Here is a 996,612-nt window from a genome sequence, read left to right as displayed (position 1 = left end):
GTGATGGTTATGGCAATGTCTGGGGAGGAAGCTTCGTTCATCAGGTCTCGGTAAGGAAGGCGACATCCGGGGATGCGGTATCGAGTAGGTTCCAGAGCTCGACGGCGGGTTTGCGTGCGGAGCGGGGAGTTGATCAGGATGCATCTGAGGTGTTGGTTCCGACGTGGCGGGTGTCTCGCCGCTTTGAGGCAGGAGAAGCTGCAGTTCCGGCAGGCGAAGGGAAAGTCGGTGTGCTTCGGGGCATCCTTGCAGCAGGTGTGGGTCCTTCCAGGGTTGATGGTGACGAGGGTGCTGGCGACATAGCGGAGGCGGTCTTCATGGCTGGTGCAGGAGCCAGGGGGTTCTGGCACTGGGCGCTGTCCCGGCGCAGACGGGTGCAGATGGGCTTGCCTTAGGCCATTTAAGGGGAGGAGGGAGGGAGGAGCAGCTGGGAGGCGGGAGGCGGATGGCAGGGGTGGCAAATGGGCGCGGGGCCCCAGAGGCAGCAGCCGCGGGTAAAATGCGAGCGAAAAGGGCACAGAAGAAAGAATGGGCACACAGTAGAACAGATCTAAATGGGCTGGCACACAGGAATCAGAGCAAAAGCTGGGGCACACAGGAACCAGAAGCAAAAGCTTCTCCCCAGAGAGCAGTGTTGGAGCGCCATTGCGAGGGAAGCCTTTGCTGTGATTTGGTCCCCCGAAGAAGCTGAAACCCTACCTGTTTGGAACTCATTTCAGAGTTCAAGCAACCAAAAAGGTGGCTAATGCAGAAAGATAAGAGAGAGCCCCCAAACTGTTGTGGTGGTCCATTTTCCTACAGGGTATGGACTTCACAGTTGAACACAGACCTGGCCTGGAACTGACCATGCCAATGCAGATGGCTTGTCCCAGGTTCTTCCACTTAGATGATCAGAACTACCAGGATAACAGTTGGTAGTTTATCACCTTTTCGTCTAGAGTGGGCCACGTAATGAAATGCCTCCTTTTTGCATGTTCACCCCCAAGTTCTGGACTGATGCTGCTGGAATTTTGGGTGTGCACTGAGGCCTGCTAACTAGACCTCAGAGCCAGGGCCTTGACCCTAAACTGTGCATATTGAATTGGTTAGTACCAAATGGCATAGGCTAACTTACTTATAATTCCCTAGTATATGGTGCTATGGATACCCAGGGCCTGTAAGTAAAGGTGCCCCCCCCCAGGGACTGCAGCACTGTTTGTGCTATCCTGAGGGTGACAAGATAAAAATATGTCTCTCAGCCTGCTACTGCAGCCTGGAAGAGTTTTCTAACTGATATTCCAACCATTTAATGTCATGGCAAGACCCATATCTCCCATTGTAATAGGTGTAAGACACCCTTTCTGCAGGTCTATCAGTCCTAAGGCAGGGTGCAGCTTATTAAAAAGTATCCCATGTGTTTTACATGTTCCAGCAGTAACAACGCACATTTTTTGTGCCGTGAGAGGCTTGTAGCCCTATTTGCGAGTACATGGTTACATGCTGACAAGTCAGCTGTGCTAACTTCTGAATGGGACTACTAAAGTTGGTACTTCAAGGTATAAAACTCCTCATTACTTTAAACTGACTTGATGCCCAAGTCAAATTTAATGTAACTTTTTGATACATGCAAGTTTTGGAAAGTTGCTACTCTGCTGCCAGAGTTTTACCAGTGGCCAACCACAGATGTTGACCACGAGACAGTCTTCTTCCCGCCTGAGGAGATGCGTAAACAGCTTTCAGGACAGGAAAAAATAGAGGCCTGCCCCTGGAGGAGGTGGTACCTCCATCTGACAGGAAGCCATGCAGGATATTAGCATAAAAGGCAAGCTTCAATGGGGTAGACACTTTTGAAGCACAAATGGTGAACACCCTTGAGAGGCGTTGTTCTTTTTTCTTCATTTACATATTGGTATGGGGGCAGGGAGGGGAACACACTGAAAAAAACTGGTTTGGGCATGTAGCCCCCAGGTAGGGGGCAGGGAGGGGAACACACTGAAAAAAACTGGTTTGGGCATGTAGCCCCCAGGTAGCCACACCTATAGTGCTGGCTACCAAGCTCCACACACCAGAAAAGGGTCCCAACATCTTGAGAATGGGCAGAATAGAGAATTCTGGTATTTTTAGACGCCACACTTCAAAGTCAGTTACCATCATGCAGGAGGGAACCAGGTATCCCATTGGCAAGAGTCTGGAACCTTTCCTAAGGGCACCTTCTGGACATAAAAATGGGCACCCTTTTAACTTCCAGAACTCAGATCTCGTTTGGACTGGAGAAGAGGACTAAAGAAGGACTGCCCTGCTGACTATGCACCTGGCAAAGAGAGGCTGCACTGAAGTTGGACTGCATCTGCCGCTCCTTGGGCTTGTGAAGAAAAGGACTGTGCCTGCTGTGTCCTGCTCAAGGAGAAGACTTCCCTGGGCCTCAGCCAGAAGGAGAGACTCTATGAGTCAGTTGTCTGACTACCCATTCATAACACAGGGCCACAAAAGCTGAATAAGCCTACCCCCTGTGCAGCCTGGAAGGTGGTGCCCTGATGCTCGCACGTTATAACCTAGTCTGCTGGACCAGGGAGAGTTGTCAGAGTGCATCTTGGTCACTAGAAGGAGAGTTATTGCCAAAGGAAGGAAACCGCCGACTTTGTTGTGTCCAGCAACCAGTGGTGGTGACTGGACTTTTGCTGAACCAAAAAGGACCTAGAGGGATATTAACACCTTTTGTTAAAGTTGCCCTACCAGGACTGTGGACCAAGGAGTAGACCCAGGAAGACCTCCGTTGACCACACAGCATCTTCAATATCCTGTATCCCTCACATCGGGGCCACTCCATAGAAGTTAATGCAACTGCCAACTAACGCAGGAACAGAACTGGAGGCTGGTTACCCGGTAAAGGTAACTGTTTCTTTGGACCTTGTTGGCCCCCTCTGTGGCTCCCTGCTGGAGTTGATTGGCCAAAGTAACTCCACACAGCCATATTCACCATTAATGTAACCTTTGCTGAAATGATCTTGCGTTAAATTTTTTGAATTTGCCAATGCTTGTTCACGGTGAAGTGATGTTACTTGATTTATTGTTCCTTTAAAAATCTACATCTCAGAAACACTCCAGTGGAGCTTTTTTTTTGGTGTCCAAATACAGTCTATTTTTATAAATTGGTGTCGGATTTCTTGAGAGATGTGCTTCCTTCTTCCTCAGTTGCTTTGTTGTTGTTTAAATGCTTTACACTTGTTCCTTTGTTAAAGCCTGACTGCTCGAAACCACAGCTGCCCAGGGTTGAGCTAAGGTTGACAAATGAAGCCTGACTGGTTTTAAAGGGGTTGGAAGTGTATTACATGGCGAGGTCACACAACCACATCAAATAATACACCCCAATTCCTCACACCGAGGATAAGACCAGAAGCCATTTTTTAATTCTTCTCATGAGTCGCTGCGCTGAATCTTGAAAACTTTTACCAATGGGTTGTGGGAAAATATTTCAGTGAAAGAATTCTGATACACATTAAGAGAAAGTTATGATTCCCTCATTAAATAGCAATTTCATGTTGCTTAATGTGTGTTGTGTTGCTCTAAGGGGGTGATTGGCCTTCTGACTCAGGCTCCTGGTGATGTTTACCTTTGGTTTACCAGCCTGCATCAATACTGCCATAAGTGGTAGATGCTGTCTACTTGTAGTTCACAGTATTTACTTAGGTCTAATATGCCATGATTGCATCCTTTAAAAGCATATTAGTGTTTGTTTGGAATGATGTCTGGTGTAAATGAGTCCATGTTGTTGATGCACTTTCCATTACTCAGTCTGTACAGACCTTTGACATTTGTCGCATGATGGTTAATTCAGGGCACTGTATTTGTTAGATGTTGACAATAAAAATGGGTCCATTAGAGCGCCTGGTGATCTTCCTTGATAAGATTTTATTGCGGGTAGCTGCAGAAGCTTTCGTTAGTACATCCGCTTTGGCGATTGCAGGGGCAGACTAAGACAGAAAATAGGCCTGGGCACCAAAATAAAAGTAGACCTCATCAGCGAACCAGGGGCTGTATTATGCATTGTGATTATTTGGAAGGTGCGCCAGGCGCAAACAATCACAATGGAGCCTATTATGATGTATGCACTGTCCCCAGGGCCGCCACAAATTCGCACTTTCCTCTGGGCAGCGCATTCATGTGAAAACAGGGAGCAGCTCCTTCATGTTTTCACAGTGCAGTTGGCACCCGCCTGCACTTTTACAGGGTAATAGAGATCCCCTTGCAGGCGGGTGCAGTCACTGACTGCACCCGCCTGCAATGGGATGTCTGGGGGGCCCATGGGACCCCCTTTCTCTCAGTAGAGGGCTGCTGTCAGGAAGTGCACTGACAATGCGCCACCTTTTAAATGGCGCACTGTCAGTGCACCTCCAGAGCGCTCCTTTGAATCTGCGCCCACTTCTGTAATATGGCGCGGGCGCAAAGTCAAAGGAATCCCCTTATTTGCTTAGGGCATGCCCCTATGCAAATGAGGGAACACCCTCGGAAGATAGCCCTGGCGCTTTAAGTGCGCCAGCGTTATCGGTATTATAGAAGGGTACGCACAAGCATCTGCGCCCCCTTCTATAATACCAAAGAGCCTCAGGGGGGTCGCAAAGCAGGCGCAAATGCCCGTGGCGCCCCTAGGGCACTTATTGTAATACGACCTCAGATAGCTAAAAAAGTGTCCCACATTTGCAAAATAGGGCAGTTTTGAACATATGAAGACAATCTATATGTGTGTTTTGCAACATATTAGGAACTGCATGCATTTGTACTAACGACAGCAATTGTGTGTGGTAATACCGGAAAAAAAGTACAATACCCTCCAGGTCATAAAACAGGCTCACAAACAGCCAATAAAACTGCTCAAACACTGGCCTGTCAGACGAGCTCTTCAGGCATTGCCAGATTGCCCTACAGGCTCACAACCAGCCAATAAAACCGCTCAAACACTGGCCTGTCAGAAGAGCCCTTCAGGCATTGCCAGATTGCCCTACAGGCTCACAAACAGCCAATAAAACCGCCCAAATACTGACCTGTCAGACGAACCCTTCAGGCACTGCCAGAGTGCCTATTAGGCTCACAAACAGCCAATAAAATCGCTCATACACTGGCCTGTCAGACGAGCCCTACAGACACTGCCAGCCTGCTAATAGGCTCACACCCCATCCCCAGTGCCATTGCCATTGACTTTTATACCCTTTCCGTCTCCTACTGGTCCACTCTGGTCAACCTCTCCCTCTATCAAGGCTCCCTTCCTGTCTCCTTCAAAACTGGGCAGGTCACCCCGCTTCTTAAAAAACCAACTGCTGATGCGTCTGACCACAACAACTTCCGCCCCATCACTAACTTACCCTTTCTTGCGAAGGTTACAGAAAGATGTGTAGCAAAACAACTCTGTCGTCATATCAAGGACAATGATCTTCTTGACAATTTCCAGTCTGGCTTCATTCAAAACTGCGGCACTGAAACCGCCCTACTGCAAGTGGTTGATGACGCTCTGAGGATCCTCCACTCGGGGGGTCCTGTCTTTTAATTCTCCTTGACCTTTCTGCAGCCTTTGACACTGTCAATCACAACACCCTCCTCAACATTCTTAAACAGAGAATGGGCATGGAGGGCACTGTGCATAAATGGTTTGCTTCCTTCCTCTCTGATAGATCACAAATGATCAAAATAGCGAACAGTCTTTCATCTCCTGTGGCAGTAGGTCAAGGTGTTCCTCAAGGCTCTATACTTGCACCCACTTTGTTCAACCTTTATTTAGAACCACTAGGAAATCTCCTAAGTAAATCCGGGATCCACTATCATCTCTATGCTGACGATACTCAAATCTACCTCAAGGTTGCCTCTACTCACGATCTCTCGATCCTAAGGTCTACTCTTGACACCATTCATAACTGGATGTTTACTCATCAACTGATTCTGAACCCCTCCAAAACCGAATTCCTCCTCTTCTCCTCTTCAATCTCTCCTCCCCCAGTGCAATCTTGGATGGATCAGCTGAATCTACTGAACACTAAACCCATCATTGCCGACAGCGCAAAATCCCTGGGTGTCATCCTCGACAAAAAACTCAATCTAACCCCCCCCACATCAATTCCATTGCAAAGTCTGCTCGTTACCATCTGCGCCTTCTTTGGGGAATCCGTCGCTTCTTCCTGGAGCAGGACCTTATAACCCTGGTGCAATCGCTGGTCCTCTCCAGACTGGACTACTGCAATTCTCTTCTGACTGGCCTCCCCAAATCCCACCTGTCCCCCCTTAAATCTGTTCTCCATTCAGCAGCTCGTTTCATTTATGGGGCCAAAAGAAGCGACCACATCACACCAATGTTATCCACCCTCCGCTGGCTTCCAATCGAGGCTAGAGCCATCTACAAGACTGCTTGTATCACCCACAAAGCCTTGCACTCCTCCTCTCCTCGCTACCTGGTGAATAAACTGAAACTCTCTGGAGGCTCTAGACCATCACGTAATGCGGAAACTCTTCTGCTTGAACCTCCCACTTTCAAGAAGGAAAGAACGATGGCACAATCCTTTTCGGGCAATGCGGTGAGAATCTGGAACTCCCTTCCACCGCAGCTCCGGACCACCACCTCCTCCCAGGCCTTCAAAACTGACCTCAAAGCTCTCCTCCTTCAAAGACACTTCCAAATGTAACTCATGCCCTCTCTATTATCCGAAGGAAGCCCTTCTATTATAGATAAATCTACTTTACATGACTATGGAAGTGTTTTCCCAGTGTGTTCTTGTGGTCTGAGAGTCTGCCATATTGTGCAGTACTATCTTTCTACCTGTGCTTAGTACTCATGTGTAACCTGCACCCGTCACTTTCTCTTGTAACACACTGTTTTCTACCTCCTACAATTGTTTACCTGCACAAGTGCCACCATTCCCTTCTTATTTGTTCTTGTGCTTGAGTGCCCTCCATATATTGCAGTATTATAGCTTTATGTTTACCTTGTACGCTTTTGTAACTTGCACACGTCACTTTTTCCTCCTGTATTGCACCGTTTGCTACCTCTTTTATTTTGTTGGTTCACGATTGTCACTTTTGTAATGCACCTCTTGTATTTTGCTGGCTCACGATTGTCATTTTTGCTTCATTTATTGTAACGTTTGCCTTTTTATTTGGTTCACTTGTAATGTTCTCATGTACCAGTTCTGTTCCTATTGTGAAGCGCTCTGACACCTTCGGGTAAAGTCCGCGCTATATAAAAATGCACAAATAAATAAATAAATAAATAACAAACAGCCAATAAAAGCGCCCAAACACTGACCTGTCAGACGAGCCCTACAGGCATTGCCAGACTGCTAATAGGCTCACAAACAGCCAATAAAACCGCCCAAACACTGGCTTGTCAGACGACCCCTTCAGGCACTGCCAGATTGCCCTACAGGCTCACAAACAGCCAATAAAATCGCCCAAATACTGACCTGTCAGACGAACCCTTCAGGCACTGCCAGAGTGCCTATTAGGCTCACAAACAGCCCATAAAATCGCTCATACACTGGCCTGTCAGACGAGCCCTACAGACACTGCCAGACTGCTAATAGGCTCACAAACAGCCAATAAAACCGCCCAAACACTGGCCTGTCAGACAACCCCTTCAGGCATTGCCAGATTGCCCTATTGACTCACAAACAGCCAATAAAACCACCCAAATACTGACCTGTCAGACGAACCCTTCAGGCACTGCCAGAGTGCCTATTAGGCTCACAAACAGCCAATAAAATCGCTCATACACTGGCCTGTCAGACGAGCCCTACAGACACTGCCAGACTGCTAATAGGCTCACAAACAGCCAATAAAACCGCCCAAACACTGGCCTGTCAGACAACCCCTTCAGGCATTGCCAGATTGCCCTATTGACTCACAAACAGCCAATAAAACCACCCAAATACTGACCTGTCAGACAAACCCTTCAGGCACTGCCAGAGTGCCTCTTAGGCTCACAAACAGCCAATCAAATCGCTCATACACTGGCCTGTCAGACGAGCCCTTCAGTCACTGCCCGATTGCCCTATAGGCTAGTCTGACCCTAGTGGATTGGAATCAGGTTGACAGTGTTGGGAATGGGTACGGCATACGTAGGGAGGGGTACGGGGTAGCAGATAGCTGAAAATCAGATTTGTATTGTGTTTGTACTCTATATAACAGCCTTGTAGCTGTGTCATTCATAGGGATTTGATCGCCTTTACCTGGTGTCTTATTTTTTGTGGTGGGGGGTCTATATGTAGCATGGACAGCTGGAAATTGTTGCATCTGTGTTCCTTGGAGAGACAAAGTAAGCCCTAATTCAAATATTACACCAGCATGTCAGTCTTTCTGCGATGGAATCAAAGCTGGTCCGAGGAAGATAGGTTGTTGGAATGGTATAATGATATATTGTGAGTTTTCCCATTCAAGAATGTCAATTTTGACTCTGTTGAGACAGAAGAACTGATTTTGCGTTCAATGATAGATGTCGTACGTGAATTTCATGGTGCTGGCTCAACAAATGAGCTCTGTATTTAGATGAAGATCGGTTTTCCCGCTTCTTTCGGAAGCCCCTGCTGGTAGTAATCAATTTGATGAGTGATTAGGCACATGTACGTGTTAGGTAGAAAGGATCGTTGAAGATGGCCCTTAGGGCAAGGCATGTCACCCCCTCTGATGGGAGGATTTCATGGATCCCAAGCCTGAACTTTAATTGATGTTTCTGAGGAACAATTCAATCTATTTGAAGCCAATCGCTTTCCCTTCCATCCAACCCTGTAGCCTTTTTTTCAGGATGTTCTTGTCTTCCATGTAGCAAGTGGCTGATAGGTTGCGTAGAATTGCAGTGCATGTTGTGCCCACAGCCTTTGAGTGCAATAATTGGGTGGTTTCGGGGCTTATGAATAAGAAAGTAAAGTTGGTCCCAAACAGAGTTAATAATAGAGTTGTTCTTGCTGATCCACCTCTGTATTGTATTTATTGGAATGAGGACGTGTTCAACCCATATCTGGAATTCTTGCACACTCACAATTTTTTTTTAATGATCACCCTATTATGTTTTTTAGAAACTTGGTCTCGAGAGTCTAATATTAGAAGGTAGGGGGGTAGACGGCGACCCAGATGCTTCTGCCAGCGATCCGCTCAAGGTCTTTTGGCTCTCCAGCTCTCAGTTCTCTGCGTACTCTGCAAGAAGCACTCTGCCACCACCACCGCTATGGCGGCCGCAACAACAAGCAACAAGCGCTAAGCAGCGGCGAGTGACGAGGTGCAAGAGGCTGGTGGCAGGAGAAGTGAGGCGAGGTGAGGAGCTGCGAGGAACGCCTGAGGGGTTAACGCTACATCAAGAGAGTAGCGGCTGGAGCCACGGAAGGTGGGGGGGTGCCGGACTGCTGAGGCTGAGGCCGCCTCCCACTGCTTCTCACCCGACTCCAGGCGATTTTTTGGGGCTGGATGGCACGGTGTGGTGCGGGCAGCACCACAAACCTCCCTGCAGCTCCAATTTTCACCCTTTTCACGCCCTGAGCGACACTTCCAGACACTTGCAGTTGCTGCTGTTCCTATAGCCCTAACAGTCTAACTGTCCAACTGCCAAACAGCTGCAACTGACGCCCGCTTCTCCAGACTCTCCAGACTGCAAGGCGAACTGAGCTGAGGTGTGGTGGGGCGGCCTGCCACATTGAGGGTGCCTTGTTGAAGGCTAGCTGTACTCAGCCCTTGGGAACTCAGTAGCCACGTAACCAGGCCTTGGCAGGCATTGGCTGGAGTGGCCCAGCTGGGGGTGGTGTGCTTGTGGGTTGTTAGAGAGCCTGGTGTGTTCTGATCCCGGAACTTGGACTCCCGGACCGCTGCCCCTGCCACAGGCCTCCTCACAGGCCTCCTTACGACCCAATCTTCAGCTAATTTTCAATTGCCCATGGTACTACTACAAATAAGTTAAACAAGTCTTTGTCAGACCAGCAAAAGCCATTAGCGGGGGTCAACTGTTGCATCTTTCCGGTGAGCTGCAGAGAATCCAAACCGGAGTTTCCTGTGCGCCCTCGTAGCAGAGCAGCCTCTGAGTGGGGTGGGGCGGGCAGCCTTGACTTGCGGGACTGTTCTTCCCCACCCGTTACCTGTTTTCCGCAGAGGCAGCTTCGAACAGCCCCCCGACCAATGGAGCGCGAGGGGTGTCGCAGACTTGGGGGACTGTTTTCCCCCCGCTCCCACCACCCGCGGAGGCAGATTCTAACCGAACCAATGGAGTGGCCGGGGCGGCACAGACTGGACTAACAGCAGTCCCTATCCTGTCCGCCCTGCGAGCCAGAGCATGCCAACTGTGGGGTGCTGCGAACTCGGAGTGGCGGCTCCCAATCTACCTATCCGGAGAGCTCGAGCCCGCCACCTGCAGAGGCTTCAGAAACGGGAAAGGCCAGCAGAGTGTGACGCAGACCACTGTGTTGGCCCACCCGCTGCGCTTGCCTGGAATTCTCCTCCTTGCTGTGACCAGCCAGGAACTTCTATCTTTGGGTCCTTACTGCCATTCAAAACGGTAAGAAGGTTTGATTGCAAGCCCCATAATTCTGACACTCCAGAAGTCCCCGGACTCTCTCATCTCATCTTGTTTCACCTCTGCCCCCTCTGCCTCACCTCCACCACCTTCCACCAACAAGGGCGCTAAGGGGAAGGCCCCCGACGGGCCGAAGGTCCAGCCAAAGGGCCACACCAAGAGTGGGAATATATATGACCTGCACAGCTGGGCAAGGACCAAGGACCCCGCCCCAGTAGCGGGCAGTTTAGAGCGGACAAACTTGGACGTTGGACACAGGAATGATCAGCCCTCAGAGCGTGTAGATATCTCCATTGACAGAACATCCCCTATACTCATATATGATGACAAAGATGTTCCTAAGGGCCCAGAGCTTTTTATAGCTACAACATCTCCTGGAGCCATAATTGCAAAAGACAAATCCCCCAGGGTCAGTACAACAACAGGCGAAGGGTCAACAGATCCACCCCCCCCCCCATTAATGGGGACAAAGTCTTCTTCCCATCGTCTCTCATCTACACTGCTCGGGGCGGACGAAAAAATCTCTGTCTTGCCACAACTTGGGAGCCTCTCCAGCATTATTTGATCCACATATAACAACACAGGCAGTAAATCAGGAAGAGAGCTTGGACCCGGGAACAGCCGGGGTGACTCTGACCGGCTCCTGTAGCCCGGATAACATTTAAATAATCCAGACGATTACTTGCCTAACGCCGAAAGAAGACACGGCCAATGCCGCCTCAACCTCAAGTATTGTAGTCCATACTAGCAAATGTGGATCTCGCATCTCTATAGGATCATCTCCTGAGTTTGATCCAGGGACAAGGGACTCTTTATAGAGATCACCACCGCTCCTGCCTTTTGAGCTCTCATGTGCTCAGGACAACTTGCTAAGATCAGTCAGCACATCCCTCTCTACTGCCATTAACGTGCTAACATGGCAATCAGAGAAATTCGAGCTGCAAATCATGGCAACGAAAATGGTAGAGATGGACAAAAAAATAGATAACTTGGCCGCAAATAGGGACAACTTTCTTCCTTCCTATCCTCCCCCCGATTGCCGATGTCCAGTCCTAATAGACAAACTGGCTTCGCTCCCGATGGTACTCTCCTTGTTGGTGGAGGAACTAAAGCTCAGTATTAGTACATGCCTTGTCGCAGCTAACACGGAGCAGTATACCAGCAGCCACTCGCTAGTCGCCGGGGATAAAAATCCAGAGCCCATACAATCACATCAGTGATCAACATCGTCCACTCAGCCCTCCCCTCTGGGAGCTTTAGAGGGCTCAACGGGACTGAGCAACACTACAGGGGACACCACTTGCATCAATTCAGGGTTCACTACTCGGTCGGAAGGTGTCACTAATCGGTCGGAAGTTGGCAAGGTTGGTCCGCCAATAACACGGAGAGAGAAGAAACGCCTCAAAAAACAAAAAAAACAAGTCAGGAGTCTGGCGCTAAGAAATCGCCAGTGCAATATTATGGCCACAGAACAAACAAATCCTGCACTCAACAGTACATTTCCCCACCAGTATCGAGAATCATGGAGGCTGTCTAACAACTTGACCGGTAAATGTACAAGGCCAACCAATGGTACATTTCCATCAACCTAACTGCCAGATTCCAACCTCCTCCACTAGTACCCAGAATAACACCAGGCACAGAGGAATTTTAACAACCTGCCCTGGTAATGTTCAAGGACCACCAGTAGTTCAACTCTATCAGCCTAATGTCACCCCCACCAGATCTGTGTTTCCAAGATCAAAGCAAGGAACGGAATTTGACCCCCCCCCCAGGCTCCCTGCAAGCCCTCCAGCCCGGATCCACCCATGTGGGTACTAATCTCACTATGCAATGCGTCAACAAGGCCCCCCACGGGAACCTTGGGAGAGGCCCATTCCTCAAAAATGAGTATGATTCCAAGCTATACGTCAAAAGGCAATCATGATTCTCTTAATAGAACAAATATTTTGACCCTCCTTTAACATACACAGACACTCTCCCAGATCTCAATCAGGGACATTGTCATGGGCCAATTTCCCTCCCTGCCTTCACACACAGGGAAAGAACAAACCATCGTAACCTGGGCCAACACAGACATTGCTGACAAAGTCCTCATGGAAAAAGAACATTTCGCCGAATGGGGATCGAAGTGCAGAGGATGGAACAGGAAAAGTATCCATATATCCTCCAGGCACCCACAAAGAACCCCCCAATGGTTAGCATATTGAAGGGGATCCGAGGAGGGGAGGGCTCCCTTGCTCAAGCCAACTTGAACATTCAGTACACGGTCGATGGGCCTTTGGAGGGGACAGGTCATCTCCACATCGAAACCCCCCACCCCTTTTTCTCCCCACCCTCTCCAAATTTGGCCAATTGGGGGTGGGTCGTAGCCAACTTGGCCAACAAAACTCAAGGCCCCATCAAGTGAGGGGTTTGGATTGACAAAGGCCTGGCACGTCCCAAGTAACAGCCCTGCTCAGCCTAGGCCCTTTTCTGCCAACATCCAATCACTAAACATGATGACCTGGAACGTCGCAGGGATGACGAAGGTTCTGCAAAGTACTTCGCCGACCATGCTCCTTGCAGGGGCTGATCTATTTTGTGCTCAAGAAACGTGGTCAACCACGTCCATTCCAATAGGAGGTTATGCAGAATACTTCAAACCTGCAATCAAAGGCACTATATTCGGGAGACCTGAGGGAGGCATCTCCATATACATCAAACATGCCTTGAAAGTCCATTTCACTGAGATAAAGAATGACTCTGACATGTTCCTGTCTGGGATCTTGAAAGGGCTTAATACTGGCCAGGGTCCTCTATCCCTTCTCTTAATCAATGTATATTACAACCCCCACGGGCCGGCCCCCAAGGACAAGCTAACTCAATTGATTTCACAGATTGGGTCTTTGCTCACACAGTTTGCTTCTATGGAACCTATCATCCTTGGGGATCTCAACATGCATAAAATAAGCGAGGATGTGCCGGGAAGCCATTCCGTTGGGAGCGCTGGGAGATTTATTGCCTTTATGTGGGAATACAACCTGGCCACCACACACTCCCTATCTACAAAGGTCAAGCCATGGGTATCTCACGCACCCACTTACAAAAACAAGACCATCATAGACTACATTCTATTAGGTGAGAGGCTACAAAAATACATGCTAAACTTCGAAGTGCTTCCACGGAGCGAAAGTGATCATGCCGCCTTAACTCTGAATTTAACCATCAGAACAGACATCTGCTATACCGTCCCCTGCATCGGAGCATCCCATGGTGAAGAACAGAATAGGCTCCTTAGAAGGATTAAATAGGGGGCAAGGATAATCAATGAATTTGCCTTATGGAAAACATCATGGGTCGGATGGCAGACCGGCCCCTTAACTGTGGTCGTATAGGGGAATGGGACAAACTTGCATACGCACTGGCCACACTGCTGCGGAGGCACACCACATACAGTATCCCCCGAAATCCCACAAACGTCCTGGGTCAAGTTCCAGCGATAAAGCAATGTGCTAAACTCTTAAAGGCCAAACAAAGGGCCTTTCAAAAAACTAGGTCAGAGTCAGCCAAAAAGGAACTCAAATCAGCCGCTAAAAATCATTCACAACAGGTTTGGAAGGCAAAACATGAACTCACTGAGGCAAAATGGCAGAAATGTTTTGACCTATTGGTACCGTGTAAATCTCAAGAATTCTGGCGATATCTAAACCAACTATTCCACGGACCTCAAACAGAGAGAATCCTCTTGATGCAGCTACATGGGCAGCCCATGTTAAAAGACTGTATACCGATGACCCGAATGGCACCCCGCAGAATAGTGCCTCAACATCTGGAGAGGGACATGGAAACACCCCAGCAGAGCCGGCAGTCCCTCCAGCCGCTTCAACTTTCCCAAGCAAAGGGGAGGTCTGTTTAATTCTAAAAAAGAATCGACAGAACAGAGCCCCCGGCCCTAGTGGTCTACCAGGTTCCCTTTTTAGGGACGATACAGACTTCTGGTCCGACACCTTGGGGCAATTATATGCAGAATGTAGGCTACTGGGGGACGTCCCAGACTCCTAGGGGGGTTCACTGTTGCAACCAATATATAAAAAAGGGCCAAACACTGACCCTGGGAACTAACGAATGATCACCCTCCTGGACATCGATGGCAAGGAATATGAAAGCTTACTTTTGGCTGAATTAGTGGACTGGGTCGAGGTGCAAGGACTTTTGCCCTTTTATCAGACCGGGTTTAGACCAGGGGGCTCAACTGTGGATAACATTGTTGCCCTGTCTTATCTAGCCCAGCAATAAGTGTCCCATTGCACCTCGCTGCTTTTTGCCTGCTTCATCGACTACTCTGCGGCCTTCCATGGTGTAGACCGATCCATCCTTTGGCAGAAACTGGCACGCTGGAACATCAGTCCACCCCTATTACAAGCCATTAAATCACTATACTTGCGTACCTGGGTAAGGGTCAAACTCACCAGTCAGTTCGCTACAGGGAAAATTACCACGGACCTGGGGCTAACGCAGGGATGTGTCCTGGCCCCGATGCTCTTTAATTTGTATACTGCAGATATGGCCCGGGCACTGCATGGAGCCTCATTAGCCACTCCCAGGATTGGCCTCACAAAGATACAGCTGCTGCAGTACGCCGATGATCTGGTTCTTTTTGACCATACTAAAATAGGGCTTCAAAAAGCGCTTACGGCCCTTTCGGTATACAACACTCAGAACAAGCTGGTCGCTAATTCAAGTCCAAAATAGTAATTTTTGGCTATTACCCGAAAAAAAAGTGGCAAAATGGCGGTTGGGCACGCTGACTCTGGACTGTGTCAAATCTTACAACTACCTGGAGGTATGGATCAGCGAATCGGGAAGCCCACAGGTGCACCTCCACAAACTGCAGCAGAAGGGGAAAATGTCACCTATGCCCTTTGCAAATTATGCGCGACTCTGGATAGCCCTACAACAATGGCCATACAAAGAGTCCTGAGGGCCAAACTTTTACTGTCCCTCAATTACGGGCAACAGGCATTTTCAGGGAAATTAGCGCAAGACCTGGAAAAAATACATTGCACCGCCTACAAAAAGATATTCCGTCTACCAGCTTGCACCAGGAACACCTTAATTCATTTGGAATTTGTCCTCAATCAACAAATTCTAGAGGAGCTGGCGACTCTCTCGAAATACTTTTTCTTAACAACGGCACCCCCCATAAACTCTATGAAGGCGGTTTTAAAATCTATTTTCCTACAAACCAGCAACCCATGGTCTGCCTGTCTTGCCTTAGCCAAAGATCTTCTGCAGCTTGCCACAGAGAATTGGGACCCCAGTTTAACTAACTATGCTATCATCAAGGCAACAATAAAAAAGCAATTGCGGCTACGCTCTCGCACTTTGGATATGGAATCCCTTGCAGCAAGAAGCTTTCATGAGACCCAAAGTCTCCCACACACACAGTCGAGCCAGAAACTCCACCTTAGGGAGGCCGTGGGGAGGCCAGCCTTACAAAGGAACTTTGCTGCCAGTTTACACCCTCTTCCTTTAAAAGAACTATATCCAACCGCAAACCCAAGGCTGAGTATTAGGGAGTGCCGCTTCTGCAATTACAAACAAGAATCCTTGGCCCACATTCTATTTTGCTGTCCAGCCCTCCAGCCAGCTCGTAGTACTTATCTTAGACCAATCCTCCTTCAACTGGACACCCGTACAGCAAAAGAGGCAGTCCAACAACTTTATACTTTGGACATTGTAAAGGACATGGCGAGCTTTGGGAAATTTGTTTACCACACTCGCACACTATTGAAGGTCAACTCTCCACATGCTGAGTCAGGAGCACCCTCTGGAGTTCCGTAGAAAGCTGGGCCCGGGTTGTGGAGGCTTGGACAATACGAAATGTTGACTTGCTTTGCCCATAACAGGTTTTTTTCTCAAATTTCTGTCTTATTTTATAAACAAAAACAAATGGTGGTTTTGAAATAATTTTCCGAACAAATATTTATTGTTTTACATTTCTAAGAGTGGTTTTTCTCCTGTTCTTTTTAAAATATGATGCGTTTTGTAATGGTTTTGATGAACTGCACAAATAAAGTCATTCATTCATTCATTCATTAATATTAGAAGGTTATGAATGATCTGCCATGGAGGTAAAAACACCTAAGAAAGGCCACCTCACAGATGGCGTGCATATGTATACTTAGCCATAGATTTGGAAAAAATAATAAGAAATTGCCAATGTTGAATCTAAACAGCTGGTGAGGTTTAGTCATCTCAAGCAGCTAACCTTTGTGCAAGACAGTTTTAGTACTAAGGTGTGTGTCCGGCCCATGGATTAATAGAAATTACTCTTATTCTAAAGATACTCCGGGCTTTTCTCAAAAAGATTGCATTAACTTGTCTATGGGTTCCTTATACAAGTTTAAGCCTTCCCCTCTCACCTGTAAAAGGTGATCAAATAGCAGGTGCTTGCAGGCACTTTTTCCTGGAGGAAACACTATTCCGACCAAGACGTTGCTGCACGGGACAGGAAAGACACCTCTAAGTTCCAAACTGTATTATGTAGGTCCATAGCTACCCACTGGCTTTGACTTACCCTCCCATCTCCCCTGCATGGGAAAGGATAAGATCCCTTTTTTGTATTGCATGCCATGGTGGCATTTATGTATCGCTTCATACTCCTGACAAGGCCACAAAGCGTTCCAGTTTGCATAAGGCTCCTGGTGTCTCTTTGAAGTGCATGGCCACTGGGAAATTGGATGAAGTTTGGCCAACATGAGAGGTGTTGGGTTAGCTGCTCGGTATTAAAAGACACGTCCAAACATGGTGTGGCGAAAGTCCCTGCGCATACGTCTTAGGTGATGCAGAGCTGTGAGAATAGATGCCGCCGGGCATACCTACCATTTTAGAAGTTATGTTATGTTAGGCGATTTGGTAAAAGTGCATGGCTGTCATAGCAAAGGGCCGTCCAATCGCTAAAGATCAGGGAGAGAGGAGAAAGTGATGTTTATAGCTACTGAAACAACCAAGAAGTCTTTACTGCCTTTCTGAACACCAGAAGATTGGGAATACTTCCAGAGTTTCAGGTGAGAATCAAAGTCTAGTAAGAGAACACATTAGTCCCAGGTTGGCGCACAGTCATGACTGATGCAAGCATTTTTGCAAACCCTTCCCCTAGCAAGGAGAGAACCTTAACAGTGCGGTCTTGGATTTCGATTTATTTAAAAAATATGCAATTATTAAAAATCATTACAATACCAGATCACCACTACTAAATATTCTAATAAAAGTAAATGTTTGTTAAAAACTTGACGATAGCTAACCGGCGATCAGTTGCCACCAAGCGTCCTCTAGGTCCAGCGGTGTGGTGAGGATTCATTGCAGGGTCACAGTGCCTACGGCCATCATACTGCAACAGAGGATATCATTTGGTTGCCAGAACACAAATGCATAAAAAATGTAATTGAGCATTTTTTAAAAGACAATGCAGTAGTGCTGCAAAAAAGGGTATCATTTGATTGCAAGAACGCAGATGTATAGCAAATAAAATTTAGTGTTCGTTAAAAGACATTGCAATAGCCAATAGCAGGACTTGTAACACTGGTATTAATCTTGCACCTGCTGTATAATCTATTTTACTAAGAGGGACGTGGACGGATGACAAATGAGGTGACACATAATTATACACCTTCATAGAGATAAAGGAAGGACATTTAAAGTTGGAGCTCCCTCTGCAGATTGGCCTCAGCCCACGATTCAAATTGGGCTAATTGTAGGGCGCCCCAGGTTTCGTACAGTATGCGTCTACACCTTTGAGTTCGTAAACACGGATAAAACCATATATAAAAATAGCTGTGGGAGTGATAAAAAGCAGAGCTGTGCCAGATATCAGAAGGAAAAGAGGCCACTTGACGGCTACTTTGGGGATTTTAAAGTGCTGTACATGCAATGCAGTTCTGATTAGAAATGGACCACTACCCCCAGCAAGGACTACTAGCAGGGTAAATGCTATATGGCAGTTCGGGCTGGACTGTTCCCATGAGGCACAGGGTCAATACTGATTTGCATATGGCCATGTCTGAACTGGGGTGGCTTGGTGAGCAAAATAACGATGGATTAAACCCAGATCTGTGACTGGGGGTGAATGTTTTGCCATTGTGCAACATTCCATCCATCATCTTGTGTGTTTTGCTGTACTCCCTATGTGGGAAGGGTATGCCCAGACGTGGGCCCCTTGCTCACTAAGCCACTGGAGTCAAGCTATCCTGGCTGAAGACGGCTGATAGCCAGAAACCGGTCCTAGGATGCTTGATTCCGGTCCAGGGAAGACATGGATTGGCAGTTCGGGCTGGACTGTTCCCATGAGGCACAGGGTCAAGACTGATTTGCATATGGCCATGTCTGAACTGGAGTGGCTTGGTGAGCAAAATAACGATGGATTAAACCCAGATCTGTGACTGGGGGGTGAATGTTTTGCCATTGTTAAACATTCCGTCCATCATCTTGTGTGTTTTGCAGTTCGAGTGCTGGGCTGGGTAAAGTGCAAATTGGATAAAACCACATCTAAAAATATCTGTGAGAGTGTTAAAAAGTAGAGCTGTGCGGACATCAAAAGGGAAAGAGACCACTTGAAGGCTACCAAGAGATTTTCAAGTGTTGTGCATGCTATACCGTGCAAATTAGGAATGGGCTATGCTCGGCAGGGGCCGTGGTGGTGGTTGATATATGGGCTGCTAGTTAGAGTGCAGGTTAAGGTGCAAATTGGGGTGCTTCTAGGTGTTATTTGAAGTGCTATAAGTGCCAACTCTGTATCCCCAAAGCTTGTTAAAGGGGATACATACCTGCATAGTCAGTACGAAGTAGTTACGGTAATTCCCTGTGAACCCCATATCATGGGGAATCAAAACCACAAGAGGAGACTCCTTAAGAACCTGGTGATTCCGGGGTGGCCTGAAGGTCTGAGGTGACAATTTTTAGAAAGCTCAGGAAATGGGCAGACAACTGGGTAGATCCCCTTTTTAAGCAGGATTTGATTGCCTCGTCGCAGGTGCGTATATCCAGTGACTTTAAAATAGGATTGAACCAAGATTTTGTAAGGGGTAATAAGACTTACAAATGTAGACTATGTAAATAAGAGATTCTGAACCTATGTGACACAATCTGCACTGTATGTCCATACCAATATGCTTTCAATGGGATTAAATCGTAATCTCATGATTCTCAACGGCTTTTTCAGACCCTTTACAAGGGGCTGGGACGAATACATTGGAAGCGCCCCAAGAACAGAAAGGTTGGTGGCACAACTTGAATAACATTTCTCATTCTGTGCCTTCCTACACGGGCGTAACACAGGCCCACGCATCCCCCGCAGTGCGGGGGGGGGGGCCCTCAAGCTCAAGGGGGCCCCCTCAGCACTGCATTTCGGCCTGAGAGCTCCTAATAGAGTCCGGAGGGGGCCCCTCCACGTACCTGGCAGGGGGGCCCCCTCAATTATCGTTACGCCACTGCCTTCCTATCGAGATCTGCTGAGATATTTGTTTCTTACTTTAATAGAGGTTTCCAAATCTGCTTCGGCTGGAGTTTAGCAGATTATATATCATGTGCTTCCAGATTTTTCGACAAACTATTTAAGTACTGTTGCGGGTGCCATTTTAAACCCTGTGGAGGTCCCTAGGCAGTCGAAATTTAGGGCCCCCCTCACAAATTATTTCCTAATACGTTTTTGATCTTACGAACCAACAATTTTAATGAACCAATGTTATGATACAAAACTAAAAATTAGCAATTATTAATGTAATTAAACAAAAATTAACTGGAAACTATTTAAGACAGCTTGATTGTAATTTTCTTTCAAGATTAAATCAAAATTATTTGATCCGTTGTCACGGGCCCCTAAAAGGATTGGGGCCCATAGGCCGGGTCCTATTTTGCCTTATTGGTAATCCAGAACTGACTGTTCCCATGTGAAGTTCTCCTGTGCTATTGCAGGCTATAGAAGATGTTTTAAGGGCCCAGCCATAGCCCTTTGCAGCTTTAGGAATAGCACAGGGACAATGCATTATCTTGCTAGTTACCACCTTCAACAATGCTCTTAAATCGAGACATTGCAGGGGCCTGTGCAATTTTCAAAATGCCCAAGTCATCAGGAAATTGGCATTGGTGGGCCTTAACATGTGGGTTAATTTGGTCTCTTCATCCAGCCAGTTACTAGGTATTTATAAAATACCATCATCCCAACTGAACCTTTTTGTGTGGCCTAAGACACACTTTTTAATCATTTGTGCCTAAAAATCACGACCTTTGTCTTAGTACAATTAATGGACAAGTTATTTAACATGCAATAATTGACCATTACATCCAGCAGATTTAGGATGATGCCCAGCTTTGCATTTAGCCAAGAACGCTGGAATGTTACGAATCAGTGACCACAGCGTTTCCCGCATAATTATGGATTTACTGCATTTAACACATAAATAAATATTTGTTGAATAATTTGCCAATTTCAGTTAAACCCTGATTTCTATTGCGGCTTTGCGCAGTGGCAGACCCTTGGCAAAGGTCAATTGGTTAACTTTCGGTGCTGATGGCTTTGGACAGGTGTTGAACTGGTAGCAATGAGAGGAAACTTGTCGATAATCATGGTACAATTTTGTTTAAATGCCACACTATCGAAATAACTCAGCCACAGAATATGCCGCATTATGTCACATCATTTGGCGTTTCTATTTGCATAATTTAGTAAAATCTACTGCCTCATTTGATCCTCCTTTGCCTCATGACTCTTGTGGCCATACTTTTTGCATTGTCCTGTGTCAGGCTTTGAATTTGACTATAGAGTGTTTATGAATCTAAGAAGCTTAATGTGGGGGGGGGGGGGGGCAGACAAACACACAACCCTCTCTCTCTCTTTTGTTTAATAAGACCACGCCTGGTTCCTCAGACATCATCCACAATACAATGCCACTATAAACCTGGAACGTGTGTCAGATTTCAGTAGGTCAAATGCCACCAACTATCTTCATGTGTTCTATATCTTCTATCTGTTGTTCTACTTAGTCAGGAAACAGGATTGTCAACAAGATGCCGAGGAAAACAGGTGCGGCGTGCACTGCGCTGTGCCCAATTATTCATTTTTCTAGGCTTTTGGTCCGAATCACAGATCATCAAGAAGTAGATTTTCTTCTGTAAAAAAGTCCATCAGCAAAGATCTGCCTGTGCTTTGATACTAGGGTGCACTCTCTCTCACTGGTGCGCTGCAGAGGGACTGCATAGTACGCACGATCAACTAAAATACACTCCCAGAATTGTAGAGAAAAGCAGAACAAAGGCGAGCACGTGTACACCTTTGTCCGAAAATAGGCGTCTTTCACCAGGTAGTGGGGCCGTGCGGCCCCAAGAGGGGTGTTTGCCAGGTCTGCCAACCCCGAGAGCTATTAATAGCCCATGTGCGCTGAGTTCCCCCAGGGTTACCCAGCAGTAGTCGCAGCAGCCACAGCAGCAGCAGCGTGTCCTCTGCTCTGCCGCAGTCCCTACCGCCAGGCGCCGCCAGGGGGCGCTCGTCCGCCCGCCTGACCCTGCGCCGGCTGGCAGGCTCCGCTCTGGCTGCCTGGCCGCATCCACTCGTTCGGCGGTTCCTGGGCACTGGGGATGGCGGCGGTGGCTTTGGCCGGGAGCGGGGGGCGCCCGGGCGGCAGCGGGCAGGGGCTCTGAGCAGCGCGGGCGGGCAGAGGACAGGAGGAGGCGGCGGGGAGCACTGCACCCGCCCGGGGCCTGGAGGAGGAGAAGCCGCAGTTCCCGCAGCATGAAGCGCCCGGCTCCGGTGAGTGCGACTGCAGGGGACCTGCAAACACAGCCCAGCAGGGGTGGGGGGCACTGGCACTGCAGGGGTGGGGTGTCAGAGAATGGGGGCCACGTGGTGGCAGTGAAATGGGGGCTGAAGGGCGCATTTGGGAGGGCACGTGCGGGTGTAGTTTAATATCCAAAGGAAGGACACTTTGGGGGGACCATTCCTGCGCCGTTTAGGGTACATGTAAAGGACTTTTGGGGCGGCACAGGCGGGCACTGGGACGGGTTAGCTTCCGCTCTGCTTGTTTGAGAGCAGGATAATGCCTCAGGGTTCTGCAGTGGCTGCTTTGGAGGTAGCAATTAATGGATCTTGTGGTTGACGTGATAGGAATATGTGACACTATATATGATTTGGGGATCACTAGAGGACGTTTTAATTTGGGGGACGGGTCCTGCTGTACCACTTTTTTAATGCGTTGGATTCGTTGTTTGTTTTAATGAGACAGATAGATGAAGATGGCACTGGTTCAGCCATACCTATCTATGTAGCATGCATGTTAACCACTTTAAGTGTCTAAAGAAGGAGCCAGTCCTCTGCGGCGATTTTGGAGTAGTGGGTTTAGGTTATCAAGAACACATTCGGGTGCAGGGAAAGAGCCCCCCCCCCCTCTTTCTAGATTTTACAACCTTTTCTCTCCCTCAGCATAGTGTTTCTGCCTCTTTTGGGCCAGTCGCCCCTTGGCTGGGTCTGCTGCCTAGATAGACTAATTTATCATAAACCCACTTTTCCTGTACCTGGGTCCTTGTTTATTTCTGTCAGTCAGGTCGCTTAGCACCCCTGTATGCCTGCAGTCTGTGTCTCTTCGATGCTCTGACGTGCCCCCCTCCCTTGCTTGTATGTTGCTTTCTTACGCTACCTATGTACCATGTTCACGGCTGATGTGTGTATCCACCTCTTCTGTTGTCTGTGCTTGATTCGCATGTTTATATATGCATTTTCGACAGTACATTATCGTCATAATATGTAAATTGCTGTAACTTTTGTACAGTCTTCTGCTGGTGGGTCTTCTCTTGCTCCAGGGTAATAATAATAATCCACATTTGTAAAGCGCACAATCACCCGTAAGGGTCTCTAGGCGCTGGGGGCCGTCGGGAAGATTAAGCGAGCTATTGCCCAGAGTCACATGGTGCTGGGCTAACCTGCCGCCGGAGCCGGGGATCGAACCCTGATCCCCAGATTCCAGCGTCAGTCACCCTGGCCGCGGCGCCACACCTCTCCCACTCAGGGTATAGTTTATACCTCCCTTCTCTGCTCAATGTTCTTGCTTGTTATTCTGTTTGTGTAGTCCAGCGAACTGGAATGATAAAACAAAGTAGGAGGCGAACAATATAATGGATTTTGTCTGACTTATACTGCATGTTGTGCTTCCATCTGCACTCTCCCTTGGCGTGTCGACCCACCTCTTTTGCTGGCTGTGCTTTCCTGTCATGTCTCCCTTCACGCTGTTTACACTTCTGAGTGCTGATTGGATGTTTATCCACCTCTGCTGCGGGGCCTTACCCATGCCACCGCACCACTGCATGCTCCCTTTACAGCTAATGCCTCGTGACCCCCTTTTGCTACCGAGTTTTTTTTCTGTCCTGTGTCCAATTGCGCTCTGTTTAAGGATTACTGCTTGCCCCTCCTCTCTTATCCTTCAACACTGTTGACACTGCTACTGGAGTCATGGTAATGACGCTGCTCCTTTTGTTTTTCTGACCTGTAACACTGCATACTTTTAGAATCTAAGGTATTTTTCTCTTCCTACCGCCTCTGTCCACTCATTGTACACTTCAGATTAATTACTCTTCCTACTTATTTGGTTCTTGATGCCTGACGTCTCTATGTATGTAATGTGTGCATTTTATTATTTTATTCCTTTGCTGCTAAGTACCTCCTTCGCCCACTGTGTGTGCTGTTTATTGTTTACCCCCTGTTGAAGTGTATCCCATCACAGACCGTGTGTGCTGCTGCTTATTTACCTCTCGCTGCTGCAGTGTACTGCATACACTGAGCTGCCAACTGCGTTAATCCTGCTCTGTTGCCTTCTGTTTGCTTTTTCCTCCTGAGTTTCTCAACTCTATGCACATTACATGCTGGTGATTAGATGTGTATTCATTTCTGTTCCTTGACCTGCCCCTCCTATAAGCCCTTTCACTCGGTCTACAGTGGGTGCTAGTGATTGTTTACTGTGTTTTTGCTTCACTCTCTACGTGCGTTGTCTGCTGAATACTTGCTGTTTGCTTCATCACACTGCACCCCTCCAACATTTTGTGATGCTGAATTCATGTTTATTCTTCTCTGCTCACCTACCTTGCACCCATCCACATACTGTTTACATTTTGTGCTGCGGTTTCCATATTTGTCCCTTTTTCTGCCCACCTTCTCACACTGGCATTCAACCGTTCAAAACAGTTCTGTGAATATAGAGGCAGGGATTAATCAATTTGTCATTTTTTACTGCACTTTAGGATAGTGTTTGAAGTCAGACTTACAGCTGTGTTCGTTTGTCTCAAACCTCACAGACTGCTATATTACACTTTTCCCCCCTCTTCAGTTTTGCTTTTTATCATTGCTACTTGCTGAACTGCTAAATCGTGCTACATTCAGCTGCCACTTTATACACCCATTGCTGCATCTAGCAGACATTCTTCACAAGCCTAGCTACATTCTTCAAAAATATTTTTGTATCTGGTGTCCACAGGCACACCTATTAGAGTTGCTGATAATCATGCTGTAGTTAAAGGTAGGCGGATCTGCAGAGTAAGAGGTGGGCAGGAAGCCCAAATCGCGCATCGGCAACTGACGGCGCGCACAATAGCATTTTGCTCTGACTGGTCTGATTGGAGCCAGACACGTTACTAATTTTGGGTCTGTCCCCAGGAGATACCCTGTATATTTATGTAAGGTATACAGGGCATGGTGCACATATCTCACAAGCCCATCCTTGTTTGAGGAGATAAAGTTGAATTGGTTCTGATGAAATGCCGTGATCCCTGTGGACAGTAATGGGCATGAAAGACTGCGACCCTTGACTTATACTAAATCAGAGCCAAGATTATATCTATCGTTAGCTTAAACCCACGTTTTTAACCATGACAAAAGGACCCGACAATTAAAATAGTTTTTGGATCCTGCTAGTCATTTTTAACACACACTCCTCATTCAACACACTTCTACACACCACATCCAAACCTCACTCCTCACGTTAGCAAAAAAAAAACGACTCCAAGGCCTGAGGGGCCTGTTGGGCATTAAAGGGCCTGCCCAATAAGGAGCTGCCCGATGATCAAGCATGACACCTTTCGGGTTGTTTGAGGACCCTTGCTCATAATAGAAGCACTCCCCTGGATTTACCACACTAGGAGACCTAGATCCCTACACAGGAATTGCACACTGCTTGTTCTCTTAGTCTATTTCGGGGCACGTGTGCTGGACCTTAAACAAGACCCAGTCCCTCCCTTTTGGTATTGGTTAAAGGTGGGTGGACACTGGTGTTGAAAAAAGTGCTATTTTACGATTACTAGACTGGAAACCTACACCAGTTACAGGAGTGCATCCTCCTACCCGGAGCGAATCTAAGTGTCACAAACCGCAACATCTTTGGAGACGTTGTTTCTTCCTGCTTGACTGGTGAAGAGCGTTTTTTTACTAATTTTGGACTGAAGTATATTTTGTGTAGTTAGTAGAGTCGCATCTCTGCTTCGCCCCCCCCAGCTTTGTTAGTGTCTTTCACTTTGCTGTTGAACACCCAGGTCTGCTTTAGGGTTTTTCATGCCAGTGAACCCTGTGAGTACAGCCATAGTGATCTTAGTGATCAGTCTCTTAAGGTGAGATGGGACAGGAAGGTTCTAATGGGAATATTTAAAAAAGAAGCTCCTCTAAGTTGAGACCTTACATCAAAGCACTGCACCAAAAACACAGGAAATGTTTGACAATGGCACTACGTATTGATTATAAGTGGAGTGGCTATAATAGACACAAAACAAGGGTTATGGGGTACTTGCAAATGCACCTATCTCAATGTCAAAAGTCGTAATAGTTTATAATATACAAGGGTGCAAAGATCCAAAGGCTCAATACTCCTTAAACATCCAATGATATAGATCCTATAAATTTACGACTAAAACAATGATTCAGCACTCCAACATGTGCAAAGATTGGTATATTCTACAAGTACAAGCAAAGTGAAGAGAAGCACATCAATTCAGCAGGCTCCTGATTTCTTATTGAAAAAAATCTTTAAAATGACTGTAGCCAACGCATTTTGACCCAAGAGGTCTTCTTCAGGGCTATAACAGTAGTGCATCTTAGTCCATTAAGAATCCTTTCCTGGAGTTCGACTTGGTCCCTCACTCTAGCTAGGAGTGCCAGTTGGATCTCTTATTCCATGTTTTTTTAGCAGATTTTAACAAAAAAATTATTTTTAGCTCAAACTGTTCAAAAGTTAATAAACACACAGCTTATTGCTATGTTTGGGTGTTAAACTGGTACAATTGAGGTGAAACTAATGCCCAGACAGTGTTAACAAGTTAAAAAAAATTAAAAATGATAAAGTAATACTATCACAAAATATGCCTCATGTCTTTTATTGCCGCATAATGTACCCAACCCCGCCACATAATTTGACCCTCCCCTGCTGCATAATTCCAGTGGCCCTGGCTATAATACGATTTGAATGGAATGCGGCTTTTGCTGTACCAATGGGTGAGTTTAATTAAAGCGTTACTCCCATCACTTTTATTTTGTCAGTATTGAGAACAGAGTTTAAAAAAAAGAAAAACATTTTTTAAACTAAGTCAGAAAGACTGTATGACGTTTTGACTCCCCAAGCTCAGCAAAAAACAGTACAACCTTGTTGGATGCCCAATTCAGCTTGCCTACTCCCAGGGGTGAGCAATGTAATAAAATATCTACTTGTCCATGGGGCAGGTTGCTTCATAAATCTACTTGTCCTGTAAAAACATCTACTTGTCCCTTTGATGCCACGTAGTGCAGCAACAAATTATGGCAACAATCACATTATGTGAAAGCTCTGATATTAGCCTTTTTGATTATGCCAGGGCTCATACAATAGTAGGTTTTGAATTTTAGCAATTTCTTTATTTTGCCACGTTTCCACATACCTACATACTTTGGCTGGAGGTTGGGTTAACCCCTTTACCGTGACCGATAATCCGCTGCAGTGTGACGGCTTTGAATAGTGGGCGGGGCCGTGTCGGCCAACGGACGTGCGCAGCACTACGGAGGTAGTGCTGCCGTTGGCCGACAGAAGCAGTGAACGGGTTAAGTAATAGTTCCAGGGTTTGAATGCCCTTTTGAGTCTGAGCAAACCTACTAAGCTACATGTTTTACGGATTTGCCAGCTCTTCTCTAATATTTTCTCATCCTGAGAAAGGTTGTAAATTTACTCCAGACAATGGCAGAAGTAAATCTTCTTCCTGGGTTGGGAAAAAAGTGGTTGGAGGGAAAGTGAACTTGTAAATGCTCAACAGATTATGGCATGAGCACATCTATGCCTGTATATTTGCTTGTGCTAAAAAGGAATTCACAAAATTTTTCTCGGAGTAAGATTTCTTGGCCTACTTCTGTAAATTCATGTGAATTCATGAAAGCCATGCATCTGCACTAATGCAAGGACATCTAGCATGGATTCGAATGTGTGCCTTTCTTTAAAAATAGGGCCCCTAATTAGGTCTGGAGTTCACCAAGACCTTTAGTTTTTATTAAAAATCTATCTATCTATCTATCCATCCATCTGTCGAGTGGCTTCCGCTCTTTCTCAAGGATCTTATCTGCACACGACGTAGTTTTGGTCAGTATCAGGGACTACTGTGGCAATGTGTGCTTTTTAAGACCCAAACATATTGTTTTTGTAAGTGTTTGTTATAATGGTGAGGGTCTGGCAGCTCCCACACAGTTGTTAAAAAAAGCACTTCAAAGATGCATTGACAAAACCAAAAGGCTGACCACTAATATCAGACCTATTGGCTTTGCCAGTGCTTGTTTATTTTCATGTTTCCCTTTATCTTGTTAAAACTGTTTGCACTGATTTTCCATTATGCTAGCATGCATTAACGCATTTTACTAAATGATGGTTCAAAACATGTTTACCTACTATTTCACTTTAGTTTATCAAAACATCTTTTTTTCCTAGTTGCGTTTTTTTGTGAACATTTTATTTTGAAAACAAAGGATCATCAATCTTGCTTTCAGGCTTCTGAAGATATTTACATCTAATTAGAGCGCATTCTGGGAGCAATGTAAGTAGCATCATATTGTTAAACTTTGCAAACGTGTGTACACATTTTTACAATGGAACCACTGTCAGTAGTGTAGTCCGAGGTTACAACATTTCCTTAGGGCGCTCACCCTAATAAGAAAGGCTTTGTAATAATGAACCATAAATACAAGTTTGAACAAGAACAGCATTAACACATGGATACATATATTATCTGCAGACAATGCCCTTCCCTGATCCGTAATGTGGTACTTTAAACTGGCAGCCAAAGTATTTCTGCTGCAGGGGGTTGGAACTACATGTCTTAAGGACAAAATAAAAATGAAAACTTTTTGTCCTTGACCCCAAACAGTATGTCCTGGGAGTCGGCTATAGGAAATCCACACCTGGGCTGTTCCACATTTTCACACTTCATCTGTGAACTTCTGCATCAGTCTTGGGCTTAGATAACACCTCCTTCCAAAGTATTTTCATCTTCTCCAGAATTCTTTAACACAGACTCCCATAGTCGACCCTAGCATTGTAAATCTTGATGGACTCTTCCTGTGACCTGTTTGCGCCCCAGTGATATTTTCTCCAGATTGCTGTGGAACTGTGAAAAGGGCAAGCCCACTGCATAGATCTAGCAGCCATGTATCTTCCGGCCATTTAAGCGGCTTCTCCAGCCTGGAGTGTTTTCTGTAGTTGCTTTCTTTAGTTGCTTTGTTACTGCTGAGTTAGGCTGATAGAATTCAGCAAAAGTGTGAAAACTCCAGTCCCCGTTTCACTCCTGCTTCATCATCAGTTTCCACACGTCAGGAATTTGGGAAGAGTGGTAAGGAGGTACAAGGGGCGTAGCAAGGTTCAGGATAAGGTTTGCAGGTGGGAATATTATACTCCTGCTTTCAGAAGGTGATGGTGTAATGATTTTCTGAAGTCCAAAAGCCGTTCTAGTTCCTTAGTTAGTATTTTAAGCAAGTGAAAATATAAAGTTTTAGTCTAAAATGTAATGTTAATGTACTTGCAAACCACAGGTATTTATTTTATGTAACTGGAAATTAATTTAAAGGATGCATTTTCACCTGCAAGTCCCACTTCTGGTAAAAAAGCAACACTAGTAGGTGCCTTCTAGTGACACATCACTACTATCACCTCTTATCTGGACTCTTTACTAGCAATAAATACCTTTTGTCAATCTTCAAACCAACATTTATATATTGATATTATTCTAGATCATAATAGTGTGTGCAAGAAGCACAAAAAGTAGAGACAAAAAAAGGACAAAGTCTATCAAATTGATTCGTACAAATCAGTATAATGATATTATAATGATGAGTTACTTTATGTACTTTATAGATTCAAGGTGTTATCAGAGGCGAACCTCACATGACTGTGTGCCCTCTGTTAAAGGTGTACTGGTTATTTCCAATCTTTTAATTGAGCAATGCTGCAAGGATTCCAAATTATTGGTCTAATATAAACTGTGTTTTTCTCACTCCTCTGTCTGGTTATTTCCTAGCTCAGTAGCGGAATACGTCGAGCCAAGGGAAAGCTTAAAGTAAGAAGCACACGCACTTGGCGGACCTTTGTATGGAATCATTGCTCCTTGGTTCAGTTACATGAAATTGTGTGACTGTACACACCTCCTCTCAGGCGCACAAAGCTTTATTGCTCAGGCCACCTCACCAAATGAGCATTCTACCACTCGCCTATACTCAGTGGATCCTTACACCCCTGAGCAGGCATGCGCACAGGCAGAGGAGCCAAAGTTATAATTAATTTCCTTTCTTTATTAGCCTACCTTCCCACGCCCCCAGTGTGAACGCAGTACATGTTTTTATCTCCCTAGCAGTGCAAACAGGGAAATAGAGCATTTTGTGAGGAGCCCTACCAGTTAAGACCTCCCTTCATACAGAGTATACAACGTAAATGAACTGGTAGGCTGTAGTGCAAGGGAAGCAACTTTCATGCCCGGTGCACATTTTTATAAAGGAAAAAAGGATGTAACTCCTCACTTAGACTAGGAAAAATGCTTCATCCTTGGGGTTATTCCTTTGTCCGCTCCATACTGGTGCTGGGCATGCTCACCCAGAGCGCTCTGGGTTACTTTGTGGGGGTATTAGAAAATCACTAGGGTGTCTTTTATTGCGGTTAAAATTGAATGATAATTAATAATCCTTTAATATGCGTGGTTAATCTGGCAAGTGCCAAAAAGCTTGATTACATCTGTGGTTCTAAAGAAATAATTTACTTTAACAGAACACACAACTGCACCCAAGTACGACACTCGAATCTTATGATCTTTCCGGATCCCAGTAGATGACAAATTACATTTTCTTTCCCACTTTTATTCACTGTGCTGGATTTAAAATGATCTTGACATGTTGACATGCTCAATAAAAAATATTTAATACTAAAATGATCTTGTATTCCAAACTTGAAACCTCTCCTTGCCAGGGATGCATTGTTATCTTGTCTCCATCTACCACTTAATTCATCGAAACTGATCTGTAGTTTAGTTTCGCTTTGCTGAATCATTTATTTGATCGCTCTGTTATGCTTATAGACACAGTGGCCAAATTCTCCTTCTTGGTTGTTTTAACATCCCTTTCCATGCTAAACAAGCATTGACATAGCCAATAGGTCTCGCCTTTGGGATCCTATAAGTGTTTAACCAGAGCTATTGGCTTTGCCAATGTCTTTTAGCTGTGTTGTAGAGCAGTGTGGCTGTAGTGGAGCATGTTGAAATGTTATAATAAAAATGTGTTATGTTATGGGGGCATTTATATATGGGGCATTTATATAGCGCATTATCACAGAAGAAGTCTCTAAGCGCTGTCCGAGAGGGGTCCATAGAGAGAGGCAGAGAGTCAGGAGTGCTTTACATAGGGCTCCAGGCTTCCAGGAAGAGAACAGTTTTCAATCTCTTCCTGAAGGTGAGCAAGTTGGTCTCTTTGCGCAGGCTTTCCGGGAGTCTATTCCATAATGGTGGCATCGTAGTTGAAAAGGCTCTCCCGCCCCCCCCACCCCCCCCAGCGTAGAACGCTTAAAATGTGGACATACCAGAAGACAAGCTTCTGAAGACCGCAGCCTCCTGCTGGGAACATAAAGGGTCAATTTGTCCTTGATGGCTTTGTGAGTGATACACAGACTTTTCAACTTCATTCGTTGAGGTATTGGTAGCCAGTGTAGGTCCTGCAGCAGCGGAGTGACATGTGTCCTCCTGGGTTTTTTGAAGATCAGCCTGGCTGCATCATTCATAACGCCTTGAAGCCTGGCCAAGGATTTTTTTGGTAGCCCTAGTAAAGGGAGTTACCATAGTCCAGACGGGCCAGGATCAAAGCTGAGACCGCAGTCCGGATAGTAGAGAAGGATAGCAGAGCTGACAATCTCCGGAGTTGTCGCAGCAGTCCTACGCAGGTTCCTACCACTGCTGCGACTTGTTTGGACATTGATAGCGTAACATAAATTTTTATCCCTAAACATTTTACTACGGACGCTGGTGCAGGAGACTGTCCCAGTTCATCAGGCCACAACAGCTCACTCCAGGGATTTTCTACCGTTGTGACCGCCAGCACCTCCGTTTTATCCGGGTTTAGTTTCAGGGAATTTGCCGACATTCAATTCACCGTAAATTTCAGAATATCTTGCATTTTCGCCTGCGATGTAGGCGACTGGTATATTTGGATTAGAATTTGGGTGTCGTCGGCATAATTTATATACCCTACAATCCAACTGATTTAGTGTGGCGATTAAAGGCTGCAGATAGACATTGAAGAGCAAAGGGGACAGAGCCGAACCCTGTGGCACTCCACATGTCAAGGTCCCGGGCTGAGATACCAGGTTTGTAAGTTGGACTCTTTGGGAGCGGTCTCTAAGGAAGGAGGCTAACCAAGCGCTAGCTGTGCCCTGGATCCCCAGAGCAGCAATCCGCGACATAAGTTGACTATGATTTACCGTATCAAACGCCGCGGAAAGATCCAGCAGGACCAGGGCACATGACGCTTTCCTATCCGCTCTCATTCTCATCTCATCCAGTACGGAGAGCATAACTAATTCCGTGCTAAAATGAGGCCTGAAACCCGCCTGGTTGGGTTCAAGAAGATGGTTGGTCTCCAGGTAAGAAGCAAGGGACTGCAGCACATGCTGTTCTCGTATCTTAGCCAGGAATGGCAACTGTGAGATAGGTCTGAAATTCTTCAGATCCTTATCATCCGCGCCTGGCTTCTTCAACAGCGGGATCACCCGAGCCTCCTTAAAATTGCTCGAGACCTGATCGGTCACCAAAGAATGGTTCAGGAGCCAAAGCACCCTGTCCTTTATACTGGGTAGAGCCAATCTAAAAATCTTAGGGGGGGCAGAGATCTGAGGGGGAGCCTGATTTCACCCTCCCCGCAAGCACTATCAGTTGTTCGTCTGTAAGAGCAGTGAAAGAGGACATAGTGGCGTCCACCACAGGAAAGTGAAATGTTGGCTCAATTGTGCATGGGAAAGTTGGGGTATTCTGGATAGTCACCAGCAGATCGCTGATCTTTCCCATAAAATAAGTTTGGAATTTTTGGCAATCAGTTGGCGTGAAAACCGTTTTTTCCCTCTTTCCTCAGTTCATTTAGAACCTTAAAAACATCCTTCTGTGGGTTGGCCGCTTTAGTAATCCTAGTCTCATAGAAGACAGCTTTCCGCATTAAAATAGCTTTTTTATAGGCTGCAAATTTTGTGTTGTAAGCTGCGTGTGTAGTAGAGTCATAGGTTTATCGCCACGCTCTTTCATATTGGGGGAGGGATTGTTTATGCTGCAGCAGCGCCTCGTTATACCAAGGGACCGCCTTGTTCTTATCGGCCGCTCTAACCTTGCGTACGGGCGCTACAGTCTCCACCGCCTCCTTGAGAGCTTGCATGACGGCGGCACTTTCCGTGTCTAGAGTACCACTCTTGAGTGGGGCATGGTTGGAAAAGAAAGCCATCAAATCACTGGCATTAACTTTATTCCAACTACGCCGCATACTCCATTTCGGAGGAGCCTGTGTAGTCTGAGAGATAAAAGAGAGATGGCCTTGCAACAGGAAGTGATCCGACCATGAACAAAGGGATATGGTCAGGGGATTAGACAGCGTAAGTGATGCCCAAATCAGGTCCAGAGTGTGCCCTTTCTCATGAGTGGGGCCAGCCACCAGTTGGTTCAGACCTAATGCAGTAAGGGCATCCTCTAATTGTTGTGCTTTACCTTCCTTTGGGGTAATTTCCCAATGGAAGTTAAAATCTCCGAGTACTAACATTTCCTTGTAACGAGCACGCAGGTCCTGGACCAGCTCCAGGAAAGGTTCCATAAAACCAACTGGCGTGTGTGGGGGGCGGTACACTATCAGTACAACTAGACAATCCCGCGCGGAGCAGAGCTTAACACCTAAAACCTCAGCCCCTGCAATATGTTCTAGGCATAGAGTTTCCGTTTTCAGCGCTTGATTGGACAGAAAAGCGACCTCCCGACCCCTAGTATTGCTTGGTCTATTGCAGTAAATAGCAGTGAAATCCTTTGGCAACGCTGCTACCATGTCCGGCACAGAGTGCTCATCCAGCCAGGTTTTAGTGACACACAGAAAGTCTAGACTGTCCTTTTGCAGGAGTGAGAAGACCTCTAGACTGTGTTTATTCAATGAACGAGTATTTAGCAGTGCAAACCTGCAGTTCATATGACCGGATGGCTTCTCCTGCTTCCCGCTAAGGGTATTCATTGGGCTGCTCGGCTGGTTGCAGCTAAGATGTGGTCTCAGTAGCCCATGTTGTTTAAGTTTCGAAAGGGTGAGAGGCTGCAAAACGTGGTTATCTTTATTCATTGTGCACAGCTCCCGCTTAGAGTAACAGAGGACGGGTCCAGGGGTCCTGGCCTCTGGTCCCGGCTTGGCGCGGACGGGCGCAGACGGGCTTGCGAAGCCGCGCCAGCGGACGGGCGCTTGTGCCATCTGGGGATTTAATAGGCCCGTGACTCCTCTCCAACCCACCACACGGCTCTGCTGTGCAGCGGCCGCAAGACTAGACCGCCGACTGCCGCAATGCAGTGGGCGGAAGTGACAGGAAGTGACAGGTACTATGGGGCAGAGGCAACAAAGTTACCAAATACAGCGGAAAATATATAAAAATGGTGCCAGGAATACATTTTTCAAAGAGCAGTAACATAGCAGCAATTGTTTTTAAAATCATAAAAACGCAATTTCACAGCGCGTCCTTTCACGCAGCGCACCTCTTAAGGGATTGCCTGTTACCTTATATACAACCAAGAAGACATTATGTACAACTGAATAACCCTATTAAAAAATAATTAACATAAAAATATATTTGGCTGTGTTCTGGGACCTTATGTCCATGGCATCCCGCCCAAAAGATATTTGGGAGCCATTCACGACCTGGCTTAGGGAAAAAGACATGGTAACGCCAGACGTTTCCGCGTTAGCCACAGACACATAATGACTAATTCAAACCCATTCGTCGACCAGTTACACACCTCCATCTGCACGAAACCTTTGCAGGTGCTGTACATCCGGATTTGTCACACTCTTGCGCCAAAAGATAACGTTGTATGCTTGTATATGATGATTTAATGCCCGACAAGGTTCATGCGGTCTTAGAGATTATCCCAAAACATTGTAATTATGTAATTTCAATCCTCGTAAAAAGGCTCACGGGGTAATGCTCTGACTGCAAATAGTTGTGTCTTACATCCATGGCCTAAATATGAATCTTTGCATGTTGCAACTCAATATTTCATTCTTCTATAACTGATCACATATGTGAAATTGAGTTAGTAGGGAGAAATAAACCTATTCAGTTGCACAAATACTGGTTAGTTTGGTTTGTGATGCAAATGATTATTATTAGGGTAATGACACCATAAATTAATATATCAGACGTACAAAAGCAGCTGCAGAATGTAAGCTCCTGTCGTTCAACCTAACTCTTCGGCAGCTTTTGAAGCAAAAAAAAAGGAGACTGTATCTTTGTTCCAGTAATGAGCGATCAAGACTGACTGCATGGTGCGATTACGCAGCTGGGCTTCCTTTGACATTGGACACCGTTTACCAGCTAGGATTCAACTGGAACCGACCATTTGCAATATCGCGGCACTCGGACCTTAGCTTTAAACATTTTAAGCTAAACTGTGCGTGCCGCGATTGCTTCAAAAGTAAAGAAATAGAAAAAAATGTGTTTATTCCTTTACTTTTGAAACGATCCCGCCTCATCGTGGGACAATCTGGGCACTTAAGGAGAGAGGGGAGGTAATGGTTGACCGACACAATGGGCTTAAGAATAGAGCCCGTTCCGCATAATAGCATGTCTCCATAGCCCCCCTCCCCAGTGTCCAAGATCACACACACTCTCGTACACAGCAGGAGTGCACACGGAAATGCTAACCAAGTCTTTGGTTGCAGCCCATCCTGCCGGGAAGCAGAGTGACGAGCTCCCACTCCACAGATAGTGTCTGCAATGTGGCGCAAGTCACAAAAACAACATTCTCCTAACACTGCCTTCCTGCTGTACTGGTGGCGAAGAGTACAGCAATGCTCAAGGATACGGTGGTAGAGGGGGAAAGGCAGCAGCGGTAGTCGCACCTCCAGACCTCACCTGATGAGTAGAATGTGGAGGAGGGGCAAAGGCAGTAGTGGTAGTCAGAACGGCCGCTAAAGTCAAAGCGGACCGCTCTGTAAATAAAATATTTAGGTAAGCGCGCAAGTTTATTGCATTGTGCACAACAACGGGAGGGGGGAGGCACCGACAACAGGGAGGGAGGGCGGGGCGACCTTTGAAGGGACGGACAACGGGAGGGAGGAAAGGCGGGTCAGCAGCGCAGAGACGTGGTCAATGCTGGTCGTGTCTTAGAGCTTTTTTTCCACTTTCAACCATGCTGAAGCTTCCCATTGTTAGGCCACTTAATGAACGGTTTAGCTCTCTGATTCCCAGGACCTTTTGTTAATACAAAAAGAGAGGACGAGGACTCTGACTATTTCAGTCTCAGCCAACATAATGTTCAGTCACTTTTTTTGTCAGCTTGCAAATAAACTCTAGATATACACAGACAATGAAGTGCGCCAATTGAAACCTGGGGTTTGGTTTGAAGTTTAACCCACAATACTTGGGGATTTGCAGAATCCTCGCTGAAACAAAAAACAAGCGGTCTTCAAAATGGACACGACACAAACAGGGCTGAGTGAGTGGGCGTGCGGCTGCAAAAATGAAAGCAGCTGCAGCGTCCACACGCTTTCTGTGTGCCCACGAGCGATGCGCTGAGCGCATTACGAGAGAGTTAAGCCAGATGGCGCCTCTGCTCGTGACTGTGTGCGGAACCGCACGCTCGAGGCCACACAGAAAGCGTGTGGTCACATTTTAAAATGCCCACTCACTAAAAGTGTCGCCAGAGCAGCGCATGCGATGGCTCAGGCGAGACCTAAAAACGGTGTTCTCTTGGTTGCCGACAAACCACCTCTAGAAGCCCTCCAGGTGGCAGAAGTGCTCATTCTCCTGCACTGGCAGTGAAGGTGACCCTGAGACATGAAAGTTGAGTGGCTGCAGGAAGTACTTTGACTGTGAGTATGTAGCGGAAAATTGGTCACCAGAGCGTGATATCGAGAAGACAAGTTGGGGGATTTTTATATCTTGGTCAATCTGTACACCGCTCTTGTCCAGTAGGACTCCATGGACTGTCTATGTTGAATGTCCTCGGGGGCGGCCATTGTGGAGAAACGCACCACCAAGGAAGAGTGATTTAGGGGTGGTGGCGCATGTAATTTTGAATGAACTACTGTGAAGTGAGAACAGTTCTAGCTTTCGAGTGTCCCATCTTAACCACCCAAGTCCTGCTTTCAGTGACTTGGGTAGAAAACATTGAGTTTTCAGCTTGGTTGGTCACCGGGACTTCTACGTTGTGAGTTGTCTGGCTCCACGAATGCCATACAGCTATATTTCTGGTTGTCAACTGTCTCTAGTGCTTATTCATTATCAGGTTTTATGTCCTTTGTAGCGAGGAAGCAACTTTCCATGAAATTAAGTAAAATGCATCTTGCTACACACTCCGCATGAAAACCAAAGGTCTTTGGCTTGTTCCCTGTACTTTTCGGTGTTAAAGTAGAATAGCGGATGTAGAAATTGTGCTGCCTAAACATGCACTGAACATCAGGCCCGGTCCTGCTGGGTTACAGGGAGGGCATAGCTTCATTAAACTGCCCACATGTCTACCGTGTTCTGGAAGTATCTCTGCTCTCCATGAGTGTTCTGTAATATCTTTTGTGCTTAGGCTTTTACAATTACAGGTATGTGTGAAAATATCACCTGTGAATAAAGTCAATAGAATGTAGATGAAAACTGAAGCGGAGGAGGGAGGTTTTTATTACATTCCAGAGGCGCAATTTCTCTTTCTGATTTGCATTAACTATTATTCCACAAGGCACCACTTTACCCTGCTTCTGTTTCCCACACTCCCATCTATTCCAAATGACTGGCTGGTGCAGGAACCTGTTGACAAGCTTTGCTGTGGTCTTGTTGTAAAGCATGACTGAACATTTACCTAATCCTAGTGGTATGTTAGTTTAATGCCTCATAGCATTATATTATTGGATGTTGGGACGGCGCTTGCTCTTTCTTCAAGATAGTTAGTGTGAGCCAGGATTGTACTTTCATAGAAGCCACTCCTTTTCTTACAAAAGTTCTTAAATTGGCCAAACACAAAGCAATATTGTAAAAAAGATAACGGTTTTGTTCACCCTTGTTTTTATTTTGATCTGAGCCTCATTTTTAGGTCTCGGCTATAACGCGCTTGAAAAGCGCGTTCTCGCCAGAGAACTATAGTAGGCGTCTCAGCAGTCTGAGAACGCCGAAGGGAGACCAGACCTGGCCGCGCGCAGCGTTTTCCCATAGGATAACGTTGTGTGCGCGGCCAGGTCTTGTGTCCACAGCTGCATGGCATACCGGATCGCGTCGCGCTGCTCTCTGAAATGCAGGGGGAGCCTGCAGAGAGGCGCGCAGCGCTGATAACACGCTCCATGTGTTAGTCGACTCAGGCAGGCGTTTCTAAAGAAAGCATAAGAAGCAATGTAAATAAAAGTGAAAACAGAAAACACCAGGTGCATAGAAAACATATCGGGCTTAAGCGCCCTATTTATAAGAAGACAGCTTACGAGTACTGTGCATTTATAATAGCGTTGTTACTGGTGTTGCCCAGGCTGCATTGCAGGGTATACAAAGTGAACTTTATTCGTGCCATTCGCAGTTTGGTAGACATAGAAACAAGGTCATTCTAAATCCTTGCATCTAGAAGATTAGACCCTGACTGCACCACTTATTGACTGGATTCATTACTGATGCAACTAAACAGCCACAAACTTGTTGGCGCCAACTGAAGACTCCATCATCCAATAATGCAATTGAGAGAAGCGAGGATAATGTGATCAGCAGGAGCGGAGCGATGCCTGGGGACACAGTAGATTTCCCTTTTTGTTGCACCACTACTACGGCTCGTGTGGGGACATTGGGCCAACCCCGCGGGACCGCCCCAGTCAATAGAGCAGCTGCTGTGAGTGGGCTGGACGCCGACGGATAAGTGAGCGGCGAACAATTGAAACACATGTGATGCTCTTTCCTGTCTGGAGAGGTAACTGGGGCAGACACAGTGACTCAATGTGTGGGCACAGATGAAGCTGTTGTGCAACCTCTGAGAAGTTACTTGCCAGAGGACAAATGAACATACGAGGCGCGTGCCACTAACACATGGTGTGAGCAATCCCTTGGCACGTGGAGGTGCCACAGATTCTATGTGAGCAGTTGGTTTGCTGGGTTCTGGTCGCCCTCATCCGTACACCCTTGATAGCGAAGCCCGGATTATAATGACCATAGTTCATGTCCCCCGTGTGCATGTTATACTGGTCCTGATGACCTGTGAACATCGGGCAGTGTAGGCCTTGCAATGACTGGGAGTCGGCCAGGCAGCGGAGAGCCGCCATTTGCTTTGTTTCCAAGGGCCCCTCACAGCACGCAATGTAAAACCGGCAGATGTCACAGCGCCCCTTACACCGACGGTCACACTGCAGCTCCCCACAAACAAGACGGAACCAGCCCTGCCCCTAGCAAGTGCTTGGACCCATATTTGCAAACCAAGAGGGCTACGTTCCCGTGCTCCTGCCCCCACTCTTAGACTTGCAGTTGCCCCACAATACACAATGTTTTGAGAGCTTTAACAGGATGAAATTAGTGATGGGTATTACAAAGATTCACCAGCACAAAAACAAGCACGGAGTAATGATGTGCAAATGAAATGGGTGAAAAGTAGCCTTTTTAAGGAGAAATATAACGTAATGCCTTTGCAGGAAGGGCTGTTTTATGGAGCCTGCAGCCTTCGGGGCTTATTACACGAATGAACCAGTCTTGTATTTGTGAGTCCCAGTGACATCAGTAGTTGCAACCATGATCTACTTTTGCTTGGATAGCGTCAGAAGCTACGAGTGTGCAGGAACGGCAGAAGTGTTTAGTGTGGCAGCGGCACTTCAACAACACTGTGCCTGCACTTTCAAGGCACAGTGCGAACTCTACTTTTAAATACACCATGTGATTAGTGAGAAAGCACAAGAACTGTTCTGAACATGGAATCAGTGATTTGAATAGGACAGTGGCAGCAGCATTCCCTGGGCATAGCTGCTATGCTTAAACAAGGCAGCACAAGAATCTCACACACACCACCACTCCCATGCACACACGGACACCACCACTGCCATGCACACACGGACACCACCACTGCCATGCACACACGGACACCACCACTGCCATGCACACACGGACACCACCACTGCCATACACACACGGACACCACCACCACGCCGTGCACACACGGACACCACCACTGCCGTGCACACACGGACACCACCACTGCCATGCACACACGGACACCACCACTGCCATGCACACACGGACACCACCACTGCCATGCACACACGGACACCACCACTGCCATGCACACACGGACACCACCACTCCCATGCACGGACACCACCCGTGCTTAATTTGTAAAAAAAAAAGTGCCAGGGCTTTCATTTGTAAAAAATTAAGTGAAAGGGCACTCGTCAGGAGGCTACTGTAGTTAGCCATACACATTACGCGACTTTGAGCTATTGGCATTGTAAATGACAATGACTTTTATTTATGTTTTTGTTTTTAAAACATAAATAAAAGACCTTTTCATTTACAATGTCAAGACCTTAAACTCGCGTTCATTTACAATGCTAATAGCTCTAACTTTTGCAATGCCGAGACCGTTGCATTGTAAATGCTTGTTATGTCTCGTTGCAGACAACTTTGGTTTACTGAGAGACCTCATCTTAAAACAAGTATTGGCATGGCCAGTGGGTCAAATTTTTTAAACTTTCCTAGTGCTTTTTGCCGATGTTGTGTAGTAGACATTAAATGGTACAATAACGGCACAATGGTACAGCTGTGCAATTCCCTAGGCACACGTGTGGATGATGTATGTTCATTAATGCATGCGCCAACACGCATATGCATGACTATGGAATGAAGCAGTTTCCTTTTTTATTTAAATGTTTAAAGTACATTATTTACATATCCAATAGGACGGGCACCATTTACACATGGCAAACTTGAAAAAATAAAAAATTAACTGCTACAAAAGTGCTTCTTGGAATGCAGCACCCTTGCAGCAAATGGCCGCAGGCTGGCCCTCAGACAAAAATGTGCGTTTTCTGTTGCTGGAAGAGATTATCACATCCCGGATGGCCGCTCGGAGTGAGACCCACATTGAATCCTGAACTGGCTGATGGTCGAGTTCTGTTTTTCTCCTTCTCACCTGTTTGGAATTTTGTGATACACGTACATGGGATCCGATACGACGGACCACCAGAGTGACTATACGAGACTAAGAAGGACCTTTCGAGAAGGAGCAAGTGTTGATTACTCTCCATCAACCTGCCAGGACGTGGCTTTTTGATTCTTTCGCAGTTAGCCCTGATAAAGCCCGCATGGGTGAAACGCGTTGGCTGTATGAACGAAGAATAAAAGAAGATTTTTTCAAGAAGTCAAGTTTCTCACATTAATTTGTGTCTTTGTGTTGTGCATATTGCATGCCATTTCTTCATGCCTCATTGTGCAATTTTTGTGCTCTAGTTGTAAAGCTACATCCTCTCTCCTGATGTTTATGTAAGAGAGGATGTTGTGGCTATGAATGGTGTTGGCCAGTGGGATCATGTATATGTTGAAGAGGGCGGGGCTGAGTGAGGAGTCTGTAGGTACTGCGAAGAGAAGTTCTTGGGCTTTGGAGGAGTAAGATGGCAGGTTGACTGTTTGAGTTCTTATTGTTCAGAATGTGCATATCCTTTGAAGAGCAGATCCCTGAATGCCGGGTCCTGTGAAGTCGTCTGATCAGGATGGGGTTAGAGACTGTGTCAACCGCCGCTGAGAGATCCAGTGGGAAGAGGGCCACAGTTTCTCCTCTGTCTGGGATCATCCGGATGTTGTCTGTTGCTACATTGCAAGCTCTCTCTGTGTTATGGTTGGGACTAAATCCTGACTGTGTGGTGTTGATGAGCTGGTGGTTAACAAGGTATTCAGTTGGGCATCGGTTGATGGTCATCTTTAGGATCTTGTCTGGGTTTGCAAGCTTCTTCAGTAGGGTGTTGGCACCTGTGTGCCTCCAGATTTCCGTGGCTCTGTCGATACAGATATTGAGGACGCGGGTGAGAACTTTGCTGATAAGGCGAGTCCTTTGTTTAAGGCGTGGTGGGAGTAAGGGTCTGATGGGGCCCAATGTGGATGGAATACATGATTGTGGCGTTTTTGTCTCTGGTGATGAGGTTCCATGTTGTCATGGTACGTTCTTTGTCTGCGATTGGTAGACTAGCTGCAAGGTCTCAAGGGTCAGCTTGAAGGTCGATGTCATAAATGACTGTGATTTTGTTGTACAAAAGGTCTGAGCTCATTGTATAGTTCTTGAGATGAGATGATGGGACTGCGGTCGTGGCGTGGTTAAGTCCTTGATAATGGAGAAGATTTTTTTGCTGCTGTTGGAGCTGGCATTGATGCGGGCCTCAATGGCGTTCCACTTGGTGTTCCAGATTGGTTAGCGGTAGTGACTCAAGCTGATATTAAAGGAGTCCATGGCTTTGTGGCTGTCGCCACCTGCATTGCAGTTGCATGTAGTGCTGCTTGGTTATCCGGAGTACTGTGTACTAGCTGGCCTGAGTGAGGTGTTGGTGCAGGGGGGTGATCTAGTCATTGAAGTTCTTGATGTCTATTGGTAGGTTGCTTGTATGTTTGGGATGGTACTTGGAGGGGGCGGAAGCCCAATCCTTCTCTGCTATGTTCTTCTTCCAGCAGTGGTTAGCTGGACCGATAGTTGTAGGTTTTCTCTGGTGTGGCATGTTGATTTTGAAACTGACGATGGTTTGGTTTGTCCATGTGATGAGTGTTGGTTTTTTGAATGTGTTGTCCATGAATGAGGTGAACACAGAGTCCAGAATGTGTGTGGCGGTGTGGGTGAGGTCAGATACATGCTGTGTGAATACAAGGTTTCTTAGGCTTTCGAGGAGGGTGACTGGATTAATGTCAGTGGGGTGCTCTAAGTGAAAATTGAGATCTCTAGGTTAAGGTGCTGAAGTCGATGATTAGTGGAGCGTTGAAGTTTACGATGTTGCTGGTGAAGTTTGCGCAGGGTCCTGGGAGTCGGTAGGCCACGGTGCCGCATAAGGTGAAGTTGATGATTCTCATTTTATAGGTGAGGTGCTCTATGTAGTGGGTTTTAGTGTCAGCAGATGCAGTGCAGCTGACAGGGATGGTCATGGCTATGTCTGGTGATGATACTGGGATTAGCCAAGTTTCCGTGTAGAAGAGGAGGTCTTGTGTAACTATAATTAAAATAATTGTACTTCCGAAATGAAGACGTATGTTACAGAACTTGCCTTACAATGTGACCAAATACTTCAAGAAGCTGGATCACCTAGGTAGGATGGTGCAGCCAGAATTGCATGGACCATGTGTGTTTTAAAAACCCTCATACGAAGATGGAGTAGCTCTTCCTAATATTAGGAAATATTAAGGAACTGCAGATGTCACCAGTAAGTGAAAGGGCATTCACCTCCTAAAATTACCAGTCTTCAACTAAGTATTGGTGAAGCTTTGGATAGCACTCCATCGGCAAACTGAACAGTTGAAAGGAAAACCGACACAAAAACAGTGCTTTAGGTAGGAACTAGATTTTCAGGCTTGACTGCACTAATAGGATTTTAACCTAGGACAATACAGAGATATCTAGATTTGGAGGCGTTTGGTTCAAATTGTACCACTCTCAGTCTTGGGAACTGTTCAGGCCATCCTTGTGCTAAATATTTCTTGACATTACACAATTCCAAATCTTTACCCATCTCCATCAACCAAACATCTTCTTGTAAACTTAACTGTTCACCATACACTAAATCAATATCACGCATGGTAAACGCAACTTCACAATCTTCTTGATCCATCTCTAGTGCTTTAATAGGGGAAACAAGTTTGGGCATGCAGTCTGCATGTACATTATATTTACCTTGAACGTACTCAATCTGGCACTGAAAAGATTGTAGTCTGGAGGCCAGTCTTGCAAGACGTGCTGACATGGTCCTACCACCCCCCGGAGCCATAAGAAAAACAAGGGGTTTGTGGTCTGTTTTTATAATAAACCTTGACCCCACAAAAAGGTTCTAAAATTTTCAGCTCCCTAAACGCACGCTAACAATTCTCTTTCTATTACGGAATAATTTCTTTCCGTATTTCTCAAAGCCCTTGAGGCATAAGCGACAACCCACTCTTTTTCATTGTCTCTCTGCAAAAGAACACCTCCCAATCCAGAGCTACTAGCATCAACCATAACAATGCATTTCACGCCACACACAAAAGGTTTAAGACATGACGCATTCCCAATAAATTCTTTCAACTTCTCAAAAGCATGAGTCATATCATCGGTCCAAATAAATTTTGCATTTTTTTTTCAACAAACATCTAAAGTTTCAAACTCTTTCAAGGCAATACCACCTAAACCACTCCAATTTGTCTTTCTTGGATGTCCGATTCTTCCTACACTCAGATTACACACTGAATATAAATTGCACAACATAAGGAAGATGGGAGCACACTGCCTCACGTCCCAGCACTCAATTCGCCCTAGTGCATCATGGTAAATGCATGATAGCACTCACTTCAGTAGTAGACTTTACATCTGTACCTTTGTTGGTGCAGTCTGTACTGTGTAAATCTAGACATGTTTTTCTGGATTCGTTCCTTCATCAGTAGAGAGAAGCAAGAAATTTTGGGGTGCTGAAACTGCTGCCCAAAGTCGTCTTGGGTCTACGTATCACTCACTGGGCGCAGGTGCATCAGAACAAGCTTGTCCGCTCAGTAACTCAAGGGAGCCTTTTCAAACAGGAGGGTAGGAGGACACTGCCTCACATCCGATCACTCAGTTTGCCACGGTGCATCATGGTAAATGCAGCATTTACTTGTTTCTCTCTGCTGATGAAGGAATGAACCCAGAATCACGTTTCTAGAGTTGCACAGCACAGGCTGTACCAACAAGAATGAAAATTGAAAGACTACTACTCAAGTAAGTGTTATTGTGCACTGCATTTACCATGATGCATTGGGGCAAATTGAATGCTGGTATGTGAGGCAGTGCTCCCACCCTCCTCCTGTTTAAACTACACAGCAAATAGACATGTAAATAGATGCAGCGCAAACATCACTAACCGCATGGCTCAGAGTACACTGGAATGGTCACCATTTGAATAAATACTGTTAAGAGGCTGGATTAATCCGGAAAGTGCCATCAAGGACATACATTACGCCCACAATGCACACACAAACAAAAACTTAATGGCCTCTAGTTTAGAAAGGAAGAAGAGGTTGATGTGTACTTCGCTGTTTGAAGTATCAATAAAATCCGGTTTTCAACTCGTCTAACTGAAAATTCTTCATATTCTGTTATACAAGAATTCAGTTAATGAAATTTAGGTGGGCAAATATTGAGAGATGCCTAGGTGGCTGTGGTCGGAAGGGCATTTTGGACTGTCCGGTTATAGGAAAATATCGGGCACCAAATGCATGCCAGTCTCAGAAATTGTAAACCAAGACGTCATAGTGGCAAAAAGGGATATAGATGGAATGGGGTGGTCTAACCCTGTCTGACCACTGACTAATGGGTTTGTAAAATACACTGGTGTATGGAGAGTGATGTGTAAGGGGAGTGATTGCCTAAAAAAGTTTGAAAAGATTTGCGACTCATTGGTGAAGCACAGTGGCCCATCATTTTGGGGATAGAAATATGCTGCCTAAAAGGTTTTCCGTGTTGCTTAACTTGCGTAAATGCGAGACCTATTGCATTACAAATGGTTGTTTAACTTTAACACTGAGCGCGGTGCAAGCTTTAATGTCTTTGAAGCGGGCACCGTGCTCAGTTTTAAAGCAAAACAATAATAATCAGAGCGCGGTATCCCATATGTGGATGCCGCGCTTAACATGAAAGTTTAATAAAAGTAACATTTAAAACGATTGCAGCTTCCCTAAAACGGGCACCGTGCTCATTATGAAAATACCAAAAAAAGGAGCCGCCATTATCCCAATCAGTGCCAAAAACCAAAAGTGCTCGCCCACTTAATAAAGCAGACCGTGTAACGAGCCAAGTAAAAGGTCCAGTCGTCATGGGTGGTAACAATTGCAGACAGGGTGGTAGGAAGGATGGACTAACAAGCCTACTTACGAATCAGAAGGCAGCATTGATGAAGGTTAATGACTCAAGCCTATGACAAATATGGGCTGAGAGTGGGAGAGGCTTCCACTGCATATCCCAATAAAGCATGCCTCACAGAGCGAGCAGCGCATGTGTGCTTCCCTTAGGCTCGACCTAAAAACAGTATTCATAAAGTCCGAAAATTTGATTCTGCTGAAAAGCAGTGGTAAGGTGCCTAAAGGGTGAAAATAGTCAATTAACCGCTTGATTCCTGAAATATGTCTTTCGTAACTAATCAGCAAATTAACAACGCTTTTGATGAACTGGTTCCATAAGGTGATTTAAATGGGCCCCACCCCACATTTAAGAAAAGCATGTCTTGACCGCAGGCAGTTGAGTTGAATCAGATCCCAGATGAGCTCCCTGGCAAATGGCAACAAACCACTGTATTAGCTGTGGTCGTGGAACTGTACATTTATCTTGTCCTCTCTTGCACAATGTGAACTTGCACCAATTACTCTCCTTTTTCTTATCTATTTTTCCTTATAGTTTTATTTTTGAACTTTTTCTGATTTTAATTCATATTTATGATTTTAAATAATCAAACATTCAAACGTATTCTTACCGTAGATCTATCAGTACCTTTTGACACCACGAACAACAATATTGTTGTCAACTGTTTTAACCATCTGATGGGCATGTGAGGTATATGGCTGCAGTGGCACAAACCTTTCTTACAGATGTGCCATCAGTTATGATCATATACGTTTTTGGAGAGACACATGATGACAAACTACTTCTGGGTAGCTATTTGTGGAATGGTGCAGCACAGAGGTTCTGCTCTTTGGATGAATCAATTGCATGCCACTACTTTTTCAGTAGCCAGCAAAATATTGCATATCCCCACTGAGTAGGTCCATCAAAAAATCTGAATGATCTGTACATGGAATCTTTTCCTCAATTCACTGGTGATGACCGTGGTAAAATTGCACAGTTTAATTTGTACCCTCTTTTCGGAGGCTTACTCAAAGACACAAAAGGCACCTAGTAGTTTCATTGTGTCAGCGGTACTGTATTCCAGTTTATTTGAATTCTCGTGGTAATTTGATTGGCCAGCTCCAGGCCCGTTACAAGAGAGATGTTAGGGTCATCTATGGCTTAAAACCGAATGATTATTTGATACACTGGTTTAAAGATCTGGACCTTCGGTCTGTAGATCTTCAAATCCACTTGTGAGCAGTCACACTGATGTCAAATTGATCAGCTGCTCTTTTCCTGAACTAAATGACTCCAGAAGTCAGTCAATCATTTAAATAATGTATGCAAAACCAGCTCTCCTTCCAGCTGCACCTCTGTATCTGTCGTTTTGCTGTTTTTAAGCTTTTTATAACATGGTTTGATAACTGGTTATTCATCATGTTTAGTTATAGCTCTTTTTCTTTTAAATAAAGTTTTTTCTAATTAGCCTTCTGTTTGTATACATGCTACTCCTTGAAACGTTCTTTGATGGAAGCTGTTCTGTGATTTATAGATAATAGAAACAAACGTTAAAAGACAGTGGGAGATGTGGCCTTTCACCCATGAGACCGTATGTTGTAGATGGCAATTTGCCTTAGGCCTTTTCATCTGACTGGTGGGCTTGCATGTGTTGGAAGTAAAAAAAAAAATGTATTACCAATTTTATTGAAAGTTTTACGGCAAGACACATAATTTTCCAAAACAGAAATCTCAGACAGGCAATGAATGACATTGCAGGAATTGAGATCAGTATAGCCAACCTGCTTAGAGTTCCAATGATAGCCCATAATAGTTACGTTTCCCCCATATTCGGCCATGCTTCGGAGGACAGCTACAGGCATGGACTATGTCCCTCTTGGCGATCAGGCAAGCCCCCTCCCCCCCCCCCCCAGAAATGCCCGCTTCGCATACGGGCCCCCAAAGTCCTCCACCAGCCCCAGCAGTACATTATGAGGGGTGAGTTCCACTGTGCGGCCCAGGACCGGACAAAGTTCCCGACCCACTCCCTCCTAGCAGGGCCTCCACGCTGGACAGTTCCATGCCATATGGAGAAAGTCCGCACCTGGAAGCGCATGCGGCAGGGGTGTCAGCGGAGAAGCGCTGCAAATGCTGGGGTGGTGAGATATGTGGCATTTAGATAGGTGAATTGAACCATACTCAGCCGCGCTGAAATCGCTAACTCACGGGGCGCCATGCAAGCCTCCCTCCATTCAGCTTCATCCAGGTCTCCACCCATGCCTCCCATCGCTGCTTAGCGCACCCAAGCCCATCTGGGGTGTGGATGACCAGCGAATAATAGATCCTTGAGATGGCTCCCCTATCCAGATGCCCAGATAAGATCTTTGTCTCTAGCTGACTGTATTCAGATGGGGACGAGTCTGGGAGAGTGTGGACCTGCAAAGCGGGGCATAGTTAGAGATGCCCAAAAAACTGAGATTTGGAGAGGGAGTACGAGACCGTAAATCTTGGAACGTCTCGAGGTGGCCCCCTTTAAAGACATCTCCCAGGTAAGAAATCCCAATCCAGTCCCTGGGGACAAAGCCCTTCAAAGTTGAGAGCTGACACAGCACGTTCCCTACCACAAAGGAGTCCGCTCGGTATGCCGACAGTCCCGGTTGATGAGCCGAGGGGGCGCCCTCCAGCAGGTAAGAGACATTAGCGTACAAGAGCGCTATGTAGTGGGCAGACGCACCCCGTAGAGGAGCTCAAGCAGACCATCTAAGTTCCGTAAATAAATCTCCAAGTAGTATGCCTGGTCTTCCCACCCACATGTGAACCATTCATTAATCGTTAATAGGTGGGCTGCAAGGTATTAAAGGTATATGTCCGATAGCACCAGGCCACGATCATAGGGGGGAATTGCGCAGTGTCTGAAAAGCTACTCTATTCCTGGCACCCACCCTCACTAAGTTAGTGATCTTGGCGTTCAGGTAGTAAAACCATTTGCGGGGGATGGGGTGGGGGTAGTTACCTAGAACAAATAAATGACGCGGCTAGCACACCCTCTTAAAGAGGGTGGTACGCCCCATAGGGTTCAACGGAAGAGTCGCCCAGTGGTGTACATCACGTTTGAGCATTTGGGTCACCCCCTGGAAATTAAGATTACACGCCAGCTCTGGGAAGGGGGATTTACTAATCTCTAAATATTTAAAGTCGTTGCACCTGATGAGAATGTTTGGCGACCAAACCCGCCCTTGAGCATCTCCCCTCACCTCCACTAGGCAAGCCTTGCCCTCATTAATCCAGAGGCCGGATGCCTCGCCCAGTAACCGAAGAAGGGATTGGCATTGGGGCCAAGAGCGCTCCGTATTTTGCAAAAATAAAAGAACGTTCCCTGCATATATCGCAATGCGGTCCTCAAATCCACTGCCAGCCCCAGATTTGCGCATCATAGAGGATGGGCCGTGCCAGGGGTTCAATCGCCAGGGCGAAGAGCAGTAGAGAAAGCGAACAACCCTGGCACATACCGCAATCAATGTTGAATAGGGAAGAAAGGAGCCGACCGGTTGGGGTGCTATAGAAAAGATGCACTATGTAGTAGAACACCTACCACTGTCCAGCCTGCTGGAGGATCCTCCCAAGATCAGAACAGGATAATGTCAAGTACAGCAACACCAACCAGTCAAGGCGGTATGACGAGCTGGGAGACGACACCCAGGTCAGTGTCTGTGGGTTGGAAAATCATGGGAGTGTCTGATAAGTTGCCATTCAAACGTCGTTGAGGGTTGGAATTGAGGCAGCCTTCACCGGGGCCCTCCCTAGCCGTGTCCAGCTCGGCCCAGGACCTCTGAAAGCAGGAACGGTTTTCCCTCTGCCGCCGATGAGGTTGTGCCGGGGCATGCTCCACCGGATCACCCGAGCGAAGCCGCCCGGAAGAAGGTCTCTGCCGCTCCATCGCCCATTCCCATGCCGGGTCCAGTGTGTCAAAGAAGAGACTACTAGATTGAAAGATAACTTTAAGGAGAGCAGGGAAGAGGAGCATGTAACGCAGGTTGAGTGCCCAGAGCTTTTGTTTCACTTTGACAAATGATCGCTGGCGCTGCTGCACTGTCCTGTTGTAAACGGGAAAGATAATGACTCTGGAGTTGGAGAACTGCAAGTCTGATTGAGCTCAGGCCTCCTTCAGGATGAAGTCCTGGTCCTTGAAGTTAAGGAGCTGTAAGATCACAGGTCGAGGAGGGGCTCCAGGTGGGGGCTTCGGCGCCAGGGAGCAATGCGTGCTCTCTATGACAAAGAAGGTGGACAGATTGTTCACGTGGATCCATGATTTGAACCAGTCTTCCAGTGCCCCAGCAAGACCCGGCTGCCCCAGGGACTCCGGAAGGCCAACAAGTCTGAGGTTATTGCTCCATGATCTGTTTTCGGCATCTTCTTCAAGGTTCGTGAGCGCTGATAGGCGGACATTTTAGACATCTGGGTTTTAAGAGAGGCAATCTCCTCTTCCGCGATGAACACTCGAGCTTCGACTTACGTTGTTCTGTCCAGTAGAGAGAGGTCTATTTGAAGACCGTCGACTTTAGTTTCAACTGCCTCCCTGGAGTCTTGAATGGCTTTAAGGATCACCCCAGGTTTGCCAACCCCCTGCTGCACCGAAGCAGGCGCTCGCACTACAATTTCACCTGCGCCTTCCCTGAGGTCAGGCGATGGGACCATATACGGGTCCATCTTGGTTTGGACTGGGGTCTGTGGTGGCACCTTCCCGCGCCCCATTCTCCAGAGGAGCCACAGGGCCCACCCACGACCCCCGGATAGCAGATGGGGGTGGGCCACACACATCCCTACTGGGCAAGCGCTCCGGAAGTTTCTTGGTGCAGGTTGAGTGGGTCATCCTCCTTCACACCTGCCCGTCGTGGTGAAACTCAGCGTGGAGCGCCCAAAAGGAGAGGGTGGGTGAGGCCCCTGTTGATCTAAAGGTGCGAGACTCCCCGCAGCATCAGGCACAACCCGAGAGGCAGGTCCCCCACTGTCTGATCCAAAGCGGTGCAGCCCAGCCTTCGGTCGCCACAGTCTCGGGACCCACGTCGCAGGCTAGTGAGGCGGCCGCACCGCCAAGCAGAGTCTGCTTCTGCCACTCCATCTGTTTTTTTTGTTTTTTGTTTGTTTCAAAAACCTTTATTTCACATCGCATAGAATACACAGCTGTGAAGCCACAACCCGGAGGCCAGCAGCGCTACATAGCAACATTTCAGATGGAATAACACAGCCTGATAGCCAGCATCCCATAGGGCCCGGCGGCGTTGTATCACTCGCACGATATTAATCCATACCTGCGTGAAACATGTCTGATCATTTTAGAAAACTCTTTCTTTATGTCCTTGGAAACCAAATCAACAGTACTCTAACCCAACCTCCTGCCATGGCCCCAGACTGTAAAATAACGATGTATGACGTCTCGCAGTGCCCAACCCATGGAACACGTTTTTTTTTCCACAGTCATGAGGATCATGGGGTCCCCAACCTCCCCTTGTATGGACACTGTGACGTTGACCATCGCTTATCGCACCAACTTTCTTGACCGCAATTTAAACTCCCATGACACCCCACCCATCCCCAAATCACAACTTCCCCTCCCCCCCCCTCTGCCGAGATTAGAACCCTTCCCAATGTGGTCTGTGTGCCCTACAATTTGATTCACCAGAAACAAGCAAAAACAGTGATATCGGGTCTGCGCAATCAGCTCCTCAAAGCTGGTCACCAGGTGGTGTGAGTTCTGGAGGACTAATGCCTTCGTGTCCCGTGACTACCAGTTCCGGGCTATTTTGCGTCAGAGGGGCATCCAATCCCACCAACTCCTGAATCATTACCCCCCATGCCTGGAGAACCTCTGGCAACTTCCCATCCCTTCTAGTATGCCTAATATGGTCTTCCTCTGCCAGCGCCCATTCTCTCAGATCAGACTTCCATCGCTGCAGCACCGGACCCTGTGGGGATAACCAGTGTATTGCAATGCGGCTTCGAGCTGTCACCAGGCCCAATACCAAAAAACGCCTGCTCACCTTTCGTTTGGGGTCCCGAGGGATTAGGCCTAAAAGGCATGGGAGGGGGTCCAATTCTATTACCCATCCGGACACCTTTTCCAAAACCTCCCGGACCGACTACCAGTATGTTTGGAGGACCGGACACTCCCACACCATATGCACAAAGTCTGCCATTGGGTTGCGGCATCTTGGGCAGTGCGCGTCCCTAGTGCTATCAATGGTCTGGAGACGCCTAGGGGAAAGGTAGGTCATATGTATAATGTTGTACTGAATTAATTTAAATCTGTTGCTATGCCACTCCACCTGTTACTGCCCACAGCAAGTGGGGGGGCCCACTCCGGCTTCAAACAGGAGCTGGCCAGCGACCCCGGTCCAGACGTGTCACCCTCTGCGACGGGCGGCAACGCTCGTGACTCTGCGGCACATCAGACTGCAATCAGGATATGGCCAGTTGGGAGGCGTTCCATGGGGCACAGAAGGGGTCAGATAGGGCAGTGAGGCACAGCAGCAAGCCACCGTGCACCGAATCCGGGAGGCAGCTGCTGTCGGGTAGGATGATAAGGGATTGCAGTCGGGCGACGAGAGCTACTCTAGGGCTTGACTGCCATCTAGGCCACCTTGGCCATACAGGAAGTTATTGTTTTAATTGAGAAATGGATGTCTGTTTGCCTACATTTAAAACCTAGACCTGGGCTTATTCTGGATAAAATGAGTTAAAATTTTCTACCCCCCCCCCCCACACACCCCCACCCCCAAAACGGTTCACATTATTAATCTTGAACCTGTACATCCACCCAGGCCAGTAGAACAAACCTGCAAAGATACAGACCCTGAGCAGCCTACTTAAAACCCTCCAATGCATCCATTCACAAGTCCATATTATGCTGTATGGAGACTTCAATATGAATTTACTGCAAGACCCACATCTGAAGCCTCCCTCTCAAATTCCACAGATAATCTGTAACCAGGCAAGAACAGACTAGCGTGGTATGGCGTGCATCAACGCACTTGAAACCATGGGTCTCCACACGTTAAATGGGTGTCCTCCTCAGAACTAGCCAGCAGTGTTCACCAGACTAACCGAGCAAATTTCACCCTGGACTACACTCTGATTGACCCCAAACTTTTTGCCTGGCTCATCAATTTCTCTATAAATGCCAGACTAGAAAGTGACCATTCTGCTCAAACATTTGCATTAAAGTTCAGACCCCCAAGGGCCTCGGAGCCAATTTGACTATCTTCGTCTGCACACATGTTCAACTTGAGGTGCCTCATATTGAAAGATTCAGCTAGTATCATGGACTTTGTCAATGTCTACTTCAATACGAAGCCGTTGAGAGCGACCACCATCAATTCGCCCACATTGGCCTGGGAAGGTTCATCAAGGCTTTTGCAATTGCATATCCAACCAAGCCTCCTCTCAAGGAAAGCTGCGGACCGGCGTGGGCTAAATGATTCACGTAACCGCTACTGAAAATGACAAAGCAACTCAATAGGGAAAACAGATGAGCACTTAAGGTGGGCTGTTAATCCAATAGTGAAACTGATCTAAAATTTCCGAAATGAGACCAGTATATAAAAAAGCGATTTGGATGGCTAAATCCAACTTACTTCATGACCGGCTTCTGGAATAAATTGCTCCACACAAGTAAAAAACTTCCAAACCATTTTGGGCCATAATAAACAAATTAGTAAATCATAATGCTGACATCACTGAGTCCGCCCTGTCAACACACATAGCTGCAGTTTACACCCAGGCAGATCTAGGCTAGCCATCGTGGCCACAAGTGGAGGTCCATTGGCTTAATTCTCAATGTTCACCACCACCACAGGCACCTTACTCCATGCTGAACCACACACAGGCAGTACGAATCCTGAAAAGGCTCCGGTCCCAGGGGGCACCAGGGCCTACCGGCCTTCCAAATGTGTTGTTTAAAAAAGACCTCTCCTTTTAGGCCACCCATTTAACGCTGTTATTCAATCACACATTTTTAACTAATTCCATCCAAGACTCTTGGTGTGGCAGAACTTCAACCAATTTGCAAATCAGGCATTCACGTAGATCCCGCAAACTACAGAATAATCGTCCAAATCGAAGTAGAAGCAAAGCTTTATGCCTCAAAAGTGCTCTTGGATCTGGGGCCCTGGGTCAATCAGCCAAATATTATTCCGAAAGCACGGACTGGCCTCCGAGCAGGCATGAGCACAATAGCAAATTTGCTGGCGGTAACTCTTCATGCAGAAAAAGCAAAAGCAAAATCCAACAAGCTATACTGCTGCTTTTTTGTGTGAAAGGCAGCCTTCGTCAAGATCCTGCCGGAACAGCTGTAGGGGAAAAAATTACCCGCTGGGGGTTGCTGCCAAAACTTTTGGACACAATCCTCAAACTTTACACTTACACCTGGGTACACATCAAAATCTGTGATGGCCAAAAAGCTACATGTAAAATTAGCACCAACCTAGGTCGAAAACAGGGATGTATCCTGGCGCCCCGTCTATTTAACATCTACATGGCTGATCTGGACTGTGATCTGGCCCAGGTGTTGAACAATCCCCCCACCCCCAGGCACAACTATGATGCTTTCACTATGCAGGCAACCTAGTCTTACTCAGCCAAACACCATCAGCTTGCACCTTCTAATTGATCAATGAAGCAAATACATTCCAAATCTGCATCTGGAACCCGATCTTAGCAAAACTAAGCTGGTTTGCTTCTCGAGTCACTTCGTCAAATTGAAGCCCAAATTCACTTGGTGGGCAAATGGTCGTGTTGTAGAATCGGCAAAAAATGTACAAGTACTTTGGCGTTTATATGGATTCTCACTTAACTTTGAAGCCCACCTTGCATCCAGAAGAGCAACTGTGAACAAACCTTTGTTTGCAATCAAAACATTACAGCAAAAGACCTGCAACACCTCGGCACATCATCTTCTTCAGGTAATTAGTGCAAAATTCATGCCAACACTCTTATGGTTCAAATCTCTTCGAAAAGTTGTTTGTGTTACCACAGTATTTGTTACAAGAACAAATCGGGCTAAAGTTTGGCCTCCACCACCATGGCCCTGTAAGGAATGTAGCCTTTGTTAAATTGAGCCAGAGGCTGAGATCTGCCACATTGGACCTAATCTCCCACCTGTGCTGGCAAAGAATTGAAAAACAGCCCCACAATTAGACCTCCTGGCACTTCTTCATCCAACAATCCATTAAAGCCCTGCAACTGATGCCTCTCTTACTATAAGTACAAGTACTTTATCTCATCGTAACCAGAATGCTCTCCATTTTAGGGCCCATTGTCTGATAGCTGCAATTTTCGTGGATGGTGGTTCCAAACAGCTCTATATGAGTTTGTTTTAACTATCAGTCAGCTACATTGCCAAACAAAATGATTCATGTGCACTATTGACTGTAAAGTTCTAAGTGTAAGCACTTTAGTCAATGATCACAATCTGACTATGCTGCTTTTTACTACATTTTATGTACATTTAATTTTATCTATTTCTGTTTCCTGTATAAGTAACATTTATTGTCTGTGCAGCGCTCTGATATCGCGCTTTATAAAACTCTCCAAATAAATAAAATAAATAAATAAATGCCCCGGCAGTTTATTTTTCGGACCTTATCACTAACTCCTGTATTGAATGTTTTACTGACGAGTGAATTTTCGCCCCACAATTGGAGGTTGTCTGTTAGCCATTAAACAAAAAAGGAGTTTTATCTTGTTATTGTTTGTTTTAATATGTCTAATAATGTAGATTGTAATGATTTTAATTATTCAAACAATAAAGAATTTTCACTTTCATTTAACAAAATAAGTTGTATTGCAGCACTGGTTAGGTTAAGCCTGCTGGGCAGTGCAAACTGTGGTTGCAAAATACCTTCTGTCATCTTATCAAGAACTTACAGTGGTCTTAAAACCCTTCCATTGCTTATCATTGGTTGGCTTTTTTGTTGCCCCTTTGTGATTGCTTCTGAATTGATGACTTGACTTATCCATCTTGTATTTGTTCCCCACCTTGGTCATAAATAAAACAATGGCCCTAGACTATTGATTAGATTGACTTAATCAACAAAGCATTTTTGGTTTAGGAATGCGATTCAATCTGCATTTCAGAAATCAAGCTACATGGGAGAGAAGGTTATTAAATGAGCAATGAACACCATAACCACATTTCAAAATTGTATTTATCAAAAAACAAACTAACACAGTTATTTACAATATCAACAAATTATACTAATACACGGCGCAAGAACTAGAAGAATTGTAGTCAAGAGTGAGAAAGGGGTGCTCAAGTGAGAAGAAAGAAATTCAAAGGCAGTTATAACGTACAATTCAAATATTTACAAAAAAGGGAAAACAATGTCACGCGGTATTGTTTCCGCTCGTTGAACAAGCCTGTCCAAACTATTCAAAGGGAAAATGGGGGGAAATGAGGGGTACAGGCACGTAAATTAAAAAGTGTCGACGTTTCGACCCTGATGCTCTAGGGATTTTTGCTTCCTCGGCTGCGGGTCTTCATCAGGACGTGGGGGGAGGGGAAAAAAGACCTGGCCGTGATCACACTTGCTGTCTGGATCAGCCACCAAAACAGCTAGTCAGGTGCGACTCCCTCCAAGCTGGCTAGGATTCACCTAATCATGGTTCAGATGATCCTATATTAAAATTGGACTTGTGGTATAAACGTAGAACCGATGTCGTGTGGATCAAAGGTATCCTACCGGCGCCTCCAGGGCCCTCCGGTAATGCGGGAAAGAGTTTAAACGCCGCTTGTGTGAATAATTACAGACACATGGCGTAAAATTGGACCCTCAGTCTGGGAAACTCTGAAGGTGACGATTGCCCGCAGATACCGAACCACCAACCAAGGCAACGAAGGTAACGGTGGTACCTGCTTTCTTTTGGGAACAAACCAGTGGCAATTCCAATTTTACGCCATGTGTCTGTAATTATTCACACAAGCGGCGTTTAAACTCTTTCCCGCATTACCGGAGGGCCCTGGAGGCGCCGGTAGGATACCTTTGATCCACACGACATTGGTTCTACGTTTATACCACAAGTCCAATTTTAACATAGGATCATCTGAACCATGATTAGGTGAATCCTAGCCAGCTTGGAGGGAGTCGCACCTGACTAGCTGTTTTGGTGGCTGATCCAGACAGCAAGTGTGATCACGGCCAGGTCTTTTTTCCCCTCCCCCCACGTCCTGATGAAGACCCGCAGCCGAGGAAGCAAAAATCCCTAGAGCATCAGGGTCGAAACGTCGACACTTTTTAATTTACGTGCCTGTACCCCTCATTTCCCCCCATTTTCCCTTTGAATAGTTTGGACAGGCTTGTTCAACGAGCGGAAACAATACCGCGTGACATTGTTTTCCCTTTTTTGTAAATATTTGAATTGTACGTTATAACTGCCTTTGAATTTCTTTCTTCTCACTTGAGCACCCCTTTCTCACTCTTGACTGCAATTCTTCTAGTTCTTGCGCCGTGTATTAGTATAATTTGTTGATATTGTAAATACCTGTGTTAGTTTGTTTTTTGATAAATACAATTTTGAAATGTGGTTATGGTGTTCATTGCTCATTTAATAACCTTCTCTCCCATGTAGCTTGATTTCTGAAATGCAGATTGAATCGCATTCCTAAACCAAAAATGCTTTGTTGATTAAGTCAATCTAATCAATAGTCTAGGGCCATTGTTTTGTTTATATCATTGATACCCAGGCCCTTTGATTTGGTGGGTGATACCCCATTGATTTAATGGCCACCTTGGTCATAGCCTATCCGCTAGCATCCTTCCACTGCTCACTTTTAGGTATCTACTTTTTTCTTTTTGCTTAAGCATTCCTTGAGAGTGTTTGTGTTTTCTAGCTGTCCCACTCGTTGCCCACCCCATTCTCGAGAGAGATATTTTATTTAACCGTTCCAGATCAGTAAATTTAAAAAGACACCACGTCACACACATGCCTTATGACTCATGTGCACGGCTAATGAATGACTCCGGCTTGTCATCATTTGTTCATGCTGTACAGCATCTCCTCATTTTTGCCACTGTTGTACACTAGGATCACAGGGAATTGATGTAGCCAATAAATCTCAAAGGCGCTACCTATTGGGATTGCCAATGCTTGTTTTAAATAGGAGTTGGTGTGAGGAAGCACGCTTTACTAGTCTAGTAGCAAAGTTGAGCAGACTCTTTGTCGTGGAGAGCTGTAAGGCCCTCTGGACGCCTGTGGCCCTGGGCTCGTCACAGGTTTGAGTCAGCATCTCTAGCATGAGTCACGGGTCTGAGTCAGCATCTCTTCAGTGTGCGTGGGTGGATGACGGTCATCGAGCCTCTGCAGCATCCTTCTCATCTGAGGAGACCCTCCTACCCCTGTCCAGATGGATGGGTACCACGCCATAACATCACCTCCCCCCTCTGGCTCGCATGCTCTTAACTCTTCATTTCGAAATGGACCTGCGTGTTTTAGCTGATGTGTGCCACCTGGGGACATTGCAGCTAAAAGCATCGCACAGATCATAACTCAGTCCGTTTCTAAAGCTGCGCATTGACCGCTAAACTGAAGAGCGCCCCAGGCGAGCTTGAGTCCATTGCATTGGGGAGTGTGCGCCACAGTATTTTTCATTTCCCTTCAGTTCCTCTGGGCAGTTTAGCTTTTGCCCTGCAAAGTCTATTTAATGTGGAAAACCCTTGGGTCTGATATTTAAAAAGTGGGTTGTGAAACTAACGGGGCCCAGACATTATATTTATTTTGTAGATAGCTATCCGAGCACTAGAAATGGTAGATGTTTATCTGTTACGTAAGCCGCTTGTAAATACCAAAAAATTATTAAAAACACTCCGTTGTTTTTTGACCAATGGTCTAAATAAACATTATCTTGACAGACTGACTGAAAAAACGCTCTCTCTCTGTCCCTCGTCAGGGTTTTCCATCTCTTGCTCTGTTCATCTGGTATTCACCATTCTCTTACATTTACTACAGCATGGGGCTGATTGACCGTTGTGATGCCGTCCTTTTCATTTTCCCTGTCATGGCCTTTTCTTGAAAAGTTAAAAATATATGCTTTGGCCAAAATCTCAAAGCCACTATGTTCACTAATCATTTTAGGAATAGGAATGATTATACCAGTTGCCTTAAAAGGGATAGTAAACACTTTCAGAATGAATGGGTGCCCTCATCGTTTACCAGCCATTAATACTTTCTAATCAATAAATAAATGAAAAAAAAATACTGATGGCAAACGATGTCCTTCCTAAATGCTGGCTTCTGATTCGTTAATAGGCTTGTTAGTCCTTCCTTAGTGCTGCCTTGTCTTTATTTTAACCTCCCATGAGGACTGGCCCTTTTACTTAGTTTGTTAAATGGTATGTCTGATTTAGTCTGTAAGCTTTATTTTCTTTAATGCGTTTCTCCTACTGCAGACGCGAAATATTTTCCTGCAACATTCAGTGCGCCATGCGTGCTTTCACTTTCCAAGCAGCCCGGGACAATGGCGATCGCTTCTTGAAATTGAAATAGGTCTGAGAGTTTGAGCTATTGGCATTATAAATGGCAATACCTTTTATGTACGTGTTAATTATCAAAACAGATAAATAAAAAGGCATTGTCGTTTTCTATCGCAATTGCTTAAACTCTTGCAAATGCCATACCGATTGCATTGCTAATGCTTGTTTCTTCTGCTGTCAGCTTTCCATGGAAGACCATCCTTTTTTATACTTTTTCTCATCTTACCCGCTTGCCCCCTGTATGCTGCTTCCACCTTCATGCCCCCGCCCTCACGCTCTCCTTGTTGCTCTCGAATCCACCAGCTCAGCCCTTGATTCTTCCTCTGCATCCATCCCTCTGTGGTTTTATTTAATTTTTTCATCACCCTTGCAACATCTGTTCCTTTGTTGCTCCCCGTCCCTCTCTTCTCACTGCCACTCGCTGGTGGTGGAAGTATTGACCATCTTCCACCTCCATTCTCCATTGTTCTCCCACTCCCCTCTAAAAAAAAAATTTAAGTGTTTTTTGTTTTTACTCTTTAAGATATCCTGGCATCTGCAATTTGCTACCAGGCCTCCTCTTTCCCGGAATAAGCTTTCTCCCACCATTTATGTGTATATATTCCACTCCAAGGTGGGTGGACATCATCTTGGAACAGTAAGTTAAGAAAAAAAAGGCTGCTGCGTTTTGACGTATGGTGCATGTGCTCATATTTCATCACGCTGGATCATATGCCAAAATAGCCTTTGCCCCATGATGTATGCGTGGTGATGTAAGCACACGTATACTTTATCATGATAGAGCCAGCTTTTGTTTACTTTTTTCCCCCTGATGATATTTAATAGTTGTTTAACAAAAAGAGAGAGAGGAAGAGAGTCGCTCTTAACCTCTTCAGCGCGACCACGTTTCCCCCTCCGGTGCTGGGCCGTAATAGAAACGGGCGTGGTCATGACGGAACGGTTCCGTCATGAGCACAGCTCAACCGTAGCTCATGACGGAACCGTTCCGTCATGAGCATGGAAGGGGTTAAACCCCCTGTAGATCAATACACAACAACGAATGAGTGACTAGAAGTGTAATCAAAAATGGTTGCACTAAATTACAAGCATTTACAATGCAACCGTCTCGGCATTGCAAAAGTTAGAGCTATTAGCATTGTAAATGAACGCGAGTTTAAGGTCTTGACATTGTAAATGACAAGGTCTTTTATTTATGTTTTAAAAACCATAACATAAATAAAAGTCATTACAATGCCAATAGCTCAAAGTCGCGTAATGTGTATGGCAAACTACAGTAGCCTCCTGACGAGTGCCCTTTCACTAAATTTTTTACAAATGAAAGCCCTGGCACTTTTTTTTTTTTACAAATTAAGCACGGGTGGTGTCCGTGTCTGCATGGCAGTGGTGGTGTCCGTGTGTGCATGGAAGTGGTGGTGTCCGTGTGTGCATGGAAGTGGTGGTGTCCGTGTGTGCATGGAAGTGGTGGTGTCCGTGTGTGCATGGGAGTGGTGGTGTCCGTGTGTGCATGGCAGTGGTGGTGTCCGTGTGTGCATGGCAGTGGTGGTGTCCGTGTGTGCATGGCAGTGGTGGTGTCCGTGTGTGCATGGCAGTGGTGGTGTCCGTGTGTGCATGGCAGTGGTGGTGTCCGTGTGTGCATGGCAGTGGTGGTGTCCGTGTGTGCATGGCAGTGGTGGTGTCCGTGTGTGCATGGCAGTGGTGGTGTCCGTGTGTGCATGGCAGTGGTGGTGTCCGTGTGTGCATGGCAGTGGTGGTGTCCGTGTGTGCATGGCAGTGGTGGTGTCCGTGTGTGCATGGCAGTGGTGGTGTCCGTGTGTGCATGGCAGTGGTGGTGTCCGTGTGTGTATGGCAGTGGTGGTGTCCGTGTGTGTATGGCAGTGGTGGTGTCCGTGTGTGTACGGCAGTGGTGGCCGTGTGTGTATGGGAGTGGTGGTGTCCGTGTGTGTATGGCAGTGGTGGTGTCCGCGTGTGCATGGCAGTGGTGGTGTCCGTGTGTGCATGGCAGTGGTGGTGTCCGTGTGTGCATGGCAGTCGTGGTGTCCGTATGTGTATGGCAGTGGTGGTGTCAGTGTGTGCATGGCAGTGGTGGTGTCCGTGTGTGTATGGCAGTGGTGGTGTCCGTGTGTGCAGGGCAGTGGTGGTGTCCGTGTGTGCATGGGAGTGGTGGTGTCTGTGTCTGCAGCGCGTTATAGCCGAGACCTAAAAAGGACAAATGATAGTGCACATGCATACACATAGCACAGTATAACGCGGGCCAGGCGCTGCGATTCCATGTCAACGGCAGATTGTGCGCTACACAAATGCCAATGCAAAAAATACATAAGAGCAGAGCGCGAGGGCACCAGCTTTTCATGCAAGGTGTTTGGTGGAGGCGGAGTTTTCACTGTACTTATCTGCACAGATGTATCACTCACTGTAATGCGTAAAAGCGTTTTCTATGTAAAGTGCCCATCCACGATATAGGAAGCTGTCCCTATAGGCTTCGACTAGTAATTGTTTTTAAGATTGTATATTGATGTTTTTGTTTCGTTTCTGTCTTTTCCTTGCTCCCGCCTGCTCCACTTATGACAATCCCACCTTCTGCTGCTGCTGCTGGCAGAGACCGCTCAGAAACAAGTACAGAGAGAAACACAGGCACCAGCTCGGAGGCCCCTCTGTTTTATAGAAATGATGATAATAAAAAAAAAACCTCCTTTCTACCAAAAGGAAGGAAGCGGGGTCAAAAACATTAGGGTTGGGGGAGAGAGGGAGGTGGGAGGAAAGGACCCGGACTTCCCTGGAAGGCTGCCAAAGCTACTAAAAATAGCTAAATCACACAGACTGCTAGTGAAATAAGGACACAAAGAGCAGCAGGGATGGCTTCCAGAGGGGGCGGGCCTGGGAGGGTGAAGTCACCGAGGAGGCGGGGCATCCAGGGCGACGGGGCACATTTAAAAGGACAGAAGAGGTTTCACACAGTCGCTTCCGCTATTAAAATGAATGCCTTCTTCTGCGGACGGCGGGAGGCGACTGTGTGGTCAGTTTACACATCTATCGTCTTTCTATCAGCGAGGCACGCTTGTTTGCCGTGTTTGTGTCTCTGTGGCCAGCAAGGCGCCCCTCTCGCTGTCCCAGTGTGGCGTATATGGTTGGGCTAATTAATGATTATCTGGTACCGAGCCTCGGTTCCATGATAGTGAACTCTGAGAAAGATACACTCCACTCAGTGCAGCTGAAACAATAGGGATTAATGTGACCGCGACGGCGTTATGAGGGGGACAAAAGGTTACCAAATGATTCCGTGCAACCAATGACAATGTGCACCTGCCCTGCTTTTCATTCAACACAACCTGCTGCATTGTGTGAGCTGTGGTCCCTAGAACCAACTAACGCCCGTGAAAGCAACAGTTAACTCAAAGAAAAGCCCCATACTGGAATAGTTGCCCTGCTGACTGTGTTCATCTGGTAATCTAGGGAGAGTCTTTGCGGATCGCGCCGCTCGCCTCTCTGCAGACTCCCCCTGCATTCCAGAGAGGCACGCGACGCGATCCGGTATGCCATGCAGCTGTGGACACAAGACATGGCCGCGCGCACAACGTTCTCCTATGGGAAAACGCTGCGCGCGGCCAGGTCTTGTCTCCCTTTGGCGTTCTCAGACTGCTGAGACGCCGACTATAGTTCTCTGGCGAGAACGCGCTTTTCAAGCGCGTTATAGCCGAGCCCAAAAAAAGGACAGAACCAGTGTTTGTAAAAGGAACCCTCACTCACCGACCTGGTCGGTGACATGCTTCATCATAGGGTTCCACCAGAGAAGAAAAATGCTTCCCTGGTGTGCTTCTAAGTCTGTGTTACAGCGGAGCAGGAGTTTTTATAGTCGTGTATGTGCTAAGTGACAGTGAAGAAGTGAGATTAAAAGGTATCTGGTTCTAGCCCATCAACTATTTTATAAAAGGCTGACCAAAGACCATTAAAAAGGGTGAGACAGATGTAAGTAAGTTCTATAAAGTAACTAATAACATCCGATTTTTAGAAGGTGGTCGACATGTTTCTGCTTCTGTATGCCATTTGCAAAGCATTCATCAGAACCTAGACAAAGTTCCACGGCGGTATGCGCTCGCTAAGGCGCACCCTAACATGTGGAACAGAACAAAAACGATACAACTCACGTTTATACCGAGTGGTCTTGTGTGGATTCAAAAAGACCTTTTAAACCTGTAAACAATGAGAAAAGAAAACAGTGGTATACATATATACACAAGAAACATTTCACCATTCTGCGAATGCATGCATTGTTTAAAACACATAAATACTGTGTGTAGGTGCTGGTAATCTGCCTAGTTCATTCGAATCTATTGACTATTCTGTGTTAACAGAATTGGAGGAAGGGCATGGATGATTCAGAATACTGAGCTTCCTGCTGAAGGGCGCAACTCAACTTATGGTTGCCGAGCCTGTAAGAAATGTCTTAGCTGGACTAGTTAGCAGCATGTGGCATTACGATTTCATTGCTTATTACGAGGTACAAAAACTGCATCAATAGAGCGTTTACCACATATACGTTTTTTTTAGGGTAGTTAATCATTTTAGCTCATATTAAACATATTCAAGGCGATTTCAGTTAAAATGAGGACCTATGAAATACCCCCAGGTTACAGACGGGATATTAATAGGTCCACAACAATCACAACCATCACAACATGGGGTAAGGCTTACGTTAATCCGTGAAGTTAATCGCTCCATGGATCAGGCAGAGAGGGGGAACACGCACCCGGACATCTAGCAGAAAGAAGGAAAACGCAGGATATTACTCAGAAACGCACGCTCGAAAAGGACACTCACGAAGAGTACAAAGTAGTGCTCAGAAAGGCGCCCCTCTAAGAGCGGGTCACTTACTTGCCGTCTTGCGTATTCCTGCATAAACATCTAGTTAGAACCTCCCTGGTCCAGATATTAACGTTCAGTAAAATTTCCACGTACTAAAGCAGAAACGCGCTCACATGACTCCGTCTAAACACCGCGGGATCAGTGAGGGTTTCAACAACTAGACCGCTAGCAATGCAAATGTCCGGGGGGCGAAAAAAACGTTATTGTCAAACCACCCTGAAACATGAAGCGGCAAACGCCCATTTATTAGGAAAATGGACTGGCAAAATAAAGTAAATGACAACGAAGTTTCCCACTCGTTCTAATGACCTGGCATACTTGGAGAATATAAAATGGCATAAAAAGACCCAAACACGGCAGACCACACAAGTGCCAGTATATTTGAAGAGTGCAACTCTGGTCATGCGTCTGTTTGCCTAATGAACAGCTAGGGGCATGGTCCCTCACAGCAAGACAGTATAGATTAAGCCAGGACCGTTTTGTCAAAGAACTGGATGTAAAAATAGGTCAAACATAATTCCCAAGATTTTATTGGATAAAACGGAAACACAGTTGAGGAAGCCACAATGAACTAGAAGGATCTGTCCATATTTCTGTTAGATAAACCTTGGCATCGTGATCAAGACTACCAACATTAAGGACGATGTTAATGGTACAGGATTTTAATATCTGTGATAATAACCAAGGATGACAAAGCCCTCTTAGCGTCTAAGAACTGAGCCCCATGGGATATTATCGTTTAGGCCAATGAGTTGAGTGGATAAACGATAAATCCATCTCTTTCCCTTTCCGAAAAGAGACTGCTGAGTGGTCACAGCAGCTGGCAGACGTTCGATCATTGTCCATTGTAAATCATTGGTTTGTGCCCTGATGAAAGGAAATGATCGGTCAATTTTGTGTTATTTTTCTTGCATCGAACATTACTGCGATGCTCGCAGATACGTTGTTTGATTTTGCGTGTGGTCATCCCTACATATTTTAACTTGCAGGGGCAAATGATAAGATAAACCACATTGGTGGAGTTGCAGTTGGTATGGGTTTTTTGTAGCCACACTTTTCCTTGTTCGAGATCAAGCTGTTTGGAGGCGGTTGTCAGTAGCAACACGCTTTTTATTTTTATTTTTGCCAGTGCTGGTCAGCATTGGCAAAGAACATTTTTCAGCTAAGCTCTTTCAAAGGTGACACCTATTGGCATGGGCAAATCTTGTTCTACTATTTGGCCCTTAATGTTTATTGGGAGAGAGTTTGATAGGCAAATATGGCTTTTGCAAAATATCAAGATAGGAAACTCATTTAGTTACTTTAAGAGCAGAGAAATTAATAGAGGTCTCATTATGAACTTTCTAAATGCCATTTTATATATTTTTATGCATTTAAACATGTTAAAGTGAGTGTTTTTGTTTCATGTAGTGTATCGTTAGCTTAGAGTTGTTGGATAAGTTCATATCTATGCACTGGGCATCGATCCAACTAAGATTTTGAAGTTGAGTGTTTTATTCCTTACGTCTAGAAGGTTAAAGTAAAACGATTTTGTCGGAAGCAAAAAAGTTACATTAATTCCTGATAGGAATTTGTTTATTGAGAAAAAAAGATTACATTTCAAAATATGTTTTATTTTAAGTGTTTTTTTTTACAGCTGGTAATTCATGTAAATAAAAATGTTTATGCTTTAGTATGTGGCACCCAGCATTCAACATCACCAGCAATGGGGCCATTCACGTTTTTTTTATAAACAAATGAGACTCTTGGCTCTCTGCTGTGGTTTATGCTGGTTTCCTACATTTTTTGATTCCAATATTTGCCTGATTACAGAGTGTAAAACAGATATTAATGGCCTCATACAAGCTATAACTTGTGATGAGGACAATACATGGTCAATTCCGGGCTCTAATATTTACCCAACCAGGGGGTGGACACCTTTTAGTCCTTCAGTTAACATCCTTAACCCTGACTTTCTCCCTAAGGGCTTGTAACGGACCGTTCCCGGGCGACAACCCGGGGCGTTCCACTTTTGAGATACCTGGCCGAGCCTCAATAATTGATTATCTCCTGCTTAGCGTGGAGATCCGGCATAATGCGACCGATTTCAGCGTCGATGTGCGCTGTGAAAGTGACCACAATCCTCAGGTCGAGCCCGTGATAATTCGCAGCAAAATTATTTGGTTGTTGTTGAAGGAGGGAGACGAATTTGTTGGGCTAAAATAAATCAATCACCGGAAACCATGTCAGATCTGTACACTAGCATTATACCGTTGCTAGAGAAAGCTAGTCTTTTAACGGATGACGTATCGAGCTTAGGCCCTAATAGTGATTTAGGAAAAATCCACCAGGAAATGGTCCATACTTTGGGGGACTTTTTCTTTAATAGTGGGCCTAATAATCATAAATCCGGCAGTGATAAAAAAATCCTGGTATAACAGGGATTGTAGTGAAGCAAAAAAAGCCTTGTTGCTCTCACTTAAGGGGGGGTGACAAAGACTGTATTCGGGAAGCCAGGGCCGCATTCAGGAAAATAAATATAAAAGCTAAATCTGACTGGGAAGCAGATAGATGGCAGGCTATTAAGAACGCCCTAGATCAAAAAGATAGTACAAGTTTTTGGAACCTGGTCCACTCGAGGAAAACTGAGGGTAGGACCACTATTGATCCAAACTTTGATGAGGAATCCTGTTATCTATATTTTAAGGAACTATATTCAATCTCACCCATTGATTCAAGTATTAGTAAGGCCCTACTGTGTGATTTTAATGTTGAACCCTCTCGGGATACACCCCCGTGTACTATGGATGAGGGATTATCTGCTTTAGCAAAGCTACAACCAAATAAGGCACCAGGATTGGATAGAATCCCTGGGGACTTGTTTAAAAATGAGCAGACAGTGTGGGCCCTATATTTACTATCACTCTTTAATGCAATTCTCCATAGCCTTCCAGCGCCGCCCATGTGGGCAGGTGCGGAGATTGTCCCTGTTTATAAAAAATGGTCTCCGATTGAGCCCGCGAATTATAGGCCAATCAGCCTTATCGATGTCACCCAGAAAATCTATGGGAGGGTATTATTAGGTAGGTTATAAGATTGGATGGAAGACCGTGAGGTACTAACCCTGTTGCAAGCAGGCTTTAGAGCCAAAATTTCAACTGTAGACCAATTGTTTAGGCTCCAGCTAATTTACTGGAAGAATGTGGTCTTGGAAGGTGGGAGCTTGTATCTTACCTTCGTGGACTTGAAATCGGCGTTCGATATGGTGGACCGTGATCAGCTGTGGAGTATCTTGCTGGACATGGGAGTTCGCCATATCTTTGCTTCCATCTTAAACGCCTCCACGAGGGCACATATGCTAGAGTAAGATACGGCAAGAATAGCCAACTAACAGCTCCCTTCCCTGTTAGCAAGGGGTTAAGGCAAGGTTGTGTGTTAGCCCCAACCCTTTTTTCCCTTTTTCTAATCGGTCTTATTGAAGATCTGCTTGCCGTAAAGCATCTGGATTCCCCTAGAATATCATCACGCAAATTTCCCGCACTAATGTTTGCGGATGACACCCTGCTCCTCTCGAAGTCACCAATGGGGATGCAGTGAGTGTTAAAGGAATTCAGCCAGTTTTGTAAAAAAAGGAACCTCGTAGTTAACATTAATAAAACAAAATATATGATCTTCAATGTCGACTCCACCAATTGCCCACACCCATTGATGGATGACAGGCTGCTTGAGCGGGTTCACATTTTTGATTATTTGGGCCTATTGTTAAATGAACAGATGGGATGGGGCCCCCAAATGAATAAGGCCAATTTGAAGTTAGTTCAGGCAATAGGGGGAATAATGAAAGTTCAGAAGAGCTGTGTTTCGAAGGCCATAAGCCCACCGCTTAAGATCTATAAAGTACAAACTAGGTTGGCTTCCTTATATGGGGACATCGCCCATCCAATGCCCTGACACTTACTGAAAATAAGTTCATCAGACAAATCCTGGCTTTGCCAACAAACACAACCTAAGTACCGCTACGGATGGACTTGGATATCCTCCCAATGGTGGGCTTAATCTCGACACAACCGTTGCTATACTGGCGACGACTGTGGAGTACACCTGAGTTGAGACACTACAGGGAGGAATTAAAAGCGGTAATGCTGTTATTGGGGGCTGTAGGCAGTATACCCTGGCTGTCTTTTGTTAGGGATTCTTTTCGTGCTATGGGTAGGGAGGACTTATGGACTACTCCCGAAGAATTGTGTGTAGCAATTTCTAAAAAACACTTAGCTATAGCAGTGAAAGCTTACAAATTGACTAGTCTAATTCAGGCAGTCAAAACCACGAGTCTAACCTACGGGTTCTTGGATTTTAAGTCATTATCAATTTGAGCAGGTGCTAGATTCAATACAGCCTCCTTTAGCAAGGAAGTTGTTTCTGCAATTTAGATATGGGTCGCTCCCGCTCTTTGCAGCAACTAACAAGTGGGCGGGCGCTATCAAGTGCCTTTGTCCTGGATGCCTGGTGGAGGAGGAAACAGTGATTCATGTAACGATCTTCTGCCGGCATATAAACAGTCCAGGACTAAATGGATCATTCACCTGTGCAGAAACCTGGGTATTAGGAACCATTGCGAATTTTTTAGGATCCTAAAATCTGATACAAACCCAGTTTATGTTGTTGTAATTTTGAAATTTCTCCTTGCTATGTGGCTAAAACTAAGGTATTTGTGAAAGACAGCACCTAGCTATTTGTGGCTTTTCCTATTTTAGTGTAATTAATCCGGCAGTAATATTTTGTGAGTTACATCTGTGTGAGATATAGAGTGCTCCCCAGTTGGTAGCCTTACTGACAATGGACGTTTAAGTTTTGTGGCTTTATAGCAATGTTTTTATGTTTTTATTTTTAAATTATATTTTTAAAGTGTAGGTTTTAATCTGATGAGTTGCTTCCCGTGGTATTGTGGCCTAACTATCACTACACTTGTATATACCAGTTTCTATAATGAAATTGTATTTTTCATTGCTGCTATCGATTATATTTTATTGTATTGTGGATTCAAATGTGCTTTTATGGCTGTAATATCCGCAATAAAGTTTTTTTGATGATGATGATGAAGATGGTAAAACAGATATGTGCATCAATTCTCTGGTGGGGTGATACCAGACACCATGGAGTCTTAATCACAAAGGTAAATTTAAATATGTAGATACGTATGTGTAAATTTACTTTCATATTGTTAGGATTGTAATAGTGAACATGTCAGACAAGGTTGGATTAATGGCCACTCCATGCAGGTTACCAGCAGTGATGACCTCAGTACACCAGGCAGGGTAGCAAGCAGTCATGTAAAAAGGCTTAATTCGTTTGGACTGCCTCTACATGAGTAATACATGTCAGCCGTAGCCTCAGTGCTTCTTACACTAAGATAATTATGGAGATATCCGCTTTAAATATATTTTGGACAGCCAACTATTTTATTCTAAACATCAGCTTATGGATTCCGAAAATGCACACATTTTAGTCTTGTGTACACCCTTTTCAAGTTTGGGCTGCATATCATAATTCAACCCAAGCAAAAGCTTCTAATTTATACATTTAGAACTAGTAACTTTTCACATGTGGGCGGAGATCTCTCCACTGTAAAGTATTGGGAGATGAATAACGTTTATTGTGAAATAAAATTGTAGGTTAATGTAAAAATAGATTCATAAAATGTTACAGGGCATTCACTTTTTGAATTAAATATTTAATAATTTAAATAAAAAATATTATTTCTTTTAGAATGATCTTTTTAATGAATTGAAAAATTCACTCACTAACATATTAATATTTACCAAATTTAAGTAGAAGTTATTTGTGTAATTTAATTTTTTGAGTATATTAACTTCCATTAAAATAAGTTAATTATTTTTAAAATATATAAATGCAAGTTTTACTATTTAACTTCATATTACTGCCAAAAACGATATATTTAATATTAATGTATAAATAATTTAATAAACTGAACCTGTTTTCTATGGGTTTTATTTTAATTTCAGGCTGATGAGGATTATGAATCCGAAACCGGTCCAAGGATGCTTGTTTCCGGTCCAGGGAAGACATGGCTTGGCAGTTCGGGCTGGACTGTTCCCATGAGGCACAGGGTCAGACTGATTTGCATATGGCCATGTCTGAACTGGGGTGGCTGAGTGGGCTAAAGAATGGTGATGGATTAAACCCAGATCAGTTGACTGGGGGTGAGTGTTTGATTTGCTCAAACGCTCCGTCCATCATCCCCTTTTGTATCGCTTATTTTAATTCCATGCCTGCATTATTTTCTATGGTAGTGTGCTTGCCGTGTATATGTGGTGAGCGGACATACTCCTAGGCTCGTTTGGAGTACATTAAGGACTTTTGTGGCTTTTGGGCAGGATTAACTTTAGAAATGTCGTTTGTGAATAGCAATTGCCATTCTCTTTTGTGGGTGGGTGGGTGTTTGTATTACCATGTCCCTCATTCAACCCCTCCTTACTATTTCCTAATCCCTTCCTACTTTAGAGATAAGTATTCCTCATTTTCTAATCAATCTCTATGGTACTCACACATTTACTCCAAACAGTATACTTGAGAAATGATAGAAGAGGTGTAGCTCGCCACCCGTAGGTTGGTGAGTTGCATTTTGTAGTACTATTGTAATGCTACATCAGTCTGAAACAACATACGGTTTGTAAATAGGTCCCGCTGTTTCTACTCCTGGGCTTTCATTGAACTAATCTGTGCATTCTGGGAGTGGTAGTCTGTTGCTGAAGTTTGATTAAAGAGGCTAATAGAATTTTATTTTTAAAAAGGCATCTGTGTACCGGGGTGATTCTGTTTCACTTACATGGAGGCATCTAGCAAACCCAAGTGTACCCTATTCGTACTAGTACTAATCAGATACAAATACTGAATTGCAGCGCAGCTTAGGCATGATCACACCAATTATGCCAATGGTACAGCGGGCAAGCTGACTGCATGCTTAGTTGCCTACAAGTGATTATTTCACAGAGGGCAATGAGAGGATGGGCATGGAGACCCATCCCATCCTGTGAACTCTCCAGGGAGAGGGTAGTTATGGCTGTTGATACTGCATTCCTCTCTGCATCTCTTGGAAGTAGAAAAAGCGAACAAGACAGTCCAAGACTTGTTACACCTGAGCTGTTCTTTTAAACATCTTCCCTTCGATTTATTACTAAGCAGTGGCTAAAAGAAATAACCTATTCCTATGGACTTGCTAAAGGCGTATAGCGTTTTAATGTTTGAATAATCAAGAGACATTTTACTGTTCTCATTGATACAGCAAGTGCTGGAAATGTCATCATTTATATAATATAGAGAAATTCAAGTTTTCATTATCATAACATTATAAGCATTTTTTACTAAAATATTTGCTGATTGGGGTTAGGGGACAGGGTTGGCTTCCAGTCTGGACCGGCGATCCTTAGTGGCGCTCATGGTGGCAAACAAGTTCTTTAACTTTTCACCAATCACTTTCAAAGACCTGCATCATTAGTTGAAGATTTGAATGGGGCACTGAGGTTTAGTTACGTGAACATGAAATACCTTGAAAAAGCATCAGACAAGAGGTGTTTAGCAAAACAGGAACAGTTTGTTTAATTAAACATTGCAGCCGGTAGAACAGTTACAGGTGAAGAGTCGTCTTAATTTACAATCAGTCTGTGGCCTCCTTTTATATAGTTAATTGTAGGCAATAAAAGTTTCCGGTGATCCGTGTATGGGGAGGAATGCAAGTTGTTGCCTTTTTGAAGTCATAAATTGTCTAATCGAAATTACAGGTGGGCCTCGACCTTGCGTGGGCACAATATGGCCAGTGGGTAACGTGTCCAGATGTCCAGCATTGGGAGCATGTGATCGCTGCGTGTGCTGTGTCCTTATTGGCTATATGTACCTAACTCATGTGGCATCTGATTTTATGGTGTTTTAGGAGCGCGGATACCCCATCCGACCATGTGTGCTTTATTGGGGCTAAGCTCCCTTGGCCATTGTTGTGTCACTATGCCTGTCTGTGAGATTGATTTAAAGTTTCCTGTTCGTGCGTTTGTCTGCCGGCTACATGCCACCCCACTGTGGCCTATCAATCAGTGACCTCGGGCCTAAGTCTTAGTGTTTGCCTAACTACGTATTTGCGAGTCGGGGTTGAAATGTACTTCAGAACGGACAAATTAGTTAATAAAGACGCGATTTTGTTCTCATAAATAAATGTATTGTTTTTCTTATATGCATCGACTTTTTCCATATTAATAGTTTCATGCTGTCCTATATTGACGTTGTGAGTCATTCCTTGATGTAAATAAAAATAATGTACAATAATTGAGTAAATGTAAACAACCTTTGAACTTACCCTTAAGTTGCCCACATCTGATCATGTGAGGTTGCGGACATACAGGAGAAGTGTCTATGACTGGCACTGGTGACGGAGATACTGGTACAGTTGTTGGGCTCTCTGGATTCTCGGGTGGATAAGTCTCACTTCTGACATCTGGCTTGAAATGCGAATAATCTCGCTTAATGGCCTTTCCAGGATGGTTACCAGTCACCATGTGTTCTTTACTAACCAAAACACTCAGTGAGTCAACCTCAAAAGGAGCATCAGACTTGCGTTTACTTTTCTGAGTGAAGATGACTTGATCTTCTCTTTTGAACACAGTGCTTCGAACACAGCGGCGTCTATTTGTTTAGGTCTTCATTTTGTGTTTGTGCGACAAATCAGTAATGCCAAGTTTGTTAATGTCACTAGATCTCTCAGTGGTCCATTGTGGCAATTTGGTGCTTATGGTATTCCCAAACATTAAGGTGACAGGGCTGCCACCTGTGGTAGAATGGAGAGTTAACATGTATGCACGAACAGCTGATGTGAGTTCAATCTTTTCTAGCACAGCGCGCTGAATGGCCTACTTGAGGATGCTAATAAATGTCTTGACCGCACCATTCACCTGAGACCAAAGAGGTGTACTTTTCTAATGCTTGGCATTTAGATGAGTGTGAAAATCTTTAAATTCTCGAATATTGAAAGGCGGGCCATAGTCAGATTTCAAAATCGTAGGAACACCCCAGGTTGCAAAAATGCTTTCTAGTCTCTCAATAACTCTGTCATGAAAAGTTGACAACGGGTCTTCCACTAGGGGAAAACTGGAATATTCATCAACAATTAATAGTAAATGATGGCCATTGTCATGGGGTCCAAAGAAATCAATTGCAGTTTTCTATAACACATGCTTTGGAAGACCACACATGTTTAACCGATACAGGTGGTCTTGGATGACGAGCAGTTGCACAAATGACATGCCTTTAACACTTTTTCAACTCTTTCATCAAGAAGAGGAAACTACACTCTGTCTCTTAGAGCTCGTGCAGTAGGAGCAACGCCACAATTTCCCTCATGGACCAGTTCAATAACTTATTGTCTCATTGTGTATGACAATTCTCGACGATCATAAACTGATGCCTTCTGGGGTAATTGAAAGTTATTTCTACATATGTTTGAATTTCTGGTAGTCCAAGTCATCATGATGAGATCTATTTGTTTTTTTCCGCGATTGATATGTAATAATGTCTTTGAGTATCAGCAAATGTCTGTCAGTGCTCATGGCAGCAATGATTTGCTCCACCGATATGGCAGCATGGGTCCTGAATTTCACGATAGTTAAAATAAGCATCAGGCGCTTTAGAAGTATTGCCATGACACTGTATGGGTACACAGAAGTTACTGGATGATACACATTCGAATAATCATACTCCTGCAATCGCAACCCCCACCTCTCAATGCAAGGGGGCATCTTGGCTTTAGGATTGCCGAAAATGGTGAGCAATGCTTGGTCATCGGATAACTGTAAAATGTTTTCCATACAAGAACAAATGAAAAAGCTCACAAGCCCCCACTTTCCGGTTGAGAATAGGCATGTTCTGACTATGAAAAACTTCTGCTAGCATAAGCCACAATGTGTCTGGGGGTCATTGGTATGTCCAGTGTGCTGTGCAAGGATGGCACCCAACCCCACTGGGCTTGCATCAACAACAACCACCGCCTGTAATTTCGGTTCAAAGTATGCTATTTCAGTGGCATTCACAATTGCTTGCTTGATTTTCTTGAAGCTTTTTCACGTTCACTTGACCATTGAAAGGAGAAAGTCATGTATATACCTTGACCAGTAACTTGCCATACCAAGGAAGAATCGCAGCATAGTTGCATCTTGTGGGGAAGAAGTGAACGACGGGGCTTGTACTTTATTTAGATCTGGAGTCATTCCCCATCCGAAACGATATGACCAAAGAACTTGGGTTTAATTTTATGAAACTCACATATTGCTGCATTTTAAGTGAGATCGGCAACTATACCACACACTTATGTGAGAACTTTGTCATGATCCTTTCGTCTGGCCCCAAAAACTAATATGTCCTCTCTGTAATTGAAATTATTTGTGACTGGCTGCATTATGCGGCAAGTGACATCCTGAAAATGTTCGGCAGCTGATGACTCTCCGAAACGTAGCCTTTCATATCTGAATAAACCAATATGAATCAAAGGTTGTAATGTACCTGCAAGTCTTCTCCAGTTCAAGCTGGTAATATCCTTTTTGGGTCTCGCTGGCAAAATGCATCCGCAAGGATGCATGTGTCCAGCTGGAGACGTATAGCGATCAGTCTGGGGGGAAGGAGGACAAGAGGGTGTACGAGCTTTTTAACCTGGATTCGTGTGCGCGAACGCGCACGTCGCCTCCGTCCACGCGTGCGCACACAGCCAGCCACCACACGCGCTGCTTACTTTCACTTTACATCCCCCCACCAGTCATCGGATCTTTTTACACACGCATGCATGCATGCATGCATACATACATACATACACACAGACACACGCGCACACACAGGCACAAACACACACACAGACACACTCGCGCACACACAGACACACTCGCGCACACACAGACACACTCGCGCACACACAGACACACTCGCGCACACACAGACACACTCGCGCACACACAGACACACTCGCGCACACACACACACACACACACACACACACACACACACATGCGCGCGCGCACATTCCCCCCCCCCCTCCCTCACACCCCACTCACCGAGTTCTTTTCATGTGTCCCTCTCTCCTTGGGCAGGCAGCGGCAGGCAGCGGGTCATCCTCAGCAGCAGGCGGGGCTCTCCACGAGCACGGGAGCCCCGCTAGCTGACGCGCAAATCTTCCGGCAATCTTCCGGCTGACGGGCACAGGAGCGCGGGGTAGGCTCCCGTCGGCTTCCTGTCTTTTTGCGGCCCCACCCCCGTCCCAACACAGGTTGCCTGGCTTCCTGTACAAGCCGGGCTGCGGCGGTGAGTTTTTATTGTACTTGTCTTCCTTTGTGTCTCAAGCTACCCATTGCACCTTTGAGTTTTGCCAAGCACCCTGCATTCACTCTGCTCCTTATGCTCGGTTTTCATTTTGTTCTTCTAGTTGTCCTAATTTCCTTCCGCAGTTTTATAGTATTGCAGCCCTGTAGTATTGGATATTTTGTTGTTCAAGAGTGGTGTGTATTTTCTGTATCTGTTTATTATTCAGTTACGAAGAGGAGGTGGCGCCATTTCGGAAACTTGTCAGTGGACAACCTCTAACATTTCTTATCTGGGTGGACATGTGGCCTCCAGAGCTGCACTCTGATCTCAATGCTGCTCCATTTTGGGCTTTACAGTTTGCTTTTCATATTATTTAATATTGTTTTCTCACTAGTTTTGTATATCAACATATGCATTTGCTGAATATTGGGAAAAGGATCCCGTAATATATGTGCCTATGGGCTGTGTGCCTTTGTCAGAGAGCTGCATGGATGCTGCAGTCTTGTCACTTGGATAGGAGATATAACAACACTTTTTCCAGAGCTAACTCATGTTTGGGTTTGCAGTCAATTACTTTTGCATGTGTTCAAGCATTTATTGCAGAACTTTGAATGGAAATATAAACGTTCAGGTACTCTCTACCCAGAAAGTGTCTTGTCAGCTATCTAGAAGTGCTGGCACTGTCAGAGTCAAAGTATTGTAGCAGTGCTGAGAAGTGGAGGCGCTTTCAATACAAATTAAAAAAGTGCAGGTACTCGGGACCCAACAGTACCTGCCAATTTAATTTGCATCCTGATTGTCGTTTAAGCTCTTAACCTGCCCCTGGCATATAAAAAACAATCTCCCTCTATCTCTAGCACCCCCTCCCCCCTCTACGTCTGGGCAAAGGCTGTTGGGCAAAAAAACAAACACTGGGCGTTATTTGCAGAGAGGTTTTCTGAAGGCCACACACAACATGTGTACTCAGTGCAGAATGGCCAGCTGGGGCACGCAGACTGAAACTGCCCTTTCAGCCTCTCTTCCTCGGGCAGCTGGAGACCTCTTTTTTGTAGTCACGCGTGGCGGGTCTCGTATGCACTGGAGGTGGGGGGCACTGGGGCGTGAAGGGCTGATAAACCGATCCTGTTTTTTTTTTACAACTCCCATTTTCTTTTATGGCCATCAGTTTGACCTCAACAGTCGAGGTCCCAAAAGCTGTCTTTCAGACGGGGTGGTTCCTGCCGTCTAACAGCATCTCGAGGGTGCATAGTGTATCAGAGCACCTTTAGTCACCAAAAGCTCAAAAATGCAGACCATTATTGTGATCTTGGACACGCTGGTGTGGACTTGGCCTTTGGGCTATCGAAATCGATTAGGGCGGTAATAAAATACATTTTTTGGGACAATTGTCCTTTGAAACCTTCTTAACAGCAAATAACACAAATAGCTTAAAAACAATATAAAAAAAATATCAGATGTCAAATGCTGTGCTCAATAAAAAGTAGAAAGGGCAATTTCCTCCGCCACATCATAACACATTTTGTACGTTAACGCCCTAACCGGCCCTGGGTTTAGCAGAGTGCTTTTTTGTCTTAATGGAAAGAAGACCCAACCCTTCTTAGCTTCTCTTTCTAGATCTGCAGCAGAACTCCTATACAGGATTACATAATTGGAGACCGAAACATGTAAAGTCTTGGCAGACATGAATCGCCACCCCCCTCCTTCCATTCTTTACTCAATTTCCTGCCTCCTCTTTACAGTTACATGCTACATTTGCTGACTTTTTTTTCCACAGTTTAGACCCAAGGGGGCACTTCAGTGAAATTATTGTAATGCTTGTTCTTTTTTTAATTTTTATTCTGCACTCATCCCAGCCCTGTGCCTAACACTCGTCTGAGACTTTCTTTAAATGCACAGCAGTTCATTTTGGGATTTTCCTTGAATCATCTGCCAGTAGACTTCTCTGTCAGTAAGTGTGTCTGAGTCACCATCTCCATGCTGTAATTGAAGGTGAAAGCCATTTTGTTTCTATGGTCTGTTGTGGAGCAAACCATTAGTGCTGTTAAAATGAAGTGAAGGAAATTGATTCCTGTCTTCTGTGAAGAGGTCTCTGAGCTGGCAGATGACATGCAATGTGTAACCCTGGCTGGATTTAGAAGCCCTTGTAAAAGCCTGTGTGTGGTCAGTAGTTTAAGAGGTTGAGCAGTTCCCGACTGGTTGCCTCCTCAGATAAATGGAGCCCTCTTCCCATGAAGAGAAAACAGGCTAGATAAAGATCCCTTGGTACACAGGGCCCATCCTCTGCAGGTTCCTCTCCCTACATCTCCACACAGAACCAGAAGACACAACGAGGACTAAATCCCCCCTTTTCCACGTTGCTTGTGGCTTTTTATCTCTTTCTGTTCCATGCAGCTTCCCTAAACAAATGCACTGCAAAGAACAGGTCATTTTACCTGACCATGTATGGGCGTAAAATGAATCGTTCAATCCGATATCTTCCTGATACCTAATGTAACCTTTCTTTCCATCATACTTGGAATTGGCTTCTCAGTGGTATCCAAACGATAAAAAAACATAAATAAATCACTGGGGTGCAATGAAATGCTCCAATGCTACTCACCTCTCTGGATGATTTGTGCCAGGCCAAGCCAGTTGCTTGGTACCAGAGTTTCGGAGGTGGCAATCACGACTTGCTGCTGAGGGAACATCTTGATGAAGTCACCAGACATGTATGCTATTGATTCATAAATGAGGGCTATGAAAAATGATTGGTGGAATGTGAGACTAAATCTCAGCCACTGGTAAATGCTCGTGGGCCACATCTTAGTACGTTGTTTATGGCCCACCAGGCCTTCTCAGACAGGAACCAGTCATATACCTCTACCACGCTGCCCCAACAACAAATGCATCTTAACAATGCATTTCTTTACCATGCATGCCTTTACCATGCAACTTCATGGTAAAGGCATGATAGGTAAAGGGATATGCGTGTTAAAGATTGCGCCCCAGCCCCCCTGCCCTGATCACTAAAACCAGGCCCCACGTTCTAAAAACTAACCAGGCCCCAGACCTGCCCTTGAACCCTAAAACTGCCCCTAACCCTTTAAAACTGTCCTTCCCCCTGAGCCGCTATAGGTATCACATTTGCGAAAGTTATGACTATTGGCATTGTAAATAACAAAGCTATTAATTTAGCTATTTAAAAAAAAAAAAACATAAATAAAAACTTTGCCATTTACAATACCAATAGCTCAAACTTTCCTAATGCGAGACCTATTGCATTGCAAATGCTTTTCAAATCAAGGTGGGAAAAGGCTTTGGCTCCGTTCAGCTGTGTAATCATGTCGGCAATGTTCAGATCTGGATGTCGTACTCTTTCTATCGCCTTTTTCACTTATCAACGCAGATGTTCACAGCTCCTCCACTATCCTTTTCCGGCACTACCATTTTGGGTGAAACCCATGGCGTCGGACCAGGGGATCGCTCAATGATGTCGTGCTTTAGTAGTCTCAAGTTCTTTCTTAACAGCCTCTTGTAAATGAAATGCAATTCGACAATGTCTTTGAGCAACAGGACGGATGTCCTCATTTATGTGAAGTTGCAGTCTTAAGTCTTCCCAGTCCATGAAACAAGGATGCAAAATAATTCTCTATCTCATGATAGGCATTAACATTGTAGTTTACAGAAACCAGCCCCATGTCCACAGCAGTACTGAAACTGAATTAACATGCACTCAATGAAGTGCCTGGTAAGACATGAATTGGTGCTTGAATTTTTGTCTTTTTATTCTTCAGAGTTGCTGTGACTGAAGCTTGACTTTACAGCGGTATTGAAGTAGGCCATTTATACACTTTGGTTTTTGACAGGGTTAAACGGAGCACAGGAGGCAGTTCATTGTGCATTTCCACTGGCATAATGTTCACCAACGCGCCGCTGTCGAAGATAAAGGTATGGAGCACCCATTCACTTTCAGTGTGATCTTGGGACAGTGTCCAACTGAATTTCGCACTTTCCCTTGTCGACCTAACTTCGACCGCCATTCTTCCTTACAAGAAGCTAATCCTACATCTGCACGTCATCCAGCAGTCAACATTGACATCACACACCCATCTTCCTCACTGTCGCATGACACTGCTGGTGGCAAACGCTTAGACTAGGAATTTGATGACAAGAGAAGTTGTTCCGTTTCTAATTGCCTCAACTGATGTTGCCGCTTGGTCTTGCGGGTGTGATTGGAACATCTCTGGAACTTTCTGGCATCCATTTTTTTTTCTCGATGTGACTTACTTGATCTTTCCCTCGCTTTGCAAACTAGCTCAGTCGAAAAGCCAGGTCTTGAGATCCTTCTTGAATGTGTGCAGGGTCGGGGATTGTCTGATGTTCACCAGTAGCTTGTTTCAGGTCTTGGCAGCGATGTAGGAGAAGGCTCTCCCACCTGCTCTGTTTCTGCGGATGCGGGGGACCTCTGTCAGGGTGAGGTTGGCGGAGAGGAGGTTCCTCTTGGGTTTCATGGAAGGAGACTCTTGTTGAGGTACGTGGGTCCGATGTTGTTGAGGGATTTGTAGGCGTGGGTGAGGATTTTGAAGGTGACCCTCTTGTCGACCGGGAGCCAGCGGAGGTCTCATAGGTGTTGGGTCATGTTTTCGGGGCGTGGTGTCCCGAAGACGAGTCTGGCTGCGGCGTTCTGGGTGGTTTGGAGTTTGTGTAGAAGAGTTCTGTTGATTCCGGCGTATAGGGCATTGCCGTAGTCCTGTCTGCTGGTTATGAGCGCGTGGGTGACGGTCCTTCTGCAGTCAGGGGGATCTATTTGAAGGTCTTGCGGAGGATGCGCAGGCAGTTGAAACTGGTGGAAGCGACTGCGTTGATCTGGCGGTTCATGGAGAGGGAGGAATCGAGGATGATGCCTAGGTTTCGAGCGTGGTCTGTAGAAGTGGGTGGAGTGCCGAGGGTGGAGGGCCACTAGGTGTTGTCCCAGGCAGAGGTGCAGGGTCCGAGGATGAGGACCGAGGATGAGCACCTCGGTCTTCTCTTAGTTGAGCTTCAAACAGCTGTCTTTCATCCAAGCTGCCACGTTCTTCATTCCTTCCTGGAAGCAGAGTCTGGTGTCTTTGAGATTCTTCATGAGTGAAAGGATGTGCTGTTTGTCGTCAGCGTAGGATACAATGCTGAGCTCATGCTGTCTGACGATGGCAGCCATGTAGATGTTGAAGAGCGTGGGGCTGAGTGATGATCCTTGGGGTACTCCACAGTTGATATTGGAGGGTTTGGAGAGGAAGGGAGATAGTCTGATCCTCTGGGTTCTGCCGGAGAGAAAGGATTGAATCCAGTTGAGGGCGGCACCTTGAATCCCCACGTCGTGAAGTCTGGCTGCGAGCGTGCGATTAGAAATGGTGTCGAAGGCTGCGAAGAGATCTAGAAGGGTGAGGGCTGCAGTGTGTCCCTGGTCGAGTAGCATGCGGATGTTGTCAGTGGCGGCGAGGAGCGCCGTCTTGGTGCTGTGGTTACTGCAGAATCCAGACTGGGAGGCTTCTAGGATGGAGTTCTCTTCGATGAAGGCAGTCAGTTGGCGTTCACGAGACTTAGGCCGCAAAAGGGAGGAGAGAGATGGGCCAGTAGTTTTTCATGTCTGTAGGGTCGGCCGTTGGTTTCCTGAGGAGGGGTTTAACCACTGCCCACTTCCAGTCATCTATGAAGCTGATCTTTGTAGTCAACACATCCTTGCGAAAAGTAAAGATCTGCGTTACATTCCCAAGTATTAGAATCCAAATGTATGTTAAAGCTGAAATATATTGCGATATATATCTTATGGACTATGGACAGTAAGAAGTAGTCCGTCTTGGCCTCACTGCATAGACTGTTCCTACCTATCAGAGAGCACCTATTGTTCGATGGGATGTTTGAAGTGAAATACTTTTACTTTACCGCGGAGAAGCATGATTCGGACCTACTGGACTCAGTGGAGCTCACCATGCCCTCCTCTTTAGCTTAACTAGATATTTTACCTCAAAACGTCCAGTCGAACTATTGGTGCTCTCTCATTTGTAGGAGGTGTGGTGCAGCGGCCAGGGTGACTGACCCTGGAGCGCGTGGCTCACGGTTCAATCCGCTGCGCCACAGACCGATTGGCACAGTTCAGCATCATGTGACTGGGCAATAGCTCACCTAATCTTCCTGATGGCCCCCACCACCTTGAGGCCCTTAGGGGTGATTAGTTCTCGCTTTACAACTACCGGGTTACATGTACCATTTTATGCAGTGAGACCAAGACGTTCTTCATCTTACTGTCTGTATTCACAAGATATATCGCAATCCATTTCGGCTTTAACATACATTCAGAATCTTAATACTGGGGAATATAATGCAGCTCTTTACCTTTTGTTAGGAGTTCTTGACTACAAACACCACTGCAGCGTGAACCTCTGATTGGATTCTGAAATGTATATACATCTTTTTCTCTTCTAGCCTTGAAGAGGTCACGAAGTGACGAAACACGTTTTGGCTGTTAATTTTTTCTGAATACAAGTCAGATAAATCATATGTAACAAGCCACATGTTGTAATAAATCAAATCCTTACATATATTTTGCAATAAATGATAAACCGTGCTTGTTATAGAAGTCCATACTGTTTGGACAGTTTACTTCTTGTTTAATATACGCCAGAGAGTGCTTTGGTTCCATTGTTAACTCCTTTTACTTTGTCATAGCAAGAACTGATCACGATATTGGATTACTGTAATGCTGTCTTTGTGAGCCTGCATAAGAAACCTTGAACTGGTTGCAGAAGTTACAGAATGCAGTAGTTGGCACTGGATGTAGATGCTGCCCAAATATTAGGCTCCAGGTTCATAGCAAATGATGTATGAATTGCCAACATCGACCCACAAAGCCCTGTGGTCATTAGCCCCCGAGTATCTCCAATCATTTTGTTCGTTGACTTTCAGGAAGGAATCTAAGGTCAGCAAATAGATGGATGTTGGTGGCTGCTAATTTGATAAAGTCCAGGGAGGAAAACAATCTTTGTGGCTTCGGCAAAATTATGGAATGTTACTTCGGAATGAAAGTCACTCAATAGGTCATAAACTCAACATTTTGCTATTTCTTCAAATGTTTTTACTTGCGTGTTTTGTTGTTTTCTTTTAGGTAGGGCATGCGCGCGTTTGGACGGCAACGTTGTTTGTAGTTTGCACTACTGTTGTTTACAAGATTAAACGAAGTGCATGTTCAGATAAGGGAAGTGCAAATCTTTTGCTTACTGACAAGTCAAATAAGGAAAATAAAGAGAATGTGAAAGGAGCTAGAAACTGTATTAACAATTAGTATATAGATTGACCCTCAAAAGAATTGTTCCACAAATATTACATTTAATACCAAACTTTTTAGGAAAGTGGGATTTATGTTGACAAGTTTGAGTATGAACCTTACGAAAAGACAAGTCAATATCAAGTAGTGGTTTTTAGGTCGAGCTAGACGTAAGAAATGCGAAGCATTGCTTAGTCAGCGAAGACATCTATTGTCACCCGTTTCTGGGAATGTGGACACAAGAGGGTGCACGAGCGCAGATTTGCTCAGATTTGACCTCGTGAGCGCGCACGGTGCCGTGCCCCTCTTGTGCCACATTCCCTTGCGCAAACACACTCCACACTCACGCATGCGCACGCACACAGGCATACACAGGCACACACACACTGCATACACACACGCAGACCCACGCGCACACACACACACACTGCATACACACACGCAGACCCACACACACACTGCATACACACACGTCCCCCCCCCCCCTTACCTCACCAGGCTCTTTTCTTGCGGGCTCCTTCTGCCTGGCTCCCAGTGGATGGGCGGGTGCGATGCGGCCAGGGGCTCCAGTGCTGCTACGGCGGGCGGGGGCGACGCAGCAAGGAACGGCCAGGGACTCCAGTGCCGTCCATCACCTCTTGTACGCCATTAGCAGGCGGAGCCGGAGACGCGGCCAAGAACACTATGCGCCTGCGCCCGCCTGATGTCACTTGTCGGAGCCGGAGACGCGGCCAAGAACACTATGCGCCTGCGCAGAAGTGCGTGCGCCCGCCTGATGTCACTTGTCGGAGCCGGAGACGCGGCCAAGAACACTCTGCGCCTGCGCAGAAGTGCGTGCGCCCGCCTGACGTCACTTGTTTTTAGTACTTGTGTTTAAGATGTCGTGAGAACTGGAGGGGCCGCGCCTGTACCTCAGTGCCAGAACTAAAGGGCCCACTTGTTTGCAGGCCAGCTGTGGTCACACAGTGTGTAGCGCGAGGGCAGCTGGCTGCACGTCATGAGATGTGCGCGAGCCATGAATTCTGAGCGCGTGAAGAGAACACTGCCGAAATCCCAAGGGGGGCTACGGGGCGTCATTGAGCAGTCACGTGAGATTTCTAACTTTCTTTTCCAGGCCTTCCCTTCCTCTTCCCGCCCGTTCCCACCCTGTCATTCTTTTGCTTATCGCTCTGCTTCTTGTGGCCCTCCCTCCCCTATCTGGCCCACTAGGGCACACTAAAATAGCACTCTCTCATTTCTGTATTTAAAAACAGAATGACGTATATGGTATGTACTATAATATAAAGTCTAAATAGAATCGTGTAAATGCTATTTAATCTCTTTTCTCACGTATGAAGTATATTGTTTATGCTAATCAGACGTGAGTGGTAAAGCAATGGGACAATATTTTAGTAATGCTCACCGATTTTATTGTTTCTTTTCTTTTAAAATTTCTTGTGCTACCTCATGGTAATGATTCTTTCGGTGGCGTTCATGAATATGTTTTATGCGTGTGAGATTTTTAAGCGATTTTTCAATATGCGTAACTTTTTTTGTATGCATAATCCACAAAGCAATTACATAACGTTCTGTGGACCGCAGCGTGCATTCCATTTGTTGTTTTGGGATTTCCTAATTCAAAATGTCTGCTGCCTCGGTGTCCGGAAATTGCATGATTTAAAGCATTGGCATGAAATTCCCAAAGCTAGTATTAATCATATATCACTAAGATGTAAATGTAGTATTTAGGTCTGCTTGTATTGAGCCTGCACTTCTCATTTTTTAACAGGGCAAAGGGTGACTTCCTTAGAATGCACAAATGTAGGTTTTCTAGCTGGTTCTTTGCGAGAAGTCCAGGAGTAATTATGCCTTTTATATGCACATGACATTTCTTTATGTAATTGGTGAAAAATATAAAAGGAAAAGGAGCACATCTCTTCACAGTGGCCATATTAGGGACAGCCATTGATGTGATTGTCTCGTGTGCAAAACTGAAGAAAGTTGCAGTGTGAGGCAAGCGTTTCTGTGGGCCCCTGTAGTTAACAGAGTGTTAACTCAAGTCTCTTTGGAGCATTAAGGGGAGCACATTTCAGTACATCAATCTACCGTACCCAAGCATTTATTGACACAACCAGCCATGAATTCAGTCATCCAGCTTTCAAGCCTCCCTGTCTGTGTCTTGTGGGTGCAGATTGTGGGTGCAGATTGTGGGTGCAGATTGTGGGTGCAGATTGTGGGTGCAGATTGTGGGTGCAGATTGTGGGTGCAGATTGTGGGTGCAGATTGTGGGTGCAGATTGTGGGTGCAGATTGTGGGTGCAGATTCAGAGTGCAGATTCAGAGTGCAGATTCAGAGTGCAGATTCAGAGTGCAGATTCAGGGTGCAGAGTGCACTCAGCAGCGCCACCCCAGCATCACTCAGCGCCACCCCAGCATCACTCAGCGCCACCCCTGCATCACTCAGCGCCACCACAGCATCACTCAGCGCCACCACAGCATCACTCAGCGCCACCACAGCATCACTCAGCGCCACCACAGCATCAATCTGTGCAACCATTCAACAACAACTGGTTCAATTATGTTCTCTCAATGTTTCAAGCTTTATTATAAATGTCACAAAAAGATGTTATTTCACTTCTGTTATTGGATTTTCATCACAATAAAATACACTGAACATAATCTTCACAAACGTTATTTACAAAAGTTTAAGCTATTGCCAATATAAATTACAATCACTTTTATTTAAGTATTAATTATTTTAAAAAATTAAAAGCTGTTGCTATTTGTAATATCAATACATCTAAGTCACGTACATACAAAACATGTTGCATTACAAATGCTATAGTCGTCACATGTGCGAAAGTTATAACTATTGGCATTGAAAATGACAAAGCTATTAATTTAGCTATTTTCAAAATCAACACATAAATAAAAAAATTGTCATTTACAAGACCAATAGCTCAAACTTTCATAATGCGAGACCTATTGCATTGCAAATGCTTGTTAGTTCTTGCTTATAGTCCGCCTTAGATTGTGTCCAGTCTCGTTAAATGACAATGCTCTGTCTTTTCCGACAAAACACCTCAGTGTCTCGTCTCTGCCATGCCTTTCTGTTCAGTTCTGGCTACTGTTAAAGGTTCATGTGGATCTATTATTCTTCTGCTGTGGAGTACCTTTCTAAAGCGCCAAGAAACATGTTGTGTATGGTGCTTCGTTCACCAGGGACGACACAGGCTTGCTTGTGGGGGGCTTGAGTTCAGTCACTATCGGCCACGCTAGTCCCAATTTCGCTAATCCACCGTGCAAACGCGACTACGGAATGGTGGCGGATACTTTGCTGTATCGTGGCGGCAAATCCCCGGAGCACGATTAGTGCGGCCTGAAAAGACACTTAATCTTGGCACAGCGCAGGAATGCGTCGGTAACTGTGTTAATCAGAGGAAGGCTTCAGCGCGTGGGTGTGATGGAAAGTTTCCCAAAAGTTTGTTTTGTTTGAAGGTGTGGGAGAAGGAATTTCTACATTTCTAGATGTTTTTCCCTTGTGGATTATTCACTGGCATATTTTATAAAATTTGCAGATTTCCTTGGAGTACCCCATGGGCTTTAAGGATCACAAAAAAAGGATGCAAAGATACGCAGATAGGGGGCGCAATTTGCTGCAGCGGAATGACGTGATATTAGAGCAAAATTACGCACGATTAGGATGATTTATCTGGGGAGTGTAAGCCAGCATTTAGCACTATTTTCTTTGCACAAAATGTACCTTACGTTCAAAGTGGACCGAAGGATGCAAGAAAATGGCGCTAAAAGCAGGAGCCGCTCACGCTAGCTAAATTCGGTACTCTTGCGCTCTGTGGTAGGCGTTTTGTGGCAAATTACTCCTAATTATGTGCCTCAGTATTTCGTGTTGAAAGAGGAACACGAAATTGCCAAAATGACTCCAATTACTCCGGCGTGATTAGTAGATCGTAGACCCGTGCAGATTTACTTCTGCGAGGTGCATTATGTTACTGCCTTAGCTAGTTCACAGTTAACATGGTTGAAAACACGAATCCCCACATGGCTGTGCCTGGGAAAGGCATGGGGCAGACCTCGCCTCTTCCTGTCGGCTCATCGGAAGAAGGGGACTTCAGTCATCCGCATTCTGGAAACCGACTCACCGACTCCTGAATGTGGCAGGCTAGTGTGAGAGCTTTGCAACCTCCCTAACTCTACAGGATGAGGTCACCACCACACACTTTTAGACTGTCCTCATTCCAATATCTCACACTGTGCACATCTCGCTTCTCCCCTCTGCCAGTAAAACGTGCAGGCTTTGTATAAGAAGTGTCGCCACCATACTGCGGTGCTTTAACCTTGAGATAGAAAACGTCATCTTTCAGCCAGTCGTCGTTATGTGAGTTGACAGCAGACTCGGAACTGTCAGCCGAGAGTCCTTTTAATTAAAGCGTTAGTCTTAGACCTGTACAAGTGTGCACTCGGCACTTTTCGTCATTGCGGCTCGTTTGTTCTTTTTTCCCAGTGACTTCTTGCTCGTGTCTGCATTGTGTATTGCCGTGTGGTTTTATGTCCACTCGTGCTGCTACATTCCGACAAAGGGGTGAATAATTCAGGCAAGAAGGCCGCTGCAACTTGCACCACCCCTTGCTCTTACTAGCCCTGCCAGTGGCAGTGCTGTCACAACTAGCCATCACACTCATACAAGTGTGACAATTAAGATACACATTAAAATGAATAGTACATGCCGCCCAAGCTGTTCTTATAGCTTTCGATGGCAGGTATTAGTCATTTTAATGTATATTTATTTATTAAACAACAGCTGTTGTGCTCCTGAACAAATAAGACAAACAGCACAACCATGTGACAGGCTTTCATAAGAGCCAGTGTTGACAATAAAGTGCCAGTGCCCAGCACTGGAAACCACCGGCTCAAATTAAGCACTGAATTGTCGCTGACCATGTTATGTATAGTTAGGTAATACAACCTTGTATTGAATGGAGCATTTGCATAGTGCTTTCCTACCCCTTGCAGAACCAAACAGAAACCACTTAGTGTTCTTGAAACATAATGATGGCCCTTTAGGAGCAGCATCACAAACGCCTTACGTGTTCTCTTTTTAGTTTATTGTAGTCCAGCCAATTTGTATGCATGGCTTAATTTTGTGTAAGTGGTTGCAGGTTGTGGATACTGGCACTCATTTGTGTGGACCAGTACATCTTTTTCCTCATTGGACAGACAAAGGCAAAAAAGGGAGAAAGACGAAGCAAGAGAAAGATAGGAAAACTGTGACATAGAGAAAGCTGGTTTGGAAAGAACCTGCAAGACTGCGATAAAGAGACCAGAAATGTAGTGTAGTGGAAAGAAGCGGCATGAGGTGGAATTAGACTTGGCATTTCTGGCACTTAGTTGTGCGCCTGCAGGCTCTTAAGAAATAGTTCTCCCCCTACTATGACTATTGTGAATACTCCTGAGGCGAACTAGCCGGGAGCTCTACATTTTTTAAAAAACATTTTGTGATTGATACTGTGTTTTTAGGTGTTACGCTTTACTTTTTAAAATAGCTTATTTGCACTATTTCCCTGGTCTCTACCTGGTCGGCGCAGGGAAGCAGATCGCTTGCTGTCTTCTGCCCGGACCCGAGTCTTGCCGCCATTCCTTGTGTGAGGGACACGCCCACCTCCGGTGGCCACGCCCCCCCCTCCCACTACCAAGTCCACTCTACAAAATATGAGTACTAGCCGGAAGCGCAGCGGACGAGCGCAGCGGGCGCGACGATTGCGCGCCGAAGGCGCGCTTAAGGCAAGCTCGTCTGCGCTCGTCCGCGCCTCGGCAGCGCCCGGTGCCCCACCCGCGGCCTCACCCTCCTCGCTCACCAGCAGCTCTCCGCACTTAACGCGTGAGGCTTTACTCCTCCTTAGAGACTACGCCCACGAAGGCCAACTGTCCTTCCAAGACACCGCTTATCCTCTGCACGACTTTGCGCGCAAAGGCCTATTTACTGGCGGCCTGCTGAATGTCAGGTCCCTGCCCAAACACGCCCACGAAATCGCGCAGCTCATAGACAATCACCATCTTGATGCCTTATTCCTAACGGAAACATGGACCCACTCTGACTGCAATATAGCACTGGATTGGGCCGCCCACAAGACTTCAAAATCCTGCACCTCCCACGTCCTAAGGGGCGGGGCGGCGGAGTCGGCTTAATCCATAGAGCATCCTGGTCAGTAAAAACTATTGCTATGGACCCAGTGGTCGGGACAGAAATTCTTGGCCTTGCCATCGACTGTCATCTCGGAATTACCTTTACGGCTGTGATCTGCTACCGCCCGCCGGGAGCCTTCAACCCCACTCAGCAGCAGTCGCTCCTCACCACTCTTACTAATATGGCCACCTCACACAACAATCTGATTGTCTTGGGCGACTTCAATCTCTGGCCCAACGGCAGTCTAGATTCTGCACTTAACAATCTCCTACTTTCCTGTGAAGGAATAGGACTGTGCCAGCTAGTGAACAAACCCACACACTTAGCAGGGCACCAGCTCGACTTAATCTTCTCCTCCCCCCAGCTAGCACGTCTGAGCGATATTCTGCCGATGTGCTGGACCGACCACGCACTCATTAAGTTTTATATAGCAGGCAGCAGGTCTCGTAGACCGGCACTCCACGGCCCTGCACCCCCGTACAGAGATTGGAAGGCTCTGGACAAACTCAGACTGAATGGCCCAGTATTTGAAGTGGCAGACAGCTTTTCCATTACTCATCCAGTGGAGGCAAACTATCTATCCCTTTGCACTAGGATTTCCAACACTTCGGACCGCCTCGTCCCTCGGAAAAAGGGTAAACCCCAGAGACGGGCACCGGCCCCATGGTTTGATGACTCTTTAAGAGCTCTCAAACTAGCATGCAGACAAGCAGAGAGAAAATGGAGGCAGGGTTACTCTGATACCCACAAAATTCTTTGGAAAGAAAACCTCCGGGAGTACAAAATGGTTATCGCTCATAATAAGGCTAAACATTACTGCTCCATCATTTCCAACGCCACTAACAGCTCAAAAAGTATCTTTCAGATACTTAAAAATCTAACTAATCCGGACTGTGTCACTTCTACACAGCCTCCCACCCAAGCCCTCTGTGACAATCTTGCAGTGTTTTTTATCAATAAAATCAACACTATTATTCACAACCTGAAATTACCCCCAGCCTCAGGCACTTCCAATACACAGAGACTAGACACCAGTTCTCGAAACTCGTCGCCTCCTGGCCTTGTCCTTTTGGCTAGACTTCGGGAATTCCCCCCGATTCCGGTCTTCGAGTTTGAAAGACTGGCGCTTGGTGTTTCCTCGGGTTCTCCACTCGACCCCCTACCACCAAAAATCTGGAAAAATTTTGGAAACGAGCTCTTTGACACCATGCGCCTTATTTGTAATCAGTCTCTGCGCAGTGGCTTTGTCCCAACTCCCTGGAAACAGGCACTGATTACCCCTCTCCTGAAGAAACCTTCCCTGAACTCGGACTGTCTGTCAAATTACCGACCCATCTCCCTGCTGCCTTTCCCAGCGAAGATCGCCGAACGATGGGTCAGCTCGTGCTTGTCCGCCCATTTAGAACAAAACAACCTTCTTGATGATCACCAGTTCGGGTTCCGTCCTGCCCACGGCTCCGAAACAGCAGTCCTGACAGCCATGGAGGACCTTCGCATGCGTGCAGACAGGGGTCAGCCAGTGGCGCTGATACTACTGGACCTGTCTGCCGCATTCGATACGGTCAATCATGATATGCTGCTGCAGAGACTTGGTGAGGTGGGAGTGGAGGGCACTGCATTGCTCTGGTTCCACTCCTACCTTCGGGACAGAAGACAGGCTGTCTCCCTCCCCCCTTTTCAATCCACCTTTGCACCAGTACCCCAGGGAGTCCCTCAGGGCTCCTCCATCAGCCCCATCCTTTTTAATGTGTATCTCTTCCCGCTAATCAAACTAATCCAATCCTTTGGGATCAAAACAATAAACTACGCGGATGATACACAACTCATCCTCTCTTGGGAAGGTGAAGATGCCACTCCTCTCTCGACCTTCCACGACTGCCTAAGAGAGACGGCTGGTTGGCTTCACATAAACTCCCTCCAGTTTAACTCCGCAAAAACGGAGGTACTGTTCTGTTCAGGCACCAAGATACCCCGTCAGTTTCCGACTGATTTCTGGCCCCCAGAGTTTAGTGACAAACCTCTGCCGGTTCCCTCGGTTCGCAACCTGGGAGCCATGCTTGACAACAAATTAAGTATGGAAACCCAGGTGACGAAAACCGTGGGGATATGCACAGCCCTGCTTCGCTCACTGCGGAAAATCATGCCTCTCCTCCCGGCACAAGCCAGGGCGTCAATAGTCAGGTGTACGATACTCAGTCGCCTTGACTATTGTAACGCCCTGCTCCTGGAGTCTCCAGTCACGCTGATGGAGCGTCTTCAGCGAATTCAATCTGCCGCCGCCAAGCTGGCTCTTGGCTGGTCGAGGAGGGCTTCGGCCACAGCAGCTCTATCTGAGCTGCACTGGCTACCTCTAAAACAACGAGTGGCCTTCAAGTCCCTCTGCATTGTCTTTAAGGCTCTGCATGGACTTGGACCTAAACCTCTGCGAGCCCTGTTTATGTGGTACACTCCTGCCAGAGATCTACGCTCGTCCTCGGCTTGTCTGGTAAAGGTACCCAGAGTTAATAAAGCTAGAACAGGGGGAAGATCCTTCAGGGTTGCAGCGGCCAAGCTGTGGAACAGCCTGCCCACTGACATACGTCAGATGTCCCAGCTTCTTCCGTTCAGGAGACGTATCAAGACCTGGCTTTTCCCTCAATAACTGTCCGTTTGACTATCTCCCCCGGTTATCCGCTAACAGAGTATTCTACAGCGCCAGGAAGCCTGCAAGGTATCAGTCGCGCTCTACAAATTCCCAAAATAATAATGACTATGGAGGAGGGAGTATACGCAGTGGTGGTGAGAAAGGGGACCGTGGTCCTGGACCTTAATATGCCCTCAGTGGCGCACCAGACAAACGTCTTGACAGAGGTGCTTCAACCAGGACTGCCCCCATCAGAATCGTTTCTCTCCTTTAATGAAGCCCTTACTGACATCCTGCTTTGGAACTGGTCCAAGCCCAGCACATGGGCTCCTATGAACAGGACAATTTTACGTCACCCGTGGGACCCAAACATCCTAACGCAACACCCTCTCCCGGAAAGCTTAGTGATCCAAGCCTCCAACTCCCATGGCACTTTCCATTCTGCACCCTCATATAGGGGAATCCAGGAGGCAGGAAACCTTAGGGAAGATGTTTTCTTCCTCCAGCATGGCACTGCGGTCGGGGAACATCGCATGCCTTGTGGGCCGCTACTCCCACGCTCTGAGAGACCCAGTTGCACAAGGACATACAACGGTCCCAAAGGATGCCCATGCCTTCCTCCCCCAGACTATTGTTGACTGGAGAGATGCAGCCAAGTTCACCATTTGTTGTGGACTGGACACCACAGACTCGCTGGGTAGACCGGTTTTATCGACCTTGGCTTACAGCACCTCTTTTCTGGGGATGTCCAAGCGTTGTTTATGGACATGCCTTTAATAGCTCACATCTCTTTAGAGATGAGGCAGATTCAGTGCTGGAGCGCTTTAAGGACAGAAGGGCTCCGGCCAGGTCTTTGGGCCTTTCTGTGGCCCCTCGTCACCCCCAGTCAGTCTTCCACTCCTTTTGTGGTCACGGAAGGGGTTTCGAGCGGCATCTATACCTGCCCAGCCACCATGGTGCACAAGCTTTATAGCCTCTGCGTGGCCAAGGACGCCCTACCCACAGATCTCGTGGATTGGTCAGCCAGCTGTCAGGCCAGTCCACCACCACCATCCTACGGCAGCCGCAGCCTGCAGGTCCTTATAGTCTGCCCCCTTATCATGGGCACCCAGTGTGTGTCAGGATCTGCCATCACCTGCATGGCTAATGGTCTATCACATCAGTCCAATAGGTTTTGCAGATTGACCAGAGGGACTACCCCCTCCCCTTTAAGACTACACCCCCACCCATACCACCGGTTGGGGACATGCTCACGGAGGACCATCTTTCTCTGCTCTGTCAGGAAGTGACTGGTGTCTTTGCTAAGGGGACCATAGAGAGGATGCCGATGCCAGAAGCAGGTCGTGGTTGCTATTCCTGTTACTTTCTGGTGCCCAAGAAAGACGAAGGCCTTCGTCCTATCCTGGACCTGTGCCCTTTCAATTTCTTCCTCAAGGAGAAATTCAAAATGCTCACGCTTGCTTAAGTCTTGTCTGCCCTGGACCTGGGAGATTTTATTGTAGCGCTGGACTTGCAGGGCGCATATTCACACATTCCCATCTTGCCTGCCCACAGTCGTTACCTGTGGTTCACGGTGGGTCACAAGCACTTTGAGTTTGCGGTGCTCCCTTTTCACCTCACCAGCGCTTCTCCGGTGTTCACCAAGATGATGGTGGTGGTTGCAGCTCATCTGTGGAGCTCAGGGGTGCCAGTCTTGCCTCTCTCTCAACGACTGGCTGCTGAAGGTGGGTTTGCTCCAGGCTTCGTCTCTTTCCTCCAGACTACGGCGGACCTCTTTTATTCGCTGGGGTTCACTATCAACATGCCAAAGTCACACCTGTCTTTCCCTCATATGCTTCCTTTTATCGGATCTGTTCGGGACACATTGCAGCTTTGGGCCTATCATCCCTCCCAAAAAGTCCAGAGTATTCAGGCTATGATATCGATGTTTCAGCCTCTGTCCTGGATTTCGGTGAGACTGACTCTCAGACTGCTGGGCCTCATGGCTTCTTGCATCCTGCTTGTGACACATGCTTGCTAGAACATGCAGGCTCTGCAGTGGAACCTGAAGTTCCAGTGGGCCCAGCATCAGGGAAATCGCTCTGACATAGTCCAGGTCTTGGAGGGAACTGTAAAAGATCTGCATTGGTGGTTAACATACCGCGATTGGGTCAGCGGCAGACCCCTCTCCCTTCCTCCAACAAAATCTGACAGTAGTGGCAGATGTGCCACTCCTGGGATGGGGCTGCCATCTGGAGAGGTGGAGATCAGAGGTCTCTGGTCTCTGGCGGAATCCGTACTCCACAGTAACTTTCTGGAGCTCCGAGCAATCCGGCTACCATTAAAAGCCTTTCTACCCTCCATCAAGGGAAGACTATTGCAGGTGTTCACGGACATCACCACATCCGTGTGGTACTGCAACAAGCAGGGGGTGGGGTTGTGGACCCTTTGTCAAGATGCCCTGTGCCTCTAGACACGGCTTGAATAGCAGGGCATATCCCTGGTGGTTCAACACTTGGCGGGCTCTATGAATGGCAGGACGGACAAACTCCGCAAAAGATGCCTAGAGGATTACGGATGGCGTTTCCATCCGGAGGTGGTGCAAGGTCTCTTTCAGCAGTGGGGAGAGCCTTGGTTAAATCGGTTTACCACCACTGGGAACGTGCAATGTCAGGGGTTCTGTGCGATTGGAGTTCCAAAAGTGGCTTTCGCTTGGAGACGCTTGTCGTCTTGAGTGGAGCTCAAGCCTTCTGTATGCCTTTCCACCCGTATCGCTCCTGCTCCAAGTTCTGAAGAAGATTGGGAACAACTGGGCCCAAGTCATCCTTTGGGCTCTGAACTAGGCTTTGAGAGCATGGTACCCTGGGCTGTTGAACCTGGCCATCGGCCCTCCGATTAGGCTGCCCCTTCAGGAGGATCTTCTTTCGCAGCAGCCAGGGAGGGTTCTCCACCGAACCTGTCCACTCTAACTTCTAGAATTGAGATTGGGCTGCGACAGCTGACAACCTTCCACCCGAAGTCTGTGGTGTTATTCTGGCAGCCAGGTGTCCCTCCACCAAACTGCTATAAGCCTGCCATTGGGTCAGGTTTGTGGCATGCTGTGCAGAAAAGCAGGTTAACCCCCTTTCTTCTCTTTCTCATGTTTTCCTTTTTATTCTTTACCTTGCCCAGCAGGGCTCTGCTACGGGTACCTTAAAGGATTATCTTTCTACTATTTCAGCCATTCTGCGGTTGCCTGACCAGCCATCCCCCTACAAATCCCCTATTGTTAATAGGTTCTTGAAAGGTTTACAACATGTCTTTCCACCTTTTCCTTTGATCATGCCTCAGTGGACCGTAATTGCGTCCTGACGTTTCTGATGTGCACTCCTTTGAACCCTTGCACAACTGTCCTCTACGCTTTCTCACTATCAAGGCAGCATACCTGGTGGCTATAACTTCTTCCCGGAGGGTCAGTGAGCTTCACGTTTTTTTCATCTAAGCCTCCATACCTGAATATAGACCCAGACAAGCTGATTCTACAGACTAGAGCTTCCTTTCTACCATAAGTCGTCACTTGCTTTCATGTAGGGCAGTCCATCACTCTAACTACTTTTCGCCACATCCCTTTAAGGAAGAGGAGCAGCTTCACCGTCTGGCCCCAAATAGAGTGTTGTTGGTTTACTATGACAGCACAAGAGTTCTGGGTGTACAACCAACTCTTCATGGGGCATGTTGGAGTGAAGATTCGAAAGGCTGTGCAGAAGTGGACCATCTCCTGATGGATCATGCTCCACTTTAAAATCTGCTATGCATTGACCAAAAACAAACCCCCTGAGCGTCTGCCTGCTCATTACACCAGAGCCAAGGCTGCAACCATTGCGTTAGAATGTGGAGTCCCGGTTCTGGACAACCGCCAGGCAGCAATGTCGACTTTCTTGCACATGGTCACAAAACACTACTGTTCAATCAGTCTGGTCCGTCTGGATGGGCACTTTGCCCGTTTGATCCTGCAGGACTTTTTAGTGTAAAATTGTTTTGCAGACCCACCTCCGGGGGGTAGTTCTTGGGTATCTGTTCCAAGGTAAGGAATCTGCCGCTAGAAGCCTCTATCAGATAGACAAGTTACTGACCTTCGGTAACGCCTTACTTGGTAGGGACTCTATCTAGCTGCAGATTTCTTACGACCCTCCTATGTGAACAGCTTTCTATGGACAAGGGTATCCCCTTTCAGGGCCCTAGTTTTTCACAACAGTGGCCAGTGTTCTTTTTTTAATTTTTTACATTTTAGTTATAACTGTTGGCAATCAATACACATGAGTACAAATCAATTCAAATGGCATAGCAGTTGCAGCAATGACATGCTTGAATTTGGTATTATAGTGAATAGCGTGAAGAATACATGAAGAACCATTACTCTTTGGTCCAATCAACAGAGTGTCACATGTGTTAAGGGGAGGATCCTGTTGGCGAATGTAACTTATAAAGGGCTCCCAAATGTCCTGAGTGCGGAATCTTGAGGGATTAGGTCCCAAAAGTTAGATAATTGTTCATGACAATAGGAAATGTCTTTGATCCAGTCTCATATCCTTGGCACCAGTGTGCTGCCCCAGCACATTGCGACCCTGTGTTTGTCAAGGAGGAGTATTAGAGCAGAACGTTTGCGGGAACTGCTGGCTATCTCCGCCATGTAGCCCAGCAGCCCAATCGGGAGAGGGGGACAACGGTATGTTTATGACTTTCTCTATTACCTCAAAGACCTCCACCATATATGTAGCCATGGCGGGGCGTGGCTAGGCGCAATGGATAAATTCTGCTGAAGTGGGGTGACGGCTTGAGCAGTGGGAGTCTGGGGGTATGCTCATTCGATGTAATAACACTCGGGTGAGATAGGTACGGTGTAGAACATTGAAATGGATGAGTTGTAGCCTGTAGTTTGGAGCTAGCAATTGAAGTTGGGCACAGCAGATTGCCCATTGTGCATCTGTGAGGGGGAGGGCCATATCCTTCCCTCAAGAATCTCGGGCAGGTGTGGACGTTGCAGGTGCGGTGTGCTGTATATGTTTGTAAAGGGACGAGATTAGTTTTTGGGGTGATGCAGTAGTATATATGTAGTCTAAGGCTGTGGGTGTCGCCAGGGGGCGGGGGGGAGGTGGGCTGGGAATGTATTGAATAGCTCTCGGCACGTCTCCCGTAGTTGATAATATAGAGGGGTGTCCAACGGAGGACCCAGGAATTGGTCATCCGGGAAGAGGTCTGTGAAGATGTGACTGTTAAGCCTGCTACCGCGACCGCACGTGCTCCCTTCATGTAGGGTGGGTAGTAGGGGGTATCTTGCCACCGGATTTGATGGGGCATAAAGGAGAGGTATCAAAAGGTTCCCTTGAGATTGAATTACAAACAAGATCTCATAAACATACATATAATAGTAAACCTCTCCAAGAGAGTCCTAACTAGCACAGAACAGGATGTACTACAAAAAGGATTCAGTTTTGCCCCTACTAATATCCATTCCCTCTTTAATTTAGAGAGTGATTTGAATTTTTTTTCAGAAAGATACGTTTAAACCGATTTCTTGAAAATAGGAACTATGAACCTGCCCCTAGTGTCACTGGTCTTAAACCTAAATCCACCCTCCTCCCTAGTCTCCACCAACTGGATAAAAATGTCGAGATTTTTGAGAGAGTTGTGGAGGTTGAGAAATGTAACAACAACCTCTCCAGAGAACATAGGATGGCCCTTACCAATTGGCAAAACTGCGATGAGTTAACTATCAAACCCGCAGACGAGGGCGGGGGTGTAGTCCTTTTTGATACCCCTGTGTATGAAAATAAGATTCGTGATCTCTTGAATATACAAGAACACTACAAGAGAACTAAGTTCACAGAATTGAGTATATTGAAAACAGAAGTGGCAAATCTCTTACAGAGGGGCAAAGAGGAAGGCTTCATCAATGATAATGAATACAAATTTCTTCTTAATACGCATCCAGTCATTCCTGCCATTTATGGGCTTCCTAAAATACACAAAAATACAGTAGATCCACCGATGAGGCCCATTATTAGCGGAATTGGCTCTATTCTAGAGCCAACTTAGCCGCTATGTAGATTATTTTTTGCAACCAATAGTCAAGAAACAGAGGTCCTATTTAAAAGACACCTCACACGCGATTACTACTTTTGAGGGTAGAGGGTTCAATAGGGCGACCCAATTTTGGGTCGACCTAAATATTGAGGCCCTCTATACGAACATACCGCAAAACGATACCATAGAGGTTATAGCCTCAATTCTAGAGATTGAAGACTTGAGAGGTGGCAATAATAATTTTATAATGTCCTGTATCTATTTGATTTTGAAGAAAAACTTTTTTTTGTTTAAGGAAGAACTATGCCTACAAGTCAAGGGGACCAGCATGGGGGCCACTTGTGCCCCAAGTCTGGCTTGCCTCTATGTGTCTAATTTTGAGAATAAACACATTTTTAACGAGATTGCCCCCTTTTATGAGAATATCTCCTGCTGGCACCGCTACATTGATGATATTATTTTTATCTGGAGCGGTGCCAGCGAGGATTTGGATGCCTTCTTGGAATGGCTCAATCTGGGCGACCCGAATTTAAAATTTACAGGGCAGTACAGTAATCGCAAGGTACAATTTCTAGATATCAGTATTAAGGAGGAGGATGGTATTCTTAAAGTTGAGCTATACACTAAACCTACTGACAAAAATTCTTTGCTCCTTTATTCTAGTAACCATCCCAAAGCCCAAAAAGATAATGTGCCATTTGGCGAGTTCCCTAGATTAAGGAGAAATTGCTCCTATTTGGAGGATTTTTATAAACATGCAGAGAATACCAAAACTAAACTGAAAGCACGGGGATACCCCAATAAATTGATGAAGCATGCACTTAAACGTGCACGTTTTTATGATAGGGACAGTCTGTTAGACCAAAACAAAAATACTAACAGGAATAATGCCTCTCTGGACAGAGTGGTGTTTGTGACGCAGTTCTCACATGTGAGTAATCAAATTAAAAATATAGTCAACAGACATTGGAAAATTCTCAATTTTAATACAGATACACAACTCGACAAACCTTTATTTTTTTTTTGCAGAAATAACTGCCTAGTGCATACTTACAAACCTTCAAAGGAGACCCAACTGACTCTGACTGGAAATGTTGCATCTGGCAACTACAAATGCGGGACATGTTCCATATGTCCCCACTGCATCACTAGTAAAGATATAGAATACAATGGCAAAAAGTTAACTCCTACACCCTTTAATAACTGCCGTAGCCAGAATGTGGTGTACCTACTCCTCTGCCCTTGTAATTTAGGGTACGTAGGTGAAACTAGCCGAGAACTACGTACCCGTGTACTAGAGCATAAATCGGCCATCCGAACCAACAAAAGCAATGCCCCCTTGACTGAGCATTTTAAATCCTTAAACCACTCCTGTGATGACCTTAGGTGGTTCATCCTTGAAAAAATCAGGATTAATCGACGGGGCGGAGATATAGACAAATTAAGAAAAATAAGGGAGCAATGGTACTTTTGCCACCTTAATACCATACTGAAAGGCCTCAATACGAGAGAAGATTGGGCCTAATGTCTATAATACTTCAGCATAGAACAGGGGCGGGCCCCGGACATCAAAGGAAGCCCTTAGGGAGCTCCTTTGTAGATTGACACCGGGAGCGCCATTTTCCAGAGTTCTATATCCTTATCATGACATTAAACACAGTATCCTCCTCTTGATTAGATTAATTGTCCCCCTCCGTTCATTTAGGGTTGATATCTAGAGTATCTATATCCTATTTGTATTTTTATTTTTATCCTCTTTTTCCTATTATGGTACCCTTAAAGCAGCCCTATTACGTATGTAAGGTACTGGTGCCTTTAGAATATAGTTTTCTCGCCTTGAATAACTATGAAAACAACGGCTTCTCTCTATGGCGAGAGCTTATCTTTTTCTGTGATTCCCACAAGTTAAATATAGGTCCCACGAACCATGCCGGTTTAATAATATAAAACAATGTAATCCCTAATAAAACCAATTTTCACATTGAGGGTCCTTTAAAAACATAGGGTTCTATTTGTTTTATATATTTTTTACGCATACATGCCACATTTCAGGCAGTGAATAGGCACGCATAGACGACCAATCGAAAGGCGGGTGCATTATCATCCGTCCTTTCCTTTAAGCCAGACAGGGACCAGATAGGGAACTCCATCCTGTGAGAAACGGGGAGGAGCAGCAACCTTGCAAGGACGTATCAGAGGCAAGCATTTTTAGCTTTGAGCTATGCAAATTGCTTAGCTTTGAGAGCAAGATTACTATAGGCTCGTAGTGAGTTTAGATACAGACCAATCATAGTTAACTGATAGGCATTTAAACAAGATCGGCGAGTCTTTCCGTGCATTTACCGCGGAACCCCAGAACAAGCCGAGACTACCAGACAAGAAGCAGGTAAGAATCTACCCTGAACGAGCTGTGCAGCAATAGGGGAATGCTCGAGTAGGCTGCAACACATGCAGCAGCTAAAACATTTTTTTGACTTACGTGGTACTCTGTTTATTAATCCACAGGGTAACCACTAGTATCCTGAAGAGCAAGCGAGTGAGCGAGACGAAATTGACCCATTATCAACCATTATATCAGGGAGACTCTGTGCTCAGACTTATTACGCCACAGGTATGCTCCCCTCACATAACCCTTACTAGATAGGTGATAACACATTAATAGTGTTCTTATCGTTTAGAATAACTAGTTCTTTCTTTCTCCATTCCCCCATCAGGCTCTCTTGAACCTTTTCAAATAGCGGCCACATTTTCTGAATAAGCTTTCCAGCTTCAAATAGTGGTATTACATTGCAACAACCGCAAATTAATAATAGGTAGGCTTTATATTACATCCCTAAATATACGACAAGGTAAATAGTTAAATTTATTAATTGTAATTGGTGTATACTCTCCATTTAGGAAAGAAAATCGACCATATTTAATTAAAAAATTTAATTTTTACGATTGTTATACAATACAAGCTGCAGACTTGGACATCTAAAAAACCAGCTGCCAGTAAAACTAGGGTAAGCATAATCATGAATTAGAATTTCGAGGCTATCACAACTTTACGCATAAAGAACAATAGTAGTTATAGATCACATATGTGTTATAATCCAGCTCCCTAGTAAGTTTGTTATTTACCATTTTATTCACTTCTCCTAGAATTACAACTGTCTCCTTATAGAAATCTGCATATGTACTGTGTGATTCCTAGGAGGTCTTAACCGACATAGTAGGCAATTTGACTTTTTGCTTAACGATTTGTACAGCTATGAGAGGGTCTGTGGCTTTTTTCCTCTATATATATATATATATATATATATATATATATATATATATATATATATATATATATATATATATATATATATATATATATATATATATAGGAACTAATAGTTGCATTAAGTATAATAGTTGCAACATAGAGATTACTAATAGCCTGCCTCTCCAATAAATATTAGTTTCATGTCAATTTGTTTAAAACATGATAGGCCTGAGAAAGCGAACTTAACCATGTATCTGTTTCTCTTGTGTATTACCATGAATACATATAACAGACTATTGTTCTATTCTAATTGTGTATATATATTTATTATAGGGAAATTCAACTAACCCCCCTATTGCGACAGATATACAGAAAGTCTTGATAAAGGTGGCAATCATTACTTTAACCCACCGAAACGCGTCGACGCCAGCTCTGGTATAATTCAAGACTCCGGCATCGATGTTGATTTACAGATATTGTAGTAACATAAGATCGATGAAACCATAATGGAGTCCTAATGTACAACTTGTATTTAACAATTTTTATGTTTTACACTTCTGTCCCTAATTTCAGTTGTGCAGGCCATAATTGATTGTCATGTACTTATGTTTTTTTTATATTAGCCTATTAGATTAGCTAGCCTAGCACCCTTGTTTTTAATTTCCTGTATGCATAATTAATGACTTTTTAACTGTTATTTGCCCGTGTTATATATGTATGCACCCTTTGCACAGAATAGTATGTTTATGAGATCTTGTTTGTAATTCAATCTCAAGGGAACCTTTTGATACTTTGGGTTGGATAACCCCATTTCCATTGACTAGATTAAGGGGTACCTCTCTCTCATTACGCATAAAGGAGAGGGACACCTGCGCAGCACACCTACCCAGCCCACGCCCACCGCATACACTGCAAAGTATCTATTTCGGACGTGGGCCATTTATATGGAATAAACAGGGCTGTCGAGAGTGGCCATGGTGAAACTGCACCTATCTCCACTGCATCGTGCAGTTGAAAAGGTGTAGGCTGTGTCTAATAGTGCAGGAAGTGTGCCTGGGTGCATAGCGTGTAAAGTTGTAGATCTGGTTCACCCAGTTCACGGTAAGGTCAGCAGTTCATATTTAACCTGAGGTTGTTGGCCTGCCCAGATCAACGTAATAAGATTGGAACAAAGCCATTTAAATAAGGCCAGTGTGATCGGGATGGGAATTTTTATGAATAAATAAAGGAATGTCGGCAGTACAACCATCTTCGCGATAGCGATCTGGCCCACCAGCGACAGTGTGAGCTTGGACCATAAGGGAATACGATCCTCAAACTACGCCATTGCTCTGCCATAATTGGCTTTCCATAGCTCCGCTGTGTCTCTGATGACGTAGATCCCTAGGTATTTAACGGGACCCGTGGCCCACTAGAGTGGGTATTCGATAGGGAATGGATTTGTGACTTCAGTTAATGGGAAGAGTACTGATTCAGCACCCTGTTAATTTGAACTCCGGATAGGCCTCCGAAGAATATGATTTCACGAATTAGCGGGGAGAGGTTGTGTTCCAGCTGGCTCACGTAGAGAGTAATGTTGTCTGCATATAAGGACACGATGAGCACTTAGTTGTAAAACTCACTCCTCTATTTGCATGATGTTGGAGAATTTGTGCAGCCAGGGTTTCCATCACAATGGCAAGCGCAGGGATGAGTGGACACCCCTGCTGATCGTGAAGGGTTCCGATATCTGCCCATTGAGGCGTACCCGGGCGGTGGGCGAGATATAGAGGAGGCGTATCTGTGCATGAAAAGAAAAGTGGAACCAATGCCCATTCTGTTCAATAGCGGGAATAAAAATCTCCATTCCAATTTATCGAAGGCCTTGGTCGCATCGAGCCTGTGGTGTGAGGATGTAGATAATGCATAATTGCAAACATAGTCCGGAAGTTGTGTGCTGTAGAACGACCCGGTATGAAACCGGATTGCTCAGGCCTGATCATTACAGGTAGCAGAAGTTGCAGCCTGTTTGCTAGTACCTTGGCAAATATTTTGTCTATGTTGATGAGTGACAGGGGCCTGTAAGAATAGCATTGGTCAGCTGGCTTGTTTGGCTTGAGAAGTGTAAAAAGTACAGCTTCCCGCATTGACGGGGGAGCGAGCCCACCTCCAGTGCGTCGTGGTAGACCTCCAGCAGTTGGGGAATTAAAATGTCAAGTATTCTTTATAAAAGGCCCCTGGCAGCACATCCGTGCTGGGGGCCTTGTCCGGAGAGAGGCCGGCGATTGCCTGACTCCCCTCTTCGGAAGTGATGGGGGAGTCTAGGAATTCCCGTGTGAGTCCGAGAGCCACTCCAGTTCGATGGTGTCGAAATAGGCCTGTAGTTCCGGGGGTGATCTGACTGGGAGGTGGAGTACGGTTGGGCAAAGAAGTTGACCATGCTACATAGCAGATCTGGAGTGGAGTAATTGCGTCGGCCCGAGAGTTGACAAGACCGGAAATATAGGAAGAGGCACGTGGTTTCTGGAGCAACCTGGCCAGTGTTCTGCCAGGGCGTTCTCCCTTGCCATATGTGCGCGCCTGGGTTTCTTTGCCTAGGAAGTAGACTTCTCTAGTTGCCTCCTCTTGGTATGTCTCCATCTTAATGCGAATGTTAGCTAGAATAGCGGGGTCATTAAAGCTATGGAACTGAGCTTCGAGTGTGGAGATGTCTGCTTCAAGTGCTGAGATTGTTCCTCGGATAGATTTGAGCACAACTTGCTGTTTGGCAATACAGATGCCTTGGATAACCCCTTCGAAGGTATCCCAAAGTACAGCGGGGGAGCTAACCGAGTCTGTGTTGTGTTCGAAGTAGTCCTGAATGGCTGTGTGCACCTCTTTGCTAAAGACTTGGTCTCTAACTGCATTCGGTGGTAGCCGCCAGGAAAATGTGCTTGGAAATGCATGGGGAGGCCGGATGACCAGTTGAACCGGGGCATGGTCCGAGAGGGATATACAGTAGGTGCAAAGCTCTGGACGCCAGGGTAGCACATCCCTGGATGCCAGCCAGTAATCGATTCTGGACCATGCCCCATGCTGAATGGGCCCTCGCGTGCGCTGAGATGCGTGTCGCGCCAAATGTCTATGAGGTAGTTTTTTGTAATAATCGAAACGAGTGTAGTGGCAGCTTGTGTGTGCGGACGTCCGGAACTGCCTGCCCTGTCTAACGCGTCTACATGTGTGACATTGAAGTCGCTGCACCAAAGTACAGTCTGCGGGTTGGAGCTGGCAATCTAGTGTCAAACTTTGGCAAAGAAGGTTGGTTCGTCTATGTTCGGACCGTAGATGGTGGCTAGGGTCATGAGGTGGTTATGAAGTTTACCGGTCAGAATGATATAACGTTTTTTGTCACTGCAAATGCAGTGATCAGTGGTCCGGACCAGACCCTTTCGTATAAGGACACATTCCCCCTTGCATAGTTGGAGTATGTGGAGGAGTATGTTAATCCCCAACCTCTGGCGAGCAGGGGATGTAGATTATTACTAATGAGGTGGGTTTCTTGGAGCAGGCAGATGTCTATGGTGTGTCTGTTCAGGTAGGCGTGTACTAAGCATATCTTCCTGCCATCATTTAGCCCCTTTAAGTTCCATGTGAGTAGTTTAATCGAGGCAACCGTATCCATCTATATTAAGAGGGGCTGTGAAATTGCGCCGGGGAGCCTGATGTATCTGTATGTCTTCGCCAGGTGTTGGGGGGAATGTGCATACGTGTGCCAGTGTGCCAACATTTTTTATGCAATAAACATAACTGAAATAACTAACCCCTCAACGATCCCTTCCCTCCCAATAGTCCCCCCACTCTAACCTCCCATGTAGGGTCAGGTATCTTCCCCCCCTCCCCCCCCCCCATAACTGAAACTTCCAGGAATCATCCCAGGGGGCAGCAGAATCTCTGCAAGGTCTACCCGCCGTGAAGCTGGGTGGCTGAGCATGGGTGTGGAGAAGGGACCGCATCTCACACTGCCCAGGGCCATGCTGCAATAGCACCATAGATAACTTAGCCTGGCATAATTGGATTGCTTCATCTTAGATCAGTCTTGTGTAAGGGGGAAGCGACATTTGCTCAGTAGACCAGTACTTGAGTTCTTGTACTCTGCTGCGGGTGTTGCCAAGCAGTAGCTAATCGTTGTTGCTAAGCCGCGCCTCTGATGAGGGGGAACCAGCACGACCCCCTGAGGGCGGTCCTTCTTGACCTGTTGCTTGGCAAACTTGAGGGCCAGTTTCGGAACCGTGAAATGGACTGTTTGCCCTCCAGGGTGATCTCGAGTTTAACTGGGTATAACATGGTGTACTTGATGTGGAGTTGCTGTAGGAGACGTTTGGCTGGTAGAAAATCATGGCGGGCCGCCTGCACCGCCATGGTGAAGTCCGGGGAAAAAGGATAGAGCTTCTCCTTTATACTGAATTTGGCCCCGTTCCCTGCCAGCTGGAGGATCGTGTCATGGTCCTTGTAGTTCAGCAGATGTGCCAAAATTGGGCCCCTGGAGGAGGTCTTGGACCCAGTGATCTGTTCGCTCTCTCGACGATGAAGATCGGCGACCGGTATGAGCCAAAGAGGTCCTGCAGCAGACTTTCCATAAAGTCCTCATCCTGGAAATCGCGGTAGACTCTGGCACGCCCACCACACAGAGGTTGTTGTGTATTGAGCGGGCTTTGAGGTCTTCGTTTTTTTGTTTGATAAGGTCTAGTATTTTGTCCATTTGTAGGAGACGTTCAGAAGTGGCGTCTTGAATTGTCATCTGTTTTGGATACTCTGGTCTCCAAATGGTCAAGCTGGAAATCATGCGCATCAACCCGATTCTTAACCTTGTCCGGGCAGGAGTTAAGAGGTCCAGCTTGGCATCACTGTTTTTCAGGCTGGATTTTACCCCAGTAGTATTTCTTTCAGGTCCCCACCTTGATCTTTAGTGGTATCGTCATCTGGGTGGTGGGAGGTGGCTCCTTTTTCTGCCTTGGGGTCAGTTTGCCTGGTGCCGCGTTCTGTTTCAAAAGAGTTTGGACTGCTTGCCCTCTGGTTGCCCCATAGCTGCGGGAGACGGGGGCGAGGGGCCCCTTGATGGATGTTGGTGTGTCCGGTCCGGAACCAGGGAAGCGAGGCAAGCAACAGCCTCAAGCAGTGGGTCTCTGTGTAGATGCTTTAGTTTGGGGATCACCATCCCCCGGGCCTATAGACCCGGCCGGGGCACAGGGCAGCAGCAGTAATGAGGCAGGGCGGCCATCCTTGACGTTCAGTGAAGGCCCGCCAGTAGCCGGATGTCCCACCTGCCAGAGCTCCACAGCGTGGAGTCAATCCGAGCGCCGGGGGAGGGGAGGAGGGGGTGGGGGAGAGGAGCACGCACTCCTATTGCATCCCAGTGTGAATGGTGGGGTGGAGGTTAGGGGAGGGCCATGATGGCAAAAAGACTGCAGTATTCTACCACATCCGGGAGTCATAGCTGTAGAAACAATGTGTTCACTGGCAGAGCACGTGGGTTGTTATCCAGCCCCAAAGACATGCTCATATTGCTGGAATAAAGAGCAGGAGCAGCCAGAAGCCTTGTAGTGTTCAGCACGTTGATATTTTATGAATTAAAGGCACAGTGACATGCAAGGATGATTACCTAGAATCACTTGACTGTTAGTCGAATATTGAAGATGGAACTACACACCATGCCTCTTAATGCTGCAACCCGGTAACAACTTGATAACTGCAGCTGTTAAAAGTTGAGGCGTTTAACGATTCTAAATCGTTTCAGAGCTTATGTAAAAAGTTGTTTGTTTAAAATGTTTATACTTTTCTACGTTTAAAGTGGTGTGCACATCATAGTTATTAGGGATTATCATGTAAAGGACTTTGTGGTTCAATTTTTATATACATACCTTCTTCGCCTCTGATGACTTCCTTTGCACTTTTCTTATGTGTTCCTGTCCCCTTTTCGTTGAAGCCCCTCTGTGGGTGGTCAGCTCCACTCACTAGTTGAAGTTTAGCCTTAGAATGCCTGTCTTCATTTGGAAGTTCCCACTTCATTGTTTTCTGGCATACGCTAAAGACCCTTTGGAAGTGCATTTTGCTGATCCCAGTTCAGTTATTGGCCTGCGAATCTTATTGACTGCCATTCTAAAGCGACTAGTAGCCGCCACAGGTGTCATTAGCCTCCGAGGTTCCCCACACACACACACACACGAGGATGCTGCACTGAGCAATCATTGTAGTGAAACTCGCCTTTCTGTACAGTTATAGAAATGTGTACATGCCTGGGGCTTGTGCTGAGGAAGGAGTTTTTCCTGGGTTATTATTCTGTAGCTGTAATGGAGTCATTATTTTTACAGGGTACAAAAGTTTCAGGAAGATCTTTCTTCATCCTCACAATGAAGAGTGCATGCAGCGTAACTGGAGCGAGAAGGTGGCCGGCCGTACTGTCTAATAATAAGCAAAGGAGCTGTGCTGATGAGGCGTGTAGATTTAAGCTCTTGGTATATTGCCAAAACATTTGAGGAATGTGGCTGTCAGGCACAGATTCTATAAATGCACAGAGCAAGTTCTGCGCCAGGGCACCACTTTCAGGCCTCTTTGACAGTCAGTCATACAGACTTACTATTGGTGTACTGTTGACAAATTATACTATTGGAATTGGGAATAGGATGTGATGGCGATCACTCCAGAACTAGCGGGTTTAAAAAAAGTCTTCCTTTGGGTGATTAGTAATGTGTCCTAAAAGCAAACCCTAAACACAAGGCATCCGTTGTAGTGCATCTCTGTTGTTTACCCTGCTGTGATACTGGGATTCGCACCGCTCTCCCAGTAGATTCCATTGAAGCTTTCCACCACTACTGGGAGAGATTTCTCCTTTAGCCTTTCTTATCCCTTTTTGCCTCCTCCTCTTCCACTGGGGCATCTGCCACTGTTCCTGTTTCTATGTTAGTTCTTTATTCAAGGCTCTGGCTTTCTTTCATAGATAGTTTACTTGCTGTCTGGTGGAGAAGGTGCATTGTGCACTCATACCTGCTGTGTTAGACACTGACTAAAACCACTCAAAGGCCAGTCAGTCATATAAATAATATATTTTCTTCAGATGTAGCCATCAATATTGATCAAATATCTGCTTCCGCCTCCCTGTTCATGTTTAGTGTTTTGCTACATGCCTGTACTCTGTGTTCTCTCTACCTGTCCCTCAGTTGTTGCTTGTGATAAACAGGATTAGGGTAGCACTGTCCATCGCTTTTCTGTATGTGTCCATGTGGATACACTCTATGCAGAAAGGCACACGAATAAGAATGGACGACTCTCTTCTTGAAACAAAAATCTTGCTAGCCAGTCATTTCTTTAAAAGTTGTGGTTTTATTCCTTCATGCACATAGTTCAGACCTGTATGGTGTAAAAGCGCATTCCAGCCTGGGCAAAGGAGCCCAGAGTCACCGACCATGATGAAGAGCGGTGGAGTCCTTCTTGGTCCACCACACTCTCCAAGATGCAGCACACTGTAGATCGCACAGGTATACATTATGTCCAGTCTGAATTTCTGTTACGTTTATGTAAATAAATATGTGCATTTGCACCTTAAAAGAACAAAGCAGACACTCTTGCAGATATGACTGATTTAACACAGTTTGGCGTAGCAGTGTGATTTCCACTCTTGTTCACAAGAAATCCGACATCCAGATGCTTACTTAAAAGGGGCAGCCTCATTTCTGTCAGCATTGTACACTTTTAGGGTTGAACCAGTGCTCTACCATGTTTAATCCTAGTGGTGTCAGTTTGGCAGTCTGTGAAAGGAGCATCCCTTGGAATTAGCAGTGATGTGGGGTTCTGGCAAGGAATAGGTCTCTGTAATACTGCTGCTCCAGAAGTCGCCGGCAGTCACACATAGGATGCAAGTCATCGCTGTTTCAGTGCTTGCTACTGTGGGGCTGTATTCTATGGGTTAATGGCTGTTGAGGGATGTGCTTTTGCATCTTGTCTGTAACCAGAAGTTGGTAATTTGCGATCAGAGATTAGGCAATGTCGCTTTAGTGTGCAATTGATCTCAGTGGGTGTGCCTTTCAGCCCATATCCTGCTTACTCAAGACCTTTCTCTCCATCCCGGTGCATGACTTGTGAAACTAATCTACGGCTCACTGCTCTGAGTTATATGCCCTGCACTACAGAAATGCACACAGAGGCGCACAGAAAGAGACCACACTGAGACTGAAATTATCGACTTTGAGGGTACCGGTGACCTAATTTAGAGAAGAAATGTCTAGTACAGATTTGGTTGAGGATTTCTTTTCTCAACGGCTCACAACAATTGATTTGCTGGCTCCGGGTCTTTATTAACTTTCAAGCTCAAAAAAATAAAATAAGAGTGCCGTGGCTTTTGCGTTGTGTGATCACCTAATGTACAGAGCACATCCTTTCTCTAAAATCTCTTTTCCAAAAGAAAGCGTTGTCTGTTTTTTATTTTCTTATTTTCTAAAATACAGGAAGACCTTGCCTAACATATTCACATTTTTGCTTTGATTTTTATCATTTGATTAAGCTACAATCAACTGTGTAAATATACACTAACTCTTGTAAAATGTATTCCCACTGAAACATTGTCATTATCAATGCTCATTCTCAGTGGGGCATATTTGAGTGCCAGCTACCAACATAATCTCTACCTCATCAATAGGAACAATATTGCCATATAGGAATAAATCTGTCATAGATAGTCCTATTTTGTCATTATCTTTTTTTTTGAGTTTACCATCTGTCAATCACTAACTCCCACACGTTTGTATGAGTGGAAAAATGTAATTTTGCTTACGCCGTTTCTCACCAATTAAGCTAGAGTAACCTATATTTTGATTGTCCATTTTGTTCCCATATTCCAATAAAATTGCTTATTACAGTTGTAGCTCTCGGAATGTTGAAATACTGAAAGCCTCTCTGTAAGGCATTTCATCTCCCTTAAATGCTCTGTCCATCTCCACTGCTTTATTTTAGGGTTCAATTTCATATACTCAGGTGTCCCGTGACAGTGTGGGGGTCCTCTGTTATTTGCTGATTAATCATTACACAAGACTTATGGTTGTTGCTTTAACATGAAATGCCGTGGAAAAAACAAAAAACGAGGTGTTTGGGAAAACAGGAAACAGTTTGTTTAATTAAACAGTGCTGCCGGGAGAACAGTCACAGACATAGGGTCTAAGGACTATCTCAATTTACCAATTTACAATTGGTCTAACTTTTTTACAGTTTATTGAATGCAATAAGGCGATTCTTTTTTTGGTAAGGATTGTCGACCTTTGTCTTTGGAACCATTAATTAATGTATTGGATGAGGAATCCAGGTGAGCCTCGAACTTGCGTGGACCCAATGCGGACATGTGATCACTGCATGCACTGTGTCCTGATTGGCTGTGTGTTCCTAACTTCATGTGGCATCAGACTGTCTGGTGTTTTGAGAATGCGCGTCCCCCTATGGCAATGTGTGTTTTATTGGGAGCAGTCTCCCTGGACCATTGTGGTGTCACTACACCAATCTGTGGGCTTGATCTGGAGTTTCCTGTTCACTCGTTTGCCTGCAGGCTTCGTGCCACCCCACCTGTGACCTGTCAGTCAGTGACCTTGGGCCTGGGTCTCGAAGCCTGCCTTACTACGTATTTCTGAGTCGGGGTTGACTTGAAGTTTATAATGGGCGAATTTGTCAATAAAGATGTGACATGAATGTATTGGTATTCATATTGACATTGACTTTCTCACTACTAACATTCCCCCTCTATTTGAATTTTCAACTACACTATCTAACCTATACTTCATGACAGGTACTTTATTGGGGGTCTGTTAATCTTCAGTTTTGACAATTACTACTTTCCTAGTTACTTGCATTCTACCCAATTTGAAGACTGTGTTTTTACAGCTGAAAATCTCAATTGCACCAAACCACACCATGAAAGCTGGCAACAAAGAGAAGCACAGACAGGAAAGCCACTGGGGGACCCAGGAGAACCAATTCAAGAACCACTCCTGGTCAGGGGCCAGTCCCCCCTCACGCATGTCTTTGTAAACACTGCAGTGCTTGGCTTGCAAGAATCCATGTCCCATTATGCAGGTCATTGCCTGGGGTGAACGTACAGCAGAACCTACCAATCTTGGCATACACCCTGTCCTCCATCCCAAGTCATTTAGTCGAACACATACCGATGCTGCATTAGCATGAGAGTGATTGCTCTTATTTCTTCCTTGATTCAGTTACGGCCAAGCTCAGTGCGGTTTATCATTTTATGATGTTCCTACCTGGTTATTTGGAGCCAGTGGGCATTAGCTTTCATCTGCACAGTGAAGAAGGTTATGGACCCTTCCTCTGAAACTTGTGATTACTAGAACAGTCTAAATGATTCTGTTATTTCCTTATACTGAGCCCAGCGAACATAATCCACAGTTTTTTTTCACAAGTCTGATGCAGTAAGGTGGTCTTCTTCCTTAGCCGGTGCTGGTACAATTCAGATTGTTCTTCTACGGGAATGAAATGAGTAGCAGGGGTGTGGAATTTATTAAAATATCTACTTGTCCATGGGGCAAGTTGCTTCATAAATCTACTTGTCCTTTAACAAAATCCACTTGTCCCTTTGGTGCCATGTGGTTCGGCGACAAATTCTGGCAGCAATCTCATGATATAAGAGCTTATATAGCCTCTCTGATTATGCCAGTGCTCATACCATAGTGGTTCTTGAATGCTGGCAATCCCTTTATATTGCCACGGTTCTGCAGATCTACATACTGGGACTGAAGGTAGTGGTAAGCAATGGTTCCAGGGGGGTTGAAATGCCCTTTAAGACTGTGCAAATCTACTAACTTGCATGTTTAAGGGTTTTCAACAACTCTTCTCTAATCTTTTCCAATACTGAGAAATGTTGGAAATTTACTCCTGACAATGGCAGACGTAAACCTTCTTCCAGAGTTGGGAAAAAAGTGGTTGATGGGAAAATAACCTTGCAAACACTCGGGTTTTCGCATGAGCAAATCTACACATGCATATTTGCTCATGATAAACTGCAGTTCACAAATATTTTCCAGGAGTACATTTCTTGCCCTACTTCTATAAATTCTTGTAAATTCACGAAAGCCATATAGCTGCACTTAATGCAAGGACATATACCAAGAGTGCACTTTGAGACTTTCTTTAATAATAGGGCCCCTAATTTGGTTTGGCGTTAACCACAACCTTTTGTGTTTATTAAAATTCTCTCTCCCTCTCTCTGTATCGGCTGGCTTCACTGTGAGTGACGGCATTAAGCTCTTTCACACGGAGTATATTGGCACACAAAGTAGGTTTGTTCAGTGGCAGTAACTAATGTGGAAGTGTGTGCTTTTTTAGACCAATTTTTTTTTGCTCTTGCAAATGTTTGTTATAATGGTGAGGGCCCGTCAGCTCTCACATCAAGAAGGCTTTACAAAAACCATGCCAAAACAAGTCACGTATTGGCAAAATTAAAAAGCTGACACTAATTTCAGACCTACTTGCTTTGCCAATGCTTGTTTATTTTTGTTTCTCATAATCTTATTGAAACTGGTTTCACTGATTTTCCAATATGAATATTTTTGCGAAATACTAGCATGCATCAACACATTTTACTAAATGATACTGCAAAGAAACGGTACCTGAAATTTCACAGTAGTTTAGCTAAATGTATTTTTTCCTACTTTCATTTTTTTAGGAACATTTTACATTGAAAGCAAAGAGTCATTAATCTTGCTCTCAAGCTTCTGCAAATATTTACATCTAATCAGAGAGCATTCTGGGAGCATTATGCATAGCCTCATATTGCTAAACTTTGAAACCGTGAGTACACATTTTTATACTGTAACCACTGTCAGTAGTGCAGTCAGAACTTACATTTACTTAGAGCGCTCACCCTAATAATAAAGGCTTTCAATTTATGAACCATAAATACAAATTTTAACAGCATTAACATAGGCACACACATAATAACTTGACTTCAGGCTGTGCCCTTCCCTGGCCCTTAATGTGCTACTGCTAACTGGCAGCCAAAGGGTTTGTGCTGCAGGGGGTTGGGCCTACTTGACACAAGGACAAAATGCACATTAAAACTTGTTGCCCTTGACCCCAAACAATATGTCCTGGGCGTCGGGCTATAGGAATTTCACATCCCTGGAGTAGTGGTGTGTATGCTTACCACGGAAAAGAGTCTGCAACATCCAGGGACGATCTGAGTGTAGACAAACTCGCCGCACTGCTAGTACATATCCATCAGCGTGGAGGTGCTCCTTTGCATATCTGGAATGTGCAGGATCATGCCACAGTTTTCATTAGCAGGGCTCGAAAAATCCAAAAATATGGTACTAGTCCTGCAGGACTAGTACCTTGAAAAATCTCCTCGACCGAACTGCAAACTACTTGACCTCTGTCTCTGAAAGCGGAGCAAATGTGACAAGATAACAAGATTTAAAGGCATCTTCATTGCTCTTTAACTTTGTGAGCAATAAAAATGCCTTTAAATCGTTATCTTGTCATTTTTGCTCCGTTTTCACAGGCAGAGGACAAAAGTTAGTTTGTCTTCCTACTCGCCAGAAAGGACGAGTAGGACCTAAAAACAGCTCGACCTTGTTAAATTTAGCTCGCATATGCGAGCAGTCGATTCGATTTGTCGAGCCCTGATTAGTGTCCAGTGGAAGCGTTCCTTTACCTCTGAAACATAAGAAATACAGTGTACGTTTCCGTACAATTAGGGGTTGCCCCTTCCCTTCTAGTCAAGTGTGTCTATGCTTTTGTTCAGCCCCTCCCCTATGAGACTCATTTCTCTTCGTGTCTTTGAACTGAACGGCCCTACACAGGCACTCCATGTCTGGGGTCCACGTTTTAGGTCTCGCCTGTCGATGCGCATGCGCATCGAGCAAGCGAGACTATAGGGGCTCATCCACTCTTTATCCACACTGCAAGGAATCGTGGCGATTCCTTGCAGTGCCCGTGACTTTTAAGGTCAATGCGCATGCGCATTAAGCTTATGCGCATGCGCATTGACCTTAAAAGTCACGGGCGCGTGCATGTCCGTCTTTGTTTACCCGCTCCGCCCCCTCCCGCCGTGTCGCCTTGCCTACTCTCTTCCACAGCCTCCCCCAGCTCCGCCCCCTCACTACTTGATTGCACGGCCGCTAGGCCGTGCCTCCCCTACTCTCCTCCCCCCTCCTCCCCTGCCTGCCTGCCGCTAGCTGAGTCCTCCCTCGCTCTGGTTTTCCAAATTCCACCCACTTCACATTTCTTTCGTGGCATCGTGTTACTGTAAATCTGTATGTGTAATGGGATTAACAGGGTTACAGATATACAAAAAACACTCTCAATTCGATAAGCAACTCACAACTAGAATCTTGAAGGACTCTGCTGCAGTGCACCCTTAATTCCCGCCTCGGTTATTGCAAGGGAAGGGCGCTCTCTGCTACGGTATCTTTAGGTAGTATTAGTTTATGACAAGCTCTTGGAAGCGATGGGTGCCCATGCCCAACGAGAGGATACTGGTGCTCCTTCGAAAGGACTGATACTCCGAGTCTTTCACTTCTGCCTATGAAGTAGCCTGTTCTCGGATCTCCAAGTCTAAAGCACTAAAAACTCACTAGACATTGGCTGTAAATAAAATACTCCAGAGGAATCGTCAATAAGCACCTGCAACTTCTGTTCCTCCTCCAGGTGCCGCTTTGAAAAAGTTAAGTGCCCTGTATGAAAATCAAAACTTCCTCGCTAGCAACTCTCGGCTCTCGCGACACCCCTGAATGTAATAGAAATCAAGGAAGGACAAGAAACACGCCTAATCCCATTTCCAGATATGAAGAGCGTTCTCGGCAATTTAAGTGTGTTGTACTTATTGTTTACATTTAGCGGCAGCAAATTGACGAAGATCGTTAATCCCTAATTGCGTGTGTTCTCTACGATTGAAACAAAATGTATAGAAGAAATTAAAAAAACCTTCTAATTTTGGAGTGGTTTGAAACATTTTTTACTGCATGTATTCGTCATATTTGAGTAAAAAACAAAATACGTTTGTTTTTGATCGGAGAACTGGATTAATTTTCAGACGTTTAAAAAATCCGTTGCCACAAATGTATTTCTTCAAATGGTTTAGGGAGTTTGTTAAAAATGTCAAGATGGCTGATTCATTCTACACATACACCATTCACCTTTATCCTGACTCTTCAAATTACAAAAGTAAAGCCTTTTTGGAAATTCACAGACTGGCAGAGTCCAAACTTTGCACTGAGTGGCGCACTCTTAAGCAGATTTATTTATTTTGCTATCTTGTGTTTAACACTTATTCACTTGAAGAAACATCTTGTTTCTATGTGAAGTCGATATTCATGTAAATTAGTTTTCCTGCTTTTTCATGATAATTTTGATGCATCTAGTCAGGCATGCACTCTTGAGTGTTCAAATAGGCAGATTGATATAAGAAGATACTCCCATCGTTTTTCCTGCTGTTTGAAATGTCAAGTCATCCACTCCTGCCCACCTAGGATAATAGTGAGACATGCCATGTCGATTGTGTTGATTAGATCATTTTGGCTTACTGCATTAAAGAAGTCCGTTTTCTCTTTTTCTGCAGTAAGATTCAAAGGAAGTGTTTTGAAACCTTAGAATCTTTTGAAGTCTTGCAAAGATCTGTTTGTTTCCATGGTAATATCGGAGAAAGCTGCTTTACTTTCATTAAAAATCATTTTTTTCAAAGAGGTGAGAGATGTTTTGAAGGATTTTATCTCAAACTGCATTCCATCGCCCTAATAGCACATTTGCTGGTCTATATTTTTGCTGACCTTGATCCAGACAACGTTGTTTGTCATGATAGTTTACTTCACATTAATCTGGTATATTCCTATGAGTGGAAGAAATCTTAGACTCTATTAAATTGGGACTGCTGTCTTTGAAGTTTCTGACACAAAGCAGTTTAGTTTGACCCCACGATGATATTTTGGTGCATAGTGGATAGAAAGGTATTTGGAACTGGACAAACCAGGACCCTGATATAGGTTTTGAGCTCTTAGCTATTTGGAGACCAAATATTGCCCCCTTTTCATAAGTGGGCGCAGACCAGAACTATTTAGAGTGGTTATTGAGTATAAAGCAGGACAGTTGTGAAATGGCCACATCCACTTTAATCCACCCTCACTCACCCTCACCCTCAACACCTCACTCACCCTCACTCGCCCTCACCCTCACTCCCCCTCACTCGCCCTCACCCTCACTCACCCTCAACACCTCAACCTCACCCTCACTCACCCTCAACCCCTCACCCTCCCTCACTCACCCTCACTCACACTCAACCCCTCACTCACCCTCACCCTCACTCACCCTCACTCACCCTCACCCTCACTCACCCTCACTCACCCTCACTCGCCCTCACCCTCACTCACCCTCACTCACCCTCAACCCCTCACTCACCCTCACTCTCACTCATCCTCACTCACCCTCAACCCCTCACCCTCACTCACCCTCAACCCCTCACCCTCACTCACCCTCAACCCCTCACCCTAACTCACCCTCACCCTCACTCACCCTCAACCCCTCACTCACCCTCTCACCCTCAACCTCAACCCCTCACCCTCACTCACCCTCACCCTCACTCACCCTCACTCACCCTCACTCACCCTCACCCTCACTCACCCTCACCCACCCTCACCCTCACTCACCCTCACCCTCACTCACCCTCACTCACCCTCACTCACCCTCACTCTCACTCACCCTCACTCACCCTCGCTCTCACTCACCCTCAACCCCTCACCCTCACTCACCCTCAACCCCTCACTCACCCTCACTCACTCACCCTCACTCACCCTCACCCTCACTCACCCTCACTCACCCTCAACCCCTCACCCTCACACAGTGCAATAGGTCTCGGAGCATTTGAGTTAGAGCTTTTAGAAATGTTTATGGCTTTTTTTTTTAATTCTTTAGCATTGGCTAGAGGAAACAAAAATGCTAAAGATTTAAACAAAAACCCATAAACAATTCTAAAAGCACTAACTCTAATGCTGCGAGACCTATTGCATTTCCAATGCTTGTTTGTTAAAGAAGACTGCCCCAGATATGCTAACGGCCACCCTTGAACCACAAGTGGCGGCAGGAGCGTATATGTTTGTGCATTGAGTTGGGGGTTTCGCTACCTTCAAGAATCTCTTTTCCGGGAAGTCTCTGTGCCAAACCGTACCCTCCCCTATGGTGCCCTTCCTGCGCATCTTGTCCATCTAAGTTTGAATCTCATTTCACTTGTTGAAAAGGTATAGAACCGTTGGATTGGTCTCGTATTAGGTCAGATTCCCTACTACTCTGTGGGGTTCTACCTTGTTGGACTGGATTTTAGCCCTAATTCTGCATAGGTATAAGTGGAGAAGACATTTTGCTTTTTCAGGGGCTATCTCTTGGGACAAGTAAAGTCTATCTGCGCCTACTGCAGGTGGTATCAGTGAACAGACTTAACACGACCTGGCTGATGTCTTGGAGCCCACGGCGGTCATGTGCTTATACCACTTGTTGTGTAAAAGGGCACTGTGTAGTGCATGTGGAATGCTAGTGTTGGGATTGGTGTAATTATACGTGACATGGGAGAGATCCCTACACAAGCACTGTGATAATTTGTGAACCGACTCAATTTGGCCAGGCGTTTTTTTAACAGTTAATAGGTGTGGCATCACCCAAACAAGACAGAGGGTACATAGAAGTTCAATGATTCATAACTTGTTACTGAACATTGAAGGTCTTGGCATGGATCTAGGGGAGGTTTCTGTGGTCTTCTGGTGATTGAGGTTTCTTGTTTAACAGTTCAGTTCAAAAAAAGTTCAAGGTGCAGTTCGTAATTTTGATTTACACACTCTAGATCCGCGTTTGGGTGTTGATGGGGCAGCTGAAAAGCGGTGCACTTGGAGGTTTGATTGAAGACCTGTTGGATAAGAACTTGGTTCATTTGTTAATTCAGAAAAACATTGCATGTGCGTCGTCGGTAATGATCTTTTTTTCGGGGTTCCTGTACTTTCCTTTATGGTGTGTTCTCTCCACACTATCTATGCAATTTTTAGAGAGGCACCGGAAAGTGGCCCCAATCATGGTATCTTTTTGATGATTACATTTAAAGGTGGCTTATTGGTGAACAGGCAAATGATTCTGTTTTATGAGCCATTGAGCTACCCCCTATTTTTTTCTTCATACCTAACTGGGTGCTTTTTTTTTTATGGAGTGGTATTGTTATAATAGGGATGGATCGTATCCCGGGCCAGACTGGCTGTAGCGGGCATCTGGTGTTTCTATGGGAGACAGGAAGGGTAGGGGGATGGTTTTGCAGTGGTGCTGCACTACCGGCACCCAGAAACAAAAGCACCAGTGCTGGGGGGCTGGTTTAATTATGCAGCAGTATTTTATTTTTGCACCCTTTCCCACCTGGGTGCCTCCCCTGCACCCCCCTCTGGGTGGCCGGTCCAATAAAATCGCCAGGGCTGCTTTGTGTTCTCAGTCTGGGCCGGGTTGTATCAGTTTTTATCTAGCATTTTATGGGTGCCGCCAGTTTTCCAAGAACTTGTCTCTCCTGGTGTGTGCATCGGGCGCTATCAGTGTGGCATGCTTTCAAACAAATCGGGTTATACTGCTAGGATGTGTCATGTCGCTCCGAAGTGGTGTTTGTGCTTGCAACATGCCCAGAGACTACGTGTCTCTCTTCTCTATTCTTAGCATGCGGCATGCAATGTGCCCCTCCCTTGTGGCACCAGATATCTCAACTCCACCCTTTGTCTAGAGTCTTTGTGGGCTAACTTTGGGCTTCTTTTTTGGGTCTCGGCTAGTAACGCGCTGAAAGCGCGTTCTCGCCAGAGAACTATAGTCGGCGTCTCAGCAGTCTGAGAACGACGAAGTGAGACAAGACCTGGCCGCGCGCAGCGTTTCCCCATAGGATAACGTTGTGCGCGCGGCCAGGTCTTGTCTCCACAGCATTGCATGGCAGACCGGATCGCGTCGCGCGCCTCTCTGGAATGCAGGGGGAGTCTGCAGAGGGGCGCGCGGCGCTGATAACAGCACTGTCTTGTTTAGAGGGAGGCGCGGCGGGCGCTCTGCTGATCGTGGCAGCTTATGGCCCACATTAGTCTCCATAGGAACCGGCGCCGAGCAGCAGCCTTCAGCCCGGCTGGGGCACCTCCGATGGTAAATACCCGAATGCATGTTTACAGCGAGCGGCTGCTGAGGTGCGCATTATTTACAAGCACAACTCCGAACCACAGCCCTGCTCGGGTTGTTGTTGTGCGCAAATGTGTGCCTTCGATGAAGGGGCAGGGGTTCGCAAACTCGGAGAATGTTAGAAGATGAAATGTGGGCTAAACTGCAGAGTTTGAAGCGCCCTGTTGTAATCGCGGCTTCAGCGCCTAAAAAGCATGTGATTCCTATCAAAACAGCTTTACTGCCTGTGCCTCAGACTGTAAATATGCGTTATGTAAAAATGAAGTGTTGTGCAGCATATTGCCCAACTGCACGACACCCCACACATCTTGCTTGCAGTACTCTGATTCCAAGTGGGCACCATACCCCGTGCTGTTCTCCCTACGACACCCGCGGTCGATATGTTCAGAGCGCGCTTCGTCAAGCGCCCTGCTGCTCACTGGAGGGAAGTCCCACTTATGGATAATGTAAGGCAATCATATTGTGATGCGTGCATACATGCAACCCTCGGCAGTGTCAGATACAGCAGGAAGAGTTCGCTGTGCATTCACCAGGTTTTGTTTATGATACTTCCCACCTCACAGAATGAGGGAGCACGAGTAAACAACTTACATAGAACGCAGGTTGACACATTTTCGGTTCTGGTATAAACCCCGTGTCAAGTTTTTGAATTGTTGACTAATGAAACGGGGAGTCTTGAGAAAAAGTTTGGGTTTCCAGTTTTTTTAATTGTGTGATTCTGGGCAGCGCAATTTATCTTTTTTTACGTCTCTTTCATATAGGTGGAAAGTGTGTGGGTTTAAAATCCGATTATATTTCAGTAGTAGTTGCATGTTAAGCATTCATGCATGGCAGCGCAGACAGTTCAAGTAACCTTGCTTTAGGAATGATCAGAGAAATGTAACACAATTAAATTGTTTCGTTTTTGTAGGTATTATTGTAGCTGCTTAAATTATCACATCTCGCAAAGACCTCTGGAACGCTTCCCAATCGAATATATGTATTTATCCGAGGCAAAAAGACACATTCCTTGAACGTCGAGTGTACCCACACACACCTCGTTGTAGGTGCACAAAACCTTGCCAGAGGCGTGAGGAATAGCTTCCTTTTACAGGCTCGAGGCATTAATTGCCATGTTTTAAAAGTAATTATTCCTCCCTTTTAATGAGAGCGAGCACCGTGTTTCCCCAGCACGGATCCCTGTGTTTGGCAAGTTAGCTTGTACGCAGGGGCTTTCCTTTTTCAATGTTGGTGAATAATAGGATAGCCCTTTGACTTTCATTCAGAGCAGATGTAGCTTTGATCGCGCCAACACTGTTACCACAGCAGACGGAGCCCAGGCCGATGCAGGCACCTGCAGCATCGATTGCGCCAGCACAATCACCACAGGAGCTACAGCCACTACCACACCGACGCAGGCACGAAGAATGAAGTGCTTCCTGCCAGGAATCCCGTTTTAAGAGACCCTCTGCAGCAAGGACCGCTCCATGCTCGCTCCCAAGTAGGATGCTTTCTCTGGATGCCCCCTCAGTTCCAGGAACATACTGGGTGTAACTAATTGGGGTCCAATCACTTTGTGGCATCCTTGCTAGTCCCTGCCCTTTATTGTCTCAACTACTGGTTGCAGGGCAATTGGGCACCTCGTTTTGGCTTTATTCAAATTGGCTCTTGTTCCGCTCCCTTAAACACTCTCCAAGCACGTGTTTGAAGGGGTTTGTAGCAGACAGTAAGCCCACTAAGCATTTCATTCACAACATTAGTCTGCAATATTTTCTGTGCTGCACATGGAAGTGCAGTCCTTCTCATGGAGTGCGAGTTGTTGTTTGCTGTGTTCAAATATCACCCTTCGCCTCAGTTAATAATGTTAGGATGTGTTCCTAGTGTGCATAATTAGGCGCATGTCTTAATCGCAACCAGGAAAACAAGGATTTGCAATGCAATAGGTGTCGCATTATTAAAGTTTGAGCTATTGGCATTGCTAAATAATGCAACATCAATAGCTTTTGTTGCAGTTGGTGTTCCAATATTTAGCAATGCCAATAGCTCAAACTTAATTAACCCGAGACCTATTGCATTGCAAATGCTTGTTTGATTCTTGGGCGCTTCCCTAACTTGCGTGATGTGGTATCTCATCATGAGGCGTAGGAGGTTCAAAAAGTTGTTCCGTGCCCCTTATGCACCCCTGGTCATGCCATCTTGTGTCCGAGGTCGTGGCTTACTGCAATCTCCGGGTGGTGTATGTACAGGCGTTCAAAAAATCCATTTGCATTGTCTAGTGAGATTTTATCAGGTAGAGCGATTTTTAGTATTGCTGGTGAGTTAACTTAAATTAAAGTCTCCTTTAATTCTTGTTTTTTTCTTGACACATTTGCGGTCTGTTCAAGGACAGAGGTCAATTGTCAGTTTGTCTTTTTACTAATTGTTGGTTATATATTCCTGGAAAATGTTTTTACTTTTCTTTTTCTTATAGTTGTTGCTTTTTGTCAAGTGAGTTATCTGACAATATTTGTGATACAAAATGCTGTAAAATGTCAGTTTTTTTCTTTCCCAAAAAAGCATTTAAACAGTTTGTAAATGAATAGTACAATTATTTAAAAATAGATCTAGAGTTATGAAAGCACTTTTTTTTGTAATTCAAAAGTGTGATACAAACAAAGATTTACATTGGAGCGAAACAAATCACAACATTTGGTAATGTGCAAATGACAAATAATTTGCAGAAACTTGATTTCCAGACATTGTACACTATATAGTTTTAAAACCACTTGTCAGTGGGAAATTCTGTGGGCATTTCATTGTAAAATCTGCTGATTGGTAATCAGTGTGCTTCTCCTTTTATGCATTAGTTATGTATTTATTAAAAGTGACCTGTTTTTAAACATGAGTTGAAAAACATTCCAGCCCTCGCACTGATGACAATGTGGTTAATGAACTGAGGCAAGTCAGCGATCATGCTCAGGATCACATAATTTGAAACCAGTTTATGGGTCAAGAGCAATTATAATTGGGTTGAATAGATTACTTAAGCACTAGACCTGCAGGTCTATAAGCTTTTTAGGATTTTTTTTAGGCCTGATGTAAGGCCTGGTGCGTTTGTTAACTGCTAGGGCTGATACAGGGATTCTACTCTCAGCTGGATCTGCGATGGGCATTGCCCCTGCCCCCAAGCATTCTTCTTTTGTTTTTTGTGCGTTTGGGTCTGCAGTTTCTAGTTTGTGGTTGGGGACTACTAACTAGGGCATGCTCCTATTGCTATTTTTGAGCCTTATGGCATGGCATGGCGACCAGACTTTGGAGATTTGAAAAACCCGTAGGAAAGAAAATAAAATACAGCTTGGATTATAAGAACATGGTGAACCGAGGCCCAAGGCCTAGAACCCTCACTGAACTTTGCCTGGGGATGATGGCTGGACTGGGTCGCAATTCTGGGATGTCTAGCTAGCCTGACAAATCCCTCAACTGACTTGACGCCATGCGGTCGCCTCGAAACTTCTTGGCTCTTGTGTGTGTGTGCTGTGGAGGTTATGTGATCTTCACTATCCCAGGCGTACAGGATTCCTGACTCCCTTCACTCGAGGACAGCTTTTTTTTTGGAACTAAAAAAGGGTCTTCACTTGGGTGGAGGCCTATAGTTTTTGGGAGCGCTGTTGGGGCTACACACCTTGAAGGAAACCTGGAACCCGGGCTGGATGCCTGGGAATGGGGACCTTTTGACCTCCTAATTGGAACTTGTCTCATTGAATTTGGATGCGGGACCAGTGTGCCTGTTTAAGTCCTTTGTCTGGGAGCTGCCTGCCGCCTCATCACACTGCCCTCTCCCTGGGGTGTGACTGGCCAACCCCATCCTGTGAGATCAGCAGCTGAGTGGGGCCTTGGTTCCAGCAGGCACCCTTAATGGCGAACTTTAGTGAGGATCCCTCATCAACAGAACTCGTACAGAAGCCTTGAATCCTCAGATGCAAGTAAAAGTTTGTATTCCCAACGTTGTCTCATTAGTCCTTCTTTTGCTTTTGGTACAGTTAACTCTTGGGATGTGGATGAATGGGAGGTATTTTACTCTGGGGTTTTATCCTAATGCATATTTGGACACTGTGTTTGTGTGAAGGCGTTGCCTCCCCTGACAGTTAACCCTCCCGCAGAGTCTATGACCCTGTCTATGGTTGCTGTTGCCACATGTTTGTTGAACTACCTGATCCCTGTTGCAGTGGCTGACTGACCTCCATACGGCTGAATGCAAGGTGCATTTGTGTTTCCCTGTACTTGGTTTTGTGGATAAGGATTTTGTGGTGGCTGGCCCTGGCCCATCGATCCCTGTTCATGGTATGCTTTTAACCGGCATCTGTCTGCCAGGTGGCCATCCTGTGGCTTAGTAACATTCCCTAGGGTCTGGTTGTTACCAACCTCCCTGACCTCTGCTTCTACAGCTAGGTTGAAACCCTCTGGGATTTTGTGGTGGAACTTCCTTCAAGACTGGTGCTATTTGCACGCTTGTGGCCAAGGCTGCCCCCTCCAGGTCAGTCTTTTTCAATTTCTGTTGGACCAATTTAGCAGAGTCTCTCTAGGCTTGCTCCAGTTTGGGGATCGTCCTTGTGGGTCTCCGAGTGAGGGGTATGTGTCGGAGTCTGCCCGCCCGTCTTGTACTCTGCTTTCCTCCCCATGCAGTCGGCAGGGACATTTCCTTACCTTGGTTTTCTGTCTCCTTTACGTGCAGCATTTTCAACTATAGTTATGCGTGCACAACTTAGCACCAGGCAGCCGCATCTTTGCCACTGCCAGGTGCACAGAGGTGCTGTGTGGTGGCATTGCCTGTGCTTGGTGTTTCAAAAGGCGTATGGGATTTAGCCGTTGTGGCCATGGTCCCCACATACATTGCCCCTGTTTCTTGTTCTATCCCAGGAGACCCAGCGGGCATGTATATAGTGTAATCTTGACTCTTTCTCCTCGCGTACCGTATTGTCAATAAAGGTTTTTGTGTTTTTAGCTGTCTCAAATAGGTCGCACATATCTAAGAAGTTTCCAATGTGTTTCCAAGACTGACTCCACAAAGGTGGTCTGGTTGGTGGGGAGTGGCTTTGTTTGTATACTTGGGATGTGGGGTGTTTCTGTGCCAGGGGTCATAAGGTGGGGGCCCCTGGGGTGGAGCAGGCCATGGCCCTGTTGTCAGAAAACTAGATGGTCGTTTTTAGTTTGATCAGCAAATCTCGTCCTAATTGATCAGTCAGGGATGAAGTAGAATGTAATAATTGTCCTCTCACATGATTCCCTGCTATCTCTAGTTTGAGGGGTTTCGAGAAGCCTTGAATGACTTGTAGTGCCTTTCATTAAAGGGACCATCCCTTCCCTTAGGCAGGACCTTGGGACCAATACACCATACAACTTTGCTATAGACACAGGGGCCACAAGTACCATGACTACTGGTTCTTCCTCTGGTTGGCCCGTGGTTGACACGAGGCGTGTGTGGTTGTGTCCCTCTCCTGCCTCAAGCATCAGTCCCCATATTTCTCCCTTGGTTGGCTGGACAAGTCCTGTAACTTCACCCTTGTCATTAGACCATGGGGGGCTGGGACCCTTTTCCTCACTCTTCTAGCTGTGTCACTGTCTAGAACCGCCAAACATTTACCGGTCACTCTGTGTGTTCGCTTAATCCATTGGGATTGCTTTTTCTTCAGGGCTGCTTGAGATCTATGTGTCGGGCATGATGGACTGAGGGTCGAACTTCTGGGAGTCCTTGCACTGGACTGGGGTTGCGCTGGGACTGCCTAGGCCTGCTGGCCTGTTAAGTCTCTCATGCCTGGGGCTAAACGTTCGTTGTTCAGTAGGGGGCCCTCCGACTTCTTTAACTGACGGATTGGAGTATCCTAATGCGGGAAGAGCCAACAAAAGCACCTCAGTGCCTGCATGTGGTGCTGGCATCTTGATTGCATTCTTTAGTGCAGGACTGTTGATCTTTCAAGATGGCCCATAGTTCTAATAATGCCTCTCCTTTGTCTTTTTTTTTTACCTGCCTAGTTGGTTTGTATATGTGTTCTCATGTGTTCAATTGCGTTAGTGTCAAAAGTTTCCACCTTTGGCCAGGGAAATATATGTGCCTTTGTGTGTGCGTGCCATTCTTGGCAAACCTTATTATGTTTTTAGGCCTGTGTGAGGAATCTCGTTTGCATATGTTTTAATGGTGAGTCTATGATAAGTTTGGCAGTTTTAGAGGACGAGTTACCTTACTTTCTTTGTTTTAGGGAATCTTTGGTTTTGATCTTAATTGTGGGGAAAATATACACAGGGGGTTACTGCTTATAATTAAGTTACTAAGAGCTGAGCGCTATCAAGGGATGCATTCACAATTCAACAGGAACGTTTCATAAACACAAATAATGCATATGAAGTGTTGCAACATAGGAAAAGTGTGCTTGTCAATAAAAACAGTATCTGAACAATGTTGACTCTTGGCATCAAATGCAGATTGTGAGAAATAGCAGCATACTTATATGAAACACTGTGTCATCAACAAAACACAATACTTGGGGAAAAAATCAATCTCAACAAAAAACTGACTTTGTCAAAAATCCCTTAGCCTGCTCCAGGTGCATGCTAACCTGTGACCAGGGAAAGCTGTGCGCGGTACACAGGACTAAGTGAGCCTGATTTGGCTAGGGGCCTTACATGATAATAATAGTTCACAAAAAAAAGGACTAAATCGAGAACCACAAGCCCCTCTTTGCCAAACGCAAGTTATTCCTAATCTTCCAGGTCCAAATCTTTTTCCCTAAATGTCCAAATCGCACCCTATATCACACTCAGGGGCCAAGCATACCATCTGTGGCACACTCAGGCGTCCAAGCATACCTGCTGTGTAACGCCCAGCGGAAAAGTGCACCATGTCTGTCATACTCAGCGGTCCAAGCGACCAATACTTCTCACTCCTTTCAGATACCAACAGCATTGAGAAACCAGTGGCACTGATAAAACCTTTTTAGACTAAAAAAAAGAATAAGATAGAGGTGCCAAGTCTGCCCAATCAGGATAGCTTTACAACGATAGTGTCCTGGGAGCCATAAAGGGCTATACAATGAATGCAATAAACATTAACATTTCCTAGCTTGCTGTCTTTTAAAAAAGGGTGGCCTCCGTGGGATAGTCTCAGAGGCCGCCTTGCTACTACTTTACATATAAAATAGGTAATATATGAGATGTCTGTTGGTGGCAGGGCGCTCAGGTTATCTTTTTACGTTTCTTCCTAGTTTGCCATACACCACATGCTTTACTAAGGTTGTGATGCAGTCTCTTACCCTCTGTGATGTGTGCTTCAGAACGAACCTCTGCGCCGCAGATTCAGCAGAACTTCCACTCAGTTTCAGTTTCATACGTCTTTATTTCGAGATATTTCATCATAAAAGACATAAAAAATGATAACCATAAAATTGCTCTATACATAATACACATTTTCCCAGCATAAAAGCATTTCCCATAATTGGTAAAACCTTGTAGGCATACAATATTTCTTCATACTAAGATAATCACAATATGGTGCTTAAAAACAAGTCTTACAAGTTCATAAAACATGAATAAATCCATAGTTAAAGATGTACAGAATTTGGTAAAACTGAACTATCATTAGTTCGGTAGATCAACTAGCTTTGGGAGTGTCTGGCTCTAATGATCCAAGCCCACCCCAGAAATTTTGCTACTGCTATCGACACAAGCTCAGATGTGTTGGTTCTTAAAAGCCATAGTGCCTCTGCACTCACACGTGTTCTCAACTTGAGACATACTGGTTTGAGCCATTTTCTCCAGGGGGCTATGTAAGTTGGACAGACAAAGAAAATATGTTCTATCAATTCTATTTGGTCAGTACACCAAGGACAGTTTACGGATGTCTGACCCCTCCACTTATATGTAAAGGACCTCACAGGAAGCGTTCCGACTCTGAACTGATGATAAAGCTTCCTGTCGTTACTTCTAGTGATGGTATCCCAGTAGTCCTCTAATTGGGGCTCTAGCTTGTGTGCCAAAAACCGACCAGACAAAGTGGATGACTCTGTCGTCACTGCGGAATAATATCTAACGGACGCCCAGTAAAGAGTTTTAAATTCATCTTTAGCTGGAAAAACATTATTTCTGGGGTCCGACCACTGCAGACTTAGGCCCATATCACCCAATATGGACTACACTTCTCTAAACCACGGGAGATTACCAGAGCCTGTGATTGATCTAAGATCTGAAATCTCATTAGCTAAGAGAGCCAATCTTGGAGTTGACCATATTCTCCTCCACAGTGCTACCATCCTATACCGTGCTAAGTCTTTAATGGAGTGACAGCCCATGTCCAGGCGGAGGGGTTTCATTGGGGTTGATTGAGGAAGACCAGCTAAGTTACGTAAAAATTTGTTATGAATTCTAACCAATGGGGATAAGTCCATGAAGCCCCATAAGTCCGCACTGTACAGGATTGCTGAACTTATTTTCGCGTCATAGATTTTTAGCGCTGGCATTATCCTTTTGGTTAGGGATGTTCTTTGTTCCTTTAATAAACACCCTGTTAACCTAGCAGATTTGAGACAGAGTGCATCAATCTGTGGTTTCCATCGCAGCCTATAATCTAAAATCACCCCAAGATAGGTCATAACTTCCACCTGCTCAAGTTCAGTTCCATTCATTCTAACGTGGCTCTTCAATGGCCTATTTTTCGTTGAAACCATGAATTTAGTTTTGCTCACGTTCACGTGTAACTCGTTAAAAGTTTGCAAAAATCCTCAAACTTGTCTATCGCTAATTGGAGTCCCTTTTGAGTTTTAGAGAGGATAAGAGTATCATCTGCGAAGATTAGAAGTGGAAACTTAGTGCCGCCCAAGGCTGGAGCATCAGTGGGCATGTCTGCTAGAAACTGCACAACTTGGTTGATGAATAACAAGAACAAAGTTGGTGCGAGGACGCACCCCTGTCGGACGCCACGAGTGACAGGGAATCGCGCAGTCACCTGCCCCTGTCTACCCCATCTAACCCTCGCAAAATTATCCTCGTGCAGTCTAATTACTATGTCCTGGAGTTCTCTGGGCATTCCCATTTTTCATAGAGCGACCCATAACTTATCTCTTGGGACAAGGTCTAACGCGGATTTAAGATCCACGAACGCTGCATAAATGGTTCCTCCACCCAGGAACACCACCTTCCAATATATCAAGATGAACCTGAATACCTGGTCAATGGTGCTGATGTTAGATCTAAAACCAGCTTGCATCGGGGATACGATTTTCTCGTTATCCATCCAGACCAGTATTTTAGCCAGCACCATCCTTGCTATGACTTTCTGTAGTGCATCTATTAGGCTAATCGGGCGGTAGTTCCCTGGGGACGAACGGTCCCCCTTTTTGAAGATGGGTAAGATTTCGGCCCCTTTCCATGAATCAGGGATCCGTGCCCCCCTAGCAATAGCATTAGCTAGCATCAAGATGTACGGGACCCAATTCAGCAGATCAAACTTAAACAAGTCAGCCGGAATACTGTCCATACCTGGGGCTTTCCCACCTTGGACCAAACTCAAAACATTCTCTACATCTTTGCTCGTGAATACTAGAGTCACACTTAACATTGATGACTCTGGGGAGGGGCCAGCCAGTACGTGAGGTTGATCCACTTCAGAACCCCTAAACTGTGAAGCGTAGTGCTTGACCCAGTCCTCTGCAGGAACATGATTCGCCGGGGTTTGCGAGTCTATGTTCCCGCCCCATTTAACGACCTGCCAGAACTTAATCTGGTTAGAGGACCTGCAAGCTTCATACAAATCCTGCCAGCGACCATCGTCCCAAGCACTCTTAGCCACCCTTTGGGCCTTTTTATACGCTGTTCTAGCCTTTCTAATATCAGCAACCACTCGGGATTTTATGGCTTTGATCAGTGAGCTATGTGCCTGTCGGCAAGTATTATTGTACCATTTAGACCCTACCGTTACAGAAACGGTTCCTGGTTTGGCTGTTTTAGTGAAAAGTTCTTTCAGGGTGTTAAACAGCTGCTCATGATGATTACTTATGTATACCAAAAACCCTGGGGAATTGGTTAGTGCTTGAATCGCACTCCGGGTAGAAGAGGTTTCATGAGAGACCCTATCTAAGATGGCCGGGTCTTCTAATACCCTGCTCCATCGGACCCTACGTCTATCATTGGTTAAGAAAGCTTCTGCTGTAGCACAATCTGTGGCGCTAGAGCGCCCTGGACTATCCTCTAATTTCAGGGTTAGGGTCGTTGTTGTGGTCACTTTCAGGACGTGCAGAAACTAACATATCATTTAAAAGTGACCAGTACTCAATTTTAATGAAAAAATAATCAATCCTGCTAGGGCTGGTGCCATTGTCAAAGGTTGCCCGACCATTTTTGTCAGAAAGTGAACGCCCGTTAGCTGCTCTCAGCCCCCAGTCAAGGCACAGTCCCAGCCAATGGAGAGCAGCCTCAGTTCCCCTTTTTATTGGGTTTATGGTAAGTTGTGGGACGTTCCATAGCTCATCTTCTTCAGCATAAATGTCCTCACTTTTAGAAAGAAGGGGTTGAAAGGTGAAGTTTATTTCCCCAGCTACGATTAAAAACTCTTCCCTCCCAATACCATCAAGGAACAGGTCTAGCTCATTGATGATTGCCGGACACCGCCCTCCTGGTAAACCCCGTGCATAGATGTTAATAATGAAGATGTCCTGATGGTTTTCTTTGCTAAGCTTAATCCCAAGAATATCGGGATTATGTACTATCACTTCTGCCGGACTATAGTTGAGAGACTGGCGGACCCAAATGGTTAATCCACCAGACACTCTCCCTTTATTTCCCCGTATGGCGGGTTTGTAAAAGTTTAAGAACCCCACACGAAAAATAGGGACAGTAGCCCAACTTTCTTGGAAAATCATTATATCATGCTCGTCTACAAAATCAGCCCATTCGCTTATGTCCAATTTCCCCTTTAGACCTGCGATGTTCCACGAGACTATTTTAAGTAAAGAGTCCTGTGTGGACAGTAAACTGTGTTTGGGAGCCTTCAGTGGTATATCTATCTCTTTGCTATGCGTGGATCCCAGGAGGGACCCATCCACCCCAAAGCCAACAACCTGGCCACCCATGCCCACCTCAACGGGCCTGCCATCTTCAGGATCTCTACTATCCATCACCCCGGCCTCTGCAATGCTGGAGCCCACGCACGCCATTCCCAAGCTAACAGACAGAATTTCACAATCATGCTTGGGCAAAAGTCAATCTACACCTTCCAAGCCTGAAAGGGGTTCAAAACGATTAAACAAGTAAGGATAATGTGGGATATGAGGAGCCCGATCAGAGGGAAACCTTCCAGTAGGATTTTGCCTTCTAAACTTGGGTGTGTGTGAAGGAGGACCGCAGAGACCTTTGGGATAAAAGTATTGTAGGCCTAAAGATTGAACGTCGCCCACCCTACCAAACCTAGGCTCTCTGCGGACGAAATCCACCACCCGAGGGTCCCTGAAGTTAATTATGATGCAGTCTCCCACCCAACTCACTCTTCTAACATTCAGGATCTCCGTTCTAAAGGAGGGAGGGAGAGTCCTATTCTTATTTAACCAAAAAGAGACTTTGTTTTCCAAATCCCTATATGATTCCGTTTTGTCCACCCCAATAGCTGGAACTCCCGTCAGTATGATGGTATAGGGAGCAGACTCTTATAGATTAATACAGAGAGTACTCATTTTGTTGGCCACTTTCCCCGGTTGACTTATCTCTTTGGACTGGGTGCTAATGTCTGTATCTCTCGAAACAGGCTGCGTGCTAGGCGCTTCACCCTCCTTTGTAGCCCTACCTCTGGGTTTAGCCAAAGGGCGATTTCGTGTGAGTTGATACCCCAAACATGGTTGACCTAGCTGTTTGTTTGATTGTGTAGGGACTGGATTAGCCACCTTTACAACATCACTAGTTCCTTTTGCCCAGGGATCTTTAAGTGGGGCTGTGGAGCTTTCCAAAACTTTTACTAATTTATCCAGAGTGTTAGAATTAGCAGAGACTATCGACTCGAGCTGATAGAGTTTGGAATTGATCAGCCTTGTTCGTTCCAAAAGGGGCAGCATCATTGATTTGATGATAACTTCCATCTTGCCTAAGAGCCCATCCTCTGTACTATGAGTGAGGTGTTGAACAGCACAATTAGAGGGGGCCTTTGTGGTGTTAGGGGGCTAGAGAGAACTGGTGCGGGCTGTGGTGTGCAGTTTTTTTTTACACTTTTTACAACACGCCTTTCTTGGGAGCACCCCCTCTTTTCCCTTTACTTGGATTCAGATTATTTGAATCTCCCATATTTTGAACTGTCTGAACGGGGCTAAGTTTCAAGGAGCACTCGACATCTCTAAGAATGGAGCTACTCGAGGGCGTACTGGTAATGGATCTATTTAATGTAGAACAGTTCGCCTCAATAAAAGGAGTTGTCACCATGTGCTCTGAACCTGTATCTTTGTTAATTAAGGAGGCCCGGTTGCTTGTTGTAATGGGGGATGCCGCTGAACCAATGTCGCCTAGGGACGAGCATTTACCCTTAATAAGATCCACTGATAAGCGCTTTTCAGCGAAAGCAATTTCCTTTTCTAGGATACCGGTTGCCCGTTTAAAAAAGTTGTCTAAGGTTCCCGATACCACCCCACTCTTTGTAGTAACTTGGACAGTTCTCTCTTTCCCAGAGCGTAATGCCATGCTGACCCAGGCCTTTAATACACAGAAAGATAAATATATAAGACCATGCAGTTACAACATATATCAAACCATATGTTAGGGGGGAAGCCCGGCCCGGCCTCGTACGGCCTTGGACGGTCTAAGACAGTCCCGCCCTTGTCCCGGACTTCTCCCGGGATGCTCCCGCGCAGCGGTAGCCTTTGTCCAATATATAGAGCGTGCGAAGACCAATGGGAGAGGCTCACGGGGAACGCAGGACCAGGAGTTCTTGATCAGGCAGGGGCTCCTGGGAGATTGAGTCCCTGCTGCGTTGCTCTCCGCCCCTCAACAGTCTCGCAGGCGTTGTTGCTGACTCCACTATCCGCCCGGTACCTCCAGCCCAGGTGAGACAGTAATTTCGTCGGGTAAAGGACGCAGCGCGGCAAGTTGTAGCGCTGGTGCGCGGGTCCGCTCTTCACAAACAAGGGCTCCTCCAGGCAAACAAGGCAGTTTCACAAAGATTCCTGTTGACTGAGGGAAGGCAGAGGGATTTAATCCCTGCGGAGACCAGTGGGAGGGGCTCAAGGGGAACGCAGGACCAGGTGTTCTTGATCAGGCAGGGGCTCCTGGGAGATTGAGTCCCTGCTGCGTTGCTCTCCGCCCCTCAACAGTCTTGCAGGCGTTGTTGCTGACCCCATGATCCGCCCGGTACCTCCAGCCCAGGTGAGACAGTAATTTCGGCAAGTTGTAGCGCTGGTGCGCGGGTCCGCTCTTCACAAACAAGGGCTCCTTCAGGCAAACAAGGCAGTTTCACAAGGATTCCCCTTCCACTCAATTACGGTGTCTGCTCACCTTCCTTAATGCGCTAATGTGAATCCATCTTGTTTTGGCTCCTTCCTTTGGCTGCAGTAGGGTTCGAGGTACCATTTAGCTCCTGGCTGGCTTGCCAAAATGTTGCTTGAACATAAAATACCTTGAAAAGACAAGAGGTGTTTGGAAAAACATGAACTGTTCATTTACAGTGCGGCCTTGAGAACAGCCACAAGCATAGCATATGGTCTGAATACTGTCTTAATCGGTCTAACATGGGTTTTTATACAGTTCATTGAATGCAATAAAATAGTTCTGAAAATACTTTTTTGGTAAGGAATGCGGACATCTGTCTTTGGAGCCATAAATTAATGTATTGAATGAGGAATCCAGGTGGGCCTCGAACTTGGGTGGACAAAGTGCAGCCAGTGGGTAATGTGTCCAGATATTCTGCATGGGGAGCGCATTATCACTGGGTGTACTGTGTCCTGATTGGCTATATGTTCCGAATTTGGCATCTGACTTTATGATGTTTTGGGAACGTGCGTACCCCTGCGGCCATGTGTGCATTATTGGGTCCAATCTCTCTGGACCATTTAGGTGTCGCTGCACCTATCTGTGGAATTGATCTGGGATTTCCTGTTCACACGTTTGTCTGCCGACCCTACCTGCCACCCCATCTGTGACCTATCAATCAGTGATCTCGGGCGTGTCTCTCAGAGCCTGCCTTAATATGTATTTCTGAGTCGAGGTTGACGTGAAGTTCATAAGGGGCAAATTTGTCAACAAAAAATGCAACTTCAATTTCACATAAATGTATCGTTATTCGTATTGACATCGACTTTTACAATTTTAACTTTGTAAACAGAAGCCTGCACCTCTTTTGTAAACACTCATTCTCAGTCACAGATATAGGTTGAATCCATCATCGTTTTTTAGCTCACTTCGCCACCCCAGTTCAGACCTGGCTATATGCCAATCAGTCTTGACCCTGTGCCTCATGGGAACAGTCCAGCCCGAAATGCCAAGCCAGGTCTTCCCTTGACCGGAAACGAGCATCCTGGGACCGGTTTCGGGGTTACACTCCTCAAAAGCCAAGCTAGCTTGAATCCAGTGGCAAAGTGAACAAGGGACCCACGTCTGGACAAACCCTTCCAACTTAAAGGGAACAAAGCAAACACAAGGAGATGATGGATGGAGCTCTGAAACTTTTCAGCAGTATGGTGCAGATCTGTTGTTGTACATAAAACCATGGTTTAATGACATTTGGATTTTGGTATTTCATTTGAATCACTCTTTTGCCTATACTATCTATGGACTACTAGAATGTCTGTTTAGATCCGGAGCATCTATCCTCCTCAGTATATTGTTTGACAAAGAATAGATTTCTCTACTCTGTACTATTATCCCAAATAAAGCACCAAAGCTTCCTCCGAATACATTTAATGGTCATTGGTGAAATGTCCATGGTGACTGTTTTACATATAAAAGTCTAGGCGTGAAATTCATTTTCATACAGTTTATCCTTTGTGTACAGTAAGTCTAAGAGAAGTGTATATTTAGATTATAAAGACTTTTGATTTGGGGTGGTGTAATCAACACCCACATATTTCAGATCTTTTGTGAATCCATTAGATTTCATTATGTTTTTGCTATCCAATGTGGTGTTCTACTCCCCTTGCCCCTTATTCGATTCCAGATTACTGATTTTCAAATTGTTTCTGACTGGAACTTCCATATTTGGTCCATCAAGTTTGGGAGCGGGGCTCCAGGATTTGTCAGGAAGCACAGAACATTGTCTGCAAACAGCACCAGTTTTATCTTACCTCACTTCGTAGCAAATCCAATTATCTAGGGATTAGCCATTATTTTCTGTACTAAGGTTAACATAATTAGTTCAAATATGGCGAGAGACCGAGCAGCACTGATTCATTTCTCTCGGCAGCACCACCAGTTCTTATAGTTGGGATTGTATTTTTAATTTTGTTGAGGGTTAGACCAAATGAGGAGTAGATGGGCGTTTGCTAGGGTGTTTTTTTTCTTTGATATTTTTTGGCCAATCTATTTGTTCCCATCATGCCTATCTAGTATAAAGCCATCCGGATGGGATCAAATTAGGCCATATATTCCTAATTCCTGTGGTCAAGATCTTAGTGAAAGTGCTATCAGTCTGTAGGAGCTACATTTTATTATGAGGGGAAGTGTCGATTCCATCATGATTAATGTCACCTTTCTTGTTTCTACAAATTAATTTAACACCTTGGTTAGCTGTGTTGTTAAGATATCAATAAATGCCTTGTAAAATAAGCTTGGGAATCCATCTGGTCTAGGAGCTTTATTGTCCGGAGGGGAGTTTATTGCGATTCTAACTCCCTGTAATCTGCTCTTTCAATCCCTCTAATTCTTTTGGGGGTATAGTAGGAAATTGTATTCCCTCTAGGTGTTCACCCTGGATGTCAGGGTCGTGAATTTTGCTTGTGTAGATTTGTTTAGTATCTTAAAGCTTTCATTCTTCCTTGGTCTGTTATTTGAATGTATCAATTTTCATATTTTATGAAGTGTATATATAGTTTCTGTTCTTGGCTACTTTTATAGGCCAACAATGTGTCTGCCTCATCCCCATTTTTCCTCCATAAGAGGCTTGTCTCACAGTAGATTGTGCATCTTTTTTTAGTAGTGCTTCAAGTTTCCTTTTCACACTATGAAGCTCTCACTATGTGTTTCTTGAGCAGTTGTTTTTGTTGCTGCTCTAGCTAGATTATTTCTTTTTCAAGCTCTGCTCTTTTCACTCGTGACACTCCAAGAATGTAGAGGGGTTTGTGAAATAAACTCATCCCTGATTACTGCTTTGTCATCATCCCTAATCATGACCCTCAATCTATTGTCCATTTTGTTCTCCACAAGGTATTGTTCCAAGACTTTCTGTATGTTGCGTCTAATTGATCGCTAAATGCCATTTTCTGTATCCTGCTTGGGGTTATTTTAATGGGAGTGTTAAGCATTAATATAACTGGTTTATGGTCTGATTAATATTTGAGTGTCAATTGTTGTAATGAATGCTGTCTCCCGAAGTGTGGGAAAATGCCATCCTAGCGGGTTCTGTGAATGAAAAAGAAAGTATAATTTCTCTTCAGGATGCCGTGAGAACCTGATGATAATATTGAAATATGTAATACCTGCTAATAGGGAAGGAGTTGGGGGAGGAGGGGATTTGAACTGTATGATCTGCATCGCGTAGGGTCAAGAGCGAAGTTAAAACCTCCCATAAGACATGGTCACTTATTGGTGCAAATGCTAAATGCCAGTTGCACTAAAAATGTCATCTGTTGCCCTGTTTATGGATGCTGTTAATAAGCATAATTGTTCATTCTTTTTTCACCTCCTCGTTTCATCTTCCATTCCTCTTTAAACGCAAGTATATATCTGAAAAGCAAATCTAGACTACATTTAACTTGACATTACATACTATTTAGATTACATACTATAATCAAGTAAGCAGCTACATAAGTGGTAGTCAGTGTGTAAGTGTCTGAGTATGGGTGAATAAATGGGTATATGAGTGGCTGTATGGGTGGGTGCCTGGGTGTGTGAGTGGATATGTGAGTGTGTATCAGTGCCTCTGTGGGTGTGTCACTGGATGTGTAAATAGCTGTGTGGATGGGTGACTGTCTGTTAGTGACTGTGTGGGTGTTTAAATGGGTATGCAAGTGACTGTATGTATTGGTAACTGGCTGTGTTAGTGGATGTTTGGGTGAATGATAGTGTGTGCAAGTAGCTATATTAGTGCTGGATACATAAGTGCTGTGTGGGTGTGTAGATGGATGTGTATGTACCTCTGTCACTGTCAGGGTATGTGCGTGGCTGTATGTGCGAGTAACTGGATGTGTAAGTGCATGTGTAACTGACTGAGTGCTGGGTACACGAATGGCTGTAAAGGTGTGTGAGTGGGTGTGACAGTGCCTATATGAATGTGTGAATGACTGTTGATGTATAGGTGAGTGAATGGTTTTTTGGCAGTGTTAGTCACTGTCTGGCTATATGAGTGTTGGGTTCATAAGTGCTTTTGTGGGAGTGTAACAGGGTGTATAAGTGCCTGGTTGACTGTGATTGGGTGCAAATTACACATTATGAAATTAGATGTGGGTGCATGCTTATAGTATCATTCATACTGGCTTAATAAAATAACTATTTTCAATGTAGCAATTCCTTTTTCTCTTTGCTGCTCACTATATTGTAAGTTAATGTTCCCATCTAAAAAAAGCTGCCTTATATCTTCAAAACTGCCTCATTCTTCAGCCTTTTCCTTCATGCTACTCCTGCTTGTCTCCAAAATGGTCAAACCCTGGATTGGGCACCATGGTTTGTGTTTTGTACCAGAGAGAGTGCTAGAAAGAGTGGCATTGACCGAGATCTGCTTAGGGACTTTTTTTTAAAATTTTCTGGCAACTGTCTTCATTTAACTTTCTTGATAGAAAACGACCAGCAGAGGTCAGTAAAATACCAGAATCACTGTAGCATTCTCTAGATTCCAGTCCATAGAAATTGTCGTCCACGAGTACCCGTAGACAATATTTTTTCAAATCTTGTATTTCAGTGATAAGACCACCGAAGGCCCTGCTTTTGTATTAAAACAGAGCTGTGGACTATACCATATCCAGCTGAAAGGCAATATGTCTCCCTGTGTTCCCATACCTGGTGTGTCACGCAGTTTGGTGCTTACTTTCCCTCCATGTTAAAGAACAGTAGATGTTTCAGCACCCAGGCTAATGTGCTGCATAGCTAAATATATATATATATAATATATATATATATATATATATATATAGTCCCAAAGGCGAGAACGATTGCATTGCAAATGCTTGTTTAAATGTCAACAATTTGTGTTTTGGGGAAACCTAGAGATCTACACAGATGACCCTTTGCTGAATGAAGATTTAACTAATCTGCCTGTTCCTGAAAGACGGTGATCCTAGCACAGCAAACTTTTTGTTGGTGTCAGTGTTAGAAGAAAATAAAAACTTGCCTTGCACTTTAACTCAGCCTGCCCTGCAAAACTACCCCCCACCCCATCCCCTCCCCACCAATAAGAAGTTGGTATAGTGTGGCTATTTTCTCACATATTGAATAAAGGAACACAAGTTTGCTATTGATATCGTTTCTGGAAAAAATGTTATGTAGATTTAAGCGTGAACTACCCCAAACATCCATGAAAGGGCTTAACACCTGGGCGTGGGAGGGAGGTAAATGCATAGCATCCTAGCAGTTAAGAGTTCACTGTGCAGTCCTCAAGGCACTATACATTGTGGTCAGGGGGGGCACGATCTGAACAAATTTAAAAATGATGTGTGTGTAGCAGGATATGGGAGCATGGCTTCAGGGTGTGCACAGAGCTTACTGTAGATCGCCAAAGGCAGAGAGTGCTGCAGCCTCTGGGGACACTGGGACTGGGTGTTACCAAAGATCACAGCCTGAATCCAGTGCCAGTGTGGACACTGTGCTCCAATCTCCATGGGCATTGGGTGCAGTGGCTCTGATGGTAGTGGGCTAGGCTGGGAATGTGACTGAAGTACCAAAGTATATCGTAACAAAACCACTGAAAACATGTGTAAAAGGGGCTTATAGTGCTTTACTGAGCTCCGGGAATTGCACTTCTAAAAATAATATATGTGTATATATGTATATGTGTATATGTGTATATATATATATGTATATGTGTATGCATGTATGTATATATATATATATATATGTTGCATCAGGCTCACTCCGGTATTTAAATGTGAAAATCCCTGATTACCTTCCTTAGACTCCTGAGCTCTGGCTAAAAGCCCAGAATTCCATGGGCGTTAGCTGCCAGGAAAAGGCGGTTCCTCGCGCACCTCGGCTTAATGCTGGTACTAACAGTTCCGAGTTTCCTGTGCCTTATCGCACGAGCCTTTAGCCTTTCAGTAGCAGCAAACGACTTCCCCCTCTGTCTGTCATTGTGCAGCCTTAACTCGGTGTCCCGAGCAAGTAGCATAAGCATTCTGGAGAGACTGCATTACATGTATACATTTTTACTTGTTTTTGTGCTCCTGTACAATTCCCGGACATTGCGGACTGGCCTTTAATGCATCTGCCCTGGCGGCGTTGTACATTTTTTCCACTCTCCTGGGGGTAGTGGCCGCGAGCTCTGCCATTAACCCGCCTATTTGCAGTGAAAGTAATGGAAAGGGGGACACGCTGCACTGCCCTCCCGGGCCCCCGTACTCTTAGCTTCTTCATTTACTTACATTTTCCAACGAGTAATTGTCTCTACGAACCTGACTCTATAACTGGTGTATGGACTTCTCTATCCGTTTTGTTGACTCTGTTTCAGTGTTCTCTAGGGATTATTGGCCCCTATGGGACGGTTTTCTATACATGCCATCTGTGAGTATTTTCCAAGCAGTCAATTAACATTGGGTCTAATCTGCATCCTCCTCTAATGAACAGGGGAGGATTGCATTAGTGCGTCATCGTTGTTAAAGTTGTGAGCACTTCCGTGCACTGTGGAACCCCCCCCCCCGTGAATCAGTGAAACACCCATTTAAAACTGCCTCAGCTGTGCATCCCTTGCTGTTACCAAGCGGTTCTTGCTTTCTCATCAGTCCACGAACTTAACTTGCGCTCTCATCAGAATATTCGTTTTACCCAGCTTGTGCCAGAAAAGATAACTTTGCTATGACTATTGACAACTATTGCATCACACCTATTTATTTATAAAGTTTTGTATAGCGCGAACAAGACCCAGGTGGGTATCGGAGCGCTTCACAATTTGGATGGGTAGGAAATAATAATGGGAAAGGACCAGAGTTACTTACAAATTCAAACACTAACAGGTTCCCAGAGGGTATCTGAGTACATCACATTTAGAGTAAGACATGTACCGTAGTGGGAGAAGATCATACATTACTTTACAGTGCATGTCGGGCGACGCTGGGATTAACAGGTGTACATCACTCTAGTAAACAATCGGGGGACGGTGAGTAAGGAGTGGAGCCATGGCTGTTTAAGGCAATAACTTGTTTATTAGGATTATTTTTCCTTCTTTTTATAAAGAAGCCGTGGAAGAGATTCCGCGGACATCCGGTGGAAGAGAGTTTAAGATCTTAGGGGTAGAGCCTGAGAAAGCTCTGTGACTCGTTCTCTTTTTGTGGAAAATCTGTGGTTTCAGGAGCAATGAACTTGCACTTCGTGATGGTCTACCCCCTCTAGATAATTCTAGCTTTTGAGCCAGATAAAATGGGGTGTTAAAATGGAGGGCTTTGTGAGTTATGCAGTCACTCTTTAGCTGTATTCTTGCTTTGTAAACAAACAAGTTTAGAGAATTTAGGGCTGGGGGTATGTGGGTGTTTCTTTTTATAACCGTAATCAAATCTGGCTGCGACATTCAAGGAGGCCCTCAGTGGGGCCAAGGTAAATTTGGCAAGGCCACAGAGAGTAGCGCTACCGTAGTCTAGCCTAGGAACCTCTTGAACCGCCTGCTTGAAGTCATCTTGTGGAAGGAATTATTTGAGATTCCTTTGTATACTCATCTGGGGGTAGATGTATCACATACCCTTTTGCGATTTCTAAATAGCGATTTTTAAGGAATCGCTATTTAGAAATCGCAAAATGGGATGTATGTAGAAATTCGCTATTTTTTAGAGATTTCTTATTCTTCCTTATTTGCGAATTCGCAATTAAGGAAAAATTTCCCATTCATTCCTATGGGCCAGGAGGCACATAGGAATGATTGTGAAATAATTCTCAATTTGCTAATCGCAAATTGAGAATAATTTCAAGGGTGCAGGGGTGTCTCAAGAACACCCTGCTGCACCCCTGAAATTTACATGTGTGTGCATATGGCGCACATACATGGCCTATGGCCATGTATGTGCGTCACATGCCACCTTCACAAATGCCAAATTGTGCATTTTAAAAAAAAAATGCAAATTACCACCAACTACAAGTTGGTGGTAATTTGCGATTTCTTAACCTAAATTCGCAATTCCAAAATGCTGCATTCATAGCATTTAAGGAATCGCAAAATTGTGATTCCTTAAATGCTTAAGCAAAATAAGGAATCGCAAATTTTTGCGATTCCTTATTTTGCGATTATTTGCAATTATTTGTTACATGTCAAAACATGCAAAAAGACCATTTGCGATTCGCAAACGCCGGAATTCTGTGAATTCCGGCCTTTGCGCAATGCAAACGGCTTGATACATCTACCCCCTGGTGTTTAGCACCATTGCTTACATTGCCAACAGGATTCTGTATATTCAAGTGCATGTCTAGTGTGATTCCAAGGGATTTAGCAGATTCAATAATGTGGGGAGAGCAGTTGAAGGCTGTGAGGTGTTGAATCCAGAGGTTGTTCTTGGGGGTGTGATTAGGAGGTGAAATGAGAAGAAATTCTGTTTTGGAGGTGTTGAGCAATAGGTGATTCTCAGCCAGTTTTGAGTATACGTTCGGGTAGTGTTGACTGAAGTGAAGTCTTCAGGGGAAGTGATTTTCAGATAGAGTTGAGTGCCATCCGCATAGATATGAAAAAGAATGTTTGCGGAATTTAGTGCATTTGCTAGCCGTTTCAAGAATAAATTGAAGAGTATGGGTGATAAGGCAGACCCTTGTGGAACTCCCATGGATACTGTAGAGGGCTGAGATAGGGAATGGTTCACCTTGACTCTTTGGGACCTGTTGTGGAAGAAGGAAGTAAACCATTGGAATACCAGACCTAGTGAGCTGTATCGAAAAAACCTCCCCAAGCTAGAGCATGGCCACTGTGTTGGACGCTTGCAAGACAGAGATCCGTCGAGTGTTTTAGATTAACTTCATTTCCACAGCTTCACTGTACCGGCTTCATTTTGCTGAAGTCTGAAATAATCTTTTTATTACTCAGGCTGCACATATTTTTTTAATTGTGTCTTTTATATAAAAAAATATTAACACATTTGTATTTTTTTTAACATTGTCCTTTTGTATTGTTTTATTTCAGAAGCTATACATGTTCGGATTGCAAATGTAAAAGTAACACCTGTCATATATAGCACTTAGTGCTTCATACCACTGTTTAAACGTTTCTATCAGAAAAAACAAGTATCAAAAGCACAGGCTGACGCATGCATGCCTGTGCTTTAAAGCGAAGTTACTCCAAGCAACCGAGTACCTGCACTTCTTTAATTTGAAAGTAAATACCACCTCATCTAAGTAACTAACAAGTATTCTGGTATAGCGAGTACCCGCTATTTTCTATTTCCATTTCAAGCACTGATTTATTTTGTAAAATATTTTTATTGGCATTTTTTCCTTTGTAACATACAGCATATCTTTCATGGTCGATGATTTCGACAAACAAACTGATCCCGCATGGGGACCAATTACCGCACCCCCCCCTCATAGGGGTTGAAGACGACTATGCCAGTATCGTTCAGTAAGTGACGATGTCCCTCACAAGTCTATGTCCGTATGCAGGGTACCCGCCCAGATGTTGCATTCCAGGCCACGTTAGGGGCGTGTGATGCTCGTGGGGGATTTGGAACTTCTGCCTTATATAAACCATAAATGAACTTGGGATAATAAAACAAATAAACTGGGTTGCACTGTGTCCTATGCTGGATTTACACATGTGGGCACGCCAGAGAGCTGCACTATTGCGGGATATCTTGAAGGACTTGCGCCAAGTCTGGCCGGGAAAGGGGGAGGGGGGCAGCACTAGGGCCATTTCAAGCACTGATGTATGGGGCATTCTAAAATTGAAAAGTAGATGTATGCTCACAACCTTGTGTTCAGTATATGTGTTTTCAAATGAACATAGAAGATTGAATATGCATGCACATGCATGAGAGATACCACACGGGGTACTAATTTGTCCCCTGTGGAAGGGCCAAGCACCCAAAATGCATTAGGATTTATAAAGCAAAGGAGGACAATCGTGATTTAGAGATTTTGTTACTGATGATTGTTAGAATTTGGGGTCTCTAGTTGGCCCAGGTAGGTACTTGTGACAAATAGGGACCCTGGCCTCTAGTCAGGGTAAGGGGATACACTCTTTAGATAACCCCTGCTCACCCCCTTGGTAGCTTGGCACGAGCAGACAGGCTTATCAAAGGCAATGTGTAAAGTATTTGTACCAACACTCACAGTAACACAGTGAAAACACCACAAATCGACTCCACCACAGTTTAGAAAAATAGAAGTATTTAATCTAAACTAAATAAGACCAAAAGGACAAAAATCCAACATGCACAGTTCAAGAATATGGTTTCAAAAGAGTTCTTAAGGTTGCGTTAAAATAATCCACAGTTGCGTCACGTTTTAGCCAACAGTACCTTTAGATTCGACCAAAGTTCCAAGTGAAAGCTGCAGCGATGAAAAACAAGCGATGCGTCACTCCTGAGACCCTGTGGAGGCGATGTGACCACCCCGCTGGATGCAGCGGGCGTGTTGCGGTGACTCCGGTCTGTATGGGGAGGGATTCGATACCTTGTGTGGATTCTGGTGCGCAGGTTTCGTAAGAAGTGTCTCGCAAAGGTACTATGCGGCGATCTTCGGGAGGGCGGCGATCTCAGGTGAGGCGGTGATCTCGATCTTCGCGGCGGCAGGAATTTCCTCACACTGACGGGGATGCACTCTGCAAACGAACGATGCATTAAACTTGGTAGAAAGACTCAGTTTCTTCTTGTCCAGCTTCTCAAACAGGCACAACTTCCAGAGGCAGTTAAACGTCCCACATGCGTCAGCGCAGCGGACGAGCGCAGCGGGCGCGTCGTAGGCGCGCCGGAGTTGCGCCAGAGTTAAGCCCGTCTGCGCCCGTCCGCGGCCAGACGGGCCCAGGGGCTAGGGACTCTGCCGCTGTGATATCCTACTCCTCCAGTGTGTTAAAGAGCTTACAATGTAACTCTCATTCCCCCCCGCCCAATGTCAAAGCGCTTATCTCCGCTTTAGGACTCTCAGGGAATACCCCTCCCCTATCGGGACCTCACACCTTACCCACCCCCAGTAAATCTAACATCCGGATTTTATATCTCAATACACGTTCCCTTGTAAAACATCAAACCGACATCTTTCTCCTACTTTCGGCTGAGAACCCGGATGTCCTTCTGCTCTCCGAAACCTGGCTAACCGATGACTCCCTCCCGGATATCTTGGTGGCATTACCCCCCAATTACTATCTGCTGAATGCCAACCGTCCTGGGGGTCGGTCCGGTGGCGGGGTGGCAGCTGTCGTACGTAAAAACATTAAAACTATTGCCACCGCCTCGCTGATCCTCCCTGAAGTGGATAATTTGGTTCTCAGCCTAGGCACTGAGGTAGGTGCAGTCATGGTTATAATTCTCTATCGCCCTCCCTCTCCTATGCCCTCCTTTCCGTCTTCCCTTACTGAGCAGCTCGCCAACCTCATCACATCTACCTCTCGCGTCGCCATTTTTGGCGATTTTAACTATTGGTTCCAACACAAAGATGCTGGGCCGCACGCTACTGAGCTCTTCGAGACCCTTTCTAGTCTTAATTTTACCCAACTTATCAATTTCCCCACGCATAGCGCCGGTCATATTCTTGACCATATATGGACCATGGGGGTGAAATCCTCCTGCCCGCAGATCTCTCCTTGTGTGTGGTCTGACCACTTCCTGATCGATATTATACTCTCGATCAGTGATAATATCAGAGCCCCCCCATTAGAGGGTGGTGTGGCTCGCAAGTGGAGGTCTGTCGATTCTTCTGCATTTCTTTCTCACCTGGCCCGTTCCCACCCTCCTCTCCCTAGCGACATCTGTATTGACGAGCGAGATGGTAATATCTCTGCCTGGCTCACGTCTGCCAGTAACATCTTTGCTCCGCTTACGAAGTTCCCCCGTTCACGGCATAGCAACTCCCACAAATGGTTTGACCATCAACTTAAAACCCAACATTTGGAGTTACGCCAGCTGGAGCGTAAATGGAGAAGAACCTACTGTTCTTTGAGCAGAGACATTTACGTTACTGCCCGCAATAAATACAAAAAAGCCATTGCTGTGGCCAAAGCTACCTATGTCTCTAACCGGATCCTCTCCGCCCCCTGTAAATCAAAGGAGATCTTCAAGGTGCTTGAAGAATTCTCTTCCGATCCCAGGACGCTCCCTACCCAGGCTCCGACTCAGGAATCCTGTAATGCCCTCAGCACTTTTTTTCTGGAAAAAATTGTCCTGATCAAGGACACTATTCCGGTTACCGTTCCTGGTGCAAATCTCACCTGCCCCCCTCCTAACGCTCTCACTTTCACTCACTTTCCCCCTCTAGATTCTAAATCTTTGGCCACCCTGGCCACTCGGATTAAATCTGGTTCTCCGGATGACTGTTGTCCACCTTCCATACTACGGGACATCTGTCTCCATCTCCCTGATAATGTTCTCTCTCTGCTAAACTCTTCTCTTTCTTCTGGCTCCGTACCTAACTCCTTCACGGCAGCTGTTCTAGTGCCTTTACTGAAGAAACCGGGAGCGGACCCCACGGTCCTGGCGAATTATCGGCCTATTTCTCTTCTGCCCTTCTTCGCCAAAATCCTGGAAGCCCACGTCACCACTTGTCTCTCGCAGTTCATTGAGAGCTCCAGCTTCCTCGAGGGCAACCAGGCCGGTTTTAGACCCGGCCACTCCACGGAGCTAGTCATCTTGGCCGTACTGGACGCTCTCCGAGCTGGCGTGGACAGGGGTACCTCCCAGGCCCTGGTTCTTTTAGATCTGTCGGCCGCCTTCGACACGGTGGATCATAACATCTTACTCCACCGTGTCGAACAGGCCGGCATCCAGGGCCTGGCGTTGACGTGGGTCAAATCCTTCCTGTCCGGGAGGTCTCAGACTCTTAGCCTGGGTACTTTCAGGTCTTCCAGGGAGTGTTCACTCTGCGGGGTTCCCCAGGGCTCTTCCTTATCCCCTCTTCTCTTTAATCTATATCTTCAACCTCTTCTCTTTTCCCTGAGGCAGTGGGACGTCACCGTATTCAATTACGCTGACGACCTGCAACTCATCTTTCCTCTTGACTCTTCTTCTGCTGTTTCTAATTTCCAGGCGGCCATGACTCATATCCTCCAGTGGATGAGCCAGAACCAGCTCAAACTCAATCCCGGGAAGACGGAACTCCTTCTTCCCAGCAAGAGCTCTATTCACTGGGGCCCGCATTTCTGGCCGGGAGACCTCGGTGCTCCTCCTTCCCCCGTGGCTTCAGTAAAGAGTCTCGGGGTCATCATTGACTCCGAATTATCTCTCAAACCCCAAATAGGGTCGGTGGTCTCCACCTGCATGTACCAGCTGCGCAGGATCAGAAAGGTGGCGTACCTTCTGACGCCCGAAGCCCTGATTTTAGTCATCATGGCCCTTGTCCTCTCCCATTTGGATTTCTCCAACTCCCTTTATCATGGGCTGCCTACAGGCCTTCTCGCTAGACTCCAGATCGTCCAGAACCAAGCGGCGAGACTAGCCTGCGGGATTCCGAAATGGCAATCAGCCAAACCCTTTCTTGCTAAACTCCACTGGCTTCCTATTTCCTCCAGGGCAGCCTTTAAAATCGGCTGCCTCACTTTCAAATCCCTCACTGGCACTTGCCCTGCCTTTCTGAAATCCCTCATCAGTCCCTATTGCCCCTCTCGGAATCTCAGATCTTCTACCCTTCGCCTCTTGGTTGTTCCCTCTTTTAAACTTTGCAGAATGGGTGGCCGGAGATTTGCTCTCCTTGCCCCCACACTCTGGAACTCTCTTCCCCCCTCACTCAAATTCTCAAATTCACTAACCCAATTTCGTAAATCCCTAAAAACCTGGCTTTTCCCACACTCTGGTTAAATCCTTTTTCCCTCTCAGTGTCAGACTAGCGCCAGGAAACCCACGGTGACAGAGCGCTTTAAAAATGCCCCTTAACATAACATAACATAACACCAGAACTGGCCCAATCACTCTAGGAAGGACAGAACTCTCTCAGTAGAGTTCAGGGGGGAAGCTGGGGGTGAAGTCCTTTTGTTCCTGGGACTTCTTAACAGGGAGCCAGCTCAACTCAGGCCCTTGGAGATCTCTTCAAGAAAGGGGACACAGCACAAAGCAAAGTCCTTCCCCTCTCCTTGGCAGCAAAGCAACTGCAGGGCAGCCCACAAACACACAGCAGGACAGTCCTTCCTCTTCAGTCTTCCAGCTTTCTCCTTGACAGAGGTTCCTTCTTGATTCCAGGATGATCTAATTTTCTGTAGTCTGGGGTCCTATACTTATACCCCTAAAAGTATTTGTTCTCTTTGTGCAGGAGGGCTCTGAGCCTGGTCTGAACCAGTTCCTGGGTGTTCCTTGAGCACTTTGTTTTCCTGGCTTCTCCTTTCCTTTCAGAGAGAGGGGCAGGGTCGTCAGCTGCCCAACAGGAGGTGGAGCCAGCATTGTGAAAGGCAGGCACAGCCCTATTCAGGCCCAGGTGCTATCCCCTCCCACCACTCTAGATGCAGATGGAGCTATTCAGCCCAGGGATGACCCATTCAGCCTCTGGGAGCCACCCAGCCCCTATCACTCACAAACCAGACAGTCAATTCACAAACAGGCCAAGGCACACAGAAAGGTCAGACATGAGAACAGCCACTTTCTAAAAGTGCTGTTCTCAAACACAGGATTTAAAAACCACCTTTCCTAAAAGATGTGTTATTAAATTCTGAGTTCAGGGATGCTAGACTTTTATGTCCTATCTTCCTCCTATGGGAAGAAATGCAGGTAACCACTGTACTCAGCATTCCCCCCCATTATAGCCTATGGGCTAGATAGCCCATAGCTATAAAACGAAAATGGCTGTAATTCACTACCAGAGCATGTCACCTGCACTACTACATGCTCTACCTTTCACATACACTGCACCCTGCCCAGGGGGGTATCTTGGTCCTTCCATAGGGGTGTCCAATGTGTACAGAAAGGGAAGGGTTAGGCCTGGTCAGTGGGGATACTGGCCAGGTTGACAGGGCAGTCTACAGACTGCACACAGGCACTGCGGTGGTAGGCCTGAGACACCATTTTAGGGCTACTCATGTGGGTGGCACAATCAGTGCTGCAGGCCCACTTGTAACATTTGAATTACCAGCCCTGGCACACTCAGTGCACTTTACTAGGGACTTCTTGGTAATACAAATATGCCAATCATGGATAACCAATTACACTTATTTACTCAGGGAGCACTTGCACTTTGACCCTTATCAGCAGTGCAAAGTGCCCAAAGCTTCTAAACCAGCGAAAACGAAATCCAGCTCAGCATCAAAAATACAGGAGGTAGCGGCAAACAGACAGGGAAAACCACGCCAAAGATTCCAGGTCTAACAATGATTCTTTGCCAATTTTTTGCTACGGATTGAAACTTATGTTCACAAAATGTCGAAAAAATATTGAAAAAATACAAGGAATATTCAAATACAAAATTTGGATTATTTTCTTCATTTTTAATCATTTGAAGTGATAAACCCTTCACAGGGTTTTTATTGTCCCCTTCCAAGTCTTTTTGTCTTTCCTACCCAGCTAACCCTATGGGTCATGAGAATTTCCCCTGCTTTGTCCTAGGTAAATTGCCTGTGTCTGGCCAGCCAGAACAGACATTTGTTTAATTCATGCGGGTTTTCCTCTGACTTTGTTTTAATATGGGGTACACCTGCTAATACAATAATTGGTATTGATTGTTATTTTTCAAATTACACCCGACATGTGTTTTGCCCAGTGGCCAGCAGGCCAGGGCTTTTTCAAATAGTCATCTCTGCAGTCCCAAATGGTACCGTTCGGGACCGCAGAGATGACTACTGAGAACAGAGCTCAATTATCACATGACCACAAACCAGATTCTTGCCTTGAAAAAGCCTTGCAAAAAAACCAGTTGATGGACAGAATGCAGAACAATGTCATACATTCACCCCAGTACAGAGATCTGGACCTAAATCCATCTTTTTTTTGTGCTCACCATGCCATTCCAGTTTGAACCCAGCCATATGCAAATTATTCTTGACCCTGTGCCCCATGGGAACAGTCCAGCCCGAAATGTCAAGCCAGGTCCTCCCTGGGCTGGAAACAAGCATCCTAGGACCGGACGTGGGTCCCTTGCTCACTTTGTCACTGGATTCAAGCTAGCCTGGCTGATGATGGCTGATTAGCCAGAAACCGGTCCCAGAATGCTTGTTTCCAGTCCAGAGAAGACATAGCTTGGCAGTTCAGGCTGGACTGTTCCCATGAGGCACAGGGTCGGACTGATTTGCATATGGCCATGTCCGAACTGGGGTGGCGGAGTGAGCTAAAGAATGATGATGGATTAAACCCAGATCATTTGACTGGGGGTGAGTGCTTGCATTGTTCGACACTCCATCTTATGATCCCCTTTGGTTTTGCTTTGTTCGCCCTAAGTTGGCAGTGTATGCCCAGACGTGGGTCCCTTGCTCACTTTGCCACTGGACTCAAGCTAGCCTGGCTGATGACGGCTGATTAGCCAGAAACAGGTCCCAGGATGCTTTTTTCCGGTCCAGGGAAGATATGGCTTGACAGTTCAGGCTGGACTGTTCTCATGAGACACGGGGTCAGACTGATTTGCATATGGCCATGTCTGAACTGGGGTGGCGGAGTGAGCTAAAGAATGATGATGGATTAAACCCAGATCATTTGACTGGGGGTGAGTGCTTGCATTGTTCAACACTCCGTCCATCATCCCCTTTGGTTTTGCTTTGAAAAAGCCTTGGCCACGTGTCGGCTGTAATTTGAAAAATAATGATCAATACCAATTAACTTAGCACTTAATGTTTTAAAGAAGTTAATTGGTTGTTGGAATTACTATCCTGGATATCCTTACTGATCAATCAAGGCCCAGACTGCCCAAACCCAATTATTCTGTCTTTTAGGCTGCCTTTTTTCAATATTTGATTTTGCCTGTTTAAAATATTTTATGTAGGTGGTTGGAAGGATATTGCTGGAATTTTATTTGTTTGGTGAAATAGGGGATCGTGACGACAAAAAAAAAGAAATCGCTCACACTCACTCAAACACCCAGACACACCAAATGCAAACCCCCATCAAGACCCTAACAGCCTACTACACCAAACTTACCACCACTCTCTGGCCACTGCCACCTCACCACCCTACCAGCACGGCCATCCTACCATCAGCACCCTAACCACGACCCCAACCACCACCACACCTTCATCAACGGCATCCCACCCTCCCCACCAACACCCTCCCCACCAACACCCTCCCCACCAACACCTACTACCACCCTACCCAGCAGCTCTTTTCTTTACTCAACATGGCTCTCAATTCCTCTAGAAGTTCTACAGCCATTTAAACTCATTACTTGATTGTTATTTTCATGAAAAGTTACGGCCTACGTTTGTTTACCCTCGAGCTTGAGTTTGTATTCTCGCCTGAAACTATCTATTAAGTAAAGCAAAATGATTTCAAAGATTAAGAAACATTTACATGTCGTCTGTAGCTATCTGTTGGCCTTTTCTATGAAAATCAATATGTGAACATTTAGAAGGAACTCTACAGTAGAAAGTTGCTGTGAACCCTATAGCAGGTGCTGGCTGTACAGATTGCATTAACTTCATTTTTGATTGCCTTGTACATTTTAATTGCTGTGCAATGGGAACGCTTTTAATAAAGAAACCTATGAACACAGTCAATCCTGCTTCAAAGACTGGTTGTGTGAGCTTCCTTCCTCTTTTGTTTGTCCATCCTCTGGAGCATGACATCCACTGCGTACCTTTTAGGCATTCCTTTTTAGGGCCTGCTTAGCGCACCGCCCATGCGCTGCTCTAGAAAATGACCTCTTGGAATCACTTCAGCTTTTCAACAAACTTGTGCGTGTGGCTTTTTGCTGAAAAGTGATTGGCCATTGCTTGTGGCTTTCAAAAATTGAAAGCCTGCAATTGGCCAAAGGTGCATGTCCCGCCTTCTCTTTAAACGTGAACTCTTTTGGCCAAGGGAGCTTAGGAGCGAGCAGCAGCGCGGCTGGATGCCAGCTGCATTCCTGACATTCCTTGTCTAATTAGCGCGGTCGCTTTAACTTTCGCGGCCACGTTTTTTTTTTTAATGCAAATGACTTGTACAATGAATGGGAGCGCTACCATTGGGGAATTGCCACAGACTATCAACGAAGCTAAGACTTGTGTTTATTCCCTCCCTTAAATAATTTTTGTAATTGTTGTTTTTTTCCCTACATTTTACTATGTATTGAAGCTACTATGGTACATTTGTAAAAACGTGATTCAATTGAAGCAGCTATGGTACATTTATAAAAACATGATTCAAAACACCTTTGTATTGTAGAGCATTAGTGAACAAACAGACTGAGCATATTCAAATATATATATATACATATATATATACATATATATACATATATATATACATATATATACACATTTTTACAGCATGTGTAAGAATAAAAAACGTATTTTAAATGTTACATTTTTTCCTTCCTTGCGTTATTTTACATGCCACTTCATGCCAATTGAAAGTTGTGTGCAATCAGCATCGCACAGGAGCAAAAGATTTTGATGAATTTTGTGTGTCAGGGGTGGCAATTTCTTTAAATACTGCTTCAGCAACGTGCCGCGCTCACTGGAGAGGCAGAAGGGTTTGCACCTCACTGTTCCACAGGGTAACTCCGTTTGGACTCAATTCTCCATCTCACACTAGTGCATTGATCAATTAATTGTGGCTGCTGCCAAAGCCCTGCGACCTGCGTGGGCGCTGCCCGCATCTTAATGTTTTATTCTTTAATAGTAAAGTAATTTCTGTTCTTCTTAGGCAAACGTGTGAAAGCACTTCTTGAACGATTGGAATCAGCCACCCGGCTCGGTCACATGCTATTATATCACTTAAGAAGAAACGTCTCGGCCTGGCGAAAAGCAGCGCATGCGCTGCTCAGCCATGCAGAGGACTTTTGGAATCTATACCATTCCAGCGTGCAAGCGGGGAGACAAACGAGACCGGAGATGTGCACGCGGGGATTGGATGCTTTACTGCGGCGTGAGACACTGGGGACTTTTTTTTTCGCCGTCAGTAAAGGCAGTCCCCACGTACACATCTTCTGTACCACTGCGTGCACGCATTGTGCCTGTGGAGCACACAGAAGAAAGTTCTGTTGTTCAAGGAGTCCCGCACCAGTCCCGAAAATACACTACTTAAGGCGAATTTAACAAAATGTAATAAATTATTCTTTTATGGTGACGACCCTAGTAGGGTTAATAAATGGAATAATACTAGAACCCACTACTTAATAGTAATGTACAACCACCAAGAATTAAACAATCGATTTAAATCAATTAAGGGCGTTACTGTTAACTCAAAGAAAGTCTCAGCAATAACAACATGAAGAACAACATAAAGAGCTTCTAACAATGCTGCACAAAAAACATCTTACATAAAATTTCACATGATTTTATTCCATTAGATCAACATTAAAACGATTATTTTGGTTACAGTTTGTAGGTAATAGTGAATGAAATTACCAATGGTCAGTATACAGTATGCAATCTAATACACAAAAGGTAAATCTAAACAAAAAATATTTATTAAAAAACTGGAGTTTTAAAAGTCGACGCGGCGTTTCGGTTAAAAACCCTTCTTCAGGACCGTTTCTAAAAAGAAACATAGAATTACTTATACAGTCAAAAACATTATTCAACAAATTTTTACTCATGAATATAAAACCTGACCATACAATTGTTTGTTAAATAAGATGTTAGTGTAAAGAAGCTCTATGTCTACAATATCAAGGTTGTACCAACAAATGAAAAAGCATAACATTGCAAATAGATCATATTTCAAAGTACCTATCTATTACACATTTCACTCTAGTCATATCTGTGCAATTTTATGTTGGTGGCTGTACAAGATAGCAAGCGGGATGTCTAGCTATTGGAAGTTTTCATATTGGTTAGGCAAGCAACAAGTAATTTTAATGCGCCATTTTCTGCAGAATCAGAGGGTCAAAAAGGATAGTACATAAGGTAATAATCTTACCTCAAAACATTGTTGCTGTATCATACTCAGTTTTCAATTACTGAAGTCCGATACTGGGATGGTGTCCTAGTATAGGTCCACACTTGAGGCCAACTTAATAAGGCTGAGTCTGGATTGTGTTTAGCGATTTCTATAAAGTCAAAAGACACAGAGGGGTAATTTTAGAATCATCCCCTATACCTTATAGCCAAACTGATAAAATCCATGCTGTGTAGGAGTTGCCACCGTTTATAACTGGTATCGCTGGTATAAATGGTGGCAACTCCTACACAGCATGGATTTTATCAGTTTGGCTATAAGGTATATTCATATGCACCTGTGATCTAACAAACACACTATCAGTACACCTGGACATACATCCTCTTAGGGGATGATTCTAAAATTACACCTCTGTGTCTTTTGACTTTATAGAAATCGCTAAACACAATCCAGACTCAGCCTTATTAAGTTGGCCAGTCATTGTCTCAAGTGTGGACCTATACTAGGACACCATCCCAGTATCTGACCTCAGTAATTGAAAACTGAGTATGATACAGCAACAATGTTTTGAGGTAAGATTATTACCTTATGTATATCCTTTTTGACCCTCTGATTCTGCAGAAAATGGCGCATTAAAATTACTTGTTGCTTGCCTATCCAATATGAAAACTTCCAATAGCTAGACATCCCGCTTGCTATCTTGTACAGCCACCAACATAAAATTGCACAGATATGACTAGAGTGAAATATGTAATAGATAGGTACCTTGGAATATGATCTATTTGCAATGTTATGCTTTGTCATTTGTTGGTACAACCTTGATATTGTAGACATAGAGCTTCTTTGCACTAACATCTTATTTAACAAACAATTGTATGGTCAGGTTTTATATTCATGAGTAAAAATTTGTTGAATAATGTTTTTGACTGTATAAGTAATTCGGTTTCTTTTTAGAAACGGTCCTGAAGAAGGTTTTTAACCGAAACGCTGCGTCGACTTTTAAAACTCCAGGTTTTTAATAAATATTTTTTGTTTAGATTTACCTTTTGTGTATTAGATTGCATACTGTATACTGACCATTGGTAATTTCATTCACTACTACCTGCAAACTGTAACCAAAATAATCGTTTTAATGTTGATCTAATGGAATAAAATCATGTGAAATTTTATGTAAGATGTTTTTTGTGCAGTATTGTTGGAAGCTCTTTGTTGTCCTTCATGTTATTGCTGAGACTTTCTTTGAGTTTACAGTAACGCCCTTAATTGATTTAAATCGATTGTTTAATTCTTGGTGGTTGTACATTACTATTAAGTAGTGGGTTCTAGTATTTTTCCATTTATTAACCCTACTAGGGTCGTCACCATAAGGGACTCCCTCTCATTCTTATGTCTATTCCCCTGGTCCCTGTACCTTCAGAATAGGGGTCCTCCTATACTTTCGATATAAATTAATCTTTAGCATTGGTCACCAGATGGCAGTGCAGCCACACATTCCAACCTGTCAATAGTCCCCACTATAAAAATTTCTAGTAACGTGCTTGAAAAATATTTCGAGAAAGTGCTTGTTGTAGAGTGCAATGCCATCTGCACGTTTTTGGCGCACAAACACCCGCACACCACACGCACATCACACGCACACCACACACACAGTGTATCCAGATGTGGCTGTTTATTCATTCGTATTTTTGAACATTTTATAAAAGCTGTTTCGCTCCGTTTTCTCTTGGCCTGGCGTTACCTCTTCCTGCATGTACTTTTAGGAGTTAGACGTCTGGAAGAATGACGTAGCGCTCAGGAGTGGGCGACATCATCATTTTTCCGCCCTATTGAACTGTCAGTTTTTCTATCATGGCTAATGCAGACTGCTAAACCACGTAAAACGAGATAAAATGAAAGCTTCCACACTCTAAGGGCGGAAACAACAACAACATTCTTGGTGAACTCAGAGCAAAACAGTCTTCAGAGAACAATGGGGCACTTTCAGAGGAATATCTGTGAATGGAGCGCATTCTTGCCCAGCATGTAGGCCGAGGGCCGCTCCCGCCCTAGCTTAACTGCCCTATCCAGCGTTCATTTCCCTTCAGGATAACCATTATTGTAGCCGGGGCTGCCCTAGGAATGCTGGCGTTTGCAACATGCCTGTGTAATGGGGCGAAAAGTAAGCACCGTGTTCTTTGAAGTCGCCGTCTTCCTCCCAGTTTGTTTGTTTTACCCTGAAGCGGTGGCATTGGCTGGCGCCTTCAGGGTGTCAAAGGCTTCTTTGTGAACGTGAGCTGCTGTGAACTCTCATGGTGAAAGAAGGCCCCTTCCGAGGCTGACAGCGAGCAGGCAAATGCAAACCATGCAAATAATGAATACCATCACAGGCTGCTACGTGGTGGGGCCCTAAGCAGGAGAGCTACAAGAACACCAACTTCACCCAGACTGAGATGCGGCTACAGAGAAGAAAGGAGGGATGGGAGGCGTGGGTTCTGCAGGAACATTTTAGCTGTCATAGCAGCCTGGGGCGGCAGGGAGGCAGGGCGGAGTGTGCTTGGTTCCCCAACTGTGGTCTCTGCCAGGAAAAGACTGGTCAGGCATGCTTCGTGCTCTTTCCCTAGACCTCCCTCGGTGAACGAGCGGGGTCATGACAACTGCAGGCTGGATGCGCTGCAATCAGTATTATTAATCACGGTGCGAAGGGCGAGCACGGCAGCATGTGCTCAGGGAGATCGAGGGCAAGATAGGGGGTCATGACAACTGCAGACGTCAAAGCGACGGCAAGACAAGCCGTGTAACAAGACAAGCCGTGTAAAAAAAAAAAAAAGTAGGCAAAAGCTAACAGCTTTTTTCAAGCCCTCGTGCTTTTGCTGACATCCACCTTGCGGGATCGAGCAGCGGCGCGCAGGCGATCTGTTTTCAATTAGCGCGCGTGACGCTGCTGGCTTCCGCAAGGTGGATACCAGCACAAGCACGAGTGCTTGAAAATAGCTGACTAATTTCTAAAGGTCTGCTCCTAGAGCAGCACATGGCCGCTGCCTCGGCGAGACTTAATGAACAGTGAACCTGCAGGAGAACACCTCCATTTTTAACAAGATGGTGTGTAGGTCTAATTGAGACCTAGTTAACATGAGTCAGGAAAAAACATTTTAGCAAGACAATGCGAATTTGTTTAAAATGTGAGAACATCATGTCAATGTGTACATGTAAATTTGAAAGTGGATCCACGCTCTGCAGGTTGTTAATAACGCACAGAATTCTAAAATGCACAGAAACTTAAGCAACTGTACAAAGCACAATAGCTTCTCCGTACACTGAGGGTCCATGATGTACAACCATGCAACCAGTCACAGAAAAGAGGGTGTGGCAGAGCAAGTTTGTGTTTACAGATGCTATGGAAAACAAGCATTGAAAATGCAATAGGTCTGGCCTTTTATTAAGTTAAAGCCATTTGCTTTGCTATTCAACACCATTAGCAAATCAAATGGCTTTATATTAATCAAAGGCGAGACCTATTTCATTTTCAATGCTTTTTGTTACCGGGGCCGGCAATACCGGTCCCCTGTAACAAAATCGACAGAAACCAGCCTAAGCAAACTGCTCTGCTGCACACCCCTCTCTCTCCCAGGGGGTGGCGGCCGAGCTGTTTGCCAGGGCTGGTTTCGGTTTCCAGTCCGGCTCTGTGAGGAACGCATCATAGTCACTACTGAGCGCCTCCTATGTCCTTTGTTTTCAACCTCTTACAAGCGTATGTGCAGTAGGGGGGGATTATAGATATGCCACATAGGGGGGGATTATAGATATGCCACATAACCCATCAACTGCCTCATAATCAACACATTTTATCAACACCAAAAATTGTTTCTAGCTCAAACGGATCAAAAGTTACTAAAATGTGTTTGTGTTACTGTGGAGTGGATGGCCCTTTGCACAGCCGTACTCCACACCTTTCCATGGTTTATTGCTAAGTTTGGAGGTTAAGCTGGTACAAACAAATTAAGAAATACTATTACAAAATGTGCTGCATTATGCTGCATAATTTGCCTTTTCTTGCCACATAAGCTATCAATGTTGGTCCTTTCCTGCTACTTAATTACAGTGGCCCTGCTTAAGTGACAGACTTCCAAATTGGACGTGAAAGGGATTTTTATGTTACCTATCCTAATACAACAGCTCACACAGGTACTCTTTCACCACCGTGCAAAGGTGTAAAGACTCTGCGAGCCCAGCACAAGCCCGCCAAGTACCAAGATGACGCTGGATAAGGAGCAGCCAGATTAATTATGCCACCCGGGGTGACCGATGCAGCCACACCCGGTGCAAACCCGGTGAGAGGGGGTGCTGTGTTTAAAAATAACATGGGGGAATATTATCAACAACTAATGATATTTATCGCTAAATAGGCTTAGCGACATTTTTTTTATCACCGAGCATCGCCGGATTTTATCTCAGGGATAACGTGCTATTAGCAACGTTTATCTCTGAAGCAATAACATTTCCGGCGATAGCGGCGAAATACGTGAAGATCGCTGTAAATCCAGCAATATTCAAGCATTATCGCTAATAGGGTCTTAGCCTGTATATCCAATGGGAGGTGGATATTCAGGCTAAGAACTGGTCTGAGCAGTCGTTAGGTTTTGGAGATATTCGCGCTTCGCGCAAATATTTCCATCGCTATGCCTGCGTTGATAATAGGCGATAGCGATGTTAGCGACTGCTTTCAGTCGCTAACAGGTTAGGTACGCCCACTTTGCATGTCATTAGTGATAAACATCGCTGACATGCAAAGCGGGCCCCAAACCGCTCGCTATCGCCTACAAGCTGTCGCTAACTGCTGTTAGCGACAGCTTGCTAGATGTCCCTCACAAGTCAAATGCAAATGCTTGATGAAAGGGTTTCAATGCTTTTACATTTGACTCGTGAGGGACATCTAGTAACGACTACTGGAACTGCAGCTCTTTGTAGAATTATTTTGATAACCCTCAGATCTGTTTGGAAAGGTACTCCAGGTAGCCAGCGCTACAAGGCCCTTCAATTGGCAGTCTATGCGCTACACCCGAGGAGGTAAGGTGAAGTTGTTACTTACTAGACATGACTGGATTCAGGAAGCACAAGTCTAGGATACAGCCGCCGCCTCTATAAGCAATCACTGAAGGGCAGAGAGGTCAGCTGCTGCCCGGGTCTCAGTGCAGCCACTCTTAGGGCAACATACAAAGTAGTAAGAGGGGGTCCTTTACAAGCATGCAGCATTGTAAAATACACACACACACACTCACACTCACCACTTCTTAGCAGTGGTGCTGTACCAGCACATTGTTGGGGGGTGGGGTGGGTGGGTGGGCTTGCAGGGTGATGGCCTCCCACACTACAACCCGGACTTCTCACAAGACCTTTGGTGCTTGTTAGGGGTCTCCTGTACTGGTACTATTCAACAGGTGCAGATACCAGACGGCCACTGTCCGTTAATATGTACGAGGGTGCATTCTACCCCCCTCACATACACTCTTCGAGGTCTTGAGTCAATCCCTTCTCAGGGAGGAGCACCCCACACTCTCCTGTTGCATTACTCAATTTTGTGACACTCAGTCATTGAATTTCATCAATATAAAAAGAGCACTACGAGTCCCAGAATGCAAAAGGGAAAAAAGCAAACGAGCAAACCACCCTCAGGGACAAGCAACAACCCACAAGCCCTACAGAACCTTTGGAAGATGGAAGCCCTCAGCACGTGGTGCAGTGAAGCAATCAGCCAGGGCCAGAGGGGCTTTAATCCACCAGGCACTTCCCCAGTGGGCTGGAGACCCTGGAAGCTCCAAGGAGGGGAGAGAGAAACCGACCACAGAGGGATGGAGAGAAGGAGAGACAAAGAATGGATGAAAAGAGATTGTGCGAGGAGACGGAGTGAGCCGGGATGGATTTAGCATTTTTCCCCAGGGCTGCTTCGGTTCCCCAGTCCGGCCCTGCAATCTCCGGGTTGCAAAACTTCCCTTTGTAAAAATAAATATCTCCTACGATATACAAAGCTTGAGTTTGTTTTGTGGCAGGTGCGAGTTGCTTCTCTTGTCTTTACATTCTAGGACTTGTAATCTTTCGTTTATAATTTGGAATACAAGACGGAAATACCTCGAATCTGCAGGCAAAACATTTAGTCCGAGTTAACCAATCACGGCTAAGGTGGGGCGACCCAAAATGTCAGACCGAGGAAGAGAGCAAGTAATTCATTAGAAGAATGTGTTCTCCTTTCCAAACTGAACTCTCTAATCCACCCCTCCCCCCTTTACTGCGTCCACCAAAGCCCTCGCTATTACGGCTGTCCAAAGTTCACAGAACACATTATGTTTTCTGCCCCGGGCGTTCACTTAACAAATCCGTGCATTCTGGGAGTTTTGCTCTAGGTACATTCGAAATCCACCAACACAGCTAATAGCCAAATAACCATGATTTATAAAAGAAAGCACAGATGGCATGATCAGACAATCCTAGCCATTAAAAGTCTGCAGTAAGTAGTCGAAAGTACAGGTGGAAAAAAAATACAAGTTGGGAACAATTCCTACGTACTGTGTGACAGTGGGATACCTCTTGGTGCAGGGTGGTGTGTGCTTGCCACAGCGGGATACCTCTGGGTGCAAGGGTGGTGTGCGTGTGTGCTTCACACAACGGGCACTTCTGGGTGCAGGGTGGTGTGTGCGCTTCATACAACGGGACACCTCTGGGTGCAATGCGGTGTGTGCTTGCCACAGCGGGACACCTCTGAGTGCAGGGTGGGTGTACTTGCTACTCATGCTTAGGTGTATTTGTAACCAGGGTCACTGGACTATGCAAACCTGCAGTTGCAGTGTTTTCAGCATAATTACGGATTAAAGAAATAATCTGCTATTACGTCATTTGCAGATTTAATAAAGCGTTTCTAGCTGAAACTGAATAAAAAAAAACACACACACCACACGCATGAATGCCCTTTGCAAAAAAGCTAACTTGCACCTTTTTAGCAGCCTTTCCCTGTATATTAAGGTGTGAACTGCTGCTAACTAGGAGGACATTTTTTGTCGGAAGGAAGAAGCCAAAGCGCTGGCGCGGATAGATAGAAACAAATTACCCCACTTTACAGATACTGAACGCATCGGAAAAGAGTTGGCCCAGTTAGTAACCCTTTTCTTTTAGAAACGTTGATGAAGTGAAACATTCGCTAACAGCTTTAATCTGTGTCAAAATGACAAAATAGTGAAATTACACTGTCACACAAGGCGCTGCATTCCACCACATAATTTACCTTTTATTTCTGCATAGGTCAGTCAACCCGCCACATCATTTGGGCTTCCATTGCCATATAATTCCAGTGGTCCAGCCATATAGTTCTAAGACAGCATGTCGGACAGTTGCCACCTTCCTCTCTGTTGTCAACACACATTTCCGGTTGTGAACTTTACCCTTGCTAATCATAGGTAACAGGTGGGCTAGTTGAACTGATGTCAAACAAGATTACATTTCCCAGAATGCAGTGACCTCAAAATCCGAGTCCTGGAAACATGGTGCCCTGATACTGTGGATACAGGTGGCAGTCTTTCCGGAAATCTGGGTTTTTCCTTTCAGAACCCACTGTAATTTGTTTGAAGTGAAACTACAACTCCCAGAAAGCACCACACCTGGGCTACAGGCTTCAAAAGTCGCCCAAGAGGCCTCCTGCGTTTTACCCCTGAGCCAGGTGAGGTTGTGCCAGTACACGCTGCCTCATAAATCTCGGTCTGGTGTGTGCTGCACGTGGCCCTGAGTACATAAAACTTTGCTCTCAGCCCGTACAGTAACAAGAGGGTACAGAAGGAGAGTGAAAGCTGTGACTTACCGTCGGCTCCTCTCGCCGCTCCACCTGCCTCTCTATGGCTGCCAAGCACTTTCTTTATTTAACGCTCACAAAACCAACCCGGCACCCACCTCCCACATGCAAACAAGCTCTCGGTATTGCGCAAAGGCAGACGCTTGTTTATAATTGCATCGCGCTTTCACTTTAAGTGCAAAAATAAACACGCGGTTGCTTTTTGCGGCCGGTCATGGGACTTGAATGGCTCTTTACAGGGCGAACAGAAAATGTGCAGGCGGGGACTGGCTTTACTTGCGGCGGAAAATAAAAGTCCCCAGAGTGTCACGCCGCCAGTAAAGCATCCAATCCCTGTGTTGACATCTTCTGTCTCGTTTGTCTCCCTGCGTGCATGCTGGAATCCTATCGATTCCAAAAGGCCTCTGCATGGCAGAGCAGCGCATGCGCTGCTTTCGCCAGGCCGATACCTAAAAAGAGGCATTGCAAAGGCTGGCTGAAAGTTTGGCCTTGGAAAGCTTGTCAAGGCCCTGAGGGAAAAGTCGGATTCCCATCAATCACCATAGTGATCATTATCATCTGGGTATCCTTCCAACCATCCACTGTTCCTCTTGATCATAGAGGTTATCTCTGTGGAATTGGTCTCAAATGGGTCATGGAGGAGGACCAGATAAGAGAGAAATAGAGCTCTCTAATAGAACAGAGGTTTACTCACAAATGGTGTCTGGGAGAAGTGAGTGCAGTGCAATGATGTGAAATTGCAAATTAAACAAGCATTTACAATGCAACGGTTTCGCCTTTGGAAAAGTTAGAGCTATTGGCATTGTAAATGACAACATTTGTATTTATGTGTTGGTTTTGAAAACAGATAAATAAATGGCATTGTCATTTACATTGCCATTAGCTTAATCTCTCGCAAATGTGAGAGTGAGATAAAGAAGCTGGGACTGCATGGTGGTGGATGAAACAAGCATGGGGTTCATACGGTACAGCGTAGGCCTACACCCCCACAGCTCCTCCTGCCACAATCACGTTCCTGGCTTTACTACTCCGGTACTTGTGTCTTTTGGAAGTGCTCCGAAACATATTCTGAGTATCATAAAATGAGTAGGGAAAATAAACTTCAAAAGGTAATAGGGTGGTGTTGAAAGTTATTTTCAAAAGAGTGGGTTGAGTTCGATAAAGTTTCTTTTTTGTTGGCAAATTGTGCTTCTTCTAAGAGTTTTAGAAACAAATACGGGGTGGTTAAATTGTGCTTCTTCAAGGCGTTTTAGAGACAAATACGGGATGAGTTGATCTCATTTAACAGGAAAATGGGGGTGGGAGCTACGGCTTACGAGTTTAAAAATGAAGCGCATGTTCACAAGTTTTTGTCTGAGGCTGTAACAGTAGCTGCTAACACCGCAATCCTCATGGCCACGGCAGACGCTCCTTTCAGCCCGCCAACCCAACGGCAAAGAGGTCTAGCACAACGATCCTCCCCTTCATCGGTCTCCAATCGCATGCGGTAGGTGAAGCGTCAATCATAAAACCTCTGGATGCTCATTGCACAAATACATTGTGCGTGTCACGTGGTTATACCCACCTTATAAACAAACCTTTGGAATACCGAGAGAAGCCATTTCCGTGACGACCTGTTTTATCAACCAAGCTTTAAAAAAAAAAAAAAACTTCCAAACCGGCATGCCATATTACATCTCTGATTGGTTAAAATCTGGTTCGGCAGAGGTCGTAGTGCGAAATCGGCGTTTTGTTGGTTGCATAGACTGTCATTCGCTTCATGCAACTTTAACAGTGGGTTTGGTTGCGCGAATAGCTTGTACATCAACAGATTCGAATCGTGGCGGAAAGAGCGTCGGGGAAAGAAGATACAGGGAGCCATGGACGGACGTAGAGCAGGGGGAATGTCAGGTATAGATCGGTGGGAACGCCTGGGTGTGCTGACCAGCATTGGTAAATGGTTCATGAGATATATATAGCTTTGAAAGTCAAAGTATGGGGTTCTCAGCAGAGTCCTGAGCCTCGCTACGCCAGACACCACATTCATAGACCGGAAAGGAACCTGGAGCAACCTCGTGACCCCCGCTGCGAGCTTTCTGCCCCGGACGCCCCCGCTGCGAGTTTTCAGCCCCGGAAGCCTCACCTTTGTCGTCCATATTTGCAGAATGACGAAAACAAACCTCTGAAGAAAAAAAAAAAAAAAGACAACCGCCCACCGCCGCAATGACGACGTTAAAGGGGCGGGATGAGTAAAAATCGCGGGAACGCCCACGAATCTGCTCCGGCAATGACGGACAGATCTGTCTTCCGATGGCTAGCCTCCATTTATGGAGCTAGCCAATGGAAGACAGAGGCAGGAGAAAGCTCCATACTTGTTTACAAAAGTTTTCGCCTGCGCGATACTGCTTGCGCAGTAAACGCCAGGCGAAACCTAAAAAAGGATTTATAAGAGAGAAACTTTTATTTTTATTTTAGATATCTCTTATGATCCTTAATAAAAACAGTGCAAGAAGCAGTTTTAAAAAATAGTTGCTTTTGAGTAAGGTAGACATGTTTCAGCCTTCTGGACAATTAGTCCTCGGCTTTCTTCAGGACCTATTTATATCTATGTTTGCTATTGCATTAAAAGAAGTGACTAAACAGTGCACACTCAAAGAAGGAAAAATAAAGAAACTGAAAGGTTGGAATAAATACAACCTTGTTCAGATCCTCCGCTTCAAGGGATGCAGATGGCACCCGTCTTGAACGAGGAATAGACCTCACCTCGATTGGTAACAACTCAGGTCTAAGAGGCCCGCTCTGTCCGTCGTTGCCTCTGGCTCATCCTGAGCCAGAAATGGAGGTGACCTCTATGAGGGACAGTGGATGGTTGGAGGATACCCAGATGATGATAATGATCACTATGGTGATTGATGGGAATCCGACTTTTCCCCCGGGGTCTTTCGACTCTTTGCAATCTGTAAGATATTTCATATAGTACTCCAAGTGTTACTTTTTGTGTAGGGCCCACCCCCCTTTTTTTTCAGACCCCTGGATTGGTTGTTATATTTTGTAAGTTTGGGGGAAGTTCGCCATGTCTGGTCGGTAAATATCCCTTTGACCCTTCAAGCATTTCACAAAAAAAAAGGAAAAGACAACACCACCTAAACGTACCAAACAAAAAAACAATGGAAAGAATGCTTTCGTTAATATCAGCCAGAGGTGATTTCTTGGGCCACATTTCAGCCCATTTTTCTCACCCATTATGCCACTGTAGGCAGCAACTAGCCATATGCCAATTTGTCTTGGTCCTGCTCTAGTAAGTAAAACTAGCCTGAACTTCCAGGCCATGTCCGCTTCAGTTGGGAATACAAGCCACCCTAGACAGTTTTTTGCCTAGTTAGGCCTTTTTGTCAGTGAGGTTTTTCATGAGTCAAGTGGTGCATTGTTCATGGGACCCATGCCTGTCACGCTTTGGACGTTCCCTGAAACACACAACAAAGATGAAATGTGGCGACCATATGCTTGCAATTATTGAGGCAAAGAAACTACTTTAGGTTCTGAATTATTGAAACCTGAAGACCTAGTTTAATCTCATACGGGTGAATGCAAATGTGCAAAATGATAAAGAAGGGAATGAAATAAACATTGGCAAAGTAAAGCATTGCACACTGACACTGGAGTGTGCTTCATTGTAGGCGGATGTGCACATGTGACCATGTGAAATGCCGTCAGCCAGTAGCTGAAAGTAAGCCGACCATTTCTTCCATGCTGTGGTGAGTGGAAAAAATATAATTACAGCTGCACAGATCAAAGGATGAAAAGTGTAGACCAAAGCCCCTCTGTGTATGATTCCATGACACTAGCAAGACCGCTTATGCTGTCTCTAGGCTCGATGCTGATGTAATAATGAATCGCTTTCATGATATGCTGTGCGTTTGCCATCCAGCTACATTCACACCCTAGTTCGGGATATTGGCAGGCAATCTGTTAAGACACCAGCTAAAATGAATGCATACTATTGTGTCTTCAATCAGTGTTCACCTCTGGTTTCTGTTGACTTCTCTGCCAATATCTGGAGGGGTTTCTGCATCTTGCTCACTTCACACAAAAAACACACTGCTCCACTCTCAAAGATCCCTCCAGCCAAAATGTAAAAGCCCAGGAGTGGGTTGTGTGACTCATTCTGGGGAAAGGAATGTGAAATGCCAAGACATGCCAATGACTGCCACATTTTATGGTTGAGTTCCAAAAAGAGTTTACATTTCTCAATTTATTTGAAAGTGCCAGTATTTTTTCATAATCCTGGAAATCTATATTTAAATATTCTTTAAGTACGATGATTGATTTGTAAAACCTAAGCTGCGCTTAGTAAAATGCAACATTTCACCCCAATGAGTCTGTGTACTTTAAAAACATCTGGACCTAAGTAATAGCCCTAATAGTAATGCAACGAAGTTATGTTAAGTTATATTTTGTTTTGTTATAAAGCATACATATACTTCTGCTGGTGTCCTGGCGCTGAGAGAACCGAATAATGAAGATGAAAATTAAAAAGGAGACCCTTCGGTCTTCCAGACTTTCCTGAACTGCAGCCGATCATGAGTTTTACACAGAGTAAGAGAGGGTGCATCCTAGAGTTTGGCTGCTGCCACAGAAAAGATCCTACATCCGGAACAAACCCACCTAAATATTCGTATTATTAATAGGAATGCATCTTTAGAGCAGAGAGAGCGACCAGGAACAAAGGTACTGAATTGTTTCCTCAAGTAAGAAGAGCCACTATCATAAACGGCTTTAGAAGTGTGACGCAGGGATTTACAAATAATCCTTTTTTCCTCTTTGAGCCAGTGCACGTTGTCAAGTGTGGAAAAGGTGTAAGCGAAGAGCAAGCTTTCCAGCTGCGTCTTGTATCCTTGGAGCACTTTCGTGAGTTCTGATAAGTCAAGAAGTAGCAATTTTCAATAGTGGAGGCAAATCAAAATAGTCCCCTGTATCACCATCCAGCAGGCCAGTATAGGAAGGAATGGTAAGATCTTCTTCGTTGCCCACAGCGAGAAGCAAAAGGTGGAAGTAGAATGATTGACATGCTTTTCGAGCAATCTCTCCAGCCCCAAGTAGAAGCCTAGCTTTTGAACAGCCCTTGCTGGACATGGGAATCGGTCACAGATTGAGGCCAGAAATCGGATAGGAGGGGCTGTGTGAGAAGATGGCCTGGTATATGATGTCCACTATTCTAGTGGGCACCTTGCACCAGTCCAATTGACCCTTATTGATGGTAGGTTATAAAGTAAACCTTATAGAACGCTATCCTAGTGGTAGCTGTGGAGAGCAGCCTTCAGGCTTAGACTTGAAGACGAGTTAAGCAAGTTTTACCAATTATAATCTCTTGAATGATCAAATGAAAGCACACCACACAAGGTATCAAATATATATGTATTTATTCCAAACACAACCCCTCTGCGCCCGTTATGAGGTCAGAGGTAAAAGTACAATACCAGGAACTTAATTAGCATTCGATAAGTTGCACAGTATACGTTATGCCCTAGGGGCCTCACAAACCATATACTAAAATGGTGGAATTGGTGGGGCTGCCTAGAACCACCAAAGGTTAGGATTTAGGAGGCCCAAGGGAGATATGTGCAGTCTCTGAACACAGCCGCGGGTTACCATTGACTTTCTATGGAGAACAAACAAGTTACAAAGTTACAGTTTAAGGGTACTTCTAGGTGAACTACGATGGAACCCTTTTAGACTAGGACACTTCGAGAGTCAAGACCCACGGGAGCACCGGAGTACTTGTTACCTCACCCAGAGAAGCCGGGTGTATAGGTGCCTTTTGGTGTCGGGTTTCGTAGTCTATTCCAATAGAGAGCTGTGAAGAAGTGCTGCAGGCGACCAGAGGAAAAGTGTCCGGGTGGATCCAAGGATGGATTGGAGATGTGAAGAACCTGAAAGCAGAGGAGACAGAGTCTGGGCCACTAGCCAATGACCAGGATGGCGACAGGAAGATGCCAGCCAATGTCGGGTGATTTCAGGTGAAAAGGTGAAGCTTGTCTCTTCAGCCACGAGGACCAGGAGGCCTCGACGACGACCAGGAGCTGGATTCGAGTTGTCCCGCGAAGGATCTAGTTGACTGTGGTGTCGGTATCCGGATTGGACCCAACAAGCCTTGGCAAATGAAATCCACGCAAGATGTCGAGATGGGCTATGGTGCAGAACAGCAAGGTCTGTGGAACTCCTCCTTTGGAGAGGAGTTGGAGCAAGCCTGGAGCAACCAAGAAAGCAAAGTAAATCAAGGATTTGTCTTCTTGGGGGCTCACTAGCCAACCGACTAGGAACCGCGAAGACGCGTTGAGCTGAAGTGCACACTCGTGGAGTGTGGGCCTTTGAGCTTCGGTGCAAAAGGTGCTCGGGGCTGGGGCTTCAAGCACCCCAATGCACAACTTTGGGATACCTCGGGAAGTAGGTGCATGTTTAAAAATGCAGGATGTCCAGGAGTTCCTGTCCCACGTCTCTTGTGTCCGCTACAGGTCTCCGCTTTGGTGGGAGCGCAAGTCAGCGTCAGAGATGTCTGGAAGTCTGTGTCCTGTGTTGCAGATTCTTCGGGATCCGGCGGGAGCCTCGAAAATGGAGGCCGGCAAAGATGCAGTTGGCGCCTGTTTGAACAGGGTGATCACCCCTTGACCACAAGGGAGATTTCTTCCGTCTTCCAGTCGATATAGAATGTTGAAGGTCCAAGATGTATGTTGCAGTGTTTCGTCCGGGGTAATCTAAAGTCCTGCGGTTCTATACTTATAGTAAGTTTAGGGGTTGGACTAAATCTAAGGTCCCTCCTCTGGGTGGACCTGGGGAGGGGGTGGTTACACCCCTTCCCCTTTGTCCAGTTTCGCGCCTGAGCAGGGGCTGAGCGCCCCAGCAACCGGTTTGAACTGGGAAATGCATGGAGCACCTTGTGTGCCCCAGGCAGTGTCTGAAAAGCATTCACTGAATGCAACCCTCCCAGCTCCAATACACTAAAATCTGTCTGGGGAGGTGGTAGCACCTCCCTGGACAGGAAACCTATTGTCCAGGCCTCCCCTGCCGGAGTTTCATCCAGCAGCAGGAGGGCAGACTCGTGTCTGTGGCAGCAGCATCCATTTTGTGATGCTGGGGCTCTGTTTAACTTTAACGGGGTTTAACAGTAACTACATGTCTTCTCCCTCTAGAAGGGTGGAATGCTACCCCCGCCTCCAGAATTGGCGAGGGTAGTATTCCAAAGTGTTTGACACCTTTCACGACATGCTTTGATAAAGCCAAACCAAAGTTAGCATTAACCGCGAGGATTATAATGCACTTAAGAGTATATGGTATGGCTATATCATAGAACCGCTATAAGGAGATGGTTCCGAAAGCTGCAGAGGAGCTCAGCTCATGCTAGGGCACCCTCTCACATAAAACCAAGCACTCTGCCTCCAGAATTGTCAAGGCCTGCTATAGGATTGACTTATAGGTTACTATATGTCTATATATAAGGTAGATATAGATATACTATATCTAAGTAAGGGGTGATTACACCACCTTACCCAGGCTGTAAGTACAGACCTGTGGTGTCAGTTTGGAAGGCTAACCAGGGGTGGCACAATACATGCTGCAGCCCCTGGTAGGCATAGGGTGCCCCTATGCCCTTTGTACCTTAGGTACCATATACAGGGGCTCACAAGGGTGGCCCATTAACCAATCTTATATGTACCTAAAGTACATGGTATCAATTTAGAGCGAGTACAGCTAGGCTGTGTGCCTGATTAGCAGGGCCACAGCCATACTAAAGTCGAAAAACTAGTGAATCACAGCAAAAGCTGGGGGTAACCTTAGGAACCAGACCCTACTCTCCTACAGGCTTGATCAAATGATAATGGTTTCTCCAAAGCACTTCCATTTTGACAGGAAATGTGTTGCAGCCAAGAGTAGATTGCCGACAAGGAGGTCAGAGGCATGGATGCGGGGCTGCAACGGGAGTAAGCACCGAGAGCCACCCTGTGTGTGATTCTTCCTGGGCGCTCGCCTGCAGACACTACCATCGCCCTGCCGAGTCTAGGAGGCTGGAGCTCGGGGACGGAGGACTGCTCGGTGGGTCAGTGCGGAGGGTCGGAGTCGACTGGAGCATGTGGAGCTGCTGGGGGACTCGCACACGCCTGGGCGGCCGCGGCTAGAGCCTGCCCCGCCTCGCCGGGCTGCTGCGTTTCCCCTCGGGACCTGGGACGGAGGTCCGGAGCACACTTGGCCTCGGGCGCTGCGCTGATCAGAGGCGTGGTTGCAGGGCTGCAACGGGGACATCGGGAGCAAGCACCGTTAGACACCCTGTGTGAGCCACCCGTGAGACGCCTGGCGGTGCGGATCGGCGGGACCCCCATGCTCTCCTGGCACAGCAGACACTGGTTGCCAGACCGGTGAGGCTGGACGTGCCCCCCTCCCCCCAACCCCCCCCCCCCCACGATCCTGCGTGTGGTTAGGTGGTGCACACGAGGGCATGCTTGCAGCCGGTGAGCCTGTACCCCAGGGCAGGAAGGTTTAAGAGCCCGTCTCACCATCAGCTATTTACAACACAAGCAAGCTACAGCAAGAAGAAGAACAGACACTTATGGCCGGATCATCAACAACTGCAACACTCTGCTGGCAATTTCAACATGCTTTGTGAGCATGTTATACATAAGGTACTTATTTCCCCCCCACCCCACTCGCTGGCCCTCATTTTTAAACGACGTCCTTTTTAAATCACATCCATTGTTCAAAATGGCTGGGGCCATAAAACTGTAGCTATAAATCCCCTCTGGTACCGCTGTTGCCCACGAGGCTCCTTAACTTAACTCCTCCACACTAGACCTCCAAAAATAGAGATAAGACTCTCGCCCAGCAAGCTGGGGGCGGGGACTGCTCAAACAGAAAAGAAAATGCATTTCCCCTGTTCCCAAAGTAATAACAACAGACAGAGGACTAATGTCTCTATCTCCCCTCTCTGATCGGCCATATTAGAATGGCTCTTCGGCGACCATCTTGGACTAGTCATTTTTTTTTGCACCTTATGTACTAAGAATTGGACTCCTTAGGCTATCTCTAATCGTATTCTGCACTTTCTACGTAACTGGTACTCATGTCACTTTTCCTCTACCTGTAATGCAACGATCGCTACCTCATATCTAGCTAGGAACTGGGCTTGCTCAAACGGAACCTGGAACTTCTCTTCCTTGCTCTCAAAGCAATAACAACAAAAAAAGGACTACTGTCTCCAGACCCCCTATCTGGCGACCATTTTAGACTGACCTCTCTCTCTAGTCAGGGGCCATCATGGACTAGTCATTGCCTTTTACTGTAGTATTTTATTTTATTATCACTGGTTTCCTACATTGTATGTATTATACACCCATCTTCACTTTCACCCACCGACAGTGCACTGATTGCTACCTCATGTTCCAGTGTCATATTTGTTATTGCTGTAATTTGTATGCACATATATTGGATTTAGTAACACACTAGTTGTTTAGCCCTATCTTTGTACTTTAGATGCGGTAAGCTGCACCTATCTCACCTTTATCTCCATCATTCACTGTTCGCTACCTCATTTATTTGTTGGTTTTTCGATGTAAGCTACGTCACGATATTGCACTGATTATTACTACCTCATTCACTTGGCTCAGTCATGTAAGCTGCATCCAGCCACTTTCTACACCTAGAATACACTGCTGTTACCTCGTACACTCTGATGTGTAATTTTGCTTCCACCTAATCGGTCCTACCTCTCATATTTGGTACATGGTGTAAGCTGACTGCTACCTCGTATATAGGATACATTTGGTAAGCTGCACCTACGCACTGTTTGTTCGGGGATCACGCTGATTTCTACCTCTTATACTTTTGGTCACTCACTAGTGTCATTCCTTGGCCTTGTAACTAGCGGCTGACAGTTGCTATTATCGTCCTATTTCCTACACCCAACACCACAGCCTCTCTGAAATGGAGCTCAACGGCAAACACACTTTTAGAATCAACTACCCTTCCACTCTCACCAAAAATGCCACTAAACGTTTCAAACACAACTTCTTGAGGTCGCACCCTGAAACACCCTTTGCCGACACCTACTTCTCACCGGGCAATGGAGCCCTGAATACTGATATCATCTTCCACACCTCACGCAGAGCCCAATGGAGAAAAGCGTTCCTATCCCTACTCACCGTCTCCACCACCAGGAAAACAACTCATGGCCTAACTCTCTCTATCACACCTTCCCACCTCTTCTCTGGCAGGTCTACCATTACTATCTACAATAACGGGATTGTCCTAATTCAATCCACGGACAAGAACTTGGAACTACTAGACAACCTGTTCCCCAAGTTCCAAGAGCACCTTTCCAAGCTGTGGACCCCCACCCAGAACTCCGCCAGCACTATCACCCCCGACGTCGCAGCCACCACCTACAACACCTCTACTCCCAGCACCCCAGTAAATGGCACACTTGCCGTTAACGCCCCCCACTCCCCAAGGACAGTCACAAATATCTCCACCTCATATACTAGCCGCCCCTCTAACATGACCCCTCTTATCCCCACCCATACCCCCTCCATCCCTCTCCCCCCGGACATACCAACCCCCACCCACAACACACCACCACCATCTGAACACGCCACCGCCCAGAGTTTATCCACCCCCCCTCCCATCCCCCCCACGACAGTCCCATCGCCCTCCCCACTCCCACCCACGAGTCTCTCACACCTGACACAACAACTCCCACCCACAACACGCTACCATCTGCACACAACACCATTCGGAGTTTATCCACCCCCCCCGCCCATCCCCCCCACGGCAGACACCTCTCCCTCCCCTGCTCCCTCCACACTCCCACTCACGACACTATCTCCCTCCCAACAAAAGATACAGAACATACCGCCTCCCTTACCTTAGCATCCCCCTCTCTCCCACCTCCTACTCTCAGCCCTCACTACCCTCCTGTCTCCCCCACTGTCTTCAGCCTTCACTCACTCTTCTACTCACTGGCACCGTCTCCCACTGACGTCACTACCTATGCTTCCCACCCACCGCCTGCCTCACCTACTTCACCCACACCCCTCGCCCACAAACACGCCCACACTTTGAATGCCATCCCACTCATTAGCACCGCGGAACCTCCCAACAACGCTAGTATACCCCCCCCCTCGATACCCTGCCCGCTTTCCAGCTCACTACTCAACCACTCACCAATGGCTCTCTCCAACAACACCATCCCCAATGCTCCTCCTGACCTGACTTTATCCACCCTCCAACAAGTCAAAGAGGAAATTCTACAAATCAAAAAAGACGTCCACGCAATCAAAGACCTTCTCTCCTCACAGCCCAGTCTACCTCCCATCATCCCACTACCCTACAAACGACGCACCCTCCCTACATTCCCTCGCCTCCGACGACACCAGCACTGGCCGACTATCCCCGTTCGCAATAACTCCAACCGCCCCCGTCGTGTCCTCAACCTATTGTCGGACCGCGACCTATGCTCTCTCCTACGCTCTTATGGCTCAGGTCCGGTAAAACACATATCCAACACACACATCCCCATACCGACAATTCTTACAAACCCTCTGAGGCTCCCAACACTCAACAACAGAGGCTCCGTCCCTAACAACCTTAGAAAAGTTCCCCTCACACTAGAAAGCTCGACCACCCTTCTCTCTCCCAAACTCAAATGCATCCTATTAAACTGCAGATCGGCCCAGAGACACTCCTCTGACATCGCTGATCTCGTCTCAGCTAGGGATCTGGACCTAGCCATTCTAACGGAAACATGGCTCACTGAAGCCTCTACCCCGATTATGGACATACTAGTCCCCCCCAATTATCACATCATTAGGCTGGACAGGTCTCCTGGCAAGACGGGCGGGGGAATTGCATGCATTTTTAGAAGCAACCTCTCCGTTACTAAAGTCACCTCCCCCTCCCTTTCCTCCTGTGAACTCCTCTGCCTCGACATCACCAGCGAGGGCAAACAAGTTTGTGCTTTACATCTCATCTATCACCCGCCTGGTGACAATCTCATATTCACCCAACAACTCATGGACCTCATCACTTCCAATGCCGGTCGGCAGACCACCCAAGTCTACCTGGGTGACTTCAATCTCCACTGGAACGATCAGAAAGACACAGTGGTGAATAGTCTCAAAACTTTCCTTAATGCGCTTGACCTCACCCAAATATGCGATAAACCAACACACGACAAAGGCTCGATACTCGATCTCATCATTGCCAAAGAGAACTCTACACAACTGGAGGCGATTCTACCCTGCGATTGGTCAGATCACCACATTATCACCTTCCTTATCAATGAAAAAGTTAAACCTAATCCGACAACCAATCAAATCCAAAACATGGAAAAGGGATATGAAGAAACTTAACCCCTCTTCCCTGCCTCCCCACATCGGCAACCTCCTCCTTCCCCCTTCAGGTGCCTCGGATGTTCAATCACTGACTGACCACTACCTTAACTCTATGAATACAATAGTCAATGATGTCGCCCCTATGCAACTAAAAAGAGTCTCCACCAAAATTTCTAACCCCTGGTATGATGATAGACTCAATGACGACAGGCGTACTATGCGAATGGCAGAGCGCACCTGGAGATCGGACCCTTCAGCACTGCATCTCAAAAGGCTTAAGAACAAGAGAAATGCCTATTTCAGGAAAATAAAGCGCACAAAGTCGGACTTCTTCAGCCGCCAGTTGGACCAAGCAAAGAACAGGCCAAGAAAGCTATTCGAACTAATCAAGACCCAAACAAAGGCACAACCCATACAATCAAACAGCACAACAAATGACACCCCACACTGCGAAGCCTTCTCTGCTTTCTTTAAGCTAAAGACTGACAACATAAGAAATGACCTCATCAAGGATGTAAGCCGATACCCCAACCACACCAGAATGGCTGACAATCAACCTAAAAACAAGGCATCTTGGATGTACTTCGATACCTATTCGGAAGAAGCAATACACAAACTGCTCTGCACCTTGAAGCCCTCTAATCACCTCACAGACCCTCTACCTGCTAATGCTGTAAAAGACTTCATCCCCTTGCTCCTCCCTCTCTGGACCAAAATCATCAACAGCTCTTTGCAACAAGGCCACATTCCAGACTCCCTTAAGGTGGGGCAAGTCACGCCTATACTCAAGAAACCTACAGCTGATCCGTCTGACCTAAACAATTATCGGCCCATCACCAATATCCCCACCCTGGCCAAACTGCTGGAGAAATGTGTCCAACTCCAACTAACAAAACACATTGACCAATTTGACCTCCTCAACCCTCATCAATCAGGCTTCCGAGCGAAACATAGCACGGAAACAGCTATGACACACATCATTGATGACGCCCTCCAAATTCTTGATCGCAATGAGTCCTGCCTCCTCATCCTACTTGACCTCTTGTCAGCATTTGACACGGTCAAACATGAGAACTTGCTGGAGCTGCTAAGCACTAGAATGGGGCTATCGGGAACTGTTCTCAATTGGTTTTCGTCCTTCCTTCACAACCGGTCTCAGAGGTTCAAGATCGACAATGTGCTATCTACTCCTGTGCCTGCAGATCTAGGTGTTCCACAAGGATCCTCCCTCTCCCCAACACTATTCAACCTCGTCATGGAACCGCTCGCCACCTTGCTCCAAGCATCCAATGTTCAATTCCATATGTACGCCGATGACACACAACTTTACCTAAAGTTACAATCCCCGGAAGATATCAAACATCTGAATTCCACGCTTATTAACACTCAATCTTGGCTGGCCGATAATCACCTCAAACTAAATGCTCTGAAAACTGAGTTCCTACTCATCTCACCCCCGGCGAAAATTTCCTCCACCCAAACCTGGCTCAACAACCTAACAGCACTCAATGTCCAACCTACCATCGTGGACTCGGCGAAATCCCTAGGCATCACACTCGACGCCAAGCTCAACATGCAGCAGCACGTTAGCAAAGCCACAAAAGCAGCTAACTTCCAAATTAACACACTGAGGAAAATTAAACCCTTCCTCCCTGCCAAAGACTTCCAAACTGCTGTACAAGCTTTAGTCATCCCTCGAATAGACTATGGAATTGCAGCCCTCAGCGGACTCCCGCTATCCACAACAGCACCCTTAAGAGCCTCCCTGAACGCTGCCGCGAGACTCATTACTGGCTCAAGAAAGCATTCGCACATATCCCCAGACTTAGTCTCTAAAATGGCTGCCTTTTGAAGCCAGAATACAGATAAAAATTGCAGTTATGACACACGCGGCCGTGCACCACAAGGCACCAAACTACCTCGCTCAAAAGTTGTCTATATCGGGAGGTTCGAGATCCAATAGGAGTACAAAAATCTACTCCTGAAACCTCGTAGATTCCGGAAATTGAAAACATACAAGCGCTCCTTCTCAGGAATGGCACCCAGGATCTGGAATGCGCTCCCTCCTGAAACCAGGCTTATCTCCTCCACTGCACTCTTCAAGAAAGAGGTGAAAACCATCCTTCTGGCCAAGATCTCCTGAACCTTATAGGTGTTGGATCAGAGACTATGCATTGCCTTGTATCACTGCTCACCCTGTCCTTTGGCACTATACTTCTACTTGATGGGGGCACTACTACGCTACTCTCTTACTACCGACCAAGATATGATACACGTTGGTTTATTGATCCACTCTCCCTATGCCCCACTCATTATTCTCTCTATATTAAAACATTGGTATAAGCCACCCACACACCCAAGGGGTACCTGAAGACATCTGTAGTGGGATCAATGACTTGTGCTGTCCTATACTACTTCTTTACCTGATTGTATATTGATTTGTTTTATGTATGTTATTACTATCCCTGTTATTACCATGTTATTGACTATTATACTGTTCCCATTATCTCTGTTGACTCCTACTGCCCCTACCCTGTCTTTGTGAAGCGCTCTGATATCTGTAAGGATCCTGTTCGCGCTATATAAAACTTTGAATAAATAAATAAATAAATAAACTGATGGAAGAACTCGAAAGGATCCGTACCTAACCGATCAATGGCATAATTATTTGGGTACCATCTGCATAATTCATGCAGTTAAGACCAAAAAGCTAACTAATTGAGCCAGTAGACCAATATAGATACTAAAAAACAGTCTGGCTTAAAGCAGACTCATGAGGCACGCCTTGGTTTAATGACTTGAAGTCTGACGAAAAAGGAGGCAGTGAATTGTTCAGCTATGCTCTGGAGGCATGTTCATTGTACCGAATATCTAAAAGTGAAGCTCGCTATGGGGTAAAGAGGTTACATGTACTATTCAACTCTCAAATAAATATATGGGCAGCCTTGCACAGTAGTGAGTCGTTCTGGCTGTTCTCAGTTGCCATAGTGGAATACTCCCAGAAGTATACAAGCATTGATGAAGCCAAAAGTTCTTGCCTTTGTTAATGATTGGGCTTGTCAGTGCCTTGCTGTACTGTATTGGCAAGGTTTTGAGCAACATAGTCAAAAATATTTTTTTTAAAGTATGACAAAGGAGGTCCTTCTTTCCAGAACTATAGGGTTGGTGCTGACTGCTTAGAGCCCATCTCTTCTGTAAAGGTTTGTATTCAGTATCAGAACTTGTACCTGGTTTCCTCTTTTGAAATTGGGTCAACGGTGTTGTTTTTAAGTTTGTGAATACCATTCAATCAATTACAGAGCAACACAGAAAGGTTTTAACAGGGAAGTGTGAGTATTGTTTTGCATTAACCTTGTTTCCATCTGTTCTGTAATGGATTGTTCACTGTCACTGAAATGTTTTGGGTGATGGGTGACAGTTGGAAGAGACTGAGGAGAGTGAAGACCTGTTTGGTGTTGCTCCTTTGCTGTAACCAATAAAACCAACATTTTATTTCAAACAATTTGGAGTCTCATCTTTCTCTCGAAGGACACAGCAAAGTGGCGAGCACCCTGCAGGATAACTGATTTTAATTAGGACTCCATGCTACCACTCCTTCATATATTATACCATAAATTAAGGATATGGGTATTTCTCAAGTCCTTCCAGTTTTGCAGGACCAAGAGCATGTACACGAAAATAAGTTGCTGAACGATGTGGTCCAGGAGTCTCCAACCTTTTCTGTATTAAGAGCTACTTATGTTCAATGAAAGTCAAGTGGAGCTCCTAATATTAATTGTGTTATATAGTGACCACATAAGTGTGCACCCGTGGTACAATTGTCAGCCGTGCTCACCTCGGTGTATCAGGCAGGCCTGCCTGCAGTAATGCAAAAGAAGTTTGCTCAACTTGGAATGCCACTACCTGGGTGGATACCAGATCTAGTCGAAAAGCCCCTTGCAAGCCTCGCTTACACCACATGATCTATCATTTAAATGTAACCTTTAAATATGTTTTGGAAGTTCAACCAGGTTTCTCCAAGCATCAGCTCATTCATCTTGAATACACCCTTTTCAATTTTGGTATACCTATGTTAATTCATCCAATCAAATACATCTAGCCTATTAGCCTGGGCTAAACTTAGGAGAGCTACTTACAGGTAGCTGGAGAGCTGCCAGTGGCTCACAAGCTACTCGTTGTAGACTACTGATGTGGTCAAAGAGCGATAGGACTGAAAGTGACAATTGAGTTGGTGGTGTGCTGGTGTGCAGCAAAACGGGGACATTGCCACTTCACAAAGACATTCCAGAAAGCACCAGTTCTAGCTGCAGCAACAAATGCCACAGTGCCCTGTAGACAACTAGAATAGAGAGCAGAAGGAGTGGGGAACATAGATCTCTCATCGGCTCCTGGCAATATTGTATTTCCACAATATAAACAATAAGAAAAGTGGCAGAGCTTATGACACCACAGTACCTAGTGGGCAGCCATCTTAACAATCAAGTAGGTGTTAAAAAAAAGGTGGGTACGGAAAAGGGGCATCACTCCAAACTGTAGGGCAGCCAATACAGCAACAGCAGGAAAATCCAAGAGTGTGTTTGTTACAGACATAAAGACTGGATCACCACGATATTTAGAAGTGTGATAATTCACTCCGCACCAATTTAAAGAACATTTCATGAAATAGCCTTAGATCCCTACCATGGCCACATGTATTTTTGCATTTGTGTAGCACTTCTCCCGTGTGGCCCAGAATTGCCTATCCATAAGGGCAACATGCTGTACTTTGGGTGTTTTCGTTGGAAGAATGTTGTTTTGGTCTTTAGCCTAGTTGGAAGTGTTACCATGTCGTGCGTGAAGATCACCAAGATGTAATGTTGTGAGAATACATTGGTTAGTGGTGTGATGGAAGTGTAAGAGATAGACATACTTTTATTGTTTTATAGTTTGTGGCATGCTCAAAGCTCTCTGGTCAGCTCTGCACATCTTTGTTTTGGTCATTCTTCAGGTCAGACGTTAACCAAGAACTATTGATTGTAGTAAAATTAGATGTATAACGTACTTACTTATAGGGCCTTCCAGCCTTCCCTCTTCATCATTTAGTCATTTGCGTCATTCACATTTTTCTCTGGCCGCTTACAGTTTACTCCATGGGCAGCAGGGTAGCCAACTAAAGCCATTGCCTAACCTCACTGTGAATTATTGCATTCTGTCCTTCCACAAGAGGTACATCCGCACACAAAGTAGTTCCCTCAGTGCCAGAGCCTACAAGAGCATTGTGTACTTTCTGAGATAAAAAAACATGTTTGCTTATAGCCAAAGTTTTTGTTTAATACTGTTGAGCGCCCAGCAGCTTATATTTTACTAAATCTAAGACCAGAAAAACAAGCACAGGCAGAGTCAAAAGGCTGGCAGCCGACACCAGACCTATTGACTTTGTCAATACTTGTCCTTTAATGTTCTGAATTCTATTTCCTGTGCTGGCCGTGTCGGGCGTATGGCTCAGAAACGGATATAAATTGAGCAATGTAACCCCTGCCTCTAGTGCATCCAGCCTCACGCTTTCTGTCTAGAGGGCCGTATTTAGGGGCGCCTTGTCAGGTTTCACCAAATGGCACAGCCAGGGAGCACACTGAGTGGCCGTGGCGATGATGGATTTATTTGTGACATTTGACAAGTATACCAACAACTTCAAGCGATGTGTGCAGATGTGGCCGTCTCTCGGTTTCAGTCTGGGTCTTCGTGAAACATTCACCACGCTGGACTCCAACGAAAGGTACAGTAGGTAGGCCCTTGGTTCCAAAATGTGTTGTAGAATCACTAACGTAAAAATGCATTCTAAATCCTAACCTTATAAATCTTAGCTTGGTCGGGTCCGTTTTGTTTTTTGCTTTATTTGTTCTTTGCCATTCTTGTTATGGTTTACGAAGTGTGAGATGCCCCCTTTGGTTATTTTGCTTTACTGGGCTTTGCTTATGTGCTTTTCGATGACTTGAAGCGGAGGCTTTCTACATATAAATGCTCCTAAGACAAACAGCCGTGCCTGTGATACTTCGCAGCGCTTTGCCACTTGCGAAGGCTGTAATAGCAGATTAATCAGATGGTGGTAAAACCAGGCCCCGGCAGGCAGCTGTTGTATTTTTTAAAGCTCGCAGCGGGGAGCGGGAACCGAACACAAAAAAATCCGCATTTTCAGAAAGGAAAGCTAAGAACCAGCTGCCACTCGTGAAGCCGACCTGCCGTGCATCCTCGCGCTGCCTATTGTCATTTCAAGTCATTAACTTTTTACTTGCATTGGCGTCATGGATGACGTTCAAGGTCGTTGGGGGCGATGCGGCTTTGCTCGAAGTGAATTTACTATCATGCCGATGTAATGCTGTCACCACGTGGTTCTCCTCGCGGCCTGTACCCGCTGTAAATCGTCTCTATGCCATCACTGTTGCTACTGAATGTATATGTATAGAGCATTCGGGCTGGGTGTGCCAAGCTTATGATGACCCCAGCTTCACATGTGTTGGGAAACGCTAACGGAACCAATGGTCATATATCCACCTCTGAGCTGGCCTGTGTGTGGCTTTTCTCTGCCCCCTGTGGTAAGAGGACTATGTGCCAGGAGTTTGGGGCAAGTCACTTGGGGAGTTTAAACGTACCTGCTTTGTCCCCACCGCACTGCCCTGCCCAGCCACCAGGGGTCCTCCCAGTCCCGTGAGTGGAGAATCCATCACCCGGGGCTGCCAGGACCACAATACAGAGCAGCGCCTGGACCGCCAGCTTCAGCGCAACGCGCCAGAAGGCGCATAAAGTTGCGGCCGGCCTCCCGCAGCGCGGGCGGACCCGTCCACGCCCGGAGGAGGCTGGGCTAGGCCCCCCTCTAACAGGCCCCCCACAATCCTTCATCGATCTCCAGGTACTGTCTCCTGATTACGCTTTTTGTCTCCACGTTCTGTGTGCAGTGTGACTGGTACTTGTTGTTGCAAAGCGATTAACATAGACGTTAAAAAAAAAAGAGCAATCCCGCAGCGATTAAGAGCAAGGGGGCCAAGGGGATTTTGGATGCCTTTTATAATGAGGGCAGAATCACTGCTCTGCCACGAAACAGAACTAACAGGGAGGCGGCTGTCTCTAGACCCTTCATTTCTCCCGAGGCGATCCTCATTAGGAACACATAATCTGGCTGGCATTTCTCAAAATCAAATCCTAACTCACTCTTGCTCATCACCACTTAATCCGGAGACAGCACCGGCCGACTCGGATACCCAGGCCCGCGCATATGATGACTTGTTAGCACCACATACGGACACCTCTAACGGGCCCGGTATAGCCTCTAGGACCCGGACTTCAAACATCCCTACAGAGGAGGGCACAAGGGTTAAGGCTAAGGCATCCACGAACCGCAAGAAGGGTGCGGGTCCACTAAAACAAAAACACCAGAATGAGCCTCAGCGTAACACTCAGTCTAAATCTGTGGTGAGGACCTGCTCTCTAGGCTCACAGACCACGGACGCTTCATCGTTAACGCACCCCTGCCCCTTGAAGGATAACACTGACACCATTGATGCTGGTGTGACCGCCCTGGACACTGCCCTTGAACGGATTAAGGAATCCATAGATAGAAACTTTGCCCTATTGCACGGTCGCCTAGAGCATATGGATGGCATATTGACTTTGCTGCTGGTGTGACCGCCCTGGACACTGCCCTTGAACGGATTAAGGAATCCATAGATAGAAACTTTGCCCTATTGCACGGTCGCCTAGAGCATATGGATGGCATATTGACTAACCTGTCAGAGCCCTTAGAGTTGTGTTCCACCCCTGTGAACCCCCAGGTGTCTAGGGAGGGTCAGGGCTCTGGCAATGCTTTTGACCATCAAAACTCGGCCTTGGTTCCACTAGAGAAATTGTTGGTTATGACATCGGTCATCGAGGACCTGCTGAGTAAAGTACAGGGTGTAGGCATAAATAACACACTGCATAATCGCCCAGTGAGTACACTAAATGACAGTATGGCAGCCAACCCCCCCTTCGGCAGATATCTTACAATCAGTCTCAGGGGGAAGTGTTGGCTTTAAGAGTCCTCCTAATTTAAATCATAACAAAGTGCCACCTCAAATAGCACACAGTGACGGGAAACATCCTTTTGTGCGCGGACATTTCTTCGCGTACCGTTACTACGCAAGCGTTAGTACGCATGCGATGTAACAACGCGTCACCTTTAGTATGCGTGCTGTTACATCGCATGCGTACTAACAATGCATGCGTAGGGGGCGGGTGCCGCTTTTAGAGGTCGTTGCGGCGGCCATTTGCTCCCAGGGTCTGCTGCTGCTGCTGCTGCTGCTGCTGAGGACGTTGGAAGCCGGAGGAAGCAGGAAAGGGGAGAAGATTGGAACCACGCATGGAAAGAGGTAAGTGGGACTGTGTAGGGTCATGTAGCGGCTGTGTAGGGTCGTGCAGGGTTGTGTAATTGTGTAGGGTTGTACTGTTTTAGGGTGGTGTCGTGCAGGGTAGTGTTTGGGAGTAGGGACGGTTGTGTAGGTGTAGAGTAGTGTATTTGGGTGTAGAGTAGTGTAGAGGGTAGTGTTTAGGTATTGTTTAGGTAGTGTAAGGTTAGTGTTTAGAGTAGTGTTGTGGGGTTAGTGAAGTGTAGTGTATTTGGCTGTAGAGTAGTGTAGAGGGTAGTGTTTAGGTAGTGTTTAGGTACTGTAAGGTTAGGGTTTAGGGTAGTGTGGGGTTAGTGTAGTGTTTAGGGTAGTGTGGGGTTAGTGTAGTGTTTAGGGTAGTGTGGGGTTAGTGTAGTGTATTTGGGTCTAGGGTAGTGTTGTGGGGTTAGTGTAGTGTTGGGTAGTGTATTTGGGTGTAGGGTAGTGTAGAGGGTAGTGTTTAGGTAGTGTAAGGTTAGGGTTTAGGGTAGTGTTGTGGGGTTAGTGTAGGGTAGTGTATTTGGGTGTAGGGTAGTGTAGATGGTAGTGTTTAGGTAGTGTAAGGTTTGGGTTTAGGGTAGTGTTGTGGGGTTAGTGTAGTGTAGGGTAGTGTATTTGGGTGTAGGGTAGTGTAGTGTATTTGGGTGTAGGGTAGTGTAGAGGGTAGTGTTTAGGTAGTGTAAGGTTAGGGTTCAGGGTAGTGTTGTGGGCTTAGTGTAGGATAGTTTTATTAGGGTTTAGGGTAGTGTCGGGATGTCGTGCAAGGTAGTGTTTCAGTGTAGGTACAGGACTGGGGGAAGGGTTGTGCTGGGGCTAGTGTTTTAGGGTTTAGGGTAGTGTTGGGGGTTGTGCAGCGTAGTATAGTGCAGGGGGTCGTGAAAGGTAGTGTTTGGGAGTAGGGACAGGACTGGGGGTAGAGGTAGGGGCAGGGTCGTGCTGGGGGTAGTGTTTTAGGCTTTAGTGGAGTGTTGTGGGGTTAGTGTAGGGTTTAGGGTAGTGTTGTGGGGTTATGTAGGGTTTAGGGTGTAGTGCCGGGGGTTGTGTTTGGTGGTAGGGACAGGACTGGGGGTAGGGGCAGGGTCGTGCTGTGGGTAGTGTTTTAGGGTTTAGGGTAGGGTAGTAGTGTTAGTGTAGTTTACTGTTTTAGTGGATAGTGTAGTGTCGGGGTTGTGATGGGTAGTGAAAGAATGTAGGGAGCAGAGTAGGGGAATGTGTATGTTAGTGCAGGGGGTGGTGATTTAAGGTTAACGGTAGTGTAGTGGTGTTTCAGTAGTGTAGGGTAGTGTTTTAGTGTTTGATGTGTAGGGTATTGTATTTTCTATAGTGTTATGTTTTAGACTTTAAAAATAAATATATGACATGTTATTCCGCATACCATTTTTATTACTAGGCAAGTTTTTACTTAGCATACATTAACACTTTCAAAGTAATGGTATGCGAAGTAAAAACTTGCGTAGTAACGGTTATTGCTAAGTAATAACCGCGTAGTAATAGCATGCGAAGTAATGGCATGCGAAATAACATCTCATATTCCACAGTGACTCTCAAAGGATGCCTAATTTGTGTGCTATCCTTAAGGAAAGGGATAGGGCAAACAGAGAGGGGGTGACTTTAAATTTACCACCAAAAGCCACACCTTACACAATAATATTGGCAAATGTACCACAACCAACCTCTAAATCAACTGAATCTTCGGAGTCCATACGCAATAAGACCCTCTGCTGGCTCGGATCTAAAACCGGCCTAACTGATGTCCTATTTAGGGAATTTAAAATGGCAAGGAGAGTAGGATGGGTGGGGAAAAGCGATAAGAGGATCCCTGGCGACTGCATTGTCCTCACATTTAGAACATCAAACCTAATACAAGAGATCTTGCGCTGACAGGGTTCCATTCATGTAACCATTTATGGTATACATGTACTGCCCCTGGGCTACATCTATCCTCCTACTAACTATCCTCCTTATATTAGACCGCAGACCCTGGCTTATCTCATGAATTATTCCCAATCGAGTAACCATGTCTAACAGATTTTAGGTGTTTTCTTCCCTGGAAGACATTGATTGACCCAGGGCTGTGTTATTGCTACTGTTACTATGTCAAACCACGAGAATACCCTTGCCATGCACAGTCCCCCCAGTCAATGTCGAGCAAGTCGACACCGAGGCAAGAGTTATTGCTAATAATTGTAATACTCAGAATGGAATAACTCAATCCACCTTAAGCATCATCACAGTGAAATACCAAATAGCCTTGATGGCCCCTATTCCGCCCTTTCCCCCACTAATTTCGCAGATCAGCCTGGGCCTAGATTCTGAAGAAATGGAAATCCTGTTTTGGGACGTGGCAGGTCTTAAAGCCAAATTGACCAACCGTGGCTGGCTGGAATTTATTCATAAATTCGACATCATATGCACTCAAGAAACCTAGACTTATTCTATATTACATATTAATGGTTACAAAACATTCTTCAGCCCAGCAGTCTCTTCGAGTCAGGGGAGGAACAAGGGTGGCCTTTGTACTTATGTGTCCTATAGGTTAAATGTACGCAAGATAGACTTCGCGGAGTCCAAGATCTATTATCAAATGCTTAAAATTAATATAGACAACATTCATTACTTAGTTTTAATACATTTTTATAACAATATACCTGTTGTGGATACCCAACAAATTTTAATGCACCTGCAGAGAGACTTGGAGAAGATTCAAAGAAGTACCGGCAAAGACCACTTCATAATCTGGGGTGGGGACTTGAACTGTGGACCTTGCCCACATACCATAGGGTATGTTTGTGGTATAGAACTAGATGATGTCAATGATTCGTCCCACTTTTTACATTCTGCTCCCGGTGACCTATTTAACTTGTTAAAATGTACTCTGAATTTGGGATTTGCTAACAACGTGTTTGCTCCCTACTCCCTTTAGCAGCACTTTTAATGGACGTGGCCTTTCCTCAGTTATAGACTACATATTAGGATCAAACGCAGACAGAATACACTATTTTAAAGTACCCCCATTGCTTTTACTGACCATTACCATATTAGCATTCTTTTAGATCTTCCTGCCAAGGTGTTAACTAGTGAAACAATGGCAACCCACCCGGTGGAAGATATTGTTATTAACAGACAAAATAGCTATACAGTCAAATGAGCAGGTGTAAATTCATCCGAATTATGCAAGCAACTTTTAACCACTTGTAAAGATGACTTCATGGTCTGCCTCGATGAAACTGCTAATACATCTGACGTTCTTAGCTCCTTTATAAACCTATCCCAGTCTATACAAAATAGATTACGGGTAAAATGCAAAAAGCGGGCTGATAAGAGGAGTGGTTGGTTTGATTCTGAATGTTCACAAGCTCATGCAGCTTTGATAACCGCCTTACATAAGCCCATTTAAAGATCGAGGAGCAATAAAAAGGGCTAGATTAGTTTAGTTTACAAGACGTCCCTTAAGGAACGTAAGTCGGCCATCAAGCTCAAATTATGGTAAAATCTAAAACGAGCATCAGATTTGAAAGACATAAAAGGTTTTTGGAAGGCAGTGAATGCCCCCTTTTTTGCCTCCAGTAATTTGGCCAGCTCAAAATCACAAAAGAGGAAAGATAAATGGGTGACTCACTTCTCTGGCCTTTATAACAATCTGCTGGATCCCCAAAACGAAGTGGCCTTAAGCATAAACTCCTTAAATCATCTTCTGATCGAGATTGATTTTGATGCCCAGAAGGTGATTTTAGCTATAAATGTAAGCGTGGGCGGTAAGGACCCGAGCCCAGATAGCATACCAGTGGATTTATTTAAATCATGTCCAGCGCTCTGGGGACCCTTGTTAACCCTGGTCCTAAAGGCCTGCTTTACCCTGGGATTCACAGTCACAAGACACTCGTCCCTATTTACAAGAAAGGTAATCGTGACAACCCGTCCTGTTATATCATTATTGGACACTTTTGCAAAGGTGGCCGGGTGTGTTGTCCTAATTCGCCTCCAGCTCTGGGTGGAAGAAAAGGGCATCATTTCAGAATTGCAGTATCGTTTCCGTCAAGGCGTGGGAACCATCGAACAGAGCCTGAATGTGAATTTGCTGCTGGGAAAATATCTACTGGCTATAAGGGGGAGTCTATTTTTGTTTTGTTGACTTGAGTTCAGCTTTTGATTGTGTTGACCACCAGAAGCTATGGAGCATTTTAGAGACTATGGGGGTTGATCCACCTATCCTAAACTTTTAAAAACAGTTCTACCTACATGCCAGGGCGCACTATGGAAGATGTGGCTAGCTCAGCCACAGCTTCCCTGTAAAGAAGGGGGTGTGGCAGGGGTGCGTGCTAGCACCACTCCTGTTCACTTTTTATATTAACAGCCTGGGAGCAAAACTAAGTAGTGACTGTCAGGACTTACCATGTATAAATTGACGACCAATCAAAGCATTGTTATATGCGGACGAAGCTGACCTATTGGCCCGTACCTCCCTTGGCCTACAAAAAGTGATCTCTAGCTTTTCTGCCTATATGTCAAATCTCGACCTCCATGTAAACATAAAAAAACATTCACAATGAAATGCTGTAAGCCCAGTATTAGGTGCCGAGAATTCTTCATTGATAACCGGAAACTCGAATTTACAACTCACTTTTCATACTTGGGCATTGTATTTGAAAGAAGGGGTCTATGGGCTAAAGCTATAGAATCTAGGAAATTACTATTTTGTGAAGCAACTGGTGCATTGATTCACTTTGCCAGGAAGCTAGGGAGGCGCCCAATCGCTGATCTATTAACCATCTACAAAGCTAAATGTACACCCATTGCCATGTATGGAGCAGGCATTTGGGGTTATGCTAATTTCAAGTGCCTGCAGTTAGTAGAAAATAGGTTTTTTAGATATCGCCTAGCGGTCCCTAACAATACAGCCGTATCCATATGCCACGCTGAGCTGGGTTTGCCCTATCTTTCAGATTTGATCAAACTGCAGCCTATCCTGCTGTGGCATAAGGCTTGGATCGGTACTTCTACTGGCCTGGACAGGGACTTGATCAACTATTGCCTGTCCCTTGATGGGGCAGACCGCATTCAATTGTTGACCTACGTTAAAACTTCCTAGAGGATTTAGGACACCCCGAGTATTTTTCCAACCCTGATAGTTAAAACAATGTTAATAGAAATAATTTAAAATCATTATGTCTAGATCACCTGGAGTCTATAAATTTAGCTAGTAATATTGCAAAACCGTCAGTGAGAGCACACCAACTACTTCTGACTCACCCAGGAATATAACCATACCTTTTAAATACCATAGGAGCTTATGATAGGTTGTTATTGACCCGTTTACACCTTGGTATTTTTCACATCAGGGTCACTTTTCCGAAGCTTAACGATTGGTCTCGCTCTTTATGTTCGTGTGATAACATCTCCGCTCAGACGACAATTCATGTTATGTTTTTTCGTAAATTTTTCTCTATGCCCAGGAAAAAATTATTTTACCTATTTAAAAGAGGTATGGCCTGAGACAATGCCGACCTGCCTTCCTAAAGCTGCAATATTTGAATGACAGACCAGTGACTGATCATATTGCCAAATATCTGAAAGGGGTGGTTAGACAACGGATAACAATGGATGGTCCCCCTCTTTCTTAAACTGTCCTTTTTAGATCTATTTTATTCAAATTATCTTGATGTAATGTATGTCTTTTTAACATGTATTGTGCTTTTATGGTTTATTATTTTTCTATATCGAATAAAGCGTGTTCTGATCTATATAGTTCCAGAAATGAAAGATACTCATGCCTCAAAGTACATTGTATACGTTTGAGTAATGCATTGTGCAGTTTCTCAAACATCTTATGTTTCCTTTTTCTTAATAGGATAAAGTCGAACATAGTGGCTTAGCGGAACAATTGCTTTTTTTACACGCCGCCACGTGGACACGTAGAATCATGTCGCTGAATAAATGTATAGAGGTAAGAGAATCCATTGGTGTGCTGGGTGCGCATGTGTTATGGCTTGTGTTATGCTGTGGAGCAGGGTTCGAAGTTCAGTCATCAGATTGATAATAGATTATCAGCAAGTGGGAGTCCAGCTTTGTTGCTGGCAGGCTTCTCACCCCTTGGGAAGAGAGCACACAAGATTGTGTGGAACATTTAGAACACAGTTTATTGGCTCAGTCAGCTCTTTGGCAAAATCCTCTCTGGAGGAGTCTTTGGGCAGACCGTAAGCACCCAAGTAGAATAATTCACCACCTAACTACACATAGTAGGCACCAGCATATGGAAAGGTATCTCTCATTTTAATACTGTACATTATATGAGGACTTCATAGAGTTAGATGGCCTCGGAGACGCTGAAGGAAAGATGTAGATTGCAGCCAGTGACATGTGATGGTTCTGAAGGGCGGGATCCATTCTCTTCTTGACCATGCAATCCTTCAACGTCCTCTATACTGCTTTGAACCATGTCTTTCCTTTACAGGCGAGTCCTCTTCTCTTTTTAGCACACCGGTCTTCAGCCCTTTATAACTTCAAGGAATTTTAGAAGTTGTGTAAGCAAAAAAATAAGAGAACCTAAATAAGTCTACTATACAACCATCTAACACAGTGATACTCAAAGTTCGGCCTGTGGCCCTCTTGACCTTTACATGTGCCCCACCCTCTCCCCTGGTAAATAGCAGCAAGAGCTGCTGTTTAGTTGCTGAGCACTAATATATATATATATTTTTTTATTTAAATAAACGGGCAAACATTTATTAACCTGCAAATAAATGTTTGCCCGTATATTAAACACTTTTTTAGACCTCCTTACACTATCTCTGACACACCCTGGTCCCCTAACTCCACCTTGACAGCATCAGTGTGGCCCTCGGTCACATCACAGACCATACTTTGTGGCCCCTGGACAAATGTTTGCGAGTACCCATGATCTAGCATAACCTTAAGATACTTCTGCAGCTGAACTGTGTGCCTTTGTTCACATCTCGCATTGAGTATAGAAGAGCACAAGATTCTCAAAAGCTGTCATCCTATGACCCAGCCCGTATTAAGTAATCTGAGGACACATCTCAGTCAGAACACAGTATATACCCCTATTAGTGGTAGATGTGCTCTCTACAAAAATGCATAAAATTGTGCATAACATATATAAATTCATGTTTAGCCTTCAGAAATAGGCAAGCGCAGTCCAACAACAGGACTGGGAAGAGAACCACACAAATCAACTGATATTGTTGGTGCATTCAAGTTGTAAGCTTTAAATTTTTTTTGAGAGTGCCTCTTCTTGGAAGCTACAATATGTCTCTTATGGGGGCTTGTTTTGTTAGATGAACTCTATACCTTCGAAAAAATGTTAACTGGACTTCTTTGCAAGGGGCATATGAATTGAGCGCCTGATAAACCTGTAAGGACAGATTTTTATTTGACCTTTTTAAAAAAAATTATATTTTCAGTAGGTAGAGGAACACATGTTGAGTACCCCAGAAGTACTTTTAAAGAACATCGCAACAATGTTATAATGGAAAAGCTTACGCAGGAAGAGGTGTGGCGCCGCGGCCAGGGCGACTGACTCCGGAATCTGGGGATCACGGTTCGATCCCCGGTGCCGGCGGCAGATTAGCCCGGCACCATGTGACTCTGGGCAATAGCTTGCTTAATTTCCCGACGGCCCCCAGTGCCAAGAGACCCTTACGGGTGATTGTTCGCGCTTTACAAATGTGGATTATTATTACGCTATCCCCTTCCACCCCACCAACCAGCCTAGGTGCGCGTAGTCCCAATTTAAGGGACAACACAATAAAACAAAAATATCAATAGGCAGGCTATGTCCGTTTCACTCAAGCTGTTTCAACAGTCGACACTCCTAGATGGATCTTGATTTCGGGTTCTAATCTTCAACTAGATGGTGTGTTCATAGTCTTGTTGGCACATAACTTAACAGCTCAGTACTATTTAGATAGTCCAGGAACAAAGGCCATCTTTTCCAAAACAGCTTTTCTTACTTTCAAAGACCGATGGGCAGTTTTTCTAGGCACTGGAAACGCCATAGGTTGTAAAACTCCTGAGACAAACTTGGGGAGGAGAGGGCAGTAGGCAGCTTGGGAGTCCTATTTCTTCTAATGCGTTGCAATCGTTCCCAAACTATTCCCATCATGTCTAGAAGTCACCTTGCACGAGGTGAGCGATGGACTTGAATGTCGGGATTTTCCCAGAGACCCCAGGAAATCAATCCCAGATCTTGTGACCTGATAACTCAACACTTATTAAGATGGCTAAGAATTATTTGCCGGAAAATAAAAATTTCTGGGAATTTCCAAAAAATAAGTAGCATGGTGTCAACACCTGTATTACATCTCCAGTAAGTGTTCTGGGATACCGGATGCATATAGTGTAGTTTTTTGGGGAGTGAGATACAGTCAGTGAAGTACTTATAGTTGACCTCCCTTTTGGAGATAGCCTTGAAAGGCTTGGGGATAAAACACCAGATTTCTTCCTGTTCCTGTTGGTTACTTCCTTGTTGAGAGCCATTCCTCAATTGGTTTGGTATCTCCAGTTTTGTGTGGTGCATTCAGTACCCAGAATCTTGTAACGGCGTGATACCAATTACCTGGAGCCCAGGCCTGTCCTTATATCTTTTTCTAAAGTGGTAAATTCCCTAATGACTGCTAATTATTTAGGGTGTTACATCGGCCAGTGACAAATCTGAATATTCTGTAAGCCGTCAGACTGTTGGAGTTTGTATTTCAGTTTGCATTGCATAAACATCGATCTGCTGATTATGAAATAGGCCAGACAGTACTCAGCAATCACCCACAATCCAGTTCCTTACGTGTTCTGTCTAGGGGCCTGATGTGGAATGTGGGTAATCAGAGTGATTGGTGAGGGCACTGAGGTAGTGAGCCTGCTCCCTCTAGTGACCTTTGCCCAAATCGCTAGGAGGGTCCTTGTTGGAGCTTATAAATAAGCATGCCTGGGCTTTAGGCAGTTTTTTTTAGCATATCCTGTTCCGCCCTGTTTGATCTCGGAAGGTTACGTTGCCGCCGAGTCCTGTGCGCTTGCTTCTAGATCCCCCGGTGGAATGTTGCTTGTCCTAAGCTTCTGCCTGTTTAAGGCGGATTGCCAGTTCAGTCTCCAAGCTTTGGCTGTCTGGCCTTCCTCATTGCCATTGCTGTCCTTCTGAATAGCGTCTTGAAGGCCTTCCATTGATGGACAGGAGGTTGCTTCCTTCCTTCTTACTGTTTTAAAAAAACAATCTAAGATTATCTGCGTCATTTGGAACATGTACCGCGAGTCTATAAAAAGTGAGGTGGGTTCCTTCTTCACCTGAGGTTATTATAGGTTTTCAAATTAGTGTTTCATGTTAACTGGTTATGTGTTTGGGTGGAGATTTCGATTTCGACATGGGATGGCATATAAGGTATCCCCTGCAAATGTAACCGGTATTTTATTCATGACAATCCAGTGCTAATGGAGGATAAAGATTGCCTTGCTTTGTATACTCTAAAGCTTTGTGTGTTGGCCCTTTCTATATTTAATTCGTGGTCTACTCTCTCCCAGGATCTCCTTCCACTCCTTCCTGTTTTATTAAACTGAAACGTATCTCTTGACCTATCTGCAGTGTATTTAACTTGATGTGGATCTCTTGAAAGGGCCATTCCAACCAAAGATCTGGTTCTGACTTCTCAGTTAATCAACCCGGATGTGCATATATTCAAGGTCATCAAGCACACTTGACTAGCATCTGCCGCCTGCCTTCTGCAATGGTTATGACTGTCTTGACATAGTCCTCCCCATATGTTACTGAACCATGTGCCGACGCGGCACCAAGTCTTTACATCACTTCCACATGGAGCCCTCACGTCTTCCCCCTTAGTGGCTTTTTGTTTAGTCCCACTAAAAAGCGTCACTTCAACAAAGAGAATGCGATTTGTACTTTTGGTGCACCCTGCTTTGTGATGTATTCAGTTAACAAGATGACATTCAGAACGCTTCAGTCAGCACTATATATTACTGACTATTCTGTATCTGCTATTTCATGATTTTTGTAACTAATGTATTACATACCTGGGAGGACAATCTGAAATTAACACTTTATTAAGACTAGCATTTCAGTGTGGATATGACCTCTTGTTTATCTGTTCTGTCAGGAGTCATAGGAACTTCACGATGCTGCACAAGTAATCTGTGGCACAGGCGTGAACATGCCACAGAGTGAGTACTATGTTCAGTGTCGTTTCAGGTGCACCATACTATCTGTGAAGAGAATGTCGAAAATATTTGTTTGCATTTTGATCAATAACTTTATCAACTGTGTTGTAGTCGCTTACTTACAAACATCAATAGACTGGGATGTGTAAGTGAAAATGTAGCAGTAAGCTTTGTTCAGAGGTACTGGACTGCTTATGTTTTAAGAAATTACAGGTTCAATCCCTCTCGTAATTAGTTATTGAGAGAGCTTGGGCCAAAATCCTTCCTTGCCTCTGAAATGCATTGTGGTATCTCCCACTCATCTTACCCCCCTCCCCCCCTGGCTGCACCGCGTGTAATGGAACTGCTCGTGGTGACATCATTCCGAATGTCACCACGACCAAGATTCTAAGGCGAGCGCCACAGTGCGAGAGAGGCTGTCACCCGTTGTAGCTCGAAGCTGTGGCTGAGGTTGCTTTATCCCGTTTTACTTACGCATCCAAATAAACACGCATTAGTCCTCATCTTGTGGTGTCCGTCATTTGTAACCAATACTACACTGGCGACGAGGGTCAACCAGGGACAGCGACCTCAACACGCATATGAAGCGAAGCGGAAAAGAAAGTGACCTTTATGAAGTATTGGCAGCAGAGTATAATTGTGATCAGAAGGTGGAGAACTAGGCGGAGTGTCACTGAGCAGCAGAAGGTTGCGGTGTGAGAAGGAGACCAGCTGTGACTCGCACCACAGTTAAGAGGTGGTGTAAACATCGTGGAAGAATTTGCGTAGCGAAGAGCGGAGAACGCTGGAAAACGGCAAGTGGAGAAGTCCGCGGTGCGTCGCTGGGCAGAAGAAGGTCACAGAGGAAGAAGAAGACCAGCGGTGAGTCGCAGTGTAATTAAGAAGCTGTGTGACTGTTCGAAGCTGGGCCGTATCAATGTGAGGAAGGATGGACTCTCGTTGAATTCGAACGTAGTGGAAGGAGGAATGTTGTCCTGGAAATGAACGACGTGGGAGCGGCGCGGAAGAGAGAATGCTTTAGGACATTTGAGGCATGACGGCATAACGGGCAAAAAGAGGCGGAAACTCAACGCGACTTGAGGAAGAATCTCACCTCCTTCGTGGCGAGTGGACTAATCAAGTGCTTCCCCTTGGAGGTTGTTTGCCCTTTGATCGCCGGTTAAAGGGACTTCCGTGACGCACCTCAGCTGCTTAGAGAAGAGAGAATTGAATCGCATTGGCCACTTGAGAGACTGTGTGGTGTTCCTTTAGAAGGGAAAACAACAGCATATCTTTCAAGTACATTTTCCCCTCATGAAGAGCTGACTTTGGTGCCACAGTGCCACCTAGTGGACCCAAAATTCACTGTTCTTACCCAACAGTAAAGGAGAAACTGTTAGTTTTGCATAAGGGCATTTTGTTGAGAAAATTACATGTAAACCATCCTGCGCTTTGGAGGGAGCTATAAGCTGGCACTCATTTCTACCCCTTTGTGCATCTAGGGATATACGTTCCACTGATTCAGGGTCGACCCTTGGGGATAGCATCAATAACTTTCTTTCTGACTAACCCTGGGGAGCCTGCAATACAATGGAAAAAAGTGTTTTTGAATTATGCCACAGTATGTGGCCCCAATCTAGGGTTAGAAAGGAAAGTAGCCCTACTGTCATATTACCTAGGGGCAGAGGGGGAAGAGGTGTTGGATCACCTCCCAGATCTAGGAGCGCAGGAAGTGAGAGGTCTGAATGAGTTGGAAATTAGTCTAAAGAAATTAGATTTACACTTCCTTCCTAAGACAAGCACCATAATGGAAAGGTACCATTTCGGAAAGAGAGTACAGAAGGAAGGGGAATCTGTAGAAGATTTTGTCTGATCTACGCAAACTGGCCGCGACATGCAAGTTTGGGGGCGCAAGTGAAGAGAGGATCAGGGACCAGTTTGTGTTAGCATGTAGGACGGAACGTGTACGTGAGGAGTTGTGGTTGAAAGATGACCCGCCACTGAGGGAAGTCCTAATAGTTGCAAAACAGGTGGAACACATGCTGCAGTGCGTTAGCGAAATCAAACAGGACAGTGGTGGGAAAGGAAGCGAAGACAAATTCAAAGTAAGCGAAGTCGTGACTGAATGTGAAGGTGTGTCTGAGGTCCAAGGTCAGAAGATGGTATATAAAGAGCAGAAAGAGATCAAAACAGGATGGTCATTCAAGGGTACCTGCTATAGATGCGGAAAGCAAGGACACATGGCCAATGACAAGGAGTGCCCTGCCCTCAAATTCACATGCAACAAGTGCGGCAAGAAAGGCCATTTCAGGCAGTACTGCAGGAGTGGGCAGGGGTGTAGCAAACAGAGTAAGGACAGGACAAACACAGTGTGTGACAAAATAGTCTTGCAAGTAGGTGGAGGTCAGGTCTGCAGTCCCAAAGACACCATAAAAGTAAAAGGCACTGAAGTAGAGGCATTGTTTGATTCTTGTTCCAGAATAACGTAAGGCCTGGGGGGTATGCTGGTCGCCCCATCTCCATGAAGGGTTATTTCTGGGACACAGTAGAGTACAAGAACAGAACAACAGTGTCCAAAGTCTATGTGTCTACGGTCGGTGACAACATCCTGGGCTGGCAGGCAGAGAAAGAGTTAGGGGTCTATCTAAATCCCAACAAAAATCCTCAAATCCTTATACAAGAAGTGCAAGAATCGAGGGAGGACTTGGTGACCGAGTTCAAAGAGGTATTTAGAGAAGAACTTGGATGTTTGAAGAATTACTGCCACAAGATTAAACTGAAAGAAAACGGGAAACCTGTAGTAGCCAAAGTGAGGAAGCTACACATTGCTATCCAGGAAGCGGTGAAGATTGAACTGGAGAAACTGTGCAAAGCAGGAGTCATCGAACCTGTGGAGGCAACAGAATGGTTGGCGCCAATTATAGCAGCTCAGAAAAAGGATGGGTCGGTTCGTTTGTGCATTGACCTTAGGGCCTTGAACAAAGAGGTCGTGGTTGACAGGTTCCCACTGCCCAACATCACTCAAATGTTGAGCATGCTAGAGGGCTCAAAAGTGTTTTCAGCACTTGATCTCACCTCAGCCTATTTCCAGATCAAGCTACATGAAGAGTCGCAAGAACTCACTGCGTTTGTGACGCCTATGGGTGCATTCAAGTTTAAGAGGATGCCTTTCGGTTTAGTATCGGCTGCAGCCGTGTTCCAGAGACTCATGGGCAACATTTTGAGAGAGATCCCTGGCGTCCTGTGTTACCAGGATGATGTGCTGGTATTCGCAAAAGACAACGAAGAACACAACAAGAGGTTGAGACAAGTGCTAGCCAGGTTTAGGTCACAAGGACCAACGGTGAGAAGAGAAAAGTGCATGTTTGGCTGCAAGGAACTGGACTTTTTGGGACACAGGGTGACAGCAGGGGGAATCCGTCGAAAAGCAGATCTTCAAAATACCATTACGAACTTAATGCCCCCGAAGAGCAAAGACGAAATCAAGTCCTTCATGGGAATGCTGGAATTTTACAGCAAATTCGTACAGAACTTTGCAGAAAGTACGTTTGCAATACGACAGTTGCTGAAAAAGGATGCTGGAGTGAGGAGTGCCAAAGAGAGTTGGAAGACGTGAAGAGAGCACTCGCAGAAGCCCCCAGCCTCAAGTCTTTCGTACCCAATCGTGTGACCGTAGTCACCACCGATGCAAGTGCCAAAGGGCTAGGAGCGGTCCTCACACAATTAGCAGCTAGCGGGGAAGAAACGATAGCTTTCGCGTCGAGATCACTGCAGAAGTCAGAGAGTAACTACTCTGTGATCGAAAAAGAGGCCTTGGCGGTATTCTGGGCTATGAGCAAATTCAGGGACACTTCCTATGGGGAACAAAGTTCACTCTTCGGACGGACCACAAGCCATTAGTAGAGGTGTTCGGCAAGAAGGGTCTTGATGCTATCTCGAGCAGAATCAGACGTTGGGTGGTAAGCCTCCAAGAGTACACGTTCAGTGTTGAATATGTCCCTGGAACACAAAATTTTGCTGCAGACTGCTTGTCACAACTAGTGATGGAAAATGATGGAAACAGAGCAGAAGATAAAGTGGAAGAGGAGATGGAAGACTACCAAACAGAAAATGTATGCGCAATAACCCAGAGAGCCAAAGGGGAAGAAACATGGAAAGAAGCACCTAAGTCAGACGAGCTCATTAATACAGTGTGCGGAAGAGTACAAGGCAAGTGGAGACTTGAAGATAAACGGGACGATGCTCTACGGCCGTTCTGGATCGTCAAAGATGAACTGTCAGTGGTCGACGAATGCTTGTTCAGAGGGACGAGGTTGGTACCACCTACGGCGGTGAGGGAAAACCTGGTGGATATGGCTCATGACGGTCACCTGGGCATCACCAAGACCAAACAAAGATTGAGAGAAGACTACTGGTGGCCACGCATGGACCTTGCCATTGAAAGGAGAGTAAGAGACTGTATCCCGTGCAGTGTCAGCGACAAAGTTTTGAGACAACAAACGCCGCCCATGGTGTGTAGGCCTCCCCCGTCAGGACCATGGGAGGAGTTGGCGTTAGACATTGTTGGCCCTCTGACGGGAGAAGTGCGCACACCGTACATTCTGGTGCTCATGGATCTACACTCAAGATGGCCGGAAGTGAAGATAGTAAGCGAAATCACTACGAAGACTGTCATTGAGTTCCTTCAAGAATTGTTCAGCAGAGAGGGGCTACCCAGCAGTCTACTCACGGACAATGGGGTGCAACTGTGCTCGAAAGAGATGAAAGACTTCCTTGAAGAGCAGGGGATCACACACAAAAGTTGTGCTCTGTACCACCCTGAGACCAATGGGATGGTCGAGCGCTTCAATAAGACTCTCAAGGAGAGCATTCAGTTGGCGAAGACCAGCGGCCTGAACTGGAATGAAGAAGTATGGAAACGGTTGGAAGCGTACAGGTTTACGCCGCACCAGACAACGTGCGTCACCCCTTTCGAGTTGCTCAGAGCAAGAATACCCAACACTAAACTATTGCCAGGCTGGATGGGGTGGCAAAAGGGATGGTCAGACCACTCCAAAGAAGCGACGGGGCTAGTGAGACAGAGCAAAGCCATGGTTGAGAGGAAAGAAAGGTTTGATAGACTTCACTCTACACAAGAGGCTGGGTTCAAAGTAGGGGATGACATTAGGATCAGAACACCTACTGGCAGGGCAAGTTGGTCAGAATACAGCAGGCCCACAAAGATTGTAAAATTGTTTAGGAATGCTGTGAAGACCCAGGAAGGGAAGATCTGGAACCTGGGAAGAGTTGTGAGGTATTGCCCCCCTTGGCAGTGTACCAGTAGGGAAGGAGGGCATGAAAGCAATTCAGCGGTGGGCAAGGAACCCCCTCCCAGGGAACATGGGACGGTCCCGCACCCGGTTAGCAGAACAAGCCGGAGAGTGACCAGACCGCTCAGACATTTGGAGCAATATGTGACGATGTAACTTCCTGTTGTATACCTTGTTTTGTGATGTTTTAATTCTGATGTTTCATTCCGTAGGGAAGGGGGATGTGTGGTATCTCCCTCTCATCTTGCCCCCCCTCCTTGGCTGCACCGCGTGTAATGGAACTGCTCATGGTGACATCATTCCGAATGTCACCACGACCAAGATTCTAAGGCGAGCACCGCAGTGCGAGAGAGGCTGTCACCCGTTGTGGCTCGAAGCTGTGGCTGAGGTCGCTTTATCCCGTTTTACTTACGCATCCAAATAAACACGCATTAGTCCTCATCTTGTGGCGTCCGTCATTTGTAACCAATACCACATGCATGTTTTGTGCGACTCCTTGTGAGACACTTTAACATGTTTTCTTTAAAGGCCCTCATTTCTAAAAACCTCAACACTTATCTGCAATGATCTTTCGTGAAATATTACACATTCACACTTTAAATGACTTTGCTGTACTGTGGTTCAAGATATATATTTTTTTTAATATAAAATGTAAAAGTACATTTAAAATTGCCCATTTTAAGTTATGTTTGTCTTGTATGCAGTGTTGTGAAAGATTGGATCGACTCTTTTTTAACATGGTAGCATTTTATCTAGATGAAACTTTTGTAGGTATTATGTAAAAGTAGGTTTACCACTCAAAAAGTAAGTCAGAATACTCCTGATATAGAGAACATGCAGGGTACCGAGGCTGCATGTGGTACCTTCAAAATTCTCTTCGCATCAGAACTAATGTAATGCTCATGAAAGTCTCTGAACCCTTGCGCAGTCCCGACAGGCTAATTTTAACCAAGGGAGGAATCCTCGTCATCTAAATAGAGACCTCATACATATTAAGGAAAACAATATCACTCTCCCTTTTCCATTGGCCATATTTGTCGCTTAGGAAGACATTCTGGTAATTTGTTCATTGTTAACCCAGTGCACACATTCAGTTGACATCTGAGGCTAGACAGGTGATGGCAGCGTAGGAGTCCACGTCTACCAATGCCCCTGATATCACCTGGGGAACCTACATGCTTTTAGGTGAACACAGCCACACTGGTGAGATGACCGAAGCCCACCATAAATACGAACCAATGTCCGCGTCCATTGTCGAAGGTTCTTTTTCTTCTCCTCCCTGGATTTTAGCCCCTGTACTCAAATTAGCCTTGCAAGGAAGGGGAGCACAGAAGACAGCTTTGGAGTGGTTTACAGAGTGTTTTGTTATTGTGTGCCAATCAAAAGCTGTACAATTGGAATCTCTGGTGGGAAGTTGGTCCAACTATCATTGTGCATACTACAGTTCTACATGTAATGTTGTCTGAGACACGCTAACCCCCCTAGAGTCCGCTGGAAAGACATGAATTATTAAATGCCGTATGTATACAGACACTAATTTGCTAAAATGGTGTTATGAAGATTAAACATCAATACAATTACTATTTTATTGATGACGAATTCTAGATTTTTGTTTGGGGTGGCTGTCCAGTGAACAAAAGATAGGATTCTGCCTTGCGCAGTTACCATTTTTTTACGATTAAGTTGAACATTATCACTTTTTGTCTTTCTCAGAATTCGAAATAAATGTTATCTATACATCAGGAAATACTGATAAATCTACACCACTCACTCGAATAGCAGAACTCACAACAAAACAGTAAAGGAACTGTTAGAAGAATTTAGTGTGTTTAGCTTATCGCAGAAAATGTTCACTAAGAGCATCACAATATCCCAAGCAGCTGCGGACATTGATTCTGTTTGGATTTGCAGCACATAATTGGATGGATCATAGTAAGCCACCATTTGTCATTGCAAAGTAAACCGTAGAGGTCAACGCTGTCAGTCCAGTGTCACCATATACCTTATCATAGATTAAAATCATAATGTATATCCCCGAGAAGGAATGCTACTATGATCTTAAGAACTTTGAAGAAATCACTAGGTAGGTGCAAGTAACTGCCAGAAGAAGTGGCACAATCAGGATATACAAGAATATAATAATCTTGAGTAGCAAAAGTCTACAAAACATAGTAGGGGACAGCTGTGCAACCATCTTCTTCTACTTTTCTATGACCGCAGTTACACACAAATATATATTTTATAAACTTTTCCTGTACAGCACTGCAATGTCCAAATTAATAACCTCAATGAGAAGATGATGGAGCCCAGTTTCCTACTAGTCATTGTTTGAAATGTGGCTGATTCATCCAGTTAAATCATCTCAAAGTTGACAGATGCTTCCCTGATGCAAAATAAAACATCTCCATATGGTAATATATCGTAATCTATTCTTTGTCCATTAGTACTATGTCTCATCCTGTTAGTTTAAGCAGAAGGCTCAACTACATATTGACGGTGGATAACCCTTACAAGTGATTTATGACAGGAGAGAGGACTCTTCACGTCCATGAGTAGAACTTGGAACAACTAAACATTTTAGAGTTACATTCATGATAAAATATTTGGGGCAAATTGCATGCAACACAGCTCATCCAGCTTAAAATCCCACAAACCCTAAAATCTTATTGGTGTGTAGTATGATGTTGTTAATTGTGTTACTGTGTAAGAAGTTCTGAATATAGTTAAGGGTAGATTGGCAAATAATGAAGAGTGCTCAACTACTAAAGTGGATTCTATCACCAATGTACTGTTAAGTCATGATAGGGGGAGACCATCTATTCTCCCTGACATTCGAGGGTATTCGGCCTTTGAACCATCATCCCGACATTTGGAGTCCAGGACTCGTTCAATGACAGTGCTGTAGGGTACTGTATTGGAGAAAGAAAAATGTTTTGTTATGTGTGTTGCATGTATTTTATTTTACATACACATTATCATTAACTTCCTGTTTAAGAAAAATGGTTCAGAAAAATGAGTTTGTTTTGGAAAAGCCCCTCTTGATTTGAAGTGGGATGTGTTTCCAATTTGATATCAGTTTGAGGCTTGTTTTTTTGTCAGTGGTGGCTGACAAACACTAAGATAGTGAAGCGGCTTTGGTGGGGGGGGAGGCAGGAGGGGGAGAGTGCAGTGGTAAAAAAAAAAAAAGGCTTACCTGAAGCTGCCGACTGCCTCGCTCCTCTGTGTTCTGCTGCTTTCTGTTCCCCATTACATAAAATGGGACAACCCGGTATCCCTCAGAACCTTGGTATAGTAGATTCGTGCTACAATTTGTTCTGTTGGGTTTCGCAATTACTTTGTCACAATAGTAATTCGTATTCAAATTCATCAGACAAAATCAAAGAAACACCACAGAACATACTTATATTAACATGCATATATTATGTCCTAAATGTCTTAAATATAGCTGCTATACAATCAAATTCATAAGACATTGAAAAGACTTTTTAGACAATCCCAAAGAATATTTGTGAAATAAATAGTGACAGACATTTGCAAAAATATCCCATTTCACAACAACGTAAAAAGTTTCATGAAAATCAGTGTTCTGTCTTTTCAGATTCCAATGTGGTTCAACTCCCACCCTATACTACTTTCACAATTGTTTTAGATAGAGGGAGTGACTAAAGACGTGTAGTAGCTGGATGTCGATGTTTGGACACAGGATGTATGTGTTACTGCAAAGACATCAGAGGGTCGTCGTCAGGACTGGCGGCAAAGCATTTAGACAGTCAATGAAGGTAGTGAACTCGTCCAATAGTTTGAGCCCGATTGCAAAAATATCCCATTTCACAACAACATAAAAAGTTTCATGAAAATCAGTGTTCTGTCTTTTCAGATTCCAATGTGGTTCAACTCCCACCCTATACTACTTTCACAATTGTTTTAGATAGAGGGAGTGACTAAAGACGTGTAGTAGCTGGATGTCGATGTTTGGACACAGGATGTATGTGTTACTGTAAAGACATCACAGAGGGTCGTCGTCAGGATTGGCGGCAAAGCATATAGACAGTCAATGAAGGTAGTGAACTCGTCCAATAGTTTGATTGAGCCCGATTGCAATTATTCCGATAAGGTCCTTATTCAGTGAAAGTGGTGTGCTTTCCATCTGGTCAATTGATTCCAGTACTATTGAATCCAGTACGGACAGCCTGTGATTATTCGAGGAAATGGCAGTCCCAATGCTAAATAAATTGGCATGGACATAGCCCTCTCATTGTCTAATTCTGGACTACAAATATGAGTTTTCTGGTCCCAGCAGACACTGGGGCAGCATCACAGCACCAGACTCCCTCTGCAATCCCTGTGCTGCTCTTATGCTATTATGAATAGCATGAGAGCTGCGCAGGGATTGGCCTTAATGGGCTGGTTTAACTCTCGCTCAGGCACAGGGAGTCTGTGCGGTTTCTCGAACCCGGCTGTGCAATACAGCTGGGTTGGAGAAACCTAAGTGCGCATGTCTGTTTGGCCGGCCTAAGACGGCACACTTAATGTGCACATACCACTTTGTTCCTCCTCCGTACCATGGTCTGAACTCGCCCCTTCCTACACCTGCTGGCTCAGCCAGCAGCTGAAAAATAAAACCATGATAAAATATAGTTTTATTTTTCAGCTGCTGGCTCTGAGCAAGTGCAGCGATGCTCCGAGCTGCCGCTGGTTTTTGTCATGATGTTTTGTCGAGGCTGTAGATGCCAATTTGTTTTCTGTACAAATACAGGGCCAATGCCATTGAAGAACTTACGAATAATCGTGTGCCTAGAATGAAAAAAAGGTAAAGAGCTTGTAAACCTTAAGTGATATTGCCCTATGCTTTCAGATACAAATGCTGTCTTGCAGCAGACTTCTGCATCTTTTGTTCTGTACAGGAAGCATTATGGTGCCCCTAGACGCAACCAGTTGTGCTTTTTTGGTTGGTCAACACAAGTGCTGTGGTAATCTAAGATAAGGGATTATTCTTCAAAGGAATCACAGCTTGTTCAAGGAGGATGCCACTTTTAATTAAAGCCGAGATGCCAAGTAGAAGTTGTTATCCAGAGTATCTTTGAGTTTTCTGATCATACAAGGGTGGCTTGTCTACCAGAGGTGAGCAGCGTAAATAATGTTGGCTGGTATGAGGGAAAGCTCCTGCATTTGGGTGTTTCATTTTTGGTGATGTTGCATTTTATGTTGCAATTCAGAACCATTTTCCATTTGTCAGCAAACATCAGCTAATAGTGCAGTGATTGCCTTTCTCCAGTCTCATCACCAGCAAAGATTGAGGTAAGCATTGAATTTCAAAGGAGCTATGGTGGAGCCTTGTGGAGCGCCTGATTTTGCATTGGCGGTGGCGAGTATGGTGGGAGAAATATATCACAACTTGAAGTCTGTATTTCCATTTTGGAGCCTTACATTGGATGTTTCAGTCCACAGATAAGCACTATCGTGTTGAAGGAGACTTGAGAAAACTAATAGAATGAGGCTAGCTTTCCCTTTTGCAGCAACAGTTACTTTTAGGCAATCCATGTGAACATTCAGATTAATTCAAAATCTGCTAGCTTCTTCTGCACACATTTTAATACGTTGGTGTTTTCCTTTGTTAGTATATCTAGTCCTTGACTTTTTAGGAGGTGTCTGAAGTAAGATCTGTGGCGATCTTGAGGGAACCTTCATTTTTTGCGAGAGCAGTGAAAATTGATCATGATAACCGCTTCTGCTGAGGGAGCTAGGATGATTTCCTGGAGTGTTAAAGTCCGTTTAGAAACTCTGCTTGCTGCAAAACCTCATAAAAAGAATTCCCCCTCTGAAAGCTATGGGAAAGAGCAGAAGGTGACACTAGTATTGATCATGTTTATTAGTCTTCAGATGAAGGTAGAAGCGTGCTTGTGGAATCTAGAAGCAGATCCATTTTCCTGGTTTAACTTAGTGAGTCGATGCCAGAAAATCAGAAAGCATCTGTGAAGCGTTTGTCTGCTAAGACAGGCTTTGGATTCATGACAGAATGGCAGTGGCGGCTCCTTCGCTAAGGCGGAGGAGTATAGCACCACTGCTTTGCAACAGTGAAATAAAGGAAACATAAAGTGATAATAACTCAATGTTATCATTCTATGTCTTTACGCTGCGGCAGCTTTGCGGTTGGGGTGGGGCAGGGCTGCACACACAGGAGCAAGGGGAGGAGTGGTTTGCCCACTCCAAGTGCGCACTTTGCATGTTCTCCACCCAGGTTGCATCACAGCCTTGGTGGAGAACATGCCCAAGATCCCACAGCCTGTCTGAGCACTGAACCACAGCACTCAGACCAATCAAAATGCTGCATTGCAGTGTTAGGGTTGGCTATGGGGAGCCTGGTGCTTCCTGTTCTGGCCAGCAGAGACGAATGAGGGATGACCGTGGAGAAATACGGCAATCAGGTACGTTTTTATTTCTTTTTTATTTCGACACACCTTCACCACCAGCCCCGCCCCTGATCTTTGCCAGCCGCCACTGCCGAAAAGTATCGGTAGAAGTGGCTAAAAAACTTGTTGCATTGGAATAGAGTGGAATAAAGGTGTAGATGGAGTGCAGTGAGTTGGATCGGAGCTGTGTTTTTAAGAAACATTAGGGGGATAAGTTACAGAGGAGTGATGGGAATAGTAATAAAAGAACAAGTGTGAGAAGTAGAGTGGTAAATAATGGAAAGAGGGTTGAAAGGGAAGAAAGGTAAATGGGATTTAAAGAGACTGAGTAATGAAGTTGGCAGGTGCCAATACAGCAGACTTGGAAGGATCTTCTTAAGGAGCTTGGCAGATCTTGGTGTTGAAAAACTGGTTGCCCTGCTTTGAAGGTTCGCCTGATGTAGTTAAGATTAACAGCATGACCAGAGATCATAGTGCCGGTAGCAGATGTCTTGTGGTAGTCCCTCTTACCCTGGAAGTGATGTGGCTACAACACCAGGCAGCGGATCCACATTTCCCATGTGCCCACTCAGCGTCTTGAGACCATTACGGGGGAGTAGTCTCGCTTTACAAGCCGTTGATTGATTTAGTGACTCTAAATCACCATGGATGTAGCTACAGAACAAAATACCACAATTTACATGCAATGCCCATTCAGCTGCAATCAATCAATCAGCATTTGTAAAGTGCAACACTGTCACCCCTAGGGGTATCTGGGCAGTGTGTCCATCGAAGAGCCAGGTCTTAAGTCTCTTTCTGAAGTCTGCCAGTGAGGGGGCTGTACGGTGCTGGAGGGAAAGGTCTTTCCAGGTCTTGGCAGCGATATTTGAGAAGGAGCTGCCACTACTGCGGCTGCATCTGATGCGGGGGTGTCTGTGCGATGGTGAGTGAGGAGCGCAAGTGTCTAGAGGATTGGTGGAAGTTAAGTCGATGGTTGATGTAAGCAGGTCCTAGGTCATGGATGACTTTGTAGGCTTGTGTGAGGATCTTGAATTGACATCTCTTCTGGGTGGGGAGCCAGTGGAGGTCTCTCAGGTGGGGGCAATGTGGGTTTGTTTTGGGAGGTTCAGGAGGAGTCTGGCTGTGGAGTTCTGTATGGTCTGGAGTTTTCTGAGGAGCTGGGTGGAGATGTCGGCGCAGAGGGCATTGCTGTAGTCGAGGCGGCTGGTGACGTGGACCTTTCTGGTGTTGCTTAGGATCCATCTGAAGATTTTGGGAAGCATGCAAAGTGTGTGGAAGCAGAAGGAGGCGACTGCATTCACTTTTCGTTTCATGGTCAGTTGGCTGTTGAGGATGATGCCAAGGCTGTGTGCATGGTTTGGTGTGGGTGTAGGTCCGAGTTCAGCAGGCTACCAGCTATGGTCCCATGCGCATGTGTTCTTCCCAAAGATCAGTACTTCAGTTTTGTCGGAGTTGAGTTGGAGGCAGTTGTGTCTCATCCATTTGGCTACATTGGTCATGGCGTCACAGAAGTTAGTTTTGGCATTGGAGGGGTCCTTGGTGAGCGAGAGGATCTGTTGAGTGTTGTCTGCGTAGGAGATTACGTTGAGCCCATGGGATCTGACAACATCTGCGAAGGGGGCCATGTGGATGTTGAACAGGTGGGGCTGAGGGATGATCCGTGTGGCATGCTGCATATGATGTTTTTGGGAGCGGAGGTGAGGAGACGCAGTCTGATGCTCTGTGTGTGTCCTGTAAGGAAGGAGGTGATCCACTTCAGGGCGTCTTGCTGTATGCCTATGTTGTAGAGTCTGTTGATGAGGGTGTTGGGGGAGACAGTCTTGAATAGTATTCAAAACCAACGTTTTCCTGCGAGACTTACCCCAGTGTATGTATAGGAGCAGACGACGGTCACACAGATATGGCATGAGCACAACTGTAGAATTATTTCAGGATCACAGTTTATATACAAGGTATGAGTTGATTCGACACCTGCCCAATAGTGAGTTGCAGAGAGCGTAGAAAGAGACCGATTTAGCTGTAAAGATGCATGCATTGTTTAGAGAAGGGCAGAAGTTGGAAGAAGAAATACATTTATGCATATACGTATATTTTTTGCTGTGCTGTATCTAAAAGTCGAATGAAAGTGTAACATGATTAATTTTCTGTACTAAAAGGCAAATTTAAAACCTTACCTTGTTTAGTTGTAGGAAAATGGTGGCCCTAGTGTCTGGTCCACGTGTGAGGGAGTGTAAATTAGAGAATTGTGCTTATGACAAGTAAAAAGGCATTTGCAAATTTTCATGAAAAAATAACTTTGCATGCTATTAATGTTTTAACTGCTGCCGGGATTTCCTACCAAACTATTTGAGTACTATTTCTTTTTATCCGAATTTGTGTTAGAATTATTTGAACCAGGTTGTTTTCCGTTTTGTGATCTTCCTTCCTTTCCAAGAGGTGACATCAGCATTTCAGACAATGCAGTGTTCAGATCAATTACAGCAGCAAAGTAAAATATTAATTGCTGAGTCTGGCAAGCGCACGCTGTTCATGCTGCTCAAACCTTTGGCAGTGTTTGGACAAAAGAAGCCACCATATTTACCTTTTACAGTTGCATTGCTGTTCTCCTTCTCAGACATTATCAGTCGATTACCTCTTTATGAAAGATTCAGGCAGTGGCGCTGAAACGAACACGCAGGACCCCTTTAAGGGTTTGTCCTATTCTTGTTGTATTTCCTCTGTGCTGGCCTGTATATGGTATGGAGCTAGTAGGTAAAACAGATGGAAGACTTTAAATAGCCAGGTGGTAGTACATTAGTGCAAGTACAATTTGGTATCACACATCAGCCTTCGGTTCGCTGACTTGGTGCTTTCATGAAATGCTTACTTTACTTTCATTGACTGGTAGACCTAGCAGGAGACCCCAAGTACCTTTACATTTTTTGGTATAATTACTGCCATAATTTAGCTTTATCCCAAAAGTACTCTGCTTCACTTCATTCTCATTTCAATTGCCGAATCGCAAAATGTTACCACGTTATTTTCCTTTTAAATCATGACGAACTAATGTATTTTTTGGGGGGGTTCGGAGGGGGGTTCAAACGGTTAAGAATTTTTTTCTTTTGCACAGATGAAAAATCGCCGGACAGCCCCTCCAGCACCTTATTCATTCATAATGAGTTTTATTTTAAATTTCATATTTATTAGATATAATCCTTATTTTTATGTCCTGTTTACCACCTTATTGATTTTCCATTAATTGATTAAACTTTTTATTTCATTGTAATACATGTTTTAATCCCAATGTTAATTTTTTCTTGATATCATATGAAAATGTTCGTACATATATATGCATTATATTTAGCTGATTTAATCATTTGAATTTTAAATGATCTTTATATATTCTCTTTACTTCACTACCGCAAAATGAAATGTCTCACACACGTTTTGCCTATGCTGTAAAAATTTTACTTATTATTTCCCCCTTTGTAAATTCATGATTATGGTCTTTCTGGTTTTTTTTTTTGCCCTGAGTAATTTTCTTTCTGTAGTAGGGGATCTCTGTGTATAGTCATAATCTAGTGAATAGTCCCGCCCATGTGCGTGGACCCCGGCAATAAAAAATAATCTCTTAAGCTGTCAAAAAGTTGCAGAACTGCAAAGACACTTAAGAGAAAATTTAAAGACAAATAATGCAGCCTATATCCACAGGCTACACTGTCCAGTACTTCAACTAGAAATTCCACCAAAAATCCACAAACAGCAAAGCCTGTCCAGATTTCCCTTGCCTTTACTGCAAAACCCCTCAGAAATGATAGAGAGGAAGGCCTGGACAGACAAGCCCCATAGGCTGCCATTATGTGGCTCAAACAGGATACTGTGCCTTTAAGGAAACCTTCTAGAACCTTCTCCCAGTATCCCAGAATGCATAGCAGGTCCCACTGACTTCAGTTCTTTTTTCCGGCTCCTGCTTACAGGACCCTGGCATTGAGCTCTCCCTTGTTTCAAGGGGTTATTGCATGTTTTGGCACTTTTGTATTCTAAAAGTGTTGCAGTTTACTTTCTTGGTTTTCTCTTCTCTTCTGTGTGCTGCTTCAGGTGTTTTAGGGCTCTAAAATGCCTGGCCTCTTTGTGAAGTGTCCAGCATGTGAGAGGAAGAAGGCCAGAGGTGATCCACATGATATCTGCATCGTCTGCCTCCCTGAAGATCATGTCCCTGAGGAGTGTGTCATCTGCCAGCAGTTTACAACTCGCACTCTGAAGGAAAGGGCGAAGATCAGGCTGTCTGGCCTTGAGGAGAGGCGCCTGCAGGCTGCAGGTGGGTCTGGGCAGTCAGGGAAGGTTCCCTCTGCCTCTGCTGAGGCCTCTGGGGGGCTCCCCAGAGGCAGGAAGCCCAGCAAGCGATCCCGGTCTCCGTCGACGTCGATAGCGTCGACGACGACGTCGAGAGGGATGACGGCGGTGTGCTCCCCTTCTCCCCGGGGCTCCGGGTCGAGACATCGGGACGACTCGACGTCGAAGCCACCGTGGACGAAGCCGCCGTCGACGTCGTCTTCGGCGTCGACGTCGAGGGCTTCATACCGACGTCATGGACATCGGCGCTCGCCGTCGAGGCGACACCGCCGGTCGACGTCGAGGGGATCCTCGACGTCGAGAACATCCAGACGACGACGGCGACGCTAGTCGTCGAGGAAGGACCGTTCGACGTCGAGGAGGCGTGCGACGTCGAGGAGAAAGAGGTCGACGTCGAGAAGAAAGAGGTCGACGTCGAGGAGTTGGCGCTCGACGTCGAGGGATCGGCGTTCGACGCCGAGGAAGAAGAGGTCGACGTCGCGGAGGCGGCGTTCGACTCCGGAGTCAAGGAAACGCCCTTCGACGCCGGAAAAGCGACGCTCGACGTCGAGCAGACGGAGGTCGACGTCTAGGAGTCGGTCAGGCTCTCCAAAACGTCGCAAGAGGGATTCTAGTCCCAGGAGTCACACTGCTTCCAGTGGGGGACGCAAGAGGAAGCGGTCTCCGGCTGAAGGGGCGGGCTCTCAGCCCTCTTCGCCTAAAGGATCACAGGGCACGGTGTACTCTGCGGTGTACACTCCTTCTCGGCCTCGGTCGACGCATACACCTGTTCCGAAGGCGGTCACTCCTCCTCCTCCTCTGCCTCAAGAGGATCCTCCGACGCTGCCTCCACTTCCAGCGGACGACCCGCCGCCACCGGTCCCTCCGCGTGGGCCGGCACTGCAGCCGGAGGTACCTCCGCCGAGGTCCACTTCGCTGCCGTTTTTGCCTGTGCCTCCTAAGGGGACCCCTAAACCTGCGCCCAAGGAGGCTCCGAGGAAGACTCCACCACGGAAACCGGTGAGGAGGCCACGGACTGGCAGGTCTCGCTCTCGCTCTCGCTCTCGCTCTGGGAGACGGGACAGGTCGCGACACAGATCGTCCTCGCGGTCGAGACGCCGCCATAGGAGGCGCGAGTCTCGCTCCCGCACGGGATCCTCTGGCTCCAGGGATCGTTCTCCTACCCTGTCGGGATCACCGGATACGAGGGTGTCCCCAATTGATGACCTGGTGGCGTTCCAGGATGTCCTCTTGAGGGGCGCTGCGAAGCTGGGCATACCCCTGACAGTGCCCACGCCGAAGACGTCCGTGATCTTTGAGACGTTGCACCAAAAACACTCGTCTCGCCCTCTCCTTCCTCTGGTACCGGGCCTGGAGGAACCAGCTATGGACCTTTTCCTCACCCCAGCGGTGACAAAGGCGGCGCCATCTAGGTTGCTGAGGAAGTACCGGGCCCCGGATTCGGATCCGGCTTTTCTGAGAGCGGAACCACCTCCGGACTCCGTCATTGTGACGGCGGCACGCAAACAACATGCCTCCGCTCCGTCATCCACGGTTCCCCCGGATAAGGAGTCCAGGTGGATGGATTCGGCAGGGAGAAAGGTCTGTGGAACTGCCGCCACCTCCATGAAGGCTGCGAGTGCCACGGCGCTGTTGGGTCGGTACGCCCGCGCCCTCTGGGACTCCCTTGAGCGTTTTGCGGAGCACTTGCCTCGTGAACAGCGTGAGGATTTTCAGGAAGTGCTGAGTGAAGGGATGCTGGTGGCCAACCAGATCATCAGTGCGGCAGCGGACTCTTCCCTGTTGGCTGCTCATGGGTTTTGCCATGGGGTCAACCAGAGGCGTCACGCCTGGCTCCGTCTTACGTCCCTGAAACCGGACGCACAGCAGAGGGTGGCCAACCTGCCGTTCTCCGGCAAGTCTCTTTTTGGACAGCATGCGGACGACGAGATGGCCCGCATGAAAGCGGAGGCCGAGACGCTCACGGCGGTGGGCCTCGAGAAGCCTAAGGAGACGAAGAAGCCGTACCGCTCTTTCCAACGGCGGTCCGGTGGACAAGGCCGTGGACGTGGCCAGGCTTCGGGACATTCGCAACAGCAACAACAGTTCCGTAAGCCGTTCCAGAAGCGCCAGAGGGGCAGGGGAGGCCAGCAGTCGGCTCCGACGCCCAAGGGCCAGGCTGGGTCTAGGCCCTAGGAACTTACTTCCCCCGGATCCGTTACCCACTCCGGTAGGGGGAAGCATCCAATTTTTTCCGGCAGAGTGGAGAAAAATTACTCAGGACAAGTGGGTGCTGAATATTGTTTGCAATGGATACAGTCTTCGGTTCACCAGCCCGCCTCCATCGATTCCTCCGGTCAGCTCGCGGTTTCAGCTGCTAGAGCTCCAGGTGGAGGCCGATACCCTGTTAAGGAAAAGGGCGATAGAAGACGTGCCTCTGTCCCAGAGGGGAAGAGGCCTGTACTCCCGGTTCTTCCTGGTTCGCAAGAAGGACAAGAACGAGTTCAGGCCCATTCTGGACTTGCGACAGGCAAACAAGTGGATTCGCAGGGAAAAGTTTCGCATGCTGTCGTTGCATCAGATTTATCCTCAGTTGCAACAAGGGGACTGGCTCTGTGCCATAGACCTACAGGATGCATACTTCCATGTGCCCATTGCGCGCAAACACAGGAAGTTCCTGCGGTTCCAAGTCGGCACCAATCATTATCAATACACAGTACTCCCATTCGGACTGAAGTCTGCGCCGAGAACATTCTCGAAGTGCATGGCGGTGGTGGCGGCGCACCTGCGGAAGAACAAGGTGTTTGTCTACCCGTACCTGGACGATTGGTTGATCAAGGCATCCTCCTTCTCGGAAGCGCGAGCACACTTCCAGAAGACGTGCGTTCTCTTGGACAAGCTGGGGTTGCACATCAACATGGCCAAGTCGGTCCCGACTCCGGTCCAATGCATACAGTACTTGGGAGCCTCCATCGATACGCTGTCAGCAAGCGTGTCTCCTTCGGAAGAGCGACGATTATCTCTCCTTCGGAAGGCTCAGGCTCTTATGTCGACTCCATCTACAACAGTGAGGACGGTGTCTTCTCTACTGGGTTCGATGGCCTCTTGTATCTTCCTGACGCCGCACGCACGCCTGCACATGAGACCGTTGCAGGAGTGCTTGGAGGACCAGTGGGATCAGAGGAAAGGATCCTGGGACGACAGGATACGTCTGTCTCTGCATGCTCTTCAGTCTCTGAAGTGGTGGTGTTCGGCGGAGAATCTCCTCAGAGGGGTTCCTTTTCACAAGGACATTCCCACGCAGACTGTCGTGACGGATGCTTCTCTCCTGGGATGGGGAGCGCACTCCGGGACTCTGCAGATTCAGGGAACGTGGTCTCCGGTGGAGGCCACTTATCACATCAACTTCCTGGAACTCAGAGCTGTTCACTTGGCACTGAAGGCTTTTCTTCCGTCCTTCCAGACCAGCTCCCTGCTTGTGCAAACGGACAACACTACCACGATGTACTACCTCAACAAGCAGGGGGGCTCGAGATCTCGCACTCTGTCACAGGAGGCGCAGACGATCTGGCACTGGCTCCTGGCCAGAGGGCTGACGGTGACGGCTACCCATCTGCCAGGTGTGCAGAATGTTCAGGCGGACGAACTCAGCAGACTCATTCAGGAAAACCACGAATGGGTCATAAACGACGAAGTGCTGGGAGAAGTCTTCGCAAGGTGGGGAACTCCGGACGTAGATCTGTTCGCCACCGCCGAAAACAGCAAATGCCGAGACTTCGCCTCCAGGTACTACCAGCCGGGGTCGCTGGGGAATGCGCTATGGATCAGCTGGTCGAACAGCTTTCTGTACGCTTTTCCACCCATTCCCCTGATTCCGGCGGTACTCATCAAGCTGGCCCGGTCCAGGGCTCGGATGATTCTCATTGCCCCGGAGTGGCCCAGGCAGTGGTGGTTCACGGACCTGCTTCACCGATCTCTCCTTCCTCACATTCGGTTGCCGTGCAGGCCGGACCTTCTCACGAAGTTCGGGGGGCGGATGTTACACCCCAGCCTCTCGTCTTTGAGTTTGGCGGCATGGCTCCTGAGATAGTGCAGTATGGACATCTGAATCTGCCCGCGGATTGCATGGACATACTGAAGGAGTCTAAGAGACCTTCCACTAGGACTTCATATGCTTACAAGTGGAAGAGGTTTTGTATCTGGTGCCAGTCTAGGAACCATGACCCTACAACCTGCAAGGAAGATGTCATCCTTCCTTACCTTTTACATTTGGCGCAGTCTGGCCTTAATGTTCATTCCATTAGGGTTCATCTTGCTGCATTGACTGCCTACAGGAAATGCCCTTCACAGTCTTCTTTTTTCCAGATCCCTGTGATCAAAGACTTTCTGGAAGGATTGAAGAAGGTGTTCCCTCCTGTCAGGCTTCCCTCGCCTTCATGGGAATTGAATGTGGTGCTGTCCAGATTGATGAAGGAGCCTTTTGAACCCATTCACAAGGCTTCGTTGCAGCACCTGTCCTGGAAGGCGGTGTTCCTCGTGGCCATTACATCGGCCCGCAGGGTGAGTGAAATTCAGGCGTTGTGTTGTACTGAACCTTATACTGTCTTTCATGCTGCTAAGGTTGTGATGCGTACTCACCCTAAATTTCTTCCCAAGGTTATTTCTGATTTTCATGTCAACCAGACCATAACTTTGCCTACGTTTTTTCAGAATCCTTCCTCTCCGGCGGAACGGTCTTTACATTCCCTGGATGTGAGGAGGGTGTTGAAATTTTATCTGGATAAAACCAAAGATATTCGTAGGTCAGACCAATTGTTTGTCAATTATGGATCAGTCAGGACGGGTCTTGCTACCTCTAAGCAGTCCATTTCTAGGTGGATTGTGTCCTGCATTCAATTGTGTTACCAAAAAGCTAATAAGACCTTAGGAGGTAAGCCTAAGGCTCATTCCACCAGGGGCAAAGCTGCCACGACAGCCTTGCTCCGTAATGTGCCGATTGCAGAAATCTGCAAGGCCGCCACTTGGAAGTCGGTTCATACCTTTGCTAAGCATTACTGCCTGGACTCTGATGCCAGGGCAGACGCTCAGGTTGGGCAGGCTTCGCTGCGGAATTTGTTCGCACAGTAGTGGCGTCATGTTCTTTCTCCACCGCCGCTTTGGTGTGGGGATAGGCTTGCCATTCTATTCACTAGATTATGACTATACACAGAGATCCCCTACTACAGAAGGAGTAGTTTCTGTTCTGTAACTCCAGTTCTGTAGTAGGGGTATCTCTGTTATAGTCATAAGCGCCCGCCCTCCTCCCCGGTGGAGAATTGTTCATGTAATTAATGCTACAGGTCTGGCGTTTTACGCCTTCAAAAAGAACTGAAGTCAGTGGGACCTGCTATGCATTCTGGGATACTGGGAGAAGGTTCTAGAAGGTTTCCTTAAAGGCACAGTATCCTGTTTGAGCCACATAATGGCAGCCTATGGGGCTTGTCTGTCCAGGCCTTCCTCTCTATCATTTCTGAGGGGTTTTGCAGTAAAGGCAAGGGAAATCTGGACAGGCTTTGCTGTTTGTGGATTTTTGGTGGAATTTCTAGTTGAAGTACTGGACAGTGTAGCCTGTGGATATAGGCTGCATTATTTGTCTTTACATTTTCTCTTAAGTGTCTTTGCAGTTCTGCAACTTTTTGACAGCTTAAGAGATTATTTTTGATTGCCGGGGTCCACGCACATGGGCGGGACTATTCACTAGATTATGACTATAACAGAGATACCCCTACTACAGAACTGGAGTTACAGAACAGAAACTACTCCTTGTTTTATACTCAAGATTTTCACATAATCACTATAGATGTCATGCACCAACCACACAGTGTATTATTCTACATAGCTGTACAGTACACACTCGAGTGTCATTCACTCGAAGTGAGCCAGCGAAGAGACTTCTGTCAACAGCTTAGGGGATCACATAACCCCATCCTGTAAAAGACTCACAACATCCCTCAAGTAAGAAATTTGCTAGGCTGAAATTATTTGGCATTTGTGTAGTCAGTTTCTGCCATTTCCTTGACTTTGCAGCATCCTGGATGGTTTCTGCTTGAACTGATGTCTTTCCGCAGTCTAGAATCTATTTTGGTGGGATGCATTTCATACACCTACCCCTGTTCTTGTATCCATGCGTTGGTGTGCCCATGTGTACCTGTCTCCTTACATCACTGTCTTCCCGTATGTTTTGCTTTTCTTTATCAGTGTCACCCTGTTCTGCTTAGCCGTACCTTTTTTTTAATGTAAAACCCACCATCCTATCACCTCTTGCTTATGATGTGCACCATCTTAACACTTTCGAACTGGATGTATGTGGTAACTGACACATCGATATGAGCATGGCCCAGGCACGTGGAGTGATGCTCACAGATGCACAATGTGGCAGAATGATGGGAAGTACAGTTTAACCCTGGCTTGTGGTAGCTAGAATTCCTGACCAGTTTTGAAGAAGCAAGATGTTGATTTGCAATCCTCTTTAAGGTTATTTTCCTGCAGTCCTGACCTTCCTTCTGTCTCCGCTAACCTAATTCAGCCTGTGGTACCTTTTTATAATTAAGCTGTGTAAGTACTTCATCTCAATTTTTTTCTAATTTTGTAGAAGTCACTTTTTCATCAATTCTTGGCATTTCAAAAATATATAGAAATATCTGTTTTGCAGGTGTCACGTCAACGATCTGAATAAGACCCTTGGGGGCAGATTTATGTTAACTGGCGCATCCCCAGGGATGCGCCAGTTAACATGCGCCACAGTGCGCCACAGCTCCGCCACCCATGGTGCGCCGCATTTATGATGCGGCGCACCATGGGGCAAAAACGGCACAGATGCGTGACGCATCTGTGCCATAAAGGTGACGCATTGCTGGAGTTGCGTCGCAAGCACGACGCAGCTCCAGCAAGGCTCGGGGGTGCCCCATCTCCACAATGCTGCGTCAAGACCTACGCCTGCTTCAAGCAGGCGCAGGCTTTTGACGCAGCATTGGCCTGAAAGTGACTGAGTGAAATCTTATAGATTTCACTCAGCCACTTTTGCGAGGCGCACCTGCCCCGGAACGCCCACCCTGCGCCGGAACGCCCACAAGCGGCGCAGGGCTTTACAACGTGACGCATCTGCCTAGATGCGTCACGTTGTAAATCGTTCGTAGGGATGCGCCACGTTTACGCCGCCTTGCGTGACGCAACAGCGGCGTAAACGTGGCGCAAGTGCCTCATAAATCTGCCCCTTCGTACCTACCCCTTGTTTAAAAACCTTCCAGCTGTTGAATCGATCAACCACAGTACTCTTGCTCCTTTTTATTTTGGACTGGGCAAATATTCCTTTTTAGGTGTGCTGTGCCATGTTGCTTGCCTTATTGATGATAAACATATTTTACTCTGTACCTACTCCAAGGGACTTTGGTTGAGCGATCTCTAGTCATTGGCCCCTTTGGCCCAGGAAGCTTGAACCATTGGCCTGAGACATGATCATTGACATATTTGATCAGCCCTAGTAGTATTTCAATTTTACTTTTTTCATTTGGTGATGGGGTGCATCTTTCCCACTCCATTGAAAAGCAAAAAGGACTGTTATTGTGTACATCTGAAAGGTACACGGTCATAACAAATCTAATTCTTTGTATAGATTTGTATATTCAGAGCACTCTTTTTTAGATCTCGCCTGAGCCTGCGGTGCTCTGGCGAGACATTTAATGAGTGGGCGTTAAAAAGCCGACCACATCTTTTTGGGTGGCATAGAGCGTGCGGTTCCGTGCACAGTTACGAGCAGAGGCGCCATCTGGCTTTCCTCTCGCTCTCCCAAGTGCGCACACTTCGCTCCGCCTCTCTGTGTTGCTCGCGCTTCAATGCCTCTCCCCGTCCTCCACCACAGAGCACGTCTCGCAGCCGCGGAACTTGTAATTATCCCGATCGCAACTACAGTGCGCTGGCCTCTTCTCCCGTCTGGTTTATTCTCCTGTTTGGCCTCTACTCCTCTATTGCGTGCTCTATCTCCTCCTCCCTCCGCTGCCTCAGGCTGTCTCCGTTTCTTCTCTCTGCCCCCTTACTGGATTCCTTTCCTTTCGCTTCTTGAAGGACGACCTACCTCTGAAGGACACTGCCGCTCCCCGACTGGATCTTGTGGTGCTGGCGTATTTCTTCTGCTGCTTATGAAGCCCCCTTGTTTCAGCACAACATTTTGTCGACTCTGAAACTTGTAAATCTCCCTTCACGTACTAGCTCAGTTTGGTTGCCTATGACTTACTAAAACACATTGGTGCCTTTGTATCTCTTGACCCTACGGCGCTTGCCATGCCAGTCAGTCTCTTTGTGGAATCCATGCACGAAGGCTCACCCCCACCCCCCATCATCGCGGGCACTTAGGGTTTTCACCAGTCTCGCCCTCGCCCCCAGCCTTAAGCGCCTGTTGTGTCTCACAAATCATTCTGTAGTGCTACTTTTCAACCACTTATCTGCAGTTGATTTTTTTTATCTTATCTCCTTCCTTCTACCTACCCCTTGCACGGAACTCTAAATATGCAGACACTTTTGGGCTACAGACCAAACAAAGGTGACTAATCTGCTAGCCACCTTCCTATGTGTAACTGTACCCATGGCCATCTGGTGCCTACTCTTGTGCTCTATTATTCATGCACCAGCCTGCATTAAGGTGTAGGGTTTGAGCTCATTCATCCCAGTCAAATGCATGCCTTGTAAACACATTGGGTAGATATTGGCATTTAATGACTGTGGCAACGTATTATTCTCACATTATTTAGTTGAGTACATTTATTTTACGAATGCACGTTTGCCTGATGGCATCGTGAAGCTAAGGAGAGTGGTAGCGAAGCGTCAGAAATCTAGGCATTTGGCTGGATCCTGCACTCACCTTCATGGATCACACCAAGAAGGTGGCGGCCACATGCTATGGCATCTTGCGGGGTATAAGGCCGGTTTTAAAGTACTTTGACCCCCCCACTAGACAGCTTGTGGTCCAGGCATCAATACTATCCCGGCTGGACTACGGCAGTTCGCTGATGCTAGGGATGAATCAAGCAGAGGCCTCTAGACTACAAAGGGTTCAAAATGCCGCGGCACGTGCCATTGTGGGCCTCCCCAGACACTGTTCAGTGGCTGGCACGATCGTGGCCCTACACTGGCTCCCGGTCAGACAGCGAATCAAGTTCAAAGCGCTGTGTCTGGCTTTTAAAATTTTGAAGTTTTCTTCGCCGCCGGCACTTGCCAACTTACTTACTCCCTATTTTCCTTCAAGGTCCTTGAGATCTGAGTCGCTCCACCTGGCAGTATGCCCCCGTTTCAAATTGTGCAGAATGGGTGGCCGTTCCTTCCGGGTGCTTGCGGCAGGGTTATGGAACTCGCTTCCGGTCCATATTCGAGCTCTTGACGACCTGCTTGCCTTCAGGCAGGCGATTAAAACCTTCTTGTTTCCCGTCTCTGAATAGTTGCCCCTTTCTTTTATTGTGTGTTATGTTGTAGTGTCTGTCCAAGCGCCAGGACGCGCCTTTGCTGGGGCAGCTGTGCGCGATAAAAATACAATTAACATAACAATTAACATAACAAATAACATAGCATGTGTTAGAGGCATGTGGGCTGCTGAATTCATATCTGTGCATAGATCGCCGCCTAGGGTTGGGTCCGGATGATTGCACTTTGTTGTCTTGGAAGAGTCTTCGAAGTATCACGAGATAGGTGACTCCTCCCTTGGACTTCAGTGCGCATGAGCATCTTCTCCATCCTCAGATTGTTTTTTTCCGCCATTGGGTTAGGATGTTACTCCTATACTCAAACTTCGGAATCGAAACAAAAATTTTATAAAGGCCAAAAGACCTTCGACTTCAACGGTATTGTTCTCGCTCGGTACCTCTTTACTCTATCAAGCTTTCCATCTCGACTCGGTCGTCGACGCGGGCCGTTGGGCCTTTTCGACGCCACGTGAGCCGAGCCTGCTGTCGATGGAAAGAAGCCCGTTCAAAAGGTGCCCACAATGCCACTCCAAGTTCCCACATACTGACAAACACTCAGTATGCAACAAGTGCCTTTCACCAGACCATAAAGAAGAAACCTGCCCAGCCTGCGCCCAGTTCCGGTCGAAGAAAACCATACGGATTCGACGGGCCGCTAGGCAACAGATGCAGCGACAGGCACTGGAACCAGACAACATCTTCGATGATGACCAAAAACTACCGGAAGCTCCAGATTCGGACCTAGAGATTGTCACCGTCGAGGACTACTCAGACTCCGATGACGAGATCCCACCGGGGCAAATCGTGAGTACACTGTCCCCGACACCACTTACCCCGTTACCGAAGGCTCCGGTCGAGGCATCGCCAAAAGGCCTTGGCCAAGATCCGAAAACTGATTCGCCAGCCCCGCCATCCGGCTCGGCTCCGAAACCGAAACCTAAGCCTTCCGAGACCCCAGGGCCAAGTACCGTCAGCCCAAAGAAGGTTCCAGAGCCCAAGAAGGTCGTCGACCCGCAAAAGGCCGTACAGCCAAAAGGCGTCTACCCCAAAAAGGTCGTCGAACCGAACAAGGACACACAGCCGAAGGGCGCCGAACCAAAGAAGGTCGCCGACCCAAACAAGCCCGCTGTACCGAAAACCGTCGACCCGGCAAAGGTCGCCGACAAGAAGGGTGCCGTACCGAAGCCCGTAACCTGGCCGGAGAAGGCTATCAACCCTAAAACAAGTGCTCCGAAAACACCAGTCGAGCCCAAAAAGACCATCGACTCGGCAAAGAACAGCCAACCAAAAAAGCCTGTCGAGCACAAGAAATGTGTCGAACAGAAAGATCCGGTCGACCCCTAATCACTCATCGACCCGAAGAAAGGCCCAGAGCCGAAGAAAAGCAATAAGACACCAAAAGACGTCGAACCAGAAAGTGTTATCGACCCAAAAAAGTCAAAAACACATCCAAGGACTGTAGAGTAAGTAGTCTTCCACCCAGATCCATCAGACGACCAAGCTAAAATATATATTAATCCAGACACTGGTAAAGTCACAATCCTGCACAGTAAGAAAAGGCCACTGAACTCTGGCTCTCATTCCTCTATTCCATTAAAGAAGAAGGACTTTGGGACTTCTCCCTCTAGACCCTTCATTCCTTTCTATCTATTATGCCTGCTACTCCATACTCTCCTCACCACGGGGACAATGAGCGGAACACAGGGGAAGATCCACAGCCTGACTATGATTTTCCACAAGATCCTGACCCACAAATTGAACCATGGGAGGAGCCAACAGACCCTTAAAACACCCATCCCATCCCTGATGTATCCTCCTATCCAACTAAGCCGTCACCTACTGATGACACCATTGTCATCAACCAACTAATAGACAGGGCAGGGCAGTACCACAATGTAGACATGCATAATGACCCTGTCGAAGAAGACTTCTTATTTGACACCTTCGCTACTTCAGAAAAGAGTGTCAGAACACTTCCCATGTTAAAGGGAGTGTTAAAACACGCACCTGACATATTTAAAGATACTGCCAGGGCACGAGTAATCAATCCCAGGATTGAGAAGAAGTATAGAGCAGCCCCTACAGACCCTACCTACATCAACGGGCAATTACCATTAGACTCACTGGTAGTGGCTAATGCACGTAAAAGGGCCAAATCACAGACAACGGGGGAATCACCTCCCCCGATAAGGAATCAAAGATACTAGTGGCCTCAGGAAAAAGGGTAGCAGCACAAGCCTCCAATTCATGGAGGATTGCGCATACACAAGCTCTACTAGCTCGTTACGACAGGGCACACTATGACCAGCACGAAAGCTTAATGCAACACCTACCTGAGCCCTTTAAAGCACAACCTGAGGACCTCATACAAGAGGGAAAATTCATTACAAACGCCTCCATCAAATGTGCGCTTGACGCAGCAGATACCGCAGCCAGGTCTATTAACACTAGCCTTTTACTACGCCGACATGCATGGCTGCATATTTCCGGCTTTAAGAACGAGGTGCAGTCCACCATTCTTAACCAGCCAGTCAATCAGGACTTTCTATTTGGCCCTGCTGTCGACACCATTTTAGATAAAAATGAAGGACACAGACCGCAAAGTCAATGGGGGCATTACAGTTTCAGCAACATAGAGGCTCCTTTCGACGCTCCTCATACAGGGCAACCACACGAGGCAAAACCTCGCAAATGTCATCTTCAAACAAAAGCAACACACAAGGTTCCTTCACCAAAAACTCAAACAGAGGAGGTTATAGGGGCAACAATAATAAGGGAAGAGGACGTGGAGGCAATAACACCAGAGCCTCCACTGCCACAAAACAGTGACTTCATCACGCTACCTCCAGACTACCTAACACCAGTCGGAGGCAGAATTCAACAGTTCCTACCTGTCTGGCACGCAATTACCACAGACAGGTGGGTGAAAGAAATTATCCAGTATGGTTATTGCCTGGATCTCACTTCTACACCACCAAACATACCACCAGACACCGTCCTATGTCCAAAGAACACATCACCCTGCTCCAACAAGAGGTGAAATGCATGCTGGAAAAGGGGGCCATAGAGCCAGTCCCTTTCCACCAGCAAGGGACAGGAGTATACTCCCTATACTTCCTTATCCCCAAGAAGGACGGGTCCCTCAGACCAATATTGGACCTCAGACCCCTAAATCAATACATACTGTCGGAGCACTTCCATATGATCACACTACAGCAAGTGCTCCCGTTGCTACAACATGGAGACTTCCTAGCAACACTGGACCTCAAGGATGCGTATTTTCACATACCCATCCATCCAGCTCACAGAAAATATCTCAGGTTCACAATACAAGGTCAATACTACCAATTCAAGGTTTTGCCCTTCGGGGTAACCACGGCTTCAAGAGTGTTTACAAAATGCTTAGCGACAGTAGCAGCACATCTCAGAAGGCAACACATCCATGTGTTCCCCTATCTGGACGATTGGCTAATACAAGCGAAATCGTACCAACAATGTGCAAGACACATGTCTCAAACACTTCAGCTGCTGCACAGCCTAGGGTTTTCGATAAACTACCCAAAATCGCATCTGCAACCATCCCACACACAACAATATCTGGGAGCCACTATAGATACCTCTGTGGCAAAGGCATACCCAAACTCAGCAAGGATAGCCAGCATGCACTGTCCCAGTGTAAGAATTGGCTTTTGTAGTTTGGTTTGCCCTGTTCCCATCATGCACTGGGACAGGAACAGACTAATTTGCATACAGCAGGTTCTGAAACTGGGATGGTGCAATGAGCTAAAAAACGGTGTTGGATCTAGCCCTGATCTTTTGACTGGGTGAGAGTATTCTGCTTAATTCAGAGACTCTGTCCCTCACCACCCCTTGTTGTAAATACATTCGCAAATTTCTGCCACAACACTCTCTGCCAGCTCGAGTCTTCATGCAGCTCATAGGCATGATGGCCTCCTGCATATTCATTGTCCCCCATGCCAGACTTCAAATGAGTCCATTACAAAAATTCCTAGCACGGCAGTGGAACCAGGCTCGAGGACAACTAAAAGACCTAGTGTTGGTAGACAGTTGCGCTCACAACTCTCTGCAGTGGTGGAACCCACAAAACCTTTCCAAGGGGCGACTGTTCCAAGAGCCGGTTCCACAACTAGTACTAACAGCGGACGCATCACTGACAGGCTGGGGAGCCCATCTCCTTCAATACACAGTACAAGGGCTCTGGACAACCAAACAAAAGAAACTGCATATCAACCAACTAGAGTTGCTAGCGATATTCCTAGCCCTGAAAGCATTCCAGAAACACCTGTACAGCAAGACTGTGTTGATCCGGACGGACAACATGACCACAATGTACTATATCCAGAAACAGGGAGGAACACACTCTCCACAGCTGTTCCACCTGGCACAAAGCATATGGAAGTGGGCAATTCCCCAAAAATTTTTTCTCTTAGCAGAACATCTTCCAGGGAAGGACAATCCGATGGCAGACCTGCTCAGCAGGCACAGCCAACAACTACACAAATGGGAGATTCACCCCCAAGTTCTCCAGCCATTCTTCAAGGAGTGGGGTCACCCAGAGATAGACCTGTTTGCCACAAATGAAAACTCGAAATGCCAGTACTTTTCCGCCAGGTTCCCACATCCGTTGTCACAGGGCAATGCGATATGGATGAACTGGTCAGGCAGATTTGCGTACGCTTTTCCCCCAGCACCGTTGATTCCGCTGGTGGCACGCAAACTGCGGCAACAGTCACTCACACTAATCCTAGTTGCTCCCACATGGGCGAGACAACCATGGTACACGACGTTCCTAGAACTTTCAGTAGTTCCTCATCAAAGACTGTGCCTCGCACCCCATCTTCTAACTCAGAACCATGGAGAAATCAGACATCCAGATCCCAATCAGCTGAACCTAGCGATCTGGCTCCTGAAGTCATAGAGTTTGGATACCTTAACTTGCCTCCAGAATGCATGAACATCATTAGGGAGGCAAGACGACCAACTACACGAGCGTGCTATGCAGCTAAATGGGAGAGATTTGTTATTTACTGCAACAATAACCAAATCAACCCATTAGATGCTTCCATACAAAACATTATATGTTACCTGCTGCATCTACAAAAATGCAACTTAGCATACTCTTCGATACGACTACACCTCGCTGCTATAGCAGCAGACCTTCAAAACAGGCAACACCTTTCACTGTTTAAAGTACCAGCAATCAAAGCCTTCATGGATGGTCTTAAAAGGGTGATCCCTCCAAGACACCCCCTTCCCCAGTCTGGAATCTAAATATACTACTTACCAGACTTATGGGACCTCCCTTCAAACCTCTACACTCATGCGAACTGCAATTCTTAACTTCGAAGGTAGCATTCTTGGTTGCCATTACCTCACTTAGACGAGTAAGCGAATTACAAGCATTAACAATTCAAGAACCTTTCATGCAAGTACACGCCAACAGGGTGGTTCTTAGAACAAACCCTAAGTTCATGCCAAAAGTCGTATCCAATTTCCATATTAACCAATCAATAGAACTGCCAGTATTCTTTCAAATCCACAGTCAGTAGCTGAGAGAGCCCTACACACACTAGATGTAAAAAGAGCTCTGCTTTATTATGTGGACAGAACTAAATCATGTAGAAAGACGAAGCAACTATTTGTTGCTTTTGCACCACAACACAAAGGAAATCCAATATCAAAGTCCAGAATAGCCAGATGGATAATTAAATGCATTCAGATATGCTATCAAAAGGCAAAACACACTTTAACAGTCCCCCCAAGAGCACACTCTACAAGGAAAATGGGGGCATCCACGGCTTTCCTAGGGAATATTCCTCTTGAAGACATTTGTAAGGCAGCCACATGGACCACCATACACACTTTCACAAAACACTACTGTGTAGACGTGCAAGCAAAACAGCAAGCTGCTGTAGGTCAGGCTGTCCTCAAAACTCTTTTTCAAACTGCTGCAGCTGGCACAGGTAACCACCGCTAGAGGAGATACTGCTATACAGTCTATGCACAGATATGAATTCAGCAGCCCACATGCCTCGAACGGAATATGCTACTTACCAGTATGCATGTGTTCTTGGCATGTAGGGCTGCTGACATTCATATCGCCCTCCCTCCTCCCCGATGCCTGTCGCAGCTGCAGTATTATCTTTGGCATGGCCATCTCTTACTTTACTATCTCCATCTCTGCCACAATGGCGAAAAACAATCTGAGGATGGAGAAGATGCCCATGCGCACTGTAGTCCAAGGGAGGAGTCACCTATCTCGTGATACTTCGAAGACTCTTCCAGGACAACAAAGTGCAATCATCCGGACCCAACACTAGGCGGCGATCTATGCACAGATATGAATGTCAGCAGCCCTACATGCCAAGAACAGATGCATTCTGGTAAGTAGCATAATCCCTCTTAAACTGAGATGTAGTTATCGATCTGTATTGTTTTTAAATCCGTTTTAATAAATTAAGCTGACCCTTGCAAACGTGGGAGGCAAAGACAATGAGCAGCCCACAATTGGTCTGTATTTCCAAGTGTCTTCGGAAGTGTGGCATTGTCTCAAACCACCTAGGCATTATTTAGTCCATGTTTAGCATAACAATAAATATTTGCCTGTAATGATGTTGCCTGCTGATTACATAATGATGATTATACCTGGACAAATGTGGATATATTTGGCATCGGAAAACTTTCTCTAGGGTTTCCTGGCAAAATGCTTATTCTTGCCATATTTTCGGCATCCCTGAAGTAATGCTACCATCCCTTGTGAGTACCATTGAGTTGGGTAATAATAAACATCTGTTATTCAGCGCCAGGATACCCGTTGGGTGAATGTGCGCTTTACAAATACACATTTTATGTTGTACATTTCACACCACCCTCTGGGGATACCAGTGGGTACTGAAGAGTTGGACTCTAGTAGACCACGCCCCTACCTCATTCATCGGACACTGGTCAAATTACCAGACATCTCCAAAGTGACCTCAAAAAAGAACATGTGTTTGCCAGGTTTAGGGTGCCTAATTCATCCTTCCAGTGGTGGTTCCGATTCCTAAAAAAAATTCGGCACAGGTGCAATGAAACTGCATACAAATTCCACCACAATGAATTGAATTAAGTTACTTTAAGAATCACATCAAATCCGTATTTTTCCTTTGAGGTGTAACCGAGAGAACTACCCATTTAAGTGTAGCATTGCATTAGTGTGAGTTGGTCTACTGTGTTGATTTTGCAAGGATAGTTAATTTTGGGTGCGCTGCACCATGTAGCATCACATTGGACTTGGTGAACACCTACTTTTGGATAATTTTGGCACAGGCCTCCATGTTAATTAAATTATAGCACCTGGTGCTTACGATCTATTATACTGTTTGGAGCCCTGTCTCTGACTATCAAGGTGTTAAAGACTTCTGGATTTCACTCCTGTACATCATTTAATATGTAATATTTTATACTCTTTTTAGGATTGGGCAGATGTTGTGTGCTTGCACAAAAAGTGCTTGCCCTCCACACAGCTGTGATCACTTTTGTTTATGCAGCTGCCTACATTTGAACTTTCAGCTTAATACTATTACAGTGTCTTAGATAACTTGTTGTTTTTTTTATCTCGCAGCAGTACGGATGGGAAGAGAGCAGTCACTAAACTACATGGAGTTCTAGGTCTGCCTTGATAGTGCAACTGACACCTGTTTTTCTGTTTTTAAACCTACATCCGTATTACCGTATCTATTCCCATGCTACTTACTTGTAATGCTTCACTTTACCATATGACATTCCTTTATTTTCTGACGTATTGGTATTGACAGTTTTTTTTATTTTAGCCCTACCTTTTTGTATTACTTTTTTTCCTTTGTTTCTCCTGCTTGCTGTTTCTTTCTACCACACTCCATCCCGTCTCTCGTTTTTCTTCTTTTTGCACTCTGTCCCTGTTTCTTTTTTCTTCCAATTTGTTTCTCTCCGATTTAGGTCTGGTTTGATAGCTCGACTGTCTTCATACATTATGTAATAAACCTAAAAAATGTGCTTTAAGAAGCACCACCACGAGAGAGGCTTTGACTCTGCCCTCATGTTGGTGACAATGGGAACATGTTTGATTGGGCAGAAAATGTGTGCCTCCGTTAAAAACAAGCCTTGGCATAGCCAATAGGTTTCGCCTTTGGGACTTTAGAAGTGTTTAGTTATGCAGCACAATATCCTTGGTGCAACAACATCAACTGTTGCATGGCTAAGCACTTATGAGGTCCCAAAGGCGAGACCTATTGGCTATCCCAATGCTTGTTTTAATTGTTTTGCACTGCTACAGACTTGTTTGCCTTTTCGGGCGCATGGGGGTGTGGCGGTGCTAGAGAGCCCACAAGATGGCCACACTCCGCCGGCTGGGACCCAAAATCAGTTATTGATCTCTGGCACACATCAGCCCCAGAAATGGGGGGGCCTGGCATGCAGGAAGGTGCTGAGGGTCCATGTACCCTAAAAGTGTAACAAGATTAAGTGTGGTGCACGACATGTGACCCGTGAGGATGAGCCACATGTGAAGCATATTGCAGCTAAAACGGTGGCCGAGTGAACTACTGTGTTCAGGGGCCACACCACTAATCATGGTTCTTCGTGTGCAGGGCATGAGGCTGCGGCACGCTGCTGCAAGATTAATTGCTGCCAAAGATTTGGAGAAGAGCCTCATTGGGAATTGGGCGGCTTGCGTTGTTGGTGGCGCCGCAGAGATGATGCTGGCCGAGCAGGAGACACCAAGGTGGTAAGGAGCTGCTGCTCACTGGTTTGGCTTCCGGGCGTGATTCGCTCCACCAAGACTACAGGTACGGGGAAACTGGCTTGAGCAGGCTGCGCCGGTGGTGAAAATCAGGCTGGCAGTGGGGAGGCCACAACACGGCTCTAGATCGGTAAAAGTGCCGCAGCCGACTAAAGAGCTGCGAGGAGCCTCAGGCCTGGGGCATCAGCTGGCTCTCCTCTGAATGCACCTGATGGAGATCAGCCTATGCCACATCCCACTGGGACTGCAGTGGTCTGTGACACTCACTTGCTGCTGCCGGAGGCTCCCTAGAGGGGCGCTTCATTTATAATGTACTTTATAACCTTGCGAACTCTTTGGAGAGTGCCCAGCTGTATAGTTTGCATTGCGAACCTGAGTGATATACCTGAACTGCATAGATTGGGCCTAAACTGCTTCTGAATCTGGAAATTGGGGTGAGGGGAGAAACTATAGGCTCAGCAGCATGGCCTCCTGAGTTATTGAGACTTTGGTCTTATTGAAGACATTAAAGGTTACACCACTTTGGTAGAGGCCTGTGGAATGTGCCCGCCTATACTCACCTCTGCTACATTCTAGGGCCTGACTCGAAGATGGGGAAAGCTGATACAAACCAAACCTGCCTCACATTTGAGGCTAGGCGCACTACCAAGTCCCAGCCCAACACCATCATGGACCATGAACAAGATCCTCAGCCCCAAAGCGCATTGGCTCTCAAGAGCATATTACTAGCCATACAGCAGAGTTTACAAGCTATAGATGGCAAACTTGCTACCCTGAATGTGTGTATTTGCCTCGTGACTTCCAAGCTGTACAAGCTGTCAGTGCGATAACCGCGGTGGAGCAACACGTTTTGACAGCTGAGAACGACCTGCAGTCAGTGTCCACCAAGTGTGAAAAAAGTGCTGGCGGTCATGCAAGCCAAAAATGAAGATCTGGAGGCAATTACCCCCTGGAACAACTTATGTATCACCATAGTTCCGGGATCCACCGACACCAGTAAGATGGAGCATTTCGTAGAAACCAGCAAGATAATTGGAACGGAGAACTTGTCAAGCATGCTGGTAGTGAAAAGAGCACATAAGTCTCCTGTGGCTTGGCTGCCTCCAGGGACACCACTGTGCCCAACTATAGGCAAGCTACTATTACTGTGACTTTGACACGGTGCTCCGTCTGTCACAGGAAAAGAAGAGCATACAATATCAGGGTAATAACATTGTGATCTTCCCTGACATGGAAACTATAGCAGACGGGCATACCATATGTCATACTTTACTCTACTAGATTATGCAGCAATCATCGTGGGACACAAAGTACTGGCCACCCCCAAAGCAGCTTTGGACTATGTTAAGAGACTGACCTCGAAGAATCGTGAGCTGTCCGAATCGGAATTTGATGTACTTGACAATTAACACACTTCTATTGACGCAGACATTGCCTAGCGCGTGAACGCACTTATTACCAAGGGGTCACTAGAATGCTTACATGCTTAAGGGGGCATCCCGCACCCTTGTGGTGAGGGGGTTGCAGAGTATGTTTCAGTCACAATTGCTGTGGACGTCTGGGGGCTCTGTGGCTCGTCTGCTGTTTGTGGTCTATGCACTACCTGAGTAGACTGCATGGATATTTCGGTCTAATTTAACACAGCAGGTCCTACACCTGATGTATGACACAATACTGCATAGCCGTTGTACTATTGTCACTCCTAGCCTCCTACAACCACCTGGAGGGGTTATGAGCCTCTAGATGCCTCTAAGAGGGTACGCCCCATACACCTTTATACTGTTATGCAATTGACTGATTTGTGCTGTAATGTTGTTTATGCATGTGTGATGGGTTTTTTTAGGATATGGCGATGTCTTGCATGATTGGATTGCTGAAGTAGGTGAGGGAGGGGCTTTGCTATTCACCTTTTTTATTACCACAAATGTGCTTCAATTTGCTGTTTTCATGGGACATGCCGTAAATTGCCTGGGAAGATGGTGGGCTCAGTAAATGACTGTATGAAGTTGCAATGTTTCCTACCATAGGTCGTGAATCATTACTAACATGCATTGTCTGTGGGCTTAACCCCAGGAAAACAAATCAGGTACTTACATACTTCTACAGGCATCATGTACAAATTGCCCTCTTACAAGAGACTCCTCTCACACAATACACGTAGGGAGCCATCTGAGGCTCACGGGGCAGGTATTCAGGTAGTCTCATTCTACTCATACTCTAGGGGGAGGGTTCTATTGTTGGTCAGAAAGGGGGTACCTTTCACGATTAGCCATTCCGAAACAGATGACCAGGGTCGCTATGCAATAGTGCATGGAAACCTATCTGGCACTTTGATAACACTGGTAACCTCCTATGGGCCAAACACTGATGATCCTAAATTCTATACACAGCTGTGACGTCACCTGCACACGTTATAACCCTCGGCCAGTGTATGGGGCAGGGACCTACACACGGATTTAGGACCCGGTACTTGACCGATCTGCCATTGCGGCTTGGCAGAGTATACACACTGCTCAGGTTCTCCGGGTGGGAATGGAAGATTTTGATCTGGTTGATCTGTGGAGGCTGTGGAACTCAGGCAGAGAACGTACGTTTACTTTCTCTGTGCTTTGCCCATGGTCCAGGCTAGACTATTGGTAGGTGACCCGGGAGGTGTGCAGCTAGGCAGTTGGCATGCAGCTTATGCCCAGAACACTATCCGATCATGCACCGGTGAAACTGGTGGTAGAGATACCTACACTTGTCCCTATGCAATTTACATGAAGATTTCATGTCACAGCACTACTCGACCCAGTGTCCTGAGAGGGATTGCAGACAGCAATACTTGAATATTTTGAGAAAAATGTGGGCTCTGTGATGGGGCGGACACTCTTTGAGAGGCATTTATGGCTACTTTCATAGAGGTATGTATAGGTACACCAGCGGGTGTCTTGAGGACCTTAGGCATGCAACTACAGAAAATAAAGCAGAAGATCTGGGACTTGGAACATGATTGAGACCACACCAAGCTACAATTACGGATGAGATCACAAATTACACTGACACGGTGGTGCAGGAGTTGTGTCAGCTTTCCCGACAACACATGGCTGGTCATACGATGGAGGTTGCCTGGGCCATAACTTGGATACCAAGTATAAAGAGCCCTCGGCTCATACTTGCATTACAAGTATAACCACACATGAGGGTGTGACCTGTTATGACATCCCAGCCATTCTGTCCGCTTTCACAGATTTTTATACCCACTTATACGAAACCCGTGAATCGGCTTCCTTGAGATGGCAATAGCTGACTATTTAGATGATGTGGCTTTAGCATGGCTGTGCCTGGGAGAACAGGAATATCTAGTACAGCTTGTTATGGTGGATCAGGTCAAAGAAGCCATTCGCTCCCTACCAAATAGCAAGGCCACGGGCAAGGATGGCCTTCAGGGCGAGCTTTTTATAAAGAATTTGCGGAGATATTGGCTCCACACCTTCATGCAGTGTATAGGGAGGCATATACTAGGCAGATATTACATCCATTCCTCAGAGAAGGCCCAATTATCGCTTTGTTAAAGCCTTATAAACAACCCGAAAGATGTGAGCCTAACCGACCGCTATCACTGATAAATACGGATGCTTAAGTCCTGGCCACAAGGCTTCAACCACTACTTAGCAATATGGTGCTGCTGGACCAGTCCGGTTTTATTCCCACTCACTCAACATTGCATAATTTGTGCACTCTTTGCACTGCCCCACCAGCTAGACCCATCCATGCAGGTGGTGGCGGTCCTGCTGGACAGCGCCAAAGCTTTTGAGTCCATAGAGTGGACATACATGTTCACAGTCCTGCATCGAATGGGAATGCCCCAGACATTCCTTCTGTGGGTACACCTGCTGTACAGTAGTCCGCTGGCATGGGTGCGGGTCAATGGTTGTACATCTGAGGCATCGCACATATATAGGGGCACGCAACAAGGATGTCCATTCTCCCTGATTTTATTTGTGTTGGTTCTAGATCCCCAGATGTGTGTGATTCAGCAGCGACATGCTGTAGCTGCACTGTGAATCCGTCAGCGCTCACTCGCCATATTGTTATACGCAGAGAATATGGTGTTATATGTCTGAGACCCCTGGCACGCACCTGGTGCCGGTCAAGTGGGAATAAATCCGCTGTGAGCTCTTTTCAGGATTAAGTATTAATTGGTTGAAATCGACTGTTTCCTTTGATTCCAGCCACCCTGCCACATTTGCTGGATTTTCCTTAGAAATGGAGCATGGAACCAGTCAAATATTTAGTGATTTGGGTTCATAGAGACCCAGAGTTAGTTACCTGCCATAAATATGGTAGAGCCATCTTGAAACTTGAGGATCAGGTTGCTTGGTGGTCTCGACTGCCCCTGTCCGACAGGGTGGCAATCATGAAAATGATGGAACTGCCCAAGTTTCTCTCCCTCTTTATTAATATATCAATTGCTCTGACAAAGCAATTTTTCAAAACACTTAGATCTCACATGATCACCCTAGCCTGGGTAGGAAAGCAGCCTAGAATTAGCTGGGACACGGTCACACTTCCCCATGCTCAAGGTGGATTTGGGGCCCTGGACTAACACCTTTATTACTTGTGCGCACAGGCGCAATTTGCCCACTATTGGTTCTATCCCCTTACATATATGCCACATCTTCGTGTTCAAAGCAATTATTTATATTCCATTCCCCAATAAGCTATTTCGCCGCACAGACAGCTCAAGGGGTCCCGAGAAGAGGTCAACACCATCATGTGTACTACACGGGCAATGTAGAGCTCTTGGCGCGTGCACTGTCAAGACTCCGCTTTATGCAGCCGTGCTCCCATTGCTGTATCAACCAGCTACCTCAGTCACACATGGAGGGGGGTGCTTGCCATGTTTGGGGAGGCACGGTTGAAGACCATGGGAGATGCATATCCCAGGGGGACCTTTGTTGCTACAGCTGACATGTCACAGACACAGCACCAAGACACATACCCTCGTCTTCGGGCTGCCTTGCGGTAGGTATACCCCCAATTCCCTGCTGAACCCCCGACTCTGTGCTACAAATGTTACTTACTAGCACCATACGTAGAAATCTTAGTAGTAAGTTGTATAATGCTTCACAGCTGCGTTGCACACAACTTAAGATACATGCGTGATACTGGTGCTTTTGTTGTGCACTAACCGGTATGCTGACATCTAATTGTAACCTACGAATTATCCATTGCAAATATTTGCAGCAAATGAACTATACTCTTGTAAGATTGTTTAAATATGGGCTTTGTGAGGATGCAGATTGTGTGCGCTCTGGGGCCTTGGAGACTGACTTTATGCATTTGGCTTGGTTATGTGCTCCTATGCGACACGCCTGGGAGCAGGTAGTAAATGCTCTTACTGATATAGTGGTGGAGTGCGACCCTCAAATGTGCTTGTTGGATTGGTTAAGCCACTACAGCTGGCCAACTGTAAACATCCGGCAGTGGCCCCCCTCTTGGCGAAGAGAAGGGTCACTATACACTGGGGGGAAAAATCTGTTCTAAAAAGTGCTCATTGATATGGCATATTGCAGAGACCAACTTGAACTGTACGCGGAAGAACAGCCAAGGCCTTTGAGACCAAAAGACATTTGGAGCCCATTTACAACCCCTTTACTTACCAGGTCCGATTAGGCCTAGTGTGCAAGACTGTGTTTGTGATTCTAGGGCAGGTATACCTTGATATGAGCTCGCCTCTATGGCATTATAAGGCATAGGCTTGTAGCACTTATTGGCCAGATGTTTTTGCATGTGGTATATGATGGTTCAGGCAAAGTGCTGGTTTAGAAATAACTTCTTTGTGTTCAGTCTTTGTTCGGCCGAAAAGAAGATTTGTCCAGCCCCAGCAATCAACATCCTTTTGCCGCTTTGTGTCGGAGCTACTCACCTGTGTGGTACACACAAACCGAGAGTCCCTCGATTGTTCATTCTTTTTATTTATAATTGCTTCTCATGCTTCACACATAGTGTTATAGGATTTTTGGCAAGAGTGGCGGACTGCAGCTTTGCAGACCATGTAAAGCAACTAAGGCGTTTTTATTAAAAGAAATAAACTAACATTGACACAGCTCATAGGTTTGGCATTGGCGAGCCTGTATTTCTTATTTTTGCAAATAAATGCAGTAGACATTAAATGTATATATATAGATATATATATATATATATATATATATATATATATATGTATATATATATACATACACATACATATATACATGCATGCATGCAATGGCCCAAAAGCATTGAGGACGCACTCCCAGTTGTTGAAATCTTTCGATTTATTAAAAGGACACCAGCAGATTCAGTCCGGTATTTCGATCCATTTCTTTGTTCCTTGTTTCCTTGCTTTTCCTGAGGTGTTTCGAGGCTTCAGCCTCTTAATCATAGGTGGCTCAGAATCTGCTCGGAAGGACGCTTTGATGATTTGCATGCTTTTAACCCTCAGTGGGCGTGGTCACTGTGTTGCATGTAGGGACTTGTAGTCCAATCAAGCACAATTATTTTCTTATAGTAAGTTTCGTCATCTTCCTAAATTTTGCAGCATGTTTTTTACCCCTCGTGGGCCCCCAGAGTGAGTTGCTGGTAAGTGAAGTCCCATTTTCTGAGCGGAAAACAGGCTTGGATATAGTTCCAACCACAGCTTCGCCATTCAAGTGTATATATATTTATTAAATGACGTCTGTATTTTTGTAAAAGAAAGTGACCAGAGATTTGCCTACTTTCCCTGGCACTGAAATTAACTAGTTTCTAGGGAAAGATGCACATTTGGAAGAGCAAAATACAGTCGCTCACATTGAAGAGTCAGTGGCTGAAGTAGGCTGAGCCGTTGGCGGATGCAAGATGTGATTGACACGAGCATATTAGTAGATGAAGAGGTTTGCAGAAAGCCCCTGTAGTTATCTGTATGTATTTGTATTATGATTTTTATTATGTAAAACATGAGGCTAGTGAAACTGCTAAAACAGTTTCTAGGTCAGATCTATAATTGAAAAGCAAGAAAGCGGTAAGGGTTTATTATGTTTACTTCACAAAAGGGTAGAACGTCTCCACGTAGTTTCTCTGGCAATTAATGTATAATTGAAAGGTCTATTGAACGCATGAAGTTGCAAACTGAAATGGTTTGATGTGCATGCAGTCGCTCAACCCTGAATAATTGACCATGAATGTCCGCAGCTCTGCCGAACTGTGCAAGAAAGAATGCTTCTAAATGACCAGTGCAGATGTCCAGAAGGCCCAGTTTGGACTAAGGATAGATTTGTATCCACAAGCCTTAGCACTTACTGGTACATTTATAATACGACAAAAAGCATTTCCGTGCACTTCGCCTGCAGTGGGTTATGTTTATTCCCCTCTCCTAAGGCTACCCTCAGTTGACTCTGACTAGAAGTGATCAAAAACTCGCTGCTCATTTCTGGATGTTTGTTTTGCTTCTTCAGAGAGGACCACGCCTTGCAAAGGTCTCTTTAGAAATTAAGCCTAATTTGTCCCACTTAACAATGCCCTGGTTCTGACCCAGCATTTTCCTCTTCAGCACTTCCGGTGTCTACTTGGTAGGCCTAGAGGCGTGTGTTCTGACAGCAGTAGCTATTGCCACGTATTACTTATTAAACAGTACAGTGCTTGCTATATGAATACAGCACACTTAGGTCCTTCAAGCCCCTAAGAAAGTGCGCCTGGTCCAGGATATTCAGTGGTCAGATTGAAACACCCCTAGACATCATAGCATTATGGAATCCAAACACCCCTAGACATCATAGCATTATGGAATCCAAACACCCCTAGACATCATAGCATGATGGAGTCCAAACACCTCTAGACATCATAGCATTATGGAATCCAAACACCCCTAGACATCATAGCATGATGGAGTCCAAACACCCCTAGACATCATAGCATTATGGAATCCAAACACCCCTAGACATCATAGCATGATGGAGTCTAAACACCCCTAGACATCATAGCATGATGGAGTCCAAACACCCCTAGACATCATAGCATTATGGAATCCAAACACCCCTAGACATCATAGCATTATGGAATCCAAACACCCCTAGACATCATAGCATGATGGAGTCCAAACACCCCTGGACATCATAGCATGATGGAGTCCAAACACCCCTAGCCATCATAGCATGATGGAGTCCAAACACCCCTAGACATCATAGCATGATGGAGTCCAAACACCCCTAGACATCATAGCATGATGGAGTCCAAACACCCCTAGACATCATAGCATTATGTAATCCAAACACCCCTAGACATCATAGCATTATGGAATCCAAACACCCTTAGACATCATAGCATGATGGAGTCCAAACACCCTTAGACATCATAGCATGATGGAGTCCAAACACCCCTAGACATCATAGCATGATGGAGTCCAAACACCCCTAGACATCATAGCATGATGGAGTCCAAACACCCCTAGACATCATAGCGTGATGGAGTCCAAACACCCCTAGACATCATAGCATGATGGAGTCCAAACACCCCTAGACATCATAGCATGATGGAGTCCAAACACCCCTAGACATCATAGCATTATGTAATCCAAACACCCCTAGACATCATAGCATTATGTAATCCAAACACCCCTAGACATCATAGCATTATGGAATCCAAACACCCCTAGACATCATAGCATGATGGAGTCCAAACACCCCTAGACATCATAGCATGATGGAGTCCAAACACCCCTAGACATCATAGCATTATGGAATCCAATCTCCAGGGGCAGGAATATGCGAGCCTGACCTTGTGATGAGCTGGTCAGACAGCGAGCAGCCCCTTTAGAAACCAGCATTTGCATTGCAATAGGTCTCTCATTTGCGAGAGTTTAAGCTATTGGCTTTGTAAATAACAGTGCCTTTTATTTATCTGTTTTGATAATTAACACATAAATAAAAGGCATTGTCATTTACAATGCCAAAAGCTGTTACTCTTGTAAATACCAGACCTATTTAACTTCCAAGAAGCGGCAGCCATTGTCCTGGGCTGCTTGGAAAGAGAAAGCGTGCATGGCACGCTGAATGTTGCAGGAAAGCATGTCATGCCTGCAGTATGAGAAACTCATTAAAGAAAATACTGCTTACGGACTAAATAAGACATGCCATGTAGCAACAGAAGTAAAAGGGCCAGTCCTCATGGGAGGTTACGAATGAAGACAAGGCTATACTAAGGAGGAACTATCAAGCCTAATAACGAATCGGAAGCCAGCATTTACAAAAAACAATGACACAGCCAATGAAAAATAAGGGTAGAGAGTGGGAGAGCTTCAACTCCATACTCGAATACAGCATGCCTTGCAGGGCATGCACTGCCAGGCTCGACCTAAAAATAGTCCCCACTGTTTAGGGTGGCATTTTAGGGGAATATTTGTCGTCAGGAAATGCATCCCTCTGGTCTAAGTCCATAAGCAGCTTGTTAGGTCTCGGCCTGCGAAAGACTGCGCACATGCGCAGTCGAGCTGGTGAGACTTAATGAGATAGAGGATTGTTCACTAGCGAGGTTAAGCCCCGCCTCTCTTCTCCATTGGCTGGCGTCCTAAACGGTGGCCAGCCATTGGAGAAGAGGTCCTAGTAACGTTCTTCTTTCTCTGTAAGCCCCGTCCTTTTCAGACTTGCTTACTTGACTTACTGCTGCGGTAAAAGCTTTCTTATCTTCTTTATGGGGCCATTTGTTTCACCCCATAAAGAAGATAAGGAACCTTTTACCACAGCAGTAAGTCAGGCTGAGTCCGTCCACGTGGGAACAAAGAACAAATGACGACCTCACAGCCAGCGACAATTGCCGAGATTTCCTCAAAGTTTGCATCGGGCGACTGGCCCCTCCCCTGGTCATTTTACTGCAGAGCGGGAATGGGGCCTTAGGCTTCACACCAAGCCTTCTATTTTGGTAGGTATTTTGGTAGCCCCTTGAATGTGCTCAGTGTTTCACATTGAAGACGAGGGAGACGAACGGCACGACATAACCGGCCAATATCGAAGTTCCGCATTTGAGAGGGATACCGCGGTATTTTGGGAAACGCAAAGGAGACCTCTCCGGCAGCTTTGTGCTAACGAAGGAATACCGCAATCTGAAAAGATAATCCTGCAAACGGGAGCGGGCAAAACAACCTAACCTTGGCACAACCGCTAGAGCAAAATTGGAACAGGGCAGTGTAAGATCTTCAAAAGATTGCTATTAAAGACAAAAGTGGAAGAAAAATGTTTTAATAAAAAGGAAATTTTACCAGGAAACAGATTAAGCAATTAGAGGCAATTGAGAAAAAAAGCCGCTCCCAATAATAAGAATCGTGTAAACCCTAGAAAGAAGAGCATGTCCAATGAAAAAGGAGTGTTAATACCGCAGTAAGATGAGACGCAACCTCAGCAGGTAACCAATCAGTGCCTAAAAAAGAGAGACCTATCCGGGTCTTGAAAAAGATGGAACAATAAGAGAAAGCCATCGAAACGGGTTGACACCATTAATTGACACAATCATTTGGGACTGTGACCAATTCTTAAACACAAGCTAAGGGCATATGCTAAGAGGATTAGTTAAATGTGACCCTGATGTGTCGTAGAATGACAAATTGAATTATCTATGTTTTTGTCTCTCTGTTTATTGTTGTGCTTTTGAATAGTAGAAGGGGTAATAGTGGGTTTATTAGTTTCCACATGTGAAATATGTATTTGTATTCTTCTCTGTCATGCGAGTATTGATTTGTATTAGTTTTATAATAAAAAAATTTTTTTGATACACGTAGAGGGCATTATGAACTGTGTTTTTTTTAATGAATATGTTTTTAACTGCAGATCATATAACACAAGAAATATTTTTTTAAATAAAGAAATACTTTTGTAATATTCTAAATCGGATTTGGATTGTGTATGCTTTGAGGTAATAGTTGTATGGTATGCGCTACATCCAATACCATAGATAAAGTCCTGTGATTGAAAGAAAGTGTCTACCAAGGGACAACGCCACAGTTACTTGACTTACTGCTACGGTTAAAGCTTTCTTATCTTCTTTATGGGGCCATCTATTTCGCCCTTCCCTTCCCCCGCCCCCAGGCTAGTGGCGTCGCTCTGGAGCGGCCCGCGTAGTTTATCTTTTGGAGGGACCGGCACAGCGACCCGAGCTCCATACTTTGGGACGAGTTTGCGCTGCCGACTCTTGTGCGGGAACCAGGGTTCGAGCCTCTGGTGTCGCATTCACGTCAGGTGTTTCTGGGCAAAGCTTCTCTCTCCCGTGCCTTTTGGTGCTTTGTAAAACCCGGGCTCATGTAAGCACTCCTTACGTTCGGGTCGTGTTAGCGCTATATATTCTTGTGGGAAAAAAAAAAAATACATATATATATACTAGCAGCCCGCCCCGACCGTGTCCGGGAGCAATCAGGCTTCCCCGCCTGCCCCGACATAGCAGCCCGTCCCGAAATGAGTGTTCAGGGCTCGCCCCGGCCCCTGCCCATCCTCCGCCATGAGTGTTCAGGGCCCCCGCCTGCTCCGACCCCCGCCAGCCCCGACATTGTCCGTGGGTCCCCCGGAGCCTTACCTCAGCCGCCGCTCCTCCCCCGCGCTCCTCAGTTTGCCGCTCCTCGCCGCTCGTCATCGCTCCCACCGCTCCTCCCCGCCGCTCCTCACCGCCTGTCCGCCGCTCCTCCCTGCGCCATCTCTGCCGCTCCTCCTCGCGCTCCTGGACGCCGCTCCTCCCCGCGCTCCTGACGTCAGCACGCAGGTCGCGGCCGGCGCTTCTTCCACGGGACTACTTTTTTTTTCGCAAATTTTTTTAAATAACGTATATTTTTTAACTTTATATAGCCTATGTCCATCTGCACACCCTGACGATTACAACGATGTATCGGGTGTGTGGATTGGCGCTGTGGTTCCTGAGTTTACCCGCCTCAAATGTTCAAAGTTCTTCCTTTATAATAGTAGTATAGATATATATGTAAATCTATATTTAAAATTAAAGGGGAACACAAGCATCGGTGTCATGCTCACTGGGCAATTCGGGACAGGGGCAGACTTCTCTGGAGCGAAGGGTAGGACCTGGTTAGGCGCTCCCGGGACGTCTCTCCCGGCGTGCCCTGACTTTGCCTGTATGTAAGCATGATGTCCTTTGTGCTCCCCCCCTGCTAGTTTCCTCGCCTTTTTTGGTTGCCATGTTATAAAAGTTGACAACCGCTTCGTTTAGACGTGCCAATAAAGTAAGACAGAGATATAATGCGGTGATTTAATAAATAATCTATTAGGTGTTACATTTTTCTTACTATTTTCTTTAAATGATTGCCTGGCCTCACTGTGTGTTTTGTCCCGAGTGAGCCTGCCGGAGAAAAGGAGGCTGCGACTGCGCCGGGCTGAAGGGGCCGAGAGAGCAGAACTCAAGCTATGAGGGGGTGTCACAGTCTGTAGCAGTCTCGCTCGCCTGGCTCTGCCGCTGAGTGTGCGGGGAAGGAAGCCTCCTGCGCCCCCTGTGGGTGAGAGTCCGTGTCCCCGCCCGCCCTTCCTCCCGAGAGGCCCGGCTTCCCACTCTCTGCATGTGACAGCCTCCGCCCGCCCAGTGACAGGCGCGCTCCCGGTGACAGGCCCGGTTAGAGGCTTGCTTCCACCCCCCCCCCCCCCCCCTGTCGTTGACAGGTCTCCCTTTCCCCCTGTCCGGTGACAGGCCTTAGCCCCCAACCACCTCCCCATGGCGAAGAAGACGTATGACCTGCTGTTCAAGCTGCTGCTCATCGGCGACTCGAGGGTGGGCAAGACCTGCGTGCTCTTCCGCTTCTCCGACGATGCCTTCAACACCACCTTCATCTCCACCATAGGTGAGTGTTTGTGGTACCTGCGTGGTGGGGGGTAACTCCTGAAGTATTGGTCCTCCTTCAGTACCAGCTGGTTGTGTTGTGTCATGGGTGGGAGTGGAGGTTTGATGGCGGTGATTGCATTAATAACAGTCAGAGGGCCATCATCATCGTTTTGGGGCTTGGAGGGTGAATTGAAAAAGTATGCCATGGCTTTAGAACCACATCTGCTTCATTTCGTGTATGCACCAAAAAAATAAAATATCTCATTTTCAGTATCTACTGTTGACCCAGATCACATTATTCTCGCGCCCATCCTCTTGCAACTTACAAAATATCGCACGCGTTTGCCACCACTTTACACCATAGTATAAATCCTACACGCAGATGTGCTGCTTGCGTCAGAGCCTCAGCTGTGCCGCATCCTAGGGATCCCCTGTGTGTGTGTGTTTGTGGCTCTGTGTATGTGTGTGTGTGGTCTCTGTGTGTGGCTTTGTGTGTGTGTGCGTGGCTCTGTGTGTGTGGCTCTGTGTGTGTGTGTGGCTCTGTGTGTGTGTGTGGCTCTGTGTGTGTGGCTCTGTGTGTGTGGCTCTGTGTGTGTGGCTCTGTGTGTGGCTCTGTGTGTGTGTGTGTGTGTGTGGCTCTGTGTGTGTGGCTCTGTGTGTGTGGCTCTGTGTGTGGCTCTGTGTGTGGCTCTGTGTGTGTGTGTGTGTGGCTCTGTGTGTGTGTGGCTCTGTGTGTGTGTGGCTCTGTGTGTGTGTGGCTCTGTGTGTGTGTGGCTCTGTGTGTGTGTGTGTGTGGCTCTGTGTGTGTGTTGCTCTGCGTGTGTGTGTGTGGGGCTCTGTGTGTGTGTCTCTGTGTGTGGCTCTGTGTGTGTGTAGCTCTGTGTGTGTGTGTTTGTGTGTGGCTCTGTGTGTGTGGCTCTGTGTGTGTGTGGCTCTGTGTGTGTGGGTGCAAATGCAATAGGTCTCGCATTTGCGAGAGATTAAGCTATTGGCATTGTAAATGACAATGCCATTTATTTATCTGTTTTCAAAACCAACACATAAATAAAAATGTTGTCATTTACAATGCCAATAGCTCTAACTTTTGCAAAGGCGAGACCGTTGCATTGTAAATGCTTGTTTTGATCCTTTAAATGTATTTGGCTCACATTTGTCCTGTCCCTTTTGAGGAGTAGAAGGTCATACGCCTGATGATGGTCTGCTTTAACACTCCTCACTTCAAAGGAATGTAATTTAGAGATACATGTCAGATGGTGTTGAATCCAAGGGGCTTAGTTGCACGACCACTACTAGTACAACCTAGTATAGATTGTATCAAGATTTGCATTCAAATTGTATACTTTGTCTAAATTAGACAAAATTCCTAACTTTCCTCATCTAAAACAAAGTTGATTGTGACCCACATTACCGCAGGCAGATTTGCCAGTTAATCCCTAAACTCCTGCAAATAAATGACAGACTCAAACGCCTGGTGAAACAAAACGTGATGGATTGAATGCTTGAATGAATCTTAGCCTTTCATCAATAATCTGAGCCTCATTCCTGTTCATTTTTTTTTTCATGAACCATGTGAACGCACTCCAAGATCAATAGTGTTTAAATCAATTTTAAAACTGTTCGGCCATACTCAAATGAAACACTCCGCTTAAGATTCTAGGTCACCTCCCCCATAAGGAACACTAAAAAAAAAAACATGTTTCAGCTGTGTTTGTCTCATCAGTGAGGTGCACTTCAAGTCCTGTGACAGAGCAAGCATTGCATCCGTATCTGGGTTTACCAGTCCCACGTAGGGTCCCTCACTTAGAAGTGTTGGATGGATTTGCTCAACACCAATCACACGAGAAAGTCAAGTCAATTAAGCTTTATTCGGTTTGTGAAACACACCTAATAAAGCATTCTAAAAGAATTTGCATAATTTCATTAACATAGCATTTATCCTTTGTTTATGCGGCCCCCTGAAAAACCAATGCATTACGACTGCAGTATCGGAGGTAGTTTCCTGAGGGCAGAAAACCCAAGGAGACGCCGGAGTATACGCAGTAAATATACAGTGGATAGTGTTTGCAAGTGGGGAGGTGTTGTTTTCTGAGGCCAGAAACCACGTGTGGAAGAATATATATCACACAACATGAACATTAATTAAGTTATAACAATTAGTGCAATGTCTCACGACGCATTCCGTGAAAGAGAAGGCGGCAGAGGAGTTATTTACTAATCTATCTCAAGTACGTGATGACGCCAGCACGAGTAAAATTGACATGGATATACATGTGGATGTGAAGAGCTTATTGCGACTTTTAGAAAAAAACAACCGCAGCGAGCTCACAAAATGGTGGGAAGTGAAGTCGTTAGAAAAATACCACGAGGCAGGAAGAATTCCACGGGGTCTTCGAATAATGCTAGCCCAGAAGCCTCTTCTCTTGAAAGAATGGGCGGAGAGCAATTTGGAGGCCTCCATGCATCTCGTGGTTTTGCTCATAAAATATGCCAAAATAGACCCGGACACTAACATCAAAGAAATTGCTTGCATCAACATTGAAATAAGTATGCTAGAAGACCCAAGCAATAAAGATTTTATTGAAAAAAGCATCAGATAAATGAATGAGCATCTGAAAAAGCAAGAAAAGGTCATCAAAAACAGGAAAGTGTAAAATTTGTGCGCAACAAGAATGACTACGAACTGGGGCAGGTATTTACTTAAGCGCGCAAATTTGATTTGTTGCGAAAGCAGAAAGAGGTCAGAGATGAGCGGTCTTAACACGGTCCCACAACTTTGTCTCTCCAAGTTACAGGTCTCTCATTGTCCGAAAGTAGCACTGTCCCAAGTGATTCTGAATCAAATTTGAGTGGGGACAATAACGCATGCTCCCCAGCATACTTGGAGGTGCTAACGTATGCTGAGGAGACGGATTTTGTACGGGAACAGAGAAAACAGTCCCTACGACCGCGGAATATCGAAAGTGCCTCAAACACAAAAGGAATATCAGAAGGAGAGAGAGAAGCAAATGCTGCAAAATTCAAAGGAAGAGGGCAACAGAACAAAAGGTGACAGAAGCGCAAACCGATGTAGACCAAACCATCGTCAACTTAACAAATGAACAGCTTAACCAGGCGGAAAAACAATTGCTTGTTTTGGGTTTAAGTTTCTGTCCTGAGAGCAGTTTTAATTATGGTTTAAACAGGATAGACGTTTTTACATTCATTAGAAAGCTCAAACTAACTAAATATTATACCATTAAACGACAACCCCCCAGAGACCTAGATTCCCAACAGACAGATTTCGGCACCAGCAGGGGATTAGTAGCTGGAGATTTGCCACTTCTGAAAACTTTAAATCTATTGGGGAGTGAAAGCGTTCTCCAGAAACTGTATACCTTATCAGAACACAACAAGGGTTCTCCCAAGAAAAATGCACCATACTTCCAACTGATGAAAAAATTAAAAACCAACTCTTCAGTGATTATCAATAAAAGTGATAAAGGAGGTAATATTGTACTATGGGACAAAAACGAGTACAAAACGTAGGCTTATCGGCATTTAAACAATCAGGAATGCTTTCGCAAAATTATCAGGCTGAGGCAAAGAAAATCAGTAAAAATTGCAAAGATGATCTCAACCAATAGAGAAAAGAAGGCCTAATTAGCAAGGACGAATTTGCATTTTTAAACAATGTTTATCCATTAACCCCTTGGCTGCTGGGGCTATTCCCCTGCTGTGCTGGGGGGAGGGGGCGGGCACAGCGCCCCCATGCTCATGACGAGCTGAGCTCGTCATGAGCTACAGTGCTCCGGTGCGCATGACGAGCTGAGCACGTCACGACCACGCCCGTTTAATGGAACGCTCAGCACAGCAGGGGTATTATCCCAGCGTGCGAGCGTTCCACGGGCCATGACGAGCTCAGCTCGTCATTGTGGTGTCGTGGCTAGGCCTATAGGAGGACAAAATGGAGACCACACGTGTATACCATGGTGGTCAGTACACTGCCTGCCACGCCCAGCGCCCTGGGCTTTTTATTAGCTTTCGAACGTGCCCTCCGTAACTACGTCGGGCCAAACCATTGAACCTGCGCCTGAGGGTAATAAACAACATCGCGGCCAATACTAAGTGTGGGCTATAGTGGTTGCGCCCACCTAGTACGACACTACATTCCTCCTTTACCCTGAGGTGAAAATAGAATAAACATGACATACTATATATCAATACTTCCGATCATAGTCTCTGAGAACTGCAAAATGCAAAAATGGAACAGTCTTACTTTCTCGCTGGTTGGAGTGCATCTTAAACTCTCTCAGCGTCTGCAGCGGGCCACGAAGTCATGGTACTTCTGGGATGGCTTCGGACAGGGGCGCAGATTGTACCTGTTCTGGCTGCGCTCGCCTGACTGGGTTGGAGCCAGCTCACCAGAGTCTATGGCTTCCGCAGTTCCTGGGTAGCTTTGGGCCACCTGTGACTCTTGTTCGCTCCTGGCTGGCGCAGCTGAGACAGCTTCTGGGACTTCCTCCTCGCCGGGGGTGCCCCCCTCCCCTGTTTCTCGTGGGCCTTGGGTCGGTCTTGTGCTTTGCTCTGCCAAGTCGGGGAACCCGTCGTCTTCTCCATTCGAGATCCTTTTAAAGAACAACACATTTCGGGTGACTTTCTCACTCCCCTTCATTGCTGTGATCATGGTGCCATTGACGTTAGTAACAGCCCACGGGTGTAACTCGAAAGGGAGGCGGAACTTTCCTCCGGGGTGGCGATCTCTCACCAGCACCCGGTCGCCAACTTGAATGGGGCTGTCTGCAGCTCTTCTTCGCCGTGAGGCCTCTCTGTTGGATTTCGTTCGACATTCGATGGACTGGTTGCACGGAGTTGGTGCCGATGCCCACCTGGGATGGTGTGGGAGAGTGTCCACAACTGCCCTATTGAAACAGAGGCGACTTGGGGGAATCCCCGTGGTGCAGTGGGGTGTCAGTCTGTACTCTCTTAAAAACTGGAAGAGGGCTAGTTCAAGGTTCTGGCCATCTGTCATTGCGATCTGGATAGTCTTATTTAGAGTTCTCATCAGTTTCTCGACTTCGCCATTGGCTTGAGGCCATCTTGGGGTTATCCTCCGGTGTTTGATGCGGTGTGATTGTAGATATTCAGCTAGTTCACAGCCATTGAAGGGGGGTCCATTGTCCGTGCGTAGTTCTCCTATGAGGCCATGGGTCGCAATGATTTTCTCTAGCTTGGGGATCACTTCAGAGGCTGCGGTGGAGGGCAGGATTTCAATCTCAGGGTACCTTGAGAAGTCGTCTACCACAACAAACATATACTTCCCGCCCGGGAGGCTACCGAAGTCTGCGCTAGCCCGCATCCACGGGGCGGTCGGCCCTTCTTCTGTGATTACAGGTGCTGGGGGGTTGGGCAGGCTGGTCGCTAGGCACACGGGACATCGTTGGATGACTTCTTCGACTTTCTTGTCGAGCCCTGGGAACCAGAGTTTGGTTCGGATGCGATTCTTCGATTTCACAATGCCTTGGTGGGCGCCATGGGCTAGAAGGACTGCTTGCTGTGTGAGGCTGTTCGGCAGTACTAGGCGGGGGCCTCTCAGGAGGCATCCTTCCGGCGAGATGGACAATTCGCTACGGACTTGGTAGAGTGCTTTTAGCGTTGCCTGGGCCTCTAGGGTGCGGAATGACGCTGGGCTCAGGAGTGGTTTCCAGTTTCCTGACTGGATGGCCTAAATGGCGATTTGTAGACAGTCGTCGTCTTTGGTAGCTTGCGTTACGTCCCCTAGGGAGATTGGCAGGGGTCTCGAACGCTCCACAATCATTCTGACATACTCTTCAGTAGCGTCGGCTTCTGCGGCTTCTGCCTCGGTGACCGGGCGGGCATGCCTCGACAGATAGTCGGCGGTGTTCCTGGAGCCCGGCCGGTACTCCACTGTGAATTGGTATTCCTGGAGCTGGAGCACCCACTTCTCGATGCGAGGGGGGGGGTCGTGAGGATGACCCTTGGAATAGGGGAAGAAGTGGTTTGTGGTCTGTTATCACCACGAAAGGGTGTCGGTATATGTAGATATGGAAGTGGCGGCACCCCCATAGGATGGCGATGGCCTCTCTTTCAATCTGTGAATATCTTTGTTCCATCGCAGTGAGGGTCCTGCTTGCATACGCGACGTGTGCCCACTCTCCGCACGGTTGTAGTTGGGTCAGGACCGCGACGAGGCCGGTTGGGCTGGCATCCACCACGAGCTGGGATTCGTTGCGAGGGTTGAAGTAGGCTAGAGTTGTGTCTGCGGAGAGTGCCGCTTTGGTTTTCTGGAATGCTTCTTGCTGCTCCGGCCCCCACTCCCAGGTAGCTGTGGACCTCGTGAGGTCACGAAGAGGGCCGGTGAGGTCTGACAGGTCTTTAATGAAACGTCCGCAGTACGTCACCATCCCAAGAAAACTGCGGACAGCGGTCACTGACGTCGGGGCGGGAGCATCATGGATGTCTTTGACTTTGTCGGGGTCTGGTCCAACGCCCTGGTCAGAGAATCTGTATCCAAAAAAGCTGATGTCTTTTCGAAGGAACTCGCACTTCTCCCTGTGCAGGGTTAGGCCCCGCTCTTGCAGTCTGGCAAAGACAGCTTGGAGGCGTCGGATGTGTTCGTCCAGCGTCGCCGCGTGGACCAAGATATCATCGCTCACGTTCAGCACGCCTTCCAACCCTTGCAGGACGTTCTGAATGATGTTCTGAAATACTTCGGCTGCGCTGGATATCCCGAAGTTGAGTCTGGTGTATCTCCACAGGCCTGCATGGGTGGAGAAAGTCGTTATCGGGAGGGAGTCCGGGTGCAGAGGAATCTGGTGGTATCCTGACCTCAGGTCCATCTTCGAAAACCACTTTGAACCTGACAGTTCGCCGATGATATCATCTATGGTTGGCGTCAGATGGCGTTCTCTCTTGATCGCGAGGTTGGGAATGCGCATGTCCACACAAATCCGTACAGCGTCCGGTTGCTTCGGTTTCTTGGCTACCACAATGGGCGACACCCATGGAGTGGGCCCGATGACTCTTTCTATGATTCCGGCCCTCTCAAGCACTCTTAGTTCAGCCTCTACTTTGGGTCGCAGGTGGAACGCTATGCGTCGGTGCCTGAGGGCTACTGGAGCGACTGAATGATCTATATGAAGGCGAATGGCGGGTCCTCTCAAACAGCCAATCCCGTCAAACAGTGAGGTGTGTTGCAGCACGAGATGGTCGAGGCTGTGGGCTTGGACTGTGAGGGCGAAAGTGAATCAGCCCTAGGTCTTGGGCAGTTCTGCAGCCAAGCAGAAACCCGGATCCCTCTTGCGACACATAGATTTTGGTGTTTAAGTGATGGGAGTCACGTGATACTGCTGTCCGGAAAACTCCGCACAGGCGGAGGGGTCGACTAGTGCCGTAGGCGTACACCTGCACCCTCGTAGGATGGAGTTCTGGTGGAGCGTCTAATGTCCGGTATACGCTGGCTGCCCTTAGGTTGATCGTTGCCCCTGTGTCGATTAGGGCTGCCACCGCTTGATCTTGCACGTTTACTGTGCACATTGGTTCTGCGGTTGGTGTAGCGGCCAAAGTGTTGAGCATTCTCACCACGTGGACGGACGCTGCGTCCGCTTCGTCGTCGTCCATGTCGCTGTTGGCGGAGATGTCTGGCAGTGGCTCTATTTGTCTCACTCTTCGGGGTGGGCCGTTGGACTTTTTTCTCTGTGATGATAGGCATACACTCGCGAAATGGTTGGCTTTTCCACAAGCGCTGCAGATCTTTCCTTGTGCAGGGCATGTCCCGTTGTGGGGTGTCGCTCCTCCGCACCATACGCAGTTGCGGTCGTGGGGTGAATGAGCTGGGCCTGGCCGTCCTCTTCGAGGTGGTTTCGTGCGCGTGTCTGTGGCACTGGTTTTGATGGTGCACACGGGTTCAACTTTGACTGCGACGGTGGGTTTTGGCTCCATATGCGCAGCTCTGGCTTTCGATAGTTCCTTAGATCGCCCTAGCGCTAGGATGTCGCGCATGGACATGTTGTCTGTTTCCAGGACTCTTTCTCGCAGTTTCGAGGAGGCACAGCCTTGTATGAATTGAGCGCGGATCTCGTCATCAGCGTCCGGGAGTGTACATGTGCTGGCTAGCTTCTTAAGTCTTGCATAGAATACATCTACTGACTCTTCTGGGAGCTGGCGGGCTTGGCGGAGTAGGAACCTCTCGTAATCCGCACTGGCGAATGGCTCGAAGTATACCGTTATGGCGTCGCGTAGCGTGGCGTAGTTCCGGGGCGGGCCTCCCTCTACCACGTCCTTCGAGATGTCGTGTATAGCTTCCCCTCTCAGGTGTAAGAGCATCGCACGCCGCCGCTCGACTGCGATGTCCGCCGCCACAAAGTAGTTTTCCAGGCGTTCCACCCATTTCCTCCACCGAGCAGCTTGGGATGGAGGCGTGCCTGTGACCGCAAAGGGTTCCAGTGGTGGGACGGTGGCCATGGCCATCGTGGAAGGTGTGGGGGCTCAACAGCCAGAGGCACCTTGTCACCAGAGGGCCAGGAGTCCAGGAGCAAGCAGGGGGCGCCTTCAAGCGACTTCAAACGGCAGTAGGGAGGCTCAGCAGCGTTGCACGCGCAATGCGTGGGGAAATGGCAGGGTACCACACGCGAGATGCGTGGGAGACAGCAGGAGCCGTAGCGTTGCACGCGGGATGCGTGTGAGGAAGCACGCTGGAGGCGCGCGGCAGGCCCGGCGGGCAGGCGCGGTTCTTCGGGCGGAAGCAGGCGTGTGCCGGAGCGCGGCTGGGGCACTGCGGCAGTGTGCACGCACCTGAGGCCGCGGGGCCGACTTCGCTGGTCGTAGGCGGCGGGGCCGCCCGCTGGCAGGCTTCGCGTGTGCAGATCCCCCCGATTGGAGATGCTGGAAACAGCGGTGCCGGAGGGGTGCGGCTGGGTCGCCGCTTGACGAGGCAGGGTGCTGCGTGGCCGGGAACACTCCGCCGGCGGGCCGCGCCGAGCTCGCGGGGCGGGCACGTCGCAGGGGCCACCGGGGCAGGTTCGCCAGGTGCAGAGGGGCGGAGTGAGGCACGCGGTGGGGTGGCGAGACCACCTCGTCGCCAATGTGGTGTCGTGGCTAGGCCTATAGGAGGACAAAATGGAGACCACACGTGTATACCTTGGTGGTCAGTACACTGCCTGCCACGCCCAGCGCCCTGGGCTTTTTATTAGCTTTCGAACGTGCCCTCCGTAACTACGTCGGCCAAACCATTGAACCTGCGCCTGAGGGTAATAAACATCATCGCGGCCAATACTAAGTGTGGGCTATAGTGGTTGCGCCCACCTAGTACGACACTACATTCATGAGCACCGGAGCACCATGGCTCATGACAAGCTGAGCTTGTGATGAGCATGGGAGAGGTTAATGCCTACTATGTATTTTATACCAAAAGTGCAGAAAGGGGTTAGTCCAGTACCTGGTAGGCCCATAATATAGGGCAGAAAATGTAGTTTTGAAAATACATCGAGGTATGTTGATTACTATCTTCAAGAGTTTGTAGCTTCCCTGCCTACATATTCAAAGATTCTAACGATTTCCTCATACAGCTCAGCGCCCAAATATGGTCTAATGAGTTCTTGTTTCTTACTTTAGATATCACATCCTTGTATACCAGTATAAGGCACCAAGATGGCATTAATGCAGTAGAGTTTTACCTCAAAAAAAGACCAATCGAACTATATTCTCATTACAAAGTTCTGCTAAGCATGATCAAATGGTGCCTATATAAAAATATTTTTACATTTGAGAGGGCCATTTTTCAACAGCTACAAGGAGTAGCTATGGAGGCATGCTTCTCCCCCAGCTACGCCTGCCTTCATGTGGGCTAGTGGGAGGAGCATGTCCTGTGCAAAGAACATTGCAATGCATGGGAAAAACATGTGGTGAAATGGTGGCGATACATTTTTGACATTTGTCATCTGGCGGGAGTCAGTCAGTGAAGCCGAGGAATTTGTAAATAAATTGAATATTAACAACATGAATTTGCCGTTCACGGCATACATAGAACAAGCCAGTACCAATTTTCTAGACATCAAAGTACAGGCCTCCGCAGACCCAATAGAAGCCATCCTATACCGTAAGCACGCCGCCGGTAATACCTTATTGCCTCCCCAGACCCAATAGAAGCCATCCTATACCGTAAGCACGCCGCCGGTAATACCTTATTGCATGCAAAGAGTTTTCACCTGGCACACACGATCATCAGCCTTCCATACAGTGAATTTCTTCTATCCGCAAAGCATGTAGCACGGAAGGGGATCTTATGTATCATCAGCAAGCAGCAAAACAGAGATTTCTTGAAAGAGGCTATAACACGCTTAAACTAGATGCAGCCATGAAAAAAGCCAACAAAATGAATAACTAGATTTACTGAAAGGTGCGAAGCAACAAGTCAAAGCCAAGCTCCTACCTAAACAGGGCAGTGGTGAGAATATCAATACAGATACTACGTGTAGACTAATCACCACATACAGTAAACAAGCCCAAGAGATCAAAGCCATAATCATGAAACAATGGCCTATAGTTTTAACTGACAGTACCTTGAAAACAGTGCTCCCTGAGAAACCCACTTTCACTTTTAGAAAAGCATATTCCATGCATAAAGATTTGGCCAAAACTAGTCCAGAACTGGACAATAAAACCAGTTGGTTGGTTCCAAAAAAAGTGTAGCACCTGTCGTGCTTGTAAATTCGGTCTCAATACCAGTTCATACACTATGCCTTTCTCTTCTACATTCATAGAGTTAAAAGGACATTACATGTGCAGGTCAGAATATGCGGTCTATGTTTTAGAATGTAACTGTGGCTATAAATCAATAGGCAACTCCAAGTTACAGGTATATGTTCGTATCTTGCAACATCTACGGGCCATCGTAAATTCTGATCCAACGTACCCGGTGGCCCTACATTTTATATCAGAGCATGGGAATCATCTTAAATGTTTGAAATATTTTGTGATAGATACAGTCCCACCAGACAAGAGAGGAGGAAATCGAGAGAAAAGGCTACGTCAATTAGAGTCAAAGTATATTATCAAGCTTGACACCAAGTACCCACACGCCCTTAACACAGGGGAGGATATGCATAACTTTTTATAACTTTATCCCTCCACTAGAACAATATCAATTTATGCCTCCTTTTAGGGTACCGATATTTGTCCGATATCTTTTCGCTAACATCTTTATCCATGGTTTTTTTAAACTGGTCATTGATAGGCTTTAGATCTGTTGCAAGATATGAAAAGTGTTTGCCATTTTTAAAAAGGTTTTATGATACGGCAATGCTTAGGTCTCTGTTATACCTGTCAGAGGATAATTTATTATATGGTTGTAAATTGGTTTATGATTATAAAAGGCCATACAAATAACACCTATCCAGTCCTACAACTTTGCTTTGAATCAGTGGCTTTAACAGTCTATTTGTATGGTATTTTGTCTTAAAATCTCTATAATCAGTGTATATACTTTTTTAAGGGGGCTCCCTACGTTAAGTATAATGTGGCGTTTACATGCGAGTTCTATCTAAATTATAAATAATTTCTCGTCTCTCCGCCGTGTGAAAGTTTTTTTTTAATATTCATTACCCAGCCCTTTCGACACTTTTTAAGATGTATGCACTTTGCACATATGCTTTGCACAGTTTGACTATATACGAGAGCTATGTTGTTGAATCAGAATAGTTGATGTGGCCATTAATGGTATTTAATTTTTGCACATGCAGTATTTGCACAGACATTGTTACTTTTATCAACTGTTTATATATAATATGCATTAATATTTATGTCTATGTGGCTTTTAAAATGTACAAAATAAGACCGTTTTCAATGAGTTGATGCAGCATAGTGATTTCATCATTTGTGCCATGATATTTACGACTATTGATGTGATGCTGTATTCAATTAATTTATACAAATTGAAATGATTTACTAATAGAGGTTTTTATATGTGATAATAATGTATCAATTACCTAAATGTGTTTTATTGACTTTGTACAGTATTAAGTCACATGAGGTAGTATTTTTTCTAGCTCTAACATTTTTATCACATGTACGGTCAGGTGGTGGGAGTATCACAAATAAAAACTCTACATGTACGTATTGTGGTCATGTGACGAAAGGCTAAGAGGCCGAAACGCGTCTTGAAGGAGCTTTGCACATAACTTTAAATAAATAAAACAATATCTGGCTCTAGATTAAGAAGTTTTCCGCACCTGTTTTTGTGCGTCTAGTGCACAAGGGAGTGTATATATATATATATATATATATATAACATATATATATATATATATATATATATATATATATATATATTTATATATTTATATATATATATACTTCTAGTTAAGTAAGCATTTCAATCAGAAATGTGTTTTTGTGTTGCTAATAACTTTGGCACCGTTAGACAAATCTCCACAAAACTTTCCAGAAAAGTGCCCTTTGTTGCCTAGTTTGTGCATGGAATGTTTCGGGAAGATTCGTCAAGCGGGGGCGAGAAAAAAAGAGGTACCAAAACGCAATATCCTGTGCATTTTCCATAGACGTCTTTAAGAAGTACTACTAAAAAGATTGTTGAACAGAATTACACCAAATTTTGCAGGAAGCTAGATCTTGGCAAACAGATTGTGCTTTGTGTGAATTGGTGTAAATCCATCTAGTAGTTTTTGAGAAATGAAGGTTTAAAAAATATTTGTGTACCTGCATGGTTGGGTCCGCAAGAGGCTTGCAAAAGTCTTGCAGGAGCGCCAATTTAAAAATAAAGCGTTCTGATTGGCCCAGGGAACTTTTTTCCCCTTGGGCCATCTCGCTCCTGTGGGAGTGAGCGCTCTGATTGGCAACATGAGAGAATATGTGCGGTCTTTAGCATTGCATGGCGAGAGCGCAAATTATAGTTAGATTTGTTAACTAGAACTGGTGAATTTTTGTGGTTTCCTAGTTCAAAAAGTTAATGTTGTTACTGACTTATTCATCTAACTATAATGTTACTTTTACCTTTTCATTTTTTCTTGTGAATTTCAATTTTTTTCTTATTTTTTAACCAAACTGGTTTTTTTTTATCGCACCTAACTATAACGCTACTTTAACCTTTGGTGTTTTAAGTGGAAATAAAAAAAATTATATATATATAATATGGTTGGTAACTTTAAGAAGTTGCATATTACATTGCTTTAAATGCACATTTAGTTACTTTGTAACTTTTCTCGTCCTCCCATGGGCTAAACACTTTGTAAGCAGTAATCCAGTTTCAGGATTGGTCGTATCTATAGCAAAGTTCAGCATCTGCTTAAGATTGTTCTGAAATGCACAGTTCAATACCTGCTTAAGGTTCTGCAGATGAGACATGTTAGAAGCGGCTGTCTCTAGTTGGCAGAGGTATACACTTCTGACAAATAGGGACACACCTTTTCTAGTCAGGGCAAGGGGATCACACACTTAGATAACCCCTGCTCACCCCCTTGGTAGCTTGGCAAAGCAGACAGGCTTATCTCAGAGGCAGTGCGTTAAGCATTTATGACCACATACAGTAATAAAGTGAATACACTACAAAAGGACACGACACAGTAGTATTATAAAAATAAGGATTTTTATATAAGGCTTAGCACAAGACCAAATAACGACAAAATATACCACAGTCTTAATAAATACTCTTGGAAGGAAAAATAATAGTTGAAGCACGGTTTCTTCTTAGCACAAAGTCTTTAGTATCAAAAGCAACTCTTCTTCTCTAAAACACAGTTCTTGGCAACAATGTAACCCACATGGGAGTCACACGACGTCGAGGCAAAGTTAATCCAAAGGTTCGGCGTCGACCGCGAGGAGCGCTACGTCGAGCCCGGAGTCGCACAGACCCCCACAACACAGTACCTTGGAAAAGTGAAGCACTCGATGATCAGCGGCGTCGAGATGTCCGGCGTCGCGTCTTCGGCGTCGATCGGGCCTCGGAGTCGGGGCGATCTGCAGCGGCGTCGACCGAAGTCAGGCAGGAGCAGCGCTCACGAGGTGAAGCAGGATACGGCGTCGTCGATGTTGCAAGAGTGAGCAGCGCTCACTGCGTCGAGAGGGCTCGAAGTCGATGCGATCAGCAGCGGTGCCGACACAAGGTCACTTGGAGCTGGAGCCGAACTCACTACTCACTGGCGTTGTTGCCGGCGTCGAGGAAGCGGGACACGGGAGCCGTTACTCACGATGTCGCGCTGAATTCGGCGGCGTCCGGCGGCGTCGAGATTGCTGGATTCTTTCAGAGGTGCTGGATTCACAAGTTCCAGCAAACAGCACTTTAAGCAGATGAAGTCCTTTAGCCCTGTGACTTCAACAGGAGACTGGCACTCTTCCAGCCCTTGGAGATTTTCTTAGCAAAGATTGAGAGTACACACACAGTTCCTCTCTCCTGGTTCCTTGGCAAAAATAAAGAAGCAATGCAGGATTCCCCCAACAAACAGCACTCTGGCAGAAGGGGTAGGCAGTCCTTAGATCAGTAGGCTTCTTGTCATTGGTTCAGGTTTCCTTGTCAGAAGTGATTTAAATTCTTGGTTCAGGGGTCCTTCTCTTATACCCCTTTTTGGCTTTGATCCCTTTGTCCATGCAGGGGAATTTCCCCCCCATCTTGGGTTTGTTGTGGGTGTTGCCAGGCCGAAGCACCTGGCCTATTCACTGTGCAGGGCAGAGTCTTCAGCCGCCCAGCAATAGCGGAGCCAGCATTGTCACTGGTAGGGGCAGGGCCATCAAGTGCCCGGCAGGAGGTGGGCCAGGAAAGTCCCAGGCAGGCACAGTCATCTGCCGCCCGGCAGGGGGGCGGAGCCAGCATTGTATCAGGCAGGGCAGGCTATCAGGAGCTACTCTTCCCCTACTCTCAATGCAAATGCCCCACTCATCCCACACTGACTCATTCAGACCTCTGGAGCCACCCAGCTCCTGTCACACGCACACCAGAACCAGCAGAGACCGGTAGACAGTTAGACAAGAAAATAGCTACTTTCTAAAAGTGCTATTTTCAAACAGAGTCCAAAAACCATCCACACAAACGGATGCGTTATTAAACCCTGAGTTCAGGGATTCCAAACTCGACATTGCACCATGCTCCCCGAGCCCGCTAGGATTATAGCATTAATAATCCTGGCAGCCCATTCTAACTTATGGAGAGCAGGTTACCTTACAATAGTGAAAAACGAATATGGCTGTAATTCACTATTAGGACATGCCAACCTTGTCAGGCTTGTCCTACCTTATGCTTACAATGCACCCTGCCCTTGGGCCTACCATAGGGGTGACTAACATGAAGTTAAGGGAAGGTTTAGGGACTGGCAAGTAGGTGTACTTGCACAGTCTGCGTGACAGTACCAGACTGCACGTGGTCTAGCAATGGTAGACCTTCAGACATACTTTTACTAGGCCGCTCTTGTGGGTGGCACAACACGTGCTGCAGGCCCACTAGCAGCATTTGTATTTACAAGCCCTGGCACTCCTGGTGCACTCTACTAGGGACTGACAGTAAACCAAATAAGCCAAACATGGAATTCAATCAATACAGCAATTTCACATAGGGAGCACTTGCACTGTGGCACTGATCAGCAGTGGCACAGTGCCCAAAGCAATATACCAGCAAAAACATTGTAACAGAGGAGGCAAACAGAAAAAATGGTGGAGAGACTCATGCCAATGATGCCAGGTCTAACACGTGTCCCCTCCAGCTGAAATGTGGGGAGAACTACCCTTACCCTAGGGAGTCCTCATCACTAAGGCGGAAAAATCTGGACAGACCATCAGCATTGGCGTGATCTGTGCCAGGGCGGTGTTCCACCGTGAAGTTCATCCCCTGTAGGGAAATGGACCACCTCAACAGCTTTGGATTCTCACCCCTCATCTGCATCAACCATCTGAGGGGCCTGTGGTCTGTCTGAACCCGGAAGTGAGTCCCAAACAGGTAGGGTCTTAGCTTTTTCAGCGCCCAGACCACAGCAAATGCTTCTCTCTCTATCGCACTCCACCTCTGTTCCCTGGGAAGTAACCTCCTACTGATGAAGGCTACAGGTAAGTCTCGGCCCTCTTCATTCACCTGAGCTAGAACAGCCCCCACGCCATGCTCTGAAGCGTCCGTCTGGACAACAAATTCTTTAGAAAAGCCGGGTGCCTGGAGTATGGGTGCTGTGCACATTGCAGTTTTCAGGGTGTCAAAGGCCGTCTGACAGGCGTCAGTCCAGATCACAAGTCGTGGCTGCTTCCTGGAAGTCAGCGAAGTCAAGGGGTGCACAATGTTACCATAATCCTTGACGAACCTCCTGTAATAACCTGTGAGACCCAAGAAGGCTCTCACCTGAGTCTGGGTTTTGGGCGGTGCCCATGCCAGGATGGTATCAATCTTGGGTTGCAGGGGGGCCACCTTGCCGCTCCCTACTTGGTGCCCCAAGTACACCACTGAACCCTGCCCAATCTGGCACTTACTGGCTTTGATTGTGAGGCCTGCTCTGCGCAGGGCCAACAACACTTCCTGGAGGTGGCGCAAGTGTTCATCCTAGCTGGCGCTGAACACTGCGATGTCGTCCAGGTAGGCGGCACTGAAATCCTCCAGTCCAGCCAAGACCTGGTTGACCAACCTCTGGAAGGTGGCAGGGGCATTCTTCATCCCAAAGGGCATAACCCGGAACTGGTAGTGCCCATCTGGTGTGGAGAATGCTGACCTCTCTTTTGCCCCATCAGTCAAGGCGATCTGCCAGTACCCAGACGTTAGATCAAACGTACTAAGGTACCGGGCAGCCCCCAACCGATCTATGAGCTCATCAGCTCTGGGGATGGGGTGCGCGTCAGTCTTGGTGACTGAATTGAGTCCTCGGTAATCCACACAGAACCGAAGTTCCGGTGAAGCACCAGGCGCTGCAGCCTTTGGGACCAAGACCACTGGGCTGGCCCAAGGACTGCTAGAGGACTCAACCACCCCTAAGGCAAACATTTTGGAGACCTCCTCCTTGATGTATGCTCTGACCTTGTCAGTCACTCTGTAAGCCTTGTGCTTCACAGGAGTGCTTTCCCCGGTGTCCACATCATGGACACACCACTGCGTGACACCAGGAATCAAGGAGAACAGATCAGGGAATTGTCCCAACAGTTGGCGACAATCCTGCTGCTGCTCAGGGGTCAGTGTGTCAGAGAGGACAACACCATCCACTGACCCATCTTGCTCTTTTACATACAGGAGGTCAGGAAGAGGCTCACTCTCCTCCATTCCAGCATCTGTAGCTAGGAGCATGCCCACTTCGGACCTTTCTAAGTGGGGCTTTAAACGGTTGACATGCAGGACCCGCAAGGGGTTCCTGGGAGACTTCAAGTCCACCATGTAGGTGACATCGCTCTTTTTCTCCACAACCTCAAATGGTCCAGTCCATCTGTCCTTGAGCGCACAAGGTTCCACAGGGGACATGACCCAAACTTTTTGTCCAGGCTGAAGCTCTACCAGAGTGCCCTTCTGGTCGTACCACCGCTTCATCTCCTCCTGGCTGGCCTCCAGATTTGCCTGAGCAAGATCTCTGAAGCGCCTAGTCTGGTTCCTAAAGGCCAGCATGTAACTGTATACATCCTGGGGAGGTTTCCTGGGAGATTGCTCCCAGCCTTCTTTGACCAGACTCAAAGGTCCTCTTACCGGGTGACCATACAAAAGCTCAAAGGGGCTGAACCCTAGAGACTTTTGTGGCACCTCACGGTAAGCAAACAACAGGCATGGCAAGAGGACGTCCCATTTACGCCTCATTGGTTCTTCAAGACCCATAATCATGCCTTTAAGGGTACGGTTGAATCTTTCAACCAACCCATTACCTTGAGGGTGGTAAGGAGTGGTGAACTTGTAAGTTACCCCACACTCCTTCCACAAAGACTTCATATAGTTGGAAATGAAGTTGGTGCCCCGGTCTGACACCACCTCTCTGGGGAACCCAATTCGGGAAAAAACACCCATCAGTGCCCGTCCCACCACGAGGGCCGTCACTGTTCTGAGAGGGATGGCTTCCGGGTACCGTGTGGCATGGTCCACCAAGACCAGGATGAACCTGTTGCCCAGGGCTGTCTTGGGGTCCAGGGGCCCAACGATGTCAATCCCCACCCGGTCAAAGGGGGTACTGACCACGGGAAAAGGTTGGAGGGGAGCCTTCTGCTTCCGCCCGCTTTTCCCACTTGCCTGGCAAGTTTGACAGGTCTTGCAATGGATATCTGTATCCCTTCTCATCTGAGGCCAATAAAAATGGGTGACAAGCCTGTCATAGGTCTTGTCCTGCCCCAGATGTCCAGCTAAAGGAACGTCATGAGCCAAACCCAGTTGGAAGGCTCTGAAGCGCTGGGGTACCACCAGCACACGGGCTGACCCAGGCTCAGCAGCCTTAGGCTCGCTATACAGGAGGTCGTTCTCCCAGTAAACAAAATGTGACCCTGACTGATCACCTGAGGTTTGGACTGAGGCCTGCTGTCTCATACCCACAAGAGAAGGGCACACTTTCTGTTCTGCACAGAATTCTTCCCTGGAGGGACCACCATCCTGCTGCCAATGGGTCAGCTCGGGCAGGTCTCCCAGTTCAGCAACTTGTTCACCTGTGGGTTCCAGGGCATACCCCTCAAGGTCTGCCTCCTCCTGGACCACGGGAACTACGGGGGACGGTTTCCCGCGCCCCCTGCCTCTTCTCTTCACAGCCGGGTCCTGGGTCATACTTTCAGGCTCCAGAGCCCCATCAACACCCTTACTTGCTGTCATGGATCGAGTGGTTGCACACATCCACTCTGGCACACCCAACATTTTCAAATGTGTCTCCCTCTCCACCTTAGCCCAAGGGGAATCTTCCAAATCATTGCCCAGGAGACAATCAACAGGCATGGCGGGCCTTACAGCAACTTGAAGAGTACCTGAAACTCCCCCCCATTCAAAGGAAACTTGAGCTACCTCACACTCTCTCTGGGAGTTGTCAGCAGCTATCACAGGGTAGAATGCGTGGGGAACTACCTGCTCTCTGGACACCAAGTGACACTTGACAGCTGTCACACTCGCTCCGGTGTCTCTGAGAGCTTCCACTCTATGGCCATTAATGGTCACCCACTGCCTATATTTCTTAGTGTTACTAGGCAGCGGGGGTGGAGGGACCAATTCCATGTCTCCTAGAGAGACCAGGGACATCTCTGCGGGACCCTCCCCACCATGGGCAACCATCTCCTCCCCTCCCAGGGCTACACTCGCCAACTGACGGGGGGCGGCACGTGGTGGTGCACTGGGTGGTGCACTAGAGTTCTTCAAGGGACACTGGGGATCATAAAACCGGTGTCCCACCTGCTTACAAGCAAAGCAGGTCATTGGGCCCCTACGAACAGGTCTACCTGTTGGGGCCTCTGATTTCTTATCTGGGAGAGGCTGGGAACCCTTCCCTTGGTTCCCTTGGGGATTACTTTGGGGCCCTTTCTGGAACTCCTTCTGTTTACCCTTGTCCCCCCCCACTCTTCTGCTGGGGACCCTGCCCACCTTTGGCTGAGTCTCCCACTGGACCCTTGTGGACCCTGGTACTGACCCAGCGGTCCGCCTCTTCAGCAAGTTTTCTAGGGTTAGATATCTTGCTATCAATAAGGTGCTGGCGCAGCTCTGGAAAACAGTTATTAGACAAGTGCTCCCAAGCAAACAAATCATAAAGAGCATCATAACTTTCCACTTTGCTGCCCTTTACCCAACCATCCATGGCTCTGCAAAAATATGACACATATTCCACCCACGTGGTACCAGGCAACTTCTTACATTCTCTAAAGGCCTGTCTGTACTTTTCTGGGGTTAGGCCATACCTTAACATTAAAGCATCCTTCATATGAGCATAAGACATCCTATCCTCAACAGGCATGTCTAACAGGGTATCTCTTCCCTCATTCACAAAGCGACCCCACAACCCCGCTCCCCAATCCTTCTCAGGGACCCGGTGGGCCAACAATGCTAACTCATATGCTTTAAACCATTGACCAATATCCTCATTCTTCTGAAAATCTTTGATCACATCTTTGGGAAAATAAAACCTACTTTCTGCAGGCACAGATGGGATGCTGCCACCAGAGGGATTCAATTCTAACTCTTTAGCTTTGAGCTCCAACTCCCTCATCCTGGTATCACGCTCAAAAGCTAACTTCTCTCTTTCAAACTCTAACCTTTTGATCTCCATATCAGCTTCTCTCCTGCCTCTTGCATTCTCTATTTCCAACTGCCCATTTATCTTAAGTTTTGCCATTTCCATGTTGTAAGCTCGCTCTTTCTCCCTTTCTTCTCTTTCTTCAGGAGAAAGACCTTTGGAGGAAACACTGCTGCCAGGAGGGGATGTGGGCCCATTCACTGGCACCTCCTCCTCCCCTTCCCCTGGCGGTACCACCACCGCATCAGAGGGATCTCTGGCCTCTACCCAGGCCTGCAATGCTTTGAGATATTCTGGTTTGTTTTTGCAGCCTGTGGTAGGAACTTTAAATTGCTTGCAAAAGGATTTCAGATCCTTTAACTGATAGTCGTTGATCTTACTCCTATCAAATTCCTCCTCAACAACAGGTGTAGTGCCTCCAGCATTACTCATGGTCAAAACTGGCAGTTTCAAAAATCAAGCTTCAGGAAAGCGGAGAACAAAAATAGAATATCCAACCAAAACAGATTGTGGCTGCGCTATGGTCTGCTTTCACTATGTAGCGCACACTAATCACTGCACATGGGTCATAAATGCAAAGTTCAAATCCTCACCGCTGACCCACCAATGTTCGAAGCGGCTGTCTCTAGTTGGCAGAGGTATACACTTCTGACAAATAGGGACACACCTTTTCTAGTCAGGGCAAGGGGATCACACACTTAGATAACCCCTGCTCACCCCCTTGGTAGCTTGGCAAAGCAGACAGGCTTATCTCAGAGGCAGTGCGTTAAGCATTTATGACCACATACAGTAATAAAGTGAATACACTACAAAAGGACACGACACAGTAGTATTATAAAAATAAGGATTTTTATATAAGGCTTAGCACAAGACCAAATAACGACAAAATATACCACCGTCTTAATAAATACTCTTGGAAGGAAAAATAATAGTTGAAGCACGGTTTCTTCTTAGCACAAAGTCTTTAGTATCAAAAGCAACTCTTCTTCTCTAAAACACAGTTCTTGGCAACAAAGTAACCCACACGGGAGTCACACGACGTTGAGGCAAAGTTAATCCAAAGGTTCGGCGTCGACCGCGAGGAGCGCTACGTCGAGCCCGGAGTCGCACAGACCCCCACAACACAGTACCTTGGAAAAGTGAAGCACTCGATCAGCGGCGTCGAGATGTCCGGCGTCGCGTCTTCGGCGTCGATCGGGCCTCGGAGTCGGGGCGATCTGCAGCGGCGTCGACCGAAGTCAGGCAGGAGCAGCGCTCACGAGGTGAAGCAGGATACGGCGTCGTTGATGTCGATGTTGCAAGAGTGAGCAGCGCTCACGGCGTCGAGAGGGCTCGAAGTCGATGCGATCAGCAGCGGTGCCGACACGAGGTCACTTGGAGCTGGAGCCGAACTCACTACTCACTGGCGTTGTTGCTGGCGTCGATTGGGCCCGGCGGCCGGCATCGAGGAAGCGGGACACGGGAGCAGTTACTCACGATTTCGAGCTGAATTCGGCGGCGTCGAGATTGCTGGATTCTTTCAGAGGTGCTGGATTCACAAGTTCCAGCAAACAGCACTTTAAGCAGATGAAGTCCTTTAGCCCTGTGACTTCAACAGGAGACTGGCACTCTTCCAGCCCTTGGAGATTTTCTTAGCAAAGATTGAGAGTACACACACAGTTCCTCTCTCCTGGTTCCTTGGCAAAAATAAAGAAGCAATGCAGGATTCCCCCAACAAACAGCACTCTGGCAGAAGGGGTAGGCAGTCCTTAGATCAGCAGGCTTCTTGTCCTTGGTTCAGGTTTCCTTGTCAGAAGTGATCTAAATTCTTGGTTCAGGGGTCCTTCTCTTATACCCCTTTTTGGCTTTGATCCCTTTGTCCATGCAGGGGAATTTCCCCCCATCTTGGGTTTGTTGTGGGTGTTGCCAGGCCGAAGCACCTGGCCTATTCACTGTGCAGGGCAGAGTCTTCAGCCGCCCAGCATTGTCACTGGCAGGGGCAGGGCCATCAAGTGCCCGGCAGGAGGTGGGCCAGGAAAGTCCCAGGCAGGCACAGAGTCATCAGCCGCCCGGCAGGGGGGCGGAGCCAGCATGGTATCAGGCATGGCAGGCTATCAGGAGCTACTCTTCCCCTACTCTCAATGCAAATGCCCCACTCATCCCGCACTGACTCATTCAGACCTCTGGAGCCACCCAGCTCCTGTCACACGCACACCAGAACCAGCAGAGACCGGTAGACAGTTAGACAAGAAAATAGCTACTTTCTAAAAGTGCTATTTTCAAACAGAGTCCAAAAACCATCCACACAAACGGATGCGTTATTAAACCCTGAGTTCAGGGATACCAAACTCGACATTGCACCATGCTCCCCGAGCCCGCTAGGATTATAGCATTAATAATCCTGGCAGCCCATTCTAACTTATGGAGAGCAGGTTACCTTACAATAGTGAAAAACGAATATGGCTGTAATTCACTATTAGGACATGCCAACCTTGTCAGGCTTGCCCTACCTTATGCTTACAATGCACCCTGCCCTTGGGCCTACCATAGGGGTGACTAATATGAAGTTAAGGGAAGGTTTAGGGACTGGCAAGTAGGTGTACTTGCACAGTCTGCGTGACAGTACCAGACTGCACGTGGTCTAGCAATGGTAGACCTTCAGACATACTTTTACTAGGCCGCTCTTGTGGGTGGCACAACACGTGCTGCAGGCCCACTAGCAGCATTTGTATTTACAAGCCCTGGCACTCCTGGTGCACTCTACTAGGGACTGACAGTAAACCAAATAAGCCAAACATGGAATTCAATCAATACAGCAATTTCACATAGGGAGCACTTGCACTGTGGCACTGATCAGCAGTGGCACAGTGCCCAAAGCAATATACCAGCAAAAACATCGTAACAGAGGAGGCAAACAGAAAAAATGGAGGAGAGACTCATGCCAATGATGCCAGGTCTAACAAGACACACATGCAGCTTCTAGGTTCACTGGTTGCACAGTCCTCGACGGAGGTCAGTCAGAGCCTCTTGACATCTGCTGTGCCACAACCTAATTCAGGGGCTCAAAGGCAAGTAGCAGCGGTGGAGAAACATGTACCCCGTGTGCTGCAGGTACTTGACCAGGGACTGTTCACCACGGTGCGGCATGTGTGGCAGTCGGGCCTCACATTGACATCTGCGTCACTGAAGGAAAGAAAAGATGCACACGACATCTGCCTGGCTTCACCCTACAGTGTTTTCAGTGTGGCTCAAGAAAAGTTCCACAGGATTCGTGATTGGTTTAAGGCACATGAGTTTATGCACTGACAGCTGTTGTTGTTTTCCACTAGCAGTTAGTGTTCCAGTTGGAGTGTGATCGTAGGCTTTGATGTCGGCAGAGCCAGTTCTTCTGGACTCCTCAAGGAAGCACTCTGGAACACTTGACCTGTGCGCTGGATCAGGTAGTACTTATTCAGGTGTTGCTTTGTCAGCCCAAAGGTTAACCTGCTTGCGCTGGATTGGCCCTGTACCATAGAGTACAAAAGGTCCTTCCTGCTCCATCCAAAGGTTGTGAATTCAAAACTAGACATTTACCTTGATTTGCCCCGATTACCGAAGGATTGGGGGTAATCTGGTTGGAGCTCAGCGCAGCATGTAGGTAGATGGGGGGGAGGCAGCACTGGCTGTCACAAAATCATATGACCTGCTACAACCATCTATGGATGCTCTCCATAGAGAGACTAGACCGGGATGCCCAATCTCCCCCCTGATTTTTACCCTGGTCCTTCATCCCTTTATTATGTGTTAAAGGTGATCCCTTGGTAGGTGGAATTAGCTGGGGGGAAACCTGGAAGGAGTGTTTCTTAATAAGCCAATGATATCATGTTCACATCACCCATCACTAGATCCAGGCTGATGCAGATCCTTCACATTTTCGGGGAATACTCTGGATACACAATTGATTAGAATAAGTCACTCGTTTCCTTACGGGTCCCAGACCCCGCCTGCAGGGCAGCATAAACATGCCGATGGTCGGAGAGGGGTTTAGGTATTTGGGCATATACGTAACAAAAGGATCCACAGCTTTTCTATTGAAAAAAACTGGCTCCTATCCTAGATTGGTTTGCGGCTGAAGTTCAGCAGAGGCAGAGCAGCGATGGTCAAAGTAATGACACTATCAAGGATGATCTATACCCTCCAGAATTGGAACCCAGGGAGTTCTTCCTTAAGACGGAGGCAACGCTTAGACTCCTCCTCAGGAACAGCAGTCCACCACAATTAGCTCTACAGAAATTAAGGCAAGGGATATATGAGGGAGCTATAGGCCTGCCAGATATACAGAAAATACTACTGGGCCACGCAATTAGCAGTAATTAATGACTGGTTTTTTTGCAGATTCGGATGAGCCGATGGTGATTCTAGGGAGACTGGCCTGGGGCAGGAGGGCTACGATGGGACGCTGTACAGGGCTAAGACCTCACTGAGACTGTTGGTGCATACAAGATCTTTGGTGCATATTTGGCAGGAGACGACTGCCTATCTGGGGTGGCGGGGATGACTTACCGAAAGGACGCCCCTGTGGGTGGGTGATATGTTGGCCGATGGGGGGGAAGTTCCGGGGCTTTGGGACATGGGATCTTATTATCCGGATTAGGAGATGTGTGGAGGAGGGATGCACTACTTGAGCTGGCCGGAATTAAGGACAAGTGTCAGCTTGCACAGTTGGAAACCTATAACTATATTTAATTCAGACACGCCTTGGCAACGCACATCCCGCGGGGGCACAGTGCTTGAGAATCTCTCCCTACTGGAGGACTGCATACTCTCAGGGCCGTTGCGTAAAGCTGCCCCAGAATACAAACATATTGGACTGAGCGCAGGGAAATGAGGACTGCGACGGGATGCTCCATAACTGATGCAGCTAAGCGCAGCTTCTTGAACATCTGGGGGGACGATTCCCCACCCAGGTACATCAAATTGTGGCTGTCCCTTGGCTTGGGAGTAGCCAAAAGCAAAATAGCTCGAAAGTGAGGGGTGGGGGTCAAAACAGTCCCCAGAAGGGAAATGAATGGAAGAATGATATGGACTGGTGCATGTTGGCAGAAAAAACGATCTGCCAAAGCATGGGTTGCCCCCAAAAAATGGGAGAAAGCATGCTCTCCTTGGTGAGACTATAGAGGGCTGGTGTGAAGGGACGTTGGGCCATGTCTCCCTGCCAGGATGGGGTGCTTATGAGGCGACATTCATCACCTGATGCATCTAATGTTTCTGAATGACTGATTTGCATGCCCCTTGGAGACTATAGTTTCATGCTTGAACCCTGCCGACAGTTTTATTGTTTCTGTTCGGTTTTGAAAAGCAAAAAAACATTTTTTTTTTATACAACCACCTATGGAGTACCCCACCTCCTATGTACCCAGGCAATCTCGAGCACTCCACATATGACTGGGGATTCTGGGACACTAGCCAGGACCTACTTCATGGATTAACCAGGGAAAGCTGGCAGGCAGCCACCCACATGCCTGTATCCCATTGATGTCAGCTGCTGCCAATCGGAATGACCTTACCAAGCCAGGTTGAACACAGTGACACTTGGGGTGCCTCTGTCAACCAACACAGTGTAGAGCTTGGTTGGTAAGCAGCATTTCGAAATCCTGTTCAGCTCTTGTCAGGAGAATTGCGACCTGGATCTCCTGCCCAGGACTGCATACCAGGTCTGTTAGGTGCTAAAATGAGCATCAGGTTGTCATGTGTTTCTTAAAATACTCGCAGAAGAAGCATACTATCTAGTCAGGTACCTTACCGAGTCCTCCCACACTTGGTGTATTTTCGTAAATTAATCCTCAGGGTTAAAACAAAGACTCCTTTTATGTTTTACTTGTGTTTAATTGTGAGGCTATCATGTCTCAGGTAGGACTAGCTACTTATTGAATAGTTATAAGGCAATAAAATGTAAAAAAAAAAAAAAAAAGTAACTTGTGCTATGTAAAGCGCTCTGATACCTGATTCGGTTCGGGTCTAGTTCGCGCTATATAAAACTCTGCAAAAAAAAAAAAAAAAAAAGCGCGAAATCTTATACCTACATTTTACCCACCTAAGTCTGTTGTTAATCCTATTTTCCCTAGTAACTGTTATTAAACCTAGAGAAGTATCCCTTAATTGTTTCATGTCACATTCCGTTTGAAATAAGTTTACAAAGACGTACCATGTTAGTAAAGTTAATATTTGAACATTCACTGCTGCTTGCGTCATGCCACTGGCTCTGATCATTTGTTCGTTAGGAAAAGCTTCAGTGCTTTTTTCTAGTAGAACTATTATTTCCTTTGATTAGGGACGTGTCTACCGACCCCATGTGTTGTTCTATTTAAGTTTCATGGCAGTGCCTATCTTGAATATTTTCTTTCTGAAGTAAAATCCAGTTCTGTATAATTCTGTTCAGTTATTTTAATCCGCTCCGCGAAGGGTCATTGCACCCAAGAGATGTACTTGCCAAATTATCCCTGACATTTTTTTGAGGTCGTGCTCTGGTAGATTTTGATAAAAGGTCTTTGCAGCAGATATTCAGAAGTGAAATGTAACCTCTCCTTCAACCTCTTTTATTTCTGTTGCGCATCGGTTATCTAGTGTTATTTTTCTTCTTCCTTCGTTGATACCAACACGGGGTGCCATAGTTTGACCCCTCACCAGAAAAAAACAAGGGTCACCACATGACCCAAAATATCATGGGTGTTACCAGTTTATATGGACAGTTTGCAATGGTCCGTGTACAGTTGTTCTGGTGTTCTGCTTAGGTTGATGCTGTGATCATTGACTTAATTGTATTCATTCAGGTGCAGTCCATCATTTCGGACACCAAGCAACTGGTGGACGATGTTCTTGGCACAGCACCTCCTTTGGTCATCTGAGCAGCTCCTGTCCGATCTGCTTCATTCAGACGCGGTCTCCTTTTTTATCACAGCAGGGCACTGCCTCGTTCAGCACCTTGATTCCTGTTGTGATGTTGCATCCAGCTACGCACAGTCTGCTTTCCCTTGTATTGTATTGTATTGTGGCATACTTATATAGCGCAACCTGTCACCACCAAGGGCATCCTGGCGCTTTGACCCGTACTCAATGAAAACAGTAGCTCAGCCTATCCTGGGAAAAAGATGAGTTTTTAGAGCCTTTCTAAAAGATAAAAGGTCTCCAAGGCTTCTCAAGGATATAGGCAGAGAGTTCCAGAGTTTGGCTGCCGCTACTCTGAAAGAGCGGCCCCCCATCCTCACTCTCTGGAATCGTGGAACTACCAGTAGCCTGGAAGACGAGGAGCGTAAAGCTCTAGATGGACAATACCAGGCAAACATTCGCCGCAAAGGAATGGGGCCCAGGTCATGAATAGCCCTAAACACAATACACGCTGCTTTGTAGCGCACCCGTAGATGAACTGGCAGCCAATGAAGTTCTTGCAGTGCTGCCGTAGAAGAACTGTGATAGGGGCGAGAGAGGGCGAGTTTAGTAGCGATATTTTGCACCCTTTGCAACTTGCCCAAGAGTGTTACCGGGGCCTCCAGAAGTAGTGCGTTACAATAGTCAAGTCGACTTAGGATGGTACAACGCACTACTTCTGGTCTGGCTTGCGCAGGGAGGAGAGGAAGGACCTTGCGCAGCATACGAATCAGCATCATACATGTTGAAGAGATCTTATTCACATGTAGATCCAACTGCAGGTTAGGCCCAAAAGTGACGCCTAAATTGCGCGCTGATTGTGCCGCAGACACCGTCTCTGAGAAGGACGGAGGCCAGAAGTCTACTGGGAGGTCGCGAGGAACTCGATCAGTGGAACAGTGTAAAACCTCCGTCTTTGTTCCGTTGAACTGTAACGAGTTCAACCGGAGCCATTCCGCTGTCGCCTGCATGCACCGATGAAAGGTCTCCAGTGTGACTGCATCCTGTCCCTGCAGAGAGAAGACCAGCTGGGTATCATCTGCATAATTAAATGCAGAGATACCGAAGGTTTTAATGAGCTGGACTAGGGGGCGGAGGTAGACATTAAAGAGTATGGGGCTGATGGCCGAGCCCTGAGGTACTCCTTGTCCCACTCTCCGCTCCTCTGAACTGAAGGGGGGGTAGCGAAACCCGTTGCTGACGGCAGTCCAAGTAGGAGATTAACCAATCCCTGGCCTTGTCCCTGACCCCGCATTCCTCCAGTCTAGAAATCAGGGTTGGATGGCTGACCGTGTCGAACGCGGCCGACATGTCGAGCAGCACCAAGAATGCTGCCCGACCACTGTCGACTCGCGCCCGCAGATTGTCTAGCACGGTCACCAACGCGGATTCCGTCCCATGCGCTGGGCGGAAGCCGAATTGCGTCTCATCCAACCAGCTGTTCCCTTCTAGGAAACTGGACAGAGCACGGGTGACCAGCTTTTCCATAATTTTAACCGGAAAAGGGAGCAGGGAAATTGGCCGATAGTTAGAGAGGCAGGCAGGGTCGAGCGTAGGTTTTTTTAAAAGCGGGGATACCACTGCCTTCTTCCAGCAGCTTGGAACAGTAGCTGTCTCAAATGACTGACAGCAGATGGCATGCAGGGGCTGGAAGAGGTCCTCTTGAAACACCCTCCATAGTCTTGGAGGGAGAGGATCCAAAGGCGAGCCAGAAGAAATCGTCAGGGCTAAGTCGCCGAACTCCTTCAAGGATGGAAGGGGAAAACTACTCAGCTGGGGTCGACTGGCCTCGCTCGCCGGAGCTCCCAAACTGAGGGCCGGCTCCAAGGAAGGAGAAAAGTGACTTCTCTGCTGGGGTCGACTGGCTACGGTCTCCGGAGCTCCCAAGCAGAGAGCCTGATCCAAAGTGGGGACAGAGGGGCCGCTCAGCTGGGGTCGACTGGCCTCGCTCGCCGGAGCTCCCAAACTGAGGGCCGACTCCAAGAAAGGAGAGAAGTGACTTCTCTGCTGGGGTCGACTGGCTACGGTCTCCGGAGCTCCCAAGCAGAGAGCCTGATCCAAAGTGGGGACAGAGGGGCCGCTCAGCTGGGGTCGACTGGCCTCGCTCGCCGGAGCTCCCAGACTGAGAGCTGGCTCCACAGGAAGAAGGGGAAGGCTGCCCTGCTGAGGTCGACTGGCTGCAATCGCCGGAGCTCCCAAGCAGGGAGCCGAATCAGGAGCTGCGAGGGAAGAGCAGTTCAGCTGGGGTCGACTGGCCGCAGTCGCCGGAGCTCCCAAGCTGAGGGCCTGATCCAAAAAAAAGAAAGGAGGGCTACTCAGCTGGGGTCGACTGGCTTCCGCCGCCGGAGCTCCCGAGCTGGGGGGCTGCTCATCTAGTCGGGGTCGACTGGAGGGCGTGACCGGAGCTTCCTGACAGAGATTGGTGGCCCTCTGCAGGGGTCGACTGGCCATTTCCTCCGGAGCTCCCTCCTCAGTGGTGGAGTTCCGTGGGTCCTGCAAACCAGCTAGGATTTTACGGATTTTTTCCTCAAAGGCATCCGCAAGAGAGTCACAGAGAGCTTGCGACGAGGGAACGGCACTAGCCACACACGTAGGGTGAGCCAGGTCCTTAACGATTTTAAAAAGGGCCTGAGCCTTGTTTGGGGCCTGATTCAGAGTGAGTTCAAGAAAGGTCGCTTTCGCTATCTTAATTTGAGCTTTATATTTATGCATAGCAGACCTAAATGCAATTTTCTCGGAGTCTAGGTACTGCTTCCTCCAGACCCTTTCCGCGCGTTTACAGTCGAGTTTAAGCTGGCGAAGTTCGCTCGTGTACCAAGGACTAGCTCGGTTCACTCTCCCTCGCGACTTCCGAAGGGGCGCTAACTTATCCAGCGAGCTAGCTATGGACTGACAGAAAAGGGTATAACTATCTTCGACTGTATTGCCAAGTTTGAAGTCCTCATCTAAGATGTTCGGCAATGGGACAGTGTTTAGGATGCGGGACCACGGTCTCTCTAGCTTAGCTAGAGGTAGTCCAGCCTTACGCGAAGAAGGGTCCTCCGACCAAAGGGAAAACCTGATCAGAAAGTGGTCCGTCCAATATTGGCACTTGATGTCCACGAATGATGCCCATTGAGGATCCGCAAACACCAGGTCCAAAGTGTGGCCTTTCCGATGCGTGGAGGCATTCACCAGCTGTACTAAGTTGATATCTGTACAGGCTTGGCTAAGAGAGAAAAATGCATTGTCCAGCGAGCTGCCTGCCCACAGATTGAAATCTCCAAGAACTAATAACCTGGAGTGGGAGCTGGCAAGTTCATAGATCAGGTCAATGAGAAGAGGAATGGATGGTGCTGGTCCCGGGGGACGGTAACAAAGAACACCCGAGCAGCAGATCGACTCCTGCTGTTTGACTGAGAAACCCATCAGTTCAAATCCCGGTACCTCTCGAATCTTTAACTGGGAGAGGGTGAGCGAGTCTCTATGAATGAATCCAATTCCCCCTCCTCGGTTAAGTGGGCGCGGTGAGTGACTAATTTTATATCCTGAAGGGCAGGCTAAGCCCAGCTCGACCTCACAGTCCTCCCGAGTCCACGTTTCTGTGAGAAAGAGGACATCGAGCTGTTCAGACTCAATGAGGAAGGCTATTTCCGTGTGGTGCTTACAGAGAGATCTGACATTAAGCAAACCACAGGTGATTGGCTTGGAGGTAGAAGGTCTGACCGGGTCCTGCCCAGGTCTGAGTTCAATAAGCTCACTCCGGGTGTAAGCTATACGGTTTGGACCGGAGGGGCCAGAGGCAGCGGCCCTAAGCGCGTCCGTAGCGCGAACGGGCGCAAACGGGCTTACCTCTGGCGCACCTCCGGCGCCCCTACGGCGCCCCCGCTGCGCACCGTCGCTGCGCACTTGTCTAGCGGCCATCTTAAATGGCCAGCGGGGTGTCACGTGGGTCCTGGCAGGGCGAGTGTCTCCCTCACCAAGATGGCGCTGAGAGTGGAAGGACTTCTCCCCACTCCAAGATGGCGCTCACAACCGGCGCGATGATGCTGCAGAGCCCCCGAGTCCCTTCTAGCCCACAAATGTGGGTGTGTGGCGAATTATGGTGCGGGTAAGACTCCCTTATTTCCCCCTAAGCGGTAGAAGAATACTAGTTAAAAGCGCGAAGCGCTCGGCGCAATTTGCATAAAACAAGGCAAGTGAAGCTTAAAATTCTACAGCAAGGAGCGATATGCGCGCAGCGCTAGAGCAGCGTTAGCACTAAGCACAAAGTCAAGGTCTGCCTGAACGAGGTAGGAGGTCCTACTGATAATACCTCCTCCTCCAATGCGTGGGTCCTGGCAGGGCGAGTGTCTCTCCCTCACCAAGATGGCGCTGAGAGTGGAAGGACTTCTCCCCACTCCAAGATGGCGCTCACAACCGGCGCGATGATGCTGCAGAGCCCCCGAGTCCCTTCTAGCCCACAAATGTGGGTGTGTGGCGAATTATGGTGCGGGTAAGACTCCCTTATTTCCCCCTAAGCGGTAGAAGAATACTAGTTAAAAGCGCGAAGCGCTCGGCGCAATTTGCATAAAACAAGGCAAGTGAAGCTTAAAATTCTACAGCAAGGAGCGATATGCGCGCAGCGCTAGAGCAGCGTTAGCACTAAGCACAAAGTCAAGGTCTGCCTGAACGAGGTAGGAGGTCCTACTGATAATACCTCCTCCTCCAATGCGTGGGTCCTGGCAGGGCGAGTGTCTCTCCCTCACCAAGATGGCGCTGAGAGTGGAAGGACTTCTCCCCACTCCAAGATGGCGCTCACAACCGGCGCGATGATGCTGCAGAGCCCCCGAGTCCCTTCTAGCCCACAAATGTGGGTGTGTGGCGAATTATGGTGCGGGTAAGACTCCCTTATTTCCCCCTAAGCGGTAGAAGAATACTAGTTAAAAGCGCGAAGCGCTCGGCGCTATTTGCATAAAACAAGGCAAGTGAAGCTTAAAATTCTACAGCAAGGAGCGATATGCGCGCAGCGCTAGAGCAGCGTTAGCACTAAGCACAAAGTCAAGGTCAAATATATAATAATACGATTTTGCGGCTGCTGCATTTTCCACATTATTACAGAGGTCCTGCTCATGGTGCACTGTTCGGCAGGATATAAAGTCACAAGCTGGCACCTGCACATACATGCAAATGATTATCAACATACAGTACAATAGCACCCGTCAAGTCTGGCTATGCTCAATCTTATGTGAAATGCAGTCACCATCAGGTGACCCATCATGAATTCCGAAATCAGAAAATGGAATCTCTAAACATGGAAAAAAAACTGAGAACCGAAAAAAACAGCTGCCAAAAGGGAAACAAAATGGTAAAACTTCAAGACAGAAACCTTGAAGTCCTACCACACAACATTCAAGAGTGTTGTGTTTCAGGAGTGGTTTAACACACACATGCAACTCTACCTCTGGCTGTGTGGTCATTGGATATGGCTGAGTTGCACAGGTATCAAAGATCTTGCCCAGGTTTACTATGTCTCAGCCTAACTTAATTAGAATGGCCAATACATTTTAGCTCTAACCTTAAAGGGCAGTATTTTCTTCTACTAAAAACTACCTTAAAATAAGTTCGACCTCCTGATGAAGTAAATTGACAGTTTTTAATGTCTACTAATTTTGTACAAACCTGCCTGCTGCAGCTCCACGTGTAACAGAGTCATAAGTTGGAATATCAACAATAGGAGTTGACTGCACAACATGTAACATCGACTGCCCTGCAAACCCGGGGCAGGATTTGTTTTACCGTGGATTTGGGTTACTGTTAGTCTTACTTTTGCCAGGACCCCTCTGCTACCTACGATAGTTTGGGTTGTTTCTTCTACTGAAACACCGTCGGGTGGTAGCAGCTGCTGTGTGTTTATTGAGCAAACCAGCTAAGAAATCTATACCTCTCATGGCTCTTTTTCATATTTAGTAAGAGCAGGGAACAGATAGCTCTTTTAAATTGCACTGACTGCTGAAATCACCTTTATTTTAAAGCGCCGTATCTGCACCACCTTCCCTATTCAGCAGATTGCATGCTGACGTAGGCAAGGTTCCCCAGCTGCAACGACGGGATTGGCCGGTGGTCTGAGACACGCCCACTACCGTAGCCACGCCCCCTTTGGGTTAAAACGCGCGCTGATCACGAGCGCAGCGTTTGTATAGTTATAGCTCTTGAGGCACAGACGGGAGCAGGGAACAGATAGCTCTTTTAAATTGCACTGACTGCTGAAATCACCTTTATTTTAAAGCGCCGTATCTGCACCACCTTCCCTATTCAGCAGATTGCATGCTGACATAGGCAAGGTTCCCCAGCTGCAACGACGGGATTGGCCGGTCGTCTGAGACACGCCCACTACCGTAGCCACGCCCCCCTTCCGGCTTCTTTCTCTTCGGCTACAAAGTATGTGTCCCTACCGGAAGCGCAGCGGACGAGCGCAGCGGGCGCGACGATTGCGCGCCGAAGGCGCGCAAAAGGCAAGCCCGTCTGCGCCCGTCCGCGCCAAGACCGCGTCGGGCGCAGGGCACTCTGGCCGAGCTTCACTGCTCATTAGGTATGACAGAGGGGAATTACTGGCTTTAAGGCCTAAGTCAGGTAAAACGTGTATGAGTGAACCCTCCCATGGACCACCTTTGGGGACCCTTCTCATGTACCAGCTGTCGATGGACGGCCCCTTGGATATACCCAGAGACGCCCAAAAATGTCATTCAGCAAAATTCTAGTAGCCCCAGTCTTAAGGGAGGCTTAATAAATGCCCGTTCACTGTGTTGTCACAGTCAAGACATCCATGATCTAATTATGGATCATGACCTCGACGTTCTCTTCATAACAGAGACGTGGCTTAACGACTCTTCCAATCCTGATTTGGCCACTGCACTCCCACCTGATTTCACCATCTTCAGACAGGACAGACCAATCGGACGTGGAGGGGGAGTTGCACTTATTACAAAAAAGTCCCTCCCATGCCACACGTTTGACCTGGGCATACATAAGGGAGGAGAGAGTATCGGATTCTCGATTAAGCTTAATGCCTCTACCTCTTTCTCGGGGGGCCTAATATACCGCCCACCAGGCAACGCGACCCCCTTCCTAGACTCCCTGGGTGACATCCTAGGGCCACTCATGTTACGTTATCCCCATTTTACTTTGATGGGGGACATGAACCTGCAATTGGAGTCGCCCGATGACCCACACGCCATCTGCTTTCAGCACACCCTGAACATCTTCGGCCTGAAACAATTGGTGACTGCCCCTACCCATCAAGCCGGCCACACGCTTGATGGCATTTGCTCCAATTTAGGCACTATGACCACGTCCGCACCCATTCCCCAAATTTGGACAGATCATATTTTCATCCCCTTTGAAATCCACCAAAGAGAGCAAACTCCTCCAACAAAAAAGCGATCTTCACCAACTTTCGCGGTAAATTGGAAAAAGGTTACTGATTGCATTAAGTTGGGACCCTCAGCTATTGGTGCAGGCACCAAAGCCGGTGGGAAATGCATCTGTAGACTCACGCAATTTCCATGACTGGATGGAACAAATCATCCTAGAAAACTCAAATCCTAAAAATGGCCATGCCCAGTCCTCCAGAAGGAAACTGAGTGCTCCGTGGTATACACAGGCTTTAACAGAGAGCCACCTGCTCTGCAGAATAAAAGAAAGGAAATGGAGGAAAACATACGATGAGGCATCTAAAATCATCTATATCCATCAGAGAAAAGTACATCTCTCAAGTATAAAAGCCGCCAAGAAAGACTACTATATCAAAGTCATTAATGACGCCCACCAGAAGCAAAGTACGGTCTTCTCTATCGTAAAATCATTCATCCACCCCAAGGCCCTTCAACCTGAAATTCCTCCATCGGAAACTCTATGCAACCAAATTGCAGATTTTTTCGAGGAAAAGATCACAACCATCCAAAAGGATTTCCTTCCGCCCTCAGCCACTTTGATCTCAGAACCACTTAATCAGGACGTAAACATTCAACACACTCTGGGCTGTTTTCAACCTGTCTCTCTCCAACAGACCCGTAAAGCCATCCTGGCCTGTAAATCAGGGGCACCTACGGACTCATGTCCTCCCCGTATATTGCATCATTTAATTGATGCAGTTAACCCTAACATCAACGCGATCGTAAACGCGTCTCTAAACACAGGGGAAGTCCTAAATGAATGGAAAAAAGCCATCGTGAAGCCCCTGATGAAGAAAACCAACAAAGCAACAACGGACTTGTCGAACATGCGCCCAATATCACTCCTGCCAGTGTTGGGAAAGATCACGGAACAGATGGTGTATCATGAGTTAAAAGCTTTTGTGGACGAACACAACATCCTCCACCCACAACAGTCAGGTTTTCGTCCCAGACATTCCACCGAAACTGCCCTGATTGAACTCACTGACTCCATCAAGTTCCTACAGGATGAGGGCAGGAAAGCTGTCCTCATCCTGCTTGATCTCACGGCAGCGTTCAACACCATCTCTCATGTCATCATGATTGATAGGATGAGAGAGATTGGCGTGACAGATACAGCATTGGCTTGGATAATATCCTTCCTGACTAATAGGTCCCAATCGGTATCTTTGGGTCCCCATCTATCCAGCGAGAAAACCATCTCATCCGGCGTGCCGCAGGGGTCCATTTTAAGCCCATTGCTTTTTAACATCTATATGGCACCCCTCCTAGCTGTGATAGTCGCATGGGATCCTAGTCACGTCTTACGCGGACGACACCCAACTTGTCGTCTCGATCGACAATAATTGTACGGACGTAGAACAGAGGTTCCAGAATTGTCTCAAGGAGGTGTTCCAGTGGTTAAGGAAGAACCATCTGAAATGCAATAGCGGAAAAACGGAAATCCTCCCACTAGGCAAAAACCATCTCTTCTGCTCTAAGGACTGGTGGCCAAAGGATTCAGCGGCCCCGCCTAGCTCAGTGGTCTCTGCGAGAAATCTGGGAGTCCAATTTGATGCGGCCCTCTCTTTCGATGAGCATGTCAGAATCACAGCTGGTCGTTGTTTCGGCCTCATCAAATTCCTTAAATTTGTTTTCGTTTTTCTCCCCATTGCAGCTAGGAAATCTGTTGTGGTCGCTCTAATACTCTCACGACTCGACTATTGCAATGGGTTGATGGCGGGAGTAAAAAGGGCCACTCTGAAGAAATTGCAGAGTATACAACATGCTGCGGCAAGACTAGTTCTAAAACTACCTAGGAGATCCTCAGCTTCCGCAGCTTTGAATGTTCTTCATTGGTTGCCACTGCATAAGAGAATTCTCTACAAACTTCTATTTACAGTTTTTAAAGCTTTGAAAAACACAGGGCCAAAGTATCTCGCCAAGCGTTTTGTGCACTACGACCCAGTGCGCTGCCTGAGATCTTCTAGTGGTAACCTCACCAAAATCCCGAGTTATAAATATAAAACTAGGGGAGGAAAAACTTTCACAGTCTTGGCAGCTAGGGCATGGAACAGCTTGCCACTAAACCTAAGACTTATCGACTCTGAAAGTATATTCAGGAAACACCTGAAAACATGGATTTATCAGCAATCTGACAGTTCTGTGATGGCAGCTATCTAGATGTTCCACCAAATTTCATACACACGCTCAGCGCCAAGATGCTCCCTCCGGAGCGGTAGGTTGCGCTCTATAAATACTCACAAATAAATATCTGCATCTTCGTTGCCGTCTTTCCCAGGCTTGAACGGTACTAAATTTCCTATATGCCAGTGTGGTCTCCATCAATTGGAAAGGAGAAAATAGCTGTCAAATGGGGCTGGGGTTGAGCGTGATAAAGAGAAATAGTAAAGAGACAGCACTGTATTAGTGTGAAAAAACATTGCTTCATCGTTTCAGTCCCTCATCCCATTGGTTTACAAAGCTCAGTTTCTTCAGGCTTATGCAGGGGTTACCTCCCGGACAATTAACGTGATCATATGAACACCCATCTCTACACTGCAGCACATGGCTAGCTGTCACATGTTTTAACTTCAGTGTTTCCTCTTTTTAGAGCCATCATACCATTAATCTCCAGTTGTAGCAGTTCCACCCTGCAGTCTTTGCCTGTGGATCTAGTTTTTTGTCTGGAAAGATGAGCACCTTTACCCTCCTAAGCAATGCATCTGTTTTTAGCAGCAACAGTCAGGCTGAATTCTTTGTTTGCATTGCTTATCACAGTGGATACAGTGTTTCCGTTCGGATTACAGCCCCAGTCCTCACCACTTATTCTCTCACCTCCATACAATCCTCTCTTGAGAAGTAGTAGTGCATAGGCATGGCTTCCTATTTAAAGAACTGTTGGATTCTCTCTGTATATAAATGAGCGGATCATATCTCTACCACAAAGTACCGTACACAAAAAATCACTCTTTGTTGGTTCTACACATCTTGGTTGCAAAATCCTTCTTCTAAAATACCTACCAACTTTCAAGATGTAATCCTCCCTCAACACAGCCACATTCCATGACAACTGGAAGCGCGCCAAAGTCAACCCCCTCCTAAAACAAAGCCCTCCGCAGACCTGTCAGACTTCAATAATTTCAGGCCCATCTCACTGCTTCCTTTTGCTGCCAAAGTCATCAAAAAGGCTCTCAACACCCAGCTAGCACGCTTCATAGAAACCCAAAGCATCCTTGGCACCTATCAGTTCGGATTCCGCAGTAACCACAGCACCAAGACTGCTCTCCTTGCTGCCACAGACGACATCTGCACCCTCCTCGACCAAGACCACACGGCAGCCCTTATCCTCCTGGACCTATCATCAGCCCTTGACGGTCTCCCACCGCACACTAGCCACCAGACTCCTCGAAGCAGGCATCCAATGAAAGGCCTTAGACTAAATACATTCTTTCCTATCCGGCAGACCACAGAGAATAAGATTCCCGCCCTTCCTCTCAGAACCAACAGAGATCAGATGCGGAGTACCCCAAGGATCCTCCTTCAGACCAACACTCTTCAACCTCTTCATGGCCGCCCTAGCAACCATCGTCCGAAACTACGGTCTTGACATAGTCTCCTATGCTGATGACACTCAGCTGATCCCCTCCCTCACCAAGGAACCCAACATCACTGGCACAACTTCCAAAAAGGGATCAAAGCCGTCACAACCTGGATGAACACCAGCTGCCTGAAGCTCAACTCCGAGAAAACCGAAGTCCTTTTCCTCGGCTCCACCACCTCCGCATGGGACAACACCTGCTGGACCCCCACCCAACCCAACGGACCACGCACTCAACCTCTGCATCATATTCGCCTCTTCACTCACATTGTACTGCCAGATGAGCGCTGTATCCTCCACATGCTTTAACACCCTCCGAATACTTCATCAGACATTCAAGTGGATCCCCTAGGACTCCAGGAAAACTGTCACCCGCACTAATTTCCAGCAGATTGGACTACGGCAACTCCCTCTATGCCGGAATCAACAAAAACCTCCACAAACTCCAGACCGTCCAGAACGCCGCAGACAGACTTATCCTTGATATCCTACGACATGCCCACATCACCCAACACCTCCGCGACCCCCACTGGCTCACCGTCGAAAAAAGGATAACCTTCAAGCTGCTCACACCCGCCTACTAAGCCCTCTAAAACACCGGACCCCAATACCTCAAGGACAGAATCTCCTTCCACACCCCCAAGAGAAACCTCTGCTCAGCCGACTTCGCCCCAGCCACCGTCCCTCGTTTCTACAGGACCAGAGCTGGTGGAAGATCCTTCTCCTACCTCGCAGCCAAGACCCAGAACGAACTGCCCCTTCACCTCTGATGGAGCCAGACACTGCACCAATTCAGAAGGGACCTCAATACCTCGCTCTTCGAATGTTCATAACTAAGCTGCTCACTCCAGTGCACCTTGAGACCCTCACGGGTGAGTAGTGCGTTTTACAAAAACCCCGATTGATTGATTGAACCTTCTCTTGAACATTCTTTCTTTGGGAAATGCATCTAAAATCTGAAACACACTATCTACCCAGGTCAAATAAGGGCCCTCCTTTTTAATGTTCAACAAATGTCTAAACATATTCTTTCTCAGAACTTTTATTTCATAATCTTGAGAATAAATTAACCTTGCTGTTTTTCCCTTAAGATTAATGTTTGAATGTTTAATATTATGCTCTCTCAGCTATGTTATGCAATACTGTTTTACTCTTCCCTATGTGTCTGTAACATTCACTCACTTTAAAGTTTACCCTCCTATTGTAACGAGATCTGTGGGTCTCTTCGGTGCTATAACAATAAAAACTAAACAGAATAGATTTGTCCCTCATCTACTGACACACTTTAAGTTAGCTGTATGTGATCCTTTTTTAGGCATAATTCAACAAGTTGACGTCTAAGACCAATACTGTGTTGACTGACTGACTGACTGTGTAGGGTCATCCTTCTTATATTTTGCTCAGTCGACACTTTTACTAAAGACATGTACTCCCACTTACACTCCATCACCCTAATTTCATTATTGTTGAAGGTCTTTTGGATTAGGAATTCAGCCTGAAATCAAGATGCGTGCCCACTTATTGACCATACTTGTGGTTTACTGGTGATGGTCATCCCTTGCTTGGTATCCAGGCTTGAACAAATTCTCACCACCTTTCTTTACCTTCCCTTTAGTTCTCAATTGGCCACATTTAGCTGTCCCAACGCTCATCTAGAGAAAATGTGGGCTCTCCTGTTGGTCAAGTATGCTCTGGCAGCAATTCTACATTTTTTTTGTGTGTGCAGCTTTTGATGGGATAGTTCTAAGATTGCCCTCTCTTGGATCCCATCTGTTCGATGGCTTACCTTATCTTCGTACTGGGTTCCTTGTTTGCCCTTTTGCTCCCTTTACTTTCTGCACTCTTCTCCTCACACACCACTAGAATACACACTGAAAAACAGAGTTGATTAATCTTTGGTTTCAAAGTCCATTATAACAAGTCACACGAGTTTCTGCTTTAGGAGACATTTCTTGGTCAGGTCCCTTTTTTCTTCCATACGTTTAAAATGCTAAGGCACTCATTTAGAGTTTGGCTGAGCAGGAGCTCTGCATTAAGCTCCAATTTATTTTTTTAGAAATAAACATCTACTTTGGGGGTTCGTTTGTGAAAAATGAAAGGAAAGAAGAATGTATAGTAGGCCGCTTGGCATTCAGCTTTGGCAGATGCAGGCTTGTAAAGACATCCCTACTGACAGGGATCTCAATATGGGGCAGGTGGGCCTCTGATGGGTGAGCAGAGGAAAGGGCCTCTGCCACCTAAGCAGGCAGGCATGTCGAGCACCAGAGGCTCAGTGAGATCCCAAGCCTTGTCCTAAGTGAAAAGGCAGTCCTAAATCTGCAAATCTATCAGGCTAGGTAAGTAACACTTACCAAACTAAGAAAGTGGTCAGTGCTTTTCTATATGACTCAATGTATATAGCAAAAGAAGCAGCAGTGCGCTCTTGTGGGTACCATACAAGTATCCTTTCTTTTAGGTTGTCCATAAATATCTATCCGCTTGCTCCAAAAAGATGTCTGATCATAGGACTTTGGAAATGTGATCAGTGCCCTCTGTATTCCACTCTCCATACTGTTGACCGTTTCTTCAGTTGCATTTAGTAGTCATTATGCACGCTGCGGTGTTCTGTTGAACCTACAATTAAATCATGTCATTGTCTACTGTTATCAGTATTTTCAAGTATGAATATTCAAGGTCATGTTTGTGTTGTCACCATCTTTGGGCTTCTTCTGAGCTAAAGCTTTTGCCTGGGCAAATATATTTCCATCTTAATTGAGTAATTAGATCTCTAGAACATCTTTGAATATTCCAGTGTATGTTAGCCAACAAGCATCTGCTACTCCATCTCCCAGTTTGGGGTCAAGATGAAAGTTGAGCATTTCTTTAATGAGGAGGTTTCGGAAAAAATTCTAAAAGTGAGACACTTCATGTTTTTTTTCTCCATATTTAAGCCACCAGGGAATTGAAAGGTTCTCTATACTTAGTTTCATTTTCTTTTAAGAGCCCCAGCGAAGTCTGAATTACGTCACGGGGTGTTAACTCTTAACATTTTGCATTAATCCAACAACAAGAAACTGCAAAGTTGTATTAAACGTGTAACTCAAGTTTCGCTAAGTTTATATGGCTATTCTTCATAAATTAGAGTACAGATTTTACGGATAAGGCAACAACTTAGTAAATGCAGCCACCTTCAGCCAAGCTAGTCTAGCATACTGGACAGTTGGCAGATCTCCAACACTGTGGGGGTACCTTAGAAGATATCCTCAGTAGAGGACACCCCAATGAAAATCAACAGGATGTAGAATAGGGTACTTTTTGGAGTTCTTTGGATGCTAGAAAAAAGGCCTGCACTTCATTCTACATCTATACTAATATAATAAAGAGAGAGCCCAAACCTTTGAGGCGGGTAATCTCAGGAACCACAGCACCAATCACAACACCCAATACAGCGTTGGAAAGGGCAGTTGCAGCAGAAGGACATAGGCTATGCAGACGCACACTATATACATTTAAAAGGTAAAAGAACCGTGCCAGCAAAGTAGTCCCTTGTGGGCGTGTCTGCGTGTGCTGGGGGCGTGTGGTACGTTCTGCCCTTCATGCCATGTCTCATATCGTGTGCTGTTGGAGTGTGCTGGAGGCGTGGGCTTGTGCGGGTCGCGGGATTACGGGAAAAAAAAGCAAGCGTTTTGCCCAATATTTCATTGTTTTTCTTCCCAGGTTCTGTACATTCCAGCTCCGGGTGTGCACCCTGCTCCCTTTAAATACCCCTGCACCCCATAATCATAACCCACCCTTACTCCTTAAAATACCCCAACACCCTTAAACACTAACCCATCTAAACCCTATAAATATACCCTGTACCCCAAAACCCAAACCTATCCCTAAAAATACCCCTGTACCTCAAAACACAAACCTAGCCCTGAACCCTATAAATACCCCTGTACCTCAAAACCGAAACCTACCCCTGAACCCTAAAAATACCCCTGTACCCCAAAACCCAAACCTAGCCCTGAACCCTAAAACAATACCCCTGTACCCAAACCCCACCCTGAACCCTAAAATACCCCTGTACCCCTGTACCCAAACCTAGCCCTGAACCCTTAAAATACCCCTGTACCCAAAAACCCAAATCTAGCCCTGAACCCTTAAAATACCCCAAAACCCAAACCTTCCCCTAAACCCTAAAAATACCCCTGTACCCCAAAAACCAAATCTAGCCCTGAACCATAAAAATAACCCTTTACCCCAAAACTCAAACCTACCCCTGAACCCTAAAATGCCCCTGTACCCCAAAACCCAAACTTAGCCCCGAACCCTTAAAATACCCCCTGTACCCCAAAACCCAAACCTACCCCTGAACCCTTAAAATACCCCCTGTACCCCAAAACCCAAACCTACCCCTGAACCCTAAAAATACCCCAAAACCCAAACCTAGCCCTAAACCCTAAAACTACCCCTGTACCCCATAACCCAAAACTATATCTGAACCCTTAAAATACCCAAACACCCCAAACCATATACCTCAGTACCCCAAAACATATACCCCTATAGCCATACTTACCTTATCCAAACATAAAAAAAAACATGCTTTTACCATTCATGCATTTACAACGAATTTCGTTGTAAATGTATGCGTGGTAAAAGCATATACAATGTAATGCCATGCGTTATAATGGCATTGCGGAGTCATGGTACTTTAGTAACGAAAGTATGCGGAGTGATGGTATGCGGAAAGAAAGTTGCGGAACAATGGGTGTTTACCCTCCCCCCGGTAAGTACATTGGTGGCACGGCGGCCCACATCTCCAGCAACATACTCATATTTTTTCACCACCGATTTGAAAAATGCTCGGGTCTCTCTCATTGATGGCCAGCACCGACATACACTTTTAGATACACCTCCCGCCACAAGTTCTAGAATTGCGAACTTTAGAGCTGGGGAGCTACGTTCGAATCTCGGCATCAGCTCAACATCCTGTGATTCCAGGCAAATCGCTTCGTCTCCCCGTGCCTACCACAAATTAATGTGTTCTTCTGTAATGTAAGTTGTGCTCATGCCATGTTGTCGAGTTCGCGCTATATAATATTGCAAGGAAAAATAAAGTAGGGAAACTCGAGTTCACGCACTCTTAAGTGCATCAGCAGTGCACTGTGAATCGGAGCGTTTCCCAGGCCTGTCACAGATAAGAAATGCTATCAAAACTAAATCATACAAAACAAAATTCTACTGGCCGGCAGCAATTTATACCCGGACAACGTCGGGACGGGCTGCTAGTTTACACAATAAAATCCTCATCGGTTTTCATTGTATTAAGTCTTTCATTCAAATAGGTTATACAGTTTCGTTTTCATTGCAGTAATCTCACGACATCATGACGTTCAACTTTTTAATAAATTCCTTCTGAGGAGCTTAAATGTACTGGGTGGTGGTGAGTTTGAATGCAACACCAATACCCGGTTATCTGTTCCCAGCAAGGGAACCCCCTCTCCTTTAGCCCCTTCCCTGTATAGACTGGTGGCTCTGGAACCCACACGTTGCACAGGTCTCTCTAATTTAATTGATGGCATTTGGTAATCGCTGCTGAAAAGCACTCCAAAATTTTAATTTATTAACAACTGCTAGTTATGACTGGCTATGCACAGTATTGTCACTGCATTAAATGCTGGCCTGAAAATCAAACTAACTGAAACCTGCAGCATGAACGCAGTACTTGATGTAAAATGTGCCCACTCTAAATGTTTTCCACAATGCCATCGTCAGCAGTGACACTTTCTTCATCTTCACCACATAGTCTTCTTGGACCTGGGACAAACGGGTAAAGCTGGGAAAATAAGCTTCCTTCAACAAGAGTTACTAAACCCAGTGCATCATAGTCACTTGGTGGCACCTGAGAAACTACATTAACTATATATATATACTCAGTATGACGCACAATTGTAAAGTCAGTGGTACATGGATTTTCTTGGTTCATAGTGCACTGATTTTGGTGCGTACATTTATAATTTGTATTTTGGTATGGGTTGCAAATGTAAAGCAGAAATATTGCTGAAGTCCATTTTTCTTAAATCTAGGTGAAGGTGAGATCCGTTTAAGGCCCTACTTAACACCTTGCTTTATCCTCATGTGGTTGTATTTCTGAGGGTAAAGAGTATTTTGTTTGCAAGGTATCCAAACTCTTCTACATATATTACATTTTTTTTTTAAACTTTATTTTTCAATTTTTGTTGGAAAATACAAGATAAAAATAACCCCCGCCCCCCCACCCCCCAAGGCATCATTAAAAACATTTGTACACAGATCGATGGACTTATTATGGCACATTTCGGAATATGACAACACCTGTGAGCACACAAGGCTATGCAGTGTAATAGTGGAAGCAGCAGTTCACACATGAAATTGTGAGGAAAGCAGGTCAGGCTCAGCTCCATGTACAGTTCGAGGAATCCCTCAGTTGGCCCCTCCCCCTCAGAGTCGTGTGCAGAGATCAACTCTCCACTTGTCCCTTCAGAGCCACTGGTCGACGAGTGCCCCTCAGCCGCCAGTCCTGTTATGCGCATGGCTCTCCAAGCCAACAAATCCTCCTGCAGTTTCTCGTCCCTTCTAGTTTGTTGCATGTGTGTTTCCTCTGCGAGTGTCCATTCCCTCACATCCCTGAGCCATGTATCTACGTCTGGGGCTCGCTGTCCCATCCATGTAATGGCGACCCTGCGCCTAGCCAGCACTAGCATCAATTGCAGTAACTTGTACGAAAGCCTCCGTTTCCTTGGCCTCGGGACCAATGCCAATAAGCAATGTACGGGTGTAAGCTCGATTCGGAGGTCTTTAGCTGCCTTCACTCGGGCCACAACCAGCGACCAAAACCTCCCCACTAACGGACATTCCCAGGCCAAATGCAAAAACCCGGCCGCCACTGCGCTGCACCTGGGGCAATTGTCCCTGCCTCTCTCCGAGAATCGGCTTATCGACTTCGGGGTAAGGTAGGTGCGGTGCAAGAAGTTGAAGTGAATACGTTTAAAGCACACATTACATGAGACCCGCCGCGTGAGCGCCCCTATACGTGTCCGCTGACTCTGATCCAGGGGCTCTCCCAAATCTTTCTCCAGGCCGCCCATGCCGGTGGCACCGGAGGAGCAGAATCCCGCTTCATAGCAGCATACAGCATAGTTGTCAATCTACGACCTCTGCCGCAGGACAATATGATATGTAAGGTGTGGGTCGTCGGAAGAATCTTCGGGCACTGCGGCCAGACCGAGCGCACCATCGAACGCAGCCCCTGGTAGTGTAAGTATTGTCCGCCACTAAGGCCAAACGACTCCACTGCCTGCTCGTAAGTCACGAAGCTCTCCGAGGGATACAAGTCTGCCAGGACCTCGCAGCCCCCATTTCTCCACTCTCGGAAGGACCTCTGATGGTCTATCTCGACTAAAGGGGCCAGTATCCAGAGCAGCAGATCCCTTTGGAAGGGGGCCAACCATAGGACCCTTTCTATAAAACGTTGCCATACGTCCGCCGTGTGTCTGACCACATAGGGTAGCTCAGCGTCCGCTCCGGCCCCTTGCATCAGTGCCAGTTGTAGCTCCCGCACTGTCGCCCTTCCCGCAAGTAGCCGCGTCTCCCATACATCCGCGAACCATCTGGCTGCCGGAAGTAGCTGTGCTGCGTAATAATAAAGATCAAAGCGAGGAGCCCCCAGTCCCCCCTCCTCAAAGGAGCGCACCAGGGTACGGAGGGCTACTCTGCTTCGCTGACCCGCCCAGAGCAGGGAAGTAAGCAGCGTGTTAAGGGTCCGAAAGATCCTAGGCGGGAGCGGGCACAACGTGTTCTGTAGGACATACAGTGTCCTTGGCAGCATCACCATTTTGGATATGGCCAAATGCCCCATTAGGGACAGCGGGAGAGTGTTCCAGAAGGACACAGAGCGCTGGAGAGATGTAATTACCCGGTCTATGTTGAGGGCAAGGGACTGCTCCACTGACGAGGCCACATGAATACCCAGATATCGGAAACTGGTCTGCTCCCATCAGAGCCCCAACTCTGGCAGTTCCTCCTAGGGAACCGCTTCAAATCCCGAGAGCGGGAAAATTAGAGACTTACTCCGGTTGAGCCGCAATCACGACACCTCGCCAAACCGGTCCAGGTGTTGCAGTAACCTCGGGAGTGCATCCCTCGGGGATGTCAGGTAAAACAAGGCGTCATCCGCATACAGTGACAGTATGTTACACGTGTCACCCACCTGAACGCCCCACTGTCTCATCTCAGTCCGTAACATGACGGCAAATGGTTCAAAGGCTAGGGCGAAAAGCAGCGGCGAGAGGGGGCACCCTTGTCTAGTGCCCCTCTCCAGCCGCCACTACTCCGATCTGGCGGCTCCCAGACGCACCCTGGCCCGAGGAGAGCTATATAGGATACAAATCCATCGGCTGAAATTAGGCCCCAGGCCCATCTTCCGGAGGACCTCCTGCAGGTAGCCCCAATCAACAGTATCGAACGCCTTGGCCAGGTCTATAGATACCCAGACCGTCTGCTCGTCCCTGTCTCTCACCTCATACTGGATATGATTTAGCCGTCTTAAAGTTCATCGCCGTGTTCCGCCCGGGAATAAACCCACATTGATCCTGGTGAACCAAGTGCTCCATGTGGGGCGCCAGCCGTGAAGCCAATAGGTCAGAATTTTAACGTCCGAGTTTATCATGGTTATCGGCCGATATGACGAGGGGTCATGTTTGTCCCCCCCTGGTTTCAGGATCATGCAGATTTCCCCTTGGGCCATGGTCTGCGGGAGCACTTCACTATCAAATGTCTCATGAAAGACCTGGAGGAGGAGCGGAGCCAAGGCATCCTGGTATTCTTGATAAAACTCGGACGGGAGACCGTCACTTCCCGGCGACTTTGCGTGCGGTAAACGGGCTAAAGCCACTCGGACCTCGGTTAGCGTCAGGGCCACATCCAGCTCCTCCCTGTCCGAATCTGAAAGAGTCGACATTTGTAGGTCCCGCAGGTAGGGGAGATAAGAGATCTCCGAAACAGCAGGGTCAGCTGTGTAGACTTGCCGCAAATGAGATTGGAGGACCCCGAGGACGGCCCGCTCAGAGTACACCACCTGTCCGGTCAGGTCCCGTAAGGCTACAATGCGCTTGGGGGTCAGCTCTCTCCTCAATATCCATGCCAGGAGCCGCCCGGACTTATCGCCCTCCCTGTGAAGGCGCTGCCTGTATTGGCCCAGTGTATATTTATCAAGTCTATCTAGTACGTCATGCAGCCTAGCGCGGGTAGCCAGCTCCTCTCGCTGCTGCAGGGCACTGGGGTCTGTCACCAGCTGAGCCTGGAGGAGGGAATCCTCCTCCTTCTGGAGATCCTGGAGGAGCTGTTTCCGAACTCCGTAGGTGAGCCCCATACAAGTGCCCCTCACCACTACCTTCAAGGCCTCCCACTTAGTGGCCGCGGATAAAGTCCCCTGTCCCCAATTAAGGTCCACATAGTCCTCAATGGCCGTTCCCACATGCGCTCTACCTATTTGATCCTTGAGTATATCCGCCGGTAGCCTCCAAGTACGAGGGCGAGCAATCGAAGGCCCCCACTGAACCATGCAAGCCACCGGAGAGTGGTCCGACAAGAAACGTGCCTGGTGAGTAACCTCCACTGACCTGTTAAGCTCGGCATTAGCCACTAGGACTCTATCCAGACGGCTGTAGGTGTTGCGTGTAGGGGAGAAGCAAGTGTATACCTTTTGCGTTGGATTCCGCTGTCGCCAAACATCTACCGCCCCAATGTTTCCCATGACCTCCCTGAGCTGGACAGTCATACGGGGTTTCGTGCCCTCCCGGGACGGAGACCTATCTAGGGCCGGTTCCAGAATGCAGTTGAAATCCCCGAACCATAGTGTCGGGGTCCCCAGGTCGTGAGCCAAGACATCTTGTAGGGCCCTAAAGAAGGCCGGGTCATCAGAGTTGGGTGCATAGGAGTTTAAAATGACTATATCTCTGCCGTCCAGTTTAGCCCGGAGAAGCAGGTATCGACCGTTGATGTCCGCTTCCATATACTGCATAGCAAACTGTACCCCCGGTGCCACCCAGATCAGGCCCCCCCATGCGCATGTAGAGAAGGACGCATGACACAGTTGTCCACGCCATTTTTTGGCCAACTTCTGCGCCCCGTCGTCCACCAGGTGAGTCTCCTGGAGACAAGCAATTGACACTCCGTGTCTGCCAAGGAAGGAAAGGACCCTGTATCTTTTAGTGCATGTGCCTAGCGCCCTCACATTCCAGCTCATCAACTTGTAACCCATCTTGTGCAACGAATCTTACCCCTCCACAGCCTCCCGCTCCCAGAGCAAGCCCCCTCCGGTGCCCGACCTGTGATACAACCGATGCCGAAAACAATCCCCTTGAACATTCCCCTCGAACAGACCTCCCTCCCACGAGCAAAATATCAGCAACAACCAAACATGCCAATATGCCCTTTCCCTGCCGGTGCCAGGACGTGCACAGCCACCCCATTCGCCCAACGAGGCAAGACTCACTCAGAAACAAAACAAGAAACCCCCTCCCCCCCACCCCGACTCCCTGCAAGGCCCAATTCAAGACATCCACACTGGACTCATGCTATCTAATACAAAGCATTATGCACTCTCGCTTCCCTCGACCCTGACCACTCTCTCCTCCTCCTCCTCCTCCATGCCGTTTATAAGAGGGCAAACCCCCCCCCCCACACGCCATTCTCCATTCAACACCCCCACACCCACCTGAGACTTTCTCCCAGAGGATAAAAAAAATCGCAGCTCCTAGCATACATTCCATATCCCCAACCACTTAGCTAGCTCAGGAAGGAGCCGCAGTCTTGGGGAGTCCCAATCTCCGCAGTCTCAGGGATTGCCGCAGCAGTTAGTGACATGTCCTCTGCCGGTACCGGCAGAGTGTCGGGGACCAAGATCTCCTCATTCCCCGTGGATTTCGAGGGCGCCGTTCCATTGTCATCTCCGGAAGGTTCTAGGAACAAGGCTCCATCAGCTCCCACCAGCACTCTTCGCCTCTCTCCACTGGCTGCCGTCCCGAACCGCCGTCTTCTGTTCATTCGCTTACTCGGGGCTCGTGTTCCCCACATGTCGCGATTGCCACCCCGCTCGCCAGGTGGCAGGTCGTCTCCCCGGATCTCCAACAATTCCCAGACCTTTTCCGGGCAGTCAAAGAAATGAGCCTTCCCCTGGGCCAGCACCTTCAGTTTGGCCGGGTAAAGCAACATGTACTGTAGGCTCATCTCCCGGAGTTTCTGTTTGACTCCCAAGAAGGATTTCCTTTGGTCTTGAACCTGTTGGGTATAATCCAGGTAGATGGAGATCTTGCTGTTTTCAAAGGTGAGATTTGCCGATTCCCTCGCCGCCTTGATGATACAGTCTCTGTCCCTGTAATTGAGGATTTTGGCGATCAGGGCCCGCGGAGGAGCCCCCGGCCTCGGCGGTGGGACCAGCGCCCTGTGGGCCCTCACTATCACAAAGCCCTCAGAGAGGCCCCTCGGGCACAGCCGTGTTTGAAACCAGTCCTCTAGAAACCGTTCAGCTTTTCCAGCCTCTGCCCGTTCCGGCACGCCTAAGACCCTGATGTTGCTGCGGCGGGCCTTCCCTTCCGCATCCTTCACTCTCCTCTCCAGGTCTCCAGTCATGACCTTGAGTTGTGTGACAGTTTGTTTGAGGGATGCTACCTCCCTTTGTAGCTGTGTGATGTTGCCCTCCGTGCCGGAGACTTTATCAGCCACCTTCCGTAAGTCCGTCCGCAACAAATTTACATCTATGGAGACAGTCTCTATTTGGTGCTCCAGTGCTGAGTGCGAACCCTGGATCGCCTTCAGTAGCTTGGCACGGGAGGGCTCCCCAGGCCCCTCCGCCCCTCTTCTTGGCCTGACTGTCACGTGATCCGCTGGGACGGCAGTCTTTGAGTAGTGTATTGCGTTATGGTGTTTGGCTGCGTGGAGCGCGACATCCTGTCTTTTCGCATTTCAGGTGCCCCGATTGACCTTTCCAACTCCCAGATGGGCGGCAAGGCCTTCAGTGGTTATTGACTGCACTGCCTCAATGCCAGCGTCTGACCCTAGGTTCCAGGAGACCTCTTCGTAGTCCCACCCTCCAACCAGTTTCCGCAATACTTCCAGGAGGTTCACTCCCCTACTGCGAGGTACCCCTGTCTGCCCCTCGCCACCATCTCAGAGGAATTATGGCCGTACCCCCCCTCTAGTCCACTCCCCATGCACCACTGCCTCAGTAGAGAGGAGGCTCCTTGGGGTCGCAGGTAGGCCTCACCACTCATGGACTCCACAATGTGTCTCCCCCAAGACGGGTCCTTCCATGCAGAGGAGCACCCTCTCTGCTATGGTTAGTCAGTGGGCCAGCACAACAGATTGTCCGCACCCGGCTGCCGTCCACCGGTATGCTGCATCTACCCAGGAGGGCCCTATGCTGAGAGCACGTCGCTAGTCCCCCCCAGAGGCGGCTTAATCCTCAACGTCGTGTCCCGTACCACCGCTGACCTTCTCGTCTCAGGACCGTGTCCCCCGTCTACGCGCTTAGTCCGATCAGATCAGGGGGGTCAAGGACAGCAGCCAGGTCCCACTCCAGCTCCCAGGATCGTGACAGGGGTCCGGCTTGAATGGGCCGCGGCGCCAGTGCTTCACCCTCAATATCCACTCCCACCAGGCCACACCTACATGTTCCCACCGTTCAATGTCAGCTTCTGCGCTGGGCTCCGGTGAAAGGGTGATCCAGGATATCCCAGGAGCGGCTGGCACTAGGAGACTCCCACGCACCCCTCCACCAGCCGTCCCACTCGCTAGGCTCCCTCGCCATTGGACCCAAGGGGACAACAGGCCTCTTGCTGGCGCCTCTCAAGAATATGGCCCGGCCGCCCACGCCGTCGCCGGCAGGCCCTGGAGCTCCCCATGTCCGAAGGTGCAGGCCCACATCCGAGGCCTCGCCCTGCGTCAGGCCGCCTCTACTGCCCCGTCAACAGGCACGCCGGGCACACACACAGACGATCTCCCCTGTGACCGAGGGCCCTCACGGGAGGGCAGGATCCTATCAGCTGTGCCCCCCCCTTTTAGTCGGGGCAGGTCCAGAGTCCTCACCGTTCCTCTCGAGCGCCCCACAGTGCGCGCCCGCAGGGGCCGCCGTCAGCCCAGGCTGGGACTCCCTCAGCGGCTCCCAGGTCCGATGCACGCCGAAAGTAGTATCCGATGCCTCAGTAATGTGAATGCAGCTCCCAGGCCCCCGGGGCTCTGCGGGGCCTCCCTCGCCAGGCGCCGCCTTTTACTCCGGCCCCAATCCCCGCCTCGCGTAGTTCTCAGGCAGGGGCTCCACTACCCAGAGAGTTTCCTCGGCGTCACCAGGCACAGGATGCCTGAAATCGCTCCCGAAGGTGCCCCCGGGCATCAGGGGGACGCGATGCGTTCGACTTTGCCCCTCATGAGTCCTTACAGGATATTTTCACAGGATTTCTGGTCCGATTTGACGGGAGCCGGAGGAGCTCACGTCCTGTCGGCCATGTTGCTTGGCCACGCCCCCCTACATATATTAATTTAATATGGGATGTTATCTGAGCCATTTTCTCTAGCACAACCATTCTCACATCACCACTGTTTACTGTCAAGGAATGTCTTCCAAAGGTCTGTGCCTGAATACACTAAAGAGTTCAGCAGTTACGCCTTTGGGCCATATTACCCATAATTACTTCCCTTTTTTTAAATTAGACCCACATAACATGATTTGTCCTCCCTGAAATTATCCCTGGGAAAACCAGCTTTCGGCTCTCCATCACCCTGCTCGTAAGACGCATTTCGGGCCTCGTCTCAGATTAGAGATAGCTGTGGAGCACAGGATATACAAACAACCAGCTTATCCCTTGCTATCTCTTGGCTACTGCAACTTGCTGTTCAGGTTTCAAGGAGTCTGACCTTTTGATTCTACTGCTGGTCAAAATGCAGATGCGATACTAGAAGCTGCGCTGGACAATGAAGCAACATCTCCAAAAGCCATCCTATTACATAATCTAACCAACTAAACCAATATGCTGTTTGTGCTGTGAAAAATAAACATCATAAGCCATAAATACAATACTGTTTCAAAACGCTGCTTTGCCACAATGTGGCCTGTTGATGGATGTTAGAAATGGTGGTTCTGTCTGGTTGGCTAGGGTATGCACTTTAGCCAGACAGGAATGCCACTCTAATTAGGGTAAGTAGGTTACACACCTAAGTTAATCCCTACTCGCCCCCCTTGGTAGCTAGGCACAGAGCAGGCAGGCTGATCCCAAAGTTAATATCTCCGTAACCCCTCCCCCCCCAAATCTGGGAGGTTAGGTCTGCGATGTGAGTTGGGGCAGTGCATAGTAGTCTTGATGATTGAGTTGATAATTTGCTGTCGTCGGCAAAACCTGAGCGGTGTAAGTCTGGGCAGTGCTACCACTTGGCAATCAGAACTCCCAGCAGAGACGTCCAGGTGATAGCAAGATGCAGGTGAAGTCTTTGATGGCCCTTAGGTTTCTTAACCTGAGGCAAGAAAACACAAGCCCTTGGAAAACCTTGGAAGCAGGATGTAGAAAGCAAAGTCCAGTCCTTTCAATCCCAGGACCGAAACAGCAGGCCAGCACAGCAAAGCTCCCAGCAAAGTGGCAGTATCTTCTGACAGCAATCCAGCTTTTCTTCCTGGCAGAATGTCCTCAACTCAGAAGTGTTCTGACTATATGGTGTCAGAGGTCCAGTACTACTTATACCCATTTCAGTCTCTGAAGTAGGCAAACTTCAAAGAAAAGTCTTTGTAGTGCAGAATACCCAGCCTTTCCCTGGCTCCAGACACACTACAGGGGGTGGAGACAGCTGTGTGTGAGGACAGGCACAGCCCTGTTCAGGTGTCAGTGTCAACTCCTCCCACCACTCTAGCTCAGGAAGACCGATCAGTCTGGTGATGGGCGATCAGGATATGCAGGGCACACCTCAGTTCCCTTTGTGTGGCTGTCTATCATGAATGCACAAACAACCCAACTGTCATCCTAACCCAGACATAAATTCTGCAGACAGGCAGAGGCACAGAGTGGTTAAAGTAAGAAAATGCCAACTTTCCTAAAGTGAGAAAAATGTGTAAGAGAGATTGCACTCCTTCCCTTACTATTCATTACTTTATCTGTATTTTTTTTTTTTATATCATATCTTTGTAGTACGTGCTGACGGCGGCTGAGAACCGTCCCAGGCTATTAACAAGATATGTGGAAAACAGGCCCATTATTCATTAACCCCACCGTCGCACTGCTGAAATGGGAAATAATCCCTATTTAGTAAACCACTTGCTCCAAAGTTCGTCATTATATACTGTATGCCAAATTCTAATGCAATCCATTTTGCATTTATTCTTCCACTTATAATCACCACTTAGGACTACGACTAGAAAAACGAGGATATTCGCCATGGCAGTCTCCTTGTGTATGTGCAGATTACTTCCCAAAATTCTTGTGATGTTCAGAAACGTGACCTGACATAAATTCAGTAGTTTGATTAAAATGTTTGTATGGTTTTAACCATCATAACAAGGTGATAATTCCCATAGCCACCTCCCTTAACACAGGCCTTGTCACATTATCTCTAGATAAAGCAACTGTTAAATGGGCTTTGATCCCTCTTGCATCGCCCTTATCCAACGTCTCGGGTAGACCTCACCATGTGTCATTGGCAGCTGTTCTCTTCATACATGTTAGTGGTTGTATATCTGTGAACCCAATCGTACAACCCATTTGCCACTTTACTAAAAGGTCTGTGATGTCCACCAATTCATCATTAAACTCATGTAAACTAGGGAGGGTCCATCTAAATCTTTGAAACTTGATGTTTTAGCTGCAGTTTATTTCCTTGTTCAGAAGATCGTCAAATAATCCCTGCTTTAATCCAGGCACAGGTTTGTATTTGCAAGCTCAGAGGGTAGCATATTGGTACCTGTTTGAATATTGGGGTACCAGTTCATTAAAGTGTTTTACATTTTGTCTGTTGCAAACACCATTGTTATGTATCAAAACTGTAGCCAAGCACAGGCTTCTGTTTGGAATGCATAAATTTTGAGGATTGTACAAGAGGCGAAGGTGAGGTGCTAAAGTTTTAGCACACAAACGCATAATCTTGGGTGGCCGCCTGAATAAAATCCAGATTCTGAAGGAATCATGAAAGCCACAGCTAGAGCAAGAGAAGTGCTTTTCTCTTTGGGAAGGGTAAAATGTGAGTTCCCATGTAACTGATGTGATCTTACCTGGAGTGCTGGAGAGTGTATTGCCTAATAGAGTTTGAAGGTATTGGAGAACCAGTATACCGAAAGGGAAATTTATTAAGAATCAAATGCGGGACTGGGTCGGAAAAGTCTAATAGATCAGTGCCGAATAGCATTGTGACTAAGCCAGCTTTGGCAAATGGGGATCTCCTGTACTCCAGGTGGACGGACATTTCCAATGTAAGTGCTGCCTGTATCTCTGCTTGTGCCTTTTTAGCTTTAGGGAGTAGTAACAGGAAAGATAGTTATTGATCATTGTGAGGTGCTGGAAGGGAAAATGCCTGCATTTTTTGAAAGCACCTGAACAAGAGCCTCACTGGTCATTGGGTCATCAATACGGACGTCCGGAAGTAAGGAACGAGGCAAGGGAAATTTCAACACGTAAAATTGACATAACGAAAAATAATTTAAGTGGCGCTGGGCACTAAAAACGTGACCTCTGCAGTACAAACAAAAAGGGAGGTGAGGTAAGGAAGAGGGGCTCTAGTGGGAGGGTGACTGGAATCTTAAAACATATATAAAATGAATCGGAGTGCATCATTGTTTTTATGATTGCAATCAATTGGTGCTTGTTCAGAGAAGAATATTTCCTTGCGGAACTCTTTACAAAAACCCAATGAGCAATCTTTTAGAAGAAGTGGTGAAGACAAACACAGTACATGAATTGAAAATCCGTATTGCAGAGTTATTAAGGGGAAAGTTGGCCACGGGCCGTGTTCTGGAATTCTAGTGTAGTCTTTGAAATGGGAACCTGTCAGTTTTCTTTTTGTTATTATTTGTTGTGGAATTTGTAAAGTGTATTGATTCCTAGAATATTACAGTTGTGTGTTTGTTTGAAATAACCTTACTTGGTTGCAAAACGCACTTATTGAGTAATCTCTCTTTCTGTCAGGTTTAGGTAAAGAACTGGATGGTGTTTTTTGACAAATGGAGAACTACTTTCAAACGGAGTCGTATAATCTGGACAAGGTGTTAGATGAATTTGAACAAAACGAAGGTAAGCATGAGTGCAACCTGAGGTTTCTGTTTGTAACTGAAGCAGACCAAGCCCAAAACACTGCAAACCCATCCTGGAGGGAGAGCGGAATCTTCAGGAAAGCCATCACTAACATATATATTTACTATTGAAAAGAAATGGAGACTCTATGGCACGTCACTTGCATGGGGCACTGAGAAAGGGTTCTTTGTAATTACTCTTAGATACCAGATTGGAGGACAGAGGGGGGAAGGTTACTTATTTCCACACTCTGAAGGATGCTTATGAAATCTACTTGTAAAATCAGTGATAGATGTGACGAACCCCCAAACAGACTTTGCACTGCTTTCTTAGGCGCCTCTGATGGCTGTTGAATGATATGTGCAGACATTAGGCCATTATTTTATCTATCACAGAGATGGGATGAAATCAGACCCTTTTGTAAAGAAGTATTGTAACAGATTAACCCCATAATCTGGGTTGACCTGTCACCGGATTGAGACTTTTAGCTGTTGGGATGAGTGAAAATCTAGGCAACACTTATTGCATAGTCAAATTGGTCAATGCAAGACTGCCATCATCAAGGGGTGGAAAGATCCAGTCCATTCAATAGTGTATGCTAGTAATGAGGGATTTAGATTTGACTGACAATGGAGAAGAGAACATAATAAAACAAAATGTGCAACACTTTTACATGTGAGCTCTGTTCATTGCTTTTGTGTCAGAGAGGATGTGGTGCAGCAGTATCACTTGAAAATCCCTAACTATGGTAAATATATATTTGCAAACACAAAGCAGGTCCCACCTTGGCTGGTTTTGGGGGCTGTATAGGGGCTGTTAACTTGGAGACAATCCTATATAATATCCCATGGTCGGTTGTACCGAGTGGGGTGGTGCTCCTGAATTAGGCTAATGGTTTGTTGCTGGGGAGATGGAATACCACAACAGAAACCTTCCAGAGCTTGCTTCTTTTAGGCGGCTTAAACCACAATGTACATCTTTCAAGTCTTCTTAAATATCTTGTATGAAACAAACATGATTTTCTAGAATAATTGAAAAGAAGGTCATCCGGTTGTCATAGGAGTCAAAGTGGCTTAAGAACCACACATTGAAATCTTTTAGTACAGATAAATGACTCATAGCAGTTTGCACACTTCACCTTCTGCAGCCCTTTAGTGATGGGTTACTTTGGTATCAGACCAGAAACTCGCTGAGTGTAGTGAAGAACAGATTAGAATTGTCTGGTTAAATCTGCCAAAAGAGTAAACGTGTTCAAAGCTGGGCTCAATTGTTTCAAATACCTTTTTAGGTTTTCGGTTTCCCACATAGAGCAGATTTATTTTGTCTTGAGGTTTTATATAGCATTCAGGCATTGGGTAGAGAAGACTTGGGGTGTTGGGCCTTAAGGCAAAAACACCCTTCATGAAATGTCGCTCTAGCATGGGAGTTACTTGTTAATAACTTGTTTGAAATAGCTCTCTATACCACGCACGCTTTGTTTTTAAGTGCTGTAAATATCACACGTTACTGTTATCCATTTTAATGGTAGTGTACCTACCGACGCTGTCAGGGGAAGCTGCTAACAGGGAGGAGAAACGCCCTGGGGAGGACCTGCCAAACAATCCTGTTGCCGTGAGGGGAACGGCGGTAGACACACTGCCAACACTGCCAGCATCCTGACCGCCGCGAGGGCAAGGGACTACATCCCCCAGGTGCCCCGGCGGTCGGGTGACGTCAGCGGAGCGCCCGGAGGCGCGGGTTAAAGGAAGGAGAGCCGAGCGCTGGTGGCGAGCGCTGTCAGGGGAAGCTGCTAACAGGGAGGAGAAACGCCCTGGGGAGGACCTGCCAAACAATCCTGTTGCCGTGAGGGGACCGGCGGTAGACACACTGCCAACACTGCCAGCATCCTGACCGCTGCGAGGGCAAGGGACTACATCCCCCAGGTGCCCCGGCGGTCGGGTGACGTCAGCGGAGCGCCCGGAGGTGCGGGTTAAAGGAAGGAGAACCTCTCGCACCGCGAGTCGCGCGCGGGAGCGCCGGGCGAAGACCGGGCAAAGGGCGGGCCCTCTGTGGCCCTCAGTGGACCGAATAGGACGGGACGGGCCACCCCCCTTGTAACTTCAGTCAAAAGAGGTACAGTGCACACACTTTAATATAACTTTGCTTGCAACATCACTATTTCCACGGTGATTATGCCCTCTAAGGGGGGAACAAGCCCAGCTTCGCAGGGGTGCCATATGGTACAAATGCACCAAACGCTTACTTCAAGCTCCCGGCCTACTGTACATGTCACAGATATAATCTGTCCTTGTTACTCCCCATCCAGTACGCTATCTCCCCCACTAAATTCCCCAAGAATGCATAACCTGTCCCCATTGTATGAACTAAACACCCTATGCAAAACAAAGTATGTCAGTGTGGACGCACCCCCTGTCGCCAAAGGCACCCACACTACAAATATTAAAGGCTGTACACAGGAAACCCCCTTTCCTATGAATAAAGTCAACACACAAGCCTCTGTACTTTCATGGTTGCTACCCGCCAATAGAGAGCACGATGAGGTCAATGCCGAAAGGACTCAATCCAAATCTTATATACCAAGTATAAGCCCCGCTTTGCCTGTTCATAACCTCCCTACCACCATGGAGACTGATGTCAAACTGGATGAATCAATATCTCATTCCCAGATCTTTCTTTTGACTCAGATTGAACAACTTGTTAAAACCATCATTTCCCCACTAACAGAAAAAATAAACGCTATAGGGGAAAGGCTCTTGGGTCTCGAGAACAAAATCACGGCTATCCTGAAACCCATCAATAATCCTGTAACATCGAACCGATCCCAGCCAACCACCACTCTTCCAACAGCTAAACTAACTGCCATCCTCAAAAGCAAGCAAGGCACCCCACAATCCCCTACAATTCCTTTTTTAACTACTTCCAAAGCTCCTTTCAAACCTACTATATCAAGGCCCTCAGAGGTCAAGACAGGACGCAATGTACCATACATACACCTCCCGCCAGAAGCCGCGCCATACGTGTCCGTCCTCTCAGGAGTACCACCACTTGCCCTGGGAAAAGTTGAAAGACAGCAGGACCTAATGAACAAAGTAATATTCTGGATGGGAAGAAATAGACCCCTACCACCGGACAAAGACGGCGGAATCCTGAGTGTGAGAAGGGTGGGTTGGTTGGGCCCTCTACCAAAAAACATCTCAGGGGACTTGGTATTGGTCAGATTTAGGAACCGAAACATTGCACCATATTTAAGATCTTGTCCAGCCCGAGATGGGGATGGCCCAATACAGATTTGGGACCTACATGATTTTTATCCCTGTATGCCAAATATCTCCCGGTTTGGAACAACAATAGCAAAGTATCGGAAATCCAAGTGGTAAAATATCCCTTTTTTGGTTTCATGACGCTCATGGTTACAGTTTGCAGATATTGCACCTTAAAATTGTAACAACTGAAATTGTTTTATTTTGGTCGACTTTCACACTTGTTTTTAATTGAATGTGCATAAGTAAGCATTTCTTGTATTAATTGTGATTATGATTTGATGTATTTGCTGTGCTTTTATGATTTTACGTGAAAATCGAATAAAGCTATATATATTTACATATTTGCAAACACAAAGCAGGTCCCACCTTGGCTGGTTTTGGGGGCTGTATAGGGGCTGTTAACTTGGAGACAATCCTATATAATATCCCATGGTCGGTTGTACCGAGTGGGGTGGTGCTCCTGAATTAGGCTAATGGTTTGTTGCTGGGGAGATGGAATACCACAACAGAAACCTTCCAGAGCTTGCTTCTTTTAGGCGGCTTAAACCACAATGTACATCTTTCAAGTCTTCTTAAATATCTTGTATGAAACAAACATGATTTTCTAGAATAATTGAAAAGAAGGTCATCCGGTTGTCATAGGAGTCAAAGTGGCTTAAGAACCACACATTGAAATCTTTTAGTACAGATAAATGACTCATGGCAGTTTGCACACTTCACCTTCTGCAGCCCTTTAGTGATGGGTTACTTTGGTATCAGACCACAAACTCGCTGAGTGTAGTGAAGAACAGATTAGAATTGTCTGGTTAAATCTGCCAAAAGAGTAAACGTGTTCAAAGCTGGGCTCAATTGTTTCAAATACCTTTTTAGGTTTTCGGTTTCCCACATAGAGCAGATTTATTTTGTCTTGAGGTTTTATATAGCATTCAGGCATTGGGTAGAGAAGACTTGGGGTGTTGGGCCGTAAGGCAAAAACACCCTTCATGAAATGTCGCTCTAGCATGGGAGTTACTTGTTAATAACTTGTTTGAAATAGCTCTCTATACCACGCACGCTTTGTTTTTAAGTGCTGTAAATATCACACGTTACTGTTATTCATTTTAATGGTAGTGTACCTACCGACCTTGGAAGAAAGGAATGCTTTTGATTCGTACTTTGGCATCTTCAGATAACTGTAGATTTAACCATGATTAATTCACACATTCCTTCTCCACAATCCGTACTTTTCATTACCATCTGAAGTTGGTTTTATATTTGAAAAGTACATTATGCACTTGCGACTGTCAATTTATTTTCGTTTGTGTTTCACCACAGTATTTTGTTTTGAGACTGCTAGACTATTAAAAGGAAATGTCAGCTGATACGTGTATGGTCCAAGCGAAAATAACAGATTTTTAAGAGCTTTGACTAAACAAAATGAATTATTCCTACTACTTGTAAGGAGATAGATCACTGAATTAGAAATGAGAGAAGATTTGGAAACTCATTTGTGGACGTTAAACTCTAATAATTCCTTTGAGAAACCTGGGCTTGCTGTAATCGGGAAAACTAACAGTAATGTCTCCGTTACTTATAAGGTGCACTTCCAAATATACTGTCGGGACCTGCTTAGAATTGCTAATAACTTTGTTGTACATGAAATATTTTAGGATGCTGTCACCTTGTAAATGTTGTAATTAAAGTACTATTCTATGTGCATCTAAATTTAAGGTTGGATTTGCTGTTCTTCCATGTAGTTTTCAGGAAGCTGTGTGATTAGAGGTGAATCAGTTAAACATCAAATACCTTAACACTTAAATATTTTTTTTCTTTCCATTCATCAGTTTTAATCTTTTAGTCCTATTTTCCATCATAATGCTCAACTCAATAGGTCCAGTGCATGATCTATCCAACACCAAAATCACACACTGGCCCCCCAAATTGCTAAATCTTCCGTCTGTGCTGCAAGACCCCTTTGTTGCCCATTTTCTGCTGCATTAGCTTCACTGGCTCACCCTGCCATACCCTGCTCCATGCATTAAACATTAGATGATGTGATATTCAAGACGAATGAACTGTCTGTATTTGAAGACCTAGTGATCATTTGGTGCTTCAGCTAACGTACTGTCAGAATATTGTCACCAGTATCACGTTTTAATTCTATAGTAGCCTGTTTTATTTCTAAAGTACATTCCTTTTACAAACTTATTCAGATTAGATTTAGCATTTTAATATCCTTGTCAACTTCATTACCATTGTTTGCATTATCTTGTGTGAAATGCTGTCCATCGAGCAACGCTCCTAAATTTTGCTCTCCAGTGGCTCGAACATTAAAGCTCATACTTAATGTTATTACACTTTCTTTCTAATTCCTAATATGGTGACCTCGATTGTTTTGACTAGGACTTCTGGATATTTTGGGCTACTGCTATGGTTGCATGCCGCTGCCTGCTTGAATGTCTTGGCACTAGACTAGCACTCACTGATCCCTGGCAATTTGTCTTGTCTGGAAGCAAAAAGAAGCTGGCGGATTAAAAAAGAAAGTGCCATGCAGAGTGGCAGCTCTACAGTGACCATTAGCTTGTGTGTGCGCCCAATCGGTCTTCTTATAAAAACATATAATTTACCTTTGGTTCCTATCCATGCTTTGATGATAGCAAATGGCACTATACTAGTGTTTCATATGTAGTTTGTAATGAAAAGACTACATCAGAACTATGGTACTTTTTTAACTCCTTAAACTTGATTTACATTGAATATGGAATGTTGCCTGCCTGAAACCCAGTTAAGTAGCTTAATCAGTTAGATATATATTTCTGGTGAAAGCCCAGAGGCTTCCAACACATTTCAAATGGCCTGCCAGAAGTTAGCTCTGTGCATTCAAGGGGACTAAAGCCTTGACTCTGGGGACAAGTGTTGGTAGTTAATGCACCAAAACCGAATTGTGACTGGTCCTGAATTGCTGTGGGCTCTGTCTTTATGTAAGACTGCAGTGCCCTTTTCATGGGGACTAACCCTTAGGGAGAGACCCTAAATGGGTCTCTTTCAGTTGACCATACTAACCAGGATGGAGGTTGGGTAAAAACAATTAAGAGAACACTCTCCATATCTGAGGAGAAGTTCGACCTTTAAAAGAATCGGGTGGAAACAGGCTGCTGCCTTTGAAAATCATAGAGCCAGACTTGCATTAATGCGGAGGAAAGGATGGTTCTTTAAGCGTGATGCAAGTTCATTGTTACCAATGCAGTAGTTGCCTGAATTTTTTTTAGATTAATCGAGAGATGAAACTATCTTGAGAATTGCTTTGTTATGATAAGTGAGCCTTTATTGTATCTGCTACCTGGAGAACCAGTGAAAGGGCCACGTGGGTTTGAGTGATCATTGTTCCTACTAGGACCTAGGACAGAATAGGCAATGTTGCTGTTGTTATATCGCTCGCATTTGGTCTAGTTCAGTAAACAGTTATTATATCAATGGCAAGGAGTCACTGCGGAAAACTAAACCTTTACTTAGGATGAAAAGATAGTGTTTTTCTTCATCACCTAAAGGTTCCGATAAAATGTGCTCACATTATGATCAGGTGAAGAATGCCAATTTTCTTTACAAAAAAAAGTTTGTGATGACCTGAAGTTTAATAGCCGTTGGTAGTGATCAATATTTTATGTTGAGAATTTAGATTTTATCCATCCACAAAGATGATGTAAAGGTTATAAAATATCTAGTGTGAAGATTTAACAAAGATTTTAAGACAATGGTATGACAAAATTGATGTCTTTGATTAAAATTAACCAACTCTTCATGGATAGTATATTTTTATAATTATTATCAATAACTATTTGATATATTGCACTTAGTATCTGTGTTTTATTGGTATACTCAGTTCACCATGTATGTTGCATGGTTAAATGTTTGCTTTAGCTTAACGAAGATTCGGGCAAACCATTGCCAGTGTTTATTAAGGGCGCACATTTTTACTTTCTTATTTGAGGTGAAATTGTGCAGTGGCAGTATTATTTCTTTAATAAGTTTCTCAAAATTTGCTAGGAAGAATATCTGTGTTTGACCCTCAGTGACACTTGAACAACTGTTGTTAAATCCAAAATATTTCACCATCTTTTATACATTTTTTTCTTGGGCCGAGTTATGGTCTGAGACAGAGAGCCAATTAGGTAATTTAAAAATAGGTAGTCTTATGGTCAGTTCTGAATGTAGAGATAAGTGAATTATCAAGGATAAGATGTTCTGGGTTGAAAGTGACAAATAAGTGTAGCCGGTATGATTGTCCACTAATCCTAATGGAAAGTTTAAAGTGCCAAGTTTTGTAAATAGGCTAAAATACGTTTTTCCAGAATTATCAAATTGGAACTAAACATCAGTACTTAAGCAATCCTGTCTAGTAGAAAAGTTAAATTCATTACTACTTGTATAAGGACCGGTTCACATCTATTGAATTTAACATTGGGTATCTCGCCTGCAGAGAAACATTCGGAATAGATGAATTTTAAACCTACCGCATATGAGGTAGAGGGGTCTTGGGATCCTAGTATTCTAATAATGCCAGTTTTACACCTCTATATTTCTCCCATTTGAGTGTATGACCCCATCCCTCATGAAATGGGCTTATTCCTAAGTGTTTTGGAAGTAGGTCTCATGCGGTCTGTGTGAGTACAGACCACATGAAACACCATTTCCTTGACTGGGATACTGACTTCTACTTTCGCTTCTCCGAACAGAACCACTAATTACAGCCCATTGTTACAGATTTTCTGAAGACATTTCAGGAGCATACCTTTTCAAATTAGTTACTTAGAGACATTATCTGATCTAAATGCCACAAAGCAGTGAAAATGTCCCAGGCCTGCACGCCGCGACAGGGCGAAACATGCGTTGCTGGCTGTTCTGATTTGGTCTGCTTCGGTCTGCTCTGTTACTTTTAACCAAAAACAAATAAATAATTATCACTAAGTCATCAGCCTTTAACAGTTTTTTCTTTCTGATATGTGTGTATACAAACACGTTTGCTCCTTACTTAAGTATTCATGTACATATTATATGTAATGATTAATAATTTGATTTGTAATGTAATTATCCCCGATTGACACAATAATTTGGAATACTCCCCAGATGTGTGATTAGCAAGGGATGATTTTGAACTGGGCTTGGAGCAGTTCTAGTATCAATATATCTTTGTCTTTTGTGATCTGGGATCTTGTAATGAGTAATAAAACAAGACAAAAACTAGAAAGGAATTCAAATACATGGTTGCTTTGTTTTTGTGGCTGATCATGTGTTCAGGACCATAACCCCAGAGAGATGCATATGTCACAACTCTCCTCAACAGTATTTACCATTTGAAATGGTGTGGGTGCCTTTAAAATCTTGCTTGCGAATTGCATGATTTCAGAGGGAGAGTTTGTAGTTGTGTTACTGTTGCGCCACAATAGTTATTGGATTTCTGATTTTTGTAGCTAGGTCTTTGGCCTATACCAGTATTGGGTAAAAGTACAATATAAGTTAAGGATGTGTTTTGGGAGCACAAAAAGAAATGGGTGCAATGAGCAGACCCCTTGAAACAGACCGGAGCAGGGAAGTGATCTTGGACTGGGGTGGAGAACTGATGCAGCTCACTAGGAGCACAGCTGGGAGGACCTACAAGGATCAGGGACAGTGAGTGCCGGAGGGAGCATTGATAATATCGAGGAAGGGGGAATTTGAGTTGTTAGGTGACTTAGGTGAGTGGGAACCGATTAGCTTATCTACTTCCGAATAACCGCATATATAGCCAGCCTCTTGTATATTAGTTTGGCAGGGGCTTATTCTGTGTCTCCCATACACACAGATGAGCTCCCACCTGCACACTGCAACATATACATACATACACACACTCATTCACTTCATGTGAACACTCCAATGTGGCTCACGTGTGGCGCTTCCTACAGGACTGATCACCACGTACTTCATTAACTTCACAATGATCATGCATGGCACCACAGAGTGGTCCTTTGCCTGGCTGTGTTTTTTGCACAGTAACAGGCTCAAGTTCTTTCATCTACCACCTGGAACCTAATTTCTCAGTTTTGACAAATCCAAGATACCCCAAAATTTTCCAATTTATTATCGTTTTTGACACCTGAAAACACTTGTGCTCAATTTGACTTCAATTTCTAAACAATTTAATGTGAGCTGTTACCAATGTTTTTATTATGCAGGTAAAAAATGGCGTGGTCCAAATCAGTGTGTTCCCTTTTTTTCATACATTTCTAACCTTTTTACCCACACATTTCTTAATCATTTCAAGCGGCCTCACCAATCTATTCTTAATTGGGCAAGCCGGCAAGCAATGGCTATTTTTTTGCAAATTGCTATGATCTATAACTTTAGACAAAAACTTAAAGAATATCAAGTCAAGCTAACATATATGTATTTTCTCCAGTATTAGGGTGTCTTTCATAGATTCACATGCTTGAATATTCCCCGTCACCGAAGTGGGAGCCTCACGGTAAATAAAATAGCAATAAAATCCCAATAAAAATATGTAGGAATACATGGAGAGAAAGAAAAAACTTTGCAACATATCACTGTCATTATTTTAGTCCAAACTTTAGCCAATCGGGCGCAAGCACCCCTCCAGAACCTTCTCCTCAGAGGCTCAGGCCCTCAGATTTTCTACTGCACGTCGTGTGAAGGGAGTCTCTCTGAGCTCTGCTCAGTTGTTCTACTTTTCTCTGGTTTTCCAGTACTTTCAACCATGTCTTCAAGTAAGAAGTCTTTGTTTAGACCTTGTTCTTCTTGTGGGAAGTTGAGACTTTATTCTGAGGACCCCCACAAGAAATGTATTTACTGCTTATACCCGGACCATGAGGTAGGCAAATGTAAGATCTGCAGGACTTTCTTCACAAAAACCTTGAAGGATAGGGAGGGTCGCCTCCTCCTCTGGTTACAAAGGCTGAAGGACCAGGATTCAGCACTTTCGGACGCAGAAAGCCTGGTGTCCGGTACGTCTAAAGCCGCCTCAAAGCGTAGCAGTGTGCAGGATTTACCTTCTCCCTTCTTGAAGAAGAAACTCTCAGTTTTGAAGGCTCCTGCGGTGTCCCCACCTCCTCCTGCTACGCCGACGCCCCCGGGCGTCTACAGCTTCTTCTAAGCACGTTTCTACCTTAAAACGTGTAAAAACGTCGACTGCAGCGTGTCTGATCGTCCCGACGACGAGATCTGCCGTCTCCGGTTCGTCGACGACAACAGTCGGCTTCTGGTTCGTCGACGGTGGCTACGTCGATTAAGGTATGCCTGAGTTTTAAAACTGTCTCGTCGACGATACCCATTGCTTCGATGTCGAAGAAGAGCCTCTGGTCGTCATCAGGATCTACGTCGACAAATTGTGAAAATCTCCTCGTCGTCGACCACTCCATGGACGAGTTTCGTCGACGATGGCCTCGTCGACGAGTTTCGTACACGATGGCCTCGTCGACGATGGCCTCGTCGACGATAGCCTCGTCGACGATAGCCTCGTCGACGATAGCCTCGTCGACGATAGCCTCATCGACGACGGCCTCGTCGGCGGCGGCTCCATCAACGGCGGCTCCGTCGACGGTAAAGCATTCTGCCTTCGCATCCTTACCTTTGGTGCCAATTCCTTCATCCGGGTCTGGTGTTTCCTCCGCCGACCCTTTGCACCAGCGTCGCCAAGTGCCTATGGAACAGCTTGACATACCCTGTGACACACAGCCACCCTCTCCCCTGTTTGCGACAGGTTCTGAGTCAGACTCTGTGTCTGAGGATGAAGAGGACAATAATTTCAGGGCAGCACGTAGCCCTTCTGAACTAGTCATAAAGTGTCAGAACTATGGGGATGATCATGAGGACTCGTATGTTCAGGAGGAAGATCCGTCCACTCAAGTTCCTGCGGCGTCACTTCCTCTTTCCCTTATTACAAATCTTCTGTATATGTTGGAAGATTACCACAAGCGTTTCCCACCATCCGGTCATGGGTCGCCTCTACCTACGGAAACTGTGCCTGCACCAGCTCCTCCCACTGTTCCACTACCAAAAGCGGCACCGCCACCGGCTACAACTACAACTTCTATTCGGGTCCATGCTACGGTGTATGACGACGATGAGGATGTTAATCTTCGTCCAGATAGAGAGGATGGTGAGCTGCGGGATGATGATACGGATGGTGATGGCGATATGCAAGACTGGGACGACTACCAAATCCAAACGCCGTCCCCGCCTTCTGTGACTCCAGGGTATCCCCTCCTGTTGACATTGCAGGCTTCCATCAACTCATGGATAGGGCGGCACTCGGCTTTAAACTTCCCATGGTTCAAGGGAAGAAGACTTTTTTCTGTATGACTTTAAGAGTCAACCCTTCAAGCAAGTTCGTACTGTCCCAATCATCGACTTCATCTGGAATGAAGGAGTCAAGTTGATGCAAACGCCTAAATCCATCCCTGCGCAACTGCCACGATTGGAGAAAAGTATAAAGCGCCCCAGGGTTCTCCAGCTTGCTTGGTGGTGCAGCCTAAACCAGATTCTGTAGTCACGCAGGCCGCCCAGCACTGTTCCAGAAATCCATCTTCCCCAATTACAGCTCCTCCGGATCCCAAAGGACGTCGCTTAGATGCTATTGGGTGCAAATTCTCAACTATGGCCTCCACTACTGTTAGGGCCGCTAACGCTTTGGCAATACTGGGGCGCTACGATCGTCAGATGTAGTCTGACATGTCCAGCTTAGTTGCCCACATTCCGGAGGCCTCCAGGGCGGAGGCTCTTAAGATTCTCCAAGAAGGGGAAAGAGCGTCGGAGGAGATCATCGATTGCTCCGTCGATATTGCCTGCACTGGCTTCCGTCAACTTGCAGGGGCAGCCGTTCTACGGTGCCAGGGTTGGCTTCGATCTACCTCTTTCCGCCAGGAAGTCCAGGCCAAAATTCTAGACATGCCTTATGACGGTGAGTCACTATTCGCTCAGCATATTGATGAGGCGCTGCATACGATGAAAAAAGATATGGAAACAGCTCGCTCCTTAGGCACTTTACAATTCCGCAAACAGCCCTTTCGTGGTGCGCGTGGACGCGGCACCACCTCTTCCTTTCGTGGAGGATCAAGCCAATACTGCTCCTATAACCAGGGAAATCTACGGTATTCCAATCAGCAACAGCAGACCTCACGCCAGCACACTTCCAAGTCCTATTGTGTAAAATCTTCCTACAGAGGTTCCACTTCAAAAAGGCAATGACTTTCCTTTCCCACAAAATGTTGGAGGGCGAATCTCCCTGTTCTTCTCTCAATGGTCCTCAATCACCTCGGACCGTTGGGCACTGGACATTGTATCAAAGGACCACGCCTTGGAGTTCGTAAAAAATTCACTCCTCCAACTGGTCCGCCTCCTGCGCTCCTCAAAGAACTTTTCCAGCAGATTCATGTCATGATGCAGAAAGGTGCCATCGAAGTAGTCCCCAAATTTCAAAGGGGAATGGAATTTTTTCCCGGTTTTTCCTCATCCTAAGGAAGACAGGCGACTGGCGTCCAATACTGGATTTACGGGCACTGAACAAATACCTGAAGTGCCAGTCTTTCCCCATGCTCACACTGATAGAGATTCTACGCCTTCTGCAAGGACGACTTCATGACAACCATCGAACTCCAGGACGCCTATTTCCATGTGCCAATTCTTCCTCGTCACTGGAAGTACTTACGCTTCTGAGTGAGGCGGAGACACTTTCAATCCACCGTGCTACCTTTCGGCCTACGCTTCACCTCTCGTGTCTTCACAAAGGTCTTGGCCCCAGTAGTGGCCTATCTACGTCTTCAAGGCGTTCAAATTTTCCATACCTAGACGATTGTCTCATCAAGTAGTCTCACAGCTAGCTTTCTCGAGACACTCAACTCTGCCAGGACTTATTTCAATCCCTTGGCCTCTCAATCAATGCCGAGAAGTCTCAGGTCGACCCATCCCGCTGCAGGACTTTTCTGGGTGCCACTCTGGATGCGTCACTAGCCACAGCGTTTGTGTCTCACGAGCGACAACTGAGAATTCTACGCCTAGTGTCCCTTCTTTGTTCAAAAAAGTCCGTTTCTGTTCGTATGTTGAAATCTTTTATGGGAATGGGTCCTCCTGCATCTCTCTGATACCAAACTGCAGGCTCAGGAGTCGTCCTATTCTGGAAGAATTAGACAGTCAATGCCGGCAGGTCACCTGCTCCTTCAAGGATCTCGTTCATGTGACTGCCCGGATGAGAGCGGCTCTTCAGTGGTGGGCACAGCCGTCCAACATGGCTGCCCGGACTTCATTCCTCGCCACCTTTCCGGACCTCACTCTGACCACGGATGCTTCCTTAGAAGGTTGGGGAGCACCCCTTTAAGGGCTGTCCATCAAGGGCAAATGTACTCCGGCCCAACGCTCCTGGCACATCAACTGGTTGGAGCTGATGGCCATCTTTCTGGCTCTCAAATCGTTCCATCTTCTGATCCAGGGAGAGTCGGTGCCCATCCAAACGGACAATACTACCAGTATGCACTACGGGAACAAGCAGGGCAGCACCAAATCTCCTCTCCTGTCTCGTCTGGCACAGGATATCTGGGATTGGGTGCTTTGACACCGCGTTACCCTGACAGCGGTTCATCTACCGGGCATCTCGAACATCCTAGCAGATGCCCTCAGCAGATCCGCATCATCAACGCACGAGTGGGAGCTACATCAGCCGACTCTGGACTTCATCTTTCGGAATTGGGGTCATCCCAGCATGGATCTCTTTGCGAACCGGAAATTCCCGTCCTATGCAAGTAGGCTTCCCCATACAGAATCGTCCGGGAATGCCCTTTCGATGGATTGGTGCGGTCTATTCGCCTATGCTTTTCCGCCGATTCCTCTGGTTCGTCGAGTATTGTGGAAGTTGAGGAGACAGCCGTGCCACATTCTCCTGATCGCTCCCAGATGCCCTCGACAAGCATGGTTCTCAGGACTGCTGCTTCTGTGTCAGTGCGATCCCATTCTCCTTCATCCTCGAGCGGACCTCCTCACGTTGGACGAGGGCCTGATCTGTCATCCGGACCCTTCCTCTCTCAGATTGTCAGCCTGGAACCTGAGCACCTTGAATTTGCCCATTTGAACATCCCGCCAACATGCAGAGACATTCTGGCCAATGCCAGAGCTCCATCTACAATAAAGACTTATAAACTCAAACGGAAGAGGTTCTGTCACTGGTGCTTGGCTGCCAACATTCATCCTGTACATTCTACTCCGGATCAGCTTCTTCCGTTCTTTTTAGAGCTCGCACAGTCAGGGCTCTCACACGCCACCTTGAAGGTTTTCTTGGTTGCGATTTCTCGCTTCCGGCAGGATGGCTCCTCCTTTCTCTGTCCTGTCCCCAAGCAGGCACACGTTCACGAAACATTATTGCCTTGAAACGACGAACGAAGCTGATACGGCAGTGGGACAAGTAGTTCTTCTCAATCTTTTTAACTAAGGTGAGCCTCTGCTTCCTACCCTCCACCTATATGGTTTAGGTAATCATATGGTTGTGATTATTAATATTTTCATTCCTACTGGCTACGCTATGCTTTTGGTGCATTTTTATGCCTATGCCTTGCTAATTTTGCTTTTGTTACCAGCTATTACTGCTCACTATTCTATTCAAGCATGTGAATCTATGACAGACACCCTAATTCTGGAGAAGAACAATTGTTACTTACCTGTAAACTGGTGGTTCTCTTGTATTGGTGTCTTTCATAGATTCACATGCGACCCACCCGCCTCCCCACAGAGGTTCGCTTCTCCTCCTAGACTCTTTTGTCACTACTGTGCTATGAAAATCTGAGGGCCTGAGCCTCTGAGGAGAAGGTTCTGGAAGGGTGCTTGCACCTGATTGGCTGTAGTTTGGACTAACATAATGACAGTGATATGTTGCAAAGTTTTTTCTTTCTCTCCGTGTATTCCTATGGGAAATTATGACTTGGTATTTGCAACTATTTCTAGTGTATATTTTTATGTATTATGTTTATACATACATATTTTTATTAGGATTTTATCGCTCCCACTTCGGCGACGGTAAATATTCAAGCATGTGAATCTATGAAAGACACTAATACTGGAAACCACCTGTTTACAGGTAAGTAGCAATTGTTCTTCTGCGCTACTAAATGAAGTTGTTCATTACTCACCAATGTTGCCTTTCCTCATACTGTTCTCCGACTTTGCCACAGACTTCCTTTCACAATGAAGCTTCTATAACAATAGAGGGCGGTGGCATTCTAATTGCATTTCCACTATGTCAAGAAAGGTTTGCACCTCTTTAAGGTGGCCAAACGGTGAAAAATGCTTGGACCTAAAATGTGCAAATATAACAGATTTCTTATCCAGGGTATTTCCTATGTGCTTAACATTAAAATATTTGTTTTCCAGATGAGAGCATCGCATCCCGCTTTTCGAATGCAAAGTGGAGTCAAATTCTGGACCCTCCCTCCCACCGGCTGTCTTGCAATCCTTCCCTGACCAGTTTGAGTCAAGTACCTGTTGAGACACAACACCAGATCATCAAATCGATCACCTTGGCGCCTTCGTCTATGGAGAGTACAGGACATTTTGCTAATGGCAAAGGCAGGGCAGAAGAACCCACAATGTTGATTGGTGATCAGACCATGGCAGAGGATCCATTAAATAACAAAAGCAGTAGACTTGATGCCCTCTGCAACAGCTCCACCGAGACATCCGAAAAAGTGTGTGCAGACGTAACCTGCTTCCCAGAAGAGAAAAATGTACATATAGTAGCATTCACGCACAACTGTGACAATAGGACGCTACCAAGTGGGGATTTGCTAAGCTGTAACAATTCCAACAGTGGTACTCTTGTGGATTCTGTTGGTCTTGCACCAGACTTTAAAAATAGACAATGTGATCAGCTGAGTGTAACTGCGAATGGTCCTACATTTGGAGATGCCAATCTAGAGGTCCACCAAATATTGCTAAATGAGCAACTTTTTAAAGAAAATTTGGTTAGTCATTCTAGTAATAAATCCGTGGACAGTGTAGCCAATACAAGTCTCAACTTGGAGTTGAATTGTGAAAATATTAGAGGTAAAGATTCTCTATATAACGGACTTAAAACTCCAGGCATGAATTCAGTGACTTTGTCACAGAAAACCATAGATGAAGCAGTTAACATGCATGAGAGTTGTGCATCAGATGAAGATTCTTCTAGAAGAACCATCACTCTGGTAACACAATCCGAAGTCAAAAAGCAACCTCTGCATTCAAGTGATGTGAGCTCAATCAGTGAATTTTGCACCGAAGCCACAACAGTTACAGCACCTTTGAAAGTGGTAGAGCCTAACCTCTCTGACATGCATTCTGGTGTGTCTGAGAGGGATGAGGACGGGAATCTGTTAATTGCTGATCATCATGTCAGTGGAATGGAAACTGAAGTTGGTAAAGAGCAGAACAGTCCATGTAACTTGGGATTATCCAGCCATGAAGAGCACTTCTCTGAACCTCAGCAAATGGCTAATGGTAAAGGGTCTTTGCTGAATGGAATGAGCGAAGAGCAGAAAATGGCAGATGATGAAAGGCTTGAGGAAAAACCAATCTTTGAAGAGCCACCTGGCACCCCCAGAGAGAAGGGACACCGCGAAATGGAATCATGTCCGTGTATGGAGGTAGAAGAAACTTGTACGAGTGAGCTAGAAGAATCCATTCTCTCTGTTGTTCTCAGTAGATCAACAGGAGATACTCTGTCAAATGGTTGTCATTCCTATGGAATACAAAACTCAGTGGTGTCTCCAATTCCAAAGACTTTACCCTCTAAAGAAGATTCAGTAACCGAGGAGAAAGAGATTGAGGAGAGCAAGTCCGAAAGCTACATCACTATTTATGAACAACAAAGAGTTGATGAGTCTTTAGAGGGGAGGGACATGCTTGTGCACAGCAGTGGTGACCAAATGAAGAAAAACTATGCACATAATATTTGCAATCAAGCGCCAGCAGTGCAAGGCCCAACATCACCAAAAACGTCAAATCTGCCCACCACAAGTGTTCCTTTTGGTGGTGCCCGGCCTAAACAACCCACAAATCTTAAACTGCCAATTCCAAAGCCTTTGTCAGACCATTTACAAAGTGACCTGGTACCCCCAAACTGCGGGATTACCAGTAAAAATAAAAATGGACTTTGTAAAGCAAAATTGGGGGACAGTCATGCAGCTGATAAATGTCATGATAGGAAATCAGTAAATAGTCCACCTCCCGAATCTAATGGACAACATTTCGGGGAGTTTGACGCTGGGATCATCACTAGTCCTTGCATTGCTGCAACACCCGATAGTCCAGACAATGACCTTTTAGTTGATCAATATGGAGTCCCCACAAGAAAGCCATTTACCACTCTGGGAGAGGTGGCTCCGGTGTGGGTACCCGATTCAAAGGCACCAAACTGTATGAAGTGTGAGGCTAAGTTCACTTTCACAAAGAGAAGACATCACTGCAGAGCATGCGGGAAGGTAAGTCGGCCTTCAGAGGCAGACATGAGTAATAAATAATGCCAGTGTGTGGTCAATGTTAGAATCTAGGTTTTCAAGTTTCCCCTTGGCACAAGTGTTTTTTCTAGGGGTCTATTCTACTGGCCTCTGTTTTTGTGGTATGTTAAATATGTTATTTTCCGGCTTGACCCTACATTTAAGCGTCTTGAAAGGTTTCTTGGAAACAGAGTGGTGTATCAAGAAGGTCTATTTTCCTTTTTAAACAAGATTTTACAAGTCTTTGTGGGGAGCCACTCATTGTTATTGGGGATTCAGAAACAGGTGTTGGCGGGATGACCTAAATCAGTCAGTTATAACAAGTTTGTAATCTTGAAAATGGAGGTATCTGACGTCACCATACTTGACAACCAGCTGTAGAAGAGAATGCATACAATTTGCTCCACTTCTACTTTCTATCAAAAATATGTAGGGGAAGACTCCTAGCTGTAATAATTTATAAACATATGTAAGGGCCATGTCTGTCTGTGCTTACGCACTGTGAGTGCTGTCTGGTAAGAGTAACAGCATCTGCACATATGCTAATTAATTAGTCTCAAGTAGGCAAAGGTAGCCTACAATTGAATTCTGTCAGCCATTTGGTCACGTCTTGAGCAGTTTTTTTTATACTACAATGAATTCATTCTTTTTTTTCATAGCACAAACAAGACCCGAAGATATCACGTATCAGAGTGCTTTACATGAGCACCAGATTTGTTACACAAGGACACATTCATTTTTTATTAGGCACTGGGAGATTACGTGATTTGCCCCTAATCACAGGATGTTGAGCGTCGTTGCCGAGACTCAACCTCAGTTCCCCAGCTTCAAGGTCGACAGCTCCAGCCGTAAAGCTACATCCTCTCCCAATTTAGGCTTCTAAAAGGAACAGACTATGGGAATTGTGAAGCTTATGCTGGGAACTTTTACTAAAAACAAACTTACAAAAACAATTGACATGAAGTAACAGTACCAAAATAAACTTGATGAGAATACAAACAACATGAGACGTTCAGACTCTCTCCTACCTGACAACATTCTGTTGGCTCTTAGAAATCATCATTTATGTGTTATTTTAACCGGTATTCTCGTCACAATATGCTGAGATTACTAATTTATGAGAAGCTAGAATCGGGCGTTCGTCTGGTAAGAACCATTCCATTCGTCTGTCTCATCTTTTTTAATTTTTTTAATTTTTTTTTAATCCTCATTTTGCAATAGTAAGTATACAGAGTTTTCAGGGACCCGCTTCTCTGCTCTGTTCCTTCACCGCCCCTTTTGTGTACTGGGTGTTTGGGTTTGGGGAGTCTCCCTGTAAGTGTGTTCAGAGGGGGGTCCCCTTGTTTCCATAACCCAATTCAATAAATGTGTTCCAACCTGGGTGAGCTGACCATCCAGGTCACTCACACAGGCATTTTGCCATCGCATAATCATCAGATTTTGCCCTATCTGTAGTGTACAGTAAGGGGATATCCCTTAGGAGGCGTCCTGAGAGTCCTCCCATATTTCCCAAAAGTTATACTTCCTACTGGGTTTCCCTTTCCTGTCCATCTTATTTATTCTATTTACTGAGGCTACCCATTCTCGGTGCGTCGGCGGTGCCAGCTTACCCACTTAATACAGAGTTCCCTTCGTGCCAGCAGGATTAACATAAACCGAAGGTTTTCTTCTTTTTTCGTTAAGATATTTGGGCCAGCATATCTAGTCACCCCAAAAATAACAAGATCCATACTTACATCTCGTTGCTCTTCTCAGTAGTGTTTCGAGTCTTACCCACTTCCTGCCAAAATTTGTCGAGCTGGGGGCACTGCCAAAACATATGTATATCCTCTGCTTTCTCCAATCCGCATTTGGGGCAGCTTTTTGTATTTGGGCTGCCGAATTTAGATTGCCTCTTCGGGGTCCAGTAAGCTCTATGGGTGGTAAAGAGATGGTTCCTCCTTAAAGCAGCGGATTTCACTATTGACCAACATTTTTCCATAGATACTTGCCACAGTTTCTGGACCTCCAGCGATGGCAGCTCTTTTCCCCAGGTCGCCTCTGGAATCAGGAAGTTCTCCGCCCCTGCCAAAATAAGGGCCCAATACCAGCAGGATATTTCTTTTTTTATGGGAGTGTTCTTTATCATCTCTGTTTCTATGGCAGTGTTACCACTTTTGTTCTCCTTCAATGTTTTTGCCCAACTAGAGAGCTGGTAGTACTTGAATTTTGCAAGCGACGTGTTTGTCTTTGTTGTCAGAGTTTCCCAGTCTACAATGGTATTACCAGCCATTAATTGACCCCATTCCTTGATGCCTGCTGTTTTCAATGGAGTTGCCAAGCTGTCTTTAAGGCATTCTGGTGTTCCAGGAGAGTCCCATATTGGAGCGAACTCACTCTAGTAAGGTATATTTAGGGTGCTTCTTATTTGGTACCACAATTTCGCTGCTGATTTGAGGTTATTTAGTTTTACTTTTTTAAAGTACTTCGGGTGGCCAAATTTGTATAGGAAGTGTCCACTCTTTCCTGCCAATGCTTGTAGATATTCCGGATATTGTTCATAGTTTTTCAAAAGTACCCTTATGGTCTTAAACTGGAAGGCCCTGTAGTACTCCAGTAAATCTGGGCTTTCTATTCCCCCGTGTGCTTTTTTCCTCCTCAATTTGTTCCAGGCTATTCGTGTGCTTTTTGCTGACCAAATGAAGTTTGCAAATTCCCCTTGTATCTTCTTCAAGGATTCTCTCTTAAATTCTAGTGGGATTGCACCGAAGATATATGTGAATTTGGGTAGTATGGACATTTTTATTATGTTAGATTTTCCGAGAAAAGTGAGGGGTAGACCTCCCCAAGCTTTTAAAAGTTTTCTAACCTCGGCACTAATTCTATCAAGGTTTATCTTGGCCATTTTGTCCAGATCTTTAATTAAGTCTATTCCTAGATATCTAATTTTCTCCCTGGTGTGAGTGTTGTTGATCGGGGAGTTCCAGCTCATGATTTCTATTTTTGTCTGGTTTGTTTGGTAGCCGGATACCTCCCCAAATTTAGACAAAGTTTCTACTATTGGTGTAATGGAGCCCTCATAGTTGTTAGTAAAGATCGTCAGCATATAGAGCGACTTTCTTCTCCCACCCCTGGTGCTTGAACGGAGTTATACTTGGATGACTTCTAAGACTGTTTGCCAGAGGCTCGATATATAGATTAAAGAGTAGCGGGAAAAGGGGACAACCCTGCCTCGTCCCTCTCTTTATCTCGATGTTTTCAGTTAGCCCCCCGTTGATTAGGACCTTGGCCTTAGGCGCTCTATACAATTCCTTGACCATTCCCTGGAACTTGGCTCCTAGGTTATGCTCAATTAATGCTTTATTTAGGAAGTCCCAGTTCACCCTGTCAAAGGCTTTAGCAGCGTCGAGGGTAATTATATTCAAAGGGAGTTTTTCTGTCACTGCTATATCTATGGCCCCAATAAGCTTGTGTATTAAGTCATGCAGTTGTATGTCCATCATGAACCCTTTCTGGTCTACCTTGATCAATGTTCCGGCTATTTTCCCTAGCCTTTTTGCCATGATTTGTGTGAATATTTTGTAGTCACAATTCAGTAAAGAAATTGGACGATAGGACTCACATTTTGCTGGATTTTTCCCCGGCTTTAATATAATATTTATTGTCGCATCGTTCCAGGATTCTGAGAGTTTCTCTTTTTCTTGGTAGATTATGTTTAGCAAGACTGTGAGAGGGGGGGTCAGGACCTCACTGAGCTTGGGGTATAATTCATTTGGAAGTGCGTCTGGCCCTGCCGCTGACCCTCTCTTTAGGCCTTTCAACACTTCTCTTACTTCCTCCCTTGTAATTTCAGATTTTAAATCTTCCTTTTCCTCATTTTTAATCTTGGGAGATCCTAGGCTTCTAGATATTCCTTAAGTAGCATGTTTGTAGGATTAGTGTCCTCCGTATATAATTCTGTGAAGAATTTTATGAATTCTTTCATTATCACCGCTTCCTCTGAGCTCGGTTCAGTGGCACCTTGTGGCTGGATATTGACTATCTTGTTTCTAGTAGAGTCAGGGTTTGTTTTCCAAGCCAGCAACTTACTGCACCCTTCCCCATATTCATAGTGAGACAATTTACTCACTTCCCATCTCTCTCTCACTATACTCTCTAGTCCTGCTAGGTTTTTCTTTTGTTTCCCCCTGTCGGCTTCTAATTTCCTTTTTTTACCTACGTCTTCTTCAACCTCTAGTTCTGCGTCCAATTTATTTATGATGTTTTCTACATTCCCTATCTCTTGTTTTATTGTTTTTGTTTTGTGTGTTGCCAAGCTTAGTATCTTCCCCCTAATTACTGCCTTGTATGCGTCCCACGTAATTTGCGGTGAGGTTCCCTCTTTGTTTTCAAAATAGGCAACTGTCTCAGTTTTAAGTTCTGCTATATTCTGCGGGTCATTTAAAATGGTGCGATCCACCGTCCACCTTGAGCTTGGTTTGTCCTTCCCTAAATGTGTTTTTAATATTACAGCGGAATGGTCGGACAGATGCGCCGGCAGATGCTCAACCTTTTGTATGCTGTCTACCAGGGCTTTGTCTACTAAAAAGTAGTCTATTCTGGACTGCAGATCTCATTTTTTATTCTTGAATCTGAATGCATGTTTTTTGTCTCCTTTTCCTTTCCAGATGTCCACCAGTCCTAGGTCTCTTTTGCAGATCCCCAGCCAATCCCTCATTCTAGGCAGATTTGAATGTCTCAGTGGAGGGGAACGATCGGTTTAAGATCTGGGATTACGTTAAAGTCCCCCCCCCCTAGTATTACACGGGCAGTAGCTGCTATTAGTTGAGCATACAGGTTTTGTAGGGGGGTTGGGTAATCCATATTGGGCCCATAGTAGCCCGCAATAGTGTAGGGTTATTATGGATTTTTACCCTAGTGACCGCCCACCTGCCTTTTTTTATCTAGTTCTACTTTCTCAATTCTGGCTTTTAATGATTTTTTAAAGAGTATTGCTATTCATTTTACGACGCATTCTTGGTTTGTGCAGACGAAACAATCTACCCAGTTCGGTTTTTCATAATTTCTTCCCATTCCTTTTTTAAGAGGTGTGTTTCTTGTAAAATTATGATTTCGCTGTCTATTACCTTCAGGTATTCTAAGATCCGACGCCTTCTACTTGGGGTCCTGAGTCCGTTTACATTCCAAGACAGTTTATTGACTCTATTCACCATTATTCCTCTTCTTTGCCATACTTTTCACCGGGCCTTTAACTGCATTTGGCGGTTCCTGATTTCTCCTTTCTCATTTGAGGACTTTTTTCTTTTTTTTTTCCCCTATTTTGCTCCCCACCCTTGTGTACATTTTTTTTTGTTTTCTTCTTCATGTGGTTAAAATTGGCCCACCCTGGGGAAGCCTCCCTCTTGTCTTCTTTGGGCTGCAATATTGGCCCTCTTTGAGCTCCGTATATGACCTTTTTAGTACGCAACGCCCTTCACTTAGTGTCCTTCACTTAGTATCCTTTTTTTTCTTTTACTTTTTTCTCCCTTTTTTTGCTTCTACTTTCAGTGTTTTGGGTCTGACTGACCTCTCGCTTGATCCTTCATTTGTTCGAGAAAATGTGCGACTTCAGCTGGCTCTCTTATGTTGTGCATCTTGTTTCTCCACATGATTCGGAGTGCTGCTGGGAATTTTATCTGCACAGTAGCTCCCAGGCTTCTTAATTCTTGCATGTGTTAGCCTAATTCCCACTGCCTGTCCTGAGTAGCTTTCGAGTTATCCGACCGGATCCTGAAAGACCATCCTCCCTTGTCCTGGGGGCCATTTTTTAAGGCCTCACTCAGAATTCTCTCCTTAAGGGTATATGTTTTAAAATGTATTAGTATTTTCCTAGGGTGTTTCCTCTCTTTATTTCCCCAAAGGGATCGCGGTGTGCCCTTTGTATATACTCTTCCAACCCTGCCGTTTTTGTCCACGGGAAGTGTTCCTCTAGGAGTTGAACTATACATTTTTTGACGTCTGTTCCTTCTTGGCCTTCTGGTATGTTCTTGAGTTGTTCTTTCTCGCCTAATTTTCCAATGATTCCAATTTTTCTTTTGTGGTCTTGTCACTTTCTCTCAGCGCCCTTATTTCCTTTTGATTTGTTTTTACTCTTTTACTCAAGGCCCCAACCTCTGACTCCACTGCAGTAACTTGGTTACTAAGGGCATTAAATTTAGTGTCCAATACTTCACACACCTCCCTAATTTTACTCTGATTGACTTCTGAGACTGCGAATTTTGCTCTCATTTCAATCAACATTTTTTCTAGAATTCGGTCTGTTGAGTTAGGAGTGTGAGAAGTGTTTTGTGTGTCTTCGTTTTCTTGTGTCTCAGCTTGTTGCAGGGATGGTGCGGGGTGCAAAACAGATGCCCCCTTGACAGTGGAGTTAGGTACATTTTGAGGTAGTCCCTCTGTAGAGTCGCTTTGGTCGAATTCCATCCTATATTCTGTCCCTGTTCGTGGGGTCGAGATAGTGTTGGTTGCTGTGAGTGATAGACCTTGTCTTGCTACAGGGGCTGTGGCAGGTTCTATATTTTGTGACTTGCGTTTGGTCGGCACCTGTTCCTGTGTCTGTTGCTGTACTTTGAAAAAAGATCTTAGGGAGGGGGTTATTCTGAGAGGTTGTCCTGTTGGGTCCCCGACCCCCCCCTTTTTAGGTCTCGTGACCTACAATGCGCGCAAGCGCATTGAGGGATCGAGAATTCAAGTGCTCAAAATCCTCATGAAACCACCAGCTTTTTGCTGGCGTTTTCATGAAGTTCACGTGGCCACAGGCACGCGCTTTTGGGCCATAAACTTGCATAGCCAGCTTCCCCCAGGCCGTAGCAGCACTCCTCCCACACCAGCACCTCCCCTCGCAAACACAGCCTTTACTTCTCCTCCCCTAACTTTGCCATCAGAACTCTGCTCTCCCCTCAGGCGCCATGACATACTTCAAAGGCTTATCACTTCACACGGCCGCAGGCCGTGCAACCAGAGCACTTCAGTTGGTGCGCAGCCCCCCTCCCAGCACTGCCTTGTTTTCCCTTTGTTTTCTTTTTCTTTACATTTCCTTTTAACCGTTTTACTTGGTCGTTAGTCGTTTATTAGAAGATTCTTAAACTATCAACAACAATTACAATACAGCAGCTGAAACAACAGCACTTTGAAATCGAGCGTTTTGTGTTTGTTACAATATATTTAGTATTGTTAAGTTGTACTGTTTTCTTCTCCTTCCTGCTACCCAGGCTCCGCATTTCACCCATTGAAATAACTTTAGAGCAGCATAAAAGGGTATACAAACAAAGTAATGTAACTAAACAGAACATATATTCTTAACTAAATGTGGCATATACATGGATAATATATGGAACGTATGTAAGCATAACATACCATATGTAGAGCGCAGAGTGCAGATTGTGGGTGCAGATTGTGGGTGCAGATTGTGGGTGCAGATTGTGGGTGCAGATTGTGGGTGCAGATTGTGGGTGCAGATTGTGGGTGCAGATTGTGGGTGCAGATTGTGGGTGCAGATTGTGGGTGCAGATTGTGGGTGCAGATTGTGGGTGCAGATTGTGGGTGCAGATTGTGGGTGCAGATTGTGGGTGCAGATTGTGGGGGCAGATTGTGGGGGCAGATTGTGGGGGCAGATTGTGGGGGCAGATTGTGGGGGCAGATTGTGGGGGCAGATTCAGAGTGTAGATTCAGAGTGTAGATTCAGAGTGTAGATTCAGAGTGTAGATTCAGAGTGTAGATTCAGAGTGTAGATTCAGAGTGTAGATTCAGAGTGTAGATTCAGAGTGTAGATTCAGAGTGTAGATTCAGAGTGTAGATTCAGGGTGTAGATTCAGGGTGTAGATTCAGGGTGCAGATTCAGGGTGCAGATTCAGGGTGCAGATTCAGGGTGCAGATTCAGGGTGCAGATTCAGGGTGCAGAATCAGAGAAAACTCAGCAGCACCACCACCACAGCATCAATCTGTGCAACCATTCAACAACAACTGGTTCAATTATGTTCTCTCAATGTTTCAAGCTTTATTACAAATGTCACAAAAAGATGTTATTTCACTTCTGTTCTTGGATTTTCATCACAATAAAATACACTGAACATAATCTTCACAAACGTTATTTACAAAAGTTTAAGCTATTGCCAATATAAATTACAATCACTTTTATTTAAGTATTAATTATTTAAAAAAATTAAAAGCCGTTGCTATTTGTAATATCAATACATCTAAGTCACGTAAATACAAAACATGTTGCATTACAAATGCTATAGTCGTCACATGTGCAAAAGTTATAACTATTGGCATTGAAAATGACAAAGCTATTAATTTAGCTATTTTCAAAATCAACACATAAATAAAAAAATTGTAATTTACAAGACCAATAGCTCAAACTTTCATAATGCGAGACCTATTGCATTGCAAATGCTTGTTCTTTCAGGGATTTCCTCTTGGAGGTGAGAGAATGTGTATCTGCTTTGGCGTGTTTCTTGGTCCTCCTTTTAGTGCTTCGGGGAGCAATGGTCTGTTTAATTGATAGTGAAGGGGTGTGTTTAAAGAACTGTCTGTTTCTCAGGCAGTAGCTTGATCTACCCTCATCTGATCTATCTTCCCCAGCATCTGCAAGTGCTCCCCTCCCACCCTCTGATGTTGCACAACACCCCTCTATGTTTAATACTTGTTCTGTATCCTCCCCCCCCCCCCCACCCCACCTCGGTCCTTTAAGGTCTTGCCTCCAACATCTCTGCCTTTATTACCCTCAAACCTGCTTACCCTTTTCATCCGCTGCCGAGCTTCGGATTCCACTGCCACTGCTCCTTTCTCTCCTTCTGCTCCTTTTGGGGTGATTAGTCCCGCCTCTGCAGCAGCTGGGGGCACGATGAATTCCCGGGATTTCTTCGCTGTCCTGCGGTCAGATCTTAAAACCGAGGGGTGCTGTGCACTTTCCGTTAAAGAAGCCGTTTCTATTGCCTGCTTTCTCTCACTCTCAAGTGACTTGTGGGCTGTAGGGCCTCCGTCGTCTTTCCCGAGTACCCCGCCTCAGTCGGTCGAGGCTCCACCAGTTTCCCGACAAGAATTCCCCCGGTTGTGCTGTGCTGGGTTGTACCGCTCCCCTCCTCTACCTTCCTCTGCTAGTTAGACAGCACGCTCAACATGCCCTCGGTGCTCCTCCCTGCCACAGCGCGAGCGCGAACACTGCCGCTGCCCTCTTTCCCCCAGAAAAGGAAAGGGACTCTGCTCGCTACCTTCTGGAAACTCCTCCGTGCTTCAATCGCAGCGGTCCATAGACTTATGTAGGGGGTTATCGTCGCTCTCAGCTTTCCTTGAGGGAGCGGACCGAACGAGTAGAGGTAAGAGTATCCTCTGTTTCCACCGTTGCCTTCACTCATTCTTGGTATTTGGGATTTATGACTGCTCTTGTTTGTCTCCGGTTTCATTGACTGCTTTTTCTTTTGGGCTCGTTGTTTTAGATTTTGCGTTATATCCTTGAAGAAAAGGGAAAAATCAAATTACCTATGAGGTTCATGTATCGATTAGGTAGGGTTAGGTATGGGTAAATCCATGCTGGACGTTCTTTTTCGCCACGATTTTTTAGTTTCCTGCGGTCATGTCATACGGAGCTCCCGACCTGGCTTCCTAGCCGGCCGCCATCTTCCCCCGGAGACAATCAAAGACTATGACCCTTGGAAAAAGAAAGCCGTCTGTCTCATCTTAAATTATTCTACTTTCACATACTGCACCTTTGACATCCATAAATCTTCCCTGTACAAACAACCTTTATATTTGTACTATTTGTACACAAAATGTAAATGTTGATGCTACAAACACCTATGGTACTTTCTAGCACTGCTTACTTAATTGTCAAAAAGCATGTTTGTTGACCTCTTCATTATGAACATAATATAAAATAAGTAAACAGAAGCTCAGCAGATAATTGTACGATCATTTGTCATTCTATCCGGAGTGCATTCTATTAGTGTCGTCCTTCCCATACTCATCAGAATTCTTACAACCCAGCATAACTCTTGCTTGACACTTGCTAGGCATTACCAGTTAGTTCCTCATTCCAAACACTCGAAATAACTGGTCGTATGCTGGCATACCATTAACAGATATTGGCACCAGTGACACAGTTGGAAGAAGAAAGAATGTATTTGCTGGCTAGGTAAGCCCAAGAAAAGCATAGGTTGTTCTCGTAGCAATATGATTCCAAGCCTGAGCAAAAGAACTTAGGAGCCAATATGTCCTTAGAAAGCTTTGATCCTGCCTGGTATTGGCCACCATTTATGCACAGAAGAAGCCACGTAATGTGCATGAATCTCTTGCTTCCCAAGCTTATTGAAAAATCAAGCACTTTCTCTCCTAAACCCAGCAGCCACACAGAGTTAAACTTACTCATTTCAGTTTTGAATTAAGGTAGCCTTACTTTCTTAACAATCCTCAGATCCTTACCACAAGCCTGTTCTTCCAAGTCGACCCTTCCCACACCATTAGCTTTAATATCTGCCTTTCAAGGTTCTCTCTTCCATCAAATGTATAACCCTTTATCCACCTACACTCAATGTCACTTTCCCTTTGTTTGGCCCTAATATCTAACTCAAGCTCCACAATTATTCTCCCAGCCAAAATCATTTTGTGACCATTTTGTATGACCTTGTTGGTCACTCTTATAAATTAGCCTTCTCATTCTCCACATTATCATTCTGCTTTTTGCTTTCCTACTTTCTCAAGGCAGAATTTTACCTTCTTTCCCAATACCTCTACCTCTCATCTATTGGTTTGATCTCCATCTCGCCATATCCCAAGCAAGCAATTTTGAACATGAGCCTGAGGGACATGAAGGAGCGTTTTGTGCAACGTGGTTACAGTGAGGAAGTGGTTAATAAGGGAGATACGAGAGCACGAAAACTGAATCATGCTGACACTGAAGGACCAGAAAGACACAAGCAGGAAGGAGAAGGGCGGCTTGATCAGACTGATTACCAACTATCACCCCTATTCACATAAGCTGTACAACATATTGAACAAACATTGGACTTTACTGACGATGGACAGGGATTTACAAACGTTTGTGAGAGCATGACTTAGCATCACATATTAGAAAGGGAGTACGATCCGAAATATTTTGAGCCCCAGTTACCTGACACCACCAATACGTGGGACATGGCTACACTCAAGAAGCAGTGGCTTCTTTAAATGCGGACATTGCACTATGTGTAAACTGGCTCTAGGTAAGGTCAAGGAATTCAGCTTTAATGGTTCACGTGCATTGCAGATCAAGACTCCTATTGACTGCACAACGAAATATGTAGAATATGTACTTGTATGTGATTGTGGCAAAATGTATGTAGGGAATACAATCAGACCAGTGAGAGAGAGAAATACTTGACACTTTAGTGCAGTGAAACAGTGGGACATGAGATACCCGATTGCCCAACATATGTGTAAATGTATGGCACAAGGTAAACATCTACAGTTTAGGTTCCATGGGCTGCAAATGATACCAACCAACCATAGAGGGGGCAATAGGGAACTCATGTTAAGACAGAGTGAAGCCCGATGGATCATGATTTTAAAAACTGTAGAGCAGGGGCTCAACATTGACCAAGAAAGGCAATACGTTTTAGGTACATATATGTGAGATATCAGCAATGCTAACTGAGATGATATCAATGTTGGATGAAGTATGGATATAGGCAGGTTTTATTGAAGTCTGGCTTGTGGCTAGATATAATGTATTTGCCATGAATAGGATCAAACACAGTGTGTGACAATGTTGTGATCCCTCTTGGATACGCCTTAACACGCATTGTAATTGAAGCATGTGACTCTAATGTAAGATAATTGCTATCTGAATAGTCACTGGGCTCACATGTCAAGATGAGGATTATACTTTTTTTACACTTTTTTTGTGTTTTGTCTGGATAAATTGGAAATATTCAGTTGTAATGGACACTCATGTCTAATCCCAGAAAACAGTAGCACAGCAGTTCTTGACTGTAATTTGAGGACTTCTTGTTTGAGACTCTTAGCGAGATGGTAATTTGGTTTTGGTTCGAATGATACATTCTGTTAAAATCAGAGTGTATCTAGGGAATGAGTATCCCCGACGTTCTGAATTATAAGTCACTGTTATAAAAAATGTACAAATTGAGGATTGTGACATTTACGAGATTCATGCAGAAATGAGCTTTCACATAGCATAGATACTCTTGGTTTTAATATGACGTGTTTAGTTGCTGGGTCCGCCATCTTTGAGTAGATACGAATGGTGGACATCGAGGCAGATGCCTTATGTAAATGAGCAACGATAATCACCGGTAAAGACATTTTGGTGAACTCAGTATAATGAAGTAAGGCGTTTCGCTTGTAATACAGGAGCATAGATGCAATAGAGTAGAATATAAACACAGACTGAAGATTTTTTTTTTTTAGAATTAAAGGAGTGTTGATATCGGGAAACCTGGCACGCCATTTTGGTATTATGTATAAATGGACAGGATGAAGTCACGGGCGGATATCTTGTGTAAGCATTTCGTGGTTATTTTACCAGGAACACGTTATAACATATGTGAACCTAACTTTAGATTAGGACATGCCATATTGGAGAGAGAGATGGTGATTATGTGAGGTATGGTGGAACAGGAATGAATTAAGTAGGTCAGTAGTTGATATGACCATGCTCTCTGAACGCTATATGAAGAGGATTACCGACATCGTGTCTGTTTACCACGTCGTCTGGGACTGTTCGAGGAGTCCTCTCCAGTTTACAAGTATGTGGTGGCAGGTGTTTTATGTGTGCCCGTGCGTCAACGAGACACTCTATGTTTTAGACATGAGTGACACATGTAATTAATGGAATACGTGTTTTAGAATGGTTTAATTGATGGGAATAAAGTAGAATGATGTTAGGAATCTTGACGATGACCATATTTCCCCCTGATAAATTCAGTTTATCTATACATATAAATTCAGATAACAGAGAGAGGATTATTGTCCGGGGAGGACTGCAGTGAGTGGTGTCGCGTGTTACTTGATATGGCTGCGCAATGTACATAGTGGATAGACTTCATGTTTTAACCCAGGTAGTGTAACTGTTTGCTGTTGGAAACTGATGGAGATGCCCGCAATTTCTTTTGTCTAATTTTAATTTTATATATATTTGGACAGTAGAGAGACAACTACGGTCTGGGCAACGCCAGAATTTTCGTATCTCTCTAAAGTATACATATTGTCCAGAGGTGAACTAGGATACATTTGAATATTCATTGATTTGGATAAGAAGATTGAAACTATCTGAGGTGAGACGAAATACATTTATTTAAGAGGTATAGTTTGCTACTCAGAGTAGTGACGAATAGTGGTCCTCGTAATATGTCATCAATACATGCATATATCCTCTTTATCATTTTATTATCTAGATATTAACACTTTGACGCTTGGACCGCTTTGAGATTGTAGGATAGGTGAGCCCAGTTATCAATCGTGGTATAGAACGCGCAAACTATTCACTGTGTAGTATAGGGAACCATGTCTATCATGCATTTCACTTTTATGTTGTTTTGCATGTTGTCTTTTTTTCCTACACACACACACACACGTTGTGAATCTTTTAAGATCACTTGAGGACTACCTTCAATTTTAGATGCCTTTGTTTTTCATTTTACCACTTATAACTTCCTTCCTTCACTTTGTATGATATGTGGTTAATGAATCTTACAATTTGGAAGTTTGTGTAAGACCATTGCACACCAGGGTGTTTAGGTGACGGAGTATTACGAAATATTCCAGTTGGAGCTTAGACTTATGGTGTTTATTTGACTTAAAGCCCTGAAGAAGTCCGCTATGTATACTCATCAACTCTGACGAAACACCTGTTGGCTGTGGCTATGTGAAGAATATTCTGTGGTTTCTGAAGACGAAAGACTGTGGCTTCTGAAGAAGTTTAGTTGGAAATAAACCAAAATGAAAACAAGAAGACCTGGAAATACTTTCTTTGTACATTTTCTGGTACGCTTATTTGAGCAATAGTGGCAACCCTCTTCCTTGGAGCGCTTAAGTAGAGACTTGTTGTATCTGACGGTGGGGGAATAGTAGAACGTTTGTGCAAGAGGCCCTGCCACATTCTGGTTTAACGCTCTAATACTCTTCCTTTGGTGAGGTCTATTGTGGTGCCCCATGGGGTAAACCTGACCTGGTTCAGCACTTTTGTCTTCCCACTAGGTCCCCTGACTTCCTCCTTTAATCTGCAGTTCAGAGCATGCACACATAACACACAGGTAATCATTTGACTTGATGGCGACCTATCTTCTCTACTATCCCAGTTCAAAAATTGTGTGTGTTTCTATCTTTGAATGGTTAAACATTAATTCCCCATCCCTACACTGACAAAACAGTCTTTCTGTTTAGAAATTCCTGTGTGTGGTCCTTGGTTTGGCGGTCTGAAGATCTTAGCCCTTCACCTAATCCCGTTTCATCCACACATAATACTGGAGTCATTAATGAGGCACTACACTCCCTCCCCTTTCGGATTGATAAACCTATTGCTTCCTGCTTCTTTAGACCGAAGATAATCGAGTCTTTTCCATTATTCCAGATCACAAAACAATAGTTCAAGCATTTATTTGATCTCACCATTACAGTGCTCTTTCTGTTATCCCAGTCCTGGCCAGACTGAAGCACATTCAGAATACTGCTTTTATCCTCATTCTGGGACCGAATAGCCATTGCTCTAGTTTCCCCTCCATCCCATTTTCAAAGCAAATGCCTTGGATTTCTTCCATTTTAAACTCAAGAGGCTGAGTCGAGCCCCTCGTTCTGTCTCTGCTAATTTCTTGGACATTTCTGGGTATTACATGCTAGGCTTTGGCAACTGGGCTTTCTCCACCATCACCTCCAAAGTCTGGACCTCTCTCAGTCAGTCAGTCAGTCAGTCAGTCATTTACTGCCCCAGCTTTCACAAACCATTAAAACGTATTTTCATCTTAGTTTATTCGCTGCTCGTCTCTAGTACTAGGAACCCCCTTACCCTGGGTGTGCTCTGAAGGTAGCTACAAGCAAGTGTAACGCACACAGTAGAAGTGTGAACCTTCTCCCACAAGACACCGGGGTGTTACCTTTTCCCTCGACTCCGCATCTGATGCGGCTGGAAAAGTTGCTCACCATTTTTTCAAATTGCCACCAAACCCGAAGTTATTCTGTTTGACCGACTAGATCTGCCCCACCCAGAGGCAGCACTGCTTTCTATAGGTAATGCACATCAGACTAGATCAAACCAGTACCTGTTTATTGTTTTATTTAAGTCCACAAACCTGAACTACTCAAATGAATTTCCTTTCATTTTTATCCAGCACGTGTATCGTACGGTTGGACCCCATTGAATTTTAGAATTTAAACTGAATCAGTTAATGTTGCCTTCTTTTTTATGTAGGGTTTTCTATCACTAATTCGTACAATGACTTTATACATTATTTTTATGAAACATGTATACCCCACTTGGAGGCATATTTCTGCAAAAACGACCACCATGGGCATGCAGGAGAAAAAATGGGTGCATGTGCCCCGACTTTCACCCACTCACACATGCAGACACCGCCTTCATGGAGTTCAGTACATGTAAAGGCAGACGGCTAACTGAGCACGGCTTTATTAGGTCGACTAATGTCAGCTATTTCAAATATACATAGTGTGTTTTGGCTGCATTCAAATGAATATTTTTCTCTTTCCTTATACTTTTAACTATTTAGTGTATTATTACACTAATTAGGAAGTACTTCCACTCAAAGGCACGAGGGACTATTTTACACCAACAAAGTACACAGACATTCCTCAAAGTTTATCACATTCATCTCCTATACAGTTTGTATGCAGAAATCATTCCTTTTTCAAACTTTTTCCCAACATTGGCAAAGGTAGAAGGGCTGGTTTTATTGCGCTAAACAGCACTTGTGAATGCCTGTTTACTTGCATCACACATTAAAACCAGACCTATTGGCGTTGCCAGTGCTTGTACAGTTAGCCACTACCCTGTTTACAGTGACCCAGTTACAAGAATGCATTCAGTGGTTTAGAAGTATGTCACTTTATAAGCAAAGAGGCTTATATATTAACCCGGATATCCGCTCCAAATCTTGATACTTCAAATGTTCTGAGCAGAAAACACTTGAAGGCAAAAATCCTGTTTTGTGTGATAATTCGGATCTACTTAATGGTTTGTAATTGGCACGCAGTTCAGCTCTTTTCTGTATTCCACGTGCTCCTTTCCTTTCCTTGGGGAAAAATTCAGCTTTGCGCGAACACAAAAGGAAAGCCCTAGTGTTTTGTATCAGTGGCTTTTTGAAAAGCCATCTGGATAGTACAAGACTAATTTCTATGAGGTTTTCTGATCGTATATCAGAATGCTCAAGGGTAGTGAACGTCAGGCTTGTGGCCATTAACTTAATTCACTTAGTCTCCTAATATAGCCTGTATGTCCCATATCTCGCTAACGTACATTTCAGATATTCTGTGAAATTAATAAAATTAAGTATCTTTTAATTAAGCTATTCTTAAATGTTACTCTTTGCATGCTCAGTATTTTAGAAAAAGTGGTAAATTAATCAGTAACAAAAAAATACCCCGAAATATATTATCTGCCAATATCTTTTTTTGAAACGGTATAAAAATGTAAGGAACCTTTGTACGGGGCTGCTCCTTTCTAATCAGACTTTGGTGGTCCACTCAGCCGACGAATAAAGACATTTGTGAAAAGACCTTCATCCCTCTGAAGTAATCTCAATTAATTCCCAAATTAATAATAGATGAATGATTGAATGTACGAAAAATATTTCTAAACGCGAACAGCTGCTTCCAAAGGAAGAGTCCCAACGCTAAGCAGTAGATGAAAACATCATATATTCAGTCTCTACCATGATGCTCTACTTTTCTCTAAACAAAAAACTTAGCAATTTGGCCTTTAAAGCTGGCTAGAAAAGCTGTCCGGCAAAGATTTCCATAGATTAGCTGCTTGAAAAGCAAAGGACCTTCCACCCGCTCTGATCTTAAGTAATTGGGGAATTCAAAGTAGATTTTGGCTTGCTGAGAGAAGAGCTCTGCCTCAGAGGTGTATTTTATATTTTTAAAGCTTTTTCCTGTATGAAAGGTGCCCTTTTTTGTCTTTGACCCTATCGGTGATCATTAAAGCTTTACACTTCCTTTTTTGCTTGACTGGTAATTAGTGTAGTTGCTCCTGAACTTTCTGGATGATCCGCTCTTTGTGAATATTCAAGACCAGTCTAGCGCCATGATTTGCGCACTTTGCTGCCTACTTAACAATTTCATTGGTGCATCCAGGTTCAACAGTATGTTAGCATAATCCAACCTGGATGTAATTAGGGCATGTAAAATAATCTTCCGCGTATCAACTGGGAGAAATTGTTAACATATTTTTCAAAGATTTTAAAAGACTAAAACAGACCCGTTGCAGTTGACTGCGCCTCTGGCTGAAACGATCGATCAGTGCACAAATGCACCCCTGTATTTCTGGGCACTGATGTTGGAACTAGAGATTTCCCCAACTCTGACCATAGTCTCCAAGTCCAACGGTGATACATTTCCAAAGACTAGATTTTCAGATTTGTCTGAATTCAGCTGAAGGACGCTTCTGTGCATCCAGCCTGCTATCGCTGAAAACACCCCAGAAAATGTGCAATCATAGTGTCATCTAGTTGCTGAAATGCAAGCACCAGTGAAGTATCATCTGCAAATGATGCTATATTGAAACCCCATGGCTGAACTTCTAAAGCCTACATATATATGTCACTAAGGAGCGACCACTGTGAAACGCCACATATTATTGCTCTAAAAGAAAAGGTTCAATGTGGTAAAAATACAGCTTGTTGTCTATTTGTCAAGAAAGAGTTGATTCACTGCAAAGATTTATCCACAATGCCCGCCTGCAGCAAGATATCGTGGGACACTGTATCGAATGCAGCATATAGATCAAGAAGAATGACCACTGACTTTTTTTTCTAAGTTACTTCAAATAAATACTGTAACCTCTAAAAGTGCTGATTCATGTAATAATCCACATTTTGTAAAGTGCACAATCACCCGTAAGGGTCTCTAGGCGCTGGGGGCCGTCGGGAAGATTAAGCAAGCTATTGCCCAGTCACATGGTGCTGGGCTAATCTGCCGCCGGGGATCGAACCGTGATCCCCAGATTCTGGAGTCAGTCGCCCTGGCTGCGGCGCCACACCTCTTCATGTGAAGGATGCCACTTGTTTCAATAGGACTAGTACTCTGGGCAATGACCAAAGTTTTTAGCATGTTTCCCATTGCTGGCAATCAAGAGATAGGTCTATAGTTAATAAAAAATTATGGATCAGTATTAGTCTTTTTCAGAAGTGGTCGAAAAAGAGCCTTTTTTCCAGGTACTTGGCCAGTTTCTGTGCTTAAGTGACGAATTGAACAATTAATTGACCATGACGTTGACAGAAGATGCTGCCTGAGGCAAAATATGCTGAGGTTAGACATCCATCAGGTATAAGTTTCATGCCAGATTCCCAGAACCTGGGTTGGGTGGCCCTTTCTCTGTGGTACTGCCAGTGGAATGTTGAGGATTGCCCCCCTGTGCTTTGGGAAGTTTCCTTTACCGTGGTCGATAAACTTGTTTTTGTCTGTGGTGTAGGGATTTAAATTGGCAAATTACAAGTGATCCAAATACAACTACAAGAATCAGAAAAGTGTGGGCAACCTGTACGTAATAATTTAACAGACGTCCAATGCACCATAATGCAATAACAATCAGGCAAGATTTTCGGGCACTATGCTTCCTGGGCCATTCTGATAAGTTGGCCAACAGCTATTCGGAATTGGCTTTGGGTCTGGAAAACTGGTATCTGGAGCACCGAGGGCCTCCCAAAGGAGCTTTACTGTGCATGGAATCATACCTCCCACACAGTTTACGATGTGGGGTTATTATTCCATCATGTTTGATCCCAAACATGATAGGGTTTGTTACAGCCAGTTTCGAGATGGTCATCGTGTAATGATGCGGTGCCCCTCTATATGTCATATGGCTGTCTCACTTAAATCTCGGGGTAATGGACACCATAGGCTGTAGGAGTGTCCTGCTCATGCAGGGAAACCCTCACACTTAGAACTGAGCGCCCTGCCTTAATAATTGAAAAGCCTGCCTTAGGGGTCAATTAAAGGTTCTAAGTGCAGTGACCTTAGATATAGAGAAACCTATATATTGTGTAAGTGGTGCTAGCAATGACAGGCCTGTAGTTACAAATTGAGTGGTCTCCCATGGGTGGCATAATACATGCTTCAGCCCTTGGTGGACCCCTGGTGCACCTATCCCTTGTGTACGTTAGTACCATGTACAAGGGTCTGTTAAGGTTACACTAGTGTGCAATCTGGGATGTACCTACTAAACCAATGTAGGGGATAAAGCACAGAGTCTGGGGTCCTGATTAGCAGGATCCCAGTCAGACTAGTCCGAAACAGTATTACATCAAGCAAAAAGTGGGGGGTACCATAAAAGCAGATCCTACTTTCCTACACAGACCCTGAAGAATTGGAAGTCAACTTCCTTTGCCATGATGATTCTTTCATCAAAGCCTCAGCATAGGAACTGTTCCTCAGACGTCTGGTACCTGAGGCAGGTTTGGCCATGCTGCTTCTGAAACTTGTCTGTCTTGTAACAGTTCAAATAAGTGTTTTTTCCTCCATGTCTGGGACTCTGATGCGTTTGTGGCACAACCATGGAAGGCAGTTATAAAGGTTCCCATGCCTCTGTGCAATGATTCTTTAGTCACATGTGTAAGCCTCTGTTGTGCTGCAAGGTTCAATTTCAATTGTTCAGTGTTTGTCAAGGCAGGTATTATGTTTTTTAATCAGAACAGCCTTTCATTATTTTATTCTGTAGGTGCTGTCTCTGCATGCCTGGGTTTCTCACTGCTGCCCAGTAAATACTTGAAGTTTAGCAGCTATTGTGAACAACGGAGGCCCCCTTGCTGTTATAATAATATGTAATCCTCAATTTTGTTTATGTTCTGCATTGTTCTTTGTTAGTATTAGAATTCCTTTTCAGTTCTCGCATTGTGACGCTATCATTGTTTTCATGTTTGTGAAACTGTTCAGGTAAACATAAGCATATGTTTGATGGCATGTGTGGCTGTAAATACACGTTCTCCATACTCCAACCATCTAATGTTGGATTCTAAGTTGTGCAAGTTGTTTTTCTTCTAAGAAGATTTTTGATCATGAGATCGAGTGACTCCTCCTCTCAGTAATACTGTACATGGGCATTGATTACTTTGTTTTCTGTCTGCCGTCTGGTTCCAATGTGTGTGCCTCTCCTCAGTTTTCAACTCTGTTTGGTACATGTCTTCGGTCCTATTCTGTCTTCGATGGTATAGTTTGTCTCGATCATGCTTTTCTATTACTGCGCCGCTTAAGTCTTTGTCTGTTCGGACACTGACCGATCGCCCTACGGGGCACTGCCCGTCTCAGCCTACCATCTCACTTGCACAGTCTTATGTACAAGATGTGTTCCTGATGGAACAAACACCTTTTCGATTTTGCCTGCAGTGCCACTCCAAATATCCACACACTGATCAGAACCCGGTATGAAACCTCTGCCTCTCGCCCGACCACTGCGAGCCCGACTGCGATGCCTGTAAGTCTTTCCATCCCAAAAAGACACGCTGTGCCCAAAGGGCTCATCAGTTGGCAATGTCTTGTCAGAGTGAAGACAACACTCCCGACATTTTTGGGGAGGAACATGCCCAGGAGGAGCCAGCTGCGGAAGAGGAAGAAAGGGCTTTCTCAGTAAAAGAAATCTCTGGTTCAGACGTGGAGAAGGAATTAGAGTAGACACTGTCACCCGGAGAGCGCATGAATACTACTGCCCCAGACCCTTCTCTCCAACTCAAGCAGATCTTAAAAAACGTGTCCTTTCCAATATCAGAGGTCGCTGGACCACCACTGCTGTGTGGTCATGGGCAGATCCGAAAAAAACACTTTGGATGCCCCTCCTCCCAAAATTTACACCAAGGCTAAGCCCTCAGTGTCGACCTCCTCGGATCGAGCGCATTGGGAATGACCCAGCAACCGACCCCATCAACCTTGGTACTGAGCAGCATACATTCATCCATCTCAAAAGCTTTGGTTCCGAAACCATTTGAGACCAAAACCTCAAAGCATTCCTCAGTTTCCAGGTCTCCTGTTGAGCCTATCCTTAAAGCAATGGACGTTTAACAACGTAAGATCCATATTCTAGAATGCACTGGATAAATAATGGCCTCCCTTCCACCATAGAGGCAATTAACCTTTGACACATTGGCCGCTCCTGTTCTTCCCAAAAAGGACAAAGCTACCAGTCCTACTCATCAGCCTCCTCCGCCACCACCTCCACCTCATCCACCTTCTCCTCCTTCCCCTGCATCTCAACATCATGACCCTCTCGATGCTATATCTCCAGGGCACCAAGATCAAACATTGTGGGATTAGGAAAGCCATTAGGGAATCCTGATCCATGAGATACATATGATATGAATCCCATGATGCCAAATGATCCGGATCTTTATCCAGCCTGACCCTTCCGAATAGCTAGTTCTTTCCAACAGGTCATTGCTAGAGCAGCTACTTATAATGGAGTTGAGCTACACAAAGGGTTTTTGGAACAAGACCTCCTCTTCAATACCCTCTCTTCCACCCACAATTTTTGCTTATGCTTCTTGGCATGTTATGACATGTTAACAACTTCAAAGAACCAGTCCATGCCAGAGTTATTACCCCACGGGTAGATAACAAATATAAAGTGGCTCAGTCCAACTCTCTCTTCATAGGGACTCCGGTACCACCAGACTCCATAGTTGCCACTATTGCTCGTAAAAGGGCCAACAGCCAGGCTACGCCACCTCCTGAAAAGGTGAGTAAGCATATGAAGGCAGCAGGGAAAAGAGTAGCAGCGCAGGTAGCTAATCACTGGCGCATTGCCAATTCCCAGGCACTTCTAGCACGTTGTGATAGCGCCCATTGGGATGAGATGGAGGAGCTACTACAGCATCTCCGTGAGGGCCATCGTAAACTGGGACAACAAATTGTTGCAGAGGGTGAGGCTTTCACCAATAATTCCATCAGGTGTGCACTAGATGCAGCGGATACAGCTGCTAGAGGTATCAATACCAACTTAGTCCTTAGGAGACACGCTTGGCTCAGACGTTCTGGCTTCAAGCCATAAGTCCAGCAGGCAGTTCTCAACATGCCTTTAACAAAGAACAACTTTTTGGCCCGCAGGTAGACACCACCTTAGATAAGATGAAGAAGGACACAGACTCTGCTCAACCTATGGGAGTGTTACAAACTACTACACCTAGAGGCTCCTTTCGTCGTTCCAGCTACAAGGGCGGATATACATCCACCACCACAGATGCCTCCACTTCTCAGCAAAAGCTGGGCAAATCGTCCTATTATATGGGCTATTTCAGGGACACCTTCATAGATGGTAACAATAAAGGAAGGGGCAGGAGTACCTCCACACATGCAGCAATATCCACTGCATAACAGTTACTAACTAATCCTTCCCCTTGACCACATAATACCTGGCAGGGGAAGACTACAATTTTTTCACCCAGTCTGGGATTCCATCACCACATACAGTCGGTACTAGCTATTATCCAACATGGTTATTGTCTGGAGCTCCTTACCACACCACCCAACATCCCATCTCACACTCCCAGGTTATCACAGGATCACCTAACACTTCGCAAACAAGAGGTCAAACCCCTTCCTCTCAAAGGGGTCATAGAACAAGTCCTTCATGAAAAACAAGACACACTGGTATATCTATATACTTTCCGATTCCAAAAAAGGACGGGTCACTAAGACCAATATTAAGCCTATGACCTCTCAACCACCACATCTTATCAGAACACTTTCATATAGTTACTCTACAGGATGTCATTCCACTTATACAACAGGGCTACATTATGGCAACACTAGACCTAAAGGATGCTTACCTTCATGTAACTATACATCCTGCTCACTACAAATGCCTCATAGCAGAAAAACACTACAATTTCAAAGTTCAACCTTTCGAGGTGATCACAGCACCTCGAGTGTTCACAAAATGTTTGGCAGTAGTGGCACCATATCTAAGAAGACAAAACATTTAGATATTTCCCTACCTGGACGATTGGCACATCAAAGCCAGTACCTACCTTCAGTGCCAACAGTACATTCAGTTGACAGTTAATCTACTTCACAGCTTGTGGTTTAGAATAACTGTTCCTAAGTCTCACTTTCAACATCTCCAAATTGAGCCATACCTATGAGCAATCCTCAACACACAGTCAGGATTAGCATATTCCAATCCAGCTTGAGGTCAGAATTTTCAAATAACTCTCCCACCTTTCCAACCCAACTCATCTTTCCCAGTGCACCTGCTGGGGATGATGGTCATAGTCCCCCACTTGATGTTACATATACGTCCCTTACAGCAATGTCTAGCTCACCTGTGGGCTCAATCACAGGCTCGCCTCGAAAATCTAGTGTTGATAGACCGCTACACTTCCCATTCTCTGAAATAGTGGAACACCAACAACCTGCTAAATTGTCAGGCTTTTCTAGACCCTTTTCCTCACCTCACTTTCACCATAGACGCATCAGAGACTGATTGGAGTGCCCATCTAAAGACCTCACAGTACAAGTTCTATGGGATGTCAAAAATCAATCCCTACACATCAATCAATCATAACGCTTGTATAGCGCGCTACTCACCCGGGAGGGTCTCAAGGCGCTTGGGGGAAGGGGTCCGCTACTGCTCGAACAGCCAGGTCTTGAGTTGTCTCCTGAAGGCGAGATGGTCCTGGGTCAGTCGAAGGTGGATGGGGAGGGAGTTCCATGTCTTGGCCGCCAGGTAGGAGAAGGATCTGCCTCCGGCGGTGGCTCTTCGGATGCGTGGTACGGCGGCGAGGGCGAGGCTAGTAGATCGTAGCTGGCGGGTGGGCGTGTAGAAGGTCAGGCGGTCGTTGAGGTACTTGGGGCCCATGTCGTGGAGAGACTTGTGTGCGTGGGTGAGGAGCCTGAACGTGATCCTCTTGTTGACGGGGGAGCCAGTGCAGGTCCCTTAGGTGGCCGGAGATGTGGCTGCGTCGGGGGATGTCCAGGATAAGTCGGGCGGAGGCGTTCTGGATGCGTTGGAGTCTCCTCTGTAGCTTGGCTGTGGTTCCGGCGTAGAGGGTGTTTCCGTAGTCCAGTCGGCTGGTGACGAGTGCCTGGGTGACCGTCTTCCTGGTTTCGGTCGGGATCCATCGGAAGATCTTGCAGAGCATGCGTAGGGTGTGAAAGCATGATGAGGAGACGGTGTTGACTTGTCTGGTCTGGACATCAACTACTTGGAGCTTCAGGTGATTTTCCTAGCCCTTAAAATGTTCCTTCCTCAGCTATCTCACTAACTTGTCCTCGTCTGGATGGACAATATGGTAGCCATGTATTATTTACAAAAACAGGGGAGACCTAGTCTTCTCAACTCTCACAACTGTCTCACTTCATATTGAACTGGGCTCTTCACCACCACATTCATCTTTTGGCGGAATATCTGCTGGGAGGCGACAATGATTTTGCAGACCTGCTCAGCAGGACGCAGCAACAGATCCCAGAGTGTGAACTCAACCTCCATTGACCTCCTTACCTACTTTCAAAGGTGGGGGGTTCCTCAAATAGACATTTTTGCTACAGCCAAAAACGCAAAATGCCCAAACTTTGCCACCAGGTACCCACACCCACTATTCAAGGGCAACGCACAATGGCTGAGATGATCAGGGATATTTGCCTACACTTTTCCACCTCTCCCTCTCATTTAATTTCTAGTTCTGAGACTCAGGCAAACATCTCTCCCTATAATCCTGGTAGGTCCCACTGGGGCGCGTCATCCCTGGTTCACAACACTACTAGATCGTTCAGTAGTTCCACACTAGAAGCACCCCAACATGTTGAACCTTCTCGCTCAAACTCAAGGACAGGTCAGACACCTGTACCCAAAAACTCAGTCTAGCAGTTTGGCTCCTGAGCTCTTAGGGTTTTATTATCATAAATTACCAGCAAGCATGCAAGCCCACTATTCGAGCATGTTATGCTGCAAAAGGGAAACGTTTTGTTTACTAATGCCTACCTAAACAAATTGATCCTATTAAAGTCACGATGCAAGACATCTGCTGCCTGCTCCATCGGCAAAAGTTTAAATTAGTCTATACTTCCATTAGATTACACCTGGATGCCACAGCTGCCTATCTCCAAAATAGACAGCATCTCTCTTTGTTCGAAATAGCAGTCAATAAAAAAAATCATTCCTTCTAGGGTTTCTCCAGCACCCTCTTGGAAGCTTGACATTGTTCTAACCAGGCTCATAAGTTCCCCTTTGGAGCTTCTTCACTCATGCCCCCTACAATTTCTTTCATGGAAATTCGTGGAATTCGTGATTGCCAGTACCTCACTCAGGCGTGTTCGTTAGCTTCGGGCTTTAACCTTCCAGGAACCATTCTTTCAAGTACATAAAGACAAACTGGTTCTTCGTATTAATCCTACCTTTCTACCTAAAGTGGTCTCTTAATTTCACCTCAATCAGTACATTGCGCTCGCCGTTTTTTTTTCCCCATACACTGATTCTGTACTAGAATTAGCTCTTCATACCCCAGATGTTAAGAGCATGTACATCTACAGCTGCACATGCCATCAAATGGATTGTTACTCACCCTGTAAGAATCTGTTCATGGCATGTAGTGCTGTAGATTCACATGCACCCTCCCTCCTCCCCTACACGGCTGTGGCCATTATAGTTACATGTCATACTTGGGTAATACATTTGCATTTAGCATGGAGATCGCCATTCTTACAAAATTCTTATACTCCTTTCTCACCTGCCTGCGGTAAAACAATCTGAAGGAGGTGTCGATGCCCATGGCCAGTATCACCGAGAGGAAGAAAAACAACTTGCTCAACTCCGAATTCAACACAAGATGGCAGTAGTATACATAGTGAATCTATAGCACTACATGCCACAAACAGATGCTTACAGGGTGAGTAACATAATCCTTTTGGGGATCTGCAGTTGCCACCTGTTTCATTGGCATCCCTGAATGGCCAATAAGCCTTCTCAGGGCTCAAGCATCATAATTCTAGTGAACCGTCAAAGTTCTTGATATTGCAGTGTTCATAAGAGTCAGAAGGGTGTTCTGCCTATCTTTCCATTGTCTGTCACATGCATATTGCAAGGTCTGTCCATCAGAACTGCACCTACTACACTAGAACTAGGCATGGGTATATTTCTCATCAGTAGTTCTGATGGATGTTTCCAGCTGAAGGTTCTTCACCTTATAAATGTCCCCAGGCATCTGACTGAATCCCAACAAATTTCATAGCGTTCTCCGTTGTCTACCAGTAGAGGCTGCTCCAGAAATGGTGCTAGTGTGATGTTATTGGAGCAATATACTGGCATCTTGTCTCACTCTACCCCAAACACCTCCCCCCCCCCCACACACATCAGTTCCCTTTTTCCCACACCCATCACAACGGATCCAGAGCTGCTATTTGTGAATTCGCTCCAGACTTCAGAGTTTTCTTTAAATATTTTCATTAAAAAGTGTAGTGCTCCTGTTGTTCCTGCAATGGACCGAAATGTATATGCCACCCCCACAAAGTCAGCCTCGGGTGCCTGGGGCTGAAGCACGATTCAAAGTCAGTGTAACAAATGCAGCTTCATGAATGCCAAGACCATTAAAGAATGCATGGCCAAACTTTCTATAGCCCTTGTGCATGAAGAGCCTCGACACCTGTTTAGGTCAGCCTCGAATTCTATCAGTTTTAAAATCCTTTATGGAGAGGAAGAGGAAACACAAAAAGAGCACAAAGATAGCTGTCCTGGGTGTGTCTGACCATACCTTCTCTTCTAAGCTAGTTTATCTTGTGGCCTCTATATAAAATTGCTGATTTTTATGCATGTGCTAAAACGAGAACAGAATAGCTATTATGTTGGTACTGAAGTTCAATTCTCAAAAGCATCTGAGTAGATGCAGTGTGATTCAATTGAAGACTGCTAAGGAAAATCTTAATTAATTTTGGGTATGCTTTGTCCATTAAATTTACAGTGACTGCTGTATCCTTGACTAAAAGCTCACCAAGAACTGCAGCCTTCTTAATAAAATTTCACTGGGCCTCATGTAATCGCTACTGTAATTGGTGAGATCAAAAACTGATTTAGATTACATTGTCCTGTGGATATCTCCCATAAATTGGGTTCCTGTTGCATTGCAGGAATATACCAGCATATTCTTCAAAATGTTGCTTGGTAATTACACCCTTAATATAATTCAAACATGTGGTACCGAAAATCGTAGCCTAACTCCTAGTATTATAAAACTTCTCCAGGAATCTTCATTGTTTTTGTTTCTTTATTCATCTTCTCAAAATAAGCTAAGTCTCTCTCTCCAATTTTAAATTGAAGCTTCTAGCGGTCTACCTTTAAGTTATTTAGATTTTTCTCAAGGCATGTTGTTCTTGTGAGACTACAGTCTTGCTCTTGTATTTTTTAGTGACATGGTAAGACTCCCTTAAATTACAAGCTCATGCAAGACACTCACCCACGCCTTACTCATCAGCCGCTTTGATTATGGCCAGCTGTTTTGTGGCAGTGGACGCAGTTACTACAAGCCTTGTGGGACAACCAGCCATAGGTTGTTCCAGTTGGCTACCCCTCAGCAGCCACTGCTTCCAAACCACTTTAGTTTGACCTTGCAATATCACGGACACAGAGTTGGTAGCAAGATTCACCATCTCCTGCCCCACTGGCAGTCCATAACATTGGACAGGTGGATACTTCAGATCGTTCAATGGGGTTACTCGGGTTACTCTATACCTTTTTCTAAAAAACTCACTACCCATGCCATCATCTTCAGACTGGCTGACTGAGGCCACCTCTCCCTGCTTCGTAAGGAGGTACAGGCTCTTTTGTCCAAATGAGGACCTGGCTTGGCTGCTCGGGCTGGACTGTTCCTATTGGAGCAGGGTCAAGAATGATTTCCATATAAATGGACTCAAACTGAGGTTGCACAGTGTGCAAAAAAAACTATGGACTGGGATGCGGACCGAGTAATTACCAGTGGCTGAGATTAATTCAAACATTCCGTCCATCACTTTTTTGTATACCTGAGGATTTCGCCCTAAGTGGGATGGGTGTACCCAGAAGTGGATCCTGTGCACCCTGTCACTGGAACCAAACTATACCTGGTGGATGACACCATAACAAAGACGAAACTGGTCCTGTGTTGCTTGTGTTCTGGTTCAGGAAGGACTTGACTTTGCAGTTCGTGCTGAACTGTTCCCATTGGAGCAGGTTCAAGACTGATTTGCATGTAGCCCATATATGGTCCAAACTGAAGTGGGATGGTGTGCAAAATAATGATGCACTGAGATGTGGCCCTTAGTTATTTCCAGTGGTTGAGATCAAATCAAGCATTCCATCCATCACGTTTTGTATACTTTTGGCCAAATGAACCATTGAGAGTGTGTTGGCATCAGAAGTATGTCATGGTAGGTCATGATTACTATTCCTGCTACTTACTGGTTCCCAAGAAGAACTTAGGCCTCCGCCTATTTTAGACCTGCATCCTCTAAATTTCTATCTGAAAAAGAAGAAATTAAAGATGTTCATGTTAACTCAGGTTTGTCTGCCCTAGAGCCTGGAGACTGGATGGTTGCGCTGGGCTTGCAGGACACCTATTTCCATATCCCCTTACTGCTGGCCCACAGGCTCCACCTGCTGTTCGTGGTGGGCTTTGAGCTTTATCAGTTTTCTGTGCTACATTTTGGTCTTTCCAGCACCCCTCCCTTGTTCACCAAAGTGATGGCAGTGGTTGCCAGACACCTGAGGATGTGTGGGGTTCCAGTCTTTTCCTTACCTCGATGAATGGCTGTTGAGGGCAGGCTCACCCCAGGCAGTCTTCTCCCACCTCCAGACTATGGCGTACCACCTGCATTCGCTGGGATTCAATATAAACATGCCAAAGTCACATCTGACTCCCTCTCAGTCGCTTCCTTTCATCCGAGCTGTTTTGGCTATAGTTCAGTTTCAGGCCTATGCTCCTGAACAGCAAGTCCAGGGTATTCGGGCTATGATTTGGATGTTTCAGCCTTTGTCCTGGAATTTGGTGGGACTGACTCTGAAGCTACTGAGCCTAAGGGCCACCTGCTGGAGACACAAGCCTGATGGCATATGCAGGCTCTGCAGTGGGACTTGAAGTTCCAGTGGGTGCGGCTTCAAGCAAATCTCTCTGAACTGGTCTCGATATTGGAGGGAATTACAAAAGACATACAGTGGTGGCTGATTGACCACAGTTGGGTCAGCTGCAGACCCCTCTCCCGTCCCCAACCAGAGCTGACTGTTGTGACGGATATGTAACACCTGGCATGGGACGGCCATCTGGGAGAGGTGGCAATCAGAGGACTCTGATCTAGGGTGGAGTCTCGGATCCCACATTAGCTTGCTGGATTTGAGAATGGTCTGATTGGCTTTGAAAGTCTTTCTTCCTTCCATCAAGGGGAGGTTAGTTCAGGTGTTCACGGACAACGCCACTGCCATGTGGTATTGAAACAATTAAGGAAGGGTGGGGACATGGACCCGGTGTGAGGAGGCCCTGCATCTCTGGACATGGCGGAATCAACAGGGCATTTCCCTGGTGGCTAAACATCTGTTGGGCTCTCTGAACACCTGAACGGACAAACTCTGCTGTCTATGCCTAGCAGATCATGAATGGTGGCTCCATCTGGATGTGGTGCAAGGTCTCCTCAGAGATTGGGGAGAACCTTGATTAGATCCATTTGTCACCACCGAGAACACACAATGTCAGCACTTCTGCATGCTGGAGTTTCCAAGGCGACTCTCGCTCGTCTTGAGGGGAGCTCTGACCATTCCACTCCTGCCCATAGTTCTCAAGAAGATCAGGAACAACTGGCCCAAGTTTTTCTTGTGGCTCAGGATTGGGCACATAGCGTATGGTATCCAGAAATCATGAGCATCAGTCCTCCGGTCTGGCTGTCTTTCAGAAGGATCTACTGTTGCAGCAACAGGGCAGGGTTCTGCACTCTGCAGGGTTCATGCGCTGAGATTGAGAGGTGACAGTTGTACGTTTTTGACCTCCCCCCTGAAGCCTGTGATGTTATTCTGGCAGCTAGGCGTCCCTCAACCAAGACCGCTTACACATGCCATGGGGTTAAATTTGTATCTTGGTCTTGCATGCAAACAGGTTAATCCCCTTACTGCACCCTTACCTGGAGGGTTGCTGTTTGTTCACTCATTGGCCCGGGAGGGCTCTGGGTCCTGTTAAAGGGTACCGGTCAGCCATATCGGCATTATTGCAGTTGCTGGATCAGCCCTCTCTGTTTAAGTCACCAGTTGGGACTTGTTTTCTGAGGGGCCTACTGCGTCTGTTCCCTCTCAAAACCCTCCATCATGCCCCAGTGGGATCTGAATCTAGTTTTAATATTCCTTATGTATGCACTCTTTGAGCCCTTGCACAATTGCCCTCTTTGCGTATTAACCTAAAAAACTGCTTTCCTACTGGTCATCAAATCAGCCAGGATGATTAGTGAGCTGCAAGCACTTTCCGTGCACGCTCAATAAACACCTTTCTTTCCAGACATACTGGTGCTGAGAACACTTGCCTCTTGTTCCCCCTCACCCTTTTAAAGAAGAGGAGAGACTCCACTGACTCGACCCAAAAAGAGCTTGGTCGTTCTACATTGATCATGCCAGAGAGTTCCAGGTAGACTATCAACTCTTCATTGGATTTGTTGGGGCAAAAGAAGGGAAGGCTGTGCAGAAATGGAGCATCTCACGATTGATGGTGGTCTGCATTAAGATATGCTACGCACTGGCCAAGAAGCAACTTTATGAGGGCCTCCTTACTCGTTCAATCAGAGCCAAGGCTATGACCACTGCAATAGTTGTCCCTGTCCTGGACATCGGTCAGGCTGCAACGTGAGCGTCTGTGCACACAATTACCAAACACGATTGCCTGAACAGTCAAGTTCGTCGTGACGGGCACTTTGTTCGGTCCTATTGAACTTTCTGGTCTAAATCTGTTTGCAGTTCCACCTCCAGAGAGGTATTGCTTGGGTATCTATTCTAAAGTAAGGTATTTGCAGCTGCAAGTCTCTATCAGATTAACAAGTTACTTACCTTCGGTAACAGATTATCTGGCAGAGACTCTATGTAGCGTCAGATTCCTTACTGATCCTCCCTGTTCTGCGAGAGGTTTTCTCCATGGTGGATAATCCTTATGGGATCCGAAGAGGTACTTCTCAAAGTTTTCAGATGTATTCTGATGCTTGGGGATAATTCTAAGATGAGGAATCTGCGGCTAGATAGTCACTACTAGTTAAGGCATTACTGAAGGTAAGTAACTTGTTCTTTAAGGTTGTCATTAAATTCTAAAACCCTCTATTTGAACCACAATGGTCATAGCTCAGAAGGCTGTTGCCTCCCTTTCAAAAGTTTAAATGGATTCACTTCTGTCTTGCTGGGAGGAATAATTCTGTAAAAGCAGATTGTTCCAAACCTTTGGATAAGGTCTTTCTTTCCAAACACTGTATATCTTGTAAGATCAACATAAAGATGTGTTTCAAACTTGGTTGAATCTGTCAATAACACTGGGGGTCTTAAAGCGTGGTGGTAACATGTTTGATTCAGTACTGCTTCAAAAATCCTTAAATCTCAGCAGATTCCAGTTGACTTCCATTATTGGTAACAGTAGTTTTCCGAAAACTCTCTCAAACAAAACTTGATTGCATCTTCCGAAGCAGCCTGGCTTGAAAACTGATCTTTCACTGGGAATGCTGATCAATGGCAATGAGGCTTATGGCCTGGCTGAAACACAAATACGGATTCCCCTCTATTTTATCTCAAATAGTCAGTAGCCCATGCCCATATCGACTTCTTTTTCAATCTCATCATTTTTTCTTTTTGCAGCATTTAAAGTAAGAGAATCAAAATCTACATGGAATTCATCAGCTCCATGTCTTTGGGGATAGGATTACGCCCAACCCATACTTATTTGCATCAACCTGCCTTTGCATTTCTTTCCCACACAGAAAGGTTCAGGCCTTAGAGCCTTTGCTGTTTGTCCTATTCTATCAAATTCTTGTTGCTTTTCTTTACCTGCAAATAAATTCTGCTAATTTCATAAACCAAATTCTCGGAGGATCGCACTTTTTTGCAAAATGCTCAATAAATTGACTGTAGTATTCGCAAAAGATATTCTTTTGAATCAGGGGTGACTTCTGAATGGGTTCAACTAAAAAAAGTTTCAGTTTAATGCCAGCAATAGTGTGCCCTAGTTTATCAACTTCTTTACAACGTAATTTCCACTCATTATGATTTAGGATTAATCTAGTCTGTTGTAGTCTTTCACAAACTTTGCAAGTGTGTAACTTATGCTCCACCACATCTGAGGAAAAAAACAGAATGCCATCCATAAAACATTTCAATGCAGTTTTCCATGTTCATGAAATATAGAAGCTAGGGAGTATGGCATCCTCTTGTACTGGAATAACCAATAAAAAGTCACAAATGCAGTCAAGGATTTGGATTTGTTCAGGCACTCTTTCTCGTAATACGCCACTCTCATCTGGAAAATATTTGTGCTCCATCCAGTGCGGTAAGTACCCCATTGTTCCTTGGTAGGGGCTGACAATCAAATGCTGTATTATTATTTTTTTGCAGTTTTATATAGCACAAACTTGACCCGAATGTATTAGAGCGCTTTACATGAGCACCGGTTGCATTACAGAAGGACACATTCATTTTAAGGCACGGGGAGATTATGTGATTTGCCTAGAATCACAGGATGTTTGAGCCACCTGCCAGACTCGAACCTGGTTACCCAGCTTCAAAGTCGACCGTTCTAGCCATTGTTGAGTACTCTAAAAACAACATATAATCTCACTTTTGTCTTCTTTTTTTGTACAGACTATAGGTGAACCCATCCAGAGGATTCAATTTCTTCTGTGATATCCTCCTGTATTAGTTTATCTCTGAACTCTGATAGGTACTGTTCTCAGTCTTTGACTAGCTTGCTACCTTTTTTAAGTTTAATACTGTACGTAGGTTTCTGAGTCTACCCAGCTTATCGGTAAAAGCTTTAGGGAAAGTATTTTCTATACATTCTCTATGATCCTACCCCAAAATGCTTGTTTCTTGGCTCTATGGTTTAGAAAGGATTCCCAACTCACACCGATTTCACCTCCTAAAATGAATACCCCTTTCACAGATACTTATGCCACACTGTTTTTAAATGTAATCTCAACCCTTCAGAAACCAATAGTATCCATTGTGTGCCTCTCAGATTTTCTGGATTAATATATTAATTTTAAATTAATATGCCACTAAATTGTTCCATAAATCTCTTTTATGATTGTCCAAGGAGAAACCGAATCCACCATTAATTTCAGTTCCCTTTCTTAAATCTATACAACACATGCAGGAGGTTTCTGCTTGGGTATGTATTCAAAGTGATCTTAATTTTCCTTTGTTGATAAAACAAATCCATGTGCTTTCTGCGCTTCTTTAGAACTGTTGTGAACTTCATCTGCACTTTATTATACACAGGCAACAGAAGCCTAAACCTCCTCTCACCTATCTCACCTATCACCCATCTTTTGTCTCGCTGTTGAAAATGATCTAATACTTGCAGATCTTGTCTTTACTAATTAGTAGTCTTTGTGTTTTGCTTCAAGGGCATCACGTATCTCCTTCAAAACACCGGCCAGACACAGGGCTTTGTAGTTGTTCGTCCAGATCAGAATAGCCTATTCCCATTTCAGTTATCTATGTAGCAATTTTCCTTGAGAGAATAGTTTATCAGAGGAAAATATTTTGTTTCTGGTGGAGTACCCCGCGGTCTGAGAGATAATTTAATCTATATATTTTGCAAGCCATTACATATGGAAAAAATATTGCTTTTCTTCTGCTACAGCATACTCAACTTCATCTTACTATATGTTCATATAAGATCATCTGTTTGATCTCTTCTTTTCAGTGTATGGGCTTTTTCCAATTATAACTTCGATTGCAGTATGATAAGAAAGTTAAGGTATGTTTTAAGCGTCCTGTGGCTGACAAGCCCCTGCTTGTTTTCCACAATGATTAAGGAACGCCCTAACTAGATTTGCGTCGTAATATAGTGAGAGAAATGCTTACTGCCGTAAGCATCCTAGAGCGGCTCAAACACTAAACCAGGGCTGCAGTAATAATAATTTTTTATTAGCCTTTTATAAAGCGCTGGCACAAACCATTGGGTAACTGAGCACTTTACATGACAGCATTTTTTTCTTGAATGACAGTTTTTGTTTCTTTTCACTTGGAACGGTTTCAAAAGTTTTCAAAAGAACGTTTTTGTTTCACACAGAGGAAAGAAAGTGAACACTCAGGCCAGATACTGTAAAGAACATGCTGCATGATTACATAACTACTTGCACTATAAACATATCAAAGAATGTAATAACCAGTGAAGATGATATAACATAAAGTGAGTGTCAGTGAGTTGTGCTCATTAAATAACCTCATTTCAAGAAATGTAATGCCTACATTCAGTAAACTTAGTATAAAAGTCTGATTGCTAATGAGAGCTGCAGACATCCTCCATTAACCCCTGACAATCCTTTGAATTTGCCCACTAAGAAAAAATCATCCAAGTAGTGTCATGATGTCTTTGCCCGCTACATTTGTAAACAATTTCTGTAAAAAGGAACTGAAAGCTACAAACAAGAAACGTTAAACTAAACAGCCCATCGGCAACGACTTGTCAATAAATAATTACGCTCCAAACTGTATGCCCATCAACTCGTCCGCAGGGTGAACCCGCAGTAGTGGGAAAGCCGCTTTAACATCACATTTCGCCATCAAAAATGCCTATGCAACCTGGCAATCGCCAACTGAACAACTGTCAGCAGACAGACAATGCACCCGTCCCGCACACCTCAGGAATTAAATCGTTGTCCTACAAGCTATCCGGCCACGAAAGGTGATCAATCAAAATGAACGTTCCCTGCTCTTTTTTTAGAAGCCACCCCAGTCAGTTACATCCTTTAGTTCTCCAATAGCCATCAGAAAACGGCCCTTTCATCCTCCTTTCTCCCATTTCCTTCATCAGTTTGCTCCATATCAATTCCTCCTGACCTCTCACCAACTTCAAATTGTCGCCCAGTGGCACACCCTGGGACCCTCATAACACAAACTAAAACCAAACTGAAAACTGGGCAATAACAAATCCCGTTCTGCCTGCGACCCCAGCCACTCCAGCCAATGCCGCAACCTCGCCACCTTAACTGGAGTACGTGCTCTTGCCCATGGGATTCGGTGCCCCTGCCTCTACCCCGCTTGCTGGGACCTGACCACTGACCACCCTGCTGACTAAACCCACTACCATGGGGACCACACTGTGAGCATGTGCTCTCCTCCACACTTAGAACACTTGTGTCTATATTTACAGAACTCCAGTGAACACAGTCCTCTATTGTAAGATCAGCATGCCCCTCTGGTCCCCACCTGTCCTCTGCCTGCCTCACCCACCCAAGCTGGGGCGGGGCACCACCATAAGGAAGGGCTTATAGATAACCGGCCAGCCTCTCACCGTATAAGTCGATGGAGCTGGTTATTCAGGCATCAGTGTTTGGATGAATAGCTCATAATCCAGCTCCCCAATACCCCATCTGCATCCTCCGCAAGACGTGCCCAAAACTCCTCCTCATATCTGACCCAAGCCCAACACCCAAAAGTAACCTGCGCCTTACGCACTACATCGAGGTATTTAAACAAAGCCACACACCTCTCTAGATACTTCTCACAATACACACTCGGGTAGATGAGAATTGGACCGCAGCATTTCTCAATATTAACAAGCACCCTCAGCTTACGGGACAGCTCCTACTTCTCTTCTCTGCAGCCCTCCTTCGCCCCTATTTTCTGATGCAGAAGCTTAACATTTTCAACATACTCCCCTTTCCATATGCATTCCCTAGTTGCTAACATCAGATGTGCTCCTAAGGGCTTTGTAATCCCCATTACGTTCCTTCTTGTCTGCTTCACCCATGTCCTCTTCAACCTGTATTCCTTCAGCCTGAGATTTTGCGCTCACTCCCTCCTTCTCCTTCCCATCCCCCTTGGCTCGTCTGTGCCTGTGTCTTCATCCTGCACGTACTTACCTTTTGACAAACGCAAACTCACTTCCCCCTGCTCCTGTGTGTCAACTCCCACTGCCTGCACTCCAACTTCTACACTCCCTGTACCACTGTCCCCCACAGAACCTGTCTTACCTAGCCTCAAAGTTATGCTCGCACTAAAGCCATCTGTCCTGGCTCCAGTCTCTGTTCCTTCTGGGTGGACACCATCTTCACTGTCATTAGAGCCATAACAGGCTGTAAAATGTCAACACTGTGCCCCGCCCCTTACACTTCCTGAGGTGCCGTCCACTACTCACTGTCCCCCATCTCTTCTTCCACTATCTCCCCTTCCTACACCTTATCCTCCCCATAATCCAATTCCAGTCCATCATCACCACACATTTGCCCACAGCTAGCACGCATGCCCAGCACCTCTCCATCACTCACTGTGCCATCACCAAACGGCACCTCATAAAGGTCCTGAGCTGGGCTTTAATCGTGCAAGGCGCCATCAGATCCTCAACCTTGTCTCTTCACTGATCGGTGCACCATCATCCCAGAGCCGGCTGCACTGAAGCGAACTCTGACTTCGGGCCGGGGATGCCAGACCGCAGTAAACACTCCCGGTTGATCCGCTGTCAACTCTGCTGATGCCCTGACCTAGCTGGCCCGTGAAACTAAATGGGGGGGAGGGGGTCATGGCACCATACCCACCTCCGTGGCCTCCACCTTGAAAAACCGCTCCATCCACCCACGCCATAGAACACACCCTGGGAATCAGTGACATGTCTCTGTAGCTCCTCTCCCCACCCCCAGACACTGAAAACCCCGGAGTCAATCTGGCAGCTTGCCCAACTGGGTCAATCCCCACAAAATCTCCACTGCCAATAGGGGACCAAGTCTGCTTTCTGCCCATCACTCCTGCCCCAGCCAAGCTTGGCCCAGGCTCCGCAATCCTCCATTCCTTTTGGGCATAATGTTCAGGGCTCCCCCCTCTCCCTCCCTGCAGAGCTCGTATTTCTGATTTCGCGGCCTGACACACTCCTCCACCCTCCCAATGTCTTCTCCTTACTTTCCTTTGAGAAGATGAGCAGGCCATAACGACCACCGCAACTCTTGCTGATCTTCTGCAGGGCCTTGCCACAGGCTCTACGCTAGCCAGGGCCCCAGCCGCTAACCGGTCCGCTCTACCCGCCTCACAAAGAATCATCCACGCCTGGCACACTTCCTCTTTGTTATCCGCCATTATAGCCACAGAACAACTTACAGCAAGCCACCGCAACTATGCAGAGCAATTTAAAGAAAATCTTGTCAAACTGTCCCTGTCAGCCGGGGTGCACCATAGAACTAAAATGGCACCTGGCAACTGTCTGCATGTCCCTAACTACATAGATAAGCTTGCCCACACGCCCGCCAACCAATTAGGACTGCCCCCTGCCCTTGAACCCATCCACCCACCCGAAGATCCCACGAGAGGGGGGGCATTCTGCCCATCCCCCACCCACCCCCAATAACCCATTGGGCGGGATGGTGCCTTCAAGAACGTCTGATTACTTGATAGTGTATAAAAGGCTGCTTTAAATTAACTACAGATGCTGCTTCATTTGTTTGGTATTAGTTGGTGTTGAGCCACCAGGAGGTATTTTTGTACCCCTGCACTTATGTCAAAGTTGATGCTGCTATAGTAGGCACAAATAATGGAAAATGCATTTTTTAAATGTTCTTTTGTACGTTTTTGCCTAAACTGTGATGGTGCAGCCGCATGTCACAGCCCACCAAGATGTCCGATGTCTCATAGATTGACTTGCAGTCAGTAACTCTCCTTCAGGCTTTCACTGTTCATGTGGTGCATGGAACGTGGTCAGGGCTTTGGCATGCAGATTGCTCCTGGACGTGGTATTCGTGTACCTAAAATGTGATCCATCCTATTGAGAAATATTGCAACAGTGTGTTGAATCCGAGGCAGTTCCCAGCAAAAAAGGTGCAAATTGCGGAGTCAAAAACACAGACTTTAGTGATTAATTTTCAATACAAAACTGCTTGTAGGAGGATGATTTTTGTGCTTAGTAACGACCACCATCAAACATATTAAGAATCCATCAGGGTGAGTACTGATAAAATAAAACTGAGATACTTCAAGTGCACCGGCCTTTTTAATTGTTCGAGCTGAACTATTGTGTAATTACTTCAAAGCATACATTTTAGGTTAACCCAAAATGCATATGGCATTTCTTACTGGGTGCGTAACCAAACCAACCAGCAATAAAGTCCTAGCATTTTCCACACTAAGGCCGTTTGCACCTTTGCAAAATCTCCACATGACCATACCCATCACGTCCCCTGCCTTACAAATTTACATGTGACAATGCATGGATGTTGCATGGGAAGGGAGTAGGTGGTTCTAAATATGGTCTGTTGGCATGGTGGGTCACTGTTGCTGCACGAGAAGAACAAATGCATTATAATCTGCGATGCCCTGCACAGCTCTCACTGTGGGCAAATAAAAAAAAATAAAGCAAAGCGCTGTGCCGCTTAACATTGGAATAGTTGGTCTCCCGATTAACATTGTCATCGAAATGTTTTAAGGCAATGTAAAGCAGCACGCAATGCATAAAAATTCACCTGGATATTCTGGCTGCTGGAGCTACAACCCATTGCAAAAGGTAAAAATACAGCCGAGGTGGTATAACAGTTACTTGCAAGAGAAACTTAAATCATTTATTACCTCAACTTTGTGCCCTGGCGTTGTCCAGTAATATCATTAACCAGTATGGTCCGATGCCCAATACACACAGAGTGTGAACCCAGTTGCCATTTACCAGTCCCATTCACGAAGGCATGCGAAGTTTACTGTGATATAAATGTATACTATGTTTGACAGCACTCTAGTGAACCATGCAACCACATACTACTATTTCCCGTTCCTTCTTTTGGGCCCTCCCTTCCACCAGACTTCTGATGCGAATTCCGAAAGTGGTTGCAGTGTGAGTGTCACTTGACCTAATAAAATGGTGGTTTCGGACACTTATTTCCTCTAATACGCACGCACCAGAGGCTCAAGTCAGTCTGGCCATGCTCTCAGGGGCTGTTTTTTGGGGTATGGTGTGCGGGCATTTCAGACCACCTTTACTTTGAGAATTTTCTATCATGAATTTCCATAATCCTGGTTCGAGTTCAATGGAAGCGGTCCATCTGGAAACACCTTGGTATAGCGAGAGAAGAAGGCAGCGCGCTGAAACAAATTTACAATGGACGTAGCGATTCTAAACCTTGATTACATGTTTTTTCACCTATTGCTCCACTTTGGGCACAAAGGAGGTACATGCCATTTGTCACGAAATAGGCTTAAGATCACACGAAGCTGGCCTTCATGCGAAGTTTTGACCTTAGAGTGCCAGGAACCTATTGTGCACCGCCATTTTAGAGCATTTCATTTTGTACGGGATGCAGCATTCCCAAGCTTGGTGGACACCGCGGGGCATCTTGGAGTTCATGGCCGTCACCCTCCAGTAATTGGTCCCGGCTCCCTTCCATGCAAGTATTCTCTTGGCTGTAGATCCCAGAATACCTGGTGAATCTCCATAATGGAGATAAATAAAACGATTGACCGCTTGTATTTTGTTTTTCAAACAGGTATTTTAAATGTGTGATAACAAGCAGCTAGATTCTTGCATTAATGTTTTGAACATTCTGCTATCACATAGTATTACTGTACGTGTCTTCTTATCAGCTAGACTTTATTTTTATTTCTTCAGCTGCGTCAGGGTGGGCTGCTTTTCACGTTGTCTGACACATGGAGCAGGCATTGCGACGTCAGAATTGAGCTCTAAGTTATTCCAGTAGAGTAGTGATATCATTTTCCTGCAGCAGGTTAGTGACGTCGCAACTAGACTGTGATAAATGAACGTAGTGCATACTATTGTGTAGGTGTTGAGAGCTTCCATGGATTTTAAATAATTATTCCTCCTGAGTTTGGCCACCGGAAGCAGCCGCTGCAACTGTGCCCTGCATGCAGCTAAACACATTCTTTGTTGTCTGCAGTACAGTGCGTTGTATTTGTGTATCATTGCAAATTTGAAATTGCTATTCTTTTTTTCAAGTTGTTCTTAAATGTTCTTCATTTGTTTCTGTCTATTCAACTTTGTGAAGTGAGGTTTGTCATCATATGGTAACGCTAGATTTTGTGTGTTGTGTGTCTTTTTATTTCTCTTTTTTTGCTTCAGGTCTTCTGTGCAGCGTGTTGCAGCTTGAAATGCCAGCTTCTGTACATGGACAAAAAGGAAGCCCGTGTGTGTGTAATCTGCCATTCTGTACTCATGAATGGTAAGTGTGCGCAAGAATAGGGGCGTCTTGACTAGGCACTCGCTGCTTCTCCCCAGACAACCAGTCAGTGGTACTTTGTGCACACTTCATAAAGACACTGCAGCACAGCCATGGTAAGTGAGCAGGGTTGTCATATCCAGTAGTACATGTGACCTCCCCGCGCCTTACCTTTGACGGTTTTTACAGGGGTGGGTAAAGGGTGGGGATTTGTTTCCTGAGACCCACATTCCCTTTACGTGAATAGATTGCCTGAAGTTCTTCTGCTTTCTGTGTAGACACTGGCCCTGTTGTATGGCGAGTACAACACTTGTAAATATACATCACCACAAACCACTCACTGCGGTCTAAAGTTACCATTATCTGTTCCCAGCATTGCCATTCAACTGAAGAAAAAGATACTTTTGTGGCTGCACATTCATGAGGGGCGTAACTTCAGGGGTAAATGCATTCTTGTCGTGTTAGTTGGGTTTGGGGGCCCTGAGTCGTGTCTGCTATACCTGTTTTATTTCTAGATTTCAATAAGGTTTTAACTTGTTCATTTTTTTGGATCAAGATCTCAAAAAAATATATATATATATCTCAATTAACAGGTTCCCACTCGTATCAAGAGCAACCACGGCTTTCCAGTTATGCTTTATTCGGAAGAAGCATCTACACGCAGATGCTTCTTCCGACTAAAGCATAACTAGATGTAGCAGCACTGGAGTGCCGTGGTTTCTCTTGATACGAGTGAGAACCTGTAAATTGATTAACTTCGGAGCGCTGCATCACAAGCACCTCGCCCGATCAGGAAGCACTGCAGCATCTCGCTGGAACATGGATTGCATATATATATACACGCACATACACATATACATACATACACACACACATACACACATACACACATACATACATACACACACACGTACAAAAAATGTTCTTTCTTGAATGGATGCCAATTTACTACGTTTGAATATACAAACCTTGGCAACAGTAGCCTTGGAAAGCTGCACAAGTCTCAGGTTTCCAGGCAATACTACTGGCAATTAACTACCTAAAAGGTGATGGAGGAATTTCTGGAAATAGCAAAACCACTAGCTATCATAAAACAGTTTTTCACCCTCTGTGCCAGTCTACAGAGTGCCGGATTTACAGTTTGGCCGGTGAAGTAAAAGAAGACCGAGTGGCAGAGGACTTTACGTCCACCTCCCTGCCTTTATTCCGCCCACCCAATTAAAGATGTTCATCAACCTCGTGGACATCTCTATACATTGGCAACACCATCATCGCAGTTCCTGTCTATGTAGGTAAAGTTTGACGGATGGCTCAGTCAAACATGACAGCTTACCGTCGAACTTTTAAAAAGATTTTTAGTTAAAATAAACAAAAACTCCCAAAGCACGAGTTTCTTTTTGAAAAGAGTAAAAAAAAAAAAAAAAATCTTATGACCCGGATTCCATGTGAGCTTTCTCCCATGGTGTGGGAGACATTTTCCTTTTTTTAATGTCCCTCACCCCCACAATATACCTCGTTGTGACGGCCCTTAGGAAAAACAAAGCCTTCCACTCTAAATAGGACAAACAGCCGCATGGCTTTCTCCTTTGGCCCTTTAGAGGTAGTTTACTCTGTTGGGCATAAACCCCACCCTTTATCCCCCCCCATTCTCAGCCCCCACTTCCACCCATTAACTAATCACACAGAACACACCACCTCCATCAACTCAACTACACCCCCTCAAAAAAGAACCATCTACAATCCCACTTCCCCCCCCAGTCTCACCCCCCACTACCCAACCTCCACCCCCTTCACCACTAATAAACGCCCATCCTCCACCCTGCACTCTCCGCCTACCACCAATACTCTCATCCACACCACTAACCTCTCCCCTATGTCATCCACGCCCGACCCTCCCATCCCCACCTCCAACACATTTCCCACACTGGACTACATTACGGCCTCCCTCCTCCAGCTCAAAGAAGACATGCACATCATCAAACAACAACTACTCTGTCTATCACACTCCAGTCACCCCTCACCCAACACCCTCCACCAGATCAAACAAGACATTCACATCATCAAACAATCACTCAGCACACACCCCAGACACCCCTCACGCGCCTCCACCATCACCTCCCCTCCCAACTGGTCCTCCACCCGGGCGGCGAACTCTCGCACTCGACTCCCACCGCACTGGACCTCAATCCCTGTTCACAACCGCGAAAACCGCCCCCATCGCTCCTGCAACCCTCTCTCGGACCTCGACACAATCACCCTCCTCCGCACCTACGACTCAGCTCCCCATAGCAACACACCCGACACTCTCACTGCCATTCCTACGATCCACTCCAATCCCCTTAGACCCTCCACACTGAACAAGAGAATCGCTATCCATAGTAACCTGAGTAAAGTCCCCCTCGCTCTAGAACCCCCTTCCACCCTCCACACACCCCGTCTCAAATGCACTCTCCTCAACTGCAGATCAGCCGCTAGACACTCCTCCGCTATCGCCGATCTCATCCTAAAATTGGATCTTGACTTAATCATCATGACTGAAACATGGCTAACAGAATCTTCTACACCTATAATGGACATTCTGGTTCCCCCCAACTACCACATCACCAGACTTGACAGGTCTGGCAATAAAAAAGGTGGCGGAATCGCATGTATATACAGGAGCAACCTCTCTGTCTTGAAAGTAACTTCCCCTTCCTTACCCTCCCCAACCTCCTGTGAATACATCTGCCTCGATATTATCAGTGAGGGCAAACCGATCTGCACTCTTCACGGCGTTTGCCATCCACCCGGCGACAACCTTACCTTCTCCCAACAAATCATGGATATGATTTCAACCAACTCCGGGCGACAACTCACACAAATATACCTTGGTGACTTCAACCTCCACTGGAACGATCATAATGATGCGGTGGTTAAAGGTCTGAAGAATTTCCTTAACGCCCTTGACCTCACTCAAATTTGCAACAGTCCGACACACGAGAAAGGCTCTATCCTCGACCTTATCATCTCCAAAGAGGCCTCTATCCAACTCTAATCTATCCAACCCTGTGACTGGTCAGACCATCATATTATCACATTCTTCATCAATGAAAAAGTTAAATTTAACCCTGTTCAATCCGCCAGGCCCAAAGTCTAGAAAAGAGACATGAAAAAACTAAACTCAAACTCTCTGCCCCCCAACAGCTGCAACTTACTGCTTCCTCCTACTGGCGTTAAGGACGTCCAATCCTTGACTGATCACTATCTTAACACTATGACCTCAATAATTAATGAAGTTGCACCCTTGCAGCTAAAAAAAGCCTCCACAAAAATTTCCAATCCCTGGTACGACGGGAGTCTCAATGACGATAGACGCGCCATGCGAATGGCAGAGCGCACCTGGAGATCAGCTCCCTCTGCACTGAACCTAAAAACCCTGAAAAAAAGAGAAATGCCTACTTCAGGAAAATAAAACGCTCAAAATCAGACTTCTTCAGCCATCAGCTCGACCAAGCCAAAAATCGTCAGAGAAAGCTGTTTGAGCTTATCCGAACACAATCCAAAGCACAACCCCAACCTCTCAACACTATGTGCGAAGCTCCCTCCTGCGAAGACTTCGCCTCCTTCTTTAACCAAAAAACTGACAACATAAAGAATGATCTCCTCATGGACGCAAGCCTCTATCCCAAACCCCACTGCATAGCACCCACTAAACCAAAAAACAATGCCACTTGGTCAACCTTTGTCACCTACACGGAAGAAGAAATTGACAGACTGCTCAGCACTCTGAAACCATCCAATCACTTCACGGACCCTCTTCCTGCTAACGCTGTTAAAGTCCTTACCCCGTCGCTCCTTCCACTCTGGACTAAAATCATTAACAGCTCACTTCAACAAGGAACCATTCCCGACTCCTTTAAAGTTGGACAAGTCACACCCTTGCTAAAGAAACCTACAGCCGACCCCTCTGACCTAAACAACTACCGTCCCATTACCAACATTCCGACTCTTGCCAAACTGCTGGAAAAATGCGCACAAATACAATTGACTAAACACATTACTCAGTTTGATCTCCTCAACTCTCATCAATCAGGCTTCCGAGCAAATCACAGTACTGAAACTGCTATGACTCACATAATTGACGACGCCCTTCAAATCCTAGATCATAACGATACCTGCCTCCTCATCCTCCTTGATCTCTCCTCCGCATTTGACACCGTCAAACATGAGAATTTACTCGAACTATTAAACACAAGAATGGGCCTATCTGGAACTGTGCTCAAATGGTTCACGTCCTTTCTGCATAACAGGTCGCAGAAATTCAAGAGCAACAACTTGATGTCCGCGCCAAGACCTGCATCGCTAGGCGTACCACAAGGATCCTCCCTATCCCCAACTTTGTTCAACCTAGTTATGGAACCTCTCACCACCTTGCTACAAGAATCCAATGTACACTTCCACATGTATGCTGATGACACCCAACTTTATCTCAAACTACAATCACCCAAAGACATCACGCTCTTGAACTCAACGATCAGAAGCACCCAATCCTGGCTGGCCGCTAATCATCTCAAACTCAATGCCCTTAAAACAGAGTTCCTTCTGATTTCACCTCCCGCAAAGATCACTACCGCACAAATGTGGCTTAAACACCTAACGGCATTCAATGTTCAACCCACCATCGTGGACTCAGCGAAATCTTTGGGCATAACACTTGACACCAATCTCAGCATGCAGGAATACATCAACAAAGCAACTAAGGGAGCGAACTACCAAATCAACACCCTTAGGAAACTTAAACCCTTCCTGCCAGCCAAAGACTTCCAAACTGCTGTACAATCACTAGTCATACCTCGAATAGAATATGGCAGCACCGCCCTTTGCGGTCTCCCCCTAGCTACTACGGCACCCATAAGAGCCTCTTTAAACGCTGCAGCGAGACTTATCACTGGATCAAAAAAACACTCACACATTTCCCCTGACTTCAAATCCCTGAACTAGCTGCCTTTTGAAGCCAGAATACACCTGAAAATGGCTTGTTTGATGCACAAGGCTGTCCACCTGAGCTCACCTAGATACCTCGCTCAGAAGCTGACGATTTCTGGAGGCTCCAGAAACACTAGAGGCACAAACAATCTTTTGCTAAAGCCTAAAAGATTCCGCAAGGAAAAAACGTATAAACGCTCTTTCTCAGGAATGGCTCCCACGATTTGGAACTCACTCCCCCCTGAAACCAGGCTCATCCCATCTACCATACTTTTCAAGAAAGAAGTAAAAGCGATCCTCATGGCTAAATACACTTGAACCACTACTGGGGATCAACTTCAAAGACTCGATACTGATCTGTACTACTTGTTCGAACCCTTTGCATTTTTGTTCGACTTTGAAATTGACTTACTTGATTGTTTATGATATCACCTCACTGTACTTTTAACACTATTGATGTATCTATGTATTTATGCTCCCCTCCTCTGTAAAGCGCTCTGATATCTGCGAAGATCTTGTTCGCGCTATATAAAACTTTCAAAATAAAATAAAATAAAATAAATAAAACATGCGGTCCACCCAACTCAAAATCGGGAGACCGGACCTGGAGTTTGACGTACATGGTACTCCATCATAGTTTGCAGCAAAATATCCATCTACCAAACTCTTAATCACCCGAGAGGCCCACCAAGTACAAATTTATGGACCCTGTTTTTTATGGGAACAGTCCATACTAAGCTTTGTTCATCTTGCCCATTCACCCTGCGACCCACTGCATTTTTAGTTAGTAAATTTGAGATTTGCATCCTCTGAATCTCTCTGACGAAGCTACGCCTCTGCCTTTAAGTAACCAGTTCAAATCATGGCATGCTGGCCCAATGTTTCATCTGTATTGGAAATATGGGTATGTATAACAAATCTTTCAGCCCGTCCTTTGATTTTGGCTACTATTAAAGAGTGGGTTTATTGCCCGTCTCTTGATCTCAAGTACTTAGTGCCTGCTCGAGTTGGCCACTTGCCACTGTTGTCTGTTCCACGCATGCCAGTGTGTCCTCAGTGTTGGACTGGGACAGCAAATAGGCCCCAGGCACTAAAATAAAAGTGTTCCCCATTAGTGATTTAGATTTCTAAAAAGGTGGCCCATGTTTGCAAATCAAGGTAGCTTTGGACATGTAAAGGCACACTGTATAGGTATTTTGCATGGTATGAAGACTGCTTGGATTTGTTATTGCTGCAGGCAATGTTTGTGGTGATATCCGGAAATTGTACAGTAAAACTGAGCCTCAAGACCATAAAACAGGTCCACAAACAATTAACCAAACCAGCCCACATACTGACCTGCCACACCAGCCCTTCTGGCTCCACCAGATTGCCTTGCAGGCCAGTCTGACCCTTTGTCATAAAGGCGTAATTGTGAGAAGCACTGGCTGGCTGGCTGCTGCGACACTTGGGCAGCTTTTGTCCCCAGGCTGCTCGGGGTATGGGGACTGCTTACAGCCAGAGGGTGACCGGAAGTGTGGTGTTTTATATCTGCCGGGCTGTCCACTGCAGAAGCCTTGATTATTTAGCAACGATGGAAGTGAGCTGAAACCTATCTGATGTCATTGATTTAAAGTACAGCTTCAAAGCTGTTTCGAAATAAATGTGCGAGAGATAAATCTCTGACCCCCACCTTTTGCAATGTACAAAGTGGTATTTCTTCTAAACAGTATCATCGCTCGTCTTCCCACACCCCATTCTGTCTGAATGTTAAGCCATATGTAATAATATCCAAGTAGCACAGCACATCAAACTAAATGGCTCTTTGTGACTGGGTAGGCAGGTCTGTCATTTTATTTATATTGTTGTTTATTGAAAAGTGGTATGATGATGATTGGTTTTATTAAATGAATCCTCTACATTCCTGGTATATGCACATTTCTGTGCCAGATCCTTTTTTTTCTTCCAGAGATTGCACTGATATTGAACTAACATGTCTGAGACGTCTCCTATGACCATTGTCGGACTAGGACAGAAAATAGCCCGTGCACCAAAATAAGTGGCCCCCATTAGTGAACTGGATAGCTAAAAAGTGGCCCATGTTTGCAAAAACGTGGCAGTTTGAATTTGTAAAACACAGTGGTTTGCAAGGTATGGAGGAATGAATGGATTAGAACTTGCTACAGGTAATGTTTATTTTAATATCTTGGCAACTAACAGTAACGGGCAATGGCAACGTTACTAGTTCTGGCTTTAAAGGAATGTTGTGTGGTAATGTGAAGCATTGCAAATAAATAGTATGATAATGTTTTTGTGTGGAAGCAAAGCACTGTAGATCAACCCCTTGCGTGCTGCGGATGGCCCCCGGCCGTCACACGTCACGGTAGGCGTGTGCGGAGACGGCCAGGGGCCGTCCGAACCCTGCCCACTCTTCATTTCGCCCGCACAGCGTGAAAATTAGGCCAGCGCGCAAGGGGTTAATATTGATGGAGGTGAAATGGTCAGGTGAGAGTTGCCTGTCAAACCAGACCTAAAAATCCAGGTAGATTGACTGCCCTTCTCCCATCTGTGCTGCTGCCAGAAAAAAAGTACATAAATGACCTAGTTTTCTAAGACACTTTAATAGCATTATAAAGTCGTGTGTGCACCCATGAAGGTTCAAGCTCAAGCAGCTGTATAAATAAACCAAATGATCACAGCTGTGTGGAGGGCAAGCACTTTTTTGGTGAAGCACATATCTGCCCAATCAAAATATGTACTCTTGGCTCCCATTGTGAAGGCAGAGCCATAGCCCCTCTCCTGGTGATTCTCACATATTTGGCTGGTTACAGCTGTGCTATAAAGGCAGATCATAAGTGTCCCAGCAGACCATCCAGTAGGCCCACAAACAGTCTGGGCACTGCCTGATTACCCTGTAGGCGAGTCCGACGCTGCCTGTGACGTTTGTGGTACTGGACCATGACCTGTTAACACATGTCAAAATAGTATTTTAGGACCACCCTTTACCTGTTTTTGATTTGCATATATAGATCATTTGTAGCTCTGACATTGCTCTGGTTGTAGTCTTCTTGTTTTGGAAAAGATTTAATTTTGAATTAATTGAACTCTAGGAAGCTTTGCAGTCATCACTTGTACACCTGTTTTAGACAGCTGTTCGAGACGAACGGCTTCATTGAAATGATTTGATCACAGATATTGAACCCCATACTTTTATGTTCAGGATCTTGAATACAGAGACATCTCATTCATCACCCGTCCCTGTACATCTGACTGCAGGTACCATGTTTTGGAGAGTGAAGATTTTCAAAATTCTTTGACAGCAAACATCAACATCAACATCAAAGTTGTCAGGCAGACTATGGAGTAGGTGTTGTTAGTATTCACTAGATGGAAATTAGTCTTTTACAGAAATGGTACAAAAAATGCACCAATGAGGAGTTTGGCAATAGATCGGTGTAATAATTGCTCAACGATTGGAAAGAAGACTGAAGGAAAAGAAAAGGCTGTCGAAGGAGCAGGGTGGTTATGTTTGGACTACTGGGTTTCATAGTTCTATAACATGTTTTACAGTGCCCTGGGTTACAAGTGCAAAATTGAATTCTTGCAGTACTGGTGAATGAGATTATTGAAATACATCATCCCTCTTTGATACCATGTGTAGATTTTCTTTAATATATCAGTGCAGCAGAGATCCGATCACAAACGCTTCGAGGGTGGTTTGCGGTGTGTGTCTTTAACAGTTTGGTAGCAGGATTTGGGGCATTGATCTGAGCAATTTTGTTCGATGATACTTGGTTTTGTCTGATGATGCTTGGTTTTGTCTTTGCCAATTGTTAAAAACAAAAACTAATTATGTCGTCGTTGGACCATCGCTTGGTGTGCCCTGACTCCACTTTTTGACATTTCTGCTGTAGTCTGTTTCCTTGATGGCAGTATTTCTTGAATTCCTGTCTGAATTGCATACATACATGTCTTGGGCCACTCTGCTTAGCAAACAAGAATCTCAAGGTCAGTTTTTATTTGACAATTTTAGCAATATGGTACAAGGCTTTTAAAAAAAAAATGGAGTTACTGTTTGCTGGTCTTTGCTCGCTTGTTTACATTATCTTGGAACCAAACTAAATCCAGCGTACTCTTCCCATTAACTATAGCAAACAATTAGTAAACAACATATTGGACAAACACATTTTATTGACCAAAAGCAAATACTCCACATAACCATATTTAAATTAAAATTCTCAGAACTGTACAGAATTGCTCAGTGAAGTTTGATATGCTGTGACACTCTACTAAAGTTAGAAATGGCTATTGAATAGTGGTAACAAAACCATGAGGTTGGTTTCAAAGATCACAGCTATTCCCACACCTTTTTAACTAGTTTTTTCTATGTATTAAATGGTACTACATGGAACCCATTCAATGTGGATGGTGTTGATATTACATGTTAGCCATACTTCGATGATGAGGCAGTCTGTTATAATTTAGCGTCAGGTACTGGATTTTTTGCTATCTAGAGTCGTTCAAAACTTTATTGCTGCTAGATATAGCCATAAAAGCACAGTCACAATAAAACAAATATTACAGATCCAAGGTCAGAATAGACATTTCATAATATACATAGGCATTTGGGCATAATAAAAAATACCATTTAATACAGTCGTCATTATGGGATTTCATGGTTCTAAAATACATTATAAAAATTATAAATGACAATTCGGTTGATAAAAAATTATTTAAAAATCTAAAAACTCTAAAAAAGAAAAAAGGCCGTCTATTTCTCTTAAATCCCAGGTGCTTCCCACCAGGTCTCCCTCCTCAGCCCCCACGTATATGAACTCCAACTATGTCTCCAAGTATTCAGTTTATAAAGGCTTTGGGCACTAGTTAATAGATTTAGGCTATTCCGTTTTTAGCAAATTTCTGCGGATTAGCCACATGGAAAACAAAAACTTAGATACAGTGACCACATTGGCCGGGTCGGTGTATGACTTTAAAATCCTAAAAAAGTCTAAATTCCTAATCCCCAAGTTCCTACACAGTTGGATAATCCATTTACGCCTGGGATGTTTATATGCTCCACAGAAAAGCGTAACATGGATTAGGGTTTCTTCCTCCATCTGACACCCGGGGCAAAGGTGGGAGGAAACTCCCGCCCACTTATTGGTGATTGCGAATAGCGGCAGAGTTCCAAATCTAAACTGTAGTAACAACTTCTTTGCTAGGGTAGGATGGATCGTGTCCAAAGCCTTCTCAAATTCATAGTGGCTCTTATAATCAAGGAATCTATTGGTTAGGCTGGAAGGGGTCACTGACTGGAATATTTGTGCTAATTTGTGCTCTTTCAATGCATTTGCCAACAATTTCTTGGGGATGGCTGGACAAGATACTGCAGGATCTGTCCACAGATTTTCCAGGCCAATTGTCCTAAAGGATTGCCTTACATACGAAAACCAGGGTAGACTACCCGCCCCAAGTGTGGACAACACCACTTTTAGCTCTTACTTATAGCTAACCAGCTCAGGGGTGCTCCACAGCCGCCGCCAATATAAAAGTGGTCGGATGGAAATAATGTCTGCAACAGGAACAATGTTTAAATCCATCCTTAGCGGAACGAGCGGGGTATTTTTAGGCAAGGTCAGAATTTGTGTAAGAAAATTATTTTCAGTCACTGTGAGGGCAATATGGGGCTTATGCCCCACAGTTCTGTCCCATAAAGAGACGCTGACCTAGCTTGAACACTGTATATTTCCAATGGTGGACTTAGATTTTTTACAATGCAACTCCTGTGGACTTTTAGAATTCCCCCAACTGCTGGGTAAGTTTTATGTTCGCCTTAACCAGCTGAGGACCCCACCCCATTTTTTCAGTCAGTGTAAGTCCAAGGTAGTCGAAGGTGGGAACCCTTTCAAGTGCTCCGTGCTCTAGCAGCCGTTGTGGACAGTTAGTGGATCTAGCATTAAAAACCATATATTTCGTTTTTTTTATATTAATCACAAGATTCCTTTTTTGACAGAACTGTTCAAACTGGTTTAAAACGCGCTGCATACCCCGAGCTGACTTAGACAATAACAGGGTATCATCCGCAAACATCAGAGCGGGAAACCTGGTTTGAGCCAATTTGGGGGAGTCTATGTCTTTAGTGGTGAGTAGGACATCTATCAATCCGTTTAGGAAGCGGGAGAACAGGGCCGGCGCCAGCACGCACCCCTGCCTCACCCCCTCCCCCACAGGAAACGGAGCTGTCAATTGTCCGTTCCTGCCATACCTCACTCTAGCGAAAGTACCTTTGTGAAGTTGTTTAAGCTGATAGCATAGATATGGTGGAACCCCCCATAGCCAACAAGATGGTCCAAAGCTGGCTATGGTCCACCGTATCAAATGCTGATTTTAAATCAACGAAGTTTAGATATAGGCTCCCACCCTCCAACACAACATGCTTCCAGTAAATTAACTGGAGCCTGAGTAGTTGATCTATAGTGGAGGTTTTGGCCCTAAAACCTGCTTGCAGTGGGGTAAGGATGTCGGGCTCGCTGATCCATTCCTGCAATCGCTGTAAGAGTATCCTTGCGTAAATATTTTGAGATACATCAATGAGGCTAATCGGCCTATAATTAGCCGGGTCCAAAGGAGAGCCTTTTTTAAAGATGGGGATGATCTCAGCCCCGGACCATGTACTGGGTATTTGGAGACCATGTAGAATTTCATTAAATTGTAGGTTCAAGTAGGGGACCCACAATACCTGCTCACTTTTATACATGTCTCTGGGCATCCTGTATTATCCTGGGGCTTTGTTCATTTGGAGCTCACTTAAGGCTAACCTTACCTCAACCACCGTACAGGGTGGGATGTGCCAGGAAGGGTCTGCTGTCAACAAGATCGCTGGCGCATCACATTGCTCATTTGGGAATGTAGTATAAAGATCTTTAAAATATAGACGCCATGTTTCCTCTGAAACATTTGGTTCAACACAGGCCTTTCCCTCAGTATTCCCTGTGTGAACCAAATTCCAAAAAGCCCTTGTGTTTTTTTCGTCTAGGGCGGACTTAATTTCTAACCATCTATTTTCTTCCCATTCGGATTTTGCAATATTAATGATTTTTTTTAAATCAGCCCTTGCTGCCTTAATGGATATTGGATCTCTACCCTATAGGGATGATAGGAGAGTTCACTTGGCAGCCCTACAACCCCTACTAAACCACTGATTATTAACTCCACAGGGTTTGCCTTTAATTGACTGGACACAGTAGAAGAAATCCGCCAGGGTAGCCACCATCTCCTGGTGAATTCTTCCCAAGTCATTCCCGATAGCCACTGCCCAAGCAACTGCCTTGGATAGTAATATCTCTTCTATAAGGGGAATGATGGCATTGTACATTCTTGCCACAGTGTTTGGGGTTTGAATAATTTTTGCCCAGCGAATACGTCTCCCTCCATTTAGTAATCTAAGGTCTCTTCGAGGCAGAATAGTAGGAACTTGGTCTGTATCACCTACTTGGAAATCTAGCTTAATGGTCAGTGGGTTGTGATCACTTTCCATTCGCTCAACAACCTTAAAATCTACCACTTTGTGCCATAGTTCCAAGCTGATTAAAAAGTAATCAATCACTGATACCTGGTCTAGTCTTTTAAAGGTCGGGAGGCCAGGAATATCATTCGAAAAACGCCCGTTACAGGGGAAGAAAATGTAAGAGAAGTCATTTGGAGCACTAGTGGTGTGCAACTCTTTACCTCATAAGTGTTAGGGGTGGGATAGACCAAATTGCGTCTTCTTCGGTGGTGATGGATTTCAAAGCTCCCTGAAGGGGTTCATAATGACAATTGAAATCCCCCCAATCACGAGAGTCACGCCACCAGGTAGGGATTTCAAAAGGGTAGCCAGTAAGACCAGGGTCGGAGAGGTACCACTATACTGGACAGGTCGGGAATAGATATTAATTAATGCCAGTTTTTGTCGGTTTTTAAAGGATAGGAGGATGCAGATTATGTCTGGCGACTGGGTATTGACTCTTTTAACCACACAATCAATATGGGTTCCTACCCAGATGCATATGCCCCCTGAAGGTCTGCCTCTGGGGCCCTTAACTGCATGTTCGGCGTAGGTCGCAAAACCCACCGGATGAATCGGGTTTAGGGCCCACGTCTCTTGAAAGAGGCAGATCCCAAAGGAATCTATGAGTGCCCCCCAGTCTGGCAAATCCATTTTGGCCGTTAAGCCCGCAATATTCTCAACAATAAACTTAGGCCTCCACTACAGCTCTCTGGCCCCCTTCCAGCTCTAGTGACAGGTACATGGCCCTCCAGTGAATCTAAGTCCACTAAACAGTGCCGGGGCGGGAGGAGGGTAGAGCTGCTAATGCTGGAAGTACTTGTATATTGCATAATAAACTGGAGCTATCGCTGCTCAACACCCGATTCCCAACCTCCGGCTCTGAATCAACCATAATTATTTGTCTGGTTTCCTTAGATCCCAATAGCTCTATTATTGGGGAGTCCAGTTTCTTCCGCTCTAGTGTCCTTTTTTTCTTCGGAGCCCTCTGGGCAGGTTGTAGTGAACTCAGGGGTGGAGGGATAGATAGGAGTCAATCAACTTGATCGAGTGAACTAAACCGGTTACTTACTGGAAGACCCCACAAAGACTGGTTCCCACCCATATCTTCGCCTTGAATCCAGGGGTCATGTTGAACGACCCATCCCTTATTGGGACCAGATTAGTTGGGGTTTAGGGTTCGAGTAGAGGGGGGGGATAGAAAAAGCCAAGGCCCATAGGGTGGATTTTCGTTTGTGTCGTTGTTGGAGGACCGATGCACACATGTTCAACCACCCTTCTCGAGTCAAGAATCAAGTATATGTTTTAGATAATCAGTTTAGTAAAATTGCAGCTGTGATAGGTTTCTACAGAGACCAATACATTGTGTAGATCTTTTTTCCTCAGTCTGAAGAAGCTAGAAACATTTTGAAGCAAGAATGTGTTAATTGCTGTTGTGTGCAATAGTGGAGAGCTTTTACTGTCTTTAGCAAAAGAAACTGTCAAGTACCACTCAACCTCTGGTGTCCTTATGTTGACATCAACACGAGATCAGGAAATAGCATTTTATGACCGTGGCTGAACGATTACAGCAGTACACTGTTTTGAGGTGGCATTAAACCTTGATGAGTTCTTTTATTGTGTAGAGCCATGAAGTTGTATTTTAGACCAAATCGTTTTTTTATTTATGTTTCCGATAAAACAGTACAATGAAATCAAAAGAAGGATCAGTGTTGTCTTGTGAACCTGCGTACCCCATTCAGGAAATTAACCACTATAGTAAACAGAGCACACCAATTCCAGAATCAATACTCCACCCCCCTCCTCCATTTTCTCTACTTTCTGAAATTGTGAGGGGCTGAATGCCCCATTAACCATATTTGCCTAGATTAATCCCACTGGCTTTATGCACTACTTTAATAAAAATATTCTAGGACCTGAACTCTGGTAGTCAGGTGAATGCAGTATCTTTGCTGGAAAAATATTTTTGCTGTGAACTACAAATCCTGTAGAATTGGTTTTTTAGATGAATTATGTTAAGTAAGCTTCTCAAGTGTTAAGATTTCCCAAAGTGTATGGTACCTATGAATACTTGTTGGTGTTCATGACTTCTTCCATGCCCCAGCTCTAAGCATCGTACCAGCATTTGGTTCTCCAGTAAATTGACTGTAGCACCCATGTTCCCACGCCAAACCGAATTTCACTAGAATCATAAGTAATGTCATTCAGAAAAGGACTGGAGCAGCAGACAGAACTACCCCACACACAGTCTCCCTCTTCCGCTCCCGTATCTTCAGCAGGAGCTCATGTGATTAGAGAATTTACACCTGACTGTTGTGTATCATCTACCATGGAACATTAGCTTATAACGGTGCTCTGTATATTAAGGGCAAGTGTATCTCTGTTGGATATTTTGACTTCACAGAACTGTTTCCAGTTAGTGTTGATAATTCCACTTTGGAAATGGCCCCATACAATACAAATACTAAGAGGCAATAACACCTCTGATCCCTGTTTATCTTGAAACAGTTATAAAATAATATGTATAATATACATACATACATGTAGGGGCTTTCAGCCACCCCTCTTCATTCATTGGTCTGTTGTTGCATCATTAAACTTTCTCTTATGCCCAATATAGCATGGGGCAGTGGGTCAGCTCATGCCACTGGCTGACTTCACTGAAAGTGATCGCATTCTGCTCTTTCACAAAGAACATCCACACACAAGGTAGTTCCCTTCAGTACTCCGGACTATTATGACTGTGTCCCTTTCAAGTTTTGAAACAAAAAACAAACAAATTGCAGTTAACCAATGTGCTGTTTTCTTCCCACCTACAATAAAGTTTTAAATAAACGATGACATAATAATAGTACTGTCAAAGCCAATATGCTGGCAGCTAGCACGGAACTATTAGCTTTGCCATTACTTGATTCACATGGGAGCCACTCTCTAGTAGTGACAGTCCTGAATAGTACCGCACTGTGTTGGGACAAGCTCTGTTTGTGAGCTGTCAGGTTTATATAAATAGTCTGGACCTTCTAGCATACCTATGTATGCCTGCAACTGTTCCAGTTTGTAATGAAGAAGGTTAGTGAGGGCCATGAGAAATAGGTAGAGTCGGAGCCCACTCAGGGAATTTTTGGTATCTGAAAATAACAGCGACAAATACAGCAGAGTTTTGTATATATAACCTACTGTAGAGTTGCCTATAATTTGGTATTAATTACAGTTGAAATGTGGGTTGGGGGTATTTCCTAGGATGCCCTGTTCGTAAGAATTATATGGATAAAGGGATGCACCCAGGTAAAGGAAAGATAGAGTGGTGAAATGCACCAAATACATGACTGATGAATATTCATGAAATGTATAGGAAGTTGCAGCTGGCGTTCCTACTCCTGAATGTGAATTGAATTTTATTGACTGTTCAAATAATTAAAATCACAAAAAACATACGCTATATAAGAGACAAGGGGAAACAAAAACTCTTGTTTGTTTAGCAAAAATGCCACCCTCCTTTACCTGGCGCCCTCTCGTTATAAAAGTCCTAATTAAAAACACTTGAGGTGGAAACTTTTAAAAAGCGTAATTTTGAAAGGGCTAATAAAAGGGTGGCACGCTCCTCAGTACTTATCAGGGACCAGTCTGCTTGGTTCCGCAGGGTTTCTTGTGCCCGTCACCAGAATTAGATTGCGTTCATTCGAGGCCTTTAAGGCAACCCTGATCAAAAACGTGAATTTCCCCAGTCTTGCTAAAATCATAGTTTTTGTTTTGGAAAAACACAAGGCTGACGCTTTGCTGCAGGTCTTTATTCCGTTGATGATCCAGATTAGGCGCAGGAGTCGCCAACGTTCGTTGTGAAGGTTGTGGCAGCAGCATAGGAGGTGCAAACAGGATTCCCTCGTTTAGGAGCTCAGCCTACAATTTGTGATTGCCCTCCTGCAGGCCTATGCTGGATTAAAATCAGCGATTCCTAGTGTGATTAGTCTCATAAAAAATATTTTGCTTCAGGCTTGTGGTGGAAGGGCCTCGCTTAGGAAGGGTTGGGCTTTTCCTGACTTATGTGAATTATTCCATGGATCAAGGTGAGAGCTTGAGTGGAGAGACTTAGTGTCTTGATCAAAAGATACTTTGCACACTTGTCTATTTATTGCTTTTTTCTAAGCATTAAGTGGGATTTCCGGTGTCTGTAGACTTGCTTCCTTTACCTTCAGTATTTTAATGGCTTTGCCAAGGCCGGTGTGCCAGACCGAACCGGTCTCCTCGAAAATGGATCTTAATTGGTGCCTTAAGGTGTCGGCTGGAGCCCTTAGAATCCTTAGATGTAATTTTATGAGCTCCCCGTGACAAGTCAGATCTGGCCTCGCGAGACCTAGCTCCAATCTCAGCCTTGATTTCCTAGCTGACCTCGGGATGAGGAGCACTGTTTTATATGCTTTGGCTTGAGCTGAATTTAAAAAGGCATCCAGTGACCCTGGAAAGGCCAAGTGGCTGTAGCTTATGGCTGGAAGCAATTTTGCTTTTTGGACAGTCAGTATTGGTCCGGTAGAAGGACTTATCAGATGTTGGCTCAGTTGTTTTTAACAAGTGCATAACATTATTGGCCTTGGAGATCAGATGTTTCTGATGGATGTTCGCCTTGGCCCGTTCTGAGAGCCAAACACCCAGGTACTTGTATGAAGCCACTGTATTGATTTGCAGGTTTCCCAGTAGCCACTGTGCTTTCCTTTTGAGATGGTAGCTCCCAAAGATGATTATCTTGGTCTTCCCCTGGTTGACTGTCAGGAAGTTGTCGTTGTTGAAGCGATTTAGCGCATTTAGGGCTCTTTGTAGGCTATTATAGCTGTGTCATCAGCATATTGTAGCTATTATAGCTGTCATCAGCATATTGTAGCACTGGCAGCCTCACACTTCCTAGCCTAGTGGCTACTAAATTGGCACCTTTCAGAGCATCCCCCAGGTCCGCGTGTACAGATTAAAAAGGATGGGGGCCAACACACAGCCCTGTTTGAGCCCATTATTCGTTACCGTTTTAGGAGACACTGTGCCAGCGCTTGTTTTAAGCCACACCCAAGTGTCTTCATATAAGGATCTTAGTTGCCTTCAGGAGTTTAGATGGAATTCTCCAGTTGTCTAATTTCCACAATAGCCTTCTACGGTCGACTTTATTGAAAGCTGTGCTGTAATCGATGAAGCAGCAAAAAAGTGGGGGGCTTTTCTTCTTTCCTGCCTGGGATAATGGATGAGCTAACGCCAGCACATTGTCCAGGGTCGACGACTGTGAACTGAAACCTGACTGATAAAAAGGAATGATGCCTTTTTCTTCAACCCAAGACTCCAGATCCTTCAGAAGGAAGCAAGCATAGGCCTTAGCTTTGAGATCAAGAAGGGGGATGAGACTGTGGTTTGATGGCTTCAAACTATTGCCCTTTTTAAAGATGGGGACCAATATAGAGCACCTCCAGGAGTCTGGGGTCTTGGCTGTCGAGAGGGTATGGTTGTAAAGAGGAGTTAAAATTGTTGTCCAAAAATGTGGGCAGTTTTAAAAACAGGTGCAGGTATCCTGTTGGGCCCTGGAGCTCAATAGTTCCTCATAGTCTTGAGGGTCTTGATGACCATATCAGGATTTCTCATGCCTGACGGCATGTGCTGCTCCTCTGCCCGGGCTCTCTGTTCAGTGGGGGTGTTCCCAAGAGTGGCAGTCACTTCTCCTAACTTTATATTGTTCAGCTGGTTTTGTCCCTCCCCACAGATGGTTTCTTCTGAGCAGCCTTTATTTAAAGGAATGTTTGAATATAATTGCTTCACATAATTTAGCCAGTCTTGCTCCGCTACTCCGTTTTCTCTTGTTACCCCTCAGCTGATTGATGTGCCTCCATAGTCCAGATAGGTTCTTTTCCTTAAGCAGAGAGAAAACTTTAAGCTATTCCCTCTCTGTGTGAACTTTTGTGTTCCCACAATTTCTTTCTTAAGGCAGCCCACAGTGTTGCGACCGATGGTCCCTCCGTTGATCTGCTCCCTCTTCTTTTTTTTTTTTATTGCTAGGGCCTTACGCAGTGCTCGTTTTCTTTCGAGTATGTCTTTCGTTAGGTGAATACTTCACACTGTTGGTGGCACTTTAACCGCATGCGCGCTAGCGGTTTTCCCGCTGTGCGCTGCGTTTTTGTAAATACTGCGTTACATGACGAGCTCAGCTCGTCATGAGCGTACGAGCGGCGTAACTCATGATGAGCTCAGCTCGTCATGAGTGCGGAAGGGGTTAAAGCAGGAGCGTTGTGGCTGCAGGCTTCCCAACTTCAATTGTAGGCCCTCTACGATATTCTCCCAATCCTTTATGGATGATAGGTGCATTGTTGGAATACCTTCCTGTTTCTGATCCAGCCAAATTTGCATCTTCTTGCCTATCTTTTCTGACCATTTAATCCTCCTAAAGACTTTGTGTTTTTCATCCCCTCTCGACTCTCAAATGGCTTGGAAGATGATAGCTGTCTGTACTTCCAACTGAATCACCGCTCTTAAATGCCTATGGCCGCTTTCCGTCCTGTCCTCAACTTCTAAGTCTTTCCATCTGGCCGCGATTGCTTTGCTGACAGTGATATAGTCAATTCTTGAGATATCCCGGAAGGTTGGGTATTGCTGCTTGGATGTCGTACGTGCTTCTTTCAGTGCATGAGTTATGGACAACGTATGATTTTTGAGGAGATTATAGAGGGGTTCTGCCCAGCCCATCCCCGAGAAGGGGATTTAGCTTTATCGAGATCCTTCAGATTGAAGTCCCCAACTAGGATTACCTGATGAAATTTATATTTATTTAGAAGATCATCAAGTTTCCTTGATAGTGCCTGCATACAATCTTTCATGATGGTCTGTGCTGGATTGATATAGCAGTTTATTATCAGAAGGCGGAGTGGATGTGAGTTGAGATTCAGGCCTCCGATCTGTAGAGCTTGTAACCTGGATGTGTTCAGTTTGATGTCTGTAACCGCAAGGCTGCTGCCGTGTTTTATGAAGATTGATAGACCACCAGACAGACTGCCAAAGAGATTCCTTTTTGTTGCTGGTACATGGTGTTCATTGTACCCTGCAAGTGGAGTGCTGGTCAGAGCCCACGTCTCTTGGAAGCACAGCATGTCTCCATTTTCTAGTAACTGCTTCATGTTTTCGTTTTCTATGATTTTACTGATCCCTGCAATATTCCATGAAATTATGGTTAATTGCTGCTTGGATGAGATTGCTCCCTTGGCCTTCGCCCTACCAAGCCTAGTGCCACAGCTGTTGGGGATAGTGCTGCCATCTTCTTGGAGTCCCGTTTTGATCCGGAGCATAAGTGCTTGTGTAAATGGCCCAATGGTTGTTTCGACAGGAAATCCTGATGCCCATGGGGTCCTTGGAGCCCGTCTGACTACTGCCGTACGTCCCAAGGCTGTTTGTCCCTTGCAGGACTGACCAAGGACCCTTGCCTCTGCTATTTAATGCTAGGACTTGTGGAAATTTTGGGTATGGCAAAATCTGAACATCTATGCCCCACTCAGCGAGTTGTGTTTTGTTCAAAATGGCTTTTTGTAGTTCCTTTTGCTTCATTCCCAGCACTGTGGATTCGCCATGGGTATCCCCCTTGGTGCTCAAGAATCTCACCCATTCCAGATCTCCTGTTTGTATCTGGTCCTGGGTGGCAAGATATTTAAAAAGGCAAAGAATATTGCTCTGGTTCATAATGTCGTGCTGTCCCGTACTATGAAATCTCAGGTGAGAACCACCTCATGGACATTTGTTGGTGTGCCCGAGGTTTGAGCCACTTTTCCTGTTCCTGAAGCGTGCGCTGCGGGGCTTGATGCAGGACTTAAGCTTCCTTGTTGATTCGAGGTATTTCCTATTTGGGACCTGAATCTCAGTCCTTGTTTGCTAATGGTGCCGGTCTGCCTCTCGAGGCTTGCCTGGGGTTGTGTTGAATCGTCCAGCTGTGGTGGTGTGATGGCTGTCAATGCCTGGGGAATTATATCTTCCAGTGCGGTACTTGTTCCAGCTATTGGTTCCTGTCTTGTAGGCGGGCCTGATCTTACAAGTGTCTTCTAGCCCTTCGCAATGGGGTTGCTTGGTAATATTGTCTGCATTTGCTGGTCTCCATGAGACGGAGCAGATGAAACGTCCTTCTTACCCCAGTTTTTGGCTGAGAATATTGGATAGAACTGACTGTCATTAGCGTTACCTTGTGGGGGTAGTGGCCAGTCTTCCATAGCTGCGATTGTCTCCCTCTTATTTTTGTTTTTTTCAGTTGTTTCCTCAGCTTCTTTTTTGCTCTCCTTTATAGAGGAGGATCGGGTGCCTATCCATTGTACTGAGAGTGGGTTCTTACGAATCAGTTGCAGAGACATCGCTACCCCTGCTTCCTCCGCTGTTGGCCCTTTGTATACCTTGGGCTACTTTGGGCCCATGTTCAGTGCTCTCCATCGTGTGTGCCAGATTTTGTTTGGCTCCGTCTGTTGTTTTCGGGCCTATGGAAATCCTTCTTTCTTGCTCGCAGCCGGGTGATAGTAGTTTACAGTTGCCCTGTCGTCCATGGTGCTAGAAGTCTGCGTCTCCCTGCTTCCGTTAACTATCTCCACTATATCCACTAGGACCTCAGGCAGAGACGCCCATTTTTCCATAAGGGTTGAGCAGAAACAGGAACATTCCCCAGAGTTGGAGACCAGGTACTGAGCAATCCTGTTTTCCAGGTCTTCCACCCTGGTGCTTACGTTGACTAGGCGAGCTGCAATCGATTGAAGGAGGTATATTTGGACTTCCATCTTTGATGATTGCCACAATAATGCTCTGTTGGTAGAGCTGTTTTTCTCGCGTAGATAATTTCTGCAGATCTTTATTTGCACTATTGTTATAGGTGCGGTGATCAGCTTTAGTGTTAGTGTCCCGTAAAGGCTCTAGTAGCCACATCCAGTTTGGGGTTATTTCTAGGGTTCTTTCAATCTTTTGTGCCAGATTTTGGAGGAACGAAGCCGTGAGATCCCCTGCCACGGTAGACTCTGGAATCAGGTCACCTAGATGCGACAATTGGCTGGTAGCTGTTAGAAAGGGCTTAGTGCTCACAGCGTTCTGGAGTTCTTGATCGTGGCATTTAGTCCAGTCGCAGGGACATGTTCCTCTTTGGGCAGAGCTGTTTCATGCTTCTTGCCAGTTGTAGGGTTGGGCATCTTTTCTGTGTGTGGAGATGTAATTTGGTCAGGAGGTAATCCATTAATTTGAGCACAGTCAAATTGAACAGAGACAAAGTCAACCTTTTCCGGCTCGTTGCGGCTCGCCAGGCTAGGAGGCGATCCTCCCTTGAGGGTGTAGGTGCAATCAGAGGGCTTTCTGCTCAGACTTTTGGTGCTGCACTCTTGTAAGATGCACGAGTCGTAGCCATAAAATAGTGCATCCTGGGATTTGTGCTTTCACCAGCCCTGAATGATGCCCTGATTGGTACTGGGGTTGCCATTTTTTTTGAAGTACCTAATCGACCCCCTTTGTTCGGCCTCTTGAGGAATTTCATTTAGACTTTCTGACGGAGATTTACTCCTTATGATCCTTTTAGTAGAGGATTGTCTATTGGCAATTTATTCAGGGGTCGTGCGTGGTCGGTCCTTCTTTTTAAGTCCCAGCTTGCTAGATAAAACACCAAATAGTACTTTGACTGGCTGGACTAATGTGTAGTAATTGATCGCTAAGAGCTTGCTAAGACTTGAGAAATGCCAGGGGGTCAGAAGGGTAGTCATGCCCCTGAGTCGTATCCACGATTTATTGAGCTAAACTGTTGAGAAACCCCCAACTTGGGCTGCTGGCAATGATGCTAGTGCCAGGGCGTTCCTCCGGCTGCCCACAGCTTCTCAGCGCTCCTCTCTGCGCTCAGCCCTGTGTGCAGATGAGCACTTGAGGGGCTGGAAGTAGGGCTTGTGCAGGGGCCGGGGCAGCCACTGATCAGTTCGAGGGCTCTACTTGGCCCGCTATGAGCTGGTGCGCTTGCGCGCTCGGGTGTGGGTGAGTGCTGTCAGTGGCCATCAGCAAGTGGAGGTGCTCCTAAGTGCCACAAATTGTGCACGTTCTAACCAGCCCGTCTCCGTAGCAGCTGGGGGCCACACTTCACGGCAGCCTGCTACGGCTGCTACACTTGCTGCTCTCTGCCCCTGACCCTCAACAGTCTCAGACCCTCCGCAACCTCCTCCGTGGCCCCCCGTACTTACCCCTCGCTTGCGCCCCTTGTTACACCGGGTGGATGAGGGATGGACGGGTGGGGTGGTCCCTCAGTGCTCTCACCGTTTTCGTGCTCCCCACTTGCCTGGCTTCTGTCTCCAGGCGTTGCTGCACGGCTACGTCTTGCGGGAGCTGTTGGGTTGGCTGTTGGCATCCGCTGCCACTGGTACCCCACCAAGTCCCGAGGTCGTGGGGAATCCGGGACCGTGGCCAGGGCTCGTGATCGGCCCCAAGGAAGAGTGTCAAGTGTGGGTGTCGGGTTGCTAACGCCCGGAGCCGCTGAATGTCCGAACTTCTATGGATTCTCACAGTTTTCTTTGGTTTTTGTTTGTTATTGAAGTGGCTTACTGTAATAACAACTGAAACAAATATGCATATAAAAAAGTAGTGTAACTGAACCTGTATGCCTTTCCAAGGCCCACTGACAGTTGAAACATTGACTTATTTTAAACCGTGAGGTGGTTTCAACCCCCTCCAGCTCACCCACGAGGGATGCAAGAGATTTATCTGGCTTCCACAGCACAAAAAGAGTATTTTAAGCAAACAGACAGATTTTAAACAGTTCACTCCAAAGGCACCTGTATGATCTTGGGCTTCTGGCGAATTCTTATCAGAAAAGGTTCTGTTACTATTGCAAATAGTGATGGGGAAATAGGGCATCCCTGTCAAGTGCTGTAGCCTGAGAGATTCTAATTTCATGCCATTAACTATGATGGTTGCCTAGGGATATTTGTAGTTGACTCTGACCTACTTTACACATTTATAGTTAGCTTTGACTCAGTCAAATGCCTTGCCTGTCTCAGAGGTCAATGTGGTGGCACAAAGACATCTGTATTGGAGTTTCTCAATTAGAGGGCCGTATTTCTCACATTGTCTTAGGTTTGTCTGCCTTAAAGAGAGTCCATTCGAACACCTTTGTCAGCTGTGGAAGAACACTGTTAAGTCGGTTGGCCAGGATTTTTGGAAAGGGTTTGGTGTTTGACTTGATCAGATCAATTGAGTGTGTGAGGTTTATTCAGTGGTTTCTTTGACTGGCTTGTGGATCAATGTTAATGTTGGCAGTGGTCACTACAGTTATAGTTTTCTATAACCCACATATTGAAGAGCTGCGAAAGAGTGAAAGTCTGGAAAACCATGAGCTTTGTAAAAGTTAACTGTTAATCAGAACTTGGATCTTTGTTAGGTTTCACCATCTTAGCTGCCTCTCTGACATTTTCAACCTGCATATGATGGTTAGGTTCTTCTTGCTGCCCTTTGGATGTATTTGGGATGCTCACTGATTTGCAACTACGATATCACATTATTCTTCAGGACCTTTTGTGTGTAATTACTTCTAGTAAACCGTAAAGGCAGCTTATGTACTTAACTCGCTCTTAATTATTACCCCTTTACTGTCCATGATAGCCTAATTATTGCAATTTGTAAAACACTTGGTGGCGCCTAACGGCACGTCCCAGCGCTGCAAGAGAGTGACCAGATAAAGAGATATAATGCCATATGTCTATCTACCTTCCAGAACTGAGATTTATGTCTACGCTAGTATCTAGGGGAAATATCCATATTTGTAGTCTCCTTTGGAACTGTACCACAGATCGTACCATCCTCAGATGGAGGGGTAGGGAATTCCATGTCTGAGCTGCTAGAAATGCAAAGGAACGACCGCCCCATCTAGCTTTCCTTACCCACGAAATAACTGCCTAGTTTGTTTCAGAGGATCTGAGATTACATCTTGGTTTGTGACATTTCACCAAAGAGGCCTGGTACCGTGGACGTTTATCATTAAAGATTCGGTGACAGAAGCACATAGCTTTAAATAAGATTCTCTCTTTATGTGGTAGCCAGTGTGGACTAGCAGAGCAGGCCTAGTTAGCAGCACGTCTCGGCAGATTAAGGACAAGGGAGGCCACAGAGTTTTGCACTCACTGTAGTTTTAGTAATCTCAATTTAATAGTTCCCAAGTAGAGTACATTACAGTAGTCCAACTGGGAGGTGACTGATGCCTGTACGATTTTCCTTGCAGAGAGTGGAAGGACATTGAAAGTCTTTTTAACATTTTCAAGGTGTTAAAGAACTTTCCCTCCACAGCAGCTATCTGGTGTTCTAGTGATAATACCGGGTTTAGCCACGCTCTGTTTTGTCCTTGGGGACTGGGCCGGAGCCCATTACATCAGGCCACCAAGGTGATAACCAGATAGAAACGCCTTTTCCTACGATGAGAACCTCCGTTTTGTTGCCATTTAATTTGAGGCAGCTATTGATCATCCATTTATCCACCTCTGTTAGGCACCTCTCAAATTGCTCAAACCCCCCCAGTCCGACTTCTGAGAAGTGCAACTATTAGTTGAGTGTCATCCGTATAGGATACAATTGACATGTTATGACACAACAATTTCAGCCAGGCGGTGCTTATAGATATTAAAGAACATAGGGCTCAAGATAGATCCCTGTGACACCCTTGGGTCAGTGAGATCGGATCAGAGGAGTAGGGTTTTTGCACCACATGAAAGGAGCGGTCCTGTAAAAATATTGCCAACTATTGACAGGCAGAGCCCTTCACACTGCAGGTACCTAGTCGATGTAGGAGTACGGTACATGATATCCCCACATATATTTCATTAAACCCACCTTAAGACCTTTTGCCTTAGTTTAATTGAGTGGACATTACATCAGTTTCTCACTTATAGTTAACTCAGAAGTTTTGGAGGTAGAATAAGTCTCATGACTCTGAATCCATTTATGTTATGATATTTTTAGTTGTTGCTTATAAAGGTGTTCTTCTTTGTAATGCTTACAAGTTATTTTTTCTATTCGTCTAAATAGCCAGCATGTCTTTCGCAAAATGTTCGCTTCCTTGGAGTTTGCAGCTACACAGAAAAACAGAATTCATATTTTTCCTTGACAGTACACTTAATGCTGTCATAAATGAATTTCCTCAAATTATTTTATCTGCAGAAATACTAATTAATGAAGTAGGATGTAATATTATTTACCAATAAGCATACATAAACAGTAATTTCAATGTATTGTATACTTGTCTCTTTACTCTATCTTCTCATTGTTACTTTGAATATATTGTAATTGTGCAATTATCACTGCAGTGGTTTATCATAAGTTTTCTAGACCAAAACACATTAAATAGTCAAAATTAGATAAACGTAGATTATAGATGGATGTAACAGTTGATATACAGACTGTTACCCTTTATACGTGACAATATGAATTTTGTAATGACCACAATAAGTCCAAAATTTAGTTCTGAAAACAACATGTGAACATATCATTAGGAGGGTAATGCATACCAAGCTTTTAATATTTGATAGCAGGAACCTCTTATTCCTCGGGTCTTTTGTTTCGCAATGTGTCAGTTACATTTCAGGGCGAAACCTGATCATGTCTCAAAGTAGCATTTTTATATTCATATGGGCACACCGAAAGACATGACTTTGCCCTTACCCAGAAGCTGTTCAACACCATTCTTCTTATTTACGTGAACCAACTTTGTAACCATGTCAAAGGTTTCTGTCTTTCCAAACAGTGAGAAAGTAGGTTTCCTTAATTCCACTTTTCTTATTACAACAATAATTAAATCGAAAATGATAAAAAAAAGGCAGTTTTGATAGCAAGGAACTAATTATAATTAGATTTTTTTTTTTTTACAGTTGAGTGACTGGAGAAAGGTACTTAGTAGACACCAGAGATTTACAGTAATCTGGGACAGCAGTCTAAAAGACCAAAAACATCTACTAACTTTTCCAGCTAAATACACACGTTCGAGTCCGTGATTCTCTAATCCCTGTTTCAGGGACACCCAGAGTCTTCTGAAAGTTCTTAATATGATAGTAAGAGAGACATGAAGAAAGCTGCCTTGTTTTGCCTTCATAATAAAAGCAGAGATAGCTACACAGTAAATTTCTGAAAGTTAGCCATCTTGGGTCCTGCATGCTATTCCAACCCATCATTTACGTTTGGATCTGCAATTATTCGATTCATCGATGACACCAAACGAATCCATCTTAGAACTTGCTGGAATCAACTGCCCACTAAGTTACTAAGTTGCTCATTGAGTCCTACATTCTCTAGTGTAATCTTTAAATACTATTTCAGGTGTGTTCCTGCAATGTTGATGTAATTAAAAGAACGACGTAGAGTCGTTTCAGGAGGACATTGGCACCTGTAGAGCTCTTCATTTTTGGAAATCGTTTTCTGTAGAGTTCTAGAAAAAGTCACTCATTTTCATTCCAAAATATGTGCTTTCGGGTTCTCCACGACCGTGTTGTATGGGACATTTAATTTATCTATGCTGTACTTATGATACTTGGCACAAGGAATTATTTTGGGAGGAAAATAAGTAACCCTATGGCATGTATTAAATATTGCTGTGAGTGTATGTATAGTCTTTCTGTGACCAGATCTTTCTGAAATCAGAAAGCTGTTGAGTTTTTGGAGTTGTGTAGCTTTCAAGATTTCTATATTTCATTCCGGTTTTTTGCCTCATATTAATTCAGGGTTTTTGGACCTAGAGCTATACACATGCGTCAATGGTGTTACATTGCCAAACTGATTTTTTGACATACATAAGAATTTGAGATTTCAGCAGAAAAACACGTTCCATGGGTTCAGGATAAACGCAGTCTTATCGAAAACATGAAAAGTTGTGCAGCCTTTATGGGTTTTCATTCAAGTTTTACCCTGTTTGCATGCAAACATTGGATAGGCTGTGCATTCAGGCTAAACGCCTTTGCACTTAAGGTAATTAAAATTCTTCTGAGATGTAATTCTCTATCTGTAACTGCTAAAATCTTGTTTGGAAAGAACCCTTTATTACAAAAATGAATGTATTCCTTCTCTTTATTTCATGATAAAATGTTGTGGTTTCCCGAAGACTTTACTTCAGTAGGAGGAAAGGAACTCAAACACTTGGAACGAACTAGCAAGTTTTGGGAAGGCAGCTTTGCCATCTGGTCAGCTAGTTGGTCATTTTTGGGACTATAACTTGCAACGCGGTCACCTTAATTCAAAAATAATATTTTTACGTTTATCATACAACATTGATTACAGTGACCTTGAGTTCTAAAGCCCATTAGAACATTGGAATGTTGAGCGCTCCGTTGCAGACAATGGAGTGCTCTGGGCTTCTAGAAACACACGGAAGATACCAAGGGTCTTGTGAAATATTGCTATGATCGGTACCTATTTGTGGTATACGAACTCAAAAATACCTAGTGGTTATCAAAGTGACATAGGAGAGAAAGCAGAGTGATCTTAACATAAAAGAAAAGAAACCCATCAGCCCACCAGTTGGCGGAACTTCATCATCTGGGTTTTGTGGAGAAAAAATGATCGCTAGACACCTCCTCAGTGCATTCAATGAGGACTGCTAGAATCAGATCATAAGAAGAAAACCATCAACCAGAAGATAGTTTTTTGAAGGCTGATAGGGTAAGTTGCAGTGCTCAAAAACGTGTACAAAATTTAAACAAAATTAATGATGATTTAAAAATGCCTGTTTGGATGTCTAAAGAACATTTTTAATAGGTGTGACCATCAAAACGGCATACTTAAAAGCAGAGTGAATATAGTATGTAAGAAATATTACTATTCATCAAAGATATAGGTTGGTCGACATGTTTCAGCCCCTCCGGGCTTTCATCAGGACCTATGATGTGCACTACTGCAACACTTACCACAGAATGTGATAATATAGATTATGTAGACCTACCAGTTGTATGGTCTTTAAATCAGGAGCTCTCCTATGAAACAGGACACAAAAAAGAAGAAGAAATATACACAAAACAGAGCCAGTCACAGAATTTTTAGACAAGCACATTAGATGTTATACTAGGTGTGTCCACATGAGTACAATCCACTCACCCATCATTGTAGGGAGGAAAGACCTCACCTCGCCTGGCACTCACTCAGGACAAAGAGGCCACGCACTGAGTGGAAAGAGAATTTTCACAATTATATTTAATATATAAACATTGACATGTATTAACTATGTACCTCAAAAACATCCGAATGGAAACAGTCAGGCAGAGAAGCAGGTCAATGGGAACTATGAATAGAGACTTTTTGACATATCCCCACAAACTTAGTTCCGGATTGTAATGAACATATATTGCAAAAAACCTTTTATTGTGAATTGTCTGTAGGCACAAGATTGGAGACGAGGTATAACTAACTGCAAACCTCAAGAAATCTCACAATGTATTTTTTATATATATAGCGCCTCTCAATAAGGTAGACCTGCTTCTAACTTTAGAATGGCCATCAAAACTTGAAAGATTACTGCACGCAGCGCTCACTCACCTTTCCGTCGTTACTTCGGTCTGGCAACTGAGCCGAGGGGAAGGTGGTGAGGCTGCGTGCAGTTGGTGGTTAAAAATGCCTCGAGCGGACCTGATTGAAAACTCGCTTCAAGGTTGGCTGTCTCCTAATAGGCTAGTCAAAGTAGGGAGAAGCCTATAGCAGCAAGGTAATGGTGAATAAGATATCACAATCGCTGATGTCAGGGCTGTTCTGATTGAACAGCAGTTGCGGAACCGGAAACTAAGGCCCAGACCTCTGATCACCCTGTGAGGGCCGGTATGCGCAGTAAACACAGCTCCATCTTGTAGAGAGTTTGTCATTGGTCAGTGACCTCTACCGGAAACAGGGATCCGCGAAGGAAGCAGTCTGACACTGGAGCACTACGTGATAGACCAAGGGAGGAGCGTAGAACGGACCACCACGAAAACTCCATATTACGGTCTCCAAATTCACTGATTGGTTGTACTTCCACAGATACGCACGCGCTGGGGCTCGCTAGGTAAACTCAATTGAAAAACAATTGAAAAACAAAAGAGACCCGGGGTAGAGCGTTAGGCGGACCACCACGAAGACTCCATATTCCGGTGTCCAAATTCACTGATTGATTCTGCTCCCACAGAGACGCACGCCCTCGAGCACGCTATGTGAACTCATTTGAAAAACACAAAAGACCAGGGGTGGAACGTTAGGCGGACCACCACGAGAAATCCATATTACGGTCTCCAAATTCACTGATTGGTTGTGCTTCCACAGAGACGCACACGCTGGGGTACGCTAAGTAAACTCATTTGAAAAATACAACAAAGAAGTTGTCTCGTGTGTTAACCTTCTGGTGCTTATGAGCAAACTGTGGTGTAGAAAACAAGGTGTCACATGGATTTACCCTCTATTTCTTGTAAACATACTCAAAATGGCATGTGATCTAATCATTAAGTATAGTCAGACAAGCGCCACAGAGTTGCGCGAGCCTGAACATATGTGTCGAATATACCTGGTGTGTCACTTGCTGGAAAGATGGTGCAAAACCGGCAAACAGTTCAGAGTTAACATTCTCGAAGAAATCTTGGTACAGGGATCATTACATGGTACCAAATATCATATTAGTGTGTCATAACATACAGCATAGAGAAGTATATGTCTATAATGGATGTTCATAGTAAAGGCCAGACTAAAAGTAAAGCCTATGCAGTCATGTAAGGGATGGACAGCTAACATTTCGATGAGAATGTGCACAAATCTCGATTGAGAGGGATTATGAGCGGAAGAGATTGTCGCTCTTAGGCAGGTGTATATCCAAACGTATCTGATATTTAACGGTGGTTAAATTGAAGGGTTGATTAAAGCTGTAGCCAAGGTATTGCATCATTTAACCCCTCTGTGTCACATTTAAGTTTAAAAACCAATTTTTGCTCTTTTCTGAGCAAGAAGTGAGAGATATCACTCACATGTGGAGGTATAAACGGCTGCTCTAGTACTAGCCATTCTAGTTCTTCTGCAGAGTGTTTCATGGTGAGAAAATGGAATGTCATCCGGGTTGATTGTCTATAGCATCTAATGGTGCTTTTGTGTTCTTGTATCCTCAATTTTATTTCTCTGGTCGTCATCCCTATATAGCGGAGGGCACATGGACAAGTGATCTGATAAATGACCCTCTCACTATTGCAGTTTGTATGGTGTCTTAACTGCCAAGGGCGTGCTGTGCCGATGTCCACTGACAGTGTTTTCTTGGTCTGGGGGCACACCGAGCAGTTGCCACAAGGATGGTGACCTAGTACCGAGGAAGGTTCCATAATCTTGGTGTGGTATCTCGGATCATATTTTTAGGTCTGGTATGAACCAGTTCATCTCTCAGATTAGTACTCCTCTTAAAGGAGAAAAGAGGCAACGGGATGTTGTCCCCTGCACTGTTCAGAATACGCCACTTTTGTCTGCTAATCTTTTGTATCCTCGATGAGGCAGTACTAAAAGTGATCACACAAGCTAGTCTATTGAGAGGTGGTTTTTCAACCGGATGTGCAAGTAGTGCCTCTCGATGGTTGTTAGAGGCCCTTTTGCATGACTTTTTGACTAGCGTGCTCGGGTATAGACGTTGCTTAAGTTTCTTAGATAAGTCTTTAGATTGAATTTGAAAGTCTGGTTTTTCTGAGCAATTTCTTCGAACCCTGAGAAATTGCCCGAATTGGAGGTTTTCTCGAAGGGATCGGGGATGATGGCTATCAAACCTCAAAAGAGAATTGCGTGACATGGGTTTACGATATAAACTGCTTGAGAGATGTCCTTCTTTGGGAATAATTACCAAGTCCAGGAATGGGAGCTCCGTTTTGCTGTAGTCTACAGTAAATCTGAGAAAAGGGTTCTGACTATTAAGCCAGGTCTGAAAGGCCAGTATTGACTGGCTGTTTCCACGCCATACCACCAGAATGTCATCTATGTACCTCTTCCACAACACCGTTTGATGGAAATACGGGTTGTTGTGGTTGAGGACATGATGAGTCTCGAAATGGTGGACATATAAATTGGCCAGATTTGGCGCAAATTTACTGGTCATTGATGTCCCTGATGTTTGGAGATACAGAGAGTCTTCGAACCCGAAGAAGTTCTCAGTCATCGCGATCCTGGCTAGATCCATAATAAAATGGATGGGTGTTATGCTGTCATGATTCGTGGTTTCTAAAAGTTCCCGAACAGTTTGTAGAGTTTCTGCTTGCGGTATACAAGTGTATAACGACTCTACATCAAAGCTGACAAGAAAATCCAGATCAGTATCAAACTCTGTCTCAGGTAGTAGCCGTAGGACATCTTTGGTGTCCTGGAGATACGTTGGCATGGTCTTAACAAGAGGTGCAAGGAACACATCTACAAAGGAAGACAATGGTTCCAGCAGAGATCCGATGTCCCCTGGGACCCTTCTCTCCACACATTTTTCTGTTGTGCTCTGGGCTTCTACAGGCTGGTAGAAGCCCGCCGGGGCAACGCTTCAATGTTTTTTTTTCATATCACAGCTGCTGTTGTGAATAAAGGTCTCTCGGAGCCCGAGGGGATTTAAACCCCTTCATGCTCCGAGAGGCTTTTGTTTTTAGTTATTAGAACATTCTGCCCTCTAGGGGTGAGGTGTTCTAATAGCCTTAGAGCCCTCCTAGCGGCTGTACTTGCCATTTAGGGCCTGCTACCTTGTTAACACTGGAGCGGGCCTTTAATGACCAGTAGACCCCGCTAGGTTGAGCTCTAAGGCTATATTGTGATAGTAACAATAATTAGAACATTGAAATGTGGGGCACTCCATTGAATACAGTGGAGTGCTCCGTGCTTCTTCGGGCTGGTAAAAGCCCACAGAGCAACATTCCATGTTGTTTTTGTTCACAGCTTTTGCTGTGAACAAAGGCCCCTCCGAGCCCAAGGGAATTTAAACCCCCTCGGGCTCCGAGAGGCCTTTATTTTATTTGTTAGAACATTCTGCCACCTAGTGGCAGAATGATCTAATAGCCTTGTTGCCCTCTGTGGCTGGGCTATACCGGCCATTAAAGTCCTGCTTCCTTGTTAAAGTCCCTCGCCTTCGGCTCGGGCCTTTAACGCTGAAGCCGGCCTTTAATGGCCGATATAGCCCGTTATGGCGGGGTATAAGGCTATATTATTACACGCTGATATAGTGTTGTAGCCTTTTAGTTCATTCTTCTGTTTTCATTGCGTTTCATATTCCTAATCAGTTCGTATAATTCAATATATTTCATAAAATTATTTTTTCGCTTTGATGATTTTGCGAGATTCATATACTGAAGACAGACAGCCTCAATCCTCTTTATTAAGTATTTGGAGCATATTGATCTCCTTCCAAAACCTTGAAAAAACCCTAAACCTGTGTGCCAATAAGGGGCAAAACATGTGTTGTGTTTATGCACCCCTAGGTTGTCTACTTCTAACTAACATCTGGAATTATACATCCTGATTAAGAGTATGGAAAGCAATGAGAACTGAAAAATAATTAAATAAATGTCCACAGCTCGATATTGGTGTGGAATAATAAAGCTATTCATCAGAATTGTATTTAGAATCTAATGTCATGAAATTGTATATAGCGCTCCTAGTCTAAGTCTGTGAGTAACATGTCACCTAGAGGCAGTACTGTTCGCTGCAACTCAATGTTGTTAATGAAGAATATTGCACAACTGTCTAGTGTCTGCGTGAACATGTATTTGCAGCCGTGCCCGCTTCCCCAATCGAGTGCAACATCCCTCCTTATTTTGATTTTTGTATTCCATTTAGAGGGGGATGCAAATTACTTCTCTCATTCTGAATGTTTCATAATATGGGACTTTGCGTCTTTTGTTTGGATTTCCTGCTGTTTATTCCCTTTTCTTCTGCACTGTCCTGGTTTTAACCAGTTTGAATTAGCTGAGTGGTATTCTCTTCTGTGTTTTTTGTTTGGAGAAGTCATCTTGTGAATGCCTGTGCATGTGATCATCAAGCAAGGTCTCTGAAGAGTTACTTGAAGTGCATGCACGTTTGTTTTCATTTGTAAGAACGGGGGTAGAGTGGTGATTAGATGGGCTTGAAAACCTTCTGCTGTACTGAGCACCTTCTCAGTTCAGTTGGGAAGAGTCTGCTTTATTTGAGGACACCCTCTCCCAAATTAAGGTCACCCTTATTGGCCAAACTTGCAGGAGACTACTGCGAGGGAGAAGGCCATAAAAGCAGTGATTGAAGTGCCTCTTTGAATGAAGATTTGAATGAATGGTTACAGTACAATTGGACAGAATTCAGAAGCAGCGCACAGGGTAAAAGGCTCTGACAATGACAGAGGCCAAACTGCTGACCTGCTGCGTATATACGTCCAGGTGGGAGATGGCACCGGTCCCAAACTAGTTTTCATGGATTGATGAGAACATGATCGATTTTCCTATCTCTCACAAGATTCTGAAGCGAAAGAGTGCTCTTGGATTTTACCCACATGCCCAGGAGCTTTTCAGTAGTTCATCAGTACCTGCAGTATACCTCAACAGGACCCCTTTGATACAGAACTATCCTTTGAACGTACTCTCATCAAAGACACTTGGCTCCCTGGAGGACAGTTTGTTGTAAAGTCCACAATCACACTGTCAAAATGTTGGTCTAGAGTACAGTGTTCATGCTGATCCAGAGTGTGAGTTTAAAAACGTGCTGTCTCCTCCAGTGTTAGACCCTTTCTTGTGCACCTTTCCATGTTAAGCAAACAGCCAAGCATTTGTCATCAACCTCCAAGGCAGCACAGCAGATGGCTCCTCTCCATGCGATTCCAACACTGTTGTAATGGCTGGTCGTTTGTGACAACATTGATGGCTTTAGTACTAGTGCTTCTGCAGTTATCAGTGTTCATGCCCCACTGACAGTGCTCCTAGCACTGACCCCATTTCAGGCCTTGAAATGGGGATTTTCACTGGGCTGCCCATCATATGAGCCTCCCAAGTTGACCTGACTGGTAATCTGTCTATAAGCAAAACCCCAAGTATGGAAGTTCTGCACACCAGTAACATCATAAGTGATGAACTGGCGTCCTGAAGGTATTACTCAGTCCTAGCAAAGTGCTTCAATTGATGTCCACGGAAAAACTGGCCTCTGCCATTCAGTGAGAGAGAACATTTACACTCTTATGGCATCCTTGCCCTCCTGTCAAAACATTCCCTCTCTTTTGGATCTGTAAGCCCTCCAGCTGCTATGGTACACTAAAATGAATTAAATTTGATAAGTGGCTGTCATTTTATCACAGGTAATCTCCCAGGTGGAAAAGATTGTCCTCCTTCATGGTTATGGAGGCCGAATGTCCCAGTTTGGTTGTTTGTCAATTAGGCTAATTTCAGTCATAGTTAATTTGCACATATTGCTGAAAGTTGACCACAGTCTTTGAATGCTTCCCAATCATTTCCAGGAAAAGTATGTTAATTATGAGCCCAGGAAAGGGGCAGTTCAGAAGGATCTGCTGCTGTCCAAGGATCACATAAGCAGGAAAGATCCTGCTCTGCCTTTCGATCAGCTAAGAAATTTGAAGGCAAGGAGCCTAATTAATCACCTCTGCTCAGTGTTTACTATTCCACTGCCTTATCCTCGGCAACCAGGAGTAGACTTCTCAGAGTGAAACCAAGCCAGCCAGGCAGGTCTCAACTGAGATTCAGTCTTCCTCATAGCTTCCCTATGACCAGGTGGTCTCTGCCACTTAACTGCGGGAATACTTGTCGCTCCATTGTGGAAGGCTTTGACATCATTGTCAGCAGTGCTCCCAGTGGCTTTTATGTGCTGTTTTTTGGGGGGTAATGGGGTTATGTTATAATACCTCTGCTGCTGCCTTTGGAGCTATTTCTACTTCATTTGGTGTCCCAGGATCTTGCTGAGGAGAGGTGGGGCGATTCATCTTTAGTGACCTGAAACCCCTTCCCACTTTCTAAGAGAAGTAGGCTACAAATCCCCACTATACCCTAGTGAGGAACAGAACAGTGTGCAGCACTGAATGTATATATTCTGAATCAGTTCCTACCCCTCTCGAAGCATGTACTGACCCAGGTGCTACAAGATGTTCCGAAAGTTAACTGGTTAAGCTCTCTAGACATATTGAATGCATACTTTAATATGTCTTTCAGGATCACAGGACATTGCCCCCTTTGTAAGTGCGTGGAGCCAGTATAGTATTACAGGATGAGGTCCTTTGGTCGCAACTGAGCTCACTAAGTATTTAGAAACATGCGGAACCCAGTATGACCCTTAAAGAACGTCAAACTCAATACCCACATTCATCTGAATGGATACCTAGTAAGATCTTCATCAAGAGAGTTTACCGGTTCTTTCAACAACTTTCGATTTGGGTTATTGTGAAATTTACTAAAATCCTCATTGATAAAGAAAGATTGTTTACTGGAGCCTTCCCCTAATGCGGTGATTGGAATCCATCCAGGAGACTGGGAACCTCTTCCTGGATGTTTGAGACCTCTTAGGGGAAATGGCTAACTGCAGAACAATAGTCCTGAATGCCATTCTCTATATGAGACCATTGACCTTAAGCTTCCACAGTAGTTGGATCCGTTTTTGACCACCAGTATGTATGTATGTATGTATGTATGTTTGTGAAACAAATACTGGCACGGCTGGCCTTGGTCGTGGGAAAGGAGCACCACTGCTGCATGCAAGAGGGAATTGCATGCGAGCAGACTGTAGCGAGATTACCCTCTCTTGCCGTGCAGCGTGATACTCTTGTGAATTGGCAGCTCTTCAAACGCGCTCTCCTTCCCTACTAAAGGCTATTAATTATTCATGAACCACACACAAACGACAGAAACCTACTCAAGGGTATAAACTTTGCTCACCTCCACGGACTACAATATCCAGCATCCTGCTGGATGAAAATATTAGCCACACCCACTTAGGGCGGAGTGATTCAATAAAAATGAAATTGAACACAGAAGGTGAGCTTGTGATGTCGTTTGTGAGAAGAATCCATGATTAAGAGGCGGGTAGCCCCAAAACGCGTCCTCGGATCTGGTGATAAGAATGGAGAGGGGGTGAGGAGCTGCACAGGGGCCAAGAAGCCGGATGGCTGAGTGTCGCGGTGTGCCCTTCCAAAAGCTCAAGGGCGTTTTGTGAAACGTATGTATATAGTATTTCTGTAGTGCGAACATTGTCAAAAGGCACAGGAGCACTGTACTGAGTAAAAGACCAGTATATAGGCAACCATTAATAGGAGAGGTAGCTGGGTTGTGGTTGTTTAATGCATCGTGATATAGTGCTCTTTAAAGTAGAGTCTTCAACTCTTTCCTAAATTGAAGCTGCGTGGGGTCAGTCCTGATGTGTATGGGATGTTGTTCCAGATCCCGGGTACATAGATGGAAAAAGCATGCTGTCTTGTTTTTCCTTTTTTTGTTTTAGTCCACTCATCACACACCTATGAGGTGGTGGATCCTTCCTCTGAACTTTGGTTGGGTAGCAATGCCCACCTACTAATACATGTCCTGATCACACATTTCAGGATATGTGCACTCTAATCTCCGAAACTGATGAAGAGCGCAACAAAGAGAATAACAGCCTAAGCAGGTACCTATATTCATCCAACCAGGTCCTCTCATTTCCATCTCTGTCATCCAGGAGTGACCTTACAACGACCTGTTTACAATGCATCTGATAGCTGTATGCCACAGTTGTCTTATGCTGCATTGCCCTTGCATGTTTATGTATGCCTTTTTGATTTCACTAGTTCCGAAACACCCTGGACAGCCGGGTATGCCCAGCTATGCTAGTGCTCTGGCATAGCTGGGCATACTGGGCTAGGCCCTGGTCCCTGACTGTTCTGCACTTCTAGCATCTTTTCAGCAGAGACCTTCTAGTCATGGATGGAAGTACAATTCTTCATTGTTCCATAAAATTGATCAGCTTGAGCCGCTAGTTTCTGAGGGGCTCAACTGTGCCTTCCTTGGCTCTCTTCTCATAACTTCTATCTCTTCGTGACTACCAGTCACTAATACAAAAAAGTCTTGATTCAAAAGTAAATGGTTGCGGTTTTGCCCCTGCGAAATTCCCACAGTGTCAATCCTATCATTTACTCCAATTTGAAGACTAGCAAGAGGATGCTTGTACAATCTGAGTTTACAGAAATGTATCCTCTGGTGAGGGCATCAAACGACATTAAACTGATCTGTACCATCCCTCCAGTCAGAATGCTTACTTTGAAATGTGAGAAAAAATCGAAAGGTGATGAGTGGTCTGCATGAATTAATCCAAGCTGCTGGGCTGCAATGTCCACCGTGCCACTTTAAACACAAACCAGTCATGTAAAAATCATCCTTGGTCCTGCTCTAATAGGAATAGCATGCTCACTATGCCACAAGACTCCAGGTGCACTTCACTGATGAGGTGACGTTACCTAGCAGTTTGAGCATGGACTGGTCCTGTCTAAAGTGGCACAGTGGGTGAAAATGATAGGCTGGAATGCTGCTCGATTGTTTGGGAGTGGCTGAGAATAATTCAAGTTTTGCTCCCATCGCTTTGTTGTTTGTTACTTTCAAATGTGAGGATCACATCTGATGATGCATAAATGCTTCAAACTAGTGGCTTCCTTTAGTTTCTAATTTCATGGAGAACTGAGCTTCTGGTTACCATTTCATTGGTCTGCTGCAATAAACAACCCAATGTGTCACTGAATTATGGACTCTGTTCCATTGGGTCAAGGTGATCTTCAGGGTACACCATTATTATTCCCAAAGGCGTTGACTGAACTTCTTTTAGACTCGAAGTCTTAACTCATGGTTTTGTTGATGCACTATTATGACTACTCAATTTCTTATTAGGCCACAACCACCCTCCCACAATCCATGTACTTGCTCTGTTAAGTGTTTCATCATCTTTGTAACCATATGATTATTCTTCCTTTGATATTGCACTTCCAACTCCTGCATAATCGCTAATGTGCATTTATCTCTCACATTCTCGTCTTTCTGCGCTGGTATGCATGATAAGAAATCCAGCTTATTATTACTTGCACTAGAAACATAATCCACTGTAGAAAGTAAATCCTGTTTCTGATGGATGCTTTTATCCGCAGATTTTTCACCTTTTGTATACTTCAGGCGTCCGAATGTATCTGAAAATCATAGTCAGTACCCATGCTCGCCATCCGGTGGCACCCGTGGCTCTGCATCACTCCACACCATAAGTGATGCTCGTCGGCCTATATAGGTGCCACCCATGTGCATGACATAACTTCCTTTGTTTCCAAACCCATAGATGGGGATCCAGAGCTATCCTTTGTCTCAATTAGACCGTTTTTTCCAGCTTTTCTCCTTATTATTTCCAATTTGCTAGGGAAATATCTCCATCTAAGTCTAACAGGTTTATACTTTATATGGAATGGCACAAACAAATGCCTGATCCCCACTTCGTTTGCTTGTGGTGTCTGGGGGTCGGACCACAACTGAAAGACCTGCAGCAGCTGCTCCTTGATGCACCCGCAGACGATCAGGAGGGCAAAGCTCTTTGTCACCAAACACCAAAAGATTCCATGTTGGTTGAATTCATGGGGAAGATCCCATCCCAGCTCCCAAAGCCCTTCCCGCAGTGGATCGTCATTGAGATCTAAGACTTCAGGTAAGTCCATGAAGTAACATAAAAAGCCAAAGTAGGTTCTGACCCAATCCTGCCATATGTCCCCTGAAAGGGCATTATTGCGTCATCGTGTCTCCACGACCTGCTCCGGAAGTAATTCCACAGAACCAGCTCCAACCCTATGCCAGCCTAAATTTCCCAGGACTGCTCCTCAACAACAGGAGTTTCATGAGGCAATGTTGGCCATCTTTGACCAAGGCATTCACTTGGGGAAGCATTCCAGTGGGCATGGTACAAATGACTGTTATGCACATTTCCACTGTTGTCTCTCCTGCCTCAAGATCCGGATATATCGGGCACAAATCATCTTCGTAACCCCAGACTGAGCCAGGATGGTGTGGCACCGAGAGTGCCGGAGCATTTGCATTCTAGTCAGGCTGCAGGAGGACTTCCTGTCTGAGCACCAGGACAGGGTCCTGCATCAGTCTCTCCACAACCTACTCCTCCATGCATGGAGATTGCGATGTGACAAATGCTTTTGACTTGCCAGCCGAGGTGGTTGATGTCATCTCAGTGGGCATAAGTCCTTTTACAAAGTCTGGTCTGAAGCACTGATGCCTTACAAGCCTGACTTTCAGATTCTCTTTTGTTCCTTCTTTAGTCCAGCAAGGACCTGCAGTGGACACTTTGAAAGCTTATTTGTGATGGTTATTGTTGGAACTGGGGTCACCAGCTCCCCGAGGGTAGCATGGCACGAGCGGGTAGGCATCCGAAAGCACATGTGTTAAGCGATCATGCAGCACACACTCACACTGAGACAGAAACCTGGGCACGTAATACATGACTCCACTCCCAAGCTTGTATAAAAACAAGTAATTTGTATTAAGATAAATAGTTAGATAGGGCAGGATCAGGGAAATCATAAATTAATTTAGAATACACGTGTCTCAAAACTTGCAATCAATAACGGATGAATAGATATTAATTGATCAATACATATTAGATATTAGATAAATACATTTTCAGAAAACCACAGGCCTATCCTTCGCCTTGCTTCTTGACAGCACCTGTAAAAATGCATTAAGGAGACAACCAAATAACATGGCATTTGTTCCTGCAGGTATTTCACCCATATTTCACCAACCATAAATAGGTGAATAAATAACTGTAGGTTTCAGTAAATATAGCACTGTATAGGAGAAAACATGTCATTAGAATAAACATCCCCTAGTGCAGGTTTAACTAGTTCCTTAATTAGGAACACCCAATTTATGCATCTCTCCCAGTAGGAGTAGACATTCCCTAGATCAGGGCTACACAGTTCCAAAACAGTAACATCTCCTTGTGCAGGAATAAACAGGGCATTAAGTGTGGAGCAAACATTTCCTAAGTATAAATATCCCTTGTGCAGGTTTAACTAGTTCCTTAATTAGGAACAACCATTTTAGGAATTACCCCTAATAGGAGTAGGTATTACGCAGTTCAACAATAGACGTAACCTTTTCATTGTAAATATGCCCATTTCAGAAACCCTGGATAGGCATTGCGTTAGCCATTCCTTCAGCCGGATTAACACCTTTAGTGAAGTAGGGGTAAACATTTCAACATGAATATCTATCTCCTTAAAAGCTTCCCATCCGTACATTTCAGCAATCCTGTCTGGAAAGAGATAGCGTTTCTTTACACAGCAACAACCTTTCCTAGCTGGAAGGAATAAATAGTGCCTTATATAAGAGTAAAATATTTCTTCAAAGTTAAACCTTTCCTTTCTCAGGAATAACCATTTCAGCTACATTTCATTACCTAGAGCATTACTCAAAGCATCTTTAAATTAACCTTTCATTAGGCATTCAATACAGCATTTCATTAAGTCCGGGTCATCCACCCTCAAACTAAGTTGAGGATCTCTTTACTCTGGAATAACCCATGCCTAAGATAAGGAGCATTTCCTTAAGGCCTTCAACAGAACATTTCACTAAAGCAGGTAACCAACATATCCCTTATGCCAGGATCAACATTACATTCCAACTGGTTACTTTAATAATTCCCCTTCCCCTAGTCAGGGGTTAACTTTCTGTCATTGGAGATCCCAAGGTGTCTTTTGGGGCTCTGTCTAGTTCTAGGCCTTATATGGGGCCAATGGGGCCCAGTCACCAGTTTCCAGCAATTAATGAGGGCCAATGGGGCCCAGTGACATCTTCCCCCGGGGAGGGGCGAACACGGGGCCTTACCCGGCCTTCCGCCCTCCTCCCCTGGGGGATTACCTTTTATCTTCGGCCCTTTCAAGGCCCTTGCGGAGATTTCTGCTGTCCTGGAGGGCCCTCGCAAAGTAGAGCCGGCCGCCAATAGCAGCGCGGTCGGCAGAATGGAGGGGGCGCGGCCGAAGTTGCGGCGCCCCCGTCACGTGAGGCGGGAGTCAAGCCTCAGGCCCAGCAAAGCCCGACCAAACTACGAGGCGGCATTCTTCAACCTCCAGAGGCCACAGCAGGATCTCCTCACCATCGGGCAGGCCGCGATGATGACTCCGGCCCTCTCCACACAGAGGGGGCGGCCCTCTCTTGTCACCGGGGGCCGCCGTGGGGGCTACAGCAGTGCTTTGGGCCCCGTGCTCTACGACGGACGTCACGGTGAGTGAGGGGCTAGACAGCGCCTCAAGGGGGGTCGCGCTGCGGGCACAGTTACAGCCCTAGGTACGGGGACAGCAGCGCGATGTCAGTCAGGGAGGCACCCAGCAGGCCTGAAAAGTGTGGCGCCTGAGGGGCCAAATATAGCGCTCACCCGAACAGTGCTTCACAGGCACTACAGCGCTTCAGGTGCGGGGGAAAATCATCCATTGGCACAATAGTCTGGAACAGTCCAGCGCCTGGATCCAGAGTTAGCGCAGAGGCCTAGCGCTTGGTCAATTACAGCAGGTTTCACAGCGCTACCACAGGGCACGGCATTTCCCAGCCAGTCACGCACTTGGAGGCATAATACAGCGCTCTTCCTCACAGCGCTCCTCTGGAGGCACACAAGAAAGCACTTGAGGCACTAACACAGCGCTTCTCCAGATGAGGGAAAAAGACAGCGCTTAATATAGGCAGTCAATAGCGCTTACACCAATAGACTATAGCGCTTTCAGGGGCACAGCAGATGACAGCCTTAGCGCTGGGGCCAAATTCAGACAGTTCTGGAGGCTAGCGCTTCAGCAGTAGCTGACTTTAAATAAAGGCAGTTCACACAGGTCAAGCCACACAGCAGTGGCAGGTTAGCGCAGGGACCCCAGGTGGCGTCAGGGGGCACAGGGAGCGACACAGCGCCAATACCTGGTTAGTTCCTCAAAAGTCCTGTGGTTGCTTAGTTTCTTCTTGGCGTGATGTTTCTTGCGCCCTTAGTTTAGTTGCTTGGTTTCTTGTTCCTTGAAGGGGGGGATAAATTGGTGGCTGGTGTTCCAAGTTCTTCTCAGCCAATCCCTTCAAGTGGTCCCTGGGGGTTCCCTGCCGCGGGGTTAGGTCAGTGGGGGGGTTACAGGAGTCCTCAATACTTGTAAGGCAACACCTAGGCCCTGTCTCTTCCAGTATCATAAGACCCTGTCCTGACCCTCACTGCCTATCCTCCTGCGTAGGTTCTTCCCCAGGTCTCCCCTCAGTCTCTGACAGGAAAGTTTCCCTCCCTCTCCTTTTATAGTGCCAGTTGACAGTTGGTAGTGGCAGTTGGTGTCACCTCACCTCTTCCAGAAGGTTCCAGAGGCTTCCAGGAGGTTCCACCACTCTACCTATGGGCAGGCTGGCAGGCTAAGATGGATACATTGCCTGAGGGTTCCAGCCAGCCCCTGGCTACTAGAATGCGCCAACGTAGACCTCGCTGCAGCAGCAGAGGTCAGTGGCGGCCATGTTAGGGGTAGGAAGTACCTGTACTTTAACACTAGTTTTACACTACACATGCCTTTCTCCACTACACAAGGCCTACACACTGTTGTTTCAATAGGGGCATTCTAAATTAAAAGGGGTAAAAAGCAAAACAATTTCTGGGGAAAGGGCCAAGTCCCACAGTTATTTTATGGCAGTTGGACTGTTCCTAGTTAAAAATGCATTTTGGCACCTATCCAACCTAAAAGGAATGCTCATACAGGTCCTCATCTTACAGAAGAATTAAGATGGCTGTTGAGATCTGTCAGAAGCTCAATACTCCATGAGTGGTTCCAGGAAGCTGGATGGCCGTTAAATGGCTTATGTCTCCTGGTTCATTTTCATCAATGGCTCCTCACTCTTTTCCATCACCTCCTCACCACCCCCACAGCAGCTGTGTTCTTTGCACGTGAAGGACTGGTGCTCCTGGCCTTCCTCAGTAGCCGGCTATGGCCTGGGAGCCTGCTGTAGTCCTCAGCTTTTGCTACTCACCACCAGTAAACATTGGGTCTTCATCCCCTGTATTGCATCTTTACTTCTCTTAGTGCATCGCTTGTTTTAGCTCATGAGTACACCACTGGGTGGTAGCAGCTGATTGGAGAGATTCTTTGAGGACACCTGGAGGGGTTCCTATGAAATGTTTTTTTGTTTGTTTTTTTCATTTTTATTTTACGTTCGCAGTTAATGATTTTATTTTTCCCTTAGTGAGTATTGGAGCCTGTTGGTCTTCGTCCAATACTGGATGAACAACAGGAAGTTTTTTAACTTTCCGGTGCTCTGGAATTGTTAATTTTTAATATAGATGTGCGTATTGGCTGCAAAGGACTGTTACGGCATTAAAGCTGGACAGCATAGATAACACAGTGGCTAAGTAAATATTGAAAAGGGGTGGGATATATAGAGAAGGCCTAGGACTGCACAATGAAGGGCATTACCAGCGTAGGGAGCTTCTGAAAAGTGACTCCAGTAGCTCCAGCATCTCTCGTATTGCAGATACCCTTCTTCCCAAATAAGCCGTTGCCACTGGTTTAATGACGAACTACATTTTTTGGAACAGAGAGCTACTGGAAAAGAGGAAAGATTGAGTCGACTAGATAACGCCAGGAAATACACTGATTAATTCGAAAATTGTACAGGCACTTTCTTATCCTCACTACGACATGGCAACATTTACAATAGGCAAATATATGAGGGATATAGTGACTCAAGGGAACCGAAGTTAGATATTTAATATTCCTTGATACTGAAGTAAATACCAATGTATTATAATTGATATTTTTTCACTTAATATTTATGTAATAATGTACAGTGCTTAAGGGCATTGCTAAACCTCACTGTTATTTTCGAGTTATTTACACCTTTTCAGTGGGAATTTCATTTAATAATTTTCAGTCGTAAGAGAAATGTCTTTTCAAGATGGGTTGACTGGTATCTTGCGGGTGTACCTATGGTCTCCATCACAGCTTTCTTAGGCAAATTTGCGGGGATGTTTCTGAAGCATACTATTACTGAGGCCTGATCTGCAGAGTTAGAAACAATACCTTGGTAAGTAAAAGGGGGTAGAGCTAGAGTTCTTCTTTTTAATATTGCCGAATATTCACTGGAAGTAAGTTATTGTTAGGGTGTTGTAATGCTTTCTCCCCTTTGTTTACTTCAGCTCAAGCATGGGACAACATGATGAGTGCCTCAAACAGCCAGAGCCCTAACCCCAACAATCCTGCCGAATACTGTTCGACGATCCCACCGCTGCAGCAAGCTCAAGCATCAGGCGCACTTAGCTCTCCTCCTCTCACTGTCATGGTACCCGTGGGAGTCCTGAAGCACCCTGGGGCAGAAGGTAAGTCATAACATTGATTTTCTTTTCTCTGACATTAAATGTTGGTGCACGTTTGAAACAATTGCGTCATTCCATTGAATGGAGCGATAATGGGACCAGTGGGATCTAAGCAGCAGCGTAGCCATGGGTAAAGTGGTGAGACAAAATGAACTTCATGCATTGTTAAACGCCTAGAATCTGTACTTCACTGAAGTGTATCTGTGTGCTTTATCCTCAAAGATCATCGGTTCTTCAGTGTCCTCAATTATGTGCAAAGATTTAATTTAAAAATCATCAATTTGTAGAACATTATCTCTCCAAGCAATGATGCAAGACCAGCACTAGGTATAGAGGGAATGAAAGCTTTAAAAATGAACCACATGTGCTGCACAGCATAATGTGGGCTTCCAAAATGCTGGCTTGTTCAGTGACACATCTGGATTTTAACTTGTTGGGCTTCGAGCACATCGGAGTCAAGGTAAAGTCCAGCTACTGTACAATGCACTAGAACATGGAGATATTTTCCATTTGTCAGAATAAATATACGGAATTGGTCCTGTCTTTGTGATGGAACCTTGCTGTATGGACTTTTACGTTCTTTTAAACTGTAAATCTGTCTGGTTAAAACCTATATTCAGATCTTTCTCCGTTTGGTGTTCAGTTTGTAATAGCTCTCTTTAAAAATCTGAAATGTTATCTTTCCCAGTTCTTAATTTTATTTGGGCGGTGTTGAAAAAAATCTAGGAGAATGAATTGGGCTGTTGGTCATTGCAACAGTTAAATTTTTGTATGAACAAAATGACATTTAGAATTACCTTGATTCACACAATAATTTAATTTTTAATATGCCTTGTAATGATGATGACCTAAATCTCCAGTGTGGTCAGATCCTTGAACGTCAACAGGCAGATGTAAGATTACTAACAGCAATTTGAGAGGTATTGCAACATTAAGTCAGTGAGACTTGAGCCAAATGTAGTGAAATATATTCGCAACATGAACTGAGCCTGTAAACTGTCTCCAAAATGGCATGGTCCGCTGGTTTTATGTGGATCTGTGGATCCTAAATGTTTGAAGTCACACTTTCTGATTAGGAGACTGGTCCTAACAGACATGGCTTTCCAGTAGGATGCACTTTTACATCTTTTGGTTAAATAGCTGCATCCTTCCCGATCATTTTAAATCTTATACTCTTTGCAGCCATGCCTTCAGACACAGCGTCGTGAGACTGTGCTGCAATAGCACCTACAACAAACTAGGGCAACAACACAACAAAAACATGACTGCCTGTTTGCTTGATTAAACCTTCTCCTCTGTCTCCCACTCGAATTCCTGTTGACTCTCACAGAGAAAGGAGACTGTGACTGGATGGTAGGGCATATGAAAACAAGTAGTTCCAACATATGGAACTCTGCAAAGGAGAGCTGTCCAGAGCTAGGTCCTGCATGCTCTTGTTTTTAGAGCCTTCCTGAAACATGCTCCTTGCTTGTTACTGCTTGCCGTTATTGGAGCTCTTGAAGAATATGGAAGGATGCATTTAGATCTAAGTAAATTACAAAATCCTAGATTGAAAGGAAAGCTGTTTAGATTAACTACTCCTGCCACATCTGGGTGACTAGGAAACTGTCTGTGGCATGGGGGAAGGGGGGAGCTATGGGCATTATTTTACCCCTTACTAGCTTCAAAAGGACATTTCAAGTCAGCTTGAAGTTCCATGACCTCATAATAGCTCTCAGCCTGTGGTCTTGTTCCTCTTTATGTTCTTGTAACTCATTGACGACTTGGAAAATCTTTATAAAGTACAGTTAGGTGTGCAATATTCCATTGATGGGCTTACGAATTGTTTAATATTCACTGAAAAAGCCATCATTAACAGAATGGTTTTGTTTGCTGCCTGGGGGAAGAGTGGGCCTAGGTTAGTATAAACAAGTTTTAATTTCCTTCAGTCAGTGTCCACTATTATATTCATTTCATCATACAGGGCCCCAAACTGTCTAGCATTGCAAGTAAAGATAGCTATGCAACTTTGAGGTATTCCAAACTTTCACATGATGTTTGAAATTACCTCTTCAATTGCATAACGACACAGAAGGTAGAATTAACGTTCCCATTTGCTGACTTTTTCACATTGGTTACGTGGAGGTCTTGATCCAATATATCAACATGATTTCGAATGAATGTGTGTTGTAACAGTTGTTTGGATTGATGGTTGGTTCTTTTATTAATTTTATTATTTCCAGGAAGCAGTGGTTGCATACTTTGCTATAACACATACCAATTTTTTTTAAATTTAAATAAACCCACATTCAGACAGAATTCATAACACAAAAGCAAATAAATAGAGAAAAAGAGAGAGACAAAACCATGAGATATACAGACAAATTCTCCTCCGATTCCCCCCTACTGTTAATCAATGGCCCCCAGATCAGTCGACCCCTTGCCCTCCCACTTCTACCTTTACATTTATACAATGCCATCTCCAAATTAAATATATAAAAAAAAAGTCTGGCATACCATGCCCGATAAGTTGGAGGGTCTTCATCCTTCCACATAGAAGCAATCATTATACCATAAATGGCTACAGCCACAAAGTATAAATAGACTTGAGACCATTCTAGCTGTAGGCTTTCATTACATTCAAATATCAACATGGTATGAGTTAGAGAAACAGCCCACCCCAGATTTTGACATAAAAATCATTCAATACTTTTCTTCAATGCATCCAATTTACAGCAATCAGAAAACATGTGTACTATATCGCCGTGCCTTGACCACACCTAGGGCATTTGTATTTATCCCTTTTCCCCCATGCCCAAAGTTTGGCCAGGGTGAAAGAGTCTAAATATAGTTTCAAAGATTTGGGCTTTAAGATTTGCCAATAAAGTTTTTTTAGCTAGCTCTAATGATCTACAGATATCTACATCCGGGTTATCCAATTTACTCGCCAACCCACTTTCTACCCTGGCGATATCATCCGGAGTAGCCTCCATCAGCATTGAATACAAATCCTTAACTCAAAGCTGTTTTTTCGTTAAGTGTTCTAAAAGCGGTATGCGAACAAAGTTAATAGGTTGTCTGACCACTGTTTTTATTATCTCCCTTATTTGGATATATTTTTTTTAAAAAGTGTTAGGATTGAGCCCATATCGTTTCTGAAGTTCCCCAAACGAAACGACCCCGTTCAGGTCGATAATATCTCCTATATTTTTGACTCCTGCCTTTTCCCAAATTATACTTATATCATCATATATTGGTGCCGGTAAGACAGAGGAGCGCCATAGAGACACGTACCTCTGGATATTTCCCAATTTTTACTTACTTTCCGCCATACATTCCAGGCCGCTCTTAAGATCTTAAAACGTGTTTTTTTATAATAGCTACCCTCCAACTGCCTTAAAACTAGCCCTTGTGCTAGATTACCAATGGCTAATTCGTAGATAGATGGCAGGATTTCATTGTCCAAATCCACTGCCCCTGCCGAATCCCAAGCTTTTGGCCTAAATAAGATACTCATATGTTGCAGCATTACAGCCCAGAAATAATATAGAAGATTAGGAACTGCCGGCCCCCCATGATGTTGTGGTAAGGTCATTAATTTTAACGATCTCCTAATCATCTTATACCCCCATATAAACTGAGAAAACAGCCAATCTGCCTTTTTGAATACTGAGGTTGCCGGTTCCAAAGGTATACACCGGAATAGATAAAACAGCTTAGGAAACATCGTCATTTTAATGACATTTGCTCTTCCGATGATGGATAGAAGTAGATTATCCAATCTCATTAGAATCTCCCTCCATTTATTTTTTTAAGAAAGTGTCTACCTCCGCTGTAATAGAAATCCCAAAATAGGTGGCGGACTCCTTCCTTCGCGGATCCTGAAATTGCGTGTTCCTAGTACAAACCATTTGTGTTCTGTCGGTATTCAGAATATATCTCTGTTTTCCAAATTCTGCAGCCAGCCTTTCAATCTTATCTATTGCAGCTTGCGGATCAGGGGTAACGGCCGCGATGTCATCGGCGTAGGCCAACACCTTGGCGTTATAGCCCATAACCTCCATCGGTTTGATTGCACGGTCGTTCAGTATAGATCTAACTAAGGAGTCTATATACAGCGCAAATAAGATAGAGGAGCAGGGGCACCCCTGCCTCGTACCGTGAGTGATCCTAATCCTACCCGACTCCTTCCCCATTACCTGTATCTTTGCAGGTGCTTCAAAATACATAGCTTGGATTGCAGTTAAAATATGTGGGCCGGAGGGAGGAGCCAAGCTCGCGTCCGAGATGGCCGCGTTTTAGCTCGGCTCCGATCACTCTCCTGTCTGCAACAAATATCCTGTACTTTATCCTGCCCCGGGAAGTATTCCACGATGTGCAGTGGAACGACGATAACTCACAGGCACTTACCGTTTGCTCCGGTGATTCCTGGGTGTCACGGATCCTGAGTTACGCCCCTGTCTGCTTCGGGGCCTCCGGAGCGGCCGGGCCTGGCACTCCTTGGCGGCGCCCGGGCTGGAGGGGGCGCGGTGGCCGGCCCTTGGTGGTGGTGTGGAGTCGGTCGGAGGGGCCGATGTGCTAATAGACCGATTGCGGCCTCCCGAGCCTGGTCCGGCGGTCCTGCGGCCTGGTGTTGGGGAGCTGACTTCCATGGACGGGGTTGACCGTACATCTGGCTCGTCTCCCCTTTGTTCTCCGGCCCGGCCATTTTGAGTTCCTCCGCCCGGACTCGGAGAACGGTGCCGGTGGCGTGTGGGGTGCCGGCGCATCGCCTTCTTCTGGTGGCTCCCCTTCCTGCCCTGGTGGCACCTCCGCTGGTGGTTGCCGGTATCCTGTTTTGCCCCGCTGATATCCGGGCGGGGGTCGGTGTTCGCAGCGGCCCCGCCGGGCTTCTAAGATGGCGGCCGGCCCCATGATTCTCGGCCTTGCGGGGACCGGCGATGCGAGTCTGCCGCGCGGCACGTTTGCTGAATACTGTAAAGGTGAGCCTACGCTCCGCGACATCCTCGCCGCCCTGCGCTCCTGGGGGGCACCCATGACCGCACCGACCGCTATCCTGGAGGGGGGTCCCTTTGTTGGGCCTGCCGGACCCCCCTCGGTTTGTGCGGCTTCATCTCTGTTGTGTGCTGCTGGAACTTTCCTTGGGGTCGTGGACCTGGAGGCTGCTGATGGTGTGGATGTGCGGGGGTCCGCTGCCCTTCTTCGTCCTGTGCCTCCTTCTGCTCCGGAGGTTCCCCGGCTGGATCCCGTCTGGACCGACCTCGATGGGTCTCCTTTTCCTCTTTTGCCTCACATGGCCGTACGAAGATCCTGTGACGGTGCCGCTGGACCGGCTTTCTCCGTATTCTCATCGGAACTTTGCCTGCTTTGCCTGAAGTGGTTACTGTACTTTCTGGATCATCCGGGTCACGATCGCTACAACTTGAGTGTATTTTTGATTCGACTCCCTGTTCTTCACCTCCTGTTTTATGTGATCTGGTTCCTGGTGCGCTGGACGATTACAGTTTGCGAAAAACGAGGGCAGGGTTGAGCTGATCTTGCCTCTGTGGACTGTTATTTTGTGGTATGGTTGGGTGATCCGTTCATAATTGTATGATTATGTTTGATACGTCTTTACGTTCCTGGAGCTTATCCGTGTGTTTATTATCTTCCCGTGGGCTCTGAGTATTTTCGGGCGGGGGGGTGGGAGCTGAAGGGGTTTTGATTATGTGGCTCCTCTCCCGCTGTTTTTTCCCTGTTTTCCCTTCCCCCCCTTTTTTCATCTAAGTGATTCTTTCTTTCTTATATTTCTCTATATTTCGGGTTCTAATTAGGGCGACAGGCACGCTGCTGGGGGGTAGGCCATAGCCTTCTGCAGGGGTGCAGGGTGGGCTGTGCGGGGTGGTGGGGGGGTCTGTTTATTGTATCTTTCCCTGTTCCTCTTTTTGGTTCTATGGCTCTTATGTATCCCCTGATTTCGTGGCGCGGTGTCGGCACATAGCCCCCCGGGGTGTTTGTGCTGGCATGGCCCTTTTGGTATGTCTGCTGTCACGGTTTACTACGCATTCATTTCTCCTGTTGCCACTAGTTCCATGTGCCGAATTAGTATTGGGTGCTTTGTTAGCCGTGGGGGGCGTGCACTGAAGCTGCGCCCTCACTTTCCCCCTCCCCTTTTTTGATGTCCTCTTCCTCCCCTTTTTTAGGTTTTGCCTGGCGAAAAGATGCGCTCTGCGCATCTTTTTCGCGCAGGCGAAAACCTAATGAGAACTGTAGTGTGGGTTTGGGTCGGCCCTCGTCATTCATTGGCTGGCTCCATAAATGGAGCCTAGCCATTGGACGAGGGGCCTGTCCGTCAATGCCGGACCAGATTCGGGGGCGTTCCTGAGATTCTTTGGCTGTTGCCGACGTCACGCGACGTCAGCCGAAAGCCGGGAACGCCCCCGAATCTGGTCCGGCATTGCCGGCACCTGCCTTCCTGCTCCTGTTAGTAATCTTTTTGCTGTCACGGTAAGGGCCTTTTGCAACACCCAAGACTCATATAGTTTAGTGACATGTGTATTTGTATACCGCAGAATTCATTCGGGAGGGTAGTCTGCCGTAGCCAGGATTCCCGATTTCCCTCGATTCTGTAATTATATTCTGTCAAAATGTTTGACGGGCCGCCGCGCTGCCCGCAGCGACCCGGAAGTGACTAGCCGGCCGGCCAATCCTAGCGCGGCCGGCCGGAAGTGCCCGCCCCCCCCGCAGCCCACGCTTCAAGTAACCGCTCTGGTTCCCGGAAACCTCTGCTGAAAACAAAGAGAAACTGGCTACTCTAGGTATGTCGCTACTTTATTTTAAAATGAAGTTAGACTCTTAAACACAGATTTTAAAATGTGTAATCTTTTTGCTGTCACGGTAAGGGCCTTTTGCAACACCCAAGACTCATATAGTTTAGTGACATGTGTATTTGTATACCGCAGAATTCATTCGGGAGGGTAGTCTGCCGTAGCCAGGATTCCCGATTTCCCTCGATTCTATAATTATATTCTGTCAAAATGTTATCCACAAAATGTAGCAATCTCTATCAAAGTATTGGTGGTTGGTCGGAGCTCGTGATAGTTAAAAATCTTAAAAGAGCACCAGCGTGTTGACGTCTGTAGATTGTTGGCATTTGTTAGAGAACTTGAGCTTCGCACCACTAATAAATGCGCGTTTGTAGTTGACGTTTTGCATCTACAGAATATATTTCCCCAGTTTCAGGGCAATGTTGTTGAGTGTTCCTCGACTCGTGGAGTTTATTGGAACCAGCCCATGGTAACTTTGTGTCAGAATAGGAGGGGCTATCTGTATTATTGAGATTATATGAATGTGCTGGTATTTTGGGAATGCTGTAAAGAGGTCCGTACAATTTATTTTATCACATTGGTGAAACAGGATTCCCGACAAGCGAATAATTTTGTAGTTACATTTTACTTGTGTTAATCTACTGTTTATATTACACTTAACCAGGCCTTTTTCCATGCATGCCTCTTAATGATCTAAACAACAACCACATATCAGACGTTGCAGCCCTTCTATTGTGGGTGACAGATGCTAGCCTGACCTGCGGCATACCATTCTTCCTGTCCTATCCAGAGCTCACCGTATTAATGAACACATCTTCTGAGGGCCGGTGAAGTAACCTGGATGGCGTGGAGAACAGAGATTTCTTATGTAGCACCATCAACATACAACACCCTGCCTGTATGTAAAGGCTCTGAGGCTGTGTTTCGTGGCTGCTCAGCGGCATATACCACTGTTATCCATGACAAATTGGTGCTTCAGACTTCAGCGTCATTTCTCGCATTCTTCTCTCCCCCACATCTCATTATGGAAGAGGAGAGGCTTCACCATTTGGAGCCTAAATGAGGCCTTAGTTATAACAAAGACACGACTGAGAAGCACCTAGAGGACAATCCACTTTCTGTGCAGGATGCCTGCTGGAAACAAAGGTTCCACACCATTATTTTCCGCCCTCCGCCCTGCTCTGCTGGGCCCTGCTGCTGCTCTGCGCCCCGGAGAGCTCCGCGCTGGTAGACTTCTCATGTAAGACCCTCTCTGCTTCCCAGCCTGTCGTCACCCAGCCTGCCCTCTCCCAGCCTGCCCTCTCCCAGCCTGCCCTCTCCCAGCCTGCCCTCTCCCAGCCTGCCCTCTCCCAGCCTGCCCTCTCCCAGCCTGCCCTCTCCCAGCCTGCCCTCTCCCAGCCTGCCCTCTCCCAGCCTGCCCTCTCCCAGCCTGTCCTCTCGCAGCCTGTCCTCTCGCAGCCTGTCCTCTCGCAGCCTGTCCTCTCGCAGCCTGTCCTCTCGCAGCCTGTCCTCTCGCAGCCTGTCCTCTCGCAGCCTGCCCTCTCCCAGCCTGCCCTCTCCCAGCCTGCCCTCTCGCAGCCTGTCCTCTCGCAGCCTGTCCTCTCGCAGCCTGTCCTCTCGCAGCCTGTCCTCTCGCAGCCTGTCCTCTCGCAGCCTGTCCTCTCGCAGCCTGTCCTCTCGCAGCCTGTCCTCTCGCAGCCTGCCTACTCCCGGCCTGTCCTCTCCCAGCCTGCCCTCTCCCAGCCTGCCCTCTCCCAGCCTGTCCCCTCCCTGCCCTTTCCCAGCCTGCCCTCTCCCAGCCTGTCCCCGCGCTGGCAGACTTCTCAGGTAAGACCCTCTCTGCTTCCCAGCCTGCCGTCTCCCAGCCTGCCGTCTCCCAGCCTGCCCTCTCCCAGCCTGCCCTCTCCCAGCCTGCCCTCCCCCAGCCTGCCCTCCCCCAGCCTGCCCTCTCGCAGCCTGCCCTCTCGCAGCCTGCCCTCTCGCAGCCTGCCCTCTCGCAGCCTGTCCTCTCGCAGCCTGTCCTCTCGCAGCCTGCACACTCCCAGCCTGTCCTCTCGCAGCCTGTCCTCTCGCAGCCTGTCCTCTCGCAGCCTGTCCTCTCGCAGCCTGTCCTCTCGCAGCCTGCCCACTCCCAGCCTGCCCACTCCCAGCCTGCCCACTCCCAGCCTGCCCTCTCCCAGCCTGTCCTCTTCCAGCCTGTCCACTTCCAGCCTGCCCTCTCCCAGCCTGTCCCCTCCATGACCTTTCCCAGCCTGTCCTCTCCCAGCTTGTCCACTTCCAGCCTGCCCTCTCCCAACCTGCCCTCTCCCAGCCTGCCCCCTCCCTGCCCTCTCCCAGCCTGTCCCCTCCCAGCCTGTCCCCTCCCAGCCTGTCCCCTCCCAGCCTGTCCCCTCCCAGCCTGTCCCCTCCCTGCCTGTCCCCTCCCTGTACTCTCCCTGCCTGTTGTCGTGTCCCGGTGGCAGCAGGCAGCAGGCAAGAGCGTGCACTGCGTCCCCGAAGTAACAGCCCTAAAGCAAGCAAGAAGTACGCCCCCCTCCCACCAATCCCTGTTAGGTAGTGGAAACTGTCCAAACTGGGGTGCAGACAGCCCCTCTCACCTTTCGGCCTGGTACCACTGCACCAGCCGCACTACTTCCCTACTGACCGTTCTTCACTTCAGCCCCGTCTAAATTACAATTCCTGCTTGTGACCCTTTTGCCTACTTGTGCTTGTTTTCGTGACCCTGTTGCCTGCTTGTGCCTCCGTGTGCCCCTGTTGCCTGCTTGTGCCTCCGTGTGTCCCTGTTGCCTGCTTGTGCCTCCGTGTGCCCCTGTTGCCTGCTTGTGCCTCCGTGTGCCCCTGTTGCCTGCTTGTGCCTCCATTTTCGTGCCCCTGTTGCCTGCTTGTGCCTCAGTTTTCGTGCCCCTGTTGCCTGCTTGTGCCTCAGTTTTCGTGCCCCTGTTGCCTGCTTTTGCCTCCGTGTGCCCCTGTTGCCTGCTTGTGCCTCCGTGTGCCCCTGTTGCCTGCTTGTGCCTCCGTGCGCCCCTGTTGCCTGCTTGTGCCTCAGTTTTCGTGCCCCTGTTGCCTGCTTGTGCCTCAGTTTTCGTGCCCCTGTTGCCTGCTTGTGCCTCAGTTTTCGTGCCCCTGTTGCCTGCTTGTGCCTCCGTGTGCCCCTGTTGCCTGCTTGTGCCTCCGTGTGCCCCTGTTGCCTGCTTGTGCCTCCGTGTGCCCCTGTTGCCTGCTTGTGCCTCCGTGTGCCCCTGTTGCCTGCTTGTACCTCCAAGTGCCCCTGTTGTCTGCTTGTGCCTCCGTGTGCCCCTGTTGCCTGCTTGTGCCTCCGTGTGCCCCTGTTGCCTGCTTGTGCCTCCGTTTTCGTGCCCCTGTTGCCTGCTTGTGCCTCCGTGTGCCCCTGTTGCCTGCTTGAGCCTCCGTGTGCCCCTGTTGCCTGCTTGTGCTGTGTGGGTGTGTGTGGAAGGCTCTGTGTGGGTGTGTGGAAGGCTCTGTGTGGCTGTGTGTGTGGGGGGCTTTGTGTGGCTGTGTGTGTGGGGGGCTTTGTGTGGCTGTGTGTGTGGGGGGCTCTGTGTGGCTGTGTGTGTGGGGGGCTCTGTGTGGGTGTGTGTGTGTGGGGGCTCTGTGTGTGTTTGTGTGTGTCATTTGCGAGAGATAAAGCTAGTGGCATTGTAAATGACAATGCCATTTATTTATGTTAAAAAAAACATAAATAAAAATAATGTCAAGAGCAATGCCAATAGCTCTAACTTTAACAAAGGCAAAACCATTGCATTGTAAATGCTTGTTCCTTTTCCCCACCCCATTTTCTTTTCCTCCCTTGGGTTGTTGTAACGGAGGGCTTTTAGTTTTGTAAACTTATTTTTCGCTGTTTTATTATTATGTGCCCTGATAGTGGCGGGTGGGTGCTGAGCAGCGATTGTGATTGTTCTTGATGTGGGACTCACGTTCTGCCTTTGCCAAAATGTATTGTTCTGTTGGTCTTTTCCTGTATTCGAGACTTCGGCTTGCTCACGGCCCGCCACGGCCCTCTGGACTTTACAGATTGACATTATCCTGTGACACCCTTTATTCTATTATAAAATTAACCTACTTTTATCCTGTCTGTGATGGCGACTCAAAGACTTGTTGCCTTTGCCTTTCATATGAGCTATTTAGAAATCCTGTTGTCTCTCCTGTATTGCCTCGTATGTTTCTTTATTGTGGTGGCCGGCCCGGTGGGTTGTAGGCCCGTATCTGTGCGCGCCTTCTGTACAATAAAGGTTAAAAAAAAAAAATATATATATGTGGGCCGAAGCCCTTAGATTCACAAGAATGCCCATTCTACTTGGTCAAATGCTTTTTGCGCATCCAATAGTATCCGCGACATCTGTGTACCTGTGGCATCGGGCTATATTAAATAGCGAAATTACCCTTCGGACAAGTGTTGCCTCTGCCAGCATTGAAAAACCAAAGGTGGTGATGGACGGAGCGTTGACTATACAAACACTCACCCCAGTCAACTGATCTGGGTTTAATCCATCACCGTTCTTTAGCTCATTCAGCCACCCCAGTTCCGACATGGCCATATGCAAATCAGTCTGACCCTGTGCCTCATGGGAACAGTCCAGCCCAAACTGCCAAGCCATGTCTTCCCTGGAGCGGAATCAAGCTTCCCAGGACCGGTTTCTGGCATTACAGCCGTCTTCAGCCAGGCTTGCTTGACTCCAGTGGCAAAGTGAGCAAGGGACTCACGTCTGAGCATACCCTGCCAACTTAGGGCGAACAAAGAAAAAACAAAGGTGGTGATGGACGGAGCGTTGACAATACAAACACTCACCCCCAGTCAACTGATCTGGGTTTAATCCATCAACGTTTTTTAGCTCACTCCGCCACCCCAGTTCCGACATGGCCATATGCAAATCAGTCTGACCCTGTGCCTCATGGGAACAGTCCAGCCCGAACTGCCAAGCCATGTCTTCCCTGGACCGGAATCAAGCTTCCCAGGACCGGTTTCTGGCATTACAGGCGTCTTCAGCCAGGCTTGCTTGACTCCAGTGGCAAAGTGAGCAAGGGACTCACGTCTGAGCATACCCTGCCAACTTAGGGCGAACAAAGAAAAACCAAAGGTGGTGATGGACGGAGCGTTGACAATACAAACACTCACCCCCAGTCAAATGATCTAGGTTTAATCCATCACCGTTCTTTAGCTCACTCCGCCACCCCAGTTCCGACATGGCCATATGCAAATCAGTCTGACCCTGTGCCTCATGGGAACAGTCCAGCCCGAACTGGCAAGCCTTGTCTTCCCTGGACCGGAAACAAGCATCCTGGGACCGGTCCCTTGCCCTGCCACTGGAGTCAAGCAAGCCTGGCTGAAGACGGCTGTAATGGCCAGAAACCGGTCCTGGGAAGCTTGATTCAGGTCCAGGGAAGACATGGCTTGGCAGTTCGGGCTGGACTGTTTCCATGAGGCACAGGGTCAGACTGATTTGCATATGGCCATGTCGGACATTCGAACTGTTTAACGAAAAAATGTTATGTTCGAGGCATGTGGGCTGCTAAATTCATATCTAGTGCATAGATCGCCGCCTAGTGTTGAATCCGGATGATTGCACATTGTTGTCCTGGAAGAGTCTTCGAAGTATCACAAGATAGGTGGCTCCTCCCCTGGACTACAGTGCGCATGGGCATCGGCTCCATCCCCAGATTGTTTTTTTCCGCCATTGGGTTCGGATGTGATTTCGACGCCTCCTTGTCGGAATCGAACGTTTACTTCCTTAAGGCCAAAAGGCCTTCGATACTCGCGTCGGTATTGTTGCGAACGGTCCCGAGCATCGTCCGACTCTTCGCGTCGGACTTCTGGGGAGTCGCTACTCTTCGGACATCGAGGCCCTGTACTCGCAGCGAGACACCGACGACATCATCATGGAACGGAGTCCGTTCAAGCGCTGCCCCGTGTGTGGGTCCAAGTACCCACACATCGACGTGCATCCAGTTTGTAATAAATGTCTCTCGCCAGATCACGACGAGGACAACTGCATGGCCTGCTCCAAATTCAGGTCAAAGAAAACTCTCAAGCATCGGCGCGCGGCGCGCCTCGAGGCCTTGCACGCAGCACCGGCACCCGACGACATATTCGACGACCCCGCAGAAGACGGCCGAAGCCATCATCTTCAAATTTCACCTCCATCAACGGAGGTCGAGGCCGATCCAGACGAATACATCGAAGGACAGAGCCAAGACCTTGAATACGTCGATGAGGTAGGGGACGACGAAGAAGTCTTTGGGGCCGCGGAAGATAGCTCAGGGGATGAGCTATGCCCCGAAATTTACTCGACTCAGGCTCAGGTCACGGGATCGCCACTCGGCCTTACCCACGACCCTGCACCGATATCCCCAGCCCCGCCTTCGGGCCCGGCCACGGATACACCGGAGGAGCCGTTGCGCGTATCGAAACTGAAACCGCAACCAGTGCAGTCGACAACATCTAAGATGGCCGACGTCACGCCTAAACCGAAACCTACGGTCTCCACGGCATCTAAGATGGCCGACGACACGTCAAAACCGAAACATACGGCTTCGACGACGTCTAAAATGGCTGACGTTCCGTCCAAAATTACGAAGCCGAAGAAGGCCGTCGAGTCATCGGCGCCACATGCGGTGGCCAAGGACACGTCCTCGAAGAAGGTAGTCCATCACGTCTCGACGGCTGGAGCGTCAACCTCCAAACAGACGGTCGAAGCGAAGTCTACTACAGGCCAAGATCCGAAAGCCGGAGCCAGTACTCCTCGGCACAAAGACACCGGATCTGCATCGACTGCGTCGGCGCCTAAGAAAGCTGCAGGGCAGCAAACCGTTGGAGTCGAGGATTCATCGGTGCCTTCTTCTGCCACGCCAAAGGCCTCCATAGCGGACGAACATGAAGCATCGGTCGTCAAGCCCTCGGCTTCATTTACTAAACAGGTCTCCGACTCGCTCAAAAGGATTCGGGAGAAAGCCCTGCCGTCGACAACGACTGCGCCATGGGATCCGAAACCGATGGAGCCACCGTCCAAAAAGGCGACGAAACTTATCTACACACTACCGCCAAAGGTGCCACCAAAGGCGTTTGCACCCCAAACGGTGCCGAAGGCCTCGGGGACTTCGGAACATTCCACGTCCGGTGCTCTTTTGCCTCGGCAAACAGCATCTGAAGACGACTATGAGCATTTTATCGATGCCCACACAGGGAAAATGACACTTTATAAGAGAAAGATCAGTTCCCAGCCACTGGAGTCATTTGTAATTCCACTGAAAAAGAAAAGGCAATCACAGGACATTCCTGCCCTTGTTGAACCTCTGCAACCTCCCCCAAGGAGGAGTCCAACACCTTCCCCCAACCAATCAGGGGGTGAGGATGATGACCAAGATGAACAGTACAACTTCCCTACTGGCAATGACCCTGATGCGAATCAGGACTCGTATGACAACGCTGGGGACCAGGGAAGAAATCAGGTGGTGCAGGACCCACAAGGCTTTGGGCCACGTGCGTCACCAACTGAGGATTCAGCAGCTTTCAATGCTTTAATTGAGAGGGCAGCTGCAAATCATAATGTAGATATGCATGCTGACCCAGTGGAAGAGGATTTCCTGTTTGACACTTTCTCTGTCTCCGAAAGAACAGTCAAAACACTTCCTATGTTGAAAGGTGTCCTTAAACATGCGCCAGAGATCTTTATTGAACCTACAAGAGCGAGAGTGGTAAACCCACGTATTGAAAAAAAATACAGGCCTGCGCCTGGGGACCCTGCCTATATTCGGGGACAGTTGCCTCTGGATTCGTTGGTGGTCGCAAATGCCCGCAAGAGGGCAAACTCCCAAACAACTGGTGAAGCTCCTCCCCCAGACAAGGAGTCGAAAGTGCTTGAGGCATCTGGCAAGAGGGTGGCTGCGCAGGCTGCTAATGTATGGCGTATCGCAAACACACAGGCACTGTTAGCGCGTTACGATAGGGCGCATTACGACACCCTAGAACAGCTCCTTCAACATCTGCCTGATGAGTATAAAGAAGCTGGAGAAATGCTCATACAAGAGGGAAAGCTTATATCAAACGCTGCCATAAAATGCGCACTTGATGTAGCGGACACAGCGGCTAGAGGAATTAACACTAGCGTCATGCTAAGGCGCCAAGCCTGGCTTCGTATATCTGGATTTAAGCCTGACATCCAAACTACAATCCTCAACCAGCCAGTCAATCCTGACAGACTGTTTGGTCCAGATGTAGACACCACACTTGAAAAGATTAAAAAGGACAACGAGACTGCTAAGTCCATGGGGGCACTTCAATCACAACAGTTCAGGGGCAACACTTTTCGTCGCTCAGGTGCGCGTAGTGTTACCAGAGGACACATGGGACAACAAACACAATTCACGAAAGGTGGTGCGCAATCCTCGTACCCCAAGCAAGGTAGAGGGGGTTACCGAGGTAACAGTGCCAAAGGCAGAGGCAGAGGGAACACCAACTCCCGTTCCTCTGCCGCAAACAAACAGTGACTCCCTGTCGCTGCCCCCCGACCATCCAACACCTGTCGGGGGAAGACTCCAGCAGTTCCTGCCGGTTTGGTCGTCCATCACCACGGACAGGTGGGTGAGAACTAATCCAGTACGGGTATTGTTTGGAATTAACATCCACTCCTCCCAACATTCCCCCAAGGCACCGTCCTATGTCGGCAGAGCACTTGCACTTATTGCAGCAGGAAGTGCTAGTAATGCTGCAAAAAGGAGCAATCGAACTCGTGCCAGTGGAGGAGGAAGGAACAGGGGTCTATTCCCTGTACTTCCTCATCCCAAAAAAGGACGGATCCCTCAGACCCATTCTGGATCTACGCCCTCTCAACATGTATATACTGTCAGAACATTTCCACATGCTGACACTGCAACAGATACTTCCCCTTCTAAGCCAAGGGGACTTCCTAGCAACCTTAGACCTCAAAGATGCTTACTTCCACATCCCACTCCACCCGTCCCACAGAAAATACCTCAGGTTTACCATTCACAACAAGCACTATCAGTTCAAAGTGCTACCCTTCGGAGTGACTACTGCCCCCAGAGTGTTTACGAAGTGTCTGGCGGCGGTGGCGGGGCACCTCAGGAGACAGAACATACATGTGTACCCGTACCTCGACGACTGGCTCGTACAGGCAAAGTCGGAAACACAGTGCGCCTCACACATGTCCCGCACTATTCAACTCCTTCACAGTCTGGGGTTCTCGCTGAATTACCCAAAGTCGCACCTTCAGCCAGCCCATGTGCGGCAGTATCTGGGAGCGACAATAAACACCCTGACGGCTATGGCTCAGCCAAACGCAGTCAGAATCAACAGCATTCAGTCACTGATCCAAAGATTCAGACCGCATCACTCCCTGCCAGCGAGAGTGTTCATGCAGTTGATAGGCATGATGGCCTCCTGCATCTTCATAGTCCCGCACGCAAGGTTGCACATGCGCCCCCTCCAAGAATGCCTAGCAAATCAATGGACACAGGCTCAGGGACAACTGACAGACCTAGTGTTGGTGACCGGTCGAGCATACAACTCTCTGCATTGGTGGAATCCACACAACCTTTGCAAGGGACGACTGTTCCAAGAGCCTGTGCCACAGATTGTCCTAACAACGGACACATCTCTCCAGGGGTGGGGAGCGCATGTGCTCCACTACACGGTGCAGGGACTGTGGTCAACCCAGCAACAAAGATTGCACATCAACTACCTAGAATTGATGGCAATCTTCATGGCGCTCAAGTCCTTCAAAGTACATTTGTGCAACAAGGTCGTGTTGATCCGGACGGACAACATGACAGCCATGTACTACATCCAAAAGCAGGGAGGTACTCACTCGCCACAGCTGTCTCATCTGGCTCAGAGCATGTGGAAGTGGGCCATTCAGAGGAACGTCTTCCTCATGGCAGAACACCTCCCGGGCAAGGACAATCAGATGGCGGATCTGCTCAGCAGGTACAGCCATCAAATGCACGAGTGGGAGCTACATCCATCGGTGCTCCACCCGTACTTCCAGCAGTGGGGTCATCCACAGATAGACCTATTTGCCACAAAAGAAAACGCAAAATGCCAAAGCTTTGCCGCCAGGTTCCCTCACCCGGAATCGCAGGGGAATGCGATATGGATGAACTGGTCAGGCAAATTTGCGTACGCTTTTCCCCCAGCGCCTCTCATTCCGCTGGTGGCGAAAAAGCTAAAGCAACACTCGATGACTCTCATCCTGGTTGCTCCAACATGGGCACGCCAACCATGGTACACCACGTTTCTAGAACTTTCCGTGGTACCGCATCAAAGGCTACATCTCACATCCCGGCTCTTGACGCAGAACCATGGCGACATTCAGCATCCAGATCCGCAACAGCTCAATCTGGCGATCTGGCTCCTGAGGTCTTAGAATTTGGCTACCTCAACCTGTCTCCAGAATGCATGGACATCATTCGGGAGGCAAGAAAGCCCACAACCAGAGCTTGCTATGCGGCAAAATGGAAGCGGTTTGTCATCTACTGTACTACCAACAATATCAACCCGCTAGATGCATCCATTCCTAACATCATCTGCTATTTGTTACATCTTTACAAATGCAATCTGGCTTACGCTTCCATTCGGATACATTTATCCGCCATAGCGGCTTATCTCCAAAATAGGCAGCACCTCTCCGTTTTCAGGGTGCCTGCCATTAAAGCCTTCCTGGAGGGACTGAAGCGAGTCATTCCTCCGAGAACGCCACCAGCTCCAGTGTGGAACCTCAATGTGGTCCTCACGAGGCTGATGGGTCCACCCTTCGAGCCACTGCACTCCTGTGAAATTCAATTTCTGACATGGAAAGTGGCTTTCCTCATTGCTATTACATCGCTTAGGCGCGTGAGTGAGCTGCAGGCGCTTACAATCCAAGAGCCTTTCATCCAAATACATTCAAACAGGGTAGTGCTACGCACTAACCCCAAATTCCTTCCTAAGGTGGTGTCACAGTTTCATATCAATCAAACTATTGACCTACCCGCATTCTTCCAAAACCCTCAAACGGTAGATGAGCGAATGCTCCATACACTGGACGTTAGGAGGGCGTTGATGTACTACATTGACAGAACACAACACTTCAGGAAAACACAACAACTTTTTGTTGCCTTCTCAGCACAGCACAAAGGCAACCCCATTTCCAAAGCGGGAATAGCCAGATGGATTGTTAAGTGCATCCAAATCTGTTATCAAAAAGCTAAGCGCACTTTAACAATACCCCCAAGGGCGCACTCCACACGCAAGTTGGGGGCGTCCATGGCTTTCCTAGGGAACATTCCTTTAGAGGACATTTGCAGAGCGGCCACATGGGTCACACCGCACACGTTTACCAAACATTACTGTGTGGACGTGCATTTCAAGCAGCAAGCAGCTGTAGGGCAGGCTGTTCTCAAGACACTTTTTCAAGCTTCTACAGCTGGCACGGGCAACCGCCCTTAATGGGGGGACTGCTATGTAGTCTATGCACTAGATATGAATTTAGCAGCCCACATGCCTCGAACTGAATATGCTACTTACCAGTATGCATCTGTTCTTGGCATGTAGGGCTGCTAACATTCATATCGCCCTCCCTCCTCCCCGGTGCCCGTAGTGGCTGCAGACACTATCTTGCATTCATCATTAGCATGGACATCCTTTACACTATTTCACTCCATCTCTGCCACAATGGCTAAAAACAATCTGGGGATGGAGCCGATGCCCATGCGCACTGTAGTCCAGGGGAGGAGCCACCTATCTCGTGATACTTCGAAGACTCTTCCAGGACAACAATGTGCAATCATCCGGACCCAACACTAGGCGGCGATCTATGCATTAGATAGGAATGTTAGCAGCCCTACATGCCAAGAACAGATGCATACTGGTAAGTAGCATATTCATTACTGTATACAATGTCCCTGCTCCCTGTACCATATAGGTAAGACAACACAGGAAGTTAAAAAAAATAATTTTGCAACACCAGTCTCGTATACGTTGTAAGGTTGAGGCTGCACCATTGGTGGAACACAATTTAGAAAAGCATCATTCCCTGCGTGACATGAAATGGTTTGTTTTGGAAATTGTTAAGAATTCAAGAAGAAGACAAAATGTGGATCGTCTGCTCACACAAAAGGAGAACAGGTGGATATGGACAGCAAAAACGGTAGAAAAAGGATTGAATTAGTTTATGGAATGGCAAACGTTGGCCACCCTCCGGTAACTTGATTGTGACCTTTCCAATAGGAATTTTCTGTTATAGAAAGTTTTTGGCAGTCTGATTCACAGTGAGATTGAAGGTTAATGTAACAACTGAGGGTCTTTTGTTTTCCGATTTTCAATACAGAGTTAGATGTCTACAGAGGGACACTTTCCCATTTTGGGTTATACCATAATTTATGACCATTATATGTCATCCTGTCCAACTTGAGTTCGTGATAAGCTTTCATTGCCTTTTAATCTAATCAATGGTAGGCGGCTATGAGGCTTGTTTAACATTTTGCCTGTCTGGCTGCTGCTTTCTATGGAAGGTCAGGCAATACATTTTGTCCCAAGATGGCCGACACGTTACGTTACGTGAGGGCTGATCATGTGATCCGGAAAGGGTCAGAGAGTGAGAGGGAGATGATGGCAGCACTCGACTGGTTTGGCGAGCGAGAGAGGGACAGATTGAGACAATGTTCCATTAGTAAGTTACTTGACTAATACGATGTAAAGAGGATTTGGGTCGCTGTGACGATTCAACATAGTGTTTATAGCAGCGCATTAAGTTTTTGTCTCCTCTGTAGATAATATACGGGCAGAGGATAGCGCAACCTTCGTGTGTGAGTACAGTTTTGATGTGCTGACATATTTTCGGATATACTTAGAGTACCAGGGACCTTTGGAATTTATGAGTTTATATAATTTTCGTTTGTAGACCTATCACATAGATGCAATAAAGAGGCGGAAGGTAAGATAGAAGGGCCAACATATTGGTTGTTCAACGTTGGTTCCTTGTGATAAACTAAGTTGCTCATGGTTGGTTGTGGTTACTTTTTAGGACACGACGGTTGAGGTTTTAATTACCTGTCCGTGTGAGTACCTAGGTTTACTTGCATATCTACGTGGTTTGTGCATGTCACAATTACATAATAGGTTGCACTAGTGGTGTTATTGGACTATAGGTGTGGAGGTGTTACACACGTATTACTCACATGGTAGTACTTTTGATTAGAGGTGTAGTGGTTTAGTGGTGGTGTTATGTACACCTTGGATCACCTGGTTTGGTGAGGGCAGACGATACACATTTATGTTCTCAAGGGATTTTTATAATTTATTTTTATAAATATGCTTCTGATAACATATATGTTGTTTTATGCTAGACACATGTCCTGATGATGGTCTTGAAGAATAACAGTTTATGAAACCGAAACGTCGACGCTATGACACTTTTTTATTGTATATCATTACTAATCAATGTGTTTGAGTTGTATGTATACTGATAAGTAATGTATATATGGCTAAACTGTTAATGTTGTCCATATACCTGTGTTTAAAAAGTGTCAAAAACTACTGCATATGCCAGAAACTATGAAGCAGTAGACATTAAGTTGCCATACATAATTCGATTGATGGATTCATGCCTATGCTATGCTACAAAGATATGTGTATATGTATCTAGATTAATTCTATGATAAAAATATTTGTTTTTTTATATACATTTCTTGAGTCTGATGGAATTGTGTTCACTGATGTGACTAATTTGAAATGTAAAAAAACATGAAATGATTCCTTAAGGAACATTCATGCTGTTATTGAATGTGTCCCAAACATTTTCTCTTGATGTGCTGTATCTGTTCATATTGAAAAACTGTCGAGTCCACCCCCTAATATGCACTATGAACCCTTCTGTAGCAAACAGTTTTTTATCAAACGTCCATTTTGTATATACCTTTGCGTATGTCAGGATCTCAATGTTCATTACCAGTGGATTATGGTCCGAAGGGACCTTAGGGAGTCGTTTAATCTGTGCTCCCTCTAAAAGAGAGACAGAGGCAAAAAAAATAATCAAGTCTAACGTATTTCCTGTGTGGACACGAAAAATAAGTAAAACCTGGATCCCCTATTTTTTTACATGACCATATATCTGCCAGATCATGGCTGGCCATGAGTGCCTTTAAAGCTTTAAAGACTTGAGGTTTCTTCCCTGTATACCCGCCCTTATCCCAATCACCCGTATCTAAATGTATATTGAAGTCCCGCAGATAATTAAGGGCTTTGGCCAAGAGGCTAATTCGATCTCCAATTCTGACAACACATCCGCATCGTCGATATTTGAGCCATATACTGTACAAATAGTAGGCTGATTTGGAATGAAAGCAATAGCCCTCCGACCCCATTTATCCAACTTGACTTGCTTAATGGGTAATAATCGATGTGAAACATCTATAGCCACCCCTCTAGTGTTGGTGGACTGAGATGAGTAAATAACTTGGGAATACCCTGAAATAATATTAAGCCCTCCTTTCTGCCAGGGGATGTGGGTCTCCAGCCCCTAGTGCTCGCAACACCTCCCCAGCCCTGCTTCTTTTCCCTCTATAATTCAGCCCCCCAATGTTAATTGTAGAAATTGTCAGCCTACCCATATTTGCGACTTCCTTGATTTCTGTATTGCCCTTTAAACCACTCCCTTAACTTCTGGTATTAGTACTGTCTCTGGTGCATCTCTTTGCCTGCCCCCATACGCTGCTTTCCTGGATTTTCTGCATTTTACCCCCCTCCCCGCAGCTCCCCGCCCCCCCCTCAAACCCTACCCACCCTTCCCCCTGCACTCTACTCCCTTTGCACCCCCCACACCCCCAATCCCTACTAGGTGAAGCAACAGAACCTCCTAGGTCTGTGGGTGATGAGTGGTAGCTCACTCCCTTAGGGTGTCAATTTAAACCAATTTGTGCTTTAATATCACCTATGTGAAATAACTGGACCCATATAATCAATAAACAGTATACAAAAGAGACAAAAAAAAAACAAATTAGTCTAGTACTATTGCTTCGGTTCATCTGGCTCGAAGAAGGAGAAAAAAAAAGCGAAGGAAGTCAGCACCCCCCAGTGTTTAGAAACTCCTTGGCCTTGATTTTTGATGTGAAGAAACAAGTTTGATCTTTCTAAATTACTTAAGGCCTGCGCTACCTTCTCCTGGAACTGGGTAATCATTTGCAGCAGACACCATCTTTGCTCCACCATAGTGTGGCAAAAGTTTGGCCTAGTAAAAAACGTAAATCCATCTACCAACCGTTGTGCCTCAGATCTTGCCTTCTCAAACACATTTTATCTCAACAAAAAGTTGCCGAAATAGACCAGAAATGCCCGAGGTTTGGCATCTGTGCGAACTGGCTGTCGGATATTGAAGGGAACTCGGTGCGCCTTTTGTATTTCCTGTGCCCAGTTCCATCCTACCAGCTCTGGAAAGGATTTCTCCAGTAGCTGGACCATAAAGAAGCGTGCTTCGGACCCCTCCTTCCCCTCTGGAATACCGAGAAAGCGTAGGTTATTCCTTCTTTGTCGGTTTTCGCCTTCCTCCAATTTCCTCTGAATATCCGTGAGTTGTTCCTCATGCGCAATAACTTGCTTCCTTGAGCCAACAATATCCACTTCCAATGCGGCCGTCCTTGTTTCTAGTTCTGTCATCCGATCACTTATATCATTGCAGGTTTTCGCAATTTTTCTTACTGTGCCCTGGAGTTTCCGGGTGGCGTTCAGGGAACGTTTGCTTTCCAGACGGGCTTCTTCCCTATGCACCATTACACACTTCAATATAGACTCTAGGGTAGGAGCGAGCACCGGGGACCCTACTGCAGCCTCTTACAGGTTAGGCTGTTGCTAACCCCCACCAATTGATCTCCCATAGAGTAATCCCATCTGAGATCAGTTTGCTTAGGGTTATCAGTTATCCCTGTCCAGGGGAATGTTTTCCTGTTGGGAGTAATCCTGTCCCAACATCTAGCGTCAGTACCAGAAATACTTTTTTCCTCACTTGAGTCTGAATTGGACCCGCGGTCTGAGCCCAGACCAGACCAAGTGGCATCTGAGAAAGAATAAAAGTCATTTGCCTCCGAGTCAATGTCCCTCGCCCTGCCTTCCTGCATTATCCTTCGAGGCTTTGGGGGACCCTTACGTTCGCTCCGCTTCCCATTGGTTTTTGGACACTAAGATGCTGCCCGGGTCCTTCCTCCTGTTGAATCTCCTTTTCCCCCAACAGCTCAATATCCTTAGAGCCAATAGCTAGGCCCATCTCTCCCAAGCCCGCTCTCCCTTTAATTGCCGGAACAGTATCATGAATTTGACCCTCTTGGAATGTCTGTCCTAAATGACCCCCTTGGCCCCCTGCGCATATGCTTTTATTGCCTCCGTGTCGCCCTGTTCAGGATTCTCCCCAAAGCCCAACGGTGGCTTACCAGTAATATTCTGACCATCTCCTTTACCGGGTCCATACTGACAAGCTGCTCCCTTGGCAGGCCGGAGGCTGATCCAGTCCCTGCACCCTGGAACAGATCGATGATTGTTGTGGGCCGAAGTGGCTGGGGCTGCACACCCACGCCCCTCCCCAACCCATCCAGGGGATTTTCCGGCCGCACCCGCTGCTGTCGCCCTTGAACCGGGGAAGCAGATACTATCTCCGAGTCCACCCAGTTCTGCTGCGGGTTCTCCAGGGGGCAGATTGAGAGGGACCACCTTTCCCCTTTGCTCCTGCCTTAGAAGCCATGATGTCCGTGTTAGAGGCTGCGCTGCATCCACCACTCCAGTTCGGTATCCTGGCCAGTTCACGCTCAAGACCTCGGCAGCCTGCAATCAGCTGCCCTGCGATCGCCGCCAGAACAGAAGCCCCACGCCTAATCCCTGGTAAGACCAGTTCCGTCACCGCTTGCTTCTCAAAGACAATAGTTCCTGCTTGAAGGTGCGCCATTCAGGTCCACTTTCATACTTTTCTTAACTCTGTCACGCCATCCCAAGGAAGCCACCTACGATCGACTTTCACTCGGTCGCCATCTTGCCCCGCTATCCCATATCCGGATTGATGGGTGGTTCTATGCAGCAGAGCTGCAGCAGTCTGGCTGATGGTTCAAGAGGCTTGAATTTGTTAACAATTGGTCACGTGGAGATGGAATGGGGGCTGGAGGTCTATATAAAGTGGTGGCTTTTTATTTGCTATCTGCTATTGCATGTTTCTTTCATTAGTTTACAAAATGAACCAAGAGCTGGGTAAGGGTATAAGAATGTACTTGTAGAGGATGCTGTAATACCAGCACGTAGTGAAGTAAGTTGCACATGAATCTTATCTGGTAATTCATCTGTTCCTCCTGCTTAGTAACTAATTATTGTGTGGTAAGCTGTGACCAGAAAGGATGTAATTAAATGGGAAGCCAAGTTTATAAGTATTTTTTTCTCAGTCTTTTTTTTTTATCTCAAAAGTGACACAACCCCGAGAGCAGAGGCGGGTCTGGTTTGCTGATGGGATATTGCCCAATGGGGAAGTTGCAGATGAAGCAAAATTGACAGTTACTGGGACTACTGCTGCAGGATCTCTAGCATTGTCACATGAACCAGTCAAACCCGTGCCAAATAGTCCTGCGTCTTCAGAGGTAATAACTAAATATATTATATCACTAACTATTCTTAATATCTGCAGTTGCCCTGCTCTTATTTCCATTTGCATATGGGTATTTGTAAACTGCAAGTATGGATGAGGGTTCCATGGCACAATAGAGAGATGTATTGTAGTTATCATTAATACTAGTTCAAATTTCTTTTTCTGGTTGCTGAGCATTTTGCTGATAGATATGCATATACTAAGCACTAATATTTACATTTGTGGCACCATGATCATCAATGAATACATGCAGCTGCCTCTTAAACAGGACCTCTCAGCAAAATGCAGATGATGAAGCACTGGTAACAACTACAAATATGGTTAAACAGTGGATGATCGGGCCTTCCGTTAGCACGCGACAAAAGACTGTCTGCAGTTATGTGACTTCCGCTACTCCGTTTCCAGGTTAAGGCCAATGGACGACTAGTTTAAAAGTGTTTGTTGAAATTGTCAGTCTGGACTGGAAACACGTTGGTGAAGACGAAGAAAGTTCTCAGCATTTTCAGGCATGCTGAGGGTCAAGCACAAGGATTCCACTCTGGTGGCTTATCTGAACAAGCACTGGCTAAGCCAAAAGGTCTGGTATTGGTCACAGGCCTCTTCGCTTTAGCAAGTCTTGTTTTGGTCTGTCATGATTTTTGCAAAAATGTATTGTTTGGAAGCTGTGGTACCTCATCAATTTAAAAAAAAAATAAAAGCCTAAATGCAAAAATATTTTTAGGTTCTCAAAAAAGCACAAATTACGATAGTAGTCCCTGGCACTGAAGCAAACTACTTTTTGTGTGGATGTGGTCCTTGTGAATGAGAAACATGTCATATCTCAGAGCGAAATCAGCCAATTGCTGACATGGACGCATTACCCTATGATCCATAGTGAGTGGAAGAAAAATGTGACTGACACAACAGACTAATGGATAAGGTCTGGCTTAAATTCCCTATAATTATGTTGTACACCTAATTGTGGTAAAATTGAACGGTCTTGGCTAACACCAGACCTTAAACAGTCAATCGCTGTGGCATTGCCTGCCAGCCTCTTGCCTTTATAATGTTTTTGGAAAACTTTATTACCAATAGAGAGGTGTACAAAGACAAACAGAGAGGCATGCGAAGACAGATGGAGATATAGAGAGATGGATAGATAGGGTTTCAAAGACAGATGGATAGACATGGAGAGTTAGAGAGAACTAGAGGTAGCTAGAAAGATAAAGTTAAGGAAATAGAAATATAGAGAGGTAGGTAGCGTTGCAAAGTTAGATAACATGGGTTTCAAAGATAGAGATCGATAGGGTTGCAAAGTTCGAGACAGATAGGGTTGCCTAGATAGGGAGATCGTGATAGCTTTGGAAAGTTAGATATATATTGGGCAGATAGGAGGTGTAAAGAGGCAGCAAGATAGATGAGACTGAAAATTGGAATAAATGCACAGCTCCAATTAGTAATAGCATAGTTAAATGTAAGCATGACATACAAGAGCACTGAAAGCAAACTAGAAAGCCATACAAGCAGACATACAGACTATAATGGTTTACTAGTATGACTGTAGTCCTCAATTAAAAATGCATACCAGCAGGACATGAAGCCTGCAGTTATAAACCCACTTCGTTATGTGCACATTAAAAGAAGATAACTTTATAAAAACAGTTTCAAATGGACACAAGCTGGTATGATGTGAAATAGCAGCAGTCCGATAAAAAGGTCACTTCCAAATGAACTTACAACAGCATTAGTAGGAGACAGGAAGTGATAAAACTGGAATGTGCCCTGTGCATGAGAGAGAGCTCGTAAAATGTGTCCTACTAGCACATCAGTCTCTAAAAACAAAGGCAACTCTAACGTAATAAAGTAAAAATCACTGGGACTGAAAGGAACTACTATGTGTGTGTGTATGTGCACCTTGTGAAAGAGCAAAATGCTGTAACTCAAGTTAGCCAGTGGTTTAAGTAGGCTGACACATTGCACCATGCTGTTTCCCTTAGTGGGTGGTAGCAAAATATGAATGTCCCAATAATAGGCCAGTGGATGAAGGGAGCTGGCTGAAAGTCCCTTTAGGTAAGTGTCTTATACATATAATTTTAGTAAAATCAAAAGTTCTTGCCTAATGCCAGACCTATAAAGGCATGATAACAATCTTTCCTCAAAGAGGCTGCTTGTTTCTGCCTTTAACAAACTGTACATCATGTGTTTTTACTTGCCTGTGTTTACTTTGACTTGAAACACATCAAGAAAAAGAGAACTGAAGACAATTGTTAAATGACAGTGCTTTTAAATCTTGGGAACAATTCTTGGTTGCAGGCGTTTCTTATAATCAGCTAATGCCTTTTGCTGATATTTCTGAACCCTTAACATAATTACAAAAGTGTACTGTTTATAGCATTAAGAGACTAGTAATTTATAGGTTTCTTTTTAGCAGCACTTTCATGGCAATGTTCTCTATTAATGTAACAAAATGGCAACTTCAACATAAGAATGCACATTTGTAATTATGAGCCTCATTTTTAGGTTTTGCCTGCACTGTCAGCTAAATTCAATGTTAAAAAAAAATCAAATAAAGCTATAAACGAACTTGAAGCCCACCCAATACTTACCTTGTCACCAGGTAGGTCGCCCCCCTAGCCACCACGCGGTCCTCCTCGTGTTGGGCTGCTTCCCCGCTCTTACTGCCGCCTCGCTTTACCGCCGTCTGGTCTGTGCGAGTCCCCTGTGCCTCAGGTCTTGTCCCCGTTCTAATACTGCCTATGTAACTGTTTTCGTGCTGTTTTTCCTTTTGTAACTCCCCGCTCTAATACTGCCTATGTAATTGTTCTCGTGCTGATTTTACTTCTGTATTTCCCCTGTCTCTACTGCCTGCCCCCTGCGCCCCCTGGTTCCCCCTTTTGCCTTCTGTGCCCCCTCTCCCGCGCATTGCCCCGGTGTCCTGTTCCCGTTGTCGCCCTCTGCTTCTTTTTCCCGCCACTGCTCCTTTTTCCCGCCACTGCTCCCTGCGGCCCGCCCCCCGCGGTTCCCATTTGCCACCCCGCTCCCGCCTCCCAGCTGCTCCTCCATCCCACAGCCCCTCATATGGAGGCGCGCAGCGGGTGCACCGCGTCTGCCCCCGTCCGCGCCTGGACCGCGCCCAGCACCAGAATCCCTGGCCACGCCAAAACCGGGTGACCCGGCTGAGATACGACTCCGACACCCTCAACGCACTCAACACCAGACGAATACCCGCCTGCTACCGAGCCACCCCGAAGCGCACCCACGGACCCTTCACCTGTCAAGCCTGCAAATTCACCTGCCTCCGAACCCGCCCCCCGCCCGCCAGATCTAGCAACAACAACCACCACCTCAAGTGCATCCTCCTCAACACCTGCTCCATCCACAAGCACGCCATCGAACTGTGGGACCTCCTCGACACAACAGCGCCAGACGTTGCCTTCCTCACAGAAACCTGGATGAACGCCTCCTCGGCCCCCGACATCGCCATAGCCATCCCGGACGGCTGCAAGATCACCCGGAAGGACCGCGTCAACCAAACCGGAGGAGGTATCGCCATCGTCTACAGGAACACCATTAACATCACAACTATCTCCGAAGACACACTCTCCGCCGCCGAACACCTACACTTCCAGATTCACACCGACCCCAAAACCACCCTTAGGGGAACGCTCATCTACAGACCCCCGGTCCCATGCACACAATTAAGCGAAACCATCGCCGACCTCATCAGCCCACACGCCCTAGCTTCGCCAGAATATATCCTCCTAGGGGACCTGAACTTCCACCTGGAGAAAAACAGCTACAACACCACCACCACCCTGCTCGACAACCTAGCCGACCTCGGACTCAAGCAACTGGTGAACACCCCCACCCACCTCGCTGGCCACACGCTCGACCCCATCTTCTCTGCCAGCAACCACGTCTCCTTCAGCCACTCCACTGGACTACATTGGACCGACCACAGATGCATCCACTTCACCTTCAAAAAGAATACATCCCACCACCGCACGCGACAGATCCCCCGCAGATGCTGGAGCAAAATCACCACAGACCAGCTCCTCTCACCGCTGAGCCAGAACCCGCCAGCCAACACCACTGACACCAACGACGCAGCCCACAGCCTCGCACAATGAATCACCAACTGCGCCGACGACCTCGCACCACTGAAGAACCCCCCAGGCATGACCGGCAACAGGAAAACCTCATGGTTCACAGACGCCCTCAAAGAATCCAAGAAATCCTGCCGAACCCTCGAAAAAACCTGGCGCCACGAACGAACTACAGAGAACATGACAGCCCTCAAGAACGCCACCCGCAAACACCACCAGCTGATCGGCACCACCAAAAGGACATCATTCAAAGAGCAATTAGACAACACCCACAACAGCAAAGAACTCTTCAACAGCGTCAAAGAGCTCTCCAACCCCAGCGCCAGCAACAACGACAGCACACCGTCACAAGAACTCTGCAACTCCCTCGCCTCGTTCTTCCACCGAAAGATCGCAGACATACACAACAGCTTCGGACTCCAGACTCCGCCTCCAGTCACCGAACCAGCGACCCCCACCACCACCCTCAGCGCCTGGACCCCCATCAGCACTGAAGACACCAACGTCATGAACTCCATCCACTCCGGCTCCCCCTCTGACCCATGCCCCCATCATATCTTCAACAAAGCCGACACCATCATTGCACACCATCTCCGGAACGTCATAAACATCTCATTCACGTCAGCAACCTTCCCCGAGAGCTGGAAACACGCAGAAATCAACGCCCTTCTGAAGAAACCCACAGCAGACTCCAAAGACCTCAAGAACTTCCGCCCATCTCTCTTCTTCCCTTCCCGGCTAAAGTCATCGAAAAGACTGTCAACAAACAGCTGACTGCTTTCCTCGAGAAAAACAACTCACTCGACCCGTCCCAGTCCGGATTACGAGCCAACCAAAGAACCGAGACTGCCCTCATCGCAGCCACCGACGACATCTGGACCCTGATGGACAACGGAGAAACCACCGCCCTCATCCTCCTGGACCTCTTGGCAGCCTTCGACACTGTATGCCATCGCACCCTTATAACCCACCTCTCCAACACCTGGATCCAAGGAAAGGCCCTGGACTGGATCACCTCGTTCCTCTCTGACAGAACCCAGAGAGTCCGCCTCCCTCCCTTCCGCTCAGAGGCCACCGAGATCATCTGCGGCATACCCCAAGGCTCCTCGCTCAGCCCAACCCTCTTCAATATCTACATGAGCCCCCTCGCCGCCATCGCACGCAAACACAACATCAACATCATCTCCTACGCTGACGACACCGAGCTGATATTTTCCCTCACCAAAGACCCAGCCACCGCCAAAACCAACCTCCAGGAAGGAATGAAAGACGTCGCAGAATGGATGAAGCTCCGTCGCCTGAAACTGAACTCAAACAAGACGGAGGTCCTCATCCTCGGACAATCCCCATCCGCCTGGGACAACTCCTGGTCGCCCACAACACTGGGCTCCGCGCCGACTCCCTCAGACCACGCACGCAACCTGGGATTCATCCTGGACTCCTCCCTCACGATGACCAAGCAAGTCAACGCCATCTCGTCCTCCTGCTTCAACACCTTGCGCATGCTCCGAAAAATCTTCAGGTGGATCCCCACCGAAACCAGAAAGACCGTCAGCCAGGCCCTCGTCACCAGCCGACTGGACTACGGAAACGCCCTATACGCAGGAACCACCGCCAAACGTCAGAAACGACTACAAAGCATACAGAACGCCTCTGCACGACTCATCCTCGACATCCCTCGCCACAGCCACATATCGGTGCACCTGAGAAACCTGCACTGGCTCCCCGTCAACAAGAGGATCATGTTCAGGCTCCTCACCCACGCACACAAAGTGCTCCACGACATGGGCCCCGAATACCTCAACAACTGCCTCTCGTTCTACACTCCCACCCACCAACTCCGCTCCGCCAGCCTCGCCCTCGTCACCGTCCCACGGACTCGCAGAACCACCACCGGAGGAAGATCATTCTCCTACCTGGCAGCAAAAACATGGAACTCCCTCCCCGCACACCTACGAACGACCCAGGACCATCTCACCTTCAGGAAACACCTCAAGACCTGGCTTTTCGAGCAGTAGCACGCCGCCCCCCCCTGGTCTCCCCTCCTTCAGCGCCTTAAGACCCTCACGGATGAGTGGCGCACTCTATAAATGTTCTGATTGATTGATTGATTGATTGACCAGTGGTTGGGTTGCATATCGCTCTTTTTTCCTTGCTTCTGATTGGTCAGCGCCTACTGCTCCTTCCTCCTTCGTCCTTGGACTTCAGTGTTGTCTCCTGCCTTTAGTTTTACCCCCTTCTTCATGTTGCTTGTCCCCCTCTGCCCACCTACCACTTTCTGTTGTGCTGGTGCTCCCTTGCTACTCCTCTGCACCGCCTTCATGTTGCTTGTGTCCCCTCCTTTCACTGTCCATTGTTTGGTGCGCTTTCCCTCCTCTACTGCATTTCCTTTGTGTTGCTTTTCTCCAATTTCCTTCTGCTGTCTGTTGTTGCTTCCTCCCTGCACCTCTCTGTTGTTGAATCTTCCACATCCCATTTTCTGTTGTTGCTGCTTCCTCCCTCCTTCCCTGCACCTTGCTCGTGTGGCTTGCCCTTCAATTTCTTTGTCGCTTATTGCACAGCAGTGTGGGCTGCTATGCAACATGACTTTAATTAAAAGGATAAAATAAGTGTATGATGCCTCAACGCTTGCAGCGTCCTAGGTGATGTTGCACAGCAGCCCAGGCTGCTGTTCAACATGGCTTATAGTAAAGAAAAAAAAGTGCAAATGTTGCAAATGCCGGTCAACCGGTCTAAACAAGCATTTGCAATGCAGTAGGCCTTGCATTACTGAAGGTTTTAGCTGTTAGCGTTGCATTATTATTTGTAACACCAATAGCTCAAACTTTCAGTTATACAAGACCTATTGCATTGCAAATGCTTGTTGTAATTGCCAATGCTAGTCCAGTACACTTGCTTGTATCCCCCAAATACTGTTTCTTTAAACACACTACAGATAGTCCTCTCTGTTTCTTACAGTGGGTGTGTTAGAAGTCGTAATTTTAGTACCATAAGGGTGTGTACAATGGAGAACTGCCTACATTTACACATTGGTGTGTACAGGAAGCGAACCACCCGAGTTCTCCTGATTTCCTTGAGGGAGGTGGGGGCGAGATAGTTTCCGCAAAGAAGTTATGTGCTGAGGTCACTGAAGTATAGAAAGAATATTTGTACTTTGTTTAGCCCACAAATAAGGTGAATAGGCTGAAAGAAGGAGTTCACCTCAGTGCTACTTGATAAAACATTGCAGCCTGTGGAATGTTGCATGAAGGTTTTGCGCTTTTTCCCCACTATGCCTTGAGGAATTGGGCGCATACCTTATATAAAGTCGGTTGAAATGAGGAGATTACCTCCGCGCTAGCCTTAGAAATCGTTATGGCCTAGGAATATCAGACGAAGGCCACGCTCTTCCTTTACACAATGCCTCGAGGAAAGGGGCACGTAGCTCATGTAATGTCGGCGTTCGTCAGAGGGTCCTATTTTCTCAGCTGTCACAACAGTGCATGTCTTTTATGATGAAGGCTACTTTAAAAGTTAACACATATTCCTCTGTGTGGCACATTTTTTAGCTAATGCCTCACGAACAGCAAATATCATATGCCCACCATGCAGAAAGGCAAAATGAATTCATTCTCACCATAGCCTTCTGAAGATGGGCAGATCTTACGATAGCCACACTCGCTAGCCCTTCAAAACATTGTACCTGTTGGAAATGGGGGTTGCCCAAGTCTCAAAGGGGGTAGCATGGCATCAAGCGGGCAGGCCAAACTTGGAGGACATGTGAAGCACTCACGCAGTACCCTCAGTCAACACACCAGGCACACCACAAAAGAGGCAGGACACCAATTTGAGTTGGAAAAAGATACGTCATTTAGTAGGGTTTCCAACCTGCAAGTCAAAAATGCATTAACAGTGTCATCATAACACGGCGCCAACTGGCACCAGAGCCAAGTATTTCAGAGGGGGAATTATTTACATAGGAACAAAAAGGGTTTGAGTCCATAGTCCATAGCTGTAAGGAAAAAGGATGGTTAATAAAACATTAGACCTGGGGCCAATCTGGCGGGGCCAACTCAGGCTCTCATCCTTAGGGGGTTGTAAATGCAAAATACCGCATTAGCATAGGTATATATATCATGCACAATCACGCCCACCCCACCCCTGTAAAAGAAAAACAACAACAGAGCCTTACAGCACATACTAGTCAGGAGCACCTGTAAGAAATCAGTACGGCAGGCTCATTAATTAGGGGCATAACAGGGGCCTGGAATAACTCTTCAGGCCAGCATAGAGGCACCACGGCACTAACAGGGCGCAAAAGCATACAATCACCCATCAGGTGTAAAACCACAGTATACCTAGGCCTCAATAACCTTAGTGTAGGCATAACATTTGCATAACCACATTAGCAGGGTAATCAGCAGACCATTAACACTAGGCGCAGTGGCGCATCACACCTGGACAGGTAACATGAAACGCTGCGTTACCCTAGGCAACCAGCATCCTGATCAGAAATGAACATGGCAAATAACCATTGCAGGGCTCAGGGGTCAACAAGCCATTAACAACCAGGCGGAGTTACCCAGCCCTTCACTCTAACTGGGGACCCCAGGACAACCCATAAGGTAGGTACCTAAATTTGCAATGAGGGGGAATAAGACTCTCTCTACCCCAGAATATGCAATAAGGGCAGTTTGTGTCAGGAAAGTTAGGGCAGTTCAACAAATCTGGAGCCCAAGTCACAGGTGCCTTCCGCAAAACGGGGCGCCTGTCAAGGCGACACGGTCCCAGGGGCGGGCACCGGCAATGTACCCCGTTGCCCCCCTTCCACCAACTTAAGACAAGCCCCACTCACCAGGCTCTCCTCGATGGCTTCTGTGGGGCTCAGTAGATCCTGCGGGGCGTCCTTTGGGGTCTCTTCTGCAGGGGGGAACCAGACACCGACAATGTGCCTCGAGGCCCCCCTTTCCGCTGCGTCACCCAGGGCCCAGTGGTTCCAAAACGGCCTCCTTCTCTCAGAGGGGCCTGGGGCTCCAACACGGTGTCTGGGCACCCGTGGGGGAAGCCTGCCTGGCTTTCCTCCCACGTTATAAGGCTCCTGCAGACGGCTTCGTTGGAGGGGGCGGGGCTGGCACCGACAATGTGCCCCGGCCCCTCACTTTAGGACCGCAGACCGGCGGGGTGGCCTCCCGCTCCGGTCGCTCCAATTCGGGGCTCCCTCCTTGGCACGGGGGCCCCGCACCAACACTTCACCTGGGTCCCCTTCCCTCACGGGGACCTAGGGCTTGGCGACGCTCTCCTCGCTCTGGCGGGCCGGCACCGACAGCGTGCCCCGGCCCCGCCTTCTCCACCGGCCCCTCGCGTGGGGCACAGACCGGCGGGGTGGCCTCCCGCGACGGTCGCTTCTCTCGGGGCTCCCTCCTCGTCACGGGGGCCCCGCAACGGAGCTTCACCCGGGTCCCCCTCCTACCTCACGGGGACCCGGGGCTTCGATTTCCCTTCTCCCGGCCTTCCCGGCCGATAACCAATCCCTGCGCGGCCTTCAGGGGTCACGGCCGCGCAGGCCAATCAGTGCGTGGCGGGGGCGGGCCGATGACGCGGTCAGGCCCCCGTCACGTGACGAGGTAGACGGCGGCTTCAGGGCCCAGCGCGGCCCTCACTCCACTTCGGCGGCCCTCTCCTGGCACCGGGGGCCGCCGCAACGAGGCCCTCAGCAGTGGGGGGGGTCCCACACACGCCGGACCGCGGCAGTGAATCCCAGCGGCGGTAAGGGGTAGGCTCCCTTGTAATTAATTAATAATAAGGCGGACAGCGCGCTGACACGAGGGTAGGCTCCTCAGCGCTGTTTCTCCTCGCAGTTTCCTCAGCCCACACAGCGCGATTCTCCTCAGAAGAAGGCGCTATTTACAGCGCACTGCTCTTCAGCGCTTCACCACACAGTGCTATGCAGGGCACAGTTCGAGTACCTAGCGCTTCTCAATTATAGCGCTTGACAGGCAGTGCCTACAAGGGGGTGACAGTTCCTAGGAGCCTACTCTTCCCCAGATGGCGCTTGATAGGCAGTCCAGGGGCAGTCTAATAGACTCAGTTCCTTGAGGGCACACTCCTCCTCAGAATAGCGCTTGCCGGGCAGTACCTCACAAGGGCAACAGTTCCTTCAGGCAGCTCCTCACGACCCAGTACTTCCACAGGGTCACAGCTTCATCAGGGGGAGTGGACAATCCTATTTCTCACCTCCTGGGCGCTTCTTCATTGCAGCGCTGGCGTAACTCCCGGTTCCCACAGTGTCAGGGACCTGGGTAGGGGCCCTCCCTTGTCAGGGGCCCATGGGGACAGCAGAGGGGGGGTTTATAGGGGTGCAGGGCCCAGCTCACAGGCCCATGTGGCGGTAGCACCTCACAGCAGGTCCCCTCTCTTCCTTGTCCCAGCGCTGACTGACTCTCTGGTGACACTTCTCCCTATTTATACCCTCCTCCCAGGCAGTGCCAGGACCTTCTAGAATGTTGGCACATCTAGCCTAAACTGGTTCTAGGGGAGGGGGTGAGCACCCTGGGTGCCAGGCTTTCCCTCCAAAAGCTAGGGGTAGCTGGGTAATATTATCTAGACCGCTGACCTATGTCAGTCCAGTGGCAAAACCCATGGCCATGGCATCCATTTTAAAAACAATACATTTCAGTCAGGTACATTTCCAAAATGGGGGTGCAGTTTTAAAATGGGGGATTTTACAAGTGCTCACATTATGTCAGGTAATTACATTTTCACAAGGTGTCTCACACCACTCATGGCCTATACAGGTTTAATCCCATGGGGGAGACAATCCAGATAAGGGGGTCAAAAGCGAAAAAATTTGGGGGGAAAAGGCCAAGTCCAACACGACTCCCCCCCAGCCAAAAGCCAGGGTAGACATATCAATGCCTTGATGGGCTTCCCTGCTTGGGGCGGTAAAAGGTGGACGCAGGCCTGCAACTACAGGAGCACCTGCAGTCTCTCCTCCACTCTGGAACCCAATGGTTCTCTTTCGCAACCCTCCCTTCACCAACAAAACCACCCCACTGGTGTTCCCTAGTGGGATGTTTCTCCTTCCTAGAGTGGGAGGCTCTAGCCTCAGGCTTGTAATTCCCTTGGACCACTCTCCTCTCTCCAAATTGCCACTGGTCCACCCATCTGGGGTCTACACCCTCAGACTGACCAGCCCTTAGGGGCGAGGCTCTCCTCCCCCTACTTCTCCTCCTAGGGTTCCTCCATCTCCTACGCTGGGGGACACCCTCACACAACTCTCTCCCCAACCTGGAGCCGAAACCCACAGGCTGAACCGGTGACAGGGGCGAGTCCTCCCTCTCCCTGCACCCCCTCCCAGAGTTCCGCACCCTCCTAACTGGAGTAGTACCCCTGGGAGTCACTTCCGGGGGGACTCTGGTTACAGAGGTCCCTCCCCCCAGGGCAGGCAAACCCTGTCCCTGGCCACCCAACCCAGGATCTGCGCCCTGTGGCTGAGCTGGTGACAGAGAAGAGACCTTCCTCCCTCTGCACCCCCTCCCAGAGTTCCGCACCCTCCCACTGGGAGTAGTACCCCTGGGAGTCAAATTGGTAGGGACCTGAATTACAGGTACCCCACCCTCCAGGTCAGGCAACCCCTTAACCTGGAACCCCAGTCCAGGATCTAAACCCTGTGACTGGTCAGACCCCCGAACCACTGGAGCTCCAATTAATGATGCTCCGGGTCCTCCTGACATGAGGGGATCCCTTCCTCTGGATGACACATCGGGACAGCCTAGACTCCCAACCTGGGGTTCTCTTAAAGAACACTCCAGGCCCGGTGACCACAGCTGGGGCATCTCGGGACACCTCCCCGTCTCACTCCCTTCAGGATCACTTCCCTCAGCCTTCCCAGACGCTCTGGCACTTACCCAGAGGTCTGCCTCCCGTGCAAGTTCCCTGGGGTCTGAGAACCCGCACCGCAACAGATGGTGACGCAGTCTTGGGACACAACTCCTTAGCATGTGCTCCCGGATAACGGCATGGCACAGCCCTTCCCAATCCTCCACTGCTCTCCTCACCACCCAATCCTCCAGTACAGTCCAACACTCCTCCTCGAACTCTCCCCAGGACTGATGGAACAGCTTTCCCCTGCCCCTAAACACTAACCCGTCCTCCTCTTCCGGGGAATCAGGCACAGTCTCTTGGGCTTCGGGAGTGGGACTCCTTACACTGGACCTACACTCGCTGCCACCACTGGATCCCACCCTCTTCGGTGAATCCAGACTCCTAAAACCACTCTCAGGGGACAACCTACCCACCTGAGCTGATCTCTCCCTGGCGAAGGCCCTCTCCGCCTCCGCCATCCTCTCCAGCGCTAGGACTTTTTCAGTCTCTAGTCGCTGCTCTTCTACCCTCAGCTGCGCTAAGCCCTCGGCATGCCTGAGCTTTGCCAGCGACAGCTGATACTCCCTCTCTTCTCTCCTATCTACCCACTCTTCTGGGGACAGGGAAAGGGATGGGGCAGTGCCCCCGGGACTGGACCCAGTGCGAGACTCCCTATCTCCGGTGTCCTCCACAGCTACTGGCGTCTCTGCCCGGCTAGACTCTTCCTCCTCCTCATCGGAGCAATTACCTCCCAGGGTTCTGGATGGGGAGCCCTCTCTCTGGTCTCTAACCCACTGACCCTTCAAAACTTCGGGGGGGTAGTCAGACAAGTCCCCATTAATCTCTAAGGGCTCTCCCCTCTTGAGGGCCTCATAGAGAAACAAATTCCTCCTAATGTTCCCTACTGGGGGTATCCCTCTCTCCAGGAGGAAGTCTATCACCTCCTGTTCGGTGTACTCCATCAGTTCCCCTTCCTGGTAAATCAACCCCATCGTGGCGAGATACACCCGGGACACACCCTCCCAGTGGAACAAGGGGACAATTCAAAATACTCTTCAGGAGGAAGCAATCAAAAACAATATTCAAACAATAATCCCCACCACAAGGCTCTACTTGTGGTGTAACCTGTGGCCGCTGTGGTACTGCGCAAACACAAGTCCTATCCCACCGCTCTGCCACCAAATGTTGGAAATGGGGGTTTCCCAAGTCTCAAAGGGGGTAGCATGGCATCAAGCGGGCAGGCCAAACTTGGAGGACATGTGAAGCACTCACGCAGTACCCTCAGTCAACACACCAGGCACACCACAAAAGAGGCAGGACACCAATTTGAGTTGGAAAAAGATACGTCATTTAGTAGGGTTTCCAACCTGCAAGTCAAAAATGCATTAACAGTGTCATCATAACACGGCGCCAACTGGCACCAGAGCCAAGTATTTCAGAGGGGGAATTATTTACATAGGAACAAAAAGGGTTTGAGTCCATAGTCCATAGCTGTAAGGAAAAAGGATGGTTAATAAAACATTAGACCTGGGGCCAATCTGGCGGGGCCAACTCAGGCTCTCATCCTTAGGGGGTTGTAAATGCAAAATACCGCATTAGCATAGGTATATATATCATGCACAATCACGCCCACCCCACCCCTGTAAAAGAAAAACAACAACAGAGCCTTACAGCACATACTAGTCAGGAGCACCTGTAAGAAATCAGTACGGCAGGCTCATTAATTAGGGGCATAACAGGGGCCTGGAATAACTCTTCAGGCCAGCATAGAGGCACCACGGCACTAACAGGGCGCAAAAGCATACAATCACCCATCAGGTGTAAAACCACAGTATACCTAGGCCTCAATAACCTTAGTGTAGGCATAACATTTGCATAACCACATTAGCAGGGTAATCAGCAGACCATTAACACTAGGCGCAGTGGCGCATCACACCTGGACAGGTAACATGAAACGCTGCGTTACCCTAGGCAACCAGCATCCTGATCAGAAATGAACATGGCAAATAACCATTGCAGGGCTCAGGGGTCAACAAGCCATTAACAACCAGGCGGAGTTACCCAGCCCTTCACTCTAACTGGGGACCCCAGGACAACCCATAAGGTAGGTACCTAAATTTGCAATGAGGGGGAATAAGACTCTCTCTACCCCAGAATATGCAATAAGGGCAGTTTGTGTCAGGAAAGTTAGGGCAGTTCAACAAATCTGGAGCCCAAGTCACAGGTGCCTTCCGCAAAACGGGGCGCCTGTCAAGGCGACACGGTCCCAGGGGCGGGCACCGGCAATGTACCCCGTTGCCCCCCTTCCACCAACTTAAGACAAGCCCCACTCACCAGGCTCTCCTCGATGGCTTCTGTGGGGCTCAGTAGATCCTGCGGGGCGTCCTTTGGGGTCTCTTCTGCAGGGGGGAACCAGACACCGACAATGTGCCTCGAGGCCCCCCTTTCCGCTGCGTCACCCAGGGCCCAGTGGTTCCAAAACGGCCTCCTTCTCTCAGAGGGGCCTGGGGCTCCAACACGGTGTCTGGGCACCCGTGGGGGAAGCCTGCCTGGCTTTCCTCCCACGTTATAAGGCTCCTGCAGACGGCTTCGTTGGAGGGGGCGGGGCTGGCACCGACAATGTGCCCCGGCCCCTCACTTTAGGACCGCAGACCGGCGGGGTGGCCTCCCGCTCCGGTCGCTCCAATTCGGGGCTCCCTCCTTGGCACGGGGGCCCCGCACCAACACTTCACCTGGGTCCCCTTCCCTCACGGGGACCTAGGGCTTGGCGACGCTCTCCTCGCTCTGGCGGGCCGGCACCGACAGCGTGCCCCGGCCCCGCCTTCTCCACCGGCCCCTCGCGTGGGGCACAGACCGGCGGGGTGGCCTCCCGCGACGGTCGCTTCTCTCGGGGCTCCCTCCTCGTCACGGGGGCCCCGCAACGGAGCTTCACCCGGGTCCCCCTCCTACCTCACGGGGACCCGGGGCTTCGATTTCCCTTCTCCCGGCCTTCCCGGCCGATAACCAATCCCTGCGCGGCCTTCAGGGGTCACGGCCGCGCAGGCCAATCAGTGCGTGGCGGGGGCGGGCCGATGACGCGGTCAGGCCCCCGTCACGTGACGAGGTAGACGGCGGCTTCAGGGCCCAGCGCGGCCCTCACTCCACTTCGGCGGCCCTCTCCTGGCACCGGGGGCCGCCGCAACGAGGCCCTCAGCAGTGGGGGGGTCCCACACACGCCGGACCGCGGCTGTGAATCCCAGCGGCGGTAAAGGGTAGGCTCCCTTGTAATTAATTAATAATAAGGCGGACAGCGCGCTGACACGAGGGTAGGCTCCTCAGCGCTGTTTCTCCTCGCAGTTTCCTCAGCCCACACAGCGCGATTCTCCTCAGAAGAAGGCGCTATTTACAGCGCACTGCTCTTCAGCGCTTCACCACACAGTGCTATGCAGGGCACAGTTCGAGTACCTAGCGCTTCTCAATTATAGCGCTTGACAGGCAGTGCCTACAAGGGGGTGACAGTTCCTAGGAGCCTACTCTTCCCCAGATGGCGCTTGATAGGCAGTCCAGGGGCAGTCTAATAGACTCAGTTCCTTGAGGGCACACTCCTCCTTAGAATAGCGCTTGCCGGGCAGTACCTCACAAGGGCAACAGTTCCTTAAGGCAGCTCCTCACGACCCAGTACTTCCACAGGGTCCCAGCTTCAGCAGGGGGAGTGGACAATCCTATTTCTCACCTCCTGGGCGCTTCTTCATTGCAGCGCTGGCGTAACTCCCGGTTCCCACAGTGTCAGGGACCTGGGTAGGGGCCCTCCCTTGTCAGGGGCCCATGGGGACAGCAGAGGGGGGGTTTATAGGGGTGCAGGGCCCAGCTCACAGGCCCATGTGGCGGTAGCACCTCACAGCAGGTCCCCTCTCTTCCTTGTCCCAGTGCTGACTGACTCTCTGGTGACACTTCTCCCTATTTATACCCTCCTCCCAGGCAGTGCCAGGACCTTCTAGAATGTTGGCACATCTAGCCTAAACTGGTTCTAGGGGAGGGGGTGAGCACCCTGGGTGCCAGGCTTTCCTTCCAAAAGCTAGGGGTAGCTGGGTAATATTATCTAGACCGCTGACCTATGTCAGTCCAGTGGCAAAACCCATGGCCATGGCATCCATTTTAAAAACAATACATTTCAGTCAGGTACATTTCCAAAATGGGGGTGCAGTTTTAAAATGGGGGATTTTACAAGTGCTCACATTATGTCAGGTAATTACATTTTCACAAGGTGTCTCACACCACTCATGGCCTATACAGGTTTAATCCCATGGGGGAGACAATCCAGATAAGGGGGTCAAAAGCGAAAAAATTTGGGGGGAAAAGGCCAAGTCCAACAGTACCCATCTGAGTTATGTAGGTAAAGGTGAATGGCGGCATGAAGTGGTCACTACACTGCACTGAAAGAAGCAGTGATCAGAGCAGAAGTGGGGTGGGGCGGGGCGACGGCGGAGGGAATGGCATGGGGAAAATCATGTTTGCTTATGTGCGGTTGTTTTCGCCCATCCTTAAAAAGCAACAAACCAACCGCCGAGGCAACGCAAAGTAAGAATAGTCCCGCTCAAGTGACCTAAATGCCCCTTGGAGAGATGAGACGTGTAAGTCCGGCAGTCGCCATGGGCGTGAACCAAACCATTAAAGGAGGGAGTAATGTGACCACACAAAGGAACCGTATTTAGACAAGGCACTGAAGGGACCCAATGAAAGGTGAGGGGCGTGCAAGGGGTGGGATCAATCCCATAACGCAGATACAGCATACCTTACAGAGCAGCACATGTGCGCTGCCAGGCTCGACCTAAAAATGCATTTACAAAGCCAATAGATCTCACATAAGTGAAACTTATTGACTTTACAAGTGCTTGTGCGCTCTCCAGTATTGGCTGCTTAATTATACATGTTGCCCTCAACTGTAAAACATTTCGCACTGTTACCTGGCTTGTACTGTTATTGAGGACTTTATGCATACTCTAAATGTTCAGTGTGGTAAGTAATGTCATCATTGCCTCAGTGTTCTATCAAACGTCTACCTGTCAGAAGTCGCACAGTATTTTTAGAATGTGTCATGTACTTTAATTTGTCTTGCATGAATTCAAAAACAATGTTTAATCTGCTGAGTATTACAACATACACAGTATTTCACTGGTTATTTGTAGGGTTGTGAGAAAGTCACATAATTTGCTTTTGTGTAAATAAGATAGATTTGGGGAAAATGTGAAATTATGCAACAAACACATCCAAAATGTAGCCATATATTTTAGCTCAAAATGCGTCCTCACATACTTTTTTGATGCAAGGAGGCATTTTGCACAAAAAAACACAATTTCTGCGAACAACAGTTGCTCACGTTCTGGTTGTACGTGTTGTTCTATGCTCTTCGTAACTGGAAATTGCCAAAATCACACTAGCGTACTTTAAATTTCCCCTAGGTCCTTTAAATTTCACCCAGGCCTAGTTATTTGGGCTCATTTTGTTTGTGTGTGCACCATCGCTGGATGCACTATAACTTTATGCTGACATCTCCAATCATTTACCATAAGCATGTTAACGAAGGTCTGCTGAGTATGGCTCTGAAGGACGTGTGTTAATTCTTTGACTGCATTTTGTATGGACACACAGACACACACACGCACACACGCACACCCGCACACACCCGATCTTCAATGCTAATTTTTTTTCAAACTGATTTAAGCACTTTGGTATCTTTTTCTTCAACAACATAGTGCACTTTGTCATATGAGAACTTTTCAAAAAGAACTTAAATTCTTCAGGACTGTGGCAACTTCCTCAGGCGCAAAGTCGGTCACTTCATCATACTTGAGTTTCATTTCCCTCTAATGATTGACTAATTAATTATACTGCTGGGAAAATGTCAAAACTTCAGATCTGTAGCACTGGCAGTGCTTTCTATATATATAATGTACTGTTTGCTTGTTATTGAATTTTTTATTTTTATCACAACTACTGATTTGATAAAACAACCATCTGTCACTGTTGGGAAATGACGTATGAACACAAAGGTTTTTTTAAATGGACAGAACAATTTATTTTGCGGACACCTCAAAATTATTTTTGGAAAATGATCTCAGTAATTACATTCAAGCATTTGTTTTTCATTTCAAAGGTGATTATTTTGCATGGATTGAATATAACATGGTGCCAGGCGTTAACAAGCACATTTCCACAACATGTTCTGATAGTATGGCTTTGATTATCTGTGGAATTGTATGTCTGTGTTGTGCATTAGTTTGTTCAAGTGGTCATTCCACAAATGTCTTTGTCCATTTTCAAATAGTGAATACTAAATGTGAACTCTATTCCTGTTGTAGTTAAACAATTAAAACCTTATCACTTACCTAAATGCTTTTTTATTTACCTTTCATGCTCATTTCACTCACTTTGTGTTGATTCTTTTCTCTCTTAGACTGAGAACACTTCCGGTTTCTCTGGGAGTATTACTCAGGTCGGAAGTCCAGTTGGAAGTGCAATGAATCTTATTCCTGAAGATGGTCTCCCTCCAATTCTCATCTCTACCGGAGTCAAAGGAGGTGAGTGAGGCGTTTTGCAGAATAATAATCACTGAAGAGCTCTCATGTTTATCTTCATTTGATAATGTCAAAGGGAAGTTGATAGGGGCATCATAGAAGGCTCACAGTTGTAGGTGTCCTGTCCCAAAATGTGTATCATTTGCCATTATTTTCAGCTGATGAATTAAATTAAACTGTTAGATTGCAATTTAAAAATACTATGTTCGAGGCATGTCAGCTATAGATCACATGCTTTGCATACTCCTGCCATCTAGTGTTGGGTCTGGATGTTTGCAAGTTGTTTTTGTTTGAAGAAGTCTTTCCAGTCATGAGGTAGGTGACTCCTCTTTTCAGTCATAGTGCACATGGACATGGACTCCATTGTGAGATTGTTTTTTCCCGCCATCGGGATCGGACGGGTATTGCTGCGCTCCTCTTTGGAATCAATCCTCGGGTTCCCCCTCGGTGCGAACTTCTCTGTATTGTTTTCGAATGCGCTTTCTCTTTACACGGTTTGATTCGAATTTCAAGACTTCAACAGATCTGCGGGCGGCCTTCCGACCCATCGGCGTCTGTTCGGCTCCTCGTCGATGGAACGGACTCCATTTAAATTCTGTCCCCTATCCGCGTACGTACTCTCATATGATGTGTAATTTGTGCTTGTCCCCGAGCACGAAGAGCAAGACTGCCTTGTGTGCCGATCCTTCAGAACAAAGAAAACTCTCTGTGATCGTCTGGCTCAATGTCGAGAGATGCAGCGGTTGGATGTCACACTGGACCTCTTCGGTGAAGATTCCGAACAGAAAGAGGTATCAACAGCAGAGGAAGAGCTGGCTTCCGCTGCTTCTGACTCCGGATCAGAATTACAGATCCACCTCTAAGACGATGTGCCGCAGGGACACGGGGACGTGAGTACCGAAGACACCTTCTCCCCCTCTTACCGTCCCTAAAAAAATCTAAGGCTTCTGCACCACCTCCGCCTCAAGGCCAAGGTCGACACCGAGAAGAGGTTTCTTATGCTCCGCCTCATGGCTTTGGACCCGAAACACTCTGAAAATCCTTCCGGCTCGGGACCGAGTCGGCCAAAGCCTACTTCCGAGCCGAAACCTTCGAGCCCTAAATTCAAGATGGGTTCGGACCCAAAACCTTCGACACTGAAACCCAAGAAACAACCGTCAGAGTCGAAACCCTCAGCACCAAAAGGACATTCCGGCTCGGCTCTGAAAGCTTTGGTGCCGAAGGGCAAAGACTTGCCTACAACACAACCGAAACCAAACATATACAATCTACCTCCTAAATTGGATTTGAAACAGAAAAAACTGTATATTCACCCTGACACAGGGCATATCCATGCTAAACCACCATCTAAGCACAAGCTTTCTGATGACAGCCCATGCAAAATTCCTTTGAAGAAAAGAAATGTTGGGACTTGTTCTTTCCATCTCCATCATCTCCATCTCCACCACAGTCTGATCCATTACATATTACTTATAGTCAGTCTCCTCCACCTCAGTTTGATGCAGGTGACACTGACGATGATGATGCACAATTACCAGATGGACGGACTACACAACTGATCCTCCACAGGATACAGACCCAGATCTTTATCCTGCCAGGGCATCCCCACCTGATGACATTCTTTCATACCAACAGCTTACTGCTAGAGCAGCAGAATGCCATGTGGTGGAGCTACATAAAGAGTCTTTAGAGGATGATTTTCTCTTTGACACTCTAGGGTCACATAAGTCCAGTCATACACTGCCTATGCTCAAGGGTGAGTTAAGTGGTACAAAAAGGGGTGGTGATGGACGGAGCATCTGAACCAATCAAACACTCACACCCAGTCAACAGATCTGGGTTTAATCCATCACCGTTCTTTAGCCCACTCTGCCACCCCAGTTCAGACATGGCCATATGCAAACTGCAAGGGTGAGTTAAGGCATACAGACAATATTTTTAAAGATCCTGCCCTTGCCAAAATCCTTCCTCCTAGAGTAGATAAAAAATATAAATCTTCCCCCATAGATCCTATTTTTATCAAGGGTCAGTTATCACTTGACTCTTTAGTGGCATCAAATGCTAGAAAGAGAGCTCACTCTCAAGCTTCTGGTGATGCCCCTCCCCCAGATAAAGAATTGAAGCTTATCGATGCTTCGGGCAAGCAACTAATCAATGTTGTATTGCTAATACAGAGGGCTTACCAGCAAGATACGATGGAGCCCACTGGGACGAAATGGAACAATTACTTCAGCATAAGGCAAAGGCTCAGGATTTAATCCAAGAAGGCAAACTAATTTCTAATGCCTCTATCAGATGCGCTCTAGATGCAGCGGACACAGCAGCTAGAGAGGTAAATGCTAGCATCCTACTACTACGACATGCATGGTTATGGATATCAGGATTCAAACCTGAAGTCTAGCAATCCATCATGAATATACCTTTTGATAAAAAACATATTTTTGGCTCTAAAGTCGATATAGCGCTCGAAAAATTTAAAAAAGACACCGATACAGCAAAATCGATGGGAGCGCTTCAATCTCCCTCAAATAGAGGTTCCGTTTGGAGCTCTTTTTATAGGGGAGGGTCCAATTCCACAGGCACTGACCAGAACACTTCCTCGTACAAAGACAATTCCCAATCATCTTTTACAAGAGGATTTTTCAGAGGTGGTTATAGGGGAAATGGTCCTAGGGGCAGAGGTAAAAACACTAAACCTCGCACTTCCCCTTCCTCAAGTAAACAGTGACTTCCCAAGACTTTTTCCCCATTTGGAAATCAATAACAACTGACAAATGGGTGCTTGGAATTATCCAACATGGTTATTGCCTGGAGCTTATCAACAATCCTTCAAACAGTCCTCAATCTCACAAAATGTCATCAGACCACCAGCACTTGCTTCAACAAGAAGTGCAATCTTTATTACTCAATGGAGATATAGAACCAGTTCCACTTCAGTACCAAAGGTCAGGGGTATTTCCTTTTACTTTCTGATTCCTGAAAAGGTCGGCTCCTTGAGAACTATTCTAGATCTCAAAGAGTTAAACAAATACATATTGTCAGAGCACTTTCACGTGATAATTCTTCAACAAGTAGCAGCAGGGCGACTTTGTCTACTCTATCTCTAAAAGACGCCCGCTTACATATTCCAATTCATCCCGCTCATCGCAAATACCTCAGATTTGTGATAGCAGGCAAATATTACCAGTGGAAGGTACTTCCATTTGGCACCTCCACATCACCTAGAGTGTTCACCAAATGTCTCGCAGTAGTAGCCGCTCATCTCAGAAGAAAATGTATACATGTCTTTCCTTACCTGGATGACTGGCTTATCAAAGCGGGCACCTACCAAAACTGTATACTAGACACTCCGACAACAGTACACCTACTTCATCAGTTGGGTTTCACAATAAATGTTCAAAAATCGCACGTGTCCAGCACAAGTGCAATATTAACTGGGAGCTTCCCTCAACACTCTCAAAGCTCTAGCCACTCCCAATGTAGCCAGGATTCACAATATTCAGGCCACAATATTACAATTTCCACCCAATCAATCAATACTAGCCAGAATCTTCGTGCAACTGCTGGGGATGATTGCATCCTGTATTGCATTCGTACCTCATGCAAGGCATCACATGCGTCTTCTGCAAGAATGTCTACCACGTCAGTGGAATCAATCACAGGGTCTTTTAACTGATCTAGTGTTGGTAGACAGCTGCACCCATCGCTTTCTGAAGTGGTGAAACCTTCAAAACTTAGCTAAAGGGCAGCCTTTTTATAGACCCAATTCCGCAGACTATACTGACAGCAGACACATCGTTAACAGGTTGGGGTGCCCATCTTCAACATTACACAGTACAGGAGCTGTGGTCGGACAATCGTAAATGTCTCCACATCAACTACCTGGAACTTCTAGCAGTGTTCCTAGCACTCAAAGCTTTTCTCACCCAACTTGTAGGCAAGACTGTCTTAGTTTGCACGGACAACATGACAGCAATATACTATCTGCAGAAACAGGGAGGGACACACTTTCTCCAGCTGTCGCGCCTTGAACAAAGCATTTGGAATTTGGCGATTCACCACAAAATCGATCTCCTAGCAGAACACCTTCCAGGAGTAGACACTCCAATTGCATACCTGCTCAGCAGACACAGGCAGCAAGTACACAAGTGGGAACTTCATCCCCAAGTCCTTCTTCCCTATTTTCAACAAGCATTTACAATGCAACGGTCTCGCCTTTGCAAAAGTTAGCGCTGTTGGCATTGTAAATGACAAATGTTTTATTTATGTGTTGGTTTTGGAAACAGATAAATTAATGGCATTGTCATGAGCAGTAGAGAGTGAGTAGTAGAGAGTGAGTAGTAGAAAGAGTAGTAGAGAGTAATAGTGAGTAGTAGAGAGAGTAGTAGTGAGTAGTAGAGAGTGAGTAGAGAGTAGTAAGTGAGTAGTAGAGTGCGTAGTAGAGAGTAGTGAGTGTGTAGTAGAGAGTAGTGAGTGTGTAGTAGACTAGTGAGTGTGTAGTAGAGAGTGTGTAGTAGAGAGTGTGTAGTAGAGAGTGTGTAGTAGAGAGTGTGTAGTAGAGAGTGTGTAGTAGAGAGTGTGTAGTAGAGAGTGTGTAGTAGAGAGTGTGTAGTAGAGAGTGTGTAGTAGAGAGTGTGTAGTAGAGAGTGAGCAGTAGAGACTAGTGAGTGTGTAGTAGAGTGGTGAGTGTGTAGTAGAGTGGTCAGTGTGTAGTAGAGTGTGTAGTAGAGTGTGTAGGAGAATGTGTAGTAGGGAGTGTAGTAGAGTGTGTAGTAGAGAGTGTGTAGTAGAGAGTAGTGAGTGTGTAGTAGAGAGTGTGTAATACAGAATGTGAAGTAGAGAGATTGAAGTAGAGAGATTGAAGTAGAGAGATTGAAGTAGAGAGATTGAGGTAGAGAGATTGAATTAGAGAGATTGAGGTAGAGAGATTGAAGTAGAGAGTGTGGAGTAGAGAGTGTGGAGTAGAGAGTGGAGAGTCTGTAGTAGAGTGTAGTAGAAAGTAGTGAGTGTGTAGTAGAGTAGTAGAGAATGTGTAGTAGAGTAGTAGAGAGTAGTAGAGGGTGTGTAGTAGAGTGTGTAGTAGAGCGTGTGTGTAGCAGAGTGTGTAGTAGAGTGTAGTAGAGTGTGTAGTGTAGAGTGTGTAGTGTAGAGTGTGTAGTGTAGAGTGTGTAGTGTAGAGTGTGTAGTGTAGAGTGTGTAGTGTAGAGTGTGTAGTGTAGAGTGTGTAGTAGAGAGTGTGTAGTAGAGAGTGTGTAGTAGAGAGTGTGTAGTAGAGAGTGTGTAATGTAGAGTGTGTAATGTAGAGTGTGTAATGTAGAGTGTGTAATGTAGAGTGTGTAATGTAGAGTGTGTAATGTAGAGTGTGTAGTAGAGTGTGTAGTAGAGTGTGTAGTAGAGTGTGTAGTAGAGTGTGTAGTAGAGTGTGTAGTAGAGTGTGTAGTAGAGTGTGTAGTAGAGTGTGTAGTAGAGTGTGTAGTAGAGTGTGTAGTAGAGTGTGTAGTAAGTAGTGACTGTAGTAGATAGTGTGTAGTAGAGAGTGTCTAGTATAGAGTGTGTCGAAGAGAGTAGTGGCTGTAGTAGTGAGTGTGTAGTGAGTGTGTAGTAGAGTGTGTAGTAGAGAGTAGTGACTGTAGTAGAGAGTGTGTAGTAGTGTGTAGTAGAGAGTAGTGACTGTAGTAGAGTGTGTAGTACAGTGTGTAGTAGAGAGTTGTGACTGTAGTAGATAGTGTGTAGTAGAGAGTGTCTAGTATAGAGTGTGTCGAAGAGAGTAGTGGCTGTAGTAGTGAGTGTGTAGTGAGTGTGTAGTAGAGAGTAGTGACTGTAGTAGAGAGTGGGTAGTAGTGTGTAGTAGAGAGTAGTGACTGTAGTAGAGTGTGTAGTACAGTGTGTAGTAGAGAGTAGCGACTGTAGTAGAGAGTGTGTAGTAGAGTGTGTAGTAGAGAGTGTGTAGTAGAGTGTGTAGTAGAGAGTAGAGTGCGTAGCAGAGAGTAGTGACTGTAGTAGAGAGTGTGTAGTAGAGTGTGTAGTAGAGAGTGTGTAGTAGAGTGTAGTAGAGAGTAGAGTGCGTAGCAGAGAGTAGTGACTGTAGTAGAGAGTGTGTAGCAGAATGTGTAGTAGAGAGTAGTGACTGTAGTAGGGAGTGTGTAGTAGAGAGTAGTGACTGTAGTAGAGAGTGTGTAGTAGAGAGTGTGTAGTAGAGAGTAGTGTCTGTAGTAGAGAGTGTGTAGTAGGGAGTGTGTAGTAGAGAGTAGTGACTGTAGTAGAGAGTGTGTAGTAGAGAGTGTGTAGTAGAGAGTAGTGACTGTAGTAGAGAGTGTGTAGTAGGGAGTGTGTAGTAGAGAGTAGTGACTGTAGTAGAGAGTGTGTAGTAGGGAGTGTGTAATGTAGAGTGTGTAATGTAGAGTGTATAATGTAGAGTGTGTAGTAGAGAGTGTAATAGAGAGTAGTGACTGTAGTAGATAGTGTGTAGTAGAGAGTGTGTACAAGAGAGTAGTGGCTGTAGTAGTGAGTGTGTAGAGAGTGTGTAGTAGAGTGTGTAGTAGAGAGTAGTGACTGTAGTAGAGAGTGTGTAGTAGTGTGTAGTAGAGAGTAGTGACTGTAGTAGAGTGTGTAGTAGAGAGTGTGTAGTACAGTGTGTAGTAGAGAGTAGTGACTTTAGTAGAGAGTGTGTAGTAGAGTGTGTAGTAGAGAGTGTGTAGTAGAGTGTGTAGTAGAGAGTAGAGTGCGTAGCAGAGAGTAGTGACTGTAGTAGAGAGTGTGTAGCAGAATGTGTAGTAGAGAGTAGTGACTGTAGTAGGGAGTGTGTAGTAGAGAGTAGTGACTGTAGTAGAGAGTGTGTAGTAGGGAGTGTGTAATGTAGAGTGTGTAATGTAGAGTGTGTAATGTAGAGTGTGTAGTAGAGAGTGTAATAGAGAGTAGTGACTGTAGTAGATAGTGTGTAGTAGAGAGTGTGTACAAGAGAGTAGTGGCTGTAGTAGTGAGTGTGTAGAGAGTGTGCAGTAGAGTGTGTAGTAGAGAGTAGTGACTGTAGTAGAGAGTGTGTAGTAGTGTGTAGTAGAGAGTAGTGACTGTAGTAGAGTGTGTAGTAGAGAGTGTGTAGTACAGTGTGTAGTAGAGAGTAGTGACTTTAGTAGAGAGTGTGTAGTAGAGTGTGTAGTAGAGAGTGTGTAGTAGAGTGTGTAGTAGAGAGTAGAGTGCGTAGCAGAGAGTAGTGACTGTAGTAGAGAGTGTGTAGCAGAATGTGTAGTAGAGAGTAGTGACTGTAGTAGGGAGTGTGTAGTAGAGAGTAGTGACTGTAGTAGAGAGTGTGTAGTAGAGAGTAGTGACTGTAGTAGAGAGTGTGTAGTAGAGAGTGTGCAGTGATTTGAGTTTTACATCAAATTAAAAACGGGAACGGAACAAACTCATCCTATACATTATTGTGGTAGGTGCCCACGCATATAGGGTTAAATGATGCGTTAGATGCCACAGGTCCCACCAACACGCTTCCTTTATGATAGGAGAATGCCCAACATCGCGGAGATTTGCTCTCTGCTCTTCCCGGATATTTGTATTTTCAAATATATAATGTTATCCTGCTAAACGAAGACGATGCTCAAACTATAAAAGAAGAGGGTTTCACAGATATGTTAGTCCTTCCGGGCAAACGAAATGACCCAAAGAAAGATCAAGTGACAGTTTAGAGCTCCAAGTGAGTCTTAATAAAATCAGTGTCTGGAACGCATAGCATCAAAAAACGAGCGGGGCATCAAACTGCAGTGTCATTCAATCAAAGCTTCAAGGCTTCTGAGCGCTAGCCGAGAATTATTTTTTGTGAAGCACTAATCACTGTGGAAGGTGCCCCTGCTATCCCAGATGTGAGAAGTCAGTCTGATATGAAAATAAGCAGTATTTGGAATGAATGTATTTGGCAGGGGGAAGGTGGGGCGGCGCAAGACCGTACTGACGAGTGAACAGGAGCCATTTTGTACCGAGTGATTCTGCCTGTGTGCATGTAGACAAACCAGGCAGCAGCATGAGCATGTGATTCGGTAAAATAACAAGCATTTACAATGCAATGGTTTTGCCTTTGTTAAAGTTAGAGCTATTGGCATTGCTCTTGACACTCTGAAGCTCCACTCTGCATTCTGAAGCTCCACTCTGCACTCTGAAGCTCCACTCTGCACTCTGAAGCTCCACTCTGCACTCTGAAGCTCCACTCTGCACTCTGAAGCTCCACTCTGCACTCTGAAGCTCCACTCTCCACTCTGAAGCTCCACTCTGAAGCTCCACTCTGAAGCTCCACTCTGAAGCTCCACTCTGAAGCTCCACTCTGAAGCTCCACTCTGAAGCTCCACTCTGAAGCTCCACTCTGAAGCTCCACTCTGAAGCTCCACTCTGAAGCTCCACTCTGAAGCTGCACTCTGAAGCTCCACTCTGCACTCTGAAGCTCCACTCTGAAGCTGCACTCTGAAGCTCCACTCTGCACTCTGAAGCTCCACTCTGAATCTGAACTCTGAAGCTCCACTCTGAATCTGCACTCTGAATCTCCACTCTGCACTCTGAATCTCCACTCTGCACTCTGAATCTCCACTCTGCACTCTGAAGCTCCACTCTGCACTCTGAAGCTCCACTCTGAATCTCCACTCTGCAGCTCCACTCTGAATCTCCACTCTGCACTCTGAAGCTCCACTCTGAATCTCCACTCTGCACTCTGAAGCTCCACTCTGCACTCTGAAGCTCCACTCTGCACTCTGAAGCTCCACTCTGCACTCTGAAGCTCCACTCTGCACTCTGAATCTCAACTCTGAAGCTCCACTCTCCACTCTGAATCTCCACTCTGAAGCTCCACTCTCCACTCTGAATCTCCACTCTGAAACTCCACTCTCCACTCTGAATCTCCACTCTGAATCTCCACTCTCCACTCTGAAGCTCCACTCTGAAGCTCCACTCTGAAGCTCCACTCCACTCTGAAGCTCCACTCTGAAGCTCCACTCTGAAGCTCCACTCTGAAGCTCCACTCCACTCTGAAGCTCCACTCCGAATCTGCACTCTGAATCTGCACTCTGCACTCCGAAGCTCCACTCTGAAGCTCCACTCTGAAGCTCCACTCTGAAGCTCCACTCTGAAGCTCCACTCTGCACTCTGAAGCTCCACTCTGAAGCTCCACTCTGCACTCTGAAGCTCCACTCTGAAGCTCCACTCTGCACTCTGAAGCTCCACTCTGAAGCTCCACTCTGAAGCTCCACTCTGAAGCTCCACTCTGAAGCTCCACTCTGAAGCTCCACTCTGAAGCTCCACTCTGAAGCTCCACTCTGAAGCTCCACTCTGAAGCTGCACTCTGAAGCTCCACTCTGAAGCTCCACTCTGAAGCTCCACTCTGAAGCTCCACTCTGAAGCTCCACTCTGAAGCTCCACTCTGAAGCTCCACTCTGAAGCTCCACTCTGAAGCTCCACTCTGAAGCTCCACTCTGAAGCTCCACTCTGAAGCTCCACTCTGAAGCTCCACTCTGCACTCTGAAGCTCCACTCTGAAGCTCCACTCTGCACTCTGAAGCTCCACTCTGAAGCTCCACTCTGAAGCTCCACTCTGCACTCTGAAGCTCCACTCTGAAGCTCCACTCTGCACTCTGAAGCTCCACTCTGAAGCTCCACTCTGCACTCTGAAGCTCCACTCTGAAGCTCCACTCTGCACTCTGAAGCTCCACTCTGAAGCTCAGCTCCACTCCGAAGCTCCACTCTGAATCTGCACTCTGAATCTGCACTCTGAATCTCCACTCTGAATCTCCACTCTGAAGCTCCACTCTGAAGCTCCACTCTGAAGCTCCACTCTGAAGCTCCACTCTGAAGCTCCACTCTGAAGCTCCACTCTGAAGCTCCACTCTGAAGCTCCACTCTGAAGCTCCACTCTGAAGCTCCACTCTGAAGCTCCACTCTCCACTCTGAATCTCCACTCTGAATCTCCACTCTCCACTCTGAAGCTCCACTCTGAAGCTCCACTCTGAAGCTCCACTCTGAAGCTCCACTCTGAAGCTCCACTCTGAAGCTCCACTCTGAAGCTCCACTCTGAAGCTCCACTCTGAAGCTCCACTCCACTCTGAAGCTCCACTCTGAAGCTCCACTCTGAAGCTCCACTCTGAAGCTCCACTCTGCACTCTGAAGCTCCACTCTGAAGCTCCACTCTGAAGCTCCACTCTGAAGCTCCACTCTGAAGCTCCACTCTGAAGCTCCACTCTGAAGCTCCACTCTGAAGCTCCACTCTGAAGCTCCACTTTGCACTCTGAAGCTCCACTCTGAAGCTCCACTCTGAAGCTCCACTCTGAAGCTCCACTCTGAAGCTCCACTCTGAAGCTCCACTCTGAAGCTCCACTCTGAAGCTCCACTCTGAATCTGCACTCTGCACTCCGAAGCTCCACTCCGAAGCTCCACTCTGAAGCTCCACTCTGAAGCTCCACTCTGAAGCTCCACTCTGAAGCTCCACTCTGAAGCTCCACTCTGAAGCTCCACTCTGAAGCTCCACTCTGAAGCTCCACTCTGAAGCTCCACTCTGCACTCTGAAGCTCCACTCTGCACTCTGAAGCTCCACTCTGAAGCTCCACTCTGCACTCTGAAGCTCCACTCTGAAGCTCCACTCTGCACTCTGAAGCTCCACTCTGAAGCTCCACTCCGAAGCTCCACTCCGAAGCTCCACTCTGAAGCTCCACTCTGAAGCTCCACTCTGAAGCTCCACTCTGAAGCTCCACTCTGAAGCTCCACTCTGAAGCTCCACTCTGAAGCTCCACTCTGCACTCTGAAGCTCCACTCTGAAGCTCCACTCTGAAGCTCCACTCTGAAGCTCCACTCTGAAGCTCCACTCTGAAGCTCCACTCTGAAGCTCCACTCTGAAGCTCCACTCTGCACTCTGAAGCTCCACTCTGAAGCTCCACTCTGAAGCTCCACTCTGAAGCTCCACTCTGAAGCTCCACTCTGAAGCTCCACTCTGAAGCTCCACTCTGAAGCTCCACTCTGAAGCTCCACTCTGAAGCTCCACTCTGAAGCTCCACTCTGAAGCTCCACTCTGCACTCTGAAGCTCCACTCTGAAGCTCCACTCTGAAGCTCCACTCTGAAGCTCCACTCTGAAGCTCCACTTTGCACTCTGAAGCTCCACTCTGAAGCTCCACTCTGAAGCTCCACTCTGAAGCTCCACTCTGAAGCTCCACTCTGAAGCTCCACTCTGAAGCTCCACTCTGAAGCTCCACTCTGAAGCTCCACTCTGAAGCTCCACTCTGAAGCTCCACTCTGAAGCTCCACTCTGAAGCTCCACTCTGCACTCTGAAGCTCCACTCTGCACTCTGAAGCTCCACTCTGCACTCTGAAGCTCCACTCTGCACTCTGAAGCTCCACTCTGAAGCTCCACTCTGAAGCTCCACTCTGAAGCTCCACTCTGAAGCTCCACTCTGAAGCTCCACTCTGAAGCTCCACTCTGAAGCTCCACTCTGAAGCTCCACTCTGAAGCTCCACTCTGAAGCTCCACTCGGAAGCTCCACTCGGAAGCTCCACTCGGAAGCTCCACTCGGAAGCTCCACTCGGAAGCTCCACTCGGAAGCTCCACTCGGAAGCTCCACTCGGAAGCTCCACTCTGAAGCTCCACTCTGAAGCTCCACTCTGAAGCTCCACTCTGAAGCTCCACTCTGAAGCTCCACTCTGAAGCTCCACTCGGAAGCTCCACTCGGAAGGGGCAAAGATCGGAGCATCACGGAACTAAAACAAATATAAACAAGGCAGTGAGTGCAGCACCGCCTTAGCAGTGGGATAGCAGCCTTGATAACATCGGAGCAGCCCCTGCGCCCGGCCTCAAAACAATAAAGGCAACTCTAGAATGCAGATTTACCTGTATCCCGCAAGTGATGTACGCAGATGGGAAAGAAACAAATAGCAACCTTGGAGAGCTGGCGGGGCAGGCAAACACAGCATCGGGAGACGCAATATAAATAAAATAACAGCTAGTATCAAATTATACAAAAGCCCAACGTAACGAATTGCTCAAAAAAGTCAAACATCATGTGTACATGAAGACGCAATATAAATTAAAAAAAAAAACAGCCACCAACAGATTAAAGAAAAGCCCCTCCATAGCGGATCGGTAAATAAACTCCAAACGCATCTGTTTATGCAGCATCACACAACCCACATGCCCGTAATATTAAACAAACAAGTGATAGCCGCAAACCTTATCATTTAAATTAGTTAAAAAGCCGTTGTCCGAGCACCCGTGAATTGCCTGAGAGCTGGGGTACAAGCCTTCGCCAATGCAGAACGGGCACAGAGAGGCAGCCTGCTGTGGCGGAGCGCAAAATGATGCCCCCCCTGCAGAATGCGAAGAGGCCCCGAGGCTCTTGAGTATAAAGCATGCCTCGCAGATATGTAATGAGCTTGGGCTGAATAGGATCCCCCCGAAAGGCTGCAGGGTTTCTGCATGTTAGCCCCTAAAGAGCGGTAACATTATTAAAGCCGGTTTATGAGGTAATGGACAAAGTAAATGACTTCAACTAAAAAGGGTGTAAAAAAGGGCCGTGTCTTGATTTCGAGTGCTCGATCGGTTTATGAATTATGTGATGACTCGGTTCAGATATGGGGTCCAGGATCAGTACATATCCAAACGCCTTACGCTATCGGCTTGGATAGAAAGTATTGTAACCAAACTCGAGGGGACTTCAGAAGTACAGTGCCATAAAATTCAGCCATCAATGTTTAAAACTAAATAAAAAGGTAGCGTCCCAAAAAAATAAATAAATAAATACCGCCTTCGGGTAAAGTCCGCGCTATATAAAAATGCATAAATAACTAACTAAATACATACCGCAAATCACTGCCGTCACTCTGCCGGCCTGCGACCAGGAAGTCAGGCAGGCCGGCGCGTCAACAGGAAACAGGAAGTAGGAGGGCGGGAGCCTACCCCGCCTCCCACGGAAGAGCCGCGATTGGACGGAGCCGCCGTGTTTGGAGCACCGGAGCAGGCAGGAGCCTACCCTGCGCCCCGGTGCAGAAGGAGGTAAGAAGAGTCCTGCTGCCGGGCCCTGCAGCTGAGGAGAGCCGCCGCACGAAGGAAGCCGGTGAGTGCGTTGCTGAGCGGGGAAGGGGGAGGCGGGGGGCGCGGGGAAGGGGGAGGCGGGGGGCGCGGGGAAGGGGGAGGCGGGGGTGCGCGGGGAAGGGGGAGGCGGGGGGCGCGGGGAAGGGGGGGGGCGCGGGTAAAGCATGTGCGGGCGGGCGGCCTTTGTATGTATGTGTGCGTGCGTGTGACTGTGGGGGAGGGGGGTGTGTGTGTGTGAGCGAGTGTCTGTGTGCCTGTATGTGTGTGCCTGCGTGTGCATGCGCTCGCCTGTGTGTGCGTGCGTGCGTGCATGCAGAGGGGTGGGGGCTGCCTGCCTGCGTCTGTAAAAGCAAGGGCTGTGAGTTACTCTGCGCATGCGCGGGGGCAAGCCTGTTCATTCCAAGCCAGCCTCAGCCAGCCTCGGGAAAAACGAAAGTAATAAAAAAGCGAAACTGACACTGCCACTGCAGACAATGCTGCGCGCTCCCGAGGTGAAATCCGGCACTGAAAACGCTCGTAACACTTTGGTGTCCACTCTCCTAAAAACGGATCACATTAGTTGTCGAGCTGACAGCATTCATGCTTCGCATGAATGCTAACGTCAGCTCGACCTAAAAATGGGGATTTCCACAGATAGATTTGTTTGCCACAGTACACAACGCAAAATGCCAAACTTCGCATCCAGGTTCCCACACCGAGCATCCAAAGGGAATGCTCTATGGATGAATCGAAATTTGCCTAGCTTAGTTACGGTAAGTTTCAATTCTAATAAGAACACAGAGGCGAAGATTATGCTTATTCTCTCTTCGCTTTATTCTACCACATAACTCCACCGCAGCCTATTAAAACATCAATAATCTTTATCCCCATCAGGGAAAAAAAACATTGAAATGGGAGCATAAAGTTCAACAAGTGTGAGCCAGACTACAATGCTCATGAGCCTATATGGCAACACCGTCTTTTAGTCCTTCCTTAATGTCCATATGCCTTAGAAAGTCCTTCCAACCTAGTTGTCCCTTCTCTTTCTTCGCGCCTATGCATTCGAATCACTGGTCTTGTTTGGAACCATCATGTCCTAAAACAAACACCATGTAAAGTTTCTGGTAAAGGCTGAACATCAACCACCACAGAGTTTTCATAAAGGCAAGCAGTCGTATATCCATCATACAGGCATAAGGAAAAAGGTTTACTTCCCGCCATACTGGCGGGTTCGCACAACCGTGCGGTGGGGAGGATAATCCTCGCCTCCGTGTCCTTAATAGAATTGAAACTTACCATTACTAAGCTAGGCAAATTTCGATTCTATGTCAGGACCGGAGGCTCTAATTATGCTAGTTTAAAGCTTACTTACCACCAAATGCGCTATATCCGCCACTGGTTTGAAATAAACCGTTTGAAGGTGGAATCCGAAGACCAATCCGCGGCTCGCATCAAATCTTCCAAGCGAGCTCCTAGAGAAAACGCCTTTGAAGCCTTCGCACCCCTGGCTGAATGTGCACCAAACTGTTTTGTGTCTATACCCGCTTCTTGCATGACCCAGCGCACCCACCTAGCAATGGTGGGGGAAGAGACTACTTTGTGTGGTTTCCTTAAAGCAATAAGGAGTTGTCTTTCGCCCCGGGGCGTAACTCTGAGGTTAAGTCCTCGTTGGCCTTGAGGCACTGCACAACACATAGTTTGGGCATATCGGCAAAGACAGTATACACATTGTTCTAGAAGCAGACTTCGTGCGCCGTCCAATCGTAAAAGTCACCCCATCCAGGGAGAAAACTTGTGCAGAAATGTCTAGTGCTCGCACATCTGAAACCCTGCGACAAGTGACCAAACATAACAACATGGCCATTTTAGCCGATATCTCTTTCAAGGAAAGATATTTGTTAGGCTGCTAAGACAGAAACAAGTTGAGGACCACATTAACATCCCACAAGACAGAGTAACGCGGCTCAAGGGGTAATGACAGATGACTACCCCTCAAGAGTCGGCAAACAAAGGGATGCTCCCCCACTGGAGTACCATCAATAGGGGCGTGGCCCGCTGAGATAGCAGAACGCATAGCATTGATGGTTCGGTACGCTAGGTCGTCTGTCCCCAATTCTGCCAAAAAATTCAGAATGGGAACGACTCCTGTGACCACGGGATCCAGGTCCCGTCAAAGACACCAATGTAGCCACTTCGTCCAGGCGGACCGATACCGTTTTGAGGTGCTGCTAGCCCACGCCTTTGATAAGAGTTTCAGCCAGTTCCGAAAGGCCTGGGAACGACCAGCGTCACCTGAAAGGCGCCAAGCCATGAGGTGGAGAGAGCCCTGGGCGACCAGGTAATGCTGCTCTGTCCGGATTCCGAAGAATGTGAGGAAACGGAGTAGGATTGGAAAATCCCAAGAAAGTTTCAGAACAACTGGAAACCATACTTGGTACTTCCAAAGCGATGTCACCAGCACCACCTCCGCCTTCTGACGGCGGACCTGAGCTGCCAGCCGCACAATCTTGGAGAATGGAGGAAATGCGTAACTCCGTTCCTGACCCAATTCCTGCAGGAAAGCGTCTGTTGCATGCGCAAGAGGGTCCGGCCTCCAACTGAATAATCTCGGGAGCTGGTGGTCCAAGCGGGACACTAACAGATCCACCGAGAAAGGGCCCCAGAGGCTGGCCAACCACCGGAAGACCTGAGCATCCAGCTTCCACTGACTGAAGTCCCGCAAATGCCGGGAGGGCCAATCCGCGACTTGGTTGGCTTGGCCTGGCAAGTATTCTGCTGTCACCCAAATATGGTGCGCTAAGCAAAAACTCCAGAACCCCTTTGCCAGGTTCGCTAGGGCTTGGGAGCGAGAGCCTCCTAGGTGGTTGATGTAACGCACCGCGGAGACGTTGTCCATTTCCAGCAGGACGCATGAGCGAACTCTGTCCCTGGTCCAACACTGGACCGCAAACGATTCTGCCAAAAGCTCCAGACAATTGATATGGAGCTCTTGCTCGGTCTAACAACCAAGCGCCTCCAGTAGAAAAATCACTGCAGTGAGCTCCCCACCCAGACTTGCTGGCGTTGGACTCTGACGATGTCGGGTGCGGCCCCGTAAATGGTCCTGCCATTCCAGGCGTCCATGTGGGCAAGCCACCAGGACATCTCCTCTTTGACCTCGTCGGACAGAGGAACCAACTGATCGTATGAAAAACCCCTCCTGAGATAGTGTGCTTTGAGGCGCTGCAGTGCACGATAGTGCAGGGGCCCCGGAAAGATTGCCTGGATGGACAATGACAGCAGCCCTACCACACAGGCAACCTGACGGAGATGTGGGTTTTTGAGACAGTCTGACATAATAGATGCCGAATCTTGGCCATCTTCTGAGAGGGTAGACTCAAGGACGTGTGGACCGAGTCCACCATGAACCCCAGGAACACTATGCTTTGCGTCAGAGTGAGAACTGACTTGTCCCCATTGACGATGAACCCCAAACCCTGCAGCAGAGACAGTCTGTTGCACCTGACTCAACAGTGTCTGAGGACATTGCACCATGAGGAGGATGTCGTCCAAATAGACAATCATCCAAACACGCTGACTCCGAAGGAACTCCACTGCTGGGTGGAGGACCTTGGTAAAGCACCAAGGTGCTGAGGACAGTCCGAACGGAAGGGCGGAGAACTCGTAACACTTGTGTCTCCATTACATAAGACACCTACGCATGGCAGCTGGTCTAGGCTTGACTACTGGCTGGTCGATGGTGAATTGATGGACTGGGTTGATGAGGTGATGCCGCTGGCTCGTACATTATCAGATCATAATCCAGTGAGACTGTCCTTACGCTATCCGAAGAGGGGGCACCGCCCGTTCACGTGGAGACTGCGCTCCGAGGCACTCCTAGACCCTATTTACGAGAAGACCGTGCACGACGCCATAGTGCAGTACTTCGCACTGAATAAAGGCACAGTGGATCGGGCGGTGACTCTATGAGAGGCCTTTAAGGTCACCATAAGAGGAGTGTGCATGGGTACGGCAGAGGGCATACTGCGCGATATACGACACCAACTGCAGAGAGTCGAGGAGGAACTGCGCGTCCTGGAAAGTGAGTATGCGTGCCGGCCCGAGATGCCAAAATTAGCTTGAATACAAGAGTTGATCCAGGAATATGACTCCTTCGCCGAGTCGGAGATCAAATATTTATCTCGTAGACATACGGCTAGGTGGTATGGCGAAGCAGGCAGACCGGGTCGCACGCTGGCATTTAAGATCAAAGAGCGTCATGACCAGCAACACGTTGATAGGATAGTGGATGACACAGGGATTGAGCATTTTGCTCCGGAAGCTATTACCGAGCAGTTCCGTGTGTTCTATGCGGATTTATACAGCACGAGAGGTTCAGTGCCAGCGTAGGATTTCGATAAGTATCTGGAAGATATTGCGTGCGCCTGGCTGTCCGATGTGCAGCGTAAATATCTGCCTCCCTATAGACGAACAAGACATAAAAATGGCTATAGCGGCTCTGCCAAATGGTAAGGCACCGGGGCCGGACGGGCTCACAGTGGAATTTTACAAAGAATACGCGGACTTGTTAGCGCCACATCTGTTGGAAGTCTACGTGGAGGCGCATGAAGAGGGGATACTTCCCCCTTCGTTGAGGGAGGCATTAATAGTCACCCTGCTCAAGAAAGACAAGCCGCCAGATCGCTGTGAGTCGTACCGCCCATTGTCATTAATTAATACAGATGCCAAGATTCTGGCAAAGATCCTTGCCACTAAATTGCAACCGCAATTACATGGCCTGATATTGCCTGATCAGTCTGGATTTATTCCGGAACGTTCCACCTCACACAATCTGCGTACACTCTTTTCTATGTTTCATGTATTAGACCCTACTCTTGAAGCTGCGGCGGTGTTGCTGGACGCCGCAAAGGCGTTCGACTCAGTGGAATGGCGATATATGTACCGGGTGCTACGCCGTATGGGGTTCCCCCAATGTTTATACAGTGGATAGAGGTGTTCTATGCGACTCAGTCGGCGAGAGTACGAGTAGGCGGGATTACTTCTGAGCCGTTGAGTATCAAACGAGGAACCAGGCAGGGCTGCCCTCTCTCGACGTTGCTTTTTGCAATTATCCTGGAACCGTTGGCCTGTGTCATACGGCAGCGGCACAGGGAGTCCGCATTGAACTTTAACCACCGGCCGGTCGCAATATCACTGTATGTGGACGATATGGTCCTCTTTGTGCTAGAGCCTTCTAGATATCTGTCACGACTACTGCAGGAATATGTGAGATTTGGTCTCATCTCTGGTTTACAGATCAACTGGGAAAAGTCCTATATAATCCCGCTCACGGCCGGAACTGCACAGCCCGGACTGGAATTCCCCCTAATGTGGTCTGAGGACCCGGTCAAATATTTAGGAGTGTGGGTACACCGAGACCCCACGATGGTCAGGGAAAACTATGGCAGAGCATGCTCGAAGCTGGAGGCCCTGTTTGAGACCTGGATTTCGTTATCGCTGTCACTCGCGGACCGCATTGCTTTAATTAAAATGGTCGTATTACCCAGGTTTCTTTACTTATTCGTGAATGTGCTGATAGTGCTAACCATGGCATTCTTCAAAACTCTCAGCGGCCACCTGCTACGACTGGTCTGGGGTGGCAGGGCTGCGCGGGTGCAATGGTCGACCCTCACCAAGAGCTACGAGAGGGGGGGCTTTGCACCACCTGATTTTTACGCATACTACCTCAGTGCGCAGACTCAATACCTCTACTATTGGTACAGACCGCATGCATTCACGCCGCATGTCGCTGATGAGGAGGGGGACACCGCCCCAATCCCGCTACATAGCGTGGTTACCCACCACTCGCGTGGTACCCCGAAGTCAGAGATCAACACGGTAGACGCTACGATTTCGGCTTGGCAGAGGATTGGGAGGTTGGCGCAGAAATTGCCGCTGTACGCGCCGGCTATGTATCTCGAGCATCATGCACATCTCTCGGTTACTGGCGAGGCGCCATCAATGAGAGTGCTCAGGGAGGCGGGTATCTCACATATGCGCGATGTTTATCCAAGTGGCACCTTCGTTGAGCAGGAGGATCTGCAGCATATCACAAACCAGTCGCTCCTCTTCCGCTTTGCGATACATAGATTGAGGCATGCGGTCCGCGTACACTACCCCAATTTTCCAGCTGAGCCCCCGGGATTATTGTCTTTGCAGTCAGTTATTACTGTCCCCAGTAATAAAACGCTGATATCCAATCTGTATAAACTCATTAAAGATGAGACGGTAGATGCGGTGGATAAGAGCTGGACTAAATGGAATGATTGTCAGCCGGCGGCTATCTCCGAGGATAATTGGAAGCACATTTGCTTGTTAACGGGGACACTCTGTATGAATGCTTACCTTAAGATCATTCATTTTAAGTACATACATCAGATATACTACACTCCGGCGCGTCTGTTCCGGTATGGGCTGCGTGAGTCGGCGAGGTGTGATCGATGTGGACAAGACGATGCAGACTTCATGCACTTGGCCTGGCACTGTAAGAAGGTGGCAGACTTCTGGGCTTCGGTGGTTGATTGCTTGCATGTAATTCTTGTGGTAGATCTCCCTTGCACCCCTCTAGTATGTCTTTTGTGTTGTGTGCCGCATGTGAGAGGGGCGAGAGGCACTCAGGTGCGCCTGGCGCTGTTGCTGGCTTCCCGTAGGGTAGCGATCACGTGGGGGAAGGGGCGTAGGCCTGTGGTCAAGGCATGGCTGACCGATCTGGTGTACTGCCAAGATAATCTCATTGTTTATGCGGAGGAGCTGCCCACCAGGTCGAGACCGAGAGACATATGGGAACCACTGCGATTGTATCTGCTGAATAAACATGAGTGAATTATGTGTGGGAGCGGAGTGCCGGGGGGGGGAGGGCGAGGCGGGTGCTGTGTATGGTAGAAGGGATCCTTTATCGGGAGTGACAAGCAGCGGACAGGAATCAGGGACGCTTGGACTGCACGAGGCCTAAGACACACTATTCGCAGTAGCTGCGAGATTGTATTTGTGTTATCTCTCTGTTTATTTTGGAGTTTCTTTAGCGCTTCTTCTTCAGATCTTCTATTTTGGATTTTACTGTCCATTTGTCTTGACATGTCAGTGATTCCACTAAGATATACGATAGCGATGTAAGACTTAAATGGTGATAAATGTAGTTGTTTTGACAAGTATTGTCCATTTGTCTTGACATGTCAGTGATTCCACTAAGATATACGATAGCGATGTAAGACTTAAATGGTGATAAATGTAGTTGTTTTGACAAGTATTATACGACTATACGATGATCCCTTTGTGGAAGAAGATGTTTGTATTTGTTCTCTTTATTTTGTGTATCTTTTTTGAAAAATGAAAAAAACAAAAAAAAAAAACCCTGGTGTCTCCATTGGAACTGTAGGAAATGGCGATGTGGGCTATGGATCGGAATAACCAAGTACCCATCTTTGTGGTCTAACCTCGCCATCCAGTTGCCCGGTAGAAGAACATCCCGGAGGAGATGAATCCCCTCCATCTTGAAGTGCCGGTACACCAACCATCCATTGAATTCTTTCAGATTGATGACCGGACGTCGCTCCCCCCCCCCCCCCCCCACTTCCCCCCCTCCCCCCACCACCTCCCCACCCCCCCACCTCCTCCCCTCCCCCCCACCTCCTCCCCTCCCCCCCACCTCCTCCCCCCTCCCGTCGGTCTTCTCCACCAGGAAGATGATGCTCAAAAACCCATGGGGATGTAAAACCGACTGGCAGATTGCCCCTTTGCGTAGAAGCTCAGAAACTTCCTTGTTGACGAGGAGGGCGTCTGCCACCGAAAAGGAGATAGGACGAGGAAGCACCTCTTGACGGGGTGAATCGTAAAACTCGATGTGAAACCCCGAATGGTCTGCAATACCCAAGCATCGTTTGTGACGGCTTTCCAGGCCTCCTGAAAGGACGCTAGCCGACCTCCAATGCAGACTTGAGGAGAAATCATACTTACCGCCGGGCGCAGGTCCGCCTGTGTTGTTCTTGTACCCTCCGCGGCCACGGAATCTTTGTCCTCTGGTCGGGTAAAAGTTGGTAAAATTTACGGTAGTATTGTATTGACCCCGCCCGGAGCCTTGTCCCCTACCGGGATTGTGTTGTCCGCCACGGCCGGTCGCGCTGCTCCTGTTAAGACCGGCCCCATTGGAAAAACGGGATTAAAAAACCCTATTTATGTTGGACTGGGCCTTGTCCAGGCTCGTGAAATTGGCCACAAATGTTCCCAGTTCCTTCACAAAGGGGTCTCTGAAAATACCCCCATGCACCTCTGCTCCTGCCTCTGAGGACGCCAAGCCTCTTAACTTAGGATCCAATTTGATAAGGAGTGAGCGCCTCTGTTCAGTTGGTAGGGCACAGTTGGCGTTCCCCAAAAAGATAATTGCCCGCTGGACCCAATTCGAGAGAACCTCGGGAGATATGGTGGAGCCCAACACCTTCGCCACCACCGCCATATCTAAGATCTTGATCATAGGCCCTACTACGTCAAAGAGCTTATCCTGACAGGAGCGCCAGGAGCGGTCTATACCCTTACGAGGGTCTTTCATATATTTGGCCTGGAAGGTGGCCATATTGGAGTCAAGCTCCGGTGTGTAGGCCACCTTCCCTTCCAAGGTGGGGCGAGGACACTCCGTCCTTAAACAACCTCTAGCATCCTTCTCCAAGGGCTTGTGGAGGCGGCCCGCCACAAACTTAGCCACCTTGTCCCCAGGCTGCCGACCGCGGATGAACTGTCTCATCTGGGTCAAGCATTCCTGAGGAATCCCTGGGCAATGCGGCGTTAGAACTGGCCGGTCGCCAAGACCACGAAGACCCGGCATCATCATCATCCGAATCCTCTGGGGAACCCCCATCAAGAGATGGAGAGTCCGGGCCAACGGATTCCGCGGGGTTCGAGACCAGAGAAGGCACAGGTGGTGGAACGGACGTCTTTGCGAGAAATGCGATCTTGAGGCAGTCGAAAGCGTCCAAATCCACCCCCTGGGACCCTCCCGGTCCCTCCTCCAAGCGACCCTTTTTTGGTACTGAGGGACCCTCCCCTGGGGGCAAGGTAGGTACTGACCTGGGGGTCCAAGTGGGAATAAGCCAACTTGGCGCATTCCACTATGATGCGGTTCGACAGACGCTCTTCCATGGGTCCCACCACATCACTCACACATTTGAATATGGATTCATCTACTGCCTCAAAGAACTGGTCAACTAGAGATAAGTACTGGATATGTTCTTCATAAAATTCCTCGTTACTCATCTTCTCCTGTTTGCTACAAACACCAGTAGACTGTAAAAATAAGTTGTATCCCCAGCCAAGAAGCCTGACTCTCTAGGTAAAAGTACCCTCCCTCTCAGCAAAAGGAGGCCTGCTAACTGGGGAAAAAAGGGGGGTATCCCCTTTATCTGTTATGGGCAGCCTGGCAGGCTGCAAAGATCTTGAGACGGGGTTAAACCTCGTTTTTTTTAGGGTGCTCAAGCCTCCAGCGTGCGGGTCCTCAGGTAATCCTAACAGGACCTCAGCCGCCTCCCAGCGCACTCAAGGCTTGTGGAGCCTAAAGAAGCAAACTTGCCCGCAGGCGTTCACGCGGCAGCGCCGCAATACGGACCCCCCCCCCCCCCAGGAGGCGTTCAGGTGTGGCGGTAGGGGACAAAGGCTCTCCGGACAGTTGATCTTGCACCGCGTCTCCTCCTCTGAGGAGGCGCGCCGTGGAGACTAACGAGATGCGGGAGCTCCCCCTGGCGGTTGTAATGGATGAGCGCACTATCCTGGGGCAGCCGCAAAAGGAGCAAACGCACTCCCGTGGGGGGAACCTGCAATTAAAAGGAGAAAAACCTTGACAAGTCCCCAAAAGGCGAGGCAGGGTCCCACCAATGTTTAAAACCGCACCCAGCCGCCCACTGCAAACGAAATTACCTTAATGTGAGAAGTTAGCCTGGCATATAATGTCCACAAGTTCTAGTGGGCACCTTGCACCAGTCTAATCGACCCTTATTGATGGTGGTTGTAAAGTCAACCTGATAGAAAGCTATCCTAGGGGTAGCAGTGACGGGCAGGCTTCAGGCGAAGTCTTCAGAGAGCGAATTAAGCGAGTTGTTTTACCAATTATAATCCCTTGAGTACGAAATGAAAGCACACCCCACAAGGTGTATATCAAATATATATGTATTTATTCTAAACACAACCCCTCTGCACTCTTTATGAGGTCAGCGGTAAAAGCACAATACAAGTTACTCAATTAGCATACGATAAGTTGCACAGTATACGTTATGCCCTAGGGGCCTCACAAACCATATACTAAAATAGTGGTATAAGAACCACGTGAGAATTAGAAAGCAGGCCTGGGGCCTGTGGAATCGCTGGGGCTGCTCTAAACAACCAAAGGTTGGGTAGTAGGAGGCCCAAGGGAGCCGCGTGCAGTGACTAAACACAGTCGCGGGTTACCATTGACTTTCTATGGGAAACGATCAAGTTGCAAATTTACAATTTAAGAACACTTCTGAATAAACTACGATGGAACCCTTTTGGACTTGGACACTAGGAGGGCCAATACCCTCGAGACTACCAGAGTACTCGTGTTACCTCACCCATGGAAGCCGGGTGCATAGGTCTCTTTTGGTGTCTGGTTTCGTCGTCGATTTCAATGGAGATCTGCAAAGAAGTGCTGCAGGCGACCATAGGAAAAGTGTCCGCGTGGATCGAAGAGCTGTAGAACCTGAAAGCAGAAGGGACAGAGTCTGGGTCACTTGCCAGTGACCAGGGCGGCGATAGGAAGATGCTACCAAATGTCGGGTGATTTCAGGTGAGGAGGTGAAGCTTGTCGCTTCAGCCACGAGGACCAGGAGGTGTTGACGACGACCAGGAGCTGGGTTCGAGCTGTCCCACGAAGGATCTAGTTGACTGCGGTGTTGGTATCCGGACTGGACCCAACAAGCCTTGGCAAACTCAACCCACGCAGGATCTCGAGATTGGCTTCCCGTGCAGACCAGCAAGGTCTGAGGAACTTCTCCTTTGTAGGGAAGTTGGAGCAAGCCTGGAGCAACCAGGAAAGCAAGTTAGATTCAAAGAAAAGTCTTTGGGGGGCTCACTAGCCAACAGGCAAGGAACTGCGAACACGCATGGAGCTGAGATGCAAAAGCAGGGTCCAAAGTTCACTCGTGGAGTGGGGGCCTCTGAGCTTCGGTGCAAATGGTGCTCAGGTCTGGGGCTTCAAGCACCCCAATGCCCAACTTCGAGATACCTCGTGAAGTAGGTGCAGCTTGCAAAATGCAGGATGTCCAGGAGTTCCGGTACCACGTCTCTCGTGTCCGCCACGGGTCTCAGCTTTGCTGTGACCGAAGGTCGGGGTCAGAGCTCTCTGGAAATCCGTGTCCTGTGTCGCAGATTCTTCGGGATCCAGCGGGAGCCTCGAAAATGAAGACGGGCAAAGGTGCTGTTGGTGCCTGTTTGAACAGGGTGGTCACTCCTTGACCACAAGGGAGATGTCTTCCGTTTTCCATTGGAAATGGAATGTCGAAGGTCCATGATATATGTTTCAGATTTTCGTCCAGGGTAATCTAAAGTCCTAGGGACTGGGTTCCTATACTTATACTAAGTTTAGGGCCTGGACTACCTTTAAGGTCCTTCCTATGGGTGGACCTGGGAAGGGGGTGGTTACACCCCTTTCCCTTTGTCCAGTTTCGTGCCAGAGCTGGGCAGAGTGCCCCAGCAACCGGTTTGAACTGGGAAATGCATGGAGCACCTTGTGTGCCCCAGGCAGTGTCTGGAAAGCATTCACTGAATGCAGCCCTCCCTGCCCCAATACACAAAAGCCTGTCTGGGGAGGTGCCAGCACCTCCTTGGACAGGAAACCTATTCTCCAGGCCTCCCTTGCCGGAGTTTCGTCCAGCAGCAGGAGGGCACACTCGTATCTGTGGCAGCAGCATCCATTTTGTGATGCTGAGGCTCTGTTTAACTTTAACCGGGTAAACCAGTAACTACATGTCTTCTCCCTCTAGAAGGGTGGAATGCTACCCCCGGCGCCAGAACTGGCGGGGGAGGGGTAATATTCCAAAGTGTTTGACACCTTACACAACATGTTTTGATAAAGCCAAACCAAAGTTAGCATTAACCGCGAGTATTATAATGCACTTAAGAGTATATGGTATGGCTATATCATAGAACAGCTATAAGGAGATGGTTCAGAAAGCTGCAGAGGGGCTCAGCTCATGCTAGGGCACCCTCTCACATAAAACCAAGCACCCTGCCTCCAGGATTGTTAAGGCCTGCCATAGGAGTGACGTATAGGTGTATATGTGTCTATATGTATATATAGATATAGGTATACTATATCTAAGTAAGGGGTGATTACACCACCTTACACAGGCTGTGTGAACAGACCTGTGGTGTCAGTTTGGAAGGCAAACCAGGGGTGGCACAATACATGCTGCAGCCCCTGGTATGCCTAGGTTCACCTATGCCCTGGGTACCTAGGGTACACTTTACAGGGGCTCACAAGGGTAACCCAGTAACCAATCTGTTATGTACATAAAGTACATGGAGTCCATTTTATAGAGAAAGCAGATAGACTGGGGCCCTGAATAGCAGGGTCCCAGGCCAACTAAGTCGAAAACCAGCAAAACACCAGGCAAAAAGTGGGGTAACCATATAGTCGGATATCCTCCTTCCTACACCTAACACTCCCAATAAACAGAGAGCACAAAGGTGAACTTATCTGTTGCTGCATAGCAGCGAAGAAAGAGGAGGGACAACTAGGATGGAAGGACTTTCTAAGGCATACTGACACTAAGGAAGGACTAAAAGACTGTGTTGCCATATGAACTCATGGGCATTGTAGTCTGGCTCAGACTTGTTGAACTTTAGATTTCAATGGTTTTTTTCCCTGATGGGGATAAAAGTTATTGATGTTTTAATAGGCTGCTCTGGAGTTATGTGGTAGAATAAAGAGAAGAGAGAATAAGCATAATCAGAGCCTCTGGTCCTGACATAGTATTGGTCAGGGATATTTGCTTACGGTTTTCAGCCTCTCCCACTTATTCCATCACTGGTTCAGAAGTTCAGACAAACGTCCCTCACACTGGTCTTAGTAGCCCCCACGTAGGTACGCAACCCTGTTGGAACTCTCGTGGTTCCACATCTAAAGCTCCATCCCACACCCTGTCTCCTCACTCAGAGCCATGGAGAAATCAGACTTCTCTTGTAGGGGATTTCAGTATGTATAATAGAAACAAAAAGAGGAGTATCCCCTGAAGGAACCGGAGGTTCTTAATGGGATATCAACAATGGTAGCAGAAGGACATTATCCTTTTGTTAAGAAACCCCTCACTCATAAACCTGCTTGGTGACATGCTTCATCATCGGGGTCCACCCTGATGGCCGAGTGCCATCCAGGTGTGCTGCGACACCTGACTACAGTGGAGCTGGTTGTTAGTGTTGAGTGCAAAAAAAGTGATGTTAAAAATTGTCCTGGTATAACTTGTAAAAAAAACTTTAATCAAAAGCTACTGGACAATAATAAAAAACAAAGTGTAGATACTGGTAGGTTATAATGAACAATAGTATCTATGTGTGTTATATAAAAGCGGGTCTACATGTTTCAACCTCAATCTCTTGTCGTTGAATTTGGCGGCATGGCTCCTGAGTTAGTACAGTACGGACATTTGAATCTCCCTCAGGACTGTATGGAGATATTGAAGGAGGCCAAACAACCATCTACACGCACGTCCTATGCATATAAATGGAAGAGATTTTGCATCTGGTGTGCATCTAAGAATGTGGACCCTACCTCCTGCAAGGAAGATGTCATCCTTCCTTACTTGCTCCTCTTGGCTCAATCTGGCCTTCAGTTTCATTCGATTACAGATCACCTGGCAGCTTTAACTGCTTATAGGAAATGCCCTTCACAAACTATCTTTTTTTAAATCCCAGTCATCAGAGATTTTCTTGAAGGATTGAAGAAAGTGTTTCCTCCCATTAGGCGTCCTGCGCCTCCTTGAGAGCTCACTGTGGTTCTTTCTCGATTAATGAGGGAACCGGTTGAACCCATTCATAAGGCTTCCCTTTAGCATCTGTCTTGGAAGACTGCTTTCCTTGTGGCTATAACTTCTGCGCGCAGGGTTAGCGAACTTCAGGCATTATGTTGTAAAGAGCCTTATACAGTCTTTCATTCCTCTAAAGTAGTGTAGTTCATATTTCCCTGATAGGCTCTGCGCATTGGAATAATATACACTATAGTTTTGACATAGGTCTGAAGTCAGTATGTCTCTATCGAGTACGTCAAACTTAATTACTTGTGTGTGCCAGCTAACTCAGAGGTCACTAGAAACTTCTCGAATGAACAAGAGAACAAGAAGGGATTAGTTTCTTACAACCGCATAAACATGACAACTTTGTTTCCCTCAGAATCGGAACACGTTTCAGAATAGTGGAAACAATAGATAGCAGTTTCACTCAGTCGTGCATGCTTCGTTTCTACAGAGTTTACACAGAAATAGACGGGCGTTTCAATAAAAAGGGTTTATTGAACAGTCTTATTTCTCGTGCAAGACATATGAACTGCTACAATCGTAAGACTGAATGTGAAGTATAATACGTACAGCGTTAGCTGTAAGATGAAATAATACTGCAATTGCATGGTTTGTAGCTATGACATATATTAATAAAAATACATACATAAATAACACAGGCTAAAATGTGAATACTCGTCTGGTGCTTCTAAATAGTTCTACCTCCAGTGTACCTAATCTAAGTGTAGTGCGAGGTAAGAAGTAGGTGCTGTTTTCTAAAGTATAGCTAGCTATAGTTTAGTTTTGCCAAGAGTCCCTCTAGGTTCTAGTCTGCTCCATACCTTAGAAGTAAAGAGGCTGGAATGTCTTTCCGGTGTCTCGATCTCTAACACCCCGCAAGGGAAGTCGGAAACACTGGAGCTGGATCCTCTGCGAGGAGGATGAAAGTGCATCAGGTGGGGGACTCGAATTCCTTCCGAACTTGCCGTGGCGAGCAGCGTAGCTGAGCCTTGCAAGTATGCAGCCAAACCGTACCGTGGTTTGCCATGGCAAGTGAAGGTATATTTATACCTTGAAGGTGTTTAGGAATGCCAGTATTGACGTAAAAGTCGGGCAGAGGAACATCATGAATGAACCCCTAAGGAATAGATGTTCATGCATAATAAATGTGTTCTTGGAGAAATCAATAACCCAAGCAAGGGGAAGTCCTAAAGGCTTAAGAGTATGTTTTTTCAAGAACTCGTTGTGACGTGGTTGGACGGATGTAGGGGACCATGCCTATATTTGGTTAGCATGGATAATGCCTAAATAAGAGTTGGATTTCTATGCCTAAATAGGGGCAAAGGAAATTGTGCCTATATAAGGGCATAAATCTGGAAACCTATATACGGTGTCTAAATCGACACACAACAGTAGTTATGAGGACTCAGCCTAAGTTCCTAACTAAAGTAGTTTCAACGTCTTATGTGAACAAAACTATTACATTGCCTACATTCTTTCAGAATCCTTCTGCTGAGAGGTCGCTTCATTCCCTTGCTGTCAGGAGGTTCTTGAAGTTCTGTTTCGACAAGACTAAGGATATCTGTAGATCAGATCAGTTATTTGTAAACTATGCCTCTGTCCAAACTGGTCTAGCTACCTCCAAAAAATCAATTTCTAGGTGGATTGTTTCCTGTATTCAGCTGTGTTATCAGAAAGCCAAAAGACTCTTCTTAGTAAGCCTAGGGCTCACTCTACCAGAGGTAAAGCAGCTACTGCGGCTTTACTCCTAACGTACTTATTTCAGAAATCTGTAAGGCTGCCACTTAGAAGTCAGTCCATACATTTACTAAGCACTACTGCCTAGACACTGATGCTAGGGCAGATGCTCAGGTTGGGCAGGCTTCACTTCGGAATCTATTTGCACAATAGCGTGGTTGTTCTCTGTTTCTTCCACTGCTGGGGAGTGTTTTTGGAATGGGCTATTCACATGATTATGACTATACACGGAAATCCCCTACAAGAGAAGGAGTAGTTTCTTACCTGTAGCTCCAGTTCTCTTGTAGGGGTATTTCTGTGATAGTCATAAGCAACCCGCCCGCCTCCCTGGTGGCAGACACAGGCGTACCCAAGACTCAGCAGAGACTGGTTCTTTACGCCTTCAAAAAGAACTGAAAGTAACTGCCTCTGGCTGTGCATTTTGGGATACCGGGGGTCTCTGGAGACTCTTAAAGGCACGGTATCCATTTGCAGACACATAATGGCAGCCTATAGGGGCTTCTCTGTCCAATCCTTTTCATCTCGATCATGAAAAAAAAGTTTTGTGAAGGGGAGTTTTCTGTGTGAATCTCAGTAACATTCCTAAATTTGAAAGTTAAACTGGCTATCTTTTTTCACTTCAAGATGAAGTACTGGCCAGTGAAGCCTAGTTGGTTAGGCTGCATTTTTGTATTTTTATCTCTGAAGTGTCTATGCAGGCCTTCCTGAAGATATATCTAATGAAGTGCTCCGGGGTCCACGCACATGGGCGGGACTATTCACATGATTATGACTATCACGGAAATATCCCTACAAGAGAACTGGAGTTACCGGTAAGAAACTACTCCATCCAAATCCCAGAGAACTCAACCTAGCGATTTGGCTCCTAAAGTCAAACTACCACCTGACTGAATATTCTCAGAGGCTAGAAAACCCACCACTAGAGCATGTTATGCAGCAAAAAGGAAATGGTTTGTTATCTGTTGTACCAACAACAATATCAATCCACTTGATTCTTCTGTACAGACCATCATGTTATCTGTTTCATTTACAGCAATGTGGATTAGCTTACACATCCACTCATTTACATCCAATAGCGGTAGCTTCATACTCGCAAAATAGACAACACTTATCTCTATTCAGAGTACCAGTGGTTAAAGCCTTCATGGAAGGATTAAAAAGAGCGATGCCACCAAGAATTCCCCCTGCTCCAGTGTGGAACTTGAACATAGTCCTTACAAGACTAATGGGTCCACCTTTTGAACCCATGCACAAATGTCAGTTACAATTCATATCATGGAAAGTTGCTCCCTCATAGCAGTAATCTAACAAAGGAGATTTGGTGAACTTCAGGCATTAACTATACAGGAACCTTTCTTTAAACTTCACAAGGATGGAGTGGTTCTTCATACCAATCCTACATTTCTCCCTCAAGTAGTTACTGCTTTTCATATCATAAATCAGTTTAGTTACTTGTGTTCTTTCCTCAACCTGATTCTGTAGCAGAACCAGCTCTACACCGATTGATGTTAAACGTGCTATACTTTATTACATAGAAAGAACCAAAGAATTTAGGAAAACAAAGCAACTATTTGTTGCTTTTTCTCCTTTTCACAAGGGCAATCCTATATCTAAGCCAGGTATTGCAAGATGGATTTTAAAATGTATCCAAACATGTTATGTTAAAGCAAAGAGAACTTTGTTAGTACCCCCTAGAGCGCATTCTACTTTCAAAATAGGGGCTGCTATGGCCTTCTTGGGAAATATTTCCATAGCTGATATTTGTAAGGCAGCAACATGGTCTACACCTCACACATTCACCAAACACTATTGTGTAGATGTGTTACCAAGACCACAGGCAAATGTAGGCCTAGCAGTACTTAAAACACTGTTCCAAACAACTACAACAGGTTAGCCACCGCTTTGGGAGTTTACGGCTATATAGTCTATGCAGAGCATGTGATCTTCAGCTCACATGCCTTGAATGGATTATGTTACTTACCCAGTAAGCATCTGTTCTTGGCATGTAGAGCTGTAGATTCACATGTGCCCACCCACCTCCTCGGTCTCCTGTAGTTGTAGTTCCTAATTCACATTCATACGCATGGACATCGCTATTCTATACATACTAACTCCATTCTCACCCTCTGTGGGAAAACAGTCTAACAATGGAGTCGATGTCCATGCGCCCTATCACCGAAAGGAGGAGTAACCTACCTCTTGACTGGAAAAACTTCTTCAAACAAAAACAACTTGCAAACATCCGGACCCAACACTAGATGGCAGGAGTATGCAAAGCATATGAATCTACAGCTCTGCATGCCAAGAACAGATGCTTACTGGTTAAGTAACATTATCCTTTTAACCTCACATTGCGTTGACTATGCTAAAGTTAAGCTGTATTTACCATTTATTACATTTAATCTCCTCTGTATTGTGGCATTCGTCAACATGTGCTGGAGATGGTGAAGCAGCAAAGTAGTATTTTAGCTCTTAATGATTCCAGTTTTTTGCAAAATGCCCTTTTTTATATCCCCACCTATGAATTCCCCTGACCCCTACCCAACATTTTTGATACCCCTTGCTAGTGCCTGAAAATAGCCTAGCAGCGGATGTCAGTCCTTTTTAATGTCCCCTGATTTGTGGCATTCTCATCAGTAGTCTTTTGAGACTGCCCGTTACAAAGTTTGTTCCCTACCAGCTTTGACTGACCTATTTCTTTATGTAACTTTGCAAACTGCTCCAGTGTGGTACTCCCCTTGTGAAATGTATTTGTTCTCAGTGGTAGCTGCAGAGCTGAAGAGGCATGCCAATAAAATGGAAAACACAATAGAGCGATTGCAACGGTGCAAAGTGTTGTATGTTTTGTCATCCTCTTCATCGTATTAATCTACCACACAATATAGTGGAAGCCTGTGCTGAGAATAGAAAGTTTTTTGTGTGTTCCTGAAACACTATGTTCAGCAGTAACAGTTCTAATGTCAGCATGTAGATTAAGTGGATTTACTTCCTGAAACATAATGGACCTGCTCCCATTCCTTTGCTTCGGAATTTGAAAGAGGATAGGCGACGATGAGAGGGCTCAGGTTTACATAGGAGCCCAGCTCTGGATATTTTTCATCAGTGCACTTGTAAGCCCACAGATTATTTAATATTAACTCGGTAAGACAAAGGATAGCTCCCACTGATCACCACTGCACTGACATGAGTCATCATCAGTGAATGCAGTTGTAACAACAACCATCTAATACATTCATGGCTTTAACTTTACATTCAGTCATTTATTTCTACAATAACTTCTCAATTAAGTAATATAATTCTCAAACAGTTCCAGTTGAATGTCCCTCAGTGCATTTATCACAATCGACACATCTTCAGGCTTATTTGTAAGGTCCCCGTGGTTAGACAACTTAAAACTTATTTCCCACTTGTGACCTTATTCACTAGAACAATACATAGAATGAAGGCATTTTTTCTTTTCTGTAAGAAGAGCCTATTAGGAGGCTAGCATTTCTGCTTGCCTCCATCCAAGCGAGCAATGCTTGGAATTTTCCACTTGAATTAAATGTCCAAAGCACTCACTTAACTTCCTCTGCGTTTTTTTCCTCCAATAGCCCTTGTAGTTCTCTTGTGCTCACTTCTCTCTCAAGCAAGAGTAGAGGAGGTGTAATCAAGCCTATCACAAATAATACCAGATGTGTGAATACAAAAGGCTTTTTGTTTTAATATGTATTACACTGTTTGTCAAATTTATTATGGGGTATCAAAATATATAGCATTCTTGATCTATATAATGGTATTATTTTCTGAACTTATGTGGCGTTTGCTGAACTTGCCTTAACCAAAACCTGCGCTACCTCTGCTTCCTTAGTAGTACGATACCAAGACTGTTCTTGGCTATGAGGACATGAGATGGACTTTTTGAAAACATAACTGTGAAAGACGCTGTGGGTATGGATTCCGGTACAAATTATTTGGCATTCCCAAATAACTGCAAGCATGGTAGCTGCCAGGTGCTTTATATGATGGAAATGCAGCCGCATGTCCCATGAATTGGAGGAAAAATACATATTTATTATGTTTTAAATTCTGCAGCTCCCTGCCAGAGGTTGGACCCAGCATAGATGATCTTTCCTTGGGTGCTCCTTAAATGTGCCAGAGTATCTCCTGCCACATTACAATATCGAGATTAAATGGAGCACTCTGCTCCTCCACTGAACACTTCTCCCAGGATAGACCCCCAAAAAATAATGGCAGCCAATCCCATTATGGTGTGTAAAGAAAGATATAAGCATTTTTCGGAACCAAATAAAAGTAACGTGTTCTACATTCTGGCTTTGATAATGCATGTATCTAACCGAACGTAAAGGAATGATGGTTAAATTGCCTGGACCATTTGTACTACTGCTGTAAAGAAAACTACCACTCGTCTAATAATGCAGATGCATAAGTAATGACTGAGGGGCCATTGTCATTCTGTTCTTCAGGACCATAAGTTGGACAACCCCAGTACTTGTGCAGAAAGTAGAACATGGCATGCCTGGACTACTAGTATGTTATTTATACTAGTCTCCCAAATAAAATGTTTGCAGACAGTCAGAGTAGATATCAATATAAAAGTGCACAAATTCAGCTTAATATGTACTGACTGCTAGTTAGATCAAGTCCTTTGTCACACACAAGATTGTTCTAATAGTCTTGGGTAACTGCAGGTGCTGGTACCTCGCCATGTCCCAACCAGGAACCTACGGTCAACCAGATGAATTCACTACCAGTAGATCAATTGAAAAAGCAAGTGAATAGTCCGTTCAGTGTTTAAACCCTAGACTATGGAGTGCTCTCAACATACTTCTTTATCACAACCAAACCATGTGCGATCCACAGTATTCCTGAAAAACAAACAGTTCAAACAAGCCTTCAACTAATATCTGGTGCAACGCAGTGCGAAATGAATTGAGTATTTACTCCTCCTTGATTAACATTTTCTATGATTGTCCATAGAAGAATCCCTTCTAGTACAGTACTTGCAATGTATTCCATACAACAACCTGGATATATGAGGATGTAACCGATAACGTTCAAGAAGAAAATACAAAAAGAATAATAAAATAAAGCGTTTGTCCAAAAATCGAATGGGATTCATCTGTGAACAATCACAGAAAAATGTTAATCAAGGAGGAGTAAATACTCAATTAAGTTCGCATCAGTACCTAATTGAGGCTAGATAGGTCGAGAGCCTCGAGTCAGTCTCCTCCACTTATTCAAAAACTTAGAATAATGGTGCAACACCGTGACTGAGAGCACCTCGTAGGAACTAACACCATATCCTTGCGGACTCTTAACCTACTTTGAGCTGTCATTTATAGTCTGAATGCCCTTTGTTAATATCCAAACGTAACACGTCCAATTTTAATTTAGTCTTTAAACTTGGACTTAAAACACAGCTACCCATCCAGCAGCACACAGTGAAGGGTGTCCCCAGTCATCTGTGACTCTACCATCAGTTATCCAATCCACTGAATGTTTGAGTAGCAGTAGGAAAGTGCTCTGAAGTGTCTCCAAAGCAACACGTATGTAAATGACATGACATAAAACCTAGCCTCCCCCTTCCAGCCCCAACTCTACTGTCTGAAATAATAAAATCCTGCAGCGAGTGTACTTAATCACCACTAATGAAACACTTGCACAGATTGGTCTAAAGTTACTGTATGTCCAATTTTAATGCCCTTTTCCTCTTCACAGATTATTGAGCACTGCCTCTCTTCCCTGTTCCCCGGCCACAATTCCCAAGTGGCACTTCATAGCACTTAGCCCTGACCACCCTTCAAAAAACACCATGCTTGCTCTTGGGTTCACTATGTCCACACTTGTATATATGGCATTTAGAAAATATTCCAGCTCTGAAACCTTCTAATTGTTTATGGTAATCCATTCTATTCAGAAAGCGAAACATATAACCAACCTTGAATTACTAAATAACATAAAATGATCAAATATCAAAGCATGGAACAATACATGTTTTCCGTAAGGATATTTTTGTGCTCATTGAGAAGATCAATGCATGTTAATGAGCTTTATTAGGTTCTGGGCCTTGGAATTAGAAGTAGGCAGCTTAAAGCATCCTTATGAAGACTGCTTGTGGGTTAAACAAAGACATACTAGGCACCATCTCAACATGGCAGGAATAGAATTCACTCAAGGGCTGAAGTTGAATTGAGTTTTGTCCTGCTGAGGACAAGCTTGATGAATCTGTAGGTGCCAGCACTAGTAGAGAAGAAAATTCTTCTCAGTTGAAAGTGGTGTGCAATGTGGAAGTGTTGCTGTAAAACCACACTGGTGAAGATAACATAGTCTGCTTGCAGCTACCCTCTGTGATGTTGAAATTCTAGAGGCTCCTTAGCTCAGGTGGCCAGTTGGTAGCACAGAGGAACATATCTTAGAGGGACTCTGATTTGATAAGCTTCTAAAGACAGGCACTCTTACACGCAAGATTATGCTAGAACGCTTGGATATTGAAGGTTGATCTGAAAAGAAAGGACCAAAAGCACTCTGTTCAGTTCCCCTCGGGAAATAAAAACAAACAGCAAATCAAAAGTTGGTGAATTTGCAGTTTCAGCCCATTTGCCCAAGTAAACCATTTTCTTTTTGTTTTCCTTTAGACTATGCAGTAGAAGAGCGGCCATCCCAGATGTCTGTGATGCAACAGTTGGAAGATGGTGGCCCTGACCCTCTTGTGTTTGTCTTAAATGCAAACTTGCTGGCTATGGTGAAAATTGTGAATTGTAAGTATTAACTGCATGGACAGATTTTAACTTGGTAACTATTTATGAGATGCTGAGCAAATTGGATACGTGATCCTTATCTGAATCCACAAAATGCAAATGGGCAGTCCCCCTCCAAAGTGCTCACTCATCTGTGTTTCACCAGATCATGTGGTCTCCAGTTAAAAATGTAAAATAAATGAAGTGTGTACTGTTTAAGCAACAGCTGTTGGACTGCTTGAACTAGTGATACAAACTGGATGGGAAGGCAGACAGATCAGTGACTTTACAGCTGCATTCATATACATTGACAGGTGACTACCCTTAAGCTGAGAAGAGTGTTTCCTTTCCCACATGCTGTTAAGTAGTGTATCAATAGCCTGAGGATTGAAAGGGCGCAGGCCTGATGACAAAAACCCTGACAGCAAGTCATCCCTCTCCGTAGATCCTCCAAGAATGCCCCGAAGCCTTTTCTGAAGGTTCCCATCGGTGACTGTCATGTCTATGCAACCAATCCCTGATCTACGCAACAAATGTACATAGTGGATGTCATTTTTAGGTCTCGCCTGGTGATGCAGCGCGAAAGCGCTGTCGCCAGAGAAATCTATTGTTATCGACATGCCTCCCAAGTGGTACAGACCGGGTCACACGCCGATTGTGGTCTGTGGACGCGCTTCTGAGACGCGCTTTCCACAAAGTGTGTACAGCTGGTGCGCGTTAATTAGGGTTCAGTCAACAGTGTGAACGCGCTCCGGAAGACGTGCTAGCATTTAGCAGCATGTGGGGCGCCTGGCGGCATGCCGAGATAATTAATTTCTGTTTTTCCGGCTTTGTTGTGAGGGCATGAGCGGCCGTCTTACTGGCGCCATGTGGTAGAAGCTCCATTTGACATTCATTTTTACGTGATATTACAAATCGTGCTTACTCTGATGCTGCTCGTATGCTATACATTTGTTGGTTTTCAACGAATCACTCATTTCAGTATGCATAGAGACCTAACCAGCATGCAGTTTCACTTTTGCCCCATTGTTGGAGCGGCTCGCAATGGCGAGTCCGCTCAGGAAATTAACTTGATATTGTGCCTTCATCTGCACAAATTGAGAATCCCCCACTCACCCGGTCTGGGGGAGGAGGATCCTCCTCAACAGTGGCTGGCTGCGGTGGAGCACTCCAGCTCCTCTACACATCTGGCTGCACGATGCGGGGCTCTCTCCATAGGCATGGGAGCACCGCACTGCTGTGTGCTGCTCTTCCTTTTTGGCGCTGGGGCTCTCTCTTCAGCACAAGAGCCCCGGAAGTGGACAGGCGCTGCCTGCACTGGCTGCACACGCCAACACTGGGCACAAGCCGCAGGGCACACAAAAGTTGCAGGTACTGCGCATGCGCGGGCAGCCCTCGCCCTCCCATGTCTCCTTCCCAGGCCGGATGTGAAGTTACTTTCTGTTTTGCTTTTTTATTTTATCTATTTCTTGTTATTATGAGAGGGCGTATGCATTTTTATTACATTTCGAACCTTGCCATCGACCGTGCTGATGAGTGAACTCTGTGTTCTCATTTTGTCTCGTGCTGCTGGATAGGTAAGTGTGACTAGACTGTGTGTAAGGCGGTGACAGTCCCTACTCGAAACAACGTCTGCATTTGTCCTGCTTAGGTCGTGTATCCTCAATTCAAGGTCCCTCTGCTCAGTCGCAATTTCCAATGCCACCCCCCTCCCCTCTGACCTGTTCTACCTGTACACCTGAGGCAGCCACACCCTGGGCTGCTGAAGGCATCCCCTCAGTTGTGTAGAATAGGCCGGCCTTTTTCATTAGCTGGCATCAAGAAAGGCTTGAAACCTTCCAATGTGGTTTTCGCAGTCGTTGCTAGCTGCCAAATGCCCACTAGATATCAAAGTTAAAATGACGGAGGGGCACCCGAGGACGCACCTGTGTCCACAAGGCGCACCTACGCCTAGCTTGGTCGCGTGTGCTGCCGTGGGGATCTTGCTTAAACTGAGACTCGAAGAGTTTTACTCATGCTGGCCTGTTTCCAGCTACAGAGTAGAAGCTGAAGAAAGCAGAAAAGAGGCAGGTGGCACGGACTTCATCACAGGCTTCATTTAATTGCCTTGGTCGCAGACTAAAGCCGTCAGGCTGAACTCTGGGCGCCGAAGGAGGGTGATTAACTTGATCCCGGCTGAAACTGCCAAGATAGTTTTGCTCTTACTCATTCCGGGGAGTTTTTGGAGCTGAACAAGTTCAGAACTGGATAAGCTACAAGCCCCCTTAGCCGCCTTCTCCACTCCGACAAATCTCTTACGCTGACGTCTGCCGAGAGTTTCTGACCAAAACCAGACAAGGGGCTTGAAAAAGTCACTGCAGACTGGCAGAGAAAATACACGAGGAACACCTGTTGGGTCTCCCTTAAATTGCGGAAAGAAAAAGTGGTAGTTTTGTGTAGCACCCAATCAGCTTGTGTCCGCTTTAACAGCAAATTCTTCTTGGCTGAACTAACGCCAAACAATATGCTAACCACATTCTTAGCTTAAGTTGCATCCTGAAAGAAATTGTTTCAGACATCGGCAAAAACGGAGGAATCTGCTGCGCGTGGTTTCTTTTTATGTTGCCTACTGGTTAGGAAGAAGTCGGTGTAAGGGAGCCTTGTGCTAGAGAGGGAGAGAGCACAGAACTGCTGACCAAAGCACTTGTTACCTTCGTTAGTCACAGCCCTGCTCATCTTTCAATGACTCCATGGACCGGTGGACGCAATTATCTTAACCGCTATCCTCCGTGTCTGGTATTTCTAGACTTGCAGGCTTCGGTAGCGCTCTCCATTAAATGGCTTCCCGTTCAATTCACTACTTACAGCGAAAGCTTTATTTTCTCACACCAACCCAAGCACAATTTCTGCCATTTGCTTGGCTATTAAGTTTTATACATTGATTGAACTGCTCTTTATATGTAATCCTGTTAAAAACAAGTATTTGCAGTGCACTATGTCTCGCATTTGAGAGAGTTTCAGCTATTTTCATCGTAAATGACAATGCCTTTTATTTATGTGGTTGGAAAAAATGCAAACGGTGTATAAACATGCCCTTTGTACTTTTAGTCCTTGCTTACGAAAAGGAAGACTGGCAGTAAAAGAGGCATAGTTACTGCCATTGTTGCTTCTTGTAAGCAACGACTGTAAGTACAAAGTGCGTATATACGCACTGCTTGCAGGTTTTTAAAATACGTAAGTAAAAGGCATTGGTATTTACAATGCCAATAGCTCAAACTCTTGCAAATGCGAGACCTATTGCATTGCAAATGCTTGTTACTTCTGCGAATGGCTATCTTCTCTCTGGACTGACCCTGTGATGTCAGCCATAACACTTGGCCTCAGACACCACTAGTGACTAGCACCTGTCTTCTTGTCAGAACCAGTTCAGTTCTCCTATTTCATGACATGGTCTGCCTGAGGCCTGCCTCTGGGTGAACTGACCTAAAGCCATAAACTGAATTAGCTGAAGCAACCACACACAAAATAAATCCTGTTATGCTGTGGGGTTTCCAGTTGCCATGGTGCACATATTAGGCTCTTTTCCTAGCATGGGCTCTGCTTGCTGTTGCTTGATACATCACTGTCAACCGGAACAATTTCATCACCTGAATGACTGAAGTTGCCAACTGGATAAAGGACAACTGTTTCAAACTCAGCACCAACAAAGCAGAAGTCATGATCTTCAGGAAGAACCCGTCACCATGGAATGCAACCTTGTGGCCGGTTGACATAGGAGCCATTCCCACTTCCCATGCCACAAACCTCTGGTTTGTCATCAGTAGCAATTGCAACATGACCGCCCAAGTCAAGACTGTTACAGCTTCCTGCTGTAACACTTTGGAGATGCTGAGGAGAATCTTTTAATAGTTCCTAAGCATCACCAGCAAAACCATCACACACGCTCCCATCCCTAGCAAGCTGGACTTTGGGAACACCCTCTATGCCGGGATGAGCAAACCACTCAACAGACTTCAAGCCATCAAAACTTAGGTATCCAGAATCAGTCTGAACCATTCATGCAGTACACACATCACACTTAACACTGCACCCAAAAGAGGTTCACTGGCTCCCCAGTAACCAAGCGTATCTAGTTAAAACTCCTCATTCACACCTTTAAAGCACTACACCACGCTGGCCTAGCCTACTTCAATAGCTGCATCTCCGTTCACAAATCCTCCAGACACCTACCCTTGGCAGGACTCCTACTTGCACACATCCATGCATACACAGAACCAGATCTGGCGTTTGGGCCTTCTCCTACATCTCTAATAAAGCATGCAAGGATGTACCACTACACATCAGAACCACCTCATCTCTCCTTGAGTTCTGCAAGAAGCAGAAGATATTGCTCTTTGATTAGCATCTCCCACCCTAGGCAAGGCCAGACGCACACCTGCTCAGTGCCAGGATACCCGCGAAGGTGACAGTGTGCTTTACAAATAAACATAACATAATTGTGGGGCATACCAGTAGTCTATATGATCTGTCCTGAGCCGAGAACTCGGCTAGTTCTAGCCTTTGAGGGACAGGAAGCCCAGATTCATGAATGCCAGAGCCCATCTCTCATACCGTCCCCTAATTTTGAAAATAAATTGCATCCTCCTTGGCCTGTGGTGAATTGAGGCTGGTGTGGTCGACCTGGTGCTGGCCAAGACCCAAGTGGGGGGTTTTCAGCAGGTCTCATTGGCATGCTCTGAGGTTGTGATACTGAATGGCTGCCTATTGGAGCTATGAGGATGCCTCTAGTTTTCCCATCATGAACTGGCTCCGGTGGCTGAGTTGTTTATAACCCAGCCTGTGCATGGGTTACTGCTTAACATTCTGAAGGCTGAACATTCTAGACTCTAACTGCCCACCTGCCCTAGCACTGCCTAAGTTGGCAAGCCAGCCTGTTCTGACCTAGGGGCAGGCACTCTGTTAAGGTCAATATGCAGCACCAGCATTGCATGGCTGGCAAACACCGGTTGTTATGAGATTTCTTGCCTCTTTTGGCATGGTAAGTAGGGGCAAGAGGACCTGGGGTAGGCAGCGGTGACCGGTTTTAGAGGACTTTGGGGCAACCAAAACAATAAATTGAAGCTCCCACTATTTGTAAGGGCAAATTTGGGAGAAGGGCGAATTTGTAAGGGCGAATCTAAGCTGTTTCAGATTGTGTTCATATAAGATTGCATTCTAAGAAAGTAAGCTACTCTCTGCTTAGTAGCTCATGTACTCTCAGCTTTGACCAAGCAGAGAATGCTGCTACTTGGAGGAGCATCTGTATTTTCTGCTGTGAATAGTGTCGGTATTCAGATTTTGGAAGTAATTTTTTCAGTTCAGAGGCAATTCTGGTCCTCTTGACCCATATTTGATGAGACCGCTTGCAATTCAGTTCTAAAATGTTATGAATTTTGATGATACAAAGGAAATGAAGAAAAGGTTTCTTTCTTGTGATCAGAGTTCTTTATAAAGGCAATCGTATTTGTGACCAGTTTGTCTTTCATGCTTAATTTTTGTAGAAGCTGTTGACATCCCCTCACGTTGGCCCAAATTGAACTGGCGTAGCCACTAACGAACATGTTATTGAGGAATGGTGCTTGTGCTAGGTGTTATCAAGGCAAGGCCAGTGGCAAAATACCTGCCTCTAGAGCAAGAGAAGTGTGCTGTAGTTTGGATGCATAGTTTGTGAGTGGGAAGAGTCCAAATAGAGGGAGCAAGGTTTATAGGAGCCCCTCCATGAACCATTGAATTGCTAACATCCATCTACAGTATGAGTGTCACTTTCACCTTTTAAAATGATCTGTTCTTTTGCATTTAAATCGGAGGTCTTGGGGGCGTGACCAAGGTGCTTCTCCATTGAGCTCCATGATCCTGGCCCCTGTCAAAGCCCACGATGCCGCTGAAAGTCCGCAACATAGGAAAGAATAAAGGTTCAAAAGCCTCATGGTCTTAACATCCAGCAACATGGACAATTTGCTAGTTTAGAAGTAGAGCCAGAGGATCTGAGCAGTGGCTTCCAAGATGGCAGCAGTATGAGTTGGAGCAATGGGGCAGACGATACAAAACTGCAGCTGCCATGTCTGTAGTAGCAAGAGACCGTGGCCCAGAGGAAGGATACATGAATTGCAGCATTATGGGGAACATCGGGTGATTGGGAGCCATTGAGGACTAATCTCTAGTGCTGGCGGGTGGCAAGGGGAATGGATATGGCAGTTTGATCGTGAATCCTCCCTCCATTATGTTAGCAGAGTGGACAGCTTACACTACGACTGCTCAGGAGCTGCCTTTACATACCGACCTGTGCCCCAAAGGATTTAAGCGGCTAGTCTTCTAGTAAGACACTTCTGGCGACCATATGGTGAGGCACTGCTTTATAAAACAGCCGATTATCAGAAAATGAAAAGCCAGTCCCATTAGAAGGACTCGGGGAATGCCCACAGGTAAAGATCTAAGGCAAGAACATGAACTGGATTGCGCTGAGGACATAGAAAAATGGGAACAGAGCTACGTTGTGACACAGTAAATTTTAAATTGACCTTTTTGGAGCACGAAGCCTAGCACATCCACATGGCTAGCACACCACTCACTCATTATGGCTGCAAATCAACCTAAGATGCCCAAAGCGAAATCCATTAAAGAAATGTTTCGCACCCAAAAAACGAGCACTTACAAGGTGGTGGGCAGCATTCCTAGATTCCTAAAATGTTGGATGCTGCGCATCTCGAGCCCTGTCCATAAAAGTTCTAAAAAATGTATACGTTCTTTCGGAATTCAGAATATATATTTCCTCCTTACTTCAGGATTTCAACAAGGTGCTATCAGAACTGGATCCCTCACTCCAAAACAGAACAAGCGTATCAAAAAAGATGAACAGGCCCTTCATACTGATACCTTGGAACAGCAACACCAAGTAATACTAGACAAACTTGATGACACTGAAAATCGCTCAAGGTGCAATAATGTATACGTCCTTCGTATCTCCAAGGAAGTAGCTAACACAGACTTTGAATCCTGTGTGCAGGCCCTCTTTCACCAGCTGCTTTAACTACCTGAAGACAAGATAATCTAGAACACATACAGTAGATTAAGTGTTTCAACAAAAGATGAATTTACTGCCAGAAATTTTGACCTGTGTTCATCAATACCAGGAAAAAAAGAAGATTGTCCTCAAGGACCATAAACCAGAACCAATGCTTTTTAGGGGCGACACAATCTCATTTTCCCGGTTGCTCCTAATGCACATTGAAAAAACACAAATATATGTTATGTTACTGCGAATTTCTACAGCGCACTTTAACCAAACCCTTCTCTTCACGCTAGGTAGCTGATTCGACATTGATCCACAGTTATTGGTAGGCCTGTTTAAAGAGCCATGTCTTCAGTAGTTGTCTAAATCTAGCATAGTTAGTAGTAGTCCTAAATGCCAGTGACAAATGTATTCCATGCTCATGGAGCAATGACTGAAACACTACACACTCCTGTCCTTTATTTGTTTCCTTTTGCATGAGGAACTAACTTGATGGTGTAGGTGGCTGGATCTCAGTTCTCTGGTGGGGAAGTATTTAATAACTCTGGATTTAACAAAGGCAGGACAGTTCATATATAAAGCCTTAAAGGCTGTACAGCACACCTTGAACATTGTTCTCTGTGTGACTGGCAACCAGTGGAGGTCCTTAGTCACCTGGGAGATTTGACCATATTTGGGCAGATGATACATCAGCCGGGGGGGGAGGGCTGGTTTTGAATTAGCTGGAGCCTACGCAGAAGGAATTCGGGGAGACCCACATAGAGAGAATAGTCATAGTCAATTCTAGACATTACTAGAGCCACTATGACTTGGGTCAAGGCCTCCCAGGTGAGGAATTTCTTTACCTTTTTTATGCGTCTGTGTTGACAGAAGCTTGCTGGTTTCACTGCACCAACCTGCTGCTTAAATGATAACTCCTTAACAATGATGATGCTGAGGCTTTTTACCGACTTTTTGAGCAGGGGAGGAGGACCCATCTCACTGAGCCAGAGGGAGGTATACCAGCCATCCACCTTATTTTTTATAACAACTATCTCTGTTTTATCAGAGTTTAGCTTCAGGTGGTTACTGTTCATCCAGTTCCGAATGAACAGCATAGTGTCTTGAAACCGCTGTCTGGATATGGGGCTATCATTAATCGTAAATAACAATTGCATGTCGTCGGCATAGTTGAAGATATTGACTTTCTTGTTTTTAAGAGAGTTGATCAATGGGCGAATGTAAATATTGAAGAGGTGGGTGCAAGAGAGGAGCCGTGTGGCATCCCACAATTTAGTTGTACCTCTGCCAAATTGAAAGGGGGTAACCTAACCGATTGAGATCTATCTCTCAGAAATGAAATGATCCAGTTGAAGGCTGAATCCCGTAGACCTGCGGCCCTGATCTGGTCAACCAAAAGGATATGGTTGACCATGTCAAATACGACAGATCAAGTAGCACCAAAGCTTGAGTATTGCCAATGTCTACTTCCTTTTGCATGTCATCTACTACTGACATGAACACAGCTTCTGTGTAGTGTGCCAGCCAGAATCCCGCTTGACGCAAGTACGGGAAGTCTGAATCCTCTATAAATGAACAAAGATGGCGGGCTACATGTTCCTCAAGTAATTTTGCAAAATCTCATGTACAAAGGCAAAAAAATCCATAATTGGTGTTAGCCCTTCTGCCTGTTTCTCATGATCAGCAGCAAATGTCAAGAAGTAAAACAGGTGTGAGAGGCACAGGAGGCTTTTGGTCTACCGATCACAAAATCCGTTCAACAAGAAGCTGAGCAGATTGCCACAGACGATATTGAGCGGATGGCACAGTCAAGAAATCAAATGCAAGACTTAGAGAGCTAAAGACTCTGTCAACGAGAGAGAGAGAGAGAGAAAAAGCCATCCCTTGTCCTCCGAAGAAGCCTAGAACATCACCTTTAAATGACTGATTATACTCTGCTCTTTTGAATAACTTTTAAGGATGCCGACTTTTCAATACTTATTTGAATATGGAATTCTGTTGTGGGGGCAGCTGGCTCCAATAATCCCCCTAGCTACAACTTCAACACTCTTTGATGGTGATGGAGATGATCTTTCGCTCAGTGGTCATCAAGCTATTTGTTTACTGTAAAATGGTTAACCCGTTTGCTGCGATTTCGCGGCAGTGCGGCACTTTCGCAAAACGGGCAGGGCCGCGTCGGCCGTTAAACGTGCGCAGCACTACGAAGGTAGTGCTCCCGACGGCAGCACTTAAGGGGTTAATTTAACTGGTTGCTGTTTTTGTTTGTTATACTTTTCCTCTACACTACTAGCAGGTAGGGTAGGTAAATACATAAACAATTGTGTGGCGGAGGGTCAACAACAGGAAGGGGTTAGTCAGGACTAAACCAATTAATGTCCTGAAAAATATTCTAAACCTATTCTGTCGATAAAAGGATCTTTACAGCACAAACCTATACATAGGTAGATGATGGTCCCCCTGATTTTGGTTTCTATGAATGTACAAAGTCTTAATGCCCCGATTAAATTCAGAGCGATACTCCAGTGGCTTAGTGCAAGGAAGCTGATATAGGCTTTCTTCAAGAGACCCACCTCCTTGCTGAAGATGTTTTAAGGTTACAATCCTATTAGTTCCCTTCTCAATTCCACGCCACCTAAGACGAGGACAATGGCTATTCTTCGAAGGGGTGTAGACCTTTCTATAGATGCTAAACACATAGATATAGAGTGTAGATCCGTGGAAATCACAGGCAGAATTGGTCACGCTCCTGTAGCCTTGATATATATCTACACCCCTAATGAGGCAAGAGCAACTTTACGATTTTTCCCTAGATTTGCTCAGTTTGCCCCAGGGGAACTAATAATGTGGGCGGGGGGAGGGATTTATTTCAATAGACTTGGGCATCCTATCCGATTTCAGACGAGGCAGAGCACTACAACAGCCCCGCCACCCTTAGCATTTGGAAATTGGTGATTCAAATCTCCTGGATATCTGGCGATATCACCGCAAGAGCGATGTAGACTACCTGTTCTATTCCAATGCCCACAAATCCAACTCTAGGATTGATTATTTCCAAAATTCTAGATATTTGTTACCTAGAATACTGGATTCCTATATTGGTGTCAAGACTGTCGAACCGTGCTCCTATGTCGCTACAGATGAGCGTTCTCCCCCTGCAGGGGCTCCACCCACACTCCTAGCTAGTAAATGAAATAGCCGTGTGAGCCCTGGCACTACGGGTAAGCAAAAGGGAAGTGATAAAGATACTTCATGGAGAATGCCAGTGGCGAGGTAAACCAATCTAAGAGGGGAACCTATGTTACTTACAGCCACCTTCAAATTCTTGCCAAGCAGAAAAGGGTAGTTTTAGACGCACTGCTTCTCAAGCTGAGGTTAGTCATAAACAAGGGCACTGTATGAGGTCACTTGGAGAGCTGCCAAGAATAAAAGGTGAATTTGAACAACGTATTATGAAGGAAGCAACTAGCAACCATCTTTATGTTAAGCTGACATAATATGAACAAGCATTTGCAATGCAATAGGTCTCGCATTAGGAAAGTTTGAGCTATTGGTATTGTAAATGACACATTTTTTTATTTATGTTTTCTTTTTGAACATAGCGAAATGAATAGCTTTGTCATTTACAATGCCAATAGTTATAACTTTCGCAAATGTGACACCTATAGCATTCGTAATGCAATATGTGTTGTATTTACGTGACTTACATTTATTGATATTAATTTTTTTAAATGATTAATACTTAAATAAAAGTTATTGTAATTTATAATGGCAATAGCTTAAACCTTTGTAAATAACTTTTGTGAAGATTATGTTCAGTGTATTGTGATAAATCCAAGAACAGAAGGGAAATCTTAACATCTTTTTGTTACATTTGTAATAAAGCTTGAAACATTGAGAGAACATATTTGAACCAGAGTTGTTGAATGGTTGCACAGATTGATGCTGTGGTGGCGCTGAGTGATGGTGTGATGGGGAACGAGTGATGCTGTGGTAGCGCATAGTCATGTTGTGGTGCCCCTGAGTGATGCTGTGGTGGTGCTGAGTGATGCTGTATGCTATGCTATGTTTTGTTTTGTTATGCTATGCTATGTTTTGCTATCCTATGTTTTGATTTGTTATGCTATGCTGTGTTTTGTTATGCTATGCGATGTTTTGCTATGCTTTGTTATGCTATGTTTTGTTATGCTATGCTAAGTTTTGTTGTGTGGTGTGCAATGTTTTGCTATGCTATTATATGTTTTATTATGCTATGTTTTGTTGTGTTTTGTTAAGCTATGCTATGTTTTGTTGTGTTTTGCTATGATTTATGTGTTGTGTTGTGTTTTGTTATGCTATGTTTTGTTATGTTATGCTGTTTTGTTTTTCTATCCTATGCTTTGTTTTGTTATGCTATGTTTAGTTTTGCTATCCTATGCTTTGTTTTGTTATGCTATGCTATGTTTTGTTATGCTATGTTTTGCTATGCTATGTTTTGTTTTGCTATGTTTTGTTTTGCTATGTTTTGTTTTGCTATGTTTTGTTTTGCTAGGTTTTGTTTTGCTAGGTTTTGTTATGCTATGTTTTGTTATGCTATGTTTTGTTATGCTATGCTAAGCTTTGTTTTGTTATGCTATGCTATGTTTTGTTGTGTTATGCTATGTTTTGCTATGCTTTGCTATGTTTTGTTATGTATGCTATGTTTTGTTGTGTTTTGCTATGTTTTATGCTGTGTTGTGTTTTGTTATGCTTTGTTTTGTTATGTTATGCTCTGTTTTGCTATGCTATGTTTTGTTTTGCTATCCTATGCTTTGCTATGCTGTTTTGTTATGTATGCTATGTTTTGTTGTGTTTTGTTATGCTATGCTTTGTTGTGTTTTGCTATGCTATGGTTTGTTATGCTATGTTTTGTTTTGCTATCCTATGCTTCGTTTGGTTATGCTATGTTTTGCTATCCTATACTTTTTTTATGCTATGCTATGCTGTGTTTTGTTATGCTATGCTATGTTTTATGCTATGCTGGTGAGGGTGTGTGAGAGGGTGTGTCTGACCCGGTCACCAGGCAGATCGCTCCCCCCATCCGCCATGCAGCCCCCTGTGGATTGAACCTCTGTTGCCGCTTTTGCCGCTTGACTGCTCGCTCCCTTTTTATTCTGTACCCCTGCGCCTGGCCTCTGTGCCACTTTGTTTTTTTGTTTTCATTCTGTGCCCCTGTGTTTTGCTTTCTGTATTGTATCCCTGTGCTCTGTTGTCCTTCTCCCGCCGTCTTTTTCCCGCCGTTTTTTCCCCTGAGTTTTCCCCGGGTTCTCCCCCGCCGCTGAGCCCCTGCGGCCCCGCCCCCTTCACTCCCATTGGCCGACCTGCTCCCACCTCCCAGCTGCTCCTCCCTCCCTCTGTCCTCATATGGAGGCCGCGAAGTGGCCACGCCGCTGGCGCGCCGAAGGCAAGCCCGTCTGCGCCCGGACCGCGCCCAGCGCCAGGACCCCTGGCCCCCGATGATGCCAGCCCACACGACGGACTTACGACGCCGCCACCCTCCACGCACTCAACACCGGCCGGAATCCCGCCTGCTACCGAGCCATCCCGAAAGCACCCACAGACCCTTCACCTGCCAAGCCTGCAAATTCACCTGCCTCCGAACCTGCACCGCTCCCGCCAAGCCAGACACCAGCAACACTCACCTCATGTGCATCCTGCTCAACACCCGCTCTGTCCACAGACACGCTGTCGAACTCTGGAACCTCCTCGACACAACATCACCAGACGTCGCCTTCCTCACAGAAACCTGGATGAATGCCTCCTCAGCCCCCGACATCGCCATAGCCATCCCTGAGGGCTACAAGATCACCCGGAGGGACCGCGTCAACCAAACCGGAGGAGGCATCGCCATCGTCCAAAGAAACCACAATTCCGAATCACGACCAACTCCGACGACACCATCACCGCCGCCGAGCACCTCCACTTTCAGATACACACCGACCCCAAGACCACCCTCAGAGGCACTCTCATCTACAGACCCCCGGGACCACGCACACAATTCAGCGAAACCATAGCAGACTTAATCAGCCAGCACGCCCTTACCTCCTCAGACTACATCCTCCTAGGGGACCTCAACTTCCACCTGGAGAACAACAATGACCGCAACACCGCCGCCCTCCTGGACAACCTCGCCAACCTCTGACTCAAGCAACTGGTGAACACCCCCACCCACTAGGCGGTCACACGCTTGACCCCATCTTCTCCATCAAGCACATCTTTCAGCCACTCCACCCGACTACACTGGACAGATCACAGCTGCGTCCATTCTTAAGGAGAATCACGACCCACCACCACCCGCAACAGGTTCCCCGCAAAATCTGGAGCAAGATCACCGCCGACCAGCTCACCACCTCCCTCAGCCAGAACCCTCCCACAAACACGAGGGACCCCAACGAAGCAGCCCGCAACCTCACACAGTGGTTTACCAACTGCGCCGATGACTTTGCGCCACTGAAGAACCCTCCCAGCACACCCGGCAGCAAGAAAGCCTCGTGGTTCACCAACGACCTCAAAAACTCCAAGAAAACCTGCCGCACCCTCGAGAAAGCCTGGCGCCACGACCAGACAACAGAGAACATGACAGCCCTCAAGAACGCCACCCACAAACACCACCAGCTGATCCGCACCACCAAAAGGACAACATTCAAAGAACGTCTAGTCAAAAACACCCACAACAGCAAGGAACTCTTCAGCATCGTTAAAGAGCTTTCCAACCCCAGCGCCTGCAACGACGACATCACACCCTCGCAAGACCTCTGCGATTCACTCGCATCGTTCTTTCACCGCAAGATCGCAGACATACATAACAGCTTCGGCACACAGACCACGCACCCAACAACCGAACCAGCACCCCCCACCACCACCCTCTGCAACTGGACCCCGGTCAGCACCGAAGACACCACCCGCACGATGAACACCATCCACTCCGGCTCCCCAACCGACCCCTGTCCACACCACATCTTCAACAAAGCCGACTCCATCATCGCACCCCTACTCCGGGACATCATTAACAGCTCCTTCGCATCCGCCACCTTCCCGGAGAGCTGGAAACATGCCGAGCTCAGCGCCCTCCTGAAGAAACCCACCACGGACCCCACGGACCTCAAGAACTTCCGCCCCATCTCGCTCCTCCCTTTTCCTGCCAAAGTCATCGAGAAGACCGTCAACAAACAACTCTCCACCTTCCTTGAGACAAACTGATCCCTCGACCCCTCGCAGTCCGGTTTCCGAGCAAACCACAGCACCGAGACAGCCCTCATTGCAGCTACCGACGACATCAGGTCCTGTAGTGTAGTTCCTATCATCCCAATAGGCTCTGCGCATTGGAATAATATCTTCAATAGTATAGACGTAGGACAGAGGTTAACTAGGTCTTCTACTGTCGATATTAGACTTAGTTATGTGTGTGCCAGCTAGCTCAGAGTTCACTAGAAACTTTCTTGAATAGACAAGAAGGGATTTAGTTTCTGACAACCATAGAACATGACAACTTTGCTCTCCCCTAATCAAGAGTGTATCTCTAGAGTCGTGTGAAAACAAAAGACAACTTATTTTACTCAGTCAGTTCAGTGCATTCTTAGTTTCACCAGATTGTAGAGAAAAGGAAGAGACGGGCGTGTTCAATAAAAGATGTTATTTATTGATCAGTCTCTTTTCTCATACAAGAGAAATGAATCGCTATTATTGCAATACTTATAGTTAAGTAAAGTGCATACAGTAATAACAGAATATAAAATAATACTGTAAAAGCATTGATATGGTTTCTTAGCCATATGATACTTAAAATGGATGAAATAGATACATACATATATACATTGACTAATCGTACTCAACTGGTGCTTCTAACTATGCCTACCCCAATGTACCTGACCTAAGCCTAATACGTGGCGGGAGTAGATAAGTAGCAGTTTAAGTTAAGTTTGCTTTGCCAAGAGTCTGCTTCAAGAATTCTCTACAAAGGATGATTCAGTTTAGTACCTGGGAGTTTAGAAGGCTGGAGGGCTGGTATCTCTATCTCAGGTCTTGATATTCCAGCTGCCTGCGAGGGCTGCTTGGAAGCGCCGGAGCTGGATTTCTCGGCAGGAGAAAAGGCAGCGTCTCTCTCTCTCAGCGCGTCAGAAAGGAGGGGCAGCGTCTGTGGGCTTCGCTGTCAGCTGGGCTCCTCGGCAAGTCTCGCTGCTCCAATCTTGTCACCACCTCGTGTGTTTGCTTAAGGCAATGTCGGTATTATTTATACCTGAAAGGTGCCGGGATTGACGTAAGGATGGACATAAATACGTCAATAAGGATGTCATACGAACTGGTCGTTCATACATTCTTTACTGAAGTTCTCGGCTAAATCAAAACAATTGCTGTGGGGATTTCCCAGGTCGTGGTAGGTTTGATTTGTTTTGAGAACACCGTATGCCTATTAGGGGGCTGGAGGAATAGTGCTTGCCTAATGAGATGGCATGCGCTATGACCTAATCAGATAACGGGCTTCTGTGCCGTTGTGTGGCTAATCAGATAACGGATTTCTGTGCAGTTGAATGGCTGCTAGTTAATTATTAACCAGACAAGGGTCAGAAACAGGGGGATCGATACAGTACCCATAGTAAATACACCACACCCACTCCACGTAATCTATGTCCATATTTACAAGTCTAGGCATAGTAAACATACTAGTAGTGCATGTGTATACCGAACCACCCCAAAATACAATCAAATGCATTTTGTAATTGCAAATGGGAAATACACGAAAAGATGAGTATAGTTACTATATGCACTTCAAGCAGTATAATAATGCTAAATCTAAACGCATATTTTGAAATCAGCATGAATGAAATGCGTAAATTACACATGAAATGGCTCTTAATACAGAAGAAAAAGTCGAGACCATCTCATCACAAAAATCATAATACTCGTGAACATGCTAGAGGGTAGCTAATGTCTCTTGAGTATCTAAAGATAGAAATTTTGTTCTCTAAGAATAGTTTTACTTTAAGCAGAAGATAAGTGTCCCAAAAAAATCGTAAATATTTTGGAATAGAAGGGGAAAAAATGTCTCGCTCTCTGTAAAAACTGGTGAGAACATTTCTTTTTGCTTTATTTTCAAAGTTGAAGGCCAAATACAGGGTGTAGGGAACGCCGTGTGCTAGTTTGTTCAGTCATTCTTTCTGCTCTGGTGAAAACATCATATTGTTGAGACTTTCGAAAAAACTGTCAACTGCTTCTTGTGAAAGTTCCACTAACTCGGATAAATTTTGTAACATGCATTCATGAGCATGATTGCCTTCATAGATGTTTCGATCAGCATAGCTGACAGAAGGTTGTACCTGATCGATGCTGCTTTCATCTTGTACTTCACAACTCTTTAATCGTAGTGGTGAAGTCTCCACGAATGCCGTCATAAGGATTGGTAGCCGCTGGGGACAGCACAATGCATGAGCCGTTACCGGACCCAACAAAGTCTCTGCGTCCATTGGCACATCCGATTGTAGTGTCAGACAGGTGTCCAACACGCATTCTTCGCCGCATAGCAAGCACCTTAATACAGGCATAACACAACTTTGCCACATCGGTCGGAATGAAAGGAACCAAGTCATGTTCAAATCTCGTAGCCGTGCTAGTCCAAGGACTTTAGTTATGCGGTCCCGGTAGCCAATAGCTCGGATTGATTCTTCCATTATCGCTGGTGTCTTGTCTGTGACGTGGTTTGCCATAGCGAAGTAACAGGATCAAAAATAGGATGCCTGCCACTAGTCCCAAAAGGAGAGGAAGTCCGCCAAAGATGGAATGGACAATATCAGGAAAAATACCCAGGATGGCTTTGAATGGGGTTAAAGCTCCCGAAAACACTGTCTTAAATATACTCGCGATTCCGCTTGTATCAGAAATATTTAAGATTTCGCTCAGTATTTCTGCGAAATGTATGGGGGAATTGGTTGATAACAGTGAATGAATCTCAGCCGTTGTCCTTGCAACTTGGAGATCATACGTTTCTTTTGATGACGTTAACATGGTTGGCGTCTGTAGGAGCACTGTCTTCATTCTGCTTAAAGTATCAATTCGAATAGAAGAAATTTTCAAACTGGGCCACAACCTTGCCTCCCTGTCTCGGGCATCGTTCGGGAACAATACTCGTTCACAGCACATGACCTACGTAGTCACGGTTATGAGATAAGGTTTTCCGGGCAGCAGACTGCAACATCTGCGATCTACAAATAGAATGTAACTCCCGTTCGAGAGTCTCTTAAAGAATGGTTCTATTTGTGTTGCAGGTGTGCCTAGCTGGTGACATGAAAGGTTATTTGAGTTCCCTTCACATGCTCCATGCAAACTAATACCCTGACACAGAAGTGTACCGCTTAGTGACCTTTCACAATTATTGCCACTAAGGAACACACTTTGTCCTTTATTACTAACACAAGCGTGTGTATAGGGCAAGTTCCATGTTGACTTAATGTATCCTTTACCCAACCTTTCATACTGGCCTGCCTGTATATATTTTTGGAAGTATTGAAACTGGAAAGTTGTTATCGGAATATTTATTGTCCCATGTATTATCCATTCAATGACAGGTCGTTCTGACATTGTCAATGGTAATCTCTCAAGTTTTTCAATGCTCAGAATTGTATAGTCAGCACCCTTCTGTGCCAAACTGATTTGTTTATCAGTAAGGTTAAAGATATTAAATAGTGACGTTGTGTTGATTAAACGCCAAGGCACATAGCCTGAACGCAGATTTTGTAACGTCCAGCCAAGTTGTACAATAGAACGCAATTGGGACTGACCGTGTTGTAACATCAGTAAGTCTTGCGATATTATATCGATTGCTGAAGACACAATACTGTCCAGTGAATATATTCTGGAGGACAGAGTCATTAACCCATTGTTCACAACAGAAAGTGATTTTTCCAAATTAATACGGTCAATTTCCCGTATTTTTTCTGCTGTCTCAATTTGAGTTACTTTCCAAACTTCATTGTAAGCTGCATATATAGAGGCCGCTATGAAACGTTTTTGACGCTGTTTGCATGGTCCCATAATGAAATCACTCAAGTCAGCACCTTCTTGAAGTAAAGTTAGGTGTTGCTTAATTTCTGCCAGTGTGGATGTTTGTAGCCATTGAAGGCAGAGCTTGCCCACACTGTAAGTAGTTACTATCCCTGGATGTTGTCTTTGGGAATATCTAGGGTCTGGCCTGGTCAATTTGAACCCCTGTATTTTGTTCAGGAATCTGTCTTGACAGTTATTTGTGTCTGTGGGCCAGATCAACCATTGTTTCCAATCAGGATGTGTTCTGTTTTGGTTTAAAATATGGTTCACGTCTATCTCAACATCTATAGAGTTATTACTGTTCGTTGTTGGCTTTGGAATAGACGGTTTGTTTAAGTCTTTGATTTTGGCTAAGCCAAGACAGGTAGTTTGTTGAATGGTGTCATTCAAAAATATGATTTGTTCTGGGATCATGCAGGCTCTGAACAATGATTCTATACCTTGTACTTGCCAATCTTTTGTACCCCAAACAGTTTTTGTTTCAATGTTACTGTTCCAGAAATCAAAACCAAATGTATTCATTTGCTCAAAAAATGAATCTGAATATATCAATTTTGTGTTTGTAAGCATTGTCTTCATACCTGTCTTATTTGACAATTTGAAATAAAATGTTTCTGCATTACTTGTATTAAACCCTGAAAAGTATGAATATTTATCAAAAAATGTTTTGGAACTACCCTTTGGTGGAGTAGCACAATGTTCCCATTGGTTATAATTTAAAACATTTCTAGGTTGTGCAGATTTATGGAGATAATGGTTACCATAGTGGTTATAGCAGAACATTTGATCATAATTAGACGAACCCTGCAAATAATCATGTTCTGTAAACTTAGCAGACATTACTAGGTCAGACATCATATCATTAATACTTTCAAAGTCCCAATCATCAGCAAATGTGCTTGGTTTTACAAAATCACTTAACGAGATCTTAAATTGGTGTGGATACTTCAGGATTTCAACCGGGCCATATATTTCATAATCAGTATTGTCCCATGCGACACCGCCTGGTATAGGATTGGCTGTGAAGTTCACTGAAGAAAGTTCTCTTTTCTTGACGTGTGAAGATGTGTGTGGTTTAAGGACCAAGTTGATTTTCTGGCTTGCTGTGTCCATTTTAGCATATTTTCCCTCAATGAAATGTCCCAAGCATAGTACCATGATGAGCCAAAGTATGAGGATAAATGCACCTAATGTCACCCAAATTTCAATCCATGGAGAAGTCAGATAGGTTCTCTTTAGTTGATGAAAAAGTTCCTTTGCTTTGTCTTTAAAAGTTTTTGTTGATGGCTGTACTTCTGGTTCGCTTTGTTCTTCTGAAGAATCATCGAAGTTGATGAAGTAGCCGGATGCCGTTCTGTCAATTGTTCCAATTGCTTCTGGATTACTTTTTGCTTTTGGCTTTTGCTTTGTTTCATTAGAAGACTCTGTAGTTACATCATCGTAGGTTGTTGTTTCTTGATGAAAAGCTTTGATTTGGGTTTTAAGAGGTTCAAGTTCCATTGCTTTGTTGCATAGTCCTTGTTGTTTCACTGTAGATTTTCCAAATGTGATCAGTCTTTCAGATTGAAGCTCTGTGGATGTAGCAAACTTTGGTGTTCTGCTACTTCTTGGGAGTCCACTTGGCCTACTATTTGTTATCGGCCACATGATTGTGGTTTAACCAGGTCGATGGATATGACTCGGTTCTCCTTTTTACCAGCAAGGGGCGGTAGTACTACTGATCTTGTCGCGTTGATAGACAAGACAGGTACTGCTTTTCTGTAAGAAGGCCCAAATTCCTTCTTTACCGCGATCTTTTCTCTGACCAGATCCCCGACTTTTGGAATCCAGACAGGCCTTGCTGGGACAGGTGGTTTTTCTTCAGTGGTTGCTGGCTGCTGTTTCAACTTTATGTTGCTCAGGTCTTTTCTTGTTTCATTTAAGTCCTGTAAAATAGCCAAGCGATCTTTGATATCAAAGCATTTTTCTTTAACCACTGAAGTCTGACTATCTAAGTCCTGGATTAACATTCTAGTCCCAAACAATAGTTCGTACGGACTGAGTCCTTTCAGAGAATTTCTTGGCAGGTTATTTAGACTACGTTGGACACTTATTAAATGTTTGACCCACCCAGCTCCCGAACCTAATACCTTTGCTGTTATAGATTGCTTTATGTCACGGTTTTTTCTTTCTACGATTCCGTTTCCCTCAGGATGAAATGGACAAGAATACCGCAATGCAATGCCCATGCTGGTCATGGCCGCCTTATAAGCTCGAGAGCTAAAAGCAGGACCTTGATCAGAATGTAGCATGCCAATTGCGTATGTGCCGATAAAGACTCGCAAATCTTTTTATAACAGTTCCGACGTCAGCCGAAAGTTGGGGCCTACATTATAAGTGAAAATAGTCTTTACATGTTAATGTGACGCATTATTCATACTGGGTTTTATTTTTTTGTTGATTTGATACATTCTGGAGTGAAACGCCATGGTATTAAACCGTTTCTCTCGCCACTGCGATCTCTATTGCAGTCTGGGCAGTTTTTTACAAAAATGTGATGATGCAGGCTCATGCCTGGCCACCAGTACACTGATTGTAATTCTTCCAGAGAATCTTTTAGCTTAAGGTGTCTAAGACCCTCACCCATATGTGCGTCTGCTATTAACAAGCCTCTCCTGTTCATGTTTGGAATTACTCTATCCCCCACTCCAGGGATTCGAGCAAAAGGAACAGAGTTTGCATCGATTATGTATGTATAATTGAGTGGATAATTGATCGGTAGTGCAGAGCAGTCGCCTTTTGATGACGTTTTTACTGCCAGCACAGTTTCACCGTCAATGTATTTTACTGCACGCTTTTTTGTAGCTACGGAAGCCGATTTAGTTGCTACCGCTGTTGCTGTCTCAGCCAATGAATTCCCTGCAACGTGAACGCCTTCACGTTGATGACTCAGTGTATGTATCACGTGAGTCTTTTGTAGTTCCTTTTGCAAAAGAACTACTTGTTCCCAAAGCATTTTATGCTTTATTGTTGCACCTGTGTCATCTTTGTAACCGTTTTGAATCCATTTCTGTAAATCGTTATTGTATGATTTGACGCAGTAATACGAATCGCACACTATAAGTGTCGGGAATTCGCGATCGGCATTATCTAGCGCCATTTTTAACGCTTTTATTTCAGTTTGTTTGTCTGAATTATTTTCCACTGAGTGTGTTTTTGTAAGTAGAGGTCTTAATTTACCTCCGCGCCACACTTCTTTTACAATTTCGCATGTGGCGTTGTAAGCCAGCTCTCCCCAAACTGAGGGTTGAGCATGACCGTCTGTATATATTACAAACGGCAGAATGTCGATTGGCAGAGGGTATTCTCTCTCATATTCTAGACAATTTAATTCTTTCATTTCCGGGTCAAAATAGTATTTTACTTTGTCTGTAGCAACAGAATTTACCCATTGTATCCATTCTGGATTCAGTGCAGTTGTTGGTAAATTACATGGTGTTGTTAATGCCTCAAAAGCTGATTCTGCTGTTCTGACTGTAACCTGTCTACCGTCTGCTTGGTATTTTTCTTTTGCTACGGCTGTTTGAACCGCATGAACAATGTTTTCCTTAATGCTGAACCTTTTTTCAGCTTCTGTGTACAAATGTGATTTGTATGCAATTGGTACCTTCTCTCCCTCATTAGAGGTCAGGTATGTGAATCCGCATCGTCCTGGGATGACTCGAATCACAAGGTTGCGTGTGTTGTCACGTGTTTGTAATTTTGTTTTAACTAACATATCTGTTTGTAAAGATCTCAAAATTTCTGTGTGTTTTTGAGTCCAATTGATTCTTTTAAAATCTGGGTTTATAAGATCATAGAGAGGTGTAACTCTCTCTGCATAATTTATAATGTAAGTTCTTCCGAAATTTAGGAAACCTAGAATTGATTGTAAGTTTTTTAGTGTTCTAGGTGCTTGGATTACAGCACATTTCTCTAGGAAATTGTCAGCCAGGCTTTTGCCTTCACTTGATAGTTCATATCCTAAAAACAGGACAGTTAGATGGGCAATTCTTGACTTTTTAAAGTTGAATTTGTAACCCTCTGCTGCGAACCCAAGTATTATGGTGTTCACTCTCTTCAAGTGAGTATCCAAGTCATCATCTGTTAGATAGATGTCATCGACATAAGATAATGCCTCGTCATCATATATTTGTAGTAACTCTGTTACTCTTGCTGAGAATAATCCTGGGCTGTTCTTGAACCCCTGGGGCAAACAACAGAAATTTTTTTGCGCGCCATTTATTGAGAACGCGGTTAAATATCTGCTCTCTGGTGCTATATTTTGACAGAAGAATCCATTAGAGATGTCTAATGTTGTTTTGTATTTTTTGCGCACTATGTTATTCATTAGTGCAGCACTATGTGAGTTTTGTACTGCAAAGGTTTTGCAACATGAGTTAAGGTGTCTGTAGTCCAAAACAAGACGATATGAATTGTCTGGTTTGGAAACAGGAAACAAAGGATTATTCATTTGTGAGGTGCAAGTTTCAATCACCCCCTGGTATTCAAGTTGATCTAGGATCTCTTTTACCCGTTTTTTAGCTTCTTGCTTAATTGGGTACTGCCGTTGTGCAGTAGGTTGTGATTTTAAGTGGATTTTGTGAGGAGGAGAGTCCTCATCCCATCCCACATGGTTTTTATATAATGCAGGAGCCTGGGCTACTGCCCACTTTCTTGCAAGTGTATATTTTTTATGAATTGGAATACGATTTGAGAAGGCAGGCATAATTATTTCTGAGATGGACGTGTATCAATATCTTGATATCTATCAGGTTTTTTCAGATTATCCCTATTTCTAAGGTTGTATTTTTTCTCAGAGGGCTCCCTTTGGGGAGACTTGTGTCCTTGGTCCCGAGATCTTTCTCTCCGCCGAGGAGACCTTCCTCTGGACTGGAATCTTTTTTCTTTAGGAGTGGATTGGTTATTTCCATCCCAGCTCTTTTTTTGAGTGTTTAGATTATTTTTAATAAATACCTTTTCAGGTTTTTCAATAAGTTGGGGTTTCACCGGTTTTCCACCCAAACTATCTCTTCCTAGTTCTTCATAAGATTTTTCTATGATTCTGGCAATTTCAAATGGTTGGTCTGCTATATCTGTCTCTTTCAACCTCTGGCGGATCGCCACATTTGCTGCTTCTCCCTTTATATTGGCTAATAATATTGCCGAGACCTGTTTGAAGTCTTTTAGTAGTTTCATACCAAGAGTTAAAGCAGGTTCTGGACCGTATTCATCTTGAATTTGTTTTAGCACATCTGGTATTACTGACATGGATGGAACACCATGCGTTTTTGTGTAGATGGAAGCAAAGACTGTACCCCAAGTGTCACAGTCCTCCACATGTGGTGCGATTCCCATTGGAAGACAGATAGTCAGAATCCTGTGTTTCTCAACCGGGGTGGTATCTGGAAATACCGCCTCTATTTGAGTGATTTTTTGTGCTAACCAGAATGGAATTTGTTCCCGTTTTGCGGGTACTTTACCTAGACAGGACTGTATGTTCTGTGGTGTAATTTTATTTGTGTTCCCCTGGTGAGGGATCAGCTGTGGAATTTTAATAGCTGGTTGGACTGTTGAAGTCCGCATTACATATTGGACTAATTGTCTGTGTATTTTAATTAGTTGTTTTAGCTGTGCTAAAAGTTCTGGTGCAGACATTTCTTCAATGTCTGGATGTGGTGTGTATCCGGATAGGACCGGCCACGTTGCTCCTGGTCTACCTAGTGGACCGAGCCTGGTGATGTGATTATTATGTTTTAGGGCGCCATTAAACCAGAGCAGGTGCTCTTGGTATTTGAGTGGTATTTCCACCTCTTCGAAAGGAGTGTACTCATTCGGAGGGTCCTCTATTTTGTAATAGTGGAAGTCCTTTGTTACAGCATTTGCTGCTGGAAAGTTTATCCATGAATAGCTCACCGTAAATTTGTGGCGCTGGCTATGCGTCTGGCTAAACGCAGGGTGGCCTGTAGATGGGGGAGAGGAAGAGCGCCCAAGTTTAAGGAGTGGATGAACGACATGGTATACTGCCAGGAACAATTGCATACGTATTCCGAGTTGTTGCCACCTACTTCTAGGCCTACTGATATTTGGGCCCCATTACAATGTTATTTGATCACTGACCCGCTGGAAGATGACAGCGCTTGAAGTTGGGATGGTGGGACACTACGGTGTTGTTTCCTGGTCCTGAATTTAAAACCCTGAACTGACCTGTCTGGCTTGATGTGCTTGCTTCTTTCCCCCCCCCCCCCCCCCTGTCCCCCTACCCCTTCCCCCCTCCCCCTCCCCCTCCTCCCCCATTTCTAGGCTCTTAGTGGTTTCCTCACACCCCAATGATGCCGCACGGGTGTCTGCCGGCCTGCCGCCTCTGCTACTGAGGCCTGCCATTCCTTCATTTATGGACTCATGGCTTTGCCAGATACATACCTCCCATGGCCTGATATGCCCGCTCGAGCACACGGTATGCGCCCCCCCCCCCCTGGGTTCACCTAGACACTGCACATGTTAATGTTAACATGAAATATCTAAAAATGCAAGACACATTGCTTTCACTGTGTAGACGCTGCGCTTGTCACTTGGATGCTAATGTTTGACGCGAATGTATTCGTGCCCATGCACTTCTGTTATTTTTTGTTCTGTATATATGCATTGATAGCGGCCGGCCTCCGGGTTGTTGGCGAGACGCTGTGTACTCCTGACAGTGCTCAATAAATGTTTTGCACCAAAAAAAAAAAAAACCCGTTTATCCATGAATAGAATACCTCTGTCTGCCGATATTCGTGTGCCTCGATTACGAATATGACTGTACCACCTCTCGGTGTCAGCCCATTTTCTATAAGTTTTAAAGTTATAGATTTTCTTATGTTGACCGGGATGAGTATTGCCTCCGGGTCTTGTTGTAGCAGAGTATTGTCAGCTGCTAGGAGTTCAGCTGCTATTCTAACTGTCTCCCTTTCTTCTTCTTCTAGTGACATTCTAATGTCAAGAAGGTTATTTTATTTATTTGCAGATCAGGTTTCTATGGAAACAAAGATTAGATGCACAATATTTTGGAACAGTGTATCCTTCAACGTTAAATAAACCAAGAACCATACATAGAAGTCTCCTCCTACTAGGTTTGGCGGATTTAACCTTTCACCCACTCCAGACGTCTTTGGAGTATTATGGGGAAAAAGGGTCTGTGTGAAAAAGCACGACTGAGTTACTCTAATGTCTTACGTTAGATTTATCGCCCATCCAAACACGTTGGGCGCCATGTAGTGTAGTTCCTATCATCCCAATAGGCTCTGCGAATTGGAATACTATCTTCAATAGTATAGACGTAGGACAGAGGTTAACTAGGTCTTCTACTGTCGATATTAGACTTAAAGTTGTGTGTGCCAGCTAGCTCAGAGTTCACTAGAAACTTTCTCGAATAGACAAGAAGGGATTTAGTTTCTGACAACCATAGAACATGACAACTTTGCTCTCCCCTAATCAAGAGTGTATCTCTAGAGTTGTGTGAAAACAAAAGACAACTTATTTTACTCAGTCAGTTCAGTGCATTCTTAGTTTCACCAGATTGTAGAGAAAAGGAAGAGACGGACGTGTTCAATAAAAGATGTTATTTATTGATCAGTCTCTTTTCTCATACAAGAGAAATCAATCGCTATTATTGCAATACTTATAGTTAAGTAAAGTGCATACAGTAATAACAGAATTATAAAATAATACTGTAAAAGCATTGATATGGTTTCTTAGCCATATGATACTTGGATGAAATAGATACATAGATATATACATTGACTAATCGTACTCAACTGGTGCTTCTAACTACGCCTACCCCAATGTACCTGACCTAAGCCTAATACGTGGCGGGAGTAGATAAGTAGCAGTTTAAGTTAAGTTTGCTTTGCCAAGAGTCTGCTTCAAGAATTCTCTACAAAGGATGATTCAGTTTAGTACCTGGGAGTTTAGAAGGCTGGAGGGCTGGTATCTCTATCTCAGGTCTTGATATTCCAGCTGCCTGCGAGGGCTGCTTGGAAGCGCCGGAGCTGGATTTCTCGGCAGGAGAAAAGGCAGCGTCTCTCTCTCTCAGCGCGTCAGAAAGGAGGGGCAGCGTCTGTGGGCTTCGCTGTCAGCTGGGCTCCTCGGCAAGTCTCGCTGCTCCAATCTTGTCACCACCTCGTGTGTTTGCTTAAGGCAATGTCGGTATTATTTATACCTGAAAGGTGCCGGGATTGACGTAAGGATGGACATAAATACGTCAATAAGGATTTCATACGAACTGGTCGTTCGTACATTCTTTACTGAAGTTCTCGGCTAAATCAAAACAATTGCTGTGGGGATTTCCCAGGTCGTGGTAGGTTTGATTTGTTTTGAGAACACCGTATGCCTATTAGGGGGCTGGAGGAATAGTGCTTGCCTAATGAGATGGCATGCGCTATGACCTAATCAGATAACGGGCGTCTGTGCCGTTGTGTGGCTAATCAGCTAACGGATTTCTGTGCAGTTGAATGGCTGCTAGTTAATTATTAACCAGACAAGGGTCAGAAACAGTGGGATCGATACAGTACCCATAGTAAATACACCACAGTCCCTGCTCGACAACGGGGAAACAGCTGCACTCATCCTCCTGAACCGCTCAGCAGCCTTTGACACCGTATGTCACCGCACCCTGATACAACGCCTCAGCAACACCGGAATCCAAGGAACGGCCTTGGAGTGGATCATCTCGCTCCTCGCCGGAAGAACCCAGAGAGTCTGCCTCCCCCCGTTCCGATCCGCGGCCACCGAAGTCATCTGCGGCGTTCCGCAAGGATCCTCGTTTAGCCCCACCCTCTTCAACGTCTACATGAGCACCCTTGCAGCCATCGCACGCCAACACAACCTAAACATCATCTCCCACGCCGACGACACCCAGCTGATCCTCTCCCTCTCCAACGACCCCGCCAGAGCCACCCTCCAGGAAGGAATGAAAGAAGTCGCGGAATGGATGAAGCTCTGAAACTGAACTCAGACAAGACGGAAGTCCTCATCCTGGGACCATCCCCCTCTGCCTGGGGCGACTCCTGGTGGCCCACTGCCCTGGGTACCGCCCCCAAGCCAACGGACCATGCACGCAACCTGGGCTTCATCCTGGACTCCTCCCTCACGATGTCCAAGCAAGTCAACGCCGTCTCGTCATCCTGTTTCAACACCCTGCGCATGCTCCGAAAGATCTTCCGGTGGATCCCCACCGAAACCAGGAAGACGGTCACCCAGGCCCTCGTCACCAGCCGACTGGACTACGGGAACACCCTCTACGCTGGAACCACAGCCAAACTCCAGAAAAGACTCCAGCGCATACAGAACGCTTCTGCACGACTCATCCTGGACATCCCCCTTCACGGCCATATCTCTGACCACCTGAGAGACCTACACTGGCTCCCCGTCAGCAAGAGGATCACTTTCAGACTCCTCACCCACGCACACAAGGCTCTCCACGACATGGGCCCCAAATACCTCAACAGCCGCCTCGCATTCTACCCACCCGCCAGCTCCGATTCGCCAGCCTCGCCCTCGCCACCGTCCCACGAATTCGCAGATCCACCGCCGGAGGAAGATCCTTTTCCTACCTGGCGGCCAAGACATGGAACTCCCTCCCCACCCACCTACGGCTGACCCAGGATCAGCTCTCCTTCAGGAAACAACTCAAGACCTGGCTGTTCGAGCAGTAGCGACTCCCCCTCCCCCAGCGCCTTGAGACCCTAGCGGGCGAGTAGCGCACTTTACAAATTTGCTGATTGATTGATTGAGGGTGTGAGGGTGAGGGGATCAGTGAGGTTGTGTGAGGGTGTGAGGGTGAGGGGTTGTGAGGGGGTATGAGGGTGAGGGGGTGTGAGGGGGTGTGAGGGTGAGGGGGTGTGAGGGGGGACAGGGGTGTGGGGGTGTGAGGGTGAGGGGTTGTGGGGGTGTGAGGGTGAGGGGGTGTGGGTGTGTGAGGGGTGTGGGAGGGTGAGGGGGTGTGGGTGTGTGTGGGTGAGGGGGTGTGAGGGTGAGGGGGTGTGAGTGAGGGCGGAGTGGTGAGGGGGTGTGAGGGTGATGGGGGTGAGGGTATGTGAGGGGGGAGGGGGTGTGTGAGGTGGTGTGAGGGTGAGGGTGTGAGGGGTGAGTGGCGATAGGGAATGTTACATATCAGCCTGGCAGCAGCATTCTGAACAATCTGCAACCGATGTACAAGGTAAGCTGGAGCTCCCACGTATAAGCTATTCGAATAGTCCAGGTGGGAGGAAATGAGGGCAAGCACGGCCACGCAGGGCATGCTGTTCTTCTCTTCCGGTTTTAAGAAGCGTTCTGTGTTTGCATGTGGAGAGCAAAGGAGACTGGATTTCCCGGAGATTCAGGCATCGGCGCGCCCATTGACGCGCTGTCTAATTTTCAACAAGCAGTTCTATCTTTGTGCGTTCACCAATCAATCCAAACGTGACTGTCTCTGTACTAAATTGTGGTCAGTGACAGTACTATTTTAAATGTCTCTTGCCCAAACACTGTAGTCTATTATTATTAAAATTTAAAATTGTTTAAAATTTATTTTTTGAGGCTCTGTATACACTTGAAACCTATATTAGGATAAAGTCTTTTGGAATATTATTATTATTCTTGAAAATTATAAAGCGCGCGGCTACCCCCGACAGGGGGGGCCTGGCGCTGTGGACAACAAGTGGCAGAGACCGTAGGAGAGCTAGTGGCTAGAAAATAGCCATGTCTTCAAGCTGCGCCTGAACAGAGATTCTGATTCGATCAGTCGAAGACTAAATTAAAGAGAATTCCATAGCTTTGCCGTGACCGATGGAAGCGGGGGGGGGAGCAAGAGGCGGAGGTGGTTGGATCTGAGAGCTCGAGATGAGTGGACGAGCTTCAGCCTCTGTCTGAGATACCCTGGTCACTTGCTATTTAAAGCCCTGAAAGACAGGACCAGGGCTTTAAACTGGATGCGAGAAGATACTGGGAGCCAATGAAGGTTCTTCAAGTGGGGGGTAATTTAGTGTCGATAGGGAATGTTACATATCAGCCTGGCAGCAGCATTCTGAACAATCTGCAACCGATGTATAAGGTAAGCTGGAGCTCCCACGTATAAGCTATTCGAATAGTCCAGGTGGGAGGAAATGAGGGCATGCACGATAGTCCTCTTTGAATCCATGGGCAGGTAGGGGAAGATCTTTTTAATCATGCGCAATTTGCCAAAGCAGGCCTTACATGACAATTCGTTGTCGATTAAAAAGCCCAAATTCCGGGCAGATTTAACGGGAGAAGGGGGGGGGGTTAAGCTCGGACGGCCACCACATAGATGGTAGCATTGGGACTTTTTGGTTGAAAAACAGCACCTCGGTTTTGTCTGTGTTCAGCTTCAGGGTATTAGAAGTCATCCACGATACAATGTTGGAGAGGCAACATTTGAAGTTTGATAGGCCGTTGTCAGAGTGATCTCTAAATGAAAACATTAGCTGTGTATCATCAGCATAGGAGACCACTCTGACCCCATAGGGGTCAGAATAGATCGAGAAAAACTAAAGTACATTAATGCTATTTTAATTCAAGGTATTTCTTCGTTTTAATCTTTTTTAAACTCCCAGTAGAAACAAAATCACGACCAGTGCCTGTTTTAATTATTACTGGTCGAGTCATGCATGATTAAAGTGTTTAAAGGGTAGCCCTTTCCGGTGCTGCGCTCTGGCCCGAGCGCGGCAAGGCTACATTTTGTTCCCGATATTTGAAGAAACCACTATGGCGGTTGCAGGGTGTGAAAACGCTGCGGGTATCTGTTACTGCAGACAGGGTTCTTATATCAATCAATCAATCAGAGCATTTATATAGCGCACTACTCACCCGGAGGGTCTCAAGGCGCTGGGGGGAGGGGGTCCGCTACTGCTCGAACAACCAGGTCTTGAGCTGCTTCCTGAAGGCGAGGTGGTCCTGGGTCAGGCGGAGGTGGGTCGGAAGGGAGTTCCAAGTCTTGGCGGCCAGGTAGGAGAAGGACCTTCCTCCTGTGGTGGCTCTTCGGATGCGGGGGACGGCGGCGAGGGCGTGGTTGGTCGATCGAAGCTGGGGTTTGGGAGCGTAGAAGTTGAGGCGGCTGTTGAGGTATTCTGGTCCTTGGTTGTGTAGGGCTTTGTGTGCGTGGGTGAGGAGCCGGAAGGTGATTCTCTTGTTGACCGGGAGCCAGTGCAGGTCTCTCAGGTGTCCGGAGATGTGGCTGCGGCGGGGGATGTCCAGGATGAGTCGTGCTGAGGTGTTCTGGATCCACTGGAGTCTCTTCTGGAGTTTGGCGGTGGTTCCGGCGTAGAGGGAGTTGCCATAGTCCAGACGGCTGGTGACGAGGGCCTGGGTGACCGTCTTCCTGGTCTCGGTGGGGATCCATCGGAAGATCTTACGTAGCATGCGCAGGATGTTGAAGCACAACGAGGAGACGGCGTTGACTTGTCTGGTCATGGAGAGGGAGGAGTCCAGGATGAAGCCCAGGTTGCGTGCGTGCTCTGTTGGTTTGGGTGCGCTGCCCAGGGCGGGGGGCCACCAGGAGTCGTCCCAGGCGGAGGGCGAGGAGCCCAGGATGAGAACTTCCGTCTTGTCCGAGTTCAGTTTCAGGCGGCTGTTCGACATCCATGTGGCTACGTCTGTCATCCCTTCGTGCAGGTTGGCTCTGGCGGTGGCGGGGTCGTTAGTGAGGGAGAGGATCAGCTGGGTGTCGTCGGCGTAGGAGATGATGTTCAGGTTGTGCTGGCGTGCGATGGCTGCGAGGGGGCTCATGTATACGTTGAAGAGTGTTGGGCTGAGCGAGGAGCCTTGAGGAACGCCGCAGATGACTTCGGTGGCCTCCGATCTGAACGGGGGGAGGCGGACTCTCTGTGTCCTTCCGGCGAGGAAGGAGGTGATCCACTCCAGTGCCTTCTCCTGGATTCCGACGTTGCTGAGGCGCTGCACTAGGGTACGGTGGGAGACAGTGTCGAAGGCCGCGGAGAGGTCCAGGAGGATGAGGGCCGCTGTTTCTCCGTTGTCAAGCAGGGCTCGGATGTCATCGGTAGCTGCGATCAGGGCGGTCTCGGTGCTGTGGTTGGCCCGGAAGCCAGACTGCGAGAGGTCGAGGGAGCCGTTCGTCTCGAGGAAGGCGGCCAGTTGCTTGTTGACGGTCTTCTCGATGACTTTTGCCGGAAACGGGAGCAGCGAGATGGGGCGGTAGTTCTTGAGGTCGGTTGGGTCTGCTGATGGTTTCTTGAGTAGAGCGCTGAGTTCGGCGTGCTTCCAGCTCTCCGGGAAGGTGGCGGTGTCGAAGGAGGTGTTGATGATGTCCCGCAGGTGGGGTGCGATGACAGCGTCGGCCTTGTTGAAGACGTGGTGAGGGCAGGGGTCTGTCGGAGATCCGGAGTGGATGGAGTTCATCGTGCGGATGGTGTCTTCGGTGCTGATCGGGGTCCAGGCGCGGAGGGTGGTGGTGGGGGGCGGTGGTTCGGTCGTGGCGTGCGTCGGTTGAGTGCTGAAGCTGTTGTGTATGTCCGCGATCTTGTAGGAGGCGAGGGAGTTGCAGAGGTCTTGCGAAGGGGTGATGTCGTTGTTTCCGGCGTTGGGGTTGGAGAGCTCTTTCACGATGTTGAAGAGTTCCTTGCTGTTGTGTGCGTTGTTGTCCAGTCGTTCCTTGAATGCGGTTTTCTTGGTGGCGTGGATCCGCTGGTGGTGTTTTCGGGTGGCGAGCTTGAGGGCAGTCATGTTGTCCGGTGTTGGGTCTCTGCGCCAGGTTTTCTCAAGTGCTCTGCAGTTCTTCTTGGAGCTCTTGAGTTCGTCGTTAAACCATGGGGCTTTCTTGCTGCCGGGTCTGCTCGGCGGGGTCTTCAGCGGGGCGAGGTCGTCTGCGCAGTCGCTGATCCATTTCGTGAGGTTGGTGGCTGCTTGGCTGGGGTTGGTTGTGCTGGTGGGAGGGTTCTTGCTCAGGGAAGTAGCGAGCTGGTCTGTAGTGATCTTGTTCCAGCTTCTGCGGGAGCCTGTTGCTGGTGATGGTGGAGCGTGGTCCTTCTGAAGCTGAAGTGGACGCAGCTGTGGTCCGTCCAGTGAAGTCCCGTGGCGTAGCTGAAGGCGATGTCCTTGCTGGAAGAGAAGATCGAGTCGAGTGTGTGTCCGGCGTAGTGGGTGGGGGTGGTCACCAGTTGCTTGAGTCCGAGGTTGGTGAGGTTGTCCAGCAGGGTGGTGGTGTTGCGGTCGTTGTTGTTCTCCAGGTGGAAGTTGAGGTCCCCGAGGAGGATGTAGTCGGCGGAGGGGAGGGCGTGTGGGCTGATGAAGTCGGCGATGTCCTCGCTGAATTGTGTGCGTGGTCCCGGGGGTCTGTAGATGAGGGTGCCTCTGAGGGTGGTCTTGGGGTTGGCGTGGATCTGGAAGTGCAGGTGTTCGGCGGGTGTGAGGGTGTCGTCGGTGTTGGTCGTGATGTGGATGGTGTTCCTGTGGATGATGGCGATGCCTCCTCCTGTCTGGTTGACGCGGTCTCCGGATGATCTTGTAGCCTTCTGGGATGGCGATGGCGATGTCGGGCGCTGAGGAGGCGTTCATCCAGGTTTCCGTGATGAAGGCGACGTCTGGGTCTGTGGTGTCGAGCAGGTTCCATAGCTCGACGGCGTGTCTGTGGACGGAGCGGGTGTTGAGCAGGATGCACTTCAGGTGGGTGCTGCTGGTGTTCGGCTTGGTGGGTGCTGGTGTGGCGTGGGTCCGGTTGCAGGTGAACTTGCAGGAGTGGCAGCTGAAGGGTCCGTGGGTGCGTCTCGGTGTGGCTCGGTAGCAGCCTGAGGTTCGGCCGGTGTTGAGTGCGTTGAGGTCGGTGGCGTCGTAGGTCCGTCGGGTCGGCTTCCGGCGGTGGGGGCCAGGGGTCCTGGCACTGGGCGCGGTCCAGGCGCGGACGGGCGCAGACGGGCTTACCTTTGGCGCACCTTCGGCGCTCATTCGGTGCTCCCGCAACGCGCGTCCGCTGCGCGGTCGCTCTGGGGGCGTCATAAGAAGGGAGCCTGGAGGGAGGGTCAGCTGGGAGGCGGGGAGCGCGTGGGCCAATCGGCAAGCGGGGGGGCTGGGTCGCGGCAGGAACGGCGGGAAAAAACGGCGGGCTTGGTGGGCGGCGGCTGGGGCGCCGGATCGGCGTCTGGCAGGCAGCAGGTAGAGGTAGGCAGGCAGAGCAGGCGGGGAGCGTGGGGGCGACCAGGCCGTGGAGGGCGCAGTGGTCGCTCCTGAATCGTGGTCTGGGTCCCCTTAAGAAGGGAGCCTGGAGGGAGGGTCAGCTGGGAGGCGGGGAGCGCGTGGGCCAATCGGCAAGCGGGGGGGCGGGGTCGCGGCAGGAACGGCGGGAAAAAACGGCGGGCTTGGTGGGCGGCCCTGCGGCGGCTGGGGCGCCGGATCGGCGTCTGGCAGGCAGCAGGTAGAGGTAGGCAGGCAGAGCAGGCGGGGAGCGTGGGGGCGACCAGGCCGTGGAGGGCGCAGTGGTCGCTCCTGAATCGTGGTCTGGGTCCCCTTAAGAAGGGAGCCTGGAGGGAGGGTCAGCTGGGAGGCGGGGAGCACGTGGGCCAATCGGCAAGCGGGGGGGCGGGGTCGCGGCAGGAACGGTGGGAAAAAACGGCGGGCTCTATCTGAAAAACAGTGTCTGTGCGCTCCTTTTATACCTCTAACAGTAAACACATAAGTTAAAAAAACGTTCATTAAATCACATTAACTTTTTGGGTAGGATCCCCCCAGGCAAGACACAAACTACGGGTAAGATGCATTTACCCATGAAAGGGTCACACTGTCACAAAGACTGCATTGTTTGGTGTTAATGTGTTACACATAGCAGGGACAGTCCAATTAGCAGTCAAACGTCCCAAGCAGGGGTCGGTTTTGTCTCTGCTTGTAGGTGGTTGCGCTGTGGCTGCATAGCAGAAGATTGAATCCAGGGGGGAAGTGCCAGGGGTGGGGGGGGGGGGGGGGAGGTTTGGACAGTAAGGGTTGGGACTGGAGTGGTGCGAGCTGGAGATACTCTGGTAAATACGGTACATTTCCCACTGCGTGTTGAGCGAATGTATTTGAGCCTGCGCACTCTGCCCTGAACCGCTTTGGCAACTTGAATGCTGCAGGTTATTTCTCCAGAGCCATGTACTCACAGGAAGTGATGCAGCTCTGAAAGCGATGCACTAGTTGGCATTTGTTCTGGCGAAAGCTGCAGCCATTTGATCAAGGCATTCAAAGCAAAACAGGAAGTAGCGCCTACTGTTTGGTGAGAACGAAAGATTCTTTTTGACAGATTCTTTTACAAGCTCCAGGGCAAAATGATTAAGTGAAAGAGGTGCTCCCTTTCAGAAGACGGAGGAAAATTCCAGAAAATAAACACAATTTGTAGAGATTACGTAGAGGTTGTGATGGTCGTGTTTAACCACTAAAACGGCAGATTACACATGGAAACATGGGTCCCTTGTGCTTTTTTTTTTATTTTTTAAAAAGAACATATTTTCACAAACATGCTTGTGTGTATATGTATGTAGTCTAAATAAAGACTCGGTGCCTTCATAAAGCGCACGCTCAAAATAACCCACAGGCTTATTTGTTATGAATTCGTCTGGCAGCACAAACTGGCTGAATCCCTGTATAACAAGAAAAGCGGGCATCTAAGGAAGGGTGGGAGGGAACGAGGGGGAGCAGGAAGTGAGGCCGCACACTGGCGAAAGCAGTCTGCTGCTTTCGAGTCCGATGCCAGATGCCAGCTTCGCGCTTGAATGCCTCACATGCACTGGCCATAAACCGCATTCCAAAGGTCTTTGGGAGCATTTTCTGGTGCCCCTTACTAAATCTCTTGCATAGCGATCGCTTACGCGATAGCTAGGCTCGACCTAAAAAGGGGATAAAGCTGACAAACGTCTTGCCTATAGACTGAGACAGGCAAGGGCACAAAACCACAATAGTTAGATAGTGGATGAGGACAGTAAATATTCCACCACCTCAGAGATCCTCACAGTCTTGTTCTTCTACTCACTCTTTCGGCACCAATGAATAGACTCAACTCGGTAGCTGCAACCTTTCAGCCTGATATGGAGGCTTTGGAGAATGACATTTCAGTGGATGAGGCAAGGGATTCCGTCAAAAGAATACCTACCTGACGGCCTCCTTGACTCATTCTCTAAAACCTTCATGACTGTTCTAGCAGATAGGCCTCACAAGAGAGTTTAATTATTTCCGGACATCCAAGAAAGTCGGGCAGACTATGGTTGCTACACCTTCATCACCCTTACTGAAGTCTGACAAAAAGATCCTCTGCTTTGCAGATACAACCACCCATTAGCACTGCTGAATTGTGATTTGAAATGATTTGCTTCTGATAGAGTAGAGACACTTAATTCATTATGGCCCAAACTGATATCTATCCAACTATTGGATTTCATCAAAACCTGGAAGGCAGGTGGTAAGGCTGGCATTTAACCAGAAGGGAAGGAGATTGCAGACCAGAGCAATGAGCTGATGATCCTTCTCTAGCTTGATGCATATCAGGCCTTTGACAGGGTTGATGGGCCCTACTGAGTGAAAGCATTGGACAAGACACAACTAGGCCCAAAGGTGAAAATATTTAGCTAGTATACCTAGATCGAGAGGGATGAGACAGGGATGCCTCTCACCCCTCATGTTTGCATTTTCAATGCAACCCTTGGTTATAGAATTTTACATAACCCAGACATTGAGTCTCACAGTGGGAGATGTGGAGCACAAATTAGCACTGTTGGCCAACAGTTTCCTTTGATTTATAACCCATGCGGGGGCATCTTTACAAGCTTTGGATTTGGAGCCTGAAAAATTTGCTGACATTTCTGGGTGACAGATTATTTATTTGAAATCCCCGGCCAAAGGCACAGAAAACCCACTTAACATGCCTTAGGAATCTTTAATACAAGCTGAGAATCCTAATAGATACCCAGGCATCGCTTTTACTTTCCGCTACAAAGAGCATATATACGACTGCAATATTCATCCTCTTCGACAAACACTATAAAAATACATGTACTGCTGCGGCAAATGAGAAATATCTTGGATAGGGATGATAGCCAGCCTAACAATGGACGTTATGCCCCCTCCTAAATGTAGCCAAATTACTGCCTCTTAACTTCTCCAGATCAACAATAACCCAAATTCCAAAGAAGATACTTGGCTTCATTTGGAAAGCTTGATCACCCAGACTAGAACAACACTATCGCACAAAGTAGGAGGATGCTTATACCTCCCAGATGTTGACACACATTGAGGGGGCCCAAATACACCCAGCTCTTGACTGGAACTATAATCAAGAATAAAAGACATGGATACAGGTAAAGCAGGAATTCTCCAGAGCTCCTCTTTGTCACTTGCTGTCACAGCTCTCCCCTAAATCTGGACCCAAAACACACACGTTCCTGTAAGCCACTTCAAGCTTAATAGACTACTGGTAGCTGGTAATGAGGAGGAAAGACTCCTCGCCTGACTCCTCTACCTTGATGCCAGTATTTCATAATCTGGCCTTTCCACCAGGCCTATTTGATCTGCACTGGAACCCAAATAACATTCTATTGCTGGGGGGATGTTTGGAAAAATTGTACTCTTTGTATTGCGATGTAATAAGACTGATTTGATTTGACTGTAGAAGATGAATATAGTCTATCATGAATATTATATTCGGTTAACTGAGAACTAAAAGAAAACGCGAGCTGGTAATCTTTTTTGGGTAAAAAGAGCGGGTCACAAGGGCATCACATGGGTTTATCGATACATTGAAGAACTCTGTTGCCTAAACACAAATATGTAATAAATTGGGAAAGGGTTTTGAAGATGAGACCTGTGTGGCTATCTGGAAGATACCTTCCAAATCTTAAAATCCATACAGCAAACTCTGTTAAGGTTATCAGGTGGTATCTCTCTCCCACCAGATAGAAGGCAATATTTCAGAGACCCGATACTTGTGGGAAGTGTCTTAGGAGCAGGGTATGCTGCTTCATACATATAGTTCATGCAAGCGTGGTTTGAAATCCTGTCAAAAATGAAGGCCTTAACTAGTGTTACTTTAACACTTCAATCCTTGATTATTTTGTCGGGGGCCGGGGAAAAACAATACATTTCATTTGTTCTCACTGATAAGGAAATTAATCTCCCATTTTCTACTGTCTGCCAGATTTTCCACTGCCCAGTTCTGGAAATTGCGAACAGCTTTTCAACTTAACATGTGATGGGGAAAGGTGTGGAATGTTTCTGCAATGGAAAAGCTTTTGGGTATTGTACATGAAGGAGTTCACAAAGTTGAGAGGATGCGGCGCCCATGTTTAACACATATGAAGGGAATCCCGATAATGGGATGTGACCCCGCTGTCCCCTTTGATGTATTGCTCTGTGCCAGTGTGTGTGGGATGTCTTCCCCCAAGATATGATGATACTACTCCAACATCTTAAGGGAAGAAGGGTTTGTGATATGTTTGCCATCTGACCTGATGATATACTTTGGCAATAGCAATGTTTATGGTCCCTTACCATAACAGAAGATTTAGAAATAGTGGAAATGTGTACTTTTTATTCTGAGCGGCCTGCTATTCTCTTTACATTATAAAAGTGACATGTGATAACCAATATCAATGTCAACAAAATTGAAATAAAGTTGTTGATAAATCAGTGGTCTGAAATATGACAGATACCCACAGTGGAGAAAAATGATTGCTTATAGATATATTTCAGCTTCTTTCGCACTATAAAAGAACATTAAATTAGTTTTATAACCATTCACGTAATTTCTTAATTCAAATCTTAAATACGGTTATTACATTTGTGGTGAAAAGTAGTTTATCATTTGCCCCATATTTGCAATGATGCATTGATATTCTTGTGAAAGATACTGCTGATAAATGCTGGTCCAAGCCTCACTTATTTCTTTTGTTCTCCACAGATGTCAACAGGAAATGCTGGTGTTTCACTACCAAGGGAATGCATGCAGTAGGCCAGTCCGAAATAGTTATTCTTTTGCAATGTTTGCAAGATGAAAAGTGTCTTCCCAAGGATATCTTCAGCCACTTTGTGCAGCTTTATAGGGATGCCCTTGCAGGTAAAAAATATTAATGAATGAGGGAGGGGGGGAAATGTCTCTTGGAGTTCTATGAGAGACACTAAGTTAAGCAACAATTGTCGGGAAGTTATTGATATATTCTATTAATCTAGGTAAGAAAATACGGAAGAGCATATATAGACTATAAAAGGAAAGAAATGAGCAATGAAAACGTACTAGATAATGTCATGTAAGATTTGAAGAATGAACCATACATGTATGAAAATGCCAGCTTGAATGTATGGACATTACAATATACTGAACCTGCACGTTAATAAAAGTTTAATTAAAAAAAAAAATTATTAATGAAAACCTATCTTGTGTTTTAGAAGGTGCCTTTTGCTTCTTTGTTAAATTCCCCTTGCGTGTTGCGTAGAAAAAATAATTAGGGGGAAGTGGCCTCTATTTTGGTGTCAGCTGGAGCTGAGTTCCTATAAATGTAAACCGTTTAGTACTTAAGATATAAAGTAGGGTTGGTACCTTTATGCCCAAGCATCTCTCAGAATTTTGTTTACGTATGGTATGTACATACTGTATGTTTAGGAAATATACATTTTTAGAGAAATGGTAAAAAAAAAAGCTAAATAAAATAATCGATACCTTCTATTCAGTGCTGTGCTGTGTGGCACTGTTTACTGGCTCTTAGCCACGCTTCCGGATGAACTGAAAAACATTTTTACCTTCTTCTACTCAGTCTTTGTTATTAATCTCATCTTCCAGCTGGGCCAGGGAGGACACTGTGGCTGTGTGGCTGATCTGGGCTTCCCTAGGTCCGATATATTTGATATTTGTGATCCAGCTGAAGCCTTGAAGATTGCAGTCAGAAGCTCCAAGTGGGATAAACTTGAAAACTGTAACCACAAGATTGTGTTGGCACTTGGCACACTTCAACGACTTTTCCCACACCTTTTTCCTCTATTTTTAAGTAAACAAAATAATTCTTAAGCAGAGCAACACTAGGAGGGTTGACTGGCAAATGTTCCTGTGGTCAAATACCTTGTTTTCTTAGCTGAAGAATTGAACTTCTCATCAAAAGGCTTAGAACAGATCGATCTAGGAAAGCTTTATTATTAAGGCTGCACATTTGTTGAGTAAGCTCAGCATTTGGAAGCTGAAACATTTCAAAGTCAAAATTTCCTAAAGATCTAACCGCCTGATTCATCAAGCTAAATTGCACTCGCAAAGGGCAAGATTCTCAGAATCTTGCCTTTTGCGAGTGCAATTTTTGCATTTGGGATTCATCATCCCAAATGCAAAATTCGCTATTTAAGAATTCGCACATTTGCGAAGAATTGAATTTAAGGAATCTCTATTTGAGATTCCTTAAATGCAATTCATGAAGCATTTTAAAATTGCGAAATTGCAATTTTGGGACGCTATTTACCGAGAGGTCAGACCTCTCGGTAAATAGCAAAAACTTAGAAAAATGCATTTAAATGCATTTTTCTAAGTTGCATGTTACACACACACACATGTCCTTTGGATATGTGTGTGCGCAACACCAATGTAGATTACATTTCAGGGGTGCTACAGGGTGTCCTTTGGACACCTCTGCACCCTTGAAATCGCATCCTTATTTGCGATTAGCTAATTGCTAATCGCAAATAAGGAATAACTCCCCATGCATTCCTATGGGCCGGTAGGCCCATAGGAATGCATGGGGAGTTATTCCTTATTAGCGATTAGCAATTAGCTAATCGCAAATAAGGAACATGTAGGAATCGCAATATTTATTGCAATTCCTACATGAATCCCGTTTTGCAAGTCCTTAATAGCGATTCGTTATGAATCGCTATTAGGGGCTCGCAAAACGGGAGAATGATGAATCAGGCTGTTAGTGTCTTCTTCTGGGTCCAAGTTTTCCAAACTTGAGAAACACACCCTATGCTATCAGGTCACAGATTACAGTGGGGTGCAGACATCTCAACCTCCGTTTTCAATCAGGGATCCAACAAAGGTCCTAGTGAACTAGCCTCAGATTTCTTCTGCAGAGATTCTGTGTGTTCTCTTCTCTGTGTGGACTTCAAGCAGGGTAGTTTCCCTGACCAAGAGTATGGGGAGAGGAATTGGCCTAACGGCTAGAGCGGTCGACCTCAAACCTCTGCAAGGACGTGCAACATCCTGTGATTCTGGGCAAATCATTTAATCTCCCTGTGCCTAACAAAAAATGAATGTGTCCTCATGTAACGCAACTGGTGCTTGTGTAAAGCGCTCTGATACCCGTTTCCTTCGGGTCAAGTTTGCGCTATATAAAACGCCATTTAAAAAAAATGAGCTTCAGAAGATTTAAACGAAAACTGGTTTCTAGTTGTTTTCCTTTAGGTGGCAGGAGTGCACAGTCCCAGATTCCAGCACTACTTTGTTTCCCAGGGATTGTAATCGGTGGTGACCTATGAACATTTCTCTATAAAATTTCCATTGAGTCCCCACCAACATTTTACAGCACTTCTTGCTCCTGGGTAAGCACATTCTAGGGTTTTCCAAGATAGCAGAATAGAGGGCTGGTGGCGTTCTCTGTGCTCCCAAAACCTGCCTAGGGCAGCCCATGGCCAGGGTCCTCTTTCTTCCCCATGTTGGCACAGTTTTATTTATTTATTTATTTATTTTTAAGGTTTTATATAGCGCGGACAAGATCTTTGCAGATATCAGAGCGCTTTACAGAAACAGGAGGTAGGGTAGACAAACTCTTGAAAACAATATAATATTCGGTAGTGAGTGAGTTGCAAGGTAGGGTAGCAATTGCATAAGAGTATACACAATAATAACAATCAGGAAACCAATAATAAGGGAGCCGTGCAATGTCTTTGCTCCAGTAGCGATCGAATAAGATTATAGCCCCCCAGAGGGTGAGTAAACACACTGTTGAAAACAGTATAGTAGTCAGTAGTAAGTGGATTGCAAGTTAGTAGAGCAATCAAATCATAGTGTAAACCCTAATAAACAATCTGGAAACCAGTAATATAGAATCCGTGCAATGACTTTGATCCAGTAGCAATCAAACAAGAGTATAACACGGATAAACACTCAGGTAGCCGATAATATAGTAGCCGTGTAATGTCATTGTTCCAGTAACAATAGGGTTCAGGTGAACTTAGCCATAAGGATGGCTTTTACCTCTTTCTTGAAGAGTACAGTGGAGGGGATAAGCCTAGTTTCTGGCGGGAGTGCATTCCAGATCCTAGGTGCCATTCCTGAGAAGGAGCGTTTGTATGTTTTTTCCTTCCGGAATCTACGAGGTTTCAGGAGGAGGTTTTGTGTGCTTCTGTTGGATCTTGAGCCTCCTGATATAGTCAGCTTGTGAGTGAGGTAGTTGGGTGACTTGTGGTGTACGGCCGAGTGTGTCATACAGGCAATTTTCAGCTGAACTCTGGCTTCAAAAGGCAGCCAGTTCAGGGCTTTTAAGTCAGGGGATATATGCGAGTGTTTTCTTGAGCCAGTGATGAGTCTCGCGGCCGCATTCAGAGAGGCTCTTAGTGGTGCCGTTGTTGTTAGGGGGAGCCCGCTGAGAGCCACAATTCCGTAGTCTATGCGAGGAATGACTAGGGCTTGTACAACAGTTTGGAAGTCCTTGGGTGGTAGGAAGGGTTTAAGTTTTCTCAGAGTGTTGATTTGGAAGTTGGCTCCTTTAGTTGCTTTGCTAATATGCTGCTGCATGTTGAGATTGGAGTCAAGTGTGATGCCAAGGGATTTCGCAGAGTCCACGATGGTGGGCTGGACATTGAGTGCTGTTAGATGATTGAGCCAGATTTGGGTGATGGCCTTTTTCGCAGGAGGTGAGATCAGAAGGAACTCAGTTTTCAGAGCATTTAGTTTGAAGTGATTATCGGCCAGCCATGCTTGGGTGTTTCTTAGTGTGGCGTCCAGAAGTTTGATGTCTTCCGGGGATTGTAGCTTGAGGTAGAGTTGAGTGTCATCGGCGTACATATGGAAGTGTACATTTGATGCTTGAAGCAAGGTAGTGAGTGGTTCCATGACGAGGTTGAACAATGTGGGGGATAGGGAGGAACCTTGAGGGACGCCTAGTGTTACGGGCACAGGTGAGGACAATGCGTTGTTGATCTTGAACTTATGAGATCGGTTGTGTAAAAAGGACGTGAACCATTTGAGAACAGTCCCGGATATGCCCATTCTGGTATTTAACAGCTCCAGTAGATTCTCGTGTTTGACCGTATCAAATGCTGAGGAGAGATCAAGAAGGACTTTGCTTTGCTTTGCTTTGGATTGCTTAAAGCGCTCAGACAGATTTTGCCCCTTCTGCCTGATGAGTCTAGACCGCTAGTGGTCAGGAGTGTGATCCTGGCCAGACTGGACTATTGTAACTCCCTATATCTAGGGGCCCCCTTATACATCGTACAGGGGCTCCAGAGAGTCCAGTCCATAGCGGCCAAGCTGGCACTTAAAAGACCTCGCAGCTCTTCCACTACGCTGGCGCTCAGAGATCTACACTGGTTGCCAATCGGGAGTAGAGTCGCTTTTAAGTCCCTATGTATTGTGTATAGAGCCCTGCACAACATGGGTCCTATTCCTTTACAGGAAAGGCTCAACTGGTATAAGCCTACCAGGTCCCTGCGCTCCTCTAGCCTAGGTTTGGCTGCAACCACCAGGATCAGGAGATCGAGGATGGGAGGCAGAGCCTTCTGCACTTCCGCGTCTAGGATGTGGAACGAGCTTCCCCAGAACATCAGGCAAATTGACACCATGCTTGGATTTAGAAACAGTCTGAAAACATGGCTGTTTGCCAAAGTTTAATCCCCTTGACACCATTTAATAGAACTGGCGGCTGTTTTACATGTTATGACAGCCAGTGTATTGTTGTTCCATCTGACTACTTCCTGTTTGGGCGCCAGGATACCCGTAGGGTGACAGTTGCGCGATACAAATAATAAATACAATACAAAGGATGAGGTGGCAGGACTCGTGATCAAGGATTTGGAGGGCGTCATCAATTATGTGTGTCATAGCCGTTTCCGTGCTATGTTTTGCTCTGAATCCTGATTAGTGAGGGTTGAGGAGGTCAAACTGATCAATGTGTTTTGTCAATTGGAGTTGTACGCATTTTTCTAGCAATTTAACCAGAGTGGGGATATTGGTGATAGGGCGGTAATTGTTTAGGTCGGCCGGGTCAGCTGTGGATTTCTTGAGTATAGGCGTGACTTGCCCTATCTTGAGGGAGTCTGGGATGAGTCCTTGTTGAAGGGAACCGTTGATGATTTTAGTCCAGAGTGGGAGGAGCAGGGGGGTGAGGGCTTTGACAGCATTGGCAGGCAGGGGATCTGTGAGGTGATTAGCGGGCTTCAAGGTGCCTAGCAGTTTGTGAATTGATTCTTCAGAATAGGTGTCGAAGGACGTCCATGCAGCGTTGTTTATAGGTTGAGTGTTAGTTATGGAGATGGAGCAGGAGTATCGACTTACATCCTTGAGGAGATCACTTCTTATATTGTCGTTCTTTTGCTTGAAGAAAGCAGAAAAGTCTTCACAGCTTGGAATATCATTTGTTGAGCTGTTAGGTTGTAGAGGTTGCGTCTTGGTTTGGGTATTGACTAACTCGAACAGTTTTCTTGGTCGGTTTTTTGCTTGGTCCAGCTGTTGGCTAAAGAAGACTGATTTCGAGCGTTTGATTTTTCTGAAGTAGGTGTTTCTCTTATTCTTAAGCGTTTTAAGGTGCAGTGCTGAGGGGTCAGATCTCCACGTGCGCTCTGCCATGCGCATAGCACGCCTGTCTTCATTGAGTCTACCATCATACCATGGTTCGAGTTCTTGGTGGAGACTCTCTTCAGTTGCAGGGGTGCGGCTTCATTGATTATTGAAGTCATAGTGTCTAGGTAGAGGTCGGTCAGAGAATGAACATCAGAGACGTCCGTCGGGGGAAGTAGGAGACTGCCTGTGTGGGCAGGCAAGGAGTTTGGGTTAAGATTCTTCATGTCCCTCTTCCAGATCTTTGTTTTGGTAGGTTGAACCGGGTTAAGTTTGACCTTTTCGTTGATAAAGAAGGTGATAATGTGGTGGTCTGACCAGTCACAGGGTTGGATTGCCTCCAGCTGGGTAGAGTCTTCTTTGGCGATGATAAGGTCGAGGATAGAGCCTTTTTCATGTGTCGGACGGTTGCAGATTTGGGTGAGGTCAAGCGCATTGAGGAAAGTTTTAAGGCTATTCACCACAGCGTCTTTCTGGTCGTTCCAGTGGAGGTTGAAGTCTCCCAAGTAGATTTGAGTGATCTGTCGACCGGCGTTGGTGGTTATCGTGTCCATGAGTTGTTGGGAGAAGGTGAGGTTGTCTCCGGGTGGGTTATTGTCTCTGGGAAAGCTATCCTTAAAAGCACTTCCCTGTCATTATCTTGAAATGGGTTTTTGCCCCTTCCCAGTTCCTTTAGTTGACACTGTAAATATGGCACCACTGGTGCACCCTATTTTAATCCATTTTGTTTGATACAAATGAAATCTTTAACCCCTTCACTTCAGCGATAATTTTGCTGCGGTTTAGGGGGCGTAACCCCATGCATGCTCAGGATGGCCACGGCTGTCCTACGTCACACTGGGTGTGTGCGCAGGACGGACGGGGCCGTCCGAACTCTGCCCACTAATTAAATCCCCAGCGCAGGCATGGAATTCGTACTGCTCTGGGGAATCGGCGGCGTTCGGGCGGCCACTGGCCGTCCTTAGCACGCAAGGAGTTAACATACCCCTCCATTCTCTTCTAACCACTTTATTCTCTTATGTCACTGTTCCACTTCCTTCAAAATATGTATATTGTCCTTCTGATACTGGACTTTTCGGCCAACTACCTGTCAATATCTCTCATCTGCAGTTATCAAAGTATTGGACCTTGATTTGACTACAGAATTCTGAACCTTTCTGGAAACTAATGGAGTGCTGCATGATCCTCAGGTTTATTTCCCTTCTGGTTACAGCACAGTAAGTGTGCTTTGTGCAGCGTTCAATGATCTATCCCTCACTGCTGGCTTTATCAGTGTCAGTGCAATGCAGTGATTCTGCTAGATCTGTAAGTGCCATCTTACACTGTTGATCACATGAGGTGATGCTGAGATCAGTTAGTTTACATCTTTTGTTATAGTCCACACGCAGAGAGTTAAGTTAGGTCCTTTTGCGTTAGCCACTTCAGTGTTCCATTCAGATCTGTACACTTCCCAAACCTATTCAACCTCTAGACCCATGTTTCTGGATATTATCCTTCATCAGTAGAGATAAAAACGAATTTCATCAAGAGTTGATGAGAAAACTCAGCAACCACAGATAGATTTCGTTTTTTTAGGTCTACTGATGAAGGATAATATCCAGAAACATGTCTAGAGATTCACAGCACTAACCAGCACAAACTTTAGTGAAACACTTCAGCAAAAATGCAAGTAAGCATTTAAAGTGAACTGCATTTACCATAATGCTAAGGGGTGAACAGTGCTGGGATTTGAAGCAGTGTGCTCCTATCCCCCTTCAGTGGTGTGAAAAGTGACTTGTTAGGATTTTGAAGTAATGAGGAGTTATTAGCAACATCTACATGAAACCTCTCGCAGCCATCGCACGCCAGCACAACCTCAACATCATCTCTTACGCCGACGACACCCAGCTGATCCTCTCCCTCACCAGAGACCCCGACACCGCCAGAACCTGCCTACACGAAGGGATGAAAGACGTCGCCGAGTGGATGAAGGACAGCCGCCTGAAACTGAACTCGGACAAGACGGAAGTCCTCATCCTGGGATCTTCGCCCTCCGCCTGGGACGACTCCTGGTGGCCCCCAGCCCTGGGCACCGCACCCAAGCCAACCGACCACGCACGCAACCTGGGCTTCATCCTGGACCCCTCCCTCTCGATGACCAGACAAGTCAACGCCGTCTCCTCATCGTGCTTCAACACCCTGCGTATGCTTCGCAAGATCTTCCGCTGGATCCTGACCGAGACCAGGAAGACTGTCACCCAGGCACTCGTCACCAGCCGACTGGACTACGGAAACGCCCTCTACGCCGGAACCACAGCCAAGCTACAGAAAAGACTCCAGCGCATCCAGAACGCCTCCGCCCGACTCATCCTGGATGTCCCCCGACGCAGCCACATCTCCAGCCACCTGAGGAACCTGCACTGGCTCCCCGTCGACAAGAGGATCACGTTCCGGCTCCTCACCCACGCACACAAGTCTCTCCACGACCTGGGCCCCAAGTACCTCAACGACCGCCTGACCTTCTACACGCCCACCCGCCAGCTACGGTCCACCAGCCTCGCCCTCGCAGCCGTACCACGCATCCGAAGAGCCACCGCCGGAGGAAGATCCTTCTCTTACCTGGCTGCCAAGACTTGGAACTCCCTCCCCATCCACCTTCGGCTGACCCAGGACCATCTCGCCTTCAGGAAACAACTCAAGACCTGGCTGTTCGAGCAGTAGCATACCCCTCCCCCCAAGCGCCTTGAGACCCTCCCGGGTGAGTAGTGCGCTATACATATGGCATGATTGATTGATTGATTGATTGATCTGAATGTTGAGATTCCAGAATTTTACAGGAGATGGCCAACACATCAAACATTAAGTGCTTGCTTACAAGATTATCTTGGGAGGTGACTATATCTCAGCATTTCTGTTAGACTGGGAAAAGTCTGTGTAAGTGTGTGGTGTCTCTCCCTTTGGGCGGGTAAAACAATTGAGTTGCTTGAGTTTTATGTCTGAAATACTGCGGGGTTTGTCGCACGGGGTGATGTACCAAATTCATCCCAGGATTGATTTGTTGTTTATGGATGTGCAGATCTTTCAACAGGTGGCTAAATGTGAAATTCTTACTTTCCAGTCAAACCTCATTATGCAGTATTGAACCGCATGACCCCGAAACAGTGGAAAGCGTAAATGGAAACTCTTGCTGAGGATATGTTCAGACAGTGTATTAGGGAGAACATCTCATTTTAGTTTGGAAATGAAAATGGGATATCTGGACAACGTGGGTGTAATGTAGTGATGTGTAAAGTCTATACACGGCCATATTCTTCTTTTCTGAGCTTAGTGTAGTAAAGGCTTTCGAGGTAGCTGTAAAGAGCTCAGGCGTTCCTCCAAAGACTAGAAATATCAAATGTAATCACTGAGAGTAAGACTTGTTGAGATGAAGAAGATTTTCATTCATCATCTGAGAAAGAATGAACTGTCTACAAGGGGATTTCTGTTCTCTGATTAAATAAAGAAGTATCAGGCTCTGCTTTTCACAAACTTGGAAGAAAACAGACAGGCAATTAACTGACTAATAAATGAAGGGCCTCTCTTGAGGTTACCCAGAGAGACGTATTAAAATGCCTTTACATGAAGTCCACGGAAGTGGTTGGTGTCAGTTATTTGCAAGATATCAAAATCTTTCTTGTGAAGAATTGCGCAATTTATTTAGATTTTGCATTGAATGTGGATATTTTTTGTTTAACTTTACTTACAAGCGCTTTCAATTTTGAATTGTAATTATTGTACAGAAATAAAGGTAATCTACTATTTAATACTGGTATTAAAATGGTCATTTCCTGTTAAAAAAAACATTTACTACTGTGATTAGCCAAGGTTTCTGCAAAGCTCATAAAAATAGCATAAGAAGACCCAGTAGCCAAATTTAAGGACAAAGAGAACTTTAACCCTCTTCTGTGTTGTGTATCCTATTGAGAACGGTACATCTCTCCACGATTTTTTTACAGGGCATCACTTTTGATTTAGCAGTACTCTGGAGATGGTGTAATCGTGATTGCATTTTCTTTATGTGAAAGTAATTTCATTACCGGGTTTGTTTTGTGCCCCACTCCGCCAATAACTTTTATTAAGTGACCCTGAAATGGGAAAAAGCATGATGTGTCTTGCACTTGCAGCTGGATTCAAAACACCATGGCAGCTCCAACGTTGCAAGTTCTTTATTTTCGGAATACATTCAGCAAACGTATGCATTATGCAGAATTCTACATTTATTGCTATAAAACATCTTTTAGGTTGATTTGAGGTAGTGCTGTAGTGTAGTTCCTATTATCCCAATAGGCTCTGCGCATTGGAATAATACCTTCAATAGTATAGGCCTAGACCAGACGTTAACTAGGTCTACTACTGTCGATATTAGACTTAAAGTTTTGGGTTTGCCAGCTAGCTCAGAGTTCACTAGAAACTTTCTCGAATAGGCAAGGAGGAGTTGAACCTCCCTGGATAGACAAGAAGGGATTTAGTTTCTGACAACCATAGAACATGACAACTTTGCTCTCCCCTAATCAAGAGTGTATCTCAAGAGTCGTGTGAACAAAAGGCAATTTATTTTACTCAGTCAGTACGTGCATTCTTAGTCTCATCAGTTTGTAGAGAAAAGGAAGAGACGGGCGTGTTCAATAAAAGATGTTATTTATTGATCAGTCTCTTTTCTCATACAAGAGAAATGGATCGATATTATTGCAATACTTATGGTTAAGTAAAGTGCATACATTAAGAGCAGAAGTATAAAATAATACTGTAAAAACATTGATATGGTTTCTAAGCCATATGAAGGTTTAAAATGAATAAAATATATTACATACACATATACATTTGGTTAATCGTACTCAACTGGTGTTTCTAGCTACGCCTACCCCGTGTACCTGACCTAAGCCTAATACGTGGGCGGGAATAGAAAGTTACAGTTTAAGTTAGGTTTGTTTTGCCAAGTGACTGACTAAAGAATTCTCTGTGAGGGGTTATTCAGTTCTGTACCTGGAATCTAGGATGGATGAGGGATGGTATCTCTCGTCTCTGGTCTCGATATTCCAGGCTGCCTGCGAGGGCTACCCGGAAGCGCCGGAGCTGGATTTCTCGGCAGGAGAAATAGGCAGCTGCTCGTTCTCAGCGCGTCAGGAAGGCGGGGCTGCGCCAGCGGGGTCTGCTCTGCTCTGGGCTTCGGCAAGTCTGGCTGCTCCGATCTCGTCACCACCGCGTGTGTTTGCATAGGGCAATATCGGTAATATTTATACCTTTAAGGTGCCGAGATTGACGTAAGGATGGACATAGATACGTCAATAAGGATGTCATACGACCAGGTCGTTAGCACATTCTTTTGCTGAAGTTCTCGGTGAAATCAAAACAATGGCCGCAGGGTTTTTCCCAGGTTGTCATAGGTTTGATTTGTTATGAGAACTCCGTATGCCTTATCAGGGGCTGGAGGAATATCGCTTGTCTAATTAGATGGCAAGCGTTATGACCTAATCAGATAACACGTTCCTGTGCCGTAGTGTGGCTTTATCAGATAACGGTTCCTGCATCATGGGGGTTTTCTGCCTCATGGGATGGCTGCTAGTTAACTTGTTAGTTTGCTAACCAGAATAGGGTCAGGAATAGGGGGATCGATACAGAATCTATAGGAATACATCACACCCACTCCACGCTAACTATGGACATATTTACTAATCTATGCATAGTAAAACATACTATAGAGTATTGTGTATACCGTACCACCCAAAAATACATAAATGCATTTTGAAATTATCAAATATACGGAAAAAATGCAGTCATATGTATAGTATGCACTCAGGCTGTAGGAAAATGCTAAAGTAATCACGCTTTTGTATACATTATTGCTATTTTGTATATGAAAATTTACACATGAAATGGCTCTTAATACAGAAAAAAAGTTCGAGACCATTTCATCACAGAATAAAATATTTATGAACATACCAGCGGGCAGCTAATGTCTATAAACTATCTAAAATTTGAAATTTTAGTTCTCTAAGAATAGTTCTTACTTTAAGCAGAAGATAGTGTCCCGAAAAATATGCAAAAATATTTTGGGGCTGCTGAAAAAATTGCTGTCCGTGAACTGGAGGGAAAATTGTTCATGTGACTGTATTATTAAAGTTGAAGGCCAAATTCAGGGAACGCCGTGTACGAGCTTGCTCAAAAGTCTCTATTTCTGCTCCGGTGAGAACATCATATCATTTAGACTCTCGAAAAAGTTGTCAACAGCTTCCTGGGAGAGTTCCACTAACTCGGAAATAGGTGTAACCATGCATTCGTGCGCATGATTGTCTCCATTGACATTCTGATTTGGATTGCTGACAGAAGGTCGTACCTGATCGATGCTGCTTTTATCTTGAACCTCACTACCCCTTAATCGTAGTGGTGAAGCTTCCACGAATGCCGTCATCAGGATTGGTAGCCGTTGAGGGCAGCACAAAGCATGAGCCTTTGTTGGACTCAACAATGTTTCTGCATCCATCGGCGCATCCGATTGTAGCGTCAGACAGGTGTCTAACACGCATTCTTCTCCGCATAGCAGGCACCTTAATACAGGTAAAACACATCGTTGCCACATTGGTCGAAATGATAGAAACCAAGTCATGTTCAGGTCTCTAAGCCGGGATAGTCCCAGGATTTTTGATATCCGGTCCCGGTATCCAATGGCTAGGATTGTTTCTTCCCTTGTCGCAGGTGTTTTGTCTGTGACATGGTTTGCCATAACGAAATATAAGGACTAGGAATAGGATTCCTGCAATTAGTCCCAAAATGAGGGGAAGTCCGCCAAAAATCTAATGGACGAAATCTGGAAAAATACCCAGTATGGCTTTGAATGGTGTTAATGCCATCGAAAATACTGTCTTAAATACCTTTGAGACTCCACTGGTATCAGAAATATTTAAGATTTCATTCAGGATTTCTGCGAAATGTATGGGGGAATTAGTTGATAACAATGAATGTATCTCTGCAGTCGTCCTTGCGACTTGGAGATCATACGTTTCTTTTGATGACGTGAGCCTTGTCGGCGTCTGAAGAAGCACTGTTTTCATTCTGCTTAAAGTATCTATTCGAATAGAAGTAATTTTCAAGTTGGGCCATGCCCTTGCCTCCCTGTCTGGAAAGGAGCTGGGGAACAATGAGTGTCCACAGCACTTGACCTTCGCAGTCGTAGTTACGAGATAAGGAGTCCCGGGCATAAGACTACAGCATCTGCGGTCTACAATTAGAATGTAACTCCCATTATAGAGTCTTTGAAAGAATGGTTCAATCTCTGTTGCAGGTGCGCCTTGCTGGTGACATGAAAGGTTATTTGAGTTCCCTTCACAGGCTCCATGCAAACTAATTCCGTTACACAGAAGTGTACCGCTTAGTGACATTGCACAATTATTGCCACTAAGAAACACTTTCTGTCCTTTATTACTGACACATGCATGTGAATAGGGCAAGTTCCATGTTGTTTTAATGTACCCTTTTCCCAGCTTTTCGTACATGCCAGCCTGTATATATTTTTGGCAGTATTGAAACCTGAAGGTTGATATTGGAATATTAATTATCCCATGTATTATCCATTCACTGACAAGTCGTTCTGACATTGTCACTGGTAATCTCTCAAGTTTCTCAATGCTCAGGATTGTATAATCAGCACCCTTCTGGGCCATACTGATTTGTCTATCAGTAAGGTTAAAGATATTGAAAAGTGACGTTGTGTTGATTAAACGCCAAGGCACATAGCCTGAATGCAGATTTTGTAACGTCCAGCCAAGCTGTACAATAGAATGCAATTGGGACTGACCGTGTTGTAATAACAGTAAGTCTTGCGATAATATGTCGATTGCTGAAGACACAATGCTGTCCAAAGAAAAAATTCTGGAGGACAGAGTCATTAACCCATTGTCCACTACAGAAAGTGATTTTTCCAAATTAATACGGTCAATTTCCCGTATCCTTTCTGCTGTCTCAATTTGAGTAACCTTCCAGGCCTCGTTGTATGCTGCATATACAGAGGCTGCTATGAAACGCTTTTGACGCTGTTTGCGCGGTCCCATAATGAAATCACGCAAGCCAGCACCATCAGTAAGTAAAGTTAGGTGTTGCTTAATTTCTGCCAGTGTGGAAGTTTGTAGCCATTGAAGGCATAATTTGCCCACACTGTATGTGGTTATTATTCCTGGGTGTTGTCTTTGGGAATATCTAGGGTCTGGCCTGGTCATTTTGAACCCCTGTGTTTTATTCAGGAATCAGTCTTGACAGTTATTAGTATCTGTGGGCCAGATCAACCACTGTTTCCAATCTGGATGTGTTCTGTTTTGGTTTAATACATAATTTTTGTCTATCTCTTCATCTGTAGAGCTATTGCTGTTCATTGTTGGTTTTGGAATAGACGGTTTATTTAAGTCTTTGATTTTGGCTAAGCCAAGACAGGTAGTTTGTTGAACAGTGTCATTTAAAAATATAATTTGTTCTGGGATCATGCAGGCTCTAAACAAAGATTCTATACCCTGTACTTGCCATTCTTTTGTGCCCCAAACACTTTTCAATTCAACATTTTTGTCCCAATAATCAAAACCAAAAGTATTAATTTGTTCAAAGAATGAGTCTGAATAGATCAATTTTGTGTTTGTTATCATGGTCTTCGTTCCTGTCTTATTTGACAATTTGAAATAAAATGTTTCAGCATTACTTATGTTAAAACCTGAAAAATATGAATATTTGTCGTAAACGGTTCTTGAGCTTCCTTTTGGAGGGGTTGCACAATGTTCCCATTGATTATAATTTAAAACATTTCTAGGTTGTGCAGCTCTATGTAGAAAATGGTTACCATAGTGGTTATAACAGTACATACTATCATAATTTGTAGAACCCTGCAAATATTCATGTTTGGTAAATTTAGCAGACATCACTAAGTCAGACATCATATTGTTTATACTTTCGAAGTCCCAATCATCAGCAAATGAGCTTGGTTTTACAAAGTCACTCAATGAGATCTTAATTTGGTGTGGATATTTCAGGATTTCAACCGGACCATAGATTTCGTAGTCCGTGTTGTCCCATGCTACCCCACCCGGTATAGGATTGGCTGTGAAGTTGACTGAAGAAAGTTCTCTTTTCTCGACGTGTGAAGATGTGTGTGGTTTGAGGATCAAGTTGATTTTCTGACTTGCTGTGTCCATTTTAGCATATTTTCCCTCAATGAAGCGTCCCAAAGTAAGTATCATGATGAGCCAAAGTATGAGGATAAATGCACCAAAACCCACCCAAAATTCGATCCATGGAGAAATTAGATATGTTTCTTTCAGTTGTTTCAAAAGTACTTTAACTTTATCTTTAACCCCTTCAGTGCTAATGACAAGGGTAACTCGTCATGTAGGGCCCATTGATTTCAATGGAAAGTCAATGGACCTACATGCACACCCCTTAGCAGCCAAGTGGTTAAAGGTTTTTGTTGATGGCTGTGTTTTTGATTCAGTGAAGCCTTCAGAGGAATCATCGAAGTTTATGAAGTAGCCGGATGCAGTTCTGTCAATTGTTCCAATAGCTTCAGGATTACTGTTTCTTGCATAGTCGTTTGTTACTTCATTGTAGGTTGGTGTGTCTCTGCCAAATGTTTTTATTTGGGTTTTCAGAGGTCTAAGTTCCATTGCATTGTTGCATAGTCCTTGTTGTTCTTCTGTAGGCGTTTCGAATGTGATTAGCCTCTTTGTTAGTACCTCTGTACTGGTAGCAAACCTTGGTGTTCTGCTACTTATGGGGAGTCCACTTGGCCTACTATTTGTTATCGGCCACATGATTGTGGTTTTACCAGGTCGATGGATACAACTCGGTTCTCCTTTTTACCAGCAAGCAGCGGTAGTACAACTGATCTTGTCCCGTTGACAGACAAGACAGGAACTGCTTTTCTGTAAGAAGGCCCAAATTCCTTCTTTACCGCGATCTTTTCTCTGACTAGATCCCCGATTTTTGGAATCCAGACAGGTCTTGCTGGGACAGGTGGTGGTTCTTCAGTGGTTGTTGGCTGCTGTTTCAACTTTATGTTGCTCAGGTCTTTTCTTGTTTCGTTTAAGTCCTGTAAAATAGCCAAACGATCTTTGATATCAAAGCTTTTTTCCTTTACCACTGAAGTCTGACTGTCAAGGTCAGAGATTAACATCCTAGTTCCAAATAATAATTCGTACGGACTGAATCCCTTCAGAGAATTTCTTGGCAGGTTATTTAGACTACGTTGGACACTTATTAGATGTTTGACCCACCCAGCTCCCGAACCTAATACCTTTGCCGTTATAGATTGCTTTATGTCACGGTTTTTTCTTTCAACAATTCCGTTCCCCTCAGGGTGAAATGGACAAGAGTACCGCAATGTCACGCCCATGCTGACCATGGCCTCCTTATAAGCTCTAGAGCTAAAAGCAGGACCATGGTCCGAATGCAGCATGCCAATTGCGTATGTGCCGATAAAGACTCGCAAATCTTTTATAACAGTTCTGGCGTCAGCCGTTCGCTGGGGCCACATCCATATGAATCTCGTACATGAGTCCACTGCACCCAAGATATATTTATAGTTACCATCCCTTTGTAAGGGACCACAGTGGTCTAGGTAAACACAGGCTAATGGTTTATCCGAGATTAGAAGGGGCGTCTGCGCTGGGCGTCTCACTGTTGATACTTTCATTCTTTGACATATTTCACATTCTAAAACATAGTTCCTTGTTTGTCTTCTCATTTGTGGCCACCAGTATCTCTGTTTTAATAATGATACTGTGGCTGAGACGCCAGCATGTATAGAAGCAAGCCCTTCGTGTGCCGCTATTATCAGTCCTAACCTTTGTTCCATGTTTGGAATTGCCCTATCCCCCACTCCAGGGATTCGAGCAAAAGGAACATTGTTTGCATCAGTTATGTATGAGTATTTTACTGGAAAGCCTTTCGGGAGTGTTTCTATCGAATCCTTTTCTGTAGCGCTGACAGCCTGTAATATTTCGCTGTCTATTTTTGTTTTTGACCGTGTGATGGCAGCTACGGAAGCCGTTTGCACAGCTGCCTTCGCGGCCTCATCAGCCAATGAATTCCCTGCAACGTGAACACCATCACGTTGATGACTGTGTGTGTATCACGTGAGTCTTTGGTAGTTCTTTTTGTAAAAGAACTACTTGTTCCCAGAGCATTTTATGCTTGATTGTGCCACCTTTCGCATCCTTGAAACCATTCTGAAGCCAGATCTGCAAGTATTCATTGTAAGACTGAACGCAATAATACGAATCGCACACTATGAGTGTGGGGAATTCTCGATCGGTATTTTCAAGCGCCATCTTGAACGCCAGTAGTTCAGCTCGCTGAGCTGTACAATCTCCTAAAGATTGTGTTTTAGTGATTGCTGGTTTAAATTTCCCTTCGTGCCAGCGACCTTTAACGATCGTGCACGCAGCACTGTAGGCTTGTTTACCCCCTACTGCGGGTTGTGCTGATCCGTCTGTATATATTATACAGCCGTAATGTTCTAGAGGCAGAATTTCGGTCGGCGGAGGACATTCAAATTCATATTGGAGAAATTCTTGTGTCTTTAAGTTATGATCAAATTCGTATGCCACGTCTGTTGCAGCAAGAGAATTAGCCCATTGTATCCATCTCGGATGGAGCGCTTTAGCATTTGGAATGCTTGCCTTTGTTACCGCCTCTAGGGCTGGTATCGGTGTCACGATTATTATTCGTTTACCTTGTGCCAGGGCTCGTTCTTTTGCTATAGCTGTCTGTGTTGCAGTTAGAATTTTTTCCGTTGGGCTGAATTTCATTTCAGCCTTAGTGTACAAGTGTGATTTGAATGCACTTGGTACCTTTTCTCCCTCATTAGAGGTCAGGTATGTGAATCCGCATCTTCCTGGGATGACTCGAATCACAAGATTGCGTGTGTTATCACGTGTTTCTAATTTTGTTTTAATTAGCATGTCTGTTTGTAAGGATCTCAGAATTTCTGTGTGTATTTGAGTCCAATTGGTTCTTTTAAAATCCGGTTTTATTAGATTATAAAGGGGTTTGACCCTTTCTGCGTAATTTGCAATGTATGTTCTTCCGAAATTTAGGAAGCCTAGAATTGACTGTAGGTTTTTTAGTGTTCTAGGTGCTTGGAGTACGGCACATTTCTCTAGGAAATTGTCAGCCAGGCTTTTGCCTTCACTTGATAATTCATATCCTAAGAACAGGACTGTCAGATGGGCAATTCTGGATTTTTTAAAGTTGAATTTGTAACCCTCTTCTGCGAACCCAAGTATTATGATGTTCACTCTCTTCAAGTGAGTCTCCAAGTCATCATCTGTTAAGTATATGTCGTCGACATACGATAATGCTTCGTCGTCATATGTTTGTAGTAATTCTGTTACTCTCGCTGAGAATACTCCTGGGCTGTTCTTGTACCCCTGGGCTAACCGACAGAATTGTTTTTGAGTGCCATTTATTGAGAATGAAGACAAATATCTGCTCTCTGGTGCTATGTTTTGACAAAAGAATCCATTAGAGATGTCTAATGTTGTTTTGTATTTTTTGCGCACTATGTTATTCATTAGTGCAGCACTATGCGAGTTTTGCACTGCAAAAGTTTTGCAACATGAGTTAAGGTGTCGGTAATCCAAAACTAGACGATATGAATTGTCTGGTTTAGAGACCGGAAACAAAGGGTTGTTCATTTGTGAGGTGCAAGTTTCAATCACCCCCTGGTATTCTAGCTGATTTAGGATTTCTTTTACCTGTTTTTTAGCTTCTTGCTTAATTGGGTACTGCCTCTGTGCAGTAGGTTGTGATTTTAACTGGATTTTGTGAGGAGGAGAGTCCTCATCCCATCCTACGTGATTTTTATATAAAGCAGGAGCTAGGGCTACTGCCCACTTTCTGGCAAGTGTGTATTTTTTATGAATTGGGATATGATTTGAGAAGGCAGGCATAATTATTTCTTCGCCATGAGGGCACTCCCTGACAAATTCTGGTGGCCAGTCCTTTTCAGCTAGAAGGATGTCATAGCCCTTGGAGAGATTATCCCAAAATAGTCCCCTTATTTTTCTAGTCTTATCCCCTTCTATACGTAATGTTATTTCATATATTTTGTGAGGTTTGCTAACTCTGGTGTCTGCAGTTTCCACTTGAAGATATTCATTCGTGTCCACTGTCTCCAGATGATTCATAAGGACTTTGCGAGCTATGCTCACTTCTGCTGTGCTGTCTAGCCTTGTCTGAGCCCATTCTCCGTTTTTCAGTTGTGTCCTCAGTATTCTCGGCATTGTTAACTACCTTGATACTGGCTACCTTCTTTTTTGGAAATTGTAATTTCTTTTTTAGCTGAGCAGGTTCCTTGTCTTTGGACTTGGCGTGCTCTTCTCTTTGTTCTGATCGTCCTCTTCTTTCCGATTTCTGCGAGGAAGTCTGAAAAGATTGAGAGGGACGTGTATCAATGTCTTGATATCTATCAGGTTTCTTTATATTATCCCTATTTCTAAGGTTATATCTTTTCCCAGAGGGGTCACTCTGGGGTGACCTGTGTCTTTGGTTCGGAGATTTTTCTCTTCGCCTAGGAGACCTTCCTCTGGACTGGAATTTCTTTTCTTTAGGATTGGATTGTTTGTTTCCATCCCAGCTCTTTTTTTGTGATGTTGAGTTATTATTAAAAAATATTTTTTCAGGATTTCAATCAGTTGTGGTTTTACTGGTATTCCACCTAAACTATCTCTACCTAGTTCCTCATAGGATTTTTCTATGATTCTGGCAATTTCAGCTGGTTGGTCTGCTATATCGGTCTCTTTTAACCTCTGGCGGATCGCCACGTTCGCTGCTTCTCCCTTTATGTTGGCTAATAATATAGCCGAGACCTGCTTGAAGTCTTTTAGTAATTTCATACCAAGAGTTAAAGCGGGTTCTGGACCATATTCATCTTGAATTTGTTTTAGCACATCTGGTATTACCGAAATGGATGGAACACCGTGCGTTTTTGTGTAGATGGAAGCAAAGACTGTACCCCAAGTGTCACAGTCCTCAATGTGTGGTGCGATTCCCATTGGGAGACATATAGTCAGAATCCTGTGTTTTTCTAATGGGGTGGTGTCAGGAAACACCGCCTCTATTTGGGTAATTTTTTGTGCTAACCAGAATGGTATTTGTTCCCGTTTAGCTGGTACTTTACCTAGGCATGATTGAATGTTCTGTGGTGTAATTTTATTTGTGTTCCCCTGGTGAGGGGTCAGCTGTGGAATTTTAATTGCTGGCTGAATTGTTGAAGTCCGCATCACATATTGGACTAATTGTCTATGTATTTTTATTAATTGTTTTAGCTGTGTTAACAGCTCTGCTGCAGACATCCCATTGATGTCTGGATGTGGTGTGTATCCGGCTAGGACCGGCCACGTTGCTCCTGGTCTACCTAAAGGACCGAGCCTGGTGATGTGATTATTATGTTTTAGGGCGCCATTAAATAAGAGCAAATGCTCTTGAAATTTAAGTGGTACTTCCACCTCCTCGAAAGGAGTGTACTCTCCAGGAGGTTCCTCTACTTTGTAATAGTGGAAGTACTTTGTTACAGCATTTGCTGCTGGAAAATGTATCCAAGAATAGTATACCTCTGTCTGCCGATATTCGTGTGCCTCAATTACGAATATGACTGTACCACCTCTAGGTGTCAGTCCATTTTCTATAAGTTTTAAAGTTATAGATTTCCTTTTAATGACCGGGATGAGTATTATATCCGGGTCTGCTTCTTGTAGTGCAGTATCAGCTGCTGCTATTTCAGCTGCTAATCTAACTGCCTCTCTTTCTCCTTCACTGTCTGACATTGTACCGACAGAAAGTTATTTTGTTTGTTTGCAGATCAGGTTTCTTATGGAAACAAAGATTAGATGCACAATATTTTGGAACGGTTTATCCTTCAACGTTGACTAAACCAAGTACCATACATAGGAGTTTCCTCCTGCGAGGTTTGGCGGATATTACCTTTCACCCACTCCAGACGTCTTTGGAGTATTATGGGAAAAAAGGGGTCTGAGTGAGAAAGCACGACTGAGTTACTCTAAATGTCTTACGTTAGTTTTATCGCCCTTCCAAACGCGTTGGGCGCCATGTAGTGTAGTTCCTATTATCCCAATAGGCTCTGCGCATTGGAATAATACCTTCAATAGTATAGGCCTAGACCAGACGTTAACTAGGTCTACTACTGTCGATATTAGACTTAATGTTTTGGGTTTGCCAGCTAGCTCAGAGTTCACTAGAAACTTTCTAGAATAGGCAAGGAGGAGTTGAACCTCCCTGGATAGACAAGAAGGGATTTAGTTTCTGACAACCATAGAACATGACAACTTTGCTCTCCCCTAATCAAGAGTGTATCTCAAGAGTCGTGTGAACAAAAGGCAATTTATTTTACTCAGTCAGTACGTGCATTCTTAGTCTCATCAGTTTGTAGAGAAAAGGAAGAGACGGGCGTCTTCAATAAAAGATGTTATTTATTGATCAGTCTCTTTTCTCATACAAGAGAAATGGATCGATATTATTGCAATACTTATGGTTAAGTAAAGTGCATACATTAAGAGCAGAAGTATAAAATAATACTGTAAAAACATTGATATGGTTTCTAAGCCATATGAAGGTTTAAAATGAATAAAATATATTACATACACATATACATTTGGTTAATCGTACTCAACTGGTGTTTCTAGCTACGCCTACCCCGTGTACCTGACCTAAGCCTAATACGTGGGCGGGAATAGAAAGTTACAGTTTAAGTTAGGTTTGTTTTGCCAAGTGACTGACTAAAGAATTCTCTGTGAGGGGTTATTCAGTTCTGTACCTGGAATCTAGGATGGAGGAGGGATGGTATCTCTCGTCTCTGGTCTCGATATTCCAGGCTGCCTGCGAGGGCTACCCGGAAGCGCCGGAGCTGGATTTCTCGGCAGGAGAAATAGGCAGCTGCTCGTTCTCAGCGCGTCAGGAAGGCGGGGCTGCGCCAGCGGGGTCTGCTCTGGGCTTCGGCAAGTCTGGCTGCTCCGATCTCGTCACCACCGCGTGTGTTTGCATAGGGCAATATCGGTAATATTTATACCTTTAAGGTGCCGAGATTGACGTAAGGATGGACATAGATACGTCAATAAGGATGTCATACGACCAGGTCGTTAGCACATTCTTTTGCTGAAGTTCTCGGTGAAATCAAAACAATGGCCGCAGGGTTTTCCCAGGTTGTCATAGGTTTGATTTGTTATGAGAACTCCGTATGCCTTATCAGGGGCTGGAGGAATATCGCTTGTCTAATTAGATGGCAAGCGTTATGACCTAATCAGATAACACGTTCCTGTGCCGTAGTGTGGCTTTATCAGATAACAGTTCCTGCATCATGGGGGTTTTCTGCCTCATGGGATGGCTGCTAGTTAACTTGTTAGTTTGCTAACCAGAATAGGGTCAGGAATAGGGGGATCGATACAGAATCTATAGGAATACATCACAGTGCTGCATACTTTTGATGTGTGTTTTTGAACACTCATTAACTTTGTGTTGTGTCGGCAGACTGCTGAAGTGTTTGCTTTTTCTTTATTACACATACCTTAGCAGTAACACATGCAACATTAGCTTTACATTCAGTATAGCAGGGATAATATTGTTTTCCTTGATGTAGAGTTGTACATTGAAAATAATAAAATAGAGAGCAGACTCTTTCGTAAACCAACATCTTGCAACTCAATATTACGCGTTATGAGTGCATATCATAAATGTCAAATCGATGTTATCCCCTTGGGGAGATGACCAGGGCCAGATGCAACTGCAGTAATGACAAGGAATGTGAGACAGTACTCAACGACATTTAAATAATGTTCCTTCATAGGGGATATAATAATTAGGTGTTGAACACTGCAAGAAAGCGTATCACCAAGACAAGTAGATCAGGGACACTTTCCATTAAACAACGGATACATACAGGACAGAATGAAGTGAGACTTATAACGAACTACAGCAGACTCTCCTCTCAATTCAGGAAGTGCCTACAAAAACATTGGCACTTGCTAACTACGGACCAACTACTTAACCCGTTGACCGCGGCTGGAATTCCGCCCCGGTGCGGGTGATTTTTGACTGGACGTGGTCAGGACAGCCCCCGGCCGTCCTCCGCACACGCCCACCGTGACGTTGGACGGCCGGGGGCCGTCCGATACACGCAAAGGGTTAAAGACCACATCTCTGTAAGACCAAACATTACTTTTCATAGGGGGAAAGCTCTCAGAAATCTCCTTCGTCCGAGCTATCTTAAACATAAACCTAAAGAGAACTGGCTTACAATGCACATGCCTGGCTTCTACACTTGTGGACATTGTGATCTTACATACGTGGGCAGTACAATTGGATGCCTTAAAGAAAGGGTGGGAGAACATATGAGGGCAATCAAGTTGAATGACAACAGATACCCTATTGCTACCGACGCAATGGAATGTCCGGCACAACAGGGACACAGGAGTTTCAAATTTTGTGGTATTGGTCATGTAACCAGGGACCCCGTGGGGGGAATACGGAACTCTATTTACGACGTAGGGAGGCAATGTGGATATTACGATTGAGATCCGTAGAAATCAGGTTGAATATCGACCATGGACTCCAATACTTCCTAGGTGATTGATATGCCATTGCGGTAATTTCTTTTATTCTATTTATGTGAGTTCTTGACAACCAAGAATATACGAATCCCCACCTGGACTCTGATACACCTATACGTGTGGGTATTTGTGTTTTGAGCTGTAATGAACTATGTCAGATGATAACTGAGATTAATACATTATGAACCTCAATGATGTATACTCTTAATGTGGAACAGTATTGGACGACCTATACGAAGCAATTAACACTCGGCTATACCTGCACTGTAAATATACTCTCTTTACTATAACGATTATGCCCTCTGAACCTGTATCTTCACTTAAGAACCTCTTTGTTTCCTTGTCTTATCCTAACTTTCCTTATAGCCTTACCTAGAAACAACCAGTTCTTAGGATTATCAATTTATTTTATCAGAGGTTCTGCCTAAATTCACGAACCTCGCTCTCTGGGGAACCAAGGAATGAGTTCCATTTTAACACCTACATATATATATTAGATATGCCATTTAGTCATCCGGATGTTTACTTCTACTCAACCGATATGGATTTAGGACCCCTTCCCTAGAGTTCCTATGATCATCAAGCTAGGCCCCTACAACAAGCTGACTACTACACTAATATACAATAAACTATAAATTGACCTATATATTGATACAGTCACTTAATGGTACATAACTTCCTTTCTAATGTTGATGGTTCATGCACTATGATTCATTATTTACCACTTCAATATGGTGTCTGACTATAATTGGTTTAGTGCCAATTTTTGACATGCTTACCTATATCAACGTGATTTTGATGTTGCGTATGCCATTAAGTAACGTTATGGCTGGTTTTCTATCCCACGGATAGGCCTTTTCTTTCCCCTATGTTTCTAGATAAATTTTGATACCTCTTCGATATATACAAAAGAATTATATGAATTACAATATCAAGTTAGTACGTGACCGAATATACAATAGTTCGTCTTTTCACACAAAATATACAATCTTACTGTATTCCGACAACTCTACTATTCTCTACTACTGGGCTCATTTATTAGACATTTCAATATGGCGCTTATTTACTTAAGTTAACAAACGGCCCTCTTTTCTCTTCATGTATGAATAATGTGACTAAACATGGCCCCTACGCAGAACGCCAGTGGTCATGCCACGAGAGGAATGTTCGAGGTAAGCACGCATAAGCTTAAGGAACTTTTAAGACTTACTCTTTATTTATTTGCGAAGTTATAGCATATACTCTTCCGCTCGAGGGACCACACACAGACTCCTGCGCCTTCTTGGAACTGACGGACTTACTCACTACTCCAGGACCTTTAACATTAATTATATTGGGTGAGATGCTGATATGGTTTGTCTTTAATTTTCAGCAGTGCGAATTATACTTGTCGGCTACCACCTTGAGTCTTTAAATACCGATTTCTTAGTTGCTTTAAGATTTCCACTTAAACGTTACTGAAGATCCAATTTGATATCCCTAGACCCTTTTTACTATCTATGACCACGATGACTAATATAATTTTGGTCCAATAGCTCATCATATTGGCACATATTTTTTCTAGCATTATACAAATAGATGGGCTACATGTAACACCTGACAGCTCTTGCTGTACTTAGAAAATAGAATTGTAAAATGTGTTCTAGGAGCCCATAACAAACTGTGAGTTAACAATTATTGGATTGCTCCAGTTATCTTATGCCACACAAGTGAGTTGTAGGTCATCTACCTCTTAAGTTTGTCGCTTCATATTTACCACTAAAATTGTATTTGATTGTTTTGTTTGCAATCAATAGAGCACTAGCAATTCAGATAGTTTGTGATCTTTGCTGGCAGCTATTACATATATACTATATGATTCTATTCCTATTGGTTCCCCACAGGCTCATAACATATAATTACATATTATTACCTATTCAATTGGCGCGGCAGGAACATATCCTGTGTGGCTTACTGACCTTCGAATACGACCGTACCTATCATCTCATCTGACCTTGCTTTATTTAAATCTGGTATGTGATCAGCAATCACATAACTATTATTGCACAGGGCTATAAGGTTCTATACAATCGACATTTCCCTTATTCATCTTTTGGTGCATTTTTCTGATACTATCTTATCCATCTTTATTGCACCTCTCTATTCCTCTGTGCCGTATTCACATATTCGCTGCTATTAACATGCATATTAGTAATTGTAAAGAATAGAAAGCAAAACTGTACATGCCGATTTCAATGTTACTCATGAATCGGATACACATGAACACTATTATTGTATCTTATTTAATCATTATAAATGTGACTTGAAATGATGTGGCACCTATGCTCATGAACTTTGGATATGTATATGCCGGAAATAGGCACATGACAATCACAACGTCACGCCAGCTAGTAACGGCGATGAATTTGCCTAAATGGATTAGGCATGCTTTGGGAGTATGTATCCCTGATTTTTATCTTTACTTCTTGTAGCCCTGATGAAGTCGCTAAACCGACTAAACAAATGATGGCTACATGAATATTGAACAAGATCTATGAATAAAAGATCTCTGCTGATTCCAAAGATTTGGATGATTGCATTATTCATGTGAAACATATTCTCTTCCTCATGTTATTTTTTTAAAACAAATTTTATTGGGTTTTTATTTGTTGTTTTCTCTTTGTTTCTGGTATCATAATGTCTCACGTTTAGTACAAAAGGGGGTGGTGATGGACGGAGCATCTGAACCAATCAAACACTCACACCCAGTCAACAGATCTAGGTTTAATCCATCACCGTTCTTTAGCCCACTCTGCCACCCCAGTTCAGACATGGCCATATGCAAATCAGTCTGACCCTGTGCCTCATGGGAACAGTCCAGCCCGAACTGCCAAGCCATGCCTTCCCAAGACCGGAAACAAGCTTCCTAGGACCGGTTTCTGGCATTACAGCCGTCTTCAGCCAGGCTTGCTTGATTCCAGTGGCAAGTGAGCAAGGGACCCACGTCTGAGCATACCCTGCCAACTTATGGCGAACAAAGCGGTACAAAAGGGGGTGGTGATGGACGGAGCATCTGAACCAATCAAACAGTAACACCCAGTCAACAGATCTGGGTTTAATCCATCACCGTTCTTTAGCCCACTCTGCCACCCCAGTTCAGACATGGCCATATGCAATTCAGTCTGACCCTGTGCCTCATGGGAACAGTCCTGCCCGCACTCCCAAACCATGCCTTCCCTGGATTGGAAACAAGCTTCCTAGGACTGGTTTCTGGCATTACAGCCGTCGTCAGCCAGGCTTGCTTGATTCCAGTGGCAAAGTGAGCAAGGGACTCAAGTCTGAGCATACCCTGCCAACATATGGCGAACAAAGCGGTACAAAAGGGGGTGGGGATGGACGTAGCATCTGAACCAATCAAACACTCACACCCAGTTAACAGATCTGGGTTTAATCCATCACCGTTCTTTAACCCACTCTGCCACCCCAGTTCAGACATGAACAAAGTGAGTCCCTTGCTCACTTTGCCACTGGATTCAAGCAAGCCTGGCTGAAGACGGCTGTAATGCCAGAAACCGGTCGTATGAAGCTTGTTTCCGGTCCAGGGAAGGCATGGCTTGGCAGTTCGGGCTGGACTGTTCCCATGAGGTACAGGTTCAGACTGATTTGCATATGGCCATGTCTGAACTGGGGTGGCAGAGTGGGCTAAAGAACGGTGATGGATTAAACCCAGATCTGTTGACTGGGTGTGAGTGTTTGATTGGTTCAGATGCTCCGTCCATCACCACCCCCTTTTGTATCACGTTTAATACAGTCATTGGTATACATTCTTGTGAAAGCTTTCACGTCGACAATCCGACATAGTTGCATATAAGGAGCTATGGATGTCTTGGTGTCCCCTTTGCCACCCACAAAAGAGCATGCAACATGAAGCAGTGATAATAACAAGAGAAAAATTTTATACATGGTATCTTTTCCACATGACCGGTGGTAAACTATTCTCCAATTGCAGAATTAAACTAACACCGATTCCGCTGCCCCTCCCCACCACCCCTCCCCTATGGATCCCACCCCACCACCCGGGCTCCAACTATGTTATACACAGTCTTATTGTTGTTGTTCGTCCCGCATCACTTAACTTTCTATATTTTCAGCAATGGGTACGCCGCTACTTTCACAAAAACAGGAGCTTTGAGCTGCACATAGTCCTCCCTCGTCGTTGCCCCCCATTGCCTATTGAGTACTCGGAGCGTCAGAGGGAGTGTCCGGTGCGTTGTTCTTACATGCTTCATCCATTGTATCCCAGTCTAGAGAGATCACGGTTTTCCTGATTCCTCTTGCCTCCTCCCTACGCAGCGCAGCGCTCCCTGCCCCTGCCCATCTGATCAATTCGCTTTGCAACAAGTATAATGTTGGAGCTCTGGCTGACTTCCAACGCATGGTGATGGCTCTTTTTGCCACAATAAGCTTCTCCTCCTTCCTGAATTTGCAGGATACCCCTATGTGTTCAGGTTGGTCGCCCGCCCTAAGTCAAGGTTCTCTCTTTGGCAAATACTGTGCTTTTAATGTAACAGTCAATTTAGTAAATAAATACTCAACATGTGGCGTTTACAATTAATTACCTTCCAGTAATTATCCTAGATCTGTCTTAGAAATTAATTTGCTGCCAACTATGCTTGGTTAAACTGAAGATATTTCAGACAGACAAATGGCTATAGTTAGATCTTAAACCACTGCAGACCCTACAGTTCTGCACAGCAAATATGTTTTGGCAGCAACCATGAAAGATAATTCTTCTGTGACAAGTGGATTTCCTTATTCCAAAACACATTATTAAAGAATTTTGCTAGAAATCTGTTAAATGTAGTTCAACAAACAGCATTTTTATTGAAACTTTGTAGTGTTTTCTGCACAGCAAGTATTTCTTCAAGCAGACCAGTTTTTCAGATACATGATGAATATGTATTGCAATGTGTGATTTTTGGTGAGATTCGGTGATATAAAATGGAGTTGGTCCTTTTTTGCCAAGTGCCTGTCCTTAGGGGCTGCCACAGAGGCAAGGCAAGAATTCAGGAACTTTGCAAAAAGGTTTCATAAAAGAGAAGAACAAAGTCTTATAGTGACCTAAAGAGTCCAGTTACTAATTCAGCTGCCTCAACAACAAAACAATAAGGAGATGGTGTAGAATGTGCTCCCGTAGTCGAGATTTGAAATTAAGAGGGAGCCGGTGAAGCTTTTGAGACACCACCAAGTCCAGTGGTGATAGATTCACCTGCATTGGAGTGAAGGGGTTTGTTAATCGATGAAACAAATCACTCCCAGGAAAGAAGCGGTGACTAGGAAAGCTGTACTATGCTGCTGCAACATGAATAGATATTGTTTACTTTATTCTAGTACTCATCTGTATCTGAGATTTGATAGCGGTGGCTGCTCACGTTTTGGAGGAGAAGCTTGTGTTCACAACCTTACAGCTGATAACCATGTATCATAGATTGCTGTCCTTTTCATTCCATTCCTGCCTTCTGTCCACCGAACTGCTTCCATCTGGGAGTATTCAAGTATGGTTTTATTTGAAAAAGTTGAGGTGAAGTAGTATGTGATGTTGGAAACTAGCAGTACCTGTTTCAGGGAATCTACATGCACGCTTGTATCTTAGAAACTGGCTCAGAAAAGTTTGAAATCGTATTAATGAGTAAAGCAGCAGTGTGAAAGAGCTTTACCTTTGACTCCACTTTGTATGCTCAATCTTACCCTTTTTGGTCCTGCTTCTGCACAAGCTCCATTTCTCCAGTGGCTCACTATTGTATAAGTCACCAAAATCTTCTGTATTTGTGACATACTGTCAGTGGACTCTGTTCTAGTAAAGACAATTGTTACAGCAAGGGATGGCAGATTTATTGCACAGGCAGCAATTTGTCTTCTTGTACAAGAGGAGGTGAGGTGGCAGCACAAAGTAATTTTTCCTAAAATGTTAATTAGCATTGTAAAATGCACATATTTCATGTTCATATCAAACCCTATCGCTGGTGTTCTCTTTGTAATGGTAATATTACATTAACAAATCTAATTTGGCTTTTTATTTACTATGAAAGATATTGTGCCTGTCTGTCCCACACTGTCTGACTCGTATATTGTACTTGCAGGCACTGTTGTAGGTAACCTCGGACACTCTTTTCTCAGCCAGAGTTTTCTGGGCAGCAAGGAGCATGGTGGCTTCCTCTACGTTACATCAACATATCAATCTCTACAGGACTTGGTGCTCCCAGCTCCTCCCTATTTGTTTGGCATTCTGATTCAAAAATGGGAGACTCCGTGGGCAAAAGTGTTCCCTATCCGACTGATGCTGAGGCTTGGGGCTGAATACAGACGTGAGTGGTGGTATTGTCTTTGTTTTGCTTGTGCTGTTCTCATTTTAATGCATTTAAGTATTCAAATTAAATCTTTTGTAAGCATTTGGATAAGCAGTTCTAGTGATGTGCTATTTGCATGTGGAGATTTTTCAACAACACAGTGAATTATGTTTGTCAATATTTTGCAACACAGATCATTCTAACTATACACTCCAGCAGAACAAAATGAGCCTTAAACTCTTTTAGCACATTCATTCCTAATCATAATTATCGACAACCTGATTTAGCCGGCTACTATCCAGTGTAGTCTTGTTATTCTCTGCCTGTCTCTGCTCCCCCCTTTTTCCACCTCTGCTAATCTGCCTGCAGTTTGAGCCTCTTCCTGACCCCCACTCCCACTACACATCCTCTTTCTGTAAACAACATAGAGACCTTTCTCTATTAAAGTGCAGACCCTAGTTTTAGGGCCTGCCTATTGATCAAGTGACCCAGCCTCTGAATCCTGGATTCTCCTTTAGTTACCCCTTATTTTCAGGGTACTCAGGCCAGTCATCCAGATAAAGGGTGGTGAGACTAAGGACGACTTCCTGTAGCGACTTTCTTTGCCGTTTGGTACAGGTTGAGACTGGGGTCTGCACCCTCCCCTGATGACTTCCACTCGTATACGTTTCTATGAACATCTTAGTCACCACTCCCTCTTTTCTTGAATATAACTGAAAACTGTCCGCAGGATTACTTATTCACATCTACGCACCTGAGTTCCCCATTAGCACTCGGCCCTGTGAGTAGACCCTGGGTGAAACACATAGACCCATATACTGTATTGTTTGTTGGTTCCCTGGTTTCACCATCACCACAGTGATAAATACGGCATGAAGCATAATCGTATCCTCACAGATACCGCTATAAACCATGTCATGCATGCTAGCAGCATTAGGTTCGCTTCAATATGACCAGAGCATGTGTTAGGACCTAAAGCAACACACCCAAGTCTTCCCACTTCAACACACTGTGAATGACAACTCCCCAACCCAAAATACATGTTTGTCTATAACGGCTCCAGACTGTTTGGGTGGTATACTGCAGGCACTCAAGACAAAAGCTAATTTACTTAACATAACTAAGCAATATATTAGTCTGTTCCAACCTTACCATCATTAACGAATATGACTTGCTACTAACCAGTATAAACACAATGAGTTAGAAACGTCAAGAGACTACTTTTACTCTGGTCAGGGAGAATCCCAGAATCATCAATGGTTCCCAGATTTTAAAAGTGCTGAGTATCCTATTAGTAGGATTGTGCTACATACATACATACAGCATAACATAGGTGTATATCCATTATTTTCTGTTTAAGATGCATATGTTTCAACTAATGATATCCTGTACCTTGTTTCCTAGTGTATCCATGTCCACTTTTTAGTGTGAGATTTCGGAAGCCATTGTTTGGAGAGACTGGGCATACAATAATGAACCTTCTTGCAGTAAGTGAATCTTTGAATATGTTTTGGGGGAATTTCATATGTAATGAAAACTGAATGAAAGGCACAATACAACTTTTCATCTTGGTTTTCAAAAGAGAACAAATTAAGGTAGTCTAGGCCAAGCTTAGAAAGAATTTTCAACCTCAACAACTCTGGCTTTAAATTAAAAATTGCTTGACCTGAGAACACGAAATTTGAGGATACTGTGTTTCCTTTCGAGAAACCTTTGGCTGATTGATCTTTTTCTTTAATGATCAAATCCACGTGTCCTGGATGCTACCTTGAGGCAGTTGTTACTAGTATTTTCCCCACATCACTTGACATTCCGTATGGATTGGTTTAAACAGGTTTAGACCTGTCCTATTATGTACTATTTGCATGTGCCCGATTCCATTCTCTGTTAACAGTTTTTGCCATTGTTTATCAAGATAAGAACAAAAAGAGCCAGGTTGGTGGTAAGAGAATGGTAAATGCAAGTAGATACACACAAGAGAGCGATGGGGAAATTGAGAAAAAAGTAAAAGAAATATAAACATTGATTGGGACTTTAAAGGATAAGGAGGGAGTGGGGGCATGTAGATGAAGGGAAAGAATCTACAGGAGATTAACCCGAAGATGCAAGGCAGAACTGTTGAGGCACCTCTTAGGTTGTGAGTGAGCAAAAGGACCTTATTGGAAACTCTGTGTTGAGGCTGGGAGAGTAATCTAGTAGACTGAGTAGGTGAGATGGGTGGAGATATAGGGAAGATACAGGAGACTGTCTGATAGATTCTGAAGGGGTAGAGAAGGAGCAAGGAAGCTAGGGGGATTCTCAGAGGTGCAGAGAGACCAAGATGGAGAAACCTAGAAAGATGGAAGGAGAAGTAGATTTGGAAATGGAGTGTATGTTAATGAGGGACGAAGAATAGAGAATTTCATCGAATAATTAGGGACAGAGCCAGAAATGTATGTTTGGAGAGACGGATACGAAGCGGAAAGTTGGCAGAGATGAAGAAAGCAAAGGAGAGAGATATGCAGGAGACAAGAGAGACAGGCAAATGCAGAAGGCAGATGGAGAGATCTGAACAAAGAAAGATCAGCACATAAAGAGTGAGCTGTAGATAGTGATGCAAAGAAGGAAACTGAGGGAGACTTGGAGAGATGGTAGAGTGACATATAGTAACAGTGAATTGACTGTTGAAGACTGGTATGTGTGTCAGAGTGAGACAGATGACATGAGAAATTTTTTTTTTTAAAAGATATAGTCCAATAGAATGTTAAACTGGACGAAAAGAATTTGAGAGGTGAACATTGAGAGAATCGGACAAATAAATTGAAGGAAAGAGAAAAAGCACAAGGTAAAGTGATGGGGAGAGAAATTACAGATACAGATTAACAGAAACTATACTAGGATATAGCTAAGCAAAGATAGAGGGGAGACAAATGGAGTCAAAGAGGAGATCTAAAAAGGAGCGAGACTGGACACAGCGGAGCAGGACAGAGTAAGGCAAACAAAGTGTTATTAAGCAGGCAATATGGAAAAATGGTCCAAGCCACTGGGAGATGAATTGAGGTAGACAAGAATAAATAATATTAGAGAGAAATCAAGAGACCTAAGAGAGACAGAGGGAGAATGTGAGAGAAAGCGGAACATAGAGTGAAAAGGGACGAGAGTCAGAGTGGAAAGGAAAGCGAGAGGAGGAGAAGGTGAAAACTGCAACTGAAAAAGGATGGGCAATTAGGGCTACGGGGAGAAAGAGAGTTCAAGGTAAAGAGACATAAAAAGTTAATAAAACAAGGGAGAGAGAAAAGCTGAAAAATGATGGTGCAATCAGCATATTGTGACAAATGGAAAGATGATCGCAGAGGGCAAAGGTTTCAAAGGACAAGAGAGAGCCAGAAGATTGATGTAAGCATACTGGAATCCTCTACTACTAAGTAAGGGAAACCTTGTTCTCTCTAATTTCTCTGGCGAATTCTAGTATTACTATATAAACACTTGTAGATTGGTGGGTATCAAATGTGGCTGTTTTCCACAGGAGGGGTTCTTGGTGGCATAGTTAATGAGGCCTTTACACGCCGTTTAACACTTCTCTGTGTTAGGAGCTTTTCCCTGAATATTTTATTTTATTATTTGATAATTGCACTTGTCATTTTGACTGCCTTGTGTTTTTAGCTGCACTCCTGTGCAGTTTTGTCTTTTGTTAATATTACTTGACACTTCCAGCTGCAGTCTCGCTGCTTTCCATGTCTTAACTTTTTCTGAAATCACCCTGAGGGTCCGTGACTCCTACTCAGGGGGTCTGTGTATGTTTAGAAAATTAAATGACATTAACAGATTAATAAGGTACATATGAATAAACAGGAAATTGTAAAAAAAAAAAAAAAAGAATTGGTGATCTGAAATTATGAAGGAGTTTAAAATTGGAGACTAAAAAATTAAGTTGGTACCCTTAGATCAATTCGTGGGAGCAGTGCAAGTGCATCAAATACAATATAGCATGGACAATGGAAGGCCTACATTAAACTTAGGAAAGCTCCAACATGCCATTATTGTTTTCTTATATTTATTTGTAAATTAAATATTTCATCTGATTTTGTATGTGTTTGATGAATGCTTGTTTCCGTATAGTTGTGTACTGTTTGAAATTCAAATCATCAAATTTGCTTGGGCCAAGGTCTCAGGTTTAAAATAATCACTCAGTGGGGGTCCCCTGATTTCAATAATAATCCGCTGGGGTTCCCCGGATTCCAGCAATGATGTAGTGGGGTTCCACAAAAGTCAAAAGATTAAAAACCACTGCTATAGTTTGTAATACCACCACTAGCGTATAATTTTTATTTGCTTACATAGCGACCTTTAGCTTAAGAAATGCTACTTTGTTCCAATGCCTACTATGTCTGTTTTTATATACGCCTTCGTGCACCTTTATTTAATTAAAATGGACTTTCCTAAAGCACTGCATAACATTACATGTGTTTTGCATGTATAACATATTTAGCAGCTTCCGCCTCCATTTACTGGTTTGTGTCCTTTACATAATTGTTTTAATCATCTAAACCGTCCAATTATTTAAACTGCAGCCTTTCTAAACTTATTCATGCTTGCTTCTGCCTGCACATTTATTGTCAGTATAACGTTTGCGGATTTGTTCTTTGAACACTTTCGCCCTGTGAAATGCTCAGACATGCATTTTGCACTTTCATACAGCTTCCCACTTCCAGCTGCACTTCTGTCCAGGATACATTATATACCGTTACATCCAGCGCCTTTCAACAGATTTATAACTACAACCCAGTTATTACACATGGACAGTGCAAAGGTACTATAGATTCTTCACCTTTTCATTGCAACCTTTAGCCTTCTAAATACTCTTTTATTTGTATGCGCATCATGGCCATGTTTCCATGCTTCTGCATGCCCCTTCATTTGGGTAAAATGAGACCAGGATAAAAAAGAAACATGCAGTTTAGGCTACAACTTAGTTTCAATAGACAAACTTTTACTCTTTCTTCATGCCTAATCTTCCAACATTCTGAAATTGTAATGCACTGCACTTTTATACCCGTATACTACTTTTGTTCACCCCTCCTCCCTCCGAACCTTAACGCCACGTTTATGATTCTCACATGCTTTTATGCAGCATATTCTACCAACTTATATTCGTAATATCACATGCACCATTTTCTTACATTCATTCTTTTCCTTTATTTCTAAACCATACTCTGAAAAATGACCTTTACATTTCAAATCATCTACACAAAACACACAAAAAGAGAGGGGAAATCAAGTCTCCTCTTTTCCAAACTTCCTGCCCCCCCCCCAACAATAATGTTTCAATCTTTAACGCATCTTTTAATTTCTCAATTTTTATTGGTTTTCAAAACAGGTAAATAAAGAGCAGTCCATTCGCAATGCCAATAGCTTAAACTCTCGCAAATGCTAGACCTATTGCATTGCAAATGCTTGTTTATTTTCTTGTGATAAACTGCTAAAGAAATTTAGTAGGTTTCCTTCTCGTTCAGGTTGTTAGACGCCATTGTCTCTCCAGTTGTTTGTAAATTGACTTCTCCTTGCGCAATTCAGGCGAGTACCAGGTCGCAAGCCGCCTCTGAGAATCTTTGTATTGTTTTAAAGGAGCGATGATATCAGTAGCTGATTTTAGAGCATCATACTAGTTGTCTAAACGTAAGTTAATATCACCTGAATCCCGTATCATAAGAGCCGTGAACTCGTTCTTGAAAGAGTCTGGAGTAATTCTGTGCCAGTGTCTCCTAAGACTGTGAGTGGTCTTGTTGGAGGCAATGTCCACACGAGTGCCAGTTATCTAAAAATCAGTCAGGGAATGGTCCGGCCATACAACTAGTTTTCAGAACCAACACATAAATAACAAGCATTTACAATGCAATGGTTTCGCCTTTGGAAAAGTTAGAGTTATTGGCATTGCTCATGACATTTCTTTTTTTTTTACTTATAAATAAATGGCATTGTTATTTATATTGCCAACAGCTCTCACAGCCCACACAGCTCTCTCAGCCCACACAGCCCACAGCCGACACAGCCCACACAGCTCTCAGCCCAACACAGCCCACACAGCTCTCAGCCCAACACAGCCCACACAGCTCTCAGCCCAACACAGCCCACACAGCTCTCAGCCCAACACAGCTCTCAGCTCTCTCAGCCCACACAGCTCTCAGCTCTCTCAGCCCTCACAGCCCACACAGCCCACACAGCCCACACAGCCCACACAGCCCTCTCAGCCCTCACAGCCCTCACAGCTCTCAGCCCAACACAGCTCTCAGCCCAACACAGCTCACAGCCCTCACAGCCCTGACAGCCCTCACAGCCCTGACAGCCCACACAGCCCACACAGCCCACACAGCCCACACAGCCCACACAGCCCACACAGCCCACACAGCCCACACAGCCCACACAGCCCACACAGCTCTCACAGCCCACACAGCTCTCACAGCCCACACAGCTCTCACAGCCCACACAGCTCTCACAGCTCTCACAGCCCACACAGCTCTCACAGCCCACACAGCTCTCACAGCCCTCACAGCCCTCACAGCCCACACAGCTCTCACAGCCCACACAGCTCTCACAGCCCACACAGCTCTCACAGCCATCCGCCCACACAGCTGTCACAGCACAGCAGTTGTTCTCAGTGCAAGTGTGCACTGAAGCAGGTACTGTAGTAGAATTGGCCTATACCATGTACTGCACTGTGACATTTACACAGCACTTCATCCCCGGGCTGTGGAGCGCTCTGATTTGCACGGAGATCCTAGGTGCAAAGGTTTAAGATGGCGCGGGTTCGAGCGTGACCAGTGCCTGTGATGCTGGGTGACGCGTGTGAGGTCTGGAGATGGGGACTCTGCGCAAGCGCAGATCGGCCCTCTTACGTGGCTGGTTATAATATACTACTTTGCACAAGCGCAGACATGCCCTGCCTCTTACATGGCTGCGCAGCCAAGTTTTAATGTGCTCCATTTTTTTTTTTGCTGTTTGCAAAGTCCTCTTATTCCTGCTGGCACGGAGTGGTGCATCTTCGGCGTTTCACCCTGTGCGAGATTTGTTGAAGGAAGGAACAGATAGGAGAGGGGCTGCTCCATGACACTGTGGTTTCCTTGACAGTGGTTGCTCACTTTTTTTTGCTGGGGGAACGAACAGACAGGCTGACATTGCAGCACGCACACAGAAAGACGGACCTTAGACACTGCAGGCACACAGACAGACAGAGACTGCAGGCACACAGATAGACGGACACTGGAGGCACACAGACAGACAGACGGACCTCGGACACTGCAGACACACAGACAGGCTGACATTGCACGCACACAGACAGACGGACACTGCAGGCACACACACAGACAGACGGACCACGGACACTGCAGGCAGGCAGACAGCCGATCACCGCAGGCACACAGATAGACGGACATTGCAATCAGACAGATGGACACTGCAGGCGCACAGACAGCGGGACACTACAGGCACACAGACAGACGGACACTACAGGCACACAGACAGACGGACACTACAGGCACACAGACAGACGGACACTACAGGCACACAGACAGACGGACACTACAGGCACACAGACAGACGGACACTACAGGCACACAGACAGACGGACACTACAGGCACACAGACAGACGGACACTACTGTTTTCAACCTTAGCTCTGTGGTTATTAAAGCTTGCGGTGTCAGTGCTGAGGGATGGTCGAGTCCTTGGCGATGTGGGGAAAATAAAGTACCTATAAAGCATATCATGAACGGTGCATGACTCATAAGTGCAATTAAACAATATCTTAGGCGGACTACTACAACTGATGTCCAATCACTCAATAAAGATAAATCATGAAACTGAATTTAACCTTTTCTGCTTTATCATGTGCTGGCTGTCAGCCATAGGCATACGAGGGTTGTAATGTCCACAAATCCATACGGATATGTTTGGGCTTAATATACATGCTTCGACACTTCAGCCTCTCACAAAGCGGTTCAATCGCCAAGACCATTTCGGACTGAAGAAAGCGGTTAGTCACTCGCCTGACTCACGAGGGTAAGAGTCATGATGATTGATTCTTCTAGATGCTAAACATGCGCTTTTTCTCTTCCAAGCCCCGCTATTATTAAAATATCGGCAGAAGGGGAAGGGGGGGCAACGCAGAGCGCGCTCTCGGCAAATCAAAACTCCATTCAGGCGGGTGATGGATGACGCTGCCCTGCCGGTGAACCCTCACTTTAATACAGAGGAAGTTATGAAAGCGACATCGATCACAAGGCCCTGCGAGGCGGGGCAGCCCCCGCAGCCCGCGGGGTGGCAGGCTGCCTGCTTTCCCTCTCAGTTCAAAATCAGGAAATTATAGCGTCAGTAGCGGAGGGGGGACAGGAAAGGAACCACTCACCTGGACTTCCTCGGCTGGCCGGCCCTCCGCTCCTGTCCGGTTAGCCCCCCACCCTCGCCCGCTTCTTCCTCCTTCCAAGTGAGGCGGCCGGGGTGGCAGCGCTGCAGGCCAGTCCCGCCTCGCTTCACCCGGGTGCTGCGGGAGTTCCTCTCTGGGCTCCCAGTCTGCTGTCACCCGGCCGGGAGCAGCGCAGACTTCCAGCGCTCGCCGTGGCTCCTCTTCTCGCGCTGGGCGGCGGGGGGGGCGGGCACTTCCGGCCGGCCGCGCTGGGATTGGCCGGCCGGCTGAAGAAACCCGCGGGCGGGACGGGATACCAATATTTGTTTGTGAGGACACGGGGGGGGCGGGAGAGGACGAGGGGGGCGGGCGGGAGAGGACGAGGGGGCGGGAGAGGACGAGGGGGGCGGGAAAGGACACGGACGTCGGGAGGGAGGAGGGAACAGCAAACACGGCCCGGCCGGACCAGACACGGGGGCGTTCCCGGCGTCGCGTGACGTCGGCAAAAGGAAAAGAATCTCGGGAACGCCCCCGTGTCTGGTCCGGCATTGATGGACAGGCCCCTCGTCCAATGGCTAGGCTCCATTTATGGAGCCAGCCAATGAATGACGAGGGCCGACCCAAAGCCACACTACAGTTCTCATAAGATTTCTCCTGCGCAAAAGCTGCTTGCGCAGCTTTTTGCAGTCGAAACCTAAAAAGCATTGTCTTTTACAATGGCAATAGCTCAAACTCTCGCAAATGTGAGACCTATTCCATTGCAAATGCTTGTTTGAAAGACTATCTCTTTATCTCAGATTAAAGGATGACTTCTGGTACAAGAGATGTATTTGGCTCGAATTTTGTCACTTGCATGTAGGGAATTAAACTTTTACCTGACGGCTCATTTCCATATTATCTGATCGGTTGATCTGTCCCGTGCGTTGCCAGTAAGAAATTGCCATACGTTGGTGATAAACTTCATCATTTAATCTTATTGGAAAACATGGCAGTGCTCCAGAAAACACTGTAGTTAATAAATTATTACATCTTTTTTGTCCAACTGTAACGTAACCATTTCAACACGAAATATTGATTTTTTGGAACGTTCACATTTTAAAGTGAAACTTAATATATTTAGCAAATGCTTACAATAGAATCCAGCACTGTTGCAAGCACAGCACCTTTAACTCGTGTTGAATCGCAGGACCTAGGACCCAAGTTCCAGCTAGACGAAAGGTTTTAGTTTCAAAGTTGATTTGAAGACGCTGACCTTCATGGCCTGGTGAGGAGCCCTGTTATTGAACAATTTAAAAACTGTCAGCATGCTTCTCAATTTCTTTATGCGTTTTTTTTATAGTGCAAACTTTACCCGAATGTGTCGGAGCGCTTTACAATAGAACCAGTTACATTACATAAGGACTTCAGAGTACATGAATTATATAAAGGACACAAACCGATAAACTCTAAACCCACCTAAGAATGGTAGTAAGTATTAACATCTACTACAAATACTAGTGGTTAGAAATAAAAAGTGCAGCACAGCCAAACTAATCACCACCTGTGCGTTATACAAATACCAATAATTATACAAAGTAACCATAACTGAAGAGTGGCTAACAGCACTTACTATATATTTACTCTAACTATAGAGGGACAGTTGCAACAAGTGGGCAGAAAGCCATGTTGCTATGGGAGAAAGAGACCCAGGACACACAAATAAGACAATGTCACCTCTATAAAACCTCTGTATGTACACCATACGCCCTGCTGATCTCTGCTGAAGCGGGCAGAGAGAAGCCTGGCTGGGCCAGTGAGCACCCCCTCCCCCTCTTCACAACTCCGAAACACAACATACCAAGTGCCTACTGCCTCATATCCCCTCGAGTCAACATGGCAACCGAGAGAACACCAGTGCCTGGAGCAGGGTGGGGCAAGCCTTCTGATGGACGGGCCAATGGAAACATAAACATACCAAGTGCCTACTGCCTCATATCCCCTCGAGTCAACATGGCAACCGAGAGAACACCAGTGCCTGGAGCAGGGTGGGGCAAGCCTTCTGATGGACGGGCCAATGGAAACATAAACATACCAAGTATCTACTGCCTCATAATCCCTTGAGTCAGCATGGCACAGAGAGAACACCAGTTACTGGAGCAGGGTGGGGCAAGCCTTCTGATGGACGGGCCAATGGAAACATAAACATACCAAGTGCCTACTGCTCATATCCCCTCGAGTCAACATGGCAACCGAGAGAACACCAGTGCCTGGAGCAGGGTGGGGCAAGCCTTCTGATGGACGGGCCAATGGAAACATAAACATACCAAGTGCCTACTGCCTCATATCCCCTCGAGTCAACATGGCAACCGAGAGAACACCAGTGCCTGGAGCAGGGTGGGGCAAGCCTTCTGATGGGCGGGCCAAGAGAAACATAAACATACCAAGTGCCTACTGCTCATATCCCCTCGAGTCAACATGGCAACCGAGAGAACACCAGTGCCTGGAGCAGGGTGGGGCAAGCCTTCTGATGGACGGGCCAATGGAAACATAAACATACCAAGTGCCTACTGCCTCATATCCCCTTGAGTCAGCATGGCACAGAGAGAACACCAGTGCCTGGAGCAGGGTGGGGCAAGCCTTCTGATGGTCGGGCCAATGGAAACATAAACATACCAAGTATCTACTGCCTCATAATCCCTTGAGTCAGCATGGCACAGAGAGAACACCAGTGCCTGGTGCAGGGTGGGGCAAGCCTTCTGATGAGCGGGCCAATGGAAACATAAACATACCAAGTATCTACTGCCTCATAATCCCTTGAGTCAGCATGGCACAGAGAGAACACCAGTTACTGGAGCAGGGTGGGGCAAGCCTTCTGATGGGCGGGCCAAGGGAAACATAAACATACTAAGTGCTTACTGCCTCATATCCCCTTGAGTCTGCATGGCACAGAGAGAACACCAGTGCCTGGAGCAGGGTGGGGCAAGCCTTCCGATCGTGACAAGCAGCCTCGAGATGTATTTATTATTTATTTATGTGTTTTTATATGGCGTGATATTCGATATACAATGGACCTTAACAGTGAACTGTATCCAGTGTCACTTAGGATAGTTCTTGGTCAGTGTGCAATTTTTTCAGACCTGAAACGATTTTGCTATGGTTTGATTGTTTTTAAAACGCGTTGAAAAAGCAGACATGGCTTACTTATTTTAGTGATTCTGCTCAGTAGAGACACGGACAACAGGAGGGAGGGTGGGGTTGTAAAGAAGGCACTACGGACTGAATGTAAGCACGTTGTGCCTGCAGTTAGAGATAGTGCTTACAGATTAAATAATGGCTACTGTGTAACAACCAAAGTAAAAGGGCCAGTCGCCGTGGTAGATTACAAATTAAGACAAGGCGGTACTAAGGAGGGACTAACGAGCCTATTTATGAATCAGAAGCAAGCATTAAGGAAGGACAATGACACAAGTCAGTGGCAAATATGGGTGGAGAGTGGGCGGGCCTTCTATTACCTACTCCACTACAACTAGTTTCGCAGAGCAGCGTTTGCACACGGACTCTAAGCTCGACCTAAAAAGCTCTGAAAGGCCACATTGCATCTCAACTTAGTTGAGCAGGGAACTCATCCAAAGTACTCTACAAAGATCTTAAACCTTTTACTAACCCCTCCCCGGCGCGGACGTTACTCTCCCTTTTCAAGCATTATGTAACGCTTTGACTAACCACTTTGAAGAAAAAATGAATTTGATTTATGATATATTTCCTGGCGCCAGTGATATCTGGAGAGAACGAACCATCCTCCTGCCACTGAATAAGGATAATGCCCATCTTTTAGAAAATGTCACTCTTCTTCAGGTGGACACTGTGGAAGGAATGCTGAAATCGCCTAAATCAGTGTCGCCGCTTGATATTGTTCCAGTCAAGATTTTCTCGCTGCTATCCGCTCAGCTTCCCCATCCATCTGCCCAATATTAAATCTATCTTTGAGGGAAGGCCAACTTCCACACGAGTGGAAGGCGGCTCAGGTAATCCCTAAAAGTAAGAAGGTGAATCTCCCGGCATCTGATCTATCACCCTATCTCCCTTCTTCCTCCGATGAGCAAATTATTACAAGGCTATATTTGAACAGAAAACATACAGAATACATAGTCTATTGGTTTCCTGGACTGTTTACAGCCCGGTTTTAGACTCATGTACAGCACTGAATCAGCACAGATGGCAGTTACTCTTAGCACACTGCTCCTTCACTGTCAAACACTTTACAAAGCTCCTCTAAAAGGGCACTTTTTCACCATTGCAATTCTTTACTCAAAATAAAAGTCATAATTATTACACTTCATAGTTTTAAGAAACACTGTAGACTCTGCCCTATCCTCCAACACTCCCAAAACAACAGGGTCCATGTTCACTCACAGTGTACACAGAAGTAATTATTGGGATAAACTATTGCAGCTTCCACCAGATGATACTGGAATCAAGAAAGGAGATTTTAGGGACAGAATAGTTACAGTAGCTGCTTTCCATAGTGATGACATAGAAGGGGGTAACAGGCGTCCCTCAGGGCTCTTCGCTCAGCCCCACCCTCTTCAATGTCGACATGAGCCCCCTTGCGGCCATCGCACGCCAACACAACCTGAACATCATCTCCTACGCCGATGACACCCAGCTGATCCTCTCCCTGACCAACGACCCCGCCACCGCCAGAGCCAACCTACACGAAGGGATGAAAGACGTGGCCGAGTGGATGACGACCAGCCGCCTGAAACTGAACACAGACAAGACGGAAGTCCTCATCCTGGGCTCCTCACCCTCCGCATGGGACGACTCCTGGTGGCCCCCCGCCCTGGGCAACGCACCCAAACCGACAGACCACGCACGCAACCTGGGCTTCATCCTGGACTCCTCCCTCTCCATGACCAGACAAGTCAACGCCGTCTCCTCGTCCTGTTTCAACATTCTGCGCATGCTACGTAAGATCTTCCGGTGGATCCCCACCGAGACCAGGAAGACGGTCACCCAGGCCCTCGTCACCAGCCGTCTGGACTACGGCAACGCCCTCTACGCCGGAACCACCGCCAAGCTCCAGAAGAGACTCCAGCGTATCCAGAACGCCTCGGCGAGACTCATCCTCGACGTCCCCAGACGAAGCCACATCTCCAGACACCTGAGAGACCTGCACTGGCTCCCGATCAACAAAAGAATCACCTTCCGGCTCCTCACCCACGCACACAAAGCCCTACACAACCAAGGCCCGACTTACCTCAACAGCCGCCTCAACTTCTACGCTCCCAAACGCCATCTCCGCTCGACCAGTCACGCCCTCGCCGCCGTCCCCCGCATCCGAAGAGCGACAACAGGAGAAAGGTCCTTCTCCCACCTGGCCGCCAAGACCTGGAACTCCCTCCCGACCGACCTACGCTTGACCCAAGACCACCTCTCCTTCAGGAAGAAGCTCAAGACCTGGCTGTTCGAGCAGTAGCGGACCCCCCCCCCCCCTAGCGCCTTGAGACCCTCCGGGTGAGTAGTGCGCGGTATAAATGCCTATGATTGATTGATTGATTGACCTCTATTTGCTTTTCTTTCTTTAAGACATACACACTATTATACACATGCACTTCACGTTTCAAAATACACATTCATCACATATAACTGCATATAAACTGTATTTATATCCCTTACTTGCAAATTTGCCTCATCACACCTTGCTCTTTTCCGAACAGACTCTTCTTGTGTGTCTTCCCCCCCACATGCTTTTACAACCACAACAATTTGAACAGTGTACCATTTATTGGCCCATGAAAAAACAGATACAGATCCCAATGCTGTAACTCTCAACCCTGCTCCATTCCCTTATGCCCTGACATCCCCATCATGCCTTATAGCTATCTACATACATATGTTTTCCTACTACGTTCCTAGCATCCATTTGTTTGCATTCCAACAATACTTTTGACCCCATGACCCAAGACCTTTTTCTTCCTTTACAATTTTAAATGCACCCCTGTGCGCTACTACTTATTTATATTTGAAGTTTGCACATACAACTACACTTATTCATAAGAAATACTACACTCGGGTACTACTCCATATACATAACACTTGCTCAACCACTAAAGTAATTTCTCATTTTTACACAAAACTTTTGCACATGCTACATCTATTGTGTGCAAATCTAATAACAGATCTACAGCCTATTCCCGATTCCTAACCTCATATTTTAGGAAAATTGGACGTAACCACAGTTTTCGTGCATCAAGAACATTTAGACAGTCCAATAAAATGTGCAAAATATTGCATTTTGTCCCTATACTGCAGGTGCACTTCCCTTCTGGGTCAATAATAGACCTTTTGTCCCTATACTGCAGGTGCACTTCCCTTCTGGGTCAATAATAGACCTCTTAATCCTATCATTCTCATAGCAGGGAGTAATCCCAATCGTTATCTTTAACAATTCTCTCCTTAACCAGCGATTGGGAAGAAAATCCATGTACAGGACTTTTTGGCCATTTTGCCAAGGTTTCAACATAGGCATACAGATATTTTCCCTTCCAAGTATTGTCTCTCCGTGTTCCATGATATTTCTTTCACAAGGTCCGTCTTACTTATAGTCGTATGAAAGTTCTGCTGGCTTACATCAGCCCTCAGAGCCCTACACGCCATAGTCACTGTTTCTCCAACCCCCCTTGCCCACTTCATTTCACTTTGTAGGATCTCACATTTACACCAAAACGATACTTTTTGCCCCTCTTCACAGCCCAAGCGTTGCCAGAACCTTATTAGTGCCATGATTGCCATTTTCTCCCATGCAAATCTTTCATATTCCAAACCAATACGATCATCAAAGGGGTGATCTTCCAACTCTGCATAAAACAAACTCCAACCGCACAGCAAAGCTAACCTTCTCTCTGTCTCTGTTTTTGTGCAACTGGATAACGAAAACCTACTCATAAAAAACAAACGTTGCCACAGAAATTCACAATAAATTACACTTAATGTGACATGTAACAGAATGGAACACTGATATCCTCAGTAACCAAAAGTGCACAGAAGAAGTCCTAGTGTAATGCAAAACACACAGAATTTTTTTTTTAAGTGTGCTTTCGAGCTGTAGAAATACTTAGTAAAGAAAAAACATATACAGAAACCCCTAGCATACTGTCAAAAGATCATAATCTAAACACAGACTATTATAGTCCAATAACTATATCTCCTTCTAGGGTAAACTTTCACTCATAAAGAATACTAAAAGTGCTTACTAGTGTGCTGGATTATAGAGGTGTCTAAAAAGACAGAACACAGCGGAAATGGCTTAATAAAAGTGGGCTTAATATGTGCCTGCCTTGTTTGGTTTGCTTAGCTGCAGAACTGCTGCTTCAAAAAGGAGAGTGTAGTGTTGAGAACTGTTCCTTCAAAAAGGAGAGTGCGTAAGTAAGAGGAACATAGTATTTTAAGAGTAGATACCATCACATTATAGCAGTAAGTAGTACTACTATCGAGGGAACATCCTTAATAAAAGCAGCAGTAACCAAGTTATTGAATGAGTGAAAGAAGCCACTTATAACATCTACTTTCAAGGAAGTGTCCTGACACTAAAAGGAAAATCTAAAATAGACAGTTGTCCCACTCCCATGGCCTACTCAACAGCGGAACTGATAAAGAATTGTATTAAGAGAATAACTAGAACTTTGAAAGTGTGTGATGGAGCTGCCTCTTGAACCTTTATTTAGCCATTATAGGAAACAAAAATGTGTTAAGTTGTTAACTTAAAGTGAGACGGTTCACTTGAGCATGAATGGCTAGTGATAGAGAATTCCACATCGTCACCATAGCTACAACCAGAGATCAACCCCCTTATCTGTCCTTCTGGTTATGGGGATCACGACGAAAGATCATGTTGGATCTTAGGTCTCAAGAAGGTCAAAACCAGGAATAAAGTGAAGTCCTAGAAGTGGCACGACATGAGTGAACATATGTGGCATGACTTAAATGAAATTAGAAGTTCGATATTAAATATCTGGTGTGCTGTTGGAGAGGCATATTTACCTTCGTCTTTTCAACATGTTTCCACCTATTTTTTCATGCATTATAGACTATATTACATTAACCCCTATATTTAGGTTATACTTTCAACCAACTACTTCCCTCACTGTAATACATCTACTCTCATCTTATTATTCCTTCCTCTCTCATCTTCACACACCCTAAAACACAGTTCCTTGGAAGACAACTAGTTTAGACAATGTCAGATTGTTAAAAATACATTATTTAACTAATAGGCTGTTCCTACAAACCCCAACAATGCCCCCAAAATATAATTATAAACCAAATGTTTTCTGTTTACGAAACACAACTACCTCCAATTCATCTCAATGCCAAATACTAAACCCCATAATTCATGGGTTAAACCCTTTAAACAGAAATCTCATCAACTATGTATCAGTAGCATAATTATAACATAAAGCTCAGAGAAATGCCCACAACTTCACAGCCCAGATGCCATATCTTCCATAGTACAACAGCGGTGTGCTCACAAACACATTTCATGCACAGGGCATACAGCACTACTATCAGGAAGTTCCTCTTGAGCATAGGGTTGAAAGGGTATTAAGTACAGTTAATATTGGAATCCCATCGCAGTACTAATAGTTTTACAAATGCACTCCAGAGAAACAGCAGTTACATTATACATTTCATACTCTACACAGTCTCTATATTTAAGTTGGCGATGTCAAAAAGAAAATGGTCAACTCTCGGCCAGGGAATCACTGTAGCATCACTACAACAACTGGGCAAAAGCAATATAGGAAGTCGCGCAGAAAAAGGGGGTTAATCTCTACACTTCTCCTACATCTCATTCCATTCATGAGTTACACACATCCCCTTAACTTATGTCTCGGGCATGTTCGAGCCCAGTGATTCAACACAACGGATTCGCTATCTGCTGCGGATCCGTTTCAGTGTAGAAACTAATAGTAAGCCAACATGGCAGTCCTTGTGTTGCATCCAGGAATCACAGTAGAGAGAAATAAACTTATAAATAAGTTTAATTAATCTTGAATACAAGTACAGCACAGATCTGCCAGAGTGTTCCTTCATCGAGTCTCAGTCATCAACTGAAGATCACAAGCTTAACATTCTATGATTACCTAGCAACCTAAGCACTAGGACTAAGCAGTCTAATGAATAACATATAGGAAAACTAATTAAAACATAGGATAAGAAACACAGGAAACACAGGATATAACACACCTCCCATCCTACAAAAGAAAAGAAAATAAAACCTTATAAACAACAAAAAAATGTTAAACAGTATGGGAAACATACTTTGAAAAGGAGAGAAAAGTTAAGTGGCATAACATTCTAAATATTTAGGTTTAGACTTAATTCTAGAACTGGATCTAGAACAAGAAACAGAAGCATCACGTCAATCCCCATGCTCTTCTCAGGAGATTCAACAGAAATTCCACCATTACCATCTACTTGCGAACTCTGGAAATCAGACATGTATGGAGACAAAACATCCAAATCCGCCTCCAAATCAACAAGATCCAAACTAGAACTTTTAACCTTAGCAACCCTTCTTTTGCCCACCACTTTCCTCCAAGTACTTTAACAGCATGTTTGCTGACTTGAACAACAGTTGTTTCAGGATAAAACTTTGAACCCTTCACTTTACATGGTCTTCTAATTTTAACCTTGTCACCAATATTGAAACTGATTTCTTTAACATGTTTCTCTTGATCATATCTAATTTTAGATTTCATTTGAGAAGATTCAACATTTTTTTTAATTTGATCTAAACTAGATGCACCTCCATCCTGGTAAGTTTTACTGACCACCCAACCAGGGGATAATTCATTAAAAGATTGTCTCCCTCTTAACAAAAAGAACAAAATAACCCCAGTGGTCGAATGTGTACTGTTGTTGTAAGACCAAATTCGGTCACTCACCACTTCTTGGACATTAAGCCCAGAAGAAATAGCTAACTGAACAGCATCCTTCAAGACACGGTTCACACGTTCCTCTAAACCATTACCTTGAGGGCTGTACAAAGCAGTGGTAAGGTGCTTAACAGCTTAAGTTCTTCAAAAAATTCTTCATGTCATGCGACACGAACTGTACACCATTATCTGATACCAGATAAGTAGGAATCCCCTCAGATTGAAAAAGTTGTTTAAGACATTTAATTACATTCGCTGTGTTCGGTTCCTTCAAAAACTTAAAGAAAACCCACTTAGAGTGATAATCAACAATAGTAAGAATAAATCTAAAACCTAGATTTAAGCCTTCAATCGGTCCTAAAAAAATCCATGCCTAATTTCTCCCATGGACTGTCAGGAAAAACAACAGGACACAAAGGTTTATTCACAGTGCGCAAAGATTTCTCAGCATGTGAGCATTCAACGCAATCATTCAAAAAGGAATCCACACAAATATCCATCCCTGGTCACCAATAATAAAGTCTTAATCTCTTTTTTGTACTAGTAATCTCACCGTGAACTTTGTGAGCAATATTAATAACCTTGCTTCTGATAGACACAGGAGGAATAAGAGAACAACCTCTCAGAAGAAAATCACCCTCCATACTCAATTCCTCTCTAACTTTGGAGAATGGAAGAAGATCCTTGTCAACTTGATTTTCTCTTGGCCAACCTTCTGCAATATATCTTTTCAAAATGCACAGAGTATTGTCCTGTAAAGAAGCCTTAATCCAATCAGACTCAGACACAACATCCCTAGCTAATTCCAGACCATCCAACAAATTAACTACTACCTCCTTGTCATCAAGAATAGGTGCAAAGTCGGAACAGCTTGAAGGGCATCTGGACAAAAAATCAGCGGTAAAGTTTTTTCCTCCTGGAATGTGTCTCATCACAAAATTAAAATCATAAAGTTTCGAGAAAAGTCGAACCAATCTTTGACTTGCATTCCTTAGACCTTTGTCATTCCAAATATAAATCAATGGTTTATGGTCTGAAATAAAGACAAATTCACGACCCCAAACATAAGTAGAGAAATGCTTAACTCCCCACACACAAGCTAGAGCTTCCTTTTCAATTGTACTATAGTTTCTTTCAGAAACTGTAAGTTGACGGGAAGCAAAAGCTATTATATTTTCATCACCAGTATTAACTTGACTCAGGACAGCTCCTAACCCAGCATTACTGGCATCCACAGTTATGTATGACACAGAATTCTCATCAAAAGGTTTGAGAGCAGGAGCTCCTATAATCAAATCTTTCAAAGATTGAAATGCCAATTTGTGTTCCTCACCCCACATAAATTTGACGTTGTTTCTGGTGAGCATCCTTAATGGTTCACTTAAATGTGCAAAATTCTGGACAAATCTTGATTAAAATTCACTTAACCCCAAAAATGACCTTAACTGGTCCTTATTACTGGGTTGAGCACAATCTCTAATTCCTTGCAACAGGTCACGTTTGGGAGAAATGCCTTTATGAAAGATAGTATGACCAAGATACTTGACCTCATCTAGCAGAAACTTAAATTTTTGTTTTTTAACAGTCATACCATGATCATTCAAAATACCCAGTACCTGGTCCAACTTGATAAGATGTTCTTCAACAGTATTTGTAGATATCAAGATATCATCTTGATACGCTAAAACATCACAAACCTCGCCAAACAGTTGAAACATCAGTTTCTGAAAGACAGAGGCTGCCGAAGCTAGGCCAAAAGGTAACCTCAAGTATCGGTAAGGACCAAAAGGAGTGTTGAAGGCTGTAAGGTCCCTAGATTCTTCACATAATTCCATCTGATGATCTGCTGCCCTCAAATCTATGGTGGAAAAAACTTTAGTACATCTTAATTGAGCTAACATGTCTTGGATACGTGGCAGGGGAAAACAATTCACTTGTATGTTCTTATTCAAAGCTCTAAGGTCTACACATAGCCTAAGCTCATCACAGTTCTTTTTAAGTGCGACCACAATTGGCGAAACCCATAATGAAGAATTAATGTGCTCAATAACACCATCCTTACACAGTTGATGCAAATGAATTTTAAGCTTCTCCCTAATACTAAGAGGGACATGCCTGACCTTGTGGATCACCGGCACAGCATCAGGTTTCAAAATGATTCTGTGTTCAAGACCCTTAACAGAACCAAGAGTGTCAGAAAACACAGCTTTGTGTTTTTCCATCATTTTGTCAAGTGACAATTCTTCAGTAACCAGAGCACTAACTGTACCAGAACGATCTAAAGAAATGGGATTGTTAGTACCAGGTCTCAAAACCAAAGGAAACTTCCCTTGATCTCTCCATCCAAGGACGTTATAGCCATTCTTAGCTACATAGATTTTAGCCTGTACAGTGCGATCTTCAAAAGTGAGATTATCAACAAAATAACCCATTAAATCAATGACCTTCCCATTAAACGCAACAGTACGTATATCAGGGGGTAAAAATTGAATTCCCTTCCACTTTTCCAAGAAAAGAACATCAGTAATAATGGTGATGGGTGACCCTGAATCCACTGTAACTTTCACAACAACCTCACCAATTTTTAAATCACAGACAGGATCAGAAGAATCATCTTGATTATCTACTAAATCTACAGACAATAGAATCTTCCTAACAATCTGTTCTTCACTTACATTAGACACCTCCTCAGAATTTGTGACCTCCAAAAACATTGTTTTAGTTTTGAATTTGCACACAGCGGAAAAGTGTCCAATTTTTTTACAATTAGTACATTGTTGTTTTAAAGCAGGACACGAAGTGGAATTAGCCAGATGTGATTTTGAACCACATCGAAAGCAAGCAGGAGATTTATCAGTTTTCCTCCATTCAATTTTAGAGGATTTGTCACGTTGGTTTACACTTGAACCTTATTATTAAAACAATTTACGACAATTTGATCTCTAAGATACTGGTCAATAGGACCCTCAAATTCACAGGTCGCAGCTAAAACCCTCAATTCAGCTAAAAACGTATCAATTTTTTCATATTCTCTCTGTTTACGAGTATAAAAATTGTTTCTCTCAACAATTATACTCGGTTCATCTTTAAAATACTTTTCTAAACGTGCAATAGCTTCAGTATATTCATTCCAGTCGTCTGAAGGTGGTCTAACTACAGGAGGTTGATGATCAAAAATTCTCTGACCTTCAGCACCTAAAGCACTATATAACATTGCATTTTTCCTAACAGGAGGAAATTTTACAGCATCAATGGCAATAATGTAACTATTAAACGATTTAAACCACTGAGTCCACTTAATTTTTGGAGTGCCTGGTTCCGAAAGGAACGGAGATGGAAGAACTGCAGTTTGTTGAGCCATGGTAAATTCTAGGAGAGACTAGAATATAGAAATAAAGAGCTTATCTTTTACAAATTAAGCAAAATTGTTATTTCAGGAAAAAACAAGTTGAGTCTATCAGGAGAATTGAAACAGAAAATTATTCAGACTGTGAATAGCTGTGTGTATCAGCGTAGGCAACACACAAACTAATATAATGTCAAATCACTGTAAAGCTGTGTGTAAGGGTGAAAGATACACAAAAGACTAAAGGTTTTATAGAAAGCTGTGTGTGTCAGTGTGAATGATACACAAAAACTTTTAACCTCTGTAGAAAGCTGTGTGTATCAGCGTGAATGACGACACACAAAACTCTGAAATCCTGTAGAAAGCTGTGTGTATCAGCGTGAATGACACACAAAACCTTTGAAATCCTTTCGAAAGCTGTGTGTATCAGCGTGAAAAATACAGATAAAGACCACAGTTCAATAGTTTAAAAATAAATACCTTCTTACAGCAGAGAAAACCAATGTGTGAGTGAGCGCTAATTGCGTGTTTATGAAAGGTCAAAAGACGCGATGTTAAACACACTCGCTATTGAAAGATATTCAAATGTGTATGAAATGAAGACCGACGATCGTCAAGATGCACTGCGTTGCTTGTGTTGCTAAGAGACAAAACAAATGACCTCGCGTGATGACTTGCACGTCGACGTAGCGATGATTTCCGGCTCTTGAAGATCGAGCGAAGATGGTCGAGATTCCAAAGAGCGTCACTGAAGCGCACTGGAGAATTCTCGAGACTCAGGCCAAAGAGGTAACTGTCATTTCTTGAATTTAAATAGCGCAGGAATGTGGATTTTAAAACTTCGACGATAAAAGTATTTGAAAAGAAATCGAACAAAATTCACAGTTAAATGAGACTAGATATTGTCAAAATTTCGGCAAGGAGTAAAATAAACGAAGAAAATATGCATAAAGATGTGACAGTTATGTCATTTAAAAAGAAAATTAGTTCCAACGTTAAATTTTAAAAATAAAAAGGTCTATGAGCCTGCATCGATGTATACCATCACAATAAGGTACATGCAGCGAAGCTCCCAATAGAATTAATAAGTCTTAAAAATAAATAAATAAATAGAACTTATCTTGAAGGTAGATGTAGTAGTTGATGTTCAAAGTAGATCAGTATAGAAAATTGTAGAGTTGAAGGTCTAACCATAGTATTCAAGGAAAGACCATTCAGGATCATGAACACTGAAATCTGATCAGATCTTCTTGAAGAAGTTTCAACATGGGTTCAGTGAAGTGCTGGCTTGACCACCTCGTCGCCAAATTATGTTGCATCCAGGAATCACAGTAGAGAGAAATAAACTTATAAATAAGTTTAATCTTGAATACAAGTACAGCACAGATCTGCCAGAGTGTTCCTTCATCAAGTCTCAGTCATCAACTGAAGATCACAAGCTTAACATTCTATGATTACCTAGCAACCTAAGCACTAGGACTAAGCAGTCTAATGAATAACATATAGGAAAACTAATTAAAACATAGGATAAGAAACACAGGAAACACAGGATATAACACCTTTCTTTCCCTCTGCAGCTTCCGACGCAAATGCGTCATCGGACTCCAGCGTGTGTCCAAGGCACACTTTCCTAATGACTTTCCTTCAAAATTAAAACACCAAAACGGTTCTAGGGCATATATCACTAGCTAAAATATTCTGCACATTATTTGAACCTCCAAAGCTCACTCTTTCAGGGCACAAGGAATTGAGAGTTCAACATAGCCACTGCCATAAAATCAGTCTTATTCAAAATGTACACATCCGCTTTCCTTATGACTTCCCTTGAATGCAAACCAGCATCCATATCACAAAATAATCTGTTAATCTCTTAAAAATAGTGAAACCTATGTAAAGAAGTTCTGACTTTACTTATGTTATAGTTGTAGGCAAAATATACAATAAATCAAGCCAATAATTATTTCCATGCACCACAACTAAAAGCCCATATCATATCACAGTAAGCAATCAATTTACCATATCTTTAAATGTTACTATTACATCATTAGAGCAGGCCTTAAAAGTTCCATACAAATAATCACGGGCAAGTCACTTTTAAAACGTGACAGGCATGTATGCAAATTAAAACGTTACAATAAAAAACATACAATAATAACTTCACTTAAGAAATATAGCAGTGTAATACCACTATGGGTCTGTACCCACCACTTGCCTAATACCATAACTCACAAACACTGCAAATTTACACATGCACAAAACTTTTTCAAGAAAATAAAACAAATGCTACAACAAAATTAAAAAGAAATTATTAAACATTCATTCCACTATGCAAGTGGAGGCATGCACTAAACACACAGCATTTCTACTATCACTACAAACACTGACCTTACCCGTCTACGGGATTCCATAAAATATATACATACCAATCACCTATATATTGCCATTTTTATTTGTCCCCTACCAAACAGCACACACTGTCTTCTTGCAAACACCTATTATAATCTTATGCTAGGCTTACAGATCGTGGCCTGTTACCCTGACTGACTGAATTATTTATTAAGCGCTCTTATGCCGAGGCATCTTGACGCTGAAAGAACGGGAGGTAAGTAGAGAGAGGTTAAGGCAGCGTGAAGAGCCAGGTCTTTAGCGCCCTTCTGAAGCTCGCCCTGTTCTTATCTGAGCGCATAATGACGGGCATACTGTTCCACAGCTTGGGGGCTAGGAGGGAAAGATCTACCGCCCCATCGGGTTCTTTTTATTCTCGGCACTTGGAGTAGATGATGACTACGGGATCTTAAGGTGCGCCAAGGCACATAGCGGGGGAGAAGGTTGGTAAGCTCCTCAGAGGAGTTCCCATACAATGATTTGTGAACAAGACACAAGGTCTTAAATTGGATCCTGCGCCTAACAGGGAGCCAGTGCAGTTCCCGTATAGCTGTGGAAGTAGGGTGTCTTTTGGGGAGGTTGAGTAAAACTCTTGCCGCAGTATTTTGGATAGACTGGAGCCTGGCAAGCTGTTTTTCCCCTGTCCCCAGGTAAAGAGCGTTGCAATAGTCAACCCTCGACATGATTAGGGCTCCCACCACGGTTTATCTGAGAGAAAGCGGAATGTAAGGCAGGATTTTCGTAAGTAACTTCATTGTATAGAAGCATGCTGAGGTGACCTGACTGATATGTGCAGTACAAGTAAGATCTTTATCCATTATAAAGCCTAGATTTCTGACCTTGTTGGCTGGAACCGGACAATTGCCCGCTTCTGGAGGCCACCATAGGTGACTCCAGATAGATGGTTTTTGGCCAAATTCGATCAGTCTTTTCGGTGTTAAGCTTTAAGAAGTGATCGTTCATCCAGTTCATTACGTCAGACAAACAGTTCCTGAAACTGGCCGCCGTGGCTTCCACCGACAGAGAGTGACACCACTAATTGAGTGTCGTCGGCATATGACACTAGGTGCAGGCCATGAGATTTTATTAGTGAAGCAAGGGGGGTGACGTAGAGATTTAATAGGGTGGGTGATAATGCCGAACCCTGCGGGACACCGCATGGCAGATGGAATTCTGTTGAGTGGAGACCTCCCCAGTGGATTTGATGTATGCGAGACTCTAGGAAAGACTCAAAAAGCGCTAAAGCGGTGTCCGTGATGCCCAGCGCCCTCAGTCTGTTAAGTAGGACCACATGGTTGACGGTGTCAAAAGCCGCAGTTAGATCGAGTAAGATTAGAGCGGCTCTACCCCCATCATCCATGGTCCCACGGATGTCCTCAGTAGCTACGATCAGAGCAGATTCGGTGGAATGGCAGGCCCTGAAGCCATGTTGAGTGGAATCTAGAAGATGGTTGTCATCTAGATGTTTAGTTAGTACCTGATTCATAGCTCTCTCCAGCATTTTGGCCGGGAGGGGGAGACAAGATATTGGTCGGTAGTGCTTGGATTCTGTTGGATCCAGTGTCTCCTTCTTGAGGATGGGCCTAATACATGCTTTTTTCCATCTGCCGGGGAAGCAGCCGGAGATTAGAACGGAGTTCAGGAGTGGGGTCAGGATCGGACTAATAGTTTCCGAGACCTGATGCAGTATGTGGGGGGGACAGGGGTCCAGTGGTGAGCCTGATTTGGTCTCCAGAAGTAGAGTGGCTACCTGAAAATCGCTTAAAGGTGAGAATTGCGTGAGATTGGAGATGTGCGGAGCCAACTCAGTTGTCTGTGGGTCAGCCTCTCTAACCTGTAAGGAGTGGAGATTATCATAAACCGCCTGTACCTTGTGCTGGAAAAATTGAGCTATCTTTTCCACAAAGTCTTGGTCGGGTATGAAAACTATGTCCCTAGGGCTTTTGGCTAAGTGCGCAACTGTCTTGAACAGTGTTTTGGAGGAGTTTGCGGATTCCAGGATTTTCTTTTAAATAGAAGACCGCCTTTGCTTGCTCTATGACTGTCTTGTATTCATGAAGTACTGCAGTGTACTCTTTCCTAGAATGAGGGCTGTAGTCGGCCCGCCATACTCTTTCCTGGCGCCGGCATTTCAGTTTGATTAGTTTCACCTCGGGGTGTACCATTGTGAGGTGGCTGAGCGTTTCCTGGGCACCTTAGTTTCCTCCAGGACTAGCTCGTTCACCGCATGGCTTATCCATGTGTGGAAAAGGTCAGCTCCTTTATTACTGTCACAGTTCTCAAGTGAAGGAAGATTTTTTAATAGCGTGTTAGAAAGCTGAGCAGCTACAAGCTTCTTACATGGGCGAATTTTGGTAGGGAGGGAAAGGTCTCTCCGCCTAATGTTAGCGGAAGTTATGATAAGATTAAAATGGATGACTGCATGGTCCGACCAAGGCACTGGGTTAACTGAGGTGACCTTTAGGTGTTTATTATTAGTAAAGACCGCGTCAAGCGTGTGGCCAGCTGTATGGGTGGGCCCAGCCACTAGTTGGTGTAGCCCGAAGCTACATAGATTTTCTTTTAGAGTGAATGTTTCCTCAGAGTTATTCTCCTCAAGGTGAAAATTAAAATCGCCTAGTACCGTAAATGTTGGTTGGTCTAGGGTGGGCTCCAAGTAAATTAGCAGAGCGTTCGTAAAAGGACCTCTAGGCCCTGGGGGTCTATAGAGAAGGCGGCCAGCGAAGATTATTTGATTCCTCAGTTTGATAGTGAAGGATAAGGACTCCGCCTCCAATCCGTGTTGTGGGAGGATGCTTATTTTAAAGTGCGAGCGGAAAATGATTGCTATTCCACCGCCTGTGGATCCTGATCTGTCAGTGTGTACCACGGAATAGTCCGCGGGTACTGCTGAGTTCCAATCGGGCCCAGACGTTTCAGTGGCCCAAGTTTCCGTTAAAAATGCCAGATCAGCCGCGTTATCTGTTATTAGTGCTTCAATTTCATGTTTATGTTGGGGCATCGATCGTACACTTATAAGGATGTTTTTCAAAGTCCTTGTGGTGGAGTTTCGCCTGTTATCTGCGCCGTGGGTTAGAATATGGGGCCTATTTGCGACTGAGTTCTGACTCTGCAAGCTAAGAGGGGTGCACAGGGACAGCTCTTGAAGCATGAATCCGCACGTGGAGCACTTGCAGTGCTGCCGCGTGCCATTATCATGCAGCAGTGGCGCATGTGGGCAGGCGCCAGGCCTTAGAGAGGTTAGAGTTTCTGATGAATATTTGTTAATCAGGAAACGTTGGCGCGCTTGTCCGCTGCGCGTCAGGAAGGACATTGGGCTAAGTAGGTTCATAGGCCGGAAGTCGCGACTGCTAGAGCGCGTCCCACCAGTCAGGCCACACCTAAGATGGCGGCTCTGTGGCCAGATATTGTGTTCCACAGCCCAGTTATCCCTCCGCTTCAAACGGGACCTCCCGCGGCGGAACAGGGAATTGGGTTACAGGTAAGCAAACATACAATTATTAACTCAATTGTGCAAAGAGACTGGTTACAATACAATTGCTGTCAATTCTACTGGCAAGTGCAGGTTAAAAACAGTTGGAGGTAAAAAGCGTAGTAATCACGATTTTAGACAGACTAAGTATGTAGTTATGGAAGCGCTACCCGCTCTACTTGCTTCCGTCTTGGTCCCGAGCCACCAGCCGAGTCCTGCCTAAGTAGGTTCGTAGGCCGGAAGTCACGACTGCTAGAGCGCGTCCCACCAGTCAGGCCACACCTAAGATGGCGGCTCTGTGGCCAGATAGTGTGTTCCACAGCCCAGTTATCCCTCCGCTTCAAACGGGATCTCCCGCGGCGGTACAGGGAATTGGGTTACAGGTTAGCAAACATACAATTATTAACTCAATTGTGCAAAGAGACTGGTTAAAATACAATTGCTGTCAATTCTACTGGCAAGTGCAGGTTAAAAATAGTTGGAGGTAAAAAGCGTAGTAATCCCGATTTTACACAGACTAAGTACGCAGTTATGGAAGCGCTACCCGCTCTACTTGCTTCCGTCTTGGGCAAGTTTCCCAAGTCTATATGTCACTAGTTATTCAGTCCCAAGTTCTACTTAGTTTGTAACACCTGTACTCCTAGTTTTAAATTACGTTATATAAGACTACAGGTTCCAAAAATCCAAAACAAGCATGGAGTGGCTTGACTGATTACGCATAAACCTACAAAACTTTGCACCTATGCTTTACTTAACACTGCTTAACTTTATTATTACCTTTTTTTCCTTTCTTCTAATGACTTACCTTCCTCTTTTTCTGCTTATCCCTCCTCTAAAGCAAAACCCTATAAACAGTTGGTCATCGTTCCCATCTGCTGCCTGCTCTTGTTTCCAGTTGTAGAAATTGCAGACTTGACAGTTCAGACACAATGTGAACAGGTTGAATTCCAGGGTTGGGCGTGTTGTTTGCTGATAAGAATTGCATTGCGCCCTGTGGTTTAACCCATCCTTTTCATTCCTGCTGTGAAAAGGCATAAATGGAACAGAGTCAAAATACCAACCAGCCACCTTAGTACAGATTCTCTTTCATGTTTAGATTTCCAACTCCTTTTTTCTGGACTCTGTTTCCAATGAGGCTAATGCCCCCTTTGTCCTTGAGCATGCCATGGATGACCCGGTATCACCGTGCTTCTGATTGTACAGTTTTGCGGGGTTTGCTTTTGATTGTACCGTTTTTTTTAGGGTTGTCTTGTGTATGGATGAATAACCAACCCTTTCATACTAACCCAGACTATTTTTACCCTTTCTTTATCCTGCCAACAACAAGGACTTCAGAAATTACCAGTATACGCTGACAGTGGTGCAAGGTTTGGTGGTTGACATGGAAGTCCGAAAAACTTGCATTAAAATTCCCAGCAACAGATACAATGAGGTGCAGTATGCTTACCTTCTTAAGTATAATGTTAGAATGTTGCAGAAATGAATTGTTCAGGTCTTGCGGTTGCTGTTAGCAGACATTTGTCTTTTCTGCACTGGATAGTATTTCAGGCTGCATGTCAATCAAACTAAATTCGGGGGATGAGAGACGCAGGGTCACGTGCATGTGTCAGCAGACGCATTAATGAAGGCACAAGTTTGAAATTTAAATTCGTGACACATGTTGGCGTTGTGGTGTGTTCTAAGAAAATTACCCTGGAATAGATCGGTAATTCGAAAAGCTAATTGTGTTTTGTTCAGACTCATTATGGCCAGGGACTGCTACAGAATGTGTTAGCAGCTGAGCACATGACAAATCAAAGAGAGAGTATGTGTACACAAGGAACAGCGCTGACGTCACGTCATTTCAGCGTTCCCTGGAGTACAAAAATGTTTTCCTTGATTGTCCGAACCTCCGTTCTAGTTGAGTTCGTTCGGTAAGGGGCCATAAATCCACGTCGCGAACTCTCACAGCAAATGGATTCCACACAAGAGAAACGGGGGCGCCATGTTGTCAACCTCAGAAATGAAGAGGTCACCTGAGGGTGGTTGGGCTCAGAATAGACGGGGCCGCACACCAGTGGGCAATAAAGACGCCACACATTTGCAGTCGTCGTTTTTCCCCCAGAGCAAAACCGAAGATGTAATATTGTCTACAACATGGAGTCCATGTCAGGAAAAACGATCCCCTTCGCCACTCCATAATTCCAATTCCTGTCAATTTCCTCCCGCATTTACTGGCAGATATCAGTTTCTTTGAAGCAAGGCAGAGAACATGATTTCGTTTTCATTGTTTATAATGTCTGCCAATAAATCGGCTTAGCTGCAAACTCAAGTATCTGTCTCCATCACTAAAGTTCCTTATTTTTCAGAGTAGGTCACTGCGTGGGAATAGAATTACAGAAGAAAGCATACTTTATTTCCCAGGCTTTATATTTCTTTTTGATCTGTTTACTGACTAATAATAAAAGCCTATTCATGATGCCAGTGGCTTTGTCACTAGGTGATTGTTTCTTGGCAGGCCATTGGGCATCTGAGGAAAGAGGTGACATTTGAGAGAAAAGACTGGGACTTCGAACACAACGATAAACACTATTTGGAATTATTATGATGTGGAGGAGAAAAGAGGGAGATAGAAAGAACAGTCAAATGTCCCTTCTCGACACAATTTTAAGAGATTGTTCTAAGTTACTGTACTTGGGGGGTGGGGGTGTTTGCTGGGGGGGAGGGGGGCTAATACCTGATTTTCTACTACTTAGATCCATCTCTCTGCAGACTAATCCGATCGGCCCCAGATTTCTCCTTGAGGTGTCTATGCACAAATGTGTCAAACCCAACAACAGAGCCTACCCTTTGAGGGACCCAGAGTATTCCAAGGCGTGTCAGCCATTCTTAATTATTTCACATTTGCCAGTGAACAAGCGTTTCTAGAAAGTCTGCCGGTTGCCTCAACGAATGCTCAACATTTATGGTTTTCTGTACTGACCGTACTTTCTCATCATTCAAGCCTAGTCCTGCAGACGGTTGTGCACAGAATACATCATATATGGCTTGTAAATAAACATCTGTTATTCAGCACCTTGAGACCTATGGGTGATAAGTGTGCTTTACAAATACACGCATTATGTCATGGTGTTATGTTTGTTTTGGTGTATAATGCGTGACGTCAAATAGTGGGGTCTGTGATGGTAGTAATGCACTCCGAAGAGATTCAGGAAAAATAATTACAGTGGTTAAGTTCCAGTTGGAGATCAACCTTGCAGGGTTTTTTTATTTTATGTTGTGGTTTATTTCATAAATGAAATGACAATAAAGAATACGAAATATAAATTTGAAGAACCAGCAAGGTGGAAACCAGGGTGACAGAGGAGAGGTGCTGAAGGGGAAATATGTATTGGGCCATTGGTCTGCTTGGTAATTACTGGGGGTTAGGCAGGGGTAGAGTGCTGGATGGAGGGTGAGCATGGGAGGGCTGGTTTTTCCTGGTGGTTGTTATTCCCTGGTAGTAGATGCAGTTTGCAAAGACCAGGAAGAAAGAGTTACAGCCATAATTCCGTCCTGGAATGGGTGCTCCCACGAACCAAAGGGTCCAGCGATGATGCATGTCAGAATGAGGCGGCACACGTTGAGGTCGGAAAATGTAGATTCAATCCACAATGAAGACAGCTTAACAACCGCCATTTAGAGACGACTATTTAGAACAGCCGTCTCCTCTAAAATATCCAATCACCCCCAACATTCTTCATGACAGATAGAACACTACAATAAACAATGAAAGTCCTTAAGTGCAGGGCCCTCCCACCTGACCCCTCAGGGTCAGGTGGGAGGTTTTTCACACCCTGAGTCTTGCAACCCACAGAATCTCCAAGCGCAATGTGATTAAAGAGTAGGCTGTCATACGTTGGCAGTCATAGCACCTGCATGCTAGCTGGATTCAAATATAGCAGCCAGCAATGCACATACAAGCTGGTTGTGAGAGGCAGAAAAGGCAACTGGAAAGGGTGGAGCAGTGGTCGGTGCCTTACTGCTGGCTGACGATTAAACCCAGCCGCTCCTTGGGCCTCCTCATTCACATGGCAGTAGGCTGAGAAGACATCAGCAATGAATGGCTGCAGCCGGCACCAGGTTCTTTCCTTAGCAAGGTTGCCACAGAAGAGCTAAGACAGAAGGCTCCTAAATTGGTCTTTCCTACCTCACTGTAACTGATAGGTCCACCCAGCAGGGGCGCAGGAAACCACCAACCAGTAGATGTTGTGGTTCTGCAAGATGGAGCCCACCCCTTCAGGTTGTCCCTTTGATGATACTGCACCACCTGGGTTTTGAAACCTGTGGGAGCCCAGTTCTTATCCCCACTCTAGACCCCCTGACCCCACCTTTGCCTTGCAAAGAAGGTAGGCCCTGTAAGGTAACAAACTGGTGTGTGGGACTCCAGTAATGTGATCTGACTACTATGCAGCCCACCCTGATGGACCACAATCTGAAATGTGCCGTAGGTGCTCCTGAGTTCATCAGAGCCCATGCCCGCTCCATCTTTCCGATATCCGCATAGTCGGTTCTGGAAAAATAAAGTTATATACAGCAGGCTTCCCCATGTGGCCCTCTTCACATAGCTGCCCACTTGCCAGTTAGGGGGCAACTCACAAGGCTCCCTGGCCTGGAACTTTGATCCAAACGTATTCCTTTTGCCAGAACCTCTGCTCTAAAACCCTCCATAAAAGTATTTTATTGGTCTTTCTAGCGTCATAATGCCACAGTGGCCTCCCAGGATGTTTCTCTGTGGTTCTAGGTTTTCCTCATTGACTGCCGCCAGTATGGAGCTGTATGGTAGAACATTGATTGCTCAGGGGGACATGTTGGGGAGCCGTCATGGTTTCGGCTACTCATGACATATGCTGATTGCTTTTTTGGGCCTTTGATGCAGAAAGGAAACAGATGTAGGTCTGGCTTGACCCTTTTGTGGTAGTGCCATTGATCCCAACGTATAGGCCTCAGCATGAGGTGCTGGAAACGGGATGGGTGCATTTTTGGAAGCGATAGAGCATACTGTTTAGACACCTTCTTTCAAAGGGAGCTGCCTGGCCCATCACTGCCCTAGCAGGGGGAGATTTGGGCCAGTGTCACAAGGTGGTGGCAAATCAGAAGCATTCTCACCAAGGAATGATGTGGTCATTAGCCTTAATCTGACTGTTGCAATTTACAACACACTGTGCTGTTATTTAACAGAAGGTGAGACAGGACATCTAGGAATGAGTTCTATATCTTAAACTGATTGTCTTTGTGACACACAATTCACTTAATCAGCATTGATATATTTACTTATTGCCTCAATTTGGAGCAAAACACCCCATAGGAATTTACTCTGTATCTGATTGCTGCTCTTGACTGGGGGTACTTGCACAGCGGTTCCAGCGCTGTTGCAGGGAGGGTCTCCTCAGCGCCGCCATCGCCCTCGAGACGATAGGCCACGCCCCCCACACAAGCCACGCCCCTTCCCGCCATCGCCCTCGAGCCGATAGGCCACGCCCCCCCCCACAAGCCACGCCCCTTCCCGCCACTATAAAACGTCGCGCTGACTGCGAGCAGGCGTTTTAGACGGCTCTCCTGAGGCGGAAAGCCGGCAGTCTTCATTGAATAATTTTTACAAACTGCTATTTGCACTAAATCTATTTTAAAACTTTGTCTGCCTACCTGTGTTGATTTGATTGCTGCTCTTGACTGGGGGTACTTGCACAGCGGTTCCAGCGCTGTTGCAGGGAGGGTCTCCTCAGCGCCGCCATCGCCCTCGAGACGATAGGCCACGCCCCCCACACAAGCCACGCCCCTTCCCGCCATCGCCCTCGAGACGATAGGCCACACCCCCACACAAGCCACGCCCCTTCCCGCCACTATAAAACGTCGCGCTGACTGCGAGCAGGCGTTTTAGACAGCTCTCCTGAGGCGGAAAGCCGGGAGTCTTCATTGAATAATTTTTACAAACTGCTATTTGCACTAAATCTATTTTAAAACTTTGTCTGCCTACCTGTGTTGATTTGATTGCTGCTCTTGACTGGGGGTACTTGCACAGCGGTTCCAGCGCTGTTGCAGGGAGGGTCTCCTCAGCGCCGCCATCGCCCTCGAGACGATAGGCCACGCCCCCCACACAAGCTACGCCCCGTCCCCTCCCCCAGCCTCTGCCATTAAAAATGTTCACTACTCGGAAGCGCAGCGGACGAGCGCACGTCTGCGCCCGTCCGCGACCAGGCCGCGGCGAGCGCGAGCCACTCTGCCCGATTCATAGTCAACCATGGGGCCTCTCCTCCACTGTACTCTCGGGAGACTCTGCTCAATCTGAGGGAGCAGGCGTGTGAAGGACATTTTTGTTTTGCCGCCACCGCCCTCCCTTTGAGTGACTTTGTGACCAGTGGTCTGATATCTGGCGGACTCCTCAATGTAAGATCACTGCCAAAACATGCCGCTGAAATTCAACTTCTAGTAGAAACTCATCAGTTAGACGTTCTTTTTTGTACCGAGACATGGACCTACCCCAACTGTGAAATTGAACTCGACTGGGCTTGTCCGCAGGACTACAAAATCCTGCATCTACCAAGACCCAAAGGTCGAGGGGGTGGAGTGGGAATCCTCTATAGAGCCTCCTGGCACGTTAACATCTTAGATATGGACCCGGTTGTTGGTACTGAGCTCCTTGGACTTTCAATCAACAGTCAAACAGGAGTCACCTTCACGGCAATCATCTGCTACCGCCCACCGGGGGCTTTCAGTGCCCAGCACCAACAATCGCTACTTACTTCCCTGTCCAACATGGCGATTTCCCACAATAAGTTAATTATTTTAGGGGATTTCAATCTATGGCCTAACGGTTCTTTAGATACTGGACTGCACAACCTTCTGCTCTCTTGTGAGAGCGTGGGGTTGAAACAGCTAGTCCGAGAACCCACTCACAGAGCAGGACATCCACTTGATCTTATTTTTTCCACCCCTCAGCTAGTACACTTGAATGACATTCTGCCCATGGCCTGGACAGACCACTCTCTCCTTAAATTTTTCATTAATTGTAAGGGAACTAAAATACTGGCACACAGTATTCCCTCCGAAGTCACCTATAGAGATTGGAAGGCTCTGGAAAGGCGCAGAACTACTGATGCTATGTTCCAAGTGGAGGATAGCTTCTCCCCACACCTTCCGGCCGAGGATAACTATGAGGCTTTTTGTCTCAAGATATCGACAACCATTGACTCCCTTGCTCCATTAAAAACATGTAAGCACAAAGGTAGAGCATCAGCCCCTTGGTTTGACGACTCTCTAAAGCTTCTTAAATCGGCTTGTAAACAGGCTGAAAGAAAATGGAGACTGGGCTACCTTGATGCTAACAAGCAAATCTGGAAAACTCAACTCTTGGAATATAAAAATGCGATTATGAAATCCAAAGCTGCTTACTATTGCTCTACAATCTGTACAGCCGCCAACAGCTCCAAGAGTGTCTTCCAGATCCTGAACAGCCTTATCCATCCTGATTGCGCAAAAAAAGCTACCCCTCCCACACAACTTCTGTGCGACAATTTGGCGCCGTTTTTCAATGATAAAATTGAGACCATCACTCGAAACTTAAGCATTCCCCCCACTCTGGTTGTCGCCTTTGCCCCTGATACTGCCATCATTGACCTTGGAGCTGCGAGCCAAGTGTGCCAGCCCATGGATCTCCTGTGGGAATTTCCCCCCATTATTGAGGTAGAATTTAACAGACTAGCGCATGGAATCTCCTCGGGCTCTCATCTCGACCCAATCCCACCTAAATACTGGAAGTCATCTGAAGAGGAACTCTTCCCCACTCTTTGTAGGATTTGTAATCAATCCTTGAGCAGTGGCCTAGTTCCTGCCCTTTGGAAGCAGGCTCTCATCAGGCCACTGTTGAAGAAACCTTCCCTGGATCCCGAGAGCCTACAGAATTATCGACCTATCTCCCTGTTACCTTTCCCGGCAAAAATTGCCGAGCGCTGGGTGAGCTCGTGCCTCTCCAAACACCTGGAGCAGAATCATTTTCTGGACGAAATACAATTTGGCTTTCGTCCAGCCCATGGCATTGAAACAGCTCTACTCACGGCCATGGAGGACCTTCGTATGCGTGCAGACAGGGGTCAGGCAGCGGCTTTGATCCTGTTGTACCTGTCTGCCGCATTCGATACGGTCAATCATATGATTCTGCTGGAGAGACTAAAAGAGGCTGGGGTGGGCGGCACTGCCCTGCTTTGGTTTCACTCCTTCCAGCGGGACAGGAAGCAGGCTGTGTCCCTCCCCCCGTATCAATCGGCCTTCTCCCCGGTGATCCACGGGGTGCCTCAGGGCTCGTCCATAAGCCCGATATTATTTAACGTGTATTTAAAACCGTTAATTAAATCCCACAGGCTAAGAGCAATTAACTATGCCGATGACACTCAGCTCATTCTCTCCTGGGAGGGTGAGGAATCGATTCCTTTGGAGTCGTTTCATGACTGTCTGCGAGACACGGCTTGCTGGCTTCACAAGAACTCCTTACAGTTCAACGCCGCCAAAACTGAGGTTCTGTTCTGTGCCCGAAGTCGGATCCCCCGCCCGTTTCCAGCTGAGTTCTGCCCCCCTGAAACTCTGGAAAAACCACAGCCGGTCACCACCGTTCGCAATCTGGGAGTTATGATAGACAACAAGCTCACCATGGAAGCCCAGGTTGCGAAAACAGTGCTTACCTGCACTGTTTTGATTCGCTCACTCCGCAAGATCCTCCCACTCCTTCCCTTGCAGGCCCGGGCCTTAATTGCCAGATGCACCATTCTTAGTCGCCTTGACTATTGTAATGCGCTGCTGCTTGAGGCTCCGTCTGCACTGTTGGACAGACTCCAAAGAGTTCAATCAGCTGCCACCAAACTGGCCCTGGGATGGCCTAGGAGATCCTCGGCTACTGCGGCAATGGCTGAGCTTCACTGGCTCCCTATGAAACAGCGAGTTGCTTTTAAATCTCTCTGCCTTGTTTTTAAGGCTCTGCACGGAGTTGGCCCCGCCCCTCTGCAATCTCTGTTCGAATGGTACATTCCAACCAGAGCCCTTAGATCCACAACAGCCTGTCTGGTTAAAGTTCCAAGATTTAAAAAAGTCAGGACAGGAGGAAGATCATTCAGGGTTACTGCATCAAAACTCTGGAACAGCCTGCCTCTGGATGCCCGCCAAATAACAGAACTTCTCCCTTTTAGGAAACGGATTAAAACCTGGCTGTATCCAAAATGCTAAACGCCAATTACTCATTTGTTCATCTCCTACTGCATTTGTCTTAAAGAGTTGTTCTCAGCGCCAGGATACCTGCAAGGTGACAGTCTGCGCTTTATAAATGTTTTAAATAAATAATAAATAATCTTGTCTGAATCCAAAATGCTGACTCCATGTGCGTTTCCAACTGGTCTTGCATCTTAAAGCTTGTAGTCACAGCAGTGCTGCTTTACAGTGGCATGGCAGCACTGTCTTGAGTCAGCGAATGCCTTCCCAAATGCCTGAGGTTTCGAATGCAGACCAAAATCTAAATAGGTTTGTAGAGATCAGTCGGTGAGGTCAGTAGGTCAAAGAATGTGCCATCGTCCGGTGAATGTGGGTTGTGATTTAGTCGATAGTGAGTTTGACATATATCGTCTCATCCAGTATGCATGCCCACTGCCCAGCAAATGTACATTGGTGTGAGGAGCCCCTGTAGTGGTCTAGTTGATTATTTGGGTCGTGCTGATTGCTTGATCAGAGTTCTGTCTTTATACATTCAGTTGTGTTCATGGCTGAGGAGCATCATTTAATGGGCATCCCCATTATCATGAGATGCACATGTTGAATTTTTTAACTAAAACTTGGTAAGCTGAAGTTCCATTAACCTCAGGTTTCAAGAAATACATCATATAAAGGCTTTGGAAATATTTGAGGAGACCTATTTGAGAGGAGTGGGAACTCTTCCTTCAGTATTACTGTGTGTACTGGACAATCAAAACCAAATCACTTGCAACAATAATTTTTAGAAGACCGTGTATTGCAGAGTGTTTTTTCATTCTATAGCTTCCTTTAGACTCCATTAAGAAAGGTGAAGAATCAAAGAAGGTCCTTGGGTTGCTAAGGTTTCTTTTTGGTGTGTTTCAGATGATGAAAGCCATGAACAAGTCCAACGAGCACGTGCTTGCAGGTGGCGCATGCTTTAACGAGAAAGCAGACTCTCATCTAGTCTGTGTGCAGAATGATGATGGACACTATCAAACGCAGGCCATCAGTATTCATAACCAGCCTCGGAAGGGTGAGTGATGGAGCGGTGATGGTTTTCCAAACATTAGGCTTTCCCAGATTGTGTTGCTTAACTGGACACAAGTCTTTTTTTGTGTTTTTTGCTATTTTATTGTCATTCAGATGCACACGTGTTCAAAATATCTCTTCATAGAACTGAAAAAAATGAAATCCTGCCCATCTGCCTTCAGACAGACTGCACCTCCTCCCCCACACCCTACTGAAAAAAGAACAACCAGTTCTTCCGACCCTACAGACCCAAAAAGAAATGTGATGTCTCTTTGTCATGCAGTCCCACTTGAATAATGATAGTGACTTGCGTCTCTGCACCTCACCTAAAACACCCAAAATAAATTAAGTCAGATGCCCTCAGCTGCTATAGGCATAACACACTTGTGCACCCAGTTAAAACACTGTTCCAAAGAATTGATACCCAGGTCCTCACTCTCACCATTCCTATTCTGTTGCATCACTAGCAGTGAGCTCTATTGAGTGGGGTTCAGCGTGATTAATGGCTTTTTCTGTTTTTGAGTGGGAGAGTTTTGTCTGTCAGAATAGGTCCTTTTGCTTCATCTCCTGTATCGGGTGGATATGGGATGCCTCACAAATTGTCAGTGAAAGAGCGATCTGGTGGATCCAGGGTATCCAGCCGGACACCATTAAAGGGCAAACTTGTTTAATATTTACTGTTAATTGATTATAACATCCACATATTTTTATTGTGTTCATTCAAAATTGCTCAAATGAATATTCCTGCAATCCAGTGTTTGAAAATACATGTAGAATTAGTGTTTTTTATACCAAAAACATTTAGGTTTAAGGTTAAGAACATAAATACTTTTTAAAATAGTAATATTTATACTTTTTTTATTGTGAAATAGGGACCCCCAATGTAATTGTTTGAAAAAGTACCTGCATTAGAGGGAACGCTAATGTGTAATGCCTGTGATGTAATAACACCAGAGGTTCATTCCTCAATGTAATGAGGGTACTGCATTGAGAGGGTAATAGGCAGACACACGCGCACACACCTCCACCCCCAAACCACAATCATCACCAATGGAAAAGTGCTTGCAGGTAGTCGCCATGTTTTTATGCATGTGTGGACCTAAACTCTGCTGTGACAGAACAGATATGCTCACCTGCGCCCTAGTTCCACTACAATAACGTCCATCGAAACACGCATCTTTCACGAATTTTGAATAACTGAAAGATTCCCTTACACAAATATAATCTCCATATACTCGCAGTGATACCATACACACAACATTTCTGTGAAATCTGTGCACTCTATGTGATAGAGCCTTCCAGTCGCAGATTCCACACCTTTTAAATATTCTCAACGTGTCAGAACAGATCTAAAAACAAATTCAGCAGTATCTCAACATGCCACTAAGTGGCACTGTGTGGCTCTGTACTTCCGCTGTTCTGCTCAAGAAATGATGTGCAGAACCTTTAAAGGCGCCAGCCGTGAGCGCTTATGTCCATTCCTTTCTTCCAGCACCATCAAACTCAGATCCAGTGCTCCCTTTGTGTCTCTCCGAGATGTATACCTCACATTTTCTAAAGTTTGCAAGGGATGCAACCCCCAATAGCAGCAGCTTTTAAAACCTGTAAGGCCTGTCGTAAAATAAATCTCTTGCGTATCCCTACCAGGTATACCTGTAGTGCCTAGGTTCGGTCCAAGGCCTGCAGCACTATGCATCAATATAGGAAAGTGGGTTTCTGTTGCAGGAACCCCCAACTTTTTGCCTGATGACTGATGCACTTTTCCTTGGTGTTCCCTGGGTCCCTGCCAATCAGGTACCCAGGGCCTGTGTTCCTTCACTAAAACTGTACTAAAGCCTAAACCCAATTGGCATCTCTGGCCACATGTCAGCCCCTGGTAAATGGTACCCTAAGTACCCAGGGCATTGTGACCAGAGAAGGCCCCAAGTGCTGCAGCACTTATTGTGCCACCCTTAAGGGCCCTGTACCCTGACACCCACACATTGCCTTGGCAGGGTGAGTGTCTTGGTGCAAAACAAAACAGTCGACATGGCACACATCCCTGTGTGCCATGCCTACAACACCACTGCACTGACATAGCCCAGTCACCCCTCTAGCTGGGTCTCCTATGCCAGCACATTAAACCCACACTAATGCCAGCGTGGGATTTAATGTCAAATACACTACAGAGGGCATCTTAGAGATGCCCCAAGAAACCCAACCAACTCTGTGTCCGGACTGCGTGGCTACCGAGGCTGCCACCACCAGACATGTTTCTGGACACCTGGGTTCAGAGCTTGCCACACTCGGGGGCCTGAAACAATGCACATCCTGGGGTGAGGTGCCAAGCCTTCTTCCCTAGGATGGGCAGGGGAAGCTTCAAAGGCATGCCGCCTTTTGGGAGCTTCCCCAGGCCAATTGCTGTACTCAGCAACTGGCCCCCACCAGTTCTGACCCCCACTCTGGCGGGAAGGCAGGTGGGAAATCCTAAGTGAGGAAAGGGGGTGTGCCAGCCTAACCAAAGGGGATGATGGACCGAGTGTTGAACATTGCAAGCACTCACCCCCAGTCAACTGATCTGGGTTTAATCCATCATCACTCTTTAGCTCACTCCGCCACCCCAGTGTAGACATGGCCATATGCAAATCAGTCTGATTTGCATATGGCTGGGTTCAAACTGGAATGGCATGGTGAGCAAAAAAAGGATGGATTTAGGCCCAGATCTCTGTACTGGGGTGAATGTATGACATTGTTCTGCATTTTGTCCATCAACTGTTGTTTTTGCATTTGTCACTCTGAGTGGGACGGGTATGCTCAGACATGAGTCCCGTGCTCTCCATGCCACTGGAATCAAGCTATCCTGGCTGATGAGGGCTGAAAGCCCGAAACCGGTCCTAGGATGTTTGTTTCCAGTGCAGAGAGGACCTGGCTTGGCAGTTCGGGCTGGACTGTTCCCGTGGGGCACAGGGTCGAGACTGATTTGTATATGGCTGGGTTCAAACTGGAATGGCATGGTGAGCAAAACAACTAGGGATTTAGGCCCAGATCTCTGTACTGGGGTGAATGTATGACATTGTTCTGCATTCTGTCCATCAACTTGCAGTTGGGTCTGCCAACCCCACCCCTCAGGTGGGAGAGGCGAGGTGAAGCATAACTCGGGGCTCCCGCCATCTTGAGGATAGGGAGCCCTGCCCAATCAGTGATAGGCCCCTTCCCCCCTCCCACAGGAGAGGAGCAGGAAAGGGGGTGTACTCACCCCAGGACAGGGACCCATTGGTCCCTGCCCTTGCCCTACCTGTAACGCCCCTAAATTTAGTATTTAGGGGCACTTTGTACCTTCGTTCCTCAGATCCCGTTTTGAAAACAAGAAAGAAGACCTGCTATGCACCTGCTAACAAGAGGACAACACCAACTGACTTGGCCCCAGCCCTACCGACCTGTTGGTCCTTATTTTATTTTTATTTTGAAAGTTTTATATAGCGCGAACAAGATCTTTGCAGATATCAGAGCGCTTTACAAAGCAGGGAATATAACAAGAGAGTGAGAAGCAGGTAGGTATAGCGAAATTAAACGTAATAAGTGAAATGGGTAGGTACGTGGGGGAGCAAAGTAGAACAGGTACATCAGTAATGCAAGTATTACAGATAAATGTGTGCATAGATAGTCAGGGACGTCAATAATACAGGTGAGACACATAGTCGTAGCGTTCGAGCAAAATAATACAGATCGGTGTAAAGTCTTTACAGCAAAGTAGAACAAGTACATCAATAATGCAAGTATTACCGATAAATGTGTGCATAGATAATCAGGTAAGTCAATAATACAAGTGAGACACATAGTCGTAGAGTTCGAGCCAAATAATACAGATCGGTGTAGAGTCTTTACAGATCCACGTTAATAGGTTAGGTGTATTTGGCCATAAGAATAGCTTTTACTTCTTTCTTAAAAAGTGTGATGGAGGAGATGAGCCTGGTTTCACGAGGAAGTGAGTTCCAGATCCTGGGTGCCATTCCTGAGAACCTTGAACCATTCCTTGAACCTGCTCCTGCTAAATCCTGGCGTCTCCTGTGGACAGCAACCTCGAAAACCCCGGAGGACCTTGCCTGCCTTGCTCATCTAAAGACTGGAACTCCCATGAGCAGTGGTTCTGCTCAAACAGCAACAACCCCTGGTGCCAGCCAGGAACCGCGAATCCAGAATACTCTGCTCCCGCCGAGCCCAGCCTGTGCCTGAGTGAACAAAGACCACGAGGACTTCCCCCCGGCGATTGTAACCACTAATCCAGTGCCCAAGGACCCTCCTCGACGAACCTGAAGACGCCTGCAGCCTCACAACAAGGGACCCCTCCAACCGCGACCAGCAGAGGGTAAGATTTCCAGACATCAAGACACCCCTGCACCCGGCGCCCCACTGCCCCCTGAGCCCAACTCCTGGGTGTCTACCTATCCTCCAAGATCCCAACTTACCTCTCGAAGTCGTGGTCGCACCTGAAGAATCTCCTTCCCAAGCCTGCAGCCTTTGTTCAACTTCCAGTTCTCCCATTGAGTAACATTGGGCGCCCGATGGCCCAAAAGCACCCTGCACCCAGCCGCCCGAGTGCCCCTGAGAGTGCAGCATCTACCCTACTCTACTTCCCCCCCTTGCCCTGTGTAAGTGACCAGGCGCTCAGCTCCCACAACTGTGTGGCCTGCCTGCTAGCAGCCACCAAACGTAGGCCCCCTATCCTCCATAGGATAACATTGGGCCTACTCACTCTGCACCCGGCTGCCCCTGTGCCGCTGAGGGTGTAACACCTGTACTTACCTGACCCTGGGGGACCCTTGAGTCTACACCCAGAACCTTAACTCTGCCAGCTGAGTACTTACCCAAAGACTGATACCTTGATTTTCTCCATAGGGTAACATTGGCTGGTTTCACTTCAAAGACAAGTGAAGTGATACATATGACAGTATAACGGCATTTTGCCTTATAAGTGCTGCATCGTTCACCACTATTGGAGATTTAGCAAGAATAATAGTATGTACAGTCATGGTTAGGAATAACATTGTAACAAAAAGTTTGAACATGTTCGTGCCTTCCGTAAAAGTAGCTTCATGAACTGTTGGTGTTGGTCGGATGAGTTGTGTGCATTTTTATGTGTAATCATATTGTGGGCTATGAGGACCGAACCCAACTCACCTGCTCATTGGGGTATGTTTGAGTGTTGTAAGTCTGTGTGGGTGCAAGAGTGGGCCTGCACTGTGGGTGTATCCTACAAAGGCAGTAGAACAGAGGGAGGGGATGGGGGGGGGGGGGGGGGGGGTAGCGGACGCTGGCATAGGGTCATTCTCCGGGGAGTGGAACACCATCTGTCGGGGGTTAAATTGATCCTATGAAGTCCCCGGGCTGGAGGGAGCATAGCCCAATATGGATTCTATGAATGTTACATATCTTTTCCAATCTGGGGCGTTGGTGGGAGTGGGGTGCCCTGGGATGTTGCTATGTAGTAACTATTCGGCCACTAATGGCCCCCAAAGTTCTAGAAGCCAGTTATAAATAGGAGGTGCCAAGTGTCACTTCCAGGACTTTGTCAGTCGACGTTTGGCTACTCCTAGCGCAAGAACTAGGAATTTATTGATGGTCTAACGTCCTGCCTTGATCTTGGGGATGCCCAGTAGAAAATGAGGGCCCTGCGCATCTTTCGACGTGTCTGTGGCCTCGGAGAGTGTGGCATCCAGTTGGCGTCATACCCAAACCATATGTATGAACATAGCTTACGTGTTGTGGCAACAAGGGCATATATTGGAGGAAGTTGCATACATTCGTGCCAGGCTGTGAGGAGTAAGATATGTATGATGAAGGTAATTGAATTGAGTGTATTTTAGCCTGGCATTTGTAGATATTCTCTTCGGGTAGCCTATACACTGCTCCCATTGTTTGTCGGTCAATGTGATTGATAATGCCCCATCCCAGTACTCCTTAAGTGTTAAGGAAAATCCAGCATCCAATCCTAGAGAGGTGTATAGCATGGTTATTGCCCGTTTACCCGTGCCATGTGTCAGCAGTCTTGGTAATAAGTCAGATGTTTTAGGTTCGTCATGTTTGATACCCCATGTCCTGTATAATTGTTGAGAGAGTGACGCGTACACTAGGAATGAGCCTGAGGATATTCCATAATCGTGGTATAGTGTCTCGAACTTGCATAAAGTCGAGTCGACAAACAAATTTCCCCACGTATTTAGGCCTGCCGCGGACCATTCTGTCATCTCTGGGTGTGAAACTCTAGTGGTAGAGCCAGGGATTACTCCTAGTGGTAGGTCAGGGGCATAGGGTGGTGACGACTGTCTCACTCATAAATAACGGATTCAACAGTTGCTAGCCGTGGACATCAGTACATGAACATTAGTACATTGCCTGGCTTCTTCAGGATTGTCGTTTCGGAGCCGAGTCGCCATTCCAGCAACGTGGATTGACTCAGGCAGTATGCCCAGCATCCTAATTTGGCTGTATTGCGCAGGCCAGCCACTGCATTGGTAATTGAAGCTGCGTAATAGTGTTCGTAGTTAGGCGCTCCCAGGCCTCCATCCGCGATTGGAGCGTAAAGCTTTGTAAGGGCAACTCTAATTCTACCCTTACCCCAAATTAAACATGTTAATAGTGATTTCAGATTCCGGAACAGCTCATCTGGCAATGAGAAGGGCAGGACAGCGAAGAAGTACAGCGACTTGGGAAGTAGTAGCATTTTGGAGATGGCTATTAGTCCCATGGTATGTCCGAATGAGGTCGCACACCGCTCGTCCCATCAGCGTGTGACCCCGGAGCATGATGGTCGATTTAGTCGGTATCAGCGGGTGCGCTTCTACCCGGGTCTTGAGTCTTCAAGGTATTCACTTGGTGTGCTTGCCATCCCTGGACACGTGTTTCGCGTTCATTAACGCTCATCAGTAGGGATTAGGCGTGTGCACGGGGTTGCTGCGTGGGCTGCTGAAAATATTCGTAGGTCCAGATACCTCTTAAGGCGCGCGGATGCGTTATCTCGAGGTCGTCACCTCCACCGGCTCAAGGGAGCCTGTATAAATAGTATGTCCGAATGAGGTCGCACACCGCTCGTCCCATCAGCGTGTGACCCCGGAGCATGATGGTCGATGTAGTCGGTATCAGCGGGTGCGCTTCTACCCGGGTACCTCATGTGGACTTACTATTTATACAGGCTCCCTTTAGCCGGTGTGAGGTGACGACCTCGAGATAACGCATCTGCGCGCCTTAAAAGGTATCTGGACCTATGAACACTTTCGGCAGCCCATGCAGCAACCCCGTGCACACGCCTAATCCCTGCTGATGAGCGTTAATGAACACGAAACACGTGTCCAGGAATGGCAAGCACACCAAGTGAATACCCTGAAGACTCAAGACCCAGCTAAAAGCGCACCCGCTGATACCTGACTACATCGACCATCATGCTCCGGGGTCACACGCTGATGGGACGAGCAGTGTGCGACCTCATGTGGACTTACTATTTATACAGGCTCCCTTGAGCCGGTGTGAGGTGACGACCTCGAGATAACGCATCTGCGCGCCTTAAAAGGTATCTGAACCTATGAACACTTTCGGCAGCCCATGCAGCAACCCCGTGCACACGCCTAATCCCTGCTGATGAGCGTTAATGAACGCGAAACACGTGTCCAGGGATGGCAAGCACACCAAGTGAGTACCTTGAAGACTCAAGACCCGGGTAAAAGTGCACCCGCTGATACCTGACTACATCGACCATCATGCTCCGGGGTCACACGCTGATGGGACGAGCAGTGTGCGACCTCATGTGGACTTATTAGTCCCATGGTAGTTCCGTTCAAAACGGCACGGAGGAGCAAGCGTTGGCGATCGCCTTACCCAGGTTGCCATCGATTAGATCTACTTGTGAATGATATACTTGTACTCCCAGGTACTTGAAGGATTTTCAGGCCCTGGTGAGTGGGGAGTGAGGCAGGTCAGCACGCTTTCCAGGAGTCTTGGGTGTCATTGGGAACACAAGATTTTTCCCAGTTTACCTTAAGGCCGGAGATGCACTAATAGGGTTCCAGCAATTCCATTAGATCGTGAAGTACTGTCTGTTGGACACAGAGGCATATCAGTGCATCATCTGCATACAATGAGATTATATGCCATTGATTGTGTGCTTTGATGCCCAAGGTGGGTGCCTGGAGGCGCAATGCACAGGCCAAGGGTTCCATCTCCAAAGCGAAGATTATTGGTGATAGAGGGCAACCCTGCCTAGTGCCACGTGCTATAATCCAAGTGTCGGAAATTATGTGGTCTGTCTTGACTTGCACTGTCGGCGCAGTATAGAAACCTGATCCACTATAGGAACTGGGGGCCTATACCATAACCTGCTAGCACTCTCTGCAGGTATTCTCATCCCAGTGTGTCAAAGGCCTTTTCTATATCTATAGAGGTGATCCCTGCCAGTCCCTTGGATGTGCAGGCCCAGTCTAACAGTAGGAAGAGCCTGCGTAGGTTAAGGCTGGTGTTCCTATCTGGTATAACCCAATTTTGGTCCGAGTGCACCAGCAGTTGTCACTTCCGTCAGTCTATCTGCCAGTACCCTGCCAAGTATTTTACCGTATTCAGGAGTGACAAGAGGCCATCTGCAGCGGGTCCCTACCCGGATTGAAGAGCACCACCAGTATGGCCTCCAGGAGTGAGGGTGGAAATACGCCCTGCTCATAAGATTCTGTGTACACACGGTGTAGACGAGGGACCAGGTGTGTACGAAATGTAGTATAAAATTCTAGGGGCCATCCATCAGACCATGGGGTCTTCATCCTCGCCAGTTGTTGGATAGCGTCAGCAATTTCAGTGTATGGGGGCTACCAGGGCCACATAGTGATTCTGTGGGATCCAGGGAAGCGTCACTTGCTCTAAAAAGAGTTGAAGTTCCGCCGGATCTTGTGGTTGGGTGGCACTGTATGGGGAGGTATATTAATGGAAGATAGCCGAGTTGATTTCGTCCTGCATGTTAATTATGCGGCCTCCCTGATTACGGATGGCAGTGATGGGTGTTGGAGATAATTCAGAATTCAAAAGCTCGCCAACGTCCTTCCCGCCTTGTCCCCCTCTGTATTTCTCCTGGCTAAGTACTTTCTATAATCTAAGTCACATAGCCGGACTAAAGTTGTTTTGTAGGACAGTCAAACTTGGGCCAGCGTGGGCGCGAGCTGTGGGTTATTGGGTAGCTGACGCTGTATACTGCTTTGATTACATGTCCCCACAGGACCGCCTTAAATGCATCTCATTCTATCCCGATACTGGATGCCATACCAGGACCAATCTTGCCCTCCTCTCCCAGGCACACAATCCATCATCCTAACGCAACACCTACAGACCTGGGTCACTACTCTCCACCTACACAATGTATGGTGCGGTATGCACCCTACTCGTAGGGAATATTCATTTTACTCAAGTCTGCACAATTTACACACACGTGTAGATCTGATATATTGTTCCCATAAAGTCCTCTCAAGAGTGACACATATGGAATACCTTGGCCGCACACACTACAACAGCAGCTGTCGCAGGGGAAATATAAACCTAAAATACCTACATGGCGTCTAACTTTTGAGGCACTGCGAAACGCCCCATTCCATGCCTCCCTCACATAATCCATCACATCACACTTCCAAGTAAATGAGGTTCTAGGTCAGGAGTACAATTAAAGTCTCCGCCCCAATAGGATGGTGCAGTGGGATCTTGAAGGAGCGCTGGGGACAGTGATGGTAAGAACTGGGATTGACCTGAGTTGGGAGCGTAAAGGGAGATAAGCGATAACGGTTGGCCATCTAATAGTCCTTCTAGTGTCACATAGCGACCATCAGGATCTATGCGGGTGTGGAGTACGTCTAGTGGGGTCCCTGGTGCCACCCATATCAAGGCCCCCATGCATAGCCAGAGTACGTGGTCCTCAATGCTGTGCCCCTCCAGCGCTTACACGTTGAGGTGAGTGTCTGAGTGGTCGAATGGGTCTCCTGAAGAAGCGCAATTGTAATTTTATGCCTTCTCAGGTACTGGTAGACTCGGTGTCATATAGCGTAGCCCGCTAGCCCACGGACATTCCAGGTTAGTAATAGTATTGGAGTTCCCTCAGTCTGTTTTTATAAACATTGTATGTTAAGCGGGGGCCTAACCCCAATATAACATTGTGTGCTTTTCCCACTTGCATTCATATTTCTCCCACATGTTGCACAGGTAGTCACAATTGTCCGACCAACAGGCAGAATTTCACAACACTGGCTGCGTTTCGTAAACAATAATAATCCCCAACTCCCAATCCCAGGCTGATACATCAATGGGTGGTCCGCCATCAGCACTTAACTGCAATGCCATATAATTTAAATAAAGAATCCACTATAAAAAAGGGGGGTGATTCTATAATGGGTATACTATTCAGATGGGGGGTGGGGTCCACACGGCTAGTCCGGTGTGCCTGCTCGTGATCAAGTTGCTGTCCGTAGCCCTTGATAAGCATGTGATAAGCAGGCGGGGTACCATGTTAGACCCCACTGGTACTCTAGCATAGTGAACATTACACTGCAAACCTGTGAGCAGTTTGTCACATTAGGTCATCAGATGTTGGGGGAGTGACTATAGGGCCACCCCCTGTTATTGTTGAGTCTGTCAGTGAAGGGGTGTCCTCCACCTGGTCATCCATGAGCCCTGAGTTGACGGGGGATGGGATGCTGCATACCTCTCGGCGTTCTTCACTGCTTGTGCTCTCTCAATCGCTGCCTGGTCCTTGGTGGCGACCCTGTTACCGGCATCTGTTTCTCAAGCTACGGCGCCCTTGCGTTTGCCCCTACTGTTGAGGTTTAGACCTAGTACCACTGATGGATGACATCCCATGCTGTTCCATCCATAACCATGCCTCTTCCTGGTTGGTGCAGAAATTGGTGGTGCCGTCGTGTTGTATCCTCAGTGTGGCTGGGAACTGAAGAGCGTACTTCACATTGTGTTCCCTTAGGCTTTTCTTCACACCAAGGAAGGAGGACCTGCACTGTTGCTCCGCCAGTGTATAGTCTGGGTAGATATGCACTGATGTGTTTTCGACCAGCCATGGTCCACGTGCTCTCGTTACTTGACGTATATGACATCTGTCACGATAATTGAAGTCACGCCACTACCAGTCTTGGTTGGGCTCCCGGGCAAGGGGGACCACCTGGAACCCTTTAAGCCCGCTCAATGGAGAATTTGCACCGCTTGCCCTAGAGGACTCTATCAGTAAACCAGGCTTCGGGGTAAAGTTCCATGCTGTGTCCCTTTATGCATTCAGGGAGTCCCATTATGCGTATGTTGTTCCTGCATGACCTCCCTTCTTGATCCTCCACCCTTTCTCTGAGGTATTCCACCTCTTTTTGTAGTCTTGAGCTGTTTGTTCGCTGCTTGCACTGTGGGCCTGAGTATCGCCAATGACGATTCAGGGTTTTCAACCCTTTCTTTTAATTTTTTGTGGTCTTCGCCTATTAATCCTACCTGAATGCATAGTGAATCTAATTTGGGGGCTAAGGTGGACTTAATGTACATGACCGCTTCCAGGAGTTCATCAAGCGATGTGATTGGCCCATCCAGGTGTCCAACGTCAGTCTGGGCATTGTTCGGCGGGTGTGTCGTGGACTCCAGCACGTCTCCTGCTGGGAGTTGGGGCCTGTCCGTTTTGCTCTTACCTGTCTCAGAGGTCTCGCGATCCATGAGCTAGGTGCCCCGAAGCAGTTACGTGAAATATTTAGGTGGGGCAGGTGGGAGTCGGTCTTCGCGGGGTGTGGTCCCACACTGCTCGAGTCCTGTGTGCCTTATACGGGAGGAGGGGGGCTGGGGGGCTTTCCACCACTATCCAGCGTTGAGGTCCACAGGAGTATCGACCGACTTGGATTTAAACTAAGTATGTGGGCCGCAAGGGAGTGTATCATGACGGCCACTGCATAGGAGAGTTGATGACGTGGATCCCACTTTCAGCAGTTTTCCGGCATTAAGGCAGGGGTTCCCCCCTCCAGCTCTTCATCATAAGGCGCTGTATCTAGTCTTTGCTGGTGTGAGATCTGCCGATATGATGTGCGCCGGTCAAGGATTCATGTGTGGGGAGGGGTGGTGGGGTCTGTGCAAGGTACTGTCCGGGTACCCCTCCAAGAGGCTGTCACATATTCACAGGATGGAAGTATTGAGAGCCAGGGTCAGCAGTGTTGCCTTGCCCCTCCCAGGATGGACACCGTTCTTTGCAAGGTACTGCAGTCCGCAGTGGACTACCAGACTCTTCTGTAGTGGTGATTATTGTAATTTACATCCGGGGCTGGCCAGCATGGCCTGCTTCAGCAGTCTCCACAGTAGCGGGCCAATCTGGTGGACCGCTGGGTTTACTAGAGCATTCCAGGCCACCCATCGCCAGATATGCGAGCAGGGCCGAAGTCTATCTCCAAGGGCTTCAGCAGCAGTGGCAATGAGTGCTCAATATTCGCCAGCGAACTGCTCCTGTACCCAGCACCACTAGCCGTCGTAGTGGACGGCGTCACTCAACGGCATCAGTCACAGGCGGCATGTTGTTTCCCTGCTGGTCTTCTCCAGTGTGCACGGCACCCAGGGACACAATGCCGCCAGTCCTCGTAGCGGAGCACCACACAGCGGCACACTGCTGCTGTCGTTGCCCCTAGCATCAGGAGACACTTGTACCACCGCCAGTCTCTGCGATGCTCGGCTGGGCTCCCCCGTGCCCGGAGTTCGGATCGGTGTCCCGCCAGGTAAAGCATACTTCAGTCTCGGGCTCAGCATGATACTCATCGGTTAACTCTCAGATGGGACAGCCTCCATGCCGCTAGTTCCGGTGGGCTAGGAGAGCGGCCTCCGCGACAGTGTGTCCCGCTGGCCAGACAGGCCCCCAGCAGAAACAGCCTTGCACCTCGCCGGTGACGCTCCTGGACAGTTTCCCATATGAGGGATGGTGATTGGAGGCCGAGTCGAACAAGTATAGCAGGATAATTAGCTGACCCAAGACTGAGCTCACAGGAATACATTCAATGCTGTCGCCATCTTGGCCATGCCCTGCACTCTGATCAGTTAACGTCAGCTGCTTGTAGGGATGCTATTTCCATGCCTTTTGGGACTCCGTGGCACAAGTCCTCCCTGTTGTGTCTGAAGATCCCTGAACTGTTTTTGCACAGGCAATTCAAGACAGTCCTAATGCAGCCCGTTTGGTGCTTGGACACCACTGATTCCGTCGGGTGGGCCATGGGCATCAGTGTTGTCATTCGCCACCATGCATGGCATTGATCAACTAGTTTTCCAGGTGATGCCCAGTATTTCCCTGATGGATATGCTCTTCAACCCAACTCACCTGTTTGGAGAGAAGTCTGGTTCTGCTTTAGAGTATTTTATAGTGAGCAGGGCTACTGCCTGTTCTCTGGGCCTGTCCACTAACCACAACAATTCTTCCACACTTTTTGTGGATTTTTTTAGAGGTATCCCGTACTTCCAGCCTGTCCAGTCTCAACAATAAAACCAGCCATTCTGAGGTCCAAGTTGAGATGCCCACTGCCACTTCTACCTAGGTCGTGTCGTTGGGCTTCTCAGTCAAACCCTATCCCTCTAGCCCCCCTGCCAAACCTCTTCATCATGACCTAGCAGTAGCACAGCCACTCAGTGGGAGGCAGAACCCACTGATTCTTTGTGTTGGCAGGTAATGACATCGTACAGGTGGGTTCTACAGATCATTCACGGGGGATACTCCATATCTCTTACCCACCGCACATTCCACTGTCAGTCCATCTTTCCATTTTGTGCAAGCCCTTTAGTCAAAAGGGGTTGCCCAGAGGGTGCCAGCTCCAGAAGGTAGGATGTGGTTATTCCTGCTACTTTCGGGTACCCAAGAAAGATGAGGCCTGTGGACTGTTTTAGACCTGCACTCTCAACGTCTTCCTCCAGACGTTAATTTAAAATGCTCACCCTAACCAAGGTCTTATCTGCCCTAATCCGTGGAGACTGAATGGTGACATTATACCTGCAGGATGCCTATTTCCATATACACTTCTTGCCAGCCCTCCAGCACTACCTGTGGATTGTAGTGGGAGCATTTTGAGTTTGTTATGCTCACCTCTGTTCTCACTAGTGCACCTCTGGTGTTCACGAAAGTGATGTTGGTAGTGGCAGCACACCTTTAGAGGTCAGGGATGCCAGCCTTCCCCCACCGCCACTACTGGCTGTTGAAGGCATGCTCAGCCTAGGCTGTTGTCAACCAACTCCAGACTATGATAAACCTACGGTCATCCTTGGGGTTTACGATCAATTTGCCCAAAATACACAGACTCTTTCTCAGATGCTCTGCTTAATCCAAGCCATTGTGGCCACTGTTTGGTTCTGTGACTTTCCAGTGGGTAAGAGTCCAGGACATTGAGGGCATGATTCCATTATTTCGGCCTCTGTCTTAGATTTCAGTTAGGTCGACTCTGAGGCTACTGGGACTGAGGGCCTCCTGCATCCTCCTGGTCGAGCATGCCACATGGAATATGCAGGTTCTGAAGTCCTAGTGGGCTCAGCATCAAGGGGACCTCTCCGACCACGTTCCAATTTCAGAGGAGACTGCAAAAGACCTGCAGTGGTGGTTGCTGAACCACGATTGAGTCAGCGACCGACTGCTCTCTCTACCCCACCCAGAACGGACACTGGTGACCTTCGGATCACTTCTGATTTGGGTCGGCCATCTTGGAGTGGTGGCGATTAGGGTTCTCCGGCAAAGCCCCGGCTCTACATCAATCTTCTGGGACTGAGGGACAATCTGCTTGGCTCTGAAAGCCACCCTTCAAGGGGAGGCTGGTTCTGGTATTCATGGACAACACAACGGCCATGTCAATTGTGACAAACACGGCAGGCGGGGTCTTGGGCCCTGTGCCGGGAGGTGCTGCGCATCTGGAAATGGCTGAACCACCAGTGAATTTTTCTGGTTGCCAACCACCTAGGGGGCTCTTTGACTGCCAGGGCAGACAAACTCCACCGTCGGCTCCTAGCTGATCACAAGAGGCATTTACACACAGGGGTGGTGCAAGGACTCTTCCACGAATAGGAAGGACCTTGGCTTGATCTGTTTGCCACCATGAGAACGAGCAATGTCAGCTCGTCTACGTGTTTGAGTTTCCAAGGCGCATCTCGGTCTGCCTCTAGTGGAATTTGGGACTCAAAAGATCAAGACGGACCACGCCCAAATCATCCTAGTAGCTCCAGATTGGGCATGGTAAGTATGTTATCCAGAACTCCTGGGCTTGAGTGTGTGTCCTCTGTTCGGGTTGCCCTTCCGGGAGGACCTGCTGTTGCAGCATCAGGGCTGGGTTCCCTACCCGGCCATCACAATCGCCACCTTCATGCTTGTAGATTTAGCGGTGGCAGCTGAACACCAACCGTCCTCCGGAGGGGGTTAATGCCATCTTGGCTGCCAGACATCCCTTGTCGAAAACTGTATACACCTGTTGTTGGGGCTAATGTGTGGTTTGAGCTTCAGTTTGACCATGATAAGGGTTGTCTTTCAGCCCTTTCGCCAATCTTACAGTTGCCAGATCAGGCCTCCATATCAAAGTCACCAGTTGTGATGCAATTTTTAAAGGGCTACAACTTATTGTTCCCCCTTCTCTCTATGTCCACAGTGGGACCTTAATCTGGTCCTGATTTATTTGTTGTGCACTCTATTTGAGCCGCTTCACAGGTGTCCCTTACGGCTCCTTACTATTAAGATGGCGTTCCTTGTCACCATCACCTTGGCAGGACATCTGAATGAGCTTTAGGCCCTTTGAGTCAAACCACCATACACAACGTTCTTCCTAGAAAAACTGGTTCTGCAGACGCAAGCATAATTTCTACCGAAAGTTGGGATGCTGTTACACATTCGTAAATCTATCTCCCTTCCACAGTTATATGCTCCAGCTCATTCCTCTAAGCAGGAGGAGAGGCTCCACCGCTTAGAGCTCAAAATAACACTCAGCTTTTCCATTTATTATACCAAAGTATACCAAATGATCAGCTCTTGTGGCGTTCTCTGTAGCAAAAAAAGTTATGACAGTGCAGAAGTGAAACCTCTCCTGCTGTATCACACTCTGCATTAAGATCTATTACAAATTGACCAAAAAGCATCCTCAGGAAGGACTGCATGCTCATTATACCAGGGTCAAAGCTGCTACCGCTGTTAGTTCGCCCTGTCCTGGCCTAGACATATGCCAGGCAGCTACATGGGGTCACTCCACAAGTTTACAAAACACTATTGTCTGGACAGTTCAGTCCGCCTAGAGGGGCCTTTTGCCTGCTTGGACCTGCAGGACTTTCTGGTTTGAGTCCATTCACAGACCCACTTCCAAATAAGTACTGCTTTGGTACCTATTCAAAAGATGAGGAATCTCTGGCTAGACATCTCTAGCAGAAGAACCAGTTACTTACCATTGGTGACACACTTTCTGGTAGAGACTCTAGCTGCAGATTCCTCACCAGCCCTCCCATCCTCCCCATTCTGTGATTGGACTCTACCCATTCTTAAGATCCCAAGTCTAGGAAACTGCACACTCGAAAACAGCTGATGTCCGTACGCAAGGGTGGCGCCTATGTGGGCTCTGCACATCATTTCTGGAACAGAATGACGTAAATTCAGAGCCACATAGTGAACCACCTGACAGCATGCCGAAGTACTGTTGAAAAGTTCACAGATCCAGTCTATCTTCTGGGGAATATTCAGAAGATGAGGAATCTGCAGCTAAATAGTCTCTACCAGAAAGAGCGTCATCGAAGGTATGTAAGTTGTTCTTTACAAACCTCCAAGTAGATTAACTCAGCCATGTAGCACTCATCCGAAAATCTAGCAGATCCACAGGTTTGAATAGTCTTATGGGTTTCCTCATAATGACAGACCCAAACCCGTTATACACATGTCTATGATTAGTCCATTGTTAAAACAACATTTATTCATGAAAGCTAAACAAAACCTCAACATTCCAATTTCCATCAGTGCCCAAAGGTAGCTGCACCGTATTGGAAACTGCTTAAAAAATTCTCTCCCTTTTCCTCATCTTTTTCCTGAAGACTGCCAAACATCATAGTGCAGTACTTCAGTTATTATTTTCAGAAAGCATTTCCCTATAATTTTTATTTATTTATAAATATTCCCCTTAGTTAAACATGAGGAATAAAGACAAGGATGACTAACATTTAAATGACTGAGTGAGATGACAACTTATGGCCTGTTCCTGAGGCTTTCGGGCCTCTTGAGCAATCTAGAGCTGCCAATTTGTCTATTTATTATTTTCAGATGATGTAAATGTAGGTCAGAAATTAAGATTAACAAGCCAGCCCTTACCATGATGTTGCCCCACTGCATTCTGTCCATCAACTGTTGGTTTTGCATTTGTCACCCCGAGTGGGATGAGTATGCTCAGACGTGAGTCCCATGCTCTCCACACCACTGGAGTCAAGCTATCCTGGCTGAAGATGGCTGATAGCCAGAAACCGGTCCTAGGATGCTTGTTTCCAGTCCAGGGAGGACCTAGCTTGGCAGTTTGGGCTGGACTGTTCCCATGGGGCCCAGGGTCAAGACTGATTTGCATATGGCTGGGTTCAAACTGGAATGGCATGGTGAGCAAAAAAACGATGGATTTGGGCTCAGATCTCTCTACTGGGGTGAATGTATGACATTGTTCTGCATTCTGTCCATCAACTGTTGTTTTTGCATTGAGCACTGAACCACGGCCTCAGACCAGTCACAACGCTATGGGGAGCCTGTTACTTCCTGTTCCCTGCCCTGGTAGCGGGCAAAGAGGAACAAGAGACAGCGGCAACAGGTAAGTGTATTAATTTTTTCCCCCTCACCCACGAGCCGCCAAATACCCCCCCCCCCCTTAACAAGAATATTTTTCTCACAGGGTCAAGGCTGATTTGCATATGGCCATGTCTGAACTGGGGTGGTGTGGAATGCAAAAAAACGATGGATTTAGGCCCAGATCTCTGTACTGGGGTGAATGTATGCCATTGTTCTGCATTCTGTCCATCAACTGTTGGTTTTGCATTTGTCACCCCGAGTGGGATGGGTATGCTCAGACTTGAGTCCCATGCTCTCCACACCACTGGAGTCAAGCTATCCTGGCTGAAGAGGCTGATAGCCAGAAACCGGTCCTAGGATGCTTGATTCCGGTCCAAGAAAGACATGGCTTGGCAGTTCGGGCTGGACTGTTTCCATGAGGCACAGGGTCAAGGCTGATTTGCATATGGCCATGTCTGAACTGGGGTGGTGTGGAGTGCAAAAAACCGATGGATTTAGGCCCAGATCTCTGTACTGGGGTGAATGTATGACATTGTTCTGCATTCTGTCCATCAACTGTTGGTTTTCCACTTCAAACACCAACATGGGTCGCTAGGAGACCTATGCATTGGAAGTCCGACCTTCACAATCTTCCTTAAAGCAAAGCGCTGGCACTGTGACTGGAGACATTCACAGTGGTGTCAGGTTGCTGAACCTTTTTAATGGATTCTTAATGTAGTAATTCATTTATTTAACTGCTAACAACTAACCGAAATTAGATCCTCCAGTACACCTTATCATGTTTTTTGCTTTACCTTTACCATGTTTCACATAGGCTTCTCTACAGTTTCAGATATGGGTGTGCGTAGCTCGTGTTAACCACAAAAGTACGTGAGAAGCGTTATCCAGTATTTGTGCTATTTTCTTAGCGCAAAATGCACCATTGTGGTTGAAATGGGCCAAAGAATGCATTTTGCGTCAAGAAAATAGTTAAATGCGACAGGGTACGAACAGCGACAGCCAGCAGTCCCTCATGCTCGCTTAAGCTTGTTGTTCCTGTGCTCCCGAGGTGGGAATTTTTTCCCCAAATTACTCAAGCAGGCGTAATCGCGTAATTTCGATAATTAGACCCATCAATCTAATAATACCTCAGTCATTAGACAGTTCAATTAAAGATGCAACAGTTAACTCTGAAACTATGGCTTAACGATTGGGGTAGGCCGCTTGCGGAGGAGGCACTTGTTTGAGAGCATTTGCAGACTTAAAATGTTTATTAACAGTCACGCAAAAATTAGGCAAGAGGCGATGGGGGAATTAGCTGGAAGAGAGTTAGCATGGTTGATGGTTGTGCAGTGGGTTGTTCCTTTTTACCTACAGGTCTAGATTAAAGGAGTCTTTGCTAACTAGAAGACATTCAGGGTGACTGGCCCCTGTTTGTAGGTGGGTCGGTCTATTGGCTATGCGCTTCTTGTGCTGATGAGTCACCTAAGCTCTGTGAGGGCCAGTGCCTTTTCGGAAGGCCAACATGAATGGGTGCAGGTTCTACAGTAAAAGCAGCTCCCAATTTTAGGCTGTAAATTGTGCTATTTAATACCTTATCTCCAGGGAAATTTTAGAGAATTCTTAAAGCAGACACTTACTCCACCCACTTAATGATGGTGAAAAGGGTGCAAATTTGAAAATATATTTCTGTAACCTGCTGGAAACTAAAACTCAATGACTTCCTGAGAAAAATCAAGTTGTAATGTTTTGAACCCAACACTAGATGATAAGAGTGCACACCATATGAATCTAGAACATGACAAGTTAACCTATGAATACCAATAAGCAGCCAGTACCTCACAGGCATACAACGTGTTCAATACCATGCTGGGCTTTACCACACATCCTTTATCACTACCTACCCTTGAATCCAAAAAACTCCTTACCTTCTTTTATCTCTACCCGCCCTTGAACCATAAAACCCCCATACTAACCTTTACCCACCCTGAACCCCTAAAAAACCCTTACCTCCCTTTACACGCCTAAGAGCCTTTACCTCAATTCTTCAATAAACCCTAAAGAACAAGTTACTTACCTTCGGTAACGCTTTTTCTGGTAGATACAGTATCTGCCTGTGGATTCCTCACCTTGTGAATATCCCCCTGCGTCAGCAGCGTTCGGGAAACTCTTTTGTAGCACGCCGGCGTGGACGACGTCACAGGAGCACGGCATCGCGCACGACTCCGGCTGACGTCACCGACCCCTTATTAGGCCTACGTCGGCGTGATGACATCAGTTCCGCCCTTTTTTCCGTGCCTTCGAGGCACCCGGACGGACCAATGACAACAGATATACAAATATACAGTGTACATAGTACATACAATTCAAAACTGCACACATAGTGCGTAGCAAAGGTATGAAAAACCCAATATAAATATAAATATACATAAAAATACATAAACTCAGGTATAGCAGAGTGGACAACGGGGAGGCGGGTGGGTCAGTGAGGAATCCACAGGCAGATACTGTATCTACCAGAAAAAGCGTTACCGAAGGTAAGTAACTTGTTCTTCTGATGGATACATCTGCCAGTGGATTCCTCACCTTGTGAATAGAGTCCCACAGCAGTCCCCACTCCCAGAGGAGGGTGTCCACTCTCCTATACCAGAAAATCCTGGAGTACAGAACGCGCAAAGTGGCCGTCCCTCCTCACCTCGGTATCCAAGCAGTAATGCTTCGCCAAAGTGTGGAGGGAGGACCAAGTCGCGGCTCTGCAAATATCCTCAACAGGTACACGTCTAGATAAAGCAGAAGTAGCAGACTTTGCTCTAGTAGAGTGAGCTCTTATACCCTAAGGAGGGTCCTTACCCGCCAGGGAGTAGCAGATCTTGATGCATAATATTATCCATCTTGAAAGAGTGCGCTTGTGCACCGATCTACCTTTCCTGCAGCCAGCAAATCCAACGAACAGCTGGTCATCCAACCTGAACTCCTTTGTCCTGTCCAGGTAGAAACTCACCGCCCTCATAGGGTCCAAGCGATGAAGCCTCTCCTCCTCCTTGGAAGGGTGAGGGGGAGGATAAAAGGTAGGGAGGGTAACAGACTGTCCTAAATGGAAAGGAGTAACCACCTTAGGCAGAGAAGCAGCCCTGGTCCTGAGAACCATTCTTTCAGCATGAATGGTCAAGAATGGGGGCTTTGAGCTAAGAGCTTGAAGCTAACTAACCCTTCTTGCCGAGGTAATTGCCACCAGAAAAATAGTCTTAAAAGACAAAAGTCTCAAGGGACTAGAGTGTAAGGGTTCAAAAGGCGAACCCATCAAGAACGTATGAACAAGGTTCAAGTCCAATTGAGGTACAATAAAAGGTGTAGGAGGAAATGTATTGTTAAGGCCCTTAATGAAACGTAAAACAATAGGTGATTTAAATAAAGAGGGCTGGTCTGGCAAAACAAAGGAAAGCCGATAAGGCCGACAAATAACCTTTGATAGTTGCCACCGCAAAACCTTGCTGGGCCAAGGAAAGTGCAAATTGTAGTATATTGGACAAACGAGCCCTTAAAGGGTCAACGGACTTCTCCCCGCACCAAGCAACAAATTTCGACCATCTATAAGAATAAATGGACTTGGTGGAGTCCCGCCTGTCTGACAAGATGACATCCACCACATCGTGCTGGAGAGAAAAGGAACTCAGGTTGCCCCGTTCAATCGCCAGGCATGAAGGTGTAAGGTCTGGAGGTGGGGGTGTAGAACCTGCCCCTCCATCTGGGAGAGGAGATCTGCCCTGTGAGGGAGACGGAGCGGCGGGCACGAGGAGAGGTGGAGAAGATCTGTATACCACACCCTTCTGGGCCAATCCGGGGCGATCAATATAACTTGGGCCCGGTCTTGGCGAATCTTCCTCAGAACCCGAGGAATCAAGGGTATGGGAGAAAACGCGTAAAGAAGTTGCGAGTCCCAACTCAACTGAAACGTGTCCCCCAGTACTCCTTGAATCGGAAACTGAAGGCTGCAGAATGACAGGCAGTGAGCATTCTCGTGAGTGGCAAACAGGTCCACCTGAGGAGTTCCCCACGTCCGGAAGACGTGACGAACCACCTCTGGGTGAAGCATCCACTCGTGGTCGGCCGAGAACTGCCGACTGAGATTGTCTGCACGTACGTTCAGAACCCCGGCCAGATGATTTGCCATCAGACAAATCTGATGATTCTGAACCCAGTACCAGAGACGCAGAGCCTCTCTGCAGAGACACCGCGACCCCACTCCTCCCTGCTTGTTGACATACCACATCGCGGTGGTGTTGTCCGTCAGGACTTGAACCGACCGACCGCGAAGGGAAGGGAGGAAGGCCTTGAGTGCCAAACGTATGGCCTGCAATTCCAGAAGGTTGATGTGAAGCAACCTTTCCTCTGGAGACCAAAGACCCTTGACCTCCAGATCCCCCAGATGAGCACCCCACCCTAGAGTGGATGCATCCGTGATCATTGTGGCCACCAATGGAGGCAGTTGAAAAGGCTTTCCTTGAGACAGATTGCCTTCCACGCCCCACCAAGACAGATTTGTCGCAGTTTCTCTGGAGATCCTCACTGACTCCCTGAGATCTCCGTTGTGCTGATACCACTGCCTACGGAGGCACCACTGGAGTGCCCTCATGTGCCCCAACAGAATACAAGAAGCCATAAGACCGAGCAGACGAAGGACCTTCAGGACTGGAACAACCGCTCCATTGTGAAACAAAGGTATAATTTCCTGTATGTCGCGAATCCTTTGAGGAGGAGGGAATGCACAACACACAGTTGTGTCCAATACCGCACCTATGAACAGGTTGGGCTGGGAGGGCACCAGGTGAGACTTGGGTACATTTATCGAAAAACCCAACCTGTGCAACAACTGGGTTATCTCTTGCAGATGATGGAGCACCTTCTCCGGCGACTCTGCTTTGATCAGCCAGTCGTCTAGATAGGGGAACACTGGAATCCCCGACCTTCTGAGATGCGCAGCCACCACTGCCATCACCTTGGTGAAGACTCGAGGCGCAGTAGTAAGTCCAAATGGAAGGACCGCAAACTGGTATGTTGCGAACCCACCATAAAAACGGAGATACTTCCTGTGCGACTTCAGGATCGGAATATGAAAATAGGCATCCTGCAAGTCGATCGACACCATCCAGTCTTCTTCCAACAGCGCCTGAAGAACGTGTGTATGAGCGAGCATCTTGAACTTCTCCTGTTTGAGAAAGAGGTTCAAAACCCTGAGGTCCAGGATTGGACGAAGCCTGCCATCCTTCTTGGGGATCAGGAAATACCGGGAGTAGCATCCCTGACCCCTTTCCTGCTCCGGAACCACCTCTATCGCACTCTTTCTGAAAAGTGCCAGGACTTCTTCCTTCAAGAGAAAAGCAGGTGGTCCTCCGAACAACAACCTTGGCAAGGAGGGTAATTGGGGGGACATTCCCGAAAGGGAAGAGCATACCCATTTTCTACGAGATTGAGAACCCAAAGATCTGATGTAACCGATTCCCAATCTTGTAGAAAATAGGTAAGCCGACCCCCTACAGGACCCGCATGATCCAGAATGGTGGATCTAGGGCTGCTTTGCTGGTGTAGGTGGGGGGTGGGTATTAGAGGAGGAAGTTGAGGAGGAGGCGGCTTGACGACCACGGGCATGACCCCTTTGTCCACCTCTATAGGACTTGTACAAAGGATTCTGCCGTTGCTGCTGCTGTTGGCTCTGCTTATAGGTACGAAAAGTAGACCTTCCAAAACCCCTGAATTTCCTGGTGGTAGAGCCTCTAGTCTGTAAGCCCAAAGACCTTGCAGTCACCCTGCTATCTTTGAATCTTTCTAAGGCAGCGTGAGTCTTCTTTCCAAAAAGGCCAGTGCCATCAAAAGGCAAATCCAACATCCCCCCCCAAAAAAAGGAAAGGAGCGAGGCAGAAGCGCTGTCAGAGAAAGTAAAAGGACACATCCAGTCCCGGAGGAAGCACTGTATGCCTCGTTCAAGCAAAAAGTTATCAATTGTGTTCCAGTTATTGAACCAGAAAACCCCGGTTAAAAGAAAGGATCCAAATAAAAGGACAACTTTTAGACCTCATGAAGTAGAGAAACACGAAAGGACTGGAATACACCCTGAAGGATAGTGTGAGAACCAGAGCCGATGGATGTACCACACTCTACCTTGCATATTTAAAGCAAGGGTGTCCCAGATAATTTGTGAAGCCGGTGACCCCAGAGAGTTGGAAAGTCCTGAAGAAGATGTTCAAATATCCAAAGTTACGACACAGAAACGCGTCGACGCAGTTCTGTAATTAAAATCCAAATTTAGCCCAGGGGACAACAGATATCCATACATCCATGATACTGTTAGTAGCCCAGAGAAAGAACGTAAGGAGGCCTTTTTGGATATCTGAAAGGGAGTGGCGAGATAACGTGTAGGCCACTATTAGTTGGGGTTTTACTACTTTTTCTATTCTTGTTGAGACAAAATGTAATGTGTTTAACTCGATTTTGATGTACTGTAACACCACTGTTGTTTTCCTTTAGAAATTGCAAATTGTGACATTTTTATTTTACTAAATCCACATTGTTTTTTATGTAATGACATTTGTTCAGAAATTTTATTGATTTGTGTATAAATCTGTGATTTTATTGCATTAATTTTTTTAAAAGAGTAAAAAGTCTGTGAACGTTCATTTTAGTGTGGAAATCGATCCTGTGTACGTCCCATACCTCTTGGGTGTGCATGAAGGTGAAAACTTATGCAATACAATAGAGAGTTTCCAGGGATTTTCCCTTGACTTCCAAAATCCAACAGAGCAGCCTGGACATCAGTCGAAAATTCGGATGATTTTAACCAAGCGGCCCTTCTAGTGGCGACTGAAGATCCCATTATTCTAGCCACAGAGTCCGCCGTGTCCATGCCACTCTGAATCACCTCGCAAGCCGCAGCCTGCGTGTCAGACACTACCTCATTGAAGTTCTTCCTATCCTCCTCCGGAAGCTTAGATGATAACTGCTTAACCGTGTCCATTAAAGCATGTACATATCTGCCCAGCAGACAAGTAGCATTTGTCGATTTCAGGGCTATGCTACTTGACGAGAATACCTTCTTAGCATTCTGATCCAACTTTTTAGAGTCCTTATCCCCTGGAACCTGGGGAAATGCACCTGCCGTCCTCTTTGAGCAAGCCGCTTGAACAACCAGACTTTCTGGCGAAGGATGAGAAGTTAAGAACTCAGGGTCAACAGGTGCCACCCTATAGCGTCTCGCCACTGTTCTAGACACTGCAGGAGCAGTTAAAGTCTTTTTCCAGACTTCCAATATCGGTTCAGTGAGAGCCTCATTGAACGGGAGAGTCGGCTCAACAACAAAAGAAGGTGAATGCAGAACCTCAGTAAGGATGTTCGATTTAAACTCCACAGAAGGCAAAGTTAAGTTCAGCAATTCTGCAGCCTTTTTAATCACAACATGGTATGGAGCCAGATCCTTAGAGGGTGCATCAGAAACTGCAGGCAACCCCCTTTCAGGTGAAAATTCCAAACCACTTGCACTATGCAGCTCCTCAAAATAATCTTCCTGATCCTGAAGTTCACCTTCCTCCACTTCAGGATCCTCATATTCCTTCTCTTCCAAGAGACGCTGAGCTCTACGCCTCGACCACTCCAACCGAACCGAAGTAGTCGGATCCGGTAGCGACTCCGACGGAGTCGGGCCGGCGTCGAGTGAGGAGCTGGAACAGCTGGAGAATGGGAAGCTGGAACCGGCGTCGAGTCTCGAATCTGATCACAATGCACCGGAGTCGCCGAAGCCTGAGGTTCTTCAACGTCTTCTTCCTCATGCGCAGAAGACAGACACGGATCCGGTCAAGGATCCGGAGATGGCGCTCGGGACTGAAAAGGCGAGGCTTCACCTTCAGGCTCACGAGATGGCGAGGGAGACATAAAATCTTTATGATGCTTACGAGATGAAGACCTCTTCTTCGAGTCCGACTCCCTGCCGGAATGGTGCCTCGAGCTATGCTTCTTCCTCTTATGTTTTTTCTTCGAGGAACTGGAAGCATGTCCCGAAGCCGACTTCGACGCCGACTCCGATTGAGACCTCGATCTCGTCTTCCACCTCGACTTTGATTTCGGCTTCGACCTCGAGCGTCTGGATCTTGACCTCGAAGACCTCTTGGCATCCTTCCCTTTTACCTTGGCCAGAAGGAGTTTAGCCTCTCGTTCACGCAGAGCCTTCGGGTTCATCTTAGAACAGGAACGACAGCCTCCGACATCGTGGTCCAAGCCCAGACACCACAAGCATTCATTATGTGGATCGGTAATGGACATCATCCTGGCACACGATCCGCACTGCTTAAACCCTGTCTTCTTCAACGACATCTTCGACGAAAGACAACAGCTCGAAAAAAATACAGAAACACACAAATAGTAACAAAGTTACTATTCACAACACAAGAGATCCCAAGAAACCGTTAGCGTCGACGACGCGTAAAAAAGGGAACTGATGTCATCACGCCGATGTAGGCCTAATAAGGGGTCGGTGACGTCAGCCGGAGTCGCGCGCGATGCCGTGCTGCTGTGATGTCGTCCACCCCGGCGTGCTACAAAAGAGTTTTCCGAACGTAGCTGACGCAGGGGGATATTCACAAGGTGAGGAATCCACTGGCAGATGTATCCATCAGAAAGCCCCTTACCTCCCTTTGCCGTCCTAGAAACCTAAAAAAAAAGTTACCTCCCTTTACCACTATCCCCCTCTGAACCCTAAAAAGCCCATATCTTCCCTTATCTTCCCTTTATCTACCCTTACCATTCATTAACCCTGAATTCCTTTTTTAAACAATTTGCATAGTAATTGACATATAAAAATAGTGCTTACTTGCATGGTAAAGTTTAAAAAAAGTTTCAGTCCTGATGTGGACACGGCGCCGGAACGGCGTCGCTCGACGGCGATTCCGATGCCGAGGGGGCCTTTCTAACCCTATGTCCAGCCTCCTTATTTTTGGCCTGTTCAGCAGCCTTCGGAGGAAGGGGAGGACTGGGAGTGGTCTGAAGACCCTCTCACAGCACAGTGTGATTTTGACCCAGACTGGGTTGAGGGATTGGGGATACCAGCGGTCTTGACACCTCTCCTGAGCTTGCTAACTCCTCGTGGTTAAGGAGGAGGGTGCGAGTTACGCAGTGGTGTTGCGTAGGGCGGCAGAGGCTCTCCAGCTCGAACTCAGTACAGTGGCCATCAGGACTAACCTCCTGACAGAAGTGCTTTAACCAGCGGCTACCTCTGCGGAGCCACTGCTGCCTTTTAATGATGCACTTTCAGACGTTCTTTTGGGCACCTGGTCCAGGCCCAAATACAGGGGCCTGGACGGGATGGGAACGAGGCCCGACGCCATCGCCCAGCCCCGGGCGACCCCATTTTCCTTTCCTAACACCCCACCCCTGAGAGCTTGGTTGTCCAAGCCTCTGCGTCCCAAAGCGCATTCCCTTCCCCCCCCCCCCCCCCCCCCCCCCCGGACAGAGAATCCAAGAAACGAACAGTTCGGTAAGAAGATTTTTTTTTCTGCCAGTTCTGGGCTACGGTCTGTGAACCCCGCATGCCTCTTGGGCGGTTATTCCCACTCTGTGTGGCCCGGACAGTGCTCTCTCAAGCGATTGCTGAAGGGAGAGATGCAGCGAAAATTCTCAATTCGATGTGGCCTTGACACCGCCGACTCGCTCGGCAGAGCGTTTTCCACGACATTGGCGCTCCGTCGCCATGCCTAGCTGAGGACAACTGGTTTTTCGGGGGATGTCCAGAACACCTTGATGGACATGCCCTTTGATAATAAAGCATTGGAGCGCTTTAAGGACTCGCGGGCTACGGCCAAGTCCCTCGCCTTTGACCAAGCACCCTCCTCCGCCTTCTGCTTTTCGCTCCTTTTGTGGCCCCGACTTGTTCGCTTCAGAGCCACAGGCTTGCACAGCAACAGTCTCAGCACAGACGTGGGACCCTCCGAGGTGGTTCAGGGTGCCAGCGGGCAGGTCAGTCCACCTCCACCCCACCCACCATTGCCACAAACCTTTCTAGTCCAGTCTTTCAGGCCCATCAACGCCAGTGGGCGGCAGGATCCGCCATCACCTCCCCCACTGGCGCACCATCACTTCGGACAGGTGGGTTTTACAGATAGTCCAAAGGGGCTACTCCCTCCCCTTCGAGACTACCCCTCCAGCCATGCCACCCCAGCACCACCGCATGTCGGGGGATCATTTGGCACTTCTTTACCAGGAAGTTGCGGCCCTCTTGGGCAAGGGGGCCACCGAGCGCGTTCCTGCGCCAGAAGTAGGGCGTGGTTGTTATTCCCACTACTTTCTGGTGCACAAGAAGAACAAGGACAAGGGCCTGCGTCCTATCTTGGACCTCAGGGACGTCAATCGCTTCCTCCGGAAGGAGAAGTTCAAGATGTTAACTCTGGCTCAGGGCTTGTCTGCCCTCGATCCTGGAATCGGAAAGAGACACGTTAGTATTAGATTCCTTACCTTAGAATATCCCCAGGCGTCAGACTGGATCCAGAAATTTTTGCGTAGCAGTACCCTTGCGCGTCGGTAGGCGTGGCCTGCGGCTCCGCGTCCGTCGTCGGCATCGTGGGCGCCATGAGGATGTCGTCGGAGTACTTAGACGCCGCCTCCGCGTGCTGACGTCAGTTCTTCTTTTTTCCGCGCCAGCAAGCGCAGATCTGGAAAAAGCAGTAACCCTAGTCAATTTTTGACTAACTTTTTGATCATTTCTCGAAGTCTTTCGACTCCGATTGGTGCCGTAGGGATGCCCGGCTTTAAGCACTGCAAGGATTGCGACCGCACGATGTCGGTCACGGATCCTCACCACCTGTGTTTAACTTGTCTAGGCGTCGATCACGACGACAAGGCCTGCTCCGACTGCCGGGCCCTCTCTTCGAAAGCCAGGCGGGAGTGGTCCCGCAGGCGACTCGAACTCCGGCAGTCGGTCCCGCGCCGCGAGAGGTCTCGGTCCCAGGGGAGGTCGAGGGACAGGTCGCGGGCTCGGAGCCACCACAGCTCCGAGAGTAGGCCGCACTCCTCCGGGTCGAAGTCATCGTCAGGTGAGAAGCACAAGAAGTCCAAGAGGCGTCATCGCTCTGCGGACTCCCCCCGACGCTCGCGCGATGCCGCCGGGGGTTCGGGTGACACCGCCCACGCGGCTTCGTCGAGTCGCGGGCGCCGCGTTCAGTTCCACACCCTCCGGTCCCTGGGCTCAACGCGACGCCGGAGGAGATCGAGCGCTTCCTCATGGCCATGAGGAAACACTCTCCTCCGACGGGCTCCGCGGCGCCTTCGGGCCCAGCGGACCCGTCTGGGGCCTCTAGCGGGTCGGGGGTTTCGGCCCGACGCCGTCGGGTGCTTCGGCCCCGACGCCGCCGACGCCTTCGGGCCCGGCGCCGCAGGTTCCCGCTATCCCGACGCCGCCGGTGCCTTCGGGCCCGACGCCACAGGGTACAACGGCCCCGGCGCCGCGGGACGCCGCTAGACCTTCTTCGGGATCTGGATCGTCGCCGGTGGACCTTACGACCTCCCCGGCGTCGGACCATCAGGTGTCACCTCCGGCGCCGTCCTCGGGCGGCGCCGTCCCCGATGCCCCCTTCATTCCTGTTCCGACGTCGGGACGGCCCCGATGGGCGCCGCTCCAGACGTCGTTTGGGGAGTTTCACTTCTATGAGCAGGCCCCATTAGTTGAGAACCCTGAGTTTCAGGAGATGGGTGATGAAGGGGATTGGCAGGGGTCTGAGGACCCTCTGACCCGAGAGTGTCAGTCTCATAAGGACTGGGCAGGAGACCTTGGGGAGGCCAGTGGCCTGGACACCTCTCCAGACACTGGTTTTGTCTCCCCTCCTACCGTGGCTTCGGAGGAGGGGGCAACCTACAGTGTGGTGTTGATGAGGGCTGCCAAGGCCTTGGGCCTTGAGCTCCCTGTCGCGGCCGTGAGGACTAATCTCCTCACTGAGGTCCTTAAACCGCAGTCAAGCTCGGCCGAGCCTCTGCTGCCCTTTAATGAGACCTTGACCGACGTTCTTCTGAGCACTTGGTCCAAGCCCGCTACCGGTTCGCCCGTAGATAGGAACGTGGCCAGACGCCACCGCCCAGCACCGGGCGACCCATGTTTCCTGTCCACCCACCCTACCCCCGAGAGCCTGGTCATCCAGGCCTCCAATTCCCAGACCGCATTCCCATCGGCGCCGCCGGACAGGGAATCCAAGAGGTACGAGCAGTACGGCAAAAAGATCTTCTCGTCCCAAAGTCTGGGACTGCGGTCTTCCAACACCGCATGCCTCTTGGGCCACCACACCCACTCTCTGTGGGATACGGTTGCGGAATTGCTGCCAGAGTGTCCGTCGGAGGTACGGGCCAAACTCGGCCAAGCCCTTGTGGAGGGCCGGGATGCAGCCAAATATTCTATACGGTGTGGGCTGGATACCACCGACTCACTGGGTAGAGCGATGGCAACGACGGTGACGGTCAGACGTCACGCCTGGTTGAGGTCCGCCAACTTTTCAGCCGATGACCAGAACACCTTAATGGACATGCCGTTTGATGGCCGTCGCCTCTTTGGCGACAAGGCAGACCATGCGCTCGAGCGCTTTAAGGACTCCAGGGCTACGGCCAAGTCCTTGGGCCTCCCGGCCCCGCGCCAGTAATCGGCTGCCTTTCATTCCTTCATGGCCACAGAAGGGGTGTACCCACATGTGCTGCCAGCCACGCTCCGCAGGGTAATACCCAACGCGGTGGCGGCCGTGGAAACCGCCGTCCCGGCGGTCGGGGACAACGGCAAGGTCAGTTCACACCTTCCCCCGCAGCATCTGCCTCAAAACTCTCCTAGTCCGTGCTTTCAGGCCCACCTCCAGACTACGGCAGATCTCCTGCACCGGCTGGGGTTCTCCATCAATGTGCCAAAGTCACACCTGTACCCCTCTCAGAAGCTCCTTTTCATCGGAGCGGTTCTCGACTCTGCGCGGTTTCGGGTTTATCCACCCGAACAGCGGGTCTGGGATATTCAGGCTCTGATTCCCATCTTTCAGCCGTTATCCCGAGTCTCGGTCAGGGTGACGCTGCGGCTTCTGGGGCTGATGGCCTCCTGCATCCTGCTGGTGCATCACGCCAGGTGGCGGATACGGGCTCTGCAGTGGGACCTGAAGTTTCAGTGGGCCCAGCATCAGGGCAACCTATCCGACCACGTCCTGATCTCGGAGGGCACTGCGAGACAGCTGCAGTGGTGGCTCACGGACCGCGATTGGGTCAGCGGCAGATGCCTCTCCCTTCCCCAGCCGGAGCACGTAGTTGTGACGGATGCGTCCCTCCAGGGCTGGGGAGGCCACATGGGAGAGGCGGAGATCAGAGGCCTCTGGTCTCCGGCGGAGGCCCGGCTCCGCATCAACCTGTTGGAGTTACGGGCGATTCGTCTAGCACTGAAAGCATTCCTCCCCTCTGTCCGGGGGAGTGTAGTGCAGGTGTTCACGGACAACACCACCGCCATGTGGTACTGCAACAAACAGGGCGGGGTGGGGTCGTGGACCCTTTGCCAGGAGGCTCTGCGCCTCTGGCAATGGCTGCAACGCCAGGGCGTGACCCTGGTGGCTCAACACCTAGCAGGTTCTCTGAACGCCAGGGCGGACGAGCTCGGCCGTCGGTGCATGATGGATCACGAATGGCGTCTGAACTCAGACGTGGCGCAAGGCCTCATTCAGCAATGGGGAGAGCCTTGGTTAGATCTATTCGCCACCGACGAGAACGCGCAATGTCTTCAGTTCTGCGCATTGGAATTTCCAAGGCGGCACAAGCTCGGAGACGCTTTTCGTCGCGAGTGGAGCTGCGGTCTACTGTACGCCTTTCCGCCTATACCACTTCTGCCCAGAGTGCTGAAGAAGATCAAGCGCGACCGGGCCCAAGTCATCCTTGTGGCTCCGGACTGGGCTCGAAGGTACTGGTATCCAGAGCTACTCAGTATGTCAGTCGATCCCTGGTTCGTCTGCCTCTTCAGGAGGACCTTCTGTCGCAGCAGCAGGGGACGGTCCTCCACCCGAACCTGTCCAGTCTCCACCTCCATGCTTGGAGATTGAGCGGCGACAGTTGAGGCCATTTGACTTGCCTCCTGAAGTCTGTAACGTCATTCTGGCAGCCAGGCGTCCCTCCACAAAGTCGGTATACGCCTGCAGGTGGAACAGATTTGTGGCATGGTGCACAGCAAAGGCTGTGGATCCTCTTGCTGCCCCTCTTTCTGAGGTTCTTCTCTTCCTTCTTTCTCTTGCCCAGCAGGGCTCTGCTCTGGGCACTATCAAGGGCTACCTTTCTGCCCTTTCAGCCTTTCTGAGGCTGCCTGATCAACCTTCTTTGTTCAAGTCCCCTATTGTAAATAGATTTCTAAAAGGCATCACACACACATTCCCTCCTGTTCCGTTTGTGATGCCTCAGTGGGACTTGAACCTGGTTCTTACGTTTCTGATGTGCGCTCCTTTTGAGCCACTTCACAACTGTCCTCTCCGCCTTCTAACTCTGAAGACTGCTTTCCTGGTTGCCATCACCTCTGCCAGGAGAGTGAGTGAGCGAGCTCCAGGCCCTTTCTTGTACTCCACCTTTCCTTTCTGTCTATCCGGACAAAGTGGTGTTGCGTACTAAGCCATCTTTCCTGCCCAAGGTTGTCACGGCCTTCCACATCGGGCAGTCTATCACCTTGCCAACCTTCTTCCCGCCACCGCATCCCTCTAAAGAAAAAGAGCGGCTCCACCGTCTGGACCCAAAACGTGCGCTCTCACTTTACCTGGATCGCACACGCCAGTTCCGGGTGGATGACCAACTCTTTGTTGGTTACGTGGGCTCTGAGAAGGGGAAAGCGGTGCACAAGAGGACCATCTCACGGTGGATCATCTTGTGTATCCAGGCATGCTACTCCTTGGCTAAAAAGGAGCCCCCTGTTGGATTGCGGGCTCACTCTACCCGAGCCACGGCGACTACAACTGCCCTGGGCCGGGGAGTGCCCTTACAAGACATCTGTCAGGCAGCTACGTGGGCATCGCTGCACACGTTTGCAAGACACTACTGCCTGGACAGCCAAGTCCGGATGGATGGCTTCTTTGGCCGTTCTGTCCTCCAGGACTTTCTGGTGTGATTATTGGTTCGCAGACCCACCACCGGGGTTGGTATTGCTGGGGTATCTATTCTAAGGTAAGGAATCTAATACTAACGTGTCTCTTTCAGATGCACAAGTTACTACTTGTGTAACGATATATCTGTAAGAGACATTAGTTAGTATTAGATTCCTTACCGACTCACCCATCCTCCCCGTTCTGCGAACCGATATCTAGGGTTAGGGTTACCCCCTTTCAGGGCCCTAGTTTCAATGGCACCAGTGTTGGTTTTTAACATGGCTCTGCGTTTCTGGCGCGGAAAAGCTGTGTCTAAGAACTGACGTCAGCACGCGGAGGCGGCGTCTAAGTACTCCGACAACGTCATCACGGCGCCCACGACGCCGACGACGGACGCGGAGCCGCAGACGACGCCTACCGACGAGCAAGGGTACTGCTACGCAAAAATTTCCGGATCCAGTCTGACGCCTGGGGATATTCTAAGGTAAGGAATCTAATACTAACTAATGTCTCTTACAGATATATCGTTACACAAGTAGTAACCTGTGCGACTGGATTGGTAGCGTTGGACCTGCAGGACGAGTCTTTTCATATTCCCCTTCTGCCGGCCCACAGGCGTTACTTGCGGTTCACGGTAGGCCACGAGCATTTTAAGTTTACCGTGCTCCCCTTTGGCCTTACCAGTCCCCCTCGGGTGTTCAGGAAAGTGATGGCGGTGGTCGCTGCTAAACTGCGTAGATCAGGGGTTCCAGTCTTCCCCTATCTCGACGACAGGCAGTTGGAGGCGGGCTCGCCCCAGACAGTCGTCTTCCACCTCCAGACTAAAGCCAACCTCCTGCATTTGCTGGGGATCTCCATCAATGTGCCGAAGTCGCACCTCATTCCCTCTCAGAAGCTCCTCTTCATCGGAGCGGTTCTGGATACAAATCAGTTTCGGGCCTATCCTCCCGAACGGCAAGTCCAGGATATTCAGGCTATGATTCCGATCTTTCGGCCTCTATCCTGGGTTTCGGTCAGGCTGCTGGGCCTCATGGCCTCCTGCATCCTGCTAGTCACTCATGCCAGATGGCATATTGTGGGCTCTGCAGTGGGACCTGAAATTCCAGTGGGCGGAGCATCGGGGGAACCTGTCCGATTACATACAAATCTCGGAGGGCACTGCACACCTGCTGCAGTGGTGGCTCACAAACCATTATTGGGTCGAGAGCAGATCCCTCTCCCTTCCCCAATTGGAGCACACAGTAGTGACGGATGCGTCCCTCCTGGAATGGGGGGGCACATGGGAGAGGCGGAGATCAAAGACCTCTGGTCTCCGGCGGAGTCCAGGCTCCATATCAACCTTCTGGAGTTGTGGGCGATCCATCTTACACTGAAGGCATTCCTTCCCTCTGTCAAAGGGAAAGTGGTGCAGGTGTTCAGACTACACCACCGCCATGTGGTTCAGCAACAAACTAAGTGGGATCATGGACCCTATATCAGGAGGTTCTGCGCCCCTGGACATGGCTGGAACAGCAGGGCATTTTCCTGGTGGTTCAACACCTGGCAGGTGCACTGAACGCCAGGGCGGACAAACTCAGCCGCAGGTGCATGATGATCACGAATGGCGTCTTCACTTGGACGTGGCGCAAGCTCTCTTTCGACAGTGGGGAAAGCCTTGGTTGGATCTATTCGCTACCGAAGAGAACGCGCAATGTCAGCAATTCTGTACGTTGGAATTTCAAAGGCGGCACGCGCTCGGCGACGCTTTTCGTCATTAGTGGAGTTGCGGTCTGTTGTACGCCTTTACGCCTATACCACTTCTGCCAAGAGTGTTGAAGAAGATCAGGCGCGACCGGGCCCAAGTCATTCTTGTGGCCCCGGACTGGGCTTGAAGAGTTTGGTATCCTGAACTACTATGTATGACGATTGATCCCCCATCCGACTGCCTCTTCGGGAGGATCTTCTGTCGCAGCAGCAGGGGACGGTCCTCCACCCGAACCTGTCCAGTCTCCACCTCTTTTGCGTGGAGATTGAGCAGCGGCAGTTGATCCTTTCGTCTTGCCTCCTGAAGTCTGTGATGTCATTCTGGCAGCCAGGCATCCCTCCACTAAGTTGGTATACGCTGCAGGTGGAATAAGTTTGTGGCATGGTGCACAGCAAAGGATGTGGATCCCCTTTTTGCCCCTCTTTAAGAAGTTCTTCTGTTCCTTCTTTCTTTGGGCCAGTTTAATACAATTCGTGTTATACTGTGCCACCTCGTGGCTTCAGTATTAATATTGCGTTGCAAACTTATGACGCTATGTTGCATGGTGTGTATTTTATGAAATGGAGTCCGTTTTTGATGCGGATGGCCAAGATCCCTTGACGACGTCAGAAACTTCCGGGTTAAATATGGCAGCTCAGCAGTTGCATCCTGTACACACCTTCCGTGTTGTCCGGGCTGTTGGTTCGACACTGGCGACACTATCTTGACGAACTGTTCCCGTTTTTTCAGTAAGCGCTTGCTAACTAATTGCGTAATCGACATTTGGTGAAGGTGAAACATTCCTTCACACGGTAACGTTTAAACGCGCTTCCTGTTTCGTTTCAGGAAAATACCTTAAATTACCGGTAAACGGACATTGCAAGCCACGGGCAGCATTTTTCTGCTGGTATGTAAGTCTCTTACTTACGTTTATGACAATGTCAACAACTAAATTACCGTGATGTTAAAATACGGGTACCACATATATTTCAGGTTACAATTGCGTGTTTGTCTTTACCGATCGCCATCAGAATTTCTGTGGGCGTTACCATTCAGGTAAAAAAAATTTCAGACACTGTCCACTGGGAATAAGACTGAACACGATTCATGACTGGGTCTATCACTATGTTTTTTTATGCTTTTGAATACTTTCATACACGGAGATACAGACACTGTGTTTATACATTTATATGATGGGATATAAGGTTTCAAAAAGAGCCTTTCGAATTGTATTGTACTGAGAACATTTTCAAACGACATTCTTTATAGTTGTGTTTTTTCCTCAACAGAATGACATGCCCCTGAAGAAGGGCATTTGGCCCAAAATGCATGGGCGTTTTGATTTTGTTACATGAAAAATGATGATCTTATTGATGAATTTATGATTTATTAGGGATGAAATTACTGGAATAAAAATATACTGAAAGAAATACTTTCTAAGGAACTTGATTATACTGAGTGCCGAATGAGGACGCTGTTCCCTACTGGAACAGCGCTACAGTGATTTGATACATTAGGCTCCCACGACCCAGAAGGGAGATCTCATTGAGCACCAACAGACTTGCAAAACAGATTTGAACTTTCAAATAACCACGAGTGCGAGGATTCTGACATATTCTAAGTTTCCTTCTTTCTTTGGCCTAGCTGGGCTCTGCTCTGGGCACTTTCAAGGACTACATTTCTGCGATTTCGGCCTTTCTCAGGCTCCCAGATCAGCCCTCTCTTTTCAAGTCCCCTGTTGTAAATAGATTCCTCAAAGGCATTACTTATCTTTTCCCTCCTATTCCTTTCATAATGTCACAGTGGGACTTGAACCTGGTTCTTACATTTTTAATGTGCACTCCCTTTGAGCCTCTTCACAACTGTCCTCTTCGTCTACTGACTTTGAAGACTGCTTTCCTGGTTGCCATTACCTCTGCCAGGAGAGTGAGTGAGCTCCAGGCTCTTTCTTGTAAACCACCTTTTCTATCTTTCCATCTGGACAAGGTTGTGCTCAGAACCCGTCCATCCTTTCTGCCAAAGGTTGCTACTGCCTTTCACATCTGGCAGAGCATCACTTTTCCCACCTTCTTTCTGCCTCCGCATCCTTCCAGAGAGGAAGGGAGGCTCCACCGTCTGGACCCAAAACGTGCGCTCTCATTTTGCCTGAACCGCACACAACAATTCCAGGTGGATGACCAGCTCTTTGCTGGCTACATTGGCGCCAAGAAAGGTCGGGCTGTACACAAACGGACTATCTGCCAATGGGTCATCTTGTGGATGAAAGCCTGTAATTCTCTGGCTAAAAAGGAGCCTCCACTAGGGCGACAGCTGCCACCACGGCATTGGGACGTGGTGGCAGGCAGTTACGTGCGTGGGCCTCGCTGCACACTTTCACTAAGCACTACTGCCTGGACAGCCAAGTCCGGAGAGACAGCCGTTCTGTTCTTCAGGACTTTTTGGTGTGATCTTGGTTTGCAGACCCATCACCGGGGTTGGTATTGCTGGGGTATCTATTCTAAGGTAAGGAATTTATCACATGTTTCTTTCAGATGAACAAGTTACTTACCTTCGGTAACCACATATCTGAAATAAACATTAGTTAGTGATAGATTCTTTACCGCCCCACCCATCCTCTCTGTTCTGCGAACTGATTTCTAGGGTTAAGGTCATAATTTTCTGGGCCTTAGTTTCAATGCACCGGTGGTCAGTGTCATGCATGGTTCTGCGTTACTGGCACGGAAAGTTGTGTACTAAACTGACGTCCGCGCGCGAGGGCTGCGTCTAAGTAGCTGCTGCGACGTCATCTCTGCTGCGACGTCATCTCTGCAACCACAACGCTAACGACGGACGCGTAGCCGAACTATGCCACCTGCCAACGCGCAGGGGTCCTGCTGACAACAACTTTGCGGATCCAGTCTGACGCCTGGGGGTAATTTTAAAGTAAGGAATCTATCACTAACTAATGTTTCTTACAGATATATCGTTACCGAAGGCAAGTAACTTGTTCTTCCATAAAAATATACTGGCATATGCATAAATTACTCAGAAATGCTCATTGAGACTACGGTTCCCATGCAACCTATATGCATTTAGTATTTAGGGCAATATTGCCCTTAATTACCATTCCGCATTACTTTTTGTCTGTTTAAAAACAATTAACAAAATTGTAAATGAATTGGAGCTTTTATACAGTATGTCTTGCATTGCTATGTTTTTGTCTATATTCTATATTCTCCATACTGTTTGTTAAAACTATTTACTATACCATTCGGGCAACCGCGTCACTCAGTGTTGTAAGATTCTAAGCCTCTTTTGCGCTATATAAAACAAAAAAAGGTTATAAATAAAAATAAAGAATTTAAAGCACAGAAATGGTTCAATAATATGGCTTTGGAACTTTTTATCGTTAATTTACACAACTACAACCATTTGTATATGCTGTTATGACATAGTTTTGCCTTTCAATGTGATGTTTATGTAATGATTCAGAGCTCCATCTTTTCTGACTGCATAAGTAGATCCTGAATTGGTAGGGAAGACCAGAAGTTCAGTCACTGATTCTACAGGAGTGTTTCTTTAACACATCTTTTGTATTAATTGTAGTGACTGGTGCCAGCTTCTTTGTGTTCAGTGGAGCTTTAAAATCATCTTCAGGATACCTTGCGAAGTCCAGTATCGTTGAAGGTAAAACACTTATTTTAGATCACGTTGTGTTTTTTGGATGCTGTGCCTGACTCTTTCTCTCTCTCTCATCAGTATCTTAATGTCTAAATAAATAATTTGTTATATTAAATTTGCTATAATAGTTATAAACTGTGATTTTACCTTGGAGGTAGCAGGATAAAATTGTAACTTGTTTGTTATTGCAATCGTAGCCCAGCATTGCAGGAATTTAGTCGATATACATGTCTCTCAGACCATCATACTTGCAGAGGCGACTTAGTTCTCCCTCTTGGTTATATTCTATTAAGTTTACAACAATTTGATGATCTTGGAAAAAGCATAAGTTGAAGAGAAGTCTACACAGGAAAAGTTGTTGCTCTTGAGGAAAAATAGATGAGACTGCTTCACTCCAGTTAAACTCTAATGCCCAAGTCAACCGTCCAATACAGATTTATGATAAGACTCTTAGGGCTCTGAAGTAACCACCAACCCCTAAATAACAAAGTAAGAATTTAAATCCAAGCTTTAATGGTTTATGAAAGTCATGCCAATTCCAAAGTTGTCAGAGGAAGAAAAGACATGATGAATAGTGCTATACAGAGGAAATAGGGGACCACCTCCGGCTGACTTGCTAACTCTTGTGATGTCACCATTCCTTTAGTTTTCCATTAGCTTTCATAATCCCTTTAAGAAATCACTGTTCAATATTATGCCATCAGTCTATAATTACTCTATTAAATTTAGATACTTCTTGGATAAGTGTAAATATATTGCATACATTTTCCTGCCTACAGTAGACAAAAACCTATAATAAAAGGCCATCTGCAACCTATTAATCTGATAACTGACAAGTTTAAAAATGTTAACAAAAATGTGGCTGTTAGAATAAGACATGCCATAAAATCATTGGTCTACAAGAATAGTCCGGCATCTTTTCAAAATGGTTTGGGATACTGAGTACTATCAACATTACCAGGAAAACTAACCAGTTTGAAGGGGTTATTGAGCAGTGATGTTGGAAAAGCATTTGACAGTCTAACATTGGGTACCTTTTGGCAACTCTGTATCATATGAAGGTTTTAGCTTTGATGACTCCTTAGTCTCACATATCTGTGAATATTAGCGTAAATCGGCCTCTCCTAGAACAAAATTAGGCTGTCTACTTTCATTTTCATATTTGCTTTAGCTTTTACATTTCTGCTCGTAAAACTGGTCATTTGAAATTGAAACTAATTTTGAATGCAGAAGACTTTAGTCTAACTAAACAAAATATCTCATCTGTACGTTATTTGTGTGGATAATTGGCTAGTTAAAATTTTAATTGAACCATATCCATTATATCACCTCTAATCAGAAGCACATTTAGGTGTCGGTTTATATAATTTGGTTGTTCGTCGAAAGCAGATTCGGAAAAGTATTTGAGAACTAATAGCCCAACAAGCATCCTCAAGTGGGCAAGTCTGAGGGTAATAAGACCTCTGTGGGAGCTCCCTTATCCATTAGAAAGAATGTTACAGAACATTAGTGACTTGTTCTATTTCTGGATACCTACTCCTGTAGATTTCTTAGGTTAACCTATCCCATAGCAATCCAAAGTAAGTGAGCTGAAGATCCATGTTACTTTACAGTAACAAAGACTTCAGGAGATCGCGGTCAGATTGTTACTGTTCTGAATTCTTTGATGCCAGAAAGTAATGTTTATAAAAGAGGTATGCTAAGCACCAGGTTATTGCATTGCAGATTGTTCTAAATGTGACCTATGTACCCCTTATCAAATGGACTCTGAAGCTTCCTAAAAGTACTTGCTAACCAGTTAATAGAAATGGTGAACTGTGAGGTAAGAAATCGCTTACTTCCTACTTGCTTTTCCTAATTAAGAAGACTCTTCTATCACTGTAGGGGCTCAAAGCACTCCGGGGATCAAGACTGTGACAACACTCTTCCTTCTTGGATGATGCCAAATGACATAGGTAGATCAGGCTGAGCCTGAAGCTGATGACTTGGGGAACAACAGAAAACATTGAGCAGATCTCAGGGAAAATCTTTGACTACTCTGAATCCCCCGTCAATGGAGATGTAGCTAAAACAAGAAGTGGTCGCTATGCTTGAGGGCCATTTGTTCTACAGGTCACTTCTGGCAAAGTTTCATGATGCCATAAAGGACGTTGAAGCATGCCACTTAGTGCAGGTGAAGTGAGATGGGTTCATACGTTTCAGGTTTCAGTCTAGCATCCGGGTAAATGGCTTCTACGGAATCCATATGAGTGGGTATCCATTAGAAAAAATGTTTCAGAGACTTGAAGTTTGCCACTCCTTTCCAGGGCATGATGGTATCTCTAGCATGATTTTCTCTTCCTTAGCATGGGAAATTAATGTTATCAGCTGTAAACATCTTTAGAATTGTTACATATGTCTTTCATTTCTTTAACTTGTGTGAATACCTAGTACATTTATCTCTTTTAGCAACAGTACTAATTTGAGCATACACATCTATTAGTAAGCCAACAGTTGTTTCCCTTTTTACTTCATTTGAGCCGAGACAGAGATTGTGTGCTGGACAATTTCCAGCAAGAGCACAGTCACGCTATGAGTAGGAATATTGAGGTGTTGAGGCTGAGTCCGCTCCAAAACCATGGTCCATTGAAGCAGAGAATCATTTCCAGGACTTTTCACTTCAATTTTAGATTGAAATTCTTACCAATTTAGCCATTCTAAAGACCCTGAAGGCCCATAAACACACGCAGAGATGTTGTCTGAATAACGAAAGTGCATCCAAATCTCTTATTCTAAAGATATATCTATGCATTTGGTTTCAATGCACAAACAAGCGTCAGTGCCTCAAATGAACAACATATACCTCATGTTTAGAACACGTGAGCGCACATGCTCAACCTCTGGTTCTAAAAAACAAGGAAGAAAGAAACTAGGTATTACCTAGCTTTAAAATAAACAAAGGTAACCTTTAAGTGAACAGTACCTCCAGGCTGGAAAACATTCAACCAAGTGGCATAGCGATCATTTTGGTTCAGGTGACACATATATTATCTCCTCTCGAGTTCCTCAAAGACGAGGTGAAACAGTATGTAATATTTCAAGAGTGGAAATACCTCCATGCATGCATGAGTATAAGGAAAAACATCTATGGAGACTGAGGCGATTTTGGGTTCCAGGGACCCTTTGACGTCCTGGATCGCTGCCATGATGGCGGTCAATGATGGCTCTGTGGCTCCTCTCTCCTACTCCTCTGCGCTTGTGGCAGACTTGTGGTGATGGTGTAATTGTCCATTTTATTAGACTGGATGGGGCCTTGGCGCGACACCTAGTTTGGAAAGCTCTGGACTAGGGTGTAAGTGACAGTTTTCTAGTGTTGCTTGGGCACTATCTGAAGATCTACCTCAGCATCTTCAGGGTGTGGAAAGAGGATGCAGGACAGCAGTGACATGCGCAGCCATGTCCAGTTACACCACATTAGAGAATTTTTGAAGAATACGTTTCTTAAGTCTTAAGATTGTTTCTGCTTCAGCGGGGCAGTTAGGAGCTAGGTTGAACTTTGGCAGCAATTACTAGAAAATAAATAAACAGGTATGGTCTCCACGCAGAAGATCTCACATTCACTTCCAGATAAGCGACTGGTCAGGTGTGAGTATAGGATGAGAACACTCTATATTCAAGGAGTCTCCTTGGTGTCCTCAGCCATTCATCTGTCTTCAAGCAGAAACTTTATTTGTTTATTCAACCATGATGAGGTACTCCAGTACTTTGAAAAACAGTGCTGCACTTTTCTCAGACAGATGCTCGTAATTTCATGTATTTAACTAACTTCTTTCTAAAGCAGAACCTCTGCAGAAAGCACAAATCTCCATTAGAGGTGTGCTTTTCTAATTACGAAATTCAATGCAAAATTAGGAGGACTTTAAAGATTCCCTTTTACGCAATAATAAATGTGTCCTTTAGTGCACATCTTCACCTTGGATATACAGATTGAGAGGCAGGCGGTAGCAATCACATATTTTTATCTTATAAATGCCTTGAAACATGCCTGGCGTCCTGTGAATGAAAACATTCTTTAAGCTCATTGAAATTAATGCTTTTCCTGCATCCTATATCAGAATATAACTACATTATTGATGAGGACATGCAATATGACAGATCATATTTCGATGTGATTACAAAAAAGCAGATAGTTACAAAGACTTTTTTGCATCATTAGTTTATAGGTCCACCACGATACACAGCGTGAAGCCGTATGATAATAAATTAAAATCATAGAATAGAATGTACTTACTCAGCAGTCCGTTTGTCTGTACAGCACTTTCTATTGCGAACTGACAAGTCCCTCAGCAGAGCCAAGTTTCGATAAATTAACTTAGACCCAGTAACCTATTTGTCATGAGACCTGTATCTCGAATATTTGAGCCATGCATTCCACCCTCAACAGAACACGCGTTGCAAAAGAAACTAGCCGTGCGCACACGCTCCTCTCCTGCCTCCGCCTACTGTACTGCGTCACTGATGCACGATAATGTACGTCTGTCTAATGATTTAAGACAGACGTACATGCTTGATTAGAGCACTGTCGCGAGACACACCCACACATGTCAGGCGACACAGTACCTTGTCGCGACACCTAGTTTGGAAAGCTCTGGTCTAGAGAGTAAGTACAAGCCAACTACAAAGGACCTTATTTACATCAGGAGATTTGAGACTCGTATTCAGTAAATATTGGACTTGCCAGAAAAGTGTCTGTTAATCCATGAACCACTGCAGATAAAGATACGAAGAGAACAAAGTGTGATAGACAAGCTGTGACACTTTGCCAGTTCCATCATTTCGCTGGGTAGCTGTGCTCATTATCAGCGGGATGATCTGAACAAATTTGTAAAAGTAATATCGAAAGGTAAAAGGGACTGGGCTGAACAATTGTCTAAGAAGTGAAGGAGGTTTGAAAAACGTTATTGCAGTCATGTTGGGCATAAGCTGCCAGTGTATTACAGGCTTTGTGCTAAGACACACATGTAGGAAGCTGGCTTTGTATATACTATATCAAAGTAAGGTATAGTGTGCACAGGGTCCAAAGAGTCCCCAGAGATATAGCAGAGGTTAAATTAGGTAAGTACTAACAGCTCTCTTTGTAGTATTGTGGATGAGCAGTTAGGCTTATCCAGAGGGTGTGCTAAGCATTTATTGTATTCACTCAATCAAGGACTCAGACAGGTTCCAGACCAATTGGGTAAGTGTAAAATAGGTATGTTATGTTATGGTATAGAGACTTATAGAGCGCATGGCTGCCCCGGCAATAGGGCATCCCAGCGCTAGCGGAGCGAAAGGTAGGAAGGCAAGAAACTAGATGGATGTAAAAAGCCAGGTTTTAATCAGCTTCCTAAATGTCCAATGGTCGCCGGTGCTGCGCACAGTCAGGGGGATGGAATTCCAGAGTGCAGGTGCCTGACCTTTAAAAGAACGGCCTCCAGCTCTACAGCTGCGGACTCGTGGAGTGCACAGCGGATGTAAATCGGCAGAGCGCAGTGCCCGCCCAGGAACATAGGCTGTGCAAAGCTCCTGCAAAATTAGGGGACTCTGGCTATGCATGATCTTGTGAGCTACACATAGGGTCTTAAATTGAATTATTTGCCTTATGGGCAGCCAATGAAGACGGCGAAGAAGATTGGAGGTGCGACATAACCTAGGTACAGCAAAAAGAATGCGTGCTGCAGCATTTTGAACACGGTGGAGCCTGGCCGCGACAGTTTTATTAGTGCCCAGCAGTAGTCCATTGCAATAGTCCAGGCGAGATAGCACCACCGACTGCACTATCAGTTGACAGGTAGAGGCATCAAAAAAGCCTAGAATATATTTGAGCAAGTGTCGGCCAACTTCTTTGCATGAGGCTCAAAAGTAAGGGCAGTGTCCATTAAGACCCCTAGATCTTTAACAGTGTTATTTGGTTGTGAGGGGTAACCTAATGCCATGGGCCACCATTGGGAGTCCTATTTATGGATGTCGCGGCCTACCAGGAGCAGTTCTGTTTTAGCAGAATTCAGCTGCAAGTAGTTATCAGTCATCCAATCAGAGATGGCTATGGCGTCCTCACGTAATTTCAGTTGGTCAGTAACCGGGCTGTTAGTAAAGGTGAACACCAGCTGGGTGTCGTCCGCATAAGATGTCATTTTGATGTTATGTTCTTTAGTAACAAGGCCAGAGGCCGGACGTACCCCTGGGGGACACTGCACTTTAGAGGGTAGATATTGGAAAAATAAGGGGGGACGTGAACCTGGAAAGAGCGTTCCGACAAGAATGCCGTGAACCAGGCCAGAGCCCCGCTTTTGACTCCGATCTCTTCCAAACGTTGGAGAAGAATTTTATGGGAGACCGTGTCAAAGGCGGCACTAAGGTTGAGTAAAACCAGTGCCAATGTACTACCCTCGTCTTGTGCTGCCCGGAGCTGCTCAGTGACAGCTAAAAGCGCTGATTCCGTGCTGTGTTTTGAGCGGAATCCGTTCTGAGAGCTGTCCAGAATAGAATCGGACTCTAAATAATTAGTCAGGATGGTGTTGACATGGGATTCCATAATCTTGGCCAAATATGGAAGCAGAGATATAGGTCTAAAGTTCTCTGGTAAGGATGACTCAAGAGTAGGCTTTTTAAGTAGTGGTACAACTTTTGCATGCTTCCAGGTATTAGGAATCCCAGCTGATTGGAGGGAGTTGTTGATAAATGTCCTACCCTCCGACAGCAAGCAGTTGTAAAGTATTTTAAAGACCTCAGGTTTTACAGGGTCGTCAGGGGAGCCGGATTTAACTTTCGCTGTCAAAATAACTAAGTCTTCAGAGGACACAGGTGACAAGGTCTCTAAGGAGTCAGAGGCTACCCAGGTAGTGAAAGTTGCTGTGGGTTTGGACAGGCATTGCTTAGCGTCTAAAGCGCTGTAAATAAGGTCCACCTTATTAATAAAGAATTTTGCCAGGGAGTCGCATTGGGTATTGGAGGAGATGGTATCATTGGAGCCTATTGCAGGTTGCAGCATACTTCTGTTTTATTTCTCGAACTAGGCAGGACTTTGTACAGGTAGGTAAAATGTACTTACAATTGTAAGACTTTACACAGAAATGCAATTGGAAATGGATTTGAAATCATTACAGTTTTGTATTTGTTCAAAAGATTACATCGACCACTCGGGTGGTATGCCTAGATACCACACCGGGGGATCTCATAATACAAGGTAGGTAAGACTTTTACTTTTCTTCCTTACAACAGTTTAATACTTCTAGCATTTTTGGAACAAAAACGTATAACATTGCTTCCATTATGAGAAAAATGGTTATCAGTTTCACAGGTAAGTAAACGGCTTAAGAGTGGGAGTTTTGGGTGTAAGGACCAAGGTTCCCCAAGGTCTGGATAGGCACTCAAGTTGCACCACCACTGGGGCCGCCGGGTGCAGAGTGCATGAGCCCAATGTTAGCCCATAGAACTAAGGGGGCCTCTGGTTAGGGACTGCTTACAAGCAGGCCACTGGGGTGTGAGAGCAAAGCTCCTGGGATTAAGGTCAGCTCTGCAAGGGCCAACAATCAGCACAGGAGCTGCACCACCAGCAGCATAGAGGTGGCCGGATGCAGTGTGCCAAGAAGACTTTGGGAACCCTGTGGATTCCCATGGAGACCTTGTGTTCTGAAAAGTTGCTGCAGGCTCAGTCAGGGAAACTTCCTGAAGGTGACCACTGTGTGGAGAGGTATTGTGGGTTCCTGGGGGATGCCCAGACACTGTTGTTTGGGCCACCCGAGCCGTGGGGCGTCAGGTGCAGGGGTGTCTCTTGGTGTCAGGTCTATTTACCAGCTCTGGTATCGTGTTCGAGGGGACCCTCCAGGTTGAGGCTGCAGGCGTTGGCTTGAGGGAGGTCAGAGATCACCAGATCCCAGGTCAGTATCACTGGGGGACCTCCTCGTGGTGTTGGGCCACTCGAACTCAGGCTGTGGGCGGCTAGTGTGGAGTGGGGCAAAATCACAGGGCTACCAGGATCCGGCTTCTGTGGGTGAGTCTTAGCTTGAGCAAATCTGGTGCTCACGGGAGACAGTCTGTTAGATGATTGAAGGGCACGTCCTCCTGGCTCTGGGGGTTGCTGGCTGTTTGACTCACTGGGGTTCTCGTTGTAGGCAGGTTAGAGGCTAAGGTAGGGCCAAAGCAGTAGGTGTCCTTTTCTTCTAGGGTCAGCACTGCTCTTCGGTCTTTCTTTCTGGATTCTGAGGAGGAAAAGTTGAGAGTTGCCCCCAGGGGTGTTAAAGGGATGTGCAGGTCGAGACCAATGGGTCCCTTCCTTGGGGTGGGTACACCCCCATTATGCCACCCTCCAGTGGGAGGGATCATGAGCCTCTCCCTAATTGGCTGGGACCCTCATCTTCATGATGAAGGGGACTGAGATGTGTGCTTCACCTCGCCTCCCCTACCGGAGGGGTAGGGTTGGCAAAGGTGGGCACACCTCTCCTCCTAGCATAGTTTTCCTGCCAATTCTCCTGCCCAAAGTCCGGGCCTGTACCAGTGCAGGCCAGTTGCTGACTGGCAGCAAAAGGCAGGGACAACTTACAAAGGTGGCAGGCCTTTGAAGCTTCCTCTTCATGGACCCAGCCCATCCTGGCGGAGGAACATGACACCTCTGCCCAAGATGGGCATTGTTTCTGGATCCAGAGAGCAGAGGCTCTCTACCCAGGGGTCCAGAAACCTGTCTGTTGCTGGCAAATGGCGGGCAGCTATTCAGGAACTATGCCAGTGCTATTCTTCGTTCAGGGGGCATCTCTAAGATGCCCTCTGAGTAAATTTAACATTAAATTCCACACTGGCATCAGTGTGGGTGTAATGTGCTGAGGTTTGCTAACAAACTTCCCAGATTTTAGTGAAGCCATTGTGGAGCTGTGGAGTTCGTCATGACCAACTCCTAGACCCTATACCATATACTCTTTATGGCTTTACTACACGTACACTGTCTAAGACACTGTAGGGGTACAGGGCTCATGCCACTATACCCTCACCTGAGGGCTAGTGCATCCTGCTAGAGGGGTGACTTACCTAGGCCTCAGGTAGTGGGTTGCAAGCATGGCATATTGACTCTTCACTTTTTTCTGCACCAAAACACGCAGTCTTCAATGGCAGAGTGTAGGTGCTAAGGTACAAGGCCTCTAAGGGTGGCACAATAGGTGCTTCAACCCTTAGAGGCCTAACCTGGTCACAGTGCCCTTGGTTCCCATGGTACCTTTTCCAGGGGGCTTACCTGTGGCCAGAGATGTGCTAATTGTGGGTACAAATGTACAGTCTTGGGGAGTGGAGATCTTTATATATTCAAGGCCTGCATGTTTACACGTATGTAAATAATTGGCAGGTGATGGAAGATTATTTCATCCATATCGGGGGAAAAACAAGCAATTGTATCTGTAGTGGGTTAAGAACTCTATCCCAGTACCCCTACAATAAAAGATATTTTGCAGATGACACTGGTTATCACTGCATAAACATGGGCCAGACAATTTGTTTCCAATATTTGATGCAATATTTGATGCAGGTGTTTGCTGCAAAACAATGGAAATTGCCAGCCTATCTCAACCCATGATCTACGTTTCCGGCAGCATTGGTTATGAAGTCTTGCGGATAATGTGAATGTCTAGATGTCTAGATGTTTTACACACTCGTGGACATCCTTTGGTAAACTAGGAGTCCAGCAGCTAGAATGCATTATTTAGCAACATGGATGGTAAATTGTAGAATGGTGGTTAAAGTACTGGTGCCTCTAGTCAGATATTTTGCATTTTCTAGTGTTTTTGTGGCAACTAAGTTATCCTAGTATTCAACAAGAGATTTAGTTACCCTAGCAGCATACATGCATAGAAAAGAAGGAATATTGTTAAAATACCAGTAACCTGCAATTCGGGGAAAGATTCCACCACATCAAATAACACTTCCAATGGAAAACCTAAATATGTGCTGACTATATTAATGCATCCCTCTTTTTAAAAAAGAAGTGCATCAATTTAAGCTTTTACCACAGACACTTAGCATAGTATTATAACACAACTAAATGATAGTTTTCAGAATATGCTCTAAATGGATATTTGAATTAGTTCTATTATCAATGTTCATCTTTCTGTTGATCTATTAACAGTTTTACTTACTATAAACTACTCGGGTATTTCTTCATACAGTAGATGTTAGAGTGGTTCTCATAATAACTGAACAAGAGGTATTTGAATGATCGACCAACAAGAAATCCATTGGTAATGTAGGGATTGCAAAGTTTTTACACTGGATTGCATAGAGTGGTATTATTTAATAAGTCTTAGACCCGCAGCTTCATTGTACATGATAAAAAAAGCAGTTACCCTTCAATCATTTGTAATGTCTTTGCCAGACATAGGCAAGTCAGCCACTTGGATCTCAGTACATATCCACTACACTGGGTGAATATGTAGGCAAGGCAAGAAGTAGAAGTTGTATTACCACATATTCCAGACCATGTGCTTTTGACTAGCCCAAGCACACAACATGGGAATATGCACGATTTCTGCTGCAAAAAAATGGGTTTCATGCCTGTAAAAGCTGTTCTGGAGCTTGACTTTGTTATAGTCACATGCTAACCTCATAATATTCCCATCAATGTGTACGACCAGACAGGAACATTCTCGTAATTATTGATAATGCTCTAGTCTACATCACAATTTCCAAGATGTGTGGCAAAAAATACTATCAATCTGAATGTAATGTCTACAGCTCTCTGCCGTTGTGGATTTCAAATTGAGTCTTTTGAAACACACTTGTGGCCAATGGCCACAATTCAAAAGGTTACACAAACAGCAATCTGTTTCCAGCACACCCATTAGATGGTAAAAATGTGCACCGCATGTCACTCTGTATCATTGACAGTGCAAACCTGCTGCCACAGATGAATAACGTCAATCATGCAAATGGAATGGTACAGAGGAAGCTACAGAGGGGAATTGGGAGCTCCTATCATCCTCATTACTCTTCATGTTATAATAGTCATTGGCACATATGTACCACAGAACTCTTAGTGGAACATGAACAATAATTAACAGCTGGAATTTCTGATCTGTTTATAGGGGATTGGCCTGCTACTAAATGTTTTTGCCAAGTCTGCTCATATTCAGAAGACCATGGACATAGTTGCTGTATTTAGAGAGGTTGTAGGAATTAATCTGTAATCTGTTACCAGCTGAAGGTATTCTGCTTGGGCATCCTACAGAGGTTGAAGATCTCCCATTTTTAAGGGCTTTAAACACTATAAATTACCTGGATTCCATATATATTGTACTAAACATGGTATCCTTGCAGAACGTATTGGAACCTGCATGTAAGTTGAAGAGAATCCTCTTCAGCATTCTCTTGCTATGCCAACACTTACACCAAATTACCAAATAATATATTTTCATTGTCTATAGCATGCTCTTCCTTTGAAAAAGCACAGCTCGGTGCCTTGCAAACAAGCGAGCCTTATCCGTTCTACTTTTATGTAAGTTGGTCCCATATAGATGCCCATATTGTTGGCCAGTACTTAGCTAAGATGATTCTCACACTCACCATTGTCTCTCCATCTATGTTAGGTGAACTATTCTTACAGCCCGGTGCTGAAATGGCCTAATGATTATTTGTTTGTATTTTATAATACAGAATTATAAAAATATAACTTATCAGATTTCAGTGGAATGGTATTTGCCACTTAAGAGTGATTTCCTCTAATATGTAAAACTTGATTTTACCAGATGGAGTTATGATCCAAATAACTGCTGAGAACATGGATTCACTAAGGCAGGCACTAAGAGAAATGAAAGACTTCACTATCACTTGTGGGAAAGCAGATGCTGAAGAAGCTCAGGAACATGTTTACATCCAGTGGGTGGATGATGACCGAAACGTCAACAAGGGGTAAATAATTCCCTAAGTAACATAGCCTTGTTTCTCTATTTTATTATCCACATGCTTCTAAGCTGCATACCTTATAGAATCTTTAGCAGATGGGGTTGTCAAACTTGTTGAATGTTTGCATGTGGGGCAACATAGGAAGTAATGTGATAGAATTGGAAGGACCCACGTTTGAGGTAAGACTTTGTGATTTAAAGATCATCTTTCCCAAACCCATGTCGTTTTATGCCTCTTATTTTTCTTTATATGGTACAGGATAATGGGTAAGGCAAGTGGTATGAAAGAAGATATAGGCTACCATAAATAATATGTGAGAAATATTTTGAGCTCAGTGATGCCTTAGAGTTTTCGTAGGAGCTGCAGTGTAGTAAGCCTGTGTTTTTTTTACCGTGTTAATTGTTTAGCCTTCTGGTTCTGCTACAGGCTGATAACCCACTGATACCATACCGTGATTCACCTTTCATTGTCACAGTTAAAGTTAGTCATCCCTTTTATGGATGTCAGAAATCTTAACAAGGCTGATGGTCACCTGCTCAGCCACACTGCCATGGTTTCTTTTTTCTGCTACACCATGAGAGTATGTTAGCACTGCTCCTTTAAGCACTTGGCAGTTAAGAGCTTTTTTCTCTGAAATATTTTTTGTGCTGATGCTCATACAAAAACAACCCAGGTATCACCATACGTTTTGTGAGTGCCACTTCCTTTTATAGATGGAAATGTCTACTAGGATTCTGTTACACGGCAGCTGTGATGTCTATTGGAAAACCTAGAAGACATGGTGACAGTCATGTCTTCTAAATCTTCCCACAGATATCCCTGTTCCTGAAACATAGAACCATCTTATGATGAGCCTGAATTTTATCAAGTGAGCAGCTGCGTTCACACAATCATATTCTTGGTTGGGTGTATATTGGCTTCTGAACTATCCGAAACCTTGATCATATTACTTAATATTTTTTGTTATTTGAGTAACTGAAGTGTGTTTTTCTAGTTGATTTTCTTACTAGGAAAATTATTTATCCACTGTCTGTTCACACAATCTTAGTGGGGGCTTCTACTGACCTCATTGTAGAAACCTTGTAGAAATCAAGTATAACCGTTTCTATTGTACCAAAATACAGTTCGTTTTTAGGTTTCGCCTATGTTTAGAGTATGTGTGCTCATGTCCCGCCCCTCTGTTTCATTGGCTAGCTCCATAAATGGAGGCTAGCCATTGGAACAGAGATCTGTCCGTCATGGCCGGACCAGATTCGTGGGCGTTCCCGACAGTTTTTCGCATTTTGCCCACGTCATGCGACGGTGGGCGGTGTTTTTTTTTTTTCTTTTCGTATCGGCATGTTGGTTTCATTACCAACGTGTGCCTTGCAGGGGTGGGCTGCGCGATTTCGAGTTGCTAGCAGGTAAGCTTTTTTTTTCCCCCTCCCGCTGTCCGTGTGCCCGTCCCCCCTCCCGCTGTCCGTAGCCTTGCCCCCCTTTTCACATGCCACCATCGTGCGCCCGCCAACCTTGTTTTTTCTCGCCCCCCCTCCCGGCACACTCGAGTGAATGATTCCTCACATAACCCGCCACTCCAACTGTCTCTTCCTTCAGGCCGCCAGCCTGGGGAGAGGGGGGGGGGGCACACACTTTCTCTGGCCCCGCTGACACGTCAGGCAGGGCATGCTGGCCTTCAGAGGCCGCCCTCCACTCTGCCTTTCAGTGTACCGCCTGTCATGGCCACAAAACGGGACCTCCACTTTCGCTGCAGACGAGCCCGAGCCTGTCTTCCTCCAGAGACGGACGTGTACCACACACCTCACCTCTTCAAAAAAGCCGGACTGTGGTTAAATGCGGCTGTGGGAAGGCCCCATCCTACCTCAGGTTTAAAATGTAATACTACACCTCTTGAGGGTTCCCGTGATTAACCAACCAAAACCTTGCTGCCGAGCTCATAAACAGGCTGCAACAGAAATGGAGGCGTGGGAATTGCCGTGTGAATGCTCTCCGGCGCCTGCAAGGCAGCTGACCACCTGTTACAAAACAAAACATCACAACTCGTCGGTGGCTCGACCTTCGAATCTCTGCGGTGTAAAGGTTTATTCATTCAAAGCGGCCCTTCTATAATCAGCCGTTCTTGCCCGCTATGTGGCTTCGTGAACCTCTTAGCTGCAGTTCCAGTATCTCTTTTCTCATTTGTGAAATGTGACCAGCCTGTTATACCTAACCCCCTGATGAAATCTGAAACAAAGGCAGATGTATATTCAGATTGGAAATTCTTGAATCTAAGAGTCCTTTATTCGGTAATTGACCCGGACACGGGGAAGGCAAGCATAAAAATGTCTTATTTTGGTCACTTACATGTCTGTATTTTGTCGTTCAACACATTGTGTGATGGCAGAGCTCTGGCTCCCCAGATGCTGGGGTCAGATTGTGCTAAAGTCACACGTGTGTCCATGTTGATGCTGTGGCAGATTGTGATTAAATTGGACTTGGGCAGGCAGGGGAAGTATAGAGAAAGGAAGACCAAGGCACAAACACTTACTGAAAAGATAGATTGCGAATGATCCGAAGGCAATAAAGATACATTGACATACAATCTGGTAATGATGGATAGTTCATAAATAGATTTATTAAAATGTCGGTAGAAGTCCAGTGTGTGCCCATCTCTCCATTTATTTCCTGTGCTCTAACTGTCTTTGTAGTGTGTCCATCGCTCCTTCTCTCTTTTTCTTTCTCAGTCTGTCCTTCTTGCTCTGTTTTTTCTTCCTGTAGCGCTCTTTTGTTTGTTCTTAGTATGACTCTCCCTGTCGCTTTCTCCATTTTTCTCCCGTCCTGGCTCTGTCTTTCTTAGTCTCTATCTTTCTTTTGCTTTCTCTCTTTCTATGCCTCTCTGCCTCCGTTTCTCTCCTCATCTTTCTCTAGCCAGCTGTCATTCTGATGCTCGTGTGCGTGTTTGCGTGAATGTTGGGTGTTCATGCTGGTGTTGTGCTGTTTGAGCGCCTTGCTTCTGTGGCCCTGTTTGTGTGTGTGTATGTGGCAGAGAAAGTGACGCGGGAGCAGGGATGAGGTGTGCCTCGGCCCAGGGGCAGCAGAGCTGGCCTTGTTTCTGGCCCTGCAGTCCCCTCAACACCACCCCAGAGCTGACATTACGGCAGGCATTATCTGTGTAATTGGGTTTGCTCGGTCCATCTCAATGGGTTTAAGGAAATGCGATAACAAGGAAGCAATGGATTGCTTATGGAGTGGGCCTGGGAACCTTAAGATTAGGGACAGGGGTAATAGGCATCACAATTTGATTTCATTCCCCTGCAGGCAATGACACTTTGGGAGCTCGGGGTTGACTCCCATGTGGTAATTTGCTTCACACCTGTTATTTTCGCAAGGGAAACAGACCCTACAGCTCACACACAAGATTTGGTTTAGTTTGTTTGCTTCAGTGAGTTTGTTAATGGGAGGCCGAATATGCCAGACCACCTAGCTAGAGTGGTGTACGCATTATTCACACATTCAAACTCTAATACACTTGTGCATTCTTCCACAAATGCGCACAGACACACACTTACACGAGTGCACATGCACGAACACACACGTACATTTTGGTTTATGATTGCATAGATGAGCAGGAGAATGAGTTGCTGACATTTGTTGCATATTGACACCAGCCCTTCAAGGCCTTTTGCACACTATCTCTCTCTTTCACACACTTACCCTCACACATGCACGCACCACTTTCAACACATTGCCACAGATACAAACATATGCATTCTGACATTCACTTGCTTTCACTCACACATGCAGTAAACATTGTTTCTGGTCCATGATTGCCTCAGAGGGCATGATAAAAAATCCTTGCAGACCAACGAACTAGAGTGGCGCATACATTTTCATGCCTTGTGGATCCATGCATATGCACACTCACTCACATGCGCACATTCATACACACTCGTGAACGTTCATTCACACAATGATCATGCACACACACCCGTGCACCTTGCATACTCACGTGCACACGCGCACCCACACCTACAAACACACACACACCATCACTCAGGGAGCTCCTAATTGAATGTGAGCATTGCATGTCAGCAATACACACGTGCACACACACACACACACCTACAAAACACACACCATCACTCAGGGAGCTCCTAATTGTCAGCAAGCTCTTTAATGACTGCAACTTAAGGCAGGGTTTTTGGTCCTTTGATAAGAAGGTTAGTTATTATTAATCATTGTTACTGTTTGCGAGAGATTAAGCTATTGGCATTGTAAATGGCAATGCCATTTATTTATCTGTTTTCAAAACCAACACATAAATAAAAAAATTGTCATTTACAATGCCAATAGCTGAGCTCATGGGGTCCCGGCTCGCCCCCTTGCCCCGGGCCGGCCTCCCCGGCCGGTGATAGCTCGGCTACTCCACTTCAGGGACCGGGACATTATACTGCGGCAGGCCAGACTGGCTGGTCCTTACAAGGTGGACAACGCATCTGTGTCGATATTTCCAGACTACTCCCAGGAGGTCCAGCGCAGCCGTTTTTCCTTCGTCGCTGTCAAGAGAGCTCTCCGCGATGAGGGGGTGCAGTACTCTCTGCTGTTCCCGGCCTGCCTGAGGGTACTGGTGGACGGAGTGGCGACGTTCTGTCATTCCCCGGACGACGCCTGGCAATGGTTGGAGCGGTATCGAGCGGGCAAGGATGGCTCGGGTACCTGGACGGGGTCTGCTGAGGCCCGGCCGGGATCGCGCAGGAGCAGGCGTAATCGGAGGAGAGAACAGGGCAGGAGGTCCCCCTCGGCCTCACAGACTGAGCAGGAGAGGAGAGCCGCCCTACAGGCGTTGTCGGACATCTCCGGAGCAGCGCCTGAGACCCAGGTGGTGGACTCGGGTTCCAGATTGGGCTCGGATGAGGCGGAGCCGAGAGGCTCGGATGAAGCTTCGGATAAAGACACTGGGGGCCGCCTCAGATCACCCCGCAGACGGCTGATGGCCTACTGGATGAGTGACTGCGGGACGCTGAGTAGTGGACAGTAAGGGGGTGTGCTGGCCCAATGGGGTGGGCACATTATAGGAGGTTGGGGTCCTGCTTTCTAGGCGGATGGAAATGTGGCTGTACTCTGCTCCCTATGGGAGGTGTTGGGTCCCGGGCCTTCTTAGAGGGTGGTGGTGCTGCCGGGTAGGGGGTGGGGGAGGTCTACTCTTAGCCGGGATCGACCTCTCCTGGTGTGACGGGTCTTGGCTGTCCGGCCGGCTGGTGGGTGGTCACCTCCTCGATCTCACATAACTTGTGAGTCTCTGGTATTTTCCAGAGTTTCCCTCGTACTCGGGGGTTGGGTTTGGATGGGTGACAACTGTTTGATGCCTGTTCTGGGGGTGGGTGGGATGGGAGTTGGTTGGGGTTGTTTTGGGATTGCTGAGTTTCTGGGTATTGTCAGTGTGCCGATGAGACTGTGGGGGATTGGACTTTGCTATGTGCCCATTGATGGCGGCTAGATTAGAATTGAAGTGCATTACCTGGAATGTGCGGGGGCTCAACTCCATGAGGAAGAGGTATAAGGTACACGCATATCTAGTCCGGAGGGGGGTCCAGGTGGCTTTTTTGCAGGAGACACATTTAACGTTAGCAGAAGGGCAGGCGCTGCAGCGGCGATGGAGAGGGCAACTCTTCTATACTACTTACTCTGCGCATGCTAGGGGGGTGCTAATTTGGGTGCGGGCGGGTGTCCCCTTCCAGCCATTGACCACTAGGGTGGACCCGGAAGGGAGGTTTGTGGCAGTATTGGGGAGGCTGGATGGGCCGGGATGTTGCGTTTTGCTGTGTCTATGCCCCTGCCTTTGATCAGGCTGCGTTCTTCTCCGTGTTGTCAAGCCGGCTGCCGGATGTGCTCGTGGGCAAACGGTGTACATGGGAGGGGACTTTAACTCGGTGGCTGATGTTGAGATGGACCGTTCTCATCCACCGCTTGCTCAGTCGGTGGTGTGCAGAGTGGCCAGGGCTCGGAGGGACTGGCAGGACCGCTGGGGACTCCGGGACGCGTTGCGGACGTGTCACCCCACAGATAGGGACCATTCGTTCTACTCGGTACCGCATGATTTGCATGTGCGTCTCGACACTTTCCTCTGCTCGAGTGGGGCTCAGGAGCTTACGCATGATTGTGAGTACCTGGCGCGGACCATATCGGACCATAACCCTTGCTTGCTTACGGTCCTCTGGACCAGACAGCGGCAGCCGGTTCCCACATGGCGGTTGAACCCGCTGACGCTGGAGGACCCGGTTTTCCGCGCTGAAGTGCAGGACTGCATTGAACGTTACTTCCTTGAGAACTCGGGAACTGCATCCACTCGAGCAATCGAGTGGGACGCCTTCAAGGTGGTGGTGCGAGGCGCGTGCCTCTCGTCCTCGTCGGGGGTTCGCCGGACGTTGCTGGCTGATGTCGCACGGGAGGAGTCCGCTCTGCGGCAGGCGGAGAGGAACGGCCATGAGGCGGGCGGCAATAAGGAAGAAGTGCTAGCGGCTCGAGAGCGGGTGGCCACCCAGGTGGAGAGGCTCCGCTGCCATGATTACCGGGAATACATGGTCCGAGCGCATGCGGAACGGGACCGGGTCGGCTCGCTGCTGGCATGGTTGGCTAATCCTGACACTAGGGGCACGCCGATTTTGTCGCTGGCTACGTCGACTGGGGGCCTGGTCCATTCGCAGCTAGAGATTAACACTCAGTTCCGGGATTACTATGCGGAACTTTATCGGAGCCGGATGGCGGCGTGCCCTGCGGCATTGGATGCCTTCCTTGAAGAGGCTCAGCTGCCGCGGCTGGATCCAGAGCAGGGAGCCGCGTTAGGAGCGGCTATTACGCAGGGGGAGATTAGAGCGGCGATTAAGCATATGGCCAGGAAGAAAACGCCAGGGGGGGACGGCCTCCCGGTGGAGTTTTATGCAGCGTATGTGGATCTCCTGGCACCTCGCTTACACCAGGTCTATGGGGAGGCCTGGGAGCAGGGTAAATTGCCGGCGTCGGCGCGTGAGGCGATCGTGATCCCGCTGTTGAAAAAGGGCGGCCTCCCCACGGCTAGGACGGCATACCGTCCGCTATCGATGCTAACGGTAGACTACAAGGTGTTGAGCAGGATCTTAGCAACGAGGCTGACTGCCCATATGTGCTCTCTGGTACACCCGGACCAGTCGGGCTTTATCCCCACTAGGAACACCTTGACGTGCATACGGCGCCTGATAAGGGTCATGGATGTTGAAGGGGAGGGCCCCACGGGGGCGGCCGTGCTGTCGGTGGACATCGAAAAGGCATTCGATAGTGTGGAATGGCCTTATTTGTTCTGCGTACTCCTTCGGTTCGGGTTGGGAGATGGCTTCATCCGTTGGACAAGGCTGCTATATGAGTCGGCTACTGCTAGGGTCCGAGCGGGCCGCTCCGTATCCGCGGCAAGCTTGGTAGGTCGGGGCACCAGACAGGGTTGCTCCTTATCCCCGCTCCTTTTCGCCTTGGCGATTGAGCTGCTGGCGGCGCGGGCCCGGCAGGGTCGGTCCTTTGACGGGGTACTGTCACGCGGCGACTTGCATTATATCTCCTTGTATGCCGACGACCTCTTGTTATTCCTGGCAGATGTAGATGCGTCAGTGACCGGGGCACGGGCCTTGCTCCAGGAGTTCGGGAACCTGTCGGGCCTCCGGGTTAATTGGTCTAAGACCTGCCTCTTCCCCCTGACTTCCCGCTGCGCTCAGCCCGCGGTGCTGGATGGCCTGCGCTGGGAACCGGATTGCCTGCAGTACCTCGGAGTCCATATATATCACACCCATTCACTCCTTTATGAGGAGAATGTGGGTAGGGCCATGAGGGGCTTTAGAGGTAGCATGAGGTTTTGGCGTGTCCTTCCGTTGTCTGTGGCAGGGCGAATTGCGTTGTTGAAAATGGTGGTCCTGCCGCGCCTACTATATTTTTTCCGCACGCTACCGGTGTGGATCCCACCCTCCTTTTTCCGAACTTTGAGATCTGTGGTGATAGGCTTTATCTGGGGCACTGGCAGGCGACGCATAGCCCTGAATACTTTACTTAGGTCCCGAGAGGAGGGCGGCCTAGCAGTGCCGGACTTCGAATGGTATTATTTGGCTGCTCAACTTCAGTGGCTCACGCAAGCGGTGGCGCGGGAATTTAGAGGACCGGACGGACCGCAGGGTCGGATTGTGCAGCGCCATGTTCTGTCCTTTATTGTGCTCCAACAGGAGCTTCGGTTGGAGCGGCTGACTCTTGAAGAGCGAACCCTTCGCAGGTGCTGGCTGCGTGGCCACAGGCGGGTGGGGTGTCGCGCCCCATATGCACCGGAGATTCCCTTGGGCATGTGTACTGCCATCCCGCATGGCGGGGATTGGTCGGCACTTGCCGGCTGGGAGGACTTAGGAGTTCACATGCTAGGGGATTTATACCGGGATGGTGCCTTGATGCCGTTCGGTGTCCTGCAGGAGGCCTTCGGTCTGCCTAGGGGTGACTTCCTGTTACATGCGGCTTTGGTTACTGGGCTTCAGAGGCGCTGGAAGATGGGGCTGGTGGAACCACCCACGTCGCTGGGCTGCCAGTATGTCGTGATGGCGGCTGGCACCTATAAGGCCATCACATGCCTGTACCGGAGGCTGGCGCTGGCTGATCCTCCCCCCCTTGATGGGCTGCGGGAGCGCTGGGAGGCTGACCTTGGTCGGCAGATACCGGAGACGACCTGGCCTCAGCTTATACGCAGGGCCTGGAAGGGCACCCGTAATGTTCGGTTTCAATTGGTTCAGTATTACACACTCCATAGGGCGTACTGGACACCTGCCAAAATCCGACGGATCTTCGGAGGTGCGCAATCGTCATGTCCGCGCTGCGCCGCGGAGGACGCTGACTTTCAGCATATGTTCTGGTCGTGCACAGGGCTTGGCACATACTGGATTGATGTTTGCGCTTGCCTGAATGCGGTTACGGGCCGTCAGGTTGATGCAGACGCGGGAGCTTGCCTGCTACTTTGGTTTCCCCATACCCCTGCCACCAAAATCACTAGCAAATTTTATGATTTGGGGTTCATAATGGCCAAGAGGGAACTTACTCTACACTGGAAATCTAGAGGGGGACCTAACTTCCTGAGGTGGCGGAGGTGCTTCCTGCAATGGGCTGCATGCGAAGGCTCTCTCAGACTGTAATTAGCTAGGCGTACGGCCAACGAAAGGGCGCTAGATACTGCCAGGGCGTGGAGCGCGCTTGTGACGGATCTGCAGTCACTATTGGAGGCTGATGATGGCGGAGAGGCTGGCGAACCGGCGGCTCCGGAAGGGGCCACGGGGCGAGGGGAGGTGGAGGTGGGTGTGATGGTGATGGAGGTGGGAAGTTAGACAATGAGCCCGGGCGCAAGGAGAGAGCAGACTACATGGGTCCTCTGAGCCCGGGGATGGAGTGGAGGTCTTAAGCAACATTGGCTCGTACCTGGACTTATGTGTGGACATTGACCAGAGGGGAGTTTCACCCGCTGCATATCGGATAGGTTTGACAAGCCGTAACAAGGGAATGGAGGCACACTGACAAAGGGGGGTGGGGGTAGAGGGGGAGGCGGGTTGTCTTGGATAGGGACTGTTGTTGGGGATGGTGAGGAAGTGACATGGCTGTATGTGTTACAAACGGACTGAACTGTGAACCAAGATTGTTTGTTGTGTGCGCAAAATCAATAAAAAAGTTTATATAAAAAAAATACAATGCCAATAGCTCTAACTTTTACAAAGGCGAAACCGTTGCATTGTAAATGCTTGTTTTTAATCGTTTTGGTGTTCCACATTCTGAACAAAAAGTCTGTCATAAGAGTCCAAATTATTTTTAGCAAGAATAAGAAGGCTCGACTTTCTATTCAAAACAAACCTTTAGTCTGTATTTTTCATTTCACTGGAATGAGTGTATTTAGGAATATAGTAGATGGAAAATGCAGTCTTGCAGCACTTATTCATTTCTGTTGTTTCCCTTCACTGTGTAACAGACATTGTTTGTAGCATATGTAGCTGTAGATACATATGCTTTGCATGTTCTTGCCATCTAGTTTTGTGCTCGGACATTACAAAATGTCTTTCTTCAAACAAGTTTCAAGTCACTGGATGTGCTGCGACTCCTTCTGTAGTGTAGTTCCTATATTCCCAATAGGCTCTGCGCATTTGAATAATATATCCTATAGATGTGACGTAGAACTTATGTCTAGTAGGTCTATATCGAATATATTAGACTTAATTGTGAGTGCCAGCTAGCTCAGAGGTCACTAGAAACTTTCTCGAGTTCACAAGAAGGGATTTAGTTTCTGACAACCGCATAAACATGACAACTTTGTTTCCCCAAGATAAAACTGATCTTCAGAGTCGTGGAAACAATAGATAGATATTTTACTCAGTCATTTGTGCATGCTTCGTTTCACCAGAGTTTGCAGAAAAGTAGATAGATGGGTATTTTCAATAAAAGTATTTATTGAACAGTCTTCTTTCTCAAGCAAAAGAAATTAACTGCTACAATCGTAATGCTGGTTGTAAAATATAATGCATACAGTAAAAAGAGTAGAATAAAATAATACTGTAAGAGCATTATATGGTTCCTAGACCATAGATAGATACATACATAAATAACGAAGGCTAAAAAGTACTCAACTGGTGCTTCTAAGATACGCCTACCCCGAAGTACCTAACCTAGGTCGAGTACGAGGGGAAGAAGTAAGTGAGGTGTATGTTATGTTATATTAAAGGTATTTAGTACCGCGCACATACACCAATTGGTTTCTTGGCGCTCGGAGACCAGCGGGCGAAGGACACAGGCGAGTGGGGGTAGCTAGTCGTAGGCAAGACGGAACAGATAAGTTTTCAGGAATTTGCGGAAGGTAGGATAGTCAGGAGTGAGCCGGATTGAGAGAGGAAAGGAGTTCCAAGTGGACGGAGCAAGAAAAGAGAAACAGGCACCACCATGCTTCTTACGTTTGAACCTAGGAGTGGTCAAGAGATTGTGAGCAGAGGATCTGAGGTGTCGAGGAGGGACGTGGGGGTGCAGACAAAGAGAAATAAAGACAGGGGCAGAGGCAGAGAGAGATTTAAAAATAGTGCATCCCATTTTAAAGATACAACATTGCGCAACCTGGAGCCAGTGTAGAGTCTTCAGCATCGGCGTAACATGTTGGTGTTTGGGCTGCTGGAAAATTAATCTGGCTGCCTGGTTTTGCACCAGTTGAAGTCGGTGAAGGTGGTATGCGGGGACCCCCACGTATAGACAGTTGGCATAGTCTAAACGTGAGGTAACCAGGGCCATAATGACAAGAGTAAGAGCCTCTGATGAAAGGAACCTTCGGATCTTCCCGATTCTGCGAAGGTGGTAAAAGCAGGCCGAGGTAACAGCATTGATGTGCGGCCGCATTGAAAGGTCACTAGAGATAGTAACTCCAAGGCTCTTCACGGAGTTGACTGGACAGGGAGGAGGACCCAGGGCAGGGGGCCAGAAATTGGGAGTCCAAGGATGCGGAAGCCCGCCAATCAGCACCAGCTCTGTCTTGCTAGGATTGAGCTTCAGCTGACTGAAGTTCATCCACTCATAGATGGTAAGCATTGTGGTTTGGAAATTGAAACAAGAGAGAGGGGAGGGGTCGATGGGAAAAATAAGTTGCAGATCATCTGCATAGTTAAAAGTGGTAACAGAAGAGTGCCGAAGAGAAACTAAGAGGGGCTGCATATAAAGATTAAACAAAAGAGGGGACAAAGCAGAGCCCTGGGGAACACCACAGGAAAGTGAAATATGGGGAGCAGAGAAGGTGGACAGTTGTACCGATTGGGAGCGGTGATGGAGGAAGGACATAATCCAAGACAGGGCCGGGCCCGAGATGCCCGCATTTCTGACACGGTCGACCAAGATATCATGGTCGACCGTGTCAAAAGCAGCCGAGAGATCTAATAGCACTAAGGCCTGGGCCAGGTTCTTATCAGCCCCCCCTCTCAGCGTGTCCATTACCGCCACCACCACTGCCTCCGTGAAATGGGCCGGTCTAAAGCCTGCCTGTTGATCATCGAGGAAATAGCATAAATTTAGTATTCTTTGCCAAGAATCTATCCAAGATTTCTCTAAGGGTCTAATCAGCTCCGTACCTTGGTTTAGAATGAAGGTCAACAACCCGCAAGGGTAGCTTGGAAACACTGGAGCTGGATTTCTCGGCAAAAGAAAAGACAGCTTCTCTCTCAGTGCGTCTGCTGAAGGGTCGTCTTCCTTCGGCACTTGCTGTAGCAGGATGCGTCGGGCAAGTAGATAGTCGAACTGCTCCAAACCACCGTGTGTTTGCTATGGCAAGTGTGGGCATATTTATACTTTGAAGGTGCCGAGTTTGACGTAAAGGTGGACATAATAACGTCCTCAAAGAGTCTCAGTTCTTTGAAAACTCCATGAGTTCTTGGACAAGTCAGTATTCGAGCAAGGGGAAGTCCCTAGCTGCTGAAGCTGAGTTTTCCAAGAAATCGGTGTGGATTTTCGGAACTAGTGGAAGTAGCCATGCCGTATTTGGACTGCATGAGCTATGTCTAAATAAGGTTATGATTTCTATGCCTATATAAGAATATGGTGATTTATACCTATATAAGGGCATGGATCGGGAAATTTACACTAGGGTCCTAAAAGGCTATACAACACCCACTCCATGTTTATCATGTTCAACATTACTAAGTTCAAGCACTAAAACATATTCTAAAGCATGTGTTTACAATGCAACCCAAAAATACATTAAAATGCATTTGAAAATGGTTGTACACGAAATAATAAGCATTTGTTCTGTACGCATTTTAAAAGCAATGATTTCATCGTAAGCATATACTGTGATATTGGAAATGCTAACTGAATCCTTCATGAAATTACATTTATGAAATGGCTCTTAGTTACACAAGAAAAAGCCGAGATCATCTCATAGCAGAATATACAAGCTATTTTGGTTTGCGAATTTAGGTCAATATTGTTTCTAGGAAGTATTCAAAGAATTCTTGTTCTCTAGGAATAGTTCTACTTTAAGCAGATTGCTTTGTGCCAAAGTTCAGTGTATTTGGAAAAAAGTCAAATAAAAAAACAGAGTTCCAAAGTTAGAAGCTTTTGTTTTAAAAAAAGGGAAGGTCGAATTTCAGAGTCGAAAGAACGCTGTGTGCTAACTTCAAAAGTTATTCTCCGTGTCAGGAGAAAACATTAATTTGTCTAGGCTGGCAAAGAAATCGTCTACCACAGTAGATGAAAGTTGAACCACTTTATTAAGTAGATCAATCGTACACAGATGAGAAGCATCGCTGTCAGCGTCAGTCGCATTAGCAATGTTCGCAGTTGATCGTACCTGTGTGCCTGTTGGTCCGCGTATCACACCTACAGCTGGAGTTGCCGGTGAGATCTCAATGAATGCCGTCATCAGGATTGGTGGCCGTTGGGGGCAACACAATACATGACCCGTTACCGGACCCAGTAAAGCGTCAACATTCGTTGGCATTGCGGATGGAAGTGTTAGACAGATATCTATCACGCATTCCTCTCCACAAAGCAGGCATCGTAGAACAGGTAAGATGCAATATTGCCAGATTGGTCTGAATGACAGGAACCATGTGTTATTCAGATCTCTCAAACGAGCCAAGCCACGGATCTGTGTTATGCATTAACGATACTGCATTGCCAGAAGAGCATTCTCCATGGTAATTTGGGTATCGCTGGTGTCTGAACTTGCCATAACGAAGCAGAAGGAATAAAAATAGTATCCCTGCTACGAGTCCCAAGATGAGAGGCAGGCCACCGACCATAGAGTGCACGAAGTTAGGAAAAATGCCCAGGACTGCTTGAAAGGGTGCTTACAGTCCCGAGAAAATAGTCTTAAATACATGTACAATACCGCTGGTATCAGACATGTTTAAGTTACGACCTAACATTTCTGCGAAATGTATGGGGCAGTTTGTTGATAATAATGCATGTATCTCCGCAGAGGACCTTGCAACTTGCAGATCATACCTCTCTCTGGACGAGGTCAGTGGCACCGTTTTTTGTAAAAGAATGGCTTTCATTCTGCTTAAAGTATCAATTCGTATAGAAGAGATGTTCAGTGAAGGCCATAGTGGCGACTCCCCGTCTGTCTTAGTTTTTGGGAACAATACTTGCATTCAACAAGTGACCCTGGCTGACACAGTAACGAGATAGGCTGTCCCTGGCATCATTGCACAACAGCTGTGATCATTCAGCATTATGTAGCTTCCTTTGGAAAGCTGCCTAAAAATTTGATCTATCACTGCTGCCAGGGAACCCTGCAGGTGGCATGATAAGTTGTTTGAAGAACCATCACAGGCTCCATGTAAATTAATGCCTTGACAAAGAAGTGTACCGCTCAATGTTGTTTTACAGTTTTTACCACTAAGAAATACCTCCTTTTCCCCATTCCAACATTGGTGTGTGTATGGTAAATCCCAGGTCGACTTTATGTACTCTTACCCAACCTTTCATACAGGCCTGCTGGTATGCGTTTTTAAGCAATACTGAAACTGGAAAATCGTCACTGGTATTGTGATGGTGCCTTGTATTATCCATTCAACAGCTGGTTTCTCAGAAACAGTTAATGGTAATCTTTCCAGTTTTTCTATGCTCAGCACCGTATAGTCTGCTCCCCTCTGTGCCAAAGAGATTTGGTTATCTGTAAGGTTAAATACAGTAAACAATCACGTGGTGTTGATTAGACGCCAAGGCACATAGCCAGAACAAAGGCTTTGTAACGTCAAGCCCAGCAGCATTATAGAACATAATTGAGACTGGCCATGTTGTAACATTAGCAAGTCTTGTTCCATTATGTCTATGGCAGAGGATACGATGCTGTCCAAAGAATAAATTCTGGACGACAGAGTTGTTAATCCATTGTCAACTACTGAGAGTGCTTTCTCTAAATTAATCCGATCAATTTCTCGTATTTGTTCTGCAGTTTCCATTTGCGTGACTTTCCATGCTTCATTATAAACAGCGTAAATACCGGTGTATATGAAACGTTTATGACGGGTTTGCGAGGTCCAAGTTAGAATTCTCGTAAGTCAATGTAATTTTTAAGTAAAGTTATGTGTTGTTTTATTTGTGTGGATTTTTGTAGCCATTCAAGGCACAGTTTTCCTACACTGTAAGTTATTATCCATGGATGTTGTCTCTGGACATATCTTAGATCTGGCCTAGTTACTGTAAACCCTTGTGTCTTGTTCAGGAATCTATCTTGACAGTTATTCGTGTCTGTGGGCCAGATTAAGAATTTTTTCCATTCAGAATTACTTCTGTTTGTTGTAAAATATAATTTACGTCTACCTCCTCATCTGTAGTCCTATTACTATCAGGTGTAGGCTTAGGTATGGACGGTTTGTTTAAATCTTTTATCTTAGCCAGGCTAAGACAAGATGTCTGTTGAACAGTTTCATTTAAGAACAGTATTTATTCTGGGATGATGCAGGCTCTAAATAATGCTTCCAAACCTTTTACCTGCCAGTCTTTAGTGCCCCAGACAGTTTTTGTCTCAATGTTGTCTTTCCAAAAGTCTAAGCCTAATGTCGACAATTGTTTTCGACCATGCTGGCGACGTACAGAGTTAGGACCACGAATAACCCACGCCCAAATTTAGTGGCCCCAGGGATATTCTCTACCCGAGCTTGTCGTGAAGAATAGCACATACAGAGCGGATACATAGAAGAAATAGTTGGCGTTCTGTGAGCTTCCGGTGGCTTGCTGCCCTGGAACTGCGTTCTTGGAGTTCTTTTGTCGACACTTTCCATATGGAGGAGTCTTTGTTTTGAATTAATTTGGGAAATTAATGCCTTTTGACACATCTGAAGATTTAGGTTCTATGAGGTTCTGGCTTGGAACCTTTGTGTCTGACTACCTCCCAGTGTACCCCCTAGATTGAATAGGAGGGCACTTCTGTAATATTGTTTCCTAGGGTAAAGAAAAGACAATAAGTACTTTCCATGATATAAATATATATATATGGTTTTTTTTTCATCACTTGTTTCGTTGTATAAAGTGTACATGTTGTTCATTGTGTGTAATTGTTGTATATAGGTATATACATAGGTATGTGAATGAATGAATGAAAGGCGTTTTATAACGCGCGAAAAACTTAGCCCCAAGGGGCATCAGGGCGCGAAGACAGACAGACAAGAGTGCAGTACTACCAACTGCAAAATCAAAATACCGCTAGGAGCAAAGCCGCTAATATGCCTGACAGAAGAGCCAAGTCTACAGGTGTTTCCTAAAAACCACCAAGGAAGACTGACTGGAAATTTCTTTGTGTAGAGTGCATAAAATTGCCTTGATAGTATCTTTTTCTGTTTTGTGATATATATATATATATATATAAAAAAGAAATGAGTTAGGAACATCTCGGTTTGATTACAATAAATAAAATGTGTAATCTTATCCCCTTGTGTGTGTGATGACATTGAGAATATGTGAATAATTGAATAGTGGACTTCTGCCACAAAATCAATAGGAGAATTTATTGTTACCTATTTGAAAATTAGTTGTATATATTTGTTCCTCCTTTCTCCATTTCTCCCCTTTTTCTTGTTAATGTCGACAATTGAGCATAAAAGGCCGCAGAATAAATTTGTTTAGTATTTGTTAACATACTTTTCATGCCTGTCTTATTAACATTTTTAAAGTAAAAGGTTTCTGGATTTGTGACATTAAAACCTGTAAAGTATGGCAACTTCCTATAGAATGTTTTAGAGCTACCATTTGGTGGCGTTGGACAATGTTCCCATTGATTATAAGTTAAAACATTTCTAGGATTTGCAGATTTGTGCAAATAATGATGACCAAAATGATTAAAGCAATACATTTATTCATAATTTGATGAACCTTCTAAGTATTCATATTTTGCAAATTTTGCTGACATTTCTAAATCTGCCATCATGTTATTAACAGTTTCAAAGTCCCAATCATCAGAAAATGTACTCGGTGAAACAAAATCGCTCAAGGAAACCTTAAATTGGTGTGAAATCTTCAACAGCTCAACCGGGCCATAAATGTCATAATCCGTTCTATCCCAAGCAATGCCACCAGGTAGAGGAACGGCTGTGATGTTCACTAATGACAGGTCTCGTTGTTCACGATGAGATGATTTGTGTGGCTTCAGAAGCAAGTTGATGATCTTACTTCCTGTGTCCATTTTACTATATTTTCCATCTATCATCTGTCCCAAACTTAAAACAAGAATGAGCCATAGTAGGAGAAAAAGTACACCGAACACAATCCAAAATTCAACCCATGGTGAAGTCAGATATGTAGTTGAAAGCTGGTAACCAAGTTCTTTTACTTGTTCCTTGAAGTTTTTGTTTGTTGGCGTTGTTTCAGGTTCACTAGGATCCTCAGAAAAGATATTGAAGTTGATGAAATAGCCAGAGGCAGTTCTATCAATTATTGGTATTGCATCCGGATTATTTGGAATCGCTGGATCTGCTTGTTCCCTTGACATGTTAGTATAGTCAGAGGCTACATCATTGTAGACAGGAGTTTCTTGACAAACTGATATTTGGGTTTCAAGAGGCACAAGTTCCATGGCTTTGTTGCATAGTCCTTCTTTTCTCACTGTAGACTCTTCAAAGTTGATGAGTCTTTCAGTTTGAACCTCTTGGATGGTAGCACGATTTGGTCTTCTGCTACATCTTTGGCGTCCACGGTACCTGCTACTTATCAGACACATGGTGTGGTTTTACCAGGTCGATGGACACGAACCGGTTCTCCTTTCTTCCAGCAAGGGGTGGCAGTAACACTGTTCTTGATTTGTGGACTGCTAGTACAGGTACTAGTTTTCTATAAGAAGGCCCAAATTCCTTCTTATCCTCTATTTTCTCTCTGACCAGATTCCCAATCTTTGGAATCCAGACAGGTGGTTTTTCTTCAGTGGTCGTTGGCTTTTGTATGGTGTTGCTTAGACTTCTTCTTGTTTCGTTTAAGTCCTGTAAAACAGCCAAACGATCTTTGATATCAAAGGGTTTTTGTTCTACCACTGAAGTATGACTATCATTCTAGTACCAAAAAGGATTTCATATGGAGTGATTCCAACCAGAGAATTTCTTGGCAGATTACACCACCACCACGCACCGCGCACACTCCCCGTGGGTGTGCCCAGGCTGCCCCATTCCCGCTGCTGGCCGCAGCTGTGCTCCTGACCAATAGGCGTGGTCTCTGCCTCTGTAGCGCAGCGCCGCTTCTTGCCGACTGCTCGACTTCTCCCCTGTTGCACGTTTGTATCCCCTGTGTTGGTGCTGTCTCCCCTGCTGCACTTCTGTGCCCAGCCTTTCTCTTTTAGTTTTAGTTTATTTGTCCGCTGTTTTTGACCCGCTGTGCCCCCGCCGCGTTTCCCGCCACCTCCCCGCTCCCCGCCGCTGATCCCCTGCGGCCCCGCCCCCTTCCTCCTGAACCCTTCCCATTCGCCGCCCCGCTCCCGCCTCCCAGCTGCCCCTCCCTCCCACTGGACCTTATAGGGAGGAGTGCACGCAGCGGTGGTCAGTGACCTCAGTCCCTCTGGGCCGGTCACACCACCACGCACCGCGCACACTCCCCGTGGGTGTGCCCAGGCTGCCCCATTCCCGCCGCTGGCCGCAGCTGTGCTCCTGACCAATAGGCGTGGTCTCTGCCTCTGTAGCGCAGCGCCGCTTCTTGCCGACTGCTCGACTTCTCCCCTGTTGCACGTTTGTATCCCCTGTGTTGGTGCTGTCTCCCCTGCTGCACTTCTGTGCCCAGCCTTTCTCTTTTAGTTTTAGTTTATTTGTCCGCCGTTTTTGACCCGCTGTGCCCCCGCCGCGTTTCCCGCCACCTCCCCGCTCCCCGCCGCTGATCCCCTGCGGCCCGCCCCCTTCCTCCTGAACCCTTCCCATTCGCCGCCCCGCTCCCGCCTCCCAGCTGCCCCTCCCTCGCTCCACCCCCCCACTCTTCTCATATGGCAGAGTGGCAAACGCGCAGCGTTGACGCGCAGCGGGCGCGCCGATTGTGCGCCGAAGGCGCGCCAAAGGTAAGCCCGTCTGCGCCCGTCAGCGCCTGGACCGCGCCCAGTGCCAGGACCCCTGGCCCCACCGACGGAAGCCGACCCGACGGACCTACGACGCCACCGAACTCAACGCTCTCAACACCGGCCGAACCCCGGGTTGCTACCGATCCACACCGAGACGCACCCACGGACCCTTCAGCTGCCACTCCTGCAAGTTCACCTGCAACCGGACCCACGCCACACCAGCACCCACCAAGCCGAACCCCAGCAGCACCCACCTGAAGTGCATCCTGCTCAACACCCGCTCCGTCCACAGACGCGCCGTCGAGCTCTGGAACCTGCTCGACACCACAGCCCCAGACGTCGCCTTCCTCACAGAAACCTGGATGAACGACTCCTCAGCTCCCGCCATCGCCATCCCGGACGGCTACAAGATCATCCGGAGGGACCGCGTCAACCAGACCGGAGGAGGCATCGCCATCATCCACAGGGACACCATCCGCATCACGACCAACACCAACGATACCCTCGCACCCACCGAACACCTGCACTTCCAGATACACGTCAACCCCAAGACCACCCTCAGAGGCACCCTTATCTACAGACCCCCGGGACCACGCACACAATTCAGCGAAGACATCGCCGACTTCATCAGCCCACACGCCCTCCCCTCCGCCGACTACATCCTCCTCGGGGACCTCAACTTCCACCTGGAGAACAACAACGACCGCAACACCACCACCCTGCTGGACAACCTCGACAACCTCGGACTCAAGCAACTGGTGACCACCCCCACCCACTGCGCCGGACACACACTCGACCCGATCTTCTCTTCCAGCAAAGACATCGCCTTCAGCCACGCCACGGGACTCCACTGGACGGACCACAGCTGCGTCCACTTCAGCTACAGAAAGAACACGATCCACCACCACCAGCTACAGGTTCCGCGCAGAAGCTGGAACAAGATCACTGCTGATCAGCTCGCCTCTTCCCTGAGCAAGAACCCTCCCACCAGCACAACGAACCCCAGCCAAGCGGCCACCAACCTCAGGAAATGGATCAGCGACTGCGCAGACGACCTCGCCCCTCTGAAGACCCCGCCGAGCAGACCCGGCAGCAAGAAAGCCCCATAGTTTAACGAACTCAAGAGCTCCAAGAAGAACTGCAGAGCACTCGAGAAAACCTGGCGCAGAGACCCAACACCGGACAACATGACTGCCCTCGAGCTCGCCACCCGAAAACACCACCAACTGATCCACGCCACCAAGAAAACCGCATTCAAGGAACGACTGGACAACAACGCACACAACAGCAAGGAACTCTTCAACATCGTGAAAGAGCTCTCCAACCCCAACGCCAGAAACAACGACATCACCCCTTCGCAAGACCTCTGCAACTCCCTCGCCTCCTACTTCCACAACAAGATCGCGGATATACACAACAGCTTCAGCACTCAACCGACACACGCCACGACCGAACCACCGCCCCCCACAACCACCCTCCGCGCCTGGACCCCGATCAGCACCAAAGACACCGTCCGCACGATGAACTCCATCCACTCCGGATCTCCGACAGACCCCTGCCCTCACCACGTCTTCAACAAGGCCGACGCTGTCATCGCACCCCACCTGCGGGACATCATCAACACCTCCTTCGACACCGCCACCTTCCCGGAGAGCTGGAAGCACGCCGAACTCAGCGCTCTACTTAAGAAACCTTCAGCCGACCCCACCGACCTCAAGAACTACCGCCCCATCTCGCTGCTCCTGTTTCCGGCAAAAGTCATCGAGAAGACCGTCAACAAGCAACTGGCCGCCTTCCTCGAGACGAACGGTTCCCTCGACCTCTCGCAGTCTGGCTTCCGGGCCAACCACAGCACCGAGACCACCCTGATCGCAGCCACCGACGACATCCGAGCCCTGCTCGACAACGGAGAAACAGCGGCCCTCATCCTCCTGGACCTCTCCGCGGCCTTCGACACTGTCTGCCACCGTACCCTAGTACAGCGCCTGAGCAACGTCGGAATCCAGGAGAAGGCACTGGAGTGGATCATCTCCTTCCTCGCCGGAAGGACACAGAGAGTCCGCCTCCCCCCGTTCAGATCGGAGGCCACCGAAGTCATCTGCGGCGTTCCTCAAGGCTCCTCGCTCAGCCCAACACTCTTCAACGTCTACATAAGCCCCCTCGCAGCCATCGCACGCCAGCACAACCTCAACATCATCTCCTACGCCGACGACACCCAGCTGATCCTCTCCCTCACCAACGCCCCGCCACCGCCAGAGCCAACCTGCACGAAGGGATGACAGACGTAGCCAAATGGATGTCGAACAGCCGCCTGAAACTGAACTCGGACAAGACGGAAGTCCTCATCCTGGGATCATCACCCTCCGCCTGGGACAACTCCTGGTGGCCCCCCGCCCTGGGCAGCGCACCCAAACCCACGGACCACGCACGCAACCTGGGCTTCATCCTGGACTCCTCCCTCTCCATGACCAGACAAGTCAACGCCGTCTCCTGGTCGTGCTTCAACATCCTGCGCATGCTACGTAAGATCTTCCGATGGATCCCCACCGAGACCAGGAAGACGGTCACCCAGGCCCTCGTCACCAGCCATCTGGACTACGGCAACTCCCTCTACGCCGGAACCACCGCCAAACTCCAGAAGAGACTCCAGCGGATCCAGAACACCTGAGCACGACTCATCCTGGACATCCCCCGCCGCAGCCACATCTCCGGACACCTGAAAGACCTGCACTGGCTCCCGGGCAACAAGAGAATCACCTTCCGGCTCCTCACCCACGCACACAAAGCCCTACACAACCAAGGCCCAGGATACCTCAACAGCCGCCTCAACTTCTACGCTCCCAATCGCCAGCTTCGATCGACCAGCCACGCCCTCGCCGCCGTCCCCCGCATCCGAAGAGCCACCACGGGAGGAAGGTCCTTCTCCTACCTGGCAGCCAAGACTTGGAACTCCCTTCCGACCCACCTCCGCCTGACCCAAGACCACCTCGCCTTCAGGAAGCAGCTCAAGACCTGGCTGTTCGAGCACTAGCGGGCCCCCTCCCCCCAGCGCCTTGAGACCCTCCGGGTGAGTAGTGCGCTATATAAATGCTTTGATTGATTGATTGATTGATTAAGACTACGTTGGACACTTATTAGATGTTTGACCCACCCATCACTCGAACCTAATACCCTAGCTGTTATAGATTGCTTTATGTCACAGTTTTTTCTTTCCACAACCGAATTTCCCTCAGGATGGAATGGAATTGAGTACCGCAATGCAACGCCCAAGCTGGCCATGGCCTCCTTGTAAGCCCTAGAGCTAAAAGCAGGACCCTGGTCAGAATGTAGCGTGCTGATTGCGTATGTGCCGATAAAGACTCGTAAATCTTTTATAACAGTTCGGGTGTCAGCCGAGCGCTGAGGCCACATCCAAATGAAGCTTGTCCTAGTATTTGTGGGACCGCATTTGTCCATGGGGGCGTCTGAGCGTGGATAGTCTAATGCTAACAATGGTGTCTGTACTGGGCTGGCTACACTGTAGTCAGGAAACTGGTGGCGCTCCAAGCTGTGATCTCTGTAGCAGACATCGCAATTAATACCAAAATCGTAAATGTGTGCGCTCATCCCTGGCAACCAGTACATCTCTTGCAATTCTAATAGAGATTTTGAGATCCCTTGATGTATCAGACCCTCTCCCATATGTGCTTCTTGAATCAAAGCACCTCTCTGATTCCTGTTTGGGATTACTCTATCCCCCACTCCAGGGATTCCAGCAAAAGGAACGGAGTTTGCATCAATTATGTATGTATATTCGAGTTGATAATTTAGAGGTAACGCAGTTCCGCTGCCTTTGCTTGTGGCATTGACAGCGAGCATGGTTTCACCGTCTATTTTTGTTTTTGAACAAGTGATTGCAGCTACGGAAGCCGCTTGCACAGCTGCCTTCGCGGCTTCATCAGCCAATGAATTTCCTTCAACGTGAACGCCATCACGCTGATGACTCAGTGTTTGGATCACGTGAGTCTTTTGTAGTTCCTTCTGTAAAAGAACGACTTGTTCCCAAAGCATTTTATTCTTGATTGTGCCACCTTTTGCGTCTTTAAACCCATTTTGAAGCCAGTTCTGCAAATATTCATTGTATGATTGGACGCAGTAATACGAATCGCACATTATGAGTGTGGGGAATTCGCGATCGGTATTTTCAAGCGACATCTTGAAAGCCTGTAGTTCAGCTTGCTGAGCTGTACAGTCTCCGAGAGATTGGGTTTTTGTGACCATAGGTCTGAATTTACCATCGCGCCAGCGACCTTTAACAATCGCGCACGCAGCACTATAAGCTTGTTTTCCCCCCAATTGCGGGTTGTGCTGATCCGTCTGTATATATTATACAGCCGTAATGTTCTAGCGGCAGAATTTCAGTGGGCAGAGGACATTCATGTTCGTATTGGAGAAATTCTTGTGTCTTCAAGTAAGGGTCAAAAACGTATTCATCGTCTGTCGCAGCAAGAGAATTAGCCCATTGTATCCATCTTGGATGTAGAGCTTTTGCATTTGGAATGCTTGCCTTTGTCACTGCCACTAAGGCAGGTACAGGAGTAACAACTTTTATGCGTTTACCCAGTGCGAGGGCTCTCTTTTGCTACCGCAGTTTGAACCGCTGTCAGAATTTTTTCTGTTGAAGTGGATTTCATTTCAGCTTGTGTGTACAAGTGTGATTTGTAAGCTATAGGTACCTTTTCACCTTCATTAAAGGTTAGGTATGTGAATCCGCATCTCCCTGGGATGATTTGGATTACAAGGTTGCGTTCGTTTACACGTGTCTGTAAATGTGTTGTTGCTAACATGTCTGTTTGAACTGAACGCAAAATTTCTGTGTGTTTTTGAGACCAATTAGTTGGTTTGAAATCAGGTTTGATTAGTTCGTAGAGAGGTTTAACCTTTTCTGCGTAATTTAGAATATAAGTTCTTCCGAAGTTCAGGAATCCTAAAACTGACTAAGTTTTTCAGCGTTTTTTGAGGTTGGAGCAGTGCACATTTTTCTAAAATGTTTGCTGCCAGGCTTTTGCCTTCACTTGAAAGTTCGTATCCCAAGAATAGGACGGTCAGGTAGGCAATCCTTGATTTTTTTTAAAGTTGAATTTATACCCTTCAGAGGCGAATCCAAGTATTATGGTGTTAACCCTGGTCAAGTGCCTGTCCAAATCATCGTCTGTAAGATAGATGTCATCGACATAAGATAATGCCTCATCATCGTACGTTTGTAGTAACTCTGTTACTCTGGATGAAAATAATCCAGGACTGTTCTTGAATCCCTGGGGAAGACGACAAAAGTGCTTTCAGGTACAATATTTTGACAGAAGAAACTGTTTGAAATATCTAATGTCATTTTGTATTTTTTGCGCACGGTGTTATTCATCATTGCTGCACTGTGTGCATTTTGTACTGCAACAAGAATTTAAATGTCTGTAGTCCAAAACCTGACGATATGTATTGTCTGGTTTGGAGACAGGAAACAAAGGATTGTTCATGGACGAGGTGCATGTTTCAATCACCTCTTGGTATTCAAGTTGATCTAAGTTCTCCAGTATTGGGGTGTCTTTCATAGATTCACTTGCCTGAATCATTCCCCGTTGTCGGAGTGGGAGTCCCACGGTACATAAAAAAGCAATAATATGCCATAATTACATAGAAACAACCTGGTAAAACCAACCAGGAAGTAAAGTAGCCCAAGCTACAGGAGAAATAACCTTCACATCCATGATCATCCTAGTCATTTTGTATAGTCCAAACTGCAGCCAATCAGGTGACAGCACCCACCAGAAGGTTCTCCCCAGAGGCTCAGGCTTCCAGATTTTCTACTGCACGTCGTTTAAAGGGAGTCTCTCTGAGCTCTGCTCAGTACTTTCTAATTTCCTTTAGGAATCTACTTTTGAAGATGTCATCATCCAAGAAATCTTTATTCAGGCCCTGTGACTCTTGTGGAAAGCTCAGGCTTTTTAAGGAAGACCCCCACCAGAAGTGCATCTACTGCCTGTATCCTGACCACCAGGTGAAGGACTGCAAGATTTGTAGGACCTTCCCTCAGAAGACCCTCAGGGACAGAGAGGGCCGCCTGCTTTTGTGGCTACAAAAGCTAAAGGATCAGTATCATCCTGTTTCAGAGGTAGGCAGTATTGCCTCTGGGTCTACCTCAGCCTCTAGAAAGAGGGCGGCAGAGGAGGTACTTTCTTCTCCTGGGGCTAAAGTTGCTAGGAAGCAGCAACCTACTAAGGGGTCTGAGAGGCCTTCCTCATCTAAGGCTACTCCCCCCTACTAAGGAAAAAGTTGGGTCATCCACGCCCCCGAGAAGATCAACCCAAAAGTTACCTCAAAAATCTTCTGAGAAGACTTTACCTCAGAAATCGACCCTGCCGTCGACGGTGCCTCAGTCAACTTCTTCGTCGACCAAGATTCCAGACCGCGCTACTTCAACGTCTACGGTAACTTTTACCTCTCCTAAGCCTGACATGATTATGTCAATAGCGTCTTCACCGTCGACAATGGTCTATGTATCCGTCAGACCTATCTCGTCGACGACAGAGTTTTCATCTGCCGTCGTCAGCGCCTCGTCGACGAGCAAGCTGAAGAACATTCCGTCGACATTAGCTTCGTCGACGGTTGCCTTACCGCCGACGAAGTAAGCATCGTCGACGGGCTCGTCGACGATTGACTCTCCGTTGACGGAGAAACCACCGTCGACGAAGCCATCACCGTCGACGAGGACATCATCGTCGACGAAGACATCAACGTCGACGAAGACATCAACGTCGACGAAGCCACCATCGTCGACGAAGCCGCCGCCGTCGACGAAAGCAACTTTATCGTCGACGAGCCCAGTGATGGGGCCTCCGTGAACGCCGCACCTATCCTCATGTACCACCATGCAGATCTGGTCGCCGCCTACGGTGTTTACATCCGCACCAAAGCCTTCTTTGCTTCAAAGGCGAGGTTCAAGCTTGGAACCTTTATCTCCTCTACACTTGTCACCTCAAGTTCCAGACAAGTTGCTGGATTCTGATGAAAGCAAAGAGGATTCCGTGATTGAGGGAAGGTTTGGGACAGCAACAAGTCCTTCGGAATTAAATATTAAATATCAGGAGGATGAACAGGAAGATCTGTATTCACCTGAGCACGTGACGTTGCCTGTGGCTAATGTTTCTTCAGCTCAAGTGCCCATAGCATTGCTTACAAACCTACAGAGCATGCTGGATGATTATTACAGGTGTTTTCCTCCATCAGTCAGCAAGCTCTTTACCTCCTATTCCAGTAGTCCAAACGCCTGTTCCGGATTTCAGACCCCCGAAGTCTCCTCCACCTACAACGTCCAATCAACCGGACGAGTAGCAGAAAGGGAAGAAGGAGAAGTGGACGATTGCTCCTTGATGTCGGAGTGGGATGATTATCAGGTGCAAACTCCTTCTCCTCCACCACCGGCTACCGCTGATTCACCTCCAGTGGATGTAGGTGGTTTTCACCTTTTAATGGAGCAGGTTACAAAACGCTTCCATATTGAAATGGAACATACAGAGCAGGAGTGCTTTTTGTATGATTTTAAAGACCAGCCGAGGAAGCAATCAGTCTATTCCAATAATGGAATTTATCTGGAAGGAGGGAATTAAAGTTATGTCTACTCTGGCTTCCATACCTCCAGCCCAGTCAAGAATTGATAAGAAATATAAGGCTCCTGATAAGTCCCCAGCTTGCCTTGTGGGGCACCCGAAGTTGGATTCAGTAATTGTACAGGCTGCGCAGAAGAGATCAAGGAACCCTTCTTCTCCAATCGCAGCCCCTCCAGATAGGGATGGCAGGCGTTTGGATGCTATTGGAAAACGAGTTTCAACTATGGCAGCTGCCACAGTCTGAGCCGCCAACTCACTGGCCATCCTAGGCAGATATGACCGGCAAATGTGGTCAGATATCGCGCCATATGTTAATTTGCTGCCAGAACCTTCCAAGTCTGAAGCTCTAAACGTTCTACAGGAAGGAGAAAGAATATCAGCAGAGATAATTGATTCTGAAGTTGACGTAGCCTCAACTGGCTTCAGGCAATTAGCAGGGGCTGCCGTCTTACGCACGCAAGGTTGGCTTAAGTCCACTTCGTTCCGCCAAGAGGTCCAGGCCAAGGTATTGGACATGCCTTACGACAGAGAGCATCTGTTTGGTCAGCAAGTGGTTGAAGCACTGCAGACAATCAAGAAGGACACAGAGACGGCTAGGCACCCTACAATTTCGTAAGCCGCCCTTTTGAGGCGCGAGAGGACGGGGATCGTTCTCTAACAGGGGAGGATATAGTCAAGAGTCCTCCTACAGGCAGGGAAATCAACGCTACCAAGGCCAACGTTATCAGTCCTACGGTCAGCGCAACACCAATTACTCCCAGAACAAGAGAAAACTTGCTTATCGCGGAAAGGATAAACGGCAATGAGCCTTGTCACCTGCCACCGCTTCTACTGCAATCTCACGAAAAAATTGGAGGACAAATATCGAAATTCTACTCAAAATGGTTATCGATAACATCGGACAGGTGGGTCCTGGACGTTGTGGCCAAGGGCCATGCCCTCGAATTCGAAAAGTTTCCTCCAAACGTTCCCCCAAAGGGCCCACCTCCAGCTCATCTCAAGGAGCTGTTTGCCCAAATCAATTTGATGTTAAAAAAAGGAGTGATCGAAAAAGTTCCTCAGCATCTGAGAGGAATGGGATTCTATTCCAGATTCTTTCTAGTAAAGAAAAAGTCAAGAGAATGGCGTCCAATTCTAGATCTCCGTGCTTTAAACAAATTTCTGAAAAGGCTGACATTCCGAATGCTGTCGCTACAGGAAATATTGCATCTTCTATCAGCGGGAGACTGCATGGCGACCTTGGATCTCCAAGATGCATATTTCCACATCCCCATCTTACCTCGTCACAGAAAGTTTCTGCGATTCAGAGTGGCTGGCAGGGATGATCAGTTCAGGGTCCTTCCCTTTGGACTACGCTCAGCACCCAGGGTATTTACAAAAGTCCTGGCGCCGGTAGCTGCACCGCTATGGCTGGAGGGAATACAAATTTGTCCATACTTGGACGATTGCCAGTTACATCGGTGTCTGATTCTCTTTCAGTGTCTGGGTCTGTCCATCAACGTCAGCAAATCTCAGTTAGTTCCATCCCAAAGACATGCCTTCTTGGGAGCGACACAGGACACTCAGCGGCTCCAAGCGTTTGTATCGGATGAAAGACAAAGAAAGATACAAAACATGGCTCGGAATCTACTTTTAAGAAAGTAAATTTTTGTCCGACACTTCAAATCCTTTCTGGGGATGGTATCGTCTTGCATACCCTTGATACCAAATTGCCCTCTCGGAATGAGACCTCTTCAGGAAGAACTCAGCCGGCAATGGTTGCAAGTTTCAGGCTCATTCGAGGATCTCATCCAGATCACCCCTCGCATGAGAGGTGCCCTTCGCTGGTGGACACAGAGAAAGAATTTGAAACAAGGTTGTGCGTTCCTTGAGGACGCTCCAACCTTTACAATTACCACAGACGCATCCCTCGAAGGATGGGGAGCTCATCTTCAGGAACTAACAACCAGCGCCAAGTGGAGTCCTCAGCAGAAGCAATGGCACATCAATCTGTTAGAGCCATTTTCCTAGCCCTCAAGGCCTTTCGCGCAGGCATTCAGGGAGCCACAGTATTGATTCGCACAGACAATACGACGAGTATTTTCTATGTGAACAAGCAATGGGGCACAAGATCGGCTCCTTTGTCTCAGGAAGCCCAACAGCTGTGGGAATGGGCGATACGACACGGAATAAATCTTCAGGCGATGCATGTACCGGGAACGGTAAATGTTCTTGCGGACACTCTCAGTAGGACAACAGTGTCAAATCACGAGTGGGAACTCCATCAGCAAACTTTGGATCGGATTTTTCAACAGTGGGGTCTTCCAGATCTAGAACTTTTTGCGACCAGGAAGAACAGCAAATGCCGGTTCTTTGCAAGCTGGCATCCCCAAAAAGACTCTCAGGGGAATGCGTTTTCGATCAACTGGTCTCAAGAATTTGCTTACGCCTTTCCTCCGATACCAATGGTTCCCAGGGTCCTGCGGAAGATGAAGAAGGAACCGTGTCTACTGATTCTCATTGCCCCCAGGTGGCCTCGCCAATACTGGTTCACCGAGCTCCTTCTCCTATGGGAGTGTGGACCTATTCAACTCCGGCCAATTCCGGACCTCCTTTCCATCCAGGATGGTCAGATCTTCCAGCCAGACCCAGCATCTCTGAAGTTAGCGGCCCGGCGCCAGAGTACTTTGAATTTGCCCATCTGAATATCCCTACAGATTGCATGGAAGTACTAGCCAAAGCAAGAGCACCTGCTACTGTACATACAGACTTAAATGGAAGAGATTCTGTATTTGGTGTCTGTAAGCTGGACTTCATCTGTTTCTAGCTACACCAGAGCAAATCTTACCTTTTTTCTTGCACCTGGCAAAGTCTGGGTTGTCGCATGCAACTCTGAAAGTTTTCCTAGCAGCAATTTCAAGGTACAGACAAGATGGGTCCACCTCACTTTATTCTTCAAGAATAATACAACAATTCTTCAAGGGACTTTTTAGAATTTTTCGTCCGGTACATCCACCATTGAGATCGTGGCATCTCAATGTAGTATTAGCGCAGCTCATGCGCCATCCTTTTGAACCGATACACAGAGTCGATTTGAAATTCCTTACATGGAAGGTGTCACTTTTATTGGCCTTGACTTCCTCTAGAAGAGTCAGCGATATCCAGGCTTTGACAGTTCATCCACCTTTCTTACAGTTCGCACATGACTCAGTGATGCTCCGCACAAACCCAAAATTCATGCCTAAGGTGCCTTCGACTTTCACCTAAATGAGCCAGTCATCTTAAAGACATTTTTTCCTAAACCACAATCCCCTGCGGAGCGGGCATTGCATACACTGGACATTAAGAGGTGTTTAAAGTTCTATTTACAAAGGACAGCCACTTTACATAAATCTGATCAGCTGTTTATCGCCTATGGAGGAATCCGTAAGGGCCAAGCAGTATCTAAACAAACAGTTGCAAGATGGATTTCTGTAGCTATCGATTTGTGCCATACACAAGCAGGAAGACCTTTGCAAGCAACTCCAAGAGCGCACTCTACGAGAGCCGTGGCTTCATCAACTATTCTTTTCGCTGGAGTCCCTCTACAGCAAATCTGCAGAGCGGCAACATGGGCCAGCCGCCATACTTTCACCAAACACTACTGTTTGGATGCAGCCAGCGAGACCGATGCTTCAGTGGGTCAAGCAGTTTTGCGTAATCTTTTCAAATAAGGTGAGCCTCTGTTTCCCACCTCCTCTTCTGCTGTCAGACGCGTCAGACACTTGTTATGCTTTATTGCTCTTTTATGCATGCTCATGTAACTGCATTTCTGCATGGTTATATTTTGTATATTACGGGCATCTCTTATATGCAAGCTTTACTGCAAATAGCGTCTGCCGAACACGTATATATACAATGCTCTCTACTCTGATTCAGGCATGTGAATCTATGAAAGACACCCCAATACTGGAGAAGAACAATAGTTACTTACCTGTAATCTGTGGTTCTCCAGTATTGGTGTCTTTCATAGATGCACCCGCCCACCTCCCCTTGGAGGCTCTAGGCCACTATGGTTATCATCACTCCTTTGTGAGAAAATCTGAGAGCCTGAGCCTCTGGAGAGAACCTTCTGGTGGGTGCTGTTGCCTGATTGGCTGCAGTTTGGACTATACAAAATGACTAGGATAGTCATGGATGTGGAGGTTATTTCTCCTGTAGCTTGGGCTACTTTACTTCCTGGTTGGTTTTACCAGGTTGTTTCTATGTAATTATGGCATATTATTGCTTTTTTATGTACCGTGGGACTCCCACTCCGACGACGGGGAATGATTCAGGCATGTGAATCTATGAAAGACACCAATACTGGAGAACCACAGATTACAGGTAAGTAACTATTGTTCATCTCCCTGACCTGTTTTTTAGATTCTTGTTTAACCGGATGCTGCTTCTGAGCAGTTGGTTGATTTTTTAACTGGATCTTATGGTGAGGAGAATCCTCATCCCATCCCACATGATTTTTATATAATGCTGGAGCCTGGGCTACAGCCCATTTTCTGGCATAGGTGTATTTTTTTTATGAATAAGAATATGATTTGAGAAGGCTGGCATAATGATCTCTTCGCCATGTGGGCACTCCCTGACAAATTCAGGTGGCCAGTCTTTTTCAGCCAGAAGAATGTCATAACCCTTAGATAGTTTTTTCCCAAAAGAGTGCTTTTATTTTCCTAGTTATGTCCCCCTCTATTCGGAGAGTTAATTCATATAACTTATGTGGTACACTAACCCTGGTATCTGCAGTTTCAACCTGAATGCATACATTCAGGTCCACTGTCTCCAGATGATCCTTCAGGATCTTGCGAGCTATGGTAACCTCTGCTGCGCTGTCCAGCATTGTCTGTGCCCACTCCCTGTTTATGAGTTGTGTCCTCAAGATCCTCGGCATGTTTGATTTTTAGACTTGCTACCTTCTTTTTGGTGAATTGAGTTTTCTTATCTTTCGAAACGTGTTGATCGTCTTTGGACTTCTGTGGAAAAGTAAATTTTGCCATGTTCTGTGTCCCTACGTGTTCCCCATCCTATGTTGTATGTGCATGATTAATATGCATATGTATTCCCCATGTTCGATTAAAGACGTAATTATAGTTGTGTCCATCTCTAGTATGCCAGTTTCCAGTTCTCGTGAAAGCTACGAATATTGAGCCTATGTAAAGCTACGTTGCCACGTTTCTCAGTGTGCACGTTATTTCATTGAAAAGTCCCCGTTCCTAGGCCTCAAAAGGGCCCGGACACCAGATTCAGCTCCTGTCTCCTGAGCCCTCGCTGAGGAGTGATACAGCCCCCACCTGTATTCCTGACCCTTCACTTACTTCCTGCCTCACAGTGCCCGGCTCGGCCTGGCTCTGCCTCTGAGTCTGCCAAGAGTATGTTATGATTCTAGTTATCAGTCCAGCCCTCCTTCTCTGCATTCCTAAGCTACTGAATCGCATCAATAGTTTCCGTCACAGTCTAGCCTTTACGTCTCCATGTAAGAGAAATACTGTATTTATGGTCATTTAATATTCTTCATCACGCACTACATGTAGAATAATGCATGCACCAGTCTTAGTCTGTTAGCCTTTACCCCGATACCTTTTAGTTTATATCAACATGTTCTCTAAACATCAGATACTAGATAGTGTTTAGGTACATGTCGCCCTGACTCTCCAGACTTCAGTCTCTGCTCCTAGCGCAGAAGTCATAGCCCCCAGCTTCTCCTAGTAACACGTCATTGTCAGTTTGCGCGCACCACTAGGTTAGAGGTCCCGGCTCCTTAGGTAGCCCCCTCCATGTTTCCGCCCCATTTATGACATATTCTGTTACGTTCACATCACATGTCTATGTATACGCCTCCTGTTACACCTCTTTTCACCCTTATCTTTCGCGACTGCTATTGACCTCACCCACTGCTCCGCCTATTGTATGTACTGTAATGCAATTGTTTTAGTATATATACTTGTGCACTGTTATTAAATGTTACGCCGATCCGCCAGTCCAATCCTGTCCCAGGCAGCGCTGCCATCCTATTCCTGTGCAGGTTGTCCTGTTCCTGTCCTTTATGCTGTATTAAACCTGCAAACTCCTACTACCTCGAATCTTGACTCTTATTTATTGAGCTATCTGTTATTACTATGTCCAGTCAAACCTAGATCCGGTATTATTTATTTATATACCACATAATGGCGCCCGAACAGGGACATGCCCTTTCCCCACGCGCCGGTGAAGCCACGTATGCCCCCTGACCCTCTGCAGCCGTGACGGAAATCTTCTGCGCACCGGCAGATATTTCTGCTTCAAGTATCCCTCAGGCCCACGGAGGAGACGGAGGTTGCGGTCCAGCATCCAGACGAGGCGGTGGAGGAACACGGCGAGTCCCGACCAGAGCCCAAGCCGAGAGTCCAAGGTCCGAGGTATCCGGAGGCCCACCCGTAACAGAAGTCCGAAGTTCGTTCGTCCGGCGTCGAAGCAGTCCAGTCCAGTCCGAGGCCTTCCGTTCTTGCTGCCCGGTGAGTACCGTTGCTGGGGTAGTATCTAGACAGGGTCAATCTAATTGACTCTGGTCCGTGGGTTTTGGTGGTACACAGACCCAAAACGAAGTGTCCACTCCGGTGGATGCGGGTCCTGACGTGTCTCTTTATGAGACCGGTAAGTTTCGTACTGTTTCAGCAGTGCATCTAGTTTCTGTTCTAGTCAGTTCTGTTCTCGAGAAAATTCATGTGTTCTGTTTTCAGTATTCCAGGTAGTATTCTGTCCGAACTGTTATTTTAAATGTCATTCATGTATTTCAATGTCGTGGTATGAAAGTGGTGTAATTATCGTGTTCATTGTGTATTGTATTGTGTCTAGATTACAGTTCAGTCATGCCGTTGTTTTCCAAACTACGTCAGTTAAGAACTAGAAAAGGTCTGTTAGAAGAAGCAGTTCCTGTCCCGCCTAGGGACAGTCCAGGTCACTTTATGTATCAGAAGCATGGCATAAGTGCCATATTGTATCTAGATTTATGGGTCGAGTACACCAAGGAATTAGAAGAAAAGTATAGATGGCCTGTATCAGGCACGTGGGATGCCGAGTGCATCATGCGAGTAGAAGAAGCATTATGGAAAAAGAAAGCCAGACAGTCACAGAAAGATGCCATCGAGTTATGGCGCAAAGAATCTCATAAGAGAACCGAAAAAGAAATCAGAAAGTCAGAATTAAGTAGAGAATCCATAGAAAGAGCCCAAGAAAGGGAACTAATCGAGATAGGTGAACGAGTTAAAACCGAACAGTCAGACAGACAGAGGAATGCCCTCATAAAGGGTATGTATCCTCTTCTTGCCGAGGGCTTGCCAAAAGCAACCCCGGAGGCACCCAGTAATTTTCCGCCACCATTAGTTCCGACCAAGCTACGTCACAAACCGACCGCAGCTGATATTTTCATCTCGTCCTACTTGGACGACACAGTCCCAGAATATGCAAATCCTGTTCCGCCAGTTCCTGTAAATCATGTAATTCCTGCTCCTCCAGACACCGGGGCACCTTTTGCAGTACCTGCTACGGTACCCCCGGTCCAGCCCATAGTACAACTTCCTGCCACATCAGCCACTCTGCCAGTACGAAGAATATCAGTCGACGATTCTAGTTCAGGGGCCGCAGGAGGAGGTCCTCCTGGTACCCCGCCACCACACCAACGTGTAACGTTAGTCGAGTTACATGAACGTGCGTTACAGCGTACGCCCAAATATAAGTCCGTTGCAGAAATCCGACGAGCTCTTACTGAATGCCGCTATGATCCAGTCACAGGCGATGATAGTACAGTTATATACTCCATACGTGTAAGACGGGTGACCGGGTATTTGGACACCCTACCAGATATGAAAGAAGATCTAGACAGAATATATCGTTTCATCCGTACAGGGGATGATCCAGAAAGTATTGGCGAAGCCATGTCTCAAAGGAAAGCTGAGATCCAGCTCATGATATTAAAGTTTCTGATTAATTGTTTAATAAGGGAACAAGATTATCCGACCAAAGATCCGACAGAAATGAGAATCCTGACAAGGTGGAGTGATAATATAGCCGAGGGTAAACACAGAACTATCAGTAGTATAGAGAGTATGTACAAGAGAATTCGTAAGGAAATAATAAAGTTACACGAACAACGTAAAGCAGCACAAGTAAGCGAGAAAGAGAATGACTCTTCTACTGAAGAGGTAGAGGACGAGAATCCCGCCAGAATAGCGTATGTAGGAAAGTCTAGATTTCCAGATCGCCATTTACGCCTAGAACGCAAGTCAGTTTTTCATCATCCAGCACCAGAACAAGGTTCTCTAGAACAAGTATTTCAAGCTACCGATCACATTCTGAAATCACGAATCGGTTATAGTGAATTAAGTACTATGCATGATCAAGAACTAGTCCGATCAGCAGTCCGATGGGCTACTGATTCTACCACTTTTCCAGACGAAATAGTGGCACAAATGTTTCTGAAATTGCCCCCAGCCGAGCAACGACTGGTGGGTATGTATATGATCCAGCACCTCATCACATTGTATGAGGGTCAACATTCCGATCCAGGTCCGTTACATGATGTCCTGAACGAGTTACTCCAGTATAGATGGAAAGGTTTAGGTACCGATTTAATTAGTGTCATTCTAGAACAGCGCCATAAATATAGAACGTTCCTGAACCCGCATTTTGTTCATGTCTCACCCCCAGAAAGTAAACCGTTTTACATAGATAGACAGAATCCGTTACGAGAAGTACACCCAGTCAGGACAGCAGATGGTGAAATGCAACGAGTATTTGTTTACACCCCGATTACAAAGATGGAACTCTTAGAGATGAAGAAATTAATTCCTTGTCATGACAAAGATCCAGCAGGGTTCCACCGAGAGTTAAAGGACATGCTCCGTATGGGAGAATACACGTATCCAGATATTATTAAAATGCTAAAAGTCCTGTTGCCTGCGGGCATATATGAAAAACTCAAGGAAAAGGAATGGGAGGTGGGAGAGAAAAAGATCGATTGGGCAGTTCTAGAAGCTGAAGATAAGATACGAGTACCAGGTACTGGTCTTGGAGAGAAATGTAAAGAATTACCAGAACTGTTAATACAAGTTTTGCCCAGATTGTTAGCCACTAAAAAGGAAGACTGGGATGCAATCTCAGCCTGTAAACAGAAACAAGATGAAGATACTAGTGATTTTTATTCTAGATTCGAGAAATGCTTTATTATAAACAGTGGCTTGAAGACGAGTAGCGAGTCGTACCCTCATCTTTTTGTTACTAAATTAGTCGAGAATTCAAGTCCACAAGTTAAGAATCGAGTTTTAAAAGTCGAAAGTACATGGCAAGCTAGTACCCCGTCCCAGATGTTACAGATGCTCCAGTACCACCAGAATAGAATCAGAGAAGAGCAAGATCACGAGAGAAAACGTATGAAAGACACGAAAATGAAAGTACTAGTTGCACAATCTGTTCCACAAGACAGTCAGAAGAGGGGTCCGAATCAAGCCAGTCATCCTGCAGCTCCCGTTAAAGGGACATGCAATTATTGTAAACAGCCAGGTCATTTCATAAACGAGTGTGCAGTTCTGAAACGTAATATAGCTACTGGTAAAACTAAAGAAAGACCACGTCCGCCTAGACAAGAACAAGTTTCACAGACTTCTCAGCCACAGAATGCACAACAGACAGTTCCAGCACCGCAGCCTATTGCTGCAACACAGCATGTTGCACAGCATATGTACCAGTATGCTCAGGCAGAGTATCCAGAGTACCAACAGTATTCATGAAACAGCCTAGAGAGGGAGGTAGGCTTGCCTCTCATAGAGATTCCTGTAGATCAAGAAGGTCCCTATGTTCATAGTCAGGTACTAGGGAACGACAGAAAGTTTCTGATTGATACAGGGGCAAGTAGGACGACCATCAGTCACGCCGAAGTTCCAGGGGCTCCGCTCTCAGGCTCTAGAAATATTTCCCTTGGATTTTCAGGAAAGCCTATTGTAAACGAGATATCTAAGCCAGTTACTCTAGAAGTAGGTCCATTGTCCCGCACTACTGATCTGTTACTTACGAAGTCATGTCCAGAAAATTTGTTAGGCATTAAGACACTGAAAGAATTAGGTGCAGTTATTTGCTGCTCCCCAGAGGGAATACGTTTGTTTTTACGTGACTTCAAGGGTCACTATGTATTACGAGATTTTGATCCGAGATTGTCCAATGTTCCGCAGCATCTATGGGCGCAAGGTCCAACTGATGTTGGCTTCATGCAAATCACACCCCATCGTGTGACTCTCAAGCCAGGTGTAGTGTTACCACGAATCAGACAGTACAGATTGCCACCTGAGGCTGTAGCAGCCTTATCCAAAATTATTGACGAGCTCATTGCTCAAGGAGTAGTTGTAGAAACTGACTCCAATGTATGTAATTCTCCGATCATTCCAGTCATGAAACGTACTGATCCAAATGCACCCCCAGTATATCGATTAGTGATTGACCTTCGAGAACTCAATAAATGTATTATTCCCCAGTACCCAGTTGTCCCAGATATCTCTTCCCTATTGACAGCCATTGATTCCGAAGCCACATTTTTCACAGTCATAGACCTCAAGAACGCGTTTTTCAGTGTCCCCATTCATCCACACAGCCAGTTCCTTTTTGGTTTTTGTTTAAATGGAAGGAGCTATAAATTCACACGAGCTCCTCAAGGTTTCACAGAAAGTCCTAGTATTTACAGTCAAGCACTTAAAAGACAACTAGACAATATTCACATGCTAACTGACACTGCCCTGCTCCAGTATGTCGATGATCTACTGATCACAGCCCGTTCTGAACGTGACTGCGAGCGAGCGTCACTTACAGTTCTGTACTTCCTAGCCGAGATGGGGCACAAGGTGTCCCCTTCGAAGCTTCAATTCTGTGTCCAGCAAGTGATCTACTTAGGCCACTTACTGTCCAAGTGGGGTAGGCAGTTGACACCCGATCGTATCCAGTTAATAGCGAGTCTTCCTCAGCCCAAGACCCAGAAGGAGGTACGTGCTTTTATCGGCCTTACTTCTTATTGCAGACAATGGATTCCTCAGTATGCATTTCTAGCTAAACCACTGATACAGTTAACGACACAGGAGGCAGCCGTATCGACTGTCCTCCCTTGGACATCTGAACATACACTTAGTTTTAATGAGCTAAAGAAAGCTTTATGCCAAGCACCCGTTCTAGCTACACCGAACTACAGTAAGTCTTTTACACTTTTTGTCACAGAACGTGATGGTACAGCATTATCTGTTCTTACACAAGATCAAGCAGGACAGTACAAGCCCTGTGCTTATTTTTCGAGCACATTAGATCCTGTAGCCCAGGCTTTGCCTGCGTGCCTCAAGTCAGTTGCAGCCACAGCACTAGCTATCAGACAAAGTGATTCCATAGTATTAGGACACTCTCTGACAGTACAAGTTCCACACTCCGTGGAAGTTCTTTTAAACCGAACACAGACTCAGCACTTGACAATTGCACGTTTGACAGGTTATGAACTGACACTGTTCCAGCCACACATAGAAATCAGACGCTGCAACGTTCTAAATCCTGCTACACTGTTACCGTCAGTTAATCCGAATCCTGCCACACACGACTGTGTGGAAGTAGTTAATACTATGACTAAGCCAAGACAAGATCTGACAGATATTCCATTACCAGATCCCGACCTGACACTTTATGTGGATGGTTCATGTATGAGAACAAGTACAGGAGAACTAGTAGCCGCGTATGCAGTGACTACTGACACTGAAGTTATAGAAACACACCGTATTGACACCCTGTCTGCTCAAGCAGCAGAGTTAGTTGCTCTGACACAAGCCTGCATACACGCCAAGAACCTGAAAGTTAATGTTTACACAGATTCACGCTACGCATTTGGAGTTGTACACGACTTCGGAGTGCTCTGGCAAGAGAGAGGTTTCATGACTTCTCATGGAACCAAGATTCAGCATGGTCTCCTTATTCAAGCTCTGTTAGATGCCATACATTTACCGACATCTATCGCTATCATGAAATGCAAAGCACATACGAAAGTTACTGACATTATTTCCCAAGGTAATGATCTAGCAGATCGCACAGCCAAGCTTACAGCACAGACCCCAGACATGTCAGTTAACCCGACACAGACACATACTCCAGATCCGACTACTAGTATGACAGTTAAGGACCCTACTCAAGATGTCATAGATATCCAGTTACATGCTACTCCCGATGAAATCAAGAAATGGTCCGAACAAGGAGGGGTCCAGACAGATCAGGGATGGGTAACGAAGGGTAGAGCCACATGGTTTCTCCCCGACTCTATGGTTCAAGTCATTATCAATACCGCGCATAGTCCAGCACACTTAGGAGAAAAAGCTATGTTAGACAGTATCCAGAACATTTGGTTTAACAAGCATTTACGAGCTGCAGCCAAGCAGAAAGTCCGTACCTGTATGATATGTTGCCAGTTTAATCCAGGTAAAAGTGTCCCGGTGGAACAAGGTGGTTTCCAGCCCCCTGACCACCCTTTTGAAGTCCTCCAGATGGATTATATTCAGATGGAGCGATGTCGAGGTTTCAAGTATGTCCTTGTAGTTGTATGCGCTTTGTCCAGGTGGACAGAGGCATATCCAGTCCCAGATTACACAGCCCCGACCACTGCCAAGCAGTTGGTTCGTGAATTCTTCCCCCGTTATGGACTCCCTAGGGTCGTATATTCTGATAACGGCCAGCCATTCTCATCTGAGCTCATGAAACACGTTTCCCTTTTGTTAGGGTACCAGTGGAAGTTCCATTGTGTACGCCATCCTGAAGCAGCCGGTCTCGTAGAGAGACATAATCAGACCCTGAAAATCCGTATTGCCAAAGTCTGTCAAGAAAAAGGTGTAGACTGGTTAGTTGCTCTGCCAGTCGCTCTGTTTTATATGCGCATGGTCGCACATTCCAGATCAGGTCTGTCCCCGTACGAGGTCGTATTCGGCCGCCCCCCTAACATGTGGGGTACACCTAGACCCCGAAGTATTACAGATGTTTCAAGTAATATGCTGACAGATTACCTGGCTTCCTTGATGTCTGCCCTACACTCTTGTCGTTCACAGGTTTCTGCCGCATTTCCAGACAATACCGAGGTGGCACCGCATGAAATCGTTCCCGGAAGTCTGGTTCTTGTAAGGAACTTTGATCGTTCAAGTCCGCTGGAGCCTCGCTGGAAGGAGCCAAAACAGGTCCTCCTGGCCACCCGTACTGCCGTCAAGCTGGAAGGCAGGAAGGGCTGGGTGCATTTGTCGCATGTAAAGAAATTTTATGGACTAAAGACTGTTTCCAAGAACATTTCCGAGGATTTCAAAGACTGCCAAAGTACTATTCTCAAGGACTGTCCCGCAAAAGACAATGATACAAAACCCTCCCTGTTAGAGAAAACTCCGCAACAGGAGTATAAGAAGAAATTAAGGTCTAGTAAAATAAGTCAGCCAGTTTGATTGTCTAAGTCCTCCCCTAGGTGAAACGGTTAGACCGGTTTCTGACATGTATAAAATAGACCCCCATAGTGAGAGAGTTAGTCAAAACTCAATCCGATGTATCGTTTTTCTAAGTTTCATATTGTTTTTCAGCCTTATGACTACCTGCACAAGTTATGCTTTTTATTTGTTTTCCAGTTTCTCATGTAAATAAGTCTTCTAATGCTACAGTAGAGCACACGTTTAGTGATCTGCCTCCTCATGAACTTTCTTATCGTCTTGCTATGCGTAATAATTCCTTTATCCGCATGTTACATTATTCGCACCAGACCAGCAATGCCACTAATTGTTGGGTGTGTGGTCGACTCCCCCCTTTCCAGACACCGAAGGGAGTTCTGCCACTCTTTCCTTATCCATTTTCACATAATGGTTCATGTGGAGCATGGTCCACGTTAACGTCATCCTCAACAGATATGTCTTTTCTTAACAGTACATGTTTTCCAGACAAGCAAGGTCTTCCCCACAGAACAGGGTTAGATCTAGAAAATGAAGTTTATAATTTAGGTAATTATTCTTCGAATTTCATGGTCCTGAATGTTCAGTCTGATACTACTCCAGACTTACCTGCTATGTCAGTATTACCAGTCAAAGGTGAATTATGTGTCCGAAAGAATGGTTCCGTACATGTAGGACATAGTGATTGTACTACTATTATCAAGTATAGTGACAGTGGGAAATCTATTTTTAAAACTTCACGTCATTCTTATTTTGTTTGTCGTCTGCCCCTCGATTGGGAGGGAACCTGTTACATTGCCTTCCTACTGCCACCAGTTTTTCTAGCCCCACCTGACTATCATAGGAATTCCCACCTAGTACATACTAGACACAAGAGAGACCTCCCGATTGTCGATTATACTGAAACTGCTCTAGAACAATATATAGATATCAATAAAGGTGTCTTTCCTTATCTAGGTACTGTCGTGAATAGTAAACTGATACGTAGATTAACCAGAACCCTTGAAGCAGTAGTGATTGAGACTACCTCTGCTCTAGGTAACTTAACCGAAGAGCAATCCTTTATGAGAATTGTCGCGCTCCAGAATCGTCTCGTCCTTGACGTCATACTGGCCGATAGGGGCGGGGCATGTAGAGTCATCGGATCTAGTTGCTGCATTTTCATTCCTAATAACGCGCCGTCTGTTTATTCAGCTATAACCAGACTCCATAAAATTGCCCATCTGTTACACCAAAATCCAGGCACCTGGACATGGTCCGGTTGGTTCTGGAGTATAATTTCCGCCTGGGGATGGAAAGTGTTGTCCTTTCTAGGTATTACAGTAGCGATCATATTCAGTTGCTGCCTCTGTATACAATGTGGCCCTGCGATTTGTGGCATTTGTGCTACCTCTTGTATTCCTAGTCCCAAGTCCCGTTCTAAATCCAGTTCCAAGAAAATTCGAGACGAGAAAATGATACTGTATGAAATGATAGATGGTATCATGAATATTGATGTTTCCTGATGGAAACGTAGTGACAAGGAGGGAATGTGGAAAAGTAAATTTTGCCATGTTCTGTGTCCCTACGTGTTCCCCATCCTATGTTGTATGTGCATGATTAATATGCATATGTATTCCCCATGTTCGATTAAAGACGTAATTATAGTTGTGTCCATCTCTAGTATGCCAGTTTCCAGTTCTCGTGAAAGCTACGAATATTGAGCCTATGTAAAGCTACGTTGCCACGTTTCTCAGTGTGCACGTTATTTCATTGAAAAGTCCCCGTTCCTAGGCCTCAAAAGGGCCCGGACACCAGATTCAGCTCCTGTCTCCTGAGCCCTCGCTGAGGAGTGATACAGCCCCCACCTGTATTCCTGACCCTTCACTTACTTCCTGCCTCACAGTGCCCGGCTCGGCCTGGCTCTGCCTCTGAGTCTGCCAAGAGTATGTTATGATTCTAGTTATCAGTCCAGCCCTCCTTCTCTGCATTCCTAAGCTACTGAATCGCATCAATAGTTTCCGTCACAGTCTAGCCTTTACGTCTCCATGTAAGAGAAATACTGTATTTATAGTCATTTAATATTCTTCATCACGCACTACATGTAGAATAATGCATGCACCAGTCTTAGAGTCTGTTAGCCTTTACCCCGATACCTTTTAGTTTATATCAACATGTTCTCTAAACATCAGATACTAGATAGTGTTTAGGTACATGTCGCCCTGACTCTCCAGACTTCAGTCTCTGCTCCTAGCGCAGAAGTCATAGCCCCCAGCTTCTCCTAGTAACACGTCATTGTCAGTTTGCGCGCACCACTAGGTTAGAGGTCCCGGCTCCTTAGGTAGCCCCCTCCATGTTTCCGCCCCATTTATGACATATTCTGTTACGTTCACATCACATGTCTATGTATACGCCTCCTGTTACACCTCTTTTCACCCTTATCTTTCGCGACTGCTATTGACCACACCCACTGCTCCGCCTATTGTATGTACTGTAATGCAATTGTTTTAGTATATATACTTGTGCACTGTTATTAAATGTTACGCCGATCCGCCAGTCCAATCCTGTCCCAGGCAGCGCTGCCATCCTATTCCTGTGCAGGTTGTCCTGTTCCTGTCCTTTATGCTGTATTAAACCTGCAAACTCCTACTACCTCGAATCTTGACTCTTATTTATTGAGCTATCTGTTATTACTATGTCCAGTCAAACCTAGATCCGGTATTATTTATTTATATACCACACTTCACGCGTTCTTCCTTGTGTTCTGATAGTCCTCTTCTTTCGGATTTCTGCGAGGCAGTCTGAAAGATACGAGAGGAACGTGTATCGGTATCTTGATCTATAAGGTTTTCTCAATTTATCCCTGTTTCTGAGGTTATACCTCTTTTCAGAGATCTCCTTTTGAAGAGACCTACCTCTAGATTGAGAACGCTTTTCTATAGGAAGTGTCTGTCTAGTATTTTCCCACTTCTTTTTAGGAGTAGTGAGTGTGTTTTTAATTTAAACTTTTTCAGGATTTTCTGTTAGTTTAGGTTTTACCGGTTTCCCTCCCAAACTATCTCTTCCTAGTTCTTCATAGGATTTTTCAATTATTCTGGCCAGTTCATTATGGTTTCTCAGTTACATCAAGTTCTTTTAGTTTTTGGCGGATTGCCACGGATGCTGCTTCACCTTTAATATTAGCTAATATTATAGCTGAAACCTGTTTGAAATCTTTCAGTAACTTCATACCGAGATTTAAAGCAGGCTCTGCCGCGTATTAATTTTGAATCTGTTTCAGGACGTCTGGTATTACCGCCATGGAAGGAACACCATGTGTTTTTGTGTAGATTGCAGCAAAGACTGTACCCCAAGTGTCACAGTCCTCCAGGTGTGGTGCAATCCCATTTGGTAAACAGATTGTTAGAATCCTGTGTTTCTCATGAGGTGTACTAACGGGAAATACTGCCTCGATCTAAGTAATTGTTTGAGCTAACCAGAATAGATTTTGTTCACTCTTTGTGGGTAATTTACCGATGACTGACTGATTGTATAGTCTGTGGTGTAATTTTGTTTGTGTTCCCCTGATGAGGGGTGTGCTGTGGAATTCTTATAGCAGGTTGGACTGTTGGAGTCCGCATGACATATTGTACCAATTGTCTATGGATTTTAATTAACTGTTTTAGCTGAGCTAATGGTTCTGGACCTGTCATTTGTTCAATGGCCGGATGTGGTGTATAGCTAGCTAGTACCGGCCATGTCACTCCTGGTCTACCTAGTGGACCGAGCCTGGTAATGTGATTTTGATGTTGTAGGGCACCTTTAAACCAGAGCTGATGCTCTTGGTAAGTTTGTGGAATTTCAATGTCCTCGAAAGGAACGTATTCCGCTGGATGTTCCTCTATCTTATAGAAGTGGAACACATGTGTTGTTTGATTTGCTTGTGGAAAGATAATCTATGAATAGAATACCTCTGTCTGCCGATATTTATGTGCGTCTATGACAAAAATTACCCTACCACCTCTTGGTGATAGGCCATTTTGTATGAGCTTTATAGCTATGGTTTTCCGCACATTTTCCGGGATGTTTATAGCCTCCGGGTCGTCTTGTCGGAAACCCGTAACGTCAAGACCTGGATGGTTTGCATTTACTGCAGTTCCATTTACTCTTGAATTATCCTCGTCGGTATCCGACATTTTGTTTGAAAGTCTTTCAGAACGTGTTTCAAGGAAATAAAGATAAGGTGCACAATATTTTGGAACACTGTATCCTTCAACGTTGAACAAAACCAAAAACGAAAAAAATAGGATTTTTGTCCTTCTCAGTTATGGCGGATATTTTATCCTTTAACACACTCCAGACGTCTATTGGAGGATTTTATGGGATAAAGGGATCTCTGTGAAAAGCACGACTGAGTTACTCTAGTATCTAGCATTAAATTAGTGCCTTACCAAACGTTGGGCGCCATGTAGTGTAGTTCCTATATTCCCAATAGGCTCTGCGCATTGGAATAATATATCCTATAGATGTGACGTAGAACTTATGTCTAGTAGGTCTATATCGAATATATTAGACTTAATTGTGAGTGCCAGCTAGCTCAGAGGTCACTAGAAACTTTCTCGAGTTCACAAGAAGGGATTTAGTTTCTGACAACCGCATAAACATGACAACTTTGTTTCCCCAAGATAAAACTGATCTTCAGAATCGTGGAAACAATAGATATTTTACCCCAGTCATTTGTGCATGCTTCGTTTCACCAGAGTTTGCAGAGAAGTAGATAGACTGGCGTTTTCAATAAAAGTATTTATTGAACAGTCTTCTTTCTCAAGCAAAAGAAAGGAACTGCTACAATCGTAATACTGGTTGCAAAATATAATTCATACTGTAAAAAGAGTAGAATAAAATACTGTAAGAACAGTGTATGGTTCCTAGACCATAGATAAATACATAAATAACAAAGGCTAAAAAGTACTCAATTGGTGCTTCTAAAATACGCCTACCCCGATGTACCTAACCTAGGTCGAGTGCGAGGGAAGAAGTAAGTAAGGTGTAGCATAAATGTAGTATTCTTTGCCAAGAATCAATCCTCGATTTCTCTAAGGGTCTAATCAGCTCCGTACCGTGGAAAAGAATGAAGAAGGTCAGGCTCAGGACTCGATTCCTCAACAACCCGCAAGGGTAGCTTCGAAACACTGGAGCTGGATTTCTCGGCAAGAGAAAAGACAGCGTCTCTCTCAGTGCGTCTGCTGGAGGGTCGACTACCTTCGGCACTTGCTGTAGCAGGATGCGTCGGGCAAGTAGATAGTCGAACTGCTCCAAACCACTGTGTGTTTGCTATGGCAGGTGTGGGCATATTTATACCTTGAAGGTGCTGAGTTTGACGTAAAGGTGGACATAATAACGTCATCAAAGAGTCTCAGTTCTTTGAAAACTCCATGAGTTCTTGGACAAGTCAGTATTCGAGCAAGGGGAAGTCCCTAGAAGTCCCTAGCTGCTGAAACAGAGTTTTCCAAGAAATCGTTGTGGTTTTTCAGAACTAGTGGAAGTAGCCATGCCGTATTTGGACTGCATGAGCTATGTCTAAATAAGGTTATGATTTCTATGCCTATATTGGGGTGATTTATACCTATATAAGGGCATGAATCTGGAAATTTACTCTAGGGTCCTAAAATGCTATACAACACTTCCTCAGTCAACAATGTGTTTTGGCACCGACTCCTCACCCAAGATTGTTTTTCCCGCCATTAAGTTCAAATGTGTTTTGCAATGGCTCTGAGACTGATGCAATCCTCACAGCTTTTTTCAGCCCTAACTGCACCATTTGTCGAGATTGAAGACCAATTGCTACATAGTCTGCATCTGTTCGATGGTTCTCCCATGGGAACATCGCTCTACCTCCAAGAACTATGCCTGCTTCACTTCGACTGCCCGGTGCCCCGGTCACCTTCTTTGACTAAGCCGAGCCTCATTTAATCTCCACATATCTCACCTCAGAGAATGCAGACAGGAAGTACCCTTGGGTGGACCAGCATGACGTTACTAACCTTTGCCTCTCCCCAGAGCAGAGACGACCTGTGAGTTGTGCCTCGCCTCTGTGTAAGAAGCCCTTAATGTACCAAATAGAACATTGTTGGATGCACTAGAAAACGCAGCAGCAGTCATTCTTTGAGACCACTGACGTATCTATTGAAACTACGCCTGGGGCAAAACTCTGCGCACTTGCCATGTTGAGGCAGAGCACCACTCCCATTTTGAGTCAGACATTGAGCCCTGACCAAGGCAAAAAAAAAAAATCTCAGCCTTTAGCCTACCGCTGCCCTTAGGGTGTGGTCGGCATAGAGAAAAGGCTTCATAGCCAAGCCTAGCTACCAGTGAAGTGTTGAGGCTTGACTGCCATTGACAGCCCGCCCTTCCTTTTGGCTGAAGTGTGCTCAACTCCCTAACCCCCTCACCCCCAATTAATAACCAAAATAAATGCCTAGAGCACCTCTGAGACTGACTGAGGAACTCAAAGCCAGACAAAAGCAGCTCTTCATACAGCTAGACACTGGCAAGAATACCGCAAAGCCACCCACAGTGAAGCCTTCAACCCTCTGTCCCTGATTCTTTAGAAATAAAGAATAACCTTCAAAGAGGAGCTTGCCTTCAATACACCAAGACATCGAGTGCCTGAAAAGCATAAGGACAAGGATACAGGATCTCCATGCCAACCTCCCACACCCAGGCAGGCAACCTCTACCTCCACTCTGTCCATACATGTTCGAGATCCTTTCTAAGATGGAACATACAGTTCAGTTTTTCCCCATTCTCAAGGACATGTTGAAATCGCCTCCAGATAATTTCAAAAAACCCAGTTAGGGGTAAAAGGTGGTCACCCAATGGTTTGAGAAGAAGTTAAAGGCTTCTCCCAACAATCAGCTTTATATGCATTTACTTGTCCCCCCCTCTACCAGAATGTCTGGTGGTAAAACAGCAAGAAATTGAGCCTCAGTGTTAGCTGTTCAGGACACCCACTCCTGTTCAACGCCACAGGAAAGTGCATGGTGGTTGAAAATGGCTTATCACCAATTCAGTCAGCTTACTGTTGAGCTATGCCAGATTTCTTTGGGAGAAGATGGAGTTGCTGTTCTTGCTCCTCCCTGAGACTACAAAAAGAGTGGAAAAGCTAGTTGCAGAAGGAAAAATCATTTAATGTGACTAATCACTGCACACACTATGCTGCAGATTCAGCCTTGCACAGTGTAAACACTAGCTTCCTCCACAGCCACCACACATGCCTTCACATACCTGGTTTCAAGTCGACAACACCTCAACATCCCATTCAACATGAAAGATCTATTTGGACCCCAGGTGGTTGCGGTGTTAGAAAAGAGAAAGGAAGACATGGAGTTGGCAGTCTTTGGGCGCCCTGCAATCTGCTTCTCTGAGGGGTACCTTCCCTAGGCAGTAACCCAAGATCGGGGCTAAGACAACATTTCCACTGGCCAGGTGCAAACCTACCAGTGCCAACAGCATGTCTTTCAGGAATCTGAGGCAGCTCTGCGCGTAAGCACTGACTCACCCACACTCTCCCAGCGCTCCGTCCATCATCTCTTTGTGTTTGCTTTGTTCGCCCGAAGTTGGCAGAGTATGCCCAGACGTGGGTCCCTTACTCACTTTGCCACTGGATTCAAGCTAGCCTGGCTGATGAGGGGTTGTTACCCCGAAACTGGTCCCAGAATGCTTGTTTCCGGACAAGGAAAGACCTGTCTTGGCAATTCGGCTGGACTGTTCTCATGAGGCACAGGGTCAAGACTGATTTGCATATACCTGGGTCTGAACTAGGGTGGCAAAGTGAGCCAAAGAACGATGATGGATTCAACCCAGATCTGTGACTGGAGGCGAGTGTCTCAAAAGTTTCAGCGCTCCGCCCAGCATCTCCTTGTGTTTGCTTTGATCCTATATGAAAACCTATTCATGCTCGGCAGTAGCATAGTGACTAGAGTTCCCCCATAGTCTGAACCTCAGTTGGTTCATCAATGCCTGGAGATTTGAGTTTGTATTTGATTGGTTTGTTTTCTCTTTTATGAAAACTGATTATTAACATTTATTTCCTTACAGCATTTCTTTGTGGCTTTCTTGTTAATTCTTCATTCAAAACTATAGCATAAATTGTTGGATTTGCTGCTGTACACCAATAGCTCTTGTAGATGTGAACTCTATTATCCCTGCAGTTATTGAAAGCCTCCCTTTAGGTCTGTGTTTTGTGGTGTTTAATGCTTGACATAACAGCTGAAGGGAGACGTTTTATTTTGAGTGACTATCATTTACTTAATACTAATTTTCAAGGATTTCTTGTTTTTTCCATATTATATTTTATATTTATGTTCAGGTCATTATTAAGGTATTGTATTTAATATAAAAAGCCTGCAGAATTTTAAACCAAATCTTTCTGAAGAACTGTGGGTGAAGAATCGCATCTGGAGTAGCTGGGTAAATGAATGAAGGCATCATAACAATAAGTTGTAATCACCAAAGTATATGTAATGATTCTTGCAGGCTTTAACCCAAGCATCAGCAATTGTGTCACACAGTGATCCTCCGAAAGGGATGCTCGCTTCCTGGTTATTTGACTGTCACACACTCATTATACATTTCTGTTATGAGATCATACACTTTAAGGAAGCAAAGGTTGGGACCTGATTCAATTTAATGATGCAGCTTGTTTTCAATGTGAATTTATTTTCGGTTGTGCGTTGTCTTGTTGTGTAATGTTTCGGAAGAAAGAATACTTTGCCATACCAATGAGTTTATCTTTGGTAATGTGATTTACCTATTTAAATGTAGGAAAGTTGTGCAGTTTTTGTGAAATCAGCTCAACAATTTTTTGCATCTTTTCTCTTTCTCGGCCTACAGAGTTGTAAGTCCTATTGATGGTAAATCGATGGAGTCCATAACCAGTGTTAAAATCTTTCATGGGTCGGAATACAAAGCAAATGGAAAAGTCATTAGGTGGACAGAGGTAAGGGAATTGGCTCAGTTGCTTAAGAATGTAAGGGGTAAGAACAGAGCTCCCAACATCCCTCAAGCTCCTCTCCAGCTGCCTATCAAGGAAATAAAGAAGGCTCATGCCAAGTATGTATTACAATACGATGCTCTCAGCAGGCAATGCATCGCAGTAAGGCATAATGGCCCTCTACAGAGCTGGTCCTCATGTTGACTCAGTTGACTGATTAATAACTTCACTGTGATAGGTTTACTTAAGCCCAGGACACTTCCAAAACTCACTCTCCAAGCGATCAAAAGGTATTGCTGTCTTGGTATAATTTCTAGAGAATTCTTGACTTCGGTATTCATTTTCTTATGTCCAGTTTTATTATTTTTTTAACTTTACTCAACCTTTCTGCTACATATCAATTAATGTTCATGTCATGTATGAAGGGCCAATATTAGTTTGCTTTTTATTTCCTCCTTAGGTGTTCTTTCTGGAGAACGATGACCAGCAGAATGGTCTGAGTGACCCGGCTGATCACAGCAGATTGACTGAAAACGTTGCCAAGGCCTTCTGTTTAGCACTCTGTCCACACCTCAAGCTGCTAAAGGAAGATGGAATGACCAAACTGGGCCTGCGTGTTACACTTGACACCAATCGAGTAGGTTTTGTAGGGTTTCTATTTCTGCAGCGCACAAATGAAAAACTTCAATATGACTGAAAAATTGAAAAACCTTTTCTTTCGTTACACTAGTCAGTCACATAAAAGTGACTTGATAAGGTCAGAAAAAGACATTTTTTAATTAATACTCATCCTTGTTTCAGGCTTCCATTCTCTACCATTTTGTCTCTCTGCTGAAAAAAAATAGCTTTTTATTCTAAGATTTTGTATTTCAAAGGAGTGACGCTGGAACAAGAGTGTATGACATATTTGTAGGTAGCAATACAATTGTGACTTTTGCATGTCAAAGTGCTGTTGATAGACTGAGAAGGACTTTATTTGTGTTGCGTGCGAAAGGTTACTCAAGTTTGATATGCCAATAACATCCTACCTCTCAAAGCCCTTGAGGGTCACTGTGTGCCTCAGCCAGTTACCTCACCACAGGGTAATCTGAAGCATGATCCTCCTATCCCACCTGGTCCCCCTCAGTATGGATCAACAGGCAAGCAGGGCTACCTTGGTGATTTCTGAAAGGGCGCATAGTATGGGGTTCCCATAGAACAGCTCCACAATAGCCTCTTGGTCCAGCAGTGCCACCTCATACAGAAGGCTGGGTCATGCCACTCCCGGCTTAACCAGTCATTTACCACCAAGATCTGTGCAGCCCTGTAGTAGAGGTGGACATCTGCCATGCCTCCGTAACATGGTAACTGTACACATTTGCCGAAAGCCAGCCAGAAAGGCTGGTTCCATCAAAGGAAGGTACACATTTTCACCAACAGTTCTTTGAACCAGGTCTGGGGGTGAGCACGTGAAGGTTTTGGAGGATGTAGAGCAGTCATGGCAATAACATAATTTTAAAGAGGGATACTCTTCCCAGGACATTAAGTGAAGTTTGGCCCATCTGGTAAGGTTCGTAGTCGTCTTAAACATCAAGGGTCTTAAGTGCATATTCCAAGCCAAGTGAGGCTCTAGAGCTATATGTACTTCCTGGTATTGGAAGCCGAGTATAAGGATAGGCAATAATGATTGCCAGTGTCAGTCTATCATATGCCTCCTTTACGAGGGGCCAGGAGGGATTTGTCCCAGTTGAACATAAGTCCATATTATTATTATTATTTCTTGCATTTATAGGGCGCACAGCTACCCAACAAAGGGTTTCCCGGCGCAGTAGATCCAATTGTTAATATGGCTTCAGAATACTAAATATTGAACAGCCACGTTTTTAAGGCCTTTCTGAATTTAATGTAGCTCAGCTCAGACCGCAGTGTATGTGGCATTGAATTCCAAAGTGAAGGTCCATAGACCTTCCCATTAAGGGTTAGCCTCTGACTCAAGTGAGGTCCTGTGAGGGAGAGTTGTGAGAGAAATTAGAGGATATTGTCTGCATAGACGGCAATCCTGTCCTCAGTGGCCACCCCCAGTCAAATTTCCCTGCATGGAATGAGGTACTGTCCACTCTCCAATGGACCCCTAACAACCAGGTGGCCTCAGTCTTCCTCACTAAGGCATCCCTCTCGATTGTAGCACCTTCCCAGACTAGGTAAGGCCTTGCTTCCTCCTCCCCGAGAGGCTGTGTCCCTTGTGGCTGGCCAATTTAACAGTTAGCTCGATTTATCCTTCTATTCATATTCTGTCCTCATCGAGGCCGTCCAACATTGGGCCCCTCCCCGAGAGAGAGCTGTCACGGGAATCCCTGTAGATGGCAAACTGCCATCGCTCTGACTTGGTCTGGGGCTTCAGGTAGTCCACTTCAGGGGTAAGACCTTGATTTCCATGCCGGTTGTTTGTCATTACTTCTTGCGTTCTTTACTTCTCAACTAGGATCTAGCATTGCCCCGCACAGTTGCCTTTCCAGATGTCCATAGTGTGCCCGGAAGATCAGTGTATCTTTGTTTAGATCAAAGCAGGCTTTTACCTCCTGGGCCAGATATTGCGTGAATTGTTTATCAGCTAGGCACAAGGCACAGGAGTGTTTTATGGTATGACATTGGGTAATATATGTGAACCGGTCGTGTGAATGAGGTCAGTGGCGGTAAGGAATAGTAAGTCAATACGCAACATTGTTTTGTGTGAAGCTGACATAAGCAAAGGTGCCTAGATTCCATATGCGCCGCACGTCTGAGTCCTAGGGAATCATTCCACTGGCATAACCCACCCTGGGTCCTGCCCTGTGCACCCCTTGAGGCCAGTAGAGTCCAATTCGGGGTCCATAATATCATTGAAGTCTCTACCGATGATGGTAACCCGCATGGGGAAATGCAGTATTTCACATTTGAGTCTCCAGGGTGGATGTGAAGGGATAATGGAGGACCATAAACATTTAGAAGGTTGTAATGGCAGCTCTCATGGGAGCCCTCATCCACAACATATTTCCCAAGGGAGTCCGCTCGTACACACAGGACCGCAAGTGGGAGAGTTTTATGAAGGAGAATTGCTACACCTCTTTCTTTTTCCGTTATGTGCACCAGTCACTTCTACTTATTGTTTTGGTATCCCTTTGGACTCCGTTAATCTGATAATCATCTGTTAAGAGATATTTTTTGTCAGACAGTACAAAGGTGTTTTTCTTATGTATCCCCACCCAGCCCTGAAGAGTCGTAGGCTTATTGTGCCTTATACGACGAAACACGTGTCGACTGGTTCTTCTCGTGTCTAAACAATAAAAGACATCACATCCGCGCTGGACTACTCGTGTTACATATTGGTTATCATATATGCTTTGGCACTAACCTTGGTCTCTATAGAAATTGTTAACCACTACTACATTTTTTATCTTCACCATTAGAGGGTGCATGGGTGCCCTGTTTGTTTTGACTTTCAGGTACTGACTTCGGTTCGTACTCTTCTGGGGGGTTATAGGGCTTATCCCCTCGTCCCTTTGCACCTCGCATAACTAGAACCGTTACTCACACTTTAAGCGTTACTTTAAGCTGGACGCCACCTTCCGAAAACCCTTGCTCTGACCCACCTGCTACACCGCTAATGCCTTTGGAGTAGCTGGCATGATGCACCCTATCATAGTCATAGCGGGTGAGAAATGGGAAAGTGCCCAGAAGATGTCTCTTGCAACAATAGAGCAGCTGGCGAGTGGACTTTCTCAACCCTCCTCACTCTCCCTTACTTTATCTGGTCATTCAGAACGTTAACATTCTATGTCATAAGGGTACAAGCCTACATGACCATGGGAGGTCAGTGTCTGAGAGCGGAGGGCGGGCCAAGTGGATGTCCTTGTTTGGGCCCACATGGTGTCTGGGAGTTAGCCATGGGTAAAGCAGCAAGTACAGGCAATGCAACATGGTATAGAGCGTATGTAGCCAGAGAGATCATGTGTTTATTCGTAGAACGCCAACAAACAAAGCACATAGTACATACCCATCCTCGTAACAACACCCCACTCCCAAACTTCCTCAAAGAAGCATCTGTCGCCCTCCCTGAATCAAACCTGGCATAGGTTCACTGAATATATTCTATGCCAACCTCTACATGAGTAACAGGAAAAAGGATATAGCGGTACTGACAAAGTGTGGACAGCTGAAAGACACAGCCATTAAATGGTGTGTGAATCACTCTCCCCAGTCTTCAGCTACGAGAATACCGATGGGTCTCTTGCAGATGAAGTCTGGCACCTCTGCGAGCTTTTGCGTCCCCATACTTGTTGTCCTGGGATTATGGCACTTGGCTTCATATTTGCACTTTTACATTTGAGCGGGCTCTGCTCTGTCGCCCAGGTCCATGCAGCTGCTGGATCCTCCAAGAAGAGAAATTTAGATGTGTGGAGCACCTTGAGTTTTGCTAGATACAGGGCCATATAGTTGAACCCCATGGCTCTGGCCTGTTAAGTTTTTCATTAAAAACCTCCATTGCTGTGGGACCAGGCGCTTGTAGTCCATTAAGATCATGATACGGCATGTTTGGAAGAGGAGTTCCTCCGATTTATGTGCTTCTCTGATGATCGCATCTCTGTCCCTGTAGTTAAGAAGTAATTTAGTGTGGTTGCGATCATTGGACATGGAGGGGGCTTCTGCGATAAGGATACGTGAGCTCGTTCAACAACAAAGCAGGTAGAGAGCTAGGATTTGGGCATCCTGGTTTCCATACATTTTTTGGGTGTCAGACTCTCCACCCTCTCCTGAAACCCCATGAAGTAGATGTTGCACCAGTGTGGACTGTTTTCCATGTCTTCCACTCATTCTGCCAGGGTTTTAGATGTGGCTGAGAGGCGAGAGGCTGTTAATTTGAGTTCCGCACTGTATCCTCCTGTTCCGATACGCATCCCTTTACCACATAGACTGTGTCAGCCAGCTTGCGTAGCTCTTGTTGCAAAAAGGCCCCTTCATCGCCCATTGGCTACCTCACCAATGTTGGTTTGCTGTGCTGGTCAGGAGGATTGAATAGCCTGAAGGATAGCATCTAAATATCCAGGGGCAGGAGACTGGGGGCTGCGGTGGCCAAAGCCATCCACCCACCTGCCCCCTCCGCCACAATCTGTGCCTAGACATTGGGGCAGGGAATTTGTTGAGCTTTGCTTGGGTCGGGGAAAAAGAGGACTAATCCCAGACCCAGGAGACGATCAGCGGAGGTGCTGAAGCGGCACAGGCCACCTTGGCAGTAGGCCTGCCACAGTATATCAGATGGACAAGTGGCTGAAATTTGGAGACCAATGTCCCAAGGTGCAGCAGGGCTCTGTTGTTGAAGGTGGCAGATCAGCAGTGAATATCTTCTCCCCACTGCAGGTTGTTCACTGTGTAGTGCTGCAGGCGATCGTCCACACCACAACCAGCCCATGTGTGGTTAGGACGAGCAGGTGGGGCCTTCTTAAGGGGTGGGCCAACGTGGAGGGGGAGGCAGGTGATGGTAGAAGAGTAGAGCGATCTGCCCTTCAGTGGGCGGTCCACACCTTCGGACTCTATGGTGGATCTATGTGCCATCAGTAGGGGGTGAGGCTGCTAGGATGACCCAAGAGACACACCTAATCTTGGCCCCCAGTGGTACATTGACCCACCTGTAGATTATAGGGAGGTTTGTGAAGTCCAAGTTTGTTATCGTGTGGCAGGCCCCTCTAGGCAGTTCTATTTGGCCCGCTATGTTGGACACTTCAGGCCTAAATAGGAGAGAGGCTGCCTCAGACACACTCATGCGTGCTCACCAGGGGCTTCGTGAGCTCAGGCTCCCTCCCTAATGTCTGGATCATCGAGGCCCCTCCCCTCTGCAGCTCTTCGTGGTCTGTCCCCATTGGGAACCCCTACAGGCCTATGGGGATCGGGTTGGTGAGCAATAGGAAGGCCCACAACTAGGCTTCGTATCAGTGTCCGGCGCGGCAGTAACAGTAGGCTGCAAATGCGTGGGCCCTCGGCTCCGAAATTGTGCCCAGTGCCTAGCCTGATCATCAAGAGGGGCCAAAGGGTCCACGTGCAGTGTGGCAGACCTCGGCAGCACCATGGATCATTAAAGTTCCTACTCGGCGACTGGGAGGTCAACGCAGTGCTTCCACCACCTTGGCCACACCTCACTGGCTTTACATTTTTTTATGTGCTTGCTTACCCACTCTCACTGCAGCAAAGGTTTACTATAGTCTTTGGAAAGAAAACTAACATTAACCAGTGTGCTCAATAAGTTCATATTTCCAGCATATCATTACATTCTCTTATTCTCAATGCTCCTCCAGGAGTATTTCATCTGCTAAGAGCCTTGTCTTGGAATTTGAGAAAATAATTGGGCTGTCCAAATAGCCCAATTATTGTGGGATGGGTGGGTCCGTGAACTCTGGGCAAATTTAGGGCCGTGTTTCTGTGAGGCATAAAGCTGAATTGATCCGGGTGGACTACAGTATTAACTATTTTAACCAGGCGAGTAGGCAAGATTCTGGTTTCAGCATTTAGGAGGGAAATGGGCCTGTATGTGGCACAGTCAGTCTTGGGTTTACCTTCTTTGTGTATTGGGACTCTGGTGGCAATCCTCTGCTTCCTGGGCAGCGTCCCACCCTCCCTGGATTCCTCAAACATAGATTTCAAATATGGTGCCAGTTTATCAGGTCGAAGTTTGTACAGCTCGATGGGAAGTCCATTGGGACCAAGGGCCTTCCCCGAATTTAAGGATCGGATTGCTTGCACTATCTCATCCGTTGTCAAGTCACTCTCCATATACGTACGATTGTGTAAGGAGAGCTGGGGAAGCCTAATGTCTCGTAGCAATTCCCGAGAGTCCTCTTCGGTGTGCGAGGAGACGGTTGTGTAAATAGTACAAAAATGGTTGGCGAATCTATCTACTATTTCCTGCGGCTCTGTAAGAGAGGTGGCTCCATCAACTCTAAGTTCCGGAACCAGCCTGCTCGCCCATTCCTTTTTGTCGAGCCACTTCTATAAGTTTCCCTGCTTTGTCTCCCAGGTCGTAGATCCTGTCCAGTCGCTCCCTGCCTAGTGCCTTGGCTCTATCCATCACTAAAGCCTTATAGCCGTATTGCTTCAGGTTCAGCAAATGGAGCTTCTCTGATGTCACTCCCGATTCTAGGTCACCCTCTAACCTGTGAATTTTAGCCTCAATATCTAGGACTTCTTTGTGCAAACAAGGCCTGACCCTGAATTACAGTCTTAAATGCTTCCCATAATGACTGGGACGAGGACACAGAACCCTCATTGTCCAAAAAGTAATTATCCATGGTTTTGACGAGGTCTTTGCGGATTTTCTGAGGTACCATGGATTAATGGGGGGCTATTCTTCCCACTGCGGTCTGGTTGAGGATTACATATGTACCCATACCGGTGAATGATCAGATATGCCCCTCGCTAAGTACCTGATTTCGTATATGTGGGTGACTTGTGATGCGGAAACTAGGCAGTAATCTAAGCGGGAGAGACTATAGTGAGCCCCGGAATGAAAGGTGCATTGTGACTGATCTGAATTATACGTTCTCCACCCATCCACTAACCCCATGGCATCGAGAAAGTCAGGCAGCGAGTGTGCAGAAGGCCCCACCTTCAGCGGGGGATATCTAGTGTGCCCGAGACCACTGCATTAAAGTCACCCAAGGATTAATAGGCCATCTAGAATGGTGAGGAGGACAGAGCCCAGGTCCGCAAGGTGGTATTCTGCAATCCTGGTGGTACGTATATAGACATAAGTGTGATGGGGCGCCCCTCCCACCTGCCCGAGACCCCAATTTATCTCCCCCGATCATCCGTCCACGTGGAGCTCACAGCGAGGGGGAATTAATTCTTCATCATGATACCCACGCCTCGCGAACCTGAAGTGAATCCTGCATACTCCACCATTTTATACCCCCACCTGTGCATCGCCTTACATGAATTTCCAATCAGGTGTGTCTACTGTAATAGGACAATATCTGGGGCCTGCCGTTTAATGTATTGGAGCACCACACTACATTTAATCTTGTCCCCAAGGCCGTTGACATTCCAATTCAATATCTTAACATTTTTGTCTCCCTGTGTACCCATTGGTTAGTGCAAAGATCTCAGCATCCTCTGATATACACTCAAATTCAAGCACCAATGTGAAAACCTTAACAACATATGAACATGAACCCCCAACCCAACAGCCTCCACCCTGCGGCCATGCACTCTGGGCGCGGAACTGCCCATGTAAAACTCTGCTGAGTGCCTGTCGCCCTGTGTTTGAACTAAAAGTAGAAAGTTTAAGGACATGACATACCGTCTCTGTCTCCACCACACCAACATAATAACTATGAAGTTCCCTAAGAGAGTCACACACCACAGTTCTGGGTGATGGCCATTAGAAGGGGACAACCCTTAGATGAGCAGCCACCACGCAGCCCACCACAGGAATGCGTCCGTTCAGTGGAGCCACTGTGTTAACTCTAGCCTCGTCAGCCATGTGGCTGGGAGGCAGTGTCTTCTCCAGCTGAGTGATCACACGTGGCACGGTCCATGCAGAGTTCAAGCCAGTCCGCTGCTTCCTCCGGCTGTTCGAAGAACCAGGTTCTTCCCTCTGCTTCCGCACGAAGATGTGCTGGGAATAACATAGAGTACTCGAGTCCCCTGTCTCTGAGCTTCTGTTTCACAGTAATGAATGACCGTCTCTGTTTCTGCACTCGTTGTAAAAAGTCTGGAAAGAAAGAGATGTCTGCATTCTCGTAGTGGAGGGTGGCCCCCATCCAGGCGTTTAGGTGAATTACATTCCTGGCTCGGAAGTTTAGCACTCTTGCTAGTATCGGGCGCGGAGGAGCCCCCGGCTTGGGGCGACCTTCAAGGACCCTGTGCGCCCTCTCGATAATGAAGAACTTGCTGAGACCCTTGGGCTGTAAGTGCTGCAGAATAAGATCTTCCACAGAGAGGTCCGGGGATTGCCCTTTGGCCTTTTCTGGTACCCCTAAGATACGTAGGTTATTGCGACGTAGACTTCCTTCATAATCATCCAGTTTGAGTTCGCAAATTTATGTAAAGATCGTATGTCCTGAATTTTCCCTTGGAGCTGGGCAACGTCTCCCACCAGGCTAGAGATGGTAATTTCCACCTGTTTGACTTTTTCGTTAAGTTTTGTGAGGTTAGCTCGGATCAGGTTGACTTCAATAGTAATGGTGCCCATTTTAGGTTCCAGGGAAGTCTTAACCCTGGTGATCACGTTGTTAACATCTTTAAGTGACAGCCCTTGATCTTCTCCTCCTTGATCACTAGTAGAACTACCCCTAGACTGACGCTCTGGAGCATGTCTTTAGGGAGGGTATAGCGGTCCAGTCTGTTCGATTGCACCGTCTTGGGCCCTTTCGTACCCGCTGATTTGCCCTTCTCCATTGCTGCCTCAAACGGACTTCGGGCCCCCTGATAAGTTTGCCCCCGTCTCCAGTCCCAGCTACAATTCAATCCAGGGCAATGTCGGACCCCAGTTCCCGGCTCCCAGAAACCAGGGGAACCAATGCAGGGAAGCGAGGAGGAGCGGTACCACCATAGCGCGGGCAACCAGCTTCAAGTCTCTCCCATGGCGTGCAACCCAGGCAATGGGATCCGGCCAAACTTAACCCAGCGGAACCCGGCTCACCACCTTCTGAAGCGCCGCTATTGTCCAGGATAAACAAGCCTTTATCCAGCAATCTATGGAGCCCCAGCCTCCACACGAAGGGTCCATAAAAGTCAGGCTCTGTGTGCTGCTCCTGCCGCGTCGCTTCTATGCCTCCGGGAAGATGGGGGAGGGGCGGGCCATGCGCCTCCTGTCGGTCACCCGTGAGGCGGGTAGGATAGCGTTGGGTGCGATGGACACCAGGGGGGAGGGTCCCGCAACTCCATTCACCACCTTGGGGGGCCCCCCACCGCCTCACCTCGCTCCAGTGTGCTGTGCGGATTAGAGAAAGGCCGAAACCGATCTCGCCTCTCCATCAAACCTCTGACCCGAATGGTGTGTGTGGGTTGCACCGGGCCTCCCGCATCGTCCCCAGCGAGTCGCCGGGCTCAGCAATCCCACCGGAGCTCTCCACGGGCCTGGGCTGTGATCTCAACGGTCCCGAAGTGCGAGCACCTCTGTGCGCATGGGCGGCAGAAGCTGATTCTGCAGGGCTCCACAGTAGCCGGATATAGAAATTGAGTCCCTGGCTGCGCTGTCTCCGTAGGCCGTCACTGTGCGAGACTCGTAGATGCAGGGGCAGGAGGTGGTGCAAGACATCCCGCTTGCCTTCCTGTGGGTTTCCCAATCTCGGGGAACCGGATTCGTGTGGCGGATCGACGTGGGGAGAACATATATGACGGAGCTAGTGGTTTAGACAGCCATCTCGCTCCGGGTCTTGGCCAAGCCTCCTAGTTAGGAATTCTTGATGTACTTGTAGCTTTCAGACTGACAAGTAAATGAAAGTAATTTAATGAGAAATCCATCTTTTACCTCATTGTTTTTGCTTTGAATCTACTCACTGGTTCTGAATAGGTCAGGCGGTTAATTGTTGAAATCCGAGGGCTAGTCAACGTTCCTAAAAAAAAATTGCCATTTTGGATTCTTACTTGTGTGTAAGAAATAGAAAGCTTTTGTGGTATAGATTTCTTTAGATTTAGGGAAGATGGACTGAATAGATTAGGGATGCATCTGTTATTTGTATGTCTTCTATTTGATGGTTGTGATAATTCCACAAAATTGACTATCCTTTATCATAAATCCAAGAACTCACTCGGAATATGGTCTAGAAGAAAGGCTGTGATGGCAGAGGCCTTTCATGTAATGCAGATGAGAGCTATTCTTTTCTTTGTACAATGAGGGTTTTACCGTTTGCATGTAAGAAACATATGAAACACCTTCTTCAAGGAATAACATTATTATCCATATTTGTTTACTTTCCGGTTTCCTTCTAGACTACAGTGTGGGATATTATTTTTTTCTGTGGTCTCTACTTGTTAGATGCTTAATGATTCACATTGAAGGAATATATACTGTTTCCAATGTTATACTTGCCTTAACAGTACAATCTCAACATCTTTCTATGGTGAAGCATGCACTTCTTTTTATTTGAGTGTCTTATTCGTAGCATATAGTATACCATAACATTAAATGCAGAAAATCAAATAAATGAATTATTTTCCAATTGCAGACTGAAATCGAAGCGCTATTGCTATACAGTACATCATTCCACAAATATTAACCACATAGATACAGTGAGTTATGTAAAGAAATAGACCATTATAGCTCATTATTAATCCTAGATTGAATGGGAACCTAGTAAAAAAGTAATCATTCACGTTTTAAGATCAACCTATCAAAATGCATTTACACCTAAGAACGTGTCATACCTAATGCTGTAAGTTTTTCTTGTTTCTATTCATAATGCTGTTTTCCTGCCTTTGGGCATGGCTCAACACATAAGAGCTTATTTTCAATGTATTCTTCCAGCTACAAAGAATCTGTGTCTTTACACTCCCTACGCATTTAGATACGGAGTCTCTTATATTGCTGTTTGGTCTTATTGAAAGACATGCCGTTAAACATAACCAAATTCAAATCAGGTTAGGTTTATGGAACACACTCTCCTAGAAACGTACCAAGACTGAATATTTGACCCAAACAGGTTTTAAATTAGCTGTTAGCTCATTATGCCGTCAACAAAAGGAATGTCTCCAATATCTTCCTTTTAATAGGAGCCCAATATAGTCACAGTGTTAGGCCAGTATCCATTTTTTAATAGCGTTGAGTATAATGTAGCCATATTTCTTTTGGTGTCACTTCATTGGTCTTTTCCCCAGTCATATTGCTAAAAGGCCCGACACCCTGGTTGTTTAGTAGCATCCAATAGAACTTGAAAGCTTTAGATTTGCTCTCTCCTCAAAAGACCATGATTAAATCATTAGAGGATATGAGTTATCTCTTAAAAGTACTCATCTACGTGGATGGCATGATCTTAACACTGTGATCTGGCTATCTCTACAAAAGTTGTTCTTTTATTTCCTATAGAGACATTTCTGGTTGTTGACTGAATTTGTGTAAGTCTACTATTTTTTTCCTAACTGTGAATTCTTCTGAACTAATGTACAATTTAAACATATTGAAATGTGACAACATCACATTTCTGGGGGTCAAGATCCCTTGGGAGAGATATATATATATATATATATATATTTATTTTTTTTTTTACCTACTGGCGATAGCCAGTAGGTATATATAGTTAGGACCTAGCTACCATAGGAAATCCGCAACATTCTATTGGGAATAACTTTGGCGCCGGTTGAGGAATTTGCGTGTAATTTTCCAAAATTTAGGCCAGCTCCGCTCCGCTTCTTCCCTGGAAGTTTCGGGGGGATTCGTCATGCGGGGGCCGAGAAAAAAGGGGTGTCCCAAAACATGTTTTCCCCATGTTAATTTCCATAGGACGAATAGACAAAGCTACAGCCCGAACCGCTGAATGGAATTACACCAAACTTTGCAAAATTGTAGGGACTGGTACGCAGAAGTGCCTTTTCTATATTTGGTGAAGATTGCTCCAGTGGTTTTTACGAAAATTAACTTTAAAAAAATGTATATATCTATATGCACGCTTCGAGCGTTTACAGGTACGCGTACCAGGGAGCGCACCCGGCGCGCCAAGGGAGTGCGCGAGCGGAAAGCTGATTGGCTCTCGGGTGTCTGTCAACATTCTAAACAGTCCGGAGAGTCCGCCATCTTGTGTCTCGGTAGAATCGGGACAGAAGAGGTGAAAAAATAAAGGGGGAAATGATTGAAAGGGGGCAGGGTAGATACCCCCTGACCCCCTAGGTTTTCTGAGGGGGGCCTATAAGGGCCCTGAAGGGCAAAAAAACGTTTTTTTTTTTGTTTAAATTTTCGCGGGGTAAGCGCTCGGTGCGTTCCCTTGTACGCTTCCAGGTACGCGTACCCTGAGCGTACCACAGGGAAAAACTGTGGGGAAAAAATAGTGTAAAATAAGAATTTGGAGTGCTTAGGGGTAGGGTAGCTCTAAAAAGAGCTGTTGTGTTATTTGGGTGATTTAAGTACCTACAAGTAGGTACTGATGCAGAGTCTAAAATTCAACAGAAAGACTTTGTTCCCCTCATCTTTTGGGATCCCCTGATAAGGTCTGGGGGGGTCAGGGGCACTGTACCCTGCCCCATTTTCACTGTCTTAACTATTACATGTCGCTCTCTTCTGAAACTACAAAAAATGAGTGCTTAGAGGTAGGTTAGCTCTAAAAAGAGCTGTTGTGTTATATGGGTGATTTAAGTACCTACAAGTAGGTACTGATGCAGAGTCTAAAATTCAACAGAAAGACTCTCCATACAGTCACTCACACAATCATTGAGTCTTATGTATACTTATGTCCCCGCTTCGAGCGCTTACAGGTACGAGTACCGGTAAGCGCACCCGGCGCGCCACGGAAGTGTGCGAGCGGAAAGCTGATTGGCTCTCAGGTGTCTGTCAACATTCCAAACAGTCCGGAGAGTCTTCCATCTTGTGGGCAGATATGACCCAGGGACCTCCAGTATGCAAGGGGAATTAGTCCCCCCTCTGCAAACGCGCCCGTGGCCTGCGTTGCAGCGAGGTGTAAAAAGGGGCATAGCCTCATTACACCTCTGTGCAATGCAGCCCCCTGGCGCATACTGGAGGTTCCAGGTGGGCTAGTTGGCCCCCAGGGACCCCCAGTATGCAAGGGGAATTAGTTCCCCCTCTTCAAACATGCACGGGGGCTGCGTTGCAGAGAGGTGTAAAAAAGGGTGTGGCCTCATTACACCTCTCTGCAATACAGCCCCCTTATGCATACTGGAGGCTCCTGGTGGGCTAGTTGGCCCAGAGGGACCCCCAGTATGCAAGGGGAATTAGTTCCCCCTCTTCAATTGCGCCAGGAGGCTGCTTTGCAGAGAGGTGTAACAAGGGGCATAGCCTCATTACACCTCTGCAATGCAGACCCCTGGCACATACTGGAGGTTCCAGGTGGGCTAGTTGGCCCCCAGGGGCCCCCAGTATGCAAGGGGAATTAGTTCTCCCTCTTCAAACATGCACGGGGGCTGCGTTGCAGAGAGGTGTAAAAAGGGGCTTGGCTACATTAAACCTCTCTGCAATGCAGTCCCCTTGCGCATACTGGAGATTCCTGGTGGGCTTTCAGGTCTTATATAGTTAGGAATTAGCATTAAAAAAACCTTTGAAATTCACTGAAAAAAACATAGGTTTCAGGCCTTATATAGTTAGGAATTAGCATTCAAAAAACAAACAAAAAAAAAAAAATCTTGCAAATTCACTGAAAAAAACATAGGTTTCAGGCCTTGTATAGTTAGGAATTCGCATTTAAAAAACCTTTGAAATTCACTGAAAAAACCATAGGTTTCAGGCCTTATATAGTTCGGAATTAGCATTTAAAAAACCTTTAAAATTCACTCAAAAAACTATAAGTTTTAGGGGTGTTATAGTTAGCTGGACATTTCACTCATACAAAACCATTGAAATTGCTCCTATATAGTTAGTTGTACTAACTATATTTCGCGCACCCGCAATCCACTGCTGATGTCACATATTACATCATTCATGACATGGTCAGTGACATCACTGATGACATCTCAAATGACATCACTGATGACATCATCCACGTGACAATCACATACACCTTTTCATACACTAGTAAAATCTTTCATCACTCTTTGTAAAATACAGAGTATCATATTTGAATCCATTGTTACAGCAATACAAGTATCTAAAAACCCACTCAGTGATTCATAGATGTATACACGCATCTAATCACTTACCTGTAGATTCACTCATACATGCTGTCAATGAACAATAGAACCCTATCAAAAATACTTATACACCTAAATCGACATTACACACCAGCACACATCATATACTCACTTATGCAAACAATGGATCATACTTACATATTTACTTAGCTACACACGTATACAAACACAACTTCATCTATTCATTTAGATAGTAAGTCATACTAAGTGAATTATAAAATCATTATTACAAGTATAAAGTTATCCATACAGTCACTCACACAATCATTGAGTCTTATGTATACTTATTTATATACAACAACTGACACATACACTGCCTTTCATTTTTCTAGTTTGTTGGACATGTACCATTGAGAAATATATTTGCTCATCACCACACCCATAAAGATATTCACTCACCCAAACAACTGTTAGAACATGTAGTTTTAACTTCATATATCTAGTGAATCAACTATTCACACATCTTTGGGCAGTCACACACCCCCCACCGAACCACACACACATTCACAACAGTTTAGTCACTATCCACTATATTTAGTGAGACACTATAAATTGGTCAAGTAAACAGTCAATTACACTGCTACTAAATCCTCCATCCAAATATTTATTTTTATATATCCACTCATTCTTCAATGCAAATTACTATATATATATATAATGCATATTTAAATAACGAAGCAAAGCACATTCACTGGATGATGTCATCAGTGATGTCATTTGAGATGTCATCAGTGATGTCACTGACCATGTCATGAATGATGTAATATGTGACATCATCAGCAGTGGATTGCTGTTGCGCGAAATATAGTTAGTACAACTAACTATATAGGAGCAATTTCAATGGTTTTGTATGAGTGGAATGTCCAGCCAACTATAACACCCCTAAAACTTATAGTTTTTTGAGTGAATTTTAAAGGTTTTTTTATTATGCCAATTCCTAACTATATAAGGCCTGAAACCTATGGTTTTTTCAGTGAAAAAAAAGTATATATATATATATATATATATATATATATATATATATATATATATATATATATATATGTATGTATGTACTAAATCTTAGTTTCCTCATTGGCCAAGCAAAATAAGAATCTGAGAAACAAGGCTGATTAATTAGTGTCTGTATAAATTCAGCAAGATGATGGTAGCATTTTCAAATTGGAGATGGGTTTTTAATGTTAAATTAAAAATAGTATTGAAGAAACTACAGTTTGGTAGCTTGTGAAAAGGGTTTTGCATCATATGAAATGTGCGTCTTCAGATATTCCATTTCTGTTTACCAGATATTTTGCTATTGAATTGATGTTTGTCTTTAGACTATAGACACACACCATATGTACCATATGGTGAGCAAAAGGCAGTCCAAACCTTAAGCTGTATGGACGTATTTTGCTAGGACTATGCCTTCTTTGTACCAGTCTGATGAAACTTGTTAAATATGTAAATTGAAACCTAGAAGGTAATGAATGCATATTATTGTGGGAACTCTAGATGTCATTAACTTTTATATTTGTTGCAGGTTGGATATCAAGCTGGAAGTAACGGGCAACCCCTGCCTTCACAGTACATGAACGATCTTGACAGTGCCTTAGTGCCAGTGATTCATGGAGGTGCATGTCAATTGAACGAGGGACCAGTCATCATGGAACTTATATTTTATATCCTGGAAAACATCTCATAAGTGAACTTCACGTTCTCTGTCGGACCTTTTGCATTGCAATTGCATCTGAATCATTTGCACTTTAAAACTGGAAGTTTAAGCTTTTGTTAACACTACTAAATGGGCTCGGGCAGGTGGGAGGTCTGAGGACCGATGTTCCATGACTCTAATTCTTCTATGCATTGTCAATAATAAAGACGAACAGGGCAGCTTCTATCCTCTAAAAATGGAAAAAAAAGTATCTCTCCTCTACAGCTGATGAGTCATACTCGTTCTTGGTAATCTTGCTGCACCTGAATTGCAAGACCTAATTACAGCTATGTACTTTATAAGATTAAACGGGTTGAAATATTTCTTTGGAACTCGGATTAATGGAACAACTGAACGCAGTGTTGTAAAAGAGACGTTCAAAGAAGGGTCAATCGAGATCTACAATGCAACCTCATCTTAATTGTTGACACATCCAGTGGTTATTCAGCATACTTTGTAAAGTAGTACGGTTTACATTTCTTTGACTGATTTATGAGTCAAAGACATCTAAGACAATTTGCTATTTGCTTTGAAAATCCATATTATGTTGCATGGTACGGATGCCTAGCCATAACATATAGAATGTCTGTCAGATTCATGTGAGACCTAAATTAGGGGGAGTGCATGATTCGTTGCCAGATTAGATGCGCATCTCTCACAGGATCCCGAGGAAACAGCTCCTTATAAATTGACAGTTATTTTTGTGTAAATATATACATATATATATTATCGACAACCATGTTGCTGTCAGAATAAATTTTATTATTATTTTTATAATGGTAAGGAAAACTACCCGCATTTCTGGAGACTTTTGTTGGCACTGTCAATCCTGTACAACATTGTGCCTCAGACATGGAAGATCTGTATGTCATTTTGAAATTATGCATGTCTTGTAGGGGGAAAAAATGTTTAATGATTGCGATTATATCGCATTCCATTTTTCCACCTTTTCATTTTTATTTATTTTTTAATGTTTCAGATTTTTTTTTGTTATCTTGACACAGTATGTTTTCCCATGGTCATTCATCATTGTTGTAAGCTAGTCTGAGTTGTAATACACCAATGACTCTCAAGATCACTCCAAGATGGTGATAAAGGGTTCCTCCCGTCGATGGTATGGTGGGACGGATATCTTTTATTTCACTGCTAAGAGTGGAAACCAGACTCCTGCTGAGAAATCTAACAGCATCCAAATTCCATAAAGCCTTTCCCATGTTTTGAAGAGCTTTGATATCATGCTATTCAAAAGTTGGTATATTGCTGTCTGTGACATTAGATAATAGAAATACCTCGCATATTTACAATTGGGCTAGCAAAAGACTTATCTATGCTACTGTCAGCTGAGTTATCCCAAAAAGCCATGAAGTGGTGGAATAGTAACTGGAGAGTCATAAGTCGGCGTCTTTTAAACTTTTTAGTAAACGCAAATTTTCTTGAGTTCTCTAAAAGAGCTTAGTTTACAAGTTGCTAGATCCTTTGATTCTCTAGTCTAGCCATGTACTCTCTGAAACTGACATTTTAACTGAAATTAATGATTCTAGAGGGGTGAATCTTTAATGGGAGGACTTATTCCTTTGGAACTTGTAGCATAAAGGGTTGTGTTCTGTACTGTGTTCCACAAGAGACCTGCAGTGATGAGAGTGGACATAGTCTTCTTAGATGAATCAAAGGGACCACAGCTGCCCTTTTAATTACATTTTTGTTCTTGGTGGAAGTCAAATGAAGGCTCTTCAGAGTCTGACTAGCAAAGTTAAATTGCACAGATTAGAATGGATTCATAAGATAAGAATGATACACAGTGTCATACTAGTGTGGATATAAACTGAACTGAGAAATTGGATTCCTCAAGTGGGAATCTTAGTTCTTTTTTGCCTACACATCTTTGGGCAATTAAGCCAATCCGGGTGTGTCTTAAATATTGTAAGGTGTGCCTAAATGCTAAAGCAACTGCTTGGCCCTTGTGAAACACAGTATATATTAGTTGAGGCTTCTGGTATTCAGCTTTAACACTATCATTATTAGAAAATACATTACACTTTTGTATAATGATATGTTTGTTTAATTTCTGTTATTTTTATTTATCTAATGACATTTTTTTTCTCACTTTAACATTTTCTTGTACAAGGAAAGATAATGCCTAGATGAGATCATGAAGTGTGTAGCAGTATTTAACTATAATTGGAAAAATAAATTATACCATGCCACCACCACTAAAGCAGCATGATTTAACTTGGTGTTCAGTAATAACTCTATGAAGAGGATAATGTGTTGGGTTCATTTGTAAATTAGTTGTCTGCTGTAGCTGAAGATGCTACAGCAGTAGCACAAGACTAATTGTCCAAGTTACCCTTCTGTAGTCAATATCTTACTTTTTTATGGCTTTAATGTGGCATTAACACTGTGAGATCTGGGCAACCTAGCAATGTGGCATGAAACGCACTCTCCTGCTAAAATGTCTGGCTGAGAAACAGAATGCAGCCCAAAGCATAGGAGAATGGAGTACTGCTTGCCCCTGAAATTGGAGAAAAAGGAAAACATGGACACGTCAGCCATTGGGTCCACTCTAAGGTCTGAGATTAAGTTGATTGGAAACAAGGAGTGTTATTCTGGGCGTGGCACGTACTTAAATGGAAAGTTGGCAGGACATTGCTTATTTTACGGCTCACCAAATCCCAAGGAAGTTCACCTGAATCATGGGGACAGAGCAGCGGCGGCCCCTCCATTAGGGCGGGGGAGACCACCTCCACCCTCACATAAACGGTAAAAAAAAATGGGCTTTAAACCCGTTTTAATATTGTTTTATTTTAATCTCCCAGGACTCAGCCGAGTCTTGTGGGTGACTCCAAGGGGGTGGCACTGCTGTTAGGGGAGAGGTAATGCACTCCCTTCACTGCGCATGATGGTTTTGCAGGCCATCTCTGGCCGGCCAAACCGTCATGCGCAGCAAAGCTTTCTCCATCCCCAGCTGCATTGCTGGGGTTGGAGAGAGCAAGCACAAGCTCTCAGTCTGTCTGGGAGTGCCAGTTGCCAGCAGTCAAGCGAATCCTGACACTACTTTCAAGCAGTGTCTGGATTGGCCGCAATGCAGTCTTGGAACCTTGGCCCAGAGGAATGACTAGCATGATGCAGTGGCGTTGAGGTAAGTCATTTTTTTTGTCCCCCAAAGTTACCCCCACCCCCCCTCCTCTCTCTGGCCCGTCCCGCCACTGTGGCAGGGGACTGCCGCTACTGGTGTAAAGCATTTGTGGTAGACATGGGTTAATCTCACATCAGGAAATGCTGAATTTCCTTAGGAAAACTATAGCTCACCATGCAAACCATCCTCTCACTTCATACAGTTGTTAATCTTCACTGATTTCAACAATGCAAACATTTAAGACTAACAATCTTACCTTCGTTGGAGAATCAGCAGTTTAGTGGCATATCCTTGCGTTTGTAGCGCATGCCCTGTGTTATGAAAGTTGATGTTTTGTTACCTTTTCCATAGTGTCTGTAAATTAACCTCCATAATTAAACATTAATCATATCCTTCCATACTACCTTGCCCACCTAGTCCTCATGAATGAACTCCCCAGTAACTGTTTGATGTAATCCGTGTCATCATATTATGATTTATAAATTAATTTCCCAGTCCCTCGTCATCAACAGGCAAGCGTATAATTTGGGGCTCTGTGTGGGTGTGGGGGCTCTGTGTGGGTGGGGGGCTCTGTGTGGGGCTCTGTGTGTGTGGGGCTCTGTGTGTGTGGGGCTCTGTGTGTGTGTGTGGGGCTCTGTGTGTGTGTGTGGGGCTCTGTGTGTGTGTGTGGGGCTCTGTGTGTGTGTGGGGCTCTGTGTGTGTGTGGGGGGGGCTCTGTGTGTGTGGGGGGGCTCTGTGTGTGTGGGGGGGCTCTGTGTGTGTGGGGGGTCTCTGTGTGGGGCTCTGTGTGTAGGGCTCTGTGTGTGTGGGGGGAGCTCTGTGTGTGGGGGGAGCTCTGTGTGTGTGGGTGCTCTGGGTGTGTGGGTGCTCTGTGGGTGTGTGGGGGGCTCTGTGTGTGGGGGGCTCTGTGTGTGGGGGGCTCTGTGTGTGGGGGGGCTCTGTGTGTGGGGGGCTCTGTGTGGGGGGGGCTCTGTGTGTGGGGGGCTCTGTGTGTGGGGGGGCCTCTGTGTGTGTGTGTGGGGGGGGCTCTGTGTGTGGGGGGGCTCTGTGTGTGTGGGGGGGCTCTGTGTGTGTGGGGGGGGTTCTGTGTGTGTGGGGGGGGTTCTGTGTGTGTGGGGGGGCTCTGTGTGTGTGGGGGCTGCGTCTGTGTGTGTGGGGCTGTGTGTGTGGGGGGCTGTGTGTGTGTGGGGCTCTGTGTGGGGATCTGTGTGTGGGGATCTGTGTGTGGGTCTGTGTGTTGGGCTGTGTGTGTGTGGCTCTGTGTGTGTGTGTGGGGCTCTGTGTGTGGGGCTGTGTGTGTGTGTGGGGGGCCTCTGTGTGTGTGTGGGGGGATCTGTGTGTGGGGGGGGGCTCTGTGTGTGTGGGGGGGCTCTGTGTGTGTGTGGGGGACTCTGTGTGTGTGTGTGTGTGGGGGGCTGTGTGTGTGTGGGGGGGCTCTGTGTGTGTGGGGGCTGTGTGTGTGAGGCTGTGTGTGTGTGGGGCTCTGTGTGTGTGTGGGGCTCTGTGTGTGTGGGGCTCTGTGTGTGGGGCTCTCTGTGTGGGGCTCTGTGTAGGGGGCTCTGTGTGTGGGGCTGTGTGGGGCTCTGTGTGTGGGGCTCTGTGTGTGGGTCTGTGTGTTGTGTGTGGGTCTGTGTGTTGTGTGTGGGTCTGTGTGTTGTGTGTGGGGCTGTGTGTTGTGTGTGGGGCTGTGTGTTGTGTGTGGGGCTGTGTGTTGTGTGTGGGGCTGTGTGTGTGGCTCTGTGTGTGTGGGGGGGGGCTCTGTGGGGGGGGGGGCTCTGTAGGGGGCTCTGTGTGTGTGTGGGGTTCTGTGTGTGTGTGTGGCTCTGTGTGTGTGGGGCTCTGTGTGTGTCTGTGGGGCTCTGTGTGTGTCTGAGGGGCTCTGTGTGTGTCTGTGGGGCTCTGTGTGTGTTGTGTGGGGGGCTCTGTGTGTGTGTCGGGGGCTCTGTGTGTCGGGGGCTCTGTGTGTGGGGGGCTCTGTGTGTGTGTAGGGCTGTGTGTGGGGCTCTGTGTGTGTCTGTGGGGCTCTGTGTGTGTCTGTGGGGCTCTGTGTGTGTGTGGGGCTCTGTGTGTGTGTTGTGTGGGGGCTCTGTGTGTGTGTTGTGTGGGGGGCTCTGTGTGTGTGTAGGGCTGTGTGTGGGGCTCTGCGTGTGTGTGTGGGGCTCTGCGTGTGTGTGTGGGGCTCTGCGTGTGTGTGGGGGGCTCTGCGTGTGTGTGTGGGGCTCTGCGTGTGTGTGGGGGGGCTGTGTGTGGGGGTCTCTGCGTGTGTGTGGCGGGCTCTGCGTGTGTGTGGGGGGCTCTGCGTGTGTGTGGGGGGCTCTGCGTGTGTTTGGGGTGCTCTGCGTGGGGGGCTCTGCGTGTGGGGGGCTCTGCGTGTGGGGGGCTCTGTGTGGGGGGCTCTGTGTGGGGGGCTCTGCGTGTGGGGCTCTGCGTGTGGGGGGCTCTGCGTGTGGGTCTGTGTGTTTGTGTGTGGCTCTGTGTGTGTGTGTGGCTCTGTGTATGTGTGTGGCTCTGTGTATGTGTGTGGCTCTCTGTGTGTGGCTCTCTGTGTGGGGGGCTCTGTGGGGGGGGCTCTGTGTATATGTGTGGGGCTCTGTGTGTGGGGCTCTGTGTGTGGGGCTCTGTGTGTGGGGGGCTCTGTGTGTGTGTGTGTGTGTGTGTGGCTCTGTGTGTGTGTGTGGGGCTCTGTGTGTGTGTCGGGCTCTGTGTGTGTGTGGGGCTCTGTGTGTGTGGGGGGCTCTGTGTGTGTGTGGGGCTCTGTGTGTGTGGGGTGGCTCTGTGTGTGTGGGGGGGCTCTGTGTGTGTGTGGCTCTGTGTGTGTGTGGCTCTGTGTGTGTGGGGGGCTCTGTGTGTGTGTGGGGGGGGGGCTCTGTGTGTGTGGGGCTCTGGGTGTGGGGCTCTGTGTGTGGGGCTCTGTGTGGGGCTCTGTGTAGGGGGCTCTGTGTGGGGCTGTGTGGGGCTCTGTGTGTGGGGCTGTGTGGGGCTCTGTGTGTGGGTCTGTGTGTTGTGTGTGGGTCTGTGTGTTGTGTGTGGGGCTGTGTGTTGTGTGTGGGGCTGTGTGTTGTGTGTGGGGCTGTGTGTTGTGTGTGGGGCTGTGTGTGTGTGTGGCTCTGTGTGTGTGGGGGGCTCTGTGTGGGGGGCTCTGTGTAGGGGGCTCTGTGTAGGGGGCTCTGTGTGTGTGGGGGGCTCTGTGTGTATGTGGGGCTCTGTGTGTGTGTGGCTCTGTGTGTGTGTGGGGCTCTGTGTGTGTGTGGGGCTCTGTGTGTGTTGTGTGGGGGGCTCTGTGTGTGTGGTGGGCTCTGTGTGTGGGGGGCTCTGTGTGTGTAGGGCTGTGTGTGGGGCTCTGCGTGTGTCTGTGGGGCTCTGTGTGTGTCTGTGGGGCTCTGTGTGGGGGGCTCTGTGTGTGTGTTGTGTGGGGGGCTCTGTGTGTGTGTAGGGCTGTGTGTGGGGCTCTGCGTGTGTGTGGGGGGCTCTGCGTGTGTGTGGGGGGCTCTGCGTGTGTGTGTGGGGCTCTGCGTGTGTGTGGGGGGGGCTGTGTGTGGGGGTCTCTGCGTGTGTGTGGGGGTCTCTGCGTGTGTGTGGGGGTCTCTGCGTGTGTGTGGGGGTCTCTGCGTGTGTGTGGCGGGCTCTGCGTGTGTGTGGGGGGCTCTGCATGTGTTTGGGGTGCTCTGCGTGTGGGGGGCTCTGCGTGTGGGGGGCTCTGTGTGTGGGGGGCTCTGTGTGGGGGGCTCTGCGTGTGGGGCTCTGCGTGTGGGGGGCTCTGCGTGTGGGTCTGTGTGTTTGTGTGTGGCTCTGTGTGTTTGTGTGTGGCTCTGTGTGTTTGTGTGTGGCTCTGTGTATGTGTGTGGCTCTGTGTGTGTGGCTCTGTGTGTGTGGCTCTGTGTGTGTGGCTCTGTGTGTGTGGCTCTCTGTGTGTGGCTCTCTGTGGGGGGGGCTCTGTGGGGGGGCTCTGTGTATATTTGTGGGGCTCTGTGTGTGGGGCTCTGTGTGTGGGGCTCTGTGTGTGGGGGGCTCTGTGTGTGTGTGTGTGTGTGGGGCTCTGTGTGTGTGTGTGTGGCTCTGTGTGTGTGTGTGTGGCTCTGTGTGTGTGTGTGGCTCTGTGTGTGGGGGGGGCTCTGTGTGTGGGGGGGGCTCTGTGTGTGGGGGGGGCTCTGTGTGTGGGGGGGGCTCTGTGTGTGGGGGGGGCTCTGTGTGTGTGTGGGGCTCTGTGTGTGTGGGGCTCTGTGTGTGTGTGGCTCTGTGTGTGTGGGGGGGCTCTGTGTGTGTGTGTGGCTCTGTGTGTGTGGGGGGCTCTGTGTGTGTGTGGGGGGGGGGGCTCTGTGTGTGTGTGGGGGGCTCTGTGTGTGGGGGGGCTCTGTGTGTGTGGGGGGGGCTCTGTGTGTGGGGCTGTGTGTGTGTGGGGGGGCTGTGTGTGTGTGTGGGGGGGGCTCTGAGTGTGTGGGGGGCTCTGTGTGTGTGGGGGGCTCTGTGTGTGTGGGGGGCTCTGTGTGTGTGGGGGGCTCTGTGTGTGTGGGGGGCTCTGTGTGTGGGGGGGGCTCTGTGTGTGGGGGGGGCTCTGTGTGTGTGGGGGGCTCTGTGTGTGTGGGGGGCTCTGTGTGTGTGTGGGGGGCTCTGTGTGTGTGGGGGGCTCTGTGTGTGTGGGGGGCTCTGTGTGTGTGGGGGGCTCTGTGTGTGTGGGGGGCTCTGTGTGCGTGTGTGGGGCTCTGTGTGCGTGTGTGGGGCTCTGTGTGCGTGTGTGGGGCTCTGTGTGTGGGGCTCTGTGTTTGTGTGTGGCTCTGTGTTTGTGTGTGGCTCTGTGTTTGTGTGTGGCTCTGTGTTTGTGTGTGTGTAGCTCTGTGTGTGTAGCTCTGTGTGTGTAGCTCTGTGTGTGTGGCTCTGTGTGTGTGTAGCTCTGTGTGTGTGTAGCTCTGTGTGTGTGTAGCTCTGTGTGTGTGTGTGTAGGTCTGTGTGTGTGTGTGTAGCTCTGTGTGTGTGTAGGTCTGTGTGTGTAGCTCTGTGTGTGTGTGTGTAGCTCTGTGTGTGTAGCTCTGTGTTTGTGAGTGTGTGGCTCTGTGAGTGTGTGGGTCTGTGTGTTTGTGTGTGGCATTTGCGAGAGATTAAGCTATTGGCATTGTAAATGACAATGCCATTTATTTATCTGTTTTCAAAACCAACACATAAATACAAATGTTGGGGGCTCTGTGTGTGTGGGGGGCTCTGTGTGTGGGGGGCTCTGTGTGTGGGGGGCTCTGTGTGTGGGGGGCTCTGTGTGTGGGGGGCTCTGTGTGTGTGGGGGGCTCTGTGTGTGTGGGGGGCTCTGTGTGTGTGGGGGGCTCTGTGTGTGTGGGGGGCTCTGTGTGTGTGGGGGGCTCTGTGTGTGGGGGGCTCTGTGTGTGTGGGGGGCTCTGTGTGTGTGGGGGGCTCTGTGTGTGTGGGGGGCTCTGTGTGTGTGGGGGGCTCTGTGTGTGTGGGGGGCTCTGTGTGTGTGGGGGCTCTGTGTGTGTGGGGGGCTCTGTGTGCGTGTGTGGGGCTCTGTGTGCGTGTGTGGGGCTCTGTGTTTGTGTGTGGCTCTGTGTTTGTGTGTGGCTCTGTTTGTGTGTGGCTCTGTGTTTGTGTGTGGCTCTGTGTTTGTGTGTGGCTCTGTGTTTGTGTGTGGCTCTGTGTTTGTGTGTGTGTAGCTCTGTGTGTGTAGCTCTGTGTGTGTAGCTCTGTGTGTGTAGCTCTGTGTGTGTAGCTCTGTGTGTGTAGCTCTGTGTGTAGCTCTGTGTGTGTAGCTCTGTGTGTGTGTGTGTGTGTAGCTCTGTGTGTGTGTAGCTCTGTGTGTGTGTGTGTAGGTCTGTGTGTGTGTGTGTAGCTCTGTGTGTGTGTAGGTCTGTGTGTGTGTGTGTGTGTGTAGCTCTGTGTGTGTAGCTCTGTGTTTGTGAGTGTGTGGCTCTGTGTGAGTGTGTGGGTCTGTGTGTTTGTGTGTGGCATTTGCGAGAGATTAAGCTATTGGCATTGTAAATGACAATGCCATTTATTTATCTGTTTTCAAAACCAACACATAAATACAAATGTTGTCATTTACAATGCCAATAGCTCTAACTTTTGCAAAGGCGAAACTGTTGCAGTGTAAATGCTTGTTTCAAATATTGAGAGGAACCCAACGTAAAAGAATACATTTGAGGTGTGATTGAAACTATGATGAAACTGAAAGGTAGAGTAGAACCTCCAGTATGTAATCTGATTTGATTGCGTTTGCAACTAAGGTTCTTGTTATGGATGTCTGCGTGGTAGATGAAAGAAGCAACAACAACAAAATCCGAAGGGAACCAAATTTCAAGTATTACAGTATCTGGTGGACAAAGAAGGTAGTGACCAGGAAACATTCCTTGCAGATTTTCTACTGGGTCTACGCATGAGATATTTAATTTAAATATCTACATATTTCAGATTCATGTGACGAAAATATACTGGGAATGGTGAAAGGAGACCCTTCTTAGTCTTTCCGGAATGCGAACATGCACAAGAGATAACCCTGCTTCTAATGGAAAAACTGAAATCTCTAGTTGGGGACCTTTGAAGCAACAATGCTGTTTCACTGCTATATGCTACCTTTTCTATCCATACAAATGATATGTTATGTTATGTTATGTTATAAGCTGTTTTGTAATGCGCTCAATTACTACCGGACTATCCTGGCGCGGTATACCGCTGGGGAACCCATCCTGGCTTTCCCTGTGGGATGGTCCCTACTGGGAGTCCCCAAGGTGAAGCCAGGCATCCCCGGCGTTGATGGGGCCGTTGTGGAGATTAGGCAAGCTAATGTCCAGAGTTTCCGAGTGGGACCCCTGGTTAGAGTAGGTACCGAGACGAGAATTGTCAAGTCCGCTGACCCTGGCCCACGACCCTGCCGCGTCGGGAATTGAACCCTGGTCCCGGGCCGACTCCTGCTACCGGGTCTGCCGCCCCTAACCAGTGAGCCACACCACTCCACTATATATAAGCAGGGAAGACCATACTGGGCAAATGCCTGCACACGTCTGCTGGTTTACTATGGCTGGTTTACTATGTCATGTTGACTCCACTGACCGCAGTACAACATCATGATCATTTTTGTATTCAATAATATAGCAAAACCGTTACACTTAGTGGTATGTAATGCCTTTTTACATATGGTAACATCCAATAAAATGGTGGCGTATTATGATGTTCATAGATATTGTTTGCAGCAAAGCAATCATATAGTGACAGAATTGCGAGAGGGTTACATGTTATGTATTGTGTTTACATCTGCATTTTTTTGTTATTGATTAAATCCATGTCACAAATAAATAGCATAACAATTATCATCGAGATCAAAACAGTAGCATTAACAAACTTAAAAACAAACTAAAAAAAGATCCACCAAACACATCAATGACATGCAAAGTATAAACATTTTATCATTATGCGACCTAGTGATATAATTTATTTCATATAATGCATTATAGCGTCCTAAATCTCAATCCCAAGTTTTTGCCTTTTAACTGATTTAAAGGCATATTAACTATATTTCATGTTATAAACATGGTAACATTTTGCTCTCCACATCTCAAACGTGGGAGCCTCCCTTTGGAGCCAGCAAGAGGCAATACATAAACATGTCACAGCTACAGCAAAATAATAAATATCTAAATGTATACATTGGGTGCTCGTTTGAAATATTTGTACAAATCCTTAGTATCATCATTGCCTTTGTGATTGATGTAGAGGTACCTGTGATTTCTTGCAGAAGCAGTTCAATTTGATGCTTTAGTTGCTACAATGCAGGACATAAAACATGTACACTATCTGCGCAGTCACTGTAACACATGAATCATTTACCATCATTGTTTCCACCCCATTTCATCATGTGTTCGTGTGTATGATATAAATCGAAGATAGTCTTATAATGCTGCCTTTGTAAATTCGATGATAGAAGTCTGAATCGCCTCTCCCTCAACCCCTAAACGCAAAGCCCATTTTAGATCATAGGCAGCCAAATCATCTTTTGGGATTCAATTAACATAAGATATAATGTCCCTATCTTCACCTTCCTTCTAATAGCCTCTATGATTGAGAGCTCAATGATTCCCTCGTACAAGTGATGTCTAACCAGATAGTCCCGTAATTGTAAGTGTTTAAAAAAATCATGATGTTGAAGTTGATACCTCTCAACTAATTCCTCAAATGAACACAACACTCCACCCTTATATAGATCACCCAGACATCTAATCCCCTGCCTATTCCACCAAATCATCTTGAAATCCCAGACTATTTCCGGAAACCTATTTGCGAAATCAAGTGGAGTATAATAATTTGGTTGTGAGATATTCAGCCACTTACATACCCTTTTCCAAGCCTTGTAGGCAGAGATCTGAAAGAGACACGTTAGTATTAGATTCCTTACCTTAGAATATCCCCAGGCGTCAGACTGGATCCGGAATTTTTTTGCGTAGCAGTACCCTTGCGCGTCGGTAGGCGTCGTCTGCGGCTCCGCGTCCGTCGTCTGCGTCGTGGGCGCCGTGATGACGTCGTCGGAGTACTTAGACGCCGCCTCCGCGTGCTGACGTCAGTTCTTCTTTTTTCCACGCCAGCAGCGCAGATCCGGAAAAAGTGGTACCTTAGTCACTTTTTGACTTCACCTTTTTGATCCTTTGATCGTCCTTTTTCGAGTCTTCGACTCCAAAACGGTGCCTGTAGGGATGCCTGGTTTTAAGCCCTGTGAGGATTGCGACCGGCTGATGTCGGTCACGGACCCTCACCGTCGGTGTCTCCACTGTCTTGGCGTCGACCACGACGACAAGGCCTGTTCCGACAGCCGTGCCCTGACTTCGAAGGCTAGACGGGAGCGGTCCCGTAAGCGACTCGAACTCCGGCAGTCGGCCCCGTGCCAAGAGATGTCCCGGTCCGGACGGAGGTCGAGGGACCGGTCGCGGGAGCGGAGCCATCATAGCTCCGGGAGTCGACATCACTCCTCAGGGTCGAAGTCGTCAGGTAAGCACAAGAAGTCGAAGAGACGTCATCGCTCTTCTGACTCCCCCCGACGCGGCCGGGGGTTCAGGTGGCACCGCCCACGGTGCTCTGTCGGAGTCGCAGGCGCCGCGTCCGGCTTCATACCCTCCGGTCCCTGGGCCTAACGCGACGCCGGAGGAGATCGAGCGGTTCCTCATGGCCATGAGGTACCTCTCTCCTCCGACGGGCTCCGCGGCGCCTTTGGGCCCAGCGGTCCCGTCTGGGGGTCCTAGCGGGTCGGGGGCTTCGGTCCCGACGCCGTCGGGTGCTTCGGCTCCGAAGCCGCCGGCGCCGCAGGGCCCGGCGCCGCAGGGCCCCGCTGGATCCGGTTCCGGATCCGGGTCATCGCCGGTGGACTTGACGACCTAACCGGCGCCGACCCCTCAGGTGTCACCTCCGGCACCGTCCTCGGGCGGCACCGTCCCCAACGCCTCCTTCGATCCGGTTCCGGCGCCGCTGGGCGCCGCTTCAGACGCCGTTCGGAGAGTTTGTTTTCCATGAACCGGCCCCATCCTTTCCTAATCCTGAGTACCAGGAGATGGGTGATGAGGAGGATTGGGAGGGGTCTGAGGACCCTCTGGCACGTGAATGCCAGTCTCAAGAGGACTGGGCAGGTGAACTTGGGGAGGCCAGTGGTATAGACACTTCGCCTGACACTGGCTTTGTCTCGCCTCCTACCGTGGCTACGGAGGAGGGAGCAACCTATAGTGTGGTGCTGATGAGGGCAGCCAAGGCCTTGGGCCTTGAGCTCCCCGTCGCGGCCGTGAGGACTAACCTCCTCACCGAGGTCCTCAAGCCGCAGTCATGCTCAGCCGAGCCTCTGCTGCCGTTTAATGAGGCCTTAACCGACGTTCTTTTGGGCACTTGGTCCAAACCCGCTACGGGTTCGCCCGTAGATAGAAACGTGGCCAGACGCCACCGCCCGACCCCGGGCGACCCATGTTTCCTGTCCACCCACCCCACCCCCGAGAGCCTGGTCATCCAGGCCTCCAATTCCCAGACCGCATTCCCGTCGGCCCCGCCGGACAGGGAATCCAAGAGGTATGAGCAGTATGGTAAAAGGATCTTCTCATCCATTAGTCTGGGACTGCAGTCTTCCAACACCGCATGCCTCTTGGGCCGCTACACCCACTCTCTGTGGGATACGGTTGCGGAAGTGCTGCCAGAGTGTCCGTTGGAGGTACGGGCCAAACTCGGCCAAGCCCTGGTGGAGGGCCGGGATGCAGCCAAATATTCTATCCGGTGTGGACTGGAGACCACTGACTCACTAGGTAGAGCCATGGCAACGACGGTGGCGGTCAGACGCCACGCCTGGTTGAGGTCCGCCAATTTTTCGGCCGGTGTCCAAAACACATTGACATGCCGTTTGATGGCCGTCGCCTTTTTGGCGTCAAGGCAGACCATGCGCTTGAGCGCTTTAAGGACTCCAGGGCTACGGCCAAGTCCTTGGGCCTCTCGGCCCCGCGCCAGCAATCGGCTGCCTTTCACTCCTTTCGTGGCCACGGAAGGGGTGTACCCACACGTGCTGCCAGCCACGCTCCGTAGGTTAATACCCAACGCAGTGGCGGCCGTGGAAACCGCCGTGGCGGCGGTCGGGGACAACGGCGAGGTCAGTCCACATCTTCCCCCGCAGCATCCGCCTCAAAACCCTCCTAGTCCGTGCTTTCAGGCCCATGTGACGTCAGTGGGGGGCAGGGTTCGCCATCACCTCCTCCACTGGCGCACTGTCACATCGGACAGGTGGGTGCTGCAGATTGTCCGAAGGGGCTACTCCCTCCCCTTCGAGGCGACTCCTCCAGCCATGCCACCGCAGAACCACCATGTATCGGGGGATCATTTGCGACTTCTGCAGGAGGAAGTTACGGCCCTCTTGGCCAAGGGGGCCATCGAGCACGTTCCTGGTCCAGAAGTAGGGTGTGGTTGCTACTCCCACTACTTTCTGGTACCCAAGAAGGGCAAAGGGGGCCTACGCCCTATCTTGGACCTAAGGAACGTCAACGGCTTCCTCCGGAAGGAGAATTTCAAAAGGCTGACACTGGCTCAGGTCTTAGCTGCCCTGGACCCAGGAGACTGGATGGTAGCGTTGGACTTGCAGGACGCTTATTTCCACATCCCCGTCCTGCCGGCCCACCGGTGCTACCTGCGGTTCACGGTTGGCCACGAGCACTTTCAGTTTACCGTGCTCTCCTTCGGCCTTACCAGAGCCCCACGGGTGTTCACAAAGGTGATGGCGGTGGTCGCAGCTCATCTGCGCAGGTTAGGGGTTTCAGTCTTCCCCTACCTCGACGACTGGTTGTTGAAGGCGGGCTCGCCCCAGACAGTCGTCAGCCACCTCCAGACTACGGCAGATCTCCTGCACCAGACGGGGTTCTCCATCAATGTGCCAAAGTCACACCTGTGCCCCTCTCAGAAGCTCCTCTTCATCGGAGCGGTTCTCGACTCGGCGCGGTTTCGGGTTTATCCACCGGAACAGCGGGTCCGGGATATTCAGGCTCTGATTCCCATCTTTCAGCCGCTATCCCGGGTATCGGTCAGTTTGACGCTGCGGCTTCTGGGGCTGATGGCCTCCTGCATCCTACTGGTGCATCACGCCAGGTGGCGGATGCTGGCTCTGCAGTGGGACCTGAAGTTTCAGTGGGCCCAGCATCAGGGCAACCTGTCCGACCACGTCCTGATCTCGGAGGGCACTGCGAGACAGCTGCAGTGGTGGCTCACGGACCGCGATTGGGTCAGTGGCAGATCCTTCTCCCTTCCCCAACCGGAGCACGTAGTTGTGACAGACACCTCCCTCCAGGGCTTGGGAGGCCACATGGGAGAGGCGGAGATCAGAGGCCTCTGGTCTCCGGCGGAAGCCCGGCTCCACATCAACCTGCTGGAGATACGGGCGATTCGTCTAGCACTGAAGGCATTCCTCCCCTCTGTCCGGGGGAGTGTAGTGCAGGTGTTCACGGACAACACCACCGCCATGTGGTACTGCAACAAACACGGCGGGGTGGGGTCATGGGCCCTTTGCCAGGAGGCTCTGCGCCTCTGGCAGTGGCTGGAAAGCCAGGGCGTGACCCTGGTGGCTCAACACCTGCAGGTTCTCTGAACGCAAGGGCCGACGAGCTCAGCCGTCGGTGCATGATGGATCACGAATGGCGTCTGAACTCGGACGTGGCGCAAGGCCTCTTTCAGCGATGGGGAGAGCCTTGGTTAGATCTATTCGCCACCGAAGAGAACGCGCAATGTCATCAGTTCTGCGCGTTGGAATTTCCAAGGCGGCACTCGCTCGGAGACGCTTTTCGTTGCGAGTGGAGTTGCGGTCTTTTGTACGCCTTTCCGCCTATACCACTTCTGCCCAGAGTGCTGAAGAAGATCAAGCGCGACCGGGCACAAGTTATCCTTGTGGCTCTGGACTGGGCACGAAGGTACTGGTATCCAGAGCTACTCAGTATGTCAGTCGATCCCCCGGTTCGTCTGCCTCTTCAGGAGGACCTTCTGTCGCATCAGCAGGGGACGGTCCTCCACCCGAACCTGTCCAGTCTCCACCTCCATGCTTGGAGATTGAGCGGCGACAGTTGAGGCCATTTGACTTGCCTCCTGAGGTCTGTAACGTCATTCTGGCAGCCAGGCGTCACTACACAAAGTCGGTATACGCCTGCAGGTGGAACAGATTTGTAGCATGGTGCACAGCAAAGGCTGTGGATCCTCTTGCTGCCCCTCTTTCTGAGGTTCTTCTCTTCCTTCTTTCTCTTGCCCAGCAGGGCTCTGCTCTGGGCCCTATCAAGGGCTACCTTTCTGCCCTTTCAGCCTTTCTGAGGCTGCCTGATCAACCTTCTTTGTTCAAGTCCCATATTGTAAATAGATTTCTGAAAGGCATCACACACACGTTCCCTCCTGTTCCGTTTGTGATGCCTCAGTGGGACTTGAACCTTGTTCTTACATTCCTGATGTGCGCTCCCTTTGAGCCACTTCACAACTGTCCTCTCCGCCTTCTTACTCTGAAGACTGCTTTCCTGGTTGCCATCACCTCTGCCAGGAGAGTGGGTGAGCTCCAGGCCCTTTCTTGTTCCCCACCTTTCCTTTCTGTCCATCCGGAAAAAGTTGTGTTGCGTACTAAGCCATCTTTCCTGCCCAAGGTTGTCACAGCCTTCCACATCGGGCAGTCTATCACCTTGCCAACCTTCTTTCCGCCACCGCATCCCTCTAAAGAGGAAGAGCGGCTCCACCGTCTGGACCCAAAACGTGCGCTCTCGTTCTATTTAGATCGCACACACCAGTTCCGGGTGGATGACCAACTCTTTGTTGGTTACGTGGGCGCTAAGAAGGGGAAAGCGGTGCACAAGAGGACCATCTCCCGGTGGATCATCTTGTGTATCCAGGCATGTTACTCCTTGGCTAAGAAGGAGCCCCCTGTTGGATTGCGGGCTCATTCCACCCGAGCCACGGCGACTGCAACTGCCCTGGGCCGGGGAGTGCCCTTACAAGACATCTGTCAGGCGGCTACGTCGGCATCGCTGCACACGTTTGCAAGACACTACTGCCTGGACAGCCAAGTCCGGAGGGATGGCTTCTTTGGCCGTTCTGTCCTCCAGGACTTTCTGGTGTGATTATTGGTTCGCAGACCCACCACCGGGGTTGGTATTGCTGGGGTATCTATTCTAAGGTAAGGAATCTAATACTAACGTGTCTCTTTCACATGCACAAGTTACTACTTGTGTAACGATATATCTGTAAGAGACATTAGTTAGTATTAGATTCCTTACCGACCCACCCATCCTCCCCGTTATGCGAACCGATATCGAGGGTCAGGGTTATCCCCTTTCAGGGCCCTAGTTTCAATGGCACCAGTGTTGGTTTTTAACATGGCTCAGCGCTTCTGGCGCGGAAAAGCTGTGTCTAAGAACTGACGTCAGCACGCGGAGGCGGCGTCTAAGTAATCCGACGACGTCATCACGGATCACACGACGCCAACGACGGACGCGGAGCCGCAGACGACGCCTACCGACGCGCAAGGGTACTGCTACGCAAAAAAATTCCGGATCCAGTCTGACGCCTGGGGATATTATAAGGTAAGGAATCTAATACTAACTAATGTCTCTTACAGATATATCGTTACACAAGTAGTAACTTGTGCATCAAGACCTTAAACCTAGTTTTTTTTAATAATAACTCGGCTCGGAAAATAACACATATCTAGCTTCTTCCCCTAACAATAATTGATATATTGAAGGCGCTTCTGCCTCTATCGCGTCTTCTCCTGTCAATAAAATACACGTTTTGCAGTAAACAAACATAATAGTAGAAGCAAAAATTCGGAATGGACCAACCTCCCCTATCTAGTGGCAACATCCTGTATTTAAACGCTCTCCTGGCTTTATGTTGTCCCCAGATGAATCTATCACAAATCGATTGAAGCGCTTGCTACTGTTTACTTGATAACTCCAAAGGCACTGCTCTAAAGTAATAAAGCACTTTAGGCAAAACAATCATTTTTAGGACATTGCGTCAGATGCAGACACTCCAACCGGTCTAACTGCTGCTTGTCTGGTAAGGTGATACTACCCCAGTTAGCCTCTATTAATTCTTGTAGGGACATTCTGATTTTTATGCCAAGATATTGGGCTTCATCCGTTACACAACTCTCACCCAGGCAGGCTTGATGAGTACATACTATCTGTGCCTTAGCCGCATTTAATTTCTATCCCTACACTGCCCCAAATTCTTCAGCCAACCTTTCTATCTCCCTTATAGCCTGTGCAGGATCAGCAGAATCAACAATATCATCCGCAAATGCTAGTACACGTATTTGATAAGCCCCACACTCGAATGACTTTATCCTACTGCTTTGTTCTAACATCTGCACGAATGGGGCAATATATAAGGCAAAAAGGAGCAGGGACACCCCTGCCTTGTTCCCCTATTGATACAGACTTGCTTGGATTCCATACCCATAACACAAATTCTAGCTTTTAGTGACTTATACATACTTCGAATCGACTTAATAAAGTCAGGTCCGAACCCCATCCCCCGCATGATACACCACATAAAAGCCCAGGACAACCGGTTGAATGCCTTTTGGGCATCGGCAAATATTAAAACTAGCTTTTTACGGTGCACATTAGCAAAATTTATAAGAGTAATTGTGAGAAGTTGGCCTGATATATGATGTTCACTATTCTAGTGAGGACCTTGCACCAGTCCAAACAACCATTATGGTGATGGTTGTAAGTCACCCTTATAGACCAGCTATCCTAGTGGTAGCGTGGACAGAACAGTCTTAGGCTAAAAGACTCTTGAGGGCGTGTAAAGCCAGCTGTTTTACCATATGTAACCCCTTGAATATCAAATGAAAGGACACCACACAGGATATATATAAAATATATATGTATTTATTCACTAACACATTCCTCTGAACTCTTTATGAGAACAGAGGCAAAAGCACATAACAAGTTACACTTAGAAATACTTTAACTAGCACAATTTCCAGTTAGGCCCTAGGAGCGCGTAAAACCATATACTAAGTAAGTGGTATAAGAACCACGACTTGGGAAAGGAGAAGGCCTAGTGCCTAGAGAATCGCTGGGGCTACACTATCTGACCCTTAGGTTAGGAGCAGGAGGCCCACAGGCGGCGCGTGCAGTGTCAGTACACTCACGCGAGAGTCAATAGAAAGTCAATGGGAACTTTAAAGGTAAGTAATCGAAGATTTAGGACACTTCCGATCTAACTAGGAATGTACAACTAACAAAACTAGACACTAGGATAGTCAATCCCTACAGGAGCACCGAAGTACTCGCGTTACCTCACCCACGGTCTGCGGGTGCATAGGTGTCAAAGTGTCGGGTTTTCTCGTTAATTCCTATGGAGCCTTGGAAGAAGATGCTGCAGGCGACCAGGAGGAAGATGTCCGAGTGGATCCAAGGGTGGATCTAGGATGAAGAGGGCCTGAAAGCAGAGGGGACAGAGTCTAGGTCACTAGCCAGTGACCGGGTGGAACCAGGGAGGAACCAGACGTGGTCGAGGAGCAATCGGGTGCGGATGTGAAGCTTGTCGTTGCAGCCACGCGGACCAGGAGACGTCGAGGATGACCAGGTGCTGGAGAGGAGCTGTCCCACGAAGGTTCTCGCAGATGGAGGGGTCGACTTCAAGATTGGAGCCAACAAGCCTAAGCAAAGGCAACCCACGCAGGATACACAAGGAGCTTCTGGTGCAGACCAGGAGGGTCTGAGGTACTTCACCTTTTCAGGGAAGCAAGTGCCAGTCTGGAGCAACCAGACCAGCGATGGATTTTCAAAGGAATCGTCGTCACAGGGCTACTAGCCAACTGGCCAGCAACCGGGACAACGCGTCGAGCAGAACACAAGCAGAAGGGCCCCACCCAGATCTCGTGGAGTGTGGAGGGCTGGTCTTCAGTGCAGGTGGAGCTCGGTGTCGGGGTGTCTCAGTCCCCAGTGCACAGCTTCGAGGATGCCTCAGGAGCTGCGCTGTTAGCAAGTTGAAGACTTTCCAAGTTGCCGGGTTCCACGGATTCCGACGCCTTCCATGGAGCTCAGCTGTGCTGGAGTCGTGCAGTGGGGTTAGAGGAGTCCTGGATTCGAGGTCTTGTCAAGCTCTACGCTCGAGTTCCGGCGGGAACGGGGCCAAAGCAAGCCGTCGAGTTGCTGAATGGTGCCTGGTTTCCCAGGGTGGTCCCTCCTTGGCCACAAGGGAGATTCTTCAGTCTTCAAGTCGGTTGAATGTCGAAGAGTCCAGAGTTTCGTTTCAAGTTTCAATTCAGGATCATATCTAAAGTCTCCTGGGTCAGCTCCTACCTTTATACAACTAAAGGGGGCTGGTTTACTCACTAGGTCCCTCCTATGGGTGGGACCAGGAAGGGGGGTGGTTACACCCCCTTTCCTTTGTGCATTTTCGTGCCAGAGCTGGGGCTGGAGTGCCCCAGCAACCAGTTTGAACTGGGGTATGCATGGAGCACCTAGTGTGCCCCAGGCATGTCTCATTCTATTCAGCCCTCCCTGTCCCAATACACAAAATCCTGTCTGGGGTGGTGCTCGCACCTCTCCAGGCAGGAAACCTTTTTTCCAGGCCTCCCTCGCTGGAAGGACTCCCAGCAGCAGGAGGTCAGACTTGTGTCTGTGGCAGCAGCATCCATTTTGTGACGCTGGGGCTCTGGTTAATTTTAACCGAGATAGTCAGCAACAACATGTCTTCTCCCTCTAGAAGGGTGGAATGCTACCCCCGTCGCCAGAATTGGCGAGGGGGTAGTATTCCAAAGCGTATGACACCTTACACGACATGTTTGGATAAAGCCAAACCAAAGTTAGCATTGAACCGCGAGGTTCATAATGCACTTAAGAGTATGTGGTATGGCAATATCATAGACCAGCTAGAAGGACATGGTTCCGAAAGCTGCAGACAGGCTCAGCTCATGCTAGAGCACCATCTCACACATAACCAAGCACTCTGCCTCCAGGATTGTTAAGGCCTGCCATAGGAGTGACTTATAGGTTACTGTGTGTCTATAAGGGTAGAAGCAAGGGGTGCTTACACACCCTTGCCCCAGCTGAGTGATCAACCAGTTGTGTCAGTTTGAGTGGCCAGCCAGGGGTGGCATAATACATGCTGCAGCCCCTGGTAGGCCTTGGTTACACCTATTCCCTGAGTACCTAAGGTACACTTCTACAGGGGCTGATAAGGTGAACCAATTCCCAATTGTGGATGTACCTAGAGTATATGAGGTGAATTTAGAGAGAGTGCATCTGGGCTGTGGGTCTGATTAGCAGGCCCACAGCCATGTCTAAGTCGAAAACCAGTAAAGCAAAAGTAAAAAGTGGGGGTGACCATAGGAAGCAGACCCTACTCTCCTACAGTAATCATTCTGTGAATATGATTAATAGTGCTTCTATCTGGAATAAATCCATGTTGGGACATTGAGTCCAGAGGCGTAATAACCCGCAATAACCTATTGGCTAAAATCTTAGCATAGATTTTTCCATCGGCTTTTAACAAAGATATAGGTCTATATGACCCTTTTTTTTAAACACAACAATATTAGCCTCGCCCCAAGAAGGAGGCGAGAGTCTCCCCGCTGTGCTTTATGGAAAACCCTCAGCATATCAATTTTGATGACTGAGCAGCTGATGAATCTCTTATGGTAATTTGTCTGGGCCGGCAGCTTTCCCCTTTGCCAGTTGTCCCAATGCTGCTTCAATTTCCTCAATAGTTATTAATTCATCCAAGGCTGCTTGTTCCTCAACACTTATCCGATTCGATACAACTTTTTGACAGAAATGCTCGATTTCTAATTCCTCTGCGTCAAATTGCTTGCATAGCGCTTGATAGAACTCATAAAAAAAACATAATCCCTTCCTCTGTTTCGACCGTATTACCCACTGCATCAATCATAGCCAGAATCCTTTGAGATGTTTGCCTAGCTCTAAGTCTCTGTGCCAGTTGATTTGCCGTATTCGCACCTATTTTGTTTATAGGTATTATATTGGATAGCAATTTCCTTGCACCAGATGGCGTTTATTTTTGCTTTAGCAACTGCTAGCTTACTATTATAGCTTTGACATCTACTCCCTGCCTAAGAGCCTGTATCAATTCCAATACAACTTCCCGGAGCTGATCCAGCAACTGGTGAATAATTATTTGTCCTTGATTTAATTTAGCTAGCCCAAACCTAAGCGCCTCACCCTGTATTCCTGCTTTAAAAGTATAACATACGATGGGTACTGAGGTAGATCCTCTGTTTATATCAAGGAAATCCCTTGCCCAGCAGATCAAATGGTCTCTGTATGCCTTATCATTCAATAATTTCCTACTAAAAGAAAATGCCCTCCTACACTTTCTCTGCCTCATTGTATTTTCTCACCGGCTATAAGTGATTTAGACAAAAATATATAATCTAATCTTACCAAAGTTTGATCTGGCTGATGAATAGTCCTCCATGTATCCACTAACCCATGGTCCCTCAATAATTGAACTAAAGCCTTAAGAACTTTAGGTTTGCGGCCCACATATTTGTATTTGGGATTTAAAATTTGCCCCTCTAAATAAATATTAAAATCCCCACATAACAATAGCGGAGTGGGCCATGATGCCAACCCGACATTTAAGTCTGCCATTATACAAGCCTCATCTACGTTTGACCCATAAACAAAGCAGACAGTACACTAAGTTATTCCTATTAGGCATTCTGTGATTGCCCATCTCCCATAATTGTACAGCTTTACCCTTCATGTCCCCATGATGCAGCCATAAACCAGAATAGCTACCCCCTATTAGTAGAAGACTGCCTAGTCGCAGCCAGGAGTGTGTAGCCTAAATCTTCTATCAATTTACGTTTGGTCCACGGTACACGTGTTTCCTGGATACACAGGATATCTGGTTTTATGATACGTAATTCTGCGGCTAGCCTGCGCCTTTTATTACAGTTATTTAGGCCGCAAATTTTAAAAATACATATACGAATTCCCTTAGCTCCCATATCTCCTAATATCTCATGTAATAAACCAGTAGTAAACCATGCATCTGAAAGAAACAGATTAGTGTTAGATTCCTTACCTTAGAATATCCCCAGGCGTCAGACTGGATCCGAAAAGTTTTGCTTAGCAGTACTCCTGCGCGTTGGTAGGCGTCGTCTGCGGCTCCACGTCTGTCGGCGTCCTGATCGCTGGGATGACGTTGTCGGGGTACTTAGACGCCGCCCTCGCGCGCTGACGTCAGTTCTTCTTTTTTCGCGCCAGCAAGCGCAGATCCGGGAAAAGCAGTACTCCTGTCACTTTTTGACTAACTTTTTTCGATCTATTTTGGATCTTCTTGAATCGTTATCGACTCCGGTGCCGGTAGGGATGCCCGGGTTCAAAGCCCTGTGACGACTGTAACCGACTGATGTCGGTTACCGACCCCCACCGTCGGTGCCTTTATTGCCTCAGGGCAGACCATGATGACAAGTCGTGCCTCGACTGCCGGGCCTTGACATCGAAAGCTAGTCTGGAGCCGTCCCGTAATCGACTTGAGATCCGTCAGTCGGCCCCGCGCCGCTCGAGGTCCCGGTCCAGGAGGAGGTTGAGGGACCGGTCGCGGGGCCACAGTCATTAGAGCTCGGCGAGTCTACACCACTCGTCGGGTTCGATGTCCTCAGGTAAGTCGAGGCACAAGAAGTCGAAGAGGTGACATTGCTCTTCTGACTCACCCCCCACCCCGGGGGTTCGGTGTTGCCCGACCCCCCGGTGATGCGGCTGGGGGTTCAGGCAACACCACAGCGCCGCGTCCAACCCCACACCCGCCGGTCCCTGGGGTGAACGCGATGCCGGAGGATATCAGCGCCTTCCTCACGGCCATGAGGTACCGCTTCCCTCCGTCGGGTCCCGTCGAGGTGCCTTTGGGCCCTGCGGACCCGTCTGGGAGCCCAAGCGGGCCGGCGGCTTCGGCCCCGGTGCCGTTGGGTGCTTTGGCCACGGCGCCACAGGGCTCCTCAGGATCCAGGCCTGGATTCGTGTCGACGCGGTCGACCTTACGACCCCTCCGCCGGCGTCGTCACCAAGGGTGTCGCCCCCGGCGCCGTCCTCTGGTGGCGTCGTCCCCAATCCCCACCCCGGTCCGGATCGGGCGTCGGACCGGAGTCGTCTTCGACGCTGATAGGTGAGCCCTTCACCGACGATCATGCTCCATCATTTCTTCCTGACTTTCAGGAGATGGAGGACGAGGGGGATTGGGAGGGGTCTTAGGACCCTCTGGCACTGCAGTGCCAGTCGAGTCAGGACCGGACAGACTAACTTGGGGAGGCCAGTGGTCTGGACACCTCGCCCCACACTGGTTTTGTCTCTCCTCCTTCCGTTGCTACGGAGGAGGGGGCTGCATACAGCGTGGTGTTGACTCGGGCAGCCAAGGCATTGGCTCTTAAGCTCCCAGTCGCGGCCGTGAGGACTAACCTCCTCACTGAGGTACTCAAATCGCAGGCAAGCTCCTCAGAGCCTCTCCTGCCGTTCAAAAAGGCCCTCACTGACGTTCTGTTGGGCACCTGGTCCAAGCCCTCCACAGGCCTCCCTATGGATCGGAACGTGGCCCGACGCCACCGTCCGGCTCTGGGCGACCCCAGTTTCCTGTCCGTTCACCCCACCCCTGAGAGCCTGGTGATCCAGGCCTCAACTTCCCAGATCTCATTCCCGACCGCCCCTCCGGATCGGGTATCCAAAAGGTACGACCAGTTTGGTAAGAAGCTGTTCTCCTCACTGAGTTTGGGGTTGCGATCTGTCAACACCGCCTGCCTTTTGGGCCGTTACTCCCACTCGGTTGCGGAAGTGGTGCCGCAGTGCCTGGTGGCGGTCCAGGCAAAGCTAACCCAGGACCTCGCGGAGGGAAGGGACGCAGCACGATATTCCATTCAGTGTGGGCTGGATACCATGGACTCGCTAGGCAGGGCGATTGCAACGACGTTGGCGATTCGCAGCCACACCTGGCTGAGGTCCGCCAACTTTTCGGGCGATGTCCAAGCATCCCTTATGGACATGCCCTTTGATGGCCGTCGCCTTTTTGACGACAAGGCGGACAGCGCACTGGAACGTTTAAAGGACTCCAGGGCTACGGCCAAGTCCTTGGGCCTCGGCCAACGCCAGCAGACTTCCGCCTTTCGTCCCTTTCGTGGCCAAAGATGGGGAGCCCCCTCACGTCCAGCTAGCCACAGGCCGAAGAACCCACCTCAACGCGGTTGCGGACGTGGTAACTGCCGTGGCGGTGCCGGGGGACACAGGCAAGGCCAGTCCACACCCGCCCCCGCAGCATCTACCTCAAAATCCTCCGAGTTTTCAGGCCCATTCGACGCCAGTGGGGGGCAGGGTTGGCCATCACCTCCTCCACTGCCGCTCCATCACATCGGACAGGTGGGTGCAGCAAATTCGAGGCGACCCCTCCAGCCATGCCACCGCAGTACCACCGCATGTCGGGGGATCACTTGCAACTTCTATAGGAGGAAGTTACGGCCCTCTTGGCCAAGGGGGCCGTTGAGCGCGTTCCTGGGCTAGAAGTAGGATGTGGTTACTATTCTCACTACATTCTGGTACCCAAGTAGGGCAAAGGAGGCCTACGCCCTATCTTGGATCTAAGGAGCGTCAACGGCTTCCTCCGGAAGGAGAAGTTCACAATGCTGACTTTGGCTCAGGTCCTAGCTGCCCTGGACCCAGAAGACTGGATGATAGGACGCATATTTCCACATCCCCGTTCTGCAGGCCCACCGGCGTTACCGGCGGTTCAAGGTAGGCCGCGAGCACTTTCAGTTTACCGTGCTCGCCTTCGGCCTTACCAGCGCCCCACGGGTGTTCACGAAAATGATGGCGGTGGTCGCAGCTCATCTGCGCAGATTAGAGGTTTCAGTCTTCCCCCTACCTCGACGACTGGTTGTTGAAGGCGGGCTCGCCCCATGCAGTCATCTTCCACCTCCAGACTACGGCTGACCTCCTGCACTCGCTGGGGTTCTCCATCAATGTGCCGAAGTCACACCTGTGCCCCTCGCAGAAGATCCTTTTCATCGGAGCGGTTCTGGACTCAGCGCAGTTTCGGGTTTTTCCCCCCCGAACAGCGGGTTAAGGATATTCAGGCTCTGATTCCGGTCTTTCAGCCTTTATCCCGAGTCTCGGTCAGGTTGACGCTGCGGCTCCTGGGGCTGATGGCCTCTTTCTGGTGCATCACACTCGGTGGCGGATGCGGGCTCTGCAGTGGGACCTGAAGTTTCAGTGGGCACAGCATCAGGGTAACCTGCCAGATTGCGTTTGGATCTCGGAGGGCACTGCGAAACCGTTGCAGTGGTGGCTCACGAACCGCGATTGGGTCTGCGGCAGATTTCTCTCCCTTCCCCAACCGGAGCACGTAGTGGTGACGGATGCGTCCCTCCTGGGATGGGGAGGCCACATGGGAGAGAGGGAGATCAGAAGCCTCTGGTGTCCGGCGGAGTCCCGGCTCCACATCCTTCTGGAGCTGCGGGCGATCTGACTTGCACTGAAAGCATTCCTTCCCTCTGTCCGGAGAAGTGTAGTGCAGGTGTTCACGGACAACACCACCGCCATGTGGTACTGCAACAAACAGGGCGGTGTGGGGTCGTGGACCCTTTGTCAAGAGGCTCTGCGCCTCTGGACATGGCTGGAACACCAGGGCCTCACCCTGGTGGTTCAACACCTGGCAGGTTCCCTGAACGCCAGGGCGGATGAACTCAGCCGCCGGTGCATGATGGATCACGAATGGCGTCTGAACTCAGACGTGGCACAAGGTCTCTTTCGGCAGTGAGGAGAGCCATGGTTAGATCTATTCACCACCGAAGAGAACGCGCAATGTCATCAGTTCTGCGCGTTGGAATTTCCAAGGCTGCATTCGCTCGGCGACGCTTTTCGTCGCGAGTGTAGCTGTGGTATGTTGTACGCCTTTCCGCCTATACCACTTCTGCCTAGAGTGCTGAAGAAAATCAGGCGAGACCGGGCTCAAGTCATCCTTGTGGATCCGGACTGGGCACGAAGATACTGGTATCCCGAGCTACTCAGCAGGTCAGTTGATCCCCCAATTCGTCTGCCTCTTCAGGAGGACCTTCTGTCGCAGCAGCAGGAGGGGACAGTCCTCCACCCGAACCTGTCCAGTCTCCACCTCCATGCATGGAGATGTAGCGGCGACAGTTGAGGCCATTTGACTTGCCTCCTGAGGTCTGTGATGTGATTCTGGCAGCCAGGTGTCCCTCCACAAAATGGGTATACTCCTGCAGGTGGAACACATTTGTGGCATGGTGCACAGCAAAGGCTGTGGATCCTCTCTATGCCCCCCTTTCAGAGGTTCTCCTCTTCCTTCTTTCTCTTGCCCTGCAGGGCTCTGCTCTGGGCACTCTTAAGGGCTACCTCTCTGCCATTTCTGCCTTCTTTAGGCTTCCTGATCAGCCCTCTCTTTTCAAGTCCCCTGTTGTAAATAGATTCTTGAAGGGCATCACGCACGTGTTTCCTCCTGTTCCTTTCGTGATGCCTCGGTGGGACTTGAACCTTGTTCTAATGATCCTTTCGAACCACTTCACAATTGCCCTCTTCGTCTTCTGACTCTCAAGACTGGATTCCTGGTTGCCATCACCTCTGCCAGGAGAGTGAGTGAGCTCCAGGCTCTATCTTCTAAGCCTCCTTTTCTTTCTGTCCATCCGGACAAGGTTGTTTTAAGAACGCTTCCTTCTTTCCTGCCCAAGGTGGTTACGGCCTTTCACATCAGGCAGTCCATCACCTTGCCCACCTTCTTTCTGCCTCCGTATCCCTCGAAAGACGAGGAGAGGCTCCACCGTCTCAATCCAAAACATGCGCTCTCCTTCTACCTTGATCGCACACGCCAGTTCCGGGTGGATGACCAGCTCTTTGTTGGTTATGTAGGCACGAAGAAGGGATGGGCGGTGCACAAATGGACGATCTCTCGGTGGGTTGTGTTGTGCATCAAGTTTTGTTACTCCTTGGCTAAAAAGGAGCCCCCTGTTGGGCTGAGGGCCCATTCCACTCGGGCCACGGTGGCTACTACTGCCATGGGTTAGGGAGTCCTCTTGCAGGACATCTGTCAGGCAGCTACATGGGCCTCGCTGCACACGTTTACTAGACACTACTGCCTGGACAGCCAAGTCCGGAGAGATGGCTTTTTCGGCCGTTCCGTTCTCCAGGACTTTCTGGTGTGATCTTGGTCCGCAGACCCACCACCGGTGTTGGTATTGCTGGGGTATCTATTCTAAGGTAAGGAATCTAACACTAACCTGTTTCTTTCAGATGCACAAGTTACTTACCTTCAGTAACGATATATCTATAAGAAACAGTAGTTAGTGTTAGATTCCTTCCCGCCCCACCCATCCTCCCCGTTCTGCGGACTGATATCTAGGGTTAAGGTATTTCCCTTTGAGGGCCCTAGTTTTATGGCACCAGTGTCGGTCTCTGGCATGGCTCTGCGTTCCTGGCGCGGAAAGCTATGTACAAATACTGACGTCAGCTATATTGTTACCGAAGGTAAGTAACTTGTTCTAAGACGGTCAATAGTTATTGAACAAAGTATACGAATGCACATCAAAAATATTTACGCAGGGATTGATTTTTATAAGATGTGCCCCCCCACCATTCCCTCACACCAAACCCTCACCCCCACCAGTGCCCCCAAGCTCCCCTCCCTCTCCCCCGTTTTGAGGCAGTTGGGCCTATGGCCCAGTAGATGCAGAGTGGTTCTCCCCCCTGTGACCTCCATCCTACCTATCGCTGTCTAGCTAGCACAAAAATAAATTAAGTATGCTGCCTGGTTTCCCCATTCAGTACCCCATACTAAATTCACCAACCATACAAATAACCCAAACGTAAAACTAACGCCATCAAGTAGTGCCAGCTATAAAAATTCTATATCATTGTACCAAGCTAAGAGGGAGGAAAAGATAAACAAAAGTACATGTTGAAACATTAAATTGTAGACAAATATTCCTCTGCTGACAATTCTGAAGTAAAGAAGTGTGTTTGACCTTTAACAATCACTTTAAGTGTGGCCGGATTTAACAAAAACACTTGCGCTCCTTTCTCCTGTAAAGGCGATAATAGCTGCCGTAGCTGCCACCTTTTTTTTACGGTTTGATGGCAAAAGTCCGGTCAGAAAAGAAATGGAGTTCCCTTTGCTGCCCGCTTTTTATCTGGCTGTGCCAGGTCATATATCTCCTGGCGTGCCAAAAAATTGCTCAGGCAAATCAAAATTGCTCTTGGCCTAGCATCCTTATCACCGGATTTTGCAGGCTTCTGTTTGAACAGAAATAGATGTGCTCTCTGTACTTCGTGGGACAAATTCCAATCTTTTACATCTGGGAAGGCTTCAGTAAAAAGTTTCACAAAAAATTTGCAGGTATCTTGTCCCTCAGTGCCTTCTGGAATACCTAAAATCCGCAGATCGTTCCTACAAATTCGGTTTTCCAAGTCCACAAGTTTGGCCTGCACCTCTTCTTTATATTGCTGCGAGCTATCCACCATCGACTTTTGTCTAACCATATCATCTTCTAATGTAGAGGTTCTAACCTCTGCCTCATTCACTCGTTCCGTAAACTCAGTACAGGATTTCGCTATCCGCCTCACAGCATTCTGTAGTTTACGGCATGCGACATGCATTTTAGCACTTTCTGCGCGAGCCTCAACCCTATGTTCTGTAATGCATTGATAAATTGCCTCTAATGATATCTCCGCCCGCTGGTTAAGAACTTGAGGACGTTCCTCTCGATTGCCTCCCTTTACTACTTCTATAGCAGTTGGAGTCAAGCTAGGAGGGCCGCTCCTCATAGTCGCCAGGTCTGTTACTTCCATCTCCTTATACTCTTTGTGTATGTATCATAGTGGTTTAAAATTGTCATCATCCAGATTTGAGATATTAAACTAACTGCCAGTGCTAGTCTCAGATCTTTCTAGAAAAAAGGAATTTGTACCTAGCTCTTAGTCCTCGTCCTTGTCAGATGAATGATCCGACATTGAAAAGAAGTTACCTTCACCAGAATTGCTCTCCCTTTAGCAGAATCCAGACCTAAATCTTTTATGGGATCTGACCTTTTAGCCTCCTCTTGGTGCCCAGTTGCTGCACCTGTAGATATAGTCATATTTGCTGTCCCGCCTATATCCTCTGAAACAGGTTCTGCATCATAGTCTATATCTTGATTTTTTTTTGACCAGCCTAGACTCCTTCGGTCGTGCTCCCTCAGAGCATTCATTAAAAGATATTTCCTTATGGTCATTTCTTCCCGTTACCAGACTCCGCATAGACATCACAGTATGTTGCTGCTTTTTTTTTGCAAGAAGATTTGGGGTATCTGAGGTATCGGGGGAATCTGAGGTATCTGGGGTGTCTTATTATAAATCATCTCTTGCGTCACGGCACCTTCACAGCACCTGCAGCGTTAACTATATTTGCTGCATCTTTTATACAACTTGCTGAAAGAGCAGCCTTACTCACTGCGTCGCTGGTTGGCTTAGTTTTCCCTCCACAACCAGTTTTTGGAGGCATAACATTAAATACAGATCAAGAGAGCTGTAGTAGTGTTCACCAGGTATGACTCGCCATTTATTTTTTTCCAATTAAGCGCTTAATTCCAAAGAAAAGAAGAAACAGACAAAACAGAATCTCAAGCGATCAGGGCAGTTACAGTGATGACAAACTTCGCTTTTAAACGCAACCAAAATTCTGGTGATTAAGCGGTTCGGTACGCAACAATGTAACTGCTCCCGGTTGTCGGGGAAGTTATTCACAAAATGTCGGGCGGCTTAGCCACACACCCTCCAAAAATACCGCTGCTCCTCTAAAATGTCCCTTTCTACAGCCCTCCAGTGGTACTAACGCTGCCAATGCTTCCAACGGCAGCACTCCCACACCGTGGTCTCTCAGCCTCCTCGCTCCTGCTCAACTGCCAGCTTAATTCAATGAACACTCCGAGAAACACCCTTCGTTGTGATCGCTCAGCCGCCTGGCCTCCTCAACGCCTCACTCCGTGCTCCTGCTGACCAACAGAGTAGCCAGCCGCCCTCATCCACTGGTCGATTAGCAGTAGAAACCGCCAGAGGATCGTTAGTTAAATCCTTATGTTTGCTTTTTAAACGCCACACTCTTCGGCCCGATCTCGCTTCCCCCTCGGCTATACCACCATTGGATGTGGAGCAACGCCGGAGCCCTTCACTCACATGTCCTGCTCGGACACCATCTTGCCCCTACACGTGCTCACATCTGCCTTTTGTTGTGGTATTCTGTGATAAAGGTATCTGCGGACCGGTTCCCAAATATCTTTAGAGTCGTATTTTGTTTTGACAGGAGTGTAGATTATGTTTCTCATTTGTGTTACACCGTGTTATATTGTGTTCCCTCTTTAGGTGCGACCTGCAGACAGCGCGCATGCACTGTCACAACAATCTATTGTTGCTTTTCAAAAAAAGAAAAACAATACTCTTAAAAGGGTGCTACCCATTGGATAAGATTGGCTTCATTGTCACTCATTTTCTTGCTTATCAGTGGTCAGTGCCTGCAGACTGAACTTCCTCTTTGTGTTGTCCTCCTTTAAATGGAGCGTGGACCAAGTACTGTTTAATGTTTTCATTGATGCCCTTTTGCTCAGATGGAGGTACTTTTTTGTTGCTACTATGTTGTCTTGCTTCCTCCTTTGTGACTTGTTGCCTCGTCGCTCCTCCCCCCTACCTCCTGCATTGTTGCTGCTTTCGTTCATGCCGTGCACATTGGGCTAAAAGGGCTTCAGTGCTCCCCATCCCACTTCCAGTAACAGCAGTGCACTGAGGACTGTCCTAGGTTGAAGAAGCTCCTTGAGAGGGAGCTGCTCCCGGAGAGGCATTTCACAGGAAGGGGGCAGTACCCTCAGAAAAGACAGCATACAGAAGGAGAAACAAGGGTAGAATATGGTTTGTTTTCAGTGAGAGCACCTTAAATATAAATCTGAGAGGGTGGTGGCACACAGAGAACACCGCTCTCGGCTGGAACCCTATGCAGTGCCATGAGAAGGGCTTCACATGAAATCTGCCTCAGGATCTTAAAGGGACAATAGTGCACTGAGGAGACTATCATTGTTATGGAGCTGCACACTTAGAGATAGCTACTCATAGAGAGATTTTCAGGGCTGGGGCAGCACATTGAGAAGAAAGACAGAACACTATTTTGAAGTGGAGGCAATTGACGGGAGAGCAGCTTGAGAGGCAACAGAGACAGGGTGGACCCCAAAAGAGGTCAGTATCATAAAGACTGCAGCATCTGGGAAAGTAGAGTGAACATTACCTTGATAGGGGTTTCACAGAAAAAAAGGCAGTGCCTTAGAAATTACATTGATGACCTGAAAAAAAGATGGTATGATCTTCGGATCATAACAAAAAAAAAGCTTGCAGCCCAGAGAAAAGAAGCTGGTGCCACAGGTGGAGGAAGGAACCGTGCACCTGCACTTTCAGACCTGGAACTGATGGTGGAGTCCACCCTGAAGCCAGAGAGTGTCCATGGGATAGGGGATGCTGACAGCTCAGCCAGAGCTGCAACAAAACAAGGTAAGCTGCATGGACATAAATCCCCACCCCTTTCCCCCTTCACCAATGTGGTAGTGTGCATCACACTCCAGTACAGGTTTTAGGATTTACCGGCAATGCATCATGGGAGACGTAGTCATAGAAACATACATCAATGCAGCCATCACAGAAAACAGCAAGGCATGCCACACACTACATCCAGAAGCAGTTGAGAACTATGCAATTGTGTGACATGAATGTGATTTAATAATGACACACAGGTGTACATCACCACTGAGCCAATGTTCATATCTGTCCACAGGAGAGTCATCGCACAGTACAGCGCAGGAAAGGGAGAAGAGGGCACCAGCAACAGAGCGGAGTGAGGACGCAGCCAAAGGTGCAGGTCAAAGCACTGTACTGCCACCCACAGCGCAGGCAGCAACAACACCTGAGCGACCCACCACACCACAGCCTCTGTCACCTCTGCTGTTTGACTCACAACAGTTGGAACTACCAGCACTGTCACCTACACCAACCTCAGAGTCATCAGTACTGGTAAGGCCAGGGAGGCATGATGTGCCCCCTCTCAGGATTCTGGAGACGTCCGATGAGGATGATGGGGAGGGTGACACACACACAACTCCACTTGAGGCAGACAACGCAGGACAGCAGAGTGCATCTGGAGCTGTGCGTACCGGTGCCAGAGGCCGGAGGGTACGGGAGAGAGGCGATGGAGAGGGGGTTTTCTGTGGTCTTGAGCCCACCATGGTCAAAGTCCAGCGCCTGCAAGCAAAGGGCATATTAGCAATACTGAGACAGGTGCGCAACTTGAATCACAGGATGGGCAACATCGACCGGGGGATTGGCTCCATGGCAGAGAGCATGCAGTCCATGGCAGAGGGAATGAGGGATATGTCACAGTGCGTGATGGCTCTCTGTGAGAGACTAGACTCTGACCACACAGAGAGGTGCCGGGATCGACAGTGCATGCGCCAACACACAAAGGCCATGTACCGGCTTGCCACAGCAACCTCCCTGCTATGTCAGTGTTCTGTGGCCATGCAAGATGGCATTGTGCACTGCTGCACAGATTTGACGAGGGGGATGGGGAGAGTTACCTCTGCCATGGAGCTACTGCTCACCAACCAGGCAGCCACTGCTGGGGACACAGGTGTCGGGGACACACAAGACTTTGCCAGCAGGAGTAGCTGTAGCACTCCTGTTCCTGACATTCGAAGGAGCGGCAGGCGCCAACCCAGGCTCCACTGCCACTGTTGCCACCCAGCCTCGTGCATCCCGCACTGTTGTGCATGGGCGCAAACAATGAGGACGCCCACAGCCCACAGGACATGTCACAGTGAGGCAACCTGTGACCACCCAGTGGAGTATTAAGACATTGAAGTACCATGGTGTGCTATCAGTAAATTGCTGTAGTGCCCATTAAACTACGTCATTGAAATACAAAGCCTAGCTGTGTCTCCTTACTTACTTAGAAATAGCTGTGTGTGATCTCTGCCCGTCTCAGTCTCCCATCTGTGGCTTGCGCTGCTCCTGCTGCATAGGGCTCTGGCTGTTCAGTTCCATCATCAATGTCCTCATGATGTGTTATTTCCACTTCTGTGCCTTTCTTGGTAGCAAGGTTGTGCAGCATTGCAAAGGTCGCAATGATTCTACAGCAGATGATAGGAGTGTACTGCTGTGCTCCTCCACTCTTGTAGAAGCAGCAGAACCTGCTTTTTAGGAGTCCGAATGTGCTTTCTACAACGCTGTGTGTTGCTCTGTGTGCCACATTGTAACGCCTCTCACTCCTGGTAGATGGATTAAGGTAGGGGGTGAGCACGAAGGAACGCACAGCATAAGCGCTATTGCCTGGGTGGAAAAGAGAGTGCCATTAGTTACATACTCATCATACATTCATCTGCAGTTACTATCAGGGTGTGTCACAGTTGGTTACCTAGCAGGTATCCGTCTCCAAATTCTCCAGCAGCAAGACGTGTGTAAATCCCACTGTTCTGGAATATGTAATAGTCGTGGGTGCTCCCAGGGAATTTGGTCACAATGTCCGTTATGATGTTTCCTGCGTTGCATATCACCTGCACATTGATTGAGTGTGTTGACTTCCGGTTCCTGTATATGTATGCTGTGGCTGCAGGTGGGCAGATTGGGATGTGGGTGCCATCTATGCAGCCTATGACGTGAGGGAAGTGTGCCAGTTGATAAAAATCAGGTTTGGTCTTCACCAGTTCCGCTTGTGTGGCAGGGAAGCTAATGTAATGATGCATTCTTTGCATCATGGCCTCCAGGAACTTCATGAAGAAACGGGATAAGCAGCTCTGGGACACCCCACCTACCACAGCAATGACACTCTGGTAACTCCCAGAGGCCAGGAGGTGTAGGCTACACAGCACCTGCACATGGGTTGGGATAGCGTGCGCCCTTGGTGTTGGGTGCTCCAGGAGTGGGTGCAGGTCCCTGATCAAGTCCAGGATGGTTTGTGGGTCAAGCCTGTACCTCTGCAATATCTCTTGCTCAGTGAGTTGACGTAGCGTAATCCTCTGCCTGTAGACTTGCTCCTCCCTTCTCCAGACCCTCTCTCCTGCTGCCTGTAGCCGTAGCCGCCTTGCAATGATGTAGAATGCCGTCATTCTGGTCACAGTATTGCATTTTGGGTCCTTTTTTTTATTTATAGCCTGCACCTGGTTACCACCTGCTTTCACTCCATGGTAAATACCGACTCTTAAATACCGAATTTCATGAAATTCTGTATTTTTGAGCTTTGCTACATCTCAACGGTCAGTTTTTACCATTTCTTATTTACCGATTCGGTAAATCGGGATTCTGTAAATTAGAATTCGGTAAATTTCGATTCGGTATGATACCCACTCGTATTTACCGAATCGGTCTATTTTTTACTCCTACATCTCAATAGCCCAATACCGGTCGGTAACGGCTGAAATTCGGAATTTTGGGCTGTTACCGACCGGTATTTGGCTACCTACATCGGGCCCTAAGAGAGGTGTGACTGGGAAGAGATAACAAAGAAATTCTGCTCTTCAAGAGGGGTTTCACATGAAGGGGACAGCAGCACCATAAATGAACTAAGTAGCACCCTGTGAAGGGTTTCTCATGAGGCCTCCTTACCCAATGAACGTTAGCACTATAAGAAGGCTTCTTTAGGTCGGGCAGTACCGGAGAGGCACATTCGGCAGAACATCCAGTAAGAAGAGAACCTCAAGAGTTTGTGTGTTTTTGTGAGGCATAGTGGGGAATCCAGAGCAGTGAACACCACCTCCGAGGATGGAGTAACCAAATAGGTAGTAGCATGCTCAGAACGACAGGATGGTACCTGGAATGGAGAGAATACCACACTAATGAGGAAGTGGATGTGCCAGCCAGAGTGGGCAATAGCCCTTTATAGAAGGCAACGCCATAAGAGTTCCACCGTGAGAGTGACAGGAAAGCCCTTTCTGAGAACGAGAGGCACACCCAAATGGAGGAAACTACTAGATTCAGTGGGCTGCAGCAAGAGAGAGAGAAAAAAACAACACCTGAGAGGGGTACACCATAAGAGAAAGTGTGGGTAGCATAGTGAGGAGAGGAACTGATCAGTACACTGAGGAGAGAGGGGGGGACCAGCATACCTGGGAGACTTAATAGCACCAGTGCAAGAGACAAGCAGTACCTCTGTGAGCAGAGGGGTGGATAACACCTCAGGAGAGAAATTGTTACCAATACTTTAAAATATAGACAGATTAGATGGGTCATTGGAAAAGCTATGGTGAAGACAATAGATCTAATCTGTTTATTATGAAAAGTTAGTCAAAGTCAGTAGGCCTAAATTTTGCATGTTTTGACATGTAACAAAAACTCGCAAAATAAGGAATCGCAAAAATTTGTGATTCCTTATTTTGCTTAAGCATTTAAGGAATCGCAATTTTGCGATTCCTTAAATGCTATGTATGTAGCATTTTGGAATTGCAAATTTAGGTTAAGAAATCGCAAATTACACCAACTTATAGTTGGTGGTAATTTGCAAATTCTTTTACAAAATGCACAATTTGGCATTTGTGAAGGTGGCATGTGATACACATACATGCCCATAGGGCATGTATGTGCGCCATATGCACACACATGTAAATTTCAGGGGTGCAGCAGGGTGTTCTTAAGACATCCCTGCACCCTTGAAATTATTCTCAATTTGCGATTAGCAAATTGCGAATCGCAAATTGAGGAATGAATGGGAAATTATTCCTTAATTGCAAATTCGCAAATTGCTAATTCGCAAATAAGGAAGAATAAGAAATCGCTAAAAAATAGCGAATTTCTACATACATCCCATTTTGCGATTTCTAAATAGCGATTCCTTAAAAATCGATCGCTATTTAGAAATCGCAAAAGGGTATGTTGATACATCTACATCCTTGGTGACCAACCCGGGTGGTACAAAATGTGAACTGTTACCCTTTAATTATAGGCTGAAAATTGTTTTACCTTTTTTAAGTTTGTGCATATTCTGTCTTTTACGACTGTGTGTCTGCTGATTGCTTTGTGGCAACATTTATGATTAATACAATAGGCCAGAGTGGTGTGTTGAGAAGCCAGTGATAAAAGCTATGGGCTTGATTGGTTGATTGAGAAATATTATGAAAAATACCATAGGTCTGATCGGTTTAACCTATGGGTACAACAACATGGAATCTCAATTTACAGTGTGTCTGTTTTATTGCACAGAGGCAAGTAGGTGAATGCAAGATTGACTCAATTGTAGTAGAGAGGATGCATTCCCACTTCTTATCAGATTGGCAATGCGCATGGGGTAAACAGCCATTAAAATGAGTTTAGTACAACACATTACCGTTCTAACCCAAAAGTTTACTACGCTTATGCCTTTACAACAAAGTTCATTGTAAAGGCATGAATATTAAAGGTAGGCCTCGGTGGTGAACTACGCTCCGTTCGCAGAGATTTCTGCACTTCACACTCCGTGGAGTACAGAAAACTCCACTCCGCGATGTTCAGCGGAGTTTTTTTCCCCGCTCGCGATCGCGAACGGTAAGTTTGTGAGCACGAGCTGCAGCTCGGGTAGAATTTTTACCCGAGTAGCAGGAATACCAGTACTAACTGCAGTTAGCAAAACTCTGCGAACTACGCCCAGGCCCGATTAAAGGCATATGCATTTTATATGTATTCTGTAAGTATTAAGTGTTTTTATATAAGGTTGTGTATGGTTGTTAACGGTTTAGGTTGTGTATGGGTTTTTGGGTGGCAAAGGCAATTTTAGGGTTTTGGGTGGGTATGAACTTTAAGGTGGCAAAGGTAATTTTAGGGTGGGCCTGGGTTTTTGGGTGGCAAAGGTAATTTTAGGGTTTAAGTTGGGTATGTGTTTTTGGTTGACATTGGTAATTTTAGGGTTTAAGGTGGGTATGGACTTTAAGGTTGCAAGGGTAATTTTAGGGTGGGCCTGGGTTTTTGGGTGGCATAAGTAATTTTAGGGTTTAAGTTGGGTATGGGTTTTTGGGTGACAAGGGTAATTTTAGGGTGGGTATGGGTTGAGTTTTGGGGTTTTAAAGAATATATATATATCTCAGTCAGTCTTCTTTGTACTTCCACGAAGAAGAACGCCGCACACCGGACTTTGTAGAAAAAGTGTGCTTTAAAAAAATAAAGGCAGCTTGCTTTAATCTTTAACTTCCTCCTGACTCGTTTTAGCTCATATAAAGCCTTGTTCATAGGTGAGCACCTTGTTCATATGTGAGCGGTCCAAGGGATTTGCGGCGTTACATCGTTTTTATACGCCCCATTGAGACTATAGGATCTCGTAGACTCGTAATACTGCAATCCCCAGAATGCACCTTGATGGTCATATATATTTTACTTCGCTGAACTGCAATTTGTTTTCCAATCTTTTATACAGGGACATTGCAGTCTTTGTATTTTTTGTATAAAAAACTGTTCACGGCGCTGAATAACTGTAAATAGTTTAAAGAAAACATATGCCATTAACATGCATGCCTTTACCACAAAAATTTAAGTTTTTTACAGGGAAATATATATATATATTACTTACCTGTAAAATTTTTATATTTTCAAATGCAACCTTGATCACGCATATGGCCTTTACCATTGATGCTATTACATCGAAATTCGTTGTAAAGGCCTATGCGTGGTAAAACTTTGCTTTGTAACCGCACTTGCGCTGTTACAACCGCGTTGTAATGGCATGCATTGTGCCATCATCCATTCTTGCATGGCGTGTGAGCCCTACCAGGGTGCACGGTGTGCTATCACCCCCTCCTCCCCCCTCCCGAAAGTTCAGGTCTACTTGCGCCCCTGCCTCCCCTGTCGCTTGTTCTAACTCACAGCCATGCTCCACCACTCCTGCCATCTTCACGCTGTAGCTCTTGAGTGACACCAGCTGGAGCCCAAGCCTGCTGACACTCGGAGAGCACAGCAGGGGAGGACACTACAAGGGGAGAGAGAGTCAAGCTGCACAACTCCCTGCTCCGCTCTCACTTCTACTGCTGCAAATGTGAAAGTATAAACAAGTGAGTGGGACTTTTTTTGCTGTTATATTTTTTCTTAACCTTCCTAGAGAGTGAGAGTTAATGTTAAGGGTTCCACACATGAATCTGAGAGATAAAACACAGATGGTCAAACCATGTGAAAGTATGCAAATTGAGCAGCAGTCTTTCGTCCCAGTAGAGAAGCAGAGAATGATTGGTTTGTTTCTTTTCTATGTAGTGTCGATGTCTGCAGAAGGGGAACAGGATTGGTTCATTGCAAAGGAAAGGGACCACGAATGCAGTCAGACAATGCTGCAGCTCCTTCATATGGGGTGCTGGAGCATCGCCCCACTTTCTATGAGCCGCCTGCCTCATATACTCCATATACGTTATTTCAACATATGCATACACTTATTCTTTCCCCCTTGTGGGCATGAGTCTCTTCGGCTCAACGTAACCATGCCCTAAAAGAAGAAGTAGGGCCAGGGAACTGAAGTGCACATGTCCAGTTGGACAGGAGTCTGGCTGTGTCCAGTCTGACATGCGCACCCCTGCATCCACTATTCTACACTTTCAGGGAGCTGGGGACTGCACAGACTAAGCACCCAAGGAGTGTTGGCGTAACAAATAAGCTACTTACCTTCGGTGACGCCTCATCTGGTAGAGACTCGATCTAGCTGTACATTCCTTACCTTTCAATTATCCCCAGGTGCTATACTGGATCCTTGAATTTTCTACAGCAGTGCCTCTGTACGTCGGGGGAGGGCGTGGCGCGACTTTGTAACAAAGCCATCCACTCGATGTGATGTCGTTAAGAGTCCATATAAGCCCTCCCCTGACTTCAGTTTCTTCCATCACTACGTTCTGTGCTAAAACACAGAGCTATGTATAGTAACTGCAATGGAAATAGTGTGATCAAAAAGAATCCTCTCTTTGAAAGACGCTTATATTCATTATTAGTGGTTGCTTGGTTTATTTTCCCTTGTTTATTTATTTTTACCAACGAAAGGCCCGAGGGTGCAAATAGGGATCTGGAAGAAAAGGAGAATTAGTTTGCAGAGAATAAGGTGACTGGGAGAACACTCCTTATAAACATAGCGCTGCAACGCCCCCCGAAAGGTCAACTGGCCCAAGAGACCGAAGCTGAAGGCTAAGGACAATAGCTAAAACTATTCGGCCAAAGCTTTTAGCCATAGAAGTAGGCAATGCAGAGCACCAACCAATAGCTTAAGAAAAAGGTTGCGCGCAATAACAACAAATCGTAGCCATAGACTACATGAGGTAGAGGGAACACTTTGAGAGACAAGAAAGCCCTGTGGGACTAAGCAAAAAAGAATCCCAAGAAAGAAAGCTATATATATATATATATATATATGTATATATATATATGTATATATATATATGTATATATATATATGTATATATATATATATATTCACTGAAAAAACCATAGGTTATAGACCATATATAGTTAGGAATTAGCATTTACAAAACCTTGAAAATTCACTGAAAAAACCATAGGTTATAGACCATATTTAGTTAGGAATTAGCATTTACAAAACCTTGAAAATTCACTGAAAAAACCATAGGTTATAGACCATATATAGTTAGGAATTAGCATTTACAAAACCTTGAAAATTCACTGCAAAAACCATAGGTTAGAGACCATATATAGTTAGCTGGACATTTTATTGACATAAAACCAATGAAATTCCATATATAGTTAGTTGCACTAACTATATATCGCGCACCCGCAATCCACTGCTGATGATGTCACATATTACATCATTCATGACATGGTCAGTGACATCACTGATGACATCACTGAATTCTGATTTGCTGTTTAACGTCTGTCAACATTCGATTCGGAGGAAATCAGGAAGTGTTGACCGCCATTTTGTTAGTGCGAGTGAATATATTGTACAGAACAAAGGGTTAGAACTTGGAAAGGGGAGAAGGTAGAGATTGTCTGGCCGGGTAGGTTTTCTCAGGGGGTGCAGTAAGGACCCTGAACGCGAAAAGAATTTTTTTTCCTTGTGAAAAAAAGTTGCGGGGTGCGCGCACTCGCTCGCGCATCCCTATTCACAAGACTGTGAAAAACTATAGTGGAGAGCATGGAAATGGAGTAGGGTGGAGACTGTTTGATTTCGTAGGTTTCCTCAGGGGTTTATTAAGGACGCCGAAAGTCTAAAAGTAGCTTTTTTTTTGCAAAAAAGTTGCGGGGTGCGCGCACCCGGTCGCGCACGGCGAACAAAAAAAATAAAGAAAGATGGAGATAAATTACAAGTTTGAGTGTTTAGATATAAGGTGGCTCTTAAAAGAGCCCTTGTGTTAATTGAGTTTTTTCTGCACTTATAAGTAAGTACCGATGCAGAGTCTCATGTTACAGAGGAAGATTCTATTTCCCTCATCCGTGAAATGAACACCATCTCTCCTATAGATGTCTTGCATGTTGTAACGCAAGTTGTTGTTGTATATAGAACCCATGCTATATTCTCTGAGGAAAGCAGAAACAGATTTATTTACATGTTTACTTGCTTTCTCAATCTGTGGACAACGTTGATTGGACCAATTCCATTTCTGTCTTTGGCATATATTTGAATACACCAAGACAGTTCGAGGAAAAAGTGACATCAATTGACGAAAGGTGTCTTTTAGAAGCATTTCCAGACCTACCCCTGTTAATGTGCCTAGATCATTCCCACCACAGTGCACAATTATCAGGTTAGGTTCAGGGAGATGCATACAAGTTTTCACCAATGGTATCAATTGGTGACATTTCAATCCTCTTTGGCCAATCCATGTAATGTGCACATTTGGTAAGTCAAGGTTAGAAATTCGTCTGTTTGCAGCATATTTTCACTCCAGTGAATATAGCTGTGTCCTAAAAGCCAAACCTCCATTTTCAAGGCAGATGCAGTAGTACTCCGATGGGTTCTGGAAGTGGAATTTATTTATTTATTTATTTATAACACTTATAAAGCGCGCTATTACCAGTCGGTGTCCTGGCGCTGAAGTGATAATCCCCGGGGGAGGGGGTGTTTTCGGGAACTAGAGGGAAAAGAGCCATGTTTTCAGATCCCTTCTAAATGCCAGCAGATTCTCGTTCTGTTTAAGGGAAAGAGGGAGGGAGTTCCAGGCCAGCGCTGCTCCCCTAACAAAACTCCTTCCGCCCCAACGCACCTTCCTGATCCGGGTGGTTTTAACCAGCCCTAGACTGGCCGACCTAAGTTGTCTCCCTGGCCTGTACCATTGAAAATGATCCTGAAGGAACTGAGGGCCAAGACCATGTAATGCCTTGAAGACTATGCAGAGGGCCTTGAACAGAATCCGCTTCCGCACTGGGAGCCAGTGCAACTTCTCCAGCTCTTTGGTAACTGAGGAAAACTTGGGCAGTCCCCCAATAAGGCGGGCGGCCGCATTTTGTAGGACCTGAAGTTTATTGAGCATCCCCTGTTGTGCCTTGAGGAAAAGACTGTTGCGTGAAAGTACAAGAGCTGTCACCACCGTCTTTCTGCTTCCCTCCGGTAGGAAGGGGAGAACCTTCCTAATAATTCTCAGGGTCCAATGTATGGAGGAGCTCAATGCCTTGACTTGGGGTTTGAAGGAGAGTTGGTTGTCAATAATGACCCCGAGATTCTTCACCTTCGAAACCGGGCAAGGTGGCGGTCCCATGTCAGTGGGCCACCAGCTGGGGCCCCAGAGACTGGTATTTGACCCAAAGATAAGCACCTCAGTCTTGGAGGAGTTCAGTTTTAGACAGCTTTTTGTCATCCAGGAATTAACTGCTGACATACAGTCCTGAAACCTGACTGCCACACCCACCTCTGTCCCTGGGAGCACCGAGACCACAATCTGGGTGTCGTCTGCGTAAGAAGTTAGCTCAAATCCGAAGGATCTGATCACTGGGGCAAGGGAGGATACATAGATATTAAATAAAGTGGGGCTTAGGATGGAGCCCTGCGGGACCCCCCCTGGGAGTTCGAAAGATCTTGATACGAACTCCCCCATCGCCACCACTTGTACCCGGTCCGTTAAGAAGGATTTCAGGATGTTAAGTGCTTGACCCTGGACCCCGCAGCCCTCCAACTGATCCACCAGCAAAGCATGGTGGACCGTATCGAAGGCCGCCAACAGGTCCAAAAGGATCAACACTGTCTGGCCCCCTTCATCAAGCACCTTCCGGACCTCCTCTATAGATTTAATAAGAGCGGTCTCGGTGCTATGACCCTCCCTAAACCCATGTTGAGCTGGGTCTAGGCAGTTAGAAGGTGAAAGTGAGGATAAAAAAGTGGATGAGGTTTGGTGTTGATGAAAAACTAAAAATGATTGGTTGATTCTTATACCTCAAGATTGAAGACTACGTTGTATGTTACTGTTTTTTTAAACGAAAACTTCTATTGGTCGTGAAAAAAAATGAAATGTAAAAAAATAGTGGATAGGCAGGTGTGTTTGGAGGGAAAAGAGCCTTGTTGCTTTGATTTAGAACGTTGAGATATGAACTTTTGACCTGTGCCTTCAGCCAGGTGCAGAATGAGCTGTTACCATGGTAACACCCAGAGAAGGCAGAGGGTGAAGGGTGACCTTTATGTGACTTTGAAAATATTGAAAGGGATAACCAACAGAAATGTTAATTTTATTATGAAATTGTGCGGGAACAAATATGATTGGTTGAAGAGACATATGAGTGTGTATTGACAGGAAATCTGTGCCATTAATTTTTGGTTGCAGTGATAGAAGCATTATTGAGAGTTCCGTCAAACGACTATCTGTTTTGTGACTATCATTGTTCTACATCTTATAAAGCATTGGTAAAGGTGAGTCTCTAACTGTTTCTATTGTGATGTACCGTAAAATGTGGTTTGGTCACTACAATTGTTTATTTCCCTCACAGTCTCTGAGTAACCCCATTTTTGACTTTGGCACTGTTTTCTATTTTTTCAACTACTGTTCCATTTCCTTTTTATCACTCTTTATATACATTATTTATTTGCAATTATTAGTTTTAAATTACGATTAATAAATTTGATTAAGCTCAGTGGACTTCAGTCATGTTCTTATGTTATCCCCTACTATTAGTTCTTTTAATTCAATGTCAGTCAGAGACGGAACTGCAACGAAATTTCGGGGGGGGGGGGGAGAATTTTAATTTTTTTGTTAAGGGGACATGAACGTTTAATCAGTAGGTAGAGTAAAGCTGGAGGGGCTCTTAGAATGGGTAAAACAAGTGCAAGGCCTAATTAACATTCAAATGGTTCTTTATAGAGATGTGAAACGTTCAGGTGTGGCTCTGTGTGTATGTGGGATGTATGTTATCTTCGGCTTCCACAGCAGACGGGAGGGGGGCGAGGGGGCTGAAGTCCTGTGAAGTTAATGGGGGTTGCGCGCCGTTTTTTCACTTTCTTTCAAGTGTGAATTATAGTTTTGGAAATATTTTTGGTATACTGAATAAATGGTATATAAAATATGTTAAAATAGACAGTAATTATTTGACTGATTTGGGAGCGTTTCCATATAATCTGTAAAGTTGGTTGAAGATCAAAAAATGGAATTAGCAGAGACACAGATAATGCAGGTAGAGAGAGAAATGGTAGATTATATGTCATATCGTCGTCTAAAAGTGCTAATGCTTAAGGTATTTATAAACTTTATGTTGGAGGATAAAATTACAGTGTGGTTTGTGGCCGAGGGCTGCACTGGTGGGGGTGGGGTTGGGAGGGGGTCGAGTAAAATAAAATGAAAACTTGTGACTATGAGGTTGTACACAGGTTCGTGGAGTACATGCCTTCATACATTGAGGTAGCAGACCGAGTACACATAGAGTTCTCTCCCTCCTGCAGTCTGAATCCATTTTGATGTCCCTCCTGCTTTCTGTATCCGTTGCTCTGTGTTATCTTAGTGTGTGTGTGTCTGTCTGTGTCTGCGTTCAGTCTGGGCTGAGGAAGTTTGTTCTGCTGGCAGACACAGATACTCGCATCAAAGTACTTGGCAGGTTTTCAAAACACTATTTATATAATTGAGATGCTTTTTTGAAGCACTAGTGAATGTCTACTTTCACAATTACCGCTCGCTCGGCTCCACAGAGCAGAGGGTTTGTCGTATTTCACTTCTTAGTCCGTTTGCTTTTCCACTCTGTTCTCTGGTGGCTGGCGGAGAAGTGTTTGTTATAGTGGAGATGAAAGGGTGATAAGTAGTGAAATACGACATAGCGTCTCCTCTGTAGAAGCGGGGGAGCAGTGATTATCAGTCTGAGTGAAGCGCAACTGCGGCGGTGCTTGGTAACAGTAATAAATTATTTTTTTCTCAGAGGTACGATAGTTTGCATGGTCCGCAACCCGCTAAGAAAGGCTTGATGGGCCAGCGGGTTGCAGTATGAGTAACTCAGGTCGACAAAAAAAAACATGAACTTAGTACAGCTGAGATTACGTCGAACACATGAATACACTTTTAGTATACAATAATTTCAGTTCTGAATATGGATTAAAAGAGGGAACGTATATATTTGAAATGTTTATTCACTAATGCACTGCTTTGTAGCGAAGTTTATTATCTAATACGAGTAAAGATATTATAAGAAACAAAGTAATCGGCATAGTTACTAGTCCATAGAACACAAATGGTAGAAGCATAGTATGATGCAAAATGAATAAGGTTTAACAAAACATATTCTACAGCCTCCTAAGCAAATATATTAAATTAAATTAAATCTAAGAAGGTGTCTTTTGATTTTAAGTTCAGTAATCATATATGAAAATGATAGTGGTTAGACATCATCTCATTAACAATTAGTTGTCTGCATACGAAGCACTATCAAGTTTGTGTTATGGTATTGTGTAAGGAAATACAAAACGTGCCAAAAGCGAGAATTTGGCTGGAAGTGCATGTATGTTATCTGTAGGGACGTTCGAAAATCAGTGTTCAAAGCAACTACTGTATTGAGATATCTTTTGAAAGGTTTCAGTACTCGATGTCAGATACAGCTCGATAAGCGAGGGTAATATCAGTGTAACCACATATTTTTCTGTTATGAATCGAAAATATTTCACTAGGCAGAAAAGAAAAGCAGCACATGTGTGTGAGGCGGAAATAAGGAGCAGAAAGGGAAAATGGCGTTTAAACATATAAAAAGTCATTGTAACTTTACACATTTATCAGGGTACATTTAACCATATTTTACCCAGCCTTGCTTCAAGAACGTTTCAAATAAGATAAGATAAGATAAGCAAGTGATTTGTTGAAATTAGAGTATAATGAAATGTTTTGAACGAAATCGAGTAGGTGAGGTAAAAAAATTAACTGCACATAAAACACGAAAATCTCACCAGTACGAAATTGTAATGTCCACTGTTAGTAAAGCCAATAGGTTTGTTTATATAAAAAAATAAAGTCCAAAAAACGTGAGAAAGATAGGGAGGGGAAAAAAAATTAAGACGTCAATGGCTTGCATAAGAGTCATCCTACAACTGAGTAGGCGAAGTAAGCAGCAACCGCTTCTAAAAGGAAGTCAGTGTTATCATCCGAAAACAAGTCAGCCATCCAATTGAAAAGAGGAAATGAACATACATGTTTTTTAATTACCGGAGCCTCTAGTACCATCAGAGGACAACTCGGTGACTTTTCTATGTAGCTGTGTGCCAAGAAATCTTGCGCCGCTGCGAATATATTCCAATGACCCAGAACTCCATGTATCGCTGCAAAGGCCATAATCCCTCCGTTGGAACAAAGCTGTTCATGATCAATTAACGGATTCATGAGATGATTGTAATTCACTTCAGGAGATACCGAGTTGCAGAGACATAAGTCCAGGGCCCACATGAAATCACAGCTCAGGCAATGAAATACAGGCTGCACACATGTGAAATAGGAAAATCGAAATGATAATCCATATGATGCACTCAAAGTCGCGAGTGGCAGGATGCCATAGTACTCAAGCATCCTGTGGCGAAACAGTTCTAAGTGCTCCAGCTCGTTTGCGAAGACAGGACGGACATCCATTTTGTAAAAAAGAAAATAGGAACAGAAAAGTAGCAGCTACTGGTAGTAGATCAAGAAGTTCACAAAAATAGGTCAGAGAATATGTAGTGAAGAGTAGCAGAATGACTTTAAATAATTTGGGGCAAAGAAATCACAAAACCATTGGTTAGTTAGTAGTTGCAAAAAAAAAAAAAGGCCAGCTGTGAAGTGGAGGATACGTTAAAGATTATGGGAGTCACCTCAGGAAATTGTAAAGGAAGGTCACTATTTAATAAGTTATGCAGTTCTCTGCGAGTGTTAGCTAAGTGAAGGAGAACAGATGCTAGGGTAACTTGTTTTTGTGACAATAAGGCTGTTGTTCATGTCTTGGGATGGAACTTTGAATTCAAGGCCGGAAACATCAAGGTTCCCATGCGGGGGTGGATAAACTACATTCTTACAGAGAAGCATACGCAGAGTGACTATTACAGAGTAATGTTTGACGTTTAATAACTCATAGCAATTCTCATTGCTTGAAAATAAATAATCACTGTTGAGTATTAAGGTAAAAGTCGGCTTTATAGGAGGCACCGGTGTACCTTTGAAAAAACACGCAACATTACAGCGGTTCTAGTTAAATAAGTCATGCAATTGGAAGTGCCTGGATGTGAACGACCAATCCCATGTTTCAGTACGCTCATCTCTATACAAATATAATTTTTTGCCGCCTCTAAGGGATTTATAAGTAAAAGGGAGGGACTTGGTTTCATGTTAGTAAGAGGTACTGAGCCGGTGGTATGTATTTTTGTGAAAAAAACTGTGGAATTTAAACATTGAAAAAGCGCGAAAGATAGAGTAATTAATTTGTGGATTAGGCATGTTGCAGCTGCGGCTTCTAACTAAAAAGGGTAAAGTGTCTAGGCGTTGAATGTGGAACAGCGAAAAAGAATTGTGTGTGATGGAAAGGAAACGTGGTTTGAAAATGAAATTTAAAGGTGCAAAGGGAGAGGAGACATTAATATAGTTTCAGGGCTTTAAGTGTGCCGGGTCTTTTCGGGTCTCATTAGAGGCAGTTTCTTAAAGCTAGGCTGGGTGTGTATCGGGGTGCACTTTTGAGCTCTGGCATAGGTAGGCTGTTTTTTTTGCCGGCCTATCATGACAGCATGCTGTTGCAGTTCTTCAAGAAAAAGTGGCAGAGCAAAAAAGAGAGTGCAGTACAGACACGTTCAGAAACTGCAGGTAGATTATGTGTGGTATTGATATTAATGCTTATTTAACTTGTGCAGCTATGAATGTGTGTCAAAGGCAATAGTCCACAGTTGCTGTAGGTATCATGTTATCTAGTGTACCATACCCTCATGCTTTGATATGTAGGGCAAAATTTACAGTGTGGTTTGTGGTTCTGGTGGGTGAGAGGTCAGAGGGGAAAGGGGTGGGGCTAAAGGGAAACAAAGAGTTTTGACTATGATGTTATACAGAAGTTCCTGCAGCAGATGTCTTTATGCACTAAGTTACTGGAGTTAGCAAACATATATCTGTGTTCCTCTTTCCCTTTTCTCAATATCTCTATCTTTGTGCTGGTGCCTTCATATATTTCAGTGTGTCCGGCTAGTTCTCTGTATCTCTGTCTATTGTGCAGTTTTACTTCATGTTGTGTACTCTCTGAATTCTACCCTTCTTGTCTCTCATGTATTTTCTCTCTATCCTGTTTTGTTCTCCCTCACTGTTTGTTGTATTCTTTCTGTTTCTCTTGTTGTCCCTCTCTTTGTTGTCGTTTTCACTATTCTTTTTTTCCCATCTGTCCTTCTTTTACTTTGTGGCCTGAATTATGCCCTTGCTTTCCCTCTCCCTTGTGATCTCTCACTGCTTTCGTCGTTTTGTATGTTTCTCTATCTCCTGCTTTCAGTCTTTCTCCTGCATTATCTCTATGGTGGTGTATCTATCTCTCTCTCTCTCTTCTATTCAGCCTCCTTCTCTCCATCTCTCTCTCCCTTCTGCTCTTCTTGTCCATCTCTGCGTTCCTTATGCTCTCTTTCTCCCTATTGTGCTGTTTGCCTGGTGTCCTCTATTTCCATGTGCCTCCTGGCGTTTGTTTCTTTTGTGCCCTGTCTGTTGTTTCTACTCTGTCACACCCTGTCTATGTTCATCTTTTTGTTTTTTGTACCTTCCCTCTTTTTGTTCACTATTCTCTGCTTTCTGTTATTTTTCTTTTTCTCTATTTGTGCTTTCAAAGCTGGTCTCTCTCTCTGCATGTTCGTGTCCCTGGTACTGTGTGTCTGTCTCCTGTGGTCTGTGTCCTTTCTATTCTGTGTCTCTTTCGTATTGTACATCTCTCTGTATCTCTGTCATTAGTTTTGTGCAACTAGTGATTTAGTGATTATGAAAATGTAGGAAAGAAAACGAATCAGTATAATTACCAGAATTCAAATATAAAACTCAAAAGCAAATTATTCACCCAAAATTATGTAAAAAGAAGCTTTATTCACAGTGTGATGTTGATGTTCCATGCTCATTTATTTTGCCAAGTAAGATGGGTAACAGATATACTAAGTAAGATTGTGTAGCAGTGTATATCATAAATATTGCATGTAGTATCCTGGCAATGTGTGGGAGATTACACTGTAAATGAAGTTTGATTTTTTTTAAATCTGGGTGAAAAATTTGGTTATTGGATGTGTTTAAAAAAGAAATATTAAACTTAGTTAGGCTTTAGGATATATAATGGAGAGAAAATTAGGGAATGTATCTGTTAGGCTTGTTATTTGGCACAATGGGTGTATGTTGTGTAATAAATATGTCTGTAATATGTTAACTAAAATTCAGTTGTTTATTTTTTTTTTAAGAGTGTTTGGTGCTGAAAAGCAACAACCTGTAGTCAACGTGATAGAGTTTACAACGATCAAATTATTTTTTCCAGGTGAGTTGGTATTTTTTAAAGGCAATTTATGTTTGTGCAGATTAAAATAATAAGCAAGATTTTTTAGAATATTTGCACTGCTTCTCTTTTGCTGGAGGATTTTATGTTCTATTTTTACCATGTCTGTACCTGCTTGCACTACATATGTATTTTGAGATAGGTTTCCACTGTCTGTTGGCACTTTCTTTTTATGGGCCGGGTCCATGTGTTATTTTCTATGCAGTTCTGGTTCATCTATTCTTTGACTGCAAGAGTTTGCTCTTTACGTGGATTAATTCTTGCTAAGTTATCATTATCTCTGTAACTCATGCTGTATCATTTGTGTACAGTAGTTTTTCTTGATTTATAGAGGTGTATTATGATATGGCTGTTGGCGTGATGGGCATTTTTTGTGCATATCTGTGACTGTACTATCTATTTGCACCCTATTATATGCATTTGCAGAGGTGTATTATGATGTGGTTCCTCATGGTTAGCATGAAATGTTCTACATTCGATGAAATTCACATGTTGAGTATGCTGTTGAAAGGTAAAAGCAACTGTCTCTGTGGGAAGTAGTAATCTGTTTAGTGAATGTTTTAATTGGTATATTGCAAGTCCCCCCTTCAGTCTGCATACAGTTTGAATCGTAGTTTGTAGTGGTGAACTCAGAAAATAGATCCCTAAAAATAAATTAGAAATCCTAAACACAAATTTCACAGTAAGATGTGTTTTTACAGCACAATTTACTTTAAAAAATTTAAAGGGATAGTGTTAATGTCTAGGATCATAGTGTCAGTTTCTTTCAAAACAAGAGGAAGGTGCTATCTTAATATATGTAGTTAATGTGTTAAAAAGTATGAAAATGTATGTAGTTTAAAAATTAGTAAAGGTAATTTTTGGTTATCTATTCATGAAAAAGATATAATTTAGTCTTTAAATTTTTTTAAAAGGAGACAGAAGACAGAAAACGAATACTAAAATGGAAAATTATTCCGAAAACATAAATTTACATTTTGAAATTGCAAATGAATTTATAGAAGAATTACTAGATGGAGTATTTGAGGAGGAAAATGACACAGAAAATGTGGACTTTATGGACCGCACTTTTGACAGTGCTTATTTAGAAATGGTGGAAGGCGAAGAAGAGAATTTGGAAGAAGAAAATTATAATAATGAAGAAGTTCCTGATGAAATTATGCTACAAGTGATTTGTAGTGGAGTGGTGTGGCTCACTGGTTAGAGGCAGCAGACCCGGGAGCAGAAGTCAGCCTGGGACCAGGGTTCAATTCCCGACGCGGCAGGGTTGTGGACCAGGGTCAGCAGACTCGACAATTCTCGCCTTGGTGCCTACTCTAACCAGGGATCACACTCAGCAACTCTGGGCATTAGCTTGCCTAATCTCCACAACGGCCCCAACAACGCCGGGGATGCCTGGCTCCACCTTGGGGATTCCCAGTAGGGACCATCCCACAGGGAAAGCCAGGACGGGTTCCCCAGCGGTATACAGCACCGGGACGCCCCTTTGCTGGGGCAGCTGTGCGCTTTACAAGTATACGACATTTAACATTTAACATTTAACATTTTACAATATGAATTATTAAATTAATAAAATTATTTATATTAAAAAAAAAATCTTGAAGGCAGTTTTCTTGTACTATTCGTCGTTGATCTGCTTTATGAGAATGAGAATAAAAGTTTTCATGAACTGTATAAGAGATTAAAGTTAAAAAAATTAAAATCACGAGGAACACCTACAGTGCTTGAAAATTAGTATAGTGTTCATATGCCTGAAAAATTAGAATCATAAAATACGTCTATAATGGTGACACAGCTATGGACTGTTATAAATTTAGAACCAATATTCACTACAGGATGTCCTACCCTGTTCAGAGACTGTTTCTTTGTCTTTAATCTAGTTATAAAATAAAGCAGTGGTTATAATGTGTATGTTATATGCTAGTAGAGGTCTATAATATTTTTTAACTTTTTTCCAAACAGATTGTTATTTTTATCACAAACATCAATCAGTATGTCGACCAGAAATGAAAAAAGAAAGCTGTATAAACGGACATACCATTTGAAGAGGAAAGAAGGCCAAGAATTACATAATCAACAAAGGACGGAGCAAAACAAGAGTGCTCCTGGTAAGAGCAGCAAGGATTTTATAAAAAAGTTGTGTCAAAGGAAAAGTAAATTGGATAATGTTCAAAAGGAAAAACAGTTGTCAGTATCTACAAGGAGAAATGCAAGAAAAAAGAAAAATGCGTCTGAAATCAGCGGTGAGGAAAATATGTACAGTAAAAGACGTACTAATCAGTTTGCGGAAATCAGGAAGCGTATGATTCATAACAGAGTAGTTTCGAATTTATTAAAAAAGGAAAAAGTTTCTAAAAGGAAATCTGCTTTTTATAAGAAGAAAAAATATATAGAGGATGTTGTTGAACACGCGTTTGAGACAAAAAAAAATATTTATATTAGTACTTAATAGAATAAATACACTCTGGGGCCGATTATGATGGCGGACGGACCTGAGTCCGTCCGCCACCATAGAGTAGGAGGGACCGTCCGCAGGGGCAGCGGCGGTCCCTCTGTGCAAATTAGGATGTGACCGCCACCCTGGCGGTCACATCCTGTATTTTTATCATTGCGGCGGGTGCTGCTTGAAGCAGCACCCGCCGCAATGATAAAAATGTAAGTTGTGCATTTGCATGCACAAAGCGGCAGGCACCTCGCGGTGCCTGCCGCTTTGTGCAGGCAAATGCAGGGGGGTACCATAGGTCCCCCCCCATGTGCACCCCCCACCCCCCTTCACCCGTGGGGGCCCGCAACGGGCCCCCAAACACAAATCCATATGCCTTTACACGGCGGAAATGCCGCCGTGTAAAGGCATCTTTCTGCAGACATCCTAATATGGCTGGCGGTGTCTGATAGACACCGCCAGCCATGTTAATGCTTTTCCGCCGCGGGCGGAATCCGCCCGCGGCAGAAAAGCGGAGGACAGATACTAAGACCCACCAGCCATCCTAATATGGCGGTGGGTCTTTCAAGGCTCCGCGGCGGATTTCCCGCATCCTCCGGGCCGGCGGTGGCTTCCGCCGGCCCGGTGGATGCGGGAAATCCGCAATCTTAATAGGCCCCTAAATAAGGCAATCAGAGTTTTAAAAGCTAAGAGTAAATGGAAGAGACACATAAATAGAAGTCATTTTTGTAAAGTCTTTTCTGGGAAATGGATGCATACTTCAAATTCTGAGCCATTTTGTAATGAAGAGAGTTACTTTCAAAGTAACGATTTGTTGCATGCAGTTGACACCAGTGGTCGAGCGTATGAGGTGAAGGATGGCTGTCCTATTGAGAAAGAGAAAATTGAGGTTAGAAATCCAGTAGGGGAAATAGGTGGAGAAGTTTTAGAGGGACGTGTTCATGCTCCTGTTTATAGTTGGAATTGTAGCAGTATTTGCAGTGTACGACAGGATTCAATTGATTTCTTTCGCAATTTCTTACGTAAGTACACTAAGGAAAGTCTAAAAAAAAAATTGTAATGTTGCAAGAATTAGATCGTTGCAGAGTGAGAGAAAAAACAGGTTTGCAAGGCCATTCTCTGGCTTGTCTTTCTAAAAAAATATGCCAGTGTTTTTCATCACTTCAGGATGTTAGCAGTGCATCATACCAAAATGAGAAAATTAGTGAGAAAGTTGTATTATGCAAAAAGTCCAGCAATTAAACTTAAACAGTTAAATAGTGCTCTTTTGCATGGATGTGCATTAGATGTGAAGAACATTTGTGCAGAAATTGAGGTAAGTTATTTTGTTCGAGATGAAGACAATGCAGAAACTGATATAGTTATAGAAGGCAATGTGTTAGAAAATGTTGGACATTTTAATACTGAAGATTTTGAACAGGAAATAACAAAGTTTAAGGTCATTGCAGGTGAAAAACCAAATTTTACTTGTGTGTGTTGTCGACGCATTCATTACAAAAGTCAAACTAGGTTAGTTGATTTATATTTAAAAAGTGAAGATGAAGATAATACTCAGTGGAAAGAGTTTGCGACTTATTTTTTGGTAGAAAACTATTTTGATTTGGGTTTTGAGCAACGTATTTGTAAATATTGTTATAATAAATTAAATGAGAATAGAATGCCTGCTAGAGCTGTATATAATAATCTTGAGTTGATAAATATTCCATCGGAACTGAAGGATTTAAATACTTATGAGACTATTCTGATTCAATGTGTACATCCTTTTCAGGCTATTGTTCGTATGGAGCCTAAGACTGGGAAATTAAATCCTTCAGATTTACAAAGAGGATTAAAGGGTAGAGTTGTATATTTGCCACTTGATTTAAAAAAAAATATGGAGACAATTGGTATTGAAAATGTAGAAGAGGAACCTCTAGTTATTGTAGTTAATGGTGTACCTACAAAGAGTAAGGAAATCGGCAAGATTTAGTGGATGTTAGGAAAGTCAAAAAGGCAACGTTGTATTTAGTCAAAAATAATAAATACTATAAAAATGTGTACGTAGAAGAAGAGGATGTAAGTGAAGAAGAGGATAATGATTTGTCTATTGGACAAATTGAAAAAGTCGACTTGTCCAGAAGTGAAGAAATTTATGAACATTACAGTGTTCATCCACTGCATTCGAAAGAAGCAATGGGGAATGCTATTGAGTTATTTCAGATGAAAAAAGCAGAAGGAAGCCCTATTAGTGTATGGGAAGAAAGTTTGGAAGGTCGTTGTTTCCCACAGTTATTCCCAACAGGTGAAGGTGCGCGATATGATGATCGACCTATGCAGATTCCTGCATCTGAGTACCAGACAATAAGATTATATGCAGAAGATCTGAGATTTCGTCAATGTATCCATATTTGTTTCATCTTCTGTTTGAGAGTGACTTATCTGGTCTTTCTTATGCAGTAAACCATATCTTAAAAAGTGGAGTGCATCTGCAAAATGTTTCAGCAAAGGAATTTATGGATAAAGTGCAACAGAAAGACAGTGTTTTGGGTTCTCACCTAATTAATTTAATGGCATGTCAGCGTGGTACTAATGAGTATTGGTACCGTCGTCATGGAGATTTAAAATGCATGCTAAGAAACTTAGGAGCACCTACATGGTTTTTAACTCTAAGCTGTGCAGAGTATGCTTGGGAAGATTTACTTGAATTTCTTCGAGAGGCGAATGCAAATATTGAAAATATAAACTACAAGACACCTGGAGAATTGTGTTCGTTGGATCCGGTTAATGTTTGCAGATATTTTAATCATAGATTTGAAGCTATAATGCCTTTTATTACAAACAAGAAAAATCCACCTCTTGGTGAAGTTCTGGATTTCTTCTGGAGAAAAGAGTATCAAGCAAGAGGTGCTCCTCATATTCATATGCTATTATGGATCAAGGATGCTCCCAAATTTGGAAGAGACTCGGATGACACTGTACTGTCTTTTATTGAACAATATGCCACTTGTGACATACCTAACAGTACAACTGATAAGGACTTAAGAGGAAAAGTGTTACGCTTTCAAAGACATCGTTGTGGAAAATATTGTCTGCGAAAATTCAAATCAAAGGATAAATTCTATACTAAATGTCGTTTTGGATTTGCACGACCGGTGCTTTCAAAAGGAAGAGTCAACAATTTGATGTCATCTTTGCGACATAATATCACAAGATCACCCAAAAATACCTACAATTTAAGAAGAGGTGAAGAGTCCAAATATATAAATGACTATAACCCAGTCATTTTGTCCATGTGGAATGCTAACATGGATATACAATATGTTGCGGACAACTCTATTGCTGTGGCTCGATATGTAACGTCTTACATCACGAAATCTGAAAAGACGGAACTGAAGGAGATGTGGGAAGATATTTCTCATGAAAAGAGCCTAAGCAAGAAATTGTATACGTACAGTTTGAAGATGTTATCTCATCGAGAAATTGGAGCATATGAATGTTGTGATCGATTATCATCAGCAAGTCTTTATGCGAAATCTAGAAGTATCCTGTGGGTGAGTTTAGGTCTTGCAGGAACACGAAACCGTGTTTTGAAAACTGTGCAAGAAATTGAATATTTAGCACAGAAAGAACCAAACAGTACAGACATTCTGAAAACAAATATGTTGGATACATACTATCCAAATAGAAGTACTCTGCTTGAAAACATTTGTCTGTATGAAGTACTTGAAAAATAAATTTTTTAAAGGAATATTAGAGAGAATATTGAAAAAGGTGTATACGCTGTAATTGGACAGGAAGGATGTCTGGTCAAACAAAGAAAAGGACACTTGATTAATCACCGAAAACTTAGTTGCGAAAGTCCTGACAAAAGAGAATTTTACTATTTAGCTCTTTTGCAACTCTTTAAACCATGGCGTACAGAAGAGGAACTACTTGGTGACTTTCATAGTTATGAAGATTCATTTAACGCATCTAAAAGTAGTATAGAATGTCCTGTTTTTAGTAATTATCTCTAAATGTTGAACGACGAAATAGAGCAAGAAGCAACAATTGCAGCGGAGATTGCTAGAGAAAGTTCTCAAGACACTCAAAGTTCTGCATCGTTGAGTCAGGATCCACTGGGACAACCAATTATCCGAAATGAAGCAGCCACTGCCATGGATGAGGTGGAAAGAGCAATGCAGCAAGCTCAAGAGGATATAATAAACTTAGAAGAATTTGAGAAGGAACTTAATCTTGAGCAAAGACAGATATATGATGAAGTGACAGAGCACATTGAGCATGGTTTTCGTCATGACAAAAAAGAATGCTCATGTATGTCATTTGAACCTATTCGACTATATGTAAGTAGAGAAGCTGGAACTGGTAAAAGTATTCTAATCAAAGGAATTACTACATATCTACAGCAAAGAACTCAGTCACCACTGTCTTGTGTTGTTACTGCTCCAACTGGATTGGCAGCTTATAATATTAAAGGTATTACTTTACATCGTTTACTGATGCTGCCAGTTGAACATGAAAATAAATTACAATATCACAAGCTATCTGGAGACGCTTGTTATGAAGTTTCTAGAGTCCTTAAAGAAATTAAACTTCTCATCATTGATGAGGTAAGCATGGTATTCAATTTAATGCTTGCTTTTGTGCATTTAAGGTTGCAACATATACTTAAAACAGACTATGATGTGTTATTTGGAGGCAAACATGTCATAGTTTTTGGAGATCTACTGCAACTAACTCCTGTGAAAGGACAACCTGTATTTCAAACTGTTACACATGAAGACACCAGAAAGTGCCTGGGCAGTATTGGAAATGTTGATATATGGTCACATTTCAAATATACTGAACTGATTCAAAATATGCGACAGGCAAAGGATACTAAATATGGAAATATTCTTCAAGATATAAGGATTGGAAAACTAACTGAAGATACGAAAGAAACTCTACGAACACGATTACTTTCTAAGTTGTTTCCCAATGAAGATAATGTACCTGAGAAAATATATAGTAAAGAGGTAGAAGATAAGTCAGTCATATGCTTGATGCCAACTCTAAAAGAATGCTCTGTTTTCAATGAAAAAATGTTAAAGTTGGAAAATCAAGAAATTAAGAAACTGGAAGCTAAAGATAAAATAGAGCATGAAGGAAGTACTATTGTTTTGTCCGAAAAATTGAAGTCAAAATTGGATTCTCTTCAGAAATCTATATCTAAAACTGCTGGCTTAGAAAAGAATCTGTATGTATGTTTAAATTTACGGATTATTTTACGGAGAAATTTACATGTAGAAAGAGGTTTGGTGAATGGAGCAATGGGTAATATTGTTGGTTTTGTAAATTACCCAAATAGAGATGAGATTGAATTTTTACGAATAACATTTGATGGAATTGAGGAAGTTCAATAATTCAGTCGCTGTTCAACTCGTTTTTTGCTTGTGAAAGACTTGTATGTCCGTCGGAAGCAATTTCCAATTTGTTTGGCATATGCAGTGACTATTCACAAATCTCAAGGTTTAAGTGTAGATTGTGCTTTGGTAAATATTGGAAGCACTGTATTCAAAGAGGGTATGGCATATGTTGCTTTATCTCGAGTTAGAACTTTATCTGGACTTTATCTAATTGATTTTGATGAGACAAAGATTAGTGCAGATTTAAAGTGTGTGAAGGAGTATAATAGGTTAAGAAGAGAATATGCTCCAAGTTTACCTCAATATCCTTTAATTTAAAAAAGTTTGGTTGGTCAGAAAAGGAGAACTGAGGAAAAATGTAGTGAAGTAGTAGAGAAACGAAGAAAAAAAGATGAGGCTGTCATTGGTAGCAGTAAGAAAAAGGTTAGTATTGAAGAGATTGTTGGATTTAAATTTGAAAACAGGTCTGGTGTCAACTGCTATGCAAATGTAGTGATTAATGTTGTTTTTTTTCTAAAAAATTTACAGCAACAGATTGTACAAAATCAGGAGCAAACATTTTGTTGTTTCTCTAAATTCTGTCTTTGAAAAATGTAGCAGTGGTAATAGTGAAGTAGCAAGTGTTTCAGAAGTAAGGAATGTTTTAGACATATGTGCAGGACTAAATTAATTTTCTCAGAATATTCAGCAAGATTGTCAGGAATTTATTATGTATATGCTTACAGTTTTGGAAGAAGAAGGTGTAGATATTGATAGTCTTTTTGGCCTTTCTTATAAATGGGAACATACTTGCGATAATTGTTCATTTTCAAGTAGTACTGACATACACACAGAAAGCTTTATATATTTAACATTACCAGATTGTAAAACAGTGTCCTTTAATAAACTAGTTAAAGATGCGTATCAGAACATGGTCTGCTCTCAATGTAACTCAGAAATGTTATCAACATTATTTATCCACAGATATGGACAGTATGTAATTTTAATGCTTCAACGATGCAGAGCTGACTGAAGTAAATTGTCAACTTCAATTAAAAAATGTTGTGGCTTCTCAAATATCTATTTCTAGAAGAACATTTGTAACTGTAGCAATTATTTTTCATGAAGGGCCATCAATATCAACAGGACATTACATAGCTTATTTGAAGTCTCCAACAGGTTGGACGCTCTGCAATGATAGTCAATTGAGTTTTAAGAAACGTTTGCCTTTTGACTTAACAAATTCTTATCTGATATTTTTGCAACCTAAATTTCAGTAAAATTACTTGGTGTAGTAAGATTAATACTGTAAAGATATGAAACTGTGTTGTTTAGAAATATCATGTGATTGAGGGTGTTCAGATCTAGAAATGAAACTTTTATGTGGCATAGTGATAGTATCAGGTAAGGTTTCCTTAATGTTTAATGGTACAGAAAACGTTGGAATTAACTCATACTATTTGGCCACGCGGAAAAGAATGAGATATCAAAATGTGGACTTGAGATAAATGTTTTTAGAACATACTTGCTCGGAAGTTTGTTGAGAGGTAGTGAAAAAATAACAAATTAATACTCATACTATTTGGCCACGCGGAAAAGTATGAGATATCAAAATGTGGACTTGAGATAAATGTTTTTAGAACATAGTTGCACGGATATTTGTTGAGAGGTATTTAAAAGTAAGTGGTATAGTTTAATTAGTTTGTAACTGTGGAGTATGTGCTGTACTTACTCAAGAAATTGCGAATTAGAGAAAAACATTTAAACATGTTTTTTTCAGGTATTTATATTATGTATAGAGACCTTGTACGGGTTTTTTAAACACAATCATTTTGATTGTGTCTTTTTTTCCCCGCTGTTACATGATGATTACTATTGAAATCACTGTTCATAGTGAAAATCAATTTATCTGAGGACAGCAAAAATAAACCATTTAATATGTTGTCTAAGTTATTTTGTTACATTGGATTTAGAAAAATGTATTATAACACATTTCTTTGTCTTCCACAGATATTACATTTATACGGTAAGTACAACTAATCATATCTGAGAGTTTCGTGTACCTCTCTCTTATCCTTATTTCTTTCATCCTCTTCCTTTGTTAGTGGTGTTTAGTCATGGTTATTCTCTTTAACTCATGCACATTTTGCATTTTTTTATTTTCTATTCTGTTTCTCTTGTATCTTTTCTGTTAGTATTCTATTCAGTCTATCTAACTCTTCAGTTTGTTACTTACGTTGTTTTATGATGACTCACCGTTATTGACCCTGTATCACCTTTGTTTCCTGAATCTTAATTTCTTTGTCTTACTGTACCTTACAATTTGTTCCCTTACTCTGCTTTCATTTATTATGCTCAATTTCCAAATTTAAACCTATAGTTTAGTTCTCTTACCCTACTTAATTTCTCTTTATCTCTCTCTCTTACACTCCTTGTCTGTTTCTATTCCATTCATCTTCTGTTACTCATCCTTTTTCACTCTGTTTCTGTTAGTGTTCTTCCTTTATTTTATCTATCTCTTTAAGACATTTCGGTACTCCTAGTCTGTTTATTTTACAGACTGTTTGTTTCGTGTATTATCACTGATCATACTCTCATTTTCTCTCTCACTTTACTTTAGACAATCATTCTTTCAGTGCTATTATTTCTTTCAATTAATTCTTTTATTTATTGATTTATATACTACATATTCTGTCTCGGTCTCTTTCTGTCCCTCAGTCTTCTTTTCTTTCACTTTCTGTTTCAATCACTTCTACTTTGTTTTGTTTTATGAAATGACATTATAACCTTATTTTTACTTTTCTTCCACAGATACCATGTTTTTAAAGATTTTAAGTTTTTCTTTATTACTATTTCTTAGGTAAGTATAAAAAATAAAAATACTTTTTCATCACTGTGTCATTTCTTTGAGTATCCTGGTCATACCAGTGTCATGTTTTATGTGAGCACTTACCCGGAGGATTGGCTGCACTGTCGCAAGGAGCCCCTTAAAAATTAATTTAAGAAATCAGCAACATTTCACTGAGTCAGTTCACTAATGCTGATGTGTCAAAACATTGCAGGTAAATGATGTGTGTTAAAGAACTTTGGGGCATATTATCAAGGGGGTTTTACTCTGCTTTTTTGGCTTTAAAAGCCAAGAAGGCGGAGATAAAATTATCTCTCTAGTACGTAGCTGATGCTAACACCAGTTAGCGACATCTAATAGCAGATAACGACCATCTTGTGACCCGCTTTGTTTGTCTGTGAGATTTATCACTATTGACATGCAAAGTTAGCGTTGCAAGATGTTAGTGACTAGAAACAGTTCCTAACATTGCTATCTCCTTTTACCCACTTTTGAACATATTTGTGCTAAGGTCGAAAATGTTCAAAACCTAATAGCTGCCCCTGAGCAGTTCTTAGCTATGTCATGTAATGGTAGGTAGAGAACATGACTAAGACCAATAGCTCGGTAATGCATGAATATTGCTGACTTTACAACAATATTTATGTATTTGGACCGATTTTTATCACTTAGGACAGTGGTTCGCAAACTTTGTTGACCTGTGGTTTCCTTGACCTACTCAGCAGTTTACAGTGGCTCCCCACCATTTGTTTTAACGGTGGGTAGGTGGTATGTACGTCCTGTTATCTTCTTTAAAGTAATTGGGACACATTCTTTCACTCATCCAATCATCCGTTCACTGATCCAGCCATCCGCTCTCTTATCCATCCACCCTTTTACTTCACTGATGTATCCATGCTTTTGTCCATCTACCCCCTTTCACTTACTAATTAATCTTTATAATCACCCTTTCACTTGTCCATTCTTTTACCATTTCACTTATCAATTTATCCATCCACGCATTCATTTGCACATCATCTACCCTTTCATTCATTCATCTATCTATCCTTTCACACATCCATCCACTAAATCACTGATCCATCAGGTGCTCTTTTACTCATGCATCCATCCTTTAACACATCTATCCATCCTTTTAGCCATTTATGCAGCCTTCCAGCCATACATCCATCTATTTATCTTTTCTCTCATCTATACTTCCACTCATTCATTTATTCATCCATCTTTTCTTTGATTATCTAACCATTCTCTTTTCATTCATCCATTCAGTAATCGATCCAGCCATTTAGACATTCCATACTTATTTACTCACCCAGCGTTGTACTTTGACCTGAGTCTTTGTCTGCAGAGTTGTAGGGAGAAGAGGCCTATGAAGAACAAACTACAGCAAGGGGTGGGGTGCGGTGGGGGAGAGTTCACAATGCCTCCGTACATAGGCAGACTGAAAACGTAGAAGTTATCAGTCTCATGTACAGTAACAGGATGTGAGGTTACTGTAAAATGGTGTTGTTTCCAGGGCTTTAAGCAGTGTTAATAAAAATGGAGGGGTCTCTTCAAAGGGGGTGTTGGATGTAATTCCGAGGGCAGTTTAAAACACCTAAGCTACAAATATGCGTTTAGCATAGTGTTGTGCTCGACTGGTGTTATGTTGTATCTGTCATTGCATGCAGATATATAAAACAGCAAGTATCTTTACACCAACAACAAGCAAGGACTATTGGCTTTGTCAATGGTTGCTAGTTCCTTTAAGTACAAAAGCAGTAACCATGGCATTGTTGAATATAATATTGAAAATACTTCTGTTAAAAAATGATGAGAGAATGAAAGAACGTTAATCTGTTTTTTTAAACTTATTTCATAGCCTTCTTTAAAGGAAGTGTTTTCTAACATTGCAGCGTGGGCGTTTTACTTTTTTTTTTATCTAACAGAATCCCTTCTGTACGTTGAGGCAGGAGGAGCGCTATGTGCTTGAACAACCTTGACTGCCATATTCTCATTCAGTAAGTGGCAATGAGGTCCATAGAGAATTTCAATGGGCGGGAGGGGCTGCTCCTGTGCTCCTGGAGGAGTGCGAGGCCGATCCCGCAGCGGGGGTGAGGCCTCTCGCAGGGGAGCAGCGCTGCTCCCTGTGATGGCTACAATTATAGATAACAGGGTAGGGACGTCCGTGGAATTTACGGACGGTTGGTTAGCCTAGTGTGCGCCGCGCCCTTGGCACCTCATTACGGCGTACTGGGGAGCCGCGGTGCACAGTTTGTGAATCACAGGCTTAGGAAATAAACCTTGATAATAGCAAGACTCCTAAGCGATAAAACTCGCCGCAGCTCGACGAAAAAAATATCGCAACTAAACCAACATAGTGATAATTATCGCTAGTTGTTTAGGGTAACCAGATTTTTAAAGCCAAAAACCGGGACATTTCAGAAAAATAGAAGGACTATGATTTTACTTCAAGCGATGAGAGTGCTCGTTAGCAGAGAATTACAGAAGAGGCAGTAAGAACATAAATAAAATGTAATTTTTAAACCGTGTACCTTGCCTGTCAATTACATTGCATTGTAGAAACAACAGGTAAATTTAAGTGCTTTGTAAAACTTAAAAAAGATTTCTCCCCGTTTTCAGTCGACCCTCTGTAAAAACGGGGACATGAGCAATATTTCTTGAAATTTGCTGGGATAGCTGGTTAAAAACGGGGACCGTCCTGGCAAAACGGGGACGCCTGGTGAACCTATAGTTGTTGTTAATATGCCCTGAACATCGTACATTTGACTTTCGCCGGCTATCGCCAGAATTTTCCGCAGTGTAACTGCGTTATTATCAATTCGAATACATATGTGATAGTAAATCCTGTAACAGCCGGCGGCAGTTAACATTACCGCGTGAAAACAAGCGTTGTTTTCACGCGCTAATGTGTGCCCTGTAATTAGGAGAGGGGGTTGATTTAGTTTTATTTTTCACACCCCCATGTTAACGCTGCCAAATGCTTGATCAGAGCAGGCCGTGGCAGTCGTACGATAAACAAGTTTATTCCAACTATTTTTCTCGTAGCGGCTGTGTTCGTGATAGTCTTTTCCCCTTCAACCACATTTTGCTTGTGGTTTGATGTATGCCTAGTATGCATGTCATTAACTTTCTGTGTGGCAGACATGCAACGTGCTTTTACGGCAGGCGCTGTTATGACGTTTTCACAAAGGTGCTGAGGAATATTTACAAGGATAGGCAAAACATTATCGCCGCTCTTAACGGCAGGAAACTGCCGATATAGGGGCGAAAACGGCCATCATAATATGCTCTATGAATTGCAATCGAACGTAATGATAGATATAAAGACATCTAACATACGTTTCGATTGGAATTTATAGAAGATATTTTGAAGGCGATTATCGTCGCTTTATTAGCAGTGTCCTGCCGATAAAAGCGACGATAACGTATCACGTCTTCTTCATAATATGCCCCAAGTATCGCCGCTTTTTTGAAAAATTGTGCTGAAAAAGCGGCGAAACTTCAGTTTATGAATAGAGCTATTTTTGGTACAATGAGTTAGTTCTGAAAAGAACTTTTTTTTTTGGTTTTGTAGTTTTTTTTTTTTTTGGAGAAGTTTTGTATTGTTTTTGATTTTTTAAACTGGAGCCGAATTTTTGAACTGTGAAACTGTGAAACAGGAACAAAAGAAATTGTTAAAAAATTATCTTCTGTCGTAGCATTGATGTTCAATAATTATTTTTTCTATAAGAGTGAGGCTCTGCTCTCCGTAGACAATCATTCCTGAACACTCGTTGCATTTCATATGCACTGACGACAAATATGGTCTCAAGTCCAACTGTGCAGTAGATGGAGATGCAGGTCGTCTTCTAGATGAAGTACTGGCCACAGCTGGTGGTAGTTGTGTTGCCAGAGCTCTTGTAGATGCCTGTGCATATTGCACAGGATGAACTTGCCTCACATGCCTCTTCATCGTATGTATCGAAAACGAATACTTTTTCGAAGGATTTCCTCTTGAAAGCACTGCGTCACAAATTGTGCAAGTAACTTTCGGGGCATTTACTTTCTTTTGACCCTGAGGATAAGTAAAAATTTGCCAGATGAAAGATTCATTCCTTTTTTTTAAAGGTACTCGATAATTTTCCTCAGATTCCGAAGATGAATTGCGTGCGGCAGCCATTTCACCAAACTGTTCGGAAAGATGTGAAAGGTTCTTCTCCCTTGAGAGGAAAAAAGATAGTGAGGGAAGTGGGTGGTTTCTGGAAAATTTCAGAATAGAAACTACTATGAACCAATAGGAAGTGTTCTTTTCAAGTCACATGATTTAACATGCGCGCATTAGGACGTATACGCGACGACACCATCCGGTCACGTACGTCATTTGGAAGTATCGGTTTAGTTTAATGAAGTTTCAAAACGTGAAAAGGAGGAAAGGTAGATAATCCCTGATGTTGTACACCTTCATATGGGGCTCCAAGAAGAATACTGATAAACTATAAAACCTGTTTTAATCTTTAAAAATACCGGGATGCGCGCACCCGGTCGCGCACGGAAGTATAAAAAGACGTTCTCCGACATTTAGTGACAAGTTTGAAAACGTTAAAAATAAGGCAAGGTAAAGACTTCGTAAACCTCTAGAGATTTACAAGGAGTCCCTAAACAATTCTGCCAGTCAAGAAAACTTTTTTATCGGATAAAAACATTTGTCGAAATTCAATGATGAAACTATAGGTTACAGTCAAGATATAGTTAACAATTAGCATTTAAAAAACCTTTGAAATTCACTGAAAAAGCCATAGGTTTTGAACACGTTATAGTTAGGAAGTAGCATTTAAAAAACCTATGAAATTCACTGAAAAAACCATAGGTTTTACACACGTTATAGTTAGGAAATAGCATTAACAAAACCTATGAAATTCACTGAAAAAAACATAGGTTTTACACACGTTATAGTTAGGAAATAGCATTAACAAAACCTATGAAATTCACTGAAAAAACCATAGTTTTCGCACTAGTTATAGTTACCTGGAAGTTTTACTCGCATAAAACCATTGAAATTCCCACGTTATAGTTAGTTGGACTCACTATAACTTGCGCGTGCAATGCACTGCTGATGACGTCACATATTACATCACTCATGACATGGTCAGTGACATCACTCATGACATCACTCATGACACCATCCAGTGAATGTGTGTCTTTCTGAAAAATAAATATGTGTTATATATGTATATGTAAAAGTTGATGGAAGAATAAATGTTTAAATAAGTGTTTACATGGATGTTTTTTTTTTAATTGATTGGTTAAGTGGCTTATTAAGTGTATCTTAGTGAATACTTGTATTAGTGAGTAATGTTTAAATATTTAAATATATGTATTATTGTTTCACTTTGTGTATAAGTGGCTGCATGGGTTGGTGAGTAGCTACATGTGTATGTATATGGGTTATTAGATGTTTTTCTTAGTATCAGTATGAGTGTTTGTATGGTGTGGTGGGGGTATTACTTAGCACATAGATGCATGAATGACTGACTCTCTCTTTGTATGTGTTTTGAAGACAGCATATGTGCAGGACTGTATGGGTGGATGAGTGTGTGTTAGTAAGTGAATGACTGTCTCACTAGTGTCTTTATCAGTAACTACATATGTTTTAATCTAGTATATGTGAATATTGATGTATATAAGTGAGTATATGTGAGAGTGAGGGATTGTAAGAGTTCCTGTTTAAATTAGTATGTGTTTCTATAAGTGATTGTTTAAGAGAGTAAGTATGTGTAAGTTTCCTTAGAAGTAAAGTGGTAGTGTGTGTATAGCTGTATATGCAAATAAATGGATGTTCAATAGTTTATTAGCATGTGTGAGTATGTGTGAGAGTATCTTTTGGATGACTGTCGGTGTGTAACAGGATGTATAGGTGTATCACTACATATGATGAGTGAGTATATGTATGAGTGACTATATAGAACTGTTGGTGAATGAGTGGATGTGTATATATATGGTGGAATTACTGAATTGGTTGTTGTAACTGGTATGGGTATCCATTTTTTTGTAAATTTTAGTTTCTATTTTTGAATATGTGTTTCAAGGGTTACATTACACTGAAAGGAGGTCTGTTACTCTGTCACAAGGATGGTGTCATCAGTGATGTCATGAGTGATGTCACTGACCATGTCATGAGTGATGTAATATGTGACGTCATCAGCAGTGCATTGCACGCGCAAGTTATAGTGAGTCCAACTAACTATAACGTGGGAATTTCAATGGTTTTATGCGAGTAAAACTTCCAGGTAACTATAACTAGTGCAAAAACTATGGTTTTTTCAGTGAATTTCATAGGTTTTGTTAATGCTATTTCCTAACTATAACATGTGTAAAACCTATGGTTTTTTCAGTGATATATATCACTGCACAATAAAATGTACCCAAGAAGGGTACGTACAAATAACCACAACAAGGGCCGAAGGTGAGACAACGGCGAGCTGGAAACCAGACACATGGTCCAGTCTAAAAGGAAAAGGTTGGGTAGAATTTACACACCCCAGAAAACCAAGTAAGCAGACAGAAACAGCACTACTGACTGAAGGGGTATAATCAGGCAGTCAAGAGACAAGTGAAAAGAAAACCGCAGGGGAGAAACAACCCCGGTAGACTAGAGAAATAAAGACCACAAGGGAGAACTGGAAAAAAGGGTTGTGTTGAACAGGGCCAACACAGGGGAGTCCTTGTCAGATTACTAGTCCTCATTGCAAAAGAAAATAGAATGGGAAGACCAATGTCAGAAATAAGGCCCAACCAAGCAGCCAATGTAAAGAACTGAAGTAACAGATGGGGAGACAGAGCCCAGAACCTAACTAGCATGAAGGCCAGAAGGAAAAGAAAGCTCTTGTGTGCATGGGGTAACCTGCACCGGCTAACAAGCCAGGGAACAATGTGAGGAATCATCCTGATGTCACCCAACATCGTTCTTGGTATGCTTATTAGTACAAGGGAAACGAACCCCCAAAGGGGTTAGAACTGCAACTGTGCTTGTAAGAAGTGGAGGAAACTCCCCGGAAAAGTATCCCAAGGGATCACAAACCACCTTACGACCTAACCCAGAGTGGACGGGTAAAGAAACCATGACCATGAAAAATAGAAGATGAAAAATAGCCATAAACCCCCCACAAAGGGTAGAAGGCACATCTGAAGACCAGCCGGACCAGTAACAAAATGTTGGGGTTGGTATTGTAGGTGTATTGGAAACGTCTATGAAAGACAGAAGGTGTCCCTTTGCTTGAAGCAAGTGGACCACTACTAGGGTCCAACAGGTTATAATGTTGTGCATATAACCTTTTTGAGCAAATATGCCAACCACACAGAATAAACTTACTAGTATATTCAGGACTAGCAGCAGGTTCAGTAAGTATATCAACAGTGCCAACAGAATTGTCTAAATCTTCACAAAAACCGAAACGCTGCGTCGACATTTGTTCTCTCGAACAATTTTAACAAATCTATGGTGTTAAAAACTTTTTTTTAATCTTTTTTAATATTACTCATATTGTGATGTATAATTTGTGCCTGTATGAATTTGTTGTTAATTGTTGAAAATAACTGTATGAAACAATTTTTTTTTTATAAACTTGCGAATTGAATACATTTTTAAGAATACATCTTGGTGCAAACTGTGTATCTATTGTTTTGTGAAGGTTTAGACAATAATTCTGTTGGCACTGTTGATATACTTACTGAACCTGCTGCTAGTCCTGAATATACTAGTAAGTTCATTCTGTGTGGTTGGCATATTTGCTCAAAAAGGTTATATGCACAACATTATAACCTGTTGGACCCTAGAAGTGGTCCACTTGCTTCAAGCAAAGGGACACCTTCTGTCTTTCATATCTAATTCCCCTGGTCCCAGACTTACCTAAGGGGGCCTCCTTTAAACTTTTTGTATTGGAAACGTCTCCTATAAAAAAGCGAAAGCAACCGTAGCTTTAGCAAAGGCAGAAGTAGAGAAAAAACAGGCCATGCAGAGGCATAGAAGAGATAGGGTGACTGAAGAAAGTCGCCCATGCCAAGATAGGCAAGGCATGGCTGCAAGGAACCTAAGAGAAAAATGAAAGGAGCTCTTCTTGCCTGTGTATAGCGAAAACTAGCAGAAGAGATAACCCCTGTAGAGAGGACGAAGTAACACCACGTAGGGCAGGATCAGACAGTGAACTCTTAGGCGAAGAACCATGCCCCTTCTCTTGCGTCTGCCAGGAAAGAAGGGCACCAGACCGAGTGGAGGAAAGAAACCCCTGGCCACTGTGGAGAAACACTTAACAGAGGGTGTGGGGGAAGAACCCCCCATGAACCATCTTCCAACTTGCACCAGTGCACCAAAGCTTGGCATGTGGAGTCCCCTATAAGGGGTACTATGGTGTCAGAAACATATGGATGAATAACTGTAAGACATAGAGACAAAGCATCCTGTCGAACAGGGAACAAGGCAACAGTGCATCTGCACAATACCATGAAAACACCCCAATCAGAACTTGGGTAGAAACTAAAGATCACCATGCGGCTAACAGCGTAGACACCAAACGGGGTCAGAAATTAAGAAGCATCCCCCCAAAAACCAGGGACCACAACCGGTCATCCACAGGTTAAGAAGACAAGAAAAGGAAATACCTGCCAGGGCAGGGGCACCACACCGGATGGCACGCAGAGGAGAGTGAAAAGAAGCAGCCAATTGGCATTGCCCTATAACAGTCACACAGAAGGGAATGCAGGAGAGTATTCCCCGCCCGACCGAGTACAGGTGGGGGGGGAGGGAGAGAGGGGGAGGACGGTATGGTGATCTGGTATTAAGATTTCTCTCCACTCTGACTATCTCAAAAATGGCATAAATGAAAGTCAGCTTGAGAGCCAAACAGATATTTACCATTGAAAGGAATGTCCACTTAGGTGTACTGAACAGCCTCAGAGAAGCCGGAGGTACATAGCCAGGCATGCCGGCGAAGACCTACCGAAAGGGCCAATTTGTGGTATCCATGCCAAAACGAATCAGCAATGTAGCCACCTGACAGCCATCCTGAATCAGCTTACTAAATGTCCAGAGAGTAATTGGGGACGGAGGGTAGAAGGCGCAAGCCCGAATCACACAACACGTGAGCAAAACGGCTCAATACACAAGCCATTTTAAGGGACCATAAAGGGGAGCTGGTAGCAGAAAAGAGATATCAACCAAAGCATCCAGACCTTTGGAATCCCCGTCTCAAGGGATGTCAGGCATGGCACTGATTCAGGGGGAGGCCGTAGTTTCCTGAACCACAAAGTTGTGCGGAGTAGGTTGACGGGAAAGCCAGAGGGGGTCTCCAGGGGCAGGATTGTGCCTATGAGCTATAGACCAGTCCACGGAGGCCCTTTAAAATTGGGTTGTGCCCAAGTGCTCAACAGACTGTCAAATAGGGTATCACTGAAGGGAAGTGCAGGTTCAGTTCTCAGCTGGCCCTGCTGAAGCACCACAAATAGGGGATCAATGGCTATTTCGACAGAAGGGAGTTGCACCCCGAGAACTACATCAACTCTGCAAAAGCCGAGCTAGCCTCCAAAGCAAGGTGAAGTGGAGAAAACTGGCCAGAGGATGGAGAATAATCAAGGCTACTAGCATCACTATGGGCAGAAACCCTTATTAAACTCCAGAAGAGGCTCAGTCAAGTGATCACCCACATCAACAAAATGCCTGTGTCAAGGAGAAAATAACAGGGGGCTCCTCTGAAGGTGGAGGAAGGTAGCCTGAAGAGGACTTTTACATCAGTGCCGATCCCGACCGGCGTCAAGAGGGCGACACCTCGGCATCGGGGAGGAGAGACAAAGTATAGGCGACTGGTGCCATTGACTCCGAATTCGGTGCCTGCGGATCCAACACAGGCGTCACACGTGGGAACCCCAAAGGGCTGCTGTGCACTGGAGCCAAGACTAAGTTGATCACGGACTCAAAGGGCCCACTGATACCAAGGGTGGTCCTGCTGGTTTGGAGTCAGTCAAGGCCTCACCAATCTCCTTGGGTCTGAGAAGCGCACCAGAGGGAGGCTAAGAACCAAAAATGGCATGAAGGGATGGATAATATTCTCACATCTGAGCCATAGTTTCCTGGAAAACTTGGACAGTGTGAGATAGACACACGCTCTGACTCCAAAATTGTAGGAATAGGAGGCAAGTCAGTGACACTGCGTACGTGGTAAAGTTGGGGAAAACTGCAACACCAACTGCCTACGGTGTGTTTTACCAGGCAACAGCGAGGATGAAGGACTTTTGGAGCTGGCCCTTGAGCGTTCCTCGGAGGAAGAAGAGGACTGTGGCCAACACAGGGACGTCGACTGCCGCTAAGTGTCATGTTGTGCTCCTGCAATGCCGACGACCAAAGCAGAAGACATGAGCCGCACCAGGGTGTGCACCTGGACACCACATGCAAATAGGATGAGGGGTCAAAATCGTAGTCCTCTGGACCTTGAAGATAACTAGAAAAGAGCACACTGTTCCATCGTGGGAGGCCAAAAATGGCCAGAGGTACTGCTCTCTGGATCCATGTGGAAGCGAAGAAAGGAAGTAACTGACCGCGTGTCAAGGGAGGGGTTATATGGACTCTGACTTCACATTCTGTGGACAATGTAGTTACGGGGTCGCTAAATGCCCTCTACCGACGTGCAGAGGTACTGCTGCAGAAACATTTCAGGATCCAGTCTGGCGCTGAGGATAATTCAAAGATAAGGAATCTGCAGCTAGACCTCTCTATCAGATCTGCTATGCGAAATCCAAGTGATGCTCTCATGCTATTTACTATCATAAATAGCATGAAAACAGTGTCTGGATTGGTTGGCACAATGTCTACGTTGGCCCAGCATGCACATGGGCGGGATGATAAGGATGACAGAAAATAGTTTCTTAGTACAAGGTAAGTACAATATGAGTATCATGTTTACCTTTTGTTCATCTGATGGGTCTTTTAAAGCACAGCTTTCCATTTTAAAAGCATTGTGGTTCATTTCAAGTGTATTACGTACATTTCATAGGGTGGTGTTTTAGGAATCAAAACTCAATATATAAATAGAGATGTGCCATGTTCGCTGTGTTCTCTTGAAATGACTGCTATGAGAACTGTGTCTGTCAATAACTTTGTTTGAATGTAAGTATTTTGTTTCATGCTGCCCAGTCCATGAGCATCACGGGGATGTTTGCACAATCTGAACAGAATAGCCAGTCCAGTAAATGCATTCATTCAGTAATCAACAGTTGAAAGCTGACCAGTTAACATTGGCAAGATGTCAGACACTATCGCTAATTGATTGTAGACATTTTGACTATGCAGCTTAAATGATGTGCCAAGTGTGGCTGAAACAATCTTAAACGTAACAATCCATGGCTGCAAAATCACATTTTTCAGTGACCCTGTGTACATACATTGAGTGCTGAGAAGTAGGTGAGGTGGTTCAAAAGATGGGGGTATCACACTTGCTGGTCAGATAATTACAGTGCTTAAAAGAAGCAGAACAGCGGCTTGAAACCCTTCATGAAAAGCAAGCTATTATTTTTGCTACAAGTGCACTTCGTTTATGCAGGTTTCACTACTTAACTTTTATTTGGTAGGTATGAAACACAGTGCTTTTTATTTTCTTTATCTTCAGCACTCGAACTTGATGCACTCCCCTTTATCTCGCTTCTCTTGCAGTCTTTCTGTCCTCTGAGGCCTGGCCCTATTAAAGCCCTTAAAAGCCTCAAAACTGAATTTCTAATTCTCCCTCCCCCCCCGCAATCAGAAGCCCCCCACGCAAAACTGGATCAAACAAATCTCCTCAATCAACTGCACCCTGCATATGGTGGACTCCGCTTGCTCTTTAGGTGTCACCCTAGACAAATGTCTAAACATGCAAGGACACATCAGTGCCACCATTAAGAGTGCCAATCGCCCCAACACTCTTCGGAAAATCAAACCGGTTCTACCTCCTGAGGACATCCAGTCAGCAGTCCAATCCTTAGTTATCTCATGAGTAGAATACAGATTGGTGACCCTAGCTGGCCTTCCTAAATCTAGGTTAGCTCTGCTAAGAGCTACTCTGAACGCCTCTGCTAGACTAATCATAGGCGCCAGAAAGCATGATCATATTACACCGGACTTAATCCAGTTTAACTGGCTTACCATTGAAGCAAGGGTCTGCTTCAAGATAACCTGTCTGAGACATAAAGCTATACATTTCAATAGCCCTGTTTACCTGGCAGAAAAACTAGAGCTCTCCGGATCCAGGCGAAACTTAAGCTCCAATAACCTACTACTAAATCCACCGAAATTCAACAAAAAAAAAGAACTTACAATGGCACCTTCTCAGGGCTGGCTCCAAGAATCTGGAATGCCCTTTCAACGGTGATCAGAGCCAACCGCTCGACTGCTTCATTCAAAAACAGGTCAATGCTTGACAATCATTTCTACTTTGTATGTTGAAATGTATGCTTGACAATTATGTGTTTGAAATATATGCTTGAGAATCATTTTTACTTGGAGTTTAAAATGTATTTTGTCGTTCTTTGGAAGCAATTCAATGCTTAAACGGCTCGACCCCATCTAGGTGGGCATTTACCTGCTTGTTCACTTACTACCTCTTCTTCCCCTAGCACCCTCATTTACTTTATGCTTCAGGTTCCTTTCATGTTGCTTTATTGTATTGTACTTATACTGTCTCTGCACGTCAACGTCTGTTTTCCTCTTTGTACAGCGCTGTGATACCAGTCTGGGTCTTGTTCGCGCTTTATAAAACCTTTCAAATAAAATAATAAATAATTTGGGCCAAAGGAGGGGGCAGCGCAGACCACAAGCTCGCTATGTGTGAAAAGGCCGCTTTATTGAAGACAGGTGCACCTCACAATGTTAACCTTGGCCTTTGCCTTCCAAAACTATACCTAACTATACATTTGTTCACCAACTTGACTCTTTCTCTCACTCCTAAGGTTCCCCCCTAATATCCTTTCCTTGCAACTGTTCTAATACCCCTACTCAGTCATTACCTGTTGACCTTTAACCCCTGTAACCTCTAACCTACTTCTATAAACATCTACCTATCGAAATATCTCCTATCTTAACTTCTCATATAGCTTCCTCCTGGTGTAACTTGTTCCCAATCGTAAACTTAACCCATAATCATGCAAAAACTAGCTGCCAAACGGCATGCACCTGCTTCAAGCGACAACCAAATACAATTATCTCACCTCTGAGCACCTGTGCTCAACAAATACGCCAGACCATGTAGAAATTTAATGAAATATCCCCAGAATAAAAATAAGGGTGGGAGGGAAAAAATGTGCTGTGCTGCCATGTCCCCTTACTCAAAATGGTGACACGGAGCACAAGATGGCGGTTATATATCCCGTCTATCAACCCAAAGACATAGCCCAAACAGAGCCCAAATGGGCCCGGGTCGCTTTATTGAAGACAGGTGCACCTCACAATGTTAACCTTGGCCTTACAAAACTACACCTAACTATATGTTTGTTCACCTAGTTGGCTCCTCCCCATCCCTAAGGTTCCCCTCCAACATCCTTTCCTTGCAACTGTTTTAAAACCCCTACTTGGTCATTAACTGTTGAACTTTAACCACTGTAACCTCTTACGTACTTCTATAAACATCTACCCATCTAAATATCTTCTATCTTCTCTGCTCATTTATAGCTTCCTCCTGGTGTTCACAACTGTAAACTTAACCTATAACAATTTAAAAACTAGCTGCCAAACACCACTCTGAAAAGTCCTTCCTCCTCCCTGACCTCCCCACTAGGAAGAGCTAGAGTACCTCCTTATGTTCCGAGCTTTGTTCAGTGCCTCCTTTATCTGAACCACTTACAGCTCCATCCCAAAGCGAGCACATGCCCTCCAACTCCTCTGAAAAATTCCACTGCTGCAAACCCCAGCTCAGGGAGTTCTACACTACTACAACATTACTCCCTACAAAGCTTCTCATGTCCCTATATATCATCCTCCTTGCTTAACCCTTGCGGTGGGCTGCGCTGCCCCCTCCAATGTGACTGAGGAATAAAATCCATCCACATGAAAAACCATCCAGACCACTGCTGGCGCTTATTTCCAGTAAACCCCTCTTCAACTGCTTCAGCAACGCTAAACTTTTTTTGCCACCAAATCATACTCCCCTACCTGCAATATTAAAACAGCTGTTCAAATGCGTCAGTTCCTCAATTTGACCAACAAAGCAGAACCACGTGCCAAGCCTCCTAGCCTTCCAGTGAAAATTCTGCCCAAGATTCAGACCATTCCCTTTCTGCACTTCACGCCGTTCACCCATTGTACAAAAATATTGCCCAACTCTCCAGTAGACAGGTCCGCTGCATCTGTCCCCTCTACTGCCCGTGAAAAGAGACACAAGTCAATCATGGAAATGTACATTTTACCAAAACACATACACCCCCCCCCTGACGAACATATTTGCAAAAGCAATCAGAAGTCTGTAGGAGAGTAGGGTCTGCTATCCTATGGTCACCCCATTTTTTTGCTTTTTGCTTCACTGGTTTTCGACTTAATATGGCTGAGGGCCTGCTAATCAGACCCACAGCCCTGCTGTTCTCTCTCTAAATTTCACACCATGTACTTTAGGTACATCACCAATTGGGATTTGGGTCACTCTTATGAGTCCCTGTACAGTGTACTATAGGTACCCAGGGCATAGGGGCACCCAAGGCCTACCAGGGGCTACAGTATATCTTTTGCCACCCCTGGCTGGCCTTCCAAACTGACACAACTGGCTTATCACTCAGCTGAGGCAAGGTTGTGTAATCACCCCTTGCTTAGATATAGTATACCTATGTCTAACCTTATATCTGGACACATATGCACCTATAAGTCACTCCTATGGCAGGCCTTAACAATCCCGAAGGCAGAGTGCTTGGTTTTATGTGAGATGGTGCTCTAGCATGAGCTGAGCCTGTCTGCATGCTTTCGGAACCATTTCCTTATAGCTGTTCCAGGATAATGCCATACCATATACTCTTAAGTGCATTATAATCCTCACGGTTATTGCTAACTTTGGTTTGGCTTTATCAAAACATGTCGTGTAAGGTGTCATACGCTTTGGAATACTACCCCCTCGCCAGTCCTGGCGACGGGGGTAGCATTCCACCCTTCTAGAGGGAGAAAACATGTTACTTCCATTAATCCCGGTTAAAGTTAACCAGAGTCTCAGCATCACAAAATGGATGCTGCTGCCACAGACACAAGTCTGACCTCCTGCTGCTGGGAGCCCTTCCAGCGAGGGAGGCTTGGACAGTAGGTTTCCTGTCACAGGGAGGTGCTAGCACCACCCCAGACAGGAGATAGTGGATTGGGGCAGGGAGGGCTGAATGAAATGAGACACTGCCTGGGGCACACAAGGTGTCCCATGCATAGTCCAGTTCAAACCGGTGCTGGGGCACTCCAGCTCTGGCGCAAAACTGGACAAAAGGAAAGGGGTGTAACCACCCCCTTCCTGGGTCGCACCCATAGGAGGGACCTAGCAGGTAATACAGCCCCTTGATTTGGAATAAAGGTAGGAGCTGTGTCCTTAGACTTTAGATAATCCTGACTGAAACTCTGATTCTTCAGTCTTCTACGTCGAGTAGGATGTCGAAGGGTCCACAGGACCCTTCGACATCCTACTCAACGTAGAAGACTGAAGAATCTCCCTTGTGGTCAAGGAGTGACCACCCTGTACAAGCAGGCACCATCAAGCGCTCAACGGTTTGCTTTGTTGTTGCTCCCGCCGGAGCTCGAACGACAGAGCCTGACAAGAACCGGACTTCCAGACATCCAACAGCCCGATCCACAGCCACAGCAAAGCTGAGACCCGTGGAGGCGACGAGAGACGTGGGACCGGCCATCTTGGAAAGCCAGCGAATTGCTTTCCGTGCAACTTCTGAGGCATCCTCGAAGTTGTGCATTGGGGATTGAAAAGCCCCATCCCCGAGCTTCCTTTGCACCGAAGATCACCTCTCCACACTCACCGAGTGCTGCGTGGGGCCCTTTTGCATTTTCCTGCTCGACGCATCTGTCCGGTCACTTGCCCGTTGGCTAGTGGCCTCTGTGACGACAAACCTTTGATTTTCCAACACTGGTCGGCTTGCTCCAGACTGGCCCTTGCTCCCCTGAAAAGGAGCAGCCCATCAGACCTTGCTGGTCTGATCCAGAAGCCATCTTCGATTCCTGCGTGGATTGGATTTGCCAAGGCCTGTTGATTCTGAATCAAGAACCGACACCGTCATCAGCGAGAACCTTCGTGGGACAGTCTGTGCCCAGCTCCTGGTTGTCGTCGACACCTCCTGGTCCACGTGGCAGCGGAGACAAGCTTCATGACATCACCTGATTGCAACCCGACATCGCCTGGTTCCTTCCTGGTTCCTTCCTGGTCACTGGCTAGTGACCCAGACTCTGTCCCCTCTGCTTTCAGGTACTCTACATCTTCGATCTACCCTTGGATCCAACCGGACTCTTCTCTCCTGGTCGCCTGCAGCATCTTTTCTCCAAGGCTCCATAGCACACCACGATGAAACTCGACGCACTTTGACACCTATGCACCCGCTTCCTGTGGGTGAGGTAACGCGACTACTCCGGCGCTCCTGTGTAGGTTTACTCTCCTAGTATCCTAGTTTCAAGTGGTTTAGTTCTAGTCCAGTCGGAAGACTCCTAACTCTTTAACTTTCTAACTTTACGCACCCATTGACTTCTATAGGTGCACGTGTGTGCATTTAGACACTGCACCCGCATCCTGTGGGCCTCCTGCTCCCTAACTACTGTTAGTCCAGTGTAGCCCCAGCGATTCCCAAGGCCCTAGGCCTTACCATTGTTCATGACGTGGTACTTGTACCACTATTTTAGTATATGGTTTAACGGGCCACCAGGGCCTATCCATATTGTGCAACTTATTGTATGTTATATTAAGTTCCTTGTTATACGCTTGTGCGTCTGTGCTCATAAAGAGTACAGGGGGGTTGTTTAGAAATAAATACATATATATTTTGAATATATAACCTGTGTGGTGTCCTTTCATTTGGTATTAAAAGGTTTGGATATGGTAAAACAGCTGGCTTCACATGCCCTCTTGAGTTTAGCCTAACACTGCTTTTGTCCATGCTACCACTAGGATAGCTGGTCTATATGGTTGACTTTACAACCATCACCATAAGGGTTGTTTGGACTGGTGCAAGGTGCTCACTAGAATAGTGAACATCATATACCAGGCCAACTTCTCACATTGGTGTGCAGCGGTTGGGATTTGAGCTTGCTGTTGTTTTACCATTGTAATCTTTGATATCATTTGAAAGATCACATTAGGTACCATAGGTACATATAAAAAAGCTTAAAACATATAAGTTCTACTGAACTTAGTTGTTGTAGAGGAAAGGGCCTAGCACACCCAGACTACAACTCCTAGAGAGGTTCTAGTAGGTAAACACTCAGTGTAGGTAGGTGCACACACCACACCTCACTAGACATGTCTGGCACAGGTGAACCCTCTGGTTCTCTACCTGTGGTAAGTGACCTTCCCAGGGCATCTTCCAGATATGAGATGCTCAACGTCCGAGAGATGAGGTCATTGTGTACCTCCAGGAAGTTGAAACAGGGTTCCAACCCTACCATCCAACACCTGATAGAAGTCCTAGAGGCTGCTGATCTTGAGAAGGCCTCTAAACCAGGCCACCCAGATAATACAGGTGAAGGTGTCCCCTCCACAGAAGATGACTCCATAACCCCAGAAGATGGTGAGGAAGTGGAGGAAGATTCAGATGGAGATGATAGCCAGGTCCAAGTCAGGAGGCTTAGCCAGGCTAACCTAAGCTTACATGGGAATGGAGAAGAGTTTCACCTTTCCAGACCTAATAGTAGGCTTCTCCCAGGTAATAGAAGGGAAATATCTCCTTCCAGGGAGTCTCTCCTCTCTAATGCCTCAAGGGGTTCTCAAAGGGGAATGACTTCCCCCCAGAGAAGAGAACATGAGGCTAGGATGAGAGCTGTCCAACTTCAGATAGGAAAGAGGAAACAGCCCTGGCCCAAGCTAAACTTGCTTTAGCAAGGGAGCAAAAGTTAAGTGGATTAGATTCCACTGGTGGCAGCAATATCCCTAAGGATAGAGACAGGTCCTATGATACTAGAAACCTGAGTAAGATTGTTCCCCCCTACAAAGATGGGGATGACATCCACAAGTGGATAACTGCTTTGGAGAGGGCCTGCATGGTACAGCAGGTTCCCCAGAGTCAGTGGGCAGCAATCTTGTGGCTCTCCTTTTCAGAAAAAGGAAGAGACAAACTCCTCACTGTTAGCGATAAGGATGCTAAAAACTACACTGTCCTGAAGAGTGCTCTAATTGATGGGTTTGGCTTAACCACCGAACAGTACAGGTTAATGTTCAGAGCAGGGCTTAATTTGTGCCGGTGTTTTCCGGTGCTTAGCACCGGCACTTATTTCACAGGGCCGCGTCTACGTCGCATCTGCTGCACAAGTCACATTTATTTTCCAATTTTAACTTATTGCTGTACTCTCGTGCAGCCGCTGCGTGTTTTTCACATCTCCCACAGCGCCGGCGGATTAAAGTGTTGCTGTAGGACTTAGACTGTTGCCCTGAGCCCCGAGGAAATTCATTATTCCTAAATACATGAGTTTAAATATATAACTGTTTTCTTGGCGTCACCGCACTGCGCGCCTTCGGTCTTAGCCACTGACTTTCCAGGCTGTGGGCGGGCCGCAGGCAGGAGGACACTGAATTGGGCTGCTTTTATTTTGGTTATACTGGGGTAGGGGCTGTGCGCGCGGCAATATGCGCAGATTTTTTTCACATCATTGCCATGCCCAAGCATAACCACCGCAGTGTGCAGCAGCTCACCTCACCAAGAGTCAGTCATCACGTTCAAGTCGCAGTGCGGCTGGTCCATAGGGGCGCTGGGGCAGCGCCCCATTAGGCAATCACGGGTGAAACTGCTTACTGAATCGGGCAGGAATGTAAGCAGATGAATTTCAGGCCTGTGCTGGCAGCTGCTTCACAGGTAAAAGTGCGCATATGTCAACATACACACAGCGCATACAGGCGAGAGCAGCAGGAGTCCAGAACTGGACTCCGACTGCGCATGTGCGAGGGGCGCTTTTTATTTCAGCTCCCCACTCCATTCCATTACATTAGGTATGCTGCGCATGCCTAGTGTAGTGCTGTAGTCAGACGATGGGATCCTGCTCGAGCGGTGACGTTAGGCGCCCTATGCCCTGTCACATGCCAGGATACAGCCCAGTAGCCGCCCCCAGCCTTCTGATGGTCCAGTCAACTTCAAACAAAAGAGCGGGGAGAAGTGAGAGATGACGTGATACAGGAGGCAATGGATGGAGTGACCAGAGGGAGGGCGCCAGGGATTGATGGAATACCGGCAGATGTGTACAGGAGGCAATGGATGGAGTGACCAGAGGGAGGGCGCCAGGGATTGATGGAATACCGGCAGATGTGGTTTTATCGGACAGGGATAGCTGGTGTAAATACTTCGTTTGGCTTGGAAATGCCATTGCGCAAGGGGCAAAGATACCACCAACATGGAAAGGAGCGGAAATAATACCTGTTTACAAAAAAGGGGACAAGGCCTTACCAAACAACTATAGGCCTATTAGCCTTATCGACTGTGCCCAGAAGTTGATGGGCAGGATGGTACAAAATAAAATACAAAATTGGATAGTCGACAAGGATATCCTTTCCTCGTACCAAGCCGGCTTTCGCCCCTTAACTAGCTCCGTCGATCAGGTATTCCACTTTCTAATGATATACTGGAAAAACGTGACCCTAATAAATGGTCCTCTCTTTGCTGTTTTTGTTGACCTGAGGTCAGCTTTTGATCTAGTTCCCCGACACAAACTCTGGATTGTCTTAAGGGATCTTGGATTAAGCCCTGATTTACTAACATTGCTCGTGAGGATGCATGAGAACAACTATGCCCGGATTAGGTGGGGAGCCCAGGGAGATGTCACAGAATCCTTCCCTGTCGAGAGAGGCGTGAGACAGGGTTGTGTTCTGGCCCCCACCTTATTCTCTCTCTACATCAATGGCATAGTTGATTTTTTAAATCAATTTCAGACGGATGCTCCTCTATTAGATGGGAAGCGAGTTCAAGTATTAATGTTCGCAGATGATACTTTGCTTGTCTCGCGGACCCCCAGTGGTCTACAAAAGACAATAAACGCTTTTGGTGACTTTTGTCGATCTCGGGGTTTGGAAATAAATGAATCCAAGACTAAATTCATGAACTTGAATCCCGCTAAGAAATTTAAGGGGAAAATGATTTACAATGGGGCTTTACTGGAGGAAGTGGATGCTTTTACCTACCTAGGCATCTCGCTAAACGCTAACATGAATTGGAGATCTCACATGGACTTTGTAGCGCTAAAATTCCAACAACTGGCAGGAGCAATAGCCCAAAAGCATAAATCATCATTCACAAAACCAATGCAGCCTATAATGGAGATTTATGGAATGAAAGTATTGGGCGCTTGTCTCTATGGATCAGAATTGTGGGGTTTCACCAATTTGAATACACTAACAGCTGCAGAAAACAAATTCCTTCGGTGTACAATTGGCGTCCCACAGAGTACCCCCTCAGTTCCTCTTCATTACGATCTTGGGAGGAAAAAGATCGAGGACATGGTCAGACTGCGACCTCTTTTATATTGGAGACGCATAAGAACTACTCCTGAGTTGAGTCATTATGCTGCTGCTCTTTTGGACGTTGATAACGCTGATACTTTCCATAAAATACTCTGGATTAAAGAAGTGAGGAACCTACTCCAAAAACTGCACCTCGAATCATTGTGGTCTGCAGTAGACCCAGATGATTTTCCATCTAAAATCACATTAAAAAAATTGTACTGGGACATGATAAATAATGCTGCATTGATCTCTAACCAATCTTCTGTGTTGACCTCCCAGTTTTTGGAAGTTAAAATTAGTCCAAAATTCGAACAATACTGGGATTTGATCACTAAGCCTCTATATAGGAAACTGTATTTTCAGTTTAGAATTGGCTCCCTACCACTAAATGCTTTCACGGTTAAATGGACTCCTGATAATGTAAATACTTGTTTTTACTGTAAAACATTTGTAGAGGATATCCCACATTTTTTATTTGCATGCCCTTTATATGCCGCCCCAAGAAGTAAATGGTTGAAGCCAGCATGTAGAAACCTAGGGACAAGGGAATATCTAGAGGCCTTAAGGATTTTAAAATCAAATTGTGCCCCTAACCTTGCAATTGCTGTAGCTAAATATTTGGGGTGGGCATGGATAATACGCAAACGCACTTTAAAACCCTAAATTATCGGATTATCAAATTTTACATTGTTTAGACTTTGTGCTGTGATTCATTTATTTAAATGTATATTTTCAATGAGTTATTCGTCAACATAGTACAAATTGTATAGAATTTAATATGTTTTTTAAATATTTTAGATTAGTATTTATTCTGTTTAGATTAGGGACACATGCTTTTATGACAATGTTGTCGAATAAAGTATTTGAACTTGACTTGAGAGATGACGTGATCCATCCGACGCGGGACCTGAGCGGGAGATTCCTGGCAGGTAAGTTTATTGTTTTTATTTAATCATTAAATAAACCCCTCATCCCTCCCCGTGCGTAGCCACCGACTGGGCACCTGCCAATCTTAAGCAGTTTTGTAGTACTAGCTCTGACCACAAGAAAGAGGGGAGATGATTTATAAATAATGCCCCATTAGAAAGGGAATGGCGGGGTGCCATCTCGTGCACAGCGCCTTGGGGTTAACAGGATTTAATCCTAGAACAAGCAACCAACCTGTCTGTGTGCGAATCTAATCCATTAGGCGGGGGCTCTGTATTGTTATAACTCCGGCCTGTTAGGCAATAAAGCCAGCATGACCATCGAATTGAGTTTATATATATATATTCACTGAAAAAACCATAGGTTATAGACCATATATAGTTAGGAATTAGCATTTAGAAAACCTTATTTTACTCACACAAAACCATTGAAATTCCATATATAGTTAGTTGCACTAACTATATATCGCGCACCCGCAATCCACTGCTGATGATGTCACATATTACATCATTCATGACATGGTCAGTGACATCACTGATGACATCTCAAATGACATCACTGATGACATCACTGATGACATCTCAAATGACATCACTGATGACATCATGACACACCAATACCAGTTACTACATACGCACTCACTGATTCCTACGTCTACACACACATTCACTCATTCACCCATACAATCACTCATACATACAGTCACTCATTATTACAACACTATCATATGCACTCATACACCTATGCAGACAGTCACACACTGCCACTCATCCATGGAGTTACTCACACACCAAGTCAGTCCTGTAAAGAATCAATCACACTTCCATTTCTTCATCTATACAGTTAAACACAGAACACCATACTTCAGTGACATCACTGATGACATCACTAATGACATCTGAAATGACATCACTGATGACATCTCAAATGACATCACTGATGACATCATGACACACCAATACCAGTTACTACATACGCACTCACTGATTCGTACGTCTACACACACATTCACTCATTCACCCATACAATTACTCATACATACAGTCAGTTATTATTAGAACACTATCATATGCACTCATACACCTAGTCAGTCCTGTGAAGAATCAATCACACTTCGATTTCCTCATCTATAGTTAAACACAGAACACCATACTTTTCACACATATACTAACACATACTTACTCTCTTATACAATCACTGATACAAGTACACATTGATATGCACAGAGTCACACACCTCCCAGCCAGCCACACACACACTCAGTCTTCCATACATCCACTCATTCTTCAATATGTAAAACGTATTTAAACTTTACAAAAACACACAGACACTAGATGATGTCATCAGTGATGTCATTTGAGATGTCATCAGTGATGTCATCAGTGATGTCACTGACCATGTCATGAATGATGTAATATGTGACATCATCAGCAGTGGATTGCGGGTGCGCGATATATAGTTAGTGCAACTAACTATATATGGAATTTCAATGGTTTTGTGTGAGTAAAATAAGGTTTTGTAAATGCTAATTCCTAACTATATATGGTCTATAACCTATGGTTTTTTCTGTGAATTTCATTGGTTTTTTAACAGCTAATATCTGTAGCTGTAAAATGTATTCTTCTTTAAATCCAAAAATATATTTTATATGTTTATGAATCATTTTTTTTTAAAATATTTTTTTTTCTTCGTTCCCGCTTCGCGAATCGGGAAGCTTCCCGTTAGCTGACCTTGATGCCGCGAAATAGACCGCGAGCCGGTAAACGTTTCTTTACCGCAAGTGCCGCGTTAGAAAACAACATCGTGACGCCTCCCGTCCGCATGACGTTTCACGTTGTCGCGTGATACGTCATATGACGTGCTACGTTAGCGAACTGGTACGCGAAGCGAGTCGCAAAGCGCAGGTTTCTGGAAGCAAACCGGGAGGCCCTGCAAAGCGCTTAACGTAAACACAGCAAGTCATGTGACTTGGTAATAACACTTTTCATTGGTTCATTTCACTTTTGGTTTCCTAATGATGTAAGACTAGGTCATATAATCTAAAATGAACACTTTTGATTGGTTGAGAATTCTTGTTTTTCCCAAATGATGAAAATCCCTCCTTCTTTCCTCACTCTGACTTTCATCATTGTGAGAGAAAGACTGTGAGAAGTTGGCCTGATGTGCAGTGTTCACTATTCTAGTGATCACTATATATCAGTCCAAACAACCCTTATTGATGATTGGTTGTAAGTCAACCTTATAGACCAGCTATCCTAGTAGCATGGATACGAGCAGTCTAAGGCTAAGACTCTAGAGGGCGTGTTAAGCCAGCTGTTTTACCATCACATTACCCCTTGAACACCCAGTGAAAGGACACCACACAAGTGTTATGAAAATAAACAGTGTATTTATTAGAATCACAACAACCCTGTACTCTTTATGAGGACAGGGTGCTAGGCACACAACAAAACTCTTACGAAAATACTTAAGTTAGCACGTTATACACAAATGCCCGAGGGGCACGAAAAACCATATACTTTAAAAGTGGAATGCGAAATTACTAGCAGGTAAGTACAGTACTAATAGGCTTTGGACTCGCTAGGACTTGACTATAGAATCGTTAGATTACTACTAGGAGACCCAGGGGACTCGGGTGCAGAGTGTGCACTCTCACGCGGGATGCGGGACAAAGTCTATGGGAGCTAGTAAAGGCAAAGTTAGTGTTCACGGGCGAACCCGACCTGGTAGGAAGAAAACGACAGTGGATCCTGACCCTAGGATAGTGAGGCTATGCTGGGACACCGAAGTGCCGAAGTTACCTAGCCCAGGGGCTGCAGCTGCATAGGTCTGAAAAGACGTCGGGGATCTCGTTGCCGGACCAGGAGCCTGGAAGAAGGAAGTTGCTGGTAGGCGACCAGTGAAGGAAAGTTCGTTGGATCCAAGCCTGGATCGAGGAAGAAGAAACCTGAAAGCAGAGGGGACCAAGTTCTTGAATCACTAGCCAGTGATTAAGTGGGCACCAGGATGGCACCGGGCGAAGTCACCGCAGTCAGGTGAGTGGGCGACGATGGCTCTGCAGATCTCACGGACCAGGAGGCGTTGTCGGCGACCAGGATGGAGAGGCGAGCTGTCCCACGATGGATGAAGCTGTCGGCGTCGAAGTTACCCAGGATTGGGCAACAAGCCTTGGCTAATTCAAGCCCACGCGGTGGACTCAAAATGGCGTCTTGAGTGGACCAGGAGGGTCCGGGGTGCTCCTCTTTTGGAAGGGAGCAAGGGCCAGCCTGGAGCAACCAGACCAGCAGCAGAAATGTCGTCGGGCGTCGTTCAGAAGGCCACAAGCCAGCGGGCTAGTAGCCAAACAACGCGGTGAGCAGCAAAAAGCAGAAGGGCCCCACGCAGATCGTGGAGATGCTGGGAGGCTGCACTTCGGTGCTGGAGCTGCTCAGGGTCGGGGCTTCTCGGACCCCAAAGCACTCACCAGGAAATTACTCGGTGGGCTTGCTGGAAAGAAGTCGTGCAGTCTTGAAGATGGCCGGTCCCTCGAGGTCTCGTCACACCCACGAATCTCAGCGTGACTGATGATGCAGGTAGAGGTCAGAGGTGCCAGGGAAGCCGGTTCTCGTCGAGCTGGGCAGTCTTGATCCGGAGGAGAGACTTGCAGCAGACCGCAGTGTTCTTAAGATGGTGCCTGCGGATGCAGGGTGACTACTCCTTAGTCACAAGGGAGAAATCTTAGGAAGAAGTCTTGAGTTCCTTTCGTGGAAAGTAGTTTCAGGATTCAAAGATGATCTGTTTTGGAAGGGGGCCAGTTCCTACCTTTATCCTGTAAAAAGGGGCTGGCACGCGACTAAGTCCTGCCCTATGGGTGGGACTAGGAGGGGGATGGTTACACCCCCTTCCTTGGCGGGCTTTTCCCCAGCACAGGGTCTGGAGTGACCCTGGAACTGGTTCCAGCCAGCCTATGCACAGTGAGCACCGGGGTGCCACGTGCAGTCACCTTCCTCTAAAGCCCTGCCTACCTACAATACACAAAACCCTGTCTGGGACGGTGCTGGCACCGCCCCTGGCAGGAAACCCTTTGTCCTTATCTCCTGCTCTGGGAGGACTCCCAGCAGCAGGAGGGCAGACTTGTGTCTCGGTGGCAGCATCCATTTTGTGGAGCTGAGGCTCTGTTTGACTTTAACCGGGGTTAGGGGTTACATACATGTCGTGTCCCTCTAGAAGGGTGGAATGCTAACCCCGTCGCCAGAATTGGCGAGGGGTTAGTATTCCAATTCGTATGACACCTTACTCGACATGTTTTGATAAAGCGATACCAGAGTTGGCATATAACCGCGAGGATTATAATGCACTTAAGAGTATATGGTATGCAATATCATGGAAACGGCTAAGGGATGGATCCCGAAAGCCGCAGACAGGCTCAGCTCATGCCAGAGCACCATCTCACACGATTCCAAGCACTCTGCCTTCAGGATTGTTAAGGCCTGCCATAGGAGTGACTGATAGGAGATCTGTGTGTCCATTTTAGGGTTAGATATAGGTATACTATATCTAAAGCAAAGGGTGATTACACCACCTTGCCCCAGCTGTCAAGCAGCCAGTTGTGTCAGATTTGGATGGCCAGCCAGGGGTGGCATAATACATGCTGCAGCCCCTGGTAGGCCCTGGGTACACCTATGCCCTGGGTACCTAAGGTACACTGTACAGGGACTGATAAGGTGACTCAGTATCCAATTTAGATATGTACCTAAGGTACATGGAATCCATTTTACAGAGAGAGCAGTAGGCCTGGGGCCCTGAATAGCAGGGTCCCAGGTCAACTAAGTCAGAAAACCAGCAAAACACCAGGCAAAAAGTTGGGGGCAACCATAGTCAGGGAGTTACCTTCCTACATAACCCCCCCCCAAACGAAAGGAGATAAGGCTAGCCTTGCCAGGTAAGCCTATATTGCCTGAGTGGCCATATAAGGAAGTACCAGCACTGGCATGGTTACCCCCTATCTCATGGTCCACTAAGCAATCCCTCACCCTAAGGGTGTCTGAGGGTCTCCACCATAGGGAATCTCTACCTGTGGTGTGTTTTGGCAAAGTAAAAGGCTGGTGCTGAAATGGAGTATTGAAGTGAGGCTCCACTAATTTTGGGCGCAGCTTCCTCCAATCATTTTCCACCATAGAGGCCTTTCTTTCCAAGACTGAGTTGTTTTGGGCTCTCAGGGTCAACCTCTGGCTACCTACAGCTGGAGGTTGGGTCCCTCTGTTTGGCTTACTGGAGGGACAGGTCAGGTTTGGGGCCCTCAGGTCCCAGGTTTGGCTGTGCCCAACAGTGTCCATCTGTGGGAGGTCCCTAACTAAATTTAAGGGGGATCCCTCAGGAGTTGATTTTATTTTCACTTGGCTAGTACTACTAGCTTCAGTGCCCTTAATCTGTTGATTGGGAAGTTCTTTTGGACAGGGGGCCCTTTGGGGTCCACCACTGGCCTCCCTGACCTCTACAGCCCTGGGCTGACTGAGGCAGGGTAGAGAGGGGCAGGTTACCTGCTCCAGACTGGGTCCCACCTTGGAAGGGTCCACTGACATCAGGGGTTCTGCCAGGCTAGGCCTGACTACCTCTGTGGCAGTTTCTTCACAAGGGGTCAGATCAGTTCCTTGAGGAGGCTGATCCTGTCCTAAAGTCTGGTGGAAGGGAGATTTCTCTTCCTCCTCAATACTCTCTGTCTGAGTGGAGTGATCCATAGTTTCAGGCTTCACAACACTGTCATCTGTCTGAGTTTGAGCTGTGGCCATCACAACTCTCCCAACCTTTTCAGGAGGGGGCTCAGTTTGGGTGTGGGCTGTTACCATTACAGCCTTGACAACCTGTTCTGGGAAGGAAGTTGTCTGAGATGGGGTTGTGACTGGCACAACCCTCCTGACCTGTTCAGGGAGGACATCTTGGACTGGGGCTGTGGCTACCACTGCCCCACTAACCTTACCATGGATGTTTACCATTTTAGAATGGGTTTCTTGCTCAACTTCAGCCCAGGCTGAGAGCTCTAAATCATTCCCCAGTAGGCAATCTACAGGCAAGTTTGGTGACACTGCCACTCTCTTGTGGCCAGTGACACCTCCCCAGCTGAGATTGACCACTGCCATGGGATGATCTCTCTGTACTCCATCAATATTGGTTACCTGGTATGTGGCACCAGGTAAAAGTTGCCTTGAGGGGACTAGACTCTCAGTCACCATAGTGATGCTAGCCCCTGTATCTCTATAGGCCTCAACTTTTATACCATTGATGAGGGGCTCCTGTCTGTACTTGCCCAAAGTGTTGGGACAAGTTGTGAAGTTGGCAAACCCCATGCCAGTCTCACAAACAAGAGTATCTAAGTTTGGGGACCTGGTTAGGCCAGAGTCCCCAGGAACTCCCAAAGTAAATGCACCCAAATTCTTGGGGGCACTCCCACCACCTGGGGGATTACTACTAGTAGTAACAGGAGGTTTGGGAATGTTACTTGGGGGTATGTTTTCCTTATTGTTATTCTTTGGGCAACTGCTGTCAGTTTTTAAATGACCCACCTGTTTACAGGGATAACAATAAGGTTTCTTCTGGTTGTTGGAAGGATTCTGGGACCCACCCCCCTCAGAGGATTTTTGGGGCCCTGATGTGGTTTGATCTGTAGATTTATTCCCACCCTTCTCTTGAGGCTTGGTTGATTCCTTTTTCTGGTCACCACCTTGGTTCTTGGGCCTAATCCTGGTTCTGACCCATTTGTCTGCCCTCTTACCCAATTCTTGTGGAGAGGTCAGATCAGAGTCTACCAGGTGCTGGTGTAATAACTGGTTCTGACAATTATTTAAGACTTGCTCTCTCATAATAAGATTATACAATCCTGTGAAGTCAGTAACCTTGCTACCCAGTAGCCAGCCTTCCAAAGCCTTAGTGGCACAATCAACAAAGTCAGACCAGTCCTGAGACTGAGTTTTCTGGGTGTCTCTGAACAGCAACCTGTACTGCTCAGTGGTTAAACGAAACCCATCAACCAGTGCATTTTTCAGGACCTGGTAATCATTAGCATCCTCCACTCTTGTAGTGAGGAGCTTATCTCTACCTTTACCATCAAAGGAGAGCCACAGTATAGCTGCCCACTGACTCTGGGGAATGCACTGCACAGTGCAGGCCCTCTCCAAAGCAGCCATCCATTTCTGGATGTCATCCCCTTGCTTAAAGGGGGGCACTATCTTTGTCAGGTGTTTAGTATCTAAACCCTTCTCTTTTTCTCTTGGGAGATTGCTGCCACCAGTGGGAGCTAACCCACTCATCTTCTGCTCTCTAGCAAATGCAAGCTTTTCTTTGGCCAGGGCAAGTTCTTCCCTTTCAATCCTCAGTCTAGCTTGTCTCATCCTTGCTTCATGCTCTCTTCTCTGAGGGGAAGTCAATCTCCTCTGGGGAGAGTTCCTCCTCCCCTGAGAAGAGGCATTAGAGTGCAGAGATCTAATGGAGTCCCTAGAAGGAGATCTATCTCTCCTAACTCCAAGGTTAGGCCTTATTAGGGTCAGTACTGGGGGTCCCCCAGATCCTTCCCCAAGTTGGCCCTAGTTAGCCTTCTGACTACCTCAAGACCTTTGTCTACCTCATCCCCAGAGAGTTCCTCTTGATCCTCCTCCTCAACTGCATTGGCAATGTTGGGGAGGTCTGGATCCCCAGAGGTTCCCTCTAAGGCTGGCATATTCTCATGTAACTGAGAAATCTTTCTGGCATCATATGTCTCTAAGAGACCTATCAGAAAGGGAATGGTGGGGTTAGACCCCTGCTTCAGTTTCCTGGAGGTACAGACTTGTCTCATCTCCTGGAAACTGAGAGCTGCATATCTTGAAGTGACCTGTGGAGGGTCAACACTGACCAGGGGAGTCTCAGTAGAATCTCCCTGGGTAGACATGCTTTTCTAGTGAGGTGTAAGTGGTGCACTTACCTACACTATATGTTTGCCTACTGATCCCTTGCTAGAGTTGTAGTTTAGGGTGTGCTAGGCCCTAGGAGCTACAACAGCTGGTTCAGTAGAACTCAGAGTATTCTAAGCTAAGTTATATGTACCTTTAGTACTTATGTGATCTTTCACAAGATATTCTTAGGGCATGTGTGGTAAAACAACAGCAAGCTCAAATCCCAACCGCTGCTCACCAATGTGAGAAGTTGGCCTGATGTGCAGTGTTCACTATTCTAGTGATCACTATATATCAGTCCAAACAACCCTTATTGATGATTGGTTGTAAGTCAACCTTATAGACCAGCTATCCTAGTAGCATGGATACGAGCAGTCTAAGGCTAAGACTCTAGAGGGCGTGTTAAGCCAGCTGTTTTACCATCACATTACCCCTTGAACACCCAGTGAAAGGACACCACACAAGTGTTATGAAAATAAACAGTGTATTTATTAGAATCACAACAACCCTGTACTCTTTATGAGGACAGGGTGCTAGGCACACAACAAAACTCTTACGAAAATACTTAAGTTAGCACGTTATACACAAATGCCCGAGGGGCACGAAAAACCATATACTTTAAAAGTGGAATGCGAAATTACTAGCAGGTAAGTACAGTACTAATAGGCTTTGGACTCGCTAGGACTTGACTATAGAATCGTTAGATTACTACTAGGAGACCCAGGGGACTCGGGTGCAGAGTGTGCACTCTCACGCGGGATGCGGGACAAAGTCTATGGGAGCTAGTAAAGGCAAAGTTAGTGTTCACGGGCGAACCCGACCTGGTAGGAAGAAAACAACAGTGGATCCTGACCCTAGGATAGTGAGGCTATGCTGGGACACCGAAGTGCCGAAGTTACCTAGCCCAGGGGCTGCAGCTGCATAGGTCTGAAAAGACGTCGGGGATCTCGTTGCCGGACCAGGAGCCTGGAAGAAGGAAGTTGCTGGTAGGCGACCAGTGAAGGAAAGTTCGTTGGATCCAAGCCTGGATCGAGGAAGAAGAAACCTGAAAGCAGAGGGGACCAAGTTCTTGAATCACTAGCCAGTGATTAAGTGGGCACCAGGATGGCACCGGGCGAAGTCACCGCAGTCAGGTGAGTGGGCGACGATGGCTCTGCAGATCTCACGGACCAGGAGGCGTTGTCGGCGACCAGGATGGAGAGGCGAGCTGTCCCACGATGGATGAAGCTGTCGGCGTCGAAGTTACCCAGGATTGGGCAACAAGCCTTGGCTAATTCAAGCCCACGCGGTGGACTCAAAATGGCGTCTTGATTGGACCAGGAGGGTCCGGGGTGCTCCTCTTTTGGAAGGGAGCAAGGGCCAGCCTGGAGCAACCAGACCAGCAGCAGAAATGTCGTCGGGCGTCGTTCAGAAGGCCACAAGCCAGCGGGCTAGTAGCCAAACAACGCGGTGAGCAGCAAAAAGCAGAAGGGCCCCACGCAGATCGTGGAGATGCTGGGAGGCTGCACTTCGGTGCTGGAGCTGCTCAGGGTCGGGGCTTCTCGGACCCCAAAGCACTCACCAGGAAATTACTCGGCGGGCTTGCTGGAAAGAAGTCGTGCAGTCTTGAAGATGGCCGGTCCCTCGAGGTCTCGTCACACCCACGAATCTCAGCGTGACTGATGATGCAGGTAGAGGTCAGAGGTGCCAGGGAAGCCGGTTCTCGTCGAGCTGGGCAGTCTTGATCCGGAGGAGAGACTTGCAGCAGACCGCAGTGTTCTTAAGATGGTGCCTGCGGATGCAGGGTGACTACTCCTTAGTCACAAGGGAGAAATCTTAGGAAGAAGTCTTGAGTTCCTTTCGTGGAAAGTAGTTTCAGGATTCAAAGATGATCTGTTTTGGAAGGGGGCCAGTTCCTACCTTTATCCTGTAAAAAGGGGCTGGCACGCGACTAAGTCCTGCCCTATGGGTGGGACTAGGAGGGGGGTGGTTACACCCCCTTCCTTGGCGGGCTTTTCCCCAGCACAGGGTCTGGAGTGACCCTGGAACTGGTTCCAGCCAGCCTATGCACAGTGAGCACCGGGGTGCCACGTGCAGTCACCTTCCTCTAAAGCCCTGCCTACCTACAATACACAAAACCCTGTCTGGGACGGTGCTGGCACCGCCCCTGGCAGGAAACCCTTTGTCCTTATCTCCTGCTCTGGGAGGACTCCCAGCAGCAGGAGGGCAGACTTGTGTCTCGGTGGCAGCATCCATTTTGTGGAGCTGAGGCTCTGTTTGACTTTAACCGGGGTTAGGGGTTACATACATGTCGTGTCCCTCTAGAAGGGTGGAATGCTAACCCCGTCGCCAGAATTGGCGAGGGGTTAGTATTCCAATTCGTATGACACCTTACTCGACATGTTTTGATAAAGCGATACCAGAGTTGGCATATAACCGCGAGGATTATAATGCACTTAAGAGTATATGGTATGCGATATCATGGAAACGGCTAAGGGATGGATCCCGAAAGCCGCAGACAGGCTCAGCTCATGCCAGAGCACCATCTCACACGATTCCAAGCACTCTGCCTTCAGGATTGTTAAGGCCTGCCATAGGAGTGACTGATAGGAGATCTGTGTGTCCATTTTAGGGTTAGATATAGGTATACTATATCTAAAGCAAAGGGTGATTACACCACCTTGCCCCAGCTGTCAAGCAGCCAGTTGTGTCAGATTTGGATGGCCAGCCAGGGGTGGCATAATACATGCTGCAGCCCCTGGTAGGCCCTGGGTACACCTATGCCCTGGGTACCTAAGGTACACTGTACAGGGACTGATAAGGTGACTCAGTATCCAATTTAGATATGTACCTAAGGTACATGGAATCCATTTTACAGAGAGAGCAGTAGGCCTGGGGCCCTGAATAGCAGGGTCCCAGGTCAACTAAGTCAGAAAACCAGCAAAACACCAGGCAAAAAGTTGGGGGCAACCATAGTCAGGGAGTTACCTTCCTACAAAGACCCTTTGTGATCCCTGAGCAATGGCTTCTTTAGTAGCTTCAGCTGGTGCTTCCCCACCACCTCCACCACATCCAAGGAAGAGTGGACCACCTGCTCAAGTTATAATTCAACAAGAAGAGGAAGAAGAGGAACAGGACGACGAGCACGAAGAGAGGCAGTTTTTGCCTGAGCAGCCCAGGACGTCTCACCGGAAAGAAAACTTCATTTGGCAATTTTTTAAAATTCCCAAAGGTCAGAAAAAAGTAAATGCAAGATACGTAACTTGCCTTATATGTCAAGATAGACTGTCCAGAGGAACCGAGAAAAAATACAGTTTCGGAAACTACACAATGCATCGCCATATGACTAGGTGGCATCCTAACAACTACAGTGCTGCACAGTTTCGGAACGACCTAGATAATCTCCCTATTATGGCCAGAAGATCTGTTGTACCGGAAGTAACGGGACCAGAGGGCAGGGAGATGGTGCCAAATATACAAATGAAATTTGGTGAAGTAAAACACATCTGCGTATTTTGCGATGGATTCATTTCCTACGGAGAAAGAAGCATCACTCTGATCAACAGAGCTATTGACTATCATATGCAAGTTTGTACGAAACGCCCAAAATAATAAATACTTCTTTTTTTGTTTTGTTGCTCCTGTTGAGCCCTTTACAATGAATCGTTTTCATTGCCCCCTCCAAGAAAAACCCCAAAAAATATAAAACTGTTCAGAAAAATTCAAAAAAAGTAAAAAAATGTTCCGAAAAATAATAAAAAAAATATAAAACAACAAAAACAATAAAAAAAAAAGTTCTTTTCAGAACTACCTCCCCGTTATTAAAAAATTGGTACAATATTTGGAACTGTGCCAACCTCTATTTCTCTTAGTTCGCTTCCCAGTTCGCTCGCCGGTACGCGAACCGGAAGCGAACCAAAAACAGTAAGTATAAGGGAAGGAAACAGACACTTATGTTAAAAGAAAGACAGCTATAGGGGAGTAAACTAGAGATACTATTACCCGTAATCCACTGCTGATGATGTCACATATTACATCATTCATGACATGCTCAGTGACATCATCAGCAGAGGATTGTGGGTTTTTTGGCAACGTGCCTTATCCACGGTTTAATAACGCTGCCTTTTGCTTTATATAAGTTTTCAAATTGTATGAAATATATATCAATAGGTCGTTATGAACCTTTAGGTAGTGCTTTTCTTCATGAGGTCTGGTCGCTTCCATACACATACAGATGTTTCAAAGATGATCAAGAAGTTTATCTGAATGGAGAGGAATGCACTGAGACGCCAGATCATTCACTAATGTGTAGGCACATACAGTTACACGGTTCATGCAACAAACACCGACCAAATATGGCTTGCATGTTGCAAGGCACGCCAGTTCCTGCTATCATCCCCACGTTCAAGTTGTTGGAAAATGGTAGTTATTTGATGCTCAATAATGAAGATTGTTCTGAGTTAATTAAAAGTATTCCTTTTATCGTAACAGTAAGTGAACGGGTTATTTGCTGCAGAAATGTTCTATTTCCTCCCACACATGAACATAGGGAGTTTTCAATCTGGCCACAAATACCAACCTTGGGACAGATTTCAACGGCATGGCAAGAATAAGAGCTCTTTTGTCTCAGAGAGAGGTGGCCTTGAGTTCGGCCCGTGAAACTTTCGTGCTTCACATAGCGAACACCCGTACAGAGGTGCAGACCCTTTTCAATTCAGATTTGCCTTTCAATTTCAGCAAGATGGTTCCGACTATCTTTAACGCATCCTCCACAAAAGCCCTGGCGCACTTTTTTAAAGTTGTTACCAGTGGTCTCGTGACTTCATTTGAGAAAATCTTTGGAGTCATCCCTGCTTCCTTTCATTCTATTTTCTCCACTCTGGTTCGTGGATTGGCATTTTTACTTGCATTACCAGCGGACGCTCTTGTGCTTTTTTACATTTTTAAATATGGATGTCCCTCCTATGCAACCTCCCACCCTGCAGCTGCTGACACTGTTCCGCAATCGCATGCTAGAATATTATGGCACAATGCCGTTGGCGATATTAAGCACGGCATATGGATTATCTTTTCGATTCTCCTACTTCACCTGTGTCCAGCCTGTATTTCACTGCCTGACCTGTGATTTCGATTGGGCCATTGATTTGTGTCTCTGCGGACCGGTTTCTCCTGACGTCGACTTTAATCAGCTGATGACTCCTATCATTACTCACGAGTTGGTTTGTCCTGGCGAAAGGATTATGGCTGTGGCATTGATGCATGGACTACTTGGTCCCTGGAATTTACTGGTGGCAGCACAGTCTTTCTTGGAACAGAGCTTTCTTGAAAACCCACCGAGCTGTCCTCTGATGGTGATAGAGGATCCGGTGCTGGGAGAGCACGTATGTTCTTTTCCGCTTTTAAATTGGATGGCTGAACTGTTTTCGGATGAAGACGGTGACTTCCTATTGGAGGCTGTTGCAGCTTATTTTGCATACACAGTTATGTCATAGACCTTTTTCATGTTTGATATGCTGAGTACTAGCATTTCATTGACAATTCATTGACTTATTTGTCAAGTTTTTATTATTTACCTTGCCTATTGGCTTAAGACTCGATAAAGTACTTGGCTGTTTTATTTTTCTTTAGCATTAAATTTTCCTAGTTTTTAATGCTTTACCTTGCGGACCGTCCACATATAAACTTGCAATCTGCTCTCATGAGATGGCACTTCTATTATCTTATTCAGTTCGTTTCCGGATCATGGGGAGGTGTCATCTAGGTCCTGGATATCTTTACACCGTGTTAAGTTAGCATGGGCTCATTACCGGTTTAAACGCCATTTTTCCTTTTTTGCAACTTCTGCACACGACACTTAGTTGTTGCTTTAGCTTTCCACCTAGTAGTTCATCGTGGTTTACATGAGAATAATATGTTATTGCTCTACTATCTGCTTTGCTTGTTAAACTATATCTGTACAGCGAGTGCTAAAGTTTCAAGAACAACACGATACAGAATTGTTATGAGGTGTGATCTCCACGACTTCATACTCATAACATAAGTGCAACTTCTGCCAATTCTGGGCATGAGGCGGGTTTTATATTGCTTTGCCGAACACACATACACAACAGTTGATGCGGTTCACATGAAGAGAGAGCTGGTGTATGCTGATGTGATTCCTTCAAATCTAAGACACTAAAGTATGGGCACGCCCTAAACCAACACAAAGAGACCTTCTTAGCAAATAATATAATATGTGTATTAGGGAGGGTGAGATATAAGCAGCCGCGGGCCGTGGAGGGAGTTACGGTGAGGCAGGGAGGCGGGGAGGGGGAGAAGCAGGGTGGAGCCCTCTCTACCTTGCCCCTCCCCCTCCCCGCCTCCCTGCCCCACCGTAACTCCCTCCACGGCCCGCGGCTGCTTATAAGTGTTGCTAACTCTTATTCATTTACAGCATGTTAACATACTGTCACCATTCGCTTTTTATGTACTAGTAACTATGCTGGTAATTTTGCTACTGATAATATGTGTACTTGTATTCTCCACCCTGCTTCTCCCCCTCCCCGCCTCCCTGCCTCACCGTAACTCCCTCCACGGCCCGCGGCTGCTTATAAGTGTTGCTAACTCTTATTCATTTACAGCATGTTAACATACTATCACCATTCGCTTTTTATGTACTAGTAACTATGCTGGTAATTTTGCTACTGATAATATGTGTACTTGTATTATCTAAGATACTACGCCTGAGAAGACGGCATTAGTAAATAAACATTTCAAATACACATGTGTTCTTCTTAACTCCATGTTCTGGTTTCTAAGAAATATATAACGACCGACTGTTCATGAGTTCCACGTATCCTGAGGTACTATAAGTTCATATTCTGGATTGTCTAAACATTGAGAGTTTGTTATATCCAATGTGACACTGTACCTAGCTTGCTAAGGAGTTTTTGATTACTAACGTGAGTTTTGGGACACCCTAATTCGCCGAGGTTCCAATCCTCTGTCCACAGTTCTGTGTGAGAACAGAAACCCTGCGACAGGGGCACCCCCGACCCTTGCTGGAGCTTCATCACACTTGCGATACAACTCCAGCAATGCGCCACCTTTACGGCACAGATACATCATGCATCTGTGCTGTTTTTGCCCCATGATGCGCCGCATTGTAAATGCAGCACACCATAGGTGACGGAACAGCGGCACAGAATGACTAACACATCCCTGGTGATGCGCCAGTCATCATAAATGTATCCCTATGCTTCTTATCTTGTTAGAGATGAACCGCCATATGTATCATCAAAGTTTTTTGCATTTCCTAAATAGCGAACTTTAAGGAATAAATAGCGATTCTTTACCATTCCTAGTTTGCGATTAGCTATTTGCTAATTACAAATTACCCATTCATTTCCTTCATTTCCATAGGGCGGTTGGACTCACTTTTAGCTTGAACGGCTGAATGGATTTCCACGAAACTTGGCAAAATTGTAGGGACTGGTAGCCTGATGTGCCTTTGCTATGTCTCAAGATATATGCTCCAGTGGTTTTTACGAAAATTAACTTTGAAAAATATATATTGGGCTACATTGGCCTATATATATGTTGGAGCCCAAATGTAGCCCAATGTAGCCCAATGAAGCCCAATGTAGCCCAAAGATGGCCGCCAGACACACAAAAAAACAAATGTAGCCCAAATATCAGCCAGATGTAGCCCAACTATAGCCCAGTGACAGAATGACCAATCAGCTTCGCAAACCTCCGTTACGCGAAGCGGAGCGCTGTTACAGATATATATCTTTTTTTGAACGTTAATTTCTCAAAATCCACTGGAGCACATATATTGAGACCTAGCAAAGGCACATCGGGCTACCAGTCCCTAATATTTTGCCAAGTTTCGTGCAAATCCATTCAGCCGTTCGATTATTATTATTATTATTTTTTTTTGCCCCGCGGGGCCCTTTTAAAACCTCCACATCAAACCTAGGGGGTCAGCGAGGATCTACTATGCCCCCTTATAGTTATTTCCCCCTTTGTTTTGACCTCCTCTTGTCTCTCGATCCTACCGAGAGACAAGATGGCGGCCGCTACGGACTTTTTGGAATGTTGACAGACGCCGGAGAACCAATCAGCTTCGCTTCACAAAGCTCCGTTGCGCGAAAAGTACGCGTCCTGGGACGCTGCCAGGTCCGCTGTTACAGATATATATCTTTTTTTAAACGTTAATTTCTCAAAATCCACTGGAGCACATATATTGAGACCTACAAAAGGCACATCGGGCTACCAGTCCCTACAATTTTGCCAAGTTTCGTGCAAATCCATTCAGCCGTTCAGGCTAAAAGTGAGGCCAACCGCCCTATGGAAAACTCAATGTTAAAAACACGTTTTGGGACCCCCCTTTTTTCTCGGCCCCCCCTTGACGAACCCCCCCCAAATTTTCAAGGGCTGCTCAGAAACAAAATGTGCCATTTTCCTGAAAATTTCAGCCAATTCCGTCCACAAACGCCAAAGTTATTACACATAGAATTTTCAAAAATCCCATAGAGAAAAAATCCTAACTATATATACCTACTGGCGACCGCCAGTAGGTAATTTATATATATTTAATAGCTCCTGCCTAGTCGTGACCTGACCCCTGTTATCTGCTGCAAACGCTCTCCATGCAGATAACCAGGTAGTGTACACGTTCTTTGCTAAATGTCATGTGTTGCAGCAACACATGTTAGCATAGCATAACATGTTAGGGATCATTGCTCGCACACAGCAACCCAATTACATTAACCAGCGCGGCAATGCTGTGTAATGACATTACATTAACCTACTAGCTCCACATGCTCGCCTGCGTCAAGAGGCGCTATGCCCACATACCAACAGGGGAATACAAATAACCTATGCCTTCAATCCTGCCTTGGAGCCAAGTCGGTTAGGTTTTATGTGTCTGGGTAAGTCGAGCTGTCTTCCGTTCGATTGTGCTGTTAATACGTAGTCACAGTGTGCTAGGTTATTAGCAAATATGTTTGATTAATTTGAAATTGTAAATTAATGACATTTACCCACGGTATAAATTGTATTCTAGTCCCGATTTTAGGCTTCCAAGGGACTCAAAGTGTAGCTGTGAAATGGGAATTCAGTTTGCAGATTTAAAATTAGCGTGTGGTTGCTGCTTGTGTTGTTTTTGTTTTGGTTGTGAGTTAGGATTTCACAAAACAAGTGTATGTATCATTGAATATGTCTCAAGTTCCTATTTAAAAGCAATTTCACCATATGGCATGGAAAAAACGTGTGCGCCACCTCTCGGGACCTCAGCCTCTGGTGCTGGTGGTTTGTTCCAGTGGGGATTGGTGTATACCTTCAGGGGAAAGGCTTTCAGTGACTGCCGGCCTAGTAAAACGCGTTTTAATCTTTCTATTCTTTTACGATGGCAGTAGTAAACTGAACTACAATCTGAATTAAATATTTATTGTCTCTGCGTTATGCTTTATGGAGGCACAAAACATCTTTTATTTTTAATTATAACATCTGAAATATACTTTTTGTATGGCTAACTCTTGGAATTTGGCTAGATTTCAGACTTTTTGAGGATATTTAAAAGTACCCGAACCGACCTCTTTCAACATTGTTAGATTCATGTCAGTGCTGCATTCTTACTCCTGCGGTTTGCCACAGATTGCATATGTTTTGTAAATATGAGAGCATTAACACATTTGGCTATTTTAATTATATTTGTGGCTGGTCCCATCTGTTTTCTACCCTGGAAACACACATGGTCAGCGACTAGCTGCCGCCTCCCCCCCAAACCGGCACCCAACACCCAGAAACGTGGACACGAGACTTCTTTACTTTTTGGAAGGCGGGCGCTAGTCGCCCGGCCGTATTTATTAAGATATGAAATTAAAAAAGGTTTTAATTGCATGATCAACAATTTATACAAAAATCAGCAGGACATTATATACAAAATGATTGTCAACAAGTTTGAGAGCTTGACCTTAACAAAACTCTAATACATGTTGTTTCCTAACCGAGACTAACATCCTCATCTTGATTTTTGTACATTTCTGGCCATATGGCAAGGTCACTACCGGTGTCAGGTCCTACAAGCTGCGCCTCCCCTAGAGACGTGCGCATGCGCAGTGTTACCCCGGGAATTGCCCGGTCTACGCCCTGAACTCCATTTACCCACTAAAGGAGGGCCCTTACTCTGCGCCGGTGGCGTCATGAGTCCACGCGCGCGGGGTGGCTACCAGCCTAAGGAAAGCGTGAACTACTCCTACCCGCGCTCCTTTGCTTTGCAGCATCCATTACCTTGCCCCTGGAGTTCTGGGAGTGGCCCGCAGGCCCCTCCCCCTGGGCGGGAACCTCCATAGGATGATGCCCGCCCCCTCAGACCCCAAATATGTGCTCACCGATAATGACCTTACCGCATGCCCCATACCTAATAAATACGACGACCTATGGAAAAAATTCTAAAGGACAGCTACACTGGCTAATAAATAACAGCATTACCGTACAGCTACAAAGGGAAAAAAGGCCTAAAGACACTTGGCATCCAAGAAAAAGTACCTTACACATAATTCGCGCAAAAAAGGGGAAAAATTCCTAAACATACAGCATCATCAAAATATACCGACAGATCCATTACTATTACCATGTAATCCATGTGGACAGTACCTTCGCAAACTTACCATTAAACCGGACATAATGAATGCCACAAAACTTTGTTCTGAGGGATGGTGGGTGGGAAAACAAAGAAGCCCCGAGTGCGGGGCACACGGTGCTGTGGGAGAGCGTCCAGGGACAAGGGGGTCTCCTGGGCGCTCCCCACCTCTTTATTCTCCAGGGGCCAGGCGGGGGGGGGCACACCCCCCCCCGGCCCGCCCCTCCTATAGCCCGCCCCCCCTGACCCGGACCTTTTACCTGGTATCCGGGTCAGGGAGGCCGCCGGCCAATCGGTGGTGGGTCGCGCCCCCCAGGGCCCGCCCCCACCACCGAGAGACAACAACGGAGAATGGGGGGGAGACGGTCGCCGCGCCGCCATGCGTGCGGGGGGGCCGAGGGCCCCCCCTTTTCACATGGTCAGCGACTAGCTGCCGCCTCCCCCCCAAACCGGCACCCAACACCCAGAAATGTGGACACGAGACTTCTTTACTTTTTGGAAGGCGGGCGCTAGTCGCCCGGCCGTATTTATTAAGATATGAAATTAAAAAAGGTTTTAATTGCATGATCAACAATTTATACAAAAATCAGCAGGACATTATATACAAAATGATTGTCAACAAGTTTGAGAGCCTGACCTTAACAAAACTCTAATACATGTTGTTTCCTAACCGAGACTAACATCCTCATCTTGATTTTTGTACATTTCTGGCCATATGGCAAGGTCACTACCGGTGTCAGGTCCTACAAGCTGCGCCTCCCCTAGAGACGTGCGCATGCGCAGTGTTACCCCGGGAATTGCCCGGTCTACGCCCTGAACTCCATTTACCCACTAAAGGAGGGCCCTTACTCTGCGCCGGTGGCGTCATGAGTCCACGCGCGCGGGGTGGCTACCAGCCTAAGGAAAGCGTGAACTACTCCTACCCGCGCTCCTTTGCTTTGCAGCATCCATTACCTTGCCCCTGGAGTTCTGGGAGTGGCCTGCAGGCCCCTCCCCCTGGGCGGGAACCTCCATAGGATGATGCCCGCCCCCTCATACCTCAAATATGTGCTCACCGATAATGACCTTACCGCCACAGGCCAGCATTGTTAACCGACGATCTGGCCTCCCCCTGCCTAGACCTACCCTAGAAAGTTCTCACTTTAGCAAAACCTTCCAACCAGGCCCTGACATCAACAGACCACAGGCCCCTTCCTTCCTCCGTCAAATGGACTCCCCTCACCAGGTAGGACAAATACACCCATGTTGGATCATCTGGAACCGAGGGGGGCTTGAAATAATTTGTCCCACTGTGCGTTGATCCTCTTTATCGAGTGATTCAACGCCCTGACCGGGTCCTTGCCACCACGGGATAAGTTGAGACCCTACTACTGTGCCACCCGGGCAAGTCCTGAAGACCCACCCACAGTGGAGATGAACCCATCAATGAGTATTCGCCTCCCCAGTTTGGCCAATTCAGTCCCCCCTAGGTGAAGTATCACCACTGACAGGGGGTCGGGCTGCTGAGCTAAAAGTCCCTGAAAGAAGTTCCTGAACTGACCATGGCACAGACCCTCAAACCAACTCTTCCCTGTCCTGCGTCCAGCCTGTTGCTTGTGCTGGCACATTGTAGCTCCTCAACTTCTGGTGATGAGTTCCTCCCCTGCGTGGCAGGTTTGAGAAACTGCAAGAACCAGGAAAAGACCAAGAAAACCTGGGTGACAAATTCCCACCTCCACCTTAGGGGATGGGTAGCACTTACACCTGCCCGCAATACTTGGGCCCTTGGTGTCCTCTTCCTCGACGTATGCTTCCCTTTTGACGTCCACCCGCTGCTGATGTTGCGGTGTGGAGCACTCCTCAGATATCTGCCATGGACCCAGCCGCGACTGACGTAAGCATCCCTTGTGCCGTCCACCAGCTGCAGCTGTTGTGATGTGGAGCACTCCAGGTATCCACCATGGACCCGGTCTTACATAAATTGGAAAGATAGACACACACCATTAGTGTTTCCGGCAATAACTGTTGTACACGCGTTAGACTTACATCACCATCAGTCGCTAAATTTTCGATAATCTTAGTGCCAGATTGCTACCCATAAACACGTCGACAGTAAATGTTAAGCATAGCCTCAGTTTGTCTGTTTGCTAGTGCAGCATCTATGTCGTTAAGCATAGGATCAGCGCCGCCCTAACCATGTTAGGCTGTAAAATTGGCTTCCTATTTTCACAATCATTGTTACACAAGAAAGTTGTGCTGCAGGCAAGAACATCGCCTCTTAATCCAGGTTTTCTACCCACGTCTTTATGCCTAGGCTCTATGTGTAAGAAACAAGACAGTCTACTTAACAGTGCAGCATCACAGTCTTTAGCTAAAAGAATTAGCACAGCCCTAACTCCGCCAGGCCATACGCTGGCCCAAGGACCTTTTCCGCTCGCCACTTTGGCTCCTGGGAAATATCATCCCAGCCAACCGGACATGATCACATGCATCCACAGAACTAAGGGATTGCCGCAACTCGGCTCTTGGGCACCTTTTATGTGTGACATCAGGGTGTGTATCATTATCAGGACCCCCAGTAGTCTTTCTAAAGGCTCTAGGCCCTGTCTCAATGCCGTTCGTGGTTCCCCCACCATATTATTAATATATGGCTTTGGTACACCCCTAGAGCTCAACGTATATGGTGCTAAATTACTGTGTGCTATATAAGTTTTCACACTGTAATTATTCGCCTCAAATCTCATCATAGGCTCAACGTATATTGAGCCAGTTTACTTGTGTGCTAACTAAGTTTACTGACTGAACTAAAGGGGTGTGTTTCTTACAGATACATATATTTGTTGTTATACACCTGTTCTTTTTTCATTTACTCATTCATGAAATTAAAGACTGGTAAAACAAGCTGCTCTATATTCCCTCAAGACTTAGCCTGAAGGCTGCACGCAATACAGCTAACCCTAGGATAGTTTACCAATAATGTTGACTTTAACCTATCATCCATGAATGGTCGTTTGGACAGGTGCAGTGATTGGACTGGTGCAATGTCCCCCCTAGAATAGTGAACAGCACCTCCTATGGTTATTACCCCCACAATGAAATAAGTCCATTGTTTGGCTTTCCGCTTTGGCTTGCACAGGGAAGTGGGACCTGGGAAACTGGCTTTCTCAGCCTCGTCAAGCCCTACCTTTAGATGCCGTTAATCCCCAGGTTGACCCCAAGAGAAGATGATATCCCTATTCGTGAATGGTTCCATGATTGTTCTAACTATCACCTAGCAGACACCAATGATAGTCGTTCTATAGTGTAAAAATTTGACTTATGTCAATAGCTGTTCCTTGCGTAAGAGAAATCAGCAGCAACCATGGCTTGGATAAAGTATTGCAAGTGCCTAGAGGACATCAATGAAGCAGCCCAGGAATGTCAACATCCATCTGATTCTCCAGGTGAAATTTAATGTCACCCATGTAGCGTGAGCTCTAATTTAGACAATGAGTGTTCCCAAACTGAAATCATCAACTGAATGACCTGAAGTCTTGAGCGCCGACAGAGCCCCTTTTGGATAACCCACAACCCATGGTGGGGCCCGTCCCATCAGGGAGCTGCGTCTGCCTTGTGAATTCTACAAAAGCACAACCCGAGCCTTTTTAAAAAGCCCAAGCTCCCTATTGATGAGTCCCCCCCAGCACGTGGATGCGATCCAGTTGAATACAGTGAATACTGCCGGTGCTAATTTAAGATAGAGTAAGTGCCACAGTTTTGGGCTGACTGGACTCTTAAAAGTTGAAAACCTGGGGCAGTGTTACTTGACCACATTTGTGTTAAACTGGTTACTGGTGAAAGAAACTTTCAAGGTACAAGTCTAATTTCGGCTAGAAAGGCAGCAGCATGCCCCCCAATAACCTTAATGTAACAATATAACACAATAATATATCACAGCCCAGCTGCCTTGCTGTGACAGCACAGCCCCACTATTGCAGAGTGTCAAATCCGGTTTTATGTGCCCTTAGCCAATCCACATGATGACATTGCAAATTGCGTGAAATCTTGTCCTTTGGGATACAAAATCACATGAAGATGCAAATTGTTAGCGTCAGCCTGAAAACATTCAAGCAAGCTATATTTTTACCGTAATCATTCACCTGCATGCTCGAGAAAATTATTGAACATGTTACCTTAATATGTCATATTATGATATTCATAGATATTGATTTAGTATGTCTCCGAAGCTCAACATTGGTGTGACATTTCAGATCATTCAGAAACATTTTATTTAAAAATGCAGTAACCGTAATTTACTCGAAGTTGCAAAAGTTAAAGGTTCAACTAAATTAAATTGAAGTATTCCGCTGTAAACAATATTTCCACCTAGAAACTTGAATTATAACTTGCGTCAAAAAGTGTTGAATTGACTATTTTTAGTCCATCATTTGTATGGCAGATACTTAGTAAGTTTTGCAAATTAACTGAGATATTGCTTTTATGTGCATCGTGTTCTATTGTTAAACATCTGATCGTTCCAAATTGTATATTCTATACAATCTGATCTGTGATTATAATCGTAGCTGTGCGCACAGAAATGTCATTGTGAGTAATTCCTTTCTAGTGTATTAACGTTGGTCTGGAGTGAAACCAAATCTTCATTCATCTACAAAATGGAGGTGCATCACTCTGCCTCCCTGCCACAGAAACGACCAACATAAGCCCAGCCCTGCACAAAATGTACACAGATCACAAAATTAAGCTCAGGCATACAAGTATAAAATGCAAATGACTCACTGTGAACAAACAGTGTTAACCTTTAACAAATTTAAATCCTGAAACTCTATTGGTAACGACCGTAGTGTGATGATCAGACACAAGAGCAGGAAACCGGTGTATTACGACCCCACAGACACGCTGGGCTGGCACCAATAAATTCTGTTACGTTACACAGGAGGTAGGGTTGTTTCCCGACCTCCGCGTTCCAAGCGGATTGGCGGAGTAATAAAAACTTTGCAAGCTCAGCTAGATGAGCGGGGTTCACCGCCCACCCCTACTTAACATATGTGGAACTCTCAAGAGACATTTTGCAAAGAATGGCGAACCCCTGGCTAGTACTACTCCCAATCACTTTCAAAGTGCCGAAGCGCCACTGATCTTTACTGCATCGCAAAGTATTTCTATCAAATTGGCATAATCACATTTTTTGTGAGCCAGCTTTAGTTTGTTAAACTACACTTTTCGGACATGCATGGGTAAAGGCAGCACATTTAGGTGTCAGTGCAAACCATTTAACTTGTGCTGAAGGCACTGATTTAAAATTGTGTAGAACAAATACATTTCCATTCTTGCAAATGCGAGACAATTTAGTCAATAATTAATAAAGTAACGCCTTTTTAAAGTGCCGTTTTGATAATCTATAACCTGTTGTAATTAGAGTGTTATCAGGATCCCTGGAATTATGTAATTATACACCCGTGACATTTTCCACACATTCCTGCATTTGCCGCACTTGTCCTATAACAAAAACATTCTAGCTAAAATGGATCAAAAGTTACTAAAACACTATCACACATGTTACCATTCATTTGACGACTTGTTGAAAAGAATAACTGGTCATCTTTCAGTTCGTAACTGCTCTGTTTAGGTATTACACCACCCAATTCACAAATCATGGAGGCTTGAACCCCCCCCCGTTAACTCTCTGGTGCTGTGCACCACTAAAACTTCTGGTGTAGATAATAACACAACACTCTCTCCTTAGACCAGTGACAAAGGGGCCTAAAATACCTAATGAATTAAATTCTTACCCACAATTGCCCCCCTTAGTCACTTAATGAAACAACAGGCATAAAAGCAGTTATAAAAGCCAATTCACTGTTCTTGAACAATTAAATTAATGAAAATGTCTCAGATTACACCAACCCTGAATTTATTGGGGGCTTAACCCTCCCCGTTAGCTATCGTGATGTGTGAAAACACCAAATTGTTGTATCAATAAATTGTGCAATAACACCCACTCACGCCAAAAACATTTATCATATAATAATTAGCACTTTCATTAAACGTCGAATCCACAATTTACCCAAAATTGCCAACTTTCATTGAGGTCTCCCCTCCAGTTCCTGCCCTGGTCGACCCTGCTTCGCTTCCCCCTGTGTCAGTTGCACCAAACTCACTTGCACTAGCAATCGCGGGGAAAACACAAGCGCAAAACCAGGCGGGAATCCTTTCTCTGCCGCTATGAAGGCGGGAAATATAATTCCTCCGTACTGCCCCACACAAAAGGACTTTTTACCGCCCAAATCGTCCGGGTCAGGGTGAGTGCTCACAAACGGTCTCTTTCTACCCTAATTAGACCAGCACGTTCACGGATCCCCGATCCGGCGCCCCCCTCCCGCAAAATACCTCTTTCCGTTGTGCCGCCTGACCGATCGCAGGGAAAAAACCTTGCTCTTCAATCCGCACACCCGCCGCTCCGTGTCCCGGTAACCTCAGCGCGAGGTGAATTTGATCGATGCTGCTACCAGTACTCAACAGCCCCGATGACCCGTCGAACGTGGAATCTGCCACAAAACAAAAACCGGAAAGGTTAATCGCCAAGCCGCCCCGAGCGCAGGGCACCACACACCGTGGGGAAGGCTCGTCACGCTACACCTCAGCACGATGCCTTGGAACCTGCAAAAACAAAGTAAAAGAATTAGAAACAAAGAAGCCCCGAGCGCGGGGCACACGGTGCTGTGGGAGAGCGTCCAGGGACAAGGGGGTCTCCTGGGCGCTCCCCACCTCTTTATTCTCCAGGGGCCAGGCGGGGGGGGCACGCCCCCCCCGGCCCGCCCCTCCTATAGCCCGCCCCCCCTGACCCGGACCTTTTACCTGGTATCCGGGTCAGGGAGGCCGCCGGCGGGTCGCGCCCCCCAGGGCCCGCCCCCACCACCGAGAGACAACAACGGAGAATGGGGGGGAGACGGTCGCCGCGCCGCCATGCGTGCGGGGGGGCCGAGGGCCCCCCCTTTTCATTTACTTCCGCAGTGTTGTGTGAAGTACATTAAGAAGTGTGTTGGGTGTAAACGGCATGCAAATGACAGTTCATGGGTCTTCTACACATTTCTTAAGGCCACGCTCCTGACACACCTCAGTTCATGTCCATAACCTTAAACCTCCATCTGCAAGCATATGCCATTCTTGTAGACTTTCTGCAGTTGGGTGTTTCAAGTGTGGGCACCGATCACCACAGGTCCTGACTCTTATCAATCATCATCTGTGAAATGCTCTTGGATGTATTTTATGTGTGTTCCAAGTGGGTTCCAACTAGTTTTTAAAAGTGCGATTTAGATTTTCTTTCTTGAGCGGTCCAGAAAGTCTCAGATTTGAGATTTTAAGATGTTCAGACTTGCTCAGTCGCCGAGGTGCACTCCGACAGAAAGTTTACGCCTCACCACTTTCAAATGTCACCAGCCACCACTGTCAAGTCGGCCGACCCTGACGACCGTGGAGTTGCTTTGAGGAGGGCAATGGCATCGATCATCAGCCAGTAAGTAGCAGTACTGTAATGTGTCTGGTTATAGTAGTATGCAGCTAAAGGCCTAATATCAGTTATTAAAGAAAGGCCGTGCATGCAGCCAGTGTGGGCCACGGCCTGCCTAGTCCCTGACGGCCCGCCGGGCCCACCAGACAGCAGGTAACGCAGTGCAAGTTATTAGTACTGACTAACTTAGTTAGGTACACACACACTTTCGACCTCTTTAACCGTTACCTAAGCATGTGATTTTTCGATAGGGCCTGCACTGCCCTGCAGCCTGTCGAAGTATGGGCCTGGCAAGATTTACACTACTGTTAGTAGTAAGTAAGTTTAAAAAAAAAGCCAAGGCCCGCCCTGCCCGGCGTCGGTGTGTCCGACGACACCGACACTGAGTCTGCACAGCCGCTGTTGTAGTCCAAACATGGCGCACGGCCGGGCACAAATTAGGTTCACTTTCACAGTGTACTGTGACTGAAAGGCATATTAAACAAACTGTCTAGTACCCCAAACCAGAAAATATCCCTACCTTTCAAAAGATAACTATCCATCTGTGAGAGACGAATATACCAAGGTGCACTGCTAAGTAACATGCTTGACTTGCGGCGTGCTTTCAGCTGGTTAAGGTGTCAGACCGCTTTGCCCCGGTATGTACCCGCACGTTTTCAAGAGCTTCAAGTTTGCCAGTTGCACCCTGGGCACTGCAGGTGCTGAGCAGATTTCAACTCTGCCACGTTGATCGTAGCACTGCCAGAGTAGGATTGGGATCACAATTTGGCCCGGGCTGGGGAGTGGTGATGCTGGGGAGCGAGCAGCAGTGCTAACGGGTCCGCTCTGCCCTCCTCTTTACAGTGGAGGGCACCTAGGAGAGAATGGGCCTGTTTAGGGTTGTAAGTGTCGTTTTCAGTACTCTGTGGGCCCACGGAAGCTCGCCCAATGCTGGCAATGCTGCACAAGTGTAGGACATGCACGGCCTCTTCTCTCACCACCACCAAGTCATCATGGCCATCCAAGTTCAAGGGTTCAAGAACCTATCAGCAGCGTCGGTTCGTTCACGAACAATGTAGGTAAAGTGGGGATTTGGATCCACCCCTTTGAACCATCGGCTTTGTTTTTTACCAGACTTTTTTCATGTATTGGGCTGAGATTGTGTCAATCAAGTCTTGCTTCAGCCCAGTGAGTAATCATCTCTCCGCTTAACTATTGGATGTTTGGGTGTGTCTTTCTGTCTCCACTTTACTGCTTGCATTGAACTGCAGGCTACTTTACAAATATAGCCAGGGTCACTGGAATTATGCTGCAATGGAGGACTAATTATGCAGTAAGGTTAACTAAATTATATAGCAAGACAAGGGAAACTGTGCTGCATAATGTAGCGTATTATCTGACAGTATTCTGTTATTTTAACATTTTAACACACGTTAATTCTGTCTGGGCAAAGGTTACATCTCTTAGCTGCCAGTTTAACACTTGAACAGAGTAGCAATTGAAAAGTAACCAATTAACCATCGCAGAGGGTTTCCTAGTGTGAAACATCACATACATGTGGACTTTATCGTAACTTTTGATCCGTTCGAGCTAGAAAAACAAAATCTGGTCAAAATCTGCAAACTATCAGCAGGCAATGGATTATGTGACAAATCTGGTAAATCTATAATGTTGTGGGCAATTCCAGAACTGCAGGATTGTATAATTCCAGTGACCATGACTATTGGACCTGTGCTTCTTCACTCCCATATGTCTTGTCCTAATGTGCTGATGCTGCACTTAATAGCACTTTAAACCAGGACCTATTGGCTTTGCCAATGCATTTGTCTGCTTTCATTCTGTGTTTGTCAAATTCCCAGATATCAGCTTCCATTCGGGGCCCATCAGACTTCAGTCTTCTTCGTCTGTTTTAATTCTGCATTTCTCTGCTTCCGTTCTAAATGTGTGCACTTCCATTCTGTGGTTTTCGGTATTTACTTGCAATATCGGTTCGTTCACTAAGTCCAAGTAAGTCTGTCTAAGTGAAAGTAAGGCAGCACCAAGCGCGAACGGCCAGGCCGGACAACGTTGTTCAGTTGTTGGCGACTTGTCCTTGAGGACGCTAATCATAACTTTTGTACCTCTCTAGCCCTTATTCCCAGCTTGTGCTGAAGATGCAAACTGAGATCCCAAAGAATCCCCATTTCCCCGCAGCCCCCCAAAATAGTGCAGTAGAGAAAAACATGCAATTTCTCGAGCTGCTAACTAAACGGTTGGCATTAATAGGGGGCAGGGAAATCCTATCAGGGGGTCTGTGACTGAACCCGCAGAAAGGAGGAATCTTTGTGCCCTGTCCTAAATTGTGTTTCTAGTGGGCGTCCTAACTGTGCAACACTTCCCACATGGCACACAGTTGTACACTCTACTCTTGTACATACATTGCTAAATGTTCTCGGCCACAAAGGCTTTCCATCATTTCCATGTAGCCACTCACCATACAAATGAGGAAAAACCCTGCAACTTTGAGTCTGTAATACCCTATGTAATACAGAATTGCCACAAGAGTGGGCGGGTTTCAAAATGTGGCACAATGCATTCTGTACCCGGTGAAATAAGGAGAAGGTTCATTAAAAGCAAAGAAGTTCACACCCCTTATCTCCCTAAGAACCTGAGACTCATGATCCCTTTGTGGACTAATGTTATGTACTGTAGATGGTGATCCACAAGGAGACAATGCCATACTGAGTTATTTAAAATAGAAAAAATAAAAAAATAAAAACCAGTACCAGACCAAAGCACTGGAGGAGGCAACAAAATGTACAGGGTCACAGTTAAACAATAGATCTGTAGCTCTCATGTTTTATGTAAAAATGCGTTGCCAAAGTATGTCACCAAACTATTTATCAGTAGTTAAAGAGCAATGCATGTCCCTGGTGCGCCCTTTGCAATGCTAAGGCCTTCTATTGCCTTCCTGGCCTCGTAGACTCTGTTAAAAATGGTATACCCTACCCCAGTATTGTCCTTTCCCAAAATCAGCACATACAGCACTGAAATTGTCCTTTTTCAATGCATTAGTGATTTTAGCTAATTTATTCCAAAATTGTGCTTTAAGTGCACTTTTCTTCAAAATGTTCACAGGGAAGGGGAACCTCCTATCAAAATCTTACTATGAGGAAGGCTCCCTTGCAGACATTCAGATCAGGTATATATTACATCTGAGTTTTAGCAGTGCCCGTTGACGATGTGGGTGGATTTAATATAGTAAGTGGGTGGAGCCAGGGGAGGAAGTGGGTGGAGCCAGAAAAAAGTAGGTGTGGCCTCTGACAAACATTTGAGCAACTGCACTTCATATTTTACAAATTAAACACTGGTTCAGAGATACCCAGAAGACACAGACTCAGGACTGGACTGACTTTGTTGATTGTGCCACTAAGGCTCTGGAAGATTGGTTACTGGGAAGTAAAGTTAAGGACTATACAGGATTGTATAATTTGATCATGAGAGAACAGATCCTTAATAATTGTCAGAACCAGTTGTTGCACCAACACCTGAGTGACTCAGATCTGACCTCTCCCCAAGAATTGGGAAAGAAGGCAGACAAATGGGTCAGAACCAGGGTTAAGCAGAGACCCCAGAACCTAGGTGGTGACCAGAAAAAGGCAGACCAAAAGGGTGGAGATCAAAAACAAAAAGACCAGAAGTCTTCTTCAGGCCCCCAAAATACTTCTAATGAGGGAGGGTCACAAAATTACAAGAAAAAGAAGAAAGAAGGTCCAAAGAAACCTTGCTGCAATGATTGTAAAACTGCCTCTCATTGGTTTAGTGAGTGCACCAAGAAAGCCCATACCACTGCAGCCCCTAAGGCACCTGCACCCCCTAGTACAGTCAGCAGTGGTAGTTCCCAACCCAAGGCTATAGTGGGGTTAACCATGGGTACTGAGGTGGATCCTGGCCTAGTCAGGATTCTTACTCAGGCTGTCTTGATCTGTGATGTGGACATGGCTATGTCCACTACTGTGAGTCCCAATTCTTTGGGCAAGTACAGACAGACACCTTTAATCAATGATAAAGTGGCTCAGGCCTATAGGGACACTTGTGCCAGTGTCACTATGGTGACACCTAACTTTGTGGACCCTGGACAGATTGTACTGGGTGATAATTACCTGGTGACCAATGCTAGCAATGTCACTACTACACATAGTGTGGCAGTTGTTAATTTCTCCCGGGGAGGGGTAACTGGCCTCAAAAGAGTTGTGGTAAGTGCAGACCTCCCAGTTGAATGTCTTTTGGGCAATGATCTAGAAAACTCAGTATGGTCAGAAGTGGAGTATAGGACTCATGCAGATATGCTAGGTATTTCAGCACATGTTCTTGCTGTGACCAGGTCACAGGCCAAAAACCAGTGCTGGATCTTGAAACTATAGACCAGACACAACCCAAGAGAAAGAGCAGTAGGGTTAAGGCAGTGCCTTCCCCCCTGACCTCAAGTGAGGATCAGCCTTCTCAGGAAGCTGATTCTGAGACTCCTGAAGGAACTGTCCTGGAGGAGCTTGAACCTGAACAGGTTGAGTTTCTGGGGACAGGGGGACCTTCAAGAGCAGACTTGAGGCAGGCTCAGTTAGACTGCCCCTCTCTTGAACCCCTCAGACAGCAGGCTGCTGCTGAGGCTGCTGGGAATGCTTAAGGTACCCATAAAGTGTATTGGGATGATGAGACCCCAAGCCTGGTGCTTCCAGGAGGTTGGTCATACCTCTGCAATTTAGGGGCTTCCTTCTTACCTTGGCCCATGATATTCCGTTGGCAGGACATCTAGGCCAGAACAAGATTTGGGACAGGCTTGTCCCTCACTTTCACTGGCCCCATATGTCAGAAGATTCCAAGGAGTTTTGTCGCTCCTGTGTTACCTGCCAAGCCAGTGGCAAATCAGGTGGCACAACAAAGGCCCCCCTCATACCAGTACCTGTGGTGGGGGTATCCTTTGAGAAAGTGGGGATACACATTGTTGGACCAATGGACCCCCAAACAGCATCTGGGCACACATTTATACTGGTGGTAGTGGATCATGCCACCAGGTATCCAGAAGCTATTCCCCTGAGGACCACAACAGCTCCTGTTGTGGCAAGGGCCCTACTTGGAGTTTTCTCCAGAGTGGGGTGTCCAAAGGAGGTTGTCTCTGACAGAGGTGCAAACTTCATGTCAGGATATTTGACTGCTATGTGGAAGGAGTGTGGTGTTAATTACAAATTCACAACCCCCTACCATCCACAGTGCAATGGGCTTATTGAAAGATTCAACAAGACCCTCAAAGGGATGATAAAAGGGTTACCTGAAAAGCTTAGGCGAAGATGGGACATATTTTTACCCTGCCTTCTGTTTGCTTACAGAGAGGTCCCACAAAAGGGGGAGGGCTACAGCCCTTTTGAGCTTTTGTTTGGGCATCCTGTAAGGGGACCCCTATGTCTTGTGAGGGAAGGATGGGAGTTACCTCTCAAAAAGCCTAAACAAGATATAGTGGACTATGTACTTGGTCTCCGCTCCAGGATGGCTGAGTATACGGAGAAGGCTTCTAAAAACCTTGAGGCTAGCCAAGAGCTTCAAAAAGCTTGGCATGACCAAAAGGCTGTGCTGACTGAGTACCAGCCAGGACAGAAGGTGTGGGTGTTGGAGCCAGTGGCCCCAGCAGCCCTCCAGAACAAATGGTCTGGACCCCACACCATTATTGAGAAAAAGGGAGAGGTCACCTACTTGGTGGACCTTGGCACCCCCAGGAGCCCCCAAAGGGTGCTCCGTGTCAACAGACTGAAGGCATATGTTGACAGGGCAGACATGGGCTTGCTCATGGCTACAGATGGGGAACAGGAGGAAGAGAGTGACCCTCTCCCAGACCTGTTGACTCAGAACCCTGGTGATGGTTCAGTTGATGGAGTGGCCTTGGCATGCAGCCTCACTGACCAGCAGCAATGGGACTGCAGACAAGTTCTACAGGCCTATAGACATATGTTTTCATTAACACTTAGTCAGACTAACTGGTGCACCCATGAGGTGGACACTGGTGACAGTCTGCCTGTGAAGAGTAAGATCTACAGTATAAAGACTGGGGTGCAGAAAATGCTTGAGTTGGGAGTAATTGAGCCATCAGAGAGCCCCTGGGCCAGCCCAGAAGTCCTTGTACCAAAACCTCACACCGAAGATGGTAAGAGAGAGATGAGGTTCTGTGTGGGCTATAGAGGTCTCAATGCTGTCACTAGGACAGATGCTCACCCAATCCCAAGAGCAGATGAGCTCATTGATAGATTGGCTTCTGCCAAGTTTCTGAACACATTTGATTTGACAGCTGGCTATTGGCAAATCAGGTTAGCTGAGGATGCCATGGCCAAAACTGCTTTCTCAACCCCAGGAGGTCATTATCAATTTGTGGTAATGCCCTTTGGTTTGAAGAATGCACCTGCCACTTTCCAAAGGTTGGTGAACCAAGTCCTTACTGGGTTGGATGACTTTTGTGCAGCTTATCTTGATGATATTGCTGTCTTCAGCTCCACCTGGGAGGATCACCTAATCCACCTGAAGAAGGTTTTAGAGGCCCTGCAAAAGGCAGGCCTAACTATCAGGGCCACAAAGTGCCAGATAGGGCAGAGTAAGGTTGTGTACCGGGGCCACCTTGTAGGTGGGGGTCAGGTTCAACCACTGGAGAGTAAGATCCAGCCCATCAAGGACTGGGCTCCTCCAACCACCCAGACACAGGTCAGAGCTTTCTTGGGTTTGTCTGGTACTACAGAAAATTTGTCAAGAATTATTGGTCCATTGTGACACCACTCAATAACTTGACTTCAAAGAAGATGCCAAAAAAGGTTCAGTGGACAGTTAGCTGTCAAAAGGCATTTGATGACCTGAAGAAGGCCATGTGCTCTGCACCTATCTTAAAGAGTCCTGACTACTCCAAAGAGTTTATTGTCCAAACAAATGCTTCTGAGTTGGGGGTGGGAGCTGTGCTTTCACAACTTAATGTAGATGGTCAAGACCAGCCCATGGCTTTTATTAGCAGAAGGCTGACCCCTAGAGAGAAACGTTGGTCAGCTATTGAGAGGGAGGCCTTTGCTGTGGTTTGGGCCCTGAAGAAGTTGAGCACAATTTAGAAAGAAGGGGACCCCTACTACTAATGAACTCACTAATTGGCGGGAATAATTTAAACTCTTTTTTGTAAAGCAAACTGTAGTGAGCTAAATTCATAAGCCAACAAACCCAAGGAGACTATACAATTACATATTATAACATGTGACTAGAACTGATCGAAACTAGACTTGCTGTTTGTATACAAATCAGATTTTTTTGTTTTATTTAAATTATTTTCTTCATATTTGTTAAACATTTCATATATATATATATATATACACATATTGCATTAAAAGATCAATGACAAACATATACAAATACAAAAATTGTGTGAAGACATACTAAACCATAAGTGAAAAACGGGAATAAATAAATAGCACAAATGACAATGATGTTAATTAGGGCTATTGGAGTAAGCAAAGCGGTGGATGGAAACTCTACGCTCGTTTCGGCATTTGCCTTCTTCAGGAGTCCGTCATTTGCAATAGGGCATTAGACACAACACTGAAAAATATATAAAAACCATGTCACAAACTAGTAATCTAATGAAATCATACAATTATTTATACATGCAATATGTCATCCTTGGGTCTAGGTCTCATTTATGTAAAAACATACAAATCAGAAATTAACACATTCAATGTACTTTTGATATTAACATCTGATACACAGAGGAGCAGCTATATACACAAAAACAAGTATTACTTTCAAGCGCATAAGGTAATATCATATATTATACACTGATACTCTAAACATACTATACTTTAAACAACTTCCTTATTACCTTATGCGCTTGAAAGTAATACTTGTTTTTGTGTATATGGCTGCTCCTCTGTGTATCAGATGTTAATATCAAAAGTACATTGAATGTGTTAATTTCTGATTTGTATGTTTTTATATAAATGAGACCTAGACCCAAGGATGACATATTGCATGTATAAATAATTGTATGATTTCATTAGATTACTAGTTTGTGACATGGTTTTTATATATTTTTCAGTGTTGTGTCTAATGTCCTATTGCAAATGACGGACTCCTGAAGAAGGCAAATGCCGAAACGCGCGTAGAGTTTCCATCCACCGCTTTGCTTACTCCAATAGCCCTAATTAACATCATTGTCATTTGTGCTATTTATTTATTCCCGTTTTTCACTTATGGTTTAGTATGTCTTTACACAATTTTTGTATTTGTATATGTTTGACATTGATCTTTTAATGCAATATGTGTATATATATATATAAGAAATGTTTAACAAATATGAAGAAAATAATTTAAATAAAACAAAAAAATCTGATTTATATACAAACAGCAAGTCTAGTTTCGATCAGTTCTAGTCACATGTTATAATATGTAATTGTATAGTCTCCTTGGGTTTGTTGGCTTATGAATTTAGCTGACTACAGCCTGAAGAAGTTGAGACCATACTTGTTTGGCACTCACTTCAAGATTCAGACCGACAATAAGCCCCTATTGTGGCTAAATCAGATGAAGGGTGAAAATCCCAAACTGCTCAGGTGGTCCATTTCCCTACAGGGGATGGACTTTACAGTGGAGCACAGACCAGGGACTGACCATGGCAATGCAGATGGTCTCTACAGGTATTTCCACTTAGAACATGAAGACTTATCTGGTCAAGTTTAAGTTTAATGTCCCTGCGTTGGGGGGGGGGGGGTTATGTAGGGGAGTAGGGTCTGCTATCCTATGGTCACCCCATTTTTTTGCTTTTTGCTTCACTGGCTTTTGACTTAATGTGGCTGTGGGCCTGCTAATCAGACCCACAGCCCTGCTGTTCTCTCTCTAAATTTCACACCATGTACTTTAGGTACATCACCAATTGGGATTTGGGTCACTCGTATGAGTCCCTGTACAGTGTACTATAGGTACCCAGGGCATAGGTGCACCCAAGGCCTACCAGGGGCTGCAGCATATCTTTTGCCACCCATGGCTGGCCATCCAAACTGACACAACTGGCTGATCACTCAGCTGGGGCAAGGTCGTGTAATCACCCCTTGCTCAGATATAGTATACCTATGTCTAACCTTATATCTGGACACATATGCACCTATAAGTCACTCCTATAACAGGCCTTACCAATCCTGAAGGCAGAGTGCTTGGTTTTATGTGAGATGGGGCTCTAGCATGAGCTGAGCCTGTCTGCAGCTTTCGGAACCTTGTCCTTATAGCTGTTCCAGGATATTGCCATACCATATACTCTTCAGTGCATTATAATCCTCGCGGTTATTGCTAACTTTGGTTTGGCTTTATCAAAACATGTTGTGTAAGGTGTCATACGCTTTGGAATACTACCCCCTCATCAGTTCTGGCGACGGGGGTAGCATTCCACCCTTCTAGAGGGAGAAGACATGTTACTTCCATTAATCCCGGTTAAAGTTAACCAGAGCCTCAGCATCACACAATGGATGCTGCTGCCACAGACACAAGTCTGACCTCCTGCTGCTGGGAGCCCTCCCAGCGAGGGAGGCTTGGACAATAGGTTTCCTGTCACAGGGAGGTGCTAGCACCAGCCCAGACAGGAGATAGTGGATTGGGGCAGGGAGGGCTGAATGAAATGAGACACGGCCTGGGGCACACAAGGTGTCCCATGCATAGTCCAGTTCAAACCGGTGCTGGGGCACTCCAGCCCCAGCCCCGGCGCGAAACTGGACAAAGGGAAAGGGGTGTAACCACCCCCTTCCTGGGTCCCACCCATAGGAGGGACCTAGCATGTAATCCAGCCCCTTGATTTGGAATAAAGGTAGGAGTTGTGTCCTTAGACTTTAGATATTCCTGACTGAAACTCCGATACGAAACTCTGGGCCCTTCGACATCCTACTTGACGTAGAAGACTGAAGAATCTCCCTTGTGGTCAAGGAGTGACCACCCTGTGCAAGCAGGCACCATCAAGCGCTCAACGGTTTGCTTTGTTGTTGCTCCCGCCGGATCTCGAACGACAGAGCCTGACAAGAACCAGACTTCCGTTTCGTTTCATAATCTTTTATTCGGTTACCACTTGTTTGAAACCATAAAACGTACATGGATAAAAAACATTTATAACAAAATGTAAGACAAAAAAGGAAATAAAAATAATAGATACAGTTCCGTTTTCTAGGTACGTGGGCATTTAACAATCAAGAGCATGACGTATCTTAATGGTAGTTTTTAAAAAAGTAGCTATACACTTTGCGAAGTATACTGAGTCCAAAAGCTGTAAGGAGGTAAACGCTGGATAGCATGACCTTTGACCAATTAAACAAAGAAGTGGTAGGATCCAGGTTTTCCGAGGTAATTTATAGAATTTACAAAAGAAAATAACATGGATTGTTGACTGGGTAGATACACCGTCACACGGACAGTTCGCGATAGAGCTCGACCAGTTCTGTATTTGGGGAAAGGAAACTAAGCGAAAAAAAGAATTAAAACGAAATCTTGTCAGGAGATATTTCTCATGGTTAGACAGGTAATATGACAGATAGGGTTGCAGCCTTTAACAGTCTGAACTGCACAAATTTGGGAATTGGAAGATTTTAAGATCTCAATTGAGCCTCGGAGTTCTCTTAGGTGACTCAAGCAGATCTTTTTTAGCTCCCTTCTCGAAATGTCCTTCACACTAGGTGGATCCTCGAAGAAAGAGCTACGTCCAAGATCTCTGAAGAAATTACCCACGTAAACCAGCCATGGAATCCTTCGCCAATTTGTTAGATCCATACAGTCTTTAATCAAAGAACGTGTTAAGTGGCACTCAGCTTTTGTCCATATGCGATGCCATAGAAGGATTGGTTGGGATCGTATGGTATCAGTGATGTAATCCATGCCTAGCTCGTTATGGGAAGCATAGTTCGGGGCACCTTGTGGAAGTGCCAGCAGGTATTTAACAAACCCATTCTCTATTATCTGGATAGAATCTGTTGGGCCATACCCCCATACTCCTGCGCCATAGGTGGCCACACTATGGCATTTTGCGTAGTATATCTTGAGCAGTTCAGAAGGAGCAGGTTTGCCAAGTTTCCTGGAAAAAGAAACCAGGGCCGTTGTAGCACGCTGAAAAAGAAGTTTTCTACTGGCCGCGGCCTGTCGCCAGCTTAAAGAGTCATCCACCAAAATGCCTAAATACGGATAGGCGGATGTTATTTCCAGCTTTGTTTTACCGACAAAAATTGATTTGGGATTCTTTACCCTAGGGCCAACATGCATAGTAAAGGTTTTTTTTATGTTGACTCTAAGGCCAAGAGAACCCATAAAGGAGCAGTATTTATTTAATTGCTTTTGTAATTGGTTCAATGTTCTGGCAAGAATGACCGAGTCATCTGCATATAGCAATGTTGGTATTGGGCGATGGTTAATCTGTGGTAAATCCTGGCTCCCTTCTAGCATGGCCAGCTCAAGACCGTTGGTGTAAAGGTTAAACAAGAAGGGAGCCAGTACGCATCCCTGCCTTACACCCTTTCCGATTGAAAAAGAGGGTGAGAGATCGCCGTTAACTCCAAATCTGACACAAGCCGTTGCGTCGGAATACAGTTCTCGGAGGAAAACAATAAGGGCTGGGTCCACCCCGAGATCACTAAGAATAGCCCAGAGTTTGGAGTGCAGGACACAGTCGAACGCTGCACTGAGGTCAACGTACACAAGAAAAATGTTACCTCCTTTGGCTCCTGCATACTTCCCCATCAAGAGGGCAAGGTTCAAAGCCTGGTCCACAGTCCCAAGGCCCTTCTGGAAACCATATTGCAGGTCGGTCATGATGTTATTGGTCTGGGCCCAGACTTGAAGTCGATCCAAGACCACCCGACCCGCAACTTTGCCCATGGAGTCCAGAAGGGAGATGGGCCTGTAGCAGGCAGGGTCGTTACGGTTACCTTTTTTAAAGATAGGGAGCAGGATTGATGTCGACCATGAATCTATCAACCCAGTTGTTGCAGCTGCAGCCAACACCTGGGTGAGAAGTGGAGACCAAAGCTCAAGGTTGTGAAGGAAGAAGTCCAGCGGGACTCCATCGGGTCCGGGTGCTTTGCCGGGTTTAGAGGCTTTAAGAGCTTTCGCGACCTCTATGTGATTGAAGTGGGTGTTAATCGGGTAACAGTTTCTCTCCGCCTTGCTGGTTCTGCTCTGATCTTCCCCTGAAGGATCTTGTTGAGAGTTCCCAAAGATTTTAGAGAAATGGTCGACCCATTCATCGGCTGTTACCGCAACATCTAGGTGCTGTCCTGTTGATGAATCGGCCAGGAAAGGTGATCTAATAACTTGCCAAAAGAGGGCGCTGTCCTTCCTAAGGCAACTGTCATGTAATTGTGCCCAGAGATTTTGCTTGATTTCTCTCTTACGTTCTGCTCTGGCTAAGTTATAGAGTTTCCTTAAGCTGGAAATTTCCGAGATATCCCTCGTAGGTAATGCAGAGGGCTGCCTTTAGATTTGAAAGTGCCTTTCGACACTTCGTATTGAACCATCTCTCAGTAGTACTCTTTTTGTTTTTGTGCTTGGCTGTAAACTCCTCTCTAATTACCTCCAAGATTTTCTGAAAACTGGCCATGATTATTTGTGGAGAAGAGTCTGGATTTAAACAGTCAAGAACCCAAGGTCTAGCTTTTACGAGAACCCTCTCGGTGATTTTGGCTGGGTCCACCTTTGCCCATTTAACTGTGAAACCATTCACCTTGTTCACGGTTAATGAGCTTTGTGTTAGCTGGCTAATGGTGTTAAAGTGCAAAGACACATTTTTGGGGACAACTGTAACGCTGATGGGAAAATGGTCGCTACTAGCATCAGACCCGGTATGAAAATTTGCCACTTGACCCTTCAGACTGTAAGAAGACATGATATAATCGATTGTGGTGGAACACCCCCTACCATGAAAGGTTGGTAAAAAGTCAGATGGAGGATCCACAAAATCGTTAACAAAATCAAGCTCTAATGAAAAAAAGGACTCATTTAATATGTTTCCGCAAATAGTGTGCGCAAAATGGGGCAATGGACTACCATGTTCATCTAGTAAGCCACAGTTTCCGTTTTTATAGTTAGTGCACAGTGGAAGATTAAAATCCCCACCCCAGACCACGTATGCTGGGGTTGTCTGAAACTCATTACGCGCAGTTGCTAAAAAAGTGGTAATTTCATTACGAATTTTTATACAATCCGTTGTTCCAAGATTGTTATAAAAATTAACTAAAAAACAAGTACTATTTTTACTGAATTTTAGCTGCAGAATTTGATAGCTCGGGTCTTCTTTGGACCTGCATATCGTTAGGGGAGACAGGGTATTGGCTACATAGACTGCCAGTCCTCCCTTAGGTCTACCCAGGACACCCTGACTGGCCGGAATGTAAAATGTTTTGTAGCCCGCTAAATGATGTGGGATAGTTGACCATGTTTCTTGAAGGCAAACTATCTGATGTTCGGCTATCGTGTCCAACCATGGCTGTAGAGACAGCTTGTCAAGTAAACCTGCAACATTCCAATACATGATTGAAAAGTTCAGATTTGTGGAATGGAAATTGGCATTTGGCTGGGGTGGTAGAATTTCAGGTAACAAACAATCGGTAGCACACATGAGCGAGCACACCGTTAAGGCCACAGTCCCTGACTTATTGTTATTAACAGGGTCCTTAATCTTCAGGAATTTTAGAGCATTTGTTCGGGTGGAAGCCTCCGGGGGTCCATCTAACGTTTTATTGAGAAGGGCAGAGGAAAGTTCTAGTGTAGTTCTGTCCTTGTTAACTTTATGAATGGACGTTGTTAATTGTGAGAGGGTTTGACATTCTGGCAGACTTGATTGTGTTTCGGGGCTAAGAGGACCGCCGGAAACTCTAGAGGCCTGATTCACACTAATTGCATTCATTGTCGGTCAATCTACGGTTTCCAAGCAGTCATAACGATTCCTGATTGGAAAACCTTACCAACCCTCCATAGGAAAATGAGTCCTGCCTGGGTACCAGAACTGTGTCTGCCATTCTCTACTCCTGTTACTATATCTGTGGCCCACGTGGTTCCAGTGCCCGTCAGATGGTTGTTGCCAATTTGGAGTGGGGAGGTATTGGTAGGTGTTCACAGGAGGGTAAAAAAAAGGAAAGGTGTTGGGCATCAATTCCCCCCCTTTTTTCCAATGTTGGCCAGGAGCAAATATAGTCGACTGTGGAAGGATCTTCACAGTTTACTATAATGCAATCACCTTGTATTGATTTACGTTCATCCCCTATCCAAGTTACTCTGCGGACTGTGGAAATTCTGTTTGAGTGGCGGGGCTGTAATGGCCTATTTAAACTAAGCCACTGCAAAACCTTGTTTTTAAGGGACCAAGAAGGTTCATCGTTACCATCCGGTAGTTCTGGAACACCGGTAAGGATGACCGTATAGGGTGATGCCTCGGGTGGAAGATGGATGGGGCGTCTTGGCCGTGGTCCCCTTTTTTCCACCCCCGAGGATTTTAATCCAGGTGTTTTAGGTGGTAGGAGTGCCTGTTTTTTATTGGCAGCTAAGTCGGAATCTTTCGCAGAACCTGGGGGAATCTGGGACAGGACAGTGGCTAATCTGGTCGTGGCCAAGCCTATGTCAGAGTTTAAATGGGGAGGGACTGATGGTGCAATGGGCTTTGATTGCACGATAGGAGCCTTTGCAGCTGGAGTCGACTTGCTACAAGGACCTGGTTGGGCCATTTGAGGAGCTATTACTGGACATTTAGCTTTCACTTTCCCCTGTTTTGTTGGATCTAAACTAGACTGAGTAGGTGGAGTAACAGATAGGATTGCTATCTGTTTTTCAAGATGCCTCAAGCTGGTTTCCAGAGGTTTTAGGTGAAGCATAAGAAGCTCCCTGATGCTAGATAATAGAAATGGGGTGGTGTTACAGTACCTACAGGAGCCCCCTGACTGGCCCACATTGATTAAATTATCTGGTATGCTACCTGAAATAATCACAGGTGGAAAATTGGCCTCTAATGCGTTTAAGCTAGAAGGAACAGACTGCCCCCCTCAGGCTCCATAGGGGCATTAGATCGAACTAAATTTTCGTGTATCCTACCGTCCCCCCGTTTTGGAACCGCACCCTCCCTAGCCCCACGGGACTGCTTGGCTGGAGAGGTCTCTTGGGTTTGACATAGCTCCAAATCAGGAGTTACTTCAAGATCCACTGACGAGAGGGAGTCTATCAGAGAATGGGTTACTGAGAGATCCACCGAACAAGGGACTGTGTGGGTTTCTACTATAGTTGTAGACGGTATCAAAGAAGGGGTATTAGTGTCTGGTTGGGTAGGAGAAGCTGCTGAGGCCAAGAGGCCCAGAGATGAGCGTTTAGCATTCATAAGGTCTAAAGAAACCCTTCGCTACAGCAAGGAGATACTCTGGTCAATGACCTCGTTAGTTCGCGATATAAATTGGTCAATCGGACCTGTGAGATGGGTAACAGTTGATGCAGTTTTGGTTTTGCTCAAAGTACCTCTAGTCATGTTGCCCTACTGTAAGGATCGGTCAAAGTTCCAGAGAGTCCCTATAAGGGAAGTAAGGGGGGTGGCCCGGTCCGGTCTCAACCGGTCACTAACGGGCAACAACGGGCCCGCCCTTGGCCCGGGCTTCGCCCGGGTCCCGCGAGACGGAGCTGGTGTCACCTTTATGCGCCTCCTGGCGCTAGGTTGTGACGCTGGAGACCTCGAGGGCTGCCGGGAGTTGTAGGCAGCCCCTCGCCACACTCCGCTTGGCGGCCCCGCTCTGGATTGTGTGAGAGCAGCAGGGCGGCGGGAGGCAGGCGGGAGGAGCAGGGTCTCGACAGCCAGGTAGGAACCTTGTAATGTTCAGCACAGGGTCAGCGTGAGTAGAATAACGGACAAAACGGACTAAACGGCGAAGCCCCGCTCACCGAAACTGGTGTCACCTTTATGCGCCTCTTGGCGCTAGGTTGTGACGCTGGAGACCTCGAGGGCTGCCGGGAGTTGTAGGCAGCCCCTCGCCACAATCCGCTCGGCGGCCCCGCTCTGGATTGTGTGAGAGCAGCAGGGTGGTGGGAGGCAGGCGGGAGGAGCAGGGTCTCGACAGCCAGGTAGGAGCCTTGTAATGTTCAGCACAGGGTCAGCGTGAGTAGAATAACGGACAAAACGGACAAAACGGCGAAGAACCAGACTTCCAGACACCCAACAGCCTGATCCACAGCCACAGCAAAGCTGAGACCCGTGGAGGCGACAAGAGACGTGGGGCCGGCCATCTTGGAAAGCTAGCGAATTGTTTTCCCTGCAACTTCTGAGGCATCCTCGAAGTTGTACATTGGGGATTGAGAAGCCCCAGCCCCAAGCATCCTTTGCACCGAAGATCACCTCTCCACACTCACCGAGTGCTGCGTGGGGCCCTTTTGCATTTTCCTGCTCGACGCGTCTGTCCGGTCACTTGCCCGTTGGCTAGTGGCCTCTGTGACGACGAACCTTTGATTTTCCAACACTGGTCTGCTTGCTCCAGACTGGCCCTTGCTCTCCTGAAAAGGATCAGCCCATCAGACCCTGCTGGTCTGATCCAGAAGCCATCTTCGATTCCTGCGTGGGTTGCATTTGCCAAGGCCTGTTGATTCCGAATCGAGAACCGACACCGCCATCAGCGAGAACCTTTGTGGGACAATCCGTGCCCAGCTCCTGGTTGTCGTCGACACCTCCTGGTCCACGTGGCAGCGGAGACAAGCTTCACGACATCACCTGATTGCAACCCAACATCGCCTGGTTCCTTCCTGGTCACGGACTAGTGACCCAGACTCTGTCCCCTCTGCTTTCAGGTACTCTACATCTTAGATCCACCCTTGGATCCTGCTGGACTCTTCTCTCCTGGTCGCCTGCAGCATCTTTTCTCCAAGGCTCCATAGAACTCCACAACGAAAACCGACGCACTTTGACACCTATGCACCAGGGGCGGTGGGTGACATTCGAAAGTGGCGGGGCGCAAAGTGATTTGCATACAGCACCGCAGCGAGCGAGCGAGGGCAGCGAGCGAGCCCGAACCCCAAAAGGGGGGTTTTGGGGGATAACCCCCCCCAAGAAAATTTTGAAAAAAAAGAAAAATCGTGCATTTTCAAGCAAATTTGAGAAAGCAGGAAGGTTAATAAAGCAATTGTGAAAGTGCAGTTATTACATTAATAGATGGCATAACATAGGTAGCTGCTTATTCAGTATAACCACAGAACTTCATGCATTCACTACCCATGGATGTGGCCTACAGAGTGTCACGTGAAGTCCAGCGTACCCTCGTTCAAATGGAGTCCAATCTGCCCACCCCATGTCACTTGGTTCACAGCCTGCTTGACAAAGCATGCATCAGTCTTCTGATGCTCACTCTACTTGTTGGAATCTACATGAGATCGTGTTGAGTCCAGTCAGTGGCGAAGACCAGATCCCCCATAGGGTTTTGACTCTTACACAGTGTTACCTCATATCCACGCCACAGAATGAGACTCATGCAAGGTGTCCCCTCATGGCCACTCCTTGGGATGTCAATCAATCAATCAAAGATTTATAAAGCATGGTTCATACACTACCACCTCATGCCCACTTCAAAGGGTGAGACTCCTACACAGTCTCAAGAGCGACAATCTGAGGAGAGGACATGGGGTGGTCCAGGGCAGGAGTAACATTCCATGGAGAGGTCACTGAGAGTCTCAGTGACCTCTCCATGGGATGTTACTCCTGCCCTGTACCACCCCATGTCCTCTCCTCAGATTGTCGCTCCTGCCCTGTACCACCCCATGTCCTCTCCTCAGAATGACGCTCCTGCCCTGTAGTAGCTCATGTCCACTCCTCACATTGTGACTTCAACCCTGTGCTATCTCATATCCACTCCCCAAGATGGGTTTCCTGCACCGCAAGACCTCATGACCCATCCTATGTGAAACGATTTTTTTTTTTGCAGTTTTATATAGAACGAATTCGACCCGATGGTACTGGAGCAAAAGAAAAGAGAGCAGCTGAAGCGTCTGGCGCCATCTAGTAGCATAATTGTGTTGGTTGTGTCATCATTAATAAACAGACCAGACTTGCTCCAAAAATCATAAATACATTTGGCAGTATGGGCGTTGGGCCCTGGAAAAGCCTGGGGAATAATGACCACCTGTACCCACCCCATGCCCCCTGTCCACCTTCCGACCACCCTGTCCTTTCATCTTTCTTCATAAAATATCAGAGGAGCATTGTACAGCCTTCATGGCTTGCCTCACATCTGTCTTCAATCTGCATTATTTATCTTTTTGGAGCAGTGGCCCCGGAAACAATACTCTAGATGTTCTCTCCATTAGCAGACAATGTTCTTACTTACGGATTCAACCTGCAGGTGCGACCTCCACAACCAGGGCTGGATACACAGCATACAAGACAGGACATAAAAACATCATCCAATTCTACAGTTACAAGACTGCATGACTAAACTATTAAACCTGTTGGCAACATACTTGGTTAATTTTATAGTGGCTGGTTAACAATTTGGGAGCACAGGGACTTGCTGCATATTAAATAGGCACAGCTTCCATCCACTTGGCCAATGGCTAGACTGATAAACAGGGAACTAGTGACCTCCATAAGGGGAGGATTTCTGCTCAAGGGCAACACCCATACAGCACTATCCTATATATTTAATTTTTATGCATCTTCCAGATTCCTCGACCCACAGCATTGTGGCGTGTCCATCAGTAGCTGGGAGGTTAATCTTGCAACCGACATCCTCCACAGGGAGCATTAAAAGACTAAATACTTCGAATATAAAAAAATAATTTTAAAACCATGTCAAATAATTACATGTGTACAAAATATTACTTATGAAAACAAAAGCCTCACTGACATGAAAGTCAACATCTGTTTCAAGAATAACGACCATGACCTCAGCTAAAATTGGTAGAGACTATTTGCGACCTGCTGAGAAATTCCGGACTCTCGTATCTTACTTTAATTGCTCTATGCTTAAGAATCACATTTTCTTGAGAAAATTCACTGCCATAAAAATGCATGTTCAAGTACTATTTGTGAAGGACATCAAACATCACTGTGCGACACAAGAGATTTCAACGTAGCTTCTGTCCAGTGTAGAACCCCAATTACTATGAGCGCCATTAGCGCTTTCAAAAACTGGAGGTGATGCACATCTTCAAAGTATTAACACTGGAGTTAAAAAGCAATCCGGTGAAAGATGTCAGAATACATCTCAAAATCCAAGCTGACATTAAACAAAGTAACATTCTAGAATGCCTATAGCTAGTAGGTATTAGCGTTGCAAGCCTAGATAAAGAGATCTAATTTTCTTCTCCACACTGGACTGGCCACTTTAAGTGTGTGTAGTTCACCATTCTGAAACTCATGGGTAAGGACACAGCCCACTGGATACGGAGCACTTCAACAGAAACCCAGATACATTTAACACACCTTTATAATATAATAATTCCAGATGACAAACTTTTTGTAACAGACTTAAAAATATAAACTGCCACAATATTGATCTTACATAAAAAACGACGTAACATTTGTTTGACTTATTTAATTCCCATTTCAGATAAACACACATCACAAAACTCATTAGGACATGGTTAACTTTTTCCTCTAATTCCAGCCTAGTCACACAATGCAGAACCCCAGTTAAATGCCACGTTTGCATCTTAACAGACAACATAATGAGACCAGCTCTCTATTACTTGCCCAGGGACTCTGGGATCAGCCATTCACAGATGTCAACGAATGTGTTCCTGTCTGTCCAGTAAACCTACCCCAAAACTATACATTAAACCTCAAAAGTAGTCAAAGATTGAGATCACAGTGAAAATTTTGAGTGTCCTGCTGATGATAGCCACCCAATAGCTGCCAATAGGCTATATGCCACCTAATATGCCGTCATCAAGAGCAACAGTAATAGCTATGGACACTTTGTAACTTGATACGTGTAGTTTTGTTTTTCTTTTTTAGAAGTGTTGTCAGGTAGCACCCGCATTGGCAGTGATGTTGGCAGAACTGGGTGAAAGTGTTGCAAACTAGGAAGCCACTTAGCAGATATGAAACCTTGCCTAATCCTTGAAATCCTAAATCCATCAACGTCAATTGGTGATACGTGTTAAGGGTTACTTTTAATCTGACCTGTTTATGTTCAGACTACATGTATAGTAGTGCAATGAATCCCTTGCCTACAAATGGATTCAAGTAGCTTGTAGGCTCTGACAGTTTTACTCCAGAGCTCTGACGTTTTCTAGGTCCACGTGGGAATAGCTTACTCCAGTCACTGTTTTTCATTAAATCTGGGACTTTCAGTCATGTGTATGCCTTTATAAAGCCGGGACAACAAGCACCAGAATGCAAAGAAAAACATGGACTGGATCAGCTACTCGGTCATACAGAAACGTTCCACATAATTGCTGAACAACTTTCTTTGCTATAACATTCAGGTCACTTGGAAAATGACACATTCTTATTTTTAAGTTTATCCCAAGCATAGATGAGGTACATGCTTATCCAGTGTCTGATGCCTCATTTGTAGTTCGTCCCAAGCCGGCCGGTGATTCTCAAAAGTGCTCACACCCCAGATCAGACCACTTAGCACCCAGTTCATCAATTTCCCTTCAACTGAGCTTTTTAAGCTATTAGACAGGGACTCACTCAACCTTTGTATATACTTCACAATATATATTTAATTTATATAAATGTAAGTCAAACCAAATTCTGTGCAACTCAAGATGGGCAAGCCAGCGCTGAGCAAATGGAAAATCCTGCTTGTAGTAGGTAAATCATCATGTCTAGGCTGTAAGTTAATCGAATTAAACCTGCCAGCAGGTGACAGTGAATACCCAGAGGTAATGCAGCTGAAACCTGGCAGCAGGTGACGTAAAACACACAGAGCATAGGGACACGGCTGAACAATACTTGGCAGCAGGTGACATTATAAAACACAAGGAAATCCGCGGCAGGATACCTGTCTGCAGCTGCTTCTATAAAACACCCAAAGCTTAGAGTTAAAGCCAAAACCTCTGAAAAATACTTGGCTGCAGGTGACAGTTTAGAACAAACCGCTCTGAGGCACCAATGAAGAATACCCGGCGACATGTGACAGTGTAAAACACACAGAGCTCAGAAACACCGAGGAATATCTGCCAGCAGGCGACACTATAAAACACCTCCACCCACGTTTTGGAGGATTTTGAAAAAAAGAAGGGTGTAACGCAGATCATTACTCTCCTACAATTCGGTTCAAAATGTGACAGCCCAGGGAAATACTTTGGCCTATTCCTCCAACAAGTGGCAAGCCCTCCTGAACAGAGCTTTTTTTTCCTAGGAAGGACGGCTAATCAAACAAGCCTGCCTGACCCCTATATCTGTCCATGCATTATCAAATAAAAGCAAAGCCACACCGCATGCATATCCATGTCCCCGTCTCTTCCTCTTTCACCCAAACTGATAAACTGCGCATATTCCCGACATCCACATAAGGTATATGTACATACAAAGAACCCCTGCGAATCTCGTTGACTTTCAGGAGGAATCCTGAAAATTGTGGCCTGAATCAAGCCCTCTGGGACTTCAGTTCGGCATGCATAAATAACTAAGACACTATTCAGTCGGTGCCAGTGCACCTCACAGATAACAAACCTTCTCGTTGAACAGCTTCTAGAAGGCATGTGCCCTGATCAGCACAGAGAGATGGTAGATTACCTTCCAAGCAAAGAAATATATGCCACGCACTAGGGTGCTTTTTTAGTGGACAGGGAAAGGAATTTATTTGAAGCATCTGGTGGGATACTCACGAGAAATAGGATGAAAAGTCCTGTATTTTCAATTACAGCTGTAGGTCTGTTAAATATTAATCTTTGTGCAGGTTCAATTTTTTGCATGCAAATGTATTCACAAAAACTCAATTTGAAGCATTTCCCAATCACTTTCAGACAATTACAAGATTTAGCTTCAGATAAGTCACTTAAGGCAATGTGAGTGCTTGGAGAGACAAGTGGGAAGAATGGTAAAAGCAAAGACAGGGAGCGAAAGAGAAGTGCCCATCAGCATGTAAGGATAGACTTTGAAGTGTGACTGACCTACCACCACACCTGTAAAGGTTTCAGAAGATGTCCAATAGAAAATTGAGAGAGTGAAAATTTGACATGATAAAATCAGAATGTGCATTATCTGGCACCTAGTTTCTACTCTAGCCAGGGATCCATGTAGAGCCCAAACAATGCAGGATTTTCATGACCTGGTGTAAACAAGGTACATTAATCTGCTTAATATGTGCCACAAGACCTTCTGCCCAGTGGCTTCAAGAAACCTTACAGCACCTGGGACGAGATTTGAAAGAGGAGCAAGAGCATGCCTGTGTACTTTAAAGTAGCAAGGATAAAATGCTTCAAATTAGGGCATTTTCCACATCTGCGCTCTGCCAGTAGTAAAGAAACATTTCAATCTTTTTCAGATGCCAAGTACATTGCTGTGTGCTGAATGGCTATTAAATCATACCACCGAAGAAAACATTGCAGCAGGTAGCAGTGTAAAACACACAGAGCTCGCAGACACTGCGGAAGCCTGTTTAGTACAGATAACTGTGTAAAACACACTCAGAGAAGCGAGCGAGACACTCCCAAAGACTACTCTGCAGCAGGTAACAATGTTAAATGCACACAGATACACCGCTGAAGAAAACCTGGCAGATTGTGAGACTGTAGAATAGCGGGAGCCCAGAGGCACAGTCAAACGCTTGTGGCTGCACATGACAGTGTACAACACACAGGGAGCAGAGCCACTGCTGAAGACTATGTGGCAGCAGGTGACAGTGTAAAAACACACAGCTGCACTTGCTGTCCTGCCTCATCTTCACTCTTTTCCTGTCTCACCTCACCTCACTATCCCCTTGCTTTCACTGACCTGTCTCACTTACACTACCCCATCCTACCGCAACTATGTTTTTCTGCCTCCCACTGTCCTGCTTCACTCGCTGTGCTTTCTCATCTGTTTTTACAGCCCTGTCTCACCACCTTACTGTCCTGTCACAAATGTTCTCCAGCTTCGACTTTCTGTCTCACCTTATCACATTGCCTTTTCCCACCTGCCTTCACCCCTCTCACCTTCATTCACTTCTTCTCACTTACATGCATTCACTCACTGCCATGACTCACCTGCCCTCACCATTTGTCTCCTCTCCACTTCCTGACTTGTCTCGTCTGCTCTCACTGCTCCATTTTACCCGCACCTACCCCCGTCTACCTTCTCTGCACTCGCCATACTGCCCACCTGTACTTACTGTAATGTACCATCAGCTCTCACTGCCCTGCATTGCTTGCTCTCACAGTGTTTCACCTACCCTCACTGGCCTACTTCATCTGCTGCTCTTCTTCACCGTGCCCTAACCCAGCTACCGTCACCGTCAATTTGCGGGGCACCCGAAAACCAGCCAGCCCAGAGACGCACCTTCCTCAAAGCTCCACGCTCCGGCAGCAGGATGTGACGTACCCTCCGGCGCCGGCACGTAGCAGATACCTGACTGGGCCCAGCAGTCTAGTCACTACCATGAAGATCCTCAGAGGCCAGGCGGCCGTGGGCTGCGTGCGCGGCTGCTCACACCCTTTAATTTAAGGGGAGGCCGGGCGTGCGCAACTGCGCACCATTTAATTAATGAAGCCTTGAAGAGGCTTGCTTACAAGTGGCTGACTCCGATCATTGAGGGGCCCCCTGGAGCGCGAGGCCCCCCCGGTCTGCGGGGGCCTGTGTTACACCCCTGCAGGGTAGACGGCGTCTGCCCTCTGACAATAGTGGTTAGATGGCGTCTACCCTCGACTCGCACCCTGGCCATGGTTTGGTTATCCACAGGACGGTTGATGAGTGAAAAACCACAGACTAGGTAGGTGTCAGCTAAATGTAACCAGCGCACACCATTCAAGCACTGTATGGCTGAGCAATGACACACAAACCACTCAGCAGAAAGACACTATTGCGCATGGGACAACACACCACACAAGTTCCTCCTTCACAGCCACCTAACACAAGGGAAAAGGTCACTGGGTGCCGACTTTACCCTAGGGACCTGTAAGCGAACAAACAAAACAATGTACCCTAGTATGGATCCATACACTCTCCCAGTGAACACACACCTGCACGCACAGGTAAGCTGTGTAGTTATGTACATGTGTGTACACGTGAAATACCATTACTGTGGGTGAGCATGAGGTGGGTTCTGCCCACACGTGGCGACCTTAAATGGGTGAGTTTCGGGTGCGAGACGCAGAAAGCCCACCTGGCAGCATAACCCGACTCAGGCTCATTTGAAACTATGGCCTACAGTTTTCATTGCAGTCGGGGCTCAACTCGCTGAGTTACCTCGCGTAATAATTATTCTTTTCTTTCTTGGTATCAGGTCAGTACTCTCAAGAATAAAAGATACGGAGAAGGCAGGCATATAGCTCCCAACTGCTGATCAGTGCATAGGCGACAGAGTGGCACAGGGATGCGCTCTCCAACTGCTGCTGCCTTATAAATGTTGAAAAGTGAGGAAGTGAGCCAGAGGAAAACGGGCCCGTCAATTCAACCTTTGAGGACCCATGATCTCATGAAAAACTATATATTTTCAAACGTTAAAACCTAAGTATAGATAACGTTTGCATTAAAACATACATATTTTTTGAATTGTCATATTATTAATTACATTTAAAAACAAAAATATTGAGTTTCCCAAATAATAAATACAATACATAAATTGAACAAAAGTTTGGGGAAGGCTGACCCATAACACCAGATTTTTTCCACATACTGCCCACCTGTACTTACTGTAATGTACCATCAGCTCTCACTGCCCTGCATTGCTTGCTCTCACAGTGTTCCACCTACCCTCACTGGCCTACTTCATCTGCTGCTCTTCTTCACCGTGCCCTAACCCAGCTACCGTCACCTCGCTGATTTGCCTGCGCACACTGTCCTGTTACTTGCGTGCCCACTGCCCTCACAACTCTGCCTCAGGTCAGGTGACCCCCCCAGGACCACAGAACAGACCCCACAGGACCACGTCACATCCAGGCCTGCTCACATTCCTGCCTCGTTTGCTCTCACCGCAACATGCTGAACAGACATGGCACACGCCTGGAGGTGCGTGTCACTCAACCAACATGAGAACGTTCGGCCTCCTGCTACTGCACAGCCCGACACACACAGCCATCCCCCACGTCCGTGAGTCACCGTCACTTTTTAAGCATCTCTCGGGGACTGGCAAAATTAATGCCCAGGGCCGTCATTGGTAGCGCTTTCCTGCGCTACAAGATTGACGGCCCTGGGGACAAGTCACCCACATACATTGTTACATACCGCCGGCCCACTCCAGCAAAGTGGCACTACGTTAGGGTGCGCTGCGCACGCAGCATGTAGTGCAAGCAGGTGCGCTTGCACTCACAATCACGTACAGGTGCTGCTGCCTCCTTCGAATTAAAAAATGTTTCCCCCTTCTGCCGCCCTAGCTAGTGCTGCCTAATTGTAGAAACGGCCCTGCACAGAACACAAAGACACCTCCGAAGACTTCCTGGCCGCAGATGACAGTGCAAAACACTACACACAGGGCTCAAAGACACTGGCATAAATCATGCGAACGCATATAACGCACTAACTGTGGCCTTACCTGTACCGTGACGACGGTGAGGCGGGAGTCACACACACTGTCTGCAGCCTGCGCACGAGGCGAGCTCCAGCTCCAGGCTACACGTCACAGCGGCGGGCGTCCCGAAATCACACAGTGATTGGCCTGCTGCACTGGACCAGCCAATCCTGGCGCTAGGGGGGCACATTTGCTGCTCGCCCTGTCGCCCCTTCAAACCCGGGCTAGGCTGGCTAAGAAGTACCCCTGGGCCCCGCTGGGGAACTTTCATTGCGCATGCTTGGGAAAGTTGAATCCCAACTCGCACTTGCGCACTACGGTCCGTCTGTCTGCTGCAGCCTGAGTGTACTGTCACTCAAGCTGCAGCAGGCCACCCCCCCTGCACATTCCGAAATCGCCGGGTGTGTCCCGGCGGCTGACTCATACACTTCTGTTCTGTGAATAATTTTATTGGAAGAGGATTGCGGCCGCGATGCGGGTCCATGTGGCTGGAGGGGCTACGCCCCTACGCCCCAATGGACGCACCGCTGCTGCTATGCACCCGCTTCCTGTGGGTGAGGTAACGCGAGTACTCCGGTGCTCCTGTGTAGGTTTACTCTCCTAGTATCCTAGTTTCATGTGGTTTAGATCTAGTCCAGTCGGAAGACTCCTAACTCTTTAACTTTCTAACTTTACGCACCAATTGACTTCTATAGGTGCACGCGTGTGCATTTAGACGCTGCACCCGCATCCTGTGGGCCTCCTGCGCCCTAACTACTGTTATTCCAGTGTAGCCCCAGCGATTCCCAAGGCCCTAGGCCTTACCATTGTTCGTGACGTGGTACTTATACCACTATTTTAGTATATGGCTTAACAGGCCACCAGGGCCTATCCATATTGTGCAACTTATTGTATGTGATATTAAGTTCCTTGTTATACGCTTGTGCTTCTGTGCTCATAAAGAGTACAGGGGGTTGTTTAGAAATAAATACATATATATTTTGAATATATAACCTGTGTGGTGTCCTTTCATTTGGTATTAAAAGGTTTGCATTTGGTAAAACAGTTGGCTTCACATGCCCTCTTGAGTTTAGCCTAAGACTGCTTTTGTCCATGCTACCACTAGGATAGCTGGTCTATAAGGTTGACTTTACAACCATCACCATAAGGGTTGTTTGGACTGGTGCAAGGTGCTCACTAGAATAGTGACCATCATATACCAGGCCAAGTTCTCACAAAGTCAATTCCCACAATTGCATTAACCAGTCCCTGCCCCAACCCTATTGCGCTGCATCTGTAGCAAATCCACTCCTGAAAGAGTGAGACAAATACGCTTGGGGGACCTTCCCACTATGACAACGCCCTCCACATGAACCGACAGTAGTTGGGAAGTAGGCAACACCTCTCCCAAGACTCTGAAGAAAAAGCACCACCCAAATTAAGGTCAGACATATTTTTCTTTGCTAAAAAAAACAAAGAAACAAGGCACCAGGCCGATTGAAGGCAACCTTCATCAGCACCACATTACCTGTACCTCCTTGATCTGGCTGTGTCCCAGCCACAGCAATACAGGACCTATATCCCTGTCCCTGCCCCCAAACTTCCTCCCAATTCAACCCTGGAACCCCCCTTCTCCCCAAGAGATCTGACTGCCTAAATGTGCCCACTTACATCCAAGACATCAAAGTGCAAAAAAATGCTGTCTCCTCAACGCCTTTGCATCTCTCCTGCAAAAAAAAAAACCCCTAACCTGGTAGCCAAAATTGTCTTCCGCATAGATTTCTAAACCTAGGTAAGATCCTGTCTCCTTTGCCCACCCTTCAAGCATGTGCATGTCCAGTGCACCTGCCGAGTGAGCGTAACCTCACTAGAGTTTCCCCATGCAGGCAAACCCCGCCAGTTTGCCGGCAATCCTAATTTGGACACACCTTTGTCAATGAATGTCAAAATAAAATGGACAAAATCTTCCTTTACCCGGGCCTCTGACCTCTTCCGTGCACCCCCAATCAAAAAACTCCTGCAAAGCCTGGCACATGCATTCCTAGCGAATACATCCAGAGACCCTACTACCAATTGCAGCATCACCTGTCGCCTATGGACCACCGCTCAAGTCGCAGCAGCCTAGACCTTTTCCTTCCTGGCAGACTGTTTACCGGCCATGAGTAGCACTGCAAATGTCCACCCAGTAAAGGACTTTCCTGTGTGGCAATTTCTGTTCCCATGCCGAGATCGCAACCCGAAAGGAAAATTCAAGGAAGGTGATTCTTCTACCCCCATGTTTCTAGTCCCCTGGCTACTGCCTCTGCACACCCTCTACCTTGCCCGTATAAAGTACATAAGTACCTTCCATTCTGTGCGCGCTGTCATGGTAATGCCATTGGAAACTTCCCAGAACCTGCATCCCATGCGTAACTCTTCATTTGTCCCTGCGGAGAAACACATGTGATGGCACCGCTAATGACCTGCTCCATCTCCTACCCAATGTCCTTCCCGCCTGTACTACTCTACATGCCACATCAAATGGACTAACCTAACCTGTACCTGCCTGGCTGTCACTCGTAGTTTATCCAATATGTCATCCAGCAGCATCTGCATGTGCCATTATTCATCTGTTGGTAGGTGTGCCTCAATTGTCACCAAAACCACTTCAGTTCCCAGAAATGACATCACCGTGCTTGGACCTTGCGCCTTCTCTGGTGCCAGGGGCACCCAGCACCCCACAAGCTCTTAGAACCTTGTCAACTGTTGCTGACAGTCCGTCGAACCCGTTTGTCCCACCAGGAAGGAGTCGACAAGGTTGTGTGTCTCCGTCACTTTACCCATTTGCCATGAGGAACCCATTGCAGAATTGCACTGACACACTCCAACAAGGCACAAGACATAGAACACCCATGGGTAACGCTGTGTCCACAAATATTTGTCCATCAAACTGGATACCCAATATCTGGAAGTAATTGGGATGCACATCAATAGCCAAGAAGCCAACTTTATCACATTATGCCATCCCTGCCCCTTTTCCCGCTCTCTCACCCAGTCCCCTGGCTACTTTACAGGTAAGTATGAAACTAAAGTTCGTTTTTCAGATATAACATCATTGACAGGACTCCCTCCGGCCATGATAAGTGCTGCAACAATCTGAAACACACTGTTCTGATGGATACATCTGCCAGTGGATTCCTCACCTTGTGAATATCCCCCTGCGTCAGCAACGTTCGGAAAATTCTTTTGTAGCACGCCGGTGTGGACGACGTCATAGGAGCACGGCATCGGGGCGCGACTCCGACTGACGTCACGGACTCCTTATTAGCCCTACGTCGGCGTGATGACAGCAGTTCCCTTTTTTCCACGTCATCGACGCTAACGGTTTCGAGGGATCTTCTGTTGAGTTGATAGTAACTTTGTTACTACTGTGACTTTATTTGTATCTCTTCGATGTTGCTGTGTTCTGTTGTGATTTAAGCCGTGTGATTCCTGCGGAAAGATGATGTCCATTACAGATCCGCATGGTGACTGTCTATGGTGTCTGGGTTCGAATCACGACGTCCAGGGTTGTCGATCCTGTTTGAAGATGAACTCAAAGGCTCTTCGAGAACGTGAGGCAAAACTTCTTGTGGCCAAATTGAAGGGTAAGGATGCCAGGAAGAGTTCGAGGTCGAGATCGAGACGCCTGAAGTCAAAGTCGAGGTCCCGGTCGAGGTCGGCATCGAAGTCGACTTCGGGACATGCTTCCAGATCGTCTAAGAAGAAGCATAAGAGAAGGAAGCATAGTTCAAGGCACCATTCCGGTAAGGAGTCGGATTCGAAAACAAAGTCGTTTTCTAGAAGGCATCGTAAGGACATGGTATCACCCTCTCCAGTTCAAAGTCATGGAGGTGAGGCCTCGCCTTTGGAGTCACGGGAACATTCACCGGCTCCGGTGTTGAATCCGTCTCCGGATCAGTCTCAGTCTTCGGGACATGAGGAAGAAGAGGAGGAATTTCCTGTCGCTCAGGGGTCGACGCCGGTAAACCAACCCGAGGAACATGAGGAACAAGAGGAGTTGATTTCGGCGCAGCCTCCTCAGGAGCAGCCGGTGGGTTCGTACCCTCCTTTTCCGGGTCCAGGACAGGCCCCTACGCATTATTTAGATTCAATCATTTTTATTGAGCAGTATATCACACATAACACAGCTCGGCTGCCTACATCCACCGGCCGGCAGAGCACGATCCAACAATAATAAGCACAGCCTTTGGATCTACACCCAGAGGGCGACCCGGCGATGACACATGCAATGCCAGGAGGAACAGCCACAACTTTTAGCTGTCACTGCATTTACGAAAAAGAACAGGAACAGCAAAACAAAATAGAAGCCCCTCCCACCACCCCAACCCCCCCCCCCCCCCGCCACCACCCCACCCCCCGCCGCCCCCACCCTTCCCACCTCCCTCCTCCGCATCAGTCTCGTCTACTCCCCTTATGCACACTAAGTCCCACCCGCCGTCCAGCACGTTCCAGACCCTCCGAATCTATTGGACTGCACCCTGAGGGACCACCGGGATAAGTTGCAGAATCTGCAGGTACTTGGGGCACGTTACTTGTCGCAGGTCACAGGATAGAAGATGGATAAATGGTTCCCAAAGCTCTCCCTTGCCTTGCACACACAACAAGAGTCTCTCCATTGCCAACAAATGCCACAGTCGCCTAATCCAGTCCCTCGGATCAGGGGAAGCAGTGGATCTCCATTGCTTAAGGATAACTAAGCGCGCCTCTAGCAAGGCCAAAGCTATCTGTTTACCCCTCATGGAGCGCAAAGAGAACGCCTTTGGATGCGGGAGCCCTAGCAGCACATACTCAGGAGCCCTGGGAAATGTGATGTGAAAGGCCTCATCGACATCATCAAGGACCGCCTTCCAGTAACGCTCTAGCTTCGGGTAGTGCCAGAGTAGGTGCGTCAAGGTGCCCGGAGTGCCACATCCCAACCAGCATAGACCTGAGCATTTTGGATCCCATGCCTTAATCCGCGCCGGGGTATGGTACCAGTACGACACCGCCTTGTAGGCCAATTCAGCGCCTGCCATGTTGGACGCGCTATGCTGCGCGCGATAGAACACCTTCTCCCACTCCTTATGCGACAGCGGGCGGCCCAGCTCTGTCTCCCAACGAACCTGCACTTTAGTACGCAGCGCTTTGGGGAGTGCAACGATCAGGGCGTATAGGTCAGATATAAGTTTGCGGTCATCTTTTTTGCATACCACCCAGCGTTCCAGCGCCGTCAGGGGGCGGGACATATCAGCGATATTAGGTAGTTGAGTAACCCAATGTGCTATCTGCGAATAGGGAAAGGCTTCGGAGAGGGAGAAGTGGTCCCGGCGGAGCGAGGAAAATGAGATCAAGCCATCCAGGTCAAAGAGGTGGCCCACCCTCTTGCAGCCCTCCTCCCTCCATCGCTGGAAGACCGGGGATGAGCAGCCAGGCAGAAAGTCCGGGTTATCGACAATGGGCGTCATGGGCGAGGGGAAAGTGGTCCAGCCTCTACGCTGTGCCAACTGATCCCACACCTTCATGGTCGGCGATGTCACGGGGGACGAATACAGGCCCAAGGCTCTATGCTTTCAAGGGAGCCATAACTCGCGCCAAATGTTGCAGCCCGCCACCGCCTGATCCATAAATAACCAGTGCTTGCTGGAGTGTGGTCTGTTCCATTCGAGGATAAAGCGCAGACAAGCCGCCTGATAATACGTAGACAGCGAGGGGAAGCCAGACCTCCGCTGGCCCGGGGGAACGTAATCAACGAGGAGGCAAGCCGTGGACGTTTGTGATTCCACAGAAATTTGGTAAGCAGCCCCTGGAGCTTCTGAATGGTACCCAACGGGGGGCTAAGAGGCAACATTTGGAAAATGTATAAAATGCGTGGAAGGATCGTCATTTTGACGGCAGCCAGTCGACCAAACCAGGCGAGCTACAACCGGGACCAGTCAGACAGCGATTTGGTTGTTTCCTCAACTAAGATCTTGTAGTTAAGAGAGACCGTCTGTGCTATAGTGGGGGCAAGGCGGATCCCCAGATACGGGATGTCAGAGTGAACCCACTGGAAGGCAAAGTCCTTTTGAAGGTCTTGCACGTCAGAAGCCGGGATCGACACGTTGAGGACCTGGCACTTGGAAAAGATAACCTTAAAGCCGGCAACTCCACCAAAGTCGCGCAATGCCATTGACAAGTGCCGCAAGGAGGAGTGAGGACACATAAGCGAGAGGATCACATCATCGGTGTAGAGGCTTATTTTGTGTTCGTCTGCGCCAAACCAAATCCCCTCAATGCCTCCGTTAGACCGCACTCTCTGAGCGAAGGGCTCCATATAGAGTGCGAAGAGTAACGGCGACAGAGGAACCCCTGCCTCGTCCCGCAGGTGATGGGGAAAGGGGCAGATCTACAACCATTTACCCGTACCGCCGCTTTCGGCGCCGCATATAGGCAGCGCACCCATTTTCCAAAGTTATCCCCCAGTCCGAAAGCTTTCAAGACCGCGAACAAGTACGTCCAGTCGACGCGGTCGAAGGCCTTCTCCGCGTCTATTGATAAGAAAAGGGCCCGTTTGCGAGAGCGGTGTACTGAATCCATGAGGTGCAAAAACCTCTTCGTGTTCTCCCCTCCTTGTCGCGTCGGAATGAACCCCACTTGGTCCGGTTCTATGATGCCGTCCATGAGTGGGCTGAGACGGGCACCCAGAATGCTAGCGAAAAGCTTCGCGTCAATGTTGAGTAGGGAGATTGGACGATATGATTCGCACTCCATGGGGTCTTTCCCTGCCTTGGGGATAACTGTGATCACGGCCTCCGACATAGAAGGGGTCACCTCTCCCGTTTCTAGGAAGGAATTAAAAAGGCGGGTTAAAAAGGGCGCTAGTTCCATGCAAAACTTTTTATAAAAAATGGCCGAGAACCCGTCCGGCCCTGAGGATTTGGCCGGTTTCAACCGCGAGATCGCAGAGATAACCTCCTCAATACATATTTCCGCGTCGAGCGCCGCTGCCAAGGTCTATGAGAGGGGCGTTACTCCACATGAAGCCAGGTACGTCTTCACACGATCCGGCTCTGTGGATTCCCGGCAATACAGAGTGTGGTAAAACCGCCGGAAAGAGTCTGCGATAAGGGAATCGGCAGTCTGCTCCACCGCATCTGCATCCCTAATGGCCTGCTGCGTTCGGACCCTCAGCCTATGTGCCAACATCCGGCCCCCTTTGTCCCCACTGAGGTAAAACTTATGGCGCAAGAGGGCGTATTCCGCACGGTCCAGGTCGAGATGTTTAAGCATGCGTCGTTTCGTTTCCAACTCTCTCCAGATGCGTGAAGCCCCGGTCCGCTCTAACTCTTCACGCTTCTCCTTGCGGATCCACGCGAGCGACGCAGACACCGCAATAAAGTTCCCCCGAGCCACCAATTTGAGGGCCTCCCACACAGACCCCAGCGACATGCCGTCCCTGTCGTTGTCCACGAAATATTGAGTGATCGTGGCTCTCAAGCGGGTAACTACCGATTCCGAATTGAGGAGGGAATCCCGAAGATGCCACCCCGATGATGGCGGCCGCTGTTCCTTACAGGCAATCTGTACAGAGATAAGGGCATGGTCGGACAGAGAGTGTGGGGAAATCTCTGCGGCAGATAAATGGGGCATGAGAGATGTCGTGGCGAGGAAATGATCCAAGCGCGCATAAGTTTTATGAGCTGCGGAATAATAAGTGAAATCGCGTTCAAGGGGATGTTGAGTATGCCACACGTCGTGTAGCCCCCCCTCTTGCAACCACTGCTTCCCCCCCTGGGAGATGGCCCCCGCCTGATGTGAATGCGCAGTTGATCTATCTAACACCGGATCCATTACTACATTCAGATCTCCCCCCACCAACATACGCATCTTGGGAAGCTAACACCTCCGCAAGCGCTGTCTTCAAAAAGGGTTCCTGGTGGACATTTGGAGCATACAGGGAGCCGACCGTGAAATGTGTGTTCCCCCATTGGATCCTAACCGCCAAAAAGCGCCCCTTGATGTCAACTACGTGGGACAGGACCTTACAGTGAGCTTTGGCGCTGACCAGGTTAGCCACCCCCTGTTTTTTCGCTGAGCATGAGCATGAGGACCACAACTGCACTGGAAAACGCCTGTCTCTCAGCCTCCTAGTATCCTTGGAGAGGAGGTGAGTCTCTTGCAACAGAAACACATCCCCTTCCGCACCTTCTAACAGCGATAAAATGGCTGCGCACTTAACTGGGCTGTTGAGACCCCAAACATTCAAGCTAACAATTTTCAGATCTTTACCCATACCCGCTGCAAGGGATGAAAGCATTAGGCGTGACTTCTGTGACTGTACAAGCGGAGAACGGGAACATCTCGAAGACACCCAACCACCCCGCCCTACCCCTAAACCCCCCGAGGACTGATGCGGAGCCCCTAAAACAACCCTCCCCCAAAACCCAGAGCACAACAGTATCAAAGAAAGAAACATACGATAGTTTGTGGTATAAGCCCCAAATGCGGGTGGACATGGCACCAACCAATCATCCGCCCATTTCCTGATACAGGACTCTTGTCGTAACCAGGACATAGAAGAACCAGTCATTACCTTCTGCGAACCATCCTCTCCGACGCCAGCTACTGGCCCTGTTAGGGCCGGGGAAAGAGTCCTTACCTCAAGTGCCTGCTGAGCGTCTGTTACCTGGGCCACAGAGGCCACCGCAGCCCCACGTTCCATCATGCTCGCTGACAAGTCGGGTTTCGCTCTGGGCGCAGGTTTACCCACTCTCTGCCAATCGGCGGACCGCCGTCATCGTCTACTGGGCGAGCCGTCAGCCTCAGAAGGGGGGGGCAGGTCGTTCCAGCCCCAAGATGTCACACGCCGCTTCTAGAGACCTGACCTGGATGAGCTTGGCCTTCCACTTGAAGATGAGCCGGAATGGGTGCCCCCAGGAGTAGGGAACATTCTGCTCTCTAAGGAAGTTGGTGACAATTTTGAATTCCCTCCGTTTTACCAACGTTGAGGCCGCTAGGTCCTGAAAGAGCAGAGGGCGATGGTCTCGGTACTGAAGGGGGGCAAGGTCCCTGGCTTTCCTTAGGATCCGTTCTTTGAGTTGGAAGTCGTGTACACATACTAATATGTCAGGAGGAGGGGCCTTAGGTCCCCGCGGGAGACCAACAAGATGCACTCGATCCATTTGGATATCTTTCACGTCCACCTCATCAAGAATGTGCAAAAAGAGGGACCCCACATATTCTCGCAGATCCGCCCCCTCGCCCTTCCAGGGCACCGCCCTAATCCGAATGTTATTGCGGCGGGGCCTATTCTCCAGGTCCTCCGCGTGGGCTTGCAGGTCTAAGTTCTATTCTGTAAGGCGGATCACGTCTTGTTGGAGATGGTGGATGTCCCCTGCCGTCCCCAGGTCATGTTCTTCCAGGGTAGCGACTCTCTCGCCCACACTATCGACGTCCCGCCGCGCCTCGCGGAGATCAGACGCCAGTTGGGAGCGCAGCTCCGCAATGTCTTCCTTAATCACAGAAAACAGCTCAATCATGAAAGCCTTAGTTGCCGGGGCCTCCGAATCTTCCTTCCACAGGGACTTGTCAGCTGCCGGCACTGCGGCTTGCACCGCTACCTTCGGGGAGCCCTCTTTCATTGTCTTCTCCTTCCTGATCCTGGCCGTCGCCATAGCTGGATCTGGGGGGGCTACAAGCTGGGCTTAGAGCAAGGGCGGTCAGCCGGGCCCTGTGTACTGCTAAGTTCTGGAACCAATCACCGCAGGCTGCTGCGCCACTAGAGATAGCAGGGAGCCACAATCAGGCCCAGACCTCTCTCGACCGACCCGACCCCACTCGAACTCCAGGGGGGGCACCCACAATCGCTGGTACTCAGCCTCGTTCCGCCCTCCAGGCAGGCCAACCACCGTCCGTTCGCCGGCCCACGGACTGAGCCCTCTATACTCCGGGGCCCACGGTCACCCCCAACCGTCTGCTAGAGCCGGTGCAGTGAGGCCACGGCCGATCCCGGGCCTCAGGCATCGCAGGGTTCCCACTTGCCACACAGGGAGTGCCCCTCCTGTATCACAGCCGCAGTAGGGACCACACGCGTCTCGCCCTCTCTAGGCACACTCAGCACTCTAGGGCAGGGCAGCCGGATGCTCAGTTGTCACTCCTCAAGCACCCCCTTGCTGGCGGTCTCTCGTCCAGAGCCGGTCAGGCACCCCCGCATGTGTGCTGCCACCACCCTGGTCAGGCAAGGCCCTCGAGGGGCCGTCGCTCCTCCGCTTGGGCCCTTCAGTCCGAAACCTCTTGGGGCTAGGCCGGCGCACCCGTCCTCATCCAGCAAGCGGACGGTGGTAGAATAGTCCCGGGGCCCACCGGACATTCACCCTGCAGCACGATTAGATATAGGGGGGGTAGGGGCCTTCCCTCTGGGCATTTTCAAAATACTTCAGGCCTACTGCAGTTCCGGGCCGCCTCCCTGGGGGGCCGCGTAGATAGGCCAGCCGCTCTGCCCTCTGCCAACCCAGGACACCGCTCCTCACCTCCACTCCACTTTCAGCTACCAGAGGCGTCCCCGGACCACGGATCGAATTACAAGCGCCTCCGGTGGGGCCCCACGCTCCTCGCTCCCTCCGGAGCCTTCCGCTATAGCAGAGCTCTCTCCGGGCTGTAGGGATCACCCTCGCTCCAGCGCCCTCGTGGTGGGTCCAGTCGCCCCGACACCTTCACCTCGGGGGCTCAGCAGATCCCTCCTCTGTGCTGTCGCTACTCGCCGCTCTTTGTCTCGCGGTCCAGGGACGCCCAGCTGGAGTCCTCCGCGCCCCTGCAGCTGCAGCCTGGCAGATTACACCTCCTTGGGATCGGATGCCCATAAACTGCCGACCACGAGGCACCCTGGGCACGCCACTCGTCAGGCCGCACCTCGCAACACCACCGTCTGCAGGCCCAAACTCTGAATTCCGGCCACCTGACACTGCCGGACCACACCTGGAGTCAAGGTACCACTATTTCAGGCTTAGATGGGCACCTAGTCGGGCGATATTCAAGGCTATGTAATGTGCGGCGCCGGAGGGGACTGAAGGCACGTCCTACTCCGCCGCCATCTTGGCCACCCCTTCGCATTTTTAAACGCCTTGTATGGTGTTTATGCGAGAGCCATGTACCCCTCTGGAGCACCGGCTGGTCCCATGGATCCGTTGGCATACACTTTGGGGGTTCCCCAAGCCTATGCTCCGGCGCCTTTCTTGCCATTTATGCCAGCACCGGCTCCACCTTGGCAGCGGTGTCGAAGTCATCGATGCCGCTTACGGCTTCACCGGCTCTGGAACGACTTTGAGATCCAAATCGAAGTTTGACGCCGGCTCCAGCTCCATGTTCGACCCAGGCTCCAGGTCCTCGTTCGACGCCGGCTCCGGCTCCACATTCGATGCCGGCTCCGGCTCCTTCGGAGTCGATACCGGATCCGACAACGTCGGTACGAATAGAGTGGTCCAGGTGTAAAGCACAGCGCCTTTTGGAGGAGAAGAGTCATGGGGAAGCTGAAATTGAAGAAGGTGAGCTTCAAGATCAGGAGGATTATTTTGACGATCTACAGGATGCAAGTGGTCTAGAGCTGTCTCCTGATTGGGAGTTGGCCACAGTATCTGATGCTCCTTCAAAACACGTGGCTCCCTACCATGTGGTAATTAAAAAGGCTGCAGATCTGTTAAATTTGACTTTGCCATCTGTTGAGTATAAGTCGAACATTCTGACTGCAGTCCTCCATTCACCTTCATCTGTGGTTGAGCCTTTACTTCCTTTTACCGAGGCTCTCATTGATCCCATCTTGGAGGTATGGAATAGACCACTTACAGCTCCTACAGTTTCTAAGGCCGTTGCAAGGCGTTATAGAGTGGCTCCTGGCGACCCTGAATTTTTATCTACTCATCCCTTACCAGAGAGTTTGGTAGTACAAGCTGCCTGCTCTAAATGATCTGCAGGTGCTTTTCCCAAGGTACCTGGTGATAAGGATTCCAAAACACAGGACCAAAATGCAAAAAAAGTGTTTTCGTCAGCCAGTATGGCCCTACAATCTACAAATGCCACTTGTTTGCTGAGTCGATATATCCATGCTTTGATAGATACTGTTAAACAGCTGTCTCCTAAGCTTCCTGAGGAGGACAGAAAGAATTTCAATGAGGTGATTTCTGTCACTCAGGCTGCTGCTCGGCAGGTCATACAAAGTGGTATGGACACAGTGGATTCAGTGGCTAGAGTCATGGGGTCTTCGATTGCCACCAGAAGAGCTGCCTGGCTGAAGACTTCCGAGTTTTCTGCGGATGTTCAGGCTGCTTTAATGGATTTGCCCTTTGATGGCTCAGGCCTTTTTGGGAAGAAAGCTGATGCTGCATTGGAGAGGTTCAAGGACAGCAGAGCTACAGCCAGATCTTTAGGTTTGCAAACAAGAAGATCTGTGGGCAAAAGATATATGGGCTTTGGAAGATCTTCTTTTCGTCCCTACAAGCAATCACAGCAACAGCAGCAGCAACAAAATCCGTTGTATAAATCTTACAGAGGAAAACAAAGGGGTCGTTCTCGAGGACATCAGTTCTCCTCCTCCTCCTCTTCCTCTTCCTCTAGCCACCCCCCTCCTACTACGGCAAAGCAGCCCTAGATCCGCCATTCCGGATCATGAGGGTCCTGTTGGGGGTCGGCTTACCGATTTTCTACGGGATTGGGAATCGGTCACGTCAGACCTTTGGGTTCTCAATCTCATAGAGAATGGGTATGCACTTCCCTTTCGGGAATTCCCTCCGAATTACCCTCCTTGCCAAGGTTTTTGCTCGGAGGACCACCTGCAACTTCTGCAGGAGGAAGTCCTGGCATTGTTGAGAAAGGGTGCGATAGAGGTGGTTCCGGAGCAAGAAAGGGGTCACGGATGCTACTCCCGGTATTTCCTGATCCCCAAGAAGGAAGGCAGACTTCGTCCAATTCTGGATCTCAGGATCTTGAACCTTTACCTGAAGCAGGAGAAGTTCAAGATGCTCACCCTTGCGCAGGTTCTTCAAGCGCTGCTGGAAGAAGACTGGATGGTGTCAATCGACTTGCAGGATGCATATGTTCACATCCCAATCCTGAAGTCGCACAGGAAGTATCTCCGTTTTACGGTGGGATCACAGCATTATCAGTTTGTGGTCCTTCCGTTTGGTCTTACTACTGCGCCTCGAGTCTTCACCAAGGTGATGGCTGTGGTGGCAGCACATCTCAGAAGATCAGGGATTCCAGTATTCCCTTATCTGGACGATTGGCTGATCAAAGCGGAATCTCCAGAGAAAGTGCTCCATCATCTGCAAGTCACAACTCAGTTGTTGTACAGGTTGGGTTTTTCGATAAAGGTACCCAAGTCTCACCTGGTGCCCTCCCAGCGCAACCTGTTCATTGGTGCGGTACTGGATACAACTGTATGTCGGGCATTCCCTCCTCCACACCGGATTCACTACATACAGGAAATGATTCCTTTATTTCACAATGGAGCGGTCGTTCCAGTCTTGAATGTCCTCTGTCTGCTTGCTCTGATGGCTTCCTGCATTCTGCTGGTCAACCATGCACGCTGGCACATGAGGGCACTCCAGTGGTGCCTCCGCAGGCAGTGGTATCAACACAACGGATATCTCAGGGAGTCGATCAGGATCTCCAGAGAAACTGCAGCGGATATGTCTTGGTGGAGTGTGGAGGGCAATCTGTCTCAAGGAAAGCCCTTCCAACAACCTCCATCGGTGGCCACAGTAATAACGGATGCATGCACTCTAGGGTGGGGTGCTCATCTGGGGGATCTGGAGATCAAGGGTCTTTGGTCTCCAGAGGAAAGGCTGCTTCACATCAACCTTCTGGAAATGCGGGCGATACGTCTGGCACTCAAGGCCTTCCTCCCTTCCCTTCTTTTCGTGGTCGGTCGGTTCAGGTCCTGACGGACAACACCACCGCGATGTGGTATGTCAACAAGCAAGGAGGAGTAGGGTCGCAAGGTCTCTGCAAAGAGGCTCTGCGTCTCTGGTCCTGGGTTCAGCACCATCAGATTTGTCTGATGGCAAATCATCTGGCCGGAGTTCTGAACCTGCGTGCAGACATGTTCAGTCGGCAGTTCTCGGCCGACCACTAGTGGAGGCTTCATCCAGAGGTAGTTCGTCACGTCTTTCGGACGTGGGGAACTCCTCGGGTAGACCGGTTTGCCACTCACGAGAATGCTCTCTGCCCGTCATTCTGCAGTCTCCAGTTTCCGATGCAGGGAGCCTTGGGGGACGCGTTTCAGTTGAGTTGGGACTCACAGCTCCTTTAGGCGTTTCCTCCCATACCCTTGATTCCTCGGGTTCTGAGGAAGATTCGACAAGACCGGGCCCAAGTTATTTTGATTGCCCCGGATTGGCCAAGAAGGGTGTGATACACAGATCTACTCCACCTCTGCTTGTGCCCGCCGCTCGGTCTCCCTCTCAGGGCAGATCTCCTCTCTCAGATGGAAGGGCAGGTTCTACACCCCCACCTCCAGATCTTACACCTTCATGCCTGGAGATTGAACGGGGCAACCTGAATTTCTTTTCTCTACCACATGATGTGGTGGATGTCATTCTATCGGCCACGCGTGACTCTACCAAGTCAATCTATTCATACAGATGACCTAAATTTGTGACTTGGTGTGGGGAGAAGTCCATTGACCCTTTGAGGGCTCGTTTATCTGATATACTTCAATTTGCTCTTTTCCTGGCTCAGCAAGGGTTTGCTGTAGCTACAGTTAAAGGTTATCTTTCGGCTTTGTCTGCATTTCTCTGCCTGCCTGATCAGCCGTCTTTATTTAAATCTCCTGTGGTTTCAAGGTTTTTAAAGGTTCTTACAAATAAATGTCCTCCTACTCCCTTAATTGTGCCTCAATGGGACTTGAATCGTGTGCTTACATTTCTGATGGGTTCTCCTTTCGAATCTTTGCACAAGGGTCCCATGAGACTTTTATCTTTTAAGACGGTCTTCCTGGTTGCAATTACCTCGGCAAGAAGGGTAAGTGAGCTTCAAGCTCTTAGTTCAAAGCCTCCGTTCTTGATCATTCATGCTGAACGAATGGTTCTTAGGACCAGGGCCGCTTTTCTGCCTAAGGTGGTAACTCCCTTCCATCTAGGACAGTCCATTACCCTACCTACCTTCTATCCTCCCCCTCACCCTTCCAAGGAGGAGGAGAGACTTCACCGCCTGGACCCTAAGAGAGTGGTGAGCTTTTATCTTGATAGAACAAGAGTCTATCGGGTGGATGACCAGCTCTTTGTTGGATTTGCTGGCTGCAGAAAAGGAGGGCACAAGCGCACACTTTCAAGATGGATTATACTATGCATCAAGATCTGCTACTCCCTGGTGGGTAAGGACCCTCCAGAGGGTATAAGAGCTCATTCCACTACAGCAAAGTCTTCTACATCTGCTTTGTCTAGGGGTGTACCTGTAGAGGACATTTGTAGAGCTGCGACTTGGGCTTCCCGCCACACTTTCGCGAAGCATTATTGCTTAGATTCCGAAGTGAGGAGGGACGGCCACTTTGCGTGTTCTGTCCTCTAGGATTTTCTGGTATAGGAGAGTGGACACCCTCCTCCGGGAGTGGGGACTGCTGTGGGAATCTATTCACAAGGTGAGGAATCCACTGGCAGATGTATCCATCAGAAGAACAAGTTAGTTACCTTTGGTAACGTTTTTTCTGGTGGATACAGTATCTGCCTGTGGATTCCTCACATGCCCACCCGCCTCCCCGTTGTCCACTCTTCTATACCTGAGTTCATGTCATTATGTACAAATGAATTTATATGTATTTATATATATATATATATATATAGTGTTTTTCATACATTGTCTACACACTATGTGTGTTATTTTGGATATTATGTACTGTATATGTATATATCTACTGTCATTGGTCCGTCCGAGTGCCTCGAAGGCACGGAAAAAAGGGTGGAACTGATGTTATCACGCCGACGTAGGCCTAATAAGGAGTCTGTGACGTCAGTCGGAGTCGCTCGCGATGCCATGCTCCTATGACGTCATCCACGCCTGCATGCTACAAAAGAATTTTCCGAACGTTGCTGACGCAGGGGGATCAAGGTGAGGAATCCACAGGCAGATACTGTATCCACCAGAAAAAGCGTTACCGAAGGTAAGTAACTTTTTCTTCCTTACTTTGGAACCACCCCAATAGGTGGGTGGGATGATCAAATCTCCAATCAGCCAATTTATAAATGGGCCTTCCTTCTTCCCTCCGCACTGTCTTTGAACAGCTCTTCCTGCAACAAGCCATACGTGCATGGACTGACCTTAAAAGTGCCGCCGTCTTGGTGGACCTGTTTCCTCGTACCGAAGAGTAAACCACTCCCACAATCCTCGACTTAACAACATTGCATCCTTTTTTGCAGGGTTAATGTGTAAACCAAGCGTCAAAAAATTGTTATTTAAATGGCGTACTAGCCTGCTACCTTATGACCTTGCGCCCCACGCCCTCCCCTGCCCCCTGCTATCTTGTGTCCCTGCTGTTCACTGTATAAGGACAGGGTGCTGGTTACCTTTATCAAAAAGCTGTCATTTAACTGTTGCCACCTGCCCCCGAAGATTGTACAAGTGGGTGTCATCCTACACATATCAAAACTCATTTTGTATTCTGCACTACTCTCTAGCGCAGAAACCGTTGTCAAAGTCCCCACAGACTCCTCAAAGCCTCTGATTCTTTTTGTTTTTGCATCTCCACAGACCCCCCCATCCTATCCCGATCCTATCACCTACAGGTTGTGATCTGTGTTGATCTCCTTCCATTGGACCTCAGGGTCCCAGGCCAGTCAGGCCCTACACTCCTCGTTGTGTTAGCAGGCATATCCCCCATGTGTAACCTGTGCCCTCCAGACCTGCTCAATGTATTTGAATAAAGACATCTCTAGGGGTATTTCCAAAACTAAACATTCCCGAAAATCAGGAAAACTGCAGTCCCATCCTTTATTGTCATTGGCACCTAGGCCTCTTAGAGATGTCTAGTTACTCCTGTTTTGACCCTGCCTGCCCAATTTTAACATCTCCTTATATTCCTCTTTGCATTTTCTCTTCCGTTGCTACATAAGTTATCCCCGGTGTTCCGTCACTCCCATGTAAGATAGGGGCATATTACCAACAAGTAGCGATAATTATCGCTAAATAGGCTTGCGACGATTTTTTTATCGCTGCCTATCGCTGGATATGTTAGCGGAGAAAACATGCTATTAGCAACGTTTTTCTCCATTGAGCTAAAATATCCACCCATAGCGGCGAAATGCGTGAATATCGCTGAGAATAAGGCGATATTCACGCATTAGCGACAAAATGCTCTTAGCCATGTTATCCACCTCCCATTGGATAACATGGCTAAGACCTGGTCTGAGCAGGTGTTGGTTTTTGGCGATAGCGGGAATATTTCCATCGCTACGCCTGCCTTGCTAATAGACGATAGCGACATTAGCGACTGTTTTAGTCGCTAACAGGTTGGGTACGCCCACTTTGCATGTCATTAGCGATAAATATCCCTGACATGCAAAGCGACCCCCAAACCGCTCACTATCACCTAAAAGCTGTTGCTAACATCAGTTAGTGACAGCTTGCTAATAGAGCGATAGAATTATCGCCGCTAAACCGGCAATAATTGCCTATCGCCACCCTTGGTAATATGCCCCATAGTTTCTTTATTGTTAACTCGTGACTTTCTTTTGCCCTTCTACCCTGCAGCCTTGTTTCGTCCGTCTCCACCACCTGTTTCTCATCCTTGTGTGCTTGCGTCTTTTTCGGTTTTCCCTTGCCCCTCTGTCGCCAACCCCTGCCCTGTTCCCCCCCCTCATTATCCGCGTCTCTGCACTCACTACAGTATTTTTCCCCCACAAACCTTTCCGGAGACGGACCTCTCTGATATCTGCTTTGCTGCCCACTTTAGCCCCACTGACACCTTGTCTATTGTACAACCCTGATCTCCGTCCCCCCCTCGCCCTTACCTGGCGACAGTCAGTGTCAGCACCGGATCCAGCCGCCTAACCTGTCATGAAGGGGCTTGAATGGCATCACCTGTGCAGGTATCCTTCCTCTCGTCTCAGAGCCTGCAACAGACTAGGCACAAAATCGTTTCAGTGCCCCTCCCACCCCGTCCCCATGCACTCCCTCCTTGCCTCCTCGGTTATTTCTTAAACTTTGCCAGAATTGGCAGGATACAAATTCTTGTCCTGCTAGAACCTGTGGCCCCAGAGGCAGAAGACATTACCGATGAGCTATAGCTCCTTGCTTCCTCTACTGGCTTTCTGAGACCCCTAAGATTGGCGTCCTAAAAACCAGCCTGCTTGTTAACCTCTGCCTCCGCTATTCCCCGGCTTTGCCGTTACCTCCTCGTTGTCCTTCGCCGTATACCAGCATGCTGTAGTACGTCCTTCTGTCCCATCTTTTTGCTTCTGATACCGATAGACCTCCCCGAGCCCCCGGAGGCCGCATTGACCCAATTGGGGTGTTGCACTGCCGAGGCTACCTTTGACCTTCATGGCAGCATCGAGTCCGTCCCTCGCGAACTCCAGCTGGCTGCTCCAGGCCGTGCCATTCCTTCTCCTCGGGATCTTTGAGCCGCATGTGACTCTCCCAAGTCTGCCTGTCTATGTGACCGCTTCCCTTGCAAAGCCAAAAGAAAGGTCCGGCAGCCGGGGTTAGTAGCTCTACCTTACCTTGCCCACCCTGCTTCCAGAAAATTGTCCTCATCCATTATCCCCTATTCCCCTTCCTGCTCGTTGCTGTCCCCTGGGGACACCCCCAGCTTCCACCCAAAACCCTAAAATAAATTGTTTCTAGCTCAAACGGGTTAAAAGTTCCTAAAAAACGTGGCAACGAGGCCTTGTGCAAAGCTGGACTGGTCACCTTTCTTTTGCTTATTGCTATATTTGGGTGTTAAACTGGTACTAATGAGATGCAACCAATGCTCAGACGGACTTGTGAAGTTTATAAATGACGAAATAATGAAGTAATGCTATTACAAAATGTGCCGCATTGTACTACTTAGTCTTTTCTTGCCGCATAATTTACTGGACTTTGCCGCATGATTTGTCCCTCTCCTGCCGCATAATTGCAGTTGCCCTGGAAATACCCGGTGCAATGGGGCTAGCTGGAGTGCCCTGCTATGTTCTACACTGCATACTCTGGGGCCACAGACATAGCACTATCACACTGGCAAGGATATTAGAAATAAAGAGCAGCTGGAAAGATGGAGCTTTTATGTATTTGTCGTAAGGTAATGGGAGGCCGAATGAGTTTTCAGTCATGTAAAAACATTTGCTTAATTGTACCTTAACAGTGGTATGGACGACAAAAAATACATGTGCACTGGTTTACCAGTCCAATAATCTTGGGTCATGGGAAGGGAATGCTTGAGCACTATGGGAAAAGAATTTATAAAGGGCGGATTTTCAACCAATTATCTTATTGCGAACCCATGAAATAAAACAAACTATTTGAAATGGATTTCCCCACAGATGCCTGGGTTTTCCTGAGAGGAGGAGGCATCTCCAAGCTCAGGAGCTGTTGCTGAGTCTCCAGTACAACACTGCCGACCCGGGTGCCTTTTTGCAGAGATCTGAAATGTACTAATTTGTGTATTAGTAAGTTGTGGGATGTTGCAGAAAGGGCGTGTGTGGTCTAGGGGGCGGTGAGTGGGGGACAGACAGTCTCCCCAGCAATGGAGGACATTAGCGGGAAGACTGTCGCACCACCTCATGGAGAGCTACGGCACTAACCCGTCTTTAGCACCAATTACATGTCAGTGCGCCCGACCTAACCAACCCCCTGCTTTAATCTCCTTGTAAGCTTTATATTACCTATTCTTTTCCCCCTCCCTCTCCATTGCTTTCTATTCTCAGCCCCAAGTCCCAGGTTTACCATCCGTTTATCCCCTCCCACCCATATCTCGCTTGCTGCTCTCATGAAAAATTGTTTCCTCCGCCTGGCCGGCTGCCGTGAAACCTACCTTACTCAGAATGGGGATACAGGGGGCATCAACCATCATGGCCGCGAGGAAGTGACTCCGACCGGCTCAGTGGGGAGTCCCGTGAGTTTGGCCTCTATGGCACGCACCACCCAGTGAAAATGTACAGGAATGCCGGTGCCCTCTCTTCAGCGTCAATGCGGAAAGGCGTCCGGCCCTGGACCGCGGTGAGGCCTGCAGCGCACTATGGGCCGAGGAGGCAAACAGCTCAGCAGCTCTTTGACCAGGTGGGGAATCTTGATGAATAGCGGAGGATGAGAGGATACGGCTGGCTAGCCCTGTACTATTGGTTTCCAGCAGTGATACCGGGCAGTTCCTGAGAGTCCCCTGAGCAGTTTGAGGACCCTTGCCTGACCCTAACATGGTGCCCTGGGAGCTCAAGGCACCACATGTCATTACCAGATAGAATTGGCCTGTTACTAGCTACGATTAGGGCTGAGAGGCCGGCGCTCTGCCGTGGGAGGCGGGTCCCACCAGCCCAATCAAGCACCTTGCGAGTCAGCCGGAGACCCTGGAGGGACCATCGACATGATCCACATTTTCGCTGCTGAAGAGCTCATCCCTATAGCCATCTCGATATTGCAATAAAGGACTTCCCTGCGCCCCCAGCCTCCACATCCGACCCCCACAGGACATACAGTGGGCGTCACGGCAAGGACCATGGTCCCCGCCCCTATGCCACGGAAAAAAGCAGCCCAATAAGGTCTCAAGCTATTTTGGCTCGTCCAGACCTGGTGTGGGGGAAGAGGAGGAGAACACAGTGGCTGCAGGGATTGCACTCACTCGGGAGGACCTGCTGGTTAGCCTGAAGGAGTTCAAGAGAACTAAGAGAGGACATCAAGGTGAACATAGGTGCCTCGTTTGAAGCCTTCAGAGCAGGGATGGAAACAAAACTACCCGCACTACAGGCCGATGTGGACTTGGTTGGCACCTGCACCCTGGATGTGGAAGATAAATGCCAGGATCTCGAAGATTGTCTGAAACCATTAGAGGAAGGCACAGAATGCCTTGCCGCTCAGCTAAACACCGCCCTGCTAAAGTTTGAGGACTTAGAAAATCACTCCCGAAGAGACAATATTAGGGTGAGGGGCCTTGTGGAAGGAAGTGAAGGATCAGACCTGGACTCATTCATGGTAAGCCTCTTCTTGGGGGGTGACGTACCGGAGGTGCAACTGGAGCGCGTACATCGGGTGGACCCATTACAGCAAGGAGAGAATGGACACCAGAGGGATATCCTGGCTAAATTTAGATCTTCCTTCAGGGTCAAGGAACTGGTCCTTAGAAAAGCCAGAAGCAGCAACACGGTCAACTTTAAAGGTGTGACGTGCTCATTCTTCCAAGACGTGGCCCAGGCCACACTAGCTCGTCGACAGCAGTTCCGGCTGATCTCAGCAGCCCTACGAGAGCGCCAGATATAATACTGCTGGACGTACCCCTTTGGGATAACCTTCTCCCTCAGCGACAAACAACATCATTTCATAGAGGTGGAGGTGGTGGCGGCCCTTCTTAGCCTTGGGAACTCACCTACGCAGCAAGAGGCAGTTGCAGAGAATACAAGTGCAGAGCAGACGACTGAGCGACATGCGCCTGCTCCGTGGCGGACACATAAGAAGGGGGGCAAGTCGATGAAACGCTGACAAAGGGACCTCCGCCGTGAAGAGGAGGTACTACTGTGACAGAGGAGCTAGACGCCTAAAGGCCTCAGATACCGGGATCCAGAGAAAGGGAGAGCCTTTTGCGTCATACATGATCATCAGACTTTTCTCTGGCTCTCTCCTTTTGACTCACCCTAGCTTAAGAAACTTGGCTCACCAGATCTCGTGTCCAAAATCGAACACTTACGGGGCTCTGGGAGCGAGAATGGTCCTACCCCAGAAGCCACCAGAATAGGAAGCCCTTTGATGGCTTCCTGGACTTCCTAAATGACTGTTATTGGTTTAGTTTATCATTAGTGTTCTCACTGTGGTGTCTAATATGGGTATCTTTTGAATGGATCACTGGGAGGGTGGGAGGGGGAGACGAGGTTGGGGGTGCTGATGATCGTGTGGGCCCTGCTGAGCTCGGGTCCTTGCGGGGACGACACACCACTGCATTGCCATGGTAGTTACTTTCATGTCATGGAATGTGGGGCCTCAAATCCCCTAACAAGAGGCAGGATCTGTGGAAATTTCTAGGGGATCAACAGGTACACTTGATTGCCTTACAAGAAACCCATGTTAAAACGGGGGGAAGACCACCGTTTGAAACAAAAACTACCCAGTAACAACGTAACAAAGCAGAATGGGGTGGCCTTGCCGATTCATTCTTTCATCCACTTTCAATCTCACAACACCAAAACTGATAGGGAGTGTAGGTCACGGGGGAGTTGATGGGGCCATCCTGCACCATTGCCATGGTTTATGCTCCCAACACGGAGCAGTCTTATTTTCTTCTCTCATTTCTTTCTACTTTGGAGAGCTTTGCAACGGGGATATTGTCTTAATGAGAGATTTCAATCTTATTTGGGATCCCACAACAGACACAACGCACTCGTAGAGAGCCACGGAGGGGGTCTTTAGGAAAGCACTGAAATCATCAAATGGGCCTACTGGATGTCTGGAGGACTCTTAATCCCTCAATGTGCGACTATTCTTTCTTTTCCCACTCCCACAGATCATACTCCAGGATTGATTATATTTTTGACAGCCAATCACTGTTGCACTCCATCACGAGTGCCCATTTCCACCCTATAAGCCTCTCCGACCACGCCCTGCTAGCAAGTCCACTAAACTGGCCGCCTCAACGCTCCAAACTTGCTAAGTGGTGCTTTCCCAATATCCTATGCCGAGATATGCGCCATCGAGATGATCTACGAAAGTCGATCAAGGACTTCTTTACCACCAATGTTCCCGCAAACATCTCCCATGTAAACAATTGGGATGCCTTCAAGGGAATCATACGGGGACAATGCATCGCACTGACCACCTCTCTGAAATAGCTACAGTCGGAGGAAAGATTGACACTAGAGAGGGATTTACAAGAGGCAGATAGGGCACACAACGATTCCCCATCCATCCACTCCCTGCGGAAAGTCACAGCATTAAAAGGGAAGCTACAAGCCACCTACACCAACATGGCATAGAAAACTATCTTGAGGCTCCAGGCCTTGGGATATGAGGATAAAGACAAAATAGGCCCACTGCTAGCGCAACAGCTTAGAGCGAAACAAGAAAAAGAATATGTCAAGCAGATAGTCGACAGTAGGGGGTCCCAACACATTAGTGAGACGGGAAAGGCAGGGGCCTCCTTCGACTTCTATTGGGCCCTCTACATGGCCGATCGCACTGGAACAAGACCAGACCCAATACCCGGATTCTCGCTGGTGCTCCCACAGGTCTCTCTGGCCAACAATGACGAGCTTAGCTGTCCCATAACACAGGAAGAAGTACAGCACGCAATAGACTGTCTTAAATTCCGGAAAGCCCCAGGCCCAGATTGTCTAACTGCCCAGTTTTATCGAACGTTTGCATCTGAGCTAACTCTTCACCTCACGCAACTCTTCAACGCTATAGCGGCGAGCCAGAGTGTGTCTTCATCCACGGAGGAGGCTCTAATTACGGTTATCCCAAAGACAGGGGAGGACCCCCAATCATGTGCTTCATACAGACCTATTTCCCTGCTTAACTTAGACCCCAAACTATACTCTAAAGTTCTGGCCAACAGATTGGATCATGTCTTATCCACCCTCATTCCCCCCAACCAATCGGGCTTGATGAAAGGTCGTCAGACCCACGTCAACCTCCGTAAAGTATTCCACTTGGTGGACAAAGTCCAGAAGAAACGCATCCCAGTGGCCCTTCTCTTCCTGGACGCAAGTAAGGCCTTCAACCGAGTCGATTGGTCCTTCTTATTGCACACCCTACGCAGCTTTGGGTTTAGTGAGGCCTTTCTGAGAATGGTGAAAGCCAACTATGGATCCCCAAAATCCCGGTTATTGGTGAATGGTGCGGCCACAGACTTCTTAAGCATTACTCGAGGTACCCAACATGGTTGCCCCTTGTCCCCAATGCTCTTTGCCCTTAGTTTTGAACCGTTTGCGGAGATTAGCGGCATTAGTTTTGGCTCAGACGAGCACAAAATCTGGCTCTTTGCGGACAATGTCCTACTACCTATTACTAACCCCACCACTTCCCTTCCGGCGGTACAACTCGAACTCGCTCACTTTAAGTGAGTGTCGGGGTTCAAGGTTAACCTCTCTAAATCCTTTGTACTAAATTTGACAATGCACCCAGACATGCATGGGGACATTGAGGGCGCTTGCCCCTTCTGGTGCGCATGCAAGAAAATTACATATCTGGCATTAACATCACCCCAAAATTGGCAGACCTCTATAAGCTAATCCCCCCTGTTCCAACAGCTTAAAGCCAACCTTAAAAGATGAGGTTCTGCATACCTAACATGGATAGGCCAAATAAACACCATTAAATGAACGTCCTGCCTTGCCTTCTTTATCTCTTCCAGGGCCTCCCCATCACAATTGACATGGTCCTATTCAAAGAGTTAAAGAGTTAGACCACCTAATTCATTTAGCAAAACCAGAGGGCTCACCTCTCCCAACGTCTCTTGATAAGGCCACGCATGGAGGGTGGTCTCTCTCTCTCCCTGATTATCTTTTGTATTATAGAGCTGCGCAATCACGTGTCCTGGGGAAATGGTCTCTTAAGGCCTCAAACAAACTGTGGGTACACATGGATAGGCAAATTGAGGGAAGATCTATCTGGGATTTGCCCTGGAAACCGAAAGCGGACAGGCCGCATAACACCTATTTAAGCACCCCCACAGCCACCGCATTGAAGGTTTGGGACAATGTGACTAAAACACTGCCGGTGCCCGCATTCCTGTCCCCTTATTCTCCCATTCACTTCAACCCCACTTTCTCCCCAGAGCTTGAGGAAGGGCCCTCTGAAAATGGAGGGAGGGGGGATGCCTTATGATTTGGGACCTCTTCTGGGCGGGGGAAGTGCGGTTGTTCGCTGACTGTGCAACCCATTTCAAGCTCCCGCCTACGGAAGAATACCATTATGTTCAACTGAAACACTGGGTACAGCAACCCCAGGTGCAACCGGCTGCAACCAGGGTACTGCTCCCTGTAGAAAGGTTTGTCCAAACCAGCACTTCAGCTAAGGGCTGTCTCTCCTACCTATACGCCCTCCTTCTCACCCTCGGCCCGCATCAAAGGGTGTGGGATGACACACTTCAGGTTTCTACCACAGAGAAACAAAGGGGGTCCCTCTACGAAGATATCACCAAATATAATCTCTCCATGTTTTTGAGAGAAGCCCATTACAAAATTAAGTATGACTCGTATCTCCACCCCGAAACAACACTATTTTTCCCAAACATGTTGGATAGATGCTGGCGGGGATGTGGGCTTTTGGGAGACATCCATCACATTTGGTGGGACTGCCCCGCTATTCAACCCTTCTGGAAAGAGATCCTCTCTCAAATGAAACAAATCCTGGACTACCCGATTCCGGCCTCTCTAGAACACACACTTTTGGGATTCCGTGAACCCGGCCTAAAGTACCAAACACAAGGAGACCGCTCAATTATGTGGCTATGCCTGAGGCCGCTAACATGGCCATAGCAGCTGCCTGGAAAAAACCCGAAGCCCCCTCTCTGACCCAATGGCATGCACGTCTATGGCGAGCCCTAGCCCTTGAACGGATGACCGATATCATTGCAGATTCAAGTAAAAGTTTTGACTATATCTGGAGTTCCTTGGTGAGATTCCTCTCGGAGGGATTACCACTGTTACTAGGTTGCGAGCCCTCCACCTCTTCCTGACATAATGGATAGGGCTCCTGTTGGGGGCGACAAGCCCTCCAGGCCCTTTAACACTGAGTGCAAGGGGACACATACCCCACACTCCTCTCATCCACTTCATGAATGTGCACTTATGACACCTTGCAAATGTTCGATTTTTCCTTTTCTCTTTTTGGTATGTTTGTTTTAAGTTAGGTTCAAATTGTTGGCTCCCGAAATTGGATGCAAAAGCAACATAAAACACGTGATGTGTTACAGTGGGACTTTGTATTGATGGGACTTTCTGCTCCTAGTTAAAATCCTCAGGCATGCGGGGAACTTGTGATCAAACTGTGCTGTATCTCTAGCTAACTGATTATCTTGGCATGCGTTTGTTCTGTCATTTGAGCGTGGCGGAGCTATAAAGATTGTACCCTTTTGTAAACTCAATAAAACGATTTTGACAAAATGGTGATACAGAGCACAAGATGGCTGTCCAAAGAGGCACACAGACAAGCAACCCTACATACACAAGTAGCGGAAGTTAATACCAAGTACGCAGAAGCCTGCGCAGATCTGCGCAGATACAACTTCTGCCCCTATGCCGCCAGAGCCCACAGAGAGGGAACCCGCGCTGGAAACCTGCTCGCATGGCTTATCCAACAGAACCTAGGTGCACAACCCATCACCAGCATAAGGAATACATCAGGGAATATCTCATACATGCAGGCAGAAATTATGCTAACCTTCCATGAGTGTTATAGCAACCTGTACAGGGAGCCGTTCCAAAACAGGGAGGAACACATTCACAAAGTCTTACACTCCATCACTATGACCCGGTTGACGGAAGAGGACCGGTCCTCCCTAGACGAACAGCTCACAACGGAAGAGATTAAACACGCGATCTAGCACTTAGCCAAAAACAAATCCACCGGTCATGACGGCTCCCCAATAGAACACCTTTTCCCAGCAACTAGCCCCACAGTTAGACACAGTATGCAAGGGCAGCATTAGAGACGGGAACGCTCCCTAAGTCCATGCGGGAATCAGTACTGGCGACACTTCGGAAGCCACATTTGCTCATATGTTTTGGTCATGCCCAGTGATACAAACCCTCTGGACGACAGTGTACACCACCCTGCAGACAGTCACAGATCTCACAGACTTCCATACACAGGAGGCATGTGCCCTAGGTATTCTTAAATGCAACAAACGGAAGAAAGTAGAGACCACATTTGGCCTGCTAGTCATGCTGTTGGCCAACCGCAGGGTGGCAATGCATTGGCAAGTAGCAGAGGGGCCACCAATAGCTGCATGATGAGGGGCGGTGCAGAAGTGGGCCGCCGCCGAGGAAGATCTTATTCAGCAAGAGGAGGCCCGTGGTATACAACGGCGACCTCTCTCATTAGAATGGGCGACACTCCTACAAGACTTTAGGCAAGCGCATAAGAATGGCACAGAGCACGTGCAAAACTCCCAGGTGACACCAGATTCACCTGCATCCCAGTCCACTCATGCGTCCTGTCTTCCACCCCTCCCTTCGCCCCCTCCCCCTCATCCACGTGAAGACAGCTCCACCCGGGTCATCCCCTGGGAATCACAGCACTGGCCGAGAGTAGATAAACTGCACGACGCTAGCGTAACGATATGGGATCCCTCTACACTGACCCACGCTTTCTGCGACCCCAGGCTCCTCCCCCACCGCCCCCGACCCCATAGTTGCCGAGTTACACACCCCCAAGGTTAGTTTGAAAACTGGATTATCTATGAATGATACCCTTCACAGGGGTTTTGGATCAGAGACAGTCATATGGGTCGGAGAACAGCAGGAATTCTACCACTAACATCCTCCCCGATGCCTTCCGGCACCTTCGGCGGAGATGATGGGAGGGGTACTCCCCCTCCATGAACGAATCCACTATGTGACTGCTAACTCTGCTACCCTGGTCATAAAGCTGATAATGTTAATTTGTGCTACCGAAATGATCAAGCCAATTACTGTATGACTTGTAACATGTTAAAGTCCAATAAAAAGGTTTATAATAAAAAAAAAAGACCAGGCTCATGTGGGTTAAGGCATCTTCTACAAAACTCACGTTTTGACAGCTCTGCTCTGTCTTCCATCGTTAAGGGCTAAGTGGACGCATGGAAAGATTCAGACTGACTCTTGAGAGTTGACAGATCAGTTCATATGCGCCACTTTTTTATAATGAGGTAATCACTGTAGACCGATAGCCAATAAAATGGTCTTTTTGGTAAGAGAGGGGTGAATTAAAACAATTGGATATCTTCACCAGGGAGATTCATTTAGTTCCTTTGAGATGTTAAAATCAACATTTTCGCTTCCCCAGTCACAGCTCTACAGGTATGGTGAATGCGGCATTGTATAAGCTGTAAGCTCGGACAGGATCCGATTCATCTCTCGCCTTCACAGATTTTAAACTAACTTGTGAGGCTTTTCCAAGGAAGGGATGTCGAATATGTACCGAATTCTCAGCGACAGTCTCTACACACATGATATTTGGTTTGAGGTTAAATCTCATTGGCAGGAGTGGCTTGGTGTAGAGTACTCAGATGGTGACTGGAAAGCCATCCTACACTGTCATGATCACTCGCTCAGAGAAGAGCTCGTAAAGTATGCCTATTTCTAAACCCTCCATAACTGGTATTGGTCTCCTTTCAATTTTTATTATGCTCGTCTGGCTCCAAGTTCTGGAAGTTGGAGGTGTCCGCATGTTGCATGTGATTTGCATCATGCCCAGTATGGGATACATATTTGTGCTATGTATGGGAGACGATACCCTCAACTGGTTTTATTCCTTTTGAAGGGCTGGACAAGCTGGCCTTGTTACATGATTTTTGTTCTTCAGATAGTGCGACTTCTCATTGGCAAAGATCGAAGTTGACAGCTCTTATAGTGGCTAAGATCTGCATATTATGGCACTGGTGTATAGCAAAGGTTCTCACACATCAAGATTGGCTAGCTGAACTTTATCGGTTTGCTTCGTATTAACACTCGATTTATAAGATTCAAAATCAAATGTCCAGGTATTTGACGAGATTTGTGGGCCATTTCTGAGCTTATGTGAATTTTAACTATCTTCTTTGTCTGTGGTGTACTTCTATTATCCATTCAACTGTGATGGCTATTGGAGTTCTTTCATCTAAGATTTGAAATGTTTGAAGTTGATGTCTTAATTAATTTTGCTTTTGGATGTATGTTACATGTGTGGATAGGTTATCTTAGGCATTGCTTCAACTGTATTTGTTGAGTGAGAGTGCTCATTTGTTCCTTATTGGATTTACATTTTTCTATTTCTCATTCATTCTTACCGAAGTTCTTTTTTGTTCCTTTTTGGGGTCATATTTAGTAAAGTATTTATGCTGGAGTAGGGTACTTTGTATTTCATTGTTTTTCATGTAAAATGAAAATTTCAATAAAGAAATATACAACAAAAAAAGCTGCTGCGGGTCTCCTCAAACTCTCTCTATAGAGGTTTAAAATGTTTACAGTAAAAGAGTAGGTGGTCAAGCTCCCTAGAAGAACCGCAATGCCAGCATGCCTCTGATTCTGAAAGGTCATGTTACAGAGATGCACTGGGGACCAGAAAGGTCTGTGGGCAGTCCAGTATTTACACTGAAGTGGGGGAACATTTTATGACGGAAGCGGGAGTCTCATATTTCTTCCCAGGAGGAGAGGGAGATTATTTCAACATTGTAGTTCGAGCAAGTGTCTTCCCATACTTTTCTTTTTGAATAGAGTTTTTTTTAGGCAAGATTCTATATATCTGGGAAGATTTATGTGGTTTGTACGAACGTTTCTCGAGAAAGCAGAGGCAATCCGCAGGGGGGGGGGATTTTAGTAATCTAGGGGGCTTCAAATTTTATAAAGTAATAAAAGTTGTATGAGTTGGAGGTTGACTTGTCAGCAAGAATAGCAAAGGAGAAAGGATGTCTGATTTCACCAAGATCTTCAACATAAAGCATGTCAAAAGCAGCCCAGTCTTTTATGAAGGTCAGAGTGGGATCGATTTTAATGGCACTATTTAACCATAGTGAGGAGAGTTCTGAGCTTCTCATTTTGTGATTAAAGCATTAATGCACAAGTTACTACTTGTGTAAAGCTATATCTGTAAGAGACATTAATTAGTGATAGATTCCTTACCTTAGAATATCCCCTGGCGTCAGACTGGATCCGGAATGTTTTTCAACAGCAGTACCCCTGCGCATCAGAAGGTGGCGTCGTGCGGCTCCGCGTCCGTCGCTGGCGTCGTATGCGCCGAGATGACGTCACAGAGACTACTTAGGCGCCACCCATGTGCGCTGGTGTCAGATCTGTACACGACTTTCTGCACCAGGATCGCAGAGCCATGCAAGAAAATGACCACTGGTGCCATGAAACTAGGGCCCTGAAAGGGATGACCTTAACCCTAGAAATCAGTTAGCAGAACGGGGAGGATGGGTGGGGCGGTAAGGAATTTATCACTAACTAATGTCTCTTACAGATATATCATTACACAAGTAGTAACTTGTGCATCTGAAAGAGACACGTTAGTGATAGATACCCTTACCTTAGAATAGATACCCCAGCAATACCAGCCTCGGTGGTGGGTCTGGAAACAAGATTACACCAAAAAATCACGGAGAACAGAACAGCCAAAGAAGCCGTCTCTCCGGACTTGACTGTCAAGCCAATAATGCTTGGTAAACGTGAGCAACAAGGCCCATGTAGCTGCTTGACAAATGTCCTGCAAGGGAACGCCGCGTCTCAAGGCAGTAGTGGCTGCTGTTGCCCTGATAGAATGGGCACGCAGCCACACAGGAGCCTCCTTCTTAGCCAATGAGTAACATGCTTTGATGCACAGAACGACCCACCGAGAGATGGTTAGTTTGTGCACGGCCTGACCTTTTTTGGCACCCACGTAGCCAACAAAAAGTTGGTCATCCACCTGGAACTGTTGTGTGCGCTTCAGAGGAAGACATGGCTTGGCAGTTCAGGCTGGACGGTTCCCATGAGGCACAGGGTCAGACTGATTTGCATATGGCCATGTCTGAACTGGGGTGGCGGAGTGAGCAAAAGAATGATGATGGATTAAACCCAAATTAGTTGACTGGGGTGAGTGTTTGCAATGTTCAACACTCTGCCCATCATCCCCATTGGTTTTGCTTTGCTCGCCCTAAGTTGACAGGGTATGCCCAGACGTGGGTCCCTTGCTCACTTTGCCACTGAATTCAAGCTAGCCTGGCTGATAATGGCTGATTAGCCAGAAACCGGTCCCAGGATGCTTGTTTCCGGTCATGGGAAGACATGGCTTGGCAATTCAGGCTGGACTGTTCCCATGAGGCACAGGGTCAGACTAGTTTGCATATGGCCATGTCTGAACTGGGGTGGCGGAGTGAGCAAAAGAATGATGATGGATTAAACCCAGATCAGTTGACTTGGGGTGAGTGCTTGCAATGTTCAACACTCCGTCCATCTTACCCTTTGGTTTTGCTTTTTTTCCCCCAGATAGAACGAGAGCGCATGTTTTGGGTCCAGACGGTGGAGCCTCTCTTCCTCTTTTGAAGGATGCGGAGGCGGAAAGAAGGTGGGCAAAGTGATGGTCTGCCCGATGTGAAAGGGCATGACAACCTTTGGCAAGAAAGACGGAGAGTCCTCAAAACCACTTTGTCCGGATGAACAGAAAGAAAAGGAGGTTTAGAAGAAAGAGCCTGGAGCTCACTCACTCTTCTGGCAGAGATGATAGCTACCAGGAAATCCGTCTTTAGAGTGAGAAGACGCAAGGGACAGTTATGAAGGGGCTCAAAGGGAGCGCACATCAGTTAGGTCAAAACAAGATTTAAGTCCAATTGAGGCATTATGAAAGGCACAGGAGGAAACATGTGTGTAATGCCTTTGAGGAAGTGATTAACAACCAGGGACTTAAAAAGAGAAGGCTGATCTGGAAGCTGTAGAAAGGCGGAGATGGCCGAAAGATAACCTTTGCTTGTGCCCAGAGCAGAGCCCTGCTGGGCCCAAAGAGAGAAGGAACAGAAGGACCTCGGAAAAGGGGCAGAAAGGGGATCCACAGCCTTTGCTGTGCACCATGCCACAAATTAGTTCCACCTGCAGGCGTATATCGTCTTAGTGGAGGGTCGCCTGGCTGCCAGAATGACATCACAGACTTCGGGAAGAAGGTCGAAAGCTGTCAACTATCGCCGCTCAATCTCCACACATGGAGGTGGAGGCTGGACAGGTTTGGGTGCTGGACCGTCCCCTACTTCTGCCACAGAAGATCCTCCTGAAGAGGCAGTCGGATCGGGGGATCGATTGCCATACTGAGTAGCTCGGCATACCACTATCTTCGTGCCCAATCCGGAGCCACAAAGATGAATTGGGTCCGGTCGTGCCATATCTTCTTCAGCACTCTGGCCAGAAGTGGTATAGGCGGAAAGAGGCGTACTACATAGCGCAGCTCCACTCACAACGAAAAGCGTCGCAGAGCAAGTGCCACCTTGGAAATTCCAACGTGCAGAACCGATGACATTGCGCGTTCTCTTCGGCGGCGAATAGAGCTAACCAAGGCTCTCCAGACTGCAGAAAGAGACCTCGCGCCATGTCCGAGTTCAGACGCCATTCGTGATCCATCATGCACCGGTGGCTGAGTTCATCCGCCCTGGCGTTCAGAGAACCTGACAGGTGTTGAACCACCAAGGTAATGCCTTGATGTTCCAGCCATGTCCAGAGGCACAGAGCCTCCTGGCATAGGGTCCACGACCCCACCTGTCCTGTTTGTTGCAGTACCACATGGCGGTGGTGTTGTCAGTGAACACCTGCACTACACTTCCCGGACAGAGGAAAGGAATGCCTTCAGTGCTAGTCGGGTGGCCCGAAGCTCCAAAAGGTTGGTATGGAGCTGGGACTCCGCCGGTGACCAGAGGCCTCTGATCTCCGCCTCTCCCAAGTGGCCACCCATCCCAGGAGGGACGCATTTGTCCCCACTGTGTGCTCCCGTTGGGGAAGGGAGAGGGATCTGCCATTGACCCAATTCCCATTCGTGAGCCACCACTGCAATTGTCATGCAGTGCCCTCCGAGACCTGGACATGATCGGACAGGTTGCCCTGATGCTGTGCCCACTGGAACTTCAGGTCTCACTGCAGAGCCTGCATATGCCATCTGGCATGTTGCACTAGCAGGATGCAGGAGGCCATCAGGCTCATGAGCCGGAGGGACATCCTGACTGAAACCCGGGATAGAGGCTGAAAGATCGGAATCATAGCCTGAATATCCCAGACTCGCTGCTCGGGATCCAGAACGCTCCGTTGAAGGGGAGCATCTGAGAGGGACTCAGGTGAGACTTCGGCACGTTGATGGAGAACCCCAGCAAATGCAGGAGGTTGGCCGTAGTCTGGAGGTGGAAGACGACTGCCTGGGCCGAGCCCGCCTTCAACAACCCATCGTCGAGATAGGGGAAGACTGGAACCCCTGAACTGCGCAGATGAGTTGCGACCACCGCCATCACTTTTGTGAACACCCGAGGGGCATTGGAAAGGCCAAAGGGGAGCAAGGTGGAGGCTTGGATGACGAGGCTCTCCTGAGTTGGGTGGGTCGTTAAAAAGGCAGGATCACCCGGGGCTGGGCGATGACGCCTGGCCACGTTCTTATCCACAGGGACCCCCGTGGCTGGCCTAGACCAGGTACCCATCAACACATCAGTTAACACCTCATTAAACAGTAGCAGAGGCTCCATAGAGCTTGCCGCTGGCTGAAGGACTTCAGTGAGGAGGTTAGTTTTCAGAGTTATCGTAGGCAGGTCAAGGTCAAGGGCCTCTGCTGCTCTACGGAGCACTCTCAGTGTATGTAGCGCCCTCCTCCATGGCCACAGCTGGAGGAGAAAGAAAACCAGGCTCGAGGAGAGGTCAAGGCCACCTGCATCCTCCAACTCATCTGCCCACTCCTGTTGCGACTCGCACTGCCATGCAAGAGGGTCCTCAGACCCCTCTCAGTGGTAGCCCTCCTCCACTGCCCGTGGCACAGGCTGCGGGGGAGGGACAGGGGAATAAAAATGGTCCAATGGCGCCAGTCGGCGCTGATCGGGCTCCATATCCCAGTTAGGGTCCCAACCTGGAGCAAAGTTGTCCGGAAACCCAGGCACGGGCAGGGGTGGAACTAACGGAACCCATTACGGCGCCAGGCCGGAGCCACCAACGGAGGAACTTGCGGCGCCGGGGCCGGAGCCGCCGGGGCCAGGGCAGGCGGAGGAGGACCTTGCGGCGCCGGGGCCACCAGTGGAGGACCTTGCAGCGCAGAGCCGCCGGTGGCGCCGGAAGCAGAGCCAGCGGCAAGGGAGAGCCCTCAGGTGGGATCACTGGGCCTGAAGGCGAGCTGACGGGAGCCCGAGGTCTTAAAAGGCGGTCCATGGCAGCAAGAAAATCTTGCACCTGGGCCAGAGTCGCCGACGGACCCAGATAAGGTGGGTAGGGTGTGGGACTCAGGTTCCAATAGAGCCTTGGGGGAAGGGACCCTCGTCCGCATCCGTAGACCGACGGGGGGGCGTCTGAGAGCGTAAGCGCTTCCTCGAGCAACCCCTGGAACTCGAACCGCGTGCAGACTGCCGGGCCTCCAGCAGCTTACGGGACTGCTCCCGCAAGGCCTTCGGAGCCATGGCCACAGTCGGAACATGACCGGGAGTCATGTTCACGCACCAGACAGTAGAGATAGTTGCCATGGGGGTCTGCCACCGACATCGTACAGCGACAAGCCCCGCAGGATTTAAAGCCAGGCATCCCTACGTGGCACCAGGAGTCGAAGACTCAAAAAAGTGAAGACAAAAGTCTCAAAAAAGTTAGTCAAAAAGTGACTGGGGTACGTGCTCTAACCGGATCTGCGCTTGCTGGTGCGGAAAAAGAAAGAACTGACGTCAGCGTGCATGGGTGGCACCTAAGTAGTCTCCGTGACGTCATCTGGTCGCATACAACGCCAGCGACGGACACGGAGTCGCGCAACTCCACCTTCCGACGCGCAGGGGTACTGCTGATGAAAAACTTTCCAGATCCAGTCTGACGCCTCGGGTATTCTAAGGTACGGAATCTATCACTAACATGTCTCTTTCAGATCTAAGGTTTGTATTGCTATTATTGAGTCCTTAATATTCCAAAATGAATGAGGGTAAAATAACAGTTTAAAATAAGATCCGTAGAGATAAAACAGGCTATCACCGCCTACCCAAATGATTTAATACCACGTTGATTAAGAAACACTTTTAAAAAAGCCCTCCTTTAATTTATGAGATTAATACAAATGCAGACTAGGTGTACAATGTCCTCCTTGGCCATGTGGCACAGCCTGCAAAATTGTGAATCCTCATTCCTCAGCCAAGGCAAGATATGAACTAATGCAGGAAGGTAGCCGAAACAGAACCTTTATGAAATTTTCTTTATGTACCTTCAGGTAAGCTTGAGGGCATGTGGATTTGTAACCATTTAAAACCATTCAGCCATGTGTTCTGCGTGATAGAGATGTCTTGTCGTCAACTGCTGAAATAGAATTTAGATTTTTTCAAAGGCCCATAGAAGGGTGTGAGGTCCCATAGAGTTTGTACACCCAACACATCAATAGCAGAGTCTAGATATAAATGAGCAGGGAAGTTGTGCCTTTCTGAGATTTCACACCAAAGAGCCTTATAAAAAGGATTGGTCCATAAGGTTTTAACACATGCCTCCTTCCTTGTGATTGTTTGATTTAGAGAGTGATCTTCAAAGTGTAGGAAAGGAGTCTCAGAGGTTAGGAGGAGGAGTGGACGAAATGAATGTCTCAACTCCATCTGAAGGCAGGGCATTCAATATCATTGCCAGACTCCGTCATTGCCTCCTGAATTTTCTTTCTGGTAATGAAAGGCAAAGTCTCTTTAGGGATAAGTGCACCTTTACTCTGCATGCAAACCAAGAGGTTCTGAGACAAACTTGTACCAATGCTAGTACAAAAAGTGCTGGCATACATGAGATGACTGATCCATATATATGTGTCAGCTGCAGCCAACAGCTGATGTCCCATTTGAAGGAAGATAATGAAGAGAACTGTTTAAAGAGAGCCATGTATTGGGACGAGTCGCAACATAAAAGAAAATGCGCTGTGTGTGAGAGTAGCAGGTTCTAAAAACACATTTGGTGGTAAAAGGGGAACTGGTTGGTTGGATGTATATTTGTGTATTATGTATGCAAGCAATGTATAGAGCACAATCTTCCATTAGTACAGCAATGCACTGCTTTGTGTTTCAGCTTCCAACAGATTACAGGCTGCATTAGTAGTCTCTTCAAAAGGTAAAGAATCTTCAGGTAGAAAACATAACAAATTACCTGACCATGACAATGTGTCTGATAAAAATTTCATTATTTTTGCAAACATTTCACCACTGCTCTTCTGACACCTTTGAAGCATGTTTTTCCTGTGGCTTGATATTTCTGATTAAATATGGATATACAGGACCCGTACATAATAGATAAAGGAAGATGCACCATTGAGCATCTAATAAGCCACATTGCCCAACACAAAGATGTAATTAATTCTATGTCTCATCTTAGCATCTGAGGATATGTTGAACTTTAAAGACACTGCAGTACTTCATTTCTAGGTAAGTAGTAATTTCCAACTCTGAGCTGTTTGCTGGAAGGTAAATAATGTTGAACTCTAATCAGATTCGAAAATTATTTTCATTTGGATGCACACTTGATCACATGACACAAAACACAGTACATGGTTGGTTTAAATACCTTTGTGCATCATTTCCTGTTAATTTTTTCCCTCTTTTTTTTTCTCCTTGCACTATTTTGAATTTAAAGTGACAAATGCCTGAGCAAGGTTGTGCAAAATATCGCATAACCATATACTACACCAGCTTGTTATTTTATTGCGTGCCAGCAGAAATTTCGATCTGTGGCAGACATACATTATAAAACGTTCAGGTTTAAATACCTTTTCCTTGGACTATTGGCAAGATGATTTAAATAATCTAGCCCTGACATTGCTAACCACGGTGTTGTATATAAATATTACATTTGATATATATTAATAAATAAATACATACATACATATCTATAAATATAACGTAATTAAAAGCATTACTAAAAACTATAAATAGTTCCATCATCATATGCTTTTTCTAAAAGTGGCGGTACATATCCAGAATATTACTACTATATACTTACACCTAGATTCATCAATGTCAAATTCTGCGATTCTTAAATTGTGAGAAAAAGCGAATCTCAATTTAGAAATCGCAGAATGGCATTCATGAAAAAATGCGAATAAAAAAAGCGAATCACAATCGGCCGCAATCGCCGATTGCGAGTTTCCGAAAATCGCATAAAAATCACAGAATCGGCTGATACCCTTGTTGAAATAGCGATCTCGCAATTACCGAAATCGCAAATTGCGATCTCGCTAATTGCGAGATCGCAAAAACGGGAAGTCGCATTCTGAGCACAGTGATGACATCACAACCAGGAAGTAGGCAGGTTCCACCCTCATTCAGCATTGTGAGCCTGAAGTGGAAGCAGCATTGCCAGAGCTCCCTCCAGAGTACCTACAGGTGAAATCCAGGAGACACCCCAGTGCACAACATGTCACAGGAAGCTGCAGGTGAAACTTCCACAGAAAGGAAAAGGAAAATTAAATTTTCAGAACAAGAGTTAGAACATCTGATAGAGGGAGTATCCAAGGACCACAACCGCCTCTTCGGGAAGGACTCGAGAAGGGTGCCTGAGGCCGACAAAAGGAGGATTTGGGTGCGCATCTGCGCAAAAGTGAATTCTGTGGGGGTTACCCAGCGCTCTGTGGATGACTTGAAAAAACGCTGGTACGACCTCAGAGGGCGGGCCAAGGAGAAGATCGAAGAGAGGCTGGGGGAGCGTGTTGCGACAGGAGGAGGGGAGCCCACTGTCCCACCCAACACCCCACTTGAGGACCGAGTAGGGGACACCCTGAACCCGCAGGCATGCGTGGGGGTAATCCAGCTGGACTCCTCCCGACTCACCCAAGATACACAAGGTAAGTGCCATGCGACTGCCACCCTGTCCCCTAACAATGGCCATGACCCCAGATCATCCCATTACAAACCCCAGTCATGCAGCCAAAGCACACCACAAAAGCCCTATTGCATTGTGGGACATGTAGTCTGACCACAATTACCATCTAGCCCCATACAGCCAGACCTGTTCAGTGAGAGGCAATACTGCAGCGAGTCAGGGAATGGTAGTGTGGAAAAGTAAATTTTGCCATGTCATATGTGCCTACGTGTTCCCCATCTTATGTTATATGTGCATGATCGATATGCATGTATTCCCCTCTGATCGATTAAAGACGCAATTACAGTTGTGTCCATCTCTAGTATGCCAGTTTCCAGTTTTCGTGAATATAACGAATATCAGGCCTATGTAAAGCTACGTTGCCACGTTTTACAGTGTGCACGTTAATTCATTGAATTATCCCCGTTTCTAGGCCTCAAAAGGGCCCGGACTCAGATTCAGCTCCTGTTTCCTGAACCCTCTCCAAGGAGCGATACAGCCCCCACCTGTATCCCTGACCCTTCACTTACTTTCTTGCCACGCAGTGCCCGGCTCGGCCTGGCTCTGCCTCCCAGTCTGCCAAGAGTATGTTATGTTTCTAGTTATCAGTCCAGCCCTCCTTCTCTGCATTCCTAAGCTACTGAATCGCATCAATAGTTTCCGTCATGGTCTAGCCTTTATGTCTCCATGAAAGAGAAATACTGTATTAATATTCATAGAATATTCCTCACACACGCACTACATATAGAATAATGCATGCACCAGTCTTAATGTCTGTTAGCCTTTACCCTGATAACTTTTGGATTCTATCAACATGTACTATAAACACCAGATACTAGATATGCCTAGGTACATGTCGCTCTGACCCTCCAGACTTTCGTCTCCTCTTCTAGTGCAGAAGTCATAGCCCCCAGTTCTCCCTAGTAACACGTCATTGTCAGTTTGCGCGCACCACTAGGTTAGAGGTCCCAGCTGCTCAGGTAGCCCCCTCAATGTTTCCGCCCCGTTTATGACATATTCTGTTACGTTTGCATCACATGTCTATGTATACGCCCTGTACACACCTCTTGTTACACCCACTTTATGCCTTATCTTTCGCGACTGCTACAAACTCCGCCTACTGCTACGCCTACTGTATTGAATGCAATGTAATTGTTTTAGTATATATATGTTGTGCACTGTTATTAAAGCTATCCCTTTTCCAGACCCTGCCCCCGGCAGCTGCCATCCTATTCCCGTGCAGGTGGTCCTGTTCCTGTCCCTTATGCTTTATTAAACCTGCAAAACTCAAGATACCTCGAATCCTGACTCTTATTTATTGAGCTACCTGTTTATTGATTATTCCGAAAAATAGAACCGGTAATTAATTATTTATTTACCACATAATGGCGCCCGAATAGGTACTTGCCCTTTCCCCACGCGCCGGAGAAGCCACGCAGGCCCCCTGATCCTCTGCAGCCGTGACGGAACCATCCTGCGCAGCGGCAGATATTTCTGCTTCAAGTATCCCTCAGGTCCACGGAGGAGACGGAGGTTGCGGTCCAGCATCCAGACGAGGCGGTGGAGGAACGCGGCGAGTCCCGACCAGAGCCCAAGCCGAGAGTTCAAGGTCCGAGGTATCCGGAGGCCCACCTGTAACTGAAGTCCGAAGTTCGTCGTCCGTCGTCGTAGCAGTCCAGTCCAGTCCGAGGCTTTCCGTTCTTGCTGCCCGGTGAGTACCGTTGCTGGGGTAGTATCTAGACAGGGTCAATTAATTTGTCTCTGGTCCGTGGGTTTGGGTACACAGATCCAACACGAAGTGTCCACCTAGGTGGATGCGGGTCCTGACGTGTCTCTTTATGGGACCGGTAAGTTTCGTACTGTTTTAGCAGTGCATCTAGTCATTCCAGTAAGTTCTGTTCTGTTCTCGAGAAATTCATGTGTTTCTGTTCTCAGTATTCCAGGTAGTATTCTGTTCGAACTGTTGTTTTAAATGTTATTTCATGTGTTTTCAATGTCGTGGTATGAGTGATTTGTTTTCTTAAGTTATTATTGTGTTTATCGTGTATTGTATTGTGTCCAGATTCCAGTCTAAGTTATGCCTCTGTTCACAAAGTTACGTCAGTTAAAAACCAGAAAAGGTCTGCTCGAGGAAGCAGTTCCTGTCCCGCCTAGGGACAGTCCAGGTCATTTCATGTATCATAAGCATGGCATAAGTGCCATATTATATCTAGACTTATGGGTCGAGTATACTAAAGATCTAGAAGAGAAATATAGATGGCCTGTATCAGGTACATGGGATGCCGAGTGCATCATGCGAGTAGAAGAAGCATTATGGAAAAAGAAATCCAGACAGTCCCAGAAAGATGCCATCGAGTTATGGCGCAAAGAATCTCATAAAAGAACCGAAAAAGAAATCAGAAAGACAGAATTAAGTAGAGAATGCTCAGAAAGAGCCCAAGAAAGGGAATTAATCGAAATAGGTGAACGAGTTAAAGCCGAACAGTCAGACAGACAGAGAAATGCCCTCATTAAGGGTATGTATCCTCTTCTTGCCGAGGGTTTGCCAAAAGCAACCCCGGAAGCACCATGTAATTTTCCGCCACCATTAGTTCCGATTAAGCTACGTCACAAACCGACCGCAGCTGATATTTTTCTCTCGTCCTATTTGGACGACACAGTCCCAGAATATGCAAATCCTGTTCCGCCAGCTCCTGTAAATAATGTAGTTCCTGTTCTTCCAGCCACCGGGGCACCTGTTACAGCACCTGTTACGGTACCCCCGGTCCAGCCCATAGTACAAATTCCCGCTACATCGGTCACTCTGCCAGCACGAAGAGTATCAGTCGACGATTCCAGTTTAGGGGCCGCGGGGGGAGGTCCTCCTGGTACCCCGCCGCCACACAAACGTGTAACGTTAGTCGAGTTACATGAACGTGCGTTACAGCGTACGCCCAAACATCAGTCCGTTGCAGATATCAAGCGAGCTCTTACCGAATGCCGTTATGATCCAGTCCCAGGCGATGATAATATGGTTATATATTCATTGCGTGTAAGACGGGTGACCGAGTATTTGGACACCCTACCGAATATGAAAGAAGATCTAGACAGAATATATCGTTTCATCCGTACAGGAGACGATCCAGAAAGTATTGGCGAAATCATGTCTCTAAGGAAAGCTGAGACCCAGCTCATGCTATTAAAATTTCTAATTAATTGTTTAGTAAGGGAACAAGATTGTCCGACTAAAGATCCGACCGAAATGAAAGTCCTGACAAGGTGGAGTGATAATATAGCCGAGGGAAGACACAAGACACTCAGTAGTATAGAGAGTATGTATAAGAAAATTCGTAAGGAAATAATAAGGTTACACGAGAAACGGAAAGCAGCACAAGTGTCCGAGAAAGAAGACAACACTGATACTGAAGAGGTAGAAGACGAGAATACCGCCAGAATAGCGTATGTAGGTAAATCTAGATTTCCAGACCGACATTCACGTCTAGACTACAAGAAAACTGTTCCTTCTCCAGTACCAGAACAGTGTTCCCTCGAACAATTATTCCAAGCTACCGATAAAATCCTGAAATCACGAATAGGTTATAGTGAACTTAGTACTATGCATGAACAAGAACTAGCCCGATCAGCAGTCCGATGGACTACTGATTCTACCACTTTTCCAGACGAAATAGTGGCACAAATGTTTCTGAAACTATCCCCAGCCGAGCAGCGACTGGTGGGTATGTATATGATCCAGCACCTCATCACTCTGTATGAGGGTCAACATTCCGATCCAGGTCCGTTACATGATGTATTAAACGAGTTACTACAGTATAGATGGAAAGGTCTAGGTACCGATCTAATTAGTGTTATTCTAGAACAGCGCCACAAATATAGAACGTTTCTGAATCCGCATTTTGTTCACGTCTCACCTCCAGAAAGTAAACCATTCTACATAGATAGACAGCATCCGTTACGAGAGGTACATCCGGTTAGGACACCGGGTGGTGAAATGCAACGAGTATTTGTTTACACCCCTATTACAAAGATGGAACTCTTAGAGATGAAGAAATTAATTCCCTGTCACGACAAAGATCCAGCAGGGTTCCATCGAGAATTAAAAGACATGCTCCGTATGGGAGAATACACGTATCCAGATATCATTAAAATGTTAAAGGTCCTGTTGCCCGCAGGGGTATATGAAAAACTCAAGGAAAAAGAATGGGAGGTGGGAGAGAAAAAGATTGATTGGACAGCTCTAGAAGCTGAAGATAAAATACGAGTACCAGGTACCGGTCTTGGGGACAAATGTAAAGAATTGCCCGAGTTATTGATTCAAGTTTTGCCAAGATTATTAGCCACGAAAAAGGAAGATTGGGATGCAATCTCAGCATGCAAACAGAAACAGGATGAAGATACTAGTGATTTTTATTCTAGATTTGAGAAATGTTTCATTATCAACAGTGGTTTGAAGACAGGTAGCGAGTCATACCCTCATCTTTTTGTTACTAAACTAGTCGAGAATTCAAGTCCACAAGTTAAAAATCGAGTTCTGAAAGTCGAAAGTACCTGGCAAGCTAGTACCCCGTCACAAATGTTACAGATGCTCCAGTATCACCAGAATAGAATCAGAGAAGAGCAAGAACACGAAAAGAGACGTATGAAAGACACGAAAATGAAAGTACTAGTTGCACAATCTGTTCCACAAGACAGTCAGAAGAGGGGTCCGAATCAAGCCAGTCATCCTGCAGCTCCCGTTAAAGGGACATGCAATTACTGTAAACAGCCAGGTCATTTTATAAACGAGTGTGCAGTTCTGAAACACAACATAGCCACTGGTAAGACTAAAGAAAGACCACGTCCGCCTAGACAAGAACAAGTTTCACAGACTTCTCAGTCACCACAGAATGCACAACAGACAGCTCCAGCACCGCAGCCTATCGCTGCAACACAGCATGTTACACAGCAGATGTACCAGTATGCCCAGACAGAGTATCCAGAGTATCAACAGTATTCATGAAACAGCCTAGAGAGGGAGGTAGGCTTGCCTCTCATCGAGATACCTGTAGATCAAGAGGGTCCCTATGTACACAGTCAAGTATTAGGGAAAGACAGAAAGTTTCAGATTGATACAGGGGCAAGTAGGACTACTATCAGTCATGACGAGGTTCCAGGGGCTCCGCTCTCAGGCTCTAGAAATGTTTCCCTTGGATTTTCAGGAAAGCCTATTGTAAACAAGATATCAAAGCCAGTTACTCTAGAAGTTGGTCCATTGTCCCGAACTACTGATTTATTACTTACGAAATCATGTCCAGAAAATTTGTTAGGCATTAAAACATTGAAAGAATTAGGTGCAGTTATTTGCTGTTCCCCAGAAGGAATCCGATTGTTTTTAAGAGACTTTAAAGGTCACTATGTATTACGCGATTTTGATCCAAGATTGTCAAATGTCCCCCAGCATCTATGGGCACAAGGTCCAACTGATGTTGGTTGTATGCAAATCACACCCCATCGTGTGACTCTGAAACAAGGTGTTGTCCTGCCACGAATCAGACAGTACAAATTGCCACCTGAGGCTGTAGCAGCCTTATCCAAAATTATTGACGAGCTCATTGTTCAAGGAGTGGTTGTAGAAACTGACTCCAATATATGTAATTCTCCTATCATTCCAGTCATGAAACGTACTGATCCAAATGCACCTCCAGTATATCGATTAGTGATTGACCTTCAAAAACTTAATAAATGTATCATTCCCCAGTACCCAGTAGTTCCAGATATTTCTTCCCTATTGACAGCCATTGATTCTGAAGCTACGTTCTTCACAGTTATAGACCTCAAGAACGCATTTTTCAGTGTTCCCATTCATCCAGACAGCCAGTACCTTTTCGGTTTTTGTTTAAATGGACGGAGCTATAAATTCACACGAGCTCCTCAAGGTTTCACAGAAAGTCCTAGTATTTATAGTCAAGCACTTAAGAGACAACTAGACAACATTCACATGCCAACAGACACTGCCCTGCTCCAGTATGTCGATGATCTACTGATCACAGCCCGTTCTGAACGTGACTGCGAGCGAGCGTCACTTACAGTTCTGTATTTCCTAGCCGAGATGGGGCACAAGGTGTCCCCTTCGAAGCTCCAGTTCTGTGTCCAGCAAGTGGTCTACTTAGGACACTTACTGTCCAAGAGGGGTAGGCAGTTGACACCTGACCGTATCCAGTTAATAGCGAGTCTTCCTCAGCCCAAGACCCAGAAGGAGGTACGAGCTTTTATCGGCCTCACTTCTTACTGCAGACAATGGATTCCTCAATATGCATTTCTAGCCAAGCCACTGATACAGTTAACGACACAGGAGGCAGCCGTATCGACTGTCCTCCCTTGGACCCAGGAACATACACTTGTTTTCAATGAATTAAAGAAAGCCTTATGCCAAGCACCTGTTCTAGCTACACCGAACTACAGTAAGCCTTTTACACTTTTTGTCACAGAACGTAATGGTACTGCATTATCTGTTCTCACACAAGATCAAGCAGGACAGTACAAGCCCTGTGCTTATTTTTCGAGCACATTAGATCCAGTAGCCCAGGCTCTGCCTGCGTGCCTCAAGTCAGTTGCAGCCACAGCTCTAGCTATCAGACAAAGTGATTCCATAGTGTTAGGACACTCCCTGACAGTACAAGTTCCACACTCCGTGGAAGTTCTTTTAAACCGAACACAGACCCAGCACTTGACAATTGCACGTTTAACAGGTTATGAACTGACACTGTTCCAGCCACACATAGAAATCAGACACTGCAACGTTTTAAATCCTGCTACACTGTTACCGTCAGTTACTTCAAATCCTGCCACACATGACTGTGTGGAAGTTGTTAACACTATGACCAAGCCAAGACAAGACCTGACAGACATTGCATTACCTAATCCCGACCTGACACTTTATGTGGATGGTTCATGTATGAGAACTAGTACAGGAGAACTAGTAGCCGCGTATGCAGTGACTACTGAAACTGAAGTTATAGAGACACACCGTATTGACATCCTGTCTGCTCAAGCAGCAGAGCTAGTTGCTCTGACCCAAGCCTGCATACGTGCCAAGAACCTGAAAGTAAACATATATACAGATTCACGTTACGCATTCGGAGTTGTACACGACTTCGGAGTACTCTGGCAGGAGAGAGGTTTCATGACTTCTCATGGAACCAAGATTCAGCATGGTCTCCTCATTCAAGCTCTGTTAGATGCAATACATTTACCGACAGCTATCGCTATCATGAAGTGCAAAGCACATACGAAAGTTACTGACATCATTTCCCAAGGTAACGATCTAGCAGATCGAACAGCCAAGCTTACAGCTCAGACCCCAGACATTCCAGTTAACACGACACAGACACTCACTCTAGATCCGACTACTTGTATGACAGTTAAGGACCCTACACAAGATGTCATAGACATACAGTTACATGCTACTCCTGAAGAAATCAAGAAATGGTCCGAACAAGGAGGGGTCCAGACAGATCAGGGATGGGTGACGAAGGGAAAAGCCACATGGTTTCTCCCCGACTCTATGGTTCAAGTCATTATTAATACCGCACATAGTCCAGCACACCTAGGAGAAAAAGCTATGTTAGACAGTATACAGAACCTTTGGTTCAACAAACACTTACGAGCTGCAGCCAAGCAGAAAGTTCGTACCTGTATGATATGTTGCCAGTTCAATCCAGGTAAAAGTGTCCCGGTGGAACAAGGTGGATTCCAACCCCCTGACCACCCTTTTGAAGTCCTCCAGATGGATTATATTCAGATGGAGCGATGTCGAGGTTTCAAGTATGTTCTTGTAGTTGTATGCGCTTTGTCCAGGTGGACAGAAGCATATCCAGTCCCAGATTACACAGCCGCGACCACTGCCAGGCAGTTGGTTCGTGAATTCTTTCCCCGTTATGGACTCCCTAGGGTCGTGTATTCTGATAACGGCCAGCCATTCTCATCTGAGCTAATGAAACATGTTTCCCTTTTGTTAGGGTACCAGTGGAAGTTCCATTGTGTACGCCATCCTGAAGCAGCCGGTCTCGTAGAGAGACATAATCAGACCCTGAAAATCCGTATTGCCAAGACATGTAAAGAGAAAGGTGTAGACTGGCTAGTTGCCCTGCCAGTTGCTTTATTCTTCATGCGCATGGTCGCACATTCCAGATCAGGTCTGTCCCCTTATGAGGTCGTATTCGGCCGCCCCCCAAATATGTGGGGTACACCTAGACCCCGCAGTATTACAGATGTTTCCAGTAATATGTTGACAGATTACCTAGCTTCCTTGATGTCTGCCCTACACTCTTGTCGTTCACAGGTTGCCGCTGCATTTCCAGACAATACTGAAGTGAAACCGCATGAGGTCATTCCAGGCGACCTCGTATTGGTCAGGAACTTTGATCGTTCAAGTCCGCTGGAGCCCCGCTGGAGGGAGCCACGCCTAGTCTTACTTACCACAAGGACCGCGGCCAAGTTGGAGGGCCGCAAAGGCTGGGTACATATGTCCCATATCAAGAAATTCCATGGATTGCGTATAAAAACATTTGCCAAGAACATTTCAAAGGACTACCTTTTTCCGAAAGACTGCCTAAAAATTGACACTGAACTCAAGCCTCCCCTGTTAGAGGAAACTCCGCAGCAGGAGTATAAAAAGAAACTCAGGTCTAGTAAAATAAGTCAGCCAGTTTAATTGTCTAAGTCCCTCTCGGGTGAAACGGTTAGACAGGTTTCTGACATGTATGAGATAGACCCCCATAGTGAGAGAGTTAGTCAAAACTATCAAATGTATCATTGTTCTAAGTTTTCTTCTATTTTTGAGTTTAATGGTTACCTGCACAAGTTATGCATTACATTTATGTTTTCCAATTTCTCATGTAAATATGTTTTCTAATGCTACAGTAGAGCACACATTTAGTGATCTGCCTCCTCACGAGCTATCCTATCGTCTTGCTATGCGAAATAATACATTTATCAGAATGTTACACTATTCACACCAGACCAGCAATGCCACTAATTGTTGGGTGTGTGGTCGACTCCCCCCTTTCCAGACACCGAAGGGAGTTCTGCCACTCTTTCCTTATCCGTTTTCACATAATGGTTCGTGTGGAGCATGGTCCACGTTAACGTCATCCTCCAATGATATGTCCCTTCTGAATAGAACATGTTTTCCAGACAAGCAAGGTCTCCCCCATAGAACAGGGTTAGGTCTAGAAAATGAAGTTTATAATTTAGGTAATTATTCTTCGAATTTTATGGTCCTGAATGTTCAATCCGATACTACTCCAGACTTACCTGCTATTTCAGTACTACCAGTCAAAGGTGAATTATGTGTCAGAAAGAATGGTTCCGCACATGTAGGACATAGTGATTGTACTACTACTGTCAAGTATAGTGACAGTGGGAAATCTATTTTCAAAGCCTCACGTCATTCTTATTTTGTGTGTGGTCAGACCGCATATGTTCGTCTGCCCCTCGATTGGGATGGAACCTGTTATATTGCCTTCCTACTGCCACCAGTTTTCCTAGCCCCATCTGATTATCATAGAAACACACATCTAGTACACATTAGACATAGAAGGGAGATCGAGTCCCCAATTGTCGATCAAACTGAAACTACTCTAGAACAATATCAAGACTTTAATAAAGGTTTCTTCTTCTTTATAGGACCTGTCCAGAATAGTAAGTTAATACGTAGGTTAACCAGAACCCTTGAAGCAGTATTGAATGAGACTACTTCTGCTCTAGGTAACTTAACCGTAGAGCAATCTGCTATGAGATTTGTCGTGCTCCAAAATCGTCTCGTTCTTGACGTCATACTGGCCGATAGAGGAGGAGCATGTAGAGTCATCGGATCTAGTTGCTGCATTTTCATTCCTAATAACGCGCCGTCTGTTTATTCAGCTATAACCAGACTTCATAAAATTGCCCATCAGTTACACCAGAATCCAGGCACCTGGACATGGTCCGGTTGGCTCTGGAGTATCATATCTGCCTGGGGATGGAAAGTATTGTCATTCCTAGGTATTGCAGTAATGATCATATTCAGTTGCTGCCTCTGTATACAATGTGGCCCTGCGATTTGCGGCATTTGTGCTACCTCTTGTATTCCTAGTCCTAAATCCCGTTCCAAGACAATTCGAGACGAGCAAATGATGCTATATGAAATGATAGATGGTATCATGAATATTGATGTTTCCTGATGGAAACGTAGGGCACAAGGAGGGAATGTGGAAAAGTAAATTTTGCCATGTCATATGTGCCTACGTGTTCCCCATCTTATGTTATATGTGCATGATCGATGTGCATGTATTCCCCTCTGATCGATTAAAGACGCAATTACAGTTGTGTCCATCTCTAGTATGCCAGTTTCCAGTTTTCGTGAATATAACGAATATCAGGCCTATGTAAAGCTACGTTGCCACGTTTTACAGTGTGCACGTTAATTCATTGAATTATCCCCGTTTCTAGGCCTCAAAAGGGCCCGGACTCAGATTCAGCTCCTGTTTCCTGAACCCTCTCCAAGGAGCGATACAGCCCCCACCTGTATCCCTGATCCTTCACTTACTTTCTTGCCACGCAGTGCCCGGCTCGGCCTGGCTCTGCCTCCCAGTCTGCCAAGAGTATGTTATGTTTCTAGTTATCAGTCCAGCCCTCCTTCTCTGCATTCCTAAGCTACTGAATCGCATCAATAGTTTCCGTCATAGTCTAGCCTTTATGTCTCCATGAAAGAGAAATACTGTATTAATATTCATAGAATATTCCTCACACACGCACTACATATAGAATAATGCATGCACCAGTCTTAATGTCTGTTAGCCTTTACCCTGATAACTTTTGGATTCTATCAACATGTACTATAAACACCAGATACTAGATATGCCTAGGTACATGTCGCTCTGACCCTCCAGACTTTCGTCTCCTCTTCTAGTGCAGAAGTCATAGCCCCCAGTTCTCCCTAGTAACACGTCATTGTCAGTTTGCGCGCACCACTAGGTTAGAGGTCCCAGCTGCTCAGGTAGCCCCCTCAATGTTTCCGCCCCGTTTATGACATATTCTGTTACGTTTGCATCACATGTCTATGTATACGCCCTGTACACACCTCTTGTTACACCCACTTTATGCCTTATCTTTCGCGACTGCTACAAACTCCGCCTACTGCTACGCCTACTGTATTGAATGCAATGTAATTGTTTTAGTATATATATGTTGTGCACTGTTATTAAAGCTATCCCTTTTCCAGACCCTGCCCCCGGCAGCTGCCATCCTATTCCCATGCAGGTGGTCCTGTTCCTGTCCCTTATGCTTTATTAAACCTGCAAAACTCAAGATACCTCGAATCCTGACTCTTATTTATTGAGCTACCTGTTTATTGATTATTCCGAAAAATAGAACCGGTAATTAATTATTTATTTACCACATAATGGCGCCCGAACAGGGACTTGCCCTTTCCCCACGCGCCGGAGAAGCCACGCAGGCCCCCTGATCCTCTGCAGCCGTGACGGAACCATCCTGCGCAGCGGCAGATATTTCTGCTTCAAGTATCCCTCAGGTCCACGGAGGAGACGGAGGTTGCGGTCCAGCATCCAGACGAGGCGGTGGAGGAACGCGGCGAGTCCCGACCAGAGCCCAAGCCGAGAGTTCAAGGTCCGAGGTATCCGGAGGCCCACCTGTAACTGAAGTCCGAAGTTCGTCGTCCGTCGTCATAGCAGTCCAGTCCAGTCCGAGGCTTTCCGTTCTTGCTGCCCGGTGAGTACCGTTGCTGGGGTAGTATCTAGACAGGGTCAATTAATTTGTCTCTGGTCCGTGGGTTTGGGTACACAGATCCAACACGAAGTGTCCACCTAGGTGGATGCGGGTCCTGACGTGTCTCTTTATGGGACCGGTAAGTTTCGTACTGTTTTAGCAGTGCATCTAGTCATTCCAGTAAGTTCTGTTCTGTTCTCGAGAAATTCATGTGTTTCTGTTCTCAGTATTCCAGGTAGTATTCTGTTCGAACTGTTTTAAATGTTATTTCATGTGTTTTCAATGTCGTGGTATGAGTGATTTGTTTTCTTAAGTTATTATTGTGTTTATCGTGTATTGTATTGTGTCCAGATTCCAGTCTAAGTTATGCCTCTGTTCACAAAGTTACGTCAGTTAAAAACCAGAAAAGGTCTGCTCGAGGAAGCAGTTCCTGTCCCGCCTAGGGACAGTCCAGGTCATTTCATGTATCATAAGCATGGCATAAGTGCCGTATTATATCTAGACTTATGGGTCGAGTATACTAAAGATCTAGAAGAGAAATATAGATGGCCTGTATCAGGTACATGGGATGCCGAGTGCATCATGCGAGTAGAAGAAGCATTATGGAAAAAGAAATCCAGACAGTCCCAGAAAGATGCCATCGAGTTATGGCGCAAAGAATCTCATAAAAGAACCGAAAAAGAAATCAGAAAGACAGAATTAAGTAGAGAATCCTCAGAAAGAGCCCAAGAAAGGGAATTAATCGAAATAGGTGAACGAGTTAAAGCCGAACAGTCAGACAGACAGAGAAATGCCCTCATTAAGGGTATGTATCCTCTTCTTGCCGAGGGTTTGCCAAAAGCAACCCCGGAAGCACCATGTAATTTTCCGCCACCATTAGTTCCGATTAAGCTACGTCACAAACCGACCGCAGCTGATATTTTTCTCTCGTCCTATTTGGACGACACAGTCCCAGAATATGCAAATCCTGTTCTGCCAGCTCCTGTAAATAATGTAGTTCCTGTTCTTCCAGCCACCGGGGCACCTGTTACAGCACCTGTTACGGTACCCCCGGTCCAGCCCATAGTACAAATTCCCGCTACATCGGTCACTCTGCCAGCACGAAGAGTATCAGTCGACGATTCCAGTTTAGGGGCCGCGGGGGGAGGTCCTCCTGGTACCCCGCCGCCACACAAACGTGTAACGTTAGTCGAGTTACATGAACGTGCGTTACAGCGTACGCCCAAACATCAGTCCGTTGCAGATATCAAGCGAGCTCTTACCGAATGCCGTTATGATCCAGTCCCAGGCGATGATAATATGGTTATATATTCATTGCGTGTAAGACGGGTGACCGAGTATTTGGACACCCTATCGAATATGAAAGAAGATCTAGACAGAATATATCGTTTCATCCGTACAGGAGACGATCCAGAAAGTATTGGCGAAATCATGTCTCTAAGGAAAGCTGAGACCCAGCTCATGCTATTAAAATTTCTAATTAATTGTTTAGTAAGGGAACAAGATTGTCCGACTAAAGATCCGACCGAAATGAAAGTCCTGACAAGGTGGAGTGATAATATAGCCGAGGGAAGACACAAGACACTCAGTAGTATAGAGAGTATGTATAAGAAAATTCGTAAGGAAATAATAAGGTTACACGAGAAACGTAAAGCAGCACAAGTGTCCGAGAAAGAAGACAACACTGATACTGAAGAGGTAGAAGACGAGAATACCGCCAGAATAGCATATGTAGGTAAATCTAGATTTCCAGACCGACATTCACGTCTAGACTACAAGAAAACTGTTCCTTCTCCAGTACCAGAACAGTGTTCCCTCGAACAAGTATTCCAAGCTACCGATAAAATCCTGAAATCACGAATAGGTTATAGTGAACTTAGTACTATGCATGAACAAGAACTAGCCCGATCAGCAGTCCGATGGACTACTGATTCTACCACTTTTCCAGACGAAATAGTGGCACAAATGTTTCTGAAACTATCCCCAGCCGAGCAGCGACTGGTGGGTATGTATATGATCCAGCACCTCATCACTCTGTATGAGGGTCAACATTCCGATCCAGGTCCGTTACATGATGTATTAAACGAGTTACTACAGTATAGATGGAAAGGTCTAGGTACCGATCTAATTAGTGTTATTCTAGAACAGCGCCACAAATATAGAACGTTTCTGAATCCGCATTTTGTTCACGTCTCACCTCCAGAAAGTAAACCATTCTACATAGATAGACAGCATCCGTTACGAGAGGTACATCCGGTTAGGACACCGGGTGGTGAAATGCAACGAGTATTTGTTTACACCCCTATTACAAAGATGGAACTCTTAGAGATGAAGAAATTAATTCCCTGTCACGACAAAGATCCAGCAGGGTTCCATCGAGAATTAAAAGACATGCTCCGTATGGGAGAATACACGTATCCAGATATCATTAAAATGTTAAAGGTCCTGTTGCCCGCAGGGGTATATGAAAAACTCAAGGAAAAAGAATGGGAGGTGGGAGAGAAAAAGATTGATTGGACAGCTCTAGAAGCTGAAGATAAAATACGAGTACCAGGTACCGGTCTTGGGGACAAATGTAAAGAATTGCCCGAGTTATTGATTCAAGTTTTGCCAAGATTATTAGCCACGAAAAAGGAAGATTGGGATGCAATCTCAGCATGCAAACAGAAACAGGATGAAGATACTAGTGATTTTTATTCTAGATTTGAGAAATGTTTCATTATCAACAGTGGTTTGAAGACAGGTAGCGAGTCATACCCTCATCTTTTTGTTACTAAACTAGTCGAGAATTCAAGTCCACAAGTTAAAAATCGAGTTCTGAAAGTCGAAAGTACCTGGCAAGCTAGTACCCCGTCACAAATGTTACAGATGCTCCAGTATCACCAGAATAGAATCAGAGAAGAGCAAGAACACGAAAAGAGACGTATGAAAGACACGAAAATTAAAGTACTAGTTGCACAATCTGTTCCACAAGACAGTCAGAAGAGGGGTCCGAATCAAGCCAGTCATCCTGCAGCTCCCGTTAAAGGGACATGCAATTACTGTAAACAGCCAGGTCATTTTATAAACGAGTGTGCAGTTCTGAAACACAACATAGCCACTGGTAAGACTAAAGAAAGACCACGTCCGCCTAGACAAGAACAAGTTTCACAGACTTCTCAGTCACCACAGAATGCACAACAGACAGCTCCAGCACCGCAGCCTATCGCTGCAACACAGCATGTTACACAGCAGATGTACCAGTATGCCCAGACAGAGTATCCAGAGTATCAACAGTATTCATGAAACAGCCTAGAGAGGGAGGTAGGCTTGCCTCTCATCGAGATACCTGTAGATCAAGAGGGTCCCTATGTACACAGTCAAGTATTAGGGAAAGACAGAAAGTTTCTGATTGATACAGGGGCAAGTAGGACTACTATCAGTCATGACGAGGTTCCAGGGGCTCCGCTCTCAGGCTCTAGAAATGTTTCCCTTGGATTTTCAGGAAAGCCTATTGTAAACGAGATATCAAAGCCAGTTACTCTAGAAGTTGGTCCATTGTCCCGAACTACTGATTTATTACTTACGAAATCATGTCCAGAAAATTTGTTAGGCATTAAAACATTGAAAGAATTAGGTGCAGTTATTTGCTGTTCCCCAGAAGGAATCTGATTGTTTTTAAGAGACTTTAAAGGTCACTATGTATTACGTGATTTTGATCCAAGATTGTCAAATGTCCCCCAGCATCTATGGGCACAAGGTCCAACTGATGTTGGTTGTATGCAAATCACACCCCATCGTGTGACTCTGAAACAAGGTGTTGTCCTGCCACGAATCAGACAGTACAAATTGCCACCTGAGGCTGTAGTAGCCTTATCCAAAATTATTGACGAGCTCATTGTTCAAGGAGTGGTTGTAGAAACTGACTCCAATATATGTAATTCTCCTATCATTCCAGTCATGAAACGTACTGATCCAAATGCACCTCCAGTATATCGATTAGTGATTGACCTTCGAGAACTTAATAAATGTATCATTCCCCAGTACCCAGTAGTTCCAGATATTTCTTCCCTATTGACAGCCATTGATTCTGAAGCTACGTTCTTCACAGTTATAGACCTCAAGAACGCATTTTTCAGTGTTCCCATTCATCCAGACAGCCAGTACCTTTTCGTTTTTTGTTTAAATGGACGGAGCTATAAATTCACACGAGCTCCTCAAGGTTTCACAGAAAGTCCTAGTATTTATAGTCAAGCACTTAAGAGACAACTAGACAACATTCACATGCCAACAGACACTGCCCTGCTCCAGTATGTCGATGATCTACTGATCACAGCCCGTTCTGAACGTGACTGCGAGCGAGCGTCACTTACAGTTCTGTATTTCCTAGCCGAGATGGGGCACAAGGTGTCCCCTTCGAAGCTCCAGTTCTGTGTCCAGCAAGTGGTCTACTTAGGACACTTACTGTCCAAGAGGGGTAGGCAGTTGACACCTGACCGTATCCAGTTAATAGCGAGTCTTCCCCAGCCCAAGACCCAGAAGGAGGTACGAGCTTTTATCGGCCTCACTTCTTACTGCAGACAATGGATTCCTCAATATGCATTTCTAGCCAAGCCACTGATACAGTTAACGACACAGGAGGCAGCCGTATCGACTGTCCTCCCTTGGACCCAGGAACATACACTTGTTTTCAATGAATTAAAGAAAGCCTTATGCCAAGCACCTGTTCTAGCTACACCGAACTACAGTAAGCCTTTTACACTTTTTGTCACAGAACGTAATGGTACTGCATTATCTGTTCTCACACAAGATCAAGCAGGACAGTACAAGCCCTGTGCTTATTTTTCGAGCACATTAGATCCAGTAGCCCAGGCTCTGCCTGCGTGCCTCAAGTCAGTTGCAGCCACAGCTCTAGCTATCAGACAAAGTGATTCCATAGTGTTAGGACACTCCCTGACAGTACAAGTTCCACACTCCGTGGAAGTTCTTTTAAACCGAACACAGACCCAGCACTTGACAATTGCACGTTTAACAGGTTATGAACTGACACTGTTCCAGCCACACATAGAAATCAGACACTGCAACGTTTTAAATCCTGCTACACTGTTACCGTCAGTTACTTCAAATCCTGCCACACATGACTGTGTGGAAGTTGTTAACACTATGACCAAGCCAAGACAAGACCTGACAGACATTGCATTACCTAATCCCGACCTGACACTTTATGTGGATGGTTCATGTATGAGAACTAGTACAGGAGAACTAGTAGCCGCGTATGCAGTGACTACTGAAACTGAAGTTATAGAGACACACCGTATTGACATCCTGTCTGCTCAAGCAGCAGAGCTAGTTGCTCTGACCCAAGCCTGCATACGTGCCAAGAACCTGAAAGTAAACATATATACAGATTCACGTTACGCATTCGGAGTTGTACACGACTTCGGAGTACTCTGGCAGGAGAGAGGTTTCATGACTTCTCATGGAACCAAGATTCAGCATGGTCTCCTCATTCAAGCTCTGTTAGATGCAATACATTTACCGACAGCTATCGCTATCATGAAGTGCAAAGCACATACGAAAGTTACTGACATCATTTCCCAAGGTAACGATCTAGCAGATCGAACAGCCAAGCTTACAGCTCAGACCCCAGACATTCCAGTTAACACGACACAGACACTCACTCTAGATCCGACTACTTGTATGACAGTTAAGGACCCTACACAAGATGTCATAGACATACAGTTACATGCTACTCCTGAAGAAATCAAGAAATGGTCCGAACAAGGAGGGGTCCAGACAGATCAGGGATGGGTGACGAAGGGAAAAGCCACATGGTTTCTCCCCGACTCTATGGTTCAAGTCATTATTAATACCGCACATAGTCCAGCACACCTAGGAGAAAAAGCTATGTTAGACAGTATACAGAACCTTTGGTTCAACAAACACTTACGAGCTGCAGCCAAGCAGAAAGTTCGTACCTGTATGATATGTTGCCAGTTCAATCCAGGTAAAAGTGTCCCGGTGGAACAAGGTGGATTCCAACCCCCTGACCACCCTTTTGAAGTCCTCCAGATGGATTATATTCAGATGGAGCGATGTCGAGGTTTCAAGTATGTTCTTGTAGTTGTATGCGCTTTGTCCAGGTGGACAGAAGCATATCCAGTCCCAGATTACACAGCCGCGACCACTGCCAGGCAGTTGGTTCGTGAATTCTTTCCCCGTTATGGACTCCCTAGGGTCGTGTATTCTGATAACGGCCAGCCATTCTCATCTGAGCTAATGAAACATGTTTCCCTTTTGTTAGGGTACCAGTGGAAGTTCCATTGTGTACGCCATCCTGAAGCAGCCGGTCTCGTAGAGAGACATAATCAGACCCTGAAAATCCGTATTGCCAAGACATGTAAAGAGAAAGGTGTAGACTGGCTAGTTGCCCTGCCAGTTGCTTTATTCTTCATGCGCATGGTCGCACATTCCAGATCAGGTCTGTCCCCTTATGAGGTCGTATTCGGCCGCCCCCCAAATATGTGGGGTACACCTAGACCCCGCAGTATTACAGATGTTTCCAGTAATATGTTGACAGATTACCTAGCTTCCTTGATGTCTGCCCTACACTCTTGTCGTTCACAGGTTGCCGCTGCATTTCCAGACAATACTGAAGTGAAACCGCATGAGGTCATTCCAGGCGACCTCGTATTGGTCAGGAACTTTGATCGTTCAAGTCCGCTGGAGCCCCGCTGGAGGGAGCCACGCCTAGTCTTACTTACCACAAGGACCGCGGCCAAGTTGGAGGGCCGCAAAGGCTGGGTACATATGTCCCATATCAAGAAATTCCATGGATTGCGTATAAAAACATTTGCCAAGAACATTTCAAAGGACTACCTTTTTCCGAAAGACTGCCTAAAAATTGACACTGAACTCAAGCCTCCCCTGTTAGAGGAAACTCCGCAGCAGGAGTATAAAAAGAAACTCAGGTCTAGTAAAATAAGTCAGCCAGTTTAATTGTCTAAGTCCCTCTCGGGTGAAACGGTTAGACAGGTTTCTGACATGTATGAGATAGACCCCCATAGTGAGAGAGTTAGTCAAAACTCTATCAAATGTATCATTGTTCTAAGTTTTCTTCTATTTTTGAGTTTAATGGTTACCTGCACAAGTTATGCATTACATTTATGTTTTCCAATTTCTCATGTAAATATGTTTTCTAATGCTACAGTAGAGCACACATTTAGTGATCTGCCTCCTCACGAGCTATCCTATCGTCTTGCTATGCGAAATAATACATTTATCAGAATGTTACACTATTCACACCAGACCAGCAATGCCACTAATTGTTGGGTGTGTGGTCGACTCCCCCCTTTCCAGACACCGAAGGGAGTTCTGCCACTCTTTCCTTATCCGTTTTCACATAATGGTTCGTGTGGAGCATGGTCCACGTTAACGTCATCCTCCAATGATATGTCCCTTCTGAATAGAACATGTTTTCCAGACAAGCAAGGTCTCCCCCATAGAACAGGGTTAGATCTAGAAAATGAAGTTTATAATTTAGGTAATTATTCTTCGAATTTTATGGTCCTGAATGTTCAATCCGATACTACTCCAGACTTACCTGCTATTTCAGTACTACCAGTCAAAGGTGAATTATGTGTCAGAAAGAATGGTTCCGCACATGTAGGACATAGTGATTGTACTACTACTGTCAAGTATAGTGACAGTGGGAAATCTATTTTCAAAGCCTCACGTCATTCTTATTTTGTGTGTGGTCAGACCGCATATGTTCGTCTGCACCTCGATTGGGATGGAACCTGTTATATTGCCTTCCTACTGCCACCAGTTTTCCTAGCCCCATCTGATTATCATAGAAACACACATCTAGTACACATTAGACATAGAAGGGAGATCGAGTCCCCAATTGTCGATCAAACTGAAACTACTCTAGAACAATATCAAGACTTTAATAAAGGTTTCTTCTTCTTTATAGGACCTGTCCAGAATAGTAAGTTAATACGTAGGTTAACCAGAACCCTTGAAGCAGTAGTGAATGAGACTACTTCTGCTCTAGGTAACTTAACCGAAGAGCAATCTGCTATGAGATTTGTCGTGCTCCAAAATCGTCTCGTTCTTGACGTCATACTGGCCGATAGAGGAGGAGCATGTAGAGTCATCGGATCTAGTTGCTGCATTTTCATTCCTAATAACGCGCCGTCTGTTTATTCAGCTATAACCAGACTTCATAAAATTGCCCATCAGTTACACCAGAATCCAGGCACCTGGACATGGTCCGGTTGGCTCTGGAGTATCATATCTGCCTGGGGATGGAAAGTATTGTCATTCCTAGGTATTGCAGTAATGATCATATTCAGTTGCTGCCTCTGTATACAATGTGGCCCTGCGATTTGCGGCATTTGTGCTACCTCTTGTATTCCTAGTCCTAAATCCCGTTCCAAGACAATTCGAGACGAGCAAATGATGCTATATGAAATGATAGATGGTATCATGAATATTGATGTTTCCTGATGGAAACGTAGGGCACAAGGAGGGAATGTGGGAAAGTAAATTTTGCCATGTCATATGTGCCTACGTGTTCCCCATCTTATGTTATATGTGCATGATCGATATGCATGTATTCCCCTCTGATCGATTAAAGACGCAATTACAGTTGTGTCCATCTCTAGTATGCCAGTTTCCAGTTTTCGTGAATATAACGAATATCAGGCCTATGTAAAGCTACGTTGCCACGTTTTACAGTGTGCACGTTAATTCATTGAATTATCCCCGTTTCTAGGCCTCAAAAGGGCCCGGACTCAGATTCAGCTCCTGTTTCCTGAACCCTCTCCAAGGAGCGATACAGCCCCCACCTGTATCCCTGACCCTTCACTTACTTTCTTGCCACGCAGTGCCCGGCTCGGCCTGGCTCTGCCTCCCAGTCTGCCAAGAGTATGTTATGTTTCTAGTTATCAGTCCAGCCCTCCTTCTCTGCATTCCTAAGCTACTGAATCGCATCAATAGTTTCCGTCATGGTCTAGCCTTTATGTCTCCATGAAAGAGAAATACTGTATTAATATTCATAGAATATTCCTCACACACGCACTACATATAGAATAATGCATGCACCAGTCTTAATGTCTGTTAGCCTTTACCCTGATAACTTTTGGATTCTATCAACATGTACTATAAACACCAGATACTAGATATGCCTAGGTACATGTCGCTCTGACCCTCCAGACTTTCGTCTCCTCTTCTAGTGCAGAAGTCATAGCCCCCAGTTCTCCCTAGTAACACGTCATTGTCAGTTTGCGCGCACCACTAGGTTAGAGGTCCCAGCTGCTCAGGTAGCCCCCTCAATGTTTCCGCCCCGTTTATGACATATTCTGTTACGTTTGCATCACATGTCTATGTATACGCCCTGTACACACCTCTTCTTACACCCACTTTATGCCTTATCTTTCGCGACTGCTACAAACTCCGCCTACTGCTACGCCTACTGTATTGAATGCAATGTAATTGTTTTAGTATATATATGTTGTGCACTGTTATTAAAGCTATCCCTTTTCCAGACCCTGCCCCCGGCAGCTGCCATCCTATTCCCGTGCAGGTGGTCCTGTTCCTGTCCCTTATGCTTTATTAAACCTGCAAAACTCAAGATACCTCGAATCCTGACTCTTATTTATTGAGCTACCTGTTTATTGATTATTCCGAAAAATAGAACCGGTAATTAATTATTTATTTACCACAGTAGCCTGCATGCATGTAGGAAGCTCCAATGTGTAAGTAACATGTCACTAATCAACGTCCACTTTACATCACAGGTGGCACTGAAGTACCGAGTACAGATAGCGATGCCCTGCAAATTGAAGAAATAACAGAGGACACTGAGGGAGACGTGCATCCATCCCCACAGCCAGGACCATCAGGGCAAGCTGTCGCACCAGCGGTCATAACACCACCTGCCCCTGTGGACAGTGCCACCTCTGCGCCAACAGGCGCAGCAGTACCACAGCGAGTGACTCAACCACCAGTGGGGCTGACAACACCAGCAGCAGCACGCAGACAAACCCGCCGCCCTGCGGCTGTGAGGAGCCAGTCCAGCAGACTGGTGAGGGAGCCGCGCAATACCACATCACGCGCTGGCAGGGGGGTGAACGTGCGGGCACCTGGGCTCTCTATTGAGCGCCGTATGCTCCACGTCCACCAGACACAAGCCCGTCATCTCGCTGCTATACATCTCCAGCTCAACAAGACCGCTAGGAATGTTGGTCAGCTGACAGACCGTATGGAGAGGATGACCGCTGCTGTGGAGGCCAACACCCAGGCCATGTATAGTCAGCGGGACATCAACCGGCGCAGACACCGGCAGCTGCTGACCCGCCTGTCTGCATACACGCGGTCAAATTATATTATTGGCAACGCGACCTCCCAGCTGTCACGACGCTCCTTGGCTATGCAGGTGCAAATGGTCCAGTGCTGTCAGGACGTCGCGAGAGCTCTGGAGCAAGTGACAACTGCAGTTCAGGGTATGCAAGCAACTGGCCATGGCCAGCCGGGGGGGGGGGGGACGACACTAGTGAGGCTAATTCCAGCCATAGTAGCCAATCCGTGCCACTGGTGGTAGCACCCTGCCGCAGCACCAGGCCATCTGCCCGGAGGCGGCATTGAACATTTGATTGGTACCATGAAGGGCCATGCTGCTGCTACAAGCATGCCCTCCTCAAGAACATGGGACATATGACGCAATATGGCAATCATGTTACAGTTTGTGGAATTCCCACTTTATTGTGCAAAAAACAATAAGAAATATTCTGTTACACTTAATCTGACTCATGTCATTATTACTATTGTCATGCATGAGTGAAGTCTTGGGAGTGGGGAGTGGGTGCACTAGAAACAGTTCATGCTGATTTGGTTACGGCGCCTGTGTCCTTCTGCAGGATTCTCCCCGCGTGCATGTCGCACATGTGCAGTTGGTCGGTTGTCCCCTTCCGACTCACTGCCAGAGATCTCTACAGGTATCCTGCGCTTGGTAGAAATGTTGTGGAGGATAGCACACACGGCCACGATGCGGCAGCAGACCTCAGGCTCGTATTTGATGGCCCCACCAGTCTTGTGGAGTATGCGGAATCTGCTCTTCAAAAGTCCAAATGTCCTCTCAATGCAATTTCTTGTGCGTATGTGTGCAGCATTGTAACGCCGTTGATGTGGTATTGCAGGGTTGAGGTATGGGGTGAGGAGGTACTTAAGGAGAGCGTAGCCGCTGTCACCTGAATGAAAGGAGCAGAGGGTGAGTGCCTGTTCTGCGCAGCTACATGATCACAGTGTACTATTTTGGGGCATGTATACTTACCTAGTAGGTGTCCTTCCCCAAAGTCTACCCTGGCCAGTCGTGTGTGGATGCCACTGTGCCGGAATATGAAGGAGTCATGTGTGCTACCCGGGTACTGTGCCACTATGTCCGTGATGAATGTCTTAGCATTGAACACCATCTTGATATTGAGGGAGTGGTAGGACTTGCGGTTGCGGTACATGTATTCCGTTTGTGCTGGTGGGCAGATGTGGATGTGGGTACAGTCAATGCATCCTATTACATGTGGAAATTGTGCAACATTGTAAAATTGAAGCTTGGTCTCATTCAAGTCCTGTTGGCTGGTGGGGAATGAGATGTAGTGGTGTAGCAATTTTTCTTTAGCGATTTCGCTTTTTTTGAGATTTCACTATCATGAATTCCTTTTATTCAAATTGCGATCGCAATTGCTAATTCGCAGCTATTGCGATCGCAATTTGGCTTCATGAATCTAGCTGATATATACTTAAAAAAATCCATTGTATTTTAAAGTGCTAATGCATATTACAGTACTTGCAATGGTTGTCACAATATGTTGACTTATATATGAAAGTGCTGTTGTGGCAGGCTAGATAAAGTGCAAGTGCCTCGTTGATCTTATGTCCATTATGAATAGTATGCTGTTTGTTTTTACAACTGCTCAGACTTCAATTTTGCGCAAATAACTAGTGTAATTATAAACAACACCTAATTAATAAATACTTCATTATAACCAATTAAAAAAACGCGAAAAAGTGTGTGTGCAAAGTATTTAAAATATTTGAAAGTCAGCGGCTGCTTACATCTCGATGGTTTCAATATACCTATCAGAGTAATTTATAAGCTTAAATGTATTCGTTTTTTGAAAGTTGGATATTAGATGACTCCTAAATACAAATGCCAGCATATGCTATAATTCCATTACTCAGTAAACCTGTCCCCAGGTAGGTATTGAGTTCCTCTGTTACGTTAAGACCCCCAGGGGCCTTAGAGTCGAGCTCGATTATATAGCGGGTTTCCAATTGCCTAAACCTTTTCTCCCTGTCACCTCCTCTTTTGCTAGGTAGGATGGCATCCACTAGATAGTATAGTATTTCAGATCTTTGGGATTCGCATTATGCGCTCCACCAATGTGTCGTGCTACAAGGTACGCTGTATCTTTGTTCTTGATCGCCCTGATGGGCTGGAGTATCCTCCTGTGCCCCTGTAGTATTGTGCTACCTACATATCGTAGGGCACAGGGACACTCCAGCACATAGACCACACGATCAGATTTGCAGGTTAAGGCTTTGTTGATTTTCCTTTCCTGTTCACTGAATGGGGTATTGTAGGTGGTCTTCTTAATGCCATGTTAGCAAGCTTTGCATGTTTTGCATGGGAAGAGCCTTTTCTTTGGGATAACCATGTGCCCCCTGATGCAGCAAAGGAGTCATTACGTACTAGAACATCTTTCATGGAAGATGCCCTACTGTATGTGATGGCGGGATTTTTGGGGAGTAAGTGATCAACCACTGGATCCTCTGGAATAAGTGGCCAGTTTCTTTTAATTATGTTTGTAATGGCCTTTTCCTGTCTGTTGTACTCTAGAATGAATTTAAAGGTAGAGGCATCATCAGTGTCCATTTCGGTAATTTTGGAGGGTTTGTTAACAAGACTCTCTCTGGACAGTGCATTACTTTTACTAATCGCGCTGTCAACGCAGCTGCGTGAGTTGCCTCTAGCTAGAAACCTATCCTTGCTAGCATGTTGGGCTAGTTTAAGTTCATCATCCCGACTGCAGATCCGTTTGATGCGCTGCATCTCCCGGTAAGGTATGCTGTGTATCAAATGCTGGGGATGGTTACTGCCTTCATGTAAAACTACGTTGCCTGCAGTGGACTGCCTATAAAACTTGGTTTCCATTTGGCGATTACTGATATATACCTGTACATTCAACAAATGTACAGTGGAGGAACTGATGGAGGCTGTAAAATGTAAGTTAAGACTATTTACATTCAGTTCATTTACTAATTGTTCTGCTTCATTGATGGAGCCCTGCCAAATAATGAAAAGATCATCTATAAATCTTAGCCATTTCTTGACCTTGTTGTTAAAAGTAACCGCATGTTCATTTTGTAGAACCAGCTCCTCCCACCAGCCCATATGTAGGCAGGCATAGCTGGGGGAGAAGCTGGCTCCCATCGCTACACCACGTTGTTGTAAATTCAACAAATTCTGAAATAAAAAAGATTTTATTATTGAGACAAAAATCCACCATATTGGTAAGCATTTTGTTGTGTTGTCCGCAGTTGGATGGTCTTTTGGCCAGGTAATGGTTCAATGCCTTTACTCCATCATGGTGGTAAATAGACGTGTAGAGTGAAGTAATGACCATTGCAATGAGTAGATAATAATTTTGCCATTCCACATCTTGGACAGGAAATGGCCAGTGTCTTTTATATAGGAAGGTTGGTGTTGAACAAATTGTTGTAGGTAATAATCAACAACTGTGAAGTCCTCTCCAACAGGCTGTTTCAGGCGGAAATTATAGGCCTGCCCGGTGGCTGTGCAGGGTTCTTATGCATTTTTGGTATGAAATAGAACACTGGGGTCACTGGCTTGTCATTGTGTAAAAACATGTACTCTTGAATGGGTAGTAGGATGTGTGCATTCTTTGCAATTTCTTGAAAGTGATTTGTGGAAAAGTCAAGACTGAGAGATTCCTTGAAAGAGGATACTCTCAATCGGTAATCAAAAAAACAATATCTGAAGTCCATGACAGAACAAGAGCATCTTTGCTGTTGAAGAAAGATGATAGCAAAGAAATGTCTGAACAGAAAAGCAGGTTTATCATAACGTACTTATAACACACACATACCCTGGAGTCTCAATCCAACAAAGACTGAATTATGCCAAAACTACCCAAAATATACAAAATTTGTATGGATTCCTATCACTCACCAGTCCCGGTGACATGCTTCATCATCTGGGTCTCCTTTAACAGGGCTAACACTCCACCCTAGTGATGGAGGAGCCCAAGGATGTTTTCAAAGTATACAACAAAACAGATGTGAGCAAGATATTGATGCATCAAGTGTATGGGAAGAAAGAATATGCAATGCAAAGAAAGTGTAATGTGAATATTAAAATTGTTGCGTAATATGACTCGAACTTTTATTCTTAGACTATTACGAACAAATGTTAAAAACAGTGCAATGGGACGGTTTCAATAAATAGCCGCCCTCCAGTATATTGGTCAACATGTTTCAGCACTTATGAGGGCAAAACTGTACCCAGTACTTTCGTCAGGACCTCTATAGAATTAATTGCTACTGCAACAGTGAACAAAGTAATGTGAATTATAAGAAAAGGTTACACTGTGAATCAATTCTCTCACAGTTGCCAATCTTCTCACCCTTTGGATAAATCTACAGGAGAGTAAAAAAGTACATATGGTAGTTTTGGATTACAGAATTGTATGTCTAACAGGAAGCCATGTGGCTAAAAATAGCCCTCAGGCCAGCCTAGTCAATAGGCGAAATGAACTCCATCAAATCTTACCTCAAAGGTATGGAGAAACACCAAACCATGATTCGAAGGGTGTGCCGTTTCTTCACAACATTAAAAACACAGGTATGGTACTCCACACGACACTTGAGAACTCTCACCATAGGGCAGACTTTCTTTCAGAGCTGCCGGATGGTGGCTTTTGAAACTCATGTGTGTGTTATAAATACTTAGTACTGGGGCTGTATGCCTTGTAGAGTCTATAAATTTTGGCCTCTGACCCTTCCTACAGTTTAGTGTTTTCGTTATCACAACGTACCACAGACAGGCCCAAGAGTTAAGAAAAAGTTTGAAGAAATACTGGCCAGTTTTACAGACTGACAAAGATCTAGCACAAAGCATGGAATCTTTTCCACAGATCACTTTCAAGAAAACTAAATCGCTAAAGGATACACTGTGTAGAGCCTTGGAGCCACCATCAGCAAAAGTTTCAGGAATAAAAGGGTTTTTATGTGTCGTAATTGCAAATTATCCCCAGACTGTAAGCCATATTAGATTACTAAACATACATCTTGTAATACTGATTACGCAGTTTATGCCCTGTTTTGCCCTTGTCGGAAAGAGTACATTGGCAGTACAATCCACAAGGCTAAGAAAAGGGTGTTAGAACATCTTTGCATGATCAAAAATGGAGATAAGCAATACCCAGTTGCGTGACATTTCCAGACCCATCACAGCCAGAATAGCAATCTACTAAGCTTTTGTGTATTGGATACAATAAGAGTCAGTGAACGAGGTGGCAACAGAGTACAAGACCTGCGATGCTTACAATCTAGACTAATAAACCAGTACAGAAGGCTATTGCCATTTGGCCATAATTGCGACGAGGAACTTGCAGTACACCTAGGTTAAGTAGACCATAGCAATATGATTAATGAAATCGGCTATTCAGTATTAATATAGTATCATTAATTCTAGCAATACTGTAGTGTGAAAAGAATATTAGAACAACAATTTATTGTTAAAATGCCGCTGTCTGATTACAGTTTTTTTTAAATATTTTCACTATGTAGTTTAGGTTAGGATGTGTATTAATGTCACTATTTTGTTAAATTGTAGCAAGAGAGTTATTATATCGGCACACCACTGGAATGCCCACTGGGGCGGAATAGTTGTGGTGGTATTAACTAGCTTTTTCGGGCTTGATATGAAAGATGGTTGAGCGATAGATGCTGCAAGTACCATTGTCATTACATGTATAAATGTAGCAGCCGTTCTGCCACTGGGCGAATCAAATTAATCGAATGTAAAAATGTAGCGGCTAGTTGGCTACTGGGTCAATTTAGCTCGTACTCTATCGTTGTAGCACCCACTAGGGGCAGAGTTGTATTGGTGGCTTTATTTATGTACTTTACTCGAGCTCGCTGTTAGTGACATTTTGGGAACTGACTTGAATTAACATAAGGCATTTGTTGCACAAAAGTAGATATCGTATGGTCACTAAGTAAAATCCATCCCTTTTTTTTCTGCTATCTGAAATGGAGTGAAACATTTCAGTATTCAAATTTATGAACTGCAATCATGCTTCTTCTTATGAATTGTCATTATATTTGTAATAATGTGCAATTTAACGTATTACGAGTCAGACTGAGTTAACTCTGAACATGGAAGTCTGTTTTCACTGTTCACTGTGGTGAAGTCACATGTCTAGTTAACGTAACGTTGCAACTGACACAGTACTCGTGAACAAAGGAATTTTTTCCCGAAACGTATATAGGTGGTCTAACCTGTGATAAGGCGATCTATATATATAAATCCCAAAAATCCAGCTCCCAGAGAGACTCCATGGAAAAAGGCACGGACTCGAGGTGATAAAGGATTCAGCATCTGTTTAATCAATCAGGCGGCCCTTAATCCCAAGAACAAGAAGAAAAAAAAAGTTATATATATATATATATATATAATTTGTGAGATAGTGTGCATCCAAATGAAAATAATTTTCGAATCTGATTAGAGTTCAACATTATTTACCTTACAGCAAACAGCTCGGTAAATATAAATATATATATATATATATTTATATTACCAATGGCAGACATTCTATGATATTAAAGAATAGTACACGGAGGTATTCTGAGGAAAAGCATAAAGGAAAACAGAAAACAGTTTTGTATCCCATAAAATTTTATATATAAACACAGTACAGATACAACTGTATCTACACACATGATCTTAACAACTCTGGTCCAGCGTTCGCAATAAATAACAGATTCTGTTTTAATCAGTAACAGTCGTTTTACTTTCATAGTGTCATGAAGTACACAAAATGTTATAACCTGCCCCCACCCCATAAAAAATAATAAAACTATGATAATTATGCTTTTACAACTTTTGAATTTACAATGAAGCGGTAAGTCAAAGTGAAATACAGTCAGTCGTATATGAAGGCACATAAAACAGGCAAAGCTGGCGCTAGATGTAAACTAATAAAATCTTAACTGCTGACTTCTGAACGGGAAATCAGCCTGTGATGTAGAAAGAGGACAAGGTTCTTGTACAGCAGAGGTTCGCATACGTTCTGGAACAAGAGGGCAGATTCTGTTGTTGCAGCACTATGAGAACGTCATTTTAGTGCTATGTATTAAAAAGTAATCAATGTTGGCAGTTATCGTAAGGGCAGCATGAGGTCAACAGCACAGGTTTCAATACCTCTATTTTAGAAACTTCCCTGTATGCAGAATGTTCTCATTGAGTCCCTGTCATCATTATGTATCGAAGTGCAATATCCAGACACACAACTCTTTGCACAACCACCGCTACTCGCGGAGGTACACTGCATTGGCTTGACAGCAGACAATGTATTGAGAGGGCATTCAGTCAGTCAAGTCTGTAGAGCCAAATGCTTTTACATCATGTACCATTAGCACATTCTCCTTGTCTTCTATGACAGAAGAAAACAGCACCTTCTCAGCCACTCTGACAGCCTCCATATAAAACACGTGGTTGTGATGCACCATAATGGTTGTCAAGCTAAGGGGCTGTGCTACATTCAGTAGTGCAAATGGCTTCATCTTTGGCGCTTGCATTTGTAGCTAAGTTTGAATCACCACATCTGCTGTCATGCAGCCTTTTTCACAATCCACATCTGTAGAAGAGAAATAAAATCACAGTCACGTTGGATATATTATCATTAAGTGTTCATTGTCTAACCACTACAAAAATAGACCTAACACAGTTTATGATAATCACTATTGTTATATGAAAGACTTACCCGATTATGCATTAGAAGATTAGAGTGCTTTACTCATGAATTTCCAACCTGAAAAACATATTTAAACATCAAAAAAATGTTCCTACTGTTACTTTAGGTCGCAGGCTATAAATTGAATATCAAGAATCTTGGACATCACCAAAATCATCCTACACTGATAAATGTATAGTAACAATGTCTTCTAATTTAGAGAATCTTTAAGAACACCAACATACGGATATTCAAATAAAAAAAAAACTAATGTTTGGCAGTTTTGAAGTAGTGAAAATGCAAGGGGTAAAGAGTTTCCCATACATCCACCTCCAAAGAATTTTTGACAAGACCATGAGAATGCTGTAACTTTGTGAGTTCTCACACTTATTAAGAGAAGATACCAGTCTCAAGCAGAGGTGGTGTAATATAAGGAAACTTGTGAAATCACTACATAAGAATTAGACTCAATGTACTGAGAGTATACTATCACATAGATGTACAATGGGGAAAGTGTATAGCACTGGCCTAACAGTACTGCAAAAGAGTATGTCATTCACGGCTGGTTGGGAAACTTTAAAAACACATTCAGAGTCTTTTATCTCGGCTATCTAGCAAATGTTGCCCATATTTCAATAGAAGCAATGCAGGGATTAAAGTAGAGAAGGTTGAGACAGATCAATCTGGGAGGTGGTTGGTGGCTTCACTATCAATAGGGAGCTCTCCATTGGTGTGTGCAGTTTATTATGGGCCTAATCAAGATGCCCCAGGGGCTCTCCTGAAATTAAAAGCTAGCCTTTCTGATATGGCAGCACCCATCATTTTAGGGGGAGATTTTAACTTGATCCTGGATGAATTTTTAGATTGTACTTCAATGGTTAAATACACCCCTCCCCGCAAATCACACTCGGAGCTGAGGAATATCATCAAAGAGTTTAATTTGATAGATATCTGGAGAGCAAAAAACGGATGTAAAAAGGATTTTTCCTTTTACAGCGGAAGTATAGACACCACTCCAGAATTGATTTTTTCCTACTAGATCGGTCCTTTTCTTCAGCAGTAGACTCCATTTTATACATTCCAGCCCTACTCTCTGATCATTCTGTGGTGGAGTTGGTTGTTAACTTTAAGCAAAAAGAATGTCAGAGAAGGTGGACCCTGGATAGATCCCGATTACTGAAGGAGGAGGTCAAGTTGGACTTGGTGCATCATGCAGAGGAATACTTTAGGCATAATTGTGGCACCGCAAATGATGAGGTGGTTTGGGAGGCTTTTAAGGCCGTTTTAAGAGGATTAAGCACAATGATGTTTAGGAGAAATAAATCCAGGAGGAGGCTGGAGGAAGAGCGCCTCTCTAAGATTAAGCAAAACGAGCAAGAGCTTCAGAGGGCATCGGCATGCTACCAGAATATAGTACCACGTCTGCAATGTGAGCTGGATGGGGTGCGGGCAGAATTTCAAGCAAGCCTGGATAAGATTCTAAAAGAAAGGTGTGATGCCAGCAAACTCCAAAACTTCTCCTATGCTGAAAGATGTGGCTCCCTTCTTGCCTGGAAAACCAGGACAGATAGGGTAAGAAATCAAATCAAAAGCCTATCTCAGAGTAGCACAGGAGCCATCATATATGACGACAACCAAATTAGGGAGGAGGCAAGAATATTTATGCAAGATCTAGACACCTATTTTTCACCTCAGAGAGCTAAAGACTAGGTGAATCAGCTAGGGCTGCCCCAGATGTATGTGTCGGATAGGGCCTTTCTATGTTGTAGCATAACAGAGGGTGAAGTTAAAACCCAGATGAAGAAAATGGCCAGGGCTTCCAATAGAGTTGTATTTGGCAGTACTTGACAAGGTAGTTCCTGTTTTAACAAATCTCTTTAATAGATTATATGTATTGGGTGAGGCTGTTCCAAAGTCATGGTCTGAAGCCACAGTTACTCTGATCCTCAAGCCCAACAAAGACCCGCTAAAAATTGAGTCTTATAGACCAATTTCTCTGTTAAATTCGGACTATAAAATTTTTGCGGGAGTTTTGGCAGCGAGAACAGCAAGAATTATTAAAACAATAGTACATCAGGACCAGAGGGGTTTCATTCCCGATAGGCAGTTGAATGAATTAACTTTTCAAGCTATCGCGGCAATAGATGTGGCAACAGATAAAAAGATCCCACTGACTTTAGTAGCCATTGATGCCGCTAAGGCTTTTGACCAGGTGAACTGGTCATATTTATGGGAAGCTCTGTCCGGGTTTGGATTTCCTTGTAACTTTGTTTCGGCAGTTAGGTCTCTTTATTCTGACCCTCAGGCTAGAATCTTAGTTAACAGAGTTGTAACAGACTGGGTTACAATCTCCCGTGGCACCAGGCAAGGGTGCTCCTTGTCACCTCTATTGTTCAATCTTTATATTGAACCTATTGTCTGTCAGCGTAGGTCCGACTCTCTGATTAAACCCTTTAAAATTGCAGATCTGGAGTTAAAATTTGCTCTATATGCCGATGATTTGCTTATGTTTACATCTAATCCCGCTGAAGCTATCCCCAGATTAGTGAATCAGGCTGAACGGTTTGGGGAAATCTCGGGTTATAATATAAAAAAAGATAAGACAGATTATGGAATGGAACCAAGACGTGGGGACACAAGGGGCTAAGCCTCGAACGAGGTATCTGGGGATCCATCTGGCCCAGAAAATTGGAGATATATCTAAAATCAATTTGACTAGAGTTTCTAAAGATGTGTGTGGTTTGCTTCAGCGGTGGTCAAGCCTCCCTTTAAATATCTTTGGGGGGGCGTGGCCAAGATGGCGGGGTGAGCGGTCGCACTCTTTGCGAGCTCCCTGGACCCTAGACACCTGAGCCCTGTTTTGATGCCGATCTCCCCCCGAGCAGCCTAAAAACGGATAGCAGAAGCGGCGGTGCTCCTGGTGACCCATTGTGAGCCCACATCCACCCCGGGAAGTGCATCTGCGGAGCTCCACGGCGTGGGCCGGTGGCGACGCCAGGAGCGGGAGAGGCCGCGATCCCGGGCTTGCCGTGGCGCTGGGCGGCACTGGGACCGGATCCGCGACAGAGTGTGAACAACGGACTAGCCGGCTACGCATCGGAAGCCTCTGGGGAGCCGCTGAAGGGGGCCCAAGGACTGCCGGCCGATCGGAGGAGCTCGGCGGCATCACCGGTGCCTCCTTGCCGGCAGAGGGCCTCCTTGCCGGCAGAGGGCCTCTACGCAAAGCTGGGGACGCGGCCTAGAGGCGTGGCGGCCCGGATCCTCACGGCGGCTCAGGGGATAGCGGCACCTGCCGTGAGCGACGGAGAGGTGTCGGGCTGGTGGCGACATTGAGGCCGGAGAGACACAGGCCCCCTGAGGCGACAAGACCCTAGGACCATCGAGAAGGACAAGGCCCCGGACAGGCCCTGCCTCGGGCTTCGACCCCGCTGGGGCACGGCCGAGTGGACGGCCGGTACTTACGCCGCTGGCCGGCGACGCCCACGGGGCCCCGCGCGGTTAGCCTGGCCGCGAGGAGGGGACAGAGGTGAGGCTTGCAGGGCGCTCCGGCGACCGAGCACGGCGGAACGGACTTCTGCTCTAGGACAGCGCACGGAACAGTGGCGTCGCCGGGGCTGACCCAGGACTCGAGGTGACAGCCACGGACACTGGGGTGAACTAGCTGGGGTGCAGCGCCGAGCTGGATTGACTCCGGCAGCTGGCAGACGCGGCAGCGCCACGTGGCAGTTATTTCCAAGGCCCGGGAGAGACGCTCCCGGAGAGAGTGGCGGCCGGGTGGAGCGGCCTGTGACCTGGTCGGCGGGAGGCCCGGTGAATAGGGGCTGGAGCAGGGATTACACCTCCACAGGCACCTCACGCGGTGGAGCGGACCACTTAAAGACAGTTACAGACTCGGAGTGTACCGGAGACTAAGGTGCTCAGAACGGACACCTTTATTGGACACGCCCGGTGCCTTCAGGACTTTGAAAGCTGGCCGATTTCCTAAAGGGGACGGGCCTGAGCCATACTTGACCAGGTGGACCTCCACGTGGCAAGACGGAGGACAAACACGGCAGCTGCACTGCCTCGGCACACGGCAACTGCTTGAGTGCTCTTAGGGCCTGAGACGGAGCGGCGCGGCCCACTACACCCACCAGGGGAAGCCTGATTGACCGTCGGAGGAGGGTGTGGCGGTCTCACCGGGATACCAGCGACCCCGGCATATTGCGGACTATCTCCGCGGGACGGGGCCCGGGCAGGTCCCACCCCCGGTAACTCCTGCATCTAGAATGGCCGGCGTTAGGGGGAATAAGAAAGGAGACCGGACATTGCCAGAGATGCTGAACAGGGGACCGTCGAAACAAGATAAAGGCCAACACTCGCCGGGCCCCTCGCGGCACTCGCCGGAAACGGGAGGAGGTGAGCCACCAGTCACAAGGTCCTTCCTAGAATCCCTTTTCAGTTTCTTGCGGGACGATTTTCAGACACTTAAACAGGAGGTAGCCGGAGAGGTCCGAGAGGTTCGGAGAGAGGTCGAAAGCCTAGGTGAGAGAGTTGCCAGCATGGAAGAATCCGGACACTCGAGGGATAAAGAAGTCGGGCACTTGCAGCAGGAGGTGCTGCGATTGAGAGAGCAACAGCTGGACCTCTAGGCACATGCGGATGACCTTGAGAACCGGTCCCGCCGGAACAACATCCGGGTCCGGGGAGTGCCATCCAAAGAGGAGGGAGAGGACACTGCTGGATACCTGCAGAGCATGTTCAGGGAGATACTGGGTGAACCAGAGGACTTTCCTATCAGGATCGACCGGGCGCATAGAGTGCGCATGGCGCATCGGACCTCCGCACCCCTGCCGGATATCCTGGCCTTCCTCCCAGACTTCCCGCTTAAGGAGCGAATCCTGCGTGAAGCGAGAAAACACCAATCACTGCAATTCCGTGGGCACTCAGTGGCACTTTTCCAAGACCTATCGACGATCACGCTTCAGAAACGAAAATCATTTAAAATAGCGACTGACTTTCTAAGATCCCACGGCACACAGTATTCTTGGGGACATCCTTTCCGTCTTATCTTTCAGTGGAATGGAGTCCTACACCAGCTCCGATCGCTCCAGGACACTTGCGAGATACTGGGAATCCCCGCGACGGACGAAGAATCGCACACACCACGTCGAAGGCGCATCACCAGAGTTGGCTGGCAAAGGATCTCTGAACGCCGGGGCCCTCCGCCTCCTCTGCTTGATTCGCCTACCATTGGGGCCGGAATGGATGGGGCGCTCCAGGAGACGGCCGAACACACTGCCTCGAGTGAAGTTGCAATGTCAGCCTAAGTCGTCTCCGGGGGGAGATCAACACAGCCCTTTTGCACCGCAGGTTTGGGGGTTCTGGGGGGAGGGGGTAGCGAGCGGGAGTGTAGTGGCTGGACGTCCACATCAGTGACTCACCACAGACTTGTCCCTTGTGGACCGGCCTGGGACTATGTTGTTCTGGTACTTATTGAGGTTAGGAGGGGTGGGCAAGGGGGGGTGAGTGGGTTGTTCTAAGGGGAGGGGGGGACAGGGAGTTTGTTTGAGGGTAGGGAAGTTGGGGAATGGAGGGAAGGGGGGGTCCATCCAGTGCACTATGCAGGTCTTAGCCGTGTTAGCGGCATATGTACATCTTGCCCTGCTCCGGCGGGAATCTTCTGCTCTACCTCTCAACACTTCACATGCCTACTACATCTCTTAAGATAGTGACCCTAAATGTCCGGGGCCTCAATAACCCAGTTAAAAGGAGAGCGGTATTGTCTTTGTTGGTGAACACACAAGCAGATATCTGTCTCCTACAAGAGACCCACCTACTACCCAATGACTCACATAGGCTACGCACCCATAAGTTTTTCCTCCAGCAATACCAAGACCGCGGGGTGGAAATCCTGGTTGCACAACATTTTAAGGGGGAGGTCCTTCACAAACATGCTGAACACAAAGGCAGACTGCTTGCTTACAGATTTAAGTGTGGGGGACTTCCGTTCACGGTCAGATCCCTGTATAGCCCTAATGACCAACAAGAGCACTTCTTACGGTCAGCGTTGGTGGACATCACTGCATCACCAGACAGGCACATCATCATTGGAGGCGACTTTAATATGGTCTTTGATTCCGCCCTTGACAGGTCGGCACAACGTACCCCACAGACTGGGGAATTTTCAGCCGGGTGTAAAGCACAGATGTCGGAAGTGGACCTTCACGATCTCTGGCATTGCCTGCACCCTACCGATAGAGAGTACTCCTACTACTCCCATGCACACAAGACATATGCGAGATTGGACCACCTCCTGGTCACGACCCAGGTGAGGGCATTGGCTTCGGCGGCCGAGATGGGGGTAATCTCCATATCGGACCACGCCCCGGTACTCGCTACGCTATGCCTACCTCCGGTGACTTACCCCCCCAGGGTTTGGCGCCTTAGGGACACATTATTGCATAGGAAAGAGGTGGTTAACCGCATAACAGAGGCTACTCAGGAGTATCTGACCCACAATGATAATCCCGAAACTTGGCTGGCGACACGGTGGTCTGCCCTGAAAGCGGTACTGAGGGGGGAGTTCATAGCCATCGCATCGGCTGAAAATAGGGAATGGCAGAGTAAACGGGAGGCACTCACTCAACGGGTCCGCGAACTCGAGCAAATACACCGCCGGACGGGAGCTCCCCGGGTGTGGAAACAGCTCAAAGGGGCGAGGAAACTCCTGACGGCTCTAGACATGGATCGCGCGGAATACGCTGCACTTCGTTTGCGACATGCCTATTACACAGGGGGGACCGTTGTGGCCGCCTTTTGCCAAACAGGCTGCGGGTGCAAAGTCTCTGACCCCACCGGGTCGATGGTCACGGAGGACGCCCAAATAGCCGAAACCTTCCGAAGGTTTTACGCTACTCTCTATGCAGGGGAACCCCCGGATGAACCTGCAATGATGGCATACCTGGACTCAGTCACCCTCCCGTCCCTAGCCCCATCGCAGGCTGAACATTTAGACAGGGATATCCGAATAGAGGAGGTGATCTCTGCTATCGCCAAATTTAAGCACGGCAAGGCTCCAGGTCCGGACGGATATACGTCCCTGTTTTATAAAACATTCTGTGCATTGCTAGCCCCGTTTCTCACACGCCTATTTAATTCGTTCGCGGCCCCGGGGGCCATCCCGCCAGACCTCCTGCGGGCCTCTCTTACGGTCATACCCAAGCCCAGGAAAGACCGGACGCTATGCGGCTCCTACAGGCCGATATCCCTCTTGAATGTAGACCTTAAACTGTACACTGGGATCCTCCCGGCCCGACTAGCTCCCCACCTACCGGGACTTATAGATCTGGATCAGGCGGGATTCGTTCCTGGGAGGCAAACAGTGGATAATACCAAACAGATCGTCCACCTCATTGAGAAGGCCTCTCGGATTCCAGGGGGGAAGAATGATGTTGGCGGTGGACGCCGAAAAGGCGTTCGACCGAGTGCACTGGCCCTATTTAGAGCAGGTCCTACTTAAGGCGGGCATTGGAGAGAAATTTCGCTCCTTAGTCCTTAATTGCTACAAACGGCAGTGGTGCGGGTGAATGGTTACAGTTCACGGAGCTTTGACATCGAGAGTGGCACTAGACAGGGGTGTCCACTCTCGCCCCTTCTCTTTGCTCTTTATATGGAGCCCTTTGCCCAACGGATATGCACTATCCCGGCGGCGACGGGGATACGGTTTGGAGGTTTTACCCACACCATAAGCCTCTATGCCGACGACATTATATTGTCGCTGGACACACCCCGGACTGCCCTCCCAGCCTGCATTGAGGAATTAGACTCCTTTGCTGCCGTCGCGGGTTTTAAGATAAACATGGGGAAATCGGTGGCACTGGACGTATCCCTTGCACCGGCCACTAGGGCGAGTCTACAGAGCAGGTTTCCCATGCTTTGGTCGTCGGACCTCGTGCCTTACCTGGGGATCCAGTTGGCCCCTACCCTGCCAGCTATGGTAACAGCCAACTACGCTGCCCTAGGCAGAAAGTTCCGGGAAGAACTCGGGCGATGGAATCGCGGCACCATCTCTTGGTTGGACAGAATAGCTGCGGTTAAAATGACGGTCTTACCCCAGATACTATACCTCTTCCGCGCTCTGCCGCTCCAATCGCCCGTTGGGTGGATTCAACAGACACAGGCAGATCTTGCGCGTTTCATCTGGCAAGGCAGGAAGCCCAGAATGAGGAGAACACTCAATGCTAGCCCCTGAGGCTTTTCATGCAACACAGTTGCGCTATCTGGTAGAATGGAGCAGGTGGGAATCAGATAAGCACTGGCTCTTCCAAGACCAGGCGGTGGCGGGCCGGCCTTTACAGGAAGTGCCGTTTCTTCGCCGAGCTCACCGGCCCACAAATCTTTATGCCTCATTTGTCACCAGAGTACCTCTGCGGGTATGGGATGCGACAAACACCACTCACAATCTCACCTCGTTTCCCTCCACACTCACACCAATAGTAGATAACCCGGACTTCACTCCGGGCACTGAAAGAGGGGCCTTTACCCATTGGAGAATGGCCGGATGCAGGGCCCTGTGTCATGTATACGACTCAGAGGGTGTCATTCCCTTCCCGCGCCTCCGGCAGGAGTACGCCTTCCAAGAAACCGAGAGGCTTCGCTTTATGCAGGTACACCACTGGGCTTTACACCCACAGGTGCGAGACGCAGCGGATAGACAGCTCCTCCCTTATGAGAGGTGGCTTATGACTCGCTCGTCGGATGCGAAATTGATCACGGACCTTTACAAACTCTTACAGCCGCCCTCCTCACACCTATATAACCCGGGGAGGGAGCGATGGGAGAGGGAACTGGACAGAACACTGAGACACAAAGAGTGGGAGCAGATTTCATACAGAGCACGGCACTCCGCATACCATATGGGACTCACTGACACCCTGACTAAAGTCTCCACCTATTGGTATTACACTCCAGAACGTATACACGAGATGGACCGGAATAGAGATAGTGCTTGCTGGAGGGGTTGCGGACAGGTGGGCACACTAACACATATCTTATGGGACTGTCCACTCCTAGACTCTTATTGGAAGGAGGTGATTGATGAGTTTGACTCCCATTTCGACACTGAGCTGCCGAGCTTCCCAGCATATATACTGTTAGGTCTCCCGAACGGGTTGACGTATCCCCTTAAGTCCCGCAGGGGCAGACAGATAGCGATTGCACTGGGGTCGGCCGTACAGAACATCTTACTACACTGGCGCACTACCACTCCTCCTTCTATCACGGGCTGGCTTCATAGACTATGGCATGTGTTGGGGATGGAGAAACTATCGCTTACAGTGGCTGGGGACATAGAGCAATTTGATGACCTCTGGCAGCCATACCGGTCTCTGCTGCTCACCGAACTTAGGGAGATCACATGCCCCAGATACCTGCGCCTTTTGAGGCTTACGACACCTGAACAACCAACTTCTTGAATTACTGTTGAGCTAGCCTTTTCTCGCCTGAAGGAGATCAAGGTGGAGGACGAAGGGCGGGCCTGCGCACTGGACCGAGGGGGGGAAAGGGGGCGGGGGGGAGGGGGTTGAGGAGGGGGGAGTTTTTGGGAGGGGTGTTTGGGGAGAGTGACAGTTCATTTCTTGTGACACTATATATCCTTAGGGGTTGTTGTAGAGGGGATTACAATCGAGATGCCTTTTGGACAATTAATGCTGTGTATGCAACCCTGGACGCAACGACCTGATATCATCAATGCTATGTATGTTCTGTCTCTTCCTGTTGTGTTGATAATAATAAAAACATTTAAACCTAAATATCTTTGGGAGGGTCAATTTGATAAAAATGATCATACTGCCAAAAATAACCTTTTTATTTAATTCAATTCAGTTATCCTTTATGACACCAAATATTGCGAAATTGCAGGGAACAATTGGCTCTTTTATTTGGAACACCAAGTCCTCTAGAATCTCCTGGAAAAAGCATAGGAGAAGCTTAAACACAGGTGGTTTAGCTGTACCAGAGCTACTTGTATACTGCCACTAATTTCATTTTAAAAACTTTGGAATATTGGCCAATAAGACGGATACATCTGCACGGGGTTTATTGTAACCACCTGGCTGCGGACTATCTTCAAATGTTTGTGGATTGTCCGGGGATCTCCAATTATTGGATTGAGGTACAAGATTTTTTGGAGGATGTGCTCCACCAACAAGTGGAGGTTACCCCATGGACAATCTTTCTCGGCCTTACGGCAGATTACCAACTGAATGATCCAGCCTCTAAATTTATTTTTTAAGTCATAGTCCTGGCAAGGCGAGAGATATGTAGGGCCTGGAAAGCTATAAACGCCCCAACTTTTGAGGAGTGTCTGAAACATGTAATCTTTACAAGTGAATCAGATATGGCCTGTGACAGTACGAGCTATAATAAGATCTGGGCGGCCCTAGTGGGCTGGCGAAATAGGTAACGGTGGTCCCATGATTTTACCTGGGCTCTGATGGTTCTTTGTCTCCTAAGTAACACTGGATCTTGTTGGCGGTGTGAACCGGAGCGGACTAAGAAAACAGTGCCGGCTTGAGGGATCTCCATCTTCCTCTCTTCACAGGCCTCAATGCCAGGGCTGAAACAGGTTGGCCGGTTGAGAGGGGATGTTTGTTTCCCATCAAGAATGCCCATCACGGTGTATGAGGACAAAAAAAAAACCTCTACTTTTGAGTGCAACCGATGTCTACATGGGCGTGTCCTTCCGCAATGGATAGTATGGCAGCAGCCATGGTACACCACTCTGTCAGTGACAAATAACTGCAAGCTACCTGAAAAAGGCCTTTTGCTAGTATACGGGCAGCACTCCGGCAGACAGATTTCAATTTTACTAATATACGCACTGTTTCTGCCCCAGTAAATCAAATAAGTATAACCGTGTCCGCAGAGACAGTAACTTTAGTTATAAAGGACTCTGATTTAATCCATGTTCATCAAGCCATAAAAATTGATATTAAGTCAGAAAATACATTTCTTATTAGTTGATAGACTGCACATCTGGTAGACTTCTAAAATGAGGCAGACAAACTGAGTCTTAGAACCTTATTTCCTCACATATACAGGCTCCTCAAAGTTCAAAATATCTTCGTTCAATTTATTCTCTTGAACTCTTTCAAATAAAAGAAAGGATGAGATGAAAAGCAAAACAACTTTGGAATGCCACTACATAAATCCGAACATCCACTACCCTTGGATTGAGGATAATGTTCTGTTATGTATTATTCCTACAGTGCATATACACCAATGTTTTTTGACGCTGCAGTAGAACATTACATATATAAAAGAGAGGCACAAAAGAAGGTATGGTGAGGAATGGAGAGTAAGGAAATTTGAAGTCTGTTCCATTTCTAAGTTGTGGGTAGTGAGAATACTTTGTCCCAAACTTCAATGTGCAGGTTTATGGAATATTTAACAAACACTGGACAGTAGTTTGACTGGATTACTGGGGGAGGTAAAGATGGAATTTAGCAGTCTCAATGTGTGGGGCTTTACCATGAACGACAGAAGGAACAATTTTGGACTTAGAATAAGACACATTTCTTGATGGCAGCCACTTGAACTATATAGGAGTCGGTGTGATATGATCCCATCGATGGCTGAGAAGAGCCGCTATATCTTCTTATAAACATTTGATGAGTTTATCAGGAAGAGCCAAGTAACAGGAGCTGTGGTAGTCAAGGCAAGATTGCAATAAGGCCAGTATGAGACATGTGTGGTAGAGTCGATATACAACTCAATATTCAGTAGTTTTAACTATGAGAAACAGGAGCTGACTACTTTCAAACTTTGGAGGTCAAGCTAGAGATCGGAATCTAAGTAGATGCCCAGATTACATACCACTCTGGGAGAGAATGGAGGTGATCCCATTACTTCTGCCTATCTAAAATAGTCCCATTTGTTGGTCTCATTTTTTGAGAAGAAGCTCGTTTTTTACAGGATTGAGCATCAGGAACTTTTGCAGCTATACTGTGGCAGACTGTGGTCACAGCATGGAACACAGAGCTTTGAGAAAGATCTAGGCATTGTTGGACGACTGCAAGGTGGAAAGGCCTAAATGTAAACTGTGTGTCATCCGCATACATGTAGAAGTATGTGACTTCGACACTTTCAAGAGAGTTGTGCCAATGGGGTCATACTGATGTTAAACTGAAGTTGCTAAAGGGTTGAACCTTGTGGGTTATCCTCCCTGATGGGTTTAGGGTGGGGTCTGTAAGGTGAAAGAAAAATGGTTTGTTTCCAGGAAGTGAGAAAAGATTGAATCTTGGTGTTCCCCTTACCCCCGTCCTGAATTCTTGTGAAGATGGTGGCGTGCTCAAAGGTATCAAACTAAGGCCACTGGCAAATCTATTAAGACAAGCAGTCTGACACCTCTGCCACTGACCATCAGCCCTAGGTAATCCAGAAGAGTGATTATACCTGGTTATGAACAATGATTTGGTCTAAAGCCTGCTTGGAAATAATGTTATTAACCTCCACAAAAGGTTGTAGCTTGTTAAAGACGAGAGTTCCCTGGTTAGAACTTCTTAGGTTTTTCCACACCACATCTTATGGGGTGTGGGAGAACCTGACCTGATTTTTCCAGCTGGGAAAATAGCTTGAGGCTTTGGCTTCAAAATTAAAGCACAAAAAAAAGTCTTACTTTTGCTCTGCTTAACTTGTACTCAAGGCCTAATGGGGCAAAACTCTATATGACTCTAGGATGGATGAAAAATAGAACACTTAAAAAGAGGTTGTCTAATAAATTATCTTTCCAACATAACAAAAAGAATCATAGTTGTATTGTTGATTTAAGTGACATGTTCTGATCAGAATGAAGAATGACTTGTGGGTCCTTTAAGGACTTTTACATAATAATGTCAAACAAACCTAAGATGTTAAATAACCGTTTTAAATGCCACCTCTCAATGCTTGTCACACGAATTAGATTCTGATGAGATATTTATCAAATCTTAAAACAAGGCATAAGGTTTTTCCAATTATAGTCCCAGAGACCATCAAGCGTGTTGTGAATCATTATGGAATGTCTCACAAGCCTTCGAATTCCAAATCAATTCAATTGGTTCTTTTATACCACTGTGATTACTGACAAACCATGTGATAGCCAAATCAGAGCAATAACGGAAGTGCAAAATGCAAATATAAAATAAGAGTTAGTTGCCAAAATAACTGGCTGGTCCAGGTGAACACCCTTTATTTGCACTTGCTGTTCCTTGTGTCAACCTGGCAATATGATTCTCCATTCCTGTCCCTTACCAGGTCCAGAGGGAGGAGCAGTACTACTATTTAAACACGCACTGGCTTGTAACCTTATCCCCAGAATGGATGCCCTGTAGTCTGAACTGAAAGATTGCCAGGTTCAGATATTGCCTAACATGGATCATTCATTTGTGTGGGTATGCTGCTTCCCAAATGCTGGAGCTGACATGTGAAACACCTTACTGAGGCTTAACCTTCTTGTAATACAGTAATGGTACGGTACTGGGAGACATTACCTTTCCCACTGATGACTTGGTAACACTGGAAGCCCTTGCTTTGTGTAAATTAGTGTACGGGTGGCCCACACATGAGAAGGACCGCACTCTTGAATGGGTGCTACAGCACAAGTTACTTACCTTCGGTAACGATATATCTGTAAGAAACATTAGTTAGTGTTAGATTCCTTACCTTAGAATATCCCCTGGCGTCAGGCTGGATCCAGAAAGTTTTCGTCAGCAGTACCCCTGCGTGTCGGTAGGCGTCGTCCTGTGGCTACGCGTCAGTCGTCGGCGTCTTGATCGCCGGAATGACGTCGCTGGAGTACTTAGACGCCGCCCTCGCGCGCTGACGTCAGTTCTGTACATAGCTTTCCGCAGTAGGTACACAGAGCCATGCAAGAAACCGAAACTGGTGCCATTAAACTAGGGCGCTGACAGGGAAAGTCCTTAACCCTAGATATCGGTTCGCAGAACGGGGAGGAGGGGTGGGGCAGTAAGGAATCTAACATTAAGCAATGTTTCTTACAGATATATCGTTACCAAAGGTAAGTAACTTGTGCATCTGAAAGAAACACGTTAGTGTTAGATTCCTTACCTTATAATAGATACCCCAGCAATACCAACCCCGGTGGTGGGTCTGCGCTACCAACCCTGGTGGTGGGTCTGCGAACCAAAATCACACCAGAAAGTCCTGGAGAACTGAACGGCCGGACTTGACCAGGCAGTAATGCTTGGTAAATGTGTGCAGCGAGGCCCACGTAGCCGCCTGACAAATGTCCTGCAGAGGGACTCCCCGTCCCAAAGCAGTAGAAGCCACAGTGGTCCGAGTGGAATGAGCACGCTGCCCCACGGGAGGTTCCTTTTTAGCTAGGGAATAACAGATCTTGATTCACAAAACGACCCACAGAGAGATGGTCTGCTTGTGCATCGCCCGTCCCTTCTTAGAGCCCACATAAATGTAAATGTAAATGTACATGTATTTATATAGCGCAAATCACCGACACGGTATCTAAGCGCTTGCTTAGGGAACCCGTCCTGGTATTCCCCTGTGAGATACCCCAGCAGGGTATCCACAAGGTGAAAGCCAGGCATCCCGCCGCGAGGGGCCGTAGTGGAGATTAAGCAAGCTATTGCCCAGAGTCGCAGAGTGTGACCCCATGAGTCGAGTAGGCACCAGAGCGAGAATTATCGAGTCCGTGGAATTTTAGAGCCCGAGACCCGCCGAGGCGGGGAATCGAACCCTGTTCCACAGCCGATCTCAGCTCCCGGGTCTGCCGCCTCTAACCACTGAGCCACACTTCTAACTTCTAACTAACAAAGAGTTGGCCGTCCACCCGGAACTGTTGTCTTGTGTGCGTTTCAGGTAAAAAGAGAGCACAAGTTTTTGGTCCAGCCTCTCTTCCTCTTTTGAAGAATGTGGAAGTGGAAAGAAGGTGGGCAAGGTAATGGCCGGGCCAATGTGAAAGGCAGTAACCAATTTGGGTAGAAAAGAAGGACGCATCCTTAGAACAACTTTGTCCGGATGGACAGAAAGGAAAGGAGGCTTAGTGGAAAGAGCCTGGAGCTCACTCACTCTCCTGGCAGAGGTGATGGCAACCAGGGGCTCAGGTGTGACTTCGACACTTTGATGGAGAACCACAGCGAATGCAGGAGGTCAGCCGTAGTCTGGAGGTGGGGCGACGACTGTTTGGGTCTAGCCCGCCTTCAACAACCAGTTGTCGAGATAGGGGAAGACTGGAACCCCTGATCTGCGCAGATGAGCTGCGAAAACCACCATCACTTTCATGAACACTCGAGGGGCACTGTTGAGGCCGAAGGGGAGCACGGTAAACTGAAAGTGCTTGTGGCCTACCGTGAACAGCAGGTAACGCCGATGGGCGGCAGGACGGGAATATGGAAATAAGTGTCCTGCAAGTCCAATACCACCATCCAGTCTCCAGGGTCTAGGGCCGCCAGAACCTGAGCTAACGTCAGCATCTTGAACTTCTCCTTCCGGAGGAAGACGTTGACGCTCCTGAGGTCCAAGATAGGGCGCAGGCCCCATTTGCCCTTCTTGGGAACCAGAAAGTAGTGGGAGTAACAACCACGCCCTACTTCTGGGCCAGGAACGCTTTTGATGGCCCACTTGGCCAAGAGGGCCATAACTTCCTCCTGCAAAAGTTGCAAGTACCCCCGACATGCGGTGGTACTCCGGTGGCATGGCTGGAGGGGTCGTCTTGAAGGGGAGGGAATAGCCCCTTCGGACGATTTGCAACACCCACCTGTCTGAAGTGATGGTACGCCAGTGGAGCAGGTGATGGCGAACTCTGCCTCCCACTGGCGTGGAATGGGCCTGAAAGCTCGGACTAGGAAGGCTTTGAGGCAGATGCTGCGGGAGGGGATGTGGACTGACCGGCTCTCTGACCCCCTGCTCCACCACGGCAGAATTCACGCCCGAGACCGCGTTGAGGCTGGTTCTGCGGCCTGTGGCTGGACGAACGTGCGGGGGTGCCCCTTCTGTGGTCACGAAAGAGGCGAAAGGCAGAAGTTTGCTGGCGCTTGGCCGACAGGCCCAAGGACTTGGCCGTAGCCCTGGAGTCCTTAAAGTGCTCCAGTGCGCTATCTGCCTTGTCGCCAAAGAAGCGACGGCCATCAAAAGGCATGTCCATGAGAGTGCTCTGGACATCCCCTGAAAAGTTGGTGGACCTCAGCCAGGCGTGACGACAAATTGCCACCGTCGTTGCAATCGCTCTGCCCAGCGAGTCCGTGGTGTCAAGTCCACATCGAATGGAGTACCGTGTTGCATCCCGCCCCTCAGCAAGAGCCTGGGCGAGCCGTGTCTTGGCCTCCCTCGGACACTGGGGCAGCACGTCCGCCACCGTATCCCACAGAGAGTGGGTGTAACGGCCCAAAAGGCATGCGGTATTAATTGACCGCAACCCTAGACTGACAGAGGAAAACAGTTTCTTGCCAAACTGTTCCAGCCTTTTGGATTCCCGGTCCGGGGGTGCAGTAGGGAATGCGGTTTGGGACGTGGAGGCCTGGATAACCAGACTCTCAGGGGTGGGGTGGGTGGACAGAAAGCTGGGGTCGCCAGGAGCTGGGAGGTGGCGCCGGGCCACGTTCTGATCCACAGGAGGGACTGTGGTGGGCTTGGACCAAGGGCCCATCAGAAAGTCAGTGAGGGCCTCATTAAACTGCAGCAGAGGCTCAGAAGAGCTTACTGGCGGTTGAAGCACCTCGGTGAGGAGGTTAGTCCTCAAGGCCGCTGCAGGGAGCTCAAGGCCCAAGGCCTTGGCCGCCTTGCTCAGCACCACAGCATAAATTGCTCCCTCCTCCGTAGCCACGGAAGGAGGAGAGAGAAAACCAGTGTTAGGCGAGGTGTCTAGACCACTGGCCTCCCCTAGCTCATCTGCCCAGTCCTGACTTAACTGGCACTAATGTGCCAGAGGGTCCTCAGACCCCTCCCAGTCCTCCCCTTCATCCGTGTCTTGATAAACAGGCAAAAATGATGGAGCTAGGGCATAGGTGAAAAGCTCACCAGTCGGGAAGAGAGTCCTCATGGCACGAGGAAGTCTCTAATCTGCTTTGGAGTCGCATCGAGTCCAGTAACTGGAGGGTGTGGGGCTGGATGCGACTGCGCTGTTCCCGCCGGAGCCACATGGGTGGCTCCACCCGAACCCTCCACCGAGCCGCGCGACCGGCGATGGAAAGCCGAAGAACGACAATGCTTCTTCGACTTCTTTTTACCATGCCTCGACATACCAGAGTGCGAGGACTTGAATCCAGACGATCGGTGATGACTGCGGGTCCGCGACCGGTCCCTCGACTTCCTCCTCGACCGGGACCTCAAGCGGCGCGGAGCCAACTGCCAGAGCTCGAGGAGCTTACGGGAACGCTCCCACCTAGCCTTCGACGTCAAGGTCCGGCAGTCGGGGCACGACTTGTCATGGTCGGCCCCTAAACAGTAGAGACACCGGCAGTGGGGGTCGGTAACCAACATCAGTAGGTGACAGGCATCACACGGCTTGAAACCGGGCATCCCTACTGGCACCAGGAGTTGAGTCGACTTGAAAAAGATAGAGAAAAATGTCCAAAAAGTTAGTCAAAAAATGACTAGGGGTACGCTTTTCCCAGGTCTGCGCTTGCTGGCGCGGAAAAAAGAAGAACTGACGTCAGCGCGCAAGGGCGGCTTCTAAGTACTCCAGCGACGTCATTCCGGCGATCACGACGCCGACGATGGACGTGAAGCCACAGGACGACGCTTACCGATGCACAAGGGTACTGCTGACGAAAACTTTCCGGATCCAGCCTGACGTCTAGGGATATTCTAAAGTAAGGAGTCTAACACTGTAACACTAACGTGTGTCTTTCAGATTGACTATTCTAATCTGGAGGTAAACTCCCAGGGCTCGTCAAACCATTATCTTATTCAGTTCAAGCTTGTCACACAATGGGATGGTAGCTCAGAATAACCAACAAGCCGCACCTCTATTTGGATGTGGAAAAATATGGACTTTCCACAATTGATTACCTTATGCATCAACTCCAAAAGCTGCCCGCTTGTGCTTAGACCTAACAACCTGTTATAGTACTACTACCTACATGAATCATTTGACCAATTCATAGTTGGGAAACTTTGCTGCACAAGGCAACCTAAACCTTAAAAAACAGAGGTTTTCAGAATTTCTGAAAGGCACTACACTGATCACTTAGAAAGCTGAATGCGCCAGAGTAGAAAGCAGCATATGAAACTCAATTATCCAGATACAGGAAGGCTCTCCGGCAGAGGAAACCTCATTTCACATGCTGGAAATAACAGGTTACTTACTTTACTTACCTTTGGCAATGCTCTTTCTGGTGGATACTCTATCTAAACCTAGATTCTTCCAGTAGCGGTTGGCACGGATCGGGGCTGAGGGGTGGGGGTGGGGGGCGGGGGGGCAGGAGCTGTTGAAAATGTTTAAAACTTACCTTCTCACCCCTTCTCTACTCATCATCCCTCTGCTCTGTCAGGAAGCACCCTGGCTCCCCATAGACAATCAGCGTTGTGATTGGTAAACACTGAGGCTCCCCAGAGTCAATCACAACACTGCAATGCAGTGTTGTGGTTAGGCAGGATTGTGATTGGTTTGCGCGAAGTTTTTCAGCGCTCAGCCAGGGACTGGAGGCCTGGGCTTGTTCTCCACTCAGGCTGTAATGCAGCCTGGGTGGAGAACATTCAAAGTGCGCATGACTGTGAGGCCTGAGACATCTGGCCAAACTGTCATGCACACTGATAACAGTACATACCACTTCTCGTGGGTGCCAGATATCCCCCCTAGCCTGCCCCCCAAGACACAAAATAAAATGATAATAAACCACAGTTTGTTTTATTTTGCTTTTCTTTTTGGCTGCTGAAAGGGGGGGGGGGAGTGACGAGCCGTCACTGGATTCTTCACTTTTAGATTATCCCGTGACTAACCAGGATCCAGAAGCTTTCACAACAGTATGCCTCCACATCACTTTGTTTCACCCTGAAAGTGACAGCGCAGAGTTGCATAAAAGAACCACCTCTGTGAGCTGACGTCAGTCTCTTTCTTGACTTTTTCCACGGCCTTGGACACAGAGCACAAAACAATTGGAGGTATCCATCTGCAGATCTCGAATTTCGGATTTTTTTTTTTTAATAACATATTTTATTGGATTTCCATGGTACATTCTAGGCCGCAGCCCAGCATATACATAGTGAAGACAAAAATAATTTGGGTGTACCAAGCATGTATACCGTATTAATTGCAAAACATATATACATATCAACAAAAACAATTTGGCGCAGACAGATCCAATACCCGTGTACCTTAAGAAGTTCAGCTGGGTACGTGTATAGGCAGTAATGAGGTCCAATGCATATAGTGTTGCCAGGGGAGCGCATACACGATCTCCCATCAGGAGGTCTGCAAGGGGAGGGGGGTAAGTCTATTCCCCGGTATGTTGCCCATTGGGACCATATTTTCCTGTTTCTGGGAGCAGCCAAGTGCTTGGAATACTGCAATCTCTGCTCCCATGCAACTGTCTAGGTCTTTCCTTCGTTTCCCCAATATCAGGGGAGAATCCCCCTTCCATAACTGTGCAATGTCACACTTGGCAATAGTGAGAGCCAGGAAGAGCAGGTGCGGTTTATACCGGTTCCCTCCTATCCCATCAGTACTATTTTTTTTTTTTTTTTTCATTTTTATTTACATGTAGGAGAAATAATTTTGTGTCGAACGGGAAATCCCAGGATAATATCCTGAAGGCTGAGACTTTGCGCCAAAAGGGCTGTAGTGGGGTGCAACTCCACACTGTGTGTATGAATGATCCCTCTTCCCTTCCTCAAGGTAAACACTGAGGGGATTGGACGACCCCCATCTTCCAAAAGCGAAGTCGGGTATCGTACACACGGTGTATGTATTTATATTGGATGAACCGGTATCGAGAAGACACGGCCGCTCCCCGGGGGCTAGATAAAGCTTCGGCCCAATCGTCATCTGTCAAGTCTGGTATGTCATCCTGCCACGCCTTTCTAGTCTTATGTAATGTGGTTCTGGCATGTGTTGTTAGGGTCTGATAGATCTGACTGATTTCAGAAGGAGAAGTGTGGATCAATGGTTAGAGCGGCAGACCCTGAAGCAGAAGTATGGCCTGGGACCAGGGTTCAATTCCCGCTTCGGCGGGTCTTGGGCTCAATTTCCTCGGACCTGATAATTCTCGCCTCGGTGCCTATTCTAATCATGGGTCCCACTCTGCAACTCTGGGCAATACCTTGCTGAATCTCCACAACGGCCCCAACAACGCTAGGATGCCTGGCTTCACCTTGGGGGTGCCCAGGAGTGGGCACTTCACATGGAAAAGCCAGGAAGGGTTCCTCAGCGGTATTCGTACAAGCGTTGAGATGCCTCCGGGTAGTCGTGCGCTATACAAGTACCTCTACATTACATTGCACGGTGTCCAGAGAGAGAATCAAGGGGGTAAGAGCGTGACGTAGTTAAAGGTATTTATAGAATTGCGTCTTATTCAGCTCAAATTCCACCTGTTACTGGTGGGAGGACTTTAGAGCAGCGCCCACCATAACATTCCCCAATGTCGATATGCCCACTAGGTCCCATTTGCGAAATCCCGCTAGAGCAGTCACCTGACGCATATTTGCCATGCCACAAGAGGGTCGACTGGGTCACGCAGCCATGCCAGCCCATCTGCCCAACCGTGTATCTCGAGAGCCAGACCACTGTTCTGCTGGCAAGAGGTAAGAAATCAAGGTTTTGTGCACTATATAATAGCTGCAGAAGGGGGGGGGGCACCCTCCATCGTCACATGCTTCAGTGCAAATGCCGGGCCGTTGGTGAGTTATACTTCCATTCATTTATGATCAATAAAGGTGAGATTGCGTAATAGGAATATACATCTGCTGCTGTGATGACACAGCAATATGTTTATTGAGTGCAAGTTTGTAGTGCCACCCGAACCGCCCCACCATTTCATAGGAATTTATTATGGATGGCGTTTATTTGTGCAGACCAGGAAAGTGGTATAAGATATGGGAAGTTCTGCAGTCGGTATAGCACTCTAGTTAGCGAGACCATTTTGAAAATCGCCCGTACAGTGAGAGAGGAAGAGAGGACCATATTGTTGTCTCATCTCGAAGACTGGCGACAAGTGGATTTTTATTGTGCGCCCATGAAGTCTTCTTGCAGGCTAACATGCAAATACCCAGGTATTTAAAGCCCTCGGTCGCGTGGGTTAACTGGGCCGCCCAGGTGCATTATCCCAGGTCTCCGCATACCGGGAACAGCACAGATTTAGAAGGGTTGGTATGGAGCCCGGTAGACTGGCCGAATACTCGGAGGATCTGCAGGATTCGTGGGCCTGAGATCCATGGGTCGGTCATAAAGAAGAGGATATCATCCGCATACAACGCGATGCAGTCAGTTCGCGACCGTGGCCACTCAAAGCCCTGGAGTACTGGGTCTCTGCCTACCCATGCCACCAAAGGTATCACAGCCAGGGCGAATAGGAGTGGGGACAAGGGGCAGCCCTGTCACGTACGGTGACAGATCGGGAAGTGGGCCGAAAGGTGTCCTGCCATGTGGACCGAGGCAGTGAGATTTGTATACAGTAGGTGGACATGTTAGAAAGACCGGGCCGAAATTGACTGCGCCGAGAAGTTGGAAAAGGTACACCCAGCTGAGAGAGTTGAACCCTTTGTCAATATCGGCTAGTAATATAGCTGCAGGGCACCCTAGCTTCGGGGCCACAGCCATGGCATTGTGGACCCAACAATTGTTGCTGCGGGTGGCCCGGTGTGGCATAAAGCCAGATTGATCTGGCTGGATAAGGTCCTGTACGCAAGCCGCAGGCGATCAGCTAGATGAGAGATCGGACGGAATGAGGATAGATCTTCCGGTGGTTGACCTGGCTTGAGGAAGAGGACAATCTCGGCATGCAGCCAATCCCGGGGTAACTGGTGTTGTTCAAAGGCGTCATGTATTGCCTGTAACAAGTGAGGGCCTAATGTGGGCATGTGTGGCTGAAAAAATTTCACGGGGTATCCATTGGGGCTGGGGCCTGCCCGGGACGCATTGCTACAAGTGCCCGGTTTAGTTTGTCCATGGTGTTAGGGGCATCTAGGTGATCACGCATCTGGTCCATAAGTTTACGGGGGGAATATCTCTAAGGAACTCCGTAATGAGCGCTTCCGATAACTTTTCTTGTCGCACGTACAATGCAGAGAAGTAATGCGCAAATTCCTTGACGACCGCCCCCGGAGATAAATGCAGACGCCCATCTGTGACTCGAATAATGGAGATGGCGGCGGGGGACCTCACCACCTGACACAATCTATGAAGCATTTTGCTGGATTTGTCCCCCCATTGATAAATACGGTGTTGCGAAGCCAACCAGATTCCTTTCGCCTTACCCATGAGGTGCTGTTTTATCTGCTGTTGCATTTGAAGCATTCTGCGATCGAGGGCGGGGAGGTGGGGGGCTGAGTTCCTGAATATATTGTAACTCTAGGGATGTATAGCGTGCTTCCAATTCGGCCCATTGGGCGGAATGTTTATGTTTCTCATTTGTGCGAAAACTGATGTCGATCCCTCGTACTGTGGGCTTCAGGGCTTCCCATAGGTAATCTTGGATGGGGTTGATGCAACATTTATGTCAAGACATTCCTGAATTGCCCTAGTGTGAGTTTCCTGGTAATCAGGATCACGGAGGTGCCATGTGGACATACGCCACCTAAAGGGAGGTTTTTGGGAGCGTGTGTGGAGTTTAACAGAGACCGGGAAGTGATTCAACAGCCCCCTAGTGAGGTGGGAGACTTGAGCGAATCTATGGATGTAGCTACATGGCGTGAACATGTAGTCCAAACGGGATAGGGAACCATGAACTGTGGTCATTTACATGTAGCTCAGCGATGTGGTACTCGCGCCATATGTATCACCATATGGTACTGACTGCATTGTAAAGGTACTGTGATGTAATTCCTGCGTTGTAATATATGTTTCCGAACTAAAATATTGAAGGAATATGTGTAAACAATAATGTATGCACCGTAAGATGGAATACAGACATCATCACAGAAAAGGGGCTATATTGCAGCACCATAAGATATATATATTTTTTAAAACATCTGGATGACCAGGGTGGTGCGAGAACTATGCATCAAAGTTGCCCATGGCAGACGAAGCAAACAACCCTGCCTCTAAGCAATAAGTAAGTATCACAGACAGCCTTGCGGTGAAGTCAGTATAATGACAACAATACTGGTGGCACAAGAGAAGAGCACCAAGGAACAAGACCCGCATTGACTGGAAATGGAGGCAAGATGCCACAACAAGGAAGACAAGCAGGGTAAAAGGAGGAAGGAAAAATACCCTTTCATAGAGAACACAAGAAGGAATTTGAACCCAAGTACCACTAGTGCCAGAGAGACCAGCGGTAAGAGCCCATCCTGAGGAGTTATAGTGCGAGCAACTCGGTAAAGAAGTGCAAGGACGCAGTGATGTAGAACGGCGTTACCACTTGTCCCATTGCTATGTTGGGAAAGTAATAACCTCCCAGGACATGTAGGATAGCCCCAGAGCAAGAAGCATAAGTAATGCTCCATAAAGTGAAGCAAGGAGAAACAAGAGATTCACCGTAATTAGGCTGAAGTGCAAAGCAGTGAGCCCTGTACAAAGTCTACCAGTTAATTGTAACAAAAAGCTCCCTGTAAGGACACTAAAGCCCATCTTCAGAGAAAAAGAAAAAAAACCTGTGCCATAAGGTGATAAACCCATTTAGGGCCAACAAAGAAAATACCTCCCAGAGAGCAGGTGCTAAAAGCGGTCATCGACAGGCCGTAAGAAATAATAATGCCTGCACAAGGCAGAAACACCACACTTGGTGCCACCAGAAGGTGAATGGTTACTATGAATGGGAAAAAACTACAGGGGTAGGCCGTGGAGGGGAGATGAAGCCCACTCACAACGGGGAGTAGAGGAAGAAAAAAGAGTGTCCTCTATTACAACTCGAGTAACTGCTGAATACCTTTGGTATTGCTTTGTTCGCCCTAAGTTGGCAGGGTATGCCCAGACGTGGGTCCTTTGCTCACTTTGCCACTGGATGCAAGATAGCCTGGCTGATGAGGATTATGAACCCGAAACCAGTCCCAGGATGCTTGTTTCCGGTACAGGGAAGACATGGCTTGGCAGTTCGGGCTGGACTGTTCCCATGAGGCACAGGGTCAGACTGATTTGCATTTGGCCATGTCTGAACTGGGGTGGTGGAGTGAGCTAAAGAATGATGATGGATTAAACCCAGATCAGTTGACTGGGGGTGAGTGTTTGATTTGCTCAAGTGCTCTGTCCATCATTCCCTTTGGTATCGCTTTGTTCGCCCTAAGTAGGCAGGATATGCATAGACGTGGGTCCCTTGCTCACTTTGTCTCTGGATTCAAGATAGCCGGGCTGATGCGGGTTATGAACCCGAAACCAGTCCCAGGATGCTTGTTTCCGGTCCAGGGAAGACATGGCTTGGCAGTTCGGGCTGGACTGTTCCCATGAGGCACAAGGCAGACTGATTAGCATATGGCCATGTCTGAACGGGGTGGTGGAGTGAGCTAGAGAATGATGATGAATTATACTCAGATCAGTTGACTGGGGCTGAGTGTTTGATTTGCTCAAGCGCTCCGTCCATCATCCCCTATGGTATCGCAATGCAAAATCAGCATGTGTGCCGAACAGTGGGCACTATCAAAGGGCATGTCCTTCAGGGTGGTTTGGACAGCTTCCGAAAAGCCGGAGTGGCGTAGCCAGGCATGACGGGCACCAAATGAGCCATGGCTTGTCCCAATAAATCTGTGGTATCCATGTCACATCTTATTGCAAATTTCGCTGCCTTCTCCCCCATCCTGAAGTGTCTGGGCGAGTCACTCTGGGTTTCCTCTGGAAGCAAAGTCAACAGGCTTGCCACCAAATCCCACAATGCATGGGAAAAACGGCCAAGAACATATGCAGTGTTTACTGACCACAAGGCAGAACTTGCTGAAGAGCTTCTTGCACAAGTGCCAAGCCGTCTGGACTCCCTGTCCAGAGTAACATAAGGGAGGTCGCTGGGGTCAGAGGAGGCTGAAGTGGCCTGCACCACAAAATTTCTTGGGGCTGGGTGCCGGAAGAGACAGGCCGGGTCCCCCAGCGGTGGGCTGGTGTCTATGGACCGGTCCACAGGGGTCCCCGTAACAGGCTTAGCCCATGCCCCTAATAATATGTCATACAGCGCTTCAATATAGGGGAGCACAGGCTCTACTCCTGTTTGACCCTTGTGAAGCACCTATATCAGGGGGTCAGTGGTCACCTCCACAGAAGGGAGCTGTTAGTCGAGGACCACAGCTGCCCTCTTCAGCACCTCAGCAAGGGAGGAGCTCACCTCTGTAGCAAAGCTGGGAGGGGAAAAGAGATCCGTAGCAGGCGAGGACTTAAGACCACTAGCCTGACCCAGCTCGACCAGCCAGCTACTCTCCAGAGGCTAGACAGTCTCGTCCATGGGGTTTATAAACCTCAACTCCTCTCCTTCACCTTCAAAATCCTGTTACCTAATAAGAAAAACAGCAAGTGACTATTGAGATGGATGAGGGAATGTGTCCGAGCCGGACGGCACCACTGTCGCAGTACCTGACACCGTCGGGTGTCGCCTCGGCATCGGAAAAGGTGACCAGCACTATGTGGTGCGGTGCCGCAGACGTCGCTGGTAGCAGCGGCAGATCAACCTCCGTCGCAGGTGGAAACCCTGAAGGGCTGTTCACCGGAGCCAGCACGGATCCGACTACGGATCCAGAGGGCCTAACTTACGAGTGAACCCGCAGGCATGGATTCATTCAGGACACCTCTCTCCTCCTTGGGGCTCAAAAGTGCACCAGAGGGAGATGGAGGCCCAAAGATGGCAGGGAGAGGAATATAGTCCCTTCGCACCTGGTTTAGTGTCGTCCCAGCTCCAGGGAAGACATGGAGGCGCGGGGTCGACTCTTGTGCTGATTCCTCAGCCGGGGGTTAAGAGAAGGCGTCGGAAACGCACAGCCTACATGGCGAAGCCGGGGATGTTGTGACTTAGACCGATTGCACTATAAAGACTTGCAGTGCACCATCGAGGATGACAAACGCCCGCGGGAATGAATTCTAGACTGGTCTGAAGATCGCTCCCGGGACCTGGAACGAGCCCAAAGATCCAAGGGCCTCTGCCAGTCATGCCGCCAGGATCTTGCTGTGCTGTTCCCGCAATGCCTCCGGCCGAAGGAGACAGCTGGAGTTGCAATCCTCGGAGTCATGGTGCTTCCCAAGGCACCACATAGAAATAGTTTGAGGATCTGTGTCCGACATTTGCCTTCCACTGGACACACGGGGTTTGAACCCCAAAGAGAAAAAAGTAAAGTGGCACACTGTTCCTTCAATAAAAAACAGGCCAAAAAAACGGCCGGAAGAAGCGCTCCGGATCTGCTTTGGAAGCGCGGAAAAGAAGGAACTGACGTCAGCGCTTAAATAGGGGGACTGTATGGAATCCGTCGACATCACATCCAGTTGACGACGACACTATGGAGTCACATGATGCCCCTTTCAGATTCAGAGAGGTACTGCTGAAAACAGTAGTCCAGTAAACTAAAGTATCCAAAAAGTGATGGATGGAATGCTTGAATTAATCTCAGCCACTGGTAGTTACTCGGGCCGCATCCCAGTCCATCGTTATTTTGCATACCATGCCACCTCAGTTTGGACCCAGCTATATGCACATCAATCTTGACCCTTCTCCAATGGGAGCAGTCTAGCCCGAACTGTCAATCCAGGTCCTCCCTGAAGCAGAACACAAGCAAACCAGGACTGGTTTAGCCTTTGTTATGGGCTCATCAGAGGGGTGTGGATTGGTTTCTGTGACACAGTGCATGAGACCGATGTCTGGGCCTACCAGTCCTACCAGGGGTGACATACTAAAGTATATAAAAAGTGATGGATGGATGGAATGCTTGAATTATTCTCAGCCACTGGTTATTATTCTGAGCCGCATCTCAGTCCATCGTTATTTTGCACACTAAGCTACCTCAGTTTGGACCCAGTTAGTCTTGACCCTGCTCCATTAGGAACAGTCCAGCCGGAACTGCCAAGACAGGTCCTCTCTGAACTTGAACACAAGCAACCCAGGACAGGTTTAGCTCTTGTTATGGGCTCTTTAGCAGAGTACTGCTTAGTTCTTGTGATACAGTGTGCACAGAACAGACATCTGAGCATAACCGTCCCACTTTTGACGACATACTAAAGTATACAAAAAGTGATGAAAGGACAGTGCTGATTACATGGCTGATGAGCCCTTAGTAAGAGCAAAACTGGTCATGTGGTGCTTGAATTCCAGTTCACGGAGGACTTGGCCAGGAAGTTTAGGCTAGCGTGTGCCCATTGGAGCAGGGCCAAGGCCGGTCTGCAAATGGCTGGGTCCAAACTGAGGCGCATAGTGGGTGAAAAAAGATAGATTTGGATGTGGCCTAAGCAATCACCAGTGGCTGGGATTAATTCAAGCATTCCATCTATCGCATTATTTTTTGGATTCCTTAAGAGTGACGGGTATGCCCAGGGGTGGATCCCATGCTCACGGCGCCACTGGAATCAATCTATACCTGGCTGATGAGCCCATCATAATGGCGAAACCAGTTTCGGGTTACTTGTATTTGATTCTTCAGCCATGACCAATTGTAGACCCATTTCCATTCTCTCTTACTTTGGTAAATTACTAGAAAAAGCTGTGGCCTCCCAGCTGCCGGCCTTTGTAGAACCCAAGAACATCCATGATTTTGATGCAGGCATTTATCATTGGCCAGACTTTTCTTTTCCAATGATCCCAAAAAGTTGTTTTCTCTTAGTTGTCCTCATCTTAATGTTTATATGGCCCCTTTGGCAGCCATACTAGCCCCCTATGGAATGCGGATGATTACCTACGCTGACGACACGTAGCTGGTGGTGGGGTTAAACCAAGCAGACCTAAAAACTCATACACTCTATACCTGCCTAAAGGACATTTCTAACTGGATGGACGCATCCCAGCTCAATCTTAACGGAGGAAAAAACGAGATTATAATCCTGGGCAATACCCTTAGTTTTAAACCCAGTTCCATGTGGCCCCCCAGTATGAGTCCAGCCCCGAAGTTAGAAATTAAGAGCCTGGGTATATGGTTGGACCAAGACTTGAGTTTTAGGATGCAGGCTAGGAAGACGGCAGCCCTCTGCTATGGCCTACTCAGAATGGCTTGAAAGGTTCTGCCTCTCCTCCCCTTTGAGAATAGGAGAGTGCTGGTCCAATCACTCATACTCTCGAGACTGGGCTATGGGAATGCTCTGTACTTGGGCGCCCCCATCTCAGCTGTCACAAAACTCCAATCGGTTCAAAACAGCGCCGTCAGACTTCTGACTGGAACCACCAATAGACTATCAGCAAAACCTGCTCTCCGCTCCCTCCACTGGCTCCCAGTGCAAGAACGTATTAGATTCAAGGCCTTGTGTCTAGTACATAAGTCAATGCAGGAAATTGGCACACCCATTAACTCTACCATAAAACATCCTTATAAAGCCAATAGGAATCTCCGGTCAGATGACCTGTATCTAGCAGAGATCCCTAGGATCAAGAGGTCCAGAAGTGGCGGTCGCTATTTTCTTATAACGCCTCCAAACTCTGGAACTCTCTGCATTTACACCTTCGCACAGTTTCCAACCATCTGGCTTTCCGTAAGCAATTAAAGACCATGCTGTTTCCTTAGCTCTGTGTCTCCTCCGTGTCAGTTTCTAGCGCTTTGATGCTTCCGGGTATCCATGCGCTCTACAAGTGTCCTTCCATTCCATTTCATTCCATTCCATCTCCACATGCCATGAAATGCGGTGCACCCCAAGGTGCTATCGCGTTGCCACTCCTTTGCAATGTTTAAATGTTCCTCTCACTCAATTGCAGCACACACTTGGTGCCAAATTCTATGAAGATAATACTCGACTATTCTTCAATCTCGCCCAATCTTGTTCATTTGTGGGTAATCTTATCTCCCACTTTATGGCAGCGTGATGATGGATATCCTTAAACTTTCTAAAGCTAAACTTTCCACGACTGAGACATTCCACAATCTCTGCAACACTCTTGATGAAAAGCTCCCTTTGAAATCTCAGATATCCACAGTAGACAGCTTTTGGGTTTTTTCCACCTGGAAGTTCTTCGTCACATTCTGCCTTTCTTGGATTCAACCTTTCACACCCAAGTCATTCTTGCCATCATCCAATCCAGGTCAGATTATCATAACATCATCTACTTGGAACTTTCTGGATCATCTTTCAGTCATATAAAGTAATAGAAAATGTAACCACAAGGTTACTTACTGTCTAAATAAGCACAACCATCTAAATGTCTAACAACTGTTCACTTTTCTAGACTACAAATTTAGGTTGTTTGCTCACTCGCTATAATCCACAAATTAATCTCGTCTTCATATTTCTCCCTATGGCTAACTCACTCTGGCAACAAGGGGTTTTCAGTGGCTGCTACTAGACTCTGGAATTCTCTCCCACAGTGCCAGCAGTCTCAACCCACTCTTTCTAATTTTCATAAAGGATCAGCAAAAATATGGCTTTTCAAATAATAATTCTCAGTTTTTTTCTTCAGAATACTGCATTTTAACACAGATCTTAGCACCACTTTCACAGGCGGAAGCACAAGTGCTTGTTGAGCAGAAGAATCTGTGTTGTTGGATTGATCCCTTGACCGCCTGCACTGCTCACTTCTTTTTATCCTTGTGGGAAGAGGAAGAAGAATGCTTTTGTTTACTGTGAGGCTGTTTGTGGAAGCACCTTTGACAGAAAACTTTTAATAGCACTCAGATTTCTTTTTGAGAGGGTGAGCTCTGTCGCTTGTTTCCTGCAGGCTTTGGGACACCTAAGTGTCTGGCAAAAGATAAGGCCTTGTTCTACATGCCAAGACACCAAAGGCACTGTTTCTCCTTCCTACACCTATCGCACAGCTTCAAACATGAGGACTTCTGGGGTGAAATAATGCCAGAAGGAAAGACTGGAGAGAACAAAATAATTTGAGGAACAGGAAAACCAAGAAAACTTGGTGTGCTTCTGATGCCACATCTGAAGAGGTGAAGAGAAAAAAAGGAACTTACAAATTAACATCCACCAGTGTGTGCATCCAAAGATAATTGATTGTAATCAAATGTATGCTTTCTCAGAGAAACAGGCTGTTTAGACCAAGCATGTGGATTTGAAAGAGAACCTTCAAACTCTATTTTGGGAACTGGGTGGGGTCCATGGATATAGGTTTAGGACTAGGATAGAGGGTCAGCAAATCAAAGAGGCTTCTGTTTTCTTGGGGTACACAATGCCCAAGAGTTTCTGTAAAGGATGAAGAAGTACACCAGGTACTGGCTTCTTTGGAGGGTGAGGGAGAAGAGTACAGGCTGCCTGGGCTGTGTTTCTATTGAAGTGGGCAGTAACCAGGTACTGTTGTGCTCAAGTTCTGGAGAGACGGCCTCACAGAGGGGCAAGCGAAGATCGGTGGTGTTAGTGAGATCAGTAAAGCGTAAACATTTTGGTGGAAATGGGACATTTGGGTAGGTGACACAGCATGAAAGGTTCTTGGCCAGAGTGAAAATATTGCCCAAAGTATTGGTTTGCATCTCAGTTTACCGTCTTTCCTTGAATCAGGGATATACCAGACAGTGCATCGAATGAATAAAGGAAAACTGCTGCCTTCATAAATCAATCAATAAATCAGTCATTTGTTAAGCGCACTACATACCCGCTAGGGTCTCAAGGCGCTGGGGGGGCGGGGGTTGCGGCTACTGATCGAACATCCAGGTCTTTAGTATCCTCCTGAAGGTCAGCAGGTCTTGGGTCTGTCGTAGGCTCAGTAGGAGGGTGTTCCATGTCCTGGCGGCAAGGTGGGAGAAGGATCTCCCGCCGGTGGTTGTTCTTCGGATGCGCGGGACAGTGGGGAGTGAGAGGTCGGCGGAGCGTGGCTGGCGGTTGGGGGTGTAGAAGGAGAGCCGTCTGTTGAGGTAGGCTGTGCCGGTCTTGTGGAGTGCCTATTGTGCGTGGATGCGGAGCTTGAAGGATATCCTCTAGTTGACTGGGAGCCAGTGCAGGTTTCTCAGGTGGGGGGTGATGTGGCCGTGTCGTGGTATATCGAGGATCAGTCGTGCCGAGGAGTTTTGGATGCGTTGTAGTCGATTGATGAGCTTGGTCGGGGCTCCCGCGTAGAGGGCGTTTCCGTAGTCGAGTCTGCTGCTGACGAGGGCCTGTGTGACTGTCTTTCTTGTATCTGTCAGGATCCATCTGTTGATCTTGCGGAGCATGCAGAGGGTGCTGAAGCCGGAGGGGGAGACGGCGTTGACTTGCTTGGTCATTGAGAGCGTTGAGTTGAGGAGGATTCCCAGGATGCGTGCGTGGTCGGGGCTGCCCCCAGTGCCGTTGGCCTCCAGGAGTTATGCCAGGCTGACGGGTTGGAGCCGAGGATGAGGACCTCTGTCTTGTCCGAGTTCAGCTTCAGACGGCTGATCTTCTTCCAGTCGGCGACGACCTTCATTCCTTCATGGAGGTTGGTTTTGGCGGTGTTGTGGTCCTTGGTGAGGGAGAGGATCAGTTGAGTGTCGTCGGCGTAGGAGATTATGTTGAGGTCGTGCTGTCGGGCGACGTGTGCGAGCAGGGCCATGTAAATATTGAACAGTGTCGGGCTGATGGAGGATCACATACTCTACCAGTGATGAGCATGTGCTGGAAACAGTACACCACAGAAACAGAGACTTATTATTAACCTGTTTCTCTGTGTTACTGTGGAACTGGCCTGATTTTGGGGGCCCCAAATCCCAGCTGGACTGGTATCGCCTATTGCAGTACTACAATGCCTGGATGTAGCCAGGTGCAGCCTGGATGTAGCCAGGTGCATGGTCTTTCTTTTCAAGAGCGACCAGTGAACCACCACCATAGGAAGTGCGAGAGCAGTTTGTGGCTACAAAATTACATAGGTGGATACTTGTGGTTTTATGTGACGCTTCCTCCCACCTCACCTGCAAGAACACCTCCATACTAGTGGTGTGTTTTGTTGCATTTTCCCTGGGCACATTTATTGCCAATCTTTGGCCTTTTTGTCCAAAGTATTCAAAGAGGAAATTATTTTGAGCCTTATTGCTGCTTGTTTTTCAGGATGTCTGTTCTAAATCACATTGCCACTCTGTAACTGAAGTGAAAATTCTTGTGAGCTTTTTAAAATTAATTTTAAAAAGTAAGTATATGTTTTGTGGGCCATTTACTTTCAGTATCAGTGTTCTATAGAGATTTGCCATGTTTTCAAAATGATTTTTCATGTTATATAACTTTTTTCATGCTTTTAAATCTGAATCAAAGTGTTTCATTTATTGGGTATTTCAGCCATTTGATTTAGAAGAGAAGACATCTTCAATCTTTTAAAAACCACGTTCTACATATGTGTAACTCTGAATTGCAAGTTCCATATTTTTAGGTTGCAGGTGATGTTAAGTAGAGTTTTGTCCTGTACTTTAAATTTGCAGTTTTTCAACTTAATTTTCTGAATTTTCTCTGAGATTTTTTCCACCTATTTCTTTTGTCATTCTGATACAGATAACAAAATAAAGAAAGGTATGCTAAACAGACCCTGCAAGGCAGTGTAAATGGCTACCCCAAGCAAGGATGTAGAAGATAGAACAAATATATCATATAATATAATATAATAATCTAACAATCATACCAGATGTTCCGTAGAGCCAGACAGCACAATGATGAGGTACATGCCAATAGTGGAGTAATGTTTTGTTATGCATATGATTTGGTTGTGAACCATGTGAGAAAGAAATCCTATGCTTGGGGCACCTCCTCATTCTTGTTGGGGAGTCATTCTGTAAGAATCTGATGGTATCAGAATGTTTTTCTACTGTACTTCAAGCCATCTTCTACATGGCTGGTTGTAGAAAGTGAAGATACCGGCAACACACCTCTGATGTAAAGGGAATGATACCACGAATGGCAGGTCACCCTTTCAGTACTTGGTGGAATTCTTCATTGGCTGCCGTCTTTTGTCACTGCAAGCACTGCCACGCTTATATTTATAATTCAAGAGCCACCTTAGCAAATCACCCCAATTCCTCAGGAAATATTTAGAGATGCAGTTCTTTTTACCTGTCTTTGCATCTCTAATAATCACCAACAATAAGCATTCTTGAATTTTGTTTTATTTAAAGGTGTCAGCAGGAGTTTTGAGATGCCTGGTGACATGTTGGGTGGGTGATACCTATTGTTTGTGAATGCTAGAAATGCTGAACAGGGCAAACAGAATTATTTTTTTCTCTACACTGGATAACCCCTTCAAATGATGTCTGAGAAGTGACAACAAGAACTGTGCCAAAGTTTAGCTGAAGACAGTATAGATGAAGCACCCTAAAAGGTTTTCCATAATGTTATTACATTCACTATCTGTTTCAAAGAGCAATTTTATTTGTATGATTTAACTTGCATTAAACATTTTCACTGCAAGTTTTAATAGCAAATGCCACTATCAAACTCCAATGCACTAGCTTTAATGACTTCTTACTGATGAAATGCTGAGTAAATCTAAATTGTGTGAAACCTAAAGTATACCATATTTTGAACAAAGCAAAATCATCAACATGCGAGTAATTATCTTTGAAACTAATATCATATCATCTTAGTTAAGAGCATGCTTGTAGAGACCTTTTTATTATTTGCACAGCAACAGACTTAAATGCTAGACTATTTAAAAGAAAAAAGTCCTACCGTGGAAACACTTTGTTCAAGCACAAGCCAACTTTCTGTAACTGTTTGAAGATCTTGGCCACTGAGTGGTTCCCTCAGCCTCACTTTTACCTCTAGTTTCCCACCAGTTGGTTTCCTGCCATCAAAAATCTGAAATAAAATTCATAATGTCTGGATAAATAAATGTTACCCATTACAATAACACTCAATCTGAATACTCCTAACATTCATTCACTTTCACCACAGGCTAAGGACCTTGGAAAAATGTTCACATTGTACCAAGTCCCCTTAAGTGTCACAGGTCTATAACAAAAGAACTCTTGATGCCATCTACACGTCTTTTGAGCAAGAATGGAAAAGGTGCCAACCTCCACACTGACGTCATTTCCTGGTGTTTTTTTTCCATAATGCACTGAGGTGTTTAAGGAGGGACCGAGAGCTACAAAAGCAACAAATGTAGACCATGTCATGGTTACATAGCTTGGTATATTATTAATTAATGCACTACCTTGTTGGGGGAGGGGAGGGCAGAAGGGCCACGAGTATTCTGGAAAGATTTTCCAACAGTAATATTGTTATTGAATTGAAGTATCTTTTTCTTCTGATGGCTACATCTCCCCACAGATTTCTTAATTTATGAAGGAGTCCCAAAGCAGCACCTCCCTAGTACCATTGAAACACAGAAATCATACAACGCAGTACGGGCAAAGCACGGAGTTCTTGAGACACAAGATAGTAAAGCTTTGTAAAAGTATGCAAGGATGATATGTAACTGCCTGATAGATGTGAGCAACCAGAACATTTCTGGAAAGAACGTGGAAGCAGCCATGGCTCGAATGAATGAGCATGGATGCCCTCCAAAGACTCTTGATTGGTCAGGGCACAGAGCTCATTGGTACAAAGGGTGACTCAAAGTGAAAACTGCGCTCCTTAAATCCATCAAAGAGCTCATCATCAACACTCTTCATGGCATGTGGTCCCACTCTAGGGATCTAAACAAAACAGAAGTTTCTCTTCCCTGATTGAATTTGGAGATGGGAAGGTAATGGACGAGCCCACATTAAATGCAGGCACTAATCTGGAAAGGTGTGGAGGACCAACTTATCTAGGTTAAAAACTTTGAAGGCAGGACAAACTGAAAGGGCCTGAAGTTCTATATCCCTACATGTAGAAGTAATCATGGCCAACAGCACTGATTTTAGAGTTAGAAGTTGAACCAGGCTACTGGGCATTGGAACAAATGGAGATGCCAGCAAGGAAGCCGAAACAAGGTTCCAGTTCCACTGAGGAACAATAAAAGGAGTGGGAAGGAACAACTAAAGCACATCTTTCAGAAAATGCGCTACCAGCGGTGAGAAACAGGGATGGTTGGTCATGAAGACTCATATGTAGAGAAAGCTACCAGTATACGAATAACTGTAGCTACTGCTAGACAAATCGTAAAAGGAATAATGCTCTGCAACTCACTATATTGCACAAAGTTGTTCCAGCAACTTGTGTCAATGAATTTGGTGACATTCTTCCTGGACGCCAAAATAATATATGTAAACTCATCAGGAAGATAAAAGATTTCTAGCAGGCACAGCTAAATATCCACATTTGGAGTGTCTGGGAACTGTGGTGGAGGACTGGACTATTCTGAGGCAAGAGTAGGCTTGTTCTGTGTGTGATGAGAACAGCGGGGGGCAACAGATCGGCATGTCAGATCCTGCTTGAAAAGTATGAAGTGATTAGAATCAATAATTCAATACAAACTTTATTTCGGTCAATATGACCTTAAAAGTGCAAACACAATACATACAAATACATTTAGAACTACAGAAAAAATCGATTGCAATGTAGTGAAAGATAAATGATAAAAACAAAAGTAGACATTGCTGACACACGTGTGAAGTTAATAATTTCCAAGCTCAGTTTTAAGATGCCCTCTATCCTGATTACTTCACCAAAAAAAGTGAAGGCAGTGGATATGATGGTGGGTTATTCAAAGCAGGGGACAGGGATTCACTTTTGAAAAAGCATAGTGCAAACAAATAAATAATTTAGATAAAAACAATTATCACAAAAAGATGACCGCTAGTATTACCACTAGTTGTTTGCGACAATTGGCATGACCTAACACTGGGGACCCCACAATACAGGCTATTTCAGCATGGGATTTTCACAACAATTATGGTAGTAGACTAGTAAACTACTCAAGGCAGGAAACAGTACTGACGTTTAAAAAACATTAAGAGTATATACAAAATATACACACATTAGAAGACAAAGAAAAAAACAATCTTCCTATAGCATAATTGGAAAAACTACATCCATAGCTCAGGTGCAGCAAGTCGTTTAAAAATAAGACCTACGCATGAAGATGGCAAGGGTGGCCACAGGTGGATATTTTTTCCAGGTATTTGGGGATAAGAAGGTGTTCTTGAAGGTGCCCTGTTTCATTTCTTGCAGAATCATTGTCTTAACTATTTAAGGATAGTTTTAAGAATATTCTGTGGGTACACCACATAGAAAATAGAAAACCTGCAACTGAGTATACAATCGGGATACTACAATCGCATTTCAGTATCCTGAAAGCCTCAGAGCAGCGCCTAGTTCCAAGGTTTCTACAAATCTGCACCAGTCATCGTTTTCTTGCCTTGTGATAACCAGAAAAGCTAAAAAAACACGTGGAGGACTGACTCTGCGGGGCAGTCACATGCCGGACACTTCAAGACTTGCAGACGCCCCCACTTGTGTGTAAAAGACAGTAGAGGCAAGACCCCATGTCTAAACTGAAGAAAAAGCTTTCTAGCAGCTGCCGGCTTGATGTCATCCAGGGCCGGTTCAAAGCTGTACCTGTCTTTGATTTCTAGAGAGGCTGAGGTTAACTTGCCTACTTGGGGGTTACTATAAAGCTGTGCTAGTTTATACTCCCCATAATGGGCCTTTAACAATTTCCTGGAGAGTGAGGTGCAAGCGAGCTCCGGGTGAGCCCAGAGTTCCCCCAGCCCCATAGTAGCTAGCGTGTGTTTAATATACGCAAGCCACGGCAATTTGGCTGCCCCCACAGGTTCATCACTTCTTTTAATTCCTTCCTGTATGCTAGAGGTTCTGGGGTAACCCACAGGCGATGCCAATATAATAAAGGTCTAAGGTTGGATTCATCGGCCATTGCCCTAACACCCAGATCTAATCGGAGCGGAGTTAACGGGGTGCTCCGTGGGAGATTTAACAACTGTCTGAGAAAGTTGCTCTCTGTCTGGGTTAGGTGCTCAGAACTACAGTGGCCCCACAGTTCTGCACCATATAGCACATCTCCCTGGGCTTGGACCTTATAGATTTCGATGGCAGGGCTCATTGGTTTCTGGCTGGACTTACAGAAAACCTTCATGATACCACCTGACGATTGTGCCAATTTTAGAGATGATTTTTTAATTTGTACCCCCCAATCCATAGTCTCTGTGATTGTAATGCCGAGATAATCGAAAGAGGAAACTCTCTCTCTCGAGGGGTTTACATTTAGGAAAGGGTTTGCTCATGTGCTTTTGCGGCTGTTAAACGCCATGAATTTGGTTTTCTGTAGGTTAATTTCTAATCCTCGTTCACTACAGAATGCTTCAAATCTATAAAGTACCCTCTGGATCCCCATAGGTGATTTAGATACTAACAAAGTGTCATCTGCAACCATCATTGCTGGGATTGTGCGCGAGGCCAGCTTGGGTGCATCAAGATCTTTCTCTGCAAGTAAATAATCTATTAGGCCGTTTATGTATAGACTAAAGAGAGTAGGGGCAAGCACGCAGCCCTGTCGAACACCGCGTTTAATTGGGATGGGCACGGTTAGTTTTCCATCCTTACCAAACCTAATTTTGGCGAAATTTTCCTCATGCAGCCGTTTTATGAGTTGGGATAAAGATGCTGGAACACCCATCTCGTGGAGGACTGCGCACAACTTTTCCGTTGGGACCAAATCAAAGGCTCACCTCAGGTCTACAAATATTAAGTAGAGGCTGCCACCCTCTAGACACACGGTCTTCCAGTGTAATAGTTGTAGCCTGAGTATTTGGTCGAAAGTAGACAGTTTTTCTCTAAACCCTGCCTGGAAACGGGTGGGGGGGGGGGGAGGGGGGGAGTATCTTCCATTCCTCCATCCAAGTTTTTAACCGAAGCAATAATGACGGCCTTATAGGCCGTCCTTCCAGTTTTAATTAGTGGACGATCATTGGCCTTGATGGACAGTACCAGAGATCTTTTGACATTGTGACAATGATCGTTGTACCAAGGATGGGGGGGGGGGGGGGTCCTATTTGGCCTATTCATTTTTTTAGGATAAAAGAAGTCTAATGTGACTTCTTCTAACCTGCCATGGTTCATTGTAACCATCTTGGAGTCTATACTATTCCCATGGTGAGATATTGAGTTAGATGCTGTCAGAAGCACCGGGATCAGGGATTCATATAAAGTGCTGAGTTTATCTTGCTATCTCTTCTCCTGCAGTTTGAAAGTGTCAACCTGTCATCAGTAAAATTATCAATATTTGGGACGCTCCCGGGATGAAGTTCATTTAGTTCAAGTACTAGAGCCGTGGAATAACCTTAAAATCAATTAGCCTGTCCCAGGATTTGGAGTCAATTAAGATATGATCTAATAAAGAGCCTCGCTCATTTCTATGGAAAGTATAACTACTCGATGTATCAGACAGGGTTCTACCATTGCAAGCTCTTAAGGAGTGTTTCAGAACAAGGCAGTTCATCTGGATCACCAGGTGGCACCATTTTTTAACTGGTGGACACCTAGTCTCCGGGATTGCCCAAAATGTAACCTCATCATACAGGCTATCCTGGTGCATTCCCTCTAGTTGCTCAAACCGACAATTGCATTCCCCTCCTAAGATCACTATATGTTTATCTGCAATGGTAGCTAAAAAAGTAGTTAGTTCTTCCAGCGTTTTAAACTCCTTTCCCTGGATGGCTGGTCTGGAGTACACATGTAGGAGGGCTACAGAAATTTTTGATGGAAAATACAGTATAACACACAGAATATCATTGGATGCTGTGTCGATCTGCTTGGCCGTACAGCCTAAGTGGACTCCCACCCATATGCTAAGGCCTCCCAATAGTCTCCCTTTTCCCCCTGATGTTCCGGGAATACTAAAGGTGGCAAAACACAATTTGGAAATGTCCCCTCTGGCCCACGTCTCCTGGAACATGCAGATCTCGTGTTGGTTAATAAAGATGCCCCAGTTTGGGTCATCTAACTTGTTGTTCAGATCCACGATAGGACCCTTGCCTTAGGGCGATTGGGGCAGTGTGATTTGTTGGCCACTAGAGGGGGTAATTGAGGTGAGGCCTTTCTCTGTACACTGTCATCCTTCAGATCGGACCCTCAGGTTAGTGAAAGTTTTGGATTATCCCTCAGTACCATATCACAGCCATCGTCGGTGGAGCCGCTCATGCTCCCACAGGCTTTGCCTTCCTCACGCGGCTTGCATGGTCCTGTATCAATAACCCAAGTCTTGGTTGCCATTGGGAGCAGCCATAATTGGTAGGCTGCTGTACCTATTTGCTGTAGGAATATTAAAAATAAATTGCCTTTGCCAGTGCTGATCCGGGGGAGGTACCTTGCAGTTATTGGAGTAATTTCTCCAATCCCACTCATAGTGCCTTATATCATGGCAAGGTCTGTTGGGGGATAAAAATAACCCAGTGGAAGGACTTGGGTAGTACCAGATTTTCTCCCATATTAGCTAAAAAAAATGTGGGCCATCAACGGGTTTCTAAAATTAATTACCATGCAGTCTCCATGCAAATCCTTTTGTCGCCTGCCTATCCAGCCCACCCTGTGTGTGGTTAAAATCTCTTCCACATGGTCGTAACTAAAGTGCCTGTGGTTTGCAAGCCAATGGATACATTTATTCTTTAATTCTTGGTGGGATTCATATTGGTCCTTTCTAAGTTCAGGGATGCCTGCGGGGATAAGTACGTAAGGGGTTGATGCAGGAGGTAGATTTATGACTGGGGACGCCTGCCCCTACCTGCTGTATTTTTGTTTGCCATTGTCCTCTAGATTTATGGAGTAAAGGTGGACAATTGGCTTAATTAGATGTAGGAGTTAGAGGCCTTACAATACTGTCTCCAGTGGCAGCCTCCAATGTGTGTGTCTCCCTATTTAGTGCTAGTAACGTAGGTTGCTCACTGGACTTGGGGTCTGGAATGGCCAATAAAATACTTGCAGTGGACTGGTCTCGTATTCTACTTTTAGGACCAGCGTTATAGTGAGTTACCCCCCCTAGTGCTTGTACAGTCATTAAAAAGTACAGTCAACCTGTCGATCCTCTCTTGTAATGGTCTGAGTTCATCCTTGACTATATCCCTCATTTGGATCTGCAAATCCACCACTAGCTTTGTGACCCACACCGGCTGATCGTTTGTGGTTTCTGTGCTGTCTTCTGGATCACCATTCCCACATTTCCCATTATCATAAATCGCTCCTGCGGGTTTCTTCCTTCTTACTGCTGGTTGCGCTTTATGTTTGGGATTCCCTTCTTTGCCCGATTGGTTAGATGTGACAGCCCTAGATTGCTCGGGGTTAACTACTTCAGTTATTGATGTTTGGTCACTGGGAAAATAAGTTATCAAGACCCCTATAATTTGTGAGGTGCTAGGATCAGTCGTTGCGATTTCTAGGTTTGGAGTCAAGGACAGTCGTCTCTCTGTCCGCTCTATTTCGGTGGCCACAGCTCCTAAAGCCTTTCCAACATCCTAGCAATAGAGGTTAGTTTGGTATTGAATTTGGGCATAGCCGAGGCCTGTTTCTTTTTAATGCATGTTTGTCTCCCCATTCTACAGTATCTCTAGGTTAGACTCTAGCGTTGATTAGGAGGCTCTAAATTTAGAGAGCACACAGATGCTTAATATTACAAATCTCCACTGCAAGACTCTGTGGGTTTACACAACCACTGGGATACCTGTTGGAGAAACCTCTAATGGGGGGCACTATCTGGGACCAGCGCACTTAAAGTACCTGATTCTACAGACACAATATTACAGAGCCAATGCGGGTGACCACCAATATAATTTGTTTTCTATCATTTAAAAACTTAAAGATAAAATAGCAGAGGGTCTGTGCAACAACTCGAACAAACACATAAGAAAGTAATTGCAAAATGAATAATCCAAATTTGTTGTCAGCATAGAGTCATTTGAGGTGCGAGCTATAATTGGGTTGAATGGTTCAATGTGGGTCAGTATACAAAAAATTCCAAGTACCTTGTTTGTTAGAGGGATGGCCTAGCCCAGCCTCCTCCGGCCTCAGACGGGCACGGACGGGCACACCCTTGGCCCGGGCGTGGCCCGGGCATGCGCGCGCGTCCTGCGCTGCGGGAGCCCTGGCCCCCCTTTAGCGCCTCCTGGCACGGTGACGGCAATGCAGCACTGCGTAGGATGCCGCAAAGGACGATGGGAGTGATTGTTCTCTCTCTCCTGGCTCTCCTCCCCGGCCCCTGACCTCCGGTCCAGCTGGGGTAGCTGCGATATTGCAGGCAAAGGTGGTGGCGCTCTTCAACAATCCCACACAGTCTGAGGTGATGGCAACGATGCTGGCAAGGGTGAGTTCACTCAGAGGGCTTCCCGTGCTGCGGGAGCACTGGCCCCCCTGGCCCCCTTTAGCGACCCCTGGCGCGGTGACTGAGCTGCGGCGCTGCGTAGGATGCCGCAAAGGACGATGGGAGCAGTAATTCTCCCGCTCCTGGCTCTCCTACGCGGCCTCTGAGCTCCGGTCCGGCTGGGGTAGAGGTGATAATGCGGGCAAAGGTGGTGGCGCTCTTCAACAATCCCACACAGTCTGAGGTGATGGCAATGCTGCTGGCAAGGGTGAGTTCACTCAAAGGGCTTCCAGCGCTGCGTGAGCCCTGGCCCCCATTTAGCGCCTCCTGGCTCGGTGATGACGCTGCGTAGGATGTCGCAAAGGACGACGAGAGCGGTAGTTCTCCCGCTCCTGGCTCTCCTCCGCGGCCTCTGACCTCCGGTCCGGCTGGGGTAGCGGCGATATTGCGGGCAAAGGTGGTGGCGCTCTTCAACAATCCCCACACAGTCAGGGGTGATGGCAATGCTGCTGGCAAGGGTGAGTTCACTCAAAGGGCTTCCCGCGCTGCGGGAGCCCTGGCCCCCCTTTAGCGCCTCCTGGCGCAGTGACGGCGCTGCGTAGGATGCCGCAGAGGACGATGGGAGCGGTAGTTCTTGTGAAATGGCTAGCTACAGGGAAGACTTTGGTTCCTGTGCCAGTGTGCACAGGCAAAATACCTCCCAACATAGGATTCATGACCCAACACCTTTCTGTTTTATTTTATAATGGATGCAAATGGTGTAGTCCGACAAAATCTGCACATTGCCTCTTGAGATGCAAGAAAGAAAGCACTTTATGGCAAGAACTCCCACAAACAGCTCAATCGCATTTATGAGCAGGGGCTACTCCTATGTAGACCTGCGGCCCCGTTCTGTCATGTTGGCCAGATGAGCATCCAAGCCCAGCTTGGAGGTATCTGTGACCTGGTATCTTCAGCCAGCAGAAGGCAAAAGGGGTGATCCTTCAGGAGGTTGAAGCACTTATCCACCAGAGCGGATCCTAATGCACCAACTAGGTCTGCTCCCGAGCCAAGAGACTTCCTTGGTATTCGAGCTGTTGACTCCAGCCTGCTGGGGAGCACAACCTGAAGAAAGGGAGGGGGTCTGGAGGGGAGATTAGGGAAGGTAAGGACTAGCTCTAGTACAACGATTGGACGACCCAGCAAACCCTCGTGATTTCCTCCAAATGGATACCACAATGGAAGACCCTTACTCCCACCAAAAGGTGGTGTTGCTGTGGGGAGCAGTCTGAGGGGTTTGAAAATGACTGTGGATAGCGAGAATTGCATCTGCTGCTGCTGGCGACACTCCTATATCCTCCATGGCCCTAAATAGAGTGATATAGTTGAAGTGGAGTCTAAAGGGGCTGAGAAAGCTCGCTTTATTTAGACAACCCTAGAATAACCATGGAAATTCTAATACAGTTGATAAAAATGCTGTGCAGTAGTGGCCAGGCTTTCTGTTCTTGCAACATTCCAATGACAAATTGGCCTTTTCTACAAATAAGCGCTTACCATCACAATGCATGCACACAAATGTAGAACATCTTTTCAAAATTCAGTGCAATGGATCTAAACATGCTGATGCGAAGGGACAACCATACCCAAAGACTGAGAAATGGTGTCCACAGAGTCTAGCCTGTTTTAAGGCACCCAGGCCATCACTCAGGTCAGAGAATGCTTTTTCATATGCTCTGATCGCTATTTCACCAGTTCCCACAAGAAATGGAACGTTTCGACCTAAATGCCAGGTGGCATTTGCTGCCTGGAGGGCCAAACTACAGAAGGCAAACACATTACAACCCAAAGCCTAAGGGTACTTTGCCTCCCTGTCCAGGAGAGTCATTAGAAAGGCAATGGGGTTCGCGTTTGATGACTAGATGCTTCAGTGAGTGAATAAAAAGTGTGTGTCATCCAGAGTGGGACTATGGTGTCTGTCAACCTACCTGTGGATTGGCGGCCCGAAAAAAGGTTATTTCCATGGAGCCAAGATAGGGTACAGGAAGACCTAATTAAATGGAAGCAATGGTTCTGCCGTTGCTGTCAAAGGTTGCATGATTTCAGTCAGAATGTTAGATTTTACTACTGGAAAGTCCATTCCAGACCTTAGGTCACTTTCCAGATGCCTATTGTAAAACCTCCTCCAAAGCAGGGCCAGAGGGGTAGGTCCGATGAAGTGTCTATGTCACTGGCATTTTTTATGTTCAAGTAAAGGCCAGAATCAGTACTGTAAGGTGGAAGGAGGAGAGAGATCAGTCTCTGACTCACTATCATCCATCATATCCCTTATCCTCCATAGGCAAAGCATCGGAAGCTGAATCATCAATCTCCTCCAAGAGGGCACGCCGGTGTCATCTGGGAAAATGGAGAGGTTTCAGCTTTTAGTCCATTATAATTTATGATTCAGATCAAGAAATATAATGGGCTGAAACATGTCACAGAGAATCTTCAAGCTGATCAAATTTAAGAAGAATAAATAAAGGAGTTTAATGACACTAGGGAATGGGATCTACATTCCTGTGAAGTACATGTTTTGAAAGCACCATGGGATAATGAGATCCTCCTGTGCAGCAGAACATTGAGAGGCGTAGAGCCAGGACCTGCTGGTACCAGAAAACATGTTCATGTTTTGGCAAAATACAGGTTTAAATAGAAAAGTGGTAACAAATTCAGCAGCCAGAAGAAAAACTACTGGGTCGTGTCATATTTACAAGAATTATTTTAATTATATATTCACAGGAATCTTGCAGTGGAAAGGTCAAGCAGTTTCTAAAAGGTTATTGCTGAACCATGAAAAGCTGAAGGCAGTAAAAAAACACAAATGACTGAGAAGGAGGTCCAGACTAAACTTACTAACAAATAATTGAATAAATGATGATTGAATATACTTTTTAGATGTAAAACAGTCAGCCATGCATTGAAAAGCAAGTACTGCCTCTGCTACACCAAATAATCAATAAAATGAGGTGAGAGAGCAATAATTCTCTAAGGCAGAGACACCGTTCACCCTATGTATATGTATTGTATTGTATTGTATTGTATTGTAATTGCATTTGTATAGCGCTTACTACCCCTGACGAGGCGTCAAAGCGCTTTTCGGGGAGTAGCACGCTACTCCGGGACCCATAGAGGATTAGCGTTGAATTAGTATAGTGAAACATGCAAGGAAACTTTAAGGGGTGGATATGTTAGTCAGTTATTTGGATTCAGAAGGATAGCAGAAGGATGATGAGGAAAAAAGGATTGTATTTATATAGCGCTTCTTACCCCTGATGGGGTGTTGAAGCGCTTTTTTAGGGGAGTAGCACGCTACTCCGGAAACTCAAAGGATTAGTGGTGAATTAGTATGATGAAAGATTAACATAATTTGAGTGGTGGATATTAGTCAATTATTTGGAGTGAGAAGGATAGCGGAGGGATAGAAGGGAAAGAAAGCTTTGCATTCATATAGCGCCTGTTACCCCTGATGGGGTGTTGAAGCGCTTTGTTGGCGAGTTGCAAGCTACTCTGGAACCCATAAAGGATTAGTGGTGAATTAGTACAGTGAAATATGGAATTAGAGAAGTGAACATGTTAGTCATCGATTACACACCAGGTATTCATTTAGGTACATTTTTGTAATATCAAACTAAACAGTTTTATTGTGTTAAGAGCGTTGAGAGTCCCTTTTTCGGTAAGAGATTCAGTGCTCTATGCTTTCCATGGTTCCATGAGGTATTGTTGGATTTTGCAGTGGGTTGCCAGTTGTCGGTTGAGACTAGGGGAAGACAATAGTACTTGGATGTAGGCCCTAGAATAGACATCTCTTTACTCGGTGTTTAATAAACGAATTCATACTTTTATTCTATACCTGGTCTGTAGTCAATCGCCATAGATTTGCTGGCGACGACTAGAGCGGCTTTTTGCACCCTGCTTGCCACTCGTTTGGCTTATCCCCTGCAGCAAACGCTGTGCATGATGCGTTCATCAGGAGATGCAGCTGCTGGCGGACTTTCAGAGAGATCCATGTTGTCCACTTTCGCTTTCTGTCTCATCAAGCTCTTCAACCTCCAAACAGCTGGGCCTCCCGCTACGATTTTCTTCTACGAAGATCACGGTTGTGCGGCCGATGGGCAGCCATCAGCAGGCTAGATGTAATGAGAGATTGTCTTGACAGAACGCCCTGGCGCACGGCGAGCAGGCAGCTGTCACAGGGCCGATATCTCTGTTCCCTGCCTGCGCTTGTGACATTGGGGGAACAGTCTGGCGCACGGTATGCAGTGAATACAGAGCCTACTTTCCTCCTCCCTACCTGACATGCCGAAATCAGAGGGCCTACCTCCCTGCTCCTTCGAAACGCCACGGTCAGACTCAGACATGATCCTTGCTGCCATACTAAGGCACACTGTTTTCCTGGCCTCCTCCAATTTGAGTCTCCTCGGCTTAAGATGCACGACCATCTGGCGACCAATAGACATATTCACAGGCCCCAGTTTAAACAGCTCTCAAGCTCTGGGGGAAGCATTTATATTGATCTTCTTCAGGTTGCTGCAAGTTTCCATGTTTATCGGTGCACATCTGCGTATTGGCTCACGACGGCAATTATTCCAACCGGGAGTCTCTGACTGTCATCTGTTCAAAGCAATTTTCATTTAACGCTGCTTCGAGCTGCAGCATACATACTGCCAATACAGCATGGAATTAGATGGAGCTCCTCACATCTGTTCTTGTGCCAGCCCAACTGGCATTAGCATGTTTTAGTTGAGATCCTTGCCGCGTGATCAGTGGCCGCATTTTTTCCCTCAGACCTGGTCTCCTCTCTACACCTCACAACGCGGCATCTTCTGCAGTGACAAGTACTCTAGCGTGTTGTTGATGTCTGACAATTGCTGCAGTGTTTCTCCTACGGTGAAAAGCACCTTTTGCTTGTGTGTCTTCTACAAGTGTCAAGATCAGTAACCATTTAAGTTTCTATTGCTGTTGCTTGTTGCACAGTGCTCAGCACACGTATTACTACACAGTGGCAAGCACCCTTTTCATGTCTAATAAATTCTGCATGGTGTTTCTACTACAGTAACAAGCACCCTAACAATATATTGTTAACTTTTGCATGTTGCTTGTTGCATCTTGCTTGCTGTGTAAAAAACCCTGACGCGCGGGAATTCACATGCTATGTCCATTAGCATGAGACTTCTAGTCGGCTCAACAGACTTTTGGTGTCTGGTCATTCGGCGGCTGCCATACTGCAGATCCAAATCCTGGGTAGATTACTTTCTGACCATGTGCCATTGTTGCTGGATTGAGGTGTGGGCGGCGCCAGGCCACGGGTGGGTCCCACTTTGGCAGCTCCACCCGGAGACACTGGTCACACACTGTTCTCAGTGAAACTCTACGCGGTGACTAGCTAGTACTTTGATTCCAATTCCCTGTCCACCTCTTGGAGAGGGCTGGATTAGGACACTTTGAAGCTGGTGAGGCGTGAGGAATGCTTATTCAGAGTTGGTGATGCAAGATGGCACCTTAAGCTGGAGCTGACTGAGGGGGTCCTGACGGATCATGAGCACAAGGTGCCAGTGGAAAGTGAGCATCAGAAGTCCTTGTTGGCAGCCCAGCGGCGGATTGGTAATATCTGGGAACGGTGGGACTGTCTGACCAGGTGCAAGGACCGACAGCTGTTGCATCAAGAAGGTGATAAGTCGAGGTGATTGATGGCATGGCTGCTAAAGGGGGAAAGCCGGCCCCGCTCATACTCTCACAGAGACAGCCGGTGAGTACACAGGCCAGCATTAACTCACTTTTAAAGACCACCTGATCACGGGTACTTGTTGATTGCCCGTTAATCCTCTGCCAGGTCGCAGAGGTTTGGGAACAATCGGTTACGCTGATGCTTCTTAGTTCCCCATATGCCAGGTTGATGCTCCTTCAATGGTTTCCCTGTTTAGAGCAAATACAATCCGTAATGGATCAAACACAGTTTTACGATGGGGGATGCTGCACTGTTGGGGGCTTGTAGCTCAATGGTACCTTCCTCACAATGGAGGAGGTGCTGGAAATCTTTCAATTACAACACGGTCAATTCTTACACTATGCTAAGATTATGCACACAGGTCTGGGTCAATTTCGCAGCAGAACCGGAGGATTCGCGGACGCTGCAGCCCGACTCAAACTCCTTCAGAGGCCTGATCTCCAGCATATACAAAGTCTAGAACGCCGTCTGCAGGGTAGGTGCGATGGGAATTTGTGGCAGGTGGTCGGCCAAACTACTGGAGCCCCTCACAGAAGTTGAGGGGCAGACGGTGCCAGTGGACAGTAAATGTTGGGAGTCCTTGTTGGCAGCGCACAGGTCCAGGAGGATGCCAGCAACGTATGGTTCAAGTTAACCTAATTTTTTCATTTACACCCCACCTATTTTACTCCTCAATGACTGGATAGATTTAACACCACACAATCCCCCGCTTCGCCCGCTATAGGGTGGAGCCAGCAACTTTCCTCCATGTGACTTAGGTTTGCGCTAAACTGCAAAACTACTGGGACAGGATATTGCACGAACTGCGGGAGATCACCACAAGTTGAAGAAATTGTACATTTTCAAAATTGTATAGTTTTAACATTTTGTCTAGTGAGAGAAATGACACGTTTCTGAATATTACTGAAGATGTAATATTTTTTAAATGCTGAGGTGTATGGAGTTGACTACTTTGGTAAACTGAAGAGCATGGAGTTTTCAGGATTGTCACAAAGAGCTCAGAAGGCAAAAAGTCAGGAAGGCAGTATAATCAAAACCGGCTTGGGGAGCTAAAAGCATGACCCAATGATACAACACGAACAGCCATTTACTACTGAATGGGAGCAAGATATTTGCCTTTCCCAAGTAATGGAGGAAACTACAAGCTACACCACCATAAGTTGCAGCTGACCAAAAAAGAAATGATAGTTTCAGATATTGAGAATTGAGACTACAAGCTGGTGTGCTGTCGGATTGCACCATTTGGGGACATCCTTTTTTTTCCTCAGACCAGTGCAGCATGTGAACTCTTGTAGCATTAAAGAGAGAGTGAATAAAAAACAGCAGGAACATCTAATTCCACTCTTACTTTCGGAGAGGACTGGATGACAGACCCAATATATAGCTTAAAGCTTATAGCGCATTTATAACTTCAAGCAAGGTAAGTCAGTGAGGTATGAGCTGCAGACAATTTTGCCTTTTCAATGAAGATAATGAATGCAGTGGTTAGGTGCCTTTTAGAACTTCCTCTTTTTCAATACAGATAATGAGCAAACTGGTTATGTGCCTTTATAGCCTTCTTCTTTCCCCCCTCCCCTCGTTCCTCTGCCTATATCTAGATTAACTCTGATGCTCTATGTGGACATTGCCTTTCTTGCAATTTGGGAAGGCTGGAGACACAACTGAAATTTACAAAATTAAATTACTGTGGAAAGGTTTTATCATACAGTTGCAATTTTTTTTATTAAGAAACAAATATCACTAAGAAATTATGCACCTCAATTATTTCTCTGATTTCGCATTCAGATTCAAGTCTGTCCAGTTTTAACTGTGCTGTTCCAACCAATTTGTCACTTCTGAAGAAAAAAGACCTATGAGGAAGAAATAAATAAATGTTACTTTGTGAGCAATGAGCAAGACCTGAATTTCAATCAACTGGTTGAACAAAGAATTGTCGTCATGTACACTGATGTATTAATGGCATGGAGGTATGAATCGTATTGCTATTGTGTTTGGAGGAACAGTGCTGTAGAGGCAGTCGTGCTGCAGTGATAAAAGAACAGATACATACAGACTAAGCTTCTATCATTTTGTTGGAAGGATTATTCATCTGCAGTCCGAAGACAGATCACATACATTCAACAATGAATAACCAAGCCGAAAATGCATCCATAAACAGCAAATACAGGAAACATAATGATAATTTAGAGTAAACTCTCGATCTTTTTATAATTCAATTTATTGAAGATTTCTCCAAAGATTTTCGTGGGAGGCACACAAAAAATATACTAAAACCAGACTTTGCAGATAATGGAGGGAATAAGATTCATGATCTGATGATACTGTGCACAAATAAGTCTTAAAAAAGGATAAAGTTACCTTGCAATATATCTTAAAAGCATTACATACATGTATAAAACTACAAATCATCAATTTAAAAATGCATTCGAGAATTAAAACAAGTAAAAATGTCATTGGTACATACAATAAGTTAGTTAAGAATGAATTAAATTGAAATAGACAGTCTTTTAGAGCGAATCAACCATGCCAATTAAAAACAATTTGAGACACCACAGACTATAGGGGGGGAAGTATCAGTTAATAAAATGCGTAACGCCACCATGTGCTGGCGTGTCCCTAATAGTCTGCAGAGAGGTTTAAGCCAACACCTCCTTGGTCGAGAATAATCGGGGCACTCAAAGAGGATATGTGCCACCATCTCGGGCCTTGTGGAACAAAGGGCACAAAAAGGCGAAAACTGGACAGGCATTTTCCATCTTGAAAGGAGATCCCCTATCGGAAGAGTGCCTACTCTAAACTTAAAGTAAAGAGCCCTGTCAGTTGGCATGGTAATCAAATCCAAATAGGGTTCGTAGGCCACCACGTCCTTAATTCTTAGAAAAGCTGCGGTGGAATTGCAGTGACGGGAGTTACCTATAAGCTGCGAGGAGACCCATTCCCAATACACTTTTTTCAGGATAGCCTTGGGTGGAGAAGATTTTGTAGCCCAAGAAGCCCCCAAACCCAGTTCCCCCAAGAGGTTTTTGATATCCCTTAACCACTTAATCTTGTACCAGCCCCCCATTCCCATCACCTCAGACAGCCCATCGGCATATGATTTCAGTTCTGGGACCCTCCACAAACGGGCCCATAAAAGCAGTGGCCGGAGGCGAGCCTGATCCTTGATCGATTTACAGCCCACGTCCTAAAGCACCGGAACTGTGGGGGTGCTCAAGGGGAGAGCCAGTAGGTCTTTCAAGAATTTGTTCTCCGACTTGGATAGAGCCTCCAAGTTACAAAGACCCCATAGCTCCGCCCTGTATAACGCTGCAGTGACTCCTCTTGCTTTGTAAATGTCAATTGCGGGTGCCACGGACTGTTTAGATGAGGCGCGATACTCCATTAGCAGCGCGCCCCCCACCCTTTTATGGCTGAGAACCATCTTGTTAATATGGGGTGTCCAGCTCATAGCATCGCTCATGCATATTCCCAAATAGTCAAACTCAGAGACTTTCTCGAGGGAGACAGAGTTCAAAACTGGAGCACGTCCTAGTTTCCGTGGTGGGTGCATGATCAGGTATTTTGTCTTGTCTACATTGATCACCAAACCCCTTGCCGAACAAAATTCCTGGAAACGGTTCAGAAGCTTCTGGAGACCCTGGGGAGTCTTGGCAATGAGGAGGGTGTCGTCTGCAAACAGTAGGGTAGGGATCCGTACGCCCCCCAGGGAGGGTGCATCTGCTGGTTCTTGTAGCAGGTGCTCTACCACACCATTTACGTTTAAGTTACCTTTGTGTCAACTTCCTTACTTTTGGTCCGTGCGTTGTACCCCATTATCAAACTATGTGTTTACTTGACACCGTGTGTTAGATCTGGGAATTGCTCTTATAGGTGTTAATAGATTTGCACACCAGAACAAGTTTGTCCTATGTGCATCATACCAGCCTAGGGGCATGACCTTACTAGCTGCCCTTATTAAACAAGCATTGGCAACATCAATAAGCCTTGCCTATGAAACTTATTGGCTTTGCAGATGATCGTTTGTTTCCCCTGTATGCACTCCATATGTGTGCAGATACATGGTGGCCATACTTGAATGAATTTTCTTATGCTTTAAGAAAATCCATTCGAAATGGTGAGGATAGGTGTGCCTATCTGAGTTCTTTAAAAGGATTTTCATAAACCATAACCAAAATTAATTCGAATATTGCTGCCGTGGAGCATAAGAAAGTTCATTAAAAGATGCAGGCTACACAAGTGCACACATCTTCACACACAGGTGGCCATCTTGGAGTGGTTAAAAACAATTAAAATGGCAGAAGGCACTGTGAGAGTGAAGGGGCTAGAGGAGCAGGAGGGTGCTTTGGGGGTCATTTTTTTTTAAAGAGGGAGAAGAGGAGCAGGGAGAGAGAGAGGAAATAAAACAGTCTCTCTAATTAAATTCTAGATTGGACAAATTCAGCACCATCTACTCAAAACAAGGCAAGACTGAAGTTCTCCCTGGGCAGTACAAAAACAAGGATATGGGGGGAAGCCACTGAACCAAGAAAAGGGACGTGAGAAAGAAAGCCACCACATCATGTATAAGGGACTGACCCAAAGTCCACTCTACTCTATGTACTGTATTTTTCACAAAAGATCTTCTACAAGATCTATTGTAGTCGATACCTAAAAAGGAGCCTATCAGTGTAAACTGCCTGGTTAATGAATTTGTTCATGGGTCGACTAAAGGATGTTGAAAATGAGAAAGAACCTGCATAGTAAGCGAAAGCAAGTCACTGTGAAGGTAACTTTAACCTACTCTTACATCCTAGATATTTATCATTCTCAACCTAGGGGAGGTTTTTATAATAAATGAGAATGAGAAAGAGAAAAGAATGGCTACATCCGTCAACTTTTGCCCAGCAAACAGGATGCTGAGAACATCCAGTCCAAGATTTGCATTGCGTCAGGAAAAATCCTTGATAGTTTGTGGAGTGTAGAGCTCTGATATATGCTGTGATAGCTATATGCCTCAAAAATGCTAATGATACACCACCAGCCCATTGAACAGCATCCTCACACCGAATGGAGGATGTTCTCTTTGCAAAGTATACAATAGTTATCCATCCAGAAAAGGTGACCTTAGCAACTACTCAATAAGGATCATTGCTCCTAAAGGTCACAAAAAAGCTATTGTGATAAGTGCAGATCTGTGGTCCACTTAAGCTAGAAGCGAAAGAGTGGTTGCCTTCTAGATTATGCAAAATCTCGCTAAGGAAATTTCTAAAATGTGTAAAGAGTAGGCAGAACAATCTCTTTGCTTACATGAAATTCTGAAAGTAATTTTGCTACAAAACCGGGGCAAGTTCAGATCTCGTGAGGCAAAGTCACAACGAGAATATTTTTTATGTTCAATCTACATAGCTCTCTGACACTCAAAGGCATAGAAGCACAAACCATTAAACATTTTGTCTCAGTTTTTACTGATGACATGCTCATAAATATCAGACACCTGGCAACAACGGTGGTCAGTACTAGATAGATCTGGCAGACTGTCAAGGCCAAAGAGCAAATGGGATACATTGGCACTTCACTGGGCTCACTATGCTCAGTTATGGGCAGCAGTTTACCTACCATGCCATGTAAAACTTAAATGTAAACCACTTAGACGAAAGGTATGATCTTAATCTGGCAAGAATGGTAGCCAATCTCCATAAGTCGCAGTGTAATGGGGAGGCCACATATCACTGCGGATGATGACTGCTCTGCCCCACAGCCTTTATCTATGACCGAGCTGGATGCAACTGTCAACATCAGGTGGGTGGGAAGTGATGCGGTGTTAAGTTAAACAGGCTGAAACGGAAGCACAAAGAGGGTAGTAGGCAGGCACCGGGTACAGTATCTAATGGCGCAACTGAAGTTTATTGTAGGCTGGTTTTTAAATAAACTTGAGAGCTGACATGATGCTGCTGTAAGGGGCGGCACAGAATGCTATCCTAGTAGAACAACAGCTCAACCCAGTACAGAGGGAGTCAGATGAGCCGTAACGGATCAGAATGGAATTTCAGTGGAGGCAAACAATGCCACTTTATGACCTAGAAAGCCACACGTGAGCATTGGTCAACTTTGGAAATGTCTTGAAAGACATGGATATGTGAGGTTGAAAACTGGGGTATGGAGAGTTGGTCAATGGACAAAGGCTTTTATATCCATAAAGTCAAAACGCATGCCTCTCATATCAATACTAAACCAAGGGATATTTTTCATTACATGTTGAGACAGTGGGTACAAGGTTCTTTCACATCACTATTGTTTTAGAAGCTGAAATCAGATATAGTAGGCCTGGTTTCAAGCCGCAACAAGTAATGCTAGTTGGCATAAAATAGGAGCCATTAAACAGTAGTTTATGGTGTGTGGGGATGGATATGGTAGGAGTGATTGATAAAATACAACTTAACCCTGGCATCAAGACGCTACACATTCCATGCAAGGAAACAGTATCACACAGAAGAGAGGGAACTAATGGATTTAGACAGATGATGTACTAATAGGCACAGGGTCATCTTCATTCAAGCACATGTAAGAAATAGCAAACTTTCATTAACTGAACAAATGTGAATTGTGCAGTTTCATTCCAGCCACAAGACTTGTACTTCTGGCAGTCATGAAAGTGAAAAGTTGTGACTGACAGAGAAATAATGCCATGTATTAGCCAGGTAATAGGTGGATGATCACTTATTGAAAATGGTACTTCTTCCATTAGTTCAATAATCAGAAAGGTATATGTGGATTTTCTTTAACCAACTGTATTCTGTGTTAAGGTCAAATTATAAGGCTCAAAAATAGCTGTTTCCTTTAGAAGTTGCCAGAGCACATATCTGATCTGAGTGCTTGTAGAGCCAAAATTATTTGTATAATAGCGCTTAACTAAGACTGGCCATGTTGTAACAGATCTACGTCTCCTTTGAGGTGGTCTAAGGCTGAGAATAGTCTGTGATTCAATGAATACACTCTTTTAAGGAGTGTCTGCATGCCATTGTTAATAACTTTAAAAGGCAGGTTTTCTTGATCTATTTGCCTAATTCTTTCTGGTACTTCTTGTTCAGAGTATTTATTCCATTCGTTATAAATGACAGATATTCTTGTCGCACAAGTTACTACTTGTGTAACGATATATCTGTAAGAGACATTAGTTAGTATTAGATTCCTTACCTTAGAATATCCCCAGGCGTCAGACTGGATCCGGAAATTTTTGCGTAGCAGTACCCTTGCGCGTCGGTAGGCGTCGTCTGCGGCTCCGCGTCCGTCGTCGGCGTCGTGATGACATCGTCGGAGTACTTAGACGCCGCCTCCGCGTGCTGACGTCAGTTCTTAGACACAGCTTTTCCGCGCCAGAAACGCAGAGCCATGTTAAAAACCAACACTGGTGCCATTGAAACTAGGGCCCTGAAAGGGGACAACCCTAACCCTAGATATTGGTTCGCAGAACGGGGAGGATGGGTGGGTCGGTAAGAAATCTAATACTAACTAATGTCTCTTACAGATATATCGTTACACAAGTAGTAACTTGTGCATCTGAAAGAGACACGTTAGTATTAGATTCCTTACCTTAGAATAGATACCCCAGCAATACCAACCCCGGTGGTGGGTCTGCGAACCAATAATCACACCAGAAAGTCCCGGAGGACGGAACGGCCAAAGAAGCCATCCCTCCGGACTTGGCTGTCCAGGCAGTAGTGTCTCGCAAACGTGTGCAACGATGCCCACGTAGCTGCCTGACAGATGTCTTGTAAGGGCACTCCTCTGCCCAGGGCAGTGGTAGTCGCCGTGGCTCGGGTAGAATGAGCCCGCAATCCAGCAGGAGGCTCCTTCCTAGCCAAGGAGTAGCATGCCTGGATACACAGGATGATCCACCGAGAGATGGTCCTCTTGTGCACCGCTTTCCCCTTCTTCGCGCCCACGTAACCAACAAAGAGTTGGTCATCCACCCGGAACTGGCGTGTGCGATCCAAGTAGAATGAGAGCGCACGTTTTGGGTCCAGACGGTGGAGCCGCTCTTCCTCTTTAGAGGGATGCGGTGGCGGGAAGAAGGTTGGCAAGGTGATAGACTGCCCGATGTGGAAGGCCGTGACAACCTTGGGCAGGAAAGAAGGTTTGGTACGCAGCACCACTTTGTCCGGATGGACAGAAAGGAAAGGTGGAGTACAAGAAAGGGCCTGGAGCTCACTCACTCTCCTGGCAGAGGTGATGGCAACCAGGAAAGCAGTCTTCAAAGTCAGAAGGCGAAGAGGACAGTTGTGAAGTGACTCAAAGGGAGCGCACATCAGAAATGTAAGAACCAGGTTCAAGTCCCACTGAGGCATCACAAACGGAACAGGAGGAAACGTGTGTGTGATGCCCTTAAGAAATCTATTAACAATAGGGGACTTGAACAAAGAAGGTTGATCAGGCAGCCTGAGAAAGGCTGAAAGGGCAGAAAGGTAGCCCTTGAAAGCGCCCAGAGCAGAGCCCTGCTGGGCAAGAGAAAGAAGGAAGAGAAGGACCTCAGAAAGAGGGGCATTGAGGGGATCCACAGCCTTTGCTGTGCACCATGCCACAAATCTGTTCCACCTGCAGGCGTATACCGACTTTGTGGAGGGACGCCTGGCTGCCAGAATGATGTTACAAACTTCAGGAGGCAAGTCAAATGGCCTCAACTGTCGCCGCTCAATCTCCAAGCATGGAGGTGGAGACTGGACAGGTTCGGGTGGAGGACCGTCCCCTGCTGCTGCGACAGAAGGTCCTGCTGAAGAGGCAGACGAACGGGGGGATCGACTGACATACTGAGTAGCTCTGGATACCAGTACCTTCTTGCCCAGTCCGGAGCCACAAGGATGACTTGGGCTCGGTCGCGCTTGATCTTCTTCAGCACTCTGGGCAGATGTGGTATAGGCGGAAAGGCGTACAGTAGACCGCAGCTCCACTCGCGACGAAAAGTGTCTCCGAGCGAGTGCCGCCTTGGAAATTCCAACGCGCAGAACTGATGACATTGCGCGTTCTCTTCGGTGGCGAATAGATCTAACCAAGGCTCTCCCCATTGCTGAAAGAGGCCTTGCGCCACGTCCGAGTTCAGACGCCATTCGGGATCCATCATGCACCGACGGCTGAGCTCGTCCGCCCTGGCGTTCAGAGAACCTGCCAGGTGTTGAGCCACCAGGGTCAGGCCCTGGCGTTCCAGCCATTGCCAAAGGCGAAGAGCCTCTTGACAAAGGGTCCACGACCCCACCCCGCCTTGTTTGTTGCAGTACCACATGGCGGTGGTGTTGTCCGTGAACACTTTTTTGCTGCCGGTTTGCAGTCAACAGAACTCGGTTCCAGCATTACAAGGTCCAACATTTTTGACTCGGCTACCCGACCCACGTGTATCCTGCCGAAACCTGCAATTCCAAGTATTTCGGCTCGTTCATCACGCACAATTACTAGTGCAGATTTTAAACATTCACCGAAAATGAATACCCTGATGAAATAAATATCACAAGCCAGTCACCATTACCTCGAAGCTCTATTTATAGAAAGAGATTGTCTTGCTGGACCGATAAAAACTCACTTCCTCGCAGCTATCTACGGCCATCGTGCCTTCTTGGCTGCCGACCAATAACTATTAAGTTTTCCCAACAATCTATATATTCGGATTGACTGTACCTCACAGACTGGTAGCCCTAACCAACTAAAACTATCCAGTCCCAGCAGATAATTACTTAGGGACGATTTTTGTCCTGATGAAGACACGCTTGTGTCGAAACGCGTAGAGAAGAAATCGTCTGGCTTTCCCACATTCTTTGGGTCACAGACTAAACTGCTGTTTTATTTTTATTCATATGTCATGAATGTCTGAAAATGTTTTAAATTAATGTATGTTTTATAAATATGTACTGAATCCGCACTTTATCAATCTTTTTATCAATATATTAAATTTAATATCTTTATAATTTTCTAGTGCCCAGATTGTTTTATTTGCACTCATTGCCTTTTTCCAGTTTTGCCTGGGCATGTTTATTTACATAAGTTGTCCGTGAACACCTGCACTACACTCCCCCGGACAGAGGGGAGGAATGCCTTCAGTGCCAGACGAATCGCCCTGAGCTCCAACAGGTTGATGTGGAGCCGGGTCTCCGCCGGAGACCAGAGGCCTCTGATCTCCGCCTCTCCCATGTGGCCTCCCCAGCCCTGGAGGGACGCGTCCGTCACAACTACGTGCTCCGGTTGGGGAAGGGAGAGGCATCTGCCGCTGACCCAATCGCGGTCCGTAAGCCACCACTGCAGCTGTCTCGCAGTGCCCTCCGAGATCAGGACGTGGTCGGATAGGTTGCCCTGATGCTGGGCCCACTGAAACTTCAGGTCCCACTGCAGAGCCCGCATCCGCCACCTGGCGTGATGCACCAGTAGGATGCAGGAGGCCATCAGCCTATGGCCGTGCTATAGGAGGTCTCTCAGTCTATGTGTCTACCGCTCTAAAAATTAATACAGAACAACTTAAATCTCCAGATCCAGCAATCCAGCTAATCAAACTATCAGGACAAAACCCACACGACCATAAAACGATAATTTTGATTAATTATTATATTCAACCTAATCTTCAAGCAAAAAAGATAAAAAACGCTCTGTTATGCAAGGAAATATTACATCTACGAAGTACAGAACCAACATGGAACATTATATTAACTGGAGATTTCAACTCCAACTTGATATACACACCAGAGGAAGACGAGATATTAACCACAGAGAATACGCACTGGAACGTCCCTGAGCAGTCACATGGAGTGACAAGGAGTCGAAAGGACATCTTAGCCATACACCTAGTAACGGAGCTAGAGTACCTAGGTATGAGAGTACTGAACGGCAGGACAGAGGAAGACAGTCCACCGAAAAAAACTTACTATGGTCCTTACAATCATTCAATATTGGACTTTACCATTGTAAGCCTACCATTGATTCCACTATTACTCACCTTCTACATCGAATATACACCAATGAGTGATCACGCCATGCAACACCTTAAACTTAATTTTCTTGCAGAAACACTGCAACCTGTGCACTCCCTAGAGGGCCAACCAGGTACAACTAACCTAAAACGAATATACTGGAATAGCTCCAATAAAGAGAAGTGGATCTCAATAATAGAGGCCACACTGCAAGAATTGGGCAGGACAACAATGGATAAGACACAAGCCTGGTCCCTTTTTTTAGAGAAACTGAAGACAAAAATGAAACCATTCAAAATAACGGTTAATAGAAAGCACCCAACAAAGAAATTGCCGTTGGAGCTACAAGATCTAAGAAGGGTTTTACGCAGAAGTCAAAAAATCCTGCAACTAAAATCAAATGACCGGCGATACTTGGACACCTTCCTTGTTCAAAGAAAGCTATATAAAAAAAGGATCTGGGAACATAAAAAGAAGACGAATGATGAATTCTGGATCAACCTGTTGGCGAGCTCTAAGCTCCAGGACTCAAGCAAATTTTGGAAAATAATAAACCAACTAATAAGACCACAAAACGTACTAACATCGTTCATCCAAGAAAATGAATGGGCAACTTTTTTGTTGGCAAAGTTTAAAGACAATCCAAAGAAGGCTCTTGGGCAGCAATTCCCTCCTGAGGTTCCCCAAAAAAACAGCAACGATGAACAGCACTGTAGCCACTTAACAACATTAGTCCCAAGGAATACTGCATACCTTCAAACCACAGACGGCTGTTACTCGGCTGAAGAGATAATCACCATCATTAGAAAGGGTAAAAGCAACGGAGCGCCGGGCCCGAACGGTATCCCGCAAATGGCATTCAAACACGCACCAGAATTTTGGGGCCCTCCTCTCGAAAAACTTTTCGCAGATGTTCGAACCTGTAATCACATCCCCGAAAGCTGGAAAGGCTCAATTATTACGCCTATATATAAAGGAGGAGACAGAGCTAACCCTCTAAATTACCGTCTAATAACACTCCAGGACATAGAAGCTAAATATTTTGCTTCTCTCCTCCTAAAAGACCTGGTAAATTGGGCAGAAGAAAAAGCACTCATTCCAATTAACCAAACTGGATTCAGACCCGGTATCGGAACAACGTCGAACATATTGTCAATAACCATGATAGCAGAGAAATACCGGCGCATTAAACAGGACTTGAACCTGTGCTTCATTGATCTGCAAGCGGCATTTGACAGTGTGGATCGCAAGATACTATGGGCAAAGCTGAAAGCATGGTCTATACCGGAGAGCATACTTAGGGGACTACTCTGATTCTACTCAGATACCTGGACACAAATCAAGATAGGGGACGGCTCACATCTATCAAGAAAAGTATACACATCAATTGGACTAAAACAGGGATGCGTTTTAGCACCATATCTATTTAATCTATTCATTTCTGATCTTTCGGGTAAATTAAACGATTGCAATGCTCACGCACCGAAACTTGGCAACCTCTTTCTTACTCATATGGCTTACGCTGATGACATTGTGCTTCTGAGTTTAACTAAAGTGGGCCTATCTAGACTATTAGCAGTAATGACAGAATTTCTGGCGATAAACAATCTTGCTCTAAATCTGTCTAAGACAAAAACAATGCTAATAACCAACCGTCGTTCTGCGCATCTTAAGATCATGCTGGAAGGTAAACAGCTGGAACGAGTATCAAATTATAAATACCTAGGATACTATATCGACGACAAACTCACCTTAAATGCCCAAAAAAACTATTTGAAGCAAAGAGCTGGAGCCTTAACGTTTGCGCTAAGTACACTGGCAAAAAAACTGGAAGGCCCCTCATTTAAACCCCTATTGGCAGTGATGGCCACCAAAGTACTTCCTACTTTATCGTATGCTAGTATTGCAATGCAGGGCAAGGACGCAATCATGTTAAATAACCTCATTACTAAAATCTATAAGAAGGTTTTACAACTCCCGAGCTCATCTTCACCAGCGCAGATGCGACTAGAATTTGGTCTAACGAACGAGTTACTGGGAAGACTCTATACATGCATCAGAGTATGGTACCGAATTAAAATGAACTCCACAAACAATACTATAAACAGATTCTTATGGCAGGAACTAGAAAGCCAACAACACTCAGTAGCCAAAAAATATCTGACTGGCGCTCTGGAGCAAACATGTACTGCCAACCTATGGGAAAAAAACTTGCCATTCACTTCCTTTAAACAGACATTAAATAAGGCGGCCAAATTTCACTCGCTGATTACAGACAAAGCAATTTTTTCAAGCCGTTCCCACTCCTGGTCTGTGATTAACAGTTATAAAAAACTCGCCCCTGCTGCGTATCTTGACACAACATATTCGGTTTTTATAAAAAAAAGGCTGATGGCCCTGAGACTCGGAAAATCGCCAACCTTGGCAGACGAACCGTCCTGGATACGTTCAGTCTCACACGCTTGTCGGTTATGTGGCTCTTCAAAAGAGAACTTAATCCATATTATATGCCACTGTAAGTTTCTGAACCAGGAGCGCACGTACTTTTTAAAGAACTTTTTCAGGATTAAAAGACTACGTACCTGCAGGGCTGCTATTATTGGTGCTCTGGACCCAACAGCCCCTATAATCAACTGCAAGCTGATAAAGTTCCTGATAGCCTTTGAAAAGCGCTTGAAAGCAATATGAACTTTTAAAATAATAAGGTTTTTTATATCATTAATTGTCTTACTAACATGTTGCTTGATAAAAAGCTATATTCTTTTTAAATCTTGTGCTTAAAATTGTATTTTGATGAATTTTACTGTTCTCTCTTATTGCAAAAGACAATTTTCACTAGCCCGTTTGTTATGGTTTTAATTAACTAAACAATAAAGTTTTTACTTACTTACTTACTGCTGGGCCCACTGAAACTTCAGGTCCCACTGCAGAGCCCGCATCCGCCACCTGGCGTGATGCACCAGTAGGATGCAGGAGGCCATCAGCCCCAGAAGCCACAGCGTCAACCTGACCGAAACCCGGGATAACGGCTGAAAGATGGGAATCAGAGCCTGAATATCCCGGACCCGCTGTTCGGGCGGATAAACCCGAAACCGCGCCGAGTCCAGAACCGCTCCGATGAAGAGGAGCTTCTGAGAGGGGCACAGGTGTGACTTCGGCACATTGATGGAGAACCCCAGCTGGTGCAGGAGGTCTGCCGTCATCTGGAGGTGGCTGACGACTGTCCGGGGTGAGCCCGCCTTCAACAACCAGTCGTCGAGGTAGGGGAAGACTGAAACCCCTAACCTGCGCAGATGAGCTGCGACCACCGCCATCACCTTTGTGAACACCCGTGGGGCGCTGGTAAGGCCGAAGGGGAGCACGGTAAACTGAAAGTGCTTGTGGCCAACCATGAACCGCAGGTAGCGCCGGTGGGCAGGCAGGACGGGGATATGAAAGTAAGCGTCCTGCAAGTCGAACGCTACCATCCAGTCTCCTGGGTCCAGGGCAGCCAGGACCTGAGCCAGTGTCAGCATCTTGAACTTCTCCTTCCGGAGGAAGCCGTTGACGTTCCTTAGGTCCAAGATAGGGCGTAGGCCCCCTTTGCCCTTCTTGGGTACCAGAAAGTAGTGGGAGTAGCAACCACACCCTACTTCTGGCCCAGGAACGCGCTTGATGGCCCCCTTGGCCAAGAGGGCCGTAACTTCCTCCTGCAGAAGTCGCAAATGATCCCCCGATACACAGTAGTTCTGCGGTGGCATGGCTGGAGGAGTCGCCTCGAAGGGGAGGGAGTAGCCCCTTCGGACGATTTGCAGCACCCACCTGTCCGATGTGACAGTGCGCCAGTGGAGGTGGTGATGGCGAACCCTGCCCCCCACTGGCGTCACATGGGCCTGAAAGCACGGACTAGGAGGGTTTTGAGGCGGATGCTGCGGGAGAAGGTGTGGACTGACCTCGCCGCTGCCCCCGACCGCCCAGACGGCGGTTCCCACGGCCGCCACTGCGTTGGGTATTGCCCTGCGGAGCGTGGCTGGCGGCGCGTGAGGGCGCACCCCTTCCGTGGCCATGAAAGGAGTGAAAGGCAGCCGATTGCTGGCGCTGGCCCGAGAGGCCCAAGGACTTGGCCGCGGCCCTGGAGTCCTTAAAGCGCTCAAGCGCATGGTCTGCCTTGTCGCCAAAGAGGCGACGGCCATCGAACGGCATGTCCATGAGTGTGTTCTGGACATCAGCCGGAAGTTGGCGGACCTCAGCCAGGCGTGGCGTCTGACCGCCACCGTCATTGCAATCGCTCTACCCAGCGAGTCGGTGGTATCCAGCCCACACCTGATGGAATACTTGGCTGCATCCCAGCCCTCCACAAGGGCTTGGCCGAGTTTGGCCCGTACCTCCAACGGACACTCTGGCAGCACCTCCGCGACCTTATCCCACACAGAGTGGGTGTAACGTCCCAAGAGGCAGGCGGTGTTGGAAGACCGCAGGCCCAGACTAAGTGATGAGAAGATCTTCTTCCCATACTGGTCATACCTCTTGGATTCCCTGTCCGGCGGGGCCGACGGGAATGCGGTCTGGGAATTGGAGGCCGGGATGACCAGGCTCTCGGGGGTAGGGTGGGAGGACAGGAAACATGGGTCGCCCGGGGCTGGGCGGTGGCGTCTGGCCACGTTCCTATCTACGGGCGAACCCGTAGCGGGCTTGGACCAAGTGCCCAGAAGAACGTCGGTCAAGGCCTCATTAAAGGGCAGCAGAGGCTCGGCCGAGCTCGACTGCGGTCTAAGGACCTCAGTGAGGAGGTTAGTCCTCACGGCCGCGACGGGGAGCTCAAGGCCCAAGGCCTTGGCAGCCCTCATCAGCACCACACTATATGTTGCCCCCTCCTCCAAAGCCACGGTAGGAGGGGAGACAAAACCAGTGTCTGGAGAGGTGTCCAGGCCACTGGCCTCCCCAAGGTCTCCTGTCCAGTCCTCATGAGACTGACACTCCCTGGTCAGAGGGTCCTCAGACCCCTCCCAGTCCTCTTCATCACCCATCTCCTGAAACTCAGGGTTTTCAACCAATGGGGCCTGTTCATAGAAGTGAAACTCTCCAAACGACGTCTGGAGCAGCGCCTATCAGGGCCGTCCCGGCGCCGGAACAGGAACAAAGGTGGAACCGGGGATGGCGCCGCCCGAGGACGGCGCCGGAGGCGACACCTGAGGGTCTGACGCCGGGGAGGTCGTAAGGTCCACCGGCGACGAAACAGATCCCGAAGGAGGTCCAGCGGCGTCGGGCCCGAAGGCGCCGGCGGCGCTGGAACAACTGAACCCCTCGGCGCCGGGCCCTCGGCGCCGGCGGCGTCGGGATAACGGGAACCTGCGGCGCCGGGCCCGAAGGCGTCGGCGGCGCCGGGGCCGAAGCACCCGACGGCGTCGGGGCAGAACCCCCCGACCCGCTAGGGGTCCCAGACGGGTCGGCTGGGCCCGAAGGCGCCGCGGAGCCCGTCGGAGGAGAGAGTTTCCTCATGGCCTTGAGGAAGCGCTCGATCTCCTCCGGCGTCGCGTTGAGCCCAGGGACCGTAGGGTATGGGGCGGGACGCGGCGCCTGCGACTCAGTCGGAGCCGCGTGGGTGGTGTCACCCGAACCCCCGGCCGCATCGCCCGAGCGTCGGGGGGAGTCCGAGAAGCGATGACGCCGCTTGGACTTCTTGTGCCGCTTACCTGACGACGACTTCGACCCGGAGGAGTGCGGCCTACCCTCGGAACTGTGGTGGCTCCGAGCCCGCGACCTGTCCCTCGACCTGCCATGGGAACGGGACCTCTCGCGGCGCGGGACCGACTGCCGGAGTTCGAGCCGCCTGCGGGACCGCTCCCGTCTGGCTTTCGAAGAGAGGGCCCAGCAGTCGGAGCAGGCCTTGTCGTCGTGGTCGACGCCGAGACAAGATAAACACACGTGGTGAGGATCCGTGACCGACATCAGGCGGTCGCAATCATCGCAGTGCTTAAAGCCGGGCATCCCTACGGCACCGTCGGAGTCGAAAGACTTCGAGAACAATCAAAAGTGATCAAAAAGTTAGTCAAAAAATGACTAGGGTTACTGCTTTTTCCAGATCTGCGCTTGCTGGCGCGGAAAAAAGAACTGACGTCAGCACGCGGAGGCGGTGTCTAAGTACTCCGACGACGTCATCACGGCGCCTACGACGCCGACGACGGACGCGGAGCCGCAGACGACGCCTACCGACGCGCAAGGGTACTGCTACGCAAAAATTTCCGGATCCAGTCTGACGCCTGGGGATATTCTAAGGTAAGGAATCTAATACTAACGTGTCTCTTTCAGATATTATAAATCGTTTATTTCTAGTGAAATGTGGTCTCAGTGGAAAGTCAGCAACATCCATGTTTGCTTTGATTGAGGATATTCTTTTACAACCAAAAGTTTTGAATGTACGAAACAGCATTGGCATAGTTTTCCCACACTGTATGCCGTAACTACTACAAGTTTTTGTGTGCTCTATCATGGATCAGGGCGGTTAGCTCTAGGGCCAGGGGTGTTGAACAGAAACCGACATATGCAGGTTTTTGGATCATTAGGTAATATGGTGGTAACTGAGTGGAATTAAATGTTCCATTCTGGATCTTTTCATATACGTCAGAGTCAGAAATGTTCATTTGTGATTGCCAAGTATTAAACAGTCAAATTAACTTTTGGTATAGGTTTTTTTTAATACTCGATTTTATTGCCTCATCGCCGCCACCGATGACATCAAGTCCCTGCTGGACAACGGAGAAACGGTGGTCCTCATCCTCCTGGACCTGTCAGCCGCCTTCGACACGGTTTGTCACCACACACTACAAATACACCTCCACAACGCTGGGATCCAAGAGAAGGCCCTGGACTGGACCACCTCCTTCATCTCCGGCAGAACACAGAGCGTACGCCTTCCCCCCTTCCGCTCAGAAGCCACCGAGATCATCTGCGGCGTACCCCAGGGCTCATCCCTCAGCCCAACCCTGTTTAACATCTACATGGCACCGCTCGCCCACGTCGCCCGTCGGCACGACCTCAACTTCCTCTCCTATGCCGATGACACCCAGCTGATACTCTCCCTCACCAAGGACCCCCACACCACCAAAACCAACCTTCACGAAGGAATGAAGGCTGTTGCTGAATGGATGAGCAACAGCCGACTGAAGCTGAACTCGGACAAGACAGAGGTCCTCATCCTCGGATCCAACCCTTCGGCCTGGGACGACTCCTGGTGGGCGACCGCACTGGGAACCACTCCAACACCCACCGACCACGCTTGCAACCTAGGGGTCATCCTCGACTCCACCCTCTCCATGACTAAACAGGTCAACGACGTCTCCTCCTCCTGCTTCAACACCCTCTGCATGCTCCGTAGCATGTAGAAGTGGATCCCCACTGAAACAAGAAGAACAGTCACCCAGGCCCTTGTCAGCAGCAGGTTGGACTATGGAAACGCCCTCTGCGCAGGAGCCTCGGACAAACTCCTGAGACGGCTCCAACGCATCCAGAACGCCTCTGCACACCTGATCCTCGACATCCCTCGCCGCAGCCACATCACACCCCACCTGAGAGACCTGCATTGGCTCCCAGTCAACAAGAGGATAACCTTCAAGCTCCTCACCCACGCACATAAGGCACTCCACAACACCGGACCAAGGTACCACAACAGACGACTCAGCTTCTACACTCCCACCCACCAGCTCCGCCGACCTCGCCCTCGCTACAGTCCCCTGCTTCCGAAGAGCGACCTCAGGCGGCAGATCGTTCTCCCACGTCGCCGCCAAGACCTGGAACACCCTCTCCATCCACCTACGGCAGACCCAAGACCTGCTGACCTTCAGAAAACTCCTCAAGACCTGGCTTTTCGAGCAGTAGTAGCATTCCCCACCCCAGCGCCTTGAGACCCTCACGGGTGAGTAGTGCGCTTTACAAATTATATAATTGATTGATTGAATGGGTATTAACAAGGTGAAAAGCCATCAGACACGATAGATCATGACAATTATTTTCCACACAGCTTGGCGTATACAGTTTAGGCACACCAAGTGACGCACTCCCCAGGCCTTTTAAAGTGTCCATATGTCAAAGATCCCAAATTCAGAATTAGACCAATATTTTGTTTTGTCTATTAACCCAGCAGGCCCAGCCATTTGCTGCATACTCTTTGGTGTTTAGTTGGACACCCCTGAGCTTCATACATCAGTTGTTCTTGGGCGGCACACCAGTCCAGTCCTTTGCACCACTGAAAAATTGTGGGTGGGATGGGGTTTTTCCACTTAGTCGCAATGTCTCTCTTGACCACCATGGTTGGTATAGGTTTTTTAAAGTCTTTCATAGTATCAAATCCTAGATAAGGGAACCCCTTGAAGGATTTGTTCACAAAAATCTTTTCTTTAGTTATAATGCAGACCTGAAATAAGCGCCTCTTGGCCCCAAAATATTTGTCTCATCAATATTATGTTTCCAATACGCAAAGCCTGGGATGGCCAGTTTCTGACTAAATTCATATGAATAGATCAGCTTTTTAGTGCTGGTTAGACTTTACTGAAGGCGTTGTGGACTTTGCGACAATAGAAAACTGAGGGATGTGACCTACCGTCACTTTGGAAGTAAGGAAATTTCTTTAACAAATTTGGGTGACTAATATGAGGTGGAACTTCACAATGTGCTTGTTTTGAGTAACTCTATATTTCCCTTGGATAACTAGTTCTATGCATGTAAGAATGTGCAAAGTGATAATAACAATTCCTTTTTTTTTTGTTAATTGACAAATTCAAATAACGATCTTTATTGTTAAAAGTGGCATATGCCTGTAAGCCAAGCAACTTTTGTTTTACAGACTGTGTATCCCAGTCAACTAAAATAGTACCAGGAATTATTACATTGTTCATTAAAACTTTCAAAACATAATGATTTCGCAACGTCTCAGTAGATCCTATTATTTGCTAGGGATAGAGGAATCCCAGATGAGAACATCGTATAGAGTGCCCGCCCCCCTCGCCCCCCAACTCTTCTAGGCAATTTATTTAATGCTCTGTGGACTCCATATATATTACGGTATACACTAAGTCCTGAACTAAGTACCCTAGCGGTGAAAGCTTGTTTAATCATGCGGTTAGCAAGCTCAACTAACCCGCTAGACACGGCTCTAAACAGGTTGATGAACTGTAGGCAAACTCAGCTTTGGAGGCGAAAGCAGGAACCTTATCCGAGTTAAATGAATGTACGGCTCCCATCGCCGCTACCGGGCACTGCAAATCCTTTTATGACCACTGAAACATGCATATTTCTCTGTGGCGACATGCAGAGGAATAGAGAACATGAATCTATAGCTACCAACATATATTTATATTGGTTAACAGAATTTATTGGGCTGATATGGCCCAAATAAATTACCCAGGATGGGATGTTAAAAACTGTAAGGGGAGTTGGCAGGGGTCTCTAAACAGTAGATGGTTTGATCTGTTTACTAATATCACATTTTCTGACATAGTCTGTAGTCTGTTCATACAAACAAGGCCACCAGCAGCGTTGCTGTAGAACTGCTACTGTTTCATTAACTCCAGGATGGGAAGATGCCAATCTCTCATGCGATTCCCTGATTAAATCTAATCTGGATAGCTTGTTAGGAATTATCCTATCTCCCACTACCAGTATGGTAAAAATAGGAGTGTGGTTTAAATTAAGGGAGTAGGAATATTTAGGAGGAGCCTGCGAGAGGCGTTCTACCTTGTTTGGTGGCATCAATGGATGTTAAAGTAGCTGCGCTGATCTTTGTTTGAAATGTGCTTAAGGGGGCTACTCTGACAGTCTGAATTGCAGCTTTGGCAGGAAAGTCAGCCGCACAGTTCCAATTTGCATTATATCCATCACGCTGATAGCAAAGTGTGTCTCACAAGGACCAATGGAAGCTTAACTCGTAAGACAGCTATCCATCCCCAGACATGTTTATTCTTAACAGATTTTCCCTTTGAATTCTTAAATCCATTCAAATGCCAATGGTACAAATCAACATTAGACCTCGCACATAAAAGGATGAATCTGACATGGAGTGTGGGAACTGATGGATTAGCCTTTTGTAATGCAAGCAACAAGGCATGAAGTTCTGCATATTGCACAGTGCTGCCGCCTAAGATCTTAGCGTGGGTGTGCTGCGGACAGAATTCACCACCTTTTACTACACTTTGCACTGCTGCACAGGCAGTGGAGTGCTTATATTTTGCTCCTACCGCTGGTTGAGCAGAGCCATCTGTGTAGAATGCACTCCGATATGACTCAATGGGTAAGACCTTTGTAGTTGAAGTTACATTTTTTTCATATTGGAGAAAAGCCTGTGTACGAAGAGTGGGGTCAAACTGAAATTTTACATCCACTGCACTTAAAAAAGAGGCCCACTGCATCCACCTCGGATGTAGGGTGCGCGCATTAAGAATGCTTGCCTTGGTGGCTGCCTCTCATGCTGGTAAGAAAGAAACCGAACTCATTTGTTTTCCCTGTGCCAAAGGGCGCTCCTTCAAGATAGCTGTTTACACAGCTTCAAGGATTTTTTTCAATGAAAACAAAATGTGCTTCAGTCGGACAATACAAGTGAGACTTGTATGCTATGGGAACAGTCTGTATCCGTTCCGGAACTGCTGGTCCCACTGCGAAAGCAGGTCTAGAATTCATGGTAAGTAGTACAAACTTAGGATATCTGGTTTTAGGTTTAAACCTATAATAACTGATAAAACCCCACCATAAGGAAAATAGCCATCACTGGTGTAAACATATAAACACTGAAAAAACACCTTTACAACCACAAACTAAGTGCCATTGAAAGAAAGGAAAAGATGAGTGAAAGAGTCATTTTTATTTTTTCCTGAAGGGCCCAATACAATGTAATTTTGTTATACAAGGTAGCATCAAGAAAGAATGGCCTAACATTTCTCTGCTTGAGTTTTGTTGTTTAGGGATGTCACAAAAAGATTGTCTTTTCTTCCTTCTGCTTTTTTCACTTTTGTGGTTTTTGGTCTAAAGATGCAGTGTTTAGATGCATGTTGTAGGCCTTAGTTAGTTTATAAACTGTAGAGAATCAGGAAATATCAAAATCATGTTTGATATTTTGGCTATATTTGATTTCACTGATAGGTAAAATTGCTGGATTCATAAGAATCTTTGTATCATCACATTTACCCATGGATAGAGAATAGGTGAAATCCTTTGATACATCAGACCCCTTTTCTAGTGAGTCAGTACTGATTGTAAGTGAATTGCCAAACACCCCAGCCTTTAAACATTCAATGCAATATGTAGTGACAGGTATATGTGAAAAGAATGTTGTCACCAAGCATCTGAGATAGTGATGAAAACATGACAACAGATGTTTAGTAAACAGTGTCACGTGGAAAAAGTTCCTACCAAGTTCAATAAAGATTGGAGTGATAGTGTTTCTATTTGCAGTAATTCAGCTACGTATAAGAAAAAGTTGTATGATGGCCTGTCAAAATTGATACCGGAGCTGAAGTGCTTCCCTGAAAGAGATCCTTGTCACTTGCTAGATGGTATGCTGAAAGCATCTTTACAAGCTTCAGAGATAATTAAGAATGCTGTTGACTTTGTAGTCCGTTCTGGTGTAATAAAAATTTATTTGGACCTCATATACCCTGTGCACACACTGTCTATACATATGCACTAACCACTGTTTTTTTAAGATATTGAAAAATAACCACCATAACTTACCAAAAATAGAAACTGAAAACAGGAAAGCATATACAAACTGAAAAACTGAACAAGTCTCCTGTATATGGAAACTGTGCAATTTAAGACCCCTACCACCTCAGCAAGTACCAAGGTGTCTGAACAAGGAGCAGGTGTGTAACCAGCCAACACTGGCCACGCAGCCTCTTAATTGCTCAAGATTCCCAGATGGACAATCCTGTGCGTGTGTGGTAATGTCATGTGTTCAGTGCATGGCCCATTGTGGCTTTCCCTATGTAAACCTAACAGTGCATGCTATAGGCTGCATTTGCTTTGAGCACTTTACTATATAAACACACTTATTTCTGTGTCACAGAATTTGCAGCTGTTTGCGTGTTCTGTTCTTTCCTGGGATTTAGTCTGCACACAGCAGACCAGGTCAAACAACAATGTCCCTTGTTATTTCGTTCTGGTAAGGCACTAGCACCTAGACACAACACATGAGTGCAGCTGTTTGTGAGCATATTAGCCCTGTCATAAAGGTATGCACAGAAGTGTAACAAACAGAGAAAGAGACTTTCTGAGAGGAGATCACGGCTGTACCCAAGATGTATATCTCCCACCTGTGTATGCTAAGTTACGGGGTCAGCTATGAAGCAGGATCTATTTTTTATCATATAGTACCCCAGGCCAATTCTGCCCACACCTGAGGCATGAGACCCTGATAAGCCCCCACCAGCAAGCATAAAAGGAATCTGTTAAGTTGACCAAACTGTCCCAGCTGTTCTTTTTCTATGAATAGGCCCCAAAGTGTCTCTCTCACACACAATCTCCTCAGCGAGGCCCAGCTCCCCCGGTGCCCCAATCCCTCGATGTGCTCTTCGTCTCTTACACCCACTTAGATACCGCAAGAATAGGGAACTTCCCGAGCTAAAAGAAACATCACGCAATACCTGATAGTTGGGGCCACTTGCTATCTGTCATCTTTCATATCATTGTATGTGTTGCTAGCTTTAACGTAACTAAGACATGCAACCAATATCTTCCTAAATGTTCTGCTTTCTTATAAATGTTTCCCTGAAGTGACACAAATCCTGTTCAATAGATGTGCAATTTCATTATGATTCATGGTCAAACATCCTGTGACCTTTTGAGAAACTTTTTGTAGCGTGGGTGGCACTTCTATTTTCTTAAATATTTCGACCAAAATGCGTCATGTCCTATCGGTCAACGGCACCTGATAATGTCATTTTGTGGTCAATAGTTCATCATTGAAAGAGTATGAAGATCTGCTCCTCAGTCCATTCAACGGACTACCCCACTGCAGTGACCCCTTGGGTCCCTGACACCTGTGTGATCTCCTTCAGCCCTCTATCTAAGCATCTTTGGCTGAAGCTCTAATTGCTTATTGTAATTTGAAATTGTCTCTTTCTCTGTCCTCTGGATTACCCTTATTCTAAAAAGCAATAATGGTTGTTCCTCCTAACTTAACTTGTGCATTCCTAGCATTGCCGTCAAGTGTATGTTGCATTTTGAAAGTATTTCCATTGATTTAAAATATATTTGCATTGCATGAGTTTGTTCTTCACTCCAGAAATGTGTCTTTAAATACCAAGACTTTACTAAGACTCCCAGGCTCATTAATACATCTTAAAAAGGGTTCTTCTTTCATATAAATCAGAAAGCTATTTTTCTCAATTGTTTACACGTCTATTTTGTCATCAATTTGCACCCCCTCAAATTAAGCTGCCTCGGTTCAGTTGCCCAGGACCATGACATTTCAACCTTTCATTGCATTTAAATATACTTTGAAATTGTAAATTCTTGCATGGTTAATTTTCTCATTTAAGGGTTTGCCTCCTAGGCACTTGAGCGTCATAAACATGTATTCTCGTGTTGCTATTTCTGGCTGATTACAATTGTAGTTTTGAATAGTCTTTCTGGAGCTAATGAATTGATGAATATATACTCTGCTGTGTTAATGATTTGAAGAATAAAAGTGCCACTTCAACTTAAGACCTTTGTTTCACATCCATGTTCATTACTTTTAGACAGACAGGGTTTCAGTGGCCTGTGACCACCACAGGAGGGTCTAATTCACCCCTCAACAGCTACTAATCCCAGAGAGGTTTGTTGTATAATCATTCTGCTTCTGTAAAAGGGGAGTGGGGGTAGGCTAATCTGTCTTATAATATGACGGGGCTTCTCACAATCTATGGTTTACTGACTTTGCTGACTGTATTTTCGTTAGGCCTTTGTTTTCTAATTGTGGCAAGAATAATGCAAACATTTCAAACTTCCCTTGTATATCTTATTGTGGACGAGTACAAGCGTGAAAGCGAAAGCGGATGTCTTGTTACCACGATCCCTGAGAAGGTCGGGGGGTTCTGGGGTGTCAATTCACTGGTCTTACTGGATAGGGTTGGGGGGCAAGTGAGACACTGTAGCTAGTAAGACTCTGGCTCATGGGTACTGAGGTGGTATGGCTGACTCAGCGCCCTACTGAGGTGGTATGGCTGACTCAGTCCCTACCTACTGAAGTTCTATGGTCCCAACCATAGTTCTGTTCCTGAGAGACTCCCAGCAACAGTAACTGACCTGCAAACAGTTCTGGTGTTCCTGATAAGTTAAAGAGATTTCCAAATCTTGATAAGCCCTATGTTTTGCGGGTGGTTGTAAAGCCTTATAAGTCTGAAACTGCCTGGAGGCAGTGTCTATAGCTTCAAACTCCATCCATGAGTAAAACGTCTCAAAGGTAACACTGCAAGAGCAGCTATTACAAAAAAAACTGCCCCCGTCCCTGATCAGGGGACACCTTAAATCTTGAGCTGAGTAACTGCTTCCATGTAATTGGCTCCTATCACAATAGAGGCTGCCATATGAATAGATCCAAGTGAATAGGGATTCATGGAATTAGAAAATTCACAAAATGGGAATAACATCCAGCCCCCGACGTTGGGTACCAATGTTGCGTTAACTGAACCTCTGGCTCAGCTCTACAACGTTTGTTTTCAAACCCACAGATGACATGAGTGATCCAAGTTCAATGCACCAACACTCAAATGTGAAAGACAGGTTTTGTAGCCCTGCAGAACCCCACTCAATACACAGTTGAGTTGCATCCATGCTTTGGATTACTAACACTCACTAAAAAGGGATCCAGGGACACCGTGGTGATTAGAAACAAACCTTTTTCGTTCTCTTCAATACAACACACAAACTGAGCTAAGAAAAAGCACTAACTAAAAAGCATGTATATTTCAACAGGTGCACCCTGTTGCTTAACATCTCTAATATAACCAAACAGAACTAGGTTAAAACAGCACAAATGCATGTTGCGAACAATGAGAATAAAAGGAGCATTTCTTCCATGTTGAAAAATTCCATCTAAAAACCTAACACCCTAAAACCTACTTCTATGCGTGACGCTAGGAGAGCATTGAGTACAATAACTTGCATCTAGATTTTCTTTGGGAGAATGAGCGCACTTGTGTATTACCAAGCACTGTAATTATCAGTTACCAGGGGGCTGGGTTCCCTGTAAAAGGCAAACATGCGTCACATCAGCATCAGCACCTCTCAGACTCGATATCAGCTTTCAGTAGAAAGTGCGATACAGCAGCATCTCTGTCAGGCATGATCATCTCTGGCAGTATCTTGCACGATAATCTGGGGCAAAGTACCTCTCCTCACAGGTGGGAGTCATTTTATACTATATCTAATCCGAGATGGAATTTTCAACATTGCAGCTGGAATTTCTGGTACAACCAATGAGCATCAACATGCTAGTCTAAGACACATTCTTTTAAACAAATGAGGTAAAAATAAGGCAATTCAGACTACATTATTGTGGCTATTGTTCTTAGGGGATCTTGAAATTGAGATAGGAAGGCACTTGCTCCAGACTGATGGGCTATCAGGTGTCTTGTTGATATCTCTATCAGAGTGACAAAGTCTTGGAAAGATAAAGACAGATGACATCTACATTAAATGCAGACATGTTGACGATTCTACAGAAATACAGAAAATGGAGCCTCTGTCGACTTTATTTGGAGTCAGGCCTTATATATATATATATATATATATATATATATATACATTCTTTAGGTCAGGCCCACATCACTATTAAAGTCAGGCAACATCAGTTCTTAACTACGGCAAGCTCCTAAACTATGTTCCGAACCGTACATTGCGGTCATTGCAGGCCTGCCACCTGACCACTCCACGCTGCAACACTGTATCCAAAGGGGGTAGAGCATTCTCAGTCCTACTCCCACAACTCTGGAACCAGATGCCTGACCACCTTCGGAGAGAACCTGCACTCCTCCCCTTCAGGAAACATCTCAAAACTGTCTTATTCAGGGAGGCTTTCGGTACTGTTTAAACTACCCTTCCCCTGCACAGCTGTTATGTTACTACCAACTGGCGTCGGGCCTCTCTCTCTAAAGCACTTAGAGACCTGCCGGTGATTTGGCGCTATACAAAAATTAATTAACATAACAAAGTCTACAAAACAAAAAATATGTGTCACGTTTCCATCTACTTCCAAAATGCTGTCCCCATTGCTAGGATTGTCTGCTAATAGCAGGCTCCTCACAGTACTATGCAGAGCCAATAAACATGGCCTACCAGAAACTACTAGTAGTAAAAGTGGCGATTGATCGTAGTGAGGAAGTAATGCAAGTCAGGTAACCCTCTATCAATGGCAGGTTTTGTTTGAATCATTTATACACCTATCAATGGCAGGTTTTGTCTGAAGCATTTATACACCTACAACAGGTTTGAGCAGCGGGCATCCCCGAGATCATAAAAAATCCACGAGTATGGCAGAGCACACACAGGAGTGCGCAGGGAGTCAAACAGGATTGGAAAGATTGTTCCACGTGTTAATGTGTTCCCTTCCGTTGTTGAAGTATACATAGTAAAATACCAAATGTATCACAGTTAGTGGCTAGTTCAGCTATACCAATTGTGTGAGTTGAAGGCTGAATAGGCCCTGTCCCTGTTGGAAACAAGCATGTTACGAGCATACAGTTATGTGCATTAGGGTATCGAGCAACACAGATGTTTACTTTGGTTCTTCAGTCTCAGGGTTCCATATTACAATTGATTGCAAGTAGTAGTTCTGTACATTAGTGTTGTAGTGGGTTCCTTTTTGGCGCATTGCTGAAGGTGTGTTTCACTTCTTGATTGCAATTTTCATTTGTATAGATCTACCTAAAAATTCAATGGTGTAGCTTTATGTTGGCAGGTACTACAAGAGAGTGAAGGCTTGCTTTGGCAGCAATGAGAATGTGCCTTAAACGTGCAGTATGTCACTACAAACTGTTCTGGCAGATGCTCTTGGAAATCTAGAAAATATAATAGAGCCATTTGTACTAAAAATATTCAGAAATTCAGACCATCCATGAGTTAAAAGCTTGTAACCAAGTGTTGGGTTTTGGTACTGCTGGTTTAACACAGCCAGGGAGTGTTTTAAAACAATAGTTATACATATTTGTAAAGTGTACATGCTACAGAATCTGTTTGGGGTGGCTCTCCTTTCAGATGTCCTTTCCAGCCTGCTCGTTAGACACAGGCTTTGATATCTCTCACAGCAGGATAGTTTCCCGCTTGGAGCACCCACAGCAGAAGCACACACATCTTGAATGACGTTTTACACTGGTTGACATCAGCCCACCTGAAGATTTGATCAATGCAGACAGAAGGCTGGTCATCACCTAATGGCCCTCCTTCAAGTTAAAAAACAGAATCTAGAGTTCCACCCCTCACTCTTACCATCTACAAAGGAAAGTGCTGCAGGAAGTCTAATCAGCAGCCCCTTGCTAACAAAGTCTTTACTGAATTTCAGTGTGTGGATTTCCTACCTCCAACCACAGGAATGGAGGCAATACACTTCAACTGCACGGGAAAGTCCTCTATCTTGTGATATATCAAACCAGAAGTGTCTAAAATGGTTCCTACTTAGCTTTACAATTAATACTGGGAGCCAACATTGAGAAGTTATCCGCTCCATTGTTTGCAAAATCTCCTTCCAATTTTTGCACCCAGACATTATTTTAAGCTTGCAACTCCTTGGCTGATCAGCTGCCCATACTGAAGTTGTAGCCTACCAGTAGCCTAGCACCACACAGACTGTTTGCCCAATTCTAACGGCCATCAAATGTACCGAATATAGCACCATCTTCACATGCAGATTATGTTGCTACTACCTAAAGAAGAGATCTTCAAACTTTTTTTGATTGGAGCCCCTTAAAGCAAAATATTTTGAAGTCACAGCCACCCTCCAAAATTTGATGGCAAAGATTAGGGGAGAGATAGGGGCAGGACTCAGTGCAGGCAGCGAGGCTTATGAGCTTATTTCAGGGTGACATTTTCTGTTCTTATGATCCACTACTACTGTTATGGGGAGTTTTAGCTTAGTACTCCATTTGTCTGCATTGTGGACTCTTCTTTGAGTGCCTGGAGAAACTGGAGTCTTGCCTTGATTTTCTCTGTGATTCTGTACCAGTTGTATGACGGAACAAAGTAGGGAAATACTTTGCGTGCGTTTACACACATTTTTTACCCCACATAGAATGAATATGTTTTTTCAACACATATTGTTGCCACGCAATCTTTATATATATTTTTGAAAATGGATTTGTGGGGAGAGACCCCCCCAACTTACCTTAAATGTGTGGTAAAAGCAATACATTGTAAGGGCATTTACGTGGTAAAAAATGCGTGATAGAGGCACAATGTGGTAAAAACCTTGCTGTAAGGCAATTTCCCTTCTTTACCACATCGATTGCTCTCTGAACTAGTGGGAGGATAGTTTCTGTCCTTAGACTTTGTATCTAATTGTTTCCGAATATATATAGTCAGCTCTTGATCTTTCTCTATGATGAATTCTGATAATTCTTCGCATTCCGGCTTGTCTGTTCCACTTTAAAATCGGTCCACTGTCTCGTGCTGTCATCTGTGTCCACCTTTACACTGAGTGCAAAAGTCTCCAAAAGCACGTCCAAACTTTGACATTGCAGGATGACTGGTTAAGCACAGTCCGGTATCAATCCAAAGGATTTTATGTAAGCTACCAAGAGACCCCTCATCGTATATCAGTACATCCCATAATCTGATCAAACATTATCATCTTGTAAACTGGGTGCTTCTCGTTTTTCTCCTGGTCTTTCTTTTTAAAGTAAGCTCCAATACTTTGCAGTGCCTATGTCCTCCCATTTTGACTTATGAACAGCACAATATCAACCTTTTTATGCATTGCCCCCTAATTCACTTGTCATTGCCTTCACTCCCTAACAACATTCTGAAGTCTTGACACAAACTGAAAAATACGGTCATACATTTTTACCTTACAAAAGTAAAATTCTCTCTTCCAGCTCCAACATGCTTGCATGAATTGCAGTGGCGGCCGCCACTAAAAAAGGGTGGTGAGGTGGGTGAAGGTATGCGCTGTGGGGTGTGTTAGTGATAATGGAAAAAGAACTTACCTGAAGCCGCCAACCGCCTTCCTCCTGCTGTCCTCTTCCAGGCCCCAGAAGCCCCTGGGACAGACAAACAAGTTACTTACCTTGTGTAACGGTATCTAGTAGAGACAGGATCTAGCCACAGAGTCCTTACTAAGAATTTTTCACAGACTCCAGAAACTTTTTTCCCCACCATACATCTGCTGGTCGGCAGAGGGTGTTGATTGACTCCGTAGCGACGTGGTCCCTAGATGTAATGTCAGCAGAGTCCATATAACCCTTCCACTGACACGCTGATGTCAGTTTCTTCGTGACTATAATCCGCACTCAAAACGAGGAGCCACATGCCGAAACCTCATATTTGGGGCAGTGTGCCAAGACAACAGACACCATGTGTGACGTGTCTGTTGATTGAAAAGGAAAGAAGGAAACCGTCAAGAACGCAAGAGGTCCAAAAAACTCAAGGCAAAAAGTAGGAACAGCAATGACCTTCTGCCCCTCCAAGAAATAGGCAAAACCACCAAGGTACCACTGTAATGAACAGAGGAATCTGAAGTAGAAACGAACCAGCAATACCAGGACATCACCAGAAAAGATATCTCATGAGCCTACAACACAACAAGAATACCTACAATAGGACATCCCAAGCACAGACTCAATATAAATGAAGAAGAAAGAAAAAATAGTTTGCAGTGTGGGGAGGATGGAAGAGACGTAAGGAATCTGCGGCTAGATCTTGTCTCTACCAGATACATTGTTACTGAAGTAACTTGTTCATCTGATAGAGACATCTAGCCGCAGATTCCTTACTTAGAATCAGATACCCAAGCCATGACATCCTGCAGGAGGGTCTTCAAACTGGGACTACAAGGAATGTACAAGTAATATGAATCCGGTCAGAAAACAAAAGACCAGGGAAAAAGGATGACTGAGGAGAATATCACACTCAGTCAAAAGTCCAGCACCTAGTAACTTAATCACTACAAGCACCGAAAAGGGACCAGAAGTCGAAGAATTGTACATCGGAAACCATGGGAATAGAGTGCCTGTTGACCTGTCACAGCAAGCCAACTTAAAGACAACAGTGAAAAACAAGAAGTTCTGACCTCAACAGCATCTGACCCAGGTATATCCGTTGACCACAACTGAAACAAACTGGTAAACAAGATAAGCCCACAGTGTAAAGGAAAATTATCCACAGCAAGAAGAAATGCCAGTAATGGACCTAATAAGCCCATGGCAATCACAGGGTGAATCTAGGACACTGAATTGGACATGTGGAGCACAGAACCTCCAAAAAGCTAATGAACAATCTGCTCATATTGCAGAGTATTCATGATAGTGAAAATAAATAATCACATTAACTACCAGCAAGAAGCACTTCCATAAATATAATAAAGAGCTATAGATAATTCCATGAAATATACTTATGTCTGGAAGTTTACAGTCATAGGATCTTACTAAGATACTCAAAGGATATCCAGCATACACGTATATCCCCTTGGAAAAAGGGGGAAGAGCACATGAGAAGGCTACTCTACCTCAAGGGAAGATATTCAAATAATATGGAAGAATGGCAGGACTAATGGCACGACGCACCGATATGACAACATAGAAAATGAAATAATACAGTGCATAGAAAGCAACCCTATGTCTGCCACGAAGGGGAGAGAAAGGTGCAAGGTAACCACCATAAAAGGAGGTAACATAATAAGAAAAAAAGATGCAACCTAAGGAAGCCCCCCATAGCACAATTTAGTGCTTGACCTCAAGTGCAGACAAACTTGGTCACAAATGTTTCGAATAGAAGCGACAAGGTGACGCAGAAAAAAACATATCCAGACCGCAAAAGGAATAAATGAATTCGTAGCAATGACTCCGTAAGGAAGAAATAAGCAGGTATGTAATACAAGGTAGCTAACCATGCCACACATAGGCAAATAGGGACCATAACGTAAAAAATCAAGTTCAAACTATCTGCAATACAAGCAGAAAAAGAAAGGGACCGTCCCCCCCAAAGGACAAGAGCTTGAATGAGAAATTAGAAGAGCAGGTGGAAGTAACCAGGAGGCTAGCGCCTCTAACGCTGATGGACAATAGACCATCATAGCCAGAAAAATACTTAATACAGGAATTAAAGCTCCTGCAAGGATAAGGCAAGCCTACCAATGCTGCGCATCACACCACTCCAAGGCAAAAGCACGCAAAAAGCAGTCGCCTGACTGGATAATGGAGAGGAAACCAACCTAGCCAAATACAAAGCCCACTAGAGGAAATAATGCTCCTGAAAAGGGAGCCAAAGGGGTAACGCACAGTGTTGTATCACTTCAATGGCAAAAGCGCATGCAAAGACAGTGAAAGGTTACAGCCCAGACATGTGGCAACCAGGATCAGGGAATCAAAAACAACTAAAGAGTGTTCTGATTGATAATTTAGAACTCCCAAAAGCAGGAGGGGTCTTCGGGCCCGATGGGCAGCAGGTTAAGTGCCATCTATAAGATACAAACATGTCACCTACAGGCGGTCCCCATGAAGTGTGGATGGACGACAGTGTAAATGTGCACGAGGAACTGCATATAGAAGACGATGCATCTGAACACACGCATTAAAGAATGGGCCACTATACATAACATACTAGAGGTGTTATATAGGCCATATAGGTAGAAAGAGGCTAGTATCCACCAGAGGTACGACAACAATCGTATGGAAAGAGTGTGATGAAGGAGCCCAGATATACCACATCAGGAAAGCCCACAGGGCTTAATATATGAAGATCTATTCGAACAGCACAATAACATGTCAGCACAAACCAATTTCTAAAGCATCATGAAATGAAACAATGAAATAAGTGTAGTGGTAGAAGTTCCTCCACCCAAGAGCACTTTATGGAGCCCCCTTGCTCTAACAACTCACCACCAAGCATGCAAATAACTTGTACTCGCCCAACGGTGAGAACTGCCTACCTGGACTTCTTAGGCCCTAATGTCTTTGAGCACAACAACCATCTTGCTTTGGCAGAATAAACTTTGGAAAAGGAAGGGAGGTCATCGCCCAGGAACAATGCTGAAGTGGAAAACTATCCACTTCAGGAAGTCTTTAAAAACCTGGTAATTTAACAGATCGTAGTTTCTTTCTTTTTTTGGGTCCACCCATTACACTGCTAGCTTTTAAGCCAGTGCCAAGACACCTCAGGGTATTTGAGAGCTCTAGGAAACAATACAACATAACACTGTTCGACCCATATAACTCCTGCAGGTCCTGAATTGCATCTTGGTCTGTATACTGCCTGTTGCTCGCAGCCTAAAGTGCAAGGGACTGCCCTCCACAAACCTAAAACCTTAAATTTGAGGCACAAGACTGCAGGCAGACTTCAGACCAGCGGACGCAGCAAATTCCAGACTTCTTCCTCTATCGTCCCGATTGTGGCCCCCAAAATGCAAGCCGGCGGTCCAGATCTGCCCACTTCAACAGAAGCAGCCATCTTGGAAGGCCCCGCAGAAAGCAGTAAGAGAAGAAATGGGGCAGACCTTGATACGAAGCAGGTATATGCCCATGCAGAGCTCTGTAGTCCCCTACCTCAAACTGCTCATTCTTTGGGGGAATGATGGCTGGTATACTCTGTAGTCCTAAACTGAAGGGAGGATTCTGTCCTGGGGTAGCACAGCAAGTGACTCCAGCCTTTACTCAGACTGGAATGAACAGTGGATGAGCGACATTTATCTCCAAGTGGTCCCACTGCCACACACTCACACACAGTTGGGCTTCCAGTGTGTTGCTGACCTTTAATGTACTGGCTAATCAAACACATGCTTTACTGGCATCTGTATGGTGACTAGTCAATGTGTTGTTGCCACACCCCATACTGCCACAAAAACCAAACTGACGTTGGGGTGACATGGGCCTGATGTTTGCACACATCTAACACATCTCCATGTCGGCATTTCCTATACAGTGAATCCCACAAAATCATTTTAATCTTGATAACCTGAACTTTTGCGAGTGGGACACCTAGAAAGAGTCCTGGCCACCTGCTATAACTACAAGTGGTGACCACCAGCCCAGATTAAGTTCAGAGTGGATCAAATTTGAGTATAATAACTTAAAAGCCATTGGTGAGTTGGAGGAGGGCTGGAAGTTCTAGAAGTGAATTAAGGTTCTTTACTCTGAATGCTTCAAGGATGGTGCACATAATTTGGACTTATTTCTATCATCCAGCAGAGGCCAGTTGTGAAAACCTATACCTTGCTTGTATCATGTTCAGCTATTCCTATGTAATGCAGTATTAGTAATCACATACATAGCCCAGAAGGTATCAATAATTTTAATCAAATATGGATGTTGTTTTATAGTAATTTGAGGCTTCCAGTGTCATTGTGCATGCCTGCTAATTCTCATGGCACCAGTAGGCCCAGAAGCCATAAGGCTCAGGTTATACCCTGCACATTTCCGAGCATAGCAACCTTGCTTTGAAAGCTGGCAAGTGGTAATATGATTTTAGGAGAATAATGAGCTCAGTATTTTATGAATAAAGGAGATCTTGTTCTCAGGAACATCCAGCACTTCCTCAGGGAGAAGATTCTGACACCTACTCATTAGATATGTTTTCAATGAGAGAACACATTTCTGTCACGACTTATATTACAAAAAAAATAAAAACATATATACTAGACTCATTTTCAATACATTTTATCTATATCCTCCACTTGAGTGTTTCATAGGGAGCCCTGATCAGCTGAAATGGTAATTGTCTTTGACCTTTTGCTGCGCTGTTTGGAACTTTGTATTAAATGCTAGTTGGTCTTTAGGCTTCCAAATGCATTGTGTTTTATTGTTGACACAGAGTAGGGCTGAGGGCAGGAGACGTGATTCTATTTGTTGAGGTTAAAACCCGCCTTAGACACATTTCTCTGTATCCTTTGAGGTTTATGGATCAGTTTCTTCATTAGCCCTGCTTACTTGGCATTGCAACAGCCCAACCTATGGGAGATTAGTTGTGTATGGTTGTTCAAAGAGTCACAGTATGGACTTTCTAGGAACGTTTAGCTGGCTGCTGGACGTGTTTACATATTCAGTACAGTATATCTAGTGCTTTAAGAACATTACTTTTGTGTAAATAGACAAACATTCTTAACCACAAATTAGCAACTGGTACAAAATTGAAAATCATACTAAATCATTTGATTGTGGTACCCAGAGACAATGATTTATATAGGATTGAACATTTTACTGTATACCGAAAGGTTAATACTTTTGTACCAGGCAAAGTGTGCTTTCAAGTTGCAAGACAAAATATATTTTTGTGAACAATGATAAATTGTGGAGATTCATTTAACATGACCAAGACAGGTCTAGCTTATTGGCTTTCTCAGATAGGTGGTATAAAAGGAGAATTAAAAAATGTGGTTCCACCATTGTAACTTTATTTTAAATAGAGAGAACTCAGAGAACAGGTTAATGAACAAAAATATTACTTACCCTTTGTGATAAATTTCAAACTTAATTCCTTTTGCCTGAATCACTCTCTTAAATCCTCTGTGATTTCGGTTTATGTTCAATTTGAAATGCTGATCATATTCTGGAAATAGGAAAATTATCCAAGGCCATTATTTTTAATCCCTTTTGAAAAAGATGCAACTGAACATAGAAGTACCGAGTAGTATTTTAAGACGTAAGTGACTCAATCTCAAATTCACAATGAAACAAACATAGCAATATTTCTCAAAGAAAGTATGTGCATACAGAAGTGCCTATTATTTTTTTCAAGAAACATGACCACCCACGGACAATGATCACCGATCACTAATCTGTATTGGTCAGATCATCTAAGACAATTCATTTTTGCCTCCACAACAAACTACATCACCAAAAATCTGGCTAAATTTGCATCACTTGATTCTGTCCCCAACAACCTTAGCAGCAAAGACATCTGTTTGAGGATATTATTCCATCTAACAAATTGAGAAAAATATTCTTGTTGACAGGGAGGGTGGGGGGTGTGGGGGGGGGGTCTTTGGCGGCTCGTGGGTGGGGGTGGTGAGGGAAAAAAAATGTAAAACACTTAAATGTAAATGTAAATGTGGGGATACTTGTATAGCGCACGAATCACCCCTAGGGGTCTCTCGGCGCTTGTACGAATACCGCTGTGGAACCCATCCTGGTTTTCCCTGTGAGGTGTCCACTCCTGGGCACCCCCAAGGTGGAGGCCAGGCATCCTTAGCGTTGTGGGGGCCGTTGTGGACATTAAGCACGCTATTGCCCAGAGTTGCAGAGTGGGACTCCATGATTTGAATAGGCACCGAGGCGAGAATTATCAGGTCCGTGGAATTTTTGAGCCCAAGACCCGCCGAGGCGGGGAATTGAACCCTGGTCCCGGGCTAGACCTCTGCATCAGGGTCTGCCGCTCTAACCATTGAGCCACACTTCTCCACCACTTACCTGTTGCCGCTGCCTCTTGTTCCTCTTTGCCCGCTACCAGGGCAGGGAGCAGGAAGTAACAGGCTCCCCATAGCGTTGCGACTGGTCTGAGGCCGTGGTTCGGTACTCAATGCAAAAACAACAGTTGATGGACAGAATGCAGAACAGTGTCATACATTCACCCCAGTAGAGAGATCTGAGCCCAAATCCATCGTTTTTTTGCTCACCATGCCATTCCAGTTTGAACCCAGCCATATGCAAATCAGTCTTAACCCTGTGCCCCATGGGAACAATCCAGCCCAAACTGCCAAGCTAGGTCCTCCCTGGACTGGAAACAAGCATCTTAGGACCGGTTTCGGGCTTTCAGCCCTCATAAGCCAGGATAGTTTGATTCCAGTGGCATGGAGAGCACGGGACTCACGTCTGAGCATACCCGTCCCACTCGGGGTGACATATGCAAAAACAATAGTTGATGGACAGAATGCAGAACAATGTCATACATTCAGCCCAGTACAGAGATCTGGGCCTAAATCCATCGTTTTTGTGCTCACTATGCCATTCCAGTTTGAGCCCAGCCATATGCAAATCAGGATTGACCCTGTGCCCCATTGGAACAGTCCAGCCCGAACTGCCAAGCCCGGTCCTCCCTGGACTGGAAACAAGCATCCTAGGACCGGTTTTGGGCTTTCACTCTGCCACTGGATTCAAGATAGCCTGGCTGATGAGGGTTATGAACCCTATGAATGCTTGTTTCCAGTCCAGGGAAGACATGGCTTGGCAGTTCGGGCTGGACTGTTCCCATGAGGCACAGTGTCAGACTGATTTGCATATGGCCATGCCTGAACTGGGGTGGTGGAGTGAGCTAAAGAATGATGATGGATTAAACCCAGATCAGTTGACTGGGGGGTGAGTGTTTGATTTGCTGAAACGCTCCGTCCATCATCCCCTTTGGTATCGCGTGGTTCGGTGCTCAGCAAGGGAATGGGAGGCTGGGCCTGGGACTGCCATAGCAAACCGTCTTGCGCACTTGGAGTGGAAAACCCATTCCTACCCTGCTCTGTGAGCAGAGCAGCTCCTCCCCTACCCAGCTAAGCAATGACAGAAAACAAAATTATAATAACAATGAGTTATTATAATTTTATTTTTTACTTGTTGGCCTACTTAGTGGGGCGATGCTCCTCCGCTTTAGCCGAGGAGCCACCACTGCTTGTTAAGTGTAATGAAACACCTGATACAGCAATAGGAAAACTGTTGTGCTGATTAACAAATTAGTACCTTTAAGTAATGATCCTATTGATGGATACGCTGTGTTTTTGCAGGTTGCTAACTTTATGAATCTCTTACAGTTGCCACACTACATTCATAAAAACTCTTGCACTACATCTCCAGAGGTGGCACATGGAGTCAAGCTACTCCAGATAGGGCTTCGGTCCTGCCACAGACAGGATGATAAAAGGGCCATACCGGGCGCCGCTCGGCACACTAAAGTTAGTTTGAATCATTTTTTATCACACCTGTAGAAGTATTGACAGCACTGTAAAACAGCAGAATGCAAAATTGGGAAACTTTTAGGGAAAACAATAAACCCTGTCCTCAAAACAGGGAGGTGGACAATCTGCAGAAAAGAGGAGTATCCATCAGAAAGACTATTACTGAAGGATAGTAACTCTTTCTTTTAATGTATACTTCATTCCACAGATTTCCTACCTAAAGACCTAATTACCTCTCCAAAGTAGTCCTGCACAAAGAATGGTCCGAGGAGGGATTACAGCAAAACCAAAAACATTTGCAGCACAGACCTGGCAAAATGCCAGGCCTGACTAACATGAAAGTGAAAGCATAAATGAGTGATGAATTTGTGTCTCGGAGCCTGCACCACAGCTCAGCAAATATCCAAAACCTGTTTGGACCGTGCCAAAGAAGCAGCCTTTGCATGGGTGGAGTGAGCTCTAATGCCTTCAAGCAGTTCTTTCTTTGCTGAAGCATAACATTGCTAAATGCAGAGAACCATTCATGAGATGTTGTCCTCTTTTTGACAGCTTTGTCTTTCTCGTGGCCAGCAAAGCAAGAAACAGCTGGCCATCCGCATGGCAATACCTGGTCCCATCAATGTAGAGGCTCACAACCACTCATCCTTGGTGGCATTTGAAGGAAAAAGAGTGCAGGGGGAGTAATGAACTGTCTGATGTAGAACACGGACACTCCCTTTGGACTGAAGGTGGCTCAGGTGCAAAGCACCAATTTGTCCAAAAGAGGCAAGTGACTAATAGATGAAGTAGCAGAGTTGGCAATTCACTCACCTGGCATGCAGAGGTGATAGCGATGAGGAACACAGTGTTGAAAGGAAGGAGCCCGAGAAAACAACTATACATGGCTCGGTGACCCTATCAAAAAATTAAGGACCATATTCAAGTCCCATTGAGGCAAGATAAATGGTGAATGTTGGAACATACGAGCCAAATGCATGTGACAAAACATCACAATGGGTGACCTAAACGATAAGGTCTGAAAGGCAGAAAGAGAAAGGCAGATGAAGACCAACAAGTAACCTTTCACTGTGCCCAGGACTGCTGCAATTGACAGACCTCCCTCAGCTGAAGAGGAAGGCAAACATTAAATGTCAGGAGACCTGAATACCAAACCCTCCTCACCCAAAATGGAACAAAACATCAACTGCATCAGATCCTGTGTCACTTTCCTCAGAACATGAGGGTTCAAAGGAATGTGTGGGAACACACAGTGGAAAGGAAAATCCCATTGGATCCTTAACTTCCACCAGGGTCCCCTGCCATGTCAACTGTAGGGCACAAAAAAGGTGACACTAAGTGTTTTCTGAAGTAGCACGCCACTGTACAGGAGGCAAACACTGCATGGCAAAGATCAAGTGGACCACTTTCGGATGAAGACACCACTTGTGGTCAGCAAAATGACGACTGATCAGCAAATCCACTCTCACACTGAGGGGACCCACTAGCGTAATCTCAACTGGGTATGACCGAATGTAACAGCCTCAGTACTTCCAAAGAAAAAAAGAGCACTCCCACACCGTTTGGCTTAACTAAATACTACACTGTAGAAATAATGTTGGTGAGGCACTGAATGAAAAATCTTTGAAAGAAGAAAAGCGAAATTACATTTCACAGGGATTATCTGGGCCTTTCGATCACTGCAGAATGAGGAGACCACTGGGGAGATCAATACCTGGTCCAATACGATCCTCCAACTCAAGGTCCACTGGAAGTGGAGACACCAATAGAATGAGTGAATATGTCACCTTGTTTTGTGGCTTGAGCAGAATGGAGGATGCCAAAAAGCAGCTGAGGCAGACTCAGAGAGGAAAAGTGTGCACAGCTGAACTGTGACCACCAACATGAATGTAATGAATACATGAGAAGCTGAAGTGAGCCAGAAGGGCAGGCAATCAAACTGATAATAGGTAGACCCCACCACAAAGTGCAGATACTTTCTGAGAGACCATTATATACAGGAACACCATTCAATCTGTAGAGTTCAGGAAAGAAGTGAATAAACAGGAAGCTGAAGTGAGTCAGAAGGGCAGCCAATAAAATTGGTAATGGGCTGATCCCACCACAAAGTGCAGATACTTTCTGACAGAACATCTGATCTGGAATTTTATATCTAGGACCATCATTAAATCTGTGGAGTACAGGAAAGAAGTCGCTGTGGCAGCGAAAGTGTATTGATCCTCTCCTTGTGGAAAAGGAGTTAAAGAACTGGAAGTTCAGAATAAGCCAACGGCCACCCTCCTTCTTGATGGCCAGAAAATAGAGGGACCATCATCCCTGCCCTAGCACCCCTTTGGGTCTGTGCTAAATGGCTCCCTGGTTTAGAACTTCCCTGGCCAAGATCTGTGAATGGCCAGCAAGAACAGCTGGGACAGCAGCAGGCTGAAACATGACGAAGTAGCTGTCCTGTGTGATCTGCAGGAGTCAGAGGTCCAAGGTTACGGCCACAACGTGAAGCACCCAACCCCAAGAGGCAACTAGTGCATGTACAAGGCCAAATTAAAGAGGTTTTAAAGTGAGAGATCGGAGCAGGTGGGAATGCTGTTGAGTCTGAATAAAATACTAACCTTTGCTGCTGGTGGATGGGCTGGGAGGACTGCCTATGTAAAAAAAAAATGCTGACTCAGTAAACACCCTTAACTTTCAGAATGGCTGGAAGAGCTACAGTGTGGTCTACCAGAATGGAGCTCCAAAGGACATTCAACACTCCAGACCTCATCATTCTCACCCTGAATTGTCTCACAAACTACCAGGAGCACGGATAAGGTGTGATCCAGACCGCAGAGTTGCTGTTTTTGATGATTGCCAGTGTTTTTCCCAAGCCGCTGGTGGTGTGCTGAGTATTCAAGATCTTTCTGCTGAAGAAAAAGACCGCAGAGAGCTCCTAATACTCGGTCTGGCCAGTTGAGAGGACACTAGATGACAGGGGTCAGGGGCCGGAAATTTTCTTTCTCCCAAACCACTCTGATGACTTCTGAGCCTCACAACATGCAAGCCTGGCCCTGCAAGAAATTGGCAAAGGACCCAGGGGTGTCGCTTGCATTCACTGTGGACCTGTAACAGGAGGGGTATCAGACCTTGCTGACGATAAACAATTCATCCACAGACAGGAAAGAAAATGAAGAAAAACAGAACCCTCAATGGCGTCATGATACTAAAGTCTCTCCCACAACACAGAGACCGCTCATCACATCAGCTATAGCAAAGTCCTACACCAACACCATCAATGAAACCACAAACAGAAGCTTAACACTTTTCATGACCTCCACTCCACAGAAACAGGCATTGCCATCAACCTCTTCTTCACTGGAAAAAACAGAACATCCGACACCACTTCTATAATACTAAGCCTGCTTTATCTCTTATGCCCACCTCTTCCAAAAGAACCCAGCAATGGTCATCTTTCAAAGCCCTATCTCTAGCAGATCTGGTCAACATACTTGCCTCACTGAAAGTCCATTTTAATGAAGAGGATGTCTTACATCAAAGATTTCTGGGGACATTCTGTCACTCCAACTCACCAATGTCAATCCCTCACTCACTCAAGGCATCTTCCTAGAAGCTCTCATGACAGGCTAGATCATCTCGTTCCTAAAGAAACCTACACTAGCCTATAATGACCTTGCCAACTACCGGCAATCATTCACTAACCATTCATCTACAAGATCACTGAAAAAAAAGTCTATGTTCAACTTCAAGATCACACTAATGCTAACATTCTGCGTCTCCTGCACAACTTCCAGTCTAACCTTTCATTGAGCTGCAGCATGGAGACCAATACCTTACACATTTTCGACGATGCCCTCCTGAACACATATGAAGATGATCACTGCCTCCTTCTATTGCTGGACCTCCCAGCGGCCTTCGACACACCCTCATATAAATCCTGGAGTCTCAAATGGGATTTACCACCAATGTTTTTCACTTTTCTTCCTTTTACCTTTCCTGCAGACACAAGTTTGTTAGCATGGATACCCAGAGGTCCCAAATGATCCTCATCACTTGCAGAGCCATCCAGTATTCCATACTGCCATCTTCAACCTCTGCGTGGAGCTGCTTGGTACTCTACTCACATATAACACTATCAAAACTCTCGAATATGCACAAAAATATACAACTCTACTTGAAATGATCCTCTGCTCCAGACATCCAATACCTCAAATACTGCATGCACATCACCCTGACTTGGATGTCCAGCAACTACCAGAAACTCTACCCAAGTGAAAAATAATTGATGTTATTTACCAAGAAAAACAAACAAGAAACCATACAAACCTGGCCCAATGACATAAACCCTGAAATCTTGAAACCTCCAGCCTCCACTTTCACTGAATGCCAAATCACTTGAATTGACCCAGGACACCAACCTCACCCTCAAGAAACACACTGCTAAAAAACACAAAGACGGCCATGTACTAGCTCTCTCTTCTAAAGTGAGCAAAACTGTTTCTTCCAGAAAGTGACTTCATAACTGCTATTCAAGCCTTGCTCCGTGGCCTCTCAGATTCCACACATATGCCCCTAAAAAGCATCCTATATATCGTCTCATTCTGGCCTGAAAAAATATGATCAGGTCTCCTCCATCCTGATGGAACTCCTTTGAAGGTGGCACCACATCCAAAACCAGCTGCATCTTTTACAAAGCCATCATGGCCCTCACCTCTGATCATCAAGCAGGGAAGCTCACTGTCTCTGGTGGTTCTTGTCACACCTGCAGCCAGGTTGCCATCAGACTGCAGACTAATACGTGTAAAAATAGAAAAAACAAGACAACATGCCTTTTACAGCTATATACCCAGGATCTGGAACAACATTCCTGTATCCAACAAGACTGTTGTAATGCTGCTCCAATTTATGACAGAGCTGAAGATGCACCTCTTTATAGAACACTACATCACAAGGCATTGCTGCGTTTTCTTGGGCTGCCAACTTTCTTGCATGGTCTAGTTGACAGGAGTATGCCCCACCAGTCAAGCCCCACAGACCAGCCTTAAGTGCGAATGTATAGCAGAATTGACTGCTCCAGCCTGCATCACACTTTAATGCTGTTTACAACCTATTGTTTTTAAATGATTTTAAAATTTCCAGTACTTTATTCTGGGTAATGTTATGTAATTGTGATATATTTATTCATTGGATACTGTTTTTTCTCATTCTAACTTATGATCTTTCATGGCTCCCAACTCATCTCCCTGGCCCGCTTTGCTTTTGCAGAAGAAGTCCGTTTGAATCAGCCTTATTCACGATGACATCTTCAGCTGCCATCTTTTTGCAGTTTACGGGACTGGCTTATGACCCAACAATCATGCCTCGCAAACCATAAAAACTGGTCTTATGTGCAATAACGCAGCTGGTTCGTCGAAAGCGTGCCAAAGGCAAGTCAGTCTGCAGCTACCCATGCCTGACTGGGACCAGGGGCCAGGACCCCTGCCCCAAATCACAATATAAATTTACAGTATTGTTCTGAACAGCTACGTGCTTGGTGCCCTATTTACCACTAGATTGTAGAAATAGCTTTCACCCTATGAGCACATCTAGGGTCACCACATGCTACTAGGAGACCGATCTATCCATGCTGAGAGCAGGCAGTCTTAATTGTCGTTCTGTCGCGAAACATGATAAACATTTTTAATTTCGTTGTGGACTATCGACCTGATGCCTTATTTCCAAGTCAAGGTTGGTTGAATTAGTTTTCCACTTCAGGTAATGCACTGACACTCCCTGAAGAGTTTTGTATTGTTAAATGTGTTCAGTAGAATAGAAGGGGTGTGAGGAAATGGGGAGTATTACATGGTGTGGTTGTGCAATCTCACCTTGTAATAAACTTACCTACCCCTTTAGGTCCAGTAGGTTTCGTCTGTAAAACCCTCAGCTCAATCCTCGGTAGCTATGGCACTGAGCAGCAAGGCTTCCACAGAGGAACAAGTGTAAAGAATGTAAACAGCACCAAAACAATTGAAGAAGAAATCGACACAAGGCTCAAGAAATCTTACCTCAATTGATAAAAATAGACTGTATTTTTATAGGGATTTAGACAGTAGAATGAAAAAGATCCACCAGAGTGTTCCGGAGATATTGATTTTACAAGCAATAATAAATCAAAGCAATTTCACTCAATTGCGAATAATCCTTGGCAAAGTCAACAAATTGGACACTTAAAAAAATTTCTAAGAAAAGTTAGGTAAGTGCCCATGCTGTCGGTTAGAAGTACTTGAGGCGACCAACTCCGGCAGCGAGTTAGTCAGGGGGACCAGCAAGATCATCAAGAACAGTTAACTTCACAGAAGAAGCAGTCCTTCAGTCATTCCAGGCATTTTATCTGCATTGAAATGGATTCCTATGGAGCAGTCCTCGTGCAAGAGATGAAGTATGCTGAAGATGCTCCAAGTATGCTGTGGATGCAACAGGGTTTTTCCCGAAGGGATTCCTCTGTCCACGTAGAAGGTGATTGCATCCTGGTTGCATGGTCAATGTCCACGGAGTCCTCTCTGGTCTGTCAGAAGTCCAGTTGCCACTGGACTACCAGTCGCCCATTGTCTCGGTCATAGGCCAATCCTTCCTCAGCCGATAACGTGCCTTCTGAGGGTCCCAGCAACTCTCCGTCAGCACTCCTGCAATCAGCAAACTCAGGTTTAACTCTGTTCGTTGGGTCTTGGTCCCTGTTGCTGCACAGCAGTAGTGGTAGTTGCTTGAAGACTTTGGGCTACCAACTGGCCCCAGCAGGCTTCTTCAGCTGTTGTGGACTTCAAACCTCGGCGTCCCTGGAGGGCGGAATCCCCTGCCACCTTTTCAGAGGTATTTAAGGCTCCTACTCACTCTCCCAACATGGATGTTGACTCTGTTCTCACCGCCTACAACCAGTTGCTAATTAACACTTTTGATCTTAAAGCACCCCTCAAGAATGCCCATCAGTTCCGTTCCAGCCGACATACCCCTTCGTTTTCAGACCCGTTACACCAAGAATAATCCAAGTGCAAACAGCTAGAGCGAAGATGGCGCTCCTCTAAATTTCCTATAGATAAGTCCACATACCAGGCTGCGTTAAGGTACTACCACAATACAGGTAAAGTAGAACGGAAAGCGCACACATCCATGACCATCACTCAAGCAGGTAATTCCTCCAGATATATAAAGCATTAAATAACTTTCCAAAACCCCAGACTCTCTTGTAGACTTCTTTGAAGAGCAAGTTGTTTCCATCTATATTATAAGTTTCCTGGTCTGCCTAGCTAGTGCAGAGTGGGAATTTGACTTGACTTCTCCGCATCCCTAGGCCATTGCAAGCCTTGGGACTTTGATCTCTGTCCTACTGAACAGGTCCTGAGATGGTTAACTTGTATCAAATCGGGCTCCCCTAGCAATCCCTGTCCCCTCAAGATCATGTCCAGTTTAGTACATCACCTAGCCCCTTTCATCTCGATGCTGTTCAATGTTTCCTTCAGTTCTGCAAAAGTACAGCAGGAATGGAAACATATGCTAGTGTCCCCTCACTTGAAAAAAAATCCTTGAATCCCAATCCCGAAGTTCTTGCAAACTATAGACCAATCTCGTTGTTACCCTATCTGTCAAAACCCTTAAAACCTTCATCAAAGGATTGGCCAAGATAGCGGAGTGAGCGGACACGTCTCGCTCGAGCTCCGTCCCCGCCAGACCTAAGCATTGGCATTGCACCCTTATCGGATCCCACTGGCAAACTGAGGCTTCCCCCTACCTAAGAGCCTGAAGTTGCTGCTGCAGGGCTGCAGGGTGACTCGTCCCCACTTGGAAGCAAGAGTACGGTGATAGGGTCTCCCGCGAGGGGATGGCGTATACCGCAAAGAGGAGCTTAGGGCATTAGTCGGCCAGAGCGGGACTGTGCTCATGCCTGAACTGACGACACAGGAACTGCGAGAGGGTCCCCCCTGGCATGGCATCTACCGGAGCCGAGCTGTGCGAGAGAGGGTCGTAGCACCGGACGCCTGGGTCATGTGGCTGGATCACCAGTAGGCCCACGCAGCTCATCCCGAGCACGCTCCTATGTCTGCAACCCGGCGGAGACAACAGCCCTGACGGAGAGGTGCAGCCTACCTGATCGCCCGCTGTCTGGAAGCTGACTCAACTTTGAGGCCCTGCTCGAGCCTCCCAGGGCACCCCACCGGCTCGGCAGCGGGAGGCAGTCCCTCGAGGAGGCTCGGTCCGAGGGGCTACTGCGGCAGGCCACTGGGAGCGGTAAGCAGAGGTAGCCCTGGTGCGCGCCCAACGCTTTGCATGAAAACTGGCCTGAGTAACCGCCAAGAAGTCCCGGTGCTGAGGTATTTCCCCCGCCGATAGCCGCCCCCACCGGGGTTCTGCACAGTTGAGGAGGGCCCACGGCAGATAGCGGTTTTGTGAAAGGGCGTTCTCCCACACAGCTGCCTGATCGGCTGGTCTGTTGTGGCGTCCTCCTGGGACATTGATTACTGTTGGCCCTGGCTGAAGGCCTATCTGCGGTGGACCCCTGTGGGCGGTAGATGGGACTTTGTCGAGGGACTATGAGGTGTGTCTCGCTCTATACATTCTCGCAGCTCTTGGAGGGCTGGTGAGGCCTGGGCCTAGATTTGCAGGCCAGTGAAGTGAGGTGATGTTGGACAGTGGCCTCCGTTGGTTCCCTTGTGACTTTTTTCTTGCTTGGAGCCGCCCGATATTCTGTGTTGAGCAGCCTGGAGACTACCTGCTATTGGGGCTTCTCTAGATTTTACTCTGCACCGCTCTAGATTTTGGATACTGCCCTGATCAACGCACCGGTAATGAGGGGTGGCCCTGAATGGTGGTGCTGGCTTTTGGGGGTGCCACAGGCGGGGTGAATCGGAGGGCCCAGGTTTGCTCTTTGATACATGAACATTAACTCTACCACTCAGAGGTGGACCAGTCCACTTCGCCTCTGATTCAACAAGTGTGGTGAATATACAGAGGTGAGAGTGCTGCTGAATAGCCCCCTTTGATAGCAGACACCTCATACCCCACTGGGCAGCCGACCAGTCCGGATCTTGACGTGGCCAAAACAAACAAGCATTTGTAACGCAATAGGTCTCGCATTAGGAAAGTTTGAGCTATTGGTCTTGTAAATTACAATTTTTTTGTTTATGTGTTGTTTTTGAAAATAGCTAAATTAATAGCTTTGTCATTTACAATGCCAATAGTTATACCTTTCGCAAATGTGACACCTATAGCATTTGTAATGCAACATGTTTTGTATTTACGTGACTTAGATGTATTGATATTACATATAACAATGGCTTTTAATTTTTTTAAATAATGAATACTTAAATACAAGTGATTGCAATTTATAATGGCAATAGCTTAAACTTTTGTAAATAACTTTTGTGAAGATTATGTTCAGTATATTTTATTGTGATGAAAATCCAAGAACAGAAGTGAAATATTAACATCTTTTTGTGACATTTGTAATAAAGCTTGAAACATTGAGAGAGTATATTTGAACCAGTGATGCTGTGGTGGTGCTGAGTGATGCTGTGGTTGCGAAGAGTGATGCTGTGGTTGTGCTGAGTGATGCTGTGGTTGTGCTGAGTGATGCTGTGGTTGTGCTGAGTGATGCTGTGGTTGTGCTGAGTGATGCTGTGGTTGTGCTGAGTGATGCTGTGGTTGTGCTGAGTGATGCTGTGGTTACGCTGAGTGATGCTGTGGTGGTGCTGAGTGGTGCTGTGGTGGTGCTGAGTGGTGCTGTGGTGGTGCTGAGTGGTGCTGTGGTGGTGCTGTGGTGGTGCTGAGTGATGCGATGGATAGTGAGGGCGATAGATAGATAGAGGGAGGGCGAAAGATAGATAGAGGGAGGGCGAAAGATAGAGGGAGGGCAAAAAATAGATAGAGGGAGGGCGAAAGATAGATAGAGGGAGGGCGAGAGATAGAGGCAGGGTGAGAGATAGAGGCAGGGTGAGAGGGCGAGGGATGGAGTGTGGGCGATGGATGGAGTGTGGGCGATGGATGGAGTGTGGGCGAGGGATGGAGTGTGGGCGAGGGATGGAGTGTGGGGCGGGGGAGGGATGGAGTGTGGGGCGGGGGAGGGATGGAGTGTGGGGCGGGGGAGGGATGGAGTGTGGGGCGGGGGAGGGATGGAGTGTGGGTCGGGGAATGGATGGATGGATGGAGTGCGGGGATGGATGGATGGAGTGCGGGGATGGATGGCTGGAGTGGGGGGATGGATGGCTGGAGTGGGGGGATGGATGGATGGAGTGGGGGATGGATGGATGAGTTGGGGGATGGATGGATGGAGTGGGGGGATGGATGGATGGAGTGGGGGGATGGATGGATGGAGTGGGGGGATGGATGGATGGAGTGGGGGGGATGGATGGATGGAGTGGGGGGGATGGATGGATGGAGTGGGGGGATGGATGGATGGAGTGGGGGGATGGATGGATGGAGTGGGGGATGGATGGATGGATGGAGTGGGGGGATGGATGGAGTGGGGAGATGGATGGAGTGGGGGGATGGATGGAGTGGGGGGATGGATGGAGTGGGGGGATGGATGGATGTAGTGGGGGCTGGATGGATGGAGTGGGGGGATGGATGGAGTGGGATGGATGGATGGATGGAGTGGGATGGATGGATGGATGGAGTGGGGGATGGATGGATGGATGGAGTGGGGGGATGGATGGAGTGGGATGGATGGAGATGGATGGAGTGGGATGGATGGATGGATGGATGGATGGATGGAGTGGGGGGATGGATGGATGGAGTGGGACGGATGGATGGATGGAGTGGAGTGGGGGGATGGATGGAGTGGAGTGGGGGGATGGATGGATGGATGGATGGAGTGGGTGGATGGATAGAGTGGGTGGATGGATAGAGTGGGGGGAATGGATGGAGTGGGATGGGTAGATGGAGTGGGGGGATGGATGGATGGAGTGGGATGGGGGGATGGATGGAGGGGATGGATGGATGGATGGATGGAGTGGGGGGATGGATGGAGTGGAGGATGTATGGATGGAGTGGGGGGATGGATGGATGGAGTGGGGGGGATGGATGGAGTGGGGGGATGGATGGATGGAGTGGGGGGATGGATGGATGGAGTGGGGGATGGATGGATGGATGGAGTGGGGGGATGGATGGAGTGGGGGATGGATGGATGGATGGAGTGGGGGGATGGATGGAGTGGGGGGATGGATGGAGTGGGGGGAATGGATGGAGTGGGATGGGTAGATGGAGTGGGGGGATGGATGGATGGAGTGGGATGGGGGGATGGATGGAGTGGGGGATGGATGGATGGATGGAGTGGGTGGATGGATAGAGTGGGGGGAATGGATGGAGTGGGATGGGTAGATGGAGTGGGGGGATGGATGGATGGAGTGGGATGGGGGGATGGATGGAGGGGATGGATGGATGGATGGATGGAGTGGGGGGATGGATGGAGTGGAGGATGTATGGATGGAGTGGGGGGATGGATGGATGGAGTGGGGGGGATGGATGGAGTGGGGGGGTGGATGGATGGAGTGGGGGGATGGATGGATGGAGTGGGGGATGGATGGATGGATGGAGTGGGGGGATGAATGGAGTGGGGAGATGGAGTGGGATGGATGGATGGATGGAGTGGGGGATGGATGGATGGAGTGGGGGGATGGATGGAGTGGGATGGATGGAGATGGATGGAGTGGGATGGATGGATGGATGGATGGAGTGGGGGGATGAATGGATGGAGTGGGACGGATGGATGAGTGGAGTGGGGGGATGGATGGATGGATGGAGTGGGTGGATGGATAGAGTGGGTGGATGGATAGAGTGGGGGGAATGGATGGAGTGGGATGGGTAGATGGAGTGGGGGATGGATGGATGGAGTGGGGGGATGGATGGAGGGGATGGATGGATGGATGGAGGGGATGGATGGATGGATGGATGGATGGAGTGGGGGGATGGATGGAGTGGAGGATGTATGGATGGAGTGGGATGGATGGATGGAGTGGGGATGGATGGATGGAGTGGGGATGGATGGATGGAGTGGGGATGGATGGATGGAGTGGGGATGGATGGATGGAGTGGGGGGATGGATGGATGGAGTGGGGGGATGGATGGATAGATGGAGTGGGGGGATGGATGGATGGAGTGGGGGATGGATGGATGGAGTGGGGGGAGGGTTGGATGGATGGATGGATGGAGTGGGGGGATGGATGGAGTGAGGGGATGGATGGATGGAGTAGGGGGAAGGATGGATGGAGTAGGGGGATGGATGGATGGAGTGGGGGAGCCGAAGGCAAGAAAAAAAGTACAATCAGGGAAGCAGAAGGCAAGAAAACAAGGTCAATCAGGGGAGCAGAAGGCAAGACAAGAAAAAAAACCGAGTACAATCAGGGAAGCAGAAGGCAAGAAAACGAGGGCAATCGGGGGAGCAGAAGGCAAGACAAGTCAGCTGACGACAAACAACACAACAAGTGAAGAAGCACAATCGTAACACAAAGTGAAATGTCTCTTAATTTGGTCGAAATCTGGGCGCTCTGTGGTTGTGGTGGGGGAGGGGCAGTTGTGAGAGGCGCCATAACGAAAGACAGAGAAAAAAAAAGCAGATGGCAGCACGAACGAAAGTTAATTGCTGTAAGAGGGGGAGCAGGGAGTGAGGCCGGGCGCGCGCTGGCTTTCAAGTCGATGACAGATGCCATGTAACTTAGAAAGTCCTAAAAAGAATGCCCAATGTATGTGTTGTTGACGCACCAGATTTTTAGGTATGTTGTTATAGCTTATTGCATGCAAGTAGGAGCATCACTCAAAGTATTGTTGTGTGTGAGTGTTTGTGTGTGTGTGGTATGTCAGTCTGCTGTGTGTGTGTTTACACGGTGTGTGGTCTGTTTTCATGTGCCTGTGTGTGTGTGTGTGTGTGTGTGAGAGGGAGCCAGATTATGTGCATGTGTGTTGATGTGTCTGTGTGAGTGTGTGTCCTTGTGTGTGTGGTGTGTGACTGCATGTGTTGTGTAGTGTTTGTTGTGTATGTCTGTGTGTGCATGTGACTGTGTGTGTCTACATGTGTGCAGGGTGTGTGTTTTGGTGTGTGTGTGAGAGAGAGAGAAGATATGTTTGTACCTGGTGTGTGTGTTGATGTGTATGGTTGAGTGTGTGTGCTTGGGTGTATTGTGTGTTGGTGTGTGTATGTGTTTGTGACTGACTGCAGGGTATGTGTTGTGTAGTGTGTGTTGTGTATGTCTGTGTGGGGTGTGTATGTGCATGTTTGTGTGTATGTGTTTATGCATAAATGTCACATCATGCACACAACTTTCACCAAGTCCCTTGTAGGTGGCTCATTCCGGTGTCATGGATCTTAACCTGTCACTTCGTACTGTGGACACCACTCTTGCTTCAGAAGCTACCCGTACACATACATTGAAATGAGAAGCTACCCGTACACATACATTGAAATGCACAATACAAATATCGGGGCTTTGCATACATTTTTAGAGCAGTAGTCAACAAATGCCCAACACTGATAGGAGAGTGGCGAGGAAGGAGTAAAGCTTCAGTGTGTGGAGTGTATTTTTGACAATCGCTTGCACAGAACCACTAATATGAACGGAGGAATGCTAACTTTATTGATTGACTGGGGACGCTCTAATATGTGGAATTCATAAGAGCGGTGGTATTACACCTTAACGATTGTTCGTCCGACAAAAAGCAACATCAAGTAACCATTGTCTTTCCGCTGGTGACTTCTTTCAAAAATCCATTTCACAGCACTACCCCGCGAATTAATTACCGCGCAAGAGGTGGGATAAATTAGTACAGCCCGTGTTTTTGAAGAATCCACTGCTCAAAACGGAAAGGAGCTCACGTTTCTGTAAAATAAACCTCAATGGCTTGGGGCTGTGATGGGAGCGTGAAGCCGGAATTATGTGGCCCTGCATACAAACCACACCGTAAATAAGCATGCCGACATCACACAG

At 46.3% G+C, this 996,612-nt stretch overlaps 2 protein-coding genes across 4 annotated transcripts in view; one reads left to right on the top strand and one right to left on the bottom strand.

Annotated features, from left to right (window-relative positions):
* The first annotated feature begins 22,034 nt into the window (after window positions 1-22,034).
* On the top strand, window positions 22,035-698,930 carry ZFYVE9 (zinc finger FYVE-type containing 9). Its single transcript, XM_078670659.1, has 19 exons — window positions 22,035-22,295; window positions 187,311-187,406; window positions 293,893-293,997; window positions 309,642-311,728; window positions 352,150-352,249; window positions 396,846-397,025; window positions 421,254-421,423; window positions 439,792-439,915; window positions 475,363-475,485; window positions 513,465-513,620; window positions 543,049-543,273; window positions 544,660-544,742; window positions 572,082-572,186; window positions 580,868-581,018; window positions 619,182-619,262; window positions 630,998-631,160; window positions 680,129-680,234; window positions 680,689-680,865; window positions 696,550-698,930. The coding sequence occupies exons 3-19, from the start codon at window positions 293,928-293,930 to the stop codon at window positions 696,709-696,711; spliced, it is 4,263 nt and encodes a 1,420-aa protein (XP_078526785.1). The 5' UTR covers window positions 22,035-22,295; window positions 187,311-187,406; window positions 293,893-293,927; the 3' UTR covers window positions 696,712-698,930.
* Window positions 698,931-896,559: 197,629 nt separating this feature from the next.
* CC2D1B (coiled-coil and C2 domain containing 1B) overlaps window positions 896,560-996,612 on the bottom strand; it is a 710,809-nt gene continuing 610,756 nt past the window's right edge. For 2 of the 3 annotated variants that reach the window (XM_078670630.1, XM_078670646.1), the window contains 4 exons: window positions 980,253-980,352; window positions 946,491-946,584; window positions 931,428-931,556; window positions 896,560-897,538 (listed from right to left, as the gene is read on the bottom strand). In XM_078670630.1, coding sequence (XP_078526756.1) covers window positions 897,512-897,538; window positions 931,428-931,556; window positions 946,491-946,584; window positions 980,253-980,352 — 350 coding nt within the window. In that variant the 3' untranslated portion in view covers window positions 896,560-897,511. Of the gene's footprint in view, window positions 897,539-897,664; window positions 897,713-931,427; window positions 931,557-946,490; window positions 946,585-980,252; window positions 980,353-996,612 lie in introns of all 3 variants that reach the window. The other variant, XM_078670637.1, reaches the window with a different exon arrangement.

The sequence above is a fragment of the Lissotriton helveticus genome, chromosome 1_2 (assembly GCF_964261635.1).
Source record: "Lissotriton helveticus chromosome 1_2, aLisHel1.1, whole genome shotgun sequence".
NCBI classification, from domain to species: domain Eukaryota; kingdom Metazoa; phylum Chordata; class Amphibia; order Caudata; family Salamandridae; genus Lissotriton; species Lissotriton helveticus.
Note: the sequence above shows the minus strand (reverse complement) of the source record. Positions and strands in the feature narration are given on the sequence as shown.

Bases quoted from the DNA above. Each gene is read 5' to 3' on its own strand.
- ZFYVE9 (XM_078670659.1), top strand. From the start codon at position 293,928: ATGGAGAACTACTTTCAAACGGAGTCGTATAATCTGGACAAGGTGTTA. The intron at 544,743-572,081 runs GTAAGTGAATCT...GCCAACAACAAG, and splicing joins CAATAATGAACCTTCTTGCA to GACTTCAGAAATTACCAGTA. The intron at 680,866-696,549 runs GTAGGTTTTGTA...TATTTGTTGCAG, and splicing joins TTACACTTGACACCAATCGA to GTTGGATATCAAGCTGGAAG.